Source organism: Galleria mellonella, unplaced genomic scaffold (genome assembly GCF_026898425.1).
Source record: "Galleria mellonella isolate WM207_F2 unplaced genomic scaffold, CSIRO_AGI_GalMel_v1 utg34, whole genome shotgun sequence".
NCBI lineage: Eukaryota > Metazoa > Arthropoda > Insecta > Lepidoptera > Pyralidae > Galleria > Galleria mellonella.
Genome location: NW_026442081.1, coordinates 91,878 through 1,176,169, shown reverse-complemented (window position 1 = coordinate 1,176,169; position 1,084,292 = coordinate 91,878). Strand labels below are relative to the sequence as shown.

The following is a 1,084,292-nucleotide window of genomic DNA, read 5'->3' as shown; positions in this document are numbered from 1 at the left end:
CAGACCTAGTATTTTTCAAAGATTTTATAATTTTAATGACTCCAATAAAAGTACAAGGTATTATAAATATTGATGAATTCAAGTTTTGAATATTTTTATGCTGGCAATTAGCTTTTACATGATTTTTTTGTATAAGACATAAAATAAGCATTTGCAATATTTTGAGGATCATTTATTTTTTTATTCTTAACCTTAATACATTTAATTTCTTGTTCACTTATATTTCTCCTTTTTTATTTATAACATCTCAAGTGGCCTTGCACTTATTTCTTGTCTTATTGACAATACTATTACTATTATGCCTTCTTTTTAAGCAAGTGATGCATTTATTTAGAATTTTTGTATATTTAAGATAAGTTGATTTAGTTTTACTTGCATTTTGTTTATATGCATTATATCTAAGTTTTCTTTCATGTGCGTTGCGTTTTATTCCTTTGGTGATCCACTTAGCTTTATAAATATTTTCTCTGATTTTGATTTTATTTATTGGAAAACAGAGATTATACAGAGAACAAAATATGTCATGAAATAATTGAAACTCAATATTTAACTCTATACTAAAATAGCATCACAACGGCCTACTTCATTTCATCATCAATTAACAATTTAATGATAATAATTATAATTATTATCATTAAATCAATAATTATTTAATGAAACATGAAATTAATTTATGTTATAAATAGTTTATAATGCAGCATCTGATGTTACGAGGGGAGGTCAAAGAGTTTGCGGAAAAGGGTTGAAATTAAACATTAAACTATTTTTACTTTTTAATATATTCTCCAATTAACCTTAATACGAGTACATTTTTCGAATCTCTTAAATAATTTGTTTATACAATCGAAAAAAAAAAGGTTTATCTTCGCTGTTAAAATACGAGTAGGTCGAAATTGCAGACTTGACTTCTTCATCGTCGCCAAATTTTTTTCCATACAGCTCCTTTTTCGTTTTTGGGAATAAATAATAGTCGCTGGGGGCCAAATCTGGAGTGTAAGGTAGGTGGTCTAATTTTTCAAACCCTTATAGGTGAATGGCAGCCGTCGCAAGATGGCACGTGTGGACGGGAGCATTGTCGTGCAAAAGGAGCACACCTTTTGACAGCTTTCCTCTTATTTTTCCTTGATAGCTTCTTTCAATCTGTCCAGTCACACCACGGTCTTTATAATCGATCAGCAAAATACCTTCTGTATCCCAAAAGATAGTCGCCATGATCTTTTCGGCCGATTCTGACACTTTCAACTTCTTCGGAGGAGTTGTGCCTTTTTTATGCCACTGCATCGACTCTATCTTCGACTCAGGTTCATAGTGGTGAACCCAGATTTCATTTCCTAAGCTCACGCTTGTCTAGTAGTTGGAAAAAACTTCACGCGAGTCTCGAGTGGATTATTTTTAGGATTAAAACAATACCAACATAAATAAATAAGTGGATATAATCTGTTTTTTCTTTGGCACAATTAGTAAACCGTAAACAATGTTCGCATGTCTCGATACTGCAATTAGCAATTTCATTCGGCGTTTTTTTTTATATGTTTCGACATATTTTCAATTGTAAGTAAAAAAAATATATATATAACATCAAAATAGATAAAAATCAGTTTTAAAACATATAAATGTAACTGTTTCATACGATACTCCATTGGCAAGTAGGTAAATTTTAAAATTTGCCTTACGCCCCTTACCTTTGGGGCCCCAGTGTAAGAAATATAAATATTTTTCAATTATTCCTATTGAAATATGTGCCGACCTGCAATATATAAAATTATTCCAAATTTCATTTTATATATTTATTTCAAATTTTATATATATATATATGGTACACACACATCAAAAAAGTCAACATCCCTACAGCTCTTTGCATTTCATAATGTAAAAAATGTCTCAAAATCCAAATTTGTACAAAACTTTTTTCAAATTATTGTTTAAATCATAAAATTGATACAGAATACAAAATTTTAATAAGCTTTTGAATTTGTGAAAAAAAAAATGTATGTTCTAAAATAGTTTACAAAATAATTTATTTGGATAAGGATTAATAAATAGGTATGAATAACATGTACAACGCGACAGCGTTATTATTTCTACTTCTATGACTTATTAAATTCGTAATATGAAATAACCGATTTGAACAATTCAAAAAGTAATCTACATAAATTGAGACAGTTTTGAAAAAACTTACATACAATACAAATCTTTCCTCTTTATAATATTAAAAAAATATTATAATAATATTAATAAGGTACTTACACTGTATCTGGTTCGGTATCGGTAATAGTCACTCATGTCGAAATATTGAATTCACAATTTCACGTAAAACAGTTTAACACAACTAGCTCAAAAGGCGTACGCGCACTAACACAGCCCTTCGTTCAATGTCAAGTGTTTCGACTACAACAGTCCACAGGACTACCCCTCCATAGTAATTGATAACAAACAATATTATGGTGTCTTCGAGCATGATACTACAGTAATGGCCACAACTTAATATTCCTAATATAATTATAATTAATTTAATAGGTTTGCTGAATGGGAACTCTTACGCAGTTAAGCTCATTTGCTGTATATCTTTATTTAATATATAATTAATATAATAATTATTTACAGAATGACATAATTTGTACTTTAATATTAATTGGCACTGACATTGAACTGAATCTAATATTTTGTTAATGATTGATTTTTTAACATACTATTATAATTTTATTATTATTAATCGAATAAATAATTGATGTAAAGTAACTTATATGTATGTATTAGTTGTAATGTAACTTGTACATAGCCAATAATGATGTTGCATGCTTTAGACTATAAGGCGAACATTTGTACTTCACACTAAATCAATATCTGTAAAAACAATGTTCTAGCAAATAAATCTATCTATCTATCTAATAATAATGTAATTTTTGGATACAATAAAATATAAATAAAAATAAATCAATAAAACCCCCAAGGGGGAGACCTGTGTACAGCAGTGGATGGTGATGATTTAAAATTTACTTATAAAAAAATATACATAAACCGTCTTTAAAAAAACGTTCATTCTCATTTTTATATTTTATTGAACTGTAAGTACTATATGTTATTTTTCTCACTTTCGTGCATAGTACAGTATATCTTATATATGTGTATATCTTATATTTGTTATTTATGTATATTTATTCGTTGATATATGTAATTTTAGTATGTATGTTTATCAATAATAACTAATACCGCATTCGAGTATTCTGACACTTTCCTCATTGTGATCAGTTAACATGACCCTGGTCATGCAGACAGAGTCGAGGGCAAAATATAAAGGCAACGTAAACAAATACATATTTTTATATTCTTCATTAAAAAACAGTGAAGGAAACTTGCACCTACATATTGTTTTTTCCTAACAGTATTATCCCTAACATTCCGTAGACAGAGAAACAATCAAGGAACAATGCAAATTTTAATAAATGCATTCTTAAAATTTTACCAGAAATTTTACAATGCATAAAATAAGCATTCAGGTATGTCTTAAACCGCCAGTCATTAAGCGCCTCAATTGTGTGACGTATTATGTACCATTGGATAATTTCGTGCAAATTTGCACGTATTCAATGTTATCAGGAACTCATTAGGACGGCAATAAAAATGAGTAATTTAGTTTGGAAAAGCTGTTAAAGGTATTACAAAATATCTATTATAAGAGGTGCATTAGATGGTAACCGTGTTTATTTGTGGATATTAATATAATTGCTTTCTATATAAATATGTACCTAATAGTGGTAAAATATGGGAAATTTAATTTCATCTACCAAATTTTTATGCAGTTAAACGAACACTCAAATTATGGAATGAGCTTCCTGCCGAGGTTTTCCCAAGAGACTACAACATGGGGTTCTTCAAAAAGGGTAAAAAAGGCATGCACACGCACACACGCGCGCGCACATACACAAACACTCTTTTTTCCAATATTAACTTTATTGTTCTTTTTTTATCTCCTACTTTTAATTATATTTCTTATGTGCAAAATTTTCTAACGTATATTCTTTGTCGGGTGACCAATTAGGAACTTGTAATATTTATGAACAAAATATACAGTTAAACAAAACAAAACAGTACAGACTAATGTTTTCTCAGCGGAATGAGATGGAAAAACAAGTCCAAAAAATGTTATCTGATGATATCATAGAATCGGCTAAGAGTAATTAGTCCAGAGCAGTTTTATTGGTTCCTAAAAAATCTGAAGATAATAATAAGAAATGGCGACTAGTAATTGATTTTAGAAAATTAAATAAATGTGTATTGGACGATAAATTTCCGCTACCAAATATAACAAATATACTTGATTCACTTTCTGGTTCCACATATTTCAGGCAACTAGATTTATCTCAAGGCTATTTCCAAGCGAAATTAAAACTTGAGCGTAGAAAGTACACTACCTATACGACGCCGACGGGCCAGTACCAGATGACGCGCTTCCCGATGGGATTGAAGACGAGACCGAGTGCGTGACAGTAGCCATGTCGGGACTCAATTATAATCAAAAATGTTTTATATACCTAGATAATATAATATGTTTTGGACGTAATTTAGATATGCATTACAAAAACCCAATCGATATTTTGAATAGATTGCGAAAAGTAAATTTAAAGCTTAATCCGGAAAAATGCGATTTTCTTCGCAAGGAAATTTTATATCTGGGACACGTCGTTTCTGCGAATGGTATTAGCTCCGACCCCGAAAAAATTAAAGTTTTAAAAAAATACCCCACCCCGAATAATTCAAATTAAGTCAAGAGATTCATCGCATTTTCTAATTATTATCGGAAATTTATCTCTAATTTTGTTAAAATATGTTTGCCCTTAAATAATTTATGTCGAAAAAATGTTACTTTTCACTAGGATAAAGATTGCCAAGATGCTTTTAATATTTGAAAAACATCACTAATTAACTAATAAAATACTTTTATATTACAAACAGATGCATCGGAACATGCACTGGGAGCGGTATTATGTAATAGCGATCGTAGACCGGTGGCCTACGCCAGTCGTAGCTTAAACAAGACCGAGCGTAGATACCTATATTTTAGACCTTATCTCTATGAAAAACGATTTATTATAGAAACAGACCATCGACCATTAGTATATTTGTATACATGACCGATCCTTTAAGCAGGTTAACCAAATTTAGATTATTATTACATGAATTTGGCATTGACTCCATTGGCAAGTAGGTAAATTTTAAAATTTGCCTTACGCCCCTTACTTTTGGGGCCCCAGTGTAAGAAATATAAATATTTTTCAATTATTCCTATTGAAATATGTGCCGACCTGCAATATATAAAATTATTCCAAATTTCATTTTATATATTTATTTCAAATTTTATATATATATATATATATATATATATATATATATATATATATATATATATATATATATATATATATATATATATATATATATATATATATATATATGGTACACACACATCAAAAAAGTCAACATCCCTACAGCTCTTTGCATTTCATAATGTAAAAAATGTCTCAAAATCCAAATTTGTACAAAACTTTTTTCAAATTATTGTTTAAATCATAAAATTGATACAGAATACAAAATTTTAATAAGCTTTTGAATTTGTGAAAAAAAAATGTATGTTCTAAAATAGTTTACAAAATAATTTATTTGGATAAGGATTAATAAATAGGTATGAATAACATGTACAACGCGACAGCGTTATTATTTCTACTTCTATGACTTATTAAATTCGTAATATGAAATAACCGATTTGAACAATTCAAAAAGTAATCTACATAAATTGAGACAGTTTTGAAAAAACTTACATACAATACAAATCTTTCCTCTTTATAATATTAAAAAAATATTATAATAATATTAATAAAGTACTTACACTGTATCTGGTTCTGTATCGGTAATAGTCACTCATGTCGAAATATTGAATTCACAATTTCACGTAAAACAGTTTAACACAACTAGCTCAAAAGGCGTACGCGCACTAACACAGCCCTTCGTTCAATGTCAAGTGTTTCGACTACAACAGTCCACAGGACTACCCCTCCATAGTAATTGATAACAAACAATATTATGGTGTCTTCGAGCATGATACTACAGTAATGGCCACAACTTAATATTCCTAATATAATTATAATTAATTTAATAGGTTTGCTGAATGGGAACTCTTACGCAGTTAAGCTCATTTGCTGTATATCTTTATTTAATATATAATTAATAATATAATAATTATTTACAGAATGACATAATTTGTACTTTAATATTAATTGGCACTGACATTGAACTGAATCTAATATTTTGTTAATGATTGATTTTTTAACATACTATTATAATTTTATTATTATTAATCGAATAAATAATTGATGTAAAGTAACTTATATGTATGTATTAGTTGTAATGTAACTTGTACATAGCCAATAATGATGTTGCATGCTTTAGACTATAAGGCGAACATTTGTACTTCACACTAAATCAATATCTGTAAAAACAATGTTCTGGCAAATAAATCTATCTATCTATCTAATAATAATGTAATTTTTGGATACAATAAAATATAAATAAAAATAAATCAATAAAACCCCCAAGGGGGAGACCTGTGTACAGCAGTGGATGGTGATGATTTAAAATTTCGTACAAGATGGCAAAAACATATTTTATCCCATAAAAATACTCAACATGTCTATATAAGAATTTATTCTGCACCCATATTAAAAAATATACATAAACCGTCTTTAAAAAAAAACGTTTATGCTCATTTGTAAACTTATCTGAACTAACTAAGTACTATATATTATATTTCACACTTTCGTGCATAGTACAGTATATCTTATATACGTGTATATCTTATATTTGTTATTTATGTATATTTATTCGTTGATATATGTTATTTTAGTATGTATGTATATCAATAATTACTAATACCGCATTCGAGTATTCTGACACTTTCCTAAGGTTGACTGGGAGAGAATGTTTTTAGTATTAAGTCCGCCATGTACACATTTATGTATTAATGAATAAATAATAATAATAATACATAAATAATATTATTCTTGTAGTAATGTGCAACAATAAGGTATGATAAGATAATATTTATCAATTTTCTCCATATTTACATTTTATTAATAAGTTTAATTGATATTTCATACATTTATACATCATGTTTACACGAGTAATCCGACCGAATACCACATTTTATTGATTATTAAAATTTAAATATAATATCATCATCATCATCATCTCAGCCATTACCCCTCCACTGCTGGACATAAGTCTCTCCCATAGACTGTAATAAAGAACGGTTCTGAGCCACCTGCATCCACTGACTCCCTGCAATGCATTTCAGGTCGTCACTCCATCTAGCGGGGGGGGGGGGGGGGGGGGGGGAGGTCGTCCTACACTACGTAAATATAATATAGTACTATTTATTAGGTTCTTTCAGCAATTATTAATTAATTTGTTATAATATGGCATCGGCGTCGAATAAGCAATATAACTATACTGTATAGTTCAGCAAAATCCTAAGGAATTTGATTTACATGTAATATTATATTGGCGTGTGGTCCCGGCATAGAATTGGCCATTGCTTCCATTCCCGTGGTTGGTGGTAAAATTGAATGATCAATGGGATGATGGGAAACAGCGACCCTCTTAATAACGAAATTCTGAGGTAACAAACACAAAAAAAAAATAGAGGCGAATACTATCCAAATAAATGCCTTCCTTTTTGGTATTGATTGAATATGTATAAGTTATAAATTCAGAAAAAATTACCACATACACGTCATATTTCGAATAGAGAAGAACATGAGTTACTTCTTATTGTGATCTCAGATAAAATTATCCTGGTCATGCAGACAGAGTCAAGGGCAAAATATATAGGCAAAGTAAACAAATACATATTTTTATATTCTTCACAAAAAGCAGTGAAGAAAACTTACCCTACATATTGTTTTGACAATGCAAATTTTAATAAATGCATTCTCAAAATTTTACCAGAAATTTTACAATGCATAAAATAAACATTCAGGTATGTCTTAAACCGCCAGTCATTGAGCGCCTCAATTGTGTGACGTATTATGTACCATTGGATAATTTCGTGCAAATTTGCACGTAGTCAATGTTATCAGGAACTCATTAGGACGGCAATAAAAATGAGTAATTTAGTTTGGAAAAGCTGTTAAAGGTATTACAAAATATCTATTATAAGAGGTGCATTAGATGGTAACCGTGTTTATTTGTGGATATTAATATAATTGCTTTCTATATAAATATGTACCTAAAAGCAATGAAATATTTCATGCCACCTAATAGTGGTAAAATATGGGAAATTTAATTTCATCTACCTAATTTTTATGCAGTTAAACGAACACTCAAATTATGGAATGAGCTCACTGCCGAGGTTTTTCCAAGAGACTACAGCATGGGGTTCTTCAAAAAGGGGTAAAAAGGTTTCTTCAGAGTAATACCCCTGGTATTGCAAGCGTTCATAGGCTACGGTAACCGCTTACCATCATGCTATATATGTTTGCCATCACAGTGGTATAAAAAAATAAAATTTTAAACTTTGAGACGTGACGTACAGGTGTTAAATTTGTCGCGTGGTAATTTAAACCAGACTTCAAAAATGAGTTAATTATTATTAACGACTTTTTGTGTTATGAGTCTTTTTTAATAAAACAAATCTTAGTTAAATGTTACATTCATACGAATTATATCAAGATTCGATCATCATCATTCATTAACATCAATTAAAATTCAGTCATACCATTTTAATCATTTGAAAGTCGATTAAAAACTTCGTTTTTTATTAAAAGTTCCCTCTTGTCGGCGCAACTAATTCATGCATTCTCTACCAACCTGCTTTATCCCAGGCCATATCTTTGACCTCCCTAACAACGACGTGACACCTAATGTTTCTTTTGCCCTCTATTTTTCTTTCCACTATGATCTTTAAAAAACTGTCATGACGAATAAGATGGCCCAGCATTTTGCCTCTTCTATTCTCTATAGTTTTAATTAATGTTTAAATAATTTAATAATATTATATAAACTAACTTTAACATAAAATTAATAATATATATTAATATAGTGAATAAATAATAATATAGTTACATACCTAGTACATACATACATACCTAGTCTGGCTAGTTTTAAAACAAAACTTAAGGACTTTTATTTGAGCAAGTTGTCATCTTATTAATATGTTTATATGTCTGGTTAGCATACTTATTTCTTGTATACTTTTCGTGAACAGTATTTATATATATTTTTATTTATTTGTATAGGCGTTTATATGCATGTATATATATATATATATATATATATATATATATATATATATATATATATATATATATATATGTATGTATGTGTGTGTATTTAGAACTAACAAAATTTTTCATCGCGCCTTCCATCAAATTGTTTATAATTACTCCTTTCCATCCAAAGGTTGCCTGGAAGAGATCGCTCTTAGCGATAAGGTCGCCCATTGTTTTCTCATTGTGATTATTTCTTGTAATTATTTATATTTATATTAAGTTTACTATTGTAATCTTTTGTAGGAAACAATAAAGAATATCTATCTATCTTAATTAATTAGCTTAGTTTAGTGTTTCCTTTATCTGTCCCATGTAGTTATTACATTAGTTTAATTAAAAACTACCGAGTCTAAAAACATGTAGCGTAGCATATTTTATATGTGCTACATGTTTTCGGCTTTCAAGTAGCTGTTTCCCGCGGCGTTGTCCACGTGAATCGATATATAAAATATTAAAAATACAAATTAAAATATGCTAATTCAAGTGATCGGTTATTTTAAACAGTTTTATGTGTGATTCTTTACATTGATGTAAGTTTTTCATTTATAAACAGATTGAAATAAAATAAACACTAAATGTTAAGTTGCGCAAACAGCTACGCATTAGTGAAAAATTCTTTAGGTCGGAATTTGGACGTCTCAAGTATTAAAATAAAAGGCTAGGCTATTAGGATTTACTTGAAATTTATGTCAGTCTATGCCGGTCTCCGTTGAAGTCTTTTGTTTTCTCAAAACAATTTGCTTTTGTATATCGAGTGTCTTAGCGGCTAGCGAGAATACTGCTCAAAGAGACCGCAATAACACCCCTTAGTCATAAAAACAAAACCTAATAAAAAAAACCTACAGACCTATTTCAAGTATTTGAATGCTTTATAACACTTTCAAATGGAGATTTTATCACAAAAAAAAAACTTTGCACAAAAGGACAAAACGATACCTAAAGTAGGTCTAATGAAACGTATTTATGAATAAGGGCTTAAATATCTACAGTAATATTTTTACAAACAACTATTTTTATTATTTTATTGTTTATTTCTATACATACTGTCCCAAAAGAGTTTATTAAAATTAGGTATAACTACTAACGTATCCCGAACGATCTTGTAGTAATATATTTTATAAAAAAAGTAAAGAAATATAATTAAAGATTACAAACCAAAAAACCGACTTTCAATTTTCGCAATCCCCGTTATTTTGATTTAAAAACTAAACTACTGAAGCGATTTTCATACATTTTGTATGCGACCAGTGTGAAGTATATCCTGATACTGACGGGACTCATCAGCATCATATCATATTTATAAATAGAATTGGTCACATTAACCACCTTATTTATAAAAACTAAAACCTTCTAGAAACCTATTTTAACTATTATACGATTATTTTCGATACCGCTGTCACCGGTACCGATGCCAGCGGTTGAAACGTTCGCCGTGGTGCTGGGGCGCGCGCAGAACGTTGCGCGCGCGTCTGCGTCGTTTGCGTCGGAGCTGTGGGGGCGGCAGGGCGGGTTTGACAGGACTAAGGAATTCAAACAACTGATCACATCGAAGTATGATTTATTACTGCTCCTATAATTAAACGATACATGTTTATATAAATGCTTACTTACTACGTCACATGCGCTACCAAAAATACAATAAAAAAGAAATCATTAAAGGTTCTTTTTTATATTAAGATGTAAGGTATTTTTTTTTAAACAGTGGAATAAGCATTGAATACCTAAAACAGATTATACGAACGATACAATGTTCTGTTTTAAAAATAGATTAGTATGTAGTAATACATTTCTTTTCTCTAATCATCCTATATGCTCTGGTTCATATTACCAGACACAATCAGTAACAAAAGTGTTTTCCTAAACATTATTTCATTATGTATAATAAACTTTATCAAAGGACGATAAACCACAATCCGTGATAACCATAGGTTCTTTGACTGTTTTTAAATACTTATATCGTTGACACTTGTCACATTTCTTTCCTATTCACAAAACTAGCTGTGTGTAGACCCTAGGTAATCGAATCATTTCCACAACTCTTGTGTGATCAGGCCAATCGTTGCTAGAAATTTCAATCGCCGTAGGGCTCCCGCTTCCATTATCAATCTGATTTCTTCGTTGAGCTCTTATTAACACAGCCATAATATTTTAATTCATCTCTTTCAAATCCTCACTAGTCATTTCTAATCGTGACAATGTATCTGCAGCTACGTTGTCCCGGCCCTTCACATACACTACCTTTAAGTCATATTCATGTAATAATAATCTAAATTTGGTTAACCTGCTTAAAGGATCGGATCATGTATACAAATATACTAATGGTCGATGGTCTGTTTCTATAATAAATCGTTTTTCATAGAGATAAGGTCTAAAATATAGGTATCTACGCTCGGTATTGTTTAAGCTACGACTGGCGTAGGCCACCGGTCTACGATCGCTATTACATAATACCGCTCCCAGTGCATGTTCCGATGCATCTGTTTGTAATATAAAAGTATTTTATTAGTTAATTAGTGATGTTTTTCAAATATTAAAAGCATCTTGGCAATCTTTATCCTAGTGAAAAGTAACATTTTTTCGACATAAATTATTTAAGGGCAAACATATTTTAACAAAAGTAGAGATAAATTTCCGATAATAATTAGAAAATGCGATGAATCTCTTGACTTAATTTGAATTATTCGGGGCGGGGTATTTTTTTAAAACTTTAATTTTTTCAGGGTCGGAGCTAATACCATTCCAATTAATACCAAGAAATCGCATTTTTCCGGATTAAGCTTTAAATTTACTTTTCGCAATCTATTCAAAATACCGATTGGGTTTTTGTTAAGCATATCTAAGTTACGTCCAAAACATATTATATTATCTAGGTATATAAAACATTTATCATAATTGAGTCCCGACATGGCTACTGTCACGCACTCGGTCTCGTCTTCAATCCCATCGGGAAGCGCGTCATCTGGTACTGGCCCGTCGGCGTCGTATAGGCAGTGTACTTTCTACGCTCCAGTTTTAATTTCGCTTGGAAATAGCCTTGAGATAAATCTAGTTGCGTGAAATATGTGGAACCAGAAAGTGATATTTGTTATATTTGGTAGCGGAAATTTATCGTCCAATACACATTTATTTAATTTTCTAAAATCAATTACTAGTCGCCATTTCTTATTATTATCATCAGATTTTTTAGGAACCAATAAAACTGCTCTGGACTAATTACTCTTAGCCGATTCTATGATATCATCAGATAACATTTTTTGGACTTGTTTTTCCATCTCATTCCGCTGAGAAAACGTTAGTCTGTACTGTTTTGTTTTGTTTAACTGTATATTTTGTTCATAAATATTACAAGTTCCTAATTGGTCATCCGACAAAAAATATACGTTAGAAAATTTTGCACATAAGAAATATAATTAAAAGTAGGAGATAAAAAAAGAACAATAAAGTTAATATTGGAAAAAAGAGTGTTTGTGTATGTGCGCGCGCGTGTGTGCGTGTGCATGCCTTTTTACCCCTTTTTGAAGAACCCCATGTTGTAGTCTCTTGGGAAAACCTCGGCAGGAAGCTCATTCCATAATTTGAGTGTTCGTTTAACTGCATAAAAATTTGGTAGATGAAATTAAATTTCCCATATTTTACCACTATTAGGTACATATTTATATAGAAAGCAATTATATTAATATCCACAAATAAACACGGTTACCATCTAACGCACCTCTTATAATAGATATTTTGTAATACCTTTAACAGCTTTTCCAAACTAAATTACTCATTTTTATTGCCGTCCTAATGAGTTCCTGATAACATTGAATACGTGCAAATTTGCACGAAATTATCCAATGGTACATAATACGTCACACAATTGAGGCGCTTAATGACTGGCGGTTTAAGACATACCTGAATGCTTATTTTATGCATTGTAAAATTTCTGGTAAAATTTTAAGAATGCATTTATTAAAATTTGCATTGTTCCTTGATTGTTTCTCTGTCTACGGAATGTTAGGGATAACACTGTCAGGAAAAAACAATATGTAGGTGTAAGTTTCCTTTACTGTTTTTTTATGAAGAATATAAAAATATGTATTTGTTTACTTTGCCTATATATTTTGCCCTCGACTCTGTCTGCATGACCAGGGTAATGTTAACTGATCACAATGAAAAGTAACCCATGTTCTTCTCTATTCGAAATATGACGTGTATGTGGTAATTTTTTCTGAATTTCTAACTTATACATATTCAATCAATACCAAAAAGGAAGGCATTTATTTGGATAGTATTCGCCTCTATTTTTTTTTTTTTTGTGTTTGTTACCTCAGAATTTCGTTATTAAGAGGGTCGCTGTTTCCCATCATCCCATTGATCATTCAATTTTACCACCAACCACGGGAATGGAAGCAATGGCCAATTCTATGCCGGGACCACACGTCAATATAATATTACATTTAAATCAAATTCGTTAGGATTTTGCTGAACTAGGTGACAAAAGGTGCGTAAGTTTTCCAATCACTATGAGCGGTTAAACTATTAATGCGATAGATGGTTATTTATGTATTATTATTATTATTTATTCATTAGTACATATATGTGTACATGGCGGACTTAATACTAAAAACATTCTCTCCCAGTCAACCTTAGGGAAATGTCAGAATACTCGAATGCGGTATTAGTTATTATTGATAAACATACATACTAAAATTACATATATCAACAAATAAATATACATAAATAACAAATATAAGATATACACATATATAAGATATACTGTACTATGCACGAAAGTGAGAAAAATAACATATAGTACTTACAGTTCAATAAAGTATAAAAATGAGAATGAACGTTTTTAATAAAGACGGTTTATGTATATATTTTTATAAGTAAATTTTAAATCATCACCATCCACTGCTGTACATAGGTCTCCCCCTTGGGGGTTTTATTGATTTATTTTTATTTATATTTTATTGTATCCAAAAATTACATTATTATTAGATAGATAGATAGATTTATTTGCCAGAACATTGTTTTTACAGATATTGATTTAGTGTGAAGTACAAATGTTCGCCTTATAGTCTAAAGCATGCAACATCATTATTGGCTATGTACAAGTTACATTACAACTAATACATACATATAAGTTACTTTACATCCATTATTTATTCGATTAATAATAATAAAATTATAATAGTATGTTAAAAAATCAATCATTAACAAAATATTAGATTCAGTTCAATGTCAGTGCCAATTAATATTAAAGTACAAATTATGTCATTCTGTAAATAATTATTATATTATTTATATATCAAATAAAGATATACAGCAAATGAGCTTAACTGCGTAAGAGTTCCCATTCAGCAAACCTATTAAATTAATTATAATTATATTAGGAATATTAAGTTGTGGCCATTACTGTAGTATCATGCTCGAAGACACCATAATATTGTTTGTTATCAATTACTATGGAGGGGTAGTCCTGTGGACTGTTGTAGTCGAAACACTTGACATTGAACGAAGGGCTGTGTTAGTGCGCGTACGCCTTTTGAGCTAGTTGTGTTAAACTGTTTTACGTGAAATTGTGAATTCAATATTTCGACATGAGTGACTATTACCGATACCGAACCAGATACAGTGTAAGTACCTTATTAATATTATTATAATATTTTTTTAATATTATAAAGAGGAAAGATTTGTATTGTATGTAAATTTTTTCAAAACTGTCTCAATTTATGTAGATTACTTTTTGAATTGTTCAAATCGGTTATTTCATATTACGAATTTAATAAGTCATAGAAGTAGAAATAATAACGCTGTCGCGTTGTACATGTTATTCATACCTATTTATTAATCCTTATCCAAATAAATTATTTTGTAAACTATTTTGATCTAGAGGACATACATTTTTTTTCACAAATTCAAAAGCTTATTAAAATTTTGTATTCTGTATCAATTTTATGATTTAAACAATAATTTGAAAAAAGTTTTGTACAAATTTGGATTTTGAGACATTTTTTACATTATGAAATGCAAAGAGCTGTAGGGATGTTGACTTTTTTGATGTGTGTGTACCATATATATATATATATAAAATTTGAAATAAATATATAAAATGAAATTTGGAATAATTTTATATATTGCAGGTCGGCACATATTTCAATAGGAATAATTGAAAAATATTTATATTTCTTACACTGGGGCCCCAAAAGTAAGGGGCGTAAGGCAAATTTTAAAATTTACCTACTTGCCAATGGAGTATCGTATGAAACAGTTACATTTATATGTTTTAAAACTGATTTTTATCTATTTTGATGTTATATATATATTTTTTTTTACTTACAATTGAAAATATGTCGAAACATATAAAAAAAACGCCGAATGAAATTGCTAATTGCAGTATCGAGACATGCGAACATTGTTTACGGTTTACTAATTGTGCCAAAGAAAAAACAGATTATATCCACTTATTTATTTATGTTGGTATTGTTTTAATCCTAAAAATAATCCACTCGAGACTCGCGTGAAGTTTTTTCCAACTACTAGACAAGCGTGAGCTTAGGAAATGAAATCTGGGTTCACCACTATGAACCTGAGTCGAAGATAGAGTCGATGCAGTGGCATAAAAAAGGCACAACTCCTCCGAAGAAGTTGAAAGTGTCAGAATCGGCCGAAAAGATCATGGCGACTATCTTTTGGGATACAGAAGGTATTTTGCTGATCGATTATAAAGACCGTGGTGTGACTGGACAGATTGAAAGAAGCTATCAAGGAAAAAAGAAGAGGAAAGCTGTCAAAAGGTGTGCTCCTTTTGCACGACAATGCTCCCGTCCACACGTGCCATCTTGCGACGGCTGCCATTCACCTATAAGGGTTTGAAAAATTAGACCACCTACCTTACACTCCAGATTTGGCCCCCAGCGACTATTATTTATTCCCAAAAACGAAAAAGGAGCTGTATGGAAAAAAATTTGGCGACGATGAAGAAGTCAAGTCTGCAATTTCGACCTACTCGTATTTTAACAGCGAAGATAAACCTTTTTTTTTTCGATTGTATAAACAAATTATTTAAGAGATTCGAAAAATGTACTCGTATTAAGGTTAATTGGAGAATATATTAAAAAGGAAAAATAGTTTAATGTTTAATTTCAACCCTTTTCCGCAAACTCTTTGACCTCCCCTCGTAACATCAGATGCTGCATTATAAACTATTTATAACATAAATTAATTTCATGTTTCATTAAATAATTATTGATTTAATGATAATAATTATAATTATTATCATTAAATTGTTAATTGATGATGAAATGAAGTAGGCCGTTGTGATGCTATTTTAGTATAGAGTTAAATATTGAGTTTCAATTATTTCATGACATATTTTGTTCTCTGTATAATCTCTGTTTTCCAATAAATAAAATCAAAATCAGAGAAAATATTTATAAAGCTAAGTGGATCACCAAAGGAATAAAACGCAACGCACATGAAAGAAAACTTAGATATAATGCATATAAACAAAATGCAAGTAAAACTAAATCAACTTATCTTAAATATACAAAAATTCTAAATAAATGCATCACTTGCTTAAAAAGAAGGCATAATAGTAATAGTATTGTCAATAAGACAAGAAATAAGTGCAAGGCCACTTGAGATGTTATAAATAAAAAAGGAGAAATATAAGTGAACAAGAAATTAAATGTATTAAGGTTAAGAATAAAAAAATAAATGATCCTCAAAATATTGCAAATGCTTATTTTATGTCTTATACAAAAAAATCATGTAAAAGCTAATTGCCAGCATAAAAATATTCAAAACTTGAATTCATCAATATTATATTATAATACCTTGTACTTTTATTGGAGTCATTAAAATTATAAAATCTTTGAAAAATACTAGGTCTGTGGGTTTTGATGATATCTCAACTCACATATTAAAAAGAGTTTGCAAACGAGATTGCCACAGTGTTAACGTATATTGTGAACTTGTCTTTCACGCTAGCTATATTTCCAAATCGATTGAAACATTCAATAGTAATCCCACTACATAAAAAAGATGACAAAACCAAATTAAACGTTAAACATTACATAAAACTCAATATTGTCAAAGGTATTTGAAACATTGATGCTTATTAGACTGAATAATTTTATTAATAAATTTAATATAATTAGAAATGAACAATTTGGATTCCAAAAAAAAAAAATTGACAAAATTAGCTGTATTTTCTGTTATTCGTAAATTGACACATTATATAGACAATAAAAAGAGAGTAACAGAAATATTTTTATATAATATATATTTTTAGATAATTTAAATCATACAATATGATTAAATAAGTGCGAACGATACGGGATTAGAGGTCCTACTCTGAAATGGATATCAAGCTTCATCTCAAACAGTACTAATAAATAAATTTGACGATACAAACATAAACAAGAATTTTAAATCTAAATATCATTGTAGTCTATCGGGAGTACCACGAGGAAGTATATTGGGACCTCTGCTATTCCTTCTATATATTATATAAATGACTTGCCAGACATAACTAAACATCAATGTGTTTTATTTGCTGATGATTTATCAGTTATAATTTTTAAAAATGAAAGAATAAAATCTGATTATCAAAATAACTATAAATAACAGAATAAGAATGAATGAATGAGTATACTTTATTTGCATTATGCAATATAGGAAATAAGCAAGACAATTTATAAACACAACAATACAATAAAATACATATTTTATTTTTATTTGACGTTTCTATCATTTTTATTTATTTTATAATAGCTTTATTGATATAATGCATGACCCAAAGTGTGTTTAATAAATTGTAAGAGAACTTACTGAATTTACTGGGTACAGAGGAATAACACCTGAGTCCTCAGGAATGGCAACGCATGGGGGGTATCATGGGAAAAACAGTATACTCTGTTATGTCCATGGTACTGCTCATGTCTATAGGCGACGGTTACCACTTTCCATCAGGTGGGCCGTCAGCTTGTTTGCCATTCTAAGTTGTATAAAAAAAAAAAAAACTATGCCATTCTATTTAATTATAAAGACGTATGATATTATTTCATAAAAATTAGGTCTCTTAAATTTCCAGATACTTTTAGGTGGCGGTGTAACAATAATTAATTTGCGGTTACTATGAAAATATTTAGATTTTTTAAGACACTCGGAATTGCAAACAAATTGACGGTCCACTTGATGGTAATTTGTAAACCTTGTCCATGACCAGCCCTATGTACATCATATAACGCTCTGAATGTCATAGTTTTTTTTTTTTTTTTTTTATTGTTCGCAGATTACAAGTGTGATAAAACCGCCCACTGTGCCGTCGACGATGCCGGTTAGGCAACGCCTCGGGCCGGTAAGTATCTGATGCTTAAATATCTGATACTAAATATTGAAATCAATTACTTGCTACGGTAATTAGTGAACTATATTTTTAATTTTCTGCGATTAGACTCTGAATTTGTATTTGAACGTAGGTATAATACATATATTTTTCAGCTATTTTATGTTAACAGACTCGTCGCTATATGCAGTGGACGAATGTTTCAATATGATCTTTGTTTCAGCCTGTGAATAAGCTTAGACGCATAGCGCCAGTGAGTGGTGCACTAGCGGCCGCCCGCAGGGACCCGCGACTGGCGCGACTGCGAACCGCCGCGGCGTCCGCGCCAACCGGGCCCGCCGCGGCGCCCGTGGTGGCTCCTGTGATGCCGCTCATACCTGTAGTGCCTCAAGTGCCGATCGCGCCCAACGTATTCGACATTAAATCTCTCGAACATGTTGCTAAACGCAAAAATGGGATCACGATAGACGTTCGGCCCGACGAGGCGCCGCAGCGCCCGCGCGACCCGCGCCGTCGCGACCCGCGCCGCCGCGACCCGCGCCTCGAGAACCGCGACGACCACCCGCGGAAAGACAAAGCGCGGCCCCGCGATGATCCCCGCCCCAAGAAGGCGGACGACGCCAGCGAGCGGAAATGCGACGTGCGCCGGAACGACGTCCACAAGAAACCCCAGGAGAAGACTGATGCTACCGAGAACACGATCAGTGACTACATCGAGAAGCTGCCCGATCCCAAAAAGATCAACAACCTCCCGCCCATACCCAAAATAAATAGGGGCGAGGAGGCAGACAGGGACTCGCCGGTTCCGAATAAGAAACGGAAAGGGTTGTGCGCAGAGAGGAAACAGAAGCGGGAGGAAGCCGACGGCAAGAGCGGCTCGAGCGAGTCCTCGCCGGAGAAGAAGTCGCGGAGCAAGGAGCTCAAAAATTACCACAGAGAACGGCACATGAGAACGAACAAGGAGAAGTCTGAGAGCCAACACCGAGACCGAGCAGGATAAGACAGACACTGAAAATGATTCATCAAGTAAGATATCATTCAATATTAACAAAATGCGAGGTTAGGGCCGATAGAAAATATAAAGTTAGTCTTCGGTATTTTCTATGATCTGTGATATTAAATTATAACAGAGAGCCGGAAGTATTGAGGTTGCACTTGTGTGAAAATAAAATATTTTACAACTCTTGGAGTACTCATATTAATTTGTTTTACGTCGGCATATTATATAACCCGTTATTGCTAAGTTCCGCAAAATACAAAAAGTAGATAAGTTATTTTATAGGTTGTAGTTAACTTAAGTATCTTGGCACGGTCTAATTTGCAGTCTTATGTTGATTACAGTACTACTCTATAAGCACTTTTCCTTTGCACGGTATATTACTGATGGGCTTCTTTAATTTATATATGCTATATTATATGCCCAGGGTAGTGTATTTTTCTCTCTCTTCTCTGTGTCTCTTCCCTATCGTAATATCCGTAAATGACCGCCAAATCCATGATTATTTCTAGTATCAATTTTGTTATACAGTTGGGGGAATAGTTTGATGATTAATTTTATTATGATTTTTCCTAATCGATTCTTGTCTTGGAAATTGGAAACTGATTATATGAGTAGTATATATATATTATATATTTTGGATAAAAAGGATTTACAATCTTTTTTTAAACATAACTGTTAATTGTTATACAATTATAGGACACTATGGCTTTATAAATTGGGAGGGTAATTTTTGTGAAAATTAATTTATTTGAGGATAAAGAAAACTTGTTTAGGAACGTAGTATTTTGTACATCTTGGAAGCAGTTCTTAATGTAACGCTCCAACTGGGGAATACTATTTACTATATAAAATGCTCATTTAGTATCCAAAAATCTACATGACATGTTATAGGTAGGAAAAGTGCTTACTGTTAAAAACATTGTCAACACACATAAACTTGATAATTTTTATTACCACCTTAATTTCCATTCCACTGTATGTTACGAAGCTTTTCCTGTTTGAGTTTAGAAGTTATTAAGTATTCATGTGGTAAGAATATAGTATTCGACTTGTATCAATGACGGCTAGACGAATACCGTATTTGAAGATTTTTTAAAAACCATTCTTCGTCAAATTGTGATATCTTACGTTAATTATGTAGTATATTATTTTATCTAGGATATTATTTCAAAAACTATCGAATACTGTATGGTGACAATGAATGTCTTATTAATAAGTATAACTTACTTCAGTGATTTACATTATTAGTACATTATTATTTAATTTTTACATCGTCTGTTTTTGTATTTCTCCTTCATATTTTGCCAAAGTATGATCTTGAGCCTCTTGCATCATTCATGTGACATATTTGAAGTCATCAAACCCCTTGATGGCGCTGTATTGTAAGGGGGTGTGACTGTAACCTGGGGTTTTTTTATTTTTCATAATTAGACTGAATATGAAACGGTTGTATTTGATTTGTTGATTTCCTTGTCAGTGCAAATATATGCATATTTTTATTATTAATTTAACTACACAAATGTTTTTTCCTTTTTTACATTTGTATATACTATTCGTAGATACTAATGATCTGTTTTTCTTTATTTGTCATAATTAAGAAATAACTTGGCATATTTTTTTATGAAAACAGTAAAGTCGATTCTAAAGTGTCATTTCTCTAAATTTAAATTATTTTAATAGATTTAGTCAAAAAATTGTTATATAAATTTAGTTTGTGATAGTTCATAAAATAGTATATGTTTATAGTTTAACTGTCCACTGCGGGTAGTTGACACGCTTGGCAGGCGTCAAATCCTATGCAGGTCTAATGTAGCTGTTAAAGAACAGTTTTTGTCAATCATAACAAATTGATTATAAAACGATTTTCTTTTTATTGTATTAATATTTATCATTTTAACATCAGGTGTTGGAAAGAAGAGACGTCGTACTCTCAGTTCCGAAGATATAGATTTGAGAACCGATAACACAGATGACTCCGACACAGAGGACCATAAAAAAACAATATCCGGTAATAACATGCGCCAAGCTAAAGAACAGTCAAGTAATGGCCAATTGGACAAAAGTCCGTATAATGCTTTAATGCGCCAATTACTGCAGCTGAACGAGAAACTCGAATTAAAAGAAGCAAAACAGCTGGAGTCATTAGAAGTGTCCGAAAGGAAACTCAAGTCGCATACGATTGATGAGAATACGCATACGATTGATGAAGATATTGATGAGAGTACCCCTGTCTTCATAGATACCCCATCAGATAGTTCAAATTCGGAGAATGATAAAGAATATAATATAATTATGAGAACGAATACAAACTCCATGGATGGATGCGATGGTCCCCCGCCTACTGATGTACAGCCAATGCCTCCGGCGATGCCGATGTTCCCACCATTCACGCCCATGTGGAGAGGGCAGCCCAGACCGAGAGTCAAAGTGTACGGACCGCGAAGATTCCGTGATCCAGCACAACAGTTCTTTAGAGGAAAATTCGACAAGAGAGCGATGAGACCACCGTTCGACCCGCGGCTACCGTTGCCCTTACCGACGCCTACACCTGGCATGTGCCAGGGAGAGAGCCCTCTCCAGCCGTACGAAAGGACCGTGTCCCCACCTCCTCTCGGCGCGCCAGGAATTGCCATCCCACCTACAGATTTTAGAATTTTAGAGTACATAGATCGAGATCCTGTTAAAACGATCCAAATCGATGGAGTGCCGAAGGAGATTAGATTTTACGGAGAAACAGCTGTCATCATGATGGACTGGGATGATCCAAGAGAGATCAAATTCTTGCCCGGCTGCAGAAGAGTTAGATTCGATAATAAGGATTCCGTAGTATTATCTTTCAATGAAGGCTACAAACAAGTGGAGATCGACGGTCAAGTGTTTAACATTCGGTTTGGGGCGCCGACGAGGGAGCTTTATATAAATGGCAGATGGTACGAATGCATTTTTGGTGGTCAGCCTATCGGCACGATCATCGATGGGAGACCTAGATTAGTGCAATTAGAAGGGCCGCCTCCCCAAGTTGATATCGGAAAGACTAAACGCACAGATCTAGTTGCTGGCAAAATCAATGTCATCGTGAACGCCACACAGAGGTGTCCCGTCTACCTCGATGCTAAAGTACAAAAGTTCTTCATCAATAGACACGTGCTCACGATACGCTTCGTGGATTCGTTGAGAACTGTTCTAATAAACGAGCAACCGTTTAAACTGGAGTTTGACGGTTTACCTAAACCGATATCGATAGGCAATGAAAAGTTTTTCATTAGATTTTCGGCACTCCCTAGTCACATAAAGGCTGGTCACATAGAAATAGCAAATATGGAAGGCACGAGAATGGAACCGGTCATGCAGCCGACACTCGGCTTTAACAGTGACAGTAATACACAAGGTAGGTTTTTTTTTTAATTATTTTAGAATTGTCATTACTGTAGATTGCTTTTTGAAATGATGTGTATTCAACATGGATGATGAATCATTGAAATGATGATGAAATGCATTGTTTATTAATTTAATAAAAGTAAGTACATTTTCAGGTGTAGCCATGTTAGCGAGTGCCACGCCTTCAACAATGGCACCCGCGTCTGCTTCAGAGTACAGTTCAGCTGAGCCGATGTTTCCAATCCTGGCCAACATAAATGTGAATGATTTGTTTGCTAAACTGGTTGCCAGTGGCATAGTGCAGGTCAACAACGAATTAAAAACTGAACCCAAGGAAGAGGTGAAAGAAGAGGCCAAACCGAAGGCAAAAGAGGATAAGAATGTCATCCATAAAGTTGATTTGCTGAGAAGTGAAACTTTGAAAGTGTAAGTAACATTTTATATAATCAACTTTCTCGTTTTCCATAATGTAAAGTATCCTAGATTTAGGGCCTGGCAATTGGTGTTATCAGTTAATTTAAAAATTTTCGCGTTGTTTACATATATTTTAAATATGCAATCGGGATTTAACGCGATAAAAAACCTTTGCAGGTAAATAGTACATCTGCTTTTTTATTACAGATATTGTATTACGTGTATTGCACCACGACTGCTTTAAGTCCCGATTATGTATTTAAAATTGGTGTGTTTATATAGCATTTAATATTAGTTTGTACTTTATATCTCTATCTTACTGTCGTTAATAATCGTTAGCTGAATTAAAATCAGAAAATTTTACAAATTTTCTATAAAATATTAAACCCATTAGTTCTTTTGTCCGTAAATAGGGAAAGTAGATAAAATTTTGAAAAATCTTTTCAGGGTACAATAATATAATAGGGTAATAGGACTTATAAAACTGTTCTTTTGCAGTTTTGCCGGCGTATATTAAATTTTAAAATATAAAATTTTATTTAACTATATACAGTGAACTCTCTATATTAGCGACTCATTTGAACTACTTTCAATAAAAAAATCTTATTGAGAAAATTTGCTTATAGGGGAAAAAAGAGTATAAAAAATACTTACCGTCTGGAAAATATTTTTCCTTACTTATTTTACTAACTAAGCTGAGTAGAATAAATAAAATTTAAAGAAATTGCTTATTGAGAGGTTGCTTATACCATATAGAGCGTTCACTGCACTAAATTTGAATGAAATCCATCGAGTCATTTAAGTGTGATCGCACGCATCTACGGTTAGCGTGGTCGCAATCTGTTGTGTTCATAATATGATGAGGTTAATGTGTTAATGTGCGTGGGCACGTGCAGGAAGCAGGAGGCGCTGGTGGCACGGCTGTACGGCGGCATGCAGTGCTCGGGCTGCGACGTGCGCTTCCCGCCCGAGCACACGGTGCGCTACTCGCAGCACCTCGACTGGCACTTCCGCCAGAACCGCCGCGACCGCGACTCGGTCCGCCGCGCGCATTCGCGCCCCTGGTACTACGACCACTCCGACTGGCTGCACTATGAGGAGATCGAGGACCTCGAGAACAGAGGTGAGAGGACGCCTCCGGTCTCTCTTCACGCATGGCTTTACTCTTCGTCTTCCACGCTACTGTACCCTTTGCTACTTGTTTACACTTTATACAAGTTTGTTGGCAAATGTCATGCAACCAATTTTTAGACTATTACTTATAATATGCTCATAGTCTATTACTTACTTGATTTTTTTTATATCACCGAGGTGGTAAACGAGCACTTTCCAGTTCGATCTGGAGCAATTACTATGGATGCTTGGTAACAGCAGGGGTATAGCAAACGCTTTGTCCGTCCTGAATTAAGCCTGTCTTTATGGAAAATATTTGCAGGGATTTTGTACCACAGAATATATTAGTACATCTCAGAATATACTGACGTTCATGGTATATGCATTGCCACATCTATAGTAATATTGTTTTATAATTTAGAAAAAAACTGGTTCGAGACTGTTGGGGCGGCGGGCAAGGGTATGGCGGAGGCGGCGGCCGAGGCGCCCAGCGTGGCGGCCGGCGCGCTGATTAACCAGCACTGCGCCGTCTGCGGCGACCGCTTCCAGCAGTTCTACAACGAGGACAAGGAGGAATGGCATCTGAGGAACTCGCTGCGCCACGACGACGACTTTTACCACCCGCAGTGCTTCGACGACTACAAGGTTGGCCTCTCAAACCAATACCTGATCTGATCATGTCTAATAGTACCTAATATAAATAAAAAATCAATTAAATAATATTTTTTATGTCGAATGTTTCTATTATTTGCGATTTTAAAATAGCATAACTATGAGTTTATTTAAATTGGGATAACAATTCAATTCAATTCAATTCAATTCAATTTATTTATTCGCTACAATACTACATTTTATTGAATATTTTTTATAAGTAACAAGAAGGTGTCATAAAATATAACAAAACAAAAAAAAAATATAAAGCAACAAAATAACCAATAATAATTGTAAAATATAACATTACAATTAATTTACAAATATCATTAATAACGCATAAAATATTAAAAGAGTATTTTAAAATTCATCAATTGAGTAGATGCATCTTTCCAACAAAAGAGTATAAAGTTTCATTTTCAAAATTCTCCAATCTTTAAAAGTTTTTAATGCATTGGATAATTTATTATGCAATTTAACCGCTTAAAATTTTGCGCTATGTTTTACGCCATGTACTGGATATCATATGCAACATCTTTTCGTCTAGAAATCATGCGTATATTTCTCTCTTCTCTAGTTTCTTTTGGCAGACGATAGACATCAATCAGGATACTTAAAAAGTATTTATCTACTAAACAATCATACGCATACTTGTTATTTGTCATTATCTTTGGCCATTATTAATGAGGATGTCTTTACATATATATGATTTTGTGTACAGGCATCGTTAACCAAAGAGAAGCCACTCCGAGAGTCGTCCATCGAGATCGAGGACGTGGACGACGTAATGTCGCAGTCGGACAACGAGTCTGTTGTGGAGGTCGTTAAAACTGACGACAGGAACACTCAACCCGTAGAGGTGAGTTTATAATTAACATAAATATGATTCCATAGATACAACAGAGTAGGTGAAAGTGGTTACCCTTCGTACACATTTTAGATTTTATTATTTTACTTTATGATTAATTGTCAAATTGATCTAGTTTATGTACCTAAGTGTAACAAATATATTGCAGATTGTTATAAAAAAGTTACCATAACATAACAATTATCTTTGGTTTTCCCTGGTGTCTCATCACTTTCTATTTTCTTCGCTTTCTTTTTCTTTTGTTTTAAATTAATTTCCTTCAAACTACGTTTTACTACTTTGGCTCTGGTTTTCCTTTCCGGTTCTATTTTTTTTTCAATTCTTTCTATGTCTCTCTTGCAGTTCAGTTTTTTCAGGTGTATCTGTATACATACGAGATTACTCTTCTTCCAAGGAGAAGAATATAATAAGACTCGTAAATTTTGAATGAAAAGTTCGTGAGGGTTCATAGGCGTTAGAGTCTCTTGATTTTATTTTCTTGACTCTGCTTTTCAACATCAGCAACGATCTAACGCCTGAAAAAAAGGGGTATGTCTCCATACCCTGTAACTTTAGCAAGGGTAGATCCCTAATATTGCGTACGGCAAAAAATTCACCTTGTACATTTATTGTGTTCAGATCGTGGAGGATAATGATGAGACGGTGGCTATGCCCCAGCCGATGGAGGACGACGGCGACGAGGATGACGTAGTGTTTGAGGCCCAGTCGGTGGAGCAAGTGGACGTGGAGGACGACGCCGACACCGACGACGAGACGGTCGAGCAGCGCCGTCAGCGGGACGTACTCGCCGCCATCGACATGGCCAACGTACGCGTCAAGATTGAACCTATCGACCCTGGTCAGTTGCTATTGCTTTACTATACAGCTCTCACACTTATTGTAACGTAGCTACGTCACCTTGCTATTGTTGCGGTTTCGATTCGCGTGCAATACAAACACTTATTCTGAATTGATGTTGAATCATGAAAAGAAAGAAAACTATTGGTCATAATAAATGAACTAAAACATACTTCAGTCCATGTAGCATACTACATATGATGTTATTTAAACTAAATAGCTAATGTGACAAGAAGTTAATTTTTACACACGCAAACCTGTCTTGTTTCATCCAGTTTCATAAATTATCATTGCAAGAGATTTCCATCAACATTACCCAAGTGATGATATATAGTCCTCTAATTTTAAACCTCTTCCACAGACGATGAGCCAATAATAACAGCAGAGGAGACCATCCCCACCGCAGTCGATACCACACACGTAACAGTGCTGTCCTCTATCGACGGGAACGTGCAACTCGAGGCGATTCCCGCGCCAGTCACCTCGCGCAGCATACGTATAAATATATCTAAGTCGATACCCTCTTTTGTGAGTAATGTACAGGAAAATAAAATGCTCGAAGAGATAAACATGGATGATGAGCCTCTGCCTCCTGGCGAAGAACCACAGTTGTCGTACAAGCTGAAACCGACGCTGGAAAATGTACAATTCAGTAGGCAACCACCCGCGAATAAAGGCAATGAACTGTCCGGACTCTGTTCTATTATGTGAATATGTTGTGATAAACAAGTTTTATTAGCAGTGTGAAATGAACGATTCCCTGGTTATGAAGTGTTCGTGAAACTTTTTCGTTCGTGATTTTGATAATTTTTCTGCATTTGAATAGAGTTCACTCCTGTGTTGGTCCTATATAATTATTAGTGATTTGCTCAACGACTAAAGTAGCCATGTTTCAGAATAAAATGAAAGTTGTAAAATTAAAAACATCAATTTGTTTATAAAAAATCTCCATTGGCGTTATTTTTAATAGAAAAATTATACTCGTATTGAAACGGTCAATTGTGTAAGCAGCTCTATAGATGAGGTGTGATGGTCTTTAGGCAAGTTATTGACTAAATTGCATAATAAATATATAGGATATACTAAGATTCAATCGTTTGCATCGCATGGTCGTCTCACATATAATTCGCCCTACGATCAGTCCGAGGTGATTAGATGAACTAGGTTTCAACATTTAACAAGTTGCTAACTGCAACTTTGTAACAGCAAACTTTGCACAATGATTTCGAAAATATATATATAATTAGTAACAGTCATACTACTTGAACTGGATCTTATAGAGCACAAGTCTTGCAAATAAAAATTTTACAAAAATGTACTTATCATCCTCTAAATTTAACTTACTATTCAATTATTACTTGCTTTCCTTTAGAGGTTCCTTCTATTTCTTTGTACTTCACATCGACTTGTTTAGTTTAAGAATAAGTATCTCAAATTTGTGTTTAGTTCTATGTTGTGTAAATAAATGTTTATATTATAAAATGAATTTGTTTTTTTTTCAATCAAAGCTACTAAAAGCCTACATATACGAGTAAATAGTAATCCCTCCTATAACACGGTAGATTCGTTCAGGAGTATTCTCGTATAAGGTGCTTGTACAAGTCCGTATAACGCGCTTGTATGATCTCATATAATGCGTTTATACGACCTCGTATAATGAGCTTATACGACCCCATATAACGCGCTTGTACGACCCCATATAACGCGTTATGTACAAATGATTCACGTTTAACTTTTCTCTTTAAAAGAGATTAAAATTGAATATTAATAAAAATAAACTATTATTAACGAAATATTTATTTATTTATTCATTAGTACAAATATGTGTACATGGCGGACTTAATGCTAAAAGCATTCTCTCCCAGTCAACCATAGGGATGTGTCAGAATACTCGAATGCGGTACTACTAATTATTGATATACATACATACTAAAATTACATATATAAACGAATAAATATATATGAATATCAAATATACTTACACATATATGATATATACTATATTATACACGAATTTGGGAATAATATAAAGCACTTACTGCTCGGTATATATCGGTAAATATGTATGTTTAATTAAAATCAAACTAAGAACATTTTAAATAAAAAAGTTTTGCATATGTAACTAAAAACGGTTAATTTGAAATAAATTTATTTATTTATTTTTATTTATTGATTCTTTATTACACAATAAAACTTTTTACAAGTGGCGAACTTAATGCCATATGGTATTCTCTACCAGCTAACCATTAGGTAAAAACAGAAAGCGTATAAAGGGCAGATGTGGTGAAAAATATGTGACACAATTATAGCAACATACTGAAATAATTATACATAATAATACATAAGAAATACACATATAACACATAAGTACTACTTATATGATTATATATTGATTGATATGTTGAAAGCCGATAAATATTTTTTCGAATTTAAACAATTATTACAAGGATTTAACTTAAAGTTAGCAATCAACGATCCAACGCGTCTATGTAGTGGTACATGTAATGATAATTTTGAACATAATATTAAAGATTGTAAAACTCGAATACTTGAATTGGCTCTCTCAGACCACACAGCGCAATTATTGATGTGTCCGGTCTCAGAGAAGTTTGGTAACCCATACTGGTATATAATGAAGCGTGATTATAGTAAAGAAAATATAGAAAAATTTAAGCACTGTCTAATGGCCATCTATTTCAAGGACGTATATAATACCGCCTTTTGTACTACATTATACGTATTGAAAATTGTTCAACAAATCCTATTATGTTGGTGCAATAAAGTGTTAAATAAATAAAAATAAAATAATAAATAATACTAACAATCCAAATACTGCATTTAATAGTTTTTTTGATGAATAAGTTATTTTATGACATGTGTTTCCCATTGATGAGAATCAGAATGCGTTCTTATCAACGACCTAAATGGATTACCAGAGGTATTATAAAATGCTCTAGATAGAAAAGAAAACTGCTTTGGAAATACAGAAAAGATCCAAATCCTCTCAATAAAAAGTGCTTCAAAACATATTCAATTAAACTAAAAAATATAATGAAATTAACAAAAAAAGCACAAAACAATTACTTTATTAAGACATCTAAAAACAAAACAAAGACCACCTGGACAATAATTAATGAATTTAAAAATAAAACTAAGAATTATATAACACAAATTAACAACGATCACAAAAAATAACCGATCCTAATAGAATAGCTGAATTATTTAATAATTTTTTTATTGAGCAAGTTAAATCGCATAATAATTTCAAAGCAAGAAATATGACATCGAATAATGTAAGTTCCTTATTCATAAGACCTACAAATCCAGATGAAATTTTGACAATAATAAGATCTTTAAAAGACACTAATAGCACTGGTTACGATGATATTTCAACAAAAATTGTAAAAGAAGTAGCTACTCAGATAGCACCAATTTTGAGCTATATTATAAACCTATGTATTGAAAATGGAACTTTTCCCGATAAATTAAAAATAAGTATTATAAAACCTCTATATAAAAAAGCAGATCGCAAATGTATGTCATCGTATAGGCCAGTAGCACTTATACCTATATTTTCTAAAGTAATTGAAAAGGTAATTTATAAAGATCTTTATAATTTTCTTGAAAAATATAATTTATTGGTAGAGGAACAAACTGGATTTAGAAAGAATAAAAATATAAATTTGGCTATATATAAATGTTTGAAAAAAATTATAGAACCACGTTGATAATAGGAAACCCGTCTGTGCTTCATATATGGACCTCTCAAAAGCATTTGACCATGTAGATCATGCGACCTTAATTGAGAAATTACACACATATGGTATCAGAGGGATTTCATTAGATTTCATTAAGTCATACCTAAGTGGTAGAACGCAAGCAACGCAAATCGACAGAATATGTCCAAAATCAAAAGTTGAAATCAATTTTATATCAGACTTCAAAGAAGTAAAATATGGCGTACCGCAAGGGAGTATTTTGGGTCCATTATTGTTTCAGATATATATAAATGATATCCCAAATATAACTACTAACCCTATGATATTATTTGCAGATGATAGTACCGTAATATGTAGTGATGACAAATCGAATGAACTTGAAATAAATATTAACAATACAATAAAAATATTAAAAGACCGGCTAAAGGAAAATAATTTAAGGATAAACTTAGATAAAACACATTTTATGAATTTTAGTAATCGACAAAATAATTTGACATCTTTTAATATTGATTTTAATGGAAAAAAAATAAATAAAGTGAAAATTACGAAATTTTTGGGATTAACGATTGATAATAATCTGATATGGAAACATCATATAGAAAATATTAATAGCAAAATAAACCAATTTTCATACGCATTACGCATGTTGTCTAAGATTGTTAATCAGACGAATTATGTTGAATTCTTACTAAAGTATGGTGTCATATTTTGGGGCAATTCGACCGTAATATCCCGTAATACCGATAAAATTCGCATTCAGCCTCACGTCACAGCATTATTTGATAAAAGTTTTTTCGGTATGGTCTCTAAAATATATAATAAATTCCCGAAAGCATTTAAGGAAATAGACAGTTTAAATGTATTTAAGAAAGAAGCAAAAGAATGTTTGACAGCCAAATGTTACTATACGTTGCATGACTATTACATTGATAAATATTAGACATACAATTTAATTATTTTTATGGACATTTTTAACATTTTATTATTATTTACTTCATTCTCGGCTAATTTGCCGGTTTTCTCAGACAACCCGTCCCAAAAACCTTTGGAAAAAAGAAAGCTGAGATCCCAACCCCTTTTATTACGTGTGTGTATGCAAATATGCATATATATTATTCATATGCTTCATGATATTGTTTTTATTGTTATAAGTTATTATTACTTTAAATGGACATGTAATTATTATTTTCATCTAATATATGTACCCATATTAGTGCAATAAATGATTTGAATTTGAAAAAAATTTAATTTATTATATTAATAATAAATAGTTATATTTATATATATGAATACACACATACATAAAAACTATAATAAACATTATTAAATATAGTAACTATAGTAGTAGTATGTAGCACCACATCCACCTTGTTGGCTGCTACATGTGCCTTCAATGCAGGGATGCCCTTCGGTGGGCCTGTATCTTCACCTTGTGGACCTTGGTTTGCCATTTTCTAATCATAATATAAAAGATATTTACATTATTTTCATATTTTAATAATATTATAGTCAATTGCCAAGTGCCTTTAAATAATTAAAAATGTTTAACAAAACCTTATTGAACAATGGCCCATTAAAGTTAATGGAAGAAATTACTAGAAGTAACTATTATAACAAAAACTGCTATCAATAAATCCATAAATTTATTTGTTACAGATACAATATATGAAACATTGCATAAGGATTTCTTATATAAAATAAGATATTTTTTTTTTAATATTATTGCACAAAATCGAATTTCAGTTACAAAATTGGTATAGCATCATAAATGTTTTTATTTAACATACATACATACATACATATCTGTCACGCATGTCTCCCATTAAGGTAGGCAGAAACAGTGAAACTTTATTTTTTTTTTATTTAATATTGTGTGTTATTTAATATTATAAATACAGATTGGGGTTGTTAAAATAAAAGCTTTTTTTTATACGACTTAGAATGGCAAACAATCTGACGGCTCACCTGATGGAAAGTGGTAACCGTCGCCTATAGACATGAGCAGTACCATGGACATAACAGTACACACACATACTGTTTCGCCTGTGATACCCCCCATGCATTGCCATTCCTGAGGACTCAGGTGTTATTCCTCTGTACCCTGTAAATTCACGCCATATCCCACTCGTGAAACCGAAACACAGTCATGCAAACACAACTGCTTTACGGTTGAAACACAAATTGGATAGAGGTACCCAAGCAACCGACTTTTGTACAAAGTCTCTCTCTGGTACCGCACAGTTCAAATATAATATATAATTTAAAGAAATTTCTTTCACAAAGCGACACAACGGATATTCATCATTCGCAGTATATTTTGGCTCAAAAACATATTTGACAGTATCTGGACAGTTGCATTTAGAAGCTATCTGTAGGGGAATGGGCAATGTTTACACTCTAGGACCCACATTCAGAGCTGAGAATGCAAGATCGAGACTACATTTATCAGAGTTTTACATGCTAGAAGCTGAGTTGGCTTTTTGTTACAGCTTACAGCAATTACAAAATCACATAGAAGAATTATTAAAGTATATCTTCATTGAAACGAGACATACAAATGAAGTTGATTTATCTCTGATTGATAAGGAGAACAGTAAACCACCAGCATGGTTGTAAAAAAAGTTTGCCACTCTCACATATGATGAAGCTCAAGATATTTTAAAGAAAAAAAAAGGATATTTTAAAGAAAAAATACAGAAAATGGAATAAATAAAGAACAAGAATTGGCGCTCATATACTACTGCAATGGTGCACCTGTTTTTATTGTAAGATGGTCTAAAGATCTTAAAAGTTTTTATATGAAGGAATGCCAGAATGATAATACCAAGGTAAAAATGTAGTGTGATGATGATGTAACTATCTCTTTATTTATCCCTTCTATAGCCCAAGAAAAATGCCTGATTACTCTATTCTTTCTTTTTTCGACTGCCTGAATAAAATGCAACGATAGAGCTGTAATGTATTCTATGACTTACTCTTTATCATGTTCATTTCTACAATAAAATTATTTTTCCAGGTCGATTATATTTACTCGCACCAATAACAGGCGAAATAGTTGGAGGCAGTCTCAGAGAGGATGATTATGACAGATTGAAATCAAAACTACCATCAGACAAACTAAATTGGTATTTAGAGCTTAGGAAGTTTGGTAACATCCCCACTGGTGGTTAAGGACTTGGTTTGGAGAGGCTATTAGAGACTATGTGTGGTATCACTAACATTAAAGATACACTACCAAGGAGATACCAAACCCTGTAATGTAACTAACTACCTTTGTATAAAGAAATAAATTTATTTATTATTATTATTTATTACTACCTTTTCCAAGATGGCCCCATAATTGTAGTATGTAGTACTCTGTGTAAATAATAAGGAAACCCTGTTTTCTTTATAAACAAAATGTAGATTTTAATATTGCTGATATTCTATGAATATCGCATGTGATAATTTATCAATGTATAAATACTGTTGTATAAATTAAATATTTTATTCTAATTCAAACATCATCCGTCAAATGGATGGATGTAGATATGTGCATTGTATTGTGAAAACATCAATTGTTACAAATTGTCTTAAAATATCTCAAATAGTCCATTTAGAATAGTTATTAGAAAACCAGATCAATTAAAAAATATTTAATTGACTCTACCAAATTGAACCCAGGAACTTGTACAAATTAATGTAAGCTGTCACCATATAATATAATGCCTATCACTGAGCCATGAAAGAGGAATACAAAATCTTTTTTTGCATTTAAAAATAAATACTAGATAACATTTAGTAATTAAATTTACTTATATATATGGTACAATATAAGTTACAGACCAAAAATTATTTTTTTACAGTGAATTGCTTATATAGAAAATTATTTGTAATCAAACTTAGATTAAGTTAAAATTATTTATTAATAAATTCTTGAAAATAAGTCTTTCTTTCATTTTCCATAATATTAAACTATAATTACAGTAATCTTCCCTATAACACGATACTCTTATAGCACGTTTTCATATTACGCGATTTCAATCCCTCGTATAATACGGATATTCCCCCATATAACGCGACGATTGAACATTGCCTTAATTTTCTATATGATGTTTCCATATCAATCCGAAAAACAGAAGGAACCTTGTAATTTTCACTTTTTTTTCCATTAAAATCAATATTAAAAGATGGAACGTTATTTTAATTTTTTTTATGCAAATTAGAATATATAACGAACTGACGGCCTTGATGGAAAGTTAATGTTGTGTGTAAATTAAGGTCGCATGATCTACATCGCCTATAGACAGACGAGCAGTACCATGGACATAATATAGTTTATACTTTTTTCGTCCATGATCCCCCAAGAAAATTATAAAGATCTTTATAAATTACCTTTTCAATTACTTTAGAAAATATGTATTGCCATACGATGAGGGCTCAGATGTCATTCCTTTTCTGTACCAAAATTGGTGCTGTAAATTCACTGCCATATCTCGCCCTTCAAACCGAAACAGTCACAATAACACAACTACTAAAAAAATTATTAAATAATTCAGCTATTCTATTAGGATCACGGTAATAATTTTTAGTTTTATTTTTAAATTCATTAATTATTGTCCATGGCCTTTGTTTTGTTTTTAACACATTAATAAAGTAATTGTTTTGTGCTTTTTTTGTTAATTTCAAAGCACTTTTTATTGAGAGGAACTTTTCTGTACCAGTCTCCCCTCTGGTAGATAGTTCCGACATCGAATAAATATGTAATAAAACTGTAAATTTATTTGAACAATTTTCAATACGTTTAGTACAAAAGGCGGTATTATATACAAATAGATGCATAATTTTTTTTCTATTTAAAATCACGTTCTTATATACCAGTATGATTTTAATTAAAGAGAGCACACAAGTATTCGAGTTTTACAATCTTTAATATTATGTTCAAAATTATCATTACATGTTACATAGACGCGTTGGATCGTTTTTGCTAACTTTAAGTTAAATCCTTGTAATAATTGTTTAAATTCGAAAAAATATTTATCGGCTTTCAACATATCAATCAATATATAATCATATAAGTAGTATTTATGTGTTATATGTGTATTTCTTATGTATTATTATGTATAATTATTTCAGTATGCTGCTATAATTGTGTCACATATTTTTCACCACATCTGCCCTTTATACGCTTTCTGTTTTTAAGAATACCATATGACATTAAGTTCGCCACTTGTAAAAAGTTTTATTGTGTAATAAAGAATCAATAAATAAAAATAAATAAATAAATTTATTTCAAATTAACCGTTTTTAGTTACATATGCAAAACTTTTTTATTTAAAATGTTCTTAGTTTGATTTTAATTAAACATTATTTATATATACCGAGCAGTAAGTGCTTTATATTATTCCCAAATTCGTGTATAATATAGTATATATCATATATGTGTATAGTATATTTGATATTCATATATATTTATTCGTTTATATATGTAATTTTAGTATGTATGTATATCAATAATTAGTAGTACCGCATTCGAGTATTCTGACACATCCCTATGGTTGACTGGGAGAGGATGCTTTTAGCATTAAGTCCGCCATGTACACATATTTGTACTAATGAATAAATAAATAAATATTTCGTTAATAATAGTTTATTTTTATTAATATTCAATTTTAATCTCTTTTAAAGAAAAAGAAACGTCATTTGTACATAACGCGTTATATGGAGGGATATACTATAAACGCATTATATGAGATCATACAAGCGCGTTATACGAACTATACTCCTGAACGAATAGGGGGATTTTTATGTAGGATTTTAGTAGTTTTGAATGAAAAAAAAATTCATTTTACAATATAAACATTTATTTACACAACATAGAACTAAACACAAATTTGAGATACTTATTCTTAAACTAAACAAGGTGATGTGAAGTACAAAGAAATAGAAGGAACCTCTAAAGGAAAGCAAGTAATAATTGAATAGTAAGTTAAATTCAGAGGATGATAAGTACATTTTTGTAAAATTTTTATTTGCAAGACTTGTGCTCTATAAGATCCAGTTCAAGTAGTATGACTGTTACTAATTATATATATATTTTCGAAATCATTGTGCAAAGTTATGTTATAGTTAGCAACTTGTTAAATGTTGAAACCTTTCATCTAATCACCTATATATTTATATGTGAGACGACCATGCGATGCAAACGATTGAATCTTAGTATATCCTATATATTTATTATGCAATTTAGTCAATAACTTGCCTAAAGACCATCACACCTCATCTATAGAGCTGCTTACACAATTGACCGTTTCAATACGAGTATAATTTTTCTATTAAAAATAACGCCAATGGAGATTTTTTATAAACAAATTGATGTTTTTAATTTTACAACTTTCATTTTATTCTGAAACATGGCTACTTTAGTCGTTGAGCAAATCACTAATAATTATATAGGACCAACACAGGAGTGAACTCTATTCAAATGCAGAAGAATTATCAAAATCACGAACGAAAAAGTTTCACGAACACTTCATAACCAGGGAATCGTTCATTTCACACTGCTAATAAAACTTGTTTATCACAACATATTCACATAATAGAACAGAGTCCGGACAGTTCATTGCCTTTATTCGCGGGTGGTTGCCTACTGAATTGTACATCTTCCAGCGTCGGTTTCAGCTTGTACGACAACTGTGGTTCTTCGCCAGGAGGCAGAGGCTCATCATCCATGTTTATCTCTTCGAGCATTTTATTTTCCTGTACATTACTCACAAAAGAGGGTATCGACTTAGATATATTTATACGTATGCTGCGCGAGGTGACTGGCGCGGGAATCGCCTCGAGTTGCACGTTCCCGTCGATAGAGGACAGCACTGTTACGTGTGTGGTATCGACTGCGGTGGGGATGGTCTCCTCTGCTGTTATTATTGGCTCATCGTCTGTGGAAGAGGTTTAAAATTAGAGGACTATATATCATCACTTGGGTAATGTTGATGGAAATCTCTTGCAATGATAATTTATGAAACTGGATGAAACAAGACAGGTTTGCGTGTGTAAAAATTAACTTCTTGTCACATTAGCTATTTAGTTTAAATAACATCATATGTAGTATGCTACATGGACTGAAGTATGTTTTAGTTCATTTATTATGACCAATAGTTTTCTTTCTTTTCATGATTCAACATCAATTCAGAATAAGTGTTTGTATTGCACGCGAATCGAAACCGCAACAATAGCAAGGTGACGTAGCTACGTTACAATAAGTGTGAGAGCTGTATAGTAAAGCAATAGCAACTGACCAGGGTCGATAGGTTCAATCTTGACGCGTACGTTGGCCATGTCGATGGCGGCGAGTACGTCCCGCTGACGGCGCTGCTCGACCGTCTCGTCGTCGGTGTCGGCGTCGTCCTCCACGTCCACTTGCTCCACCGACTGGGCCTCGAACACTACGTCGTCCTCGTCGCCGTCGTCCTCCATCGGCTGGGGCATAGCCACCGTCTCATCATTATCCTCCACGATCTGAACACAATAAATGTACAAGGTGAATTTTTTTGCCGTACGCAATATTAGGGATCTACCCTTGCTAAAGTTACAGGGTATGGAGACATACCCCTTTTTTTCAGGCGTTAGATCGTTGCTGATGTTGAAAAGCAGAGTCAAGAAAATAAAATCAAGAGACTCTAACGCCTATGAACCCTCACGAACTTTTCATTCAAAATTTACGAGTCTTATTATATTCTTCTCCTTGGAAGAAGAGTAATCTCGTATGTATACAGATACACCTGAAAAAACTGAACTGCAAGAGAGACATAGAAAGAATTGAAAAAAAAAAATAGAACCGGAAAGGAAAACCAGAGCCAAAGTAGTAAAACGTAGTTTGAAGGAAATTAATTTAAAACAAAAGAAAAAGAAAGCGAAGAAAATAGAAAGTGATGAGACACCAGGGAAAACCAAAGATAATTGTTATGTTATGGTAACTTTTTTATAACAATCTGCAATATATTTGTTACACTTAGGTACATAAACTAGATCAATTTGACAATTAATCATAAAGTAAAATAATAAAATCTAAAATGTGTACGAAGGGTAACCACTTTCACCTACTCTGTTGTATCTATGGAATCATATTTATGTTAATTATAAACTCACCTCTACGGGTTGAGTGTTCCTGTCGTCAGTTTTAACGACCTCCACAACAGACTCGTTGTCCGACTGCGACATTACGTCGTCCACGTCCTCGATCTCGATGGACGACTCTCGGAGTGGCTTCTCTTTGGTTAACGATGCCTGTACACAAAATCATATATATGTAAAGACATCCTCATTAATAATGGCCAAAGATAATGACAAATAACAAGTATGCGTATGATTGTTTAGTAGATAAATACTTTTTAAGTATCCTGATTGATGTCTATCGTCTGCCAAAAGAAACTAGAGAAGAGAGAAATATACGCATGATTTCTAGACGAAAAGATGTTGCATATGATATCCAGTACATGGCGTAAAACATGGCGCAAAATTTCAAGCGGTTAAATTGCATAATAAATTATCCAATGCATTAAAAACTTTTGAAGATTGGAGAATTTTGAAAATGAAACTTTATACTCTTTTGTTGGAAAGATGCATCTACTCAATTGATGAATTTTAAAATACTCTTTTAATAATTTATGCGTTATTAATGATATTTGCAAATTAATTGTAATGTTATATTTTACAATTATTATTGGTTATTTTGTTGCTTTATATTTTTTTTTTGTTTTGTTATATTTTATGATACCTTCTTGTTACTTATAAAAAATATTCAATAAAATGTAGTATTGTAGCGAATAAATTGAATTGAATTGAATTGAATTGTTATCCCAATTTAAATAAACTCATAGTTATGCTATTTTAAAATCGCAAATAATAGAAACATTCGACATAAAAAATATTATTTAATTGATTTTTTATTTATATTAGGTACTATTAGACATGATCAGATCAGGTATTGGTTTGAGAGGCCAACCTTGTAGTCGTCGAAGCACTGCGGGTGGTAAAAGTCGTCGTCGTGGCGCAGCGAGTTCCTCAGATGCCATTCCTCCTTGTCCTCGTTGTAGAACTGCTGGAAGCGGTCGCCGCAGACGGCGCAGTGCTGGTTAATCAGCGCGCCGGCCGCCACGCTGGGCGCCTCGGCCGCCGCCTCCGCCACACCCTTGCCCGCCGCCCCAACAGTCTCGAACCAGTTTTTTTCTAAATTATAAAACAATATTACTATAGATGTGGCAATGCATATGTAGTACCATGAACGTCAGTATATTCTGAGATGTACTAATATATTCTGTGGTACAAAATCCCTGCAAATATTTTCCATAAAGACAGGCTTAATTCAGGACGGACAAAGCGTTTGCTATCCCTGCTGTTACCAAGCATCCATAGTAATTGCTCCAGATCGAACTGGAAAGTGCTCGTTTACCACCTCGGTGATATAAAAAAAATCAAGTAAGTAATAGACTATGAGCATATTATAAGTAATAGTCTAAAAATTGGTTGCATGACATTTGCCAACAAACTTGTATAAAGTGTAAACAAGTAGCAAAGGGTACAGTAGCGTGGAAGACGAAGAGTAAAGCCATGCGTGAAGAGAGACCGGAGGCGTCCTCTCACCTCTGTTCTCGAGGTCCTCGATCTCCTCATAGTGCAGCCAGTCGGAGTGGTCGTAGTACCAGGGGCGCGAATGCGCGCGGCGGACCGAGTCGCGGTCGCGGCGGTTCTGGCGGAAGTGCCAGTCGAGGTGCTGCGAGTAGCGCACCGTGTGCTCGGGCGGGAAGCGCACGTCGCAGCCCGAGCACTGCATGCCGCCGTACAGCCGTGCCACCAGCGCCTCCTGCTTCCTGCACGTGCCCACGCACATTAACACATTAACCTCATCATATTATGAACACAACAGATTGCGACCACGCTAACCGTAGATGCGTGCGATCACACTTAAATGACTCGATGGATTTCATTCAAATTTAGTGCAGTGAACGCTCTATATGGTATAAGCAACCTCTCAATAAGCAATTTCTTTAAATTTTATTTATTCTACTCAGCTTAGTTAGTAAAATAAGTAAGGAAAAATATTTTCCAGACGGTAAGTATTTTTTATACTCTTTTTTCCCCTATAAGCAAATTTTCTCAATAAGATTTTTTTATTGAAAGTAGTTCAAATGAGTCGCTAATATAGAGAGTTCACTGTATATAGTTAAATAAAATTTTATATTTTAAAATTTAATATACGCCGGCAAAACTGCAAAAGAACAGTTTTATAAGTCCTATTACCCTATTATATTATTGTACCCTGAAAAGATTTTTCAAAATTTTATCTACTTTCCCTATTTACGGACAAAAGAACTAATGGGTTTAATATTTTATAGAAAATTTGTAAAATTTTCTGATTTTAATTCAGCTAACGATTATTAACGACAGTAAGATAGAGATATAAAGTACAAACTAATATTAAATGCTATATAAACACACCAATTTTAAATACATAATCGGGACTTAAAGCAGTCGTGGTGCAATACACGTAATACAATATCTGTAATAAAAAAGCAGATGTACTATTTACCTGCAAAGGTTTTTTATCGCGTTAAATCCCGATTGCATATTTAAAATATATGTAAACAACGCGAAAATTTTTAAATTAACTGATAACACCAATTGCCAGGCCCTAAATCTAGGATACTTTACATTATGGAAAACGAGAAAGTTGATTATATAAAATGTTACTTACACTTTCAAAGTTTCACTTCTCAGCAAATCAACTTTATGGATGACATTCTTATCCTCTTTTGCCTTCGGTTTGGCCTCTTCTTTCACCTCTTCCTTGGGTTCAGTTTTTAATTCGTTGTTGACCTGCACTATGCCACTGGCAACCAGTTTAGCAAACAAATCATTCACATTTATGTTGGCCAGGATTGGGAACATCGGCTCAGCTGAACTGTACTCTGAAGCAGACGCGGGTGCCATTGTTGAAGGCGTGGCACTCGCTAACATGGCTACACCTGAAAATGTACTTACTTTTATTAAATTAATAAACAATGCATTTCATCATCATTTCAATGATTCATCATCCATGTTGAATACACATCATTTCAAAAAGCAATCTACAGTAATGACAATTCTAAAATAATTAAAAAAAAAACCTACCTTGTGTATTACTGTCACTGTTAAAGCCGAGTGTCGGCTGCATGACCGGTTCCATTCTCGTGCCTTCCATATTTGCTATTTCTATGTGACCAGCCTTTATGTGACTAGGGAGTGCCGAAAATCTAATGAAAAACTTTTCATTGCCTATCGATATCGGTTTAGGTAAACCGTCAAACTCCAGTTTAAACGGTTGCTCGTTTATTAGAACAGTTCTCAACGAATCCACGAAGCGTATCGTGAGCACGTGTCTATTGATGAAGAACTTTTGTACTTTAGCATCGAGGTAGACGGGACACCTCTGTGTGGCGTTCACGATGACATTGATTTTGCCAGCAACTAGATCTGTGCGTTTAGTCTTTCCGATATCAACTTGGGGAGGCGGCCCTTCTAATTGCACTAATCTAGGTCTCCCATCGATGATCGTGCCGATAGGCTGACCACCAAAAATGCATTCGTACCATCTGCCATTTATATAAAGCTCCCTCGTCGGCGCCCCAAACCGAATGTTAAACACTTGACCGTCGATCTCCACTTGTTTGTAGCCTTCATTGAAAGATAATACTACGGAATCTTTATTATCGAATCTAACTCTTCTGCAGCCGGGCAAGAATTTGATCTCTCTTGGATCATCCCAGTCCATCATGATGACAGCTGTTTCTCCGTAAAATCTAATCTCCTTCGGCACTCCATCGATTTGGATCGTTTTAACAGGATCTCGATCTATGTACTCTAAAATTCTAAAATCTGTAGGTGGGATGGCAATTCCTGGCGCGCCGAGAGGAGGTGGGGACACGGTCCTTTCGTACGGCTGGAGAGGGCTCTCTCCCTGGCACATGCCAGGTGTAGGCGTCGGTAAGGGCAACGGTAGCCGCGGGTCGAACGGTGGTCTCATCGCTCTCTTGTCGAATTTTCCTCTAAAGAACTGTTGTGCTGGATCACGGAATCTTCGCGGTCCGTACACTTTGACTCTCGGTCTGGGCTGCCCTCTCCACATGGGCGTGAATGGTGGGAACATCGGCATCGCCGGAGGCATTGGCTGTACATCAGTAGGCGGGGGACCATCGCATCCATCCATGGAGTTTGTATTCGTTCTCATAATTATATTATATTCTTTATCATTCTCCGAATTTGAACTATCTGATGGGGTATCTATGAAGACAGGGGTAATACTCTCATCAATATCTTCAAATTTATTTCGATCAGTCGGCGATGACTTGGGACTAGCAACTTTAGTATTCTCATCAATCGTATGCGACTTGAGTTTCCTTTCGGACACTTCTAATGACTCCGGCTGTTTTGCTTCTTTTAATTCGAGTTTCTCGTTCAGCTGCAGTAATTGGCGCATTAAAGCATTATACGGACTTTTGTCCAATTGGCCATTACTTGACTGTTCTTTAGCTTGGCGCATGTTATTACCGGATATTGTTTTTTTATGGTCCTCTGTGTCGGAGTCATCTGTGTTATCGGTTCTCAAATCTATATCTTCGGAACTGAGAGTACGACGTCTCTTCTTTCCAACACCTGATGTTAAAATGATAAATATTAATACAATAAAAAGAAAATCGTTTTATAATCAATTTGTTATGATTGACAAAAACTGTTCTTTAACAGCTACATTAGACCTGCATAGGATTTGACGCCTGCCAAGCGTGTCAACTACCCGCAGTGGACAGTTAAACTATAAACATATACTATTTTATGAACTATCACAAACTAAATTTATATAACAATTTTTTGACTAAATCTATTAAAATAATTTAAATTTAGAGAAATGACACTTTAGAATCGACTTTACTGTTTTCATAAAAAAATATGCCAAGTTATTTCTTAATTATGACAAATAAAGAAAAACAGATCATTAGTATCTACGAATAGTATATACAAATGTAAAAAAGGAAAAAACATTTGTGTAGTTAAATTAATAATAAAAATATGCATATATTTGCACTGACAAGGAAATCAACAAATCAAATACAACCGTTTCATATTCAGTCTAATTATGAAAAATAAAAAAAACCCCAGGTTACAGTCACACCCCCTTACAATACAGCGCCATCAAGGGGTTTGATGACTTCAAATATGTCACATGAATGATGCAAGAGGCTCAAGATCATACTTTGGCAAAATATGAAGGAGAAATACAAAAACAGACGATGTAAAAATTAAATTAATAATGTAAATCACTGAAGTAAGTTATACTTATTAATAAGACATTCATTGTCACCATACAGTATTCGATAGTTTTTGAAATAATATCCTAGATAAAATAATATACTACATAATTAACGTAAGATATCACAATTTGACGAAGAATGGTTTTTAAAAAATCTTCAAATACGGTATTCGTCTAGCCGTCATTGATACAAGTCGAATACTATATTCTTACCACATGAATACTTAATAACTTCTAAACTCAAACAGGAAAAGCTTCGTAACATACAGTGGAATGGAAATTAAGGTGGTAATAAAAATTATCAAGTTTATGTGTGTTGACAATGTTTTTAACAGTAAGCACTTTTCCTACCTATAACATGTCATGTAGATTTTTGGATACTAAATGAGCATTTTATATAGTAAATAGTATTCCCCAGTTGGAGCGTTACATTAAGAACTGCTTCCAAGATGTACAAAATACTACGTTCCTAAACAAGTTTTCTTTATCCCCAAATAAATTAATTTTCACAAAAATTACCCTCCCAATTTATAAAGCCATAGTGTCCTATAATTGTATAACAATTAACAGTTATGTTTAAAAAAAGATTGTAAATCCTTTTTATCCAAAATATGAAATATATAATATCATATATACTACTCATATAATCAGTTTCCAATTTCCAAGACAAGAATCGATTAGGAAAAATCATAATAAAATTAATCATCAAACTATTCCCCCAACTGTATAACAAAATTGATACTAGAAATAATCATGGATTTGGCGGTCATTTACGGATATTACGATAGGGAAGAGACACAGAGAAGAGAGAGAAAAGTACACTACCCTGGGCATATAATATAGCATATATAAATTAAAGAAGCCCTTCAGTAATATACCGTGCAAAGGAAAAGTGCTTATAGAGTAGTACTGTAATTAACATAAGACTGCAAATTAGACAAACTCTGTGACCGTGCCAAGATACTTAAGTTAACTATAACCTATAAAATAACTTATCTACTTTTTGTAATTTGCGGAACTTAGCAATAAAGGGTTATATAATATATGCGACGTAAAACAAATTAATATGAGTACTCCAAGAGTTGTAAAATATTTTATTTTCACACAAGTGCAACCTCAATACTTCCGGCTCTCTGTTATAATTTAATATCACAGATCATAGAAAATACCAAAGACTAACTTTGTATTTTCTATCGGCCCTAACCTCGCATTTTGTTAATATTGAATGATATCTTACTTGATGAATCATTTTCAGTGTCTGTCTTATCCTGCTCGGTCTCGGTGTTGTTCGTTCTCATGTGCCGTTCCCTGTGGTAATTTTTGAGCTCCTTGCTCCGCGACTTCTTCTCCGGCGAGGACTCGCTCGAGCCGCTCTTGCCGTCGGCTTCCTCCCGCTTCTGTTTCCTCTCTGCGCACAACCCTTTCCGTTTCTTATTCGGAACCGGCGAGTCCCTGTCTGCCTCCTCGCCCCTATTTATTTTGGGTATGGGCGGGAGGTTGTTGATCTTTTTGGGATCGGGCACTTCTCGATGTAGTCACTGATCGTGTTCTCGGTAGCATCAGTCTTCTCCTGGGGTTTCTTGTGGACGTCGTTCCGGCGCACGTCGCATTTCCGCTCGCTGGCGTCGTCCGCCTTCTTGGGGCGGGGATCATCGCGGGGCCGCGCTTTGTCTTTCCGCGGGTGGTCGTCGCGGTTCTCGAGGCGCGGGTCGCGGCGGCGCGGGTCGCGACGGCGCGGGTCGCGCGGGCGCTGCGGCGCCTCGTCGGGCCGAACGTCTATCGTGATCCCATTTTTGCGTTTAGCAACATGTTCGAGAGATTTAATGTCGAATACGTTGGGCGCGATCGGCACTTGAGGCACTACAGGTATGAGCGGCATCACAGGAGCCACCACGGGCGCCGCGGCGGGCCCGGTTGGCGCGGACGCCGCGGCGGTTCGCAGTCGCGCCAGTCGCGGGTCCCTGCGGGCGGCCGCTAGTGCACCACTCACTGGCGCTATGCGTCTAAGCTTATTCACAGGCTGAAACAAAGATCATATTGAAACATTCGTCCACTGCATATAGCGACGAGTCTGTTAACATAAAATAGCTGAAAAATATATGTATTATACCTACGTTCAAATACAAATTCAGAGTCTAATCGCAGAAAATTAAAAATATAGTTCACTAATTACCGTAGCAAGTAATTGATTTCAATATTTAGTATCAGATATTTAAGCATCAGATACTTACCGGCCCGAGGCGTTGCCTAACCGGCATCGTCGACGGCACAGTGGGCGGTTTTATCACACTTGTAATCTGCGAACAATAAAAAAAAAAAAAAAACTATGACATTCAGAGCGTTATATGATGTACATAGGGCTGGTCATGGACAAGGTTTACAAATTACCATCAAGTGGACCGTCAATTTGTTTGCAATTCCGAGTGTCTTAAAAAATCTAAATATTTTCATAGTAACCGCAAATTAATTATTGTTACACCGCCACCTAAAAGTATCTGGAAATTTAAGAGACCTAATTTTTATGAAATAATATCATACGTCTTTATAATTAAATAGAATGGCATAGTTTTTTTTTTTATACAACTTAGAATGGCAAACAAGCTGACGGCCCACCTGATGGAAAGTGGTAACCGTCGCCTATAGACATGAGCAGTACCATGGACATAACAGAGTATACTGTTTTTCCCATGATACCCCCCATGCGTTGCCATTCCTGAGGACTCAGGTGTTATTCCTCTGTACCCAGTAAATTCAGTAAGTTCTCTTACAATTTATTAAACACACTTTGGGTCATGCATTATATCAATAAAGCTATTATAAAATAAATAAAAATGATAGAAACGTCAAATAAAAATAAAATATGTATTTTATTGTATTGTTGTGTTTATAAATTGTCTTGCTTATTTCCTATATTGCATAATGCAAATAAAGTATACTCATTCATTCATTCTTATTCTGTTATTTATAGTTATTTTGATAATCAGATTTTATTCTTTCATTTTTAAAAATTATAACTGATAAATCATCAGCAAATAAAACACATTGATGTTTAGTTATGTCTGGCAAGTCATTTATATAATATATAGAAGGAATAGCAGAGGTCCCAATATACTTCCTCGTGGTACTCCCGATAGACTACAATGATATTTAGATTTAAAATTCTTGTTTATGTTTGTATCGTCAAATTTATTTATTAGTACTGTTTGAGATGAAGCTTGATATCCATTTCAGAGTAGGACCTCTAATCCCGTATCGTTCGCACTTATTTAATCATATTGTATGATTTAAATTATCTAAAAATATATATTATATAAAAATATTTCTGTTACTCTCTTTTTATTGTCTATATAATGTGTCAATTTACGAATAACAGAAAATACAGCTAATTTTGTCAATTTTTTTTTTTTTTTTTTTTTGGAATCCAAATTGTTCATTTCTAATTATATTAAATTTATTAATAAAATTATTCAGTCTAATAAGCATCAATGTTTCAAATACCTTTGACAATATTGAGTTTTATGTAATGTTTAACGTTTAATTTGGTTTTGTCATCTTTTTTATGTAGTGGGATTACTATTGAATGTTTCAATCGATTTGGAAATATAGCTAGCGTGAAAGACAAGTTCACAATATACGTTAACACTGTGGCAATCTCGTTTGCAAACTCTTTTTAATATGTGAGTTGAGATATCATCAAAACCCACAGACCTAGTATTTTTCAAAGATTTTATAATTTTAATGACTCCAATAAAAGTACAAGGTATTATAAATATTGATGAATTCAAGTTTTGAATATTTTTATGCTGGCAATTAGCTTTTACATGATTTTTTTGTATAAGACATAAAATAAGCATTTGCAATATTTTGAGGATCATTTATTTTTTTATTCTTAACCTTAATACATTTAATTTCTTGTTCACTTATATTTCTCCTTTTTTATTTATAACATCTCAAGTGGCCTTGCACTTATTTCTTGTCTTATTGACAATACTATTACTATTATGCCTTCTTTTTAAGCAAGTGATGCATTTATTTAGAATTTTTGTATATTTAAGATAAGTTGATTTAGTTTTACTTGCATTTTGTTTATATGCATTATATCTAAGTTTTCTTTCATGTGCGTTGCGTTTTATTCCTTTGGTGATCCACTTAGCTTTATAAATATTTTCTCTGATTTTGATTTTATTTATTGGAAAACAGAGATTATACAGAGAACAAAATATGTCATGAAATAATTGAAACTCAATATTTAACTCTATACTAAAATAGCATCACAACGGCCTACTTCATTTCATCATCAATTAACAATTTAATGATAATAATTATAATTATTATCATTAAATCAATAATTATTTAATGAAACATGAAATTAATTTATGTTATAAATAGTTTATAATGCAGCATCTGATGTTACGAGGGGAGGTCAAAGAGTTTGCGGAAAAGGGTTGAAATTAAACATTAAACTATTTTTCCTTTTTAATATATTCTCCAATTAACCTTAATACGAGTACATTTTTCGAATCTCTTAAATAATTTGTTTATACAATCGAAAAAAAAAAGGTTTATCTTCGCTGTTAAAATACGAGTAGGTCGAAATTGCAGACTTGACTTCTTCATCGTCGCCAAATTTTTTTCCATACAGCTCCTTTTTCGTTTTTGGGAATAAATAATAGTCGCTGGGGGCCAAATCTGGAGTGTAAGGTAGGTGGTCTAATTTTTCAAACCCTTATAGGTGAATGGCAGCCGTCGCAAGATGGCACGTGTGGACGGGAGCATTGTCGTGCAAAAGGAGCACACCTTTTGACAGCTTTCCTCTTCTTTTTTCCTTGATAGCTTCTTTCAATCTGTCCAGTCACACCACGGTCTTTATAATCGATCAGCAAAATACCTTCTGTATCCCAAAAGATAGTCGCCATGATCTTTTCGGCCGATTCTGACACTTTCAACTTCTTCGGAGGAGTTGTGCCTTTTTTATGCCACTGCATCGACTCTATCTTCGACTCAGGTTCATAGTGGTGAACCCAGATTTCATTTCCTAAGCTCACGCTTGTCTAGTAGTTGGAAAAAACTTCACGCGAGTCTCGAGTGGATTATTTTTAGGATTAAAACAATACCAACATAAATAAATAAGTGGATATAATCTGTTTTTTCTTTGGCACAATTAGTAAACCGTAAACAATGTTCGCATGTCTCGATACTGCAATTAGCAATTTCATTCGGCGTTTTTTTTATATGTTTCGACATATTTTCAATTGTAAGTAAAAAAAAATATATATATAACATCAAAATAGATAAAAATCAGTTTTAAAACATATAAATGTAACTGTTTCATACGATACTCCATTGGCAAGTAGGTAAATTTTAAAATTTGCCTTACGCCCCTTACTTTTGGGGCCCCAGTGTAAGAAATATAAATATTTTTCAATTATTCCTATTGAAATATGTGCCGACCTGCAATATATAAAATTATTCCAAATTTCATTTTATATATTTATTTCAAATTTTATATATATATATGGTAAACACACATCAAAAAAGTCAACATCCCTACAGCTCTTTGCATTTCATAATGTAAAAAATGTCTCAAAATCCAAATTTGTACAAAACTTTTTTCAAATTATTGTTTAAATCATAAAATTGATACAGAATACAAAATTTTAATAAGCTTTTGAATTTGTGAAAAAAAAAATGTATGTCCTCTAGATCAAAATAGTTTACAAAATAATTTATTTGGATAAGGATTAATAAATAGGTATGAATAACATGTACAACGCGACAGCGTTATTATTTCTACTTCTATGACTTATTAAATTCGTAATATGAAATAACCGATTTGAACAATTCAAAAAGTAATCTACATAAATTGAGACAGTTTTGAAAAAATTTACATACAATACAAATCTTTCCTCTTTATAATATTAAAAAAATATTATAATAATATTAATAAGGTACTTACACTGTATCTGGTTCGGTATCGGTAATAGTCACTCATGTCGAAATATTGAATTCACAATTTCACGTAAAACAGTTTAACACAACTAGCTCAAAAGGCGTACGCGCACTAACACAGCCCTTCGTTCAATGTCAAGTGTTTCGACTACAACAGTCCACAGGACTACCCCTCCATAGTAATTGATAACAAACAATATTATGGTGTCTTCGAGCATGATACTACAGTAATGGCCACAACTTAATATTCCTAATATAATTATAATTAATTTAATAGGTTTGCTGAATGGGAACTCTTACGCAGTTAAGCTCATTTGCTGTATATCTTTATTTGATATATAAATAATATAATAATTATTTACAGAATGACATAATTTGTACTTTAATATTAATTGGCACTGACATTGAACTGAATCTAATATTTTGTTAATGATTGATTTTTTAACATACTATTATAATTTTATTATTATTAATCGAATAAATAATGGATGTAAAGTAACTTATATGTATGTATTAGTTGTAATGTAACTTGTACATAGCCAATAATGATGTTGCATGCTTTAGACTATAAGGCGAACATTTGTACTTCACACTAAATCAATATCTGTAAAAACAATGTTCTGGCAAATAAATCTATCTATCTATCTAATAATAATGTAATTTTTGGATACAATAAAATATAAATAAAAATAAATCAATAAAACCCCCAAGGGGGAGACCTATGTACAGCAGTGGATGGTGATGATTTAAAATTTACTTATAAAAATATATACATAAACCGTCTTTATTAAAAACGTTCATTCTCATTTTTATACTTTATTGAACTGTAAGTACTATATGTTATTTTTCTCACTTTCGTGCATAGTATAGTATATTTTATATACGTGTATATCTTATATTTGTTATTTATGAATATTTATTCGTTGATATATGTAATTTTAGTATGTATGTTTATCAATAATAACTAATACCGCATTCGAGTATTCTGACATTTCCCTAAGGTTGACTGGGAGAGAATGTTTTTAGTATTAAGTCCGCCATGTACACATATATGTACTAATGAATAAATAATAATAATAATACATAAATAACCATCTATCGCATTAATAGTTTAACCGCTCATAGTGATTGGAAAACTTACGCACCTTTTGTCACCTAGTTCAGCAAAATCCTAACGAATTTGATTTAAATGTAATATTATATTGACGTGTGGTCCCGGCATGGAATTGGCCATTGCTTCCATTCCCGTGGTTGGTGGTAAAATTTAATGATCAATGGGATGATGGGAAACAGCGACCCTCTTAATAACGAAATTCTGAGGTAACAAACACAAAAAAAAAATAGAGGCGAATACTATCCAAATAAATGCCTTCCTTTTTGGTATTGATTGAATATGTATAAGTTAGAAATTCAGAAAAAAATACCACATACACGTCATATTTCGAATAGAGAAGAACATGGGTTACTTTTCATTGTGATCAGTTAACATGACCCTGGTCATGCAGACAGAGTCGAGGGCAAAATATAAAGGCAACGTAAACAAATACATATTTTTATATTCTTCATTAAAAAACAGTGAAGGAAACTTGCACCTACATATTGTTTTTTCCTAACAGTATTATCCCTAACATTCCGTAGACAGAGAAACAATCAAGGAACAATGCAAATTTTAATAAATGCATTCTTAAAATTTTACCAGAAATTTTACAATGCATAAAATAAGCATTCAGGTATGTCTTAAACCGCCAGTCATTAAGCGCCTCAATTGTGTGACGTATTATGTACCATTGGATAATTTCGTGCAAATTTGCACGTATTCAATGTTATCAGGAACTCATTAGGACGGCAATAAAAATGAGTAATTTAGTTTGGAAAAGCTGTTAAAGGTATTACAAAATATCTATTATAAGAGGTGCGTTAGATGGTAACCGTGTTTATTTGTGGATATTAATATAATTGCTTTCTATATAAATATGTACCTAATAGTGGTAAAATATGGGAAATTTAATTTCATCTACCAAATTTTTATGCAGTTAAACGAACACTCAAATTATGGAATGAGCTTCCTGCCGAGGTTTTCCCAAGAGACTACAACATGGGGTTCTTCAAAAAGGGGTAAAAAGGCATGCACACGCACACACGCGCGCGCACATACACAAACACTCTTTTTTCCAATATTAACTTTATTGTTCTTTTTTTATCTCCTACTTTTAATTATATTTCTTATGTGCAAAATTTTCTAACGTATATTTTTTGTCGGATGACCAATTAGGAACTTGTAATATTTATGAACAAAATATACAGTTAAACAAAACAAAACAGTACAGACTAACGTTTTCTCAGCGGAATGAGATGGAAAAACAAGTCCAAAAAATGTTATCTGATGATATCATAGAATCGGCTAAGAGTAATTAGTCCAGAGCAGTTTTATTGGTTCCTAAAAAATCTGATGATAATAATAAGAAATGGCGACTAGTAATTGATTTTAGAAAATTAAATAAATGTGTATTGGACGATAAATTTCCGCTACCAAATATAACAAATATACTTGATTCACTTTCTGGTTCCACATATTTCACGCAACTAGATTTATCTCAAGGCTATTTCCAAGCGAAATTAAAACTGGAGCGTAGAAAGTACACTGCCTATACGACGCCGACGGGCCAGTACCAGATGACGCGCTTCCCGATGGGATTGAAGACGAGACCGAGTGCGTGACAGTAGCCATGTCGGGACTCAATTATAATCAAAAATGTTTTATATACCTAGATAATATAATATGTTTTGGACGTAATTTAGATATGCATTACAAAAACCCAATCGATATTTTGAATAGATTGCGAAAAGTAAATTTAAAGCTTAATCCGGAAAAATGCGATTTTCTTCGCAAGGAAATTTTATATCTGGGACACGTCGTTTCTGCGAATGGTATTAGCTCCGACCCCGAAAAAATTAAAGTTTTAAAAAAATACCCCACCCCGAATAATTCAAATTAAGTCAAGAGATTCATCGCATTTTCTAATTATTATCGGAAATTTATCTCTAATTTTGTTAAAATATGTTTGCCCTTAAATAATTTATGTCGAAAAAATGTTACTTTTCACTAGGATAAAGATTGCCAAGATGCTTTTAATATTTGAAAAACATCACTAATTAACTAATAAAATACTTTTATATTACAAACAGATGCATCGGAACATGCACTGGGAGCGGTATTATGTAATAGCGATCGTAGACCGGTGGCCTACGCCAGTCGTAGCTTAAACAAGACCGAGCGTAGATACCTATATTTTAGACCTTATCTCTATGAAAAACGATTTATTATAGAAACAGACCATCGACCATTAGTATATTTGTATACATGACCGATCCTTTAAGCAGGTTAACCAAATTTAGATTATTATTACATGAATTTGGCATTGACTCCATTGGCAAGTAGGTAAATTTTAAAATTTGCCTTACGCCCCTTACTTTTGGGGCCCCAGTGTAAGAAATATAAATATTTTTCAATTATTCCTATTGAAATATGTGCCGACCTGCAATATATAAAATTATTCCAAATTTCATTTTATATATTTATTTCAAATTTTATATATATATATATATATATATATATATATATATATATATATATATATATATATATATATATATATATATATATATATATATATATATATGTACACACACATCAAAAAAGTCAACATCCCTACAGCTCTTTGCATTTCATAATGTAAAAAATGTCTCAAAATCCAAATTTGTACAAAACTTTTTTCAAATTATTGTTTAAATCATAAAATTGATACAGAATACAAAATTTTAATAAGCTTTTGAATTTGTGAAAAAAAAATGTATGTTCTAAAATAGTTTACAAAATAATTTATTTGGATAAGGATTAATAAATAGGTATGAATAACATGTACAACGCGACAGCGTTATTATTTCTACTTCTATGACTTATTAAATTCGTAATATGAAATAACCGATTTGAACAATTCAAAAAGTAATCTACATAAATTGAGACAGTTTTGAAAAAACTTACATACAATACAAATCTTTCCTCTTTATAATATTAAAAAATATTATAATAATATTAATAAAGTACTTACACTGTATCTGGTTCTGTATCGGTAATAGTCACTCATGTCGAAATATTGAATTCACAATTTCACGTAAAACAGTTTAACACAACTAGCTCAAAAGGCGTACGCGCACTAACACAGCCCTTCGTTCAATGTCAAGTGTTTCGACTACAACAGTCCACAGGACTACCCCTCCATAGTAATTGATAACAAACAATATTATGGTGTCTTCGAGCATGATACTACAGTAATGGCCACAACTTAATATTCCTAATATAATTATAATTAATTTAATAGGTTTGCTGAATGGGAACTCTTACGCAGTTAAGCTCATTTGCTGTATATCTTTATTTAATATATAATTAATAATATAATAATTATTTACAGAATGACATAATTTGTACTTTAATATTAATTGGCACTGACATTGAACTGAATCTAATATTTTGTTAATGATTGATTTTTTAACATACTATTATAATTTTATTATTATTAATCGAATAAATAATGGATATAAAGTAACTTATATGTATGTATTAGTTGTAATGTAACTTGTACATAGCCAATAATGATGTTGCATGCTTTAGACTATAAGGCGAACATTTGTACTTCACACTAAATCAATATCTGTAAAAACAATGTTCTGGCAAATAAATCTATCTATCTATCTAATAATAATGTAATTTTTGGATACAATAAAATATAAATAAAAATAAATCAATAAAACCCCCAAGGGGGAGACCTGTGTACAGCAGTGGATGGTGATGATTTAAAATTTCGTACAAGATGGCAAAAACATATTTTATCCCATAAAAATACTCAACATGTCTATATAAGAATTTATTCTGCACCCATATTAAAAAATATACATAAACCGTCTTTAAAAAAAAACGTTTATGCTCATTTGTAAACTTATCTGAACTAACTAAGTACTATATATTATATTTCACACTTTCGTGCATAGTACAGTATATCTTATATACGTGTATATCTATTTGTTATTTATGTATATTTATTCGTTGATATATGTTATTTTAGTATGTATGTATATCAATAATTACTAATACCGCATTCGAGTATTCTGACACTTTCCTAAGGTTGACTGGGAGAGAATGTTTTTAGTATTAAGTCCGCCATGTACACATTTATGTATTAATGAATAAATAATAATAATAATACATAAATAATATTATTCTTGTAGTAATGTGCAACAATAAGGTATGATAAGATAATATTTATCAATTTTCTCCATATTTACATTTTATTAATAAGTTTAATTGATATTTCATACATTTATACATCATGTTTACACGAGTAATCCGACCGAATACCACATTTTATTGATTATTAAAATTTAAATATAATATCATCATCATCATCATCTCAGCCATTACCCCTCCACTGCTGGACATAAGTCTCTCCCATAGACTGTAATAAAGAACGGTTCTGAGCCACCTGCATCCACTGACTCCCTGCAATGCATTTCAGGTCGTCACTCCATCTAGCGGGGGGGGGGGGGGGAGGTCGTCCTACACTACGTAAATATAATATAGTACTATTTATTAGGTTCTTTCAGCAATTATTAATTAATTTGTTATAATATGGCATCGGCGTCGAATAAGCAATATAACTATACTGTATAGTTCAGCAAAATCCTAAGGAATTTGATTTACATGTAATATTATATTGGCGTGTGGTCCCGGCATAGAATTGGCCATTGCTTCCATTCCCGTGGTTGGTGGTAAAATTGAATGATCAATGGGATGATGGGAAACAGCGACCCTCTTAATAACGAAATTCTGAGGTAACAAACACAAAAAAAATAGAGGCGAATACTATCCAAATAAATGCCTTCCTTTTTGGTATTGATTGAATATGTATAAGTTATAAATTCAGAAAAAATTACCACATACACGTCATATTTCGAATAGAGAAGAACATGAGTTACTTCTTATTGTGATCTCAGATAAAATTATCCTGGTCATGCAGACAGAGTCAAGGGCAAAATATATAGGCAAAGTAAACAAATACATATTTTTATATTCTTCACAAAAAGCAGTGAAGAAAACTTACCCTACATATTGTTTTGACAATGCAAATTTTAATAAATGCATTCTCAAAATTTTACCAGAAATTTTACAATGCATAAAATAAACATTCAGGTATGTCTTAAACCGCCAGTCATTGAGCGCCTCAATTGTGTGACGTATTATGTACCATTGGATAATTTCGTGCAAATTTGCACGTAGTCAATGTTATCAGGAACTCATTAGGACGGCAATAAAAATGAGTAATTTAGTTTGGAAAAGCTGTTAAAGGTATTACAAAATATCTATTATAAGAGGTGCATTAGATGGTAACCGTGTTTATTTGTGGATATTAATATAATTGCTTTCTATATAAATATGTACCTAAAAGCAATGAAATATTTCATGCCACCTAATAGTGGTAAAATATGGGAAATTTAATTTCATCTACCTAATTTTTATGCAGTTAAACGAACACTCAAATTATGGAATGAGCTCACTGCCGAGGTTTTTCCAAGAGACTACAGCATGGGGTTCTTCAAAAAGGGGTAAAAAGGTTTCTTCAGAGTAATACCCCTGGTATTGCAAGCGTTCATAGGCTACGGTAACCGCTTACCATCATGCTATATATGTTTGCCATCACAGTGGTATAAAAAAATAAAATTTTAAACTTTGAGACGTGACGTACAGGTGTTAAATTTGTCGCGTGGTAATTTAAACCAGACTTCAAAAATGAGTTAATTATTATTAACGACTTTTTGTGTTATGAGTCTTTTTTAATAAAACAAATCTTAGTTAAATGTTACATTCATACGAATTATATCAAGATTCGATCATCATCATTCATTAACATCAATTAAAATTCAGTCATACCATTTTAATCATTTGAAAGTCGATTAAAAACTTCGTTTTTTATTAAAAGTTCCCTCTTGTCGGCGCAACTAATTCATGCATTCTCTACCAACCTGCTTTATCCCAGGCCATATCTTTGACCTCCCTAACAACGACGTGACACCTAATGTTTCTTTTGCCCTCTATTTTTCTTTCCACTATGATCTTTAAAAAACTGTCATGACGAATAAGATGGCCCAGCATTTTGCCTCTTCTATTCTCTATAGTTTTAATTAATGTTTAAATAATTTAATAATATTATATAAACTAACTTTAACATAAAATTAATAATATATATTAATATAGTGAATAAATAATAATATAGTTATACCTATACATATATATATAGTTTTAAAACAAAACTTAAGGACTTTTATTTGAGCAAGTTGTCATCTTATTAATATGTTTATATGTCTGGTTAGCATACTTATTTCTTGTATACTTTTCGTGAACAGTATTTATATATATTTTTATTTATTTGTATAGGCGTTTATATGCATGTATATATATATATATATATATATATATATATGTATGTATGTATGTGTGTATTTAGAACTAACAAAATTTTTCATCGCGCCTTCCATCAAATTGTTTATAATTACTCCTTTCCATCCAAAGGTTGCCTGGAAGAGATCGCTCTTAGCGATAAGGTCGCCCATTGTTTTCTCATTGTGATTATTTCTTGTAATTATTTATATTTATATTAAGTTTACTATTGTAATCTTTTGTAGGAAACAATAAAGAATATCTATCTATCTTAATTAATTAGCTTAGTTTAGTGTTTCCTTTATCTGTCCCATGTAGTTATTACATTAGTTTAATTAAAAACTACCGAGTCTAAAAACATGTAGCGTAGCATATTTTATATGTGCTACATGTTTTCGGCTTTCAAGTAGCTGTTTCCCGCGGCGTTGTCCACGTGAATCGATATATAAAATATTAAAAATACAAATTAAAATATGCTAATTCAAGTGATCGGTTATTTTAAACAGTTTTATGTGTGATTCTTTACATTGATGTAAGTTTTTCATTTATAAACAGATTGAAATAAAATAAACACTAAATGTTAAGTTGCGCAAACAGCTACGCATTAGTGAAAAATTCTTTAGGTCGGAATTTGGACGTCTCAAGTATTAAAATAAAAGGCTAGGCTATTAGGATTTACTTGAAATTTATGTCAGTCTATGCCGGTCTCCGTTGAAGTCTTTTGTTTTCTCAAAACAATTTGCTTTTGTATATCGAGTGTCTTAGCGGCTAGCGAGAATACTGCTCAAAGAGACCGCAATAACACCCCTTAGTCATAAAAACAAAACCTAATAAAAAAAACCTACAGACCTATTTCAAGTATTTGAATGCTTTATAACACTTTCAAATGGAGATTTTATCACAAAAAAAAAACTTTGCACAAAAGGACAAAACGATACCTAAAGTAGGTCTAATGAAACGTATTTATGAATAAGGGCTTAAATATCTACAGTAATATTTTTACAAACAACTATTTTTATTATTTTATTGTTTATTTCTATACATACTGTCCCAAAAGAGTTTATTAAAATTAGGTATAACTACTAACGTATCCCGAATCTTGTAGTAATATATTTTATAAAAAAAGTAAAGAAATATAATTAAAGATTACAAACCAAAAAACCGACTTTCAATTTTCGCAATCCCCGTTATTTTGATTTAAAAACTAAACTACTGAAGCGATTTTCATACATTTTGTATGCGACCAGTGTGAAGTATATCCTGATACTGACGGGACTCATCAGCATCATATCATATTTATAAATAGAATTGGTCACATTAACCACCTTATTTATAAAAACTAAAACCTTCTATAAACCTATTTTAACTATTATACGATTATTTTCGATACCGCTGTCACCGGTACCGATGCCAGCGGTTGAAACGTTCGCCGTGGTGCTGGGGCGCGCGCAGAACGTTGCGCGCGCGTCTGCGTCGTTTGCGTCGGAGCTGTGGGGGCGGCAGGGCGGGTTTGACAGGACTAAGGAATTCAAACAACTGATCACATCGAAGTATGATTTATTACTGCTCCTATAATTAAACGATACATGTTTATATAAATGCTTACTTACTACGTCACATGCGCTACCAAAAATACAATAAAAAAGAAATCATTAAAGGTTCTTTTTTATATTAAGATGTAAGGTATTTTTTTTAAACAGTGGAATAAGCATTGAATACCTAAAACAGATTATACGAACGATACAATGTTCTGTTTTAAAAATAGATTAGTATGTAGTAATACATTTCTTTTCTCTAATCATCCTATATGCTCTGGTTCATATTACCAGACACAATCAGTAACAAAAGTGTTTTCCTAAACATTATTTCATTATGTATAATAAACTTTATCAAAGGACGATAAACCACAATCCGTGATAACCATAGGTTCTTTGACTGTTTTTAAATACTTATATCGTTGACACTTGTCACATTTCTTTCCTATTCACAAAACTAGCTGTGTGTAGACCCTAGGTAATCGAATCATTTCCACAAGTGTGTGATCAGGCCAATCGTTGCTAGAAATTTCAATCGCCGTAGGGCTCCCGCTTCCATTATCAATCTGATTTCTTCGTTGAGCTCTTATTAACACAGCCATAATATTTTAATTCATCTCTTTCAAATCCTCACTAGTCATTTCTAATCGTGACAATGTATCTGCAGCTACGTTGTCCCGGCCCTTCACATACACTACCTTTAAGTCATATTCATGTAATAATAATCTAAATTTGGTTAACCTGCTTAAAGGATCGGATCATGTATACAAATATACTAATGGTCGATGGTCTGTTTCTATAATAAATCGTTTTTCATAGAGATAAGGTCTAAAATATAGGTATCTACGCTCGGTATTGTTTAAGCTACGACTGGCGTAGGCCACCGGTCTACGATCGCTATTACATAATACCGCTCCCAGTGCATGTTCCGATGCATCTGTTTGTAATATAAAAGTATTTTATTAGTTAATTAGTGATGTTTTTCAAATATTAAAAGCTCTCTGGCAATCTTTATCCTAGTGAAAAGTAACATTTTTTCGACATAAATTATTTAAGGGCAAACATATTTTAACAAAAGTAGAGATAAATTTCCGATAATAATTAGAAAATGCGATGAATCTCTTGACTTAATTTGAATTATTCGGGGCGGGGTATTTTTTTAAAACTTTAATTTTTTCAGGGTCGGAGCTAATACCATTCCAATTAATACCAAGAAATCGCATTTTTCCGGATTAAGCTTTAAATTTACTTTTCGCAATCTATTCAAAATACCGATTGGGTTTTTGTTAAGCATATCTAAGTTACGTCCAAAACATATTATATTATCTAGGTATATAAAACATTTATCATAATTGAGTCCCGACATGGCTACTGTCACGCACTCGGTCTCGTCTTCAATCCCATCGGGAAGCGCGTCATCTGGTACTGGCCCGTCGGCGTCGTATAGGCAGTGTACTTTCTACGCTCCAGTTTTAATTTCGCTTGGAAATAGCCTTGAGATAAATCTAGTTGCGTGAAATATGTGGAACCAGAAAGTGAATCAAGTATATTTGTTATATTTGGTAGCGGAAATTTATCGTCCAATACACATTTATTTAATTTTCTAAAATCAATTACTAGTCGCCATTTCTTATTATTATCATCAGATTTTTTAGGAACCAATAAAACTGCTCTGGACTAATTACTCTTAGCCGATTCTATGATATCATCAGATAACATTTTTTGGACTTGTTTTTCCATCTCATTCCGCTGAGAAAACGTTAGTCTGTACTGTTTTGTTTTGTTTAACTGTATATTTTGTTCATAAATATTACAAGTTCCTAATTGGTCATCCGACAAAAAATATACGTTAGAAAATTTTGCACATAAGAAATATAATTAAAAGTAGGAGATAAAAAAAGAACAATAAAGTTAATATTGGAAAAAAGAGTGTTTGTGTATGTGCGCGCGCGTGTGTGCGTGTGCATGCCTTTTTACCCCTTTTTGAAGAACCCCATGTTGTAGTCTCTTGGGAAAACCTCGGCAGGAAGCTCATTCCATAATTTGAGTGTTCGTTTAACTGCATAAAAATTTGGTAGATGAAATTAAATTTCCCATATTTTACCACTATTAGGTACATATTTATATAGAAAGCAATTATATTAATATCCACAAATAAACACGGTTACCATCTAACGCACCTCTTATAATAGATATTTTGTAATACCTTTAACAGCTTTTCCAAACTAAATTACTCATTTTTATTGCCGTCCTAATGAGTTCCTGATAACATTGAATACGTGCAAATTTGCACGAAATTATCCAATGGTACATAATACGTCACACAATTGAGGCGCTTAATGACTGGCGGTTTAAGACATACCTGAATGCTTATTTTATGCATTGTAAAATTTCTGGTAAAATTTTAAGAATGCATTTATTAAAATTTGCATTGTTCCTTGATTGTTTCTCTGTCTACGGAATGTTAGGGATAACACTGTCAGGAAAAAACAATATGTAGGTGTAAGTTTCCTTTACTGTTTTTTTATGAAGAATATAAAAATATGTATTTGTTTACTTTGCCTATATATTTTGCCCTCGACTCTGTCTGCATGACCAGGGTAATGTTAACTGATCACAATGAAAAGTAACCCATGTTCTTCTCTATTCGAAATATGACGTGTATGTGGTAATTTTTTCTGAATTTCTAACTTATACATATTCAATCAATACCAAAAAGGAAAGCATTTATTTGGATAGTATTCGCCTCTATTTTTTTTGTGTTTGTTACCTCAGAATTTCGTTATTAAGAGGGTCGCTGTTTCCCATCATCCCATTGATCATTCAATTTTACCACCAACCACGGGAATGGAAGCAATGGCCAATTCTATGCCGGGACCACACGTCAATATAATATTACATTTAAATCAAATTCGTTAGGATTTTGCTGAACTAGGTGACAAAAGGTGCGTAAGTTTTCCAATCACTATGAGCGGTTAAACTATTAATGCGATAGATGGTTATTTATGTATTATTATTATTATTTATTCATTAGTACATATATGTGTACATGGCGGACTTAATACTAAAAACATTCTCTCCCAGTCAACCTTAGGGAAATGTCAGAATACTCGAATGCGGTATTAGTTATTATTGATAAACATACATACTAAAATTACATATATCAACAAATAAATATACATAAATAACAAATATAAGATATACACATATATAAGATATACTGTACTATGCACGAAAGTGAGAAAAATAACATATAGTACTTACAGTTCAATAAAGTATAAAAATGAGAATGAACGTTTTTAATAAAGACGGTTTATGTATATATTTTTATAAGTAAATTTTAAATCATCACCATCCACTGCTGTACATAGGTCTCCCCCTTGGGGGTTTTATTGATTTATTTTTATTTATATTTTATTGTATCCAAAAATTACATTATTATTAGATAGATAGATAGATTTATTTGCCAGAACATTGTTTTTACAGATATTGATTTAGTGTGAAGTACAAATGTTCGCCTTATAGTCTAAAGCATGCAACATCATTATTGGCTATGTACAAGTTACATTACAACTAATACATACATATAAGTTACTTTACATCCATTATTTATTCGATTAATAATAATAAAATTATAATAGTATGTTAAAAAATCAATCATTAACAAAATATTAGATTCAGTTCAATGTCAGTGCCAATTAATATTAAAGTACAAATTATGTCATTCTGTAAATAATTATTATATTATTAATATATATTAAATAAAGATATACAGCAAATGAGCTTAACTGCGTAAGAGTTCCCATTCAGCAAACCTATTAAATTAATTATAATTATATTAGGAATATTAAGTTGTGGCCATTACTGTAGTATCATGCTCGAAGACACCATAATATTGTTTGTTATCAATTACTATGGAGGGGTAGTCCTGTGGACTGTTGTAGTCGAAACACTTGACATTGAACGAAGGGCTGTGTTAGTGCGCGTACGCCTTTTGAGCTAGTTGTGTTAAACTGTTTTACGTGAAATTGTGAATTCAATATTTCGACATGAGTGACTATTACCGATACCGAACCAGATACAGTGTAAGTACTTTATTAATATTATTATAATATTTTTTTAATATTATAAAGAGGAAAGATTTGTATTGTATGTAAGTTTTTTCAAAACTGTCTCAATTTATGTAGATTACTTTTTGAATTGTTCAAATCGGTTATTTCATATTACGAATTTAATAAGTCATAGAAGTAGAAATAATAACGCTGTCGCGTTGTACATGTTATTCATACCTATTTATTAATCCTTATCCAAATAAATTATTTTGTAAACTATTTTAGAACATACATTTTTTTTTCACAAATTCAAAAGCTTATTAAAATTTTGTATTCTGTATCAATTTTATGATTTAAACAATAATTTGAAAAAAGTTTTGTACAAATTTGGATTTTGAGACATTTTTTACATTATGAAATGCAAAGAGCTGTAGGGATGTTGACTTTTTTGATGTGTGTGTACCATATATATATATATATATAATATATTTGAAATAAATATATAAAATGAAATTTGGAATAATTTTATATATTGCAGGTCGGCACATATTTCAATAGGAATAATTGAAAAATATTTATATTTCTTACACTGGGGCCCCAAAAGTAAGGGGCGTAAGGCAAATTTTAAAATTTACCTACTTGCCAATGGAGTATCGTATGAAACAGTTACATTTATATGTTTTAAAACTGATTTTTATCTATTTTGATGTTATATATATATTTTTTTTTACTTACAATTGAAAATATGTCGAAACATATAAAAAAAACGCCGAATGAAATTGCTAATTGCAGTATCGAGACATGCGAACATTGTTTACGGTTTACTAATTGTGCCAAAGAAAAAACAGATTATATCCACTTATTTATTTATGTTGGTATTGTTTTAATCCTAAAAATAATCCACTCGAGACTCGCGTGAAGTTTTTTCCAACTACTAGACAAGCGTGAGCTTAGGAAATGAAATCTGGGTTCACCACTATGAACCTGAGTCGAAGATAGAGTCGATGCAGTGGCATAAAAAAGGCACAACTCCTCCGAAGAAGTTGAAAGTGTCAGAATCGGCCGAAAAGATCATGGCGACTATCTTTTGGGATACAGAAGGTATTTTGCTGATCGATTATAAAGACCGTGGTGTGACTGGACAGATTGAAAGAAGCTATCAAGGAAAAAAGAAGAGGAAAGCTGTCAAAAGGTGTGCTCCTTTTGCACGACAATGCTCCCGTCCACACGTGCCATCTTGCGACGGCTGCCATTCACCTATAAGGGTTTGAAAAATTAGACCACCTACCTTACACTCCAGATTTGGCCCCCAGCGACTATTATTTATTCCCAAAAACGAAAAAGGAGCTGTATGGAAAAAAATTTGGCGACGATGAAGAAGTCAAGTCTGCAATTTCGACCTACTCGTATTTTAACAGCGAAGATAAACCTTTTTTTTTTCGATTGTATAAACAAATTATTTAAGAGATTCGAAAAATGTACTCGTATTAAGGTTAATTGGAGAATATATTAAAAAGGAAAAATAGTTTAATGTTTAATTTCAACCCTTTTCCGCAAACTCTTTGACCTCCCCTCGTAACATCAGATGCTGCATTATAAACTATTTATAACATAAATTAATTTCATGTTTCATTAAATAATTATTGATTTAATGATAATAATTATAATTATTATCATTAAATTGTTAATTGATGATGAAATGAAGTAGGCCGTTGTGATGCTATTTTAGTATAGAGTTAAATATTGAGTTTCAATTATTTCATGACATATTTTGTTCTCTGTATAATCTCTGTTTTCCAATAAATAAAATCAAAATCAGAGAAAATATTTATAAAGCTAAGTGGATCACCAAAGGAATAAAACGCAACGCACATGAAAGAAAACTTAGATATAATGCATATAAACAAAATGCAAGTAAAACTAAATCAACTTATCTTAAATATACAAAAATTCTAAATAAATGCATCACTTGCTTAAAAAGAAGGCATAATAGTAATAGTATTGTCAATAAGACAAGAAATAAGTGCAAGGCCACTTGAGATGTTATAAATAAAAAAGGAGAAATATAAGTGAACAAGAAATTAAATGTATTAAGGTTAAGAATAAAAAAATAAATGATCCTCAAAATATTGCAAATGCTTATTTTATGTCTTATACAAAAAAATCATGTAAAAGCTAATTGCCAGCATAAAAATATTCAAAACTTGAATTCATCAATATTTATAATACCTTGTACTTTTATTGGAGTCATTAAAATTATAAAATCTTTGAAAAATACTAGGTCTGTGGGTTTTGATGATATCTCAACTCACATATTAAAAAGAGTTTGCAAACGAGATTGCCACAGTGTTAACGTATATTGTGAACTTGTCTTTCACGCTAGCTATATTTCCAAATCGATTGAAACATTCAATAGTAATCCCACTACATAAAAAAGATGACAAAACCAAATTAAACGTTAAACATTACATAAAACTCAATATTGTCAAAGGTATTTGAAACATTGATGCTTATTAGACTGAATAATTTTATTAATAAATTTAATATAATTAGAAATGAACAATTTGGATTCCAAAAAAAAAATTGACAAAATTAGCTGTATTTTCTGTTATTCGTAAATTGACACATTATATAGACAATAAAAAGAGAGTAACAGAAATATTTTTATATAATATATATTTTTAGATAATTTAAATCATACAATATGATTAAATAAGTGCGAACGATACGGGATTAGAGGTCCTACTCTGAAATGGATATCAAGCTTCATCTCAAACAGTACTAATAAATAAATTTGACGATACAAACATAAACAAGAATTTTAAATCTAAATATCATTGTAGTCTATCGGGAGTACCACGAGGAAGTATATTGGGACCTCTGCTATTCCTTCTATATATTATATAAATGACTTGCCAGACATAACTAAACATCAATGTGTTTTATTTGCTGATGATTTATCAGTTATAATTTTTAAAAATGAAAGAATAAAATCTGATTATCAAAATAACTATAAATAACAGAATAAGAATGAATGAATGAGTATACTTTATTTGCATTATGCAATATAGGAAATAAGCAAGACAATTTATAAACACAACAATACAATAAAATACATATTTTATTTTTATTTGACGTTTCTATCATTTTTATTTATTTTATAATAGCTTTATTGATATAATGCATGACCCAAAGTGTGTTTAATAAATTGTAAGAGAACTTACTGAATTTACTGGGTACAGAGGAATAACACCTGAGTCCTCAGGAATGGCAACGCATGGGGGGTATCATGGGAAAAACAGTATACTCTGTTATGTCCATGGTACTGCTCATGTCTATAGGCGACGGTTACCACTTTCCATCAGGTGGGCCGTCAGCTTGTTTGCCATTCTAAGTTGTATAAAAAAAAAAAACTATGCCATTCTATTTAATTATAAAGACGTATGATATTATTTCATAAAAATTAGGTCTCTTAAATTTCCAGATACTTTTAGGTGGCGGTGTAACAATAATTAATTTGCGGTTACTATGAAAATATTTAGATTTTTTAAGACACTCGGAATTGCAAACAAATTGACGGTCCACTTGATGGTAATTTGTAAACCTTGTCCATGACCAGCCCTATGTACATCATATAACGCTCTGAATGTCATAGTTTTTTTTTTTATTGTTCGCAGATTACAAGTGTGATAAAACCGCCCACTGTGCCGTCGACGATGCCGGTTAGGCAACGCCTCGGGCCGGTAAGTATCTGATGCTTAAATATCTGATACTAAATATTGAAATCAATTACTTGCTACGGTAATTAGTGAACTATATTTTTAATTTTCTGCGATTAGACTCTGAATTTGTATTTGAACGTAGGTATAATACATATATTTTTCAGCTATTTTATGTTAACAGACTCGTCGCTATATGCAGTGGACGAATGTTTCAATATGATCTTTGTTTCAGCCTGTGAATAAGCTTAGACGCATAGCGCCAGTGAGTGGTGCACTAGCGGCCGCCCGCAGGGACCCGCGACTGGCGCGACTGCGAACCGCCGCGGCGTCCGCGCCAACCGGGCCCGCCGCGGCGCCCGTGGTGGCTCCTGTGATGCCGCTCATACCTGTAGTGCCTCAAGTGCCGATCGCGCCCAACGTATTCGACATTAAATCTCTCGAACATGTTGCTAAACGCAAAAATGGGATCACGATAGACGTTCGGCCCGACGAGGCGCCGCAGCGCCCGCGCGACCCGCGCCGTCGCGACCCGCGCCGCCGCGACCCGCGCCTCGAGAACCGCGACGACCACCCGCGGAAAGACAAAGCGCGGCCCCGCGATGATCCCCGCCCCAAGAAGGCGGACGACGCCAGCGAGCGGAAATGCGACGTGCGCCGGAACGACGTCCACAAGAAACCCCAGGAGAAGACTGATGCTACCGAGAACACGATCAGTGACTACATCGAGAAGCTGCCCGATCCCAAAAAGATCAACAACCTCCCGCCCATACCCAAAATAAATAGGGGCGAGGAGGCAGACAGGGACTCGCCGGTTCCGAATAAGAAACGGAAAGGGTTGTGCGCAGAGAGGAAACAGAAGCGGGAGGAAGCCGACGGCAAGAGCGGCTCGAGCGAGTCCTCGCCGGAGAAGAAGTCGCGGAGCAAGGAGCTCAAAAATTACCACAGAGAACGGCACATGAGAACGAACAAGGAGAAGTCTGAGAGCCCCGAGAAATTACCCACCGAGACCGAGCAGGATAAGACAGGCACTGAAAATGATTCATCAAGTAAGATATCATTCAATATTAACAAAATGCGAGGTTAGGGCCGATAGAAAATACAAAGTTAGTCTTTGGTATTTTCTATGATCTGTGATATTAAATTATAACAGAGAGCCGGAAGTATTGAGGTTGCACTTGTGTGAAAATAAAATATTTTACTACTCTTGGAGTACTCATATTAATTTGTTTTACGTCGGCATATTATATAACCCTTTATTGCTAAGTTCCGCAAATTACAAAAAGTAGATAAGTTATTTTATAGGTTATAGTTAACTTAAGTATCTTGGCACGGTCACAGAGTTTGTCTAATTTGCAGTCTTATGTTAATTACAGTACTACTCTATAAGCACTTTTCCTTTGCACGGTATATTACTGAAGGGCTTCTTTAATTTATATATGCTATATTATATGCCCAGGGTAGTGTACTTTTCTGTCTCTTCTCTGTGTCTCTTCCCTATCGTAATATCCGTAAATGACCGCCAAATCCATGATTGTTTCTAGTATCAATTTTGTTATACAGCTGGGGGGATAGTTTGATGATTAATTTTATTATGATTTTTCCTAATCGATTCTTGTCTTGGAAATTGGAAACTGATTATATGAGTAGTATTATATATTTCATATTTTGGATAAAAAGGATTTACAATCTTTTTTTAAACATAACTGTTAATTGTTATACAATTATAGGACACTATGGCTTTATAAATTGGGAGGGTAATTTTTGTGAAAATTAATTTATTTGGGGATAAAGAAAACTTGTTTAGGAACGTAGTATTTTGTACATCTTGGAAGCAGTTCTTAATGTAACGCTCCAACTGGGGAATACTATTTACTATATAAAATGCTCATTTAGTATCCAAAAATCTACATGACATGTTATAGGTAGGAAAAGTGCTTACTGTTAAAAACATTGTCAACACACATAAACTTGATAATTTTTATTACCACCTTAATTTCCATTCCACTGTATGTTACGAAGCTTTTCCTGTTTGAGTTTAGAAGTTATTAAGTATTCATGTGGTAAGAATATAGTATTCGACTTGTATCAATGACGGCTAGACGAATACCGTATTTGAAGATTTTTTAAAAACCATTCTTCGTCAAATTGTGATATCTTACGTTAATTATGTAGTATATTATTTTATCTAGGATATTATTTCAAAAACTATCGAATACTGTATGGTGACAATGAATGTCTTATTAATAAGTATAACTTACTTCAGTGATTTACATTATTAATTTATTTTTTACATCGTCTGTTTTTGTATTTCTCCTTCATATTTTGCCAAAGTATGATCTTGAGCCTCTTGCATCATTCATGTGACATATTTGAAGTCATCAAACCCCTTGATGGCGCTGTATTGTAAGGGGGTGTGACTGTAACCTGGGGTTTTTTTATTTTTCATAATTAGACTGAATATGAAACGGTTGTATTTGATTTGTTGATTTCCTTGTCAGTGCAAATATATGCATATTTTTATTATTAATTTAACTACACAAATGTTTTTTCCTTTTTTACATTTGTATATACTATTCGTAGATACTAATGATCTGTTTTTCTTTATTTGTCATAATTAAGAAATAACTTGGCATATTTTTTTATGAAAACAGTAAAGTCGATTCTAAAGTGTCATTTCTCTAAATTTAAATTATTTTAATAGATTTAGTCAAAAAATTGTTATATAAATTTAGTTTGTGATAGTTCATAAAATAGTATATGTTTATAGTTTAACTGTCCACTGCGGGTAGTTGACACGCTTGGCAGGCGTCAAATCCTATGCAGGTCTAATGTAGCTGTTAAAGAACAGTTTTTGTCAATCATAACAAATTGATTATAAAACGATTTTCTTTTTATTGTATTAATATTTATCATTTTAACATCAGGTGTTGGAAAGAAGAGACGTCGTACTCTCAGTTCCGAAGATATAGATTTGAGAACCGATAACACAGATGACTCCGACACAGAGGACCATAAAAAAACAATATCCGGTAATAACATGCGCCAAGCTAAAGAACAGTCAAGTAATGGCCAATTGGACAAAAGTCCGTATAATGCTTTAATGCGCCAATTACTGCAGCTGAACGAGAAACTCGAATTAAAAGAAGCAAAACAGCTGGAGTCATTAGAAGTGTCCGAAAGGAAACTCAAGTCGCATACGATTGATGAGAGTATTACCCCTGTCTTCATAGATACCCCATCAGATAGTTCAAATTCGGAGAATGATAAAGAATATAATATAATTATGAGAACGAATACAAACTCCATGGATGGATGCGATGGTCCCCCGCCTACTGATGTACAGCCAATGCCTCCGGCGATGCCGATGTTCCCACCATTCACGCCCATGTGGAGAGGGCAGCCCAGACCGAGAGTCAAAGTGTACGGACCGCGAAGATTCCGTGATCCAGCACAACAGTTCTTTAGAGGAAAATTCGACAAGAGAGCGATGAGACCACCGTTCGACCCGCGGCTACCGTTGCCCTTACCGACGCCTACACCTGGCATGTGCCAGGGAGAGAGCCCTCTCCAGCCGTACGAAAGGACCGTGTCCCCACCTCCTCTCGGCGCGCCAGGAATTGCCATCCCACCTACAGATTTTAGAATTTTAGAGTACATAGATCGAGATCCTGTTAAAACGATCCAAATCGATGGAGTGCCGAAGGAGATTAGATTTTACGGAGAAACAGCTGTCATCATGATGGACTGGGATGATCCAAGAGAGATCAAATTCTTGCCCGGCTGCAGAAGAGTTAGATTCGATAATAAAGATTCCGTAGTATTATCTTTCAATGAAGGCTACAAACAAGTGGAGATCGACGGTCAAGTGTTTAACATTCGGTTTGGGGCGCCGACGAGGGAGCTTTATATAAATGGCAGATGGTACGAATGCATTTTTGGTGGTCAGCCTATCGGCACGATCATCGATGGGAGACCTAGATTAGTGCAATTAGAAGGGCCGCCTCCCCAAGTTGATATCGGAAAGACTAAACGCACAGATCTAGTTGCTGGCAAAATCAATGTCATCGTGAACGCCACACAGAGGTGTCCCGTCTACCTCGATGCTAAAGTACAAAAGTTCTTCATCAATAGACACGTGCTCACGATACGCTTCGTGGATTCGTTGAGAACTGTTCTAATAAACGAGCAACCGTTTAAACTGGAGTTTGACGGTTTACCTAAACCGATATCGATAGGCAATGAAAAGTTTTTCATTAGATTTTCGGCACTCCCTAGTCACATAAAGGCTGGTCACATAGAAATAGCAAATATGGAAGGCACGAGAATGGAACCGGTCATGCAGCCGACACTCGGCTTTAACAGTGACAGTAATACACAAGGTAGGTTTTTTTTTTTAATTATTTTAGAATTGTCATTACTGTAGATTGCTTTTTGAAATGATGTGTATTCAACATGGATGATGAATCATTGAAATGATGATGAAATGCATTGTTTATTAATTTAATAAAAGTAAGTACATTTTCAGGTGTAGCCATGTTAGCGAGTGCCACGCCTTCAACAATGGCACCCGCGTCTGCTTCAGAGTACAGTTCAGCTGAGCCGATGTTTCCAATCCTGGCCAACATAAATGTGAATGATTTGTTTGCTAAACTGGTTGCCAGTGGCATAGTGCAGGTCAACAACGAATTAAAAACTGAACCCAAGGAAGAGGTGAAAGAAGAGGCCAAACCGAAGGCAAAAGAGGATAAGAATGTCATCCATAAAGTTGATTTGCTGAGAAGTGAAACTTTGAAAGTGTAAGTAACATTTTATATAATCAACTTTCTCGTTTTCCATAATGTAAAGTATCCTAGATTTAGGGCCTGGCAATTGGTGTTATCAGTTAATTTAAAAATTTTCGCGTTGTTTACATATATTTTAAATATGCAATCGGGATTTAACGCGATAAAAAACCTTTGCAGGTAAATAGTACATCTGCTTTTTTATTACAGATATTGTATTACGTGTATTGCACCACGACTGCTTTAAGTCCCGATTATGTATTTAAAATTGGTGTGTTTATATAGCATTTAATATTAGTTTGTACTTTATATCTCTATCTTACTGTCGTTAATAATCGTTAGCTGAATTAAAATCAGAAAATTTTACAAATTTTCTATAAAATATTAAACCCATTAGTTCTTTTGTCCGTAAATAGGGAAAGTAGATAAAATTTTGAAAAATCTTTTCAGGGTACAATAATATAATAGGGTAATAGGACTTATAAAACTGTTCTTTTGCAGTTTTGCCGGCGTATATTAAATTTTAAAATATAAAATTTTATTTAACTATATACAGTGAACTCTCTATATTAGCGACTCATTTGAACTACTTTCAATAAAAAAATCTTATTGAGAAAATTTGCTTATAGGGGAAAAAAGAGTATAAAAAATACTTACCGTCTGGAAAATATTTTTCCTTACTTATTTTACTAACTAAGCTGAGTAGAATAAATAAAATTTAAAGAAATTGCTTATTGAGAGGTTGCTTATACCATATAGAGCGTTCACTGCACTAAATTTGAATGAAATCCATCGAGTCATTTAAGTGTGATCGCACGCATCTACGGTTAGCGTGGTCGCAATCTGTTGTGTTCATAATATGATGAGGTTAATGTGTTAATGTGCGTGGGCACGTGCAGGAAGCAGGAGGCGCTGGTGGCACGGCTGTACGGCGGCATGCAGTGCTCGGGCTGCGACGTGCGCTTCCCGCCCGAGCACACGGTGCGCTACTCGCAGCACCTCGACTGGCACTTTCGCCAGAACCGCCGCGACCGCGACTCGGTCCGCCGCGCGCATTCGCGCCCCTGGTACTACGACCACTCCGACTGGCTGCACTATGAGGAGATCGAGGACCTCGAGAACAGAGGTGAGAGGACGCCTCCGGTCTCTCTTCACGCATGGCTTTACTCTTCGTCTTCCACGCTACTGTACCCTTTGCTACTTGTTTACACTTTATACAAGTTTGTTGGCAAATGTCATGCAACCAATTTTTAGACTATTACTTATAATATGCTCATAGTCTATTACTTACTTGATTTTTTTTATATCACCGAGGTGGTAAACGAGCACTTTCCAGTTCGATCTGGAGCAATTACTATGGATGCTTGGTAACAGCAGGGGTATAGCAAACGCTTTGTCCGTCCTGAATTAAGCCTGTCTTTATGGAAAATATTTGCAGGGATTTTGTACCACAGAATATATTAGTACATCTCAGAATATACTGACGTTCATGGTATATGCATTGCCACATCTATAGTAATATTGTTTTATAATTTAGAAAAAAACTGGTTCGAGACTGTTGGGGCGGCGGGCAAGGGTATGGCGGAGGCGGCGGCCGAGGCGCCCAGCGTGGCGGCCGGCGCGCTGATTAACCAGCACTGCGCCGTCTGCGGCGACCGCTTCCAGCAGTTCTACAACGAGGACAAGGAGGAATGGCATCTGAGGAACTCGCTGCGCCACGACGACGACTTTTACCACCCGCAGTGCTTCGACGACTACAAGGTTGGCCTCTCAAACCAATACCTGATCTGATCATGTCTAATAGTACCTAATATAAATAAAAAATCAATTAAATAATATTTTTTATGTCGAATGTTTCTATTATTTGCGATTTTAAAATAGCATAACTATGAGTTTATTTAAATTGGGATAACAATTCAATTCAATTCAATTCAATTTATTCGCTACAATACTACATTTTATTGAATATTTTTTATAAGTAACAAGAAGGTATCATAAAATATAACAAAACAAAAAAAAAATATAAAGCAACAAAATAACCAATAATAATTGTAAAATATAACATTACAATTAATTTGCAAATATCATTAATAACGCATAAAATATTAAAAGAGTATTTTAAAATTCATCAATTGAGTAGATGCATCTTTCCAACAAAAGAGTATAAAGTTTCATTTTCAAAATTCTCCAATCTTCAAAAGTTTTTAATGCATTGGATAATTTATTATGCAATTTAACCGCTTAAAATTTTGCGCCATGTTTTACGCCATGTATTGGATATCATATGCAACATCTTTTCGTCTAGAAATCATGCGTATATTTCTCTCTTCTCTAGTTTCTTTTGGCAGACGATAGACATCAATCAGGATACTTAAAAAGTATTTATCTACTAAACAATCGTACGCATACTTGTTATTTGTCATTATCTTTGGCCATTATTAATGAGGATGTCTTTACATATATATGATTTTGTGTACAGGCATCGTTAACCAAAGAGAAGCCACTCCGAGAGTCGTCCATCGAGATCGAGGACGTGGACGACGTAATGTCGCAGTCGGACAACGAGTCTGTTGTGGAGGTCGTTAAAACTGACGACAGGAACACTCAACCCGTAGAGGTGAGTTTATAATTAACATAAATATGATTCCATAGATACAACAGAGTAGGTGAAAGTGGTTACCCTTCGTACACATTTTAGATTTTATTATTTTACTTTATGATTAATTGTCAAATTCATCTAGTTTATGTACCTAAGTGTAACAAATATATTGCAGATTGTTATAAAAAAGTTACCATAACATAACAATTATCTTTGGTTTTCCCTGGTGTCTCATCACTTTCTATTTTCTTCGCTTTCTTTTTCTTTTGTTTTAAATTAATTTCCTTCAAACTACGTTTTACTACTTTGGCTCTGGTTTTCCTTTCCGGTTCTATTTTTTCTTTCAATTCTTTCTGTCTATGTCTCTCTTGCAGTTCAGTTTTTTCAGGTGTATCTGTATACATACGAGATTACTCTTCTTCCAAGGAGAAGAATATAAGACTCGTAAATTTTGAATGAAAAGTTCGTGAGGGTTCATAGGCGTTAGAGTCTCTTGATTTTATTTTCTTGACTCTGCTTTTCAACATCAGCAACGATCTAACGCCTGAAAAAAAGGGGTATGTCTCCATACCCTGTAACTTTAGCAAGGGTAGATCCCTAATATTGCGTACGGCAAAAAATTCACCTTGTACATTTATTGTGTTCAGATCGTGGAGGATAATGATGAGACGGTGGCTATGCCCCAGCCGATGGAGGACGACGGCGACGAGGATGACGTAGTGTTCGAGGCCCAGTCGGTGGAGGACGACGCCGACACCGACGACGAGACGGTCGAGAGCGCCGTCAGCGGGACGTACTCGCCGCCATCGACATGGCCAACGTACGCGTCAAGATTGAACCTATCGACCCTGGTCAGTTGCTATTGCTTTACTATACAGCTCTCACACTTATTGTAACGTAGCTACGTCACCTTGCTATTGTTGCGGTTTCGATTCGCGTGCAATACAAACACTTATTCTGAATTGATGTTGAATCATGAAAAGAAAGAAAACTATTGGTCATAATAAATGAACTAAAACATACTTCAGTCCATGTAGCATACTACATATGATGTTATTTAAACTAAATAGCTAATGTGACAAGAAGTTAATTTTTACACACGCAAACCTGTCTTGTTTCATCCAGTTTCATAAATTATCATTGCAAGAGATTTCCATCAACATTACCCAAGTGATGATATATAGTCCTCTAATTTTAAACCTCTTCCACAGACGATGAGCCAATAATAACAGCAGAGGAGACCATCCCCACCGCAGTCGATACCACACACGTAACAGTGCTGTCCTCTATCGACGGGAACGTGCAACTCGAGGCGATTCCCGCGCCAGTCACCTCGCGCAGCATACGTATAAATATATCTAAGTCGATACCCTCTTTTGTGAGTAATGTACAGGAAAATAAAATGCTCGAAGAGATAAACATGGATGATGAGCCTCTGCCTCCTGGCGAAGAACCACAGTTGGCGTACAAGCTGAAACCGACGCTGGAAGATGTACAATTCAGTAGGCAACCACCCGCGAATAAAGGCAATGAACTGTCCGGACTCTGTTCTATTATGTGAATATGTTGTGATAAACAAGTTTTATTAGCAGTGTGAAATGAACGATTCCCTGGTTATGAAGTGTTCGTGAAACTTTTTCGTTCGTGATTTTGATAATTCTTCTGCATTTGAATAGAGTTCACTCCTGTGTTGGTCCTATATAATTATTAGTGATTTGCTCAACGACTAAAGTAGCCATGTTTCAGAATAAAATGAAAGTTGTAAAATTAAAAACATCAATTTGTTTATAAAAAATCTCCATTGGCGTTATTTTTAATAGAAAAATTATACTCGTATTGAAACGGTCAATTATGTAAGCAGCTCTATAGATGAGGTGTGATGGTCTTTAGGCAAGTTATTGACTAAATTGCATAATAAATATATAGGATATACTAATAATCGTTTGCATCGCATGGTCGTCTCACATATAATTCGCCCTACGATCAGTCCGAGGTGATTAGATGAACTAGGTTTCAACATTTAACAAGTTGCTAACTGTAACTTTGTAACAGTAAACTTTGCACAATGATTTCGAAAATATATATATAATTAGTAACAGTCATACTACTTGAACTGGATCTTATAGAGCACAAGTCTTGCAAATAAAAATTTTACAAAAATGTACTTATCATCCTCTAAATTTAACTTACTATTCAATTATTACTTGCTTTCCTTTAGAGGTTCCTTCTATTTCTTTGTACTTCACATCACTTTGTTTAGTTTAAGAATAAGTATCTCAAATTTGTGTTTAGTTCTAAGTTTGTGTAAATAAATGTTTATATTGTAAAATGAATTTGGTTTTTTTTTTCATTCAAATCTACTAAAATCCTACATATACGAGTAAATAGTAATCCCTCCTATAACACGGTAGATTCGTTCAGGAGTATTCTCGTATAAGGTGCTTGTACAAGTCCGTATAACGCGCTTGTATGATCTCATATAATGCGTTTATACGACCTCGTATAATGAGTTTGTACGACCCCATATAACGCGCTTGTACGATCCCATATAACGCGTTATGTACAAATGATTCACGTTTAACTTTTCTCTTTAAAAGAGATTAAAATTGAATATTAATAAAAAAAACTGTAATGAACGGAATATGTGTGTTTAATTAAAATCAAACTAAGAACATTTTAAATACAAAAATTATGCATATGTAACTAAACAATTTCAAATAAATTTACAGTTTTATTACATATTTATTCGCTGTCGGAACTATCTACCAGAGGGAGACTGTACAAAAGTTCGTGTTTCTACCGTGAAGTAGTTGTGTTTGTGACTGTTTCGGTTTGAAGGGCGAGATATGGCAGTGAATTTACAGGGTACAGAGGAATAATATCTGAGCCCTCAGGAATGGCAATACATAGGGGGGATCATGGACGAAACAGTATACTCTGTTATGTCCATGGTACTGCTCATGTCTATAGGCGACGGTTAACACTTTCCATCAGGTAGGCCGTCAGTTCGTTTGCTATTCTAATTTGCATAAAAAAAATTGAAATGACGTTCCACCAGCTTCTTTTTTAAGTAGAATGTTCAATCGTCGCGTTATATGGGGGAATACCCGTATTATACGAGGGATTGAAATCGCGTAATATGAAAACGTGCTATAAGAGTATCGTGTTATAGGGGAGATTACTGTAATTATAGTTTAATATTATGGAAAATGAAAGAAGAATTTATTTTCAAGAATTTATTAATAAATAATTTTAACTTAATCTAAGTTTGATTACAAATAATTTTCTATATAAGCAATTCACTGTAAAAATAAAAATAATTTTTGGTCTGTCCTGTACCATATATATAAGTAAATTTAATTACTAAATGTTATCTAGTATTTATTTTTAAATGCAAAAAAAGATTTTGTATTCCTCTTTCATGGCTCAGTGATAGGCATTATATTATATGGTGACAGCTTACATTAATTTGTACAAGTTCCTGGGTTCAATTTGGTAGAGTCAATTAAATATTTTTTAATTGATCTGGTTTTCTTATAACTATTCTAAATGGACTATTTGAGATATTTTAAGACAATTTGTAACAATTGATGTTTTCACAATACAATGCACATATCTACATCCATCCATTTGACGGATGATGTTTGAATTAGAATAAAATATTTAATTTATACAACAGTATTTATACATTGATAAATTATCACATGCGATATTCATAGAATATCAGCAATTTTAAAATCTACATTTTGTTTATAAAGAACACAGGGTTTCCCTATTATTTACACAGCGTACTACATACTACAATTATGGGGCCATCTTGGAAAAGGTAGTGTATCTTTAATGTTAGTGATACCACACATAGTCTGTAATAGCCTCTCCAAACCAAGTCCATAACCACCAGTGGGGATGTTACCAAACTTTCTCAACTCTAAATACCAATTTAGTTTGTCTGATGGTAGTTTTGATTTCAATCTGTCATAATCATCCTCTCTGAGACTGCCTCCAACTATTTCGCCTGTTATTGGTGCGAGTAAATCTAATGCCTCGACCTGGAAAAATAATTTTATTGTAGAAATGAACATGATAAAGAGTAAGTCATAGAATACATTACAGCTCTATTGTTGCATTTTATTCAGGCAGTCGAAAAAAGAAAGAATAGAGTAATCAGGCATTTTTCTTGGGCTATAGAAGGGATAAATAAAGAGATAGTTGCTTCATCATCACACTACATTTTTACCTTGGTATTATCATCCTGGCATTCCTTCATATAAAAACTTTTAAGATCTTTAGGCCATCTTACAATAAAAACAGGTGCACCATTGCAGTAATCTACAAGCGCCAACTCTTGTTCTTTATTTAGTCCATTTTCTGTATTAACCACCTTTTTTTTCTTTAAAATATCTTGAGCTTCATCATATGTGAGAGTGGCAAACTTTTTTTGCAACCATGCTGGTGGTTTACTGTTCTCCTTGTCAATCAAAGATAAATCAGCTTCATTTGTATGTCTTGTTTCAATGAAGATATACTTTAATAATTCTTCTATGTGATTTTGTAATTGCTCTAAGCTGTAACAAAAAGCCAACTCAGCTTCTAGCATGTAAAACTCTGATAAATGTAGTCTCGATCTTGCATTCTCAGCTCTGAATGTGGGTCCTAGAGTGTAAACATTGCCCATTCCCCTACAGATAGCTTCTAAATGCAACTGTCCAGATACTGTCAAATATGTTTTTGAGCCGAAATAAACTGTATCTTTATCCTTCCCATCCTGCATCATTGCTTTTATAGTGTCCTCACAGTCTGGCTGCACTTTAAACACTTCACCAGCTCCTTCACAGTCATTTGAAGTTAATATTGGTGTATGCACATTCAAATATTTTTTTGAAGAATAAAAGTCATGGATGTGTTTTGTTACTGAACTACGAACTCTCAATATAGAGGATAAAAAGTTTGTTCTAGAACGTAAATGTATATACTGGCGGATATACTCCGGCGGGTGTGTAGTTCTAGGATTGAATGGGTAACCATCCAAAACAACACAAGGTCCGAGGACCTTTACATTCTCTGCTACGAGTTCTAATTGACCTCTAGGACTTTTAGACAGTTTGCCTCTAATGTGTACAGAGCTGCCGTAAGTGAGTGCGTCTGTTTTCAGTTCTTTAGGAATGATAATTTGCAATTTTTGAGCACATGAACCGTCATTCACATCGGCGAATATAAGCTCTTTTTGAACACGTAGATTTTTAACCCATCCCTGCAAGTATAGTTCAAAAGATTAAGATTAATAAATTCATTTTTATTTATGGACTTATCGCTTAAATTATAATAAAAATATACCCTAACTTCTGCATTTTCTCCGATATTTGCATTCTCTAAAACAGATGCAATTACGCTATATTTCTTTTGGATAGTAAGATTAAAGAAATTTTTAAACTTATAAATAAAACTTTTTTTACACCACATAATTTTGATTTTAAATTATAATAAATATATTTTTTTGATTAGTTTATAACCTATACTTAGTTAGACTTCATTGACGTATATGTATGACATTGTCAATGTCATCAGGAGCAGAGATAATGGAGGTGATTCTGCAAAGACAGAAATTTATACATATAATGTTGTGCTGCAGTATGAAAAACTCTGAAAATGTCTTTTATCTCCTCAGTTAATTTGATTTAAATTATTTATCGTATTCAATCCAGTTACGAATGGTCGTGTATTTACCTAAATATGTACATTTAAAACTAATAAATTTGACATGATCGTTTATAACTATCCTGTTTTAATCTATGGACTTGATAGACGTCACAGATTTGTTCTTTTATCAAGTCAAACTCGGAAGATGTCATAACGTTATGTCAAAGATTCCAGACAAATTATCTTTTTGAAGACTAGGCAGCATGGTCTCCGACCTTAGCCTGTTCCAAACGGAACAAACGTACTAAAAAAAAAAAAAAAAGTTATGTCAAAGAATATGTCATTCATTTCATTTTCATTTAGCAAATCATGAATATTCGTTCTGTCGCTTTGTGAGAGATTTCTTTAAAATATATATTATATTTTTAACTGTGCGTTTAAATAAATATTTATTGGTGTAAGTATCACAATTTTTTGCAAAAACTAGTGTATCTTTGCTTATTTCGGTGTGAATTATGTCAACGTTTGTGATAGCATAAAAGTGTCCGTGTCAAGTAATAATTGATCACAGAAACAGGTTTTCCTCATAAATACGTCCTTCACCACTATAATATTACGCAAAACATTTTCAACTCGAAATCAGAGTTGTTAAATTATAAGTATTTACTACGCGTTTAATGTTACTCGATGGCTATTCATGAATGGCCCAATAATCTACTTTTTTATCGCAAATTATAGAGATACTTTCTACAGTGTTCATCACGCGTAAATGTAGTTTATTAAATTTCACTCTCGTACCCAAAATATGTATTCTCATTTACTTTTTTTATTATCAGTTAACATGACTTTATCTTTTGATAATAGTATTCTCCTACTACATTATCAGACAAAACAGCATTCCTCATGCCATGACTAGATACGTGTATGTGTGACTGATTTAATTTTAATTATGTAGATATAATATTTTTGATTGGATACAAAAACACCTTTTAACAACCCTAATTTGTATTATAAACAATTATAATGCTATACCAATTTTGTAACTGAAACTTGATTTTGTGCAATAATATGTAAAAAAAATCTCTTATTAATAAAATAAGAAATCCTTATGCAATGTTTCATATATTGTATCTGTAACAAAACCAGAGGGAGACTTTGTACAAAAGTCGATTGCTTGGGTACCTCTGTCCCATTCGTGTTTCAACCGTGAAGCAGTTGTGTTTGCATAGCTGTGTTTCGGTTTGAAGGGTGGGATATGGCGTGAATTTACTGGGTACAGAGGAATAACACCTGAGTCCTCAGGAATGGCAACGCATGGGGGGTATCATGGGCGAAACAGTATACTTTGTTATGTCCATGGTACTGCTCATGTCTATAGGCGACGGTTACCACTTTCCATCAGGTGGGCCGTCAGCTTGTTTGCCATTCTAAGTTCTATAAAAAAAAAAAAAAAAAAATAAAAAAAAAAAATAAATTTATAGATTTATTGATAGCAGTTTTTGTTATAATAGTTACTTTTAGTAATTTCTTCCATTAACTTCAATGGGCCATTGTTCAATAAGGTTTTGTTAAACATTTTTAATTATTTAAAGGCACTTGGCAATTGACTATAATATTATTAAAATATGAAAATAATGTAAATGTCTTTTATATTATGATTAGAAAATGGCAGACCAAGGTTCACAAGGTGGAGACACAGGCCCACCGAAGGGCATCCCTGCATTGAAGGCACATGTGGCAGCCAACAAGGTGGATGTGGCACTCTGGGGTATTCGTGTGCTCACCGTACTGTTCACAATAGGATATGTCTTACCAATAATTAACAAGTAAGTTACAAATTTTGTTTTATCACAATTGGTTTTTTTTTTATTTTTTTATTATCACTTTATCAACTTCTTATTGGAACTATATATACTACTATATACTTTTAAATGTAGACTTAATGCTTAATAGCATTATTCCTCCAGTTAACCTTAGGGGGAAACAGATATCTATGCAGTATTAAGGTTATGTAGATGTATTTAGGTACTTGTATTTATAGTATAAATATACTACAAATTATATCAAACTTTCAGATGATTTATAATCAGTTAGATAGGATTTTTTTTAATAGGATATTATTACATCGACATAACAAATCTAATTCAAATCTGTCTAACCATTTATATACATTCACAATTAAATGTAAGAAGTAGTAAGACGGAAATGTTTAAAACACTTACCTCATTTTTCACAATATAATTTATCTTTGTAAATCATTCTAGTTTATATACATACACAACTGATATATTAATATTCCTATAGAAACATGCCTATTATAAATATATATATATATATTAACAGAGATTTAAAAAGGCGAACTGTTGAGTTTCTTGCGGGCTCTTCTCAACAGATAACAACTGTCCTAACTCCGCAGTAGATTAAAAAAAAATATGATTTAAAAGTGCTTGTAAATAAATCTTATTTGAATAAAGATAATTTGAATTTAAATATATATTTATTATGGTATTTGTTTAATTACATATATGCTAGTTTTATCCACAATTTGATGTGACCGGAATATATAAAAGCAATCTGCTCTTCACCATTTTAAATATTATGTGTATGGTAAATTTTATGAATTATGAGTGACACTAATAACAAACTCTTTCACATTTATAATATTAATAAAGATTGACAGCATCAAAACCACTTATTAAACAATGATACATTTAGAACTCTTCAACTATACACATTCAATCAGCATTTTGTTAATTTACGATTCAAAATTTCAGGGGAGATTATTACCATGTTAGATTTTTGTAATAGGTAATAATAGAATGGTGACCCTGCCTGCACTATTGGCATGGCACCAGTGAGTAATGATAGGTGAGGATAAAAGCAGGGGGCCTACCATGAAATGAACTTCCGAATTTTCGGGCTCAATTTCGTGTTTTTGTTCATACCTAAATCGACCCAGTAAATGGAGCTTAACGTTTCTATCCTAATAGTACAGAGGAACGATATTTTAATATTTTTAATAATTTTAAACGGCATGTATTACGTAATTTTAACATCAAATTTCTATTTCGTTCGTCCCCGAAATTTCGGAAAATATTTCATGGTAGGCCCTCAGGTCAGTTGGCCTAAAGTTATAAATTTAACAAGAATTAACCACAATAGTTTTCAGAGGGAACTGCATCTGACTAACAATCTCTTTTGTCCCTGCCATATTTGTTTTTTTTTAATTGGTGGTAATGGAATGGTTATCTCGTCTGCACTAACGGTATACGCTGGTGGGGCATCAGTGAGTGATGATAGGTGAGGATGAAACAGGTCAGTTAGCCCATTGTGAAGAATTCAACAAGAATTAGTTATGATGGTTACCAGGGGAAACAATGTAGAGATCGACCTGATAGGGTATATTGCTAGCAATGGAGCTGTCAAACCCCATTACTAACAATCCCTTCCACCCGCCATATTTGGTTAGGTTTGCTTTTTTTTTGATGGGTGAAAATGGTATGGTAACCCAGCCTGCACTAACGAGATACGCTGTTAGAGCACCAGTGAAGGGTGGTAGATGAGAATGAAAACAGGCCAGTTAGCCCGTCATGATGAATTCATTAGGAATTAACCATGATAGTTTCCAGGGGGAACCGCGAGGAGGTCGACCTGGTTGGGTATATTGGTAGCAATGGGATTCTCAGTCTCCATTACTAACAATCCCTTTCCCCCTGGTTAGGTTTGTTAATGACATTTACCATTATTAAGTCACGTAGCATTATAAAAAATACTAATAGAATTATATATTGTCAGATAGTACTCGCGACATTTATTTAGCAAGTCCGTAAACAATCACAAATTCATAACACTCTCATTAGTAATTGTAATTATTTTATATATCGATTCTGCTAGCAGAGACAGTTGGATAATCGATATGTTTATATAAACTGTCAATAAATATGTGTCACGGCCTCACGATTGACAAGTGGCAATTAAACTTTCTTATAAGGGTAAATTGTATATTGTAATGTAAATAGGACTCTATTTTCCGCGCTTAGCCTCTCATTTGGGCCGTTGTGCGTATGAGTCGTTGCTAGTACAGCCAACCCAGCTCCGTCCAGAAGCACAGAAGCTTCGTATGATCTTCACAGGCCTCACCGAGCGACCTCACCGTTCCGAGGATTTCTAAACGTTGATGGGCCACAGCTTCACATTCCAGGATTACGTGAGCAGCCGTTTCTTCGGTGTCGAAACAGCCTCGACATAGAGGGCTGTCTGAAGGGTGGGATATGGCGTGAATTTACAGGGTACAGAGGAATAACACTCGAGTCCTCAGGAATGGCAACGCATGGGGGGTATCATGGGCGAAACAGTATACTCTGTTATGTCCATGGTACTGCTCATGTCTATAGACGACAGTTACCACTTTCCATCAGGTGGGCCGTCAGCTTGGTTGCCATTCTAAGTTGTATAAAAAAAAAACATGCTGTAATATATAGTTTGATCATAATGAATTTTTATCACTTATTTTTATTGACATATGTGTAGGATATATAAGGTGTTCACCTGCGTTGAGTTATCTATAAGAGATAAGTTTATCAAAATTAAATAAATAATTAGTTAGATATTGACGCTAAGTGAAATTTAATAATCATTTGTTTATATTATTATTGTTTATATAGTATTTTTCTGCTTTATTTTCTTCTATTTTATTGTCATTATATTTATGGTTGTACATTATACATATATGTATTTGTGTATATAGTATATGTATGTATATAATATGTAGTAACAATATTTATACATATTTTAGTAGTAAATGTACCGCCTACTTAATTTTCTGCTCGCCTCATGGTTGACTGGTAGAGAACACCATTAGGTGTTAAGTTCGCCATATATACACTTACTTCTATTATATAATTGTGTATTGAACATACATATATACATATCTGTCACGCCTGTCTCCCATTAGGGTAGGCAGAAACAATGGAACGTCAAATGCTTCGATTAAAACAGACCTCTTTCGCTTCTTCCACATTATTGTGCATTGAAGTTTAAATGAATAAATAAAATAGATATTTATTTATTTATACTTTATTATACACAAATAATTACAAACATAAAATATATATAAAATAAAGATGTACAACAGGCGAGCTTAACTCTGTAAGAGTTCTCTTCCAGCAAACCCTGAGTGGAAAGGAGTATTAATTACCAGCGGGCAGTGTGCGTACAATAATAGGAGGGAACAGTATAGTTGTTTCTGTTAAGAAATAATAAATATGTTGACATATATATAAAGTAACTCATATAATTAAAATCAAAATACATACATATCATACATCATTGGTGTAGTGCTGTGCTGTGTATTATGTATATATGTTATAGCTTGGTTCGATCCGTACATTGAACATTCAACGCGCTGCCCTCAATTCCGATCGATCATATATTTCTTTATACTTAATTTAGACGCGATACACGTGTTAACAAGCGCTAGATTCGTACATTACCTATAATGATGATGACCTCGATGATGTAGCAGCTTCAACATTGGTTGGGAGTTCGGTTCTTATATTTTTTTTTATGTGTGATAATGGAATGGTAACCCCGTCTGCGCTATCGTTATACGTTGGCGGGGTACCAGTGTGGGATGATAGGTGAGGATGAAAAAGCAGGTCAGTTAGCCTATAGTGACGAATTCCATCAGAATTAATCACGATAGTTTCCAGGGGGAACCGCATGGAGGTCCACCTGATAGGGTGTATTCCTAGTTATAGGGAAATAAAATCCCATTACTACACAATCCCTTCTCCCCTCGGTTCCTGTATTGTACTAGCATTTGTATTTATTATATCTATTTTTACTTTTAATTTCTTATACTTTTCTTATAAAACACAAAGCTCTGTCTACTTTGAAACTAGACGGCGTTGACTTCATCAAGGTTATTTTATTTCCTCTTTAACAAAGAATAGGATTATAGTAATAAGTACATATTGTAGTAATAAATAAATACCACTAAATACAAGGGCCTCTAGTCTCTTCGCTTACCACTTTCCATCAGGTAGGCCGTCAGCCTGTTTGTTATTCTAAGTTGCATAAAAATATTAAGCTATGTGCCCTACATAAATGATATTTTTTTTATAACATATCTACGATTTAAGTCCGCCAAATGTACACACAATGATATTGTTGTCCCCAGTCCAGTGTCAGCGTTCTACAAGGCGCTGCTTGCGAACGCAGCAACGTCCGCGCTGAGGCTGCACCAGAGGATCCCGGCGCGCGACATCTCGCTGTCCCGGGAGTTCCTCGCCAGGTTCTTCCTGGAGGATAGCGCGCACTACCTTTTCTACTCCCTAATCTTTATGAACGTCACGCCCAATCTTTGTATCCTTTTATACAAAAATACGTACGGGAAAAGAAATTTCTATATATATATAATAGTTAATAGTAATAAATTGAAGAAGGAGATAGAGGAATTTCTGGAGGATGATATACTGTGTCGCCCTTGAATAAATGAGAAAACTAAAGTCAATGGTGAGTAATAAATATAAGTATGGAAAAATTGTGTCATACTCCAGTGGAATGATAAACAAGGGGTCTACCGTGAAATGAAATTGCGTATTTTCGGTCTCAATTTCGTGTATTCGTTCGAACTGAAATCGGCTCAGTTAATGGAGCTTAACATTTCGTTCATCATAAATCCTACCATATAAGTCTAGGTATTTGACATATTTAAATGGTATGTATTATATTTAATTTTAACATCAAATTTGTGTTTTGTTCAATCCCGAAATTTCGGAAAATATTTCAAGGTGTGCCCTCTGGTTAGGATGACCTTTTGACTACTTGACTCCAATTGGCATTACTGTTTTGTTTTTTAATCTCCGTGATAAGTAATATTAAATTATTATAATTTCTGTTATATTCTAACTATTTTGAAAAGCTTACATCTGATACATTTAATCTCTACAGATTGACTGATATAGTCACCCAATTGAACTAAAGTTTAAATTAAAAAAACAAATACACAAAAAATTCTGGGTATTAATTGTTCCTATTTTTTTTTTTTAATTCTTTTCAATATCTATATGAATCAATTAAATACTGTTCATTGGTAAAACGCATTACTTGAGAATGGCACGAATGATATAGTTACACTTTGTATTAAAATTTTCACAGAAAAAAAAAATGAAATTTGACCAACGTTGCAACAAGTAGTAAATAAATTAATTTTCATAATTTTGTACGTGACATTATGCGTAAAAAAATATAAATAATGTATTATTTATTTAAATTTAATATTCTTAATGTGGTTTCCTTGACTCCAACACAGTGATATTGGTGCCCATATTTTTATTCGCCATGCTGCACGCCGCCTCGTACTCCTTGACTCTTCTAGACGTAAGTGTTCAATTTTATTCATCATCATCATCATCTGAGCCATTATCTCCACTCCTGAGCATAGGCCTCCCCCATAGACTGCTGTAAGCAAACGGTCCTGAGCCACCTGCATTTATTAAGTCCCTGCAATACATTTGATGCATGCAGTTAGAAATGCTTATGATATGCCATTTTATAATTAATATAGCAGTCGGAGATTGATGGCTAATATGGAAGGTTGAGGAACTTCTGGTAGTAATAGTGGTGGTCAGTCTTCGAGTGTTGGCAGTCAAGCACATACAGAGGGAGACTTTGTACAAAAGTCGCTTGCTTGTGTACTTCTGTCCCATTCGTGTTTCAACCGTGAAGCAGTTGTGTTCGCATGGCTGTGTTTCGGTTTGAAGGGTGAATTTACTGGGTACAGAGGAATAACGCCTGAGTCCTCAGGAATGGCAACGCAAGGGGGGTATCATTGGCGAAACAGTATACTCTGTTATGTCCATGGTACTGCTCATGCGTATAGGCGACGGTTACTACTTACCATCAGGTGGGCCGTCAGCTTGTTTGCCATTCTAAGTTGTATAAAAAAAAAATACTAATACCATAAATAGTAGAGGAATTAAACAAAATAACTCTAATCAAATAACCAGCGATAGAAATGAGACAAACTTTTATGCATATAATTGTTATAAAATTAAAATAATACGCGGTGATTGAATCCGCGACCATAAGAATGTGAGGCGGTGTGTCAAACCGCTGCACCAACAAAACAGTTTAACAAGGTATCGCGTGACATAAGTACAGGCGAGTGATGATTTCTTTTTGAAAGTCGCTTAAAACAAAACGCGGCCATACATTTTATGTAATAAAGAAACAAGAACCATCGAATAATCATGACTGTTAAGGCTCGATGTCAGCGGATCTAGCATGAAATGATATTCCGAATTTTCGGACTCAATTTCGTGTTTTTGTTTATACCAAAATCGGAACAATAAATGGAGTTTAACATTTCGCTCGTCATACGTCCTATCATAAAAGTCCAAAGGAACGATATTTCAACATTTTTAATATTTCCAAACGGCGTGTATTATGTAGTTTTAATATAAATTTTTTGTTTCGTTCGCACCCGAAGTTTCGGAAAACATTTCATGGTAGGCCCTCAGATTGGATATGTTTTTCGCATAATGAGGTTCTGAATTCAGTTTTATTTTGTTTTACATTTGTTAAACCTTTAAAAAAATAAAAAAAGAAGAAATGTGAAATTCTCCAATATATATATATATATATATATATATATATATATATATATATATATATATATGTTAACTATAATTATATATTATTATGTTATACAGTGCTATTAAAGGACATTGTTCTTTTTTTTATACAATTTTTTTCCTAGAAAAAGAACATTTTTTTTGAGACCCTATTAATGAATACTGAAATCAAATAAAAATATAATACTAAATTACTAAGATAAAATATCAATTTATAATAGCAATATACATATATTTATCTACTATACAATTATGGGGGGAAAGGGATTGTTAGTAATAGAGACTGAGAATCCCATTGCTAGCAATATACCCGACCAGGTCGACCTTCTCGCGGTTCCCCCTGGAAACTATCATGGTTAATTCCTGATGAATTCATCATGATGGGCTAACTGGCCTGTTTTCATTCTCATCTATCACCCTTTACTGGTTACCATATCATTTTCACCCATCAAAAAAATATACATACATACACACGCGCATACATACTCATAAACACATACCACAGTGCATATATTACGTTTTTATATAATATCCATTTATGTAACAATAAAAGAGACTATCTACTATTATCTAGTCAACTTTATAAAATTTTCACATATTCTTAACAATTCCTTTTTTTTATACAACTTAGAATAGCAAACAAGCTGACGGCCCACCTGATGGAAAATCGTAACCGTCGCCTATAGACATAAGCAGTGCCATGGACTTAACAGAGTATACAGTTTCGCCCATGATACCCCCCATGCGTTGCCATTCCTGAGGACTCGGGTATTATTTCTCTGTACCCAGTAAATTCACGCCATATCTCACCCTTCAAACCGAAACACTGCCATGCAAACACAACTGTTTCACGGTTGAAACACGAATGGGACAGAGGTACCCAAGCAAACGATTTTTGTACAAAGTCTCCCTCTGGTGCTATAAACATTCTCAAAATAGGTCGATTAGACTATTATTTAAACCAATCTAATCTAGGATTAAATGTTAAATCTAGTAATAATAAATATATTGTATGATAAAAATAGACTTTACTAATACTTTCTAAAACATGTGTCCACGCTGTCGATACCGTGGCGCTTGATCTCACCGTACCGTGTACAAATATTGCATTACACTCGCATGTCACCAGCACTTTCTCTCCAGTTGATATGTATGCACGAGTATGTCTTCTCCGTAATGTAACGCGTGCTCGAAACGATCAGTCTCTCGATGAGAAGGCAGAGAAGCGCGAAATCATTATTGTAAGACGAAATTTTTTATGTCTACCTTAATTTCCAAATATATTTTTTCCAAATGAATACGATTCCCATCACTTTGACCCGATAAATAAATAATACAGTAATTATTACAATAATTAACGTAACACATTTTCTAATACTGATTTCAGTATTCATTAATAGGGTCTCAAAAAATATGTTTTTTTTTTTTTTTTCTAGGAAAAAAATTGTATTAAAAAAAAGAACAATGTCTTTTAACTGTATAACATAATAATATGTAATTATATATATATATATATATATATATATATATATATATATATATATATATATATATATATATTTTCACCCATCAAAAAAACTATACAATTATATAGATACCTATATATATATATATATATATATATATATATATATATATATATATATATATATATATATATATATATATATATATATATATAGTATATAATCTAAAATCACAAAATAATTCAAATTAAAATATGGTGTGGTGAAGAAACAAAGAAAGTTAATGAATACCACTGTAGTAAATATTATTTTAATTAGAACTGTTTTATAACATATCGTTACTATATCAGATAAAGTGTGAAGATAGAAACAAACATGTTATCAATCAGTATTAACTTATCTACCGTTAACTATCCACTACATCATAATCCTCCACCGTGCTGGGAGGGGGGAGGGGGAGTAGTTTTATTTTATTTTTTTAATGGATGATAATGGTTATGGTAACCCCGTCTGCAGGGGGGAAAAGTGATTATTAGTAGCTAGCTACCCGCCTCGGCTTCGCATAAGTGCAATGCTGATACCTAGCTACTACAGAATGTCCTTATAAACAACGTTTACAGCTTTTTCGTCATCACGCGCCGCCGCACCGCTATGTCCATGCATTTTAAATCTATAATATCTAAAGAAATATTCATTTAAATTAAATGTTGTAAAGGGATATATTATCTAAATTAAACGGACAATGTATTTAAGGTACTTAATTGGACAAAAATTAATGCTGTATTGTTAAAAATCACTTCGTAAATAAGCCATTTTTTCCTGTAAAATGTAAAGGATAAAAAATGGTTATTGTGGGTTATCCTTAAGAGATAGACATATACCGTCGCGAACTTTATTCTTGACCTTTTTAAGGTGTACAATACTGTAGTAGATTATTTTAATTTTTCTCGTGGGGTTCAGCCAGCGTTTGCAATGTAAGCGCAAAAAGTGTTTATTTACGACATCACATTAGAACCCTCTAAATTTATCAGTGTTTCTCTGTAATATTATGCATGTATTATACATATAAACCTTCCTCTTGAATCACTCTATCTATTTAAAAAAAACCGCTTAAAAATTCGTTGCGTAGTTTTAAAGATTTAAGCATACATAGGGACGGACAGACAGCGACAGCGACTTTGTTTTATACTATGTAGTGATGAGATCTAATACCCCCATTTCTAGCAATATACCCTCTCAGGTCGATCTCCACGCGGTTCCCCCTGGAAACCATCATGGTTAATTCTTATCAAATTCATCATGGTGGGCCAACTGACCTGCATTCATTCTCACCTATCATCTACCACTGATTCCTCGTCGGTGTATACCGATAGCGCGGGCGGGGTTACCATTCAATTTTCACTCATTAAAAGAAACCCCGGTTGTGTTAACGGCGGCTGGCGGCTGGCGGGGCACCAGTGAAGGATGATAGGTGAGAACGAAAAGGCAGGTTAGTTAGCCCATCGTGATGAATACACCTGGAATTTAGCACGATAGTTTCTAAATGTGGAAGTCAACCTGACAGTGTATATTGCTAGTAATGGGACTGGTAGTCCGCATTACAAACGTAGTAGTTGCCACGCTTGGCAGGCGCGTTGGCAACCGCAGTTTGGCTTTTGACGATGTTTTAAGAGGGGAGTTGCTGCTCATCTGTCTGTCTTTAAATTCCCTTAATCGCTTCTTACGACACATCGAGAATTTTACTTTAATAATTAACAATCGTTAATTCTAAACTAGAAGTGCATAACAAATTATTACGAAATAAATATTAATGAAAAATCCATTGTTCTATTCATTATTGGCATTGATTTAATATTGTTTGTGTAATTACGGGGAAAAAATTGATTTACATTCACTTGCCACTTGTCATTTTGTAATACGTCATTTAGTATAAGTAAACAATGGGCGAACTGGTCCCCACAAGCAGCATCCGTTCACGAGTATGACACATGATACAATTACAATTTGCATGGCTGTGTTTCGGTTTGAAAGGTGGGATATGGCAGTGAATTTACAGGGTACAGAGGAATAACACCTGAGTCCTCAGGAATGGCAACGCATGGGGGGTATCATGGGCGAAACAGTATACTATGTTATGTCCATGTTACTGCTCATGTCTATAGGCGACGGTTACCACTTTCCATCAGGTGGGCCGTCAGCTTGTTTGCCATTCTAAGTTGTATAAAAAAAAGGCTTTCCCCTCAACCATATTTTAGGGAACTCAACAACCCGCTCCACGTTAGGTGGCTGCTTGAAGCCTAGTGTTAACCTTTCGGCATTAGCGAGGAAGAGATTGTTAGTAATGGGATTTAGTAGCCGCATTGCTAGCAACAGTGCGTACTCAGGTCGACCTCCTCGCGGTACCCTCTGGAAACGACCGTGCTCAGTTCCAAGTGAATTCATCACGATGGATCAACTGACCTGCCTTTTCATCTTCACCTATAATCCCTCACTGGTGCCCCGCGAGCGTATACCGTTAGTGCAGACGGAGTTACCATTCCATTATCATTCATATCAGTGGTTGTCTTAAGAGGCGACTAAGGGAATCATCATCGAAAGAACAACTACGGTTGCCAACCCTTCTGCCAAGCACGGCAACTACAACCCTTGGGGGGAGAGATTCTTAATAATGCGGACTACCAGTCCCATTGGTAGCAATATACCTTGTCAGGTCGACCTCCACGTGGTCACGTGAAACCATCGTGCTGAATTCCAAGTCTATTCATAACGATGCATGATGGATGATAGGTGAGGATGATAAGGTAGGTCAGTTACTGCCTTTTCATCTTCACCTATCATCTCTCACTGGTGCCTCGTCAGCCATTCATTTAAAAATAACCGTTTGGTGCCCCAACTGTGAATTTCGCATTCAGGACCTCGTGACTATCTTCAAATGATTTTGATGATGAATTAAGAATTAACAGAATTTGTCATTGTGCCTCCAACTAAATTGTTTATAATTACTCCTCTCTGTCCAAAGGTTGCCTGGAAGAGATCGCTTTTAGCGATAAGGTCGCCCATTGTTTTCTCACTGTGATTATTTCTTGTAATTGTTTATATTTTTTTTTTATACAACTTAGAATGGCAAACAATCTGACGGCCCACCTGATGGAAAGTGGTAACCGTCGCCTATAGGCATGATCAGTACCATGGACATAACAGTATACTGTTTCGCCCATGATACCCCCCATGCGTTGCCGTTCCTGAGGATTCAGGTGTTATTCCTCTGTACCCAGTAAATTCACGCCATATCCCACCCTTCAAACCGAAACACAGCCATGCAAACACAACTGCTTTACAATTGAAACACGAATGAGACAGAGGTACCCAAGCAATCGACTTTTGTACAAAATCTCCCTCTGGTAAAATAATTTAATAATAATTTTACTATTGTAATCTTTTGGAGGAAACGATAAAGAGTATCTATCTATCTATTTATCTATTCTCTATATCCTGTATGTATGAGTATGGTGCAATGTAGGTTATGTGCCGTTACAGACGCTGGGCCAGAACTCGATGTGGGTGGCGCGGCTGCTCATCTCGCTGGTGGAGTTCCAGTCGCGGAACATCCTGCGCGTGGCCGCGCTCGCTGAGATCGTCGTGTTCCCGCTCGTCGCACTCATGGCGCTCTTGTTAGTATTCGACTACATTGGACCATTTACATTTACATCTAAATGGAGTATTCAATGTGAAAAAATGGTCCTAAAAGCAGACTGTTATACACGTCATTTCTTCGTACCATGGGTTTGAATGTTAAATTTTGAGTTAACAAGTTAGTTAACACACAAAAAATTTTACTTATTTTATTTAAATTATTTATATATATAATATATACACAAATAAATAAAAGTTGATACAAGTCACCTTACAAAATGAATACATTTTTTAAAACAAAGTTAAACTCGTAAACCCATATTTAATAGATTAGGCTGTTTTTGTTGAAGCAGTTGCAGGGAAAACTCTGTTTAGATGTAATTGATATTAATATATTATAACACACGTATCACAACGTGTATCATAACACGTAACGCAACGTGTATCACAACACAAACAAGACTTGTAACACCGTGTCAACATGCACTTAAAGTGCAATGTAATTGTTGATTTTATTTGACGATATTCAATATGTACCTACAAATATTTATTGGTTTCGTTTGAAATAGTTTTTTTTTTTTTTTTTTTATTCTATAATCTTTATTTAAACTTAAATTTGTATCCTTATGTGAATAATTAATTAGATTTGCAAGTCTACAATTTTAAGGCAATTAAACAGATGCCAAAAAGTTCTGTCACATGGCCCTTGGAATGTCAAATGTCTGTTTAACCATTTAATGCTTATTTATAATGGTTTTTCTGTAAAATGAGGTCAACTGGCGCACTGGCGTACGCACAAAATTTGTACGTGCGTACAATAAATATACACTACGCTCTATGAAATACAAACGGGCAAGAAGGTATCGCTCCAGATAAAAATAAAAAACATAATATTTATAAGTGGCGAGAGGTACTCGGGGTAGCGCAAATCCGAACATATTTTAAGCGCGGGAGGGTCTCGTTCGATATGCTTAACCCTTCTTTGCATTCGTGTTCAAAATTAAAGGAAAAATGGTTAAAAAAATAATAAATTTGACAGCTGTGTTTTTTTTTCTGCAATGCACATTAAAAAGGTATCCAGACACGATCATCTTAAAGTGAACTTGGTCTTTTATATAATTTTCGGGCACTCAATGTTACGATGGAAATTTCCACCGTTATGCAAAGAAGGGTGTTTAAAGCAAGTGGATATTTGATTTGATTTGCCGGCGCGGGCAGCGGGTACTGCGGGCTGCTGACGCCATTCGTGTACTACTACTTCGTGACGTGGCGGTACGCGTCGCGCCGCAACCCCTACACGCGCAACATGTTCCGCGAGCTGCGCGTGGCGGCCGAGCGCCAGGCCGCGCGGCCTGCACTGCCGGCAGCGCTGCGGTCCACCATCCTCGCCGGCGTCCGCCTCGTCGAGAGGATGGCGCCGCCGCTCGAGGCCGTGCACCAGTCAGTACCAGCACCCGCACTACACACACACATATATATACATACACTGTCTCCATACGAATGCTTCGAGAATAACAGCTCAACTGTTTCATACAACATACATACATATCAGGCGTACTGTCTCCCATTAGGGTAGACAGAAACAATGGAACGCCAAATGCTTCGATTCATACAATTTTGCGTATTAAACAATTGTTTTGTATTATTTGCATCATTTTAATGCATAAATACTAATTTTTTTTATTAAATAATACATCAAGATACATTGCGTAAGTTGGTAACCCACTTGACGAAAATTGGTAACCGTCGCCTATAGACATGAGCAGTACCATAGACATAGCAGAGTATACTGTTTCGCCAATGATCGCCCCCCATGTGTTGCCATTACTGAAGACTCAGGTGTTATTCCTCTGTACCCAGTACATTCACTGCCATATCGCACCCTTCAAACCGAAACACAGCCACGCAAACAACTGCTTCACGGTGAAAACACGAATGGGACAGAGGTGCCCAAGCAAACGACTTGTACAAAGTCTCCCTGTGATAAATAATAATTATTCGACTAGATTTAATTATACGTAAATTAAACCAGTAGTCATTATATTAAAATATAATAACTAATGCTTACGAAAAACAATAAAATATTTATTTATTCATTCATTAAAAACAATTACAACATTATGACAGCAAAAGCCAAATCAATGTTATAAACCTAGTGTGGTAACATACAAAGTTATAAGAAATGTATTTAACCCGACTCCAGATATTTGTGAGCCGCTTCCAATATCTTTGGCAGGCTACTACTAAATATATCAGTGATGTTTATAATATTATTAAATAACCGTTAGGGAGCGTGATGAAGTAGGTTAGTCCTTACTAATATCTTCATGACTGTAAAAGTTCATGAGGTAGTCAGAGCTGTTTGTTAGCTGTTAGCTGTCCATTGTATTTATTTTTATTTTAATAAATAACATACATATTAATGTGTGTTCACAGATAACCCTACTGCAAACAGCAGGGACGATCACAGTGCGAGCGCGGCGCCGCTCCACCAAACGAGTCATCATCAAACGATATCAAGACGTCACAATATGTATTTAAGTACGAAATGAACAAATCAACAAAGCTCTACTCACGTCAAAAGGCACGGACGATGGTAACCAGCACCAAACCAATCTACCGATAGTTATATTTATTTATTTATTATATCAATGCAACAGATTACAAATTAATACATTAATAAAATAAATACTACATAAAACGGCATTAAATTTGCACTCCAACAACTGCTCTGCATAACATTCGATATTATATACATTAAGAGAATGACGGCTATAGATTTAATGTAACAAATTGGCAGCCTTAATGTAACATTGCAAGGATTGTTGGAAAATATCAAGCTCCTTGCATACATATGTGTTTGTTACATGCATGAGAAAGAACAAGTCGCGCTAATCTTGCTGTCTCTTTTTACCACAACTACTTTTTAAATGGTAATTAATAGCTTTTCAATGTTGCTATACGAAACAGTTGCCAAAGTAACATTTTTTTAAATTTTCTAAAGTTTTTGATAATTATAATTTGTCTGATTTTGTTAAGGAAAATGTATGGGACCATCCTACAAGCGATTTCGTTTTAATAAAATCATTAAAATCGGTTTACAGTTGGCGACCATATAGCGTAATTTGCGTACAAAAAAAACTTAATTAAAAAGATTACAGATTTCACTAAATAAATTATAATAAAAATCATAATTATTCATGGTTTTGGTATTTTTAGAACTAACTTTATACTAAAATTGACTAACTACTTTAGTTTTTATTGGTATGTTAAAATATTATGGAATATACCCTATTAAGGCTGCTTCCTGATTTGTCGATATTGTTTCACTTGATAAGCTTGCGCTGGACTTGGATTTTACCGCGCAAATCGGAAAATAACACGTACCGTATCGGTACAGAGGTGATCGTGTAAGACGCCTATTATCCACACTTAAGTTGTGGAATGAGCTCTCAGCCAAGGTTTTCGCTAGAGACTACGATATGAGGTTCTTCAAAAAAGGTATATTAACCCGTGGAGCGATCGGCTGTAGGCTTGTTAGCTACACCCACTGCGTTACCAATTTTTTAAATTACAAATTTTCAATTGGAGGTTATGGATAAATGATACCTATGATATCGATACCCGCTGCTGATTTTCACCATCGTACAACCCGCCACAAACTAAAGTTTCATCCCAATCATCTGGACGAGTGGCGGTCTTCCACCGTGCGTTTTTCAAGGCACTTTCTTCCACGCACAACCATTCTTTGGAATCAACTCCCAGCAGCAGTATTTTCGAACCGATACGACAACATAACCTTCAAGAAAAGAGCATATTCCATTTTAAAAGGCCGGCAGCACACCTGCAATGCCGCTGATGTTGTGAGTGATCATGGGCGGCGGTAGTCACTTACCATCAGGTGAGTCGTATGCTCGTTTGCCCCCTGTGTTGTAAAAAAAAAATGGGTTTATTACTTACATAAATTAGTGGGTAGTAAACACTGTTGCATTAGCGCGCGGTACCACATTTTTGGTCGGTACAGCGTATGATGCATAAACGCTCGAGGGGTCAAGGTTTCTTCAGGGTCGGCAACGCGCACGTGACAACCCTAGTGTTGCAGATGTCCATAGGCTACAGTGACCGTTTGCCACCTTTGTGGTATAAAAACAAACAAATCAGGAAGAGGCATGAATGCTACTTTTCAGTACCGTGTCCTTTTGATTGTGAATATAGTTGTATCATTGGTAGAGACATTTGAACACGTTGCAGCTACAGTAACTCGGGAGTTATTTTGATAAATGTTCAAATGTCCAGGAGCTGATTTTAAACTGTTACTATGCACGTTTACAATGATACAAGGCTCGGGAAATGAATATAGCAAATTAAAATCCAGACATCGTTAACATTGTCCAAAGAAACATGTTGTTATATATATATATTTTTTTTTGGGATCCAAATCACTGGATTACGGATTTGTTATATCGTTTCTCTAACATCTGTTTCTTTGTATATATTTGTGTACACAGTGCAAACGCGTGTCAGTCCTTTTGCACCAACTGTCTAGCCAATAATTACAAAGCCTGCATTTTTTACAAATATCAAATCGTTTACGTCTGATTGTATTATAATCATATTTTTTATCTTGACTACGGGACTAATAAGGTATTATTTTTTTATTTATTTATAACTTCTATCTATCAAGGAGCGATATTTGGTCCAATTTTATTTAAGGAACAATGATTTATGTTAGTGTTGTAAGCGAGGGAGATTGTATAAGTGTGTACTGTGACTATAGCGGCTGTATGTATCCATGTGTCAGCATTTAATTCGTGAACAGGGTTATCTAGTGGTAATGAAAGTCATTTTGAAATTAAATTAATTTTTCCCGCTATATTATGGTAATAGTAACTATTAAAAAATTGTTGTTTGTAATTTAAATTCCTAACTTGTCAATATGCTATCGTTTGGCGATTCGACACATTATTTGCGGTGTACTTTGGGTATTCCGACTCATGTGAAATTTTTTAAACAATACTGTATTGACATTTGTGAATAGTATTTGTTTATGGGTTCTGGCAACCCTGAATTAGTTTTGTAAAGGACACATTATCGGTTAAGTTACTTTATCATTCCATTTGTAAAAATTGTATATTATTTGTTTAGATCATTTTAATGTTATTTGTGAGTACGACCTTTTATAATATGATGGATTGCTGACACTTTGTATTTAGTAACGTAATAATGCACTTGGTTTGGGGTGATTGTAGTTATGTTTTTAAAATAAAACGTTGGAAAAAAATTGCTTGTTTATTTTTATTATGTTCCATGAATGTATTTTATATACATTCTACATGTATTTAGTGTTTGTTGTATGTGAGTTATTTTGTTCCATCTAAATACCTGAACACATTTGATTTAGACTATCGTTAGAACAAAGATTTCGGAATAGAATAGATGGAACGCATAATCCGTACGGAGTATCTCTCGTCCTCTTTTTGCTACTAATATTAGCATAAGAAGAAAGGAGGCAACCATATGATTTACTGTTTTTATTATACCATCTATGTTATTCTTTCCTCTCAGCGTAAGAATCCTTTCATCAGCCCTAGTGACACTAGCTTGGAAATTGTTTTCGGCATCGCAGTTGTTTTATTTGCAGAGAACAATATATTTATGTTTACTTTGTCCATGAGAGCTGGGAAACGAAAGCTAGAGTAAATTTAAGTTGTAACCGTCGTTTAGAAACATGAGCATCACATAATGCTCTATATTTATGGTAGCCATTTTTTTTTGATAGGTGAAAATGGTATGGTAACCCCGCCTGCGCTAACGGGATACGTTGGCGGAGCACCAGTGAAGGGTAATAGATAAGAATGAAAACAGGCCAGTTAGCCCATCATGATGAATTTATCAGAAATTAACCATGATAGTTTCCAGGGGGAACCGCGAGGAGGACGACCTAGTTGGGTATATTGATAGCAATGGGATTCTCAGTCTCCATTATTAACAATCCCTTTTCCCCCTATGGTAGCCATTCTCAAGCATTACATGCCCCGACGTATTCATATTATGAAATATGGTTGTAAAATTACAGGACGCGGAGCATATCTTTTATCAGGAAAGGCAATGGGATAGATTCTAAGCGTCTTTTTAATATTTTAATAGATAAATAGTTTTGTTACCTTCAAAAGATTACATTGCTAAACTTATTATAAATACAAACAATTACAAGATCACATTGAGAAAACAATAGGCGGCCTTATTGTTAAGAGCGATCTCTGAAGCAATCTTTGGATGTAAAAGAGTAATTAGTTTTTTTTTTTAATGGGTGAAAATGGTATGGTAGCCCCGCCTGCGCTAACGGGATACGCTGGCGGAGCACCAGTGAAGGGTGATAGATGACTATGAAGACAGGCCAGTTAGCCCATCATGATGAATTTATCAGGAATTAACCATGATAGTTTCCAGGGAGAACCGCGAGGAGGTCTACCTGCTTGGGTATATTGCTAGCAATGGGATTCTCAGTCTCCATTACTAACAATCCCTTTCCACCCCAATTAGTGTAGTTAGTTATTAGTAGATAGTATAGAGAAATTACCTTATCTATTTTTAATAATTCTGACCATCTATTACATAGTTTGTTCTTAGAATAAACATATCGCCTTCTAATTTAATTAAAACTAATCTGGAGAAATGATTTCTCAGAATTTATACCAATGGATGAGCGGTAACATAGACGTTAATTTATTGAATGAATGAATGAGTATACTTTATTTGCATTATACAATATAGGGAATAAGCAGGACAATTAATAAATATAACGATACAATTGTATAAATACAGTAAGGCGGTCTTATTGCTGAGAGCAATCTTTTCAAGACAACCTTAGGGTAATGGACTAATTGTTGTACAAGTAGGTATTATATAATTATTTATTCTGTAATGTCCATTATTTAATTGCCATTTTCCATTAGGAGGGCAGTCAGTCACCACAAAAAAAAGCATTCTTCTCAAGAATGGCAACGAATAAAGGGCAACACCAAGGAATTACACGTCATGTATATAATAGACGGTTACACTTTCCATCGGGATTGTTTGCTTGTTGCTATTTTAGATATATAAAAAATAATTACTGAGGTGGAACATATGAGTGTATAAAGGAAAACAGCAGTATTTTAGTATTTATTTAATAAGCTTAAAAATTAAGCGACGGCCGGCACGGGTTGCGGCAGCGGCGCGGGCGCGAGCGAGCGGACGTCGCTCGTGGGCTCGAGCGGCACTGGCTCGTCCTTGGGCTCCGTTACGAGGATGTGGTCGGGCTGGGGCTTCTTGGGGCCGTTCTTGCCTTGTTGGTCCCACGGAAGCATGATCTTCACCTGTTCACAACAATACATTTATCATAATCTGTATAAACTTCAAATCCAACGTCTATACTATATAAAATATTATAAAGTGGAAAGATTTGATTGATTGTTTGTAATGGCAAAGTTTAAAAACAACAGATTAAAAATACTTTCTCCTATAAAGTCTCCAGTACCCATTAAAATTTCAAGAGTACATTTTTTACACTACGAATACAGAAAAAAAAAAGGCAATGGGTCATTTGATGGTAAATGGTTATGTGTGTTGTAGATATAAGAAGTATTTTGAATGTACATGTCCAACAAGCACCGTAACAAGAGCCCGTCTCATACAGACCCTCCAATAAACCTGCTGTTATGTTCTACCACAAATAATTAGATCACAAGTTATTTATAAACTTGCAATCCCTGAAATGTGGATCAAATTGTTGCAAGAAGCTTATTCTTAGCTAAGCTAAAGCTTAAAAAAAACTTCAATACTGGAAAAATAAAAAAATATTAGGGAATAATGCAGGAGTAATATATATCAATTCAACAAAAGTTGTTCAGAATTAACAAATATAGAACACACGTTTAAAAATGAACTTGAGATCTTTTGAAGTAGCTAATAACAATTTTATTTTGCATTAAAGAATTATATCTTACAAGAAAACAAATTTCCATTGTGTCAAAACCATTTGTATTGATTTAAAAACAACTGATTTTGTTAAAATTTCTATTGTACTAATTTGTAAACTTAAAAAAAAATTCCAGATCAATTTAGAACTGACGGAATTATGAGGTAACAAACAAAAAAAAATACAACCAAATTGAGACTTTGTAGTCGGGTGAAAATTGCAAGAAACTTATATATTATGTTTATAAATATACTTAATTATCAGGAGTGGACATAGTAATTTGATGCTTTATTAAGACCTTGAAATCTAAATGCAGTATATAATTAAGCTAATTGGTGACTAAATTTATTAACATTAAAGAAATCTAAAAACTATTGACACCAGATGGCGATGCCCTCACACAACTAAGTAGTACAAAAACTCTCATTCATGTTTCTATTGTCAATGATCTTTGCATAGCTTTTTTATTTTGGTGAAATAAAGGGTGTCAGGAACATAGTGAATTATTCATGACATTGTTCATATGTACACATACTGATATGTATAAAATTGAGATATCATAAAAATATAGTTCATGAATAACAATTCCTCACCTTAATACCAAGCACGCCTTGCCTAAGCAGCACATGCCTGGTGGCTGTGTTCACATAATCATTGCAGGGGTCACCCGAGTGGATCATGAGGCCGTCAACAAACTTCATCGACTTCGCACGCTGGCCACGGAGCTTGCCGGACACGACAACTTCACAGCCGCGAGCACCTGACTCCATGATGAAACGGAGTACACCATAACATGCGCGACGTACCGCTAGACCTAGGGAAAGCATTATGAATGAAACAAAAGCAAATATAGAATATTCTTTTTTGTTTAATTACTACTACCTATTTTTATAGACTATAAGTGCCCAAGTGGGCATAGCCTATAAATATTTGTAGTCTATAAAAAGGAAAATTAAAAAAATATATGCTGGCACTCTATTGGAGTAATCAAAGCTATTTAAAATAATCTCACACAAATGTAAAGCACATGAGAGTTGATAAATCAATGAAATTAAATTATTTAAATATGGCGATGCTCTTAACTATTTATTATGGCTACCCACTTATGTTTTTTAGATGAATGTAGAAAAAATATACAATAATATCCATAAGTATTAAAAAATAAAGTTATTTATAAAGTATTTTTTATTTCATTAGTGTATTTATTATTGTAATTATTAGTGGATGCTTTTTCTTAGCATTTTGTATGTATACCCACATATTTTTTTTTTGTGTATGTTTATTTATTAGTATGTGATAATATGTGTATTTGGAAAATTTATATTTATTTGCTAGGGTTTTATTTTATTATAATGACACTACAATATTATCATTTGTACAGTAGTTACAATACTTGGACATTCATATCTATACAAATCATTAAAGAATTTTTTTTTGTTATTTTTCTTTCTCATCTTCACATGGACGAAGATTTACTCATCAACACGGGCCTTAACCAAGTGTAGGAGGGGTTTCTGAGAAGGAAGATGTAATAGTAGACGAGGTGAGAAATTTTTTTGGTAATAAAGCAGGTATTTGAGATAATGACCATTTGTAGTAGGTATATTTGATTAGTGTGGATATTTAGTGTTTGTTAGGCTAGTCTTTGGGATAATACTGGTGGAAGATAGAAAAATGGGTACAATATGTGCTTGTCATTGATTAAAGTGCATAAGTTTCTTATATACCTGTTTATATTTTAATGATTCATTTTAGCTAATATATTTGATAGATGTATATTTGTGAGTAGACAGAAATAAATTAAACAAAATGTAAATTTAAATACCTCCAATCAGTTTGTATCGCAATGATTCAGCTTGTGCAATGGCGCAAAGACCGCGAGTTGCGACCTTCTCGGCATAAAGTTCCACAGACTGTTCAGGAATGTTGAACCTCTTCTGTACCACGGAGGTCAACTCACGGATTCTGCGCCCCTTCTCTCCCAAAACACTTTGAGTCCTGGTGGCCATGATAATAATTTCCGAACGGGTGGGGGTGACGCGCACCTCCACACCTGAGTAGCCATCTTCAGCTAACTCGCGGGTGAGGAACTCGTTCAGTTCCGCCTTGAAGACACCGTCTCCAACGAACTGAAATGTTACGTAGAGGTTATGTTGTTATTATCACATGTAAGTAAAGAAAATCACTTCTGAAGCAATTTCTACACTTATACACAGGGATTCAGTGAAGCGAATAACGTCGCGAGGGTTTTCTTATTCTTTTTAAATGCTATGTTTATATACAAAATGTTTTCTTTATCCACAAACATCACAACATTCACCAAAGAAAAAAAATATCTATGCACAAATAAATATACTTAAGACTACGGGGAATCCATTTGCAATGGTATTTTAATATTCTTAATGGACAATAGGACGTACTTTTCGCTTTTTAGAAATGTTGTTCACCGCCATGGTTGCAAAGTGAGCTGAGAAATCCTAAAAGACGGAAACAGTCTTATCAAACGTCAATGTCAATTAAGGTCCGTTCAGGAACAAGAAAAACATATCAGTAAAAATGTAATTAAATAAAATAATATTTTAATAATAGATATAGACCCTTAAGAGTTATTTAAAAAGTTAAAAAGCATTAATATTATGTTCAATTTTATTTGTATTATGTTCACAGAACAGTATTACCTACCTCAGATAGATTAAAGAGTATAAATGATATTTAAAATTAATTTTCTGAACGTGGCAACATGTTACGTTTCATTTTAAGCATAAAATTAGCAAGTTGAGCAAAGAACATGGTTAATATAGTTTCTTAATTAGGATTCTAAGCTACAAGTATAAAATCTTTAGATACTCATCTCAAAGAAGGTGCGGATAAAAATATCTAGAATCTTATTAATATAATTAAATTGTAACTAGACAATGTTTGTACATGGAAGATATTTAAAAAAAAATATGAGAGGTTTTAATAAGAGCAATATATGCCAAACGATATTTTCAGAAAATTTGTCTGTATGTATGTTTGTTCCAGTATCACGCATAAATGAAATTAAATTAGATGCTGCTTTCATAGTTTCTGAAGGTCTAGCTTAAAATATGGTGTACGTTTCATTATGTGTACCATCTTGAAGTAGCGGGCAAAAAACTACCTTGCGACATAAAATATTGAAAAAAAAAAATTTTTGTCTCAAACATGCTTAAAAATTATGTTGACAATCTTCTTCGAGATAAATCAAAATTGCCGCACTGGCCAAATACATGCGGGCAGCGGCCGGCAAAAGTATAAAAATCCATATCTGTCGTGTTTTGCGGCAAATAAATTAAATGTAAACTCATATCTGTCCTGTAATTTAAAAATGGAATGACCTTTTACTTCGAACCATGGCTACCAAGGAGGTAACTAATAAAAGATTTTATTTAAATTTCGAACTGGCTTGCAAAAAGAAAGCTGTTTATTAAAAAAAAAAAAGGAACATTATGGCGCGTGAAAATTTATTATTGTTCATTATTCGTCATTGAAATTAAAAAGTAAAATTGTGTTTTTGATTTCCGCGCATTGTTTGAGAAAGTACTATACAAACCTCGGCCACAACTAGGCATTGATGGACTCACGTATGTGTGTCTCGGCTACGCCTCTGCTCACATTTTGCACGTTCGTCCATCGATGCCTCTGTTGCTAGCCGGGGGGTATGATGGGCTAAACAGTATACTCTGTTATGTCCATGGTACTGCTCATGTCTATAGGCGACGGTTACCACTTTCCATCAGGTGGGCCATCAGCTTGTTTGCCATTTTAAGTTGCATAAAAAAAGTCTCGCCTTAGACTTAAAAGCTCGATACTGCCTGTTAGCTTGAGATAGACGGCTCTTCTCATAGCCCGTTTTTAAATCGAGTTAAGAGGACCAAGCTGGTCTTTAAGTCCTCCAGTCCACAGACCACAGCACACCTAGCTTATTGGACGCCATCTTGACCTTATCTTCTAGATGATCTCGGAGCTCTACCGTGTTGGAGATGTCGACACCGATGATCTTAATACTTTTTTCGTCAATACACCCTATCAGGTCGACCTCCACGTGGTCCCCCCTGAAAACCATCGTGGTTAATTTTTGTCATGATGGGCTAGCTGACCCATTTTCATTGTCAATTATCATCCCTCACTGGTGCCCCGCCAGCGTATACTGTTAGCGCAGGCAGGGTGACCATTTCATCATCACCCATTAAAAAATACTTTTGTAGATGATAATGGATATGTTCCCGAATTGCGGAGCCACCATAAATGGGCTTATCACATTAAAAAAAAATCGGTGCAGCCGACTTATTTTTAAGGTAGCTTTACTCCCGTGTTGGTCACATTTTTTTTTAAGATGTACACATTTAAATGTGTACATCTTAAAAAAAAATGTGATAAAAAAAATATTACAATCTATGTTATTATCGTGTTTACTAATATTGTAAATGCAAAAGTGAGTTTGTTTGTTACCTTATAACACCTTAACGGCTTAACCAATCACTATAAAATTTCATATACACGCACTATATGAGTAGGATAAAGGCTAGGATATAAATACAGGCCAGGCCTAGTTTAGACACTAATGTGCTGGGCAAAATGCTACATTTTATACACATATAATTCATTTTGAAATTCCTATAAGCTCATGACTGTATATTTTTATGTGCAATAAATCTTTATTATTATTATTATTATTATAAAGGCAATTTTTTAATTCCAATCAGTAATTACATCCCACTCAGGCGAACGAAGTCGCGAGTAAAATTTAGTTATAAGAATAAAATAAAACAACACTATTTATTCAATGCAATTAATTATTACTCAAGATCATCTCGTTACATACAAACGCACCATATACTTAGCATAACAATAATTTATTATTATGGACAGGGCAATAGCCCTGTAAATGTCTGAGAGTAGTGATTGCAAAAAAAAAAAAATAGTTTGCTTGCTCGCAACAACGAAAGAAACGGACTAGATATCTACAGATAACTTATACATATTAACATCATTACGTGTTACTTATTAAAAAAAAAAAAAGCGTGTGCCTCATGATTAATAATTAAATATTAGAGAATGTGACACATTTACTAAAATTTGGACAACACTAATAACAGATCTAATATTATTAAATGACAGACAACAAAAATGTAACTAACTAAACATTTATCACCAAGTTGTTACCTTAATTTAACATCGGAGAGGTTAACAACAAGCTAGGTATTAAAAATATGCATGATTAACAATTCTCTACAACCGAAAATGTAGGTATAAATTGACAGACAACACATGACACCGCGTTGCATTATTCACTTCTAGTTCCCTACACGTCGTGCTAATTAGGTATCTATGAATTAAAATTATACCTACTCTATAACAAAAGAACACGGCGCTGTTAATGGCAGTATGTTATACTTTGTGTTCCCATCTAGCAACACGCCGAGAAAGGAATAGTTACAAGTTATATATAAATAACCTAATAAAAACAGTTATTTAAACATTAAAATTACACGAGGGCTGCGTCGCGCCTTCAAACACATTAAAAAAAAAAAATTCTAACGAGTTCCTAGTTCAATAAAGCCTAATGGAACTACATTTCAACTAGTTCTAATTTATAATTTTATTATTACCAATAATCATGGGTACGTTCAACAACTTTTTTTTGTTATAATCTATGTAGGCGTTGATTTTTTTTTGCGGGCAAAGGCATTGTACACACGGCAGATCGTTATGTACACCTACAGTGAGTACGAATATGACTAGACGTGCTAAGCGTGAAGCTATTTGACATTGTTCTCACTAACGCGTGCGGTGACACTTCACAGAAACATGGCGTATCTAATCTAGATACGTCACTTCATGGACTACGGTCATACTAGGGCGAATTTAATTACTACAATCACAAAGAATTGTCAAATTATATTCCTTACATTTTCATTATTAATTCTTAAAAATTGATCATCTTACAACTAAATGGACATTGATTATTACACAAGGTGTAGGTACGACCTTAGTCTACTAAATAAATAAAAACGTTTATTTTAATTTAAACTATTTAAACATTTACGACCTAATATTACCTTATAATTAATGGACAGATTGCGTGTAGCGTGTTTGGTTAGTGTATTTTGCGTGGCGTGTGTCTATTGTAAGGGTATACCCACCTATTTTCTAAGAAAATCGTTTGATAGTACTTATTCCAGTTGATAATTGTGAAAAGGAAATATATACCCATATTTATAATTAAGAATTTAAAAGTATTTAGTAATAGAAAAAAAAAGCACACGCCAGCCTAATAGTAAATTGGGTGCGGTCACCGCAGGACGTGGCAACACCGGCAACATTAGAGGCATTATTTATTCTGGCGAACATGACGATGTTAAATGACAGTTGCCAATAATTTCATTATTATATCTTATCCTTCTAAATGCATTTACAAGCTAACTGCTTAGCGGTAGGAATATTTATTTGCTAGTGCTAGCTTAGAAGTTTGCACAGAACGACGTTAACAACGATTTTCTTAGTAAGCCATAATGCAGGTACTTACCTCAGGTCATAGATAATAGACAATCTTACTTTGATCTGAAGTAGGTACATAGGTAGGTACGAATGTTACATGTGCAATAAACTGTGTGCCAGAGGAAAACAAAAATTTTATATAGGATGAATACGATAAGAAATGGCATTTAAAATTTAAATTAATTTCTATACAGGTACAGTCAGCAACGTTTGTAGATCACAAATTGTGTTTTGGTGATATTACAAATTTAATTTTTAAATACAACTTATGCTGACTGTCATTAATTTTAATTTGATTAGTGAAGAATAAATTTCAATATTAATAAGTGTATTTATAATAGAAATTATTAATATTCAGAAGTGAATGAACTTTTGCTGCTTCATATTATGTGGAAATTAGGCAATAATACTTCTTTAATATTAGGAAATAAAATGGTTCTGAAAGTTGCGCTAACGAATATTCTATAACAATGAAAATTTCTATGCAATTAGACTATATCTATACAGTAGAGGATATAATATATAGATTAATATACTGGGTTCTAGGATAGACGCTACAGTGGGACGTGAGAATAAGGGAGTGGGACCATCGAACGGTCCACTGGTCATTATTAGATTTACCAACACAATTTATTCTATAGAATTAACTAGAAATCAATTTCTAAGTAATCATTAAGCCTAGGAATAATCGCTGAATAGTGTTGTTACACGAAGCGTTCTATGAATGTAGGTAAATATTGTTTATATAGGGTACATAATTATATATTCACTGACTTGTCTCTCATTATCCTGTTATTAACATTTGGCACAGAGATAGGAAAAAGACGAGAAGGTATATAAACTATGTCTATGTGTGCAGTTTAAGCCTAAATCACAGAACGGAAGGAGCGGTGCCAGAGTAAACAGTAATGCAAAAATATAGATTATGAACTTGATTGTACAATAAATACAATATTACCACGATGATTGCGTATAAAACTATTAGCGACGTGCGGACACGTCGCGCGCGCGTCCCTAGTCGTAACGTAATGTGCTCCATACACGGTCAAGCGGCTCAAGTCAAGCACGCATTTACTGTAGCTTGTAGAATAAAGAAGCGGTGCAAGACCGTCTCTGCCCTACAAGCAATCAAAGATGCTTTTTTAATTTCAATTACTTGACCGTCTACGGAACTCATAAAGCGATACAGCCGTTTCTCCGATATTGCCATGTAGGTAAATATATAAATAATATTTTGAAACGAAACGAAAATTAAATCTTTTAGGATTTCAAACAAAGCCATCATCATCATCTAGATTGCTAGTTTTTTTAAATGTTAGTTCTTCTTGACGACCCATCTGATGGAAAGTGGTTACCATAACTAATGGATGTATGCAAAATTTTAGAAGCGTCGAAGGAACGGCTGTGTTGCTATATTAGACGCGGCCGTATGTAACTTTGTCATTACCACTATAGAATATGCATTGAATTGCTGATTTGTGAATTATACAGCATTGGAAAGTTTATGCTTGCCCTCTATAGCACTGCACATGTGGGTAAAATGTATTCTGATAATTCCAATACTATAAAACTATTTTTTTATTGTTTACTTAATCCACAATACAGTTTTTATTTCCCATTGGAAAATATCAAATTAATAATCATATAAGTCATATTATGTTAAAATATCACACATTAAGGATAACAAAAAAGGAACCCCAACGTATAGGTAATAAGGTTAAATAAATAAAAAAAGAAACTAAAAATAATTTCAATATAACCATTTAATAAAAATCAAAAACTAAGTAAGGTAATAACAATGTCAATTTTGCATAAAAGTTTTAAAAGTTTAAGTACTTGTACCCATCACCACAGATAGAACGGAATGTATTCACAAAATACTTTATGGTCGAAAATATCATACAATGCGAGCAAAATAAAAATAGGAACGGCACTAACATTCGCTTGTTTAAGTAATTTAATAAAAAGAAGTAATTTAAAATACAGGGGTAAGTAATTCGAGATATTTAAAAAAAATTAAATTTCTTTTTTTTTTTCACCTTCCATTTTGAGAGGTGACGTCACAATACAGTAGGAAGCCATTCCTGTTGTTAGCAAAAAATTGTCATTGACAATCTTTCACATTAAAGAGCTCCGTAACTTAAGTATATTACATAACTTTACCAATATTTTCAAATATTATAATTTATAAAGATAATTTATAGCAATTACTTAAGTTAATAATGGTGGTAGAAATAATATTAAGTTAATAGGATATTAAATAAAATATTGCACTGTATGTCAAATATTAATAGGTAAGTACATAGAATCTCAGATAAATAGTTGATAATCACAATAATGGACGTCAATTTACGAGATCTTATTAATAAATACTTTCGATTAAAAATTATAAAGCTGCCGATTTACGTTTATAGTGAATTAAAATCGCTTACACTATGGCACTCTTACATAGAACAAATTATTACATTGTATAACAAAAATAATTATTAAGTACATTTATAATGTTCTAAGAGTTTAATAATACGTAAATTGGAATGTCAATAGATTAAAAAAAAAATTACACTTAAAATAATAAGTAACTGCCGCTAAAAATGTAAGTAACGCATTAATAAAATACTGCTCTAATCTCATGGAACAAAATGGCATAAGTCAATTTTTTTTTTAATTAATGGAATGTTATTTTTATTGAGATCGTTTTGTCTCTGGAAAAGGTAATAGGTTATAAATGTCATTTTGTTTCATTTAGACAACATGTAAATTGTTTAGTGTTGCAATATTCACAGACACTGCAGACAACATTATGCCTATTAATAGAGTCCTTTAATAAAATTATTTTTAGATCATCCATCTTTATAACATTTATAGTCAGCGAATAATTTAATTGATTAGATATTTCACATACAATAAATTATATTACAAAAAGTATTTTTGTCTTAATTTTCTTTTTTATTAATGGACTGGCAACTTTTATTTTGATTAAAGAACAATATCAGTGTTTCCATCACCCAACGCTATGGTCATGCAAAGTTAACGTACGGCTCACCACATCGGTCAAACCAAACAGGACTCATGGTTTGGACAATGTGCTACCTACCTACTGTTACAATACAATGTAATTTACTAACAACCGCGACGGTGGCACCATTCTGGTTCACTAGATTTTCCTATAACGAGTGTGTAATTGAATGTTGTAGTCGCAGAAATATCAAATCAGAACTAGTATACTTGTGGCAAAATATATTAGGTTATCTTTGACATTTAACCATAAACTCTGGTTAAAAGAACACAAATTATAGAACGAGAGAGGGTACAAATAAATTTATTTTAGGAGTATAATAATAAAGGGGACATTACTTGGTCATTACTGTACGTGAACCGGTTCTGTTTTGATCAATTCATGCGACCGTTAATATTTAAAACTAGCGCGTGCGGTGGCTCAGTACCGCTGCTGGTATTCGTGGTGCCACCGGTTGAAGTCTATGTGGAACACCACCAGGGAGCCGTTCTCGAGGCCGGCCAACAGGAACCTGAAAATTTTAAACATATATTCGTACTTCAATTGTAAAACTGCACTTAAAACATGGTTATTGAGTCTGACGTACGATGACACGGAAATGCTTATTAAAGATTACGTATTAAATTTATTTATTTACATTACAAAGTATAAGAATATTATTAAAAAAAATTATGTTTGTGTGAATGTGTGTAGGATATATCAATTGTGTAACCTTAGGTATGTATATTAATCTTGTTATTATATATGTAACTAGATCAAATTGTATAATAGTGCCAACACCGTGGGGTGAGGACCTGGTGATCTGTAACACAGGTTTATCCTACTTTAGACACCAGTTCTTCACAATACATTAAATTGTGTAATCTTAATATATATATATATATATATATATATATATATATATATATATATATATATATATATATATATATATATATATATATATATATATATTAGAATATAATAGATTGGTATTGTGAAGAAAAGGCGACGGTTACCACTTTCCATCAGGTGGGCCGTCAGCTTGTTTGCCATTCTAAGTAGTATAAAAAAAAAAAAAACTTTTTAAAATTAATAAAACTTTTAAAAATAAACGAAACAGCTAAAAAGTTAAGTAAAAAGTCTTTCGCTGTCACTATAAAATTATGATATATTTTATATAATATTTTTTTAATTAATAGTTTTATTGAATTTGAATGAGATTAATGAAAAACTACTTTCCCTTTTATCCATTATTACTACACCACTACCATAACAAGTGACGACCAAAAAAAAAACAAGAACTCATCAAATGCGAATAATTAATAGTCGAATTAGTAAAGTCGCGCATTGCTGCGTTAAACTAAATTTTTCAGTTTTTATTATTTTAGACTGCGACCCCCTTTAATAACAAACGCGACCTCCTCTTTCCCGATTGAGAAATGATGTTCTAATCGATAGACAGAAATGAGAAATTATTTTCATTAACTAGTAAAGTAGGAGAATGTAGAGAAAATGATTGTTTTTTGCTATTAGCATGTGAAGGCAGCGTTGTTTCGAGTACTGTGTACTGTGCGCAGTGCGTGTGTGTGTGCGGCGTATGTGTGAGTGTATGCGTGCGGCTGTGCGGCACACGTGTGCGTGCGCATGTGTGTGCGGCGTATAGTGTTCGTGTGCTGTGCGCTGTGCGTGTGCGTGTGCGGCGTGCGTGTGGGTGTATGCGTGTGGCTGTGCGTGTGCGTGTGGGTGTGCGTGTGCGTGTGGGTGTATGCGTGTGCGTGTGGGTGTGCGTGTGCGTGTGGGTGTATGCTTGTGCGTGTGGGTGTATGCGTGTGGCTGTGCGTGTGCGTGTGGGTATGCGTGTGCGTGTGGCTGTGCGTGTGCGTGTGGGTGTATGCGTATGCGTGTGGCTGTGCGTGTGCGTGTGGGTGTATGCGTGTGCGTGTGGGTGTATGCGTGTGCGTGTGGGTGTATGCGTGTGCGTGTGGGTGTATGAGTGTGCGTGTGGGTGTATGCGTGTGGCTGTGCGTGTGCGTGTGGGTGTGCGTGTGCGTGTTGCTGTGCGTGTGCGTGTGGGTGTATGCGTATGCGTGTGGGTGTGCGTGTGCGTGTGGGTGTATGCGTGTGCGTGTGGGTGTGCGTGTGCGTGTGGGTGTATGCGTGTGGCAGTGCGCGTGCTATTGGCACTGACTTCTGGTCGTGCGAGAGCGCGAGCGAGGTGACTGGGGCGCCGGCGGGCGGGAAGGCGTACAGCGGCGCCAGCGTCGCCGCGCGCCACACCTCCACCACGCCCGCGTCGCCGCCGCACACCAGGTACTCGCCGCAGCGGGACAGCGCCAGGCACTGCGCACACGCCACACAATACACACACTACATCTCGGCGACTGGCACACCTCATCAAGCAGTAGTGATATTTAATTAATTACCTGTCTACTTGAAAATTATACAAAATCTCAATTTTTTTAATTAAATTACAACCCCTTTTACTGGAGAAATGTTATTACTGCGTTCATAACTTCTGCACTTTTGATTAATGTAAATAATTAAAAATGAATTTGATATATATATATATATATATATATATATATATATATATATATATATATACAATATTTACAGATGAAGTTGACATTGTTTATTGTAAAATATATTTATTGTTATCGGATGGTTATATTATTCAATTTAATGTAATGCTTTTTGTATGTTTATCTCTTATTTCAGACACAATGTACATTGGTTTTTGAATAAATGACTAATAATTAATGAATTGTTTTAATAAATAAATCATTGATTTTTAGTTAATTAATGCCTGAAAATACTCCCAAAGTCACATTTTGATAAATATAAAACTGAAGATAAATATACATTTTATAAAAATACAATTTATTTATTGATTTGGTTAGAGAAATCCAATTTGTCTTCTATCAATCCCATAATACCCCGGAAGGCAAAGGTCACCTGGAAGTTGTCGTTGTGCGTCTCGTGGCGCAGGCGGCGGCCGTTGAGCGTGAAGGCGGCGAGGTGGCCGCGCGCATACGCCACCACGACCACGCCCTCGCGGGATAGCGCCAGCTGCCGCGGGCCCGCCACGCCCTCTGCCGGCGGCAGCGCGCGCAGCAGCTCGCCGAACGTCGTGTGCACCAGCACCGGCCCATCTGCGCACACGCACCACATTCATACTTACTTTATATAAATAGAGCATTCAGACTCAAACACGGGCACCTTTTTGTCAGCTAATTGTCAAATTAGCTGACTCGTTTTTTTTTCAGTATTCTATATACTTATGTACGCAATGTACCTTGCCGTATCTATATTTAATTAATATAACATATTATTTTTTTATTCTAATACCAAATTAACGGAGAGCAGTTTCACCCGAAAAGAACGGGCAGAAAACTGGATCCTTGGTTATTTATTAATACTTTACTGCATCAGTTACTAAGGAATATAGAAAATGATTAAAATAAGGTGAAGCTAAAGACGGGGTCGATCTTTCTGAATACATTTTGTTAAATAAACAAAAATTGCCAAGTATGAGGGAGGGGCCGGGCACCCGGCGGAGGTACCAGGCGAGCACGAGTGCGGCGGTAGTGAGGGCGGCGGTAGTGAGGGCGGCGGTAGGGCGGCGGCGTACTCACTGAGCGAGCAGGAGATGACGAGGCCGAGCTCGGCGGACACGAGCACGGCGGCGAGCGGCGCGTCGTGCCCCGTCAGCGACACGCGCGGCGCCGGCGTGTCGCCCTCGCCCACGATGCCGCCGTGCCGCGCCGACCTGCAAGCATCGCCACTTACTAACTTACGATTTATATTCAAAAAGACAAAAGCCTTCAACAGCTGAAATAGTCTACTACAATAGATTTTAAATTAATAAGATAAGGGAGTTTAAATACATACATACATATCTGTCACGCCTGTCTCCCATTAATGTAGGCAGAAACAATGGAACGCCAAATGCTTCGATTCAAACAAACCTCTTTCGCTTCTTCCACATTCATCAAACTTTTCATACACGCTCGCTGGTTACGGGCACTTTTAATTTGGCCCTTCTGCACAATACCTATTTGATCGACTACTACTACTGAAATCTCCATTCATTCTTATTCGATAAATCTCTTTCGTAGTTCTTTTATCCATCTTCTCCAAATGACCAAACATCGAAAAGGGAATGTAGCGTTGCAATATTCCCTTTTCGATTTTATATAAGGGAGTTTAATTTACTTTAATCTTTTTTATACTAAATCATTTAAAGGATAGTTTAATAGAAATAATGGATTTAATTCTATAGAAAAGCAGAATATAATATTTTTAATGTAGCCTACAATGCTTAATTGTTGACTTTTTCTAAATCTCATCAGATGCCTCTATCACATGTCAAAGTTTGCTATGCAGCTTTTTAAACTCATTAAAATCATAAATAAGACGAATAGGTAAAAGCATACCAGTGCCAGAGCAGGACGGTGCAGTCCTCGGAGCCGGATGCGATGTAGCAGTCGGAGGTGATGTTGCATTCGGAGCGCGACACGCACGTCACCACGCCGTAGTGGCCGAATATTATTTGTACTATCTTGGCTGTCAGTGCAAACAGTACAAAGTTGTTTAAAACGATTTACAGAGATGCATTCGTACGATCAGCACAAAAAGTTGATTTTTAAACTCATCATTTTAAATTGTACATTAAAGAATATAATAGATCATAAATTCACGCGAGCTAAAAGCTTTAAGTTAAGAGGTAGTGAACAGAATATGGTACCGGTCTCTGTAGAGAAAACGCGGAAGCTATTGTCCCAGAAGCCGGCGGCGATGAGGAAGCGCGAGTCGACGGTGGTGACGAAGCAATTGGAGCGCGCGCGCACGCGTTGCGAGAAGTTGTCGCCCAGCTGCCGCCGCGCCAGCGCCGCCGCACCGCCCGCAGCTGCAACCACAACGCACACAGTTATTAACCACACGTTGATTCGTAAGAAGATTCTCAGTCAACTTCGTTAACCACGACGGTCACTAAGGCACTAAGCAAGTGACGACCATTTTTTAATCAATTCATACATGAATTTGAAAATTTCAGAACTTGGGATCTCTGAACTGCATTTAAGCGTTGTCTGAACTAAGATGGATGTCATGCTAAAAACACATATTCCAGTCACCTTTTATATCAAGTGTAGCGAGATCAAGTGACTGAATAATATTTCGTCTTATTTCTCCAATTTTTGTTTAGTATGAAAATCATACTAAAGAAAAATTTAATCAAGGAATTCAGGGAGTGTTACTTTGTCGTTCCTTGAGATAGATACCCAGATACATACCTTAAACTGTGTTTTGATCAGCGAGTGCATGGGCTATGGCCAATGCTTAGATAGCGTTGAGTCGTTACTTACTTCAGACCGGGTTCCCGAATAAGAGTGGCACTGACGGCGGCGGGTACTTGGATTGCGCGGATTTTCTACTCACCCTGAACACATACACTTAACGAATAGGATCCCTAGCAATGCAGAGCGTACAGCGTACTCACCCCACACGGGGTCCATGAGGAGCGGGTGCGCGGGCGGCGGCGGGTGCGCGTGGTGCGCGTGGTGGCCGGCGTGCGCGCAGCCGCCGCCCACCCAGCGGTGCGCCGCGAACGCACGCGCCGCGCTCACCTGCCACACCACGAGCCTCATTACGGTACTACATCGATACGCATTCGCACAGGTCCGGGGCAGGTAGTGCTGTACAGGCTCTCCCCGGACATTTTATTACAATCCGCGCTTGTCACAACTACAGAAACTATTAACATCTACTATCAACATGTGACAACGGCCGAGTCTGTTGTTACGGTTGACGCGGGAAAATAAAGTTTGCGTGCTGACACGTATTTGAGTGGAGGTGGGGTCTGATCGCAGAGAGCGGCACGGAGTGTTTATTGTTTAGTACAGAATGGACACTCCGTGATTATACTTTGTTAATATGGGGCGTAATAGGGTCTCTTAAGTGTAGTAGGTTAGTCTTTAGAACATATTTGTACCATAGAAAGTGTTTATACAAAAGTTGGAATGAGAGTATGGGTATGGATGGCATGAGTGCCTCTCGTCTACTCGTGTTTCTGTCTTTAAGCAGCTGTGCTTATATGGCTGTTTTTCGCTTTGAAAGATCCAAGGGGAGTAAAGAAACTTAACTACATAGTTTTTTTTTTTTTTATACAACTTAGAATGGCAAACAAGCTGACGGCCCACCTGATGGAAAGTGGTAACCGTCGCCTATACACATGAGCAGTACCATGGACATAACATAGTATACTGTTTCGCCCATGATACCCCCTATGTGTTGCCATTCCTGAGGACTCAGGTGTTATTCCTCTGTACCCAGTAAATTCACGCCATATCCCACCCTTCAAACCGAAACACAGCCATGCAAACACAACTGCTTCACGGTTGAAACACGAATGGGACAGAGGTACCCAAGCAATCGACTTTTGTACAAAAGTCTCCCTCTGGTATATATTTATTAGAGATGACAACACATCCAAAGATATCACGGATATTCGGCGATATCTGTGTTTATGAACGACGGCATACTTGATATTCTAAATATAATACAAAATGTTGACCAGAATGATTAAAACGATTATACAGAGTGTAAAGGAAAGGTCGGAAAAAAAACTGAAATACTGGATTCAGATTACTCTTAACTGAAAACCAGTGGAAATTCTTTCCGGAAAATTTAAAACTTTTACCTGATTTTAAATTAAAATATAATATTATAAAGAAAAAATCATATTTTATAGTGAAACACTATGAAATATTATAAAGCAGCAATGTAATATTCGTATGAAAATCCTACTACGACGCGCGGAATCAGCCGTCTAAGGTCAACGCCACAAGCGTACGAAGAAGCGCCATCGACCGTGTACTGTAGGTATTTTGTGTCGTGTGGATCGTAAAATTACGAACACATTGCGCAGCGACAAAACTAAGAATCGTTGATTATATATAAATGTAGTGCATTTATGGTGGGAACATAATCTGCCATCTCATTCAAATAATTTATTTGAATCAGCTGTTTTCATTGGCCAACCTGTGTCTTTCACCCTGTATATATATATATATATATATATATATATATATATATATATATATATATATATATATTTAATAGGTGATAATGGAATGGTAACCCCACCCGCGCTATCGGTATACACCGGCGGGGCACCAGTGAAGGATGATAAGTGAGGATGAAGCAGGTCAGTTAGCATATCGTGACGAATTCAACAAGAATTGTTCACGATGGTTTCCAGGGGGAACCACGTGGAGTCACCCTGTATATTTATTTATTTATAAAAGATAAATCAGTTATATGTTCACAATAATTAAACAGATTAGGTACAATGTTAGAAGTAAGCTTAAGGCTAGACGAATATATCAATTAGAGGCGTATACAGCTCTCACAGGTAAGTGATAAGTTATACTAAGGTAACAATCATACAAATAGTGAAGACTTAAATATTAAAATAATATCATCTACACTAATATTATAAAGAGAAAATATTTGGTTTTTTGTGTGTATGTTTGCAATGAATAAACTCAAAAACTACACCATTAGAAAGCTACATTCATCCTGAGTAACACAGGCTATATTTATTGTTAGAAAAGATTAGGGATCTTTACTAAAACTTTAGTAACGTAACTCAAGGTGTAAAAAAATGCTATAAAATATTTTTCGTCGCGTGCGTTGCGGAAACTATTGATGATAGAACAAAAGTATGTTCTACAATATTGAAGAAAATATCAATAACTACAAAAAAACTTCCGGATATTATTATATTATGCCCAACTATTATCGTTATGGCACTATAATCACTTTTTAAAATGTAAAAATGTCCACCCGCGCGAAGGCGGGACGGGCCGCTAGTAACTAAATAAGCACGACTCACAGTGACAGCGGCGGGCATGGCGAGCTGCGGGTACGTGTTGGCGGAGACGTGGACGACGGCCGCGTTGGAGGGCAGCTTGAGCCGGAGGCACACGTCGTCGGGCGCCGCCGCGAACATGAGCGGCGCCAGGTGCATGGTGGAGGCGCGCGGCGGGTGCGGCTCGCTCAGCAGCTGCGCCGGCGTCTGCCCGAAGCTGCGGATCTGGTCCTCGACGGCAGCCCGCGTCACAGGCTCCGTGATCTGGTCGAGCCGCACCCCACCCTCGTAGGTGAGGTAGTAGAACACGTTCGTGGCTCGTACGGCTTCGGGTCCTGGTGGCGACGGTTAATAGTTCTCTTTGAAATAAACTTTATTAAAACTGATATAATTGACTGTATTATTATTAGGCTATAGTGAGAAAGAAGAATAACTTATTACCATGTTTGGTATAGGGTTTTATCAGTGGCGTAATAATAGAGTGGCAGGGCTGGCAAAATACCACGGGCCCCCGACCCAAAAGGGCCCCAGCTTAAGAGGCCGCGAGCTCAGATATTTTTGCATTGTACCCGAGTATTTCATTTTACGTGAAAAGTATTTTTTATTGAGAGGGCCCCATTAAAAGAATTTGCCACAGGCCCCAAATGGTATAGTTACGCCACTTGGGTTTGTTCTAGGTTAATATATCTTTTTTTACCAATCCTGCCGATCCTACCAATCCACTATCTACTATTAAAAATGTAAAAGTTTGTCAGAATGGGTGGATGTTTGTTACTCTTTCACACAAAAACTACTGAAGGGATTTAAATGAAATTTGGTACACCGATAACTTATATCCTAATTTAATATATATTTTATATACTGATTCACGTAAATGTGAAAGTGAGTTTGTTTATTTGTTACTTCTTGGCGTCTTAACAGCCTCAACCAATCTTCATGAAATTTGGTGCTGATACTTTGTGTTTCAGTAGTTCATAAGGCAGATTTTAACTGCGGTTTAAAATGACGATGACACTGACATGGCAATCAAGTATACGGTATGCCTCTTTCAGTTAGACCTGGAAACTATCATGGTTAATTCCTGATGAATTCATCACGATGGGCTAACTGGCCTGTTTTCATTCTCATCTATCACCCTTCACTAGTGCCTCGCTAGCGTATCCCGTTAGCGCAGGCGGAGTTACCATACCATTTTCACCCATCAAAAAAAAAAACATAGAGACTGAAAAACAGAGTTGTATTCGATGAAATCGTTAGTATGTATTTATAGTAGTAATTTATGGAGAAGTGCGTGTTTCCGCAAAGAACTTGCCTCTTTGTTTATATCCGAATATAAGGTCGATCCATTGGTGCAGCTGGCAACTGACGAACTCTGACTCTAGCGCCATCCTATTGATCCTGACGAACTCCTCGGCGGAGGATGCCCAGGGCGGCAGGATCACGTCGCCGGACGGCGACTCCGGGATACCGAGCCGGTAGCCTGAGCTGTTCACCAGCATCTCCGGCAGGAAGAACAGTTCTGGGATCAACTCCTGGCGAAAAACAGACAGATTATTTTTATTATTTATATACATTGATAAATTAAAGACATGTACTTACAGTATTTAGTTGTGAGAGTAAAAATACGGCTTGTAAACACTATTTTCCATTTCCAGGATATCGTGAGAGGCGACTTAGTGTTCATTTACATAAACCGGCTCGGATAGGACACAGATTTTGATCACATTTAAAATAGAATTTAAGATAAATAAAATAAGGTTTATTTTTGCATGTCACACTTTTTTGACAGTTTTCAACAAGCACTATCAAAATCTGGTTCCCTCTTCGGGCCGGTCTATGTGAAACGGACACTAAGGGAACAAAATAGCAATAAATTGATGCACTGTATTCTGTTCTATTAAAATTCTATTCTGTAAATACAGAACGTTAATCTAAGCTTAGTCTGTACGATACTACCTCCTTCTTATGTGTGCCTGGTATTTATTAGCCCGAAATAATAAGAATCTTAAATTGTTAACGCATTGATAAATGGCGAGATGTTTTCTTCTATGTACCTCTCCTACATTGCAAATACTGCGTGTTCGGGGGGAAAGGGATTGTTAGTAATGAAATCAAGTAGCCCCATTACTAGCAATATGGGTATATTGTCAAGTCGACCTCCACGTGGTTCTCCCTGGAAACCATCGTGACTAATTCTAGTTGAATTCGTCAGGATGGGCTAACTAACCTGCTTTCATCCTCATCAGTCATCTGTCACTGGTGCCCCGTCATTGTATACTATAGCGCAGACGGGGTTACCATACCATTATCACCCATTAAAAAATACTGCGTGTTCTGTAACCCGTCAGGTCGACCTCCACGTGGTCTCCCCTGGAAATCATCGTGCTGAATTTCAGGTATATTTACCATGATGAGCTAACTGATCTGCTCTTTAATTCTCATTTGTCATCCGTCACTGATGCCCCGCCAGTGTAAACCGATAGCGTGGGCGGGGTTACCATTCCATTATCAACAGAAGTGTCGGAAAAGAACAAAACGAAAAAGTATTTGTTTTTGTTTTTTTTTTATACAACTTAGAATGGCAAACAAGCTGACGACCCATCTGATGGTAAGTGGTAACCGTCGCCTATAGACATGAGCAGTGTCATGGACATAACAGAGTACACTGTTTCGCCCATGAAACCCCCCATGCGTTGCCATTCCTGAGGACTCAGCTATTATTCCTCTGTACTTTGTCAATTCACTGCCATATTCCACCCTTCAAACCGAAACACAGCCATGCGATCAACTACTTCATGGTAGAAACACGAACGGGACAGAGGTGGCCAAGCAAACGACTTTTGTCCAAAGTCTCCCTCTGGTAGTTTTGTGTTTCAATTCCGCAAACAGGAAAAAGGTATTTCTGTTTATATTGTTATTCAAAATTTTCGAGTTATTTCTACGCAGTTTAATTATGATACAATAATGATTGGCCAATGGTGTGTCGAATTTGACCTCCAGATAAACTTTACTTAATTGCAACTGAAAAATTGAATATCTTGTGACGAATTTGTTAATCACATATATTTTATTGTATTATTTTATTTAAATGATCATTTTTGGGTATAGTAACAGTAGCTATAATTCGTCTCAGGTTACGTACATATTATTGTAGAGTTCACAGAGCAAAGTACGTAATACGTATGTATATTGTCCACAGGTAGGGTTGTCATCCGTTTGGGTTTCCCCGGACTTGTCCTAGTTTAGAGGACATCCGGGCAGGCACGCCCTTCCCTCCCCCCCCTTCTATATAGTTATACACTTAAAGTAGAATGGATGCAAATGAAATTATATATTTATTTACAAAACTTCACGGTAGAAACAGGAATGGGACAGAGGTACTCAAGCAATCGACTTTTGCACAAAGTCTCCCTCTGTTGCTAGCTCGCCAAAAGAAACGAATTTTGTCTTTAATTCGATGATACTAGTGGAAGATATATCAGACACGACAGACGGTCCATAAACTTGGAAGATGTCGAGACCACGATTTGAGACCCATTACTGAAGTCAATTACATTAAGCTTAATACACATTTCCTAATCACGAACCAAATATTTGAAGAAGAAACTAGATGAACATGTTCGCGATAAAAAATTGGCGTCGACCACGACAGCTAGGTGAGGTAGGTACGGGAGGTTTGCCAACAGAGATCGTTAACCCGCCGCCGCCGCGCCGGCGGGCATTGTGTCGCGATTTTGCCGCTACGTAAGCATTAACAGGGTTAAGCAACAATCTCTGGTCCGATGCTCGCGATGATTTTCAGCGAAACGCAATATTTAATGTCGACTGGCACTAGAGCGAGACTAAACTCTGTTACGGAAATATAAACTGTTTATTAAATTTAGTCTATAGGCGACGGTTACCACTTTGTATCAGATGGGCCGTCAGCTTGTTTGCCATTCTAAGTTGTATAAAAAAAATTTACTTTTTAATATATCTTTGCGTGGTAATTTCTTGTGACACTATCGCATTATTTTACATTTTTACATGAATTTACATGGTACAGAGGAATAACACCTGAGTCCTCAGGAATGGCAACGCATGGGGGATATCATGGGCGAAACAGTATACTCTGTTATGTCCATGACACTGCTCATGTTTATAGGCGATGGTTACCAATTTTCGTCAAATGGGTTGTCAACTTATGTATTATTTTATAAATAAAATGCATTAAAATGATGCAAAAATTATAAGACAAAATAAATATAGAAGTTATAAAGGAATCATTTATAATTATTTATTACGCAGAATTGATCAGATCCGGATCAGTATCAGATGGGCCGTTAGCTTGTTTGCCATTCTAAGTTTTATAATAAAAAAAAAAAAACAAGAAACTCTGTTTAATCCTTTCCATAAGTAATATATGTACAGACAAAGGCATCATTAATTTGTAATGTTACACACTTATACACTTTACTTATATAATACTGTTTAAATTTACAAAGTACTTTAAAATGATCTTGGGGCTATCATGAGTTGTGAAATAAAGCAACGAGTATAACCTATAACTATATTACAATAATCTATAACCAATTATAAATAAATAAATACTGGTTTATTCAGCAAACATTTTTTTTTACAACGTAGGGGACAAACGAGCATGCGGCTCACCTGATGGTAAGTGACTACCATTATACTACCATAGGCATTGCAGGTGTGCTGCCGGCCTTTTAAAAAGGAATATACTCTTTTCTTGAAGGTTATGTTGTCGTATCGGTTCGGAAATACTGCTGCTGGAAGTTGATTCCAAAGAATGGTTGTGCGTGGAAGAAAGTGATGTTACATTGTTACATTTACAAAAAAGGTTTATAAAATGAAAAAAATTACTATGTAATTTGACTATGTATTAATTGAATCAAGCTGTATGTTTTCTTAAAAATAAATAAATAAATAAAATAATAAGTCAGGGAGTTATAGGTTATAACAATTATAACAATTTTATATTCAATAGCTGTAAGCTTATAACTTAATTTGCTAGTGGCACAAAATGAGGCCTACGCCAGTAACGGAGCGAATCGCCCCCGATGTGAATTGATCACTTTTTGTAAAAACATAATTTGCAGTGACAAGACCTTGGTAAAGTAAATCGAAACGAAGAGAACGTTATACAAGGGACGCATGTTGAGCAACTCGTCTTAATGGTGAGCTAAACACCACTGTTTAAGAATCTATCAATTTTCATAAACATTTGCCATTGTTGTCTGTACTTTGTAAATGATAGATAGATAGACAGACAGATAGATACAGATAGATGGACAGATAGATAGATGGACAGATAGACAGATAGATAGATAGACGGACAGATAGATAGATGGACAAATAGACAGATAGATAGATAGACGGACAGATAGATAGATGGACAAATAGACAGATAGATAGATAGACGGACAGATAGATAGATGGACAGATAGACAGATAGACGGACAGATAGATAGATGGATAGATAGATAGATGGACAGATAGACAGATAGATAGATAGATGGACAGATAGATAGATGGACAGATAGACAGATAGATAGATAGATGGACAGATAGATAGATGGATAGATAGATAGATGGACAGATAGACAGATAGATAGATAGACGGACAGATAGATAGATGGACAAATAGACAGATAGATAGATAGACGGACAGATAGATAGATGGACAAATAGACAGATAGATAGATAGACGGACAGATAGATAGATGGACAGATAGATAGACAGAGAGATAGATAGATAGATAGACGGACAGATAGATAGATAGACAGATAGATAGATGGACAGATAGATCGATGGACAGATAGATAGATGGACAGATAGATAGATGGACAGATAGATAGATGGACAGATAGATAGTGGGACAGATAGATGGACAGATAGATAGATAGATGGACAGATAGACAGATAGATAGATAGACGGATAGATAGATAGATGGACAGATAGATGGACAGATAGATAGACGGACAGATAGATAGATAGATGGACAGATAGACAGATAGATAGATAGACGGACAGATAGATAGATGGATAGATAGATAGATGGACAGATAGATGGACAGATAGATAGACGGACAGATAGATAGATAGATGGACAGATAGACAGATAGATAGATAGACGGACAGATAGATAGATGGACAAATAGACAGATAGATAGATAGACGGACAGATAGATAGATGGACAGATAGATAGATAGATGGACAGATAGATAGATAGATGGACAGATAGATGGACAGATAGATAGATGGACAGATAGATAGATGGACAGATAGATAGATGGACAGATAGATAGATGGACAGATAGATAGACGGACAGATAGATAGATGGACAGATAGATAGACAGACAGATAGATAGATAGACGGACAGATAGATAGACGGACAGATAGATAGATGGACAGATAGATAGATGGACAGATAGATCGATGGACAGATAGATAGATGGACAGATAGATAGATGGACAGATAGACAGATAGATAGATAGACGGTCAGATAGATAGATGGACAGATAGACAGATAGACAGATAGACGGACAGATAGATAGATGGACAGATAGATAGATAGACAGATAGATAGATAGATGGACAGATAGATAGATGGACAGATAGATAGATGGACAGATAGATAGACAGACAGATAGATAGATAGATAGATAGACGGACAGATAGATAGATGGACAGATAGACAGATAGATAGATAGACGGACAGATAGATAGATGGACAGATAGATAGATAGACGGACAGATAGATAGATGGACAGATAGATAGATGGACAGATAGATAGATAGACAGATAGATAGATAGACGGACAGATAGATAGATGGACAGATAGACAGATAGATAGATAGACGGACAGATAGATAGATGGACAGATAGATAGATAGACAGATAGATAGATAGATGGACAGATAGATAGATAGACAGATAGATAGATAGACAGATAGATAATTTCTTTGCATTACTTACAGCACACAAATTATAAGAGATACAGATATACATAAACGAGAAAGCGAGATATAAAAGCGAGATAAGAGATATGATTAAAAAATACATAAAGCCAAGTACAATTTTTCCTTTTGTGCGTGTACCATAACAATGCAGTGTGGTCACAACTCAGTTTATTGCTTCGCCCTCAAAAGAGCAAAGCACTGATATTCTGTTGCGGCCAAAGGGAATAGGGTAACAATAAAACAATACTACCAGATTATCATTCTATTTTTATCCCGCAAAAATGGTCTAAACATGTCGCAGTGTTACAAGTCTCTCCAACATAATATAGCTTAAACATCAAATAATAATAGGCGATACATACTTTGACATCAGACGTGTCCCTCTGGCAGTTCTTCCAGGACAGCGCGATGGACGAGAACAGTCTGTTGGGGTGATCGAACTTGCCGCCCTGCAGCGCCAGGAACATCGTCGTCATCGGTTCCTGTAAGACAGAGGTTAATTTAAAATATATATTACGACTGTAATTCTGGTATGGTGTTATTAGAGTTCAACTCAAATGCATTGTAGGCAGTCAATGGATGCAGGTGGTTCACGAGGGAGACTTTGTAAAAAAGTCGATTGCTTTGGTACCTCTGTCCCATTCGTGTTACAACCGTGAAACAGTTGTCTTTGCATGGCTGTGTTTCGGTTTGAATGAATTTACTGGGTACAGAGGAATAACATCTGAATCCTCAGGAATGGCAACGCATGGGGGGTATCATGGGCGAAACAGTATACTCTGTTATGTCCACGGTACTACTTATGTCTATAGGCGACGGTTACCTCTTTCTATCAGGTGGGCCGTCAGCTTGTTTGCCATTCTAAGTTGTATATAAAAAAAAGACCCTTCCTAGTGTATGGGGGAGGCATATGTTCAGCAGTGGACAGAAAATTGCTGAGATGATGATGATGATGATTAGAGTTCAACGTGATAGGACTCAGGAGGTAAGATTTAGCAAGATATCCTTTATAAATATTAATATTATAGTCGAATTAAGATTTTAGGAAACAAAAAAGAAAAAAAACGAAATTTGAATAGGACAACGTTTGTAGAATTGACATGACGTTAATAAACAATAAAAAAAAAAAATACGTTATACAAGTTCATTGGTATTTCAATATCACAACAAATACAAGAACGATTGAAGCATTAAGTGAAACTACAGAAATAAAGCCGGCAAATAGTCGGTAAAGTACGCAATTAACATAAAAAAGACATGCACTCATAGTCTATTTTGGACTCAGGACGCCGCTGAAGCTTTCAACTTTTTGCCTTATCCGTCGCTTGTCGCATCCTATTGAGATGTTTGGATGCGCAAGCGCACGTGCGCGCTATTGTCACCGAGAAATTATGCGATTGTTTTGACGTTTCGCTTTAAGGATTCTCTCATTAATGTTCATTCTAATTTATTATAACGGACTGGAGATTTTATGTTCACAACAGGATGCCCAGTAAGGGCGTTTTCATATATCTACCATAGCACGGTCTGAACTTTAATAGGAAATCAACATGAATGCATGTTCCAATTTTCAAACGATAACATATGTATACCATTTATGGCCATGATGTGTCAGTTCTAAAAATCAAAATAAATTTTTGTGCATAAAACTATTACGAGAAATGTCCAGAATTTTTTTAACATTTTATAGTTTCGTCAATACAACATCAGTTTTATTTTTATATTTCGTATTACTTCTAGTTGAAATATATGTTTAAATATGTACCTACATATACTTTTGGAAAAATGTAATGAAGCGCAAGTGGGTCGACTATTTAACCATAACAATCGTTAATCAAGGGAGCACATGCTTCAACCAAGTCCTAAATAAAGACGTATGTAGATATAAAGTTTAGGCTTTTGCCCTGCAGTGGAATACGTAACATTTTTTAAAAAAAATTTTTTTCACTTAAGTAAAATTTTAGCTCGGGATCCTCAGAGCACGAGCCCAACTCATACTTAATCGTTTTCTCAATGTGATTAAAGATAATTAACATATAACAGGAAAAGGCGTACCTATTTTCCATGCCGTTAGCATTATCAGAAACAAGTCGACCCGTTTCATCAGACACGTGATGCAAGTGATGCAGAAGTTGCATGCATCGTGTGATCTTTATACTATAAGGAGTCTCGTTATCAACAAGACATTATAATAAACCAGTTATATAGTATAATATTACAAAAATAAGTGTCGTAAATAAATTATGAAAATACTTCCTCAATGCATTAATTTACCAGAGGGAAATTTTGTACAAAAGTCGTTTGCTTGGGTACCTCTATTCCATTTTTGTTTCAACCGTAAAGTCTTTGTATGGCTGTGTTTTGGTTTGAAGGGTTTTTTTGATGGGTGAAAATGGTATGGTAATCCCGTCTGCGCTAACGGGATACGTTGGCGGAGCACCAGTGAAGGGTGATAGATGAGAAAGAAAACAGGCCAGTTAGCCCATCATGATGAATTCATCAGGAATTAACCATGATAGTTTCCAGGGAGAATCGCGAGGAGCTCGACCTGGTTGGGTATATTGTTAGCAATGGGATTCTCAGTCTCCATTACTAACAATCCCTTTCCCCTCCCGGTTTGAAGGGTGGGATATGGCGTGAATTTACAGGGTACAGAGGAATAACACTTGAGTCTTCAGGAATGGCAACGCATGGGGGGTATCATGGGCAAAACAGTATACTTTGTTATGTACATGGTACTGCTCATGTCTATAGGCAACGGTTACCACTTTCCATCAGGTGTGCCGTCAGTTTGTTTGCCATTATAAGTTGTATAAAAAAATACATAATCTTTGTCAGAACGCTATGTCATGTTTAATTTCATGTGTAAAGTTGGTTGTCGTTTTGAATTTATGATTCTGCGATTGGAGGGGCCATTCATTGAATTGTACATTTGAAAGATCAGTTGAAAATGGGCAAATCTTGTTATGAAGACTGTATAGTTAAACAATACAAAAACTATTTGGTTATAAAGTCTACAAATTAAGAACGAAAGAAATCTATACTCATAATAAATCTGTAGAGAGGTCAATTCTGTACATGAAATATATTACCAAAATAATTATCAGCGGGTGATTAGTGATCGATACTGATGCTAAAATGCAATCAGTAAAATTTTTGTCTGTCTGTTTATTTTTATATACTCAATTGATTTTATCGTTTTGATATAATTATGCTTCATTATTTATAGTATACTTTCATCACGCTACGATCAATAGGAGCAGAGCAGTGAAGGGAAATGTGTCTGTTACATCAAAATCACTGAACTGTGAGAAAGGACATAGGCTACTTATAGTAAAGAAATATTTATTTAGTGTTTAATTTAAACAAGTAATTACGAAAATATTTAACAATAAACAAAAATCAAAAGAAATACACTAAAATGGTATCATTTAGGCATATGCCATGTTCTTTCGAACACGACGCAGATTTTCAGTAGCACCAATTTTTATATCTATGCACCTACCAGATTTGTGGAATTTAAAACTCAATTATTTCAGCTCCCATATCACTCACCACAAAAATCAATAATGACAAATGTTCACTAAAAAGTAGCGATGACATGATCAGTGGCAGTTATAACAAGAATCAAATCTTGTTCGCACCCAAATCTCTGAGAAGAATGGGAAATGAGAATTGTTTTTAATGGAATCTAGCATTTCCATTGCTATCAATATACTATAACCTACTCAGAAACTATCTTTGCTAATATTTAGTTGATTTTTTTTATACCACTGAGGTGGTAACATGCATACGGCCCACCTGATGGTGAGCTTGGAACGTCTGCAATACCAGGGGTATTACGCGTGCGTAGAATCACTGAAGAAAATTCTTTACACCTTTTTTCAAGGTTGATGCACGACGTTGTAACTTTTTTTTTTATACAACTTAGAATGGCAAACAAGCTGACGGCCCATCTGATGGTAAGTGGTAACCGTCGCCTATAGACATGAGCAGTACCATGGACATAACAGAGTATACTGTTTCGCCCATGATACTCCCCATGCGTTGCCATTCCTGAGGACTCAGGTGTTATTCCTCTGTACCCAGCTTGCTTTCATCCTCACCTACATCCTTCATAAGTGGACACTTTAGCGTATACCGACAGCGCAGGCGGAGTTACTATTCTATTATCATCGATGAAAAGACTGGAGACCGGTAGACAGCAGAGGTCGCCAGTTCGGGGGCCGACCACATACTCTTTTTTTGTTGCAGTATCCCGCCATAGTACCTTCTTAAAGCTCCTCAAATATTGCGTCTAAACTGCGCCCACCGTGTACCCTCTTGTATAGGCATTCCGTCACCCGTATCCAATATTGAGGACGGGATGCCTTAAATACTGTACCGCAAACCATAAAAAAAAATCTTAAAAAAATTACCAAATGACGAAGGTATTACTTACAATCCTGACGAGCCAGTTAAGCACGAACGCGGCGGTCGAGTAGTGGGTTCCGTAGTGGAAGGGCGGCGTGGACTCGTGCTCCCATGTGTTGTACCGTTCCTCGAAGTAAGCGCGTCTGCTCGGGTTCAGAGCACCAATGGGCTGTAAAGAAGAAAAAACATTTTCAACGTTTTCTTGAGATATCGATTTCACATTAATAAAATTGACACCAACAAATTATCGAAAAAAAAAGTTTTTTTTTATACAACTTAGAATGGCAAACAAGCTGACGGCCCACTTGATGGAAAGTGGTAACCGTCGCCTATAGACATGAGCAGTACCATGGACATAACAGAGTATACTGTTTCTCCCATGATACCCCCCATGCGTTGCCATTCCTGAGGATTCGAGTGTTATTCCTCTGTACCCTGTAAATTCACGCCATATCGCACCCTTCAAACCGAAACACAGCCTTGCAAACACAACTGCTTCACGGTTAAACCATATGTACAATACATAGTTTCACTATGCATTAAAGTTTAAATAAATAAATAAAATAATGTAAAAATTTATTATATCATGTCAATTTTATGACGTCAAGACTCTGGGAACTGATTCCATGCACATTATACAGGCATATACATTATTGCGTGTTAGACTTACTTTAGAGAGGTCCCTGTAGTTGGACGGCTGGCTGAGATCTAGCTCTTCGCTCTCGTAGTTGGTGAGGACCCACGGGAACACCGGATACTGGTTCAAGTCATTGTACGTCCGACCTGATCAATGCAAATACAATGCTGTGATTAAAATTCAACCTTTTCTCTTTACACCTAAAGTATAAAATGCTGACTGAAGAGAATCCCTACAAGAAATAAGGCCGCATGTGCACTACGTCATTTATTTTTCTTTTTATAATCTGCTACTTGTTTCAAATATAAATGTGCAATAAAGTTTAAACAAACAAATAAAGTGTCTAAGTCACAAGACAGAAAAGGAAATTTTATTACAATTATTCAGCGATAGAACAGTTAAAAACAATGACATATTAAATTCAAACATGATTTCTATTCTATTAAAAATAACGAGTTATTTTTTTTTATGCCACGAAGTTGGCAAACAAGCATATAATCCGTCAGATGGTAAACGTAGTACGTAGTTAACAATATATATATATATATATATATATATATATATATATATATATATATATATATATATATATATATATATATATATATATATATATATATATATATATATATATAAATCCTCGGATTTAATGAAATGACCACAAATAAAAAAGAAGGAATATTTGCCACTTTGATGTTCAAGTAACCGAGTAACATGACACAGATATTCACCGCCATTATGAAACATTAGACTTTCGTGTTGAGCTGAACGGAGTTTCCCGTGGCGCGACAACGAGGGCACCATGGCGGCCTCAGCGCGGACGTTGAGAAACCATTTCCCAACAAATCCTTGTCGTATTGTCCCTTGACATTATTGTTGATTAACTTCACTTAATCGAACACCTAAATAAGTCACGGCGGGTCAACGTTGAGGGCGTACGCGGCGGCGAATTACTTTAAAGTCGCAATATGATTTATGGACACTGGATAATGGAATTGTCTTAAAGTCAAGTAAAATTTTGCAACTTTGTAAGTGTTGCAAAATTATATATAAATATAAGGGGTAAAAGGAATCTTTAAAATTGGCTCAGAGGTGGCGAGGTTTTCGCGTAAAAAAGATACTGATAAAATTTAATCAAATTTGCTTTAAAATAACCATTTACTTGTATTGTTTTTAATATTATTTATTTTATTTTTAGCATCTTTCACTAAAGCCACGTTGGAGTCCTTCATGAATAACTGAAACGGCCTGGTATAAAAACACTAGAAACTAGAGGTGCCACTCTCATACAAGTAATGCCATCTAAATGGCGGGAAAAGGGATTGTTAGCAATGGAGTTTGACAGCCCCATTGCTAGCAATATGCCCTATTAGGTTGACCTCCACGAGGTTCCCCCTGGAAACCATCGTGAACAATTCTTGTTGAATTCGTCACGATGGGCCAACTGACCTGCTTCATCCTCACCTATCATTCTTCACTGGTGCTCCGCCAGCGTATCCCGATAGCGCAGGCGGGGTTACCATACCATTATCACCCATTACAAAAAAAAAAATGCCATCTAAATATACGAGTATATTACGAAACACAGCTATGCAAACACAACTGCTTTACAATAGTAACACGAATGGGACAGAGGTAGTCAAGCAAAAGACTTTTGTACAAAGTCTCTCTTTGGTGAAATTGTCTCAAATTCGGGAACTACAATTTATTTATCTTTTGAAATTATATCAACATTGGTTGTATTTCAGTTTAATTAATGCAAGAAGAGTTAATTATGAATGATCTCATAGAAACGGCAAATAATATCTTATACTTATATTTATAGTTTTATCATGAATGAATTATTTGTTTGGTTACATCGTCTGTGACTTGCAAACATGATAAAATGTATACAACAAACAAAGAGCTGTCTATGTTGTCCTATATTTAAACATATACTTACTTACGTATGAATAAAATACATTATTGTACTAAAGGTTATCATTATATCATTACAGTTAACGAGTACATCTCAATATTTACATTGGTTAATTTAACGTTAATAAAAAAAACATTAATGAGTATTTATGTTACATATATTATTTTTTCGGATGAATTACATTTTTTTTTTATACAACTTAGAATGGCAAACAAGCTGACGGCCCACCTGATGGAAAGTGGCAACCGTCGTCTATAAACATGAGCAGTACCATGGACACAACAGAGTACACTGTTTCGCCCATGATACCCCCCATGCGTTGCCATTCCTGAGGACCCAGATGTTGTTCCTCTGTATCCAGTAAATTCACGCCATATCGCACCCTTCAAACGGAAACACAGCTATGCAAACACGGTTCACGGTTGAAATACGAATGGGAAAGAGATACCCAAGCAATCGACTTTTGTACAAAGTCTCCCTCTGGTAATTATGATAACTGCAGCATGTCCATAGGCTACAGTGACCGTTTTCTATCCCACGGGCTTTATACTTTTTTGCCATGTTAGTGGTGTCAAAAAAAAAAAGAAATAAAAATGCGTGAGCGTGAATATTAAATATATTTTTTTTGTATTTTAGAAAACGATGGTGACAGTTGAACTATAAACATAGTGTGTCCGGATGTAAACTGGTCCGTGTAGCTTTCTTAGCAGTTTAAGAGTACAGATTGTGTACTCAGTTATTTTAAATTATTAAATTTAAAAAAATTACCTCTCTGTATATCCGATAGAATTTAAACCAAACACATTTCTCTCCTATACGGGCCTAGTACGTTTCCAGTTACGTCTTTAAAACAGAGTTGGTCTCCTAAGAGGTATTTTTTAATATTTTTTTTTAGAATGGCAAATAAGCTGACGACCCATTTGACAGAAAGTGAAAACCGTCGCCTAAAGACATGACCAATACCATGGACATAACAGAGTATCTTGTGTCGTCCATGGTACCTTTCATGTGTTGCCATTCCTTAGGACTACAATGTAATTTCTCTTCGCATAAATATGAAATTTAATCTCTAATTACAATATTAAAATTAGAGCAATATTAGTTTGATTGCAAATTAGATCAACTGCGATCTAGCACAATTTTTTTTTAAATAAACAAATTTATCTATTAATTAAATATTTTTTTCATTGGTGATAATAGTCAACGTGTTTATCCGTGGCCTGCTGGTGACGGTGTCTTTCCCATCCATTGTTGTCGTCACGTGGCCGCGTTTACTTTTCCCGTGAGCGGCTCCGGTGGACCATTCGTCAAACGCTTGCCAACTTTCATAGTCGCACCGGGACACGAAAAACTGCACGCGAAATTATTATATACAAATGCTACGAACAATAAAAGAGTTGCCAACAATTGTAACTAAAACGAAAGTGAAAGTGTTACAAAATAAATTCGGCGTGCTTAATGAGAGTTCGGCTGTATGGACAATTGTCGAGACTTCAACGGTGAATATGTGATAGACGACTGTGTTGTTTTTTTTTATCTTTTATCTGTTGTGTCACTGAATAAGTTTGGAGGGATTTTTCGCGCCAAAAGTTTTTGACAGCTGACAAGGAGGTCTGTGGCAAAAGTTAAAAGAAACACGTAGAATTAAAATTATTGACATGCTGAAAGTGAAAACAACGGAAATACTGAAAAGGTAAGTAAAATATACTTGTATTTTGTTATAATTATTAACTCTTGTGACAATTAGTAGGTGTACCTACTTGAAACTATAGGGATAGTTATAGTGGTGCTAATACAATAAGTTTCTATGTAAGCAGATATTATTTTAATAATGAAGTAGCCCTGTTCTCTATTTCCAATATTATGTGTTTATTATTTTTTTTTATAATAGATTGTACGTCAGGTGTCAGTACATAACGAACTAATAAACTAACTATTATAAGATTTTATTCCTCGATAAAATCGAATCAAATAAATTGACAATCGATTGTAAAAAAAAATTATTATAATCGTTTTAAAATTAGCGACGAAGATATCGCGTATCATATAAAAAATATATATAAGCGAAACAAGAACCAATTTTTTTTAATTTGTTGGAAAATCTGTCATTTTACATTAAACAACTGCATCATCATAGTCAAAGTTAAAAATACGTAAAAACACAGGTTCGTATGTACGAAATGTCATGTAACTAGTTCATTGAATTTGAAATTTTTAGACTACAAAGTAATTAGGTCTTTTGTGATAGCTATCAATGTCGATGTTTTAAAAAGAGGTTTGTCCTTACTAATATTGTAAATGTGAGAGTGAATTTGTTTATTCATTATCTTATAGCGTCTTAACGGCTTAACCAATCATTATGAAATTTAATGTATTTTACGTTTACATGTGTATATATTAGTATTATATGAGATGTAGAAAGATACAAGTATAAGCAATTTTTTTTTCGGTCAGTAAACTCGTAGTAATATCTTGACGACACGGACAAAGTCGCGGGTAAAAGTTAGTTGTTGTTGTAAGTTTGTTGTAATTGTATATTACTACACTATAAATATTAATTTATTTTATTATGTTGATACTTCTAGGTTGCATAGGTTCAAATTTCAGTTTCGTCAATATAAGAACAGTGCCGACTCTTAATATAGTGATTAGTTGCTCTGTGTACACACAGTCTTTGCGTGCAACGTAATCATAGAATTAAAAAAAGTTAATTGAACATTGGATGCCTGTCAGATGGGATAATTGAGGTATTTGCATAGGCGGCCGCGTGCTCGGAAATGAGGAATTCCTGTTTATTTGCTGCTTTGAATGCTGTCCATCAGTGTTTATTGGTTCCATGGTTGACTGCTGTTTACCGCATGTTAGAGTGACGTACGTATTGACGTATTTTGAAGAAACCTTTCAATAACCATTGTTTTTTGATACGAGATGGAATTAATAATGCAATTATAATTGTCGACAGCCCCCAAAAATGAAGTTTTCAATTTGACTGTTGGTTTAACAATTGTGTAAAACATATTAATGTTTTCTAATGTAAATCGATTGTAGCGATTCTCTTTCGAATCGATTGTTCTCAAATCGGTTGTATTTTTTATGTTTGTTACCTCATAACTCCGCCGGTTGTAAACTGATTTGGAAAGTTATTTTTTTTATCTGAAAAGATATACTTACAGATTGGTCGTAATAGAAATTTTATTAAAATAGGTTTAGTAGTTTAGTTTTTAAATCAAATTAACTGGTATTTCCACGATCGAAGTTGGTTTATTTTGTGGAGACAAAATTATAAATCTTTTTGTGATTGGGAAATTATTTTATTTTTTTCGCGCAATAATTCCGCCAATTGCCAATTGTATTTTTTTTCGATATACATATTTTTTCATAATTAGAATACCAACTTTCTCTATTAACGTATATATATCTATCCCATTCGAATTGTTTATCTTTCTACATGAGTACTTCATGCTTCGAGTGTACAGTTAGCTGCATCGATAGGTCGATGTTCTCACACTGCTCGTCTCCGAGCAGTATTACGAAACAGTTCCATTGGTACTGACCAAATGGAACTTACCATTACGCGACAACTGGCGTCTATTAGAAAATAAGCACAGCTATTATTGCAACCGGGCAAATAATTCAATTATAGGCACACGGCGCATGCACCGCACAGTCTGCGGGCAGCCTTAAAGTCACGTGTTCTATATAGCTAGATAGATAGATAGATACTCTTGTTTCCTCCTTAAGATTACAATAGTAAACTTATTATAAATACAAACAATACAGGTATATATTTATAACATTGTACTCGTCATAATTGTAGATTTTTTCATTCAATTTTTTCATGATTTCAAGCGGTTAAATTGTATAATAAATTACCCACTGCATTAAAAACTATTAAAAATTGGAGAATTTTGATAATAAAACTTTGTACTCTTTTGTTGGAAAGATGCATCTACTCAATTGATGAATTTTAAAATACTCTTTTAATATTTTATGCCTTACTAATGACATTTATAAATTGATTGTAATGTAATTTTTGACAATTATTATTGGTTATTTTGTCGCTTCGTATTTTTGTTATTTTGTTATATTTTATGATATCTTCTTGTCACTTGTAAAAATATTCAACACAATGCAGTATTGTAACGAATAAAACTAAATATAAATTATTGACTGTATTCTCATTTCACCTTTTAAAAAAAAAAAAAAAACCAAATGCTATTTATAAATGACAGAGTTCTCGTAATTACAAATCAAACTGAGAACCTCCATTTTTTTTAACGAATATATTCTAAATAAATATTTAATAATATATAACAATAGTCTTCATACTCGGTTTAAAGAATACGAGAATGACGGATCCCAAGCTCACAGACAATATCGATCTTAAGTCTAAAGATCCGCGTGTTCTACCACTTGTATTATGTACATTCTGTTCTAAAGAACTGTTCGAAATGATGCACACAGCTTCACACGTTTGAATCTCGCGTACAATACGATTTCAATGGGGTTTCCTTCCGGGAATGTTCAGATTGTCTCTGCCGAGGTACTATAGTATGGGGCTCTTCAAAAGGAGCGTATTAAGATTGCTTCAGGGTCAGGAATGTGCACGTGACATCCCTGGTTTGCAGGCGTCCACGGGCTATTGTGATAGTTGACCATTAGTTGGGCTGTATTTTTTTTTATGCAACTGAGAATGGCAAACAAGCTGACGGCCCACCTGATGGAAAGTGGTACAGTCGCCTATAGACATGAACAGTACCATGGACATAACAGAGATACTGTTTCGCCCATGATATGTTTGCCATTCCTGAGGACTCAGGTCTTATTTGAATCTATTGTTATCCCACCCTTCACAAACACAGCCATGCAAACACAGATGAAACACGAATACGGCAATCGACTTTTGGGCATTATGTCATAATTTAATTTCCTTCAAATTGCTATAAAAACTATTAACAAAAAAAAATCAATTATTTGTCATTTGTTCAAACTGCTATTTTAGTTCTCGTAATTACATTCCCTCCATTCTAAACGAATATATTCTAAATAAATATTTAACAATATAAACACACATCGTCATAGTCGTAGAATACTGACGGATCTGACAAAGATTACGTATAAAGATCCGTCACTATTCTACGACTATGACGATATGCATTAATCGCTCAAACTTTAAGACCGCAGTAATTGTTTATCTAAATTTCGTAAACGCATCTGTACAAAGTTTAAATTACATAAGCGTAGGAGAAGATTGGACTGATAATTGACACTAACATGAAAGGCGAAGATATTGCAACAGGTTCTACATTACCGAGATGTTCGCGTAAGTATGTTTTGTTAACAATTTAAATCTATTGTTACACTACATACATATGTGCACATAGATGAATACGGCAACACTCGCGGGCATTATGTCATAATTTAATTTCCTTCAAATTGCTACATAAATTAACAAAAAAAAACAATACGTCAATAGACTCTTTTTGGTGGTCTACCATGAAATGAAATACCGAATTTTCGGGCTCATTTTCGTATTTTCGTTCGTAAAGGGTGATATGATAACGATGATGATCGCTATCATACAAGTGTTGTCCTCTGTCGAGGATCTAGGGCAGTCGATGCCATCCATGTCACAACAAAAGTACTCTAGTAAAAACCAGATAAAAATAAACAATAAAATTAAAAACTTACCAGCAATGGTGTTGAGGAACATGAGATACTCGAAATTGGAGATCTCTCGACGCTGCCATTTCTGCGTCATGTTGGACTTGCGCATGAGTTGCCGCGGGGACATCATCGATGCGCGTCTGTAAATTCAAGCAAAAACAACAATATGAAACTACTATAAGCATAAATTGAGACTATTATAAACTTTATATATATATATATATATATATATATATATATATATATATATATATATATATATATATGAATTTCACAAAGTAGTTGAAACTAGAGATGTATTATATAAAGAGGCTTCTGATATTCTGTTTTCTCTACCTAACTTGTAAGAAAACTGGCATGAGACTAGTATAAGACATACAAATAATATAAGATAGACATATTTAAGAATATAAATATTCTATAGCTATATTTCTTCTTTCACAAAATTATTTATTTTCATATTAATTTTTGTTAGAGACTTGTGTGGGTACTAGGATTCCCTGTTGTATAGATTTGCCTGGGGGAAAGGGATTGTTAGTAAAGGGGAGGTTAGTCCCTGTTGCCATCAATATCAGGTCATATCAGGTCGACCTCCACGCGGTTTCCCCCTGGAAACCATCGTGATTGATTTATTTTATTTGAATTCGTCACGACGGGCTAACTGACCTGCTTCATCCTCACCTATTATCCCCTCACTGGTGCACCGCCAGTGTATACCGATAACGCAGGTGGGGTTACCATTTCATTATCATGCATTAAAAGGTATAGATTTGCCTCTAAGATTACAGTCCTGAGCATAACATACTCTTGACCGTTTGCAACATTCTCTCACAGTACCCGTTTATATCTAGTTTCATAACCGCAGTACCCACGTATTCGCTTGCCTATACGTAATATCAATTACCATTTAAATTTGTGTTTACCTAAACCATGTCAAAATTACATTACTTTCAAAATGTCAATGTCAAAACATGGAACATTTAGTTAAGATCAGTTTAAGTTCCTATACGTGTAGCAATACTATGAATATAGTACATTTATTTGTAACAAATCATTTAAAAAATATACAAAATTCAAAAAGTTGACTGTGTTTAGATAGATAGATAGATACTCTTTATTGTTTCCTCCAAAAGATTACAGTAGTAAACTTATTATAAATATAAACAATTACAAGAAATAATCACAATGAGAAAACAATGGGTGACCTTATCGCTAAGAGCGATCTCTTCCAGGCAACCTTTGAATGGAGAAGAGTAATAGTGTTTAATTCGATTTTGTTATATAAATTTTGTAAAATTTATTAATAACGTACATGGTTATGTTGTAGCAATTAAAATATTTAGTTCTCCGTTTACTTTAGGTTGACATTGAAGTAACTTTTAAACCACACTTATATTACGTTCTTCAAACTGGTCTCTTTTTTGAATTTTACATGTTTGTTTGCTTCCTAGTCTACTACTCATCAAGGACGTGTAAATTATTAATTGTCCAATCACTTTTACAACAACTGTATTTCCAATTAATTAAAAAAAAATCAACAAACATTCGTTAACCTTACGATATGTATGAACAATACGGGGAATAATTAGCAATGGAGTTTGACAGCCCCATTGCTAGCAATATACCTTATTAGGTCGACCTCCACGTGGTTCCCCCTGAAAACCATCGTGAACAATTCTTGTTGAATTCGTCACGATGGGCTAACTGACCTGCTTCATCCTCACCTATCATCCTTCACTGGTACCCCGCCGGTGTATACCGATAGCGCGGTTGGGGTTACCTTTCCATTATCATCCATTTAAAAGAAATACCAGCATTGGGGAGTCGTTGGTTGGGATAAATGAAACTAGTTGTAGTTTAGTGTTATACTAGCAGTATCCCGCGGCTTCACTCACGTGAATCACTACACATATAAAGTATCCTTTATGCTTTTTATAGCATTTCATATGTGATTCTTTAGATTGCTGTAACATTTTTATTTATGAACCAATTAAAATAAAACAAACACTACATGTTAAGTGAAGTAAACTGTAACGCATTAGTGAAAACTGCATTCAATCGGTTAAGCTATTTCTGAGATTAGTGTACAAATGCACAGACAGACAAAATTTCTAAAAATAATTGTTTTGGGTTCTATTACGTTTATAGCTCCCTTATAATAGCTTCCTTATAATAGTAATACCAGTTATGATTTCATTATATTTATTGATTTTACAACAACAAATTAATCTTTACCTAATAAAAAATAAATAAATGAATAAATAACTACCTAATAATAAACGCGTCAAACCGCGCGACACCGTGCGATTAATTTCCGCACATACCATGGTATGGAGTTACGAACGTACGATACCGCGCGGTCCTCGACATTGCGTACCGATGTGCATTGACAAAAAGACTTTATTGCTTTGCTTTTTGTTATGTTTTAATTTTCTCTAGCAATTCGCCTTCTCCACGTCTATCATAATAATGAAGTGTGTATATGTGAAATTGTGGTGGCCATTCATGCGTTGTATGAAGGCCGTCATTGTGCGTTCGCGCGAAAAAGTCCGACCATATGAACCTAGTTTAAAGCCTTCTTCCTTGTTTTATGGAATTTACCTGCATATATTTAGTTTTTTTTTCTGTCAATATACAGGAAATGAATAATGTTTGGAGCGAATTATGTTATTATTTAAAAGCGTTTGCAGCATGGCTCTGTTGTGTTCATAAAATATACAATTATATTCGTAATTTGCGCAAATATTAAAATAACTCATAGTATAAAATCACAACGGAATAACATAAATACAATTTACATGAAAAGGTTTGCTGGAAGAAATCTCTTATTAGAGATAAGCTCGCCTTTGTACATTATGTTTCAAATGAATTGTGGTTAACATTATATTTTGTGTACAGTAAAGAATAAATATATAAATAAATAAACTACCGAAGAGATTGGAGTATAAATCTGTAATCGGTATTGTTTCAGGTAAGATTTCTTATTTTATTCTAGTTAAATTAAAAAAGAAATTGAACCTTAAAAACATATAAACATAACAAATATACGAGAAGTATGTATATATTTTAGTTACAATATATATATATATATATATATATATATATATATATATATATATATATATATATATATATATGCTAAAATATAATTCATATATATTTTAGACTTTTAACATATTCAAAAATAGATATCCGACCTATCTCTCTAATTTGCTTTGACGTTTACTATGTGTGATTTATCTTGATCTATTTAATTTAGTATATTTATGTTTATGTATTATTATATCTTATTTTTATATTTAGAATATTTTGCATTTTGTTTGATTCCTTTTATGCATTTACTGTGTCTGACTTGCGCCATCTACCTTTCTCTCTGTACTTATCCATTCTTTATGCCAAAATATATGCACATTCTGTATAAATACTCCTTGTATACATCTCTACTGTGCGCAATAAAGAGTTTATTATTATTATTATAGGCGATATCAAAATGGGTGATGACCTTTTCTCCGCCATCAGAGTTTCAGACCAGAGGAACCCAATATATAGATATCGGATCGGTATCCGTATATCCCATGTTTAACAAATACACTTAAGATATTTTTACTGTGTGCTAGTTGTAAGAAAATTTTCTAAGTGTTAATCTAGAATGTGGTAGTTAATTCAAATGTATCAAGTCGTTTAGATGTTAGTAAGTAATGAAGTTTGTTCAGGACACCTAACAACGTTGCATCACTGTCCTGTTACCTATTGTTTAAAGAGCGAAATTTGGTCTACGTTCGATTATTTTGTTTTAACGTAAAATTCAGTAACAAAAAACTTAGAGAGAAACCAAAAGCCCATTATAAATCTAGAAATACCATCCACCCTAAGCTAGAACAGTTTGTTTCCTTGTAGTGCTTTTTCCCATAATACTAAAGGGGGTTGGGGCTGAGCCCTGTTATTAACCTATTTAGGAGCCTAGTTTTAAAACCATAACTTCTGTAATTGTTTATATTTATAATAAGTTTACTATTATAATCTTTTGGAGGAAACAATAAAGAGTATCTATCTATCTACTGTGCCCATTTTAAAAAATAATATTAGTTCTGTAAACATAAAAAACTACAGTTACGTTTTTACGAATAAATCTCATTTCATATATTCAGGTCACGCGGACATAGTCACGGGTAAAAACCAGTAAATAATATACAACTAGGAAACCATAAAGCACGTGGAATCTATCAACTCGTCAACTACCGTGTTTTGTTCTTTAGTTGTAGAACAATGTATGGATACTGTAGAAGGTTGTACATTATTGATTAATAACATATGATACTATTAATTTTATTACTAAATATGGTCATAACACTAAGTGACGTGTTGCCATATTGGGTATATGATTGGTATTCATCTGTCAATCCATTTATTAAATAAAAAAGACTTTACACATGTTTCCAACATCTCATAGAACATTAGAAAGTACATAGGTATAATTATACCAATATAGTATTGCACATCACTATTGCGTTATGGCTTCGTGTGGTTCCGCCATAGAATGGGCCCCCCTTCTCTTCCCTTGGGTGTCGTAAGAGACTAAGGCAGCTTCATGGTCGAGGGATAAGCAGTAGTGTCCCTTTTAAAACATCACTAAAGCCTAATTACAGTTGCTAACCCGGTTGCCAAGAGTGGCAACTACTGGCAATCCCCCTCCTTATGGGAGAACCTATGTTTAGCAGTAGATATGATGATGATAATCATCTTATTAGAAGACTTATGAGTTATTAAATTGCCTATTTTAATATTGATAGGCGTAATGCATTGTCTAAAGATCCTGAACATTAATGATTTTTTTAATGGGTGATAATGGAATGGTAACCCTACCTGCGCTATCGGTATACACTGGCGGGGCACCAGTGAAGGATGATAGGTGACGATGAAGCAGGTCAGATAGCCCATCGTGACGGATTCAACAAGATATGTTCACGATGGTTTCCAGGGGGATTCACGTAGAGATCGACCTAATAGGGCTAGTCAATTGCTGTCAAACTCCATTACTAACAATCCCTTTCCCCCACATTTATGAATTAGCTGGTTCTGGTTCTGGGTCATCTCTAATTGTTCATTAACGACTATGGTCATAACGGGCTATCAGGGGGGTAAAGGGATAGTTAGCAATGGAATTTGACAGCCCCATTGCTAGCAATATGCCCTATCAGGTGAACCTCCACGTGGTTTCCCCTGGAAATCATCGTGAACAATTCTCGTTGAATTTGTCACGAGGGGCTAATTGACCTGCTTCATCCTCACCTATCGTCCTTCACTGGTGCCCCGCCGGTGTATACCGATAGCGCGGGTGGGATTACTACTTCAGTATCACCATAAAAAAAAAAACACGGGGTATCGTAACGTGAGAACCAAAAGTTTGTTGTGATGTATTGTTATTTTTATATAAAAATATATTTATCGAAATGATAGTTTGTTGTAAATAAAATTGGATTTTAATATAAACGATTTGTTTTCTTATAAAATTATGTTAAATGCTAATATAGATATTTAAATTATTCCATATTCTATTTAATGTAAGACAACTATCTAATAATAAGAATGGAAAGACAAACAAGAGTATAAACACGTCGCGCGCACTCTTGACCTATATTGTCGATTATTATTTATCCGCTATTATACAGTAAGGATATCCATAAAAACGTATAATAATATCGTAAAAATCAGTGGAATAAAATAACTTTCGCGCGCTTCCGCGATTTCGCGTCAATTTGCGTTGCGCGTGCGCCGGAGATGTGTGCCAAGGGCGCGCGTTCGATGACCGCGACACGATGTCTGCACAGTTTTTCGGTTGCAGTTTTTTTTTTTTATTGTCGTTAACCTGACCAACAGTGACGCTGTAATGCAATAACATAATATGTTGCTGTTTACAATACTATAGTTTTTACAGTGAAGCAGTTGTGTTTGCATTGCTGTGTTTCGGTTTGAAGGGTGGGATATGGCGTGAATTTATAGGGTACAAAGGAATAATACCTGAGTCCTCAGGAATGGCAACGATTGGGTGCATCATGGGCAAAACAGTATACTCTGTTATGTCCATGGTACTGCTCATGTCTATAGGCGACGGTTACCATTTTCCATCGGGTAGGCCGTCAGCTTGTTTGCCATTTTAAGTTGCATAAAAAAAATATGTTGCTGTTTATAATACTATAGTTAATTGTTCAGAATATTATATATTTTATAATTTAAGTAAATTTTTGTTAATTAATTCGAGTCAATATTTAACCTTAATTGAAAGAATATATTAGTATATAGTAATAACATTATGTATATAGTTTTCTTGGTATCAATTAGGATTGCTCCCGTGTTGGTCATTAGTTAATTTCTTTGTAATAGTTTTTCTCTAAACCAAAATGTTTAATTATTGAACTACATTATTAAATCCTCATGGTGGCATCATATCTTGATCAAATACATAGTTACGTGTACCAAATTTAATTTATACATATTATTAGTATATTTTAACTTGTGCTTTTGTTTTCCATTATATTATATATAATGGAAAATAAAAATTACTTAGAAATAAAGTGAAAATATGAAAATATTAATTTAATAAATATTAAAGGGTAGAAAAAATTCAAAACGGGCGGCACTTAATTTTTAAACTAATTTCTAATTAAATAATTAATAATTAAAATAAAATATGTTTTTCAAATTTATTAATATTTGTATATAATGCCAAAATTTTAAGTTATACAACTTAGAATGGCAAACAAGCTAACGGCCCACCTGATGGAAAGTGGTAATCGTCGCCTATAGACATGAACAGTACCATGGACATAACAGAGTATACTGTTTCGCCCATGATACCCTCCATGCGTTGCTATAAATAGAAATGTTAAAAAATTACTTAATATGCAAAATTTCAGCCTGATCAAGGCCATTAAGGTGAAATCCGACTTCCTTATTTATGTTGTCAGGATATTACATGTAATCGGTCAAGTGAACACGTACCTACAATACCTAATAACCAACGTTGAAACATCTTTGTTCTAATAAACACGGAAGAGATCCAACGATAAGATCTCCATTTTAAGCGACGTCAAAAAGTAGGAAGTCAATATGTCTTTATTTTTTCGTGTGTATGTTATACGATATCGTCGGTAATTCAGGACAGATTGGTGAGTTCTTCTTTTTCAATGGATGATAATGGAATGGTAACTCCATCCGCGCCATCGGCATACACCGGCGGGGCACCAGTGAAGGACGATAGGTGAGGATGAAGTAGGTCAGTTAGCCCATCGTGACGAATTCAACAAGAATTGTTCACGATGGTCTCCAGGGGTAATTACGTGGAGGTCGACCTAATAAGGCATATTGCTAGCAATGGGGCTGTCAAACTCCATTGCTAACAATTCCTTTCTTCCGGATAGTTCTTCTTGTGAATCGATTGGTCGGTTAATCGAATCTATTGGATTTCTATGTTGGTCCTATAATAATTTCGTATGAAGACATAATCCGGAACTAGGAAGTTCTCAGTCTGTCAGTGGAAGTGGCAGTAGGTCGGCTATATCGTCGAGAAACTGACGCTTCACGTTCTTTTTTTTTATTTTTTTATGATGCTGTCATTGTGAGGTGCGATAATTTATTCTGAGTTTGTTCTTGTCAGTTTTGGTTGTAATGTTTTATGTATTTGCTATTAAGCTTGTTGAGTCTCCCATCCGAGAAATAGGTATTGGCGATCCGCACGCGTGCTAAAGGTAAAGGAGTGAAGAGGCCGCCTGAAAATCAGCGCTATATAGGTACATCTCGCTGGAGCTGTACATATATGGCAACAGCTGAAGATGCTCTTATTACCAGCAACATTAATTGTTTTTTTTTGTTTTAATTTTTTATTTTCATTTTCGGTTACATAGGTGACGATGAAACATGGGGCGACTTCTTTCTAGATGGACCTATAATATTAAGAAGATGAATGCAAAAAGCGAAGGACCGCATATGATGGAATGTATTCGGGAAATTATGCAATAGATTTGGATTGACATCGATGTTGGATTCAAAAGTTATCCTACTGTTTGTTTGTTTGTTTGTTTATTGATTATTATTATAATTTAATTGCTTTCTATTTGTATACAATTATTATTTTCTTTTGTTTGTTTTGTTTTGATTTCTTTTGTTCTTGTTTTGCGCGCAACTGTGTGGGCCGCATGCTTCTTCATTAAATTATTTCGTTCTTTCTTTCATTGACATAGGTCAATGTTGATGACGAAAAGTAAATTGTTAATCAGTTAATTACTTGGTATAAGGTCTTAGGGATACAGGTATATTCGTATTTAAAATAATTTCAGTCATTTCTAGACTAAGTTTTGGAGTTAGAATCGTTTATACAGACACATTGATATTTTTTAATTTTTTGTTTTAGTTTAATTGTAATCAACATACAGGAATATACTATAGGTTTTCTTTCAGTTTTTTTTATGCAAACAAGTTGATGGCCCACCCAATGGAAAATGGTAACCGTCGCCTATAGACATGAGCAGTAACATGGACATAACAGAGTATACTGTTTCGCCTATGATAGCTCCCATACGTTGCCATTCCTGAGGACTCAGGTGTTATTCCTCTGTACCCTGTAAATTCACTGCCCTATCCTACCCTTCAAACCGAAATACAGCCATGCAAACACAACTGCTTCATGGTTGAAACACGAATGGAACGGAGGTGTCCAAGCAAACGGCTTTTGTACAAAGTCTCCCTCTAGTAGTTTTATTTATAAGTAGCTATATCTGGACTTCGGTTATGCAGCTGAGATAAAAAGTAATTTGCGTCCTTTATCATAAATACGAACAGCTATAACCAATTTTATAACCATTGGTTTAAACGTTCAGAGTAGACTAAATGTAACATAAAAACGAAATTTTAAATAAAGCAATTTTTAGTAAAGAAAAAATGAATGAATGAGTATACTTTATTTGCATTATACAATATAGGGATTAAGCAAGACAATTAATAAATGTAACGATACAATTTTATAAGTACAGTAAGGCGGTCTTATTGCTGAGAGCAATCTTTTCAAGACAATCTAAATGAACGGGCTAATTGTTGTACAAGTAGATATAATAATATTGTATAATTATACAATTAAACCCATTTAGGAAAATAGGGTAAACAATCTAATTCAATACAAAGTAACATACTTTATGTACTGTGTGTAACGTAACGTACGACACGACGACTCGACGCGGCGTCGTGTGTGGACACCTTTACTAAAGAATTGAACCGGAAGAGATCTACAAAAGGTCGTGGGACCTACACTCATAAATAAACGAACAATAATTATATCCACTAGGAAATAGAAGTAAATCCTTTTTTTGTGACTGTGATAAATTATTCAACAAGTTTAAAAATATATATTTGCAATAAATACAATGCAGAGGCAAACAATCTTGGAAACAGTCTATGGATACAATTCCACATACATATATTATAATAATATTATTATATTAGGAGTATTATGATCATTCATTTCCATTTTATTTCCATTTTTTGTTTTATAAATGTAAATAAATATTCAGCGACCGACTTTTGAGATTTACATGTCTTGAGTCTTGTGTTTATCAGTTTTATATATTCTAAGATTTAAATGTTTTGCATTTCACGTATTGTTTAAGAAGATATAAATGTTATACTATACGTCATGTTAATTTTCAACCGACTTCAAAGATGAGGTTTTCAATTCGATTGTATTTTGTTAAAGTTAGTTACCTCATAACTCCGTCAGTTGTAAACCGATTTGAAAAATTCTTTTTTTTGTCTGAAACCATATACTTACAGATTGGTCCCACAGACATTTTAGCAAAAGTGATTAAGTAGTTCAGTTTTTTTTTTATCAAAATAACTGCTTTTGTTAAAATCAATGTTGGCTTTTTTTGTGGGACACAATCTTTAATTATCATTTACTCACAAACACGGACATTTTGTTATTATAAAATTTATAAATAAAACAATGACTGAATGAACAATAAAAATAACCCAATTAATACGTTAAAATATAACAAAAAGTATTTAAATATATAATGTTTGCGTACAGTTGACGTCACCGTTATAATATATTAATTTAATTTGTATTTTATGTCTATATAAATAGGGGAGATTAATGAACTCACCGTATGTATTGTCGTTTCCGATTCGTATTTTGTACCAAGTTTCTATAATTGTTACACAAAGTACTAGGAAACCCAAAACCAGGATTTTGTGTTAATTAATTATTTTTTAACCTTCTCGATAATTTGTGGGCAGTTAAAAAAGATAAAATATGTTCTTGTTGTTATGATAATCATGTATTTAAAATTATATGTAAATATAATTGTTGTTTTAAGCCGCATCACAGTCATTACCAGTATTGCATGTCATATCTGAATTAACTGTGTATGAATATGGATTTTTTTAATGGGTGAAAATAGTATGGTAACCCCGCCTGCGCTAACGGGATACGCTGGCGGAGCACCAGTGAAGGGTGATCGATGAGAATGAAAACAGGCCAGTTAGCCCATCATGATGAATTCATCAGGAATTAACCATGATAGTTTCCAGGGAGAACCGCGAGGAGGTCGACCTGTTTGGGTATATTGTTAGCAATGGGATTCTCAGTCTCCATTACTAACAATCCCTTGCCCTTCTATGAATATGGATTAAGCCTGCAAATTATTTACCAAAGACAGACTTTGTCAAAAGACAAAACTCGCCTCCAAGGGTACCTTTGTGTTTTTGTTGGCAAGCCTCTACGCGCCTAGTTGAGTGAGGGGGGGAGGGGGTTGTTAGTAATGGGGTCTAATGGTTCCATTGTTAGCAATATACCTTGTCCGGTCGACTTGCACGTGGCAGCAACCATTGTGTGGCAATATATATATATATATATATATATATATATATATATATATATATATATATATATATATATATATATATATATATATATATATATATATATCATATCATTCATTGGTGCTCCCCCAGCGTATACCGATAGCTCAGGTGGAGTTACCATTCCATTTTCACCAATTATGATCTAGTTGAGTGATGATGAAATTACAGGCTACAGAGATATTTTGGTCCTTAGGAATAACAACTCATGCAGAATATCAGAGATATGATAATGTATTCTTTGATGTTTAGGTTAACAAGTTCCATCAGGTCGTTTTTTTACCATCATCTATACTTATAATAAATCTGTAGAGAGGTCAATTCCGTACATGAAATATATTTCCAAAATAACTGTCAGCGGGTGATTAGTGATCGATACTGATGCCAAAAAATGCAGTCAGTAAATTTTTTGTGTCTGTCTGTCTGTATGTTCGATATAGAAACAAAAACTAGTCGACGGATTGTAACGAAACTTGGTACAATTATTCTTCATACTCCTGGGCAGGTTATAGTATACTTTTCATCACGCTACGATAAATAGGAGCAGAGCAGTGAAGGGAAATGTTGGGAAAACGGGACAAATTACTCCATTTTTAAGCTTCCGTCGCGTGTGCAGCCTTAATGGCCACTTTTTAAAATGTAAAAATGTCCACCCGCACGACGCCGCGGCCGCTAGGTCTAAATAAAAAATAAGGCACAACTATTGCGAATGCAAAGTTTTTTTTTCGTTAATTTACTCGTTTAATTTATTCACGACGTAAATTGCTTCTTAAGATTATTAATATTAACGTGTAAAAACCCTTATGGTTTTTTTTTTTATAGATTATACATTAATTTTAATAGCCCTAAACAAGACCTTGTGATCAGGAGGTGTCATTAACCCTATTGGACAAGTGCGAGCTGTCTACCTTTTTAAACTTCAATGATTTTTGTATGGTGGCCCGGAATAGATATATAAATTAATGCCAAACTTTAAAAAATATACTTAGAACAGTTCATTCTGTAACTTAGAGCGACCAACTGAAACTGGTATTTCAGTTACGTAAAGCACTGTTGCATGTAACATGCATATGTATAATCTAACGGTTTAGCATGAAATGAATAATTTTTGAACTGAGCGTGAATTTACTGGGTACAGAGGAATAACACCTGAGTCCTCAGGAATGGCAACGCATGAGGGGTATCATGGGCGAAACAGTATACTCTGTTATGTCCATGCTACTGCTCATGTCTATAGGCGACGGTTACCACTTTCCATCAGGTGGGCCGTCAGCTTGTTTGCCATTCTAAGTTGTATAAAAAAAAACTCAATTTCGTGTTTTTGTTTATACTGAAATCGACCCATTACATAGAATTTAACTTTTCGCTCATCATAAATTCTACCATAAATATCCAAATTAATGATATTTTGGCATTTTTAATATTTTTAAACGATATGTATCATGTCATTTTAATATCAAATTTGTGTTTCGTTCGGACGCGAAATTTCGGAAAACATTTCATGGTAGGTCCTCTGGTCCGATATCCTTAAAAAGGTAACTAAGGTAACTCCATTGAAGCAATTTATCAGTAGATTTTTTATGATTAAATCAATTATTTTTCTCAGTGTCCTCTAATCAAAGGTTGCCTCCAAGATATTGCTTAGCGATAAGGCCGCTTTTTATATCACTTACTCATTAAAATTAATTGTATTTATTATGTTTATAAATGGTGAAATAAAGTGTAAATAAATAAATTGTCCGTGTGTTCCCGGTCTGTTTTTTTTAATGGGTGAAAATGGTATGGTAACCCCCGCCTGCGCTATCGGTATACGCTGGCGGGGCACCAGTGAGAGATGATAGGTGAGGATGAAGGCAGGTCAATCGGCCCGTCATGAAGAATTCGACAAGACTTAACCACGATGGTTCCAGGGGGAACCGTCGTTGGCTATATTGATAACAATGGGGACTAACCTTCCCATTACTAACAATCCCTTCCCCCCTGTGGTCCGGCCTATGTCTATGCCTATTCTAATAGGTCACTCCTTCCTTTCCCGTGGGTGTCGTAAAAGGCTATCAAGGGAGGACGAAGGATGGACTGCAGCGTCCATCTTAAAACATTTCAAAAGTCTAACTGCGGTTGCCAATCTGTCTGCCAAGCATGGCAATAAATGGCAACAAAAGGGGTAGATTTATGTTCAGCAGTGGACAGTTAAAGGCCGATATGATGAAGCCTTATGATGATGATGAAATAAATAAATAAATAAATTATTCATTTGATCACGTTTTCATTAAAATCCATTGAACAGGGAATATAAAAAAATATAGTGAAATACACATAGATACACGCACACATAAACACATATAAAACAGTGTTATAAAGAACATCTTTTTTTTCTTGAAATTAGTTAAAAATATATTTTTGAAGACGCGAGTACGTATTTATTTAAATTGGTAATAATACCGCGTATATGTAAAGTGTATGTAAATGATCGAGCTACAAGTATATAGGGGCAGGTGTGAACAAACACATATATCAGTATCACGAGTGGGCGTGATATGTAAATAAAAACAATAAAATAATAATATAACATAAACGTATATTAAGCTGACGAGGAAATGACCACTTCCTATCGAAAAGCACTATATATCATCTGAGCGGAAGCTCGCGCCATGACTCGTTAGTGCGTCGATGAACTTGCGACTGACGACTTTAACCGAATAAAGTTTAGCAAATCGGCTGTATTTATTTGCATGTACGTTACGTGATTATATTATTTCTCATATTGATTAGAATATACTATATTCGAACTATATTTGGACCTACCATTGTCTGTTTCGTAATATATTTACAAATTTTATTTAATTTATTCTTTATTGCACAATAAAACGTTTGTACAAATGGCGAGCTTAATGCCATATGGCATTTTCTACCAGCTAACCATTGGGTAAAAACAGAAAGCGCAGGGCTTTGTGGTGGCAAATATGTGATGCAGACACGGGCAGATGTGGTGAAAAATATGTGACAATTTTGTACCCGATTTTTTAAATTCTTTTGTAACATTATTTTATATTAATAATTTAATGTCAATAATTAATATTTCTCTTTGTAATAATAATAAGTTTAGTAAGATGTAAGTGGGTTTATATGTAGACTATTATTAAGTAGTACATACATACATATCTGCCATGCCTGTCTCCCATTGGGGTAGGTAGAAACAATGGAACAATAAATACGCCAACTCAAACAGACTTCTTTCACTATTATCACATTCATCAATCTTTTCATACACTCTCGCCGGTTACTGGTGCTTTTAATTTGGCCCTTCTTCAGCACGTCGCCTATTTGGTCGACACACGTCCATTCATTCGTGCTCGGTCTCTTTTGTAATTCTTCTTTCATTAATTCTTTTAAAATGTTTTAAATACATAATCGGGACTTACCGCGATGTAAAAGCCTTTACTGATGATCAGTACCTAGTTCAAATAGTTCTCTTCAAATGGTCAAATCAACGCAATATTCCTTATCACTGATTTAATGCATTTGCGTATAGTTGTACGTGTGTAAGCGTCTTTAATGTGCCACAAGACGCAAAAATTTTAACAATATATATTGTTATACGGTATGTCAAATGTCCGGCAAATAGTGACATTGGAGCGAGTGGACAGTCGCGCATACACTTTGCTAATAAATTGAATATTTTAAAATACATGATACATACTGAATTGAATCAAAATAATTCTATAAAGGTAAACTGTACAAAATCAAAATTTGTCTTTTTTTTTAATATATTTTGCTTATTTATTAAGTACCACGATAGGTACATAATAGATAGACCAGAGGGAGACTTTGTACCAAAGTCGTTTGCTTAGGCACTTCTGTCCCATTCGTGTTTTTACTGTGAAGCAGTTGTGTTTGCATGGCTGTGATTCGGTTTGCAATGCAAACACAACTGCTTCACGGTTGAAATACGAATGGGACAGAGGTACCCAAGCAATCGACTTTTGTACAAAGTCTCCCTCTGGTCTACATCTACATTCATTCTTAATACTTTTTTTAAAATGTGCTCCTCATTCCTGCGCATCACGTGCCCATACCAGGATAAACGGTTACTTCTTAACTTTTCTATCACTGGCGCTACTTTCATACTTCCTTTGATATAATAATAATTATAATAATAAATTATTTATTTAGACAACATAAGCCCCTTTTTGTTAGTTATAAATTTACTTAACCTATGTTAGTAAATGAGCGGTCCTGACGCTCTTGCATTGATAATCTGTCCCATCCAATATATTAGGATATATGGCTTTTATCTCAATCAGTCGCCGTGTAGTCCCCGCATAGAATGGGCTACCCCTTCCTTTCCTGTGGGTGTCGTAAGAGGTGAATAAGGGAGTGCGAGGGATGGGCAGCAGCGTCCCTCTTAAAACATCTCTAAAAGTCTAAATGTGGTTGCCAACCTGCCTGTCAAGCGTGGCAACTACTGGCAGGGCTCTCCTTATGGGGAATGCTTATATACAGCAGGTATTCAGTAAAAATATCCCGGTAACGCGGACGAAGTCGCGGGTAAAAGCTAGTATAAAATATTTAAATTTGATATAAAAAGGTACGAATATTCTTATGCTAGTTTTAATTGTATTTATTAATAGTTGTGTGCACGTCTGTACGTGTGCGAACTTAAACATTTTGCATATCCCGCGTTTATTTATAGTTCAAAGGCATTATCAAGTTCTAAGATCAACGCTCCATGCTAACATACACTTAGTTTTGTGTCACGATTCGGTTTACTAGGGAAATATATAGTTTATATATAGTTTATATATATATATATATATATATATATATATTATATGCACGTATGACCGTCCGTTGTCAATGTCATATGTGTTTGCTTTACTTACACGTTAATCCGGAACACTTCCATATAATTACTAGTAATATTACTGTAGTAATGTTAATTGTCAACGGAGATATTGCGTCAAGGGCATCAGATCAGAGGTATTTTACCAGAGGGAGACTTTGTACAAAAGTCGATTGCTTGGGTACCTCTGTCCCATTCGTATTTCAACCGTGAAGCAGCTGTGTTTGCATGGCTGTGTTTCGGTTTGAAGGGTGGGATATGGCGTCAGTTTACTGGGAACAGAGGAATAATATCCGAGTCCTCAGGAATGGCAACGCATGGGGGGTATCATGGGCGAAACAGTATAGTCTGTTATGTCCATGGTACTGCTCATGTCTATAGGCGACGGTTACCACTTTCCATCAGGTGGACCGTCAGCTTGTTTGCCATTCTAAGTTGTATAAAAAAAAAGGTATGGAAATATTTTGCTGTGGTGGAGATTCTCAATTCGTCTGTATATTTGACATACACGTAGTAATTTGTATGAAAAAGGAAATAGGGTACTTTATATCCACATTCAATAATAGTTTCATTACGTATGTAATAAAAAAAATGTATAAATATAAGAGAAGATAATTTTGTCCGTGTTGATTTAGCTAGATTCACCAGAGGGAGACTTTGTAAAAAAGTTGCAATTTTTTTTTATATCACTGACGTGGCAGACAAGCATACGGCCCATTTGATGGTAATCAGTTACCGTAGCCTATAAATGCCTGCAATACCAGAGCATTATATGCGCGTTGCTGACTTTGAAGAAACCTCTTTTTTGAAAAACCTCATGCTGTAGTCTTTTAAATAAATCTCGACCGGCTCAACCTGAGCGTTGGTGGGAGGAAAAATTTCTAAAACCGGGCTGTACGATACCATCTAGGCTGTAAGGTATGGGGGTGAACTTCTCAGCCAACTCGATTTACCATAATTAAAGATTGTGTCCCAAAAAAGAAACCAACTTCCAATTGTTATAACCCCAGTTATTTTTTACTTAAAATTAAAGTACTGAACCGATTTTGATAAAACTTCTATGAGACCGATCTGATAGTATATCTTTTCAGATAACAACGATTTTTCCAAATCTGTTTGGAACCAATGGAGTTATGAGGTAATAAACATAAAACAATACAAACAAATTGAGAGCCCCTTTCATTTTAAAGCCGGTTGAAAAAGCTCCTTTTTTTACGGAGCAAAATCTTAAAGATATTCATGATTATTTGAACATTACCATTTACAAACTTAACTTTTTCAGTAAATTTGCAATTACATTATCTGTAAATATTTGAATCCCTAATAAGAGGGGGAAAGGGATTGTTAGTAATGGGGTTAAATAACCCCATTATTAGCAATATATCTCCACGTGGTTCCCCTGGAAACCATCGTGGCTAATTCTAGTCGAATCCGTCAGGATGGGCTAACTGACCTGCTTTCATCCTCATCAGTCATCTATCACTGGTGCCCCGCCAGCGTATACCGTTAGCGCAGGCGGGGTTACTATTTCATTATCACCCATTTAAAAAAAAACCCTAATAAGACGCGACCATAAGAGGCCATAAGTGTTATTGTTTCATATAGTGGTATAATTATTAAAGTGAAAGTAGGAACTAATTTAAGTTCGTCGGGTCAACTGATCACCTTGCTAACCTCCAGTGTAATTTTAATGGTACAAGTATAATTAAATACCTTCTGAACGACCGTACGATTATTTGTTTACTACAAAACATATTAAGAAATCAATATATATACTTCATGTGTTATCGCTTAGTAATTATATAGATAATTTAAGATTTGTTTTTTATACAACTCAGAATGGCAAACAGGCTGACGGCCCACCTGATGGAAAGTGGTAACCGTCGCCTATAGACATGAGCAGTACCGTGGACATAACAGAGTGTACTGTTTCGCCCATGATACCCCCCATGCGTTGCCATTCTTGAGGACTGAGATGTTATTTCTCTGTATCCTGTAAATTCTCTGCCATATCGCACTCTTCAAACCGAAACACAGTCATGCACAAAACTGCTTCACGGTAGAAACACGAATGGGACAGAGGTGACTTTTGTACAGTCTCCTTCTGGTAAAATATAATACTTGTTTTCATGTTCTGATGTTACAAATTAAGATATAATTTAAATACCATTAAGAATAGCAATAGTGTAGTTGTATTATACAACAAACTGCCATTACCTAATTAAGTGGTATTAATATTAACAACGTGCGACTCATCGTGTTAAATGGCAAATTACGTATAAATATACCGCGTAATTATGTTGTCCGTAACATAACATTATGGCGGGTTTGATTTAGAAATAGGCACGATTAGATTATGCGGATATGTATCACTCTAGTACATAACACTTGAAGTAATTATAGAAATTGAGATAAACAAATTATAAATATCACTGGATAAAGGTTCTTTGATATGTCTTTAAAGATTACTTCATTCACAAATGGACTTCTATTTGTTGAATTTAAATAGAAGATTTAGATTTTGTAATTATATATATGTATACACACACATATACATATATACGAGTATAAAGCATTTTGTTTTGGTATCAATTTGTGATGTGTACTATATAAATAAAGTAAATTACGTAGCGCCATCTGTTCCTGAACTAAGAAAACCTTCTATGGGTACTAGACTTCTGATAAACATATTTAGATACTTTAAACTAGATTTTCGCGTGACCGGGTTAGTGGCTAACCGGGATAAAAAGGAACTAATGATGTTCTTCATCTTAAATAGGTATATTCCAAATTACATAAAAAATTGTATAGCAAAACAGGCGCCAAGATGTAACAAAGAAACAATCAAACACAATCACTTTTAAAGGTTTTTTTTTTACTTATTTTTATATAATTAGTAAGGGTTCTAGTTTGATTGATTCATTTACATATTTCTGTATACTTGTTTTTTAACATAACTGTGCACACTAAGATCTTTAGAATGAATAAATATTTTATATAAATAAATGTCGGTTGTCAAGGAAACTGACACTGGTAGTAATTTATACGAAAGCTCATTCAACTTTGAAAGAATAAACATGAGTCAATTGAAGAATAATTCACCTTCAATACTGCGAAACTACAATGTGACACATGCATAAAAGACATAAATTGCACACGCTCTTTGTCTCCACGCGTAGTAAACAACTGATACGTTTTACTAGTACCATCACCATCACCTTTAACCCTTTTAGTGCCACTGATTTTTACTCATATCTACTTAAAAATGCCAAAGAAATCTTTGTCGTGTTGATGTCATTTACCCACGTCTCTAAAAAACTGTATCTCCTCCAAAAACTATCCAATTTTAATATTTTTTTTACAGCAAGCTAAACAGCGACTGATTTCACGAGCGCTATGACGCTCGTGGCACTTTTAGTTGCAATGCGCACGTGCGCGATGGCGCTCGGCGGTACTTAAAGGGTTAACTGTCCAGTGCTGATCATAAGCCTCCTTCTAGGGGGGTTTAGCCAGTAGTTGCCATGCTTAGCAAGAGGATTAGCAACCGCAGTTAGGCCTTGGAGATGTTTTAAGAGGGACGCTGCTGCCCAATCGTCGCTCTCCCTCAGCCGCCTCTTACGACATCCACGGGAAAGGAAGAGGTGACCTATTCTATGCCAGGACCACACAGAGAATTTATATATATATATATATATATATATATATATATATATATATATATATATTCTTTATTGCACTTGAACAATAGTTACAATTTGTTAGCATGGGAGAGCTTATCTCTAAAAGAGATCTCTTCCAGCCAACCCAGTGTAGTTAGAGAGAAAATAATTAATTAGCAGGTAACCTAGTGCAGGAAAGGTGCAGGCAAATAAATATTTATTAGTATGAAAAGTAAATATTCAAATCATGCATAGTAGGTATTACGACCCAATATTTACTACAGACCGACCGCAAGACCACAATTTCGAAGGTAAACGTATGACAAAGTTCTGATTCACTGTGATGTGTTTGGCATTCGAATACTTTATGCGAATTGAATATTAAAGAAATGGTAAAACCCAACCATTGATCACAACCACAAATGAACATTTACAATATATATTGCAGAATGACATAATTACGTAAATACATTAAATCAACGCAACTTATAGTCCAATAAGTAATCATAGCTCAATAAAAAAAAAACAAGTGGATTTCTGAGAATGATATGAGCAAATAATATTCATGTAAACATGAAAGGTTGCATTGTAAAAAGTCATGTAGAACTAAATACGATTGATACGATAGAAACATCATCGTAGTAATGTTTAAAAAAAAAATACAAACAGTTGTGAAAAAAAAATATTGTTCTTTCTTAAAAGTTAACTAAGATAACAAGTCCTGATTTAACAAGATCTAATAAAACTATAAAATAGTATTATATATATATATATATATATACTAGCTGACCCCGTAAACGTTGTTTTACCACTTATTGTGAAATATAAAAATCGCAATTGAAATACAGGGGTTGATCGTAAAACGATAAAAATTTAAAGTTGTATGTATTTTTCAATGCTAAATCATAATAAAATAAAAATGGAAAAATTTGTCAAAAAAATAAAAAAAAATATTTTGGGGAGGGTCACCCTTATCATTGACGGGTATGAAAAATAGATGTTGGCCGATTCTCAGACCTACACAAACATCGTGACACGAGAATTTTATATATTAAATATATATATATATATATAATTGTGTGTGTATGAAAATCTGTAATTATATCCTTTCAGATAGAGAAGGAATACCTCCTTTATTGAAGTCAGTTGAAAATTATAAATAAACCAACTTATGATTTAGATTCATTAAAAGATAATCTATATCTTTTTGATTGGTCAAAAATGTATGGCAAGTCGAAAGGTAGTAACTATCATCATCATCATCTCAGCCATTACCCGTCCACTGCTGGACATAGGCCTCCCCCATAGACTGCCATAAAGAACGGTCCTGAGCCACCTGCATCCACCGACTCCCTGCAAAGTATTTCAGGTCGTCACTCCATCTAGTGGGTGGATCGTCTTACACCGTACCTTACCTGTAGTAACTATAAATAAATAAAATTATAAACATAACGAATAACATACTATTACGTTCCTAACAAGACTTCCCAAGTATCGGAAAAACTGTCAATGAAACGATCAAATAGTCGTATATTTGCGAAATTAATTTAACTTGTTTAAGTAACATCATAACCATAACGATTCTTAAGAAATAATCTGTCAATGTCGTAGCTGAACAAATATCTAATTCCAGCAGTTATTCGGACACGTAATCAGGCATTTCCTGTAAATACGAGATCCTGTCGTAGTCAGGTAGATCTAGTTTTCGACTGATATCTGGCATACTTGTGTTACTATAATTGTCACACATTTTTCACCACATCTGCCCTTCATACGCTTTCTGTTTTTACCCAATGGTTAGCTGGTAGAGAATGCCATGTGGCATTAAGCTCGCCATTTGTACAAATTTTTATTGTGCAATAAAAAATAAATAAATACTTCCTTAATTTTTAAGTACTTAAAGATTTAAAGGGTATACAGCACTAATACGAGTATAAAGAAGACAGAAAGGACTGTCAGTTAGACTGGTCGATTCACTTTAACATTCTAGAGTAACCCTTCAATTCTTCTCATTGTTATTAAGATTATACAAGGACTTTTTTATAATGGATGGTAATGGTATCGTAACCCCGCCTGCGCTAACGGTATACGCTGCCGGGGCACCAGTGAGGGATGATAGGTGGACATGAAAAAGCAGGTCAGTTAGCCCATCGTGACAAATACATCTAGTATTCAGTACGATAGTTTCCAGGGGTAACCGCGTGGAGGTCGACCTGACAGGGTATATTGCTAGCAATGGGACTGGCAGCCCGCATTACTAACAATCCCCTCTCCCCATCATAGATGGACTATACTGACAGCATAATCATCAGGGCAAGAAGGGATTGTTAGTAATTGGGTTTAAAATTTTTATTGCTAGTTACTCTATCTGGTTAACTTCCACGCGGTTCTCCCTGGAAACAGTCGTGGTTGCTTCTTGTTTTTCTTTTTTTTTACAACACAGTAGATGAAGTAAAAAATTAACACTATCGAACATTATTTGAGTGGGCAGTAATGTTTATTTAATGTCAGACTAATAGCAATGTTCTTTAAACCATCACCAGTATTACATATAGCAGTTTAAGAAATTCGTATTCGTGTATTTTTTTTTAACATACATTACGATGGACGAATATTCAATATATTTTATTAAAATAATAACGTGTGCTGTCATATTTAAATTGTTATGGGCGATGAAAAGAATTGTAATTAGTGCGAAGTGCAAACAAGAAATGAAGTAAGTGTCTGATGAAATATTTTGTGGTATTTGGGTAGATGGATACTAAAAACTGTTCACGATATGATCAAGTGATCATTTCTCTCATTCTTAGGATGTCATAATAAGCTTTTTTTTATATAGAGCGTGGCAATCGTCCCCTATAGATTGCATCTACAGAACCACGGACATCACTGTATATACTGTGATGCTTATTGTACATTTCATGCATTGTTAATTCTAAAAATAAGATATTATGCCTTCGTGTCTTGTAATTTCATTACTATGTTGCACTCTTCGAACTGAAACAACTGTTAAGTGATAGAAACATTAGCGAGGCAGAGGTACCGACGTTAATGAATTTTGTACAGGCTCGTTGCGGTTAATTCGAGTACAACTACGGGACCTTAGAAAAATGGACAAGTGTAAAGAAGGCAAACTCGAAATACAACCGCATACCAGCCTGCCTAGTTTTGGTAGTATTAGAGAAAGGAAACCCGTGTGCCGTGTTTAACATTCCGACATTAGTGGATTGTAAACGATGTACTTATTTATTAATTTTAGACTGGACGTCTACAGCTCTGTTCCATCACACCTCACATTTTCATCTTTATACGTTGATATTTATAAAAATTGAGGTGTTATGTTTCTTGTATGAGAGATTGCATTGACGACTTTCCCTTCATGAAATAATGACGCATTCTGGTGAATAATAACCTAATAAACTTGGTGGCAGAAATATGTAAGAAAGGCGGTTGTATCTATGTTGGGAAAGCAATCTACACATTTTTTAATATGGCAACTTTATTAGTCTATGTTTGATGTATGTAGAGTGATGCTCTCTGGTTGCTGTCTGGTAATTGTAAAAAAAGAAATATGTCGCCTCTAATACATTGTATAACTTAAATATATTAATAAATATAGGTATAAATATGAATAATGTGTCTAAATATTACAATGAATACTCTGTTAAATTACTTTAAAATAAAAATCTATTTAAACGAATAACCAAAAATCGCATGCACAGGCTCGGTTTCCTACGGCTAGATAGAATATTCGAAAATAATATACATATAGCCTATATTATTCGCTGAGAATGTATCTTTCTTTTTTTATACAACTTAGAATGGCAAACAAGCTGACGGCCCACCTGATGGAAAGTGGTAACCGTCGCCTACAGACATGAGCAGTACCGTAGGCATAACAGAGTATACTGTTTCGCCCATGACACCCCCCATGCGTTGCCATTCCTGAGGACTCAGGTGTTATTCAGACGAAAGAATTTTTAAAATCGGTTAAGTACGTTTCGAGTTTATTCATTACAAATGAACAATCAAATCTTTTCTATTTATAATTTTAATATAGATATAAATAGGTATAAAGTGAAATGGAAATCAATGGAAATCAACATTTTTTTTTCAAAAATAAAAAAAAATCATACTAATATGGCGTATTTAACTGCCCATCCAGGATAATTATGTCAAAAATATGAATTCATCTTGCATTTTTTTTTACAACACATGGGGCAAACGAGCATGCGGCTCACCCGATGGTAAGTGACTACCGCCGCCCATGATCACCCACAACACTAACGGCATTGCAGGTGTGCTGCCGGCCTTTTAAAAAGGAATATGCTCTTTTCTTGAAGGTTATGATGTCGTATCGGTTCGGAAATACTGCTGCTGGATTGCATTATTTAATATTACGTACTTACGTAGTACCTATTACAGAGTAGTAAGTTTGCATACCTATGCAAAAAGCGCAAGTTAACATTTGATAAAAATTTTCAAATATATAGTTTTGCTAAATGATCTGTATATGGCAATGTTTAGTGGCATAGCAATTATGCGTTAGCAGATATTTGTTTGGTAAAAATGTCGTCAACGTTGTATTCAAAAAGGTTCTCTTATATTCATATGTAAAATTAACCGATGAACTGGATAGAACTGCCTGGGTTTACACGGATAAGAAACGGTTGGTAGAGCTAAGGTCTTTTATCCGCGGAGAGGTAGGTCTTTGATAGATTTTTAATTTAATTAATTAATTTATTTTACACTTTATTGCATTAGGTAAAAATATAATAAATCCAGTAAATAATAATGAGAAGTGATTTTTTTTTTTATAGAAAAGAAACAAAAACAAATAATTAAAAATAAATATTATTAGTTGCTTTTGTTGATATTATTTCTAATTGTTATTTTTATTGTATTTCTGAGTGCGAAACAGAACAATAGATATACACTGAATAGCATTTATAAATACATAGTATGAGTAAGCAATATAAGCTTATCACTTTGATTTTTTTTAACTCAAAAGATTTTTTTAATTAAAAAGAATCACTAAACATTTTTTAAAGTATTTATGAAATATAATTGTAGTTTTGAGAATTTCAAAAATAACTATTACGTCAGGTATTTTTGCATTCTATCTATACAGTATTAATTAAAATTTTTGATATGTTCCATTTATCAGAGGAAGATTTTGTACAAAAGCTGTTTGCTTGGGCACTTCTGTCCCATTCGTATTACTGACATAAAGCAGTTGTGTTTGCATGACTGTGTTTCAGTTGCATGTTTTATGGGCGACACAGTATACTCTGTGATGTCCACGGTACTGTTCATGTCTATAACGACGGTTACCACTTTCCATCAAGTGGGCCGTCAACTTGTCCGTCTAAAATTCTAAGTTTATAAAAAAACAAACTTTTATACTTTAAGGCATATTAAAGCGTTACATGGGCACACTGTAGTGTGCAGTAGGCTTAACGTGACATCACTTGGTGGTACGAAGTAAACATGAGTTTATATGTTTCAACTGAACGACAATAATAATGCTGAAATCATTCTATATTTACGCATCATTGACCGTTATAAATTGGTAAGGAACGTTAGACAATGTTTCAAAACAACAGCCGATTCATGACTAAAACAGAAGATTTGCAAGTAGACTTAATTTATTAATGTTTTAAGGGCAAAAGTAGCACATAGACATCTATGTGCCACTTTTGCTGATCGACAACTGATTTGACATCATTTTTTTTCAAGTGTGTATCGGTCTTGGTATAGATTTGCCACTTCTTCCTTTCCTATGTGTGTCGTAAAAGGCGAGGGATGGACAGCAGCGTGCCTTTTATAACATCTGTAAAGCCTAACTGCGGTTGCCAATGCGTTTGTCAATCGTGGCAACTTCTGGTAAAACTCCTCCTGGGAGGAGGCTTATGTCCAGCAGTGGACAGTTAAAGGCTGATATGATGAAATGGTATAATTATTTTTAGAATGGGTCGAAACGAATGTTGTATTTATTTGTATTCTATTTTAAACTTAATTTCCTTCGTCAGACAGTTAATATATGAACTACCAATCAGTATTACGGTTAATTATTATTCGTAACCTATTTGTTAATATAAGAATGAAGGTTACACTTTCTCCGATACAATTGTCTGCAGAGATATGATGTCCGCCATGCATTGTTATCACACACAATGTAAAGGTGAAGTTCCGAAAATGACAACACGCGGCTGGGGTCACACCACTTGTAATAAATAGCTACACGATTTAAAAAAAAGACCTTCTTTGTTATTATGTTAAGAATTCCGAATGGATCGACAAGAAATTATTTCTAGAATACATACAGTTGACTTCTGTATCGGCGCCATATTAATTATATCATGGTGGATGTTGCTATTATTTGTGGAAGAAAACTTAAACTAAGTTACTCAAATCCAGAGCGATAAAATATATTTCGGTTATTAAATATAGAGAGATAGATTTTTAATATTTAATAAAACGTAGGTGTTTAGGTTTTTTTTGACTTTCATATCCCATTAATATTATTAATCCGAAAGTTTGTAAGGATGATGATGATGGACGGATGAATGTTTTTTTTTTCACGCGAAAACTACTAAACGGATGTGAACCTATAATAGGCATGGGCTTTAATATTGTATTATATTTAATGTTCGTTATACCTATATGTTATAATGCAATATGCTGTTGGTGTTGCTTAAATAAATAAATAAATAAATGAAATTTGGTACATTGGTAAGTTATATTTTAACTTAGTAAATATTTTATGTACTGATTTACGCGGACGGAGCCGCGAGTTACAGATAGTTATTTCAAAATTATTTCAATTTATTTAAAAAAATCACAGTTGAAATTGCTTTCTCTTAGCAAAATCTGTTTTCCGAATAGAGCGGTGAAAAGGAGGTACAAAATAAACTATCATGTCGCGTGTAGTGTTTTTCGGAGCTCACCCTTTAGAGTTAGACATATAAATATAGCTAACGAGACGAGATGCCTACTTAACGTGACAATACAATATGCTCTTATTAAGTGTAATTTTATTTCAGATTAAACTGCTGGGTTATTCCTGCAGTTTGATTTAGCACATTTATAGGTTAACGTGTGTACGATTACCGTGTCGGTTCCGGCATAAGAATGGGCCACCCATTCCTTTCCTGTAGGTGTCGTAAGAGGCGACTGAGGGAAGTTATGGTCGAGGGATGGGCAACAGTGTCCTTCTTAAAACATCACCAATTTTTTTAAATAAAGATTAAGAAATACTTTGTGCGTGTAATTTCAACTTTTTATTTTGCATAACTGCCTACCTATAACGTATGTATTACTATAAAGTTGTTACTATAAGTTTAATTTAGTTTATTGTCAGTATTAGCGACGTCATGTACATTAGTTAAACCTTGTTTTTATTTGTGAAAACCTGTAATTGGTTTTTTATTTTTACTGTCTTTTTTTATTATGAAATTTTCTAGCTGTTAGTTTTTCTTTAATAAAATTTAAAATAATTATAAATCGCTTTGATAAATCGTTTTTGGAAATCGACAGATATTTTGTTGCTATTAGTTTCGGTATGAAATCTTGTAACATATTATATAATACATAAAGTTTGTTTACGTAGTGATAACCAATCCAGAACGATGTTAAGTCTTCATTGCAGGTATGCAATGTCTGCTGCAATACACTGATTATTTACATACGTATGAGAGATGTAATACGAGGTATATTTAATTATACTACTGCTATTGTTATATTATACTAATATATATATATATATATATATATATATATATATATATATACACTAATTTTTACCCGTGTTTTCGTCCGTGTAACCAGGATTTGTTTATTGATCTAGATAAAAGGCTAACTGCGGTTGGTTTCGGTTATGTTTTAAGAATAACGCTACGCTAACGCCCATTCCTCGACAATTAAATTCCCTTAGTCGCCTCTTACGATACTCACGTGAAAGACAGAGGGGCTACTCCTTTCTTTCACGTGATTCTTTGCCGAGATCACACGGTATGTTTGTTACCTTATAGCGTTTTAACCGATTACTACGAAATTTAGTATACATATTATATGGAATGGAGCAATATATGAACCATTTTTTTTGTTCCAGTTCTTCACTGACCGATGATTTTTTTTTTTTTTTTTTTATAGAACTTAGAATGGCAAACAAGCTGACGGATATATATATATATATATATATATATATATATATATATATATATATATATATATATATATATGATATATAATTATACTTATCTCGGTTACGTGAACAAAGTCGTGATTAAAAGATAGTTTATAATATTAGTAAGGATTTAATATACGATTTCTAACGATCCAATATTAAACATAGGAGACCCTGTATATTGCAATAAGGATATCCTTTATTCTAACTTACGAATAGCTAAGGAGCTAAGTGGCATCTTAGTGGTAACTATCAGCTAATAATCGTTTAAAAATTATCAGAGATATTTCGTTACATATACACAAATAAAATGTGCAATTTTTATATTTCGGATACATTAATATTCAGATAAGGAATGTGCTTGTATATGCATGAATAATTGCATTCGAGAATTGTTACATAATAAAGTAATTGCATACATAATAAACCGCATAAAAACAAGCAAATTGCAATGAGATTATGTTCTATGCGCATGCACTTCCGTTGGCAACCAACCATTATTATGACATGCACTCTTCAATAATTTTTATTTTATCCTCGAAAAGTGGAAAATTCCATATGTTGCCTACTGAAAACCATGTGCGTTGCAGTGATCTTGTAGTTTTTGTTCTAGCAGTTTCCATTGTTATGATCCTATAAAAAGATGCACTTGGTTGCAAATGGCATTGACGGCTGGCCATACTCACTAATATTATATATATAAAAATGAGTTAGTTACAATATGGTGCTTTTTTATGGGTGAAAATGGAAGTAGTAACCACACCAGAGTTATTGGTATATAGAGTAATAAACATCTATCCATTCAAACAATTTCGTCAATTTTCGAATTTACAATAGGTAAATAGCATAAAATAAAGTAGGACAATAGGATAATAGCAGTTAGTGGAAAAAAAGAGTGTTATTTCAGAACCCCAAATGCGTGAAAAATATATAATTTTGAATTTTAAAGCGTAACATACTATTTATATTGTATATATGTAATACAATTAATTATACACAAGAAAAGAGAGAAAATACTTAATTTGTTTGTAATTAGGAAGTATAATTAAGTTTTTAAGAGAAAGATACATCATTGAATATTGTAAAGTATCAACGATGGAGTGTATGTTAAACCTTGAATACGTTCGAAATATCTTGCTATTCAGTGGAAAATAATAAATTTATTATAGCGGATTCATTTACATAAATCTAAATAAATCTTTTTAACATTGACATTAAAGTAAGAATATATCTTATGCTAAATATATAAGAAAAAAAGAATATATTTATATCAAAAAAACCTTTTTAGTGAATTATCAATAGTAATAGTCGTTTGTTTAGGCACCTCTGTCCCTTTCCTGTTTTTACCGTGAAGCAGTTGTGTTTGCATGGCTGTGTTTCGATTTGAAGGGTGGGATATGGCGTGAATTTACAGGGTACAGAGGAATAACACCTGAGTCCTCAGGAATGGCAACGCATGGGGGGTATCACGGGCGAATGTACTCTGTTACGTCTATGGTACTGCTCATGTCTATAGGCGACGGTTACAACTTTCCATCAGGTGGGCCGTCAACTTGTATGCCATTCTAAGTTGCATAAAAAAAAATACCAATAGCAAAATGCGTAGTAAGTGTCCAAACTATTAATAGATAGTAACAATCCATGCGTAGACATTTTTTTTTTATGAAACATGTACATAATGAGCCCCGATGTTGTCTATTTGCGTATTGTGTTACGTTTGCTTACGTCTTTATGTAATTCTGACCGGTCCACATGTTTATAAATACACTAACCATTAAACCTCTTTTTAATGGATCTTGTTAGTATTATTCAGTGTTGCCAACTCGGCTAATTAATTTGCAATTTTGGGTAAACATTTACGTTTTAAATATATAGGATAGATGAAGAAATTTTGGAAGGAGAATGAAATCGATGTGGGGAATCAATAATTTTGGTAGTTTGTTTGAGAGTTCTAAAATATATCACTGAAGATAGTAAGACGATGTTAAGATCAGAATAGAGAAAGGCTGGTTTCTTTTCTTCGTTGCTCGTAGTGACAAAGGAAAAGTTTGTTATTACATAAAATTTGGAGCGAAATAAAAAGTTGTATCAAGCAACATTGGTTATAACGCCATCTATTGAGATGTTGAGTGATATTTTATTTTTAAATTTTGTTTTGAACGCCGATGTCGATAACCCCGTGCAAGCAAAAAATTTACATTTTGACCATTTATTGCCTTGGATGACGATTTTGTTTTTTTCAACTGGTTCGAAAAAGGATAAGGTTTTATTTCGACTGTAGATATATTTCGTGTGCGTATGTGTGTGTATATGTATGGATAGGATGTATAGGAGTATGTGATGTTTATTTACCCAATAAGTTGCAACATATTACTGTAGTATAATAGATAGTTGAGAGATGCAAATTCGAATCCCTATGGAGTAGCCTGGCAGGATGTTAAATTTTATGTTTTCCAAATGCAAACTTAGCATTTGAAATATTTTTAAATTTCTCTTATAATTTCTGAACGCATAAGTATTTGCTTACTCACGTGTTGGTTACTTACATCACTAATTTGATTGAAGTCTTATTTTGTGCCATAAAATCTTAAATTAGGTACGTCAATCACGTTCGCCTTTTATATGTTTCCTTTGTGTTCATGAAATATTATCTCGTCTGCGCAGCGACACTACTTATCTTAGATATAGACTATAAACGGATCTGTAAATAGTGTACGTCAGGAGATATCTAAATAAAATAAAATTGATGTTAATGGAATTATATTTGGAAAATTATATTTAATTGTTTTGTGTATTTTTTTTTCAATAAACCTAGATATCTAATTTGCTGGAAAAGGATACCCGACATGGGCACACATGGGTACACCCGTCGCGGCTCGTCGCTATCAGTGCTGTGCTGTCGCACACAGTAAAAGTTGTGACAACAATAATGCGTTATAAAACACAGCGAGTGAACGAAAAGCCGCTTCAGTTTGCCTGAGAGCAGCGCAAGGTCAAGAGCATATGGGCTCTTTTGAAAACAGTCGATCGTTGGGCCGAATCGCGATGTGACATAGCCTCATGAAATTATAGAAAAAATAAAAATAAAAAAGGGGTCGCATAAATAAAATAAAAATTAAAAAAAAAAAACACGTTAGTAATTCTCGAGCTCATTGTCTACGTCTCGTGAGCACGTGCACGCCGTGTTCCAAATTTAAAAGCTCCAATGCGATAGTTTCCCGCGTAAACATTGTGCCGGTGTTATTAGTGTGAATTTATTTAGTTGTTACTCGAAATAAACATTGTGATTTAAGCATTAGATTCAATAAATAATACAAGTTGGGGGGCGACGGAGATAATATTTCCGGGTAAGTGATTAGAACCAACCTGCCGCTTTGTCTACGTGAGGATAATAACTAAGCATGTTAAATATATGATAATGTAGGATACAGTAAATCTATGTAAAAATTAATTCAAATGCATTCAATGAGACTGCGTTAATAAACAGTTATCACGCAATACTTTTCTTAAATTTGTACTTTTAGTGAGTTTTATATTATATATAGGAAAAAAAAAATTAAAAAATTTCTATTATTAATTTAATTTTTTTTAACAATATTTTTTATTACCATTAACGCTTCATGGCCACTATTTACAAAATAATAAAAATAATCTTTATATGAAACAACATGACTATAAGTACGAGTACATTCAAATCATCTCTTCCTGTGACGGTAAAGATATTAGTTTTTTTTTTTATTTAGAATTCTTGAATATTTTCAGATATTGTTTTTTCATTCACAAAAGAGAAATAAACTATTAAATATAGTGAAAATGAAATAGTTAGCAACTATCTCAAATATATTATATATGAATAAAATTCTATTATATACACTTTGTATAATAATTTAAAAAAAAAATACTCTAATTATCATAATATATGTATATATATATATATATATATATATATATATGTATATGTATATATATATATATATATATATATATATATATATATATATATATATATATATATATATATATATATATATATATATATATATATATATATATATATATATTAATATTTTTTAATTTAATTCACTCATAATCGTATTTTCTGATTTTTCTGATATTGCTCACAACTTGGGTTACATGTTTGTTTTTATTATTTACTTCATTTTCTCGCATTGTATTAACTATGTTAAAGTGAATGCTGTGAACACCTATAATAGGCATGTGCATTAATATTGTATTGTATTTAATGTTTGTTATACCTATATGTTATAATGCAATATGCTGTCGGTGTTGCTTTAAATAAATATATAAGGAAGTACTCAACATATGTACATCTACTATCTATCAGCAATCATTGTTTGCTTTAAAATAATATTAAAAAAATAATATTTAAGCACGCGTTTGGAAATTTAATTTCCAAATTTATAATAAGGACATGTTTTAAAATTACCATTATTACAAGAGTTAGTAAAACATTTTAGTTAGTTTAAAAAAAAAAAAAACCAAAAATGATAGGTACATAAAAATTGCAGACTTTGTTGAATGAACATTAAAACGCATTAGAAACTTAGGTTGTTGTCGTCAAAATACCACTTAAATTCGAAATACATGTAAATTAGAATATATATTAGATTTTCAAAATTTATTTATTTTATGTTAATTTGTTTTTCTTGCGCCTGTAATTGCATATTTGTTCTAGTTTAGGTACATATTCACTATAGTAAAATTTTTGTTTTTAATTTAATAATAAGTGTTTATAATTTTTTAAAGTTTTCTTTAATGTTTTACGCTGTTATTCCAAACTTGCTTAATTATACAATACTATCATACATACTTGTACAACAATTAGTCCATTACCCTAAGGTTGTCTTGAAAAGATTGCTCTCAGCAATAAGACCGCCTTACTGTACTTATACAACTGTATCGTTACATTTATTAATTGTCTTGCTTATTCCCTATATTGTATAATGCAAATAAAGTATACTCATTCATTTATTTATACTTTATACTGATTTATTGTACACAAATATGTATGTATAATTTTTGTAATAAATGAATGATATAAATATAGAGTTATTAAACCGATGAATGTTAATTAGTCATATGCAAAATTTAATATAAATTTTATGATTTTTTTAATAATAATTAATGAAGTGTATTAATACACTCAATAGCTACAATCAACGACATAGTGTATTAACATTTTAAACTATTGACACAATTGTATGGTATACAATTTACGCAAATTGTAGTGAATTAAAATATTCATGATTTTTTTTTTTATAGAAGATGATGTACTTCATTGTGAAGTAAGAAACTCATATTATAATATTTTCAGTCACTTTGATAGATAGATAGATAATTTATTTACATTACTTACAGCACACAAATTACAATACGTAATGTATGTTTATACATATAATACACAGTAAAAGAGATAAAAGAATGAAGAAGGCTCTCAGCTTTATTACCAGAGGGAGACTTTGTACAAAAGTCGATTGCTGTATATGCTCAGCAGTGGAAAGTTAACAGCTGATGTAATATTTGTGACCCTAAGTAGGTCAAGTGTCGCAGAATCGAGAACGAAGCTTTCGGCTATGGGCATGTTTAAAAGTACATAGGCTCCTTTGTCAACCGACTTAAAGAAAGAAAGACTGTGAGATAAGAAAGAGTTATGATGTAACACAAAAAAATTAAAACCGAGTTTTTTTTTTACACAACTTAGAATGGTAAACAAGCTGACGGCCCAGCTGATGGAAAGTGGTAACCGTCGCCTATAGACATGATAGCAGTACCATGAACATAACAGAGTGTACTCTTTCGCCCATGACACCCCCCCCATGCGTTGCCATTCCTTAGGACTCAGGTGTTATTCCTCTGTACCCTGTAAATACACGCCATATCCCATCCTTCAAACCGAAACACAACCATGCAAACACAACTGCTTCACGGTAGAAACATGAATGGGACAGAGGTACTTAAGCAATCGACTTTTGTACAAAGTCTCCTTCTGGTGGTCTCATTCTTGTAGAATGAGGACCAGGCAATGAGTATGGTTGTAAGAAATATAATAAGTGACATAAGATGAAAAATTATAAGTGATATATTATATTTATATACTTATTATATTTATATACTTATTGTATTTTTATAGTTATTATAAATATTGAAATTATCATATTTATGATTATTAATAAAGTGTAGGGCATAGTCAGAGTCAACTAGACGCCGCGCCGCGCTGCATCGATGCGCCCGCGCCGCGCCGGTGCAACGCGTGCGATCCATTCGCTACGTCTAATCACGCACGGTTCACGGCTACTTGCACCGATTGCTTATTGTTTTGTGGTTGTGACGACACACACTGATAAATAATATTATATTGTACACACTAGTTACAGAGTAACGAGTAGAGAAATCACACACACACACACTGGTGCAGTTGAGAAATTGTTTTAGTGATGGTTAGTGTGTTACGAGTATGTTGTCCAATACATCGCCTGGTACGAAGTAAGACATTTTTAAAAATCGAATTTCTATCGTGGTCGGAAATTTTCTTTTTTTTTTTTTTAATTAAATTCTGAGTTCTATAATTAAATAATTAAGTTTTTTTTTTTCATTTAAGAGTTTCCTCTTTTCGGTGCAACTAATTCATGCATCTTCCTCCAGCCAGCTCTATCCCAGGCCATATCCTTTATCTCCCCATACGACATGACGGCCAGTGTTTCCTTTATCTGTCCCATGTAGTTAATCCATAAGTTTTATTATTGCTTTGAAATTAGTTATACAACATTAGTTTACCTATTGGTATATTAGGTAAGTATTTTATTATGGTTAAATTTATGGTAACGTAATTGTATTTATATTTTCTTACGAGAATATACAGAAATTTCTTATTAATACTTTTTTTTTATGTTACTAATGTGAGGCACTATGCAGTACTTAACACTTATACATATTAGCGTAACACAATTAAAGTTATATAGAACTGAATTATTTTATTAACAAATATTGATATTGAATAGAGGACAATAACGATTGTTACATAGACACACGTGTTTTAGATTGGAAAAAAAAATGACTCAAACTTCCCCACCAAATAACAAGTAATTTAGATAAAACATGTGCATCGTTTTAAATACGTTGAAACTTAATAAAATGTAAAAATAGAACGCTGCATGATTACAGTACAGAATTATCGATCAATATCCAATTGCATTTATATATGTACTACTTGTACTATCCGTCTCTTATGAGCTCGGTTATCACCAGATGTATTTTTTTTTTATTCTTATCCAAATGTGATTTTTATTTCTCTAATAAGATTTCGTCTTTATCCAGGCACAATCATTTTAACAATGTTTTACTACGTAACCATTAAATAAACGACGAAAAAGTCGCCCTTCTGTGCACCTTACTTGTTCACCTCATGTGTCTAGGTCAATTATTTATTCCATTGATTTATACAACAGTATTGAATTAGAACTCCATTTAATTTCACTAAAATTCCGTGAAGACAAAAAATTTTACTCAATATTCCGAAAATACAAATTTGGGAGCACTGTTTCCAGTCTTTTATATATGTAAGTCTGATATACCAGTCTAAGATTACACTACACTAGCTGGGCGTATTAGTACAGTGGTTTACTTTGATATTTTTATTTTATTTTTTATTTATTTATTTATTTAACACTTTATTGCACCAACATAACAAGATTTGTTGAACGATTTTCAATACGTATAGTGTAGTACAAAAGGCGGTCTTATTGCTAAGCAATCTCCCTCCAGACAACCTTTGGGTAGAAGGAATTAAAGCATAAATAGGTTTTTTCTCGATAGATAGATAGATATATAATTTATTTGCATTCTTCTTTGTATTCTATTGTACTTTGTTCACTGTACACGGTCGTATCTTCTTATATTTATAGTATTTACTCAAAATAAAGGATTATACATTTACATACGATTAGACAACAAAATAGAATCATTTCTCAAAAGAATTATACTTGAAACATGAGTGTTTACTATCAGTATGTATGTAGTTTATCTCTGAGTACCGTCTTGGGTTGAGACTGAATATCGTTGATAACACTAGACGAAAGAGAAACTAGATTTTGTTATAAATATTGAATTTAGATAAAAACATCTTTCGCGGTTTAGGACATGAATTTATCTAGCGTATTTATTAGCTCTATCCAGCGGCTTTGCCTGTATGAATTAGTATAGTACATTATTATATCGACATATCTTAATCTAGGTTTTGGTATGTTTGTGTATTAAATTGAATTCACATCTGTTGTGATTGAATAACAAATATCTAAACTTTTACATTTAAAACATAAATCTTAATATATTTTTGTATATCAAATATTCTTTAAATGTACGAGTACTTTAGTTTTGATATAGTAAAATGTAATTATAAAAGCAACAAAAACTAAACTAACCGATATAGCCCGAAGGATAAGCAAGTTAAAGTGGCAATGGACTTGTGAACTGGTCACATAGCTTAAAGAACCGATAACCGATGAGGAAAAAAGGTTCTTGAGTAGGGACCCTACACGGACAAAAATAGTGTAGGATAAAGCCCCCCCCCCCATTAGATGAAGTGATGACCTCAAATGCATTGCAGGGAGTCAGTGAATGCAGATGGCTCATGACAGTTTATGGTATGGGGGAGGCCTAATGTTTAGCACTGAATGATTAATGGCCGAGATGATGATGATGATGAAAATGTAATTATCGCGCCGACATCTTGACCCTGTTACATATCATCGTGCTCAAAATATATAAATATATATTTGTTGATAGAACCAATATTGTCTATAATTAATATTGATATTAATATGTACTCGTATATTAAGTGTAAAGAATCTAATATTTTTTTAAATAAACAAGTAATTAACGCCTGTGGAATAACATATGTATAACGTTTGAATGTGCAGGGGCGCAAGGGGCGTCCGCGCGGCGTCGGCGGCGAGCGCTGCGCGGTGGGGCGAGCGGCGCGCGCGCACCATGCTCGCGAGCATCAAGGGCTTCTGGAAGGTGTGCCGCTATGGCGACCTCTACATGGTAAATATCTCGATATAAGGAATTAATACAATAATTATTACAAGGATCGGTGTAGTTGTAAGACATTTAATAAGCTCTTTAAATATGTATAAAGGTTTAATTTTATACTTTTTTTACGAAATTTTTGATGGAGATACTTCTCCTGGCTTAATGATCTATCGATCAGACTGAAAGATTGAGTATAAATTTTGAAGTTTCTTAAAATTTTGAATGTAGTGTTTTAGGCACGTTTTATGAAGGGGTTTTTTTTGATGGGTGAAAATGGTATGGTAGCCCCGCCTGCGCTAACGGGATACGCTGGCGGAGCACCAGTGAAGGGTGATAGATAAGAATGAAAACAGGCCAGTTAGCTCATCATGATGAATTCATCAGGAATTAACCATGATAGTTCCCAGGGGGAACCGCGAGGAGGTCGACCTGGTTGGGTATATTGCTAGCAATGGGATTCTCAGTCTCCATTACTAATAATCCCTTTCCCCCCTTATGAAGGGGGTCTATTCTGTACTATAATAGTTCCTATGGATTCATTAAAAAAAATGATCCAAAATTTCCATGGTAACGTGAGATAACGAATTTGAGTAAATGAAATCGCGACAGTCATTTCGTATTTATTATTAAAATTATTGTATGCAAGGCGCACTTGCTATATGAATTGATAAATCTGCAATACTTGCTAAGTTTACACTACAAAAGTACTTAATATAACATATTACGAGTATAAACACATATCAGTACAATTCTACCCTACCATATACTGTACATATTATTTATTATTAAATTAATTAATTAATAATAAAAAAAATACATTATTTAATTATTACAGATAAAATACACTTTGTTATAGTCTTCAGCAATGCGTCTGTGATTGTATGGTATAACAATATAGGTATAATAAAAATTACATGTAAATCAGTGGTCGATTGATTGTATTTTCAAGTTCCTTCAAAAAGAAGTAGGGTCTCAATTCGGTTGTATTTTTGTGTTTAACTAAAAATTCCATCAGTTGTAAGCCTATTTGGAATATTACTTTTTTGTCTGAAAGGTATGTATGTATACTTATAAATTGGTCCTATGGAAATTTATTCAAAATTCGATTTAGTTTAGTTTTTAAATTAATATAGCGGGTTTTACCATAATTGACGTCATTTTTTTTTCTGTGTGAACACAATCTTAAATTATCACACTTAATATATAAGCCTACATTGCATACATATAATTAACGGAAAAATTCAGCTAGCAACAAAAAAAAAACTTTATTTTTTTAATCATATTCCGGTTTGGTAGTCTGCGGTTTGATTTATTTATACACGTTGTGAGGTACTCATTACGTATTTGTTGTTTATGAAGACTTAACCTTCGAAATCACATAAATTGGGCTAGTGCGATAACCATCTAGCTTCTATCTGTAGATATGTGCTGACCAATATGGTTTTCTTTCTCTAGGTCAAGGATCGAAAAATGTAAGGACGAAGCGAGATATTTACAATTAAACGACATTTATGTTTTGTAATAAAATTTTTAAAAGGCGACATTCGACGATCGACGCCCACCTGTATGCCAAATGACAAATGTGTATAAAACACTGTTATGTTGAGTCGAACGCGCTGCCTCGGATTTCTCAATAGCAATGTTCGCAAAAATCAAGTTTACGTTAACGTTTTAACAGAAACTAAGCACCTTCCTAAAAGCCTTGTGATCCTGGCATAGAATTTGCCACCCCTTCCTTTCTCGTATAAATCGTGAGTGGCGACTAAGGGAGAGCGAGGAATGGGTAGCAGTGCCATTCTCAACTTATTCTTCCATTTTGTGTCATATTAATTAATTTATTGGCTTTACTACGGGTGGGGCATCTGTGATGTTTTTGCCCATCAATATTCGTTAACATTTATCAAATTTTATTGAGGTATGTTGATCCCTAACTTTCTTATAAGTCGAAATAAATGAAGACAACCATGTACCACGGTCTCATAATGCCAAAATATGAACCTGATTTAAAGGTCAATTAACTAAAGTTCTCGTTATGGTTGGGCGCAGACGAGTTACGATGACGAGTTCTGCCCTATTATTATCTTCATTATTATTAATAGACATAACAACTCAATAACAACCATCATACCACAACACATCTGGGTACAGTTTTCCATTTTATTATAGAGAAATAAAGCCTATTTTACCAGACTGCTCAGGAGGTGTGATATGGAGGAATTAATTTCGAGTTTTCTTTTTGTCATACTAGTGTGGCTATTTTATTCTGCTTCGTTTCTGTAATTATCACCTATTAAAAAAAATCTACTGGACAGGTGGTTGGAAATTTAAATCAATACGATATCTTGGAATAGACCATCTTTGTACCAATGGCCACGGAGATCTAGAAGAATGAGATCCAAATCAATAGGCTACGACGCCTCCGGATGTACGTGTAGGTAAATACCTGCCATGTTAAAAGTAAATTGATTAGACACACTTTTAAATACTTATTAGTATGCATTACTAGTGTAAGGAAATACACGTTTTTGAATTTAGATCACCGTCGTGTAAATAATAGCCACTGTTTTCCTCAACGACACTCGACGTCAATATGAAACTACTGAATACACAGTGTGTCAATATTAACAGGTCGTGGAGCCCCATTCATGAATGCGCGCGCGCCGCTATTTGGTAGAACTCTGACGTTATTTTGGTAAAGAGAGAGACAATAGTATACTTATGAGTAACGTTGACAATAAAATATTTAAGTTAATTCAACTTAAACATTTATATAATGAAATGTTTACGTCAGAGAAGAAAACATAAGTACAACGAAATAAAATGTGTAATAATTAGCAATGGGAGACAGGCGTGACAGATATGTATGTATGTAATTAGCGATTAATTATAGTTATTGGATATCAAAGTATAGTAGGTAGTTGATAAATTTATTAATATTACATAATGATAATAATATTAATCAGTGTAATTATTTAATTATATTGCGGTAAACTATACGAACCCTAGGGGTTCACGCTGATAACAAAAATAGGTAAATAGGCGCAAACAAGCAAAATCCACACAAGCGTAAACAATGATAACGAGACGTTAACTGTTATGCGTTATAATTCATGATTAGTACTATCGGTGAGTCATGAGAAACGCGAATAAATTAAAACCTGTATGGCTGAATTTTGTTTCGGTTGTTTCGTTTGAAGTTATTAAAATTATAAATTGTTATTTTTATATATACTAGTCGTGTGGTCTCCGCATAGGATAGGCCATCCCTTTCTTTCTCGTAGGTGTTGTAAGAGACGACTAAGGGACTTGTTTAGTTCTGAGTGTAGGATGTCAAATACTTTATAATATTAAGGATTGTGTTATATTCGAACCTAATAATTAATATATAAATCTTTCTAGAGAAGTATTCGAATTAACTTCATATGTTATCAGTAAATCAACTTGGCCAGTTCACGAGAAATATTTATACGAAATGTCCACTATATTTCCGCTTCCGTTTTGTCGGTTAATGTCTGCGGCGGTTACAGTTTACCTTGCTTGCTTATAATCAATCATGGATTACTGATAATGTTAGTACGACTTTACAGATTATTTTTAGATTAGTAATTGAAATATATATTTTTTTTTAATTCTTCACTTTTCGTTTCGAGATTGAATCGTAGCCGATTTTAAAATTCACGTTTGAGTCATTAAGAAAGATCGCTACTTACTGCGTGCTTTGTGTACATCGAAGGTGGTCTAAAAACTCTTTGTCGCCAGAGGGCATGACCTTCACATGAGTAGTAGTAGTATATAGTATGTATGTATGTATGTATGTATGTATGTATGTATATATAAAGACTATTAAAGTCCGAGATATCCCTTTATCTTGAATTAGTATACAGTTATTCCTGCAATAAAACACAAGGTCCACTCGCCTACAAACTGTAACATTGAACTTGAACCCACAGTACCAACTGCGGCTGCGGCCACCGCTCGTCACTGTCAATGCCGTCTGCTAAACAGTCGCATTATGTAACTAAGTTGCATTACACATAATAACCTGCCATTATTAACGTTCATCCATAACAACTATAATTAGTTGCATATTCATAAATATGAATTACGAATTAATTTAGATTACTGCGGTATATTACATACCTACGGTATTTTAATAACATATGTTTAAAACAAATTATACAATTATACATTATTATAGACATATATTTTTTTAATAACAGTTGCTATATTTTTTAATAAATTTGCGTTAAAGATGTATTTGGGAAAATTTTTAAGTTTTTTATACCACTAAGGTGATAAAAAGTATACAGCCCATAAGACATGACAAGCGGTTACCTTAACCTATGAACACCTGTAATATCAATGCCACGCGCGCTTTGCCGCCTAAAAAAACCTTTTTATCCCTTTTTTTTAAAGAACCCCCTGCCGTAGTTTCTTGGAAAATCCTCAAAAGGGAGCTCATTCCATAACCTGAGCATTCGTGTGAGGAAACATCTCTGAAACCGCGCTGTGCATGACCATCTGGGCTTCAAGGTATGGGAGTGAACTTCCTGTCGATGGCGAGCTGTACGATAGTAATAGGTAGTCTGTTGTATAAGCGATAGAGCGCGCAAAGTAAGGCAAAGTCTCTCCTAAGACTTAAGAGTTTGATACTGCTTGTAAGCCTGAGATCATCGACAATTCTCAAAGGTCACTTTCATTAATACTAGGTAAAAATAAACAGTTTTCCCCAAAAAAAAAAAATAGCATAATATTAATTCTATTTACTATAAGACCATTATTTAAACTACGATAAATTAAATTGTTCAATTGTTTTTTTTTTTTTAGAATTGTCGGTATTAATATTCTGAATTTAATGGAAACATTCTCCTTACAATTGCATGTGTTGTAAAAGCAGGATGTTAATCATAATACTGCATATAAATGTAAAATATGTTGTTACGTGGATGGGTGCATCACACACAAGTGTTAGAGGCAGTCCAACTGCGAGTACCGAATGCTTATGTTAACGCGCGCCGTCACCCGGTTACGTTTAATGTCCCGCCAGTAAGGACTAACCTACTTCATCACGCTCCCTAACGGTTATTTAATAATATTACAAGCATCACTGATATATTTAGTAGTAGCCTACTAAAGATATTGGAAGCGGCTCACAAATATCTGGAGTCGGGTTAAATACATTTCTTATAACTTTGTATGTTACCACACTAGGTTTATAACATTGATTTGGCTTTTGCTGTTATAATGTTGTAATTATTTTTAATGAATAAATAAAATAAAATAAAATAAAATAAAGTAATGCATAATATTAAACTCCGGCACGGTCTCCGTCGTATCGTGTTTAATAGGTACGCACTCGAATGTAGGGATCGTGATTTTTTATGGGGTCATCTTGATTCTCGATGCATTGACTCAATGCTAACAACAATACAATATTGTCGTTTGGAATTTGCATAGTACATGAGACAATGCGCACACGAGCGACCTCTAACAAGAACATTCTAGTCTACGTTGGCCTGTGTATGTCATAAGCAAGGGCCTGAAGCTATATCTTATAATATAACAAATTTATTAAGTTTCACAAAAAAAGCCGATTTCAATTGTGAAAAAACAAACAATTAATTGCATTTAAAAACTTGATTACTGAATCCATTTTGTTTTATTTATATGGGATCAATCTGAAAGTATATCCTTTCAGATAAAAAAAAAAATCCAAATCGTTTTATAATTGACGGAGTTTTTGAGGTAACAAACCAAAAAAAATACCACCGAATTGAGAACGTTTTTTTGAAGTCGATTTAAAAAGACTATTTAGAATTTTAAAAGGTATGGGTCTTTTCAAGCTACTTTCCGAAACCTCTTAAGAGATTTTAATGTAATTTGGAAATGTATATTATTTTTTCCAAACTGAGAGATATTTTTTTCCGGATAAGAAAAAATACACCTGGTAGATAGATGTAAGGGGGTAAAACAACGTTATCGTGTCAACTAGTACTTTTGTTATAGTAGTATGCATCTAATATACTCATATAATGGCAGTCACATACGAGCACAATTTTTTTTTATTATGTAAAGTTGAACGACACATTGGTACTCCGAAGTAATAAAATAAGAAGTGCCAAACATTTTTTGCCACAAAATTGTTTAACATTTATATATTAACTCTATTCATACATTCAAATAACGTTTATATCAGCACTTAAACTAGTTATGTGCCTGTTAGATTAAATAATTGTAATAAATTATATTTTTTTACCGAATAAATTGAATAAGGCATTAGTTTCAATTCGTAGAGTACCTGCGAGGAATGATAGACGGGGAACGAGTTAATTCCTGTGGCCAATTCAAGAGAAATTAACTGCAATGGTGTTTAAACGGGACCGTGTGAAGTCTGACTAGACATAGGATACTTACAGCTAACAGTGGGTCCGTTTGTCCCCTACTTTTTTATATAAAATCCTTACATCGTATTCATCTGTGTGTAAATTTAATATTATATTCAGCGGTCTACCGTGAAATTAAATTCCGAAATTTCGGACTCAATTTCGTGTTTTTGTTTATACCAAAATCGGACCAATAAATGGAGTTTAACATTTCGTTCGTCATATATCCTATTATAAAACTCCAAAGGAACGATATTTTAACATTTTTAATATTTCTAAACGGTATGTATTATGTAATTTTAACATCAAATTTGTGTTTTGTTTGGCTCCGAAATTTCGGAAAACATTTCATGGTAGGCCCTCAGGCACGGATTCAAAGGTTTGCGCTTACAGAACAAGGTCGGTGGCTAAACTCTTTAAAAAATATCCTTTAATTATATTATTAGTTTATTTTTATACTACATAAGCATTAGCAATTCTAAATGCGTTCAAATTAATCTTGTTGATTGAGACTTTTTATAACGTCAGACATACGCACATTAACGTGTTATCGAATATCGGCTGTATGCTTGTTTGCCACATTTGTGGTATAAAAAAAAAAACAAAAAATTTAAAATATAATACTTAACAAAACATAAAAAAGCAATAATACGATATATACGACCTTACCTTCACTACACACATATATGTACACACACATACAGAACAATGCTTTGTCATAACAAGTACAGATATACAATTATTATACTATTAATATTTTATATAATACTAAGATTGTTTTATACAAAACAAAAACAAAAAAACTGGCTTCAATTGTAGCAAAACCAGCTTATTTTGATTTAAAAATTATATTTTATTTAATCGATTAAAAAGAAAATCGATTCAGTCATTTTTCTTTTTTTTTATAATTTACTTTTACATTTTTAATTTTGATAAAGTTTTTATGTGAACTTTATCAAAATTAAAATTGTAAATAAATAATAAAAAATAATAAATAAAAGAAGAATTTTCGAAATCGGTTCATAATTGACAGAGTTATGAGCTAACAAACAAACAAAAATATAACCAAATTGAGAACTTTTTTCTTTCGAAGTCAATTGAAAATAAGGATAAACTAGTTAAGGATAAAATAGTTAAGGTATAAAAATATAACTAAAAAAAAACATTTATCAAGCAATAAGCTTTGATTCTAAAAAAAAATATAAAATTTCGTTACTTATATACCTAAGAACAAAACAGCATCAAATTCTCCTGAGTTGGTCCGATATAGGTCGATTGGAAAATAAATAAAAAATGGGCGCAAAATTGGTACGGGGAAATATATCGTTTAAAATACACAAAAAAAAAAATATCGATAGATGAATTGAGATCCTCTTTATTTTTAAAAAAAAAAAAAGCTTAAATTGACCAAAACCCATGGTTATATACATAATAAACAAAAAAAAAAAAATTAACTATTAACTTTTTTATGTTTTTTATTTCAACAATCCGACGACATGACAATGTCGGTGATTAGTTTTAAAAGAATTATATTAATTGTAGTACATACACAATCATGCGCATGCGCAGCGTCACATAAAATAAACAAATTACAAGACCCGGTTCCGGTGATTAGTTGCAATCATTCACGTATGTATAAACCATTTAGCGCCGTCAATTTACTTTTGTATGTTGTAAAATAGAAAAATTGACATTTTGATATGAAAATTGTAAATCGCACACAATAGTTAATTGTGCTGGAAATAATAACTTTAAATATTGCTCAATAAATAATATATTCAGTACTAGTCAAACCCCTGATGTCGATAGCGTGAGGATTTTTCATATTTGCCCCCATACAAAAGAAACAATTTACCATCTTAAAAATTATCCTATATTTTGACTCGGATATTAAATTATGGATTTGGCCGTGTGATCCCGGCATAGGCCACCCCTTTCTATCCCGTGGGTGTCGTAAGAGCCGACTAAGGGAAGATGATGGGCAGCAGCGTCCCTTTTAAAACATATCTAAAACCTGACTGCGGTTGCCAATCCGCCTGCCAAGTATGTCAACTACTGGCAAAACCTCCCAAGGGGAGGCTTATGTTCAGCAGTGGACAGTTAAAGTCTGATATGATGATTAATTTATCATCATAGTATTTTTCATCAAAAGTCTGTTAGTTTTTGCGTGATGCGTACACGGATATATTTACATACATATATATTGGTATTGTATTAACAGTCGGACATAACGTGTTATGTCAATACGCGGCGATAAATTTACGACGATATATTTACAAATATACACATACTTTTAACAAAAAATATTATTTTTAAGCTTTAAATTTATGACAAACTAAATAGTGAAAGGTGCGTCATAAATTTGTTAAATTCGATTATACACGTATTACGCCTGATTCTAAAACATATATTGCTTTGGAACAATGCACGTCTAATGAAATTGGACATACAATGTGTTTATTAAATTTGAACAAATATGAACAGAATTGTAAGTAAATTGAAAATAATATTTATTTGCGATATACATTTATATTATAACATTTTTAATAGTATAAATTTGTTTTTATTTCATACGTTTCCAAGTGTATGACTTGGAAATTTATAAATTACGGTCTTAGGAGCAAAAATTCTAAAAATATCTCGATTCCTACGATTCCTCAAGATGTATGTTAGACTCTCAAATATAGTTAGGCGTATTCTATACGTTGTATTGCATGCAATCTTAGGTTTTATGACCATAATAAATTTACGCCAAGGGTTCTCTCATCAGACTTTCAGGAAGACGAGGCAAACACAGCCACAATGTTCTTCTGTTGTCCTAGTATTTACATCCGAAACACATTATTCTGCCAGAGTAAAAATTCTGTACATTGACCAGGCTTTCATGTTTATTTGCAGGTGTTGGCGGCGCTCGCCGCGCAGTCCATCAACATATCGGTGGGCTTCTGCCAGGGCTTCTCAGCAGTTCTGTTGCCCCAGTACACGCATGAACATCCAAATATCACATACGAACAAAGTTCATGGATAGGTAAGAATAAAAATTAATTTTAAATTCAATTTCATATTTACTGGATAGCACATCACATCAATCGCCTGGTGTTCAAGCCAGATCCTTTGTATTATAAGGAACTTCTGAAGGCATACACTAGGACACCCAGATCCGAGTCAATTCAAAGAAGATTGTGTCCTTTGACTTCAAATTGATAGTCGAGTAACATACTAAATAAAACGGGACTATTAACTATTATTTAGATTTAGTACATTTCTGTAATAGGCGAGGAAATTAGAAGCTTATTTAAGAAGAACTAAATGTAAATTGATATTAAAAATATAGTCACGCATGCAAATCTACACTAAAAGTTAAATTTAGGTATGTTAAAAAATATTAACTAACTCATTTTTTTATATTCCAAATTTTTTAATTAAAAAAAATGTTAAGCATTTTCCAATACTATAGTGCCGGTAGTTGCTAGCATCTTATAACTGAATATTAAAGAGTTAATAGATCTATTGAAACGATATAAACACTCCTTTGGTAAAACATATTTACATAGATGACTAAGTCTACGAATTATACACTAGGCATGCTAGCCTGTATCGTGTAATTCAGAAATGTGATTTAGCATTAGGTGATATATAGTATTAAGTGCTCTGTTGATATATAAAGATACATAGATACATATATGGTTTCTTCAGGGTCGGCAACGCGCGCGTAATACCTCTGGTATTGCAGGCGTTCATAGGCTACGGTAACCGCTTACCATCAGGTGGGCAGTATGCTTGTTTGCCAAAACATATATTGATAAAAAAAAACATAAATATATATTTTATAAAAACATACATATAATAGAATAGAACATACATAGATACAATAGAATTACTACAAATAACACGTAATTATACACACTAAGTAAGGACACACTAAGAGTTTCTTAAAATATAATATTAATATCGATTGCATTAGGTAAATAATGAATTTTTTTTTTATATAAAGTTATGTAATATCCATGGAAAATTAATAATATAACATAAATAGAGTGCGCAAACATAAGATAAGTGTTGTTTGTATATAATAAATATCGTAGCAATGGAGGCCGCGTCCCTTCACAGAGTTCTGTTCACGCCGATAGCGCGACGAGAAGGGGCCGCCGGGACATAATCCGGCTCGTCCATTGGTACTCACGACGGGGCAAACAAACAATCATATTTAATGGAAAGTTTGCTAAATCAATATAATGGTTTGGTAATAAATAACAAGTCGTTTGCTTGGGCACCTCTGTCACATTCGTGTTTCAACCGTTAAGCAGTTGTGTTTGCATGGCTGTGTTTCGGTTTGAAGAGTGGGATATGACAGTGAATATACAGGGTACAGAGGAATAATACCTGAGTCCTCAGGAATGGTAACGCATGGAGGGTATCATGGGCGAAACAGCATACTCTGTTATGTCCATGGTACTGCTCATGTGTATAGGCGACGGTTACCACTTTCCATCAGGTGGGCCGTCAGCTTGTTTGCTATTCTATATTGTATAAAAAAAATACATAAAAAATATCATTTTTTTATACCACTGAGGTGGCAATCAAGCAACGACCTACCTGATGATAAACGGTTACCTTAGTTTATGAACGCCTGCAATACCAAGGGTATTACGTATCTTAAAGAATAGTAATCAAGAAAAGCATCATACATACATAAAACAATGTATTATGAGAACCTACTCATCATACATAAGATGCAATATTTATTTATTGGTACATTGATAGTATTGCATGTAGTTCCTTACAATACAACATTTAATATAACCATGGTAATATATTTTATATCGGTAAAAGAAGTACACTATATCTTATATATAAAATTCTCGTGTCACGGTGTTTGTTACCAAACTCCTCCGAAACGGCTTTACCGATTTTTATGAAATTTTGTGTGCATATTGGGTAGATCTGAGAATCGGCCAACATCTATTTTTCATACCCCTCAATGATAAGGGTGACCATCCCCAAAAAATTTATTTTTTATTTTTTTAACAAATTTTTCCATTTTTATTTTATTATGATTTAGCATAGAAAAATACAAACAACTTTATATTCTGCTGCAATACGTTTGCAAGATTGCAGTCGAATATAATAATTGTAGTACGATAAATTTTCATGTATAGTTCTAGAAATAATGTATATGGTAAAACAACGTTTACCGAGTCAGCTAGTATATATATATATATTTTCTCAAATAATATAGTAATAGGTGTATAGTTGTATGAATAGCTGTAGACTATTTAATCAACTGCGTCGAATGACGTAAGGCATTTTTTATAAAAAGGGCTATTGTTCTATTTTCAATTTTTACCATATTTTTCCTTTTCGAACCTGCTTATTGACAATCTGTTCTTTATAGAACAATAAATCAATATGCTGTAAGAATGTCGGTTATATATATTTTTTTATTTAAATGAAGAGGTTCATCTGCTTTCAGTTGTTGTATTTTTATCAGAATAAAATAAAATTTATTCATTAATTTAAATAATTTTAAGTGAAGCCATTATTAATATGCACAACGTATCTCTATTATAATGTTGAAGACAGTGACTTTACAATTTCGTTGCCGTTTTAAGAGAAATATGTAATTAAATAGGATTACATGTAAATAGTTAACTTTCAATTAAGTTAAAAACAAACAAAATCTACAAATAAAACATATCTACAAATAAAGCATATCTTTTTTTTTGTGTAAATATTGATTTTAAACACGTGATGTGTAGCTGAAATTATTTGCTGACGTACCATATGTACACTGTAATATCCAAGTCATGGTTGGAAATATTTTCAGTGTGATCACAGGTTAATTTAGGGAATTAACTTATCAAAACTATCTCGAGAGGTTTTATTAATAACAAATGTCACACAATTATACCAGCTGCTAGATTCTTGAGTTACATGTCCTGTGTTATGAAAAAGTAGACAATGATAGAATTAATGCCCGGATCTTAGTCATTCTAGAAAAGTTATTTACCTAAATGGACTCAGTCTATAATAGAACCTGTAAACTCATTCATACAAAACAACGTGACGTAAGAGTTTAATATATATAGAGCAGGAGTTGACCATTTGACTAAACCCAAGAACTACTGTTTACTGACGAACCCCTGTGCGATCTACCAATTATATATTTCTTGAAATCTCAAATGAAACAATAAACCTTTGTAGACAATTATGTAGTACTGAAAATTATTCTCAGTAACTACTTCTTTATATTAGTGTGAGCATTGCGTCTGAGCAACTTTCGCTAGATTAGCAAAATATATAAATAAATTTTGCCTTGGCACTATCGACTGGACTTATAGTCGCGATCGACCAGTTGACCACCCCTTATATACACTATATAAAATTAAACTCTTTAAAATAGTGCAAATATCTGTACTTAGTGAAAGGTAGTCATGTCAATTGTCATGTTCGCCACCATAGCACCAGAAAGATCAATTTCTACACAATACCCTGGCGTATTGTGGAGCTGGTTCGACTCTTAAGCGCCTGATGTTTCTCTCAACACTAAATCAGCATGTAATCATAACGAAAGATGTTTAGAAAAATATATTCGTAAACTTATTTTTTATTGATATTCACAAATAAGACGATTTGCAACTACATTTCGATGGTATTTCTTATGTGTTAGGTACGTCATATTCTTATTACACTGGTAAACAGATTTTGTTTATTCATTCTGTGATGGGCAGGTTTTACTACTGGATTATTAATAAATCAAGATGCCTAGAAGTTAATTTTGTGAAATAAAATCAAGAATTGTGAAGACAATATTTTTCTTTGTTGCAGCAAGTTTGGGTGTTATTTCCAATCCTGTGGGTGCCCTGCTGGGTGGAATGATGGTGGACGCAGTCGGCAGACGGCTGCTGCTGCAGAGCATTGTGCTGCCCAATCTGATAGGTTGGCTAGTCATCGCCTTCTCGGAGACCTACGTGTTCCTATGCGTGGGTCGATTCATTACTGGTTTTACTATTGGTAAGTATCTAACGTTGTCGATGTATGGGTCGTTGTCTTGCCAAAAAATTAATTCAAAAATGCAAATTGTATCACAAAAACTTTTTTTGGAGATCAACAAATTAGTGGACTATCACAAAAAATTATAAAAAGTCGACTTAGAAAATGGAATGACATTTATGAAACCAGTTTACGATATGCGAAAATATCGCATGACATATTCAGAAAAATACAGTCAAATGTAAAAACTCTTTTTTCCAAAATCAGGCTTTTTGAATGTCAATCAAAAATATGTAGGTATTTATTTTTTTTCTGTTGTTTTACAGGCATGTCAACGGTATCATACATATATGTCGCGGAAATCACCACACCGGAGAAAAGGGGAGTTCTCAGCGCTCTAGGGCCAGGTCTGGTGTCTACTGGCATATTTGTGGTTTATTCACTAGGCGCCTTCGTGCACTGGAGGAAGGTCGCTGCTATATGCGCTGGAGTATCGCTACTCACTCCCTTCCTGATGTACTTCGTTCCAGAGTCACCGCTGTGGCTAGCTTCTAAAGGTCATATGAAGGAAGCCTACAATTCGATGTTTTGGCTCCGACAGAATAACAGCGCAGCCCAACAGGAACTGATGGAGTTCACGAAAGACAGAAAATCCGGGGAAACCATGTCATTCAAAGACAAGTTGTGCTTGTTCAAACGGAGAAGTGTATTGAAACCGTTTATATTGCTCATAGTGTTCTTCATATTCCAAGAGATGTCGGGTATTTACGTTATCCTGTACTATGCGGTTGATTTCTTCAAGTCTGTCGGCACCAGCGTCAACGAATTCACGGCGTCTATCATCGTTGGAGGAGTTAGAGTGTTCATGGGTGCAGTTGGGGCATGTCTCATCAACAGTTTTAGAAGAAAGACTCTGGCTGCGACGTCAGGACTCCTATTAGGTATGGCGATGCTCGGTGCAGCCGTGTGTGATACTCTCAACGGGCCTCCACTGGTAAAACTTGCTTGCGTTCTTCTACACGTATCCTTCAGCATGGTTGGGTTCCTGCAGCTACCGTGGATAATGTCCGGGGAACTGTACCCTCAGGATATTAGAGGAGTCATGTCGGGAGCGACCTCTTGTTGCGCTTATGTTTTGATCTTCTTCAATATAAAGACTTACCCTCAGTTGGAGAACTTATTGACCAGCAATGGTACTTTATATATCTTCGGGATTTGTGCTTTAATGGGAGCGGCTTATTGTCTATGGTTCCTGCCGGAGACGAAGGGGAAGTCGCTGACCGAGATCATGAAACAGTTCGACGAAGAGAGGACCGATGTAGATCCAGAGGCTTGTTTCTCCAAGGAGAAGCAGTACAGTATTGAAGAGAGACAGGTGCAGAGAAGGCATAGCGCGGGTGCTGCGGTTTCATTGGAGAAAAACAAAGATATATTCACGCCGTACTGGATACAGGAGACAGACGAAAAGATTAAACACAAACAGTAAATGGCGGATGTTGATTATATATAATATATATAGATATTTATTTCAATTGTTAGTTCAAAGTATTATAAAGTTACCAATTTATATGTGATGTTGAATCGTGTTGAAAATTATAACTGTGCTAGTGTTCGAGTGAGTCCTAGTTCATAAGGATGTTACATTCCGTTAGTTTTAGTTATTTTTTTAATTATGTATACAAGGTGACGATTTTTTTTAACAATGTATTACATATTTTTTGTGGCTATTTTTTTTAAGTACAAAAATAAATGACTCGAACTAGCTGTACAGCGCTGGTCGCAGGTCGTGGCTGGTAATATTTCCTTGTTGTTAGACACGGATATTATACTAATTTGTTTAGTAAACACTTTGACTGTTAAGTTTTGCTTGTATTTGAGTGCAATTGTAAGGATAGGATCATTCCCTTCGTCACTTAGTTGCATAGCAAGATTTTTTATGAATTGATTTTTTCTTTTCAATGTTCGGTTGTGAAAATCAATTGCCAAAGTATATTGAAATTGATTGTGAAGATATTATTAAGAAATTGTGAAGAATTGTTACTTATACGCCAGTAGGTATTTACAAATTATATTTTTTGTATAATTTATGACGTTGAGTGAGCAATCGAGTATAAATATAGATTAATATATAAAATAGTATTCGCTTTACACATATAATACAATATGTTTGAAGCCGTGGAAGTTTCGTCGGTCGAAACCTACTTATTGCAGGGTGAATGAAATAAATTTAAACTTGTTTATATACTGTGATGATATATTTAATAACCGTGTGAATAATAAAACGTTGTTTTTATTGTATACTGTTTCATTTGTTTTACATTTGTACTTTTCCTAAAAATCCAATGTTGAGTACATACAGTATTTTTAGAATGTTTTAAACATTCTTTTAAAGGATCATTTTAAAGGATTTCGATAGATTTTATTATCTGTTACATTATTTTTTATACTACTGTGGTGGAAGACAAGCATATGGCTCGTCTAAGTCTAACACGTAACACGAGGTGTGTAACGCGCGTGTTGCCGACCTTTAAGAAATCTTAGTACATCCTTTTTGAAGAACCCTAGCTGTAGTCTCTAGAGAAAGCCTTAGCAGGAAGATCATTCCATAACCCGAGTGTTCGCGGGTGAAAGTTCCTCTGAAATCGAATTGTGCGTGACAATTCTGTTTCTAAGGTGAGGATGGATTCCCCGCCGATGGTGAGTGGTAAGATAATGAAATGTGGCTGTAACTATCATATTGAAGAGTTCTTCAGAACACAATCCGGTATACAGGCGGTAGAAGATGCAAAGAGAGGCAAAGTTTCGCCTTAAATTATGGGGCTTGACACCGCCTGTTAACCTGGGATCGTCGACAATTCTCATAACACGCTTCTGGGCCATATTTCTTGAGCAAATTGAGTATTTAAAGAATTTTTCTACATACGTCTCTCGTCATACAAGTAATATATCTCTTGCCTTATCGACTTTAATGATTCTTTTCATGCATACGCTTCAGTTCTGGAGGCTCTTCACTTTTGACTTAAGGTATAGAGTATAATTTATAAAGTATTTTTTAATTCACATTTAGGTAAATCATTCTCTAAAGTTTATATGAACCTATTTAAATTAGTTAATAGGGTATAAAAAAACTAAACTGCCACTGTTTAGAAATTTGTTCCATGTCATCAAATTGTTAGGTACCAGTATAATAATAATGGTTAAAATATTATCAAGTATAAAAATTGTATTTTGTCACTATAAAAATGTAAATTTTTATAGTAATAAAATACATTTAATTGCATATAAATCTAAGTATTTTCAATTAAAATATGATAGATGTGGATTCACACATTTGCCGCCACTATGTAATTTCAATTTTGCCGACCCTATCGACCTCTATAATTCGATAGCCTAGTCATATTAATTACAATGGTTTTGTCAAAGAATCAGTAACTTTTGGTCTTTAATTTGCCACTTTAAATTTGCCGCTCTAGGTTTCAACCTACGCAGCCTACTGATAAATCCGTCACGTAACGCCATCTATTATGATCTATATAAACTTATAACACTGTAGCACCTAACTAACAAAATAATCATCTTTATGATTAAGTCGCAATGACCATAGATGGCACTACCTACCCGTTTTAATATATCGATTAATAGAGTAAACGTAGTACGAAAAACATTTTACAAGTATTTAATAAATTTGTAGATTGGATAAATATTTTTTTTTTATAATTTTTATTTTTAATTGCGTTTAAAGTCCTATAAAGTTTACGAGTCTTGTTATCCCATGTTCCTGACAATCAATTTATACATCTATCTCAATTAGGTACACATTTGCGCAAAAATATGTCTATAAGTAGCGAGCACTGACCTGGTCTGCGGGATGCCATACTTGATGCCGACGCCGACTCGGGGTAGGGCCTTGATCACCTTCTTCACCGTCGCCTGATCCGGAAATGCGAAGAATATGGACGCTGAAATAGTAACAAAACGATGTTTCACTTCAAGTGGAAATAACATTTTCGAATTGTGGCTAGAATTATCATCAGTTCAAATTTGTCTGAATATGTCCGTGTTTTTAGACTTCCGACTAGATTTTGTGTGCTTATCAACTTATCTGGATTTATTATTCAGATAGAAAAAAGTGAATGAATATTTTTTAAATTATAATAAAACATTAAATAACAAGTAGATTTTGCTCTACAAAAAAATTGTGACTTTAAAAGACAAAAATATTAATATCGGGACCAATACGGGAGTAAAATATATCAATTACATAAAGAATTTATAGGTTGCGGAATTTTAAAATCATTATGATTTTAATCATCCTATCAGCCCTTATTTGTTCACTGCTGAACATAGACCTCCCGCATAAGGAACGGTCCTGAGCCACCTGCATCCACAAATTTAAAGGTAAAACAAAAAGTAAATGTTAATTGTGAGCTTCTTCCAAAAAAAAGAAGTCTTGTTTTTCTTCGGTCTTGTTGCTTTTGTTTCATACCGGCAATATTGTGTGTGGATTAATGTGAATTTTTATCACCATTTATAATTCGCATAATGAGCAATGTATTCGATTTAATTCATACAATGGGTCTATAGCTGTCATAGCTTTTTAAATTAATTTAAAGAAAAATATGCACTTACTTCGGCTGGCCAGGAACATTTCTATGGCGACATTCTGTAGAAGGTAACGCCGCGAGAAGATCGCGCGTATCTCGCTGAAGTACCATTTTCCGTGAAGGTGTTCGCAGTACTTCAGTACCTGAAAATAAAGAATTTTCAATATTGAATATCTGTCTTTTAAATTTTGTTCAATAGACACGGTAATTGAGAAACAGTCTGTCTGTTAGTAAGCACAACGATGAACGCTTAAAACGACCATCACTTGCGCGTTGAAGATTCTTGTGATATGAAGACCTTGTGTTGCAGTACCTGGTAATTTCATTGTCCTATCTTAATTTATAAACCGGAATACAACATGCTAGCAAGTTGCCAGAGTTTACAATAAAGGTAGTAGTTGGTCTTTATGTCATCAGAGATTACAATCAAAACCAGTTGGTACTAGATCTCATCATTTTCATCAGAAATTTTAAATTATGACTACCTCTTAATATTTCACTGAGATCTATTCCCAAAGATCTCTCTTCTCAATGTCTGGAAGAAATTGCTTAGCGATAAGGCCGCCTTTTGTATCACTCCTCATTAATATTTACTGTATTTGTTATTTCTCTTTTTACTTGGTGCAATAAAGTGTAAATAAATAAAACAGCATAATATCTTACGATTATCACGACGTTTGGTGTTAACACTATCTAAAGAAGGTTTGGCTCTAACACTAGCATTTTTAGTTTTTTTTTCTCTTGGATTATTATCATAATTTACTTTTGTAATCTTACGCCGTGTGGTCCCAGCATAGAATGGGCCACTCCTTCCTTTGCTGTGGGTGTCGTAAGAGACGAATAAGGGAACTTGAATAATTGAGGGATGGGCAGCATCAGAACTTAAGAGATCACCAAAGAACAGGGTTATCAATCCGCCTGCCAAGCGTGGCAACTACTGGAAAACTCTCCTTAGGTGGAAGGCTTATGTTCAATAGTGGATAGTTAACGGCTTATGTAATAATAATAATATTATTAACTCTTTATTGCACCATAAATAAAAATATACAATGACAAGTGAATAATTTAAGTGAAATACAATAACATAAATACAGATTGAAATATACACATAAAGGTACAAAAGGCGGTGTTATCGCTAGGGTAATCTCTTACAGACAACCTTTGGTTAAAGGAGAACAGATAGAAATGGGCAGGTGGCCCAATAGTGAATTAATAATTTTTCGTGCATAAAATTACAAAAACCTGTAATGCACTTATAATAATAAATCTTCCAATATCATAAGGATAAAAAAAGAGTAGGAGTAAATTGCATTCCTTTCCATCTCAACTCTTCCCGTAACAGTTTCTTTGAAGAAACCCAGTAGTCTGATATTGAAGTATAAAGCTATGTTAATATATACATAAACGATAGAAGAAAATATAGAGATTGCGCGACCGTATCGCGTGTAATTTGTTAACAACATATGTACGAACAAGGTGGACGTGATAAACAGCTACACGGAGACATTTGTCTGGCCCTGTACAGACAAAGCCATGTCGCTTGTATAATAAGGCTATTTATTCGTAATGTTAATAGAACTTATCCACTATAAGAGGTTAGAACAGATTGAAATATAAAAATGTTCTCCGGATACTTTTAGCTTTAAATTTATGTTCGAACACTATTTGGACATGACATCTATGGTTTAATTTAAATGTATTATAAAAACGCAATTTTATATAACACGGCTTCGGATGGGAATAAAAATAAACACGCACCTAAACACTATGCAGTCGTAAACGGGGAACATGGCCGTCGTAAAAAGTTCGTTAGCTGTTAAATTTATACGCACAATAATTCGGTGTAAATCAGTGGTGGCCAGCGCGGCGGCAGAGGGGGAAGGGGGCACTAGTCCGCTCTTCAAGGTGGAGACTTCAAATAATGATGTTGCCTATTAATGTCTTGAATTAATAAACGTTAAAACCACAGGCATGTCTTGTATTTATTTTTATGTAACTCGGAATGACGGCGCAATAGATGGAAAGTGGTAACTGTCGCTTATAAACAAGAACGTACCACTACGGATATCATGATTGTAAATTCTTACATAAATTCAGTAAGAAAATAACCAAAATTACTTATCAGTTTTTTACTGTCGTTCGGGTGGCAACAGCTGTGCGGTTGTGAGTAAATATTTCTGTTTTTTATTTTTTTTATTTTTAAGTTTAATTTATTTAACCAATGTTTCTCGTTCATTTATTCCTTTGTACACATTGAAATATGTATATAGGTCGGACTTAATGTGTGTTTGGCTGTGTAGCGCCATCTACCACTCTCTTTGGTTCCAAAGAAAATAAGCGTTTAGACGTTACGTATGAATGCCCAAACACTTAGCTGAGTGGCGTCACATTTTGGTCGCATATTTTCTAATTAGGTATAAGTACATTTTTGCATTTTCTTTTTCTTTAAGTTTATAATTATTTACATATATTTTACTTGTAATTGTTATTGATATGCGCCAAATAAATTTTTCCTTCTATCTTTTTTCTTTCAAATAACCAAGCAATAAAAAAAAAAAAACAAAACATTGATTTTAATGCGTCGTAGATACAATGGCGGCTGCATGGGGCGCCGTAATTGGCGTCGAGAGATTGATTAGTGCAGTGAGCTGTGGTGATTTGTGAGATGAGTGGTGTTACGTTCCACGCTAAGGGACATGTGCATTGTTGTGTGTGAATTGGACATGTGTGTATTTTGTTGTTGTAATTCGCGTTAGCGATGCTGCGATTGAGTTAGATAAAAATTTTGCTACACCATTCATGTAGCAGATCTCTTTCTATCTATTTCTATTCTCATGTTATACATGGTTAATCGTAATGATCGAAATTCTACGATAGATAGATAGACAGGTACTGCTCATGTCTATGGTATAGGCGATGGTTACGATTTCCCATCACGTGGGCCGTCAGATTATTATTCTAAGTTGTGTAATTATTTATAGATACTATAATTTATAGATACAATAAATGACGTATGTATATGGCATGGTACATATATATATGATAGATACTATGTATGACTATGAAACTGACCGACTTGCAGTAGGAAGTATTAATCGACATCTCAAAGAAGTATTCCGTATAAGCGTACCACTTGAAAATCGATTTAGCTAATTTTCTAAATGTTCATCATAGTACAAATACGGTATTTGGATAAAGAAAAAAATGAAATTTAAAAAATGGAATGGTACGATCATACCACAATTACAATTAAATAAAAACATAATAAAAATTAACTCTGCCCATTCGAATGTTGCCTGGAAGAGGTCACTTTTAGGTATATTGTTACACATATTGTTTTTACAGTATGATTATTTCTTGTAGAAAAAAAAGAGATCTCTGTCAGAGATAAGTCCACCCTTGCTCACAATATTTATAAATGCATTAACAATGTAATTTACAAGTGCAATATATATATATATATATATATATATATATATATATATATATATATATATATATATTTATTTAGTGCTTAATTACAAAAATACTTAACAAATGAACAAAAAGAGAAGCACTAATAAGGATACAACACTCTCTGTTATTGTTTGTGTCCATAATAAATTTATTACTATAACCTTTTGGAGCAAACAATAAAGAGTATCTATCTAATTGATTCATTTATAACAATATACGTTACGACGCCTGCTTACAATATTAACTACCTTCGTTGAATTGGTTACGCTCGTTATAGTGCATTGTTCGACGTCCGTATTGGATATGAAATGGGGTGTAGTGACCAGCCCCTGATAGTCTATTATGTCGTATCAACACAATGAGTTCTCGACCCCCGCACCGTAAACAAGGCGCAAAGTGTAAACATTATGATAAAAAAACGAACATCAATGGATTTAATTTGTATGCTTATTATTGGTGTGAGTGTGGCGCTATCTGGTGTTAAGATTTTTTTTATACAACTTAAAATGGCGAACAAGCTGACGGCCCACCTGATAAAAAGTGGTAACCGTCTCCTATAGACATGAGCAGTACCATGCACATAACAGAGTACACTGTTTCGCCCATGATACCCCCCATGCGTTGCCTTTCCTAAGGACTCAGGTGTTATTCCTCTGTACCCTGTAAATTCACGCCATATCCCACCCTTCAAACCGAAACACAGCCATGCAGCCATGCAAACACAACTGCTTCACGGTAGAAACATGAATGGGACAGAGGTACCCGAGCAATCGACTTTTGTACAAAGTCTCCCTCTGACAAAAATTGGTAATTGCTAGATCGCCTTCGTCATACATGAAGCCCTTTGATTTTTGACTAGCCTAGCGGACAATGGCTTTACATAATCTCCGAGATACAAAGTGGTATGGCAGTAATATATAAATGATTCAAATATGAATTTGAAATTTCAGTGATTCAGGCTGAGGTGCGATTGATATTTCTGAGTCGCAATCAAGTGTTGTAGACTTAGAAGTCGTTTGTTTGGGCACCCCTGTCCCATTCGTGTTTCTACCGTGAAGCAGTTGTGTTTGCATGGCTGTCTTTCGGTTTGAAGTGTGGGATATGGCGTGAATTTAGTGGGTACAGAGGAATAACACCTGAGTCCTCAGGAATGGCAACGCATGGGGGTTATCATGGGCGAAACAGGATACTCCGTTATGTTCATGGTACTGCTTGTTTGCCATTCTAAGTTGTATAAAATAAAACTATGATATTATCACTGTATTTATATATTTAAACTATAATGCACAGTGTGCATGTATGTACATTTGATAGACAACACTGGATGGTGTTCTCTCCAATCAACCATTCATTTATTCATTAGTAAATGTATTATATATTTTTAATTACTTTTTTTTTTAATATGTAATATGAATAATATTGGATGATATTTCTTTAATACAATAAACACACGTTTTCTGTAGTCCTTTACAGATATGCCTCTATTCTCGAGAGCTACCAGACGAGGTGTGGGGAGCAACTGTCCTGTTCAATTGTAAAGCAATTTGTCAACGAACCCTCTATATTTGGAGACCTTTTAGGGTATAATTTCTACAAGAAAATACGAGTATAGACGAGTGACGTGTGTTTACAAATAAAAACTATATAATAGTGTTTCATAATGGTGTTTGAATTAAAAAAGTTTATCAGAGTAAAGAGAGAGAAAGAAGGAGATTATGCTTTATTTGCTTTACGTTTTCATGAAAAATAATAAGTAGTTGATCCCTCTAAAAACCATTATGGTTAGTGCTGACAATTCACTAAAGTTGCGATGTAATAAAAAAGCTAGAATCTATTATAGTGTAATAATCTAAAGCAATAATTTTCTTTTTTTTATACAACTTAGAATGGCAAACAAGCTGACGGTCCACCTGATGGAAACTGATAACCGTCGCCTTTAGACATGAGCAGTACCATGGACATAACTGAGTATACTGTTTCGCCCATGATACCTCCCATGCGTTGCCATTCCCGAGGACTCAGATGTCATTCCTCTGTACCCAGTAAATTCACGCCATATCCCACCCTTCAAACCGAAACACAGCTATGCAAACACAACTGCTTCACGGTAGAAACACGAATGGGACAGACGTATCCAAGCAATCGACTTTTGTACAAAGTCTTCCTCTATTAAAATAATAAAGGCAACTCGAAACAAACATAAACAAATATATTTTTATGTAATATTTGACAGAAATTTATATAAACAAAATGTATTCTAGCAACGTGTGGGCTTTATAGATTAATATGAACATATAAAACCTACTTTAACACGATGGGTTACTTGATTTAACTTTATTCTCACCTGTAATTCGTGCCTGCCAGTGGGAATGGGATTGTAAGTAATGGGGATACTAGTCCCCAAGTAACAATCCCTAACTAACAATATAGGATATAGGGTCAGGTCGATCTCCAAGCGGTACCCCCTGGAAACCATTGTGATTAGTTCTTGTTGAATTTTTTACGACGGGCTAACTGACTTGCTTTCAACTTCACCTATCATCCCTCACTGGTGCCCTGCTCCCATAAACCAATAGCGCAGACGGAGATAATTTACCATTATCATGTGATAAAAAATCCTTTCCTGGCAACCGATTAGCTTATATTAATAGAACATGCAGGTCTCAAATAAAAAATAAATAATTATAGGGTAATAGATTGATATACGCTTTCTATTTTTACCCAATGGTTAGCTGGTAGAGAATGCCATATGGCATTAAGCTCGCCATTTGTACAAAATTTTTATTGTGCAATAAAGAATAAATAAATAAATAAATAAATATAGTAATTTAATTACGTTATTGTAACTTTACACGGTATATGATACGAGTATATTCTTTAGCAATATTAAGGTTGTAAGCCTCTTGGTAATAAATTGAAATAAAGCACAATTTCTCACAGTTCATTTAATTTAGATATCATACTATTAAATCATATATTTACTTATTTTACTTTGTATATGACATATAACAAATAATAACATAAATACCCAACTTCTGTTAATCCATTCACACTTTTTTAACTATAGCTTCTTTAGGACTTCCATCAACATTAATTGTGATATATTTTATATAATGACCACGTGGTTTACTATACTTGTTCACTCTTGATACGGCAGGGAGCTCCGCTCTGTTCAACGGTTGGACAAGAAGTGTCTCCCCACCCAAATAACAATCTTTTATATCCACAGGTCCGAATTCGAGTAGACAAGTCAGTGAGACCACGTGTTCTTACAATTTCATTACTTTTTATTTAAGTATCATGATAATAAATAATTACGAAATCAATTAAAATATAAATTAGTGTTTTTTATACATTACAAGAATAATTAATTACAAAATTTGATATAATAACAAATTTAATATTTTATTATATTTAAAGTAGTTAGTCTGATTTTTATTAATAAATGTAGGTACACATTTTAACACAAGATGTTTAAGAAAATTAATATAATTTAAAATAAATATCTAACACAGGCGTGGTAACTATTTATTTATTAAAAATAAACCATAGTAGGTACTTAGCATGGATATTATTGAGAAAAATATCATTAGTCAATATGTTGTTATGTACAAACAAGATCGATAGAAGTTTAACCAAATATATAATAATATTAAATTGATAATTTCAAAAATGATTTATTGTATGTATCTACATACACTCGACTATCCATCATAAAAAAAATCAGAATTAATAAGATAGAGAATACAGTCGTATTCGAGAGGGTCATTAGAAAAAAAAAAATGGCTTTTTATTAATGTAATAAAACAGTAGTAGGTTATCGATCATAATGTTTTGCGATCACAGGCGAATTACGTTTCTGATAGTCGGTGATAGGTTTTTTAAAAAACTAATACTATTTAAGTTCACAATGTCGTTTAATATAATTTAACACAGAGTCTTTATTTAAAATTAGTAATTATATAATATAATAGTAGTTATATATATGAATCGCGATTGATTCCTAAAATGTACACCGTAACGTCCGCGACTTAAAACATACTGGCCTCTCACCGCCCTGTGGTATTCCCTTTTATCAATTTCCTTTGTAAAGTGTATCTTCATTTTTTTCTGGGAATTTTTGTGTGGGAACAGCTATTGTGCAATATGTATTGATATTTTGTAGTATAGTTTGGAAGGGGTTTGCACCCGTAACAGGCGCAATAATCCGAAAATGGAATGCGCAGTCAAACGCCCCACGGGCCCGCCTTACTCCCCTATGGATAAACACTTTATACATGTAGATAGTGGATAAATTACTACAAAATAATATACAACACGTATACATATTACTGTAAGAGAAGGTAATTTAATGGATGAGGCAAGGGCGGCAGCGTTCTTCTTAAAATATCACCAAAGCCTAACCTACGGCCAAGCTTGGCAACTACTCGCAAAACTCTCTCTATGGGGAAGGTTTAGCAGTTGATAGTCAACGGTTGATATAATTACAATGATGATGATACGTCATCATCAAATAATACGTTAAAACTTATAACTTCCTTATTCCTTAGATGTTGGTTCGACTATTGAAGGATTAAATTTTTCTATTGTCCTAGTCGAGTTAAGATACATTTTTCAACTTTTTATTTAGTATTTTCATGTACAGAAGTTATATTATGCAGTACAATACATAACCACTATTTTCTATATTTAGAATTTTGTTAGAGGCGATTAGGAGGAACAAAGCAAACACTACATTGGTACAAGAGAAAATCTGTTACATGAGTAACAGAATCATGATAGGTAAACCGCAGTCTTCTTTAATAATTTTTGTTGAGTTTGCGTGCTCTTCTTAACAGATAACAACTTTCCGAACGCTGCATTCGTAAAAAAAAAAAACGACAATTTAAAAGTGCTTGTAAACAAGTCTATTTAAATAAATATGATTTCAATTTAATAGTTTTTTTTTTTTATTAATTCGACATTTCCTTTCTACTATCCAAATCTATCTAGCAAACACAAATTCCGTGTGAATTAGAAACATGTCGTGCATCTATTTGGAATTACGCAATGATCACCATCGCTAATGGCCGCTGATCACGGCATCACGCGCTGCGGCTGTGCGGTGCATCTCTGGGAGTACGAAGGGAACATGCCATCTGTTGCACTGATTTATGTGGTGCATTTTCCGTACAAACTATTAGCAGCATGTTTGCAATTGTAAACAAAATATACTTGGGTGGAAAAAATATATGTATAATAAATCATGGTGGCGTGATGGGTCAGGTTGTGAGTTATCTAAAATATGGTTTAACACAATGATGGCTGGCTTATCCGTCATACTCGTGAACGGGTGCTGCCTGTACTGTTCTGGTTACTACAACTGAGTTATTTAATTTATTTGTTTTAATTATATATAACATATTTAAAATTAAATTTAAAATTTTATGATCTGATATTGCTAAGTAGTTTGTATTCACACAAAATTATTAATATCTTATATATAAAATTCTCGTGTCACGGTGTTTGTTACCAAACTCCTCCGAAACGGCTTTAACGATTTTTATGAAATTTTGTGTGCATACTGGGTATGTCTGAGAATCGGCCAACATCTATTTTTCATATCCCTCAATGATAAGGGTGACCGTCCCCAAAAAAATTTATTTTTAGTTTTTTAACAAATTTTTCCATTTTTATTTTATTATGATTTAACATTGAAAAATACACACTACTTTAAATTTTCATCGTTTTACGATCAACCCCTGTCTTTTAATCGCGATTTTTATATTTCGCAATAAGTGATAAAACAACGATTACGGGGTCAGCTAGTAATAATATAATATTTTTGTAAGCAAAAACTGATTTTCTTGCCAGTTTTTCATGGCTAAAATTGCGTTCCGAATGGTCGGTAATGAAAAAAAAAATGTCTATTAATATATGTGTGTGCCCCCCATAACGGGTTGTTGAAAATGGGGATTAGTAGCCCCATTGTTAGCAAAACACCCTGTCAGGTCGACCTCCGCGCGGTTCCCCCTGGAAACTGCCGTGTTCTATTCCAAGTGAATTAATCATGGTAGGCTAACTGAGCTGCCTTTTCATTGCCACCTATCATCCCTCACTGGTGCCCCGCCAGCGTATTACGTTACCATTCCATTGTCATCCATTCAAAAAAATATATATGTATGTATGTATGTATGTATGTATGTTTGTGTATGTATGTATGTATGTATGTATGTATGTATGTATGTATGTATGTATGTATGTATGTGTATATATATACATATACACAGATTATAATCTAATTTAAATATTACCTGTCCTGTTCATATCAATAAATTGCGAGGTAAGAAAATAGACACAAATGATGTAGTGGCCCGGGGTCCCCGCGTATGGCATAACGAGTTTTTTCCAAAGACAAGTCCTAGCTGCGGTGCCGGTGCCGGTGTCGGTATGCGATTGTTATCGCATCTCGTAAATAAGCGACGAGGCAAGGGCGGCCATTAGGGCGTGCGGTGGTCGCTAAACGCATGGGGGCTAGCAGACATCGCGCAGTGCCAGCCCTGCTTGACGAGTACCGTCCGCATGCACATAATGTTTTATCCGCAAATAATATTTGAATTTAGAACCTCAGCATTTGAATTTAGAACCTCAGCATTTGAATTTAGAATCTCAGCATTTGAATTTAGAATGTCTGTGTTGACGACCTCCAGTGGCACAGATGTGGGTACATTGCTTGACATAAATAAGGTGTCGGCTCCGGTTACGAGTTAAGTCAATTTAGAAAACGAATTTTTCTCAATTAATTAGGGTTTGACTGTTTTAAGTGATTACTGCCATAAAGGACATCTTAACTGGAGGTGTCGTACGGTGTGATAGTTTAGCACTTATTATTATTATTAAAAAAATATAAAATGGCTTGTTTGCAAGTATATTTCATAACAAGAATTTCTTTCAAGCAAAGAAAAATGGCGGCTTCGAACGTCATAAAATTAAAATAGAAACAATATGGGAGTAAATTCTATTGGATGTAATAATAATTATGAAAATTAGGTCAGAATTGGCGATGTATTCGCGTAACATACATAGACATAAGAAAATTAGACGAAATGTGAATTTTCTTCATTTGGAAAATGCTTATTAATATTTTAGTTTACATAGAAGTATCAAAATGACACATGAAATACAATCTATTCGTATCTTTGAACATTCAAATCTCAAAAGATAAAATCTTCGAAAAGGTTACAATATTAATGTTTGAAAAATATTTTTGTCTTATGAAACAATTTACCTACCGACACAAATGTTGAAGAGGAAGAAGTATATATATTATAGTATTCTGCTGTAGATATCATATGCTACATTTTTTTTAAGTTAGTACGAGCAGAAGAATACCTAAAAAGACATGGATGGATTGTGTGAAAGACGATATGGCCATAATAGGAGTGAATGCGGAAATGTCTGGGAATAGAGAAGAATGGAAGAGGAAAACATATTACGCGGACCCTAAATAGTAATTGGGATAAGGATAGGAAGATGATGAGTACGGAAAATAAGCTTATGGCACATCTATTCGTTTTTAACGTCATCGTACTAAAAAAATACCCAATATTTTCAGTACTGAACTCGAGTCTTTCTAAAGAGGAGAAAATATACTTTAGACATTTCCAATGGATAAGTCCATTATACTTTATAACTTTTTAACATCTTTTTTTAAATTTCGAACATAAATGTACAACGAAGCTTGTACAAATAGAAAACAAAATTTGAAAGTTGTGTGCGCGAATTATTTTGCAGCCAGTACAATACAAGGTGTCAAAACAGATAGGAAATGTAAACAGCGGTGAGGTATAGTGGCGGGCTGCTGTCGCCACCTCAACGTATGCACTATTAATGCAATAGATTATATTATATTATTTGTATGAGCGGGATCATCATTCAACCACACTTCCCTATCTTTAGTTGTAACGTAAAAATTAAAAATTAACGTTTTACTCGATATCTACTACACTAGTTGCGTTCCGAAGGTTTGCCTGTGTGAATTAGTATATACTTTATTCTATGTGTTACTTTTCAATATAATTTATTTAATTTTGTTTAAACTTTGTTGCCCAATAAAATGTGGTACAAAAGGCGGACTGAATGGTATAGGCATTCTCTAAAACCTAGTATCTTATAAAATATGTTGATAGAAATAACTTGACAGCACTGTATATACAGGCCCATTGTCTTACTAATTATTAAAAAAATGTATGTTCGTGCGTTAAGTACGTCAGTCAGTTTTTTTTATGGGTGATAATGAGATGGTAACCCCGTCTGCGCTATCAGGATACTTACTCTGGCGGGGCACCAGTAAGGGATGATAGGTGAGGATGAAAAGACAGGTCAGTTAACCCATCGTGACGAATTCCACTAGAATTAACCATGACGGTTTCCAGAGGGGAATCGCGTGGAGGTCGACCTGATAGAGTGTATTGTTAGCAATGGCTCAATTAGATCCCCATTACTAACAATTGCTTTCCCCCCAGTCAGTTTCCTAGTACGAATATTACAAAATCTGCTTCGTTTGTAACTAGATGGCGCTGCGCAGTTAGCATTATGACACTACATTTAGTGTTTGTGAGTGTATGCGTGTGCCTGTGTGTGTGTGTGTGTGTGTGTGTGTGTTCACAATTGAAGCTTTTTTTGCAGAACATGTAATAGTTATAAAGTGTGAATAAAATATTACATACAGAAGCTAATATACAACGTGTCTTAATAAATTATTACGTATTATGTTTGTTCCATGTATTTATTATCTAATATAATAATGCAATAATATTCAATTTATGTCTTAATTCTACCAAGAGAGAGCACTTCAACAAGTTACGACTCTATGAAGTTATTTTATTAAGTTACGACTGCATAAAAAAACAAACAACACAGTTAGACATATGCATTAATTGAAACACATTCACTTATACAATACGCAGAGTACAAAAGTGGCAAACAAAAAAATTGCAGGCAGTTCATATTATTTATTTATTTATTTAAAGGAACACCATCATATTGCATTATAACATATAGGTATAACAAACATTAAATACAATACAATATTAATGCACATGCCTATTATAGGTGTTCACAGCATTTACTTTAACATAGTTATACAGTGCAAGAAAATGAAGTAACAATTACAATGAATTAAATAACACTAGACTACAAATATTTTAAAAGTTGCGTTTTTAGTCATACAAATAAATATGTAACCTGAATTGTGAGCAATATTAGTAAATCATAAAAACAATATAAATCTTTTAATTCTATCAAAAAGAATTGAAAATATAAAGAAACAAAGACTACGTAGGTATCTTTTTTTTTATGCAACTTACTCGTAGAATGGCAAACAAGCTGACGGCCCACCTGATGGAAAGTGGTAACTATCGCCTATATACATGAGCAGTACTATGGACATAACAGTATACTGTTTCGCCCATGACACCCCCCATGCGTTGCCATTCCTGAGGGCTCACGTGTTTTTTTCTCTGTACCCTGTAAATTCACGCCATATCTCACCCTTCAAACTGAAACACAGCCATGCAAACACAACTGCTTCACGGTTGAAACACGAATGGGACAGAGGTACCCAAGCAAACGACTTTTGTACAAAGTCTCCCTCTGGTAGTAATATATATATAGTTATGTATAATTACAAATTATACACAAAATACACCAATAAAAATATTAATTAATAAAAATGTTTGTACTCGCATTTTGCGGGAATCGATGCCGCGACCATCGGAAAGTGAGATGGCGAGTGAGTACTCCACACCAGTGAGGCCGTCAAATGTCGATATTTATGCCGTGGGATCCCGCGCCACTCCGTAATTCCACGAACTCCTCGGGGACGTCTCTGTATCCTGCTTGCGTTCTCTCCGAGCATACCTACTTGTATTTACAAATATTTGCATTTCTTGCGCCAGTTTAGAATACCGAGTTGGTTTTGGAATATTTTAAAGAAATCTTGGAAATCGTAGATAGCAGGAATATATAAATTCGCGGTCCACATTAATTGTAAAATTTACATTTATTTTCTTTATATACATGTATGTATATATATATATATATATTGTTTCACAATAAATCTGAACATCTTTTCTTTTCTGTATTCTTTTATTTTATGTAAACATAAAAAAGACAAGTGATTCTATTTCACTAAAGAACAGCAATTTCAATCGTGACAAAATACGAGATGCTGCATAGACAAAGTGTCAATAAAAAGATTTTGCATCGCAACCATTAAAATTAATTTCACAAAAAAAAAGCAATGCGTGTAGTCGTCACAAATTTAATATGGGACCAAACGGGAGTAAATCCTATTTATAAAAAAAATAGTCATAAAATCGGTTTACAATGTGAGATGAGATGGCATAATAAAAAAATACGGACGAATCAAGAATCTCCTTCTTTTGCAAGTCATTTAACAACCCGATTATGCTACATTTACAGTTTCGTACTAAATCTCTGATACGATAATTAAGTTTTTCACCGTACGCGACATGAAAAATAAAGATTTCAGCGGCGTCTCTAATGTCGCAGCGAACAAACATACACACGAGCGGCGTTTAAGCTAATTCCAGCCCGCGCCGGTGGCCGTCAAAGGGAAGTCCTAATTAAAACGCCGTCCATCACGGTCATGCGCAGGATTCGAAGCCACTACCTCTATTACCGGTTGCGGTACTATTGGTTGTCGAATTGTCGCCGAATTGTGGGTTTTACGAAACACTGGCTGTATCCTGCGATGTTGTCTATGTTGATTTAGGATAGCGTCGTGTGGCGCTGATGATCCAGATATGTTATGGAGTTCCTCTGCACATTGATGGTGGAAAAAAGGTCATCACCCATTTCGGTAACGCTCATGATGGCCGGATACCTATTTTCGAATACGTTAAGTCTGTTGTCCAATATTAGTTTTTGGATAATAGACTTTTAAAATATTCGTTATTGGAGTATATAGTTATTGTAACTAAAGTATATAGATATTGTTATATATTACTCACCCCTTATCATCATCATATCAGCCTTTAATTGTCGTTAACCAGAGGGAGTCTTTGTATAAAAGTCGATTGCTTAAGTACCTCTGTCCCATTCGTGTTTCTACCGTGAAGCAGTTGTGTTTGCATGGCTGTGTTTCAGTTTGATGGGTGGGATATGGCAATGAATTTACAGGGTACAGAAGAATAATACCTGAGTTCTCAGGAATGGCAACGCATGGGGGGGGGGATATCATGGGTGAAACAGTATACTCTGTTATGTCCATGCTACTGCTCATGTCTATAGGCGACGGTTATCACTTTCCATAAGGTGGGCCGTCAGCCAAAAAAAAACTAAACTGATACTAACTTCAAATCACAAACAAAAACTTCTTTTTAATAAAATTAAAAAAGAAACTAAAAAGGTGCGTCGTGCACACTATCGATACATGCGTTTTTCCACGTTACTTAGAGGGTAGATCTGTAGGGCGCGTTCAAAGCGAGAGCCCACCGAGAGCCCGTGGTACGACCGCACTCCCATTTCGCAGTTTGTCATCCCGAATGGTTAATAAATTCCCTGTCATCGCGTCCCGCTCCACGGACTATTTCTGAACGTACAGTTTTTTTGGATGCTGCGTGGAAGTATTCTTTTTTTCTGGTTTATAAATCTCTGCCTATCGGTATGGCGTATTTACTACTTGAGATTAACGGGGTAAATAAGATATGATTAAGTATGCCAGGGTTTGGGGGTGCAGAATTGGATTTTATATATAAAAAACTTATTTTATTTAATATAAGATCATTTTTTAGTTAATATAACGTCATCCTGTTACGAAAGAAGTCGTCGGGTATTTTTTTTATAGGTGAAAATGGGATGGTAACCCCACCCGCGCTAACCGTATACACTGACGGGGCACCAGTGAAGGATGTTAGGTGAGGATGAAGCAGGTCAGTTAGCCCATCGTGACGAATTCAACAAGAATTGTTCACGATAGTTTCCAGGGGGAACCACGCGGAGGTCGACCTAATAGGGCTAGCAATGCTAGCAATGCGGTAAACTTCATTGCTAACAATCCTTTTCCCCCCAGTCGTCGGGTATTTAAAATGTACTCAAACTAGACACACAAAAATTAACGCCGATTTGTGAAGAATGACTTAGGTATTTACAATAATGTGAGGTGGCCTAAAAATACTCATTAAAATTGATCCACAATCCTTAATAATATTATGAATATGAAAGACAGTTTGTCTGTACTAATATTATAATTGAGTTTTTTTTTTACCTTTTTTTTTTTTTTTTTTTTTTTACAACACAGGGGGCAAACGAGCATGCGGCTCACCTGATGGTAAGTGACTACCGCCGCCCATGATCACCCACAACACCAGCGGCATTGCAGGTGTGCTGCCGGCCTTTTAAAAAGGAATATACTTTTTCTTGAAGGTTATGTTGTCGTATCGGTTCGGAAATGAACCAAAGAATGGTTGTGCGTGGAAGAAAGCTTGAAAAACGCACGGTGGAAGACACTCGTCCAGATGATTGGGATGAAACTTTAGTTTTTGGCGGGTTGTACGGTGGTGAAAATCAGCAGCAGGTATCAATCCGAACAATTCCTCAGAACACTCCCCATGATAAATTCGGTAGAAGATGCACAGAGATGCAACATCTCTGCGCAGTTTCAATGGGTCAAGTCGGACAGTAAGGCGTTGACTATCGATAATTCGAGCACTTTGAATGCGGTCTAACGGAAGGAGTTGGTACTGTGGCTCCTGCCCACAGGTGAGAACAGTATTCCATATGCGGCCTGACTTGGGCTTTATATAATTTCAGGCGGTGTTCTGGCATGAAATATCGTCTCACCCTATTGAGCACTCCTAACTTTTTGGAAGCTATCTTAGCCTTCTCCTCCAGATGACCGCAAAACTGGACGTCGCAAGATATATCAACGCCCAGAATTCCTAGACTTGACTTTTTATCGAGGGAAGTGCCCTGAAAGTGAGGAGATACGACAAACGGCGTCTTTTTTGCGGTAAACGCGCAGACTTGTGTCTTTTTGGGGTTAAATTGGACAAGATTTTGTTCACCCCAGATCGAAACTTGATGGAGTGAAGTTTCGATTTCAGACACAAGTCTATTCCGGCACTCATCGGTATGTGCCCGCGAGATCTTTGCATGACCGGTATATAATGTATCTCCTGTACTGTCGTCCGCATAGCAATGAATATTACTTATCTGTAACATATCATTGATATGCAGAAGAAACAGAGTCGGAGATAGTACACAGCCTTGCGGGACACCAGCATTCAAAGGTTTTAAATCAGAGCATGCACCGTCGACTACGACCTTAATGCTACGTTCCTTGAGAAAACTGGCGACCCAAATGCACAGTCTCGCAGGCAACCCAAATGAAGGTAGCTTTGAAAGCAGCGCTCTATGCCACACCCGATCAAAGGCCTTCGCAATATCCAGACTAACTGCTAAGGCCTCTCTCTTACTCTCAATTGCCACTGCCCATCGGTGTGTTAAGTAAGCTAAAAGATCACCGGCCGAACGTCCCTGTCGAAAGCCGTACTGGCGATCACAGATCAGCCGGCGCTCTTCTAGGTACCGGAGCAGTTGACGGTTAATGATGGATTCCATAACCTTCGAGAATAAGGAAGTGATAGCTATGGGCCTATAGTTAGCTGGATCTGAGCGATCTCCCTTTTTAGGGATCGGATGCACCAGAGCAGTCTTCCAAAACTTTGGGACTATGCCCGATGAGTAGCTAAGCCGAAAAAGACGCGTAAGAACCGGAGCCAACTCTGGTGCGCACGTCCTAAGCACAATTGGAGGAATACCATCAGGCCCACTCGACTTATGGATTTCGAGGGAGAAAAGTGCTCTACGCACTGAGCTATGCGTGAATTTAATGTCAGGCATAGAGCTCCTACAACACGTGATGGTCGGTGGTGGTTTCTCCCCGTCATCCAATGTCGAGTTTGACGCAAAGATGGATCCATATAATTTTCTTTAGCGTTCTGGGCCAACGAGTCATCCTCCCTATTGGAAAAGATGACTTACAGAAATTCCCTTGTGCAGCTTTGGCAAGAGACCAGAAAGCTCGAGTCCCAGAGGGCAAACTAGCCAATCTCTTGCCAATTCTACTAATATGCTCTGACTTCGCTGTGGCTATAACTCTTTTGAAGGACCTAGAGGCAGAGTTATACTTCTTTTTAAGAGCACTGGTGTTAGGATCTCGCGACGCCACACCTTTAGCCCAGGTTAGGAAGCACTCCTGTTTCAGACGAGATGCTGTTCTACAGGAGGCTCCATACCAGGGCTGGGATTTCCCGCCGACGGGCACCACAGAGTTAGGAATAAATAATTCCATTCCCTGAAGCACCACATCAGCAATGGAATCGGCAATGGCGTCGGGATCATCCAGTGTGAAGCAAACCTGCCTCCATGGGTAAGATGCTAAAAAAATCCGCATCTCATCCCAATCTGCCGACCTGTAGTGCCAAATGCGACGTCTACCCGTAGAACGAGGTGGAGTCGGACTCGTAAGAGGCACTTCGCTCCGCACCAAACAGTGATCCGACGATCCAATCGGGGCTTCGACGGAGATCACATAGTTGTCTGGGTGGGTGGTCAGCAGAAGGTCCAGCAGTGAAGGTGAATGGTCCAACACATCAGGGATTCGCGTAGGCGAGGAAACAAGCTGTGTCAGACCATAAGCCAAAGCAAAGTCATGAACAGATCTTCCCGCATAGTCGGTTGTACGCGAACCAAGCCATTCGGCATGGTGGGCATTAAAGTCGCCAACAATCACGACTTCAGCGGAAGGAATCTGCTCAAGCAGGGAATCTGTAGCCATTTGGACGTGCTCAATAAGTTGGTCGGTTTCAGTGTTACCGCTGTGGGACCTGTATAGGCACGCATAGATGCGGGGATGGTCATTGCAATCTACGCGCAGCCATAGAATGGACAGGTCCGTACCTTCAAGAGTCCCAAGGCGTCGACAGCAGATATCCTCTCTGACATACGCACATACACCGGCACGCGAAACAAAACAATGTTCAAGCTTATACCCCGGAATAGGTCAGGTATGATGTTTCGTTAGGAGGGGATATCTGTGTCTCCGTGAGGAAGAGCAATGCAGGCCGCGCCGTTTCTAGGTGGTGGTGGACAGCGTTCAGGTTTGAATGAATTCCCCTTATTACAGAGGCTCACATTGAGCAAAGGGGATGCCGCAGAAGTCTTGCTCTGTTTGCCCTTGGTCCCATAGAGCGAGAATACGCAGGGCAGCCCGAGCGTGGTTGCTCGAGGGAGGATTCTCCAGCAACATGGCTGCTGGTACCTCCCTGGGGTACGTTATTTTTTTTAAATTCCACTGCCATGGTATTGAAAGATGGGGGGCCGGAGTTGGGGGAGGATTTTAGGATAAGGAAGGGGATGGGTATAGGATGGGCCTCCGGACTCCCTCACTCACCATACGGAATGTGGTCGCACTAAAAGTGCGGCCACTTAGCGTCGGTATTCTGTGAGGGTGTGGTACTTCCCCGGTCGAGCCGGCCCATTCATGCTGCAATAAAGCGATTTGGTACTATATGCAACGAAAAAGGGCATAAGGCCATTTTTTCCAAGTCAATGAACAAATCTCGCTCACGTGGACAAATTTGCGGATGAAAGCTAGTTTTTTTAATGGATGAAAATGGAATGGTAACTCCGTGTGCACTATCGGTATATGCTAGCAGGACACTAGTGATAGATGATGGGTGAGGATGAAGGCGGATCAACTGGTCTATGGTGAAGAATTCGACAAGAGTTAACCACGTTGGTTTTTAGGGGAAACCGCATGGAGGTTGATCTGATATACCCTATATTGTTAGAAATGGGGATGTTAGAACTCATTGCTAACACTCCCTTTCCTCCTTGTAAAAGCTAGTTTTTTTTTTTAATGGGTGATAATGGTATGGTATCCCCGCCTGCGCTATCAGTATACCTACACTGGCGGGGCACCATTGAGAGATGGTAGGTGACGATAATAGTAGGTCAGTTTGCCCACTGTGACGAATTCCACTAGAATTAACCATGACGGTTTCCAAGAGGAACCACGTGGAGGTCGACCTGATAGGATGTATTGCTTGCAATGGGTCTTTTTTTTATGGTTTGCGGTGCAATATTTAAGGCATCCCGTCCTCGCTATTGGATACGGGTGACGGAATGCCTATACAAGAGGGTACATGGTGGACGCAATTTAGATGCAATATTTGAGGAGCATTACGGCCGGATACTGCAACAAAAAAGAGTATGTGGTCGGCCCCCGAACTGGCTTGCAATGGGTCAGTTAGACCACATTACTAACAATCCTTTTCCCCCTGTAAAAGCTAGTTAGACTAGGTTAGATATATATAATATAAAGATATATTATATGGATTTATCAAGTATTGTTTTATTTTTTTTTCTCTATTCAAAAATGCACCGTACGTACGTATTTCTCGGTTCGCCCAATGGTTGTCTGGTAGAGAACACCGTCTGGTGTTAAATCCGCCAAATGTACATAGAATTTTACTGTGCATTAAAGTTTAAATAAATAAATAAAGGTATGAACAAAAATTTAAATATAGTCGCAGTATATACCTCCTAATTTTGTAAGTGTATTAAAAGAAAAACCTCATAAAATAAGAGATTACTGGATTATCATAATTATAATTGTTTACGATGCCAGTGACGAGAGGGACCGATGCCAAAGTAATATAATTTATTTGTCTAGACATTTTATTGTTTGTCCGCAAAATATTTAGGCAATTTTATGTGCACAGTGTACGTTAATAATGGGGGTCGTTAACTGAGATTCCAGTAGGTCTAGTAAATCAATTAACAATAAAAAATACACATTAAAAAAGCACGAGCCAGATTAAATATAAAATATTAAACTGCAGAAAAACAATAGAATAGGAATAATGTTTATTCTAATAGTTGTTTATTATTTATTGTACACAAACATAATGTTAAGAACAATTAATTTTTAAACGTAATGTACAAAGGCGAGCTTATCTCTAATAAGAGATTTCTTCCAGCAAACCTTTTCAAGTGAACAGTTGTAGTGATAGTTTGGAAGCTCTTTTAAATTCACATTTTATTTATGATTCTACTGTTCGAAATATTGCTATTAGTTGAGAAGAATCCGCAAGAAACTCAACAGTTACACTTTTCAATTCAACTATTGTATATTACAAAGTAATTTACTTATCAATTTTAAACTAAACTACTAAATTGTTAAAAAAAATATATATATTTTCAATTTTAAATTAAATCATTCGTGGTTGTTTCTTAATGGGTGATAATGGAATAGTAACCCCATCTGCGCTATCGGGGCACAAATGAGAGATGATAGGTGAGGATGAAATGAGAGGTCAGTTAGCCTATCGTGACGAATCTCACTGGAATTAACCACGATGGTTTCCAAGGGGAACCACGTGGAGGTCGACCTGATAGGATGTATTGCTAACAATGGGCCAATTAGACCCCATTATTAACAATCCCTTTCCCCCCAATCATTAGTTTCAGCGTGTAGCTATTTACTAATACATGTTAAAAGAGCTTAAAAAACAAACGAGTATAATTTACGCGCGGAGATCTGCGCGGGCGCACCAAAACTAACGACCGATGTCAAGTGAGGATTATACGGATTACCGCGGATGAGGTTGGATGTAAATTACCGCGTAGATCCGTTGATATGTGCGGATTAAGTGATCTATGCTCACTGCGTGCACTATGGTTCTGTTATGGTTGATTTATGGCCGAAGGCTGCGACGCTTCGGTCATAGAAGTATGTTGCTAATATATTCCAACAGATGGGATTTAAAATGAACATAAATATGCATTAATAAGCCATTACTGATGCAGTAAAAATAATTAAGATAATTCCGGAGGCCAGAAAGGAGAGTTGGATAGTGATATTATTTCATACTAGCGAATCGGCCCGGTTTCACACGGGTAGACAGAGAGATAAATTAGTTTTTTATTAGTTTTAATAGTAATTTTTTTTTATATCTTTAATTACATTATTGTAATTTGCATAGCGAGTTATATTTTTTTTGCAAATAATATGTTACCTGCTGATAATGTAGCTTTCTATAAATAAAAAAAAATCAATTGTATAGTTTTGAGTTTATCTTTAAGTTACTAAAATTATATAATTAAAAGCTAAGTATATCTAATAATAGGTACCTATAGTATGATATAAAACTATATTAATTAGTTTACTAAGAGATTGTGAATAATTATAGATATGTAAGAGCCTATTTCAGTGTCTTTTTTTTTATTTTTTTTATACAACTTAGAATGTTAAACAAGTTGTCGGTTCACCTGATGGAAAGTGGTAACCGTCGCCTATAGACATGAGCAGTACCATGGACATAACAGAGTATACTGTTTCGCCCATGCGTTGCCATTCCTGAGGACTCAAGTGTTAATTTTCTGTACCCAGTAAATTCACGCCATATCCCACCCTTCAAACCGAAACATGTGTGTGTGTGGGGGGGGGGGGGGGAGAGGGAGATGAAAGGATTGTTAGTTTAGATTAGTTTCATTGTTAGCAATTTACCCTATCATCCGGCCGATCTCTACGCGATTCCCTTTGTTAATCTGTTAAGTACTGGTAAATTTGTCTTGAATCATGATAGTCCAACTGGAAATTTACTTATTGGTGCCTCACCAGAGTATATCAACAGCGCTGGCGGAGATACAGACGCGTTTTTATCTAATAAAAAATCCACACACAACCCTATCAGTCTGTAATTGACTATTGACTAAATAAATATATTAATAAATTATGTTTAAATTCTACTAAACGGGACGCTGAAACTGAAAGCAAGTCGAGTATAACCATAGTGAACAATCAAAGCTCGCTTCCCACTAAACCGTCGCGTTCAATTATTCCGCAAGTGCGCGTGTAATTCAATGCACGTGGTACGCGCGCGCAGGAAACGCGGCCATGTGTCACCGGCTAGGGTGGCGCCACTTTCGCACCCGCTTCCGTATAAAAAATAAATATATTGGTCCTGGTCTTCGCTATTTTAGGGGGGTACGTGTCTCTTGCAACTAGCACAGAATGCTTTGAAATATCATTTTCCTTCTTTTTTTTTACACAACTTAGAATGGCAAACAAGCTGACGGCCCATCTGATGGAAAGTAGTAACCGTCGCCTATAGACATGAGCGGTACCATGGACATAACAGAGTATACTGTTTCGCCCATGATACCTCCCATGCGTTGCCATTCCTGAGGACTCAGATGTTATTCCTCTGTACCCTGTAAATTCACTGCCAAGGGTGGGACCCTTCAAACCGAAACACAGCCATGCAAACACAACTGCTTCACGGTAGAAACATGAATGGGACAGAGGTACTCAAACAATCGATTTTTGTACAAAGTCCCCCTCTCCTTCTATTATTAAAATGTACAAATTTTGAAGAAATATTCAGAAACGTTATGTACCTAGTGATGACTTTACATCATCATCATCGTATCAGCCTTTAATTGTCCACAGCTGAATATATACATCCCCCTTAGGGGGTTTTACCAGTAGTTGCCACGCATTGGCAACCGCAGTTAGGTTTTAGGGATGTTTTAAGAGGGACGCTGCTGCCCATCTGACAGAAGTCCCCTTATTTATTTAGTCTATGGTCAGGAGTAGATAGATAACGGCTGAAATAATAATAATAAAATACATTTTTTTTTATTCTTTCCTGAGATTTCAATTGTATAAAATGTGTCGGAATTAGAAATTTTTCCTTAGTATCGATCGAAGTTCTTTGAACTATATAGAAACTCATATCATAAAAAGAACTGGGATCGATAGATTCAAATCCAAACTTGCTGTTCCGAAGTATCATTTAGAAAAAGTTAATAGGTCTCTTATGAGAATGGGCATTAAATGTTATAATAAGATACCGAAGGATATTTTGGATCTACCTTTTAATAAGTTTAAAACTGTTATTAAAAAACACTTATTGTACAAAGCCTACTACACATTAAACGATTACTTGAATGACAAACGTGCATGGTGTTAGTCGATCATGCACGGGCTTCTAACGATCATGTAATTTAGACATAGTACATTTAAATAAATACACATAATGTTAACACAGATTTAAAAGAGTAACCGTTGAGTTTCTTGCGGGCTCTTCTCAACAGATAACAACTTTTTGAACCCTGCATTCATAAAATGACGATTTTAAATTTGAATTTCAACTTAATGATACTTAAAAATTCATTTTCTAACCCCAAAGATTTCATCTAGACGTTGATTTTCAGAATAGATCATAGTGAAATAAAATAGTTTATTTGAAACGCTCACGATTTGCCTTATGGCTGTTGAACTATTTATCGTAGGGGGAAAAGGGATTGTTAGTAATGGAGACTGAGAATCCCATTGCAAGCAATATACCCAACCAGGTTGACCTCGCGGTTCCTCCTGGAAACTATCATGGTTAATTCCTGATGAATTCATCATGATAGGCTAACTGGCCTGTTTTCATTCTCATCTATCATCCTTCACTGGTGCTCCGCAAGCGTATACCGTTAGCGCAGGCGGGGTTACCATACCATTTTCGTCCATCGAAAAAAAAAAACTATTTATCGTAGCTATCTGTTATTTACAGTAGGCAACTGGCAACTGGCAACTGAACGCCAATCAACGACACGCATTTAGAGATAAGGGGACAGTAAAACTTGTGCGGTGCACTGTTTTATCTATACGCGTTGTTTTACGTCCAATAACTAGACTGAACTGAGATAAAAGGATTTACTGATAGACTCGGAGACAGAGTCCGATTTATTTACACTTAGAATTTAGTTAGAATTAATTTATATTTTATTTTGATTTTAATATCACATCTGGTATCAACAGCTTATATCTAGAATAATTAAAAATAGTATATTTAAACCATACATTAGCCAATTACAGATTCCCAATTTGTATACCAAACAATATTATGCTTATTTCTGGAGGGTAGGTTAAATTAAATAGAAAAAAAATACAAAAATAAAATTTATGGAGATACTTATTTGAATTGAACAGCGGGTCTACCATAAAATGAAATTCCAAAATTTCGGACAAAATTTCGTGTTTTTGTTTATACAAAAATCGGATCAATAAATGGAGTTTAACATTTCGTTCGTCATACATCCTATCATAAAAGGCCAAAGGAACAATATTTTAACATTTTTAATATTTCCAAACGGCATGTATTATGTAATTTTAACATCAAATTTCTGTTTCGTTTGGCTCCGAAAGGGGTTTTTAGAGGGAAAGGGATTGTTAGTAATGGAGACTGAGAATCCCATTGCTAGCAATATATCCAACCAGGTCTACCTCCTCGCGTTTCTCCCTGAAAACTATCATGGTTAATTCCTGATGAATTCGTCACGATGGGCTAACTGGCCTGTTTTAATCCTCATCGATCACCCTTCACTGGTGCCCCGCCAGCGTATCTCGTTACCACTTCATTATCATCCAATAAAAAAAAACTGCAATTAATTTCCAGTATCTATCTATATATGTACTAGGTAGGTATGAAGTCTTAAGAGATTCCATTGTTTACATGAACAGCAATAAAGTCTGTGAAATACTATCCCTTATTTGCATACAACAAGAGAATTTCCATCAACAAACAAACTTCAACATCATTAAAACATACCACGGTGACCGCTAATGATACGATGCGCGAATAAAAGAACCAATACGCCGCTATCGGCCATCTTTATAATAATTACAACGGACATTTGACGTCTCAATCGGGACTGTTGCAATCTCCTGCATACTGAATCCAATTACTGCGAGCCCCGTACCGAAATAACTTCGCGTAAAAAAATGATAATTAAAAAAATATCCCAGCACACAACCCTGGCGTATTCGTATCGGTTGGCGAGGAAAAGAAAGAACTCAACGGCGGGCAATATGGTTGAAATTTAAATACAGGATGCGATGTACTAAAGCCGCGTTATTCCCAAGTGCGTTCCCTTGATAGGCGGAGCTTACCCCCCACCCGAACGTTTCAGAAAGGGTGGGACAAACGTCAGTCGCGCGCCAGCGGTGGGGGATGACAGATGTCGGCGAACATTGTCGGTTCTACACGATACCGAATTCAATTCTCCATAAATAATAAGTTGGCGTCGTATCGTAACCCTTGCGCTGCCAGTCTGTTTAGATTATACCAACAAACACTAAGCGGACGGGTCGTTGTGTAATGGTGACACAGTATATGTAAACATTAGACTCAGTAATGAGTTTCATCATAAATGTTAGTACTCATTATGGTGGGAGATATATCATTCCGTATGTCCAATGGACGCACGGACCAATTAATCTATCTTTGAATATATCGTGAAATGTGTTTGTAATATATTGATTTAAAAACAATTGAAGAAAAAATAACATTCGGGAATTATTGTCACAATTTAACACAATATTTTACATAGTAATACTTTTTAACCTCGTATATTTTTTGTCTGGTGAAGATTCAGTTGAGTGCAGTGTTAACTGTTTTTCTTAATGAATTTACGAAAAAATAAAGGCGAATCTATGGTATTCTTAGCTATAGAGGTTAGCTATATTTATATTTATTTATTAAACTTTAATACCTACACCTAGATAGTGTAAATGATGGACTTAACACCATATGGCTTCATCTACCAGTCGACTGTAGACAGGAATAACAGAAAATATAATTGACAAATTGACGGTGCAACGTAATAAATAATATTATATTAAAAAAAAGCAATTAATAAATGGAAGAAAACTCTATCAGAGTTAAGCTCGCCTTTGTACTTTTGATTAGGTACCTCTGTCATATTTTTATAACTAATGTGTACAATAAAGAATTAAATAAATAAAAACAAAAACATAAAAAAACATACATATAATACTTATATGATACTATATACTATATTCGGCTATAGGTATAGGTAAAACAGAGTGTCATTTTTTAAAAAAAATATTTTTTTACCGTTTAAAATAAACTAAACGATTTATTTTTTATATGATAACTAGCGATCCACGTTGGCTTTTCACGAGTATATAGACAGAAGGATACATTAGTATTTTATATTAGTTTTAAGTAAATCATTTTGTCTAAGCAAGTGAAGTCTAGAGTCGTGTAACTAAGTGATTATTAAAAAAGAGCGAAACCCTTATAATAATTGATAACTAAACAAAATTTAAAATTATATTTATTGTTTGATTACTTCAATTCTACTTTTTATTTTGTTATGGTTCTATAAGCGTTTATATTGCATGTTACAATAATATGTAAGCAGTAAATACACTCATACCTAACAAGAAATATAGATAGGCATAATACCAATATCAGATACTTGCATGTTATTTTTTAAGTTTGTATTTGTAAACTTCTGTTATGCGCGTCAAATAAATAAACAAATAAATAGACATGATAAAGATATTTGGATATATCTATCTATGATTTAGGTATTATCTATTATCTATGCTTTTCCATGATTTAGGTAAATACAACACACCTAAGCTTATATTTACTTTAATATATTTATATGTAATTTTGTATAAAGTTTATTCGCAGATAAATAAATGAAAAAGAAAATCATTGAGTTTTAAGAAAAAATTATGTAATTGTTGATAATATGTGTAAATGCGTTGAAAGGGTTAGACGAATTGAACAGGGCGTACAGCGCGTCCCCCGGACATCCGGCGGGGCGGGGTTACTTCGCCGCCATTTTGTGGCAGCGCGCGTGCGCCCTCCGCCGGCTACGGTTCAAACATCAATTTCCCATTTCTGTAGGCCCTCTATGTGCAATATTGATTAGTGAAAGTCGTAAAAGAAAAATTTTAATAGTGGTAAACACTTTAGTAGAGAAATTCCGTGCTTCGCGACGGAGAAAGAACTATATGCTATTTCCGGAATATCTTTGAAAGAAAAGTTAAAAAAAGCGCTTAGTTATAGCGCTTTATATTGATTTTTTCTTCTTTTTAAAGTACCAAATCCATTTTTTTTTAAATTCCTTTAAATTGGAATCCACCAAATGTGCGTTGATTACGGGTTACATTGTCCATTGGTGGATATTCGCTCGTTTCCAATTATTTTATGGTGTTAGTAGATCCGAGTTTAAACCGAATCCATTTATCCGTGTATAGAATAAACCATTCCTTCCTTTCCCGTGGGTGTCGTAAGAGGCGATTAAGCAAGCATATAGTGGAGAGATGGGAAGCAGCGTCCTTCTTAAAACGTAACCAAACGTCAAACTGCAGTTGCCTATCCGTCAGCCAAGCGTGGCAACTATTGACAAAATACTCCTTATGGGGAAGCTATGTTCAATAGTGGACAGTTCATGATAAATTCATCAGGAATTAACCATGATAGTTTCCAGGGAGAACCGCGAGGAGGTCGACCTGGTTGGGTATATTGCTAGCAATAGGATTCTCAGTCTCCATTACTAACAATCCCTTTCCCCCCTGTATGATAAGTATCGACGACGAAAACAAAGAAGTAACAATTTAAAAGAAAACTTCCAAACTTTATTAGGGACATATTTTTTTAAATGATAGTATATCTATGTATCTGATATGTTTGTATTTTGCAATATATAGGTAAAAATGGTTCTGATGCTCTATTTTTGTCAAGTAGGTATGTAAGTAATTTTGTAGGGACACTCGTTAATCTTGATATACATTGAGACAGAGTAGGTAGGTATCTAACTTATACACTTGTTTCGGTGATAGGTAATACAATAGTAACACAATTTTTATTGATAATAAATCTTTCTTTAATGTTACTCGTAGTTTAGACAGTTTTTTTTTTCAATATAAATTTCACGTAGGGTCTTTGTTTTGTCAACTAGAAAATTCACTATACCTACTGGAGCTTTAGATAACATAGGTAGAAATTATATAGATCGAGTGTGTAAAAAATGGGTCAACTGTTTGTCAGCCAAACGTCAAAATGGGTCGACACATGTTTTTTAAATCAAAGGAAAGGTACTTTTCCAGTGTTGCAAATAATTTGATTAAAAATTTCCCCGGATTTTAAAATTAGAATTGGTAACACTATTTTTTTACATTACCTATTATTTTCTATATATTTATATAAGTACATGTATTATTTAAAATACATTTTCAATTATTTATAAACGAAAATACATTATACTTTTTTTTATGTATTTAATAATAAATGTACATTATGACAACTCTATATAACTCTATATTCACGCAGTACGGATGAAATGTTGTTTTTAGCGAAGCATTAGTTTAGAGACACTCTAATACTGAGAAGAGATCCAACACTGACTGCTACATGATGTTAAAAATGAAAGTGTAAATAAATGCTGTGGGGAAATGAATGATGACGGCGAAAGATAGTAAAACTTTAGGTTTTGGTCCATGACTACCTATTCGACTTTTAGTTTTCATAAAATTTTTTTTATTAGATATTGTCTTTGGACACAAATTTTTAAGTTAGTTTTAAGAATCTACTAAAACGCCTTAAAAGGACATATTCTGAATTCGGACAAGAAGCACTCATTCTTTCTACTAAAATTTACATATGGAACTAAAAATGGTTTGTAGGTATGAATTAAGTTTAGGGATAATGTTACGGTTGACGTATTTTTTTTTATTTGCCTTATCTAAATTTAACTCTTATACCTATTATCTGTATGGGGCAATAAATCTGTAAGAGAATATCCACAACTGACATTTTTGTAGATTATTGTACGTTTTATAGGATCTTGCCACTGTGGTCTGTTTACTTATTTAAGTATGGTATCTATTATTATTAAATATTCAAATATTCTGGTATTTTGGTCACAAATAACAAGAAATAATTATTAAAAGAGAGCTATATACAATTATACAACTAACAAATTAATAATCTGTCATACAAGATTTCAAATTTTGGAGTTATAATCAGATATACTCGTATTGGATAAAACTTTAACAGAGCTTTTAAGAAAATTATTATAAATCTAGCAATTTCCGTGTGGATTTCAAGCGGAACTTCTTGTAACGAGTTTATTTAATTCCCTTCCCGAAACTATCCCGTTTCGGCTAGGTACCAGGCTCGCATGAATCGCGAGGTGACAGCATCGTAGTAAATCAAACAGCAGCGGGCCATCCATCACGCACCGTCGCCCCATCAATCCTGGCGCGCCCGAAATAGAGCGCGCGTGCATACCTGACATGAACGTATTCTCGTCGAGTTGACTCGCCATACGTATGGAGCTGGCATTCCTCATTAACGGCACATATTTATGAGGTCCTAGTGTCTGGTGTCTCGGACTTTCAGACTCTTACTCGTGTGGCTGAAGTGCAATAGGATAGTTACACCAATAGATTGATAAACTAATCAAATTTTTGGTGTTACTTAACATAAGCAGATAAGTAACAAAGTAAACTATGAAATTTAAATAGTTATACCATAATGAAAAAACCACTGACAATAATTTTAAATTTAAATATCTTTTTAACTGTAGCTTCTTTCTGTGGCAATTTTGGGTTCTAAATTAAATAAAGCAAAGCTTATTTATGTGATATGGGTTAAATTTAGACTCGAAATTACAAAATTATATTTATGTACTTACTTTTATCAAAAAAGGTGTATGGAATTGCTTGGCATGGAAATGGATGGCATTATTGAAAGGGTTTAGTGCGGAAATGGTTTTGCTATTGATAAATATGTTACCTTTTTGTGTCTACTTATTTGTGCATTAAAGTTTAAATAAATAAATAGAAAATAACAGATCTTCAATTCAATATACATTTTCTAATAGATAGTAGTCGCCGTATGGTCCCGGCATAGAATGGGCTAAGCCTTTCTTTCTCGTGGGTGTCGTAAGAAGCGACTATGGGAACTTAGTCGAGGGATTGGCAGCAGTGTTTATCTTAAAACATCACCAAATCTTAACTGCGGTCGCTAAACCGCCTACCAAACGTGGCAACTACTGGCAAAACCCCCCTTATGGAGTACGCTATGTTTAGCAGTTAACGACTCATATGATGATAATGCAGAGGTAGTTAATTTGGTACCTATAGCGTTAATGTTGATACATATATTTAAATCAGCCCAGGGTCCCTAATCTTTTGCTCGCATTTACAGTGATAAAGAGAGATCAAACTAGATACATGAATACCTATACCAAACCAAGGAGCCTGTTTTTTTTACAACACAGGGAGCAAACGAGCAAGCGGCTCGTTTGTAAGTGATGGTAAGTGACTACCGCCGCCCATGATCACCCACAACACTAGCGGCATCGCAGGTGTGCTGCCGGCCTTTTAAAAAGGAATATACTCTTTTCTTGAAGGTTATGTTGTCGTATCGGTTCGGAAATACTGCTGCTGGGAGTTGATTCCAAAGAGTGGTTGTGCGTGGAAGAAAGTGACCGCCACTCGTCCAGATGGTTAGGATGAGATTTTAGTTTGTGGCGGGTTGTACGGTGGTTTGGTACTGTTTGAAGAGATGTATGAATATAGAGTAAATTAGAGAAGGTAAGTAGGTAAGTATGTTACAACGAAAGCTAGTGACGGTTCGTAGTTTTTGCCTAGCCTATAGGTATAGCCCTATAGGAAATAACGAAAAGGATTACTTAAAAATAACAATTGTTGTTTGAAGTGGTACAGATTTCAGTAAAAGGTAGACAGTTCGTAGTTATGATTGTAGGTATGATTAAAGGAATTTATCTAAAAATTAAGAAAAACCCTGTATAATTAATCCTGTAGAGTTGAGAAAAAGTTCTTTAGATTGTAATAATGCTATATCAGGGCAGATGTTAAAAAATACTTGACAAGACATATGTATATAGTAAAATAATGTCAAAAACTGAATTCCCTAATCTCTTTAAAAATAGACGAATACCTTTAAAGATACAGTTGTAATCTGTTTATTTCGAAAGATATTTCTATACACACCATAAAAATAATGCGATTAGATTGTTATTAGACGTTACTACCAATTTTTATTTGAAAATAATAAATTTCATTATTACCTAATTTAAACAAGACACTTAAACGATGTAGCAAAAAGTAGTCGCTAATAGAACCAAACATGTAACCGCTACTGAATTAACGAGCGCTGTGCTAACGCAATCATGTAATTACGCACACCTAGCACGGGATACCTACAGGCCCGAGCGGGCGGAGTCGGCCCGCGATCAATACTTGGCAGCCAGTGCACACATACACGAGGAAAACGGAGCCATCCCTTTCACACGAGCTGTAACAGTAGTAAGCGAGAGTGAAACAAAACACGGTCCTGCTATTCGCCCGAATATAAAGCTATGGGCGTACCCTTGCCTTCAACGACGGGTGATCCGACATGGCTCAGTCGGTAGAGAACCGCGTGCCGCGCGCGTGCGTACACCGCCGCCGTACGATGTGCACCGCGTAGACACAACAAGAGACAGCCACCATGCTAGTGCCCCCGGAGATGATGGCGGCACAATCCAAACTAGTCTACCAGATGAATAAATACTACAACGAACGCGTTGCCAACCGGAAGGCGCAAATCGCCAAAACCATACACGAAGTCTGTAGAATCGTGCAAGATGTCCTCAAGGAGGTGGAACTTCAAGAGCCGAGATTCATTTCTTCGCTCACGGATTACAACGGACGCTTCGACGGCCTCGAGGTGGTGTCGCCTCATGAGTTTGAAATCGTCATTTATCTAAATCAAATGGGTGTTCTAAATTTCGTAGACGACGGCTCTTTACCTGGGTGTGCTGTTTTGAAACTCAGCGACGGCAGGAAGCGATCCATGTCCCTGTGGGTGGAGTTCATCACCGCTTCAGGATATCTATCTGCGAGGAAGATCCGGTCGAGGTTCCAGACTCTAGTCGCTCAAGCTTGTGACAAGTGTTCGTACAGGGATTGTGTGAAAATGATCGCTGAAACGACTGAAGTGAAATTGCGCATTCGAGAAAGATACATAGTTCAAATAACTCCGGCTTTTAAATGTGCGGGACTATGGCCTAGATCAGCGGCGCATTGGCCCCTACCAGCTATACCCTGGCCCCATCCAAATATAGTCGCTGAAGTAAAGACAGAAGGTTTCGATTTATTATCTAAAGAATGTCTCGCTCTGCAAGGAAAGAATTCCGCTATGGAAGGTGACGCTTGGGTTTTAAGTTTCTTTGAAGCTGAGAACCGTCTCCTCCAGGGCGGTTGTAGGCGGAAATGTTTGAGCATTCTTAAGACTATCAGAGACCGGCATTTAGACTTACCCGGTAATCCGGTTACCTGTTATCACATGAAGACCCTGCTCTTATACGAATGCGAGAAACATCCGAGAGAGCACGAATGGGATGAGGCTGCAATAGGGGATAGAATTAATGGAATCTTTCTCCAGTTGATATCTTCGCTTCAATGCCGCAGGTGTCCTCATTACTTCCTGCCACACGTGGACTTATTCAAGGGAAAATCCCCGACGGCACTGGAGAACGCTGCAAAGCAGGTGTGGAGGTTGACGAGGGAAATGTTGACCAACTCCAGGGCATTCGAAAAGTTGTGAACTCGGCTCCTAGAGTTGTGTGATTGAATAGGTGAAGTGATTTACCGTTAATATTAATAATCATTCTCGAGTCATTTACGTAGATTAGGGGCAAAGTTGAAGCATTTCTTTGTGTTGGAATCCAATAGGAAAAGTAGTGACTAAATTCGTATGCAGAGACCGAGTGTGACGAAGTATATGTATACGCGATTCTGGTTAGTGAACTTGTCAGATATTCCATATGGATCGGACAGACTGTAAGTAGAAGTGATACTACTAATAAAATAGGACATTTTCAAATATTAATTTGTGATATAATGTAAATAATTTTTATCGTTGTACAATTTTAGTGATATATTTAATTTAAACATCGTGTATTTATTTGACTGAATCTTATAAAGTAGGAATACCTAATACCTATAATCTATAGTAAAATAAATAATTTCAAATTTTAAACAAATCATTTTAATTCTGTGCTGTGAAATCCTAACCTGACGATCCCAATAAAGCACATAACGCTTTACTAACTGAAATAATTTAGAAGCGTATCAATATCTAGAATCTTACCATAGGCCTAAATCTAAAATAAAGATTTAGGAAGGCTCTTACAAAACGCATATGTTTTTAGCAATTTTCCTTAACATGTGAATATTTGCCTTACTACATAAGCGCATAGAGACTACAATAAAATACATAAGACAAACCAATAAAACAAAAACAAAATGCGATACAGACGTGATTTTCAAAACAAGAAAACGAGAAAATACGCTTAATAAAAGTCAAGAGACAGTTGTAAATAAAACGGAATGAACAGTGGAAGGATAAAACGAATAGCTAGGACATGTCATTCCTCCGGCTTCGCGCGCGGCCTACGTGCGCTTGGCCTGTGTAGGTATCGTGTTACAGAGATATTTAAGGTGCACGCCGTGGGCTCACGGACCTTCGGAGTGTGCAGCCTTTACGACCGGTCCTTGTGCATCGCATCTCGTATAGTGCAACATTAGCATATTAAGATCGATGAATACAAAATAATTTCCATCCTGTTGCCATTCTTTTATGATTAAAATTGCAATTTTAAAAATAAACACCTTAAGTAAAACATTTGCTAAACACTACACTGCTGCAACTTTATCATTGAACTGTTTGTTAACGGACTTAAAGATATTATAGATCTAACTGATAAAAAACAATTACAATATGAATAAATACATATCAATACATATACGTGAAACAATTTCAATGACTGAATAATATTGTAATAAACTCATTAACAATTCGAAAGTAAAAAAAGGTTGTCCTCCTCTCTCGTAATTGCTGTGCCCAACAGAGTCCATAATTAGAGTTGTTTTAATATCTACCAAACACATTATGGAATGCAATAAGAAATAAATTAATTAATAAAAGTTGTAAGATATTTAGATTTTTTTCTAATTTTAAAACAATTATAATTCCAAGCGAAAGAACTTTCGCTTAATACAGGAATATGATGTATTTAATTTTCTTTTTTAACCGACTGTTTTGAGAATGATGATTTTGCTAACGTATATGTAGCTTCAACAATTCTATTAAAGTATTTCCCAGATTTCGTTCAATTCATGGACTACGTGACACAATCATTAAATCATTATAAAGTAATACTCCTATCTAGAGTGAAATTACAAAATTTACATCAATACATTAAAGGTAATTTATAGATAGGTATATTCTTTGCCTGTATTAGATCTGGAAAGCCAATTTCTGCTGTTAATGATAGGAATTTCATATTATTTGTTGCTTTCGCCGCTTCATGACTAAATGTTACGGTGATATCGCAAACATATATAGACACAAGACACACGCCGCTTTTAGTGTTACAATAAACAGTAACTGTAACAAATATAGTGAATATATTGGTATAATTGCGTTTATCGTGGAAAACTAAGCTAATGCTATGCATGAATTTAAATTTCTATGTTTCTTGATAATAAGTAGACTGAATAACAATATAAAACTACATAGTACTTATATGTGTTCGCATATAGATATGTGCGGTAGATATATGTGGTCTCACAATATTATGTGCATACCACTAAATATATTTAAAAACTAGAAACTAAACAAAGCAAAAATAAATGAAGCTAATAATAATGATTTTTCAAGCATTTCTTATACGATTATTTTACTTAAACTAAACAAATTGGAGGGAACGGGATTGTTAGTAATGGAGACTGAGAATCCCATTGCTAGCAATATACCCAACCAGGTCAACCTCCTCGCGGTTCCCCCTGGAAACTATCATGGTTAATTCCTGATGAATTCATCATGATGGGCTAACTGGTTCTGTTTTCATTCTCATCTATCACCCTTCACTGGTGTTCCGCCAGCGTATCCCGTTAGCGCAGGCGGGGTTACCATACCATTTACACCCATTGAAAAAAAAAAAACTAAACAATTTGCACCATTTCAAAATGTTGAAAGTACTAACTATAATTTAACATTTCTTTTTCACGCACACACTGACGAATGTCGTAATTCTCTGCACACATAGACATAAACATAGACTATGGTTCAAATTCTTTCAAGAAAGAACAAAAAGTTGGCCTGTTTTGACGACGCATTTTAGATTACTAGAGACACTATCTATTCAAAGATACTATGAATCAAAGTAATTCTTTAACGATCTCATTATTGATTTTGTACGTTATTTGATCAAGATCGTGGATCCAATTGAACCGAGATACAATATTAGTGGATTATTTATCGATCTTTGTTACTGAGTTTGTATGTTGAATGCTCGTATACAGGCAGGCGCATTTGCAAATAATACTAAGTAATTACGTCTCATTGAATCAGCCAACCGGCGCTGTTAAGGACAAACCCAGTAAATATCGCTAAACGAGCCCCCGCACCAAATTCGTGTGCAATTAAACGTCCGCAGTAAATTTGCCATAAACAAGAGCGGCTCACCGTCACCGTCTCTCCGGCGACAGTGGACCGGCGCCTACGCATGCGCGTTTTTAGTTTACTTACACATACCTATGAGGACGACATACCGTTTGTACATTTGTATTTTCGTATTACTGTAGTTGTATGAAAAATACAAATACTTTAAATTTAATAATTAAATATTTACTAATGGAAATTGTTACCTCTTAGAGCCTCTTGTCTCTTTCTTTTGTGCTAAATTACTAACTTGAAAGAAAGTGACAAAACAGCGTAATACTTAAAATAAGTCTTTAGGAATAGGGGGAGGAATGTTGCGTTGGTTTAATCATTTGGAGAGCATGGATGAAAGAAGAATTACGAAAGAGATTTATCGAGCAAGAATGTATGGAGATGTCGGTAGGGGCCGCCCTAGACGGACGTATGTCGACCAAATAGGCGACGTGCTGAAGAAGGGCCAAATTAAAAGTACCCGTAACCGGCGAGCGTGTATGAAAAGATTGATGAATGTGAAAGAAGCGAAAGAGGTTTGTTTGAATCGAAGCATTTGGCGTTCCTTTGTTTCTGCCTACCCTAATGGGAGACAGGCGTGACAGATATGTATGTATGTATGTAGGAATAGGGGGGGGGGGGGGGATTTAATGGCTCTACAAATGGTCGTCAATACTCGAATGGTATATAATATAATGCAACATATGAGGCGACTAAGGCAACTCAATAGCCGAGGGATGGGCACCAGTGCTCCTATCAAAACATCGTCAAAGTCTAACTGCGGTTGCCAATCTGCTTGCCAAGCATGGTAATTAATAGCAAAGCCTCCGTTATGGGGAAGGCCTATGTTCAGCAGTTCAAATTTAACGACATAATAAATGACATATTTGTGTATTAAAGTATAAATAAATAACACACATTTTTTGGTCCTCAAGCTACGTGCTACTAACCTCTTTTAATACCAAAAATAAAAGCAGCTAAATTTATTTTTTGTTCTTGCATCGAAGCGTGTTGCAAGTACATATATATACACATATATTCCAATACATATTGTCAAAAATATAAGAGACTGCTGAAGCTTTTCATATACTACGTAATCTTAATATGTACCTAAGTTAATTTCCTTAAAGTTCATCTAATAACATTGTTAAATGAATGTAACTTTGTTTATAGTTCTATTAGGCTACACAATTTTGATTTTGTTTTTTAAACCTTACTAACATAATAAAAGTGTAAATCGAAGAATTTTTAGAAAATGTGAAAGGAGAAGTTTTATAAAGGTACTAAAAATATTTATTTTAATTTCTGTCTTACACTACTACTGTTAGGTTGACTGGAAGAAATCTCTATTAGAGATAAGTTCGCCTTTGCTAACATTGTTATTAACTTATTGTTGTCACTGAATATTTAGTGCAATAAAGAATATATATATATATATATATATATATATATATATATATATATATATATATATATATATATAAATAAATATTTTTTTTGTAATTTGGATGCGGTTTCCACAGCTGTGTTCCTGAAAGTCTTATTGAAAACATGGCGTGCTTAATCTTGATACGTTTTTTAAAAGTCATTCTATTACATTAATTTTCATAGTTCCAAAATGAACTCGTACAAAGTTACGAGCGAAAGCTAGTCTAAAATATTTCTGTTTACAAAACAACGAGAATTTAATAAATTTAAACTATGGTTATCGTTTCCGTCAAGTTTTGTGACTTCACCCGGAAATCTTCTTTGGGTGTGTAATTAATAAATATGATTGGATACATATAATGATTAGCACGAATGGCATATGAATGTAGCACTTAATACTATTATGGTCTGACTATTAACGTAAATTTAAGTTATAATAATATATTGGAAAATTTTCGATCAAAAGCTGTGGTAAAAACGGCCATGTTGCGGCGGTTTAGAAGTACTTCAAAATACAGTCCAACCAAGTTTATGTAATACATAAAGGTGTCGTTATATTCCTGTTCATTTTGGTAGTATAATAAGCTAAATAAATACAGTACGACTTCTACTACTCGTGTGAGGGAAGCGCCCTCTGGTAACAAGAGTTTCTAGGCTGCCTTCCTTGTACACGAAAGGCCTCTGACTTATCAGACGACAGAATGAATAAATGAATTTTTTATTGCTAAAAATGTGATACAATAATAACATATCATATGTTAATATTACATTAGTTTCACACAGACTGGTATGAAGGTAGATAATCATTTTAAACAGTCCAAAGAAGGATTTGAAAAATTCATAATTTTATGCTTAATTTCTATACTAAAAAATACCTAACTATAGTAAAAAAATAAATACGACATCCTAAAACTTGTTTCGATTTTTTGCAACTTAGTAACTTCCTCTTTTATAAGATAAAATTAAAGGAACTAAGCCACCTGCAGATGGCCACAAAAAGGTGGCAACACGATGGTCCCTGTAAACGGAACCGCGTACCTAACTGCGTCTATAACCATTTAGATAGCGCGACACGGTATTGGCTCTTTATTACGAAACGAAACTAAAACTCGATTAAAGGAGACAGGATGTTGTGACATTAGTAATTGGGAAGGTGATCCGATAAGGACAGACTATGTGACTCATCCTTCATTTCTTGCTTAGTAGTAAGTATTTTTTTTTATACAACTGAGGTGGTAAAAATTCATACGGCCGACTTGATGGTAAGCGGTTATCGTAGCCTATAAACGCCTGCAATACCAGGGGTATTATGCGCGCGTTGCCGACCCTGAATAAACCTCTTCACCCCCCTTTTGAAGAACCACATGCTGTAGTCTCTTGTGTAAACCTCGACAGGCTCATTCCATAACCTGAGAGTTCGTGGGAGGAAACATCTCTGAAATCGCGCAGTACGCGACCACTTAGGCTGTAGGGTATGAACGTGAACTCTCCGTCGATGGCGAGCTGTACGATAGTGGAAAGTGGCATTTAAGAGATGGACAAAATAAATAAGTACATGAATAAATATGAATTGCTCAAAGCAAAATTCGAGAGCGGCAGGAGCAATTCGGCAATTTTTCCCCGATATTCGTTGAAGTCCAAGTATGTTCTTATGAAGAGAAAAATAGGAAAAAAAAACTGTTTCTAACTGCCAATCCGTAGTGAATGAAATACGAATAACTACTAGTTTAACTTACGTGTAATTAGATCGAAAAATGTCGACTAGTTTTGGAATCATTTCGTGATCTTTAGTCATGAGCGACGGTGACGCAAGCGCGAGACAGTCAGGCTCGCGCTTGTGCGGTTTTTGTTACAATATAATATGTGCTGACGAAATTTATAACAATAAAATCATCAGGAATTTGGTATACACGTATTATTTAGGATGGAGAAGAAGATTCTAAACATTTTTTTTTACAACGCAAGGGGCAAACGAGCGTGCGGCTCACCTGATGGTAAGTGACTACCACCAGCCCACAACACCAGCGGCACTGCAGATGTGCTGCCGGCCTTTTAAAAAGGAATATACTCTTTTCTTGAAGGTTATGTTGTCGTATCGTTTCGGAAACATATTCCGTTCACGTAAACGAAGTCAGAAGACGGAATTTATATCAGTATTTTTTAATGGTTACATTTGATTATGTCAGTTTCTGAATTTGTAACGTTGTCACAAAAAAATGGCTGAACGGGTTTTCACAAATTGTTTATAATAATACAAATAATACCTACTAATTAAATAAAAAAAAAAAAAAAAACTGATGTAATCTTAATCAAAATCAGTCTTGTGAATCATGAGACACATATATTTTTATTTTATTTATTTGGCGCACATAACAGGTGTTTACAAATACAAACTTAAACTATAACATGCAAGTACGTATTCCTTTAGTCACCTTTTTTTTTTTTTTTTTTTTTTTTTTTTTTTTTTTTTTTTACAACACAGGGGGCAAACGAGCATGCGGCTCACCTGATGGTAAGTGACTACCGCCGCCCATGATCACCCACAACACCAGCGGCATTGCAGGTGTGCTGCCGGCCTTTTAAAAAGGAATATACTCTTTTCTTGAAGGTTATGTTGTCGTATCGGTTCGGAAATATTGCTGCTGGAAGTTGATTCCAAAGAATGGTTGTGCGTGGAAGAAAGTGCCTTGAAAAACGCACGGTGGAAGACCGCCACTCGTCCAGATGATTGGGATGAAACTTTAGTTTGTGGCGGGTTGTACGGTGGTGAAAATCAGCAGCAGGTATCAATCCGAACAATTCCTCAGAACACTCCCCATGATAAATTCGGTAGAAGATGCACAGAGATGCAACATCTCTGCGCAGTTTCAGTGGGTCGAGTCGGACAGTAAGGCGTTGACTATCGATAATTCGAGCCGCCCGACTTTGAATGCGGTCTAACGGAAGGAGTTGGTACTGTGGCGCTCCTGCCCACAGGTGAGAACAGTTGTTGTTGTTGTTGTAAAAATCTTTATTGTACATAAGTCAGATTAAATACTAGTAAATGATTTATTAGTATTCCATATGCGGCCTGACTTGGGCTTTATATAATTTCAGGCGGTGTTCTGGCATGAAATATCGTCTCACCCTATTGAGCACTCCTAACTTTTTGGAAGCTATCTTAGCCTTCTCCTCCAGATGACCGCAAAACTGGACGTCGCAAGATATATCAACGCCCAGAATTCCTAGACTCGATTTTTATCAAGGGAAGTGCCCTGAAAGTGAGGAGATACGACAAACGGCGTCTTTTTTGCGGTAAACGCGCAGACTTGTGTCTTTTTGGGGTTAAATTGGACAAGATTTTGTTCACCCCAGATCGAAACTTGATGGAGTGAAGTTTCGATTTCAGACACAAGTCTATTCCGGCACTCATCGGTATGTGCCCGCGAGATCTTTGCATGACCGGTATATAATGTATCTCCTGTACTGTCGTCTGCATAGCAATGAATATTACTTATCTGTAACATATCATTGATATGCAGAAGAAACAGAGTCGGAGATAGTACACAGCCTTGCGGGACACCAGCATTCAAAGGTTTTAAATCAGAGCATGCTCCGTCGACTACGACCTTAATGCTACGTTCCTTGAGAAAACTGGCAACCCAAATGCACAGTCTCGCAGGCAACCCAAATGAAGGTAGCTTTGAAAGCAGCGCTCTATGCCACACCCGATCAAAGGCCTTCGCGATATCCAGACTAACTGCTAAGGCCTCTCCTTACTCTCGATTGCCACTGCCCATCGGTGTGTTAAGTAAGCTAAAAGATCACCGGCCGAACGTCCCTGTCGAAAGCCGTACTGGCGATCACAGATCAGCTGGTGCTCTTCTAGGTACCGGAGCAGTTGACGGTTTATGATGGATTCCATAACCTTCGAGAATAAGGAAGTGATAGCTATGGGCCTATAGTTAGCTGGATCTGAGCGATCTCCTTTTAGGGATCGGATGCACCAGAGCAGTCTTCCAAAACTTTGGGACTATGCCCGATGAGTAGCTAAGCCGAAAAAGACGCGTAAGAACCGGAGCCAACTCTGGAGCGCACGTCCTAAGCACAATTGGAGGAATACCATCGGGCCCACTCGACTTATGGATTTCGAGGGAGAAAAGTGCTCTACGCACTGAGCTATGCGTGAATTTAATGTCAGGCATAGAGCTCCTACAACACGTGATGGTCGGTGGTGATTTCTCCCCGTCATCCAATGTCGAGTTTGACGCAAAGATGGATCCAAGAAGATCGGCCTTTTCCTTAGCGTTCTGGGCCAACGAGTCATCCTCCCTGCGCAATGGTGGAAAAGATGACTTACAGAAATTCCCTTGTGCAGCTTTGGCAAGAGACCAGAAAGCTCGAGTCCCGGAGGGCAAACTAGCCAATCTCTTGCCAATTCTACTAATATGCTCTGACTTCGCTGTGGCTATAACTCTTTTGAAAGACCTAGAGGCAGAGTTATACTTCTTTTTAAGAGCACTGGTGTTAGGATCTCGCGACGCCACACCTTTAGCCCAGGTTAGGAAGCACTCCTGTTTCAGACGAGATGCTGTTCTACAAGAGGCTCCATACCAGGGCTGGGATTTCCCGCCGACGGGCACCACAGAGTTAGGAATAAATAATTCCATTCCCTGAAGCACCACATCAGCAATGGAATCGGCAATGGCGTCGGGATCATCCAGTGTGAAGCAAACCTGCCTCCATGGGTAAGATGCGAAAAAAATCCGCATCTCATCCCAGTCCGCTGACCTATAGTGCCAGACACGACGTCTACCCGTGGAACGTGGTGGAATCGGACTCATGAGAGGCACCTCGCTTCGCACCAGACTGTGATCCGACGATCCAAGCGGAGCTTCGACGGAAATCACATAGTTGTCTGGGTGGGTGGTCAGCAGAAGGTCCAACAGTGAAGGTGAATGGTCCAACACATCAGGTATTCGCGTAGGCGAGGAAACAAGCTGCGTCAGACCATAAGCCAAAGCAAAGTCATGAACAGATCTTCCCGCATAGTCGGTTGTACGTGAACCAAGCCATTCGGTATGGTGGGCATTAAAATCGCCAAGAATCACGACTTCAGCGGAAGGAATCTGTTCGAGCAGGGAATCTGTAGCCATTTGGACGTGCTCAATGAGTTGGTCGGTTTCGATGTTACCGCTGTGGGACCTGTATAGGCATGCATAGACGCGAGGATGGTCATTGCAGTCTACGCGCAGCCATAAAATAGACAGGTCCGTGCCTTCAAGAGTTCCAAGGCGGCGACAGCAGATATCCTCTCTGACATACGCGCATACACCGGCACGCGAAACAAAACAATGTTCAAGTTTATAGCCCGGGTACGTCAGGTATGAAGTTTCGTTTGGAGAGGATATCTGTGTCTCCGTTAGAAAGAGCAATGCCGGCCGCGCCGTTTCTAGGTGGTGGTGGACAGCGTTTAGGTTAGAATGTAATCCCCTGATATTGCAGAAGCTCACATTGAGCGAAGGGGATGCCGTAGAAATCTTGCTCCGTTTGCCCTTGGTTCCAAAGAGCGGAATTTTGCTCCCCCCAGAATACGCAGGGCAGCCCGAGCGTGGTTGCTCGAGAGAGGATTCTCCAGCAACATGGTTACTGGTACCTCCCTGGGGTATGCTATTTTTTTTTAATTCCACTGCCATGGTTGCGTGTTGTAAGATAGGGGGACGGGGTTGGGGAAAGGATTTTAGGAATAGGAAAGGGATGGGTATGGGATGGGTATGGGATGGGCCTCCGGACTCCCTCACTCACCGTACGGAATGTGATCGCACTGAAAGTGCAACCACTTAGCGTCGGTATTCTGTGAGGGTGTGGTACTTCCCCGGTCGAGCCGGCCCATTCATGCTGCAATACCATATGGTATTACAGCGTGGCTCTACCACCTGTAAACCTCTTTCGACATCCAGAGAACAAAAATGACATATCGCAGGCATAAAGTAAGAATGCAATAGATAATTCGAAAATTCTAGTTCACTATTCCGCAATGCGCCGAGCGCATCCGTTATAATAATTTATTAACAATTTAATGACAAAAAACAGTTATAAATAATATAATGGGCGGACACAACACGTGGTGAAATTCAATAAAGCACGAATTATCCTAATAATGAAGAGGCGAAAGGAGGCGTACCGCCGCCCGCGTCAAAACACACAAAAAATATATATGGGCCAGGGGCAAGAGTAGCTCGCGGGTAACACACGCTGGTTCTTTACAATATTTTATATAACTTTTAAATTTTTACCTAATACTATCACTGAATCGAATATGATGAATTTTGCTATAGAATATATCGTAGATAGACGCCGTGTGGTCCCCGAATAGAATAGGCCTCCCCTTTCTTTCCTGTGGGTGTCGTAAGAAGGCGAGGGATAGGTAGCAGTGTCCCTCTTAAAACATCTCTAAAGCCTAACTACAGTTGCCAATCCGCCAACCAAGCGTGCTAACTATTAGCAAAACCTCCCCAAGGGAGAGGCTTGTGTTCAGCAGTAGATAGTTTTTTTTGATAGGTGAAAATGGTATGGTAACCCCGCCTGCGCTAACGTGATACGCTGGCGGAGAACCAGTGAAGGGTGGTAGATGAGAATGAAAACAGGCCAGTTGGCCCATCATGATGAATTCATCAGGAATTAACCATGATAGTTTCCAGGGGGAATAGCGAGGAGGTCGACCTGGTTGGGTATATTGCTAGCAATGGGATTCTCAGTCTCCATTACTAACAATCCCTTTCCCCCCAGCAGTGGATAGTTAAAGACTGATATGATCATCCTTAATCCATGAATGGGTGGTTTATTCTACACAGGGACCACACGCCAATTACGGAGATTAAGTATAATATATATTATACTAATATTATTAAGTGGTAAGATTTGACTGTTTGTTTCTAGCGGATAAACTCAAAAACTGCTCAACCTATTTTAAAAATTCTTTTAACTATAAAATGCGACATTATTATCGAGCTATATATCCGTTCATCCATATTGGCCTTTAACTGCTTTTTCCACTGTTGATTGTAGGTATCCCTCATAAGAGAAGCTTTTCCAGTAGTTGCCATACCTATGTATATGTTATATATTATTTTAAAAAATTCCATCCATTTACCCGTGCGAAGTTGGGCTTTTTTATAATTATTACACAAGCATCAAAGTAATTCATAAGGGTAGCACAATAAAGGCGGCGAGTTTTGCCATCACACCTGCGTATCCCTAAACGCGTGGCTACTCTACAACGCTATCGACACCATACAATTATGGGAGTTTTATTTGTATTCGTTTTACGGTTAAATAAAATATACCCTGTTATGTAATAAGTAATAATTAAGTTATGATAAATCAACTAAATGATATGGGTATAAGTTGTAATGATTTACGAATCGTCAGAAATATAATTAAAAAAAACTTGGAAGAAAAATGGCGACGCGTAACTCTAGATAAGTAACGAAACAGACATGAAATGTCTTTTGTTAAAAGCAACATATATGGGTAATTCTCATGAAATCTCGAAATTCCAGTCCTAGTAGTTTTTACAATAAACTTAACAGACTTAGGATGGTATTTTATTTTTTCAGAAAGAACATGATGAAGGCTAAAAATTTTGGTAATAACTTTGGAATCGTACGGGCATTTATGAGGAATAAAAAATATATAGTACATTGAAAATCATTCCCTCACTATGTCCCAAACTACAGATTAAAACATTGTATGAAGTTATTATAGAAAATTTCTCAAAAAATCTGTTTGTAATTATGGCTAGTCTCTTGTAAATACAACAACTTTTTAAAATTTCTCTGAATTTAAGATCATAAATCATCAACAAGTTCTCTAATGTTGACTCAACATGTGTCCCATGAAAAATAATCATTCCCTCATATCATTATCAACAGTCGATAAGTAGGTATATTTATGATGACTTCAATAACATTATCATTAGTTTTTGATAGTTGGTAATACGGTCACTTGTTCGGAATGGTGAATTGACCTCACGCTTGCTAGAGTACTTGTTGGAAATAAATATCCATGAAATTTTGTAAAGATTATATTTTAAACAATCATTCCATCACAGTGTAGAATAAACAAGGTAATTAAAATATTTGAATTTTGATGAAGTAGTAAAGTATGTTTTTGGAGGTAGAAAGTGTAGAGAAAACAGTTAGATGGTAACAAGAGGTTATGTTGCGAGATTTTTTAGGTTATGGTTTATTTTGTCATTCCCTCATCATCATTCCCTCATTTTGAATAAAAGTGAGGGAATGATGATTTATGAGATAATTACTTTCAGACTGGATCAACTCGATTTTCGTACATGTTACTTCCGAATTTTTAAGTTAATATAACCTAGTAGAATTCTAAATGTATTTAAAAAATAAATGATACGATTTCATATGAGCAATGAATATAAACATCATTTCCTCACCTCAGTCATCATTCCCTCACATTTAAATATTTTAAGGGGTTCATAAATTCGTTCAAAACTCATTTATTCTGGGGACCACGATATTTTTCACTCCTAATTACATGAATAATATAAATTTAAGAGAAAATGAAGATCAATTAATTCAAACAATTTTCATTAATTTATTAATAGGTAATTTCGGGATTTCATGAGAATTACCCATATGTAAAGTGATAACGACTTCTCATTTGGGTTTTATATTTTGAAAGTGACGACAATACGTTATTTTTTTTTTTTTTTATACAACGTAGAATGGCAAACAAGCTGACGGCCCACCTGATGGAAAGTGGTAACTGTCGCCTATAGACATGAGCAGTACCATGGACATAACAGAGTATACTGTTTCGCCCATGATACCCGCCCATGCGTTGCCATTCCTGAGGACTCAGGTGTTATTCCTCTGTACCCTGTAAATTAACGACAGTAAATTTAAAATAATAAATTTCGTCGCCCAGTAAATTTCGTATATAAAGCGTATTAAATTTGAGAGAACATTCATTACTTATGAATATATAATGGGTTTTTTTTTTTAATGGATGATAATGGAATGGTAACCCCACCCGCGCTATCGGTATACACCGGCGGGGCACCAGTGAAAGATGATAGGTGAGGATAAAGTAGGTCAGTTAGCCCATCGTGACGAATTCAATCAGAATTGTTCACGATGGTTTCCATGGGGAATCACGTGGAGGTCGACCTAATAAGGCATATTGCTAGCAATGGGGCTGTCAAACTCCATTGCTAACAATCCCTTTCCCCCCTATATTATGGGTTTATTATATCAGCCATGAACGCTTCTTAGTAAGTGGCGACTAAGGGAACTTAATGGTCAAGGGATAGTCAGCAGCGTTCCTCATAACACATCACCAAAGCCTAACTGCGCTTGCTAACCCACCTGCCAAATGTGGCAACTACTGGCAACACTCCTCTTATTAAGAAGGTTTATGTTCAGCAGTGGACAGTTAACAGGTGATGATGATGATGATGATGATGAAATAAAGCCATAGGTACATGCTTCATTAACGTCTATAAGTACTAGGATATTATAAGTGTTAGGTACCTTGATGTGAGCTCGTTGGCAATTAAGACGATAAATTATCGACCGTTAACTGATCATTACAGATAGTTTATGTAACAACAATGATCAATTGAAGATTTACGACTAACTAGTTATAGATAATGGTTATTAGATTAGGGTTGCCAACTGTACTGTTAAAAACAGTATTTTTTTTGATGGGTGAAAATGGTATGGTAACCCCGCATGCGCTAACGTGTTGTAACGCTTATCGGTTACAGATTACTATTTCTATTAATACCCACAATTTTTAATTTTTTGTGTAACACAATTTCACACCCACAAATTTAATATAAATAGCACATATTATGATTTTTATATAGATTTCAGTCTTCTTTAACTAAATATAATGGTAGTTTTAGTATTTCACGTTACTCCAACATTATCACTTTCGACGATTACTTATAAAAAATTATCACTTTTGTTTTGGATACAAAATTCTGTAGATCTTGTGTATTTTTGATTACAACAACGTATTTTTTTATTTCGTAAGTTTTTAAGTTAGATAACACTTGTAACAAATATTTGAATTACTTTAGTCGCTTATAATGTATTATTAATATGTTTGAAATACTATATCTATTTTTAAAATTACAAAAATTTAAGAGCTCAATTTTCGTGATCACCTTGCCGGTTTGAAGGGTGATAGATGAGAATAAAAACAGGCCAGTTAGCCCATCATGATGAATTCATCAGGAATTAACCATGATAGCTTCCAGGGAGAACCGCGAGGAGGTCGACCTGGTTGGGTACATTGCTAGCAATGGGATTCTCAGTCTCCATTACTGACAATCCCTTGGCCCTTTAAAAACAGTATTATACTGTTTTTGACTACATTATCCTTTTTAATGTTGAACAAAAATAAAGCATAGAAAATACTGTTTCAAGGATCAAAATGCTTTACACTGTAAGTGTAAGAAGCTCATACAATTTTTTTGTTATTCAGTCAGAGGGCACTCAGTGCAGATTAATTTAGTAAAAAATGAGCTCCGCATTTATTTTTAGTTACAATTGTGTCGAGGCATATAAAGTGTTACAACTTAGAATGACAAACAAGCTGACGGCCCACCTAATGGAAAGTGGTAACTGTCGCCTATAGACATGAGCAGTACCATAGACATAACAGACTATACTGTTTCACCCATGATACCCCCCATGCGTTGCCATTCCTGAAGACTCGGGTGTTATTCCTCTGTACCCTGTAAATTCACTGCTATATCCCACCCTTCAAATGGAACATCCACAGCCATGCAAACACAACTGCTTCACGGTTAAAACACGAATGGGACAGAGGTGCCCAAGCAATCGACTTTTGTACAAAGTCTCCCTCTGGTAAAAAGTTTTATGAAAAGACTGTAAATTAATAAGTTGTGCAAAAAGTTAAAAAAAAAATGAATTTAAAACATTAAATACAATTACTGTTATTTTTTCTAAAATACTGTTTAATATTCATCTCAAACCTAAATATTATTTATTTTGTTGTAAAAAAGTTGTCAACCCTATATTAGATGTGCAACATTATCATAAAAAATTCTCCGTGTGGTGACTAAGTGAGATCACAATGTTAAATTACATTTCCGTATTATTCCAGGACATCGAAGAGATGGCTACAAGGTAATTAGATCAGAATACATGAGTGTTTGTAAAAAAAAAAAACTATTTTAATACAATTTAATAAAAAGATAAACAAGATATCATCGTATGGCTCGCCATCGACATACCCTCATACCCTACAGCCTAAATTTTTTTTTTTATACGACTTAGAATGGCAAACAAGCTGACGACCCACCTGATGGAAAGTGGTAACCGTCGCCTATAGACAAGAGCAGTACCATAGACATAACAGAGTATACAGTTTCGCCCATGATACCCCACATGCGTTGCCATTCCTGAGGACTCAGGTGTTATTCCTCTGTACCCAGTAAATTCTCACCATATCCCACCCTTCAAACCGAAACATAGCCATGCAAACACAACTGCTTCACGGTTGAAACACGAATGGGACAGAGGTGCCCAAGCAATCGACTTTTGTACAAAGTCTCCCTCTGGTAAATTACCTTTATTTTAAATAGATATATATATAAAGGTGTTCAAAATATAACTTTATTTGTATGATCCGTAATGCGCAGCATTTACCATGCAATGCATATCGTATGCACAACGTCCCCGATATTAGTATTGTAGGATCTACAGCAGCGTTCGTGGAACTATTTCCAACTTTCATATGCATCAATATCTTGTCATTATATATTCAAATGGTAACTTTATTAGTTTCTTAGTATGCGTCAGGCGAGGGTAAACAGGCGCCATGGTCCTTTAATGACATGAATCCACCGTTTATGGTGTGTGCATCAAGGTAATTATTATGATACAAAGGTATTCTGAAGTGTCATACCCTAATCCTATGATAGTAAATTTAATATATATATATATATATATATATATATATATATATATATATATATATATATATATATATATATATATATATATATATATATATATATATATATATTCAAGAATTGAAATAAGATCCATCTGAGCTATATTTATAATCTAGTTCATATAGTGGTTCTATGAATTATGATTAACTCCTAATTTGAAATTCTTAATATAACAGACAGAGAAGATTACATTAGAATCAACGTCGTGACGTGTTTGCAGATATATAAGGCTTTGATGGTAACAGTCATTGTTCTATATGAGTAAATTTTAACAAGTTTTCAATGTGGGCATGCAAAAATTAAGACTGGTTTGAGTAGGAGGAAATAAAACGATTCCAAGAAGAATATACTTTTACCAATTAATAATTAATCGTATGACTAATAAAATTTATTTTTACTAAACATTTTTAAATATTGCAACAATTTATATTTTTATAGAGTGATTTATTCTAAATACCACGAGAATATAATTCAATAAATTAAAGTCAAATTTCGTGTTTTTCTAATACCAGTATCATTCTGGTATTAGAAAAATGTGTGTGGAAATTTGTACCACATACCTACTGGCAGTATGTGATACAAATTTCCACATAGTGCCAATTACGACTATTAACTCTAATTTTAGGTCCTCTAAATGAGATAAAGAAAATATCAAAATTGCTAAAAAAGGGAGAATGGAGACAGCGGCAGTAGATATAACAGATTGATTGAATAGCTCACTCATAAGTTACTTTATTTCATTTGATGATGATGATGTCGTCATCATCAGTCATTAATTCTCCACTGTAGAACATAGTCCTACCATTTTGCCAGTAGTTGCCAAGTTTGGCAAGTGGGTTAGAAACCTTAATTAAGCTTTAGTAATGTTTTAAGAGAGACGCTGCTGCCTATCCCTTTACCATTAAGTACTTAGTCGTCTCTTATGACACCCACGGGAAAAGAAGGAGTGATCTATTCTTACCAGGACCACACGGCCGTACTTATTTAGGCCGTACGTATTATTAGCGCAAGCGGGGTTACCGTACCATTTTCATCCATCAAAAAAAAACCTTCAACTGTAACACGCAAGTCAACTTATATGTTACCACACCAGAGGGAGACTTTGTACAAAAGTCGATTGCTTGGGTACCTCTGTTCCATTCGTGTTTCAACCGTGAAGCAGTTGTGTTTGCATGGCCGTGTTTCGGTTTGAAGGGATACGGCGTGAATTTACTGGGTACAGAGGAATAACACCTGAGTCCTCAGGAATGGCAACGCATGGGGGGTATCATGGGCGAAACAGTATACTCTGTTATGTTTGTACTGCTCATGTCTACAGGCGACGGTTACCACTTTCCAATCAGGTGGACCGTCAGCTCGTTTGCCATTCTAAGTTGTATAAATATAAAAAAATATGTGATAAACAAATGTAAATTGAACAAATACTATTAAATTGATACCTTATTGGAATGTTAATGAAAATGAACGTTGATTCCTTATTCTTTATATTTTAAAATCAGTACTAACTGATATTAGTGAAGTAAATTCATATGTGCAATAACCATATAGGCCGGTATCAGAGTGGCCGGGCCGCTTCGGGCGACAAATTCAACGCGAACAGTATAATATAACAATTTGCCCGATGAATTATTCAATGTAGCTTCGGTCGATGTTTATACGATTATTTGCAAATTTACATAGGTACATCTATAATATCATAACGCGGCCAATCGGCCCGGCCGTTTGTATGTTGCCGATGCAGTTTTTGAGGGAACATCAATTGGATTATCAATTCGCTTGTATTTTTTTGTACATTAGATGATATTTTAAACAATTCATACTTTTTTAATTCGCACACTATCAAATGAAACCCTTGGTCTTCGAGCTAGGATGCCCAGGGTGATGAGCAGGCAACGAACCTTTGGAACTCCGAACCGAGAACCAGAAGACCGATTCTAAATTGATTCTGATTATTCTTTCTACAGCTAATTGAAGTTGCTATTTTTTTTATACCACTGAGGTGGCAAACAAGCATACGGCCCACCTGATGGTAAGCGATTACCGTAGCCTATGAACGCCTGCAATACCAGAGGCATTACGCGCGCGTTGCCGACCCTGAAGAAACCTCTTTACTCCCCTTTTGAAGAACCCCACGCTGTAGTCTCTTGGGAAAATCTCGGCAGGGAGCTCATTCCATAACCTGAGCTATCGTATAGATCTTATAATAATTCTGTCAAGATTTTCTATGCAACTAAAAATGGTCATTAAACTGATGACCAAGATGATGACCTAATAGAAAGAGATAATCGTCGCCTATATACATAAAAAGCACCATAAAAGATTTAGTTTTTTTTTTCGAAGCAAATTTTAAATCTAGACACTGACGCCAAATTTTGTAAATACTTGAATTTTTAGCTTCAAAGCAGAAGATTAATTGGATAAAATTTCATCATCAAATACCCTACCGGGTATTTGATCGGTTTGTATTTGATTGGTCGGGTGGAGTCGGATTATTTATTCATTAGACAGTGTAAGCAACAGTCTAGGCTTTGGCAAGCGACTACGTTTTAAAATTTTTGAAAAAATTGAAGTTTTGTATGTAACAAAGCCTTAATGAGACTATTATTACGTTGTTATTTTTTAACTGTCCTTACAAAAGTAGACTCAATTCGGTTCTATTATTTGTTTACGTTTGTTACCTAATAACTCTATTATATAGGTACATATAAAGCTATTTGAAAGGTTTTTTTTTTTATCTGAAAGAGTATACTTTCAGATTGGTCCCACAGAAATTTTATCAAAAAAGTTTCAATAGTTGTAATTTTTAAATTAATATAACTGATTTTGTCATGACTTAAGTTGATGTATTTATTGTGGAACAAAATCGAAAATTACATATTTTTATTTTTTTAATTTTTAATTTTACTTTGAAACATACATTATATATGTTACATATATATTATATCGTCATATAGAGGATCTTTCGTAACGCATTTTAACTCATTATATATAGAATAATATTATAGCAGATTTTTTTGGAAACGAGACTGTGAATTGCCTAGGAGCCCCGACATGGTCAATCCGACCCTGCTGTCGGACGAAACAGAACTCTTCTTACAAATTTTATTTCGAGTTTTCCTTCTAATATCATGGATACACTGTGTTTTCTGTCCCTAGTCCTATTTTACAAAATGTTAGGGACAAAAAGGAGTGGCGGTCATACTGTTTTAAGTTTTAATAGGGCTTACTGAAGACGTAAACAAAAGAATAACTGATCCGACGACGAAACAGTTTGCTGATGTTTTTTTTTATACAACTTAGAATGGCAAACAAGCTGACGGCCCACCTGATGGAAAGTGGTAACCGTCGCCTATAAACATGAGCAGTAGCATGGACATAACAGAGTATACTGTTTCACCCATGATACCCCCCATGCGTTGCCATTCCTGAGGACTCGGGTATTATTCCTCTGTACCCAGTAAATTCACACCATATCCCACCCTTCAAATCGAAACACAGCCATGCAAACACAACTGCTTTACGATAAGAACACGAATGGGACAGAGGTACCTAAGCAATCGACTTTTGGTCAAAGTCTCCCTCTGGTGATGTCCATTAGTACAAAACAAAAATAGAAGAATCGAAATAAATAAACGATTAAATGTTTAGACTTATTACTAAATTAATTTTTCAAAAAAAAATGATAACGCATAAAAAGTATCATAGGACGCTATAGTACACTCTGTTATGTCCATGGCACTGTTCATGTCTACAGCGACGGTTACCACTTTCTGGTCGTTGATTTTTTTTTGCTATTCTAAGTTGCATAGGGAGATAAAGGATATGGCCTGGGATAGAGCTGGCTGGAGGAAGATGCATGAATTATTCGCACCGACAAGAGGAAACTCTTAAATGAAAAGAAGAAGTTGCATAAACACATATTTGAGATTATTTCAGTGACAATTTTAACAGAATTTGGGTACTTTTCATCAAAAGCTATTAAAACTACTCGTTCATCAAAATGCTGATACTAATTTGAAATTACATCGGATCATCGAATCATATTTGAACTAGACGCGGCGATTTCTTACGTGCGTACGTACAAGCTAGACAATATTTTAGTGTTTAGTCACTGTATTACAAATACTAGAATATATTTCGATGTCTAGACGACCAAGTGCTAATTTGGCTGTCAATGTCTCCATGCAACGCGGCCGTACATGACCTCCGAATCACTTTTTTGTTTTAATAGGTGAAAATGGAACTGTGACCCCGCCTGCGCTATCGGTATACGATGGCGGGACACCAGTGAGGGATGATAGGTGAGGATGAAAGCAGGTCAGTTGGCCCACCGTGACGCATTTAATAATAATTAATCACGATGGTTTCCAGGGGGAAACACGTGGAGGTCGATTTAACAGACTCGAATATTGAGGTGATCATTTAGCAACAATAAAGAATTTTAAAAGAAAATCACGTAGGTGTACTTACTTTTTTATACAACTTAGAATGGCAAAAAAACTGACGGCCCACCTGATGGAAAGTGGTAACCGCCGCCTATAGACATGAGCAATATCATGGATATTGTTCATAACAGAGTATACTGTTTCGCCCATGATACCCCCCATGCGTTGCCATTCCTGAGGACTCAGGTGTTATTCCTCTGTACCCTAAGTTATTCGGCCCATTTTCACGAATATGGCAATGGCACACAAACTTAAAAAATGCATTATACATATTATTATCGTAATTAAATTTAACGGTCATATTAAGAGTTTAAAATAGAAAAATATATACCCTGTCAGGTCCACCTCCACGTGGTTCCCCTGGAAACCATCGTGCTGAATTACAGGTGAATTAATCATAATGTGCTAACTAACCTGCCTTTTGATTCTCACTTATCATCCCTCACTGGTGTCCCGCTAGCGTATACCGTAAGCGCAGACGGGGTTACCATTCCATTATCATCCATTAATAAAAATAGTTGAGCGGTTGAACAAGGACAGTCAACGTTCGCAAGCGAGCGAACAAACAAAACGCAACATCTCCGGTTTTATATATTTAATATTTAATAACTCATCCGAACAGTGCGACCGTCCGTGCGTCTAATACGATGCGACGTGCGACGACGTGCGGGCGGCGCGAGTGTTAGCGGAGAGCGGAGAGCGGAGCGGATAAACTGTGCGGAAGAGTAACGGCACAGATTCGGGACATTCGGAAGTGATTAAATTAAAAATTGACTATCGTTGCTTGGAAGCTTGAAGATGGATAATGATAATTAAATCTTTAAGGTATTGCATTAGTTATTTAATAATCAAAATAAAACTAGCAAAATAAATAATGTAATTGTGTGAAAAATGTGGAACGTAATTATCTATTGTTTATTAACTTTTTTTTATACAATTAAAAATGGCAAACAAGCTGACGGCCCACCTGACGGAAAGTGTTAACCGTCGCCTATAGACATGAGCAGTACCACGCACATAACAGAGTATACGGTTTCGCCCATGATACGCCCCATGCGTTGCCATTCCTGAGGACTCAGATGTTATTCCTCTGTACCCAGTAAATCCACACCATATCCCACCCTTCAAACCGAAACACAGCCATGCAAACACAACTGCTTTACGGTTGAAACACGAATGAGACAGAGGTACCCAAGCAATAGACTTTTGTACAAAGTCTCCCTCTGGTAAGATAGAAACCCAGAATTTCGCAATTATACACTAACTATATAGTTTATAATACACAGGATTAAGGACTTAATTGTCTTTTCTTTATAGTCTACCGACAGTGATCTCATGCACATAGCGTTAATTTTTTATAAGTTATATTATAGAAATATTTATTTTGACACTTTCGTCAAATAATGAATTTATTTTAATGTACATTTCAGTTTTTGAAAAATTTAAATCTCTTATTTTTCTTTTTGTGTAATATAATATGTATATACATTGAGGGGAAAGGGGTTGTTAGTAATGGGTTCTAACAGGCCCATTGCTACAAATGTACTGCTATTATTAGGTTCACCGCCACGCGGTTCTCCTTGGAAATCATCATGAATGATTCTTGTCGAATTTTTCACTAAAGGCCCGCCAACGAACACCGATAGCGCAGGCGGGTTTACTATTTCATTTCCATCCATTAAAAACAATAGGTACTTGTATATATACGAAATTTATAAATAGTATAGGTTTATATGAGGGATCGTTCTTTATGGCAGTCTATGGGGGAGGCTTATGTCCAGCCGTGGACGGGTAATGGCTGAAATGATGACGATGATAATGGGTCTATAAGTTATCAAGTGAACGCTGAAACTCGAGCCACGCCGTAAGAGCACCGGCCCGGAAAATATTGAATTTAACTGAAACCACCCCACGTTTTAAGAAATCATAGCGCATTGCCGGTGAAAGAATAATGTTTGAATTTTCATACAAAAAGCCGCATTATGTTGCTGCATAATAACAGATAATAAGCGGGATATACTGCATCGCACGAATGGTTTTGATTATCTCAAAATTGATTATATAAAAAAAAGTTGAATGAAAGGCCACGGTAGACACGTTTACTTATGTCCGTATTTTATTTCAAAGTACAGATAATATTTTTAGTATAAAAAATTATATTTAATTTTGTATAGTTCTAAAATAACAAAGAATCTAAAATACGAGAAGTCAGTGTATCGGTAGGTAGAAGCGGTTAAAAGTTTCAACAAAATTTGAATACAAAAGTGCGTCGCATCAGGGCCAGAAGCCTCGGAGTCCATTCGCAAACTTTTTTACTGTTTGTCAGCCGAGAGCCGATAACGGGCGACGGCCAAAAAGCATTTCTGTGTCATTTGGCCCGGAAAAAAAAAGCAACCGTGACGCGTCCGACCAACGATATTTTTCAAATATCGAAGCAAAAGTGATTGGGCGAAAATAAACAAGAGAAGTATTTAAAAGAAAAATACTGAGACCATTGTTTATTTTATTACGTGACGTATACGCAAAACTGCGTGTTCCTCTTTCAAAACGCAACATTCCAATTTCGATTTGGTGGTTTGAAATTATCAACGTTATTGTTTTAAGCGGTTCACGCGTGCTCCGTCAGCGAGAGAGAGAGAAGCGTAAATGTTGGCGTGTGAAAGGGACGGGTGTAGGTATGATGGACGGGCGGCGTCCACTGCGGCGACGTCGGCCGTAGCTCAAGCCACGCCGCATAGTTTCTCATCGCCGTACTCTAAAATAAACAGTCGACTTTTTATGCGTTCCCGGTATATTTAGATGATATTGTCGCGGTGTTTTCACTGAAAAAAAGTGTTAAGTGCATGATTTATATTAAGTGCGTGCTGTTATGGGCCGCTTCCGGCGCGATCATTTACTAAACGGAGCATAATACAGCGGCTGGCTTTATGAACACTTTGACCCCTATTATTATGACACAAGTGCTGAATAATTCATCTGTATTAGATATTTTCGGTCGGTAACATTTGAAAGTAATCATCACATATGATTTATTCAGTAGCTTTTTTAAAAGGAGCTATATATATATATATATATATATATATATATATATATATATATATATATATATATATATATATATATATATATATATATATATATATATCTTATATATAAAATTCTCGTGTCACGGTGTTTGTTACCAAACTCCGGTTTTACCAGCTTTACCGATTTTCATGACATTTTGTGCGCATATTGGGTAGGTCTGAGAATCGGCCAACATCTATTTTTCATACCCCTCAATGATAAGGATAACCCACCTCTAAATATTTTATTTTAATTTTTTTGTCAATTTTTTTTACTTCATTTTATCATTGAAAAATACATACAAATTCAAATTTTCACGCTTTTACGATCAACCCTTATTTTTAATCGCGATTTTTTATGCTGCAATAGGGTTACAAGGTAGCAATCGAATGTAATAATTGTAGTAGGATAAATTTTCATGTATAGTTCTAGAATTAATGTATATGGTAAAACAACGTTTGCCGAGTCAGCTAGTATTAATATATTATATTGATATATTCCATGTTCATTCACAAAAGTCACCACCAGTTGCCAGTTCATTTGTAAAGATAAAAGAAGTATGTAAGAGACTTTGTACAAAAGTCGATTGCTTGGGTACCTCTGTCTCATTCGTGTTTCAACCGTGAAGCAGTTTTTGCATGGCTGTGTTTCGGTTTGAAGGGTGGGATATGGCGTGAATTTACTGGGTACAGAGGAATAACACCTGAGTCCTCAGGAATGGCAACGCATGGGGGTATCATGTGCGAAACAGTATACTCTGTTATATCCACGGTACTGCTCATGTCTATAGGCGACGGTTACCACTTTCCATCAGGTGGGCCATCGGCTTGTTTGCCATTCTAAGTTGTATAAAAAAAAAAAGTATGTAATAGCGTATAATCTAAACAATGTTTAATCTAAACTCGTGTTTAGATTACGACGATTAAACACGTGTTTCGTCTATCGTCATTTAGCTAAATACCTGTTTTAGACAGAAGTTAATGAATATTTTTTCAAGTCTCTACTCATCAATTCCGCTGACCTTTCTAGTCAATGAGTATGTCACGTGAATAAATTAGATAGCATCGTATTTATTGCCAAATTATTTATTCTATTAATTCATTTAATTCTTTTTTTATTTACAAATATTTATTGTTTTATTTTATTATATATAGTGCATATTATTGATTTTCATCGCAACTTATTTATGCATCCTCGTGGCGGTTTAAACTGGTGTCCTCGTGGAAAATCATCAATTAGGTATGTTTTAGTGCTTAAATCTTGAATTTAGAAATATAACAATGTTTTTACGATACTCGAGAGTGTTTAAATCACAAAGATATATAGGTGTTGAGTTACTTGATCGTGTTTTGTTTCTATATAAATTATTCATTCATTTTTCTTTTAGTTTTTTTTTTTTTTTATTTTTATTTTTATCACCACACGAAACAAGTTACCACGAAGTAAACATCTGTGTGCCTTTTTTCATTTATATATTACTGACAGACAGACAATAAAACGATTCTAGTTATTTCTAGGTAAGGTCATCGTCATTATCATGTCAGCCCTGAACAGCCCACTGCTGAATATAAGGGGACCTTGGGGGGTTTTGCCAGTAGTTGCCACGTTTGGCAGTTAGGCTTTAGAGATGTTTTAAGAGGAATAAACATACAAACATATACAATAATATACTTACGAAAATATGCACACATAAATCACATACAATACATATATAAATAACTATACACAGTGTATATTAAATTAATAAATATATAAATAATAACTAAGGCTTTTCATTGTTGTAATAAATTGAGGTAATGTTCACGAACGAACTTTTTGAAGGAATATTTGGTTATTTTATATTTATGTGTGAATAAATTTTTTTTTCAAACTTTTGCATTTACAACATTAGTAAGATATCGCTTGTGGTGTTTATTTATTTATTATTTATTGCCCATATGACAGAGAATGTTTGATACAATAAGTGGACTTAATGTGTTCAGACGCATCACTAGTCAATCACGATCGACTCGTAGCAACGTCCCATCACTAATATAGTAACCATATTGTAATTTCAAAGGTGAAAATTAGTTTCTATTCAATTATGTAGTTTAATGTATAGATAGATAGATATATACTCTTTATTGTTTCCTCCAAAAGATTACAATAGTAAGCTTATTATAAATATAAATAATTACAAGAAATAATCACAATGAGAAAACAATGGGCGACCTTATCGCTAAGAGCGATCTCTTGCAGGCAACCTTTGGATGGAGAGGAGTAATTATAAACAATTTGGTGGGAGGCACGATGAAAAATTTTGTTAGTTCTAGATATGGGAGATGTGATACATATAATAATATAAAAATTATCCCTACTCATTATTATATATATATATATATATATATATATATATATATATATATATATATATATATATACACACACACACACATATATATATATATATATATATATATATATATATATATACATACTAACACATACAAATAGATATACATACATACATACACACATACATACATATAATGAATTAATAAAAATATTGAAGTCAGATATAAAGTAATTATAAATCAAGAACTAGAATACATTCTAAGCTGGAACATAATGTATTTCCTCGTATTTTATAATCTTGAGGAAAATTATGTCAAAGATTAAAATGATCGATATATATTAGCCTTCAAAATAGACCACAACAACTCAAACAGTATCTTCAAATTTAAAACAATTTTTAAAATTTACTGCTGTTACAAACTCCTTCGTAATTTGTATTTCAAATATTGTATTCTTTTAATTACTCATTTTTTTTTATAAACTGTCAGTATAACTTTTCAACACGAACCGGCGTTTTCTTTATTACAATCAGTTCACAATAACTGCCCTTTAGTTACTATTACAACAATACATTTTAGTACGTCGTTATTAATATAATCATTAGTGCTTTTTACTACTATTTTTAATCTGTACACAATAAAAGTACAAACATGGCTGTATACAAGTATTTCCTTTGCCTGTCAACTGTAATAATGTACAAATTGTAGTAAAATAAAATTAACTAACAGTTTAATTGGCTCGTCCTATAGATGGCAATAAAATAGCTAATACCGGTCCGGCCAACATCCATAGAGCACGCTGCGTGGGTGTGGGCACACGAGTGCCCTTACTTACTAGTCGATGCACTAGACAATAAAATCTACTTACGCAGTAGATCGAATTCACTTAAAATTTGCATTCTTTTTTTTATACCACTGAGGTGGTAAACAAGCATACGGCCCACCTGATGGTAAGTGGTTACTGTAGCCTATGAACACCTGCAATACCAGAGGTATTACGCGCGCGTTGCAGACTCTGAAGAAACCTCTTTACCCCCCTTTTGAATAACTCCATGCTGTAGTCTCTTGGGAAAACCTCGGTAGGGAGCTCATTCCATAATCTGAGTGTTCGTGGGAGAAAACATCTCTGAAACTGTGCTATACGCGATTATTTAGGCTGCAGGATATGAGGCTCAATGATTCTAACTAGTCCATGGTACTGCTCATGTCTATAGGCGACGGTTATCACTTTCCATCAGGTGGGCCGTCAGCTTGCTTGCCATTCTAAGTTGTATAGAAAAAAAATGGTGGTGTTTACTTTATTCCAATTTAATGATAATCTACGACTATGTATGACCTATCGAATAGTTGTTCATTAAAATGAAACTTTTGTATCGTGAAGTAATTAAATGGTTGTGTTAAAATTTATTTAAAAGGCTAGTTCATACTCGCGACTTCATTTGCCCGATTTTCTTTTTTGATGGATGATAATGGAATGGTAACCCCACCCGCGCTATCGGTATACACCGGCGGGGCACCAGTGAAGGATGATAGGTGAGGATGAAGTAGGTCAGTTAGCCCATCGTGACGAATTCAACAAGAATTGTTCACGATGGTTTCCAGGGGGAACCACGTGGAGGTCGACCTAATAAGGCATATTGCTAGCAATGGGGCTGTCAAACTTCATTACTAACAATCCCTTTCCCCCCTCATTTGCCCGATTAGGTTAGGGACAAAAGTAGCCAATGTCTATCTCTATTGGATACAGTAAGAGGAGATATACAAAGACTCATAACGACTGGTTAACTTGGTACCTACTTAAGACGCATAGTTTTAACAGGTAAATCAACTTTCAACAAACAAACAAAGCGATTCACTGTTACATTTATGATTATAAGGATTTAAAATCAGCTTCAAAAACAAAAGTTACCTGAAATAAACAACACATACGCATTATAGTAAAACGTCAAGATTGCCAGATACCCACTGCCTTTATTTCAAAGATACCGTCACGGAATACAATATTTATGTAATATGTACACACACAAAGATATACCTAAATTATCTTAAATTACTAAATTAAATCAGTCATTTATTCCTATAGCTGTTATAAATTCATTATTTCTAATATAAATCTTAGGAAAGTTACACTCAAGTATAAACATTTAAACCTGTTATAACTTGATTTGCAACGAATTCTAAATTCAAATTCGTCTATTTAATTCATAATTCGACGCTCTAACAGAGTTGGACTACTGCTTACATGTTCCCTACCGTACACAATAGTAGCGGTTTGTAGTTCTAATGTTATACCATATGTCATGTTCAGTTTAGTTCAGAAACTGGTAGGCGTAATGAGAGAATGTTAATTTATATGAATATTCACTGTGTATTTATAACTTACGACTAAATGTATAATTTGAACGAGAAATAATACGGTCTGACAATAACGGACTTAATGATATTAAAGAAATGCTTATACATGCGACGGAATCTATTAAATGATGAATAATTGCATTTATCTTTTGTTTATGTTACCTTAGTACTTTTTAATAAAGAAAATTTGAAATAAGGTTTTAACTATTTTATTTTTTATTTTATTTTTTTAATTTTATTTATTCATAAATAAAAATTTGTATTTGAATGTCATAGTACTATAGATACAATAATTACAAACAGCACTTTTTACAACTTAGAATGGCAAACAAGCTGACGGCCCACCTGATAGAAAGTGGTAATCGTCGCCTATAGACATGAGCAATACCATGGACATAACAAAGTATACTATTTCGCCCATGATACCCTCCATGCGTTGCCATTCCTGAGGACTCAGGTGTTATTCCTCTGTACCCAGTAAATTCACGCCATATCCCACCCTTCAAACCGAAACGCAGCCATGCAAACAAAACTGTTTCACGGTTGAAACACAAATGGGACAGAGATACCCAAGCAAACGACTTTTGTACAAAGTCTCCCTCTGGTAAAAGTACAGTACATAAAATATAAATTAAATTAAGCATAAAACAAATATTACAGTCACTTAGTCATCTCTTAACATAAACAATATATATTCAAATTTACTATAATTAGAATTCGTCAATTGAGTACAGACACCTCTCTAGCAGTAATGACTTCAATATTTAAATCATTCAGTGACTTTAATTCCTTAGGCAGCTTATTAAATAACACCACCGCTTGGTTTCGTGGACGATGTTGTATTATGTTAAATGTGGGTATGTGGGTACCTTTTGTAAATCCATCCTTCTTGTAATTTCACCATAATTACTAATTAAATAAACATATAGTAATTTATGTACAATAGAATAGTGAATTACAATTACAGAATACGTAATTAATTTTTAAAACATACTATACATGTCTTTTCTATACCAAACTATTTTCAAGTACCTATTCTAATTAAAGTAATTAATAATAACAATATTTAAATAATAATTAACCATTTTTAAAACATAAAATTTACGTAATCATCATAAATTAAGTGCAGATTATCTTTTGATCTTTCCAAATTCCAGGAATTCTAACGATGCTCCGAGAGCAGTGTCGTCGGACGCGCTTTGAAAAAAATTCCCACATAACAACTTCATGTCGTCAAGTTAGTGATTGTAAAGTGAGATACACATGTTTAATATATTTTTATATCGCACCTGCTTTGAAAATGGCTATTTTTCTTCACAAAACTGGAGAGAGAACCAGCTCTTACTTTAATAACAAGTACATTTTGTAAAATAAATAAAAATAACAACTTTAATCACGAGAAAATGTTATTTATTAATAAAGTCATTAAAAATCAAACTACTGAACCGATTTTCATGAAATTTATAAGAGATCAATTGAAAAGTATATTATTTCATATATAAAAAAGGAATTTTAGAAATTAGTTTATAAATAAAATAGGTATTAATTTATAAATGTAGTTAGGAGGTAACAAACATAAAAAAAATACAATCAAATTGAGAGCCTCTTTTTTTTAAGATGGCTGAAAAAAAAGTAAGAAGTGAAGATTAATGAAGTCCAGTAAATTAAGTTTATTCATTACTTATTATTAAATTTTTACAGCGGGACGCAATGTCTATATATGTACCTTAACACTGTCATCTCTGCACCTAATAATTGCGCGCCAAAGCGAAAACTTTATAAGAACCGTCATGTTTCGGTGGGGGGGGGGGGGGATTGTTAGTAATGCGGATTATCAGTCCCATTGCTAACAATATACCCTAACAGAACGACCTCCCCGTGGTCCTCCTTGGAAACCATCGTGCTTATTTCCAAGTTCGTCACGATGGGCTAACTGACCTGCTTTTTCATCCTTACCTATTATCCTTCACTGGGGGGAAAGGGATTGTTAGTGACGGAGACCGAGAATCCCATTACTAGCAATACTTGGGTGTGAACAGGTCGACCTCCTCGCGGTTCCCCCTGACAACTGTCATGGTTAATTCTTGATGAAAATTCATCATGTTGGGCTAACTGGCCTGTTTTCATTCTCATCTATCACCCTTCACTGGTGCTCCGCCAGTGTATACCGTTAGCGTAGGCGGGGTTACCATACCATTGTCATTCATTAAAAAAAACATTATGTTTCAAAGTTAAGAATTATTTAATATCTGAAACAGGGATTTACTATACTATCATCCATTCTATCCTACTATCCTTATTATTATAAATTACTAACTTCTTTTGTTTATTTGTCTAATTATATTATGTTTGTTACAAGCTCTAAACTCCTCTATAACTCTAATCCCATGAAATTTGGTATATACTATATTTGACATGGACGACATAGGCTAGTATTATCGCTTTTGAGCGAACGAAGTCACGGGTAAACATTAACATTACTACACTTGTAAATGTTTTTTTCACACCACTGAGGTGGCAAACAAGCATACGGCCCACCTGAAGGTTTAAAATATCTTTATTTAAATACACTTGTTTCCAAGCACTTTTAAATCGTTATTTTTGTTTTTGGTTTAAATCCACTGCTGAGTTTGGAAACTTCTTATCTGCTAAGAAGAGTCCGTAAGTATGTGCCTTATGTGGGAAGCCTTTATTTAGCATTGGACAGTTAATAGCTGATACCGTGACTTTTTATATCATAAAAGGAGATGATTTACCAGAGGGAGACTTTGTACAAAAGTCGATTGCTTGGGTACCTCTGTCCCATTCGTGTTTCAACCGTGAAGCAGTTGTGTTTGCATGGCTGTGTTTCGGTTTGAAGGGTGGGATATGGCGTGAATTTACTGGGTACAGAGGAATAACACCTGAGTCCTCAGGAATGGCAACGCATGGGGGGTGTCATGGGCGAAACGGTGTACTCTGTTATGTCCATGGTATTGCACATGTCTATAGGCGACGGTTACCACTTTCCATCAGGTGGGCCGTCAGCTTGTTTGCCATTCTAAGTTGTATAAAAAAAAGTGGTAAACAAGCATACAGCCCGTCTGATGGTAAACGGTCACTGAAGGCTATGAACGCCTGTAACACTAGGAGTGTCAAGTACGCATTGCCGACCCTAGACGATGGTGAAAGACATACCGAGTACTGTAAGAGTAATGTATACCACATTTGCATAAGTTTACCCTAATGACAGCACATTACATGTCACTGCGCATGTCAGTGGGCACGACAATAAAATATTTTTTTATTACAACAATACCCCAGGGGCGCGGCGCGGGCGCGCGGCGGGCGGTAGGCGCCGCGGTGCGGGTTCGAACCTCCGACGTCGCATAACTCCACATTCTGTGTCTGTCTATACGCACACATAAATCATTTTAATATATCATATAACCCATTAAGCTTAGGGTGCAGTTTCGTTTAATTATTTAATGATATTTGTGTTTAATATGTAGGTACATATGTATGGTTATTAGTTTCAAGAAATGTAAACGAATGTTTAAATTTTGCTGTCCAATGTTTAAGTTTTTTTTTTTATAACACAAGGGGCAAACGAGCATGCGACTCACCTGATGGTAAGTGTCTACCGCCGCCCTTGGTCACCCACAACACCAACAGCATTGCAGGTGTGCTGCCGGACTTTTGAAAAGAAATATGCTCTTTTCTTTTCTTTTCTTTAAGTAAGAGGAAATAATATTAAATTTTCAAGATTCACAGTTAACATACATCGAGTTTGGAATCTTCTATTAACTTTTATTGTCTTAAAAATGTTTACAGTTTCATCAGAGAAAAATCAGTTGAAAAAAAAATACATATGTATTATAGAGCCCTTATAGCCAAAACGAAAAATACAAATAATTAAGATAAAAAAACCGACTTCAATTGTGGCCACCAGTTCCCTGTGACCATTTATTTTAATTAAAAAACTAAAGGGCTGCACCGGTTTTGATAAAAATTTTACAGGAACAATCTGTATGTATATCCTCTCAGTGAAAAAAAAAATAATTTCCCAAATCGGTTTACAACTGACGGAGTTAAGAGATAACAAAAACAAAAAAAAAAAATACTTGAGAACTTCCTTTTTTTAAAGTCGGTTGAAAACAGAAATGCAACACCTGAACCCATAAATATTGTGTAACAGTCAAGTGGTACATCCCTAATACACACGGGGGTGAAGCGCGAGTGCCAACAACCCCCACTTTACGTAAGTGCACTTAAGCGTTTATGCTATTATGCAACGCGGAGATCATAGGACGTGGACAATAACTTCATTCCGAACCCGTGGAGCAGTTTAGGGTGAGAGAAAATTGAAGTACTCTTCATTGCTTATGCATTACTAATTAGCAAGGTACTATAAATGTTACTTTTTAAAGCACTAAATTTTATGTTTATTTAATTATTTATTAAATAAATAAATAAACACAAAATTTTGTACAAATTTTGTGCTTATAGTTATTTTAAATAAATTACCCTAAGTGTTGTATCACTTGCAATGAGTCGACTATTAAGTTAAAGAGGGAAGGGATTGTTAGTAATACGGAGTATCAGTCCCATTGCTAGCAATGTACCCTGTCAGATCGACCTCCACGTAGTTCCCCCCTGGAAACCATAGTGTTAAACTCCAGGTGTATTCACCACGATGGGCTAACCGACTTGCCTTTTCTTTGTCACCTATCCCTCACTGGTGTCCCGCCAGCGTATACTGTTAGCGCAAGCGGGGTTACCGTTCCATTATCATCCATTAAAAAAAAACTACTAATTTATAAGCTTACCTTTATGATGTGGCATAATAGTTGATTTTTAAATTAAAAATTATTGTACTTAGTAAATATTATAAACTTTTTCCACCTAATTTACATTTTTAATAAACAATATTTCGTCAATCAACCTTGACATATTTTTCGCGTGCTAAATATTACACAAATATGTGGATTTTACAAAATAGCAAATTACATATTGCTATTAACGAGAAAAATAATGAGCTACTATTATAAACGCTATCAAAGTCAGGAGGTTTCAGATCTCGCGTAACAACGTGTTAATCACGTTGATATAGGTGGGTGTCTGTACACGCGGCCGCCACCTACCTATTAATATATGTCATATTAATACAAGATTTTATAAGATACCAGGCGAACATGATTGTCGACAATTAAATTTATCAACGTTTATTATTTATTATTAAGTGAAGCCAAGCCAAATATAAATTAACGTAATTCAATTGACTTACTAACAGAATGTAAAGCTACAGTTGTAAATTATTTTGTCTATCAACATGCTAATGTCACACATCTGCAACTGAAATGTGATTAATTCATATTCATAATATTTCAAGATTTACCAACAACTATTGAAAAAAAATTAATTGTCAAAATAATTGTAATATTCAAGAAGATATCGTGAACCTAACCTACGTTCTATTTTTTTATACAACTTAGAATGGCAAATAAACTGACGACCCACTTGATGGAAAGTGGTAACCGTCACCTATAGACACGAGCAGTACCATGGACATAACAGAGTATACTGTTTCGCCCATGATACCCCCCATGCGTTGCCATTCCTGAGGACTCACATGTTATTCCTCTGTACTTAGTAAATTTACGCTATATCCCACCCTTCAAACCGAAACACAGCCATGCAAACACAACTGCTTTAACGTTGAAACACGAATGAGACAGAGGTGCCAAAGCAAATGACTTTTGTACAAAGTCTTCCTCTGGTACGCCTAGATTACTAGCAATGTAAAATCCACAATTTAGAACAAAATTCCAACACGAATTCCAAGATATAGGTAGATCGAGATAATAATTGACTATTGATAAAGCTTTAGACGTCACGCTGTATGGTGTACATACATACTATACAACGTATGGGCAATACGATCTTAGTAAGGGGTGCACTGTAATGAAAACAAATGACAGGGACCCACGCGCGTCCCATAAAAAATTCAATTGGTGACTGAACGAGAATAGGCGAGACGAGTATTGAATTTAATATCTGGATATATTTTATTTTATATACTTTTTTTGTGTGCCACGTTGCGGTCTTGTACTCGGTTTGCACTGAATTATGACAGTTTATAATTGAAACATCGGTATCAGCTGTTTATCATGAAATAAATGGACCTTGTCATCACTATTTTAACGTCGAGATGTAAAAAAATTATTAAGAGAACAAAATATATCGTTTGTACAACGGATTGTGTACAGTGGAATTGTTTAAAATGATTCCTACAGCCACCTTTTATTATTGCACCGCTCGCCATCGACAGGGAATTCATTCTCAGATGCTTAAACCTAAATGGTCATGTATCTACAGTGCGGTTTCAGAGAAATCTCCCAAGAACGCTCAGGCTGTAGAATGAGCTCTTTGCCAAGGTTTTCTCTAATGACTACAGTATGGGGTTATTCAAAAAGGGTATATTAAGATTTCTTCAGGGTCGGTAAGGCGCCCGTGACACACCTGGTGTTGCAGGCGTCTTTAGGTTACAGTGGCCGTTTGCCATCAGACGGGCTGTATGCTTGTTTGCAACTTTTGTGGTATAAAAAAACACACTCCTATAAATAAAAGGAAAACTCAAAATATGTATAGCGTTTCTTGAAAAATGTGATTATAGTAAGTTAAATCCTGTTTGATATTGTAAACAGGGATGTTAGACATGACTTAGATTCGACTATTTTTTTTATACAACTTAGAATGGCAAACAAGCTGACGGTCCACCTGATGGAAAGTGGTAACCGTCGCCTATAGACATAAGCAGTGCCATGGACATAACAGAGTATACTGTTTCGCCCATGATACCCCCCATGCGTTGCCATTCCTGAGGACTCGGGTGTTATTCCTCTATACCCTGTAAATTCACGCCATATCCCACCCTTCAAACCGAAACACAGCCATGTAAACACAATTGCTTCACGGTAGAAACACGAATGGTACAGAGGTACCTAAGAAATCGACTTTTGTACAAAGTCTCCCTCTGGTAAAAACGACTATGTTAAAGACCTGTTTATTGATAAACAATTATTGATTTGTGGAATACAATATTCATATTATTTAATGGTACTTAATAGTACTGATGGAAAGTGATCCCATTACAATATGTGTTATAATACTCATGGTACCCTTCAAATGTTGCCTTTTTTATGGATCTTTTATCTTCCAAGAGTCTGATATGATATAACGTTGAGAAATCTGATATCTCTGCTGCATATTTCCAGAAGGCAATTTGAGAGACGCATGTACTGAAGGAAAAAATATAATTTAATTTTCACATATATATATATATATATAGACTACAGCGTATGATGCAATATGTTTAATTACGCGTATGCGTATCTTATGGCTTTAAACTAGGAACATGAGCCTTTACTAAGAGACGTAAGAGTTAAACCGGTTTTTGTATTGAGACCTATAATTTTTTAATAAAGCAATAGCGTGAATTTATAACTAAAGAGGCCTTGTTTAATTAAATAATTAATGTTTAAGACAAAAAATGATACTATTTTTTTTTATTCATAAAAAGTTGACTTGAACGTAACTGGTGACTTTATTTCAACTATCCTCTTACTGAGGTAAATTGAAACACTGGTCTAGGAGAGTCGAAATACTTATTAATTTATTTCGCAATGTTCAAAATGATTAATTCAATAAATATTACAATATTTTTAATTTACAATTCGCGGATATTCAGATTTGAATACAAAATACGAGTATGATGTTGCAGGTACGAATCAATCAGGGAAACTTAGTAAATTAACTTTATACCAGCCACTTTAGGCTGGAGCCATGTTAGAAAAGTTACTAGTCTAGATGTTAATAAAGGTCGTGCTTACGTTTCATGCTTCATTAGTTTCTAATCGTAAAACGTATAACGATAGTTACGCACGAGTAGAGAGACAATTAACGTAATAAATTCACACTTTTATTGTGTTCCATTGTGAATTATCTACCACGTTGTACTACCTACTATTAAATAAATAAAAAGAACAAGCCATGTTAGAGTAGGTAGGCAGATTTATAGGTATCGGTTTTTGATGTTCACTCACCTAACACAGCCTAATAGAGAGAGCTAAGTAATAACCATAATTGTCACTTAACAGAACAGCAGTAGCCTAAGTACCAGGCGTCCATATAGCCAAAGTAGGTTGTAATTTACTGCCTTCCTTAATGGAAGGCGACCATTAAATGCTCTCTTTAAGGCGATCACTTATTAATAGAACACGGGACGTGCCATGGAGCCAGGTGCTCCACGGTAATTGTGTAATAGGCAACGGATCATTAGTGCGCGAGGGATGCATTTTAAACAGGGAAAAAACATTTGACTAGACTAGTCACTTGAAAGCACTCCGTGGAATACTGCAATTGTAATGTGTCGATGCATTGACAGTTTTCTTTCATATTAAGATAGGAAAATATTTTTTCTGTGCTCAGTATATGGAGCCGTTGACTATCTGATAGAGACACATCATGCAAGTAAAAAGCGGTCTAATTAAAATGTTATGTTGGCATTTGACTTCATTAATACAATATGACACTAGTACAATTATAATTAAAAAAAAAGTGCTTACATTTATCGGAGGTTACATAAAAAATGAAACACGTAGGTAGATATGTAACGCAAGAAGCATCTTTCCAATTATGCTTCAAACTAGAATTAATTTGATCGCATACAACACTCGACCCCAAATCGTTTTTCGAAAACAAATTAAAAAGCATAAAACGCAATTTGTAGCTCACCTCAGTTAACCCTTAGCTGCGTCGCTATAAAATTACTCTTGTGAATTAACCCTTGCGAGCCCTTTGTAAAATGTTGCAAAGGGTTCTGTGCTTTTAAATGATGATGAATCGGTGTATGGTGACAGCGAACATTTGTGTGTTTATTGTATGCTTGTGAGAGACTCATACAGCTCGGTTGTACCTATGTTTTCCTGGTATATATAAAGTATGAATACTAGGGAATCATAAGTATAACTAAGGTGGTTATAAAATGGAATGTTACATTATTAAGAGCATTGAACTATGGCAGGCAACTTCGGAATTACCTGTTAATATCCAAAAACAGTTTTACATTTTTAATTGTTTTTTTTTTTTTTTTAATTATTGAAAAAGTTCTCAGCTAGTGAACTAAAATAATATAAGAATATTTAGTTGTCATTTAAAATTTGTATTTTGATGGCAAATGTATTTGAAAAATTGTGTATGTATGTGAAAAAAAAAATGAAGTACTCGTAAGTGGTAAATTTATATAAAATGATGTATAGTTTAAAAAGTTATGTAAGAATTCTGAATTCTGAATTAAATTACAATCATGAAGTGTAGACAGCTCTCGTGCATTGAGACTGCGTGGTTGTGACAACCCTAGGGACTAAGGCACTTGCAAGGAAACTGCACTATTTTCTTCAGACTTAAAACACGAACTGATAAAAATGACAGTATCGATACAGGCGAGTTACAAATACATAGTTTATTGCAAGTGAAAAAATATGCAGTGTGTTTCTTTAACATCTTGGTTTTATTTAACAAATAAAATAATGGAGATTCTAAAAACATACGCTACCAATATTTTCTAATAAATAGGACAGGAGTTGGTGTATGTTGGCAAAAAATAATATCCGCTTATAGTAATTTGGTGCAGCCCTTGAGAGTTGCGATCTTTGTCCCGAGGGACACCCGCGCTTTTGTAATTTGCCAAATAACTATAGGGTTGGCACACATGAAATATTATTATTTTATATACATTTTGTTTTACATTAATATTTCTATATTTTTCTAGAATTACGAATAGAAAAAATATAACTAGTTATATCTCAATCGTAAGTAAATTATAACAAATATAAACAAATATTAAAGTAAAAATTATACAACAATATTCATTGTGCTACAATTTTCACTAGAATTTTAACTTTTTTTTTTTTAATTAGACACTTTTAATGAGTATTTCCAAGCTACAATGTTTGCCAACCCTAAAAACGCGTCTGATCGCAGACATCGCGCACCCCGCGTGTTTTGACTCCGCCGTTTCCCGGGCATAAATCACACGTCTAATGTATCGAAATGGTGCACCAGCAAGTGTGCACGCACCCTTAATGTACACATATTGGAATATCAACCTTATATTCTTGATAAATAAAATTGTAAATGCACTGATTTTTTATAGCAAAAACGGAATCCTCTCTTATAATCAAGAGTAAACATACATAGACAGAGTTTTAAGGTGCAATTTCCTTTGTTGAGAGTGTACAGCCGCGGTTTGATAGTACTGGAGTGTGCCATTAATTTTTGCGTTTGCAAATACCGTTTATTATCTTTACTGCTTTTGAAATAAGATTGAATATCGAATGGAAACATTCGAGATAAGCGGTACAAGTAAAACGGCCGTATGTAATCCACATGAAAGCTTTCGGATTAGTGTCTGATGACATCATTATTTCTTAAATGACTATCATGTTGCGATTCTCTCCGCTGCGGAGGGACGGAGGGTAAGAAGCTTTCTGTTTTTTTTTTTATGTTTTCTATAATGTTTTTGATTTATTGTTTCACCGCCATGTAATTACGTAAGTACATCTTATCTTACTATAGAAATTGGATTTTTAAATTATTCCAAGTTGAAACAGTCTGAGATCTCTTACAACGGGTGTACAGTTCAAACTGGCAGTAAATGCCTAATCTTTCTCTAATACAAGACTGTCATAATAATTTAAATTAATATAAACTAGTTTTTACCCGCGATTTCATCCGCCTGAATCGGATATATTCATTTACCGAGACAAAGCCTATGTTATTCATCATCCCGTATAGTACATGTCTTTCATGGTGATTGTTTAAACCGTTAAAGCACTCAGTGGTAATAAACAAACTCACTTTTACATTTATAATATTAGTAAAGATTATATTTAAAAAAAAAAAACTGATGTGCAAAATTAATATTCTTCGATCCGACATTTACGTTTTAGGTTGTTAACTTTCTTAATTATACAATACTATTATGCCTACTTGTACAACAATTACTCCATTACCCTAATGTCTAGAAATAATGTCCTAATGTCTTGTCTAGAAAAGATTGCTCTCAGCAATAAGACCGTCTCACTGTACTTATACAATTGTATCGTTACATTTTTTAATTGTCTTGCTTATTTCCTATATTGTATAATGCAAATAAAGTATACTCATTCATTCATTTTTGTCTGTGTTGATCTAGTATGTACCTAGTTTCGGTACCACGTACGTGATACTCCTAATGTTGCAGGCGTCCATACGCTACAGTGACCGTTTACCATCAGACGGGCTGTATGCTTGTTTGCCACCTTTATGGTATAAAAAAACCTTCTATTACCTATGGATATACTATTATTATGAGAAATAAACACAATAAGAATAAGCAGTGAAATAAAATCCATAACAAATCGAGATATAAGGTTATGTATCATTCGAAGCTAGTCATTTATTCTCTAATAACACTGGTAAGTCCTTAAAATCGCATGGGACGGACGCCGCGACCCTAGGCAGGATCTGTCAAGTTTAACGCACTTCAATTCACGCAATATTAAATCATATTGCAATGTGGAAAGGATAGTTTTTAGGCAACAGTGCAGTTGTTTGTAAAACGTCACTAAACAATACCCCCGTTTCAATTTTCCAGTCCGGCGACTGCTGACTGAGATTGAAGCAGTCCTGTATTGTATGGGGAATATTGCAGATGTTAGGAAAAATACAATTTTGTAATGTTTAATGCATTAAACATTAACATGCTTGAATTTATTACAATGTCTTAATCCATACACAGAATATGAAATATTATGATTATAAAAGGTGATTCCTCTAATAAACCTGCAAATAGGGTTTTTTTTTTATTGGATGAAAATGGAGTAGTAACCCTGCCTGCGCTAATGATATACACTGGCGGGTCACCAGTGAAGGGTGGTAGATGAGGATGAAAACAGGCCAGTTAGCCCATCATGATGAATTCACCAGGAATTAACCATGATAGTTTCCAGGGGGAACCGCGAGGAGGTCGACCTGGTTGGATATATTGCTAGCAATGGGATTCTTAGTCTCCATTACTAACATTCCCTTTCCCCTCTGCAGAGAGGGTTGCCATCTCTAAAATTTGGCAATCAGGACAAGACGCATGTAAACCCTGGATTTTAGATAGACTGGAAAGTATAAATATTTCTAATAACAGTAGACCATTATAAAAATGATTATTCCTCTAATACCTATAATAATATCTAATATGTACTTTGTACAAAAGTCGATTGCTTGGGTACCTCTGTCCCATTCGTGTTTCAACCGTGAAGCAGTTGTGTTTGCATGGCTGTGTTTCGGTTTGAAGGGTGGGATATAGCGTGATATATATATATATATATATATATATATATATATATATATATATATATATTTTTATACAACTTAGAATGGCAAACAAGCTGACGGCCCACCTGATGGAAAGTGGTAACTGTTGCCTATAGACATAAGCAGTACCATGGATATAACAGAGTATACTGTTTCGGCCATGATACCCCCCATACGTTGCCACTCCTGAGGACTTAGGTGTTATTCCTCTGTACCCAGTAAATTCACGCCATATCCCACCCTTCAAACCGAAACACAGCCATGCAAACACAACTGCTTCACGGTTGAAACACGAATGGGTCAGAGGTTTCCAAGCAATCGACTTTTGTACAAAGTCTCCCTCTGGTAAAAAAATAAATAAAAGTAATGTACCTGTATATACAAAATATGCAACGTAATTTAATGTAAAAGTAGAATCAACTATATTATTTAGAGAGGTAGACTGCGAGCGGAGGGTCAGGGGTTGTAATCCTAGTCCACCGGGGACTCGTAATCCGAGACCGGCCGACAAACAGATAAATTTGTACACACATAACACTATGTTAGAAAACTGCACGGGAGCTGCGTAATGTAATTGAACATCTCTATTTTAGATTATAAAATATTGGAAGGAGGGAATTTTGCAATAAGAAGGCGAAAAATATTAGAATACTCCCTGATATCACATCAAGAGACTTCTGTGTAAACCGTCATTTAAAAAAAATCATCTATTAGAGTCCTTTCGAGCAGTAAGTATCATCTGCATGGAGGGTATCATGGGCGAAACAGTATACTCTGTTATGTCCATGGTACTGCCCATGTCTACAGGCGGCGGTTACCACTTTCCATCAGGTATATTTCTTATTTATATATATTTATTTGTTTATATATATATATATATATATATATATATATATATATATATCAATTTTATTATTCTATCGTGTATTCTCACGCTTCCCTGACGTTGGCAGGAAGAGAATGCTTTTAGCATTAAATCCGCCATGTAAATACATGTACTAATGAGTAAATAAATAAATAAATACAGTATAGAACATAAATAATGTTAATTTTAAATATGCAATGCAAATATTGCAGAGACATGCTGTTTGCACGTTTATACATCAAGATTGTAAACGTGAAGACATAAACTGCATCGTTTGCAGCAATGACAATATTTCTAGACACCATTCCTAATACGTAGAAATCTGACACGTTATCTCTTGAATGATGCGGCTTCTACTTATTAAATTAATTCAATTACCTACTACATAAGAGATTTTATCTTAACTCGAGAGAGTTTAATTTATGCTTAAACTGTTGCAAAGTCGTTTAGTGTTTGCGACAATGACTGTTTGTAGAAAATTGTATCTAAAATTACAGCCGACGGTGTATTAAATGTTTTTCAGCGAATCAAATATATAGCTAAGCGTACGGTTTCGCTTGCATACTCACGTTGTAGGTATAAATATATTTGCAAGAGTCGATGTAACGTCTCGTATATAGACATCCGAGTACGTGTAACGCTTATCTGCGATCAGCGTTGTGCGAGCTCGGTTATAAAGTGCCAGCTACATACCACGGTGTCTCGGCGAAAAAAGAGTCGAGTTTCATCAACACTTACCTGGAAAGATAAAAGAGATAAGTTACACAAAGAATACAAAAAAAAAATACAAACGAGAGATGTGAGAATGAAGTGGACATGATAGATTGCGAAGCTGGCGTTTACTAAGTAATCGATGAATCATAAACATTTATAGCCAACGTTATCTCGGTTTACGTACGACTTCTCAGACTGTCTAGAACTATTGGAAACGGGCGCCTCTAAATGTCATCCGATTGATTAATGCGTATGTGAGATTGTTGCCTACTGGTAATATAATATCACCATTGTGTACTTTCTATTATAATTTTCTATTACAAAAACACCGATTAATTAATTTGAATATTATTAATTTGTTTTCTCTCCACAAAAAAGCATTAAATTATAATTGGTTAAAATTAGGTACAATATAAATTTTTATATCCGTTTTAGGAGATACTCATATCTGCTGTAGATTTTGTTCTGGGTGCGTAATATGTTTCTTTTTTTTTTATATATATAACTTAGAATGGCAAACAAGCTGACGGCCCACTTGATGGAAAGTGGTAACCGTCGCCTATATACATGAGCGGTACCACGGACATAACAGAGTATACTGTTTCACCCATGATACCCCCCATACGTTGCCATTCCTGAGGACTCAGGTGTTATTCCTCTGTACCCAGTAAATTCACGCCATATCCCACCCTTCAAACTGAAACACAGCCATGCAAACACAACTGCTTTACGGTTAAAACACGAATGGGACAGAGGACCCAAGCAATCGACTTTTGTACAAAGATTCCCTCTGGTAAACTTTATACTGATAATATTTTTTTTTCCAAAATTGTTTACAACGTAGCGTACGACAAACAACCCCCATAGATAGAGTGACGACCTGAAATGCATTGCAGGGAGTCAGTGGATGCAGGTGGTTTAGAACCGTTCCTTATGGCAGTCTATGAGGGAGACCTATGTCCAGCAGTGGACGGATAGTTGAAATTATGATAACCCGTACCACTTTATTACAATTACAATAGTTTTTTTTTTTGTAAAACAAAATGTTAAATTACTCTTGTAACAAATATCTTTGGTGAGTGTAACGACACGGACACGTTTGGGTGCGCGGCGCCGCGTGCCTCGTTCTCCTCCGCAACCTTGTTAGGAGCCATGATTCATCCAACCATTAACATGTTCAATAAACTATTCCGATCATTTCTTATCTAAATACGACGCGCTCGACGAATTTCTAACAACTCCAAGATTCGTCTTTATCTCTAACTATTACCTATTCGGTAAGGTTGTATAATAAATAACTTAATTACTTTAATTGGCGCTCGTTTATCTATACGCGTGCTACGTTTAACTTCGTGACATAGAGTTTTACGATCGGATTTTATGTCCGTTTTGTTATAAGGCTGTGTCGCTATATAAAAACATTAAGTGTTGTTTCTAAACTTTCACCTCGTTATTTGCTATTAAATATGCTGTTTAAAATCAAACATACGTAAAGAATAAACCAGAAAGTCGTAAATATGACATCGCCGATAAAAAAATTATGAACCAAAACAGGAACACGACCGAGAACGCTAATGTTCATTCAATCAGCAGGACGTTGGGAGATAACTGTCACTTTCCTAGACATTCAGAATCGGTCTGCCCACATAAATAACGTCAACAGTCGGCGAGTTGGAACAATCGATGATGCATGGTGTAGCGTCACCGACCAGTCACCGCTTCCACACAAAAAAAAACGCAGCGAACACCACTCCTGAGCAGACGGCGCATAAATATATCAAATGGAAAACAATAGCTCGACATCGAGATATCGCATCACACACGGCCCACGGACATATTTCAAAAAAAGGAGATAAACCAATAAAAAGTAAAATACAACCTTAAACCAACATGGAAAAAAATACGTGATGGGCATTAATTAAAACGGACCCACGACCAGGAATCCAGAAAAACAAAGAAGTTAAACAAACCTTCGCAGTGGGAGCCCCCGCAATGATCATCATCTCACATTTTTAATCATCGGACATAAAATAATTTCGGTCGATTCAAAATTTACCTTAAGACGTTCGATTTAGAGATGGGAGTGCAACTATTTGGGAGATAAGAAGCTGTTGAAAATTATTTTTTGGTTGGATTGTCACCGTTGTTTTAATGGTATTACGCATTGAAGAAGGGTTATCTCTCGGGTCCGATCGCCGGGGCCAGGTACGGAACCAAGATTGATTGGACGTGGGCCGACATTTTTATGCCCATGCTCTCAGATGTCGTCGACTGCGTTGTGAAGGTATAGTTTATTAAATTAGTGGAATTGATCAGACAAAAAGCGGGTATTAACGCGACAATATAGTTGGAAACACATCGACGGTGGTTGTGCAGCAATGTTTTGTGTGTACTCGAGTGAAATGTCCACTTGATGGATTCGAACAATCGTCGAATTCAATGCGAATCGATATCGCGCTATCGCTAATAATACAGAATCGATAAATAATCGATTCTGTATTAAAAATTCAGATGAATAAAACACACTTCGAGTAATACGATGGCAAGTTTTATTATTGTTGACTGCGAGAACAATTTAATTCATTAATTTATTATTTGCACCAAATGGTTCCAAATTAGTTTTTCCGAGATGACAAGACCTAATAGCAATTATATCATTAAAATTCGGCGTGCAGTTTTACGATCCGTCATCTAAGACCTGTCACGGTCCACACGTCTTTTGAACGGATACACAATAAAAAAAAAAACAACAGTCTCAAGTGAACTACCTGTGATTTGTGTTGAGGTTACAACAATGTCATCAAAATAGCCGTTGATGTTTATTTTTTTTTTGTGTACAATTATATTGGATAACATAGAGATATCAGATTAAAGGGCAAAATTATGAACAAATATGGTGAATAGAATTATTAGGAGATGATACAATCGGCGTGGCGCGGGAGCACCGCTGCACCGGGCGGACAATGGCTGTCAACATGGTGTCACAGCACCAACTGGCGGGGATTATGACGAACGGGCGGACACACCAACATAACGGTGCTTACGTTACACAATAATATTTTTATTTTTAACTTTACACTGATAACTCTTTAAAGATTTTTAATAAAAATGGAAAGGTAAATCAATACGTTTTACTAGAGGAAGACTTTGTACAAAAATCGTTGGCTTGGGTACCTCTGTCCCATTCGTGTTTCATTTGTAAAGCAGTTGTGTTTGCAAGGCTGATAAGTATGCGGACAAGTGAATCGTACACGGGTTCGTATTGCACTGTTTTATTAAATGACAAGTATCAAGGTCGTGGTGGGCGTAGCCACACATGTATACGTATAGCACGAGTACATACACAACAAAGGTTATATTTCGGTTTGAAGGGTGGGTTATGGTAGTGAATTTACAATTTTATAACAAATTTAATATAATAATAACAAATTCAATTTTGAGTACTGAATCCTAAGAAATGGCAACGAATGAAGGGGGGGGGGGGTCATGGGTGAAACAGCATACTATGTTATGTCTGTAGTACTGCTCACGTTTATAGGCGACGGTTAGCACTTTCCAACAGGTGGGTCAGTTTGTTTGCTATTCTAAGTTGCATATAAAAAAACATTTTAATGTAAGTCTTCAACGGAATCTTCGTAGAAAGTTATTTATTGGGTTAAACCACCGTTACCAAGACCATTTAACATTATAAAGTATTGTTTTTGTAAATATATTATTTTTCCGTTAACCGAAATGACAATTTTAAGTTAAGTTTAGATATATAACTTGATAAATAATATACACTTGTCTTAATGTTGCTGTGAATCGTAATTATTTCAAGGACAAACTTCTCGTTTTTACACTTTTTTCTTTAAATACGATCAGAGATAAAGAAATTTTTTTGTAATAATACGCTGATTAAAGAACACAGAAACAACATTAGTTTATATTAAAGAGAATAAGGATAAAACCTTAATTTTAGGTATTTACCAAATAAAAAACGTGTATAAAACGCTTGGGTACATTTTAAGGCGTTAACAATACTAGCGATAAAGTACTGTAATACGATTTCTCACATTATCGGACGGACTATTGTCTGTGGACATTATTATGACATTGTCAGTCTTTTTTTATAATACCAACTGTCCTGTACAGAAAGTTGGATTGCTACATACAACTTACAAACAACATGTCAACAAGAAAATAAACGATAAAATTTAGCACCTTTTAATAATGTGAATTAAATTATTTAAATTTTTTTTTATATCACCATCGCTTTGACTTTTCAATTATTTTATATAAAATATTCTTTTTCTTTCACTTCCATTGGGTTTTTTTTAAAAAATGGCGTATTAAGGTTTTTTAAGACATCTCTGGTGTTACAGGCTATAGGCTACAGTAACTCCATTTACCATCAGGCAGGCCGTCTTTGGAGTGTTTGTTTGCCAGTATAGTAGAATTAAAAGATTTGACCATAGATAGTTCAGTCATTTCGTTTACAATATCAAGAGTAACTTAGAATATTCATATAATACATACACATCATCATCATTCATCATTTCAGCCATTAACCGTCCACTGCTGGACATAGGCCTCCCCCATAGACTGCTATAAAGAACAATCCTGAGCCACCTGCATCCACTGACTCCCTGCAATGTATTTGAGGTCGTCATTCCATCTAGTGGGGGGCCGTTTTATATTGCGTTTGCCTGTACGGGGTCACTACTCACGAACCTTTCTTCCCCATCGGTTGTCAATTCTTCAAACACATAGTTTGTTTTAGACCAGTTCATTGCCACTTCAGCCACATACATCACATCACATACACACCAGCTGGGGGGGAAGGGGTTGTTAGTAATGAGATTACTAACAGTTTCATTGCTTGCAATATACCCTATCAGGTAGACCTCCACACGGACTCCCGTCGAAATCATTATGGTTAATTCTTACAAAATTCTTTACGATGGGCTAACTGACTTGCTTTCACCCTCACCTATCATCCCTCACTGGTACCCCGCCAATGTATACCGATAGCGCAGGCGGGGCTACTATTCCAATTTCACCCATTAAAAAAAATACAAACCAGCTGCCAATAGCAACAACTTCATAATATTTATTGTAAAGAGAGTCAAACAAAAATAGCGAAAAAAAAATTGTGATCATACGATAGCAGACGCGTTTGATTCTGTATGTAGCACAATGCAATATTACATTACCGACGTGGCGCACAAAAAACACACCAGCCCTCGACAAACAATGCTCGATAGAGATTTAAGATGGGATTTGGATTCAAAGGGCTTTCAAGAGAGGCTCCTTTGTTTTGAGCTCTTCAAAATTCAGCGCTTATAGTAACTGGACCGTAAGTTGTTGTGGTCGCAGTGAGAACGATTTAGTAACTTTGCATCCGTATATTTTAACATCAACAAGAAGATATTGGTTTTAAATAAATTAGAGAAAATTTTAAGAATACCTATGGGGTACATCGTGAGTAATGTAAAATTTATACATCTTCCTAAATTAAATAAATGGGTAAAAATACAAAAGCAATAATAACGTTAGGGATAATTCCGTACGGCTTTGTGGCCGATTTAGTAAGACAGGTTAAAAATAACTAAGTACAGATAAATTTTGACCAATAATTCATTGGGTTAGTTAACGATTACTCTCATCGGTAAAGGTATCCAAAATATTGTAAACAAAAAACCTTTATGCTTCTTTGTATACTATATATAAAGTTGTTTTGTATATGTATTGGTAGATATATGTTTTTCACAATAACTGCTATCAGGACGAAAGGAATAGGTATAAATCTTTTACAATAATTTTAATTGGTTTTTATAGCACTAAGGAGGTAAAAGAAAGTAAATAAACCATTGTCGTAACCTACGTATGCCTGCAAAAACATTGTAAAATCTATTATAGGCCTTACTTTTACATCAATGGACTTAGACAACTTAGGGAGACTGTACAAAAGTCGTTTGCTTGGTTACCTCTGTCCCATTCGTGTTTCAACCGTAAAGCAGTTGTGTTTGCATGGCTGTATTTCGGTTTGAAGGGATATGGCAGTGAATTTACAGGGTACAAAGGAATAACACCTGAGTCCTCAGGAATGGCAACACATGGGGGGTATCATGGGCGAAACAGTATACTCTGTTATGTCCATGGTACTACTTATATCTATAGGCGACGGTTACCACTTTCCATCAGGTGGGCCGTCAGCTTGTTTGCCATTTTAAGTTGTATAAAAAAGAGAACAGTACATAGTTCAGATCCTATTTCAGACGACATCTCTATGACTCGCTGCTGCGTGAGCCCAACCCTTATGTGAGATTTGAAGTACTCAGAAGGCCTTTTGGCAGTCGGCTCGCTTTGTATAAAGCCTGAAAGGGCGGGTGATTGTAGTGTCGAGTAATGGGGTTTTTTGCCGTGCGCGTGACAAAAGGGAGGCGCTGCGCGTACGCAAGCCTTTTATGCCCTTTAGGTCGTATAAAGGGCTTAAGTTGTTGGTTGCGTATTTATTAATACGAATATTTGTGAATATGAAATTTTGTTTGAACTGGGAAGTGCAACATAATTGTTCAATTCATATTTTTAAATGTTTTTGCCGGTCATATAGCGTGCTACGAGTTTTGAAAAAAATACCAAAAAAATGTTAAATTTATAAACGTGATTTGGATTATACAAAAATAAATTTGCTAATTAAGATTGTGGTGTTCCACACAAAAAAAGAAAAGACTTCCTCTTTTCGACTTGTAGCAAAAAATTTTTTTTTATTATATCACTGAGGTGGTAAACAAGCATACGGCCCACCTGATGGTAAGTGGTTACCGTAGCCTATGAACACCTGCAATACTAGAGGTATTACGCGTGCGTTGCCGACCCTGAAGAAACCTCTTTACCCCCCCCCCCCCCCCCCCCTTTGGAAGAACCCCATGCTGTAGTCTTTTGAAAAAACCTCGGCAGGGAGCTCATTCCACAACCTGAGTGTTCGTGGGAGGAAACATCTCTGAAACCGCGCAGTACGCGACCATTGAGGCTGTAGGACATGAGGATGAACTCCCTGTCGATGGCGAGCCGTACGATGGTAGAAAGTGGCTGTGGGCATTATATTGAACAATTCCTCTGAGCCCAATCCATTGTACAGGCGGTAGAACACGCAGTGAGGCAAAATCTCTCCTAAGACTTAAGGGTTCGATACCGCTTGTGAGCCTGGGATGTTGTATTAGGAAACTTGTTAATAGGAAACTTGTTATTTTGACTTAAAAACTAAATTACTGGATCGATTTTGATAAAAACATTCGAGATCAATATGAAAGTAATATACTTTTTTCGATCCTTCAGATAAATAAAGAATTTTCCAATCGATTTGGAATTCATCGGACGAAGTTATGAGGTAACAAATATAAAAAAATATAATCTTCTTTCTTTTTAAAGTCTGTCAAAAATATATTTTTAATTTGTTATAGTATTTAATGTCATGTTATTTGGTGTATATAGATTCAAATTTACGACCATTGGGGTCTAACAGTTGGGGTAGTGAACTACAAGGCCACGACACTCTAGTAACATTACAAAACGCAAATAAACAAATACGAGCATAAAATAATTTATGCAACTTAGAATGGCAAACAAGCTGACGGCCTACCTGATGGAAAGTGGTAACCGTCGCCTATAGACATGAGCAGTACCATGGACATAACAGAGTATACTGTGACATATCTTAAAAACTGCTTGTCTCTTGTAGCTGCGTAAAAATTTGAAATAGATACTCTATCGAAGGATATTTCAGATCGATAAAAATATTTGTTTTTTTATTTTTGAAGTTTGAAACAAGATATCTGACGGTTATGAAAGGAACGATGAAATACGATCGCACGGATAGAATAGGCTTCGCACAATAACGATGTTCGTTTGAGCGTAAGACATATTGATAATTGCAGCGGATAACTGCAGAGAGCGGAGACGAAGGTCGGCGTGGACAAAGCTGCAACTAGTCAAGACATTATAGGACTAACTGACGAGCCGTGGGCATGTTTAACTAGATTATTAATATTGTTTGGCGGAGCTTGAGAGGGTTCATAGCGTAAATTATCAAAGCATGGTAACCTCAGAATTATTTTTATGACTATTTTTTGCCCGACTTCAAAAAAATAATCTTTCAATTGGTTGGTATATTTCTTTTGTTTGTTACATCATAACTCTGTCGGTTATAAACAGATTTGTTTTTTTTTTATTTAAAAGAATATATGTGTATACGTATACATACATAGTACATATGTCCACCATATGTATATAGATTCACTGTGCATTAAAATTTAAATAAATAAATATACTTTCAGATCAGGGACATAGAGATTTTATCAAAATCAATTTCAGAATTTAGTTTTTAAATCGAAATCATTAATTTTGCGACGACTGAAGTCTTTTTTTTTTTTCGGTGGAACACAATTTTAATTATTTGCTATAAATAAAGTGCATACAAATGCTGTGTTTTAGTTTACAACAATTAAATTATGGATACTGTGATTCCAAACCTATACTATATCACAAAGATTGGCAATGGGCTACTCTTTGTCTAGTATACCTACACAGGCTGCTCACTGTGATATTTTAGCATCAGGCAGGCCGTAAGTTCGCTTTATGTCGTTCTATAAAAATCATAGGGTCAGAAATAAATTTTAGAAAAACAAAATTTGAAATAAAGATTGTAATTTCAAAACTGGTTTTTTAATTAATTTAATGATCCATGGTTAAGAAGGCCATGATCCTGGATGGTTTAATGAGAAGGAGTAAGTTCGCTTTATGTCGTTCTATAAAAATCATAGGGTCAGAAATAAAATTTAGAAAAACAAAATTTGAAATAAAGATTGTGATTTCAAAACTGGTTCTTTAATTAATTTAATGATCCATGGTTAAGATGGCCATGACCCTGGATGGTTTAATGAGAAGGAATACACATAAAGGTTTATAAACCACTAGTTGTATCGTAACTCATAGCTTAGTTCACACGTGAACTTCGATACGAAATCTTACTTTTTAAATAGTATTTACTAAACATACAAACATATATACATTTATCACGTTCATACAAAAGATATTGGCCATTATATTTATGATATGTATGTATATACATGTACGGTGCGCGGGCGCATCGCAGGGATTAGTGCGGTGCAGCAGAGCGCGCGAGAGCACCAGACCCGACGTAATGTGGCCGGCGCCAATTGTAAGATAAATCTTAATATAAATAAATGCACAAAAACAATGTTGATATAATAATATGTCGGTATAATTGTACAGATACACTATTTTTAGGTATTTTCTTTCTCAATCAAATTTAAGGTTAAAAATATTTGTCAACAACTTTCGCTAAAGATGGTTAATTATAAACATCATCATGGTCTCAGCCGTTACCTGTCCACTGCTGAACATAGGTCTCCCCAGACTACCATAAGGAACAGTCCTGAGCCACCTGCATCCGCTGACTCCTTGCAATGCATTTGAGGTCATCACTCGCATCTAGTGGGAAGTCGTCCTAGACTGCGTTTGCTTGTACGAGATCGGTATTCAAGAATCTTTCTTCCCCATCGGTTGTCGTCAGTTATAAATACGAACCATTTCAATATAATAATAAGTCATTGAAATGGCCACGATCAGTTTAAGTCTTAATCCTCTTGAAATTGTAATGAAACATTAGTAGTTAAAAACAATAGCATTGTTTTACCTTTCAAATTAAATCCGCGCAAATAAGTATCATTGTCATCATCATGATGCTAGTATCAGCCCTTAGCAGTCCACGGTTGAACATAAGCCTCCCCCTAGGGGGGTTTTGTATTTTATTTTTTGGTTTTGAAGAATTGGCAACTGCAGTTAGGCTTTGGAGATGTTTTAGGTGGAAGGCTGCTGCCCATCCCTCGCCTTCCTTAGTTCTCTCTTACGAATCCATGGGAAAGGAAGAGGTGGCCTATTTTATGCCATGACCACGTGGAACAATATTAAATACACACGCATTTTCTTGTTTGGGGGGAAAAAGATTGTTAGCAATAGAGTTTAACAGCCCCATTGCTAGCAATATACCTTATTAGGTCGACCTCCACGTGGTTCCTCCTGGAAACCATCGTGAACAATTCTTGTTGAATTCATCACGATGGGCTAACTGACCTACTTCATCCTCACCTATCATCCTTCACTGGTGCCCCGCCGGTGTATTCCGATAGCGCGGGTGGGGTTACTCCATTATCATCCATTTAAAAAAAAATACACACGCATGTAAGTATAACTGTGTAAGTTATAAACAATTTTGATTTCGACTAAACGTCCTGTGTTAAAGTTGTTTGGTTTCATAATACTATCATTGGATTCTGGCTTCGTTCATCCATAATCGTGTACAATTAAGAATTTATAAGTCGATAGCAAGAGCATTTAGGATATTATCTATCCATTTTACATAAAAACAAACAAAAAAAAAACTATCCAGCAGCCAGGTGGTCTCTCTGTACTTCCTCATCTACTAGTCACTCATTAGAAGCTAGTTTATCTCGTGTACATATTAACAAATCGTATCAAATTACCGACCGAATAATGGACCAGCGAGACGGCAGTAATGCCCACGTCTGTCTACGTACGTAGACACTTTAAAGATGGCTGTTATAATGTGCCCATTGCGAGCATATTTTTATTCAACTAACAACATGGAAAAATTATATTCTTCAGGTAATTAGGTAAATATAAATGCAAACATGTCCTTATTTTTTAGCACAATGTGTTAGTTATTCATCGATTAAAACAGAATTCTTAAAAATTACTATTTAAAAATGCTTAAATTTAAATTTATAACCGTTTAAAATGATAACTAGATGATATCGAGGATCAAGAAAGAGAACAAAACAATAAATTTTAGAAATTTTCTCTGTCTGTCTTTACTTTTGTAAAACTTAACTCTGGTGTACGTTTAATTTGATACACCAAATAAAAGTGATTTTTTTTCATTGATTTTCCTACTTCGACGAAAACCAAGCGAACGAGGTAGTGGGCAACAAGCTAGTGACAGAACATAATTTAAAATTTAGCTTCGTAAAAAGCAACTGCTGTTTTAAAAGTGATAAAATTAATATAGGAGCACCACAGGAAAGTAAATTTCTCCCATTGACAATAAAAGTACGACCTAAATATTAGAAAAAAAAAACTCGTAAATGTCACTGTGTTGGTCCGTTAATATTTTTTATAGTTTATTCCTCTGAGATGTGAGTTCAAGTTACAGGTAATCGATACGACTGCGATATCTTCAAACAAGTGTATTAATATATATAGCTTCACCATCTTATTGATAAAAAAATAAAATTTCCCACAAACCAATTTTACCTATTGGAGTGTTGTGTCGCGTTTTTTCAAATTTAAAATTTAACAAAAAAATAATAAGATAAGACACTTCAATAGCTAAAATAGATTTATAAGACGGGATACTTTTTTATGAAAATGGAGGTTTGATATATTTTTTTAGTATATCAATTTGCTGCTTCGTGATCGATAAGGAAAAATAGAGGGTAAAAGAGGAAGGGGACGACCGAGAAATAACGACAATTTTAATTAAAGATATGACCTGGAATAGAGCTGTAGGAAGAGAATGCATGAATTAGTTGCATCGAATCGAGGAATCTCTTAGGTGTAAGAGGATAGAAAAGGGAGTTATGCAAAACTCTACAAATAGAATTCATTCATTCATTAAAAGTTATATATCTAAATTTATTGTAATATTAAAAATAGTAGGTGTTCACTACTAAAGTGACAGAAGTTTGTTCTATCAAAAATCCACATTTTTCTTTTCCTGAAAGTTTAATTGGACTATTACACAAAAAATATCTAAATCGATCTAGTCTTTTCAAGTGCGTTTACATAAGGTATAGTATATATTTTTTATTTGTATAAGTACATTATATTTATGTATCTATATAAGTAGTTATGTTAAAGGCCTAATAAAGACATTACCATACAAGGTTAGAGCAATTAAATGAAAGATTTATTAACACTCTCTAATTAGCCAAGTTAATAGTTATGTTTACATATGATTCTATGTTTGATGTAACTCAACGAGCCCCCCTCTAGCGTACTCTCGTTACAGCTCGGCTTTAAACTGCAGGACAGTCGTAAATTAATTGTACACGAATATAAATAAACACAGTTCTCCGGGCTAATTAAAAGCTTGTTCTATTAAAGAATCTCGCTGCGTGTAATTTTCTGCTAGAGCGGAGCGCCCCGTTGTGTTTTTAACGTTTGCTAGTACGGGCCCTTTATCATCCATCTGAGGCTGGCTCGATAAAACCAAAGACTTAGTGCGATGTAAAACCATCGACAAACTTTATGTGACAACACTACGTGCCACAGGGCGTCCCACGCCCCGCCCACTTCGCGTGCGCAACCGAGTAATGAGATGGTGTCCCTTTCTAGCACCGAAAAGTACGTACAACCGTTTAACTGTACGAGAAATTAATTAAAAACCTGGAGCAGGGTTTTGTTGTAAATTCCTCAAAATTTATAGTCACAACCGAATACTAAACACAACTACTAATTAGTATTTACGGAAAAAAAAAACAAAGAGAAACTCTGCAATCGATTTCGGGAAACTGACGCAGCTGTCGCGGACGGATTTAATGTTTCTTTTTTTACGACGTTTAAGGCGATGACAGCTGGCCATATTAAATCATGTGGTTCGTGAAAATAATCCGCGGGATTAGAGTGCGCTTACAGTAATCCGCTACATGACAATTTGTGGTTACGGCGCGGCGTGCCGCTTCACACGGGACGGCACGAGTAATTGACGGCAATAGTTAATAGTCGCTACAGGAAATGCGATGGGAAATATTAATGGAACACTAAAATTATTTTTGTGGTTAATAGGTTCCAATAGGAATTATAATATTAGGTAGTTTGTATAAAACTCATCTGTACTCGAGTTTCTGCAGTGAAACAGCTGTTCTGTGTATATTTCAGTATATTTTTTACATTTTTTGTTTTTACTACGACCTTATTTCTTTTCATAGGCCATCCTCCTTTTCCTCGGATAATATGTCCTGTTCGCCAGCTACAAGCGTGACGTCTTATTTAAATAAATTAACGTAATTTTTAATACTAGTTATTTTTCATTTAATTAAAATTGAATAATGTAATTTCAGGATATTTCGTTTAAAAAAAAATGGAAACTAAAATTTGAAGCTTGTGTGATTGCTAGAAGTACCTTAGAATATTGATGATCGGTGAGTATTCAAGTGACGAAATTAAAGAACTTTGACTAGCAATAATTCGTAAACAATAAGGTTTTTTTTTATGCAACTTACATAGAATGGGAAACAAGCTGACGGCCCACCTGATGGAAAGTGGTAACAGTCGCCTATAGACATGAGCAGTACCGTGGACATAACAGAGTATACTGTTTCGTCCATAATACCCCCCATGCGTTGCCATTCCTGAGGACTCAGGTGTTATTCCTCTGTACCCAGTAAATTCACACCATATTCCACTCTTCAAACCGAAACACAGCCATGCAAACACAATTGCTTCACGGTAGAAACACGAATGGGACAGAGGTGCTCAAGCAAACGACTTTTGTACAAAGTCTCCCTCTGGTGAAGGTATAATGATTAAGTTTATTTGCAATATAGCCAGTTATAGTAGGTATGTCCTCTATGACTAAAAATTCAAAGTTCTCGCTTTATCCGCATTGAAGTTACCAGAGCGGTCAGAAGTGCTGTGAGTCGCATCGAGAAAAAGACAGTACGGCTGTGCTCGTTTTGGCGGGAACACTGCCGCGCCCCATGATTACCCAAATAAAAATTTACTATTACTTTACTAACATACCAGCAATCATTCATTACTCCTATACCAAATATTCATAAGCCGAATGATTATTTTCATTGTCATTGAATCGCAACTAAAATCTCATTTCACGCATCGGAGAAGCACCGATGTGCAAGAACGTACCACGGGCGGCGCGTCGGATGATGCCGCGTGGCGGTCGCGCGACACGTGTCGCAATGTCGCGTCGTCGTTGCTAATCGCATGCGTCGACATCGGACACGCTAGCGAATAATTTGGTATCCTATTTCTGTTAATATGACGTTTGATGTCCGGTTGGATGGACCAGTACTATGGATACCACAGTGGTATTCTAATGCACAATAAGTACAAGAATAAATTAATTAGATTTGTAAATAATAAAATGTTTTGACTCTTAAGTACATATTATCTATTAAGTGTAAAATTTATAATGCATATACTCACTCTCACAAGAATAATAAAGTTGGGCTGTATTTTTGCGAAGTGTTTGTAGAGTGACACTATATATCTATGTTTTTTTTTATACCACTGAGGTGGCAAACAAGCATACGGCCCACCTGATGGTAAGTGGTTACCGTAGCCTATGAACACCTGCAATACAAGAGCTATTACGCGTGCGTTGCCAACCCTGAAGAAACCTCTTTACCCCCCTTTACTTTTACTTTTGAAGAACCCCATGCTGTAGTCTCTTGGTAAAACCTCGGCAGGGAGCTCATTCCACAACCTGAGTGTTCGTGGGAGGAAACATCTCTGAAACCGCGCAGTGCGCGACCATTGAGGCTGTAGGACATGAGGATGAACTCCCTGTCGATGGCGAGCCGTACGATGGTAGAAAGTAGAAAATATATCTATGTGATATTAATCTAAGATTAAGCTTTATTACTTAGTATTATAAATAAAAAAAAAAGAATAAAAAAGCATTTTACTTAACTACCTATTATTTTTAAACATCTTGGAACAGTAAACAAGCTGACGTCTCGCCTCATAAAATGGTAAAAGTAAAAAAATAAATAGAAAAATATATCTATTTTTTTATACAACATAGAATGGCAAACAAGCTGACGGCGCACCTGATGGAAAGTGGTAACCGTCCTCGGACATGAGCAGTACCATGGACATAACAGAGTATACTGTTTCGCCCATGATACCCCCCATGCGTTGCCATTCCTGAGGATTCAGGTGTTATTCCTCTGTACCCAGTAAATTCACGCCATATCCCACCCTTTAAACCGAAACACAGCCATGCAAAAACTGTTTCACGGTTGAAACACGAATGGGACAGAGGTACCCAAGCAATCCACTTTTGTACAAAGTCTCCCTCTGGTGAATTTTCAAACAAATACAAAGGAAACATTTTAGTCGATTATAAATAAGTGAATAATGAAATATGAGACACAAATGAAAACTAATGTCAGTGTGGGGTGGACCCGGGCGGCGGCACCGGGGCCGGCGCGGCTGCTCCCGTCAGGGTGAGCTCCCGTCATCCGGAAACTGCCTCGTAGACAATCTAATTTGTGACACCCTCTTCAAATTGGAATGCAATAAGAGGAGTGTATTTCTGAATCTCATTTATGGTATAGCAGAAAAATTTAGTTCCATAAAATAGTACATATTTATGTCTAGATATGTATGTACATTTTCTTTCCTATGAGTCATATATGCATGCACTAAATACATAAATAGGCTACATTTATTCCGGTCAACGAACATACGGTCATGCGGGCAAAGTCACGGGAAAATCTTGTTTAAACATATAATACAATTGTGTACTTATTGCTTGTCCAATGGACTGTGTTCAAAGCAATTATTTAATATGATGCCCAACTTAATTTTTCATTTTTATAAGTAAATTGTTAAATCTTAAAATCATTGAACTAAATTTCTAATGTAGGTAGTGCGTTCATTTATTTTAACATTTATTATATAAGTAGGTAGGTATATTTTTTTTTATGGGTGAAAATGGTATGGTAACCCCGCCTGCGCTAACGGAATACGCTGGCGGAGCACCAGTGAAGAGTGATAGATGAGAATGAAAACAGGCCAGTTAGCCCATCATGATGAATTCATCAGGAATTAACCGCGATAGTTTCCAGGGGGAACCGCGTGGAGGTCGACCTGGTTGGGTATATTGCTAGTTATAGGTCTGTTGGATCTCATTATTCACAATCCCTGTCCCCCCAGTAGGTAGTTATTATATATATTTATAGTATATGTATTTACGTAATATTTTATTATATATTTTTTTTATGGGAGACAGGCGTGACAGATATGTATGTATGTATTTTAATATTTCATTTAACAGTAGATTATGTAATGATTAGTGTTAATAGTAATTCTAAATATTAATAGTTGTAGCACTTTAGCTGCATGCTAACGACATGCTTTCTAACTATATTGGGTTGAATGGAAGAGATCTCTGTCAGAGTCTACCCTTACTGACAATATTTATAAATGCATTAACAAAGTAATTTAAAAGTGCAATAAAGAATACATATTTACTATTAAATATCATAGAATTAGTTACCATCCACCATGGAAAAGGAGGGGTGGTCCATTCTATACCGGAACTACGCGACGGTCGACCACCATATTTACCACTATCAACTTATAAATATAATAAACAAATAGGAACAAAACAGCATCTTCCAAGGAATGACAAGCACTCACCGTTCCTTTTAGCCGTCAATGCGATTATAACAGGCACAAACAATCGTTGACAATGTCCAAACAACATAGAGAACGCGAGGGGAGCACAGTGTACAGTACTAATGAAATCCGAATTAGATTAGGGGGGTTAATGACCCGGGCTGGGGTGGTAACTAGATTACAACTAAAGTGATTACACGACGCACTCACAACCCTACGCGGACGCGACGTCGATGATTTGTTGCTTGTCCAGACAAATTAAAGTGTATCGATTCTGGATTGGCAATGTTTTCAAATTTTTGGAATGTTTGTTTCCCAGTTTCGCTCGGTTTGGGGTTTGTCCTCCTCGGTGCGGCGAAGTAGTCTCTTTTATAAAAATATACAAATAATTTTTAAGTAATCCTTACTTTTGTAATATTACAAATGTGAAGATGAGAGGGGAAAGGGATTGTTAGTAATGTAGACTGAGAATCTCATTGCTAGCAATATAGCCAACCAGGTCGACCTCCTCGCGGTTCCCCCTGGAAACTATCATGGTTAATTCCTGATGAATTCATCATGATGGGCTAACTGGCCTGTTTTCATTCTCATCTATCGCCCTTCACTGGTGCTCCGCCAGCGTATCCCGTTAGCGCAAGCGGGGTTACCATACCATTTTCACCCATCAAAAAAAAATGTGAAGATGAATTTGTTTGTTGATTCCTAATACTTTAACGGCTTAACTGAACACTACGAAATTTGGTAGGTATATGTGTACTATATGAAATTGAGAAAGACAGGTTATTTTTTATACCGTTAATATAATATTCTGATTACACGGACAAAATCGCGGGAAAAAGGTAATAAGATAATAAAATGTATAAACTACCTGATGATAATTTTTTGAAAACCTTATAAAGAGATGAAAATTAAAAAAAAAAGACTAAAGAAAGTCTTCTATATTATTAATATCTTAATTACACAATTGTATTATAATATTCTAAGTAACCTAGTAAAAAATAATTTATTATAGCTACAGTCCTAAGAAAAAATACCGGAAAAATTTTATACGTAAATTTGTGACACGCAAATGTTGACTTTCAGGAACACAGCTATGAAAATCGCATCCAATTACAAAAAAAATATTTTTATATATATATATATAAAGATCCATCAAGTGAGATCGTGATCAATCGCGGGACCCTTTCAATATTACAAAAAAAAGGTCTGGAGTTCAAATACCCAGTATATATATACCTATTCCTACAAAGTCTAACGCTGGTTTCGTTTAGGTGTTGCAGTTTGTAAAAATTTAAATAATGTTATAATAATTTTGGGATTACAAAAAGAGTATATGAAATTGTAGGACGGTAGACTGAAGAATAGTTGCAAACAGTTATACAATGCGAAAATGGTAAGATGCAGCGGGTCTACCATGAAATGAAATTCCGAAATTTCGGACCCTATTTCGTGTTTTTGTTTATACCAAAATTGGACCAATAAATGGAGTTTAACATTTCGTTCGTCATACATCCTATCATAAAAGGCCAAAGGAACAATATTTTAATATTTTTAATATTTCCAAACGGCATGTATTATGTAATTTTAACATCAAATTTATGTTTGGTTTGGCTCCGAAATTTCGGAAAACATTTCATGGTAGGCCCTCTGGTAACGGAAGAAGCATAGTCTAATCTATAGTGATCAGATAAACCGCGAATTATTCGAGGGAGGAGGCAAGAATCTTTGGAACCGGTGGCTTGCACGACAAGATTAAGTAGGAGTGAAAGTGGAAGAAGCGATAGTTTTTTTTTCTTTTTTTGATGGGTGAAAATGCTATGGTGATCCCGCCCGCGCTAACGGGATACGTTGGCGGAGCACCAGTGAAGGGTGATAGATGAGAATAAAAACAGGCCAGTTAGCCCATCACGATGAATTCATCAGGAATTAACCATGATAGTTTCCAGGGGGAACCGCGAGGAGGTCGACCTGGTTGGGTGTATTGCTAGCAATGGGATTCTCAGTCTCCATTACTAACAACCCCTTTCCCCCTTAAAGAAGAAGCGATAGTTGTACACTCTTGATAATCGATTCTCTCTGCCTACCAACTTATCGAGGAACTTTGCATCAAGTCATATGGATAGTTGAATTTTAAACAAACATTTAGACAGTCATCAAAAGAAGGAACCGTCATCAGCACGTCTTAATGTTTAAACAAATACAATGCGGTGCGTACAAAGAGCCATGCGCGCACGCTCGCCAGTTGATTTATCAATCAATTGCGCGGCATCGTTAGTGCGCCGCGGGCTGCGCGGGCGCCGGCTTTGTGATAGCCGATTGCTTTAGCTCACTAGCTCTTGACCGCGACATTGGCTGGACGTTTAGATGCGAACAAAACTCTTCACCCATAATCCTATAATACGAAAAAAAAACCTCACAATTGATATTTATATATTTCGTATTATTTATATACATATATCGTAGATTACAGATTATTAGATTATTAACCAGAGGGAGACTTTGTACAAAAGTCGATTGCTCGTGTACCTCTGTCCATTAGTGTTTTTACCGTGAAGCAGTCGTGTTTGCATGGCTGTGTTTCGGTATGGCGTGAATTTATAGGGTACAGAGGAATAACATCTGAGTCCTCAGGAATGGCAACACATGGGGAGGGGGGATATCATGGGCGAAACAGTATACTCTGTTATGTCCATGGTACTGCTCACGTCTATAGGCGACGGTTACTACTTTCCATCAGGTGGGCTGTCAGCTTGTTTGCCATTCTAAGTTGTATAAAAAAAAAAATACAAATAAATAACTGTAATATGAATAATTGACTCGAACATGAGACGATCGGCTGTCCAATAGAAGTGCAAATAAAAAAATTAATGAATTTTTCAATTTGGTATTATTATTATGATACCATCCGTTAGCTGTCCACTGCTGAACATAGGCCTTCCCCACAAGAGGATTTTGCCAACAGGTAGTTGCCACGCTTGGTGGGCAGGTTGGCAAACTCAATAACACTTTGGTGATGTTTTAAGAGGCCCGCTGCTGCCCCCCCCCCCACCCCTCGACCATTCAGTTCCTTCAGTTGCCATTTATAACACTCGGAGTGGTAAATTAAAATTTGGTATTAATTGAATTAAAACAGTGTTTCTGTGATAATTTCAAAAAAATTTGGTTACATTTCCATTAAGTTCTATTAAAAGAGACAATGTTGACAATATAACCCGATCCAAAGTATATCCAATGTTGACCGATACGATTACTGGGAGTGATTTCAGCAGTATATGTGAACCAAACCAGAAGACAGATACCAAAATAAGTACCAGGTGATGCGCGCATGTTCCTCGATTCGGATATTTAAAAGCGTTCAGAATCATTAAGCTGTCTATGCTAAATTGTTTTTCTCTTATTTCAATCATTCCAATATTTTATTCGGCCGCGTATCGATTTATTTATCGTAATAATAAATCACTCGCATTGATCATTACCGATAATAATTTATAGTAGGCAGTGAGCGCGCGCTGGTTCAGATCGATAAATCAAAACGCGGGGACCTGCGCCCGCGCACCACAACACGCATCAAAAATATTATCATAGATTCCTAGCCTAACTGTTTCGTTCCGTCTGTTTGTTTTAACTTATGTAGCTTGTTATTTGGTATTTGTGTGAGAGAGACTTCACCAGATTGCTGGTGTTCCATCAGTAATCTCTTATTGTAATATATTAAGTGCCAACTTTTTGCCCGCTACACGTGCATTTCAGAAGTAGTAAAATTAATTAAATATGTAACCCCTAGATGGCGTATCAAGATAAACGATACACCAGATTTTAAGTGAGATTTTAGGGACACAACTGTAAAAATTGCATTTAATTTGGTGCAGTAATTTTTATTGTCGCCGGAGCGAACACACAGACGGTAAAATTTTTTATTAATATTATTATGGCATCTACTGGTCTTATAAAGACCCTTCATACTATTTTTTTTTTTAATATCTTTCATGCACAGACATCGTCGAGTAACAGTTTTATTATATTAGTAAGATTACTTATTCTGAAGATGGAGGTAGAATCAAGAGTCTCTGAAACTGGTGTGTTGCATGAGATGAGCTGCCATACAGAAGGAAACAAGAAATATGTGTAAAAATAAGAAAGAGAAGAGAGGACTTTAGCAATCCCCTGTTTCTGATTATCCTAAAAATAGTACTTATTTGTATACGAAATATTCAGAATGATATTAAAACAGTATTTTTGCAGAATTCAAGACAAATACATAACAAATTTGATAAAATTAATTCTTAATCAAATTTTGAAATAGTTTGATTAAATTAAAAAAAAAAAAAAACAGTTTAGCTGGCAAAAGCAAGCAGGTAAAGTTACTTTTATATTTACTAAAGCCATTTGCTGAATATACCAATTGACTGGTCTGGATCAATGATAATCAAAATGTTTGCATTTTTACAATCATTATTGCAGCCTGTATCTTTTTTTTACAACACAGGGGGCAAACGAGCATGCGTCTCACCTGATGGTAAGTGACTACCGCCGCCCTTGACCACCCACAACATCAACAACATTGCAGGTGTGTTGCCGGCCTTTTAAATAGGAATATGCTCTTTTCTTGAAGGTTCTATCTTTATTATCTACTACTGGATACAGGTTTTCCCCAATGCCTTCCAACAAGCGTGATCCTTCGCTTTTTATACTGGCAGCCACACATTACTGGTCTTTTTCACTGAATACCTTATGTCTATAAGTCATCACGTTCAACCAAACTGGTTGGTGACAAAATTTTTTTAAGTGGATTTTGAAGGAATTTAGGAAAAAGGACAAGATGTCACTACGTGGGCGGACGTGGGATACGATAGTTGCAGCTGTGGTCTCCGAGGACGTGTACCAGTATCCATAGGAAAGATGAGCTCCTGAAAAAATTTTATAATAGGATTCTTTAAACTGTTAGACAAAATGTGGACATATTTAGATGTTCAACACAGTATATCGACAAATGCTCCTAATTACCTCACCAGGGATTGCAGCTGTGAGCATATTTTTGTTTTAATTCATACCATAATGGATCGTTACTTTCCATTCGTCTATTGGCTGCGCGTCTTCGAATTAATTCGAACCAAACGACCAACTGCTAGCACATGTAATAAATGTACTATTTTTACATGACACGGCCCATTAGATGCAAGATTGATATCACGAGTTGGTAACAGCGAGCGATATAATATCCTAATGTTATTCACGTGCACCAAACTCACTGGGAACACCGGACATATAGTTCACTTGTTTTTATTATGTTATGCAAATTGGTGCTCAAATGTAAGTACTTACGAGCCACGGAAACATTGGGTTCTAGTTAAAACACTACCAGAGGGAGACTTTGTACAAAAGTCGATTGCTTGGGTACCTCTGTCCCATTCTTGTTTCAACCGTGAAGCAGTTGTGTTTGCATGGCTGTGTTTCGGTTTGAAGGGTGGGATATGTCGTGAATTTACTGGGTACAGAGGAATAACACCTGAGTCCTCAGGAATAGCAACGCATGGGGGGTATCATGGGCAAAACAATATACTCTGTTGTGTCCATGGTACTGCTCATGTCTATAGGCGACGGTTACCACTTTCCATCAGGTGGGCCGTCAGCTTGTTTGCCATTCTAAGTTGTATAAAAAAAATAAGCTTTTACATTTTACATTAAAAATATTAGTAAAAAAAAATTTGTATATATATTTACATATAATACCATAGTTAATACCTAATATAGAACCCGTCCAATTTACTAAAAACGCGTTTCACGCAATGCCAAGCCGAGCCGACGGTGCCTTATAAGGGTTATAAAAGGGCCGAATAAAATTGGCCCTTAGCCGCAAAACGGCGCTCTCGTTTCGAAACACCCGAAGAATGGAATCCAGGGCGTTCAGCTGAGGGCACGTCCAGCGCGCGACGCGACATCTCGCGAGGAGCGCGCAGATGAAGCGATTACGATTGTCCTGCACCTAATTTTCAACCGATTTCAAAAAAGGGATTCTTTCGATTGAAAATAACCTTTTTTGCGAAGTCGAATCTTAACTTTGTGCTATTTTTAATCGACTTAAAAAAAGCAGGAGGTTTGCAATTCGACTGTATTTTTTTTTGTTTATCACAAAACTCTGTTATTTATAAACCGATTTGGAAAGTTATTTTTTTATTATGTGTAAAGGATATTCCACATTGGTCCCATAGAATGTTCATTGAAATCAATTCAGCAGTTTAGTTTTTAAATTAAAATAACAGGTTTTATCACGATTATTTTTTTTATAGAGTTACCTATAATTGCATTAAGAACAATTTGAAAAGAAATAATTATAAAGTCAATTAGAACAAGTAAATACATTTAAATATTTAGGCAGTTTAGTCACGAGAATAGCCATGGCCAAACAAGCCTTCAATAACAAAAAACACCTTTTACAGGCTAAGATAACAAAAGATATTAGAAAGCGGCTTATCAAAACCTATATCTGGAGTATAGCTTTGTATGGATGTGAGACGTGGACATTAACTCAGAAGGAAATGGATAAACTTAGAGCCTTTGAAATGTGGTGCTGGAGAAGGATGGAGAAAATTAGCTGGAGATCGAATTAGCAATGAGGAGGTCCTGCTTAGGGTTAAGGAAAAAAGACAAATTATTAGAACTATTGAGGACAGAAGGGGGAAAATGTTGGGACACTTGATACGACACGACGAACTTATGAACATTATTATAGAAGGTAAGATAGAAGGAAGGAGGGGGAGAGGGAGACCGAGACATAGTTACATCAGGCAGATCAAGAAAGGAGTTGGTGTCGTGTCGTATCAAGAGGTGAAGAGACTCGTTGAAAATCGTAGTGTAGTGGCAAGAGCTCCACCGACAGGAGCGCAGCTCTTAAATAGGATAGATAGTATCGTAGGATGAATGTTTATGTCATTCTTTATCTTCGCCAAATATGAAAGGATTTTAATAATTGTACTATAACAAGATGTAACTACAGTTGTCATTATCATTATTATAACTACACACTGAGATCCCACCGCTGGGACTCTCTCCTTATATAAATTTTTATCACAGACACCTATTTGTACTACAGAACCTTGTGTAAATCCAATGAAACTGAACCCTAATCTAAAACCAAAAACCGATGGGTAAGCATGAGAACTGTCTTACACATCAATATAATGTTAATGTCAATTAATTACAAGAGCTACAAACATACCCAGCTTCTCACATTCCTCCGCTGATCGAGTGACCGAGTAGATCAGGGGGCCTACCATGAAATGAAATTCCAAATTTTCGGACTCAATTTCGTCTTTTCGTTCATAACGAAATCAGCCACGTAAATGGAGTTTAACATTTCGTTCTTCATAAATCCTACCATAAAAAAGGATATTGTAACATTTTTAATGCTTTTAAGTGGTATGTATCATGTACTTTTAATATCAAATTTGTGTTTCGTTTGAGCACGAAATTCCGGAGAACATTTCATGGTAGGCCCTCTGGTACCAGTTACCGATCGTGTAGCGTACACCACTGAACACCACGCTCGCAATAAACGGACTCGTTACCACTTAAATAAATCGTGGCAGCGCACACTAGATACGATCTCTAAACGTTACCGAACCAAAAATGCAATGTTTTAATTCCCTCCTCTTAGTAGAGAGATCCTCGCGCGATAACGTTTTCGAATTTTTATTTTTCCAAATATTCGAGAGGACGCCGAGCTTTTTTTTCCCAACTCGAGTTATGTCGACGGCGCAGCACTAAAATTTCATTGGTCATTCGAAAATACCAAGATGGTGGAGATTCCGTTTAATTGTGAAATGAAGCCGCTGAGCTTTTTTATTGTCCAAACGCGCGACGATTTTATCTCGATAATCGAACGCTAAGAACTCGAGATATCAAAACATTTACGGCCACGAATGAAACAAAACGAATTTGTGAGAATGTCAAGCCTAATGGTCAATAAAACATGGAATACAATATCTGAATTACGAGACCATTATTTAGATGTTCTCTTTTGAAATAATAAAGGCAGTTCTGTCTGTTATTGAAACGTTTTTTTTATGTCTATGTTTATTTTATTATAGATAAAACAACAGCTACCTACAAGGCTTCTTCGTATCACGAGAATAGAAAAGAAATTAAATAGTATTTCATACTGCTATGGTTTGTAATTATATTAATATATATATATATATATATATATATATATATATATATACATATAATTTTATAAAGATAGAACTAATAGGCAGTTGCAGTTGAGAAGAATAGGCAAGAAGAGATTGAGTTTGGTTATTATTTTTCAAATATTATTTCATTTGAAAGATTGTGTAAAAAAGGTATTATACCATATATGTGGATGGATCAACTCTGTGTGAAAGATGACATGACCAGAAAAGGATTGACTAGTGGTTACTTTGTTTGTCTGTAGTTGTACAGTTCTTTATATTTTACGCAATAAAATTAATAAATTCAAATATACATTTAATTACATTTGATTTGTTACTGCTTATATTATGTGTACATATCATCACCATCTCAGCCATTAACTGTTCACTGACCATGGCATAGCATCATCATCATCCCAGCCATTATCCTGATGGAAAGTGGTAACCGTCGCCTATAGACATGAGCAGTACCATGCACATAACAGAGTATACTGTTTCGCCCATGATACCCCTCATGCGTTGCCATTCCTGAGGACTCAAGTGTTATTCCTCTGTATCCTGTAAGGAACAGTCCTCAATCATCTGCATCCACTGACTCCCTGCAATACATTTGAGGCCGTCACTCCATCTAGTGGGGGTCGTGCTACACTACGTTTGCATGCACGGGGTCGCCATTCAAGAATCTTCCCCATCGATTGATATATCATAACGTTATAGAATAAATTAGAGAAAATTCCTATTTCATGTAACGGTTTTATTTAGCATTAATACACCGCCAGACGGTTCAACTGTCGAGAGTAGACAACGGCGTTATCTATCGGATCTTAGTCCACGATCGATCGATACGATATACGATCTATAAACGAGCCGACGATGTGGTTAGACGAAAATGATTGCTAATAGACGGACACGCCTATTCGGATTATCGGCATATAAGGAACAATCTGTATGTTGCAGTCAAAATTCTTAACTACTCAAATATATTATTGACTAGCAAAATCAGTTAAAAGTACTTTTGACTGAACAAGTTTGTCAAAAGTGGTTTTAACTGAAAATTATTGGGTATTAGTACTTTTAACTGCAAATTTGCGTTTTTTTTTTAATGGGTGATAATGGAATGGTAACCCCGCCTGCGCTATCGGTATACACCGGCGGTGCACCAGTGAGCGATGATAGATGAGGATGAAACAGGTCAGTTGGCCCATCGTGACGCATTTATAAAGAATTAATCAAGATGCTTTTCAGGGGAAATCGCGTGGAGGTCGACCTGATAGGGTATATTGCTAGCTATGGGGTTGTTAGATCCCAATACTAACAATCCCTTTCCCCCCGCAAATTTGCGATTAGGTTAGGTTAGGTTAGGTTTTTTTTTGTTGCATGAAAATGGATTGGTAACCCCGCCTGCGCTAATGGTATACGCTGGCGGAGCACTAGTGAAGGAGATAGATGAGAATGAAAACAGGCCAGTTAGCCCATCATGATAAATTCATCAGGAATTAACCATGGTTGTTTCCAGGGGGAACCGCGTGGAGGTCGACCTGGTTAGGTATATTGATAGCAATGGGATTCTCAGTCTCCATTACTAACAATCCCTTTCCCCCCGGTTAGGTTAGGTTAGGTACTTTTTTTTTATACCACTGAGGTGGCAAACAAGCATACGGCCCACCTGATAGTAAGCGGTTGCGTAGCCTATGAACGCCTGCAATACCAGTGGCATTACGCGTTGCCTACCCTTTTTTATCCTACCCTTTTATAGAAATTTTATCAAAATGGATTTCATAGTTTAGTTTTTAATTCAAACTAATTAATTTGCCACAATTGAATTTGGCGTTTTTTTGTGTAAGACAATCTTAATTTGTGTAGGTATGCGACCGTCACGTACTGTATAATTAATTCGTGAACTATATTGGATACACTTAATTTATTATTCCCTGGTAGTTTTCTATCAACTGTATTTAAAACATAGTAATTTACATTGAGAACAGTCAGCAGGTCACACTTTACATATCCGTACATAATCATCCCTTGGAAATGGATATATATTTGCAGCGTTTGGAGTTGAAACTCTGGGTCCGTGGGGCTCCGAGGCCATGAATCTTTTCAAAGAGATTTCACGCCGGCTGGTGGAAACCTCTGGTGATCAGAAGGCTGGCCTATACATTGGTCAACGCATTTCCATAGCTATTCAGCGTTTGAAATACAGCAAGTATCCTAGGCACCCTACCAGCTGGCAGTGTTCTCTAAGAAATTTTTTATTTTTAAATATATTTTTTTATTATTTTTTAATTACTTATTTCTAATTATATATTTAGATTAACTATCTCTTCTATTTAGATATTTATAGTTTATGATTACTAAGATATAGCATTATGATGTACATATGTAAAAAATAATTTCATCTAACTACTGTATTAGATATTTCAAATACATAAAACATACCCACTGCTTGACTCTACTTACATATCCGTTATTAGTATATAGATACACCCATAAAAAGGGGTTTGCCAGTAACTGCCACGCTGGTAAGCGGGTTGGCAACCGCAGTTAGGCTTTGGTGATGGTAAGAGGGACACTGCTGCCCATCCTTCGACCGTTATGTTACCTTAGTCGCCTCTTACGACACTCACGGTATAGAAATGGATGATCCATTCTACGCCGGGCCCACACGGCGGTATTTATATTAGATACCCCTACTTATATAACTATACTAGCTGACCCCGTAAACGTTGTTTTACCACTTATTGCGAAATATAAAAATCGCGATTAAAATACAAGGGTTGATCGTAAAACGATGAAAATTTAAAGTTGTGTGTATTTTTTAATGCTAAATCATAATAAAATAAAAATGGAAAAATTTGTTAAAAAAATAAAAAAGAAATTTATGGGGAGGGTCACCCTTATCATTGAGGGGTATAAAAAATAGATGTTGGCAATTCTCAGACCTACCGAATATGCACACAAAATTTCATGAATATCGGTAAAGCCGTTTCGGAGGAGTTTGGTAACAAACACCGTGACACGAGAATTTTATACATAAGATATATGTATTTAAAGTTACCGTTTGTACAGCGAATGGGAAATCAATCCGCAGAAATTCTACGGTGTATTAAAGAGTCGTGGCACGTAACGTGCAGGACCTAGGCTCGCATGTAAAACAGTATCGCCCCAAGTGTTAGAACAAGATTTAGTGTGAGATTCGCAAAGTTTACATTTCCCATAGCGTACACAATACTCATTAATAACACCATTATACAACTACGTTACTTAATGTAGTCGATCAAAAAAAAAAAACATACAATTGATTTTTCAATTTTTTTACACTATATCATTACGCAATACTGTACTTCAACAATAAATTATTTCAAAAAAAAAAACTAAATTGACATTGAATCGATTTTGGAACATTACATAATAGCATACACAATAGCCGAGGTTTTTCCAAGAGACTACAGCATGGGGATCTTCAAAAGGGGGGTAAAGCGATTTCTTCAGGATCGGCAACGCACGCGTAATACCTCTGGTATTGCAGGCGTTCATAGACTACGGTAATCACTTACCATCAGGTGGGCCGTATGCTTGTTTGCCACCTCAGTGGTATAAAAAAAAGCATAAATTTTTGGGGCAAACGAGCATGCGGCTCATCTGGTGGTAAGCGACTACGCCGCTTATGAGCATGCGTAACACCAGAGAAACTGCAAGTGTTCTACCGGCCTTCTAAGGAATATGCTCTTTCCTTGAAAATTACGACGTTGTACGGTTCGTAGATCCTTAACATTGGTGAATTTTTGTAGTATCGAGTTATTCGTGATTTTTTTATCGTACATTGCCGATTATTATTATTATTTCAGCTGTTAATTGTCCACTGCTGGACATAAGGCCTTCCCCATAAGGGGAGTTTTGCCAGTAGTTGCCACGCTTGACAGGCGAGTTGGCAACCGCAGTTAGGCTTTTAGAGATATTTTAACAGAAACATTGCAGTCCATTCCTTGCCCTCATTTAGTTGCCTCTTACGACACCCACGAGAAAGGAAGGGGTGGCCCATTCTATTCCGGGGCACAAACTGACGATTAAATTAATCGAAATTAATTTGAAACTTTAAAGACATCGCCTACAGCTGTACTTACATTTATATAACAAAGCATTCCATCGGCGTTCATCGGCATTTCATTGTGGTGTTATTCAAGAGTTGACAAGCAGCGTGTTTGTTGCGAAACATGCGAGTTTTTGTCGCGCCGCAACCCGCCGCCGTCGCCGGCGCATGTTTAAAACATGGACTACATGTGTCCGAATGATTGGCTGAGTTTAAACACGACACGCCGATGTGCTTTTTACTTGACGGTCGCGTACAATGAAATACAAAATAGAACGTGCACTATACACTTCTTATTATTGCAGGAGATTTTTTTTTATACAACTTAGAATGGCAAACAAGCTGACGGCCCACCTGATGGAAAGTGGTAACCGTCGCCTATAGACATGAGCAGTACCATGGACATAACAGAGTATACTGTTTCGCCCATGATACACCCCACGCGTTGCCATTCCTGAGGACTCAGGTGTTATTCCTCTGTACTCTGTAAGTTCACGCCATATCCCACCCTTCAAACCGAAACATACCTAACTTAACACAGGATACTTTATATATGTCACGTAGACAAAGCCACGGGCACCAGCTAGTGCTTAATAAGTCCACAACAGCACTAACCCAGCCAGGAGCTAGTTTTTTATCGACCGCGTGGAATTTCATCCGAGCGCGACGCATCACGCGGCTCGTGTCTCCGCTCCGGCGAGGAGAGACCGACACGCCATCTGACAAAAACTGTAATAAATATTAAACGAACGGCCAGACAAGCAGTGGTATATTACATGCCTGTACCACGAGAACCATAATGTTCCGGGGGAAAGGGAATGCTGGTAATGAGATTTTACCGGTCTATTACTAGCAATATACGTTCTGTTTTTTCCTAATGGTTAGCTGGTGGGGGGAAAGGGATTGTTAATAATGGAGACTATAAATCCCATTGCCAGCAATATACCCAACCAAGTCGACTTTCTCGCGGTTCCCCCTGTAAACTATCATGGTTGATTCCTGATGAATTCATCATGATGGGCTAACTGGCCTGTTTTCATTCTCATCTATCACCCTTCACTGGTACTCCGCAAGCATATCCCGTCAGCACAGGCGAGGTTACCATACCATTTTGACTCATAAAAAAAATTAACCTGCCTCTTCCTTACCTATCATTCTTCACTGGTACCTCTCCGTGGAAAGGGATTGTTAGTAATGGATTCTAACAGCCACATTGCTAGCAATACACCCTATCTAGGTCGACCTCCACGCGGTTCCTCCTGAAAATCGTCGTGGTTACCGTTACATTTTCAACCATTAAGAAAAGACCATAATGTTCCTAAGTCCTGGGTATACTGTGCTATATGTACCTACATTTATATATATATATATATATATATATAAATGTAAGCGTGAATTTGCTGGGTACAGAGGAATAACACCCGAGTCCTCAGGAATGGCAATGCATGGGGTGTATCATGGGCGAAACAGTATACTCTGTTATGTCCACGGTACTGCTCATATCTATAAGCGACGGTTACCACTTTCCATCAGGTGGATCGTCAGCTTGTTTGCCATTCTAAGATGTAGAAAATAAAGGACTATTTTTTTACCTGTTCCATGAACATGTCCCGGTGACGCGGACGCGGCTAAAACTTAGCACTTAATGCATAGGTAACCAAGTGTAGATATTATTCCCACAATTGTGCTAAATTACTAAAAAATAAATTGCAAGACAAAAGCTAGTAAAAAAAAAAAAAAAAAAACTAAAAAGTATGCGATTTTCTTTTTTTTGAGTAAAAAAGTTTAGTGGACATTTCCATTACATTTATTTTCGCAGCGGCCATCTCTTCATGTGCGGTCTCGCTACGATGAATTTGAAACAAACGCTGTAGAAATTCGTAGTGACATTACATTTATCAAAAATGGTTTAGTTATTTATTTTATTTCTGTAAATATTATTTACATATTTTAAGTGTATATGTATGGAAAAACACGGTCAGAATAATTAGTAAGCCAGTGTAAAAAAGTAGAAAAATACTCAAATTATTAAGTTAAAAAATTACCTTTCAACTCCTCGATTCGATGTGATGAGAACACACATCTCTCTGTTTTATTTCTTAGCTGATTGCATGCCAAGTTATAGCATGGAAGGAGTATTATCAGACGTTAAGTTTAGTAATCATTTTATTTAAACATTAAAAAACCTGACAGAAAAATACTTTTGCACCATCCCACACCTTGTAGGTTCATATTTCATCACCGTATGGAGAAAAAAAAAAAAACTTAAAAAATACAGACGTATAAATTTTTAGAAAAATAATAGTTAACATTCCAGTGTTTGTAAAACTGAAGCGATCAGTGAGAGTTATAAAGTGCTGCCATAAATCCACGTTCGAAGCAGATCGCGTGATAGCCCGGTGTTTAACTTAGGTCGCCATGATAATTACAATCAATAACCCGATACTCGATACATAAAGCGAATTGTGATTATCAATCTTACGATTACGATGTGTTCTGATTGAATTTTAAATTGCGTCTCGATAGCCAATAACTTGCCTTATAATGCTTGCATTAAAGCAAGAAATACAATGGCCGGCGTACACGTCTAAGGTAAAGGATTCGAAAGGTTAACTGTGATAAATAAGCTCTAAGTAGCCGAGTGTTAGTATGTGTGAGTGAAAGGAATATACGGATAGATTGGTTGGTGCAAGCGTGATGGAGAGAGAGCAGCGTGAGGAGTTAAGGAGTGAACAAAACAAACACTGGGCGGCAATTACAAGCGCCTGGGGTGAGCGAGCCAGTCCCCGCGACGTGCGGACTTGTTACAACGAATACAACACACGAATTCTATTTACCAAACGTTATAATTTAGTACAGAAAAAGTTTTCCAAAAACATAGTCTTTGATTAGAAACTCTATACTTAAGGATTTCCAAAATTAATAATTAAATTTCAATATTATATTGTTCGGTTAATTTTTTAATGCATTTTTTTTTGTTTTTATTTTTTTTATTGTGCCATTATATAATAACTTGTTTCTTTTTAAAAATCAATAAGTTCAACTAATCAAACAACGAATACATACTTCTTTAGTCCGATGCCTTTATAATAATCATCAGATGATGATAAAATACAAAAAAAAAATCGTTCGACGAAAAATAGTTCCCACTTTCATAATAAATATCTACCTAATAATTTTCACAGATTTATTGTTAAACTACCATAGTCTATCTGTTATTTATAGAAATCTAAAAGTACTAGAATGGGCGTTTGATATCACATGCGTATAAATTAAGGAATAATAAGAGATATTACATTATTATAAATATGCAAATCGGACTTTTAGTTGGAAGGAGAAAAAAAAAACTACATTTTAGGCGCGGCTCGTCGTCGGCGGCGATGGCGGCGTATGTACGGCGGGTCAGAGGTGAGTATTAATATTCAATAGAACGGATCAGAAGCTGAGTGAGCGATGGCCCGCTCCCGGTGTTGGACACCGCGCGTGTATCACATACAACTTTATAGATAGTCCAAATTAATCATGTCACGTTACTATAACCACTAGCACACTTCTTAGTTTGTTATGAATTCCTAGTACGACATAGCATGAATATTTTTTTGTTATCAATTTTTAGTAGGTCAATTTTAGTCAGGGTTCAGAGGTGTTTGCTCCTTACGCTCAGGTTATGGAATGAGCTCCTTGTAGAGGTTCTTCCAAGCAACTATAGTTCTTCAAAAAATGGATACAGAAGTTTCTTCAGAATCAGCAATGATATTGAAGGCGTTCATAGGCTACGGTAACCGCTTGCTTACAGGTTTGCATTGCATAAAAATATTTTATATAATTGTGTAATTATGCAAATGTGAAAACGATTCATGGCTTAAAATAGATATAAATTATGTATTGATTATGTATTGATTGTCATTCAGCTGTACCACCACCAGAAGGAGACTTTGTACAAAAGTCGATTGCTTGGGTACCTCTAACCCATTCGTGTTTCTACCGTGAAGCAGTTGTGTTTGCGTGGCTGTGTTTCGGTTTGAAGGGGGGGATATAGCGTGAATTTACAGGGTACAGAGGAATAACACCTGAGTCCTCGGGAATGGCAACGCATGGGGGGTATCATGGGCGAAACATGTTAAAAACTCTGTTATGTCCATGGTACTGCTCATGTCTATAGGCGACGGTTACCACTTTACATCAGGTGGGCCGTCAGTTTGTTTGCCATTCTAAGTTGTATAAAAAAAAAATCAGCTGTATGTTTTCCAAAAAAAATAAAAAAAGTGTGTTTGCACACTTGTTTATGATTTGATCATACTGTGTACGCATATTTTGGGATGGTTAGCTTGAACAAAACATTATTCATCAACGTCATCGTCATTTCAGTCATTATCCGTCCACTGCTGGACATAGGCCTCCCCATAGAAACATTATTGTAACGTATAAATTAATATAACGTTATTAATTCTCTGAAATGTGTATCTATTGATAAAATAAAATAAAAAATAAGAGCAAGTTGAGACATATTTAATGGCTAAGCATGGCATATAACTTGTAATTCAATTTGAACTGACAGCTACACGATGAGAGAGTTCGCGTTTTTTCCGTTACCGTGAGAAGCTGGCTTTTCTTACGTTCATCGATTGTTTGAAGCGCGTTATATTTCAAAGATAGATAGATAGATAGATACTCTTTATTGTTTCCTCCAAAAGATTACAATAGTAAACTTATTATAAATATAAATAATTACAAGAAATAATCACAGTGAGAAAACAATGGGCGGCCTTACCGCTAAGAGCGATCTCTTCCAGGCAACCAAGATACATACAAAATTATAATAAAGACATTTAACCCGACTCCAGATACTTGTGAACCGCTTTCAATAACTTTGGCAGGTTACTACCAAATATATCAGTGATGTTTATAATATTAGTTAACTAGCGGCCCGTCCTGGCGTCGCATGGGTGGACATTTTTTTTACATTTTAGAAAGTGGCCATTAAGGCTGCACACGCGACGGAAGCTTAAAAATGGAGTAACTTCTCCCGTTTTCCCAACATTTCCCTTCACTGCTGTGCTCTTATTGATCATAGCGTAATGAAAAGTATACTGTAACCTGCCCAGGAGTATGAAGAATAATTGTGCCAAGTTTCGTTAAAATCCGTCGAGTAGTTTTTATTTCTATAACGAACATACAGAAAGATAGACAAAAATTTTACTGATTGCATTTTTGGCATCAGTATCGATCACTAATCACCCGCCGATAGTTATTTTGGAAATATATTTCATGTACAGAATTGACCTCTCTACAGATTTATTATAAGTATAGATAACCGTACCGCGTGAGTTAAGGGAGCGTGCAAGTAGGTTAGTTCTTACCGGCGTATGTTATATCCACAGATTAAGCGTTCATCGTTTACGCAGACTCCTAGCAAAAGAAACAATGTAATTTTCACTTAATAGAAGAATATCTTGGAGTCATTCTTCAAATAAAGTTACGACTTGATACCATAAACAGATAAAGCATTAAAATTACAACACCCTCTTTGTAGATCAGAAGGTGAAGTCCCTTTTAAAAAAAAAAATATCAAGTTTTTACAAATGGACCTCACAATATAATACAACTCAGTTTCCGTAAAATTTGGATCACATCTATTAGAAACTTGATGATTTATTTAGACATCAAGATGGGTCAATCTAATTTAACAAAATTTAATCACTTACAGCGGTTTGGGTTCGGCGTAATATATTAATCAATCTATGGGTAAACGGTCAAGTCATTGTAACTGTACAGTGGGACGCGACCCGGCGGGGGTGCGGTCTAAAATCATCATCAGCATCGACTAATATTAAAAAATCTAATACATAAATGCTCACACACGACGTTTACAATGTTATTATTTGCCAAAAATTAAAATTCTGCGCTGTTTGAAGATATAATTTCTCTTTAAAACTAAACCTACCGATATTTCATATATACCTAATACTACCATGAGGGGGGGAAAGGGATTGATAGCAATGGGATTTGATAGCCTCATTGCTAGCAATTAGCCCTATTAGGTCAACCTCCTTCTGGTTCCCCCTGGAAACTATCATGGTTAATTCCTGATGAATTCATCATGATGGGCTAACTGGCCTGTTTTCATTCTCATCTATCACCCTACACTGTTGCTCCGCCAGCGTATCCCGTTAGCGCAGGCGGGGTTACCGTACCATTTTTATCCACCAAAAAAAAAAAATACTACCATGACCGGTCAAATGACCGCTTTATAATAGAGAGATTTTAGCCAATTTGATAGTAAACAATTAAATAATAGCAAGTTGTAAATATTGACAAATGGCTTGTATGTATATTATAGGAAACGTCAATAAATTACATGGTGATACAGTAACGTTATACATAAAAAAATTTAAACTAAATTTCTAAAACGGTCATTTGACCGCGCTCGGTAGATTCAGTGTTAAAATATAAGGTATTATCTACATACATGCATAACAACAACAAGAAAAAAATAACGTAAGTATAAAAAAAAATATGTCTTAGTGCAAAATCTACTTGTAGACACATGGTGAGGTAGACATATATCGATCACTGGTGCATTTTATTCATTTTAAAATAAAATATATAATAATAAAATGGAGAGAGGGAGAGGGAGGGAGACTTTGTACAAAAGTCGATTGCTTGGGTACCTCTGTCCTATTCGTGTTTCAACCGTGAAGCAGTTGTGTTTGCATGGCTGTGTTTCGGTTTGAAGGGTGGGATATGGCGTGAATTTACTGGGTACAGAGGAATAAAACTTGAATCCTCAGGAATGGCAACACACGGGGGTATCATGGACGAAACAGTATAGTCTGTTATGTCCATGGTACTGCTCATGACTATAGGCGACGGTTACCACTTTCCATCAGGTGGGCCGTCAGCTTGTTTGCTATTCTAAGTTGTATAAAAAAAAAAGTCAATTTAAATTTATTAATCAATTATTAATATTGTTTATTGCGTAGAAAAATGTTGTTTATTTCATTTTATGTATACTAAACTTTATTTAACCGAATTTGGCAGTTCAAAACTCTTTTATCCGTGAAAGTTAGTTAAAAAAAATAATTAATTACATAATTAATTTATTATTTATTAATTTGATATCCCCAAAATGTGTGTGTGTTCGGGCACGGATACACCAGGCGTACATAAAACAAAGGGATCTAGTGGCAGCCGGCATAAATCAAAATGCGACCGTTTGTGAGGAGGAAGCGGTCAATCATTCCCCTCACAAACGTACAACTGCTCTAGTGGTTGACGTGCGGTTGCTGGGCCCCACAAACAACGGCGGAACATGAAAAAATAATAGAAACGTTCATCAAGTTTTAATTTGTTTATCAAATCGTGCGTAGTTTATGGTTACCATGTTATATAGTATCAGCATGAACATTCCGATTTTTTTGTATATATCTTTTTTAAATGAATGAATTTAAAGTAAATGTTTGACTATAGGATTTTTTTGATTTTCATATTTCTAATTTAATGAGTATTAGTAGCTTAGTTGTCTTTTAATTAATTACCAGAGGGAGACTTTGTACAAAAGTCGATTGCTTGGGTACCTCTAACCCATTCGTGTTTCTACCGTGAAGCAGTTGTGTTTGCGTGGCTGTGTTTCGGTTTGAAGGGGGGGATATAGCGTGAATTTACAGGGTACAGAGGAATAACACCTGAGTCCTCGGGAATGGCAACGCATGGGGGGTATCATGGGCGAAACATGTTAAAAACTCTGTTATGTCCATGGTACTGCTCATGTCTATAGGCGACGGTTACCACTTTACATCAGGTGGGCCGTCAGTTTGTTTGCCATTCTAAGTTGTATAAAAAAAAAATCAGCTGTATGTTTTCCAAAAAAAATAAAAAAAGTGTGTTTGCACACTTGTTTATGATTTGATCATACTGTGTACGCATATTTTGGGATGGTTAGCTTGAACAAAACATTATTCATCAACGTCATCGTCATTTCAGTCATTATCCGTCCACTGCTGGACATAGGCCTCCCCCATAGAAACATTATTGTAACGTATAAATTAATATAACGTTATTAATTCTCTGAAATGTGTATCTATTGATAAAATAAAATAAAAAATAAGAGCAAGTTGAGACATATTTAATGGCTAAGCATGGCATATAACTTGTAATTCAATTTGAACTGACAGCTACACGATGAGAGAGTTCGCGTTTTTTCCGTTACCGTGAGAAGCTGGCTTTTCTTACGTTCACCGATTGTTTGAAGCGCGTTATATTTCAAAGATAGATAGATAGATAGATACTCTTTATTGTTTCCTCCAAAAGATTACAATAGTAAACTTATTATAAATATAAATAATTACAAGAAATAATCACAGTGAGAAAACAATGGGCGGCCTTACCGCTAAGAGCGATCTCTTCCAGGCAACCAAGATACATACAAAATTATAATAAAGACATTTAACCCGACTCCAGATACTTGTGAACCGCTTTCAATAACTTTGGCAGGTTACTACCAAATATATCAGTGATGTTTATAATATTAGTTAACTAGCGGCCCGTCCTGGCGTCGCATGGGTGGACATTTTTTTTACATTTTAGAAAGTGGCCATTAAGGCTGCACACGTGACGGAAGCTTAAAAATGGAGTAACTTCTCCCGTTTTCCCAACATTTCCCTTCACTGCTGTGCTCTTATTGATCATAGCGTAATGAAAAGTATACTGTAACCTGCCCAGGAGTATGAAGAATAATTGTGCCAAGTTTCGTTAAAATCCGTCGAGTAGTTTTTATTTCTATAACGAACATACAGAAAGATAGACAAAAATTTTACTGATTGCATTTTTGGCATCAGTATCGATCACTAATCACCCGCCGATAGTTATTTTGGAAATATATTTCATGTACAGAATTGACCTCTCTACAGATTTATTATAAGTATAGATAACCGTACCGCGTGAGTTAAGGGAGCGTGCAAGTAGGTTAGTTCTTACCGGCGTATGTTATATCCACAGATTAAGCGTTCATCGTTTACGCAGACTCCTAGCAAAAGAAACAATGTAATTTTCACTTAATAGAAGAATATCTTGGAGTCATTCTTCAAATAAAGTTACGACTTGATACCATAAACAGATAAAGCATTAAAATTACAACACCCTCTTTGTAGATCAGAAGGTGAAGTCCCTTTTAAAAAAAAAAAAATATCAAGTTTTTACAAATGGACCTCACAATATAATACAACTCAGTTTCCGTAAAATTTGGATCACATCTATTAGAAACTTGATGATTTATTTAGACATCAAGATGGGTCAATCTAATTTAACAAAATTTAATCACTTACAGCGGTTTGGGTTCGGCGTAATATATTAATCAATCTATGGGTAAACGGTCAAGTCATTGTAACTGTACAGTGGGACGCGACCCGGCGGGGGTGCGGTCTAAAATCATCATCAGCATCGACTAATATTAAAAAATCTAATACATAAATGCTCACACACGACGTTTACAATGTTATTATTTGCCAAAAATTAAAATTCTGCGCTGTTTGAAGATATAATTTCTCTTTAAAACTAAACCTACCGATATTTCATATATACCTAATACTACCATGAGGGGGGGAAAGGGATTGATAGCAATGGGATTTGATAGCCTCATTGCTAGCAATTAGCCCTATTAGGTCAACCTCCTTCTGGTTCCCCCTGGAAACTATCATGGTTAATTCCTGATGAATTCATCATGATGGGCTAACTGGCCTGTTTTCATTCTCATCTATCACCCTACACTGTTGCTCCGCCAGCGTATCCCGTTAGCGCAGGCGGGGTTACCGTACCATTTTTATCCACCAAAAAAAAAAAATACTACCATGACCGGTCAAATGACCGCTTTATAATAGAGAGATTTTAGCCAATTTGATAGTAAACAATTAAATAATAGCAAGTTGTAAATATTGACAAATGGCTTGTATGTATATTATAGGAAACGTCAATAAATTACATGGTGATACAGTAACGTTATACATAAAAAAATTTAAACTAAATTTCTAAAACGGTCATTTGACCGCGCTCGGTAGATTCAGTGTTAAAATATAAGGTATTATCTACATACATGCATAACAACAACAAGAAAAAAATAACGTAAGTATAAAAAAAAAATATGTCTTAGTGCAAAATCTACTTGTAGACACATGGTGAGGTAGACATATATCGATCACTGGTGCATTTTATTCATTTTAAAATAAAATATATAATAATAAAATGGAGAGAGGGAGAGGGAGGGAGACTTTGTACAAAAGTCGATTGCTTGGGTACCTCTGTCCTATTCGTGTTTCAACCGTGAAGCAGTTGTGTTTGCATGGCTGTGTTTCGGTTTGAAGGGTGGGATATGGCGTGAATTTACTGGGTACAGAGGAATAAAACTTGAATCCTCAGGAATGGCAACACACGGGGGTATCATGGACGAAACAGTATAGTCTGTTATGTCCATGGTACTGCTCATGACTATAGGCGACGGTTACCACTTTCCATCAGGTGGGCCGTCAGCTTGTTTGCTATTCTAAGTTGTATAAAAAAAAAAGTCAATTTAAATTTATTAATCAATTATTAATATTGTTTATTGCGTAGAAAAATGTTGTTTATTTCATTTTATGTATACTAAACTTTATTTAACCGAATTTGGCAGTTCAAAACTCTTTTATCCGTGAAAGTTAGTTAAAAAAAATAATTAATTACATAATTAATTTATTATTTATTAATTTGATATCCCCAAAATGTGTGTGTGTTCGGGCACGGATACACCAGGCGTACATAAAACAAAGGGATCTAGTGGCAGCCGGCATAAATCAAAATGCGACCGTTTGTGAGGAGGAAGCGGTCAATCATTCCCCTCACAAACGTACAACTGCTCTAGTGGTTGACGTGCGGTTGCTGGGCCCCACAAACAACGGCGGAACATGAAAAAATAATAGAAACGTTCATCAAGTTTTAATTTGTTTATCAAATCGTGCGTAGTTTATGGTTACCATGTTATATAGTATCAGCATGAACATTCCGATTTTTTTGTATATATCTTTTTTAAATGAATGAATTTAATGTAAATGTTTGATTACAGGATTTTTTGATTTTCATATTTCTAATTTAATGAGTATTAGTAGCTTAGTTGTCTTTTAATTAATTACCAGAGGGAGACTTTGTACAAAAGTCGATTGCTTGGGTACCTCTGTCTCATTCGTGTTTCTACCGTGAAGCAGTTGTGTTTGCATGGCTGTTTCGGTTTGAAGGGTGGGATATGGCGTGAATTTACAGAGTACAGAGGAATAACACCTGAGTCCTCAGGAATGGCAACGCATGTTGGGTATCATGGGCGAAACAGTATACTCTGTTATGTCCATGGTACTACTCATGTCTATACGCGACGGTTACCAATTTCTATCAGGTGGGCCGTCAGCTTGTTTGCCATTCTAAGATGTATAAAAAAAAATATTTTGTATTAGATTTTATGTGGCTCAAGATCATTTCTTATATGGGGAAAGCCTATGTCTAGCAGTGGACAGATAACGAATGACGGATAACAATTAGATATTCGGTTATATTCCCGCTAACATTGTGGCCACACAATGATTCTTTTTTTTCCTTATAAAACAGTGTAAATCCACAATAAACATAAAACAAAAATTTTAAGATTTCACGCCGGCTGGTAGAAACCTCTGGCGACCAGAAGGCTGGCCTATACTTTGGTCAACGCATTTCCATAGCTATTCAGCGTGGAAATGCAGCAAGTCTCCTAGGTACCCTACCAGCTGGCAGTGATCTTGAGGAAATTTTTTATCTTTAACTATTTAAATTTTCTTCCATTATAATCAAACCTAATTAGTTATTTTATGTGTAATTACGGCAGTTTGTTAAATGCAATAATTTAAGAAAGCTTTTAAACAGGCGTACCTAAAAAAGATGTAGGTATATTGTATTTAAACAAAAATTGAATACCTCTTTAAGAAGGAAATAAATTTTTATTTTACTTTAAACATAGACAAGTATTGAAATATTTATTTATAATAATGATTAAATTAAACGATTAATTTTTCACTAAGTTAATATAAAAACACCAACCATTTCCTTAACATATTCACGATTGCAGTAACTGTTGCCATATTACGTACTAGGCTCGCATAAAACGAAGAATGTACATAATATATATTTGCATGTCGTTTGTGCGCTTCGAATCGCTTGTTGCAATCACACCACGAGGTCGGAGGTCGTTGTATGCAATATTATATTAAACCGATGCTAATCAGGCTGCCAAGTGACGGTAACTGGTACCGACTTTTTCTCACATTTAACTTCCTCGGAGCTCATGTTCTCCTTATCACTGGGATTAGTTTTCTGATGTGAAAGATATGTGAGCCCTTAGTACCATTAATTGGCATTAAGTACTTATTTTATCTACATTAAATACGTAATATTAAGTATTTACTATTTACATACAGTGATTACTATATGTGGGTAGGGTAGTGCGCAGGTACAGTTGAGCTCATTACTTCGTTATCGCCTCGAGTCGCGAATATCGCAGTCGCGAGACATCAAAATTATGTCGATGCATTAGAGTGTTCGGTTTACATGGAGGCCGTTTATAATTAAAATTTATTTCTTTTACTAATTATTAATAGAATTACTACTAATGATAAGACATTGACGGCAGTGGCACATAAGTACCTATTTTGTTAATAGTTCATAAAAATAATAGAAATTATGAAATTTATTAAATTAGACTTATTCAAATGATATTTAACATAAACTGACTGTAATATGTCTGTTTAACATAAATACAAAGCCATTCAATAAAATTACTGCAAAGACATCAATAATAAAAAAGACAAAAAAAAAAAAAAAAAAATAGAGTCGTAAGTGTCTGTACATCGCACATCTGTAGATTAAATTTTTCAACTTTAAAAAATGATTGGAACTGAAAACTTTATGTTATCTAAAATATAATTATTTTTTAAAACTACAAAATAAGACAATTGTTATATAAGAATTTATGTGAAACATGTATATATATATATATATATATATATATATATACTAGCTGACTCGGCAAACGTTGTTTTACCATATACATTATTTCGAGAACTATACATGAAAATTTCTCGTATTACAATTATTATATTCGATTGTCATCTTGATAAAAAAAAATCGTGATAAAAAACAGGAGTTGATCGTAAAAGCGTGAAAATTTGATTTTGTATGTATTTTTCAATGCTAAATCATAATAAAATTAAATTAGAAATAAATTGTCAAAAAAATAAAAAAAAAAATGTTGTGGCGGGTCACCCTTGTCATTGAAGGGTATGAAAAATAGATTTTGGCCGATTCTCAGGTCTACCCAACATGCACACAAAATTTCATAAAAATCTGTAAAGCCGTTTCGAAGGAGTTTGGTAACAAACACCGTGACACGAGAATTTTATATATTAGATATAAATATTACACTCAAGTGAAACTTGAAACTGCACACTGCATGTGCACCATGTAAACGTGTGCGATACTGTAATCAGTTTCGCGAGTCGATGGATGGACGCTTTTAGCGACGACGCACGCTGTATCTACGGGTCGCGGCGACATCAAACGATAACAAATACCTTGTATTAAACAACGCAACGCAAAAACGAACAAGAATAACGTCGCGCGATAAAAACGCCGCCATAAACAAATCTCGAGTTTTTATTGCCGACTGTACTTAGTGCGTCGCATTTATCAACGCGCCTTTTAGCGAATAAAAATACTTTCCCGCCAAACATTTGTGTGTGTTTTTTTTATTGACGCAAGGTAACGCAAAAGCATCGTATCAGGACAGATATCTGCTATCAATTTATTATGTTAATTAAATGTTGATATTTTTAATTTTATCAAAATTTTAAGACTGATATACCTTTGTGATAATATAAGCGGTCACCAAAACCCCTGAACAGTTTTTACCAGAGGGAGACTTTGTACAAAAGTCGATTGCTTGAGTACCTCTGTCCCATTCGTGTTTCTATCGTGAAGCATTTGTGTTTGCATGGCTGTGTTTCGGTTTGAAAGGTGGGATATGGCGTGAATTTACTGGGTACAGAGGAATAACACCTAAGTCCTCCGGAATGGCAACGCATGGGGGGTTTCATGGGCGAAACAGTATACTCTGTGATGTCCATGGTACTGCTCATGTCTATAGACGACGGTTACCACTTTCCATCAGGTGAGCCGTCAGCTTGTTTGCCATTCTAAGTTGTATAAAAAAAAACATATCAACACCAAAGACATCTATGCTGACCCTTGTGACATGGAAATCTTGAATTCAAGCTGTATTAAGCAAACTACTTCATGGTAGAATGTAGGTTAATTGATAATTTCCTTGAAATTTCAATATTTTGTTTGTAACTAGTTTGTGTATGGCCGTCTGGTCCCGGCATAGAATAGACCACCCCTTGCCAAACTTAATGATACACTACAGGGATGGACAGCAGCGTCTCTTTTAAAACATCTCTAGGGGAAAGGAATTGTTAGTAATGGAGACTGAGAATCCCATTGCTAGCAATATACCCAACCAAGTCGACCTCCACGCGGTTCTCCCTGGTAACTATCATGGTTAATTCCTGATGAATTCATCATGATGGGCTAACTGGCCTGTTTTCATTCTCATCTATCACCCTTCACTGGTTCTCCGCCAGCGTATCCCGTTAGCGCAGACGGAGTTACCATACCATTTTCACCCATCAAAAAAGAAACACTAACAAACAAATACCAATATTTTGAAATAGTAATTTTATGGATAAGGAAATAAAGAGCTTTTTTATTTTATTTATATTGTTTTTATTATATACCCGGTCACGCGGACCAAGTCGCGGGCGAAGACTAGTAGTTCACAATATTACATTCTAGAAAGCAATCTTAAGTAACAGATTAAATAGATCCAGTTAATAAAATTAAAACGAGAAAGGCTCCCCGAGGTACAGCCGAGTTGTTTGCAACACTTGGTAATAATGTAATACAAATAAAATGTAATACCAGAGATTATTTCTAAGGTTGCATATTAAACGATGACGATATGAATATTGAATAATAATCAGCTACTTATTTATTTATTTATTTATTTTTTTTTTTTTGATGGGTGAAAATGGTACGGTAACCCCGCCTGCGCTAACGGGATACGCTGGCGAGGCACCAGTGAAGGGTGATAGATGAGAATGAAAACAGGCCAGTTAGCCCATCATGATGAATTCATCAGGAATTAATCATGATAGATTTCAGGGAGAACCGCGAGGTCGACTTGGTTGGGTATATTGCTAGCAATACGATTCTCAGTCTTCATTACTAACAATTCCTTTCCCCCCTATTCTTATATACTGCTAGTCTTATAACGCCATGTAAGTCCCGGCATAGAATGGGCCACTTGTTCCTTTCCTGTAGATATTGTAAGAGACGACTAAAGGAGGACGAGGGTTGGGCAGCAGCATCCCTCTTAAAACATCTCCAAAGCCTGACTATAACTGCCAATTCTATTTTTTTTTATACAACTTAGAATGGCAAACAAGCTGACGGCCCACCTGATGGAAAGTGGCAACCGTCGCCTGTAGACATGAGCAATACCATGGACATAACAGAGTATACTGTTTCGCCCATGATACCCGCCATGCGTTGCCATTCCTGAGGACTCAAGTGTTATTCCTCTGTACCCAGTAAATTCACGCTATATCCCACCCTTCAAACCGAAACACAACCATGCAAACACAACTGCTTTACGGCTGAAACACGAATGGAACAGAGGTACCCAAGCAATCGACTTTTGTACAAAGTCTCCCTCTGGTATGACGAGATGTGTAAATACAATGTTTCATCTAAGAACAAAAAGACATACAAAAACTAAACCTGATGAGAATATGAGTGTATAATAATAACGCTCCAGATGCAGCAGAAACCGTTTACAAGTTTGAACACAATACGATAATTTTACAAACATAAAACCCTTACGACATCATTTAAAAACAATCCAAATGGAATGGTAATGATGATGGTGAAAAAAGACTCGATATCATTTCATAAGGTATCGAGTCACGGCCGAGCGCGCGCGGGGGTGGGGGGGGGGGAGGGCGAGGGGAGCGGGCGGACGGTGCGCTCGCCGCAGGCGCGGGCGCATATTATAGCGAGATTTATCGCTTTTTGCTTTTGTTTACACAGCCAGTCTTTATTGCCGGTACGCACCAACGTGTAATTAATTCCAGCATTTAACTGGTCAAGTTTTATTTGTGTTGCGGGAGATGTTCGCTCGTGTCTATTGATTTGCGTGCGAATCTATGATTTTATATTGCCATATAATATGTGCACCTAGGGGGGAAAAGGGATTGTTAGTGATGAAGACTGAGAATCCCATTGCTAGTAATATACCCAATCAGGTCGACCTCCTCGCGGTTCCCCCTGGAAACTATCATGGTTGATTCCTGATGAATTCATCATGATGGGCTAACTGGCCTGTTTTCATTCTCATCTATCACCCTTCACTGGTGCTCCACCAGCGTATCCCGTTAGCGCAGGCGGGGTTACCATACCATTTTCACCAATCAAAAAAAAAAAAAAATGCACCTTCCATTATCATAGAATGCGTGTCCGAAATGTATTAAAAGTTACTACCTTATTCATAAAACGTCAAATTTCTCGTAAATAACTATTGCCAACCCGCCTGCCTAGCGTTGCAATTATTGGCAAAATTTCCCTCAATGGTAAACTGCCATAAGGAACGATCCTGTTTCTTATAATAGGAAGAAGAGGAATTTTTAGGAATGGGGACGTTAATTCCTACTGCTAGCTCTGTCAGGTCGATCTCCACGCGGTTTCCCTTGGAAACCATCATGATTAATTCTTGTAACAATGGTATCACTGACCTGGTTTTATTCTAGTCTATTACCACTCAACAGTGCCCCGCCAGCATATACCGATAGCACAGGCGAAGCTATCATTGCATTGTTAAGAGCCTATATGCTTACTCAGGTACTTGTTAAATGTGGTGGTAATGTAACTTTGGTACTAAGTTCGAGCTCCGAAGGTAGTTAGCCGTTACCCAAAATAAACATTGTTTTACGGACCTCGATTATGAGAGCGTGGATCTCGTTAAAAAAAATAATTAATTTCAATATCCGTGCAAATTTCGCCTCATTCGTCAAGATGGCGGTTAACGAGTCAACAACCTGCGCGGACGTCAAGCGGCTCGTTTCCCCATCACGCAGAATGTTTATTTTTCAATTTAACCCGTCAGTGGCGGGGCCGGTCGGACCCCGCTGAGTTAGGGCCGCCACACACGGCGCCGACAAATTAATGCTCACGCGCGCACCGCCTTACACCGCCCGCGGATTATACTCGACGCACCAACCCTATGATTCGCTATTAATTTGTGGCTTCGAGTAATTGTTTGACTGTGTGTTTGTAAACAAATAGCGGCGACCGCACCATGCAATTAGATATTACGATTGGTTCTAATACAATTAAACGTATATATAATTCATGTACAGCCAGCAATCAGTGAATGAACGAGATCGGGTTAAATTGATACTTTGGAACAAGTCCAAGACTTACAATCGCAATATGATATTTATTTCACTAAATATGTAATCATTATAAGACATGTAATATATACCATTGTTTTACTCATCAATATTTTGTTCCCAAATTGTTTAATATTTCGAGTTACATTTATATATTTTGAAAATAAACTTCTGTTAGAAACCTACGCCTATCTCCAGCCGCGGTTTACTATAAAACGTATCGTATGCTTTATTGTCATTCTTCGTTGAATAACAGCCTCCATATTCTGGTATTACCAAATATTTATTTATCTTAGATGATCCATTTGGTATTCTGAACTTATAAAGTTGTGCCAACCCTACAAATGAGTAGAAGATTCATACTCATGCGAGGCGTCGAGAACCTACAATTAGGCACCGGCAACAAGACCACGACCGCTCGGCTGTTGGCTGCTAATACGCACATAGCCAACTAGTTATACCATTCACAAACATAATTACACGAAAAATACATACAAAAATGTTCTTTACGACCACAACAGAAGGTCGCGGTGGATTACACGAGCAGTTGAGGGTTGAAGCACTATTATGAAGAATCGGCAAAGTGACGTGTTATTCACAATTTGCAGATTTGGACTTAACACCGTCGTGTTACAGTTCAAGTTAGTGGGGGCAGCCCGTTCTTTTGTGGATATATGGGAAAATTGTTGTTTATTGTTTATTGGCGTAGCCGATCGCCTCACTAAATTATTACAACGAGAATTTATGGAAAAAAAATTAAGTGAAAATTAATATTACGTGGAAGAAATTGGAAAGTGTTTTATTTATTGCAAACATGGGTTTTTGAGGTCAAGTTTGATATTAGTCGAGTTGGTAATTTGACAAATCCTTTTTATGTTATTACTTTTTAAAATTATATCTTTCTTTTGTATTATTTTATAAATACTCAAATGTTTATAAACACAAATGACAAATTCTGGTGCGAACGGATTCTGAAGTCAGAAGCTACATACGTATTTCTCAGGTCGTTTTCAATGCAATCACCTAGAAAAACTATCGTAAGTTAATTCTCAGTGACTTCGTCATGATATGCCAAATAACTTGACTCTATCCGCACGTATGACCATTTATTAAGTTATATTTAATATGTTAGTGGGCGCAATCCAAAAAGAAAGTAGACTGTCTCAAGAAGAGAGAATCAATAATTGTTAACTTAGCACTCAGGAATTTATCTAAGGAAACACTAGGTGTCATTTATTTATTTATTTACTTATTGGTCATGTATAGGAAGGGCAAAGATATAGCCTGGGATAGAGCTGGCTGGAAGAGGATACATGAATTAGTTGCACCGACAAGAGAAAACTCTTAAATAAGAAGAAAAAAAAAATTCACTGCATGTGTTGGATTAATGTGCCGATCAACTATCTCTATCTTCAATTCTTTAAATGTAATGGACACACACAATGTATTTTATTTATATTTCATTTTTTTATTATTATTTTTATTAAGGATTTCGCGACTGACTCTTGGCCACAACAGAATATCTGTGTTTTGCTCTTTTGAGGGCAAAGTAATGAACAAAGTTGTGTTACTATGGCTCACGCATGAAAGAAGGAAATTGTTGTATTATGGATTTTGCTTGTTTTGTACATACACTCTTTTCTCTGTTTTTACTGTGTATGTATGTATTATGTGTATGTTTAAATTGTTGTGTGCTGTAAGTAATGTGAATAAATTATCTATCTATCCATCTTTTACGTATAAAACAATTGTTATCTTTTAATTTTATTAGTTGCTACTTAGTTCAAATATACGTCACTAACAATCCCTCACTAGTACCTCGCTAAGATAAACCGATAGTTACCATTCCAAATTTACTGATTAAAAAAACGCCAGACTCTGTTAGTAATAATATATTATTCCACTGTTGAACTTAGGCCTCCCCAAATAGGAGCGTTTTGCCAATGGTTGCCATGCTTGGCAGGTAGATTGGCAAACGCGGTTAGGCTTTACTTATGTTTTAAGAGGGACGCTGCTGTCCACCCCTCGACTATGAAATTTCCTTAGTCGCCTCTTACGACATCCACGGGAATGGAAAAGGTGGTTCATTCTATATCAGGAGCACATGGCAACAAAGTAACAATATATGCGTGAAGGTAATTTGCACCAACAATAATTCGTAATCTCAATTACTTATGTTTCCCTGATTCTAACAAAATTCCCAAAGAAAGGTCTGGCTAACTGTAGTACATAGCAAAAGATACATTATGTTACCAATAATATGTGGGATCTTAGGTTGTATAGATAGAGAATCGAGCCTCAAAAACGGGTCAACTTTTTGTCAGCTAATTGTCGAATTAGCTGACTTGCTTTTTTATCAGTGTTCTACATACTTAGGTACGCATAAAATATATCTTGACGTATTATTTATTAAATAAAATTAGTATTCACGCATTAAAAAGATGCAGAAATTATAAGACAAAATAAATATAGATGGTTATAAGCGAATTACTCATAACAATTTATCACGCAAAATTTTATGAAAAAGTTGACTTGTTATTCTCGAAGCATTTCTATAGAGATACTCTATGTATATATAATTTAAGGTTGAGTCCTAATTAAACATACAACATAATGTCTGACAGGTTTCGTACGTCTTCAAGAGGTACGGTTGCACGCAACCCGTACTATCATCCGACGTCGTACAGCTGATCGTTTCAATGTCTCTCATAAAGTCGTGATATGAGCGACCGATCAACACTGTGTGGTCTACTAGACATATCATATTTATAATGATTCTTTCATTTATGGTTACATACAATTATAACATTGACATGTTTTTATGGATATAATTTGAAGAAAGTTCCCGACTGAGTGATGTATTCTTTATGAACTAACCGGTCCCAATATATGAATATAAATATATATATATATATATATATAAATATATATATATATATATATATATATATATATATATATATATATATATATATATATATATATATTATTTTTTACACTAAAACATACAGTAACAACAATAAGTTAATAACAAGGTTAGCAAAGGCGAACTTATCTCTAAAAGAGATTTCTTCCAGTCAACCTAATGCGGTGGCATAGGAAGTAGTGAGTGGGTAGTAGTAGTGCAAGACAGAAATTAAAATAAATATTTACGTAAATTATAAATCATTATATATATACATACACATATACATATACATATATTAACATACATACATACACATACACACACATATACATATATATACATACGTTAAATACAACATATAAATATCAAATACAAGAGAACACAATGATGACAGTCTTCTAATCTATTCTAAAATATAAACAGGTTGGCGGATAGAAGTAAGGTTTCATATTATGTAGTGAAATAAAGAGTATGGTCTAGGAGAGAGTTAATTGGAGAAAGAACGTTGAGATTTCTTATGAACAATTTCTGTGCACGACGCACCTTATGGGTTTCCTTTTAATTTTATTAAGAATAGTTTTTATTTGTGACTTGAACTTACTGTCAGATTATTTTGATTCGTTCGCTATATATATATATATATATATATATATATATATATATATATATATATATATATATATATATATATATAACAATTATATTGCCTTAAAGACACTGTGTTTCCATACCAGCCTACAGTCCTTTCGTCCACAATTTCTACACAAAAATTCATTCTCTTTACTTACATAGGGGATGAAATTTCACTGCCCTGTATTAATTTCTCTTTAAATGTTTCATACATCTAGACACAGCTATCCAGATCGTGCATCATTAAGAGCGTATTTAACCAGTTTTCCTGGGGGGGGGGGGATTATTAATAATAGTTCCCATTGCTATCCACTATACTCTTTTAGTACTTTTTAGTAGTACTTTTTTTAATATACTCTTTTAGGTCGACCTCCACACGATTCCCCCTGGAAACCATAGTAACTAATTTATCGTTGAATTTGTCACGATGGGCTAACTGATCTGCATTCATCCTCAGCTATTGTCTTTCACTGGTGCCCCGCCAGTGTATACCGTTAGCGCGGGCGGGATTACCATTCCATTTTCATTCCATTATCATCCATTGTAAAAAATGCTTTTTGACAATACAGCAACGTATTATAAAACAGATAAAAAGTATTCTAAAATTACTTTAAAAAACTTTCATCATACATGACAAACACACCTCAACAATGATTTCATTTATCTATGATATGATACGATGATGATGATGATGATGAGAGAGCCGGCCACACAAGCTTGGCGCTCCGCGTCTCGTGTACCAGGACCACACAAGTGGTAGCCGGTAGCCGCGCCTCCGCTATGACCGGCGCGGCTCACACGCGCCCGCGCCGTTGGCCATGTAAACGACAACGGCGGGCGTCTCGTGCCGTGGCCGTTGGACACTTTAATTTGGGAGTACGCTTTCATTTTTTATTTATATTATAGGCATGTCTTAAAAAATTAAACAAAAATATTGTTACTAACAGGCTTTGTAGTATTTTATTATAATTCACGGGATTAAAAACCGACAACTGATGGGGATGAAAGGTTCTTGAGTGGTGACCACGAACGGGTAAACGCAGTGTATAATGATCCCCTACTAGATGGAGTGACGACCTGAAATGCGTTGCAGGGAGTCAGTGGATGTAGGTGGCACAGGACCGTTCTTTATGGCAGTCTATGGGACTTTTTTTTTATACAACTTAGAATGGCATTGTGCAGTGCCATGGACATAACAGAGCATACTGTTTCGTCCATGATACCCCCCATGGGTTGCCATTCCTGTGCACTCAGGTGTTATTTATCTGTATCCTGTAAATTTACGTCATATCCCACCCTTCAAACTGAAACACAGCCATGCAAACACGTGGATGGAGTGAATACCTCAAATACATTACAGGGAATCAGTGGATGCAGGTGGCTCGGGGCCGATCCTTACAGCAGTCAACGGGGAGGTATATGTTCACCAGTGGACAAACGACTGGGATGATGATACAAATATTATCAACATAAAAATTTTCACACAGGTAAATTTTGTATTTATTCAAAAATTTAAATAGTGAACGGCAACGAGGCGAGCAATCATTTGAACATGATATACGGCGCACTGACGCGATGATGATCAGTAATCATGGTTATTACAGTAAGTGAGGGCAGTATCTCTCGAGTGCGCCACTCCCGACAGCCGGCAATTAGCCATCGGTAATAATGGTTTTGTTTATTGAAAAATAAACGGCGACCCGTTACACGGACGGAACCCACTACCGTGTTAATCCGCCGTAAATAGTTTTTATTCGGCCGTTATTTATGAGGTTAGAACGTTTTGTGGGCTCTGAAAAGCCATTGTTTTTTTTTTATGTTTTTTAGTATCTATTACTTATATAATAAAAAGACAAGATTTGTTTGTTTTTAATATATAAACCTAAAAGTTAAAAAATTTCTTCCCTTGTAGAGCTGTATTAGGTATCAACGAGTAACAAAGGTTAGGCCGGATCACTATATATATAGCGAGATAAAGTCACTGTACTACTACGACAATAATCAAAAATAACTTTCAAAGGGAAAGGGTCTCGATTGGAACAAAATTGAAATAAAACAAAATAAATAAATTACAAATATCACACTCAGGACGACCCTTTTTTTATTCAACTTAGAATGGCAAACAAGCTGGCGGCTCATCTGATGGAAAGTGGTAACCGTCGCCTATAGACATGAGCAGTGCCATGGACATAGCAGAGTATACTGTTTCGCCCATGATACCCCCATGCGTTGTCATTTCTGAGGACTCAGGTGTTATTCTTCTGTAGCCTGTAAATTAACTACCATATTCCACCCTTAAAAACCAAAACACAGCCATACAAACATAACTGCTTCACGGTTGAAACACGAATGGGACTGAGGTGTCCAAGCAAACGACTTTTGTACAAATCTCCATCTGGTTCCTTTCTTTATTTGTATTAAACGACAACTTATAGACATAACTTAATAAAAAAGTTAACCAAATTTATTGAAATTATTGCAAAAACGCTCTCATAAATTTGCAAAAAAATCAAAACGTTTAATAAATCAATCAATTTTTTATTCGTACCACTAATGGACATCAGTAAAGCATCTTATAGTAAATTATTAGTTACGTTTTCTTTAAATTCTATTAAAATAGACTATAGTACAATTTATGCGAACACCATTACATTGTGTATGCAATCGGCCACTGAACAAAAGTTAATTTACAACACGACTGACGAGCCCAAACATCTTAGTGATACATAATTCATTGATACACAAAAATACCTACGACACGGGACAATAATTTCATCCGAATGCCAAAAGGAACAGAGTTGCTTGTCAAACGTAGTAATTATCGGTGTAAATACATACATCGCCACATACTCATTAGCAGGCACGGCGCGTAAATATTTATTGTTACTCCCAGTGGTATCATTCCTAATGAGAGCAAAGCAGGAAAGCATTCCGCTCTCAAGGAACAAGTCACTGGTTCGCTAAACACATTAAGCGGACTTGTATTTGAATTGCGATGGTAAGACATTAGATAAGTTATAAAGTTCTTTCCCGTGTGGTCCGGGAGGAGTGTGGTAAGAGAGGGCGAGGGACGGGCAGAAGCGTCCCTCTTAAAACATCTCTAAAGCCTAACTGCGGTTGTCAATCCGCCTGCTAAGCGTGGCAACTACTAACAGCCCCCCCCCCCCTCTAGGGAGAGGCTTTTGTTCAGCAGTGGACAGTTAAGGACTGATACGAAAGTTAATTCTTGTCAATATCAAGATCCAGAACCAAAGGGAGACTTTGTACAAAAGTCGATCGCTTGGGTACCTCTGTCCCATTCGTGTTTCTACCGTGAAGCAGTTGTGTTTGCATGGCCGTGTTTCGGTTTGAACAGTGTCTATATATTTGTTACAATATTTATATGTTGGTCTCATAACAAATATGTTGAAAGTTTGTTATGCAGAAAATAATATTGGATAACAGACTTTTAACATTTTGGAAAATAGATATTCGAACGACATGGGCGATATCGAAATGGGTGATGACCTTTTTTCCGCCATCAATTTCCAGAAAAACCCAATATATTTGATCAGTAAACTATATTAGCCATGCCTAGTTACTAAAACTTACCAGCAAATGCAAATGGTGTTAAGTAGGAGAATCACTTACCTGAAACAAAAAGACAATTTATTATAATGACAAGTCTTAACGATATAATTATGTTTGAAAACACGAGGCGAAAAAGTTTTTCGCAATCAGTCATTTGTCTCTTCTATAAAGCCATTTTGATGATACTCGTAAATTAAATATATATATGTGTGCGTAGTTTTTGCTCTAAAAAAAATGTATTTTTGGGTAACATTTCTATAGTGTTTGAGTTGACAGTACCAATGTTACAATTAGTGGAGGTTGAGAAACTTCGAATTTTTTTCGAAAGATTTACAAACTGTATCTTTTACGACATAGTAAGGACAAAATGAATTGTGGACATATCATGTTCTCACTCTGTTATCGCAAAATCTCGATCTGACTTAATCCAAACTAATACCCGTTTAAATTCAAATGAAGTATCGATGTTAAGTAACGTACAAACATGTGATATGCACACAAAAGTTTACGGATATCAGCTGCATCAACAGCGTAAAGAGAACACAGTCTTGACGTAGTACCAACTTAAGCCAAGGTTCTCCAGGAAGGGGGTCGTATCGTGACAAACAAATCAATAACAGTCGCGTGAGGCTTTCACGACAGTAGCCCCGTTGGAACCGAGCGAGCGTCGTGCACCATCGACTGACAAAAAATCCAAACTATAGATAGACACGTGTTGACTATCAATTAAAATCTAATTAACAATTTGCCCGTCAAAAGCAATTTCCATCTTACAAACTAGAATTGTATCCTTCCAGCGTCCGAGTAACCTGAAGTTGACTTTATTGCAATTGTAATAAAATATAAACTGCTCTGTTAATATGAATTGATACTTGGCCGTATGAAGATGAGTGGGCAAGCGTACAAATTGTGTGGGACACAGGCCGCCTATAGCTTATTGTTTTTTAATGGCGGGCCCGCCCTCACCGCGCTCGTCCATCCATCATACACCTTGAGCGTCTCTCCAGTTTTTTTCTCAGTGTTTGTTCAAATAAAAACAAGCAACAGTTGAATTCCCCGCGGCGACGCCCGAACATTCCTTAGAAAGTTTAAACTACGTATAAATTAATAAATTTTTATCGTTGGGTTAATGCGCTCTCCTAAACACGTATGGAAGCCTAGATTCAATGTTATTTGAGTTGGTTAAATTTATAGACAGTAGCCGGAGGACAACCTTTTTATTTTTAGATCATGAAGTAAATAAACAAGCATTTGTATTTATTGTTTTAGAATTAACATCAATGTACAAAAATCGATTGAAATTTAAATTAAATGTATTTTTGTTCTGCTAAGAAATATCCTACAAATATCATAACTTTGTAAAGATGTTTGAATATAAAAAAAAATAGTAACAATCTTTGTAGGAGACAATTCCAAAATCATTGCAACGGTTGTTATAAAATTTTAGACCAATGTCGCCTTATTGTATATTTACCTAGCGCCTTGGAACTGCTCCAGCGATGATCACTTTAGTCATTTATAGTACTTACCTATACTGTTAAACCCCGAAGTAACTTGATGGAATTTATCGAGGATTCTCCTACCATTCGGTAATTTCTCAAAGATATAATAAGATGCAATAAAAAACTATTCCCGGAAGATAAACCCAGAAATAACTTGATTAATTTCATTGAGGATTTTCCTGCCATTCAGGCTATTCTCAAAGGAGGTTATAAGGTCCAATAAGGCAAGGCTATTCTTCCTATATCACTCTTTTTTTTTTTCTAAACTATAACGATTTTTAGTCCTTACTCGTCCAGTTGTCGTTTGTTTACATTACAAAAAAAAGTCGAGTTAACTAATTAAACAATATTTGGCTCATCATTTATTATTCAAACTTTTTGTCAACGGCACCCAGCCAGCCCCCACTTAAAGATATTAAAAAACGTCTCAAAACATTACACCGTTCATTAACATTATGGTAAACGACCTGGTATCACCCCTCCAAATTGGACAATCACCTTATGTATTTAATTTTATTACACGGTAAAGGAAATACCTTTTATCCCCCGTTATCTGCGCTCTTATCTGGTACGTTTGTGTCCGCGTATCGAATGGCACAGCTGTTGTCGGCTACGAATTCGTATTTTATTCGCTTGCTGTCAATAATTTATGGGTTTAGTTTTAATATGTAAATTCGTGTCGCCTAATGAGACTCGTATTCAACATGCATATTTTAAGGGTAACTTTTTGCTGTAAATGTATTGTGCAAGGTGAAATGTATGGCTGTGCATACATGACTCTGAAAAACTATTTGTATAAATTGATAATAAACTAAAATTACAAGAGACAGGTGTGATGTATGACAGTATGTATTGCGTATGCAAAATTAATTAAATTCAATGTTATAAGTTTAATTGCACAAGATGTAGTTATGTTCTCGTTTTATATAATTGACGTAGATGTATCCATGTGGTAAATAAATATATTAATATCTATCTATCTAACATATACATGGAAACTGAAATTACAGGGTGCGGAGGCGTAGAATAGAATATAAAATGATTTTTATCAAAACAGATATGTTTACAAGCTCTTTTATATCGTCATTTTTTATGATTCTACTGCAGGGTTCGAAATGTTGTTATTTAATCCTCAGAAATCTCTGTAATCCTCAGAAATGGTAACGCATGATGGGTATCACGCGTATCACAGTACATTCTGTGATGACTATATTGCAACTACGTTACCATTTTTCATCAGGTTTTTTTTTTGGTGGGTGAAAATGGTACGGTTATCCCGCCTGCGCTAACGGTATACGCTGGCAGAGCACCAGTGAAGGGTGATAGATGAGAATGAAAACAGGCCAGTTAGCCCGTCATGATGAATTCATCAGAAATTAACCATGATAGTTTCCGGGGTGAACCGCGAGGAGGTCGACCTGGTTGGGTATATTGCTAGCAATGGGATTTTTAGTCTCTATTACTAACAATCCCTTCCCCCCTTTTTCATCAGGTTGACCGTTAGTTTGTTTCCATTCTAATTATCATAAAAAATATAGACGAATCGAGAACCTTCTTATTTTGGAAATTGTTTAAGATACTAACTAAGAGTCAGCACTGGTTACTCTACACAGAACCTTTATTTGTGCTGATTAGGTGCTAATTAATTGGCCAACGACCCCTAACACTGGATGTGTTTCACATATCTAATCAAAGGTGGAGCAACTAAGCTATAATCAACTGTAGAGCCAATTGATTAAACGCAATCAAATTACTTATAATGACTCGGTTTGTTGTGGGGACGCCATGTGTTTGCAATCAGATAAAACGAGGGACACTTCGAGGACGAAGGGTTCTTCGTTGTTTCCACTAATATCAATAAAAAAAATACTTTTATTATAACACCATAACAACCTATTACCATCCTATCAATGATGCAATAAAGTGTAAAATAAATAAATACCATCCCATCAATGTGCAAATAGACTTATTATAAGATTTAAAACGTGACAGTTTCATAGAACTAAAATCATAGAATAAATTACCTTCTAGATAAACTACAAAGGATTCTATTGATAGAATCGTTATCGTTAGCGTATCTATAAGATAAAATGAGATGGCGACTTGCGCTTTTTCTTCTTCACGTGAGCACTGACTGAGCGATTCTATTGGAAGTTTCGTTTGTACCTCGTCTAGGGAGACAGGCCAATTTGCAGTAACATGACCTAAAATTATCAAGTTTACAAAAAGTCGTAATAAAGCTCCAACTATCTCTATATAAAAAAATATTCGTTTAGTATTACCACGCTGACTTAGACGCAAGTTTAGTGGTTATAGCATCTCACTGCAAGTTTTCCTTCCCTTGTTTGTAACGTTTTATTGTACAGCAAAGTCTTAAATTATAGAATTCTAAGTATTCTTACACTATTATCGGTGTTACCACAACATGCTGTCACATGATTCACTAAATAAACCATGTACCACAAGAGACAGTCCGGATCCTGTTGCAATGATATACCGAGAAATACTGAGAATTCGTCCCTATGTGACATTGTAATTTCATGAAGTCTTTTGGATTTTATTGCGTATTAAATTTCAGAGCCTCTAGCTATATACACTATGGTAGGTTTAAATAGTTGATTGTCTGACAAGGGAGTAAAATAATATTGTTAAGGCGACGATAGAGTTTGAAATCGCGGGGAAAGGGATTGTCGGTAGTGGGGTTTAACAGGTGCATTGCTAGCAATATAATTTATCAGGTCGACCTGCTCATGGTTGGAAACCACCGTGGACTAGAGGTCTACTATATAATAAAATTCCGAATTTTTGGATTCATTTTTTGTTTTTGTTTTTACTTAAATCGACCCAGTAAAAGTAACTTAACATTTCGTCATAAAACCTACCATAAACATCCAAAGGAATGATATTTTAACATTTTTAATATTTTTAAAAGCTACGTATTATGTAATTTTAACATCAAATTTGTGTATTGTTCGGCCCCGAAATTTCGGAAATCATTTCATAGTAGACCCTCTGCACTCATTCTCATTAATTTACCCAAACTGGTGCCTCGTCAGAATACATGGATAGCACAAGCGGGGCTTGCTATTCCGTTCCACTTATCATAATAAAAATATTTTTGAATCTTGAGGGTAGAGTTCGTTTTTTTCAAATTAATACACTACTTTTATTACCCTTTTGCAACCCAACTACTTTCAATTACTCAGTATTAGTAAGACTATGAAGACTTACATAGAAATAGAGAAGATCATAGTAACTTAAAGAAGATAGATACTTAAGGTGATTTCAGAAATTTGAAGACCACCTTTGCTTATATTGTTTTTCATTATTACTATTACTGTATGTTTTAGGGCAATAGATAATATTAAAAACAAAATAACACAGAAGAGAAAATAGGCACATTTTCATTTTTTTTTTCAGTTCAGAATATGATATTGTTATTGATTTTATTTAAATCATCTTTGTTAGTAAATATAGTGACAAAATACCGTTCTTTAAATAGACTTTATAAAATCTTAATTTTTTTATACAACTTAGAATGACAAACAAGCTGACGGCCCACCTGATGGAAAGTAGTAACCGTCGCCTATAGACATGAGCAGTACCATGGATATAACAGAATAAATTGTTTCGCCCTTTGATACCCCCATGCATTGCCATTCCTGAGAACTCAGGTGTTATTCCTCTGTACCCTGTAAATTCACGCCATATCCCACCCTTCAAACCGAAACACAGCCATGCAAACACAACTGCTTCACGGTTGAAACACGAATGGGACAGAGGTACCCGAGCAAACGACTTTTGTACAAGGTGTCCCTCTGGTTGGGTAATGTTAACTATATAAAATATATCTATAAATTTTGCACTATTACAGAAAAGGTCAGAAAACACTAACGAGCCTGCAGTTTTATGACGGTTGTACGCAGTCATAAAAATGGCGCCTGCAGAGGTTTTATGGCGGCCGCGAATGGCCAACGGACGGCCGGAGAACTGGCCCTTACGGCTAATTACCGAATATCAATTAGCAATTTTGATATATTGCAGCCGCATATTAATTGCTTTTTTAAAGTTTACTCCCTTAATAGTGACGTCGTGTTATGTTACCTCACATTTCAGGCAGTTGCGGTTTGACTTCCGCATTAAAAAATTTTTTTTGTGCAACTTAGAATGGTAAACAAGCTGACGGCCCACCTGATGGACAATAGTAACCGTCGCCTATATATGAGGAGTACCATGGGCATAGATAGATAGATAGATATTCTTTATTGTTTCCTTCAAAAGATTACAATAGTAAACTTATTATAAATATATACAATTACAAGAAATAATCACAATGAGAAAACAATGGGCGACCTTATCACCAAAAGCGATCTCTTCCAGGCAATCTTTGGATAGAGAGGAGTAATTATAAACAGTTTGGTGGGAAGCACCATGGACTTAACAGAGAATATACTGTTTCGCCCATGATACCCCCCATGCGTTGTTATTCCTGTAAATTCACGCCATATCCCACCCTTCAAACCGAAACACAGCCACGCAAACACAACTGCTCCATGGTAGAAACATGAATGGGACAGAGGTGCTCGAGCAAAAGACTTTTGTACAAAGTCTCTCTCTGAATTGTGTTCATAACTGTCTGTATTGGGAGGGAAGGGATTGTTAATAATGAGGATATTAAACCCCGTTGCTATCAATATACCCTATCAGGTCGACCTCCACGCGGTTTCCCCTGGAGACTATCGTGATTAATTTATCGTTGAATTCGTCACGATGGCTAACTGACCTGCCTTTTCATCTTCATCTATCACTCGTGCCCTGCCAGTGTATACCGATAGCATAGGCGGGGTTACTATTTCATTATCACCTATTTAAAAAAACTGTCTATATTGTTTGTATCCTATTTTTTTTTTGATGGATGGAAATGGTATGGTAGCCCCGCCTGCGCTAACGGGATACGCTGTCGGAGCATCGGTGAAGGGTGATAGATGAGAATGAAAACAGGCCAGTTAGCCCATCATGATGAATTCATCAGGAATTAACCATGATAGTTTTCAGGGGGAACCGCTAGGAGGTCGACCTGGTTGTGTATATTGCTAGCAATGGGATTCTCAGTCTCCATTACTAACAATCCCTTCCCCCCCCCCCCACTTGTCTTTATTAATACATGTAAATAGTTACGTGGTTACGGGTCAGTTGTCGAGTATATAGCATCTACTAATTTAGAACATTATTTCGGTAAGATCTGGCTATTATTACATATTCGTAGATTTTCATTAGCTCACAACTATCAAATTCAAGATACCTTAAAGAAAGCCCAAATTAAAAGTATTTTAACAAATAAATTTACTATACTTAATTGCCATGTGGTCCCGGCATAGAATGGACCATTCCTTTCTTTCCCGTGGGTGTTGTAAAAGCTAACTAATGGGAGGGCGGGGGATGGGCAGCAGCGTCCCTCTTAAAGTAACTCCAAAGCCTGACTGCGGTTGCCAATTCGCCTGCCAAGCTTGGTAACTATTAGCAAAACCCCTCAAGGGCTTATGTTCAGCAGTAGACAGTTAAAGGTTGATATTATAATGATGTTATTAATATTTAATTGCCTTGTGGTCCCGGCGTAGAATGGACCATTCCTTTCTTTCCCATGGGTGTCTTAATAGGGGACTAAGGGAGGGCAAGTGATAGGCAGCAGCCTCCCTCTTAAAACATCACCAAGACCTAACTGTGTTTGCCAACCCACCTGCCAAGCTTGGTAACCACTGACAAATCCCCCAAAGGGATGTCTATATTCGGCCACTGGATATCTAACGGCCTAAATCATATGGTATTATTATTTAAGTATCAAATAAGTTTTAAAACCAATTACAGGCGACTCGAGCATGCAATTTATAAATACATGTAATATTGAATCGTTCATACATCAGAAGACTGATTGATTATAGAAATTTCAACATGAGCTAAACAGAGGCCGACGGTACAGTAGCTGATTTTTTATATTACATCATGTCTCGAATTTATATTGCTTTGGTGGCGATGTTTTGTTTGTATAACATTTATCGTGCGTTTGATGCGCGCGCGCGCGCGCGACCGCCGCGTGATTGACGCGGCGCGCCGCCCGCGCACCGTTTTACATATAAATTACCAATTACAGTGTTCGTATAGAACTAGAATAGTGCTAGAACGGGCGGTACGTATCAATGCTTCCATCTTCTAAATCTTAAACTATTGTTGTAAGTATTCATGCTGAATACAGAGATAGAAATACATCTAGTAATTAACCTAAAGCTATATTTTGAAATTAGCTATGTTTTCCTTTCCTTGATCTGTAAAATTTTGCTTTAAATCTTTCAAGATTCTAATTTAGGAACAACTAAAAATACCCTATAAGTTTTAATAATACACGTGGTATTTACTAATATAAAATATCAATTCGTGTCCGAATAAATAAACAATCATGTAATATTGAGTCTGAGTGCTCTGATATTGACACTGTTATTTGGGCCGTGTCTATTATATTCTTAAGCCGAGATATTAGTAACGGTAGCCGTTTTTAATAATGAGTAATGAGATAGAAAGAATGCAGGATAATGAGTTACCGCGCGTTTGATGGTAAATATCTGAGCGGCTTCTGTCGGCCTGGTACTTTTGTATTACCATATGGACAGTCTCCATTGAATTCTATGATTGATTTCAACATCGCAGAGAAGAGATCATGATAAAAATGATCTCTACTACTGGTTTAGTCATCAGTCAATTCTGCTGAGAACATTTTATATTGTTACTAACGAAAATGAAGTCGATTGAAAAATGTGTCAAATAGCAAAACATAATTAAAAATTTTCATTTATTTGTTGTTGTAATTTTAAAGATTTTAATAAAAATTTTGCCACCTTCCGCCGTTCCTTATTACAAGTTACTTAAGTAACACGTTGAATAACAACTTGTCTGAATTTTCCTCTTTCGTATTTAATTTTAGGCTGGTCTGTAAGATCTAGTCTATTATATTTATCATAAGCTTACTATTGTAATCTTTTGGGGGAAACAATAAAGAGTATATATCTATCTATCTATCTAGTCCTATCTCTAATAGAAGAGACATATTGGAGAAATAACTACGTATGAAGTTTGTTAAGAATAGCACAGTACATATGTATAGGCGCTATGTACACTGAACATGATTGACATACCCTGCAATAATTTATTTGAATCGTCGAATAAGTTCTAACCTAACAGAAATAAAAATTGTTAAATTATTATACATATTATGCAGGTAAATATAATGCAAAAGCTGTATAGATGAGCCCTAATGACTTCCTCATAACCTGTTCAAATCCTTCATTCAAGCACACACTAAGCAATCATGGCCCGACAGAAGGTATGCTTTGAGGGACAAGTAAGCGGCCACCCGCCGCGACGCCCGGGGCGAGCACGCGCTTTTACAGATTTGCTTAAATACTTATCTACTTGCTCAGCAAGAACCCCTTCGAACTACACTTGTACAGCAGTATTAGCTACTTATGCGGTATGCGATCCTGGTACTTTATGCATTAATTCAATTAAATGTTTGGTAATTAAACATGACCGTAGCTGAGGGATGGAGGGGGGGATCATTGAGATGAAAATAAAAGCCTCCAAGATAATTAGACAGATTCGCTTTTTCGAAGTCACTTCATTATGGTTTCTGCCTTACCAAAAAGTTTTTTTGCCCTACTTTAAACATGGATCTAGCTACGGCCCTGTAAATAGTGGTAATATCGTCATAGTCGTAGAATACTGACGGATCTTACGAAGATTACATATAAAGATCCGTCAGTATTCTACGACTATGACGATATATTGAACTACTAGGTGTTATGTTGCTGAAGTAAATATCACTAGTCATTTGATTAGAATTATTTTGTTTAATTCCGCTCCCATTAGTCTGTGTGTGACAGCAAATAGTGGAAGACTGACAACAACTATGACCACCAGAAGTTCCACAACCTTCCATATTAACCTCCGAGCCACTTTGTCCAAGCAAGTTTTGCGACACGTGTTTCACTTCACGAGGCATTTTCAGGCAAATTATTAAATCGCTGCTCGAAGTAAAGTGACCATTCGGCGATCAAAAATATTGGACCACCACTACTGTTACTACCAGAAGATCCACAATATTCTCCATTAGCTATCAATCTCCGACTGCCACTTTGTTCACGTATGTTTTGCGATACGTGTTTCACCTCTAAACGAGGCATATTCAGGCAAATTATTAAATCGCTGCTCGAAGTGACCATTCGGCGATCAAAAACATTGGTTATCCAATATATAATAATAATATGAAGAATTCGATTGGAATGATTATAGATATCGACTGGTGTGGACGAATCGAAATACCCATTTCTTGATGACTTTTTGTTAGTCAAGAACGGTACCGATATTAGGCATGTCAAATACTAGTAGGCATATCGGTTTATTCGTCGATAGAGAAACGTTGTGGCCGTTGACCGAAATCTAGTCTATAACTTTCCCATAACCTCAAACCGATTTCCAGGAAATTTTGCCATTCACACGCTTGTAAGGAATGGTTTTCTTATCACGTACGGAGATGACTTTATTTTGATATTGCACGCCTGTACTTTATAACTCCATTGTGTTTGGAGTTCGGTTGCGACGTGTCAGAATGTCGGCGCCGATATTATGATATAAATATTTCACTAAATTCACTTATCGTTAATATGCAGTTGGTGTTTATAAATCGTGAAATGTTCACTTTGTGTTCCTGGTATTCGTCGAATTAGAAATATTTTACGGTAGTCTTTAATAATCATATCGAGTAACGTGAATTTTTAATATACTGACACTTGTGAACGGCGTACAGGATACAAGAACGAGTAACATTGCTAAACACAGAAGAGAATAGTTGAAAGAGTTGAGAATCTGTCTTCAACACAAGCCGATAAATGGCGACATGTCTTGTAGAGAGATTACGTTGTAACGTGGAATCCCGGATACATATAGTTTTTGACAATGTAACTTTATGCAAATGTAAGACAAAAGAATAATTGAAACGATCATAAAATTGTTAATGTCCAATAGCAATACAAACAATAGTCTTTCTAAGAATTATAACAAAATTAAAGAATATTTTTGTGGTAATTTCAACAAAGAAATTTTGAAATGCAACTGGCAGTTTTTTTGCTCTGCTAAGAGAAAAGGTAGTTTAAATTACCACAAATTAAAATGGAATCAAACACGAAAGTAGATTCCTTCAACTGTGAAAAATAATTGGCCATAAAAAAATCGTACCAATTATAAAGAATCAAAGACTCTATTCCTGTTGAAAGTGGTTTAAAAATTAAGGGCACGGTTGCATTAGTGATTCGAGAAAATCTTTACCTTGGACCCTTTATTATTGAGACATACCTTTATCTCCCTTTCATGTATCCTACCTCTTTTAATTTTGGAAATGATAGTCTATCTTATCATAGTTTGGAGGTAAGACGCAATGTGGCACTAGCATCCTATGTACTCAAACTCCAACAAATAGACACTGAACTCGTTGTTGCTCTCGACACTGGTCAACTATATATTAAAAGGTGTCAATCGGCACTGCTCGAGGTGCACTCTTCGCGAACTAATCTCCAGCCGTTCATGCCAAACAGCAGAGCAGTCCGTCTGTTTAACATTACGAGCGACGATGGCGAAATTGATATTTAATTGTTCAATGGAGAAACTCATAGAAAGATCATTGTTTATTTATTTGAACAATTGGGTGACTGTAAAACTGTCTTCCAATACGCTCACTCGAAAAGTATTAGTACAATAATACATACTTTACAATTATAATAAAAACGAATAATATTAATAAGATTAAAATACCATACAACCCCAGATTTATATCTTAACCCTTCTTTGCATAATGGTGGAAATTTCCATCATAACATTGAATGGCCAAAAATTATACAAAAAAACAAGTTCACTTTAAGTTGACACCTTTTTAATGTCCATTACAGAAAAAAAACATAGCTTTCAAATTTATTTTTTTCACCATTTTTCCTTTAATTTTAAACATGAATTATATCACCTTGATTTATTTCACCAATAAAAAAATCATGCAAAGAAGGGTTAAATATCTGAACTGTGTGATCATTTGACGAAACTCCAGCAAGTTGGAGGTAAACACGTCTAATTGTGGATACTGGCTCAAAACATCACTGAGTAGTTTCAATACAAGAGAGAGAGGAGCTTGCTTGGTCAACTCTGTTCTTCTTAATGGAACATCATTATTGTATCATCCGAATATATGACATTCAAGAGATATAGGTATTATAAATGTTAAACGTTGTCGCATTAGGTAACCTGTAATAAAACCGTTGTAATGAGTGAGTAAATAAATAAATAAATATTTAGAGCTGTCTCCGCCAGGTGAAATCATTCGCTGGCGTTAGCGTGAATTCAACATATAAAGGTGTAGATAAGTTTTTGTCTAAGCAAATGTGTTAAGTTTGTTGCGTGTATAATGTTAGTTACCAGTTGCTTTGCGGTTTTTGTTTTTGTGTTTCATAATTTATAGACCCAAGTGGATGTATATATGTAGTTAAAAGTTGCTATAGACGGAAAAGTCAAGGTTAGGAGGACAACGAAAATATTCAGAAAGTTTATTTATTGATTCAAGGCTGAGAATACGGTAGACAGGTGCTTGTTTTTAATTTTAAATTTACAAACTTAAAATATAAAATTACGTATCAGTTATTTAAAAGGGTAAATTAGACCAATTACAAATTATAATATAAATAATAATAATACAGCATCCCAAATTTTTTTTTTGATGGGTGAAAATGGTATGGTAACCCCGCCTGCGCTAACGGGATACGCTGGCGGAGCACCAGTGAAGGGTGATAGATGAGAATGAAAACAGGCCAGTTAGCCCATCATGATGAATTCAACAGGAATTACCCATGGTAGTTTCCAGGGAGAACCGCGTGGTGGTCGACCTGGTTGGGTATATTGCTAGCAATGGGATTCTCAGTCTTCATTACTAACAATCCCTTTCCCCCCTACCAAAATAATTAGAACACAGAGATAGGAAGAAATAAGAAAGTATACACTTTTATGCAATTAACACATAATTGTAATACTTTCATTACATGGCTTAATTAATATGAGGGACAATAAAAATAATAGAAGAAAAAAAGGGGGTAGATTTACTAAGATATGTAATTCCAAACAAATGTCTAGTTCTTAAGGATTAAACGGCGAAATTTATTATTTGTGACCAGTTTACAAAGCAACAGAAATTTCGAAAATTATTTCCAAAAAGTTGAATTTGGAAATACGACGCTTAGCAGTGAAATAACTACTAAAAGAGATTTTATTTTGACAACAGTAAAAAATTGAAATTCGAAGATGTAATAATACTAAATCAGTATTAAACACGTGAATATATATTTATTAATATTTTTTTTATAAGCAAAAACCATTTAAAATAATCAATATCTAAATACGAAATAATAATGTTGACACGAATTATACCCGGGAGACCAACCCGGTCGTTTCGTTTGAATTCTCATTTCCTATATTTAACTAAAAACATGTGATCGACAAAAATATATCTCTTTCCTAATTTTTTCAATAGGACGTCAATTAGAAACCGTTGTATGGTTCCGCCCCGGGTTAGCGCTCCGCTGGCGGCAATTAGAGCTCCAACGGCGCCCCCGGGATAGCGGGATGGTGGCCGGATGTTTGAGATGTTTGACGAACTCCTCTGTGGTATGCAGTCCTAGTAATTACGTTTGATAAATACGCACGCTCTACTGCGTTTAGTTGACTAATTTAATGTTATGTGATTTATGGACATTTTTTTCCGACACGGTACTTAGTTCATTAGTATTAGAAAAGTCAATAATAGCAGTAATAGACCGCGATCGGTTGTTGTAAAGCTGAGTGATATTAGAGTCAGAGATGAAATATTGGCAAAAGTTGTTAAATATAACAAAACACATGCTGATAACAAATTAAACTCGCACCATTTAGGATACAGTGGTGCCAAAAGTTCTGTTTATATTTCCGAGCACCTTTCACCTTTAAACAAAGCTATACATGCTGAGACTAGACGGATTGCCCGAGAGAAAGGATATAAATATGTATGGGTTCGTGATGGCAGAATCTTGATTCGTAAAAATGATGAATGCCCAGCCAAACAAATCAAGAACATGGAAATGGTACGACTTTTGTAGTTTATGTAAAACTATATAACCTTATACCCTATAGTATTACTTAAAATTCACTATCTATTATCAAAATTTTCGAGGTATGAGAACAAAACTAAAAAATATTTCTATGTCTAGTATGATTAACAAATATGATGTCATTGTGGCTACTGAAACATGGCTTAACGACAATATAAATAATTCTGAAATATTGAACTCTGATTATGTCGTGTATCGTAGAGATAGGTGTTCGGTTTCAGCTGGCAGAGAGGGCGGTGGAGTACTTGTCGCAGTTTCAAAGTCAATCGAATCTACATGTATAGATGCATGGCAAAGTAATGTTGAGGATATCTGGATACGCTTGAAAATACGGAATGGTAATACCGCAAAGTATCTATTGATATGCGCGGTGTATTTACCGCCACCTGTTACTTTGGCAACTTTAGAGCACTTTGTTGGTAACACTTCAAAGATATTGGACAATGTAGATGATGATGTTATGATTCTCGGAGATTTTAACATTGGATTCATTGAATGGGAGAAAGTAAACATGCAATATGGTTTATCTCCAACCAATTATGGTAATAGTATGGGTTGCACTTTGGTCGATTTTTTGTCTCAGTACAATCTGTCTCAGATTAATTGTATTAAAAATTGTAACAATAGAATTTTAGATTTAGTTTTAAGTAATGTTCAGCATTGTATAATTGACAGCCCTCTAATACCTATTTCCATTGTGGATCGGTATCATCCGCCACTCGAAGTTCAGTTGGATTTTAGATTTACGAAACCTTTAAAAAAGAAACAAGATATTAGATTTAATTTTGCAAGAGCTGATTATGACTTTGTTAACGCTAAACTGGAATTAATTGATTGGAGTTGTCTTCGCAATTCCTCGGATGTCGATGCCTTGGTCAACACTTTTTATATGCACATAAATACAGTTATAAATGAAACAGTACCTGTAGTTAAACCTAGATCGTTAAGGTATCCCATTTGGTTTTCTAGATCCTTAATAAAAATTTTGAAAGAGAAAGAGAAACTTAGGAAACGTTTTAAGATTTACAAAAATGAAAGAGATGAGATTGAAATAAGGTTACTCAATAAGAGAGCACAAGTGTTGATGCGAAAATGTTATGGTTTGTATATTCGAAAGATGGAGGATAACATAGCATCTAACCCTAAACAATTTTGGTCATTTGTACATTCAAAGCGAAGCAATGCATCGTCTTTGCCTTCTGAAATGAGATTAGATGACATATGTATGTCTTCGGGTAATGATATTTGTGATCTCTTTGCGTCATATTTTTCATCTGTTTTCTCATCATATGATTCTTCCACTCATATAAATAATTCCTTTAATCCAACAAACAATTCAGAATCACTATGTACGTTTCCTCAGAGCATCCTAAGCACTCTTACATTCACAGAAAGAGAAGTTATGAATGTTATTAGAAAAATTAATAGCAACAAGGGCTGTGGTCCGGATGGTATTCCTCCACTTTTCATTAAAAAATGTGCCTTGAATCTGGTGAAGCCTCTTGCTGTTATATTTAATATCTCAATTAAAACAGGTAGGTATCCAAAACAGTGGAAAGTTGCGAACGTAATTCCAATCCTTAAAAAAGGCAATCCCTCTGATATAAAAAATTATCGTCCAATCTCAATTCTGTCTGCATTTTCTAAAGTTTTTGAATCTTTAATTTATCCTGCTTTAACACGTCATCTACAAGTAATAATTTCGTTTAATCAGCATGGTTTTTGTAATAAAAAATCAACAATAAGCAATTTAGTAACCTATATGAATGATATATGCAAAGAAATAGATTCTAAAAAGCAAGTAGATGCACTATATACCGATTTTAGTAAGGCATTTGATATGGTTAATCATGTTATTTTAGTACGTAAACTATCAATGTGTGGTGTGCATGGATTTTTACTTCGTTGGTTTGAGTCCTACTTAGACAGTAGAGAGTTGAGAGTCGTAGTCAAAGGTTTTACATCTCTTCCTTACAAACCCGTATCAGGAGTACCCCAAGGATCACATTTGGGTCCGATTTTGTTCCTGGTATTTGTAAATGACATCGTCGAGGTTATAAAATATAGTAAATTCTCCCTTTTCGCCGATGATCTTAAATTATATAAGTCCATATCAGTGTCAGAGGACTCTGATCTTTTACAACAAGACCTTCAATCGGTACAAGAGTGGTGTGATGCTAATAGGATGGTTCTAAATTTTTCTAAATGTTACCATATAAAATTTACTCGAAATGTTAATATAATACCCACAAAATATAAATTATTGAATGAGTGCATTGAGGAGGTGGCTAATGTAAGAGACTTGGGAGTGATACTGGATTCAAAACTATCACTTAATGGACATATTGATAATATAGTTAAGAAAGCCAATAAAATGCTCGGATTTCTTAAACGAACTTGTAAAGAATTTAGTGGTGTTAGGCCATTAAAAATACTCTATAACGCATACGTCCGAAGTACACTTGAATATGCTTCTCTGATATGGAATCCCCAATATCAATGTCATATCGATCGTATTGAGAGAGTGCAAAGAAGTTTCACACGTTACTTGGCTTACAAAGATAAATTATGTCCAATAACTGCATCTTATACTGATTGTCTGGAATTCTTCGGGATGAAGTCACTGAGTCAGCGTAGAAAGATTATAGATCTTATAATGTTGTTCAAGATTTTAAATGGCCTTATTTTGATACCTGACGTTGTTAAGGATATACGCTTGATAGTACCACGTAATTTCAATATTAGAACTGCTAAAATAGTTAACACATTTTCAACATACGCTTGTCGTACTAACTTAGGATCCAATTCTCCCCTCAACAGAATGTTATCATCGTATAATAAAGCCGTAAACGTTGACCATGATATCGACATCTTTGGTAATTCTTTAGTGCAGTATACTAGGCTTATTAATAATATGGATTGGTAGTTAGGTCTTTTCTAATTGTATAATTGTTAGTTAGTATACATTGACGCTTATCTGTGAGAGCTGTATACGCCTTTAATTGATATGTTCATATAGCCTTAAGCTTGGTAGTGAGGAGTAAGATTTTTTTGTTCAAACTTAGATTTAAGCATTTTGTAATAGTAGTTTTTCTCTTTAAATTACTAATAATATTGTATATTATCTACTTAATTATTGTGAGCATATTGTTGGTGTGTCTTTTATAAATAAATAAATAAATAAAATAAATAAATTAGCTAAAATTGTTAAAAATGTTTACCTTTGAAGCAATATTAATAAAAATATTATAATTAACTGAGCCACGAGGGTTAATCAACAATATAGATAGAGTTTACATTTAAGTAACCATCATCATATCAGCTGTTAGCTGTCCACTGCTGAACATAGGCCCACGCACTGTAGGACAACCCTCCACTAGATGGAGTAACGCCCAAAGTGACTCAGTGGATACAGGTAGCTCAAAACCGTTCCTTTCAAGAGTCTATGGGACAGGCCTATATTCACCAGTGAACAGATAATAGTCGAGAAGTTGATAATGATTAAATTAAGAACACAATTTGACAAATATATTTTAAGATTTCGTTTAACAAAAAACTTTAAGTACGGGATCAATAGGAGAGTAAAATTTTATTCAATACAGGGGACTCGAAATTCATAAAAAATTATGACCAAAAAAAAAAAATTCGCAACAAGTGCAAAACTTGCAAATGCATCACCTGTCAGATAGTTCGCAAAAAACAAAATAGTGTTGTGCCGTGGTTGGTATCTGTCAATAGATCGGGGCGGACGCGGCGCGCGCGGCGGGCGGTCGCTTAACGTGCAGCGTCTGGCGCCTAAATTCCTGCGTGCAACCTACACCGGCTCTGAACAGCACTATTAGCTCTTACGGGAAGACCCAGTACTGTGGTGACGGGTTCCGGGTTCAATTTGAATAGATGGGAAAGCGGACTAGTGATTTGAATAGACAGAAAAGCACATTAATGCAAGAAAATTTCTTGATTTCTAATGCAAGAAAATTTCTTGATTTCCGAGATAGCGTAAAATTTACAAAAACTCGTAGGTATGTATGTGTATTTACTGTAACTTTGCAAAAACAATAATCTATAATTTTATATATAAAATTTTGGAAACTCTATTATTTGAATGGGCAATATTAGCAGTCAGATTTCAATTAAATGTTTCCGAAACAATAAAAATATCTGCAGAATACTAGCAATGTTCAGGCCTAGTTCAATTTATACGAATAAGTAAATAATACCAGAGGGAGACTGTATAAAAGACGTTTGCTTGGGCACCTCTGTCCCATTTGTGTTTCTACCGTGAAGCAGTTGTGTTTGCATGGCTGTGTTTCGGTATGAAGGCTGGGATATGGCAATGAATTTACAGGGTACAGAGGAATGACACCTGAGCCCTCAGGAATGGCAACGCATGGGGGGTATCATGGGCGAAACAGTATACTCTGTTATGCCCATGGTACTGCTCATACCTATAGGCGACGGTTACCACTTTCCATCAGGTGGGCCGTCAGCTTGTTTGCCATTCTAAATTGCATAAAACAAAAAGTACAAAAACGTTGCACAAACACTGATTGTATCTAGAATAAACAAAAAATCAAATACGCCAAGTTACGACAGGGTAACATGCATCAATAATATCTACTTCCGTTTATCTGATTTCGTAATAAAATATAGAATGCAAAAAATAACAGGTAGGCGCAGTACGACTCTGGCAGTGAACAAAAAAGTATACAGATCCAACAGCAGACTGTTGTAATAAAAAGAACTTACTGTGCAGCATGGAAGATTCAAAATATCTCAACCATCAATCTTGGGCTATACAGGAGCTGTCAAAATGACGTAATATATTTATTTGTAAAGTCCAACCATCGTTTTCGATGACGTGAGAACAGCTCGTGACGTTTCTTATAGTGTTCTTATATATACTAGAGGGAGACTTTGTATAAAAGTCGATTGCTTGGGTACCTCTGTCTCATTCGTGTTTCAATCGTGAAACAGTTGTGTTTGCATGGCTGTGTTTCAGTTTGAAGGGTGGGATATGTCGTGAATTTACAGGGTACAGAGGAATAACACCTGAGCCCTCAGGAATGGCAACGCATGGGGGTTATCATGGCCGAAACAGTATACTCTGTTATGTCCATGGTACTGCTCATGTCTATAGGCAACGGTTACCACTTTCCATCAGGTGGGCCGTCAGCTTGTTTACCATTCTAAGTTATATAAAAAAAAAATATACGTCAGAAGCTCATAAAATTTATCCTAGTCAGATTCTATAGTCTTTCAGCAAGTAGTTCAATGGAGAAAGTGAGATCTGTCTCTGTATATATTACAAAGTTATATTAATAGATGTGCCTATGCTTTGCTCTATTATTAAAATCCATTTAGAAAATGTTCACATGTTGTGTTTTTATAAATGTACCCTGAAGATTGTCCCTCATTTACGCTGGCCCTTAGAAAAGTCGAATTTAGATTTATTTATTATTCATTGATATATCAACATTTATGAGACATAGCTTTTTGATGACAACTGATATAAAACCTTAAAGATAACTTTGTCTTGCAATGAATCAACTTTAGATTTAGGATTTTTTAGTATTTATTATTATTATTTATTATTCCCGATTATCGGTTTGACGAGAATAAAAATGAGGATTTGAAAATTCATAATTTACAATTTTGGTTCATAAAAATTACCATTAGAAAGACAATCAAAATTAGTGCAAAAATATCGGCAAACATACCTCTTTTTTAAATAGTTTTAAAACATAAAATATGATAGCGCCGACATACCTAAAGAAGGTAAAAAAGTCTTTAAAATAAAAAAAAAACCGTCGTCTTGAATATGAACTAAAATAATAACAAACTGTAAACTGCATAATATTACAGTAAACAATAATATGTCGGAGTATAAATATATTGTGTGAGAATTTTACACACATTGTGCAGTGCACTTGAATTAATAAAAGTTCATAGGCAATACGCTTCACATGTTACTGCAAATGAAACGTCGCTCTCGGCCTCCGTACGGACTTGGGACGGACTTATTTTGTATTAGTTTCGTAAAATTAGCATTAACATAATAATAGGCTTAAATTAGGAAACATAAAAATATATATGAATACAAATAAAAAATTAGCGACCTCAATCCGACTTTATTTTTATGTAAGTCATTTTAAAATATTAACAACAATCTTCAAAGATAATGGACTTTAAAGATTGCGACTCGATATAATTACCGATAGATGCTTATCAACAAAAATAAAAAAATAAAAGTACCTATTATGGAAAAACTCTTAAAGTAAAAACATGAGTTTTCCTAGTAGCTACATCGTAAATAGCCGTGTGTGCCCCGGCATAGAATGGGCCATCCCTTTCTTTTCTGTAGGTGTCGAAGAGGCGACTAAGAGAACTTAATAGCCGAGGGATGGACAGCAGCGTCTCTCTTAAAACATCTCCAAAAGCCTAACTGCGGTTACCAACCCGCCTGCCAAACGTGGCAACGACTAGCAAACCTCACCTATGGGAAAACTTATGTCCAGCAGTGGACAGTTAACGGCTGAAATAATAACAATAATAAAAAAATATCGTAAACATAATACCATTAGACAAGAAATAAATCCAACACACAATTATGTCGTATTTTGTTACTAACCAGAGTTATTAAAAAAAAAAGAAATAACGACCTACGAGCAATATAAATTTATCAATAATCATAATTATAAAATATACGCCAATAAATCGATGGCGTACGTATCGAGTATAGCCAGAATTCCGGTGAGATACATATTCACTGTCTCCCTCCGACCGATCATAAACACGACACGGTTAATTAAAACGGTACATTAGCATAAACAAATAAAATGGCCCATTACGAATTCAATTTACAATCTTTGAAATCGGTTAAATTAGTCGCAATAAATAATATCTCGGATACAGTTTCGATAATAGCGTTATGGGGCAATTTATAAACGTAGCGGGTGTCCGCACCGGACAGGCTATCGACTGAATGCGTGTACCTATTCACTGCCCGGCCCGGTAACTACTCGCTATCGACACAATTTAGCCACAATATCGCATATTATGTGTGGTGGCGAAGTGAGAATAATCTCTCTCTTTTCATTTAAGAGTTTCCTCTTGTTGGTGCAACTAATTCATGCAGCTTCCTCCAGCCAGTTCTATCCCAGGCCATATCCTTGACCTCCCCATACGACGTTACACCTAGTGTTTCTTTTATCTATCCCATGTAGTTATTCTTTGGTCTTCCCCTTCTTCTTTTGCCTTCTATTTCTCCTTCTACTATACTCTTAAAAAATCGTCATGTCGTATCAAGTGACCCAGCATTTTGCCTCTTCTATTGTCTATTGTTTTAATTAATATAATAATGTACTAATTGAGAAAAATGTACTACGTTATTTCATTTCTAGGTTAATGTAAGAGGCGACAGAAGCAACAAAGCATAAAACGTCAATGAGAAGATTTCTTTCTTCGACTGGACATCCAGTATGGTAATAACAGGAACTTCTTATAAATTGATACCCAGTGGGAAATCAGGAGAATGTTAGGATACTTATGATCGCAAAATCTATACAAATAATTGAACTACTTGAAGAGGATGGACGAAAGAAGAATTGAAAAAAGAGATTTATGAAGCACGAATGGAATGGCAACGCATGGGAGATATCATGGGCAAAACAGATAAGCAACGGGTGCATAAGCAAAACAGAATAGATAGATACTCTTTATTGTTTCCTCCAAAAGATTACAATAGTAAACTTATTATAAATATAAACAATTACAAGAAATAATCACAATGAGAAAACAATGGGCGCTAAAAGCGACAATTTAAAACAGAAAATTGTCAATACGCTTGAAAAAATTTGTCTGTAATAGAATACATTAGCGATATGACAGCTGATTTTACCAATACAAGAATTGTTTTATTTTTAATTTTTTTATGTGGGATTTTGTGGTTCAATAAAAAGTTAAGTAACCAAATTTTGCTCTCACGACTACTGAAAGTTGTGTAAAAAAAACCTGTCATACGTGTCATAATTTTATTTTATTTCTTTTTGTAAGAAAGACAGGATATGTTTCTATCGTCGTCGGATAAAAATCAGTGCGCGGTCGGCGGGTCGGGGCCGCCGCGGGCCGCGGACAGTGACGCGCCGCGGGGGGCCGCGCGGACCCTCACCGGGGCTAGCGCTGCGACTTGACTTCATCGCAAAGTCAATATATCGATAGTTTATTTATTGAGATTTTTAAACATATCAATATTTTCGTCATTTAATTAGTCCAAAAGTCCGAAAGGAGTGACATTTAGTTTTAGTTACAGTTGTTTAGTGCCCGAAAACAAATTGATAGAAAAACAAAAACAGACTATATTTTTTGCTACATAGATAACTATAGTTAGTATAAGATGGAGGTAGAGAAGTGTCGTGTGCGTATTTAGTTTTAGCTAAATTTATATTAAATACATATGTACTAAATAAATAAAAAATCGAAACTCGAAGATATAGCCATAACGTATAATATAAATTAAAAATAAACAAGCTGTAACAGCAACTACGCTCATGTGGTAGTCGAAATAATTTTTAATTCTTAAAAACATAATGTGCTTATTAAAAGCTAATATTATATAGGGTTTCTTTCGTAAAGACTCGTGTTATTTATAAGCGAGTATTAGTTCGAGATACTCGATCTATTAAGTTATGAATTATATCAAAGGATGGGTTAAAGTTGCATCTCGTAATTAGCCGATTTTGATAAATTACTTACCATTTTTTAAGTTACACTAATATCGTACGTAAAAAACACATACACTACTAACTATTGCAGTAGATTTTCAAAATTTTAATTCAATCACTTTATGACTTTAAAAAAGCTGCTTAATCATTGAATTATTAATTATTCTGATAAATACAATTATCGACAAACAGCGTGGGCAACACTAGTGTGGCGCCTCGTGGGCCGCAGCGCCGCGGGGCCGCATTGTTCGTGCACCTAAGTGCCTCATATTCGGTTACCCGCCTATATTACACGCCTATACACAATATCGATAACCCATGCGTTGTGCAATTAAGAACATCCCTAAACTTTCATATAGACAATAAATTTTAAACTTATCATTATATGTAATAAAGTTCATTTTGGTTTCTCATTGTAACTGGTTGTTAAGTCAGTGAGATTCTTTTGAGAAATGATATAATTTTCATTTTACTACTTCTTGAACACACGAGAACCTCAATAAATTACTGAACAAAGCTCGCACGTCGCACCTTATTTGAGAGACGTTTTGTCATGCCATTGTCTCTTCTACAAATATAATTTATAATATTTGTTTATTACTTTTCAAAACAAAGTCTTAACTCATAAAATCCCATAAATTGCTACTTTTATTGTACGACTTTTATTAATAAGCAGTCAAATTATTGTTTTTATATTTTTAATTGGTGATATTTGAACGTCAGGACGGTTTATTGTTTTTCTATACCAGTTTCGAGCATAAATTATGATAAAACCAGTGGATTTAACGTTTAAAAAGCTGTGGGTTAATATGTTACGTACTAACTACTAAACTTTTAGTAAACAAATATCTAAATGAAAGTGTATTTCTTATTAAAATCCATTACATGATTTAAAAGAAGTGAGCGGAAAACAGTCCGATGCACATAGCAACTTTGTTCCATACTACATGGTACTGTTCATGTCTATAGGCGACGGTAAACACTTTCTATCGGGTGGGCTTGTTTGCTATTCTAAGTTTAAAAAGAAAAAATCTATTTAGAGAGATATGATTGTAAATTCAAAAGTTTATAAACATAATAAATCACTACAGATAATATACACGACAGGTATTAAAATATGGAGAAACAATAATTTAATACTTGATCGAATTGACTTAATGACGTTAAATATAATTTATTAATATTTTTTGTAAATTTTTTTTGTACTTTCTTATTTATCTAATAGATATATGTACTTATTTTTATTTATACAACTTAGAATGGCAAACAAGCTGACGGTCCACCTGATGGAAAGTTGTAACCGTCGCCTATAGACATGAGCAGTACCATGGACATAACAGAGTATACTGTTTCGCCCATGATACCCCCCATGCGTTGCCATTCCTGAGGACTCAGGTGTTATTCCTCTGTACTCAGTAAATTCACGCCATATCCCACCCTTCAAACCGAAACACAGCCATGCAAACACAACTGCTTCACAGTTGAAACACGAATGGAACAGAGGTACCCAAGCAATCGACTTTTGTATAAAGTCTCTCTCTTAAATCGCACCATACCTTTACACTGTTTGAACTTTTATATTTTTCTTTGTTCTTATTAATACTTATTATGGGGACCATAAATTCTAATTTGCCATACCTATACTTATATCCTATAATTTATGGTTTTTTTTTTTTAATTTTTGCACAATGGCCTCGTCATGAAGACAGCATACATTGTTTACACTTCTTACTGGTCGATAACAATGACGAATGTTACTGATACAAGACAAATTACTGCTTTTAGGGTTCCGTATAACAAAAAGAAAAACGAGATCCTTGTAAGATTACTTTGTTGTTCGTCTGTCGGTCAGTGCGTCTGTCAAGACATTTTTTCTCAACAACGCGTGGATATATCAAAATGAAATTAATTTAAAATAGTCAAAGTTTGCAATCTCTTGAAGCTGTGAACTCAAAATAAAACTTTTAAATCAGCGCAATCAAAAGAGACGACGTTTATAAAATAATAATAAGAAATAAACACCTAAAGAATATTTCCCGTTGACTTAGAACCATGTGATTTGGCAAGAAGTAATGTAGTAAAGAAAAAAAAAAAAAAAAAAAAACGAAAACTATAGTTTTGTAGTTACATCATAAAAAAAAAAATTGCAATACTTTTAAATATAATTTGTACATAACCCTCAGTGGGTGAGTGTGACCCAACATGCATTCAGCCAGTTTTGTACAAACGATGTTTTTCCAAGAGACAACAGCATGAGGTTTTTTTTTTTAAAAAAAAAGAGATAAAGGTGCCCATAATAATGCCCCTAATATTGTAGACGTTCATAGGCTACGGTAACCGCTTACCATCAGGTGGGCCATATGCTTGTTTGCCACCGCAGTGGTATAAAAAAGACGAATATCGACTGAGGCGATAAGGCTGCATGTAAATATAAAATATGTTTTAAATGACGTCTATTTCTTTAGTAATTATAATACGAAAGCTCTCTTACCTCGGGGTCAATCTTCTTGTACTCGGGGTCCTCCTCGTCGACCTCGAAATAGAGTTCCGTGGAGGTGAGCGAGACGGTGCCCGGCGCGACCAGCCCCGGCGCCACCAGCCGCGCCTTCGTGCTGATATTCACCGGACCTGGACACGTGTTCAAGTTATTATAATGTTTCCAACTACCGGGCTAGATGGGTCAGTGCCCTGGGGCCCCCAAGCTCAGGGAGCCCTTGAGCTTTGGGTTGATTAACTATTGAAGCACTGAACTAATGAAAATTTCTCTCACATTCGGAATATAAATGAACCAGATTTTAGAAACGCGACTTTAATAATAACAAATATTTTATTAATATATTATATATACATATTTGTGTTTTAATTTTATATATATTATAACCAATGTAAAAGTTTCAAAAAAATGTGTCTAATTGAGACAGCCAAATGTCAATTTCAGCTAAATTGACATTTGGCTTACATTTTTAACATTCAGTGCACTATTTATATAATACAGTATTGCCAGATTGGCTATTTTTTTCGCAATTTTAGGCAAAATCATTTCTGATCACGAAGTATTGGGGAAATTAAATTTGAAAAGTAGGGTATTGAGGTGAGGTTACAGATAACAGAGGCATAATAACATACTCCTTAGGAATAACAATGCATGAAGCATGGCATTTTGATGCCAGGCACCCTGGGCATCAAAGTATATTCTATAATGGCCATATTGCTGTTCATTATTATAGGTGGGGCATCAGGTCGTTTGTATAGGATATTGTGGAGGTAGATATACCGGTGAGGTCGGCGTCGATGTCGCGGTCGTCGACGAGCAGCTCCGCGTCGTCGAGCAGCTCGGCGTGCGCCGCCGTCGGCAGCTGGGCGCCGCGCGCGCCGCCAGCGCCGCCCGCGCCGCCCAGCCGCGCGTGCAGCTCCTCGGTCGCCTGCGCAAGCGCATCGTGTCCTGTTACGCTAGCACAACATACGTCGCGCGAAATGTCCATATATTGAAAAGCATACCATTTGCTACATTTAGTTACCTTGCATCGAAAATCGGTTATTACGGCGATTTAACAACGTGAAACATGCAAGTTCGGCGTCTATTCAATCGTCCACCGAGGAGCAAAAGATCGTTAGGAATGGAGTATACCGGTCGCATTGCTAATCATATACTTTTTTAGATCGATTTCCCCGTGGTCCTCCTTGGTTACCATAAACCTCCGTTTCTATAATTATATAGACTTAATATGTCTACCGACCGACCTAGTCGGTTATATTAAGTAAATTTTCACGCGTTTCAACTTCGGCTTCCCATGAAACCACTGTGGTGAATTTTTGTTTCATTTGAAACTATGAGAAATTAAACTATTACTATACCACTGACTTACTTTTATTTTCACTTATAATCCTTTATTGGTACTCCGCTAGTGAAAGCCAATAGCAAAAGTGCGTTTCACTTCATGATCAACCCATATATCTCGGTCGATCGAGATATATCACGGTTATATGATGCAAATGAAAGTTAGTTTAGAAGCGACTTGATATTATATGTTCGGGTACCTGCAGGATGGCGTCGAGCGGCTGCGGCGGTGGCGGCGGCGCGTGCGGCGTGAGCGGCGCGGGGTCGCGGGCCAGCGCGGCGGCGGCGTGGCGCGAGCCGCGCGCGTCTGGCACCAAGCGGCGCCGCCGCCGCGCGTCGTCCTCCCACGAGTCCAGCTTCCAGAACTGCGCGCCGCACGCGCCGGGCGGGTGGTGCGGGCGCGCGGCGGCGGCGTGGCGCAGCTTGTCGAGCAGGCGCGCGGCGGCGGCGGCGTCGCGCCGGCGCGCCGCCGCGATCAGACGCTCGCACGCGCGCTCCTCTTCAGCACGCTCCGCACCCTGCGCCGCGCACACGCACTGCGCACGCGAGGGGTAAGGGTTGTTACTAATATACATCAACATACCCAACCAGCTCCACCTCCACGCGGTCCCCTTTGGACACCATCGTGATTAATTCCTGATGAATTCATCGTGATAGACTAACTGGCCTGTTTTCATTCTCATCTATCACCCTCCACTGGTACCCTGCCAGCGTATACCGTTAGCGCAGGTTGCCATTCCATTTTCTCCATAAAAAAGACTGCGGCAAACAGACACAGTTCGTCATCAGCGAACGTACACACAACATATCGTATACACTGAATTCCGCGTATCCCGTTAGCGCAGGCGGGGTTACCATACCATTTTCACCCATCAAAAAAAATTCTATTTAGCTCACTACATGTTAACATGTCTTTGACACTCGATACTCTATGTATATAATATAAAACTGTTCTTAAAATGTGACATTAAAAACGAAGGGGGCAAAAATTTTATGAAATTTTGATTGTTTCGTAAAACTAATATACATACCATTTTAAAATATATTTTGAAATGGCACTTTACTTTACTTACTTTTTCATCACAATTATATCAGCTATTTACTGTCCACTGCTGAACATAGGCCTACCCCAAAAGTACCCCAAAATACACGACTTTATCTTTACAAAAATCATAGTGCAAGTCTCATCACCACAAAAAAGAACCCTATTGTAAAGATCAGGGGGTTTTGCCAGTAGTTGCCACGTTTGGCAGGTGGATTGGCAACCGCAGTTAGGATTTTGTGATGTTTTAAGAGGGACGCTGTTGCTCGTTTCTCGACTATTAAGTTCCCTTAGTTCCTTCTTACGACACCCACAGGTAAGGGAGGGGTGGTCCGTTTTATGCCGGGACCACACGTCTTGACCTTTACAAAGGTGAAATATATTAATATAGAAAATCGCTGTCAGTTATAATTTAGTTTTTTTTAAAGGAGTACAGAATCACCATAGAGTAATCAGATACATTTTTTATTTTCGATAACTTTATTAAAAGGTCTTACCTCAAAATCAGCGTGTTTAAGCACATCGTCCGCTCTCATTCTATTTAGAATGAATTCCGCTTCGTTGGCGACCCTCACTATGTGGTCCCTCATGGCGTGAGACAGCAGTCTGCCTTCGTTGATCAGCTCTATAAACGCGAGTCCAGCGTGCTTCTGTAGCGAGTTCTGCCACTCCTGGGAGCACAGCAGCATTACCAGTTCCACGACTGAAGTACTGGATTTGAAGGTTTGGAGCCCTGGAATTTAAATATAATAAATATAATAGAAAAAATGCATCAGGTATGAATGAAAAAAAAAAATGTACTAAATAACAGAAATAATAAAAGTAAAATTTGAAAACATATGTATATCTTAAGCTTTTTAAAACCGTTATTGTAAGATTTACATCTTAATCTAAACGGTTGCAATGCTATATCATTATGAAATAGTACATTGGAAGCTTTAGCAGCTTGAAACATGAAATAAAACTATAAAAAGGAAGCATAAGAAGAAAGTATATGTACATATTAGTATTTGCCTTTGATTCATGGCCGTAGCTGGGGCGGGGCATTGAGACTAATACCCTACCTTAAATGATCCAATATTAAAATGAAAACTTTAAAATGAAAGGCCCCAAGAAAATTAAATAGATTCGCTTTTTCGAAGTCAGCTGGCTTCTGCCCTACGAAAAATTCTTTTGCCCTACCTTCTTAAACTTATGTCTAGCTATGGCCCTGTTTCGATCTATTCTTACGACATATCGTACATTTAAAGAAATAACAAAAAGCAACACAATCGTAAAAATCTACGATTGTACAAAGTGAAGATAAATAAAGGCGATGTCGGTGGTGTGGCGCGCGCGTACCCTCCATGAGCAGCTCCTGGCCGTGGCTGCCGACCAGCGTCTTGGCCAGGAAAGGCGCGAAGTCGAGCATGATCTCGCGCAGCAGCGGGCACACCGGGCCCAGCGCCGTCTCCAACTTGCGCGTCAGCGACGCCTCGCGCGACGCGCCCTCGCCCGCCGCCGCCCCCGCCGCCCCCGGCCCAGTCGTCGCCGCCGGCCCAGACCCAACCGTCGCCTCCTCCTGCCGTCGACCACAGGACAAATGAACGAGTGCTTGTTAACCCAATTGACCTGCTTTTCCTCACCTATTATCATTCACTGGTTGGCATCATTCACTAAAAACCCCTATAGTTCCTGTCTTATCATCATCATCATGTCGATCGTTAACTATTTACTATTGACCACAGATCTTTCCCTATTGAGAAGTTTTGCCTATAGTTGACACTTTTAACAAGCGGGTTGGCAGGTGCAGATATGTTTTTGGTGATATTTTAAAAGAAACCCTGCTGCCTACCCCCCGATCATTAATTTTTCTTAGTCGCCTTTTAGAAGACCCACACGAAAGGAAGAGGTGGTGTATTCTATGCTGGAACCACACGGCATAGAATAGTCCACTCTTAAAAGCTCCAGCTTGCCTGGTCACTACTGCCAAAATAAAATGTAAATGCAAACGTTAAGTTTACCGGATGTAAGTGCCTCTGAGCAGCCTGCAGGTTCCTGTTCTGATGCCGCTGCTGTAGGTGGTGGTGTGACTCCGAATTCCGCATGTGTATTTGTTTGTCTATATCTGTAAGGACACAAACATATCCATTAAATATCATTTGTATATTTTTTATTTAAAAGATTGAATACATTTATATTTGTGTTTATAGATAGATTTTTTTAATCTCACAGGATTGTAGGAAGAATAAATAAATTCTTTACCCTATTAATTACAGGAATAACAGTAAGTAATACAGTTCTTCCTTATCTTTCCTACAATTGGACAATTGCCCAAGGAGGGTCTTCCACCAACCTTCATGTATGTTCCCCTCGTGGTCCCGGGTCCTGCCGGTGATGGTGGCGGGGCCTCTCTCGCCGTCTTCATTCAGATTCACGTCCGTCCACGACTCGTCGTTACTCACCTGCAATATACAAAAGGTTGGACTATACTAACCAACCCCCTAAACAAGTTAATCTTTTCGGTGAGTGCTTGTATAAGACAGAGCAGGACACCGGACGTCGCCATCTTATCTTATCTATTTTTTTTTACTATACAACAACACAGGGAGCATGCGGCTCACTTGATGGTAAGTGACTGCCGCCGCTCATGATCACCCACAACATCAGCAGCGTTGCAGGTGTGCTGCCGGCCTTTTAAAAAGGAATATGCTCTTTTCTTGAAGGTTATGATGTCGTATCGGTTCGGAAATACTGCTGCTAGAAGTTGTTTCCAAAGAGTGCTAGTGCGTGGAAGAAAGTGCCTTCAAAAACGCACGATGGAAGACGACCACTCGTCCAGATGGTTGGTATGAAATTTTAGTTTATGGCGGGTTGTACGGTGGTGAAAATCAGCAGCAGATATCAATCCGAACAATTCCTCAGATCACTCCTCATGATACATTCGGTAGAAGATACACAGAGATACGACATCTCTACGCAGTTTCAGTAGGTCGAGCGGACTAGCTCATGATATCGATTCTATTAATAGATCCGCTTGCTATTTATCTGAGGGACACATTTTTAGCGTTGTGGTTGGTGAGTTAGTGGGCTCTTTAAAATATGGTTGAACGGAATGAGGACTGGTTCATCCGTCATAATAGTGAACGGGTGCTTCTTGTAATCTTCTCTCTGCTCTAGGTAACTAACTAAATCATTTGTTAAAAACACTTGTATGTCTAGATCCCAAATCTTAGTGAAAAGATACTACTTCTTTTTTTTATACAACTTAGAATGGCAAACAAGCTGACGGCCCACCTGATGGAAAGTGGTAACCGTCGCCTATAGACATGAGCGGTGCCATGGACATAACATAGTATACTGTTTCGCCCATGATACCCCCCATGCGTTGCCATTCCTGAGGACTCAGGTGTTATTCCTCTGTACCCTGTAAATTCACGCCATATCCCACGCTTCAAACCGAAACACAGCCATGCAAACACAACTGAAATAAAGAGTATCTATCTATCTATCTCCTTTATACAATTTAGAATAGCAATCAAGCAGACGGCCCACCTGATGGACTATAGTAAACATAAATAACAAAATCATTCAAATAATGAAAGTAATAAAAACTAACCGGATGCTTGTTGTCATCTAAGGCGATCTCGCTTGACGTTTCGGGATCGTTGTTGGTAGTTTCTGTCGAGTTGAGATGAAAAGAACCGGCATCCTCGATCGAGTCCACACTCTATAAGAAGAGGAAGAGAGTTCAATATTGAATGGCATATTAAATTGTATCTTTCGGTGTAAAATACAAGTGAATGTAGTGCATAACTGACATCCAGTGTTTCTGATTGCAGTATCTAAATAATGCATGTTCTAAATATCAAACATTTCCTAATGAAACGTAATAGACGTGTTCAAATTAAAATACATATTTAATTGGATATCAATACAAATATATTTACTATTTTATATAAATATTGTATTAGTAGTTATTATATATTAAATCAATTTAATTTATATTTCTTATTATGGGGAACCATGGGGTTAAATCCGTTTTAAATGAATCGTAATACAATTGATTTCATACTAGCCTTGTTGCCTGTTACTTCGTACACGTAGATTCAAAAGTAAGAAAAAGTAAATATTTCTAAAAAATCTAATTCAGCTTCCATTTGTCTCATTAAGACCTCTCATACTAATTTTTCTTAAATATCTCCCATGTACAGACATTGTTTATATTGATAACAAGTGTACTATTGTAATCTTTTGGAGGAAACAAGAGTATATATCTATCTATCCATTGTTTACTTAAAATTTTATTATATTAACCCGCTGATAAAAATGTCTAACACGTTAATATTATGGCCTAAGCACGAAATGCCTATTAAACTTGGTGGGTTATACAGGACAGGCCATATTATGATTTACAAAACGGTTCTTTTAACGCCCCAGAATTGTTTTCCTTACCTGTAAACATATATACTACTTGTACCTATAATATATTATGTTAATTCAAGGTTTCATTCAAATTATACAAATAGTTAAAAAATTGTGAAGTTTGAATGACAAAATGGGTGTGATATCACAGTATTTCATGCAAATACAAGGGCGGGTGGAAAAAGCAAGCCACGCACACAACATGCCATAGTGAAAAAAGGAAAAATATATTAAATACACGCCACTATCTCACTCACTCACCCATTATAATGGCAATACGCCATAAACTGCACTCAGTGTTGTATTATAAACTATGATATATTATTTATATACATAATTGTATCAAGTAACTTGGTATTATTGGTAAATCATCTTAGTATGTATTTTTAACAAATTTAGTGAAATAAAATGAATAAAAAGTTACAAAAATATAATATCATGTAATTAATTAATACCAAATTATTTTATCTATTTGTTATGTAATGTTGCTTCGTTAGAATAAAAGGTCAAGATTGTTGACTATCTTCATCCGAGGTCATTTACAGAGTAGGCAGAGATGACAGTGTGCAAAAGGCTTCTATCCCTGCATAATTCTTTTATTCTCATATTGTATCGTGACTGTGTAAGATTACAGTTTATTTGATTTATAAGTACATCAAAATACTATCAAAATATCATTAATAACAAAAAAACTAATTACAATGATTTACAGTCATGTTTTGAGTTGGCAATTAACGTAGTTGCTGAAGCAGTAACTTGTTATACATCATATTATTTCAAAATAAATTATATTCTATCTAAATTTAGAATTTATACGTATATGCTCATTATAAGGTATAAACTGTATTATTTTGTAGAAAATGCAGACAATTTCTTATATAAAAACATGTATATATGTTTCTAATTTATGCCAAAATGGATTTTTATTTTCTTTTTTTTTTCTAAGTGAATATTGCTGTAAATATATTTTTTTTTCTATCAGAATTCTTAATTTTATTCATATTTTTTTCTTAAATATCTTATCACATCAGCCCTTAACTGTCCACTGCTGAACATAGGCCTCCCTCTGGAGTGTTTTGCCAGTAATTGTCACGCTTAGCAGGCAGCTTGGCAATCGTAGTTAGGCTTTAAAGATGTTTTAAGAGGGAAGCTGCTGCCTATCCCTCGCTCTCCCCATCTTCTTTTCTTCAATTACACATTATAGGTATATAATTTAATTATACTATAACAGTATTCTTTAGTAAACTGTACACTGTGTGAAGTGCGAGGTGCATGTATACATTAGTATATCTGTGTCAAATATGGTACAAACTTAGATTATATACATAGAGTGTCTCCATACAAATGCTTCGAGAAAAGCGGCTCAACTTTTTCACACAATTTTGTGCGATAAATAGTTATGAATGTTTCTTTTGTAACTTTTATATTTATTTTGTTTTACAATTTTTGCATCTTTTTAATGATTAAAAACTAATTTCATTTATTAAATAATTAAATATAGACACTTCAAGACACATTATGTGCGTAAGTATGTAGAACACTGATATAAAAACGATTCAGCTAATTTGATACTTAGCTAACAAAAAGTTGACGCGTTTTTGAGACTCTATGCTCTATGTATATAATCTAAGGGTACAAAGTAGTGAGCACAGCTGCGTAGCCTATGTCGTGTTCTCATGTACTGTATTATATAAACATTAACAATGTGTCAAGCGCGTGTCATCTATCATATGGATCATTGATATTTACTGGTACCAGCATACTCTGAAATATTAGGGATTATGAACGGCCTTCGATGAACATGGAAAATACATGAGTCATAACTACATTTAATTTAGCTGGCTACGACAATTTCAAATAATAGGGCGCTGTTATAAATTTCTTTTCATTCCATTTTACGCCGATTCTTTGTCATCTGTCATACGTTACATGAAAAGCCGTTGATAAATCACCAATAAGGTACCAGGATCCCAGAACCACACAGCTAGTAAACACTCTAGAACTCGTGTCAGTATAATTACTTGTGTACAAACCAAATTCACCACAGACACCGTAATCCCAGACAATGTTTTGGACCTTGCGGTTGGAGGCTTACAACAGGACAATAACATAATATTTAGTATGGGAATACATCATATCCAATTCAACAACAAGAAAAAAAGGAGCTTCGCTAAGTTAATCAAATGTGGTAGGTATTTAGTTATATTTCCACGGAAGTGGGACCGGACTATTCAGAGGTACGGAGAAAGTTTTTTTTATAAATTTTTTACTATACTCGTACTGTACTATCACATGTTTTAATACTCAAAATTTTTAAGTAGTTTTTAATGTAATCTCAGGAAATAATAATTACAGGAAATAATAATGCATTTATTAATCGATTTAAATAAATTTTGCGTGAAGATATACTAAGGTAAATAAAATTGTTTTTAAGTATCTAAAATGCATTAATTTCGATATATATATATATATATAATACTGAAAACTAGACGATCCCACTTGAGTGAATACATTATAAAGATTAAACGACAACACAAGGATCCAATAGACGAGAGTCGAGAGGAGACGCTAACGCTAAGAGATACAGAGAGAGAGAGACACGTCAGTCCACCCAATCCGCCGGCCTACTAACCTTTGGCTTTTGTGTTTTGACGCGGAGGCTCGACTTGAACAGTGGCTCCTCTTTTTCCGAGGTGGGGGTAGCTTGCGGCTTGTCCACCTTAGCAGCGGTATTTGGCTTCAGTTCGTCTGTGGTGGTCTCAATTTTCGCGACACCCTCCGTTCCCTCCGACTCCTTTACCATTTTATTGTAACAGCAAAACAAAACGGGTCATAAGAAGCGTCCACACGGCCCCGCACGTCACTTCGTGTAAGCGACATCGATCTGAACCAATCGAACATGTACGGACAGCAAAACAACAAAAAAAAAATGGATCTCAAATGACTGTAATTCGGAACTATCTATATAGAATGATCACAAACGTCATGCAGTCGACTCTACGGAAAATATTAAATCTAAACATACGTCACCATCATGATTACTACGGAGTAATTAGTAGAAAGACAATTACCAGAAATTACCAATACGGAACGTGGAGAATGGGTTTAACATGCTACGGAAAATTTTAAGGGATTTTAAAAAGGGGCACGTCGAAAACGGCTTCCAAATAAGACCGGCTTACTTTAACGTTAAATTACATATAATGTAGACAGTTTTATTTCCAAATGTAGTTAACATTGTTTTTTTGTTTCTTTATATTATGAAAGCCGACTTATTCAAAGCCTTATACGACAATTTGTACTAACATTTCTAAATTTGAACCTACGATCTCATGATACTATACCTCGCACAGAAAAATGGTTACATACTCTATAACTGCGCATGCTATCCTTTTCGCACAGTAATAAATCGAATTTAATGACGTAACATGAAGTCCAACTATAATCGGAACAGAAGGATGCCTACCTTCATTGAAGGCGAGTCCAGATCGTTAATAGTGGAGTTGTTTTCGTCGACCACTATCATTGCGTACTCCACATCTTCGCCGTTGTGATCTGTATAGAAATATTACAAATATTACGGATGTAAATGCTATTAGCGTTCCTTATTTTGATACAACACTGACAAAGCTTGCTTTAATAAGCAGGTAGGTAGAGGTCCTACAAGTTGTCGATACTTCGTACTAATTTTATGTTAATTTTGGAATGCTGTATAATCATACTGTACGGAGTAAAATCCATGGCATTATTTTAAAAGAGTATTTTATATTATATTGATATAAAAGGGTACAGTTTTAAATTATACATATGCAGTTGTACCCGTTTGTATCTTTGCTAAGAGAGGGACTGCCTGAGAACTAGTGCTGTGCAGCTGTTCACATTGCACTGGGACACTCACAGCATCAGCTGAGCCGGTTCCTTTTGTTTAATATGAGACACTTCTTATATATAATATTACTGTATTTTCTGTTGTAACTATGTGTTTTTCTAGCAATAAATATTTTCTATGTGAACTGTATAATATCTTTTAAAAATAACTCTAAAAATGGTAAAAAAATTTAAGTAATCCCATACGAATACTTTTTCTTTTTACATTTGGGTTTTTCATTGTAGTTTCTCTTATTTTTTTTCTGATAAAATCACTCTTTTAAATGGTAACCATTTTATTATCATCCAGTTTCTGCAGTACTTATTGCGATTACTACCTATTTATATCAAAATACATGTTCCAAAATAGTATTTATCGACAAATATTTTGAAGTGTAAATGAGGTGTTAACTAACAATTCTCCCAATGATTATACAGTATTCCATTAACGGTAGGGTTATTATCTACCTTATAAAATAACAAGAATATTATTATCTATAGATCTTATTGTAAATTTAACACATGCATTCGAGAACTCATGATTATCAATATCTACGGAATGATTTCGCAACTTATATTTAAGGAAACCAAATCAGAAGCAGTGCTTTAGCTGTGCAGTTTGCTCACCGTTTTGTCTTTTTCACCAAATATATATATATATATATATATATATATATATATATATATATATATATATATATATATATATATATATATTTATATATATATTTATAATGAAAGAGTTAACAATTAAAAATATATATTTCAATTAAAATGTACTTAGAAACAATCTAGTATACAGTTTTTTCGAAAAATTAAATGTGATTTATTATATTTGAAGACAAAACAGTGTGAGGAACATCGACCACGAGATTTTTTCGGTACGTTTGCATCACAATTCTTTAACCATTCACCAGTTGAAAATTTTACATAAATAATTTACAGTCATGAGTGATGGCTCATTTTCATAGTTAACTTGGATGATTTCAGCGAGCGAATCAGTCACAACGCGTCTAAGATAACATAAGTTTAATGCAGGTAAAATTTTTAAGTTTAAAGATTCTGTGATGCCAACGTTACCCCCTTAGCACAAAATGTGCGTACCATAAATAAAATGGAAAAGTTAATAAAAAAAAATCGGTTATTAATTAATTTATGGCGAGTCCTAATTTTTGCGATAAGAGGGTTCCAGTGCTGGGCGTGAGCTGAGACGCAGGCCTATTGACGACGCACACACGATACGAATATAGCTTTTTTTTGTCTCTTGTCATGAATAAAAATCTATCTTTGTCAGAAACACCTATTTGTATTTCATTAGAGCATTGGTGAGTTGCTCAAGGTTATTTCTTTGCAGTTATAATAGACAAGTGTAATAAGATTTGCATATAATACAGGTGAAATCGAATCATTTGTGTCCAGTTTTATTTTTTTTTTGGGAAGTATTCTACGAATGGAAATGACCTTTTTTATTTTCAAAAAAACATGTATCGAAAAAATTTACACAAAAAGTTATGTCTCAAAATTTTTTGGCGTTTTACGGTTCAACATCTTTTGAGCAAAATGTTTAGATTTACTGGTATATAATTCAAGGTGTCACAAAAAAAATGACTTGAATAAAAAAAGCGCCAAAACAAGATCATGTATTTTAATAAAATTTCTATGAGGACAAACTTTAAGTATCTATATCCTTTTAGATAAAAAAGAATTTTCCAAATCGGTTTAAAACTGATGGAGTTATGACGTAACAAACAATAAAAAACAACCTCCACCTTTTTGAAGTCGGTTCAAAACATATCCTTAAAAGGACATTATTATTTCAACCGTTAACTGTCCGCTGTTGGACATAAGCCTTCCCCATAAGGGGAGTTTTTCCAGTAGTTGCCACGCTTGGCAGGTGAGTTGGCAACCACAGTTAGACTTTTAAAAATCTTTTAAGAGGGACGTTGCCTCACTTCTCTCACCCGGAACGGGAGGGGGGGGGGGGGGTAAAAGGACATTAATGACTTCGAATTCACTCTATAAAGCAATTTAATTTTAAATCATCTCCGAGGTATAGGTGATATAAGAGAGGAGATGTCGGAGGCTGCAGTGCAGGGGGGCGGCGGGAGGGGCGGGTGCGTCGTTACCTGCGTGTGCGCGGTGGTAACTAGCGATGCGAGTGTGCGCGTGCGTGTTATTGTTAACGTGGCTGCAGTCGAGCTTGCAGTGAGTGTGCGGGGCGCGGTGCGCGGGGTGCCCACCGGGCAGGAACTGCGGGTACACGTGGTGCGACCACTGCGGGAACAGCGGCCGGCTGCCCGCTGCTGCCCGGCGGTCACGGGATGGGGACGGGAGGGGATCACGTGTAACGTCGCGTGTGTGCCAACGATGCAGTAGTGTCGCAGTGTAGTTAAATGTAGACGATTTTACCAGTGTCCCAAATCGTGACGCGTATATCAAGCGGCGTGAAAAAAGGAGAAACGACACACTTCAGATATACAAGTCTATTAGTATTCCTCAGCACATCGCCGCTGTCAAACATTTAAATCCAACAGATTTTCTATTTGAATAGAATAAAAATTAAGTCTGATATCCAAAGGTAAATAGAGATCAGTTACTTGTAGAGTCAAAAATTAGAAAATTAAATTATTGACGGCGACTGTACAATGACAATAATGATTGAATTATGAAATTTACGTATAGTTTAATTATTATAATATAATACGTATCAATATTAATGAGAAAATTATGATTTGTAACAAGTGCAATGAAGCGTATAAAAGAAGCGAAATAAACAGCGTTTACATATAGAAAGTCTAATAAACAAACCCGACAGTTCTAGAAGTAGTAAAAACAAAAAAAAAAAAAAACGTTTAGTCACATATAGTATAGTTGTTATTATGTATATATTTCTATTTAAAATATATTATATATATATACATATATAAGACAGTGGTTACGATACACGGTAAGTGCTGTTACGTTGTTTACATTGTGCGGCATGAAGAAAATGTATGTACAATTCGTGAAAAACAAAATAATATGCAAGAAATAAATAACAATAATAACTGTTTAAATATTTTATTCTGCGCACAATGTTTAATTTTTAAAAACGATCCGTTTATAATGTATCAAATTAAAAAAAAGAAATTGTTTAAATAAATTTTCAAACAGAAAAAAAATAGAGCATTGCATAATTATACGTCAACGAAACAAGAAAAAAAAAATCAGACCATAGAGAAAGTAATACAAATTTAAAAATCCTAAATTCATGACATAGCAGGATGACTACCCACATAGTCATAATTAAAGTTAGTTTTCTAGTACAAATTCCAAAAATTTCTTAAAAATAAATTTTGTACTTAGATTAATCATAATATCAAGACAAAAAAATTCCCCAAAAATAAAAAAAATAAGATACAACCTTTGCACGACTACGTATGAATATGAAAAATGATTTTTTTCCCCCAAATGGTTATAAGCTATTCACCATGGTGGTCGGCGGCGTGGTGCGGGCGGCGGCCGCAGTCGGCGGCGGCGTGCGGCGGCGGCTCCAGGATGTCGCGGTACTTGGACACCATCAGCACCGAGATGAAGTACACGATCGCCAGCGACAGGAACTGCGCCTGCTTCGTCTCCTCCTGCAAGTTACAGTATAACGCTATTTCATTTTTTAACCAACTAAACCAAAACAGTCACTGTATATTTTTAAACAAACAAAATATGTACACATCTTAGATTATGTAGATATAATGTCTCCATACAAATGCTTCGAGAAAAGCGAGTCAACTTTTTTATACACATTTTTTGTTGTTTAAAATTTTTTAATTTGTAAAATAAACCTATGGGTCACTGCACGTTTTTGGGTACTATAAATGTGGTAATTTATAAATAAATACCACTTTGCATGCTTTTCTTTTATAATTTTTGCATCTTTTTTTGTAAAATTTCATTTTATTTATTAAAAAAATTAAATATAGATACGCCAAGACACATTATGTGCGTAAGTATATAGAACACTGATAAAAAACGAGTCAGCTAATGTGACTATTGGCTGACAAAAAGTTGACCCGTTTTTGAGACTAAATGCTTTATCTATATATTCTAAGGTTTAAATATTACCCAAACTACTCATACTTTACCGAAGTCCCGACATAGAATGTACCACCCTTTCCTTTCCCGTGGGTGTCGTAGAGGCGACTAAGGGGGCTAAATGGTTAAGGGATGGGCAGCAGTGTCCTTGTTAAAACATCACTAAAGCTTAACTGCGGTTGCCAACCCGGCTTTATAATAATAATTAAATATTATTATTTTACAACTGTTGCGGCCTCTTGGACCGGTTTTCTCGCTGGCCGCTAAGACATTCTACAGTTAAAACTGACAGCTCGGGACAAAATAAAAGGACTTAGACAAAAGACCGGAAAAAAGACGGACATAATTTTGAGACACAAATTTGCCTTTTAATTCTTCGACCTTACAAATGGCCCATCGACCTTTCAACAACTATTATATGGTCATTTTATTCTTATAAGCTGAGCAAAAAAGGCGACAAGATATGACGCAGACATATCCACTCTTCTATTTTATAATTACTACTGATTCTCGTGAGGATCTCGTCCTTTGGTGACGGACGGTGCTCCAGTTCGAGTTCGAGTTTTTAGACCTAAATTACTTTACTTAAAACTCAAAATATAGAAAAAAATTAACATTATACAAAAGTTAATGCACATACCACGTCTCTATATATGACGGCCCTCAGTCTATTTACATCCATGTCTTGAAGCAGCCTCTCTGGATCCTTTACGGGACTCGAGCTGTCCGCGAGGCTCGCCACGACGCTCTGTTAGTGAACAGAAAAAAAATATCAAAAGAGACACTCTAGAATATTAAAAAAAAAAAAAAAAATCTGTTTCATTAATTATATATGAAAAATTGATTTTTTGAAAGCAAACTGAAACTGCTATTTTTATGTTGTAAATTATTAGTTGAAGGGAAATAGGATTTTTTTAACCATAATGTACAAGGAGAACATGACGTGTTAACAAATATTTGATTAAATATTTATAGAAATATTCAAAGTGGTAAAAAATACTATTAAAAGGAGATATTTAAAACAACAACCAATTGATACAGAAGAGTCATTACGAGATATAATCTGTTACGTATAACCGTAATACATTCTAATTATACTATAGCTAAGTACATTGTAATTGACATGCAGTTTTAACTAATAAATTCGAGTTGTGTCCTGTAACAATGTAGTTCATGAGAGATAACATATTTATAGGTAGAGATGTAGATAAAATAATGGGAATTATAAATGGCATGCAGATTAAATTAGTATGGGGTCAAAAATAATAATAAATCTTTAATTTTCAGGTATATACCAATAGTTTACAATCATTGTGATTATAATATAGGGGTAAATATTTTTTTATGTCAAAGGTTATTGTTACTGCGTAACATACACACAAAAATGCAATCAAATCAAGATTAGTTTTAGTTATTAATAATAAATTTAATTAATATAATGAAAATCTTATATTTTTGTAACTAAAAAGGATTCTCTTCTATAGCGGTTATTATACATATTTTTCAATAAAGAAATCGGTTTGTTTAAAAAAAGATATAATACAAAAAGTCTTATATTGCACGAAACAGTAGTTTTTGTAAGTCGCACGCACGTATGCGTGTATATAAGTACTTAGTTAAGAGTTAAACTTGTAGGTTTTAATATGATTTCAGGAGAAATACTAAAGTTCAATACGGTGTTTCAGGTGGGGGGTGGTGGTGGGTGGTGGGTGGTGGGTGGTGGGTGGTGGGTGGTGGGGGTGGTACCTGGTGGTGCAAGGCGGCGCGGCGCGCGGGCGGGCGCGCGGCGCAGCGCTGGCGCTCCTTGCACTCGAGGCAGTTGCGCACCGCGCACGTGCACACCTGCGCACACGCACCCACACCTGCACTACACGCCGCTACACCGCGCCTACACGCCTACGCCTACACGCCTACACCACTACACCCGCGCACGCTGTCTCGAACACCGCACTCCTCGTGCTCTCCGCGCGTAACCACGCTTCGTATTGCTTACTTAGCTTTTATTTATTTTATATAATCCATGATACAGTGATAAAAATCTTTTAAAAGCGTTCACCTCTTGGTGCATCTAGATAATTTTTAAAACCTCATTAAAAACATTTGCAAAAATTTAATAGTAAAATTTATACGCACCTTCGTCCCTTCGTTATAGGAAAACTTTTTAAATAATCATTCAGAAATATCATTTACAGTGGTGCCTCGATATATCGTCATAGTCGTAGAATAGTGACGGATCTTTATATGTAATCTTCGTAAGATCCGTCAGTATTCTACGACTATGACGATATGGGTGCCCTAATATACGAGTGTTTCGAGATATGAGCCGCTGAACGACCGATATTTTTAAGATGAGAACAAGATTTGAGATACGAGGAATCGCAGATTACACCGCTGCATACAAACCCAACACATGCGGGGCGCATGTTGGTGTCGTGTGCAGCGTCTAACAGTTTCTCCCACCTTAGACTAGACCTCAGTATGTTTTTTTTTTTTTTTTTTTTTTTTATACAACTTGTTTGCTTGTTTCCCTCGTTTTCGAAGCATTTTTGATAAGTTGAGTTCGCGTTTTTTTGGTTTTTGTACATTTACAAAACCTTATCACATTTATTTTCATAGGTCCAAAGAAGAAAATGATGTATCAATATACATCATTTCAATAATTAAGGCATGAAATCATAGAAAAACATGTGCAAGATGTGCGAGTTATAAATAAATGTTTCTTCTTGTAAATACATTTTTCTTAATTAAAAACAACTGAGATGGTTTTTTGGAAGCTAGAACGGATTAATGGTATTTCAATTAATTTCAATGGAGAAAATTGCTTTGAAATACGAACAAGGTTACGGAACGAATTAAACTCGTATGTCGAGGTACCACTGTATTTCAAATTGATAGAAAACGAAGATTACTAGACTTCAGCACGTGAACGCTTTTAAAAAAAAAAAGTAACAAAATATGCGTATGAATAGTAATAAGGGTAGGAGAAAAACTAAAACGAGACAGATAGACTATGTGAAAAATGGCGAGGTCAAGAAAGTTATTATTAATATAAGTAATTGATAATTATAAATTGAAATTAATGAAAAACAAAACATATATGGTAACCTTAAATGAAAGAACAGAAAAATGTCAATGACGTCATTTAATACAGGCTATGACGAGTCGGTATTCGAGCAACGCAACCATAGAGAAAGAAGTAAATGAAGTAGAGCACAGAAATATATCTATTGTCTATTTTAACTTGCTCTAAAATCTATTTTTTTTTTCTTCTATATTTTAACTATAATAGAAAAAAAAGTTTACAATTAAATTTCTCTAAGCATTCAATTTATGAAACATTAACACAGTACTATGAAGAGATAATAAATTTGTATTGAAAGAATTATCAATAGTAAATTATTGTTTACACAACGTAAAAAGAACTATTAATGTAATAAAAATTAGTCGTGCCATTCTACTGCTAAAAGTTAACCAGCAAATCTGAGTTGTCTATTTTATCACAAACACTAAATGACTACACTACACATCTAAATAATCACGTAGTTAAATTTAACCATTCCAAGAAGAAAGTAACCGAGAAAGATATCGACACTTATGTTTAACAACAGACGACTAGGGTCACATGAATAACAAACAAGTTGCAAGTTAGAATAACACGACCAACTGTACAACGTAATCTCTTTGTATGCCGAGCGCTTACCAGCCTGAGGCACTGTCTGAGTATCCCACCGCTGGACATATTTTTCTCGGCCTCCAGCTCTGCGAAGTTAAGCGCACTCGCGAATATAAGTACGTCCGCCATGCTGACGAGCCGCTGCAAGAAGGTCACCGCCACCTCTACCGGCATGCCTTGGGTCGGCTCGATCACGTCTAGCTCGTTCTGGAATGTAAAACAAAAGTAATATTTAGGAAGGAAATGGATTATGTAAACTATGTACAGATATTAATATTTTTAAATGGACTGTAAAAAGAAAGTTCTGAATTCGGTTGTGTTTTTTTTTTTGTTACACAACTTCGTCAGTTATAAACCGAATTGGAAAATTATTTTTCTATCTGAAAGGATATACTTATAGATTGGTCTTAGAAGTTTTATCAAAAACAGTTCAGTGGTTTAGTTTTTAAATGAAAAACAAATGGTTTTACTACAATTGAAGCCGGTTTTTTTATGGAACTCAAATTGTTAAATGTTACAATAACGGTATCTATATTAATCAATGCATTAGATTAGAAAATCCCTTAGATTAGATAATTATTACTGTTGCTATTAATCTAAGAGAGCATACATAAATTCACATAATAAATAGCTCACCAAAATAGGTAACAAGATTTTAGCACTACCAAAAAAGTTGATGTCTAAATATGCTGCAATATATACTTTTAAAGATGAACCTATGTGAAGAAAAACCTAAACTAAACATACATTGGGTGAAGTCGCTGACGCAAGAAGAGGTAACAGTCCACCGCAGGCGATAATCAAATTATCCGCCAGTTGACTAATGAGATGCACCGTGTTCACAACGAATATGGCGTTTTCACTGCTGTTCACGAAGTCAATCACTGACTTCGTCGAATGACTTCTCCAAACCTGAAAACGGGAAAATCGTCTCATGTGATTAAGTGCTATTAGTTATTAAACAAATGAAATATTAATGGTAGAGTATTGTTTACCTGTATATCTGTTTCAAGTGAGAATAATACATCAGAAAGTAATCTTTGGTGTATATAAGACCACCTAAATTCAGGAATACGAAATGGCGGTCTCGTTGGACCCGGCGAGAACATAGGCCGAGTGCAAGTCGATGGTCGTTTTGTCTCTGAAAAATACAGTATTTTTTTTTATATAATAATAAATATTAACTGAAAAGTAATTCTCGTTTACTTCCGACTATAATCTCATATTTACCAAAATGATTCGAGTCCACTTGCGTACTAGTGGATGCACTTCGCGGCCTCTTTGGTGATGTCGATGTGTTAGTACCCTGTGTAGCTACACCATCATTTCTATTGCCATCTTGCTTCATTTCATTATCACCAGGTAGACTTACGCGTCTTTTGTCTCTTTCAATCTCACGATTTCTTTCTTCTTCATTCTCTTGTTCTTGTTTATTAGCTAATGAGATATTCTCACTAATCGTCGAAATGGGAGGGATAACAGGAGTCTTCTGCTCGTCTGATACTGGTATTTCTATTCTTTGGCTTTCATTCTTTGCATTTTCTTCAGACACATTGCTAGTTATATCAGTTTCTCGCTTTTCTGACTCGTCTTGTCTTGAATTTACTAAAAATTCTCCATCAAGAGGTAAAACATTGCCTTCATGTGGATGATCAGATGGTATTACTCTTTGTGGACTATTATCATCTGTCGTACTGGGCACTGTTTCATTTGTCTCTTCGCATTTCGTCAGAACCGAAGAAATAACGTCATTAATAAGGTCATTTGCTATCGACTCGGCAGTTCTTCTCTCGTCAATAATTTCCTCTATCTCCTGCTCAAAGTCATCTCTTCCATTAGGAGTATTGCCTTCGGAATGTAACCCACCAGAGATAGCACCGGAATCCGTATCATCGTCAGTTTTTAATCTTACAGTTTCTAAAGCAATCGTCAATACGTCATTTACAATATTTATTGCGATGTGTTTCGGGTCGTCGCTTCCAACTCCATCTGGAGCATTATTTTCAGTCTTATCTTGTGTTTTCTTAGGACTAGTCGCTTCGCTCGGAGTTAAATATAACTCGGACGGATCTGACAATTCTGATTCTCTTTCAGTCGTTATATTTAATTCTGCGACCCTCTCGGGACTCGCGGTTTCACTAGCGGACAAACTCGAAGGGATACCTTCACTCTTGTCTGTGTTGTCATCTTTTAACACGACATCTCCCACGTCTCTAACGGGGATGTAGTCGAGGCTACCTTGTCGAGTCAAGGGCTTCTCCGTCTTCTCCGAATTTTCTACCGTTTCGAATCCGGACTCGGTGCTTTCTAGGAGATTGGTTTCATTAATAATAGATTGCACTAATTCGTTATCGGGATTGAGTAACTTCTCCTCGGTGGCGGGCGGTTCCTCGTCGACCGCGTGCTCGATTTCACTACTCGTACATTTAACACTATCACAACCGTCGACTCGGGGCACTTCGGTATTTACAGTCTGCTTAACAGGGCTATGCACTTTACACACTTCACTGTAGAGCACCTGTGTAGTCCGGCCGTCGCTGTCGTCGGTCTCACCAGAGCTCGTGCAGCCGCACGGCTCCACCTCCCGGAGCGAGAGGCCGCCGCCGATCTCGGTCTGCGCGGCGTGGTGCAGCGCAGCTGGCGCGACCGTAGCGGTCGGCGCGGTCGGCGCGGCCGACACGGGCGGCGTGTTCGGACGCGGCCGCGGCGGCCGCTCCCAGCCCGAGATGGTGGAGATGGGCCGCTGCTGCCGCTCCGCCGGGTCCGTGATGTTGTCCGCGCGCCGCTGCTCGTAGTGCTCGTACATTTGCGCGAATTGCAGCTTGAACTCTTCATACGACACCTACAAACACAATATATTTTGCATTAATCAATTTCATTTATAACTCCTGTCGAAAATGACCATGACAGGAGCATGACCATTTGGTGATGCATAGTTACCTAAGCACTACTAGACTAGTGAAGTAATTTAGTTTAGCCAAACCATCTTTTGTGCCATTTATGGATTTACGTATTTCTGTGCTATATTTTGTTTTATTACTACTAACTACCCGTTCCGGCTTTCGCACGAGCAGTAGAGTATATATTCTTACATTTTTTGCATCAGCATGTTGCGCCGAATATGAATTAGATAGGTATAGTAAGTTATCCTTAAAACATAGACATAGGTCATCGCAGACTTTTTTATAAGCCTATAAATCTCAAATTTGATTAGACAGCGTTTTTGAAGAAAGCTCTCAACTTGATTTCTTCCGACATCTTGAACAATTATCGTCATATTTCAACAAATTAACACAAAACTATTATTACACTATACATACGTAAGCATACGTATGAACGATGCCATTCTAACTTGTTGTTTCCGTAAAATTGGCTCACAAATTTTTATTTATAAATCACCGTGTCTCGATAATCTCTTATGGACTCCCGCGATACAGGTTCGCCTAGTGCGAGGTCCAATGAACTAACACTGTAAATTTCTTGCATTTAATAAATAATATAAAAAATAAGTATAAACCTGTTACCTAGAAGAGCTCGCTATTTAGCAATAAGACCGCTTATTATTGCCTCTTTACTTTGCTTCTTGTAATTAAGTTTTTTGTGTACATATTGTTAACTCATGTAATCTATACCATGTTTTAAGGCAGTGGTTCCCAACCAGTGGTCCATTGACCACTAGTGGTCCGCAGAAGCTAAAATATGGTCCGCGAATGATTTTAAATTTACCGGGCTGTAAGCCATTGGTCGCCGTGCAATGACTTATTTCTTCTTATGTAATTTCCTATTGAGTTTTTAATTACAGTTTCAATTTGATTATTACAGTATATTTTTATTATGCCTACATAGTGGTCCCTACTAACAAAAATAATATAAAAATGGTTCCTAACCAAAAAAAGGTTGGGAACCCCAGCTTTAAAGTGAACAATAAAGTTTTTCGTACATTCATTAATTTGGCTTATATTGAGAAAATAAATAAAAAAAAAAACTAATTTCTATTTTTTAATTGTTTGTATGACATCGATATAAGAAGCAGTTGTGTGGTCACCTTGGAGTGGACGATGGCGAGCGTGTCGACCCAGACCCGCCAGCCGCCGTACTCGTGCTTGATGGCGTGGTGCAGCAGCATCCGGAACAGCGAGTACACCATGTCCGAGATCTTCTGCTCCTCCGCGCTCTTCGGGTGGATGTAGGCCATCGCTATGAGCCACTCCTGCAACACCATGAATCATCATAATCATCATATCAACCGTTATGTGTCCACTGCTGAACGTCCACTCTTTCATAGACTGTCATAATGAACCCCATAACTTTAGTAGTTCTCTAGTTTAACTTTGGATTTTGGCAGTTGTTGCAAAGTTTGGTAAGTGAGTTGACAACCGCAGTCTGGCTTTTAATGATGTTTTAAGAGGTATGGTGTTGCCTATCCCTCGATTATTTAGTTTTTTTTAGTCGCCCGTTACGACACCCACGGGAAAGTAAAAGATGGCCAGTTGTACTCAGGGAATACCATAACTACGTTGTCACGATAAGTAACACATAATAAGAATAGTCACTTGGGATAATCTGCGCCAATTTTGAAATATTCATGAACAGCCGGTGGTACGAAGTGTACAAATTTAGTTTATATTGCTTTCTTATATTGGATCGACAGGGAATCGTATTTACGTAATAGTACGTTACTGCAGCGGCCAGCAACTGAGGCATTGATGGACGAACGTGCAAATGTGGGCCGAGGCGTAGCCGAAGCACACATACGTGAGTCCATCAGATGCTACTACAGATGTCAGTTACCTATAGATGTAACATCCATATAACTTTTATGGATTGCCATTCCTGGGAACTAATATAACATTATATAATATGTCTCCGTACCATGTAATTTTACTGCCATATGCTATCCACCGAATTAAAACACAGCCATGCAAACAGTTTTAAATTTGAATGGGAAGGGATTGTTAGTAATGCGGACTACCAGTCCCATTGCTAGCAATATACCCTGTCAAGATGACCTCCACGTGGTCTCCTGGAAACCATCGTGCTGATTTCCAGGTTTATTCATCACAATGGGCTAACAGAACCACCTTTTCATTCTCACTTATCATCCCTTACTGGTGCCCCACCAAAGGATGGACACTACCTGACCTGCTTTTTCATTCTCACCTATCATTCCTCACTGGTGCCCCGCTAACGTATACCGTTAGCGCACGGAGTTATCATTATATTATCATCCATTTGTTTTTAAATGCATCTTTAAAGCAGGGAAGAGGGAAGGGGGCGATTTCTCACCTGCCAGACAGACATCTGCAGCACGGTGCGCCTGTTCTCTCTGTTGTTGCTGCACAGCAGCGTCATGTCCGATAGGAACAGCTTCTTCACCTCCAGCAGCTGCTCTGTCTGTTTGGACTGGCGGATCAGTGTCGCCACCACTTTTAATATCACTGCGGACAACACAACAAATTAACATCATATCAGCTTTTAACTGCTGATTTAACTGTCCACTGCTGAACAGAGCCTGCCCGATAAGGGGGTTTGCCATTAGTTGCCACGCTTGGCAGGCGGATTAGCAACCGCAATTAGGCTTTAGAGATGTTTTAAGAGGGATGCTGTTGCTTATCCCTCGCCGTCTTTTAGTCGCCTCTTACGACACCTACGGTAAACAAAGGGGTGGCTTGTTCTATGCCGGGACCACACGGACAACAAATTATACTAGGGTCGAATTTTGAATTGATATCTGTGTTGTTACATTTTAGAGTTTATTATAAAAAATAGAAGAAAAAAAGGCGTATTTATATTTTTCTAAACAAGACATTGTGTTATTTTTTATACTACTTAGAATGGCAAACAAGCTGACGGCCCACCACGGCCCACGGCTGATGGAAAGTGGTAACCGTCGCCTGTAGACATGAGCAGTACCATGGACATAACAGAGTATACTGTTTCGCCCATGACACCCCCCATGCGTTGCCATTCCTGAGGACTCAGGTGTTATTCCTCTGTACCCAGTATATTCACGCCGTATCCCACCATTTAAACCGAAACACAGCCATGCAAACACAACTGCTTCACGGTTGAAACACGAATATTTATGATTTTTTGTAGTGCTGTGTCACCGCGGCACGTGTGTTAAGAATTTTGTATATCTTGGCAGGATCCTTACTGCACATTTACTTTGCGTTTACTTCAGTGGTGGGTGCGTTCAGAGCGATACGTTACTGGGGTTCTCGAGTCGGAAGTGCGGCTGCGGCTCCGGGTGGCTGGTGTAGAGTATCTGCTGGCCGACGTGCTCGGTGAGCAATTCGTACAGCGCGTTGTACACGGGCAGCGCCAGGCCCTCGCCGCTCGCGCCCAACCGCGTCGCCAGCAGCGTGTACAGGTTGTGCGGCGACATCACGTCGTACTTGCGTCTGTGGACAGATATCACCTCATTATTGTTTACATACATTTTTTTATACAACTTAGAATGGCAAACAAGCTGACGGCCCACCTGATGGAAAGTGGTAACCGTCGCCTATAGACATGAGCAGTACCATGGACATAACAGAGTATACTGTTACGCCCGTGATACCTCCCATGCGTTGCCATTCCTGAGGACTCAAATGTTATTCCTCTGTACCCTGTAAATTCATGTCATATCCCACCCTTCAAACTGAAACACAGCAATGCAAACACAACTGCTTTACGGTTGAAACACGAATGGGACAGAGGTACCCAAGCAAACGACTTTTGTACGAAGTCTCCCTCTTTGTTTGTACAAAGTATTGGAATACTTTTTTTTATACAAAAATCAACAGCTCTTAAAAACACAACTTACATGCTAAGTCTCTTATAAATACAGCCAATAACGGATTTATTGTATTGTTAAAGTTATAAACAGCATCTGCGTTTTATTTCTGATCATTTTAAAAATATTTTGCAACTATACCACTATTTATAACTGTATGTATGTATCAACCGTTAGCTGTCCACGGCTGAACAGAGCCTCCCTCGTAAGGGGAGTTTGCCAGTAGTTGCCACAATTGGCAGGCGGGTGAGCAACCGCAGTTTGGCTTTGGACGCTGCTGCCTATCCCACGCTCTCCCATAGTCGCCTCTTACGACACTCACAGAAAAGGAAGGGGTGGCCCATTCTATGCCGGGACCTACACGGCGTATAATTGTAAGCGGTATTTATTTAATTTCATGACATTAATTTAAACAGCTTCACGATGTGAGACATGAAACAGCTTCTCGGTGTTCATGCAACTAATTTCACGCGAACGTAAATTCGCGCTTTGAATTCATCGCATTGCGAACGCGATGTAATTAGCATCATGTAAGCGGTTACACACAAACATTGTAAACATACATACATGTACGCGACGCCTATCTCGTATTGGGGTACGCAGAAACAATGGAACGCCAAACGCTTTCATTCAAACAGATCTCTTCCGCTTCCTCCACATTCATCAATCTGTTCATACACGCTCGCCGGTTACGGGTACACCATGTTACAATACCATATTATTTCTACATATAATATACTAGCTTCGTAAAGGTGAATTTATTAAAAAAAAAGTTTAATTAAAATGTTATAGTATAACTATCCATACAAATATAAAATTTTAAAAAGTTAAACATACGGATGGTGACTTTGTTTTTACTATTTATAATTAAAGATTGTGTCCCACAAAAAATACATACATACATACATATCTGTCACGTCTGTCTCCCATTAGGGAAGGCAAAAACAATGCAACGCCAAATGCTTCGATTCAAACTTTCGCTTCTTCCACATTCATCAATCTTTTCATACACGCTCGCCGGTTACGGGTACTTTTAATTTGGCCCTTCTTCAGCACGTCGCCTATTTGGTCGACACACGTCCGTCTAGGGCGGCCCCTACCGACATCTCCATTCATTCTTGCTCGATAAACCTCTTTCGAAATTCTTCTTTCATCCATCCTCTCCAAATGGCCAATTCATTTACCACAAAAAACCATGCTTTATTTATGGAAAAACCAGTTATTTTCTTGTAAAAACTAAACTATTAAACCAATTTGATAAAAATATCCATGGAACTTACCTAAGCAATAATTCAACCAATATAAGTAGTCTTTACTTAGTTATAAGACTGAGTTATAAGGTAAAAAATATACAAAAAACACAATCAAATTGAAAACCTGCTTCGTTTTTTGATGTCATAATGTAATAAAAACACATAAAATGCAATACAACTATTCGCTCGATACAAAAGTATGTAACTATTTTAAAAATAAAATGCAATTAATTCTAAATAATGTTGGACTCACTTGTGTGTACTCCTGCTCAGGAAGAATCCAAGCAGCTTCAAAGCTTGAAGTCTTATTAGTTGACTTTCCGACGAGAGCAACTTGAATATGGTTCGTACACCGCCCTGTGTGTACAGTACGTGGAGTTGATTAGTATTTACCTTATTAAAACAAGTTATTAGTACGTTGTACGCAGTGATATTAGAAAACTAGCTTCAGCCCGTATTTCTGATTTCACACGCTTTAAAATAAAAAAAAAAAAGAATTAAATAAATCACTTCTAGACAGTATATCAGGATAAAACATATACCAAATTTTTAATTCGACCTTCAGGCGCTTCGGGCTTCAGAACAGTGAAAACTACATCCAATTTTGTGTAGTAATCGTTGTTTTCCATGATGCCGAAACAAATATACAGACAGACAAAAATAAAAATAAATGTTGTTAAAAAATATAATATGTATACATATAACATTTTTAAGCATTGTTCTTCCTTTTATTGCTGTCTAAGATTTCTCACATATTTTTTTCTTAAATATCTTTTATGTACAGACGTGTAAGTTACAATTTTATTTCATGTATATATATATTTATTAAACTCACTTTGGCATCGAAGGCTGGCACCATCGAGCTGGGATGCTCCGACATAAGCGATATTAGCATTTGTAAAACGTCGTGCAGGTTTTCGTCCTGAAATAAAGATGAGTATACAGGGTGAAAGCAAAATTAATATTTTCCACCTAAGTTGACAAATTGCGGTAAGTAGATGCATCCAGAGGTCTCGAAGACTATTCCTTGTGGCAGCCTATAGAGCTGCCTGTTCAGCAATGGATAATAAATGAGACTGTAATTTTACTTATTTATTTATTTATTTAGGTTTACCAACAATTGTTTCCACAAAATAATGTAAATATATATACAATTATGGAGCTTAGAACTAAGTGTAACAATTTTTTATAGGCAAACACAGCATACCATATATTGATACATTTATAACAATAAGTACGGAGAAATATATATATATAGCTTACAACTATTATTAAATGCTTAACAACCAACAACTAAAGTTGTTTTGTAAGAGAGGGACTGGCTGAAAACCAGCGCTGTGCAGCTGTTCACATTACGCTGGGACACTCACAGCATCAGCTGAGCTGGTTCCTTTTGCCTAGTATGGGACACTTTTTGTATATGTCATTTATATTTTATATTGTAAGTTTACTGGCAATAAATGTTTCTATTCTTATTCTATTCTTCTAAAACCACCATATCCATAAGCAGATCCAGCAGCATGACTCATTTTATATATTTATAGATATTTCGTACAAAAACAATTGGAGTATCAAAATTAATATTGACTTGGTCACTGCAGCTATTTATAATCTTACAGAACCTTACTATTGGAGAATTACTACCCAGAACAGTTCTTCTAAATGGAGGTATTAGCGGAGTTATAGGTCCACGAGGTAATCTAGAATCTTATACTTTTTATACCACAAATATTAGCTATTAATGTAATTGTTTTCTCTTAGATTTCTCCGATAAAATCTTTACTTCAGAGCGAACAATAACAAGAAAAATACAACAAAACAAACATCTACATACAATTAAAGTAAGAAATAGTTGGATAATAAAATAGTCATACCTCATGCATAGTAGTGAGATAGTTGAGTATTGATTGTAGCTCATCTTCCTTCACACCGTTGCCGATCATGATCAGCTGCTTCAAAAAAAGCAAAATGTACGCTCGAATCGTGAGGATGTCCTTGTGTGCGGGCCGTGGGCCTTCTGCAATTTTTTAAATAAAGAAATTTTTAAAGTAAATTACTAGGAAAACATAGACAACGAGGAACTTAATCATACGATTCGCGACATAAAACTAGACGATATAAAACTAGAGACATTATCAGGTGCTGCTAATTTTTGTAACATGAAAATCTTAGGTACTTAGTAACTCACTTACTGGTTCACTGCCATATCTCATTAAATTCATATAATATTAGCACGATGCCTGGCAGAATTAATATGTGACGGAACATATTAAGTAAAACAAAGTTTCATTCTAGTAAAATTAATGTAGGAAATGTTGTATACAAAGTACCTAAATTAGACATAATTGGATTGCTTGATTTAATGTTTTCACAAGGAACTAAAGTAAAAATGCATTATTTCTGTAGTCTCGTGAATAATATCGAAACTTCCTGGCAGAGAATAAACAATTCGAGAGATAATGACTGCCGTATCATAAGATCTAAGTTTGCATTTGACAGAGATAAATTCGGAACGTGGCGCTGTAGAACCAATTTAATTGCCGTTTCCGTCGTTCACCGGGTAATATGGCGGCCACAAATCATTTCACAATTAGTTGGTGGCATTAACAGAGTTTTTATGATTAGGTTAATTTGCCTTTTTATTACGATTGCTCCGTTATAAATTAACATAAATCCTTACCGAGTCCCTTGGGCGTGATTCCGCTTTTCGCCCTCGGATTGACGACCCAGTAGTAGAATTTCAAGGTGTGCACGGTCTGAAGAACTGTGCTGACTCTCCTCACGCTGCCGTATATGTGAGCGTCGGCTAGAAAGTCCGTCGCCAGGTAGCAGTACAGCCTCGCCTGGACCGCCGCGGGGGTGTGTATCCACAGAGCGGGATTGAACAGTATGTGGTCCAGCAGCTGCCAGGTGAGGAAAGATTGGCAGAAAGACTGCGATTAGCATAGACTTTTTACTGTCCGATGGTTGATAGCGTACTGCTCTCTTGCTTGCGGGAGGTTCAGGAGTATCTCCATTAGTGTCTTACAATCATATCTCTAATAATTATTTGTTCTTACTGTAAGGGTTTGCGAACTACGGTCCCATAGTGATATTGAACGTTGGAAGAATCAAACACTTTTTTTAACTAAAAATAAATATATTTTTTAAATTAATGTAAAAAAGCAGTGTGCTGTAAGGTGTAGATTTTGAGTCTAGTCAGAGAAATTTGTTGCCAATATTCTAGTAAATAAATCGTGGTTATATATTAACTTATTAATTTTAATAAATTACACAATAATACTCATATTTATTCGTGTCCAATACATGAAAATCTTAACGAAGTCGAAAAACTAGCCCCATATTGTGGTGGCTAAGCATGAAGCGCTGAAGTGTAAAGAAGCTCTGTGTATTTTTAAAATATATATTGCCTACGCACCGAACCCGTTCTGTACTAACATTTGTGCACTATTGTATTCCTTTGTAACTAAACTGCATGTGAAAAATAATAACACTTAAACTCTTGAAGCGAGGGTCACCAAAACTCCATGTAACCTGAGACGCTATCTCCGTAACAATAGTCAAGTTTCACCACGAAATATGTATACGGTTATTTCAAAAGAAATTCAATAATTAATATATTTCGAGAAACTTCCGACTATCGGTAGGAGTTTGTAATTTTCTTGTAAATTCATTATTCATAAACAAAGGGCGTGTAAAGTGTAAGGGTAAGGCTACTCTGAATCACTTCAATTCACAAATTTCACCTCCACATCGATAAAAAGCATTCACTTTAAAGTTACTTCAATCGAAAAAGTTTTAAGCGCTTGATTAACAAGCACACGAAATGAGTACTTAAGTAATTGAAGGGATAAACATTTGTGAATTAAAAGCTTAATAAGAATATAAACAAACCTCTTCAACATCAAAACAACTCGACACTTGGCAAATAATAACTTTTATCATACTCTCAAACTCTATAGAGGAAAATTAATATTGTTAGGATTGTCGTGTTAACTTGACATTAAATTTATATTAAAAGATATAAAGAAATAAACACGAGTACGGGAGAATGGTTGCGAGTTGTAAAGATGTTATATACAGTGTGTTTGTATCCCACGCTAGTAGGTAATTGTAGTGCAGAAAAGTATTGTATCAGAACAAACAGTCGAGGTGGAAGCAAGAGGAGCATGCGCTAACAACCATCGAACGAAACTTAACAATATAGGTAGGTAGGTAGGTAGGTACACGAGTATATAATCAATTCACTTGACGTGCGAATACCAGTCAGCCCCCTTCGCGATTGATCACCGGTAATGACAGAAGATGATAAGTAAGGCGAAGCTGATTTCCACATAAATTGTACAGCCTAAACTGAACATTACCAGGCAATTACAATCGCGAAGAGGTAGTACATATTTTACACAGAGGACGGGGCACCAGAATTTACAGTGTAACTTCTCCAAAGGCCTCTAAATCGATAGGAATATAAAGGACTTCTTGCAAAGTTGCAAACATTAAGAACCATTTCAATACTGATTCAAATACAAACTACAATAATATAATATTGATTTCAGCTATAAAATGGCTCTTAAATATTTATATAAATTAAAAAAAAAATGTGAAATATAGAATAACAGCATTAAAATTTCGTATACCACACAGGTTTAAAATAAGCTAAAAGAAACTGGTCTCACAAAAAGTGAAGTGGGCGCAGAGTAGTAAATTAACAAAAAACCCGACACCCAACTATAGCCAGTTGTTTGTACACAACTAGCAATGATTATTGCAATCAGCTGCTATCATTTTAAGTAATATCTCCATATAAGCTGAGAACTTGGTGTGATGAGATGCTCTAATATTGTGTGCACTAAATGCGAAGATTCATTTAATTCATCTTCACGCATTGCGCGCCCCACAAGCAGTGCCCCATTGATTCGGAAAGCGTTTCTGTTTTAATTATCATACTTTTATTATATTTAACTATTTTTGTTCACTTTATTGTCTCAACCGAGATAAGACAAATATATATTAACATGAAAACTTAAGACTTAACATAGCTTCATAATAAATTTCTGCAAAATAGCAATTTTCTTAGTTATTTATGAGATGTAATACCTCTCTCATCCACTTTAAAACGCACGTAATTATGGAAATATCCATGGTTTAATAGTAATATTATGTTGTAGTTAGACGATAAAAACAAAATTTACGATGCTGAAATGAAATCTACTAAACTGTATAAACATATTATATACAGACGTTAATTAATATATCTACATAATGGTATCTTTTGTACGCAAGATAATAACTTGGCAGGAATATAAATTACAAGGAAAATTGGTCTTGTTAAAATAATGTCTTGTTTTGAGTTGTGTTTATTTAAACAAAATTAATTCACATATAGCAGTGATTTTGAATAATTATTCTAGATTAAAAACATACCTGTTTGAGTAGTAAATCGGAATTAGGAGAGCAGCATGTCACGAGATGTTTCGTTAGATGCAGAAATGACGCTAGCGTGTCTGGGGTGAGGTGGTCCCGACTGCACCGCTGCAGCATGTGAGAGATTACCAGGAAACCACGACACTGAAGCATGTGTTGCTGTACTGTGCTGCACGACTCTACTAGGGAGCATACGAAGCCGAGCAGTTTCGAGCTGTGAATTGAATTGTTCGAAAATTATTTCCTTTGCATTAAGTACAATTTGAATTATTTAAAATATAATAATAATAAACTCTTTATTGTGCACAACAGAGGTGTATACAAGGAGTATTTATTCAGGAGTACAGAATGTATATATACAAAAGGCGGCCTTATCGCTAAAGGCAATCTCTTACAGACAACCTGGAAATATGTAGCTAAAACATTTTTTTAACCAAAAAATTAAAACCATGGGCGTCAAGATATGACCAGTTTGTTTAATTACTTTAATACGCTTTTAAATAAATGCCGAAAGGACAGAGTTTTCAGATTAATGTCTGTAATATCTTTATCTGTTACAAGTTTACGTAAAATACGAAACAAAAAAAAATAGAAAAGATGTACTTAGAATATTTTTCAATTTTTATTTAAAAAACCTTAATAACAGTAAAACATATTTGACGAATGTAAAGCGAGAATTGTTCTTAATTTACTTAACACAATTATACTACTTTTCTAGTAACATTTTTATCGAGACAGTAATTTTATTTAAGATAAATTTGGCAATTTCCTTAAAATTTTTGCAAGTTTGTACAAAAAATATAAACAAAAACCATCATATTTCTGATGTAAAAACAAAAACTCCTCTAGGTCGGAGGTGAAGATATTTTCCAATTGTCTCAAAAGTGTACGAGTCGCGTTTCTCAGACGTTTAAACAATACAATGATCCTCAAATCCGTGTAGTGACTCCCCAAATCGCGTTTCAGTTGTCAGTCGGGCGGTGGCTCATTAGGTGACATTAGAACATACCCGTGTGCATAAATTGAATCCCGCATCACCTTTGATGTGAGTCGGTATTAAACCAGATTTATCCGTGTGACACGGGTCGTCGGCGCGAACTCTTTGAACTGTCAGCGGCGACTAATCGTCATAGGTATTTGTGTAAAATGTATGCGAATTTATTTATACCTTCGTATTAATTAAGTACTTAATAAAATTACACCTACAGCGGGGGATAGTTATAGAAAACGGCTACACGTAAGAGAAACGACGTACCGCTGTAATATAAGCCTCCGCCTTGAGTGGGTTTTGCCAGTAGTTGCCACGCTTGGCAGGCGGATTGGCAATCGCAGTCAGGGTTTTAGAATTGTTTAAGAGGGATGCTGCTGCCTATCCCTCGCCCTCCCTTAGTCGGCTCTTACGACACCCACGGGATAGGAAGGGGTGGCCTATTCTATACTGAATATGTGACGTGAATTTACTGGGTACAGAGGAATAACACCTGAATCCTCAGGAATGGCAACGCATGGGGGGTAACATGGGCGAAACAGTATACTCTGTTATGTCCATGGTACTGCTCATGCCTATAGGCGACGGTTACCACTTTCCATCAGGTGGGCCGTCAGCTTGTTTGCCATTCTAAGTTGTATAAAAAAAAAAAAATACTGTGACCACGCAGCCATTATATATAAATATGTTTAAATATAAATTATAATATGTACTTGTACAACTATAACCATAGATAAACCTTCATGAATATTAGTTTAATGTTTTGATAGATAATTTAATAACGAGTCATCCGGGCCATCCCTGGGCTTTTACTAATAAATGGGCTCCGCAAAATGTCACCAATAAATCTACTTGGCTAAGCGAAGTCGACACTAGGCAATTAGGAGTTGCGAGGAGTTAGTTCATAGCTCCTATTACTCACCCGTTTTGAGTTGGGAGCCGAGTTACAGAGATTTTGAGTCTACAGTGAAAGTGCATTTAGCCGGCTAATGTGACTGAAGCTGCTACTTAGAATATTAATGATCGCATTTCAGACCCGAGTCGCAAATTTGAATTCGCTTACGTGTAGCGTTCGAATTCCATTGAAACTTTGTGCCAAAGCCTAGGATGTGAAATAACAGTGCCAAACTAACACTGCACTACCAGAACCAAAGATTAAACTTTAAGTAAATTCCAAATGTCCTATGTAATCCTCGTAGTAATGTTTTTTCTAGGTAATAAATGCAAACTAGCTAATATTTTTTTATGCAACTTAGAATGGCAAACAACCTGACGGCCCATCTGATGGGAAGTATAAGTTATACACATATGTCACTTACCAAAGCATGGGATCTCGTTTGGGATCAGTAGCTGGTGCATCGTGTGGCAGATCTAACTGTGCAAAGAGCGGGAACAGAACCTGTACTCCACCGATCGAATTTAACGCACTATGGATGGAATGCGTTACGACAGCTTTCACCTCCTAAAGTATAAAAAAAAATGCATATATTTTTTACTGCGCTAACGGCATTTTAAAAGGATCACAACGCTCCCACGTGTACCAGGAACGCATAAAATACAAGGTGTAATTACCTGGAGCATCAACGCATGGGGTGTGTGCACGAAATACGAGACATTCCCCTTAGGCGCCGACTGTAGGCACAGCTGTCCATCTGTCGCCACCGGGTTGTACATGAACACAATGGCTGAAGACAGTTTGCCATCGTATAACACCTGCGCGAGAAACGACAATTTTAGTATTATACAATAAAATAATCAATAACTTTATAAGTAATATAATTGCATTATAAATTCAAACACACAGATAATTTTATCACATAATTATTTCTAGGATTTGACACAATAATAAAGCATCTATGAACACATTTAATATGAGTACCATAAACAGTAAAGCTTTAACTACAAAAAAATGTTATAACAACTATTACATTAAATCTTTAAACCAAACATTAGCTACAACTTACAACGCATGCAGAAACATACCCACACTGAAATGATGTAAAGTCAAATGTATGTTATTACAGGACACCTGTCTCTTATATATATAATATACTATTCACAAAAATATTAATAATAAATTATATATTAAACTTATATATTAAATGATAACTTATATATTAAATGAGAATTTATATGATACGATGTGATATTTGATAGAGAAAATTTATTATTCCTTAATATATTAACCTAAAGAAAAATTGGATTCACTGTTTATAGTTTACGCTCAATATTCATAAAAGCACTCGAATATACTTTCAAGTTATATAATATGGTTATGAAAATAGCAAAATTTAAGATTGTAACTGAACTTTAAAAAAAATACCTTCAGATCTTAGATTATTTATATAATTTCCATAGAAATGCTTCGAGAAAAGCGGCTCAACTTTTTCATACAATTTTGCGTGATAAATAGTTATGTTTCCTTTACAACTACTATATTTAATGTGTCTTATAAATTCTGCACCTTTTTAATGCGCAAAATCTCATTTTATTTATTAAATAATTAATAATAGATACGTCAAGATATATTGTTTGCGTAAATATATAGAACCTTAATAAAAAAAAACGAGTCAGCTAATTTGACAATTAGCTGACAAAAAGTTGTTCCGTTTTTGTAGCTCGATGCTATATCTATATGATCTAAGTCACAGATAAAATAAATTTACTATTTATCGACAAGTTTAGTGCGAATTGTACAAAGATTTACGACGCGATTACGTTGACAACAACAAGTTTGTTTGAGTTGGAAGCAGGTAAATTGTCAATACAAATAATTTATGTATTTACTAACACATTAATATCAATTTGTACTAAACTCTTTGCTTGGGTACCTCTGTCCCATTCTTGTTTCAACCGTAAAACAGTTGTGTTTGCATGGCTGTGTTCCAGTTTGAAGGGTGAGATATGGCGTGAATTTACAGAGAACGGAGGAATAACAACTGAGTCTTCAGGAATGGCAACGCATGGGGGGTATCATGAGTGAAACAGTATACTGTGTTATGTCCATGGTACTGCTCATGTTTATAGGCGACAGTTACCATTTGCCATCAGGTGGACCGTCAGCTTGTTTGTCACTCTAAGTTGAATAAAAAAAAACTCACGCTATGCACTCAAAATGAACCACAGTGCCTGATTACGAGGACGAAATGATTAAATTCAATTCAGCTACGATTATAACACACATTGATCGTTTAGTGACGCTCAAATACTAGGATCTACCATGAAATAAAGTTCCTAATTTTCACACAAATTTCATGTCAGCGTCCATACCGAAATCGGCCCAGTAAATGGAGCTTAAAATTTCGTATGTCATAAATCCTACCATAAAAGTCCAAAGGAAAGATATTTTAATATGTATGTATTAATGTAATTTTAACATAAAATTTGTGTTTCGTTCGGCCCCAAAGATTCGGTAATAATTTCATGGTAGACCCTCTGAGAACGTAAAGCGAGCGAAATAGACATTACAGGATACAAACAAGAAGCAAGCTGATAACGCACGTAATACCGACACGAGCACGAACAAAATGTAGTAGCGATCACATTACTAATTCGGGTTAGAATACGTATGTACGGTGAGCGGAAATTTAGACTACAGGTTAGGGTTGATACAATAAACTTATATAATTAAATTCGATGATTCTCACTACCACCACAAGCAATAAATGTAATTTAGTACAATATAGATTAATGTTTGCGCAGATGTAACTTAGAAGCGAATAAAAATATATACTGCAATACCGCAGCTTTGTCTACGTTAATTCGAATCAAAATATCTTATACGTTAATGCAGGATATTGTTTGTTTGTGTACGCAGTTACTTAATAATATTTTTTTATAAACTTCCACATTCATAATACATTGTTAGAGCTTCCACTTTTATGAAATAATAAATTAGTAGCTCCTTACTTAGATTAGAATAAGTATGAAAAAGATTAAGAATTTCAAATGTTTAACCGCAAAATCTCTTGATGGGATGCAATTAACAATATAATAGGAGTTGGGAGTTATTGTTAAAATTTGTTAATAGACGCATTTAAATATCATTTCCAAGTACGAGTTACGCCTGTAACCGTTGCTATGTGAAATAGATATAATTCTAAGTACAAACATAATGCTACCTACGTACTACTAAAATTCTAGAAAGATTAAAAATATTGGCAAGGGATTTTAAGCAAGTTAAGCATCGGCAAGCTTTATAAAAATAAAATATTTGATAAAACAAAAGACTAGTGCGGTAGTTATAGCCCTAGAAACGTTAACCCTCTCAGCCGCTCGCCACACTAGCCGTCTCGCGTTGTAAAAGGAGAGCCACTAAAAGCTGTGTTAAGTTACGCGACCGGACGGCGGGTAAGTGTTGTACGTATGGTGGAGCCGAACTTGAGAATGGCACATGAAATATGTGCGCTGTTTTCAGCTACAAAACAGCACTAGAGTTTCATGGTAAACTTTATACGAGGAGCATACTTCCGCGCGAGGCAATTAAGGGGCTAAATAAGATTATATGGAAGAAACTTTGGTATAAAGTCTAAAACGGGTTTCATGTTAGGCATATACAGAGCAAACTATGTATAAAAGGGAATATATGTGTAGTGTATTAACTACACTAATGAATTTTGTAATCCTAATTGTTTATAATTACTCCTCTCCATCCAAAGTTTGCCTGGAAGAGATCGCTTTTGGTGATAAGGTCGCCCACTGTTTTCTCATTGTGATTATTTCTTGTAATTGTTTATATTTATAATAAGTTTACTATTGTAATCTTTTGGAGGAAACAATAAAGAGTATCTATCTATCTATGTAACTTTTATATGTTCCACATATTTTGCTAAAAAAAAAATATGAAAGAAAGAATAAAAGAAGATGAATTTTATTTATTTGATAATTCAAGATTGTGTTTCATAAAAAATAACCTAATTCAAATTTACTAGTACAACCAGTTTTTCTATTTAAAAGCTAAATTACTCAATCGATTTTGATTGACATAACTACGATTGGAAAAGGAGGTTATCAAAATCGGTTGTATTTTTCTGTTTGTTACTTCATAACTTCGTCAGTTGTAAAGCAATTTCGAAAATTATTATTTTACCTAAAAGGATATACCTACAGATTGGTCCCATATTCAAAATTGGTTCTGTTACTTAGTTTTTAAATTAAAATAACTGGTTTTATTATAATGAAAGTCAGTTTTGTTGGAACATCGTTTTCCATTATATTAAAATAGTTTTTTTTATTTACTTGTATCGTACTTGTTTCGTGACATATATATTATACCTATTGGGTTTATGCATTCAAGTGTCTACAGCAGGGGAGAGAAGGGATTGTTAGTAATGTAGTAGTAAATGTAGGATTAGTAGTGCCATTGCTAGCAATATACTCAGCAATATATATCAGGTCGACCTCCTCGTGGTTCCCCCTGGAAACCATCATGACTGATTTATTGTTAGATTCATCACGGTGGGCTAACTGATCTGCTTTATCTTCACCTGTCATTTCTCACTAGTGCCCCGCTAGTGTATACCGATAACGCAGGCGAGGTTACCATTATATACTCAGCCATTAAAAAAAAAAAAAACTGTCTACGCCATCAATATATTTAGATCCATCGCGTGTTACATATACATTATGTTCCTGTCGAACTCCTGTGGGAAATAGTGCATGAAAATATATTACAATACAGTTTCATATCTACGATCCACGCTCCATATGATATATACGTCACAAGGAAAACAGGAACATTTGTAATATTAGCTTATGGCATAACTACTTGTAAAAGGTAATTTTGATATTCTATATTTGTTTTTATTATTATTTTTTTATCATGAATATATTATTTTATAATTAATATAACATTAAATAGAATAGAAATACAAACACCATGAAATCAGGGGATGAATAAAATGAATAAACATAAACACATTAAATTTTAAGTTTATCGGTCCACCAAATTTAAATACTACGATATATTTAAGTTAGGGTTAATTTTCGACGCACCATAACTATTATATTTCTTGCTTTGACTTTCACGAGACAGGATTTGTCTAGTATGGGGTTTTTTTTTAATTGGTGAAAATGGATTGGTAACCCCGCTCGCACTATTGGTATACACCAACGAGGCACCAGTGGAAGGTGATCGGTGAGAATGAATGCAGGTTAGTTGGCCCACCATGATGAATTCGACAAGAATTAAACATGAAGGTTTCCAGGGGGAACCGCGTGGAGGTCACCTGAGACCTGAGAGGGTATATTGCCAGTAATGGGGCCATTAGACCCCATTACTAACAATCTCTTTCCCCCCGTCTAGTATGGAGTAATGGGGGGAAGGGTTTGTTAGTAATGCGGACTATCAGTCCCTATTCTAGCAATATGCCCCATAAGGTCGACCTCCACGTGGTCTACTCTGGAAACCATCGTATTGAATTCCTGGTATATTCATTACAATGGGTAACCTGTCCTTTTATTCTCACTTATCACCCCTCACTGGTGCCCCGCCTGTGTATACCGTTAGCGCAGGTGGGGTCACCATTTCATCATCATTCATTAAAAAAAAAAGGTATGGGGTTATAGCTATATTGTACCATAGATTAATTTTGTTTAAGGAAATAAAGTTATTTTACTTATTTATACGATATAATTGTATGATATAACAATCCGATAAGACAATTAAATTGGTAATATCTATTTCTCAGGTTCATACATATATAGTTTTAAATTTTTAAATAAAAAATACTAATATGAATATATCGTGACATCAGCCGCACGTTTGATAAAATTACCATGGAGCCCGCCTCGGACTGAAGCGGTGAGAGCTTAAGTGCACTCGGCAAGTTTGTACTTAGATTAACTACACTAATGCTGCCACAGTCTGCAGGTCTTCTTGAAAACGCTAAGAATTTGCACAGAGAAAAATAGAGAGAGTGCTGTTGGTGAAATTTTCGCGTAACGGTCCAGAACAGAGTGCACACTTCGCTGCGAAATAACGAGACGTAACCGTTAAATCTTGTTTAAGTTTAACACAAGTAAAATATTATTTTGTTTTTTTAAATAAATAAATGCTAAAATGTATACCAATGCTGAAAACTGGTTTCTTAAGTAAAGATATCCTGTACTATGACAAATCAGGAAACTGACTGTTGATATTATATAAATTAATGTGCAAAAATTAATCTCTCATTTGACTAAAGACTGATACTGAATGACTTATGTATTTAACTTTCACTTTTCTACGTCACCGCCCCACTCGTTTTCAAGCGATACTTCTATGCGCTAGAGAGCAGACTTGCATTGACTTCCTATTAGCACATTAGAAAAGACCAATATAAAATAATATTGAAGAGCTTGTTTTATTGATTCAAAGCCCAATTTCTCATACTGACTGATATATGTTTGTTTTTATTATTTACTTCATTTTCTTGCATTGTATAATTATGTTAAAGTGAATGCTGTGAATACCTATAATAGGCATGTGCATTAGTATTGTATTATATTTAATGTTTGTTGTACCTATATGTTATAATGCAATATGCTGTTGGTGTTCCTTAAATAAATAAATATATGAACACTAGAATACTCAAATCGACAAACGATTCAGATATTTAATTTAGAAAATTCCCCTTCATACTCTCGTTCACGAAAAATAATATAGCTTCTAATGTAGGGACCTCTAAAATTGTTAAAATGGTTTCATATTCGAGTTTGTTAAAAGTTTAAACAACTTAGTTGCAAGTTTAAAACTTCAACTAAAAATATGTGCAACTTGGTAGTGTGATATTAAATTTATGCATCTAGGAATAACAAGCCGACGGCCTACCTAATTATTCATTACTACAATAATAGCTAATCATCGTCTTTTATATTTATATTCCTTTATTTTTACGTATGTATGACGTGAAATTACTGGGCACAGAGAAATAACGCCTGAGTCCTCAGGAATGGCAACGCATGGGGGGGTATCATGGGCGAAACAGTATTGCTCTCTATTTCTCTATAACTCTGTTATGTCCATGGTACTGCTCATGTCTATAGGCGACGGTTACCACTTTCCATCAGGTGGGCCGTCAGCTTGTTTGTCATTCTAAGTTGTATAAAAAAAAAAGTATATTATAATCATCATTTTATGTTATTTATGTATGTATTATTTATTTTATATAGATATACATTATTAGCTGTTATTTTCTTTAGCTATTCCGATAATGAAATACCGCTTTCGTGATTAACTGTTCATCCTAAAAGTTGACTGGTAGAGAATGCTACTAGCATTAAGATCGCCTTTTGTATTGTATTTTATTTTGGTCAATAAAGTAAGCAAATAAATAAATGGTAAGTGATAACCGTTGCCTATAGCCATAAACAGTACCATGGACATCATATGAGTATAATACACTATACCATCGTCATCTTCCTACCCTTATCCCATTTATTATCTGGGGTCCGCGTAGTATGTTTTTCTCTTCAATTCTTCTCTGTTCGCAGTCATTTCCGCATTCACTCCCAATCTGTCCATATCATCTTTCACACAGTCCATCCATGTCTTTTTAGATCTTCCTCTGCTCTTATAGCTATTCGCATTCATTCTTAATACCTTTTTTCAAATATGCTTCATAATACACTATACCAGCGTTTCCCACTTGAACATTTAAAAAATTTTTATGCCCCCATACATAAAATTTCCCGACAAAGTTTACTTGACGACTCTAATCGCCCAGTTGATATTTTGGTAACGTCAAACAAATTTATACCTAATAAATATACATAACATTTTTTTACGAGTATTTACTTTTTTTGTTAAATTTGGCACCCATATCTATTCGTTGCATTTAAATGGCTCGGAGCAAGAGGGTTAAAATCGCTTCGAGTCCATTTTTTAATTGCCCCCCCCCCCTCCCCTTAACTATCAAATTGCCCTTCTGTGGGGCGTGAGCTCCACGTTGGGAAACACCGCACTATACCATTGTACGTATAAGAAGCCTACATTGATGTTTAATAATTATTCCTCCATATCTTGTAATTTCCACATAATTTCATACAATACTGAAGAAATAACTAAAATGTAAAACAAAGAATTATAAAACTGAGATTATAACAAATTTTACTACAGTGAGTAATAAGATGGCCGACCCTAAATAATGGGGAAAGGCTTGAAAGATTATGATGATGAGTGAGTGCGTAACAAAATTAACCAATTTATTCTATAAATCTGCTTTATTAATACTTAAAACAAGATATCCCGTAACCGTTTTATCAAAGGTGGAGCGAGTTTTATCTTGCTCAAGCGGAGGCCTTAGTTTTAAACTTTTAAAGCTTTACCAAGTTAGTGTCGTAATTCAAACTGACTTTATATCGGCGAAACAACAGATCGCTAGAAGAGGTGTACAAATATTAAAATACGAGAGGTTGTAGACAATAGTAGCGGTGGAAGACAAGCGTCGGCCGACTGACGGGTCCATCTCGTTACACGAATTGTGTTTGCTTTAAGTGTATTCTCCGTCGACCATTAAATCTTCGTTCTCACTGGAAGATATTGTTCATACATGATGCAAAACACTTTTATAAAAATAAAAAAAAAAAGAAGGAAAATAATTTAATGTTGAATTCGTTCAAAATAATTTACGGCCTCAATTCTTTTGCTGTGGACATCTAATTTGATTTACAATTCGTCTAGACTTATTCTTTTTAATGCCCTGAATAACAAGAGTAGAATTAGGTTAAACAAATTATAAAATTAATCATGGCTCTTTGAGCGCTAAATTATTTGTCTCAGAGTCTGCTAAATTTATAATACACAAAGGTAGACTGCAAATTATCATACATTTTAAATAGTATATTAATTTAAGTTAATTTAAGCGTGAATTTACAGGGTACAGAAGAATAACACCTGAGTCTTCAGGAATGGCAACGCATGGGGGGTACCATGGGTGAAACAGTATACTTTGTTAAGTCCATGGTACTGCTCATGTCTATAGGCGACGGTTACCACTTTCCATCAGGTGGACCGTCAGCTTGTTCGTCATTCTAAGTTTTACAAAAAAAAAATTAAGTTTTTTGTTGAAATATAATTTCATTTAATGTCAAAATTCTATTATAAATACGATTCATAATATGCGTCGAGTTTCTGAAATAAATTTAAAACTAAAAATAATGTTTTTATTTTTTTTTTATATTATACTGATTTTAATAATTAATATATTCTTTATAAATATTATATTCTATTCCTTTATAATGGACTATTAATTTACATATAATAACGTTCTAATAAAAAAAAAATTAATGATCATTCATGATCCGTACCCGACCCAAAGGTCCTCATGACACTTGCGGCATTTCCGCAATGGATTGCCGGAGGTATCTTTTGAACCAGATACGAAACGGAAAGGCTCATCATGCCCCTATCCGCAATGCGCTAACTCAACTTCTTTATAAAAAATATTTTAATTATATAAATAGTTCAGTTCCAGTGTAAGTACATCGATGGTTTGCTTCTGTGAATTTTATCTACTCTGTAACTGAAGCAAGTCTGGTGTCAGAAGTTTCCTCCATTTCCTTAATAAAGTTGGCAACAAGCAACTCTTAGGTGGTTATGAACGCCGCGTCCGCTTACACAGATTCTCGCAGTTCTGGCTACCCATGGGTTTTGTTTTCAACTTCGCTTTTGTAACAAGCGTACCTCAAGTTGTCTATTTACAAAGTTATGTCCCATTTCCATCGAGCCAGATGGCCGCCATTACGAAATCATTCACTCGTTCTTACTTCTGCACTCATTGAAGAAAATGTTTAGTTCTTTCCGTCAGATTTATTTAGACGATATTCGTAACACAATGCAAAACGTATTTCGTTAATGAACTCCCAGATTTAGTACTCAGTCGGGTCAAATTAGGAATCCAACTTTCCTAAATTGAAACTGGATAGAGCTCCGAGACGTTCGTTATTTAGATTTTCACAACAAGGAGTCCAAGTTTGAGGGTCGGGAAATAGGTTTGAATATCTAGCATATTGGTGAATGCCAAATTATAATCGTCGTCAATAATAATTTTAAATTAGTTTAATAACTATTATTTTTAAATGTTAACACAATTTATCAACTTAATGTAATAATAATAATGTATTCATATATTTAAAATAACAGCTAAGACTTATGTAAATAATGAATTTATATTTTAAAATCTACTTAAAATTACTAACATGTACTAAGAGAAAATTTGCATGCCTTTAGATAAGGCGAAATATGTAGCACTGTTTTTATTTAATACCGTTTTTCAGACCACATTTCAAAAAAACAAATTGTTATTATTAAAGAAAGAGAGAAAATACTTCAGATAAGTGTCAATTATCCATAGCTTAGTTATACACAGCCGATTTCATTCGCGAAATCAGGATATAATCATTGACCGGGTTCAAAAATAATATATTTCCCTCTCTGTCCTGAAAAAATATGTGAGTACGGAATTTCCTGAGAATTAATCGAGCTATTAAAGTAGCCAAGAGGTAACGAAGCACCGCACTTTCACATTTATGACTATTAAGTATAACGAAGTATGAATTCTCACAAAACAACGCTCTATTAGTTCCTTTATTAGTATTATTTTTGTTGATTTTTTAATAAATATCAAGTATTATGTTGAATACCTTTCATTTTTTTATACGACTAAGAATGGCTGACGGCCCACCTGATGGAAAGTGGTAACCGTCGCCTATAGACATGAGCAGTACCGTGGACATAACAGAGTATACTGTTTCGCCCATGATACCTCTCATGCGTTGCCATTCCTGAGGACTCAGGTGTTACTCCTCTGTACCCTGTAAATTCACGCCATTTCTCACCCTTCAAACCGAAACACAGCCATGCAAACACAACTGCTTCACGGTAGAAACACGAATGGGACAGAGGTACCCAAGCAATCGACTTTTGTACAAACTCTCCCTCTGGTTGATTGTTATTTCTCACATCAATGTATTAAGTGTTACATCATACAACATTTAAACCGTCTTTTCATATAAAATCATCAGATCGAATCAGTTATAAGTCTATTTGAATGATTTTATTTATTTATTTATTTCATCAACTGGGTGAGCGTTACAGTCTTCTAATACGCTCACCAAAAAAAAAAAATAATAAATACTAATAATACATATGTATAGTTAAAATCGCTGTGTAGAATAGAATAGGCTGCCACTTCCTTTCTCGTGGGTGTCGTAAGAGTCGACTAAGGGAAGGCCAGGAATGGACAGCAGCGTCCCTTTTAAAACATTTCTAATAGCCTAACTGCGGTTGCCAACCCGTCTACCAAGCGTGGCAACTACTGACATAACTCCTTATAGGGATTATTATTCCTTATTAAATAGATTTTAATCACATAACGATAATAGAAATAACATCTATATTTTAAATCTCTAAGTACAGTACAGAGGAATAACACCTGAGTCCTCCTGGCTGTAAAAAAAAAAAAAACCTGAGTCCTCAGGAATAGCAACGCATGGGAGGTATCATGGGCGAAACAGTATACTCTGTTATGTCCATGGTACTGCTCATGTCTATAGGCGACGGTTACCACTTTCCATCAGGTGGGCCGTCAGCTTGTTTGCCATTCTAAGTTATATAAAAAAAAAACACAAGCATTCTGTGGTCCTCCAACGGTTCTACTCACGGTAGAGAAATTCGAACAAACACGACCAGCCTCAAACAAATTCGTTAATTCGTTAGAGACGAAGTCGTGGACTTTCTTTGCACAATTATATCAGGGGCCAGATTGACGTCATTCCGTTAATTAATATTGTTATACGTAGGCACCCAATTAATTTTTCAATTTCAGTTGGGAAAGTTCTGATATTTCGAAGGCTATATCAACATCTGGCCCAACGAGGCGTGTTCACCATAGACAAAATTATGTTACTTTCTTTTTGCGGATTTTTGGGTTTAATTAATTTTTTTTAAAGTTACGTATAATTGAATTTTTAGGAGTTTATGATGTTTTTTTTTTAATATTATTTATGTTGTAAAACGACCTTAGTAGAAATGATAGTAACGGTAAAAATCAAACCCCTGATGTTATGATACCTGAACAATAAAATTAATAACGACCACTTTAATTACATTATGTTCGTACCAGGTATTATATACGAGTACTTATCTTTGATATTTCACATTATACATTTCGTAGATATTAACCTACAAATACTTACCTGAATCCTCGAAAATTTGAAAGAATAAAGTAGGCGAAGTTGAAGAGAGATATCCCAACTCAAAGGATGGCTTTCTTATTGAATGATTCTGAACGAGATTGAACATCTTAAAACTTTTCGCAACGTTAACTCCTTTACCGAGTTTTCGAGATAGTCTTGAAGTAATCGAGCTAAGACGACGACCAGTGAGAAATTACGTGTATTTTGATTGCCTCCGCCATGGAGCAGCCCTGAGAGGCAGCATGATAAATATTTAAAAGAGAAACCGTCTGAATACCAGTGAAGCAGCCCCAGGTAGCGGTTCGTGAATATTTTAACTGTCTCAAAGGCACTGATACAACAGGGGGCGAGCGCACACATGATACGACTACGTATAAAGTTACGTGAATACGTGATACAAAACGCCCACTATAATTCACGGATAACATCTCTGTAAGTGGTTTATGCATTATGTATACATAAAACCGCTTACAGAGATTATTTATTATTTTTAGAGTATACTCATGATAAATGTTTACATTTTGTACATAACATGAAACTCGTCAACTGAATGGCGGAGTCAGGGAAAAGCGAAAATACAAAACTGCAGATATATTTAGTATGTTAACTTTCAAAGAATTTATTTCATTCTGAGAAAACATAAATGAATATTTGTGAGTTACCTTTGTAGAAATGAGAGCATGGCGGAAAATAGGTGGCGAAAAATAGCAAAGGGCACTCAGGGCGGTATTTACTAGAGTTGTCTGAAACTTGCATTACGAATTGTGTATTAAGGGCAACCACCCAGGATAGCCGTGGACACTGAGTTGTTAATTCTCATTCCCAGTTTACTTAGTAAACATCCGCGTGCAAATGCCACATTAACAGGATAGTCCAAAGGTCTCTAAATAATTAAGCGTAGGCCAGTATTTGGCGGCTGTTTGCCAACGAAAAAAGTTAATCGTTTGTCGAATAACAAACCTGCCTTGTTTTCGGGTCGACAACAGAGCCGCTGCGGCCTCACCCACTTATTTATTTAGGACTAATGAAGTTGTGACTCTGTACCTGAAACTTGTACAATCCGAGAGCAATAAATAACTTTTCAGCAGTGACAAAATGGTGACCACAAAGGGCGGATTGCGGGCCGTTAACAGACCAAATAAATGTATCCTTTTTTAGCATGACATGAATGCAAGCCACTATAGATTATAACTATTTGGTTAATTTATTTTAAGTTATTATTAACTAAATAAGAATAAAGAAAAATATGTCTATTTAAAATGTATTTGAATGAAATAATATTTCTGATGGCATGTGTCTCGTTATTTATGCTGCGAACTCATTCACATCGCCCCTGTGTTACTTTTAAAATATGTATTTTGTTATAAGATCTTGGGCAGCCATCTTAACTGTTATTTTAAGCTAAAATTATTTATAATACCTCTCCGTTCTTTTTTAATTCGACCGTGAAGCCCCTTCCTTCCTTCCTTCCTTCCTTTAACTTTATCCATATTTATAATTGTTGAACAACTAAATATATTCAATAGAATTTTGATCATAAATCAATTACTAATAAACTTGTCTGAGTTAGAAAGTGAAATTTTTAGAGGACCACTAAACTTTGTTAATGTTAATAGACAAATAGAAGGTGGATTTATAATTGAAACTATGTATTCAACCTAAAAAGTACTATAAGAACCAATGGCAAGATTTACTTTTCATTAACGCGACGGCTATAAACTTTTATATACCGTTTTCATCTTGAAATTAATTATACTCTCCTAACTATCCAGATAATCTTTTCATATTTTATTATTCATTATATTAAAAGTAAGGTTTCACCAACATGATTGATTAGTCCATTAAGTTTAATAACTAGTACTTAATTAATTTTGAATGAGAAAGTAAATTAAATACAATTTCATGATTAACCTTAAAATAATAAAGTAAGGGTTATGAAAATTACATATAGCATGCACGACCTCAAAGTACTCCAAAGACACCCATAACCTACTATAAAATACACCATGAAGTTAGTAAGGAATGTTTCAACAAGACCGTTTAATTGACCAACCAAGAACCCTAATGTGGTTTTTAACCAAACATCTTACGTCATGTATGTTTTGTGCAGGATCGTGTACCAGGTCACCATAACGGTCCATCCGGATCTCGCTCGCAGGCAGCGGTATCTGACACTCCGCGTCGAATCTGAACTGACCCTGGCACCACACAGACAATAGCATACGGGTATTACACACAATGTAAGTGACATTAAACGACAATATGTGCAGGTGCACGGAAACAAGTTGGTGTTCTGATTAACGAACCACTTGTCATGTTAGATCAGATCAGACGACCAACACAGCTTCCCAACAGACAAAATCAAGCAAGGCAAACACAGTAGACTAGATACAGTAGCGAGCGGCGCGGCATGCTTACACGCTTGCATGCTTCAATATCTACGAGCAGGGACGCATGCGCGGCGGCCACTTCGCGCGCCTCGTCGGCCATTCGCCGCCCTCGTGGTGTCGCATCTTCCTTCACAACTACGCATGCTTCTTCCGCGACTGCGGTCCTGGTATCTTCAGTCGGCGAAGCGCTATCGATAGACTGGGGCTCGGGGGATTGCGGAATGGCAATATCAACGGGATCAGGCGGGATGGGGGGGATTTCAGCGTTGTCAAGCTTGGGAGCGGCTGTCTCGCTCACCCTTTTATGGTTCTCCGGCAAACTGATGTTGCATTCATTGTCGAATCGGAATTGACTCTGTATCCATGGTTAGCAGGAAAATTTACAAAATAAATATGTTAAGATTTTACTACTAAGTATATGAACTAATTCAGTATATTAGAAATTAGCAGTTTATGAAATTATATTTAAAAATCTAATTTTCCATAACAAGAAAATAATGTTAGAAAAATAAGGTACAACGTAAGAAGGACGTCAAGCTCACCTTATAGCCAGGACCGAGCCTATGCATGGCGCAGATCTGATGCGTGGTCAGCGCCTCCCCGAACAAGTATATGGCGGCCATTTGTCCGCAGAACACTCGTTCCTCATCCAACTCCGCCGTCGCGCCGATATAGCATTTGTCGAAGGGCTACAAATAAAATATTAATGTACATAAAAGATGAATATAATAGACACATACTCCCATTGAAGAAGAATTTTTACTATTTTAAAGCTACCGAACAATTTTTTAGTAAGAGCTTGGTTACCACTCAATATGTCGTCTCAACAAGTTACGGCATTACTAGAGCATTTTTAGCGAGATACCATTTAAAAAACGATAATAAAATCCACTATGTCGTGATTGAAAAACATAACATGGTGCCTACGATCAAACTCTTTATAATTACCCCTCCCTACCCAAAGATTGTGTGAAAGAGATCGCTTTTAGCAATAAAGATCGCCTATTATTATTTCACTGTGTATATTTTCTTGTAATTGCTTGTGTTTATAATAAATTCACTATTGTAATCTTTCAGAGGAAACAATAAAGAGTACCTATCTATCTATCTACATTATATATATATATATTCTTTATTGCACTTGTAAGTTACATATAAAATAATCCATTTATAAATGTTGTGAGCAAGGGTGGACTTATCTCTAACAGAGATCTCTTCCAGTCAACCCAGTACATTATTTATAGTATATGTTTTAGTATTGTTTAATACCGAACACCTAACATTAATATTGTGGAATGGCCTTTCCCCTGACGTGTTTCCTTCGTCCTATAACCTCGGATCGTTCAAACGTAGCGTGAAAAAGCACTTAGTGACCCGGCATAGCGCGGTCAACCGTTGAGAGAACGTTCGATTCATAGACCATACTGTCCCTGCGTTCGCTCAGGACGATATGGTGATTATTATAATAAAAAAATCATAATTCTAATAACTATTTTATTTAAAAACTAGCTGACCCCGTAAACGTTGTTTTACCACTTATTGCGAAATATAAAAATCACAATTAAAATACAGGGGTTGATCGTAAAACGATGAAAATTTAAAGTTGTATGTATTTTTCAATGCTAAATTACGAGTATAATAAAATAAAAATAAAAAAAATTGTCAAAAATATTTAAAAAAAATTTTTGGGGTGGGTAACCCTTATCATTGAGAGGTATGAAAAATAGATGTTGGCCGATTCTCAGACCTACCCAATATGCACACAAAATTTCATAAAAGTCGGTAAAGCCGTTTCGGAGGAGTTTGGTAACAAACACCGTGACACGAGAATTTTATACATATATTAGATAAATCCTTATTTTACCCGTGTTTTTGTATGAATGAATATGAAAATATTTTTTTTAGATTTTGAAACAAAATTTTGTATTGAAATTAATTAGAGAAATTATTTCTTATTCAAGTAACTACTACAGCCAGGATTACTGAATAGAGTCAAGTTTAAATCATGTTAATTATAGAGTACTAGGTTCAATTAAGTGTGATTTACGATAGTATTTATAGTTCTGTATTAACTTAGTTTTAATTAACAGATTTCAAAGAGGAGGTCGTCTTCACCAATTGTAAACTGATTTTGATGGTTCATTTTTTAATGGAAAAGTTTTGACATATTAGGTTGGACATATCGACAAAGTATTATTTATAAAAAATACATAATTGTAATACCTAATCTTATTTGGTGTGCAAATTTGACGGTCACTGTTTCCTAATTAACTTGTAACGTAGATATAAAATCTATTTTTCCGGGGATGAAAGGATTGTTAATAACTAGGGTTGACAGCCTCATTGCTAGCAATACACCCTATTAGCTCGACCTCCACGCGGTTCCCCTAGGAAATCATCGTGGTTAATTCTTGTGGAATTCGGAGGATTGAATAACGGAAACGGGGTTAACACTCCACTCTGATCCGTTAAAAAAAATATAAAACCTTGAAATAATAATGAAATTTTTCTCAAACATGTTTGGAAATGTGAGCATTATTTTGAAAATCTTCTTCGAGATAAATCAAAATTGCCGTACTGGCCAAATTATATGCGGGCAGCGGCCGGCAATAGTTGTATGAAAATCCATATCTGTCGTGTTTTGCGGCCAGATAAATTACCATGTAAACTCATATCTGTCCTGAAATTTAAAAATGAAATGACCTTTTACTTCAAAACATGGCTACCAAGGAGGTAACTATTACAAGGTTTTATTTAAATTTCGAACTGGCTTGCAAATAGAAAGCTGTTTATTGAAGAGAAAAACAAAGGAACATTATGGCGCGTGAACAATTATTATTGTTCGTTATTCGTCATTGAATTTAAAAAGTAAAATTGTGTTTTTGATTTCCGCGCATTGTTTGAGAAAAGTACTATACAAGCCTTGGCCACAACTAGGCATTGATGGACTCACGTATGTGTGTCTCGGCTACGCCTCGGCCCACATTTGCACGTTCGTCCATCAATGCCTCAGTGGCCGCTGGCCAATCAATGCTGGCCGCTGCAGTAATGTACTATTTAAGTACACAATCGACGGTCGAATAATATTTTGCCCACTAGGCCCACTCACAATCAATTAACATTAATTTAATTGCTATGTAACTGGAAATGTTAAATAATAGCGGCTAATTATGCTTACGTAAAATTAATTATAAAATTAATCTTTGTAGATGTAATAGAAATGACTCGGTGGGGTAATTATGGAGAATTAATTAATACCTTCCACTTTATAATATATTTATGTATAACTGGAAAACGGGAACTTAATGGACTTACTATAATTGTCGTTTTCACTTTGTGGAAAATTTTGTACGTTGACAACTTCGCAGTTAATTTCCAATGACGTCACATCAACATGTTTATTTTTAGGCCTCGAATACGTTCAGATTTTACAGCAAAATGGTTTAAAATTTACTAGTATCATTTAAATTATAATTAATTATTTAAAAAATAAAATATTTTAAGGAACAAATTCAAGTTTAGAACGAGAATAGTTTAGAAGAAGAAAAGAAAGAATATAAATAACACAATATATATAAAAATGCTTATTTCACTATTAGTAAATATCGATCTTTGAAGGGAACAATAAAGAGTTTAGTTTGGTGGAGGGACGGGCAGCAACGTCTCTCTTAAGACATCAGCAAAAGTCAAAGTACGGTTGGCAACCCGCTGCCAAGCATAGCAACTACTGGCAAAACCCCCCTTAAAGGGGAAGCTTCGTTCAGCAGTGGAAAGTTAATAGCTTGTATAATAAAAGTCGCTAACGGAATGTAGGACGACCCCCCACTAGATGGAGTGACGACCTGAAATGCATTGCAGGGAGTCAGTGGATGCAGGTGGCTCAGAACCGTTCTTTATTACAGTCTATGGGAGAGACTTATGTCTAGCAGTGGACGGATAATGGCTGAAATGGTGATGATAATAAAAATCACCAAATACATTAGATAATACGACTCTATATAGATTTTGAAGACGCCCCATTTAGATGTTATTTATATGTATAAATTCTGTTATTGTTACTGTAATAGGTCAACGACACGCGGAACACGTGGTACAATTGGTCGTGGGACAAATTGACGCGAGGCGATAAGAGGCAGTGTGGAGTCGAACCTCCCCTTCTGTTGCTACACTGCGCACTTATTTAAATTCTGCTGGTGTGCGGGGATAAGAGGCAGTGCCGCCAGCAACGATATTACAAAATCAGGATAACGCCTGAAATTCATGATGCTAAAGATCAGATGACTTTTCTTTCAAATGTATTTGTTTTAGCTTTATACGTGGTCGTTTGAGCAGACTCGTTGAAATACTTTAAGACTTTTTTTTATATATTAATTTTTTTTTTTGGTTTTCACCTTCTCGATTTATGTCGGCTTAAAAACATACCCCGTCCTGTAACCCACAGGAAAAAAAGGTACATATGCCCCAGTTTTATTTTTTTATGTCCGTCTTCTACCTCGCCTTCTCTTCAGAGTATATACTGAATTTGTGAGTGTTTGTGTGTTTGGTGTATGAATTGTGTTGGATGAATCTGGTGTGTTTGTTTGTTGTGTGTTATTGTGTGTTATGGTTGGTGACTGTGTGTCTTGGATGGTATTTTGGTGACTCCCAATACTGTGTGTGTGTGAATAGCTTTGTTTTTGCAAGTTGTGATTATATATTATAGTATATATATAGTAGTATATTGCATTAATCTATATATTAATACGTGAAGCCAAAGCTTTGTACACACTGTTAGTACACAGAAATATGACAGAGGTAAGTAAATGTACAAAGGCGAGCTTAACTCTAAAAGAGTTTTCATCCAGCAACATTCAATGTGAAAAGGATATATTATATAATATAATTTATAATATGAGATAAAGAGATTTCAAAAGTTACATACTATAATACTACAATGCATATAATTTTTTCAGCGTATTAATGGCGGGATTTGCACGATACGCAATTTTAGCTCCACTTTTATGTGGGGTATCATACTTGTACCAAAGTTTCAATAGTCAGACACGTTAATAATCGAATGTTTTCTTTCATAACTGAACGATAATATTTAAACATTTAAGGATGTTGCATCTCTGTGCATCTTCTACCGAATTTATCATGGGGAGTGCTCTGAAGAATTGTTCGGATTGATACCCGCTGCTGATTTTCACCATCGTACAACCCGCCATAAACTAAAATTTCATCCCAACCATCTGGACGAGTGGCGGTCCTCCACCGTGCGTTTTTCAAGGCACTTTCTCCCACGCACAACCACTCTTTGGAATCAACTACCAGCAGCAGTATTTCCGAAACGATACGACAACATAACCTTCAAGAGCATATTCCTTTTTAAAAGGCTGGCAGCACATGCAATGCCGTAGGTGTTGTGGGTGACCATGGGCGGCGGTAGTCACTTACCATCAGGTGAGCGGCATGCTTGTTTGCCCCCTGTGTTGTAAAAAAAATAATCAAGCAGGTGTGAACTCGTCTGCTCTAACTTTTCGCACAAAACCTCACTGTGTTATTTATTATTCAATGAAGAACGTAATTGCAGTAGACCGCTATTTGCGGTCGCTAATTTACCATTTACCATCGCGAGCTCGTCTCTCGATTCTACTAACAAAGCGAATTACAAAATAATAAAAGCCCTTTGTTCGGGACACATTTAATTATAAGCAGACTAGTCTATAAATTGTAGAAAAGAATAATAACGGTTCATTAGACTGAAAAAAACAGTTTACTTCTTGTATTTATTATTTATTTATTTAACTCTTTATTGCACTAAAAACATAATTAGAAAATGTAAGTGAAATACAGTAGTATAAAATTTGTCGATCCCGGCATAGAATGGAGCACCCCTTCCTTTCGCGTGGGTGTCGTAATATGCAACTAAGGGAGTGCGAGAGATGAGCAGCAGTATTCCTTTTAAAACATCCCTAAAGGTCTAACTGCGGTTGCCAACCCGCTTGCCAAGCATGGCAACTAATGGCAAAATTCCTCTTATGGGGAAGACTTATGTCCAGCAGTGGACAATTAACGGCTGAAAATAGAAACAGTAGTATAAAGTAGATTGAATTAGTAGATTGGTCGTGTGAATCCGACATGGAATAAGCCACTGTTTCCTTTCCCGTGGATGTCGTAAGACGCGAATAAGGGTGTGCGAGGGATGGGTAGTGTGCCTCTTAAAACATCATAAGCCTAACTGCGGTTACCAACTTGCCAAGCATGGCAACTACTGGGAAAACAAAAAAAAGAGGGAGGTTTATGTTAAGCAGTAGACAATTAAAGGCTTTAGTTAGTTAAATGAAAGTAGATCAAAATACAGACATAGAGGCACAAAAGGCGATCTTAGCTCGCGAAGGCAATCTCTTACAGACAACCTTTGATTAAAGAAGAATAGATAGAAGTGGGTAGGTTGTACAAAAGTGAATTACGTAATTTTTAGATGCATAAAAATTAAATAAATAGACATCATCCTCATCGACAGGGAATACATCCTCGCATACTTAAGTCTAAATAGTCACGTATTGTGCAGTTTCAGAGTTTTACTCCCACGAACGCTCAGGCTGTGAAATGTAGATCACACTTCTTTGCCAAGGTTTTCCCTAGAGACTACAGTATGGGGTTCTTCAAAAAGGGTATATTAAGGTTTCTTCAGGGACATGACACCACTGGTGTTGCAGCCGTTCACAGGTTACAGTAACCGTTTACCATCAGATGGGCTGTATGTGTTCTAAATTGCATAAGAAAACTACTTCCGTCAAAAACATAAAATTTAAACTAAGAACATATTTTCTATTCAACCATCCATATCTCATATAGCAGAATATTAAATATCAGTACTTCTTATTTGAGAACGAAATGTAAAGTCTTACATACAAGCCCAAGAGATTAAGGCGGTAGTAAAAAATTGTTAAGTTTCTTGTATTGTATTATTATATGAAATAAATAATAAATTACTGCAGTGCACCGGTATAATTTACTTTACACGTCGATATAAAGAGAAAACTTTGGTAATATTATATGATCGTGTTAGACTAACATTTTCAAACTATGCGCTATGCAGTTAAGACTAGATAATGAACTAGGATACCAGGGTGTCGAGAGAGTTAAATATTCCGGAACTATGCGTGACCACGTACGGGCTCCGGTGAATATTCATAGACACTCGCATGCACATTAATTCGCCTGTAAAGCTTCATAAGATATTTCAATATATACTGAGTGTGTTATAAATTCATAGCAGCAAATTTTTGTTCTTTTCGTTTATGAAGCTCTAGTACTAATCTGTAGGGCGGTTTACCAAAATTTCCAAATGCCAGGATTTTGCATGATTTTCTGATTCCGCGCGGAGTAAGATTATGAGAATAGGATTTGCGAGATTTAATTAGATTGAATTTATAATTAATAAAGAAAATACTTATGAATCGGATGATTCAAGTATACTCCGCCCTCTGTTGTGAACGTTGAAAGGTCTTTTCTACCATATTTAGCTATTTACCTACACGCCAAGTCCTTTGTTTTGTCATCTCAAATTAGTTGCCCTTTACTCGCCGAAAACAAAGACTTTTTGATTTATTTTTAGAATGTTTCAATTATGATCGTCATATCAATCGTTATCTGTCTACTGCTAAACATAAACATCCTTCATAGACTCCCATAAGGAACGTTCCAAGTCACCTACATTCATTGATTCCTTACAATACATTTACAGTATAAAACACCTTAATTTTAGATACAATCTATACTTATAATAAATCTGTAGAGAGGTCAATTCTGTACATGAAATATATTTCCAAAATAACTATCACAGGGGGTGATTAGTGATCGATACTGATGCCAAAAATGCAATCAGTAAATTTTGTGTCTGTCTGTCTGTATGTTCGTTATAGAAACAACTACTCGACGGATTTTAACTAAATTTGGTACAATTATTCATCATACTCCTGGGCATGTTATCATACTACTGAGCAGTGAAGGGAAATGTTGGGAAAACGGGAGAAGTTGCTCCATTTTTAAGCTTCCGTCGCGTGTGCAGACTTAATAGCCGCTTTTTAAAATGTAAAAATGTCCACCCGTGCGACGCCAGGACGGGCCGCTAGTTTTAGAATAAAACAAAATAGTGTTACTACTGAATCAAGACCGAAATAATTCTTGCGGCATTGCAAGCAGAGGGATCAATATGTACTTCTACGTACAAATAATATTTATGTAACAAATAACTGATGTATGTATGTATGTAAATATAATATTTATCTGTCTCTTACAATTTTAAATCTTGAATAATAAGTGACATGATGTTAAAAGAAAAAGTTCATTATGCATTTTCTTTAAATTGTACAATACTACAAGTGCCCGATATTATGTCTTTCTACTGGATTGCAATTTCCATTTGTTAGGTTTAATTCCTGTCATGAGAATCGCGTACAGCTAAGAATATCTGCATGGCATTCCTTGTAATAAATTGTTCCTAACGACGTGTACGTGACGAGTCGAACGCACAAATTGTGGAACGGGGGAAGTCTCCCGGAGATAACTAAATATTATTATGATAGGCTCTTATCGAATTATGGACTCCCGGTGCCTGCGACTAGATTAACGGGTTAAGTGAATGGCTTTGACCAAGCAGAAAATTATTAACGAAAAGATAAACACGCCTAATCAAATATAGTTTGATGACACTGCTTTAATTTTATGGCAAATTGAGTATCACAGAATTATCCAATTATATTCTTATATGTGGGGAAATTACTGTGTATCTGTTGATTTTATTGTATTTCTTGTTTTGGCACAAAAACTAAAACTAACCAAATGTTTCTCTAATATTTTTGACTAAAAATTAACATTTCATGTCCTATACCTAAAGGTTGTCTGGAAGAGATTGCTTAGCAATAAGGCATCTTTTTATATCACTTCTTATTAATATAGTAAATATAGCATTTTTTAAATAGTGCAATAAAGTATAGAAAATAATAATAGAATAGAACAGAACAGAAATATTTATTGCCAGTACATACAATTAAAATATAAATGACATATACAAAAAGTGTCCCATACTAGGCAAAAGGAACCAGCTCAGCTGATGCTGTGAGTGTCCCAGCGCAATGTGAACAGCTGCACAGCGCTGGTTTTTAGCCAGTCCCTTTCTTAACAAAACATAACCAAAGTTTTATAATAATAAATTAAATAAATAAAAAAAAATCTATAAATAAACCAGTTTATTCAATTGTAGATTAAATAACAATCCACACGTTTACTTTATGTGTTAACAATTATAGTGTGAATATAAAAAATAAATGTATTATTGATATAAAATATCACACAAATCTCGTGTGCATTCACGATTTTTTTATAATAAAAATAGTGAAAACCACCGCAATCCTTTGAACGTGTTTCATCTGTGCTACTGAGTCAACACGATAGGCACTCATCCATCCTCGTGAATGTAGCACGAACGGACTTATTCAAAAAACGTAAACCAACATTTGTTCGCAGTAAAAGTAAAATATTTGAAAAAAAAAAAACTACTTATATTTCCAATGGCTACATAGAAAGTTTGGTAAATTTCAATATTTTATATTTACGCTGGATTTTTTTTTATTAATTATATACATAGTTATAACATGCTTATAAAAACACAAATGCTACCGTAAACAACTATTGTTTAGTTTTACTGCGTAAATGAATAATCGTCGGTAGTCGGATAGTCGAGTATGCAAAATGCGAGGAACGACAGTCACGTTTAAATTCTTAGTCCGAATTCTATTTCTGGAAGCTGCGTTAGTCCTTTATGGTCCTGTTAAGCCTTCCCGCGCTCAACGCTGTTTGCTACCACGCCCACATTGCTTACCATGGGTAGTGTGTGTTATAGCTTAGCCAGTGTTTCCACAGTATAGTGTTTCTACCCGCTACAGAATGCAAATATTTAGTCAAGTCCACGAAATATAAAAATTTTCTTTTTTTTGACAACATATAGCGAGATTTTATATCCATTAAAAAATTCATAAATGTAGTTAGAAATGGCGAATTTAAAAACACTGCAAGAAGTTTTTAAACCACGAACAAAAGTTAATTATTCGTGAAAATAAATTTTGCATATGTTTTCTTGCATAAGGAATATTAATATATTACTTTTTGAGATTTACAAAATGTATGTATATGTATTTGTTATGAGGAAGTCTTAAAAAGATTGAATGAGAAAAGACAATAATAAATACAATAAAGAATAGAAGAGGCAAACAAGTGGGCAATCTTATACGACTAGACGAGTTTTTGAAAAGTTTAGTAGAAGGAAAAATAAACAACAAAAGAGGAAGGGAAAGACCGAGGAATGAGACTTGGGATAGACAAAGAAAACACTAGGTGTCATGTCGTATAGGACGATCAAAGATATGGCCTGGAATAGAGCTGGCTGGAAGAAAATGTATGAATTAGTTGCACCGACAAGAGGAAACTCTTAAATGAAAAGAATGTGCAAGTATACGCTTATATTTTTAAATTTCTCGAGAGGATGCTAGGAGATTGCAGTACTTTCCCTAATAGTACATAGTTAACTCAATAGCGTACTTACGTCGTTAGTAGAGACGAACCAGGCCATTTCCGTACTGGAAGCCAGCTGACCGTTGACCAAACACTTGATCTCGCTCTTGGTCCATCGATTGTATATATACACTACAGCTATCGCGTACCATCTGCAAAACAAGCATTACAATTATACTGGCGACCCGCACGAATGCTAAAATGAGTTACCGCCTGAAAATCAGCGCTGTATAGGTTCATCTTGCTGGAGGTATGCATAGGTTCGAAGAAAGGGATATGGCAGTGAATTTACAGGGTACAGAGGAGTAACACCTGAATCCTCAGGAACGTCAACGCATGGGGGTATCATGGGCGAAACAGTATATTCTGTTATGTCCATGGTACTGCTCATGTCTATAGGCGACAGTTACCACTATTCTAAGTTGCATAAATAAAAAATATATGTATAATAACAGCTGAGGGACTCCTATTACCAGCAAAATGTACAAATTTTTTTCTTTATTGCTATTTATGTTAACTTTAATATACAATTATTTTTATTGTTGTCAGTAATAAAGGATCTATCTATATGAAATTTAAAATCTTTCCACAAACTGCTGGTTGATTTTTAACGTAATTGATAGAGGAGTTAAAATTGAAATTACATCGAATAGTGGTAGATGTCAAAGCGTCACATACGGTACAATGTCGATTTGAATGAAATAGCATGAATGTGTGAATAAAAATGGAGGAATAAATGGATGAATATATCAATAAACGAATGAATGGAGCTTTACTGACCAATATTCGACGTCTATTCCGTGTGACATCGATTTGTTCAAAATTCAATTTATCAGCATTGAATGCCATGGTGCAGATCTTTGATTATCATTATACCAGCCTTTAATCGTCCACTGCTGAACATAAGCTTCCCTCTTACAGCGTTCTCCTAATAGTTACCACGCTTGGCAGGCGGATTGGCAACCGCTGTCAGGCTTAAGAGGCGTTTAAGAGGGACGCCTCTGCCCATCCCTCGCCCTCCCTTAGTCGTGTCTTACGACACCCACGGCAAAGGAAGGGGTGTCTTATTCTATGGCAAGATCACACGACCATGATGATGATGATGATGATGAGATTAGATTAATAAATAGTGAAATAAAAATTACCTTCTCGGTTGAAATTCGTATTTGACACAATGCTGGAAACCCTTGCCCCGGACTTTCATTGACGTTAAAACTAAACAATTCCCTACAAAGTGAGCCGTGTAACCGACGCCTTTACTCGTCTTGAAGCTGTAAGGAACAATACAAGATATATATATATATATAAATAGAACAAGAAATACTGACGGCTTAAGATCTTTGTTTAAATCGACATGGACGTTTAACAAGGATAAAGTCATCTATCTGTTTCAACGAATTACGCTTTACTAGCTTTTACCCGCAACTTTATTTGTGTTGATTGATGAATGTGGAAGAAGCGAAATAGGTTTGTTTGAATCGAATCATTTGGCGTTCCATTGTTTCTACCCACCCTAATGGGAGACAGGCGTGACAGATATGTATATATGTATTTGTCTATGTAAACAAGATAAAAACTAGTTTATATCCTTCTCTATGCCATAAACTGTAAGCAAATATATATCAAATTTCGTAACTATTACTTAAGCCCTTAAATCGCCATGGGGTAACAAACAAACAAGCTCATTTTCACATTTATGATATTAAAATGAAAGCACGAAATTCTCGTGTTTCCATTAATTGTGCTATCAAGCTGTATGCTGTATTCATTTAAGCATGAGACAGTGAAAATATTGGGTACTCAAGGTCATCACATCACAAGAGTTTTTTAATGGGTGATAATGGAATGTTAACCCCACCGGCGCTATCGGTATACACCGGCGGCGGGGCACCAGTGAAGGATAATAGGTGAGAATGAAGCAGGTCAGTTAGCCCATCGTGACGAATTCAACAAAAATTGTTCACGATGTTTTCCACGTGGAGGTCGACCTAATATTGCTAGTAATGGGGCTGTCAAACTCCACTGCTAACAATCCCCTTCGCCCCCTACATCACAAGAGTTGGCAACGTACAAATGAATTGTGAAACTGCATTCGTTTAACTACGTATTCGCTGGGGAAAGGATTGTTAGTAATGAGGAGGTTAGTACCCATTGCTATTAATATACCCTATCAGGTCGACCTCCACGCGGTTCCCCCTGGAAACTATCGTGACTAATTTATCATTGAATTAGTCACAATGGGCTAACTGACCCGCCTTTTCATCCTCACCTACCACCTCTCATTGGTACCCCGCCGCCATCGGTATACACCGATAGCATAGGTGGGGTTACCATGCAATTTTCACCCATAAAAAAAAACTACTCATTCGCTTATTAGTAAAGTACCAATCGCTATTAGCGATAAGGTCCCCATTGTTTTCTTACTGTAATATTTTCTTGTAATTGCTTATATTTATAATAAGTTTACTATTGTAATCTTATGGAGGAAACAATAAAGAGTATCTATCTATCTACCTATCTTTGGTTGTCACTGTCATCTTTCTTGTATAAAAAAAATTAACATAGCTGAGGGAGACTTTGTACAAAAATCGATTGCTTGGGAGACCTCTGTTCCATTCGTGTTTCAACCGTGAAGCAGTTGTGTTTGCATGGCTGTGTTTCGGTTTGAAGGGTGGGATATGGCGTGAATTTACAGAGTACAGAGGAATAACACCTGAGTCCTCAGGAATGACAACGCATGGGCGGGTATCATGGGCGAAACAGTATACTCTGTTATGTCTATGGTACTGCTCATGTCTATAGACGACGGTTACCACTTTCCATCAGGTGGGCCGTCAGCTTGTTTGCCATTCTAAGTTGTATATATAAAAATAAGTATATACGCATATAAGTATATACAAGTGTAATCCTATATAAATGTATTATTTAACATATCCTCGGATGTAATTTATTAGTGTAAAGCCCAGATGACAGAATAATTACAAGTAACTGAAATGTTTGCTACGGTGTAATTACCAGTAAAGGTAGGGTTTCTCCCTCTCTATGTTGACAGAGTTGATAGGGTCGAGTCGGAACCACGTGGTGAATGTGAAGCCGTTCTCGTAGGGCCACCGGGCGAGCGGCGGCAGTACTATTGCCTGAAACAATAAACAAAGAATTAGTAAAAAAATCTATGAAAATTCTACATATTATACATAACAAAATTATATATACATATATATACACATTTGAAATATTTTTTTATATAACTTAGAATGGCAAACAAGCTGACGGCCCACCTGATGGAAAGTGGTAACTGTCGCCTATAGACATGAGCAGTACCATGAAAGTAACAGAGTAGGTATACTGTTTCCCCCATGATACCCCCCATGCGTTGCCCTTCCTGAGGACTCAGGTGTTATTCCTCTGTACCTTGTAAATTCATGTCATATCCCACCCTTCAAACCGAAACACAATTATGCAAAAATAACTGCTTTACGATTGAAACACGAATGGGACAAAGGTACTCAAGCAAACGGATTTTTTTATAAAGTCTCCCTCTGGTAAAATATTTCAAGTAGTGACAATATAGCGCATGTTTTTTTTACTGAAATAAATAAATAATAATATCAATAATTAAATAATAATCTGATCCCGGCATAAAATAGGCCACCCCTTCCTTTCCCGTGGGAGGCTACTTAGGGAACATAATGGTCGAGGAGATAGGCAGCAGTGTCCTTCTTAAAACATCACCAAAGTCTAACTGCGGCTGCCAATCCGCCTGCGAAGCTTGGCTTCTACTGAACTACTGGTAACACCTCTCTAAGGGGATGCCTATGTCCAGCGATGGACAGTTAACTACTGATATAATGATTCGAAGAATAGTTTCAAGTAGTCTTGAGAGGTCCTCTTACCACTATACCCTAATATGCCCACTACTCGTATAGTAAAAAGGGCGAAAATTCTATCCTTTAATGATAATAACTTCGTAAGATTTAGTCTAAGTCTGCCATTATGCTATAAACAGATTGGAAGTAATTAATTGCCCTCCATTCCCTATAACCGTGGGACGAGCGTACCCTAGTAACGTTTAGCGTCCTAAACTAAACTTTGAAAAGATTATGCTAAACGGCAAAACTACCAGGGCTATATAAACGCAAGCAGTAAACCCATCATTCTTCACGGGTGGCGTGGAATATCATTTATAATTCCTTACGAAATATTATTTATACACGCGTCCCAGACGGGCACGATCGGCCGGTCGGGCTTTCCATTTTTTTTTTTATTTTTGACGTGAATTTATGTTAAAAGGATATTTTACTCGTGTTTATCGCATGTCACCCATATTCATGAAAGTATTATTAGTATTATGTGGAAAAATATGAGGAGACACGCCGATGAAAACCTTATTCAAAACGTTGACAAACGTATAGTGATTACACCTCTATGTAGTATAAAGCAATGTCGCTTCCCGCCGTCTGTACACTTAGATCATTTAAAGCCTAAATTCTAGCCCATCGTGACGAATTCAACAAGAATTGTTCACAATGGTCCCCAAGGGGAACCACGTGGAGGTCGACCTAATAGGGCATACTGATAGCAATGGGGCTGTTAAACTCCATTGCTAACAATCCCTTTCCCCCCGCTTCCCCCATACTAGATATTATATCTTCATGGTAGACCATAAAGATCGGTCCTGAGCCACCCGCATCTACTGACTCCCTGCAAGGCATTTGAGGTCGTCACTCCATCTATTGGGAGGGGGGGGGGGGGGGATTATCCTACATTATTTGCCCGTACGGGATCACCACTCAATAATCTTTCTTCCCCATTGGTTGTTGAATATTATTAAACATTCCACTAATACCGCATTAGTTTGTACATTGCACCCGTGCGAAGCCAGGGCGGGTCGCTAGTATAACACAATCTACATAAATGTAGCTATATCATGTACGTCCCTAAGGAGGCTACAAACGGCATTATGTATATTAAACAATGTCATAATGACGACGGTTCTGTTGTTTGGGGGCGTTTCAATTACGTTACGCCCAAAGCGGCCAGGTCAGTTTCACTTTGCACCGTGCGATTAAATTAGCACACGTCACTTGGTAATTTTTTTTACTTCCCTCTTCATACAGAAATAGTAGTACATAAGTACTTTATATTATTCTCAATTTCGTGTATAATATAGTATATGTCATATATGTGTAAGTATATTTGTTATTCATATATATTTATTCGTTTATATATGTAATTTTAGTATGTATGTATATCAAAAATTACTAGTACCGTATTCGAGTATTCTGACACTTCCCTATTATTGACTAGGAGAGAACGCTCTTAGCGTTAAGTCCGCCATGTACATATATTTGTACTTATGAATAATTTCTGTTTAGCCAAAGGTTGACTGGGAGAGAATGCTATATAGTATTAAGTCCGCCTTTTGTACCAGACTTTTTTTTGTGATCAATAAAGAATAAATAAATAAAATAAATAAATAAACTAAATGTTGATTTACTTATAGTTTTATTCATTATTATCATTTCAGCTATTATATGTCCATTACTGGACATAGGATTCCCTTATAGACTGCCATAAGGAACGGTCCTGATCCACCTGCAAAGCATTTGAGATCATCACTCCATCTAGTGGGGGGTCGTCTTATATTTGTCGCTACTCAAGAACTATCTTCACTATCGGTTGTCGGTTCTTTGAGCTATGTGACCAACCCAATGCCACTTCAATTTGCTTATACTTCGAGCTATGTCGGTTACTTTGGTACTTTTCGTTCTTTCGAATTTTGTCATTTCGTTAACTTTAATTTACTTAAATTACTGTAGAATCATAAAAATACAAAAAAAAATTTAAAGATCATTTGTATAAGTCTACTTCATAAAGTTTATTTTTAAACTGATTAATTTTGCTCGAAATACCTTTTCTCAATTAAGAAGACGCAAAAAATGTTAATCCAAACAAAAACTTATGAAAATATATAAAAAGATTTCAACCGAAAAATAAGAGGTATAGTAACCTAATCCCCACAAAAATAACTTCTTCACTTTTATTAGTAAATATTTATCTGGAATCTGAAAACATTTATCTATTCCCTACTCTCTAGACTAGATAAATGTGCCCGATCTGTCTGTTTACGCTCCAGCCTTGGTATTTGCTTCAAAATTCAAATAAATTTAGAAATGACAGGTTCATCTTATATCGAGTTAACGTCTCGATAATTTCATAATAAACCACCGCACACTGCGAATCAGTGTTGTCAACATCTCGACACTTTATTAAATCATTTGCTACATTAGAATAAAGTTTAAACGAGACAAAGGTTAGTATTCAACTTGGTGAACTAACTCGCAAACTGATAGAATAAAACGAACTGCCTCTCTTGTAACATGCTCGTAGTATGTTAATACAATGAATTTAGAAGCGGCCTTTCGTACATTCAACAGGCTTGAGAGAACAATAAAACATCATCAAGTCCTTTGAAGGTAAAAGAGCTATCTGTTTATATAGGGATTTATATAAATGTATTCCTTTGATAACAAACTATATTAAGTAAAAGCTATTTTATTTAGAGAACATTAAGACGCTTTTAAAGAGACAAGCGGATCATAGACAACATTAACTATGTCGCTAAAAATATTTTTTGTAAGTTTTTGTTTACTTTTAGCGTCGTTTATATAGCGGAGAGCTGGAGGCAACGGCGAGGAAGTAATCAATTTGTTTTGGATCCGTACTGAAGTAAGAAGTTAATGTTTATACCAAAATTTCATGACAATTGGTTGAATGTTTAAGTTAAGATGCCAAATATGGTGTCAAACGCTTATAAACGGTAATTTTCACATTTTTAATATTAGTATAGTACTATATAATATGTAGTAAAAACATATTAGCTCTTAAAAAAGTTACCCTAATCTGTGCATATTTGAATAATTTTATGATGAAATTAATTTTAATCAAGGAACATAAATCATTCTCGGTACACATGTTGCCCCTGCAAAGGTACTAGCAGACAAGCAGACATAGCTAAGAAGCCAGTCCGCCGTCAGATCTCCGGATAAGCGCGACAGAGAGAAATGGACCGGGCGCCGGGTACGACGGCGATAAATAAGGAAAAAAACGGACACACAGATAGCCCAGTATGTCACGCGGATTACGCCCGCCGGCCCGTATTTGAATAAGAATTGCCAATAAGGAGGGTAAGGCCGCTTGAACTGAGCTCCTAAAATGTTCTGCGTGCCTGGTAGACTGGTATTGATCTGTTAAACATTGAGGTTTGTTTGGATAGTTTGTGAAAGGAACCGTTCCACGCACAAGTTGATAGATGAAAGAAACCCTCGCCTCTGCCCTTACCCTTTTGTTGTGCATTTGTTCGTCGTTAGTTTTCATAACTTTGTGTTGCGTCGATCAGTTCACTGATTTATATTCAATCAATAAAACAATTTCTAGATCAACAAGATATATAATCCTTACTTTGATATTTTAAATGTGAAAATAAGTTTGTTTGTTTGTTACCTTATATACACGTACTATATGGCATGAAGAAGGTTATAGGCTACTTTTTATCCTGGCCAATAAACATATTATAAATAACTATTATAAAGAATGAAATGAATGTATATTAGCCGCAATAGTATACTGCTCTCCACCACCATCTATATTTCGCTCCCCAACACTAAAAGTATGAATATACCTAGAAACCAATCAAAGATATTTTAAATAATAGCAAATTTTAATGAATCTGAAGCCAATATTTGCGAACAAAATTCTGTACTCCCGAAGACCGTTAGAAATTTAATTAGTGGGATAATTCCATTATCGACGTTTAAAATGGCGTTATTTGTTCAAATAATTACCCCCTCCCGGGCGGAGGTCGAGTTTTAATTCGTTCTCGGCTGCCGAAAAATATTCCATTCACAAATTAATATATTCAAACAATCTTTATTGGGGAAAGTCGAAGGAAAATCGCGGCGGAGGTAATTTGCACAACAAAATAACCGACAAATCAGCGGCGCGGCCGGGCCGCGGGCTGCGTTTGAAATATGGACACTTTACAAATAAAGCAGTAGCTAATAGCGCGTCGTTACTCCTCGCCCCGGCTGAAATATTGTCTGCGTTTGGCGAGCGATGGTATAACACAAACACCTGCCGCGTTCCAAGTTTAAATTCGCAACCAATTGGGTCGATCGGCGGTGAGCGGTCGGCGAGCATAACTCACCGCGGTATGAATTCGGGCATTCCCCGATTCCTGTGTTTGTGTAACGTCCCAGTTTTTGTTCAAACTCGGTGAGAACTTCAACAACAACTCCTCCGTTGCAAACCCCATCACAATCACGGCTCGGTTCGGTAAATTTCAAATCCAATACAAGTTTCTATATGTTTATTTTATAAACTAATTTTATGTTACGTTCAGAACATTCGTAAGCCGTGATTAAATCTTCTTTCAGATGTTGTAATTTTATTCTGATCGCGTGCTTGTGTATCTTCCTTCTTCTTTAATGTTATTGCAAAGTAATAGACTAAATTAAACATTATATGAGCAAAGTATATATTTGTATTTACAATTATCTTTATCTTGTATGTTTAAAAAATTGTCTTGTACTTTTATATTTTTATCATTACTCTGTAGAATCTAGGATGTTTAAATTTTCATTTACTGATTTTTATTCCTTATCTATGCAATAGCAATTATTAATTTTTCATTTGTCTATCGTAGTTATTTTGTATTTTGAGTCAACAAACGCGATATTATATACATTGTTGCTTTATAGCAAAGCCATAAAATGTGGCAACTATATAGGGAGATCACACAAAGCTGGATTGGTAACCACAGATGTAATAAGAATAGACGGCGCAAATATTTTATATATATATATATATATATATATATATATATATATATATATATATATATATATATATATATATATATATATATATATATATATATATATATATATATATATATATATATATATTCTTTATTGCACTTGTAAATTACAATGTTAATGCATTTATAAATATTGTGAGCAAGGGTGGACTTATCTCTGACAGAGATCTCTTCCAGTCAACCCAATGCAGTTAGAAAACATGTTGCTAGCGGGCAGCTGAAGTATTATTGACTTATTTTAAAATTTCACACGTTTTTACAAAACTATATGCTTAAAGAACTTTGTACGACATAAAGTTATTTATCGACAACTCTCCCGCAGTTCCAAAAGCAGTTTCGAAGATGGCATTCGTAACGATGTTTTTGTTAATTCTGGCATTGTTGTCTTTCGGTCTGTACAACCGTATATACAGAGTTGTTTTTTTTACAACACAGGGGGCAAACGAGCATGCGGCTCACCTGATGGTAAGTGACTACCGCCGCCCGTGATCACCCACAACACCAATAGTAATGCAATAACGCAAGCATATCATTGTAGAAATTGTCAAACAGAGTTGACCAAGCAAACTCCCCTATCTCTTGCATTGAAACTACTCAGTGATGTTTTGAGCCAGTATTTGCAATTAGACGTATTTACCTCCAACTTAGTAGAAACATAGTAGAAGGAAAGATAGAGGATATGGCCTGGGATAGAGCTGGCTGGAGGAAGATGTATGAATTAGTTGCACCGACAAGAGGAAACTCTTAAATGAAAAGAAGACTTCCAACTTGCTAGAGTTTCGTCGGATGACCACTAAAACCTTAATAAACCTTTTTTGAAGAACTTCATACTGTATACTACAAATAAATACATGCTGTATAACTTGCCGTGGCTCTTTTACATACGGAACCCATTATGTTTTATTAATAGATCGGTTTAAACAAGACTTTGTATTATTACATTTTTTTTTATACAACTTAAAATGGCAAACAAGCTGACGGCCCACCTCATGGAAAGTGGTAACCGTCGCCTATAGACATGAGCAGTACCATGGACATAATAGAGTATACTGTTTAGCCCATGATACCTCCCATGCGTTGCCATTCCTGAGGACTTAGGTGTTATTCCTCTGTACCCAGTAAATTTACGCCATATCCCACCCTTCAAACCTAAACACAGCTATGCAAACACAACTGCTTCACGGTTGAAACACAAATGGGACAGAGGTACCCAAGCAATCGACTTTTGTACAAAGTCTCCCTCTGGTATACTTATAAGGATTTGTCATTAAAAATAATAGTTAATACTAAAACTGCTGTAAATCCTTTATATCAGTAAAAAAACGCACATAGATAAAATAACAATATGTATATATGTAACGAGTATTAAAACTGGTTGAATGAATGTTGGGCGATAAACATTCATTTATTCAACATCGCTTGAGGTGATATATATTATGTAATAGTTGTTATTTCATAATGGTAACGGTAAATTCGATGCTTTTCATATCGGGGATGTAGCTCAGATGGTAGAGCGCTCGCTTAGCATGCGAGAAGTACGGGGATCGATACCCTGCGCCTCCAATTTTTTTTTAACTATCTTAAAAAATATTTACACAACGCAACTTAATGTATGTATATATAGACGAATACAAATTGGCTACTGGATACTTGCTTAGATTAATAACTTTTTTATTTCAATGAATCTGTAAAACATACTAGGTATATATATATATATTATTTTAGACATACGCGATTTATTACTGTGAAAATTGGTGCGGGACATTTTATTAAAAAAAATATATATATAAGGCGCCCCATAGCTAGCTAACCTATTTTAGTTCACGATGGTTCATTTCATTTCATAAAATTAAATAATACATTTATTTAATTATCACCATACTCGTTATACTGTCAAAAACTTATTTTACAATTGTATTTTTTCCGACTGCATCATTGTCCCCTTAAAGAAAAATGCAAATAAATTTAATTATATAAACAAAATAATACATCAACCATTTCGTATTCTACGCCAGTATTCTTGAAAGTTTTACGAATTTTAATATGAGACGAGGAATGCATATTCACAATGCAAAAATATTTATTGCATTCCGAGTTAATACAATTCAAACTGCAGCATTCTGACGTCTGCATTACGAATAGCAATGCATCTGTACGGAAATAACAAACATTGTTATATTTTGAACAATTGAGCGATAGCAAAATATACAAAGCCAATAATGAAGGAAATAATTTTAAATCTATTAAGATTTCGTATATTGGGGCTTTTGTTTACTTTCATGAATATCCAAACTATTGACTATGTATGACTAGTTTTGCTTCTGACTTCGTTCTTTTTTATATACAACTTAGAATGGCAAACAAGCTGACGGCCCACCTGATGGAATGTGGTAACCGTCGCCTATAGACATGAGCAGTACCGTGGACTTAACAGAGTATACTGTTTCACCCATTATACTCCCCATGCGTTGCCATTTCTGAGGACTCAGGTGTTATTCCTCTGTACCCAGTAAATTCACGCTATATCCCACCCTTCAAACCGAAACACAGCCATGCAAACACAACTGCTTCACGGTAGAAATACGAATAAGACAGAGGTACCCAAGCAATCGACTTTTGTACAAAGTCTCCCTCGTTTGCGTGGAATCAAAATTAATTTGTACAAATCCAATATTTCTACATACATATAATGCGTGGTTTAATGTAATGGAGGGTATATTAAATGTTGGTCGATCAATTCTGATAAAACACAAGTTTCAACTGAACTATGATGCTATAAATTTCATTATGAAATTTAGTTGAAATCCATTCACCCCGTTTCTATTGATGACGTAACACAGAAAGACATCAGTTCTGAAATGACAGATTTGAGTTTATGGACAGTTCAATGAATTATTTATGACTCGCCCAGTCGATTTTCGCAAAGTAATTGACCTTTATTATTTAACTAGCGGCCCGTCCCGGCGTCGCACGGGTGGACAAAATATGGAAACAAAATATGTATCAGTAAGTAATAGATCTTTCCAAATTAACGAACATAAGTTTTCCTATATTACTCGTGTAGTTATATTAATACCACTCAACTTCTTACTTCAAACATACATACATGCAATACTGTTTACCTTCTCTCACATTACACACTGAATGTTACGGATTTGAAAAAATTATTAACTGTAATCTTCTAGTCAAACTTGTTTTTTCTTTTTTTTTTGATCATCCTGTTTATTATGTTTATATTATAACTTAATATTGTTAATTCTGAATGTACAAATATATACCACACATAGTACAAGAACTCGCGTATTTTGGAAGGAACAGGCTTACAGGACACAGGTTACCCTAATTTTCAAATCAGGGCAAAAAATAAGTAATAGTAATAAATAAGCAACCCTGTATTTGTTAATAAATGTTTTACTTACTTACCTATTTATATACCTAGTTTAGTTCTCCTACTTAACAATTTCACCTGTATTAAAGTTCATAAAATATTGGATATCAAAGTTACGTTACTTTGTCAACGATCATTAAAAAATATCTTAGCTTACAAGTGGGTACTTCAGATTTTTAATGATCAGCAAGCACGTCATAATATTTATTAACTTATGAAAGGTGAAATTAGATTAAAAACTTCCCATATTATCGCTGTCAAAGTCTTCCATAAAATGTGATGAATAGAGCAGTCTGAATATTTAAGCAAATTTTTCTTATAAGTGAACTAGCTGTATCTCGCTGTTTTACTCGCAAAAATTAAAATTAAATGAATCCTATGTATATATTCATTTAACGTCTACCTGTGTACTAAATTTCTTTAATAACATTGTTATAACAATATTAGTTTTATTTGTTTATAAGATAAGTAAGGTAAGATAAAAAGGCTTGATTGAATAATTTTTACCAAAGGGAGACTGTAATTTTACAAAATTCGACAATTTGTCTGCATGATCTACGTCTACCTAATTTTAATTTTGCTTCTGCTATAAATTACGTATACTTGCATGGATAATGCAGTGAAGTTACAGATTATGAATACATAATACTTAGATTATATAAACAGAGCATCTAGTCTCAAAAACAAGTAAATTTTTTGTCATCTAATTGTTAAGTTAGCTGACTCGTTTTAATTATCAGTGTTCTATTTACTAACGCACACAATATATCTTGACGTATCTACATTTAATTATTTGATGAATAAAATAAGTTTTTACGCATTAAAAAGATTGCAAAAATTATAAAACAAAATTAATATAAAAGTTATAAAGGAAACACAACTATTTATCACGCAAAATTGTATGAAAAAGTTGACTCGCTTTCCTCGAAGCATTTGTATGGAGACACTCTATCTACATAATCAAAGACATAATATCTTAGTCTTCCAGAATGACAACGCATGGGAGATGTCAAGGGCAACACAGTGTACTGTGTAATTTTAATAGTACAGTTGATAGTACGATACGGTTAACACCTTCCAAAAGGTGTACTGTCTGCATCTTTGCCGTTCCAAACCGTAACAAAAAATATTTATTTAAAAAAAAAATATAAATGATTAGTTATCTCACCGATCCCTTCCTGCCCGGGAAGCTGAAGAACACGTCCGGCCCGTTCCTGTGCGGCATCTGGCGGAGTACGTTCAGCAGCTTGGCGGAGTGGCGTGGCTGCAACGGAGATTTATCGGTTAAAAGAGTTCATAAACAAATCGAGAAATATACGAAAATCATCAATATTTCTTAATTCATACCGATCTTATATTCGTATATGGGGTCGATTAAGTCGTTGCATGTCGATCCATCAGAATCTTTTGTGCTCCCTCTTGCCTTATACCATCATTTCATAGATCCTATGTTTTACCTTAACGATATTCCGCAGTTTAAGATAGCTATAGTCCAATTCATATCGATGTGTGACAACGTCAGTTTTCTTACCATTTTCAAATATAATTGAACAATTTTCTAAACGTTACTAAAACGTTAATCTATATCATCATATAAATCTACTCGTATTAGAAAAAAAATTCATTTACTTCATTATATTTATGTTTTGTTTCGAAAGTTTTCAAATACGTTTCTTGCTATCAATTTCAAATATTTTAGTGGCAACCTGATAAAAATCTTTCTTAAATAATAAAAAGCAAATTTCGGAATGAATTAATAATTATTTAAATTGTTTCTGGAACAAGTTACACGTGCACTAACTATATTTTGGAACGAATTCAAATTTGCTATGAAAAAAACTGTTAACTATCAAAATCTGATATTTCAGTGATTGAATAAAAATTTTATTACACGATTAATTTGTTTTGTAGGTTTTGAATATTAAATATATTTAATTAAATATATTTTTACTATAACTAACTAATCATGAGATTTTTTATAATTTTATATATTTAAATGACACAATTACACTGATGGGTAAGCACAAGCAAGCTTTAAACCGAGTTCCGCCCCCGCAGTAACAGTTTCAAATTACCAGGACAGCAGGAACGAAGAGGACGTTTCGCGCATAGCCCTCAATGCGACCAAATACAAAGAGGGCCGCTATATGTACAATTAGCTACGCTGCGAATGCTTTTCAAATTTGTATCGTAGTAGTGCAATTGCGGCCAAACGGTAATTAGCCGGACAAACGTCGCGGTTGCTTACTTTGTTTGTTGTATTTGTTGCCTGCATTTATAACAAGGATTGAGTTTTGTATTAAGTGCACTGTTTGCAAAAATAAATAGTGGCATTTTCCAGATAATTCCAAATTTAATTCGACTAATGGAATGTATAATGATGATAAAAGCATAACGCTTCATCTCTTTGTATTTTATGTCATTGTAGTAAATGAAATAATGATATAAATTAAGCACCTCGAGACTTTAAATGGATTAAATTTTGCTTTATATTTTACACAGCTAAATAAGCAAAGAATGTTCCTTGTTGTAGTTTAATTTAAAAAATTCCAGGTTTATCTAAACCAATTAAATAGACAACGTTAACTTTGTTATTACAATTTCACGCATCTTTCTTTTTAAGGGTAGGCAGAGACAGCAGATCAAAAACAGTTTCTCTACAGTAGATAATGTAGCTCATTTTTGGTAATAATCCTTATTTAGAATAGACTGAAACCCGCATCACAAGCGTAGTTTAGAAAAATTAAAAGAAAATAAAGACAAATGTGAACAGTGACTTCATTTTATACAATTTGTGCCAGCTGACACGTTCCTATTAAATAAAACTAGAAATACATTTTGAATGTACAGCAAAAACAGCATAAAAAGGTCAAAAACAGTATTAAAGAAAAAATAAAATATGTATATATATTCTATTAAACTATATCAAAATACCAACAACATTAATACTAATAACAAAATACCGTCTGTTCGTTTGCCTATTTATGAATAGTTTTTTAAGCTTTATAAAGGGTTGGCTAAGTAACTTGCCAGTATTTTAAATAAAGACACTTATAAATTAAAAAGAAATTCGCTCACCCATTTGCCATTGACTGCTTTCATAGCGTTGAACAATTGCTTAAGCTCCTTCACTGTGACACTGTAGCTGGCCAGCACGCCTAGCATCTCTATGAGCAGGTCTGAAAGCAACGACAGCCGTTAGTATGGTGCCCATAACGAGTCTCTCAGAGAAAGACTTTGTACAAAAATTGTTTGCTTGGACACCTCTGTTCCATTCGTCTTTCTATTGTGAAGCATTTGTATTTGCATGGCTGTGTTTCGGTTTGAAGGGTAGGATATGGTAGGAATTTACAGGGTATAGAGGAATAACACCTGAGTCCTTAGGAATGGCAACACATGGGAGGTATCATGGGCGAAACAGTATACTGTTTTATGTCCAAGGTACATGTCTAGGCTCATGTCTATAGGCGACGGTTACCATTTTCCATCAGCTTGTTTGCCATTTTAAGTTGTAAAAAAAAATCGAAATTATTTGCATCCTACTGATGTCCTACTCGTGACCTACTTGTGAAACTGAACTTTTTTCCTCAAAAAACATGGAATGATAAACGACGAAACATGTTGAGTATGGGGGGGGGGGGGGCATACTAACACGGCATATCAGGGGAAAAGGGATTGTTGTTAGTAATGGAGTTTAACCCATTGCTAGCGATATACCTTAACAGGTCGACTTCCACACGATTCCCCTTGGAAGCTATCATGATTAGTTCTCGAATGTCTAAAACTTAATAAGGTTTAGGGCATTTTCTTATTTATAAAAACCTAAAGCTCTTTCAAAACTCTTTCAAATTGGGAATTTAATGCGAAAGAAAGAGACAATTTTTTTTATAGTTTAGATGGATTTGTTCAGGTCTCAGATCGTCAAAATAACAGCTAAAATATATTTATGATACGTTTGATATTTCTATGAATACAATATGTAAAAATATGTAAAAATTAAGCATTGGAAATGCTCTAAACTGGTCAGAACGAAACTAGTCAGGTATTTATCACAGAACCTTTTTTGTGAAAGAGTACATATGCCTTATAATAACATCATCATCTCAGCCATTATCCGTTCACTGCTGAACGTAAGGCCTCCCCCATAGACTGCCATAAGGAATGGTCCTAAGCCACCTGCAACAATGACTCCCTACAATGTATTTGAGGAAATGTATCGTCGCTCCATCTAGCTCCATCTTCCTACACTGCATTGGCACATATGAGGTCGCCACTCAAGAACCTTTCTTTCCCATCGGTTGTCGGTTCTTCGAGCTATGTAACCTGGTTATGAGTTATTATTAATATGAACTAAATTCATCGTTTGAAAGAATGCCTACTATATTACACTATTATACTAAGTATGTACAATAAGAGGTTAGAAAATCAGCGCTATATAGGTACATCTCGCTGGAAATGTGCATATATAGCAACAGCTGAGGCGACTCCAGCAAAATGATTTTTTTTTCTTTTTTATTATTGTTTTTTTATTTCACTATTATTGGTGGTGAAATGACTACTAGGACCACATAAGTCCGAAATAGACTTAATAAAACTGTAGACACCACTTCAAACATTTACTCGAGTATCTTAACTGTATTCAGTCATTAAATCTTTGTGTAATTAATGAGTTTAATTAAGTTATATACACGAATATGAAACAGAAAGGTACATATCAAAGAAAATCGGAGAAAGAAAGATCTGAGAACAAAATAAAGTAATTACTTTTGGATTCTAAATATAACATTTTGCACCTTGTTATCAACTAATTAAAATATATTATAAATTCCCTCTAAAAATAAAAAAAAGATTGTTAAATAAGAATGAATTTACAGAGAAAATAAGAAAATTAAAAATGTCTCCGTCAAAAAATGTTTATTTTCAATTGACGAAATATACAGAGTGAAATAAAAATGTTCAGCGTTCGCAAAAAGATGCTAATGACTTGAAATACTCACTGCATAACAATAAAGACATTTACTGTTTATTAAATAATCTCGTTTCGAAATTATTTTGCTTATTTCGTGACACTGCAATATTTCATTAGACATTACTTTTTAAATTGCGCTAAAATATTATAATTAGGACTCACTACAAAAAAATTAAAGTCTGTATAAGTGATTAAATATTGTTTAGTTAGTGAAATAAACCTGGAAACCATCGTGAACAATTCTTGTTGAATTCGTCATGATGGGCTAACTGAACTGCTTCATCCTCACCTATCATCCTTCACTGGTGCCCCGCCGGTGTATACCGATAGCGCGGGTGGGGTTACCATTCCATTATCACCCATTAAAAAAACGACTTTATATTTATTTATTTATCTAAACATGTATTGAAAGCAAGTTTAATTGTTTAGTGGTAAAACGAATTATATTGATAAACACTGTTCCCATATTATTAATTAAAATACGTATATAAAATAACCTTGTATGTGCGTACAATATGAACACATAAATGGCCTTTAGTGAATTTATCCTAAAAGGAACAACATTTTAACTCTGCTAAACGTAATTCTGCACATAATTAATAAGTGAACGGCGGCCATAACACATACATCTATATGTAATACAGCAGGACGCCGTAAACCCGACCGTTTACCACTAAATTAGCCATTCTCGTTCAATTAATAATTCAACTGTGCTAATCTGAACTGAACTCAGCCACACTAATGGAAATGTACTGGAACTACTAATGATCGTGTACTAATTAGACATGGGTTTAAGTTAGTACCGCTTCGTTATATACATAACATATGTATATACCTACATACATTGAGTTCCTCTGGATATTGACTGCGGAAAAAAGGCCATAAAAGGTCACCCGTTACAATATCGCCTATACCAGTCGGATATCCTCACTCGTTTCAATCACGTGCTTCTTTGCAATATTATATAGTTGAAAACCGATATTAAGCCAATATATAGGTATGGGGGAAAGGGATTGTTAGTAATGGAGACTGAGAATCCCATCGCTAGCAATATACCCAACCAGGTCGACCTCCTCGCAATTCTCCCTGGAAACTATCATGGTTAATTCCTGATGAATTCGTCACGATGGGCTAACTGGCCTGTTTTCATTCTCATCTATCACCCTTCACTGGTGCTCCGCCAGTATATACCGATAGCGCAAACAGGACTTTTTTTTTTATACTACTTAGAATGGCAAACAAGCTGACGGCCCACCTGATGGAAAGTAGTAACCGTCGCCTATAGACATGAGCAGTACCATGGACATAATAGAGTATACTGTTTCGCCCATGATACCCCCCATGCGTTGCCATTCCTGAGGACTCAGGTGTTATTCCTCTGTACCCAGTAAATTCACGCCAGGACTACCCTTCCATTATTATCTAAATACAAAATACTACCAAGTACTTCCTAACAATATAACACTTTTCATGAAAAGGCCGCCAAGAGCGATTATTAAATACTCGATACTGATTTGACATTAATTTACTACATTTAATTAATACAAGGGTTTTATTCAATAAAATTGAAATACCATGAAAACTAAAATGTCCTTCACTATCCAAGAGCTAGCTAGAGAGGTTCAGGTATTAAATATTAATTTCGGAGAAATTGTCGAAACCACACCAGGGAGCTAGAGGCGTACAGGGTCCTATCGAATTTGGTTCGCTCCCTACCCACTACATAGGGAGATACATGCGTCAGATAAAATTAATTTTACAATATCGTCAATAAGTGCCATTGGGAATTTACTACTCCGAAGCGACATTTATATGATATTTTAAATAAAATATTGGAGCAAGTATATTTATATAGTTGCTAAACCATTTGTATAGTACTTTTACATATACAATATAAAATTCGTAGAATTTTGTTATATACAAATATCTTAAATTCTAAGGACAAAAAGAGCTACCAGGAGCGTAGAAAAAAGAAATTAATAACCTCAACAATTCAGTTCAATTTGTATCACAATTAATAATTTATAAGTCGCTAGTCCTCTCTCAAATCACCGGCTGTGAGGACTAGACGGCCTCGCCGCGGAGACTCCAAAATCCATCGCGCCAGACTTTCAACAGTATTCGAAGGGCTTCCAAAATAAGAACGTCCTTTTATGTAAATGAAAATTGACGGAAACGATCTAATTATGCATAATTGAATTATGTACACAAACAGAATACAAAATATTTCATGAATTAAATAAATTGGAGTGTTATTTTTAGGCGAATTTAAAAAATAGGAGGTTTTCTTTGCCTTATATTTTTATAACTACACCTCCAATTCTGAATAGATTATAAAATATATTTTTATATACATACCTAGTTATATACTCGTATAAATATAATGGCCGTGTGGTCCCAGTATAGAATAGGCTATCCCTTCCTTTTCCGTGGGTGTCATAAAGGACGACTAAGGAAGGGCGAGGGATAGACAGGAGCGTCTTTCTTAAAACATCTCTAAAGCCTACGGTTGCCAATCCGCCTGCCGAGCGTGGCAACTACTGACAAGACACCCCAAGGGGGAGACTTATGTTCAGCAGTGGACAGTTAAAGGCTGATATGATGATGATGATGATGATGATGATGATATACAATATCTATATTTTTTTATAAACTTAAGGTACGTTTTAAATTTAATGTGGTTGTATAAACATTGATTTGCTTAAGATTGGCTAGTCTTATAACAGAGAATTTGACAACCAACCCCTGTACTAGTAATAAATTGAATAATACACTCATATCTGTAGCAAAATATAGTCTTTCCAATAAATAGATATAACATAACAACTAGTTTTACAAAGGACAATTATATAACATTAAATATATAAAATCAATATATGTATATAGAGTAAGGCGCAAACTTGTTATATATAATCTGGATATACAAATAACCCCTTCCGGTTTAACTTACTCAACAAATACTTCGCAACTAAATTACCAGGACCATATAAACAATGAGAGGTGCCATTTCGCAAAACGTTATTAATTAACTCGAATAATATAACAATAGAAGATTATAAAGTTGAAAACCAAAATCGCCCTCTTACGAGGAAGTCCATCTGTCACCTAATGACCCCCGTATTGTTCCCCGGTTTAATCCTGGTCATAGCGTCGGTGGTTAATCCAGGCGTAATCCCAGCACAGTCCGGGATTGTGCTGGGGCAGGCGCGCTTGGTTGTTGTGTTATAAACTGAGACGAAGCAAATAGAATGGTTCCAGTTGATATTGCTATTTTATTTAGAATATTATTTGTAAAGGAATAAAAAGAAATGCAAATATATGGTACATATCAAAGAATGCTTAACGTAAGTCTCCTCTCTTGGGGGGGTTGTCATGCTTTGCAGGTGGATTGGCAACCGCAGTTAGGCATTGGAGATGTTTTAAGAGGGACGCTGCTACCCCTTTCTCTACGATTAAGTCGCCTTTTTCGCCATCCACGGGAAAGGAAGGGGTGGCCCATTCTATGCCGTGACTACACGTCTAACTTTAATAAATTTTAATATAAACAGATATTGTCAACGGCAATCTAGTCTATGACGTACATACAGGCAGATATTACAGGTTTCTTATATATAAAACGGGTAGGAAGCTAATCACACAGTAAAATCTCAATCCCACGGAAGTGAGGCCATAAACTTAATTTCTGAAGTTTTTAACAAACTTTCAAAAGGTGCAGATTTTCTATTCGATCTTGATTTTTTTTTTCTGTATGTTACTCGATGTCTTCGCCAGTATTAAAGCTGTATTATTCTTTTAGTCGTATACAAGTTCTGCGAATGTAATCAGTACTTGTCGTTGAACTGCACGCTATGACAGATTCTAATAATATTTGTATGGGGGGAAAGGGATTGTTAGTAATGGAGACTGAGAATCCCATTGCTAGCAATATACCCAACCAGGTCGACCTCCTCGCGGTTCCCTCTGAAAACTATCATGGTTAATTCCTGATGAATTTATCATGATGGGCTAACTGGCCTGTTTTCATTTTCATCTATCACCCTTCACTGGTGCTCCGCCAGCGTATTCCATTAGCGCAGGCGGAGTTACCGTTACAATACCATTTTCACCCATAAAAAAAATATATATATATATAAATGACAAGTGCCTATTCAGTATTGTATCTGTGACTATCATTTATATTCAGTCTTGATACTATTTATAGGTAAATCTTGATACTTGATCTACTAGTGCCCAAACATATTGTTTACAATTTAGAAACGTATCAGCTAGGCCTCACAATTTCTTCAATATTGGTAGTGTTCTATAAAATATGTTCATAATATTTGATCGGATTTTATGTAAGTTACGCATACCATCTAATATATAAAATTCTCTTGTCACGGTGTTTGTTACCAAACTCCTCCGAAACGGCTTTACCGATTTTTATAAAATTTTGTGTGCATATTGGGTAGGTCTGAGAATCGGCCAACATTTATTTTTAATACCCTTCAATGATAAGGGTGACCCACCTCTAAAAATTTTTTTTTATTTTTTTATTTTTATTTTAATATAATTTAGCATTGAAAAATACATACAAATTTTAAATTTTCATCGTTCTACGATCAACCCCTGTATTTTAATCGCGATTTTTATATTTCGCAATAAGTGGCAAAACAACGTTTACGGGATCAGCTAGTTTTTTCTAAAAAGTGTGCAATTGTATTAATGTAAGCTGAAGAGGGGAAGGGATTGTTACTAATGCGGCCTACAAATCCCATTGCTAGCAATATACCCTGTCAGGTCGACCTACCCGTGGCCCCGCCTGGAAACCATCGTGCTGAATCCCGGGTGTATTCATCAGGGTGACGTAACTGACCTGCCTTTTCATTTTCACCTGCCATCCTTTACTGGTGCCCCGTCAGTGTATACCGTTAGCGCAGTTGGGGTTACCATTCCATTTTCACCCATTAAAAAATATAGATTGCTGATCGAATATTAATATATCAGGAGTACATAAGCGTGTCGATATAAATTACTATGATTCATGCTCTCAGCTGCGTGCGACTGTCTGCTTCAATATGAATGCGAGGCGATCACAGACAATAGATGTTAAATGAAGTTATTAATTTGTTGATTGTGCTATATACAGGGTGTCTCAAAATAAACTCACTATTTGAATGTAGTGTTGGCCGCGTGGTCCCGGCATAGAATGGGCTACCCCTTCCTTTCCCGTGGGTGTCATAAGAGGCGACTATAGGCAGCAGCGTCTCTGTTAAAACTTTTCCAAAGCCTGATTGCAATTGCCAATCCGGCTGCCGAGCATTATTACTACTGGCAAACTCCCCCAAGGGGTAGGCTTATGTTCAGCAGTGGACAGTTAAAGGCTGATATGATGATGATGATGATGATTAGAATGTAGTATAGGAACAAAAGGCCGGCAGTAGCGTCATTTTGTGGAAATTTTCTTGCCATCTTTTTTGATTGGAGATCAGCGCAGCGTTTAAACTGATTTTAGAAGCTGATTATTTTTATGTGAATGATGGACACTCAGGTTATGGAATGAGCTCCCTGCCGAGGTTTTCCCAAGAGACTACAGCATGGGGTTCTTCAAAAGGGGGGTAAAGAGGTTTCTTCAGGGTCGGGCATAATACCTCTGGTATTGCAGGCGTTCATAGGCTACGGTAACCGCTTACCATCAGGTGTGCCGTATGCTTGTTTGCCACCTCAGTGGTATAAAAAAAATATGATATTGAAAAGACACCAAGTAATAAACTGATTCAGGACTGGGTGAAGAGATTTAAAGAAACCAGTTTAGCGCTATCATCACATTTATTGGGCCATCGACTTCAGTTAGCTGCAGAGATGCCCAAACCTCTCACATTCACACTTTTTCCTGTGAAATTATTCGTAGAATACAGTGCGCGATAATAGTCTATCAATCATGTCTAAATTAAAAGAAAAAAAAAAATAAGATTCTACAACATGTTCAAAGTAAAATCGGAGGCATGGATTCGAAAACGTTCGAGATCACTTTGAAAAATGTAAGAGCCGCGAGAGAGGATATTTAAATTAATTTTATACAGTTATTTTAAAAAAATAAATTTCTTGATATTCATATTTGAAAATTTGCTATACAACAACAAATTGTATAAAATATTGGTTTAATTTTATTAAATAAAGATGCCAGCAGTTATTTTCTGAGACAGCCTGTAGTAAGGCCACGTCACAATGACATGTAACAGCGTATGTACATACCTACTATAAACTCATGTTTACCGTATGCTAAAGACTCGATACAATAGACCATTGTTCACGACTAATCCAACCAGTATTAAAATTATTAGAATAACTTCATATAATTATAAATTCACGACTAAACTGTGTTGATTTAGATGCTCAGATTTAAGCCCAATGGTCCAGGGATTTTGGGATTAATTGAATTCATTAATAATAATTATTAAATAGAGGGTAGTTCGTTAACATTTACAAATTAATTTTGGTAAGGAGAAATGGATTGTTTGATTTTTGTAATGAGGTCTAAAAGCCCTATTGCTAGCAATATACCCTCTTAGGTCGATCTCCACGCGGTTCCCCCTTGAAACCATAATGATTGGAGAGGGAGACTTTGTACAAAAGACGTTTGCTTGCGTACCTCTGTCCTATTCTTGTTTCAACCGTGAAGCAGTTGTGTTTGCATAGCTGTGTTTCGGTTTGAATTTACAGGGTACAGAGGAATAACACCTAAGTCCTCAGGAATGGCAACGCATGGGGGGTATCATGGGCGAAACAGTATACTCTGTTATGTCCATGGTACTGCTCATGTCCGACGACGGTTACCACTTTCCATCAGGTGGGCCGTCAGCTTGTTTGCCATTCTAAGTTGTATAAAAAAAAGACTCCGAAAGATTTTCATTTGCAATCAAATAATTTTTCCTTGCAATAAAGTAGAATAACCATTTCATCAACGTAAGCAAAAGAACTTACGAAGCGCAGCGGAATCGAAAATAATTTAGATATCCGATGCAGTGAGCAAAGCGAGAGGAAATAACTTGTGGATGTTACGATATATCCTAAGACGGTCGACAAAATTACCTTTCTGCTGTTACTGCAATATGAATTCAAGGCAAAACATATGACACAAGTAGTCTCGACGGTCTGCTTTGACGAAACGAGGGTGCTTGTCCTACGAGAAAATTGAATGTCGGAAGAAAATATTTATCAGCTTGTTTTCCATTCTAAGTTGTATAAAAAAAAATTGCTAGCAATGGGACTGGTAGTCCGCATTACTAACAATCCCTTTCCCCCGAATTATTTCATTTATACCACAATATCTTTTTTTTTTTTTATGGATGATATTGGAATAGTAATTCCGCCTGTGCTATCGGTTTACACTAGCGGGGCACCAGTGAGAGATGATTGGCGAGGGTGAAAAGACTAAGAGTATTAAGCTGGACGCCACTGCTGAACATAGGTCCCTTCATATTGGGAGGCTTTGTCAGTAGTTACTATGCTTGGTAAGCGGATTGGCAGCCGCAGTTAGTCTTCGGTGATGTTTTAAGAGAGACGCTGCTACCCATTCCTCGACTATTAGATTCTCTTGCGAAACTTACGGGAAAGGAACGAGTGGTCCATTCTACACCGGGACCACACAGAAAACCTACCTATGTATTGAGTAAGAATTATGAAAGCAATTGTTTTAACTGTAGGTATGCACACTGCGGTGAAAGGTAACCGAGGTGGACGAGGTGGAACAATGTCTCCGCCAGTGGCAATATTGCTCAATAAATACGCTTATGTACGACTTGTACTACTGTAATTCATTTAATATATCATCAGGGGATGTAGCTCAGATGGTAGAGCGCTCGCTTAGCATGCGAGAAGTACGGGGATCGATACCCTGCACCTCCAAATCTCTTTTTATTACAGCTAAAGACAAGACAAGCAAAAATTCAATATGAAAAATTAATATTTATTGTAAAAATACAAAATGTTTCTCTACAAATAATGATATACACCGCGTTTCCAAATAGTGTTTGTTAAATACAAAATTTTTCACTGTGATTTGTGATTTCCAAAAAATCTAAATAATTTACAAAATTATATTGCTCATCACTATTCAAACGCGGGACGGGGTAATTTTTAGTGATGATACAAAATTGAAAGAAGGGTTAAAATGTATTCTCACGGTAACCAGGGCGACATGAATACACGAAAGTTTTAAAATTCTCTTCGCGCCCTGTCTGTGTTTTTCCCGTTTGAGGGCAAAGCAATAAACTGAGTTGTGGCTATTTTGTGTAGCGTGGCACACACACGATCAAAAAATATCTGTTACTTTTTTATGTATTTTTTTTTTCCTTTTTTTGTGTATATCTATCTGTGTTTGTTGCTATTTCAGTGCGGTAAGTAAAAAAAACTATCTACATACATATCTGTCACGCCTGTCTCCCATTACGATAGGCAGAAACAATGGAACACAATGGTTACGTCATGTCTTCCCTGTTTCCCCAAATGGCAAAAGAGGGCAAAAAACTACTTGTTACTTAATTGAAAAAAATATGAAATCGAATTTCATAATTTTTTTTTTAGTTTATTAAAAGAAGTATAAATTATTTATCAATATTTAATTACTATTAACTGAATTTCCATGTTAGTATAAAAAAGCACATATAGCTTTTTTATAAATGCAGTTAGTTTTTAACAAAAAAAAAGCGAAATATTTTTGCAGTTGCAAGTCATGACGTATAAAAGCTACGTGGAAAGCAGAAAAATGGGTGAAAGATATGCGTACTAGGCTAGCATAAGAATACACAATAGGTAAGCGGAGAATGACATACGTGGAAAAGACGTGTTCATTTATGCATTCCTAGCAATGTGTGGCAAGTTTAGTGGGCGGTTTTTTGTTATAAAACAGAAAAAGATGATTAAATTAAACTGATGATGATAACACTGAACACGACTTGATTCCTAAGATCAGATAAAAATCAATCAATCGGTCAAAACCTGTCACAACACAACACAGCGGATTACTAGCCAATCAATTAATTAGCTTCGTACATGCGCAGCTTTCAAAGGAGGAAATCTTATTACGCGATTTGACGCAAGTCAGAATTCACCGCAACGGACGGATGTTATTACGTTAGGAGACTCTTAAAAGGGCTCGGATAAAATACAGGAAAATGGCTGCGGGATTATGTTTCCACATTACGTGTATTTTTATCGCGACAAAAATCAAATATAGAACCTTTTAAACATAGACAAAACAATATTTACTATTAAACATTTTGTTTCAAAAACCGATTTTAATTTTGACAAAGTTAATATGAGACTACCATGAGAGTAAATTACTACTGACTTAAGAAAAAAAAATGTAAAATAAAAACACTTCAGAATTATCGAAGATGTCACCTAATATAAAAAAGGTATAACTATATAGTTTTCTCTGGTATTGCATAAAAACTATAGTACAAAGTTGCATTTAGTTTTTACAGTTTTATTTCTGAAGGTCGAACTTAAATTTTAGTGTATATTTTGTCTTAATACAATATTTAGTAGTTAGACACAATACAGTTTATGAGTGTTACAGAAAATTATAACTATGTACTTCAAAATCTAAGGATACGATATCGCGTGATAAAAAGCTAGTGTCGCGAACGCCTACACCTAGTAATCAACGGGACGAGGCGCGCAGTTAGACTAGCGCTCGCATTATAGTCACTCAAGACTAAAGGTCTCGGATGGTTCCGAAGTTAGTCGAGCTCCCTCGACCAAATTAACTGACAGTTATTAATTATATTAAAAGCTAGTATAATATAATAAAAAAACAGCATACCGGCGACGACGGTCTCCGCGCGCGGCAACCTCTGCAGCACGTGGTGTATGAGGCCCACGTCGGTGCACGCCTGCAGGTTGCGCACACTCTTGCGCAGGATCGCGATGAACACCGACCATATCTCCGCCTGCGACACACAAATGTACACCAACTTGGTCACTTCCTTATTCACATACCTGCTTTTTTCACATATTTAAAAGTGTATTATTAAGACAGTAGGTTGCATGATGAGAGATATGCGTTACGAGTAATAATTCATGCGCATTTAGTTAAATTGTTCTCTTTTTAAATATAAATAAAAAAATGACTCATTTCTAACACAATAATTACACGTTATGGACACCCGTTTGTATACAGGATTTTTTTTGATGGGTGAAAATGGTATGGCAACCCCGCCTGCGCTAACGTGATACGCTGGCGGAGAACCAGTGGTGATAGATGAGAATGAAAATAGGCCAGTTAGCCCATCATGATGAATTCATCAGGAATTAATCATGATAGTTTCCAGGGGGAACCAGGGGATTGCTAGCAATGGGATTCTCAGTCTCCATTACTAACAATCCCTTACCCCTGTATACAGGGTTGGCAGTAAATAAGTCTAGTTCTGTTACAACAGCACTAAATATGACTTTTGAGAAACGCCAAACCTAGTCAACATTAAGTTAACCGAACGTTATTGGTATAAGTCTCTGTAGGAAATAATTACGATATATGAGAATAATAAAACATAACCACAACCCAAATAATCACAAAACAGAGTAGCAAACCCAAAAAAGCATAAACCCACCAAAACAATGCGAGCGTATTAAAAGCATAATCCAGTGGAAGCGTTTGTTCAGGCGCACCGAGTGGAGAGCGCGCATCAAGGCAGAAATTTTCAATTTCAAAGCTCCGCGTTTAATAGAGCTTGCAGTGTACCGCAACGGGGCACGTGAAATATTTTTAATGAAATTCTTTTCTCTTTCGCACGGCCACTGCAGCAGTCGTAATTTTAATTTTACACGACAGTGTGCACCCGGCTTAATTTGCTCTAATTTATGCTAATGTAACAAATGTCGAGCTTGTAGGGACGCGGCGCCTTCGCGGCCGCGGAGGGCGGACAGCAACGGAGCAAGCCATCTTGGGCCTTAAGCTAAGTTTTGGATTATAACCAAGTGCTTAATAGATTTTTTAAAGACTTCCAATACAAGAAGTTCTCAATTCGCTTGTATTTTTTGTGCATATGTTACGTGATACCTTGGCCAATTTTCAAGAGATATGATTATTTTTTTGGTTAAAGAATGAAAATAAGAATATTAATTAAAAAAATTTAAGCCGGATCAACATATGTGACATGATGACTTCGTAAGGATCAATTTAGAAGAAAAAAGATGACAAGAAGAAGGGGAAATGTATCATATAGAGAGATCAAGAATATGATCTGACAAAGAGCCGAATGGAGAAGACTATAAAGAAAAAGTAGCCACGATAAGAGAAAATTTTTAAATTCAAAAATATTAAATATATAATATTTTTGTAATTGACAACTATTGATATACTGTTCGTTGCAAGCCACAATTTTCATTTTTTTTATAACACAGGAGACAAGCAAGCATGCGGCTCACCTGATGGTAAGTGATTACTGTTACTCGCAACATAGGTATTCGTACAGTTATCAAGGAAATTGTACGTTATCGGTTTTTTAAGAAAGAATGCGTGAAATATAATGAGAATGTAAACACACAAATTTACGTAAATTTCATATATCCAAATTATTTGTATGAAATGTATGTATATTGCAAAACATCGCGTTGGCCATCAGTGTATTTTATTTCTTACGATTCTAATAATCCTTTTTTATTCACTATCGATTATCGAACCGCATTCATTCTGTCTCAATATAAGTAGTTGTTTTTGCAGAATAAAATCTTATCTTTTATCTATTCGTAAATTAATAAAATATTTTATCAAGTGCTTCAGATATACGCGCTGATTAAACGGTTTAAATGGTATGATTGGATGTCGAATTTAAAGGACAATAGTTGTTAAGTCTCTAACAATATTGCTAGAACAAGATATCAAACTGCTGGTAGGGTATAGGTAGTACGGTACGGAGAAAAAAAATGAAACCCAAGTAACGAGGGCCATGTAATTACATTACATTGTTCTCCCGTTAACGGAACAATCTCGGTGAAATTACAGGTTCAGTGAATTCCCGCGATTCACTCACCGGCGCCGGAGGAATTTCAAATGAAACATTTTATATCTTCGCACGCGCTAGGTGCTTGTTTTTGTCGAGAAAGTGATTCAATTTTATTTTGCACGGCGCTGATGGTTAAGCTCTTTCTACCGACTCGGAAAGGAGACTCTCATTTCTACAATATTTCATTAAATTTGTTTTTGAGTGCGCGTCACACGATGTTTCGGTCAATTCAGAATTTAATAGACTTCACTCCCACATTGGTCTCGTAACTTTGGCAAGATTGAAGTAAAGGTGATTAGGATTCCGTGACGATATGGCATAAAGGGAATCTTATAATATGACTTAATCAATTTGTCGGCCTGTTTGACACAGCGGCATTTATTTATATTTGCAACTGTTTCGTAAAAAATGTGTTTTGCTCCAAAAAAGAAAACGCTGACTTCAATCGTAAAAATCTAATAATGACCAGCGATCTCACTATTCTTGTAAATTTGGAACTGGGTGAATTTGTAATAATATTGGAGTAAACCCCAAATAAAAACATCAACAAACACCCACCAGAACAAAATGATTTATCGAAATAAAAAAATATAGGTTTAGAAACTTCACCTTTCGGAAGTCGCTGTAAACATATATTGGACCTAGCTGAACCCTATCTTACGCTTCGCTCTGTTGGCAACAGAATTATTTGAATACCACCAGTAGCAAAAAGTTGCAGAAGTTTTCTCATTAATCTACCCACGACCGGACCGTAATAAAACGTGGAAAAAATATTAGCCCTCAGTCGCTCGCTATCCCGGTCTCCGGATTTTTCATCTTCATACTTTATTGTATTAATTAGAGCATTAAAGTACGCAGTAACGCAGATCCTTAAGATAATTTCGAAAATTAATTCACTTATTTTTATATTACGTCTAATTCTTTTCATATGTAACTTATCTCACCATAAATTTGGCATAATGAGCTGTCTCTTCGTTACGAACTCCTCAGACACCGTACCAAGAAACTTTACACATTGCGTCTAACAAACGAATGAGATATACGCTTTCTCGCTCATTATCTGATGAAACTCCTAAAGTCCTAACACGCCTCATTAACGTCCCACGTCTCATGTTATCCCGATAACGAGACGATTTGCTTGCTAAACAAAACAACAATACATTTAACAGAATACAGTCATTATATTAAACAAAATACAAAGCATAAAATTCTTATACTAAAACAAAACAAGATATAGATTAATTAATGGCTGTGTTTCGGTTTGAAGGGTGGGATATGGCGTGAATTTACAGGGTACAGAGGATTAACACCTGAGTCCTCAGGAATGGTCAACGCATGGGGGGTATCATGGGCGAAACTGTATACTCTGTTATGTCCATGGTACTGCTCATGTCTATAGGCGACGGTTACCACTTTCCATCAGGTAGGCCGTCATTCTGTTTGCCATTCTAAGATGTATAAAAAAAAACTTTAATAAGCACTTAATTTATCAAACACGTAATTTCCTGGCTTAGATATATATTTCACAAACTAATATTAATTAGCTCCTGCCTTTTTTAATACAGTTGACACAGTGGAAAATTTTTATAATAGTGGCACTATAACAACACACTAAACACCATGTTTAAATGCCTAACAGTATGACCCAGAAGGGGGGGGGGGGGTGTTAGTAATGTGGACCACCAGTACCATTGCTAGCAATATATGTTTTTCTTGTCAGGTCGACCTTCTGGAAGTCGAAACCGTGGAAACCACCGTGCTGAATTCCTGGTGTATTCATCACGATGAGCTAACTGATCTGCTTTTTTATCCCCACCTATTATTCCTCACTGAAGCCCCGTCAGTGTTGATAGCGCAGGTGGGGTTACCATTACATTATCATCCATTAAAAAAAAAGGTATGACCCTCGTGAGTTTTCCAAGAAGACTGCTAAAACCCTTAACAATAAAACTAATAGAAACGATCTCGAGTAAAAGATGGTATAGGCTGCAAACCGTCCCTGACAGTGCGCTATCGAGCTCTTAAAACGTCCCATAAGAAAAAGATTTCATAAGATGACTCGACAGAATCCGAGTGTATTGGCGTGTCGGCCATCACTTCGAAAGCCGAGAGCCAACTCGACGTTTCACCTCTGAGTACTTCTGGGATCCTAGTTTAATATTGTTAGATTGAGTTTGATAGATTAATTTTAGTGGAGTATTTTCTATGTGGCCCATAACTGAATGTAGTTTTCATGATTGTTTTCATAAAAATTTTTAAATCTGATGTATGTTTTATCCTGATACGCCATATAGAAATGGATATTGGGTTTCCTACTACCTAAATCCATGCATAGAAGATTACGTATATTCATTTAGTAAATTCTAGAAATGACGTCATCTGTAAATCTTCTTCAGTGGGAGTACGGAGCTAGACATCACATGATGAGTTTATAAAATTTCCGATAAACACACATACACCCACACATAGACCGCCCCCCTCCGTCACCCACACACACACACACACACACACACACACATACGCATACATATCTTACGTCTTGAATATTTGTTTTATGTCAAAGTCGATTTTATAAAAGCCTAGAATTTATAAATTATATAATCTTTATAAAAGAAATTATAAATATTTTGAATGAAAAATTGAAAGAATCAAGTTTCTACAGTAAGTTAATAAATTCTAGAGAAAATAAATATATACATATAATGAGGTAACATAGTTCCCTAACAAATTCATTCATCATTCCAACTTTTCATTGTCTACTGTTGAACAGAGGCCTCCTCCATTGACTGCCACGAACAGCACGAACAAGCAACGACCTTCAGATTGCATTTACAATTGTTTTTTGACTTCCCCTTTATGATAAATGTTTCAAGACAACAGCAAACGGACAAATAAAGTAACAATCAAAATAATGAAACCGAAGAACTTATATCTTTCAATTGTTAATTAAAAAAATAGGAAATTGAAGTTGGTATAACATGTTGTTGACAAATCGTCATAGTCGTAGAATACTGACGGATCTGACAAACATTACGTATAAAGATCCGTCAGTATTCTACGACTATGACGAAATGACAAGAAAAGTGATTGGAATACATATGTTCTCTCATATAACGGCACGGTTTATTAATTTTATACCTTTTTATTATTATAATTTAATTTACCAGAGGGAGACTTTGTTCAAATGTCGATTGCTTGGGTACCTCTGTCCCATTCGTGTTTCAACCGTAAAGCAGTAATCTCATATTCGTGTATAATATAGTATATTTTGAATATGTGTAAGTATATTTTTTATTTATATACGAGTATATATTTATTTATTTATATATGTAATTTTAGTATGTATGTATATCAATAATTACTAGTACCGCATTCGAGTATTCTGACACTTCCCTATGGTTGACTGGTAGAGAATGCTTTTAGCATTAAGTCCGCCATGTACAACATATATGTACTAATGAATAAATAAAAGCAAATAAATAAAGTATAATTGTATTTAAATAGTTCTTACGATAAAACAAACATTTATACATTTTTTTCAATATTTTACACTGAACGGAAGTTGGTCAGATTACCTGAAAGAGTTTCTTCAATTAAGGATTGCATAAAAATTTCGAAAATTTATTAAAAAAAAGGAAGAAAACTATTTTAATGCGTATATTATTAATGTTGCCAAATAGATTTGTATTCGAATGAAATACCTTCTGATCGATTCTCGGCTACTTGTTATTATTTGACAAGTTGGCCCAAACTTTCTGACATAAATTCAGCGTTAATTTCTCTAATATTAACCAAAGCGGCCACCTCGAGTAATTAAGCGAGAGTTATTGTCGGCTTCTTTTCGAATTACCCAGTCGAGGGTTCTTCATGCTAATAGATTCATTTTTAACTAGTAAAATTGAGTTATACACTTTGCAAGATTAATTGGTTACTGAGTGAAAATAAACCTTTCGTTGTTATGTTTAACAAGCGATAAATATTATTTTGCATTATAATTCGTTTATTCTTGACTTCGAATTAAAGTTTTTGGAGTAAACAATTTTTTTTTCCTACCATAATAATAATAAATGCCAAGTAACGATTGACTGGTGAATAGATGGATGGATGGTCCGTTACTCTTTCACGCAAAAATTACTGAATAGATTGGAATAAAAATCTTATATCCTAATTTATTTATGTACTAATTCACGCGGGTGAAGCCACGGCATACAGTTAGTATTAAATATACGAGTATTCAAAAAATTTTTTGTGTTGGAATACTAAATAAAACAAACAACACGTACATACACACAAACAATATAATATTTTTGAATACCACCTTATTTTGAAGTCGGTTAATAAAATAATGGAAAGGTATAATAAGTCCGTGTATTGTTAAAAGTCACTTTTAATTCCTAATAAAGTCTGGTAATATGAGAAATAAATAAATCATTATAAATAAATATTTATTAGGAAAATTTTCGTTAGTAGGTAGATGTATGTGAAACTTGTTTTTTAATTAACATTTTAATTTACTATTATCTCATTTATATTTTTATTATATATCTTATAACGTTAAAAGTGTTTGAGTGGAGGGATTGTTAGTAAAGGGGAGGTTAGTCCCCATTGCTATTAATATACCACGTCAGATCGACCCCTACGCTGTTCCCCCTGGAAACCATCGTGACTAATTTATCGTTGAATTCGTTACTACGGGATAACTGACCTGCCTTTTCACCCTCACCTATTATCCCTCACTGGTGCCCCGCCAGTGTATACCGATAGCGCAGGCGGAGTTACCATACGATTATCATGCATTAAAAAAAAGATAAGAGTATTTAATACATAGAGATTTAGAAAACGTTTAAATTGTTGAATCGCTTAAAAAAAATAACAGATTAATACTATACGTCGTTATATAAGTTAAGAAAGCTCTTAATGTCAATCTTGCCACCCCATTACTCACAAGTACGGTGGCCGGGAATCGGGCGAAAGATGGTGACTCAGCAGAATCAAAAGATTTCCAGAAAGGTGTACATATAACATACACAGTTGGAATAGTCGCTAGTCTCAAATGTTATTCGCAAATAGTTACGTCCATAAATACACTCTGGAAAACAACATTAATTTCACTTAATTAAACAATAATTACTATGGATGCTTTGGATTCACAACCAACGGAAACACAACAAAAACATAGAGTTCAAAAGCTATTTTCCTTGCATCAATCAACCATGTTCACGATAATTATTCTTTCCATGAATTCTCTAACCGAGTATGTATGACACGACTGTATTTTTTTTAATTACATTTCAATTTATTCATGTGAAAGAGTTAATTTGGTTTCCTTTACTACCAGAGCAGCATGAGTGTTTAAGAAGTAAGCGATAAAAGTTATAGCGTCGGGCGGTACCTGACTACCTGCAGACAAGATTGAACGCTTCAAATTACAGCCACAAGGCCACGCCCCATGTTCCTCACAAAAAAAGAGACCGTGGGCCGTACAATCTATGGCCACAACAGTGGCCAGGTTCATACGTAATATAGATGACTTTTTAAAATGTCAAAAACATATATTTCTATCTAAACACTTGCTAATGTTATTTTTTTGTATTATTCTAATCAGAGAAAGAGTTAACTTGCTCCACTTAGTTACCAATACAGCATAAATGACGAAGATGTCGAAAAGCAAGATCTTAAGAAAAAAAAGGGAACACTTCAACAAAAACTATTCAGCCCTTAGGCCTGTTACGTACAGCATCGTGCCGTCCTCTTTTAACAAAATGGAATAAAAGAAACAGATAACTTGCATCACAGTTTTATACCAATAAGAGTCGTATTTCTACTACCATATTTTGACGTGTATTTTTATTGAAATAGGTACGATGAAGAATCTGTTTACACTATCAATCGATATTGATCGCAAATAATTGCAATAATCGATTCAGAATCGGCAATGTAATCGCGTAACATAACCACAATTTTTTTATGCAACTTAGAATGGCAAACAAGCTGACGGCCCACCTGATGGAAAGTGGTAACCGTCGCCTATAGACATGAGCAGTATCATGGACATAACAGAGTATACTTTTTCGCTCATGATACCCCCCATGCGTTGCCATTTCTGAAAACTAATTATGCCTTCAAACTGAAACACATCCATTTTGGAACCTTCTTATTTTTAATTTTTATTATATTACATATATACATAGAATAATAAACCAAAAAAGGTAAATTTTCTATTTATCTACTATAATAGACACGTATCAAAATTCTATAAAAATTCATCGAGCGTATGGAACCATATCTAGGTATGTTACAAGCATGCAATAAAATTGTTGGTTTACTATGAAATTTAATAATTGTTAATTTAGCACTGCACGTACTAGGTCAATGTATCGCCTCACCAGTTTGTATTCATTTCCTATATTTAAATTTAGCATATAAGATCATTTTTATTTCTTAATTTTGTCAGTTATAACCGAGCCATTGGAAATATACATTTCAACGAACCTCGTCGTCTCAATACAACCTGCAACAGAGCGCTTCCACGTCTTATGTACCATTTTTCACTAGACCTTCATTTCGTTTGATATTTATGCGTATTGAAAGATAAAATAATTTAGTATTATAATAGCCTGCTAAAGATATTAGAAGCGGCTTAGAAATATATTTATTATAACTTTGTATGTTGGCACACTAGATTTATAACATTGTTTTGGCTTTTGCTGTTACAATGTTGTAATTATTTTTCAATGAATAAATAAAATAAAAAATAATAACTCAATGCTCGTAGTATGTACTTGTACTTATAAATAAAAAGAGATACGCACCTGTAAGCTCGGCGGACAGTGGTCGAGCAGCTCGAGCATGTGTTGAATGTTTTGCGCGTCCTGTATCACAAAGTTCAACTCCATGTCGAACTCGCCGCCGACCAACTGGAAATAAAGAAAAAATCCACGTTAATCATTTGTTGTCTGTTTACATAATGATCTTCTTGATACATAAAAATCCCGTGTCAATATGTTCTGTTACGAAACCGCAAAACCAATTTTATTGAAATTTTTTTAAATTATTTGCTCCAACTCGAGAAATATGGTAGTTTTTATCAGGATAAGAAGTAATGGAGTTGGTAGTGTCAGGAGCAAAATGTTTGCTGGCATACTTAGTATTTAATAAATAGATGCAGCATTGATGACCTAAATGCATGGTTTACATGCATATCCCTTTCAGACCTGAACGATACGGGCGTGAGTTTTAACTTTAAAAAATTCTAAAACCGCGCGCAATTCATTTTTACGCACGAAGCTGAAATAACATGATAGTGAGATTCTAAACCAGCCAATAAGAAATCATTTTAGCGGTTAGGTGGTGCAGTTGTCTCGTGCGTGCCGGCAAGATGGCTTGCCTCCAAAACACAAAATATATTTAATCTGAAAGAAAAAAATTTTGGGTCTGAAAGGGATATACCATATTTGCTCGATGTATTTTATTTTTTTTTATTTATTATGGCATGATGTTTATACGTCTCTTCAGGTCATAGGCTATGGTAAACCCGTTTACCATCAGACGGGACGTATAATTGTTTGCCACTAAACTAGTATAAAAAAAAAACAATAATTCTTGATTCTTTATCGTTTTTCACTGCAATATTTCTATTAACATATAATAAAATCGTAACAAAGTAAAAACAAGGATAGGGAAAATGGGGTCCCCGTAAACTATGGGAATGTATCCTATGTATACATAGTATACGTAAACGAAGTTGTGGTCACAGTTATTTGTTATATTATTATTTGTATATACAGGTATGCTGGTCATACAAATTCTTCGTATGTACGCGGAAAAATAAATCAACTCTATTTATATAGTCACATCGGTAATTTTGTCGGTCGTTTTATATAGATCCTTCCACCTACGGTATTCGATTTTCCACGAGCTATTCATCGCATCCTTTCTTCGGTCTACGCTTCATAATAATCCACAAATGTTCCTCTTTTTATCTATGGTCTGTTAGTAAAAATGTAAAATAACCACAAGAAAAATTACATAAAAAAATATTGTCTTAAAAAATTGGGTAATTATTTTTAAAAGAAAAAATAAAAGACATTTCAGACCCGAGGAGTCTATATAACAATAACATTTTCGAGTGCTATTCATAGAGATTGTATCTCTAATTAATTATATCATCACCATCTTCCTTATCCCAATTATTATTTGGGGTCCGCGTAGTATGTTTTTCTCTTCCATTCTTCTCTGTCCGCAGTCATTTCCGCATTCACTCTCAATCTGGCCATATTATGGTTCACACTGTCCATCCATGTCTTTTTAGGTCTTTCTCTGCTCTTGTAGCCATTCGCGTTCATCCTTAATACCTTTTTTAAGATTGAATAATTATATATTAATATCAAATGGTCAAATTATACGGTTGAGAAAATTAATTTGTTTTGACAAGTTTATTATTCCCATGAAAAATAACCAACTTTGTCATTTTAACATCTGGTGAATTGAGCGATCACAACGCAGAATTCAACCGGCCAAATGCGTATTCTGCGAAACAAAATGGATTTATGTTATCTATGTGACAATAAATAAATAAATATATAAACATCCACAATCATCTGCGTTCCGTGTGCCTATATTATTTTTTCGATTTGGAAGTTCTTTTGGATGGACGAACGCAGTCAGCAATCGACGGACGCGCCGGACGCGGGCATAGATACCTAGATACATTCGTATCGAATCCAGTGAAGTTTGTTTTTTTTTGGACGGACGCAATCGGTTGTCAACATACCCGCGTGCATCCGTTTTGATGCGCTCTGACGCGCGCAATTTCATATAAATCCTCCTAGAATTAAATAACAAATCAGCTGCATTTAACTATGCAAAACAATTCCAACAGAAAACACTCGTTTCCGAGTGTGACGGATGAGCCAGTTGTTACTGCGATCAAGCACATTTTAGGAAATGTAACAACTCGACCCATTAAATCTTATGCTAAGCTCTACAACAATAATATGGCCATAAATAAAATGAACTTCTCTTAAACATCCAAGTAAAATATATTTGCAATTTATTTAGAGCATTCCTTTTGTTAAGCTTAGTGACAAGAGAGTTCACGCCCAAATAAGATTACGAGGTAGGTATTTGTACGTGTCTTTTGGTTTCAGCGAACTTTTTTGCAGATAGAGCGTTTTGTGTCCGAGTGAAATATTGGCTGTATCTTGAAAAGCCGTCGGGGACAATGGGGTGTTGTCCCCATCGTGTTCGACGGACATTCAATTTGCGCGATCGGTCAATCTCTGTATAGCTCCTGTGCGCCTAGTACTCGGGTCTTTTGTGTTCCTTAACAATGATGTCAGCAAATAACATGAAAAATAGCTAACCTTAATACGAAGCTTTTTCTACCCTATATATTCATTCACAGCTCAGGGTATAAATAAAATCATAAGGATGGTTAGTAAAAAGTTTTTTATTGTAACCATTGTTCTACCTGCAGTTACTTTTTTTATATTATATGTAAAATAAATTACTTACATTAATTTATGAAAGATATTTTTTATTTATATATCTCACTGTAGATAACAGTTATTGGCCGTTGTATTCTCACCCCACATGAATAAGTTTTCAACCCCTATATTGTGATTATACTAGGCAATGATAAAAATCAAAGAGTAATATTACCACCATGTTCTTTCTGAGGTTGAATTACACAAAACAATTTATAAAAAAAATATACATACATATACTCGTATGTCAAATCTGTCTTCCAAAAAATTTAACAAACTAAAGTGAACGAGTCACGTGTTATTTATAATGCTCGTTACTAGGAAAGCAGGACCGTACAGGAGCATTCCCCCTAAATTCTCTTTTGTAACAGGGGTTACAAAAGCGTATTCAGGGTTAAATTGCTTGCGTGCTTACATTCCACAATAACATTCATTAAGATTCCTACATGATTTTATTTTTTATTTTTATGTGCTTTTATCTTCTTCAGGCGTATCGGCCCTATCGTACGATGAACTGATTTCTCAGATAAGATTTTATCTACTTTGATGAGATTTTGTTACTCAATCACGCTTAAACAGCTGAATGGAATTTCATTAGATTTGGTACACGAGTAGGTGCAGGCCGAAGCCTTAGGAAACAGTTATTAAATACATATTTTTTTATACCAATAAAAATAGCTGTATACTCATAGGTATACTATATAAAATTTTACTGGGGCTTTAAGTTTGTCGAACTCAAAAAAAAAATTATCAGGCAAAAATCTTTATTTTATAAGATACCGTATAACGTAAAACATAAAGAAAAACACATGAAATGACAATATTCTCATTTTTTAAGTTTAAAAATGTAATAAACCTTGTTACTAGGCGATGTTTATACATGGGAGATATTTAAGAAAAGTTGTTCTTAATAGTAGCATTAGAAATCAAAATAATAATTTATTGAAATTTTGTACGTGTGTTAGTTTTGTTTATTTATCAAGCAAAAATTAATGCACCAATTTGTATAGCTTCCACAGTTGTGTTCTGGAAGATTTTACTTAAAATATGTTTGATCTTTATACGAGGAAAGGACTAATTAATAGGATTTTCTATTTAAGAAATCCACGCATACAAGACAGTGGACAAAAAACTAATATAATTATATTATATAATTAATACAATAAAATGAGCGTTAGCAATGTTACTAAAAAGATAGATAGATAGATAGATACTCTTTATTGTTTCCTCCAAAAGATTACAATAGTAAACTTATTATAAATATAAATAATTACAAGAAATAATCACAATGAGAAAACAATGGGCGACCTTATCGCTAAGAGCGATCTCTTCCAGGCAACCTTTGGATGGAGAGGAGTAATTATAAACAGTTTGGTGGGAGGCACGATGAAAAATTTTGTTAGTTCTAAATATGGGAAATGTGATACATATAATAATATAAATATTATCCCTACTCATTATTATATTTATATACATACATATACATATATATATATATATATACATACACACATATACACATATACATATATACACATATATACATACCATACACATACAAATACATATACATACATGGACATAAACGCCTACACAAATACATAAAAATATATAAATACTGTTCACGAAAAGTATGCAAGTAATAAGTATGCTAACCAGACATATAAACACATTAAGAAGATGACAACTTGCTCAAATAATAGTTCTTCAGTTTTGTTTTAAAACCAGCCGTACATTTTATATTTCGTAAGGAAACTGGTAAAGCATTCCAAAGCCGTACAGCTTGCACCGTAAATGATTTGTCATAAAAATTAGAGAAATGTACCGGAATCTTCAGCTGAAGGCCCCCAGAAGACCTAAGATTAAAAGAATTGACGGTATGCAAGAATTCAAACCGCTCCTTCAGATAGTGAGGGGAAGAAGAGTTGAAAAGGGCATTGTGATAATAAAGATAATAAAGTTAACCCAGCGAAATACTAAAATTACAACAGTATACCCCTTAACTGCTACACTTAACCCAAAAGTACTGATGTTAAAAATTATGACGTTAATAAAAAGGTGTCTCAAACTAACTGCCGTAGTTAGGTGCCGGCGCTCGCCGTAGACTGTTACACATAACGGTAGGTACTTATTATTGGAGGTAAAGTAACCCGGCCGAAGGGCGAGCCGGTAATTTGATTGCCCACCGTGTCGGTTACTATTGCTCCTATATCCTACAAGTATATATATTTAGGATCCGTTAGTTCTATTAATATAATAAATGTGAACGTGGCACGGATGGATGGACATTTTTCAACCAAAAATTACTGAACAGATTTCAATGAAATTTTGTACAAGCGTACGTTATATCCGAATTGAGAATAAAAGATACTTTATGTATGTGACAATTCACGCGAGCGGAGCTACAAGATAAAGCTAGTCTAATAATAAAACTGTCACTATCTCCATCGCGAATTTTTATCGTCTAATCTAATTTACAACAAGGTGTTGGCAATTCTTAGAAGAGCTAAATATTTCAATAATTAAATTACCTTTTAATTTATCAAATAGATTTTTATTCTAAAAAAAAAAATAGCTGACGAAATTTCAATCGTGACAAAATTAATACTGTCTCATTATACTTATTTTAATAATAATTTAATAATGTTTTATTAAATTATTATGAAAATAAGTCACATTGATGGAGGATGAGACGTGGACACGTTTAAATTTAGCACCACAGAGGAAAAAGTTGGAATCGGTCATTATAAAAATAAATATGATATCAACACGGAAGTAAATATAGCCTGTTGAAAAAATAATTATTAAAATTGGTTTTGAAGTAACAATGATATTTGGTAAGATACACACCAAAAATAAACGAATTATGAACCTTTATTCGAAAACTGCTTACTAATACCGAAGATTCGGGGGGAAGGGATTGTTAGTAATAAAGAGGTTAGTCCCCATTGCTATCAGGTCGACCATCATGCGGTTTCCCCTGGAAACCATCGTGACTAATTTATCGTTGAATTCGTCACGATGGGCTAACTAACTTGCTTTATCATCCTTACTTATCATCCCACACTGGTGCCCCGCCAGTGCACACCAATATCGCAAGTAGGGTTACCATTCCATTATCATCCATTCAAAATAATAATAATAAAAAAAAACTGAAGTTTTATATTAATTCAGGACACATCTACAAGTAATTTGCTACCGGCATAGAAACAGAGTTGTTTAATAAATCAATAAATCTTAATTTAAACAAGTCTCCGCGAAAATGGAATTCAACAAGTTTCCTTTGTTTCAGCTATCCGCAGAAACGCGTCCATATTGTTCATGATCATCCGCATCCGTAATGAACAAAGCACCTGTCAAGGGTTACCACTTACTTGAATTTCCATTAAAATACACCCATCAATAGGTACAACGTGCGAATCTCTCGCAGGCATTATTTATTTATTGGTAGATCGACAATGTTACATATAGTTCGTTACAGTACAACACTTGATATAAACATAATAACATTAGATTGTATAGATAGAGTGTCTCCGTACAATTTCGAGGAAAGCGAGTCAAGTCAAGGAGTGTTCTGAGGAATTGTTCGGATTGATACCTGCTGCTGATTTTCATCACCGTACAACCCGCCACAAACTAAAGTTTCATCCCAGCCATCTGGACGAATGGCGATCTTCCACCGTACGTTTTTCAAGGCACTTTCTTCCACGCACAACCACTCTTTGAAACCAACTTCCAGCAGCAGTAATTCCGAACCGATACGATAACATAACCTTCACTAAAAGAGCATATTCCTTTTTAAAAGGCCGGCAACACATCTGCAATGCTGTTGGTGTTGTGGGTGACCATGGGCGGCGGTAGTCACTTACCATCAGGTGAGCTGCATGCTCGTTTGCCCCCTGTGTTGTAAAAAAAACTTTTCCATACAATTTTTCATGATAAATAATTATGAGTTTCCTTTATAACTTCTATATTTATTTTGTCTTATAATTTTTACATCTTTTTAATGCGTAAAAACTCATTTTATTTTATAAATAAATATAGATACGTCAAGGTACATTATGTGCGTAAGTAATAGAACACTGATAAAAAAAACGTGTCAGCTAATTGTCAAGTTAGCTGACACGTTTTTCTGTTGCAAAAAGTTGACTTGTTTTTGAGACTCGATGCTTTGTCAATATAATCTTGGATGATATGGATGGATATCATATATATATAAAATATTTTGAAATATAATACCCACATATAGATATAATTTTTTTATAATTTCCTTGTGTTAGTTGTAGCGAAGCATTTGTTTTGGAGACATTCTATCTATATATTCTAAATTGTAGACATGTGATATTGGTATAAATTCACACATTTTCAATGTAGGAAAGTTACAATAATGAAATAGTTAATTAATGTAGGTTATTAGAAATACTTGTTTGAACCTACATTCCACAAATAACTACTAGGTGCTCATGAAAAGTTCAGAGATTAATGTTTGCAGGAGTGTGCGATATTGTAATTACGGCGAGTGGACGCGGACGAGGTCGTGTAGCGTACGTCGAGTCGAGTACGTCGCGCGGGACCTCTCGCTTGGGAAATATTCAGGACGTTCCATTAAAACGCGATGACGTCACGTCACGTGCGGGCACATGCCACCTCTGCTGAAACTTTGACGTTCGCCATCTTTATTGTAGACTAAACGTGAATAAAACATTAGTAATTCTATTTTATTACTATCAGAAATGAATTCTGCATATTGCAATATATAGTATCGAATATTCAACAAAAAATGTTCTCAGTTCTTATGCGTATAAATCAAAAGTGTAAATTAATACAGATTTGAAAGGTCCTAAGTTAGCACAACCCAACTATTCAGGGGGGAAAGGGATTGTTAGCAATGGAGTTAGACAGCCCGATTGCTAGCAATATGCCCTATTAGGTCGACCTCCACGTGGTTCCCCCTGGAAACCATCGTGAACAATTCTTGTTGAATTCATCACGATGGGCTAACTGACCTGCTTCATCCTCACCTATCATCCTTCACTGGTGCCCCGCCGGTGTATACCGATAGCGCGGGTGGGGTTACCATTCCATTATTATTATGTTGATAAATATAATTAAGTCAATCAAGGGTCCTTAATCTCCTGCTCCCATTTAGAGTTACAAATTAGATACAGGAATAACCTATACCAAACCAAAGAGCCTGTTATTTTTTTACAACACAGGGGGCAAACGAGCATGCGCCTCGTTTGTAAGTGATGGTAAGTGACTACCGCCGCCCATGATCACCCACAACACCAGAGGCATTGCAGGTGTGCTGCCGGCCTTTTAAAAAACGGAATATAACTCTTTTCTTGAATTTATGTTGTCGTATCAATATATAGTTCGGAAATACTGCTGCTGGAAGTTGATTCCAAAGAATGGTTGTGCGTGGAAGAAAGTGCCTTGAAAAACGCACGGTAGAAGACCGCCACTCGTCCAGATGATTGGGATGAAACTTTAGTTTGTGTAGTGGCGGGTTGTACGGTGCGTTCAGAAGGAACCTCGTTCTTCATATTCCACTATTTTTTTTTTTTTTTTTTATAGAACTTAGAATGGCAAACAAGCTGACGGCCCACCTGATGGAAAGTGGTATCCGTCGCCTATAGAAACCAAAGAGCAGTACCATGGACATAACAGAGTATACTGTTTCGCCCATGATACCCCCACCATGCGTTGCCATTGCTGAGGACTCAGGTGTTATACCTTTTCTTGAAGGTTATGTTGTCGTATTGGTAAATTCACGCCATATCCCAAAGAATTCAAAAAGTGCCGAAACACAGCCATGCAAACACAACTGCTTCACGGTTGAAACACGAATGGGACAGAGGTACGGTGCGTTCAAAGCAATCGACTTTTTACAATCTCCACTATATGAACGTCAACAAATCTAAAAGGGAAATAGAAGCTTAAAAGGGCGAGCTTATACTTTTATGCTTGAAATATTACCTTTTGATATAAATACTAAAAAAAATACAAAACAATAAATACCCATGTATTTATACAAAATCACTAACGCAAAATCGCATTTTAACTACATTTTATCAGAGAAACAATGAAATCTTATGTAGCGTAAGCTCAAAAATGATGAAATAGTTCACTTTTGTAACAAAGAAAAAACTGCAGATAAATGCAAGATAAGCAAGGACTCGGACATTATTTACGCGTCTACGCCAAGTGGCCATAAAACCTCTCGTAGAAATGCCGCGATGCCAAATCGTGTATACAAGGTAGAAACATAGTAGCTGAAACTTGTATCATCCAGTCTCTATCATTCTCTAAGGTATCTAACGAATACGTCTGCAATTTTGGATTAGACCACTGATCGTAAGACCAGCCCTCAGGAATGGTTTATATTTTATTACTAGCTTTTACCCGCGACTTCGTCCGCGTAACCAAAATATGTTTACTAATTGGGATTAAAAAGTAGCCATACGCGATAAATAGTTATGAGTGACTCCTGTACAACTATTGCATTCATTTTGACTTATAAATATTGTAACTTTTTAATGCGCAAAAACATTTTATTTAATAAACAGTTATATATAGATACATTTAAAAAGTTAAGATAACGAGTCAACTAATTTGCCAATTAGTTGACAAAAGTTGACCCGTTTTTGAGGCTCGATTCTCTATCTATATAATCTAAGCTTTCTCCATTCCATACAGTACAAAATATATAGTACACAAAAATTTATAGTGATTGGTTAAACGGTTATGACGTTATAAGATAACAAACAAATTCACTTTTACATTAATTTCTCCGCAAAAAAGGCTACTTCTTCAATTGCGACATAACTATTATAGGAATTGAATAAAAATAAATAAAAAAAAAAAATTGCAAATTTGGTACAGAAATGGCCAATATATCGTGTAATATAAACACAAACAATATACGGGTTGCACTTTGTGGCGAAACAAGGATCTGTATTCAGAAGTAAATTAATAGATGATTTTGTAGGTAGATAATAAAATATTAATGTTTTCTTCAAATGAACATTAAAGAAACGTAAAAAATGAATTATTTACTCTAATCAAATAAGAATTATCTTTCTTAAATATATTTATTAAATAATAATAAAATTTGAGTAATTAAATACGGATCAGTTTTTTTACAAGCCGAAAATTGCAAAAAGAACGGGACCATCCCATGAATATGCAATAAAAGTACCAGGTCGACATAAACTTTAGAGGGTGCTAGTTCGCAACAAAGGATGCTGGATAATGGTAACTTCGGTATTCGACCCCATGTGGTTAGGGGCAGTGTGCGGAGAGAATAGCATGAATAACAAGTGAAGGGTGCACCAGGCAGCCATATTTTATCCCCAGTTCACAGCGGCATATTAGCATTTGCTACGATAGGTGTAAAAAGGAGGTCGACAGATTTTCAACAATCGACATTTATTCGGTGTATTAAAAAAAACGTTACATTCATTGGATACATAGTTTTTACTCATAAATCTGTGTCCGCGATCGGGTATCAATATCGGATGTCAATTAGTACAATATATCCATAATTCACTCATTTTGTTCATTTTATTATATCCATACCAGAGGGAGACTTTGTACAAAAGTCAATTGCTTAGGTACCTCTGTCCTATTCGTGTTTCTACCGTGAAGCAGTTGTGTTTGCATGGCTGTGCTTCGGTTTGAAGGGTGGGATATGGCGTTAATTTACTGGGTACAGAGGAATAACACTTGAGTCCTCAGGAATGGCAACGCATGGGGGGTATTATGGGCGAAACAGTATACTCTGTTATGTCCATGGTACTGCTCATGTCTATAGGCGACGGTTACCACTTTCCATCAGGTGGGCCGTCAGCTTGTTTGCCATTCTAAGTTGTATAAAAAAAAATCCTTTATTCATATAATAATATTTACTAATTTAATTCCATTTATTTATGTTTTTCAAACACAACATGCATCGTTGCCTCTAAATATAAGCATAGACATACTATACACTAGTGTACTGTATGTATTGAAATGTTTCATTGTATCTTGTGTTGGTGATCTTATAAATAAATAAATTTCGTGCACTGTGTTTATTTATTTATTTATTTAATACTTTATTGTACACATTAGTTATAAAAATATGACAGAGGTAAACAAAAGTACAAAGGCGAGTACTTAACTTTTTTAAAAATTTTATTTTACTGATAGAGTTTTTATCTTCCAGCACTTGTGCAACACCCAAAGTGGAAAGGAGCATCAATGTCAGCGGATACAGCAGTGTACAATTTGGTAAAGTTTATAAAAATTAATTGAAAATAAGGCGTCAAAAGTTAACAAACAAATAATAACAATAATTAGTATTATATTATGTTAGAGATATATTATATAAGTGTACAAAGTAACCGATCTAGACATTTTTAGAAACTAGAGGGCACCACTCTTCCAACCACATAGTGGACATAGATTAAATTTTCTTTTATATATTAACACTATGTTAAAGTTTTTTAGTACTTACGACCATCTGAAGACCTTTTGCTCTCTCAACTTCTTGCTTCAAGTGTCGATATTATGTTTATTTTTTACTGTACAAACATAATGATACGAACAATTAATTTTAAATGTAATGTACAAAGGCGAGCTTATCTCTAATAAGAGATTTCTTCCAGCAAACCTTTTCATGTAAAATAAATTGATATTTAGAAATAAAAACATGCAGTCGTACGATTTTGTACATTGCATAAACATATTCGTAACAGAAATATATACAAAGAATAATTAAAACTTAATATTAATTATACAAATTACATAAACTCTGTAAACATATAAATATTGGAATGAATAATACATAAAAAATATATAAACATACACACATACATACATAATACATCAATATACAGGTAACGCTCCTTTAGTCGACCCTCAAAGCTGCCTATAATTGGCGAATTCCTTATTTCGAATGGACTATTCCACAATCGAATAGATATAACTGTGAAGGAATTCCCAAAAGCCTGATGTATATATTTAATTAAATAGTGAACAAGCTCAACTCAGCTCCAATTTAATATAAAGAAAAAAACATAAAGTACTTAAAAAAAAAAATAAAGAATTTTAGAAATTAATTATAAAACGGGACAAGTAATCCACAAAGGAGTGACCGAAGTTAATGAAATACCCCCGTTCGCTCCAAAAACATAAAGAGCTACTCGTCAAATTGCTTCTTGCTCATGTCTTAATTAATTCGGCCAAGCAATTTCCTTTATAGGCCGAAGTAATTATGAACAGAGAAACAAGTGGCTATTGCAATTATTTAGACCCCAGCGTGTGTAGCCCCAGCCATGGCTCCAAGGGCAGCCGATGTATCCATAAGTGCTCTGTACTTAATATACCATAACACTTTATGTCATCCCAATGCAAAATCTATACTAATGAATGAATGAATGAGTATACTTTATTTGCATTATACAATATGGGAAATAAGCAAGACAATTAATAAATGTAACGATACAGTTGTATAAGTACAGTAAGGCGGCCTTATTGCTGAGAGCAATCTTTTCAAGACAAACTTAGGGTAATGGACTAATTGTTGTACAAGTAGGTATAACAATCGATAATTTTTACTTTTTACTTTGTATTATATTCTTTTTTTTTCTTTCCTTTTTTTTTATTCATTCCTGTTTTTTTTTTTTGCTTCATATGCAGTTCTTTTAATCTTGTTACAATTTGTGAAAATAATAATAAAAAACTCTTTACTGCGCATAAAAGAGATATATACAAGGTGTATTTATATAGAGTATGCATACACAAAAGGCGACCTTATCACTAAAAGCAATCTTACAGAAAACCTGTTTGTGGCTCAGATTGTAATCCTAGACTATATCTATGTATTGGTGAGGCTCTAGCTTTTCTGCAAGTAAATACATAAATAATAATATATAATTAAGAAAGCTAATAATTAAGACATAAAGAGGAAAGATTTGATAAAAAAAAAATACTGTATGGGCTAAAAAAGGATAATTTTTAAAAGGCTATTTTTTGTCCTTGTCAGTGAAATTGTATCGGTTACGTGGACGAGTACAAGCTAGTAAGTATATTAAAGTAATATTATGTAGTTTTTTTTTTAAATAAAATACAGCCTATATTACTATGTGATAATGTAACTATATATGGAAGAAAAATTTATAAATTTGGTTATTTTTTTTTTTTGTAATTTTACATTAAAAATAAAAAAATAAATCTTTTCTCTAATAAAAACGAGTAATGAATTAGTTTTATGCAACACTATTCGTGTCCCGCGGCTCCACTCACGTGACTTAGTAATATTAGTCCACCCGTTTACCATATAAGGTATTATAAAAGTTATAGTAGGTAGAATAAAAGTAGCATCACACGCATAGTAATAAAAATAGATAGATAGATAATTTATTTACATTAATTACAGCACACAAATTACCATAAAAAAAATACACATAATACACAGTAAAAGAGATAGAAGAATGAAAATAAAAAAAACAATTAAAAAAAAAAACAAAATATATAAACTAACAATCTCCTTTCTTTTCCTTCATGCGTGCCATATATATATATATATATATATATATATATATATATATATATATATATATAATGATAAAAATAATATAAATAAATAAATAACTACATATTTACAAAAATAATTATCTGTAAAAACTGATAATGATATCGTTTTATTTAAATGAAACCTGTTTTTATATGAATTTAAATAAATATAGAAAGCTCCTCTCACAGTGGAATTAATAGACAGAGAATAATAGACTACATCCTTTTAATATCCATCACCCCTCGTTTTGCCATTAACGCAGCATACCACTTAACGTCTATAACCGCCTGGTACTTCAGAACCATATGATGACGTAATTAGGTTGTATACGTATACATACCATACATACATACATACAAGCACTTTGGTGTTGTTATTTAAAAAAATAACGGTAAGAATATTCTTATATTTTTTTTTGATGGGTGAAAATAGTATGGTAACCCCGCCTGCGCTAACGGAATACGCTGGCGAGGCACCAGTGAAGAGTGATAGATGAGAATGAAAACAGGCCAGTTAGCCCATCATGATGAATTCATCAGGAATTAGCCATGATAGTTTCCAGGGGGAACCGCGAGGAGGTCAACTTGGTTGGTTATATTGCTAGCAATGGGATTCTCAGTCTCCATTACTAACAATCCCTTTCCCCCCAATATCCTTATATTATTAACCATAGAAATAATGATTTTTCAAAATAAACTATAAGAAATCAAAAAGCTAACCACATCTGTAATAAATGCTTTAGGTTTACTTAATAAATATTTTTTATTTACCTACTAAGTTTCACACATCAATATTTTCAACCGGCTTAAAAAGCAGTAAATTCTTAATTTGGTTGCATTATTTATTTTTTATTTGAAAGGCTATACTTACAAAATGGGTAAAAAAAATTATAATGTGAACACTTCTTCAATTTGCGGTATCAATATTAATTCATAACATTTTTCTAGGCATTAAAACTTCTGAAATTTTTAAGGCTGGTAAACAAATACAAGTATGCAGAGGTCACTGACCCGGCGCAGTGGGCGCCTTTGAAATTTTCACCGCTCCGATAAATATCTATCTCATGAATAAGAATATTGCATTAGGTATTCCCGCGAGTGTCCCCGTCCGTCCCCAACGTGCTGGAATCGCAAACTAATTTAAGCCAAGCTTGGCTCCATGGGCTACATTTAAATGTTTGGCAGGCATATTTGCAAATGTTTCTCCGTATTATGTAACTTTTACACATAAATAAATACCACTATACATAGATAAATAGACACAACGCCATCTAGCCCCAAACTAAGCAGAGCTTGTACTGTGGATACTAGATAAAACCGACAGACATGTTTAAATACATTTTTATAAATACTTACATATAATTTTTGAATATGTTATTTAGTAAATATTACTGACTCGTTGCGGCTTCCGATGTGAGTGCCACAGATGGGAGACTTTGTACAAAAGTCGATTGCTTGGGTACCTCTGTCCCATTCGTGTTTCAACCGTGAAGCAGTTGTGTTTGCATGGCTGTGTTTCGGTTTGAAGGGTGGGATATGGCGTGAATTTACTGGGTACAGAGAAATAACACCTGAGTCCTCAGGAATGGCAACGCATGGGGGATATCATGGGCGAAACAGTATATTCTGTTATGTCCCTATGGACATACTATTACTGCACATGTCTATAGGCGACGGTTACCACTTTCCATCAGGTTCCATTATATATATCCGAAAGAAGAGATTTTCGAAAACTCGACAGATTACAAAATAGAGATGGAAATTTGTAAAAAAATAACGTTCCAGAAATGTCTACCTTGTATACTATTGCAATATTATGTAGACTGCATAAACCTCGTGACATTTACCATTAGGAATATTCCGCGAAACGTCGACTTTTCCCGTCGACGTGAATAATCGAACTGAATAGAGAAATATGAGTGTACCCACTGTAAGTGGTCTCGGAAGCAGTTCCATTCACTGTTTATAGGCGCCTCGTCGGGGACTCACACTAAAAGCTCTTTATGCCTTTCGAAAACGACGTCGATTTTTGCTATGCGGAAAATTTGATTTGCGCGCTGTATCCATTTTAGGAGAGTTGAATAGAAATACGTAAACATTTTGAATATTAACTTATAGATAAAATACTAATGAAGTATTTTTTATCTATAGTAAAATGCCATCTCCAACAACAAAATTAATATTCATAGAACGAAGCGGTTTACGCTCGACTGTAGGAAAACTTTCAAAAATTACTATCACGTTCTCGTGGCTCAACAGAATGAAAGAAACCCGGGGGTCTCGCGGCCGGCTCGCATCTAATCTACGCTTTTATAATACAGCAAAAACTTGGTTCCGTGTACATAGATAGGACCCTGAATGGGTTTTGTACTTTTTGCCGGGAAAACTTTCGGTCGTGATGAATAGAGGGCATTTACAACTAAGAGCCGGTACCTATTTCATGATGTTTGCACATCTGGCGTCAAGCTTTATTGTGGCGCCGAAGACTAGAATTGTTATCACGCGAAGGACATATTTTTACTTTCGTATCGTAACGTTTGTTGTACAAGAGTCACGTAAGCGCCATCTGACATCGTGCACAGAGACAACATAGAGTCGACATGTCCGTACTCGACAAATTAGCCCAAAAGTACATATCTCACACTAGTTTCTCCGAGTAATAATAAAATGTCGGAAACTGACTGCGTTTTATTCAATTTAATAAAGTCTCGAGACTGAGGTGGACGTTTAGTCGTTCTGCTTATGCCAAGTTCTTAATTAAATTGCTAAGTAGCATTAAGAAAAGGCGGATGAGCAAAGAGATTTCTCAAGTTACCGTATTAGTATGCATTTCAAAAGAAATATGAGAAAATGAAAATGACTTCAATATTTCTAGATTGTTAGTAGCAAAATGCGAGGAACTTATAAATTATTGTCCAATGCTGAACATAGGCCTCCTCCAAAAAGGGGGTTTGCTAGTAGTTGCCACGTTTGGCAGGTGGATTAGCAACCGCAGTTAGGTTTTGGTGTTTTTCGAAGAGGAACGCTGCTGCCTGTCCCTCGATCATAAAGTTTTCTTAGTCGCTTCTTACGACAACCACGGGAAAGGAAGAAAGGAAAGAAGTGGCCTACTCTATACCGGGAATGTTTATAATATTGTAATACAATCAAAATATACGCAAAATATAGACAACTTTTCTATTTAGAGACACGTTAGAAAGATTATTGATATAGAGTTCGAACGAAATAAAAATAGACAAAAGAGTGTTTTCGAATGGCACACGTAAACTTTCGCATACGTCATTCGAACATGTGCCCTACATTAACTAGTTTGGAATCTCCATCAGTCCGCTAAATACATTTGATTGCTGCACGATTACCACAAGAGACCCCAGGGAACCCCTTCCCAAGCCCCGGACCCTTCCGCCCCGCGTAATGCCCCGCCGTTCGATATCGAGATGATTTGCTTGTTGTTTAAGTACATTTGAGATAGCACGCCCCACTAACTTCGACTATGGCTCTTGATAATTGAGGACGGATGAAATTAATTACTAACTGTAACCTCAAACTTCTCACGGGCATCACTTACCCAAGAACACCTCAGTTTCTGTATTGGCAATTAAGGTTAATTATGGTAATATATAGTCTCGGAACAAAACCCCAAACCGATCCAGCTTGACCGGCGCGATAATTGGAGGCCTCTCTTATAGGGAGAGACCTGTGGCCAGTAGTGGGATTTTAATGGATTATTATGGGATAGTAATACGCATTATATTACAGTAGTATTTAAGTTTTTTTTTTACATTTTTAATTTTATTAAAAATCAAATTATCAAATAAACAAATTTAATCAGCCGTAACCCTAAAGACAAATATCCAATCATATAATGGCGTGAATTTACTAGGTACAGAGGAATAACATCTGAGTCCTCAGGAATGGCAACGCATGGGGGGTATCATGGGCGAAACAGTATACTCTGTTATGTCCACGGTACTGCTCATGTCTATAGGCGACGGTTACCACTTTCCAACAGGTGGGCCGTCAGCTTGTTTGCCACTCTAAGTTGTATAAAAAAAATATATATAATGAAAACTTACTAAAAGTAGATTTATTTTCAAACAGATCGAAGGCGAAATATAATATCTGTTTACTCATGTAACATCTGAACTAGATATACGACAGACCACGGCCAATAATACGAATATTTACAACGTTCGACCCGATAGAGGCCCTGTAATTACATCTACCGCACTCCTTTCAGCTTCCACAGTCTTTTTATCAGAAACCTTTGACGGTACGGCAAGGGGTATGATTTATCCCAAAACAGCACCTTTTTACAAGCTACGAAATTGAAAACGACCTTCGGAATAGATATCGACTTTTTTCTCTTTACAAGAAATTTAAACTTGATCATTTCATTTGGACTGTACGTTTAGTAAGACTCGAAAACAACTTTGTCAGTCGATTACACTTAATTGTGACGTAACCATTTCCAGAGGACCAGCTTTTCCCCGAAAGGTCCCAACAATGGGCTCCGTTGTTCTGTCGATTACGCTGAAATTGATTTTAAAGTAGTACTGAATGTTTAATGGGAGCCGAGTAGAAGTCTCGTGTCTGCCGAGACGGAGACCCAAATCATAAACAGATAGACAAGTGGGCACCTAAAGTGGCCGGGATTTATCGAACAAAGGGAAGGTGGAAGCCGGTTAGCGCCTTTCCTGACAGATATTATGAGCCCTTTATTATTAACGACTATGCGGAATCTACTTTGTCGGGCGACCCTGCCCCTTACCACCGCTGTAATCTCAATTAAAGACCGTCTCCTTGCTTGTGAGTTATAACTCTGTAAAAGCGGATTCGAGATTTACTACAGGGATATTAACTCTGGTTAACAGATCGTGGGCTACATTATCGTTACGAGGAATATATCGTGATATAAATGACGGTAAATAAATTTTTCAACTACATTAGCGAGAAGCGATAAGAAGATTAAAATATAATGATATTTTTCACTAGAAATCTGAAAGCAGTAATTGCTCAGTTGGCGTTGTGGGTGGAAGTGCCTTACAAAAACCACAGATACTATTCAAATACAGGGAATAGGAAGAGAACCGAATTCAAAAAAGCACCTGATGAGTTTCAAGCTATTATAATGCACATATATAACAGCAGTAATATATGTAAGTAGTTTATATCTAACGTTGATGGCAATATTTGCAATATATATTGTATACAACTTTATAATCATATACATAATGCCAATTAGTGTAAAGTTAATTACCATAATATTACTAGTATTTATTATTACTTCAAATGTAAACTAATTAACTTTAATACTATACGATTGTAATCTCTTCAGTCGTACAGTCTTGACAGAGTGGTCGTGGTTTTTACAATGATAGTGGATCGTCGATGAGGCTTTCCTTCGCGACTGAGGTCCTCGCAATGCGCCTCTATCTACTTCTGCTCACAGCCGAACGAGAAAATTCCACGATAGACTGCTGCGTGGCCGTTTTGATGACGTCAAACCATCGTGTTGGTGATCTATCCCGAAAACTGCCTTGTTCCGACCCTTGGACAATTAGACGTTCCATACAATTTTCATTCCGGATGATATGGTCGAAATACTTGAGAATATGTATTTGAACAGTCGACGATAATCTCTCTCTCTGATTTTCAGTTTGTTCAGAATGGACTGTAATATAATACTTCAAAGATTACCATTTAAAAAAATCCTTTAATAAATTGTAAACAAACAAAATTGATCACTTCAGTCGAGAGAAAGGGTCAAAGAAAATCAATATAGTTAGATACACCTCAATGTAGTTGGGTACGGAGCGAGCGGCAGATGAATCGCTTGGTTGCCTTATTAATCGTTTTTGTTCGTCTGTTTATCGGACCGAGACAAATTGGTACATTTATCTCGACAGCAGAGGATGCAACTGTTTCTTTGTTATTATGTTTAACTAGAGATGGGCAATCCACCTGGGTGGGTTTAAAGTCTGGTGGGTAAAAACCGGGTGTTTTGGGTTTATTGGGTTTAAACCGGATGATTTTGTAATCATCGTCATCTCAACTATACTGGACATAGACAATATTATTATGCAGCCTACAGAATAAAAAACTTTTAATTTGATAGTTTATTAAGAAAGAGATGAAAGTAAAATGTAAAACTACAGTCATTGTAGATTCAAAGCGATGAATTGTATAGGTTCGATAATATTTCGTCTACATATTTATTGCTCAATTTCTATAATGTCCTCGCATTCAGCTTTATGTTTAAGATTCCACAAATGAATGAAATTTTTTTCAGTTCTTTCAGTTGTAAGTATTATGTATGTAGCCTTGGATACTAAAGGAACGCTCAGTGGCTGCCGAAGTACAGGGAGCTGATAGAATACGAATCGCTATTTGCTTAGCTCGTGGAACCACAAATACCTTTCCACCATATTAGTAATGCTATCTAATGAGCTATACAAATCCTCTGGCCCAAAAGTTTTCTTTAGCTTTATAACACGCCAAATCTGCCATACATTTGACAAACTTAAGTGTTGGCTTAAATTGTAGATAAACTCCATACCCTTAATCTTCCTCTTGAGTAAGTTCGACTCCTTCCTGGGGTCTAGAATATATGCTGCAAAATGTATTGGCCTCATTGCCATATTGCATCAAGATACTGATGTTAGAATCTGCTGTTTGCTTTCTTCGCTCAATGGAAATCTCATTTAATGCAAAACGTATCTTAGCTTGTACATCTCTAAATGTAATGTATGTGCGATGAAACGATTCTGGTCGCTCTCTAAGTAAAATATGCTTTCAGTGACTGGTTCCAAAATACTTCCCCTGCTTCGTCCAGAAATCATCACTTAGAATTAAATCTTTAATATCTCTTGAAATTACCACATCTTCTCTAACTGTTAATATTTGCAAAGCTATCTTATTTGCTTTCAAACTTTTAACGAAGTAACATGACTTCCCCATCTTGTAGCACAAGGCAATTTTAGTGTTTGTGTAGAATCTTCACCCTGCCTTGATTTTATCAACAAGGAACTTAATCGTTGACTCCTTTTAACAGTTTTTATTATATTATATTAAACACAGTTACTTCTTGTATCTTTACAATATCTTGGCACAACAAGTTAAGGATATGTGCACAGCAACCGAGAGGAACAACATGTGGATATTTGAGTTTTGTTAATTCGAATGCCTTTTGTATATTTCTAGCGTTATCGCCAATAAGTACAAGAAACTTATTTGCTCCATACACTTTCATTACTTTTTCAACTTCTTGGCTAAGGTATTCACTAGTGTGAGGATTACTTTCTGTATTCAAACTTTTAACGTATGCAGGTTGAGGTTTTGATATAAGAAAGTTTATTATTCCTTCATTTCTTAAATTAGACCAGCCATCGCACTGAAGGTGTATAACTACAAGCATTTAGTTCCTCATTTAACTCAAAACGCATTTCTCTATATATTTTATCTAAGTATTTTGTCGCTAAAGCTTTACGTGAAGGTATTTTAAATTTTGGTTGCAATTTTTCGAAAAATTGTATCCATAAAGGATGTTGCACCATCGATAATGGCGTCCCTGTTACAAATATAGCTCTCGCTAATTCTGTTTTTATATGATCATCGGTGTCTTGAAACTCAGCATTTATTGTAGTGTTAGCAGACGACGAGGGGCTTATAAAAGAATCATTTGTCTCTATCTCTGACAGTCCAGACATTTTGGTTTTGGACGAGCTATCTTTTATAAGTTTCATAGAGTCTTTTAATGTTTCTCTCTCATTACTGAATTTGTAGACCTTATTACAAAGATTTTATGCGTAAATCTTTAGGTCTCCCCATTGAACCTAAAAAAATGAACGATGAATCTGACGAAAATTCAACAATAGAGTGCCTATTTTTTTACAATGATTAATTTACAATAAATTTATTAAAAAAATAATAAAATAAATACAAAAAACCTTTGTAAAATTACATCTCCTCGGAGGATTAAACGCAGACGCTTTTATTATCGTATTGTTCTGTATTTTTCTCATCAACTTCTTTATTTCGATTAGGTAGTTACGCATATTATGTTTAAAATAAATATCTAGTACACATCTTAGGCTATCCACCATTATTATCCAATGACGACTCTCAGCTAACTATGCACTATCATCCAAAATAAACGTGTATGGAAAATTTTATCCCAGTCGGTTGAGGATTGAGGATAATTGAATCAACATACGAACATACATACTTTTATTTACATTCATCTAATTTTAAGTTAAAATTGTTATGTTAAGTATAAATATTATTTCAAATCTGGCACTTTTTTACTGCTTTTCCTACCTAACACGTTACCAGGAAGTCACGTTACCAGAGTCAGAGTAATAGTGAACACGTTTGACAGTGATTATCGTCGCCTCATATTCAGCGTCGACGAATAGGGGAATCTGCCTCTGCATGCGTGGCGGTCTTATTCAAATCCATAAACAAAGAGATAATTACAGAACTCGATACTAGATGGCGCTGTTTTTGTTTGAAGAAGTTTGCGGGCTAAAATACATAGAATTTCATCAATGACTTCCACAAAGAACAACATTTCTGTTTTTTCTAAGTCCGTATCTCTTCCGTATATTTCATAAGATATAAGCTTGGGCTACATTGTTATGCAACGTGATTTTGTCGCTGTCTTGCTAGCAGGGTTGACAATATACGATTTAAATCGTACTCATACTATTATTTGTCTATTTTTTAATGTACGATCGTAAAGATTATGATCGTAATTCGCACAAAAACATACGACTTTTTGGTTACCTGGCAACATTTTTATTATGAAACGAACATGCTCACATCATCAGTCACATGCAACAATTTATTGGGGATTTCCCCTTCACATCTGGCAGTCCTGCTTGCTAGAATATAGGTAAGTCAATTACTGACGATCGATATTTAAAGGGTTTGTTTTTGTGCTAAATATTTCATAAAAACGTTATTTAATACTTTGTGGATTATTAATTTAGTTGATAATCACTGGAAGTAAAATGGATGCTAATTTGAGAGATCAAGATCTTCGTATAAAACAGTTAATAAAAGAAAATCTACGTAAGTACTCTTTTTATACCTAGGTAGGTAAGGTATAATAAACACAAAAGGTACTTAGATCGCGTGTGTTCAAATTTAATAAATTTAATTTAAAATTGTAGAAAGAAAAAAATGTCTGCCAACCCGTAGCCGAAGCCGATCTCCAAATATATTTGGCGATAGTGAGACCCAGTGTCCAGATGATTTACCCAGCGTCGTCGCAACAAAGAAAAAAAACGAGGATAAAGTAAAAGAAAATTTACTGAAAGAAGAAACAAACTGTTCTAAATTTTATGGAGAAGAGGATTAAAAGAAATGAGTTGTTAGTGGCTCAAGAATTTAAATATATACGTGTGTGCGAACGAGGTTGAAGAAATTTTAAAGTATCTACGGGAAGCAAAAGGCCAACATGTTGATCAACTGCAACATGAAAACACTGAAAATTAATTACTTTCATTTTATTATATATAGATTTTTAAAATTTCCTGAAATATTATTAGTTAACGTTTTATTTAATATTGTAGAATTGATCAATACAATTTATAAAAATAATTTATTGGTATTACTTACATATTTTCAAAAAAATACGTAAAAACCTATTTTTTTGGGTGATTATGGGAGTTTATGGGTGTTTATTGGGTTTTTACCAAAGCACCGGGTTTAAACCCGGTGCTTTGCCCATCTGTATGTTTAACCAACAGGGGAATATCTTGGGCTACCTATTAATAGCAAATATTGATCAACCCAAAAATCTTAATAAGTATCTAATATTGTCAAATTAATTGAATAAAAAAAAAACCAGAAACTAAATCCATTTTAAATAAAATTATAAGTTTATCACATATCCATAATTAAGAATTAAAATTATGAGGAATTGTTCGGATTGATACCCGCTGCTGATTTTCACCATCGTACGACCCGCCATAAACTAAAATTTCATTCCAACCATCTGGACGAGTGGCGGTCCTCCACCGTGCATTTTTCAAGGCACTTTCTCCCACGCACAACCACTCTTTAGAATCAACTTCCAGCAGCAGTATTTCCGAACCGATACGACAACATAACTTTCAAGAAAAGAGCATATTCCTTTTTAAAAGGCCGGCAGCACACCTGCCATGCCGTAGGTGTTGTGGGTGACCATGGGCGGCGGTAGTCACTTACCATCAGGTGAGCCGCATGCTCGTTTGCCCCCTGTGTTGTAAAAAAAAAAACTTAAAAGGCTTACTTTAAAAGCTACTTGTTTTCAGCTAATCAAGTTACGAGAACTAGGCTTATTTATTCTACCCAAATTATGTCTTTAATTTTTAAAAATACAATAATCAAGTCCGTAAAAGTATGTATTTAGATTTGGCATTATATTGACAAGTTTATCGAAGGAGAGACACAATTTCAATATAATATTGAACAAGGGTTCCAAAAGGATCTGTCGGCAGCGTTTGCGATCAGTGGAGGAACGCCGAGAGACTGAGAGCAAATGAAGTAGGAATCAATTGCAGGCCGGCGAGTTCCCACAATGACGTTAAATCCCGCCAGAAAATTAGTTCCACTGTCTGCGTCAGGGCGCTCCATTGCAAATTGTAACTCGCTAATATTCTGTTTATTTTGAATAAGTTTTATTTTTACTATTTTGTTTAGTAAAATCTAATCACAGATCATTTTTTATCACGACACTGACATATTTTCTACATTTGTATGAATACCAATAAAATAAAAAAATAAAAAAACAGCTCCACATATATTTTTTTTTATACTTATAGTAAAATTCATTGTTAAATAATTATTCGAGTATTCTGACACTTCCCTATAGCTGACTGGGAGAGAATGCTTTTAGCATTAAGTCCGCCATGTACACATATTTGTACTAATGAATAAATAAATAAATAATAACTGAAACGATTAAAAGATGTCTAAGGATAATAATGAAAAATATAAAGAGAAATATTATATTTAGTAATTGTGATGTTTCAATGCATTACAAAGGGGCGAAAGGGATTGTTAGTAATGGTGACTGAGAATCCCATTGCTAGCAATATACCCAACCAGGTCGACCTCCACGCGGTTCCCCCTGGAAACTATCATGGTTAATTCCTGATGAATACATCATGATGGGCTAACTGGCCTGTTTTTATTTTCATCGATCACCCTTCACTGGTGCTCTGCCAGCGTATCCCGTTAGCGCAAGCGGGGATACCATACCATTTTCACCCATAAAAAAAAATACATTACAAATGCTTGGTTATGTTATGTCTTTTTATGAAACTATAATAATGTAGTAGTGAAATTATTTATTACACATGCATAACACATTAGTTCTAAGAAATGGAAATGCATGAGAGTTATAATAGGTATTGCAGTGTATTTTATGTCCTCTATGGTGATTTTCTTTCCTATAAAATTTCCGAAATGCTTAGTTCAAGACTAGATAATAATATTTTGTATAATAAACTTGTGTATATTTATTTTTACATACGAGTTTACTTGTATACAATAAAAATAACTTACCCTTTGTCATGTAAATAACTCTTCACTAAAATGAACAATAACTGTTTGGCGAGTTCTGCAAAATTCAAAAGAAACTCACTGTTGCAAATATTCGAATTCAGTTGGCGTAGTTTTCAAAGATCCTCTATTGTGGTAACTGTACAATTTATACAAAACTATAATTGGCATAAAGTATACGATACTAAGAATTCCGATAGTAGTAATAGTGAAAAAAGTAGCAATAGCTAAAAATAAGGTGTTAAAAAAATGACAACCAAACGTAAACATTTAATATTTCAGATAATCGAGCTTAACAAAACAAATGTACCTACAAATTACAAAACCTATTTTATGAAATGTCCAAACAAATCTATAAAGTGTCATTTGGCGAGAAAAGGCTGCCCAAGTTTTGTAATAGACAGTCATCGTATTTCCTTTGTAACAGGAAAATTGTAACAGACTGTGATAATTATAAACACCAACTTGCTAAGTGATAAAACTTCGCTTCGGTGACAGAAGAGGTATCTACAGGTACCTATCGTTGTATACAGGTACATATATTTGCACCTAGTATTCTGTTTGGGGGAAAGGGATTCTTAATAATGAGGTCTAACTGACCCATTACCAACAATACATCCTATCAGGTCAACCTCTACACGGTTCCAATGGGAAACTAATTGTTAATTTACTAACAAATTGTTAATTCTTGTGGAATTTTTTACAATGGGTTCACTGACCTGCTTTCATCGTCACCTATCATCCCTTACTGGTGCCCCGCCAGTGTATACCGATAGCGTAAGCAGGTTTACCATTCCATTATCACCCATAAAAAATAAATGTATCCTTTTGCGATTGGTATGCGACATAATGAGTAGTCGTCAATGTCTACGTAATACTGTAATATCAGCCAACGGGCGGTAACATACGATAATTTTACTCGGTGGCAAACGAGAAGGCCATACGAGATTGAGGTAACAAAGGTGTTTAATTAGAAACCTTGGCGATCTACTACAACTTATGGAGGTAATGGAGGGATAGACGCGACGTGCGGCGGAACGGGCACCCGGGGATCTTGCGTTACTAAAACGTCCTGTAGATTCAACAGAAATGTTCCACGACGATAAATAAGGTAATAAAGAGTAAGACGTCAATATCATTTTACTCTCTTTTAGATAATAATTTATATATTAATTAATATTTACCAGAGGGATACTATGTACAAAAGTCGTTTGCTTCGGTACCTCTGTCCCATTCGTGTTTCAACCATAAAGCAGTTGTTTGCATAGCTGTGTTTCGGTTTGAAGGGTGGGATATGGTGTGAATTTACAGGGTACAGAGGAATAACACCTGTCACACCACACCACACCACCACACCTGTAACACCAGTCCTCAGGAATGGCAACACATGGGGGGTATCATGAGCGAAACAGTATATTTCGTTATGTTCATGGTACTGCTCATGTCTATAGGCGACGGTTACCACTTTCCATCAGGTGGGCCGTCAGCTTGTTTGCCATTCTAAGTTGTTAAAAATAATTCTTTAAAAGCTTCCAATTTCTAGATTGGTTTTAGCTCTTTTTGATTTTGTGTATCATTTCAGTATGTTTTCTAAAAATTAAAACATGAATGACAGCGTTTATTTTTGTCTTTACAAAAGGTAGTAGGAAGTATTAGCTTGCGGTAAAATTAAATATGTGAGACTAGTTTTGTGAGAGACTGGTGTCCTGCAGTAGTTTTTCAAAAGATCTGTGTTACAACTCACCAGCGCCCCATCTCCATGGACTACACAAATGTAAGGCAACAAATTAATGTTACCATACACAGGTAACAATAAAGCGATATAAATTGCAAGAATAAAGTTGATATTAAAACTTATTAAAATTTTAATTAAGGTAAAATACTAGCAAACTACAAACTTTTTTTTTATACCACTGAGGTGGCAAACAAGTATACGGCTCACCTGATGGTAAGTGGTTACCGGAGCCTGTGAACACCTGCAATACCAGAGGTATTACGCGTGCGTTGCCGACCCTGAAAATAACCTCTTTACACCCCTTTTGAAGAACCCCATGCTGTAGTCTCTTAGGAAAACTCCGACAGGAAGCTCATTCCACAACCTGAGTGTTCGTGGGAGGAAACATCTCTGAAACCGCGCAGTGCGCGACCATTGAGGCTGTAGGACATGAGGATGAACTCCCTGTCGATGGCGAGCTGTACGATGGTAGAAAATAGCTGTGTGTGCTTGTGCGTGTGCGTGTGCGTGTGTATGTATGTATATGACTACAAGAGCGTACAACTGATTTGTAGAATTATATTACTTTAACATTTTATATCTTTTTGCATGCTTTACTCCTTCTCCCTTGCTCCCATGCTCGCTTCCTTAATGTTAACCTTTTTCCATTTTTATTTATTTCATCTGAAAATAATTTACTATTTCCAAAAAGTTATTAACTATACATATAAACATATAAGTATTTTTTTTATTTAATTAATATGTTCCATTTATTTTTATTGTAACCCAAAAATACATTCCTCTTGTTTCATTAGTATGCTACCTTTATATATGGTAAACTGCTTTGCAAAATTCATATAAAATTTATTGCTTTTCTTTGTTCTTGCTTTATTTAAGTCAAACACAACAAACTGTATGTCGGTCCCGCCTACCAAATTTGTTACTAATCAAGGTATTGATTGACCCATATCCCATCTCACGGGCAGTTGATTGACGTCACACCCTTAGTAGCAATGAAATTTTAAAATATGCTATCACAACTTTTAAATCGGTTACTAATTTTTAAAAAAGAAGCACCTGACTTTTTGATTTACTTGTTCTGTGTCCCTAGAATAATGGTCTGTGTGCATCAATCACTGTAGTCTATATAATTTATGTCGCCTTAGTACCTATCAAGACATTTCACGTTAACTTCATCATGCATTTTGAACGACAGTTCTCCTAACATTTCGTCCACACCCACGTGTATAAATTTCTTGGCAAGTACCAGGAGAACATAGAAGTGTAGTATTAATCTAAAGCAACATCTTTAACCGTGGGAAAAAATATCCTCTTACCCGTGAGAAAAGTTTCTTAAGGACCAACACTTGTACTAGAAAAGCATAAAATAGCAAGGGGCTTCGCTAACGCGATGACTACATTTAATGCAAAAATTATCTAAGTTACATTTTTTTAATTTTAGACTTACAAAACAAAACAGTTATAGTAATATTTCTTCACACTTACTAGGATAACATAAAGCAAAAGAACTTATCGACATACGAGACCAACGAGGGGTTGAAAAATGAATGTGGTATAGGTTGACGAACCAACCGACAAAAGACAAGGGCGGAGCTATAACGAAAGAGACAACAAGTAATACTGTTACATTCCCTGAAAGAGACAACAACTAATTCTGTTACATTCCATATCTAAACGGGCGCGCCTTAAAAAAAAGGGCTCCCTTGCATTATTCATACGAATGCTAATGGAAGCGGCAGGTCTTAAAAAGTATAGACAAAATAAAAAAAAAGTTTATTGTTTTCAAAGTTTTGTACGGGGAGATGCGGTGATATTTTGTGGTAATACTATTGAAAAAAGTACAATCTTAAATGACATTTTGTCACACAATTAGTGATGTGAATTATGCTGATTGTGTGACAGTACATCAAAATGTCATTTAAGATTGTACTTTTTTCAATAGTATTACCACAAAATATCACCGCATCTCCCCGTACAAAACTTTTAACCCTAATGTTTTTTATGTTGAAGAAGCATGAACTATTATTATTATTATTACTAATTATTTCATTTTACAAAAGAGAAAATCATTGGGAGTGGGCAAAAGTCGTACTAGGATACCATGTGTTACTTACTGTATTCTGCTACTAAACGTATGTATACACAGACACTACATCTATGGAACAAAACAAGAAATATAAAGAACAAAGACTAAATAAGACAACAATGTATAAAATATCTACGTAATGTTGATGATGAGGAGATTCCTCCGTCGTTCAAAATAAATATTTTTTTTTTCAATGTTGAAGATTTCAATAGAAGAATACAAAAATAAATCTAACTTTCTTATTTACAAAAATTACAATCTCCTTCAAGTTATAGTGTTTTGTCATTGTCTTGTAAATTGGGAATTTCACATAAAAGAAAAGGACAAAAGAATAGCTAAAATAGATTAATGAGAAGTTTGACTTGTTTTATAAATAAAAGAGTAAATCAGTAAGTTTATGGGAATTTACTTGCGGATGAGCTTTACTATGCCAAGTGCATAGTGTAAGTACATACTGCAAGATCGTCAACTTGTATGCTATTCATAAAAAAAATAATCCAAGAATTTGCCGGGTTGAAAGTCAAAGCAGTTCGTTAGCCTGTACGAGTAAATAAACGAAAAACTACAAAGCTATAAAATATTAAGCAGAAATGCACCGTGCGAGCAGTTTTATTTGAAAATCTTGGTAAATGCTCTAATATTCTCTCGGTTACGGCCGTTTGCGTATTCCTCAGTACCCACTTCAGATGCATTCACAAGAGTGCTAGGTAAGTATTTAAAATGTCTGTCTCTGCAAAATTTTCCTATTGGAACGGACAGAAATTATTCTGCTTTATATTAGTAGATATGTATGTACAGATAACTATTTTATGACAGTAGCCTCATTTCATGCCAGGGAGGGGTTCTGGTGCCTTGTGATACGGGTTCTTTGGATATCCAGTTCAGGCCCCAGTTCTCTACAACTTTGATGTATTTTAGGTATAATTTTAAATGTTTCATTGTACTGAAAAAAATTGTGAGATAAATAAGTAAACGTTAAATAGTAGCCATAATTATAATAAATTTATTATTTTTACTATTATATAGTTTGAAAGTTTTAAATTTGGATGTCTCTTGGTGCCTTAACGGCCTGAGTCGACTAACTAATCATCATGTTTGAAATACACGTAGATTTGGCTTGTAATAATTTAAGACTCTGTTTCACAAACAAAAACCGTCTTCAATAGGCACAAAACAAAATATTTTGATTTATAAACTACTGAAAAAATTTTGAAAGAATTTCTATACGATCAATCTAAAAATGATTATAATCCTTTCAGATAAAAAAAAAATATCCAAATTGGTTTATAACGGTCGGAGTTATGAGGTAATAAACATAAAAAAATACAATCGAATGGAGAACGTCCATGTTTTTAAAGTACTTTTTATTCAAAGATTTTATTCAATTTGCTTTAGTATATCTTTCCATCCAAAATTTTCAATTGATTTTTTAACCATTTTGCTGGCGTTCGATTGTGCTGTTTGGCACGCTCTATTTATTTGGTAAGTTCGGTAACAATACAATAATATTGATACCATAGAGCTGTCTTGTAAGAAAGATGGTAGGTAACTATAGGAACTCGTAAACTATGCATGTTGTATCAGTCGTGTTTAAAGTTGTTTAATTTGTCTTAGACAAAACTATAACACTGGGTACTGCCTAGAGCCTAATGTTCAAGCTTAAACAGACACTTAAAGACTATAAAAGTTTATTTATATTTTTAAATATACTCGTTTATTTAGGTCAGTCAAGAATACATATAAATGACAGACCAAGTCCAATGTGGACAACAATTTTCTTATAAGCCGACATAAATAAAACTACGATGAAAAGGTATCACGGGACTAAGCGAGCAGCAATAAACAGAGGTGGGAGGTCTGCGGATGACACTGTGCAATATTGATGCGGCGGGCGCGCGGAGTGGTTTGCCGGTTGAAAACTAAACAGGTAGGCACCACCACTTTGAAATGCATCGCACTAGCAACTGTTATTTATATCATGGCTCGGCTCTAGTTTGTGTGTTCATAATAATTACCAAATTATTTTAGGTAATAAATAAAAAAATTATATACGTGATATAAAACTATTATTTGAGCAAGTTGTCATCTTCTTTATGTGTTTATATGTCTGGTTAGTATACTTATTACTTGCACACTTTTCGTGAACAGTATTTATATATTTTTATGTATTTGTGTAGGCGTTTATATCCATGTATGTATATGTATTTGTATATGTATAATATGTACATATATATGTATATGTATGTGTAGGTGTATGTATATAGATATAATAATGAGTAGGGATAATATTTATATTATTATATGTATCACGTATTTAGAACTAACAAATTTTTTCATCGTGCCTCCCACCAAACTTGTTAATTACTCCTCTCCATCCAAAGGTTGCCTGGAAGAGATCGCTCTTAGCGATAAGGTCGCCCATTGTTTCCTCATTGTGATTATTTCTTGTAATTATTTATATTTATAATTAGTTTACTATTGTAATCTTTTGGAGGAAACAATAAACAGTATCTATCTATCTATCTATCTATAAAACATGAAAGATTTTAAAAAAGACGTTATAAATGCTCAATTTTTGTTATGTTCTATTACAGAAGGTAGGTACATATGTAGAGGTAAAGATTATTATAACTTTTGTTTGCAACTCTGAAGATTCTAATTTCACTGAAAAGTTAATAGGATGGCAACAAAAACTTGGCAGGGATGCGGTCTAATTTTCTAACAAATAAGTTTCTCTTGCTCCGTCGAGATTAGATTTGACTTCATAATATTAGGATACGAATTAAGAACTTGTATAATTCCAAGAATTTACATAATTCCAATAGATACCGCAAATCACAGTATGTGCACATAAGGTTTTTAAGCGAACAGTGTTAGGGTTCTAGATAGATAAGATTTCCTTCTCTTTCTTCTTTCTCTTTATTCTTTTCTCCAAAGGATGACAGTAGTAAACTTATTCGAGATATAAACAATTACAAGAAATAATCACAATGAGAAAACAATGGGCGACCTTATCGCTAAAAGCGATCTCTTCCAGGCAACCTTTGGATGGAGAGGAGTAATTATGGAGTTCTAGGTTCTAGGTGATGCTCGCTCCCTCGTCGATCTTGCTTGGGGAACAGGCAATTGGTGTGATTGTGTAGCATTTATTTATTTTTCTATTAGTTTTATATGTATTTCAATTCCAACGATAGTTTGCATTTGCCAATACCGAGACTGAGAACGGTTTCCAGCTTTTAGGCAAATAACCGCGGTCATTTGATGTATTGATTTTATTATCCCTATAAGGGATTTGGAACACGATGTAAAGACAAAGATAAATCGGTGGATTATACTGATTCATTAGCTTTGACTATCGCTCGCCCGCGTCGTATTTGAATATTGTACCATAGCGTAAGAACTAACCACCCAGTGAAAATTTGCAAGTCTCGCGAAATAATCTTCTATATTATGTTATTATTAGGCATGGGTAATACCGTTCCAATATCTATATATCGGGTTCTTTCAGGCATTCATGATTCATGGCATAAAATAGTCATTAACTATTCCGATATCTCTCGTACCGGTCGGATACCTATATTCATTTCGATCAGGTTCTTCATTCCAACATTAAATATTGAATAATAGAAACTTAACATATTCAAAAGAGCAAGTAAAGTTATCATTCATACATTCATCCATTGTTGGGCCAATACATAGATACTGTTAATAAAATATATGTATATTGTTATACACGACTCATTCCTAGTTATTAGTAAGTATAAACATACTAAAGCTTAAATCAAAAGACATACTTTTTTATTTACATAAAAGCATAAAGAGATTGCCCTAGCGATAAGACCGCCTTTTGTACCTTTATGTGTATATTTCAATCTGTATTTATGTTACTGTATTTCACTTGAATTATTCACTTGACATTGTATGTTTTTGTTTATGGTGCAATAAAGAATTTAATAAATAAAACCTTTTAAACTTCCTAGCCAAAGTCATAATAAATAAAAAAAAAAAAAACTCAACGGTTTTCGTTTTTTTTTTGTAATATAAATAAAAATAAATACTATGATAAATATAATAGAAATACATATAGTACATGTTAAACGCTGCGCATTCAGTATTAATATCGACGTATAAAATATAATGAATTAGTTAATTAAAACTTTTTTCCATTCTCCTCAAAGAAAAATATCTACAGTTGGGTACATAATATATGCAAACAGAAAAGTATTAGAAGAAACAATGTAAAGAGGCAACAGAGTAGGCCTAAATAAATAAAAACGAAATAAATAAAATGTTAATTAAGCGAGAGTACTGTATTATAAATCATTCTACTTTAAGTATTTTTATTTGCTTACCAGAGGGAGACTTTGTACAAAAGTCGATTGCTTGGGTACCACTGTCCCATTCGTGTTTCAACCGTGAAGCAGTTGTGTTTGCATGGCTGTGTTTCGGTTTGAAGGGTGGGATATGGCGTGAATTTACTGGGTACAGAGGAATAACACCTCAGTCCTCAAGAATGGCAACGCATGGGGGTATCATGGGCGAAACAGTATACTCTGTTATGTCCATGGTTACAGCTCATGTCTATAGGCGACGGTTACCACTTTCCATCAGGTGGGCCGTCAGCTTGTTTGCCATTCTAATTTGTATAAAAAAAAAAAATTTGCTTATATTGTCTTTAAATTTAAGCATTGTTAGTTATTGCATACGTTTTCATTACTTATAAATCTGCACTTTTGTTATTCACGAGTACCATACCATCTCAGAATTCAACATGGCTCCTTGTCGCTGAATATCTTATGGCGATTCACCTCGACATTTGTCAGACAATAGACAGCGGGCTCGTCGCCTTGTTGTCTATTGTCTGCTACAATGGCACCTCCGGCTGGCCGCTCGCCAGCTCGGGCCACGTCCGGCCACATACGGCCACCTCCGGCCATCAATAAGGCTGGTACCGTATCCGGCGATGCTGTACGCAAAGTAGCGTTTAAACTTCAGAGCTGAATAGATACAAGCCTGTACCACAATAGGATGAAGCATGTTGTGAATATATAGTCCGTATAATAAGAAATTACATAAAGGAATAACTGACCCCACTATAGATATCCACCGTGAAGGTCCCGACACAGAATAGGCCACCCCTTCTTTTCTCAATGATGGGCTTGGGCAGCAGCGTTCCTCTTCATCATTAAAAGCCATAATGTGGTTGCCAACCCGGCTGCCAAGCTTGGCAACTACTGGCAAAACCTCTCCTTATGGGGGAAGCTATGTTCAGCAGTGACAGTCTGATGAAGCCCAGTCAAACTGATTAAACATTATTATGATTACTTGCTTAGAGAGTGTTTCTGAGGTAATATCAACTAAACTTGGTCACTAATTAGTACTTTTCAACAAAGCTTGGTTACTAACTTTACTAGTACTTTTTCTGCAATTCTAAGTTATCGTAGTGGTTACGGGCGTGTTCTATCAAGTTATGAAAAAAGACTAGAAAAATGTAATCTCTTATCTACAAGACGAAAACCGATCGACTTACTTTACACAAAATAGTTCATTACCATATTCACTCGGCTTCTCTACTCTCTGCTTTGACCTTCAACATAAAAACTATAACACGAAGTTCTAAAACATTTGCACTCTGCGTTTATAAGAACAATACATCGTATTATAACCCGCTCATCCGTATGTGTCGTACTTTTAATGAATTTTCAGCTAAATTTCCTCAAATTGATATCTTCAACTCACGTCTAAACACCTTCAAAAGCATTTTACAATCAGCCATCAAGTCTCTTTGACATGTCCATATCTTTATGTATTTTTATTATTTGCATGTACTTCACTGTTATTTACCAAATTCATATGCTTTCTTTATATAACTTTATAATTTAACATTGTTTGCCGACTGCTTTAACCATGCTGTGTGTACACCTGTCTGGGTGTCAATCTAGTTCATACTATTATCTTTGTATGATGTCTATCATGTTATTGATTGTAACCTGTTGTGTATACCTTTAATAAATAAAAAAAAAAATTACCAGTTTTTTACCGGTTTATTACTGACCGGTTTGACGTTTTAATTTCATTATGTGCATTACATAACTGGAAGGTTCACCGATCGATATATACATATGATGCTATTCAAAAGATACACAATTGCAAAACCGCCGGTCGTGCCCAAAACGTCATATCTAATTACGTCCTAAAGTAATTGATTATTCTAGATGGCGTCCATTTCCGCCAAAAACAAGCTTTTACCACACATCCGTTATAATCGGCATCCGGTGTTATTTTATCCATTAATTAGCTCCGTGACGCAGTGGTGGGCACATTGCTTTGATTGTAATGGTTGATCGCAAATGAAGTCCTGGGTTGCATTTCCTATTAGGCAAATTTAAGAAACGTATGTAAGTTTAGTTTCCCAGACGTTAGTGGCCTGTTTTCTCACAACACTGAGTACCCTAGCACGAGGACCAGGCAATGAGTATGTAATTGTATGGAACTTATTATTAATTGAATAAACTTAAACCTCATTCAAAAGGACGGAGAATCGATCAAAATGTTTGCCACTTTATATGAGTACAAACGATGATTGCCACTTTCCATCAGGTGGGCAGTCAATTTATTCCAGAGGGAGACTTTGTACAAAAGTCGATTGCTTGGGTACCTCTGTCCTATTCGTGTTTCTACCGTGAAGCAGTTGTGTTTGCATGGCTGTGTTTCGGTTTGAAGGGTGGGATATGGCGTGAAGTTACAGGGTACAGAGGAATAACATCTGAGTCCTCAGGTATGGCAACGCATGGGGGGTATCATGGGCGAAACAGTATACTCTGTTATGTCCATGGTACTGCTCATGTCTATAGGCAACGGTTACCACTTTCTATCAGGTGGGCCGTCAGCTTATTTGCCATTCTGAGTTGTATAAAAATTCTAAGTTACATGAAGGAATCTTACACTTACAAAACATACCAGGTTAACAGGTGGTACTGAATCCTTTAACTTAAGGCGAGACTTTGCTTCTCTTTTCATCTTGTATACCCATAAAACGGATTATGTTCTAAAGAACTCATCAATATGATACCTACAGCCACCTTTTATCATCATACCGCTCTCCATCGGCAGGGACGATTTCAGAGGAACTCCCTCGCGCGAATACTCAGATTGTGAAATTTTTTTTTTTTACAACACAGGGGGCCAACGAGCATGCGGCTCACCTGATGGTAAGTGACTACCGCCGCCCATGGTCACCCACAACACCTACGGCATTGCAGGTGTGACGCCGGCCTTTTAAAAAGGAATATACTCTTTTCTTGAAGGTTATGTTGTCGTATCGGTTCGGAAATACTGCTGCTGGAAGTTGATTCCAAAGAGTGGTTGTGTGTGGGAGAAAGTGCCTTGAAAAACGCACGGTGGAGGACCGCCACTCGTCCAGATGGTTGGGATGAAATTTTAGAAATGATCTTCCTGCCGAGGTTTTCCCTAGAGACTACAACATGGAGTTCTACAAAAAGAGCGTATTAAGGTTTCTTTAAGGTCAGCGACGTGACATACCTGATGTTACAGGCGTCCATAGGTTACAGTAACTTCGTTTACCATCAGACGGACCGTATGCTTGTTTGCCACCAAACTTGTATACAAAAATATAATTATTTAAATTCACGTAAAAATCGCCAGAAAAGTGAGGTAGGTACTAAAAGTTGGAATGCTTTTACAAAAATGAGCGGAGTTATCTGGGGTTGGCATGTTTTTCTGTAGCTTTGCATTCTATCAAATTCTACGACAGTAAAACACACTTTTTTGTGATATATGCAATAAAAAGTCCAAAAGGACGTAAAAGCTTTTGTTTCATCGTATGTCATCCAGTTTATGGGGGGCACCGTAACAAGTTTATGGCTGGATTTACGATAAATGTAATTGTGAGACCATATTCGCTTATAAACAGACATAAAGAATATGGAAGTTATGATATAAATAATAAACTTTCTTTTTTATTAACTTACATAACATATATAATTTTATATTTTCACATATTTATATTTTCTTCACAAAAATTAAAAAAACAATATGAGCGAATGAAATCATTAAGTTTGACTCTTTTAACAATTATTAACTTACTCTTAATTTATATTACAGAAAGAAGAAAAAAGAAGGACAGGAAAAAAGGAGACCTCAGACCAATAGTAGGAGCTATTCAACAAAAGTCACTTTTAAAAACAAAAGATATAAACTCCTGTCCCCATGAGTTTCTTTTTTACAAACTACTACATGTTGCAAAGCATTTATTTACAGATACAAGATTGTGGATTAAAATTTAAGTTCAATGTATTTATTAATGAAAGAGTAAGTTAGATTTTCTAAAAGATTTTTTAAAGAGCATAGTAGAAGGAAAAATAGAGGGCAAAAGAGGAAAGGAAAGAAAGAAGAAAGAAGAATAAGTAATAGGATAGATAAAGGAAAGACGAGGTGTCATGTCGTATAGGGAGGTCAAAGGTATGGCCTGGGATAGATCTGGCTGGAAGAAAATTCATGAATTAGTTGCACCGAGAAGAGGACACTTTTAAATGAAAAGAGAGTGTGAAAGAGATAGCATCTATGGACGCTATGAAGATCTTATCGTTCATCAGTACATCGACTTAAAATTAGAACACTCAGATTACTAGTCTAATAAATAATTTGCCCCGTTTGAAGTCGCTATTTTTTTCGTAGCAAAATCAACTTTATTTTGTTCGCATACAAAATATAAATATAACGCCTTGAGCACACAGATTGGCACACACCGTGTCCATAATGACTTAAATGTATTTTACATACATTGGAGAAATTTATGCGACGGCACGCCGCGCGGCAAGCGACGTCGACGCAATTCAATTACCACGGCTGGTTGGGCAAATCGTCACACGTCTTTATACCTAACTCGTACGGTGCTGTAATTTGAGAGAAATATTTAAAATGTTCCCAGAAACATGGTTTTCTGGGTACATTACACTGTTCCGGAACAATTTTGTTGCGTCAAGGAAATGCGTAATGTAATTGGGGGGATCATTCGTTAATTACGTTTCGAGCAAAGAGGGTGGGATCCTGTCTATGTAATTTTTGATTTTGTTCAAAACAGCGCCTTCAATCGTAATAAGATTGCTTTGGGACCAACACGGTGTAACTCTACGGAATATGTTCAAAAAGATGCGTATATTTCCGTTCGAGGAAAGTAGAATGGAGTATGGGGATTTCAAGCGCATTAATAATTTGCTCAACAAGAAACACACAATTATTTCAACTATAACAAAATATCCTACTTCTCAACCAACTTCGAAAAGAAAGAGATTCTCCATTTGGTTTTATTTTTTATGTTTGTTATTGCTCATAATTACACCAGTTGTAAACCAATTTGGAATTTTTTTTTATCTCATTTATTTTATTGACTTGTTTTAATTATATACTATATATTTTAAATTTCATGACCTAATACTGTTTAGTATTTCATATTCACACAAGCTATTATTTATACAATTAAACTTTTTGAAAAAATAAACAGCTGACTTTGTTGGTCGTTCTTTATTTCTGAAACTGCGTTCCGAAAAAAAAAGTTAAAAATTGAAATATAAAAGAAGAAGATGCATGAATTAGTTGCACCGACAAGAGGAAACTCTTAAATGAAAAGAGAGATTTAAATAAAAATATTTTCTTCTTTATTTGAAAGGATATACTTACAGACTGATCCCATAGAAATAGTATCTAAATCGGTTTAGTTTTAAATCAAAATAACTGGTTTTGCTACAATTAAAGTCTTTTTTTTTATGTGGAACACAATCTTAATTACTTTTGGTAATTAGAATCGAATGCAAGCTACGATACAGATGAGTACTTTTTTTAACATACGATTATAAATACATCGTCATCAGTGATGATAATTCATCGCCTTGCCTTTTCCCATTTATTTGGGGTCGTCGCAATATTTTTTCTTCTTTCGCAAATCCCTGCCAGTTGTTATGTCCGGACATAAATAGATACTCTTTATTGTTTCCTCCTAAAGATTATAATACTAAACTTAGTATAGATATAAACAATTATAAGAAATAATCACAATGAGAAAACAATGGGCGACCTTATCGCTAAAAGCGATGTCTTCCAGGCAACTTTTGGATGGATAGGAGCAATTACAAACAGTTTGGTCCAAGGTACGATGAAAATTCTTACTTTTCTTTTATGCATATCATACGATTATATATAATACAAAAACGTGATCTTATGTATACATTTGCGTATTTAGTTAACCATCACACCAAGAGATAAAAACTAAAATTCACTTTCATATTTTATAGCTAACACTTAGTGTGGGCGACAAAGGAAACCAAGAATGGAAATTGAAAATATATGTATATTGGTCAAAGAAACTTAGTAGACTAGGGCCATGAAGGCAAGCCAAAAGGAAACAATAGATATGCGTGTCAATTTCGAATTTGGTAAATAATAATATAAAGCTATAAATAATATATGTGGTCTATACTCCACACTTTGTAAAATATTTCACGTAAATAAAAAAATGTTTATTACATTGCCACCTGTAGTCGACTTTTGTTTGTGGCAGGTCATATTACATTGTTTATCATCATATTTGTACTGCGTCATTTGCGTTAGACAAATTTGTACGTAAACTCATCCCAATTTATTTTTAAAACACAAAGGCATTTCAGGTTTCAAAAACACGCGTGAACTGCCGCTGTCATATTACAAAGTATTTCACCGTATTCCATTTATAAAATTACAAAAAAGAAAATATTTTTCTAACCCTTTCAAGTTTAAAGCAAATAAAATGCAACAAAAAATTGTACACGTGTAAAATATTCGTCCAGCTATGTGTATACCGGGCAGCAGTTGTTTTAGTCTCGTATCGGCTCACCGTCGATGGGCAGCTTTGCAGCCATTCAACTTCTGTAAATCGGACGCACACATGATATGGGTTTGTGGCCTTTGAACTACGTATTTTGTTTCACTATCCGAATAAAACTTCCTAAGCGGTGCTGCGCTCCCTTTATATTTATAGTGAAACTTGTTACAGATAACCCTAAAGCCTGTCTATAAAATTTTTGAAGTTACAAAGATTTGTCGAGCGCTATTCAATTGCACTTTTGCAAAATAAAAAAAAAAATAAAGTTATGATATAATTAATATTGGCTAGAAATTTCAGTACTCTTTAATACACATAAAATACACCAATAAATCACGTTACATTTGGCCGCGGAATTTGGTAGCCGAGGTTCTGTTCTCGATCTACTGGTGGCCTCTCGAGCCTTTCAAGTCCGAAGTCAGGGGCGTCAAGCTGTGCTCGATGAAGTCGTACGTTAGCGCAATAAAGAACAAAGTGTGACCATTGATATCTAACAGAAAACATTCTACAAAACCAGCAGTGGGGGACCACGTCACTGGATAGTAATAGACGGTTTGGCCCGTTCTGAAAGAATGGATCGAAAGAAAACATGGGGCGCTAACCTTTCGTCTGACCCAGGTCTCCTCAAGGCATGGTTGGTTCAAGAGGTACTTGTATAAAATATCTAGAAGGAATGCCACATCAAAATTTCACCAGTGTGGAGTCACGGCGCAGCATGCACTCCAGGATAATCCAGGATGGACGCTGACGACGCCTCGGCGTTTCGCGGTTATGGGTGCTGATCTCCTTGTATTTACAAGTAATAATTTGCTTATATTTTCATTTTTGTATATATTTTATGCGACATCTTTGCCAATTCTGATGAAATTCTTTTAGAATTCACTTCTGTGTTATATTCATTTTGCTATGATTAAAATTGCTATGATTAAAATTGCTATTTTTTCTGAAGAACAAAATCTTGTATTCGTACAATTCGTTTACATTATAATCGACATTACAATGTACAAGTACGTATTTTACAACACGTCTCATTACGTAGGTATCATTAGCCGGGGATAATGTGAGAGCGGCCTCCTTCCAAATAAGTCCGGAACTTGCAGTCTCTCGAACTTTGCGAAGCGGACCAACTTGGCAACTGAGAACTTGCGCGAGCCAACATATCCTGCCCGTAGTTATATGAGTTTTAAACTACTTACTAGTGGATACTCTAACGGTCATTGTCTTGTGGCTTTCTGTGAACGATACAGCCGAGCTCACAAATAGTTAAATGTATAAACGTTGAAGATTTCAAGTAAAATGTTGCTTGCGTGGCTATTTTACGGTTTGAAGGGTAGTAATATGGCAGTGAAATTATGGGATGTGGAAGTTTAACACCTTAGCCCTTAGAAATGGCAACGCATAAAGAGTAAAGTGATGTACGTGGTGTACTGTCCGCTCGTTTGTCATATCATGTTGAATAAAAAAAGCAATATATTTTCTAATATATTTGCTTTGATTGATCTTAATGGAAGACCACAAATTAACATATAGATTGAATGCCATAATTAACGTAAGTAGAGAACTGAATTATTTATTTATTTATTTAACTCCTAATTGAATCAGAAACTTAAAAATAAACAACGACGTTTAAACCATTGAAGTGAAATACAGTAGCGTAAACTACAGATAAATATATATATATATATATATATATATATATATATATATATATATATATATATATATATATATATATATAAAAGTACAAAAGGCGATCTTATCGTTAGGGATTTTTGGTACTCGTATAATTTTTAAATTTGTCACTGAAACCTTCGTTTCTGTTCATCATCGTTCATTAAGGACTTAGCTAATATGTAGAAAGCTATATCAAGGCCCACTTGAAAAGTTGACAGATCTTTAGGAGTTTTTTTAAACGAAGTGTCAAAATGAATTTAAATATTGAATTAATGAATTTCATACAGAATAATTAATGATCAGCTAATGAGACGTTGAATACCTTTAACTTATGATATTTATATTTATGTTATTGAATATATATATATATATATATATATATATATATATATATATATATATATATATATAATTTAAAAATTATATTTACAAAACCCGAATAATTGTTTACGCTATTTTCATAGGGTTTTTGTAAAAAAAATATTAGAATTGTAGATTATATGTTTATTAATACTAATAAAATCATTTATTGTGTATGCACACCACATTTGTAGCAAAAAAAAAAAACATTTCACTCATTTTTTAAGATATTTTTAAAAAATGTATAAATTTCATGGCTGTATACGGTCTGAATACATTGAACAAATGCTATACTATTAAGACCTTTTGTAATACTGTATTCTGTAAATAAATTATTTGATTTGATTTGAAAGTACCAAAATAATAAAACAGATCAAAATCAAAAAGAAATTTCAAGTTGCATATTTATAAAGGCTGCAATTAACTTTTTAATAAAAACAATTTTTTGTGCCAAAGCACAAAGACAAATTTTAACAAATTAATTACGAACAGACAGACAGAAACTCAAACAACAATAGCCTCAGATTAGATTACCCTTTGACGGCTTGTAACGTGTTTGCGGCTGCATGCAAATTGTGATCTAAGCGTGAGTTGTTTGCTACTGCAATTGAGACGTGTGTATGCCAGCACACATGGAATATTTCACGTAGCGTTCAATTTCATATGAAATGAAAACTCATATCACACCTGCTACTTTTCTCAAAATGCTACGTACATTGCTAATTGTGATTAATTGGCAGCGCCCGGGAAGTATACAAAAATAAAAATAAAATAGTAGGTTAACACTCAACCTACTATTTCATTTTTATACAAATAGATATTGAACAATTTTTACCAGAGGGAGACTTTGTACAAAAGTCGATTGCTTGGGTACCTCTGACTCATTCGTATTTCTACCGTGATATTTATATATTATTTATACAACTTAAAATAGCAAACAAGCTGACGGCCCACTTGATGGAAAGTGGTAACCGTCGCGTATAGACAACAGCAGTACCATGGACATAACAAAGTATACTGTTTCGCCCATGATACCCCCCATGCGTTGCCATTCCTGAGGACTCAGATATTGTTCCTCTGTACCCTGTAAATTTACGCCATATCCTACCCTTCAAACAGAAACACAGCTATGCAAACACAACTGCTATACGGTTGAAACACGAATGGGACAGAGGCACCCAAGCAAAAGACTTTTGTACAAAGTCTCCATTATGCAAGTAATGATTCCTGCATATTAAATTATATAAAATTAAGTCCTGTGAGCGAGCGAAGTGAGCGGGGACTATTTCGACAAACATTACCTAACACTTTCATCTTATATACATGTTATGTTATAATAAATATGTATTATTATTATTAAAATCACTACATGTGAAATATGACATCTGACATTCGACCGAAAAATAATATCACCAAATGATATCTAATAAATTAAAAGTAGCTACCATTTTTATTGAGCCTCGGTGAAAGCCGTTAAAGAGATAATGTGATTCCTATGTTGACTTCTGAATATGGCTGTTAACAATCGATTAATAATAATTAAATAATACAATACGGTTTTTTTAATGGATGATAATGGAATGGTAACCCCGTCTGCGCTAACGGTATACGCTAGCGGGACACCAGTGAGGGATGATACGTGAGAATAAAAAAGCAGGCCAGTTAGCCCATCGCGATGAATACACCTGGGATTCAGCACGATGGTGTCCAGAGGAGACCACGTGGAGGTCGACCTGACAGAATATATTTCTTTAATTTTTATTCTTTATTATACACAAAATATAATGTTAACCACAATTTATTTGAAACATAATATATAAAGGCGAGCTTATCTCTAATAAGAGATTTCTTCCAGCAAACCTTTTCATGTAAATTGAATGTTATTTTAAAAATAAAAATAGGCAGGCATACGATCTGCATACATTGTATAAACATATAAGATATGTATACACAAAGAATAATACAAACTACACATTATAAATTACATAAAATACATAAACCCTGTCATATACTTACATATATATATATATATATATATATATATATATATATATATATATATATATATATATATATATATATATATATATATATATATATACATATATAAATATTTATACACATATACATAATACATCAGCATAGTAATAAAATTCAAAAAATTCAAAATTCAAAAATCATTTATTCATGTAGGACATTTTAGCCGCTTATGAACGTCAAATTTTTACATTATAATTTTATATTTACCCTACCGTCCAGTTCGGTATATAGATCCAATTGAGAAGAACTGGCAAGAAACTCAATTGAATTACTTTTTTTTTTAAAGCCAGTTTATTTACAATGTATATTTATATAGGTGTCTATGTCTAACATTAAATGAAAATTCAGTGCATGAACAACTATTGCCATGCACACTCGTCATTCAAGTAATCGTTTAGTGAGTAATAGGCTTTGCTCAGTAAATATGATTTAACAGATGTTTTGAATTTATTTAAGGGTAATTCCAACATATCCTTTGGTATCTTATTGTAAATTTTTATACCTATTCCCATAAAAGACCTATTAACTTTTTCTAAACGATACTTGGGGACAGCAAGTTTGTCTTTAAATCTAGTATTAATATTATGAATATTGCTGTTTTTTGGAAATAAGTCAAGATTTTTATGAACATATAGAATATTTGAATATATAAATTGAGAAGCAACGGTGAGAATATTTGCCTCTTTGAATTTCTCTCTTAATGAGTCACGACTCTTCATACAGTAGATCGCTCGAACGGCACGTTTTTGTAATATGAATATATTCTTAATATCTGCCGCTTTTCCCCATAGTAATATTCCATAAGAGAGTAAACTATGAAAATAACTAAAATAGACTAATCTAGCAGTATCAGTATCAGTGTACTGTCTAACTTTACGCACGGCAAAAGCTGCTGAACTTAGTTTCGCTGCAAGGCTTTGAATTTGTGCACCCCATTGTGTTTTATTATCTAGTGTGATTCCTAGAAAGACAGTAGATTCTATAAATTCGAGAGATTCGTCATTTAATTTAATATTGCAATTAGTATTAAAAATTTTAGATAGAGAGAAATTAACACATTTTGTTTTTTTAGCGTTTAACATAAGATTGTTAGTTGTAAACCAGTGCAGGAGACGCCGCAAAGCACTATTTACATCGTCATAATTATTAGTCATTCTATTAACTTTAAAAATCAATGAAGTATCGTCTGCAAACAATACTATGCCGCATCTATCCTGCATGGCATATGGGAGATCATTAATGTAAACTAGGAATAAAAATGGACCGAGAATAGATCCTTGAGGTACACCCATTTGCACAAGTGACCCGTCAGACGTAGCGTTGCTAATCTTCACTTTCTGTATTCTATCAGATAGATAAGATTTTATTAAATTTAAAGCATTGTCTTTGACACCATAAAAAGCAAGTTTTTTTAGCAATGTATTATGATCAACGCAATCAAAAGCCTTAGAAAGGTCACAAAAAACACCTATCACATCCATTTTAGTTTCCATGTATGAATAAGTAATGTTCCCTTAGACGACGCTTAAACATGCCTATAGTTGTCGATTGCCTTAATTCGGATGGCAGACTATTCCATAGTCGAATCGATATAACTGTAAAGGAATTCCCAAAAGCCTGAGTATGATGTGGTGGAGTTTTTAGAAGTAATCGTGTCTGAGGGCGAAGTGGTTTGTCTCTTGAATATAAATATTCATAACGCTCGCGGACATGTATTGTTAGTAATGGAACTGGTAGTCCGTATTACTAACAATCCCTACCCTCACAATACGGTTATTAGCTGTTAAATAACCGACTGCGAGTTATAACGTTGACCCACGCTTTATATTCACGCTGCATTTACACTTTCGACGTTCAGGTCATCGGCAAGTTGGCAGCATAGCATAACTTATGCATGCATTTCAAACAGCTAACGATGTGTTACTATAGCATTTAACCGAAAAAGAAAATTATAAGAAATAACTTTTAACTTTTAATAGTCACTTAGGTTAGCCTCATTTTAGGCAGCTTTACATCTGTAGTCCTGAATAAAACTGAGTTTCACTTCAAGTCACATATTTTCAATATTGACGTAAAAATTTTAATTATATTGTTAAAAGTTTCATAAGTGCATATTATATTTTATTATTGTATAGGCGCACAGTCAGAAACGCGATCGCGTCACTGCCGCTCTCAATTAAGGGTCCTGAATGGTCCCGAAACTAGTCGAGATTTCTCGACCTAATTTCACGTAAGTTAAACCGATAGTTATTTCATTAAAATTGAATTAATTATATTTCTTACGCCATTAAATTCAAATAGACATAAATTATTGTAACCACGGTATACGTGACAAACTGTACCAGCTGACTATGGCGGCCGCAAACCGCAATACTGTCACGGAACACCTGGTATCATGCCTTAACGCTTTCGTTGTTTATGTGACCCTGGTGATTTACTATCACACGTCATAAATTTAAAGTATAACAAATTTTATTATAAGAGAGATAAAACTCAAAATAAGGCACAGAGCAAGCCATCTAACCAGAGGGAGACTTTGTACAAAAGTCGATTGCTTGGGTACCTCTGTCCCATTCGTGTTTCAACCGTGAAGCAGTTGTGTTTGCATAGCTGTGTTTCGGTTTGAAGGGTGGGATATGGCGTGAATTTACCGGGTACAGAGGAATAACACCTGAGTTCTCAGGAATGGCAACGCATGGGGGGTATCATGGGCGAAACAGTACACTGTGTTATGTCCATGGTACTGCTCATGTCTATAGGCGACGGTTACCACTTTGCATCAGGTGGGCCGTCAGCTTGTTTGCCATTCTAAGTTGTATAAAAAAAATCTAACCGGCACGATACCTTATATGACAATAAAATATTCTGATAAGACACCAATGCTCAGCAGTGGGACATAAATAAATAATAAGTGTTCTTAATGGTTATAACATACAGTCTAATTTCGTGTTGACACTGGATAAGTAGGTACGTACCTGAAACAAGCGAAGAAATATTAATAAACAATTTCATTATTTAGTATCTACGGTAGAAACAAGTGATATGTATAGATAACGGGATGCCGCAGGATGTAGGTAGTGTATTTTTTTTTAATGGATGAAAACGGTATGGTAACCCCGCCTGCGCTAACGGGATACGCTGGCGGAGCACCAGTGAAGGGTGGTAGATGAGAATGAAAACAGGCCAGTTAGCCCATCATGATGAATTCATCAGGAATTAATCATGATAGTTTCCGAACCGCGAGGAGGTCGACCTGGTTGGGTATATTGCTAGCAATGGGATTCTCAGTCTCCATTACTAAAAATTCCTTTCCCCCAGGTAGTGTATTATAATCTACCGTCGTATATTTGTCTCATCTCGCGATATAATACCCATATCATCATCATTATTTCAGCTTTTTCCATCCACGGCTAGACATGCCTCCCCCATAGACTGCCATAAAGAACGGTCCTAAACCACATGCATCCACTGACTCCCTGCAATGCATTTCAGGTCGTCACTCCATCTAGTAGGTGGTCAAAAACCTTTGCACTTTTCCACTCAAGAACCTTTCTTGCCCATCGGTTGTCGATTCTTCGTGCTATATACACAGTGCTATATATATATATACAGTACATAAGCGGTACCAATGAGCGTACCTTATCGATGTCGTTGATGTATTATTATTGCTACCGGAGGAGCCTATAATAACGGCAGGTGAGCTTTTTAGCATTTCAAATGATCTCATTACGACTGCCGAAGCTTTTTATGGTAATTTAACTTCGTTGCTTTCACGAATCTCGTGCCTATTCTATTCTATCACAATTATTATATATGGATCCGATCAATAATATAAATCCTTCACATGAATATGTATATATATTAATTTTACATAATGACTTAAAACAGATTACACGAAGGAAGGAATAATTGCATGACAGATGCTGGAAATTCCCTTTACTTGAGAAATGGAGATTGGCATCTAACTAATTTCACTTCACCTATTCTCAAATTCACCGAATACTAGGAGCCAATAACCGTTAGGAGGCGACAAGTGATTTGAATTATGCAGCCAAGTTAGTCGTACTTACACGTGGCTCCGTCATTGTGCGCTTGTGATGTTAATTAAATTTGACAGTGCGGTGGCTGGGTACCTGCGGTTGCCTTCGATTAGGTGATGCCTCGGATTACAGTTCCGACCTCTCCTCGATAGACATGTTGCCTTAGTATGTTACAATAATTAGATTATAGGTAAGTCATTGAACATGAAGGGTTCTTAATAGATTCACTTTCGTTCAAATTAGCTAAAACCACCAAGTGTGAATCCATCGTGTAATAAAAAAAATTGCCAAGCTAAAGAAGAGAGTGGTAAAATAAAAAGAAATAAAATGTAGCAATGAATAACGAGATGTTTCGTAGACATATTCAGATATAATACACAGGATAGAGGAGGGGGATTGTTATTAATGCGGACTACTAGTCCCATTGCAAGCAATATACACTGTCAGGTTGACTTCCACATTTAAAAACTATCGTGCTGAATTCCAGGTGTATTCATCACGATGGGCTAACTGACCTGCCTTTTCATTCTCACCTATCATCCGTCACTTGTGCCCTGCTAGCGTATACCGTTGTCGCAGACAGAGTTACCATTTTATTATCATCCGCAAAAGATAACATACTCAAACACAAGAATACAGAGAAATTGAGGCTTTATTCCTTTAGGATTAGCTGTTGCCGAGAAACATTCATATCAGAAATTAATTTTAAAACAATCAGAATTTTCTCGCAGACTTAATACAGAAATTACACATGCAAAATGAATAGGCGAACTTAATTAAAAAAGTTGTTCTTAATCTATTTCAGGAAAATGCGGCGTGTGTACAAATTTGAAGGGGCGAATTTCGCCGCAAAACTCAACAGTGACGGCACAAAGCATCCGTTTTCATTAACTGTCCATTGTTCACGGGCCCGCCTCATTCGTACATGTTTAACTTTTTAACGAAACAATGTCACACGACGCGGGACGGTTCTGAGTAGATTCAAACGTCCAACTTTTGGCGAGCCGTGATTTTTTCACGGGCGCGTCCTGTCTACCTAGCCTACCCTGCCCTGGAATCTTAATGAGTCGACGAAACTTTTAATTAATTCAACGCGTTAAAGATACTTTAAATATTTTAATAAGTAAAATCAGGCCGTTCATTTTTGTTGTGGTATGAATTTTAATTTGAGGATTTGAAAGTTTACGAAGGGAGCGGCGCCGAGATGAGCCGCCAGAAACATAATTGCGCGCCGCCCTCGTGACCCGAAGGATCGGGAATTAAACTAATTTATCTTGCGACGAAAGAAGTGTCGCGAAAAGATTCAAAATCTCCGAGATATCGGAGCCAATTGTCATTTATCGTGCGATAGTTAAAATGGTTCAGATGAGGAGGAACTCGGATCGCAAATATTTGGGATCAAAGCGTGCGGGGCTTTGATGTGCGATCGCGTATTCATGCAGGTGGCACGGTAAGTTCGATTGAGTCGACACTCCGCGTCGGCGACAAACAACGTGCTCGTTTCGCTTCCAAGTAATCCTTACATAATATTATATAGATATAATAGTGAGTTTGCTTGTCTCTTTGATATCACTTGGCGCATTAACGCCCCGACCAATCGTTACAGATTTTTACATACACGTACCTATTTGAGATGAAGAAGGGCATAGACTTTTTTCATCGTGGAAAATTACCATAACTTGGGAGTCTATCATGAAATAAACTCCGAATTTTGGGTCTTAATTTTGTGTTTTCATTCACAACAAAATCAGCTCAGTAAATAAAGATTAACACGTTTCATTCGTCATAAATCCTACCATACAAGTCCAAAGGAACAAATATTTTAACATTTTTTATATTTTGAAACGGTACAATGTAATTTTAACATCAAATTGGTCCTGCATTCGGTCTCGAAATTTCGGAAAACATTTCATGGTAGACCTTCGGAAGGTCACGTGGACGAAGTCTAGGATAAAAGCAAGTTTGTTATGTAGCGTACTCGTGGTCTGCTGGTGTCGCGAGTATTTTTGTGCCTTGCACATTAGCAGCACGTTCGTGATCTTTTCGCTGATTTTAATGATTACTTTATAATTAAAGATGATCTAAAACTAATTTGTTGATATTTACATTAAATTTTTGTATTTTTTTCTTTGTATTAAAAATGTAAGAAGCATACAGCCTATCTGATGATAGACGGTTACCATAGCTTGTGAACGCCTGCAACACCAGCGATATCACGTGCGCGCAGCCGACCCTAAAAAAGCCTTAATACGTCCCTTCAATAGAACCCCGTAGTGCAGGCCGCACTGTGCTCCCATTTCGTTTAATTTTCCCATCGAATTGTACTACGTGACCAAGCAACATTTCTTACACGAAAATTCACAGAAATTTACAGAAAAATTCACCGTAATTATTAGTAGAGCCCCGTTACATAAATATAAAAATAACACCTTTCAAACAAATGTCCATTTCTCTATGAGTATTTATTATTTTTGTTCAATTTGTTTTTTAACATTATACAAGTTATGTAAATATCTATTAACAACAAAATTTTATTTAATTACTTGTTAATAAGATTTTTGTGATTCGAATACTGAATAATCGTACGTTTTATCATACCACAACTCGACATAGCGATTGATTATAAATTATAAAAATATTCTAGCGTCTGGAATTTTTTTATGCATCTTAAAATGCCAAACGAGCTAACGGCCCACCTGATAGAAAGTAGTAACTGTCGCCTATAGACATGAGCAGAACCATGGACATAACAGAGTATACTGTTTCGCCCATGATACCCCCCATGCATTGCCATTCCTGATGGGTGTTGGTGTTGTTCCTCTGTATCCCATAAAATCACTGCCATATCCCATCCGTCAAACCGAAACACAGCCATGCAAACACAACTGCTTCACGGTAGAAACATGAATGGGACAGAGGTGCCCAAGTAAAGGACTTTTATACAAAGTCTCCCTCTGGTAAATTTCCACATGTAATTAGATTAAGACAAAACGACACAGTGAAAAATATTAACATAAATATAGAAATAAATAGTAATACAAAACGGTTCGCGAAAAAACAACGCTACCAATTCTGAGAAAACGTATTGTCGCTGACGCCGATAAAAACCAGTTTTTATATGATATTTTTTCTGTATTGTCATACATAAAACAAAATAGAAAAAGATGATGCTGAACGTAGTATTATAATTTCTAACAAATAAATTTACGACAAGAAGCTTTTAGTCTAAATATAACACAATATATTGTGTCTACAAATAGTTTCTACCCCGCAATTAACTGCTTTTTTTTACAAATTTAATTAGGTAGTAAATCCTAATTAAAGCAAAAAGAACTGTCAAATAGTTCTGTCAACATTCAACATAATCGCGAAATAATAAACTCACTATTTCCAAGTCATTTAAAATACACGAATCTCTAAAGGAATAAATTGTGTACGAAAATCCACCAACACTTTTGTAAGAAGGAGCCACTTCGAGGATCACTTTAATCTAGCTGATAAGAGTATCTGAAGCGCTAATTACAAAATCTCTAAGCTTTTAAACAGGTAACAAACTCGCGGAAACTCATTAATAATGGTCATAGTGGAATCCGCTTAAAACTTACGCAAAGTGTACAGCGACGGGCCGCCCGCCCGCGCCCGCTCGCACCTGGTTTACACTACACTAGCAATAAATGCCGAAACTTCTACCTTTCACACGCACGTGAATAGTATGGAAATTTCAAGGATTTGGGTTTCGCCTCTTTCCTACTTTAAACAGCTTATAAAAAGGAGGCGATTACATACACGACCCTTTATGTAGGTGAAACAATTTTTATGCTCATCTATGTATTTTATATATTCGACGGTTTAATTAAAAAAATACTTTTGCTACTGAAGCGTTTAGGTAATTTATTGAACGAAATAGATTCAATGCGCACTCGTAGCAAGCATTAAGTTATTATAGAATAATTAACTTTTTTTTTATTAAAAATTAAGCCCACACAATCTACCCGCTTCGATTTAGTAACAGCTATTTCGATGTATTTTTTATTTTATTAAATTAAGGCAATTACATTTTAAATAAAAGATTTTTGAATAAAAATGTCTTTTTTAATTTGTACTGATATAGGAAATAGGATACTTTATATATATATATATATATATATATATATATATATATATATATATATATATATCAATAATACCGCATTCGAGTATTCTGACACTTCTCTATAGTTGACTGATTCACAATTATATCTTCATCTATTAAAAAATATTATGTTTAATTTGTTAAGGCGTTAATAGGAAACAAACAAACAGACATGTTCATATTAGTAAATATTTTACGTTTGTTCATACTTTGAACTTTTTCGCCTATTACTCGAAAATGCGTTTTAAATATTCATCTTCTGAATATTTAAAGTGCGTACTTACGTAATCTGGTATAAACGAGACATTTATCTTCTCTTTATCTCTGTCGCCTTAGTAAAGGCCTGCGTACGTATGCGATATTGGCGTTGGTGGCACGTTATCATAATTTTAGGCAGATTTTGCTGATCCACAATATAAATTCAGAAACCTATCTGGATTCGTATATTCGGTTATTACTGTACTGTCTATGGTATATTTATATAGGTCGATTACAATTGTACCACATAAGTCCCTTGCCCAGCAGTGGGGAGTTGATGGGCCGGTAAGAAGGAAAGAAATTTGTAAGTTGCTTGAGAAGGAAACATTAACGAAGTGTCTAGAGAACGGAACATACATTTTTTTTGGTTGAATATTTGAAAACTTAGGCGAAATGCCTGGGGAGGTGGCTGAAAAATGGTGAGGAAAATTCGTTTTTATTTCCACACTGTAACAAATTGACATTTGAAAAGGAAATAAAAAAATAGGTCTTGAATTATTGTTTTCGAGTTTTCTAGTACAATGTATATTGTACTGGCTGTATCCCGCGACTTTATCGCTGGCTGTGACGTGATATAGCTGTGACGTACTGTTGAATAACATAATAACTTTATATTTTTTTCAAATTCATAAATACACGTTCGTACTTCAATTTTAAAACTGCGCCTAAAAGATGGTAACAAGTACTTGGTAAAGTGGCAACTGATCAATTACTCGACCAGTTGTCTTGTTCATTAAACTAAGCCCAAGGTGACTAGAACACTAGTAGAACAGAAAAGGTAGATGGTTTGACGTCAAAAGACACGGGACGCCCCGACGTCGCGGCGCCGCGACTACAAAGTACGATATCTTACAAGGCATTGTATCCTGCTGTGCCGCCCCGCCCAGCCCCGCCGCCATCCCTGCGAGCATGTAAAACTGATTTCAACTTTACATGGGTACGGAAATTTTTGCAATAACAAAGATTTATATGTAATAAATATATAACAAACTCTCACATTGAAATATTTGTATAGTAAAATATTGGACAAGATTTAATGTAGTATGCAGGGGGAAAGGGATTGTTAGTAATGGAGACTGAGAATCCCATTGCTAGCAATATACCCAACCAGGTCGACATCCTCGCGGTTCCCCCTGGAAACTATCATGATTAATTCCTGATGAATTCATCATGATGGGCTAACTGGCCCGTTTTCATTCTCATCAATCACCCTTCACTGGTGCTCCGCCAGCGTATCCCGTTAGCGCGGGCGGGGTTGCCATACCATTTTCACCCATCAAAAAAAAAATGTAGTATGCAACCAAATCAATAATTTACATATTATTATCATTGAATAAATTTTTACCTGTATATTATTTTAAAATGAATAAAACGTACTGATAGTCGACGAGATGTTTCATATATTTATTGGATTTAAAGTATTTCAAAAGTTTAAAACCCATAATTAAGAATCTAGTAGATTTTGTTCCGTATAAGGCAGTATTTTACAAAAAAAAACAAAACCAGCCAGTTCAATCTGTTAATTATAATTGGCAGATTTCGCTTATCATATACGCAAAAAATATAGACAAATTAAGAAATTCTTTCCTTTAAAAATCTCTTTTAAATGAACACTGAAGTATCTCTAATATAATATGGAAGATCGTCTCCCACTTCACTCTAGTTTATAGTAAATTTAAATGAGATTCCGTTCGATTATATCCCTACATATTGCCTGAACACCATCGACACTAAACACGTCATAAAAACTCATGGTGGATCAAATCAGAAAGCCGAACAAGAAGGCCAATCAGCCCATTGAATAGAAGATATTTAGGGGCCAAATTAACTTTCACCCTGATCAATCAAATGGCGCATACCGCCTGATCTATCGATAAATCGAAAGTAATTAAACATAACTCGTCAAATTACAGTTTCACAAGAAAGTACAATATCGCACTTATTAAATTTTACAGTTGTCAACTCTCGCACGAATCACCATTTACACTTCTCCCCTTGTCATGAAAACAAATACGAATTACTGAACATAGCTAAAACACTTTTGTAATTACTTCGCGAGGGAGGGAAGCGTTCGATCACAATTAATTTGTTAAGTAACGAAAAAGTTGCAATTCGGCGAAATATTGCTGAATTTGGACTATTTGTTTAATTATTACATAGAATGAAATATATATTATTAACATGCTTCCAAATTCAAATTATCTTTATTTCGTAATTTTTTTTTTTAATCTACTGCAGGGTTCAGAAAGTTGTTATCTGTTGAGAAGAGCCCATAAGAAACTTAACAGTTACTCTTTTAAATCTGTGTTAACATTATGTGTATTGGGGGGAAATGGATTGTTAGCAATGGAGTTTGACAGCCCCATTGCTAGCAATATACCTTATTAGGTCGACCTCCACGTGGTTCCCCCTGGAAACCATCGTGAACAATTCTTGTTGAATTCGTCACAATGGGCTAACTGATCTACTTCATCTTCACCTATCATCCTTCACTGGTGCCCCGCCGGTGTATACCGATAGCACGGGTGGGGTTACTATTCCATTATCATCCATTAAAAAAAAAAACATTATGTGTATTTATTTAAATGTACTATTAAAATTACATGGTCGTTAAAAAACCCGTGCATGATCGACTAACACCATGCACGCTTGTCATTCAAGTAATCGTTTAGAGTGTAATAGGTTTTGTTCAATAAGTGTTTTTTAATAACATTTTTAAATTTATTAAAAGGTCGATCCAAAATATTCTTTTTTTCTTTCAAACGAATGTACTATAAGTGTAATTGAAATCATTTTCCGAAAGAAAAACTTAATACGACATAAAAGTTCAAACTTCCGTTACTAATTTGATAGCTAGATATGTTGGTACGGGAGACTCAACATATTTGTCGTTTTATAATTCATATTTTTTTAAGAGAACTGTTTAGTTTCATTGATCTTTCTGTAAACTCTTGGCATAAGTCTCTTGCTTAATAAGATGCTAATGACCTCAATTTTATTTCTTTCTTTAGCAGAATATAATGGAAAATTGTAACAGTAGCCAAGAACCGCACCATGGGTATCATAAAAACGTAATAATATATTATTTTCTATTTATTTTTTACTATAAATGTGACATTGTTGATTTTTTTTATATATATTTTTTTCTTATACGTCACTTATGTATCACAATTTAAATAAATAAATACAAAAAAATATATATATTCTCCGTACGTAGTAATTTCAACATTTCCCAAGTTTGTTGAGACTCGCTGAAAATTGTAGTGGGTGGCAAGAGCTCCACTGATAAGACCTAATCTCTTAAATAGAAAAAAATCCGATAAGCTATATATATTGGCGGTAAAATCATAAAAAAAATACTATTAAAAAATGCTTAAATTTAAGTTTACTTCAATAATTTTTTTTTTCTTTACAAGACGTAAACGTTTTTTTGTTATTTGATGCTTTAACTGCTTAAATAAGGTTTATAAAATTTGATATACACATAACAGTAGTAGTGAAGACAGTTGGTTACTTTTATGTCAGTCGCTCAATGAATACCGGACGCGCAAACAAAGATGCGGACAGAAACTGTCATGTAATGCCTTACTTTACATAAATGAGATCTCACGTTCTATTTTCGATTGGGCATTATGTATTTATGTGGGGTATTTTTACGTTTTTTATTTTTTTTTTGATACAACTTAGTCAACGTTGAAATGATGACATCGGTAATTAACTGTCCAGTCTCCACTTTGGACGCCTTTGCCTGTATTTGCCACGCTTGGCGGGCGGATTGGCAATCGCAGTTAGGCTTTTGTGATGTTTTAAGAGGGACGCTGCTGCCAATTCCACGACAATTATATTCCCTTAGTCGTCTTTTACGAACCGAGAAAGGATGGGATGGTCCATTCTATGCCAGGACTACATTTACGACAAAGACAATACCAGGATAACATACTCACACGAGTACTGCGCCCATAACTCGAATAATATCACATCTTATAAAAAATAAACAAAAATCTAAAATAAAAAGACTCTTTCTTTATTACCACCTCTGTTCACATTCATCTTAAATTTTATTAGGAGCACATAACTGTAAAAAGTTATCATTCTACCACCATACAATAATAGGTTAATCCAAAGAAAAATACCTATACACACACATCGTTACATACACGTCCTTTATATTTTTTATATTATAAATCCGATAATTATTTGGTATATATGGTTGTGTGAAACTTCTACAATATAATACAAACAAGACACACTCTATAATTATATATATATAATTAACAAACCACTCACATACTATCCATAAGCTATACCACCTGTTTTTTTAATGGGTAAAAACGTAATTGTACCCCCACTTGCACTATAGGATTACGCTGGCAGGACACTAGTGTGAGATGAAAGGTGAGGATGAACGCAGGTTTTTTTTTAATGAGTGATTATGATATAGTAACCCCGTCTGCGTTATCAGTATACACTGGCGGGGCACCAGTGAGGGATGACAGATGAAGATGAAAGTAGGTCAGTTAGCCCATCCTGACGAATTAAACTAGAATTAGTCACGATGGTTTCCAAGGGAACCACGTGGAGGTCGACCTGACAGGGTATATTGCTAGTAAAAGCGCTATTTGACCCCATTACTAACAATCCCTTTCCCCCGATAAATGCAGGTTAGTTAGCCCACCGAACTGGACACACGATGAGTACTGCGTGTAGATCAACCTGATAGGGTATTCTGCAAGTTCTAGCATTGTTAGATCCCATTACTAACAAACCCATTCCCCTCGCCGCCTGTTAGTTTTATAATTTCCAGTAATAATAAAAGCAAATACTTCCAGCAATAAGAAGAGAAATTTATTCAAAGTACAATATATTTATTTTACAAATATATCTAAATAAGTGATATAACAAGTGGTACAAATGAGACTTAAGTAATATATTTTTATTTGGGCGTTTCTATGGAAACAGCTTTATACTCGTAGAGCAGGCAGCTAACTAATCGCTTGGGTTATACAAAAGAACTCTCGAGTTTCGCGGTAGCGAGGGCGAAAGCACTTACCGCGTGTTTATTCTGTAAAAAGCCGTGGGGGCGTGAGTGGTATACCGCTGTCAAACGCTTGTCGTAAATCGTGAGGCTGCAATCTCGCCTCTGTTTATCTTATATTGTCCTGGTAATTGTGACGACGATTAAACGGTGTTTTCCTTTGCGTTCAAACGATTTTCGATAGAGATGCATGCACAAACAGTATGTATGCTTCTCTTATCTTTTCGTACGCGTCATCAAATAAATAAACCTTTACTGTGAAATTTTTTTATTATCATAAAAAATATTCAACGCGATGTAATATTGTTACGAATAAATTGAAATTGAAACCGCATTGCGAGTAAAGGTATGAGGCATAGCATAAATGAATTATGCTGTGCATCTCTTGTAACATGAAGTTCTTCAGTTTTAGTACTATGTAATCTGCGTCATATTTAATCGATATAGGTTAGATAATTCATACCTGCAGCGTGCAGCAAACTGATTTGGCAAGTTAACAAGTTTGACAGAACTATACTATATATCACCTAATCCAAGTATTGTTAAAAAGCAAGTATTACGATTCTACATTACAATTATAAATTAATTAATTATTATTAATTATATTCTTATATTAAATAGTTGTAAAACGGTAAAATATATTGCTAATAAAAAGTTATTATTGAAAATAATAATAAATGTATCAACGATACAATATAGTATAACGCCATTCCTCAAATGCGAACAAAACAGTACGATAATATGACTATTCAATAAAACCCATGGCTTTTTTCTCCATGGAACAATAAAAGTTTACTTTCAGTTCACTATAACTTATTTCATTCCCAAATAGCCAAAGTTTGGGATGGCGTGCACAATTACTAGGAGCGAAGAGATGGACGGTGGTAGCTAATAAAAATGATCTTCAAAGTTTTTTAATTATCGCGCCTGCTTGTATAGGACACGTACGTACTGTATCGGGCGTCGGACGTCGGACGTACTCCGATGAGCTGCCTCTCTCGGGCGCCGTAATGATTTACGTGTATTGTTCCACTAGAGTGCGATAGTTCACGTTCCACATAGTGCGAAATGAATCGTCCTATTTGTTAGCGCGCCCCGAGCTCCGTATATGTCAGGATTACGTACGCTGTAGCGGAGCGCTTGAGATGTTATTGCCAGATAAAGCTGTTCTCTGGTTTATTTTTTTTTTTTACCAGAATCACGTTCTTATGGAAATAGAAGGCAATTGTACGAACAAGTAATCAGTATGAACGCTGCAATTTATACTCGTATATGCATATATATTTTCGGGAGCAACGTTTTAGTTAAAACTACCTACAGAGATAAACAGTACTTATAAAATTGTTTAAGGAAAATCTTCAAATGTTGCTTATTCATTGTATAATAACTAAAATAATATTGAATTCAATAATATATATATATATATATATATAATTGAAAAACCTAATAATAACTAGCGATAACTAATAATAATTGTGTATGATAGCAAGCAGGCTGTGTGTACGTTAATCACTGCTGTGCAATTTCCAATGGAACTGTACAGCGGTGATTATTTGTATACTATTTAATATATTATCTATATGTGTGTATGTGTATGTGTGTTTGTGTATTGTGTGTATAAATTTACTAACATTAGTCTTAAGAATATTGTTACTAATAAATATTTAATGGACCAAAAAAGTCCGAAATAAAAAAGTTATTTTTAATTATTACAACTAACTTAGATCTAATTTAACTACGCCTCAATTAACTGATTGTATTAGCAATAAGATTAAATTAATGAATGAATTTTAACAGAAAAGTACAGCACTACCAGGGCGTCATAATACTGAAGGAGTACCGGTTTATTTACACAAGGCGATATAACAATGGAACTTCTTAAGGAGATCGTAAATCTGAGTTGATGTGCGCGAGGCATTAAATAAAGGGTGGCGGAGGTTATGGCCCGTGAACAGGTTATAAAAATGGTGATTTTATTGGGGTCGCACACGTATCAAGGAGGCTCGCAAACAACTCGTGGGCCAGGTGAAACGCTCCCGATAAATAATACCAGCCGCCCTTTGCTTCCGATACGTTTTCGGGATTTCTTCAGGCTTCCTGGATTCCGTAATAAAGCATCCTCTTTGTTGTGATTTCTTGCAGACAGCCTTTTTTTATTATAATATTTCAATGTTGTTAAACAAACGAACACAAAGAACATCTACATCATTAACATCGCTTCCGTGTTCTGTCAGTGAATGTGAACATTTTTTGACAAAAACATGCATTAAAAATGACGAAATTTACATTTTAATTATATTTTTAATTTATGGGGGACTGTAAATTTGGGGGACTTGTTAGTATAGGACACTTAAAACTTTTGTCATTTTACGACCCATGCTTCATAGGGGGGAAATATTTAGGCACGCTGATGTAACATTTCTTTTAAAACAACTTTAATGATTTCGTTTCGACTTCAGACTTTGTACAAAAGTCGATTGCTTGGGTACCTCTGTCCAATTCGTGTTTCAACCGTAAAGCAGTTGTGTTTGCATGGCTGTGTTTCGGTTTGAAGGGTGGGATATGGCGTGAATTTACGGGGTACAGAGGAGTAACACCTGAGTCCTCAGGAATGGCAACGCATGGGGGGTATCATGGGCGAAACAGTATACTCTGTTATGCCCATGGTACTGCTCATGTCTATAGGCGACGGTTACCACTTTCCATTAGGTGGACCGTCAGCTTGTTTGCCATTCTAAGTTGTATAAAAAAAAAAAAACTACGCCACATTCGTTATACAGCGTTTCATCCAAAACACTTAAAATAGGGCTATGCTCGAAGTTTCTTATGGAGATATCTGCAAAAGAACCATAGCAACCGACATAGTTCGAAGGATAAGCAAGTTGAAGTGGCTATGGGCTGATCACATAGCTCGAAGAAACGACAACAGATGGGGAAGAAAGTTCTTGATGGGGAATCCTTTTGGGCTTTGCAGTGTAGGGCGACCCCTCACTGGATGGAGTGGCGATAACAATTGCAGGTGGCTTAGGACTATTTTTTATGGCAGTCTATGGGGGTGGCCTATGTTCAACAGTGGACAATAATGGATGAAATGATGATGATTGGAAACAATAACGCAACTGTGTTTTTTTTTTATACAACTTAGAATGGCAAACAAGCTGACGAGCTGAGAGTATACTGTTTCGCCCATGATACCCCCCATGCGTTTCCATTCCTGAGGACTCAGGTGTTATTCCTCAGTACCCAGTAAATTAACGCCAAACACTTACGTTTCTTACATGTTCAGATCAAATTACTTTTTAAATTAATAAAAAAAAAAAAACAATATTACACCACGTACATCTTTTATGGACCTATATGAACAAATATATTTATATTCGATATCACTTCTATATGAACATAGGTACTTAATTCAGCGAACGAGATCTCTTCAATAATTCCAATTCGCGACGTTGCACTTTCCTAGAACCGGGAAGTGAGAAACTAAACGCCGATTCACGTGTCCTAATTGAAACAAACTCCGTTCAAAGTGTGCACGTTCAAAAAAGGAGACGCTCAACGCGGACGAGGCAAAAAGTGTCATTTCTACGGGCAACCGTCATTTCGCTGCACACAACGATGATTTAGTGGAACGAATTCTTCACGTTCCGGCCGTATCCACCTCGTCTAATAGTTGCTGAATCGAATATTACACTTGGATGCCAACTGTTCTCGCTACTTTTGCCTGACGCTGCGATATCCTTATCCTGTCGGTATCCCCGAAATTAGAGCGATAAATTTCGTGATAAAAATAAAAGAAAATTACCGTTTATCCCCGCAATGAACGTCGAGGGAGATGTAAGTTATCTCCTTAAATAGTGTCAGAAGATGATTTATCTCGGCCGTCAGGGTTTGAGAGGCCGCAGCGTGACAAATAGCCCACGGCGCCCGCTGCAGACCTTTCTGAACCATCATCACAATTAAACTGATTTTCGTATTTACATTACTATTGTGTAATGCAGAATGCGGTTGAATTGTAAATTGCGTAGATATATTTCATAAAAAATAGATGTTCTTTCATATTACCTTTTGTTTGTTTCGTTTTTAAATAATTAAATACAATAAAAGGACTGACTTATTAGTATTACTGAAAAATATATAATAGGTACTTTTTTTTTGATGTGTGAAAATGGTATGGTAACCCCGCCTGCGCTAACGGAATACGCTGGCGGAACACCAGTGAAGGGTGATAGATGAGAATGAAAACAGGCCAGTTAGCCCATCATGATGAATTTATCAGGAATTAACCATGATAGTTTCCAGGGGTAACCGCGAGGAGGTCGACCTGGTTGGGTATATTGCTAGCAATGAGATTCTCAGTCTCTATTACTAACAATCCCTTTTCCCCCCTATAATGGGTACTTAAATAAGCATAGTTATGATATACAATTAATGTAAAACTATATACGTACATACGTGTAGCGCAATGACGCGAAAATACCAGATTAAAATTTGCATAATGCAGGCATAATTGTGCAGTATACATAAATTTGCTTAACTCTTTTTGATTTATTAATTTATAGTGAGTTTTTGTAGAATATATTTTGTGTTATGTGAAGTTATATTTTGTTATATGCGCTCTTATATTTTGACAAAGAAGCCAAGATTGCAACGTGAATACATGGCAATAAAGTTTGCACTTTGCCACTTGTGCAAAACTACAATAACTATGTTTACTCAACTGTCAAAGGAAGGAAAGAAAGTTTTTCGGAGACATTATACATACATTATTTTAACACGAGCATGTATGTTTGTGCAGATTTTTGGAGCAACGAATGCAATAAAACTAAACGTTGAATTTTTCTATGAGGAAGAGAATTTATTTAGTACAGTCCCTATTTTGCTTTTAATCAAGACCTCCTTATTTTAAAAAATACAATACGTATAAAATTTAATAACCCGTGAGACATACTACGGAGTGTTTATATTGCACTTAATTTACTCTGTAACTTTACTAGCTGCAACTTTTTATCAGCAGGCGTCTTTAAGTTTGAACACAAAAGGCGCTCTTAGTTAGAGACGGTTATTAAGTTTCGTTATAAAAGACAGTATATCATTTAAGAGAGAAGTCTCCGGAACCGTGAATACAAGAGATGCGTTATGAAAGAGGATAAAGTAAGAGACATATGTAAGAGTAACGATCTTTTTGCACAAATATCTTTATGAGCTAAACAAAGAGAGAAAACTGCTCCTAAAACAGGCTGCAAAATAATCTATCAATAGAATCGGTGTCACTAGCGAGTTTATGAGATAGAGACGTCCGGTGTCTCGTTCTTTCTCATTAGCGATGCGCAAATTTACTAATTCGACTACTACTTATTCTATCGAGCAATTCATTCGAATTATTCGAATGTATGTGAAAATCATTCGACTACTGATTTTATTCAATTATTTTACTGCTCCTACTAATCGCTAAAATCTTTCATTACTAGTTGTTTATATACAAGTTGGAACAAACATTTTTTTTTACAACACAGTGGGCAATCGAGCATGCGGCTCACCTGATGGTAAGTGACTACCGCCGCCCATGATCACCCACAACACCAGCGGCATTGCAGGTGTGCTGCCGGCCTTTTAAAAAGGAATATACTCTTTTCTTGAAGGTTATATTGTCGTATCGGTTCGGAAATACTGCTGCTGGAAGTTGATTCCAAAGAATGGTTGTGCGTGGAAGAAAGTGCCTTGAAAAACGCACGGTGGAAGACATAGCCAACTTGACCCGATCGTTCGAATGACAAGACCTTTTTTTTTGTTAATGACCAATACTGTAGTCAGTTTAGTATGTTTCGTAAAAATTTGCAACTATAAATATACATGTACATGCTATTTATTCTCATACTCATTCTTTTAATACCTATCAGCTGTCAAAAAAAATAGTATAAGTTAAGTAGCTTGCTTTTTTGTCGTCTATTTACTACTAATTATTCTTAAGAAACTATTAGCAAAAATGTAGCAAACATAGAGAAAAGACATTCATTATTAGTGGTTTAGATGGAATTACTAATTAGTAAAATTATTCAAATACGAACATCAGTATATTACTAATAGTCGTATTATAAAAGTAGTAATTACTAATATTAATCGAATAACGAAATCATTCGATAACGCGCACCGTCATTTCTCATACGAACACTAACCGAAAGGATTTTATCTATCGATTCATTCGCCATTAGTCTAGAGAGATTGGATTGAATGCAGATAGTAATAGGTGTTATCACTTTAGTTACGAGCAATTAACACAAATAATTCAGTGTAGTAACGGAGTAAAAATACAATTTTCCTCCTTTTCAAACCCAAGATGTCGCAAAAGACGACTGGGCAAACAAAACACGTCAATGCAAAAAAATGTAACTTGATAATATATATATATATATATATATATATATATATATATATATATACCAAGCCCATTTGGCTAGCGCATTGAGAATGGACTTTATGGAGTAAATTTATTATAGAAAAAACCCCAGATACAATACAAACGGATATAGTCATTGATAAAAATATTTCTACTGTGCGAGAATCGAACTTGTCACTACCGGAAGACAAGCTGGTGTGTTCAACTGTTACACGACAGAGATCGTCAAATTTACAAGTATTTAAATCAACGTTAAATTAGCATGCCCTTTGTTAATGATTCCAAGCAATCGTTGCTTACAAACACCACCATTGTAAGCAACGATTACCGGCCCTATCTTTTGATCAGTTAACGTGCAGATAACGCGAAATTTTTGAACACGGCATCGCGTAACACAAGTAATACTCAGATACGAGTGTAACTACTAAAAATTTACGGTTATGTAAGACGTTGGGGGGGAACTCGGATGATTTTATCTAGAGTGGAATCGTGTCGGGGCGAACAAGATAAAGGAATATCTTAACGAAATAAATGCGCGCCGATATCGACGCCGCTCGTGGCAAATGGCCGATTGTCGGTACCGCTCCGGAGTCTTGGGACACTGGCAATGGCTTTAAAAACCCAATTCGAATATAAAGTAAGTCTTTATATCTTTATATATCCGTATAGACTAATGCCCTTCCCGTGTTACATATTAGATACTTGAATTGTTCATATTATCAGGTGTGTTTGGTATTTATTGCGGGCAGTATCAACATGATTATGTTAGTCATCATCATCATCATCTTCCTACCCTTATCCCAATCATTTGGGGTCGACGTAATATGATTTTATCCATATTACAAAAAGATTTGGTTTTTAGTTTTACGACCTACTATACTAACATGATTATGTTGGGGGGAAAGGGATTGTTAGTAATGGAGACTAAGAATCCCATTGCTAGCAATATACCCAACCAGGTTGACCTCCTCGCGGTTCCCCCTGGAAACTATCATGATTAATTCCAGATGAATTCATCATGATAGGCTAACTGACCTGTCTTCATCCTCATTGATCACCATTCACTGGTGCCTCGCCAGCGTATCCCGTTAGCGCAGGCGGGGTTACCATTCCATTTTCATCCAATAAAAAAAAAAAAAAAAAAACATGATTATGTTAGTATTGACATATATTTGAATCGATTAAAAACTGACTTACAGCTGACTTTGCAACTGACAATATTTACAGATTAAAATGATCTTATATACTTAATAACAAATAAAAAAAAAGGTAGAAATGATGGGACAACATATTAACCCAGTACGTGCAGTGCTAAATTAGCAATTCATAAATATAATATACTTAATAAACAAACTATTTTATAACTGCACTGCACGCACTATAATAAATATGACTCCATAGTATTCTATGTGTTTATGACAGATGGGCCGCTTGACGTCTAATATTTTAGTTAGTATAGTTCTATACAAAACTATTTATTGATTTGATAGCAAAAATCGATCAAAGAAATGTAAACAAATATGATAACATTGTAAAAAAAATAACTCTTTTTTTTTATACAACTTAGAATGGCAAACAAGCTGACAGTCCACCTGATGGAAAGTGGTAACCGTCGCCTATAGACATGAGCAGTACCATGGACATAGCAGAGTATACTGTTTCGCCCATGATACCCCCCATGCGTTGCCATTCCTGAGGACTCAGGTGTTATTCCTCTGTATCCAGTAAATTCACGCCATATCCCACCCTTCAAACCATAACACAGCCATGCAAACACAGCTGCTTCACGGTTGAAACACGAATGGGACAGAGGTACACAAGCAATCGACTTTTGTACAAAGTCTCCCTAAAAAATGTCACTGTATATAAATCTTTTCGGCGGTAAGTAAAAAAGCTAAGGGTAATTAATAAATATGGAAGAAATGCCAAATCAAAATGGCTTGGAATAATGTCTTATACCTGCTGAACCCGTTTTACAATTTATTTCTATTGAAATAAAAAAAACAATGTCTCTTTACTTATTTAAAATAACTCGCCTAAATTCTTTTTTATTTTGTTTATTTACTCTTTATTGCGCCACTTAAAGGAATATTACAAATTATAATAAAGAAAATCCAATAAAATAAGTTAAAAATGAATGAAACGCTCGCGATGGCTTCGAGTCAAAACATTGAGGTACCCAGAGCGGGGTCAGCGATCATTCAGATCGAGATGTGTCGCCGATTCGATAGCAAACCCCGCGATTGCATCCGCTGAGTCGTGAAATGGGAACAGCCCGCGGCTCCTTCCGAGCCCGAGGAATTCCAAATTAATATAGCTCGAGGCTTAGGAATTTATTGGATTTAAGTACGTATTAATTGTTAAGCCAAACAAGGGCCTAACAGGTTGCCGTTCATTAATACAGACAACAGATTTACGTCGCATTGAATTTTCGTATATTCGAGATTTATTCAGTTGTGAAAGGGGATTGGCGTGTAGATAGTAGGTAGGTAGTATACACCTCGACACAACTTTGTTTACGGGACGCGACGTTAATTACATCTGATGGTATTATTTAAATTTACCTCAACAATAGCTCGTGTTTAATCGTAAATATCACATTTAAGAATGTGCTGATGCAAATGTTTGATATCGGTATTGAAAACGCAATATATTTAGCACTGGGGGGAAAGGGATTGTTAGTAATGGGACCTAACAGTTCCATTGCTAGCAATATACTCTATCAAATTGACCTCCACACGGTTCCCCCTGGAAACCATCGTGAGCAATTTTTGTAGAATTCGTCACGATGGGCTAACTGATATATATATATATATATATATATATATATATATATATATATATATATATATATATATATATATATATATATATATATATATGTATTTCTATATACTTGTATAAATTTGTTTTCCATCTATTAGTTGAATTCGTTACTGTGGAATTAGTATGTATATTTGGTATTCAGTACATGATGAAGCTTGAAAATTAATTTATTTTGAATGTAATATATAACCCTACCCTATGAAAGTAGCGCCATTGACAGAAAAGTTAAGAAGTAACCTCTTGATATGGAAACGTGATGTGCAAGGATGAGGAGCATGTTTTAAGAAAGGTATTAAGAATGAATGTATATATATATATATATATATATATATATATATATATATATATATATATATATATATTTATTAGTTTATCCATATATATTAAAAGTAATATTTATGTATTATATGTGCATTTCTTATGTGTATATTATATTTATATTGTGTATTGCCTTAATGTGTCACCATAATTGTCATATATTTTTCACCGCATCTGCCCTTCATACGCTTTCTGTTTTTACCCAATGGTTAGCTGGTAGAGAATGCAATATGGCGTTAAGCTCGCCATTTGTACAAAGTTTTATTGTGCAATAAAGAATAAAATAAATAAATGAATGGCTATAAAAATGGAATGAATAGATGGCTATAAGAACAGAGGAAGACCTAAAAGGACATGGATGGACTGTGTAAAAGATGATATGGCCAGATTGGGAGTGAATGCGGAAATGACTGCGGATAGAGAAGAATAGAAGAAAAAAACCTATTACGTTGACTTCAATTAATAATTGGGATAAGGATGAAGGTGATGATATAATGATGATGTAACCCTATCAACGTACATACATACATACATATCTGTCAACGTGTACTGGTTATTCAAGTAAACATGGAAGACTATTTGAAAACCTTTTAAAATTAGATAGAAAAATTCGAGTTACCGACTATTTCCGCCACATCTCGATCCGAGCAGATTCAAACCCGTGTTGCATGGTGTAACTACAGATGAAATATGGTTTATCTGGGAACGCACTCGACCCGAAAAGCTACGAGGGATTCCAATCCTGTTGGTTCGAACTGTTAGAAGGTAAAATTGTCCAATTTAATATTTTCATCTCTAAGACGTTGTCTGTCTATACACATTTCTGTAAACAAATTTAACTTCTTTTTTTTAATTTAATTAGCATGCAAATACATTAAAAAAATACTATGTATTTTTTAATACCACTTAAACCTCTTGGACTATTGTGTGGTATTTTACATTTCGTTCTCAAATCTCGATATTTACATTAATATTCTGCTGTTTTAGCAAGGATGGACAGTAAACAAGCTTTAAGTTTAAACTTTATGTTTTTAACAGTGATATCGCTTCGCAAGTCGGTAGGTAGAGACTCATACACTTATTTCGTTAGATACCTATGTATCTTTTTATATATTCCTTTGCCCTTTCGTTATATAATATAATAAATTCGTCGCAATTTTCTCATTATTTAATTAATCCATCAGTTAATTGTGTTATATTAAGATATATAAACCTTTTTACATTTTTGTAATTTTTATGTGTAAAAATTTATGTACCAAGCGTACTGTGTTATACCTCTATAGCTGTTCGTTTTCCTTAATGAATAAATAAATGTATTACAATGAAAAATCGATCCGACGGGATTCGAACCCACATCTCGAGGTGTGTTTCTAATAGACATGGGTAATATTCATACCACTCAGCTATCTATATATTGGATTCCTCGGGGATTTGACGGCGGAAAGAACATCACCTATTTCGATATCGCCTATACAAGTCGGATATCTCCATTCGTTTCAATCGGGTACTTTATTTCAATATTATATATTGGTCAACCGATATATAACATACTAGCAAGTGATAAATTTCTCAGCCTTTGTTAAACGTCATGAAATTTAGTCGGCATTTAAAAATATTTCCAAATGTTACTATTAAACTCAAAAATCACACGCCAAAGTTCAAATGAAAAACATGTTTATTTTACAAAACGATGCGTTAACTTCAACACATGAAAATCACAAAGTGAAGAGCAAAATGCTTCGTGAGTAAGGAGTGAAGTGAAATGTTGTAAGTACATATTTCACGCGAAGACTAATGTTGTACAAGCATTAAACCTGAGACGAGTCAATTAACGGTTTCGACGGATTTCATACTTGAAAGAAAGGAAATACAGAGATGCAGAAATAAGAGAGATTTTGTGAAATACGTCTTTAAAAAAAAGTTTATGCTTAGTTTTATACTTTATATGAGCAGTAAGAACTATATATTATTCTCATTTTTGTGTATAATATAGTGTATTTTATATATGTATAAGTATATTTGTTATTGATATATATTTATTCGTTTATATATGTCATTTTAGTATGTATATCAATAATTGCTAGTACCACATTCGAGTATTCTGACACCTCTCTATTATTGAGTAGGAGAGAATGCTTTTAGCATTAAGTCCGCCATGTACTCATACATGTACTAATGAATAAATAAATATTTTTTTTATACAACTTAGAATGGCAAACAAGCTGACGGTCCACCTGATGGAAAGTGTATAGCAGTACCATGGACATAACAGAGTATACTGTTTCGCCCATGACACCCCCTATGCGTTGCCATTCCTAAGGACTCAGATGTTATTCCTCTGTACCCTGTAAATTCACGCCATATCCCACCCCAAACCGAAACACAGCCATGCAAACACAACTGCTTCACGGTTGAAACACGAAATAAATACATGAATGCCCAACGATCTACCTGAAATATATAACGTTTTCTTGTAAACTATTACTAATAAAATTGTAACTGGACACTGATACGTGGGAGATATATAAGAAAAAATATATAAGGATCTTAATCAGAATGGGAGTTAATGTGGAAATTATTGCGAATAGAGTGGAATGGAAAAGAAAATATATTACGCCGACTCTTATACAAATAATAATGGGTATAAGGGTGGAAAGATGATGATGATGATATAAGGATCTTAATGTGAACAATCGAATCCAAAACAATTTTTAAGATTTTTGTCTGTCTATGTGTTTATTTCGGTATCACGCAAAAACTCCTACACCAAATTGAATATAATTTTCTTATCTATATTCCTGAAGATCCAATTTCAAATCCGGTGTATAATTTATCTTGATATATCATTTAGAAGGGGTTACCTTATTCCAAAAACTATGCGTACAAAATTGAGAGCAAAAGTTCGTAAAACGTAAGAAGACTTCCGTCAAAAAAAGAGGAAATAATTTATTCAAAATTCGAAAAGATATAGCTTTGACGTTTATAAAAAACAAACGAACTCGGAAACTTCCTCCTTTTAAAACCAGTTGAAGAGGCCACAGGTATTCAAATTAAAAAATCTCAACACTTTTCCGGTTGACTTGCGAGGTTCTCTCTTAGATTTCTTTTTTACTTAAGTCAAAGAATAAAATTCTAGATTGACCAGTCTACGAAATTTAGTGAATAACTGTATTGGAGACAGTAGATTCTATACCATTACACTCTGTATTGATAACACTTACTGTTTATAAAACATAAAAGTATGATAAATCCGCAGCGAACGACCTACTGACGAATCACTAATATGCTTTGAGTTCTCAGCGCCGCGGCGCCGCAGTATTGCTCTATAAAATCAGCTGTTTTTTCAGTGCAACAACAAATTTTAATAAAGCTAGTATACCATAATATAATACAAATATTATACTCTCCTAGTACTTTTTTATGGAATATTCTAATCGATCCGGCTGGAAGGACCAATTTGTTTAGGCCCTTACTAGTAAAGGATAATTATTTAATGATAAAACAATGGACTGTAAAACGGTTATAATTCTCGTTGTAATTAAAGGTTAAATTTGAATAAAACTATATATATATAAAGATACACGTACGATGCTGTAGGTGGCGTGACACGAAGTGGCGAATAGAGCCGACTTAAGCCGAGACCACCACTGAGACCAAAGGCTCTCAGTATTGCACTAATTTGCTAATAAAATAATTAATGCTAACTTAATCTTTTAAATCTTTTAAGCGACCCCAAAAAAGAATATAATACCTTCATCTATTCGATCGATCATTCGATCGAGATTGATATATTTTTAGCAGTCCACAGGATTTAGCTCTATGTTTGATGCATATTAAATTTATCACAAATAAAATCACTGCTTTTTTGCAGAGTAAAATTTTATGCATATTGTTTACGAATGGCATGCATAAAATTTTACTTACTACATTTTGTTGCGACCAAATTTGAATAAATAAGGGACCGTGACAAGAAAATATATTTCTGTCATTAGCATACATACATTTCAAGGGAATACTTATTTATTCTTTAACAGCTTTTAATTCATTCACATCAACTTCACTTGCACAATTAATTAAAACAGCGAGACAATATTTTGCAAGTGAATGTATTTATGTCTTTATATATAAAATATATTTTTATCTGGATTACGTTCTCGTTACGCAGAATGTTGATTTAAAACGTTGTTTTTCTCGGCAATTACATCGCATTTACAGTCCGTATTCCCAGTCGGCGGGATTGCTTGATATGCTAATCAAATTCTTGTTTTTGTTCGGACTAACTTTAGCTTAATTTATCGAACCCGCATCCTAAGTAAACTCGCCTGTACAAAATATATTTGCTGCGATCTCATGGGAGCCTGGTATGTGCCGTTCGGTCGGTTTTGGTAATGTAATGCGGCACACAAATAAACATTTTGTGGATCGAAAGGGAAGGTTACACGAGTCCAGCTTTGTGTGCGTGAGTATCAGAGTCGTATATGTATAGATTATTGCATACATAACAATTTAATATAATTATACATTTAAAATGAATGTAATTAGCTTCTACTGTGTGGGTGGCAGTAGATCGATAGTTATTTTGTTACGACATTCTATGTCGAGTCACTTTTTAATTTTTCAATTATTAACATTCCATATATTTTAAATTCCAGACTATAGTAAAAAACAGTTTAGAACTAAAGATTTATATTGTTTAATTGATACACAGTCAACTAACTAACTATATTATATATACTGCATCTTTTTTACTGTAACTCAGTACATAAGGTATACTATGTGCTAAGTCAGGATACAACCTACTCATGTACGAAATTTCATTCAAATCCGTTTAGTAGTTTTTGTATGAAAGAGTAACAAACACCCATCCATCTATCATTATTAAACCTTCGCGTTTATTATACTAATATGATAAAGAAACAGCGGAAAAAACCACAAAGGCGTCGCGACGTGGCGTTTCTTAGCAAGGATAACTCTTAAAGATAATGTGAACCGCACGAACCTATTCTGAAACGCTGCGTTCCGTACGTGCCGCGACAATTTATCATCACACGAGATGTTCTTGTGACACGAGCTTACTACCGCCTGCAGTCACTGGATTGGAGTCAATATTGCTGAGCTTCAGTTTATTATAGTAGAAGGCACTAAACGTAACAATGTCAAGTTTGCTCCGTAAACTCACAGATCAATCACAACAAATTTAATACTTTCTTCTTTTTTCTAATTTAAAACGTATAAAACATCAAAAACGAATACATACGTTATATTTGAAATATTCAAACTTCTTCTTATTCCCAATTTAAAACTGTGGATTATATAGATACAGCATCGAACCTCAAAAACGGCTCAGCTTTTTGTCAGCAGCTAATTGTCAAATGAGCTGATTTGTTTATGTGTTCTATATACTTATGCATATAATCTTGACGTATTGTTTAATAAATAAAATAAGTGTTTACGCATTAAAAAGATGCAAAAATCATAATACAATAATAAACATAGAAGTTATAAAGGAATCACGCATAGTTATTTATCACGAAAATTGTTATGAAAAAATTGACGTGTTTTTTTTGAAGCATTTCTATGGAGACACTCTATTTATATAATCAAAGTTTAAAATGTATAAAAGCTAATCGATCGAGTAATATACATTAGATTTGAAATATTTGAATTTCGAATGCGAAATTTGATATTTAGAAGCAGCAGACCAGAGGGAGACTTTGTACAAAAGTCGATTGCTTGGGTACCTCCGTCCCATTCGTATTTCAACCGTAAAGTAGTTGTGTTTGCATGGCTGTGTTTCGTTTTGAAGGGTGGGATGTGGCGTGAATTTACTGGGTAAGGAGGAAGAACACCTGAGTCCTCAGGAATGGCAACGCATGGGGGGTATCATGGGCGAAACAGTATACTCTGTTATGTCCATGGTACTGCTCATGTCTATAGGCGACGGTTACCACTTTCCATCAGGTGGCCCGTCAGCTTGTTTGCCATTCTAAGTTGTATAAAAAAAAAGATTATGCTACTCAAGGAAAAGCATTAATATGGGGACATGACGTGAATAAATCGTATTCATTGGAAAAAAATTAATCATAATCAAGAAAATAGAAACCTTTTGGAAATCGATTAAAAAAAAACAAGACCTGATAATGTAGCACATAGTAGAGACGTTACTCAAGCTGCATCTTTATTCCCCGAGCCATTACCAGAAGGTGATATTTGCGGATTTATTCCAACACAAACTTATAAAAGTATAGGAATTTTATGTGTGACAACCATCCATCAGACAGAATCTCAGTGACTTCCATTTGTGAATAGACGAAACGTTTCAGCGTTACTTTAACGTACACATACTTACACCATATAAGTTTATAATAAAGATATACGACAAAGTAGATATAATTTTGTAAAGAACAACTTTAGAGATGCTCAAACCGATATTGATCCACATACAATAGTATATATATATATATATATGTATACAGATTAACGATTGATAATGAATACGAAAAAATATGTGAAATGGCGCGCAATCGAAAGAAGTTTTTAAAATAATAAACGCATTCCAAATTTAAATTAATTAAAAAGTTAAAAAGAAGAAAAGTTTTTATGGAACATAATTTATGGCCAGACTAGTTATATACATATAATATATTATATAACGATTTTTGGAAATTCTTGCAAAAGATGTGACAAGATTTCATCATGCCATGGAGGATCATGGGATTTTTTTCTAGTTTGTAATGTAATGGAGGGATGGGCAGCAGCGTCCCTCTTAAAACATCTCCAAAGCCTAACTGCGGTTGCCAATCCGTCTGCCAAGGGTGGAAACTACTGGCAAAACCCCCCAAGGGAAGGAGGTAGGCTTATGTTCATCAGGCTAATATAATATGATTGTAATGTCACTGGAGATCAAGATAGGTATTCATTACGACTCAAATTGATACTGAAAAAAAAAAATTAAACAATTTCTTTTTATTCCAGCAAGTTCCGCGGTTCCCGGTGAATATTATTTTCGGTAATTTCGAGTACAAGCCGAATTGAATTACTTGGAATGGTTTCAAAAGGTTTAATAAAAGCGGCACGGCGCGCTCTATATACTCTTGCCAAAAAGCAAAAATAACAATGGCGCGAGCACAATAACAAGAAATAGCTAAAGGGTAGGTGGAACGGTGAACTGGTAGTACAGTTCATTTCTAACTTTTCAACCTAAACAGGTCTGTAAATATTCGAATACTTTCTGTATAATCAATTTTAGTGCAGGCACTACCAGTAAGGCATACGTAAAAGAATAAAAACATTAGCATAGGGACATTAGATATGTAAATCAATCAATGCATTAGTAGCAGTGTAATATTACATTATATAGCTTATCTACACTAATATTATAAAGAGGAAAGATTTTTATTTTTGTGTGTATGTTTGTAATGAATAAACTCAAAAACTACTTCGTCGATTTCACCATTATAAAGCTACATTCACCCTGAGTAACATAGGCTATATTTATTGCTAGAAAAGATTAGGAATCCTTACAAAAACTTTAGTAACGTAACTCAAGGTGTAAAAAATGCTACAAAATATCTTTCGTCGCGTGCGCTGTGGAAACTATTGGTGATAGAACAAAAGTATGTTCTACAATATTGCAGGAAATATCAATAACTACAAAAAACTTTACGATATTATATGTCCAACTATTATCGTTATGTCACAATAACCACTTTTTAAAATGTTGTAAAAATGTCTACCCGTACGAAGCCGGCATTATATATTAGTTTTTATGGCTATATTAGATTTTTTGCGATCTCGTTCACGTGACCACAATATATTATGACTGAGAAAAAAGGTAGCTTATGTCTTTCTCCATTCCATATAGTACATACATTTTAAATTTCATAGCGATCGGTTAAGGTGTTTTTTTTTATGGGTGAAAATGGTATGGTAACCCTGCCTGCGCTAACGGTATACGCTTGCGGAGCACCAGTGAAGGGTGATAGATGAGAATGAAAACAGGCCAGTTAGCTCATCATGATGAATTCATCAGGAATTAACCATGATAGTTTCCAGGGAGAACCGCGAGGAGGTCGACCTGGTTGGGTATATTGCTAGCAATGGGATTCTCAGTCTCCATTACTAACAATCCCTTTCCCCCTCGGTTAAGGTGTTATATTTATAATATTACTAAGGACTAGTTAGGATTGTGTTCCATGTTTGAGAAAATAAAAAGAGTTGTTAATACTCGTAGGTTACTTGTTTGCGTGGTTTATACAGCCATAACAATTTCTGATCTGTAATTATTTATGCCTTTACTCATATTTTAAAATAACTTACGATTATTAAACAATAATTTAATTATTTAACTTTCATAATAATTATTAATTATTTATTAAACATTAATATACAATACCCAGACAGTGTAAATGGCGGGCTTATCACAATATCACGTTATTTACCAGTCGACCGCAGACGGGAATAACAGAAAACATAATCGACGGTGCACCGTGATGAGTAAATAAATGGAAAAATCATTCAACAGTTTGTGATCTTTTAAAAAATTGTTTCAACATGACGTTAAAGCACCAAACTGGTATTGTCGCGCCTTTTTATACTACTTAGAATGGCAAACAAGCTGACGGCCTACCTGATGAAAAGTGGTAACCGTCGCCTATAGACATAAGCAGTACCGTGGACATAACAGAGTATACTGTTTCGCTCATGATACCCCCCATGCGTTGCCACTCCTGAGGACTCAGGTGTTATTCCTCTGTACCCTGTAAATTCACTACCATAACCTACCCTTAAAACTGAAACACAGCCATGCAAACACAGTTGCTTCACGGTTGAAACACGAATAGGACAGAGGTAACCAAGTAAACGACTTTTGTACAAAGTCTCCCTCTGGTTATTCTGCTCTGGTCGCGCTTTAAAGGTTTAAAAGTAAGCATCAAGGCCAGACCCAATAATTTTTTTAGACAGCTCGAAAATGCGCCCTGTTTAACATGGTAGTTTTAAAAGTAGCATAAGTAAATGTTTTACTAGATATTAAACAAATATCGACACTCGTGTGAATAAAGTGTCCCAAGTTAGACTAAGGTCAGAATTTGTCTTCGAACTAAGTGAACGGTCACATATTATGTCCACACGAGTCATTTAATTTGAATAGCTACCAGCCTTTTGTAGCGCGCGCGTAAAGCCTTGCTGACTTGCTGCCCTTTGTTGGGGCTCTTGGTTTACTAAGAGGCTGCCACAATACAGTTCTATACGTATAAAGGTTTATTAAGATTTTTATAATGACTTTGAGTATTTATTGACACGATTTCGACGGTTAAATGTAAAGAATAAGAGAGAATAAGACTGCAAGAAATGATTTAAGAGAGTTCAAACTTAAGGGTGCAAACATAAATTATTTGTCAGTATGTTTTTCAAAATTCTTGCAAGACTATTATTTTTTATAATTGCTTTAACTGCGAATTAATATGTTAACGGCTTCTTTTAAACGTTGTTGAGCTTCGTAATTAATAGATTCATTTTTGGATTATAAAATATTTTTATCAGTTACCCAAAAAACAAAGAAGACTTTAAACGCTACAAGATTTTGGCAAAAAAACAAAAAAAAAATTAGAACTAATTAAAACAACACTATTCATACTCATAAATACGAGTATGTATGCAGCGAGCGATTGCATTTCAAAACGGGAATTACAGCGAATTTCAAATGAATATGAAATACTTTCAGATACATTTTAATTTCAAACATCTACTCTTTGGGGTAAATTTTAATGAATATTTTGATAGTAATGAGCATAGTATAGACATGAGCAGTACCGTGGACATAACAGAGTATACTGTTTTGCCCATGATACCCCCATGCGTTGCCATTCCTGAGGACTCAGGTGTTATTCCTCTGTACCCAGTAAATTCACGCCATATCCCACCCTTCAAACCGAAACACAGCCATGCAAACACAACTGCTTCACGACTGAAACATGAATGGGACAGAGGTTCCCAAGCAATCGACTTTTGTACAAAGTCTCCCTCTGGTAAAAATGAACCCATGTCTACAATTTCAAAGTATATACACGACATATTCTGACCTTTTTATATTATTAACTTTATATCCTTATATTTCCCCTCCGGCGCGAAAACGATTTTTAAAACTTTCCGAATATAAAAGCTGCCGAGCCAACCCCAAATTATGGGATAAGTGCAAAGCTGTAATGATCATGCCGGCGAATTTCGTGAAGTTTTCAGTACAATTGGTTCAACGGTTTTTAGAGGGGGTAAAGGGGTAGTTAGTAATTGGATCTATCAACTCTATTGCTAGCAATATATCCCATCAGGTCGACCTCCACGCTGTTCCCCCTGGAAACTATAGTGGTTAATTCTTGAATTCGTCATGATGGGTCCAACTGATTTGCTTTCATCTTCACCCATCATCACTAACTGATGCCCCGGAAATATAAACTGGTGTATTAGTTAGTAGTGTAGATGGGGCTGATTCGATTTTCACCCATAAATAAAATAAAAAAACTTTTTACTTGATAAGTGTAAAAAGTCTGTTGATGCTAGAGATTGTTGGCATTTTATGTAATTAGACATTCGTTGCTAACGTTGGATTTTTATACTACTATTTAGAATGGCAAACAAACTGACGGCCCACCTGATGGAAGGTGGCAACCGTCGCCTATAGATATGAGCAGTACCGTGGACATAACAGAGTATACTGTTTCGCCCATGATACCCCCCATGCGTTGTCATTCCTGAGGACTCAGGTGTTATTCCTCTGTACCCAGTAAATTCACGCCATATCCCACCCTTCAAACCGAAACACGGCTATGCAAACACAACTGCTTCACGGTTGAAACACGAATGGGACAGAGGTACCCAAGCAATCGACTTTTGTACAAAGTCTCCCTCTGGATGCAGCCATAAAGGTTAATTCATGTAATACATACAATATCTGTAGAAGTTCAGAGTACATACATATTCTGTTGATTGTTAACCTCACTTTATACTACTGCGGCTGTCGTGTATCCTTTACATTATTTATTTATGCCTTATTGTACAAACTAATATACAAATACACGTTATATAATACACAAATATATAAATACATAATAAAATAAAGGCGAGCCTAGTTTGTTGTTGTTTTAAGCTATAAATTGTAAGCTGTTGGTTTTCCAATAAATAAATAAATAAATAAATAGTTCTGCAAGAATTTTCCTCCAGCACACCAAAAGTGGAAAGAAGAATCATTATCAACGGGTAGTAATTAATTATTAATTTATTAAATGATTATGTATTTTTTTAAATTATATTTAATATACATAACCACATATACGTAATGTGTTTTTAAAGATATATTTTATCTCACTTTAATGTACGTTTTCTATATAAATACACCTACAGAAGATTTATTTATAGGTAAATTTTTCCATAATTCAATTACTGAAAGGAGCCGTTGTGGCCACCACTTATTTCGCGTGGACCTTTGCTTCTCATTTATTCTTCCAAATAAAAACGGAACCTCATCCCTCCGGTAGTTTCCGCTCGATGCGAGCACAGAAAAGAAAGTATATTTTTATACTGTTATTTATATTATTACTTGTCCAATACGAACCGTCGACCAAATATAATTCTATGTCGTCTTTTAAAATAAATATAAATGCAATAAATCAACTAGTTGAAATGAATTGAAATGGCTTTCTTTAAATGGGGTGATAATGAAATAGTAACCTTGTCTGCGCTAACGGTATACGCTGGCGGGGCACCAGTGGGAGATGTTAGATGAGGATGAAAGCAGATCAGTTAGCTCGTCGTGAAGAATTCCACGAGAAGTAGCCATATGGTTTCCAGGGGGAACCACGTGGAGGTCGGCCTGATTAGTAACTTTGATAGCAATGGGGCTGTTAGACCCCATCGCTTCCAATCCCTTTACCCCAGGGAAAGGGATTGTAAGTAATGAGATGTAATATTACTAGCAATATACCTTAACAGGTCGACTTCCACGCGCTTCCCCCTGGAAATTATAGTGGTTAATGTTTGATGAATTCATTACGATGGACCAACGGACCTGCTTTATCCTCATCTGTCACCCTGATGCCCATTAGAATAAACCGATAGCGCAGGTGGTGTTACCATTCCATTATCATCAATTAAAAAAAAATCCATACTACAATGGTTTGAAACTAATAGTTTGATCAAACCACTCAACGTTACGTACTGTGCAGCATTTTTTCTTTATTTCCAAAACGGCGGATCTACCATTCCATTTTCATCCATTAAAAAATGAAAACGATTACTGTAACAAATACATTTTCCTCCGTAAAAAATGTACTTCAATCCAAAAAAAAAAACGGAACGTTTCGTAGACGGATTAAAAAAAATTAAATTAAATTTCAAACGTGAAACCGCTAAACAGATTTTGTTAAATAAACAAAATTTTGTTACATAACAAGCAGCATTTTAATTATTACAAACTTAATATGAGATTAACACCTAAGTAACCACTTTATATTAGGAGTAAAGAGGTTTCTTCAGGGTCGGCAACGCGCGCGTAATACCTCTGGTATTGCAGGCGTTCATAGGCTACGGTAAGCGCTTACCATCAGGTGGGCCGTATGCTTGATTGCCACCTCAGTGGTATAAAAAAAATATATAGACAGTTCATTGAGTATTAAAAATGTGTCAAAACTTAGCTAATTTGAAGTTTGACTTGAAAAACGCGGGATTTTCTGATAACAATAGTATAGTATTAATTAAAATAATAGGTATTTTTAATAATTTAAAAACAAAAACATTCAGATATAAATTAACGTATTCAGTAAAAATAAGCAAAATTACAAATTATTATACATTATTTACCGAGTTCTTTTAAAAATAGTCGTAAAAAATTTGTATCTTTTTTTTTTTTGGTTTTTTATCAGTTTAACCTTATAATATAAATTTCCCCCGTATACCATTAACCGTGCATACTGGTAATCCAATTTACGCACACATGAATAAAAAGGTTGACCTATTTTTGGCAAAGCATTTGTATGGAGACACTATCTATATAATCTAATCTAAATACTATTAATAGAATTGCAATAATCAATTCAAAACTGCTGGCATAATCACGTGATATAGCCATAAAATAAAAAAAAAATTAGACGAATCGAGAACCACTTACCTCTGAGAGTTGTTTAAAAATGGAATTTGTATACGTGCCACGGTAAACGGCCTCTCCGGAAGGGGTGTCCCAGATATGTATTTACCGTCACACCCGGAGGAAACAAATTTTGAAAAAATATTTCCCGCTAGCCCTTATCGAATTTGTGTCCGTGTCGATGGGTGTAACCGAGGTTTCCGAGAGCGGATCCTTCGCCTCGAGCTGGAATCGAATTTGGGACCCCGAGCTACCCAAATTGAGTTACCGTACCCTTCCAGTTGGGGTGCTACGAGAAATTCACAGAATCCAGAAGATGGTCGATAATAGAGATGGAATATCGACGTTAACGTTACCGATATCGATACATGTTAAATTATTTAAACAATATAGCTAAATTAATTCAAGTAATTCGTGTTTCTCTATGTGACCTAGGGGTCTTGTTTATTTTATGATCTTAATTTGAAATAAAAAATATTTTTATAAGTCGCCTACCCTTATTTTAATTTCTATATATTTTGCTCGAATGATAAACTACTTACTTACTTATTATTTATTTACTTTCATTTTTTATTAATTTGCCTTCTGAAATACATATCATAGCAACTCAGCATTATTAAAATATTATGAATAAATATGTCACAAAAATTGAATATTGTTATACCTGCCACCCAAACCAGAGTAAAGAACAAAATTAATTGATATTTAAAAAAAAATACAATTTTTGATCATAATCTTCTACTGTTTGTAACATTTAGTTTTTATTAATAAAATTATCATCTTAATCAATTCAGGAATAATGACGATATAATGGCAAATACACACAAACAACAAACGGATACAAAATCTCCACTCTTTTAAAGTTAGTCTAAAATGTTGACGTATTGCGAACATTACTAGTGGAACTGCTCGTACGTAACTTATGGAAGTTATTTATTTTGTGAGCAGTCGGACAAAACTTTACATCTGAAACTTTGCGTCAGATCGGGAACTTTAACAATAACACACATCCGTGACGGAGATGATGCTCGCACTGAAAGTTTGTCTGTCCGCGTCCACTGATTCTCATCTCATCTTTTACAGTGACAACTTCATATGGTTCATATTTCAACCTGTACTATTTCTATATGAGGGTAAATTAAAAACCACGAGGGGTGGATAGTGTTAGATAGTGCTTCTAGTCTTTTCGGTCCATCCCACGCGGTTCCTGTCAAACCGCAGTGAATTTGCTACGATTGGTCAACTGATCCGACTTCATCCCTCATTGATACCCTGCTATTGTAACATTCAATCTTCTGAAATGATGGTATAAGGCAGGGAGAAGCACAAAAGATCTTAATGGGTCGACGTGCAACAACTTACTGACCCCATATGCGAATATAAGATAAGATAAGATAACATTCAATCTTTATTTATAAAAAAATAAAATCTTATAGCTTCCAAAATTATTTAGAGAAAAAAAACTCTTCTCTAATTACAGTGTATGGAGGCATACTCAATTCTTTTCCTTCAACTTAGTTCTCAGGAAATACCATGAGCGTCACCATGCACTCTGAGATATCTACAGTACTATTTATGTATATATATATATACATTTTCTTTCATTTGAGTCATAATCTTAATTTATTTATTTTTATAATTGAACTGTCAAACTTTAAAATCATTGAACTAAATTTCTATTGTAGGTAGTATATTCATTTATTTTAACATCCACTGTATAAGTAGGTAGATATTATATTTATTTATAGTATATGTATTTATGTAATATTTTATTATGTATCTTAATATTTTATTTAACTGTATATTTGTTTATGTACACTAAATATTAATAGTTGTAGCACTTCAGCTGCCCGCCTAGCAATATGTTTTCTAACTGCATTGGGTTGACTGGAAGAGATCTCTGTCAGAGATAAGTCCACCCTTGCTCACAATATTTATAAATGCATTAACATTGTAATTTACAAGTGCAATAAAGAATATATATATATGTTTATAACGGCTATTATACATCAGAAAAATCGACATTTCATTTTATTTCATTTAATTTATATTGAGATTCATAGGTAGATCACAATGGATGGTAATAGAAGATAAATCCTCTATGACACACTGACTGACTATACCTTACACATCGAGGTATACAAATTTACAAACATATGTATATAAAAAAAGAAAGAAATACAATAATATCATTTAAACTGACCAGAGGGAGACTTTGTACAAAAGTCGATTGCTTGGGTACCTCTGTCCCATTCGTGTTTCAACCGTGAAGCAGTTGTGATTGCATGGCTGTGTTTCGGTTTGAAGGGCGCGTGAATTTACTGGGTACAGAGGAATAACACCTGAGTCCTCAGGAATGGCAACGCATGGGGGTATCATGGGCGAAACAGTATACTCTGTTATGTCCATGGTACTGCTCATGTCTATAGGCGACGGTTACCACTTTCCATCAGGTGGGCAAAAAAAACATTTATCTCCGTGGAAATCGTCACTTTGTTCACTAGGTAGTCATACAGTTACATAGAAGTCGAATAAAAGAACAAGTCATTTCAACTTACATAGAAGTTGCACTATAGTAGACTTATCTATACTTATTAGTTTGATGAAACCATAAAACGATATGTCGTGTACTGTTTTTTTTTTTTTAACCAAGGCGCTTGCAACCCCTTTTTTGTAACGCCACCTGCGCTAACAGTATACGCTGGCGAAGCACTAGTGAAGAGTGATCGATAAGAATGAAAACAGGCCAGTTAGCCTATCATGACGAATTCACAAAGAATTAACCATGATAGTTTCCAGGGAGAACCGCGAGGAGGTCCACCTGGCTGGGTATATTGCAGCAATGGGATTCTCAGTCTCCATTACTAACAATCCCTTTCCCCCCTCGTGTACTGTGTAGCAATCTGTCTTTATTTTACTTCTCAAAAGAGCTGCGTTTAAGTTTCATCTTACATCAAGCGGTGCGTTCGCGCGAGAATTTTCCGTAAGACGATTGTGACTTTCACAGCTTTATTTATTTTATCTTGAGACAGACGCAAGAAATACATTAGAGCGATACTTATTTTTTTGTGTACAATGGAATTCAATTGCCGGGACTTTATTTCAATTCAGTTTCCCCTCTGAATGCATAATATAGACATAGAAATTAATTCATTCGAGTAAATTCCACTAATATTCTGTATAAATCGTGAGTATGTCAGAAGAAGCACGAAAGTAAGATAAATGCTGTACAGATGAGAGCTTTGAGAAGTATGTGTGGTATTACATTAAAAGATAGAGTAAGAAACAGTGTGATTAGAGAGAAGTGTGGACTGAAAGACGATGTAGTGACAAAAATCGAAAAAGGAATGTTGCGTTGGTTTGGTCATTTGAAGACGATGGATGAAAGAAGAATTACGAAAAAGATTTATCGAGCAAGAATGTATGGAGATGTCGGTAGGGGCCGCCCTAGACGGACGTATGTTGACCAAATAGGCGACGTGCTGATGAAGGGCCAAATTAAAAGTACCCGTAACCGGCGAGCGTGTATGAAAAGATTGATGAATTTGGAAGAAGCGAAAGAGGTTTGTTTGAAGCGAAGCATTTGGCGTTCCATTGTTTCTGACTACCCTAATGGGAGACAGGCGTGACAGATATGTATGTATGTATGTATGTATGTATGTATGTATGTATTCTGTATGTGAAATTTTGTAAATGTTTGAATGTTTGTTATCATTGCTTTGCTCTTTTGAGGGCAAAGCAATAAACTGAGTTGTGACCATTTTGTGTTATTACGGCACACACATGAAAGAAGGAAATTGTTGTATTATATATTTTGCTTATTGTTTATATTTTTTTGTTGCTTTTTTGTTTTTCATTCTTTTATCTCTTTTACTGTGTATTATGTGTATTATGTGTATGTTTGTATTATAATTTTTGTGCTGTAAGTAATGCAAATAAATTATCTATCTATCTATTATTCGGTCGCGGTTAAACAGCTAAATTGAGTTAAATGAAATTTCGTACGTACTTATAAATAGACCATATTAAACCAGAAAGCTCAGGAGCGTTCTTTATGGCAGTTTATGGGGGAAGCCTATGTCCAGCAGTGGGCGGATAATGGCTGAGATGATGATGATGATGATGATAAAACCAGAATTAGGATAAAAATTACTTTTTCTCCTAATTCGTGCGATTAAAATTGCTGTATCCCATTCGGGTGGACAAACGCAATGAAAACTGCTAGTATTAACTATTAGAGTTACTTAACTATATTTATGGCGAACTAACTATACTTATCAATCATTATCTCGTTTCAGCTTTCAAGTCTGCAGTGACTGTAAGTAATGCAAGTGTAATTATGAAGCAATCAACGACTGCACAGCGCCATTCAAACTTCCGAGGGGAGCGTTATGGTCTGTAGAGTACAGTGGACGCACAATCCTTGACGTACCTTTATGTCCATCAAAAATATGAAGAAAAAGAAGTTCTGCTCTGAAGAATTAATTACGAGAAACTCCATATGGCGTTTAACAAAAAATAGATGATAAATTAAGATGATAAGGCAATTAAACAAAAAAAAAATTGCAAGTATTTTGATAACTAAACTAAAAATAATAATGATACAGACTAGTGATACTTTTAAAGTACCTACAATAGATAAAGATATGTTTTACTAATCTGGACAGTAAAAAAAAAATATAAAAATGCAATAAATAAGGTACTACGTAATCATTACTTTTTATGCTGCTGCATTAGCTTAGGTTAGATGGAAGAGAATTGATCTAAAAATTATTACAGCATTTCTACATGCAATAACCATTGTATAAGAGTAGAAATTGTTCTCCACGGACAAGTATAGAGTGCCCACTTTTTACTTCAATATATATGACCATATACCTACAGACGTAGTTCTCTGTTTTTGTAAGGAAATGTCTTCGGTAGCGGTCCGACCAGAGGAGTATAATTCTTGGACAAAACCTTGTAAATATTTTTACTTCTTTAGATTTTGGAGGGGCACGGCATGATCACGTTAAACAATCCATACCCCGTCTGTGCAGACCCTTAGTGAAGGCACCATACTAATTACTTGACAGACATCGGCGTTCGATGGCGGCGCCTGCTACAACGCACCATTAGGTAATTCCCGCCAAACGTTTACGCTTACTGCGCTCGGTTGGTTCGGAGGAACGAAAATGTTCAATGCCGTATTTTCACGAGTAATTAACACGAATGTTGTAATTATTGGAATAAATATAGTAAAGAATCAATATTTAATTTATTAAAAAATGTAACCTCAGATGTTTATTTATTTATTTAGGTTCACAATACACATATACAATTATGGAGCTTAGAACTAAGTGTAACAATTTTTTATAGGCAAACACAGCATATATCGATACTAACAATTAGTTCGGAGAAAAACAATTATATAAAGCTTACAACTATTATTAAATGCTTAACAATTAAAGCCCCCGGATCCATAAGCAGATCCAGCAACACCACTCATTTTATACATTTATAGACATTTCGTATTTGGACTATCAAAATTATAATACTACCTATATATATTGTACTATTACTATACTATATTGTACTATTCGTGTGAAGGGTTTCTACGCCTTCTTTCTTGTCTACGAATGCCTTTGACGTGGCTTACTGGCTTAGTCTAGACTAAATTTCTAAGGATTTAGAAATTTGGTCTAGAATAAGATCTTAAAATCATTATATCGCAGCCAAGCTTTCCTCAGCCGAGTCATTGCTAAGTCAATACTTCATCGTGGAGATGGAAAAGTGCGGTAACACAATGTATTTTTACACCATAACCACACAGATAATTATATTTATTCCATCATACCACCATAAAGTACCCTAAAAGATTCTACACGAGACGCATTTGTGTTAGAAATTCAATTCATATATTCATTAGATGAGGACGCATGGCGGGCGGTGTCAGCGTGGCAATGGCGGCCAGGTATATACATACGTATATACCAATCGCGGGTCGCGCGATACGATCCCATCGAATATTCCCTGTGATGTATTTCAGGCGAAATCTAAGTACGTGCCTCCGTCTCCGCTCCGAGCCCGCTCATTTTCCTCCGCGTTTTCTCCACCAACATATTTCTTGTTTATTTGTGTACACAGCACTTTGTTGTGCGTATTAAATAACTGTGACTACATCAGTGTGAACTACGAGTGTTAGCTCAAAATCGAATTATTGTTCGAGTATAGGTTTCATTTATTTATTTATTTATTTATACTTTACATTTGGCTGACTTAACATCGGATGGTGTTCTCTACCAGTCGACCATTGGACAAACCGAGAAATACGTAAGCGGTGCATTTTAGAATAGAGAAAAAAAAAAAATATATTTATGTATTTTTTATTAGGAAAAGATGTCTTGTATAGTGATTATTTTTTTACTTATTTTTTTCTAACAGACACCAAATTTTCTTACATACAACGAAAGAAATATAGTAAGTATAAATCACTAACTACTATATATGCGTGACGACGTGCGTTTTGTTTATAATAATACCTATAAGCGGATTTACTTACCATCAAGTTGACAGTCGGCTTTACTTGCCTATACAAATAATTCTAAAATAAGGTACGAGATAAAATAGTATATGTACCCATACTATTACATACTACATACTTCGAGTATTATTATTTATTTATTTAATACTTTATTGTACACACTAATTATACATAAAAAAATCACAGAAGTAATCAAATGTATAAAGGCGAGCTTAAATCTAAAAGAGTTCTCTTCCAGCAACAACCAAAGTGGAAAGGAGCATCAATGTCAGCGGGTAGAGCGGTGTACAATATTGTGACAATTTTCAAACAAAGGAACTAGACCAACTAACTTTACCCATAATTATTTATATTACATATATATATTGATTGATGAATGTGGAAGAAGCGAAAGAGGTTTGTTTGAATCGAAGCATTTGGCGTTCCATTGTTTCTGCCTGCCCTAATGGGAGACAGGCGTGACAGATATATGTATATATATATATATATATATATATATATATATATATATAACGATAATAACGATAGAAAATGGTCTTTACGTACTATGTTACACATATCTAAATTTAAATTTATGTGAATGTACTGGGTACGGAGGAATAACACCTGAGTCCTCAGGAATGGCTACGTATGGGGGGTATCATGGGCGAAACAGTATACTCTGTTATGTCCATGCTACTGCTCATGTCTATAGGCGACGGTTACCACTTTCCATCAGGTGGGCCGTCAGCTAGTTTGCCATTCTAAGTTGTATAAAAAAAAATCTAAATACATGACACGTAATATATCATATTTTATATTTTTTGTATACAAAGATTAAATGGAAAAATGAATAAACAATTAATACATTGACAGCACTAAATTTACGTACTTACTAACGTATATTGTTATAAGGATTTTAAGAGAATCTTGACACCTACCCAAGTAGTATTCCCAGAACCAACCTTACAATACCGCCTATGATCAACAATACAACATATATACAATTTTAACATTCCAAGACACCACATAGTTTCGCTTACTACACGTAAACTTAAGGGTGTAGATATAGGCGTAACGAGTACCGACCGACGCAAGCGAAACTGCCTATGTTCAAATTCAAGCATGTACTTAATTAGACATGATCACAACGCGAGGATTAACATGAGATATCTAAGTTGCCCTTCGGTAAATAAACCCTAGCTGAGTAAGATAAAGTCAGCGTTAAATTTAAACCGCCGCACAAATAGACGTGTCTAAATAACAAACGGAACGGTATCGGGATTCCCGAAATTCAATCAGATATTCAGTAGTAAATAATCACAGAGCAACCGGCGCTCGGGCGGGGCTACGAAACGAGCGATAGCATTAAAGGATCTGCGAAATAATTAGTAAAGTGAAGCTTTTCCAGCAAACAGAGATATTTACTAGTCGTCTGCAAAGCTAGTTCTATCTATACTATGTCAATCGTATTTCTGCATAATAATAATACTTACATGGGTAAGTATTTCTGTTTCACTTATTTCTCTTAATTTCGACGTCACGCAGCATATTAGTATGCTGCGTTCCAGTTTAAACGATGAGTTAGAACAGCGGGATAAGTCGATACCGATACGGTCTAAGACGGAGAAGGTTTAGATATTTTACAAACGCGCTAATAATGCCTTTCACATTGCAGTTATTCATGGGTTGTAGTAGTCGGTTACCATCAGGTATCATTATATCAGCCTTTAACTATCCACTGCTGAACATAAGCCTTCCCTAGAAGTGGAATTTTGCTAGTAGTTGCCACGCTTAGCAGGCGAGTTGACAACCGCAGTTAAGCTATTAGAGATATTTCAAAAGGGACGCTGTTGCCCATCCCTCTTTTTTTATACAACTTAGAATGGCAAACAAGTTGACGGTTTACCTGATGGAAAGTGGTTACCGTAGCCTAGAGACATGAGCAGTACCATGGACATAACAGAGTATACTATTTCGCCCATGATACCCCCCATGCGTTGCCATTGCTGAGGACTCAGATGTTATTCCTCTGTACCCTGTAAATTCACGCCATATCCAACCCTTCAAACTGAAACACAGCCATGCAAACCATTAAGTTCCCTTAGTCGCCTCTTACGACACTCACGGGAAAGAAAGAGATGATGCATTCTATGCCGGGACCTACACGGCGAACTATCAGGTATACTGCTCAATTAATTGTCATTTATCCTCGTTGTGCAAGATGTTTATATCATTCAATAATAGCACAAAATCAATCCATCAGCGTATCTCCATTATAATTTCTACAATCGCTCACTTCGCAGCCGTACACTCACCGAACGTTTGTCATTCCGGTTGTTCGTGATGCGTCACAAATCCGAGCATAGAGCCGCAGCTGGGGAGCCCTTTTGTTTTGTAAATGAACTGTTAGCACGCCACGTTGGCGGCGTCGCAGCAGCCGCCCACCCGAGCTATCTGTACACCGCCTGTCTGTTGCTGTTGCCCTGATAAAATACTTGCCGATTTTGTGAACCGTTTGCGGTCACCAGAGAGACTTTGAGCCAGAGGTATTCAATACTTGTCGCGGGGGTCGCATACAACAATATAACCCTTGAAATGTTTATAGGGATTTCATACTATTACATTACCATATTTTTACAATGATAATGTTATAATAAACAATGTTTTTTTTTATTTTTTTGTTAAATAATTAAATAGTAGTTATTAATATCTGATAAATTAAAAAAATATATACATTTGTTCATACAATGAGTATAAATATATACTTTTACGTATGTGAACAAATTTTTATATAAATATTGTTGAACATTTTTTTATGCAACTCAGAATGACAAACAAGCTGACGGCCCACCTGATGGAAAGTGGCAACTGTCGCCTATAGACATGAGCAGTACCATGAACATAACAGAGTATACTGTTTCGCCCATGATACACCCCATGCGTTGCCATTCCTGAGGACTCGGGTGTTATTCCTGTGTACCCTGTAAATTCACTTCCATATCTCACCTTTCAAACCGAAACACAGTCATGCAAACACAAGTGCTTCACGGTAAAAAGCGCTACCGTTTAAAGCTTTTCTCTCGAAACGTTTGAAATTCGAATCTCGTCTACCAATCTAGGAAACTAACTTTTTGTTTATTTAGTTCGGGTTTGAATGTTTTGAGGTGCTGTCTTGCTGTCCCGTTCCCCATAACACTAGCTTGCGGACCAGGAAACTGTTACTATATAAAAACAGAACTAATATAACGTTCCACTGTAACATCAAATAGTTAAAAACAAATTGCAGCCCTTCAAAGAGCTTCCAATGAGAAGTATCCGACTGCGTTTGTTTCTCGTGATGAATGTTACGGTCCGGTCCTTTGTGGAGTCGCGTACAAATGCGCGGGCGGTAGCCGGGCGGTCCCGCTGTGCTAACTCATTAATTAAATTCACACTATCCACCCCTTTATGATATCATTAGAACAATATACGATATGAAAACGTAATTTGCAAATGCGACGCTGTGTACTGTCGAAACTAAATAAAACTGGCAGGTGCGAGTGGCGTTCTCACCAAGAGTGTTGTAGTTAAATTAAATTATTATATAGGTATTTTACTAACAAAACCTGGCAGATGCTCTTGTGCCTAAGTTTATTTGATTACTTCTGTATCCACCGGAGGGAGACTTTGTACAAAAGTTGATTGCTTGGGCACCTCTGTCCCATTTGTGTTTCTACCGTAAAGCAGTTGTGTTTCAGTCTGAATGGTGGGATATGGCATGAATTTACAGGGTACAGAGGAATAACATCTGAGTCCTCAGGAATGGCAACGCATAGGAGATATTATGGGCGAAATGTTGACTCTGTTATGTCCATAATACTGCTCATGTCTATAGGCGACGGTTACCACTTTCCAACAGAAGGGCCGTCAGCTTGTTTGCCATTCTGAGTTGTATAAAAAAAATGTAAAATTAGTTGATACGTATAATAGAAGTTGTGTTGCAGCGCCATCTATTGGTGGATTTGAAATAAACAGAACCACAAATTAAATAAACGTGACCATCAAGATTCGCTTAATCACAGCCAAGACGGAAACTAAAGCGGCAGATAAAGCAGTCATAGTATTTTATTCTTTCCGCTGGGAGGCCATTAATTTTGCATCAAATCTCAGAGAACACTTGGCGGGTCGCGGGCCGCGGGCCGCGGGCCGAGGCTCGGGCAAGCGGTAATCGCTGTAGATAGTCTCGCTTTCCGACTTACGAGCCGCTGTTAGTGATGCGCTTGAAATATATAATCTGAAAGTTGTTGTTTTACGCTGAATAGCAATACCCTGCTCAGTTTAAACGGAACTGACTCGATAAATAACGTTAACTGAAAGAAAACTATACAAACTATTTGAAATTATGTTGTTCAAAGTATTATATTTTAAAGCAATAAACACCGGTTTAACTCACGTGTACGCCTCGGCCCGAGCCGCGCAGTCAAGCACGCACTTGCGTCACAGCCGCTCATGATTAAGGATCACGAATTGATCCCGAAACTAGTCGAGCTTTCTCGATCTAATTACACGTTAATTAAACCGGTAGTTATTACATTAAAACGAAATTATGTTAGCTTAGTTAGACTGGATACTTATTAATTCTAATATAACTAAACGATCACGCATATAGATAAACGTTTCAAATTACTGTTTTTCGTTCAATTAAATTAACTGATTGAGCTCATTTTTGCTGATTCGATAACGCTTATATCGATTTCTGTAAAGTTATCGTATTTGTTCGAGTCAAACAATCTTTATTGAGAATCTTGCACAATTACAATAAGTTAGTCGCTGACTCAGGAACTAGGTTGTGTGTTATTAACGGGAAATTTTAGTTATAAGGAGTCATAATTTTGCAATTGTCTTTAAAATATTAGTATAAATATTATATATATATACATACAGTATATCTGTTACATAATAACCCTTAAAAGCCTGATTTTTAAATCAGTATTAAAAAATATATAAGTGTACCCTTTACTGTGTTTACTAATGGGGAAAATAGTAAAAAAAAATCAAAACGATATTTTTATATATTTATTTTGAAAAAAACATTTGCTAACATGTAAACAGCCAAATATTAAAATAAAATCGATTGTAGACGCCCAATGCGATTTATAACCCCGGTACCAAATTTGAAACTTCAGGTATTTGAGGGATAAGTTATTATTTATATATTTATTAATTTAGTATATACTATGTATGGTTATTTATATATGTATTGTATGTGATTTATGTGTGTATATTTTTTGTAAGTATATTATTCTATATGTTTGTATGTTTATTTATCATAAATTGTTATCTCTTAAAATATTTATTTATATTTACTATTTTTTTTTTTTAATCTGTGCACCGCCATTTGCTCTCTCTGTTTGGCGTGGCAGTTGACTGGTAGAGAATGCCATCAGGCATTCAGTCCGCCCTGTAGACATTTTTCAATGTGTGCAAAAGTATATATATAAAAAAAAACGGAAGCTCTCTTAGATAAAATAATCTTTACTAAATTATAATAAATATGAAACGCCGTGTGGTCCCGGCATAGAATAGGTCACCACTTCTTTTACCCTGGGTGTCGTAAGAGGCGACTACGGGAAGGCGAGGGATGGGTAGTGTTCCTCTTAAAACATCTCCTAGGCCTAACTGCGATTGCCAATCCGCGTGCCAAGCATGGCAACTACTGGTAAAACCCCCCAAGGGGGAGGCTTATGTTCAGCAACACTTAAAGGCGTGTAATAATGATGATATTAAATGTGAAAGTAACTTTTTTGTTTGTTACCTTATAGCGCTTTAAGGACTTAACCAATTACTATGAAATTATAGTATACCCGTACTATATGGGGTGGAGAAGGGCATAAGCTACTTCTTCCAGCCAGTTAAAATATCTCAGTTACATGGACGAAGTTACGGATAAAAGCTATGTTTTATCATATATTGTCAATGCGAAAAGTTCAAATGTACAGAATTGGCATGATTATACTCGACATAAGCTTTCAAAGTGGACATCGACCTCTTACCAGAGGGAGACTTTGTACAAAAGTCGATTGCTTGGGCACCTTTGTCCCATTCGTGTTTCAACCGTGAAGCAGTTGTGTTTGCATGGCTGTGTTTCGGTTTGAAGGGTGGGATATGGCGTGAATTTACAGGGTACAGAGGAATAACACCTGAGTCCTCAGTAATGGCAACGCATGGGGGGTATCATGGGCGAAACAGTATACTCTGTTATGTCCATGCTACTGCTCATGTCTATAAGCGACCGTTACCACTTTCCATCAGGTGGGCCGTCAGCTTGTTTGCCATTCTAAGTTGTATAAAAAAAAGTACACACGAATTAATACCATGATTGAAAATAAAATTTTAAACCATACAGATACCCTCTCCGATTAAATTACCGCACAGCCACACGTAATAAAATAAATGATAATGGCGGAGCAGGCGATGGGTTGTTGGGGATCAGTTGGATAACTCCAAGTTTATGACCGCATTGGGCTTGAATTTTAATGTCTCTCACCACTGAAACAATTGGGTTAGAACAGCCTCCTGATCTGTATATACGCGAAAAGAATAAAATATGTAAACGCCACACTGGATGGTGTACAATTTAGGATTGTTGATTTAATTCATTTAATTTTAACTGTTTTTCAAAAACAAATGTTTACATAGCTGTTTAGCATATTACAGTGAGTGCGAATAACATAAAATTTTATCAATGGTTACGACAATGTGGTGCCATGGCTGTGTTTCGGTTTGAAGGGTGGGATATGGTAATGAATTTACAGGGTACGGAGGAATAACATCTGAGTCCTCAGGAATGGCAACGCATGGAGGGTATCATGGGCGAAACAGTATACTCTGTTATGTCCATGATACTGCTCACGTCTATAGGCTACGGTTACCACTTTCCATCAGGTGGGCCGTCAGCTTGTTTGCCATTTTAAGTTGTATAAAAAAAAAACCATTACCGCTCTAACTGTAAAAGGCCTTATTGATATACATACAATTTACAACCAATTTTATGTGGTTTTCCTACCTTTGCTTTCAGAAAATTAACTACCGATCCCTGGTGAATTAAATTAGATTTTTTATGTGATATAACGTGGTAACTGTGGACTGGACACAGATGTAGGTACTACAATAGGAAATTTCTCCCGACATGAGAAATTTAATTTGAAGAATAAACACTGGACTTTTGATGTAAGGAACATTTTTCAAATTTTCGGGTCTTATTTTTGTATGCTGGATTTTTTTATGCAACTTAGAATGCTAAACAAGCTGATGGCCATGGACGTACCATGAATATAACAGAGATACTGTTTCGCCCATGATACCCCCATGCGTTGCCATTCCTGAGGACTCAGGTGTTATTCCTCTGTACCCAGTAAATTCACTGTCATATCCCACCCTTCAAACCGAAACACAGCCATGCAAACACAACTGCTTCACGGTTGAAACACGAAAGGTACTGGTAAAACCTTCCAAGGGGGGCTTATGTTCAACAGTGGACCGTTAAGGGCTGAAATGATGAAATGAAATGGAAATGAAATAAAATAAAATTAGTTTATTTGCATTAAACAATTTAAAATTATTACAAAAGCCACGTTGTACTATTTTGGCACCTGTTTAATTGCCTTAAGTTACGTAGGCATGCAAAAAAAAAGCAAAAAACAAAATTATAAACCAATTATGTCATTTAAATTGTCATTACATATTCAAAGTCTATGGTACATCATGTCACTTATACATATATCTTCTATTTAGAATTACATTAAAGTAAAATAGTAATTAAAAATTAAAAAGTCAATTAAATATAACAAGTAATACAATAAATTTATATAAAATTTATATAAGGTTGTTACATGTATCAACGGTATTAATTGCCATATTTTTATGTGACTATTCTACCATAACATGTTTCAGTATCTATAAACTTGCCTCCATCCAACCCAGGCTCAATTTAATTAGTCTGTCTGTGTAAAATACGCCGCGGTCATGGCTGTTAGTACACGGAGCGCATAAAACATAATATACATGTCATAATTATGAGCTCGTTATTTCACCACTTCCAAAGAGCCATGCTACAAATATGGAATAGAATTATTCGCTGTAGCTTTTTCTTTTAGCTTCATGGTTTGTTAGGCGCGCTTCGAAATAACTAGTGAATATGTTTAGACGTGATGGTAAATATAAAAAAAAAAGTAAATAAAAATTATTTTTTTAAAAATCAGTACATATAATAAGAAGATATATAAGAAAAAATATTATAAGGGGGTTTTATGAACGCAATAAAACCCATAACAATTATTTTTAAAATTTTTGTCCGTTTGTCTTTTGTGCACGCATCTCTGAAATGGTTCAACCGATATGAATGCGGTTTGCTCTACTTAACATTTAGTGTTTGTTTTATTTCAATCGGTTCATAAATAAAAAAGTTATATCGATCTTAAAAAATCACATACAAAATGCTATAAAATAACCGATCAGTCGAATTGGCTGAAACTTTTTTATTGCATATATTGATTTTCTAAAATTCTGTCTACTCGTGCGAAGCCGGGTCGGATTACTAGTATGAAATAAAGTCACAATTAATACAAAGTATACGATTTATCGCTGTGTTTTCATCATGAATACACAAAGAACTACCTAAATAAATGCACTGCAACCCTATTTTTTTTTTTTATACAACTTAGAATGGCAAACAAGCTGACGGCCCACCTGATGGAAAGTGATAACCGTCGCCTATAGACATGAGCAGTACCATGGACATAACAGAGTATATTGTTTCGCCCATGATACCCCCCATGCGTTGCCATTCCTCAGGACTCAGGTGTTAATCCTCTGTACCCAGTTACTTATTATATATACCATTTACTTAGTATATGTATGATATACCTAATTATCTATAGAAACTTAAATAGGAAATCGCCCGACACTTTCTAAAGTAGAACTTTAGTGCCGCTAACCAAATTAATCCGACTCCAGGGGGACCGTAAACAGTAAACTTTCATCAAAGTTCTGAGACTCTGGTAGAGAGTTAATTAAAAATAAAAAAATGCAAAATAATTAATTGATCAGAAGTGTGTGTTTAAATCAACTTTCATGTAGTAAGTAAAACGAAATAAAGTATAATGCAAACATATATATGTATATATATATATATATATATATATATATATATATATATATATATATATATATATATATATATAGTGACTTCTCAAAATAAGCTAAAACAAAAAAAGACCTAAAAAAAAGAGGCAGTATTTAAGTCACGAGCAAACAAAATAAAGAATGTAAATGAGGTGGAAACAGTTGGACATGTAATGAAACGAGGGCCGCCTCACCTCAGGCGCGCCGGTGGCTACAGCGGGAGCCGCAGACGCTAAACGGGATGAGTTCTTAGCGATTACAATGCTAATCCAGGCTCACCATTCGCAGATATTATGGTGTGCAACAATTTATAAATTACCTCTCTCAATCGTATTATTTGCTTCACTACAATAGAGAACAACAGGGGGGAAAGGGATTGTTAGTAATGGAGACTTAGAATCTCATTGCTAGCAATATACCCAACCAGATCGACCTCCTAGCGGTTCTCCCTGGAAACTATCATGGTTAATTCATGATGAATTCATCATAATGGGCTAACTGGCCCGTTTTCATTCTCATCTATCACCCTCCACTGGTGCTCCGCCAGCGTATCCCGTTAGCGCAGGAGGGGTTACCATACCATTTTCACCCATCAAAATAAACAACAGAGAACAACAGGGGGGAAAGGGATTGTTAGCAATGAAGTTTGACAACCCCATTGCTAGCAATATGTCTCATTAGGTCGACCTCCATGTGGTTCCTTCTGGAAACTATTGTGAACAATTCTTGTTGAATTCATCACGATGGGCTAACTGACCTGCTTCATCCTCATCTATCATCCTTCACTAGTGGCCCGTCAGTGTATACCGATAGCGGGAGCGGGTTACCATTCCATTATCACTCCATTGATAAAAAAAAATAACAACAGTTTCTAAACAGTATGTTTCATTTTTTTCTAAAATGTACGGGTATTTCTTAAATATATTTGGGTCAAATAACATGTGATGTATTAACTAACATGTTTTGATACTTCATCGTTTTCATTATCGCTGTAAGGTAAGAATAAAAAAATATAAGCTTTTTTTTTTAAATATCTGGGTCTTATAGAAATAATTAATAATATTTTTATATTCTGAATTTGTATTTTGGGACTGCTGTTCACGACGAATTTTACGTACTATAAAAGTAGAGGCTACAACGGCTAAATTTGTTAGTAACATATCTAATGTTAGTACATGTGACAATAAAAGAAACAATAAACAAAGGGACAATCATCAGCTATAATAAACAATCATTTAATATAATGTATTATTTATATATATATATATATATATATATATATATATATATATATATATATATATATATATATATATATATATATATATATATATATATATATATATTAAATTACTATAAAAAAAATATATTCTACGCAATAGTATAAATAAATAAATGTAAACGGATCGTAATATGTATGTATATAAATAACATGTCAGATATATAACTAACATGTTTCAATACTACATGGACATGTTTCAGATTCTATTATACAATAAAACTCTAAAATTACTTTTAAAGCGTCATGTTTTAACCGTGAAGCAGTTGTGTTTGCATGACTATGTTTCGGTTTTAAGTGTGGGATATGGCGTGAATTTACTGGGTACGGAGGAATAACACCTGAGTCCTCAGGAATGGTAACGCATTGGGGGTATCATGGGCGAAACAGTATACTCTGTTATGTCCATAGTACTGCTCATGTCTATAGGCGACGGTTACCACTTTCCATCAGGTGGGCCGTCAGCTTGTTTGCCATTCCAAGTTGTATAAAAAAAAAAGTTGAGTTTCTCCATACGGTATCACTTGCAATGTTTAAAGTATTTTTTGTCTAAATGAGATATTTTGAATTAAATGTTAAAGAATGCGCATAATATAAGCAAATTGAATGGTACAATTTGCGCAAATATTGTTCGCTGTCACGCGCACGCTCGCCAGTTATATTTACTATGCATGGTGTCTGTGTCTGTAATACGGAATACTTTGCGAATACATTAATATATTTGCGCGCCAAATTTCAGTGGGTGTGATGTTTGCGCTCATAGATTATAATTCCTGTTTCATTTTTTTCATAACACGTCACAACTACGCGGACGGGCAAGTCAGCTAGAATAGGATAACGTCCGCGAAATTGTAATAAATTATAAAGGATACTGCTATAAAACGTAATGCGGTTATCTTCTGGATTATTTGCCTGGGTCTCGTTTGACAGGTAATTACACCATCTGTCTTTTAGATAAGGTTCCGTTGGAATTTTTGCCGGTTTTGTTTAGCGAATACAAAATGTTTAGATATACACATACAGCGCGAGATAATATTAACTGTGCTTCCAATTTGGTATTCAAAATTAATTAAAACAAATAATGATAAATATTTACTTTGACAATTAAGCGTCTGAGGCGACTTATATACTTCACTCGTGGAAATAAAAAAAATTAATGGCTTCAGTTTAATATCCAATATTTTTTGCACTTTTTTGTTATAAATCATATAAAACATATATATGTACATATATTTAATTTATTACATTTTTAAACGATACAAGTCCGTCTTACTTGAGATATAAAAGCTAGATTGGGGAACAAAAAAATCAAATAAGTAGTAAAGCTAACCCCTGGCTTTTAGCCAGAACAAAGATTCTAATCTGAAAAATAAGAAAAAATAAATATGAAAGGTATTTAGGACTTATGACTGACTACACCTAGATGAATATTTTATTTCTTTAATTTATTAAAATAAAAAAAAAAAAAACAGGGTAAATAACTTTCTATATTACGATGTGACATAAAAATATTTGTTCCGAAAGGAAATTGACCTACTAACCTAAAACTAACTAAATCTCACTATCCAAAATGGGGTAAGGACGTACCGACAAATTTAACTCAATATACTAGGGGAGCCGAAGCAGCGAAGATACGGCGATTCAATCACGGGGACATTACGGGAGCACACGCTGGGGTTAGGTCGCTCCTTGGGCGATCCCGCCACGGGGGGTGGCGCGCCCTTCGTGAAATTGCAAACATGCTATCTTTCCGTTCATGCTACTCTGGTACTGTTGTGCATATTTTTATTACTGTGCAAATTTTTTCGACAAAGTTGTGCTTACTTAACTTACGTACGTGTATGGAAAATTGTACGCCATTGATGTCTGTTGGCTGGAACTTACCTGAAAAAAATAAATAAAAATTTAAATAAACTTACTGTAATTTAAATTCAATAAAATTAACAAAAAAGAATGCTATCAAAAACATATAAATATAAAGAAAAATATAAAATATCCGCAAAGGGAGCGTTCCACAATGGTCGCAGTGTCACGTAATAGGTATTTTACCGCAATGCAGGCTGTATCTGCACGGCGGCGCACCTTAAAACAAGAAGAGAGAATGCCCCAAAAATTTTTGCTTACTTCTTTTTGTGAAATTCTGACTGTATTTAATTTGTTCGAAATATTTACGAAGTAGATCAATGAAGGACGCCAAATGAAATTTGAAAATGAAAATTTAATACAGGTTTCGTATCACTTACAAAAAATACATCTAAACGATCAAAGAGCCTCGGTAAGGATTTTGGATAAAACACAAAAGTACATTACCCATAAAAATTAAGAGTGTTTCCAATAATAGTGTACTCTCGGATTATATACATGGAGCATCGAGCCACAAAAACGGGTCGACATTTTGTCAGCTAATAGTCAATTTAGCTGATTCGTTTTTTTATCAGTATTCTATATATTTACGCATAAAATGTATCGTGACGTATTATTTAATAAATAAAAATGAGTATTTATGCATTAAAAAGACGCAGAAATTATAAGACAAAATAAATATAGAAGTTATAAAGGAATCACTCATAACTATTTATTACGCAAAATTGTACGAAAAAGTTGACTCACTTTTCTAGAAAGCATTTGTATGGAGACACTCTATCTCTATAATCTAAGAGTATTCTCTTTTAAAGTCAAATTGTGTAAAATGCCATCGAGTGACAATTGAAGAAAAATTTTAATTAGATAGGAAGGTGAAGTAAAGGCTGATCAACTCACGTGTATATCTATTTACTAACAAATATGGTAGATGATTGATGAGTCTCGAAATGTCAACATTAATAAATATAGAATGCTGAAACGAAACTTTATAATTTTGGACAAAGTTCGCGTACAAAAATGTGCTATTTATATCTCGACGTAAAAATCCGGGCTGTATGAATACGGAGGGGGATCTTTTAACGGTCCGTTCGACGAGATTACGTATTGAGGCGGGTTTTTATTACGCGACGTTTTTTGTAAAAGGAACGCTGCCCTGATTACTTGTATTAATAAACGGGCGAAATAGACGGGCTTTTATTTTACGATGTTTAAATTAATAAGTCTGCACTTTACGATCGGCGAGCCGCTTCTTTTTCATTTTCATCCCGGCCCGGAATGTTTACAACGCTTTTATTACAGTCGTCGTATTGGTACCGGCGAGTGGCGAGCGACGCGAGACGAATCCGCGCCGCCACAGCGGGGCTTCGTTTCCCCACTTCACCGGTGGCGGTGACACCAATTTATTAAATGCGAGCCACGTTTACCGCTTTATTTTTCCTGCGTAACCCTTAACTCTGATAATTGTCGGCGCTTACGTCGATATATTTCAGGTAGTATTTCATTATTTCTGAAGATAAATACGAAAAAATCTTTTAAAAGTACAAAGCAGAGCTATAAATTTCCACGTTTAGAATGTAATAAATATACGAAACTCTACAGAAGAAAATATAGCAAGCAGTAATAGTCGGAAAAGATCGTTGAAAGTTATCTTGTGTCTAAACGGCGTTCACGACGATCAACACGGGTACAATAAAGAAGCCCCGCAGGCGCGACGGGCAATAGATATAAGTATGAAACAGTTTTTCACCGCAGGAATTTTTACCAACAATATCCGGAGGAAGTTTGTACGTAGTTTTTTTTTGTCCTTTATTGAGACTTGTCCTAGAAGCTAAAGGACGCGATGAGATGTGCGTGCGACATCGTGTTCCGTGACGAGGGTCCCTGACATGCCGCTGATATTGGATAGAGCCTCCTCCCCACACCTGATTTCCTAGCACCCGGCTTCGACCCAAATTACACGAATTTGTGAATTAATTAGTTTACACATATCAAATTCATTATTTTTAAACAGGAAAACATTTCAGTGTATTTCATTATTTGTTTATTACTGTATGTACATATAATAAATAATTGTACACTCGGAAGGCACGATATCAGGTCGAACTCGGCTATTATCTGATAATTCTATGACAATGAATATTCACAGAATGACATGTGTTTCACATAAATTCCAGGAAAATACAATAATTTTAAAAATTATTCCTATTTTATTGTAAAATAGGAAAGTGCTCGGTAAGTAGATATAAAAAGAACGGACAAACAAAGCTACAGAAGTATGCTGAATAAACGAATAGGGAATATTTTTCAGAGCGTGAACTACATAGGTAGTAGAAATAAAAAAATAATTACTCCATTGTTCTGAGTACGGCTAACAAGGTGCCCGCCTCAGTGCACAACACGACGCGCTACCAACTGTAGAGTGAGTGATACAACGAGTGACTGTACTCAAAGGTACAATATATTATAATCACAGATTAAAACAGTTTCACCAGAGGGAGACTTTGTACAAAAGTCGATTGCTTGGGTACCTCTATTCCATTCGTGTTTCAACGGTGAAGCAGTTGTGTTTGCATGGCTGTGTTTCGGTTTGAAGGTTGGGATATGCAATGAATTTACTGGGTACAGAGGAATAACACCTGAGTCCTCAGGAATGGCAACGCATGAGGGGTATCATGGACGAAACAGTACACTCTGTTATGTCCATGGTACTGCTCATGTCTATATGCGACGGTTACCACTTTCCATCAAGTGGGCCGTCAGCTTGTTTGCCATTCTAAGTTGTATAAAAAAAAAGTTTTTTTTCCCTGTGATCCCGGCATAAAATGGGCCATCCCTTTCTTTCCCATAAATGTCGCAAAAGGTGGCTAAGGGATCTTAATTGTCGAGGGATGGGTAGCAGCGTCCCTCTTAAAAAATCACCAAAGCCTAACTATATTTGCCAATCCGTCTGCCAAGCGTGACAATTCCTAGCAAACTCCTCTCTTATAGCGGACACATATGTTGAGCAGTGGACAGACAGTCAACGGCTGATACAATGATAATCATGAAGAGAGAAAAAAAACGTATATACGTATTAAAGCTTATCATATTTCAATAATGCACGCGACTTTATCTACGTGGTAATCAAAATTTCTTCAACGTTTGATGCAATTATTCGATCATTTGATTCTGATAAAACATGCAACATTTTTTAAGTTGGGCTAAAATCTACACATTTATACCATTTAGTTCAAATGTAATTAATCACTTTCCCTGATGACGTAGTATACAATAACTACGACGTGGAGAAAAGAAAATCATGCAAATTACGGAGACAGAGTCTACAGCAAATGATCAGGAGATACAGCAAGTTTAATTGATATTCTGTCATAATAATTATGGTAATATTCGATTACACGGACAAATTGAGACGGCCGTTGGCGGTGCATATTTATAAAATAAACACCGTCGTCGTCACCGGCGTCGCATTTGTTTCCAATTATACAGCGTCCGTTGTGTCGTGCGACAAAACTCATCTAACTTTCGGCCGCGCTGCGAGCACGCCGCGCGCAGATGTGAATAATTCGATAAAATTTTCCATGGGGTTCCGCGAACAAACGCTCCGTGTACGAGTTACGTAACTTTTTTCCCGTAGGTAGGTACATAGCGTGGAATGTAGATTAATTCGTTGTATCGCGAAGTGTTCACAAAATCGAATTAAATTCGTACATTTTTTTAAATGTAACATGATTTACTCAATGCGTACATGTTGTCGAGGCCGAGTGTTCTATAATGGAATTATATAAACTCTAATTACTTCCTTTTAGTTAAAATGTTGAAGAGACATTCAAATTTTAAGTTTTAAAATTGAGTCCAAACGTTGCGTTTTATACAAAAATCCTGATCACGCAGACTTTTATTTTATACAACTTAGAATGGCAAACAAGCTGACGGCCCATCTGATGGAAAGCGATAATCGTCGCCTATAAACATGTGCAGTACTATGGACATAACAGAGTATACTGTTTCGCCCATGATACCCCCCATGCGTTGCCATTCCTGAGGGCTCACGTGTTATTCCTCTGTACCCAGTAATTTCACGCCATACCCATAAATATTCACTTGTGGCAAAAAAATCTTGTTCTGAACACAGATTATAAAATATAAAAAGAAATTAGTAGTTCCCGCAATATTTATTACTTGGAGATTAGAGGAGGGAAAATCCCTTCTGAATGGAGTCGGCGACGCCTCGCAATAAGCAAGAGCAAATTACAAATCTGTGAAACGCATTGAGACGACAAAGATGTCAGGGCTATTTACTTTGCCCGCCATCGCTGTTGGCCATACGAGCACACTGTGATTGGAAACAGTTCGCAGGGCGAGATGACATGTGGCGGCTATTCTATCAATAGGCAGTACGCTAGAGATGTGAATGCGTTCGTGTATTGACGTCACGCCATATATTGCTAGAGGGTTCTGTACGTACGCTGTTAGAGTTCGTGGTATGGTTACATAGCTTAAAAAGTTTCTTTTTTTATGAAATATGGAGCATAAACATTAGAATGACTGGAAGTTGATGACAATTCAATAGACAGACACAGAGGCCATAAAAAACCTGAATTTACATAAAAACTCAGGAATGGCAACGCATGGGCGTATCATGGATAAAACAGTATGTTACGTCCATGGTACTGCTCATGTCTATAGGCGACGGTTACCGCTTTCCATCAGGTGAGCCGTCAGCTTGTTCGCCATTCTAAGTTGCATAAAAAAAAAGCATAGGAAAACACGCCGTCTACTCTACTGTACAGGGGGGAAAGGAATTGTTAGTGATGGAGACTGAGAATCCCATTGCTAGCAATATACCCAACCAGGTCGACCTCCTCGCGGTTCCCCCTGGAAACTATCATGGTTAATTCCTAATGAATTCATCATGATGTGCTAACTAGCCTGTTTTCATTCTCATCTATCACCCTTCACTGGTGCTCCGCTAGCGTATCCCGTTAGCGCAGACGGGGTTACCATTTCATTTTCACACATCAAAAAGAAAAAAAAAAACTCTACATACAATCAGATATAAAACACAATGAATGCATGGTTGCGTTCCTGTCTGTTTAGAATAAAGGATGGGTGGATAACGGTCTTATTTATTCACCACACCCCAAGTATGTAAGTAGGTATACTTGAGATCCATTATAATTCTCCTACTTAATGGAATAAGCTGGAGTCCCGTCCGGCGGTACACGACATGCTAAATACAAGCTCATTTGTCTCCGGACTCCTTTTCATGTTAATTTAATTTGTTCGTGATGCCCGGGACACTGCCATTATTTTATGACGCCCTAGACACTTTGAATTTTTTAAACATGTCTACCGCAGAAATGAATTTTTTATCTCACGCACCCCTGTAATTTGATTACCATAGAAATAATAACCGTTGGAATGAGTCTGTATTTATATTTTGTACTGTTGAACTTTAGCTTTTATATATAGTGTATGATAATTCGAATTCCAACAGGAATAAATTGCTGAGGCACTTTGTACAACAATCTAATGAAAATTAACTCTAATTATCATAATATATATATATATATATATATATTTAATATTTTTTATTTCAATTCACGTATAATCGTATTTTCTGATATCGCTCACAACTTAAGTTACATGCTTAGTTTTATTATTTACTTCATTTTCTTGCACTGTATAACTATGTTAAAGTGAATGCTGTGAACACCTAGAATAGGCATGTGCATTAATATTGTATTGTATTTAATGTTTGTTATACCTATATGTTATAATGCAATATGCTGTTGGTGTTGCTTAAATAAATAAATAAATATATTATACTAATTATAGTCTACGGCATTGTTCGTGTGAAGAAATCTAATAAAAACAGCATACATGTTAGTTATTACAGGAGAATAATGACTGTCATTCGCCGTGTGGTTTCGGCATAGAATGCGCCACTCCTTACTTTCCCATGGGTGTTGTAAGAGACAAATAAGGGTACCGAATGATCGAAGTATGATAGACAGCAGCGTCCCTTTAAAAATATTACCAAAGTCTAACTGCGGTTGCCATTTCACCTGCCAAGCGGGGCACCTACTGGCAAAATACTCCTTATGGGGGAGACCAACATTCAGCAGCGGACAGTAGACAGTTGATATGATATACCCTGTCAGGTCGACCTCCACGTGTACCCCTCTAGAAGCCATCGTGCCGAATTCCAAGGTGTATTCATCATGATGGGCTATCTGATCTGCCTTTTCATTCATCATTTCATCATCGTTAGCACGGACGGGGATGGCATTCCAATATCATCGATTGGGGGAAAGGGATTGTTAGTAATGAAGATTTAGAATCTCATTGCTAGCAATATACCTAACCAGGTCGACCTCCTCGCGGTTCCCCTTGGAAACTATCATGGTTAATTCCTGATGAATTCATCATGATGGGCTAACTGACCTGTTTTCATTCTCATCTATCACCCTTCACTGGTGCTCCGCCAGCGTATCCCGTTAGCGCAGGCGGGGTTACCATACCGTTTTCACCCATAAAAAAAATCATCGATTAAAAAAAGAAACAAAAATATATAAAAACATTCACAAAGTTCCACATTTATGATATTAGAAAGATTATAATGTGAAGAAACGTGAAAGCCACGACACGCTTCATTTAATAAGAGAAATTTATTGTATTCATTTACTTGTCTTGTCGTCTCGAGATTGAAACACCCGCTAGTTGCTGAATTGACGACAGAAAACATGCTGTTTCGTAATTTATAGGGATCGCGAAAGAAAACGAAAATTTATTACTTACCTTTTACTAGACATTCTAATTGGTTAAAACAAGATTCATCGACGCTGTATCAGCAAGCTGTTTATTTATCAAACTACTTATAAACAACCTGCAGTTTGGGGGGAAAGGGATTTTTTTTAATGGGTGATAATGGAAATGGAATCATATATATATATATATATATATACATATATATATATGTATACATATATATATGTATACATATATATATATATATATATATATATATATATACATATATATATATTATAAATTTTATCCAAGATATTGGAATATTTTGCAGTAATTCAAATGTGTCCAGACGTTTCAGTGAACAACAAAATAAAATAATAAATAAAATAAAATTTCATAATTTTTAAAATTTGCCAATTTTATTATGTCAATTTTTGCCCATTTTATTTAAGTTGGTTTTTAACCGAGTGTCACATTTCATTTAGTGATCTTTATTTATTAATTATTTTTATTTGATTACGTTAAACATGATTATTACAATTACTTTTATTTCGTAATACCTACAAACTTCATTTAAGCGAAAGTTATTTGGGGCATTTATTTTAATTTTACTTCATTTAATTAACATTTCATAATTACGTTGTTATTAAAATTTATCATTCAATTAACACTTTGGACCCCTAAAATCCCTTTTAAGTACTAGGCGGCCATAACTACAGAAGTGCCATATTTTGGAGAGAATCATCACATTTGCATAGCGCCGATAATCATTACATTAGGCGTCGATATCGGTAACGAGGCGAAAGATAAAAAAAGGGGGACGGCCGGCCGGCATAAAGGCTTATCGGAATTGGCCGAATACCGGGCGGGATCCGCCGCCCCACCATTACGGGATTACCGGGATAATGGCGTTTAATACGGGACAATTTCACGCCGTAACAACTATCTGGTATTAAGATTTTATATCTGCATTGTGACGGACACGGTCTCGCCATTTGGTAAACAGATTTAACTATATGTTTGTTTACAATTACATTTTCGAGCGACCATAGAAGAAAATGTAATATTTTTATTTATTTATTTATTCTTTATTGCACAATGAAACCCTGGACAAGTGGCGAACTCAATGCCATATGGCATTCTCTACCAGCTAACCATTAGGTAAAAACAGAAAGCGTATGAAGGGCAGAAGTGGTGAAAAATATGTGACATAATTATAGTAACATACTGAAATAATTATACATAATAATACATAAGAAATACACATATAACACATAAACACTACTTATAATATGTACTATTTCATATTTATTTGTTACGCAAATTTCCATCAATCAACTGACGTGCAGTTACTTCTGAGTTGAACTCATTATATCGGGATTGAGCTTTCGAAATATATACCAGAGGGAGACTTTGCACAAAAGTTGATTGCTTGGGTACCTCTGTCTCATTCGTGTTTCTACTGTGAAACAGTTGTGTTTGCGTGGCTGTGTTTCGGTTTAAAGGATGGGATATGGCGTGAATTTACAGGGTACAGACGAATAACATCTGAGTCCTCAGGAATGGCAACGCATGGGGGGATCATGGGTGAAACAGTAGACTCTGTCATGTCCATGGTACTGCTCATGTCTATAGGCGACGGTTACCGCTTTCCATCAGGTGGCCCGTCAGCTTGTTTGCCATTCTAAGTTGTATAAAAAAAAAAAATATTTGACTTGAAATAACTATGAAAACAGAAATATACTGAGTACTTTTTTTATTACAAAATAATAGTTTAATATTATTACCAATAAATTAAACAGGTGTTGGTGACAATTCGTAAAATAGAGAACTAATTAAATTACTGTTTATTGAGCGTGTAATATTCAATTTTCAAGCATATCATGGATGAATGGCTTAAATGATGTATGACGTATATATTATGGATAAACTTGACATTATGAATTGTAAAATATATTTATTATTATTATTATTATATATGTATTCTTTATTGCACTAAAATATACAGTAATAACAAGAAGTGAAAAACAAAGTAAGCAAAGGCGAACTTATCTCTAAGAGAGATTTCTTGCACTGAACCTAACACAGTGGCATAGGGAGGAAAGGGATTGTTACTAATGGAGACTGAGAATCCCATTGCTAGCAATATACCCGACCAGGTCGACCTCCTCGCAGTTCCCCCTGGAAATTATCATGGTTAATTCCTGATGAATTCATCATGATGGGCTAACTGGCCTGTTTTCATTCTCATCTATCACCCTTCACTTGGTGCTCCGCCAGCGTATCCCGTTAGCGCAGGCGGGGTTACCATACCATTTTCACCCATCAAAAAAAAAACAGTGTCATAGTTATTCAATAATTCTAATATTTAATTTAATTTTATAATCATATCATAAAAATATTAGCCCTTAAGCATCCACTCTTGAACATAAGTCTCCTCCTTTGGGGGGTTTTACCAGTAGTTGCCACGCTTAGCAGGCAGATTGGCAATCGCAGTTAGGCTTAGGACATATTTTAAGAGGTACGCTGCTGTCCATCTTTCTACTATTAGGTTCCCTTAGTCGCCTTTTATGACACCCATGAAAGGAAAGGGTGGCCCATTCTATGCCGGGACTTATTTATAAGGCGGTATTTTTTTTTTGTAAAATTTTACATAATTTCTATTACAACAACAATTTCTATAACAATCCCTTCTCCCCTTACATGCTAGGGTTGTAACAGAACACTCTTGCTAATTTTAGCACGAGTAACAGTTACTATGTATTACTACGCATTTGGCGTTCCATTGTTTCTGCCTACCCTAATGGGAGACAGGCGTGACAGATATGTATGTATGTATGTAACAGTTACTATGTAGGTTTGAGGGGAGAATGTCAATTAAATCACTGGGTATCGTGACTCAAGGACTCCTGTAACATGAGTCGGGGGCACGAGAGTTATTATTCCTTGGTGTTGCCAACGTTTATTGGCTGCGGTGACCGACCACCGCCAATAAAAACACTTCAAGCGACTGGCTGTAAAACACAACGAGCGAATGTGCGTTGCTCTTGGCATGGGTCGGTGTAATTACGCATGTTCCTAAGAACAAGGGATTACATAGAAGGAATGATAAAACAAAAACTGTGAATCATATGGTTGCTTCCTTTCTTCTTATGCAAATATAATTAGTAAAAAGAGGACGAAAGATACACCATCAGCTGCTATTTTTCTCAATTCATAGCAGACTAGTGTGTAGAAAATGTTTGATATGTCAATTATTTGTCAACGACAAATTTTACGTTACTAAATTATATATTCGACACAGTTTATGTAGAAAGTATGCAAGCAGGTTGTATCTGAATTTGATAGGGTTATACGGCCGTATCACATTTTCTGTACACTAGCCTGCTATGTATTGTCAATTTTATCACTTCTTCTATGTAATTCCTTGTTCTTAGGCATGTACCAGTCACAGGGGAATGTCACGAGATTGATGAGCCCTTGGCAAATGGAACTATGTTAATGACCACACTGTACATGACTCTGATGATTTGTTAACGACATTGTTTCATAAGGCTTATTTTTTTTTTTGCAATTATAAATAAAATTAGTATTAAAAACCCAACTTTTGCATGGCTATGTATGGCGAAACATATTCTCATGATGGTGTTACAAAACACCGTGTATCTCATGTTTGAAGTAAATAGTAAATAAATCAGTACTGTCGACAGGTAAGATCGAGCTGCCATAATTAATTTTATTGGATCCCTCTTGACTTAATCATATAATAATCAATAGAATATACACCTTCAATCTGACTACATAATATGGGAAATTGGGCTTTGAATCAATAAAACAAGCTCTCTACTCTAATATTATTTTATATTGGTCTTTTCTACTGTGCTACTAGGAAGTCAAAGCAAGTCTGCTCTCTAGCGCATAGGAGTATCGCTCGAAAAGGAGTGGGGCGGTGACGTAGAATAGTGAAAGTTAAATACATGAGTCATTCAATATCAGTCTAGTCAAATGAGAGATTAATTTAAGCACATTAATTTAAATAATATCAACACATAATTACTTTGTATTTAAATGAAGTATCTAGATGAAATACTGCGCAAAATTGTAGAACGAATTTATATGTACAGGTAACGAATACCTCTTTCCATTAGGTGGTCCATCATCTTGTTTACCTTTCTATGGTAAATAGTTATAATTATTAAAAAAAATTAAAAAATACAATAAATACGTAGCTTTATTCGATGCACGTCACGTACCTTAATTTTGTTCATACCTTCCTTAAAGTTAGTACGCACTTCCTTGATTTTGATTATTTTGAAAAAATGATTTCTAAATTCAGCAGTACCTTCTACCTATACATATATGTACATATTGTCTTCAAATAAAATAACATTAATTTAAACCTATGCACAATAACAGAAACATGGAGTGGAGCCCCGCCAGCGTAAGTATACCATTACCATCCCATTATCATCCATTAAAAAAGAAAACGTACCATTATTTGTATCACCTTTGCATAAGTGAATCGTATTGGGTTTTATTTCTCTTACAACTCGTATGCTGTTCGGTTCCATTATGGATCGATTATAGGCAGCTACTAAAACGAGGTGTTCCCCAATTATCGTTCTGCCTCCATTCTAAGCGTTCGTACAGATTCCCCAATCCTCTTCAAGTCACGAGTATGACAATAGAGATTCGTAGGAACTCCTATGTCATTAGCCCCTTCTGTTTATGTACAATACATGTACTTATCTTTAAAATTTTTGTCTGTCCATTTGTCCGTGATGAAAAAGAGATTTTAATGAAGCGCTTTTTCTTTGCCATCGGAAAAACAGCGCTCGTTTGCCAGTAATTGCTTCGTTACGGTATTCGGTTGTTTGTTTCAAGGCACTTTTTTTTTTATCTTTAATTGAGCTCTGTATTGGAAACGTAATGTGGCTACGGAATAGAGTATTGAACGACTTTGTAGATATAATTAAAGATGTCGCTTCACAAAAAAGAAATATCTAATTCAATCGTGATAATGTTTGTATGGGATCAATACAAAAGTAAATCTTTCAAATATTTCAAAAGAAACTATTAAAATTGATTCAGAATCATCTAAGACACAAATAATATTTTAAACATACCTTGTATATAAAATGTCTCACCGTCCATCGGTGCGAATGTGTTTATTTATTTATTTATTCATATATAAACAATGTTACATATAATCCGTTAGAACAAAGCACTGTGTGTTCACGTGATTACGACAGAGGTGGCTTTTTGCAGAGCAAAATGTATTTCTTTGATATTCCAATTTGCATAAAAGGCAAACATCATTTAAACGAATAGAAAATAAATGCAATTGTTTTTATTTAAAAATGGAATGTTTCTTTTGATTATTCCAAATACGAGTATTTATAAATAAAAATAAAAAGAAAAAAAAAAAACAACTAAATATTTGTACAGAAATGCCTGCAGGAAATACTCCTTGTGTTTATCTTGTTAAAGTACGATGAAATTTCGACAACAAAAAATATTATGGAATAATGGAGACGTTTACAATGAGACTGTATTTTACGTACCTATCTACTAGCATTTATGTACTCCTATTACGAACATACACATTTTCCGGGAAGTATTAAATATGAGAGAGAGGTAAATAGATAACATAACTCCCTGATATAATAAATATAATACAACTTTAACATTTGATCCATTAAACTACCTTAATAATGAAAATGGAATTTAATGCTAATGTATTTTTATATGCTAGTAAATGTGAATTTGAATTTAATGAAATAATTTGCTGCATAACGAACCCAACAACTAAATTACAATATATAGATATTACCAGTATATATATATATATATATATATATATATATATATATATATATATATATATATATATATATATATATATATATATATAGTACCAGATTAACTTTAATTACATTCATCAATTTAATTACATTCTAATGTCTTAAATTCCACCTCATTATGAATATAGCATTACTATAATATAAAGCTTTTTTTTTATACAACTTAGAATGGCACACAAGCTGACGGTCCACCTGATGGAAAGTGGTACTCGTCGCCTATAGACATGAACAGTACCATGGACATAACAGAGTATACTATTTCGCCCATGATACCCCCCATGCGTTACCATTCCTGAGGACTCAGGTGTTATTCCTCTGTACCCAGTAAATTCACGCTTTAAGATTAAACCGAAATATTCGTCTTATGTTATTATTTCTTTAACAAATATCCTTTGTTCGTATAAATTTATACATACAGTAGTAAATTGCATATAAATCCACATTAACTATATAAACGTCATTGAACAACAGACATTAAAACTTTTCACATATATAATAATATAGAGGGAGGCACTGCGCAATAGTCGTTTGCTTGGATACCTCTGTTCCATTCGTGTTTCTGCCGTAGAAGCAGTTGTGTTTGCATAGCTTTCTTTCACTTGTTACATTTACAAGAAATTACACCCTAGTCCTCAGAAATTGGGGGAAAAGGGATTGTTAGTAATGGAGAGTGAGAATCCCATTGCTAGCAATAACACCCAATCAGGTCGACCTCCACGTGGTTCTCCCTGGAAACTATCATGGTTAATTCCTGATGAATTCATCACGATGGGCTAACTGACCTGTTTTCATTCTCATCTATCACCCTTCACTGGTGCTCCGCCAGCGTATCCCGTTAGCGCAGGCGGGGTTACCATACCATTTTTACCCATAAAAAAGTCCTCAGAAATGATCTTTATATCATTTATAATTTACCGTTGTTTGCCGACTACAACGTTTGGCAACGCATGGGGGGTATCATGGGCGAAACAGTATGTGTGTGTACTGTTATGTCCATGGTACTGCTCATGTCTATAGGCGACAGTTACCACTTTCCATCAGGTGGGCCGTCAGCTTGTTTGCCATTCTAAGTCGTATAAAAAAAACCATGCTGTTTGTACACCTGTCTGGGTCTCAGTCTAGTTCATACTTGTACTTATATAAATGTTTATACTGCCATTGATTGTAACCTTTTAAATAAAATTAAAAAAAAATGGCAACGCATGAACAGTATCATTGGCGACACAGTATACTCTGTTATGGTACTGTACATTTTCAAGCAGGTGGTACCTGATATATAGCATCATCAGATCAGACTCAGAGTCGGCTCTTTGCAACGTAGAAAAAAGAAACAAGGTAAGTAGTATTAATAATGAAATATTCATGTGGAAACAATCTGCTGATGTTGGAACGGAATGGACAGAACTACCGGCTACGGTACCTCGGCCAAATCGAATTACCAAAACCAGCCTTACACCTTTGATATTAAGGTTCGACAGGAGAGCGCTGCGTAGATGGCGAAAACGTACAAATAAGGGCGGCCCATATCAGCGGTACACGGCCTCCATAACAATAAGCATAATCTAAATGGCCAGGATTTGCTCGACATGTGAGCTTATGGAGAGTGTTATTGAGGATCGCTCCTACGTTTTGCTGATTGCCTAGTTACGGCTCTAATGAAAAATTACGATAGAACTTTTTTTTTTTTTATTAAGTTAATAATCGCTCTTGTTAGTACAGATTACAGATACTGTAAGTTTATTTTTATTTTTTAAATAATAAGGTACTCGTTAAAATGTTGTAGTATCTAATTAAAAGTTATTTCATATTTTTTTTTTTGTATTTATCCATCTTTACTTTAATACAAAAACAAATTGATTAAACTAACATCTCTCTGTTTTATATTACATATGACATATCATCATATAAACCTTTAAATGTCCACTGCTGAACAGAAGCCTTGCTTTTGGGGAGTTTTGCTAGTAATTGCCACGCTTGTCACGGATTGGCAACCGCAGTCAGAGCTTTAGAGATGTTTTAAGTGGGACGCTGCTGCCCATCCCTCGCTCTCCTTTAGTCGGTTCTTACGACACCCGCGGGAAAGAAGGGGTGGCCTATTCTATGGCAGGACACGGGCATTATTGCATATATAAATGGCAAATAGGCTGACGGTCTTCTTGATGGTAAGTGGTAACCGTCGTCACTCCTAACTTGGAGAATACAATGAATAACACAGAAAACATTGTGCCTACGGTACTCCATGAGTTGACATTCCTGGGCAATATAAAACAACCGAAATAAAATATTAAAAAAAAGTCCTTACTCGCAAATTTTTTATTAGAACATACACACACACACCAAACACTCCTGTGACGTTCATAGTATTATATCAGATGGACCGAGATAAAGTTGATTCAATTAACCAGAAACAACAGCAAAATGTTAGAGGTTGGAAGGTATCTGTGTCTATATATACCTAACGTAGTGGTCATTCAATTGCGTTCATATTTCCAATTTGAGACCGGCTCACTCTAACGATATCATGTGGCATTTTCAATAGATACACAGACATTACTAGTACCGCATTCGAATATTCTGACACTTCCCTAATTGGAGGAGAATGCTTTTTGCATTAAGTCCGTCATGTAAACATATATGTATATATAATAAATAAATAAATATTTTTATATACATAGTTATTAGTTAGCCTGGCGTTATTTCGCCATTCACAACACAATCAATTAATGAATTAACCAATCAATACTATTTTTTTTTTAATTACTATTAATTCATGGTTGGAACTTAGCCGCAACGCCATCCCATTGTTATATCTAATCTTTAAATTTTTTGTCGAGTTTTGGAAATAGGATAGAAATGTAGCTGTAAGGTCCATTGGAACTATCTAAATTTAAATTTCTTTGAAAAAGCTAAAAAGAAAGTGGTCTTTGAGAACAAAAGTCTGGAAATCTCTGATGTAAATGAACATGGGATTTTTTTTATACTACTTAGAATGGCAAAAAAGCTGACGGCCCACCTGATGGAAAGTGGTAACCGTAGCCTAGAGACATTTTTATACTTCTTTCTCTTAATTTCTCTCTCTTCACATATACAGTTGTTTTATCAGGCTAAAATGAATTTATTTAAGAAGATACCGATTATTTTTTAATCTACTTTTTAATAAGTTTAAAACTGTTATTAAAAAAATCTTATTGAACAAAACCTATTACACACTAAGAACTTAAAATAATTGAAAAACTTAAAATAATTAAATTACTTGAATGACAAATGTGCATGGTTGTTAGTCGATCATGCAAGGGCTTTTAACGACCATGTAATGTTAAACGTAGTACATTTAAATAAATACACATAATGTTAACACAGATTTAAAAGAGTAACTGTTGAGTTTCTTGCGGGCTCTTCTCAACAGATAACAACTTTCCAAACCCTGCATTGTATTAAAAATTTCGAATTCAAAGTAAACAAGTCTATTGATTTTTGACCACAGAAAATATCTGATTAATTAGCAGTTATTTTCAGTTGTCAGTGACTTAGTATAGAATAAAGAGGCACGTTCGAGAGGCACGCTAGGTACCATTCAAGGGCGACACGACGGCGGGGTCTTAGCTAGTAGGGTCAATTACAGCTTAACCTCCACAAGTGACTCTCCACTTGACTGCTTACCCAGCCTCTTATTGAGCGATCACTTTTACTAACCTCTTAAAAACGTCCATAACAAAATCTAGCAAGGGTTTTATCTAATTTTAGTTAAATTTATGCCATGCCAAAAAACTACCCATACAAATTTTAAAACATCAGTACTGTAAGGAAATATTACTTTAGTATATATATTCTTGATTGCATTTGTAAGTTACATATAATATAATGCATTTATAAATGTTGTGAGCAAGGGTGGACTTACCTCTGACAGAGATCTCTAACAGTCGACTCAATACAATGGGAAAGCATGTCGTTAGCGGGCAGATGAAGTACTATTACTTATACTGTGGCTGTATTTTCAATTATTCCTGTAAAGATTGGATATCTTATAGTGAATTCTCTACAGAAATTATTAGAATACAACAGAAATTACAGAAATTATTAGAGTACAGAAGTATAACAATTTACTCCTTAGGAGTTGCAACGCATGGGAAATATTATGGGTGAAACAGTATACTCTGTTACATCTATGATACTGTTTATATCTATAGGCGACGGTTACTGCTTTTTATCAGGTAGGTCGTCAGTTTATTTGTCATTTTTAGTTACTTAAAAAAAAACTTAAATAATTCTCCGACACAAAAACTATTAAAAAGAAAACGGTCTTTTGCAGCGCAAAATTCTACAAAATCTCTTTCTTCTTTAGTCAGGTGTAAAACAGAAAAATTATATAAAATTATAATAAAAAAAAAACTACCAGGAGAGCAGGAGTCATAAGATGATGAGTAATAAACAAAAGGCCAACTCAGTTAATGTAAAAAGTGTATCGCTGTCTTAAAAGCGCCAGGGAGAGCCACTTGTGTCGAGGGCGGCTTCGAGCGCTAGGGCCAATTAGGCCTTAACCTCTCCACAAGACTCTTCACTGGCCCGTTTACCCGGGCCTGAAGTCGAGATGTCTCCACTAATCTCACCTTCTTTACCTCATTGTTACCGGAACAATAATTCGATAAAGGTTAAATGGGTTAACAAATATTGAATTTTAGTGTATCACCCGGGATTTGTATTATACTAGTTGTTTAACGTTGCTACACTTGCTCAAATGTTGTGGAAATTTTCAAAAATGACTTTTTAGTAAATGCTTATATGCGTTATAAAGAATAATAGAACATTTCATGTTTTAAATAGATTTGGATGAAGATTTTAAATACATTGATTTAATTATTTGTTTATGTTTAGATTTAATTATCAGGGCGATGGATGGGCAGCAGCGACCCCCTTAAAATATCTCTAAAAACCTAACTGCGGTTGCTGACCCGCCTGCCAAACGTGGCAACTACTGTCAAAACTCCTCTTATGGGAAAGGCTTATATCCAGCAGTGGACAGTTAGCGGCTGAAATATGTAATAATTAAATAAAAAATATATATATATTATTAGTTATTGCAGCAAAGATCTTTAGAAATCGGTCCATTTTGCATGCCTTGGCCCTTTAAGGTTTATCAGGGTACAGGTATAATAGTAATTACCTAATAGTACCTTTACTTATGTAGATTTTTAATAAATCTGTCCCATCCATGTTTCAAACGTAAAGCAGTTGTGTTTGCATAACTGTGTTTCGGTTTGAAGGGTCGGATATGGCGTGAATTAACAGGGTACAGAGAAATAACACCTGAGTCCTCAGGAATGGCAACGCATGGGAGTATCATGAGCGAAACAGTATACTCTGTTATGCCTATGGTACTGCTCGTCTATATGCCGTCAGCTTGTTTGCCATTGTTATAAAAAAAAACCTTTCTGAATCTGTCATATAAAAGAGGAAAAAGCTATTTTTGTGCTATTTTCTATTCTATATGGCGACGTCAAAGTTATAAAACAGATTTAAAATAGGAATAAAAAAATTAATGAGATAGAAAAATGTACAACAATCGACAAAATAAACCGGACTCCGTGTTCAAAGTTGAAAGAAACAATATTAAAACTAGTTGAGTATAATATATCCAATTATTTTTAATGATACAAAGCATATTTTATTAACTGTATATAAAGTAAACTCAGCCAGGAACAAACGACTAGATAATGTTATTATGTTTGAAACAATATTTGAGCTCAGGATGAAACAACAAGTACTTACATTACATATTTTCGATCGACTTAACAGTTCTTCTAATCTTGACAACATTAATATTGACTAGAATTAATTTATTCAAGTTAGAATGGCAAACGAGCTGATAATCCACTTAGTAGAAAGAGGTAATCGTCGCCTATAGACTTGGTCAACTTCGTGGATATCACAGAGTATGTAGCGATTATGTTGCACTTCTATGCATTGCCATTATTGGGGATTTATGTAAATATAAAGGTTTGTTTAAATCGAAGCATTTGGCGTTCCATTGTTTCTGCCTACCCTAATGGGAGACAGGCGTGACAGATATGTATGTATGTATGTATGTAATGTAAATATAATCACACTTATTTTAAAATGCTTCATGGGATGACGAAATGATTCATAAACGCATTAGATTTAAAATATTAATAAACGTGACTATTCCAAGAGAAAGCTTAGTCATGTAGAAGTTTAAATACCACAGGCAAGACGTTCCAGAAAAGAAATTAGATCACAACTATTATTATCAAAATTGGTTTAATATTGACAAAAATATTGCGTATTTTACGCACATTGGTTAAAGATTGCGTCCCACAAAAAAAACCGTTTCAATTGGGACAAAACCAGTTATTTTGGTTTAAAAACTAAACTGCTGAACCGATTTTAACAAAATTTCTATGGGACCAACAAGGATATACTTATAATCCTTTCAGATAAAAAAAAGAATTTTTGCAAATCAGTTTAGAACTGATGAAGTTATGAAGTAACAAGCATTAAAAAAAATACAAGAGAATTGAGAACCTTTTTTGTGCAGTTGGTTAAAAAACAAAGCATAAGTACAATCTACACGTCGACATAATTATTTGTTACAATAGAATGTATTCATGCAAACAATTTCATAATCTCTCTGGTTTGCAGAGTAGGATGCCGTAAAAAGGTATTATTTTGCTGAATTAATTCAGTGGACGAATCGGGTCAAGTATCAAAGGGTTTCCACTTCATTAAATAATAAAAAATACGTCAAAATAAACGTTTATCTGTTGTAGGTATGTTTTTGATTACGGTTTACCTGTTTATGAACGTTTTGAATTTATCTCGATGCGCAAAAACAAAAAGTATAATGTTTACGTATAAATTTATGTTTTCCTAATTAATTGACAATGGCGTAGTCAACAGATCAATTAAAATCACTCTTATGATTATTAATTCCTACTCGTGTCATCAGGTCAGCGAATAAATTTTATATTATTATAAACATTAGTGCATGTGTTTTTTTTTTAATTTATTTATTTCTTATTGCATTCCATAATATACTTGGTAGATAACATTTCAATTATAGACCCTGTTGGGCAGGGGGGAAAGGGATTGTTAGTAATGGAGACTGACAATCTCATTGCTAGCAATATACCCAACCAGGTCGACCTCCTCGCGGTTCCCCCTGGAAACTATCATGGTTAATTTCTGATGAATTCATCATGGTGGGCTAACTGGCCTGTTTTCATTCTCATCTATCACTCTTCACTGGTGCTCCGCCAGCGTATCCCGTTAGCGCAGGCGGGGTTACCATACCATTTTCACCCGTCAAAAAAAAAAGACCCTGTTGGGCACAGCAAGTAGGAGAGAGGTAGAAAAACAAATTAGTGCATGTGTTTTTAATATAATTTCCTTTTTATTTTAAAGTACTGCCGCCAAACGTCTCTGTTAGCCCCATAGTTGGCTGGTAGAGAACACATTTAGGCGGTATGTCTGCCATATATACCTTTGCTATGTACATGAAGTTAAAGAAATAAATAAAGCTAGCAGAGAAGAACTGGTATGAAGAGACTGATATTATTAAGAGTTTTATACAGCTTAGAATGGCAAACAAGCTGACGGCCCACCTGATGGAAAGTGGTGACCGTCACCTATAGACATGAGCAGTACCATGGACATAACAGAGTATACTGTTATGCCCATGATACCCCTCATGCGTTGTCATTCCTGAGGAGTCAGGTGTTATTCCTCTGTACCCAGTAAATTCACGCCATATCCCACCCTTCAAACCGAAACACAGCCATGCAAACACAACTACTTCACGGTTGAAACACGAATGGGACAGAGTACCCAAGCAATCGACTTTTGTACAAAGTCTCCCTCTAGAGATTTAAAAAAAAAACGTGCCTACAAACATTTAAAAGGCGAACATGCACAAGCAACTTCTCTTAGGTACAGGTGTTCATGAGCGACGGTAGCCGCTTTCTAACAAATGGACCGGGGGATAAAGGAATTGTTAGTAATAGGGTCAAATAGCCCCATTACTAGCAATATACCCTGTCAGGTCGACCTCCACGTGGGTCCCCCTGGAAACCATCGTGGTTAATTGTAGTTGAATTCGTCAGGATGGGCTAACTGACCTACTTTCATCCTCATCAGTCATCTATCACTGGTGCCCCGCCAATGTATACCGATAGCGCCGACGGAGTTACCATACCATTATTACCCATAAAAAAAGAAACAAGTAAACCATCTACTCATTTGCCTTCCTAACAATACAGACAGTGCGACAAATTATCAAGTTAGTACAGATGGTACAAAATTATTTATTTCATTGCTAAAAATTATGTCGTTGCCTACATTGAACGAAATATGGGTTATATTTCTATTATTTTTAACTTTGTACGTTTGTGTAACGACGACCGTCGATAGGTACTGTGTTAAAACGCTGGGTCGTCATTAATTGTAATACTTTAAATCAAAGCACACAAAAATAATCTCCGATTAAAACGACGCGTGACGTCGTAACGCGACGCGACGTATTTACGTAAGCTTTACAGAGGTAAGCTTACTTGTTTAACACCAACGCGTTTAGTACATAAGCTGATTTCAATTAAAAAAAAAAAGAGAACAAAAAATAAATATGATCAAATAATATATTCCTTTTTAAAAGCAATAAAACAAACGGCGAGTTCAATAGATCGAATAAGTTCAACCACTAGATTAATAACGGGATAAACAGTTAAAGCAAAACTAACTCTCAGTTTAGACTTGAGTCTCAATTGACAATAAAATTGTTTAACATTTCCACAAAAAAAAAAAAAATTTACGAATTAAAAACCGCCTTTTTAAAAGCAATTCACAATACTTGCAGTAAAATTTTACGTAAACAGAATTATTAATAACAATCTACTATACCTACTTATTATTTTATTAACAAATGATACATCGATACTCCCGTAACGAGTCCATTTCCATGGAAATTCCATGAAAACAGCTGTCTGAAATAAAACCAATTATACATGATTCGCGTACAACTCTACAAAATTGATGTAAATGTATTCACAAATTCGCCGAAATCTGATTAAATTTGTTGTATTGAAGAGCGCGAGATTTAAGATTTCGTTTCAATGCAATATACACACTCGTTGCCCGAAATCTAATAATGTAAATCCAAATAGTAAGCTCCAAGTTATATTCAATAATAGAAATTCGTGGAAAAACCGATGTATAAAGATTTTGTGGCCCAATTTAGTGGCCAGCGGCTTCAACTGTAATTCGTTGTATTGGATTGCGTACTTTGTTCATTTTAATTAATTAATGTATAAAGATTCTATAAACTTATATAATAAAATTCATAACTTTATTCATTTATTCGTATTAACTGTTTACTGCCCTTCGCTGAACATAGAATTACACCAGAGGGATACTATGTACAAAAGTAGTTTGCTTTGGTACCTCTGTCCCATTCGTGTTTCAACCCTAAAGCAGTTGTGTTTGCATGGCTGTGTTTCGGTTTGAAGTGTGACTAATGGCGTGAATTCACAAGGTACAGAGGAATAACACCTGAGTCCTCAGGAATGGCAACGCATGGGGGGTATCATGGGCGAAATAGTATACTCTGTTATGTCCATGTCTATAGGCGACGGTTACCACTTTCCATCAGGTGGGCCGTCAGCTTGTTTGCCATTCTAAGTTGTATAAAAAAAATAGAATTCCTCAATATCTACTGCAGATTTGCCAGCAGATGTCACGCTTGGCAGACGGATTGGTAAACGCAATTACACTTTTGGTGATATTTTAAGAGGGACGCCGCTGCCCATCCCTCAACTATTAAGTTCCATTAAACGTCTCTTACAACATCCATACCACAGGAAAGGAATAGAAAAATTGTAGCATTTATGCCTTAAATTATTTTTATTTCTCTAAAATAAACATCTTCCCTGTTAAGGTGGCAAACTAAACTTCAGTAGAAGCACAGTCGACTGGAGTTCGGGACCCAAGGGAGACTAACTGGCGCACTATGCGGGTAGTATCTAGAGCACAGCTTTCTGCATTATAAATAATTACATTCTTGGAACATAGAGACGCTGTTGTCCCTCAAGAGGAACAGACAACAATACTTAACTTCACAATACTAATTTGCATACACTTATACTAATAAAATAACAATCTTCTTTCGTAGGAGTCAAGTAAGAATACAATTCTCATTTACGAGTAGATTGGAAAAGCAAGCAGCAAGTGTGGAAGTTGATTGATCCCCAGATGATTCATAAAAGGAAACCGAGCGTCTACGGCGTGGCATATACAGCGGGATATTGAAATCGTTAGCGGTACGTAAAATTAAGAAACCTCCCATGTATATTTTATACAACTTAGAATGGCAAATAAGCTGACGGCCCATCTGATGGAAAGTGGTAACCGTCGCCTATAGACATGAGTAATACCATGAATATAACAGAGTATACTGTTTCGCCCATGATACCCCCCATGCATTGCTATTCCTGAGGACTCAGGTGTTATTCCTCTATACCCTGTAAATTCACTGACATATCCCACCCTTCAAACCGAAACACCGTTATGCAACTGCTTCATGGTAGAAACACGAATGGGACAGAGGAACACAAGCAAACAACTTTTATACAAAATCTCCTTCTGGTATTATGGAATATATCAAATATATTAAATTTCAAGAATTAAAGATTGTGTTTCACATTTATTAAAATTGTTATCCACAAAAAAGAAAGCTACTATTGAACGCGCCGTGTTAGTATAGTTAAAAATTTTTCGTCATTTTTCGATCCATGTTTATTTTTGGAAAATGTTCAGTTCCGCTGTTAAAACACTGTTTTCAATGGATGCCTACCATTTCGATTTCATCCTGTATACATGTACAAACAAGAGGAGAAGCAATCTCCTACGTCGAGCCGGCGACGTCCGTTTCAGGATGTTATTTCTTCGGCTTGCTGTTATGAATAATGTAAAGGGTTACAATGCAATATGAATGATGAAATATGGTGATATGAATACCCACACGAAGAGTGATAAACGTAAGCTGTGATGCTGCACGAATGTGCAGTCACTGAAGTAAGAGATCCACTTATATTTGGTTACTGTAATAATCATTTAAATGTTCAAAGTAATTCATTTAAAGCACTCTATAAGAATATGTAGCGCTGTATCAACAGCATTGGTTTGCATTTTAAATTTGGGGACTGACAAAAAGGCAAATACTAAGTAGATAGATAGGTAGATACTCTTTATTGTTTCCTCCAAAAGATTACAATAGTAAACTTATTATAAACATAAACAATAATATAACAAGAAATGTTTACACTGAGAAAACAATGGGCGACATTATCGCTAAAAGCAACCTCTTTTAGGCAACCTTTGGATGGAGAGTAGTAAATAGCTATAAACTTACATTCCTTTCCCAATAAGACACTTTACGATTACAAAAATTATTTTAAATATAATTTAATATTTTCTACAGATCACGTCATAAGTTATTCTTTTACGATTTATTTATTTATTAGTACATGTATGTGTACAAGGTATTCTCTTCCTGTTAACCTTAGTGAAGCGTCAGATGTACATACAAAAATTACATATATATAAAACAAATATACATATATAAGATATAGTGACACGATGATAAGAGCATCAGATAGAACTTATTATGATTATGTAATGATTACGTACTGAGCCCAATTCATAAGCAGACTACTTTTCAATTAAAATATATTTCCAGTATGATCATTTATAAGAGAAATATAATAGATGCTGTAATATTTAAAAAATTACCTTTATATATAATAATATTCAAGTATAGTAGTGAATATATAATATCAAGATATGACAAGACTGCCGATGCTATCAAACATTCCGGGCCTCTAGTTTCAAAGCGTATGTAAAATGAGAAATAAATCTTAATTAATACAGACAATAAGGAACTTGCGGGAACTGATTGCTAGCGACGACTCATGAAAGCTATTTCCCGGCGGTACTAACAAACAAGTGACATACACTTTTATAGGAGCGATCACAAGCTCAATAACACCTAATGTAATGGAATCAACGAGATTAAACTACGCACCTACACGAGTTTCAATGTCATAAATATTCATTATGGAGCAACGGAATCTCATATGGAGATCCACGCACAAGATGAATCTAAGATACCGCGCGTGACAGAGATTTATCTGAATATATAAATAAAATGGAATAACAAATCCTCTTGTCTTTCATCTTGAATAAACAATGCGTTTTAAATCAACGGACGGTTAACGAAATCGGTGAAAATTGCAATGAAAACTTCATGATGCCATCAAACGCGTAATCATGTCGGCCTTTCACTGTCCACTGCTGAACATAAGCCTCCCCTTGATGGGTTTTGCCAGTAGTTGTTACGCTTGGCAGGAGAATTGGCAAACGCAGTTAGACTTTAGAGATATTTCAAGAGGCACGGTGTTGCCCATCCCTCGCCCTCTCTTAGTCGCCTCTTACGACACCCACGGGAAAGGATGATCCCATTCGTGTTTCAACCGTGAAGCAGTTGTGTTTGCATGGCTGTGTTTCGGTTTGAAGGGTGGGATATGTCAGTGAATTTACAGGGTACAGAGGAATAACACCTGAGTCCTCAGGAATGGCAACGCATGGGGGGTATCATGGGCGAAACAGTATACTCTGTTATGTCCATGGTACTGCTCATGTCTATAGGCGACGGTTACCACTTTCCATCAGGTGGGCCGTCAGCAGCTTGTTTGCCATTCTAAGTTGTATAAAAAAAAAGGAATGCGTGGACTATTCTATGCCGGGACCACGCGGTCATGACGAGACGTGTAACGTACACAATCAATATCCTTTCGGTGAATTCCTACAACGAACATAGCACACTCCGTCATTCGTTTAAATTGGAATAAGAAACCATCTCATCCATTATTTAACTTGAACATTTCATGATTACCGCATGTCAGTGAACTGGATTGAACAACGCCACCTTCCACGCGGCAGAGTCGCCGTCAGCCGTCAAACGAGATCGTACATCAAACAAACGAAATCATCCAAAGTATCTGAGTATTAATGACGCGGCGATGCCTCGAGCCCGCTCCGTGACGTATGTGAGGGTTTGACAAGTCATTATCGTAACGAATGGAGACGTCCTCCAAATGACCTACTTCGCCGCACACGATGGGTCGAGTGAAGATTAATACGCGATATTGTTGCCGAGTGGCGCTCCGAACGAATTGACAGCAATCTACAGTGGAAAACACGGAAATGACGTAACACGAGTTCCCGCATCTGGCAGTCTCGAAAGTTTGTGAGCATTTCATTGTTTGGCTGTTAGGTTTCGTTATCGGAGTTAGGGGAATTTGTAGACTTGTCACAACAGGATACAGGATTATGAATATATAGACACGAAATAATTCCGTACAGTCTATAATCCTTACCAACATTCTCCGTGTGTGTACCGGCATAGAATAGGCCACCCCTTCCTTTCCAGTGGATGTCGTAAGAGGTGACTAAAGAAAGACCTAGGATAAGCAGCAGCGTCCCTCTTAAAACATCTCTAAAAGCCTAACTGCAGTTGCCAACCCGCCTGCCAAGCGTAGCAATTACTGGCAAAACTCCCCTTACGGGGAAGACTTATGTTCAGCGGTGGACAGTTTACGGCTGAAATAATAATAATATAATCATAATAATTTGGTATACACGTACTGTTCATGTTTATAGGCGACGATAACCACTTACCATCAGGTGGTTTGCCAGCTTCTTTGGTATTCTATTGCATAAAAAAACCACACATACTGGTATATACGATGAAAAAGGACATAAACTTCTGTTTATTCAAACCAATCGACATCTACTCGTATGCGGTTGAAAAACACAATGTGGTAAAAACTAGTCGAATTTTTTTTTGTCAATTCTTTTGTATTCTTTCTTCTGTCTATGTCATTAATATTTCATTTAATACAGATCTTCAATTCCGACGACTTCGTTCAAATAATATACTGACAGTTTTTTTCTGCCCATCTTTGGCTGTCAGCCTGTCGCTACCAAATTTTATCTACAACAAACATACTGTTCTTTTTAACGCGAAATCAAGAAACCGGAACACTTCTTAAATAATAAATAAATTTTTATTCTCGTTAATTATAAACAAACTCTTACCAATAACACAAAGGCATGTTATTTGTTATTTCTAATTTACAATAAATAAACCACGTGTTTTTACTCTCGCAAGAACTGGTTTTTTTTTGGCTTACTTAGGAATTATTTAAGTAAGTCGTTGTTATTGTATTTATTTTATACAACTTAGAATGGCAAACAAGCTGACGGCCCACCTGATGGAAAGTGGTAACCGTTGTCTATAGACATGAGCAGTAGCATGGACATAACAGAGTATACTGTTCCGTCCATGATACCCCACATGCGTTGCCATTCCTGAGGACTCAGGTGTTATTCCTCTGTACACAGTAAATTCATCTGTTTATCTGTTTTGCTACAAGATTAGTGCTATTATATTATTATTGTATATAGTATCTTTAGTGATGGTTAAGATGGAGTTAACAGTAATACAATATTCAGTTGGAATCTTCAGTATCTAAGTAAATACTTGGATTATATGGAAAACAGGCTAGAGTCAATCCAACACCGCCATGAATATAATTAGAGAATTAAAGGTTTTATAGAATTCTTAATTAGTCTCAGTGCTTCTTCGATTAAAACATTCGTAAATATGATCAGATATTTAGTATTTTAAGACAAGACCACATGTAGTTGAAAAGATTTACATAATTGTTACATATTAATGTAGACAATTTTTCTATGTTTATAGTTTTATATTTTATATATTAACATGTAAGATACTTGAGGTGCTTTTGGTACGTAAATATTTGTACATCTTACTTCATACGTGAAAACCCGGGTTGCATATGGCTCAATATACAATTATATTATTGTATATAATAAAAAAAAAAAAACAAAAATCCATTTTATAAAATATTATACCAACATGGGTTCTAATATCTTTCTATTAAATAACTATAAGTCACAAATCGATTTAAAATTGCCGACGAAATCGTGTAAAAAATAGAGTAGAGATATAATGGCGGTTAAATACAACGGTGGAACCAATACATTAATTAGCAATAGCAATTCTTACAACATTCTAGTTAGCCTCGCTTTGTACAAGTCCAATAAACATATTAAGGAGCACTTACGTCATCAGGCACGAGGGTGGCAGCTCGGTGTAAACACAAAAATAAATCAGACCTAACGACCGTACTAGTTCCACTGGCAAATGCTAGCCTCCTCTCCTGTTACAGAGGACGCCGGCTGAAAACGATGTATGGCATAATTACAGATAATCAAATACACCGCAAAATGTTCCTATTTTCATTATAGATTTCAAATTACTTCTGAACTAATTTTCTAACCAATTATTAAGGTAATTAATCAATTCGTTTGATGTACATTTTATGTATGGAACACAAATGGAAACTGCCCACTAAAGTATGGCCACACATCGGTTAAACTGTGCAAATATGTAAAACAAATAAATATGGCCGAATAAATAATGTAAATATTTCGTTGTATCTTAATTGTATATTTTAAATCCCTCTCTATGTTTAAAAAATACAATTTAAACTGTGACGTATACAATTTAAAAGCAAATCTTTACTAATCCTTACATAATAAATTTTAGAGTGAGTTTATTACTTTAACGGTTTAACTAATCGTCATGAAATTTGGTGTACACATACTATATACGTAGGATGGAGAAGCATATAGGTTAATATTTATTCAGCCAGTCAGTGAGAATATTCCGGTCACACTAATAAAGTAGCCGGTAAAAGCTTGCGAAAAATAAAACAAAATAACCCACGGAAAGATCGGTGTACCTCATCCACTTATCTGATTGATCTGATGTTACCGATGAAAAAGAAAAAAAAAATTATACGTAAATAGAAATAAATCAATCTTGTGCTCGTTAAAAGTATATGTTAGTAAGTATAGAAAACCTTTGGTTTTGTTGTATCTCTATACATGGCTCCTTCAAATAATCCAAGCTAGTACCGGGCGTGTTAATAAATTGTAACTCGTAGAATCCCATCTCGACAGCCCTCAATCTTGCTTAACCGTTACGACAAAGAAGCAATTAAATTAATACTAATTAATTAAATTTCGTCTGATCTTTTTATTGAGATAACTAACAATAGAAGACAAAGCCCTGCTTTACTTTTCACTCTTAATCCAATTAATTGCTCTAATTCGACGCCAGAACGGATAGCGTCCCCTTCGTGTCTGCCATGTAACAAATTTCGTGAACTCAGACATTTTTTTCTGAATTAATGGCGAATGCAAGTGATTTCACTGATCATAAAATATGTTAATATAATGTACATTTCGCTACTCCTGTAAGGTGCTTGTGAACACGTAAGCAAAAGATAAGCTGTTTTTTATTTGACTGAATGTCCATTCGAGTGGAACAGCGCAATGGTTAGTGACGTGCGAAGTATCTCAAAATGTGACGAAGGCACCCTAAACGGGAACAGGTTGAGCACGCGTTATTAAATTTTCGAATAAAGTGAAGAAGCTTAGCGGCATATTTTCCCTCAATAAAGCAATTTAATTTTAATTTAAAACGTGACACCTTTCCCACTCGCGTGATCAGATACCAGGATATTAGAAAACCCTGGGAGGTTTGAGGGCGTAAATTACGCACAATGGAATGCCGTCCCTCATCAAAAAACCCTTGTCACACCGCATAAAAGCAACCAAATAATCGGAGAGCACTTGCGGCGTAAATATGATGATCTGGTTAGAACGGGCGGTGTTGCGGCGTGATAAATAGTAGATAACGCATTGTGGAACTTACAGAATAACTGCTTGGTTATGCAAGTTGTTTACTGTCAACTGAAATACGCAAGTTGACCTACTTAATGTTTTAAAATACGTACAATGATATTAACTATTGTTTTTTTTCTTATGATACTTATAAAAGGAATCCCTTCCAGTCATTCATTTGTAAAGTATCTTACCTCTTCTTGTGTATGTAGGCCGCGTACAAACTTCACATGTTGCTCTTTTTCAAAGTTGACGACAGCCGGATGCCAAATCGCAGGATCGATTTATCAATGCCTCTTCGCGCTCCACGACTCGTCGCGTCGCCGACATTTCATAAAACTTCACTGTCAGTTTGGCGCGCGAATATCGTTAGAATGAAGTTAAGGTAACACATTTCCAACCCTTTAACTTCCACGTTCCGAATAGAGGCCTGTCGATGTCTTTATGTAACGCTCGCGACATTTTGAACGCAACGACGAAAATGTTTTTCCTTTTACGTTTCTTATGTTTTTCCGTAGCGAAAATATCGTGAAATAATTTACTTACACAAGTACAGATTTATTAAATACTGCTCAAAACTTGGATGACAATAAACTGATCGATGATGCTGACGAAGAATTATTTGGAAAACCACTTTTGTGGCAAACAATTTTCTCGATACTATTTTGTGACGGTGCTTGAAGATTTATAAAAAAATATTTTTCAGTGTGGGTCACGACACCCTGAGAGGTCTCTAAGCCACTACAAGGGGGTCGCAGATGGTTGCAAAGCCGTAAAAAAACAAACTCGTAAAGTAACCGATGTCTGTTTTAAAAAGAAAGAGAATAATATTAATTTGGCGCATGTAAATAACAACTAAAACATTAACAATTATAAACTTAAAGAAAAAGGAAATACAAAACGTACTTTTAGGTACTTTATTATGTGTTACTTATTGTATTTAACCGACACTTATCTATGAATATAAATAAAAATATACAGATTTGATATTTATAATTGTAGTATTTGTGGGTATCAAGTTACACTATTGAAGGTAACTAAATATAAAATGTCATCCAGTCTGTAACCGACCAGTAAACTAGTAAGAGTAATCTTGCATTTTTATTTCAATATCTCTGGACATACATTACATATTGGCGACGAGGAATAATTCACACGTGTAATTAAAGCTGTATTAATAAATAGATATCGTAGAAGTGATGGCAAGTTACGGAATTATGTTGTTCGGGGGCAGTCTCACGTTTGACCACCGCTCACAAGAATGGGGTATATTCAATAATATAATAAAATATATTACAATAATATAACAAAATACATAAAAGTTTGGGAACCGCGAAGAGTACGTGGTCGCAAAATATTTTTTCTTACTAAAGGAATCACGCCATGAGAAAGTTTGTAAAACACTGACTCAGAGAAACTACAGTTATCAGCCAACATTTGTATTGCAGATCTCAATTTCTGTTTAGCTACGTTTCAGCACTTAGCGAGCTGGTGAAGTTTGACTGATAGACGCGCGCACAAGTCGCGACATGTTGATAGATGGGCCGCTAATGTGCCGTCCGGACTCGAATGCTCTCACCACAATTGCTATATCATTGTATAGCATACTGCTTCTTATTGTTTGATATGTATATCTTATTGTCATGTTATACATATTTAAGTAATTCGAAGTTGAATTTTCAATAATGTTTTGGTGGTCAATCGGGACTGACAATATAAATGTGCAAGTGAATTTCTTGGAGCTTCATACAACTAATTGTCATAGTAATTGATAAACATTTAGTGCTGTAAATCTTTTGCGTCAAAGTTTACCTTCAATTCAGCTGTTTTATTATTACCACGCTAAATGTCTTAGATTCTTCTATTGAATTTGAAATTTACTCATCTCTGTATCAAACAATCGTTCAATCAATACGTTCATTTGGTTACTCCAGATGTACATTTATGGTCAGTGACCATCGTGACTTCTGATCATTGTTAGTACTGCGAATTATATTTAACATTAAACCATAATATTTGTAGATTTAAAATTAGGTACTTGCATTTGTTTCAATTATCATTAACATTATGTCTCTTAATAACAACTGAAAAATCCTTAATAGAATAGACTGGGCAACAATTGCATTGGCTAGTTTGGAAATCGCTCAACAGACTTCGAACCCAAATCGGCCGCAACAAGGATATATACACAGACAGATGATATGCACAGACAGATCTGCAGTGAAAGTTAAGTGAAACAAACCAAGGCTTACCTACTATCCCGTTCTGCCTACCCTACTATCATTGCAAACTTGATGGCTACTACAGAAAACGTAGACTGGGCCATGTTTTGGGTTGTACGAGTATACATGTAGATTAGTTTCTTGCCATCAATTCACTAAGAAGTATAAATAATAATAATAAATCTGATATCAATTAATACATTGAAAACAGCAGTACAATCACGCAAAATATGTAAAATAGTAAGAGAGGCGATAAATCCTAGCGATCCCACAACGAGAGCGTACCGAACTCGCAAATTCGAAGATGGCGTCAACTAAATGATTGACGATTTCACGCAATTTGTCTTAATTCTGTTTTTGTACCAACTGTATCTCTCATTTATTTATTCGACAGAGTTTCGCCAGCCGTTTGTTTACCGACGACGCGCCTGAGTAGTGAGTGGCCTTTGTTAATGCAATTCAATCCGTAATTGGAATCCCTAGTGACGATTCGCTCTCCACTCTCCATCTATTGTGATTTATTTGTTTATTTTAATTTGTAATAGCGTCTTGGAAATCTTCATCCCCTCCCCTCGTGTGGTGAATGACGGTGTGAGAATACAATGTGTTACTCCTTTACATTTTCAGGATGAGCATAATAATGCAAGAGGAAACTAGGAGACTAAAGCAAATATAACAATACAAGAAAAGGAAAATTCTAAGTAAAATAATATACCAAGCCAGCATGGTGATAAGTTAGTATCCCTTACTTATGAAGAGAGGCCAGTATCCAATAATGATAACGAGTCATGTATAAATGATGTTTTAGAATTATATCTTATCTGCTGTATCCCGCAGCTTTTTTTTTTTTACACAAATTAGAATGGCAAACAAGCTAACGACCCACCTGATGGAAAGTGGTAACCGTTACCTATAGACATAAGCAGTACCATGGACATAACAGAGTACATTGTTTCGCCCATGATACCTCCCATGCGTTGCCATTCCTGAGGACTCAGGTGTTATTCCTCTATACCCTGTAAATTCACGCCATATCCCACCCTTCAAACCGAAACACAGCCATGCAAACACAACTGCTTTATGGTTGAAACATGAATGAGACAAAGGTATCCAAACAAACTACTTTTGTACAAAGACTTTCTCTGATATCGTTTTATTTTATATCGTCCGAGTGAATCAGTAGATAAAAGTATCCTATATACTAAGTTAGGATATAATTTGGTACAGATGTACCAAATTTCATTTAGATCCGTTCAGTACTTTTTGCTTGAAAGAGTAATAAATATCTATACCATCCATCTATTCTTACAAACTTTCATATTATATTAATAGGTTTCCAATTCGAAACAAATATACATTCAACATATAGAGATAGAAGGAAAATGTTGTAGTTGATTGAGAGATCAACGCACATCTGAAATTGTTCGGGCAGGAACATGAAATTACATTGTATATAAGAAATAACACAGGATTTCCCGAAATTCTCACGGAAACGGGATATAATAAGTTTCGAGAACCCACGCCATGGAAAACTACTAGATCTTTACTTATATGTTACAAGTAAATAATAAAAATCAAGTAAGGTTGCCCACCCACTGAGTAACCCGCGTAGGCTTGCAATTTCAGAGGCAATCAATGTTACAACTGATAGTTTTAACTTTTACGACATATTCAAGAACCTCATTATTATTTCTCATTCTTCAAACGGAAGACTTTGTACAAAAGTCAATTGCTTGGGTACCTCTGTCCATTTCGTGTTTCTACTGTGAAGCAGTTGTGTTTGCATGGCTGTGTTTTGGTTTGAAGGGTTCCCACCCTGGCGTGAATTTACAGTGTACAGAGGAATAACACCTGAGTCCTCAGGAATGGCAACGCATGGGGGATATCATGGGCGAAACAGTATACTCTGTTATGTCCATGGTACTGCTCATGTCTATAGGCGACAGTTATCACTTTCCATCAGGTGGGCCGTCAGCTTGTTTGCCATTCTAAGTTGTATGAAAAAAAAAGTAAAACATTACTAGTATATTATGTACATCGTTGTACAAAAAACTTCAGTCCTAATATTGCAAGTCCTCTCCTTTATAAGTACTTTGCTAATTAAATAAATCAACATCAAACGATTTGCTAAACGAATTCCTTTCATAAAAACTGATTTTCAGCATCGACGTTTTCGTTATTCTTTTTTGTTCATTTAGAGAATTCTTTTTATATTAGAAATGAGGTCGCCCTTTTTAATTTGGAGTCATTAATCGTTGTCAGTAGTCTAAAGCCGTTCGATTTTAAGTTTTTAAATTATGTCTGTTTATTTATAAGTTTTGCATCAGTCTCGTGCAGGAGGTAATTACAGCATTATAACATGTGTACAGGTACGTGTCCGCGTTCACGGCGGCTGTTGCCGTGCCGTGAATGTCAATTAAGGAAAGTTTCGCAATATGCTACGACGTGAGATGCCGACGAGTCGATAATGAAAACTTGACGCCTCCCGTCTACTTATTTGTTTCCTGGTAACAATTTATCGGCTTCTTGTTTTAATAAAAATCATGACACTAGAGAAACATAAGACATCCTTCGCACTAATTCATGTCTATTACTTATCATTTTATGTCGGATAGTGGTTAAACCAAGATTAGAAAGAACCGAAATCCTAAGCAACTTAGTTTCTCTAGGAGTTAAGATGATGTTGATCAGTAAATCACCGTGTGGTCCCGGTATAAAATAGGCCATCCCTTCCTTTCTCGTGGGTGTCGTAAGATGTGATTAAGAGGGGGGCGAGGAATGAGTAGTAGCCTCCCTCTTAAAACATCTCCAAAGCCTAACTGCGGTTGCCAATCCGCCTGTCAAGCGTAGTAACTACTAGCAAAACCCTCGTAGAGGGAGGGTTATGTTCAGCAGTAGACAGTTAAAAGCTGAGGTGATGATGATGATGGTGGTGATAATGATCAGTAAAAAAAAAATTTTTGTTGTATTATCACACTGCATTTGCTCGATTACTTTGCACAGTTGTAGTAACCCCATTGAACAGTTTCAAAGGCACATTTTAGTTAGCACTGAATGTGTTGTATTACACACGTACACGTCTAGATGTTAATTACAACGATCGATGACCGCCTGTCGCCGTACCACCGACGTCGTGTAACCGAAACTCTGCAGGAACCTATCCATCTTGCAGATTCTCAATTAGACGTAGACGCCACGTCGTGAGGGATGGCGCCCCGGCGACCCATTCGCAGCTGGATCACGTTAAAATACAACAGATGAGCTTCTATCAATTATTTTGTAAAAATACACTTTTCTTGTTTTTACATTTTGTATGTAGGTATTTTGTTGATTTATCTACTTAAAATTTATTATTACGAAACGTAATTGCGTACTAAAACCATTTTTTTTTTCCAAATATAACTCAATCCTATTAAGCTTCATCCCCTCGGTCACCCTGTGTGGGCGAGGCGCCGACAAGCCGCCTAAATAACGAATCGCTAACGCCAAGATTCAATTTGCAGTGCACTCCTACAGCTCCGGTAGCCACGAACGGTTAAAACTTGCCAAATTGGACCATCCTAAATTTTCCTGAATTTGCTTAACTGTTTTCAAACAATCGAAGTATAGAACAATTTTATCTTTGGTATCCGTATCTAGTTCTGATCTAAATAGAACAAATCATGTATTGTTAAATAATTTTTTAGATGACCTTTTAATAACTGGACCCGTTTTAGACAAGAACACTCCTTTACAAATGTATTTGTTGTTAAATCTTGAAACCATAAGTTATTTCGTAATAAAAATATAATTTGGAAGCATTTTTATCTTTTCAAAATAATCCAAAATCCTCGTACAGATTTCACCATAACGTGGTTTCAGTGCAATTTGCATAATGATTAGGTAAATTATAAACTTTGCGTTGATTTTGCCCTTTCACCAATTTAGGAGACGGGTTGAAGTTTGCGTATACAATACCATATTCTAATGCTTTGTCAGATTTCTCATAATAATCCAAAGATCTAGCAGTAATTGGATATGATAGCCTAACGTTAATATTATAAAACGCATAGCCAGTGGAAGGCACTTACGACAGAAAAAAATCGATAGGTTTATTTCCGCTATTGCAGATCTATCTCAAATAAGACTATTTTATACTGACACAAAATCAGAAGTGAATAACAATGACAATGAATTACGTTAGTTGATTGGAATTATTTTGTTTAATTCCGCTACCATTTGAATGGCAGTCGTACTGCCAACATTTGCAGATTGATTACTACTTAAGAAGTTTCACGTCCTTTTTTTATACCACTGAGGTGGCAAACAAGTATACGGCCCACCTGCTGGTAAGCAGTTACCGTAGCCTATGAACGCCTACAATATCAGAGGTATTACGCGCGCGTTGCCGACCCTGAAGAAACCTCTTTACCCCCCTTTTGAAGAACCCCATGCTGTAGTCCTTTCCCATTAGTATAATAAACTATATTTACTTACTTGTTTAAAAAACTGTTCTTCTTTTTATTTTATAAAAGTTTTACATTATTTCTAGCAAATAAAACAATATACTCGTAAGTTGCAGGAGCTTTACTAGGTTTGTGTTCCCTAAATTATCTTAACGCATATCAATTACTGTATCAGTCATTAACTGTCTACTGCTTCAAACAGCCTCCTCCATAAAGGGGGTTTGCCAGTAGACGCCACGGTTGGCAGGGTTTTTTTATGCAACTTAGAATGGCAAACAAAATGTCAGCTCATCTGATGGAAAGTGATAACCGTCGCCTATAGGTATGAGCGCCCCATACGTTGCCGTTCCTGAGGACTAAGGTGTTAAAAGGTGGGTAGGCAACCGTAGTTATGCTTTTCGTGATGTTTTAAGAGGAACGCTGTTGCCCATCCCTCCACCATAAGCTCCTTTAGTCGCCTCTCACGATGTCCACGGGAAAGGAGAGGCGGCCTATTTTATATCGGGACCTACATGGCTAATACCAATTGTTTACATACTAATTGACTGTATTAAAAAGTAACTTATGCCGTCATGATAAACATTGTGTTTCCAAAGTTAATAAAAACTGCTTGAAACGTTAAAGCAATCACATCATATGGCAAGAAATAAACTCACTTTCACTTTTATATTCAGTTAGTGTTAAGTCATTCACATTATTCTAATGAGCATCAAGTTCGTAACAGCAAGTGAGTTTTCCCACATATTCAGTTATGAATACATCAATTCACAAATGAAAGAAGCGAGTAAGACGCATCTAAATTCTGTGCGTGATATCTGACGTCATCAAGAGCACGGTATATTACGGCCGGGTGGTGTAACTGAGAATAATTTACAATCCTCAATACCCAAGATTACAGAAACACTCTTCATTGCGAATTCGAAGCTGATGTTCGGAAATTGTTATTGTACTAAGCACTTAAAGTGTATTGAATCTAAAACTTGTTTACTTAGATGAATGAAACTAATCAATTATGAGAAATATCGAATGACCTTCGTAATTTATTGCCAGGTTTTAAGGGCTACTATGTCTTTTTATAACGTACCTAAAAGTAGATGCAAATTAAATTTGGATTAGGTAAATGTAGAAAAATAAAATAACAAAAACGAAGATTTAAACCAGACTTCCTTTGCATATTTCTAAATAACATGAAACAAACTCTCTGTCTGTGTCTCACTCTTCGCTTACTTCTTCTAAACCAGACACCGGATTTTGAAACTAGTTTGATTGTCGTTCAGATATTTTCCCCAGAAATATTATTATCATATTAGTCGTCTACTGGCCACTGTTAAACATAGGCCTCCCCCAAAAGGGGGAGGGAGGGGGGGGGTTCCCAGTTGTTACCACACTTGGCAGACAGATTAGCAACCGCAGTTAGGCTTTGGTGGTGTTTTAAGAGGGACGTTGCTCTTGTGATACCACAGTAAAGGAACGGGTGGCCACTACGCTGGGACCACACGGCAATTGTATGCTATTTACAAGTCCTAATTTGGACCCAGCCAAAGTCGTAGCAGGTCGGTAGATATTCTTATATATTTGATAGACTAAAATACATTTTCGACTAGTTGAATACAAGTGGTTCGAGTAAGTATGCAATATTTGATCAACTGATATAGTATATAACTATATATACCTATGTATCAACTGAATAGTTGATACATAGGTATATATAGTACCCCGGATGCGTCGAGTGCCTGGTCCTTCGAGCCGGATAAAGGAAACCTCGCTACTCGAGGTCAGTTAATATCTACACTCGTCAAATAGTAAACTCGACTGGGCTTTTTCAATTTGTTCAGCACACAAACCTCTGGGGCGGCGTTTTGAAATAGAAACTACATACTCGTACGTTCGATTGGTTATCACATCAGGGATTTAAGTGTATATCGAATTTAATAACACTGAGTAATATTTTACCTGTTTTTATTATTTAAAATGTTTTCTTTTTAATTGTGTTGGATAAATTAAACAACAAAGTGCTTGAAATATAAATGACCCGTATTTTTTATTGTAAATACTTTTAACAGGCATACTCACCACACACTCACACATATATTTACATACTCGTAGTATACAAATAATCACCGCTGTACAATTCCATTGAAAGTTGCGCAGCAGTGATTAACGTACACACAGTCCAGTCTATTATAACAACATTATCAATTTATCGTGAGGAAATAAATGTTATTTTTTTATTTTCATTTTTCATTTTATAATCAAATTGTCTTGAAAAATTGCATTAAAGTAAATTAAAGAGTTCCGGACAAAAATAAAGAAAAATCAGTATTTGACGTCAGTCAATGTGTCAGTCAATGTGCCAATCAAATGTGTTTTTCATGTTAGCGCGAGTACTAGGACGCCATACGGTTCTAAGTGGCTAAGGTAAGACGTTACGAAACAGTATGTTTAGGCGGCTGATATCTGTCTCCTACCTGTGAGTTTAACTGGGCGTTGACACTGCATTGACAGACATTGGATAGTTAAAACTGAATCTAATCCTAATGGGCATTATACAAAAGTCAATCTGCATAAGAAAGACAAAGCCTCAGAGGAATTAAGGGAGTTTCAGAGTATTCTCTGTCTCTCATAGTGATCGATATTCATGGTTATAGGCGACGGTTACCACTTACCATCAGGTAGACTGCCAGTTAGTTCGCTATACCAAGTAAAACGCAAAATTGTATTATAACTTGGTTATAAATTAGTGAATAAATCTTTAAGGAGAGTATTTCCATATTCCATTACACAAAACAGACGTCCTCACCACCATATAATTTGGAGTGACATAAATTTACAGAAACCTTCAAGTTTTAGGCTTTGCACTTACATTAAATATATTTATATACGAATCAATATTTCATATCAAAATTTTACAATGTATAAATAAACAACAACGCGCAGGAATCCAGAGCTCGGTTCGGAATCCAGGAGTTAGTTGTATACGTCAAAAAGTTGTAAATTTAATACTGCACAAAGTTGAGCGGAAGGCCTTTATCTATAATTCCAGCCGCTCGCACTAATTCAGACTATTTCACAACTTATTTGCACAGTGTGTATATAGGTAAAAGGACTTCTGTACAAATTCAAAGGTAGAAGTTTTAACTTAATATGAAAATGACATATTCATAGCTAGAAGTCTAAAGTCCCTTTACTAGAAGGAGACTTTGTACGAAAGTCGATTGCTTGGGTACCTCTATTCCATTCGTGTTTCAACCGTAAAGCAGTTGTGTTTGCATAGCTGTGTTTCGGTTTGAAGGGTGGGATATGGCGTGAATTTACTGGGTACGGAGGAATAACACCTGAGTCCTTAGAAATGGCAACGCATGGGGGGTATCATGGGCGAAACAGTATACTCTGTTATGTCCATGGTACTGCTCATGTGTATAGGCGACGGTTACCACTTTCCATCAGGTGGGGCGTCAGCTTGTTTGCCATTCTAAGTTGTATAAAAAAAAAATCTCTATTTAGATACATGATTTAAGATAAAATATTATATAAAACGTAATCAATTACATATTATAATGTGCATGTGTATTAATATTGTATTATATTTAATGTTTGTTATATGTGTTATAATGCAATATTCTATTTATAGTGTTCCTTTAAATAAATAAATATTTTTTCAAGTCTTACACAACTATACAAACTCCCGAACGCTCAGGTTGTAGAATGAGCTCCTTGCCGAGGTTTTTCTCTAGAGGCTTCAGTATGGGGCTCTTCAAAATGTATATTAAGGTTTATTTAGTGTCGGTAACGCGCACGTGACACCTCTAGTGTTGCAGGCGTTCATAGGCTTCAGTTACCGTTTACCATCGGAGGGGCTGTATATTTATTTGCCACCTTTGTAGTGTAAAAAAAAAACAGGCAACGGACATCTGGAGGCACCAACCAGGAGACTCAGAATCGAGACAATTTAGAAAAATGCATTTCCTAAATTGACAATATCAAGAGTCGATCCAAGATCTAATTTATACAAAACATACGTGCTTACCATTGTATCAAGATGGAAGTGCATTTTATACTATAAACTTTTACTTATACCTTTTTTTAGTACCTGGACGTAATTATACTGTATATTTCTTTAGGTAAATTAGTCCCATCAAATTAGCTGCAACACTTACCTGAAACAACATAACAATTAAAATGAATATGGGTACAATAAGGTAAATAAGAAATAAATTGATTCCTCTATGGCTAATATCTGGAAGAATCTAACATCTCTATTATTTTTTTTATATGCAACTTACAATGGTAAACAAGCTGACGGTCCACCTGATGAAAAGTGGTAACTGTCACCTATAGATATGAGAAGTACCATGGACATAATAGAGTATACTGTTTCGCTCATGATACCCCCCATGCGTTGCCATTCCTGAAGACTCAGGTATTATTCCTCTGTACCCTGTAAATTCACTGTCATATCCCACCCTTCAAACCGGACCACAGCCATGTCAACACAACTGATTTACGGTAGAAACACAAATGGGACAGACGTGCCCAAGCAAACGACTTTTGTACAAAGTCTCCCTCTGGTGAAATTTCGTACATTCATACATTATTAATACAATCAAAAACTTATTTTTTTATGGTATTTTTCATAATATTCGGAATATTATGAAAAATACCATAGAAAAAAGTACTTAAAAAGAAAAAAACGGAACTCTCATTGCTGTCACTCTATTATCTATCTACCTGTCCATCCGTATATCACGGGATTTTACCTTGTCAATGGAATTAGAAATTGTATTAAATTATTTTTCAGGAGAAGTCTCTCCGTAAATGAAAATAGCGTCAAATAAAATATTGTACTCTCGCATATGGGGTGTCATCGTTCAATTTTTCTATCTTCTACATTGAACTTTAATAGAACGGCAAAAGGTTTAATTTGATCACTCAGGTACCAAACGAATCTGTGTTATTACTGGCACCAGAATTCCACTGATCCCTCTAATATGTCCCGGTGGTAGCTACTTGCGGAAATCAAAGACGGTCTGTTTTCTATGTGATTACTATTGGATAAAGTTTATTCATACGAGTATAAGACCATTCATAAAATATTATATATATATATATATATATATATATATATATATATATATATATATATATATATATATATATATATATATATATATATATACAGTATCTCGTATTGCTTACATTAATGCTATATCATACAAATATAATAAAAATGAATGTTTAAAAAAGGAGAAAGAAGTTCGGATGTTTTTATGAAAATTACTCATACATGCTGAACGGATTTGAATGGTATTTAGTACACGGGTAGATTCTTACCCTCTCATTCATAAAAACATCAAACCCCTTATCAACCTATTTTAGTTATAAACTGTTCCACTGTTTCGCTATAAACTGACCAAACTGTGTAATAGTTAAAGTAGGTTTTAGAAGGTTTTAGTTTTTTATCATCTCAGCCATTATCTGTCCACTGTTGTACACAGACCTCCCCCATAGATTACCATAAGGAAACGGTCCTAAACCACTAGCATTTACTCATTTCTAGCAATGTATTTGAAGTCATCACTCCGTTTAGTGGGGTGTCATCCTACACTGCGTTTGCTAGTACGGAATCGTTACTCAAGAACCTTTTGTCTAACAATACATGATTAGGATACTTAATATTCTGATTTAAGCAGGAAAAGCCGTTAGAAATAGCTAGTAAAAAGGGCATAACTTGTTGCCACGGATTAAAAGCATTACGGGATTACGTAGCGCATTTTGGCTGAAATGTTTCGTGCCTACCTAACTTGTCCAGGTATTGCGAGACGTAGCCCATAAGGCAACAACAATGTAACAGGACATCAGCAAACCTCAGGAGATGTACAAAATCAATACGCAATCAAACTGTCGTCCGCAGAGTTGGCTGCAAATATTTTCCCATTGACATTTATTCCGGTAGTCGGGGGCGAAAGTAATTCGATTTGAAGTAACGTCCTAAATTATTTACCGTTTGTGTTGGGATCCCTTATATACCTACCTACCTTATCTACAGATAGAAGCTCACTAATTAAAAAGGTATCAAAATAAGAATATAGATGTAGGCTACTTTTTTTATACCACTAAGGTGGCAAACAAGCGTACGGCCCACCTGATGATAAGCGCTAACCGTAGCCTATGAACGCCTGCAATACCAGAGCTAGAAACCTCTTTACCCCCTTTTGAAGAACCCCATGCTGTAGTCTCTGAAAAACTCTGGGAACTTTTTATTCCGGTCATGCAGACGAAGTCATGGGTAAAAGCTACTAGCTTTAACTTACAGTTATTAGTATGCACATAACACCTCCATCCATGCATATATATAAGCGAAATTTCTGGAGGGAGGGACTGTTAGTAATGCGGATTTTTTTACAACATAGGGTGCAATCGAGTATGTGACTCACTTGATGATAAGTGACTACCGCCGCCCATGATTACCCACAACACCAACGGCATTGCAGGTGTGCTGCCGGCCTTTAAAAATGGAATATGCTCTTTTCTTGCAGGTTATGTTGTCGTATCGGTTCGGAAATATTGCTGCTGGAAGTTGATTCCAAAGAGTGGTAGTGCGTGGAAGAAAGTACCTTGAAAAACGCACGATGGAAGACCGCCACTCGTCCAGATGGTTGGGATGAAATTTTATTTTAAGAATTGAGACTGGTAGTCCCGTTGCTAGCAATATACTATGGTTAACCTCCCCGCGGTCCCCAATGGAAACGATCGCGCTGAAATCCAGGCGTATTGATGACGATGGGCTAACTGATCTACCTTTTCATTCCCACCTGTCACCCTTTACTGGTGCACTGCCAGCGTATAACGTTAGCGTAGGCGGAATTATCATTCCATTGTCATCCGATAAAAAAAAATAACGACATATCACCTCCATCTATTCATGTCATCAATATATTAGTAAATATTTATTTTGTTATGATTGAAATCGCTGGGTTTTTAAGGGTAAAACAAACTACTTGCAGCATAATGAAGCAGATGATGACGCGGGATACTAGTAGTTGTGTTTGGAAGAACTGGTTACCATAATCACAGTGTAATTAAATTCGCTGAAAATCACACACACACACACACACACAGAGAGAGCCAAAGAGAGACTCTTAAGGAATTTATTAAATATTTATTAATTATTTATTTTAATAACAGGGATATGATATGTTGAGTATATTTAATAAAAACATATATTGAGAACGGCGTGACGTTGCCAAGTTAATATTATTATTTACCTTAAAGGTAAATCAGTAAAAGTATCTTTCATGAATTCTCGTCATAACAAATTATATGTTAATATAAATTCCCGACTAACTCTCCGGTGATGAAAGATATCGTTAATGAAGTAAATTAATCCGAGCGGGGGCGTTAGGATCGCCCCTCGGCACGTTGGATTTAAGCAAAATGGGTCATCAGACTTCAAGTTACCAGGGATTTATAGCCGTGAGCATATATGTATTCATTTTTTATTTTATTTTAACAGAACATTATCATACCAGCCGCTGTCTACTGCTGAGTATAGGTATCCTCTATAAACTACCATAAAGAACGGTTCCGAGCCACCTGCAAAGGGAGACTTTGTACAAAAGTCGATTGCTTTGGTATCGCTGTCCCATTCGTGTTTCAACCGTAAAGCAGTTATGTTTGCATAGTTGTGTTTCAGTTTGAAGGGTGGGATATGGCGTGATTTACTGGGTACGGAGGAATAACACCTGAGTCCTCAGGAATGGCAACGCATGGGGGGTATCATGGGCGAAACAATATACTCTGTTATTCCCATGGTACTGCTCATATCTACAGGCGGCGGTTACCACTTTCCATCAGGTGGGGCGTCAGCTTGTTGCCATTCTAAATTGCATAAAAAAAACCCACTGATTAAATAACTATTTTTTTTTATAACACAGGGGGCAAACGAGCATGCGGCTCACCTGATGGTAAGTGACTACCGCCGCCCATGATCACCCACAACACCAGCGGCATTGCAGGTGTGCTGCCAGCCTTTTAAAAAGGAATACGATTTGATATCGGTTCGGAAATACTACTGTTGGAAGGTGATTCCAAAGAGTGGTTATACGTGGAAGAAAGTGCTTTGAAAAGCACACGGTGGAAGACCGCCACTCGTCTGTATATATATATATATATATATATATATATATATATATATATATATATATATATAGGCGGCGGTAGTCACTTACCATCACCATCAGGTGAGCCGCATGCTCGTTTGCCCCCTGTGTTGTAAATATATATATATGTATATATATATATATATATATATATATATATATATATATATATTCTCTATATCTATCCATTTAAGAGCTGCGCTCTTGTCGGTGGAGCTCTTGCCACTCACTACGATTTTCAGCGAGTCTCTTCACCTCTTGATACGACACGACACCAACTCCTTCCTTGATCTGCCTGATGTAACTATGTCTCAATCTCCTTCTCCCCCTTCTTCCTTCTATCTTACCTTCTATTATAACGTTCATAAGTTCGTCGTGTCGTATCAAGTGTCCTAACATTTATTTATTTTAACTATATTTTATTTTCAAATAATATTCAGTATCAAAGAATAACTTTGAGATAAAAAATAACAACGTAAATGCAAAAATATAAGGTAATGTTTTAGAAAGCATACCCATGTAACAGATACATCTGTCTATGTTTAGACAAGTGCGGCCGAGTAAAAGGTCTCGTAATGTTTACTGTAATAACACGAACAAGTAATTTTATTTACTCTATAATAAAACTCGATGGAAATATCCACATATTACCATAATTATTGTATTAAAACAATAATATTATGACAAGACGATGGAGTAACGTTTACTGAAAACATAATATTGTATCTGTATTTCAGTTGAAAGGGCGAGATATGATAATGAAGATAAGGGTACGAAGGCATAACACAGTTCTTGGAAACGGCCACGCTTGAGGGGTATCATGGGCGTCACAGTGTATTTTGTGACGTCCATGGAGCCGTTCATATTTACAGATGACGGTTGCCCATTTCCATCAGGTCGACCGTTCGTTTGTCATTCCAAATCTGTACCGTTCTTTTTTATATATATAATTATTTTTGTAATCGGTAGGATTTAGCTAACATACTTCTGTATTGATCCCATATTAATGCTACGCCATTCCTGAGGACTATGATGTTATGTCTCCATACTCTGTAATACAACTGTCTTATCTCACCCTTCACTGACTAAAACATTTTCCTTTATCATGCTGCCAAGGAGCGGAACTCTCCCTGGTTTTATTTTTCCTACCACATATAATCAAGACCAATTCAAGGCAAATGCGAATAGGCTATAGCAGTACCATGGAAATAACAAAATATACTGTTTCGCCCATGATATCCCTCATTCGTTGCCATTCCTGAGGAATCAGGTGTTACTCCTCTGTACCCTGTAAATTTACTGCCGTATTCCACCCTTCAAACCGAAACACATTCATGCAAACACAACTGCTTCAAGGAAGAAATACGAATGGGACAGAGGTGCACAAACAAATTTTGTACAGTTTCCCTCTGGTATCACATAAAACACATAAGACACACACCTACACACAAATTACAGACGAATCGCGCAACTTTTTTGAAGTCGCTTATAATGTAAATAAATAATGTACAAATATCTCTTAAAATATCCCACAGAGATACATTAAATTACACAAAAGAGTTTTCACTTCATCAGCAATTTAGAAAGAATAATCCTGGAGCATTACTAAAATTCTATTCGAGACAGAATGTTATCGAGAAGATTGCTTCGGCCCGACAAAGAGCCCCCACTCTTTGTTCTGTGGGTTTAGTTTATTTTGCAATTTATTGAGCGGCGCACAGGAATATTAAGAGCTCATTCAATGATTCATTTTATTATCTGTTACAAATTATTTCGTGTTCGCTGTACGTACCTGTAGGCTACAAAGGCTACGCAGGACGAGTTGTACTAATAATAGGACCTCGGAGGATTTACGGGTACAAAGGACGAGGGCGGGTATGACGTGTTGTGGCTTCTGCCTACACTGAACGGGAAAAGACGTAAGCTTAAATAATACAGCTCTAATTACAGGGACACAATAGATCCCTCTGTATGGTATAACAATCATATTACATATATACGTACTATTATTGATGCGCTATATACGAATGTATAGATATAAAAATGTCTTTGTTAACACAATTCTCCTTGTACTTTTTTAAGGCGAACAAGCTGACGGCCCATTTGATGGAAAGTGGTAACCGTTGTCTATAGACATGAACGGTGCCATGGACATAACAAAGTATACTGTTTCGCCCATGATATCCCCCATGCGTTGCCATTCCTGAGGACTTAGATGTTATTCCTCTGTACCCTGTAAATTCACGCCATATCCCACCCTTCATACCAAAACACAGCCATGCAAATACAACTGCTTCACGGTGGAAATACGAATGGATGATAATGGAATTGTAACTCCGCCTACGCTAACGGTATACGCAGGGAAAGCACCAGTAAGGGTTGCGGTAAGCGAGAATGAAAAGGCAGGTCAGTTAGTCCATAGTGATGAATACACTTGGTTTCCAATGGGACCACGGGAAGGTCGACCTGTTAGGGTATATTGTAAGCAATGGGGCTGGTAGTTCGTATTACTAACAATCCCTTCCCCCTCCCTTTTAATATGGATTTGCACTACACTTTGAATGGAATTTAATTTCATAAACAATTATTTTGTTAATGCTGAGACATTACAAAATTTCGCATGGGAAAAACATAGGCTATTTTTTATACCAGTGGAAACAGACAACATCATGGGTATAACTTTAAATTAAAAAGAATCAATGAATATTGCTACCATTCTTTTGGAATGACTTGGGAGTCAATAATAACTATTATTAATTTATTATCGAAATAAAAATTTAGGAGACATTATGTAATAATTTTGGTACATGTTTTTTTTATACCACTGAGGTGGCAAACAAGCATATGGCCCAGTAAGCAGTTACCAAAACCTATGAACGCCTGCAATACCAGGGGCGTTACGCGCGCGTTGCCGACCCAGAAGAAACCTCTTTATTCCATTTTTGAAAAACCCTAATGCTGTGGTCTCTTCGAAAGACTTCGACAAGGAGCTCATTCCATAACCTGAGCGTTCCATAACCCGTGATGGTAAAACATAGCTACCTACATATTCTACATCATCAAATTTAAAACTGTACTTATATTTATGCAAATAATTAATGGAGTGATTTGTTTTATTATTGTTACCCACTATAAATCTTATTTAACTATTGAAGGGTTCTGTCACTTTTAGACTGGGAAATTCGTGCAAAAGGTAAAGTCAGAAGACTTTAAAAGCCAAAACAAGTTTATGCCATTCTGGATCTTGTAGGCTTCTAATGCTGAAATGACACGCTTATAGCACAATTAATTAATAACAAGCGTCAATTATCGATATAAAATTGTATACACAGAAAGAAAAACACACACACGTGTAGTGCCTCTACAGACGCTTGTCGTGTATATCCCTGGGTTTTTGGAACAAAGAATAATAATGCTGGATCAGCGACACGTTCGTGCCTACGTAAACCAAACTATATACCGTACTGTGTCCACACGTCTTTGTTTCTGGGAGCTTGTCGTGCCTTGCCAAGCGTGTAAAGCCAGCACGCAGCACTGCTCGGTGTTTGCACTATTAACACAGATGTACTACTAGGGAGCCATAAATACGTAAAAGTAAGCTACAGTGTCGTTAACTCGAAGCGAGCAACGACATAAGTTCAATTACGCTAAACAAGACAACAACATTCAAATAAAACAAACGGAAGCGGATGTACGCCTCAAACGTGTTTGTTTATTATGCTGCCTTAAGGCGCGTTTATGTATGATTCCGAGTCCACAGTCCCCAGTCCTTTACTCTCACCCGCTTACTATGTAGATATTATATATATATGTTATCTGTTGGCGTATTTTTTTAATGGATGAATACTATATATATATATATATATATATATATATATATATATATATATATATATATATATATATATATATATATATATATATATATATACACTATACTATACTATAGGAGATTACGTGAAAGTCAACCTGACAAGGTATGTTGCTAGCAATGGGACTGGTAGTCCGCATTACTTATAATCCCTTCCCCCTTCTTTATGTAGGTAATGATATAATAACAGACGTATACTTAATAAACACAACATAGATATTTGAACTGTTTATAACATAAATAATGATCACCATGTACAAGGGAAAAACAAGGTAATGGAAAAGAATTGTTGGTAATGGTGTCTTCAAGCCACATTGCTGACAATATACCCTATCAGGTCGACCTCCACGCGGTCTCTACTGGAAACCTTTTTATTTTTTGTAAAAATCGTCATAATGGGCTAACTGACCTGCTTTCATCATCTATCATCCTTCACTGGTATCCCACCAGCATATACGGATATTGCAAGCGTGATTACCATTCCATTTTCATCTATTTATGAACGGCACAAACATCCATCCATAAAACGACCATGCAAAAAACAACTGCTTGATTCAAAGAATACATAAAACAGTGTCACTCAGATGACTTGGTACAAAATCACCCTCTGGCACAAAATACAGAATAGTCTATGGTTATTGGTCTCACTGGCTCACTGCACTGACTTGCTACTTGCTATATATACTTGATACCGAGTTATTCCGTTTATAGCATCGTCTAGCTGAGGTAGGTGAGGTTGTTAGAAATCCTGAGGGGAGAGATTCCACTTTATAATTTAAGCTAGCTGTACCCGCAACTTCGTTTGCATTGTATAGTATATTTATACACCTTTGGGGGGTAATTTTTGAAATTTTTCGTACTACAAAAAGTTTCAAAAATTACTCTACAATACAATAGCATAATTCATGACCATATTAATTACAATTTTAATCATTTTTTTTTACAACACAGGGGGCAAACGAGCATGCGGCTCACCTGATGGTAAGTGACTACCGCCGCCCATGGTCACCCACAACACCTACGGCATTGCAGGTGTGCTGCCGGCCTTTTAAAAAGGAATATGCTCTTTTCTTGTAGGTTATGTTGTCGTATCGGTTCGGAAATACTGCTGCTGGAAGTTGATTCCAAAGAGTGGTTGTGCGTGGGAGAAAGTGCCTTGAAAAACGCACGGTGGAGGACCGCCACTCGTCCAGATGGTTGGGATGAAATTTTAGTTATGGCGGGTTGTACGATGGTGAAAATCATGAAATAAAATTGTAATTTCAATTGTGAAATGGCTGCAAACTTGTCACCCCTAAATTTTGTTACCCTTGCGCTGAAGCCTACTCAAACTGTTGCTAAATCCTATTCTATTTAATATAAATACAAGTATATTTGATATTTTTTGAAAATTTTTAACGATTTAAAAAAGGACCATCGTTTTAAATTTAGCACTGCATGCACAAAACATATAAATAATATTTAATATATAAATAAAAAAATCATTACATGTAATGATGTCTTAAGAAAAATCGGTCAGTAGGTCAATCCACATTATCGACATAACATAAATCAATATAACAATAAAACTCAGTGATAGTATTTTTGAAACTGTCTCAAGAACACTATCACTGAGTTTTACTGAGTTTTGTATTGGTATATTTTTTTAGAAAAATTCAGTAGACAATGAATAAATATCACTGCATATCACTAGAATATAAATGCAAAATTTTGTAAGGATGGATAAATGGATAGATGGAAGGATTGATGGATGGATGTGCATTTGTTACTCTTTCACGCAAAATCTATTGAACGGATTTGAATGGCATTTGGTATATGTGTAGCTATATATCCTGACTTACCACATAGAATATCTTTTGTACTAGTTAACCCGGACGAAGCTACGAGATGAAGCTAGTGCACTCATAAATTACATTTCCAAAAATATTGATTTTATTCTTTTTTTATTTATGTAACTAAGATTGGCAAACAAGCTGACGGCCCACCTGATGGAAAGTGATAACCGTAGCCTATAGACATGACCAGTACCATAGACATAACAGAGTATACCGTTTCGCCCATGATACCCCCCATGCGTTGCCATTCCTGAGGACTCAGGTGTTATCAATATTCTTTGTATCCTGTATTCCATCCTTGAAACCGAAATAAAGCTATGCAAACATAACAGTTTCACGGTAGAAACACGAATGGGACAGAGGTGCCCAATTAAACGACTTTTGTACAAAGACTCCTTCTAAAAAAGTCTAATTTTATTGTACTGTAAATATTAAGCATTAATGACATAATCTCTTTCAGAAACATCGAAAAAAATATTTCATCCAAATAACGGTAATTATTATTAGAAGACATACCTGCCAGAAAATACAGGATAACAGTAGGTAATGCCATTAGGAATGCCTACCGCAATTAGCACAATACGACGTGATAGGAATCGTAGTGTAGGCACAATCCTGCGATATTAGAAGCGAGGCGTTATTAGCGTTCAATCATAAGGAAAGTGACAATCTACTTAGGTAATTTCATCTAAGTTGAGGAAAGTGACAAATGTATTGATGACTAGCTATCGTCCGCAACTTTCTTAATTTGGAGTAATTTTTCTCGTTTAAATTGAATTTTTCAGAACTTCTTGCTCACCGAATGTTTATTTTATAAAATAAACCTACCATTCAAAGTTTCAGCTTTTTACTTAACTAGTACTTAGTAGTTTTGGCTGTGCGTTAAATAACTATTTAATATATATATATATATATATATATATATATTAAATGTGGGATTATGTGTCTAAAAGTAATGTTATATTCTACGACTAAAAACTGTTTTGCTCCGCAAAAAAAATAAGAAGTTTAAATAATTACAAAATCAAGAAGGGCTCAATATGGTACAGTAAACATCCTCGATTTTAAAAATAATTATAAAAAATACCTATTTTGGCAACGTTATTACGTAATATAAAAAAATACAGACAAACTGAGACCTTTTGTAAATCTTAACAAAAATTGAAACTGCTATTTACAATGTCTACTTTTGTTTCCTTTTAACTTTATACCAAATGAGCTCTATAATTGAAAACAATACGATTGAATCAATTTTCCAAACGGGACATTATTGAGCTTACCGTCACTGAAAGGGTTGAAGGAAATGAAAAGAAAACAGCGGAGATGGCCGGAGTGGGAGTTAATGGAGGGCTTGCAAACCTTTGTGTTCCAGGACTTAATGTTACAAAGGGTCACTATACTAGGGTCACATAAATAACGGGCATTTAGCGCCTGCAGTGTGCCGTGTCGCTGTTAGTGTCGGGAGGTGAGGTCAATCTGTCGTTTTATCTTAGCGGAGAATTCACTACGAACTGAGGACATTATGAAAAAATCAACCATATAGATATGAGTACATATAAAACTATAACGAAAGTGTGCCTATTTTTTATTTTTTTTATTTTAATGTCAATTCAGATAAATGTCAAGCTATCAAAACACCAAGATTTGATATTGGACAAGGTGAACCTTACTTAACTTACTTGTACAAAGCCTGACCAAATGTACAAAGCATAACCCTCCACTTGAGGGGGAAAGGGATTGTTAGTAATAGAGACTGAGAATCCCATTGCTAGCAATATACCCAATCAGGTCGACCTCCTCGCGGTTCCTCCTGGAAACTATCATGGTTAATTCCTGATGAATTCATCATGATGGGCTAACTGGCCTGTTTTCATTCTCATCTATCACCCTTCACTGGTGCCTCGCCAGCGTATCCCATTAGCGCAGGCGAAGTTACCAATCCATTTTTATCCACCAAAAAAAACCCTCCACTTGAGAATGCTAAATGAATAGGTTAAAAAAGTACCAATAATACCAATACCAATATAAAGTACCAATATTCTTCCTTTCCTGAGAACAGTTTCAGTTCGTACAGTAACGATAGGAACGGTTTCCAATTCCATTACATTTAGTTATTGATAGATAAATTTTTCAACATACTATTTCATATAAAAACTACTCAATGAGTTATAAATAAATTTGATTCCCTCATACTTGCAAATATAAATCGTTGCAAATATAACCCTGACGCGGCCTCAAAATTTCACAGTAAAATTATCGATTTAAATTATCATTATTTACTTTAAATCCCGTTTTACCAGAATATTCAATACTCGGCATTGTCTTCTAATTCTCAAGTAGTCCACAGCGCAGTGTATCCGGACAGTGGCGCCCCCTCACCCCCGGGACCATGTTTTATTCATAATCTAAGTAGAAACTCACAAAACAGCGATTTGGCTAGAGTCCATTAATATCCCTTCGGATTGAATTTAAATCAGGCCTAACTGGTAGACGTTCGTACGCAAGAGATTCGTTATGTGCTCATTATAGCTTAATTGTTTCACTGGCACGTGAATACGTGTGCGTGAAATAACATTACACTTATTATGTTTAAATACATGTACATTCTGCATAATACAAAATACAGACTTGGCATTTCGTTTGAATACCGACACACGTCACTGACGCAATCAAAAACAGCACGATCCATAGCTATTTTTCTTTTATACCACAAAGGTGGCAAAGAAGCATGCAGCCCGTCTGATTGTAAACGGTCACTGTAACCTGCAACACTAGGTGTGTCAAGTGCGCTTTGTCGACCCTAAAGAGACCTGAATATAGTTACTCTGAGTCATAGATTACTATTTGCTCTTTTATTGCAGTTGTTTTATTTCATTGTTTTATATGGTAATATGTTATGTATTTATTTATGTATGTATATATTTATTTATTTAATATATAGGTAATGTGTATATTTGTATTATATGAATTTATTAAGTATTGCTTTATTTTTCCTCTATTTAAAAATGCACCGCTTACGTATTTCTTGGTTTGTCCAATGGTTGACTGGTAGAGAACACCGTTCGTTAAGTCCGCCAAATGTACATAGAATTTTAATGTGTATTAAAGTTTAAATAAATAAATAATATACCCTTTTTGAAGAACGCCTATACTGTATAGTATAGTTTCTAAGGTCTATGGTGTAGTCTCTAGGGGAAACCTCAGCAGGGAAAAATTCCTTTGAAACCGCACAGGTTCAAACTACTACAAAATCTCAGATGTTTATCTATACTTAAAATAAATCTGTAGAGAGGTCAATTCTGTACATGAAATATATTTCCAAAATAACTATCGGCGGGTGATTAGTGATCGATACTGATGCCAAAAATGCAATCAGTAAAATTTTTGTCTGTCTGTCTGTATTTTCATTATAGAAACAAAAAATACTCGACGGATTTCAACGAAACTTGGTACGATTATTCTTTATACTCCTGGGCAGGTTATAGTATACTTTTCATCACGCTACGATCAATAGGAGCAGAGCAGTGACGGTAAATGTTGAGAAAACGGGAGAAGTTACTCCATTTTTTTACTTCCGTCGCATGTGCGGCGATAATGGGCACTTTTTAAAATGTAAAAATGTCCACCCGTGCGACGCCGGGACGGGACTGTAGTATACTATATATACATAGAAATGATTGCTACTTATAATAATTGAAACAATTTTTTTTTTTTTTAATAAAAAAACAATTAGGTAGTGTACACAACAACGTGACTTGTTTTCATAAAATAAACAGGATCATACGTAGTTATAGTACAGCGTAGTACCCATTCATTAGGGCAGGCGAAGTATTGAATTAGTTAAATTACATATTATGTATGAGTACGTACTACAAAGTAACTTGTTCATCTGTGAGTGTATTGATGTGTAAATTGGGCGTTGTTTCCAGGAACTGAGCTACAGTATGTACCATTATTTGCTCTGTATCTGAAGTTTCAATTTATTAGTTCGTAAGTTGCGCATTTCTGGAATAAGATCGGTTGTTTCGTTTCCGTGTGACTTTTTATTTATTTAATAAACTTTATTGGTCAAAAGAAAATATGGTGCAAAAGGCGGACTTAATGCTAGTAGAATTCTCTACCAGTCAACCTTTGGGATGAACAGTGAATCACGAAAGCGGTACTTCATTATTGTATTAATGTATACTTATACAAAGTAAATAATATATATATATATATATATATATATATATATATATATATATATATATATATATATATATATATATATATATATATATATATTCCTTCATATTATTAGTTTGCACGGGAGCACGGGAAAATTGTCGGCATAACATTGTGGTAAACAAATAAATATACCGTCGAAAATAAAACCTCCACTTTTTTTATGTCGGTTAAAAATTCAAACTAATTTGAGAACCTTCTTTCGAAAATTCTTTCTAAATTCATGTTTAAAAGAATAGTTCATGATCACCTTATAAACTCATTACAACAATAGTAGCTAATCATCATATTTTATATATAAATTATATGTCATTTACATTATATATATATATATATATATATATATATATATATAATATATATATATATATATATATATATATATATATATATATATATATATATATATATATATATATATATATATATATATATATAAGAAACACAGCCATGTAAACACAACTGCTTTACGGTTGAAACACGAATGGAACAGAGGTAGCCAAGCAATCGACTTTGTTGTTTCGAATGCATGTTTAGAAAATCGCTTTTTATGGGTAACTAGTGACCCGCGCCGGCTTCGCACGGGTGCGATATAGAAACAATGCGATGTCAAGTGGAGTGAATTATAATAATATTACTATTGTACTCATCTAAATAACTTTCCAAACTCTATATAATTTACTACTACATTACTACTACTTAATACATTTTTCTGAACATCAAAATAATTATAAAAGCTATCTCTGTATAATATCGAATGCCATCGCTCACATTCTTGCGATATCAATAAAGAGGAACAATTTCCATCACAGTACATTATTTTATTATTATATATTTCAGCATTTTCGATGAAAACTCTCAGTCGACTTGATTACTTCTAACTTTTTTTTTATACCGTTAAGGAGGCAAATAATTATCCTGAACAATTATCGTTATATTTGAACAAACTAACACAAAACTATATGTATAAACCTTCCTCTTGAACCGCTCTATCTAATGACGATAATCGTATTCAAATCCGTTGCGTAGTCCAAAAAATCTAAGCATACTACAGACGGCGGGGAATGACTTTGTTTTAAAGATAACTGGGTACGGAGGAATAACACCTGAGTCCTCAGGAATGGCAAAGCATGGAGGGTATCATGGGCGAAACAGTATACTCTGTTATGTCCATGGTACTGCTTATGTGTATAGGCGACGGTTACCACTTTCCATCAGGTGGGCCGTCAGCTTGTTTGCCATTTTAAGTTGTCTATCTATCTATCCTATTTAAGAGCTGCGCTCTTGTCGGTGGAGCTCTTGCCACTCACTACGATTTTCAGCGAGTCTCTTCACCTCTTGATACGACACGACACCAACTCCATCCTTGATCTGCCTGATGTAACTATGTCTCGGTCTCCCTCTCCCCCTTCTTCCATCTATCTTACCTTCTATTATAATGTTCATAAGTTCGTCGTGTCGTATCAAGTGTCCCAACATTTTTCCCCTTCTGTCCTCAATAGTTCTAATAATTTGTCTTTTTCCTTAACCCTAAGCAGGACCTCCTCATTGCTAATTGGATCCCTCCAGCAAATTTTCTCCATCCTTCTCCAGCACCACATTTTAAGTTGTATATAAAAAAAAGTAATTTATCGATACAAACTATGGAATACATGAATGTACTATTTCATGCATCAGATTGTCTATTCATCATTCTAGCTCTGTACTGGCTTCACAAATAACACCAACCTATTTTCAGCCACGTGGCATACAAAAATGTAATTGTATAAAACAATTGGAACGACCGAATGTTGGTGCTAACACGAAATTGTTGTCATGTTACAAAGCAGATTTGCAATCCCGCTCTGTCGGCTTACACGAGCATAAAATCGATTCGGATATTTGACAAACTAATGCAAAAAAGACAGTTTCGCACAATCGCGTATATATTAGATTTCTGTAACAGAATTACATATATTTTCGTGGTGTGGTTCGCGATACACAATTATAATTTGAACTTTACTATTGTCCCGTAAACGTTTTGGAACCTTTTGGAAAACCTTTTGGAACTTATCAAAAATTATTTTATTATATATTTTTTATAATATTACACAAATAAAAAAATACCTTATATTAAAATTGGTAGTTTCATATAAAAAATATATACACATTTATAAATCGCAATAATTTTACATGAGTTTAATCTTGTAACGGATGGACCGTTAAACATCAATTTCATAAAATATTTAAAAAAATTACATATATTGAACCTATAGTATTACTGTACGTTGTAATTTTAAAACAAAACGTTCACCATTACAGCAATAAGGAGTTGAATTTCGAGATAAAAAATGCTCTAAAAAGATTTATCCTGCTGAGTACAGAACCCTCAAAACGTAATAGGGATGGGTATATGGTGCCTGTGCTTATAGCAATTTACTTGTAAAACAAAAAGCTGCATCTCAGCATTAGAACGACTCATTCTCCTGAAAAGCTCCTTACAAGTATTAGGGAAAAAGGTCGCACGGTACCAGGTGAACAGCACCATAAAAAGGTTAACTTAATTATGGGCGTTTTACTCGCGTTGCGACGCTCGCGGTTTCACGCTCACTTGCTCGAGAGGCTCTTTGGTACATTTTTATGTCCGGCACATTTTTCTTTATACCTACTCCAGTTTTCAAGATTTCCTATTTGTCGTTACGCTCATAAGTAAATTTAATCTCAAATTGTCTTTAAAGTTACACTACAAGATGGCATGTAAACAACAAAGATAAAAAAAATATATTTATATCTGCTAATAGGTAAGGAATTTTATTTCATTAGATATATGTTACCTTTTTTAATGAACTTTCCTCTTTTTAGAGCAAAGCATGCTTTGCTCTTTTGAGGGCGAAGCGATAAACTGAGTTGTGACCATTTTGTATTGTTATGGCACACGCACAAAAGAAAAAATTGTACTTAGATTTATGTATTTTTTTTAATCATTTATATTATCTCGCTTTTTATGTATATCTATATATGTTATAATTTGTTTGCTGTAAGTATATGCTAATAAATCATCTATCTATCTAACTAAAACCTACAGTGATATGAAATAGTAAAGAGAATTGAATATTAATAATATATAATTATTCTTAATAAATGCGTTAAGTCAATCTTTTGTGCAGTATCTGTGTTCATTATTACGGATAAAGCTCCTCGTCCCTGTTGAGTCCCTAGTAGTACTCGAACGAGACTAAAAGCTCTCCCACGGTCGACAAAATTGAACTTCATTACTTTGTACTTAAAGTTGTAAGTAGAAGTCACTAAAACAATTCTCGATGTTAGTTGAAACAAACACGGGTTAGTTTTAGCCTGATCGATATCTTATTTATGTTTATTAGTTGTTGGAGAATCGTCATTTTCATTATAACCACGCCTTAACGTCCCACCGCTGGACACAACTCTCTCATCATTGGAGTAAAATATAGCTAGCCTACTATAAACAGATAGAACAAATCGCTTTACATTGAAACTTGTGAAAATATTTCAACATGATTCGAGTACATTCATTTATATCAATTTTAAATCGTCATTTTTTTTTAAATCTACTGCAAGGTTCGGAAAGTTATTACCTGTTAAGAAGAGATCGCAAGAAACTCAACAGTTACTCTTTTAAATCTCTGTTTTGTGTATTTATTTTAATGTTGAAAATTAGATGGTCGTTAAAAGCCCGTGTATGATCAACTTAAACCATACACAATTGTCATTCAAGTAATCATTTAGTGTTCAATAAATGTTTTTAATAACAGTTTAAACTTATTAAAAGGTAGATCCAAAATATCCTTCGGTATCTTATTATAATATTTAATGCCCATTCCTATAAGAAACCTAGTAACTTTTTCTAAACGATACTTCGGAACAGCAAGTTTGCATTTGTATCTAGTGTTAATATTATTAAGATCGTTGTTTTTAAGAAACATTTGAAAATTCCTGTGTATATACAAAATGATTGCGTGTACATATGTATTGTGAAGCTACGGTGAGAATACTACACTTACTAAACTAAATAACTTACCGAAAACGCTTTCAAAAACACGAGGCACTGTATGATGCCCTCCATAGTGTCACCGGTCAGGCAGAATGTACCCGTCAAATGGCGTCCCTTCTTGTCGCCGAGAGCCGGCGCGGCGGCCAAGCTGGCGTGGACCAGAGCTCCACGCGGTCGTGCGTCCCTAGTAGCGCCCAGGACGCCCGGCAGCGGCGCGCCTTCCATAAGCCTCGCCAACGGGTCCATGCCCGTTATACTACCATGGTAATATAAGCACACTCTCGCATTCTTATTTCACTTTTAATCTTGTTTATTGAGCACTTTTTGGCACTTTAATGTATTTGAATTGAAAAGAAAAAACAGGAGCTAGCCGAATGGTAGCTCTCGCTTTATGGCCGCTCGATCACATCGATACGCGACGACACAGACAGAATAGAAGGGGTGAACGCTCTTTGACACAGGCTTTTGCACTCCTCGCACTGACACTTCTGGTGGTCTGCATTCCAGCATTCACTATTCAAGATCAATGTCACAAAAGTGTAAATCAACACAGCCATTCCCACAATTATGTATATTTCCATACTGCACTGAATTCACTATTTAGGTTTTTTGACACTTTTTTGGCACACAAATTGCAGAAGCGCTAGCTGTTTAGTAAAATATTATATAGATTCTATCATTTAGTCCATAACATAAACATCAGTGGCGTGTATATTGTAAACGGATCCGCGACAATACTACGAATATATTGGTGAAACTGCGCGGGCATGTAAGTAGTTAAACTTCAGAGAGGTATTAATAAAATCGAATATTCCTTCGTACATTAATCATTTTAACGGCATTTGTTGAAAACAAATGCGGGCAGGGGCGCGACCGGCGGTTATGGGACAGCCGGTGATTTACATACAACGCGCGAACGGACGGCCCATTTTAATAGAATCATTCGAAACATCAGCTACTTTGCATATAAAAATAATTCCCGACCCTGTCGCTGGGCAGTCGACGTGTTGATTGAGGTATCATAAACAATTTACACCCCTCATTACAGCTTTTTGATGAAAACTAAACGATAGTAGAAAAAACGTAAAAAAATACATTCTATACAAATTGGGTTATTTATATTACCTAACAAGAGAGTAGGTTACACAAAATAAAAGTAGCAGCAACTTATTGCATACTACAATAATCGAATTACAACGTACAGTGATTAAATGGACGACGATTATGGGAACAATTGCCAGAGTAAAAAATGATACCATATGAATGATATTATTTAGTTTGTTTAATGAATTCTTTGAATTTAAGCCTATGGACAACCGCAATAACATTTACTAATGAAATACGGATATAAACGTACTCAATAAGCAACATTTAGTTAAAGTTGGAAAGAACGAATGTTCTCTAATAACTATTTCTCCACTAACCGACACTTTAGCCGCTTCTACCTCTTCTGCTTTCACAAATAACAAAACTAAAGGAAAATCATTATTTCTATCGCACTTATTCGGAAAGTGAGTTAGTGCTACTTCGATAATAGCGTTCAAAGTTGCTCGTAACTTTCTTTTTGAAAGGAAAAATGTATTAGAATTCATATTGTATACACTTTAGCAATAACCACGTCGATAGGTTTTTACAAACCTGGCTGATGTGAAGTCTTTTGTGCTGTATTTTCAGTTTCTATACGTTAAAACACTTTCATAATCACAACGTCAACGGTCAAAGCCTTTTAAACGAAAATTTAATGAAGAATATGTGTATTTTTAAAAACTTACATAAACATAAAAAGGAAAAAAGAAAGTAAACTTAAATTTAAGCATTTTTGAAAATAGTAATTTTTGCATTACCGGAATTGCAGGAATTTACCAGAGGGAGACTTTGTACAAAAGCGATTGCTTGGGTACCTCTGTCCCATTTTCAACCGTGTTTCAACCGTGAAGTTGTGTTTGCATGGCTGTGTTTCGGTTTGAATGGGCGGACCATTTCTGGGTACAGAATAATATTGTAATACTATTTATATTCAGATAAAAATATGATTACTAGCAGAGGTCACCTACTACATAGCTCTATATTCGTAAATCATTGGGGAAAAACAAGATTGTTAGATATTTACTCAGGCAATACCTACATATGGTACATGAACAGCATGTGTACTTTTTCTAAACTCTTTTTCTTGTTATCTGTCTCATTGTTCAAGAGACAATTCTATTGCTGTAAATTGTAGAGAACGACGTCACATAAAGTGAATTTATATTAATCAAAGTAATGTGGTAATCCATCAGATAGGTTGTAACAGAAATATCATAGCTTGGATATGAGGCGGTACAACAACAAACTCATTCCCGGCTGATTGGCTCATTGTGCCGGGCTCGCGGAATTTTATCTCCTCACGTGCCCTCGTTCAATCACAGTGTATTCAATCGAGTGGTACACACTCATATCCTATTATATTTCAAATTTCTATATCTCAAGATATGAGTCTATGAAACGAAATAGTTTTTCGATTACAATTTTCTTTTCCTTCTTTTCTGATGGTTTCATAATCTGTGATTCTGTCAAATAAGACAAATATGATATGACTGAACATAGTACAGACGTAGTATTAGCAATTTTTTTACTGAGACACTTTTTTAACTGTACTGTTGCTTTGATCTTTAGTAAAGTATATTTATGAGGACATTGAGAAAATCAATAATAAAATCAATCAAGAGAGTTTACGTCGCGTATGGGGTCAGACCACTATCTATTACACTTCAGTCTTTTGTGCTTTGAACGCGCAGACTTGTGGCTTTTTAAAGTTGAAGTGAACAAGACTGAAGAAATAGTTTCAAATCTCTTTTTGGCCAGCAGCTTTAGCTTTATCATTACTTCTCATATACAAAAACTCAATTTAATCCTGGTCTGGTCATGTCTGCCACGAATAATGTATATTGATGATTTGTTGGAATTTGGAAACTGAAATAATACAAAAAACATCAAAAGAGTAACAAGTGCCACTAGACATTGTTACATTTCTTTTGATGTCATTGTTACATAATTTATAAGCATCCACAACCACTCGATTATTATTATAACTCGAGCCTCGTCGAATGAAGGCCTCAGTTCCTGTACCGGTGAGTTTTCAATTAAACCAATATTTTCGTAGCGAGTTCCGCTCACTTGTTCTAACTTCTTTCAACAACATTTACGTTCAGACAAACAGTTTAACCAGAGCCCAAAATTCCACTTCATTAATAACAAATAGAGGAAAGTAAACGATCAGAAGGCCAATTTATTGGATCTATTAGTGATACAAGTTATAAAAAAGAATATAGTAAAGTGAAATATAATCAATTAGAAGGATTTACAAAAGTGCGAGACAATAACAACAATTATAGAATACTAAGAGGTAACGAGGTACCAAAAAACAGACTTTGTGCCGAACTAAAAAAAGCATTTTAATAACTCGTGATTACATTGTAAACCCCATTTGCAATAGAACCTCGAGCCTTATTCATGCAGAGCAACAAAGACGTAAGCATAAATAAATTATCTGCATAAATACTGAACAGATCAATACAGATACGCACCAGTTTCTATGCATATAAAACAAATAACGTCTTTGTGGCGGTGCCAGCGAACCGTGCGATCGACAAAACTAATCTGTCCAATACATTTACTAGACTTTATGCGCAACTTTGTAAGCATGTTGCATATTTGTTTCTTTTTTATTATCATTTTAATTTGTTTTTGTATCGATGTATTTAGTTCAATCTACGTGCTCGCAGAGCGAATGTAATTTTATAGTAGATATATCTACTACTATGATCAATTATTTGTTAAAAATATTAGAATAAAGCACACGCTAGATTTACGAACAACAATGTCGACGTTATTTATTTCTGTACATCCTGAATGTGAAGATCGTTTGAATCGAGATACGCGAAATACAGTCAACATTTGAAATTTTCAATCAGAGTCTTAATCACTCTTCAGGTATAATAACGTTTAGCTTTATAAAGATAAAGTCGCATTTCGTAGACTGACTCTTGCTTATTTCACGAGTACAATATTAATATGGAGTGAGCTCCCATTTCATTCGTGTAGATTAGTACTAATGCGCGCGATGGGTGCCGCCGTATGAGATATTAATGTATTCTCTACATATATGATAAATTAGTGTTATATGATAAATTAATGTTCACTATGGACAAGATACTTAATCCCGTACAGTTTTGCTCGTATTTGCTAGTCATCTATCTTTTTCACTTGTAACTAAAATACATTAAAGATTGCTCTCAGCAATAAGACCGCCTTACTGTACTTGTACAATTGTATCGTTATATTTATTAATTGTATTGTTTTTTTCCCTATATTGTATAACACAAATAAAGTATACTCATTCATTCATTAAATGTTGAAAAGAAATCAAGAAATCAAGAGTCTAACTAGTTGTAAGCATAATTTGTTTATTATTAAAAATAATCGAAGAATTTTAAAATTCCCATTTTAAGAATGATAATTTAAAAAAAAACCCAAGCAAAGTAGAACATTGATTACAGAACAGTTGCACATAAACCTACTACAATAAACTTTACAACTTTATATTTTGTTTTTGATGTTTCCACATTATTTTTACTACCGAAATACAAAAATTCAGTGATAGAATATGAATGCAAGGATACCATTTCAGTTCACTAATAAAGCACTTTTTTTTCCAACACAGGGGGCAAACGAGCATGCGGCTCACCTGATGGTAAGTGACTACCGCCGCCTAATTTAATACATTTTAAATAATTGGGAATTAACGCAACAATTTTCAATTGTTATTGAAAAATTACAGTACAGTTATTGTAACATTTCAACATGAACGCTCGCGTTACGGTTTGAAACCAGAGTTTCTGACAATTGCTTCGTGAAAGAGTTACTAAACATTTTTATCTCTTTATAACATCATTAAAAACTTCTCTACAAGGGCTGTTAACTAACTAGCGGTTTGTGAGTAGGGTAACAAATACTTCGCCATCACTGTTAAAATAAAAATATCTCCATGTTTTCTACAGTACGATAGAATGTTGTATAACTAGGTCATATAAATACATACAATAGATATCATAAATATATATATATATCAATGATTGAACGTAATTCTTGGTACATAAGCATAGGAATTTCTCTACCCAACACGCATTCCTGTAAAGCGCCTGCAATAGAAACATACAGATGGTCTGGATGCGGTTTGTGTGATTATTGTCAATAAGCCTATTTACACATTAAAAAATCATAGTTTAAAAGTTGCTCTTGTAGAAAACTCAAATATAAATCGTATAATATCCATAATAAATTATCAACTTTGTGATGGCAAAAAAAAATAGTAAAATACCAATTTTCTCTGATTTTAAATGAAATTGAATTAAATTATATTTATCTGCAATGAATTACAATTTGTTGTGATTATTTTTTAAGGTAAACAGAAAGCCACTTTTTCGACAATCATTTAGAAATTTTAAAAAAAGTTTTGTTACTGACAACTACCAAATAATATTGGTTTCAGTAAAATTTCTCTTAAAGCAAATTAGACGATGTATTTGTAAAGGTCAACTATACCTAACAAAAAAGGTTTAAGTTGGGTCGAAAAAGAAAAACAAGCATAATAATAATCATCATTTATCATCACATAAGTCATTAACTGTCCACTGCTGAACATAGGCGTCTCCTTTCAAAGGTTTTGCCGACAGTTGCCACACTTGGCAATCGCAATTTGACTTTGGTGATGTTCTAAGAAGGACACTGCAAATTTCTCGACTATTAAGTTCACACGCCTCTTACGACACCCAAGGGAAAAGGGATGATCCATTCCAACCATATGACTAATAATAATTATTAGGGGGAAAGGGATGGTTAGTAATGGAGACTGAGAATCCCATTGCAATATATCCAACCAGGTCGACCTCCACGCGGTTCCCCCTGGCAACTATCATGGTTAATTACTGATGAATTCATCATGATGGGCTAACTGGCCTGTTTTCATTCTCATCTATCACTCTTCACTGGTGCTCCGCCAGCGTATTCCGTCAGCGCAGGTGGGATTACCAAACCATTTTCACCCATCAAAAAAAAAAATATTATAAATGACAGGATAACATGCCAATTTCATAATTCCAAGTTAATACAAACCAAACATCAAAATTTCAATACGTCATGACTCAAATTGTGTTTAAATATGTATGTTGCCGTTTCCGCCACCAATTATCGTGTATGTGGATGCATAATGGAGGGCGGCATAATATCAATCACTCTAGAGGGAATACCGTAATCGGTTTGGCCACTAAACAGTTTAGAAGCGTCTAATAGCACGGTTACAATTATTAGCAAATTAGATTATTACACGATTGAGTAATCGAGCATTACTGCTCATTAATAAATTACTTGTTACAAATCCATTGGAATTATATCAGAATTATTTCCGATCTTTAGTCAAATTCAATTACACAGGCCATTCAATTCAATTATTTCGCAACAATACTACATTGTTTTTTTGTTATACCACTGAGGTGGCAAACAAGCATACCTAATGGTAAGCGGTTACCGTAGCCTATGAACACCTGCAATACCAGAGTTATTGTGCGTTGTCGACCCTGAAGAAACCTCTTTACTACACTGTGTTGAATATTTTTTATACATAACAAGAAGATATCATAAAACAACTTCACAATAAAACAGAAAAAGTATGAAGTAACAAAATAACCAATAAAAAATGTCTAAAAATACAAAGGCTCAACATTAGAACAAGCAGAATTGTGTTTCGTAAAAAAACAGCGACTTTAAAATGACAAAATAAAATTACTAACGTCTATAAATATATAAATACGTAAATTAATAAATATAAGTTCATAAACATTTACAGGGTACAGAGGAATAACACATGAATCCTCAGGAATGGTATCGCATGGGGGGTATCATGAGCGAAACAGTATACTCTGTTATACCCATGGTACTGCTCATGTCTATAGGCGACGGTTACCACGTTCCATCAGGTGGGCCTTCAGCTTGTTTGCCATTCTAAGTTTTATAAAAAAAAAACAACTAAATGCAAAAAATATCAAGAACTGTTTAGATTCGTTAAGTGCACATTCTGCATCCATGCATTCTGTCGAATATAAAAAATAATAATAATAACGAATAATAAAAACAGTGATCTGTCCGTCATCATCAATTAAAAAACATCTGGAGTCTTTTAAGAAATTTGATATTATTCAAAAAGCCCATTTTTATTTTTTTATTTAAATAATCTTGATCACAACCGCTTTTAAACGGTAAATATATTTTTACCGCACGGTTCAGAATAATGTTATCTAGAGGGAAGAACCTACAAAACTCAACAGCTTATTTTTTTAAATAATTTTCGAAATATAAATAATTTACTAAAATTTGAATTTTACAATATTTTATTACGTTATAATTTTTAATTAAAGTATACATCAACAAGCTTTAGGATGAAATCAGCAAAAAAATCTGTAGAAAAATAAATTAAAAATTGTAACAAAAGCTAGCAGTTCACGTTTTTTTTTTGTTTTTAATGGATGATAATGGTATGGTAGCTCCGCCTGTACTATCAATATACACCGGCGGGGCACCAGTGGGGGATGATAGGTGATGATGAAGCAGGTAAGTCAGCCTATCGTGATGAATTCAACCTGACAGGGTATATCGTTGGCAATGGGATTGCTAATTCCCATTAGTAACAATCCCTTCTCTCCCTCAGCAGTTCAAATAGGTATCAGTATAAACAAGGTCATTTCTAGTGTCCCTGTTGACAACATAGACCTGTGAGTTTCAGCTGTAACTGTGGAGGATTTTTTTATGCAACTTAGCATGGCAAACAAGCTGACGGTCCACCTGATGGAAAGTGGTAACCGTCGCCTATAGACATAAGCAGTACCATGGACATAGCAAAGTGTACTATTTCGCCCATGATACCCCATTGCCCCACCGTTGCCATTCCTGAGGACTCAGATGTTATTCCTCTGTACCCAGTAAATTCACGCCATATCCCACTCTTCAAACCGAAACACAGCTATGCAAACACAACTGCTTCACGGTAGAAACACGAATAAGACAGAGGTACTCAAGCAATCGACTTTTGTACAAAATCTCCCTCTGGTAAAGGATAAAGCAATAAATAAATATTAGCACGTACAAGTTACCAAATGCGTAGGAGTTATTTAGGTAGACACTCATATTGAAGTTACCCTTCATAATTATGCTGATGCTGAGGACATCTGCCATACAGATTAGTCAAATGATCCGACATAACGAACTGGTGAGGCGGCTTAAGACACCATTATCTCGAACTATATGCAAAATTGATGGCAGGCTCAGATTATGTGACTAGTCCCTGTATGTTCATTTCACTGGGCGATACGTAAGCCACACAAGACGTAAGTGTGATAACAATTTGATGAAACGCCATTTATCCTACAGGATCTGTGTCAATTATACGAATACGTACGGTAGAGGGAATTCATTAAATTTAAAGTCTGTATTATTACTATTATATAAGAAATCTGTCTGAAAATTATAATTAATATTAGAAATCTGTCACGAGTTGACACTGTAATTGTCATTTTTAAATTCCAATTTAAAAAAGTAACCAAATTAGTCCATCCAACTAAAAGGAGTTAAATTCTTTTTCACTATTTACTGACATCCAAATAAATTAATAATAAACTAATAATACATACTCTTTGTCTTTTTCTCAATGTCCTCTACCCAAAGGTTGTCTGGAAGAGATTGCTTAGCGATAAGGCCGCCTTTTGTATCACTTCTCATTAATATTTACTGTATTTGTTATTTCTCTTTTTACTTGGTGCAATAAAGTGTAAATAAATAAATAAAATAATACATAATAATACTACGTATTTACTATTATATGTATTATATATGTGTATATATTGTATGTATACATCATATTTATTACGTTTATGTGCATATAATTTATTTATTTCAAATTTGTGTATGTATATTTTATTTGTATTTTATTTACCTTGTATACCTTTTTACCTATACCTTTCATGCGCTAGATTACCCACTAATTATTTTCTCTATAACTGCACTGGGTTGGCTGGAAGATATCTCTTTTAGAAATAAGCCCATTCTTGCTAACAATCGTTTTTAAATCGCTGTATCTTTTGTTCAAGTGCAATAAAGAACATATAAAGTTTAAAGCCCAGAAGAAAAAATAAAAAAAATATAAAATCCATATATAAAAAACAACGAATAGCAAATTGTCATAGCAGAGAGAAACTGCAATGCAAAATTTACAAATGCTGTAATTACAACTGTAACATGACCTATTTTTTGCCTTCTTTATATTTTTCCGATTTCCAACTAAGACATTATATAAAACTGCGTACTGAATATTTATAAAAAGAAGTTGCCATTTTGATATTTGTGTCCGCTTCATAAGTTCCAATAGTCGGCTGTTTGTTTGGGACCGCTGTTTGGCAGATATTTGTCTTTGATGTGCTTCGCCTTTTCGATCCCCGATCACATTCAGTCATATGTATGAAATATTACTGATGTATACTCTTATTTTATATCAATAGGAAAGCACATTCAATGAATACAATTCAACTTTCTTTAATTATGTATTAACATTCCTCTCTACTTCAAATGAGTGTTTACCCGCAAAAGGAAGATATAATCTACAAGCATCAAGCTAGCCAAGTTTAGTAAATAATTTTATTTTGAGTTTTTATACTCTTGCTTTAAAGTGAATACTTTAATATGTAAACTTCGTATGAAATATTTTTTATATGCATCCAATCATTATCTATGGTAAATTAATGGCGTTCACCGTCACTGTATACCAAGACAGTGTTCGGAAATAGGCAAATATATGGTTAAAAAAGCTTTGTGTGTTGAAATCGATGGTAATTCCGATTTCTTTAGGGCTAACATCTTTATGAAAATCTTAGTCAGCTTAGATACAGGTTGTTCAAGACATTACACACATGTTTAAACTAATTTACATTAATAAACAATTAAAGATTAATTAATAATATTAAATAAACAGATATGGTAATATAACATTGTCTGAGACCACAATAATACAGTGATGTGATGAGGGTCGAGCCACCACTACTTTAGAGACTGCGTTAGTTTTGTTGTTTTCAAGTATATTCATAACGCAATATAAATTACGCTTTTGAATTTAATTCTAATAATTTAACTGTACTAAACCACACGTTTTCACGTATAAACGAAATGTTCTTTATAGTAGTTTAGCTATAAGGGTTACTTTAATTGACTGTAATCAAAGAAACACTTCATTAAATTATTCATAGTTATACTATTGTCATAGTAGTGTATAAATATCGTTCTTCTGATGGTAAACTGTCACTGTAACTAACGCAGGCTAAAAATTTATACATAGAATCTATAACGTTAGTCTGTTAATAGTTGTGATTTAACTCTTCCATAAACTGTAACAAAGAGTACTAGTGTTTTTCAAACAGTATCCCAATTACAAAGTTTATACATTCTAATACAATAATATCGTAATACCACACAATTTCATAACCAACCTAGTCTTTTTCTAGGCACTAGCAATACCTAGAAAAAGATCTTAAAAAAAATCCAGTCCACCGTTTTTCCATGTCAAGGAAAGTACTTCATCGACGTCACTGATGTTAGGGAAATAATTTAATTAGAAGCTCTTGAGGTTACGTAACTTTTTATTATTGTTTTATATCATAAATTGTTATTAATCAAATTGGAAACCGATCGTAATCAAGAAATTATCATTTCAAAAAAAGAACATCAATATTTAAAAAAAAATAAAACCATTACACGAAAGTAGTGTTAACAAGTTATTTTTTTGGAAACTTGTTATCCTCAACATTATTTAGAGCATTTGAAGAGTGAACAAATACAGAAGTAAATATACTTCACTGAGAAACAGCAAGTGGTTATAGAAAAACACAATTTCTATTACAAAAGGGAACTGAGGAGATGCCTGTTTCAGTCGCGAGCAAGCGTGGCGGTGGGGCCGCGCACCCAGCGACCCAGTTCCGCCCAAACACATAATTAAAGGCAGGAAGTCTAAAATCACCCATTGAGAGCTCAAAGCATGACTGCTGCTATTGAAAGCTGGCAAATTTTCAAATGAAATTGCATTGTTACTTTATATACCATAATATCATATACGTGCTGGAAATATTAATCGCAGATGGATCGGAAGTATGAAGCATCAAGGAATGAATTATCAAGGTTCATGACACAATCCATTACTTCTATAAATAATACGGTAGTTAAAGAAACTAGTGACACCTATCGACAATGATAATGTTGCATTTAAAATAAAAAAAATAAATAAATAAAAAAAATCTCAACATTCCTCCGCTTCTTTCATATTTCGAAATGGCATACATATATTGCACGAATATATCTAACACGAAGATTACTGATAAATCTGTACATCTTTTTTTTTTTTTTTTTTTTTTTACACACAGTGTTGATATATATAATGGTCACCCACAACACCTACGGCATTGCAGGTGTGCTGCCGGCCTTTTAAAAAGGAATATGCTTAATAATAATAATGAATAAACATCTGTGTTTATATATAATAAAATTGCAAGTAAACGAAACTGCCAAGCGTGGCAACACTGGCAAATCATTCCAAGGGGGAGGCTTATGTTCAACAGTAGACAGTTAACGGCTAAAATGATGGTGATGATGATTTATTAAAAAAATATATAACCAAAATTTTTCTTTTTTATACAACTTAGAATGGCAAACAAGCTGACGGCCCACCTGATGGAAAGTGGTAACCGTCGCCTATAGACATGAGCAGTAGCATGGACATAACAGAGTATACTGTTTAACCCATGATACCCCCCATGCGTTGCCATTCCTGAGGACTCAGGTGTTATTCCTCTGTATCCAGTAAATTCACGCCATATGTTAAATGTTAAATATATAAATATATAGCAACCAAAATGATAATTTTAAAATTTTCGTCAGTCTGTTTTTTATAGTTTTACTTCTGAACGTTGAGTCATAAAATCTAGGGTATGTTTCATTTTGATACCCTATCTAGAATTGAACGATTTTATTGGTTTTCTCTACATCCAAAAGGCACGCGTACAAAGTCGCGGGTAAAAGCAAATACATTATATTCAGGGAAAAGAGTGCCTCAAATTCTGATATCACTCAATATACGCGTATAACGATAATCGAAGACGGAGGAATCGGTCAAGCATGAAGGTATTCCATATGCCGCGGATGCTGCAAGAGCAATTTTCTTATAAGAAAAATGTAAAAGGAATTCGTGCATTAAACCTTTATTTCTGACATATGTGATTCTCTACGTCTGAACTTTATAAAACAAAGCATATACTATAATATGTAAATATGCACGTCATCAAATTTCTTAATGTACTCTCTCTGCCGAAGGCTGCTGAGAGACACGAACATAATGCTGTTACTCGTTTGCGCATCAAAACAAATTTTGTACTTACCTGAAATTGTTTCAAAAATCTTCTCTTATTGATAACTTAAGTATATTATTGTGCAACGTCCCGTTCTCGAGTCTATTATAAGTGAGTATAAAATTTGAAGTCATTGTGAGAAACACAATTACCACATTTATTCAACTAACTTCAAAAGGAGATCCCTTCAAAAGAAGATTCATAATTTAATTTTCATAATTTTTTTTTTAATATATTACGCGATATCTTTGCCAATTCAACATTGATTTTAATTATACTATTTTGCAATCAGTAGCGTTTACTACAGTAATGATTCCAGACTAATATTGTCTCGATTGAAGTCTATTATTGCGGAACTAAAGCTTTATTTGCATTCAATGTAAAATTTACAATTATAGTACTATGCTAATTCATGTTATACTTTCCAACAAGTAGGATGCATATTTTTTTTTTATACAACTTAGAATGGCAAACAAGCTGACGGCCCAGCTGATGGAAAATGGTAACCGTCGCGCTACAGACATGAACAGTACCGTGGACATAACAGAGTATACTGTTTCGCCCATGATACCCCCCATGCGTTGCCATTCCTGAAGACTCAGGTGTTATTCCTCTGTATCTTGTAAATTCACGCCATATCCCACCCTTCAAACCGAAACACAGCCATGCAAACACAACTGATTTACGGTTGAAACACGATTGGGACAGAGGTACCCAAGCAAACGACTTTTGTACAAAGTCTCCCTCTGGTAATTACAGCGAGACTATTATCTTCTTGAGTCTTCGTCTGTTCATTCAGAGCGCCATTGATATATTTGTTTTACTAATTCAGTTATTATTAGATATACCTACCAAATTACACGAGTGACTATAACTTGAAATACATTTAGGCAAAAAAAAAAAACTCGAAACAGACTCGAACTGTCTCCGTGCGCACGTTTTTATTTTGTTCATATTTCGAAGTAGGTTACATTTCTGTAGCGCTTATTTTTCACTAGGGACCGTTTGCTATAACAGAAATGTTACATTTTATTGGCTGGATGAATATAAAGTTTTATATGAGAGAGCGTTTGAAATAGGCTATGTAGAGAGTAAATGAAGTAACAGTTTAAGAAAAAACAGTACTTTTATGGAATAAAGTTTTTTATTAAATCAAGATATAGGTCTCGACAAAAACAAGCGCGTATTACATTATAACAAAGCAATAAAAAGTGTTACAGAGTTAAGATAAATTTGTTATTTTATTAATAGTATTACCAGTTTATTATAATTAGACAGCAGTTGGATATGGATTGATATTTATAGCTTTAATTATATTTTTGAAGAATAAAAAGTATTATTTAGACATTCATAATAATGAATACAGCATATAAAAATATTTTCTTTACCTAATTTACACGTTTCTGGTTTCTTATAAATACAAAAGTCGACTGTACGGATTCAAATAGAATTAGACGAATAGACGTATCATCCAATATTAACAAGTAAAATAGCTTCAACCTCAATTTACACGGACAAAACTATGGGTTACAGCTATGAGCAAAAACTGGCAACTAACTACGCACAAGTTGTGACAACTCACAATAGAGCACTCACGGTCCGCGGCTGTAGGCGCACAGTCATTCCGGTAAATGACGCAGTCATCCGTCACGCAGCCCACATCATGTCCTCCCCGACACATTACAGATCAGATCAATACGGAATGGATATAGTAAAATCGTACTTCTACCAATGGAAGCTGCATCATCGTGCGTAATTTCAATTGTTTAGTAAGCGAAAAGTATGTTCTAGTCATGGGTTAGAGGATTTAAGTAATAAATAACAAACGTTGGTTTGGCCATTTGGAGAGGATGGATGAAAGAAGAATTTCGAAAGAGATTTAACGAGCTCAAAGGAATAGAGATGTCCATAGGGGCCGCCATAGACAAACGTATGTCGATTCAATAGATAACGTGCTAAAGACGAGCCAAATTAAAAGTGCTTGTAACACGAGAGCGTGTATGAATAGATTGATGCATTTGATGGAAGAAACGAAAAAGGTATATTATGTTTGGATCGGAGTATATGACATATCATTGTTTCTGTCTACCCTAATGGCAGACAATTATATATGTGTGTATATATTAATGAATGAATGAATGAGTATACTTTATTTGCATTATACAATATAGGAAATAAGCAAGACAATTTACAAACACAACGATACAATTGTATAAGTACAGTAAGGCGGTCTTATTGCTGAGAGCAATCTTTTCATATTTTCGTATATATGTATATGATGACGACATACGACCAGACACTAATTTCCACCAATATTATATAGTCACTCTCTGCCATGTATTGTAAAAAAATAGAACAAATTACATACAGCGATGTTTCCTAATAAATACGACACGTAGAAGATAACAATTGTACCTTTGAAAGGTCGGCAACACACTGGTAGCTCTGGTACCTTTGATATCCATAGGAGAACAAAGCACCATAAGTACCTGCCCCTCAATATGGACCACAACAGAACAAGAAAAAATTGAAATATCTCAATTTTTATTATGGAACGTGGTCTCCAGCATTGAGACATCAATTAGTTATGTAGCTTGTGATCATGGCAACCCTAATGGGCCGAAAGGACCCGACTTTATCATCTCCTATCGTCTCATTGGTTCTTCACCAGTGTAAACCAACCAACCAACAGCACAGATTGGATTACAACTTCACTTTCACCTCAGTTGGTGACTAATCGTCCTCAGAACCCGAGTACATTAAAAGAGAAGTTGCTAATGTGTTGCCATAACCGTCAAAGTTCGTTAAAACACGATGCTGTTTAAAAATGGAATATACAAATGTTAATAACATGACAAACAATCCCATGGATCGTACTCGCATGGTTAATCTCACGTAATTATTTCTCATTTCAAATTTGCATTGCCAACGTTCATTCGATAGATGACAGTCGTTAGAGCTCGCGACCCTTCGTCCGATCCCATACCCCGTTTGGATAGCCCAGGCATAAAAGAGTATTGGAAATTTAATCATATAGAAATACTTTTAGAATACTCTTAAGTACCAGGTAACCAGGAATGACAAAGAGTTTCGACTAAATCTATCTTCTATTACTTTTTAAAGATTCATGTATAGACATGAATCTTTAAGTATTACTACGAGTAATAATCTAACTAGCGACCCCTGTATGATCTGTACATGAATCTTCAATTAAATTTAAGAAACGAACATGCCACCGCTAATCTTTACCTTTTCCACCAATATCTACTTCCACGTACAACACATTTGACTAGTAACGTGTTGACGCGAATGCCTAACGTAACCGCTTTTCACGCCTTATAAGGAAAATGGTTTTGTCAAAATTATGGGCGTTTGCAAATTGCCACAACCGAGTTGTAATCTATAAATAGGGTTCTATACATAAAACGTGCTACAATGTGACCGTAATTTATTATTAGATGCTTTGCTATTGGAACTGAAATTTTATTATTCCGTATTGATATCGCGCCCACTATAAGGAATTCGAGATATTTTTAGTAACATATAATAATAAAAGATGGAGAAAATTAGCTGGAGAGATCTCATTAGTAATGAGGAGGTCCTGCTTAGGGTTAAGGAAAAGAGACAAATTATAAGAACTATGGAGCAGGACAGGAGGGAAAAAATGTTGGGACACTTGACACGATACGACGAACTTATGAACATTATAATAGAAGGTAAGATAGAAGGAAGAGGGGGAAGAGGGAGACCAAGGTATCGTTAATTCAGGCAGATCAAGGAAGGAGTTGGTGTCGAGAGGTGAAGAGACTCGCTGAAAATCGCAGTGCGTGGCAAGAGCTCCACTGACAGGAGCGATGCTATTAAATAGGATAGATAGATAAAAAATATATAATAGAAGATGAAGCAAAATTTATTTTTGAAAAATAGCAAACAAAATTAATTTGTTCCAACACGGAAGCAAATGCTCAATTGATTGTAAAAAACAGTTATAATATTCGATCCAAAATTAGTCAATACTCATTATACCACCATACAATTGAAAACTTATTAGTTGCTCAATTTTGAAAATCATTAAAGAAATATAGCAAGCTTATCAAAGTACAGAAACAGCTTATTTTTTTCCATCACTTAACATAACCATACGAATAAGGGATTTATTTATTCTTATGGCGTTACATTCAAAAAAAATAAAATAATTAAATTTATTTAATTAATTATATTAATTCATTTAATACAATTATCGTAATTTATTTTTTGCAACAATTTTAAGGCAATTAGACAGATGCCAAAAAGTTGTGTCACATGGCCCTTATAATGTCAAATGTCTGTTTAAAGCAAATAAATATTTCATTTCATTTCATTTCATTTCATTTCATACAATATTTAGTATATAATATTTAGACGCTATATTAAAATATTTAATGATTACACAAAAGCTATTTTAAATAATCATTTTTTGTGGCTCTACTGAAAGTTACTCAAAGTTATCTATTGTGAGAAGAAATTTAAAAAACTGTGAGTTACTTTTCGTTTCTCCTTATTACATTAAAACTTGTTAGTTTAAATTAAATAGGCGCTTTTTTTTTCAGCTTTGTACTTATATATATATATATATATATATATATATATATATATATATATATATATATATATATATATATATATATATATATATATATATATAAAATGTTATGTGTGTGTATATATATATATATATATATATATATTTATATTATGTTATTATTCATATTGTTAATATTTTTACTTATTTAATGACATTTAATAATTTAATTATATTTTAATGTTTATCAAATACAAGGCATGCTGTGGTCGCCTATAAATGTAAGAACAGTTAGATCTAGTCTACCAGTGTATTGTATTGAAATGTTTAACTGTATCTAATGTTGGTAATCCTATAAATAAATAAATATTACTTTGGATTTATTATTATATTTCTTGCGTGTTTCCATGGGGCTTCATGAATAATAACTTCATATTCAAAATAATGTTATTGGCACCATAACTGTATACCTATATACATACATATACCAGTAATGTATATTGTATTAATGTTTTATAAATGACTGTTTGTTGCCATAAATAAAATAAATAAATTTAGAATAATATACATAAGATACGGTCATCATCAAGTTATATGCTATATAGCTGCATGACTAAGGAGTAAACCTGATCATTTACACACTGTAAACGTGGCTTCACGAAAATTCATATAAGCATGCATAGTCACAAAGTCAACAGAGACGACGAGTTTCTACTAGCTGTATTCGTCGTGTTTATATTTAACCACACGGTTACAATTCGCGTTAGTTAGTTTGTGTTTAGTTTGCATCGGCACGAGTGATTAAGACTACAAGTCTCAGAACGAATTCTAATTAGCAGCCGTGGCGGTGCGGCGACGAGCTGCCTCCACGGCTGATCTTTGTTTTAACGGTTTACAATATTATTATTAAAAAAAATAATATAAAATATATTACAAAAATAAACATAATATTATCTGGTATACAAATTGGGAATCTTTAATTGGCTAATGTATGGTGGAAATATAATATTTTTAATTATTCTAGATATAAGCTGTTGATTCAAGATGTAATATTAAAATAAAAAAAATTAAAAAAGTAATCCTACTTATATACTTTGAGATACTTACCATTTCGTATACTTTAAGATTTGGCATGGATTGTAATTTGTTATTAGTATGACTATGCATGCAAATAGTGGATACAGGTGGCTTCAGTCTATAAGGGATGCCTACGTCCAGTAATGGTCGTATATCTGTCTAAAGCATTTCATTTTATTTATATGTGTGAAACCTGAACATGTAACAGTGTATGTATTCTAAAACATGATTATGTAACAGTGTATTCTATAACACGAGCATGCAACGGTGTATTCTAAAACACGATCATGTAACAGTGTATTCTAAAACACGAGCATGCAACGGTGTATTCTAAAACACGATCATGCAACGGTGTATTCTAAAACACGATCATGTAACAGTGTTTTCTAAAACACGATCATGTAACAGTGTTTTCTAAAACACGAGCATGCAACGGTGTATTCTAAAACACGATCATGTAACAGTCTTTTCTAAAACACGAGCATGCAACGGTGTATTCTAAAACACGAGCATGCAACGGTGTATTCTAAAACACGAGTATATAATAATGTATTCTAAAATAAATTAAACACTAGAATTCGTAATAATTGATTACAAATGCTTCTTAGAAAGAATAAGAACTATCTTTTCCATCCAATAACGAAGCGGACAGAGCTTGTACCCGCACTTTATTAAAACTAAAAATAACGATATTCCATAAATATTATGAAAGTCTACGAGCTTTAGTGTCCTCAGATGAAATTAATAAAGTTTGTTATCTAGTTTTCATCTCTACAAATGTTATTATTTCTTGGAACAACAAATGAAGTAAGCAGTTCTAATAAAACGATATCGTAACTCGAATAACAAAGCTGTAAATTGCTTTAGAAATTTAAACATTAAAAATTTATTTAAATAATGAAAGTGGATAGTTTATTAACCTTTAAAAAATATATTCTCAATTCGAATTACGTGATATTCCATGGAATGGAAGCATTCGTTATAATCATCATCATCATTTCAGCCATTACCCGTCCACTGCTGGACATAGGCCTCCCACATAGACTGCCATAAAGAACGGTTCTGAGCCACCTGCATCCACCGACTCCCTGCAATGCATTTCAGATCGTCACTCCATCTAGTGGGGGATCGTACTACACTGCGTTTACCTATACCTAGCATTCGTTATATTAGAATACATTGGATTTAGTGATAACATTATTATATTAGGTATAACATCTGTTTATATATCTTTTTGGTTTTTAATTATATTGTTATACTAATTTTTTTCATTTACACTACTTTTCGAGTCGCATGATTCTATAAATGGACCGTATCTATAATTTTTTTATGGATGATAATTGAACGGTAAGCTCGCCTGTGCTACGGCTGGCGGGCACCAATGACAGATGATAGGTGAGAGATGATAGGTGAGTATCTAGGCAAGTCAGCGGTGAATTACCCTAAACAAATATATGAAAATGTCCGCATGCTATGTATTGATTTTGTCTTGTAAATTGTGTATTCAGAAATGTCAAGAAAGCTGTATCATATTTAAGATAAAAAAAATATATATAAACAATACAAATATAAAAAAGCCAGCTAAACAAATTGCCAGCAACACTGCTCTTTTTAATGCCTAGAACGTAGCAAAACGCGATTAAGAGAACAAAGTGAATTGCGCAAAGGAAAAAATCTACAAGCTTTCTCTTCTTTTCCAGCGATATAAGAATAGGTTATATAGCGAAAAACTATGCCCAGCAGTGGGACGTTAATATCTCGTTAAACATACATATATGCGAGAACGTAATAAAATTAAGCCACTAAAACGAAAACAAGCACCAGCTTAATACAGCGTCGCAGTAAAGGATATCGGGAATGTCATAAAATCTCCAGGGGCACCATGAAATCACGGATGATGTGCCATCGATTACGTCATGACCTGAAAACGTCTGGTAATACGGTTGCTTCACTCAAAATAAAACTCGATGTTTCTCGCGGAAAACAATCTATCTATACTAATATTATGAAGAGTATAATAATAAATAATAATATTAAATCATTTCTATTCAAGTAAATTTAATAAAAAGCCTGTTTGAATATTCCCTTTTTTATAAACTACCGCCCAATTCGAATGCAATTTCAGCTGAGAAGAATGAGCAAGAAACATAGCTGTTGCTCTTTTCAAACAAAAGTTAAGTTTACAAAAATAAAAATAGAAGTAGAATAGAATAAAAAAATACTTTTAATAATATTTCCCGAAAAACACATAGTTACAACAGAAAAGACAGAAATATAATATACTAGCGACCCGCCCCGGCTTCGTACAGGTGCAATGCTAATACTAAATAGCGCCGACCGGCCGGTACATTTGAAACCTTTAAAATTATCAATGTTTCTCTACAATATTATGCATGTATTATACATATAAACCTTCCTCTTGAAATCCCTCTATCTATTAAAAAAAATATATATATATATATATATATATATATATATATATATATATATATATATATATATATATATATATATATATATATATATATATATATATATATATATATATATATATATATATATATATATATATATATATATATATACATAAAAATTTATTCGTTTGTCACCTCTTTTGACGCTTCAACGCCTCTACCAATCAACGCAATACTTCATATACATATAGCACATGAGATGGAGAAGGACATAGGTTCGTTTTATCTATCAATATATCTAGGTAATAGCACAAAGCACGATATATAGCACGAAGTCGCCAAAAATTTTAGAAATGAAAATTAATAAAAAAATAATAACAAAAATGATTAAACCAGATATCGATACCGTCAACTAAACTCGTAATAATGCATCTATATATTACATATTTAGCAATATCAATGATATACTAATTCAGATATTTTCCTATACAAAAATATAGATAAAAAACATTTATTTATCGAATCGTGGATAACACCAACGCAAGTGTTACGTCTCGCTACGACGCGACAGTACTATTGCTACGATTCGTAGACGCATAGCGCTACGTGCGTAATCGCGTATTTTTATGAAAGACACATTCAGTGAGATTAATAAAATTAATTATAAGTGAAGCGGGGCGTCTAGACGCTTAATTAACAACGTTGTATCGCTCCGAATAAGTAATAAAGAAACTCTTAGAAAATACGTCTACGACTAACGAACGAAATCAGACAAAGGGTGATGACAGCCAGAATAAAACCAATAACTGTCCTAAAAAAATTATTCGCCAATTAATTTCTCTTTCTTTCTCTCTCTCACTGTCAATGAAAAAGATTTCTTAAAATTGATTTCAATTCAGTAATGAAAATAGATTTTGCTTCTTCCTAGTTCCGTATTATTGGTTTTTTACAGCTTTAAAGAAGTATAACTTTAATTTTTAGTTAAATTGTAACAAAATTTATATGAAAATAATAGGAAATTAACATTTTTAATTACAAAAAGAATAATCGTCATCGGCTCTAAATCCGTGGAGATATCGAGCAACATTTTAAATACAAAAAATAGTCGAATTCAACACTCTTATTATAATACAATATGTAATATATTTAAAAGTTTTTTTAAACCGGTCATCGTACTCATTTGTAAGATCGATTGAGAGAGATCCTTCAATAAGACATATCAGCTGAGACTGCAAAGTAAGGTTAAGGCAAGTAAATATATTTCGGAATTTATACATTACAAGCGACACGCCCCCTGCTTCGCACGGGCTGTACATCACATCACATTGGAAACCTCTAAAATTATCAATGTTTTTCTACAATTATATGCATGTATTATACATATAAACCTTCCTCTTGAATTACTCTATCTACTAAAAAGAACCGCTTCAAAATCCGTTGCGTAGTTTTAAAGATTTAAGCATACATAGGGACGGACAGACAGCGACTTTGTTTTATACTATGTAGTGAAGTGGCAATAGTAAAGATTTTATAAAATAATTTACTTAAATCACATTCGTAAGGTAATGTTATACAGAAGTTTCAATAGGTCACAGTGAAGGTGACGTCGTGGTGTCCACGCAATCTCTTTTATTATGCAGGACAGTCCGGCGGCGGGCCCCGCGGGACACAGTTACGGTTATTGGTCAGTTGTGTCCAATTAAACACGATATGAGCAAACGGTTGGCGCAATTCAACTTTTATGGAGACCAACTGATGACAAATGGTCCACCGACCGGGCTAATTAATATATTTGCGGTATCTTGTTTATGTATCAACAAACACCAGACATATCATCGTCATCGTTCTATTCGCCCTTAATGGTCCACTGCTGATTTAAGCCTCGCCTCTAGGGGGGTTTTGTCAGTCATTGCCACACTTGGCAGGCGGATAGACAACCGCAGTTAGACTTTAGATATGCTTTAAAAGGGACGCTGCTGTCTATCCCTCGTCCTCCCTTAGTCGCCTCTTATGATACTCACGGAAAAGGAAGGGGTAGCCTGTTCTATGTCAGGACTGCACGGGAAGACCATTCCATTATTATCCCATGAAAATATAATGTAGAATTCTGTAATTTTTTCATATGGTTAATAATTTGCACGCCGACATAGAGGCAGAAGTATATGGGAAATGTAAACCATCGAAAACTTCCATTATTATCATTTCATTTCATGAAAAAATTTCATTTCATTTCATTTCAAAAAATACTAGTAGCTAATTAATAAATTTATTTGTGACAAGACCAGTTGACTGGACAGATATCGTTTTATTAAATCTTGAAAATTCAAATATTTAAACTGGTAGTTAGGAACTGCTGGTAAGAAAACAAGGAGTGTGAGTTTTTAGGGCAATTTCTTTTAATTTATCTATTCATAAGAACCTTGCTCGGACTGCAACCAATATTTGAAAAAAAATACGGAATTAGTCAAGCCGTTCTCGAGTTTTGCTCTTAGCAATACATTTAGCGATACATTTCTATTTACAGAAAATATCAAATCAACATTGTCTCGAGATTTATTGAGATGTGGAGACTTGTATCTCTTTCTTTTGTATCGACCATGAAGATGAGTACCTCGGGCCGATACTTTGTTTTTGAAGTGTTAAATAAACAACCGAACTCCATTTGAGAATCGAGCATCTCTCGCGCGTAGTGTGCTACACTTCACCAAGAGCTACAAAGAATGATTGATCAGTTGTATCAGATTAAGTTAACTAAATTATGACTATTTATAACTCGATAAAATAGATTTAGATAGGTAGATAGATAAATAATTTATTTGCATTACTTACAGCACACAAACAACAATAGACTTAAATGCATAGTGAAAAAAGATAAAAAAAATATACAAAAAATAAAAACAAAATGCATAAAATAAGTAAAAATTTTTCCCTTCATGCGTGTGCCACAGTAATACAAAATGGTCACAACTCAGCTTATTGCTTTGCCCTAAAAAAACAAACACTGATATTCTGTTATGGTCAAAAATAAGCCTCACATAATTTTAATTGAATTAGTTATTTGATTACAGTTATCTTGTTCAATTCCGCTACTTTTACTATGCGTGTGTCTGCCAACACTCGAAGATTGACCACTACTATTACTAGCAGAAGTTCCACAACCTTCCATATTAGCTATCAATCTCCAAACGTTTTTGTTCACGCACGTTTTGCAAGACATTTCACCTCTAAACGAGGCATCTTCAAGCAAATTATTAGATCGCTGGTCGGAGCCTAGTATTAACTTCATGTTAACCTAATATGAACTTGCACAAGTTAACACCAAGTTTATTAATATCTTAATTAAATTATCCAGACCAAAACGTCTGAGCCTATTTTCAGGAAAATTAAACTCCTAGTATTGAAAACGGAATTTCATATAAAATCCAAGAGAAACGACTACATAAAAACACTTGAGCTAAATAAGAATTGGGTAACACAAAATTAGTATCTAAACTTTTCAGAGGCGTATAGAAGAAAATATACCGCAACGGGAATCGGTAATTAGAAGAAGAATAAAACTGGAATTTCTAAAGACATTTTCCTTTATATCTTTCAAATGCTAGGTATTAATACTTCAACGTAACATAATGGACTGAATATCCCCAATTCTAATCAATTTAGTCTCTGCATATCGCTATTGAGTTTTATGTATAAAGAACAAATAGTGTTAGAAATTTTCTTGAACACGAATTATACAAGGCGAAATCTAAATTATTGGAATTCTTTTAAAGCAGCATTCTGCCTGTGAATATGAACATTTTTCCAAAAGAACATCGGTCAGAAATATTGAAATAACAGCTGAATACGTCTGTTAATATAAAATGGAAAGTTCACATTTGTTTGTTATTATTTGACGCCAAAAAAAAATATAAAAAAATACCTTGTAAAAATTAAAAACTTAACACTCTCTTAAAAATATACTAAAGATATAGATTTCATCCAGTATTCTAAACTATATTGAATTGTGCATTTTAAACAACTTTTACAGTTAAATTTCGTAAATATTTAACTTTTATAGTTACAGCGATTTTAGATATTTTGTATTGAAATATATATTTTTCGTACAACCTTTATCTCAGACTGATTACAATTCGTAACGGCAGGAAACGATCGGTTTATTTCTTAAACAACACGAACAAATATCAAAAATACTTTGAGAATTTACTTCAAAAAGATTTGCCTGTATTATAAGAAACGAAAATACAAAAGAATTTACAAGTATTCCATTGTAGAGGGAAAATTAAAATTGAAAAGTATTTTTTTTCATTGTGTCTTTTTGTGTATTTTAAATTAAGATCTTTTTAATTGGAAGATTATAATTAAAAAGATTGATAATAAAAAAAATACTGCGTAATTACTTGGAATCCAATTAGGTATATATTTATAAAAAAAATAAATGCCATAATTTACAGACACTAACTAATAATAATTCTTGTACTTACATATTATTATGGAAAACTTATTATTCTAAATCAAATTATTAAAGTACATACCATAATTACATTACACTCACTACTTCCTATGCCACTGCGTTAGGTTGACTGGAAGAAATCTCTTTTAGAGATAAGTTCACCTTTGCTAACATTGTTATTAACTTATTGTTGTTACTCAGTAAAAATATATATATATATATATATATATATATATATATATATATATATATATATATATATATTAATCAGGTAGAATAATAATATATAACGTTTTTTTATATGAATGCTATTATAATGTGAGTTTTTGAATGATAAAATATGTCAATTTTTTTTATACAACTTAGAATGGCAAACAAGCTGACGGCCCACCTGATGGAAAGTGGTAACCGTCGCCTATAGACATGAGCAGTACCATGGACATAACAGAGTATACTGTTTCGTCCATGATACCTCCCATGCGATGCCATTCCTGAGGACTCAGGTGTTATTCCTCTACACCCTATAAATTCACGCCATATTCCCACCCTTCAAACCGAAACACAGCCATGCAAACACAACTGCTTTACGTTTGAAACACGAATAGGACAAAGGTGCCCAAGCAAACGACTTTTGTACAAAGTCTCCCTCTGGTGAATATTTGTTTAGACTTATTAACATCATTTAATTATGATATCGTTGTTTTTATCTTGACTGTCATTTTTTACTTCTTTTTGTACATACATGTATTCAAAATCTGAGTATAATAATGATTATATATATAAAATTGACTTGTATATGTAATTTTGAACTGTCTATGTACCTATAGTACATATGTACGTCCTTCGAAATAAGGACCGGTAGACAGCAGAGATCGCTAGTTCGGAGACCGACCACGTGCTCATTTGTTGCAGTATCCGGCTGTTCATGTACCTAATGCTGCTCAAATATCGCGCCTAAATTGCGCCCACCAAGTACCCTCTTGTATACGCATTCCGTCACCCGTGTCCAATAGCGAGAACGGGATGCCTTAAATACTGTACCGCCAACCATAAAAAAGTACATATGTTTGTATGCCGTATTGGCTAAATACGCATGTATAATAAATAAATAATCTTGAATTTACTAAATATTAATATGGGACCAATACATAAATAAATATTTTAAATGAAAAAAAAAAACAATAATCACCAAAACATGTCCACAATTGACAAACACGAGTATATCGCTTCAGTAGATCGTATCAAAACTCTTCTTTTTCGAAGCTGTTTTAGAATATAAAACAGTGTTTTAAAAAACTATAGTGGATAGAACGAAAACCACTTTCTTTGATGTTCGGGCACTATCACAAATAATACTACGGTACTTGTTGATAACTGTATACGTATAAAACAACGAGCTTGGATCTTCGTATTCGATATACAATGCAATTATGTTAGTTAAATAAGTAATAGGAAACTTGAAACTAGTTTGTTTAATCTAATTTGATGGTCCCATAGACATAGATTCAAATAGATGTAGAATTATATTTTTCGTATAAATTTTGAGCATTAAATAGGAACAAAATATCTTACTTGAATTTTAATGAAATTTTGATTTTCATGTTTCTGAATTAAATTTATGTTAATAATAATAATAATATTGGGATTCCGAGGCGGATCACTCCCGGGAAAGATGCAGAAAGCAGTGCTCTTAGATACTGCCCGCATTGTACGCCGGTTTCTCTCCCTGGGGCCCTGAACTCCGGCCGACTGTGCTTCTGCCGGGGGTAAGTTTGCCATCTCCTCTCCTTAAGAGGGGGAGATGAAAATTTATTTAAAAATTAAAAAATAATAGTAATATCGACTTTTGTAATAAAAAAATGTTATTTATGTAGAATCCTTTATATTTTCGATACTTTTTTATCGGACATTAACAAAGAATATTGAACAATAATACACTGAAGATTAAAAAGCACGCTTTTCTTTTAAATATGGCGACCATTCCGAGCGATTCGGGACAAACGGTGCAGTGATTGTGACTACATAATTTATTGGGACCGCACCCCTCCCACCGGTGATTGATATCTCATCGACGTATTTAGAATCGAAAGCCATCTATCAAATGTACAAATAACAAAGTTTCTCAAGTAAAAACGAACCATTTAGCGGGAGGACGTCTGATTCGAGGAACACTGTCCAATCTTCCATTACTATTTATCAATACGATGTAATCTCCATGAAACAGTGTCTATCCGCTTAAAATTGTTCCCCGGCTGAAGAGTTATGCGCTACATTTGTCTCCGGCTGGCAATCAACGGATCTTTTTATCTTCGTTTCAAACCGTTTTGTCTCCGTTCTTCTTCGGTAATGTTCATTGAAATAGATTCCATGGGTGAATGCATCGCGTGATAGTTCCTATCTGCATTACACTTTTACTGAGCCTCGGTGACGCCGGCATTCGTCAAGTGGCTTATAAAAATTGAAGCCAAAATCGTTAAGATAGATAGATAGATAGATAATTTATTTACATTACTTTCTTTTCATTTAAGAGTTTCCTCTTGTCGATGCAACTAATTCATGCATCTTCCTCCAGCCAGCTCTATCCCAGGCCATATCCTTTATCTCCCTATACGACATGACGCCTAGTGTCTCCTTTATCTGTCCCATGTAGTTAATTCTCGGTCTTTCTCTTCCTCTTTTGCCCTCTATCTTTCCTTCTACTATGCTCTTAAAAAATCGTCATGTCGTATAAGGAGGCCCAGCATTTTGCCTCTTCTATTCTTTATTATTTCAACCAATACATTACTTACAGCACACAAATTACAATACAAACATACACATAATACACAGTAAAAGAGATAAAAGAATAGAAATAAAAAAGCGACAAAAAAAACAAGCTTAAGATCTTTTTAATTTTCTATTTCTAAGATTGAAGATTATTCTTAAAGAAACGTGGATTGTAAAATGTATGTAGATGCTCATATAGTGAGTTGACAGTGAAACGCGCATTATTATTACAGGTGGCTGATAATATTTTGACTACATTCGTGTCGTGCCTCTCAGATTGCAACAGTCTGCCAGTTTTAGTGATCGATCGATGAGTACTAATCATCACTGGTAAACGCTCTCTTAAAATGACGATAAATATTTCGATATTTTTATTTTTTTCTGCAATTTAAAATGGCAAACAAATTAACGGCCCACCTAATGGAAAATGGTAAGTCGAGTATAAAAATGTACAGTACCATGGACAAAACACAGTATACTGTGTCGCTCATGATACCGTTCACGCCTTGCCATTTCTGAGGATTTCTTATATAATTATAAAATATACAAAATAAAATATATCAACGCGAGTAGTTAATTTCATATGCGTACGACTGCAAATCTATGTTTCTAGTCTAGATATTCAGGACATTTCGCTCGTGACGTCACTTATGTTTTATTAAAAAAAGAATATGAACACACACACACACACACACAGTGCTTTACGGTTATCCGCACATTTAATGATTGCGGGCTGACTGGCAATTTAGCCTTTATAGACGATTTCAGAGAAGCTTTATTCCGCAATTGCGTTTTTGAATGTGTGAGACGAGATTTTCCCAAAAGACTTCTCTTAAAAATGCATGAACTGTCTTCTATAGAGTGCCGCACACATACCTACCAATATATAAACTTTTCCTTCACTTGGTGATGAATATCAATGAAGATGATGATGACAGTTTAAATTAAAAAAAACACAACATATTGACATTACCTGCGTTATATATTTTTGAGCTGGCTTTATTTGTTAAAAATAATTTAAGTAAATATAAGAAATTAAAAAATAATAGACAGCACCATAAAATCATTTCAAAACCACATAGTACGAGATTATTTACTAAAAGTGTCTCAGGGATGGCACTTAGAATATATAATAAATTACCTAAATCCCTCACAGACATAGATGACATAAAAAAAATATAAAACTAAACTGTATGAATACCTAGTAAACAGAACATACTATTCAATTGACGATTTCCTTGAAGATAAATGTAATAAATTTCCATAATATTATAATTTTTTAATATAAATGTGACATTGTTGACTTTTTTAAATATTTTTTTTTCTTATATAATTGCAAATTTGTATACCTCGATAGATGGGGTTGATCATAGAGGACTTATCTTGTTTCACCATCCATTGTTACCTATGTATCACAATTTAAATAAATAAATTAAATTGCAATTATGGATACAGTTATATACTCTTGCTTCTACAAAACATTCCTCTATCATTACTTCATCACGAATAATATGAGCTTTATATATGTGATAGGAATCGATATAAATTTACCTGGAAACATTAATATATCCCTATGTACGTGTAGTATGACGCGAGCTGACTGTTTCATGTCGCGTGGCTTTGACAGCAGAACCATTTACCGATTGGCTTTATATCTCACTAGACATATACATATATATATACCTATATATAGCAGTAGACATGACGTCGATGCCACACATACTGCTGGAAATGATTGGCGATCGACTAATGGTAATAGTCACTGTATACAGGGTGAAATATGAATCGTTAACATACGTTTAAGTTCATTAACCATGTGGATAGAATAGGGCTCCCCTTCCATTACCGTGGGTGTCGTAAGAGGCGACTAAGGGAACTTAACAGTAGAGCGATGGGTGGTAATGTTCCTTTTAAAACACTAAATACCTAACTGCGATTGCTAACCCATCTGCCAAGCGTGGCAACTACTAGCAAAACTCTCCTCATGGGAAAGGCTTATCAGCAGTGGACAGGCAACAGCTGAGATGACGATATATTTAAAGGAGTGTTTTAACAAGTGAAACCAAACATTTTCACCCAGGAAACATAGTTTAAATACTGACAATAAAAAATTACAATACCAACACGGCGCATCCAGCTGTTATTATAATTTTTTTATACTATAATGGCAAACAAGCTGACTTCTCACCTAATGGATAGTGGTAACCGTCGCCTATAGACATGAGCAGTACCATGGACATAACAGAGTATACTGTTTCGCCCATGATACCCCCCATGCGTTGCCATTCCTGAGGACTCAGGAGTTATTTCTCCGTACAATATATATTATATTATTAATTATTATATAATCATTTGTATTTTTTTTAATTATCAAAATTTCTGTTCTACTCCAATACATGAGTAAATCCTTAGTATTACGTTCACATACGACTAACGACTTCGAGTTCACCCTCTATATATTACTAGTTACCGTGCGAGGGTGGCGCCCTCTGGCAGTAAAAGTTTGATCCACTTTTGCTACTTACCAGAGGGCACCAGATTTGGAACATACAGATGCGTCGATTAAGATAAACATCCCCGGGACGCGATCAAGAGCAGGTACTATTTATGTACTTTGGGTGAGTTTGAGTGACTCAACAATGCGTACGTTGCAGTATTTCCGTCTGAAAGGTAAGACGGCTACCTGAGGAAGCAATACGAGTATATGAGGAAAATGCCCCAGGAGACATTTATATTTATAGGTCACGGGCTTCGGTTTCCGTCAGATAGGATGCGCTCATTTTGGACATTACTATTCACTTAATATAAAAAGACTTTCTTAACAGCTAATGACTGTCAACACATCTCTAATATTGTGTTATAAAAAAAAAACATATACATACTTCCAGATATACAACAAGTTCTATGTAGACACAAAACTTAGATTCCAAAGATGGTTTCAAAGGATATTAAGGATGAATAATATAAGCATTATTTAAAATAAAAATATCCATTCGACGTTTTCAAAGAATTATCCGTTTGAGTGACAGAATGACAGATTAAATTTGTAAAAAGTCCTCCGCAAGAGCGTTATCAAGTGAGACCTGTCACTGAGTGACAGGTAGGGTTGCCTCACACACCCTTAAATCTACCGTAATTATGACTGCCCCTGATTATATTGCGGTTAACGTTAACGTACATACAAATATTAACGTTCACAATATAGTACGCTCCGCTAAACATTAACTATTATGACGTTAAACATTATAATTTTAATATTAAAAAAAAATTATACAGTTATACAAAACAACACTGATCGATCTTAAAAGGCAATAAATAAGAAATTAATTGCATGAAACTGTTATCGATGTAAGATCCGGACGAGGGATCCGGGCAACAGAAACCTTTAGGCACATACGCCGCGCACTTTCAATACGAAGTGACACGCCACTGATGTTTCGTACGTACAAAGCACCGTTACGTTATATTATTCTGATGCCAGCTCCGTACATGACGGTATGGTGAGGCACGCGGGGTCGCCGCTGGAGACGCGTACGGGCGCCAGGGCGGGCGGCCGATCACTGAGGAGCCCGGGCGCCCCGCGCCCCGCCGCCCTCCGAACAACCCCCACATAAACTCTCAATTATTTTATTGGGAAAGCTAATGAGACGAGAGCCATCCAGTGGATCGTTGTCTACCATTCCCATGGATACATCTAAAAATAAAATTTATTACCCAAAGGTAATACATGGCCTGATTATTATAGGTATGCAAAGATATGACATTTGAATGTTCAGTACTAATGAAATAGTCTCCTAATAAAATATTAACTCTTCTCTGTTGGATTGACAAGGCCGTGGACGAGTTATATTCTGCATGGGAGGTAAAAACGTATGAATAATTCATAATCTAGTACATTAAGCAGATGATGATCAGCTACGAATAACAAGGAGCATTGACGGTCTACAGTCGATACCATAATTTCATCCAATGTAGTCCAATCACCACGATACCTTACTATTTTCAAAATAGTAAACGATCTTATCCTTATGTCTGATGTACTAAATGTGTAACTACGTGTAACACCAGATCTGTAAAAGTAACTATATAATGTTTACTTATCATCTATTTCCCTTCAAAATATTATATATATATATATATATATATATAATTCTTTAATACGATTTATTCACTTTTACTTACTTTACTTAATGGCCACAGACAAATAGTAGCCTTAACTAATTGATAACGTAATAAAAATAGACTAGTTAGAGAGATACGTGAGAGCTGTATAAAACTACTCCACTAGTTGCGAACACATTACGTGTTGGCGCATCTTACTTAAATTAGTAAATAAGTGGTTAAAAAGTTTCAAGAAAAATGTTGTAAGAGCATATCAAACATAGATTGTCTACTTTATTCAGACAGTTCATACAATATTCAGTTACTCTGAAAGTCATTCTACTTTCCTCATTTTCCCCCGTTCACGTTACACTGGTATTTTTCTTAAATGGATACCAGGTTGTTTTTGTTTAATTGTAAAATAGTAAATACATGAAAAAATAATAAATTTCGTTTGGCAAATGTTGAAATGTGGATACTCAGTAAGGTCGGATTTTGCATCTACCACAACGTTGTACCCTGAGATTACGTTATTACATGAATCGCAATATATTAAACACTACACTACTAACTTCGGACAGTATACGACAATGATACATATTAGCAGCAGCTTTAATACTCTTTTTTTGTGCGACTTAGAATGGCAAACATTGTGATGGGCCCCATTCATTACAGAACACAGTGTTACGCTCATGGCACCCCTAATGCGCTGCCATTACTGAGGACTCAAGTGTTATATCTCCATACACAGTCACTTCACTGCCACATACCATCCTTCTAATCAAATTAAAGCTCGACAGCAGTAACACAATGGTGTTCAGAAGACTTTTAAACACAATACCATTTGTGTGAACGTAATTGGTGGAAGAGGGTGGAAGAAAGAATTTATACCATTAAGGTAGCAAACAAGCATTCGGCCCACCCGATGGTAAGCAGTTACCGTAGCCTAACAACGTCTGCAATACCAGGGGTATTACGCGCGCGTTGCCGACTCTGAAGAAACCTCTTTACCACCCTTTTAAAGAACCCCATGCTGTAGTCTCTTTTTTTATACCAATGGGAAACAAGCATACGGCAGGTAAGCAGTTCATTACATAATACCAGGGGTATTATGCGCGCGTAACCTTCATGCTGTAGAGGGATTCGGTAGGGAGTTCATTACATAATCTGAGTGTTCGTGGGAGAAATCTCTGAAACCGCGTTGTACGCGACCATTTAGGCTGTAAAATTTTTTTTATAAGTGTCTTGGTGACACTTATAAAACGAATTTCCCTCTTTCCTTCGCAATTTACACTCACTGCTTTAACTGTACGTCTACGTTCAGCAGTCGACTGTTAATGGTTGACATGATGATGCTGATGATGATGATGATGAGGATTTTAATTGTAGGCACAATTTTTTTATAGCACTGAGGTGGCAAACAAGCATACGGCCCACCTGATGGTAAGTGGTTACCGTAGCCTATGAACACCTGCAATACCAGAGGTATTATGCGCGCGTTGCCGACCCTGAAGAAACTTCTTTATCCCCCTTTTGAAGAACCCCATGCTGTAGTCTCTTGGGAAAACCTCGGAAAAAATGGAAAAGACACCGTTACTTTTTTATGAAACGAAGGTAGCAAACAAGCATACAGTACACGATACTGCTCATGTCTAAAGGCGACGGTTACCACTTTCCATCAGGTGGACCGTCTGCTTATTTGGCATTCCAAGTTGCATAAAAAAAAGTATAAATCTGAGAATTATACGCGCAGCCCACGAAAGCTTGATGCAGAAAGGCATCCATGCGTAATGCCAACTCTTGAGACATAAAGATCTTGAATCTCTGTTCTCAGCAATTTTACTCCGCTATTAACTGGAATGTAGAGAGAAGAAGATTTTGTGCAAAAGCCGTCTGATAGAGGTACCTAACCTTTGTCCCGTTCGTGTTTCAACCATAGAGCAGCAAATATTTTTTTTATGCAACTTAGAATGGCAAACAAGTTGATGACTCACTTGATGGAAAGTAGTTATCGTCGCCTATAGACATGAGCAGTACCGTGGACATAACAGAGTATACTGTTTTCTGGGAAAATCATGGGTGATACACCTCATGCGATGCCATTCCTAAGGACTCAGGTGTTATTCCTCTGTACTCTGTAAACTCACTGCCATATCCCACCCTTCAAACCAAAACACAGCCATGCAAATACAACTGCTTCACGATAGAAACACGAATAGAACAGAGGTGCCTACGCAAATGACTTTTGTACAGTCTCCCTCTGGTGAACATCCATGAAAATCACTCTGTATTAATATTCCTGAGATATTTCACATATGCTGTATATTCCGTGAATTTAACCTTGTTAATTAGGATAAAAAATATCCTAAAAAATATAAATCAATACAAATTATCTAACAATAAATTCGTCATATTTAATTCAAACCTGTTGAGCCGTTTGAGTATAACTCTGTTTTTTTTTTACAACACAGGAGGCAAATGAGCTTGCGGCTCACCTGATGGTAAGTGACTACCGCCGCCCATGATCACCCACAACACCAGCGGCATTGCAGGTGTGCTGCCGGCCTTTTAAAAAGGAACATACTCTTTTCTTGAAAGTTATGTTGCCGTATCGGTTCGGAAATACTGCTGCTGGAAGTTGATTCCAAAGAGTGGTTGTGCGTGGGAGAAAGTGCCTTGAAAAACGCACGGTGGAAGACCGCCACTCGTCCAGATGATTGGGATGAAACTTTAGTTTGTGGCGGGTTGTACGGTGGTGAAAATCAAAACGGTGTGTGAAAAAACATATCTAAATTCCAAACTTTCTGCTTTACAATATAAGTAGGATTAATTTCTTATTTGTTACGCTACAGATACGTTATATTAGAGAATAATCTTTGAGAAAACAAGCCGAATTAACTTCACTGAAATGTTTACTTTTACTGTAGGTATTTACAAACGTCGCACACATCACTTATTGGGCGTGTTAATCTTTTCTGAACTCAATAAACAGACAGATTGAAAAGATAACCTTTAAATTAACCTTTAACTGTCCACTGCTGAACATAAGCCTCCCCTTGGAGGGGGGAAGGGGGGAGGGGAGTTGCCAACTATTGCCACGCTTGGCAGACGGGAAAAGGTTTCAGTTACTATTAAAAAAAATCCGATCAGGTGCGAATTCAACTGACACGCCAAGGGTTCTACATAAATAGATATATGTACATGACATAAAATGACTTTTATTGCATTCCTAATACGAAATAGACGTTTAATAGTTATACGATAATTCTTAATTTCATATTTTGAATTATAAATGTGATCAAACATTGGAGCACATATGTAAATTAATTTTTGTATTTTTCGACAATTTCTCAAAAAACGACGGTAGACAGAAACTTCCGTTTTATTTTTCTGGTAATGTTAACATATATGTTTATAAAGTGTAATTACTTCAAATTCTTCGCGTCGGAAACTACGAAGTTAAATAAGGAGAGTATGGTTTTTCCTAACATTTTAAATAATAACTAAAAAAACTGTTGTATTTTTTATATGCTTGTTCTTGTTGTTTAAAAGGTATTTAACTCCATCAGTTATAGAACGATTTGGATTGTTATTATTTTACACTTACAATATCGGTTGTATAGAAATTTCATCAAAATCGATTCAGTAATTTAGTTTTTATAACAAAATGACTGATTTCGCCACAATTGAAATAGATTCCGTTTGTAGAACACAATCTGAATTATCTACAATCGCTATAATTGTAATGACTATCAAACTGCATGGATGACCAAAATGTATGGACTTTAAATGAACGAACTTAACATTTTGTATTACGTGGCGTTAATTTACCGGGTACAGAGGAATAACAACTGAGTCCTCAGGAATGGCAACGCATGGGGGGTATCATGGGCGAAACAGTATACTCTGTTATGTCCATTATACTGCTCATGTCTATAGGCGACGGTTACCACTTTCCATCAGGTGGACCGTCAGCTCGTTTGCCATTCTAAGTTGTATAAAAAAAAACGTGAGACATGGGAGCGCTCCGGCTGCGTTCGTCTGAATTGTATACTTTTCATTTATTCGTGTCCTATCCATTATTCATAGTTCGAATAATTATGAATTATGGATAGCGTTATGGTCTGCAAAGGAAACAGAAACAAAGGAAGTCTTGTTCAGTTTTATTCGGCATCCAGCGCCAACTGTTATTTTTAACTATATTAAATTAAAAGCAGTTATACAAGAACCATTTGAAATTAATTTCATAAAATAATCATAATTTTAAAGCAAAAACTAAAAATTTTTTTTTCATTTTAATCGCTATACATAAACACTCAAAATATTATATATGCAATTAAAAAACTATGTTACTAATATTATGTATTTTTATATGAAACTTAATATAGCAAACTGACGGCCCAACTGATGAAAAGTAATACCGCCAACTACAGACATTTTTTTTATACAACTTAGAATGGCAAACGAGCTGACGGCCCACCTGATGGAAAGTGGTAACCGTCGCCTGTAGACATGAGCAGTACCATGGACATAACAGAGTATACTGTTTCGTCCATGATACCCCCCATGCGTTGCTATTCCTGAGGATTCAGGTGTTATTCCTCCGTACCCAGTAAATTCACGCCATATCCCACCCTTCAAACCGAAACACAGCCATGCAAACACAACTGCTTTACGGTTGAAACACGAATGGGACAGAGGTACCTAAGCAAACGACTTTTGTACAAAATCTCCCTCTGGTCATGTATATACATATATTAAATTTTTAGGTTTTTTACTTTCTTTAGGTATATCAACCCTATCGTACTCTGAACTGTTTACTAATGTAAAGATAAGAAGTTATGAACCTTCCCTACCCATGGAAAGAGAGGAATTAATAGGTATCAATAATTTACAGAGATATTTGGAATAGAGATAGACATATGTGGCACGTACTTTTGATTTTGGTCCATCGATATCTCCCGGTCTCGTGAACGAATTCACGGTTAAATACTAGTATATTATTTGTTTCAGTATTTAATCATACAGTGTAATGTACAACAAATTTAAACAATATGTAAGAGGTAACAATATTAGGCGTACAATGTTTGGGGCAGGTACCGGTCCCCGCTTGTACTACGTGCCCCGAAACTAAATGAGCGATCGGACTTGAGTAAGTTCTCTTATCAATCTCTTATATATCAGAGACATTTGTTGTTTCCATTTTCCATCTGTTGCCATAGAACAGGTAGTCTTATTTTTTATACAAGTTAGAATGGCAAACAAGCGGACGGCCCACCTGATGCAATTCTATGAGTCAAAGAAGGAATAGAACTTTGTAGTACATGCCTACCTAGATAGAACTCAAATTGACATTTTTTTTTATACAACTTAGAATGGCATGGCAAATAAGCTGACGGCCCACCTGATGGAAAGAGGTAACCGTCGCATATAGACATGAGCAGTACCATGGACATAACAGAGTAAACTGTTTCGCGCATTATACCCTGTTGCATGCGTTGCTATTCCTAAGGACTCAGGTGTTATTTCTCTGTACCCGGTAAATTCACTGCCATATTCCATCCATCAAACTGATACAGAGCTATACAAACACAACTGCTTCACGGTAGAAACACGAATGGTACAGAAGAATCGTCGTAATCGTCATTTGAAAATGAAGTTGCTAATTAGTTACCTGTTTTCGCTGCTGATCTGGAACGGATTTTGAATAAAACAGACATACATATTCATAATAAATAAACCTTTTAAAAAAATTTTTATACAACTTAGCTTTACTTTACCCCCCCCCCCCCCTCATGGACTGCCATAAAAACGGTCCTGAGTCACCTGCATCCATTGATTCCACTATCCACTAACAGAGAATGGCTGAATTACTTAAAATAGCAAACAAGCCAACGGCCCACCCGTGAAAAGTGGTCGTCGCCTATAGACATGAACAGTACCTCGACAGAAGTACCCAAGCACTTTGTACAGTCTCCCTCTGGTAATTTATGTAATTGTTATTTTTATATTAATTAATTAAAATGTATGTGATTATTAATATAACAAATTAAAATTTACCGCTAATATTGTAAATTTACAGCGGAGGAGACTGCACGATATTAATAACGTGTTAAAATATATATTTCCATTATGGTTAATTTTATATCGCAGTCAAAGGAGCCATTAACGTTCGCTAACTTCCATAAAATATACGTTATCAATGCATTTTCAAACTCATCTCAAAGTATATTTCTATATATTTCATTTATAAGCATTTTATTTTGTTCATATGTATTAATTTGTACCAGAGGGAGATTATGTACAAAAGTCGTCTCCCTTGGTATCTCTCTCCCATTTGTGTTTCTGCTGTGAAGCTGTTTTGTTTGTACGGCTACGTTTCAGTTTGAATGGTAGGATATAGAAATGAAATTGCAGGGTACAGAGGCATTGGAGGCGGCGGAAAGGGAGCGGGAGAGTGCCACTTTCGCACCGTCAATCCGCCGCAGACGAGTCAGACGCAGAAGGAGGGGCGCGCCCAATTCCGCCCCTCCTCCCACTAGGGCCGGGGTGATACCTGTGGGAAGGTATTGTCCCAATGGTCCTGGGGGATGTGCTAATATACCGGCGCATCCTCCGAGTGGTAGGGTGAGCACGCCATCCACCCTATCTTGAGAGAGGAGACCTGTTCTTACCATCTGGGGCGGGTCGCTGCCGTCTGAGATGTGGTGAGTGCGAAAGCGAACCCATGTCTCCGACATATGGCACCTCGAGGGTATATCGTCTGGTTTTTAGTGGGTACACCCCCACCTTACGGGGGGATTCCCACAGTACCCATTCACCTCCCACAAGGTGTATGGGTCTGCATAAAGCATTTTCCAGACGTTAAAAAAAAAAAAAAAAAAAAAAAAAAAAAAAAGGGTACAGAGGCATAACACCTGAGTCCTGAGGTATGGCAACGCATGAGGAGTATCTTGGGCGAAACAGTATATCCTGTTATGTCCATGGTACTGCTCATGTCTATAGGCGACGGTTACCACTTTTCATTAGGTGGGCGGACAGCTTGTTTGCCATTATAAGTTGCATAAAAAAAAGCTTTCTATGGGTGAAAGAATTTTTATAATCGTTTAATTAATAATTCTTTGAATGTATAAAACATTACAAACAAAAAATTAAATCTTTCCTCTTGTTAAAATTATTTTAAATTATAAAATATTCTAATTAAACGGGTTTACACAAAGCCTATTTTTCTTATTTTTTATTGTCTCTTTTTCATTATCCTTGTATTTTTGTTTTTTACGTTTCTTTATCCATTTTTCCATGTAAACATCTTGTGAATTAAAAATCGGGAATATACTTAAGATTTTCCACCTATAGTGGAAAATTAATTATATTAACAATTGGAAATTAATGGATACGGTTACAGAGAACAAAAGATGTTTTCCAACAACAATAGATGAATACACGAGGCACGTTTAGGCACAGGTTTAGTATATCTAGATCATCGTAACTCTGGGTGCCATAGATGTACGTAAAAATAGATGTCGCCACCCTCATTTTTCTCAAAATATATTAGCTGCGTAAATAAAGTATGTGGCAAAATTAATATAGTTTTTTTATGGTAACCCTATAAATAGTTTCTCCTTTCAGGTCCTCGAGGTTGAAGGGAAGAAATCACTTTAAGGGATAAGTCCACCTGTGTTCATCTTGGTATAACCTAATATCTAAAAGTAAAAGTACAAAAGCATTTAAATAAATAAATAGACTAGTAACTAGAAATTTTAGTATTTTTTATTAACCAGTTAATACACCAATATTACATGAATTGTTAAAGGATTATCAATAAGTATAGTATAATATTCTTATTTTAAAACGAATAAAATGTAGTAATGCATGAAGACTCTTTGTAGACGCAGTAGATTTAAAAAGAAAAACAATAAATACTCGTACTGTTAGACATACAGCGACATCTATTCTCAAACTAAAAAGGGCTTATTTTATACTAATATTTAAAACGTTCCTAGATAAATTTTGCTCTGTAAAAAAACAACATCGGCATGGCAAATTAATACGGGACCAATATGGAAGTAAACTATATCGATTGCGTAAAAATTAATATAATCGTTTAAGAACATGACGTTACTGTGTACACAATAAGGTACGGATTGCAGTATTGCGAAATAGTTCTCGTTAAACTATTATACTTAGAGGAATAAAGTACAATGCGTTTGTGTTGAATCTCATAAGCATGTCTGTCTCACACATCAGCAAGCGTGACTGTAATCACGAAATATTTGCCCTACCACGCAACAGGACATTCCATGCTGATCAGGCGCCATCCACGAGAGCGCTACGTCTGCTCAATGAGGTAGTAGTGAGTTCCAATCTGGACTTTTTAACTGTACTACCCCAGTTTCGCAGAGCGGTAACAAATTACGCAGAATTACATTTTTTAATATTTATTTTATATAGCATAATTAGATTTCTAGAAAATTCACATCTCCCCTCTTAAGGAGAGGAGATGGAAAACTTATTAATTAGATTTTGTATTACATACATACATACATACATATCTGTCACGCCTGTCTCCCATTAGGGTAGGCAGAAACAATGGAACGCCAAATGGTTCGATTCAAACAAACCTCTTTCGCTTCATCCACATTCATCAATCTTGTCATACACGCTCGTCGGTTACGGGTACTTTTAATTTGGCCCTTCTTCAGCACGTCGCCTATTTGGTCGACATACGTCCGTCTAGGGCGGCCCCTACCGACATCTCCATTCATTTTTTATTATTATTTCAATATTGTATCATTATAATGTTTGATGTTTTAGTTTTTGTCGAGTGCATTGGTAAACCTGTATAACTCACCAAAAATATGTATGTATACAAACAAATAAATATATATGCGTGCCTACTAAACTACTCGCATTTGACGTGACGTTACAAACCTATTTGTCGAGAGCAACCCCTCACCGCAACCGACAATACCATCTGTAATCCTGTTTTTGTCACTGCTCTGAACTTTCCTCGACATTTTCGTCTAGGAATTGCGTGGCTATATTTAGCGTGAATCAAATAAGGTCTATTATGTTTATTTTCGGGCCAAAAATTGACATGCAGTGCGACATCTACAAACGCCGTATCAGTGGGGAGTGGCTTCCTAGCGCGGCGCGATCCATCACGCCCACTCCTTTGTGATTAAGAGTGACACTGGTACGGAAGATGGCGGCGCGGGGCTGGCTATCGATACGAGAGTATTTTGGATTGCAATACATGAGTTGCAACATATGTAATGGAAAATATACTGTTACAATTCCCTGTGTTGTGACTTCAATCAATCAATCATATTTTTATCTACAAAAAACTCAGCGAGGAACTAGAAACTTTGTAGGCATATTAGACTACCTAAAAGATATTTGAATTTAGAACCCAGAACCACATTATTTCTTATTCTAAATTGTATGTTTTGCTTCGCAGCAAGCAGTTTTTGCTCTGCTCTGTATAATTTTAACCGTCACGAACTTAATACAGAACATAGGAGTAAACCTTGTCGATTGCAAAAATAATAAACTTTATTTATTTATTTCATCAACTGTATGAGCTTAACAGTCTCCTAATAATCTCACCAAGGAAAGCGTCATAATTAAAAAGAATAATAATAAAAAGATTTCACTCAAATAGAAATAACATTAGAGCCTATATCTCTGAACACAAACACTCTGTGGTCATCCGACGAAACGTCAGCAAGTTGGAGGTAAATAGGTCCAATAAATAATACGTTCAAAATTGGCGATATAGTCGTAACTATTTAGAACATAGAAGAATTATAAAACTCTTTTAAAAGTTGCTTAAAAAGGACCATTTGATAAGAATCGGATTTTTTTTTACAACGCAGGGGGCAAACGAGCATGCGGCTCACCTGTTAGTAAGTGACTACCGCCGCCCATGATCACCCACAACACCAGCGGCATTGCAGGTGCGCTGCCGGCCTTTTAAAAAGGAATATACTCTTTTCTTGAAGGTTATGCTGTCGTTAAATTTGCTTTCAAATTAAATAGTTTTAATTCAAAAGCTGCCTTCACCATGTTTAATTTTAAATAGTGTACTAAAATGACCATTTTCTTTAAATTGATAATTAAAGTTAGCGTTGCGCATACTGTTTCAGGCCATACTTGTTTTCGAAATGCTCACACAAAACTAATTACAATATTTTGTGAAAGTTACAAAGACGATCTCATAATAAGCAATCCCAAGTTTGCAACTTGGTTATTATCGGGCCGTGATACCTTTATACTGTTGTTACTACAATAGTTTTTAATTATAACATTGTATTATTTTCATGTCTACAAATTTTGAACAAATCACATCGAGAGATTTTTTTTTTTTGTGAAATTAAGAATCTAAACAAATATTTGAATGCCTGTAACGTGTATATGACACATCTCATCATACGTTAGTGTGTACATATTATATGCGTCTGAATTTACAATCGAATTCGTATTTTTTGAGGAGCAAAACAGTTGATTTAAATTCAGGTAATATAGGGGCTAATATTAGGGTTTTATTATGGTAAAAAAAATCAAAATACATACTCGTAATAATGGGGCCGATATTAATTTTTTATTATACCTGATGATAAGGGTTACTGTAGCCTAAGATCGCCTACAATACCAGGAGTACGCGCGCGTTACCGCTCTGTTGAAGAACCCAATGTTGTATTCTCTTGGAAAATACCTCGACAGTGAGCTAATTTCAAAACGTAAGTGTTCTTGGGAGAAAAATCTCTAAAACCACGCTGTACGCGACCATCTATGCTCTAGGGTGAACTCTCCGTCGATGGCAAGATATACAATAGTAGAAGGTAGCCATGGGCAACATATTGAATAATTCCTTTGAGCACAATCTGTTGTACAAGCGGTAGAACATAGAGTGAGGCAAAGAAGTACCTGAAGCAGGCATCAATTACGTTGCAAAATTGTTGTTTTTTTTTACGGTTTCGCGACTTTCCGCAACCCCCTTGTAGAGACTTGGAGACCCGAACCCACACTTTGAAAAGCACTGATCTATATAATCTAATGTTAAAAAACAGGTTACAGAAATGATCCACCTTATATTATAAATATGAAAGTGTGTTTGTTTGACATCTTTTAGTCTTAACTCATGTCATGAAATTTAATATTTGGGATGGAGAGAGACACTGCTTTCAAAACCGATTAATTCATTTGTCCTGGTGATGCAGACAAAATTACGGACATAACTAGGTTTTTAATGGGTGATAATGGAATGGTAACCCCGCCTGCGCTATCGGTATACACCGGCGGGGCACCAGTGAGTGATGACAGGTGAGGATGAAGCAGATCAGTTAGCCTATCGTGACGAATTCAACAAGAATTGTTCACGATGGTTTCCAGGGGGAACCACGTGCAGGTCGACCTAATAGGGCATATTGTTAACAATGGGACTGTCAAACTCCATTGCTAACAATCTCTTTCCCTCCGGACATAACTAGGTAGGTAGGTATATATATAACTTTGTGGTATTATTTTAACTTTTCGTGGTATACTATTTAGTATAACGTTGTTAATTAAATAAAATGTTTCAAAACAAGAAGTACTCCGCAGGCAAGGTTATCGCAGTGTACTGAAAGAAAGTCCTGTAATTATCCGAGCAGCAGGGCCGGGGGGAGGGGGAGGGAAGGGCAGACGGTGGGAGGAAGGTGCGGATTACACTCCACAAAGCCTTTACCAGCTAAAACGTTTACAAATTATATCCTTTTATTTCGACGTAAAAACGCAACCCTCCTTTGAGATACTGAAGAAAATCTATTTTTAGATACGGTGGCAAAATATCATTCTTCTTCACCAGATAGGAGAAGAACAAGCGGAACTAGCATACTAAGTATATGAATTATAACCACTTGTATGTCAAATTTCCTTCAAATCAGGCCTACAATGAAATATTTTCCGAAATTTCAGGTCCGGATTAAACACAAATTTGATGTTAAAATTACATAATACAAAAATATTAAAATACCATTTCTTTGGATTATTATGGTAGGATTTATGTCGAACGAAATGTTAAGCTCCTTTCATCCGCCCAGGAGCCGATTTCGTTATGAACAAAAACACGCAATTGAGTCCGAAAATTCGGAATTTCATTTCATGGTAGATCCCCAGATTACGAGTATATTCTAACTCGTATGTCGTTAGGGTTACATTATATACTGATTCGCGCAGACAAAACCGCGAGAAACAGCTAGTTTAAAATATAGAAAAAAAAAGGAAGACAAGAATCATCGTTTCTGACGAACTGAAGAATCTTCGATACAAATTGGTCAGCTCCACGCCAGTCTCATTAATGAAGGACGTAACTAGCATGAATATTTTAACTGTTGAATGAAGCCATTGAACTTATATTAATACAACACAGAATCTGGGTTAAATTGATTCCTTTATGAATCAGAGCACACCCCGTTGTATGGGCTCAATTAATTTACACTCACCTCAGAGTCGATTAGATATGCTGGATATAGGACGCCGACAATAGGAAATTAATAATAATATTGTTTGATTATACTTGTATTATGAAGCTATAACTACGTAGGTTAAGGAAATAAACCGATGGGATCGATTCTGAGGCGTCAGCCAACAACACAGGTAAACCAATTTACATTATCTACTTACGAGTAGTACATATTTAGGAATATTTCTCTACATGCTTTTAATATTCATTTATTCAATGGATTTACTGCGCAAAATCCAATTCAATGAGATTAAGTAAATAAAAGTGAATATTGCACGAACACACAAATGTAGAAAAAGAGAGACACATACATACATACATACAAAATCATATAATATTCGTTCTCGTATTATTTATATCTTTATATAAAAAATCAACCACGTCGATGGAAACTTGTTTGTGTAAAATAACAACTTCAGGCTGTTAAATAACTTTTGAGTGAAACAAAAAATATTTGATACCATATTATTTAGAAAGACCTGCATTGTAATCATTACAAAGTTATATCAAAGTAGATTATATAATAATAAACAAAGTAGATTATACAATTATAACAAAGCAAGTACAAAAGATCACTTCGGAATTAGGTACAGTATAGTGCGTAGAGCACACATGCGCACGCGAATCGGATTTGAGCAGACAATACAATACATAGCGCCGCTCACAAAGGCAGAGGAATTACGTGGGCCGGATTAGGCACGTCTCGTGCCGCAGGCGGCCGGGCACCGTGCACGCGACCTATCCTCCATCACAAGAATAAGGAATACTAGGTAGAAGCGACACTCCCAATTTAACAATAATACTATAATAATATATAGTATATATTAGTATAATATAGAGCACAATATAACTCGTGATCAGAAAGAACGCGGGAGACTCAATGTTTCAGCCAATGTCACTCGCAACGTCGCGCGTCGTTTCAAGTTTCGTAAGTTCTGAGTTTAAAAATTAAGATATTAATACGTCAAAAAGATTGTGGATATGGTTTCGATATATTTAATCGTTATCGACTATGTATGCTTGAATTTCCTAATTATCATTATAATTATATTTTTGGTGCAATAATAAGTTATAAAAAAATTCCTTTTTCAAAAATTGGGGTTTATTGATAATGCATGTCATGTTCAAAATATGTTACCAATGTCTTTAGACAATGCATTAAAATTTGAAATGTGAGGTGAAGAAAGGTACATCTTTACGACATCTGTTCACTGGTTGAAAGTAAATTCGTGTCACTTCTACCGGAATATTTACTCTTATGCCTCCGTTACATGTACGTTCAGGTATTATTAACGATGTTTGATCTGTGAAATACAATTGCTTCAGCTGAAACCTGCTACATCACAGAACAGTATTATTTCATCCATCACTGACTGTATATTAGTCTTCTCACATATTTCCATAAAACGCACGATATAAAGGAGCGCCATTAATTAAAACCTTGGCTGATTTGCATGAAAAATATAATCTGTCATAATGATTTTGGAAAGGCAATGAAAACACATTTTTCATCTTACCAACACCATATTATTATTTACGATAACCAAAAATCAGCCACAATTAAAGAAATAATAATGATTATGTAATTTAAAATGAAAAAAACAGCTGACGTCCATCTGATGAAAAGTGGTAAATGATGCCTATAGACATAAAAAGCACCGTGGACATAACAGAATAAATACATAGTGTACCATAGTTCCCGGTACGCACTGTCATTCCTGAGAACTAAGGTCTTATGCCTGTATCTCCTATAATTTCATTGTCATATTCGACACTTACTGAAAAACAAGTCACAGACAAAGTCAGGCAAGTACAAATAGTTCACGGCAACAAGAATTCTGAGAAAGAGGTAACAAAGATGGCTTTTGTACAGTCTCCCGTTGGCATTTTACTTTTCTACAAAAAAAGCTCAACACAATAGACAATTTAACAGGTATCAATGGCGCAAATTCCTTGTGTATTCAAATTCGGACAGAGCGCACGCAGTCATGTGTACTGAGCCTAAGACATTTATCCAGATGATAAGCTTACCTTCACATGACACCCGTGTACAGTCGACGACACATGTCCAATAGGTATATAACTTAAAGAAATATTTGAACATAAAAAGAATAAATATGGAACTAGGAATTGTTTTAAACATTTCTTTTTTCTATCTCTAGACTCGGTTCAGATAGGGTTAAGTAGAAACAACAGAATGTCAATGGCCTCCATTCTATCACACACTTTTCACAAACTCACACACAAGATTTTTTACATGGGACCGTTCAAAACTCAGACAATGAAGATCCCATTTTGGGAGTTATGTAATTAGCAACTCGAAATATAATTATGTATAATAAATTTTGCATGCCGGTTCAGCTCTTTAACCACTGACTTAGACAATTTATAAACCTCTTTTATTTGCAGCATTAAAAATCTGGTATTAACTAATCGTTGTCATTAACGTATAAAACCCATAAATATATAACCCGGTTTTAAACTGCAAGCACTTTTGGAAGGTCCGCAGCACTAAATACATCTGGAAATGAGAAAGAATATGGGACTCGGTCATAACAATTATCCTTTTTGGTTTTATCTCGCAGCTTAATTGCTCGATTCATCTCCATGGATACAAAGGGCTCGCATTATAAACGACATTCGTTTTCAGTACAATAAAGCAATATCTTCAAATATAAATAATGCCAGTACTTTCTGATATATTCCGAGAAACATTAATTTTATCGATGAATGTATTAACGTCTAATGATTCTGATATTCTACCTTTCTTATGAGTATTAAGTAGAATTCACCATTATCTCTTAATAGGAACAATAAAAGCCAAAACAATTTTCATATTTTTATAGATCTATCTATAGGTACGTTTGTTCTGGCACGCAAACCTACTGTACCAAATTGAATGCGGATTTTACTAAAATGTATAAATATATTACAGAATTTAACTCAAAATCTGGTATATATGTCATATTGATAGATCATCTAAAACTGGTTTCTACTTCCAAAATCCACGCATACGAAGTTGCGGATAAAGTCTAGTATTATTATGACAGTCCATCTTCTGTAGCTTCACCCACACTGAACTTATCTCACGATCCCATGGGAACTTCGAGAAATTGCTTCTTAATGCTCAGTGACGTTATACATGGAACCGCTGTACATGAAGATTGTATGTTTATTAACATTCCGAAATTGCCACGGGAACGTGAGACAAATTTATCGGTTGGGCGTTCATCATACAGTTTCCTACTTCATGCCCATTGCACCGTATCAAATTAACATCGTAATTTTACCAACACATGGTAAAAATATTCTCTCCGTATGAAGCAATAAGCAAGTTACTTTGTTCCACCGGACAACACTATAACCATACTCATAGCATGACCAGAGATTTCGGCTAATATATTTTGCTTTTGAAAGGGCATTAACATTTGTAACTAACAATTGTAATTGTACTTCATTACTTGTATAATTAACTACAAGTATTGAAGTATTAGCAATAGAACAAAATTAAGGCTATTAGGTGCTAGTCATAGTCAGAAATCTTATTTCATAAATGAATATTCAGTAGAGATATTAATAACATAATTTTACTTTTTTTACTATTGAAGGATGCCGCAATTGATCACGATCTCATCTGCTGAAAAGCGATGATGTGGTGATTATGATGATGATGTAGTGTGCTAAGATGGAGCTTACGGCTCCACGAATAATCTATTCATATTTGTATTTAATTGGTGTAGATATTTATATTTGATTGAAAAAACATTAGCAAGGAGAGAGTTCCTTGGCCGTACGCATGATGAAAGAAGACGCAAAGCTCTTCGTGCGTATGACTCTTGACATATGACTTTAACCAGTTACTATAAAGCCCCAAGTTTGTTTGCTATTAATGTGGTATAAGTAAAATCCGCATCAAAATCATGACTGTCTATACACAAGAAAGAAACCAAAATCGGATTGACTGTAAACATACATGTAACGGTCGCAGGTACAACTAGCTACTCGAGTTTTAGCAATGAAAGCCGATTAAGACGGACACATACGCCACTAATTAGTGGAAATCTCTTCAAAACGACTATCTATATATACAACATATCGGGACAGCCAACACTGAGTTAACTAACCAGCACTAACTTCTTAAAGGATCTTAGCAAAAACATTTTAATCCTAACGCAAAGAGACAACGCGATGCTCCATTTAATATAATTATTTCATGCTTACATTGCCGAAAAAGGGTGGACTATTCAGACAATATCTAAAGAGATTTTCTGTGCTGTGGCAGTCAGATTAAATAAATGAACTGCGCATTTTAATTGTGCCTTTAAACTTGAGGACTAGATCTAATGGTTATTTCTGAGATTTGCAAATAATGAGAGGCATTTCTAATTTTCGGCACGACATCCAATTGCACACATTTTGACTTGTATTATATTGTGAGAAAATACACGTGTGCATTTTGTTTTTCAAACAATTAAGATTGTGTTCCCTAAAAAAACTGACTTCAACTATGGGGCAAAACCGGTTATTCTTATTTAAAAACTAAACTACGAAACTAGTTTGGCTAAAATTTTTACGGTACTAATCTATAAGCATATTTCTTTCACATAAAATGAGAATTTTCCAAATCGGGATTTTAAAGATAACAAACATAAAAAAAAAGAAATTAAGAACCTGCATCTTTTTAAAGTCGGTAGAAAATCAACTTCAATCATAGACACATAGACATCGAAGCACGACGAGAAAATTCGTAGATTTGTTACAATGAAAATATTCAAATTCAGAACGCGAAATCGTGCCTTTACAAGTATTTATACTCCGCAAAGAAAACTGATGAAGCTGCCATTGTTCGTTGCAGAAAAATGGACCGGCACAAGATTAATAGGGGACGAGAGTAAACTCTACTGCATGCAGAAATAAATACCAAAATATACTTTACAATTGGTGATATAATTATGTATCCATAAAAAAATCAGAGCAATTCAGAAAGTCCTTAGGAGTTAAAATTCTACATTATTGTACGTATGAATATATTTCCACATGTATCTATATAACGGACTAAATTTCTTCGTTTGAATGGACGAGATCACATTTAACGATGGGGCCGCCCGTTGTTTTCTCTGTATGATATTTCCTTGTAATTTTTAGCGCATTGTTTTCATAGTACGATCTTTTCTTGTATTTTTTGTTAGTACTAATTAAGTTTTCTACCGAAATCTGTTGAATGGACCAGTAAAGAGTATCTATCTATCCTTGTTCAAGAACTCCTTTAAAAAGTGCTCGATGAGACACTCGAAAAGAAAGGGCTGAACTACTCACTGAGCGATGTCTTTGATGATATTCAAAAGTAATTTGTACGAGGGTTTCCAAAAAGTGTATTCGGTATCAGTGCAAACCTCGTTGAAACTAATCAAGAGCCCGCTTTCCCCTGTGAACTCCTCAAGTTTCAGAGTGTTCGTCCATTCCACTGACACTCGTGCGTTGGACTAAGTTTTAATGTTGCGAATCGACACTTATGTGACTGAGCGTGACATGAGTACTTTTAAGCGACTTCTAAACTTAGCAAGATCAATTCGTCTATTTCTTTTTTTTGTCTGTATTATACGAACTCTTTGTCAACTTTGAACCGATTCTTTTTTCAATTGACAGGATTTACTCCTATGTCGGTTTCATACACATTTTCTTACTTACAGAGCAAAATCTAGACGGATATGTTTTTGCATTCTATATATTTTGAATCGAATGTATCTATAACACATCTTGTCATCTGTCGGTGCATTTAGATAAGTAATAAAGAAACCTGTCTAAATGTATCAAAATAACTCAGATGGAGCAAAGATAATAGTACCGATAAGAGCAAAACACAAGCAAACTTGCGCAAAATATATGATTATTATTGTTATGATAGACTGTTGCAAAACTTAGGTTCGAGAGCGAATAACAGAGCCAAGTAAATACATATTTTCCTTTCGAAGTTCCCGCTCATCTGCCATCACATTGGAACAGTGAAAATGTAAATTACTAGACGTCTCGTACATATTCGCATATAAAACGCCTTTGAAACCATAATACGAAAGGCGACAGCATCCTCGCTCAGATATTACTCGTATCTCTGACATAAAATAACAAATTTATTCACAACCTATTTATACAAATTTCCCCGATTGAAAACTGTAAGTCTCATCCCTTGGGCTCGGGATCTGAATCCCTTAAGGTCATCAATGAGAATGCAAGCTTGTTTAAATACCGATTCGGAAGATAACACAATTATATAAGTATTAAGAAAGTCCCGGAGCCCTTCGAAATTCATCAAACGACGTCCTCTGCCCGGGCTAACTTGATTTGTGATGTTATACTGGCCAATAATTCAGTTGAAACTGGTTCAAACCGACGCCAGGAACGTTCCATCAGAACGCACACACTGATAGTTACTAGATAGACTAGTCACTGGACGAATGCTTATATATCCGATTATTGTATCGATTGAACTTACGATTAATCGTGACGAAGCTTTTATCGGCACAATTACCGGGTAACTTCTTAAATTTTAGCTATTGATTATTCACTATTACATAGTTTAAAATTGTTTTCTTCTTAAAGGAAAAATATTAAAGATATTTAAACTAGATAAAAAAATTATGTGTCAAAATCGGTAAAAATTAAACCATATAAAAGAATTAATACAAGCGAAGTGAAGACCTCTTTTCGCATATGTTATTTCTTTCGTTCTCCTTTTGAAATTATTTTAAAATAGCATTTGTGATATTGTCATATTGGGAAATATATTTGACCAAGTTTTGCAATCATTTTACAACTTCTTTGATGTGTTACGGTAAAAAGATATAAAAAAAATTACTGCGTACTGTGATATACGATCGTCATGTCCCAAAATAGGTCGGTAATGCACGGACGAAGCCCCAGGGGTGTTGCAGGCACCGTGGAATGTAGATGAATCGTCGAGCATCGATTTATATTCGCTGTAAATATCTGCATTCCCTTTTTAAAATCGTTTATTAATGTATTCGTATCTTTACTATAAATATCAATTACATGGTCATAAAGTGGATTTAGAGTATTTACACATTTCAAGTAAATCGTTAAAGTGGCACTAAACACATCTACTAACATTTAAATCACATAAACGACGCCCGTACGCACACATATGCGCTGGGCTTAGTGTTGTTAGCGAGTTTGGGAAATCTATTTCAATCAGTCGGCGTGACATAAAGCTGGGATAACGACAGAGTAGAACGTATTACCGCACCGTGTGTCCGATTGTTTGTCGGATAGTCAAATTGATTCGATTTGACTATTCGTAATCACGTCACTACGTACACACTAGGAAATGGAACTACGAACTAGTACGTACACCATACAATTTTATACGTACCAGATCTCTGCTGTGTTCCGTTTGTTTATGAAATAGTTACTCGTATATGCAAGGGCTTTCTAATTCATTGCAAGTTTGTTTTTAGCTAGGAAATATCTTGTAAATATATAAAATATAGCCGTAAAACATCCACTGTTGAACTTAGGCCTCCATTGAGCCACCTGGGCCCGCTGACTTTCTTCCAAGCATTTAAGATACCTCATTGTAACATATTTTAGGCTTTCCATTTTAAGGTCTTTCCGTCACATACCATCAGATGAAATAAGAACAAGCGTGATATCTTTATGTAATAAAAAAGCAAGAAAATTTATCATTCTTAATACTTCTGTATGTATTAAGTGTTCTGAAATTAGCTGTTTACGAAAACTACAGCATACATATAAACTACTTAACTATTATTAAAAAAAAATGTATCTTTATTTTTATACAACTTAGAATGGCAAACAAGCTGACGACCCACCTGATGGAAAGTGGTAACCGTCGCCTATAGACATGAGCAGTACTATGGACATAACGAAGTATACTATTTCACCCATGATGCTCCCCACGCGTTGCTATTCCTGAGGACTCAGGTGTTATTCCTCTGTACCCTGTAAATTCACAGCCATATCTCACCCATCAAACTGAAATACAGCAGTGCAAACACAATTGCTTCACGGTTGAAACACGAATGGGACAGAAGTACCTAAGCAAACGACTTTTGCACAAAGGCTCCCTCTGATATATCCATGGGATCATCATGATGGTGTCTAAACTATTATCCCGCGATTTTGGGTCTTTCAATAAGACCGTTTCCTAAAACCATGGAAAGACTAAGGGAAAACAACAATTTTTCTCCATGGACAAATCATCCCTTGCCTGCGCAGGTTACGGCTCCTAGTAGCGATTCCCGTGAGTGGCAATGTGATGTATGAGATACATATACAATGCCATTAAATATTCATACAAAAAGAGGATATAATGTGCTCACATACGTTTTCCGAAATAGTCGAGACAGTTATGGGGTAAAATAAAAATCATATGGGACATACAACATCCCTAAGGGTTATATTACCTACTGGATCTATCCCACGGCTTTACTCGTGAATATTTGGTGTGAAAGTATCCTACGTTGTAATGTACATGATTACCATTGTCTTCCTGGGCGTCATCAAAAGCCGAACTCGCTTTAAATATGAATACATTAATTAAAGAAGAAGAAAGAAAGAAAGAAATAATTTAATCAAAAGAAGCATGCGGCCCACACAGTAGCGCACAAAACAAAAACAAAAGAAATCAAAACAAAACAAACAAAAGAAAATAATAATTATATACAAATAGATAGCAATTAAATTATAATGTACGCGTGCGCGCGTGTGTGTCGCAATGTTCTGTGATGTAGGTCCGTGCTCAGCATATTGCTGCAGCGCTTGAAGCGCTACAGCGCTGTTTTTCAGCAAGAACCATAGCGTCACAAGTAAAAAACAGTTATATTAATGAAAACTCTTTACACATTATAAAGATTAATAATATGTACACAAACAAAATTATTCAGATACTCTCTCTCTCTCTTCGTCCTCTTCATTACTGGAGGTCGTGTCCTTGAAAGGTGTCTGTTGCCTCTCTTATGATGTTATTCCATTTTGCACGATCTTCAGCTTCTCGCAGGGCAGCTGCAATCGACAGTCCCGTAATGGCGGTTACTTGGTCCGACCATCGATTAGGCGATCGTCCGCGTGGTCTTTTTCCCTCTATCTTGCCTACAATCATTAGTATGTCCAGATTGTCAGATTGTATTTAGATACAAATATATATAGATAGATAGATAGATATATCGTTTATTTGTTTGTTACTAATCACACACAACATGTACATAAGAATATATAATACATAAAACAACATAAGATTTATAAAATTGTGTTATTATGTGTGATATGCAGCAATATAAAAAGGTCGAAGCTCAGCGTGTAACATTGTTCAAGGAACAAAACACAGATTTTCAGCTTTAACCCATTTGAGGGTACGTGAAAATAATAATTAAAATAAATAAATTATATATAGTAAACATAACTGGATTAGTTTACGTGTAGTCATATTTTGGTGTCTCAACATTACGACATATAGGAGTACAATGCATGGGACTCCATAGGAAGGACAGCATCTTCTATAATATCCATGATCCTGTACACGTTTATATAGTCACCACTTTTCATAAAGAGACTTACCAGAGGGAGACTTCGTACAAAAGTCGTTTGCTTAGATACCTTTGTCCCATTCGTGTTTCTACTGTGAAGCAGTTGTGTTTGCATGGCTGTGTTTCGGTTTGAAGGGTGGGATACGGCGTGAATTTACTGGGTACAGAGGAATAACACCTGAGTCCTCAGGAATGGCAACGCATAGGGGGTATCATGGGCGAAACAGTATACTCTGTTATGTCCATGGTACTGCTCATGTCTATAGGCGACTGTTATCACTTTCCATCAGGTGGGCCGCCAGCTTGTTTGCCATTCTAAGTCGTATAAAAAAAAATTCTAAACATGCATCTTAGAAAAAAACTACTATAAATATTGTCATAGAAATATAGTACATAATTATTATGTTCTAAAATTTAGATATTTGTGTTTGTTAATAAATCGCGCTTATACTTTTTTTTTGGTGGATGAAAATGGTATGGTAGCCCCGCCTGCGCTAACGGGATACACTGGCGGAGCACCAATGAAGGGTGATAGATGAGAATGAAAACAGGCCAGTTAGCCCATCATGATGAATTCAACAGGAATTAACCATGATAGTTTCCAGGGAGAACCGCGAGGAGGTCGGCCTGGTTGAGTATATTGCTAGAAATAGGATTTGTAGTCTCCATTACTAACAATCCCTTTCCCCCCTCGCGCTTATACTGCTGTCTGATAACTAACTGTGGGATTTGAATAAAATTTATTACACAGTTACTGGGGAGAAAGGGATTGTTAGTAATGGAGACTGAGAATCCCATTGCTAGCAATATACCCAACCAGGTCGACCTCCTCGCGGTTCCCCCTGGCAACTATCACGATTAATTCCTGATGAATTTATCATGATGGGCTAACTGGCCTGTTTTCATTCTCATCTATCACCCTTCACTGGTGCCCCGCCACCGTATCCCGTTAGCGCAAGCGGGGTTACCACACCATTTTCACCCATCAAAAAAAAAATACACAGTTACTACACATTTTATATACAGACTCGCGCAGCAAAGCCGCAGCCAATAGTAAATAATTCATGTTACGGAATAATAATGATAATAATAAAGTGGTATATAATTGTCCCATGTACGTAGTCCATTTCGTCCCCGTAATTCCCAATCATCCGGCGAGCGGTCCACGAGCCATGCACCGGAAAATTCCTTTTCTTTTTACCTTCCCCGGGTCGGACTAATCGTATTTTGATGTTGCAGGTTTATCCATTTCGGTTTTTGTTCCTTTCCTCTAGTTGCTTCCATTCAGCCCTTAATTGTAAGTGATACTTCCTATTCGTTCGAGTTAGGGAAAATTACTATAAAACAAATAAATATTGCATAAAAAGCAACTTTAGTAATATCACTATTACTATTTTGGCGTGAATTTACAGGGTATCTACAGAGGAATAACACCTGAGTCCTCAGGAATGGCAACGCATGGGGGGTATCATGGGCGAAACAGTATACTCTGTTATGTCCATGGTACTGCTCATGTCTATAGGCGACGGTTACCACTTTCCATCAGGTGGGCCGTCAGCTTGTTTGCCATTCTAAGTTGTGTAAAAAAAATCACTATTATTTAAAAAAAAAATGTATCGTCATCCAAAAGTGACATTAGATTCCGTAAGGATACATTATATTTGGACAGTTTGATTCTAGGGAGCAGAATTGTAAACCTTCAAGTAGACGGAAGAGAAACACAAATAATTGTAATCCACAAAAAAACTCACTGTGATTCGGTCGAAATATCACAATAGACATCTGTGACAATGCCGCAAGCGGCTACAGCTCGCGTTCAGCGCGCCGAGGCACGCAGTTAAGCTCGTGCTCGCATCACAGTCACTCATGACTAAGGATCACGGATTGATTCCGAAACTAGTCGAGCTTTTTAGATCTAATTACATGTAAGTTTAACCCGTTAGTTATTACATTAAAATCATAGACATGCCGTTTTGGTGTTAAGGTTTTGATAAAAAAAACAGTAACTGTACCTGAAGGCCTACCATGAAATGTTTTCCGAAATTTCGGAGTAAACGAAACACAAATTTGATACAAAATTACATAATACAAGCCGTTTGGAAATATTAAAAATGTTAAAATATTGTTCCTTTGGACTTTTATGATAGGATGTACGACGAACAAAATGTTAAACTCCATTTATTGGTCCGATTTTGATATAAACAAAAGCACGAAATTGAGTCCGAAATTTCGTAATTTTTATGGTAGACCCACTGGTATATGACTCAATATAATTTCAAGCTATAGTTGAGGTTTAAGTAGATCATACATCACATATAGATCTATTTAACCAGTAGGTGGCTTTATATTGTACATATAATATATGATTAATATTATATATAAGAGTCAGACATCATACAAATTCGTCTGCATGGTCTGTCAGACATATTCCCGCCATCAAGCTACTATGATTGCATATTTGTATTCCGTTTCAGAGCGATATGTTATACGACAGTGAAATTATCAAGTTGTTTATTACAAATACATTTTGCTTTACAAAAATAGTAATCACAATCGTCACAAAACAGACCGATGAACGACGACATGTTTCGTCGAGGGTTTAGATTGAAAATATTTTTATATGGAACGTGGAATCGTTTATACACAGTTACAGCTATAATGGTTATAAAATCAATATATGATCAACATAACTTTTATCTATTATATATATATATATATATATATATATATATATATATATATATATATATAATTATATTACTATAATTATGTCACATATTTTTCACCATATCCGCCCTTCATACGCTTTCTATTTTTACCTAATGACTAGTTGGTAGAGAATGCCATATGGTATTAAGCATACCACTTGTACAAAGTTTTATTGTGCAATAAAAAATTTTAAAAATATAAGAAAAACAATGCAAAAAAAAAAAATATAAATGACGGATTAGTATTTGCTTTATAATTTTTTGTATATTACACATATATACACTTGAAAACAGAGCTAAAAACAATAACCACAAAGTTTGAACGTTTTGCAGTCACAGCGACACTAATAGTAGCGGAATTTAAACAAAATAGGGTTTTGTTTCATCTACTAAACCATGATATGGAGTTCCACAAAATTACAGTAAATACAGTAAATTTTAAAGTTTAATTAATCCTCTCCATCCTAAAGTTGCTTGGAAGAGATTGTCATTAAGTGATAAGGCCGAATAATAGAGTTTTCATTTACTCACATGTAAATAAATGCACCAAACGTGTGTCCACTCACATCCACTTTGTAGCGGGTATAAAGAAAATTGTTGTGTAACATCAAATTACCAGATTTTTTTATAACAGAGGCGTGTGCGTGGATAAGTGCCTTGAAACAGACATAGTGCAAGATTATCAAAGATTATCAAAGAGTGACACTTTGATAATCCTCACTCTATGGACGCTATCGAAGTTACAAATGAAGAAGAAAGTATGAGCACTCGCCCGTTAACCTTTGAGACTAAAATTAAAAAGTTAGCGAATTCAATCCCGGCAGCAACAATGGAGCGCCGTTTCTTTGGTGACGGCTAGAACCGACGCGAGACGATCGGGAAGGATCGCGGCGCCGCTCCCGGATTGGCCCAAGATGTCACCGTAACCGTTTCGCTAACATTTATTCCGGAAAAGAATCCCTTTCACTAATAGCTGAGAGGAGTCGGGACATTCTTAATGAATTGAATTCGAAATTAAGCAGGTTCAGTAATTTGAATATATTTTTTAAGCGATTTATAAAAAGGAGACTTATAAAAAGGGTCAATTGCAAAAGTTTTTAGCAATTGTGTACTGATTTTGATATTTTTTAAGGAATTGATAAAGTTCACCTCCGTTTTGATTACAGACAAATGCCCCAATGTCTTTTCCACAGACAGATGTAATAAAGAGAAAGCAAAAAAATTTTTAAAACATGATTTCATTATTTACTTTGTGTTTAAATATTTTAAAGCGAAAATTTAATAATAAATAATTTCTTCCCATTTATTGAGTTAAAATCATAACAAACAAAAACTGTCTCCAATGTTATAATTCTACACCAAACGAATAAAGGTGTAGTGTTAACCGGTCCGGTATTTATATTAATAATTTCTGGACTATCTAATTAAGTGGCGCAGTTTTTTTTTTTTTTTTTATGGGTGAAAATGGTATGGTAACCCCGCCTGCGCTAACGGGATACGCTGGCGGAGCACCAGTGAAGTGTGATAGATGAGAATGAAAACAGGCCAGTTAGCACATCATGATGAATTTATCAGGAATTAACCATGACAGTTTCCAGGGAGAACCGCGAGGAGGTCGACCTGGTTGAATATATTGCTAGCAATGGGATTCTCAGTCTCCATTACTAACAATCCCTTTCCCCCCTGGGTGGCGCAGTTTCTAAAGTTATTGTGAACGAACATCGTGACACTGAATCTTTTATATATTAAGATTTCATTCGCTAACTCCCGTCACCAGGGTCACATAGAACGCGCGGAGAAAATCGGCGAAAGCTGAGCAAACTTAAATTGGATCGCTCAAGTCCGCAGTTCGTTCGGCGCCAAGCTGAAAACTGTACAATTAATGCAGCGCTGGAAAATTGGATATTGGTTCGTAGAGCGGCTGACTTGTCGCGGCAACAATCAGCCCCGGATTGCCTCGGAATTAAAGTAATTACGTTCTAATTTAGATAAAAAAAAACTTCAATTAAGACGAAGTTTGTATGGAACAAACACGGAAGTAACCATTTTAAAGAAGAGATTTGAATTGAACATCAAAAATAATCACCGATTCTGAGATAAAGTTTAAATAAACATAAAACGTAGAACTAACATACATATAATGATCAGACATATATACATATTATATTACCGTGTACTGTCTGAGGAAATAGTCAAAAGCCTACATACATACATGCATACATGCATGAGACCAGTAATGACAGAACGAAACAAGAGATATATCCAAGGACAAGGATACTTAGTTCTCTCTGCTCCTAGAATATTGGCATGAAGATGCATTGGTCTAGATTGCTACCCAATATATTGCAATACTTTAATTAATACACACGCTTTTGTACTGACAAAACCACATGCAAATTTACCCTCTTATTTATAAAAACGTCAACCATCTCATAAACCTATTTTAGCTATTAAATTATTGTCTCTTTCTTTTACACTATATTCCTAATTTGAAGAAAATTGACAAAACACTGTTAAAGTAGATTTGTTGTGAATATAAACTTTATGAGCAAAAAGAGTGGCTCTAATTATTCATAAACACGATAATAACGTGACGTAAAAATTTATCAAGCATAATTGACATGTTATGTATCCAAACCCTGCCAAACGCAGGCCTCGAAACCGAATGCAGCCTAATCAATCGCTGCTTAAAATACCGACAGTTTCAGGTTATTATTCCCACATATAGAATACACGACACAATGCTTTGCCACTAACGGCCAAGCCACACTGACAGCTACTAAGCGAACCTAACGTAGCTACGATTGCTTCATACTTCAATGCACACTATCAACTAACAGAGCTAGCAGCAGCACATTGCCTCTTCGGCTAATTTAGCTCATATAGTTCAGTCAGCTTAGCTTAAAAAAATACTGACATATGTGATCTAAATAATTTGTTAATGCCAATTAAGCTAATCGTAGCTCATTATATGTATGAGGGTAAAATGAGGTCACGTTCTTGACTTTTTTTTATACAACTTAGAATGGCAAACAAGCTGACGGTCCACCTGATGGAAAGTGGTAACCGTCGCCTATAGACATGAGCAGTACCATGGACATAACAGAGTATACTGTTTCGCCCATGATACCCCCCATGCGTTGCCATTCCTGAGGACTCAGGTGTTATTCCTCTGTACCCAGTAAATTCACGCCATATCCCACCCTTCAAACCGAAACACAGCCATGCAAACACAACTGCTTCACGGTAGAAACACAAATGGGACAGAGGTACCCAAGCAATCGACTTTTGTACAAAGTCTGGTCTGACTACAGCTTTCGTTAATCCTTAGCCTATTATTTATAAAAAAAAAATCAAACGGCTCATAAACCTACTAACTACTGTAAGCGTTGTTTTTTTTTCTTCTATTTTAAATTCTCAATTTGAAAAAAAGCGACAAAACATTTCAATAGTTAAAATAGGTTCGTAGGGCGTAATAATCTTTATAAATAAGGGTGTTACATTTCAGTGTCAACCCAAATAGTTTAATTTGCATGCATGTTTACTTCGCTACGTTCGACATTCACTTAGTCAAGTGAGCTAAGCGAACCTGGGTTTAGATTAGCTCACTTACCTTAGCGAACGTCCAACTTAGCTTAGCTCTCAGTGGCATTAGTGCATAACACGGCAGCTATGTGCCGCTCGGCTCGACTACCATCAGTAAATAAATCGCGCGTTATAGATGCGTACAAGCTAGCTCGTATATAACGGTTACGAACGTTTGGTCATCAAATAAATCAAGGGTGAATAAGCATTTAATGTTAGTACTGTGCACGATCGATCGATAGCTTGGACGCTGGCCTGCTCTGCTGCTGATGTCATACTATTTCAAAAATAATCATCGAGAGATACAATAAAAGATCCTAAATTGTCGCGTACTGTGCGGTTTCAAAGGAGTTTCCTCCCGCGAACACTCAGGCTGTGGAATGAGCCCTGCTGAGGTTCTCACTAGAGACTACAGTATAGGTTTCTTCCAAATGGGTGTATTAAAGATTCTTCAGGATCCACGACGCACACTTAACATTTCTAATACAGTTGGCGTCCACGTGGTCTCCCCTAGAAACCGTCGCGTTGTATTCCAGGTGTATTCATCACGACAGGCTAACTGACCTGCCTTTTCATCCTCACCTATTATTCCTCACTGGTGCCCCGCCAGCGTATACCGTTAGTGCAGGCGGGGTTACCACTCCATTGTCTTGCATTAAAAAAAAAATTGTTGGCATCCATAGGTTACGGTGACCGTGTACAAACGAGCTGCAACAAGTATATTTTTTGCCATCTTCGTAATTTAAAAAAAAATATACGTATTACCTAACACTACTGTTCAAATCTAGTGACGTGACCGAATTCTTCGGACACTCAGTTCTCCACAACTTTAAATATATTGATGTAACACTTATTTCTCGAGTGACGATTTGGTCTAAGATGGATTACGCAAACTCGATGTTTATTCATTCCAATCCAGACGGAGGACAGATTATAAGTTCTATTCGAATGAACAAGAAACGGAGGAACAAGTATTAACAGAATGCTTAAAACATAATCCCAGGAGAAAATGAAACTATTCTCTCTTGTGAAACACTTCACAAAAATTATAATTGGCAAGTTAAATTACACTCCGACCACCGGAGCTTTTAACAAGTCCCGAACAATTTCAAACTCCATTTGAACAATCAATTAATTGTCTGTAACACGAGCACGTTGAGCCGCTTCATACATTGTTTCGTTTTAAATAGCAATTAATAAAATGTTTTTTTTTTTTTAATATATTCCCTATTATACAATACGTCTATATAATTATAGTATACGTAAAATTTTACTGTCAATCTTTTACAGTATGAAAAATACACAGATACATTCAGCACAACAAAAAAAAACAGCCACTTCAATCGTGTTACAAATAATGGCGGTAATTTAACCATTCTTATTTCAAAACGAATAAAATACATTGATAATGGTTGATAAACGAAAATATTTAAATTCATAACGTGCCATTTTAGATTGTGCGTTTGTAAGGAGATTTTATATCGCAAATAAGCAGGAAAGCTTGCTGCTTATTGCTGCAAAAAGGGGTACTTTTAAAAGTAATTAATATAGAATTAAAAACTGTGTGTGTAGACTCTATCAATTATAAAAGTAGTTATCAAAAGGATTCAGAATTAACGTCATAATCATGTGGTATAGTTAACAAAAATCCAGCCTTATTGAAAACCTCCCCATTTGGAGGTCACTCAAAAAACGAAATCTTTTATTAGAATATTTACATTTTGTAACGTAAACACACCCGTAGTTGGTCTTTAAACATGCAAGAAAGAGAACGGAGGACGATATTAAAAAGCGAAGCCTTAAAAGGTCCATTCAAGTCGAGTGGGGTCTATAAAAGGTTTTCCTTGAAACGAAATTAATTAGCCGCCGATATTAAACGCGGGCTGTGCTGCGGTGGCGTTGAAATTAACACCTTCTCGTATCTCCTGCATACCTAGTCCACATAGCGCTGTTATTGGACAGCACACGTCACAATGTGTAGTTTTTAATTGGAAAATGCCTATGTCGTATTGAAGCCAGACCAGTTATGTTGTTATGTAGCCCTGTTAATGCTAATATTAATTTAAATTATAGACTTTTTGGAAAAAATTGTTAGAGAAATGCACGCGGAGTTTCATACTAACAAATATGTAGAATTTGTTTTTCTGTTTTTTACGGGTACCACTTTCCATCAGGTGGGCCGTCAGCTTGTTTGTTATTCTAAGTTGCATAAAAAAAACAGACTAGAATGAATAAACCTAGTATGAATAATAATGTTTTTGTTGAGAATGTTCGAACAATTTCAGGCTAAGAATTGAATAAGAAATTAATAACTATACGATATTATAAGTGAGCATAATCACGTTTCGTAACTCGGTCGCAAACAAACACAAATGAATTCAAAATAGGTCACAACGGAGATCTTCGCCGCTATTATACAACAGATGTTATATCAGGTGTTTCACTACCGCAGCACCTTTTGTTAACAAAATGACTAACTCCGTTGAGGGTTTTCAACGTGTAATCCATTAACCATTATAACTTTCTATTTTCCTTGTTCTAAATCCTAAACACAATCTCTGAACTTTGTACTTTGGTGTACGATTTACATAACAACTTTGTCTAAACTCGAGGCGATGCGACGTCGCCATATCTTGTGACAAAAGAATTAACCTGTGCAGTGCGCGCCAACTAGGGCAGAAGGATCGTGATCAAAGGAAACACACGTACACGTAGGCTCACCTCCTGTCGTGCTCTGGATACCTAGTACCTGGCGAGATAGGTATTGTTTGCATGTCGCGGTATATAGGTCACAAGTATCACAGGCAACACCAGATCCACTGCCGCCCCTCGCAAAGAACTCGTGATATGAGCAACAAATAATTTCCTTCCATGAAATTGCTATCTGCTATATATATGATATATATACATATATGTATCTGTGTAACGTGAATTTGATGAACTATATTTGTTGTTTGCCCTATATAGTTATAAATTAAATAGTAATGTTAGAGACTTTAAGTCCGTCTTTTGTACCATATTTTCTTTTGGTCAATAGTTATTTAAATAAATAATTAAAATACGACTACAGTAAGTAATGTTATTATGGTCTTATGTAAGCCATTTCTTGGGCATTAATTGCCCGGAAATTGAAACTGACGGAAGTACTAACTTATTAAATTAAAGTACATATTGCCAAATTGCCTTTAATACTGACGCATTGCTGCAGTGTTCAAAAAATTAAATTTTCCTATAAGATCTTCAGTTTACTCCTAATTTCCATTTGAAAACTTGTGTTTTATTAAACCATGTTAGAGATTAACATTCTCTGATAGCTGACTTATGAAAACATTTAAAATAAAGAGCCTCACGTGGCTCAAAGTATGTAGCATAAAGATAATTCTATCCATATTTCTTTTTACAAGAAATTCTACTTGTTATTTAATCTAATAATTCCTATATAAATCACGCACTTTATTAGTATGCCGCGCCTTGTTTGTACAAGTGAAAGGCACGGAACAGACATTTTAATAAAATGATTCGTCCTCGCCGAAGGCAATGTGACTTGATTTTTTATGTCCTAGCAACTATTGGTATTTTTCGAATGATATATCAACCGGGGATGTAGCTCAGATGGTAGAGCGCTCGCTTAGCATGCGAGAAGTACGGGGATCGATACCCTGCGCCTCCAATTTTTTTACTTATAAAATTATACTCGTAAATTTATTTTATATGGAATAAATATAAATAAGACAAATAATTGTGGCTAATACATATTACATAAATGTCAACAAATGGTACCAGCATGGTGGAGAGTGAGGAAGGGGGATGGGGTCGTCTAAGAGGGATGTTCAAGGAAATTCAAGTAAGGTGTCGCAAAAGTCACGTATCAGTTAAGAGCCGCATAAAATTCTATATTAATATTTTTGAGTGAACAAACGGATTGTCCCACCAAAAGAAAATGCTCCTGTCGGCTCACTTGGCACCCACCGTGGTCCCCTTTTTCTTCATCATTGGAGAGGGCCATCTAAAAATTTTGCTGAGGAACGCCGGTTTGATTAAACCCGACCCACAGTACATACAATCTTTCTTTCTTACTTTTATAAAATACCGTCGGCAAGTTCATTAGAACAAATTGATAAATTGAATTTGGCCAAACGATAGGAAGTATAAATAAATGGTAACATCATGGGAAATGAAGCATCCGATTTTCCTTTATGATAACATATAACTCCCACTCGGATCCCGCTAATGGCACGTGGTACGTGATCTTTGTTTGATTCGCTGCTCTGGGGTAACACAAACATAACGCACTCCGCTGGATCTGCCGAGTTTAAATCCGGTGGGCGGAATCAGGTTGTTTTGTTTTGTTTTATACAACTTAGAATGGCAAACAAACTGACGGCCCACCTGATGAAAAATAGTAACCGTCGCCTATAGACATGAGCAGTACCATGGACACAACAGAGTATAACTGTTTCGCCCATGATACCTCCCATGCGTTGCCATTCCTGAGGACTCAGGTGTTATTCCTCTGTACCCTGTAAATTCACGCCATATCCCACCCTTCAAACCGAAACATAGTCATGCAAACACAACTGCTTCACGGTTGAAACACGAATGGGACAGAGGTACCCAAGCAATCGACTTTTGTACAAAGTCTCCCTCTGGTAAAGGTTGCTTTGGAGTATCATAAACATGAGAAAGAGCAAGTTATATTAGTTTGGATATTGGAACAATATACCTATAAGTGAAATGTTTACGAAACAACGATAGATACGTTTTCGTTAATGTAAGTGAAAGAACAACATACCAGACTTTTTCAAAGATAATGGAATAGTACAGGCACCAGCGAAGATGAAACGATGATATAGAAATCAGTGTAGTTGACCCATCGTGACCTGTTCACTACGAAATAATCATGGTAGTTTCGAGGGAGAACCCCATGGCGGTTGACCTAATAGAGTATATTGTTAGCAACGAGGATTAAACTCTTGATTAGTAACAATCGCTTCCCTCCCCAGAGACCGGGCGTTAACCTCTCGCTATCTCTAATGTAATCGGTAACGATGTCTATCAATAGACTCGTTTACCATTTATTTAGGGAGATAAGGGGGGGTGTAGATATACTACAAAAAAGTGACAAGATTCAAGTTTCGATGTCTATTATTACAACTTTATAAAAGAGATTCTAAGAACTCTTTTTTAGGAATTCCCAGGAGAACGCAATATCACGAATCTACTGCTGATCACGGTTAGTCATACGAAAAGAAATATTGAAAAATTTCAGATTTAAACTACCTATTGAGTAGATATTAAGAAACAATCAGACATAAATCAATTATAAAAAAACAAAATAGTAAATTAATTCAGAAGGTGTGAATCTTTCTTGGTGGAGTTAGTATTAAAAATAATATTATTTATTGCCATTTTTTATGAATATGGTACGATAATGTTAGTAGTATACATCTGTACTTATAATAAATCTGTAGAGAGGTCAATTCTGTACATGAAATATATTTCTAAAATAACTATCAGCGGGTGATTAGTGATCGATACTGATGCCAAAAATGCAAGTAAAACTTTTGTCTGTCTGTCTGTATGTTCGTTATAGAAACCAAAACTACTCGACGGATTTTAACGAAACTTGGTACAATTATACTTCATACTCCTGGGCAGGTTGTAGTATACTTTTCATCACGTTACGATCAATAGGAGCAGAGCAGTGAAGGGAAATGTGTCTGTTACATCAAAACCACTGAACCGTGAGGGCATAGGCTACTTATTTTACGAAAAACGACGTAAACGCGGACGAAGTCGCGAGCAACAGCTAGTATTACATAAATACATTGTTAAGTACCCGTATGCTTAGCAATTGGTACTCACTCAAGTTTTAGTGGACTGGTGTGCGTTCAGCGCTAATTTTCGGTCTGCACCTACACGGGGCACCGTTTTATAAGCAAATCAAACTATATATATATTTTTTATTAATAAATATATGTAATTTTTTAATTCATTAGCAGTTCATCGCCCTTACTACTGCATAAAATCACAGTCGTAATAAATGCGTAGTGCAGTGCAATCCTGAGACCAATTTAGCGCTGAAAAGCTTCACTAACAACACGCGTCCCAAGACGCCCCAGACGCCACTCACCGACCTGCGTCATATTCGTTGTCATTATTGCGCCAGTACAAAACTAGGAAACTAACTAATAACTATGAATACCGATCTGATATCCATATACTGAGTTATTCTGGACATTGATGGCGAAAAAAGGTCATCGCCCATTTCGATTTCGCCCATATCGGTCGGATATCTATTTTGAAATATGTTAAAAGTCTGAACCAGTATATAGATATTGTAATTAAGTTATATAGATGTTGTAACTATGATATATAGATATTGCTACATATTACCCATTCCTAATAAAAAATTCTTTTAATAACAATTTTATATTTGTAACTAACAGTATCCGTGATCTTGTCCGCTTTTGGAGAAAAAGTCCAAATCTGTTTCAATCTTCGTAAAAGGCCGACAACACACCTGCAATTCCCTAAAGTTGCGTATGCCCACGAACGGGGAGAATCACTTAGCACCAGGTGAACCGCATGCTCGTTTACCCCGTTTGTTACAAGAAAAAAAAATTCAAACCGAAATAAAACTTGCAATCAATGAAGATCATCAAAACAGCCCAAGTATGTATTGATTTGTTAAATTTATTATATTTAATTATTTCTATCTGGCCTTTTTTACCCAACATCGAAACCGTCCTATGGCCCAAGATCCAACATGTGCCGAGCAGTATACATATACACGTATACATATAATAATAGAAGCCTTACCTTTTTTGCTGGCGAAAAAAACGAAGGACCGAGGGATAACCTCGTGGGACTATTCGGGAGCAAAATTGAATTCGTCGCGGAAACTAATTTTAATGGGGCGCAAAGAGCCCCGGGCGCATATTTCTCGAGTCCGGACGAGGGCCGGACTAATGCCTTGGTTGATACACGTCCATATTAGTTTATATTGTAACACGCCGTGTACCCGATGTATTATTGCATTACTGAATCAAGTACGTATAATTTTGTTTTAGAAAGCACAAACATAATCTCACAAGTTACTATTTGTTTGTGATAATTATGTAATTAGCGGAAATCTTCCGTTAAAGATCCAGTAAACAAGCTTGATGGAAGTTTTACCAAGAAAACTACTTACGTACGTGGAATACATTCTCATGAGAATAAGGTGGTGCTGAGGTGAATAGGAATCTTTCATGAACTAAATAAGGATCTTGAAAGTTAATATTTGTTATTGTTTGTTTACCAAAGCATCGACATTTTTTATGTAGGTGTAGGTGGTTAAAATCCTCTGATAGTTTTATACTTAATGAGAACTCTTATTTAACTAATGAATATTAAATATAATATATTATGTATATATTACCCTAACTGCAAATTCAGAGCAGGACTAACTTATTTTTTTAACATATTGTGGAAGGGAGAATGTACAATTGTCCGCAAGCAAACAAAATGAAGTAAAAGTAACAAGTAGTAGCGTAGGACAGAGTCGAGTGGTACCAGGGCGACAGAGATGACAAAGAGAACAAAGTACCTAGTGCTCTTGAGTGTCCTTTCACACTACATTCTGTTTGTCGGAGTTGCTACACTTGTTTTTTCTTTTTTTTTTTTTATTTTGCAAAGAAATGTTACAAGTAAGGTCGTTTTACTTCCAACAATAGCATTGATGGGGCTTCACAATGGAGTGGAGATGAATAAATAAGCACCTATCGCATACGACAAATCTCGAACTTCACTGCTTTTTGATCCGGTCGAGTGTCGGATACAAGAAGTTATTTTTTGGGACTAATATCAATATACATATAGGTGACGCCCCATGAAATGTAGTATTCGTACCTTCCTATTTGTAAAAAATAAACATAAGGAATTCACAGCATAATTTTATTTATAAAATTAATTGACTAATTTAACAAAAAAAAAAACAATAGCATTAAAAAAGACATAAATAAAATCAAGTAGCTTGGGGGGAAGGGGATTGTTAGTAATGGAGACTGAGAATCCCATTGCTAGCAATATACCTAACCAGGTTGACCTCCTCGCGGTTCTCCCTGGAAAATATCATGGTTAATTCCTGATGAATTCATCATGATGGGCTAACTGGCCTGTTTTCATTCTCATCTATCACCCTTCACTGGTGCACCGCCAGCGTATCCCGTTAGCGCAATCGGGTTACCATACCATTTTCACCCATCAAAAAAAATCAAGTAGCTTGCATTTTGTGCATTGTATTGTATGTTTTATTTAATTGGACGGATCCTTCTTCTTTTACCGTTCTTCAAAAAAAGTGTATTAAGGTTTTTTCAACTTCAGCAAGCGTTGATAAGCTACAGGAACTGTTTACAGACGGGCTGTATTTTTTTACAACTGAAGGGTCCCGCGGTTGATCGCAACATCACCTGATGGAAAACGATGATGTGATCTATGTGGAGCTCGCTGATCCACATAAGTTTATTTGCCATTTTTGTGGTATAAAAAACAATACTATAAATATGCATAATATTTTTTTTTATATAACTTAGAATAGCAAACAAGCTGACGGCCCACCTGATGGAAAGTGGTAACCGTCGCCTATAGACATAAGCAGTACCATGGACTAAATTATTAATATGTATAAAACGATGCCACTGTACGAGTGCAAAGCTCTATGTATTTGTTATGGGCACGCTTCATACATGATGGATAATGACAATGTACCTACGCATGACTGAAAGTCCACCTATTTCAAGTTAGTTTATTTTATAAAGTGACAATGTGCCTAACATCAATCATCGGCGATGATTCATCGCGCATCGGGCACCATCATTTATCAATATCGCCTTGTCGCCGTTTAACGGAAAATAAATAAAAATGAACACACAATAAGTTGTTTGCCGAAATCTAAAATATTTCTAATAAGACGCGCCTTCAGTACAAATTTTAAATAGTAAAAAATATGTATAAATACTGTTTTTTTGTTTTTCAGGTGGCCTTGTTTTTAGAGCAATTTAAAAAGGGTCTATTATGACAATCGAATATTAGACATATTTCAATGTAACAAAACGGTATCCATGTTGAGTGAAATAGGACACCTCTTGAGTTGTTGACTTTAGCCTCTTTTTTAAATATCTAATAATCAAAAATGTATATATATATATATATATATATATATATATATATATATATATATATATATTATATATATATATTATATAATATAATACAATTTTTTTCAATTTTAATCCAGTATTTTTAAAATAAATTCTTCCTCAAAACTGTTACAGATGATAAATAATTACAAATGAGAAAGATGATTAAAAGTTTTACTGCAAAAGTGATTTTTTTGCAAAGGGCTGTATTATATATAACAAAGTGCATTTTTTACACTGTTAAATTAATAACAACCTTGGCAAGAGAAATGCTTTTTACCCCAATGGCGCCCCCTATTTCATTTTTGAAAGATTAATTTACGATAGAAAAATTATGAAGACAGCGCCATCTATTAGAAATATCAAAAACGGTTAGTCTGGAAAGAGCTTTGGTAGCAGAGTTACAGAAAGTAACAAGAGCAAAAAAATTGAAGAAGTTCTGCTTTAAAGTCCACAGTATTCTAGTAGTTCAACGTAAGTTATATAGATGGCGCTAACAGTAAAAATTTTGAAAAATCAATTTCGATGTAAATTCTGTTGTCACACTACAAATTATAGTTAATGAAATATTTTTACTGTTCACATAGTAATTTTTTTTTTTTTTACCTTTGAGTACGGAATGGTGATAACAATGACGACTTACCTGTAACAAAAAAGAAAATATTGATAATAGCACATTTTTAGTGAACTATTTAAGGAATAAAACATCCTAGAACCCGTTCTCGAGGATTTTTTTCCTTCCTGTTATAAAGTACTTTATGTCCTAGTTGACGAGACAGACGTCGTAATGTCAAAAGCTGACGATTGCCACTGGACTGCAGCAATTCTTTTAATTGACAACTACAGGAACAGTTTATACGGGAAAAAAAAAATGGGTATTTTACGTTTTTCCCAGCAATTTTTTCCTTTTTTCTATTAATAAGAACTTTTCTCTGGACTGCAACTATTATATGAAAAACTATTAGCCGAAATGGTCCAGCCAATTTTAGGTTTAGCGCCTATCAATATATATATATTCTTTATTGCACTAAAACATATAGTAACAACAATAAGTTAATAACAATGTTAGCAAAGGCGAACTTATCTCTAAAAGAGATCTCTTCCAGTATTATGTATATGAAAGGCTAGTCGACCCTGAGTGTTCCTCATGAGCTTCGTATATTGTGAAAAAAGAACTTCTAATACTTCTAATTTATATATTAAAACTGCAACTAGACGATGCCTGTCCATAGAGTTATATTTAAGAAATATTAATGGGGTCTTAATAAGACTAATAATAGACAGAGGGAAACTTTGTACAAAAGTCGATTGCTTGGGTCCCATTCGTGTTTCTACCGTAGAGCAGTTGTGTTTGCATGGCTGTGTTTCAATTTGAAGGGTGAGATATGACGTGAATTTATAGGGTACAGAGAAATAACACCTGAGTCCTTAAGAATGGCAACGCATGGGGGGTATCACAGGCGAAACAGTATGTATGTGTACTGTTATGTCCAAGTTATTGCTCATGTCTATAGGCGACGGTTACCACTTTCCATCAGGTGGGTCGTCAGCTTGTTTGTCATTCTAAGTCGTATAAAAAAAAAGACAATAACATAATTTTTAGTCTTTTGATTCTCTGTCCAAATTACTGCACCAAATTGGATGCGGTTTTCACAGTTGTACTCCCGTAGGTTTAACTTAGTTTTGGTGCATATTTCAACTTGGTACGCCATCTAGAAGTTAACTAGTATTTCATTAATTTTCCGACATCTAAAACCACACGTGTGAAGTAGCAGGCAAAAAGCTAATTAATACCTATATAAAATAAACAGAATTTCATCGTGCTTCCAGCGAAACCGTTTGTAATTATAGCTTGTTAAAATAGATCTTGATGAAAAGGTAACCAAGTGTTTTAGAAATTATCACAGAACCGTTTCAATGAAATACAAAACTCTCTAAATGAAACAAGTAATAAATTGAAACATTTTATCAATTTGTTTTTATTTATATTAAGAATTGGATGTCAACAGACTGTCGTGTCAGGTAATTGTGGTCAATTAATTATTCGTTTGTTAACATTATCGTTAATTCAAAGATTATCTAAAGGTTGCTCGAAAGAAATAGATTTTAGGGATAAGATCGCCGATTGTAATCACTGTTTGATCTATATATTTCTTGTAATTTTTATTTCTTCTAAGTGTTAGCTGTATGGGTCCAGCCATAGAATAGCCCTGCCCTTCCATTCTGGTAGGTGTCGTGAGAGGCGACTAAAGGAGCTTATAGTGGAGAGATAGGCAGCAGCGTCCCTCTGAAAACATCACCAAAAACCAAATTGCGGTTGCCAATCCGCCTGCCAAGCATAGCAACTACAACTACGTGGCAAAACTTTTTTATAGGGAAGGGTTATGTTCAGCAGTGGAGAGTTAACGGCTGAAATAATAATAAAAATATATATTATATATTAACTATTGCACACAAACTGTCTGTCATTAATTCCCATTTAAACAGACTCGTGACGCAGTTGTGTTTGCATGGCTGTGTTTCTGTTTGAAAGGTGGGATATGGCGTGAATTTACAGGGTACAGAGGAATAACACCTGAGTCCTCAGGAATAGCAACGCATGGGGGGTATCATGGGTGAAACAGTATACTCTGTTATGCCCATGGTACTGCTCATGTCTATAGGCGACGGTTACCACTTTCCATCAGGTGGGCCGTCAGCTTGTTTGCCATTCTAAGTTGAATAAAAAAAGACTATAATTATCTAGTTTGCCAGGAAGAGATCACTTTTAGCGATAAGGCCGCCCATTGTTGTCATTGTTCGATCTTTTTCTTGTAATTTTTGTTCCTGTTGAGTGTTCTACTGTAGCCTGTTGTAAAGCACAATAAAGTATTTTTTTATTTTTTTTTTTATACAACTTAGAATGGCAAATAAGCTGACGGCCCACCTGATGGAAAGTGGTAACCGTCGCCTATAGACATGAGCAGTACCATGGACATAACAGAGTATACTGTTTCGCCCATGATACACCCCATGCGTTGCCATTCCTGAGGACTCAGGTGTTATTTCTCTGTACCCTATAAATTCACGTCATATCCCACCCTTCAAATTGAAACACAGCCATGCAAACACAACTGCTTCACGGTAGAAATACTTATGGAGCAGAGGTACCCAAGCAATTCGACTTTTGTACAAAGTCTCCCTCTGGTGTATCGATCTATCTATTCATTATTCCAAGTGTCGACTTGAGACAATGAAACAACAAAACCTAATCTCTGATGCTGAATAACACCTCTTTATTTTAGTTTCATTACTGTATTAGTACAGGACTTTGTCTTGACACTAAGCATTATCTTATTATGCGAAACTTTGTAACAGAAAGAGAGGCGTTTTCAATTTGTTCGATTTTGAGCTTTAACACGACGAGAGATTAGGTGGATTCTTGTTCAGGAATAGTGCATCGAATTTTACCAGGTGTTTGCAGGACGGTATTTCAGTTTATGGTAATAGCCGCCAAGTTTGTTGGTGTTCATCAACGTTTTGAATGCGAATAGAGTTTAGCACGTGATCTTTATGGGACTATAGAAATGGACATTAACCGTAATAACCCATTAGTGTTTCATTATTTATTTATTTGAACTTTAATGCACAGTCAAATTCTATGTACATTTTGGCAGACTTAAAACTGGGCGGTGTTCTCTACAAGACAACCACTGGACAAATCGAGAAGTTATACAACTTTTATACAACTTAGAATGGCAAACAAGCTGATGGCCCACCTGATTGAAAGCGGTAACCGTCGCCTATAGACATGAGCAGTACCATGGACATAACAAAGTATACTGTTTCGCCCATGATACCCCCCATGCGTTGCCATTCCTGAGGACTCGGGTGTTATTCCTCTGTACCCAGTAAATTCACGCCATATCCCACCCTTCAAACCAAAACACAGCCATGTAAACACAACTGCTTCACAGTTGAAACACGAATGGGACAGAGGTACCCAAGCAATCGACTTTTGTACAAACTCTCCCTCTGGTAAGTTATTTATTCATTGGTATTATGGTTTCCTCTTCGCAAGGAAAGAAATTAGTCTATAATTGACATTATTAGAAAAAAAATTGTTTTATTTCAAAAATTGTTATAGTAAATACCTGACCGATTTCGTCTTTGAAGGCGTTTTCAAATATTTATTTACACTAATTTTCTCCGTACAATCAATTGAAGAATGAGCTTTGTATTTTGCCTTATACATAGTCTAATATTAACACACTGGAGATTTAGAGCTGCTATACGTTTTAATTTCGAGTTTCCCTCCTAAAAACCCTGTTACCTAATGGTCTACGTCGACTTATACGAGTAGACCTCAAAAGTCGTAAATTCCAGTTTCAATCTGGACGAGAAAACCTTTTTGTCAATTTAAATTTCTTTAAGTAGTAGATAAACCTAAAATTACTACATAAAAAAAAAACATAATAGCAATAAATGATACCTGGATATTATTATACAGCCACAATGAATATTAATATTAAAACATTAGTCCATATTACGGCACATAGCTGGCTTTCAGCATCAGAGATATTACAGAGGCTGGAAATTGTGTTAGCTTATGAAATAATTAGAGGAGAATTTTTCACAGGAGGAAGCAACGTAGTGATAAACAAATTACTACGACAGAAGGCGCGCGGGGCGGACGGCCGTCCCCTCTCATTCACTAGGTTTGTGAAATTGTGACTACTAACTGAGGAAAATTTGATTCATTCATAACGACGCCCGCGGTGGCGCTGTGACGCCTTGCTTTCGTAATTAAGGTCCCGAGCTCGATTCTTGGGCGAGTTAATTTAAGAAATGAACTTATCCAACTTCGGTTTGGGTGTTTGAGAACGGTCTTTGATATTAGATTTTGGGTCCTATAAGTATAAGACCCAAAATTTGCATAATCTATAATGTATTAAAGTTCGTTCAGCCATAGTTTAACAAAAGATTACCAGAGGAAATTCTTACTCCTGAATGGTGTCTAGCAGCTATTATACTCTATCATCATCAGCTTCGACTCCACGCGGTCCCTGCTGGAAACTTTCGTAATTAGCTCTTGGTGGATTCGTCACGATAAACCAACAAACCTAGCTTCATGCTCATCTATCATCTCTTGTAATAGCTCGCCATTGTAACTCTGTAACTACTGTAAACCCTGCCTGTTGCTGCAATTCGAAGCATCCATAAACCAAATCACTGCAAAGAAAAGAGTCAAGCCAAACCTACATTTTGTTAGAACAACAAGGGACGATTTCTAAATTTAAACGCAATATATACCCAAGTGTCGGCAGCGCTAACTTCAACGGGGTCAATACTAGCTAACGGCACTTAGCGAGGAACTCGTACATTATTTATAAGGACAACCCTATAATGTATACGCCTAATATGTATTTAAAGTGAGACTATTTTTAAACATTTCTATTCTTAATCTTAACGAATTCTATGAGTCAAAGAAGGAATAGAACTTTGTAGTACATGCCTACCTAGATAGAACTCAAATTGACATTTTTTTTTATACAACTTAGAATGGCATGGCAGATAAGCTGACGGCCCACCTGATGGAAAGAGGTAACCGTCGCCTATAGACATGAGCAGCACCATGAACATAACAGAGTATACTGTTTCGCTCATGACACCCGCCATGCGTTGCCATTCCTGAGGACTCAGATTTTATTCCTCTGTACCCAGACAACATGAAGATAGAAAGAACATACTACCAAATATGGGCGACGAAAATTGTTATAACAATTTTGAACTACTACTCGTGTGTAAGCGCTTCCCTCTGGTGTTAAGAATGTCTAGAGTCTTTATAAACGATGACCTCTGACTTGGTTTACCGGACCATGCATTAACATGTCCTTTAAAGCACGAAGTATTTTTTTTTTTTTGCTGAACATAGGCCTCCCCCACAGACTACCATAAAAAATGGTCCTGAACCATTTACATCCACTGACTTCCTGCAATGCATTTCAGGTCGTCACTTCATTTAGTGGGGATTATCCTATACTGCGTTTACTCTTACCGGTAAAATGAGAAAAGTACAAGATATCTCAAGGTTTAAAGACGGTTTTTAACCAGTGATGACCTTCGTAACCGAAACATGGTCTTACACCATTGCCCGTATACAAACAAAAGCTTTAAATTATTCAACGAGTTATAGAGCGGGCTACGTTCTGAGTTTCTTTGCGAGAATCCAAAATGAGCAATCAGCATAGTCCAAGCTCGAAGAAACGACAACTGGGGAAGAATGGTTCTCGAGTAATGACCCCGTACGGGCTAACGCAGTTGAAGAATGCCCCCCCCCCCCCCCCCCCCCCCCCATTAGATGCAGGTGACGACCATAAATATATTGTAGATAGTCAGGGTTGCAGGTGGCTGTGGACTGTTCCTTATGGCAATCTATGGGGGAGGTCTATGATCAGTAGTGGACAGATAATTGCTGAGATAATGATGATGATGATGATAGATTATGAGTAAATTTTATACTTTCATACCTTCATGAGAGATTAATCATTTGAAGATTTACTATGTATGGACAAGTTAGGTAACAAATGGCTATCGTTTCTGAGATTTTCTTTTACATTCGACGACTCCATCTAGACGCATATGATCTAGGCCTAAACTAAGCACACAGATAGATATTTTCGGGTGAACACAATACATTCCATTACTGCGATACTAATAATAACAATAAAAACAGAAAGAATAAAAATCGTCGACAATACATCACGGCCGGTAATGGTTCATGACAAGAGCGCCGGCAGGTGTTACTAAATCATAGCCGTCCATTACTGAAACGTGACGTTCGAGTCATAAGCGGAAAGCGGGTACAGAACTTTACGAAAATGGGTTAGCTAAGATCAACTACGCCCGAAATAACAAACAAACCAGGGATTATAAAGTAGGGTAAGTGATCTTTATCCAATGATACTGCTTTTATAGTAAACTAACTTTTACCCGCTACTTTGTCTGTGTTACCAGAATATGTTTACTGCCCGGGATAAAAAGTGGTATATATCCTTGTCCAAACCATACATATATATCAAATTTCATAGTAATTGGTTGAGTCGTTAAGGCCCTATAAAGTAACAAACGAACTCACTTTCACATTTTGTATATACACAAGAATTTTCTTGAAAACAGCGATCTTAATAAATTGATAGATATACGAACAAATGAAGTCGCACCCTAAATTCTTCGTACTATTTTGTTAAAAAACCCCAAATACTTTAACAGCTGAGCGAACTGAGCGTCAATAATAGTTAATATACAAAATACCCATAGATTTTTATTCGATAGTCGGGTAAAGAATCAAAATGAAATAGTTATTCATGTAAATAATTAAATAGTTACATTGTGTCGAGCTTATTTCACAGTATATCAACACGGAAATGTCAGAGTGCATGAGTGCATATTTCTCTTTGCACTTGTAGTTTTATTTAAACATCGTTGACTGGAATCCTTGACAAAACAAACGAGTAATCGCCCATTCGTGCAGCACAGTATTTAAGCATATGAACGCGCAATTGTCCTGCCTCTTCGCATGCTTTTATTTAACATGCTTTTGTATCCAAGTCATTCCGTTCAAAATTAAAAATCCAGTTAGAAAAATCACTATTGTCTCTTTCATATATTTTTATCGTCTTTAATGTACTCTCGTTCGATGTCGACAGGGAATTCATCTTCATACGTCTGCACCTAAATGGTCGTGTAGAATGAGCTTCATACCGAGGTTAGAGAGACTACATACAGTATGGTTTCTCTCTACCGAAGTTAGAGAGATCGAAGTTTACTTCAGGGTCGGCAACGAGCACGTGACACCCTTAGTATTGCAGGCGTCCATACGACACAGTGACCGTTTACCATCAGACAGGTTGCATGCTTGTTAACTACTTTTGTGACATAAAAAATACATTTTGTCCATTTTATTTCGTTTAACCGAAACCAAATGTTTCCCGCTCCGCTCGTCACGCAGATCGCACCCGCTATGGTACTTTATTACATTGGGAGACATGCCTCACGATTACACTCTTCAAGATATCAGGCTATTTGCTTCTCTAAAGATTATCAAGCTATGCTATGCATTAGAAATGAATGACTAATTTATTTTATTAACTACTTACGATTTGGTTCTGTGGGATTTTTTTGAACAAAATAGCCCATACTATACTAGCTGATAAGGTAGCTTTTTATAGGTGAATTTTAAAAAATCAGTCATGTATTTTTTGAGTGTACTCATTATAAACAATAGATAAAATAGTTGCCACGCTTGGCAGGCAGAATGGCAACCGTAGTTAGTGGAGATGTTTTAAGAGAGATGTTGCCCATCCCTCGCTCTCCCTTAGTCGCCTCTTATGACACCCACGAGAAAGAAAGGGGTGACCTATTCTATGCCGGAACCACACAGCAAATACATATATATTTCTATTTAACAACAACTAGACTGAATATTGCATTGTTACATCTAGACAGGTCGACATGGCCACGTCCAAACGAATGTGCAAGAATGTAGTTGATATGTCCAGCATATAAATGCGGTGCGGTCAGAGGGCGTGGGAGAATGACGTCACCCCACCCACACTCAGCTTGCACCATTAAACGAAATAGTGATCAAATGTACTGTAACTGAATTCCCTTCGTAACAAAATCGGTAAATTATATCATTTTTTTTAATAAGGGGGAAAGGGATTGTTAGCAATGGAGTTTGACAGTCCCATTGCTAGCAATATCTATCAGGTCCTATCAGGTCGACCTCCACGTGGTTCCCCCTGGAAACCATCGTGAATAATTCTTACTGAATTCGTCATGATGGGCTAACTGACTTGCCGTTTCACTCTCATCTACCATCCCTAACTGATGACCCGTCAGCGTATACCGTTAGCGCAGGCATTATCATTGCATTGTCATTTATTAAAAAAACTCTCATTTATTACAAAACATTGATTCTTGAATAGGCATCAACCTCCCGAGGAAAATTATCTAAATTCCAGTAAAACTCGTATCAAAATCCCTTGCGTGGTTTAGATGAAGTGAAAGGAGAAATAGACAGACGCGGACAGCGACTTCGTTTTACTAGTTAAAGATATAATGGGAAGGACTAATGTTTTTACATGTATTTACGTCACTCGGGCTTGGCTATGTTAAAATAGGTCCGACGGGGGCAATTTACACGCCCCGTGGCGTAATCTGTCTACTGTAATAAAACTGAAATCCTTAGTTTCAATAGAGATAGATAGATAGATAGACACTCTTTATTGTTTCCTCCAAACGATTACAATAGTACACTTATTATAAATAATTAGACGGACGTATGTTGACCAAATAGGCGACGTGCTGAAGAAGGGCCAAATTAAAAGTACCCGTAACCGGCGAGCGTGTATGAAAAGATTGATGAATGTGGAGGAAGCGAAAGAGGTCTGTTTGAATCGAAGCATTTGGCGTTCCATTGTTTCTGCCTACCCTAATGGGAGACAGGCGTGACAGATATGTATGTATGTATGTTATAAATAATTACTACTCTGTATTACTAACAACATATATTTTTTTATACAACTTAGAATGGCAAACAAGCTGACAGCCCACCTGATGGAAAGTGGTTACCGTCGCCTATAGACATGAGCAGTACCATGGACATAACAGAGTATATTGTTTCGCCCATGATACCCCTATGTGTTGCCATTCCTGAGGATTTATGTGTTACTCCTCTGTACCCAGTAAATTCACGCCATATCCCACCCTTCAAACCGAAACACAGCCATGCAAACACAGCTGCTTCACGGTTGAAACACGAATGAGACAGAGGTACCCAAGCAATCGACTTTTGTACAAAATCTTCCTCTGGAAGCCGCGGATTTGCTCGCATAAATACTTTTTTTTATTAAATGAGCATGCAAATACATTAAAAAATACGATGGATTTTTTAGTACCACTTAAACCTCTTGGACTTGTGTGCGATACTTTACATTTCGTTCTCAAATTTCAATATTTACATTAATATTCTGCTGTTTTAGCAAGGTTGGACAGTCAATAAGCTTTCAGTTTATACTTTATATTTTTAACAGTGATATTGCTTCGTATGAGGTAGGCTCTCGTTTTTATTTAATACTATTTTTTTATGGATGAAAACGGTATGGTAACTCCGCCTGCGCTAACGGGATACGCTGGCGGAGCACCAGTGAAGGGTGATAGATGAGAATGAAAACAGGCCAGTTAGCCCATCATGATGAATTCATCAGGAATTAACCATGATAGTTTCCAGGGGGAACCGCGAGGAGGTCGACCTGGTTGGGTATATTGCTAGCAATGGGATTCTCAGCGTCCATTACTAACAATCCCTTTCCCCCCTATTTAATACTATTAGAAATGCGCAAGTTTGTGAAGATGATGGATGGACGGATATTTGTTATATCCATTAAAACTACTGGACAGATTTGAATATAGACGGATAAGCTATATTGCTGTCACTTATGGGCTGCAGCACTTAGATACCAGCTTGAACCCTTTGACCCAGTGCAACGACGAGCTATAAGAATAGTCAATGATCCCGTGTTTACAAGCGGTATCGAATCCTTAAGTCTTAGGAGAAATTCTGCCTCACTCTGCGTGTTCTGCCGCATGTGTTTTTAATGGATGGTAATGGAATGGTATCCCTCCTGCGCTATCGGTATACACTGGCGGGGCACCAGTAAATGATGATAGGTAAGGATAAAGCAGGTCAGTTAGGCCATCATGACGAATTCCACTAGAACTAACCACGATGGTTTCCAGTGGGAACCGCGTAGAGGTCGACCTGGTAGGGTGTATTGCTAGCAATGGGTTCATTAGACCCCATTAATAACAATCCTTCCCCCCCCCCCGTTCTGCCGCATGTACAACGGAATGTGCTCAGGGGAATTGTTCAATATGATGCCTACAGCCACATTCTACCATCGTACAGCTCCGCATCAACAGGGAGTTCAACCCCATAGCTTAGAACCTAGATAGTCGCGTACACCGCGCTTTCAGAGATGTTTCCTCCCACGAACGCTCAAGTTATCGAATGAGGTTTTACCAAGAGACTACAGCACGGGGTTCTTAAAAAAAGAGGTAAAGAGGTTTCTTCAGGGTCTGCAATATGCGCATAATGCCCTTGATATTGCAAGCGTTCATAGGCTACGGGAACCGTTTACAATCTGTTCTGAGGAATTGTTCGGATTGATACCTGCTGCTGATTTTCACCACCGTACAACCCGCCACAAACTAAAGTTTCATCCCAATCATCTGGACGAGTGGCGGTCTTCCACCGTGCGTTTTTCAAGGCACTTTCTTCCACGCACAACCATTCTTTGGAATCAACTTCCAGCAGCAGTATTTCCGAACCGATACGACAACATAACCTTCAAGAAAAGAGTATATTCCTTTTTAAAAGGCCGGCAGCACACCTGCAATGCCGCTGGTGTTGTGGGTGATCATGGGCGGCGGTAGTCACTTACCATCAGGTGAGCCGCATGCTCGTTTGCCCCCTGTGTTGTAAAAAAAAAAAAAAACAATCAGGTGGGCCATATGCTAGTTTGCCACCTTAGTGGTATAAATAATATCCTAACTTAGTACATAGGATACTTTATGTACTGATTCACGTGAGCAAATCCGCAACATACAGTTGTGTCATAAATGTGAAAGTGAATTATATATTTATTTATTTATTTTATTTATTTATTCATTAGTACAAATATGTGTACATGGTGGACTTAATGCTAAAAGCATTCTCTACCATTTAATAATAGGGAAGTGTCAGAATACTCGAATGCGGTACTAGTTATTATTGATATATATTCATACTAAAATTACATATATAAACGACTAAATATATATAAATAACAAATATACTTACACATATATGACATAATTATACTATATTATGCAAGAAATTGAAAATAATATAAAGCACTTACTGCTCGGATAAAGTAAAAAAGTGAGCGTGAACGTTTCTTTTTAAAGACGGTTTAGTCGGTAGTCTCTTTATAGCATCAGGAATCGCGTTCCAGAGTCGTGAAGAATGTAGGAGAAAAAAATTTATATATATCTTAATAATGCAAAATCAATCGTCATGAAAACCTGCATAGGTTTACTGATAGAGAATTCTAATAACACTAAGGCCACATTTTCTTTTCTTTTGGTCCATAAAGTTATTTAAATAAATAAAAAATTGGCACACGGATTATATATATTTTTTTTACAACACAGGGGGCAAACGAGCATGCGACTCACCTGATGGTAAGTGACTACACCGTCCATGATCACCCACAACAACAAAGGCATTGCAGGTGTGCTGCCGGCCTTTTAAAAAGGAATATACTCTTTTTTATATATATCTTTTTTTTTTTTAATAATAATAATATATTTATTGCCATTCTTTACAAATATGGCACAGAAATTACAATGTACATATATTAATAAATAAATAAATACATTGTGAAGTACCCGTTGCCTGGCAATAGGTACAAACTCAGCTTTTGCTGGACTAATGTGCGTTCAGCGCTAATTTTCAATCTCCACCTACACGGGGCACCGTTTAATTATAAAATATTTATATACACGATATATATGTAGATGTTACACAAAAAGAGATGAAAATAATACATATAAATACGTATGAACATAATGAATAAAAAAAAAACAAAATAAAATAAAATATAGCTTAGCTAATGAATATCATATAATTATTATTCAAAAATCACAGAGGGAGACTTTGTACAAAAGTCGATTGCTTGGGTACCTCTGTCCCATTCGTGTTTCAACCGTGAAGCAGTTGTGTTTGCATAACTGTGTTTCGGTTTGAAGGATGGGATATGGCGTGAATTTACTGGGTACAGAGGAATAACACCTGAGTCCTCAGGAATGGCAACGCATGGGGGGTATCATGGGCGAAACAGTATACTCTATTATGTCCATGGTACTGCTCATGTCTATAGGCGACGGTTACTACTTTCCATCAGGTGGGCCGTCAGCTTGTTTGCCATTCTAAGTAGTATAAAAAAAAAAAAACATACAAGAAGCAATATCGAAAAAATTTTTGAAGTTTGGCCAAACACAGCGTTACAAATGACATTTCCCAAAGGGTCCGGTGCGGAAGAGGGCATGGTCAATACAATATTGATAACTGGGCTACCTTTATAACGCACTGCCCCTTGTTTATTCTATTATTTTCGGGTATAAGCTTAGGTATAACATACTTCATGTTTATTGGAATATTTCACGACTCATCTATACTTATAATAAATCTGTAGAGAGGTCAATTCTGTACATGAAATATATTTCCATAATAACTACCAGGGGGTGATTAGCGATCGATACTGATGCCAAAAATGCAATCAGTAAATTTTTTGTCTGTCTGTCTGTATGTTCGTTATAGAAACAAAAACTACTCAACGGATTTTAACGAAATTTGGTACAATTATTCTTCATACTCCTGGGCAGGTTATAGTATACTTTTCATCACGCTACGATCAATAGGAGCAGAGGAGTGAAGGGAAATGTTGGGAAAACGGCTGAAGTTACTCCATTTTTAAGCTTCCGTCGCGTGTGCAGCCTTAATGGTCAATAACTACAAAAAACTTCGCAATACTATATGTCCAACTATTATCGTTATGTCACAATAACCACTTTTTAAAATGTTGTAAAAAATGTCCACCCGTGCGAAGCCGGGACGGGCCGCTAGTTTGCAAATAAAGTTATCATTCATTTATTCAATACGAGGCTTTGTAGAGGCTACAGCATGGGTTTCTTCAAAAAGGGCGTATAAAAGTTTCTTAAAGGTGATACAGGCATCCATTAGGATACGGTAGGTAGGTTTCACCAGAGAGAGACTTTGTACAAAAGTCGATTGCTTGGGTACCTCTGTACCATTCGTGTTTCAACCGTGAAGCAGTTGTGTTTGCATGGCTGTGTTTCCGTTTGACGGGTGGGATATGGCGTGAATTTACTCGGTACAGAAGAATAACACTTGAGTCCTCAGGAATGGCAACGCATGGGGGGGTATCATGGGCGAAACAGTATACTTTGTTATGTCCATGGTGCTGGTCGTCTATAGGCGACGGTTACCACTTTCCATGTGGTGGGCCGTCAGCTTGTTTTCCATTCTATGTTGTATAAAACAATAAATAAATACGGTAACCCCGTTTACCATCAGACAGGCTGTATGCTTGTTTGCTACCAAAGTAGTATAACAAAACATTTTACTAACTGGTCCAATTCATGAATCTTGGTTATAGCACATCGTAAAGTAAATACAATATAATATCATACAAAGTACTATCTTTTATATTTCTGTATACAAGTAAATGAGACATTAAGCAACAAAGTGGCGGAGAGAACCGAGTATCTAGTGGTCTCATAATGTGATATTGCTCGCTTGTGTTTATGTAGTCCTGGTACAAAGCAATGAGGAGTTTGATAAATGCTCCACTGGATAGGCGGCTTGTTTGCCCATATGTGAAAAATATATAGAGAGAAATATAATTTAATTGTGAAAATAAAAATTTTAATAATAATATATATATAATAATAATAATATTTATATAATTTTAAATATAATTTAACTCTTACAGAATGGAAACAATGAACGCCACTTTGAGGAAATAAAAATTTATACGAGCATATTTTATTTATTTAAAACGAAGGTACACATGGCGGAAATACGAGTGACACCTAAAGCGAAGGGGAAAGGGATTGTTAGTAATGGAGACTGAGAATCCCATTGCTAGCAATATACCCAACCAGGTTGACCTCCTCGCAGTTCTCCATGGAAACTATCATGGTTAATTCCTGATGAATTCATCATGATGGGCTAACTGACTGACTGGTGCTCCACTAGCGTTACCTGTTAGCATACTATTTTACCATACTATTTTCACCCATAAAAAAAAACACCTAAATCGATCAACCATGGGGCAAACAGAGATATTTGGTGATTATAATTTAAAATAAAATAGAAACAATATATGTATTTTACTCGAATTTATTTTATTTTCATTTTAAATTCATATTGTTAACAACCGCCTGCCAAGCGTGGCAACTACGGTCAAAATCCCTTAATAAGGGGGAGGCCTATGTTCAACACTGGTCAATTAACAACTAATATGATATCGATGATTGCTAAAACAGCATTGATATGGAAGAAATCCGACATGGATATAGTTCAAAACCTAAGCAAGCCATGTGTCAGTGACATGTTACATCCTCGGATCATCCATCCTCAAATAACATGCAGACATAATGTCGGTATTTTTTCATTAACAATAATATTTTTACTGAAATAGGTACACGTCCCCTAAACAAAAAATAAAAAAATGTTTCAGCTGTTTTCTACGTTGAATATGTAAAAGCAATATAGTATTAAAGTATGGCTGCGAACCTTCAACCAGTTCGACACATCAAACAGTTCTCAAATTATTTAATAATTAAACAACTGTATGTTTATGTAAACATCAGCCTCTTAGAAGTCCCCGACCCAATGTTTAGTAAACATAATACTAAGCAACGATATATAATTTCACACAATCTCGCTTACATGTTAGTCTAAGATAATTGGTTTACAAGACCCTTTATTATTATCATCGTGATTTAATGTATCTTCACGCTAGAGATCTGATGGAGTAGGTAGAGGGGACCTAATGCTTTATACACTCTCATAATTGGTTCAAACTTCACTCTTTCTTTTTATTTAACTTAGAACAGCAAACAAGCTGACGGCCCACCTGATGGAAAGTGGTAGCCGTCGCCTATAGACATGAACAGTACCATGGACATAAAAGAGTATACTTTGATTGCTTCACGCTTCAACATATCTGACGACAAGGAATTAGACCGGCTCCCTGCCAGCACCAGCCCATGTAGAAGCCATGGACCTCCCTATGAGAGAGTATACTGTTTCGCCCATGATACTCACCATGCGTTGCCATTCCTGAAGACTCAGGTGTTATTCCTCTGTACCCTATAAATTCACTGCCATATCCCACCCTTCAAATCGAAACACAGCCATGCAAACACAACTACTTATCACTGTTCTAAGTACTTACATACTTTTACATTATTTTGTCGTTTTTTTTTTTTGGTAAATGATTATTTCAGAATTAATTTAATTTGCATAAAATTAATCTCAGAATTGGGCAAATCTTCAAAAACAATAATTTACAGATCCATTAAGCAATGTACCATAAAAGCGTCAATCAAAGCCATGCGACGTCGCTAAATGTCCAATATTAGGCCGCGAAATACATTCCAGAATAATTCGCCGGTTCCTATCCATGTCACAAAAGATCCGGTATTATGACGTCCCTAACCGGAGCTTCCATTTCCTGTGAAAGACAGCATAGTTGTTTATCAAATAACATCTAAATAAGGCTACGTCGAACATTCAAAAACGTAAAAAATAAAGTGACATTGTATATCGTAATAAGAGATCACTATTTAGCGATAAGGTCACCCATTGTTGCCATTGTTGCCACTTCACCTTGCTTCCTATAACTAAGATATTTTTTTCTGTACATATTGTTAATTTATATATGTTGGCAACCCCAGTTGTTGTCAACCAACCAGTCACATCACTAGCAATATACTCTGTTAGATTGACCTCAACATGGTTCCCTCTGGAAACGATCGTGCTGAATTCCAGACGTTTCATCAAGATGAACCAACTGACCTGCCCTTACAGTCTGACCTATCATCCCCCACCGGTCCCTGTCAGCATATACCGTTAGCGCAAACGGAGTTACCATTCCATTATCATCTATTAAAAAAAATACAACATTGTATTAAAAACCAAAATGTTTTTTTTTTCTTTTATGTGATTATTTGATACTTTTATTAATATACAGTCCACTATCCGCAAGCTTTCCTACAATGTAATCTGTACCATTCTTGGAGGGCAACAATAAAGAGATTATTCAATCAATCATTCATTCATTCAATCATACAGTGACAAAAGATTATTTGAACAGCATCTACGACACGCGCCAAAATCCACCTGCTAACAAACGTTGTACACGTAACTTTTAATAATAAAATATGAGTTTTATAAACGAACAAGTGTTCGGGTGGTATTTATCTTTTAATCCGTTGGATTAAAAGTAAAAACATAACTGAAGTAGAAGAAGTACAAACAAAAGCTCTCATAACAGAACGCTTGAAAGGCTAACACAAAACAAAAAGAACAGTTTGATCCTCTAAAAACCGACTTCTACAGTAAATATGTTACAAAAAAATTTACTTAACAATAAACGGTTTTTATTTCGCAAAGGAAAACGAAAGATCATCTCAAGATATGATGAGCATAACAAGGAGCCGACAACGTTGGAATTGATGGTGTAATGTGTAACACAGCCAGAAAAGAATATAAGGCTTTATAATATAAGGTGAACATTTGTACTTCACCTAATAGATCAATATCGGGGGGAAAGGGATTGTTAGTAATGGAGTTTGACAGCCCCATTGTTAGCAATATGCCTTATTAGGTCGACCTCCACGTGGTTCCCCCTGGAAACCATCGTGAACAATTCTTGTTGAATTCGTCACAACGGGCTAACTGACCTACTTCACCCTCACCTATTATCCCTCACTGGTGCCCCGCCAGTGTATACCGATAGCGCGGGCGGGGTTACCATTCCATTATCATCCATTAAAAAAAAATAGATCAATATCTGTAAAAAACAATGTTATCGCATATAAACAAATCTAATCTAATCTAAAAAAAAAATTTAGGCGAAGTAACTAATGTTAGTTAAACTAAGTTTCCAACAAGTGCATTTTGCTATTTCAAAACGTGACGAAATACCCCGAACGAACAACGATTTTGTTTCGTAGACAAATTGAAAATATTTGAATATAGAATAAGGAATCGTGTTTCTATCTGTAATTATAAATATTGCAGAAAAAAAAACAACTTTTTTGCAAAGTACTCTTAAAATGACAGCTTCTATAACGCCAAAATCAAGACGCGATTAACACGGGATCGGAAAATGCGATTCAGATGTGGCGATGTAATCGCCTCCTTTTAGACAGCAATGTCAATAACATCATTTTTTAAATTTATAAATAAACATATATTAAATGTGCACTATATTAATTGCAGCTAGGGATAGAGGAAAGTGGAAGCAATTGGGGGAGGCCTATGTCGACAGATAACCTGACCAACATAATGGTTGCTTGTAAGCTAGCTTAGTAATAAGTAGTGTGTAAGTTAAAGTAAAATTGTGGTCAGAGAATAAAGGCTTTATTATTATTATATTAAAAATAGGAATCAAAGTAGTGAATCACAAGTCTGGAACAGGCATATCGATAAAAAAAAATTAGTCACGTGATGTATATTTAAACTAATCAATAATAATCAGTAATCAATTACGGAAATGAGGAAACTATGGCCCAACATAGATGTAATTTGACTCTGTATTGATTGAATGAGGCTGCATTGACTTCTGACTACCCTTCTTCTAAATTAGAATAAAATATTAAATAACAGTGAATGTAATCAACACACACAATGTATGTTATCTATATTTCTTATTTCTTTTTTTTATTATTCTATGGAATTTCGTGACTGACTCTTGGCCACAACAGAATATCAGTGTTTTGCTCTTTTGAGGGCAAAGCAATAAACTGAGTTGTGACTTTTTTTATGCATTTTGTTTTTTTTTTGTATATGCATTCTTTAATCTTTTATCATTTAACATCTACGAATATGTCTGTTTTTGTTTGTGTGCTGTAAGTAATGCAAATTAATTACCTATCTATGTTTTCCTAAAAATAAATAAATAAATAAATAATTGTTTTGTAATTACATATTTGTTTATTTGCATTCCATGATGTAACAATAGGTGTCTACTACACTAGACTTTTAGTGTCCCTGTTGGCACCAAGTAATAATCGAAGAGATAACCTTAAAACATTGTTTATTATTCTCTAACCGGCTGTTAAATGGCATCCATAAATAAGTTTCCGTTCAAAGCAGTGAAAACTTGACAGGCACATATAATTTATAAACTTATACAATATTTATAAACTACAATAGATTTCCAGCTGGATCTTCTTTAACTCCTAAGAGAAATATCTCAAAACTTCCTCGACATTGATTCGAGTTTACGACTGTGCGGCGTTACAAAAGAATGCTAAATAAAACAATATATCAAATATATTGTCGGCCAGACAGAATTTTTGCAAAAAAAGAAAGAAACAAAGAGTAAAAAGAAATGTAAGTAACAAGAAAGGTTCCATCGGCGAAGTTTTATTTTGTATGAGAAACACGAACACTTTTTCCCATACAATGAGTAAATATTTCGGTTACTAACGGCCGATTTCGAACAACAATCGATTTGAACTTTAATTTTTAAGATATTATTAGAAGAAAGAGTTTCTTAATTTGTCGGTATCTTTTTATTGTTACGTTACGAGATTACATCGCCAATTTTGACTCGCATTTTACGATGTCTTGTCCTTGTTAATCAAATATTAATTCTGTCGCGATAAAATACAAAACAAATATTTTCAATTAATTTGTTACCAAACATTTCTTTGTCGTCGGAGTATTTCGTCACGACTGAAATAAAAAAATGTATTTTTTGGAAAATTGAAACTTCTACATTAATTACTTATTTTTAACATATTAATTTTTCTATAAAATAGATCAAAGCATAGTATTTAAGCGAACCTCATCTTAGTTTTAATTGACTAATATTGTTAACAATTTCTGTTAATTTAAAATTTCTTTACTAGGAGAATATAAATCTCAAAGAAGTTCCGAAAATAAATTCTGTCCATTACTCTCTCCGACTAGAAGCACTTTTGTATTAAATATATGATTAAGTACATTAAGTGTAACTAGAAAAATGAAAAATGTTCTTTGCGATGTATAAAACTCTTAAGTAGTAATATTCCATTTGGCGAAATGGTCGTTGAAAAATCAACACAACTAGAAGACTAGCCGGCCCCCGGTCGAGAGCGGCCGCCTCGAGATAGCTTGTTAAGCAGCGTTCATACTGTACAAAATTCAACCTTCGTCACAACAAAACAAAGTCCACAATGCCACGTCAGCGTTATAAAGAATAATATGGAATACAAAAGTGAACTTTCAGATTAAAGCACTTATCCCTTTTGAACTTTTATATAATCTTTGTAAAGGAACTGTTATCCTTAGTAATTTATATTATCTGTGCCCATCCACTTGTTTATCATTATGACCAACATCACTGGGATCATGTTGAATGAGTCAATATTACTGCAACATGGGGGGAAAGGGATTGTTAGTAATAGAGACTGAGAATCCTATTGCTAGCAATATACCCAACCAGGTCGACCTCCTCGCGGTTCCCCCTGGAAACTATCATGGTTAATTCCTGATGAATTCATCATGATGGGCTAACTGGCCTGTTTTCATTCTCACCTATCACCCTGTGTTCAATAGCATGTAAATTTCTTTCAACGTCAAATTCATGTTCAAAATTTAATATGTCCATTTACAAACCCATACAAAATCTTTATCTAGGACACTATTTGTGATTTTTTTATTTTGTATTTTTTTTAAATAATCGTGAAGAAAGTTTTTTTTATCAATATTTCTATAATATAGACCAATATTCGGCGTATATTCCCGGCATAGAATAGGCTTTTTTAATACAGGGGGCAAACGAGCATGCGGCTCACCTGATGGTAAGTGACTACCGTTGCCCATAATTACATGCAACACCAGAGGCATTACAGATGTGCTTCCCCTTCCTTTCCCATGGGTGTTGTAAGAAGGGATTACAGGAACTTACTGGTCGAGGTATGGGTAGCAGCGTCCGTCTTAAAACATTTCCAAGATTTAACTGCGGTTGCCAACCCGCCTGCCAAGCGTGGCAACTACTGGCAAAACCCCCTAATAGAGGAAAGCCTATGTTCAGCAGTTCGCTGCTAAAGGCTGATAAAATAATAACATTATTTTTGGTGATTCCTCAAAACAATAACCTCACCAGAGGGAGACTTTGTACAAAAGTCGATTGCTTGAGTACCTCTGTCCCATTCAAGTTTCAACTGTGAAGCAGTTTTGTTTGCATGGCTGTGTTTCGGTTTGAAGAGCGGGATATGGCGTGAATTTACAGGGTACAGAGGAACAACAACTGAGTCCTCAGGAATGGCAACGCAAGGAGGTATCATGGGGAAAACAATATACTCTATTATGTCCATGGTAATGCTCATATCTATAGGCGACGATTACCACTTTCCATTAGGTGGTTTCTATCAGGTGGGCCGTCAGCTTGTTTGCCATCCTAAGTAGTATAAAAAAACTGTAAATTAAATCTTTGTTAGTTTAATTGTTCCAAGTTTCAATCAAAAATATATAACATTCTGTTTACTGCCGTATGTTTGTGATAGGCGAAGTCGCACCACAATGGTTTTTCCTCCTTTGCAGAGCACCCTAAAAATAATTTATTGATATTAAATAAATCTCCAGAAGCTTAGTCTAAGATACTATTCGAGTTTTCCCAATATTTCTGTACGAATATACATAGAGGTCGTGGTGTCTACATATGTAATGTATTTCTATAAATAATTCATTTTCTTCGAAATGACTGTAGTCTTTACTTATTTGAGTCACACAAAAATTGTATCGATAAAAATGATCCGTGGGCGTTAAGGAGTTCGCAATAACAACTAATAAATATTTAGCGTGAGTCCGTCCTACCCTCACATCTAAATCCGGTACTAAGGTAGCATAAACAATCAGGAGGATTTGTCGCGCCGTACGTGCACGCTCGGCCCGATCATTGCGGGTCGTCTCGTCCAGCTGGAGGCCTTTTCATTCGCTATCCTTTTTAACAGCCTACAATGATCCGTGAACATTTGTCAAAACTTTGTTGACATCCCAATTCCGTTTGGATATCATGTATACGCATAGTGAGCACTTAATGGCATGTACGCTCCACTTTGACGCCATTATTCGTATCTGAATAAAGAAAAATATTGTATAATAACATTGAGAAATGATGAAACACGAGAGCTGTTCTAAACTTGTACAATTCCATGGAAAATTTCTGTTTTAAAGAGGATATTCAATAGCTCCACCATGAAACGTAATGCCAAAGTTTCGGATCCAAACTTTCTGAGTACAATGAAACAGTTTCATACTTATGTCGAGTTCGTAGAATAGCCGACGAAAATCTTGCCGTTGAACTGGGTAAATTACAGGTTATGATCTCACGTCTAACACTATATCGTATGAAAGCTAAATAAGATAAGATAAATCTTAAGATAATAATAAAATATAAAATAATTGTTATACAACTGCACGAAAAAAGAATGTAATGTTTTCGGAATTTATGTACTTATGCATGTGTTTCTTTATTCCACCATAACATCTAAATGTCTTAACAGATTTGAATGTATGGGAGTACCGCTACAGTCCTTCCATCATCCCAAGTGAGACAGGCTATATTTATATTCTACTGTTTAATTTATTTTTTGTCACGGTAGTCATGCTTTTTTTTTTTGAGTTAAACGGAAATAATACGGAAAAATGATAATGTGTGTTGTTTTTGCAACCCTAGAAAATCATAAGAGATACCAGGAAAACATAAGCAATGCAGCAGTATCTATAAAATAGTAACAACTATAAGTATAAGAGGACAAAAGTTGAAGATGGAAAATCAAATTCAATCACTAGCGTGCAACTTGAAACCGATTGAATCAGACCGTCACTGCTAACGTTTCTATAAAAGCAAACGGAGCAAAATGAATGCAAATCGGCTTTAATAACTGGAATGCCGGCTGCCAGCTCTAAAAGTGAATTGTGGGCGGGAGTAAAAAAAACATGAGCGCAATGGGGCTAGGTTATTGCCTTCCAATGAAATATTGATGAAGTTGCGGACTTGGAGGGGCTCGATATAAATAGCTGGCGATCTCAGAAATTCGAGCTTTCGTTTTAATTATAAACGGCACACACTGACCTCAAAATAAGAAACACGAGCAATATGTATATATATGTTGACCGTCCCAAATCGTTAACTACATGAATTCCTTTAATGAAACCAAAAATAAATTCCGTCATTAAAGGTTGAAGTGGAACAACCCCGAAAATGTTTCTTTACAGGATTTTTATTAAAGGACCGAATGAATAATGGATATACATACATTTGTCTTTTACAATATGTGAAACCATTATAAAACTAGTATATGACCACATTTTATGCAATAAAATTCATTCATTCATTCATTCAATAATGCCCATAAATTGTCGTCTTATTGAACAAACACAAAATATTTTTATAAAATAATGAAAATATCTCTCAGACATGTTATTGTCTTATTCGTATTGCCAGCTACACCAATGTATGGCACTCTCCATAAGAGGGCCAACAATAAAGCGGTAATAAAGCGAACAAATCCAGTACGTAAGTTGTAAAATGCTACTAGCAACTCCTACAGCTTACACTTTCGCCGGGATAAAGGTTATAAAATATTGATAGAAAAAAGGAACCAGTTTCCATGGGTCGGAATATTTTATTTTTACGCCTTGCACAAATTTACGAAGTCAAATGGTTAATATAGATGCTTTATAGAAAAAACTATATGTTAAATAATTATTTATTGATAATATTTTAAAATACAAACTGCATTTGGGAATCCAAAACATTAAGTAGAAAAATATGCCTTCGGACAGCTCGGTTGTTTTGAATTTTCATTGAATAACACGGAATGGTATCGCACGCTGGCAGATTACCAACGTCGAGTGATAAATGAGGAAGAAGTTAGATGAGTTGGCACATTGTGACGAATTTAAGAGTTTTTTTTTTAATAGATGAAAATGGAATGGTAACTCCGCCCGCGCTATCGGTATAAACCGACGAGGCACCAGTGAAAGATGATAGGTGAGAATGAATGTTGGCCCACCATGATGAATTCGACAAGAATTAACCATGATGGTTACCAGGGGGAACTGCGTGGAGGTCGACCTGAGAGGGTCAATTGCTAGCAACAGGGCTATTTTTTTACGGGTGATAATGAAATAGTAACCCCACCCGCGCTATCGGTATACACCGGCGGGGCACCAGTGAAAGATGATAGGTGAGGATGAAGCAGGTCAGTTAGCCCATCGTGACGAATTCAAAAAGAATTGTTTACGATGGTTTCCAGGGAGAACCGCGTGGAGGTCGACCTGATAGGGCATATTGCTAGCAATGAGGTTGTCAAACTCCTTTGCTAACAATCCCTTTCCCCGGCAACAGGGTTATTAGACCTCATTACTAACAATCCCTTTCCCCCCATTTAAGAGGAGTTAAACAAAATTATTTCCAGGAAGAATTGTTTAATTTGCTTATCGTATGCACCGCTTCTAGTGTTTAGAGTTAATGAGTACAGGATAAACCCCTGATAGTGTCGTATCGACGTCGCGTCGGTACAAGAATAAGATAATGGGGTAATCCTCATTTTTATGGCGTCTGGTTATATTTAATATTATATATCTATTGTATTCATATACACGTAATAGACATCCGTTCCTTTCCCGTAATTGTCATATTCTTTATATATAAGTAAGTACTTTGTACATAAGTTGTTTGCTTGGACACCTTTGTCCCATTCGTGTTTCTACCTTGAAGCAGTGAATTTACAGGGTACAGAGGAATAACACCTGAGTCCTCAGCAGTTGCAACGCATGAGGGGTATCATGGGCGAAACAGTATACTCTGTTAGGTCCATGGTACTGCTCATGTTTATAGGCAATGGTTACCACTTTCCATCAGGTGGACCGTCAGCTTGGTTGCCATTCTAAGTTGCATGAAACAAAGCGATTATGGGAGCTTAACTACGATCGCCAACCCGACTGTCAAACGTTGTAATTATGTCAAAGCCCCCCTTCTGGGGGACGCCTATGTTCAGCAGTGGACAATTAACCGGTGATATGATGATGATGATGATGGTGATGATACTCGTATACTGGTGGCAAAGATACAAATATATATATATATATATATATATATATATATATATATATATATATATATATATATATATATATATATCCTCTTTCATAAGCGAAATAAATGTATTGTGGTGTTTCGATGTTGTTACCAGGAGATCATAGTTTATGCAGAATTAAATCTTTTCATTGTGTTAACATGTGATATAAAATACAAAGTATAACGTAATCTAAGATAAAATCATAATAAAAAAAAACCTAATACTATATTGTATGTTGCTGACGCGTCGCTATAGGGGTACACTATAAATTGAATTACTGTCTGTCACAGGAGCATTTACTGCCGGGCTGTCATAACTTGGCAGGTGTTTGTCTCCAAATATAAACTAATTTATACTTTCAAAAATACCAGCGATACAGAAATATTGATGTTATTATAACTTAATTCTCGTTTGTAAATTAATTATTCTCATTAGCATTCTCACTTATTAACTTCCTACTACTAAAAAAGTCGCTTCGGATTAAAATAAGATTTTTAGCTAACAAGATACTGGCCCTAATTTTTTCCATTCCTTCGAGATATTAAACTACTAAATTACCAGCATTTACATGCGTAATCTCGGTAAAGCCATATGGTCCCGGGAAAGAATGGACCACCCCCTTCCTTTCTGTAGGTGTCGTAAAAGGTTACTAGGGTAACATAATGGTCGAGAGGTGGGCATCAACGTACCTCTTAAAACATCACCAAAACCTAACAGCGGTTGTCAAACCAAGCGTGACAATTAATGGCAAATCCTCCTTACGGAAATGTCTGATATGGTGATGAGGAACATGTTTTCATTTTAATTATTTCTTACCAATAAAAACTATATCTCTCAAGCCGAAACAAAGGAACACACACACACACACACACCCACACACACACACACACACACACACACACACACACACACACACACACACACACACACACGCACGCACACACGCACGCACGCACACGCACACGCACATGCACATGCACATTTACAAAGTTTCCTTAAAATCGGTTGAGCGAATTCGGAGATTAGCGAAACGGGATTTTTATATATTAAAATAAAGAATTTTAAAGTGGATAGCCCAACATTATAATTCAAGCAGTCGCCGTAGAGTGCTCATAAAACCAGAACTTTCCACATCGCTCCCGACCACTCAATAACCACACCGTCAACTGATCGGACACAACAATTGCAATTAATTTCAAGTTAACGAACTTAGATATCGGATTAATCTAATAATCCTCTTTGATATTCTAAATATGGGTTTCTAAGAATGTTTGGATACTTCAATGTTTACAAACAAAACAATATTAAATTTAGCAAACTTGCCAGCCACGCGAATTGGGGTTAATGTTTTTTAATGTAAGGTAACACAGTACCATAGGGGGGAAAAGGTTTCTTAATAATGGGGACTAATGGCCCCATTGCTAGCAAGCCCTGTCAGGTCGACCTCCACGCGGTTCCCCCTGAAAACCACTGTGACGCATTCGTCACGATGGGCTAACATACCAGCTTTCATGCTCACCTATCATCCCTCACTGGTGCCCCGCCAGTGTATACCGATAGCGCAGGCGGGGTTACCATTCCATTATCACCCTTTAAAAAAAACATATGTGCCATATATGTAAGAAATCATCATACGAGTACAGACACGTTTAAAGGCGTTATCATTATTATAACTGATTATGAGATGATTATGGCGTGATTTTACAGGGTACAGAGGAATAACACCTGAGTCCTCAGGAATGGCAGCGCGTGAGGGGTATCATGGGCGAAACAGTATACTCTGTTATGTCCATGGTACTGCTCATGTGTATAGGCGACGGTTACCACTTTCCATCAGGTGGGCCGTCAGCTTGTTTACCTCACTCACCCTTTAAACCGAAACACAGCTGCTTTATGGTTGAAACACGAATGAGACAGAGGTACCCAAGCAAACGACTTTTGTACAGTCTCCCTCTGGTAACATATATCAATGACGATATGCATTCTAAGTAATAAAGCGAAGCACACAGGCCGTCAAACTAAAAGCACATAAACACAAACATGTTTATTGTTTGTAAAAAAACAACGCACACACACACAGAGACAGCATTTTATTAGTGAAAGAGTCTATAACAAGTTTGTTTTTATTTCTTCGCTGCCACGTACGCGATCGCGGAGTGCGCCTCACATGTTGGCAACAAGGGACGTATAACAAATAAGTTGTACAGAATGAAATCGCGCATATATATATATATATATATATATATATATATATATATAATGGCAAACAAGCTGACGGCCCACCTGATGGAAAGTGGTAACCGTCGCCTATAGACATGAGCAGTGCCATGGACATAACAGAGTATACTGTTTCGCCCATGACACCCCCCATGCGTTGCCATTCCTGAGGACTCAGATGTTATTCCTCTGTACCCTTTAAATTAATAGAATCTAAAATTTTGTAAAACGGGGGTTGAATGTTTGTATGGAATACCGTCAGTTTACTATCTTTTGTGAACGTCTGTTAGTAAGTGGCACCTCGATGATAGAATAGAATAGAATAGAATAGAAAATCATTTATTCAAATAAACTTACATTGAAGCACTTTTGAATAGTCATTACATTTTTTTTAATCTACCGCGATATTTTTGATAAACAAATAAACTACGCAAACTATGTGTATATGTGTATATATAACATATATAAATTAATATATTATTAGTAACAAAATTCTTAAACGATTGAAACTTTCGAAGCAGGCGGTATTTGAAGTCGCTACTTCTACGCGATTGGAATGTGAATGTGAATGTGAATGTGAAAGGGACTCCATTTTCCGCACTTAGCCTCTCATTTGGGCCATTGTGCGTATGAGTCGTGGCTAGTGCAGCCAACCTAGCTCCGTCCAGAAGCGCAGAAGCTTCCTGGGTTCTTCACAGGCCTCACGGAGCGACCTCACCGTTCCGAGGATTTCTAAACGTTGATGGGCCACAGCCTCACATTCCAGGATTACGTGAGCTGCCGTTTCTTCGGCGTTGAAACAGCCTCGACATAGAGGGCTGTCTGTGGCTCCTATTGTGTATAGATGTTTGTTTAATGGACAATGACCCGTTATTGTCCCTATCATTGTTTTGAGGTTTTTTCTGTCTAGATGTAATAAACGTTTTGATAGTCGTTGATTCAACATAGGTACGGCCAATTTTGATTGTCTGCAATCAGTAGCCTGTATCCATCTTTGGTTTTGTATGTCAGAGGATCTTTGACGAATCCACATTCGAAATTGTGAGAATGGAAGAGGAAGGAGTGGATACGGGCCTACCACCCTCGTTCCTGAGCCTTTCCTAGCTAGTTCGTCTGCGGCATCGTTACCATAAGATCCACTGTGCCCTCTTATCCATTGGAGGATAATACGGTTATTGGAAGATATCCTATCCAGTGAATGGTGGCATTCAATTATTAGTTTGTTGTTTGTCTTGTTGTTTCTTAATGTTTTTAGTACTGCTGCGCTGTCGGATAAGAATCTAATGCTATAACCATTTATTCCTAGCTTATGTACAACTGCAGCAGCCTCGGTTATTGCAACACATTCGCATTGGAAAATTGAGCTGTGGTCGCCAAGCGGTATGTGCATGTTTATATTAAGGTCTAAGGAAAAGACTCCAGCTCCTGAACCGTTCTCAGTTTTGGAGCCATCGGTGTATATGCGTAATTCATGTACACCGGATTGATCCTTTTCCTCTTCTTTTATTTGTACTTGGTATTTTTTGTTAAATATATAATGATTATGAGTCCTGTCACACGGAGCCGCAATCAAAGGTTGATATTCGATTGCCTGGTTCAGAATAGCAGTGTGGGGACTGTAGTGATTTTTACCCCATAGATCCAGATGCATTAGTCGGATAGCGGCTAAGGCCGCTTCCTGCTGTATGTGCAGGTCTAGGGGTGTTATGTTAAGGGCCAACTCTATTGCTGTTGTAGGAGCTGTTTTCATGCAGCCGCTGACAGAGGAGCAAACCAGTCTCTGAAAGCTTTTTAGTTTGGCGGCAGTGGTCGATAGTTTTGTCCTCGGCCACCAAACTAGTGCACCATAGACCAACATTGGCCTGATTACAGCCCTGTACAGCCATAGAGTTATTTTTGGCGAAAGGCCCCATTTATTTCCTAGCATCTTTTTGCACTGGTAGAATGCAATTGTGCTTTTGTTAAGTTTATAGTCAAGATGTTTATTCCAAAGCAATTTACTGTCTAGTATTATGCCAAGATACTTGACTTCTTCCTTAAGTTTCAGTTCCGTATTGAAGAGTTTTGGTAGCCTGTAAGGACATGTAACTCTTCTATTTGTGAACATGATTAATTCTGTTTTTGTAGGATTAACAGAGAGTTCATGCTGTACGCACCATCTCTCAATTATGTCAAAAGCTACTCTCATGCGATCACACAGAGTACTTTCGAAGCTTCCTGTTAAAAGTACAGCTATGTCATCCGCATAACCTACCGTGTAGAGGCTGTTATCGTTGAGCTCTATTATGAGTTCATTTACGACTATATTCCACAATAGTGGTGACAGTACGCCGCCTTGTGGACAGCCCCTACGCGATTGGAAATAAAAATCAAAATCAAGATGAAAGTAACCAGACAAAGCGAACGCTCTGTCAAATATAATTGTATTTTGCGTATTTGACGAGTTGCGTTTTGTGTCCAAACCAAACACAGGTCCCGGAGGGTCGGGCCGATCTTAAAAACAATCCTGTAAGAAGGTTACAGAGAATCCTTTCACGAAGTTTGCTCTCGACGCTCGGCGGGTCCCCGCGGACGCGGCACTGAATTATAAATTATTCCTTACTGCCTCGAACTCAGTGCCTCCAATACTCACCCAAGTCCAAACTTAAAGAATAGAATAATCTACTTAATCGTTCTTATGTATTATACACAATTTTTTTTTAATTAATTTCATGTTTGGATGTTTATTACGCAACTACCCTTAAACGGCTCGACAAATTTGGTATATAGACAGATAGATAGATAGATAAATACTTTTTATTATTTCCTTCAAAAGATTACAATAATAAACTTTATATATATATATATATATATATATATATATATATATATATATATATATATATAATTAAGTAATATATTAGATCGACACATTTTTTCTATAATCCACGCGGGTGAAGTCGCGAAATACGAGTAGTAGCAACTAAAATACCTCGGCTAGTCTGTACGTATGTTAACCATTATGAACATTTGTTGTACTATAACAACATAACAGCTGTACACACAAACCTAGACACGACAAAAATTAAATTAAAATAACCGTGCCTCTCTTAAAACATCGCCAAAAGCTAAGCTATGGTTGCCAACCCGTCTATAAAACGTGGTAAGTACTAGCAAAACCCCCCAATAGGGGGACGCCTATATTCAGCATTGGATATTTAACGACTACATACAATAACCGACAGAACTAAACTGTTAAATCGATTTTAATAAAATTTCTATCGGACCAATCTATAAGTATATCCTTTCAGTTAAAAAAAAATCCAAATCGGTTTACAACTGACGGAGTTATGAAGTAAAAAACATTAAAAATTGAAAGTCTCCTATTTAAAGTCGGTCGACAGATTGAAACAGTATCGACCGACGATACGGAAGCTGTACGGAGCGGCAGACAAAGTTGAAAGCTAATATAATATTAAAGCAGACGTAGCGTGTAGCTACGAGCCTAGTGTTCCAATAATATTGTCGTGCCATTACCGTAGCGGTAAACCGCTACGCTTACGCCGTAGAGCGTAGCGCCGTAGAAGATAAGCGGAACGGCGCGCCGTAGCAACGCGGCGCCGTAAATGGAATCTGATGGGAATTCATTCAAGTTCTATCAGCCTGAATACCATTCAGGCTGACAAATTATTACATTTTAACATTTAACAGATTTTAAAAACAAATTATCAATTCCATTGTACATTTTTTTCCTTACTTATATTATAAACTAGCTGACTCGGTAAACGTTGTTTTACCATATACATTATTTCTAGAACATGAAAATATATCGTACTACAATTATTATATTCGATTGTCGTCCTGAAACCCTATTGCGGATTATAAAAATTGCGATTAAACAACAGGGGTTGATTGTAAAAGGGTGAAAATTTTAATTTGTATGTATTTTTCCATGCTAAATCATAATAAAATAAAAATAAAAAAAATTGTCAACAAAATAAAAAAAAATATTTAGGGGTGGGTCACCCCTATCATCGAGGGGTATGAAAAATAGATGTTAGCCGATTCTCAGACTTACCCGATATGCACACAAAATTTCATAAAAATCAGTAAAGCCGTTTCGGAGGAGTTTGGTAACAAACACCGCGACACGAGATTTTTATACACTAGATGTGAAGTGAGTTTGTTTGTTACCTTATAGCGCCTTAACGGCATAAACGGTTACTGTGAAATTTGGTATACTCATACTATACGGGATGGAGAAGAATATAGACTATTTTTAAACCCGTTCAGTAAACATATCCTGGTCACGCGGACGAAGTGGCGGGTAAAAGCTAGTGATTTTATATTATGAAATATCTTTTCCACTTCTAAATCCATTTTCATTGAAATAAATGCTGTAATTTATTAAATAAAAAAAAGAAATATTTTTATTCAAAGAAAATAATTTTTAAGCATTTCTGAATAGTCATTTTTTTCATTACCGCCCATTCGGTATGCAAGTTCAACTGAGAACGGACAAGAAATTCAGCTGTTGCTTTTTTCAAAAATTTTAACTATACAAATAATGAATTTTTCTTTTTTTTTATTCTTTATTGTACACAAAACATACTGTTAATCACATTTCATTATAAACATAATGTACAAAGGCGAGCTTATCTCTAATAAGAGATTTCTTCCAGCAAAACCTTTCCAAGTTAATGTGTTATTTTAAAAATAAAATTTGTGTGAATACAAACTACTAAGCAGTTTCAGATTATAAAATGTAAAATATATAGTATATAATTAATTAAAACAAATAAGGTCTAATGAACCTATTGCTAGCAATACGCCATATCAAGTCGACCTCCACGCGGTTTCCCCTGGAAACCATCGTGGTTGATTCTAGTGCAATTCGCCACGATGGGCTAACTGACCTGCTTTCATCGTCACCTATCATCCCTCACTGGTGCCCCCCAGCGTAAACCGATAGCGCAGACGGGGTCACCATTCCATTATCACTCTTTAAAAAGAAGTCCCTACATGCAGCACCTGTTTACGAGTATGACGGATGAGCCAGACATCATTGCGCTCCACCACATTTTAGGGAATTCAAAGACCCGGTCCATCGCGCCACCACCTGGTCTGGACGTTTTAGTGAGCATGACTTACTAGCCCCCAACCACGTCATAACCAAATTAAAAAAAAATCATACAACATACTACTTTTGTTAACAGTTCTGTACACACACTACATAAAAAACCATAAAGACACATAAATTATTAACAAAATTAACTTGTCTAATTCAGAGAGCGAGAGAGAAAATTAGCAATGAGGAGGTCCTGCTTAGGGTTAAGGAAAAAAGACAAATTATTAGAACTATTGAGGACAGAAGGGGAAAAATGTTGCGACACTTGATACGACACGACGAACTTATGAACATTATAATAGAAGGTAAGATAGAAGGAAGAAGGGGGAGAGGGAGATTGAGACAGTTACATCAGGCAGATCAAGGAAGGAGTGAGTTTCGTGTCGTATCAAGAGGTGAAGAGACTCGCTGAAAATCGTAGTGAGTGGCAAGAGCTCCACCGACAACAGTGCAGCTCTTAAATAGGATAGAATTCAGAGATCCAAAAATCTTAATTAAAATACATTCGATCTTTTAATTTATTGATTAGTAAAATATTTATTATTTGCATATTATTTACAGTTTTCTTCATAATATAAATACAAATCAATCTAATGCAAACAAAGTATCGAGCAAATCAAATATAAGAAGTTAGTAAATCTGTTCAAAATTAACCTTTTTTTTATACCACTGAGGTGGCAAACAAGCATACGGCCCACCTGATGGTGAAGTGAAGTGGTTACCGTAGCCTTTTTACATATATTGACAATTGTAGTTTTTTTTTAAAGAAAAATGATAAACAATTTAACAAATATATATATATATATATATATATATATATATATATATATATATATATATATATATATATATATATATATATATATATATATAATACATCAAGTCAACAGTTTTATTTACGGCAATTTTATTTACAATTACCAGCGCATTTTATAAACAAAATCTTTAGTAAATCTCGTATTTTTCTACCAAATCGGATCACCATAAAAACGGTGGCAACAAAAAGGCATAGCAGACTGTATACAACTCGACTGAGAACTCTCATCGCTTGCAGAAAAAGAAAAACAATAACTCAGCAGTGAAACGTTACGAATAAAAAATTAAAGCACTCCCAAACATTTGCAAAAAGTGTCTGAGGGCCGCAGAAATACGCCGTGAACGAGCCAACTTCTTATTATTTGTACAGTGGCCGACGTATTTTAATCTCGCCGTCCTAAACTCATCATAAAGGCATCAATTTAGCTCAAGTTTAGTTAAAAACCCGCCAAAGTTTACTGACAGTGGTTGCGACGCCGCCTTTGAAGAGTTTAGACGTATCTGGAAAAGGATAATTGTCAGTCAAATATCGCTTGCTGTCTTTATCTATCTAATATTATAAAAGGGAAATAGTATGTTTGAAAGCGGTAATCACTAGAACTACCAATTGGATATGAAAACATATTTGTGCATTCGATAGATCATTCCTCGAATACTATTCAATATCATAATACGACCGCAGGCAAAGCCGCGAGATACATTAAGGCTTTAGGACATAAGGATAAACTCCCTGTCGATGGCCAGCCGTACGATGGTAGAAAGTGGCTGTGGGCATCATATTGAATAATTCCTCTGAGCACAATCCATTGTACAAGCGGTAGAACACGCAGAGTGAGGCAAAATCTCGGCTAAGACTTATTGCACTTGCACGAGTTTTGAATGCGATGCAGTGTCAGCGGTCTCGATGGTGGCTCGCTATGTAACTGACGTATCTGAATACTTTGTATGCTCTGTCACTAGTCTCACTTGTGGAACAAATCGTACGTATGTATGCATATACTCTTTATCGATTTTTTTATGGATGATAATTGAATAGTAACCCCGCCTGCAATAACGGTATACGCTGGCGGCGCACCAATGAGGGACGATAGGTGAAGATGAAGGTAGGTCTGTTGACCGTTTGCGAAGAATTCAACAGGAAATAAACGCAATGGTTTCCAGATGGAACCGCGTGCTGGTCGACCTGATGGCTAGCAATGACTCAGTTAGAACCTATTACTAACAGTCCCTTTCCCCCAGTTAGAGATGTTAGGTGAGGATGACAAGTTAGGTCAGTTAGCCCATCGTGACGAATACACCTGGAATTCAGCACGATTGTGTCCAAGGGGACAGGGAGGTCTATCTGATATATGTACTCTATATTTTTGGCAATGGGCATGGTAATTTGCAATATTAACAATCTCTTCCCCCTCCTCCAGGTTTCATATTTTTGATGGTTGAAAATGGAACGGTAACTTCGACTGCGCTAACGGAATACGCTGCCGGAGCACCAGTGAAGGGTGATCGATGAGAACTCACAAGGAATTAACCGCGATAGTTTCCAGGGAGAACCGCGAAGAAGTCGATCTGGCTGGGTATATTGCTAGCAATAGGATTCTTAGTCTCCATTACTAACAATCCCGTTCCCCCCCAGGTTTCATATTGGGACAATAACACTAACCAAAAACAACAACGTAATGTCACGTCGACAACAGACATCCATTATCGAATGGATATAACTCAAAAGACCATTCCATAACAGTCTTCAATGAGCACATCAGTTACCCACTAGGTATAAAGTGAGCGCAAATAAATGATGCAGGCCTCCTGTCGGCACATGCTTGCGTATTCAAAACGAGCCCTCGTCTTAGGAATGTCAGATATGACCTCTGGGGGCGCTGCTATCGCACCGAGTCGAGGTTATAACTCAAAGATAAATATTTTGAGAGCCGCTTACAAGTATGGGGCCTTTATCTTTGTAATTGCCAACAAAGTGTTTGTAATAAGTGCTCGACAAAGGATCGCAATTTGTCAGCTCTAAAGTGTAAATTAGAGGACATAATGTCTGGAAATAGTGACCTTTTTATATTGGCACTACCTGTTTACCTGAGGGAGACTTTACACAAAATCGTTTGCTTGGACACCTCTGTCCCATTCGTGTTTGTACCGTAAAGCAGTTGTACTTCGGTTTAAAGGGTAAGTATGGCAGTGAATTTACAGGGTACAGAGGAATAACACCTGAGTCCTCAGGAATGGCAACGCATGGGGGGTATCATGGGCGAAACAGTATACTCTGTTATGTCTATGATACTGCTCATGTCTATAGGCGCCACTTTCCATCAGGTGGGCCGTCAGATTGTTTGCCATTCTAAGACGCATAAACAGCCCCTCAGCTTTACTTGCATGAATCAGTATATAACGTATCCATTCAAAATGTCTTTATATGTCAACCGAGCACTTAATGTACCACCTAATGATAAATCGCATTTCTAAATTACACGATACAGGCTTGCATGCCTAATGTTTAATTCGTAGAATTAATCAGCCATGTAAAAGTGTTTTGACTAATAAATATTTATTTCATTACATTTGGCCCTTACAAACTTTCACATATATAATATTGATAGGATTTTCAAGTATATTTTATCTATATGGGTACCTCTGTCCCAGTCGTGTTTCAACTGCCGAATAGTGTGTACGGGATTATGATTTGATTTGAAAGATCGAATATATAGTTTGTCTATGTCATTGTCTCTGCGTGCGATCGTTTTTAAACTTATAATAGGCGCAACGGACGCCTCGCCCCAGTATGCACCTAGATGCGATCGACACCACACGTCTATTTATTACCTGTAATTAACGAAAATAAAATCCAATTGTAAGAGTCTCCGTTTTCTTGCCATTCGTGACCTACCATATTCTATACCATACATAGTAGTGTTCTTTTGTTCTAGTGACAATTGTCATTTCGCATCATGTAAATATCAACTGAAAATATCAACCGTATACCCGCGTACCACCGTCTTATAGAGATATTGCAAAAACGTAGACAATATCGCTGTACGGTAGAAATGAGTGTACTTGAGTTTTTGATCAAAAAGATAATCTGTGCACGCTGAACTAAACAGTTGAGTTAAACTGAGAAGATATATATATATATATATATATATATATATATATATATATATATGTATTGTATTTTTTTAAATAGTAAAGCGAAATTACAGGATACAGAGGCATAATACCTTAGTGCTCAGAAATGGCAACACACGAGAAGTACCATAGACATAACAGTGTCTGTAATGCTCATGGTATACTGTTCATGTCTATAGCTAACAATTACCACTTTCTATCAGGTGGGTCATCAGCTTGTTGCCATTCTAAGTGTCACAGAAAAAAAATGTAACTCATCTATTTTTATTTAATTTAATTATGCTTTTGTATATACATTCTTAATGTAGATATTGGGTTATAACAAAAATGTACACAGACAATCTTATCTATAAAGAGATTTCTTCCAATCAAACTTAAGAACTCAAAAGGAGAAAGTATCTATATGGTTTTTTTTTATGGGTGAAAATGGTATGGTAACCCCGCCTGCTCTAACGGGATACGCTGGCGGAGCACCAGTGAAGGGTGATAGATGAGAATGAATACAGGCCAGCTAGCTCATCATGATGAATTCATCAAGAATTCGCCATGATAGTTTCCAGGGAGAACCGCGAGGAGGTCGACCTGGTTGAGTATATTGCTAGCAATGGGTTTCTCAGTCTACATTACTAACAATCCCTTTCCCCCTATCTATAGGGTTAGGTAACATATATGGTGCAAAAATAATATAATAAATATTACAGGTATATAATTCGTAACACCCATTTTTAATATAATGGCATGAATAGGAATTCATGTTATAAATAGCCGATAAATCCCACTAACACACAAATAACGCTATAAAGCTAAAACAGCATTAACGCAAGCAAAGCTACCAGGGCTCCATGAATATAATGTAGTTCACGCGATAAACCATAAAACTGGGTTGTCCCCAATACACGTCATGTGTGCTGACTGGGCGGGCCGTGGACATAATCACTAACTGTTCGATCCACCATCGAGTGGGTGCTCGTAAAGACGGTAATAAGCCTTCTATTCTCATTGTGTATCTAAAGACACCGAATTCTCCTCGACGGCCATTAACTGGCTAGGCCGGTCTCGTTGACACAATCACCGCGGTCGATCTTTTAACTAAATCTCTAAAGTAACCCAGTCTTAATTTATCATTCACGTGGTAAACGGCTGAATAGATCTGAATTAAATTTCGTTCACAGAATAACCATATACTAAAGGGTGGAAGGGGATTGTTAGGAATGGATATTGACACCCCTATTGTTAACAATATACCTTATTAGGTCGATCTCCACGTGGTTCCCCCTGGAAACCATCGTGAACAATTCTTATTGAATTCGTCACGATGGGCTAACTGACCTACTTCATCCTCACCTATCATCCTTCACTGGTGCCCCGCCGGTGTATACCGATAGCGCGGGTGGGGTTACCATTCTATTATCACCCATTAAAAAAAAAACCATATACTAAATTACCATATCCCGCTCGCGGGCTTGGCGTGCCATCTGCACTCGCCCCTGCATACGCGTTCGGTGAAGCTGTAAAGGCCATCCACAGCCAACAGCTAACACGGTCAGAAAAAAACGGTCGCAACCTCTGAAGGAAGTCGTATTTGTTATTAAAGCGAGTTGCAGTCTGTTAAAAAATATTGAGGAATAACACCCGAGTCCTCAGGAATGGCAACGCATGGAGGGTATTATGGGCGAAATAGTATACTCTGTTATGTCCATGGTACTGCTCATGTCTATAGGCGACTGTTACCACTTTCAATTAGGTGGGCCGTCAGCTTGTTTGCCAATCTATGTTGTATAAAAAAAATATTAAGATCTCGAAAGATTCGTTTAACGTAGCGATGCGTGACTTTAATAAATCGACTACTAAATATTCAACTCAGCAATTCATTCGGATTATTTATGATTTTAAAACCTTTTTCAAATTTAACTACTAAGTAATTTCATTCCTTATACGCTTCTACTTACAGCTAAAATCATTTACTTGTTCTGTAGTTGTCCATGTGCGGGTCGACCGGATTGGTGGGTTTCTTTTTTGTTAGCACACGGTGCTATCAAGTGACGACCCAAACGAAAAACGACGACCCGGTTCTCCCCCCCCCCCACTCCTGGAAACCACCGTGCTGAATTCTAAGTGTATTCATCACAATGGGCTAACTAACCTGTTTTTCATTCTCACTTATCATCTCTAACTGGTGCCCCGTCAGCGTAAACCGATAGCGGAAGCGAGGTTACCATTCCATTATCACCCATTAAAACTCATCATGGGTTAAAATCATAAAACTGAGTATTACATTGTACAGGAAAATTATGAAAATGATAATCCAATATCACCTTCTTAATCAGAATCAATGGAGAGAAACGAATGAGCTACCCCAACAAGATGAAGGTCTTATATTACAAAAATTAACTCAATATATTGTCAAATAGATCTCGGAACGTACTCGAATACACCGCCAGCGATCAACCATTAGACGAACGATCGTTAATCGGTCAATAAGCCATCTAATGCGCATTAGACTCGATAGAGATGTAATTTACGGACGGGATCGAATAAATTTACATTCGTTAACAGAATGGGTTACTCGATACAGTCAGATAATATCTTATTTTGGGAAAATCATCGCGTGGGCGCTCCGGTAGATTAAAAACGGAGAGTAGACAACACAAGCTAGAATATAGATGGAGGGTAGGCATTGACTGGAAGAGCAAAGTACAAAATTATTTGCAAATACCGTCGAGCAACAAACATGTCCATTTTGCTCTGCATTTACCTCAAACGTGAAAAAAAATACAATAAGAATAAAATAAATATAATCTTTATTCAAATATATTTGTTTCCAAGCTCTTTTAAATCGTCATTGTTTTAAGATTTTACTGCTGGATTCGGAATGTTGTTAACATATCTACTGAGAATAATTCGCAAAAAAACTCGACAGTTAATTTATTTAATCCTTTAAAGAACTTACTTGGCCAAATGAGAAAATAGTGCAAAATACTAACTTAATGCCAATAGCATTATCTACTAGTTACGTACATCTCGATTATATTCATCGATATTCTCATTTTAAAAAAGAATAAAATCATAAAGCAAAACATACTGATCGACGACCATAATAATGTGTTGATAGATCAAATTTAAAATATTTGAATTTAGAACGCTGAATCGTATCAATAATATATTTTGCTTCACAAAGAAATACCACTGTTTCTTCAAATACAGGACCAACACCGGAATAACACTATAAATTTTTAGAAAAAAAATATTGAAATTGTTTCAAAACAAACATATATGTGTGTATATGTGTGTATATATATATATATATATATATATATATATATATATATATATATATATATATATATATATATATATATATATTATTATTCATGTATTATTATTCATGTGGTATTACTTTAAAAGATAGAGTAAGAAACAGTGTGATTAGAGAGAAGTGTGGACTGAAAGACGATGTAGTGACAAAAATCGAAAAAGGAATGTTGCGTTGGTTTGGTCATTTGGAGAGGATGGATGAAAGAAGAATTACGAAAGAGATTTATCGAGCAAGAATGAATGGAGATGTCGGTAGGGGTCGCCCTAGACGGACGTATGTCGACCAAATAGGCGACGTGCTGAAGAAGGGCCAAATTAAAAGTACCCATAACCGACGAGCGTGTATGACAAGATTGATGAATGTGGAAGAAGCGAAAGAGGTTTGTTTGAATCGAAGCATTTGGCGTTTCATTGTTTCTGCCTACCCTAATGGGAGACAGGCGTGACAGATATGTATGTATGTATGTATTATTCATGTACTTTTATTATTTACATATGTAGGTATATAGAGCTGTTTTTATTGTATTATATATTCAATTTTTACTGGGTTTTATTTAGCTTATCTTTAATTGTTAACGGTTATTACCCTTATACATTCTACAGTTTTCTTTCAGCTTCTCAAAGGTTGACTGTAAGAGATCCCTTTATGGGATAAGTCCGCCATTGTATATTAAATCATTTATCAGTGCTAAATTTGAATTATGTGCAATAAAGATTTTACAATACAATACAATAAAAACATCAATTCTTTCTAATATTAAAATGTGAAAATGAGTTTGTTGACTTAAATTTGGTAAGTACATAATTACATATCTGTCACGCCTGTATCCCATTAGGGTTTGATGTACGCATATGTACTAGATGAAATGGAGAAGAATAGCCTATATTCTTTTTATCCTGGTCAGTAAACATATCCCGGGCGCAGACAAAGTCGCGGATAAAAGATAGTTGAGAATAAAAACATTAAGTCGTCAACATTATTTACAGAATGACATAATTTGTACTTTGTTATTAATTGGCACTGACATTGAACTGAATCTAATATTTTGTTATTGATTGATTTTTTTAACTAAAAAAAAAATTTATTATTATTACTCGAATAAATAATTGATGTAAAGTAACTTATATGTATATATTAGTTGTAATGTAACTTGTACATAGCCAATAATGATTTTGCATGCTTTAGACTATAAGGCGAACATTTGTACTTCACACTAAATCAATATCTGTAAAAACAATGTTCTGGCAAATAAATCTATCTATCTATCTAACATTAAGGAGTCCCTTTAAAATAAGATTGAAATAGGTTTTTTAACTCAAATTACGAGAAATGTTTTAAATTTTTCAACTGTCGCCATATAATTTTGTAACGCTCCGCGGCCACCATTTCGAGCCGGCGCGGCGCGGCTGCGTCGTCTACTCCGAACCCTAAGACGTGATTGAGTTGTGAGCATTGATATGCGTCAGACCGCCTGCCCCCACGGGCTTCGCCGAAGGTGAATGTCGAGGTCGATACCTCAAATATACGAGTGCCTATTGCTTTTCAGGCTTCATTGTAAGATGATCTGAAATATTGTTATTTTAATTTAATCTGCAATGGAAAGCCCATCAAATCCATAATGCATTAAATGTATTAAAAGAGTATGAAATTTACACAAATTCCAAAAATTTCCTTAATATTTAATTTTTTTATTAATATATAAATTAATACAATTTAAACGTGTTCCCAGGATATTTTCACTGATTATAAATTTTAAGAAAACTGGCACAGAAAGCTTAGCAGAACAAGTCGTTTTTTTTTTAATAGATGATAATGAATGGTAACCCCGCCTGCGCTAACGGTATACGCTGGCGGGGCACCAGTGAGGGATGACAGGTGACAATGAAAAGGCAGGTCAGTTAGCCTATCGTGAAGAATTCACTTGGAATAGAACACAATAGTTTCCAGGGGGAACAGCGAGGAGGCCGACTTGACAGAGTATATAGCTAGCAATGGGGCTACTGATCCCCATTATTAACAATCCCCTCTCCCCCCTAAAACAAGTGGTTAGGACGCATTATAATAACATTTTATTTATTACAGATAGCTATAATCCATTTTGGTTAGTAACAATTGACTTACTACGACTATGTTAGTACAAGCAAGAAAACAAATCATTTTATGGCCCCCATAATAATTTAGACCCATAATTAGAGGATCGGGCTATCATATTTATTACATAATGCCTTCAGAATGCTGTTACTGCTGCCACGCAGTCGATGTAACAGAGATGCGATCCGTTTGCGTCTGATGGCATAGGAGTCGTCTGTAAATGCTGCTGCAAACATAACGTAGTAAAAACTAAGGTCTGTCTGTCAAAAAAGAAGGCCATCTATTCATAGCCGGCGCTGACCTTAGGATCCGCTGCGATCCGCAATCGATCTGAGTTACGAACGGGTCGGAATAAATTTGCATTTGTTGTCGGAATTGAGAATTCAATCCGGGGACTCGATACTTTTCCGTTATCGGGCCGTCAAAAGGTCATTATGTAATCCCATGGCGATTTATTTAACAATTCGAAATAAATTCCGATTAGAATCATTTAAATGCCTACAATTTTTAAGCGACTTCAAAGACGGAAAGCTTTTTACCTATATTTCTTATATACTCTTACGCGTATAATTGTAAAAGTGAGCAGTTTTTTGTTGCCTCCATAGCTTAATTAGGTATACGCTTACTATATGGAACAGAGAAGGATATAGATAGATAGATAGATACTCTTTATTGTTTCTTCCAAAAGATCCAAAAGATAAAAGGCAACCTTTGGATTTTATTATTGGAGAGTAATACTACTAAAGATAGGCATGTATACCTGTATAAAATAAAAGTCCTTTAAACATTAAACTTACATTATTAATACATTAAACCAATATTATTATTAAAATAAACTTACCGAAATAAATTGGGCCAATGTCGTAATACGGGACATAATTATGAGCACAGCTGGTCCTAGTTAATAAAACCCCCGGGATCACTTCTAGGCATTACTTAATGGTAACCGAAATATTCGAATTTCGAAATTCAAAATTAGAAAAAGCAGTGATTGATAGTAGGTTTTATAAATTTGAAACATCTCTATTTATATCTATGATAGACTGTATATGGAGTAAATTCGATTAAACCAAGCTCAATGCCATTTACTTCATATATTCTGAAACAACAAGCAAACATCATAGGCGATTTCATAAATACTCTTACTTTATCTCGTGATGTCTCGCTAGTTCCTTAGAGGTTACTAAATAATTGATACCTTTTAATATAAGTACATTTTGGTACAAAAAAAAGGCGGCGACTTCAATCGCAACACCATACACACACCTATGCATGACAAGAGATGTTCCACGCACAACCATTCTTTGGAATCAACTTCCAGCAACAGTATTTCCGAACCGATACGACAATATAACCTTCAAGAAAAGAGTATATTCCTTTTTAAAAGGCCGGCAGCACACCTGCAATGCCGCTGGTGTTGTGGGTGATCATGGGAAAAACCTTGTTATAAGTACCTTACTTTAAAAATATATGAATTTAGTACGCGATACTAAGTATTTTGAAGGTGGCAGTGTAGTCCCGGCATAGAATGAGTCACCCCTTCCCGTGGGTGTCGTAAGGAGCGACTAAGGGAAGGCGAGTAGATAGACAGCAGTATCCTTCTTAAAATACCTCCATAGTCTAACGGTAGTTGCCAATTCGCCTGCCAAGCGTGGCAACTACTAGCAAAAACCAACGGGGAGGCTTATATTTAGCAGTGGACAGTTAAAAGCTGATATGATGCCGACAATGAATGAGTATCTACAAGAAAACTGTTTCGCGACAAGCAGTTTTTTACTCCGCAATGAAAGACGACAGTTTCAGTCATCACAAAATTAGTACAGGACCACCACGATAAACCTTTCGATTGTAAAGAAAATTGTTAGAATCGACTTAGGAAGTTAATTGTGTTAATCGGATAATATAGCCGTAAAAAAATATAGACAAAATAGCTTTTATCCGCGATTTCGGGATATATTCACTAACTGAAATAAAAAGCCTATATTTTCTCTATCTTGTACGTGTATAATAAATTTCATAGTGATTGATTCAGCCGTTGAAGCGCTATAAGGTAACAAACAAACAAACTGACTTTTACATTTATAATATTAATAACTCTACCTGCTGACATTGATGCTCCTTTCCACTTCGGGTTTGATGCAAGAGAACTCTTGTAGAGTTAAGCTTTCCTTTGTACATTTGATTCTGTAATTTTTTTTATATATTATTAGTGGGTACAATAAAGTATAAATTAATAAGAATGAAAAACTATTTTTTAGAAAATGCTTGAATAAATTCCTGTTAGTAACTCAAGTCTTACTTGTTTAAAATAATATCTGGCTAATTATAGATTAATCCCACAAGTAAATGTTTATCAAGCGCGCACATAGCCTGTAAGACAATGGATGGTTTAACTTCAAAAACTGCAAAATACATGTCTATTACGTTTAGAGTTATAATTAATCTCCCCTCTAATCCACTCCAGGAGTCACGACAACTTGACATTTTGCAAACGACGTCTAAACACTTAGTTTTTTCCTCTCACCTAATTTAACCCTTGTCGTTATTGTAAGAAGGTTTAGTTTTGACGATGTGCCATATAATAGGGGGAATTCTGAATGGCGAAAGTTGAGGATACTTGGTGACATTTATTCCGGGAGCGAATGGGAACAATCTGCGGGCTCACAGCCACGAGTGGGGTCCTTTGAACGCTGACTTAGAACAAAACCGATGATCATCATTTTAGTTCGCAACAGTCTAGCGTAATGCTTTTGACAGTTGTAAGAAGGTTTCTGATTAATATTTACCTACTGTCATATATTAAGAAGTGTTGGGAAGTATGTCAAGTAAATTTTATTAAAATTTACTTGACATATAATTGATTTGTAATAATAATATATCGTATCACAATCCAATTATCCGCATGTGCAGAAAATATAACAATGTATGCAAGGAGCTTGATATCTTCCAACAATCCTTGCAATGTTACATTAAGGCTGCTAATTTGTTACTTTAAATTTATAGCCGTCATTCTTTTAATGTATATAATATCGAATGTTATGCAGAGCAGTTATTGGAGTGCAAATTTAACGCCGTTTTATGTAATATTTATTTTATAAATGTATTAATTTGTAATCTGTTGCCTTGCTATAAATAAATAAATAAATAAATAAAAGAAATACTATTAGAACTGACTTTAGTGAGCATTGCTGCCATTTCATGGAAAAAGATCACAGCGCTTAGTCTATAGTAAACAACGCTATGGCCATTACTGTAAAGCAAATGCCATCCCTCAGGTATAACAAATCCTGAACATTTAATATTAGTATAACTAATGCCCTAACGTGAATTGCTTACCCTTCACACACAGAGGGAGACTTTGTACAAAAGTCGATTGCTTGGATACCTCTGTCCCATTCGTGTTTCAACCGCGAAGCAGTTGTGTTTGCATGGCTGTGTTTCGGTTTGAAGGGTGAGATATGGCATGAATTTACTGGGTACAGAGAAATAACATCTGAGTACTCAGGAATGGCAACGCATGGGAGTATCATGGGCGAAACAGTATACTCTGTTATGTCCATGGTGCTGCTCATGTCTATAGGCGACGGTTACCACTTTCCATCAGGTGAGCCGTCAGCTTGTTTGCCATTCTAAGTTGTATATAAAAAAAAACACAGACAAAAACGAACGCATTCGTAAAACGGTGATAACTAAGCATGTTTTAATTTATTTTAACATATGTTGGAGGAATATAATAGCTAGATACGCTCATTCATTCATTCATCATCGTCATTTCAGCCGTTAACTGTCCATTGGTGAACATAAGCCTTCCCCATAAGGGGAGTTTTGCCAGTAATACGCCTGGCAGGAGGATTGGCAGCCGCAATTTTGGTTTCGTTTTGCTCTTCATTGATTTCAATAAATTTTGTAATTTTAACTTTACATCATCATGTAACCTGACTCCAGCAGCTTTACTTTCGCGAGTTAACGAAGTGATTTCTTGTTCTGGGGAAGTTTAAGAATATCTCTTGTACCGAGAAATACACAAGAAACCCTTGTCTGCTTCTCAATTTCAAGACTTACTAGATGCAGAAGTTTCGGCGGTACGTTGATGAGACAGAAAAAAATCTTTTTTTATATATGTGCAGATTCTCAACCTCGATCAGTAATCGTGGGCCGGGATAAAAAATCTCATTAATGAACGGCAGCTTCCGTCCCAGTCAAAAAGAGCGGACGACCCTTGAGACCGGAACTGAAAGACCTGCTATGCCAATATTAGAATCGCTAATAAATCGGATTACGAGGATCGTCGCGGCGAGATAATTAGCCAATTGTATCGACAACTTCGCAGCTGCTCTAATTAAGGCTCGACACACAGTAACACACTGTAAACTTTTATGTATCGAAAGAATCTATGTGATTTTTGTACAGAAACAAATTCTTAAGAGAAGTCACATAGGTATTTGGAAATACGGGTATACTTCAAAATGTAAATCCTGCATTACGAATAATTTTAAAATTCGCTAGATTCGACAAGATTAATACCCAACTATCCGAGCCAAATAGTTGCATGATACTCCTACGAAACGTGAATCAAGACATCGTTACATCAGTCAACTTGTGAATACGACAGCGTAAACTGGTCGGAATACCAATTAAATCTAAATAATTAATATTATTTGTGAAGGTTGATATAAAGATAGGAAAGCAAGCCATTAACAGCAACAAAATATATTGGAAATTTAGACACAGAAAACATACTTAATTCATGTCTCGTCATAAACCATAGTTGGAAGATTCATAGTTATTCTATTGTAAGCGGTCACGTCATATGAATGGCTGCACAATAGAGGTATTTATCACTTGTATATTATCAATCTTTATATTAAGATCTTCACGTAATCTTAAGTAAAAATACCCAGTACATTCACAGCCATATCTCACCCCTTAAGCTGGAATACAGAAAGCGTGAATCATAGTCGCTTGACGGCATAAACAGGCCAAACAGAGGTATACATGCAGACACTTGAGTCTGAGTGATAATTAAAATTTTCTCACATCTATAATGTTCTATAATCTATGCTCTCTTCATTTAGGTATAGATCTAAGAGCACTCGAAATCACATAAGGTTTAAGTTTTGTACCTGTAAAGATTTATATATTTAAACACAGAAATCAATAATAATAGAATGTTTGCCAAGTACTTATTATAATCATTTTCTCTTTTAACCCTTATGATGATAGTTATTTAGAATATGAAATAAACGATAAGCCAAAATTAATTCAATATCGAACAAACACTGTGATATTGGAGCACCAATTTTCCAGTAGGTATCATCCGGCAATGTACACACCGCTTAACACAGTGTGGATATCCTCTCTACATAATAGCTTGCACACACAAACACACAACGCCTCTAGAGGGATCGATGGATAAATATTAGCTTTCATACTCCTCCGTACGATGCGACACGGCTAGTGTTCATCGCTGTTCTACGGAATGGAGCAAAATTATATTTAGAAACAAGGATACCTCCATTAATTATATAAGATTTTTTAAGCCTTACGATGTGAAGCCTTGGGGTTAATATATCACTACTTAATCTATGTAATCTCTAAATAATATAAAACAAAATGGCTGCCCACGTCCTCACAACGGATTCCAACACGGATTTTACTTCGTGCCAGTTGGATATTTTTTACAGGTTTAATTAATAGCTCCAAATTAAAAGATATGTATCCTTTCATACTACATGTTCTCGACTCGCTAAAATCAAAAACTATTCAACTTATTCTAAAAATTCTTTCACTCATAGAAAGCTACATTATCAGCGAGTAACAGGCTACATATTACTCATATTTTCGAAAATACTATATACCAACCATTTTCTATTATTTTATAATTTAATAAATTCAAATTAAGACTTGAAACGAAATTATTTAAAATTTGACTCCCTTTGCAAAAAAGAAAATATGAATTGAAAATGTCTTAATCTTAACTTGTTAAAAATTAAACTTATTCATTTTAGTTGTATATTCAATTAATAATAAATAGACGTGTGGTCCCAGCATAGAATAGGCCACCCCTTTCTATCCTATGAGTGTCGTAAGAGGCGACTAAGGGAAGGCGAGAAATAGGCAGCAGCGTCCCTCTTAAAACATCTCCAAAACCTAACTACGGTTGACAATCTGTCTGCCAAGCGTAATAACTATTGGCAAAACCCCCCAAGAGGGGAGTCTTATGTCCAGCAGTGGACAATTAAAGGCTGATATGATGATGATTCCTGCCAAGGTTTTCCCAAGAGACTACAGCATGGGGTTCTTCAAAAGGGGGATAAAGAGGTTTCTTCAGGGTCGGCAACGCACGCGTAATACCTCTGGTATTGCAGGTGTTCATAGGCTACGGTAACCACTTACCATCAGGTGGGCCGTATGCTTGTTTGCCACCTCAGTGGTATAAAAAAAAAGTGATATAAACAAATCGTCAAATGTGTAATATAAATGACAACAAGTAGCTCAATTTATAATCTTAATGACAATATGCCATTTCATTACAGAATATCTAAAGTTGATTTTAACTTGCAGCATATTTCCTTCTTTGTCCTCGTCAAGCGTACAATTCTTGGAATCTTGGAGTAATTTTCTTACAGCAATTTATATACTTATTAATAATAAATTAATCCTACGCAACTATTCGAATCGTTTCAGTGACGAGTGGGAGGCATGAATATTATTTTGCTACAACTTATTTGCGTCTAGTTTTTATTGAATTTTATTCTATCGATGGAAAATTAGATATAACACACAAAAGAAAATGTAATAACTTATGTTAAAACATTAGTTGACTTGGAAGAAAAATCAGTTAACCAATAAACGTACTAGATTATTTATTTATAAATTTTATTCATTAAAAACAATATTTACTCACTATTATATCATATCAGTTAACTGTCCACTGCTGGACATAGGCCTCACCAATAAGGGGGATTTTGTCAGTAGTTGCCACGTTTGGCAAGCGAATTGGCAACTGCAGTTAGGCTTTTGATGATGTTTTAAGAGGGTCGCTGCTACCCATCCGTCGACCCTTAATCGCCTTTTATGACACTCACGGGAAAGAAAGGAGTGGCCCACTCTATTTCGTGATTACACTGCAATGTACATATACATTTCTGTTCTTTTTTTTTATACAACTTAGAATGGCGCACAAGCTGACAGCCCACCTGATGGAAGTGGTAACCGTCGCTTATAGACATGAGCAGTACCATGGACATAACAAAGTATACTGTTTCGCCCATAATACCCCCCATGCGTCGCCATTCCTGAAGACTGTCCCATTCGTGTTTCAACCGTGAAGCAGTTGTGTTTGCATAACTGTGTTTCGGTTTGAAGGGTGGGATATGGCGTGAATTTACTGGGTACAGAGGAATAACACCTATGTCCTCAGGAATGGCAACGCATGGGGGGTATCATGGGCGAAACAGTATACTCTATTATGTCCATGGTACTGCTCATGTCTATAGGCGACGGTTACCACTTTCCATCAGGTGGGCCGCCAGCTTGTTTGCCATTCTAAGTAGTATAAAAAAAAAAAGACCCAGTTGTTATTCCTCTATACCCTGCAAATTTACGCCATATCCAACCCTTTAAACCGAAACACAGCCATGCAAACACAACTGCTTTACGGTTGAAACACGAATGGGACTGAGCAAACTTTTGTACAAAGTCTCCCTCTAGTGTAATATCCCTCTTCAATATGTCCTATGTACAGACAAAATACAATTTTATTATTTTATATATAAAATTCTTGTGTCACGGTGTTTGTTACCAAACTCCTTCGAAACGGCTTTACCGATTTTTATGAAATTTTGTGTGCGTATTGGGTAGGTCTGAGAATCGGCCAACATCTATTTTTCATACCCCTCAATGATAAGGGTGACCCTCCCCAAAAAAATAATTTTTATTTTTTTGACAAATTTTTCCATTTTTGTTTTATTATGATTTAGCATTGATAAATACATACAAATTCAAATTTTCACGCTTTTACGATAAATTTTCATGTGTAATTCTCAAAATAGCGTATATGGTAAAACAACGTTTGCCGAGTCAGCTAGTAATATGTATATTTTGTTATTATTATTATATTTTTTTTTTCACCTTCTCAACTTATGTCGGCTTAAAAACATACCCCGTCCTGTAACCCACAGGAAAAAAGGTACATACGTACGCCCCAGTTTTATTTTTTTATGTCCGCCTTCTACCTCGCCTTCTCTTTAGAGTGTATACTGAATTTGTGAGTGATTGTGTGTTTGGTGTATGAATTGTGTTGTATGAATCTGGTGTGTTTGTTGAGTGTTGTGTGTTAGTTGCCTGTTGGCTGGTTGGTGACCGGTGTGTGTCTTGAGTGTGATGATTTTGTGTGTTTTGTACAAATACGGTATCTCCCAATACTTTGCTGAGTATGCTTGATGTGTGAATGGCTGCTTGTTTTTGCAGGATTGTGATGTCAATTTTGGCATTTAGCTTATTTATGTAGTTTTTAATATTTTTAGCTACTATTCCCGTTGCGCCTATTACTATCGGGATGATAATCGTTTGTGTGTTCCACAAACGACTGATTTCAGTTTCATTATATTATTTATATAATATGTATATACATTAATCTTATATCTTCTGTTTAAAAGCATACAACAATACAACGCTGTTCATAACACTCGATCAAATTAGTTCTAATGTTTATTCCTTTGATGCTGCGAGTTAACAATTTGCTAATGTAAATATAAAAGACGGTGAATATTAATTAAAATAGTATTTGTCTACAGACAACTCGGAGTGTTGTGAACGAGCCGCGTCTGTGTAGTTACAGGGTCGTGCCAAGTGACCTCGGGCTTTTATTTAATTAAAATACTTTCTAGCGTAGCTCTCGCCTAGCCCTCTATATTACCGAGTCGGCTGCTAAGGTACCCATTCTTTGTGCGTTTTCGTGGGAATATTGCGAATTGCTGACAATCCTTTCGCTCAATCAAATCACATACGAATTTTACTTTTTACTACCTTTCTCCTGCTCCATCGTACGTATTGATTTAAAAAAGAATGAAAACAAATTAAATAGACTATTTCTAGATGGCATATCAAAGTAATTACAACTTATAATAGTATCAAGCTGACGGCCCACCTGATGGAAAGTGGTAACCGTCGCCTATAGACATGAGTAGTACCATGGAAATAACAGAGTATACTGTTTCACCCATGATACCGCCCATGCGTTGCTATTCCTTAGGACTCAGTTGTTATTCCTCTATACCCAGTAAATTCACGCCATATCCCACCCTTCAAACCGAAACACAGCCATGCAAACACAACTGCTTCACGGTTGAAACACGAATGGAATACAGGTACCCAAGCAATCGATGCCGAAATAAATATACATACAGTCAAAATTTCTAAAAATTATTGTTTTAGATTTCTATAACTCATATTAAGAGCTATAATGTTTTTCTTTTTTTTTTGTGAGAGGTGAGATCTAAATAAAAATAATTGCAGTGTATAAATTAGTAGATAAACAATTATCAGTAATACTAAAAAGCCTATGTTAATCTCTGTATGTAACATATGTATATGGTAATACGAATCCTGTTTCCTACAGGACACGCTCAGCCTAGTGTAGGAATCAATGATAAATTCTGTACTTATACAAACATAATTTGTTAAATAAATATATCTTTATCTCTTATCTCTATCTCTTATTTCTATCTCTTATCTCTATCTCTTATCTCTATCTCTATCTCTTATATCTATCTCTTATCTCTATCTCTTATCTCTATCTCTATCTCTATCTCTTATCTCTATCTCTTATCTCTATCTCTTATCTCTATCTCTTATCTCTATCTCTTATCTCTATCTCTTATCTCTATCTCTTTTCCCACGTACAATATATTATTTAGTTGCAATTTTATTATTTTAGTAAGATTAGGTAAAAAATAAGTTAAAATTAATCTTCAGTAATTAAAACAGGGTGAGAGAAAATCGGTTTATATTATAAAAAGCTTCTTGCAGCTGCCCTGCGAGAAGCTGAAGACCGTGCACAATGGAATAACATCATAAGAGAGGCAACAGACACCGTTCAAGGACACGACTTTCAGTAATGAAGAGGACGAAGAGAGAGAGAGATTATAAAAAGATCAATATGAGTTCTTTTACTACTGACATTTTATATAAACATTGCTGATTTCAAGTGGATGATTTTAATACTTATTGAATTAATAATAATGCCTATAGAATATTAAGCTAAAAGACAAACGATGAATTTCTGACTGGCTGTTTCTCTTATTATTACGAGAACTTGGATGAGAACTGGAGCCATCTTGTTACCTTTCACTTACTACATCCTTGTCAAGTTACACGAGTCCTTCAACTTACCTGAAAAGAAAAAGACATCAATGTAAATAATGTAATAACTAAATGCAAACACAATGCAAAATGTAAAAGAATTTAACGGGGGGGGGGGGGGGAAGACTTTGTACAAAAATAGTTTGCTTGGGTACCGTTGTCACATTCGTATTCCTTGTATTACGCAAATATATTTAGTTGGCTGTTTCGGTTTGAAGGGTGAAATATGGCAGTAAATTTACAGGGTACAAAAACGTAATGCCTTAGTCCTCAGAAATAGCAACGCATGAGTGGTATCATGGGCGAGACGTTACACTCTGTTATGCCCATAGTACTGCTTATGTCTATAGGCGACTGTTATCACTTTCCATCAGGTGGGCCGTAAGCTTGTTTGCTATTCTAAGTTGCATAAAAAACTAGCACAAGACAGTCATGTAAGTGCTTCTGCATGACAATAGAAACTATACATAGACAATAATCCTTAGTAGTATTATAAATATGAAAATAAGTCTGTCTGTTTGTTTTTTACTTTATAGCGCATTAACGGCTAAACCAATCACAGTGAAATTTTAGTGTACACGTACTTTTTTTTTACAACACAGGGGGCAAACGAGCATGCGGCTCACCTGATGGTGACTACCGCCGCCTATGGTCACCCACAACACCTCTAAATTACTAAATTTCTTGTATTTTATAAATGAGTCCAGTATTGCGAGGATTTTGTTCCCTACAATAAATGATAATTCCTCCACCGGTAAAAGGACATCTACCACACCACGCTGGCAATTTTGTAGTTAAAGGTCAACCAAAAGTAAATGGGAGGCATTTTAGCCTCATAATAAATTCATAAGTTTGACAGTTGGAACGGCGCCGGCCGCTGACATTATGTTTTGGACGCCGAGCGACATTTATGAAAAATGCCAAAATACAACATGGCACGTTTGGAATTTTTGGACTATGCATGCGTAAAAGCATTTAGAATTTACCATTTTTTTTTTGTGAAATGCAATTTGTAAAACTAATTATTCCAAAAGTCGTTTCTTGGTCAGAGCCTGTAAGACATTTAACAATAATTGTTGCTTTATTGAATGCAGTATAGGTCGAACTCTCCCCCCTCCCCTAGATGGAGTGACGACCTGAAATACATTGCAGGGAGTCAGTGGATGCAGGTGGCTCAGAACTGTTCTTTATGGCAGTCTATGGGGGAGACCTATGTCCAGCAGTGGACGGATAATGGCTGAAATGGTGATGATGATTTCTATATGATGACTTATTTAATTGTAATATTAATAGTTATATTAAGTTATATTTTATTAAAAAAGTTGATTACTTCCATTTGACTTGGTTATTCGAATTTTAGTATGTTTGGTGTACTTTTTCACTAATATAGTTTATTTTTGTGTTTTCCATTAACTTGTACTAAGTATCCGTACAAACTTTATTGCTTGATAAAATATTTAATTGTGAAGTTATCATATTGTCAAAACTATATGATGTTTACCTGAAAGGTAAACATCATTCATTAAAAATACATTTTATGATACCAATAAAGGACATGAACACATTATGCTGTTTGTTTTAATTTTTGTTTGTTTAACGTTGTGTATATAAGGAAAGAATCTTCTCTCGAGTATAAAAAACAAATTATTCACGACTGAAGTCGCTAATTGATTAAATTTGTTTTTCTTCGCGGAGTAAAATCAATATATTTATTTATTTAGGTTCACCAACAATTGTTTCTACAAAATAATGTAAATATATATACAATTATGGAGCTTAGAAGTGTAATAATTTTTTATAGATAAACACAGCATATATTGATACATGTATAACAATAAGTACGGAGAAATATATATATAGCTTACAACTATTATTAAATATATATGTATATATAATATAATTCTATATAGCATTAAGTCCGCCTTTCGTTCTAAACATTTTTTGTAACGTGGTCAATATAAAATAAATAAATTCTATCTGTTCTCCTTTAACCAAAGGTTGTCTGTAAGAGATTGCCCTAGCGATAAGACCGCTTTTTGTACCTTTATGTATATATTTCAATCTGTATTTATGTTACTGTATGTCACTTGAATTATTCACTAGTCATTGTATATTTTTGTTTACGGTGCAATTAAAGAGTTAAATAAATAAATAAAACAAAAAACGTAATGTAAAAAATGTAGAAAAAAAATTAATTGTACTCGTATATTGATATTTATCCTAATTTACGCGACCAAAGTCTGTTGTTATAACTAATGAATAATACACAAATAAAACTGTGGCTGAAGTAAAACGAAATTTCATTTGAAGGTAGAGACCGATCCGACAACACCACAAAAAGTTCCAACACGATCGACGTTTTCACCACTAAGTTTGTTCAAGTTAATTTGGATCTCTTTGTACAATAAATTCGCTGCCCGGATCTATCATCAAAGAAGTTTAATAAACCATATAATCCTGAGAGAAATGGAAGAATAAGAATTAGTCCGACCGCGTCAAACACTGTTACAGTGTTCTCGTGTTATTACCAATAGCGAAAGGTGATTAGTTTTTGAGTGAATATATTTCATTTTCTATTTATTTGTTTATTTCTCACATAAAATAACAACATAGTAAAAGGAATCAGAAGAAAGTTATGCAGAAAAGCTTGCATGCAGCATTGCAGCTTGTTTGCATGAGTTTCTTCTATCTCTTCTGTTAATTTTTCTATCAAATATCTTGCTTATTTGCAGAGTTCCGATTAGAAGAATATTTAATATGATTATGGCTATTAATAGTAGGTACCGTGATACAACATTTTCATACCACGAGGGTCAGCGACTCTTTATGACACGAGAGATGGCAGTGCATCTGGCGATACAAGCGTTCATAGGTTGCTTACCAGATAGACCAAATATTTGACTGTTACCCTAGTATATACAGATAGATACTCTTTAATATTTCCTCCAAAAGATTACAATAGCAAACTTATTATAAATATAAACAATTACCAGAAATAATCTATAGTATTATTAGGATCTTGGGAAGCTCAATTTTTTGCAATTTTGCAGCTTTTATTCCTTCGGAAAAAACACTACCTAGAATGATATTCCACCTAGTATACAGGGGTCAGTCCACCGTGTCAGGCACACGTGTGAGTACCTGTTAGGTAATGGAGTTCGTACCTGGGGCTCGGGAGCATAAAATTGGACAGTGACAGGCCATTTGTCTTGCGCTATCTACGTAATGCCGGACAATAAACCTCGCTAACGAATGAGCACGCATTATACATTGCATACGACGGACAGATATATAGCGCGTACATGTCGCGTCGCGTACAACGACACATAAATATAGTTTGGTATGATACACACGTTTTATTCACCGGATAATATAAATAGTCTATGAATAAAAACTGAATATAAATGGTGGAAAAAGGGATTGTTAGTAATGGGGTCTAACTGCCCCATTACTAGCAATACACCCTATCAGGACGTCCTCAACGTAGTACCCCCTGGAAACCATCATGGTTAATTCTAGTGCAATTCTTTTTTTTATATACAACTTAGAATGGCAAACAAGCTGATGGCCCACCTGATGGAAAGTGGTAACCGTCGCCTATAGATATGAGCAGTACCATGGACATAACAGAGTATACTGTTTCGCCCATGATACCCCCCATGCGTTGCCATTCCTGAGGACTCAGGTGTTATTCCTCTATACCCAGTAAATTCACGCCATATCCCACCCTTCAAACCGAAACACAGCCATGCAAACACAACTGCTTTACGGTTGAAACACGAATGGGACAGAGGTACCCAAGCAATCGACTTTTGTACAAAGTCTCCCTCTTCATTGGTGCCTCGCCAACGTATACCGCAGGCGGGTGACCATTTCATTATTACCCACTAAAAACAAGTGAATATAAATTAAATAATAGTCTTCTTCGACTGTATTTCACTGTTCACTGTCAAACGAATACCTTCTAGATTATTTGTAAAAATAGATTAATAGTTACCGCTACTACACTTATTCCAATAAATTTTCTTACATACTACAAAATTATGGGTGTGTAAGGAATAAGACAACAAATGTATCCATATCACTCACTGAATCATAAAATACCAATTGAGATCGATTCAAGCGAGAAACGTACTAGGACTTCATCTGCGTAAGGAGTTCGACAAAAATGACCAGCATCTCAAAGGGCAATAGAAAGAATAATCAAAGGCAACCCGTTCCTTTATACTTTCATGATTATTGTGACTTCCACGTGATAACAAAGACAACAAAAGCCGTGAAAACAATTGGTTTGTCGTACAACTCAAAGGAAGCGCGAACGTAAAGGACCTCTATTACCTATTGTCCTGGTCATTAGCATTGAACATAGGATGTTTTCGAGTTATTTCCAAAATGTTCCTGAAAATTCCCGTCACAAATTAAACGGATTCATAAATGCGTATCAGTGCGAAATAAACACGACTGGAGAGGGGATTAGAAATATATTTTCAAAATACAGATGAAATAACATGTAATTAACAAATAATATGTATATGTTAAAATGTGTTATTTAAAGCTTGGCTGACAGAAATCACTTTTAATATATAAGAAGTCTTAATTGTAATTAACTTTATGAATTACACATATTGAACTTTATATTAGAGAAACTTAAGTCAGGAAACTTGTATTTATCAATGATTAAAATGATCATTTTGACCATTTGGAGCTAAGGTTTACCATGGGTACTAAAGTCGTCAGTAGCGTGACTCAGTCCCACCTGTCCACCGCCACTGTTTGCTTGATGTTTTATTTTAAAGAAATGACCCTGATTGCAGGATATTTGGTCCTCAGGAATAGCAACGCATAAGGGGAATCTTACAGGCGATAACGTATTCTGTACTGCCTACCATGTCTATTATATTAAAAGTTAACACTTATCATGCGAGTAGAAGGAAGAGATTGTTAGTAATGGCGACTAGGAATCCCATCGCTAACATTACACCCTGTCATGTCGACTTTCTCGCGGTCCTCCTGGAAACCATCGTGCTTATTTCCAAGTTAATCCATCACGATGGGTTAAATGTACATTTTTACCAGAGGGAGACTTTGTACAAAAGTCTTTATCTTGGGTACCTCTATCCCATTCGTGTTTCAACCGTAAAGCGTTTTGGTTTGAAGGATGAGATATGGCGTGAATTTAGAGCGTACAGAGGAATAACACCTGAGTCCTCAGGAATGACCACGTATGGGGGGGGTATCATGGGCGAAAGAGTATACTCTGTTATGTCCACGGGACTGCTCATGTCTATAGGCGACGGTTACCACTTTCCATCAGGTGGGCCATTTGTTGCCATTCTTAGAATGACAACGTTGTATAAAAAAAAAATTACTTGCTTTTTCATCCTCACCGATGATCAATCACTGATACTCCGCCAGCGTATATTGTTTATCATTACCATTCCATTGTCATCCACTAAGAACAATTAGCATCCGTCACTATAAACCATCCACTAAAGAAACACCTCTCATCCAAGTAGACTGTCAACTTTTAAGCATTTTAATTACTATACATAAGATAGATAGATAGATAGATAGATAGACAATTTATTTACATTACTTACAGCACACAAATTACAATAAAAAAAACATACACGTAATACACAGCAAAAGAGACAAAAGAATAAAAATAAAAAAAGAACAAATAAAAAAAAAATACAAAAACAAAATATATAATCTAACAATCTCCTTTGTTAACATAAAAAGATAATAACTGTAAGCGACGCACTACATAAGCATTTTATAATTAACTTGTTATTATATCATCCGTTAATTGTCCACCGCTGAACATAGCCGTCCCCCCAAAGGGGGGTTTTGCCAATAATTGCCACGCTTGGCAGGCGGGTTGGAAACCGCTGTTTGGTATTTTATAATTAAGTACATAGCGTAAAACCTATTGTTTATTTTATACTAAGTATAGATATGCGAATATTAAATTTTAACCACTATATCTAACTGCTCTTTTTTGCCGCGACACTGCTGTTCAGTTAGCTTACAACCGTACCTAAGTCACGTACGCGGTTTGTCGTTTGGCGTTAACACTTCTTTGTACAATGATGGAAATTTCCATCATAACATTGAATTCACAAAAATTATATAAAAGGACAAGTTCATTTTAAGTTCTGTCTATCTGGATACCTTTTTAATGCCCATTACAAAAAAAAAAATAAACACACCTGTCAATATGTCAAAAAAAAAACAAATCATAACTGTCAAATTTATTTTCCAACCATTTTTCCTTCACTTTTGAACATGAATTATATCACCTTAATTTATTTCACTAATAAAAAAAAAATTATGCAAAGAAGGGTTAATTTCTATCCCTTATAACACACAAAGTTACAATTTTAATAAAAATAGATTTACATTACATAATCACTGATTTTAAATAACTGAAACCCGTTTAACATAATCTCCTTTATATTTATAGGTGGTCTTTCCGAATGAGCGGGGATCGCGGACGGACGGCCGTGTAGTAAATTCGCTGGGGAAATTAGACCGGTGTTGTGGTGAGCGCCAGAGACGACCTAATAAAGTTAACGATTAACTCACATAATGTTGGAAAAGTTGTTCCTGGAGCGTACTTAAAACAAACTCTATTGATTAACGGCCTAGCTATTAACGACTTTGGCATACTTTTTAGCACATTATAGATTTATTTTATTTATTTTTATTTTTGTGACACAACAACAGATTACAAACAAAACTTTTAACAATAGAATACAACAATAGCATTATAAGTTTGCAGTCCAATTATAGTTGTGCTCAACATTCACAGAGGTGAAACAGAATAGGTTGATTTTTACTACAAAAAGAATTAATGATAAAAACTACATACAAAACAAGAATCAAAAACAAAACTACCAAACTACAGATGTAAAGATGTGAACAATATTTTATTTATTTATTTATTCTTTATTGATTACATTAATTCAATGTCTGGTACAAAAGGCGGACTTAATAATATAGCATTCTCTCGCAGTCAACCTTTGGCAAAACAGAAATGTAATTATGTAGTGAAAAATTGAAAATTGTTGCAAATAAACAATTACACGTACATATGTAGCCATATTAACTTGCAAATCATAATACATACAATGGAGATTTACTGCACATTATAATTATATACATATACATACATGAATACATTAAATACTATAATACCAATAAACAACGACAGAGATCAAAGGTGATGATGATGAAGAATAATAATAATAATATATATATAAGGGAAAAAATGTTGGGACACTTAATACGACACGACAAACATTACAATATAAGATATATAATAGAAGGTAATATAGAAGGAAACCAAGGGGAGGGAAACAGAGGGGAAGAGGGAGACCAAGGCATAGTTACATCAGACAGATCAAGGAAGGAGTTGGTGTCGTGTTGTATCAAGAGGTGAAGAGACTCGCTGAAAATCCTAGTGAATGCCATAAACTATAATATATATATATATATTTATTTATTATAACCGTATGGTCCCGGCATAGAATAAGCCACCCCTTCCCTTCCCGTGGTTGTCATAAGAAGGCTAAAGGAAATTAGTGGTAGAGGAAATCTCTAAGAGCCGCCTGTCAAGCGTGGCATCAACTGGCAAAACTCTCCTTAAGGCTTATGTTCAGCAGTTGACCCTTAACGGATAAAATGATTAAACAATATTAATAATAATTCTACTATTAAGTAGGAAAGTTTGCAAAAATGTTTTTTAAATAAATCTTAAGTCATGAACGGATTTAGATGAGGTTTGGTGCAAAGATGGATCACATATTCTAGACTTAGGTTATAGGTTACTTTCTAATTATAATTCATGCAAGCAAAGTCGCAGGCTACAGCTATCTATAATATGAAATTCAAATACCACATGCTGCTAAATAAGTCATGAAATCTCAAAACCCTCTTGACCTAAAGAGCCGAAATTTGACAGGAAGACGGTATGGACGGTTTAGGCCGACATCTACTAAGATTTGTTGAAAATTCCCATGGGAATGGTCGATAATGGATCCATGAGAGTGAAGCCACAACATATAGCTAAAACTATGTAAGAGTGATAAGTGACAGTACTCTATGATCCCAATGATAGGGTTATCCCTTCTTTTCTCGTGGGTGTCGTAATAAGCAACTAAAGAAATTTAATGATCAGCATGTGGACAGCAGCATCCCTCCAAAGCCTAACTGCGGTTGCGTATCCGCCTGCCAAGCATAGCAACTACTGGCAAAACTCCCCAAGGGGGAGACTTATGTCCATGAGTGGACAGATGGCTGATGTGATGATGTTCTATGATATTTCTCTGATGAAGGGTGATAACTGTTCATGTTGTAACATCCAGAGAGGTTAAAAGGTGTATAACATGAATTATAATTTCTATAACCGGCCGAGTTTATTAGTCACCTCATGCTGAGTGTGTTGCTATCTTATGTTATTTATCTAAAATAGTGCGTTAATATTTTAACCCCATGATGTCCTAATACAATACCGCTGGGGGGAAAAGGGAATGTTAGTAATGGAGACTGAGAATCCCATTGCTAGCAATATACCCAACCAGGACCTCCGACCTGACTCGACCTCCTCGCGGTACTCCCTGGAAACTATCATGGTTAATTCCTGATGAATGCATCAGGAATTCATGATGGGCTAACTGGCCTGTTTTCATTTTCATCTATCACCCTTCACTGGTGCTCCGCCAGCGTATCCCGTTGGCGCAGGCAAGGTTACCATACCATTTTCACTCATCAAAAAAAAATACAGTATCGCTTCCCCCTGGAAACCATCGTGCTGAATTTCAGGTGCATTCATCACGGTGAGCTAACTAACCAGCCATTTTATCCTCACCTATCATCCCTCACTGGTAACCCGCCAGCGCATACGGTTAGCGCAAGCGGGGTTACCATTTCATTATCATCCATTGAAAAAAAAGTACAATATCGTTGGCAAATTATAATCTGTATAAAACGGTTTAAGTCTTAGGAGAGATTTTGCCTCACTCTGCGTGTTCTACCGCCTGTACAATGGATTGTGATCAGAGGAATTGTTCAATATGATACCCACAGCCACTTTCTACCATCGTACGGCTCGCCATCGACAGGGAGTTCATCCTCATGTCCTACAGCCTCAATGGTCGCGTACTGCGCGGTTTCAGAGATCCTCTTCAGATTCAGAGTCCTCCCACGAACACTCAGGTTGTGGAATGAGCTCCCTGCCGATGTTTTCCCAAGAGACTATAGCATGGGGTTCTTCAAAAGGGGGGTAAAGAGGTTTCTTCAGGGTCGGCAACGCACGCGTAATACCTCTGGTATTGCAGGTGTTCATAGGTTACGGTAACCACTTACCATCAGGTGGGCCGTATGCTTGTTTGCCATCACAGTGGTGTAAAAAAAACGGTATTTTAAATCTCCCAGAAATCAATATCAAGAAGCAACACGATTCACTTATATACAATATTGTAGTATTTCACTCTGATTCCATTGAACAATGTTTTCGTAACACGAAAAATATTTCTCGTGAAACAGCACACAAAGCGAGTACAAAACATGTTTACTGCCTGAAAAGAAACATATAATAATCCTTTTAGTGTGCACACTGGTAAAATGTTTTATCGTGAAATATGCATAACGCAAATGGAGTGGGCTTGTGTTCCGCTCCGTGAAGCGACTTACTCGTAACTTTATGTCAAGCTACAAGCTCTATGCAAGTGATGTGCCAAGTCAAGCTAACTCGAGTACTGACTCGAATACCCACTAAGCACTCAGAGAATCGAGTGAGTATTCTATATGTCGAATTTTTTGTTGAATTTGGATACACGTTTTCAAGTATTTGCGGTACTCGAATGCCTCTTCGTCGTAATTTTTTTATTTCTATTACATCGTTTTATATATTTTTTCTTAATTACTAAAGAAAAAATTATTAAGTAATTGTATATTTATTATTTGTATTGAAAGAAATATTCAGAAATCATTATAAACGTTACTCGGGTCTAATGAAGTAGTCGATTATCTAAATAAAGTACTCGATTAATTATCCGAGTCCTGTGCCTTGAGAAATTCGATTATTTCAATGAATGTGAAAACACTCGAATATAAAAAAGGGCAACTGGCTTACCACAAAAGATGGCACATCACTGCTCTCTATAAAGATGTAGCAATAGAGATACAATTTCGTTCTAACTAGGAAGAGCATAATAACAGTATTAAAAGCCGAGTCGAAATTTAGATCCAGTTAGCGCCAGCTCGAAGTAAACCTCCCATTTGTAGATGAGGATTTGTTTTGTTTGCTAAACGCAATAATTAAACAGTCGGAACACATTCTACGAATCATATGTATAATTCTTAGATTATAATGTAATTAAAACGAAGCATATCTTTCCGAGGTTTAGTATCGAAACATGTAAATCTCTACTAACCATTTTTAAGTCATATTTTCGATATTACCTACCACTGCACTTCATAGCAACATGATGGTATTTGATTATGAAATCCATCTATAGTATAAGGCACGAGTCCAAGATAAGGTTCCATAAAATCTATGGCCGCTAGTATGCCAGCTTATACGAGTACATAGCTTTTGTTTGGCAACAAAGCAACAGAGAACTGATCCCATACTTTATAATACAATAATAATAGAAGTTACTAATCTTTTTGGTTTTTTTAAGAATATCATTGTTGAAAACTCCAACTAAATATATTACTGCCATAAAAACGTTTTGTTATATTTTATATTACATTTAATATATATATATATATCACTTGTCATGAACAAGAGAATAAATTAATATTTTCATTTAACTTTGGCGTTTAATATTTAAATCCAAGCATTAAGATTGAGTTTAATACAGTCATCATCGAACTACGTGCTAACTTACAAATCATATCAGAAAAATATGATTATATAAATATATAAGTCAGCACGTAGTTCGATGACGAATATGGCGGAGGAATAAATTCGTACAATTTCTTTTAAATCTTTAACTGTAAGTAAGATAATATTATGTGACAATTCAATAATATAAAAATTATCCAACCCTCGTCCGACTTGTATAGAAGGCGAGGCGCACAAAGATAGAATTTCCTTTACACGCCTCGGCTTGAGGAAAAAAGTAGCTTTGTCGCGCTCATTTATTTAAATGACTAGGCATTAAAGTAAATGCTCAGTTAGAGGAATCCGGATCACAATGGATGTCGGCTCGGCTTCGGGACTTAAACAGCTTTGGTAACATCGGATACGGAATTCGTGAGTTCTCGAAAAAACTTGGACAGCCTATATCTAAGTTTGCGTCATTAAAAATCCGATTTGATCCTAACAATTCATCTTTCGGGGAACTTCGATTATTTTCTAGAGATATTTCTTTTAAATAGTAACTGAATGTCGGCTCAAGAACAACGGCAGTAACAGCAGAGCCCTGAGCAAGCATAAGGAATATCTCTTGAGTATTTCAAAAGACATTTTATTTACTATACCAAAAAAATTCAACCTTCAGATAGAAATCGAATCGGCATCAAGAATATTATCACGTGTTAATCTTATTCTTTGATAAACATACTCGCCATTTTATTTGTTTCGTAAATTTTACAATTTTCAATTTCACTGAACTTTTTCAACCAGAATGACCACATGATCTTAACGTATGGCACCTGATTTTATTAGTAATAATATAATAGATATATATGTATATACATAGTACTATAGATAATACATTATTTGTAGAAAAAAAACAACTTAAATTGAGAACTCACTGGAATAGGTTAAAATGTTAATAATGAAACATCAAATTGACTTTACGATTGTTAGCCAAACGGTCAACTCTGCAAGTGATTGTTTAATTAACCGAATATCCGCTGCGGACTTCTTGCGTAACGTATATTTAACGTAACCGTTTTTTTTTTATCAGACCGGGACATCTGTGGAATTATATAATAAAGAAAAGTTTTTATTATAGAAGATAGAATAACAAAAAATAATCAAAGTACTAAACACAAAATAGTTAAGTAAGCACGGCTTACTAAGCCCCAGTAGTGGCATAACTTCTAAATCGTATTTTTGTATTTGTATACTAAATTTATTTTAAAATATCGGGTCTTGTTTTTACATAAGTGTGGAACTCAGTACATAATTGATTTATATATATCTTCGTAATTAAAATAGCTTTAGCTAATAGACGCTGCACGCATTTCGAGCGGGGAAAGTACATTTTAAATTAACTATGTCGGCCTCGCTGGGGACATCAGGATAGACAGCCTGAAAGCGGGACTGTTCCGCTTAAAGCAGGACGTATAGTCACGTTACGTATACTCTTAAATAATTTCACAAAAACAAGTCATTTTAATCGAGACCAGCCACAACGATAAACAACAAGATGTTTAATTGACAATGTTTGAAATTAGAACGGGGAAACGTATTCATTTTTACGACTTTACTTCGCGACGACCAAGATTTGGCGTCGTAATGAAAAATGGCGGCTTCAACCATTACAAAATTAATAAAGTACTATTACTGAAGTAAATAATGCAAGAAATCCTTTCAGAAATGCAGACATAATCGCATGTATACAAAAAACCGTCTGTATTTTTTGTGAATTGAGAATTTGCTCCCTTTGGAAGTACCTTAATGATATAATGCTAAAGAGACTATCTAGCTGCAGTAGGGGCGGAGGGGGGAGGGCACACAGCTGAGTGCACTAATAACACGACGCGACAATTTCCGTGTACGCTGCACGGCGCTCACAGCCAGCTAGTCCAGATTACCTCCCTGTAATTGCACCAGGTGATAGGGAAGCTCTGGAAATGATATTACTTACGGCTACATGCGCCGCTGTACACATCGCTTTGCAGCGTATATTGTGTATTTTAATAAGCTTTTTATTGAAAGCTATATGCAAATTTCTGCATAATCTGCTTAATTAAATACAGTCACTTTAGGAATTAATTGAAGAATAAAGTAAACAATAGAGTTTTAGCGTTACGAAATTAAATGTGATTGTAAAACTATTGTGCTTGCTGTTCAGCAGCCGATTATTAAATACGTCGGACAGTTGTCTAAAACACCACTAACGGCAACCAACTGCGAACGTCTAATTTGTTTGGGCATAGATGACATAATAGTTACTGTTTAAACCAAGTTAGAGTACAAGTTTCAAATAATCCTAAATTGCCTTTTAAGCACTTTCATTTATTGGCAACATGAATATTTGTTGATCCCGTTCAGCTCCTGGCTGGTCGCTGGTTTTGCTGTATAGTTGTTTTTAACTTTTTTAATTGTGCCTGTCTATCTATGTCTGTTTTTATTTGTGTGCTGTAAGTAATGTAAATAAATTATCTATCTATCTTATAGGTAATTTTGGCATGCAATTTTGATCCAGAAGAATAAATCTAGTTAAAAATAAAAATGCCATGTATAGACGTACATGTATGGAGATGTAATAGAAAAAACCAAAAGAAACATTCCATGAAAACAAAAGAAAAATAAAAAAGTATATTACATTTATGAAATAGTTTGTATTACAATATAATATTTTTGTTTGTATTGAACACATACAAAAACATAGGAGGTTCTTAAGAGCACAACAGTTCTTAAGTTGAATTCATTCAACTGTATTTTAGTAGGTAAATGAAACCATGTCATTTTGGAATGATCCAAACACAGATTTACGCACTAAATGATCCTATTAATATAATAAATGTGAAAGTTTGTAACGATGGATGTTTGTTACCCTTTCACACAAAAACTAAATGGATTTGAATGAAATTTACTACAAGACGCGGGCAAAGCCTCAGGATACAGTTAATATGAAATGAAAATTTGTAAAGGCATTCAGTTACGTTATTGTATTTTTTGTAGGAATCAGTATTTTTCTTTTATTATATAAATCTTATGTAACTCGATGATAATGTAGCTTTGTATAGGTGAAAGAATTTTTAAAATTGGTTGAGTAGTTTTCGAGTTTATCCAATACAAACTAACATGGGGGGGAAAGGGATTGTTAGTAATGGAGACTGAGAATCCCATTGCTAGCAATATACCCAACCAGGTCGACCTCCTCACGGTTCTCCCTGGAAACTATCATGGTTAATTCCTGATGAATTCATCGTGATGTGCTAACTGGCCTGTTTTTCATTCTCATCTATCACCCTTCACTGGTGCTCCGCCAGCGTATCCCATTAGCGCAGGCGGGGTTACCATACCATTTTCACGCATTAAAAAAAAATACAAACTAACAATCAATTTTTTCTCCTCTTTATAATGATAATGTTGATTCCCAAACAAATGCTGTATCAAGTCATGGTATTACATTAATACTTGTAACATAAATTTATAATTAAAGATTAACTTGATGACTTGTGGTCATATGTTGGTTTTGTTTAAAACCAAAACAAAGAACACACAATAAGGATTGGACATAAAAAAAAACAGGTAGATGTAGATAAAATAACAATAGACAAAATGATTTACAAACGCAATTGTGCAACTGGTGTAGTAAAGTAAGTTCGTATTCACGCTTAGTTAAAATCCACTTTTATATGTGTGGGTAATCGTGTATGAATTACCACAATCCACGCAAGAATTCCCTTCTGATCGCACTAAAAACAATAATCGTTCCGCGGCTCATACGAACCGATTCCGGTCTCATTTCGCACGTACCAAAGTCGTCTCGCGCGATTTACGCCAACTCGTAAACCTTTATGCCTGTATCGTTATTTGCGATACACAATTTATTGGGATCACCGCCTTTATTACTAGCCGCCCTAACTTTATCACACAACTCCGCGCGTAGTGTATTGCAAAGTTCACATACCGGTTTACAAAGTACATAAATCAGCAAGTGCAGATCCCATATTTTTACAAGAGTATTTCGTGTACATGATACTACTACGTCACTACATAGTATAAAACAAAGTTGCTGTCGCTGTCTGTCCGTCCCTATGTATTTTTAAATCTTTAAATTTACGCAAGAGATTTTGAAACGGTTTTTTTTTTTTTAATGGATAGCGATTCAAGAGGAAGTAGTCATATAAACATATGTATAATACATGCATAATATAGTAGAGGGACACAATTTTTTTTTTCTATAACTAAGAATGGCAAACAAGCTGACGACCCACCTGATGGAAAGTGGTAACCGTCGCCTATAGACATGAGCAGTACCATGGACATAACAGAGTATACTGTTTCGTCCATGATACCCCCCATGCGTTGCCATTCCTAAGGACTCAGGTGTTATTCCAGGTGTTGTATTAGGTGTACCCTGTAAATTCACGCCATATCGCACCCTTCAAACCGAAACACAGCCATGCAAACACAACTGCTTCACGGTTGAAACACGAATGGGACAGGGGTACCCAAGCAATCGACTTTTGTACAAAGTCTCTCTGGTTAGAGGTTTCTAATGTGATGTAATGTAATGGGGGGCCGGCGATGCTATTTGTGTAGTAACAGCATTGCACCCGTGCGAAGCCGGGGCGGGTCACTAGTAAATTATAAAGCGCCTAACAGTAGCCTGAAATGATGATGACATTAATTTCTACTAGTCTACTTTCTATCAGCCTTTAATTGTCCACTGCTGAACATAGCCCCCATCCATAAGGGGGGTTTAACCAGTAGTTGCCAGGCTTGGCAACTGCATTTTGGCTTTTGGTGATATTTTAAGAGGGACGCTGCTGCCCATCCCTCTACTATAATCTCCTTTAGCTGTCTCTTATGACATCCACGGGAAAGGAAGGGGCGGCCTATTCTATGGCAAGACGTACACGACTAATCAAGCAAGTATTATGTAGCAATGTCAATATTTTTTAATTAAATAAAATAAATAAATAAATTAATTTCGTTTAAACAGCGACATACATTTTTCAACGTATATTTTCCTTTAATAATTTATAAGCTGTTTTTATTAAAATATAAAAATCATTTTGGTTCTTCAAGCTGAATTGAAAACTTGTATTTTTGTAAAACTATTTAAACGTTGCAACGGCGCGACACCTATACGTACAAGCAGCATTCTTACCAGTCAACTGGAGCACCGTGCTACGAGATAACGTGAGGGGACGAGAGACGTACTTACGTAAGATTTTAACAGGTGAAATATGTTTTTTTTTTTTATTTTTACTCTGTTTACAGCATTATCACTAATGTTTGGAATTACAAATAAGAAGATGGTAGAAATTGATTAGAGAATCATTGTTGATATAGGAAACTAAGAGAACTAGACAATGGAACAGCAGTAAATACATATATTTACTGTCTTTTTTTTTTAATTTATTTATTACAAGTAAGAATAACAGTTTGTAAACAGAACAAAGCATGCGATAAAACAATTTCTTATTGTTTTATCGCATGCTTTGTTTTGTTTACATACAATTAATTTAATTTATATAAAATTAATTTAGTAGTTTAGCCGTAATGCCTATAAAAGATAAACAAAAAATTACAAAAATTAAATATACGTTCGTAGTACGTTTCATCATTTAAGATTCAATTAAATTAGGTATCATTAATTAATCTATTAGTTCACAAAGTAACAAATTTGTCATTAAAAACGACAAATTATTAAATACAAAACTTCTCGCGCATTCAAAACAAAAACTATTTTACACAGACCGACCGGCTATCGTGCAAACGACATAAATCCCTACCTAGTTGAGAGAGGAAAACGGCTCAACAAATCACAGTAAATAGGAATCCAGTTACCAGGGCATCAGCGGTGGAGGGAGCTCTACGGGAGACCGAATGTAACAGTCGTGTGCGCTGTGACGGATGACCGCGTGCGACCACCGTGTAATAGAACTGTCAGATTTGCACCCCGCCTAGTAATGTAAGTGACTTTTTCCCTTTCCAAGTTTTTCCTTTGTCTCGCGTATAAAGAGAAAAATCAAGTGTAAGCAATAGCTATAAGTACTATTTTATTTTTATTTATTTATTTATTTATTCATTAGTACAAATATGTGTACATGGCGGACTTAATGCTAAAAGCATTCTCTCCCAGTCAACCATAGGGAAGTGTCAGAATACTCGAATGCGGTACTACTAATTATTGATATACATACATACTAAAATTACATATATACACGAATAAATATATATGAATAACAAATATACTTACACATATATGATATATACTATATTATACACGAATTTGGGAATAATATAAAGCACTTATTTTTGTATAAATTGAAGTAAAACAAACACTACCTTTTACTAAGTACTATTAGATACTTTGACAGTTCTAAACAAATTTAAATAGTTGTGCAATCGATTGCAAAGGACTGAAACTGCTGTTTTAAGACTGCTTTTTACAAGTAGTATTGAATTAATGAACACGTAAGTCCACGTTCTAAATTCAAATACGAGTATTTTCGTTATTTTTTTTTTTATTAATATTTTATGGCTTGGTAATTTCATTATTAATTGCGTATAGATGTAGGAAAAATAATATATATCGACATATGACGGTCCACCTGATAGACAGTGGTAACCGTCGCCAATATACATGAGCAGTGACAGTACCATGGACCTTCAAACCGAAACACAGCCATGCAAACACAACTGCTTCATGGCTGAAACACAAATGGGACAGAGGTACCCAAGCAATCGACTTTTGTACAAAGTCTCCCTCTGGTGTGTGTGTGTATATATATATATATCGTTCATCGGTGTGTTCACGACTGAAGTAGCCATTTTTTGGAGAATAAAATGTACTTTCCAGACATAACGTCGCTTTATATATCCTCCGCTCTGTAATCCACAATATGCAGTATTCATGACTTCATCACTTAGCTTTATGTATTTTGGAGTGTGTGGAGTAGCAGTAGGTTACGCATATTTATAAATGATATTTATTCAAGATAGATAGATAGACAATTTATTTGCATTACTTACATGCCTATGCCTATCTTATTGTTTTTAAAGAAGTGGAAAACAAGCATACGGCCCACCTGATGGTAAGCGGTTACCGTAGCCTATGAACGCCTGCAATACCAAAGGAATTACGCGCGCGTTGGCGACTCTGAAGAAACCTCTTTACTCCCCTTTTGAAGAACCCCATGCTGTAGTCTCTTGAGAAAACCTCGGCAGGGAGCTCATTCCATAACCTGAGTGTTCGTGTGAGAAAGCATTTCTGAAACCGCGTTGTATGCGACCATTTAGGCTGTATGAGGGTGAACTCCCTGTCGATGGCGAGCCGTACGACGATAGAAAATGGCCGTGGGCGTCATATTGAATCCGTTTGTACAATCCGTTGTACAAGCGGTAGAACACGAAAAGTGAGGCAAAATCTCTGCAGTGAGTCACAAGTCCGACCCCATATCGAGCACTGTTCTCACTCGTGGGCGAGAACTTCTGGTCCAGCTTAATCCTCTTGATTTGCTTCAAAGGCATGCTTTGAGAATTATAACTCAAACTAACAGGTGGTATCAAGAGCCTTAATTGTTTTAGCGAGGCTGCTTCTTTTTGCATCTTCTGCCGTCTGTATAACGAATTATGTTCTAAAGAACTCTTGGACATGATAGGCATCATTTACTACCCACATTTTACCATTTTACACCTACCATTGTACCGCTCGACATCAGTAGGGGGTCTGGTCCAACCTCACATTCTGACACAGAGCAATTTCAGAAGAGCTTCCTCTCGCGAAAGTTGAGGATGTGGAATGATCTTCCTGCCAAAGTTTTCCTTAGAGATTACCGCATGAAGTTCTTCAAAAAGGGCATAATGACGTTACTTAAATGTGATTTGATGACAAATAAGAATACTAAGATGATATTACGACTTAAAAATGTAGGTACTAAGTGTTTCGGTGCAAATATCACTCACTCATCAGTTCGGAAATACTGCTGCTAGAATCGACGTCCAGCAGCAGTATTTCCGAACCGATATGACAACATAACCTTCAAGAAAAGAGCATATTCCTTTTTAAAAGGCCGGCAGCACACCTGCAATGCCGTAGGTGTTGTGGGTGACCATGGGTGGCGGTAGTCACTTACCATCAGGTGAGCCGCATGTTCGTTAACCCCGTGTTGTAAAAAAAAATACCAGTATAAATTTTAATAAACTTATGATTTTCCGCCCGCGACCTCCCACATATGTATTTGAATTTATCGAATCGGAATCGAGTCTGCAAATAAATTTTGCGTCTCAACAAGCAGGATCATGTTTCGTAAAGAAAAATGAGCAATTGGGACATTCCACTTTTTGGAAATCGTTTAAAAACAATATTATATTACATTTTACGAGAAAAGCATTCCCAAAGAGGATTGACGTCAGGCAGGTGGCCGGTCGTAAAACTAAAAACCAAATCTTTTTGTAATATGGATAAAATCATATTACGCCGACCGCAAATGATTGGGATAAGGGTAGGAAGATGATGATTTTCCGAGAGAAGCATTGTGATTAAATAAATTGATTAATAATGTAACAGTGAAGCAAATGTAACAAGTCACAAATTAATTTGATTTCGCCCCGTCCGACGCTGGTAAAATGCCACAAACCGGGCCTCCAAGCCGGCAGTGCTGCCCTCCTGTCCCTAATAAACTGAAAGGCCGGAGATTATTCACGTCCGATAGAGACTGCCTACAACTATGTTGTTCTGATTTTACTGTTTAACTAAGACCTTTTAATAAGTTTCTTTTTTTATATTATAAGATTTCCTTATCATTCCTGTAATGACAATGATGTTTACTTCTACAGTTAATAGGGTTTCATTTTGCAATGTTTTATCATTTCCGATAATTGTTTCGACTCCATCCGAAACTCTTCATCAAGGTGAGTATGGTGTTTTTATTGCAGCGTCTCCCTGTCTAGAACAAATCTAGTTATATATTACATTTTAAATATATGTATATTATATTTTATATGTATTTAATACTATCCAATATTCTCCCTCCTAATACTGGCGATAAAAGCAGCTGATTTCATAGCAAAATCCTGCCTGTAATATCCACGTTTCTGCATTTGACATATGTGTAGCATTCTAAATTCAAATATTTATAAATCGAATGTGTCTATGATCCATAACTAGTATAACAGATTTCGGATTTCAACAGTGGAATATTATAGTGAAATATCTAGATACGGTGGCATAACACCTTATTTCTCAGAAATGATAATGAGCTCCTACATATCTACTGGCGACGGTGAACACATTTCGTTTGGTGGTCAATCGTAGTCCATTGTTGAATCATACGTAAAACTATTCAATTTAAAGATCTAAACATAAGGAAATAGTATTACAAATTGCATGAAAATATGTATTACTTGTTCAAATTTATGAAGACAAATTCTCTCAATGATTTATCCACAATGATTCCCATTCCCATCTTGGCCGTAAAGTAATATCTCCAAGTTTACAAGAAGACCTATTATTCATGACATTGTTCAGGACGAAAGATAAACTTGGACATCAAGTATTCTTAATGGTATATATACATAAAGATTTGTATATACAGAGAATGAATACAATAAATATATTAATTTAAGTTTAAATAAAATATCGACTTTGCTAAAGAAATACCTACTACTAATGGTAACAAAATATGGGATAGAAGTAATTCTTATAGAATAAAAATAATCATAAAAATCGGTTCAGAATTTACGTAGAAATCGCGTGGCATATAATAAAAATACAGTCTATCTAATCATATATCTATCAAACTAAATTTAAAATACCAATCTAAATTTATAAGTAGTCTAATAATCCCAAATATGGCTCTATGAATACTGACCCTGCGTCCGACAATTCGCTGTTACAAATATAAATAATTGCACATCTGATGGGAAAGTCTTGGTCACCCCATTGTAAAGTTTTTTTTTTACAACTTAGAATGGCAAACAAGGTGACGGCCCACCTGATGGAAAGTGGTAACCGTCGCCTATAGACTTGAGTAGTACCACGGACATAACGGAGTATACGGTTTCGCCCATGATATCCCCCATGCTTTGCCATTCCTGAGGACTCAGGTGTTATTCCTCTCTACCCTGTAAATTCACTGCCATATCCCACCATTCAAACCGAAACACAGCCATGCAAACACAACTGCTTCACGGTTGAAACACGAATGGGACAGAGGTACCCGAGCAAATGACTTTTATGCAAAGTCTCCCTCTGGTAAAAGGTATTCTTATCAAGTTTAATTTCAGGCTTTGTAATACACTTTATCAATATATAATAAACATAACAAATAATAAAAAATGAATATTAAATCGGAACATAACAGCCTCATTGGTTTATTAATAATTTTTCCATACTTTAATACAATTTATTTATTTATTTATTTATTCTTTATTGCACAATAAAATTTTGTACAAATGGCGAGCTCAACGCCATATGGCATTCTCTACCAGCTAACCATTAAGTAAAAACAGAAAGCGTATGAAGGGCAGATGTGGTGAAAAATATGTGACAATTATAGTAACACATTAAGGCAATACACAATATAAATATAATATACACATAAGAAATGCACATATAATTTAGTGTATTTATTTAGAATTTTCGTATTTATAGTAAAAAATCTACCTTAGAAAGATTAATTTAAACTTGAACCTATTTGTTCCTTTTGAACGATGCAAGTCGAAATTTTATAAATATGATTTATCTCGAATATTAAAGAGTTTCTCTATATGCGTTTAGTTCTATTTTACCTATTCTTTGTCCAAAATGTAGAACAGTCGACTGTTGTTGGAGAATTTTTCAGAATTTCGTTCACCATTGTGGAACGTGGCCCACATTTATTATTCGTACAATTTCCTGAACGACGTGGACGACTGTGAAACGAGAGACTCCAATGTTGATATGGTTTCCTGGTATATATTAAACAGGAACATTTTTTCCCCCTCTGAAAGGTAATTTAATTCTCATTTTGCATTTGAGAGGGAAATTTTATGACAGTTTCCCTGTAATTGTAATCTCTTTTGCTTTATGTTTGCCTTATCGTGATTTTTTTATATGTTTTTAAATTCGCTATTTACATTTCTCCCATTTTTTTTTATTTCCATTGCGTGTATACATTAGCAATAGTGGGTTAAGAACAACACTAAGCTATTAGAACAATCTAATGCATTAACTCTGACCATATTGGCGGTGTAATGATTTAACACCGTTTGCGACTACAAGTTCGATTCCGGCACAATATAAAAATTTGTAATCTAAAATATATCTTGTATATAAAATTCTCGTGTCACGGTGTCTGTTACCAAACTCCTGTAACGAAACGAACGGCTTTACCGATATTTATGAAATTTTGTGTGCATATTGGATAGGTCTGAGAATCGGTCAACATTTATTTTTCATACCCGTCAATGATAAGGGTGACTCACCCCAAAAAATTTTTTTAAATTTTTTTACAAATTTTTTTATTTTTATTTTATTATAATTTTGCATTGAAAAATACATACAACTTTAAATTTTCATCATTGTACGATCAACCCCTGTATTTTAATTGTGATTTTTATATTTTGCAGCTAGTAATATATATATATATATATATATATATATATATATATATATATATATATATATATGAATGGATAGTAAGATAGCATGCGGCTCATCTAACGTTAAGTGATTACGACATCTCATGGAATCACGGAGTATAAATTCTCCTCTTAAAGATATGTTTGGTCTGGATTTTTTTTTTTTATATATTGTAGTTACGTTAGTATTTACAAAAGTCTTATTTATATATAAAAGTAACTTCCCACTGCAGTATATCCGAACAGATACGACATTCAAACCTTGAAAAAACGTTATAATATTTCCTAAACAAACCGGAAACACGCCTGCAATTTCTCTGACGTTGCTTGATCAGTTGAACCGCATACGTCGTTTGCCCTCGCTATAAAAAATACTAGTTGTATAGTTCATTGGTAGGAAAATTCAATTTATTTTTATTCAAATACCATCACAGTACGTAGATGCCTGTCGTATTTCGTTGCCAGCACTTAAACAATACAAAATATCGCTCAGTGAAGCGAGTGGGCGGATATCTCTAGGCAAATATGTTTATTCCTTTATGTAATAAGCCGTTACGGTGAACGACATTGTTCGGAAACGTTTGGCATTGAACAAATAAATGTATGACTTCTATATGTTCCTTAGCTGATATATTTTAGAAACGTCTTTAGAAAAATACCTCAAGAATGTTAGTTTTGCGGTAATGCATTACAAATAAATTGAAATGTTAAGGATATTATTATAACACATTGAATAGAGCGAATGAGTCAACGAGTTCAATAAAGAGATAGCTTTTATTTTTATTTTTTACTAGCTTTTACCCGCGTCTACGTCCGCATAACCGACATAAACGTAATGCAACATCTTATCTACAATGTTTCTGGCAAATAAATTTCATTTCATTACAAATTACAAATTGAAAAAGTACCCTCTATCCATCTCCATCCCATATAAAACGTATATATCAAATTTAATAGTATTTGGTTAAGCCGTCAAGGCGCTAACAAAACAGACTTACTTTCACATTTATAATATTTGTAAGGATTTGTTGCAATAAATATTTTTCATTCTAATGAAACATCTTTACTCGTATAGTTCCACTGAAAACAAAATACAATTACTTTATTTAAACACAAAATAAGATTGTGTGTGGTCCACGAAAAAAACAGACTTCAGTTGTGACAATCCTATTTGATTTTAAAATTGAACTACTGGGCCGATTTAGATAATACTACTGTTGGACCAATCTGTAAGTATATCCTTTGAGATAAAAAAAAATAATTTACCACAACGGCTTAAAACTGACGGAGTTAGTAACATAAAAAAAAAAGAAAAACAACCGATTTGAGAACATTCTTCTTTTTGAAGTCAATTGAAAATATATTCGAATGAATGAGTATAGTTTATTTGCATTATACAATATAGGAAATAAGCAAGACAATTAATAAATGTAACGATACAGTTGTATAAGTACAGTAAGGCGGTCTTATTGCTGAGAGCAATCTTTTCAAGACAACCTTAGGGTAATGGACTAATTGTTGTACAAGTATGTATGATAGTACTGTATAATATATATATATATATATATATATATATATATATATATATATATATATGTATGTATATATATATATATATAAATACACACAGATCACAGGGACGAAATAGCGGGTTATGCTTGTATGAACTGTAACACAATCTACCCAAAGATCTAGTCGTGACCAAATCGCATGCAAATACGACTCGCAAGGGCGGAACGTTCACCCCTGGGCCTGCGGTCGAGCCTCCACGATTCCATGTATTGTGCTCGCGTGACACGATCCTACACATCTGATAATTAATATTATAATTTAATTATATTTATTCAGTAAGTAGCTTTTACCTGCGACTTCGTCCGCGAGACCAGCACACGTTCAATACCAGGAGTAAAGTGGAGCTTATCTTTCTCCATCACCATCATCGTCATCTTTTAACTGTTTACTGCCGAATATAAGCCTCCCCCTTGGGAGAAGGGGGGAGGGTGTTGCTAGTAATTGCCACACTTGTCAGGCGGATTAACAACCGCAGTTAGACTTTAGAGATGGCTCAAGTGGGACACTGCCACCCATCCCTCGCCCTCATTTAGTCGCCTTTTACGACATCCACGGGAAAGGAAGGAGTGGCTTATTCTATGCCGGGACCACACAGCCAATCCTTCTCCATACTTCAGGTTATTTCTTTAGAACTCGGCCGAGTGCACAAAAACCAAATATTTTTTATATAAAATCATTAATAATATCATGGATTCGCCATCCTTGGCGGGGAATATTTAACTGAACTAGGTTAGTTAATTAGAATTATTTTGTTTAATTCTGTAGAGGGACACAGTGAAAGATAATATTCTTTAAAACAACAATATATGTAATATGTATAGATACAAGACGAGACAACCATTTGAATAGAAACAAACACCGTGTAGAAAAATAATATCAACATATATATGTGGCCAGATTTAAATTTACATTACGACCACAAAGAAGTTTCAATAAATTCCACTACCGTTAGTTAACACTCGAACATTGATTACTATTTTATTATTAGAAGTTCGACAACCTTCCATATTAGCCATCAATCTCCGACTGATATTTCATCCACGCGCGGTTTACGACACGTGTTTTAATTCTACACGAGGCATCTTCAGGCAAATTAGTCGATCGCTGATCTGAGTCTAGTGTTAGCCTTTCGGCACTCAAACTGCGAATGAATCATTTTCGAACGCGTTGCCTACATTTTTGTAATAATTGGTATTAATAATTAGTAAAACAATACTCGCACAATACACTTTTTTTTACACCACATGACATTTTGTTTCTTTGTACACCACATTCACGCAACACCTACACACACTTTTACACTTATTATTGTTGAACTTCCAGTGATGAGACGTTTTAAATAAGTATTTCCATATATTTTTTTTTTATTTAATATAACCTACCCTCCAAAAATAAGCATAATATTGTCTGGTATACAAATTGCGAATCTGTAATTGCTAATGTTAATTCCAAATGTAATATAACAAAAAACAATTACAACTGATTATTCCCAAAATAGATGTCGGTAGGGGCCGCCCTAGACGGACGTATGTTGACCAAATAGGCGACGTGCTGAAGAAGGGCCAAATTAAAAGTACCCGTAACCGGCGAGCGTGTATGAAAAGATTGATGAATGTGGAAGAAGCGATAGAGGTCTGTTTGAATCGAAGCATTTGGCGTTGCATTGTTTCTGGCTACCCTAATGGGAGACAGGCGTGACAGACATGTATGTATGTATGTATTCCCAAAATATTTTTTCAGAGCCTGTAACCCGCATATCAATAGTTATTGCAACATTGACTTATTTAATTACAATCTTGATACTTATAATCTACCTGTCAAAAACTAATTAACTTTATAATAAACTAACTAATTTTATTATGACTTGGTTTTTCAAAATTTGATATGTTTGCTGTGATGTTCCATAGTATTGTTTCTTTTTGTGATTCCTTCATATGTACTATTATTGGCTGATAAAACATTTTATCGTGAAAAACAAAATACAAATTGAATGTATACCTACCAAATAATATACATACCAAAGGTCATAGTGAACAAACCGTTAGGACTCTAAGAGATACACGAAAACAAACTCCCATAAACATTATGATAATACGGTATGATGATGAGGAAGACTTTGTACAGAAGTCGATTGCTTGGGTACCTCTGTCCTATTCGTGTTTCTACCGTGAATCAGTTGTGTTTGCATGGCTGTGTTTCGGTTTGAAGGGTGGGATATGGCGTGAATTTACAGAGGTAACAGAGGGTACAGAGGAATAACACCCGAGTCCTCAGGAATGGCAACGCATGGGGGGTATCATGGGCGAAACAGTACACTCTGTTATGTCCATGGTACTGCTCATGTCTATAGGCGACGGTTACCACTTTCCATCAGGTGGGCCGTCAGCTTGTTTGCCATTCTAAGTTGCATGAAAAAAAAGATGATGAAGGATTGAAATTAATTAAGAATTCAATTCTCTCATTGTGATATCAAGTGGCCGATACCAAAGACTACTTTCCCATTTATTATATTATTAAAAATTATTTTTATGAAACTCAGTATGTGAAGCAAGCTAATGGGCCATATGATGGAAAGTAACAAATGCCGCCTATAGACATAGCCTATGCAAAGCTTCCAACTTACCAATACCCTGGGGAAAAGTTAAGTTGGAAAATCAACTTAGCTCCTGCTGCGAGGACGAGTATCTTGTATAAGCACGTAACGAAGTAATTTTAAACTTAATTTATTTCATACAATGGAGTAACTTAACCGTGGTGGTTAAGATAATTTGGTTCAAGATACTTTCCCAAAATTTTAATAATGTTAAGGCCATACAATACGAGGCGATATTATAAAACTATTTCACTCAAATAAATTATATATATATATATATATCATCATTTCAACCATTATCAGTCCACCGACTGGACAAGCCTCCCCCATAGTCTGCCATAAATAAATGTCCTGAGCCACCTGCATCCACTGACTCTGACCCGCAATGCATTTCACGTCGTCACTCCATCTAGTGGGGCGTTTGCCCGTACGGGGTCGCCACTAAAAATTATTAATTGATTCTTGCGTTGCCTACCCACTCCAATCTATTCTCCATTAATCAAAGGTTACATATGTAAGAGATTGCCCTAGCAAACAAGACTGACTTTTGTATCTTTATATCTATAGTATAGTTTAAACTGTGCTTTATGGTACCGTATTTTAATTGAATTTTCTAATAGCCATTGTATATTTGCGTTTTTAGTGCAATGAAGAGTTAATAAACAAGTAACATTTAGTATCACGACTAGGACATTTCTACAGAACTAATACTACGAACGACGTCAAATGCAAAACCACCTAGTAAATACATAACAAAACACATTTAAAATCCTATCTGCCTTTTGAACTCGGTTTAAAAACAGTTCCCAGCCAGTGGCCGGTAATTAGTAAGGAGCCACGTAATCGCCCGCCGCACGAGCACGAGGCCGCATGAAAACAAACGCTTACAGATCCCTCTGGTGGCGCATTCAGAGCGCGCCGCCGTCGAGCGCTCATTAACAAAACGCGGTGTAAACAAAACGCGGCCGCGTCCCGCACGAGTGCAATCTGCGAATGCGAACGGAACAAAAGCACAGCGAACGGCTGCATGTACGGCCACGAGTGTAGGCAGCGGTAAACATTTATATTGGGATTTGTTTGCGTCAATCGGGTTGTCTGAGAGGGAAAGCTGTATATGTGTGTACATATATACCATTTGTACCGTACATTTTTTTGTAATGTGATTAATAAAGAATAAATAAATAAATGAAGTTGAAAGTTATACGACGTATTGATGCATACATTATTGTGCGTCTTTACACCAAACAATATTAAAAATCGTTTAATTGATATTTTTAATCTCGTTTCGTTTAGACTTTTTTTTTATGTTACAGACGTAACAATCCCATTATTTTATACTTCAATTCAACAATCAATGACTATAACTCGGAAGACTGTCAATAAGTCACCCAAATCAATGACTTACGACGTAACAAATATTCAGGGCGACCTCTGAAGTTACTATAAAAACAATTGCTTCAAACTATTTCTCTTTCTCCTGACCATTTAATTTAAATATATTTAAAAATGTTCACATTCATCTAATTAATAAGATAAACTAATGTATGGTAGTATGCAACGATCGCGGATGCACTAAATCATTACATACTCCTGCATTCGGATGCGGATTAACATTTACAAACTACCCACAATTGTAAAAATTATGAAAACATTAAATGTCTAACTAAATACGGGAAATTAATGAACTCACTATTTCATAAATAATATGAATAATTTAATAAATAGTAAACGTAAAACATATCCTATCTAACATTTTGTTTCTTCCGAGAATTCGAAAACATACAATGACTAGGAAAAAGTGCCAATCCCTCCCAATCGTATGTCTCTCATACTAAGTAAATGTCACACAATGCACGTCTGTTACACGTAACTAACTGAAATATCCCTAAATGCTTCTACAAGAGGCGGAAAACCACAACTTTGCTTTACATCAACGTCGCTTTCATCGCGTAGAGCTCGCTACGCCGTAGACGCGTAGTGACGTAGCACAGTGATGTTGAAAGCTTTGAATATTGTCGTTTAAGATGAATGGGTAATTAATTTCTGTTTTGATGTCGTTCAAGTGAGGAAAATAAGCTTAATAAGAGTAGATGTTGTGTATTGATGTTGTGAATCTATAAACCGTTTTAATTGACGCCTACGACGCTGGCCATCTTGTAGAACTTGCTACGTGTTACTTCGTCGAAACATATACGACAAGGTATTCAATGTTGCTGACGGCCCACCTGATGGAAAGTGGTAACCGTCGCCTATAGACATGAGCAGTGCCATGGACATAACAGAGTATTCTGTTTCGCCCATGATACCCCCATGCGTTGTCATTCCTGAGGATTCAGATGTTATTCCTCTGTACCCAGTAAATTCACGCCAAATCCCACCCTTCAAACCGAAACACAGCCATGCAAACACAACTGCTTCACGATAGAAACACGAATGGGACAGAGGTACCCAAGCAATCGACTTTTGTACAAAGTCTCCCTCTGGTTCGTGGAAGGAAACATCTCTGAAACCGCGTTGTACGCGACCATTTAAGCTGTAGGGCATGAGGGTAATTATAATTGTAGTAAATCCAGTTATTTTAATCTAAAAACTATACTGAATCAATTTTGATTTAATTTCTATGGGACCAGTCTATATTTATTTAAATAACTTTTATGACCAAGAGAAAACATGGTACAAAAGGTAAATTTAACACTAGTAGCAATTCTCTACCAGTCAACTTTTGGGATGAACAGTGAATCACGAACGAGGTCTGAAAGTACATACTTTCAGGCAAAAAAAGAATTTTCCAAATTGATTTAGAACTGACAGAAGTATGAAGAAACAAACGTAAAAAAAATACAACGGAATCGAGAACCTTTCTATTAAAGTCGTTTCATTAATTTACACTTATGTATCATTTACACTTTGTACGCAATAAAATTTGTTTTATTTTGTATATAAATATATATATATATATATATATATATATATATATATATATATATATATATATATATATATATATATATATATATATATATATATATATATATATATATATATATATATATATATATATATATATATATGTCAGATAATTTTAATAGCCATACAATACAATATTACAGACATACGTAGAGAGTTCAGAGTATAACAGATACAATGTTATAATTAATGCTCCTCCGTACCGGTTTATACGAACAACCTTTGAATCGGTCCGCATCTGTTACAATATCCTGTTTGCTAACAAACTGACGGTAGTCCGACATGATTGATGAGTAAGATACAAGTAACGTTATATAGGATTGTAGGAGCTAACTGATATTATTGGGGGAAAAAGGGATTGTTAGTAATGGAGACTAAGAATCCCATTGTTAGCAATATGCCACCACCACCATATATAACCAGGTCGACCTCCACGCGGTGACGACCTGAGGGCGGCACCGCAGGGAGTCAGTGGATGCAGGTGGCTCAGGACCGTTCTTTATAGCAGTCTATGGGGGAGGCTTATGTTCAGTAGTGAACGGATAACGGCTGAAAGGATGATGATGATGATGATGATGACGATGATGAAGCCAAGATCAAAGACCAAATATAAAAATAAACATAGTCACTAATAAATTTCGCTGCTTGCCTCACGATTGTCTGGTTAAGAACCAGACAATGCCTTTAGGTTTATGTTAGTATGTACATAAAAGTTACATATAATCCTTGCTAATATTATAAACGTAAAACTGTTTCGTTTGTTATCTTATAGCGACTTTACGGCTTAACTAAAAACTGTGAAGTTTGGTATACACGTACGTACTATATGAGATGGAGAAAGATATAGGTTAATTTTTATCCCAGGCTGTAAAAATATCTCAATCACGCAAACGAAGTCGCTGGTATAGGCTAGTAGTCTATAATACTTTTTTTATTTATTTATTCTTTATTGACTACATTAAAAAAAAATGTCTGACACAAAAGGTGGACTTAATACTATACAGCATTCTCTCCCAGTCAACATTTGGCAAAACGGAAGTTTTATTATGCGGTGAAAAAAATTTAAAATTGTTGTAAATAAATATTGACACGTACGTATCGATATTGACTTACAAATCACTACACATACAATGGAGAACTATTGCATATTATGATTACATAAACATACATACAAAAATAAATATACATACATACTTACAGATTATATAATATTTATGTTATTGTCCAGATACGTCTAAAATATATTTATCTATCTTCACGCTTTATTTTTTGCGAGGTAAGCAGACAAAACTAGGTATCAAAAGCCTCTCATTACACGCATCGTTCGCTTTATCCGCTTTCATATCTCGTCTCATGCGTACGCGACGGTAATATATTAAATCTATTAATATTCATTTTGCGTTAATAAGAGCTTGTATAAAATTCTCCTAAGTAATAACGGCGCGAAGCACAATAAAGGGGCATTATGCCCTCGCGGACTGAGTTTCGCCGACGTTTTATTAGTGTTGTAAGTTTCTGGTTCCAGCGCGCTATAAAATTAAGACTCTTCTAAAATGTTAGTATAGAATCAACCAAATAGTTACTTTATTAAATCAAAATCCAATTTGTATAATCTATATTATTCATTGAATATTGTTATATTCATCCAATAGCTAATAATTTTATGTAAGGCGTATTCACAAGGAATTTACCACGATTATTGCCATTTGCAGTTGCGTGAAAATTAACTTGAGACGGTATATTATTAAGAATGACGCCTGGCGTCCTTGTTCCTGATGTACTCTTACCTCTTAGGAAACAATATGCCAATAGAAAAGTCATTTATAAACATAAAATTGCAAACTACACCTTCCAAAGTATTACTCATGTTTAAACGTGCCTACCTACATTTAATATCTGTGCTCAGTAATCTTCTGCACGAATATTTCCATCGTGAGTCTTTTATCGAGTCTGTGAACGTCGAATGAGTCCATTAGGGCTGTAACATCACTAGTTATTATTACATAGGCAGCCCAAGTAATAGCCCACAATTTAGGCCGGAGCTGTAAGAAATATTAGGAACGTTCCGGACACAACGGGAGCGAATTAAACGCCTGATTATGGACAGAGATTTTATATTTGCTCCATCGCCGGGGACGGGAAATGTCTTCAGAACATGCGAATACTTGTTTTATGTTGTAATCTTGTTCGTCACCAGCGATTCGTCTTTGTTGAGACTAATGACGCTGTGTTTTCACATTAATAAAAACATTTTCAGTTTATTTGATTTAATTTTTAATTTTGTCATTTAAAACTCTTACATATAAGACTAAAATATTATAGACAATAGAAAATTTGTAAAGATAATTTGCATATTTGTCACTCAATCGTGATTAAATAGCTGAAGAGATTTGAATTTGAGATGAGAGCACTGTAATCTGGTAGTATACTTACCCCGATTTATAGACAGCGAAAGTAATGAATTCGAATCTGATCGACATCAAAATCTTTGTGCGTTAATTAAAATTTTCAATATTCTGAAACATCAATAACAAGCTAAATCATCCGAGTAACAGCTGTAGGCTCGCCCTTGCGACGTTGGATTCTAACATGCTGGACGAAATGTGGACATGCGGAGTTGATTTTTGACATTGCACTTAGTGACAACAGTAAACAAATGTATGTGACTACCCCGTCAGGAACTATAGTATTTTTGTTTCATTTTCGGTACTAGGTTCGGGTGGATCATAGCCTGTTTAAATGTATCCTGGTCAAGGCACCAAATATGTACACGGCCACAAGTAATCTAATGCAATATTAGGTTTGCATACTATTTTTAAAACTTATATTCATTATAACAAATATGTAAATGTAATAAGACATTTGCATGTATTATATGTACTACACTATACGTTGTCCATGGTGGTGTCCGGGACTATATGAAACAGTTACCACTTGCCGTCGGGTGGACCGTCAGCTTTTTAAGTGCCACACAATCACATCAGCCTGCTCCTCAAATTTAAGTATTCTGTGTTATGAAACCAGGCAACGAACATGTTGGAGGTATTATCCAAAACCCCCAGAATCGAAACAATTTAAAAAAGATCATTTTCTTAATTGACACGACCGAGAAACGAACTCAGGACCTATTATTCAAAGCAACGTGCTTACCGCTGCACTATGGAGGTTGTAGTTTTCCATTCCACATTGCATAAAAAAAAATATTTTGAAGGGAAAATTCACGATTGGATTACGTGTCGTAACATTTTGCAAACAAAACGCTTCATAAACTCTACGCCCATGAAACGAATGACTTAATGGATACTTTACGGCGGTTTATTTTTCGTGCACAACCAACTCCAATACATTAACTCGGTACAAAAGGAATTGTGCTTCACACCACCAACATTGCTTTTTTCTCTTGTTGACTTTCTTCAGAACAATAGCTGTAATTAGCTCTCCGAAACCTTATACATATTATACAAATTAACAAACGTTTATACTCGTAGGCGGTGTTTGAATATTTAGTATTTTAGTACCTACATAGTATTTTTTGAAACATCGTAAGAAAGATGTATATCCTTTTATGATATCTTTCTGTATATTGTATTTACTGTCATTTGGTTTCTGGCTTGGAATATTTCACAAGTTACAAATGAAAACTGACAATTCATATATGTTAAATTATACGTTACTCCAGATACGTCACACATAAAAAATGCTATAAAGCACTCTAAATGAAATCACAGTTTATCGCTGCGTTCGGATTTATTCGTGAGTCTTCGGTTGCGTTCGGTTAGCAGTGACCTGAATTTGCATCAAACGCACGACTGGGCCGTACAAAGCTAGAGAATAGAAACTTTATTATATAGCATTCAAGTTTCTATTCGCTTGCTCTTATCACAATTCATATTTCACTTTTAATAGCAAATAGTAGCGAGTTGTTGTTGTTGATATCGCTGTGATTAAAATAAAAATTTCATTCAATAATGAATTATATGTAGTAATAATTTCCATGCCTAGATCTGTGAAACTAACCCCCTTATTCATAAAAAAAAACCTAAAAATTTACTGTAACTATTACACTGTTTTGTTCCTTTCTTCCAAATTGGGAATTTAGTGCAAATAAAAAAGAAGCAAAATAGTTCAATAGCTGAAATAGGTTTAACGTTTGACGTTTTTATGAATAAATGTGTAAGATTGTAAATTAAAGTAGATGTGCATTATAAATTAATAGTACTGGATTTATAGTATAGCCACTCCCTGCCCGTCTCTCGAGCTCGAACATGCCTCCTCTAGATGCCTGAAATACGACCGTTTGGAACGAGAACGCAGCGCGTTCGACTTATTTATACAGTAGTGATAATCATTAATCACGCCGTTTTTTACGAAGTACCTGGAATATGCTAGAACTGTCTGTAAAGTAAGACAGCAATTTTTTTTTACTGCATTAATTAATATATTGGGGGAGATATTAATAAACACAATAGAACAAATGTATGAAATAACTATTATAAATTTATATCAATCATCTTTATTCATATACATCTGTTACAGATACTTATGATACGTCAGTCTATAATTATAATAATTACTATAGAAAATAATATTGATTTAAGAAAAAATGCAATAATTACATTTACAATACAATTCACATTAATACAAAATTCAAATCCATTCAAATCCATAATATATGGGGACTTCCCGTGTGGTACCGGCATGGAATAGGCCACCCCTTCCTCACGCGTGGGTGTCGTAACAGGCGACTAAGGGAACTTAATGACTTACTAGTCGAGGGATGGGCAGCAGCGTCCCTCTTAAAACATCTCTAAGGCCTGACTGCGGTTGCCAAATCGCCTGCCAAGCGTGGCAATTACTGGCAGACCCCCCCTAGGGGGAGGCTTACGTTTTGCAGTGGACAATTAAAGGCTGATATGATGATATGATATGAATTTATATATATAATATATATGTAATTATTTCACAACATCTTAGTTATATACATTATAAGAGAATACAGTAACAGTAGGTACTGTTAATGGTACCACTCTTGCGCGCAGAGCTGAGAAATTACTAACAGCTTACCCTTTATATCGAAGCAATACACTCATTGATATTTCACAGCATAAAGGAAAATCAAAATAGTAAATAATTTACTATCTATCTATTATATTATACTACTACCAGAGGGAAACTTTGTACAAAAGTCGTTTGCTTGGATACCTCTGTCCCATCCGTGTTTCAACCGTAAAGCAGTTGTGTTTGCATGGCTGTGTTTCGGTTTGAAGGGTGAGATATTGCGTGAATTTACAGGATACGAAGGAATAACACCTGAGTCCTCAGGAATGGCAACGCATGGTACTGCTCATGTCTATAGGCGACGGTTACCACTTTCCATCAAGTGGGCCGTCAGCTTGTTTGCCATTCTAAGTTTTATAAAAAAAAAAATAACATTAATATTTTATGTAAGCCATTCAGAGATGAATAAAAACAGCGTCAACATTTCAACATCCTATCGTTATGTCTCTAATGTACATACAAGTGTATTATATCTATATATAAATATCTATATATATAAATAAACAAATAAATAAATAAATATCATGTAATGTGGCAAAAAAACATAGCATTCACAACAACCTTCAAGATCGTGAACAACACGCCATTTTTCACGACAAATTGCATTTAAATTCGTTAAATTGGTGCTACACGTGAAGTATGCAATGGATAAAAGAGTTTCAACATTATGTATTTACAAGCTATTTATTACCTTATTACATAGTATTTTGGTCGATATTGATATGAATAAGAAACATTGCTAATGATTGAATTACTTTACTACTATACGTATTTACACACAATAGAATTTAATGTACGGATCGAATCAATTGTGTTTATCTTAATACCAGATTTGTTAAGGGGTATGCATAGAGAACCAAAGTGCAAAAGATCTTTATTCTTAAACACATCTCTTACCACTTGCATTTTCATACCTCATCACCATCATTTAAGTCGCTCACAACACAATGATCCCCCATATGGGGGAATGAGACAGAACGCTACGATTATGGTCCTGAACCACCCGCATTTATTGATCGTTTGAAGGATGTGATATGGCGTGAATTTACAGGGTACAGAGGAATAACACGTCCATGGTACTGCTCGTGTCTATAGGCGACAGTTACATCAGGTTTCCATCAGGTGAGCCGTCAACTTGTTTGCCATTCTAAGTTGTATAAAAAAAAATTTAACACTTTAGGTCACTACATCTTTTACCCATATTGGATCGTCACTTATGAACTTATTTCCTTGGGGGGAAAGGAATTGTTAGTAATGAAGACAGAGAATCCCATTGCTAGCAATATACCTAATCATGTCGACCTCCACGTGGTTCCCCCTGGAAACTATCATGGTTAATTCCTGATGAAATCATCGTGATGGGCCGACTTGTTTTCATTGTCATCGATCACCCTTCACTGGTGCTCCGCCAGCGTATCCCGTTAGCGCAGGTTATCATACCATTTTCAGCAAATAAAAAAAACCGCATTTATTGAACATTTTACGAGGTTTGTCCGGAAAGTACGTATAAAAGTTTTTTAAAAATTTTATTTTACAATTATTCAGGTAAATCAATTTTATCCCCTTCAAAGTACTCCCCCTGTGACATAATGCACTTGTGCCAACGCCGTTTCCACTGTGAGAAGGCTCCTTGAAAGTCCTCTGGTTGTAGGTTTCTCAGCTGCCCCGTCGTAGCTTTTTTTATCTCATTTATGTCCCCCAAATGCCGCCCCCGAAGTACCAATTTGGTTTTTGGGAACAAGAAGAAGTCACACGGGGCCAAATCCGGCGAATAGGGGGTGTTCGGTCACCGTAATGGAATTTTTACTCAAAAACTCACGGACAACAAGAGAGGTGTGGGCAGGGGCATTGTCGTGGTGAAGAATCCAACGCCCCTCTCGCGCCAATTCTGGACGAACTCGTGCCACACGAGCTTTGAGGCGTCTGAGCACATCGACGTAGAATTTTCCATCAACTGTCTGGCCTGGAGGGACGAATTCTTGATGGACAATCCCCCGAACATCGAAAAAAACAATCAACATTGTCTTGACATTTGAGCGGGATTTTCTTGATTTTTTTGTTCGTGGTTCCCCAGATGTCTTCCACTCTTTGCTTTGGGATTTTAATTCGACATCAAATTCGTAGAACCAAGACTCATCTCCAGTGATGACTCGGTTCAAAAAGTCACCATTCTCTTCGGCTTCCAACCAGTCCTCACAGCAAGCAACTCTTCGTGATTTTTGATCCGGGGACAAAAGCTTGGGAACGATCTTGGCGCAAATTTTTTTCATTTGAAGTTCGTTTCTTAGAATTTCGTGGACCACGGTTTTGCCCAAATTAAGCTCTTCAGCCACCTGTCTGACCGTTAAACGACGGTCCCCATTAACACAAGTTCGAATTCTTTCCACGTTTTCGTCGGAATGTGAAGTGGAAGGACGTCCTGAACGTGGGTCATCTTGAACGCTTTCTCGGCCCTCTCTGAATCTTTTTAGCCACTTGTGGACGGTTGGTTCCTTCACAGCATCATCCCCATAAACTGTTCTGAGATCGGCAAAAATTTCACGGCCATTCTTGCCGAGTTTCGAGAGAAACTTGATTACGACGCGCTGCTCTTCAACGGAAGCGGGCTCCATGCCGACGGGGTTTCGTTAAGAGGTAACTTCACAGATGGCGTGACAAGCCAGTTCGCACCGCACGGCGGTCAGACCAGAACTGAAGCATTGTTAGGGACATAAGGAAGGGGTCCTGCGCTTACCTGGCCTCCCCACTCCTCTTTCTCGCATTCCAGAACACTTTTATACGAACTTTCCGGACAGACCTCGTATATCAATACATCTTTTACCCATGTTGGATCATCACTCATGAACTTACTTCCTTATCAGTTATTGGTATTTGACGCTATCTGGCCGATCCATTACCAATTCTTTGAACAATATTTATAATCACCATAAATAAAATTATCATATCATCATCATCATCATCGTATCAGCCATTACCTGTCTACTATTGAACATTCCACACAGGTCTCTTTCTTTTGGGGATTTTGACAATATTTGCTAAGAATAGAAGGCGGGTTGGCAACCGCAGTTAGGCTTTGGTGATGTTTTAAGATAGACGCTGCTGCCCATCCCTCGGCCATTATGTTCCCTTAGTCGCCTTTTACAACATCCAAGGGAAAAGAGTGACCTATTCTATGCCGGGATCTACACGGCAATAAATAAATAAATAATGTTAATAAATAAAGCTATGAGCAAAAGTAACATTATTTTCAATTTAAATGTAGTGTACATGTCAATATTGCGGGGTAAATAGATGATATCGGCATAATATGCGGACACTTGAAGCACTATCGTGATATGGTACGGACGTGGAGTGCGTGCCGCGATCGAGTATCGAACCGACCCGGTCTTGTTAACTGGACTAGAGTACTGAAAACATGTCGAGTCCGGTGCCGCCCGCTGATACGATGACACGATTCTCCGGTGTTATGGTTGTTGGTTTGTGTTTTATGATATCTTTAACTCTCAGTTATATGAGCAAATAAAAACTCAAATATCTTTGTGACACAAAATATTTAGCTGGTTATTTTTTGTCACAAAGATATCTTTTTTTTATACAACTTAGAATGGCAAACAAGCTGACGGCCCACCTGATGGAAAGTGGTAACCGTCGCCTATAGACATGAGCAGTACCATGGACATAACAAAGTATATTGTTTCGCCCATGATACCCCCCATGCGTTGCCATTCCTGAAGACTCAGATGTTATTCCTCTGTACCCAGTAAATTCATCAGGTGGGCCGTCAGCTTGTTTGCCATTCTAAGTTGTATAAAAAAAAAAACTTGAAATTAATATTGTAATCTACTTCGTAATTTAATATTTTTACCACTAGAAATTTTCAGTTTTGAATAAAATGAGTATAGAAAGGATATTAGGTAGTACATATGCAAAAAAATACACATGAAAAAGGAATCTTCTTCTTTTTAAGTTGCTTAAGAAACAAATGAACAAAATCCGCTAATAGAATTCGACCATAACACGATTTTATAGATTCACTAATACATTTTATTTTTACAGTCAGTCCTTTACAGTCCTGACGACCGGACGAAAATCGTGTAGCCTAATAGGGCTTTACATAAAGGACTCGCAGTCCAGAATATAGAGGGAAGCCAATTATACGGCTCCACAATGGTCAGTGATTGACGGCTACTACCGATGAGACACTTATTCCGCACTGTTTGAATATGCGTGTTTTATTTAAGGAAATAAAATCCTACTGTCTATAAATACTTACTCATTATATATATTTATACAATTTAGAATGGCAAACAAGGTGACGGCCCACCTGATGGAAAATGATAACCGTCGCCTATAGACATGAACGATACTATGGACATAACAGACAATTCTGTTTCGCCCAGGAAACCCCTTATGCGTTGCCATTTCTAAGGACTCAGGTGTTATTCCTCTGTACCCAGTAAATTCACGCCGTATCCCACCCTTCAAACCGAAACACGGCCATGCAAACTCAGCTGCTTCACAGTTGAAACATATATATATATACAATGTGTCCGGTATATATTGTGCACATTATAGATAAATGGGTAATAAATATTATGTGTGTGTTTTTCTTAGTCTTTCACACAAAACTTACTTAATGGATTTTAAAGGAATTTCGTGCATGGATAAGTTATATATTAATTTAAAACATAGGATATAGATATATAAACTGATCCACGCAAGTGAGGGCGCAGGATACAGCTAGTATGACAATAACCAGAGTAATGAAGGCACAGGGTAGACAAGCACACACCTATAATAGTCACAGACCTCAGGTATGCGGATATATATATGTATATATGGCAAAATATTTTACAAACTCATTCAACAATAACCCTTATCTATTATTGAAAAATTTGCAAAAAAAAACACAATTAACAGTCGCCATTATATAGACGTAACATAACCACAAAAACAGAGGCGAATTAAGAACTTTTTGAAGTTGGTTAAAAATGAAATCCCGGCAATGAATAAACTCTTTTTTCCATGTTAACATTATACAAATATCGCAACGTTCTAAATTAAGATAATGACGCTGTGGCAAAATACAGCGCAGTCCCCATTTACCGTGCTGACCTTCAACATTCACGGGTCGCCTCCTGGTTATATCCACCTGCTGGGTCCCGATAAACAGCTCAAACGAATTAAGGTCGTGCTGACCTGAAAGTCTGTACAAATTAATGTGGCAAGCCGCCATTAACGCTACACATTAAGAGATGTCCCACACGAATAATTCTTTCGCACATACATTATTATTTCTGTAATACACGTCTAACGACCGTTTTTTTTTTATGTATATAATAGTTTTTTTTTATACTACTGAGGTGACAAACAAACATACGATCCATCTGATAGTAATCGGTTACCGTAGCTTATGAACGCCTGTAAGAAGAGTATTACGCGCGCGTTGCTGACCTCGTTACCTCCTAGAAACCTTTTTACCTCGTTTTTTTTAAAGAACCCCATGCTATAGACTCGTGGAAAAACCTCGACAGGAAGCCCATTCCATAAAATAAATATGCTCAGGAATGTTACTTGAAATGAGGCAGTTAAAGGCATTTGTCGATAATTCTGACCTTTTTTGCTCTCTATAAAGAGCAATGATTATTCAGTAATTCAAAGACGTAGATAAATGTGATGTGCGATATCAATAAATTAATATTTATTTATGAACCACAGGTGACAAAAGATCCTAAGAAACCAATAGTAAAAGATAAAACTATATTCTGCTAGAACGTTGTAAAAATTTAAACTGTACCTGACATCAAATATAAATACATTAATTTCGTACAATTATAAATATGAATAATATTAAACTATTTGTGAACTATAAACCCAAAAATTACGACTCCTGACGCTACACATATCCGAAAGCTCAGAGCACAGTCAAAGCCTAGCATCAGAGACCATACCTGATTACTACAACAAAGGGCCCTGTTGGAACATCAATCTACTTTAGCGAAGGAGAGACCGGGAGAGCAGGATCATTAAGAGAATAGTTGGAGCTACTCCCCGAATTAAATAAGCAATAAATGAGGTCGGAGCACCCAACGGGTTATTTACGACAAGTCGGCAACATAAAATATTCATGTAACTCGGCGGTTGGTGAGGAAACAGCACATAACTATACAAAATCAATACTGCATGGCCATTGTATGTTTACAAAGAATTATAAAAAAAAACATACTAAAGTATCATTAGATGTAAATTATCACCAATTAACATGATTAAACTGGCTTCGTTGTCACGAAGACCTCGGATGTGATTTACAGAATGACATGGCTTTACGTGGCCTCTGAAGTACGAAGCATGTAACATAATAATTATGTACATCAAGTGTAATAGCCTACTTTTATCTTGGCTTCATGCAGTGTAGTATTTGGTAATACAATTTTAGCTTGCTAATTCTTCGAGTAGTATCAGACACTTTGATTCCTTTGCGGATAAACCCATTTTTAATTAAATCATGTGACAGAATTCTGAATATGAACTATAATCGAGTATATTCTCTTGTATTGTAACTTACTGAGCAAACTGAACCAGAACCGAGTCAGTGGATTCATATATAGTAGTTCTGGACTATTCCTTATTTCGAGTTCAGCTGAGAACAATGAACGGTTCGAACCTTCTCTTATTCTTGCCTAGCAATAGGACATTCTAAATTTATTATTAATATAATGTTCCACTGTACACAGTATACAGACGATCAAGGTCAGCTGGAAATGCAAATACATCGTTTATAGCATCATTTTACATGTATAAAGGAAAGTAGCTTACCAAACATCAAAAGGAATTTAAGCTTTGCACGGATGCTCCGAATTAGGGACGTTTACATATCTATAGGGCGATATCAGTATTTATGATTGAAGTGAAAACTCGAAAAGTTGTTTCATTGGAAATTCTTAAATTTTGTAATAAATTATTTTTAATAAGAAAAAATATATTTTGTTACAAAATTAGGCATAAGACCATCTTTAATGTAAACACTTTCAATTAAAATAAAAAAAAAATTAACATACAATATATGGATAAAACATTTTTAACATTTTCATTTTTTTTTCTCAGGAATGACAATTTTATCATGGGTATCATGAGTGAAACAGTATACTCTGTTATGTCCACAGTACTGTTTATGTTTATAGGCAACGAATACCACTTTTCATCAGGTGGGCTGTCGGCTTGTTTACCATTCTCAGTTGCATTAAAAAACCCGAAAAAAAAAGTATTAATAAACAAAGAAACCCTTATCACGAAGACCTTAATACAATAAACGCTTTGTTTTAAAAAATATTCCCGTAACATTCATTCTCTTCTGAAGGGAACGATAAAAATCTAACATACAGAAAAAAAAGAACAAAAAATACCTTATCGAAACTTGTGTTTTATATGTTGCTTAGGTAATTATAAATGAAACATCTTACTACTGAAATAATAGAAAATACTGAGATTCTAGTTAGCGGATTAGTGTTGCCGTCTTATTGTATCGTTTTTAGTATGCGTGCGACCACCCACCTAATTGTGAGTTATTATTAGGGCAATGAGTTTTATTTAGGTGAGGTGGTCGGTTTATTTCTAGGTGGCGGGCCTTTAATATTGATGGTGGATTCACCTAAAGAGGTTTATGGTACACGTACACGCATATTATTGGGGGACAAAAATTAAATTATACTAATTGAGCAGCACACTTCTGCACAATAACACCAGATAGTGGGGGAAAGGGATTGTTAGTAATGGGGTCAAATAGCCCCATTACTAGCAATATACCCTGTCAGGTCGACCTCCACGTGGTTTCCCCTGGAAACCATCATAGTTAATTCTTGTTGAATTCAACATGGTGGGCCAACTGACCTGCATTCATTCTCACCTATCACCTTCCACTGGTGCCTCATCGGTGTATACCGATAGCGCGGGTGGGGTTACCATTCCATTTTCACCCCTTAATAAAAAAATACACCAGATAGTATTAAATATTTAAATTCTGCCCGCGACGTGAATATTTTTTTTAGGAAATTTAACATTACATTTACAGCAGTAAAAATATCTATTGATCATGGACTCGTGAGCCTGTTACCAAATATATCTAATAGTTTTTGCATTATCTACACACAAACACGATGTTGTCAAAGATTTACTATGTGTAATATCTAAACCCTGTCTAGAGATGTTTAAATTGATAAATAAGGATTTATTAAAATTATCTACAATATAGAGCATACTAAAGGAGACTACTGAGTAGTTTGCCCAGCCTTGGTACCCTCAGCTCATTTCAGTGTGTTCCTCGATCATACCGTCTTTCAGTATCTCGTCATTATAGTCATTTGACAATAATTTTAATTTCAATGTATAGTGACGAGTTAATTCAAATCTTCAGTAATTATTTGTGCCCATTTGTAAGCGGTTTTATCTAAGAATATATAATCATATAGGTTTCCGTATATCTTGTGACATATCGATATTTCAATGAATAGAATATCATAAAATCTTTGATCTATTCGAAACCAGTTACTATATATTTCATAAAACTTAGAATGGCAAACAAGCTGACAGTCCACCTAATGGAAAAATAGTAAACGTTGACTATTGACATGAAAATTACAATGGGCGTGATACCCTCCATTCGTTGCGATTCCTGAGAACTAAAGTGTTTTGCTCTATACCCTGCAATTCCTTCCCCATAATAAACCCTATAAACCAAAACAGAACCATGAAAACACAACTGCTCCACGGTTGAAACACGAATGGGACAGAGGTACCCAAGCAGACGACTTTTGTATAGTATTCCTCTGATAAAGAACAAATACTATTATCCAAATACAATATAAAACAACATCAAAATAATGCATGTAAAATTACAAGGGAAGAGTTATTTATGAATAACCGTATAAGCGACATTGAATCACAAAGTGGGCAATTTTATTCCATTTGTAAGGGATATTTCCATTTCAACTGTCAATACATCCGCTTGCCGCAAAAAAATATTCCTTCTTTCATTACAATTTCCATCCCAATACGTTTTAGACAAAAAATAACAATTGCACAGAACAAAGGGGGAAACTTATCTCGGAATATATTGGAAGTACCCGGATCTCCAACTAAACCTAGCCTGTGGCTCGAGCAAATTGCCTCTAGCAATAGGTTGGCACCGATTGCGCGAAATATGAAAAGTCTCAGACACTGCATAAACATTTTCTTTTTGTTAAACTCTAGGTCCGGGCTCTCGTTCATCTCAATTGTATGATCCATGCCGTTTTATAAACACCTTTCGTAGCAATCACGTTTCGTTTTCAAAAACTGATACAAATATTTACATCAGATCGCTTTAAAATCATGATCATTAATTAAAAGCTATGTCACCTTGTTTTTTGTGATCTAAGTACTTGTAACTGTTGTTTCTGCTAAGTTTTCTAATTATGTATAGTAACGTCACCTTTATATAGGAACGGACAAATTCTCCTATAATAATCTACATAATACGATGAATAAAAACTACATGATTTTTGAGAACTTTTATTGTAAATAAAGCCTTTCGATTATACAATTTTTAAAATGGAACTAAATATACGAAAATCAGCGAGTGAATGATGCCGCATTAATGTGCTGCAATCGCGGTAGTCAGGCGTCGGTTAGTGAGCACGACAGACCAGTCTGGAAGCCAAGTATCGATCTGCTCACGTGGCACGTCACCAGTGGACATAGCTCACCCTTGATGCATGGTGTATAATTACTCCAACGTCCAATACAATAGCCAATGTCATTTATTCCAACTTAACTTCAAAAAAGACTTTCAATTCGTCTTTTTTATTCGAACCGATTTTGGTAATTCTTAGCTTTCAGACTTTTGTGTTGTATGGTTTATAAGAGAATTAAATTGATCAAAATTGATTAAAATGATCATTTTGGTAAAATATGATAATTGACCTGGATTATCTCAATGTTTCGACCAGGTTGCAGCAATTAGCAACGACTTAACATCGTTACATTTTCATGATATAATTAGCTGTTTAACTTACGTGTCATTAAATTGAAAAAGCTCTACTAGTTTCGGGATCAATTTATGGCCCTTAATGTGTGCTTAAAAATCTTTTAAAAATAAATCATTACATTTATCTACTCGCGACCACGATTTGTGTTAGTTGGTCGTTTATCATATTTTAGTAATGCTTCACAATCAATAAGATTTATTCCCGGGTTGATCCCATTTTAATTTTGTAACGATTGAAATACGTGTATTTTTGGAAGCAACTCCATGTTGTAAGCAAGCAGCTCTTAAATAGGATAGATACAAACTATAACTTAAATAGGATAGATACAACAAAGAGCTGGAGCTCTTGCAACTCACTACGTTGAAATGACATCAATAACTTTCCATCCGAAGTGGCAAACATCGCCTATACACGTCTAAATAATTTCACTGAAATATTGTCCCATTTAAACATACACACACAGCCATGCTAGCATATGTCGCATTGGTTCGCGCTTAATCTTACTTCATCTGATTAAAAAAATTATGGTAAGACCTAAAATAAAACGCGCTTAACTAGTAAATAACTATTTACTATCGAAATAGTATTTACTTTTGTAATATTGTTGCTATCAATTGTTTTCTTAATAATGTTGTAAACATTTTTACAGAATTAATTAAAATAAGTCCTCAGGAATGGCAACGCATGGGGGATATCAAGGGCGGAACAGTATACGCTATTATGTTTACATGGCTGTATTTCGGTTTCAAGGGTGGAATATGGCAGTGAATTTATAGGGTACAGAGAATATACTGCTAACACCTGAGTCCTCAGGAATGGCCATGCATGAGGTGTATCATGGGCGAAACGATGTGCTCTGTTATGTTCATGGTACTGTTCATGTCTATAGGACGGTTGCCACTTTCCATTAAGTGGGCCGTCAGCTTGTTTGCCATTCTAAGTTGGATAAAAAAAAATATTACTTTAATAATTACACATGTGTATTGTTATATATTCTATGTCAGAAGTTTACAGCTAATTTAGCGAGTAAATTTGTATAACCAGCCAAAGAGAAAATCTTATCAGTATCTTGGGAATGCTGTTTCGATGAGGCACTTTGAATAACCTTGGTTTAAAAACTGGCTAATGTACAAAAATAAATATACAATATTTTTTTTGGATAATATCCTTTATGAATAACCAATGGAAGAATAATAGAGTGGCTGACAAGTAATTAACGCGCCAGAAAAATCAGACAGTCTGTACTACCATCAAAAGTTTTAAAATATTGTATAATTTTTTCACCGCTTGACAGAGAAACGGAAACAAAAGGGTATAAAACCAAAGCTGGCGTTCGCTATGATAACTCTCGGACAAAAAATATTACAATCTGCAGCGGCACTTGAATTTTTAACTGAACAAAATGGAGTAGGTATAACTAAAGTACGCGGAACGTGTAAAACTGAAGTAGTGATGAAAAAATCTCCCCTCTTCGTTCCACAACAGTTCCGCTTTTTCGATGTGGAAAACTGTGGCTATCAGTATCGATCTACTACCGTGAGTGGAGTAAATACAGGATTCAATACAATTCAATTTATTCTATAACAATATTACATTTTTTTATTACCATTTTTTTAAGAAAAGATATTGTATTTATTTATTGATCAACTGAATGATATCTAGTCTCTCAATACGCTCACCCAGAAAGGGTATAGATTAGACCCATAGAAATTTTATCAAAATTGGTTCAATAGTATAAATTTTATATCAAAATAACTGTCTCGAATGATACTAATCATTTATACAATAACATACGTACAGAGTTAATGAAACGTCCGTCCGAGTGTAGCTGTCACATCGATCAACATAAAACAAGGAGACCGCTAGGTGAGGCGGCCACCATGAAACAAATCAATTACTGGCTATCTAGTGTTTCACGGATCATGGTGCGGTGCGGTGCGGTGCGGTGTGGTGCGGTGTGGTGCGGTGCGGTGCGACGCGGTGACCACACCTGCCGTCCGCCGTTCGCCGCATCAATCACGCCGACCGCGCTGGGCAAACAGCGATACTAGGATCACGGCACGCACGACTCAATTACAGGATAATTTGTTGATTAGTAAAGAAATTGGGATGTATTTATTTAAAAATATAAAATTGAAAGTTGTTATATTGTTGTGTATATTCGAAATTGATAATCTCATAACATGGCATGATATGGCATATTTAACTAATAAATTAATACGCCACATCCTAAATTTTTTGTTGCTTTTAAACTCATGTCACTTTACCAGAGGGAGACTTTGTACAAAAGTAGATTGCTTGAGTACCTCTGTCCCATTCATGTTTCAACCGTGAAGGAGCTGTGCTTGCATGGCTGTGTTTCGGTTTGAAAGGTGGGATATAGCGTGAATTTACTGGGTACAGAGGAATAACACCCGAGTCCTCAGGAATGGCAACGCATGGGGCGTATCATGGGCGAAACAGTATACTCTGTTATGTACATGGTACTGCTCATGTTTATAGGCGACGGTTACCACTTTCCATCAGGTGGGCCGTCAGCTTGTTTGCCATTCTAAGTTGTATAAAAAAAAAAGATCAATTTCACTTCCTTGCGAGTCCATAGCAAGGAAAATAAGATTTCTTAAACCAGAACTTAAGTACTTGAACAGCATTTTGTGTAGCGTACCTCAAGAACTGCAGAGAACTGGTAACTTTTCACGTAATTATCAAACTCGAATGCCAAATCATATGGCAAAGATGTCGAACAATCATTACTCGATACCAATTCATTTGTGTCCAAGAGTCAGCCTAATGACTAACATACTCGTATCAACTCATACAAGTAATGCCCTGAACAGCTCGGACATTTTGTCATGACAAATGCTTGGAAATGTGAGCATTATTTTGACAATCTTCTTAGAGATAAATCAAAATTGCCGTACTGGCCAGATACATGCGGGCAGCGGCCCGTAAAAGTTGTATGAAAATCCATATCTTGCGTTGTTGTTTTGCGGCCAGATAAATTACTATGTAAACTCATATCTGTCCTGTAATTTAAAAATGGAGTGACCTTTTACTTCGAAACATGGCTACCAAGCAGGTAACTAACAAAAGGTTTTATTTAAATTTGGAATTGGCTTGCAAATAGAAAGCTGTTTATTGAAAAAAAAACAAACGAACATTATGGTGCGTGAAAAATTATTATTATTCGTTATTCGTCATTGAACTTAAAAAGTAAAATTGTGCTTTTGATTTCCGTGCATTGTTTGAGAAAAGTACTATACAAGCCTTGGCCACAACTAGGCATTGATGGACTCACGTATGTGTGCCTCGACTACGCCTCAGCCCACATTTGCACGTTCGTCCATCAATGTCTCAGTTGCTGGCCGCTGCAGTAATGTACTATAATACAAACCCAAAATAGGATAACCCGGGGACAAAATTTGCAAATTAGAATCGGAAGTTTTGGTAGAAAGAAACATGAAAAATTATATGGGAACTCATTAATTATTTTGATGGGAAAGTTCGTTGAATGTTGAATGACTACACCGCGTGACACCCCTAGTGTTTCGAACGGTAACTTGAGATAAATGATTATCATCAGACAAGCTGTGTGATGAATTTTTTATGTCACCTGAATGGCAAAGAAGTTGATGCCGCACAATCTGATGGATAGTGGTAATCGTCACTTACAGGGAGAAAAGGGATTATTTGTAATGGGATCTAACCCATTGCTAGCAATACACCTTATCAGGTCGACCTCCAAGCGGTTCCCCCTGGAAACCATTGTGGTTAATTCTAGCGGAATTCGTCACGATAGGCTAACTACCTGCTTTCATCGTCACCTAATTCTCCCTCACTAGTGCCCCACCAGCGTATACCGATAGCGCAGGCGGGGTTACCATTCCATTATCCCCCATAAAAACCGTCACTTATAAATAAATTTTAGTATAAATAAATGCAACATAATACATTTATAATAATATTTTGATAGCAATTTTTACCGACTGCAAAGAAAAGTCCTCAGTTTATCTATAATTTTTGCATATTACTAAGAATCTTCGCCACTTACAAACCGATTTTGATGATATTTTTACAACGCAAACGAGCATGCGGCTCACCTGATGGTAAGTGACTACCGCCGTCCATGATCACCCACAACCTCAACGACATTGCAGGTGTGCTGCCGGCCTTTTAAAAAGGAATATGCTCTTTTCTTGAAGGTTATGATCTCGTATCGGTTCGGAAATACTGCTGCTGGAAGATTATTTACCAACTTAACAAATTGTGAATTGAAATTTATTATATTATTGTTATGTACTTACTTAAATTTTGAAATGCATAATTAATGTTCTACTATACGGTTACTTGTCTTTCATACATTTCTCAGAGTCTGAACTAATTCGTGTGAAGTGTGACACTAATGGAAATAATTAATACTAAGTTGTCCGTCCTAATGATCCTTGACGGAAGGTGTTGGGGCATATGTAATCGATCACTTGGCACCGTAAACAAATGCATACATATTAGAATATGTATAATTATAGAAAATGTATTATTTGCATTTAATATGTATTTACTATTACTAATTATTTACCAGAGGGAGACTTTGTACAAAAGTCGATTGCTTGAGTACCTCTGTACCATTCGTGTTTCAACCGTGAAGCAGTTGTATTTGCATGGCTATGTTTCGGTTTGAAGGGTGGGATACGGCGTGAATTTACTGGGTACAGAGGAATAACACCTGAGTCCTCAGGAATGGCAACGCATGGGGGGTATCGTGGGCGAAACAGTATACTCTGTTATGTCCGTGATGCTGCTCATGTATATAGGCGACGGTTACCACTTTCCATCAGGTGGGCCGTCAGCTTATTTGCTATTCTAAGTTGTATAAAAAAAAAATTTGTAACTATATGCAGAGTTAATGGAACATACAGGATATCAAAACAACTATCAGGTTTTTAAATCTCATTGCAAGAAGTGAATACTTATTCCAAAAAAGGCGGCAGTAAACGCCTTTAGTCAGACGGGCCGTTAGCTTGTTCGCCATTATTTATTTATTTAAATAACTTTATTGACTAAATATAAGTGTGGTCCCGGAGTAGAATAGTGTGATTGTCGTAAGGAGCGACTAAAGGAACTTAAGTAAAGGAATGGGCAGCAGCGTCCCTCTTAAAATATCTCTAAAAGCCTAACTGCGGTTACCAACCCGCCTTCCAAGTTTGGCATCTACTGGTAAAACCCTCCAATTAGGGGAAGCCTATGTTTAGCAGTGGACAGTTAACGGTTGTTAAATCGAAATCATTAGTATAATTTTAAAGGATTTTTCTTTTCCACTAAAACTAAACAAAAGAAATATGGGTTAAAAAAACTGTCAAGTGCGTTTCATCATCATCCATCAGTCCACAACAATCCACTGCTGTATATTGGCCATTCCTAAAGTGCACCACTTAGTACAGTCCAAGTTTGTTTGAAAGTTTTTCAACTTTTGGCATTTTTCGACTAATATTTCTTTGGGGAAAACGTTAACATTTTTCTTAGAACGCATTTATATTTGTTGATGTCGCTCAGAAACAATACAGACAAGACAAATTCTTTAAACGTCTCACAAAGGAGCTCGCAATCCCCTTCGTTACTACAGAAACATTTATAAATATAGAATTTTATTAATGAAAGAAGAATTACGAAAGAGATTTATCGAGCAAGAATGAATGGAGATGTCGGTAGGGGCCGCCCTAGACGGACGTATGTCGACCAAATTCGTTACTACAGAAACATTTATATATATAGAATTTTATTAATTTCCGACGGTATTTGTACAAAACAAATTTTACATGTTTCCCGTAATGACGTGCGTCCCTACGTTAAGTAATTAAATTCTAAAATTTTTATTTTCCCCAGCCGGCGCTTATCCTTCCCTAATTAGAGTGTAACTTGTGCGTAATGACCGCATTTGTGGAATATCCCACCTGGTTTAACTGTAAATGCAAAGAAAACGGTACCTATAGGGGGAAAGGGATTGTTAGTAATGGAGACTGAGAATCCCATTGCTAGCAATATACCCAACCAGGTCGACCTCATCGCGGTTCCCCCTGGAAACTATCATGGTTAATTCCTGATGAATTCATCATGATGGCCTAACTGGCCTGTTTTCATTCTCATCTATCACCCTTCACTGGTACTCTGCCGGCGTATCCTGTTAACGCAGGCCACTGCTACCATGCCATTAACATTGCTGTTACCATGCCATTATCACCCATCAAAAAAAAAAAACGGTACCTATATATACCAATATTGGACTAATTCTTCCCAGTGACTTCGCCCGCGTGACTGGTATTTATTGATTTCATCATATCAGCCTTTAACTGTCCACTGCTGAACATAAGCCTTGGGAGGTTTTGCCAGTAATTGCCACACTTGGCAGACGTATTGGCAACTCCAGTCAGGGCTTTAAAGATGTTTTAAGAGGAATGCTGCTGCCCATCCCTCGCTCTCACTTAGTCAGCTTGTACGACACACACAGGGAAGGAAGTGGTAGCCTATGCCGGAACTGCACGGGCACACCATTTATTGATTTACTTTTTCATAATTCTTCTTTCATCCAATCTGGTGAAAGAAGACTTATGAGATTTATCGAGTAAGAATGAATGGAAATGACGATAGAGGCCACCCTATACGGACGTATGTCGACCAAATAGGCGACGTGCCAAGGGCCGTGAACAAAGGTCAAATTAAAAGTACCCGTAACTGGCGAGCGTGTATGAAAAGTGGGATGAATGTGGAAAAAACGAAAGAGGTTTGTTTGAATCGAAACATTTGGCGTTCTATTGTTTCTGTCTACCATTATGCCAGTTTTGTTTTATATAACAAAGGGTACCTGGCATAGAATAGGCCACCTCTCTTTGCCGTAAGTATCGTAAGAGGCGACTAAGGGAGGGCGAGGGATGGGCAGCAGAGTCCCTCTAAAATATCTTTAAAGCCCTGACTAGGGTTGCTAATCCACCTGCCATGCGTGGCAACTATTAGCAAAGGCTTATGTTCAGCAGTGGACAGTTAAAGGCTGATATGATGATATTGATGTTGTTTACCAAGTTTCAGCTATTGTTCATTTTAAAAACAAAAAAGCTGAGATTAGTAAAAGTGTTTCTACGTCAATTAATTACAGTTCAAATTGCATTATGCTGTTTGAGCGACAGTCATTACCTTGCCGTTACACAGTTACGACTGGCACGGGAGGTAAACTTCTCTTTTCCGGTACATTTTTATTTTGTATACCTTAATATTAAAATTAATAACATAAATGTAATGTTTAACTGTAAAAGTAAAAGCCGGTCAAGCACGAGTGGAACTCGCACAACGAGGATTCCGTATAAATTCATCAAGTTTATTTTTTGTGAAATAACTACAAATTTACGGTTTTAATTTTTTTTTTTTCTTTAGTTGTACTTCATGGCATTGCTTCTTATCAAATTTTATGATTCTAGATCAACGGGAAGTACCCTATAGATTTTGATTCCTTTTGCTAATGTCGAAATATGCGATATAAATGGAACATAAACGACCGTATCTTTTGATAACGTTGATATAGAAGCTTGATTTATTCACTTCTTTAAGAGATTACAGACCTGAGTATAATGGTATTAATTTCAAATTGATACCTCAACGGGTTCCTAAGAAAAAGGGTCTTAATAAACGAACGAACAAGGAAGTGATCCTATAAGAGTTCCGTTTTTCCCTTTGGAGGTACGGAACCTTAAAACTTTCTTACTTCTGTTGTTGTAAATCATAATTAATACTACTATTACTATTCAACACCTGTACACGTTCATCTTCATATCATCGTATTACGTCTAAGCGTTACAAATTGGGAACAATTATGATTGGCGCATTACGTGAATGCTTATTTGACTTTACAAATAAAACGGCACTCAGTAAAATAACCGGCTTACATAAGTACGTAATAACAATACGAGAACAAGACGCGTAGACTACAGAGATGAAAAGATCAAAGCACCAGCCTAGCGTCGCGGAGAATGGCGCGGAAAAGCGACTTGTACAAACATCTATAGATACCCTTTTCCGACATGAGACTGGATTGTGAGTACATTTTATACAAACTGGTATATTATATCAATACATTTGAAAAAATCTGAACTAATAAATAACAATAATAAAAGACTTTGTAATGAAAATTATTAGATACAAAAGACTTTAAAGAACTAATTTATAAACTAAATAACAATTGTACATGATTACAATACTGAACTAGATGATTTAAAACGCTGAAATAGATGATTTAGTCCTTAACTCAATTATAATTTAATATTTCACAATTACTACGATAAGCACAAGTGTTCATTTCGCGGTTCAATCAAATGGCCTGAAGCTCCAAAACAACGGAGCAACTATGAGCACTAGTTTCACACGGGACGTAATTATTATAAACACACGAATGGTAACAAATACGTAGAAGGAACACTACATGTCATTTTTTTTTACAACAGGGGGCAAACGATTTTGCGGCTCACCGTAAGTGACTAACGCCGCCCATGATCACCTACAACACCAGCGGCGTTGCAGGTGTGCTGGCGGCCTTTTAAAAAGGAATATACTCTTTTCTTGAAGGTTATGTTGTCGTATCGGTTCGGAAATACTGCCGTTGGAAGTTGATTCCAAAGAATGGTTGCGTAGTTTAGTAGTTTTTTCTGTAATTTAAACATCTCGCCATTATCGGAGCCCAACTTACGGACCCGACAACAGGGTCGCCGCTGTTTCTTGTTCTGCTATCGGCACGCGGTGTTTCGATTGCCAACATGACGATGACTGATGGTAATGCAGACTTTCTCTCTTTCAATAAAAATCGTAAAAGTAATGCATTTTCATAATTATTAAATACTGTTTGGCATATTTTCAATATATTAAATAAAAGGAACTATTATGAGAACTCTTTTTTATAATTTTATGATGAACAGTTTTGAAGTTATCGTATAAAGTTGACTATATGGGTATCTATAAGTCTTGTTTCTGCCGACAAGGGTTAAAAACATCAAATATTAAACAATAAAATATCTTTGAACATGTAGCTGTTACTTTTACATTCCTGTTTTAATTAAAAAAATGTAATATGGCAGTAAAATTACTGAATACAGAGGCATAACACCTTGACCTTCAGCTATTTCAAATAATGAATCTGTGGTGTTCATGTTGTGGCAACCCTTTCTTTTTGACAGGAGCGACTGCCGCGAAAATTGCTGTCAAATGTACGGACTTGTTAACAACCAATTATTTATTGTCACTCAGTGGAATTGTGTTGTGCATTATTGTATTCCCCGCACGTTATGAATGACGCTGTATTCTGGTAGTTGTACTAGGTAACACTGTCATAATGCCTTTTTTTTAATGGATGCAGCGATGCTAGCAGGGCACCATTGAGTAGTGACATTGAGAGAAAGAGCTCAGTTATATTATAAATAAAATCAATTATGGTTATTATTATCAATCGTATAAGCTGTTTGATTTGCATCTCGTCTCCGTCGCGCGGTCAAATTCAAATCATCTTTCTTCGAATAAACTTTTTTACAAGCACTTTTAAATGTCACTTCTTTTTTTTAAATCTACTACAGGGTTTAGAAGGTTATTATATGTTATCTTTTGAGAAGATCCCGCAAGAAATTAAACTTTTAAATCTCGGTTAACATTATGTGTACTTATTTAAATGTACTTACTATGTCTAAAATTATATGGTCATTAAAAAGCCCGTGCATAATCGACTAACACCATGCACGCTTGTCATTCAAGTAATCGTTTAGAGTGTAATAGGTTTCGTTCAATAAGTGTTTTTTAATAACAGTTTAAAATTTATTAAAAGGTAGATTAAAAATATTTTTCGGTATCTTATTATAACATTTAATGCCCATTCCCATAAAATACCTATTAACTTTTTCTAAACGATACTTCGGAACAGCAAGTTTGTATTTGTATCTAGTGTTAAAATTATTAAGATCGCTGTTTTTAAGAAACAGTTGAAGATTCCTGAGTATATACAAAATGTTTGCGTATATGTACTGTGAAACTACAGTGAGATTATTTGCTTCTTTAAATTTTTCTCTTAATGATTCACGACTTCGCATAGATTAAATTGCGAAAACAGCATGTTTTTGTAATACAAATATGATTTAAATGTCGGCTGCTTTAACTCATAATAATATTCCATAGGACAGTATACTATAAAAGTAACTAATTTGGCAGTCTCAATATTAGTATACTGTTTAACCCTGCGTACAGCATACACGATAGAACTTAATTTAGTTGCAAGGTTTTAAATGTGAGGACTCCATTGAGTTTTATATTCAAGAGTCATTCCAAGGAAGACAATATAATCTATAAAATCAAGAGATTGGTTATTTAAGATCTTCGCCTGCATACCAACGACACCGACGGTCCTACTGTCTTGCCAAAGGACTCGTCAGACATAGTCGGACATAAGCCCTCACATTCTACCTAACAGAGACGCATGCCAACTCCAAAATGTCTATAATCGACAGTTGCCACTTTCTATCAAGTGGGCGGGTTCTCACTGGTTTGATTTTCCATTATCATGTTTTTAATGAGACTTGATATGCTTAATTGCTTATGATTACTAAACTGGTAGCACGATGATACGAACCGGTTACAAAAAATACCGGTTGCGATGTGTGTGCACTATGCATGACTAAGCATGAAGGTCGCGGCCAAGACCGCGGGAAAGTAACGTGACATAACGCTATTGTTTTCGCGCTCAAATCGATTTTTTTCATTGTACATGTTAGTAATAATGATTACAATATGTATTAACAATATTATATTTTATACTTGTTATACAAGAATGTCTAAGAAAAGAGTGTTTCAAGATTCATGTGTATACATTCTTCACAGCTCTGGAACGCGCTTCCTGATACCATTAAGAGACTACCGACTAAACCGTCGTTCAAAAAAAACGTTCATGCTCACTTTTTTCTTTTTTACAGAAACAACTTTATATTATTCTCAATTTATATAGTGTGTGTGTATATATATTCAAGTATTCTGACACTTCCCTATGGTTGACTGTGAGAGAATGCTTTTAGCATTAAGTCCGCCATGTACACATATACTCGTATGTACTAATGAATAAATAAATATTAAAATAAATTCCACAATAATTTCTAAATGTCTGAGAGATCTGGATATATGGGATATCGTCAGAATCTTTACTGATATAAAGATGTCCCGAGTGATACTGGCTAAATATTTGTAGTTGGAATTTTGACAGACCAATCGTGTTTTTAATTAGAGGACAAATTTTTCATGTTACGTACAGCAGCCTCCTTACGAACTTGTATTTACCCGAAACGATGTTAATTCGCTTACTAATATTACAAATGTGAAAGTGAGTTTGTTTGTCTAGCACTTTAACGGCTTAAACAATCACTAATTTGGTATACACATACTACCTGGGATGAAGAACTATATAGGCTGTCCCAGTCAGTAAACATATCCTGGACACGCGGACGATTACGCGGATAAAAGCTAGTATAGTATTAAAATACAAATAAAATATTAGTTTTACCAGAGGGAGACTACAAAAGGCGTTTTTGCTTGGGCACCTCTGTACCATTCATGTTTCTACCGTAAATCATTTGTGTTTGCATGGCTGTTTCTGTTTAAAAGTTTGAAAAGGATATGGCAATAAATTTACAGGGTGAAGAACTGAAGAGGCATAACACGAGGCCTCAGAAATAGCAGCGCATGGGGGGTATCATGAGCAAAACAGTAGTATAGTAATTCTGTCATATCCATAGTACTATTCATATTTATAGGCCACAGTTACCACTTTCCATTATCAGATGGGCTGTCAGATTGCTCTGTCATTCAAAATTGCATAAAAAAAAGTTTTTGTAATTTCTGCACATTTATCGACTTGCAACCCAGTACACTATATATCTTCTCGATGAGATAATTATAATATTAGAATATGACAAGCTCCTGTTATCATGAATCTGTGATACTTAGACATTCACTGTCACGTACATTCATATTAGTTTTTTACTGTAACAAAGGAAATTGATATAGTTTAGAATACTGTAGGTAACAATTTAATTATCCGCTTAGAACTATAAAAAGGATCTAATGATCCTAGAATCATTCTACAAGTTATTAATTACAGATCCAAAAGGGGTCTAGGGCTAGACATTTGGAACTAAAAGAGTCGAATCATATTTAACTTTTACTATCAAAATATCTTCTTCACAAACAATTTTAAAATCAAAACTCGGACCATCTTGAATAATATCTTACTTGGTGAATTTATACGTAATACTTATCGAAAACCATTCAATGCTTATTAAAGAGATACTCGATTCCAGCGTGGTTTTCGGAAGTTAATTTAAAGCGAGTTCGGCGCGCCGATTATACGCTTCCGTTTTGAAGTTCCTGCACAAAGCAAATATTGATATTGGAATGAGAGGATAAACTGATACAATATGATAATTACCTGTCTGATCACATCGGGACTGTATTTCATCATTTAAACGGCCAGTTAATGTTGACCTATAAAGATAGTCTAGTGTAAAAACGAGTCTACAAACATTTAAAAGACAGGCAATCAAACGACTCCCCTTATGTTGCAAATGTTCACGGTAGCCACTTCCAGTCAGATGGATCGTCTACTCGTTTTTTCCCTAACAATAAAAAAAAAGGTTTTTTTCACTGTGAAAACGAACAACGACTTAAATGTATTTTTATTAAGAATATTCCACTAGTATTATGATCTGGGACTCTTAATCATGTGCGATTGTGACGAACACGAACCAAACTGGCGCGGGTTATTAATTTTTTTTATATCACAAAGGTGGCAAACAAGAATACAGTCCGTCTGATTGTAAACGGCCACTGTAGCCTATAAACGCCTGCAACACTAGGGGTGTCACGTGCGCGTTGTCGACCCTGAAGAAATCTTAATATACCCTTCTTGAAAAACCCCATACTCTAGTCTCTAGGGAGAACCAGCTCATTCCATAGCCGGAGCGTTCGCTGGAGTAAATTCCTAGTAAAAGCTTCTTTGACGACCTCCGTGCTGCAGTTCTGTTCTCAAGTTCGATACTTGGTCCGGCTCATTAAGTAAACAAACTGTAATAATTTTAAATACACATTTACGACAGTTGAGGAAGAAATCTAAAAATCTACAAAATATTTACTTTTAATGATAAGTACATTTCGTAAAGTTATTAAAAAATAATTATGATTTGGGTTTGTACAATTTCTGTAATTAAAGAAACAAAAATATACAATTATTTTATTCAATGTTTTGGCTTGGCATGTTTAGTAGAGTGGCCTTATTATCAAATTATGATTATTTACTTCACGTATCAATTCCTATCAATAAGTATAAACAAATTCATCACCTCTTTTTATTAATTCCGACAATTATAGACTACGCTAAGGTATCAAGACTTCTTTACTACAAATTATTATTATTATATACTGTGTTTCATGCTTGGGTACGCCTCCGCAATGACTTCCATATACAACAGGACGGGACGGGTTGGGTACAATGGAGTTTTCTCATCCTGAAATCAAGTCACGATACATATAAGGTTATATAGTGATCTTTGATTTTACGGACATAATAAATATAACACGTAACATAAAATACACACAGAAAAAGAGAAAGAGAATATTCAGAACGTCGAGAAAGATACTTTATTTAGGACGAAACAAAAACAAAATGTTGATTTTATTTATATTGAAATTTAGTTATAATATTTTGACAAAAATATATTATAAACGGCAAGTGTTCTCAGGCACAAAGCCGATCTGCCCGACCCCTTTGTAACCCCATAAGTACTTATAAACTAAGGGCGGAAACAAAGGAAAATAAGGGTCCCAGTTCCAATTTCTCGAACATGCAAATATTTTAAAGTAAATGGTTGGATAGTATATTTTTAGGTGAGCCTGTATGTAAAAATTTTTCTTACTTCTTAGACTAAGAACATATTGTAAAAAAATTTATCCAAAAGAATACTCTATCATGAAGCCGATGGACTTATTGTTGTTTTAAAGAATAATGTAGGTACAATCTACATTACTACGCCAATACCAAGAAGATTAAAAGTAAGCAAATCTTTAACAGACAAAAATTTTACGTTTCTTAGAAAATACATGACCTTCTGAGTCTTACTAGGATGATTTTTGTAGCTTTCTCGTGGAATCGCCCGTTCTCATGGGAACAGTCATTTTTAATAGAAATCTAAACGTTTTAAAGAATTAATGTACCAAATGTCAACTTCGTTGAGACATTGTATAGATAGAATGATTGTAATATGGACGCCGAACGTTCAATTTTAGATTTATCGTCGGTCGATTCTCTGATAATGGCTCGACTCGATTGAGACGAAAGCAGAAGAGGTAGAACGAATTTAGGTATAATGGTGGAGCTCAGACGCATTGCCGCAACTAAGAACAATAGTATTTACCTCACAATGACAAAGCCAGTGCATAATTAGGAAATATTGTGAATGTAAAAAACAATTTATATTCCTCTGATGTTAAGTTTTTCATTTAATATATGGAAATGGAATGCTAATCTTGTCTTTTCTATTGTTAGTGGTAAATTAGGTAAAAAATTTATATACCAACAATATAGTAAAATCAAAGAAATTTATGAACGTTTACTCAGGCTTTACCAGGCCTTGTAAAAAGAATATATTAAGTCAGTAACCAACAATTTGTTAACAAAGGTCTGAAAGCCCTATTGCTAGCAATACAACCCTATCAGATCAATCTCTACGTGGTTCCTGCTGGAAACCATCATAATTAATTCTTATTGAATTCGTCACAATGGATCGAATGACCTGCTTTCATCCTCACCTATCGTTGCTCACTGGTGCCCAATCAACATATACAAATAGCGCAGACGGAGTTACCACTCCATACTCACCCATTAAAAAAACTGACGCAGACATATTTGCAGTCTCCTCTGGTAAATTAATAAAACTAAACCAGTCACTAGGGAAATATACGTTCGCAAAATGACTTTGTATTAAATACTAAATTTAAAAGGATTTTTCTGCCTGGCAGCCCCGGCGCTAAAGTCGCTAAGGGTCAATTAAAATAATTAAATCCGTTACGGAATACAAATTTTGATATCTCCATTATCGAATTGTATTATTTAAATAAATTTAGAAAATGTAGTGTAAATAATTGTGGTGATATGACTAATAACCTGATAAAAAAGAACTACATATAAAATATCAAGTGTGATGGTGTGTGGTGTCAACAAATCATTTTGTGGTTGGCGCGATTTATGTGCTTAGACTGTCATCGTCAGCATTGTCATGCCCGTTCTTATGCAATAATCATAAAAGTTATCTTAATACACAAAAATCGCGTGTCACGATGTTCGTTCACGCTAATTTCCAAAGCCACTCAACCGATTTCATTCAAATTTTCAACCGACTTGAAAAAGCTGGTTTTCAATTCAAATGTACTTTTGCTTTGTTTGTTACCTCGCAACTCTGTTAGTTATAAATCTATTCGAAAAATTCATTTTATCGAATAGATTTATAACTGAAAGATCATGGAAACTTTTTTTAAATTCGATTCAGTAGTTTAGTTTTAAAATCAAAATATTTGATTTCGCTAAAATTTAAATCGGTTTTATTTTTTTGGAGAACACAATCGTAAAAGCAGTTGTGTTTCGGTGTGAAGTGGGATATGACGTGAATTTACAGGGTACAGAGGAATAACACCTGAGTCCTCAGGAATGGCAACGCATGGGGGTATCATAGGCGAAACAATATACTCTGTTATGTCCATGGTACTGCTTATGTCTATAGGCAACAGATACCACTTTCCATCAGGTGGGCCGTCAGCTTGTTTGCCATTCTAAGTTGTATAAAAAAAATATGTAAATGCATATCATTTGTTTCAACTTGAGAGACAGAATAGTTTTTATCTTGATAATAAAAAATGTGCCCGATAGATGTCAGTAAGAGGCGAAACAGCGTTTGCCGGATCATCTAATATGTTTATAATAATTTTATTTACGTCAGAATAATATTGAGTTCTGATTATTCTTATGGTACGGTTCATTTTTGTATACCGGCATGACCTTACTTGGTATACCTATCCAAGTAAATGGACGCTACTCCGTAAGGAAAATATTTTTTTGTGACAATAAAGCCCGCAGTTAGATTAAAAGGCAACTGATCGCCAAAAAAGAAAAAAGTAACTGTTATATTATGTAACTTGACCTGGCTGGCAAGTTGACAGTACACGTGATGGAAAATGGTAAACTAAGATAATGATTTAATCGTTTCCCGTTCAACATTAATTAAATGGGGGAAAGGGATTGTTAGTAGAGGAATCTAACAACCCCATTGCTAGCAATATCAGGTAGACTTCCGGAGGATCCTATCAGGGAGACTATCCGGAGGGAATCGCGTAGAAGTGTCTTCGTGGTTTTTTTTTTATGGGTGAAAACGGTATGGTAACCCCGCCTGCGCTAACGAGATACCCTAGCGGAGCACCAGTGAAGGGTGATAGATGAAAATGAAAACAGGCCAGTTAGCCCATCATGATGAATTCATCAGGAATTAACCATAATAGTTTCCAGGGAGAACCGCGAGGAGATCGACCTGGTTGGGTATATTGCTAGCAATGGGATTCTCAGTCTTCATGACTAACAATTACTTTCCTCCCCGACTGTCTTGGTTAATTCTTGTAGAATTCAACACGATGAGACAACGGACCTGCTTTCACTGTTACCTATTATCTCTCACTGGTGCCTCACCGGCGTTTATCGATAGCGTAAACGGGGTTACCACACCATTATCATGTAAGCGAATTAACATTGAAGTCTGTATTTTCATTTTATTAGTAAACTGCTTCTAAAGTTTCGTAAATATTCAGTTATATGGGATATTGCAGGAGATAACAATTGGTAATAGGGAGAGAAGAGATTGTTAGTAATGGGGTTTATAAATCTCACTGTTAGCAATATACTTTATCAGGCCGACCTCCACGCGGGTTCCCCTGGAAATCAACGTGATTGATTTATTGTTGCATTCGTCACGATTGGCTAACTGGCCTGCATGATTCTCATCTATCATCCGTCACTGGTGCCCTGCCAGTGTATACCGATGTCGCAAGCGGGGTTACCATTCCATTATCACCCATTAATACAAATCTATTGGTAACATAAGCATTAAGTTATTTAATTCGATGTAAGTAGGTATATCAATAACTTACTAAACAAAAACACCTTCAGTATTAACGCTATTTTTATAGAAATATAGGTAAGTAGATATATAAAACCGAGTAGGCACTCGACACTTACTAGATAAATATCTACTACAGTTGTTTATTATCAACTTCAACTTAAATAAATATAAGTTAACATTACACCTAGCTCATAAAATGTAATAATGTTTGTCTATACCGACATAAAAGATGTAAAACTCAAGGTAACTCGACGTCATTATTCACGGCTCAATTAGCCCGTAGTTTTTTGTAATTCTTTGACAAAACTTGAACGCGAAAAATGTAATCGCAACACGAATCAATCAGATTTGCTCGGATTTGTATCATGTAATGTGGTGCTACCGGCAGCAATAAACCAAAACAAACAGCACACGTTCGCCGGTCGCTGGCGCTGCCGGGGCCCTATGCTGACCGCGCGATTCGCGATTCACAACCAAACGCGATCGATAAAAACAATGAAAATAGACGCGACACTCCAATAAAACACAACATTACAACCTAATATATATTTCTATTGTCGCTGCATTGTACGCTAATAAGACTGGAGCACATGCATAAAAATATAGCCCTATGTGAATAGAAAACATAAGTCGCAAAGTACGTAATCCAATAACCTTTCCAAGTCGAATCTAATAAGACTTCCTACAATTCGCCGGGACAACTATAGAGGACAGTAATGAATGGAAACCCTTACCAGATGTAAGACCGTATTAACCACCTCCCGGTTGGTCACCTGTCCGACTTCAATCAGCCCGATAAGAACTGCGAATTTCAGGCTATCATTCGTCGTCATCCTGACCACCTCCTCAGGTCTCTTGATGTCACTATAAGGCGGCGATTTTATGTCCGCCATGGTTTATTATGTCACAATTCACTAAATCACAAATATATAATCCACTCGCGATAAACAATATCAAGAAAACATTATTTCTTCGGCTCACATGATAACAGAACGAAGTCGCATTCTGCCATTTTGGAATTAGTCAGTGTTGCCAATTCTAGATATAGACAAACTACCCGATCAGTGTTTAATATTTGACATGTTATGGGTAATTTAATTTTTTTTTATATTTATTTGATATCGTTAATTATTAAAACTATGATTAAGTTCATTTTTATCGATTATTATTTATTTTACTTATAACTATATATCACACGCACCCGTTATTTACAAAAATTTACCGATGCACATAGACGTATTTAAAGTGGGGGCTGAGTGGCCATGCACATCTCAAAATTGTCTCATGCCCACTTTACGACCCGAATGTCTCTTTCAGTTATACGTAAAAAATGCCTGACAGTACATAATGAGTCCGTGCTAAGAGGCCAAGCCCCCTTGGAAATAAATTTTAAATACGCTAATGCCATTTAATCATTGAATAATTTACTGCAACTAATAGAGATGATATTATAGTTTATTAGATTCGAAACGGATGATTCTTAAAGGATACTTTGAATTAACAAAAGCTTCGACGTCTGCTTGAAATTCAAATTATATCAATACTTTATTTTGAACTCTACTGGTTAACGCACTGGTTATATCAAGGAGTATTTATTGGTTTTTAATAGGTGAAAATGGTAATAACTCCGCCTACGCTATTAGTATACGCTGACTAATGGTATATGACTGAGAGATAACTGAAATAATATTTGTTAGATATAATGTAATTAATATATTGTCAAGTGTCTACATAAAAATGTGTACAATTCTATTAATATATGCATAGATGATATTTAAAGAATAAATATGAAATTATATGATGTAATATATAATAATAGGTGATAAACTTGAGGGGGCTTAATAATAAATAATAATAAGACATCAAACAATTTTTTTGTCTGTGTGTTTGTTCTAGCATCACACAAAAATTATTATAAATTAGATGTTATTTATATTGATCTAGTGTTTATTTTATCGTGATACATCTAGAAGTGATCTATTATATTGGTTTTCTTATTTTTGAAATCACATGAATTTATATGAAGTTGCAGCCAAAAATCTGTTTATAAATAAAAATTTTAGTAATAAATTAAAAAAGCAATCAGTAATATATATGAGTTATACTGTATGATGTTATACTCATTAATATTAATATGAGTAAAATAAGAGTAAATAAGAACTATTTTGACTATATGTAGACTAAAATTTTATTGTATTAAAATGTGTTGAAAAATATATATATTAACAATAAAGTTTTTTTTTTTTTTTAATAATGGTGTTTAATATGTTTGTTTTTAATCGCAATTATAAAATATGGGTATCTATTAAAAAAATATTACTTGAAACTTTCTTACTGTTACCCAATAAGTGGGATATTTTTTTGTTATAGTAATAATATGACTTCAGAGTAGGTTAGCCAATATCAACAAATAATACCTTTTCTATTTTGTGAATATTCAACTTACTCAAATAATAATCTTTAAAATTTATTTTGTTGCTATTTTGAGTTTATTGTGTAAAAAAAATTGTATATACACAAATTGTTATCTAAATAAAATGTTATTTAAATTTAATTTAAATTCACATTTTTATATTAATTTCTCTTAAAGTTTGATTTTTAATTTCAATTTCTGTTGGTTATCTGCATTGATATGTGAAGTTGTTGTAATATTTGACATTGACAGTGACACTATTCACTAGTGTTGTTACTACAAAGTTTTACGATATGCTACACTTACATATTTTGTGGAAATATGCTAAATTCTAATATATAAAGTTTAATATATTAATTTAAATGTAATAGTATTTAAAAAAATAATATTAAAGTAAACTGTTAATATTAAGTAAAAAAGTTTAAGCGATTAAAAAAATATATATCTATTGCAAATATCTGAAAATATATTGTAATAAGTTTATTTATTTTTATATATTTTTTAACATTTATCAATGCGTAATCATTTCAAGTTTCTTGTAAAAACTTTGTTTTGTTACGTTATACATACCTTACATTAGAAAAAGCTGGACAAATCTTTAAATTTATTAATTGGTAATACTAATGACAGTTCGATGATTTTAAGTTGCTTACTTCATTGTAATCATTTAGTCAAACAATAATCATGGCGGCTATAGATGTCGAGCCCCCAAAAGTGAGTTAATAATTTAAATATTTTATCTTGTCACCTTATCTATTATTTACATTTATTAAATTGTTATTTATTTCTTTAAAAGTTGAATAATAATTTCTGGCTATTGTACGTTTTTTAATGTAGAAAGTGTTATTGGGCGTTTCTCAAACAGGTAAAAAAGGATGTTGAGAAAGTGATTCTGATACGGTCTAAGTTAAGGTATAACGACTAACAGAATTAGTGGAAACATTCCTTGGATGCCGGTTGACAAACAGAAACAATAGATTGTTTGAAATACTTATTATGTTGCGTGTTTAATAACTAGGTTGTGTATGCATGCGTTCCCTTTCGGGTTAGTCACTTCTTGATTTGCTAATGATACGTTTTTTGTAGATGGAGACGGCACTTCGTACCCTTAAACTGTCAGGGCATGTCGGATTCGACAGCTTGCCTGATCAGTTGGTGAATAAAAGTGTCCAAAATGGATTCGTATTTAACATCCTGTGTATCGGTAAGTGTTTTTCATTATCTATGTTGCAAGTTAATCACCCACGTATAGTAGGTGTCGCGTCTTATCTTCGGTTTCGTTAATGTTTCGACATGTACTGCAAGGTTCAGTGGGTGCACTATAGTAAATTGTTGCACTCTACGCATATTAAGTGCCTCATTAATAATATTTATGACTCATAACATTTCATGTTATTTGTAGGTACCTATTACTTTTTTTATGCTACTTTTGTTTGGTAAACAAGCTGATAGCCCACATGATGGAAAGTGGTAACCATCACCTATATACAGTTACATTACCATGGACATAACAGAATATACTGTATCACCCATGATAACCTTTATGTGTTGCCATTCTTGAGGAATAAGGGGTCTCAGTACCCTGTGATTTATTTATTAAATAGTGAAAGTTTGTAAAGGTTAAATGTTGTATAGGCCCAATGTCAAAATACACAATAGAAATAACAAAAAAATTTAGTAGTTAGTGGCAAATATCATGCATGACCAATCTGTCTGCCAAGCGTGGCAATTACTGGCAAAACCCCCCGAGGGGGTGGCTTATGTTCAGTAGTGGACAGTTTAATATGATGATGATTATGCATAACATATAGTAGAGGAATACACGATACTTGAGTGTCACAATTATTCTGTAAAATATCTTTTTCTCTTCATGATTAGAAGCGATGGTTACTACTTTCCATGAGATAGGCCTTAATTTTTTCATTCTAAGTTCCATAAAAAATTCATAACCTTTTACATACATACATATCTGTCACGCCTGTCTCCCATTAGGGTAGGCAGAAATAATGGAACGCCAAATGCTTCGATTCAAACAAACCTCTTTCGCTTCTTCCACATTCATCAATCTTGTCATACATGCTCGCCGGTTACGGGTACTTTTAATTTGGCCCTTCATAACCTTTTAGAGGTTGGTTAATAATACATTTATTTATATTATTTATATTAATACATCTTTCCTTAGGAAAATCCTTTGTATAAGGTCAAGTGATTGGGTACCTCAGTCTTATGTTTAGTTTCTATCATGCATGTATCTATGTTTTCAATATTTATTATTTTCCACCATATAATTACTTTTTGCTATTTTAAAAGTTGATTGGTGAGAAACCATTTGGTGTTTTAAGTTTGAATGAGTAAATTTGTTTATGTTTTAGTTTGAAAGACATATATTAGTAAAATTATAGTGTATGGAGACAGAATTCCTTCACAGTAATGTCAATTTGTTAGTTATAATGTTGCTATTATGCCGTACATGTAAATAAACTTTTGTGTATGTGTGGGTGTGCAACAGTATTGTATATATATCTGTGATACTGTTCATAATTGTAGGTGATGGTTACTGTTTTCCAAAATGCAAGATCTCAGCTTGTTTGCCGTACTTATTTGGATATTGATCATTCTGATATTGTTATTCATTATTAAAAGTAATTTATCCAACTATCAGGTGAGACGGGCCTGGGCAAGTCTACGCTCATGGATTCACTGTTCAATACCAACTTCGAGTCCTCCCCAAGTCCACACAACCTGCCGACTGTGAAGCTAAAGGCCCACACCTATGAGTTACAGGAGAGCAATGTGCGACTTAAGGTAAATTTATATTACATAATATTTATTTAAATGCCTATCTAATCAAAGGCTACTTCTATTTTATTTTAAGGGTATATATAAAATAATAATATTAAGTGTCACACAATTACAGTAATCACCTGGACTTCAAATAAATGGCAATACTGCCAATGAATGCCTGTAGACACAGTCAAAATACTCCAAACTAAAACTATGATAAAAAAAAAAAAATTTAAATTGACTTAACTGTCTATCTAGGATCTCATCCGCATCATAGTATATAGCATGGTGAAAAATATTAACTTTATATTTTAATTTATGAGTAAAAGGACATTATTGTCTTTCTACGAGGGAAGCAGTTCACACCTTATTTTCTTTTATGTTTGTCTCAACCTGTAAAGCTTTAAAATTGAATGAGAGACATTTTTTTTATATGAATATTATCTGATCTTAAATTACATTTAAAATTGCATTTTTGTGAATACACATGTATGTTGTCCATGTGGCCCTGGATAGAATAGGCCGCCCCTTCCTTTCATGTGGATGTCGTAAGAGCCGACTAAGTGAAGGCAAGGGATGAGCAGCAGCGTCCATCTTTAAATATTTCTAAAGCCTAAATGTGGTTACCAATCCACCTGACAAGCGTGGCAACTACTGGTAACCCCCCCCCCCCAAGGAGGAGGCTTATTCAGCAGTGGATGATGATTCATGTTGTGCAAGGCCATTTTGTCATTATATATATATATATATATATATATATATATATATATATATATACTGTTATCTCATTATAAAAAAAATATGGTTGATTCCTATGGTTAATAAACTTGTCATGTCTAAATTTGTTGACAGCTAACAATCTGCGACACTGTCGGCTACGGAGACCAAGTCAACAAGGAGGATAGCTTTAAGGCCGTGGTGGACTACATCGACGCCCAGTTCGAGGCGTATCTGCAGGAGGAGCTCAAAATTAAGAGGTCGCTGGGTGCCTACCACGACAGTCGGCTGCACGTGTGTCTCTACTTCATTTGTCCAACAGGTGAGTTAAATAGTCTTCATCGACCATCGCCATCGACAGGAAGTTCACCCTCATACCTTACAGCCTAAATGGTCGCGTACAACGCGGTTTCAGGGATGTTTTCTCCCATGAACACTCAGGTTATGGAATGAGTTGCCTGCCGAGGTTTTCCCAAGAGACTACAGCATGGGGTTCTTCAAAAGGGGGGTAAAGAGGTTTCTTCAGGGTCGGCTGGTATTGCTGGCGTTCATAGGCTACGGTAACCGCTTACCATCAGGTGGACCGTATGCTTGTTTGCCACCTCAGTGGTATAAAAAAAAATTATACTGTTAAAGCTGTTGATCTTCAGATTGTCGAGTGCACTTTTAGAAGTGTAGATATTTAAATAGAGGAGATGAATAATACTGTACGGGATGATACTGCATTTTGTATGGGAACCGGTTGTCACCGGTCATTCCTCCAATTTGGTACCATTGCCTATGCAATTGTAATGACTACTTGCTTATTAAGACTTTGCTGACCGAGGATTCCGTCATAGTTGAAATCTTTGGAAATAAAGAAAAGTAATTTTTTGGTCATGAACTTTTTGTAATCCAAGCGATGTTGCCCGTCATGGTAGGAGGGCGTGCCTACACACTAGTGCAATGACGAGTTTATTTGTCACCGGTCAGTATTCTTCATCATATTTCTAAAGTCTATACTTCTTTATTGACATACGAAGTTTAAGTGGGCTCTGAGGGTCTACCATGAAATGTTTTCCGAAATTTCGGAGCCAAAACAAATTTGATGTTAGAATTACATAATACATGCCGTTTGGAAATATTAAAAATGTTATAATAAAATATTGTTATTTTTGACTGTATGACGAAAGAAATGTTAAACTCCATTTATTGGCCCAATTTTGGTATAAACAAAAACACGAAATTGAGTCCGAAATTTCGGAATTTCATTTCATGGTAGACCCGCTGAGCCTTAATTTTGGACAGATTTCAATATCTATAAACTCGAACTTAAATATCGATATATGTATTGAACGTTATAACGTCAGTCACTAAGCTCTGCACTATTTTGACAATATTGACATTTAAATATGGAATACTTTAAAAATTCATATAAATGTGATTCCTTGTGGTTTGTGAGTTTTATATAGAAACAAGTTTAAGTACATTTTTACAGAAATATTAGGAATTTTGGAGAATGTATCTGACATGTGTATGCGACAAGACCGGCCAATTAGCTTCTACATAGCGTCACGCGTTGTTAGCTATATAGATACTTATATTCTAGCTTACTGGAATGGTCAAGTTGGGTTAATATTTATACACGAAGTGGTCCAATCATGACACTGCGAGAAGCCTGACAAACTATCCGCACATAATTAAAATAGCCGATTTAAGAGGCTAAGTTAGATGCTCGGACCTACTAACTCACATACATGCTAATTGCATAGATTATGTAGCATGAATCATAGGCTGCATGACGTAAACTCTAATGACAAACTAAAATTTTACCAACTCTGATCTGATCTGAGTCCATGGACACCTCATATCACTAGATTGCTGAACATAATCCTCTCCTTACTGGTGGGTGTTGCCACCTTTGCTTTGGTGATATTTTCACACAGGGACGCTGCTATGACTGCTCATTTTTAAATTGTCTGTCTTTTTCTCCATTTCTCATTAACAACGTAACTCGGAAAGGGATTGTCAGTAATGGAGACTGAGAATCCCATTGCTAGCAATATACCCAAGCAGGTCGACCTCCACGCGGTTCCCCCTGGAAACTATCATGGTTAATTACTGATGAATTAATCATGATGGGCTAACTGGCCTGTTTTCATTCTCATCTATCACCCTTCACTGGTGCCTTGCCAGCATATCCCGTTAGTGCAGGCGGGGTTACCATTCCACTTTCACCCAACAAAAAAAAAATGTAACTCATTGTAATGTGCGATTGCATTGTGTCACATTATACATATAAGAGCTCAATTCAAATATTTATTTCTATATATTTTGTATTTTTATTATGACACTTAGAATGGCAAACAAGCTGTCCGCCCGCATGTTGAAAGGTGGTAACCGTCGCCTGTAGATAGAAACAGCATCATAGGCATTACAAAATATATTAATATGGCCATGGTACTCCTCATACGTTGCCCTTCTTGAGGTTGAAAATAGTATGCCTGCGTACTCTGTAATACCACTGCCATATCCAGCCCTTCAAACTGAAACACAGCCATGCAAATGCAGCTGCTTCACGGCAATAATACGAGTGGGACAGAGGTACCCATGCAGACGATTATTATTATTTTTTGTATCAAAATATGTAAATATACATATAAGAGAAGAGTATACATTTATTATTAACTAGCTGTTGCCCGCGACTTTGTCCGCGTGTTATTTGTTATTCCTTCGATTAACATTTTTAATCTCCTTATTGTAGTGAACTATGTCTGGGAATATTGGACCCAAAATTAACAAGTGACGTGTCGTTCTCACTCTTTGCCTTAGGTCAAAATGACTTTATTTAAGTAGGTTGTGTACTAAGCTGTTTAAGTTACTATAGTTTTGTAACTATCCCACGGGAACTCTTTAATTTTCCGTTATTAAAATTATCAAATGTAAGGTACCACAATGCAAAATTTCATTTAAATCGGTCCAACAGTTTTGGAGAGTAGCCCGTACATACAGGCAAACAGACAGAGAAACAAAACTTTATAAAAAATATGGATTTGTTCTATTTCACTTCTAACGTCCCCCTGACTCGGTTTTAGCGGTTTTTTTTTTTTCTATGAACAGACATGCGACCTCTACAGTTTTATTATATGTATAGATTTGTTTATTAAATTTCAATGTTGAAATAATGCCGATGTTGACCCCACATTGTTTTCATTATGTCCACTAGTGCGCCAGTGACCTAATGTGACGGTTCGCCCTTGACACAACGTCGCCCCCCTCCGCCCCCCCGCCGCCCTGTTGATTATATTCAGGTCGCGCGCGGCACAGTAATGTACGCGCGAAAGTTAATACCTCTGGGGCCATCCTTGTAACTAACGGAATATATAACTAGAATTTAGGGTTAGTGTTACTTGTAGTTCACGTCACTTAGTTACCGTTACACCCTAAGGATTACATTACCTTATATTTACAATGTAGGTACAGATGTAACGAAATTCGAGGTTTGACCAGAGGGAGACTTTGTACAAAAGTCGATTGCTTGAGTACCTCTGTCCCATTCGTGTTTCAACCGTGAAGCAGTTGTGTTTGCATGGCTTTGTTTCGGTTTGAAGGGTGGGATATGGCGTAAATTTATTGGGTACGGAGGAATAACATCTGAGTCCTCAGGAATAGCAACGTATTTTTTTATACAACTTAGAATGGCAAACAAGCTGACGGCCCACCTGATGGAAAGTGGTAACCGTCGCCTATAGACATGAACAGTACCATGGACATAACAGAGTATACTGTTTCGTCCACGACACCACCATCCATGCCATTCCTGAAGGCCAAAGTGTTATGTCTCCGTACCCTGTAAATTCATTGCCACGCCTCACCCTTCAAACCGAAACCCAGCCGTGCAAGCACAACTGCTTCACGATTGCAACACGAATGGGACAGAGGTGCCCAAGCAAACGACTTTTGTACAAAGCCTCCCTCTGTTGAATTTTTTTTATACGGCTAATACTTTAATACGAGTTCTCTTTTTTTTAATCTATCAGTTTCAATCTGTCATTTTGGGTCTCCCCCAGCATCCGCATTCTACCACATTCACATTGTATTTCTTTTGGCTTATAATATATTGATAAATATTAACACTAAACCTACCGACGTTTCATATATACCTAATTCTACCATGAGGGGGAGAAAGGGATTGTTAGCAATGGAGTTTGATAGCCCCATTGTTAGCAATATGCCTTATTAGGTCGACCTCCACGTGGTTCCCCCTGGAAACCATCGTGGACAATTCTTGTTGAATTCGTCACGATGGGCTAACTATCATCCTTCACTGGTGCCCCGCGGGTGTATACCGATAGCGCGGGTGGGGTTACCATTCCATTATCATATATTTAAAAAAAAGTCCTACCATGAGCGGTCAAATGTTCGCTTTAAAATAAAATATGTATCTTTATAGATATATACTTTATTTTTAAAGCTAAGAGATTTTAGCCAATTGGATAGTAAACAAGTAAATAATAGTTGGAAATATAAAAAAAAAGGGTTGTATGTATATTATAGATAAAGTCAATAAGTTACATGGTGATACAGTAACGTTATACATGAATTTTTTTAAACTAAATCTCAAAAACGGTCATTTGACCGCGCTCGGTAGGTTTAGTGTTAAATTTTGTAAAGTTAAAAATAGACGCAAGAAGGAAGTATATGGCTCATTTGAAAACAACTGTTTAACATTCCCCAGTGGTGATAGCCGTGTGTACATATGATTAAAGTGACTAACAAACAAACAGAGGACTAGGTGCGCTGTTACATGCATAGTTTTGTATGACAGTTGTAGTCATTATGCTCCCTTGTACATATTTATAACTAGCGATCCGGGGGGGGGGGGGGATTGTTAGTAATGGGGACTGAGAATCCCATTGCTAGTAATATACCCAACCAGGTCGACCTCCACGCGGTTCCCCCTGGAAACTATCATGGTTAATTCCTGATGAATTCATCATGATGGGCTAACTGACCTGTTTTCATTCTCATCTATCACCCTTCACTGGTGCCTCGCCAGCGTATCCCGTTGGCGCAGGCGGGATTACCATACTATTTTCACCTATCAAAAAAATTTGCGATCCGACCCGGCTTTGCACGAGTAGACAGAGTTTTCAAAAATTAATACTTTCAATAAAAAAGTTTCACCCAATTCAACTGATCGGTTATTTTTATAGCATTTTGGACGTGATTCTTTAATTTGACATAACTTTTTTATTTATGAACCGATTGACATGAAACAAACACTAAATGTTGAGAGGTGGAAACCGCAACGCATTAGTGAAAATTGCATTCAATATATATATATATATATATATATATATATATATATATATATATATATATATATATATATATATATATATATATATATATATATATATATATATATATAGTACTACATAATTCATAATGACACCATTTAGAATCACATCATCATATCATTTCAGCCGTTAACTGTCCACCGTTGACTAAACTTTCCCCATAAGAGGAGTTTTGCCAGTAGTTGCCACGCTTGGCAGGCGAGTTGGCAACGGCAGTTACATATTTAGTGATGTTTTAAAAGGGACGCTGCTGCCCATCTCTCTACCATTGGGGGAAAAGGAATTGTTATTAATGAGGTTTAATAGCCCCTTTACTAGCAATATACCCTATCAGGTCGACCTCCACGCGGCTTCCCCGGGAAACTATCGTTACAAATTTATCGTTGAATTCGTCATGATAGACTAACTGACTTGTCTTTTCATCCTCACCAATCAATTCTCACTGGTGCCCCGCCAGTGTATACCGAAAGCGCAGGCGGGGTTACCATAACATAATCCAAATAAAAATATTCTTCAAAAGGGGGGTAAAGAGGTTTCTTCAGGGTCGGCAACGCGCGTGTAATACCTCTGGTATTGCAGGTGTTCATAGGCTACGGTAACCACTTACCATCAGGTGGGCCGTATGCTCGTTTGCCACCTCAGTAGTATAAAAAAAAAACCCTCTGCCATTAAATTCCTTTAGTCGCTTCTTACGACACCATCATTAAAAATGTCATATTTTATTAAAATGGTAGGTTTTTTTCCAGTTTATTTAAAATTAAATCATTGTTTTACATATTTTGCTTGCATAAACAGCCGCGTCGTCGGCAGCTATCAGCTTACATTCCAGATAAAGAGGTGTAGCCGTGTCGTATAGAGTCATATTCTCATGCATTTTGCTATAAAAGCGAAAAAGAATATGCATGTGCACGAATGACATCACCGTCGCCGATAAATGCATTTATAAAACGTGTTACCAAGGTAGGTTAAGACTAACAATAGAGGAGTTAGGCGGGAAAAGGAATTGTTGGTAACGGGGACTAGCGGCCCCATTGCTAGTAATACACCCTACCAGGTACTATCTTTACCAGAGAGAGACTTTGTACAAAAGTCGATTGTTTGGGTACCTCTGTCCCTTTTGTGTTTCTACCGGAAAGCAGTTGTGTTTGCATGGCTGTGTTTCGGTTTGAAGGGTGGGATATAGCAGTGAATTTACTGGGTACAAAGGAATAACACCTGAGTTCTCAGGAATGGCAACGCATGGGGGAGGGGGGGTATCATGGGCGAAACAGTATACTCTGTTATGTCCATAGTACTGCTCATGTGTATAGGCGACGATTATTACTTTCCATCAGGTGGGTCGTCAGCTTGTTTGCCATTCTAAGTTGTATATAAAAAAAAGAACAAAAAAAAAAAAATATAGGTGCATCTCTACGCGGTTCCCTCTGGAAACCATCTCGGTTATTTTTTTATAATTTTGTCACAATGGTCCAACCGTCCTGATTACATCATCACCTGTTATCTTTAATTGGTATCTCGCTAGCGTATTCCGATAGCGCAGGTTATTATAACTCATAAAAAAAACCATAAAATTGTGTTTTCACTATGCAAGTAATTTACAGTTTTTTTTTGGTGGGTGAAAATAGAATGGTAACCCCGCCTACGCTAACGGGATACGCTGGCGAGGCACCAGTGAGGGTGATCGATGAGAATGAAAACAGACCAGTTAGCCCATCATGATGAATTCATCAGGAATTAACCATGATAGTTTCCAGAGGGAACCGCGAGGAGGTCGACATGGTTGGGTATATTGCTAGCAATGGGATTCTCAGTCTCCATTACTAACAATCCCTTTTCCCCCTTACAGAGGTTTTGGGTGGTGTGTGCTCACACACACAAACTACTGTACTAAAAAGAAGGTGTAACTTAAAATCTGATGTTTTATTTTAAAACGCCATCTACAATACTGTTTCATTGATTGATTCTATTTATGAAATCCAAGCGTACGAAGTAACGGGCAATAAGCTAGTGTAAAATAAAAGTAATTGGATCGATGTACGTTGTGCATTATTAATTAATAACGTCATGCAGAGAACGTCGTAGAAAGAAGCTCCTTGGTTACAGTTACTGTTGTTACAAACGTTGTAAATGATTTTACCTATTTGCTCATGACTGACCACGTGACTTATAAATAGGACATGACTATAGCAATAATAAATATATATGACAAATTAATATTATATTAAATTTAGTAATAAATATCTTTTTTGTAATATTATTTCTATGTAATATAAGTTTTTATTTAAATATTTACATACATTGTAATGGCAAATCAAATAATTCTATTTTATTCCTAATTTATAATTTTAACAAGAACTCACTCTCAGAAGGTTCCGTACATAAAATATCTCTAAAAAGTTTTTGTTTTCTTTAGAAATTAATTATTATTAATTAATTTTAAATATTTAATTTTTTTTTATTTAAAGAAAAAAAAATAGGTTGTACAGTCGCCGTTGCTTCAACAATACGCTTAAAACACCATGAGAAATAAAACCACTACACCAATAATACCATTTTCACCCACCAAAAAAAATAGATAGGTACAGTATATGAAAAAGTACTAGCGTAGTACTGAGTAATGCAGAGTACTAGGATAGGATGTAGGATATTTCCGTACAACAACAATATATTAAAATTTTAACAAATGGAATAGTTTCTCTTTTATAGGTCTACTAAAATGTCTACGATGGCCTATGTCTATCTTTTAAGGATAAATTACTATACCCATCTAATTTATACTCGACGCGACAAGCGAATGCAAAAAATGTAAGCATATATGCTTTACTACTTGTGCGAAGTCGAGGCGGGTCGCTAGTAATATATTTTGTTTATTGTACATAAACATAATGGATGGAAAAGGACAATTAATTTTAAATGTAATTAAATGTATAAATTTTAAATATAATATAAAAATAACCTTCTTATTTTTTTATTAATGATTAATTATTATTATTAAAGTTAGTAATTGCGTATTTAAACCGTAAATGTGGTTAAAAACCCAACAACAAAATTAAGTTTCTTTTGGAAGATTTTTTTAATATTTTGTCATAAACAGTGTTAGAAATATCGTTTATTTATTCTCATATAAATAAAATAAAAACCAGTTTTAAAATGTACAAATGAAGCTCTTGCGTATGATACGATATGCGATGGACACAAGTCCACGTAGAGTATCATATGCAAGGGCTTCTGGCGCATCAGGGTATCAAAACGTTTCAAAATTTACCTACTAAGGTCAATTTTGAAATTATTATTAACCGTTTTGGAGTGCCCTAGTAAAGACAATAAGAATATTTTTTTAAGTATTTCTATTTTATTTATTTATTCATCAGTACATATATGTGTACATGGCGGACTTAATGCTAAAAGCATTCTCTCCCAGTCAACCATAGGGAAGTGTCAGAATATATTGCAATATATAGCGCGCTAATGGCATGTAAAACTATTCCAAATTTCAAATCCATAGCATTACTAATTGCTAAGATATAATGCCTGTGACAGAGCGCACGGACATAGTTGCATTATGAAGTTTTTCTTTGTAACCTTCTGATACGGAATCCTAATATCTGTAATGGAAATGAACATAAAAGTTGTATAGTTTACCTGAGACGGGAATTAACGCGACGCTACCTCAGTGTATTCGTGGACGCGGCCGGTGCGACATGGTCGAGACGCCGGGATGACTCAGGTACATTATTTCACTTTGGTGGTCCCGTCAATTCCTGTCTCTTATAAAAATCTAAAAGAAGACAAAAATTGTAAATTATAATGATTTGTTTGTTTACTTATTATATTTTTTACTTAATTACATTTTTTTTATGGGGTTTAGTCAATGTGACCATAGCCTACCTGTTGGTAGGCAAGTAATGAGGTCCAAACGCAAAGGGTCGTCATCTTGACAGCTTGCATTAAAATTTTAAATATATTAAAAAAAAACATTAAAAGTATTTCAAAATATAATTAAATTTAAAAATAGTTTGAAAAAAAATTAATATAATAATTATTAAAACAATATATATTAGTTCGATTTATCTGCAAAGTATTCTATGATTAACGTTAGTAAAGTAGGGTAAAAAAAGTTTAAAAGATGTTTTTTTTTGTTTTTAATGTCAACTTACATATTCCTTACATTGTTTCAGGCCATGGCCTGAAGTCCATCGACCTCGTGTGCATGAAGAAGCTGGACACCAAAGTCAACATCATACCTATTATTGCGAAGGCGGACACCATCTCCAAGACTGAATTACAAAAATTCAAGGTATACATAATCATTTGATAGCAGAAGCAGCGAGTCGGATACGAAACGATCCTTCATATTCGCGTATTTATAATGCAATGCTGAGACGGATCGAACAGCCTTTGTTTTTATATAAATTTTACCTACGAAAGTCTAATTTAGCTTTTATTGTTTATTGTTTTTATATCAATAATTTTACGCGACTTTTTCATTGCATTTCTAATGGAAGTATCAGATATTCATCTGTAATAAAGTTAAATCTCGAGCATATTTCAATCGATAGCAGTGTTGTCCGTGAATTTCAGAGGTTGAAAAACTAAACTAAATTTACCACTTCTAGATGGCGTTTTAAATTAAAAAGTATATCGGATTTTAAGTTAGACCTTTAGGGACACAAATATAAAAACCGTATCTAATTTGGTGCAGTAGCTTTTGCGTGATGCCGAAAAAGAGAAAATTTCTAAAAATGATTATATTGAATTTTATTAATTCTTCTTTTATTAATATTTTTCATATATATTTTTCTTAAATATCTCCCATGTTTAAACAGCGTTTAGCTACAAATATATTTGTAAAATTTGGTGACAAAAAATTAAAACATTTATGTAAATTTTTGTACGCAGTCGAAAATAATGCAAGAGCTCCAGGCGAACGGCGTGGAGATATACCAGTTCCCGGTGGACGACGAGTCCGTGTCGGAGACCAACTCGACCATGAACTCTCACATACCGTTCGCGGTGGTCGGCAGCACGGACTTCGTCAAGATCGGCAACAAGACGGTGCGCGCCAGGCAGTACCCCTGGGGCACTGTGCAAGGTCGGTACACGGCACGTTGATTTCTAGTATTATTATCATGTGAAGATGTCAACACAATGTGTTTTGTAAACCATTTTCAATATTTAAACTGACGTAATCAGCTCCGATGATTGTCCGTGTGATTCCAGCATAGAATAGGCCACCCCTTCCTTTCCCGTGGATATTGTAAGAGGCGACTAAGGGAGGCGGAGGAATGGACAGCAGCGTCCCTCTTAAAACATCTCCAAAGGCAAAACTTCCCTTATGGGGAAGGCTTATGTCCAGCAGTGGACAGTTAGCGGCTGAAATAATAATAATAATAAATAAAACTATAATTTTAGATGTTTAATATTATAACCAAATGTTGTTTTATCTTCATTCCATTCATCGTCTCAAACTTTCGTCAAATAAATGTAACTCTTCTCGGAGTTAGCACAGTGGTGATGTTCTCGTCTCTGACCGACGAACACTATACGTTTCTGTCCCGGTTGCAGTGGAGAACGAGTCGCACTGTGACTTCGTGAAGCTGCGCGAGATGCTGATCCGCACCAACATGGAGGACATGCGCGAGAAGACCCACGCGCGCCACTACGAGCTGTACCGCCGCCGCCGCCTGCAGCAGATGGGCTTCACCGACGTCGACGCGGACAACAAGCCCGTACGTACACACGATTGGCTTCGCTAATATTTTAAGTACCAATTTGGTCGACAAACATTGCAAATATTTTTTTTTTTTATTTCTTGAAAAGTGAACAGGATTGTAGTGTATGACCTACTCGACTATCAAATTTCATTAAAATCCATTCAGCCGTTGCAAATTTATTATAAACATCTTTATAAACTTTTGACATTCTTATTGCCCGTCTTACTTCTCATTCTTTGCAATATATAATATATATAAATATTAATAAATTATATATATAAATATATAATAATTAGACCCTAAAACTGCCATGCACTGTAGTGTGTTAATGTTATATGCTTATAATGTGAGTGGTATCGTTTGGTGCAGGTATCCTTCCAGCAGACGTTCGAGCAGAAGCGCAGCGCTCACCTGGCGGAGCTGCAGCAGAAGGAGGACGAGATGCGCCAGATGTTCGTGCAGCGAGTCAAGGAGAAGGAGGCTGAGCTCAAGGAGGCCGAGAAAGAGGTGCGTATCACGTAACACAGGAAGACTTTATACAAAAGTCATTGCACTTGTGTTGTGTTTGTATGGCTGCGTTTCGGTTTCAACGCTGGTATAAGATCTTAGTTATCATAGTAACATGCGCAATACAGTATACTCTGTTATGCCCATGGCAGTACTATCATGTTCATGGTTCATGTTGTATAAGTGACCGTTACTACTTTCCATCAGGCGGGTCGTCAACTTGTTTGCCATTTTAAGTTGCATAAAAAAGTCTATATTACTCACAAACCTCTTATTCCAGAAATTGATATATATATATATATATATATATATATATATATATATATATATATATATATATATATATATATATATATATATATAAGATAAATTATATGTATAACAATATGACCTCTGTAAGACAGTGGTAGACATGTTGCTTTGTATGTAAATAAGGTTACAGGTAATTCTCTGCCAGGTCAATTTAAGAAAAAAGTTATTTTTAATACCCACACGTTTATGTATTATGGGCAATATCCCCAAATGTTTGGTGCCTAGGTTTTCATTGCGCTGAGAGATTTATCTTTGTTTATTTTTTAATTGCCATAATTATTAGTAAAAATATAAAAAAAAAAAATTATCGATGTAAGAATTATAATTATATTAAATATTATCTATTAAGAATTGTAATTTAATATGTATTTGTTATTATGAATAATTTGTTAACTTAAATAAAGTATACTTTAATTGCCTACAACGCTTCATTCCCCTTCCAATCATAATTACATCCTAACACACTTACAGTGTTAGCTATTTTTAATTGAATTAAAAGAACTTTTCTAAAAATAATGCATATGCCAAAACAACGTTTGCAGGGTCAGCTAGTAAGTAAATAATAATAATAAAATTGAAATGTAGTCACTTAATAATGTATTTTATTCCACAGCTCCACGCCAAATTTGACAAACTGAAGAAGGACCACACGGATGAAAAGAAACGCCTCGAAGAACTCCGCAAGAAGATAGAGGACGACACGATTGAGTTCAACCGGCGTAAGCAGCAGACCGCGCAGTCGCACCACACGCTTACACTCGGTAAGAGCAAGAAGAAGTAATTGCGGAGAACTCTTTGCGAATCGTGCGAGCCTGGTACCGGCGGGGGCGTGAACGAGGAGAGGGGATGGTTCGTAACATTTTATTTTATATAATCTTCCATACTACGTCACGTAGTCACATCACACTTTATTTGAAACTTAGATGTTATAGATTGAATGTCTCCATACAAATTCATCACTAAGAACAAGTCGGCTTTTTTATTCATGTGTGCGTGAATAGGGTTACCATTATGTACATTAATTATAAAGTATAAGGGAGAAATTTTTATTGTAAATTTAAATTGAAAAATAAAAAATATGCATAATTCTTAACATATATATTTTAAATAATCAGATATCGTTCATTATGATTCGTAATGATGCTTATTTTTACTATAATTATTGGTATATTTATAATACATTGGTATATTTCTAAGCACAGATCTAAAACATGTTTTCGTCTTTAAATACCACCACCATTTTAATTAAAACATATATATTATTTTGTAAACAATATTTATATATCAATATTTATATTATAACAGAAAAATAGTATTTAATTTTAATTTAAAAAAATCAACTTGATTTGGGTAATTTCAAATTCAATCACTTGCAACACTGAAACAAAAAATTACGATTGTTTCGATGAAAATTATGTGCCATGATTTAGTCAGTCAAATACTAAAATGGCTGACTAAAAATTGACACGTTTCTGACACTGGTCACTCTATCTATATAATCTAAGATTTCAAATTAATTATTTTTAAGTACATTTAAAGTTATCTATATTATACACTTAAATAAATACGCTGCATAATTGATACTGCAACGATAAGTCGCAATGCATTTCCATGGAAACTAGATGATTTATCATTTCACTATTAATTAGCGAACATAGCGTGTTTAGCCCGTAATAGAATAAGCAATGTAAATAAAGAGTTATATTTAAGTCATTCAAAATATTTGGACGTAATAAATTCAAAGTATGCTATTATTATCATTCAAATGTTTATATTTAGGTCAGCATTACTTTTGAGTTTCCATCCAAAATTCCATGTATTTAATGTATCCAATTGTAAAATGTACTTGGATAGTATTCAATATAGCTATTACATTATGTAGAATGTTTTAAATGTTACATCGATACAAAATAAAAAAAAAAAACTCACAAAATTTTACAAATTTTTCAATTACGAATACTTGCTTGTAACTATTGGAGTTAATAGTTGGATTAAAGCATAATTTTTCAAAATATAACCTTGACTTTTAAAAAAAAAATTAAAATTGTTTCATTGAAAATATTTAGATTTTAATTAGTGACTGATTAATAATATATTTGTGTGGCGGCGTACACATAAAAATTAAATCTTATTAGATATAATATAAATATATAAAGAAGACTTTCGTAAGTTAATCCTACATAGAGCTACGCATTCTTGGCCTAGCATCTTATTATGGAACAATGATATTAAAAAATTTGTAATTATCATTTACATATTATATATAGGGGGTGCAGGAAAATATTTGGCTGTATAAATGTTACAAATACTTCTAAATTATCCAAAATGTCTCAGAAAGTTTCTAGAATTGTTTTCTTCGTCTTATTATTACAATTATTTTCTAAATCTTTCCACTCTACGCAATTTACAATAATTTTTTTCTTTTTGTGCACTTTTTTTTTTATTACAATAAATATCCTAATTTCATTGCTAATATATAATATTATGTTTAGGTAAAATCGGCCAAATGACTAACCAGGTTTGGTTATAAAATATATCTACCAAATGTATTAAAACTAAATAATTATTTACATTTAGCTGTATTGACTAGAATAAGGGATTCAATACTCGAATACGTTAAATATAAATATATAACTAGTCCACTGCCTCTCAGCTTGCAAATTCATTGAGTTATTTTGGTAATTTTGGTCCTCTATGGAATTCTTTTGTTTCGGAGTCGATCGGGAGATGTAGAGACGACGAGGAGTCCTGACCAAAGGCTGTCCGGCCCAGTTGTATTCGTCTCTTGACTTTGTTCTCAAAATTGTTCGTACTCCGTTGGAATGTTTATCCTAGATAAACATATTCCTGAACAATTTCAAGAGCATTTCATACATTTATAGCAATCGGTTCTGGATGAACCCGATCGTTAAACACCGAGACGTTGAGACAAGTCCGCTAGGCTGTTCAGAGTTTGCTGTAGCTCCTGCAGCGACTCGGCCATGTTGAGAATGTCGTCTGCAAATCTTAAGTGAGAGATGTGCTCACCATTGATATAATGCCACAATTTTTCCAGTCCAGCATTTTGAACATATTCTCTAAAGCAGGTATGAACAATTTAAGGGATATAACATCTCTCTCATTTCTCGTCGCAGACGAATATGATTATTTGTTGGTTTTTTACTTGGACAATCATTGTGGCAAGATCATAGAGGCATCTCAACATTTCGATATATTGCCAAGTGACTTCGCATCGCTACAGGGATTCCAAAATAGACAAGGTTTCGATGGAATCAAACGCCTTTTCATAGGCAATAAAAGCTAGACAAATGGACTGATAGCTCTTTTGTAACACTCTACCGCACTGTCTGAATGTAACCTATAGTGCCATATCCACTCCGAAGCCCGACTTGCTCTGGGATCGAAACTCGTCAAGTCGTTGCGTAAGACAATTCGTGATGACCCTTGAAAACAACTTGTAGGCATGGCTCTACAGCAAGATGTGTCGATTACTTTCCAAAAGGGTTTTTATCTCCCTTTTTGATAAGTAAAACGACCAGGTCTTTACTCCATGCCTACGGAGGTCTCTCAGTGAAGAGGATGGAGTTGAAGAGCTTCTTAGGCTCCAAGAATTAGAGAGTCTTTTGCCTTCAGAAGTTCAGTTGTAATTCCATCTTCACCTGGGATTTTTCCATGTTTTTGGTTGTCTAAGAGGCATCACGATCTCGTCACGATTAATAACGGTTTCACATTGCGTACTCAAAATGATTCTGATGATTTATATTAATATACGATATAACGTATTGAGTATTGAAAGTAGCACATAAGTTTTATATGAAAACTAAATATAGTTATGTTTAAATAGTTTATTGAAAGTCGCGCATACAGAGCACCTAATAACCATTGCCTATTTCGTAGACCTGATGATTTCGTACCTATTTAATGTAATGTAATTAAATAGCGTCTTTGGCTTATTTGCAATTGCATTCATCTAAATTTTCTTATAAGAATACAAATTATAACAAATATCCTACGTACACACACTCTTAAAACAAATATTTTAACAACCTCCTTGCTAAAAAAATCGCAACATGCATCTTAAATATTTATCTCACGAAGTAAGCAGAGAGGACTCAGTGTCTGTTCCTACTAACACATGTCTCTTGCCTTTACCAAATGTTACTTTTTTAATTACCTTTAATTTGTAAACTTTGATTTATGATATATTTTTGAAGCAATTTTACAGGATTTTGGAAAAACTGTGTCCATAGAATTATGGAACGAAAAAATTTTGGTGAGAGAACGCAATGTTGCTATTTTTTGTAAAAGGGATAGATTTGTAATTAAAGACTTATTTCGTTTGATAAAGCACCTTAAAATTACTGAGGTACTAAACATTTTAGTTGTAAGATTTTAAAGGTTAAATACCATAATATTCGTGTATTGTATTTTATACAAAAGAAATATATTTTGTTTTTAGAACATAACCAACTTGTGTACTGGCAACACCTGTCCCCTCCCTACGATTATGAACGCTCAAATGGTGGGAGTGGAAGGGAGCTGTATTAAGCTCTAGATTGTAAGTTAAACTACTGTATACACACGTATACGATAATTTAACACAACACCGCAGTGTACAACCACAGTTTAAAGAACAACCAGTAATCCACTGTCTTTGGGGCATCCCGAATGAATGTATCACAATTCGGAACACGTTCTGTCTTGACGTGCCCATTGGTCAACCGGTGTAGTTCTTTAGACTGTGACACAAATCCATAATAATCTGTGTGTGTACTGTCTGTTTAATATACATTCTAATAAGTTATAGCATAGTTAAAACAGTAAGCTATGTACATGAAGATGACCACTGTGTTTCTATCTATATCCAGCTCGCATTAACTATTATTATAGAAAAAAGCTTTGCCTTTTTGTAAATGAAGCTATAACTTATTCTATGGCAAAATATAAACATGTATTAATAAAATCAGTTGAAGTTACCTATCAAACAATATGCAATAATGTGAATAAAACGAAATAAGAAATGGTATCCATTTAAACTGCCTATGCTCTCTACCTATACGTGTGTTCGTTTGAAACCGAGTGTGGATCAATGCACCGCTATTAGCATTTATATATTCATTCCTAGTTTATATTTTACTTATTTTTTTTTATATCGATTTCTAATTTACGTTACATCCGTAAGGTTTTTTTTTATTAAATAAAGTAATATAAATAAATATACAATGGTTTTTTTTGTCGAATCCTTCAGTCACTAAGGAATTATATATCTACCTATTTGCGACTTGTTTATTTGTTGAAAAGTTAGTTTGATGTCTTGTTGTGAAACATAACATAAACACAAGTTTATTTTTAAAAACAAAAAAATGATAATTTTTGTTTTATACAACTTAGAATGACAAACAAGCTGACGGCCCACCTGATGGAAAGTGGTAGCCGTCGCCTATAGACATGAGCAGTACCATGGACATAACAGAGTATACTGTTCCGCCCATGATACCCCCCATGCATTGCCATTCCTAAGCACTCAGATTTTATTCCTCTGTACCCTGTAAATTCACGCCATATGCCACCCTTCAAACCGAAACACAGCCATGCAAACACAACTGCTTCACGGTAGAAACACGAATGGGACAGAGGTACCCAAGCAAACGACTTTTGTACAAAGTCTCCCTCTGGTAAGTCTGACTGTTTAAGACACTATCAAAAATTCTGCCCAGAGTTGCCATGTAAGCTAAGGTCGCCGCTGATTTCCGAATTTAGAAAAGTGGTATTCAATTGTCCTAAAATATACAGCTGTCTTCAGTAATTCCTCATACGAGCGAGACCTTGAGCGGGGCGGGCAGCGAGTAGCACATGGGCTTGAACATCTTCTTGTAGTAAGTGTATCGGCGGCGGTGCGGCGTCACCGACACACGCACGGGCACCGGCACGCGGTCTCCGCCGCCGCCGGGGAGGGCGGCCCAGTATCGCCTGCCGCCGCACTGCACACACACGCATCTACATAACACTATGATAATTGGGGATGAGATTAACAATCTAATAATGGGGACAAGTGGGCACAATGTTAGCAATATAATATACCTTGTCAGGTCGACGATGGGTTGACTGACAGGTTTTTTTTTGTTGGGTGAAAATGGTATGGTAACCTCGCCTGCGCTAACGGGATACGCTGACGGAGCACCAGTGAAGGGTGATAGATGAGAATGAAAACAGGCCAGTTAGCCCATCATGATGAATTCATCAGGAATTAACCATGATAGTTTCCAGGGGGAACCGCGATGAGGTCGACCTGGTTGGGTTTATGTGTATTGCTAGCAATAGGATTTTCAGTCTCCATTACTAACAATCCCTTTCCCCCCCTAACTGACAGTTTAGAAAGCCCACCTTACACGAATCAGAATTTATACCCTGCTAAATCTAATAGGTCTTTTATATCGAAAGTATAATATTAACTGACGAGTATGTTTACATCGGTAGGTTTATTTTTAAATGCAATTTATGATTCGTGTATGGAGCAGTTTTTAAAATCTTTTGATCTGAGACTACCCTCACCTATTATTCTTCACTGATGCACTGTCAGCATAAACCAGTGCCACAGGCGGGGTTACTATTCAATTTTTATTGTATTAAAATAAAAACTCTGCACATACAGCGATTTAAGTTAGTATGGGAGGCTAATAATTTTGTGTCGTTTGCTGACGCATATTGCTATAGGAAATGTACCATTTCACACTTGTAACACTCAAAGGATGTTTTGATTTTACCATAGATAAAACAATACTACTTTTTTGAGGGAAAGAGTTGGATAGTATTCAGATCGACTCCCAGTTTCCATTGGAAATCATCGTGGTTAATTTCTGTTGAATTCGTCACGATGGGCCAACTGACCTTTTTTTTATCCTTACCTACATTATCTCACACTGGTGCCCCGCCGGCGTATTCCGATAGCGCAGGCTACCATTCTATTTTTAAATATTCAAAAAATACTACTTTTTCCCATGATTTCACTCAATATATGTAAATCTTATGTAGCTAGAGCATCGAGTCTCAAAAACGGATCAACTTTTTGTCAGCTAATTGTCAAATTAGCTCGTTTTTTTATCAGTGTTCTATATGCTTACACATAAAATGTATCTTGATATATTATTTAATAAATAAAATGATTGTTTCCGCGAAAAAAAGGCATAAATTATAAGACAAAAATAAATATAGAAGTTATAAAGGAATCAGGATAATTATCACAGAAAATTGTATGAAAAAGTTGACCCGTTTTTGTTGAGGCATTTCTATGGACACACTATCTACGTAATCTAAGATTTAAGCATTTGTAGACCAAAATCTTATTTTCCAATATCTCTGCATAAAGAATAGATTATGTACTTACCATTATTGTCGTTATTCGACAATGTGCGTATGTGCTTCAAACAAAACTAAATATCTCCGTTTAAAAGAGCACAGCTATCTCTAATCGATCTACGTCGTCTAATATTTCTTACACTCTTACGTGTGAAAAGCAATTAAAGGATGTAGTTTCATATTGCACAGTAAAATTGGAAGGCGGCATGTGGCTACAATAATTATGTTATTTTTGAGAATACGCGATATCTTCACAAATTATAAACCGATTTTGGCATTTCTTTTTTTATTTGCAATCGATCGATAGCGATCGTATATCATTTTGGCCACAAATGAAGTTTTTATTTTAACGATATAAAACCTTAATAACCTTGTTAATAACTTTATATTTTTGATTATATTATTGGAAAAATGCTATTATTCCCTTAATGACTTTTGTACTGGTGATTAAAATAAATACCAGAATTAAAAAATAAGTTTGACATATATATATTGTGGATGAAGCAGACATTGTTGATTGTAAAATATATTTATTATTGTTATTCAATAGTTGTAATATTCAATTTAATTTAATACTTTTTTTTTGTATGTTCATACTTAATTACAGACACAATTTATATATATATATATATATATATATATATATATATATATATATATATATATATATATATATATATATATATTTAGTTTTTTGAATAAATGACTAATGATTATATGCAACTTAGAATGGCAAACAAGTTGACGGCCCACCTGATGGAAAGTGGTAACTGTCGCCTATAGACATGAGCAGTACCATGGACATAACAGACTGTTTTGCCCATGATATGCCCCAATCGTTGCTATTCCTGAGGACTCAGATGTTATTCCTCTGTATCCTGTAAATACTCACTAACATACAAATGTAATACCGCAATATCTGTAAATAACTTAGCCATTGTATAAGCATTACTATTTGTTACAGTCAGCATTAAAAATCGATATAAACACATTATGATTATGAAATTATTTTACATCGCTACTTACATTCGGGTAATTTTCACTGAACTGTGTTCTAAGGACGCAGTGATGTTGAAATTTTGAAAAGCATCGATTTTTTAGTACTGACTGTACCATTCTCTATCTACGACTATTATGTGACATTACTTCCAAACTACAAATAATTAAAACGTATCAATAAAACTTCAGTGGGCAAACTATGATAATAACAAATATATTTTTAATTTAGGATTAATAAGAACAAAAAAAAAAAAACTGCATAATGTGAATATTAAAAAGTTTATTATCAACCATACATAATTATTAAAAAAAAAATTGTTGGCACAATCGTATCGTATCGTAGAAGGTACATTGGCAGTTACACGAATAGATACAGCTCACTTAATAATATCGATAAGTTGCGAAGCTCGAGTAGGCCCGATGGAATTAAACTCAATTCGATTCTCGATTTTAGGCGCAATGACTCTATCTCGATACATCGGCGTGTATCAGAAGTTAGCCATTTAATCGATAACAGTCCGAGTTTTATATCGAGCCGTATAAAATGAAGGATATATGTTCCCACTATGGAAATATTTGAACTTTCACAATTCGCTGACGTCACTAGACATTCTGATAACACGAAACTGAATCCTTCCTTCTTGATTCTCGTTTCCTTTCTATGTAATTACGAACAGTCGAAGATGTTTTCCATTTCACCTGAGAATCACGTTTCACATTCCTTCTACCCATCTACACCTATTGACTTGCTATTTGTGTGTCTATCTAATGTTATCTATCTATTGGACGTGCAAAAATATTTTCTAATGTTCCGTATCAAAATATAGGATGTGTGGATATCGACAACTTTGTACCGTACAGATCGTTGTTGAGGCCACTTGTCACTATCAACTATTTTGTGGATTAAAGTGTTATTCAATATGTATGGTTACTTGATAATAAAACGGCAAACATGACGATAAAAACTAATATTTTAAATTATAACTCCTAATTTTATGTCGAAGAAATGTTCAAGAAATGATTATGGCCCTGGAATTGATTAATCTAACGAGACATCACTCCGCCCAAACATTCTTAATGACGGATTAATTATTAAATAGGTAATATTCACCGAAATTATAATACAATTAAATTATTATTCATATTCGAATTATTGCAGTTGGAATAGTATTACATTAATATAATATTTAATTAATAACATCAATACAAAAACAATTCATTATGACTAGTCCCGCGCAGGGGGGGGGGGTGTACGAACCTGATTTAAATTAAAGCGGCTACGTGCTAATAAATGTCGACGAGATTGCTTAAGAGATCTAAATAATGCTTACATGTTATTTGTAGACGCTCGCGCGTTAATTGAACTCATATTTCCACGTTAGCGATATCTAAAATGTACGAGGAGACACTTTCGACATGTTGTCACGTTGCTAAATCGAAAAATATCTAGGTACAATAACTTCTATTAAACCATATTCAATTAGGCAGTAGGTCTAATATGAGTGCAGTTGTCATTGAAATCAATTACAATGCCCGTAACGACGTACTTAATATAATAATAGAATCATTTCTATTTTGCAACACGATAACACATGTCGTGTATCCTATTTAAATATGTCAAATTTTAAAACTAATGGAATGAGGAATGCATCGATCAGTAATTATCTGGGTGGTACTTCCCGCGGCGGGGGACTCCTGTATTTGGCTTTGATGTGCAGAAACGGTTTTTTCGGCGAGGCGTCATCTGCTATGGTGGCTGCTAGAGAGAGTCTGATGCTCTCCTCTATGGCGGCCTGCGTCAGCGCTCCGTTCACCATTACCGATAGGCTCTTGTTCATAGGTCTGGCGTACTCAACAGGAGTCGCTAAACTCATGCTCCTCGTTTTCTTTGCGTAACCATTTGTCCCCGAGAAGGATTTCCTCGGCTCGTTGACAGGTGTCGACGCGAGACTCTGGCTGCGTGTCTTCCGTGCGATTGACGTGGCAGTTTCAGTCGGCGTAGTCGCAGCGCTCGAGCTTCTGTTTTTCTTTACTTGATTCAGTCTATCCGTGCCGCAGAATGGTTTCTTTTCTTCTCTCTGTGCGACGGCCAAACTCATACTTCGCGATTTCTTTGGAGCGTTCAACAAAGTGGTAGAAGTGATCGACTTTCTGTGTTCCGAGGGAGGAGTCCTAAGCGATCTACCGGTCGGTGTGTTCGGAGTGCTAAAGCTAGAGGGTGCTGATTGTTTTCTAGTGCGTTGTGCTGCTGGCTTTGGTTGGCCGCCATCGACCGAGTCCGTTTTCAAAGGTAACGTTAAAGCTGACCTTAGATTTCTGGTCGTAGCAGGTTTGATTGGCGTTGAAGTCTTGCGGGAATCTTGGAGTGGGGAGTTTTTGCCGCTACTAGCTTTACTAGACGCGCGAGTGGTTCTACCGCTTTTAACTTCTACTGGTGATATTTTGCCGCTTACAGAAGAAGCTTTACTATCTACAGGTGAAACAGTGCCGGCGATAGATGGCTCCTTGCTAGTGAGTGAATTTTTGCTGCTGGCCGGTGATATGGTACTCGACTTGCGAGCGATGGGCGACAACTTCTGCGCATCCTCGGTGTCGGTGGGTGGAAGTGTAACAGGCAGCACGTTGCCCTTACGGCCCTGCGTGACAAGGCGCACCTGGCAGGGCTCGTGCCGCGACAGGAAGTGCTCGAGGGTGTCCCAGCCGCCACCCACGCGAACCATCATGTGACGACCTTTCAGCAACTGGAAATAGTTTTAATTTTAAGGATTAAAATTATTAATGTTATAGGAAATCTGAGATTCTGTTAACTATGAAACAACAACAAAATATATAGTTAAACCAATATTTAATGTTCATTCTCTAATCATAAAAGAGAGGTATCTCTATTAAAATTCGTTTTATGTCGTAGAATAGCTACTCACTCTTATAAAGACGTTTCGGCCGGCGATGTTGTAACGACCTTCGCCGACCTTCTTGACCTTCAGTAGTTTGGAGCATTTCCCGGAGTTACAGTTGCAACCGCGTTCCATCAACCGAGTCACCAGTTGAACCTGTACAATGAAATACATAAATATATGAAATCATTAGCTAAGAGGTCATAATCGCCTTCAGGAATGGAATCTCATTAGGAATATTATAGTAGTTGTATTTTGTGATATCAATGGTGGTATTCATAGATAACATTTTCCATCAAGTCATACAAAGAACTAAGATGAATTGAGAACTTTTGCCTTTTGGAAGTAGCATAAAAGAGGTGAGTATGATATGCTAAATAGAAAATGACAGCAATAATAAACTTACTCTTTTATCTAATTCATTAGTGGGTTTCAGCGGCACATCAGAGTCCGTGCTGCCCACTGTCTCTTCAGACTTGGTGCTTTCCGCATCTATGTTGTCTGGCACCGACAGTTGATCTGCAAAAACAATTATTAATTTAAAACATGTCCAACTCAGTTGGGTAACTTGTTAATGTGCTTCGAATTTATTTTAATTCAATTGAATAAAAAAATATTTATTTATTTATTTAACACTTTATTGCACCAACATTGCAGGATTTATTAAAGAATTTTTGATAAGTATAGTGTAGTACAAAAGGTCTTATTGCTAAGCAATCTCTTCCAAACAACATTTGGGTATTAGTATATTAAGTTATCATGGTTGCTTCATTGAATGCTTCGTAATTGTGACAAACTGCATACTATAGACATTATGATATTACATTGCTTTTAATATTACATATATGAGTACGTATATTATTATTTGTAATTCACTTACTGTCATTAGGTTGTGGCGAGGAGGGCGGTGGATCTTTTATGGATCTGAAATAAAACAACATCAATAGTCAGATTTATTGAAATAATATTCTATTGTTCAAGTAAGGTTTTATGACCATAAATAAATACATACTTCTCGAGCTGAGGGACAGGCGAGGAGTCCCTGAACTGCCAGGCGGCGCCCGACATGGCGGAGTCGAGCCCCGAGTCGCGCTCCTCCAACGCGATTTCCTTTTCGAGCTGCACCAATCCCGGTGGTTCTATGTTGAACTTCGTCGCCAGTCGCGCCACCTCCAGGAGGCAGAGGATAACTTGACGTGGTTGGTTGTGGAGCACTAATGACAGAAGAATAAAGATACCTTAGTAAATTTAAATCCCGTATCACGTTGTTAATTCTAGCTAATCTTTGAAACCGCTCAAGAGATTTCATTGAACTTTTGTAAACATGTATTGTTTCCTCCAACTTGAGAGATTTGACAGAGACAGTTTTTATCCTAATAAGAAAAAATATAGATCAAATTGAAATTCAAATCATCTTTATTCAAATAATCTTGTACTTTAAATCGCCATTTCAAATCTATTGTATTTTTGTAAGTGATTATCTATTAAGAAGAGCCCGCAAGAAACTCAACATTTATCCGATAGACGGTGGTAGGAAGCAAACAACATTTGGCGTATCAGGTAGCTAGCTACTAACTACATAAAGTTTTTTAATAAATGTTATAATGCTAATTAAACATAGTTGACATACTAAGTATAAATGCAGCTTTTAGTATCATAACATAATTAAAAATAGTTGAACTCATTCGTTCCCTAGAGCCTTTTAATATGAGGCAATAAGTATTGTCACACGAGGCGTGTATAATATAGACTGAGGGAGTAGGCTATTTATTTTATAAGTTAAATGTTTCTGGTGGTCGTCGATTTGTTGGCCATTCCAAATTACATCATCAGCATCATATCAATCGTTCTCTTCACTGCTGTAGTAGCCAGTAGTTGCCATATTTAGAGATAGGTTGGCAACCGCAGTTAGACTTTGGTGATGGTTAAAAAGGGACGCTGTTGCTTATCTCTCGACCATTAGGTTCCCTTAGTCGCCTCTTACAACCCTCACGGAAAAAAGGGGTGGTCTATTCTATACTGTAACGGCAAAATTACATAAATAGTCGAAATAATGTATGGAAAACGCACCGAGGTCATCGCTTTCAAACAACAAGTTCTCGTGCACTCCAAGCTCCCGGCAGAACGTGATGAAGTTCTCGGTGTTGTCGCGGGAAAAGAAGCTGCGTCGCGCCGCGCGCTGCCAGCACCGGCCGCGGATCTGAGGAACCGGCTGTTGGACACAACATACAACATGGTGATAACTGAGAAGTCATTATAGGATAATACGTAAATAACATTGTTATTCTTAAAGGAGTCTAAGCTAAAGTTACTGTCAACTTGAGAATAGTGGAGTTTTTTGCTAGTTCGCGACTGACGCTACTAACTGAACAGACCCTGTAGCAAATAGCAAATGAATCTATCAATAGCTATGTTTTCGCTGTGACATGCACCAGGTAAAACGAGATAGTAGTATTCAGTGTCTTGTTATTTTATGTGTAACGTAACGAAAATGTTTCAATCGATAGATACATTAGTTTGTCATTTATCTAAAGGGGTTTGGATGATAGAGTTAAATGAAATAATAATAACAATAGCGCCACACAATCATATCAATTACTAAGTCCTCAAATTGGGATAATACAGAGAATATTATGAAAAACCAAGCAAAGAATATCTAGGGGCACAATTTAGAATTTAGAAAAGTTATTGCCTTAAATTGCACTGATTGAGAATCTAACTACGGATCTCATTATACAAAGCTATGTGTCTACCGTTGCACCATGGAAGTCATAATTTTGATTTCTAAATGCAGCTTAATTAGATAATTATTATTAGATAAATAATATGATATATTTTAAGTAATATATCATATTGAAGAACTGTTCTGTTTTATAGATTAAAAGATATCATGAAGAAACCAAAATTTAAAGTGTTATATATTATATTTAAAGGGGCAGCTGCTCAGTAGAGCAGCATACCTGAACATCTACAAGTTAATCATATTCATTACTAATATGTATCAAAAATTTATTATTTCTATTTTTACCCCAACGATGAGCCCCTGGTCGAGGGCGTCCCGCGCCCTGTCGTGTATGACGGCCGCCAGCTGGCACAGCTCCGCGCCATTATCCAACACGTCCAAAAAGTTCTCGCCCGTCAGGTACGTGATGCCTGCACAATCAAATAAATGAATAAATACCACGCACTCGCACGCAAAGCATCAGGTTTCAGTGCCCCAAAATCTGGGGCTCTAATCGTAGGTTTACCTGCCGAAATTGTGTGCTATAACTTCGGCTAGTTTACGCAATCGAAGTTCTTTACTTTAAGTACTAGTACAGTATTTATGCTTTCGGCGATATAATTAAGCAATGTGTCAAAACATTGTGAGCAAACATATCGAATCAACTGACCTTCTGTCGTGTATTTTCGACAGGAGGGTTGCTGTTTCACTGATATGTGGCTTCATTAATAATAAACGTAATATAGGTGGGAAGTTTATATAATTTTATTCTTATAAATTATGAAAATTGTAGTAAAAAATGTGCTGTACCGGTATCGAGCTTGTGGATGATAATTAATCATAAAAGCCTGTAGAATGATGATTGATAAAGTTGCAAGGAAATAAGACAAATACAACATACAGGATTTTGTAAAAAATCTCCAATTCGCAAAATGAGTACTCTCAACTGGCTAAAAGCTATTACTTTAATAGAATTAAAATAGTGTTCTACCTGATACAATAACAAATAACTTTCGGGGGAAGGAAATGTTAGTAATTCAATTTCACAGCCCCATTGCTAGCACTATAGTATGGATGGAGAGCGTAGAGGCCGTCTTAGTCCTTATCAGGACGACCTCGACGCTCTTTACTCTTGAAATCATCGTGGTTGGCTTTTGTTAAATTTGTCACGACAGACTAACTGAACTGCTTTCGTTTTCATCTATCATTCTTTACTGGTACCCTGCCAGCATATACCGATAGCGCAGACGGGGTTACCATTTCATTTTCACCCATTAAAAAATACTTTCAATTGAAGTTGATAATTGATAATTCTTTATTTAATAACAATTCACACCTAGTTACATCTACTAGTCACCGAACTAGGCTGAGCCTTTATCTCAGTGGTTAGTTACAAAACTTCCTTTGACTTAACATAAGACGGTACAATCTAAAACATAAATACACTCATTTGCAATGTTCATTTTACTTTTGGTGCAACATTGTTAAATGTGGGTAGTATCATATTATTTAATTAAAATTACGATTAACAGTTTACCCACCTAATGTGAAATATTATTTAGTTAGTTTAGTTACTGTATAATACAAACCATTTTGAAAACTAATGTGTTTGACACTATAGTACTGTAACAACTTGTTTAAATAAAAACGAAAAATATCAACTTTTACCAATAACACAGATGAAGACGCTAAAACTTAGCTACTGTTAGTATAACTTCATATACTGCAAAGATTTACACACATGTGCATAATTTCCTCATCTTAGGCAGCATCGGCGCTAATTCCGCCCAATCCGGTCGGACAGCAAATTCAATTCAATTCAATTCAATTTATTCATAACAATATTACATTGTGTCGAATAGGTATGATAGGAATTTTACATATAAACAATGTCAGTACAATCAACGAATTAATAATAACAGTTTCAGTCAAAAAAAAAAAAAAAAAAAAAAAAAAACAAGCAACCACAAACAACTCACAATTAATATAACCCTAAAATTCATTTATTTTATAAATACATTTTTCCAACAGAAAGGCATGGAGTTTGATTTTTAATATTCTCCAATTTTGGATAGTTTTCAGATCAATTGGTAATTTGTTATACAATTTCCTTCCCTGAAATTGCGCTCCATGTATAACTACGTTTAATCTTGGTTGTATGTCACTCATAATGTCTTTACGTCTAGAACTTGTACGCAATTCCCTTTCTTGTGTCGTTTCACATCTGGGTAGATTTTTAACAAAATTTACAATAACAATCAATACATATAGACTGGGCACTGTAAGTATGCGATACTTTTTAAAAAAGTCCCTGCAAGACTGCCACTGCGGAATACGAGCAATTATTCTTATTGCCTTTTTTTGTAGTCTAAAAGCTCTTTCTATATTATAATTGTAACTGTTTCCCCATAATTGAATACTATATCTAAATTTTGATTCCACTAACGAGTAATATACTGATTTCAGTTGATCTGTAGTTAGCACGTCCCTTAAACTCCTTAAAGCATAGCACGATGAACTAACACTATTACCGATGGAGTGCAATTCACTTTTCCAGTTCAATGCTGAGTCAATCTGTACCCCTAGAAATTTTACATCATTTACTATTGCAATTCTTTCGTCGTTTAAGAGAACGTCCAAAGTGTCCTTGTTTTTTGCAGTAGACTTAAATAGTATGGCGCACGTCTTTTAATCAATTCAATGTTACGAAACTTATCCGTATAATCGAATGTCAGTAAAATGCAATGTTTACGATGACCTACTGCATAGCTTTACGACTGAGTGCACTCGGTACAAACTGCATTATGTCCATAGCACGTGATAACGGACTTGGGCGCGCGCGTGCGCCGTCAGCTACCGTTAGATAACCGCCATTATCCGCTTGTTCATTTTTATTGACGATCTCGAATCAACGCTTCAATCAAGCGTAGACGGATAAGTTTATCTGTATAGATACAAATAAAAATAGCTTTATTTTGTTTGAAAACTGGTATAAAGGATGGTTACATAATATTTAATGTTTTTCACACTATTCACAAGAATCTGGGATACAAAATTTATTTAATTGTGCTACTATTTTTTTTTTTTATACCACTGAGGTGGCGAACAAGCATACGGCCCACCTGATGGTAAGCGGTTACCGTAGCCTATGAACGCCTGCAATACCAGAGGTACTACGCGCGCGTTGCCGACCCTGAAGAAACCTCTTTACCCCTCTTTTGAAAAACCCCATGCTGTAGTCTCTTGGGAAAACATACTATGCTATGCTACTACTATTTTACTTATATCGTCATATTATATAAATGTCAACATATTTACATATTAATATTTATATAGGTTACATATTACAATTAATTGAGTCACGTATTTAAGCTTTAAGATAGAAGTAACTAGTGACCTATGATAATAGTGAAGCCAGAAAACCATGCTTATTTAGTTCAAATACTTCCACACATCGTAGGTGTTACCAAAAATAAGTGAGAACTTAGACAATGTATGGCTGTGGCTGTGTGTGTATGGGGATCCAAAGATTGAATCCCAGCCTTAAAGTTTAGATATTTAAATAATTTAAAAGAATGATTATCAATTTGTGTTTCACATGATATGCAAAGTTGCTGCCCAATAAGCCACATGAGAGGTCTGCGTGTATAACAAAAGCGATCTGGAAACTTTTGACACTAGAGGGCGACACTCACACGAGTACCAATACTAGTCTCTAGTTTCAAATTAATTACGGATACAGTCCCGCTGATGGTATGTGCTTACAGTAGCACTTGAACGTTTGCAAAACCAATAACATAATTTTCCCATTACAGACTTTTGTGTAGGATTACAAAGGGGTGTACCTGTTCGTGAACTACTCAAATTAGAAACTATAAAGCATCAACGCACCCAACAAATGATAACCATTTAGCAACGATCACTACTATAATTACTTCCTAATCAGGACTTCTGAACTTTCACGATGCTCAGCGGCCGTATTGAACCCGCTCCGTTGACCCCAGCGAGACCAGGCAGCGCTGCAGCGCGGCGGCGCGGCGGCGACCCGCCTTTTGTACATTTAATCATACGATACACATTGTGCGGCTTTGCAAACTATAACTTTGAACTGCAGTTGAATTAATGGACTTGGTACTTAATTATGGATTGTAGCAGTTTATTTAATATATCCTATTAAAGGGCAAAAGAGCAAAATAGGCAGAAAGAACGAGAGGATTATTATGATCACTAGTATTATGAAAAATCAGACGAATTGAGACGTTTCATCGTTTGAAAGTCGTTAAAAAGTGAATTTATAAATCTTAATGAGAATAAATATCTTATTTAATCTATCTATCTATCTATCCATTTAAGAGCTGCTCTCTTGTCGGTGGAGCTCTTGCCACTCACTACGATTTTCAGCGAGTCTCTTCACATCTTGATACGACACGACACCAACTCCTTCCTTGATCTGCCTAATGTAACTATGCCTCGGTCTCCCTGCCTTATTTAATAAAAAATATTATTTATTTTCCACTTTCTTCTGTTCTTCATGACTTACAGTTGATTTAATATGTTTAACACAAGCAATAGTTATAAGTAATATATACTTTTATAAAGAGAGAAGATTCGAATCTCCGTATATGACAAACCAATCGACACAGCTTCCATTACATGCTTTAAATTTTATATAATTGAACACAATTACGTACAGAGGACATGTCTCGTACTTGCCTAGTTATCACAGATTGTGAAATATCTGAATTATAGAAGTTAGTTTCGCCAAATAAGCGGTCTAGCAGCGGCGGCGCCGCCCGTAGTTCACTCATGAATTATGGACAATGTGAATGCGAGTCGGCTGCAACGCGCCGCCCGCCATGTGGGGAATGTCAACAACTGAGTAAAACTAGACAGAGTGAATAAGTGCTACGCATTCAGGACATTTGTTTGGGCCATATACCTTATTGTAATACCACGAGAAACATGATAACGACGGAATGGGACAATAACACAGAAAGAGTTCGGATCGAATGTGGCTGTTAAGAAAAATTCTTAGTCTTTGGTGTTTACATATTACTTTATCTACGTAACATTATAAATAGATAATAACAATCCTAGTATACATACATGCAAGAGAGTGCAATTTCTATATTTCGGTATGTAAAAGATAAAGACGTTACGGGACTGTCGATTGCAGCTGCCCTGCGAGAAGCTGAAGACCGTGTAAAATGGAATAACATCATAAGAGAGGCAACAGACACCTTTCAAGGACACGACCTTCAGTAATGAAGAGGACGAAGAGAGAGAGAAAAGATAAAAGGTAGAAATTAGTAGAGACCAAAAAATATTATATGAGTCAAATAAAAGATTACATGTCATGTCGTATAAGGATGTTGAGAGTATGTTGCTGAGAGCAAATCATGTTTCTCTGTATCTCTGTATCCATACAGGATTGGAGATTCATATATTAGGTAAAAACTCCTTAACGACAAACTAAAAGATAACACCTATGTAATTCAAATTATTATAAAACTCCAACCATGCATTGTTAATTGTGAACGCGGCCTTTCTCGGTATGCTTAATGTAATTAGCATGTTCATTGAAATTGGATATTAAATTCATTGTAATAAATGTAACGAAGTAATTTAATTTTAAAATTATAAAATAGCTATATCGGGTATGATTAGGCACATATATACTAGAATATACCTACGCTTTTAGTAACTTCTATCAGTTTTGTTCCCTTACAATTCTGTTATGTCTAAGAATAGAATCTAGTGCATGGTGCCACTGTGCTAGGTTTATAGCACGTGGCGAAGTGAGTGCCTTCACTCACTGTACGACTGACAATACCGCAATCCGATTATGTTGAGAGATGTATCGTATAATAGTTTTGTTTCTATCTAGCTATCATAATAAACAGGAAGGAAGTTAATATTCCACATTGTACTATTGCACTGCATACACCACTACACCTTGGAATCGTTGTACGCGCACTTTAGAAGAGTGCTTTTTAAAAGAGTTCTCTACCTTGAAGGTTCAAATTATAACCCATCCTTAATTTACGCAAAACAAATTTATTCTACAACAAACTTCTGCTGTATCAAATCGCAAGTTTGTAATAGCAAATAAACACAAATGTGCGCCAAGAACCAAAGTAAGAGAATCAGCGAAACAAATGAATAAAAAACAAACCATCCTTAATACAGTCACACTTACATATAGACAAATACACAATACACAGAAACACAGTCGTGCAAACAAAGCTGCTTGGCAGAGAACGAGTGGAATAGAAGTACGTACAAAAAAGTAAAATTGTCGACATTTGCATGCAGTCTCTCACTGATATTTACTCCCTACAGAGGTTTTTCCAAAAAAATATACAACAGAAAATACTCCAAAAAGACTGTTAAAAGGTTTCTTCAGTAGGTAACGCGCACACTACACTTCTGATGTAGGTATCTATAAATTATGGTAATCGGTTACCATTAGACAAACTAAAAATCGCTGTTAAAAGACACAAGTTCTTTTATAGCTCAAACGGACCCTAATGCAAATATAAAATCCATCTTTAAACATATAGAGGTTATAGCAATTTTATTGTATGCAGCCTGCATGCATGCATGATGCATCTCAATGCAGCCCGACCCACGGCGAGACCTCGCCGACACTCTGTCTCACTCGGCGCACATACTAATTGCTTCATTACACTGCCGAAGATAGCGATCTTAAAGCCTTGTACCTGTGCTAGCTAATTAGACACTACCCTCCAATTACAATATCAATTACGAAACTTTAAGAACCTATTAAACCTGCATCGCTGTTGTCGTCTTTGAACAATTTTATTGGCTACTTATTTCCATAGCGTGTGTTGCAATAGACAGTGTCGTGTGATGTTCAGTTCATATCAATGATGCAGATTCCTTTTATGGTTTCATAATGTTTCAGATTTTGAAAAAGAGCTATATTAAAAAAAACGCTGCTTTTGGATGTCTGGTTTGGTAATCTTATTTACTCATTTTTTTATAATACAGGAGGAAAACGAGCATGCGGCTCACCTGATGGTAAGTGACTACCGTTGTTCATGAGCATCCGCAACATCAGAGGAATTACAAGTGTGTTGTCGGTCTTTTAAAAAGGATTATGCTCTTCACTTCAAGGTCACGATGTTGTATCGGTTTGGAAATACTGTTGCTATAATATAACATATCCGGAAGGTTGTGATTGAAATTTAGTTTGTGGTAAGTTGTACGGTGGTGAAATTAAGCAGTAGATATCATTTCAAAGAATTCCTTAGAACACTCCTATTATGTATTCGATAAAAGATGCATAGAGATGCAACCTCTTTTAATTTTGGTGGGTCAAGTCTGATAATAGGGCGCTGATCATTAATTGTAAATGAAATTAATAATAATACAATAATTTATAAATAAAATAAAATAAATTAAAGTGACGAATAATTATAAGGGCATGGCTCTTGAACTCTGGACTTTATAAATAGCAGCACACCACCGGCCACCGGTTTAGTTGCGCCAAAAAGAAGCAATTGCAATCATGATAAAATTAATACTATACCTAGTAACATAGGGAACTAACTAACATAGGGAAAATCCTATCAATTGTATAAACAATTTATCATACATACATTTAAAAGTAAGCAAATTTAGAACCACATCTTTTTGGAAGTAGTTAAAAAATTGGCAATCATTTAGATATTGGTGCAACCGCAAAAAATTTTTCAATTAATATCTAGTCAAACTTAGTACTCTGTTATACTCGTAAATTAAACTAGTCTTGCTTTGATTAATATAAAAATGTCCGCAATATACATATAGTAATGAATTTATAAATAAAAGCACCGAAGTATAGCAGTAAATATGCAATTATGGATGCAGAAGTAATATCAATTAATCGAGTATGGCATTCGACGGCCTTCGTGGTGCAGGAGCGAGAATGCGACTAACAACCGGTCCTCCACGACAAGCTTTTTTACACGTAGCCGCCCGATATCGGCGTATTGCAAAATAAATATCCAATAATTGGTACATGCCCAACAAGGACGCAAGATAGTGTGCCTTTAATAGGACACTATTGATATTTTTAAAGATTTTTTTGTTAAAATAAATAACAGCGTGTTCAAGTTTGCAACCTTTTTTGTTTCTTTTTTTCAATAGTAATTTATTTTTACTTCCGCTGTCACTGATCTTCAGTTGTTTTTTTCACTTTTTACTGTCGAAATGTATGGAAGCTATTCATTGTTACAAGACTTATTTAATATTCACCGTAAAGACTGAGAAATCCATCATACTCCCCAACAGAGCAAAAATAAATTGAAGTATGTATATATATATATATAGGCGACGGTTACCACTTTCCATCAGGTGGGCCGTCAGCTTGTTTGCCTTTCTAAGTTATATAAAAAAAAAGTATAAACGAATACAGCAGCAGTACGAGTTAATAACATACTCTTCCATTATCAAACGATTATTTCGCGAGTAAGCACTATTTTCAACGATAAACAGTATTATATGTTATACCAAAACATGGACAGATGTCCATGTTTAAAATTTAGAAAGGTTTAAATATACAAAATAAATAGATATATAGATACTCTTTATTGTCCCCTCCAAAAGATTACAATAGTAAACTTATTATAAATATAAACAATTACCTGTCTGCTGTGTCCAAACTGATCGAAATCTATTTTTGCGTTTTACTAAATAACGTCAATAAATCACACAAGGATTTAAATTCGTATTTTCAGTTATCTTTCCTGAGTACTCTAGAAATTATTTACTCTTTGGAATATTACTAATAATAGGTATTTATTAATAAAATATTCAATCTTATATGTATACTTAAAATACGTTGTTGACCTTAAAAGGCTTTTGTCTTTTATAAATCAATTTCTAGTTTCACATAGCGACTAATGTAGATATTTAAATAATATTATTATCATTTATTTATTTATTTATTCATTAGTACAAATATGTGTACATGACGGACTTAATGCTAAGAGCATTCTCTCCCAGTCAACCATAGGGAAGTGTCAGAATATTCGAATGCGGTATTACTAATTATTGATATACATACATACTAAAATTACATATATAAACGAATAAATATATATGAATAACAAATATACTTACACATATATGATATATACTATATTATACACGAATGACCAAACCAAACCAACCAGTTGGTTTGGTCATTTGGAGAGGATGGATGAAAGAAGAATTACGAAAGAGATTTATCGAGCAAGAATGAATGGAGATGTCGGTAGGGGCCGCCCTAGACGGACGTATGTCGACGAAATAGGCGACGTGCTGAAGAAGGGCCAAATTAAAAGTACCCGTAACCGACGAGCGTATATGACAAGATTGATGAATGTGGAAGAAGCGAAAGAGGTTTGTTTGAATCGAAGCATTTGGCGTTCCATTGTTTCTGCCTACCCTAATGGGAGACAGGCGTGACAGATATGTATGTATGTATACACGAATTTGGGAATAATATAAAGCACTGCTGCTTTATCATATTATATTTTTTTTTAATGTGTATTTATACAAACGATGAATATACATAGATAATATCAATGCGACTGGTTTATTAAGAACCAATGGGTTGGTACTCTTAACGGAGCGCAACGGAACTTTGATGGTATGTATTGAAATTATAATTTTAATAGTCGCCTGTAACGCTTCACGGTTTAAGGGTCAGGATGTAGCGGGTTCTGACGACGAGGTATGACATCCTGCGCTAAGTAGGCCACCTTTGCTATGACCTCACCTTGAAACAATAGCTTCAATTAGGTTTAGCAATGCGATGAAATCGAAACTAGAATATGATTTTGTTAAGAAATGGCAACAAGAATGTAAAACAATCATCAAACCATTGTTTAAAGTAACAACTAAACAAATTTTTATAATTTAATAGTGCAAAAGAGTTTGTAAAGAACGTGTTAAGATTTTGAAAAACGGCGTGTGTTTATCACACGAATTATGGAAGTGGATGAAGCTAAAGATACATGTAACGAAATATTGAGTTGATATGGGATTGTCTCAGCTTATGTCTCATAGATTTCGAATACAGATATGTAAATAAGTATAATTTTGTAACTAACAATATAGAAAATTACCAAAGTAATGTAGTCAAACTACAGATAAAATAAAACAATGAAATCACATCTATAACTTTAAATAACCAAAAAATGTCTATACTACTATACCAAGAGACTACAGCATGGGGTTCTTCAAAAGGGGGGTAATGAGGTTTCTTCGGGGTCGGCAACGCATCCGTAATACCTCTGGTATTGCAGATATTTATAGGCTACGGTAACCACTTACCATCAGGTGGGCCGTATGCTTGTTTGCCACCTCAGTGGTATAAAAAAAAAGATAAATTTTAGTAGATTGGAATAAGCGATATAACGATTATAATATCTCTCCCACCACCCAATTCATCAACTTTAAAACAAATAGTTATTGCTCGTATTGGATTTCGCTTTTACATACACCAGACCCCATGTTTACATATTCATGGCGTCTAGTCTGCCGGGGTGGGCACGCCGCCATCCACGGACACTCTATTAATAGAAGCGTCAACTTTAGCATGCCATACATCATTTGTATGTAACCATAATTTCATCTGTGGTTAATAAAACTATTGCTGTAGATCATCATTGATAAATCAGTTCAAAGAACCGATGAATGACGCCAGAATAAATATAATGAAGGTAACAACTTAAAATTATAATCTTTACGTATCGCGCCCTTGAATCTTCAGATATCTAAGTGTAAACAGCTTACATGTTAAATTAGTAGTGATAACAAATTAAAATAAACACTTTCTTATCTATTATCAGCAACTACATCTTATCTTACAACGTTATATGTAAATTTTTAGATCTAATTTAGGTTACTAATGCTAGTTTTTGCTCTTAATTTTGCATGGGACTCCATTAAAAAAAGAATCTGGGAAGAGTTATAAAAGAAGAATATTTCAGCTTGCTATGGCCAAGCAATATGGTATAGGTATATACATATAATAGGTAGGTATGGTATAGGCAAAGCAAGTCATAAGAATTGTAAATGTTCTTATTGTTATGGTATGGGGTTTTGTTTTCAGTTTCTTTCTTTTACACTGGTGTATTGAATTTTAGTTGTTAAGTCGCCTCTTGTGACGTCTACTGATGAATTGTATTGAAGATTGATGTATGGTCATATAGTCTGTTAGTTTGTCATTAACACAGATATCGGTAAAGAACACATTACCGGGATAATAATTTAACGTAGAGACGTGCGTGTTAAACAAAAGATGGTTTACAGATCGATGTACCTTGCAATCCACATTCAATTCTAATGTAAACTCATTTAATGTGATTTTTGTTTGTCTATAAGATCGGTGACGCTTATTATATCTCAATGATCATCTCAATGCTCCATAAAAATCATACATACATATCTGTCTTTCCCAAACAATGGAACGCCAAATCTCCAAACAAACAAATTCTTTTCACAAATATCTTTGCACGTAATGTACAGACATCTCCATCTATTGCATATAATGTTGCAGTAGAAAATTGACATTGGCAATGATTTAAGGAGAATTTGGTTTAGAGATGTCTAGTAGTTGTTTAGCATATTACAGATACAAAATTTTTAAGTATCTATATTGTATATCAACTCATAATTATAGACTACGATTGCTTCAAGCCAGTATATCATAGCGAATCACTGCGTTGTACATTAACTGTTATGCGTGGTCAATTGTCATGAAAGAAATATTTTATTTTAATATGTTTTAATAAAAACAAAAATAGTGCATAAAATGAACAAATATGTAGCAAAAAATAAAATGCTTTTGTGTTATTGAATTGTATTGCTTTTCGTCTATTTTACTTTTAAATTACTAATTAATTAAATTAATCCTTAGAATCTTCGCTCTTTACCGCGATTCGTCAGCACCAATTAATTGTACATTTATTATAATTTATAATGAACGAAATTAGTTAATTGCAATCAAATGCAATAATTATAATGAATTCATCGCTTGATCAAAGCCGATTGTCGAGTGCATTGTGTCGGTGCGACGACCCCGAGAAATGCGTGCGGCGCGCGCTCGCTGTATCGGCTGACGGCTCGGCGTCCGCGTCGCGCCGCGCCGTCGATCATGCGTCGCGTTTGTTTACTAACACGCTTGTATGTCACACATGCATACACACGGCATATGTTACGCATCACTTACAACTGTGTGACAAGGAAATTCTGCAGAATTGGGCACATTGATCAAACATATGCCATCGAAAGAAAAGAGCGGTTTATAAAACAATTCAATTTAATTTCATTCCGATCATTTGGAAAAGATCTAGTTACACATATATTTGTAATAATTACATGTGGCTTCTTTAAATTTCAATATATTTACTCTGTATTTGGAAAGATGGATGTTGTAAAAGAGATTTGCATCAAGGTGTTATAGGACGCAAAAAAGATTAGGTAACTTGTTTATGGTGGTACTTGTACCTATGTATGATATCAAATATGCATTGTTTACTGTAATAAAATCTACAAAACTTATCAGAGACACTACCACCACAGTCTCCAAGAGTAGTAAAGCATGAGAGGTATCATGGGCGTAACAAATTGTTCTATGATGTCCATGATCTATAGAGAACGGTTACCATTTGCCATCAAATAGGCCGTTAGCTTATTTGTCCATGTCAGTGGTGCTATTATAATTCTGGTTAAATAATTACCAAATTTTTAATTCAATTCAATTTATTTGTTGCATTCTACAATATTATTATGAAAGATGTTAGTAATGGATAAAGTACATTGTAGACCCTGTCGGGCGCAGCAATTAGAAGCGAGGGGGGCGTCGATTCTTAAATTTTCATAAAGATTTAAATAATTCAATTTCAATTTCATCAATTTAATTAAATTCGAATTAAATTCCAAATTAATTTAATTATTTTAACGATTTTTTTTTATTTTCATATATTTTATTTTATTTTAATGCAATTTAATGTAGTTGTTCATATTTTTATATCTATTTAGTATCATTATCAATTTTAGTATTATTAACTAAACCAGTAATATTTATATATTATGCGTTATTTTATTATTACAAATTTTTATCATTTAAATATTCATCTATATCGTTATAACATATTTTAGCTAATAGTTGTTTTAATTGTGATATGAATACTCTATGGAAACTATGAATTAACAATGGCCATGGCAACATCGCGTTCAAGAAATTCTCATGTTACCTAATTACTTGTGTAGACAGACACGTTGAGGTAATTTGTGGGTCTACAACGAAGCTCACGCTTGACAATACCAGTCTCGGTCGGTTCCCAGAATAATTGTTTTAACACTCCTCAGTTGAGAGACAACTCGAGCTTGTTACTGTTGCAGCTATTATAATACGATACGATACGCTGTAGTAACACTCACATATCACTCACTTAAAGACTAATAAAATAATATTATGATTTATTTATTGGTATTGCAGTTTAAAAATGACCAAATATTTGCACGCTTCCACAAACATGAAATTACAGGGGCAGTGTTTACATACATACATACATATCTGTCACGCCTGTCTCCCATTAGGGTAGCCAGAAACAATGGAACGCCAAATGTTTCGATTCAAACAAACCTCTTTCGTTTCTTCCACATTCATCAATCTTTTCATACACGCTCGCCGGCAGTGTTTACTATTCTATTTAAAATATTCTATATTTTTGTAAAATTAATTTAACTTTTAATTAATTTCAATTTACGATTGGCAATTGTGTAGGCTTAAATTCAAATTTGGACATAAGAAAATACACCGATGTATGACTATTATGTTTCAAAATCATATAGCGGGATAGATTGAAAACATTTGAATTTACAACGCAGAATTTTGGACTGCAAGTAGGTTTTGCTGCGTAAAAAGCAGTTTTTTGTCCCGAAAGTAAAAACAGAAGTTACAATCATCACAAAACATTTAATAGATGAAATAGAATTATAGAACCGAAATTAAGCATAAATATTAGAAAGTTGATTCAGAATTGGCCATGTAGAGGCATAAAATAGCCCGCAAAGAAAACTCGTATCAATTGAGAACTTTTTCCCTTGGTTTGGAACTCGCGCCATTTACAAACTATAAACGTTTCTATTTATTTAAATGAAATAATATTTTTAACTTTTAATGCATCTAGCGTTAAGTTTTAAAATTGGTGTCCAAAAGTTACTGTTTGTAACTCTTTATTTATTTTTGTTTTTCGTTCGAATTTTGAATCCAACATTTACATATAATGTTTTAGTTTCCTTTAGTTACAAAAGCAAACAATTTTAATACGGTTAGCTTTTGTATGGACTATAACATTTCGAGTAGGCGTTAACACTGTGACTAGAAGCAAGTCTCAAAAATAGTTTTATTTACATTTACCATTTATATAAAAAACATTAAGTTCATACTAATACCAGCATTAATGGCCACAAATACCTATTGTGTTTTATATTTATGGAGATGTGGTTGTAAATAATGATTTTATTTACATTCAAATGTCTGTTCGGAGCGCTTCCAAAAATAGAAAAAATTCTGAAAAGTAACTAAGAAATAACATGCGAATGTTAATTATTTTGTATTGTTATGAGGGTAGGTAGAAGATGCGAAATGTATTCGAAATTGTACCTTTGTTGCTTTTATACCAAAATATGGTATAACTATTAGGTAAAAGTATTTGCTTTCTGTCCGTCCATGCACGTCTGGCTACGACTGACAACATTCCAATATTTTAAATTTACATACATTATACATTAATAAAATAAATTACTTTCACAAGTGATAACACGCTCGACACGTTTTAATATCATCATTTTGCAACAAACAACATTATTGATTCTAGTTGTTGCCCTTCGACGAATGGAAGATCTCCCCCAATTAGAGGACTTAAAAAATACAATAGGTACACTGAACATACTGAAAATAGACTTTTTCCGATATCTATGTATCTATTATGTCTCTTTCTTCTTTATGATTACATAACCATCGCCGCGTGGTTCCGGCATAGAATGGGCCATCCCTTCCATTCCCGTGACTGTCATAAGAGGTGACTAAGGGAACTTAACAATTGAGGTATGGGCAGCAGCATCCCTCTCAAAACATCTCCAAACATCAAACTGCGGTTGTCAATCTGCCACTCAAGCGTAGCTACTACTGGCAAAATCTCCCCAATGGTAAACTGGCACAAGGGTTGCTACCATTCTGTATGGTAGTCTTTGGAGGATGCCTATGTTCAACAGTTGACAGATAATGGCTGATAATGATGATGATAAAGATATGTCCGTATGTTTATGAAATTTTTGTGACCCAACATTAAAAGAGTTTGGCTAGAGGCTTTTTTTATGGATGATAATGGAATGGTAACTCCGCCTGCGCTATCGGTATACACTGGCGGGGCACCAGTGAGAGGTGATAGGTGAGGATGAAAAGGCAGGTCAGGTGGCCTATCGTGACGAATTCAACGATAAATTAGTCACGGTGGTTTCCAGGAGGAACTGGGTGGAGGTCGACCTATAAGATAAATTGATAGAGGTGGAGACTAACCTTCACATTGCTAACAATGCCTTTCCCCGGATAGAGGCTTTGTGTTTAGCTAAACTATAGTCAACCATAACGATGTGCCACACTGGTTGGTATTCAAGTCGATCCTCGCCACCTTGATTGGCATGTCGAGTGTATTAACTCTGTATAAGTAAGTGCGGTAGAGAAAATAGTAGCTACATAGTTCCTCTCTCCTTCACTAAATACAATTTCCAAATACTCCACATTAAGACTGCGTAACCAATTAATAGTTTAATTGTTACTATCGCAAAAATTTACTTTAAGTAATTTAACATCAATTAGACACACTGATATAGCAAAAACTTGTTTGCTGGAATCCATTCATTAGGTGCGCCTACGCGGTCCGAGATTGGCGTCGGCGCATAAAAACATGGCGTATATGGAACGATGATACAATCGACTCTAAATCATGGACTATTGTTACTATTTACACATAAAGCAGTTGTAAAGCATGCATATGTAATTGTTGACGAGTTCAGAGTAAAAAATATATCATGATCAATAACTATAATTTAACAATAAAAAAAATTTATAACATATGTTAACTAAACAGCACGCATTAATATAAGGGTTGTTCTATATAGAATGGTAGATGACTTACAAAATGGAAGATTATTTACATATTATTATGAGATGAGTCGAATTAAATATGGAACACAATCGACAACGAATGAATGAGGCGAATTTGCTCAATAATTCTGCTGTTAATTAATATTACGATTTATATATTGTAACAATTCGTGTGCTATTGTATGAGTTATATACCTAACACAAAGATTAATTTTAAATTATCTTTATTCAAACACACTTGTTTACAAGCACTTTTAAATCGTCATTTTTTTTATCTACTGCAAGGTTTCGGAAAGTTGTTATCTGTTGAGAAGAGCCCCCAAGAAACTCAACTGTTATTCTTTTAAATCTCTGTTACCATTATGTGTATTTATTTAAATGTACTGTGTCTAAAATTATATGGTCATTAAAAAGCCCGTGCATGATTGACTAACACCGTGCAGGTTTGTCATTCATATAATCGTTTAGAGTGTAATAGGTTTTGTTCAATAAGTGTTTTTAATAACAGTTTTAAATTTATTAAAAGGGAGATCCAAAATATTCTTCGGTATCTTATCGGTATTTAATGCCCATTCCTATAAAAGACCTATTATTAACTATTTCTAAACGATACTTCGAAACAGCAAGTTTGTATTTGTATCTAGTATTAAGATTATTTAGATCACTGTTTTTAAGAAACAGTTGAAGATTGCTACGTATAGACATGCTATATACTATACTGCGTATATTAAATAGGAAGTCATATAATATCGTACAAAGAAAAACTTTCCACGATGAATTTTCGTATAATAAAGGTTTTTTTTTTTTTATACTACTTAGAATGGCAAACAAGCTGACGGCCCACCTGATGGAAAGTAGTAACCGTCGCCTATAGACATGAGCAGTACCATGGACATAATAGAGTATACTGTTTCGCCCATGATACCCCCCATGCGTTGCCATTCCTGAGGACTCAGGTGTTATTCCTCTGTACCCAGTAAATTCACGCCATATCCCATCCTTCAAACCGAAACACAGTTATGCAAACACAACTGCTTCACGGTTGAAACACGAATGGGACAGAGGTACCCAAGCAATCGACTTTTGTACAAAGTCTCCCTCTAAAGGTAGGTAGGTTATACACGTTGTTGTAATATAATGACATCTTCAAACATAAAAGCGGTTACATTGAAATAAAAGCAGAAGTTATAAGGGAATAAGATAAGAATCGGCGAGATTATCTCGTTTGTGGATGAACATGGTATAGAACACGAACCCGGTACAGCACGTTCTGACCACAACTCGAACCACAATCCACGCTACAATACAGGCCGGAGAAACTCGTAAAATCGCAATTTTCACGGCGCACAACCGCTTACTCAACACAGATAACATCGCACATACATAACACGTGCATAATTTCACTATACAAAAAGTTACAGCCACAAAAATTGAAATTCAGGTTGAACGACCACTCAATAGCTGTTCGTAAGGAATGCGTCAGAGGTACTCACCAACAGTCTTGTTGATCCAGTCGGCCAGATCCTCTTGAAGGGGGAAAAGTTGCCTCGCCTGCGAGTATAGAATCTTCTCCCGGTAGAAATCTTCATCCTCCGAGCACGGCGTCTGCGCGGCCAGAGCGCAGTCGGCGCGCTCGAAACTGCTGCTCATCTTTCTGTTCACAACTATATCTCCGTGACCGACGTGGCGTTCCTCTTCTTTGCCTCCTTCGAATGTGCTCCGGACGTACTCGAACGCATTGGTCCTCTCGAAAGCGTTAAAGATCCGATCAAAGTTCCCGCTCAGCGGTCTGTCGAAGCTGTTGTCGGCAGTGCTCGGCGAGGACACCGGCCCCCACGACGTCCGGTTCCCAATAGCTGTGGGACCGCACCGATAGTACGCCATACTGGTCCGCCACCAACCTACGACAGAACACAAATCAATTAGGCTCGTCACAAAATTGTATTAATGGGTTTTTTATATCATGACATCAGTCGTAATGAGGATATAATCGTTGCCATATTTCAGAGCATAATGACCTTCGTAATACTACGCGGTTATGAATGAAAAGATCGTATTAAAATCATATTTCTACTGCTCATTTGCATGTTTAACAAGGGCCATATTGTCCAAGTGTATTACGGCTACTAAACTAATGAAGACGCGAAGGTCGCTTTGACAGACAGCTATTAAGATACAAAGCTGATGATCGTTTTGTAGAAAAATATTACAATGACAGGTTATAATTTGAGCAGAACGAATGATGGTTTTAATTGTCTGTTAATAACAATAATGTTAGCTAACAAAACATGATCCTTGTGGAAAATAATGTACCACAGTATTAGGCGTGAGGTGGAGGCCGTGCAAAATGAAGTATCAAGAAGTAACTACGAGTATAATATTCTGAAATCGACAAAGTATCGATTGTTTTGATGACAATAATGATTTCTTTCTTGTATTAATGTGAAATGTGAATATTTATTTATGAAATTGGATACTTTTTAAAACATTTCTATTCTTTCATGCTTGGTAAATCGATGACGTGACAGCGCGATTAATGCGCTTTGTTTAGTTTCACGAATCCGGTCACTTAGTTTCGACATAAGACTATCTTATAGTTTCGACTTGGTTTACCTAGTGCTAAGTTAAGATTATATAATGATAATACATAAAAAATATACTATAATATAATATACATAAATACACACTATAAGATACAAAAATTCCTGTTTTAACCTAAGATTGGAAAAGAGAGAGAGTTGTTTAGTACTAACAAACAAGCAGAGTAAAAACCAGAGGCTTTTCTGAGACGTCATACATTCTGTTTACTAAAATATATATATCGTAATTAATATAACATGTTTTTTTACACTAACTTGGGCCATTAGCTTGTTTGCCATTCTAAGTTGCATTAAAAGGAAAACCTTCCCTGATTCTTATTTACTCTAGGAATAGACATAATCCATAGTACGGTAGTACACAAGTGGCGATCCTGAAGTATGGGAGAACCGGCGGCGAAGTTCGTGGACCGCGGTTAGATCACAGGCGGCCCTTATATGTAACTGATGCGATGTACGTGACCAACAGCTCAGTGCGAGCTGAATGCGCAGTTACCGCCAGGATGAAGTTCCGGGTACTATCACTATTACCTGATTTTTATCTACTTCTGATATATCTTCCCAGACAGACAAAATAGAACACCTTAAGATGTGATAGAAGGGCTTGATAGAAAGTGACAGATAACCGTTGTCTTGGCATGAATAATAATCAATAACTCACTAACATCCCTTTATCAGGTACTGGTAGTTTTTATAGTTTGTCTCTCAGTAAGCTTATATATGTTACTGTAATCTAAGGTTTTAACAGTAAATCTTCGGATTTTCCGACATGAGTTCGTAAATCTAAGGTTATTTTTTAAATGATCATCTTTGGGGCTTTCACCAAATCACATTTAACATAACCTATCTTTCTAATCACCATGAGTACAAACACCATGTACTATGTCTAAATATGTCTGATACTGTATTTTTTATATTATTCTTTAAGTGGTGCAATAAATAGTTACTAATAAATAAAGAGTTACTTTCATTTATATAAAAAAAAAATATTGTAGATACAATGTTGCAACTTCTATAATTGCATACTATATGATCGCACGATCGTACATTGTTCACTATTGCTTCAATTATCTATTTCCTTATTGGTTTAAATGTCAAAAAGATTGGATTCACGAAATGCATGTCAAATGGAGTGTCGCGACGGGTGGTCACGCGCTGTCGTCGGCCAAACGTACCGAACAACCGGAGACAATGGACCGTGCGCAGGCGCAACGTCGGCCTCACTTACTGTATCCAAATAAAGGTAGATTGTAAAGTTATCTCACAAGTAGTTGATAGTCGTGCCCCTCGTTATCAGTTTAAGGAAATTGTATTTTCTCATCTTTTCAGCGGTTCCCTACGAATGCATACACATATCCATAATTTATAAATGCCAGAGACACCAAGAAAATGTCAATCTCTTTTGATCAAAATTAAATAAATAAAATTGAGTTTCGATTGGGTTTCTTATTAATTTTGTTTTAAAATGCCAGTTACTCTATGGAAGGATTGCCTACTAATTAGATGACAACATTTTTAAACTTTGTCGATCAGTTGAGGCTACAAAAATCAAATTAATTCCTATACTATTTCTTTTTTAAACGCAGGGTCATTTACTTAAGTGCTAATGCTAAATACTGTAGACAATTTTTGTCATATATCCAGTACATCATTGGTTTCTTGAAAAGGCTGTAATGTTAAAGTGCTCGTAAACGAATCGCAACCATATAGGTAAATCTCTAGATCTCGAATTAAATTATATGTATTTGGCTGGGGGAACCCTAACAGAAATGTTTTCGTGATTTCGTGAGTACAATACGGTTGCTAGTGTCATCAGGTGGGACGAGCCGGCACCGAGCCCGTCCCAACCGCCGCATACGGAAATAAAATCGATCTCACCAAATTGGGACTATACTTTGCATAACTCACCACACTTTCATTTCAAATTGAATTCTATTTTTGTTAGAAAAGATTTGCAAACTCTTTGACGACAATACTGGTAATATAGCACGCGATTCAGACATCGCGGTTTTCCTTACGGAAGGCATCTTTTGGCTTCGCCTCGCCTGCGGTTTTCATCGACCGGTCACAATATGTAGGTATATGTTACGTCTGTCTAACCCTATTAAATGTAATACAATCTTTAAATTGCGGAAGTTCAATTCTGCGTAGTTGCTTTCCATGTGGTCAGTTGAGGTTAGAACAGGATATACTAGTATACAAGTACGTACGTAATATATAAACTTTCCTTTTTTAAAAAAAATTGGAAATTAAAAATACCTGGAACGGGAGTTCATTACACAGTTTCTTTTATTTAAAATTGTAACTGATGATTACTTAAACTGAAATAAATAGCACCTTTTTTATAACACAAGTGGCAAACGAGCAAGAGGCTCACCTACCACCGCCCAAGAGCACCCCCAATATTAGAGGCAGGTGTGTCGCCGACCTTTTAAAAAGGAATATGCTTTTTTTAGAGGTTATGATGTCGTATTGGTTCGGAAATACTGCTACTAGCAGCAGTGTTCGTTTTGGAATTAACTTCTGGAAGATGATTCCAAAACGGATACGAGAGAGGGACCAAAATATTTACTTAAGGGCCTTAAAAGCGAGAAGATACGACAAACGGCGTCTTTTCTGCGGTGATCGCGCAGACTTGTGTCTTCTTAGGGTTAAATGGAACAAGATTGTGTTCGTCCCAGGTCCCAAACTTGATCGAGTGAAGTTTCAATTTCAGACACAAGTCTATTCCGGCACTCATCGGTATGTGCCCGCGAGATCTTTGCATGACCGGTATATAATGCATCTCCTGTACTGTCGTCTGCAAAGCAATGAATATTACTGATCTGTAACATATCATAGTAATGTCATGTAACATAACACAGCCTTGCAGGAAATGAGCCTTTTATAGTTTCAGGTTTTAAATCACATCATGCTCCGTTGACTACGCCCTTAATGCTTCGTTCTTTGAGAAAACTGGTGACCCACCTGCACAATTTTGCAGGCAATTAAAACGAAGGTAGTTTTGAAAGCAGCGCTTCATGCCACACGTGATCAAAGGCTTTTGCAATATCAAGACAAACAGTATTTTCCCGAATGAAATATTATGAGTCGAAAACAATGAACGAAACTTCTTTCTACTTATCGTCATCATTATAACATAATGGTCATCCTTTCACTGTTGAACATAGCTCTCATATAACGTCACAAAATACAATCCCGCGCCACTGGCTTTCCGCAACACTTAAGAGGTGGTCACTGTTGGTAGATATAACTATATAATACTCACTTATTGGGGAGAAGGGACTGTTAGCACTGGAGTTTGACAGACTCATTGCTAGCAATATGCCCTATTAGGTCGTCCTCCACGTGGTTCCCCCTGGAAACCACCGTGAACAATTCTTGTTGAATTCGTCACGATGGGCCAACCGGCCTGCTTCATCCTCACCTATCATCCTTCACTGGTGCCCCACCGGTGTATACCGATAACGCAGGTGGGGTTACCATTCCATTATCACCCATTTAAAAAAAAATACTCACTTATTACTATAAGAATAAAGATTTTCTCCTATGATATTACTATAATAAGTAATAACACGACGCGTCTCGTTGTTAACACTACAAAAACCTTTAAAACTACTACATTTATAAACAAACTAAAGGGACTAATACTTTAATGATTAAATTTCAACTTGCTAATGATAGTGTCATTAGCATGTTAACATTAACTTGTTAGCCGTTAACGACACTAGTAACCTATTTACGTTAATATAAGTTTTAACAATTTAATAACATCGTCAACGGTTTATTTGATTAGTCATAACTCATACATTATATTATCATAAATTACCACGCGTGATTGAATCGGAAAGGTGGAATAATCCATTACTAATTAGTTCTATAGTTTGTGGCACCCACATGTCCGGTGACACCATGACAATGGTGTTATTTTAAGAACTTTGTTTCTAACAACTACTTACCAATAGAAAATTTTTGTGCGCTTGAGTACGTCTGCCTTCTTTTTGATACCAAACAATCTATTTGTGTGTTGTTCTGGTGAAATTAAGATAAATTACTGGATATTGTGAATCGAGGTGTCCATCTTTTAAACATCGCCAATGTGCAAATGTCATGTTATGCTTTTCTATATAGAATTGAGTTTAAATGGTTAGCACATCCATTAAAAGTGTTCTGCGAGTGGTACACGGTGGTGCACAGATTTTCCAGACGTGTGTAGGTTGAAAACCAACAAAAAATATACACACCTCCTACACTAACATGGCAGCTGGGCGCACCATATTGTTATGGGAGATTCAGATTTTTTTCTTGTACTTTGAATCATGTTTATTTTGGTAAAAATATTTAGTTTCATTGACAGAACAGTTTGCATATTAGTTTAGGTGCAAAATGACGTTAATAATTTAGATTTCATTTTGCACGATTGGCAAAACAAACTGATAAAAGTGTTATTTTTATTTTTCAATCGATTTTACAAATGTACATCTTAATTATAATGTTTTTTCTCCCAATTATCGATTATTTTTATTTATATTTTTTATTTTTTCCAATTCTAAAATGATTTTAATTTTTTTTAATCAAACTCAAAAAGGAAATTCTCAGTTTGGTCGTATTTTTTTCTTATATTTGTTGCATCGTCTTCATCTTTTTTTTTTTATCTGAAATAAAGGATATACTTACAGGTTGGTCCCATAGAAATTTTATAGAAATCGGTTCAGTAGTTTTGAAATCAAAATAACAAGTTTTGCCACAATTGAAGCAGTTTTTTTTTGTGGAACGCAATCTTTAATTAGTATTTGAAAGGTTTCCCGTGATAGTTTCATTTGTAACAGTTATTTTTTCGTCAAAATTGAAGTTAATATCTTTTTCAACAATGTTGATGAACGACTTTCAATATGAAGTTAAGCAGTACGTGAGTTATTTTCTCAAGTCGGCTATTGCTGGACATCTGTCATGCAAAGTACACTTGAACCTACATAGGGCACTAAGCACTTGCCCACGCGTCTCCGAATAGGTCAAGTTGAGCGGGCGCGCCGCTCGACTAAAACGTATTTACGCAAATAACACGTTATGGGCTCATGCACTTAAACATCCATTCTTATCAACTTTGGCGGCGTCAATTTGTACGTTTATGTAAACCATTAACACCAACCAACTTATTTGACAAGTTCATTAAAACGGAACCACGTAGGTATAAAGTTTACTGACAAATATTCAATAAATGACATGTGACAAAGTGACGAAAAGCTGTCAAAGTGTAATATTTTTAAAGATGAAATTAGAACCGTTATATTTACTTTGCGAAATCAATGTATTTATGAGCTTTAACTAAGCTCCATTTCATTTTTATTTATAACGCTACTGGCTTTACGCGGCTTCGTCCGCGTAACCGGGATATGTTTAGTGACCGGGATAAAAAGTAGCCTATAAAGAATTCCTTCCTCTTCTAAGGAATTCCTTCTCTATCTAAGGAATTGTTCGGATTGATACCTGCTGCTGATTTTCACCATCGTACAACCCGCCACAAACTAAAGTTTCATCCTAACCATCGGGACGAGTGACGGTCCTCCACCGTATGTTTTTCAAGGCACTTTCTTTCACGCACAACCACTCTTTGGAATCAACTTCCAGCAGCAGTATTTATGAAACGATACGACATCATAACCTTCAAGAAAAGAGTATATTCCTTTTTAAAAGTCCGGCAGCACACCTGCAATGCCGCTGGTGTTGTGGGTGATCATGGGCGGCAGTAGTCACTTAACATCAGGTGAGCCGCATGCTTGTTTTTCCTCTGTGTAGTAAAAAAATCTCATAAAGTATTTGTACACCAAATTTCATAGTGATTGGTTACGCCGTTAAAGCGCTATAAGGTATTAAACAAACAAACTCATGAGAGACTTATCTCTCCATGACTTATCATGGCAATGTATTTGAGATGCCTACCGTGAGTGCCTCAGTATATTTTTTCAATAGATGATAATGGAACGGCAACCCCGCCTGCGCTAATGGTTTACACTGGCGGGCACCAGTGAGGGATGGCAGGTAAGAATGAAGAGGCAGATCAGAGGTCCATCGTGATGAATACACTTGGGATTTAGCAAGATGATTTCCGGAGGTACCACGTGAAGGTCGACTAGCATTGGAACTGGTATTTCGCTTTACTAACAATCCCTTCCTCCTCTCCACCCCCAACCTGGAGTATATTCAGTGACATACAAGATGTTACTGATGTAATAGGCAACTATTACTGCTTTTCATCAGTAATATTATACTATTAATCCGTAGCTGGGGGAAAGGGATTGTTAGTAATGGAAACTGAGAATATCTAGCTGCTAGAATGCTACCAATATACCTAATTAGGTCGACTTCCACGCGGTCCTCTTGGAAACTATAATATATATATGGTTAATTCCTGACGTAAAAGTCTGCTTTCGTTAGCATAAAAAATATCCTTAATAAATTTGTGTTGCAAATATTCAAGTTCCTTCATATGTTTAAACCTAATCGAGTAATAACAGACAAACGTCCTCACAAACTTTCCTATATTAATACTAGTAGAATAAGCGGGATATGGCGTTTTGAATCGTGATTGCTAACGACGTATCTACTCAGACAATGAGACACGTGATTACGCGGAGCAAGGATAAGGAGTGTCGCAAACTTTCTACCCTCTTATGGGCCGGGACAATGATCCGAGGAGCTAACGATCTCAATAGTCCGGAGCGTTGCTCCCGTGGCCACTGCCATAATTGGATAATCGCATGTACTCCCCCCTTCCCCTACTCCCTCCTCCTACCACATATGCACACCTACCGCTCGTACAAATGATTTATTTCAATATAAATATACGTTTTTAACGTATTCCAAACGAAATAAGTTCTTAATTTGTCTGTATTTTTTCCATTATATAGGCATTATTTTCGCTAATTCGTAACCTAAATATATAAATAATTACTTTTACTACAGATTTCACTTTATATTCTCCTTGTTCTTTCCAATGTTTAGAGATGAGAGGTAATACTCAGCGTAAATTTGAGTTATTTTTTTAATCAACTTAGAATGGCAAACAAGCTAACGGTCCACCTGATGGAAAGTGGTAACCGTCGCCTATAGACATGAGCAGTACCATGGACATGACAGAGTATACTGTTTCGCCAATGATATCCCCCATGCATTGCCATTCCTGAGGACTCAGGTGTTATTCCTCTATAAATTCACGCCATATTCCACACTTCAAACCGAAACACAGCCATGCAAACACAACTGCTTCACGGTTGAAACACGAATGCGATAGAGGTACCCAAGCAATCGACTTTTGTACAAAGTCTCCCTCTGGTTGAGTCCAGTCATAACGAAACCACTAAGGTTGTATATAGAAATGCAAGTGTGTTAAAATGCCTATCGTCTGCATAGACCTTTAAAAAAATTAGATTAGTTTATTTATTTTTATTCTTTCAGGTAGTTAGTTATTACCTTATTTATTTTGGCGGGAAAAAGAAAAGTCAAATAAGATGAAGAAATTTGAAACTCGATACTGGTAAAAATCTTTTCTAATATAAAATTGACGTGATTAGAAGATGTAAATAGGTATTTAGTACTTATTTAAAAGAGTTTGTAATTCTTTCACAGATTACCCTTGTGCCCCTTTTACCTACTTTATTGTAGCTATCAAATAAAATACTATCGGTTAAGTAGGAATCAGAGTCACGTACAAAGTATTAAATCTACTCTACATATTGTTATGTAAATTAAGGTATGCCCGTTGAATTTGTTAAAGGCGAATCTGGATGATTTAAAAAATATAAGAAACCAAGGTACAAGTATTATATTTATACAATGTAGGCTGTATAAATATAAACTTATCCAATAATGCCTATGTCCGTAAATTCGTCTATGTGGAATTTGAAAAGTAAGTTAAAAATACAAAAGTAAGTTTATATCTCACTCTTTTATCGCCTTTTTAGTGATTACTTTGTGCCTCTTAATTTTGTGCTCACGACTTTTAACCGACTTAAAAAATAAGGAGGTTCTCCTTTTTAATCTCTTTAGAATTTTAAAACAAAAAGCATTTTTTAATCAACTTACAATGGGGGGAAAGGGATTGTTAGTAATAGAGACTGAAAATCCCATTGCTAGCAATATACCCAACCAGGTCGACCTCCTCGCGGTTCTCCCTGGAAACTATCATGGTTAATTCCTGATGAATTCATCATGTTAGCGCAGACGTTAGCGCAGGCGGGGTTACCATACCATTTTCACTCATCAAAAAAAAAAAAAAAAAAAAGATCGCCGGATAAGCATTTGTTTCGATATCGTAATCTATTTACATATTTTTTGTACAATGATTTCTCATTATTTTTGAACATATTCGTGCCTACAGTAGCAGCAATACTCGAGAAGAAGTTACTGCACACTGCATTTTTTATGCAACCTAAAATGGCGTAAATAAGCTAATCGCCCGGTTGCATTTGCTTGTATGCTGTCGTAACTCAAAAATCTTTGTTTTCCATTAATTGATAGTTAGAGAGAATCAAATTTCAAGAGATAATCTGTTTTTTTATGCTATAAAGAACGTTGGAAGTCTAGAGTTTCTGACCAATGTTCCAAAATTCTCGTCCCAAGTAGTACAAAGACACAATCTACTTTCTACTATTTGAGGTTTTTTAGCAGCTGCACACATTTTAAAATTGGTAGACAGTTGAAGAGAGTCAAATTTCATGAAATAATCAGCTTGTTTTAAGCAATAGGCACATCTAAACCTAAATATTTATGCTATTTGAAGTAATTAGCAGCAGCAAATATTTTAAAATCTATTTTTTTTATACAAAATGGCAAACAAGCTGACGGCCCACCTGATGGAAAGTGATAACCGTCGCCTATAGACATGGGCAGTACCATGGACATAACAGAGTATACTGTTTCGCCCATGATACCCCCCACGCGCTGCCATTCCTGAGGACTCAGGTGTTATTCCTGTGTACCCAGTAAATTCACGCCATATCCCACCCTTTATACTAAAACACAGCCATGCAAACACAACTGCTTAACGGTTGAAACACGAATGGGACAGCAAGGTACCCAAGCAATCGACTTTTGTACAAAGTCTCCCTCTGGTCTTCGAAAGATCATGTTATTTAGAGGGTATTGTGATTTATGTTTACTACATGTATTTTGTAATCAAGCCGACGACACATCAACACCACATCTCAAAATTAGATACGTTTATACAATTATATTCGCTTTCATTCGTTCAGCTCCATTTTTGCGGTCGTTATGGTTGAGATCCCGAGAGATACGAGCTTCAGAATTGTGTTAAAGAAATATAATATTGTAATAACAGTAACAGTGGTTTCGTAACTCGCAGGAAACCACTTCCATGCCTGTTACGACCCATACGTACTTGGAGGTTTCGGCCACTCAAGAATAACTACGACTTGTTGAGTGAATTGAATGAATGCATTTTATATTTATTAATTTTATAAATACGTTATAAAGTTCTCAGTGTCATACATTACATTAATATTGAAAGAGCTCAACAACTTTACTGATAAAAATTTCGTAAACATATATTATATTGGAAGATAGTATGTTTTGGCGTATTTGAAACTGTTTTTCAGTAGCAGCGTGGCTTCTTGAAATAAGACACTGTACTCTCAGACATGTATTTTTATAATAACTGTCTTGGAATAGGCACCAGACAATTTTGAGGTGGGCCAGTCAGCTTACCCATCCCTTAAATGCACTAATGGTAGAAAGAACTAAAATTACCTATATTTCAAGCTACTAAAAGGAGAAGGAGAAATTCTTTTTTGTGTATATATTTATTTAATATTTAGTTATCAGTACGGATTCATGTTTCCAAGAACTTGGATGCATTAGTTAAAGCTATTTATTCAATCTAAACAGCGTTTTAGTAACTAAATCATCACTTAATAGACGTGGACGTACCGAGTGTGTGTATATACAGTGTTATAACGACAAAATTGGTGCTAAACTCACCACTCCTTTTACCAACGCCTGATTGTAGATAATTTGAGTAATTGTTTTATAGTCCGCAGTAAATTCTCCGCACATGGAGGACGTTGCTCATCTCTATACGGAGCGATGACAGTATTCTGAACGTGTTACGTTTTATATAATAGATCACAGATGTAGATTTGAATTGATTACAACTGCAATGTACATCTTTTTTTATACAACTTAGAATGGCAAACAAGCTGACGGCCCACCTTATTGGAAAGTGGTAACCGTCGCCTATAGACATGTGCAGTACTATGGACATAACAGAGTATACTGTTTCGCTCATGATACCCCAAGTTATTAATAACAATACCTATTATTATTATTAACAATAAGTTATTTATACACACACAAACAGATATTTAAATGCCGTTGCCATGCGTTGCCATTTCTGAGGACTCAGGTGTTATTCCTCTATATACTACAAATTTACTGCCATATCTCACCATTCACACCGAAACACAGCCATTCAAACACAACTGTTTCACGATAGAAATCAAAAATCTCCCTCTGACAAAGACAAAATCTCCCTCTGGTTAGTGTTGATACAATAACTATTCATGTAACTAAAAACCATTTAAAATTGTGTTCCCCAAACAAGAAAAACCGTTTTCATATATATAGCAAAATCAGTTATTTTCGTTTAAAAACTAAACTAATAAACAGATTTTGATAAATTTTCTGTTTTTTATTATTTTATTAATATTTCTATTTATATTTATAACGGTATTTTCGAAAGAGTTTAACGCGTGAGATAGTTTGCTAACAATTATGAGGCTCCAAGAGACTACAGCATGGGCAAAAGGGGGGTAAAGAAGTTTCTTTAAGGTCGGTAACGCGCACGTAATACCCCTAGTAGGCGTTCATAGCCTACGGTAACTGCTTACCATCAGGTGGACCATATACTTGTTTACTACTTCAGTGGTATAAAAAAAAAATCGTATTTGTAACGTCAGACCAAAGTAGTTCAAAAGTGACACATTCAGTTCTCAATTCTTATATAAATTGGGATAATCACTATGTTTGTGGACCAGGCAGGTAGGTAAAGTAACTGTACGTACTGTCGTAGCTTCACACGCGGATGGAATACGTTATTTTCCGATCTATTCTAGAATTTTACGATGTTTTTTTATTAATGGATGTCACATACATTCCATAATAAATTTACTGCCTAAATTGATAAATAGATAGATAATTTATATGCATTACTTACAGCACACAAATAACAACAGACATCGATAGACATACACGGTGAAAAAAAATAAAACAATAGATATAAAACAAAAAACAAAATAAGTATATAAAAGAAGTAACAATTTTTTCTTTTCATGCGTGTGCCATAATAACACAATATCACAACTACAGTCTATTGTTTTGCCCTCAAAAGAGCAAAACACTGATATTATGTTGTAAATTGATTAATACTAACGGGTGTGTTTAATTAAAGTCAATAAGTAATGTATGTTCACAAGTTTTGTTTATTTTCATCCTTTAACATTGTAAATTTTATTAAATTAATTCACTAATGGTAAGACTTTATTTTTATTTTATTTCAACATATATATTTGATACATACATATATACATGATACATATATATTTGATATTTGGCACCTGCTACAGACAAAATAAAATATTATGTTACATAATTTGGTAAAAAAATACATTGGTGTTTTTATTTTTGCTGAATTTGGCGCAAAGCGTGAACACTCTATGAATGGCCACGAACAAAGCAACAAACATAAAAAGGTGCAGTTCCGTTTGGGTTTATTTCGAGGCGCGGTGCGCGGTGCGTGGTGCCGTGTAAAATGAATTGTGTCCATACTGACAACTAATTGATTTTGTCGATTTAGACCTTAAGTTACGTGCCACAAGAGCCATTTAGTATGTTTGCATTACGCATTTGCTAGGACAGGGCGGTGAAATGAGAGTTTAGGCGTAAAATACAAGCGAATAGACAAAAATAAAAAAAATATATAAACTTATCACACCAAGGCCATAAATAAAATTATTTAAGGAGACTAATTTATAATAATAATAATACTTTATTATCCAGACTACAATACGGTCCAATTTTGTTAGTAACAATTTTCTTACAAACTATGTTAGTCAAAAAAAAATTATGCATAGATTCGAGTATTAAGTTTTTAAAAGGTTCACAATAATTACTATAAATTTACGTTACAGTCATTATAAAATTCTATGCATTTTGAGTATTAAAAAAAAAAATATACGCTTAATATGTATTTGGAATGAATGATGGACATAGAAGAATTTTTACAACAGAAAAACTGGTAAGAGTTCAAGGTTATTTTAAATGGATGATAATGGAACCCCGTTCGCGCTATCAGTGTACGAGGGGTACCAGTGAGGAATGATAATGAAAAGGCAGGTCAGTTAGTCCATCATGATAAATTAACCTGTAATAGAACACATTAGTTTCCAGGGGGAACCGCGAGGAGGACGACCTGACAGGGTGTATTGCTGACAATGGGACTACTAATCCCCATTTTTTTTAAATCCATTACTCCTGTAGAGTACAAGGTTAGAGTTTCTATTTTTCTCACAAGGTACGTGCTGAATATTAGCGCTGCGGGTACTCCATAGCTTAATGCTGAGTTGGTTACCCTTTCCCATTGGCAGCATCTAAACCCACCTACATAATGTTTATGTGCTTGTAATAGTGAATAAATAATTTATTTATCTATCTTTATTTTTAACATGGCCAATGAATATGTTTCTACCGTGAAGCAGTTGTGTTTGCATGGCTGTGTTTCGGTTTGAAGGGTGGGATATGGCGTGAATTTACAGGGTACAGAGGAATAACATCTGAGTGCTCAGGAATGGCAACGCATGGGGGGTATCATGGGCGAAACAGTATATTCTGTTATTTCCATGGTACTGCTCATGTCTATAGGCGACGGTTACCACTTTCCATCAGGTGGGATCCGTCAGCTTGTTTGCCATTCTAAGTTGTATAAAAAAAAACCATGAAATGTATTCCGAAATTTTGAGGGCGAGCGAAATACAAATTTGATGTTAAAATTACATAATAAATACCATTTAAAAATATTATGAATGTTAAAATATCGTTTCTTTCTTTGGAAAATATTTTAACATTTTTAAGTCCAAAGACTTTTATAATGGGATTTATGACGAACGAAATATTAAGCTCCATTTTATGGCTCGATTTCGGTATGAACAACAACACCAAAATAGAGTCCGAAAATTCGGGATTACATTTCATGGTAGACTTTCTGGTTATGCGGACGAAGTAGCGGGTAAAAACTTGTATACAGGTAATGTCGCTACTCTTATATAAATTGGGGCAAGAACCCAGTGCTCTGCAACGGAAGTAGCCCAAAGCGCGGACAGCGCTGCATGCAGCGGTGACGGTGTGGGAGCGTGTGCACGGGGCGGGAAGGGGGGGGGGGGGGGGGGGGGGGGGCTGGTGGAGTTCATTGATGAATCGAGCGAGTGCATACATCAATGGCGCCTTTAAGACTAGATCGCTCACCTCGCTACAGTGAACACTGTATACAATATGGAATCTACCAAATGAAGGCACACCTACTAAAACAACAGATAGCGTTTTTGAGCGACATCTAAAACAAGGGGGTTTTGATGGTTATATTACGAAATTATTTGATTAATTCTGAATCAAAATTTGATTATTTGAATTTTGTTCGAAAATCAGTTTAGCAGCATAAAGTCTGATTTTTTTGCAAATATGTTAAGTTTAAACAATACTTTTTGCAATCAATAGGGTTTACTCCCATGTTAGTCTCATATACTGATTTTGTAGCGATTGAAGCCGTTGTTTTTCCCTAAAAAGCAAAAAAGTGTTCGCTGCGGAGCAAAATGTAAGGAATTCCGTCTTCTATGTTCATATGTACTCAATCTAATGTGTCTAAGAAACGTCTCGTCATTCATCTAATATTGTGAAGCAAAATATAAAAGAAGCAAGTACCAAAAGAAGCTTCTACCATCGTACGGCTCGATATCGACAGGGAGTTCACCCTCATATCCTACAGCCTAAATGGTCGCGTACAGCGCGGTTTCAGAGATGTTGCCTCCCACGAACACTCAGATTATGAAATGAGCTCCCTATCGAGGTTTTTTCAAGAGACTACAGCATGGGGTTCTTCAAAAGTGTAGTAAAGAGGTTTCTTCAGGGTCGGCAACGCGCGCGTAATACCTCTGGTATTGCAAGTGTTCATAGGCTACGGTAACCACTTACTATCAGGTGGGCCGTATGCTTGTTTGCCACCTCAGTGGTATAAAGAAAAGTATTGAAAGTTTAAAAAATTATAGAAACTAATTTTTCGTAAAAAACAAATCGTTATACAGCCAAGAATTTGGTACTATTACACGAGTATGGGAGTACATCCACAATGTGCTTACTAACTCTATGTAACGAGGAATATAACGCGGTCGAGCAGTAAAACGTCCGCGACGGAGCCATTATAGAGGCGTTCATATGCAAATCAAACACATTAACTTATGCAATTTGAAAGTGAATGATTTTTGTAATAATTATCGCATTTTAAACGTTTTATAGACTGTGAATGGACGTGTGGTGTTGCTAGTTAATAAATTGGATTTGAAGATATTAATTACTGGTATTAATTTATGCACGCTTGCAAAATCATCTTAATATATATGTGGAAAGAATTTATTGTGGAAGATTAATTAATGCTTAATTAACAAAGGCAAAATGAACTAAAGAGGACCTATGATGATGATGTAATAGGTTGATAGATAGATAGACACTCTTTATTGTTTCCTCCAAAAGATTACAATAGTAAACTTATTATAGATACAAAAATAAATTATTTCTAATAAATCTATTAGAATTTCGAATATTTATTTAATAACATATATATTTATTTAAATTGAGTCATTTCCTGTCCCTTTATTAATTTACATAAAATAATGTTTCCATAAAAAAAAATCTAATTGATTTTAAATTCTTTTAATTTTATTGCCTCATCATCATCATTATAAAAACTGATGATAATGTTATATCATCAAAAAAAGTACGGCTATTAATCCCAATACTTTTAGAATTCTCTCGACTTATTAAGTCGATGTTAGAAACCCAGTTGAAGCATTGAGATCGTTATCAATAGAGGTCGATCGTTTGTTGTTATTTAACTAAAAGCGATTCGAATGTCAAATCAAAACCCGCTTCGATAACTGATAATGCATTCATTGAACATGGAAACTGTATCCAGTTCAGTGGGGTAATAGTTATGTTACACGTTCAGCATAATGTATATGCCTACCACAAGCCTGGTTTACACGGGTTTATTTGTAATATTGACGCGTTCAGGAGCGGCGTGGTTTGTATTTTTAATCTTTCAAAAGAAGGTACTCAATTGGTTTGTTTATTACGATTACATTATGCGATTATATATTCTGAATAAACCTTTATAATTACTTTTGCAATCTGTAGGGCTTTTATGAATGAAAATGTCATTAGTTTAAACTTTCAGTGATAGGTGCGGAATGATAGGTGTGAACGGAATATAGGCAGGTCAGTTAGCTCTTCGTGATGAATACACCTGGATTTCAGCACGGTGGTTTCCAGGGGGCACCACGTGGAGGTCAACATAATAGGGTATATTGCTAGCAATGAGACTGGTAATCCGCATTACTAAATGAAATGAAATTTATTTGCCAGAAACATTGTAGATAAGATGTTGCATTTGTCAAGTTTACAAGATGTCCATTGTGTTTCGCCACATCAAATGTCATGCAAATATTAACCATTCAATTTATATAGGTATATTTATTTATTTTTTAACTACTTATTACAATACACAATACACAAAAATCACTGCTGGTTATGCATTATAAGTAGTCAATAAAACTATTATAAAATAACTAAAAACGATACAATAGTTATATGTCAAATAAAAATAAAATTACAATTTAACTTTCAATGTTTCAACATTTCAAAATTTCCCTTAATAATCCCTTTCCCCCTGAATCAGGGCAGTTGACCGTTCACAAAGAATTAACCACGAATTAGCTACAACGGTCTTCACGTGTAAGTTAACCTCATACACTATATTGCTAGCAAAGAGATCGCTAGTCTTCATTACTGACAACCTCCTTTCAGTTACCAATAAAAAAATAATCATACTCATAGTTACCTGTCAAATTTTTAGCTTCAAAGGCCAAGTAGGTAATATTTTACGTGTTTACTTAGACAGTCAGTGAATAAGCGATACTTAGACTGGTTAACAAATCCAAAGGTGCAACTTAGCTAATTACGATCACCAAATACATTTGTTAACTTTAACAGGTACACCATTATACATTAGTCATTAAGTTACGCAAAGAATAATTACCATGATAAGAAACGTAACCTTTTTAGACTGCTAAACCTTATTGTGGCGCGTTTACTTAACTTTCTTTGGTCACAGTTCGTGTTACTTTTAACAAATCTATTAGTACCGTACCATGGGGTGTGACGTCACTGTCCAAACAATACTAGGTTGGTTGCTGTGGCTAGGGTTAACAGTTTTTTTTAATGGATGATAATGGAATGGTAACCCCACCCGCGCTATCGGTATACACCGGCGGGGCATCAGTGAAGAATGATAGGTGTGGATGAAGCAGGTCAGTTAGGCCATCGTGACGAATTGAACAAGAATTGTTCACGATGGTTTCCAGGGGAACAACGTGGAGGTCAACCTAATAAGGTATATTGCTAGCAATGGGGCTGTCAAACTCCATTGCTAACAATCCTTTTCCCCTCAGGGTTAACAGATTGAAACACATAACATGTTGTGCAATGTTGCAAAGTAGTGGAGTTATTAACTAGTGATCTTACCAGAGAGAGACTTTGTACAAAGATCGTTTGCTTGGGCACCTCTGTCCCATTCGTGTTTCGACCGTGAAGCAATTGTGTTTGCATGGCTGTGTTTCGATTTAAAGGATGAGATATGGCAATTATTTTACAGGGTACAAAGGAATAAAACCTGAGTCCTCAGGAATGGCACACATGGGGGGTATCATGGGCAAAACAGTATACTCTGTTATGTCCATGGTACTGCTCATGTCTATAGGCGACGGTTACCACATTTCGTCAAGTGGACTGTCAGTTCGTTTGCCATTCTAAGATGTATAAAAAAAACTAGTGATCTACGCCACGCTATGAAGTATCGCTGTCTACATTCGCACTTGATAACTTGATATCATCATCACCATCTTCTTGTCAGCCTTTGGCTGTCCATTGCTGAACATAAGCCTCCCCCTTGGTGGGTTTTGCCAGTAGATACCACGTTTAGTAGGCGGATTGACAACCGCAGTTATGCTTTGGAAGTGTTTTAAGAGGAACGCTGCTGCCCATCTCTCGCCTTCCCTTAGTCGCCTCTTATGACACTCACGAGAAAGGAAAGGGTAGCCTATTCTACGCTGAAACCACACGATCACTTAAAACTAAATATATTTAAGATTATATAAATTTTAATAAGTAATTAGTCGACGCAAAAAGATAATTAGCATAAAAACTAGAAGTCTATTAGTTTCTCGTATCATGCTGATTTGCTGAGTTTATAAAATTGGCGTATTTGTCTTGTTAATAATATTTAAAAAGAATTAGTTTCTCTCTTCATATAGTTATGAAATAGGCTTTATTTATTTATATTTCATCAAGTAATTAATAATAATTCTTCTATCCACTGAGGTACAGGCTCGGCCTAGTTCGGTGGCTAGTAAATCTAACTAAATGTAATTTATTATTCATTAAAGACAGTTATTATTAAAAAAAAAATATTACAATAAATAAATGAAGTAATACAAAAGATGACAGTATCGTTAAGCAATCATTTCGAAACAACATTTGAGTAGAGGAAATTAAGTAAAATAGAAATTAAGCATTACAAAAATTTTAATTCTTTTTTTATTTAAAACAAAATATCATTAGGTATTAAATCTTTACTCTGACAGCCCTAACGTGATCCATGTATCACGGCGGGCACATGGCATGCGTAGCGAAAGCTTGTTCCGAATAGCAAAGTTGGACGTGACGCGACACACCACAACAATAACCGGGAGACGCTCCGTTCGTCATCTTCATATCCATTTAAAATGCGGCAGGATTTTTATGTAAATTGAAATAAATTTTAATCACTATAGTAACTATTATGATTATTGAAAGACGGTCTTTTTCAGGCAGAAAATCCTGTGACACTGCGACCTTTCCGTGATCTTTTGTGCTCGCCCTTTTTTTAAAGTTCGCTGCTAATTCCTATCAATGGTTGGAGTTTTAAGACGTTTTTTGTAGTGATGTTTTTTTATCTCCTCAGAATATAAAGTGTATTTTTAAAAGGAGATATGTCGTTCATGTGTGAGTGGGCTACAGCAACACATTAAGTGCTGCGGCTTTTCTTCCTCATTATGACAAAGTCTGCAAACACTTTTTGGGCTAAGCCTAGTTGGGCCATATGCTTGTTTAATTAGGAATGTCCAGTGAGAGCCCTTGTTAGTACACACGTATTATTTTTATTTTATTTTTTATGTATATTTTATAGTAACTAAGTATATATTGTTAATATTTCAAATGTATCCACCAATTTCCTTTTGAAAATTTTGCTTTGAAGCAAATAAAACTTTAGCCCATCGCAATTATTCGTAGTGGCGACCCGGAAGGGTAATCACAGTGTAAGATGACCCTCCTCCACTAGATGGTGTGACGACCTCAAATGCATTACAGTGACTCAGTGGATGCAGGTAGGTCAGGACCGTTCCTAATGGAAGTCTTTGGGGGAGGCCTATGTCCAGCAGTGGACTATAACGCCTGACATGACGATGATGATCAACTTTCTATAAATTTCTCATTTATCGCCACAGCTGAATACTTTTTGAAGATCCTGAGTATTTATTATTATGGTCAAACCTTCAACTATCCATGTCGTTACGCCTTGGTAGTCGTACGTTAACTTTATAAAAATAACTCTGTTTACCTCCTCGTAGATACAAGATTTATTTATAAATGATCCTTGGTCGATGTTACCATTTAGGGGCATTATATTTGGAGCAAGTCAGATGCGCGCAGTAAATAAAAACTGTGATGTAACATGGTATTAACGAATCATGCGGCCCCATGATAGCGACAGAGGTACCAGATGTCCAACATAATACCATATTTAGAAGCAATTAATGTTCCTAATGTTTCTAATACTGGCAGTTATGTTATTGATCGTAGATTTGTTTTGTAGTACAGCAAAAATAGGTTTTTTTTTAATGGGTGATAATGGAATGGTAACCCCACCCGCGCTATCGGTATACACCGACGGAGCACCAGTGAAGGATGATAGGTGAGGATGAAGTTAGCCCTGGAAACCATCGCGAACAATTCCTGTTGAATTCGTCACGATAGTTTCCAGGGGGAACCACGTGGAGGTCGACTTAATAGACTTAATTATAATATTGCTAGTAATGGGGCTGTTAAACTCCAATGCCAACAATCCCTATCCCCCCAAAAATAGGTTACGAAATGGAAAAAATTGGTATTCTATTAACTTTTAAAATCGATGTACCTCCAAACTGGAATAAACATACATACAGACAGATAGGCAGACCCCTGATATTAATTTTTTTAAATATCTCCCAGATATGGATATAATTGATCTAGTTATTGTATTACTAACATTATCTCATTTACACTCGTATTCGTAAGACAGCTTGAAAGGTTTTAATTAATAAACATTTTATCTCTTGAGTGCTTGATTGTGATTGATGGTGACCTCTGCCTACCCCTCTTGTAATGGTATATTGTATATTTATTTATTTAGAATAAAATATTAATAATGTATTCATATTTCATTTACTTTTTATTTGTTAAGAAATTTGGCGCCTAGCTTTTGACTACAACAGAATATCAGTGTTTTGCTTTTTGAAGGCAAAACAAACTGAATTGTGGTTATTTTATGTTATTTTCATCGTGCCTCCCACCTAATTGTTTATAATTACTCCTCTCCATCCAAAGATTGCCTGGAAGAGATCGCTCTTAGCGATGAGGTCGCCCATTGTTTTGTCATTGTGATTATTTCTTGTAATTGTTTATATTTATAATAAGTTTACTATTGTAATCTTTTGGAGGAAACAATAAAGATCTATCTATCTATCTATGGCACACGCACGAAAAAAAATACTTCTTTTATGTATTTTGCTTCTTTTTGTATATGAATTCTTTTATCTATTTTTATTGTGCATGTCTATATATGTCTGTTGTTATTTGTGTGCTGTAAGTAATGCAAATAAATTATACATCAATCTAATCTAAATATGAGACAGTCCCAACAAACATCAACAAATGCTTCATGGTTGCAGTTAGAAATGCCTCGTGTCAACTCCGATCAAGGTGTACGTCTCGAGTTATCAGTCGCAGTCGCATTTCTCGCCAGATTATGTCCGATCGTGATAGATAGCTGCGTCGCGCCGCATGCGCGTGCGCATGCGTGCCGCTAAACATAGGCACTGCGAGTGTCATGATTGACAGTTCTGTTAATCTCTCCTCTATCAACAAGGCTATTAACTGGACTAAGAATTCTGTACACACAACAAGTCAACTTCTAAGAAAAAACATAGTGAAGAGTCGGAATTCACTGTAATTGTTTTACTTTGTGGCATTTGTGTGTCGAAAGAAATGTTGGCTTTTCCATCGCCTCACTATAGAACTTGAGCGAGAACATCTCTTACTTTTCTAATGTATCCTGCAGTTGTAGGGAAATCGTGTGCGCGTTGCCGACCCTGAAGAAACCTTAATATACTCTTTCTGAAGGGAGAAGGGATTATTAGTAATGGGGATTAGTAGCCCCATTGCTAGCAATATACCCTGTCAGGTCGACCTCCTCGTGTTTCCCCCTGGAAACCATCTTGATTGATTTATTGTTAGATTCGTCACGGTGGGCTAACTGACCTGCTTCATCCTCACCTATCATCCCTCACTGGTTCCTCGCCAGTGTATACCGATAGCGCAGGCGGGGTTACCATTCCACTTTTTTTTTATACAACGTAGAATGGCAAACAAGCTGACGGCCCACCTGATGGAAAGTGGTAACCGTCGCCTATAGACATGAGCAGTACCATGGACATAACAGAGTATACTGTTTCGCTCATTATACCCCCATGCGTTGCCATTCCTGAGGACTCAGGTGTTATTCCTCTATACCCAGTTAATTCACGCCATATCCCACCCTTCAAACCGAAACACAGCCATGCAAACACAACTGCTTCACGATTGAAACACGAATGGGACAGAGATACTCAAGCAATCGACTTTTGTACAAAGTCTCCCTCTGGTAACTGAATATTGGAACTGGTAACTGGTAAGCTATACATAAATATGATGCATATTGCAATTGCAATGTGGGGTCGCCAGCATAATCTACGTCGTACTGACGATAGCACGTACTGGGTACCGTTTTTAGTCGTTTGTAGCGTCTGGTGAAAATGGGGCATAGTTAATTGGCTCGACGATGGCCGGCCTTCCGATTACACGATAATAAATGAATGCGATATGACCGCACCGCTCCAGGCGTCCACGTTTATAATCAACTTTGATTTTAATGTCGACTGTCTATCTGCTTATGTCATCAAATAATGTAACACTTTCTTTAAAATGTGTGTGCTTAAACGTAACGAATATATATATCGTCATATTCGTAGAATACTGACGGATCTTTATACGTAATCTTCGTCAGATCCGTCAGTATTCTACGACTATGACGATATGGTGGTACAGTAGTGGGATCGTTGCTCTGCGTGAATTAGGTCCCATGTTCAATTCCTGGTCGGACTTGCTGTAGGAAAATAATTTTTCTAAATTGGTTCGAGACTGGGTGTTCTCGACAGTACCCTCAGATGTCCTTTGCCTGGTATCTACATACAACGGGGTATCCTAGCTTGAGGATCAGGTGACTGGTGTAATTATGTGGCATTTATTATTATTGCTACATCAGCAAAGAAATATTTTTATTCAAGTAAACTTAAATTTAAGTATTTCTAAATAGTCATTTTTTCATTACTGCCCATTCGGTACGCAATTTCAGGCAAGAAGAACGGGCAAGAAACTCAGCTTTTATTATCAATAAGTAATAGTCAAATTGGTTCAGTTATTCTCAAATAATGCCTGCTCATCCATACTAGCCAATGAACAGCATTTCATTTTAGTGTTCCAATGAACTCCTTACGTTCATTTGTTGAAAACTTAGTTGTATGACAACTAAGTTCTATCCCTACAAATATTATAAGTGTAAAAATGTTTAAATGTTTGTTACTCAATCACGTTTGATGGGGTTTAATAAATTCTGATATACAGATAAACCGTATCGTATCATATTTTAGCGAGCAAAGCCGCGGGATATAACCAGTAATGAATATAAGTTTCGATTAGTAACAGTCGTCCGTCAATGATACGGTTTAAATATGAGATCACGATGCCCTTGCGCCGGAGTGCCTCGGGTTTTATTTTTAATTAAAATAAAAGCGATATTGAATAAAATAATCAATTCACTGCACATAAATTAATAAACGTGTCGCGGTGGCTCACAAATTAGAATTTAATTTCGCCTTCTGTATTTGGTTTAACCCGATTAAAAAGTTGTTTATGGTTCGACTATGCCATTTAGAAATTTTATTATCTCTTCTTTTGATTGAGTTGTAAATAAGCGTATTTTTGTCATTTGAATTTTGAAATAAATTACTTTTAAACTCTTCTTTTAAAATCACTTTATTAACATTAGATATTTAATATGATTTATTTATAATCTAAGGATTAAATCCTTAGTTCGCTATCAGAGCTCTTTTAAAGTAAACAAAAGTCTTAAAAATTGTTTAATTGGTATTGAAAATTGCCAGATACTTTCGACCTAGTCACAGTTCAGTAAGCTTCAATAGTTGACCTCTAAAAATTCACCAGACCTATGAATGCTCATGGAATTAGTAGTAATCCGTAATCCGCGGTTTGCTGTCCGCGGTCCGCAGCATACTTGCCCCGGAAACCCGGAAAGCGGAACCGTTGCGTCACTCGCTCGTCTACTGGACTCGCACGCTAATTAGAGGACTGACAAGTGGGTTAGTGACACTAGAGAAATAAAGTTTTGTTTTTATAATTGCTTCATAATTGCAACAGTTGAAATATCGTGTTGTCAAATCTTGCGTTTCATAGTTGCATACAGTTTTACGACTATATTAAATCTCGTCTCGTAAGGGAGTAATTTAATTAACCTAATTTTATTATTATTTGGAATTATATTGTGTTAATTTTAATACAAAACAAAATACTTAGTAGATAGATATTACAATAAAATTGTATTTAGTTGTCACAATCTATTAATTCAACTTAAAAGCTAGTGCACTTTTTATTCGAATTGTTCAAACAAATTATGAAACACAGTTTAGTTCAGTAGGTAGTACGTTATACTATGTTTAAGATTTAGTTCGAATACTTGGTAAATTCACGTAGGTAATGAATAGACGTCTTTATTTAGAATGATAATATTGTTCCAAAAAAGTCCCTAGATGGCGTTAATTTCAAACAATAAACGCGAATGACGACGCTGGCACAACTAGCCACTTGACGAATACTGCCATTTACATATAGTGATGTAGATAAGAACACTAAATATTTATAATGGCATCTAAAAGATGTTTATTCAAATAACGAGGAAAGTTTTATATGCCTTTTACGGCACTCACAAAGTAAATACGTGTATAGGAAGAAAGTGACCGGAGCGGCGCGGCGGCGCGGCGGTCGCTTCCAGTTCTAACTTAAATAGTCAATGAAAGTCGAGCGTGTTTGTGTTGAACAGGGAACTAGGAAGGAGAGTCGGTGATATACCTACTCCTTACGATATAAATATATAAACGAATTTACTAAGCAAAAATTCATCCGATAACATAAGTGAAGTATAAAAAAAAAATAATTAAGTAACGTAAATTATAATTCTATTAATATGCAAAAGAAATATTTATAATAATTCAATAAAATATGTACATACAATTTATCTGTTCTCCATTAACATAAGGTTGCCTGTAAGAAATGGCCCTAGTGATAAAAGCGCCTCTTGTACATTTATGTCTATACTTTAAATCTGTACTTTATATTACTGTATTTTACTTGAATTTTCTAATTACCATTGTACCATTGTATATTTTTATATTTTTGGTGCAAAAAGAGTATTTATTTAATATAAACATAATTTATCTGTATAAACAATTATTTTATTGTTTTCAATTAAAATTAGTTTGAGCTGTATCTGTTAAAAAACCAGACAGCACATTTTGAATATTTTTAAAAAACTATAGTACTAATCAGACATCATTATTTTTTTCTAATATTATATACCTACCTTGTATTATACCACAATACATAAGTAATAAATTTATGTATATGGACATCAAACTGAAAACGATAAAACAGGAAATCATTCATTATAAACTATCAGAGATTGAACAAACGATTAAATGAAGCGATAATCAATTTTTTTCAAGGATCACATTAGTTTCTCTCGATTAAAAAGACACAGTATCCAAGGACTGGTAGAATCAGATTTACAGCAGAGACTGAGAGCTTTAATGGATTGGCCGATCATTTATTGACAAATTTAAACCTTCCGGACAGTAAAGATTGGATTATTGTTCTATAAGGAACAGATTGCCAATTAGCAGACTAGAAAAAATTATATACCTACCTTATATTATATACATACATTCATCAAAGGTAATTAGTAAATGAATGACAATCCTTTATTTGCATTATACAGTATAGAGAATAAACAAGCGATTAAAAAGCGATACAATTGTATAAGTTCAGTGAGGCGGTCGTAATTATTTCTGATTTTTCGTTTTATAAACTTTGCAACATTATTGTTTTATATTGTCTACCAGAAGAAATTTTAAAAACTTGTCATAAACTATATTGTCTTATACTCACATATATACTATATTATAGAAATATTCATTAAGTAAATATTGGTAATGTATGTTAAAATTCATATTAACACGATGTCATGTTCCGCTGTTTGCGAGTCGTCAAATAGTGTATAATTCCGACAAGTGGCAACTACGGCGCTTTCCACGACAAACGACCGCTATTACCAAAAAAGTATGTATGACTGTCATTTTATAGCAAATTAACGATTCACCCCGGCTTCGTCAGTGCATTTTTTATCTATTTATCTGTGTAGATAATTTATCTTTGTTAAAACAGCTTTAATAAACAAATTTTTGATTCTTAGGCTTACATAACTGTACTTTTAAGGCGCTAAGTAATGGTAATGCATACAAATTATGTCTATAAAAATACTTCTAAATTATTATTATTATTTCGAATGTCTCAGTTTATATTTAAACTATACGATATCTTAATGACTTTCCATTTAAAATTATTAGTATAACATAGTGGATTATTAAGTTTATAACAACACTGCAACATTTATTTTTTTATGTTTTGATTCGTAAATTAATAAATAAGACAAAAAAAAAGGAAAAAAGAGGCAAAGAAAAGGCGAATAATGATATAGATTCTAAATTTAGAATCTATTTCATATGTAATATGACAAGGATCAATATGAAACCAACAGCGCCTCACTGGTTCTACGGAACACGAGCCTACCTCACGCGCTAATGTTTTGATCCACCCGAGCAAGTGCTAGCGCGAGTTTGTGACGCAGGTACGTATCCGACGACGACAGCCCGTAATGAGTAACTGTTATATCACCTGTGGTTATATGCATTAGTGGTTTGGTTACATACATCGTATTTAGTTTTTTATGACATAAAATTAGCTACGTTTTTAAATTAAATATTATAAAATCCGCACTATTATTATAAACTAGCTTAGACCCGCGACTTCGTTCTTGTTATCGGTATATGTTAAGTGACTGGAGTATAAAGTAGCTTATATCCTTCGCCATCCCATATTTATTTATTTATAGGATTACCAACATAAGATACAGCTAAACATTTCAATACAATACACTGGTAGATTAGATCTAACTGTTCTTACATTTATAGGCGACCACAGCATGCCTTGTATTTGATAAACATTAAAATAGAATTAAATTATTAAATGTCATTAAATAAGTAAAAACATTAACAATATGAATAATAACATAATATAAATAATAGAAATTGTAATGTAATTATTTTAAATTATAAATAAATATATAATATGGGTATACAAAATTTCATAATGATTAGTTAAGCTGTTAAGACGGTAAGAGGTAACAAACAAAACAAAATTATTTTCACATTTGTAATATTAATAAGGATGTACCTAAATATGTGTATATTACCACTTAATGCTTTAATATTTCAACATCTGAATAGAAATATAATTTTGGGATGGAGAAAGACAAGGTTTCTTTTCGTCCTAACTAAATCAGCCAAGATATTTCCAATCAGGCGGACAAAGTGGCAAGAAAAGAAAAGCAATTTTAACGTATATTTGTGGTACATTGATATGGTTTAAATGTAATAATCCATATGTACTCGTAAAATAGTTTCCAAGTTTGGGTATAAATGCGATTGACAAAATGTGTCAGTCGAATTTATACCCAAATTGCATTGCAATTATTGAGTTTTGTCAAACGACTGCTTGTTTCCCAACGTCATCCTATCAGCCTTTAACGGTTCACTGTTGGACATCAGCCTCCCCTTGGGTTTTGCCAATAGTTCCTACGCTTAACAGGCAAATTGGCAACCGCAATTAGGATTTAGAGATATTTTAAAAAGGACGCTGCTACCCATCCCTTGGCCTTCATTAGTCGCGTCCTACGATACCCACGGGAAAGGAAGGGGTGGCCTATATGGCATACCGGGACCACACACTTGTTTTCCATACTTCCATTGAATACTGAAAATACTAGCCATGCCTATTGTATTCGACCTTGCAATCATTCATAGTCAATGCAGAAACCAAAACATTCTTTAAATGGCGCGGCCATTTCGCTGGCTGCCGGCGCTGGTAAGCGGATAAACTTTATAATCTATGGACCAATATTCAGGGCGCGTGTAGAAAGCTATCGAAAATTAGTGCTACGATTGTAAACCGTATTGTGTCTCTGTAAAGAGTTACAGTCCCGTAATATGATCCCATTCTCACGTCGAATTAGGTTAGGTTAGTTACACAAGAGACCCTTGTATGGCATGATGACTAACGTACACGCGACTTACTGTTACTATTGCCATCTTTTATAAAACAACATCGTTAATATTAATTAAAACTGTTAAAAATATTTCTGTCAGTTTTTTAGAGATTTTTTTTTAATAATTGAAAATGGCATTGTACCCCGCCTGCGCAATCGGTGACACTGGCGGGGTACAGGTGAGAGATGATAGGCAAGGATGAAAAGACAGGTCAATTAGCCCATCGTGACGAATTCAATGATAGTCATAATAGTTTCCAGGAGGAACCGCGTGGAGGTCGACCTGATAGCAATGGAGAATAACCTCCCCATTACTAAAAATCCCTTTCCCCAGTTTTTTTAGAGATAAAAATGGGATGATAACCCCATCTGTGGTATACATTGGCGTGGCACCAGTGATGGATAACCACGATGGTTTAATAGTATATATGGTTTAAATGGAAAGAGAAGAACATTTTTTTTTTAGTTTATTGTATTGATTTTAATAGTTAACAAACGACCGAAAAATGTAACAAAAACTTGTTTAATAAATATATATAATTACTAAAATTAATTTACAATAAATGTTTATAAAACGGAACACTATAATTAAGTACCTCATTTTTTAAATTCGGTTAATGATTTTTGTGACTACCTATTACGATTACTTACTAAATACCTAAAATTTTTTAGTCGAATAAATAAAATTCCAATGCGCTGTTTCACTACGAAGCAGCAAAGTTCCATAATGCAGGCAAAAATCATAATGTCTCTACACGGTGGTCCTCAGTTACCCTGTTACCACTTAACGACCACCAGTTATAATATGTGCAGTGCAGTTGTGCATTATACAAACAATAAATTAGGGTTGCCACAGGTGATAAATTTTAAATGTATTTTTTTTAATGGGTGATAATGGTATGGTAACCCCGTCTGCGCTATTGGTATACGCTGGCGGGGCACCAGTGAGGGATGACAGATGAAGATGAAAGTAGGTCAGTTAGCCCATCCTGACAAATTAAATTAGAATTAGTCACGATGGTTTCCAGGGGGAACCACTTGGAGGTCGACCTGACAGGGTATATTACTAGGGCTATATATTTATAGGGCTATTTGACCCCATTACTAACAATCCCCTTCCCCCTTTTAAATGTATTCATCGTCTAATTGCAACTTACTTTTTCCAATTGTCATGCTATATTTACCATAATGAAAGAGTTTCTTTCGAAAAATTTATATTAATGGTATCAAACCTAAATACATTTTGACAAGTTTTCAATAGTAACAATAAGTGTTTTAACTAATAACAACTTTTTAATAATAACTTTTAAAATAATTAAATTAATTTGGATTAGTAAAGATGAAATCCTATATGACAATTTAAGCTTCAATAGAGTTAATAAATTATAAAATATTATAGAATGCAAAAATTGAATTGAATTGAATAAAATAAATTATAAACAAAATAAAATAGTGATATTTGTCTTAAAGAAAAATATTACTATAAAAAGAGTTTATATTGGGCATTCAATAATTTTAACAAGAAATATAAAATAACTAAATATAGACAACCCTAGCTTACCGATCACCTACTGCGGACACCAATTGGAACGCTTGGCCGCCTGTTAATTGCACGCACATCACAAGTGATCTTTTAATTACTGTTATTATTTGGCAAATAAAAAAAAAACTGTTGTGAAAAATAAACACCTCTCATCGATGGTGGGCTGCAATCGAGTTTCGCGATATAAGGTAGTCGATTAATCGGTACAAGCTAAATAAATATTGCTGTAAATACGTGGAGAATGTTCGAAAAAATTGGCTAGTGCCCTTTAAAAATTCCAGCAGTTTAATCGCGTAAAAAGTTTATTTATGGGCGAGCCCAATTAAGATAGTGGTAGAGTTTTATACCATTCGCCAGGATAAATGTCTACCACTGCCTTATGTCTAGTCTTTCACTGATTTAACTATGCATACGTTATTATTTCCGACTGAAGATCGTTCACCAAAGCAAGATAATCCGAGGATTTGCAGAAAAGTCGTACTTTAAACGGCATATAACGCAATACTACGCTCTGTGTGCAGCAACGCTTGCAGTGTGGCCTGAATGCGTTATTGAATTCATGGACCTGCTGTCCATCTTTGTGATCTCATGTTGCAGCAATAAATATAACCAAAAGTATCAAAGAGTACGCAACAACCTAAATGGATCATAGTCCTAAAATCGTTTGATGAATCAAACTTTGAAAAAGTAAAATTTTTTTTTATACAACTTAGAATGGCAAGCAAGCTGACGGCCCACCTGATGAAAATTGGTAACCGTCGCCAATAGACATGAGCAGTACCATGGACATAACAGAGTATACTGATTCGTCTATGATACCCCCCATGCATTGCCATTCCTGAGGACTCAGGTGTTACTCCTCTGTACCCAGTAAATTCACGCAACATCTGTGCTTCCTGGTTTTTCCTTTTGGCTGTAATTGCATTTCGAATGGGTAGTAGAACCTTAGATAAACAACTAGTTAAAAACACTTAAATTTATGCTTCATCATTCATCATTACAGTCATTAACAGTCCACTGCTGGACATAGGTCTCCCTCATAAACTGCTGACTGAAATTGAAGCTTACTTGACTAAAAATTTCTTTTGAATAATATTATATCATTGGTATTGGTACGAGAACACGTGGTGAGACGAGCGGTGAGTGGCGATCGACTTTCCCAACACTTGATAATCGATACAGCAATCGGCGTTAATCGGATATCGGCGACATGATATTCATACATAATAACGCACTGTTATTATCTCCTTATTTCATCGTCATTTTTTTTTTAATATCTTATACATAGTAATCTATAAACTATAATTTTTGTTTTTGTATTTGTTACTTCTCTGTTTCATATTGTTTCACAAAAAAAAAATATGGAAAAAACAGGCAATCGTAACTGGTGAAACACAAAGGTTTTTCATACCTTATAATAAAATAAAAATAAAAAAATTGCAGTTACATTTTGGTGTTCAAACTATATTGTAACAAATAGAGTGAAATAAAGATTATTTATTTATTTATTATTATAAACTATCACAAATTTTATAATTAAATATCATTTAATCACAGAATAGTTAACTTATATATCGAATTGGTAAAATTTAAGTGTGTTTGAAGGGTAAGACATACACATGTGATTTATAACCTAACTCAAATTAGACGATCTATTAGTGAATTATAAGTTTAAAAAGATTCTAACTAGATCTAAGTTCTATTGTAGATTAGAAGTGAACTTACCAGCTCTCAAAACATCAGCGCGACCAGCATTCTACAGGCAGAGGTGAACTGAAACAAGAGAAGAGTTTTCTTAGTCATCAACAATAAAGACCAATAACCAAATCCATCGCAACTTTTTACACTACCCTAGGCATATAATACATACATATCTGTCACGCCTGTCTCCTATTAGGGTAGGCAGAAACAATGGAACGCCAAATGCTTCGATTCAAACAAACCTCTTTCACTTCTTCCACATTCATCAATAATATGTTCGCCTATAGTGATTTGAGTTCGACTCTCCCTTATTATATTCAACCTTGATGGTTAGATATCTCGGAAACGAATTTTTCTATATTTTTGATCATGGATTTGCTTCCAGTTATGTTTACCTTAGTAGTAAATAGTTAACCTTTACATTCTTCTACGCTTTCTCGTGGCTGTATTATATTTATTTACATATGTCTATACTTGCACCCGTGCTGTGCTGTGTCACCCTGGTCAACTCTACTACCGTGATTAATTTCTAGTACATTCGTCACGACCCTCAATGGGCTAATCGACCCGACCTCGTTCTCATTTATCATCTCAAAGTTTCCTAAACCTATATTATAGTAAAGGTGGTATTATTATTACATTTTTATGTATTAATAAATCTCTCTATAAAGAGTTTTAATTTAATTGTGGTTTCATTTAAGTCACAGCATTGTGTATTATTTGAAAGTACATAGAAGAGCTTATGTATTATAGTATATACAACCATGCGTTAATATTGTCAGATTTTATTTATAACATGCCAGTTAGTTTGGCAGATGGTATTGCGTGTGTTTTGCGTGTAATTGCGTGAATTTACTGGGTACACAGGGATAACACCTGAGTCCTGAGGAATGGCAACGCATGGGAGGTATCATGGGTGAAACAGTATACTCTGTTATGTCCATGGTACTGCTCATGTCTATAGGCGACGGTTGCCATTTTCCATCAGGTGGGCCGTTAGCTTGTTCGCCATTCTAAGTTGTATAAAAAAAAAACTTTCTAAATATTTGCGAATCGTAACTGATGCGTTGTGTGCATTGACCCAGAGAATAGATGCGAATCAAACTAGAACTGTGGCTTTCTCCATTAGAAGATCATTAATTGCATTCTATATTTTCTGATAAATTATTATGCACTGATCCTTTTGATAAAATAGAAACAAAGTTACTGATTTTGATGATTGGACTGACAAACAATCTTCAAGTTACAGTTGGCAACGTCTAAATTATATTGCCTGCTATAATGCCTTACTGCCATTATATTTGAATTTAAACAATTATTTCAGATAATTGGAATAATATCATAGCATTTATGATTATTTATTGAGAACGTTAAGCTGCAACCTGAAATTGGTAGGAATTGTTAGTAATGGGGTCTAACTGGCCCATTGCCAGCAATGCATCCAATCAGGTCGATCCCTGGAAATCATCGTGGTTAATTCTAGTGGAATTCATCACAATGGGCTAACTGGCCTGCTTTTTCATTTTCACCTATCATCCCTCACTGGTGCATCAGCCTATACCGATAGCGCAGACAGGGTTACTATTATGCTATCACCCATTAAAAAAAAGCTGTAATTGGTATCTACGTTTTTTTCACAACACAGGGGGCAAACGAGCATGCGGCTCACCTAATGGTAAGTGACTGCCGCTGCCCACGATCACCCACAACACCAGCGGCATTGCAGGTGTGCTGCCGGCCATTTAAAATGGAATATACTCTTTTCTTGAAGGTTATGTTGTCGTATCGATTCGGAAATACTACTGCTGGAAGTTGATTCCAAAGAATGGTTGTGCGTGGAAGAAAGTGCCTTGAAAAACTCACGGTGGAAGACCGCCACTCGTCCAGATGATTGGGATGAAACTTTAGTTTGTGACGGGTTGTACGTGTTTTTATTATGTATACGGTTCTTTAATCTTTTTGTTAAAATAATTAAAATTTTATCCCTAAGCTTTCCCTATAAAGCTGGTGACGACACCAGTTTTTTTTACACATACATAAGTTAAAAGTTACATAAACAAGAGCTCGAAACTAGTTCTTGTATCTAATCTTTCTTGTGATAACATTCAAATGTATGCAAATTAGTTTTGCTGTTAAAACCAAAGAGGCATATTAGGTACATTGTTGACTAATACTTTGATTTATTGTCCCATGCTATGTATTACATGATAAATGTGCCTTTGATGGTATAACATTTAACATTACGGTTACCATCGTTACAAATGTAGGTTAATGACGAGAATTTAATATTATGTAATATTTATTGTAGTCACATATTATTCATGTGCCGATATACCAGAAACTCATAAATAACAAGAAGTAAACATTCGCGGGACAAGAGTCGTGAGAGAATGAGATGATAATAGTCGGCGCCGGACAGTTTGTTTGATAAGACATCCAATACCGCTCGCAGGGTCGACGTCTAAGGAACGATAAAATATTATTGTTTGATTTGTTTTATATACAATAGGGATATAGAGAGTAACTCACTATATAAATGTTATAAAAGAGCTATGTTTGAAATTCGTTTTCACTAGGTATTTACTTATATTAGTTTAAAATCTCCCATATCGTCATAGTCGTAGAATACTGACGGATCTGACGAATATTACATATAAAGATCTGTCAGTATTCTACGACTATGACGATATACAGGTTGAAATCTAAATAATTACATACATATCTGTCACACCTGTCTCGCATCAGGGTAGGCAGAAACAATGGAACGCCAAATGCTTAGACTCGAACAAATTTCTTTCGCTTCTTCCAAATTCATCAATCTTTTCATACACGCTCGCCGGTTACATATATTTAGTATTTATCTAAATAATTCTACAATTGAAATTGATTTTTTTTAAACAAACAAAGGCATAAAAATCTCTTTAACAAAAAGACGGCCGGTGTTTTTTATGCTTAATACTTCCATAAAGAGAAGATAATAATTTCGATTTCACCGCGTTTCGTACGAATATCTTTCCATCTTTCCATCAGGTGGGCCGTCAGCTTGTTTGCCATTCTAAATTGTATAAAAAAAAAAGAATATCAATATAAATGTAACCGATTTCTAACTTGTAACATCTTGCTAATTTCATGGGTCGCACGCATAAACATTCTCTTAGACGTGCGATTACGTATGTGCATAAGTTTCTATTATTATTGATAATACAAACAATACGATTAGGATTTGGTCGCCTTGGCCGTGACTGCGTGGGCTGGACACGCCCGCGGCGCGGCGCGGCGGCGCGGCGGCGGCGTGGCGGTACCAGCGAGAGTGAAACTTGCATCGCATAACTCACAACTATATTTTTATTATGAAAATATTATCTATGCCCATTATACTTATAAGCTGCGATTCTCACCGGTACTTTTTATGAATGATAATGGAGTGGTTAACCCGTCTGTCGGTATTTTTTTTAATGGGTGATAATGGAATGGTAACCCCATCCGCGCTATTGGTATACACCGGCGGGGCACCAGTGAAGGATGATAGGTGAGAATGAAAGCAGATCAGTTAGCCTTACGTGACGAATTCAACAAGAGTTGTTCACGATGGTTTCCAGCGGGAACCATGTGGAGGTCGACCTAATAGAGCATATTGCTAGCAATGTGGCTGTCAAACTCCATTGCTTACAATCCCTCCCCCCCCCCGTCTGTCGGTATTAGCTGACGGGACAATAGCAATGCAATCGAATATGCACATACATGTAAGAGTTTTAATGATTTGAGTTATTAAAATTCAGTTTTTTTCAGAAATCAACAATAAATCGATTACAATAATTTCCATGGGCACCCTCTGGAGGTCGATCTAATATGGTATATTGCTAGCAATGGGATTATTAATCTCCATTATTAACTATCCCTTCTCCCGCCCCCCACCCTCCTAATATCAGTTACAAAGCTGTTTTTTGTCTCTAATTTCTATCTGTTATCAATACGTTTAATACTTCTTTTGCATATATAAATGCATTTAAAATCTTGGTACGTGCAACATCCATGTATGCAGTTATTCAAGTGATTACGCATTTCATAAGAGAGAAGAAATTATGTATTAAATAATCATGAATGTCACAAGTTATTGAAATTCTCGTGGATGACCGGGCGTTCGTCGGCCAGTGATTTATGGATAACGGCAGCTGACCTGTGCCCAAGTCGCCCTCAGTGGCTAGTATACTGAGCCCACTAGAAAATCACATTACGCTGAAGAAGTTTCACTTTCATGCAAAGTAGAAATAGGAAGTGATGTTAAAATGGGAAAGGAATATAAAGTGAGTATAATATGTTAATATTAGCGATTAATTGGCACTTATTGGTGTTGCTAGCAACAAAATATATTGTCTTAATATGTCTATGATTTAATTTAACAAGTGATGGCATCTGGAGATATTGTTTAAAGAAAGAATGGTGAAAGCACAGTATAAAGAAATGATAGCGTTCAAACGCAACGATCACTCAATGTATTTTTTTTGTGGATGAAAATGGAATGGTAACCCCGCCTGCGCCAACGGGATACGCTGGCGGAGCACCACTGAAGGGTGATAGATGAGAATGAAAACAGGACAGTTAGCCCATCATGATGAATTCATCAGGAATTAACCATGATACTTTCCAGGGGGAACCACGAGGAGGACGACCTGGTTGGGTATATTGCTAGCAATGGGATTTTTAGTCTCCATTACTAACAATCCCTTTCCCCCCACTCAATTATTACAATTATTACAAAGTATTACAATTATTCTAATTGAAATTTATATGCAAATACACCAATTTTGTGAAAAAAAAAACCAGAAATAAAATACTTTACCAGGCGGTCAGGCAAAACAGTCTTACCTGCTAGTGCATAAGTATCTTTTAGGCATTAAGAGATGCAAGTCAAATGATAATCGCCCTTTGTGAAACCTAAAATACTGATATAAATATGGAATGACTTGTTTGTTGATATATTTATCAATATAACAGCTATGTTTACAATCCGACCTATAGTAGTACAGCAAATCATTTCAAATTATTTTGAATATCATGAATATTAATAAAGGATTAATTAGACCCGTGTAGCGGCCGGCCACCATCCACGCCGGCGTGGCTGGCGGGCCTGCTTTAAGAATGCCACGCGCAAGGGCACCCACTATCATCTCTGCGTGCCTGGTACTACACGCCCATAACCATTTGTGGGTGACATCCGAACGGACAGGTGGACAGGACAGATATGGGTTAGTTGTACACGGTAAGGTCATAAAATTGGCTGCCCATAGCCAAAAGTTAAAAGGCATTATGTGTCGATTGCTTGGGTACCTCTGTCCTATTCGTGTTTCAACCGTGAAGCAGTTGTGTTTGCATGGCTGTGTTTCAGTTTGAAGGGTGGGATATGGCGTGAATTTACAGGGTACAGAGGAATAACACCTGAGTCCTCAGGAATGGCAACGCATGGGGGGTATCATGGGCGAAACAGTATACTCTGTTATGTCTATGGTACTGCTCATGTGTATAGGCGACGGTTACCACTTTCCATCAGATGGGCCGTCAGCTTGTATGCCATTCTAAGTTGTTGGATGCAAGACGATTTTTATTTTTTAGGCTCTTTTTCTTTTCGTGTCGATTCTACACGAATTTCGTAAAAGGTTGAAAGTTTAATTGTGAAACAAATTGGAAAATTATAGATACTAATGGCTGTTAACTTTAGTACCTTAAACTGGTGTTATGTAAACACCGAAGTGTTTAACTGAAGGTGAATTCAATTATCACGGTTTAGGAAACAGTACGCGTATCGGCACGCACGGACTGCGTTCAACTTGTTTATTTATTTATTACGCTTATGTAAAATAATAGAATTCATTTAAGTAAAAGTTTTCTTTCAAGTTCATTTTTAAGAAGTTCTAAGAACGAAATGAAAATTAAGAAAATATTCCAAATGACCAGGGAATTATAACGTATTCGCAAGTGAAGCCAAAGGAAACAAGACATTAAATTAAATAATATCAACATGGATATCATTAATTTTACGAAATTAACCTACAGATTGCCCAGATGGTAGCAATGCTAGCCATATATCCCGTCGGGTCGGCCACCACAAGGCCGAAACAATATATATTTTTCATTTTGTCTGTCTGTATATATTTTTGTTCCGGCATCACGCAAAAGTTACTGCACCAAGTGCTGAAAGTCTAATTTAAAATGTGGTATGTTTTATCCTAATACGCTATCCAAAAGTAGTTTCTTTCATTGATTTTCCAGCTCATGAAATCAAACGTACGAAGTATTATCAAAATGCTAGTAAATATATAAATAAATAAATAAACATAATACCTAACTAGAAAAGAATTAGAGATTATTAAAGCACACAGAAAACAGCGAGATTAGTCCGTATAAGATAAAAATCTCTGATTATGTTGTTACGTTCTATTTGTGTTAATGAGCACGTCAGCGATTTTATCTTCTCGTAAATCATTGGTACGTACTTATAAATAATTATTAAATTCGATTCAACAGATAGAAAGTGTCGGAAGAGAAATTACACTAATTTCCTTAGCTATTGCGAGCATTGTGATCGTGGCCAACAGTCAGCAGACCAGCAGACGGTAGGTACGTACCGTAACGGAGTAGTTTCCCTGAGGTTGCGCAACTGTGATTCCTCGCATCAGCGATTATCATACCATCAATGAAGGGCGAAATTTTCTACGAATCGTCTTACTTGTATTTTAATTACAATAATTACAAATAAACTAGAGGGAGACTTTGTACAAAAGTCGATTGCTTGGGTACCTCTGTTTTCGTGTTTCTACCGTGAAGCAGTTGTATTTGCATGGCTGTTTCTGTGTGAAGGGTGGGATACGGCATGAATTTACTGGGTACAGAGGAATAACACCTGAATAATCAGGAATGGCAACGCATGGGCGGTATCATGAGCGAAACAGTATACTCTGTTATGTCCATGGTACTGCTCATGTCTATAGGCGACGATTACCGTTTTCCATCAAGTGGGCCGTCAGCTTGTTTGCCATTTTAAGTTGTATAAAAAAAACACAAAAGAATTAAGTTAACCTCCTGGAAAGCATTTTTTTTTAATGGATGATAATCAAATGGTAACCCCGTCTGCGTAAGCGGTTTACACTGATAAGGCACCAGTGAGAGATGATAAGTGAGATTGAAAAGGCAGATCATTTAAGCCATCGTGATGAATGCACTTGGAATTCAGCACGATGGATTCCGGGGAGACAACGGGGAGATCAATCTGATAGGGTATATTGTTAGCAATGGCACTGATAGTTCGCATTACTAACAATCCCTATCTCATTTCATGCATTCCTGGAAAGCATAAGATTAATTCCTGGTGAATTCATCGCGATGTACCATCTGATCTGACTTCAGTCTCACATATTATTCTCCACTGATACTCCCACCAGTGTACGTACATAATGAAAGTGGAACCAAAAAGTAGATACTTAATATTCTAATTAATTAATAAAATTTTGTAAATGTTTAATCTACGATAATTCCTATCTATCTAGTTGGAGCAAACAATAAATCAGAATTAAAAATATTTTATCCAGATAAAAAAAATAGACCAAGTAAGTGACAGTAGGGGGAGGGGGCGAAACAGCGAATGGTCTATTTATGAATTTTCTCTCCTTTAAAAGGATTCTAAATATTTCAAATGTACTCTATATAGACTGTGAATGGCTGTCGGTTGCTTGTTTATATAATTTAGTGAGAAACATTGCCCTACATAAAAAAATACCGGTCGACTTTTCTTTGTAAGAACTTTCTAAATATTTAGTCCCTATACTTATCAATAACGTGAGGATCATTAGAACGAATAAATCAAAGCACTGTTTATTATATCGATTGATCTTGCATAATCAATTATTAATAAACGAATGGCTCAAGTAGTTTAGCATTGATTGATCGATGCATAGTTGAATCGATTACTAGCAATCGATCTTTAATAACTAACACGTAAAGAGAGTGAGAAAAATTACTGACATAACACTACTGACATAACTCTGTAAAGTCACATACAAGTACATACAGGCGTATTTAATATCCTTGTAAGGATGAGCGGAAATACAGTAATGAATTTTGAGTATCCTATAGTAAACTGACGCATTATTTATTTATTTATTATTATTTCTTACCACAAACAATTAAGGACTTAATATCTACAACTTGTAAAACATTTTAACAATATTATTTGTGGGAGCTGGTGCCTGTACTAGATATAAAATTTCCACCAATTCAGTATTTATTCTTATTGTTCACTCCAGCATTTAGATCCGTATTCATTCGTGTGAGCGTGTCTCCTTAAAAACAGTTCATATTTCTATCAAATGGACGAAGTCGCGAATAAAAACTAGTACTTAATAAGAAACCCTAAACATTTTAATACTGTTCTCTAAATAATTACTCAGCTAACTTAAGTTATATTAAAAATTTCAAGCAAATAATTAATGTACTTGTAACGTTTCTTGCGAAAATTTTCATGCATGCTTGCATGGTTGTTTAATCAAATTATCGGACACAACCATTAGGTATATAATTGAATTAATTACGAACTATACTATTTATTATATGAATAATTAAATACATATTTATCTCAACTGAAATTGCATTTCAAATTGGGCGGAAAAATCATAACAAATCGATAATGTTATAGTTTTTTAAATTGAGTTTATTTGAACAAAAAATATTTTTTCCTTTATAAATATATAACTACCTAGTCATTTATCGCTGCATTAAATAAATATATAAATAATCTATTTACATTTAGCATATTCTATATAATTGTAGTTCACTCATTCAAGAACCTTTGGATGATATGTACACACTCTATCTTAAAGAAATATCGCTACCATACCCATTCTAAGATGTCTCTGACAGGAATAGCTAGTAAACTGCTGTCCCTGACAGGAATTGGCAGTAAACTCTAATTAGAAATGGATAAATATTACGATATTTCCTGTGAATGTGAATACATGTTGCTAAATATAAATGGCAAGACCTGAGGCCTTATAACGTTGCTTTTAAACATTTTTTTTTTAATTATATTATTATCTCTTTATACTTTCATATCTTCTTTAAATATATTAATAAATAATGCTCGTTCTACTTAAGGTTTGCTAGAAGAGAACTTTTACAGAGCTAAGCTCGCCTGTTGTACATCTTCGTTTAATATAAATTATAACAATGTAATTTTTGTGTACAATAAAGTAGAAATAAAATAAATTTCAATTTATTATTAGCTTTTACCCACCACTTCATCATAATGACCAAGATATATCGATTAACCAGGACCAAAAGTAACTTATGTACTTCTCTATTTCAAATACTATGTATAAGTACATTAAATTTCATGATGAATGGTTGAAGCTTTAAGACGCTAAGAGATAACCAACAAAAGTACATTTTCACATCTATAATATTAGTAAGGACTATAAATTGTTAATGTGTTTATTAAATCAGCATCTGGTGAACAGTCGCATATGTGTACCCGATGCTGTACGGTTCTGGGTCTACACCAAACGTATCTACAATATATGAATAACAATTAAATTAAACCGCTAAGTAATAGCGTGAAAATAGATGCAAATTCTATTTCTTGATAAAAAGGTGATATTTTGTACAAAAGTAGTCTGCTTGGGTACCTCTGTCCCATTCGTGTTTCCGCCGTGAAGCAGTTGTGTTTGCATGGCTGTGTTCGGTTTGAAAAGTGGGTTATGGTAATGAAATTATTTGGAGAAGCATAACACCTTAGTCCTCAGAAATGACAATGCATGAAGGGTATCATGAGCGACAGAGTATACTCTGTTATTTCTATGGAACTGTTCTTGTCTATAGGTGACAGTTACTACTTCTCATCAGCTGGGCCGTTAACTTGTTTGCCATTCTAAATTGTATAGAAAAAATTAAACTCAAATTGTTTAAGAATGGGTGGACCGAATTAACCAATTTTTTTAATTGTTCATAAAATAGGTTAAGATTTTTAGAGATACAAAAAAAATCGTTTTTTTTTTTATATGTTTTTCAATCTCTTGAATTCATTACGACAATACACGGCACACAGAAACGTTAAAGAAGTTAAAACAATCTTGTCGAAAAGGTCGAATCGGTTCGATTTTAATAGTCGATACAATTGATATAATCGTATTGTACACGGTTAACGATTACCGATTATACAGAGATCAAATTGCGAAATATTAATTAACCTTAATACGGTGTAGTGTGGGTGTGGGAGTTTGTAATAAAATAACACTTTAAACTTATAACAATGTAAGGGTTGTGAAATGTCTATGCGGTTAATTTGGCTTATGTAGAAATGTTGCATGAATGGAGGCGACCCTGCGCTGGTACTGAAACCGTATTCGATATTAGTTCACGCTATATTACCATTTTTACGAGAACATATAAAACATATACTTGGCCTTACATGACATAAACATATTACAAGTTGAAATTTTCTTTATTATAAATTAATATTTTTTTAATACGTTATACTACGTCTGTATATATTTTTATAAAAAAAATAAATAAATAAAGGTGAATTCAGTAAAATATAAACATTCCGAACCGATTTTTATAGTTCTATTTTGGATCGACAGCATTTATCCCCCTATTGATTCCATATTAATTCTGTCTAGTTCAAATTGCTGTATATTTTACGTAACAATCTCCTCCTTGTATTATTAATAATTAAATTTTGAAACCTGTCGGTGTCTTTGTATGGAATTAAAGTTAACTTAATACCGGACCTTGATAATTAATTTTATTACTATGTTTACAATGTGACGGGCTTTCTTTTTATAATATTGTTTATTAATATACAAATTTCAATGTAACGACATAACTAATCATCGTTAATATCGCACAGTAATCAGTGATCAAATGTTAAATTTATGCAAAAAATACTATATTGACGTATATATTAACATTTGCGCATATTAGGTATTTATTTATTATACAGGCGAATTCTTTATTAGGAACATTTTAAATAATAACAACGTGACAATACGAGCGCCGATGATACTTTCCACTTACTTTCAACTTCACCCTGTATACAACAGCTCTACTCTTGAATCCAGTATCGATATCAATCCAATCTACTGGAATTTATTTCAAGAGTAACCCCACACGTTATTCATAATTGGTAAGAATATGTAAAGCCGAAACCATAGAAACTACTAGAACTATTTATTCCTATGAGTATATTTTATCTTTTGTATATTTTATCATCATTATCACCTTAAACTGTCCACTGCTGAACATAGGCTTCCTCCTTGGGGAGTTGTGCCAGTAGTTACCATGCTTGGCAGGTGCCAATCCACCTGCAGTTAGGCTTTGGAGATGTTTTAAGAGAAATGCTGCTGCCCATCCCTCGCTCTGTCTTAATCGTCTCTTGCGACATCCACAGGAAAGAAAGGGGTGGCCTGGACCACATACTGCGTATATTTTTTAATTATAAATAAAAATGTACTTAATATGTATTTTTTTTTATAGTTTGAAATCGGGTGAACAAGGTTTATTTGAAAAAAAATGTTTCATTTTCTTCATTATTACACCCGTGCGAAGCCGAGGCAGGCAGCTAGTTGGTAATATTTATTAAATTATACTATTTTCCCCAAGAAGAATAATTAAAATCGGAAAAAAAATCGGAACTCTCTGTACAATTAGCGCGGTCACGTGACCTATTTAGTACGAAAGGTTATGAAGTTATTTTGACATTACGACTACACTCCTCGGGGAGAGCTGTTTAGTTTTATACAACTTAGAATGGCAAACAAACTGACGGTCCACCTGATGGAAAGTGGTAACCGTCGCCTATAGACATGAGCAGTACCATGGACATAACAGAGTATACTGTTTCACCCATGATACCCCCCCTACATTGCAATTCCTGAGGACTCAGGTGTTATTCCTCTGTACCCAGTAAATTCACGCCATATCCCACCCTTCAAACCGAAACACAGCCATGCAAACACAACTGCTTCACGGTTGAAACACGAATGGGACAGAAGTACCCAAGCAATCGACTTTTGTACAAAGTCTCCCTCTGGTTTTCTTTAAATACTGTCATTGGGTTGCCTGGTACACCCATTAGCACTAAGCTCTTAATACTTAGATGATTTAAGGTGTAACAGTAAACTTTATTACAAGCACACGTGATAAATCCGTCAATCGCACTTGATACCACAACATGGCGGCCATAAAGCACAATAAATGTTAACGACGTATAAAACGCGTAAATGTCATCTTAACATAAATAACTTCTACACAATTTGGAAATATTTAGGTCGTTAAGATGGTTTATAGCACATGATGCGCACTGATCAATGCCGACCCGTGACGATCAGCGCCGCAAGCGCTTCAAGTTCAGTTCGAGATCTTAAGGTCGAATTGCAACTAAATAAACCTCTGGTTTTAAAAAAAAAAAACATAAATTTTGTGGGGATGTCGCAATTATCGGCCAATTTTCAAAAACAATTTAATTTCGTAGAAGGGGGCCGGATGGGCTATATCCATTCCATCCAGAATTGTCTGGTGCCCATCCCAGGACGCAAGCAAAGCTTCGCAAAGTCATGTCTGAGAGTCTGAGAGAGAAAGAGAGAGATGTCTGACATACAATACGATACACCCTTTTTTTAAAGGTCATACTCCCTCTAAAAATAACCTTTTAAACGCTATTGACAATTTTCAATGTTATTCGTACTAATTGATTATTTATTTATATATTATAGAATTAAAGTCTTGTTTATTTTTTTCCTTTGGTAAAGCCTTAATTCAGGGCTGTCCAAACTAGATCTAGGGCCAATGAAAATGATTAAATTAATTGGGAAAACGCAAAATACTTGTAAAAACAAAAAGCAGGCATAATAACATTATTTTGTTATTATATTACTTTTTTTATTAATTTACATTTCTTTTACAATTATATCAACATCAATATTGGCAGTAGCTAGAAAAGATTCGGCGGGTCGCGTCAATTCAAGCCGCGGGTCGCATGCGGTTTGGACAGCTCTGCCTTAATTAATACTATGTTTAACCTTTCTTAAATTTAATTTAAAAAACATTATAATTTATATAAATGCTTTAACTAAACAATTTTTTTTATACAACTTAGAATGGCAAACAAGCTGACGGTCCACCTGATGGAAAGTGGTAACCGTCGCCTATAGACATGAGCAGTACCATGGACATAACAGAGTATACTGTTTCGCCCACGATACCCCCCATGCGTGGCAATTCCTGAGGACTCAGGTGTTATTCCTGTGTACCCAGTAAATTCACGTCATATCCCACCCTTCAAACCGAAATACAGCCAGTTGAAACACGAATGGGACAGAGGTACCCAAGCAATCGACTTTTGTACAAAGTCTCCCTCTGGTAATAACAATAATATAATTGATCGACATAAACAAGAATGTATTAATTGCACAAAAAGTTTAATGTATGGTAAAAGAGTGTATTCAGTTATACGTATGAAGTGTAAAAGGTCTATTGTTCTCAAACAACGAGTAAGTCGTGACAAATACAACGAAATACTACAACAGTAACATAGAAACACGTCGATATAAAAAAATAATAATAATAAAGTATTATGGTCTATTGTATTAACTAACTAAAATGTTTGTGACCTCAGTTCTTCGTATTCGAAGAATTATGGATTATTATCCATAATTTTTTATCGTAATCTCTATTGCATTGAGTAGTAGCATATATTTTTTATTTCCGAACCGATACGACAACATAACCTTCAAGAAAAGAGTATATTCCTTTTTAAAAGGCCGGCAGCACACCTGCAATGCCGTAAGTGTTGTGGGTGATCATGGGCGGCGGTAGTCACTTACCATCAGTTGAGCCGCATGCTCGTTTGCCCCCTGTGTTATATATATATATATATATATATATATATATATATATATATATATATATATATATATATATATATATATATATATAATAATAACGGAATATGTTCTTTTGGAAATGACATAAACTTTTTAAATTGAAATAAATAAATGCTTATGTTAGCATTTATTTATTTCATTGACATATTTCATTACATTGTTAAATAATTTAAAAGGGATGGAGTTTCCAAAACAATGACTTAGACGGATAGTGTGTCATTTGCGCGGAAATTAATGCAAAAGAATTCGACGAGTTTATAACGTACGTATCTATTTGTTTCTTTTACTGTAACAAAATTGATATAATTGGCCCACTTTTATTATACCACATAACGCAGTGTCGCGTCTCTGGAAACTGTAACTATTGTAACCCTCATAGGGTTTAACTGCCATCCAGGGCGGAAGGGATTATTAATAATGGGGAGGTTAGTCCCCATTGCTATCAATATATTGCTATCAGGTTGACCTCCACGCGGTTCCACCTGGAAACTATCGTGACTAATTTATCGTTGAATTCGTCACGATGGGCTAACTGACCTGAGAGCCTACCATGAAATGTTCTCCGAAATTTCGGAGCCAAACGAAACACAAATTTGATGTTAGAATTACATAATACATGTCGTTTGGAAATATTAAAAATGTTAAAATATTGTTACTTTGACAATTAGGATCGGATGTATGACGAACGAAATGTTAAACTCCATTTATTGGTCCGATTTTGGTATAAACAAAAACACGAAATTGAGTCCGAAATTTCGGAATCTCATTTCATAGTTTTTCATTCTTACCGCCAGTGTATACCGATAATGCAGGCGGGGTTACCGTTTCATTATCAACCATTAAAAAATGCCGTCCATTGCATACATATTACCATCAGTCACAGAGTAAACTATCAATTAGTCACACACATCTAAACTAATTTAGACAATCAGCTTCATGCTCGTCTGACTAGATAGATGGAATAAAATAACATTTATATAATCTTTTATGAGAAGATGCAAAAGTTATACCTAATGCTACACGGCCGGGGGGAAAGGGATTGTTAGTAATGGAGATTGAGAATCTCATTGCTAGCAATATACCCAACCAGGTCGACCTCCTCGCGGTTCCCCCTGGAAAATATCATGATTAATTCCTGATGAATTCATTATGATGGGCTAACTGGCCTGTTTTCATTCTCATCTATCACCCTTCACTGGTGCGCCCCGCCAGCGTATCCCGTTAGCGCAGGTGGGGTTACTATTCCATTTTCTACTAATAAAAAAATGCTACACGGCCAGAGGGAAACAATAATAATACCATTTTTACTAATAATTTTACTAAAGAATTAAAAAATCAGTAAATAAGTATGTTTAACAAATATGAAAGTATATCTTTCTTTGTATCTTTTAGTACTGGCCATTTTATATTGTAAAATAATGAACTTGGCCGCTCAACCCCTGTCCGCTCATGCGCCCAGCCACATTTCGGTCACGAACCAGTCTGTGATGCTGGCACTGCTATTGTTTCATTATTATTTATCGACAAGAGTTGACAGACGTGGCCGCCGCGACCTTGTTACAACTTGGAACAACTTTAGCTGTTTAATTTATATTAAGTAATTTCACTGACGAGCAAAGCAAAAATGTCCCGTACACTCGTACGTAAACGAGTGGAAAAAATTAAATTATAAAAGTACTGGAGTGTTTAAGGGTGTATATACATATATAATGGTATATATTATAGAGTAATGTATCTGATGCATTTCAGTTAATTTCAATCACGTTAAATTTACTTCCAAAAACAAAATTAAATTCAATTTGTGTGTTTAATAAATATGATTTCAAATGAATGATTAAGTAAGTACACCTAATAATGGCACAGAACTAAAATATAAAATAGGTGGGTATTCCAACTCAGTTCTATTGGGGGGAAGGGGATTGTTAGTAATGGAGACTGGGAATCCCATTGCCTAGCAATATACCCAACCAGGTCGATCTCCTCGCGGTTGCCCCTGGAAACTATCATGGTTAATTCCTGATGAATTCATCATGATGGGCTAACTGGCCTGTTTTTATTCTCATCTATCACCCTTCACTGGTGCTCTGCCAGTGTAACCCGTTAGCGCAGGCGGGGTTACCATACCATTTTCATACATAAAAAAAAACTCAGTTCTATTTATTTTACTTTAGTGACCTTACAAATTATCTTTAAAATATTTTATACTTAGATACGGAATCGGTTAATTAGATAGAATTCTAATATAGTTATTATGGTTTGGTTGCTCATATATCTTATACGAGCTTCTACTGGCGACTTATTTATTTATTTATTTATTTATTAGTACAAATATGTGTACATGGCGGACTTAATGCTAAAAGCATTCTCTCCCAGTCAACCACATACCAACTTATGTATTAATAAAACTTGTCTATGGTGTTCTCTGTCACAAAAACTGCGTTTGTAACTTCATGAGTAGTGGTTAAATAGTTAAGACACTAAAAGTAACAAACGATTAAAATCATAGTTACATTTATAATATTAGTAAGAATTAAAATAAATATAAAAAATCGCAATCCCATCAATCGTTCCACTGCTGAACATAGGCCTCCCCCATAAGGGGGGTTTTGCCATCAATTCCCATGCTTGACTGGCGGGTTGGTAACCGCAGTTAGGCTCTTGATGATGTTTTAAGACGGACACTGCTGTACATCCCTCGACTATAAGATTTCCTTAGTCGCCTCTTACGACACTCACGGCAAAGAAAAGGGTGGCCAGTTCTATGCCGGAACCACACGGGCAATGAATAAAAATAAATATATTAAAGTTAATATTAAAGTAAATTTCATAAAATAATGAATGTTATTTACTACTTCTAAGAATAACAAATCGATGGAAAGATGCAATATAAACACATAATGTATACATAATTAAATACATACATATGTCACGGTATGTATACTTTCTTAATCCGACTTTCCCATACTTCGTGACCACTTACCTTTTACCGATAAGAAATGGATAATATTACCTCTTGTATTAACTAAAGAACACAAATGCACAACTAAATTATTGCTATAAATTAAAAAAAAAAAAACTTCAGACAATGACGAGAGAAAAATATCACACTATAAACAGTTTTTTTTTAAACAGAGAAACACATTTAATTAAGAGAAATCACAAGAAATATAAAGGGGAAATTATAATTAATAATATGTTCAGTATATGTACAATTACACGAGAATTGTATTTAGATCAAGAACTAGACTCAAATAACAATCTAAGAGAAATCTGCTCGTTATCAACACTCGCCCCGCGCCCCCTCACTCGCCCCCTCGTCTCTCGCGAACTCTATGGTCATTAAAGATAACATGTTATCAGCTGGAAAACCAATTTCCCAGTGTTTACTTAATCCTATTTCTTAGTTGAATCAATGACGTCCGAGTTTTTGATGTAAACAATTAAATAGATGCTCATTATCTATACACAGTTTTTGTTTTAATTTTTGGAAAAAATAATGTTGGGATACTTTAAAAAGGACTACGTGGAAGGAGTCTCATTAAAAAAGAATCAGTTATATCTTCACTACTTCTGCTCTGATTTAGATGTTTCTTTTTTTTTACAAACTATAGGTTATCCTTTCATGATTAGTACATAATAAATTTTATTTGGAATATTGGATTTTATAATTTTTAAACATATTTATATTACATTAATTTTTACAGCAAATTCTAAAGAATATCTGGTAGGAAATGCCTATAAGTATAGAGTGTTTTTATCACATTTAATTAGTCAGAACAAAACTGAAATAAATAAACACTTTTCAACATTTATTTAATTTTATTTTTGTAAATATTAATTAAATTTAATTCATACCAATATTGATTTAACAATATATTTTGTTTTTTTAGAGATTCATATATTTTTTTAAAAAGTAGTAATATAGTATCCATACAAAAAAAAAGTTACCTGCAGATTAAAATAGACTGGTACCACTAGAATCCTAAACATCGTCACTAACCATTATTACAACCGTGTTTACTTTATACTACAATATTAAGGCGATACACACATGTTCGTCATCTTGCGACTGATGTCACTAGAAATCACATGCTGCAGCAGAGCACGCCGGTGCGTACTATACTAGCAGCGAATGGCCCGCACACCACTGTTGCCATATCCGCTACGGATTTAGTAACTAAACTGTACCCGAAAAGTGCTAAACTGCAAGAGTTAAATACTTATTGGAAGCGAGTAAAACCATTATAATCATATAAAATTAAAAAAGACGAAACATAAAATCCTATAAATATTTTTAGTATAAATATTTGAGATCTGAAATACGAAAATAATGCGTTCAGTAAATACCAGTATAACATTATTCAAAAGTACCTAGAAGTAGTAGCTAAATTATTCAGTTCCTATATATATATATATATATATATTTAATAGTTGACATGTTTCAAAAAGTTGCTAAATTTAATAAAAAATTAGCTAAAGTGGCAACAATTCGGCGCACCGACCGGCACCGAGTTACCGCCGCGTCTACTCGCGTATCTGGGAAAGTAGACGGCATTACGTGCGACGGAACCACGGAAGGTCAAGTTCATGGGAATAAAACCGTACTGACACTATATTTAAAGCCACTCTCAAAAGAAGGTTTTCAATTTATTGGGATTTTTAGTGTTATTTTTTTATAATTTATAATTCTTCTCGCATTTGATTGAGTTTACTCTCGTGTCGGTTCTATAATAACTTTATGACAATTTATGACCTTTTAATTTTCTTTGTGGAGCAAATAACAGCTTGTAACAGTATTCGTTTTTTTACTGTATTATATTTTTTGTTATTCTTTACCTGGTGTAATAATAAAGAATTATTTCATTCCAAGCATGAAATTTAAATACGATTGCCATAATAAATTAACTAACAGAACATGATCATTGTTACCTATAACATATAAAGTTTTTATTATACAACTAAGAATGGCATACAAGCTGACGGCCCACCTGATGGAAAGTGGTAACCGTCGCCTATAGACATGAGCAGTACCATGGACGTAACATCAAACAGTTTTTATCAGCCGACTTAAAAAAGTAAAAGGTTCTCATTTCAAATGTATTTTTTATGTTTGTTACCTCACACTATATCAGTTATAAACCGATTAGAACTTTTTTTTTATCTGAAAATAAAAAACATCTAGAAAATAATTTAGTTTTTAAAATAAAATTTAAGTTTTGTCACAATTAAAATAAGTATTTTTTTTAAACAATCAAATTGTCTTTATATTTTTCAATGGCAAAAAATTGGTGAAATTGTAATTATGTCACAGAATAAACGTGACGATAAAAAAAAACTATAATCATTACGATAATCATAAACGTCGATATCAATTGCACATCGTATGACAATCAGAGCAACCATCGCTTCCTTTTAATATTATTTTTATAAAATCCACACAACTTTTGAGTTATTTCTTACTTATATAATTTCGTATATGTGGACCGTACTGTACGTACATAATGTGAGAGTAACAAAATATATGACTATTACATAAATAACCGGACTATTACGAAACGTAACTCATCTCACTATATACGGTGTAAATAATATTACAAATTCAAATTTATACCAAATTAGCAGCCGTCCACTCGGCTTAATCCGTCTACGTCCGTCCTTACAAATGATTTACATTATCCAATGATAGATTACAAATTGATCAGTTTATAAAGCTTTCATGTTTTAAAGAAACAAGTATAAAAAAAAACATGATTAAACAACAATACAATAAATGGTGTAATAAATAATTTGTACAAAAGTCGATTGCTTGGGTACCTCTGTCCCATTTGTGTTTCTACCGTGAAGCAGTTGTGTTTGCATGGCTGTGTTTCGGTTTGAAGGGTGGGATATGGCGTGAATTTACTGGGTACGGAGGAATAACACCTGAGTCCTCAGGAATGGCAACACATGGGGGGTATCATGGGCGAAACAGTATACTCTGTTATGTCCATGGTACTGCTCATGTCTATAGGCGACGGTTACCACTTTTCATCAGGTGGGCCGTCAGCTTGTTTGCCATTCTAAGTTATATATAAAAAAAAGGGTAATTTTTTAAAAAAATTCAGTCAGAATATGTAATTTGGAATGATGTTATGAGTCTAATGACACCAGGTACATCTAAATCTGATCAAGTATTTAAAAATTATGGTAAAATAAGGAAACTTACATACAAGCATGTACCTTAAAACATTACATTCATGTAAAAAGAATGGACTAGTGATAACATCACGCTCGCAATATGATCATGACACAATCCATTTTCAATCGATTATAATAATAAGAAATTTTAATTGTCTTTTGTACAATTTGAAACGCGATATTTTCGTATATTATTAACCGATTTTAATTATTCTTTTTTAATTAGAAAACTTTACTCTCAGGATGTTTAAAAAACACAAAATTAATTCGTAAGAAATATTTACTTACCTATGACACATTGAATTGAATTAAAAATAACTTAACCGTAAAGGGTTTTACACACACACACATGTATAGACCAAAACATTGTGTTACATTTACAAATTTGTAAAATATAATAGTCTATGATAAATATATGTAGCTAGTTATATAGTGTGGCGTTCGGCAAGTAAATAGTTTATCTTATATTTCTGTTTATTTTGCTCTATACTGTCTACTGTTATTCGAAAACGTGTTCACATTTATGACAAAGTGCCTATATTTATTTTCATATGACACATGACTAAAACATTTAGCAAGATACATAAGATGAGTAAGCGTATTAAATAATATACCTAATACGTTGTAAACAAATATAAAATCTACGCATTTCATTGTAGGAACTCTTTTTTTCTTAATAAAAACAAGGTGACACGCTATGGTTCCTTTTTGTATAGTCCGTTCGCAGCATCCGCAGCATGTGGAATCAATCTCGCGATCCTCCCTCTCTGTCACACTGACCTACACCTTGCTAGTGTAAGCAGGATGGGAAATCAACTCACCGCGCAAGTCCTCACCCCTTAAATTGTGAAACCCAAAGAATTATTACTGAGTTTGGACAATCAATAATACTATTTAATGGGGGGATGAATAGTATAATATGTGTGAAATGAACAGATTATGAATCGTATAAAAAATCATTAATATTTAAATCTTAATAATGTTATAATCATTATTTTTTTTAAACTAATGTTTATTTTATTTAACAATTGTCAGAAACAACAAACATAGTACGCCCATAAAATTCTTATTATAAACATACATTTGTTGATACAGAGTATGTTTATTAACGTACTCAATACCTTGGAACTAATTTTAGTATTAATTAATAGGGTCTCAGATTTTTATTCCTAGAATAAAAATCTAAATTATAAACAAACAAAAAAATCTTGAGAAAAAGAACAGCCTATATTTGTACAAACGGCACTACACAGTACAAGGTGTGTATTGTAACTATTATTATGGTAAAAAAAATCTGAGACCCTATTCATGATACTAACATAAATTTTAGTGAATGGACTTCGTTAATTAACATACTGTATATTTTTATTAATAGGTCTCGACTGACTCTCTGGTGAAGGAGAACACTGTTAATAAACCAAATTAATCCGACTGACGGCATTGGATTGTACATTGGTTTTTAAATAACCACAAAAGTATGAATATGTCGTATTACGAATACTACAACGACCACATTCAATTCCGCCATCTGGGATTTATGTATACTTTTAAAATTTTAATAATTTTGAAATTATATAAGACTAGCGAACGTATAGATAGAATTTTCGAAAATAATATATAACCTATATTACGCGCTGATTAGCTGATATTAGCTTTCTATAGGCGAAAGAATTTTTAAAATCGCTGAATTAATTTTTAATTTTTTTTTATACAGCTTAGAATGGCAAACAAGCTGACGGCCCATCTGATGGAAAGTGGTAATCGTCCCCTATAGACATGAGCAGTACCATGGATATAACAGAGTATACTGTTTCGCCCATGATACCCTCCATGCGTTGCCATTCCTGAGGACTCAGGTGTTATTCCTCTGTACCCAGTAAATTCACGCCATATCCCACCCTTCAAACCGAAACACAGCCATGCAAATACAACTGCTTCACGGTAGTATATCTGTAATAACCGAACATACGAATCTTTCCTCTTTAGACCATCAGTATCGACTAATTAGCATGAACGTTAGGTAGGTACTTATGTTAAGCGAATAATTTTAATTACTGGTTAATAATAATTTAAGATTTTGATCGCTCATTCAAAGTTACATATAAAAAAAATTACAACTTTTAAAATTTCTTCATTCACGCTTAACATAAAAGAGACATGCAACTAAACACATTAAATTATGTTATCGATGTCTAATGTCTAAGTACGTAAGTTTCTTCACTTAGTAATTGGCCATACAGTTTTGAAATTTCGATACGGCGCGGCGCTTGCCTTGTGCTTACAAATGAAAATTATTTAGTAAATGGTAAACGATGCCAATCAAGACATAACCATTAAAAACTTTTCGTAATGGAACATCTGTGTAACGCCATGATCGGTTCATAATGTCAGTGTAACTAATAGCTTAGATAACATAATACTGCAGGTACTTACTAGTACTAACAGTTATAATATACAGGCTGGAGACGTAATCACTTGCATCTTTTTGAGAGTGTTACCATTATGTAGGTGGAAATTTCCACCATTACATTGAATACCCAAAAATTATTATATATAAAAGAACAAGATCACTTTAAGTTGATCGTGTCTGGATACCTTTTTAATGTTCATTGCAGAAAAAAAAACATAGCTGTCAAATTTATTTTTTTAACCATTTTTCTTTAATGTTGAATTATTTCACCTTGATTTATTTCACCAATAAACAAAAATCATGCAAAGAAAGGTTAAATAATTATACGTACGGTTCTAGTCTTCGCCCTTTATTTATAAAAATGACAAACTTCTCATAAATCTATTTTAGCTATTGAACTGTTTTGTCTGTTTCTTATGTATTTAATTCTCAGTTTGACTTAAAGTGACAAACTAGTGTACTAATTAAAGTAAGTTTGTAAGAGGTTTTAGTTTTTATAAATACAGGGGTTAGATAACCACCCTGTGTAATGGTAACTGCGACGCTGCTGGTATGTGCATCCCTCGAGAGCACGCCATAGCTATTCCCACGCACAAGCCATTATTCTGTTAATTTATTTTACACTCAAAGCTCAAGTGGGTTCAATTATTATTAATAGAAGTAGCCAGTCACAATATTTTATTAAAAACATGTGATTGTTACTCGTAGAAAGAACGACATATAGACCCGGGTATACTAATTACCTGGACCGGGGGGAAAGGTATTGTTAGCAATGGAGTTTGCCAGCCCCATTGCTAGCAATATGCCTTATTAGGTCGACCTCCACGTGGTTCCACCTGGAAACCATCGTGAACAATTTTTGTTGAATTCGTCACGATGGGCTAACTGAGCTACTTCATCCTCACCTATCATCCTTCACTGGTGCCACGCCGGTGTATACCGATAGCGCGGGTGGGGTTACCATTCCATTATCATCCATTAAAAAAAAAATTGCCTGGACCAAATTAGATGAAGTTTTTTTTTATTATATATTTAAAAATAAAAAAGAAGCAGATTATAGTAGTGCGCATACTTCTATAATCCATAATGGGGTTGCCAGATATAACGGATTGTGTTCTGAGGAATTGTTTGAAATTATGCCCAGAGTCGCTTTTTATCGTCGCACCGCTCGCCCTCACCAGGGAATTCATCCTCACACGCTTGACGCTAAATGGTCACGTAGAGTACGGTTTCAAAGAAATTATCTCCCGCCAACACTCTAGCTGTGGAATAAACTTCCTGCCGAGGTTTTTCCTAAAGAATGGGATTCTTTAAAAAGGTTTAAGGTTTCTTTAGGTTCGGGAACGCGCACGTGACACTCCTAGTGTTGCTGAGGCCTGCAACCGTATACCTGTGACCGTTTACCATCAGACGGGCTGTATGCTTGCCACCTTCGTGGTATAAAAAAAGCTAGAGGCATTTGTAGACTATTTTTGTGGTGAACATGACCCACGTTTTGCGGAGCATGCTAGAATTCAACACGGCAGGGGCGAGCCTACCGCCGTCGCTCGGATGAATCTACGGGTCTACCATTAAATGCAATTCCGAATTTTCGGACTCAATTTCGTGATTTTGTTTATACCAAAATCGGACCAATAAATGGAGTTTAACATTTCGCTCGTCGTACATCCTATCATAAAAGTCCAAAGGAAAGATATTTTAACATTTTTAATATTTCCAAACGGCATGTATTCTGTAATTTTAACATCAAATTTGTATTTCGTTTGGCTCCGAAATTTCGAAAAACATTTCATGGTAGGCCCTCTGGTTTATTATTATACTATTTTTTTTGTATTGCACTAGATTGTATGACAGAGGGAACAGAATGACATAGGCCTCTATCCTTCCAGAGATCAATTGCTTGTGCTTTGTATAGATACTTACACATATCAGTCGGTAGAGGCCCTTGACTTCTCCATCTGATGCTATTTTTTAATATATTCATCAAAAACATATTTAAAAATAAATCAGCACAGTTACTTTAAAAGAAATAGTTTTTGTAATTGGTCCAAAAAGTACGCATATCCCGGATTCGTTTAGATTATGCCAAATAAAGAAAGAGAAAAACGTAATAAACAATGTAGTGAATGCATTTGTATGTATGTTTAGTTTTAAAGTGAATTTTTTGTCACGCTCAATGTAACAGCAGCGCTCTGGTTGGCGCGCCAGAGAAATCGAGATTTATTTACAAATTTTTGCTTCGATACCACCACATAATTCACGCTCGTACCATGCAACGGATATCATACAAATATCCGAGAACTAAACTCGATATTGCTGATGGCCCATTTTGTATGTCTCTCTCGTCTATTGTCGTGAGCCCCTGTTGCAGAGGGGACGGTCTAATGACCGTTAGTTAATACTAAGCGATGTTCAAAAGGATCATTGATTAATGAAAATCTCTCTTTCTCCATTGATTACACCCTTTTCACATAGGAGGAAATTTTATATAATTACCAGCTTTTACCCGCGACTATCCCATATCATTCCCCATCCCATATAGTAAGTACATTTATTTACTTTTGTTTTTTATATTATTATTTATTGTTATCTGCAATTTACAGATGATTAAACTCCAACCAACTATAGGTAATTTTTGTACATGTCAAATTATTAATAATATTAATAATTAATTATAAAATATTAAGATATATATCTAAATTTACATAAAATGTCAATTCTTTAACTTAAATCATAGTGGTAAATAAATAAACGACAATCATATATATCAATGTCCAAATCAATTCCAAACTAAATGTCCATATATACATTACAGATATGTAATAGATAATTCAGGAAGGTATAAGCTACGTCAACCAATTTTTCCAATCTAGCAGCGAGAATGTTAATATTGTCGTACCGAGCGAGCATATCCCCAATCAAGTGCAATGCACGATTCGTGGGTGCGTGAGCAGCATGCACCTTATACTATGTACTAACCAACATGCAACAACCAAACATTTATAATAGCATTTACCAAATTTCATAGCGATTTATTAAGCCGTTAAGGTAGCAAACAAACAAACAAACCCACTTTCACATTTATAATACAATATTATATTAATAAACATGGTATTGGTATGTTGATTGAAGAGAAATTATTAGCCCATATCCTCTCCATCCCAAATAGTATATAGCCCATATACCAACAGTATACGAAATGTTATGACGATTGGTGAGCCGTTAACACAGTAAGAGGTAACAAACTCACTTTCATTGGGGGAAGAAGGCATTGTTAGTAATGGGAATAAGTAGCCCCATCGCTAGCAATATACCCTGTCAGGTCGACCTCCACATGGTTCCCTCTGGAAACCATCGTGCTGAACTCCAAGCGTATTCGCGTACATCGCGGTGGGCTAACTGACCTGCTCCATCCTCACCTATCATCCTTCACTGGTGCCTCGCCAGTGTATACCGATAGCGCAGGCGGGGTTACCATTCCATTATCATCCGTTAAAATAAAACTCACTTTCACGTTGATTATATTAATTATGATGTTTCAATTCATTTGAATATTTCAATAAAATAAGTGTCAGCTTAAGCTATTTTAAATATCATAAAGAAGACGTAAAAAATTGTGATTAAAGTAGAGGCCCAACCCCATTGGTAGATTGAGCCATTGCTCAATCTACCATAAACAACAGAAAATGCATTAAAGTTGCACCTCCGCCGAGCCACCGTCACCACCGCCGCTGTCTAGACATGCGTAACTGCGGACGTAAAATGCGGCACTGCACTACCGGCGCGCCCTCTTTGAATCGATGAAAAACGGGATGCGTACAAGGGCCAAAAGTCTATAGCGACTGCTTGTACATATTTACTTCTAAAGAAAAAATAGCTACTTCAATCAACGACGAGATGTTTCGTAGATACCTAATATAGTATCTATATTAGTGTATACAGTGCAGTTATAAAAAAATTTGTTTATTAAGATGATTATTAATTGCTAATTTAGCACTGCACGTACTGGGTTAATATGTCGCCACACCATTTCTTTTTTAATTCCCATTCGTGTTTCTAACGTGAAGCAGTTGTGTTTGCATGGCTGTGTTTTGGTTTAAAGGGTGGGATATAACAGTGAATTTACGGGGTATAGAGGAATAGCACCTGAGTTCTCAGGAATGGCAACGCATGGAGAGTATCATGGGCAAAACAGTATACTCTGTTACGTGCATGGTACTGCTCATATCTATAGGCGACGGTTACCACTTTCCATCAGGTGGGCGTCAATTTGTTTACTATTCTAAGTTGTATATATAAGTTGTATGTATATATAGTTAGAATACATAAACAAATATACAATTAAATAAAATATCAAAATATATAATAAAATATTACATATACTATAAATAAATATAATACGTAGATAGTACTTATATAATAAATGCTAAATAAATACACTACTTACATTAGAAAATTTAATAAGGAGTTTTTTGCTCCACATACGAAACCTACCTACAATCAAACATCACAAAATTATAATGAGACCAACACGAGAATAAACCGTATCGGAGTCGTACGGCCGTCACGAGAATTTTCTAGTTTACAGATCAGATGCATCTCGTCACACGGACGCCGCTGTTATGCTTCTATTTGTGTTGTACTGGGAAGGAACCACCAGGGAACGCACCTCTTTGATCTGTGCCGATGCGTTTGACGTGGTGACTGAAGCGCGAACTATAAATCATGGCGGGGCGGTCAAAACATCAAAAGTGGTTTCCATTCAAGATTAAAAATCTACATTTAAAATATTAAATGAGTCCTGTTCTATTTAAACTAGCTGTTTTCCGCGGTTTTTTATTAATTTACGATATAACTCAACCGCGTACCAAGTTTCATTCAAATCCGTTTTGTCACTTAAGCATGTCTGAGTAACAAATATCGAAACATCCAAACATCTTTATAAAGTTTACAAAGTCAATCGATAATTGTTTTTGTACTACTACTACCTCTGTGTCATTCGTGTTTCTACCATGAAGCAGTTGTGCTTGCATGGCTGTTTCTGTTTGAAGGGTGGGATGTGGCAGTGAATTTATAGGGTACAGAAGCATCACACCCAAGTTCTCAGGAATGCCAACGCATGGGGGGTATCATGGGCGAAACAGTATACTCCGTTATGTCCGTGGTACATGCTCATGTCTATAGGCGACGGTTACCACTTTCCATCAGGTGGACCGTCAGCTTGTTTGCCATTCTAACTGGTATAAATAAAAAATACTACGATGGCAAAAATGGATACGGAGAAATGGATATGTCTGATGGTAAACAGATTTAGCGTAGCGTACAGACGCCTGTAATGCATTGGATGTTGCACGCGCGTTACTAAATTTAAGAAACTTTATTACGCTCTTTTGGAAGAACCCCATGCTGTAGACTCTAGAGAAAACCTCTGCAGGAAGATCATTCTACAATCTGAGTGTTAAATAAATATTTCTAAGAGCAGAGCTCTTTAGTGCATCTTTTATCCTTATAAGTTTTTTCCACGCACAACAACGCTTTAGCTTACGACATCATAACCTACAAAAAAAGAGTATTTTTATTTTTACAACACAGGGGGCAAACGAGCATGCGGCTCACCTGATGGTAAGTGACTACCGCCGCCCATGGTCACCCACAACACCTACGGCATTGCAAGTGTGCTGCCGGCCTTTTAAAAAGAAATATGCTAAAAAGAGTATGCTTCTTTTTAAAAGGCCGGCAGTACACCTGCAATTCCCCCGGTATTGCGGGTGCTCATGGACAATAGTAGTCACTAACCATCATGTGAACTGCATGTTCGTTTGCCCCTTGCGTTATAAAAAAAAAAATAAATAAATAAAATTACCAAACCAAACGTCCGAAAGCAGCATTTTTTTCCAAATTTCAAGTTATGAAACCATACAAGTAATGTGTTAAAGCTGTATCAATGATACGAGGTCTGTCCGGAAAGTTCGTATAAAAGTGTTCTGGAATGCGAGAAAGAGGAGTGGGGAGGCCAGGTAAGCGCAGGACCCCTTCCTTATGTCCCTAACAATGCTTCAGTTCTGGTCTGACCGCCGTGCGGTGCGAACTGGCTTGTCACGCCATCTGTGAAGTTACCTCTTAACGAAACCCCGTCGGCATGGAGCCCGCTTCCGTTGAAGAGCAGCGCGTCGTAATCAAGTTTCTCTCGAAACTCGGCAAGAATGGCCGTGAAATTTTTGCCGATCTCAGAACAGTTTATGGGGATGATGCTGTGAAGGAACCAACCGTCCACAAGTGGCTAAAAAGATTCAGAGAGGGCCGAGAAAGCGTTCAAGATGACCCACGTTCAGGACGTCCTTCCACTTCACATTCCGACGAAAACGTGGAAAGAATTCGAACTTGTGTTAATGGGGACCGTCGTTTAACGGTCAGACAGGTGGCTGAAGAGCTTAATTTGGGCAAAACCGTGGTCCACGAAATTCTAAGAAACGAACTTCAAATGAAAAAAATTTGCGCCAAGATCGTTCCGTGAGTTTTTGAGTAAAAATTCCATTACGGTGACCGAACACCCCCTATTCGCCGGATTTGGCCCCGTGTGACTTCTTCTTGTTCCCAAAAACCAAATTGGTACTTCGGGGGCGGCATTTGGGGGACATAAATGAGATAAAAAAAGCTACGACGGGGCAGCTGAGAAACCTACAACCAGAGGACTTTCAAGGAGCCTTCTCACAGTGGAAACGGCGTTGGCACAAGTGCATTATGTCACAGGGGGAGTACTTTGAAGGGGATAAAATTGATTTACCTGAATAATTGTAAAATAAAATTTTTAAAAAACTTTTATACGTACTTTCCGGACAAACCTCGTATTATCTCTAAACATCACACGACACAGTCTATTGCAAACTATACACGCTTAACGCTTAAAAGCCTGATTTTTTAAATCAAATTAAAAAAGTATATAAGTGTACCCTTTACTGTGTTTACTAGTGGGGAAAATAGTAAAAAAATCAAGACGATATTTTTATATATTTATTTTGAAAAAAAAAAACATTTGGTAACATGTAAACAGGCAAATATTAAAATAAAATTGATTGGAGGCGCCCAATGCGATTTATAATCCCGGTATCAAATTTGAAACTTCAGGTATTTATGGGTTAAATACGACAATGAATGTAAATTGTTAAAGATACATACGAGAACAGAAGCAAGAACACCCGGAATAAGACCCCACACTAAACCGCCGGGCCACTGTGTTAACGGGCTAATATCCGTGATTAGCTGAGTTGTTATAACGATAATGATGATGTTGTTCATAGTAAAATTTCAATTACATTAATCGCTTCGACTATAAATTTTGTGCCTCTATTTTCACTCAATTTCCGGCTCAGAATCGACTGCACTCCAACTCTCTCTATAATTAAAAAAATTTGTTACACAATAATTTATAATTGTATTTTCACAAAAAAAAAACAACTTCAATTGTGTCAAACCCAGGTATTTTGATTTAAAACTAAACAACTGAACCGTTTTTGATAAAATGACTATGGGAGAGATAAAAAAAAGAATTAAACAAATTGGCTTAGATTGAGGTAACAAACAAAAAAAAATACAACTAATTTGAAAACCTTCTTTTTTTTTAAGTTGACACGACTTTATCGTGATAAGATGTACTCGTACATGGGACGACCACGGGAATAAGACAAAGAAAAAAAATTACTAGGCTTACTACAATTAGCAATGTTTTATTTGTGATTTAAAGGTAAAGTTTGATAAAAAAAAAAGTAATAATAGAGAACAATGTCATTCTGACTGTTGTTTTTGTAAAATTGGCTTACTAATTTACATATATTTGTAAATCACCGTGTCTTGGTACTCTCTTATGGACTCCCGCGATACAGGTTCGCCTAGTGCGGGGTCCAATGTAATTCTTGTATTTAATAAATAAATAAATAAAGTCAGTCAACAAACGTGCACAAACTAGTCTCAAACACCCAACACCCGTTCACGAGTATGACGGATGCGCTCTCGAGATAGATCTTGAGCAGGTACGATTTATTAAAACGAGCTCTTCGAGTCATAATTTCACCAAGTTACCATAAATACGTACGTAGTAAATCTGAATTCTCACAGAGGTTCGTATAATAGCTGCACCATCATAATCTATTTCTGTATACAGTGCCGCCCGAACTGCACTCGTTAAAATTACCAAATGCGTTTAATCTATTCCCGGTTGTTTATTAATTTCCATAGCGCCGCCGCTGGCCGGCGCGGCGCACGCGCATGCATGCCGCCCGCGAGATTTACACCACTTCAATAATTAAGTACCTACATCCTTCTCACATGCAATTAACACGTTAACGACTAAAAACAAAATGCTTACGTATATTTAGAGCTCAAATAACTACTTATTACGCCTAAGCATATGGTACCTACTTCCGTTCAAGCCACTGTCTACATAATATGTATGTACATGTATGTATCCCAATATTTAAAGATATATATTTGTCTTTTTTTTAAATTGACTACAAAAAAATAATTCTTTTATCTTTTTGTGTGTCCCAATTTCTTCACAGATTGTAATTTTTTTTCGTTCCTATGATACAACTTTTCACAAGTTTTCATTGTGTAAAATAGATAACGTTTTAATCAATATAAATCACTAATTAATCAATGATAGATACCATAATGATAGATTTTTTTTACAACACAGGGGGCAAACGAGCATGCGGCTAACCTGGTGGTAAGTGACTACCGCCGCCCATGATCACCCACAATACTAAAGGCATTGCAGGTGTGCTGCCGGCCTTTTAAAAAGGAATATGCTCTTTTCTTGAAGGATAGACATATATTATAATAAGATGTATATTATAATAAGTCTCTCTATCTAATCTGATTAGATTTACCCTCCAAAAATAAATATAATCTAAATCTACATCTACACTAATATTATAAAGAGGAAAGATTTGTATTTTTATGTGTATGTTTGTAATAAATAAACTCAAAAACTACTTTGCCGATTTCAAAAATTCTTTCACCATTAGAAAACTACATTCACCCTGAGTAACATAGGCTATATTTATTGCTAGAAAAGATTAAGGATCCTTACTAAAACTTTAGTAACGTAACTCAAGGTGTAAAAACAATGCTATAAAATATCTTTTGTCGCGTGCGCTGCGGAAATTATTGGTGATAGAACAAAAGTATGTTCTACAGTATTGAAGAAAATATCAATTACTACAAAAAATGTCGCGATACTATATGTCCAACTATTATCGTTATGTCACAATAACCACTTTTTAAAATGTTGTAAATGTCCACCCGTGCGAAGCACCCTTCACTGGTGCTCCGCCAGCGTATCCCGTTAGCGCGGACGGGGTTACCATACCATTTTCATCCAACAAAAAAGAAATATATTAAAATAAAATAACGTGTTATATATTCATTGGCCTAAATAATAGAAAAATATTGTATTAAAACTCAACAAATGGCAACACTAAGTGGCAATAATTTACAATCATAATTAAGTATTACATGTTTGCACACGCGACAAATTTTTATTTTATTACATTGTAGGTGTACCTACTTATAGGTATATAGGTATGTCGGTCCACCGGTCTCCTAGGTGGATACAACAATGAGTACTATTTGTACAAGTGTTTCTCAAACTTGACACATAGTGCAAACATTTAAATATTGCGCACAATAAAGCATAAATTGTAAAATTAATAATCCTACGTCATTCCGATTGAAAAACAAGCGAGTTTATACAAACTCTGGTATACACCAGCTGTGTATACCAGCTAGAGACCAAATAATAAACCTAAATGGGATTGAAAAATACTTTTGTAGTGAAATATGAAGACATATGAATACCTTTGCGAAAACTATACAATAGGGTCGCCTAACGTACATAACATAGATAGGTATTTGAATATTAAACAAAGATATTAAAGACACGTGTTATTAAGTATTTTATGCCTACAAAAAAACAGGACAAAACGTACTAAAACGCAAGACATGGTAGCCATTCAAATTGTAATATATTGACGTTATTTTATTGTATTATTAATGTAATTTCTACGTAATTTTATTTTTATTTCAAATAAATAAAACAAAAACAGGCCTATGAATCTGACGGAAATGTCGGTTGCATACTTAGCTGTTATTAGATTATTCACATGTTTTAAAGTACTTTGAAGATTTAACATTTTAGATATTCCGCAAAAAAATGGCTACGCCAGTCATGGTAAAATTAATATGAGATCCAGGGAGTACGTATTCAAAATTGTACCAAATTTAAATCACCGGTATTACCGGTGACCGGTCGCTTCTGTAGTATATAAATAAAAAATTTAACAGTATTCTGTTACATTTATATGGCTAATTTAATTTTAATAAAATTGAATAAATAAATGGGCTTCTCTTGTATTATGAAATTAGTACAATACCAAATCCGCAAATTCACAGAAAATAGCTTTAATAAAAAAAACTTGAAACAAACAATATAGCATTATAATACAAACTAAGCCCTCTTGTAATCGACCGACCCTCACCTCGGAAATAGCTCAATATATCTTTTCATTACCGAAGTCACCCGCTCTAGCCCACGATCGGGCGCGTACAGTGTTGCCAGATTGGTTATATTTTTTTCATAATTTTGGCTAAAAACTTGTCTCTTAGAGAAACAGAATAACTGGAGAAAATTATAATAATTATGGTAAATTTTGGATAATTTATTTGAGACTTTTAGCATCTGTATATTATATAATCATAAATTATACTATTATAATGGTAGTAAGGTGATAGAAAGGGACCAGGATTTTTTTGGAAAATGTATGATATATACACTACATGTCAGATATATACATTAAATGTGAATGTATAATAAAGCTTAGAAAAGAGAAAACAGACAAAAATTCATTGGTTAAAAGTGAAGGAGATTGTGAAACATTTGATATTTGAGAAGAAATTGAGCATCTGGTAACACTGAGCAGGGAGCAATTTGTAACGTCGCATCACAAGATACTAAGTTTATGGTGCGCCGAACTTCTCTTTCATCCTCGACAAAATATTGTGCCCTTTAATAGCTTTCTAGTTCCGCTCACTCACAAGTGCTTCATCCTGAAATGAAAGACATTCCGGCTATCACTGAGGTATTTATATATCTTTTATGTTCGTCGATAGTATTTTAATTTGACGATTTTTTGCATAATTTGCATACATACTTAATATATATATATATATATATATATATATATATATATATATATATATATATATCTCACGTGACCCGCGATGAATGTCATGGTAAAAAGATTACGCAATTACGTAAGATTTGTAACAAAAAAAATAATAAAAATATAGAATAGTTTCTATTTATATTTATCTGTCCAAGATACGTAATACAATTACACATACTACTGAATTTAATAAACAAAGTTTTATCACTATATGACGAGGTAGTAAATGAGCCACTACTCCCAGGGCGTCCTAAGATATAACACAATCCACTAAAAGAATTGTCAAGCAAACTACAATGCATATACTGAGAAAAGATATAAAACAGAGCTGCTTCATCAGTGTAATGTGTAAAAGTAATTTACTATATATATTTTATAATGATTGTCGCCGTGGAGTCCGTAAAAGGCGACTAAGGGAGGACGAGGGATGGGCAGCAGCGTCCCTCTTAAAACATTGCGATTGCGAACGATGTGTGTGTAATAGTGTCCTTACCAGGTTGACCTCGACGTAAACCATCGGAAAACCATCACAGTTAATTTCCGATGAATTTGCCATGATTTGTCAATCCACGAACCTGACTTTCTTCTCATCCATAACGTCACATACAATTTTTATTGTTAAAACAAAAGCACCGTTTATTATATTATAAATTTCACTCGATATAAAAGATGCAGATGTTTTTCCTTATTTTTTGCAGCAGCTGTTATTTTAAATTACAGGGCATCTCACTTTCTTCTTCTATTATCGCTGATCTGTGAAGTGGATCCGTACCAACAACGGAATCTAGTGAAAGTACAATCCCTTGACATAAGTATGACACTAATAGTCTCTCATTTTAAAATCCATGATCTTATTGTAATACCGTGCTTGAACTGTACTGATCAAATAAGAATTTATTACTTTCAAGAGAAGGGATATGAGATAATTTAAAAACTGTGTTTCACAAAAAAAAAGCGACTTCAATTGTGGTAAAACCATTTGTTTTCATTTAAAGACTAAACCACTGAACCGATTTTGATGGAATTTCTATGGGACGAATCTGTAAGTGTAAAAGCTTTCAGATTAAAAAAAAAAACAAATTGGTTTAAAACTGACGCAGTTGTGAGGTAGTGAACATAAAAAAAATACACCCAAAATTAAAACCCCACTTTTCAACCCACTCCAAACAGAGGAAGGCTATTTTTTAAGCTGGTTGCAAAGTGAAGTCGTTTTTAACTGATGTGCCATTCACCACATTTTTTTTTTATACAACTTAGAAAGGCAAACAAGCTGAAGATCCATCTGATGGAAAGTGGTAACTGTCGCCTATAGACATGAGCAGTACCATGGACATAACAGAGTATACTGTTTCGCCCATGATACCCCCATGCGTTGCCATTCCTGAAGACTCAGGTGTTATTCCTCTGTACCCAGTAAATTCACGCCATATCCCACCCTTCAAACCGAAACACAGCCATGCAAACACAACTGCTTCACGGTTGAAACACGAATAGGACAGAAGTATCCAAGCAATTGACTCACTACCACACTCACCCAAGGGCAATAAAAAATACTTAACTATTGTTAAACAATTAATGGGTGTTCACTTCTCATATTGTTATTAGCAAAATGGATATAAATCCTTTTTAATATAAGTTTAGAAGGAAGTTTTATTGTCTAATAATTATCTTATTATCTGTTAATTAAAAAAAAACACTAACATTATATGATATTGTGGTAGTTTATTCAAAGAGTGCTCTCTACAAACTAAATCATCAACCATAAAACATTTATGTGTGTTTGCACTATTCAAAATTTTACTACTACTAATTAAACTTCATAATTTAGTAGCTTAGTTCTAATCTGTTTTATAACAACTTTTTTAAACCATTAAAATAAAATTTCAGTGATAATTTAAAAAAAGTAAGATAAGTTTAAAATAACATTCTTATTTTTTGTTTAATAAGAATGTTATTTTAATTTACTGTTATAATCATTCTAAAACATTTTTTTTTTTGTACAACACAGGCAAGGCAGGGCAATCGAGCATGCGACTCACTTGATAGTAAGTGACTACCGCCGCCCATGATCACCTACAACACTAACGGCATTGCAGGTGCGTTGCCGGACTTTTAAAAAGGAATATGCTCTTTTCTTGAAAGTTACAATGTCATATCGGTTCGAAAGTAACATAAAAAAAATTTAATTGTTTTTGATAATTGTCAAATAATTTAGATATTGTCAGATCTTGCTGTGGATGTGTATATGAGGGTGTAATTATTGAAGACAGGATGCGGGTCCCTACATAAGAGCAATTGATATTTCCCCTTGTCTCTTTAAGAGAACACTCTGTGTGGGCTGCATTGCATTGTGACGAGGCACGAAGAGATATGCAATACCTACTTCGAATAATAGTTTTCGGAGACATCTTTATTTATGTAATTATGTATGGTTTTTTTATTTTGTTTAAACCTTCCCTCTGTGATGTGAATTCCTGGAACCCCCAATCTGATGAGATTTTAAATGTATCTGATATGTTGATGTATTTTCTTGCATTCCTTAATAGAGTAACTTTAACATTTATAGTAATGTACAGATTACACGACCCCTCCTCTCTTTCAAATTAATGAAATTTCATTGTTATTTTATGGGATTCCTTCCCTTTATAACGTACCTAATGAACGTCATTTCATAATATTAACTTATAGACTGTTAAAAATTATCAAAGCTTACCTGGATGATCGCATTAATTTTCGTCTCTTATAAATCATTTTAGTAGTTATATGTAAGAATTTTGAAAGAAAAATCTTTGCTTCTATGTATTTCTATTATAAATATAGTATCGTTGAGTTAGTATCCCATAATACAAGTCTCGAACTTACTTTGGGGCTAGCTCAATCTGTGTGATTTGACTGTATATTTATTTATTTATTTCTCTATTTACAAGAATCCAGGTGAAGTGTGTTGTCTCAATTATCTCTTACTTTATACGTGCGAGTTAATGATACCTCAAGTTATAAAAGTGAGCATGCGGTAGTTCAATTTGTTTCATTATTTAGATAAGGCATATATATGTAAATAAATGATAATAAACTTTCACATGGCAATTTGAATATAGTCACGCACAATTATCATCTGATTCTGTACCTGCACACACACAGCATTTACTTCTTCATACATAATAACATAAACAAATTCATGAAACGAACAAGACTTTGTTCAAAGTCCATCAGTGTCAATGTTTTAAGTAAGTTTTTGTTCAGTTTCTGTCAATTAGCGATGTAATCTTTTGTCGGGTCTCACTATGTACCAATTACAAGAAGTGTGTTTACTAGAAGAGTCTATTTTAGGATGAAGGTAGGATGTCGCCCCCTTGTTCACGGTCGCTACACAGAGGAAGTACCGCGCCGCCCCGCCGCGGCCGACCGCCGCGTCCTAACAAAAATATAAATATTTGTTTCACTTCGACAGTGTATCTACGTACGATAATGCATTTATGGATCTGTGTTTATAAAACGGCTGAAGAATCAAAAGCAGATTTTGTTATTTGATACAAGAAGGAAACCCCTTATCGTACTTATCTAGTTCCAATATCTCTCAATTCCGACTTCTCAAAAACACCCTTGAAGTGGAAACTTAAACAAGATTTTAAGAATAGAATAACATTTAAAACACATATAGAACCAGTAGCCCGTTTCTCGAAAAAAACAAATCGTTTAACTCTATCGTTAAAGCTGAGTCCATCCATTGGAGTCCTATACAACGACTTTATAATAAGCGCCGTGCAAGGATATGATTAAGATATTGTACAACATTGTTGTGAATACACTCGAATTAGTAATGCGAAAAAACTAATACCTCTGGTATTGCAGGCGTTCATGGGCTACGGTAACCGCTTACCATCAGGTGGGCCGTATGCTTGTTTGCCACCTAAGTGGTATAAAAAAAAACTTGACAATATAAGGGAGGGGAGAGTATATCAATCATTATCCCTCCACCTATATCGCCATACTGAAGCAGGCCATCGTAAGACTTTATAATTACAAGTACTCTTAAAACAAGTGTATTACATTGTAGTGTGGCAATAAATACTGAATACTTGAGTAAATACGCGGAAAATCAATGTAATAATAATATTTATTTATTCAGACAACATTATGTCTGAATACAATTTTGTAAGTTATAATTTTCTAAACCTATTAGTATTAGTAAATGTCCCATCCAATATTTTAGAATGGGACAGTCCATTTTACCAGTTTAAAAAAAATATTAGCTAGTGATGCAGTTTCACGTCAAATAATATTTTTGGAGACATTATCTCCAAAAAAAGGTATTAAATTATTAGTTTAATTATCTAATAAAATACAATGCATATATAAATATATAATGTACATAAACGTGGTATCTATGTACTTACACAAAGTTATTATTTATATTTAAAATCTTTGTCCAACTAACGTTAGGAACCTACATAACTGACACTCACGACCTATGTGAAATTTATGATAGCACTAATATCCTAATTCTGTCTGTTTAAAAGTATATGTTTTTGGTTCAAGATGTGTGCTTATTTAAAGATTCACCAATTAATTCAGTTCAACTCTTGACTCTTGATTTGACAGAGTTTAGGAATTATCTAGGGAGATCACGTTTCGTTCGCGATCTATACCATGATTCTAAAATATGCAGAACTAGTTCTTCGCCCGCGTGACCGGGATCAATCTGATTGACCGAAATAAAAAATAGCCTATGTATATGTCATATGTCTCCATACTGAATAGTATATGTTTACCAAGGAAAGGGATTGTTAGCAATGGAGTTTGATAGCCCCATTGCTAGCAATATGCCCTATTAAGTCGACCTCGACGTGGTTCCCCCTGGAAACCATCGTGAACAATTCTTGTTGGATTCGTCACGATGGGCTAACTGACCTGCTTCATCCTCACCTATCATCTTTCACTGGTGCCCCGCCGGTGGATACTGATAGCGCGGGTGAGGTTATCATTCCATTATCACCCATTAAAAATAATAACAATTGGTTAATTCCATTGGTGTTAAAAGGTAACAAACAATCGAACAAACAAACTCACTTTCACATTTATAATGGTAATAAGAATTCTGGTCGTAAATTTCTGATAACTAACACTTACACTAAAATCATATCAAGTTTATATCAATAAATTAATTTTCTTATTCAGAACCGATTTTGATAATTCTTTTTGCGATAGAGGTTAATCCCCGATCCTGTATTTGTTTTGATAAAATCGAAGTTCCATATTTACTTACAGTAATTCACCTGGATATTTACGGAGGGCAATGGTCAAAGTCTCATACTGGTTAAGCGAGAGGTTTCCAGACATAAACAAAAAAACCTACTGTGCCGGCCCGCCGCACCGTCTGCATAGTATGGATGGTGCCTTTTGAGACAATTTATAATTATAGATTTTACAAAAAATACTCAGCGACTTTAATAGTTATAAAATTAATATGGAATCAACAACAACGAGAATAAAATCTATCAAAAATACATATTGAAAGCGATTCAAAATTGGCAAAACTATGGCGTAAAATAAATGGCAGGTACATGTCCAAAAATAAACTAAAAGTACTTATTTCAAACAAGTTTTTTAACATATTTTTAATAATATTTAATAAAGATAGCTAAAAAAATGTAATACTATTTTCGATATAATGAAGTCCCATCAAAAAGTCACAAAAAAGTGAAAATTTTATTTTAATTATTAGTTGATTAAAATTTAAATAAAATAACGACAAAAGAGTATCATCATTATGCCAGCCTTTAACTGTCCACTGCTGAACATAAGCCTCCCCCTTGGGAGTGTTTTGCCAGTAGTTGCCACGCTTGGTAGTCGGGTTGGCAACCGCAGTTAGGCTTTAGAGATATTTTAAGAGGAACGCTGCTGCCCATTCCTCGCCTTCTCTTAGCGGATTCTTACGCACCCGTTCCTCTCCCGTGGGTGCAGTGAAAGGCAACTAATTGAGCTTATGATGGAGGGATGGGCAGCAGCGTCCCTCTTGAAACATCACCAAAAGCTAAACTGCGGTTGCCAACCCGCCTGCAAAGCTTAGCAACTACTAGCAAAACCCCCTAATTAACGGTGGATAAAACAATCTTTTCGTCTAACTTAACAGTAACACTTGAGGAATGCAATGAACTATTAAAGAATTTAGACAACTAATTCAAAATTTAAATAAAGAAAAGTAATTGTGGCTATTCTGTACCAACTGAATTCGTTCCGTCATGATATAAATCAGGGATATATAGTATAAATCTGTACAAGACAACCCTGAGCGCCGCGAGCACATCGAGACCGGTCGGGGCGGGTATGCGCACACGCATCGCTACAGTGCAGAGCAAACTGTACATCTATATCGACGCTGGAAAGGCAAAATTTATTAAGCGCCATTTAGTGAATTATCAAGAGGGTAAAATATGTAACCAAAAGACAGAAGTGATAAAATGTAGTATAGCAAATGATGGATCACTTCTTCCTTTCCTATCGTAAGAAGTGACTAAGGGAACATAATGATCAAGGCATATGCAGCAGCGTCTCAAAAGCTTAAGTACGATTGACCACCCCCCTCTCAAGACCCCTTTTCCCTCAAGGCACACGAGCATGCGGCTCACCTAATGATAAGTGACTACCGCCGCCCATGATCATCTACAACACCAGAGGCATTGCAGGTATGCTGCCGGTCTTTTAAAAAGGAATATGCTCTTTTCTTGAAGGTTATGTTGTCGTATCGGTTCGGAAATACTGCTGCTGAAAGTTGATTTCAAAGAGTGGTTGTGCGTGGGAGAAAGTGCCTTGAAAAACGCACGGTGGAGGACCGCCACTCGTCCCAATGGTTAGGGTGAAACTTTAGTTTATTGCGGGTTGTACGGTGTACATTCAATGTAAAAAAAAATGGATGATATATGTACATAATTCAATATTGGTCAAGAAGGTACTTAATTCATTTTACTCACTGCACCCTTGTAAAACTATGTATTTAGTTTTGTCATCCGGTAGATTAATACAAAAAAAGTAAGTCCTGAAGTATTGTTAAATCAATAATGCCGTGCGGAGCGACTCGTCTTCAGCCTTCGTGTCATGGCCATATAACATCAGTATGCTGAATGTATTTATGGCACGCCCCGCCTGATGGAAAGCGAAGCAGTCTTCATGCAAGTTATGAGCTTGAACGTGTATAGATAAATATGTCTATTTCCTAACACACTTCATAGGGGGGGGAAAGGGATTGTTAGTAATGGAGACTGAGAATCCTATTGCTAGCAATATACACAACCAGGTTGCGGTTCCCCCTGGAAACTATCATGGTTAATTCTGGTGGAAATTGTCACGATGGACTAACTGACCGACCTTCATCACTTATCACCCCTCAATGGTGATAGTTATCATTCCATTATCATTCATAAAAAATACTCTTCATAAGGCTAGATTAGCAATTTAACTTTTTTGTAGTAAACTAAGTAAGACTTAAAAATTCCCCTTCCTTCATTGTAAAAGCCTTACTAATAACTGCGAATGTTTGTTTCTTTGTGTATATAACCTTAACTGTTGAACCATTCGTGATGAATATTTGTATAGTTGGAGATGGACATAGATTACTTTTTATTCCGGTTAATAAATATTATCCCCGTCTAGCGGATGAAATCGCAGGTAAAAGCTAGTAAGTGATAAAAATACACAAACTATCTGTTTTTTATTAAAAGTAAGATTAATCCAGCAATTAAAAATTTTCCAACAATTTTAAAAAATGTTGCTTAATTGTTATCCATTATCTTAAAAAATAAACACTTCAGATTCGTCGCGCTGTGTTCTATTTCGCTCGTCTGATTTTAATTGAACCATTAGAAATATGGCTTACGTTTTATGGCCATATAAATTTAGAAGAATAACACCAGGACTGAAATTGCTTATGGCGATGCCATAAATTGAACCTTATGTATATGTTATTTATCCACTATGCCACCAATAAATTACATCAGTGGCAGTCATATCAGAGAATTGAAATTTACTTTTAAAAGATTTAGTTTTTGTTTATAAATTGGTACAAAAAAATGGGCCTAGTGCGACAATTATCGTTTATACTCTTGGATCACACAAATACCTTCAACTTCAAGTTTATACCTGTCTAAGAAGAAAAAATAAAATTTATCATAATTCCATTACTCTGTTGTCATCTCTTAAATGACATTTTAATACATAAAAAAATGTGTTTTTACGATTTTCTACTATAGGTAATCTGAAAAACTTGTAATATGCCCAGACCGGTGTGTTGCAAGATATATTGCAAGATATAAAATATATTATATATATTGTAATAATAATATATCGTATCACAATCTAATTATCCGCATGTGCAGAAAATATAACAATGTATGCAAGGAGCTTGATATCTTCCAACAATCCTTGCAATGCTACATTAAGGCTGCCAATTTGTTACTTTAAATTTATAGCCGTTATTCTTTTAATGCTTCTAATATCGAATCAGAGATGCAGAGCTGTTATTGGAGTGCAAATTTAATGCTGTTTTAATGTAATATTTTATTAATGTATTAATTTGTAATCTGTTGCCTTGTTATATATATCTTCATATTTATTAGGATATAATAATAAAATGGAAGTGGCTCACTCGCTAACGCTCAATCAAAACTATTAATTTTATGACATATAGAGGATTCTTATACATAAATAATTTAAGCAAAAGTATTTTTAGAAATGTACATGGAATTAAGTGAGAACAGGTTAGCCCACGACAAGTTACGAGATATATAAGTAAAAAAATTGTATACGTACTGAGAGAAAATTTCGATGGGTATCGTAACAAAGTACAATAGTCAAGAGATAAGTAGGGTAATTTAAACAGATTATTGCCCCTGTTGTGTTGTAGTGAGCCGGACATCACGCGTTACGTGGGCAGAGCAAACTCAACAACGACTTGGTGAATCGTTAAAGATCCTAATCTAAAGTCCTACGATATAATTACGTATACGTTGCTACTACATTACGATGTGCACGCGCGTGTGAGGTGAATTGCAAATTTAATTCAACACTAATCTTTACCCACGGCATCGTCCGTGTGACCGGCATATATTGATTGACCGAATTAAAAAGAGATCTAGGTCCTTCTGTAAACAATATACTACGTGTGTGCCAAATTTCATGACGATTATATGATTCCTTAAAACTTAAAGTGCAAAAAGGTATTAATAGAACTAACTTTTACAATTTCAATATTATTTTAGACCTCAGGTGGACAGTTTAGTGTGACAATGCTTGATTGCAGTTCGGAAACTCTAAGATCGAACCTTAAACTTCTGAATTTTTCTATTTAATGCAACTAAAACCAAAATAGCCTGATGGAAAGTGGTAACCGTCACCTATAAACATAAACAGTACCATGGACACAGAGTATATTAACAGAACATAACAGAGTATATTATGTCGCCCATGGTACTCTTTACGTGATGCCATTATTGATGACACTTTTTTTCTTTTCATTTAAGAATTTTCTCTTGTCGGTGCATACATTTTCTTTGAGTCAGCTCTATCCCAGGCCATATCTTTTACCTGCCTTTACAACATGACACCTAGTATTTCCTTAATCTGTCCCATGTAGTTATTCCTCGGCCTTCCCTTTCCTTATTTGCCCTCTACTTTTTCTTCTACTATGCTCTTTAAATAACTGTCATGTCGTATAAGGTAGCCCAGCATTTGGCCTCTTCCATTCTCTATTGTTTTTATTGAGGACTAAGGTGTTATGTTTGAATCATTTAAAAATTATTGTCTCTTACTTCGTACAGTAAGACACAAATGTTTTCCAAACTCAAACACCAGAGGGCGACACTCTCGCGCGTGTGGTAGTATAATAGACATTGGTTGTCCACTGTCGAACACGAGCCAATTTCATAGACTAGAGCCACTCCACTTAAATATTCGTATATTGTTACAGGTGTTGGCCTAATTCGACAGAATAACGTTTTTAACGCATTTTAGTTAAAATAACATATTATCTATAATATTGCATAATGATATAGAAAAACACATTATAAAACCGTCAAGTCGCTGTAGTTAGATTCAATAAAACCTAATAAAAATGTATACCTACAAACGAATAAAGATAGAGCCGACCATAAAAGAGTCAACTATGTTACATAGTAATACAAATCCAAAGTAGATTCATTGCATGTTTAATTTGTTATTAATTTAGGAATCAATTAGTAGCTCGACTAGTTTCGGAATCAACTCGTGATCCTTAGTCATGAGTGACTGTGATGCGAGCTTTTTCGTTCTAATTCATTATAATTCTAATTAATTAATTTCACCAGAGGAAGACTTCGTACAAAAGTCAATTGCTTGGGTACCTCTGTCCCATTCGTGTTTCAACCGTGAAACAGTTGTGTTTACATGGCTATGTTTCGGTTTGAAGGGTGGGATATGGCGTGAATTTACTGGGTACAGAGGAATAACACCTGAGTCCTCAGGAATGGCAACGCATGAGGGGTATCATGGGCGAAACAGTATACTCTATTATGTCTATTATACTGCTCATGTCTATAGGCGACGGTTACCACTTTCCATCAGGTGGGCCGTCAGCTTGTTTGCCATTCTAAGTTGTATAAAAAAAAATTATACATAAGTTAAACCGGTAGTTATTAAACTAAAATATAATGTGTGCTTAGGAAACTTTTAGCAATAAAATTTAGAGAGTATTTCTCTGATAATTTAAAAAAAAACTTGCTTACATTTCATTGTTGTATTAAAGTAAATAATACTTGTAAACGTTACAGCACTATTGGACATCGGATCTACCGTCGAGCTATTAGTGTTTGGTCTATCGCCTGTTACATTTTTCTGCGGATATCCTTGTTTCGGATTCTGTCACGCAACGGATCTTCCGCCGCCATCCCGTCTTCTTAATTTGCTAAACCTAGGTAGGTATCTCGGTTTACGTATGGCTAGAAATTTAGGACCAACTGTACTATGTATTCTGTAAAGTTTGTGGTGGAACTCCTCCGAATGTGCTCGATCGATTTTTATGGAATATTTTATGTATATTTGATAAGTATGGGAATTGGTTGTAAAGTACTTGTATATTTTTTTTAATGAGTGATTATGGTATGATAACCCCGTCTGCGCTATCGGTATACACTGGCGGGGCACCAGCGAGGGATGACAGATGAAGATGAAAGTAGGTCAGTTAGCCCATCCTGACGAATTAAACTAGAATTAGTCACGATGGTTTCCAAGGGGAACCACGTGGAGGTTGACCTGACAGGGTATATTGCTGGTAATAGGGCTATTTAACCCCATTACTAACAATCCCTTTCCCCCCAAAGTACTTGTATATTTTATACCGCTAAGTGATTAGAGCGTCTCTATCCAGAAAAAAAATATTTATATGGCATAATAATATTTGCCGAGTCAGCCAGTATTAGTATAGATAAGCAATTTATGAATTAGTTTATATATTTATTTAAAAATTTTGCATTTTGATTATGAGTAAATAGTAATCTACGTACTCGATTAACGACAGCAATAAAAGTAAGGTATGTACCTATAAATGCATCGTGGTAAATCCTAACCATAAATTTATGGCTTTCTTTTTAATCTTTCGTGCATATTAAAATATGAGAATCGTCAGTGCGACATACCGAACGTCAGGATTCGTTTGTTGTGAGTGTTATTTTAAGAATGGGTTTCCTCCGCGCGTCCAGCCAATCCAGACAGTAAGTGCAGCGCCAGTTAAATTTAACTACACTGCGTTCACTATTTCCAGGATGTTCCAGTAAATAGGTCAAACTGAACAATTAAATGCAATTGTTATTCTCCTATTAAGGTGCATATGGTGGAATCGAAACATAGATCGAAAGTGGTAAAAAATGTTAAGCAGCCATACTGTCTTGTCAGCTGGACACGCCTTGTTCGCCTAGCGAATGAAAATTGTCGTTCCTCGAAGGAAAAATTGTTGGTTCTATATAACTAATCTTGCTTCACAAGCACTGAGGAATTGTTCGGATTGATACCCGCTGCTGATTTTCGCCATCGTACTACCCGCCATAAACTAAAATTTTATCCCAACCATCTGGACGAGTGGCGGTCCTCCACCGTGCGTTTTTCAAGGCACTTTCTTCCACGCACAACCACTTTTTGGAATCAACTTCTAGCAGCAGTATTTATGAACCGATACGACATCATAACCTTCAAGAAAAGAGCATATTCCTTTTTAAAAGGTCAGCAGCACATCTGCAATGCCTTTAGTGTTGTGGGTAATCATAGGCGACGGTAGTCACTTACCACCAGGTGAGCTGCATGCTCGTTTGCCCTCTGTGTTGTAAAAAAATTATAGTATTTTGTATTTTCTGTTATAAAAAAAACGGCTTAACCAAATTAGGATAAAGTCCCGTTCAGTAAAGATATCCCGGTGACGCGAACGAAGTCACGCGTAAAAGCTAGTATAAGATGAATACGAAAATTTGTAGGAATGGATGGATGGATGTAAGGGTGAATGGTTGTTGCTCTTTTACGCATAAACTACAGAACGTAATTTGTATTTTGAATTGAATTAAATTTGGTACACGGTTAGGTCATATCCTAACTTAACACAGGAGATAATTTTTATACAGATACTCGCGGGCGAAGCCTTATGATACAGCTAGTTTAAAATACGTATAAACAACGCGAAAGTTTAAGATTTAAACTTAATTAATTAATTAATGAAACATAATAATATATTTTTTACGACAGACGAAACCTCGGGGAAAGTGTGCAAACGGTATTCGTATTGCGATGCGATCATATCTCGCGGTCGCGGTCGCGCGACGCCCGCCCGATCTAATATTGTACTCCGATTGATCATTTGATTCCTGGCGCAATCGACTGCTAAATGTTGTTCTAACTGCATATTACTGGTTTATCGGCATTCGCGGTTTACACTCTGTACCTATATGAACGAAATACGCGGGATGTATATGTATTTGTTTTAAGCTTTCTTTTACAAATAGATACTCATTATTGTTTCCTCCAAAAGATTACAATAGTAAACTTATTATAGACACAAACATTTACAAGAAATGTTCACACTGAGAAAACAATTGGCGGCCTTATCACTAAAAGCACTATATTAATTTAAAAGTACTATATTAATTTTGTAATTATGCCAAAAAAAATTAAAATACACACGACTACGTTTTTTAATTCTTTATTGAATCGTACATCATACCGTTAGTACATTCATAAAACTAATAATTTACCTATATGATATATTAGGACAGAAACTTTGTAAATAAAAAATTTAAAAACGACAATAAATTTTAAGCCTCCATACTAACTTAACTAACTTAAGCCGGACGCGCCACCTCAGTATGGGACTGTCAAATTCTTTGTCATTTACGATCCATGCTCCTGTGGGAACTTCGTTCAATTTCACTCGCATATCATTCTTTTAAAAGGGATGCATTAATTATATCAATTTCACTCTGTAAAACATCAATACGTGTTGAAAGTGCCATAAAGTGCCAATCATCACGATCATTAACATACTCTCACAAGCATCTTCTCGGTATAGTGACGAGGTAAGAATACAATACGTAATTTTTACTATTTCCATCCGTAGGATGTGGTAAAAGACGACGGAACAAAGCATATTACACTAAAACAAGGGTACGTAAACTTGAAATAAACTTTATACCAATATACCTGACTAGAATGGTAAAATTGGGCTGATGCCCTCTTGTGAAGGGAGATCAGTGCTCAGCTTTGTTTGTTTGTTGAAAAAGCACTCCAATCGGGAACATACCAGTAAACGACAAGATGTTTCACAAGACAAAATATTTTAATTTAAAAATTAAACTAATAGACCCATTTTTTTACTTTTTTTAATGAAATCCCTTCCAAGTAAATAAAAATATATCCAAATCAATTGATAAATAACGGAACTACGAGACGACAAACATAAAAAAAACTCTGGAATTGAAAACATTCCTTTTTTGAAGTCGGATGATAAAAATGACAACAATAATTGAACGTCCTAAAATTAAAGGGCTTGACTCATTTTAATTCTGCGAGTTGACTGTAAAGACAATTATAAAGAGAATCGCTTCAATTGACAGCGTAACCGCGTAACATAATCACATAAAAAAAATAAACGAGTCAAGATCCTCTTTCTTTTGGAAGTCGCCTGAAAACTAGATGTCATGTTCTATTTATGGCCAGTAGTCTCTTCTTCATATCCAGCAGTCAAGCGTAAATAAATCCGAGTCAAAACTTGACTTAAAATATCATCAAAAGCAATTATCATTCGAGACAGAGCCATCGTACGCACGTGAACTTTCACTGCTCATCGTTCAGCACTCGTTAACTAGAAAGAAAGAATTGATTATAAACAGTAACTGACATTATGAATCAAAACATCACAAGTGGAGTGGAAGACAGCTCACTGGCGGACATTACAAGTTGCTCTTAATTGTGTGTGCGTATTTCATACTCACATTTACTTCAACGTAACCATTTGCTGTCTCATATTTCATTGATCACAATGTATGATTTGGTTTTATTATTAAAATTTTCTCTAATATTAATTTATGTTTTTCTTAAATAACAATAATTGAGATTACTTTTCAATATTATTAAAAGAAAGGGTAGTAAATAAATACAAATTGAAATAAAATATAATTAGATTCTTTTATATGGAAGAAAGAAATTTTATTTCACAAAATATACGAAAACTCCAACGCCGGGGGTGAAAACATGTTTAAAAATTATAATGAAGAACTACACAAATATAAATAAAAAAGAAAATACAAAAAAAATGCATATTATAACAGTTTCATTAAAAATGAGCAATATTTGCAAAATGGGGTCCGTGCTCAGCATTTTGCTGTAGTAGCAGGGACACTACATAATAACATAAGGGGCTCACGAGCATACGGCTCACCTGAAGGTAAGTGATTACTGATACCCATAGCCACCTGGGGAAAGAAGGATTGTCAGCAATGGCACAGATAATACATATAAAAATGTTGCATGCCAAGCTGGCTGAATGTCAAGGTTACACAAAATGTATATTGTTACCTAAACTTACCACATTCATCGCAATAAATTTCATTTCATTTCATTTCATAATATGAAACTATACTTAATGGGGACATTAATCCTTATTGCTAGCAATATACTCTATCAGGTTCACCTCCACGCGGTTCTCCTTGGAAACCATAGTCATTAAGTCTTGTTGAATCCCTCACAATAGCCTAACTAACCTGATTTCATTCTCATCTATCACCACTAACTGGTGCCTCGCCAGCGTATACCGATGGCACGGGCGTGGTTACCATTTTAATATCACCCATTAAACCCATAAGAACTCTTAAGGTTAGAGGAATTGCAGATGTGTTGACGGCCTTAAAAAAAACAATATGCTCTCTTCACTGATAGTTTCGATGTCATATTCATTCGGAAATACTACTGTTGGAAGTTAGTTCCATACTTTGGCTGTGCATGAAAGATAGCGTCTACAGGTGCGCACAGTAAAGGACCTGCACTCATCAAATATTTACAATAAATTAAAAATAGAAGTCGAATCTCCATTATAGGGTAAGAGATCCAAAAATTGTCTGCCTATGCTACTCATGTACTATCGATCCTTTATTGAAATATGCTATCTCCAATATATTGCATTATCTTTATATTACTAAATATATGCTTTATTTAAGTAATTACCTACCAGTTAAATGACATGCTGACGCCGAAAACATACATTAAAAGTATTTTAAGGTAAACATCATTAACCCAAATAGGCACTATGATTACTGAGTGGGTTAGTCCACTTTTAGTCACCTTTTGTTTAATATACTATAGAATATGAAACTATTACGATTTCGTTTCATAAAAACGTCTTTTATTGCTAGCATAACATCGCCGATATCTCGTTTGTGGCCAAATTCCATCCGTAAGCTTTAATGTCGCAACCCTACTTTTACTAGGATACCATAAAAGCGAAGTAATTGCACCATTACGAAAGCTAGCCCGCCGATGCATTATCCACACCAGTTCTTATTAATCACACACCGAAAATACTGATCAGTTAACGGGTGCCGTCGCCAGCACGTAACTAGGACTTCGAAAATGAACCCTAATACTTTACAATAGGTGTTCAAAAGTATGTAAATGTATGTTTTGTAATTGGAGACAATGGTATGGAACGTGGGTGTACGTAGGTTGCTGAAGAAGACATTAAGGTAATGTTACGAGAGCGAAACTTCGCTTGGAATGATTGACGGCCGACGGACTTGCCGACGGCGTGTAATAGATAAAAGCAATCAGATCACAACTGATATGATTTTTAATGGAAGTCTTAATCACAAACTACAATGTATAATTAAAGGCTTAATGTTACACTTTCAAGTGTTTACTTCGTGTTATGATTGTAAAAAATAACCGGAATGACTGACGTGTACGTTTCTCAAGAATACAGTATTTCGAACACAGATTTACTTCGTGTCAGAAATATAAAGATATTTTCATAATCAATCAATCGTTTCTTCACATTGTTACAATGTTACAAATAATGTTTGGAAATAAGATAAAATATGCCATAATACTCTGTCAAGATTTGGCAATTTTTTATTATTAAATAATAAATCTTATTTCAATAAGCTAATATCATTTGAAACTACCTGAAAGAAGACATCTGCCCTAGATTAACTCTACTAAATAAAAAATGTCATAAACCTGAGAATAGTTCATATATAATAAAAACTAAATGAAAAAAATCGTGCGAACGAGTTTTTACGTTATCTAAACACCACTAATGGAGATGTTTCAATGATCCGTTACTAATCTCTACTTTTTGCATTAATTTAATACGGTACGTATTCCTTTATTACCATTGTATGTTTTTTGCAACAATTTCAACAAATAAGCAAACAAGGAAACTATTCAAATTCGATACTCTGTCCCCGTCATGTTTCTATTACCAAACAGCTGTGCTTGTGTGCTTGTCTTTGAAAGGTGTGACACGACTTTTACAATATGGCAGCAAAGCATGATCTTAGTACTCAGATGTCGCAGTATATCCTATGATGTACATGGTACTGGCTATGTCTATAAGCGATAAATACTTCAGGTGGGTCGTTAACTTATTTGCCAATCCAAATTGCATTATTTTTTTACGGTATAATTATATATGACTTCGCCGAGGAACATTTACTTAAATACTAAGCACATAAAACAATAAAAAGTTTACTGATTGACAATTTAGGGCCCCTATTAACAGGCAAGTGGACCAGTTAGCACCGTGTGAAGTAAAATTATTTTAACTACTTGATTCTTCCTACCGTCTGTAGTATAAAATACACGTAGATAAAAAAAAGTACGTATAATCTCCTGACATTTGATAGGATTCAAACCCTTATCTTTCCAGTGATTTCAACTTGTAAATATATTTACATACGTGTACATACGTTTTAGTTTGCACCTGTGTGTGGCAGTAGCCGTATTTGTGTCAGATGTCTTGTTGCTTACCTGCAAACATAAAAACAAAACCAACGTGAGTTACGCAACACAAACGGGGAGGTTTGCGTTAATATGAATAATAGTCGGCCGTAACAATGGCTGAAAGCGAAACGCGATACGTGTTGTGAAATGTACGCCGATGGATTTAATTAAAATTGATCGATGTCAGCCGAAAGGAAATTCCAAATATGATTTGTCTGTATAAATAAAAATTAAATGCGTCGATAAGCGGCGTTCACTAGTCACTTGGACGGAATTCACTATTTTATTATAAATGTTTGTTCATAATAGTTCGATTAAAATTTTCTGGGAAGGAAAAATAAAGAAAAAAATGCTATCGAGGAAAGTTGTTAATAGATAATATATCTTGTATTTCTTTCTTTTTTTTTTTGTTATCATGCAGCTCTAGTTTATATCTTTATTTTAGACTGGTTTTACTTATAGTTTTAAGATTTGCTTACGAACATGGCCTCCAATTTAGTCTGAAATTAGACGAGAAACTTCAAACATAATTATATTGCGAATAATAACCTAAATAATATATACCTAAACCTAAATAACCTATAAAATAATTATAATTAGGTGTCCTACTGCTGATCATGTACTACAGCTCGTGTATGGTACTTGGTACGTACTGATGTAGTACTGTAAATCCACAATAACGAGTTGTGGTATTAAGGACATCGTCCTGCCACTCGTTCAGATAATTCTATTAACAATACTCCTAAGGGCCTATACATTGCGTGTAGTTTATATCGTTTATATACGACCAACCGGATTTTACGTAATAAGTAGCCGAGATTTGATAGATGTCTCACTAGACATTGATTGATGACTTCCTTTCCGACTCCGTATCCACGAATTATATGTAAATATAATGTAGAAAAATATATGAACTGTTCCATGGTACGTTCTATGTCCATCTATTACTGTTATAGGTACCCCAACAGTTGTTGTTAACAATTTTAATGTGAGTGATATTTCTTGACAAAAATAATTAAATATGATCTTATTTGTTCACGTGTTTATTATTATTGAATGACGGGTTTTTTCAGGCAGAAAATCCTGTGACACTGCGACCTTTCCGTGATCTTTTGTGCTCGCCCTTTTTTTAATTTCGCTGCTAATTTCTATCAATGATAGGAATTTTAAGATGTTTTTTGTAACGATGTTTTTTTGTCTCCTCAGAATATAAAGTATGTTACCAAAGGAAATACGCGTATATCATTTATGTATGTATGTATGAGTGGGATAAAGCCACAATTTAAGTGCTGCAGCGTTTCTTCCTCAATGTGACGAAATCTGCAAACATTTTTTCTTAGCGTGTTACTTCTCAATCTATTTAGATCTATTTTCATGAGATTGGTCTCTTGAATTACAATTTATGCTTTTCGATTCGAATCTATTAAAGAAATCGATATTTTTGCCCAAGATTAGAAATTGTAACGAGCATATGGACGAGCCCTTACCGGCACATTTACGAGCGTCAACCATCTCTCCGCGACGCTGGCACGCAACCGAACCCAAACAATAAACCACAGCCATAAACTCCCTGTTTATGGTATAAGTGACTATAATAAAATAATCACTGCTTGTCTTTACACAGATCCTTTTTCCATTTTTAAAATAGAATAATTTTATTAGATTAGTACCTTAATAATAAGTAAATAAAAAATAATACTTAATAACGAGTATGTATCTATATATACCAGAGGGAGACTTTGTACAAAAGTCGATTGCTTGGGTACCTCTGTCCCATTCGTGTTTCAACCGTGAAGCAGTTATGTTTGCATGACTGTGTTTCGGTTTTAAGGGTGGGATATGGCGTGAATTTACTGGGTACAGAGGAATAACACCTGAGTCCTCAGGAATGGCAACGCATGGGGGGTATCATGGGCGAAACAGTATACTCTGTTATGTCCATGGTACTGCTCATGTCTATAGGCAACGGTTACCACTTTCCATCAGGTGGGCCGTCAGCTTGTTTGCCATTCTAAGTTGTATAAAAAAAAAAGCTCCCTTAGTCGACTCGCTCAGGAAAGAAAGAATTGGCCCATTCTATACCGGGACCACATGGTTTTAATACCACTAACTAAAACTAAAATTTATATGATTACATATGTATAAATAATAGGCTTACTTGTACTGATTGTATCCATATTATTTTGTATATAAAATAAAGTATAAATAAAGCTTAGATCATTTAGTCGTTATACCACGAGCTTGCAAGTACATAATAACTACGAGACTCCTATAAAAGTATACTATTATCTCAAATGGCGCTAGTAAAATGCCTACGACATTTTCCTAATCTAGCGAGTGTGAGCCGCATGCGCAGGCGCAGCGATAACCGAGGAGGTCACGCGAAGAGGATAACCGGCCCTTCGGCCTCCCACGCGGCCGCCGACCACCGGCAGGAGCACGTAGAGTTGAATACATGTCGCGACACTACATGTAAATTTTTTTTACAATACAAGGGGCAAACGAGCATTCGGCTCACCTGATGGTAAGTGACTACCGCCGCCCATGCCTACATAAATGAATGAGTATACTTTATTTGCATCATACAATATAGGGAGATTTTGTACAAAAGTCGATTGCTTGGGTACATATGTTCCATTCGTGTTTGCATGGCTGTGTTTCGGTTTGAAGGGTGGAATATGGCGTGAATTTACTGAGTACAGAGGAGTAACACCTGAGTCCTCAGGAAATGGGAATGGCAACACATGGGGGGGTATAATGGGCGAAACAGTATACTCAATTATGTCCACGGTATTGCTAATGTCTATAGGCGACGGTTACCACTTTCCATCAGGTGGGCCGTCAGCTTGTTTGCCATTCTAAGTTGTATAAAAAAAAAACAAGACAATTAATAAATGTAACGATACAATTGTACAAGTACAGTAAGGTGGTCTTATTGCTGAGAGCAATCTTTACAAGACAACCTTAGAGTAATAGACTAATTGTTGTACAAGTAGGTAATGTATAATTAGGAAAATTAACAGAATAAAACATTAAGGAAAATAATTATAAATGTTAAATATATATAAGTATGTTAGTCAAATTAAAAATAATAATAATAATAAAGTAATTAACTATATATAATAAAATAATCCCAAACATGTTAAATATATACCTTATACTAGAACATATAGTTATAGGCATAAGGAAAACAAATTAACATAAAATGCTACACGGAGTATTGTTTGGTATCCAGTATTCAAAGAATACATGTTGCCTGTCTTCACATTATTATTACTATTATTTTTAACAGAGGGAGACTTTGTACAAAAGTCGATTGCTTGGGTACTTCTGTCCCATTCGTGTTTCAACCGTGAAGCAGTTGTGTTTGCATGGCTGTGTTTCAGTTTGAAGGGTGGGATATGGCGTAAATTTACTGGGTACAGAGGAATAACACCTGAGTCCTCAGGAATGGCAACGCAAGGGGTGTATCACGGGCGAAACAGGTACTGCTCATGTCTATAGGCGATGGTTTCCACTTTCCATCAGGTGGGCCGTCAGCTTGTTTGCCATTCTAAGTTGTATAAAAAAAAACTATTTTAGTCGATGACTGTCCACTGCTGAACTTCCCTATAAGGTGAGCTCTGTCAGAAGTTGCCAGGCGACGCTTAGCAAGCGGGTTGGCAACTGCAGTTAGACTTTTAGAGATGTTTTAAGAGGGACGCTGCTGTCTTCACATATAATATAAAAACCTCGACAATTACAAAAAAATCCGCTGAGAAAATCCGCGTCTACAGAGAATTATGGAAAAACCGAATCAAAAACTAATAAATCCGACAACTAACTAAAATGTATATGGGCAGGCTATACTGCAAAGGTGAATTAACCACGGCGTTTTCAACGTCCACGTACAGGTTAAACTGATAATTGCTATTGCTAGCAATGGGGTTTAGTATTCCCATTACTGACCATTCCTTCCACCTGTACCTACTTTGATATAATATTGACTGCAAAGGAAACAAAATTAGGACAGAAAGGATGTGTTACATCAATCTAACTATAGAACGGATTAAGAATTTACGAGTATGGTATTTCGTTTATTAACAATCCCTCAGTTAGGAACTTGAAACGTCTGAAAAATGTACTAAATTTAAAAAAAGAAGATTATTCCCTAAATAAGCTAAACCGTAAGTGAAATCTGACTCCTCTGTTTTAGTCTAGTTTAGTTTCTGTCTGTTTGCATAAGAAAAAAACTTGCCTATAGTTTTAACCACAGTATTGATGTAAAGTATTTGGTAAAAATAAAATAATTTTATAAATTACAGTAATATATTTAGTTAATATTATAAATAAGATAAATTCTATATATGCACGATACCTAATGTATAGTAAAACAACTGATAACATTTCTTTACGTAAGATAATAAATTTCTAACATGTTTATAGTCGAATAGCATCTAAGAACTGATTATTTGAATTATTATAATTAAAGCATTAGAGTATATTATTATATACTATTCCATCTTATTAGACGGGACGATATCTGAATATTAATATAGACTTAAAGATAAAAGAAAAAACGAAGGAAAGAGACCAATGGGAAGCAAATAAATTTTGTTTCGCAAAAAGCAGAAACTACAATTTAAAAAAAATGCTCATTTATCTCTCCAAGTGTAAATTTGGCAAAAACTCTACCAAAAGAACGTGATATTTACGATTAAATAATTAATGAACGACTGATTTAATGGGTGTATTGTATATTAAAATATTAATATTCAAACACACAGCCACAATATCTAAAAGACGCCATTTGAATGCACAGAGCCAGCGTAATATCCGGCGAGGCGGTGCGCGGTCCGCTGCAGGTATACACCGCTACTAGGACGGGACGTGAACGAAATTTAATTTCCAAACAGCGTATTGTGCATATTTTGAAGAAATGGCCTCAAATTTATTTAAATAATTTTTATTTAAGGAAACATAAATTTTAATATGTTTGAACAATAATTTTGCCCATGCGGAATGCAATTTCAACTGAGAACAACAAACTTAGTCGTTGTTTTTTTCATAAAGTTAATGTATCAATGTATTTGTTAATACACATATTCCCACGCATCAAAGGTCGCACCTCAATGCCATAGACAAGCGATTATCCAGAGAAACCACTTATTTCCGACAACAATTACGCTCCGGAAGCGCGGCCAACATAACACATATCGCGTCGAGTGAGCTACATACGATTATGAGTACAAGGGACCATGGACTAAATAATCGAACATTTTGTCAACATTTTTTAATACCTACAGTCCAACTGCAGCAGCCTTCGGTGACCGTTTACAATGGACCTTGGTAATGATAACAGTCGCCAAAAATTAACAGTCGTGTAGGCCCCAGCATAAAATAGGCCACCTCTTTTTTTGCCGTTGGTGTCCTAAGAGGCGACTAAGTAAGGTCGAGGGATGGGCAGCAGCACCTTTTAAAACACTAACAAAAGCCAAACGGAGATTGCCAACCCGCTTGCCAAGCGTGACAAGTACTAGCAAAACCTCCCTTACGAGAGAGGCTATGTTCAGCAGTGGACAATTAAATGGCTGATATAAGATCAACACATGTACAGCCCTAAGGGCATCATGTAATGTAACGTAACGCCCTTAGTACCTCTCAGTATAACTATCTCGGTCATGTTACCCTTCATGCATTAACATTTTTGAGGACTAAGACCAGAGGGAGACTTTGTACAAAAGTCGATTTGCTTGAGTATCTCTGTCCCATTCGTGTTTTAACCGTGAAGTAGTTGTGTTTGCATGGCTGTGTTTCGGTTTGAAGGGTGGGATATAGCGTGAATTTACTGGGTACAGAGGAATAACACCTGAGTGTTCAGGAATGGCAACGCATGGGGGGTATCATGGGCGAAACAGTATACTCTGTTATGTCCATGGTACTGCTCATGTCTATAGGCGACGGTAACCACTTTCCATCAGGTGGGCCGTCAGCTTGCTCGCCATTCTAAGTAGTATAAAAAAAATTAATACCTCCATGCCCAGTAACCTCACTGCTATATCCCACCGCTCAAACCGAAACAAGTAACTCATACAAATACAGCTGCTTTCCGGCATAAACACAAGTGGGACAGAGGTGTCCACACGGACGACTTCATACAAAAATTGCGCACTTTATATAAGAGGCGCATGAACTATTTTATTGCAAAGCCAGTCTTACTAGACTCGCGTATTAACAACCTTTGTGACATGAAGATTTAAGTACTTAATAATTTCACCATTACGTTTCTCTTATGTGCTACAGAGACTAGATACTTATACATCCAAGCAGAGTTCTAAATGGAAAGCAGGTGGCAAGAGAAGACTCGATTGTCCTAGAACAATGTGGAAGCGACCGTTTGAAAAAGAGGTCGCATCAAACTCACGAATCTTATGTCCCTGATGGTAATGGCTGGAAAGAAGCCATATAGTATATTTGAAAAAAGAAAAAGAATTATTTGATTTTTTTCATAGCATTCTTGTATATTTTGATGTAATGTTTAATAGCTATAATTTTAATATGTAAATAAATATAAAAAAAAAACAATAGTGGAACTATAGAAGTGGTATCATTTTGGAGTACGTCGTCTATTTGGTCCTTCGAGCCGGATATGAACCAGCGACCTATAGATACAGTCCACTGGTATAAAGGGAATAAAGGATAAAAGGAAGTCATTAGCATCATGGTCATCATCGCACCCTTCAGATAGAACAGCATAACAAACTAATCAAGTCAGAAACTGTTTTTGCATTACAAAGTTATATTTTTGGTCAGACCCATAATAAATGAACTTTTTTCACTCACTATTGTTACGCAATGTAACGCGACAGGTGTTGGTGGATGGTGCGCGATATGGACTAATGATATCACAACTGGTCGCACTACAGTTACCACACGATCCGGAATTTGTTCGGACATATCCGAATTTTATCAAAATAACCTTTAAAAAACCTTAATAACCTTTAATAACCTTTTTAAGCGAAAGAGGTTTGTTTGAATCGAAGCATTTGGCGTTCCATTGTTTCTGCCTACCCTAATGGGAGACAGGCGTGACAGATATGTATGTATGTATGTATGTAACCTTTAAAATAATATTCTATGTAGTAAATCTGCAATATAGATTTAGTACAATAAAGTTTTGCTTATTTCTTTTTTTACGTAGCATCGAAGACAATTTTTCTATGTGTAATCTCCATTGACCCTGCAATATATTATGTTTCATTGTAATTATATGTATTAATAATCATAGTTATATCAACTCACCTATTTATTTATATACTCTTTATTGCACCACATAAAGAATAATATAAAACAGTATATACATATCTCACATATATATATATATATATATATATATATATATATATATATATATATATATATATATATATACAGAAGGCGATCTCATCGCTAAATCGATCTCTTCCAAAAAACCTTTGGATAGAGGAAAAAAGAATGAGGTTATCTAGGTTTTTTTAAACATTTCGAGTACCTACTACCTACCTACCTACCTATAGTCCATAATAATTAATAAATTGAAGTTCGTTGGAAATACCTGAACGTATCTCTTCCTATCGATTAATCAATCAATGTTTTGTAATCGATATACATACAAGTAGCACGTTTATCATTATAACCATGTTGTTGGGATGTGATTCTGATCATTATCAAGCAATAAGTCTATTGAAACTAATAAAACCCACGTCGGGTAAACGTCCAGAGTCTCACACTGCTAAAATTATTAAATTATCTCCAATTTGTAAGCAGATTACATTGAGTTTCCCCAAAGTATAATAATAACATCGTCTAAAATTAACACGTTAAAGTAACATTTAAGTAGTTGTTGCGTTAACGGTAATGAAATATTACAAAATAACAGATGTGCAGACCTAATTTAACGTTAGGAACATGGAGGCGTGGCCTCTACAATAATTGGCTATTTGCTTATTGGTTTCGTATCATTTGATTCATTTCACAGTGAACTTAGATTTATTATTATCAATTGAGAACTAGGTAACTCCGTTGTTAAACAAATGTTGTGTGGTATTCAAAATTCATAATAATAAATTAATCTTAAAATATTTTACCTTACAAATTGTCATTACAAATTAAAAATTTAAATCATTTTAAAATAATTATGTATTATTTATTATCGTGTGTTTATTAATTTGAAAATTAAATTAAATTAAACATAACATTAAAACTCTAAATATATCCCTAAATTCAAAGAATAATATATGGTAACTCTAGTCGTCGAAAATATACAAAAACTAGTCCATTGATGTGTATAAGGAACAGAGATACCGCGTGGATAGAGGGGGCGCGGGGGCGGGATGTGGGCGGATAACAGAAGTCGTCCATCTCAAAAAAAAATAACATGTGGTCACCTCAGGCGGTGCGTGTACACTTTATATATAGAACAATTTTTATATTTGCCCAGCGGCGTTGAAAACGAGATTCTCAACTAATTAGAAATAAAGACTAAATTACAACAACTAACAATTACTCGTATTGACAATTTTGGACAGATGTTAATGAAATATGAACAATTTATTTAATAAGTAAATCTTAATCTTATATCGTATACTTATATTTAATTATTTTTTTTATACGACTTAGAATGGCAAACAAGCTGACGGCCCACCTGATGGAAAGTGGTAACCGTCGCCTATAGACACGAGCAGTACCATGGACATAACAGTACACACACATACTGCTTCGCCCATGATACCCCCCATGCGTTGCCATTCCTGAGGGCTTAGGTGTTATTCCTCTGTACCCTGTAAATTCACGCCATATCCCACCCTTCAAACGGAAACACAACCATGCAAACACAACTGCTTCACGGTAGAAACACGAATGGGACAGAGGTACCCAAGCAATCGACTTTTGTACAAAGTCTCCCTCTGGTAAATAAATTGATTATTTTATAATCCTTGCCGTGTGAAATAGATGAGTCATCTATTTGATAAATACGATACGGATGAAACGGACGCATTTTATTTATCGAGACAGATGTGTGGTCGGCGGGGTCAAGCATGCAGTGCAGAGTGCATACATACGGGATCGGATAGTACGAAGATTATGTTTTATTTGGTTTACGGTGGTGTGCCAATATGAACGCAGTCGTTTGTAATTCCATTAGACTTATAGACAGATAGATAGATAGATAGTTTATTTACATTACTTACAGCACACAAATTACAATAAAAAAAACATACACATAATACACAGCAAAAAAATAAAAGAGTGAAAATAAAAAAGCACAAATAAAAAAAACAAAAAACAAAATATATAAACTAACAATCTCCTTTCTTTCCCTTCCTTCATGCGTGTGCCATAGTAACACAAAATGGTCACAGCTCAGTTTATTGCTTTGCCCTTAAAAGAGCAAAACACTGATATTCTGCTGTGGCCAAGAGTCAGTCGCGAAACTCCTCATTAAAAATAACAATAAAAAGAAATATAAATAAACTGCATTGTATGTGTCCATTATATTCGCCTCCATTTGATATTATATTCTAACTAAATAAATAAATAACAGATACCATTAGATGAGGGGTAGTCAGAGATCACTTTCTGTCACATTCAGATATTCAGGCAATAAATATTTCCGCTACGTACCTATTAGGTATATAGTTGTTCACTTGTAGTTCTATACAAATATATTATAAACAAGTAAATTAAAAAGAGTAATTGCCGTGTTTCTTGCAGGTTCTTTTTAACAGATAACAACATTTTAAACAAAGCAGTAGACTCATAAAAGAATTCAGACAGAGGGAGACTTAGTACAAAAGTCGTTTATTTGGGCACCTCTATCCCATTCGTGTTTCTACCATGAATCAGTTGTGTTTGCATGGATGTGTTTCGGTTTGAAAGGTGGGAGTGGGATATGGCAGTGAATTTACAAAGTACAGAAAAATAACACATACGTCCTCAGGAATGGCAACGCATAAGGGGTATCATGGACGGAACAGTATACTCTGTTATGTCCATGGTACTGCTCATGTCTATAGACGACGGTTACCAAACGGGGGCAAACGAGCATGCGGCTCACCTGATGGTAAGTGACTACCGCCGCCCATGGTCACCCACAACACCTATGGCATTGCAGGTGTGCTGCCGGCCTTTTAATAAGGAATATGCTCTTTTCTTGAAGGTTATGTTGTCGTATCGGTTCGGAAATACTGCTGCTGGAAGTTGATTCCAAAGAGTGGTTGTGCGTGGGAGAAAGTGCCTTGAAAAACGCACGGTGAAGGACCGCCACTCGTTCAGATGGTTGGGATGAAATTTTAGTTGATGGTGAAAATCAGCAGCAGGTATCAATTATAAATATCATGCATAAATTAAATCTCGTAATCTTTATAATTTGATAGGTAAACCTCTTCGTATATTTTCAAGTATGAACGCTCTGCTATGAATTGCTATAACTATTTAAATGATTCAGTCAGTTTCTTTTTATATAAAAATATATCTCTCGAGGTTAATCCTCGTCTCAGTTACCATTCATAACTACATAATTACAACATAAACATATCTTTATGTAACTTTTCAACATTAATTAAGTAATATTAACTGGCAGCCATAATGAAGGCGCCGTGAGACCACAAAAGGTTATGTCTGAGCGTTTAATTATATTAATACAAAACTGAATGTTATTTATATTTATTACTCAATATTTGTAGGTCAATAATAATATTTGCCAGTAATTAAAATATAGAAATAATTTTATACAAATTTAAATTAAAGTAAATCCTAAAATTATTCAATATCATAATGATAGAACAACTACGTCACCCGTGGTTTTCTCTCTTCATTTTTTTTTATACAACTTAGAATGGCAAACAAGCTGACGGCCCATCTGATGGAAAGTGGTAACCGTCGCCTATAGACATGAGCAGTACCGTGGACATAACAGAGTATACTGTTTCGCCCATAATACCCCTCATGCGTTACCATTCCTGAGGACTCAGGTGTTATTCCTCTGTACCCTGTAAATTTACGTCATATCCCACTATTCAAACCGAAACACAGCCGTGCAAACACAACTGCTTCACGGTAAAAACACGAATGGGACAGAGGTACCCAAGCAATCGACTTCTATACAAAATCTCCCTCTGGTAAAGGTCATCATCCGATATATCTCAAATATCCAAATTTGTATTTCAGGCTCTTTGCTAAATATCGTTGTATTTGGATTAATATCTTAGATTCAATCTACCTATCTACAGACAGACAAAATTTCTTATAATGACAAAACATTCGAACATGTAATTATAAAAACAACTTTTTCTATAAAAAAAATATAATAATAATATTAACAAAAATTGCTTTTTAATAGACTAATATTTACAAGAAAAAAAAATAACCGATTAGAGATTTTTCACCATTTTAAATCCTTTAGAAACTGTATATAGTACAGACAGATATAGCTTCAGCCTCGTTAGGACTTAATTAAAATATACAAAAACGAATGATTGATTAATTGAATCGATAAAAAAACAAGTCAGCGCTCGGTGCTCGGTGTCAACCCGAGACGGTCGGAACGTGATCGATAGAGACATATCGCTGGTTTCTTATAACTTTGATATTGTTCAATACATAATAAAAGGCGCAGTAATCGTCTTATTGTTATATTGATTTGATTAAGATTACGAAAAAAAATTTTGGTTAATAAAAAAAAAGCAACTTATATATTTTTGTGGGCACGTTAGATTGTTTTAATAAGAATTATTTATTTGTTCAGACAACATCAGGCCCATTTTGTTAGTTACTTTACTTAATCTATGTTTGCAAATGAGCGGTCATGACGCTCTTGGAAACATTTTATATTATTATTTCGCCGGCATAGAATAGGACACCCCTTCCTTTCCTGTGGGTGTCGTAAGACGTAACTAAGGGAACTGAGTGGTCGAGAGATAGTCAGCAGCGTCCCCCTTAAAACATATCCAAAAGCGTAATTGCCGTTGCCAACCCAACGTTGCCAAGCGTGGCAACTATTGGCAAAACCACCCAAGGAGGACACCTATATACAACAGTGGGCAGTCAACGGCTGATATGAATAAAAACAGTTTAATTTAGAAATAATAATATTGTAATAATTTATCAAAATATTTTATTTTTACAACTTAGATTGGCAAACAAGCTGACGGCCCACCTGATGGAAAGTGGTAACCGTCGCATATAGACATGAGCAGTACCATGGACATAACAGAGTATACTGTTTCGCCTATGATACCCCCCATGCGTTGCCATTCCTGAGGACTCAGGTGTTATTTCTCTGTACCCAGTAAATTCACGCCATATCCCATCCTTTAAACCGAAACACAGCCATGCAAACACAACTGCTTCACGGTTGAAACACGAATGGGACAGAGGTACCTAAGCAATCGACGTTTGTACAAAGTCTCCCTCTGGTTTTTTTTTACTTAGAAATTGTAAATTTATAAGTAAATGCTACTTTGTGGTTATTTGCTCCGCAAAATAAATGACATCTTGAAAAGTGATAATTTTTTTTTTTATATATATTTTTAATTCCAAGAATCAGCAAGTTCACCTGTAGTGAAACTCTCATGTTGATACCAAATTAATTTCGCCACTTTTTACGGAGCAAAATCTTGTATTATTAATTTAGTATGCATTAATAGACCACACCCAACCATTATTTATTACCATAATTTCATTACCCAGTAATTGACTCAAAAGTAGGAAGGCTGTAATACTTTATTTAGTGTGTAATTAACAAATCGGCAATTAAAATAAATAAAAGTGATGCTGGCATTAAAAGTGAAATTATGTTTTACTGAAACAAATTCGGACATGCGATGCTCTTGTAGGTCGGTTGGTACAACGAGCTGTTTTGCTTATTTAGTATATTTAGTTAACGATCTTAGTATGTCTTTTAAATTAATTTAATATCTAATATATAAAATTCTCGTGTCACGGTGTTTGTTACCAAACTCCTCCGAAACGGCTTTACCGATTTTCATGAAATTTTGTGTGCATATCGGGTAGGTCTGAGAATCGGCCAACATCTATTTTTCACACCCCTCAATGATAGGGGTGACCCACCCCTAAATATATATTTTTTATTTTTTGGACAATTTATTTTATTTTTATTTTATTATGATTTAGCATTGAAAAATACATTTAAAATCAATTTTTCACGCTTTTACGATCAACCCCTGTCGTTTAATCGCAATTTTTATATGCCGCAATAGGGTTGCAGGGTGACAATCGAATATAATAATTGTAGTACGATATATTTTCATGTATAGTTCTAAAAATAATGTATATGGTAAAACAACGTTTACCGAGTCAACTAGTACATCTATAAAAGCGTTATAACGTTTACTTCTAACTTACTGTTAAATGATGTTTACAACGTAAGGTTGGCAAACTGCGTATTGACAGATTTTTGTATTGTTTTCTTTTCAATAGTACATTTCTGTTCGCAAACTGTTATTGTAACTTATAACAAATAAATAAATAAATGTTTAAAAATAAAACGAACAAAAAGTAACGTAATAAAAAAGAATATACAGCTAACTAGCGATCCGGCCTGGTTTTGCTTGGCTTAGAAAAAAGTTTTCAAAATAATATATAGTCTACATTATTCGCTGATAATGTAGCTTTCTATAAATGAAAGAATTTTTAAAATCAGTCGAGTTTTTGTTTAGTTTTTGTGTTTATCCGTTACAAACAAACAAATAATCTAATCTTTCCTTTTCTATAATATTAGTATACATTAAAAGAAAGACGCGCTTGTTTTCTCTATTTGTGTATTTTGTACGAAGTTACTTTAATATAACAATATGCTAACATTGTTTACTAACTATGCCAAATACAGAAAAACAAACCGAACAAAAAGATTTCAACGAGTTCACAAAAGAACGCATTTCGCACCTGTGGTCATCGTTTACAATCATGTATTGCTCTGAGCAAATTTGCTCCGCAACATGACAATTTCTTTATTGAGCACATACACGTAAGAACGATGCGAATATGTACTAATCACAATGGGCTAACTGACTTGCCATTTCATTTTCACCTATCATCCCTCACTGGTGCCCGCAGTTGAATAAAAAAACAAAAGTTTTTTTAATGACGTATACGCTGACGGGTGACTGACCAGTGAGGAATAATAGGTGAGGATGAAAAGACAGGTTTTTTTATACAACTTAGAATTGCAAACAAGCTGACGGCCCACCTGATGGAAAGTGGTAACCGTCGCCTATAGACATGAGCAGTACCATGGACATAACAGAGTGTACTGTTTCGCCCATGATACCCCCTCAGATACCGACTCAGATGTTATTCCTCTGTACCCTGTAAATTCATGCCATATCCCTACCCTACCTACAAACCGAAACACAGCCATGCAAACACAACCGCTTTACGGTTGAAACACGAATGGGACAGAGGTACCCAAGCAATCGACTTTTGTACAAAGTCGAATTCAACGATAAATTATTCTCGATAGTTTCCAGGGTGAGCCGCGTAGAGGTCGGCCTGATAGAGTGTATTGATAGAAATAAGGACTAACCTGCCCATTACTAACAATCCTTTCCTCCCAAAATCAAAAGCAGTTAAAGCATCCATATGAATGTTCGTGTGTACAATGTTGATCGCTGATCACAACAGGGAATTAACAATACCTGTTTAAATACAACTGTTGATCGCTGTCCTTGGTCTTGCCCTTTATACGGTTGTGACATTTAGCTAATGCTTTATATATTATATAATTATTTAAAGAGTCGCTTTTTTATACCACGAAGGTGACAAAGAAGCCTAATGGTAAACAGTCACTGTAGACTATGGACGCCTGCAACACTAGGGGTGTCACGTGCGCGTTACCGACCCTGAAGAAACTTTAATATGCCCTTTTTGAAGAGTCCCAAACTATAGTCTCTAGGGGGAACCTCAGCAGGGAGCTTATTCCACAGCCTGAGCGTTCTTGAGAGGAAACTCCTCTAGATCCGCTCTGTACGACCTTCCTGACCTGACCATTTGGCTTTTAGCTAAGATAGCTGTGTACATCATTTCGAGAAATTTCTCAAAACACAATCAGTTATACAAGCGGCAGAATACACAAAAAGAGGCAAAGTCTCGCCTTTGACTTAAGGATTTGTAAGGTCGGCCTTTAGTTACCACATATGTGAAGGTAAAAACAATTTGTAGCACATATTTTTGACTGTACTTTCTGATTATCTTAAAAGCAAGTACTCTAAGAACTCCACAATTAATTGCAAACCCGCATTAGGTACCTACCTTGGCATGCTCAACGAATTGAGATGCTTCTCCTTTTTTGAAGTCGGTTAAAAAAAGAGTCGAAGAGTTTCTCGCCATCGACAGGGAGTTCATCCTCATGTCCTACAACCTCAATGGTCGCGTACTGCGCGGTCTCAGAGATGTTTCCTCCCACGAACACTCAGGTTATGGAATGAGCTCCCTGCCGAGGTTTTCCCTAGAGACTACAGCATGAGGTTCTTCAGGGTCGGCAACGCACGCGTAATACCTCTGTTATTGCAGGTGTTCATAGGCTACGGTAACCACTTACCATCAGGTGGACCGTATGCTTGTTTGCCACCACAGTGGTATAAAAAAAAAGTGTCTATCAAAAACCCTATAAGTATAACAATGACAGCTATCAATCAAACATAAAGACGGCAAACGGTGCGCCAGCAGACCTTGCGGCTCGATGTTCATTAGAATTAACAAAAACCAACATAATGAACTGTTTTTACTCGTATTGGAACTCATTGTCGTGATAACATCTGTGAGTATAAAATGACTACGTTGAGTGATTCATAATAATTTTTTATACTCCTCAGAATGGCAAACAAGCTGACGACCCACCTGATGGAAAGTGGTAACCGTCGCCCATAGACATGAGCAGTAGCAAGGACATAACAGAGTATACTGTTTCGCCCATTTGGGTATTACCCCCCATGCGTTGCCATTCCTGAGGACTTAGATGTTATTCCTCTGTACCCTGTAAATTGACGCCATATCCCACCCTTCAAACCGAAACACAGCCGTGCAAACACAACTGCTTCACGGTAGGAACACGAATGGGACAGAGGTACCCGAGGACTTTTGTACAAAGACTCCCTGTGATAGACGTAGAATAGCTAAAACTAACTTATAATCAATGTTTTTGACAGTTATTGAAAGTAATTTATAATAAAAATCGATGACAACGCGTTTATTTTAACAATTCTATTCGTATCAAAATTGGATGAGTCTCAAAATATTTTTTTTAATTGACTCTACCCTAGATCATCATCTTCATACCAGCCTTTAACTGTCCACTGCTGAACATAACCCCAATCCCCCCCCCCTTGGGGAGTTTTGCGTAGTTGCCATGCTTGGCAGAGGATTTGGCAACCGCAGTTAGGCTTAAGAATTGTTTTAAGAGGAACACTGCTGTCTATCCTTTGTCGTCCCTTAGTCGCCTCTTACGACACCCACGGGAAAGGATGGGGTGGCCTATTCTATGCCCTGCACACTGCTCTAGATATTCTGTATTAAATTGTTTCCAATATTATTTATTCTTATGATTGTTTCTGGAGATATTCCTTATCTGCCTCATAACCCATTGTTTTCTCATTGTGATTACTTCTTGTAATTGTTTATATCTATACTTATAATAAATCTGTAGAGAGGTCAATTCTGTACATGAAATATATTTCCAAAATAACTATCAGCGGGTGATTAGTGATCGATACTGATGCTGAAAATGCAATCAGTAAAATTTTTGTCTGTCTGTATGTTCGTTATAGAAACAAAAACTACTCGACGGATTTTAACAAAACTTGGTACAATTATTCTTCATACTCCTGGGCAGGTAATAGTATACTTTTCATCACGCTATGATCAATAAGAGCAGAGCAGTGAAGGGAAATGTTGGGAAAACGGGAGAAGTTACTCCATTTTTAAGATTCCGTCGCGTGTGCAGCCTTATTGGCCACTTTTTAAATTGTAAAAATGTCCACCCGTACGAAGCCGGGACGGGCCGCTAGTCTAGAATAAGTTTACTATTAATAATCTTTTGGAGGAAACAATAAAGAGCATCTATCTATCTCATTTCATTGCGTTTTATGACGTAGGCAAACTTTATTAATATCTACAAAAAATATAACGTAAAATGAATAATTCGATTATGAAACACGCAAAGTATCAATTTTAGGTCCTCAATTCGGCAACAACAGTTCATTAAGCCACTCCGAGTACCAGGCATTCAGAGCTAAGGAGGCGATATCCGCGAGCTGGACTTAACAATAATGCTCGCAAAAACTATGTACCGAGGTCGAGACACGAGCGTCGCGGGGACTTTTTGTTTACGAGCTGTCGGGCTTCTGTTAAAACATTGTCTTATTAATTTAATAAATAATTTACGTAGTCCCACATATAATCATTAATTGTATTTGAAAACACAGCTATATTATTTTTAGAAATATGATATACCTATATATGTGCTCACGGAAAAATCAAACATATATATATATATATATATATATATATATATATATATATATATATATATATATATATATATATATATATATATATATATATATATATATATATATATATATATATATATATAGATGTTAGATTAGTAGACGAGCTAAGTTAGTAAGTAGATCCTTTTTTAATTATAATGGTAAAGTAAACCCGCTTTCGCTATCGGTATATATTGGCAGAACATCGACGAGAAATAATAATAAAAAAATAAATAATAAGCCTTTTATTTCCCATTATAAAGAAAAGAAATATATACATGCGATTTCATCCAATAACAATTATTTTCTTAATAAAATAAATTTATAAAAAATTATTCAATGGATTACATAAATTATTCATTATTTTTTTTATATATATATTATTATTATTATATCTTTTCCTTTACTTGGGTATCCATTTAAGGATATAGGCCTCTTCCAACGTTTTTCACATGTTTCTGTCCTTTGCGAGTCTCGTCCAAGTCCGAGAAATAATAGGTGAAAATTAAATTCCCCCCCCCCCCCCCCGGTAAGTGCTGTACTACCTACCTACCTCGTAGTTACTAATTTTAACATATATGGGTACTTTATTCGAACTCACGCGGCCAAAGTCGCAAAATATGGCTAGTAGACCAAAAAAAATTGAATTCTTGCATTTATAAAATATTCCTGATGTAGACAGTCATTTCGCACGCTGAAATAAAACCTAACACAATGATATGCATGTGTATGCATTTCAACAGGAAGTTGCGTCAATTGAGCGCATGCTCAGCACTTTACAGCTGCCCGTCAGCGGAACAATCGTATTGCTCCGTTGTTTGTTTCACGTATGCCATCGAAATAATACTATGAGGACGACAATTGGAGAATTTAAAAAAAAAAAACGAAATTTTATTAAAACGAATTTAATTCTATTTAAAAAAAGTTACAATTCCTATATCTAAATTTTAAATAAAATGCTTGCCCAGTTCGTAATGTGAACCAGGAGTGCGTTTTCAATTCGCCACGCAGCGCAGGCCAGCCTCGTGCTGCTGCGTCAGCAATTGCCTAATTAGGCATTTACGTCATTTACACTAGTTTTGGATGTGACGCGGTGTAAGCGGTCTCGATAGTGACTCGCTAAATAACTTGCTCGTAAATACGTGAATTAGGGGGGAAAGAGATTGTTAGTAATGAAGACTGAGAATCCCATTGCTAGCAATATACCCAACCAGGCCGACCTCCTCGCGGTTCCCCCTGGAAACTATCATGGTTAATTCCTGATGAATTCATCATGATGGGCTAACTGGCCTGTTTTCATTTTCATCTATCACCCTACACTGGTGTTCCGCCAGCGTATCCCGTTAGCGCGGGCGGGATCACCATAGAATTTTCACCCATGAAAAAAAAAAATTACTTATTTTGTCATTAATAATACGAAGCTGAGGGAAGAGACACTACGCAATCGACATTTATAAAGAGCGTCATAGTATAAATCTTGCAATGTTAATCTACGGCAGTGTTTTTTAAAATGTGGGTCGCGATCCCTTGGGGGGGGGGAGGGATTGTTAGCAATGGAGTTTGACAGCCCCATTGCTAGCAATATGCCTTATTAGGTCGACCTCCACGTGGTTCCCCCTGGAAACCATCGTGAACAATTCTTGTTGAATTCGTCACGATGAGCTAACTGACTTGCTTCATCCTCACCTATCATCATTCACTGGTGCCACGCCGGTGTACTCGTATACCGATAGCGCGGGTGGGGTTTTTTTTTTTTTTTTACAACACAGGAGGCAAACGAGCATGCGGCTCACCTGATGGTAAGTGACTACCGCCGCCCATGATCACCCACAACACCTACGGCATTGCAGGTGTGCTGCCGGCCTTTTAAAAAGGAATATGCTCTTTTCTTGAAGGTTATGTTGTCGTATCGGTTCGGAAATACTGCTGCTGGAAGTTGATTCCAAAGAGTGGTTGTGCGTGGGAGAAAGTGCCTTGAAAAACGCACGGTGGAGGACCGCCACTTGTCCAGATGGTTGGGATGAAATTTTAGTTTATGGCGGGTTGTACGATAGTGAAAATCTGCAGCAGGTATCAATCCGAACAATTCTTCAGAACACTCCCCATGATAAATTCGGTAGAAAATGCACAGAGATGCAACATCTCTACGCAGTTCCAGTGGGTCGAGCCGGATAGTAAGACGCCGATCGTCAACAATTCGAGCTGCCCGACTTTGAATGCGGTCTAACGGAAGGAGTTGGTACTGTGGCGCTCCTGCCCACAGGTGAGAACAGTATTCCATGTGTGGCCTCACTTGAGCCTTATATAGTTTCAGGCGGTTTTCTGGCGTGAAATACCGTCTCACCCTATTGAGCACCCCCAACTTTTTGGAAGCTATCTTAGCTTTTTCCTCCAGATGACCGCAAAACTGGACGTCGCTAGATATATTGACGCCAAGAATCCCCAGACTCGACTTATTATCGAGGGAAGTGCCCCGAAAGTAAGGAGATACGACAAACGGTGTCTTTTTTGCGGTGAACGCGCAGACTTGTGTCTTCTTAGGGTTAAAATGAACAAGATTGCGTTCACCCCAGATCGAAACTTTATCGAGCGAAGTTTCGATTTCAGACACAAGTCTGTTCCGGAGCTCATCGGTATGTGCCCGCGAGATCTTTGCATGACCGGTGTATAATGCATCTCCTGTACTGTCATCTGCATAACAATGAATATCACTGATCTGTAACATATCATTGATATGCAGAAGAAACAGTGTCGGAGATAGTACACAGCCTTGCGGGACACCAGCATTCACAGGTTTTAAGTCAGAGCATGCTCCGTCGACTACGACCTTAATGCTACGTTCCTTAAGAAAACTGGCGACCCAACTGCACAATCTCGCAGGCAACCCAAACGAAGGTAGTTTTGAGATTAGTGCCCTATGCCACACCCGATCAAAGGCTTTCGCAATATCCAGACTAACAGCTAAGGCCTCTCCCTTATTCTCGATTGCCACCGCCCATCGGTGTGTTAAATAAACTAAAAGATCACCAGCCGAGCGCCCCCGTCGAAAGCCGTACTGGCGATCTGAGATCAGCTGGCGATCCTCTAGGTACCGGAGCAGTTGATGGTTAACAACTGATTCCATGACTTTCGAGAATAAGGAGGTGATAGCTATGGGCCTATAATTAGCTGGATCTGAGCGGTCTCCTTTTTTAGGGATCGGATGCACCAAAGCAGTCTTCCAAAACTTTGGGACTATACCTGATGAGTAACAGAGCCGAAAAAGACGCGTAAGAACCGGAGCCAACTCTGGTGCGCACGTCCTAAGCACAATTGGAGGAATGCCATCGGGCCCACTCGACTTATGGATTTCAAGGGAGAGAAGTGCTCTACGCACTGATCTTTGCGTGAATTTAACATCCGGCATAGAGCTCTTACAACGCGGGATGGTCGGCGGTGGTTTCTCCCCGTCATCCAACGTCGAGTTTGATGCAAAGAGAGATCCAAGGAGATCGGCCTTCTCTTTGGCGTTCAGAGCCAACGAGTTATCCTCCCTGCGCAATGGTGGAAAAGATGACTGACAGAAATTCCCTTGTGCAGCTTTGGCAAGAGACCAGAAAGCTCGAGACCCCGAAGGTAAACTAGCCAATCTCTTGCCAATTCTACCAATATGCTCTGACTTCGCTGTGGCCAAAACTCTTTTGAAGGACCTAGAGGCAAAGTTATACTTCTTTTTAAGGGCACTGATGTTAGGATCTCGCGACGCCACACCTTTGGCCCAGGCTAGGAAGCACTCCTGTTTCAGGCGAGATGCTATTCTACAAGAGGCTCCATACCAGGGCTGGGATTTCCCACCGACAGGTACCACAGAGTTAGGAATAAATAATTCCATTCCCTGAAGCACCACATCGGCGATGGAATTGGCGATGGCGTCGGGGTCCCTCAGTGCGAAGCAAACCTGCCTCCATGGGTAAGATGCGAAAAAAATCCGAATCTCATCCCAGTCTGCCGACCTGTAGTGCCAAACACGACGTCTACCCGTGGAACGTGGTGGAATCGGACTCATGAGAGGCACCTCGCTCCGCACCAGACAGTGATCCGACGATCCAAGCGGAGCTTCGATGGAAATCACATAGTTGTCTGGGTGGGTGGTCAGCAGAAGGTCCAACAGTGAAGGTGAATGGTCCAACACATCAGGTATTCGCGTAGGCGAGGAAACAAGCTGCGTCAGACCATAAGCCAAAGCAAAGTCATGAACAGATCTTCCCGCATAGTCGGTTGTACGTGAACCAAGCCATTCGGTATGGTGGGCATTAAAATCGCCGAGAATCACGACTTCAGCGGAAGGAATCTGTTCGAGCAGGGAATCTGTAGTCATTTGGACGTGCTCAATGAGTTGGTCGGTTTCGATGTTACCGCTGTGGGACCTGTATAGGCATGCATAGACGCGAGGATGGTCGTTGCAGTCTACGCGCAGCCATAAAATAGACAGGTCCATACCTTCAAGAATTCCAAGGCGGCGACAGCAGATATCCTCTCTGACATACGCGCATACACCGGCACGCGAAACAAAACAATGTTCAAGTTTATATCCCGGGTACGTCAGGTATGAAGTTTCGTTTGGAGAGGATATCTGTGTCTCCGTTAGAAAGAGCAATGCCGGCCGCGCCGTTTCTAGGTGGTGGTGAACAGCGTTTAAGTTAGAATGTAATCCCCTGATATTGCAGAAGCTCACATTGAGCGAAGGGGATGCCGTAGAAATCTTGCTCCGTTTGCCTTTGGTTCCAAAGAGCGGAATTTTGCCCCCCCAGAATACGCAGGGCAGCCCGAGCGTGGTTGCTCGAGAGAGGATTCTCCAGCAACATGGTTACTGGTACCTCCCTGGGGTATGTTATTTTTTTTTAATTCCACTGCCATGGTTGCGTGTTGTAAGATAGGGGGGACGGGGTTGGGGAAAGGATTTTAGGAATAGGAAAGGGATGGGTATGGGATGGGTATGGGATGGGCCTCCGGACTCCCTCACTCACCATACGGAATGTGATCGCACTAAAAGTGCAACCACTTAGCGTCGGTATTCTGTGAGGGTGTGGTACTTCCCCGGTCGAGCCGGCCCATTCATGCTGCAATACCATATAGGATTACAGCGTGGCTCTACCACAATGAACTTTCCATTATCATCCATTAAAAAAACCCTTGGGGGGTCCCCGAGCCTCTACAAGGGGGTCGCGGAAGGTCGCGAAGCAGTGAAAAATCAACAGTTCCGTAAATACATCAATCAATCAATTATACATAATGATATATCTATAACAGACACCGCTTACATGTCTGTTTTAGATACTTAATTATGTATTATTATTTTTATCGATACCTAACCTAGTGAATATAAATACAACTGTACGGATTTCATAATTGTACTATAATAAAATTCATACACATTCGAAACCGTGGAGGGTAGGGGGTCGCAAGATATTTTTACATAACAAGAGGGTCGCGTCATGAAAAAGATTGAAAAACACTGATCTACGGTTACACTTCATAAAAGTGATTCATCAGCTAGTGGGTCTACTCTTATTTCTGCTTATTATAAATTACATTACTACCTACCCCATAACGGGGAGGAAAGGGATTGTTAGTAATGGAGGCCTTCTCCCAGTTCCCCTTGGAAACTATCATGGTTAATTTCTGATGAATTCATCATGATGAGCTGTATACCGATAGCGGAGGCGGAGTAACTATTCCATTATCATTCATTAAAAAAAAAAAACACGTATTATCTAATTAATAGTTAATTATAAATACCCACTACTTGAACAACGACTCTTTAATAATAAACTAGTAGACCGAAGACGCTATTTTTTTTTTGTTTGGACATACTCGCAATTTATTAGTACCAACATTGTATTTTTTAATTATCTGCGATGCCAATTAATAAATTTAATATCGTTGTAATTGCATTGTGCCTCGTAACTAGACCGGATTACGATTTAAGGACGAATGCGATGGTCACATCTTTAACAATTTTTATTTAAATAAGCATTTTTAATTATAAGCGATTCACCACGATGGGTTAATAGTAGTGATTTTTTTTTTGGTGGATGAAAATGGAATGGTAATCCCGCCTGCGCTAACGGGATACGCTGGCGGAGCATCAGTGAAGGGTGATAGATGAGAATGAAAACAGGTCAGTTAGCCCATCATGATGTATTCATCAGGAATTAACCATGATAGTTTCCAGGGGGAACCGCGAGGAGGTCGGCCTGGTTGGGTATATTGCTAGCAATGGGATTTTCAGTCTCCATTACTAACAATCCCTTACCCCCCAATATTAGTGAATTTGTCACGGTGAGCCGCCTGACCTGTGTACATCCTCACCTATCGTCCATCTGCTACCTCATCAGTGTAAAACAATAGCACAGGCGGAGTTCCAGTTTCATTTTTACTGATTATCTGATTAGAGATGTTTTATCTAATTCTGCTACCATTAGTACATTTGTGTGTTACTGACAACACTCGAAGATTGACTTGATTAATTATTACTATCAGAAGTTCCTACCAAAAGTACTTTCCTCTGTCATATTTTTTTGTACTATCAGCATGTACAATAAAATATAAATAAATAGTGAATAAATAAATATATCTATTGTATAGACAATTTAGTAGAACAGCAGGATTTGCGCTAGTGATGAATAAATAGTTTTTATATATTAATCTACCTTCACACCAAAACTCTTGCGAGGTAAAATATCAAATCTTTACGTATATTTTTTGTTTCATGCACTTTTATAATTTGTTTCATACACGCCGGCTCCAGAGACTCTTGACTCCTTCCTCATACTTTTTATAATGTTCAGATAATGTTATCAGCGAGTCCCAACTATGTAAGTACTTGTGCAACAAGCATCGCGTCTATTCGATATTGATGCGTCTTATCTCGGGACAATCGTTCGTTATGTATTTATTCTACAAGTCACGGATAACGTGTTGCAATTGGTTATCGATGCTGCGTTCCCCCGACCTGATGACCTGAGATGTATACAATCTAGGCTTATTTTTTTTAACTCTTGAAAATGGAGAAGTTATGGATACTCAGTTTTTCATTTAAGACTCAATCTAGGTTTCTTTTTTATACAACTTAGAATGGCATACAAGCTGACGACCCACCTGATGGAAAGTGGTAACCGTCGCCTATAAACATGAACAATATACCATGAACAGTACACTGTGTCGCCCATGATAACCCCTATGCGTAGCCATGCCTGAGGACTCAGATATTATTCCTTTGTATCCTGTAAATTCACTGCCATATCCCATCCTTCAAGCCGAAACACAGCCATGCAAACACAACTACTTCACGATAGAAACACAAATGGAACAGGGGCACCCAAGCAAACGACTTTTGTACAAAGTCTCTTTTTGGTAATAATCTAATTTATTTATTTATTCATTAATACAAATATGTGTACATGGCGGACTTAATGCTAAAAGCATTCTCTCCCAGTCAACCATAGGGAAGTGTCAGAATACTCGAATACGGTACTAGTAATTATTGATATACATACATACTAAAATTACATATATAAAGAATAAATATTTATAAATTACAAATATACTACACATATATGATATATACTATATTATACACGAAATTAAGAATAATATAAAGCACTTACTGCTCGGATAATGATAAAAAGTGAGCGTGAACGCTTTTTTTGAAAGACGGTTTAGTCGGTAGTCTCTTAATGGCATCAGGAAGCGCGTCCCAGAGTCGTGAAGAATGTAGGAGAAAAGAGTTTGAAGCGTAACCAGTACGGTGAGAGGGGAAAGATGATTGGAGAGTATTATTGGAACGAAGGTTACGTTCGTGAGTTTCAAAAAGATAATGGAATTTAATTAAGTTATACATTTTATGGGGAGAAACCTCTGTGCAGCGGTGGGAGATTAGTGGATTGCTATGGCGATGACCATGAATCAGTTCATAATGAAACACTAATTAAATAATAGATAGATAGACAAACACTTTATTTATGACACACGTAAATTAACAAATAAGTTAATACAATATATATTATACGCAAGATATTGCGTATCACATCCTCTTGTTTACAACGATACAAATTAATTCTTTTTTTTTTTTTATATATATACCATGAAGGTGGCAGACAAGCCTGCATTATAATAAGTAAGCAATTAAAAATATACTATATTAATAAATCTTACTGTTTCTATCAAACTGTATGTTAGTACTTTTAAATTATTTAAAAATAAGACAATATTATGTTTTTTGACGATTAATGATATAAAATGTGAACTTTCTGTGTAACTACATATGTTTGTATGGCGTACAGGCTAAACATGTCAAACGATATTATATTGTCAATATCTGTATATATTTATACGCATGTTTTACAAATAAATAAAATCTTAAATCTTGAACCTTTGTGTACCCTGGAATGGCAAAGGTCATAAATCTAGCTGACATCAAAACTTTGTGACCGTGTCCATTTTAATGTCCAATACTGATGGATAACATTGTTAACAAACTAATTCTACTGAGGCAGGTAGGGAGCCTACCTTCACAGTGGATTTAAAATTATGCCCGAAAAATATTGTCAATTCGAGTGTTACGTATGCAATGGTAACAGCCAATAACAACTAATAACTGTATATATATATATATATATATATATAAATATTATCTATGGTACTGTTCATCCCTACAGGCGATGGTTACCACTTTCCATCAGGTGGGCCGTCAGCTTGTTTGCCATTCTAAGTTGCATAAAAAATTTAAGCATTAATCTTAAGAAATAGCATATATTTTTTAAGATTATGCTTCTAACCAGATGGCAGATGAACAGGGATTATAGTCGTGAGATTTATTAAAAATATTATAAAAAAATATATCAAATTAAACATGCAACACTTTAAAAGTATTGAAAAGATATAAACTACCGTCTACTATCTTATAAAACAATTATAGTTTAAGATTACACAAAAGAATCTCAGCAATTTAAATGTTACATTATTGTTAGGAGGGTTGATGGAGTGACGACCTCAAATGCATTGCAGGGAGTCAATGGATGCAAGTGGTTTAGGACTGTTCCTTATGGCAATCTATAGGGGAGGCCTATGTCCAGCAGTGGACGGATAATGGCTGAGATGATGACGATGATGATTATTGTTATAACATAATAGCCCTGCCCTTTTTTAAAATTCAACATTTTTATTTGTGAAACATTTGTATGAATAAAAGCAGATCTTAACAATACAATTTTGCTTAACACGTTTAGCCTGTACGGCATACAAAAATATGTATGTACAGACAAGTTCAAAATTACATATACAAGTCAATTTAAAAAAAAAAGTCATCAACATCAGTTAATTATTCTCGAAGATATCGTTAAACGCATAAAATATACCTTCAAATTGAGAATTGTTTATATATAAAAACTAAATTAGAACTCACCTAAATATGACAAACACCAGTTCCAGATATAAAACAACTGTTCCACTAGAATCGTCACTAAACTCTCACTCATTAATTAACGAAAACTGTAAACTGTAGCGCGTATTATATTACGCTGTGGTATGGCCGACGGTGGCGATCGCGCGATCAGACGGCGCGTGGCGTGCGCACGGCGAGAGGGCGGCGTGCGATATGACTGCCTACTGCCTGGCTGCAGCATTGCTGCCACTCAGCTGGAGTGGCGGCCGCCGCGCCTCCTATCCGCAATGCAACGCGGTGCAACATAGCGGCAACATGTGGAACGAAATACGTCGATATTTTTCTCTAACATATTGGCTTTTATTACCACCGTTTTTCATCAGGTGGCCCACCAGATAGATAGATAGATACTCTATATTGTTTCCTTCAAAAGATTATAATAGTAAACTTATTATAAATATAAACAATTACAAGAAATAATCACAATGAGAAAACCATGGGCGACTTTATCGCTAGAAGCGATGTTTGATGTCCATGTTTGCTACATGGAAGAGATATTAAAAAGAAGAAATCTGAATATTAAAAAAAAAACCTGTTTCGTATTCTTCGAAGAAAATACGTCGTTCGGTATGTCACGTCAAAAGTCTTCGTTTATAACGAAGGCGACCTAGTATAATTTTTGATATCAAATGGTTCCACCTTCACACAAACAGTAATGATATAAAACTTAGTTTTCTTTGATATAATCAAATACAAAAAAAGTAATTCACGGCTACCAATTTACGAGTAAATCTTCAGCGTAAATGGACAACCAACTTACCTTTTTGGGTTTTGGTCACGAAACTGGTCGAGCATTCTCGACAGAAATACATGTAAAACTATTCGGTATTTTCCTATAATTTTAAGTAAATCGCATATAAAAGATAAAGATTATACCTCAGTTCTCAGGAAAGGCAACGCGTGAGGAATATCATGGGCGTCACGATGCATTCCATATATCCATGACACAGACAATATAATACTGTACTTGTATCCATGGTGTTATTCATTTTTATAGGCGACGGTTCCCACTTTCTTTCAGATGAGTCGTTGTCAGCTTGTTTGTCATTCCAAATTGCATAAAAAAGTCATTTTCAGTCAACCTGGATAACTAATACAAAATTGAATAAATTTTTCAGAATTCATTCAGATTTTTGCTGATATACCTATAAAACTCACATGTCTGGGGTCCAAAATTAAACAATTTCCATGTACTTTAAAAACCCCTTTACTGCTATCAACACCTAAATGTAAACAATCTAAGTAAACGTAAATATTTGCAATGTTTAGGAAGAACCATGTGGCTATAGATGATATCAGATAAACTCGAACAAATCCGTAACATCTAAACTGTGATTGTGTGGTATCGATCCGATTGTAGCGATAATGCGCGCGCGCCGCGCGTCGTCGTGAGAGCGCACCGCACGGCGCCGGCGCACTGGCCGGTAAACACCGACAAAACAATTCATGTTTTGGTTGCACGAACATCACACGATCTTGTAAGATTGCTGAATTCTTTTTATTGATACGACCCGTGGAGCTACTCTTGTATCTAATATCAATATCAATCCAATATTTTTTTTTTATGGGTGAAAATGGCATGGTAACCCCGCCTGTGCTAACGGGATACGCTGGCGGGGCACCGGTGAAGGGTGATAGATGAGAATGAAAACAGGCCAGTTAGCCCATCATGATGAATTCATCAGGAATTAACCATGATAGTTTCCAGGGAGAACCGCGAGGAGGTCGACCTGATTGGGTATATTGCTAGCAATGGGATTCTCAGTCTCTATTACTAACAATCCCTTTCCCCCAATCCAATATATTGCCAATTCATTGTTATACTGCTCTCATGAAACAACTGTTAGGAATTAAGCTATAATTGGGATCGGTTTACAATAGTTTGCATTGGCAAGTTACACTAATATACGTCTACCAGAACAATATGAAACCATTATGTCGCTAGTGTTGCAATTCGAGAGTACAAAACATATCGATTTCATATCCATTTATTGGAATTTATTTCAAAAGTAACCCACCAGCTATAAAGTAATAAATCACAGGTGCCATCGTAGGTTCAGCTTAGTACGCTTCAAAATAAAAAGAATAATGTTTCTTAATACCTAAAAAGTCTGTCAAGTCGATCTCCATGCAATTATTTCCCTTTGGAAATCATTGTGGTTAATTCACCAGGAATGAATTCATCACAAGAGACCTGATTTCATTCCCGCCTATAATTCCTCAGAGGTACTTTACCAAGCTACACAAATAGTATAGTCAAAGCTGTCATTCCATTCCATACATTAAAAAATATGATACCAGGAGTAATGCAGGCTGTAATTGATTACTAACAGCCATACTGTTTTTTCAACTACATTATTTAGAATAATTAACAAGAATCCATTTTATTTATTTATACAACTTAGAATGGCAAACAAGCTGACGGCCCACCTAATGGAAAGTGGTAACCGTTTCGGTACTGTTTCGCCCATGATACCCCCCATGCGTTGCCATTCCTGAAGACTCAGGTGTTATTTCTCTGTACCCAGTAAATTTACGCCATATCCCACCCTTCAAACCTAAACACAGCTATGCAAACACAACTGCTTCACGGTAGAAACACGAATGGGACAGAGATCCATCGCGTATTAGTAAAGTAGTTTGTATCTTATGCTGATACAAAACTTATAAATGGAAGTCTTCCATAGTTAGTTAGCAAGTAAGTTAATATATCGAACCAGCACACTAATGTAATTACCAGGACATCATAATGCAACAGGTGTGGCGCTCCCCATGCTTAATAGGAGCGCCGCCTCGCCTCACCACCGCTAGCGCGTGAGGCCGGGAGTGCCGGACGTCCGTCAGTCTCTCAACCGCATATGCTAACAACCCTTTGTTTCTTCTTCCTTAGTAGTTTAACAGTTTCTTCCTACAGTAACAGTTTAGATTTTATTGCAGTATACATTTGAGCAGTGATTGTTAATAGTTCACTCTATATCATACTGTGACGTAGGCCTGTCTTAATCAGGGATTTTAGCTAGCTAACACTAGTTATATTCAACAGCTTTGCTCATAAAATCAAAAAGGATTTTTTCTAACAAACAAACAAACCCTTCTACTTTATATATATATATATATATATATATATATATATATATATATATATATATATATATATATATATATATAACACACTATATTACGAATCTGCAATATGTCCCGGATCTGCAATGCAGTCCCTCCTGTTGCACCGCACTCACAACGCTAAACCCGCCCCTCTGTTCCCTTTTAATAAACCTCAAAAAAGTAGTAGGTTCTTATTTCAATTCGTATATATTTTTTATTGTTATGTTAAATAATTACGTCGCACGTTCTAGAGGATGTTTTATAATTTTACTTCCAATTAAAAGTCTATTCCCGTTTAAATCCCATACTGTCATTGTTTGTACAAAAGTCGATTGCTTGGGTACCTCCCATCCGTGTTTCTACTGTGAAGCAGTTGTGTTTGCATGGCTGTGTTTCGGTTTGAAGGGTGGGGTAAGACGTGAAATTACAGGGTACAGAGGAATAACACCTGAGTCCTCAGGAATGGCAACGCATGGGTGGTATCATGGGCGAAACAGTATACTCTGTTATGTCCATGGTACTGCTCATGTCTATAGGCGACGGTTACCACTTTCCCACTTTCCATCAGGTGGGCCCTCAGCTTGTTTGCCATTCTAAGTTGTATAAAAAAAAAAACACCGAGTTATTTTTTTTTAATACATCTTAGAATGGCAAACAAGCTGGACCGTCATCTAATGGAAAGTGGTAACCGTAACACACATACACATAAACAGTACCATACAATATTTTGTAAGCATAACCTTCAAGAAAAGAGCATATTCCTTTTTAAAAGGCCGGCAGCACACCTGCAATGCCGTAGGTGTTGTGGGTGACCATGGGCGGCGGTAGTCACTTACCATCAGCAGAGACGCATGCTCGTTTGCCCCCTGTGTTGTAAAAAAAAAAGGAAACAGTTTTTCACTATTATAATTAATTATTATTATTATTATATTTATTGTTTACATTATGGGTGTATACAAGGTCTTACAAATTAGTTCATCGACAATACACCTTTCTGAGGCGTACAATATTACTTTATACAATACGAGTACATGGTTCTTAAACAAAAACAATACTAACCCATTAATATAAGTTATATTGTTTTGTCTTCCAACAGGAAAAAAGGTTAAACTTACAATAAACAGATATTCAATATTTCTTACTACAAAAGCATGTCCAACATTAGTTATATCTAATTTAAAAAAAATCTATGTAATTTGATACGTCAACGTCGTCACCATTTCAGCCATTATCCGTCCACTGCTGGACATAAGCCTCCCCCATAGACTGCCATAAATAACGATCCTGAGCCACCTGCATCCACTGACAACCTGCAATGCATTTCAGGTCGTCACTCCATCTAATTGGACACATAAAAATTATAAATACAGTATTATTAAATATCGTACTGACTAAACAATATTGAATTACTTAGACAGAGTTTTGTTACACACTATTTATGTAATTAATATTTTAATTATTTTTTTATAATAAAACCGTACGTGTCTATTTACAACAAACCTGAACACACAAAATTTTTAATTTATTCTGATGTCGGCTAAAAAGTAATGAATCTAAAAACCTGATTTTTCACATGCCTACGTAAGTCGCATGTACAAACATTACCACAGGGCGGGTCACTACAGAAAGTACAGTCAGCACAAAAAGTCCACCAACATGTGCAGCGACACGTATTCGTAAGTCGCTCAACATTCATCGATTGTATTAGAATCATTCATAGAAAAAAATCACCGACTGCAATCATGGCCTAACTGTTAGTTGTTTTAAAACCAAACTACTGATTTTAATAAAATTTCTATGGGATCAAAGTTCAATCGGTTTGTATTTTTTTAGGAAAAAAAGTACAAATCGCTTATTAAATGACGGAATTCTAACAAACATACAAAAATACAATGAATCCAGAACTTCCTCCTGTTTTTGAAGTCGGTTAAAAATATTTGAATTTGTATTTACGTGTATTTTAAGTGATTTTTTTACCTGCAACGTTCTCAATAAAAATATATTTAAACGGATCTGGATATTTTTTACAATTTAAATACACAATAAAATTTACATACGAAGCGTTTAACAATAAAAGAAATTTAAATTAAGTGAATTCGAAGCAACCACGTACCTCGCTACGTAATGATTTTAAGGGACTGCAAATTTATATAAAATATAATAATTATAATACTTTATTATTCAGACTACAATTTGGTCCATTTTGTTAGTAACAATTTTCTTACAAACTATGTTAGTAAAAAAAAGGAAAAACAATTAAAGTAAACATTCAATTAAAGCAATTCACTTAGTTGTGAGACAGCCGACTAGAACAGCATCTGAATGAAATGCCCAATTATAGGCGAGTTATAGTTCTCGCCTATTACTTTCAGAGAATGTTAATCAGTTTTTGCTACTGATCGTACCTTTATACATTCATGATTCGTGCTTTACCAGAGCTCAAGTCAACAGCCCGAAGAGCCGCGCCTGACCCGTTAACCCTTTTCTAAGATTGGCTTCTTCTAACCCTTTACTGGAACACGTACGCTCCCATTTTTATTAAGGTTGATGACTTGACGGGCGCCTACTCCAAAATCTTACATATTCAGATTCTCGGCCAAATTGTGCATTACTTTATTTGAGTTATGGTTCTATTAAAATTTCTTCAGAGTACGACTGACGTCATATTTAGGGTCGAATCGAAGACGCTATTTCCCTATTACGGCGAAATTTTTATTTTAAGTGCCAATATGAACTAATTTCTACTAGATTTTAGTCAAAATTATTATATTCAACTGTAACTATGTATTACTTAATAGTTAAATAGGTATTTATATATATACATATATATATTGACAGAGTATACTGTTTCGCCCATCTGTTACCCCCCATGCGTTGCCATTCCTGAGGACTTAGATGTTATTCCGCCGTACCTAGTAAATTCACGCAATATCCCACCCTTCAAACCGAAACACAGCCATGCAAACACAACTGCTTTACGGTTGAAACACGAATGGGACAGAGGTACCCAAGCAATCGACTTTTATACAAAGTCTCCCTCTGGTACAGATACAAATAAAATAAATTAGTGTCCTCTAATCTAGATGATATGGAGATACATAACTATTTATTTGATACTAATACCAACTAGGGAAGCTTATTCAATAAACACAATTTACAAAGACGTGAAATATACGTTAAATTACGTAGTAACTCGATACAACAGAGAGGTCTGATAATTCTCATGAGGCGTCTCATAGGCAACTTAACAAATTATATACTAGAAGCTTCCTCAAGAACCATTCTATCCATTGGTGGAAACAGCATAAAAATAGGTGAAGTAGTTTTTGAGTTTATCGCGAACAGACAGACAGATGCGGAGGAAAACTTTGTTTTATAATATGTAGTGAAAAAAAGTGATTTTTATAAGTTACTAGCTGACTCGGCAAACGTTGTTTTACCATATACATTATTTCGAGAACTATACATGAAAATTTCTTGTACTACAATTGTTAAATTCAATTGCCATCTTGCAACCCTATTGCGGCATATAAAAATCGCGATTAAAAACAGAGGTCGATCGTAAAAGCGTGAAAATTTGAATTTGTCTGTATTTTTCAATGCAAAATCATAATAAAATAAAAATAAAAAAATTTCGTCAAAAAAACAAAAAACAAAATTAAGGGGTGGGTCACCCTTATCATTGATGGGTATGAAAAATAGATGTTGGCCGATTCTCAGACCTACCCAATATGCATACAAAATTTCATAAAAATCGGTTAAGCCGTTTTGAAGAATTTTGGTAACAAACACCGTGACACGAGAATTTTATATATTAGATATACTACTGTCTATGATGCTGTTCATTTCTAATACGTGCTACAGATTTTCACTACCGTACGACCCGTCACAAACTAAAGTTCCATCTCAACCATGTGGATGGGTGGCGGTACTCCATGGTGCATTTTAACGGCACTTCCATACACGCACAACCACGCTATGGAATCAGCTTCTAACAGTAATATTTCCGAACCGATACATCATATTCATTTTTAAAAGGCCGGCAGCACACCTGTAGTTCCTCATCATCATCAATAGTCTTCTCATTAGTCCGCTTGTTGTGTAGGCGGATGAGGTAGGGGCCTCGGGGTAAACCCCTCTACCCCGGCTTCAACTCCGGAGGCGACGACTTCCGGGTCACTGGATTCTTCAGCCGGCATACACTGGTGGTCTGTGTATGCCGGCGTGGTGTGTTTGCCGGCGTGGTATCTTTGTAGTTCCTCTGGTGTTGCGAGTGAACATGGGGGCCATGGCCACTTACCATCAGGTGAGTGGCATTCTCGTTTGCTCCCTATTTTATAAAAAAAAAGGTATTGCTCATGTCTATGGGCGACGGTTACCACTTTCCATCAGGTGAACCGTCAGCTTGTTTGCCAATCTAAGTTGTATAAAAAAATTAAAAAAAAAAAAAACAGTTTTCATCAAGTGGGTCGACAGTTTGTTTGTTATTCTGAGTAATAATAAAAAAATATATACTTATTGTATGTAGATGCTAATTTTGATTGTCATGTACCTAATACGTATCCAACGACGCAGTATTCAGATGTAGGCGTGACACTACACGTGGACAGTTTTATGGTCATTATTATTTATTATTTATATCATTTAATCATCAATTAGCGTTGCAATTCCTGCACTCCCACGCGAGAGGGCGCTGTGGGATTTTGTTTACTACGATGTTTTAATAATGTTTTAATTGATTATATTAACTACAATGTAGCTTATATAATTTCTTAGAATTTTCTGTTGTCATAACCGTGCCATATCTTAAGAAGTACAAGCACTTTAAGCTTTCAAGTTGACTGTTTTTTTTTTTTTTTTTTATTGTATATGACGCGAAAGCTTTGCCAATTCTGAACCGATTGTGACAATTCTTGTCTTAATAGATATAATCTATAATCCTTAATCTACGGTTTCTCTCCTATATTATTGTTGTAACGATAAAAGTCGCTGGTTTTTTGAAACAAATCATAAATTGTATAAAGCTATGTATTTTTTTTGATGGATGATAATGGCATAGTTATCCCGTCTGCGCTAACGGTATATGCTGACGGGGTACCAGTGAGGGATGATTGGTGAAGATGAAAAGGCAGGTCAGTTAGCCCATCGTCATGAATACACTTGGAATTCAGCACGGTGGTTTTCAGGGGGGACCACGAGGAGGTCGACCTGTTAGGGTATATTGTTAGCAATGGGACTGATAATCATTACTAACAATCCCTTCCCCCAAAGCTATGTATTGTATAAATAATAATAATAATACTTTATTATTCAGACTACAGTTTGGTCCATTTTGTTAGTAACAATTTCCTTACAAACTATGTTAGTAAAACTAGATAGTTTATTCCTTAATTTTTTAATATTCTTTTTTTTTACTCGAAAGAATTTAATAAATCTATCTACGAACACGCACGTGAGTATATTTTGAAATCTAATACTGAAAACTGTTTAACTATTTATTTCTAAAAAAAACTAGAATGACATGTCGAGACTTCTTAAAAGAAAACTGGCATACGTTGCGTGTGAGTTACGGCGACCTCCGCTGCCTTGCACCGCCGTCGCCGAGCTCCCGGCGTGTCCCGATGTTGAACGCGACCTGATTTTACGATCTACGTACCTACCTAAGTGTTCGGTTATTTATTACTACTAAAAAATATATATACGAGATTTAACTATATTATACTAATTTGTATACTGAACGAGATAAAGTCCTTCTACATCCCATATAGTACCTATATACCGGGGGGAAAGGGATTGTTAGTAATGGGGTCAAACTGACCCATTGGCAGCAATACACCCTATCAGGTCGACCTCCATGCGGTTCCCCCTGGAAAACATCGTGGTTAATTCTAGTGGAATTCGTCGTAAGGCAGTTAGACCTGCTTTCATCGTCATCTATCAACCCTCACTGGCGCCCCGCCAGCGTACAACGTTAGCGCAGGGTGAGTTACCTATTTATTATCATCCATTTAAACAAAAGTACCAATTTTCGTAATCATTAGTTAAGGCGACTAGAGGTAACAAACAAAATAAAATCTAAATAGAGCGTTGATGTATTAAAAACTTGTTATAATATTAACAATTGTTGAGTAACGCGTCTTTTTTTTTTATGCGAAACTTAAAATACATTGATAATGTAGACTTTGATTAGATGATTTAAAAAATAACTGGTATTGTCAAAACATTCATAGGTTTTTAAACGGTTGATGACGAAATGGTAACTTCCCCTGCGCTAAGTATAAATTACCGGGGCACCGGTGAGGGATGTTAGGTTAGAATTAAAAAACAGGTTAATTAGCCCATCGTGGTGAATCCACTTGGAATAGAACACGATTGTTTCCAGGGGGAACCGCGAGGAGGTCAACCTGGTAATGTGTATTGCTAGCAATTGGGCTACTAATCCCCATTGTTAAAAATTTCTTCGCCCCCTAACATTTATACGTACTGTCTAGGTACAATGTTATTGACTTGGATACATGAAAAAAAATTTCTGCATTTTTTTTAATATTGGTATGACCAATATTCTATTGATATCGCTCGTTTCGTATGTTTTCTGTAAAGACTCAACTAGCTTTATCGATCCTACATATATAGGTATATTCCTCTTACTTACTTGCAAATTGCAGCGTAAAAATTACAGGCGTTTTAAATTATTTCTGTATCTACTGTTTACCTATTTTTTCTTCCTAAACTAGTGTTTACAAGTATATAAAAAAATTATACAATAATTAATAAAATATTATTTCCATATTTTAATAATATTTCTATTGAAATTCGCAATTACGGATTACAAAGTGTTTAATCATAAACCCTTGGCGCTTTTATACTTTTCAGATTCAGAGTTGAGATTTTTAATCTATATTTTCCCGATAGCCGCCTATAGCCGAAGTTTTCCCAAAAGACTACAGCATGGGGCTCTTCAAAAGGGCGTTAAAAAGATTTCTTCAGGGTCGGCAACGCGCGCGTTATACCTCTGGTATTGCAGGTTCATAGGCTACGGTAACCGCTTACCATCAGGTGGGCCGTATGTTTGTTTGCCTCCTCAATGGTATAAAAAAATATTGCACCTGAGGTCTCGATATGACAGGAATCATTTAAAGAGGTATCCCGTCGTTTAGTACTACATCTTGCCTATACTGTACCGGTGTTTAGATTAGCTGGTTAAAAAAAATATAAATAAAAAACATTTTCAAAGACTTTTATTTTCAAATTATTTATTTATTCATATTTATTAATTCATCAGTACAAATATGTGTACATTCTCTCCCAGTCAACCGTAGGGAAGTGTCAGAATACTCGAATATCATCATATATATCATATATTAATAAATAATTTTTAAATACTATCTTTGATCTATGTTTCAAAACTTTGTAAAAATCCTAATATTATAAATGCGAAAGTGAGTTTGTTTGTTGCGTTTTCACTCTTAAACCTTTGAATCGATTATATTGAATTTTAGCATATAGATAGATGTGACGGTTATAGTATATATTTTCTTATATTATAAAGTACTATATCTTAATAATAGTCTATATTTTCTTGCGAAGAACTTATAAGGGGTGGGGTGGTAGAGGGACAATTTTTGTATGAATCGTATAAAAGGGGTGTTGTTTTTTTTGTAACTATTTTATTGCCGCCTATATTAACAACCGGAATTGTTGAACAATATTAATATAAATGCCAGCAAAGCCGTGGGTAAAAGCTAGTATATATATTAAAACATAATAAGGATTAGTGGCTTAGTTCCTTTACCTTTGCATCAATGTCATGTCATGTTAATGTCATTGTCACTCATGTCAACATTGTCAAATATCATTTGGTACGTCCAATATAAAAAAAAAATTAAACAAAACCATCGCACCGCTAGAAGCATGGCAAGCAGATTTTTATAATAATTCAAGTGAAAATTTATTACTGGAAATCCGAGCACGTTATCTACAATGTTTGCTAAACCTTATAAGTTAAAATCAAATAACACATTAAAGAATTCTGAAAAGTATTGCCATTTTTCTATGACTTTCAAATGACTCAAGATTAAAGACGAATTGTTTTAGATTTCTTCGTAATTTTCAGAAAACATCTCGCTCAGCGTATACAAAATGATTTCCCGGGTGTTACTGAGCACAAAGTTAAAGATCTGGTCCCGGTGAAATCAAATAGCAGCTGTATGAAGTTGGTGCTGCATTCTGGTGAAACAATAGGAGTATATGTAGTGGATGGGATACCCATTATCATAGAAAAAGAAGAACAGTTAGTGCCAACTGTGTGCGCGCTCTGGAAGATTCCAGATCTGATTCCAACAATCACTATTCACACACCTGTACTGCCAAAGGTGATTTTTATTACTTAACTAGACCAGCTGTTTTTCCCGCCTAAAACAAATGTAAATATTTATATCAAAATTGTTAATTTATCCACTAAATCCAAATTTAGTGAGCTATTTAAATTATGGAATAACAAACATTAAGACATGTTTGCAAATTTTCACATTTATTAAAATCTCTAAGTACCCATGCCAACATTCCATGGGCTTTTTGAAAAAAATACAGCCCAATGTTAATGTAGCTTTTTAATAAATGCAAGATTTTTTTAGATCAGTAAAATATTTTTATTTATCTATTATAAACAAAAATGAAATCTTTTATTAATTTACTATAATGAAGTAATAAGTCAGTAGGCAAAATAGTACTATTTACAATGAACTTGGTAAGTATTTACATACTTATAATGTAAAACTTTTTAATACAAAAAAATATATTATTAAATATTTAATGGCAGAAATCAAATTGTACCTTATTACTTTATTATTGTATATATTATGCATATTACAGGTGCTGGGTGGTGCTCCTCTGTACTTGCCAGGGGTGACACTGCCCCCCCGCGGTGTGGGCTTCCCGATGTTCTCACGCAACACATTATTGGCAGCTTGCACATCTGACAATTCGGCTGCAGCAATAGTGGGCCGCTGTCTGCTCTCCAGTGGGGACATGTTGTTGAGGGCAGCGTGAGTAGATAATATGTATATTGCATATTTATTATGTAGTCTTTTTTTTTTTTATACTACTTAGAATGGCAAACAAGCTGATGGCCCACCTGATGGAAAGTGGTAACCATCGCCTATAGACATGAGCAGTACCATGGACATAACAGAGTATACTGTATCACCCATGATACCCCCCATGCGTTGCCATTCCTGAGGACTCAGATGTTATTCCTCTGTACCCAGTAAATTCACGCCATATCCCACCCTTCAAACCGAAACACAGCCATGCAAACACAACTGCTTCACGGTTGAAACACGAATGGGACAGAGGTACCCAAGCAATCGACTTTTGTACAAAGTCTCCCTCTGGTGAGTCTTTGGATATATTAATTTAGAACTTGATCGATTGAAGAAACAAGTCTGAAAGGACTGCAATAATGAGGAGTGGCAAAATTTAAAATGACAACATTGCCAAATTAAGGACTGAAAATATAAAACAACATAACAAGAAATGCAACATGTGAGACATTACTCACACTACTCATTTCCATTACTAGGATGTTTAATGGTGACTAGGTAAAGTCACAAGTTATAAGTATAAATACACTAGTACTTGAAAAATATGTAAAACTTAAAATAAAACGCTTTAAGCATGTTGACAGGTTATCAAGTTGTATCAGCCATTAATTATTCACTGCTGAACATAACCTCCCCCTTTTGGGAGGTTTTGCCACATTTTAAGAGGTGTAGTTGCCACACTAAGCAGGCGGGTTGGCAACCACAGTTTGGCTCTTGGTGAGGTTTTAAGAGGGATGCTGCTGCCTATTCCTCCACCACAACCTCCTTTAGTAGCCTCTTATGACACCTACGGGAAAGGAAGGGATGGCCTATTCTATAGTGGGACCTACATGATCAGACAGTAAAACCAGACTAATGATCCTCAAAGCAAGATCAAGAGATCTCATGCTCAACATTGGATATTAATGAGTTGCTTTGTTGATGATGATGATAATTAACATTAATGCTAGTTTTCTGATAATTTATAAAGGGGGGAAGGGATTGTTAATAATGGAGAGGTTAGTCCCCATTGCTATCAATATACCCTGTCAGGTCGACCTCCACGCGGTTCCCCCTGGTAACTATCGTGACTAATTTATCGTTGAATTCGTCACGATGGGCTAACTGACCTGCCTTTTCATCCTCACCTATCACCTCTCACTGGTACCCCGCCAGTGTATACCGATAGCGCGGGCGGAGTTACCATGCCATTTTTATCCATTAAAAAAAAAAAAAAGATAATTTATAAAACATCAGAACTCATAGAGTTTATAGAATTTTTTTTAATTGTTGCTATTAATACTTTTTATATTTTCAGTGGGACATGTTTGGAAACTATCCACGTATATGGTGATCTGTTATGCAAAGAAACAAAATTTGAAAAAATCGAAAGGCCAAAACTGGGCCCACCATCATACGGCGGTACTAACCCTGAGAGCATCACAATGGATATTAGTCAGGTTAGTTTTCTATATTCAAATTAATTGTTAATATAATAAATTTGACACTCAAGCATATATACACCTAACAGCCATAGGTTATAAAATTCATGTTTACACACATTTTTGGATTTAAATGATTGGATCATTTAACAATGATTGTCACTTTTTTTTGTGCTCTGGACGACTGTTATCTGCTGAACCACATCAGGGGTTTCACATATGACAATGGTAGCCAAGAAACTCCTGACTACAGAGGGCGATACCTTAACTCTCATAATAGTAGCATATGAACACTTACATAAGACATGCAGGTCGTGAGTCACTGTACTCAGTAATAAACAGTAATTACATGTAAGTTAAATTAACGTTTTCGAGAGAGCTCGACTAGTTTAGGGACCATCCGGGATCTTAGTCTTGAGCGGCTGTCAGGCGTGAAGTGTAAGCGTTCGCGGCATCGTCACAGATAAGAAAGATAGCGTTCGGAGATCTTCGCGTATGAACAGCTAGACTCTGTAGTCTTCGCCTGCGTTGTTGTGACTGTCTTGGTAATCCATAGTGTACATACAGTTCCCACAGTGTCGTCTCTCAACGCGACATCTTCAATATTAAGCATGTATGAAACGCGGAGAAGCATCGCCCAGGCACTCGGAAGTAAAAAGTTCAACTGTAATTTTAAAATATAATGTGTAGTCACAAATTTTTTTAAAATAAAATATTTTGTTTGGTTTTCCAGTTAAGTATACAACCAAGTGTGAAAGAAGAATGGCCAAGTTTAGGAAAACAAACCCAACAACCAGATCCAGTGCCGGTGCCAAATGAACCCAAATTGATTCCAGACGTGCCACAAACTGAAACTATAGAGAATGTTGAAAATGAAGATAGTATTGCAGATGGTATAAATCCACTTTACTATAATTCTATTACTTGACTAGTGATCCACCCTGCCCCGACTTTGCATTGGTATATAAGTAGAAAGATATTTTTTTTGATGGGTGAAAATGGTATGTTAACTCCACCTGCGCTAACGTGATACGCTGGCGGAGCACCAGTGAAGGGTGATAGATGAGAATGAAAACAGGTCAGTTAGCCCATCATGATGAATTCATCACGAATTAACCATGATAGTTTCCAGGGAGTACCGCGAGGAGGTCGACCTGGTTGGGTATATTGGATTGGATGGATTGGATTCTCAATCTCCATTACTAACAATCCCTTTCACCCCAAGTAGAAAGATATATAAAATATTGTGGAGGTGTAAATCGTAGTGGTCGGCTTTTTAGCGTAGTCTTCCCTCCTTTCCTCCCACATATCCCCATTTACGCTATCCTCATCTACATTGGTATATTTGCTAACACTAGTGCCTCTGTCCAGCGTCTGTTTGATCGACCTCTTTTCCGTTTCTCGAGGTATCCATGTAAACATATATATAAGCCGTTTCACTCCGAATTCTCTATAACCCTAGTAAGACATGTTTTCCCTTTCTGTTTATTATATCTCTCAATTCAGTATGCCTCCTGGCATAGATCTCCAACTCTCCACTGTACCCTATCCTCCGCCACTCTACTCCAGGAGGGCCCTAAGATTTGATGGATGTCGTCTATCCAACTTGTTTTCGGGCGCCCCTTTCTTCTAGTGTCTTGTCTTGGATACCATAAAGTTACCTGTTTACTACATTTGTCAATTTTGCAACGTAGCATATGTCCTATCCAACCCCATTTTGTAAACATATACTGATCAATTAATGATGATAATCTACAGAATGTTCACTGTCGGAGGAGTCCAGTATACCAACTGACATGGACGGGCTGCTGCAGTGGTGCCTGCTCTCCTTCATCAAACTAGAGAGCAAGCGGATAGAGCTGCCGCTCAAAACTAACTTGCTGTACAAGTAAGGTCCATTCATATTGTTATAGAATACCAAAACATATCCTGTACTCGCTGATAGATAACTGGGAACTCTAGGCCTGGAGGACAAGATATGGGTTCAAATCCTGTCATGTCAAGCTGTTTAAAATTATTTAGATATAATATTTGTTATACTATATGTTGTATGTTATATATGTTTTTTTTTTATTTTTGATGGGTGAAAATGGAATGGTAACCCCGCCTGCGCTAACGGGATACGCTGGCGGAGTACCAGTGAAGGGTGATAGATGAGAATGAAAACAGGCCAGTTAGCCCATCATGATGAATTCATCAGGAATTAACCATGATATGATGGTCGACCTGGTTGGATATATTGCTAGCAATGGGATTCTCAGTCTTCGTTACTAACAATCCCTTTCCCCCTTGTTATATATGTTAGGGTACAACATAGTGTATATCAAGTAAGCTTCAATTTCAAACTTAAAACTATGAACCAGAAACGTTAGTGGTATAAATAACTTTCCACATGAACATGCCTTTCATTAAATAAGATCAAATCGGTTCACGATTGACGAAGATAGCAGAATACAGAAAAAGATAAGAAATTTCCATTTTTTATTTTGTTAATTGATTATAACAAAACCTGATTGTGCCTATATTATCGAGCTACTCCCTACTCTTGCCAGTCCAATTCTGTCACGATCATACTTACCTCATGATGTAAAACAGAACTAAGTGTCACTTATAACATTTTGGTATCAAAGTTTGATTTTATTTTACATTTAAATATTATCATTTCTTATCATCACAAGAAACTATCGGTATTTTCCATCAAAAAAAAATGTTAACATATTAATATCTACCCATCATTTCGCCAAAAATCCGAAACATGTATTACTTAGAACATTACACCCTATTTATCTTTTCTTATATAAATGTCGAAAAATGTCTATTTATAAATTCACTGACTTTCTGATTATGGATAATGTAGTTTAACAAACCAAATTATTCCGAGAGACGCCTTTAAGATGAACCCAAGTTATGCTTAACCAAATGTGGAGATGTCGAATATCACTTTAAACACAATGTCAACAATTCATTAATCGTCTCTGTCCATCACATCAGGGGTTACAGTCGTGAGCATGTTATTTATAATTTCAACATAAACAATTCCAGAAACCACCTGATGCCTCTGTGTCCTGCCGACCGAACGTTGGACGTTAAAAAGTCGAGCTACAAGAAAATGGGGAAATTCTTAGAGAACATGCAACAGGTACTATATAAACCACATTTATAAAACCTTAACCATTTTATTTATTATATACATTATATTTTTCTCAAACATGCTTGGAAATGTGAGCATTATTTTAACAATCTACTTCGAGATAAATCAAAATTACCGTACTGGCCAGATACATGCGGGCAGCGGCCGGCAAATGTTGTATGAAAATCCATATCTGTCGTGTTTTGCGGCCAGATAAGTTACTATGTAAACTCATATCTGTCCTGTAATTTAAGAATGGAATGACCTTTTATTTCGAAACATGGCTCCCCAAGGGGGTAACTAATAAAAGGTTTTATTTAAATTTCGAACTGACTTGCAAATAGAAAGCTGTTTATTGAAAAAAAAATAAAGTAACGTTTGGCACGTGAAAAATTATTGTTCATTATTCGTCGTTGAACTTAAAAAGTAAAATTGTGTTTTTTATTTCCACGCCTTGTTTGAGAAAAGTACTATACAAGCCTTAGCCACAACTAGGCATTGATGGACTCATGTATGTATGCCTCGGCTACGCCTCAGCCCACATTTGCACGTTCGTCCATCAATGCCTCAGTTGCTGGCCGCTGCAGTAATGTACTATTATACATTAATAAAATTAAAATATAAATTTCATGAATCAATGATTAAAAATCAATAAAAAAAAATATGCCGTGAATGAAATCAGTTTTTTAACAGAATCCACTTGTTGTATTTCAGCAAGGACTCCTCGAAGTGCGCGAGATAGAGAAGGGGGTGGACGCGGTGGTGAGCATCAACGCAGCGCACCCGCTCGTGGCCGCGCACACTGTCGAGCGGCGCGTCGAGCGGGGCGGCGAGCGGAGCGTCGAGCGGGGCGGGCAGCGGGCCGGGCCGGCCGCGCCGCCGCTCGTGCGCGAGGTGCACTGCGTCACGGCCGCTGTCGTCGACCTGTTCCCGGAGCACAAGTCAGCTCACTCATACATTACTATTAATTTTTCTATATCTACACGGAGTCACACTCAAGCGAATTATATTCATACCATTTGGTATTTCCTTACTCTAAGTACTTCCGATCAATACATAATACTTAGTCTTAAACTGCTATTGTCATCATCTCCCTACCCTTATCTCAATTTTTTTTTTGATGGGTGAGAATGGTATGGTAACCCCGCCTGCGCTAACGGGATACGCTGGCGGAGTACCAGTGAAGGGTGATAGATGAGAATGAAAACAGGCCAGTTAGTCATGATGAATTCATCAGGAATTAACCATGATATTTTCCAGGGGGAACCGCGAGGAGGTCGACCTGGTTAGGTATATTGCTAGCAATAGGATTCTCAGTCTCCATTACTAACAATCCCTTTCCCCCCTCAATTATTATTTAAGATCGGCGTAATATATTTTATATCCATATTACAAAAAGATTTAGCTTATAGTTTTACGACCGTCCACCTGCCTAACGTCGACTCGCTTTGAGAATGCATTTGTTGGTGGTTCTTTCACATATAGACAGCCATATTAATTATCACCAAGTACAGTACTGACTGTGTTTCATTAAAAAAGGAAACCATAAAAACCCTACGAAGCCGGGGCGGGTCACTAGTCAATAAATAAATTCCAAACATTTCTCTCAATAGTAAAAACATACAAATAACTACTCGCTTTATTCCTCAGGAAAGGCACCCCGCTAACGTCGTTCGAAGTACGCGCCACGCTCACGGAGTACGTGAAGTCGCGGGCGCTCGCCGCGCCGCAGCACAGGGCCGCCGTCACGCTCGACGCCCGGCTCGCCAACATCGTCGGCAGACCTGAGCAGGTAACGCGATCAATTGGTAATAAAGAGGTCCAGTAGCACCATCACCTCAGCATCTTATCAAGTCGACCTCCACGCAGTTCTTCCTGGAAACCATCGTGTTTAGTTAAATTAGTCACGATAGACCAACTGACCTGCTTTCATCCTCACTGGTGCCCCACCAGCGTATACTATAAGCGCAAACAGGACTAAACATTCCATTTTAACCGATTAAAATAAAAGTGCGATAAATTTCAGTGGTAGAAGAGCTAACGTATTTAATGGATACTCCGTTATTATATTATGGTAATACTCGACTAAAATCCATTTTTTTTTATCTAATGTAGTTTATCAAACTTGTAAATTTTTTTTTTTTTTATTTTATTCAATACTAATTGATTGCGACTTCATCCACGTGGTCGGGACATGTTGTTCACTAAACCGGATGTATATACCAAATTTTATAGTAATTAGTTATTTCATTAAGATGCTAACAGGCAACACACAAATACATTTTCAAATTTATAATACTATAATATATATAATATCTCATGATTAAGGGTCTCGAATTGATCCCAAAACTAGTCGAACTTTTTCGATCTAGTTACACCAAGTTAAACCGGCAGCTATTACATGTTTATATATACTTCTTGTACTTACTAATTATATATAATTGAATATAACAATTACCAGGAATTCATAAAATGGGAGGAGTTGATGTCAGGTGTACAGAACAAGATGACTTCGAGTACAGAGATGCGGTTCGCGGACGGCAGCGTCAAGCTCATCAAGTCCAAACTGGAACCTATTAAAATGCAGGTTGCAACCAGGAGCGGTAACAAAAAGGTATGTGGTGTGTTTTTATTTAAAAATATTATGGTATTAAAAAAAAGAGAACAGTCAATGTATTGAATAAGTACAACAGCCGCTTTATCAGTACAAGGTATATCTTCCAGACAATGTGGTCCTGTGTATACATTAGACCATACCATTACCAGAAGGAGACTTTGTACAAAAGTCGATCGCTTGGGTACCTTTGTCCCATTCGTGTTTCAACCGTGAAGCAGTTGTGTTTGCATGGCTGTGTTTCGGTTTGAAGGGTGGGATATGGCGTGAATTTACTGTGTACAGAGGAATAACACCTGAGTCCTCAGGAATGGCAACTGTATACTCTGTTATGTGCATGGTACTGCTCATGTCTATAGGCGACGGTTACCACTTTCCATCAGGTGGGCCGTCAGCTTGTTTGCCATTCTAAGTTGTATAAAAAAAAAAAATCATTAGATAATAAATATACACTACAGATTTACAATAATAAGATACTTTTTTATTGAGTTTTATACTTGAATAAAATCCTGATTACGAATCAAGTCTGTACATTGACTTGTTTCTCGCCAAAATTAGCTACAAGACTTTTAAAACTCTCTCGAATTCATAACGTCATCACGAGAAATTAGCTAAATGGTTTTCAGATTTGTAATCGAGTAGGTGTTATCTACCTAACTTAAAAACTGCATATTTTACACAGCAGTACATGGGACAATCCAAATGCAGTTTATATCGCAAAAAAATTACCACTACCTGACAAGTCGTAGACGTATAGAGAGTCACTGCTAAATTTCTCACAGGTTTTTGTCTATTTTACATAACAAGTATTTCGTTTTCGAACCCAGCAGCAGAATCGTAAAGAAGAGAGCTTGTAAACAATTTTATTCGAATAAAGAAGATTTTTAATTCGATTCTAACAGTTTAATAATGATCGCATTTCGTTCAGGTAACCCTGGTATCGAACCTCGAGTCTTTCGGATTCAACTTGCAAGTCCTGAGCCAAGAGTGCCAACATGGGGTGGCGGCCTCCTGCGGGGTGACCCGGTCGCCTGGCGCCAAATATGATCAGCTAATGCTGCAAGGAGATCAGGTAAGCAAAACAAACCTTCCACATCTCATGTCTCTTACCAAAACTATTTTCAGTTTCAAGTGAAAAGTCACCTATTTTATTCAATGTTTATTGACCAATAAAATGTGGTACAAAAAGCGTACTTAATGCTATAGGCATTCTCTACCAATCAACCTTTTGGATGTGCAGAGATACTCGATGGCGGGTTAAAAAATAAAATACCCATAGACATAATAGCACCATGGACAGCACAGAATATACTATAATTTTAATTAATTTAATTTCTTTGGAAATAATTTAAGATGCCATCGAGGCTGTTATAACAGCCTACCTGCTGAATGAGATTTATCGTTTTTACAAAAACTACCCACCATACAGTTTTTTGAGTCTGGCTGAAGACTTATTGTCATGTGAAACAAATATTAAAATATTTTGTGTTAGCTAACACTCAATTGTATATCTTTTGACTCTACTCCATTATTAAGGTTTAGTATATTGTTTTAAATAATTTATATATGTACTTCTTTTATATATTTATAAAATGTTTTTGCAATTTTCTTACAGACTCATTATGTGGCGAAATTGTTAATCGAGAAGTATGGGTTACCTAAGAAATTTGTGGAGGGCGCCGACAAGGCCCTGAAGAAGAAAAAAGGATAAATATACAATACTTATGAAATTAATTAAAAAAAATGTGATATTACACTAAGTGGTATAATAAAACACATACTAAGGCCCTTTATATTTAATTGCTACATAAGTACCCTAAATTATTACCAATATCAATAGCTGATGTGTTATAAAAGCTATAATATATTTTATAAATAAAAAAATACATGGCAACAATTGGAGATTCTCTGTATCTATATTCTATATTCTAGCCTATTATTGACAATAATAATTTCATAAAGGTAATTCATTTAAATTCAAAAGACATAATTATAAAACATTTAATTAAAAATAATTAGTTCACTGCCGATGATATTGTTGTTATAGGACAAAAAAAATTACGCTTGTTGTTGCATTTAGGATCGACGCAAACTGACGGAGTCGCAGTGATAACATTAATTCGTTACCATCTAAATATAACTTTTATTACTTGACCGTATGGTTGAAATTGTCATCTAATGACAGCAACGTACCGAATGGCGAGTCCACAATAGTCCTTGCGTCCGACACTGCTCCTTGCCAGAGCTCTGTGAGTCTGCATCGACCTTTATGATACCCATACATGTAGTTAAAATAATGTGTCTATTTTTGTCATAATTTTAAAATACAAAATGGAAGACAAAATGACTAAAAATGATCACAATACTTAATATTATACTGTTTCTGATCTATAACTAAACTCATATATTTATAATAACCTAAGTTAATATCGCAAATGGTGAAGTAGACAGTGATACCACACAGCAACCATACTCAATGTGATAAAAAAAAAATTACATAAGATTAAAAATAAAATTTACATGAATTAAACACTGTTTAGTTGTTGCAAACTCCACTTAATTATAAAATAAAAATTATTCTCTTTCTAGTTACAAGCAAATACAATTCAATAAAATTCAATGATAGAAATATATACAAACATAATTTGTTTACTACACATAATATATTATAATAAATCTATACAAGTATGCTGTTGTACAAGTAGTTCAAGTGTAGTTGTATAGCATGTTTTCTTATATGCAGCACACTGTAAAAGGCAACAAGGTAAGATGTATGCAGTAGTATGGACAGTGTTGCCTCCTGCCCATAACTACGAAGGTATTGCACACTGCATGTTCAGTCGATACTCAATTTGGGAAGTAATAATAACCAGGGTACTAGCATAGGGACGGAGATGAAAACCAAGCAATTGGTATCATCTGGCTGTTTTATATTTGATACTAAATTTATTCAGATGACGATAATTCAAATATCATATAATTTATTCATGTAGGAGTAAATAGTGTAATCTTTAAATTGAAGAAAATATTTTTATGTTTTATTTTATGAGGCGGAGCAGGGGGCATTCTGTTATATCAATTCATAACGTGCAACACTTCATTCTTTATTCAAAATTAACTGCCTTTACAACAGCACACAGGAATGTCATATTTTCAAAGAATATATAATTTCTCTATGCTAAGGTTAGGGTGGGTAGATGTCCGTATCATGTATATACAAATCACACAAGATCACTACAAATATGAATCTGGTTCCAGATCAAATCACTAATTACAATAAAAAAAAAAATGAAACATTAAGCACTTATAGAAACTAAACTATGCTTTTCTAATTAATGGAAAACCACAACCAAATTAATTGACAATGTATAAAATAATAGCATCTCTATATAGTTGAATACTCTATAAAGATCAAAATGGAGTCTTTACATCTTTTTTGATAATAATCTTATAAGGATGACTCCAAAGACATATGAAAATTCTTAAAATATTCTTAAATAAAAAAAAAATTAAAGGAAGGAGACAATTTGATCACTTATTAATAAAGGTTTCAAATTATTAATTAGCACTACTCTACAATACCAATTAATAACTACAAACTCTTTAAGATGCCTCTATTTGAGTATTATAACTATTTCATGCCTGTAGTTAAAATTAATTATCCACAATAATAGAGAAGCGAGTATTACTTACACCTTTGTAGAAGTTTTAAATTTAAATGGAGTTTTAAAAGGCAACAGAGACTTCCTACTTTTAGATTTTTTTACATCTAGAGGTACGGTAGGTGTCTGAGTGAGAGACTGACGCGTGTTGGAGCGGGTCCTATCAGCAATACAATCACTCACCTTGCCACAACTCGAGTCCATGCTCCATTGGCTCTTCGATGACAGCACTGAACACCTTGATGTGTTTGAACTCTTAGATACGAGACTCGATTTAGATGGAGTCTTCCTAATACTACTCTGACTCATATTGGTCATGTCACTGAAGATGTTCTTTGTCATTTTAGCCTGTTTAGAGGGTGATGAATGTGTCCAGTTCACAGCAGCTCTCTTTTCAGTCATCAACTTCTCTGGATCCAAGTACTTAAACTTTGTAATATCTTTGCACCCCTCTTGCTGCCGTGGTACTTGATAACCTTCACTGTTCATATTCTCCAAGTCATAAAAAGTCAAAGTAACACTCTCATCACTCTCAGTAAAGGGATTGGCAGATGTGAAATGAACTTTCTTTGTCGACACTTCAGGAAAAATGTTGCGCCGCGGCATATTCTCCTTGGTGAATCTTGTGGCGGTAATGATAAAGCTCCCATCACCAGGGTCGGCCGACAACGAGCTGTCGAGTTCCTCGTATGCGTAGCTCTTGCGGCGCGGCCGGGAGCGCGACGAACTCAACCGCCGCTGGCGACGCCGCGAACTAAACATATTTCTCTCAACACACATCTGAGTCATGAGCGGTGGCAGTGTAATACCATTGCTCTCTCCTTCGCACGCAACTCTAGAGTCATCATTTGGAACTACTTTTGCAGCTGGACTGTTCACTATTTCTTTAGCAATCAACTCTCTCTCCCTTTTGTTCAGTGATTCCTCTCTATGCCTCAGTGCTACCAGTCGGGACATCCATTGTTGGCTCAGAGTTTCTTCTGAGACCTGTTGTGGACAGTTGTATTTGTCTAGAACACTAGAATATGGTCTCCTACTGCGTGGGACAAAGCCAGGCAACTCCAATGCTAATGCTTTCAGTGTTGGAGACAAAGACCCACGATCTGATTTTGTTGCCTCAAGTTCTTGTTCATGCTTCTTTCTGGGAATGATATTGGAGTAAATAGGACTGTCTATAATCTTCAAATGTTTCCTTGGGAGTGGCTTCACAGGTCTACAGAGATCTACTGCCTTCTGAGAGTCACATTTGTTAGAATCTGAAGAAATATGTGTATAGTCGGCAGGTTCAAGAATATCATTCAAAACCATAGGACCAGATAGTGTATCTATGTTGGCTAATACTGTGGGATGGTACAGGACAACATCTGGTCGCAAATTCACACTCCTATCATCCGTCAAGAGGCTGACAACGTCTCTCAGGTCATCACTATAGTGAAACTCCTTGATTTGGTGTTCAGTAGAGCCAGGGCGGTAACATAGCGAATACAACACGACTCCGACCTGCCGCATCACGTCCTCCTTCACTCCAGTATCCAAACCAAAGCAGTTTACCCGAAGTTCTCCACTTTCGCTCACAAAGATAGATTCTGTCGTGATACATTTTTGCAACACAGTAAACTGCAAGTTCTCGATTTGTTTATAAATACGGCCGAGCTCGAACAATAGTCGCCAAATAAAGCTCTCGACGATGTGTTTGTTGGTTGACTCGCAAAGCTGAATCAATTCCTGTACACTGCGCCAAGAGGTGTACTCAAGGACGAAGTATAACGTCTTGGAAGGCCCGTGAAGTATGGCGTTGTAGTAGCGCAGCAAGCTCTCCGATATCACTTTTTTTATTATTTTAACTTCAATAAAAATATTTTGTATTTGTTCGTCCGAGTACGCGGAACAATTGTATGCTTTCCACGCAAATATGTTGCCGGTGACCTTGTGCTTCACTTTATAGAACGTACCACCACATAATACGTCTAAAACCTGATAATCCTTCAATTTTTCCGTCATTCTTGATGTTAATTAAGACAATATTAATAAATTTCACATTTTGCAACCGAAACAAAGCACTCGAAAGATTTTAAAATGGAACGACGGTTAAAAATGTTACGTGTCTAGTGAAGTGCGCATATAATTTAGTTGTCGATACTTTTATATTTTTTTTTAATTGCATAACAAATTTATTTATTATTACTAAAGGCAGTGAATATGTTGTTAAAGCAGTTGCAAGAAAATATTATCAACATAACTTTGAAAACATTTTATTTATGTATTTTATGCTCCTGTAGTTGAACTAAGATATCGATCCTGAAAAACAAATGGCACATTCATATAATCTCACACACACATACATAAGGCAATTTATTTAAATTAACTATATTAAAATTATGTCAAATTCTACTCATTTCTTATAACACTAACAATAGCCTCAATTCAAATCAAAAATTAACCAGAAGGAGACTTTCTACAAAAGTCATTTTCTTGGTCATCTCTGTCCCATTCGTGTTTCTACCGTGAAGCAGTTGTGTTTACATACCTGTGTTTCGGTTTGAAAGGTGAGATATGGCAGTGAATTTACAGGGTACAGAGGAATAATACCTGAGTCCTCAGGAATGGCAACGCATCATGCACGAAACTTGTTATAGGCGACGGTTACCACTTTCCATTAAGTAGGCCGTCCAGCTTGTTTGCCATTCTAAATATCATAAAAAAATGAACGTATGAAAGTGTTAATAAATAAATTTATAAAAAAATTAGGTATTAATAATTAGAATAGGCAATTCCAAAATAATATGTTAGACGTAAAAGTAATAATTTGAATGTGCAATTCAGCACTTGACTTTTCTTTCAGATAGAATTGCACACTCAAATTATCCACATATCTGTAATACAGCTTTGGTACTCGGTACTGTTTCTCTAAACTGTAAGAGATCTGTACAAGTGTATACTTATATTATATTATAGCACATATAAAATATTGAAAAACTAATTTTTTTTTTTATTAATTCAACGGCATTACTTATTAATAAACTTTCTGTTTTTTGTCGTTTCCAACATTTGTTTCGAGTTCATCCAGAAATCTTCTTCAGAGAGCGTTTGGTGTTTTGCGTTCCAGCGTCTTATTTCGCAAAGCGAAAACGTCAATAATACGGTGAGTTCATTAATTTCCCGTTACATATATACATAATTCAACAGTCTGCTGATCTTAGGAATATCGATATAAGTACATCACTATTAGACGTTATCTTTGTCTATGAAAATGGGCAAAAGAAATTTTTAACATGCAGCAGCATTACCAGATTGTATATTATTTCACAATTTAGAGAAAATATTTTTCTTATCATAAAATTTTGAAAAAAGTGAAATAGATTCAAAGTAATTTGGATAATTTTTTAACATCTTTAGTATTGTAAACTATATAGAGGTACATAAGTAGAGTTAAAAAATATGAATTAAGGTAGTAAAATGGAGAAAAGAATAAAAGAAGAGGTAGAGTAAGGCAAGGGAAGAAGAGAGGTATTCTAAAATTAGAAACAGGGTTTTTTAGTCATTTAAAATCAATTTATCGAAATTTTTCGATGGTTCCAGTAATAACTCCAATAGTTTTTACTGTAAGTTAGATGTATTACTAGTCGACATTGTATACTGCATAACATAAATCTTGATTTGTCATTGTTTAATCATTATAGAGTGATCTTAATTTTGTTATATAATTATAAGAATGTTTTTACGTTGTTGTCTATTTCTAAACCATATTTGTTAAATTATTGACAAATTCATTTATCAGCAATGTAAAAATAGCAAAGAAAATTATTAAAACATTTATTGTCAAGAAATATTTTATATAATATATAAATAAATATTTGTATTGTATATGCAAATTTTGTTTGTTTATTTTACATTGAATAATATATATAAATAGAACGCAATGCCAATTATAGTCACAGTATTCATACAAATATAAAATTATCTTGTACATAAAACAATTGAAAAAAAGCAATTTGAGTTTCTTGAGGATTCTTCTCAACAGATACCAACTTTTAGAACCCAGCAGTAGAATTAAAAAAAAATAACAACTTGATAAACCTACAAGTTATTCGTTGAAATTTATTTTAACCCTTTTTTCTCCCTTTTTAAGCCTTATTATTTTTCTTATACGTCTTAACCAAACACAATTATAATTATTCCTTCCCATTCCAAGGTTGCTTGGAAAAGATCTCTATTTCGCGATAAAGCCGCCGATTGTTGCCTATATATTGTGTATATGTTGTTAATCTTTATACTCTATAAATTCATTCTTTGAAAGGAACAAGAAAGAGTTGTCATTCATTCATTCACTGTATTCTATTCTAAATTTCAATATGACACAAAAATAAATATTTACTGATTTCATATCATTCCTGCAATGAGTGACAACCAAAGTGATATTGATCTATTAAGAATTTTTTATGAAATGTTTTATTTGAAATTAATTTTGTAATAGAATATAAAGCAGAAATATACAAAAAAGATGGGTTAAACGAAAATATACTTGGAATTAACTTTTTGTATTATATATTTGGCTAGGTCCGGGTTCTAAATATTCCTGTAATATCTCCATTGTAAAATAATTAGAAATTATAAAATTATTTAAAGTTAGATTTAGTTTGTTTTTATGTATTCAAAACTATTCTGTTTTAGTGCGTTCAGTAGATATTATTATTGAAGAAACAAAATAGCGAAAGAGGTGTGTTTGAATCGCAGCATTTGGCGTTCTATTGTTTCTGCCTTATCTAACGAGACTGGCGTGACAGACATATATATAAGCAGAGTAGACTATATGACTAATTAATTATTTATAATATTATTAATTGTTATAGTAATATTTAAATAATTACAATTATTAATATCGACTAAGACGAATACATCACTATAGGTGGTGACAATGTTAAAGTTATAGATTAAAGATTAAGTTTCTCTTTCTACGCTAGAAATTAAAGATTTGACATATATTTTTTGATAATTTATCAATTGTGTATGATACTATCCTTAATCTATGCTCAAAATGTAATAGCAAAATTCATATACGTTGTCAGGTAGTATCCTTTGTCTATGGTAGCGGTATATCAATATGATAATAACTAAATAATTGATCTGTCTTCTAAGGAGCTATTTCTAAGAAAAAAAGTTAACTAACCATAATTATTTCTTAATTTTTAAATTAAATTACCTTTTTTCTGACAAACAATAATAACGTCATTTGCGATCTGTATATTAACTATCCTAAGTCTATGGCGTACTATTTGAAGATGCGCCTCTACCGAGCGATTTAAGAATTAAACATTACGATTAGTTTTATAGGTTTTATATTTTCCTTGTGATAATAATATAAGAAACTGATAAAGAAACACCAACTTTAAAAATTGTAAACAATTTGATGCAATAATTTTTGTGTAATGACTGAATTGTGTAGTTTTATCTGTTATTTTTATTTAGACCATTCATAATTTTTTTTTCTATATCCAATGTATAGACATCGTCTGGTTACAATTTTATTATATTAGTAAGATAGGTACTTAGGTTTAAAAATTTTTATTTCCTAATACTAATATAAATTTATTTTAAATGAGAAACAAATATAATTATTAAACTTAAATATATAAAATTATTTTGTCTGTATTATTTACTTACCTAAGTGAAATATTTAAAATCACAAGTGAATATGGTAATAACGTCTCTGACTGTTGTATTAAAAATATCTTGTTTTAATTGTTTGTAATTTTTGTATGATATTTCTAATGTTTAGTGCAATAAAAAGTACGAATTATTAATATTTATACATGTTTGAATAATTTAATTTTACTTTCCTGCCATTATTCCAATTATTTGGGGCCAGCATAATGTTTTTATTCTCGAACGATACGTTATTTATAAATGTCCTATAATATAAATAATAAATATATAATTCTAATACTCAGTTAAGTAAAAAATATCAAATTATTAATTCAAATAATACAAAGGTTAAAATTGTTACAAACGAAATCCATAACAATTTCGCTACACGTTTACAAGTCAAAACGCCTTATCTAAACTTGAATGACATTATTTTGTAAAATGTCCTGTTAATTATAACAAGTTTTTGCCGAAATGCATATAAGATTTTTTAACTAGAGAAAACTTGAAAAATCTGATGATAATAAAGTTTGGCAGATGGAAGGTAGAAAGAGCAAAGGAAACGACAACAAAAAATTCAATATTTTATTTGTGAGTATAAGCGTGTATGCGGCACGGCTGACTAGCGGTCTCCACTGACGTATCACATGATTCCCTCCTATCGTTCCGAATATACAAACGAAAGCCGATCAAATTATATTTTCACTACAATTTATAAGAACATAATTATCTAATATATCACGCACGTACATAAATAATTTGCGAAGCAAATACTTTAACTTAAATAGGACATTTCATTTCACATGATTTTGCATAATAAAATAATATTTATATTTGGTTTATCGCTACCACAATGTTAGACGATCGATTTATTTACCAGTATTCAAAAAGTATTGTGCGAACGTTAGCAACCTACCTATACTACGTCTATATACTTTTTAAATACCTACAATATAATATTTACAATATTTGTATACAAGAACCGTTGACTAGAAATCGTGTCTCGAAATAAAATATTAATATAGGTACAACAAAATCACAAACAAAATTTACGAGTAAAGCAACTCGATCATAGTAGATCAGGTCGGGGGATCGCACTCGTGGAATGGACTGAATCTTTGGTAACGCACTCGGACAATAAGCTAACGGGTACGCGATCACCTGGCGGCTCATAAATATTACAAATCCACTGAGAATATTTTACAATTTCACATTCACATGAATTTTTAAATATGGAATATAACAATCTACCTAGTATCACATGCTCCGACGGAGTACAAAATAAAATAAATATACAAACAAATAAAAAACAACAACGATAAATAAAACAAAACGCTCAAAATAACCTATGTACGAGCTGCGGCGACGCGCCGAGCGGGTCTCGTAAAAAATATAGCGGCTCGACGCGCGCCGCGGCCTCCCCGGGAACACGGACTCGGGCCGCGACCTCGCCGCGAGGTCGGCCACGACAACTTAACACAATATACTAGGAGCGCCATCGTCCTGCGAGTACTGGACAATAGCACGCGTGAGATCAACGCAGCGGCGGCGGCGGCGCGACGCCGGCGGCGGCGGCGCGGCGCCGGCCTACCGCACGCCGGCGGTGCCGAGCCGCTGGTGCGCGGTGGGCGCGCGCGGCCGCGCGGTCGCCTTGCGCGGCGCCGGCTCCATGTCGGCTTCCTTCTTCACCGGCGTTTCCGGCACCTGCAACCAGGAGAATACATAACGTTATACGTACATATTATTTTAGATAAATGGCTGTTTTCTTCCCCAAAAATAAGGAGGATGTTTAATTTTAGTTTAATTAAAATTACCCTCCCAGGAGTATAGTATTTTATAATAATACTTTTATACTTTAAATTAAAATCAGCAAATAGAGCTATATCCATTATCTTTTCAAACATTCATAAAATGTGATCAAAGATGATGGGGAGGTGTGAGGTGTGAGGTGTGAGGTGGGAGGCGCGAGGAGACCTGCGGCGCGGCGCGCGGGCGGTAGGGCCGCGTGGTGGGCGGCAGCGGCAGCGGCTGCAGGCGCAGCGGCGCGCGGCGCGGCGGCCGCAGGCGCGGCGGCGCGGCGGCCGGCGGCGCGGCGCGCGGCGCGGCCGCCTCCCACGCGTCGCTGTCGTCGTCGTAGCGCAGGCGCAGCACGGTGGCGCGGCCCGCCTCGGGCACGAAGCTGTCGGCCAGCAGCAGGCGGCGCCGCAGCTCGGCGATCAGCGCCGCCTGCAGCGCCTCGTGCTCGCGCCGCTCGCTGTCGTGCGCCTCGCGCTGCTCCACCATCTCCTCGCGCAGGCTCGCGTACTTCGACAGGCACTTTTTTAACCTGAGACAGGAGGACACCGCGCTCGTAACCACTCGCTTAGGTAATGAAGACAAACAAGGTGTGACCTCACTGTGAACTCTTTCAACAACTTACGAGTACTGGCTTATTTTCACATATTTTTATTACACACAAAAACGACCGATTAAAATGTATCCAATTGCCCACCTTCTTCCTAAAATTTAAGAGAATTTGTCAAAATTCTCTTAAATTTTCAGTAAGTAGCCATTTATAGTACATTACTGCAGCGGCCAGCAACTGAAGCATTGATGGACGAACGTACAAATGTGGGTCGAGGCGTAGCCGAGGCATACATACGTGAGTGTCATCAATACCTAGTTGTGGCCAAGGCTTGTATAGTACTTTTCTCAAACAATGCGCGGAAATCAAAAACACAATTTTAAATTTCAATGACGTATAACGAACAATAATAATTTTTCACGCGCCATAATGTTCCTTTTCTTTTTTTTTTTTTCAATAAACTGCCTTCTTATTGCAAGCCAGTTCGAAATTTAAATAAAACCTTGTATTAGTTACCTCCTTGATAGCCATGTTTCGAAGTAAAAAGTCATTCCATATTTAAATTACAGGACAAATATGAGTTTACATAGTAATTTATCTGGCCACAAAATACGACATATATGGATTTTCATATAACTTTTGTCGGCCGCTGCCCGCATGTATCTTGGCCAGTATGGCAATTTTGATTTATCTCGAAGAAGATTGTCAAAATAATGCTCACATTTCCAAGCATGTTTGAGAAAAATTTATTTACCTGACTTAATTTTATATTAGAAGTCCAATTACAAAATATCAAGTTGCGAACCTCGCACGAGATTGTATCATTTTTTACACTCAATATAAAACATATTTTCCATAAATACATGTCTTTAGTGTTAAACTACAAACAAATTACCTTTGTGTTTTGTGATCGACCTCCTGCTGTAAGGTGGCGAACGTATTCGTCACAATCGCTGTGGTCTCCTCCTCGAGATCTATCTTCTGCTGCATCTCCACTTCCCGCTTCTTCCTCTCCGCTATCTCCATGTTCCTCTGTTCTAGAATGATCTGGCTCTCATTCAGGTTGTTGATGAGGTCCTTGCCCCCGCCACCCTGTACCAGCCGCTCTTCTAGCGACTTGATTTGAAGCTCCAACTCCTCCGTCTTGCATTTCTCTTGTTCTATTGTAGACTCGGCAATTATATGTTCGTTTTCGATGCTTACTGTTTCTTCTTCCGCTGTAAATAGTAGTTTGGCCTTTTAGATATCACAGTATATCTATCTGACAATAAACTCTGTATAAAAAACAAATCCAAACATTATGGTCATCATTTTCGCCAGTCTTTTCAAAACACGTCGTTAATACATGATTTAGGCGACGTATTTTTGTTGGAAACAGGGAAAGGGGAAGGGAATAAGCGACAGTGCCCATTTTATGACAAGAACAGGGTACGCAGAGCACACGGATGCAGGGTCCAAAAACCCCAAGATTAGTCTCAAGTCCGAAGTTAGTACTTTAGATGTAATGACGGAAACTGTGAGTCGGTGTAATGTATTTCGTTAGAAGGTGCGCGGTACCGTGCGGCGGCGGCGGCGGCGGCGGCGCGGGGCGCTGGGCGCGCGGCGGTCGCGGCGCGCGGCGGCGGCCGTCGGCGGCGCGCCGCTGCTCGATGAGCGCGCGCAGGCGCTCGATCTCCGCCTGGTACTCGCGCAGCTTCGCGTCCTTCGGGTCCTCGTTGCGCACCGGCTTGTTCTTTATCGCTGCACGCAGTATGATATTAATATCATTATACGTATGTCGGAGACATCGTTACCCTACCGTACAAAGTACGAACATTAGATTTTTTTTTTATAAAAGTGTTTTGCTTTTTTAGCTTTTTAATAAGCTGAGTTGTGACCATTTTGTGTTATTACGGCACACGCATGAAAGTAGGAAATTGTTGTATTATATATTTTGCTTATTGTTTTTTTTTTTTGTTACTTTTTTTTGCATTTCATTCTTTTATCTCTTTTACTGTGTATTATGTGTATTGTTATTAGTGTGCTGTAAGTAATGCAAATAAATTATCTATCTAACTACGGCGGTTTTACGTTTGTAAAACAAAATTACTGTACAACAACAATTACTGTACAATTTCAATCAATGTATTGAAATTGATCGCCTTAATAAAATGGAGCCCAGTAAATACAGATCAAGGCACTTACGACTAAAAGATCGAATCTTTAATATCTAGATTAGATTTTTTTTGCATCAATGAAGGATTGTAATTTCTCACGCCTAGTTACCGTTACACGATCAGTTCAGAGTAATTTTTAAAGGCCAAAAAGTACGCCAGGAACAGTCTTCCATCTGTGTAGACCATTGCGCAACATTAAAAGAGGAATGTAATTGCTTTATTACTTTGTTCACTTGTTTACCTTTGGCTCGATGTGCGTATCTGAGCGTGGTGATGGTCTCGTCGTAGTTGTAGGAGGCGGGGCCGATGTTGGCGATCATGATGGTCTTGCTGTTGCCGCCCAGTGAGTCCTGCAGGATGCGAGTCAGCTTCGAGTCCCTGCGTACGACCATATACAGGACATAGAGTGTTACGTGTCGGACGTGAACACATCACCAAGTAAGTACTCGTATGTACATGTTGCGGTTATTGTGATTACAATCTTTTTAAAAGGATATACTACAGTTTGTTGCCACTATTTCTCGGACGAAGTCAACCAAAAGTTGGATAGACTTGTCATAAGTGATAAGTAAGTTTAAATGGATTAAGTTTTGAATGATCGAATGAGTATACTTTATTTGCATTATACAATATAGGAAATAAGCAAGACAATTAACAAATATAACGATACAGTTGTACAAGTACAGTGAGACGGTCTTATTGCTGAGAGCAATCTTTACAAGACAACTTTAGGGTAATGGACTAATTGTTGTACAAGTATGTATGATAGTGCTGTATAATTAAGAAAGTTAACAGCGGAAAACATTAAAAAAAATAATTATAAGAAGGTACCTTTAACAAATTCAAAAAATATACAATCTATACATTTAAACAGCTAGATAGATTATTGACATGGAGTGCACTGGTGCAGTGCTAACTGTAGGTATCTGGTACCTGTACGGAACATGGGGACTGTTCTCCGCGAGGGCGGAGATGACGTTCCCGAGCGAGGAGAGCGCCTGGTTGATGCGCGACGCCTCCCGCAGCCGGTCCGCGGAGGCGCCCGTCTTGCGCTGCCGTTCGCTGCCCGCCAGGTCCACCAAGTTCAGTTTGCCCACGCTGCAACAAGCGATACAAACATACAGGACCCGACCTAGAAGGTAGGTTTTAATTACCCACCGCAATTAAAGTTACGGTGGATCTTAACATCCATATGACTTGTGGGGAGAAGTGTTTGTTAGTAATGGGGATTAGTAGCCCCACTGCTAGCAATATACCCTGTCAGGTCGACTTCCACATGGTTCCCTCTTGAAACCATCGTGATTGATTTATTGTTACATTCGTCACGGTGCGCTACTAACCTGCTTCATCGTCACCTATCATCCCTCACTCGTACCCCGCCAGCGTATACCGATAGCGAAGGCGGGGTTACCATTCTATTATCATACATTAAATAAAAAAAAAACATCCATATGACATGCATACCAAATTTATGAAACTTTATAGAAAACAATTAGAGTATGTGGACGTAACAATACACAGGCAAGTGGACATTGTATTGTACAAAACGGGGTCCTTAAAAAAAGTCGTAAAAAATTTTAACCAAAGTTGCAAACGCACTAGCAATGCTATTGGTATTGCAAACTTAATCTTGGTTCTACGTCAGGCTTATTTGCCGCTACAATACGTAGATATGTATAAAAGATAGCGTTAAATTAGTGGAAATGGAAAAGATATAATAAAAAAAAAAATGTCAAGGAAATTATTCAAATAGATATAGGTAAGAACACATACGTAAAAAAGGATGCAGGCAATAAGGGTAACAGTTTTGTTTCTTAGAATGAGGGAATATATTGGTCCAATTATCCCTTAACCGTCCACTATTGTACATAAGCCTCCCCCTTGAGGGTTTTGCCAATAGTTGGCAGGCGGATTGGCAACCGCAGTCAGAGTTAAGAGATGTTTTAAGAGGGACGCTGCTGCCGATCCCTCGCCGTCCCTTAGTCGCCTCTTACGACACCCACGGGAAAGGAAGGGGTGGCCTATTCTATGCCGGGACCACACGGCCATGTGTGTGTGTGGACGTGTTATATACAAATATTCAATACAGTAGTGGATATCCAACCAGGTCGACCTCCTCGCGGTTCTCCCTGGAAACTATCATGGTTAATTCCTGATGAATTTATCATGATGGGCTAACTGGCCTGTTTTCATTCTCATCTATCACCCTTCACTGGTGCTCCGCCAGCGTATCCCGTTAGCGCAGGCGGGGTTACCATACCATTTTCACCCATCAAAAAAAAATACAGTAGTGGCAGTAAAATCGTTAACCACAAGCGGCACTATTACTACCATTACGTAGGTATTATGCACTACGTACTTGTAAAGACATACCTACAATAGTAAAGTACACCGCGCTCGATAAACAATATTTCAGGTTATGATAAGCAGCCGCCGACTGCTGCGGTACGATTGTACGAACGCTGCGGTTTGTTTTATTATTTTTTAGAGCAGATTTACACGTCGCTGCTAAATAGAACGTGCAATAGGCACAAACATTCTATTTTATTTATGCTTGATTTTTATTAGAGTTTCCTTGTGTGTCGAAATAGCATCTTTTTAAGGGAGTGTTCATCAGTGAATCTGAACAGTTTTCTCGAACATGGGTCAGGAAACGACAGACAATATTTGCGAGTAGCTGTATACCGTGACTTTGCCCGCGTAAATTAATAATATAATACTGTGCTAAATTAAATTCCTGTTTGAATTCCTGCATACCGTCAATTCTTTTAATCTTAGGTCTTCTGAGGGCCTCCAGCTGAAGACTCCGGTACATTTCTCTAATTTTTATGACAATATGTTTACGGTGCAAGCTGTACGGCCTGGAAGAGATCCCTCTTAGCGATAAGGTCGCCCATTGTTTTCTCATTGTGATTATTTCTTGTAATTATTTATATTTATAATAAGTTTACTATTATTAATCTTTTCTATTAATAATCTTTTGGGGGAAACAATAAAGAGTATCTATCTATGTATAAATTAAGATATAGCCTATCCGTGTACCAAATCTCATTCGAATATGTTCAGTAGTTTTTGCGTGAATTAGTAAACATTCATCTATCAATTCTTATAAACTTCAGCATTTATTTATTTATATGTTATTGTATACTAAGCTTACATTGCTATAAGTTATTTTAAACAGAGATGTACAACAGGCTAGCTTAATTCTGTAAGAGTTCTCTTCTAGCAAATTCAAAGTGGATTTATATTATTATAAAAGGCGAACTAATAAATTTATTTCAAACTACACTGTCGAACGCGCCGCGCTGTGTTTGAATGTCTCCCATTCGGTTACCAAATTTCATTTTTCGATTCATATATTAATAATTTACGATCCGATAAAAGCACTATGAAACCCTTGTCCAATGACATGTCACCAGTGAGTGAGCGAGCCCTCGCTACATCCGTCTAGCGGAACCCGCGCGCCAATCTATTAACCATTTCCTACGGACGGAAATTTGAATCATGACCAACTCTGTTTTATGATGATATGTGCGCCTCTACCTATAGCCTCCTAGTAGATACATTTGTGTCTCAATCTCAGTTACTCGTTCAAGCTGACTACTTGCACAAAAACCAATTACAAATTACGCAAAAATTTTTCTTAACGTTTGAAAATGAAATAATGTCTCCGCCTACTCTATCGGTATACACAGGGGAGGCACCAGTGAAGGATAATAGGTGAGAATGAAGCAGATCAGTTGGCCCATCATGACGAATTGAACAATAATTAACCAGAATGTTTTCCAGGTGGAACCGCGTGGAAGTCGCCCTGATAACCTGGGCAGTTAGACTCCATAACTAACAAACCTTGTCCTCTCTACAAATTACCATTATATAAATACAAACATTGTAACTATCAATGTTCTGAACAGTTTAGATAAGACACTAGTGACGTTTTCAAATTCAATATGGGAGTCTTCGAGAAGAGAGCCTAACCCATTGGCAACTCCTTTTTGCCTTAAAAATATACCGTATAGTCTACCTGATGGTGATTACGAAAAGAGACTTCTAAATTATTTCATTGGATAGCAGTTTCCCCATAATTTTAATTAAAAGGCGTCAATTGTAACACATAAGTACAGTAATGTTTAAACAGAAATGTTTAAACATAAAAACAGAGATGTTTTCTCCCACGAACGCTGAGGTTATGGAATGAGCTCCCTGCCGAGGTATTCCCAAGAGGCTACAGCATGGGGTTCTTCAAAAGGGGGGTAAAGAGGTTTCTTCAAGGTCGGCAACGCACGCGTAATACCTCTGGTATTGCAGGTGTTTATAGGCTACGGTAACCACTTACCATCAGATGGGGCGTATGCTTGTTTGCCACGTCAGTGGTATAAAAAAAAGTAATGCAAATTCGTAATTTAGTCATCTTGTGCGAGTATACCTATATATAGGTAGGCATGTGATATGGCTGACTAAATCATGAATTAGCAGGGTGAGTGATGCAGTGGGTGACTCGCTCCAGCCGCCGCAGCGCCGCGCCGCTAGGCGTCGCTGGCTCCCACAAATTCATCGCTGCAAACTTGCAACGCATGTGATGTACTAGTCATTCACTGACAAACATTTGTTTAATAACCATGCAATGGACTTGACTAAATATTATGTTTTAAGTACCCATTTTATATTTAAAGAAGTGCCTGCTCGAACAATATTTAAAAATAAAATGTTTAAATATTATTTTTAAATATTGAATATTCAATTTGAACTATCAAGTTGCGCTTTAGTCTTTCTGGTTATCTTATTTTTTCGTAACTCTATAAGTAAATCAATTTGGCTTTCATTACGATTAGATGGATATCCAGAGATGACAACGATCATTTGGCGGTCGAGAGCACAGCCTGAAGTACTTAAATAATCGTTTTTATAAGTTTATTTTTATGCTACTTAGAATGGCAACAAGCTGCCGACCCACCTGATGGGAAGTGGTAACCGTCGCCTATAGACATGAGCAGTACCATAGACTCAGTTATTCCTCTGTATCCTGTTAATTCACTGCCATATTCCACCCTTCAAACCGAAACATAGTCATGCAAACACAACTGCTTCACGGTGGAAACACAATGGGACAGAGGTGTCCAAGCAAACGACTTTTGTAGTCTCCCTCTGGTGTAAAAGCCTTCTAAATTCTACTAGTTAGTCAGCGAAAGAATTTAGGATATTGCGTGATAAGTAGTAGTTTAGTAAAAAAATACCCTTGTCTTTTGACCGAGACGAGTGTATATCCAAAATATATTTCATGAGGAAAATAATTGCAATAAGTAGTAATGTAAATCTTAGTTGCAAATACACAAATATATTTATCAAGTGTGCATAATAATATTCACGTGCTGTTTGTGTGTAGGCGTTATCAGCGTCTTGCGCGAGGACAATGTAACTATTAAGTAATCTCTGAGGATGATTCATACATACAGGTACCAAGATAAGGATTTGATTAGTGTGAAAATTTGCAATTTATTTTATTTGTCAACTTATAAAATAATCGAATTCAAAAGGAAAAAACTGCGTATAAAAATATAAATATTTTTATACGCATTTTTGAATATTAATTTTTTCATTACCGCCCATTCGAAATGCAATTTATGCCAAGACGAATGGACAAGATGCTTTTTTCAAAAAGTTTAACTATGTAAATAATGAATTTGTGTGAATACAAACTACTAGCAGCATTAGATTATAAAATTTAAAATAAGAAAGAAAAAATTTACTGACAAACAGCACTGTGCATTAGTTTTTTTATACAAAGTGATTCAAAACTTATACAAGAGAAAGTTAACATTTTAGGGAAAAAAGTATATAAGTCAGGTTAAGTAACCGATACGTCCAAGATTAATTCGCCTAACGCAGTACCTTACAATTTGGACATTCAGGAAGGAAGCGTTGTCGCAGATATTATTAGCATGATTAGCAATCGATTTAGCAGTATGAGTTCGGCCCACACCACATGTGCCGCCTGTAGGAAGCACCAGCTGACAACATTGACCCTCAAAAATGTGTGAATAACTCACTCCTACGCAACTACGATGTGGGTATACTATACTATACGTTTACTCACGTGTAACATTGACAATCAATCAGATAATCGTTTAAGCAAAAATACTAATTAGTTACTATGCAAATAAGCAAATAGCTAACGTAAATATCTGATATTTTTTTGTACATTTCGGTATGGCAAACAAGCTTTTTTTTTATTTTTTTGTACAACTTAGAATGGCAAACAAGCTGACGGCCCACCTGATGGCAAGTGGTAACCGTCGCCTATAGACATGAGCAGTACCATGGACATAACAGAGTATACTGTTTCACCCATAATACCCCCATGCGTTGCCATTCCTGAGGACTCAGGTGTTATTCCTCTGTACCCTGTAAATTCACTACCATATCCCGCCCTTCAAACCGAAACACAGCCATGTAAACACAACTACTTTACGGTAAAAACACGAATGGGACAGAGGTACCCAAGAAATCGACTTTTGTACAAAGTCTTCCCCTGGTAAGTCTCTTGGGAGAACCTCGGCAGAGAGCTCATTCCATAACCTGAGTGTTCGTGGGAGGAAACATCTCTGAAACCGCGCTGTACGCGACCATTTACTTATAAGACCATTAACTTTTGTAGTCTCCCTCTGGTAAATTAATATTAGTAATAAATTGAGCCATATGTCAAAAGCTAATTATATATAGTAGCTGCGACTGAATCTATTTGTCAAACATTTTCCAATCCAATATTCAATTAATAAACGAATGTTCAGTAAGGTCGCATCACACCTGTTCCACTGCTCCAAATGGTCACTGTGTCGAACATAACAAGGTTATAAACGTAATAGCGTACAGCGAACGCGGCTGAAGTCGTGAAAAACCTCGGAGCCTTCACGGTACGCCGCCCTTCCTGACTCTCCCCCACTCCCCACCACCGTGCAGCCACTACATCAGCCACCTGTCCGTTTTATGACAATATACACGCATGCGCACGCGCCGTAGTGAAGATTTATTATAAAAAAATCTAATATCGTCGCCGATCATAGTAGTAAGTCAATTTAATATGTATATGTTAAAACAATAGTATTTTGCTTCACTACGAGCAATTTTTACTAATTTTGTTTATTTATTTATAGGATCACGAACATAAGATACAACGAAGCACTTCAATACAATACACTAGTGGATTAGGTCTAACTGTTCTTACATTTAGAGGCAACCACAGCATGCTATGTTTAGCAAGTTTAGAATTTCCACCTTTTGTTTGTTTAAAAACTAAATATTTTTATTGAGCGTGAGTCTACTCAAGTTGAGTCCACATCCATTGTTTATTTTACTAATAAAAACCGGGGTTTAATTGGCGTTGCCAAATAGGATTTATTTTTTGCAGTTTTCGGTACAAATTTTTGTGTTCACGAAATTTTGGAGAGATATTTTTGAGAAAAATGGTGTTTGGAAATATTTAAGTAAATTTTTGACAGTTTTAGTATTTTGGAAACCGTAAAACAGGTATGTAAACTCATAGATTATACAAATGAACGTCCATGAAGTGAAGAAGTCACGCGTAGAGAAAGGAGTTTTTTTTTTATTGTACGTGTTGTGGCTTTATGGCAAAAGATAGTGAAAACCCGCAAGTTTGTGATCGAGTAAAAAGTATAGATAATCGTATCAATTTAGAGAAAAAAAAATTTACTTTTGAGTAAAAACCAAAGACCGCACCTGGCAATCTTGGGTATGATTAACAATTCACGTTCACGTGCCTATATGTGCTCTCAAGTCGCAGTAATGGTACGCAATAGAAAAACTAGGATCCTATAAAACGTACCAAGTATATAAGGATAGATGTAACATTTACAGCGCACATCCACAAAGCAGTTGGTATTGATCGCGAAACTATCCGAGGGCGACACCTCGTCGGAGGGCCAGGCTGGCGGCGGGTCGCGCGGCCGTCTGCGCCGTCTGGCCAGGGCCTCCTCACCCGCACTACTGGCTCTGGCACTTGCCGGGAGCTATGCACTCAAGTTTAAAGTCTGGATACGTATTGAAACATTTCAAAATTCCACAAATTTAGACGCGGTTTCAGAACAATTAGGACCATCTGCAACTAGATGATGCCTGTGTAAATATTACGTAAAAACTACAAGAAGAATTTCGATTAAATTTTATGTGGTGATTATATATACGATACTTTTACTGTGGTAAAATGTCTCATTTCCATTGAAAAATTCACACACACTCGAGGAGCGAACGACGCTGTAGCCGGTAATTATAGGATTTCTAAATTACAGATTACTAGCTGCGCTATTCCAAGTACTTACTTGGACACACTTGCTACAAGGTTAACTTTTTCAACATAAATTTTAGGTTTCTATTTATTTAAATATGTAAAATATTTTGCGTCTATTTTTTTTTTTTTGGATGAAAAATACCAATGTATAGAAATATCATTGGCAAATTGGCAACATCTGCCGTCTGCGTCACCTGTCTTTCAAACAGAATTAACGTATTCATCAATAGATCAGGTTTAAAATATTCCATGTTTAAAAATGTTCTCTCCCTAAGACGTCTGCGATCCTAAAAAGGCCTGCTTGCTTCCTATTCTTCTAAAATAAAACAAATTAGACTCCGGACAGGAGCGCCGCGAATCGGGGAGAAAAAACAAAAAGTTGTTTAATTTCTCGTCTGAGACACCAGTAAGTATACATGTATATTATTATAAGAACGCTCGTTCGCCACTTGTCAACTGTAGCGACTTAAATCATATATTAAACTGGATTAAACGGTTTATATGGGTATTTTATTGTACGACTTCTCATAAAGTTTTAATGCTGAAAGTTTAAAACTGAACAAAAACATAAATTTATCATTTACTAGTATTTACCCGCGACTTCGTCCGCGTGACCGGGATGGATATGTTCACTGGCCGGGATAAACAGTATTCTATATCCATCTCCAAACAACAACAACAAACGAACACACTTTCATAGTTATAATATTAGTAAGGATAGTTTATTTTCAAAGTTTTTCAAATATTTTTTTATCAGCAAGTAGCAAAGTTTTGATAATCGCAACCTATTCTAATATTAAAAAGATTTGTTTGTATGCAATTGATAAACTCAAGAACTACTCAACCGATTTTAAATATTCTTTCACCTATATAAACATAGGTTATATATTATTTTCAAAAATTCTATCTACCTTGTTATTGTTATGTCCATGGTACTGCTCATGTCTATAGGCGACGGTTACCACTTTCCATCAGGTGGGCTGTCAGCTTGTTGGCCATTCTAAGTTGTAAAAAAAAAATACCTAATGCGAAGCAGGGCCGGATCAATAGTCAGAAATAAAAACTTTAAAGAAAATTTTAAATAGCTGCTTTTTAAACAACCACTTAATAATAATTAACTAATACAGACAAGTCTACGAGATTTATCCTTTTAAGATTCAGTTTCAGTTCATAGATAAATTATCAAAGTACTTCAACTTCTGCCAAATACTTGAGATTATTGATAGAAAACCACTTGTACTCTCAATACATTTTACAAGCGTTTTTCTAATAATATCAATGTATATTCGAAGTTCCATTAATTGCAGACAATCATAACTACTGACATACTTGAAACCATATATATATATATATATATATATTTGAGACTTGGATTATATAAATAGTATCTCTTCCATACAAATACTTTGCCAAAAACAAATCAACCGAAGGGAGACATTGTACAAAAGTCGATTGCCTGGGTACCTCTGTCCCATTCGTGTTTCAACCGTGAAGCAGTTGTTTGCATGGTTGTGTTTCGGTTTGAAGGGTGGGATATGGCGTGAATTTACTGGGTACGGAGGAATAACACCTGAGTCCTCAGGAATGGCAAGGCATGGGGTGTATCATGGGTGAAACAGTATACTCAGTTATGTCCATGGTACTGCTCATGTCTATAGGCGACGGTTACCACTTTCCATCAGGTGGGCCGTCAGCTTGTTAGCCATTCTATGTTGAATGAAAAAAATCTACTATTTTATCCATGTGTAAGTTCCCAGTATTATTCGTCTCCCAGTATATCGTGTTACCCGTATTACAGTTAACACTATGTAGGAGAAAATTATACATACATACATATCTGTCACGCCTGTCTCCCATTAGGGTAGGCAGAAACAATGGAACGCCAAATGCTTCGATTGAAACAAACCTCTTTCGCTTCTTCCACATTCATCAATCTTTTCACACACGCTCGCCGGTTACGGGTACTTTTAATTTGGCCCTTCTTCAGCACGTCGCCTATTTGGTCGACATACGTCCGTCTAGGGCGGCCCGTACCGACATCTCCATTCATTCTTGCTCGATAAATCTATTTCGTAATTCTTCTTTCATCCATCCTCTCCAAATGACCAAATGAGAAATTTATATTATAAGATTAAAATGAAAAATAAAAACGATACAAAATACTTATAAATATATTTGAAAGAACAAGATAAACCGTGCATAATGATTCGTAACAATGCTTATCTTTATGAGTACTTTCATTTACATTTAAGTATAAACATAATATATGCTTTCGTTTATAAATCATTGAAAATGGCCGCAATTTTGATTAATGTATTTATATTCATTTATAAGCTACATGTACATATGTATATTTCATTAAATCAGAAAAAAAAAGAGTAATTAATTAATATTATAATAATATTGTTGACACTAATCCCAGACCTACTAATACGTAGTAATATCAAATGAGATGAAGTACATTCATTGACTTGAAATTGTAAATGACATATTGTTTTGTTATAAGAATTCTTAATTTAATATTTAAGTATTTAAAATTTTGCATGCCTAATTGTGGCGAAATATGTGGACTTAATATTATTTTATCTATCTGTATATTTACCATATTTCTTGCAAATAAATATTCATTCATTCATTCAATAGTTTCAAACTCAAATCGACCTAATCTGTGAAATTTTTAATCCAATTACTTGAAACACTGGAAACGAAACGCGTTTTGTTTTGAATTTAAAAAAAAAACATTACTCAACTAAAAGTTAAATTAGCTGACTAAATTTTGGCATGTTTTTGATCACCTTGTTTTTAGAATCAAGTACATGATCCGTGAATTGTAATGTTGTATTATAAAAGAACATCTAATTTCACGCTTGAAACTCGTGCATTGCGATGTTCATATTACCTAGTATTGGGCAACTAACCACAGTAACACGGGTTTTGCAAACTGTTTTTGTTACGATTTGTGAATAAACTTTTGTACGTAAAATACACTAAAAATATACTAGCAACATACTAACTTTTACCAGCGACTTCGTCTCTCGTCACAAGCAAACATACCCGGTTTTAGATTTATAATATGGTAAGAAACTTATGCAGAGTTATTAACTCTTGTTTAAGATCTATTTTTATCTGGTATCACTTAATATCGATCTAACGCATTGTTAATCGATCGTGTGGTCCCAGCATAGAATGGACCAGCCCTTCGGTGTCGTAAGAGGCGATAGAAATCTTAATAGTAAAAAAATAGGCAGCAGCGTCTATCTTAAAACATCACTAAAACCTAACTGCGGTTGCCACACTTGGCAGTGTGACAACTATTGATAAAACCCCTCCAAGGGAGGTCTAATGTCCAGCAGTGGACAGTTAAGAGCTGATATGATGATGATCAGAACAATGTCAAGTGATACAAAAAAAAAAACAAAGTTCTTAAATTGTTTGTATTTTATGTGAACGTTATGTGATTCTTCTTCACCCATTTTACTAACGTAATACCATTGAAACTAGACGGTGTCTGTACATGGATCAATATATATATATATATATATATATATATATATATATATATATATATATATATATATATATATATTAGTATATTTGTCTGTTTGTCTAACTGTATATTTATCTCAGTATTTAACAAAAACCACTGCACCAAATTATATGCGGTTTTAACCTAACTTAAAATCTGGTGTATGTTTATATGTGTATACATGATCTAGAAATGGGTTGTTTCATTGTTTTCCCACTTCTAAAACGTATGCGTACGAAGTATCAGGCAAAATATAATTTTAAATGTACTTGAGTTTTCTTGATTTATTCCTGTATTGATCTGTATTAATACTGAAATATTTGAAGCTAGTATTTATTTATTTGGCATGAAATCTTGAAGAAGAACAATGAACCACTTTTCTCTAATAAAATCTGAACTATTTAGAATAGTGGATAACAGAATACTATTTTTTAAAAGTGTCAGTTTTGGAGACGAGACGGTTACATAAATACACATTATTAGATACAAATGTACATTGATAAATTATTACGTGTCCACATGTAACACATAAATAAATATGACATAACTGCACTGTATCTATAGTAGTTATATAAGACATTAGTGTAAAATTGGGACTTACGTCAAATGTTAACAAGTCATATTTTGGCTTGTTTGTTATCATACAAAACGTAAAGGTAGTGCACCTTTATGTAGTGAAAATAAGAGTGTTTTTTTTAAACGACTTAGTCCTAATTCCAGGATTAAACTCGTGCTTTTAATATTTTGACAGAGGGGAACGCGTCTTTCTTTTGTTGTACCTATGTGCGTAGAGATAAATATACATCGTCCATATTCAGATTAGACTGCGATATATTTGTACAATTTTGTAACAGTCTTTTTTTTTATTTTTGTAAATTTGATAGTTTTTAGATAATTTAATCAATAAGGGATCCGAATATGATGATTCGACCCAACACAATTAATTTCTTACTATAAAAATGGATAATTGTTTACTTTATCTTCGTTCGAAAATCTGAATACTTTTTTCTTTCATATAAGTACATCTGTCTATTAGATTTTATATATATAGAAGAATATATATTAAAATTTCGAAGACCTCTCTTTAAAATTTTAATTTAGAAACTCAGTGTGCAGTATGCTGTGGGCAAATAAAATTATGTCAAACAAGCAATTACTTTCATGTGAAGCCTTTAATGTGATGACAGTACGAAATATTCGTAGCGTCCCTAGCAACGTGATAGCGTGACAAAGGGAATACTCTCGAAAATTGGGTCGTGCTATGCGTGTCATTCTATTAGTAACGATTGATCCTTTGTTTTTTTGCATCCGAAAACATAAACGCTGTTAAAGATCTCTAGACGATTTACTAGGTGCATTATTATATATTACGTTTTCAACAATATTCTTTATTGTGTCGACTAAACAAAATAGCATAAAGACTTTACCTCGAATAAATATCTTCCTCGTCCCCGCTCCATTCACTTACCCAATCCATTGTCGTTACAACAGATTTTTGTTTCACAAATATCCTTAAAAAATCGGTGATTTTTTACCGAATTTTAGGAATGGACATTTATGGTGTACGCGTATCACATTACTGAATGCTGAACACGTAATAACCAGGGTCGAGCGCATCATCTCTAAATTGGGGCATCCAATCTTGAGCCTCCTACGTTGCTCTGTTATCCCAATAATGCTAATGTACGTACGACAATCATTATTAACATTGGACACGTCATTCGTACATTTCAGTCCTTTGAAGACTATGATCATGTCTGTATCACCATAATAACCCATTACAGTAACACCACTGGGCAGGGTTATCAAAAAATTCTCACGGTGACCAGGTGGCACGCAATAGGGGTATATTTTGAGTTTTAATTCTTTTACGCTGGAGTTCCTTTAATAGCCTTTACTGCATCATTGGGTTGGAATGACAAGGAGTAACACATTGCATTCTTACTCCGTCGCCACAGAGAGCATCTAGATAAATATATTAATACTGCGTTTTATGCGACTACACGCAAGCAGACTAAAAAGAACTGTATGACGTACGCAAGTGTAGGCATCATTTACGTAAAAATGTGAGCTTGGCACGCGTCCACATGATATGTTTCACATTACTAATTTGCGGGGAGCAATTTGAATCCATTGTGATAGTGGGCACGAGCGACAATGTCGGACGGAGCAACGATTCCTCCCCCGGTGAGTAACATTAATTTGTGAAAAAAAAAAAACTGGGCGCGTCGAACAATTAGTGCGCTGCTAATTTGATTGTCAGACACGAGCGATGAAATTAAAATCTAATAATAAAACTTTATTACAGCACTCGGACTGCGTCATTGTATTCGTACTAATCTTATTTATATGCATATTTACGTACTTTCTATTACACTTTCATAGCGAAAAAATTGAAGTTGATGGCAAATAAATATTTATAGACTACCTTGAATATTAAGATCATATTCCGAGTCATGATATATAAATGCAAATATAAAATAATTAATACCAGTTGTTTTGCAAAATATAGGGGTGCATATGACAAAACAGTAATAGCACGTCGAGAGAGGTACTTAATATTGTTCTTTAAGATAATAAAAAAAATATATATATGGATCTCAAAACTATTTGATAATTTACAAAATAACAAATTGAATACAACAAAACAATGATAGCATATCGGTAGTATACTTAAGTTCTTTGAGTTGGTATTATATTGTCCACACGCTTGGTGATAGGCAACTAGCATCCTTGCCCCCCTTTACTTATTCATAAAAACTAAAACCTTCTATAAACTTATTTTAACTATTACATTGTTTTTCCACTTTCTTTCAAATTGGGAATGTAGTGTAAGAGAAAGAGACAAAACAGTACAATAGCTAGGTTTATGAAAGATTTGACGTTTTTATGAATAAAGGGTATAGGCTATAAGGACGTCAGAGTGTCAGAGAAGTCATACCTAGTACACGATTATTGACTATAAATTGTTATTCTGACCTCTTTTACAAAAAAAAAAAACTATATCTAATATAATCACAAATATATAAAGGCATCCATGATCTTCATTAGGGAAGTGCTTATAACGTTCAAAAGTGGAAAATATGCAGTTTAATTTATAAAGGCAGAAATAATTGTACTAATATTATTGTTTAACCAATTCAGAGATTTAGCATGGGATTCGATGTTAGGTTACTGGGAGAGCAGAAATAAGCAAAAGTATCTGACCGTATGCGGTTGGTCTTGCGGTGCGCGGTCTCGACGGTGACGAGGAAGACGGCGTGGCTCCGCGACGAGTGCTCGTTCATGTCGGTGCGGCCGGCGGCACGGTTGCGGTTGCCCGCCTTCATCACGCGCACCATCTCGGCAGCCGACTTGCACACCACTGATGTCATCTCGGGGATGTAGAACCCGTTTAGTTCCTGCCGACAAATAAATATATTGACAATGTTGTAGTATATGGATTCTAGTTAGAATCTCCATCCTTTTATGTTGAGAGATATTAACAATTACACTTATATTTTACATGAAAACACCATTGGGATTTTTAATAACCAACTTCAGCTGAGAGTAAATCTATACAATTCCTAATTTTATAAATTTGAAAGTGAGTTATATCCATGGTACCCCTCATTTTGCCATTTTTTTGTACGTCGTAATACGAAAAAGAACAAGGCAGTTTACGGCCGTAAAGTGAATTGCCTGGAACTTGACTGGTTTTTTAAAAGTTTATAATACGACTGCTGAGGACTACAATTTTACGTCCCCGTATCCTTTAATTCCAATGCCATATCCATTTTTAACATATATGTCCTTCTATATATCAATCAGCGTAACCATTTCAAACTAGAAGTTTATATCGGAATTCTATTATTGATGTCAATGAAATCGGGCAGACGGCTGTGTAGCAGACTTTATTTATTTAAATAACCTGATTTTCAAATAGGGTATCGACAAATGAGAAAAATCTATACAAATAAATATTAAATGCAATTCGCTTCGTTAGTACTTTTTTTTTAATGAAAATGTATTACGATGTATTTCAAAAAATGAACGAAAATGTCAAAGTTAATTAGTTAAACATAAAGTATTTCCAATCATTGTCTTTAACACATACATTTGAAAAGTTATTCAATACGTAATCTCGTAAAAAAACTCCCATCATTATGGGGAATCCAAGTATTGAAAGAAAATTAAGTATCCATTATATAAATTAATAACAACGTCAATATTATAAAATATTCCTACAAAAGAATATTCTTCCCTGAAATAATTCGTTTTAATATAATCTTATTAGAAAGATGAAAATGTCTTATTTCAAACTTCATCATATTGTGATATAACAAATGTTAAGTTTTCATGCATTTTACACAAAATCAAAACGCATGACCGCCATGTTTTTGCACCAAGTGATAGAATAACAATCAGGATTCAAAGAAAGAGCTAGACTAATTGCCGATACGTAGATATTTGTTACATTACAATTGGGCAGTAGCGATCAATGACGGACTGACGGCACGCGCCGCCAATGCGTAGCATGATGGATGCGCCACAGTCAGGCGATTAAAATCTAGAATTTATACTGTGAAAACTAGTTATCGATTTAGCAACAATTATTTTACTACTTCAAAAAGGAAGAGGTATTATTTCGTCTATATTTTTTGTGTCCACCGATTTTAATTTTTTACAATTGTACTTAGTAATTATTTCGATGCGATTCAACAAAGAAATAAAATTTTTCACGATGGAAATTGTAGTTTTTGTACAAAACGAAGTAATAAGATAAAATGTGACGATCAAATAATGATAAAGCCACAAATTTCTTTTTATAAATGAAGCATTATATTTCCGTATTACTATATTTTATTTCCGTTACTATCTATCTATTTATCTTCACGCCAAGTCCCTTGCGGAAATATAATATTCCGTAACAATATTAAGCATTTGAAGGAGATTCTGTATAAAAATCTTCTCCTTGGATAGATATCTTTGTTGCATGGCTGTGTGTCGGTTTGATGGGTGAGATATGGTAATGAAATTACGGGGTACAGAGGCATAACACATATACACAATACAAAATATAGTAATTTTTTTTTTATACAACTTAGAATGGCAAACAAGCTGCCGGCCCACCTAATGGAAAGTGGTAACCGTCACCTATAGACATGAGCAGTACCATGGACATAACAGAGTATACTGTTTCGCCCATGATACCCCCCATGCGTTGCCATTCCTGAGGACTCAGGTGTTATTCCTCTGTACCCAGTAAATTCACGCCATACCCCACCCTTCAAACCGAAACACAGCCATGCAAACACAACTGCTTCACGGTTGAAACACGAATGGGCAGAGGTACCCAAGCAATCGACTTTTGTACAATACATTCCAAATTGTACTATTTTATGTAACAATTTGAAAAATCTGTGTGTTGAATTCAATCGCTAGTTCATTATGATTAATTATATCCTTGGTTTCAAGGACCACAGCTAACAATAACGCGGACAAAGGCTTTCGGATGCTATGTAATTGTTCGCGCGCAGTTTACATTACATAATTCGACATAGATAAACATAGATGCCTTAATATATTTACCTACTGTGTGTTTTCACAACACAACATTATATACAGGCTGAAATAGAACCCATTAATATTCTGCTAAAGAAGTGTTCTACAAATTAAATAAATACTTTTGTCATAGAAACTAGATTCGAAACACGATGAGATATTTTAATCTCCAACACTAGGGGGGGAAAGGGATTGTTAGTAATGGAGACTGAGAATCCTATTGCTAGCAATATACCCAACTAGGTCGATCTCCTCGCGGTTCCCCCTGGAAACTATCATGGTTAATTCCTGATGAAATTATCATGATGGGCTAACTGGCCTGTTTTCATTCTCATCTATCACCCTTCACTGGTGCTCCGCCAGCGTATCCCGTTAGCGCAGGCGGGGTTACCATACCATTTTCACCCATCAAAAAAAAATCTCCAACTTGACCATTGGTGTCGTGTTAGCGAGGGAAGCTCAAATTGTTTTATCCTTTTCGATAAATTTTTCTTTGCGACAGTTTTCATCTACACTGTTACAATATTAGCAGTTGGATTCCAATTACTACTCTAACGATTTCTATTTCACTTTATATCCGATTGATTTCTATTTACTTTATTTCGTAATTTTCGAATGCATTCGTCTACCGACAATTCAGTATTGGCGTTTTCATGCTGGCATTACAAATGCGCATTATGATTTAGTAAAATTGTAATATTCAATAGTTATACAAATTATAATTGTGAAAGAAAATACATAATACCTTTTATACCTTTATATGTATAAATTAACCTGTACTTCATGCTACTGTATTTTCAGTTGAATTGTTTATGTCATTGTTAATTTTTAAGTTTTTAGTGCAATAAAGAGTTTTTTTTGATGGGTGAAAATGGTATGGTAACCCCGCCTGCGCTAACGGGATACGCTGGCGGAGCACCAGTGAAGGGTGACAGATGAGAATGAAAACAGGCCAGTTAGCACATCATGATGAATTCATCAGGAATTAACCATGATAGTTTCCAGGGGGAACCGCGAGGAGGTCGACCTGGTTGGGTATATTGCTAGCAATAGGATTCTCAGTCTCCATTACTAACAATCCCTTTTCCCCCTGCAATAAAGAGTTAAATAAATAAATAATTAAGATACTTAAACCGTCCAGCAAGTCCTTGTTAGTTTTGCCTGTTAATGTTACACAAGTGCTATCTCTGTTACGGTTTTGACCTTAAAAGTCAAAGTGACTACGTATACTTGTTTGAATAAGGAAATATGAATACATATTATATAGATTTACAGTAATTTTGACTAATAACCAAAAAGTATTTCCTCAATTATGTATCAAAGTTTTTGCACAATTAACTCGCAAAGTCACAATGTGTAAAACGGAATTGGGTAATGTGTCATTACTCAGTATGTTGTCACATACATACATGTACATATTTATTTATAGTCTCATATTTATTTATTTATTTATTCTTTATTGCACAATAAAACTTTGTACAAGTGGCGAGCTTAATGCCATATGGCATTCTCTACCAGCTAACCATTGGGTAAAAACAGAAAGCGTATGAAGGGCAGATGTGGTGAAAAATATGTGACATAATTATAGCAACATACTGAAATAATTATACATAATAATACATAAGAAATAGACATATAACACATAAATACTACCTATGTATACAGTTTCGTCTGAACGCCACACCATAAACTATATGTTTATATTTCGCATTCAGTAAATTCCATAACTATGGGAACAGCATAAATATAATTCCTCAGGTTGACCACTAGATGGAGTTATTATGTATATGCTACAAGGCAATGTCAAGATTTTTTAACATGTGTATATAAGGTCAAGAATATATTGAATAAAAAAAATCTCTTCAAATACATTGAATGGAAAAAACTGCTACTTCTTTTATGTATCTTACTTTTCTTTCTCTTTTCTCGGCAGGCGGGTTGATAACTGCAGTTAGGCTTTAGAGATGTTTTAAGAGGAACGCTGCTGCCGATCCCTCGCCCTCCCTTAGTCGCCCCTTACGACACCCACGGGAAAGGAAGGGGTGGCATATTTTATGCCGGGGCCACACGGCAAGTAAATAATTTGGTGTAAATAATGCAAATAAATTATCTACGAGTATCTATCTATATGTAACTGATGTTTTATGGCATTCTCACTAATGCCCATGGATGTCTATCAGCTGTTTGTAGTATTACATCCTCATACATAGTTCAACAATTTAAAAACAAACAGTCGCTTAATTAATTTTAATTTGGTCAAATTCCGCTTTCGTTTTCACCACACGCGTCGCTTCACACAACACGACCGCAACCGACCGCTGATAACGAGCCATTGACGTTTTGTGCAAACGATCCGTTTACCTGTCTGGACAGTTACGGTTTTACTACTATATAAAGCACTGTCTAAGTGCATAAAATATTGTTTAGTCAGTGTATTCTTTATTTGCTATTTTATATACCAAAATATGTAAACTATTATAATAAATTTTATTGCTTTAAATATCTCTTTTTCAATAACATAGGCCCTACTTTGTTTAGACATAAATGGATGTTAGACACCCTTTTATAGTAAGTCGTCTGAATATGTATTGAACACCCGTCTATCGCAAGTATAACTCTTTAATAAAGGTAGGTTCCTTCTAATCTCTCGAGGCAATTCCCTTAATAATAACATATAAAATGAAAAGTTATTTGACTATAGTCAATATAGATCCTTTGTCATTACTTCTTGAAGACAATACGTATCTTTTATCCAATACATTTAAAGTTCTAGAATGGAACACGCCTCGCTCTCACTAGTGTTCCTGTCGCCAAGCAGCTGTGCTAGCATGACTGTTAATCAGAAATTTGGTACAAAGCTATGGCTGGCAGCCATGGCGTCTCAGAATATTCGGCTATAGTATAAAAAAGAGACACTTTTTGAGTATTTTAACTACATGTAATAAGATCGAAGAAGCTCGACTAGTAAAACGACCGTAAAAAACACGTAAATTAAACCGGTAGTTATTACATTAAAATTTATGTTGTGCTTACGAAACTTTTAACTTTGTGAGTAAATTCCATCAAGTATTCACTAAGCAATCACTTGTAAAATAAATACGCACATGATTCTAACATACACGATACATTATAATTAATTATATATCACTTGTGTAAGGTATTTAATAGTAAGGTTCTAAGGGTGGAGATAAGATACAAAAAGAGAGATGACAAGGGAATCGATACCCTAAAGGAGAGAGAAACCCAAATCGGCTCCCTAATATGGTTAGGAGGTGGCGCTGGCGTGTCGTCATCGGAACTGGTGGCCAGTGTGGGTAGCATACAGTGCACCAAAGTTAAATGCCCCTACAAAGATCCGTGCGCATAATCATACCTACTGTTAATAACCTCATGTAGGTTACAACAATAAATGTACCCACTCAGCCCCTGCCACATATGGCGAGATGCAGCCTCCTGACTCATGGACTGATCGACGTACTGCTAGCGTACGCTGTTGAATAACTTATAATGTACATAATTGAATACTAAATTACAAAAGGACGCCGTTCTATGTACCTAAGTAGGAAGTATTAAGTGCATTTAACTCAATTAGTCCTTCAGAGGAATAGAATGAATTTAAACATAATAATGTTTATACGCCATTGAAGCCCATTTTGAAACCTCTTTATACGTCTAGATAACGAAATAAGATTATGTCAATCAATGTCTAACAAGTTGCATTTTGGAATAGCTAATATATATAAAATGTAACTTTGTTCCCTTAGTCATGAAAGAAACTTGTTGTTGTTGTAAAATCTTTATTGTACATAATTTACATTGTACACATTCAAAGATTTAATATACAATGACGGACTTGTCCCATAAGGGGATCTCTTATAGTCAACCTTCGATAAGTTATAAGAAAACTATATAATGTTCAAGGGTAAAAACCGTCTTATTAATATATTAAAATGAAAACTAGACGATGTGTATGTACAAGAAATATTTTAGAAAAATTTTCACGAGGAATGTAAATAAGAGCAATAGTAAACCAAAACAATTATTATAAATTTTGTCTGTCTGTCTCTTTGTTCGGGCATCCCGCAAAAATTACTGTATCAAATTGAATGCGGTTTACTGTTGTGTTCCTGGATGTTTAACTTAAATACTGGTGTATGTTTTATCTTGCTACGCCATCTAGAAGTGATCCACGCCATTGATTTTTTACTTCCGAAATCAGTACAAGTAGTGACCTAAAATCTAGTAGTCAATAAACGTACTCTTGTACTACGTTTTCGCTTACAAATCATCATGATAAAAGTTAGTATTCGTCATCCAGAGACAAAAATAACAAACATTCCTTTCAGCTTTTGAAGGCCAAAGCAAAGTCGTTAGAATGAATGCCAAATTATATAATACCGAGTAAGAGGGGTGCAACGCCATTACGGCACAGGCCGTGAAGATCGTGAAAGTAATCCATTCAAAGGTTACCCATAACCAGATTCACTGTACACGGGCAGAGTGCCAGATAACTGAATGTTTAACACTAAAATTCATGTTTTTCTAATATCGTACTAATAAAAATAGAACACTGTACTAGGGTAAGGATGATCGTCATAAAATATTCCAAGAGTGGCGAATCGATGGATCCGAATTACGCGAATTTTACCAGAGGGAGACTTTGTACAAAAGTCGATTGCTTGGGTACCTCTGTCCCATTCGTGTTTCAACCGGAAAGCAGTTGTGTTTGCATGGCTGTGTTTCGGTTTGAAAGGTGGGATATGGCGTGTATTTACTGGGTACGGAGGAATAACACCCGAGTCCTCAGGAATGGCATGAGGGGTATCATGGGCGAAACAGTATACTCTGTTATGTCCATGGTATTGCTCATGTCTATATGCGACAGTTACGACTTTCCATCAGGTGGGCCGTCAGCGTGTTTGCCATTCTAAGTTGTATAAAAAAAAAACGCGCTACCACTCTTCATTTGACTTTAAACATTTACTGAGCACACCAAATATCCAGTCATCCGATAAATTACAAATAAAAAAACTCAATGAATAGTTGCCCATTTTTTGCCAGTTTGCTGCCCAATTGACCTAGCAGTAAGTTAATCTATACAACAATATTGCGAATACCATATCCACTTCTTCTATCCGCTTGAGGAAATACAAACTAGAATTGTATTCTCACTTCTCGCATTTTATTCTAAACGAATTTTAATGTGGTCGACTTTATATACTGATGCAGGCGGGTAACGCCGCAGAAAACAACTAGTATTTTTTTTTTGGTGGATGTAAATGGAATGATAACCACGTCTGCGCTAACGGGATACGCTGGCGGAGCACCAGTGAAGGGTGATCGATGAGGATGAAAACAGGCCAGTTAGCCCATCATGATGAATTCATCAGGAATTAACCATGATAGTTTCCAGGGGGAACCGCGAGGAGGTCGACCTGGTTGCGTATATTGCTAGCAATGGGATTTTTAGTCTCCATTACTAACAATCCCTTTCCCCCCAAACAACTAGTATTAATGTTATGCTCAAAAGTAGTTAGTACCTATCCGGGGGAGAAGGTATTTTTGGTAATGGAGATTAGCAACCCCATTGCTAGGAATAAGACCTTAGGTAGGAATAAACTATTAGGTCGACTTCCACGCGGTTCCCTCTGGAAATCATAATGATGGATTTGTTGTCGAATTGGTCACGATGGGCTAACTGACCTGCTTCATTCTCACCCATCATCTCTCACTGGTGTCCCGCCAATACATACCGATAGCGCAGAGGGGTTTACCATTCCATCATCACCCTTTAAAAAAACGTACCTATAATAAACAGGGAAAACAAAGTGCCGATGACCTCTATCCTAATAAACGAATATTGAACATCTAGTTCAAGCACCGCGGATCCCTAACTGAATACATTGTTGTAAATTGACCTACACTCCAACGTCACTTGACAGGAGATAAACAACTTTAATCCTATTATTCAGGGGAGAAAGTGGTAATAGGTTTGAATTCAAAAAGATTGGCGATATAAAAGATATATATGTACTCGTACATACATATGCACGTAATGGACATCTTATAAACTTCACAAATGCAACACCTTTTCTGCAATGTTTCTAGCAAATAAATTTTATTTCATTTCAAATTTCATTTCATTTCATTTTATTTCATTTCAAATTTCATTTCATTTCAAATTTCATTTCATTTCATTTTAAATTTCATTTTATTTCATTTCAAATTTCATTTCATTTTAAATTTCATTTCATTTCATATAAAACATTAAATGTTTAAGAAACCATTGACGAATAAAGTTAAAGAAAAAATAGTAATTATTTAGAATGGTATTTTATTAGGTTGTTGATTTGAAGTATTAAATTTATCGTTGCCAACTGTCAGCTACTGAAGCCATACGCGAGTACATTTTGTATAGTGTCCTTTGTGCAAATTGCTTCCGATTTTGTCGCTTTTGTGTACTACAGTTCCACAATGGATGTCCAAACAAAAGTTATTTAATAGGTGCGCCATTCATTCGTGCGTATTAAATGCATAAATAGTTGTACGTTATTATTGGATAATTTAGACATTAAACGTATAAAAAATATTTCATGTCATCCTCGCTTTATTTTATATCTTTTTGAAACGTAATGATCACGGAATAATTCATTAACTACAGATGAACGAAGCAATAGACATATAGTTTTCGAACTACGATATTTTCTACAATAATAAACCAAATAACAAACTGACGGTACGGTCTACAACACTCGAATGGTTTAAGAAACGTATATTTACCAAACCGTGATCAGAGGGAGACTTTGTACAAAAGTCGATTGCTTGGGTACCTCTGCCCCGTTCGTGTTTTTACCGTGAAGCAGTTGTGTTTGCATGGCTGTGTTTCGGTTTGAAGGGTAGGATATGGCGTGAATTTACTGGGTACAGAGGAATAACACCTGAGTCCTCAGAAACGGCAACGCATGAGGGGTATCATGGGCGAAACAGTTTACTCTGTTATGTCCATGGCACTGCTCATGTCTATAAGCGACGGTTACCACTTTCCATCAGGTGGGCCGTCTGCTTGTTTGCCATTCTAAGTAGTATAAAAAAAAATCAAAACGACAAAAAAATATCTTTTACCCGAATATTTTACGTTATGTAAATCATTGCACACAAGTTCCCAGCAAATAAAGGGTTATAAAAACCCTTAAATGTCCAAATTACAATGTATTTTAGTTGAATTTCATTCTCTTAAAAAGAGATTTCCTTATGGCCTGCACAAACAAACAACATTTTACCCGGGGACAAAATTACTTTTTATGTTAGCCTCGCTGCCCAGACTTTTAGGTCCTTCAACAATCCTTCAATTTAGTTCGATTACAATAAAACAGCATACAATACTCTTTACCTTTGACTCTTTATTTTTTTGTTTTACAGAAAATCAACGTTTAAGTTATATATGAATATACTTAACTGAATGGTGACCATTTTAGTTGCATAATTCCCAATTAGATAAAACTTTATTTTTATATTTTCTTTTAAGTTTATAAAAATTTCTATTTTTGTTGTAATTGATATGCGCCAAATAAATATTTTTCTTTCTTTTACATCAGTACACGGTTTATACGTGAAAAAATCGTGTCCGCGGACAAACCGTCCATCGTGTGTGCAGGCCTTAAATGATAAACGTAAAGTTTATTGGTTTATTTCTTTTGGCCGATAAGAAGTAGCTATTGTTCCAGTTTTGGCGGGGCGCCAGCTCGTTATCAGGAGAATGGAATGAATGAACAACGTTGTTATAAATAAACATTATGCTAGTAGATTTGAAATTAGGATGGTCTAAAGGCAGCATAGCATTGTGAACTATATAAATTATAATGGTAACATTTTTTTTTTATACATCTTAGAATGGCAAACAAGCTGACGTCCCACCTGATCGAAAGTGGTAACCGTCGCCTACAGACATGAGCAGTATCATGGACATAACAGAGTATACTGTTTCGTCCATGATACCCCCCATGCGTTGCCATTCCTGAGAACTCGGGTGTTATTCCTCTGTACCCAGTAAATTCACGCCATATCCCACGCTTCAAACCGAAACACAGCCATGCAAACACAACTGCTTCACGGTTGAAACACGAATGGGACAGAGGTACCCAAGCAATCGACTTTTGTACAAAGTCTCCCTCTGGTAAACATCATCCATCTATGACAACTTGATGACCCACTGCCCAGTAATGCACTGGTATTGCACATTATTACTATAGCTTGGTAGTTTTTTCGCGATTTATGTCGAGTTTTCTTAACAAATTCCTGTAGGAAAGCTTAAGGACGAAAAGGAGTGACAAGTGATGGAGCATTGTATTCCTTATTTTTTTTTTATACAACTTAGAATGGCAAACAAGCTGACGGCCCACCTGATGGAAAGTGGTAACCGTCGCCTATAGACATGAGCAGTACCATGCACATAACAGAGTATACTGTTTCGTCCATGATACCCCCCATGCGTTGCCATTCCTGAGGACTCAGGTGTTATTCCTCTGTACCCTGTAAATTCACGCCATATCCCACCCTTCAAACCGAAACACAGCCATACAAACACAACTGCTTCACGGTTGAAACACGAATGGGACATATTTGTTACCACACGGACACGAAATAATGTATATAACATATTTATACTATTTATAAAGTTTGAAGGGTAATGGTCGATAATGGTATGGTAACCCTGTCTGCGCTATCGGTATACACATCATTTCAGCCGTTAACTGTCCACTGCTGAACATAAGCCTTCCCCATAAGGGGAGTTTGACCGGTAGTTGCCGCACTTGGTAGTCGCCTCTTACGACACCCATAGGAAATAAAGGGGTAGAATTATACTATCAATATTAAGACCTTATTTGTTTGTATGTTCAGAAAAATTATAATATAAAGATGGCATATGGTTAAATCTATAAATAAAGATGGTAATTTAAATAATAAATATGTATGTCTTGCAAAGACAATGGCATGCAAATAAAATGTCTCCAAACATTTGAAATTAATATTGTATTTGCATAATTAATAAAAAAAATATTTATAAATGAATTATACACAACATACATAATACATAACTATCACGCCTGTCTCCCATTGGGGTAAGCAGAAACAATAGAACGCCAAATGCTTGAATTAAACCAGCCTCTTTCGCTTCCTCCACATTCAACAATCTTTTCATAGACGCTGGCCAGTTACGGGCATTTTTAATTTGGCAGCACTTTTTCAGCACGTCGCCTATTTAATCGACACACGTCCGTCTAGGGCGGCCCCTACTAACATCTCCATTAATTCTTGCTCGATAAATCTATTTCGTATTTATTCTTCCATCCATCCTCTATAAATGCGGTATAATCTAAATGATATATAATCGAAGTCAATAAGAATAAAAGTAAAAAAACTAGAGCGCTCGTTTATAAAGTTTTTTTTTTTATACAACTTAGAATGGCAAACAAGCTGACGGCCCACCTGATGGAAAGTGGTAACCGTCGTCTATAGACATGAGCAGTACCATGGACATAACAGAGTATACTGTTTCACCCATGATACCCCCATGCGTTGCCATTCCAGAGGACTCAGGTGTTATTCCTCTGTACCCAGTAAATTCACGCCATATCCCACCCTTCAAACCGAAACACAGCCATGCAAACACAACTGCTTCACGGTTGAAACACGAATAGGACAGAGGTACCCAAGCAATCGACTTTTGTACAAAATCTCCCTCTGGTATGCTTCATCTACGCATTAAGTGGTAGTCTATGTTTGTTCATTGAAACCGGTATGATGTTGTTATTTAGAATGCTTTTCTTCGTACTAAACAAAGCGATGCATTATGTAGTGCTTCCTCCGTTAATAAATGCTATTTACAAATATGATTGTTGATCGTAATTGTGCAAGTCCACCGCGCGTCGCGGACGTCACCGCGCTATCGACGGATAATCAATATCTCACTGATATCACATAATTTATGTATTGATAATATGTAATGGCCATGAAGTAATAAGGAATAAATTAGGTTTTCAAATATTTACAATGTTGTTTACGAATGTCAAGAAGACTGTGCCCAAAGGAATTGTTCAATATGATGCCCACGGCCACTTTCTAACATCGTACAGCTCGCCACCCACCCCATACCTTAGAGCCTAGACGATCGTGTATAGTGCGGTTTCGGTGATGTTTCCTCCAACGAACGCTCAGGTTATGGAATGAGCTCCCTGTTGAGATTTTTCCAAGAGACTACAGCAGGAGCTTCTTCAAAAAAGGAATATAAAGTTTTCTTCAAGATCTGCAACGCGCGCGTAATATTGCAGGCGTTCTTGGCTACGGTAACCGGTTACCATCAGGTGGGCCGTATGCTTGTTCTCCACCTCAGTGATGTGATGTCATGTTTAAAATGTAAATTACTCCATATAATATAATAAAGCGAAATAGTTTGTTTGAACGCGCTTATCTCTGCAACTACCGGTCGGATTTAAAAAATATTTTTTTTATTTGATAGTTCATTTCTTGAGAAAGATAAGCTTCAACATGACGATATGAGCACGAGCGAAACCGCGGGATACAACTGGGAATAATTAATTAATTATTTATTTGGCATCATATATGTATATATGCAGTAAAAGCAATGAAAGATAATAGTTTTTTAAGCCCTCTTGGTCTCCTCTCAGTATTTAGATACCTCTTGCAGTATATTGGCACAGCTTTAGTTTTCTTTTACAGCTTCTTTTATCAAAAACTTATTAGCTTCAATGAAAAGAATTTCAAATGATATACTTATATTAGATACGAAACTGATATGGATCAGCCAGTATCAGAGTAATGCCATATGAAAAAACTTGTATGTTGTCAACTGAACAGATGTTTAGTCCATAACAAGAACATGTTGGAAACGATTGATTGAAATGTAAAAATAAGTTATAAATAAAATAATACTTGGATTAATGATATAATTAATCTATTAACTTAATCTTGGACTTTTTGGACAGTGGAGTTTAAAGATACGATATATTTGAAAAGCAGCAAGCGTCATTATGTGTAATATTGTGGTGAGAGGAATAATGTTGCTTGGGTCATTGACAAATTTAACAATATTATCTACATGTTATGTTCGTTCAACGAAAATAAATTAATTCGACTTGTTTCCTTATTGAAATATTTTAACATAGTAACATGTATTTTACTGAAGTTATTTAATATAAATGAATATTTTTTATTATTATTATTATTATATCAGCCGTGAACTGTCCAGTGTTGACCATAGGGGACCTATAAGGGGATTTTAACCAGTAGTTGCCACGCTTGATAAGTGGATTGGCACCAGCAGTTAGGTTTTGAACATGTTTTACGAGAGACGCTACTGACCATCCCTCGCCTCTCACGACACACACGAGAAAAGAAGGAGGAAAGACGAAATTTTTTTATTCTAGTATTCTGATATATTAAATTGAAGCATTTTCGAATAATCATTTTGTCATGGCTATTGAATTTGGAAAGCAATTTCAGACAAGAACGAGCGAGAAGATCAGCTGTTGTTTTTTTTTCAAAAGATTTGAAGTATCAAATCATAAAACTTAAAATTCACTGTAAGGGTTTCTTTTAATTAAACATGCACAAGACTGTAAATACCATATATAAGCGGCTATGGGCCACATACGAGTATATCGCTTGCATCGACGAGACGAATCTTAATGGCTACGAGCGACGACAATACGAGTAGCGCCTATTGGACTGGACACTGAATGGAGCCGTCAGCGACATATTCATTCAAGTACCTGCCTTCATATCACGTACATACATACAAATTAATCACAGACAGACCATGTTCATACTTTACCGAATCGTACTATCCTATTAATTTTGGAAATATGAAAGAGAGTAAGGACGGATGGATGAATGTTTGTTTTGTACTCTTTTATGCAAAAATTATTGTACCCATTTGAATGTTATAATACACTAGTAGGTTATTTCTTTTCAGTTACATGCTGATTTGTTGGGAGAAACATCAGGCAATTAAGAGTTAAACCAGCTCCACGACACACTGGCTTACTGTGTAGAAATGGATCACCCATGATTATATGGTTATATATTATACTAACTTAGTGCATACGATACTTCATCTATTATTAGGTACATTTACGCGGGCAAAGCCGTGGAATATAGCTAGTTAATTATAGTATTGGTAAGTAGCGCCCGCGAATTCGCGTTTCTTTAGTCAAGAAAATAGAGTTTTTTTTTGTACAATTTTTTTATAACTAAATCTCGCACAAGTTAGTAATTTGTATTTTGTTTTCAAATTCGTCAAGTTTTTTTTATACCGCCCATGAAAATTTATTGTCGCCCATGAAAACTTGTAATAGCTGTGCTAACTTTTTAAGAATAAGACATTACACAGTAAAGACAGTAAAATTTACCTAAAACCTAACAAGACTGACAGACAAGAATTCAATTCATACCTAGGAGAAACATGTACTTGAGTATCACGATTTGACACAACAGATGGTTATCAAGTACTGACCTAGAAGTCGTAACCACTATTTGCTGAAGTGCCAGTGATGTCATTATTTTCCCAACAAACAGGAAGGTTGTGCCAGCACGTTGTGATAATATTGATGTTTCTCATATGTGGATATCACACCTAGATGTTTGTCTCTCTTTTGGCGGTATTGGACATCATTATTTACTTTAACCATAAACATCAAATCCTTAACAATGTTCGTCGCGCTTCTAACCTTCTAACACAAAGGAAACAAACTCTTTTGTATTATTTTAAAGCCAATTTCTGATTTCTCTGATATTATCTAGTTAATAAATTTTAAGAGCCAATCAAAACCACAAATCTAAACATAATAAAACACGAGCCTTGAATTCTTGAATTAGACAGTTTCAATACTATTCGAAGCGACGCCATGACCCTGGTTTCGCCAAAAGGTATCATGCTAATCAATCAATGAACGAAAACAATGAACCCCTATATGATGCGTACGATGGTACAAACGAAGCCGTTTTCGGACACTTGACGTAATCTTACGTAGCAGTTTAGTATTAGCACGTCAAAACTTAGTGGCACTACGTACATTCACCGTAGCTGCACATTTGTCTATTGTATGTAAAGATTATAGCCACCAACTATTGCAAACCTCATTAGAATACAAAGTTTTGCATACGGGCCACCATACGTCACGCAGTCAAGGTCGCTATCCATAAATCTTAAAGAATCCGAATTATGTAATGCAAGTCTGCAATCCGCGAAGTATTTTTATCTTGTTTTATGGTCTTGGGATTTAGACTAACCAATTTAGAATTATTCGGGTCTAAAATTGGCTCAATCAAGATAGAAACTAACATTAGAATTTTAAACTTATTTGGATGAATTGATATAAATACGAGTATATTATAAGTATGGAAGAAAATATGTTTCTTTGGGGTAAAATGTCCAGTATTAACCCATATACTCGTATGTATAAGGCAAAGCCCAAATCATTACTGTCTCTTGAAAGCAGCGTAATATGACAGAACCACAAAAAGTAATCAAGTATGGGAAGCAATAATTTTTTTGTCCTTTTTTAACCTATTTATTTTGGAAACATGTTTTATTTCACCGATCACTCGCTTAAAAATATGCTAAAGCTATGATTTCTACGACTTAACATTATATAGTTAAAAACATTACCTGTCCCCTAATGGTGAGCTTCTTGTTGTCCTTAGAGAGTAAATCCCTGACGTCCTCGAGGTAGAGCTCGACGTAGGAGCAGGCGACCAGGTGCGTGACGTCGGGGGAGGCGTTGTTCTCGATATGCGACCAGATGTGGCGGAAGGCGCGCGGGATCACACCCTCGTCGTCGGCGGTGCCCTCCATCGTGTGCGTCTTACCGGTGCCTGTCTGGCCGTATGCAAACACGCAGCCGTTGAACCCGTCCAGTACGGACGCGACGAGAGGTCGTACCTGGTCAGCAATTAATAAACAGTTAGTGAATTTTAAAAAGCAGGTACTTTACAGAGGCGAAAATATTGCGTAACACAAGTGGATACAAAAAATTCGACTGAATTGTCTGTGTGTACTTATGTTACGCAATATCTTAGCCATTTCTACATGGACATTGAAGATTCTTTTTGTAATCAAAAACGTTTATTTCGTAGTTAATTTCATATTATTTTGTCACAATGGTCTTTTTTGGTGGAATAAAAACATAGATAATTACTAAAACATTTGGTAGCCAACCTGACGGTCCATTTGATGGAAAATGATAACCGTCGCCTATAGCCATAAACAATTGAACAGCACCATCATAAAATATACTGTAAAGGCCGACCCTCATGCACTAAGTCTAAGGTGGATAAGGTCATTTTTTTTTTATACAAGTTAGAATGGCAAACAAGCTGACGGTCCACCTGATGGAAAGTGGTAACCGTTGCCTATAGACATGAGCAGTACTATGGACATAACAGAGTATACTGTTTCGCCCATGATACCCCCCATGCGTTGCCATTCCTGAGTATTCAGGTGTTATTCCTCTGTACCCAGTAAATTAACGCCATATCCCACCCTTCAAACCGAAACACAGCCATGCAAACACAACTGCTTCACGGTTGAAACACGAATGGGACAGAAGTACCCAAGCAATCGACTTTTGTACAAAGTCTCCCTCTGGTAAATGGTCTGGTCTGATCTTGTGGCTCCATTACCAGTAATTTAATTAAAAATGTTGCATCCTTCAAACTGAAACGACAACGATGAAGGACAAAGAAGTACCGGGTTTTAGCACCGACCCAGTAAAATGTTGTCATATAATTTTTAAAAATAACAAATTTTTTGATAATATTAAAATTAATATGACCATCATCATTTTCCTAGCCTTATCCAATTTTTTATTTTAGGTCGGCGTAATATGTTTTTTATCCATATTACAAAAACATTTAACTATAGTTTAACGACCGGCCGTCTGCATGACGTCAACCCTTTTCGGGAATTAAAATTAAATAATCAATATAAATTCAATTTTTGCGACAAAACACGTATTTTTATTACTTTAAATTATCCAAAATAGACGGACAGACAGAGAGGCATTACAAGAAAATTAATAGCCGACAACTAGAAATTTCCAGCGGACTCTATGCAACTCGATTTACTTTGGTCCATCGAATTCTATATTTTTTACTGAATAAAAAAGCAAAAAAATCAATTGTCCGCCTGAAAAGGCCGGCGCGGGCAATGACGTCACATGCGGCACCGCGCACATAGCGTAGCCTTGATCAGATCAAACAAGCTGCGGGGCTTTGTAGTAAAACAAATCGTACAATGGATTATTTCACGAACAAAAGGCAATAATTGTGAACAAACATACGTGTGACGGAACAATTAAAATGTCCCATAAACGTTGTTTTATGAACGCGGCATCTCCAGTGCAACTGTGTCGATGCTAGCAACGCGATATCTCAATGCCATGGCCATCTCAAACACGTGGCTAACGCTACACGACGTGCTTCTTATATCATGTACATTATTAATAATAATATGTTAACAAAAATATAATTGTAATAGTCAGTCACTTAGTAATAACAAGGTTACAATAATTTTATAACAGCTTCCATCGCCACGGCGAGGTATGTTATTTTTTTTAATTCGTGAGTATGTAGACCTATTAAAGTTATAGATATGATTTTTCACCTTTAATTTTTTATTGTATATTAAATGCAGTATATTTACCAATTCTGAACGGTTTATTTTAGTATTGTATATTTTGTCACGATTGATGTTACCGTTTTCTTTTTGCGAATTAAAAATTAATACTTAATAATTAATTAATAATTAATAAGGCTATGATGGGTTGGTAGATATATTTACTATCGAATTAACCTTTATTAAATAAAATTATGGGGTTTTTAACATCCAATATTTATTATAAACACACATACATATCTGTCACGCCTATCTCCCTCTATGACCCTTGATCACTGTCAGTAATCACCAAAACTGGGTATCAATTCAAATTTCTAACTCAATTTTTGCTGAATATCCCATTTGGAAACTATAGTTGTGAATACATTTGTAATATTTAAAAGATATCTAAGTAATGTGGTAAGGATTGTTACCTGTTATTAGTAGCTAGTTGCAAGCGACATTTAGTAGGTACTCGACAATAGTACGTAATAATATCACGCTAAACCGTAAAACTATTTGCGATGTCAGTTAGTAAGCACTTGTTGATATCCTGTAGCGTGCACCGTCAAATCAAGGTTATTCTCTACTGCATCATCATAAGTGTCTTGTATTTTATTAAATACATACTTGCAAATTTTATGAGCTCATTTCTTTGTCGGAACAACTATATGATGACCGTAAACATGCAGCAGTAACATCGACAAAGATTTTTAAAGTTTTGTCTTTTCGGAAATCAAACGTGCTAATAGTTATCTCTGATAGTTACTATTGGTTACTTAACGGTTTAAAGAAATACGTCTATAGTAGGTAAAAATTCGTTAGGAATATTCTATCAGGTTGTCTGATAAAAGGGGTGTTACATACATTTTGCCTGCACTGAATAATATATTCTTTATTGCACTTGTAAAAAAAATACAGCGATTAGTTTAATAACTTGTTGGCAAGGGTGGGCTCTAAAAGAGATTTCTTCCAGTTAACCCAGTACAATAATTCTTATTATGTTTTTTGAAAAACACCATGATCTTGAAGTTTAGGTGACTACATGTTTATCACTTACTAGCACAATCTAAAGGTTTGGGGGGGGGGGGGAAGAGGGAGTCAGTTATGCTGACTACCCATTGCTAGCAATTCAGCCTGTCAGGTCGACCCCCCTAGAAACCATCGTGCTGAATCCCAGATATATTCATCACGATGGGCTAACTGACCTGCCTTTTCATTCTTATCTATCATCCCTCACTGGTGCCCCGCCAGCGTATACCGTTAGCACAGGCGGAATTACCTTTCCATTATCATCCATTAAAAAAAGCACAATCTAGATGGACAAGACCTGTAATTATACTATATCATAGACTTATTTGATGGTATCCACAATATTGTTGTTTCTGGCGTTATATTACAATACTATGTCGTCAGTGAGGTGCAATCTCTGATACAAGAGCCACAAAACCTTTGTCCTCGGAAATAGTAATGAATGAGGAGTATCATAAGCGTACTGTTGTATTATGAACGAAACGTTTAAAATAGTGATATTGTATTTCCTCAATGTATACTCATTGATAAACACAATAAATGACATTGCCGACTTAATGTTAAATTCGAGGTCTTCATAAACGTCTGTTCGCCCACTCTAATGGGTGTTTTTGCAAAATAAAAAAAGGTAAAACCACAGGTAAAACCTTCAACACTCGTCATTCAAAGCAAGAAGGTTTCTTTATCAGGGGTCGCGTGGGAGGTGGGAAACATGTGTCTTATGTATTCAAGATTTTGATTGATGCGACAATATGCGACTTGGCAATTATTAATTGTCTGTTAATATATAAGAGGCAGTTTTTACATTTTTGAACAAAACCCTATATTATAAGAATCACTGTGTACAATGCATCTTCTGATTACAATAGTTATTGCTGTACTCCCATAGGATACTAAGGGAGTGAGTACATCAATCAAATATCTATACTTACAGTAGCTACCTATGTAGATATAAGTATATCATCATAACGACAACTTAATTTCAGTATTAAAAGCCTATGGCCCATTAAACTATTTTTAATTTTTTTTTACAACTCAGATTGGCAAACAAGCTGACGGCCCACCTGATGGAAAGTGGTAACAGTCGCCTATAGACATGAGCAGTACCATGAACATAACAGAGTGTACTGTTTCGCCCATGATACCCCCCATGCGTTGCCATTCCTGAGGACTCAGGTGTTATTCCTCTGTACCCTGTAAATTCACGCCTTATCCCACCCTTCAAACCGAAACACAGCCATGCAAACACAACTGCGTCACGGTAGAAACACGAATGGGATAGAGGTAAGCAAGCAATTGACTTTTGTACAAAGTTTCTCTCTGGTAAATTCGTCTTTATCTAAAGATAGATTGAAAAAAATTGCTTTTAGCTGTAAGGCCACTATTTTTTACTCTGCATAATGTACTCTTGTAATTTTTATTTCAGTGGAATACTACTGTAAACTTTTGGAGGGATCAATAAAGAGTGTCTATCAATTTATCTAAAGCATTAGTAGAAATCTAGACCCCTTTAAGCTCTTTATTTGCTTTATATTTTAGGTCTTAAACCGGCTTTTCCTCAAAAACTTCATATGTTCAGAATTACTCAGGCCATATTCAAATACTAATTTATATATTTTAATATTCTTTGTGAGCAGACCACCTTAACAGGTACGTTACACAGAGTGAGTTTCCTAACACTCTTTACATGTTAGAGAACAATCGTGTGCAATTTAAATAGTCATTCGATGATGACAGTGAGTTGCTGAGGTATGTATGTACACGCGCGTTTATTACAATTTCCTTTGTTTTGACATACGCAATGACTACGAGGAGTTGAACATTACAAACATGAATTATACAATAGAAAGTGAGGCTAATTTACGAAATGAGCACCGTTGCCGCGTGCCGAGAGCGCTCAGCTAAAATTAATGCTCATCTCGTATCACACACGTGCAATGCCCGTGCAGCGCAAAAAATGCACCCGGATAGCTGAAACGCTAGCGCTGTAGGTATTGTAGAAATCGTAAAAATATAACGCACATTGTATTTTATTAACATTTAATTATGTACATTTCAATAATGAGCAGACGTTTGGCGGCCGCGCCGACGTCACCGGACGCGGGCGCGGCTTCATACACCTGCAATAACTTTTTCTATTATTAATTCCGATTATTCAGTTGAAACTAACTAATACATTATAATATACCAATATGTACAGTTGAGTTTCAGATAATCGTTTATGGGCATTTTGGAAAAAAAATTTTCTTGGTGTTATCTATGTTATAATAAGGAATCTGTATGGTCTATTGTAACACACTATAATTAATAATTACATAAGGAAATATTAGATTTATTTATTTGATTTATATACAAGTGTGCGATGATGTTAGATCGGGGACTACGGGAAATGATTTATTATGAATGACAAAGGAAACGCTGACGGTGCTCAACGACAAGCCAATCATAAAGAATTCCTGTGCAAAATTTCACGATACCCCAGTTTTATTTAAATAATTTTTTTAAGCGTAGGTTCCGGCTTTTAACTTTGCATTGATTTGTCAATTTCTCTTCAGATATTTAACAAACTCATGTGACGTAATTTTGCAATTAACTGTAACATTTTTAACAACAATATGGCCAGTAATGTCTGTTACCGCACGCGTAATTACTATAGTACTAACAGTTGCCAAATTCCAGGAAAGAGCAGCTTGTAACATTTCATCTCCCATGATGTAATGGCATCAAAATATCCTACTTTCGAAATCATAACAACCAACTACGGTTGCGAAGCTTTTACCGAGTCGTTATCAATTTTTAACTCTTGCATGCGGGTTTTTAACTAGAGAAAATATTCACAAAATATACAGCAATGGTATAGAGTATATTACATTATCTGTGGTACAGGTAAGTTTTAAACATAATATTTTATGTTATTTTTGTGTTTTAAAACGAGATCAGTAAATAAGTAATTGTCTATATACAAATTACATAAGATATAAGAAGACTGTAACACATACTCTAGGGGACGGATTTTGATGAAATTTGGAATACTAATAGACCAGGATTTAGATAAAAAAACATAGCATATTTTTTATATTTCAATTCACTTAAGATAATGCTGACTAGTCAATAAATAAATGAAGACTTGACAACTGAATACCATACTATATACCTAATGTTTTAAAAATACATAACACCCTGTGTCCTCTACCAAGGGTCAACCCTAAAGGTCACGCACAAAACTAGCCGATATTGAAACACTAAACTAAGTGGCAATCAAATATGCTGAAGTTAATTAAACAATCGAAAATTACAGCCCTCTGACGTGGCGGGCGACTGGAACTCTAGAATTGTCGCCGTCTAATGTTGTTAGTACTAAGGTGCTCTTTTCTTGATAGGTATAATAATATTAGAACAAAAATTTTTATTTTAATATTTTCTTCCCAATTGTGGGCGACAAAGGAAACCAGGAATGGAAATTGGAAATATATGTATATTGGTGAAAGGAACTTAGAACACTAGGCCGTGAAGGGTAGACAAAAGGAAATTAAATAAGCGTTTAGCGTGGATACTCATAAATTGTAATTGCCTGTACGGGGTCGCCACTCAAGAACCTTTATTCCCCATCGGTTGTCGGTTCTTTGAGCTATGTGAAAAGCCCATTGCCATTTCACCTTACTTATCCTTCCCAAATATAAATAATTAGAATCCTATTTAGTGATATAACTATTTACATTTATAACAATGCCATTTTTTATACAGCCAAGAAGGCAATCAAGCACATAGTTAACTTGATGGTAAGCTACCACCGCAGTCCATGAACTTTTATAAAGACATCATCTGCATGTGGCCAACTATGGTGATATGAAGGTCTGTAGGTCTGTCGGTCGGTAACAAGTCTCTACCTATGATAAAATAAATAAGATATTTAGAAGTTTTTTTCAATGGATGATAATGGAATGGTAAACCTGCCTACGCTACCAGTATACACTAGCGCGGCACTAGCGAAAGATGACAAGTGAGAATGTCATTCAGAGTTGAGAGTCAGCTGGTCCATAGTGACGAATTCAACACGAAATTAATCACAATAACTTCCTGGAGGAACCGCGTGGAAGTTAACCTGATAAAGTATATTGCTAGCAATGGAGTTTGGGAGTAGCAACCTCCATTGCCTTACAATTCCTTCTCTCTCCAGGTATTCTGAGGTATCATTCCAGATTTGACGGACTTGTTTTTCAACGAATTACAACAAAGAAACCGCTTCCAGTATTAATTAACTACTCAAAATAGTACTCATTATTTTTAACAGCTAATGAATACTGGATTAAAGGTTCTATATGCAGACAGTAACTCACCATCTCGTCGTAGAGCGTCTGCGTGTCGGCGGAGCAGTCGTAGGCGGCATCGTATGTGAACAGCTTGTCTTCACCCTTGGGGTTGTACACCTGTACCGTGCCGCGCTCCGGCCACACCTTCACCACCTGCGCACGCGCACACACCCACAGTTAGTTCACATACTTAATCATACGTAATCATTTGACAGTAAGGATAACATCAGTATATGTCATGTTGAACGAGAATAGAATTGGTTCAAGAATTAACACCGTGAAGCTAAGTGTCTATTCCAGAGGCACTGGAAGCAAACTCACTACACAATGTATGTGTATGGATCCAGTGCAACTGGAGGTAGACCTCGAGTCTATGGAATAAATTATTTATTCACCTAAATCACAGTTATTTTTTAGCAATGGCAAATATAAATAATATATTAATAATCAAGTAAATCACAAATAATCCACCAACTAAAGTACAAAACTTTATGTCACCACAACCAGAGCGTCCACCCTGAAACAGTATTCCGAAATTTCGAACCGAACATTTTATATGTGTGCGACACTGAGAATAATTGGAATAAATAACCGAAAGAGACGTTTTATGAGTTAGAACATGTTCTTATGAGAAGTGTTCGAAGACCGACATTACAGAATGAGTTCCCAATATCTTGCATTTCTGTCTTATCGATTTCCACTGAATTTGACCAATACAAAATCGATTATGATAATTTTGCAATTGACAGAATTTACTTCTCTGTTGATCCCATATTAATTTTATCAAGATTGAAGTCTCACTGTCATAGATTAAATTATTAATTATTCCATAATATTAAATTCCTGTTATGTTCGGTTTTGAAATTTCGGATATATTCCCATGGTAGGTGGGCTGTGTACACCAAAGTCCAAATTCGTGAACAAAAGTCTATTAATCACAATGTGGTCGATTCAGAGGCACCATTTCTCTAAAGCTACAATTATAATTTTAAAGTGATATTACAATTAAATATTTATTCTAATGATCAAAATGAATTAAATTTCTAACCAATTTAAGTCAAAATTATTATACATTTAGTTTTAATATTAAAAGTTTCGTAAGTACACGTTATTATTTGATGTTATAACTATCGGTTTATACTTACATGTAATTTGGTCGAAAAAGCTCGACTAGTTTCGGAACCCTTCGAGACACTTATTCTTGAGCGGCCGTAACTCAAAGATCTCCGAACACTATCTTTCTTATCTGTGATGGTGCTGCCTGGCTGTAGCTCGTGCTCAGGGAGCAGAAGCTCGCAGTCAGGCTCGCGGTCACTTAATCTTTAGCGTCTAGCTCAAGATTAAATGTCCAAAATGGTTCCGAAATTAGCTGAGCTTTCTCAATCAAATAACACGGAAGTTAAACTGGTAGTTATTACATTTAAAAAAAAAAAATTGTAAATAATGGTCCGTAAAACAGTAATTTCGCGAAATTATGAAATTAAAATATCAGATTAAGACATAGGTGTAGGGAAATACTGCCTTAAAATCTGACCCATTGTCTAACTTGAATTACCACCGAATACATGTTGAGTGGTACTAACTTGGTCATTATGTCAATCTATTTGTTGCAATATAGGGTTAGACAGAGTAAAATCAAACCTATTAACATCCTTTAAAACGGATTTTATACTAGTGAAACTAAATGTTTTTCCCAGATGCCAGATCCCACACATCAAAAATGACAAAAAATGTAACTTCTCATTATTACACGTAACGTTTAAAATTTTATATGGAAAGCTCTAAATTTTTTAGTCATTTATCGACCTATGATTCTCGTTTCACTTGTCGAAAACTTAAATAGATGCAAGTCATTTCGATTTCCCCCCGTATAGATATTGCAACAAAACTCCAAATAACATATAAAATACTTTAATGTTTTTGTTGGAGTAAAAATTTATAAAACTAACAAGTTTACGTAGAACTACAACTCGATAATTACATTATCATGTTGTCATCATTTATGGTTTATGTACGTTAGTGTACTAGTGACATTGGTCTAGGAATTAAGCTGCTTAGCGTGCTGCACTCCAGTTTTCTTCTATCAGGTCATGGGTAGTAGGATTCATTGATTTTCCTCTAAGGCATAATTAAAAGAATCTATGACTAATTACATCGTTGTCGTGTTTTTCTATAGTTAGTACAATTAAATCTTGTCGTAGGTTTTGATCGAAACTCACACATAAAATAATCATATACTTAGCTAAATTAAAATGGTTTTTAAATCAAATGATAATATATATGATCATATAATATAATGCACTCTTTTTGTCTGTCTTCAATTTCAACAAACGACCCGCTCTGACTTCGAACGGGTGTAAATTGTACATATATATAAATCTTCTATTAAAAAGTATTTAAAGGCAGTGAAATTATTATTGACTGTATTCATAAAAGACTTAGCATGTAAGTTGTGTTTTTAAGAGCTGTGGATTTTTGTATAAAATAAATAAACTTGTATCAAAAACCATTGCGTGGTTCAGTGGAAATAAGTAGAGAAACAAACATACAAAACAGACTTTGTATTATACCATTTCGACATTATGAAACCGGATAACTACTACATAATATTGTTCACAATTTAATGCCAGATATAGTAAAACAGATTATAAATAAGTAAAGTAAATAAGTTAATTATTGTATTTAAAGCGTGTTAAGTATTGTATTTAAGCGATATGTTATACTTAACCGTCTAGTAATTACTTATTCGTATTACTGTATTAATATCCAGCCCCTGCATATTATTTAATGAGTTGTTTGCACGGGATCAGTGAACAGTAATTGATGTCAATCTTGAACATGGGCAAGCGTTCCCGTAACCACCACCTCGTATCTCTACAACTAGTTTTTTAAGCTGATCATAGATGGGTCAAAATGGTCGAAGATCTGTCAATATAAAACGATTTGTTTAACTATATTTCTTACGTGAATTTTTATACGACGCTACGACAAAAAAAAAACAGTTAATTATTAGGGCTTATATTTAATACATTCTGCGTGTTAAAAAAAAATATTATCAGGGCATATTGGTTTAAATAAAGAAACAAGAAGGTATTGCAAATAGAGCGCATTCAAACAAAGGATGCACTCAATTATAAGTTAGAATTAATTTTTTTAACACTAGCGATGTTTGTAGCTAAACGTGCCAAAATATTGTGATAAAAATATGACGTACACGGACATTTTGAGTTTCATATTTATAGTATTATATATGCTAGTCCGTTACGACTTGTTCTTTGGAACACTTTTAGGTGTAAAAGAATATGAATCTAGTATTTTTTTATATTATCTATGTAACGCCGTATAACTGTAAATAGATTATTAAAAAATGAAAGATTCTACAATTCATCATAGGGAATGCTACGAAGGTCATATTGACAGATCCTGTTATTACAATGATAGGGTAATGTTCGTTATACTCCGCACCCTGGTACCCGGAGCCCTGGACCCGATCTGTTAGTGCCACATCTCTAGTGTTGCCTAATAAGTAATTAGCTATCGATTATTATTAATCAACATTTCGATTGGATAAGAGATAACAAGAACAGGAATACAGAACGATAAACACAATAGATTAACCGATAGTTAGCATTGTTTAGAACTAGCTATCGATATAATGATTAAATTATTTAATTAAATAATCTAATTGCTATTCAATAACACAAATAAAAATAAAATAAACGAACAATATCGATTAATTGATAATTGTATATTAGGCAACACTAATCTCCGGGTGTTACGGCTACTGCGGACAATTCACACCTGTAAAGGGCCGTCAAACTTTTTACTGTCCACAATTGACTTTGTGGACAGCCGCTCGTACCATTTCAGCTCAGCTCGACTCTTCGACACCTACACAATTGGAATCTGTATAAAGTTACTAATATTCTTTATGAAATTCAGGACCGGACTTAGAGAGGCACGCTTGGATAATTTGACCAGTGCCAGGTAAACTAAGTCCAGCCCTGAATAATTTAAGCGCCAATTCATATTATGAATATTCGAATTAATTTCAAAGTAAACTATATAAAACATTTATTAAACATTTAATTATTTACTAGTAATGCTGTGGCAAATACCTTGATCTATGACGCTGGTAAGTACATCAATAATAAATTAGCGCTTGAAGGTTCCTCGCAAAGTGCGGACACTTAATAAAAAATTACAACACACAGTAAGCTTCAAATATCCAGGTAAAGGAGTAACTTTGCAGTATCGGGTGCTAGATTCGTACAGTTTATTCATTTGTTTCGATAGTCCAAACAAGAATGTATAAGATCTTTTGTCTTTTTAATATTTATTTATAACTATCTACTTATTTAATATAGCATTAAATTCTTGTAATATTTTAGAATAAGCACTAATATATATCACAATTTACGAGACTGTTCACTTTGTTACTGGTAAAGGTGTTTTACGACAGACATATTACATTATATATGTGAAAGTAAGTTTGTTTGTTTGTTTGTTTGTTATCCTTCAACGCTATAACTGCTTAACCAATCACATCATGTAATTTGATAACACGTACTATATGGGGTGGAGAAGGATAGAAAAGAATAAAAATGAATTGTATTATTATTTAAGTTGATGAACATATCCCGATTATGCGGACGAAGTCGCGGGTAAAAGCTAGTATACAATAATGGATTAGACTTTGATGTGGAGCCACATATTAAAAAAAAAACTATTAAAATCATAGTAGTAATACGAGAACGTACCTGTGAAAGCCAAATAGTTTCAGCTTTTATTTTACAATTTTATAGTTCTAAAAAACATACTATTATCAGCAACATAACGTGCGACATATCGAAAAAACATGGATTACCAAACCAAAAATATATAAGATTAAACTATCCGTTTACTTCATTCGTGGCGGACGGAAATAAGAAATTGAAGAGCGAATTAAGCAAATACCTAATCGTAACAACAGTAGATAATACGGAATAGACCGACTGAAGGTCGATTTCTGAGCTTGATTATTTTCAAATTGCAACCGTATTTTAGTCATTCACTAAGTGTTGCTTAATTCTCTAGGTTTCACCATCGTCATCAAATAACTTAGATACTTGAGTGTAGGTATTATTTTATCTACTTATTCCTAGCTACTCGTATTGCCTGAAATGGAATCGACGCTTTTCAACGCGTGTCGCGTCGTCGCAGCAAAAAATGTGCTGACATCAGCATCTCTACTTGTAGTTGTTGGAACGTGAGAGTCCTCTTTGAGATTTTTATTTAACACTTTTTATAATAAAACGTTTCTTTATAGCTGCTTTTAAAATTATTGTAAATTCTAGTAGATACAAACAGGTATCATTCAAATGATAATTTTAAAACGATATAAAAAAATATTTTCATATTTTAACACCGACATTTTAGAGAGAGGGAGAGTTTGTACAAAAGTCGTTTGCTTGGACACCTCTGCCCCATTCGTGTTTCTACCGTAAGCAGTTGTTTGTATGGCTGCATTTCAATTTGAAGGGCTGGAATGGCAGTGAATTTACAGGGTACAGAGGAATAACACATGAGTCCTCGGGAATGGCAACACATGAGGGGTATCATGGGCGAAACAGTATACTCTGTTATGTCCATGGTACTGCTCATGTCTATAGGCGAACGATTATCACTTTCCATCAGATGGGCCGTCAGCTTGTTCTAAGTTGTATAAAAAAGGAAAAAAAAATCCATTGAAGGTAGGATCAGACAATTTAGCAAGTACCTAGGTATGTGGGATATGAAATAAAAGGCGTTAAATAGTGGTGCCGATATATTGGGCAGCCATTTACCCACGTGAGATGAGACGATGAGATGACGATGAGATGTACGACTAAGTAACCGAGAGAGGTAAGATACAGAGAAATAAAATATGTATTTTGTTCAATGATAAAGCAGCTTACTTTACGAGTGGATTTCTAACACAATATTATAGGATAGGGGGAAAAGGGATTGTTAGCAATGGAGTTTGACAGCCCCATTGTTAGAAATATGCCCTATTAGATCAACCTCCACGTGGTTCCCCCTGGAAACCATCATGAACAATTCTCCTTGAATTCGTCACGATGGGATAACTGACCTACTTTCGTCCTCACCTATCATCCCTCACTGGCGTATACCAATAGCGCAGGCGGGGTTACCATTCCATTATCACCCATTTAAAAGAACACAATATTAGGTGTTGTTGTAAGTTGGTAGCAAGTAATTAAGTACCTAGGTAAGTACTTAGTTCGCAGTAGGTCGGCGCAGCAGAAGGCCGCGCGTCAGATGATCTGCACCAAATATGGAGCATCCGCGTATGGACATTACTGGTGCCCGCCACTCACGTTCACCTACATACATCAGCAGCCAGCACGCTCAGCATTCAACGCGTGCCTTTTGATTTATTTTAAGAATACCTAAGTACATGTACACAGATAGTTTGTATACATCGATAAATACGAATATAAAGAACCGTCCGCGTCGCTCGTGTCCGTACCGCGGACAACAAAATAATAACCAAATTAATTTTCTTATCTATTACTTTTATACGTGTACTAGAATAGGTATTATTGAAAAAAATACATTTGTAATTTGCCCTTGCATTTATGGTTCCCATAAACGTATTTAAGGGGAGAGGAGGGCGAGTGGGCCGTGCCCACCCTAAAATTGTCTGGTGCCCACAACAAAATCCAGCTTCACAAAAACTTATCTGATAGTAAATATATGACTACTTTAAAGAGCCAGGCACCCGAAAAAAATATCTTAAATACGCCAATGACAGAACTGTCATTAGCATAGACATACTGTCATGGGACTCAACATTCAAAAATTCCTTTAAATCAATTTCCTTACTATCACAGCATGTTCAGAAATTAGAAATCAAATAGAAAATATCTATGAACATCTCAACCCATTCAGTTGACATGGTTAGGGAGTAGTAATATAACTACTGAATAAATATTTATACACCCTTAGACTGTATGACACAAGATATTGGTAACAATAAAAAAAATTAACTAACATTAAAAAAAGGTTTTATGATAATGACTAAATTGTTGGTAAAGTTGTTTAAGGAATATAGTAGGGCATTTGTCTTTGTATAAAACCTGGAGAAAGATATAATTATATTGTGTGTGTTTGCAAGACTTTTCATGAACTCCAAGTAGTAAATTAAAAAATTATAGTGTTGGTATTTTACTAAATTATAAAGTAGCCATTGTATACATATAAAATTAAAACCAAATGTTAAAAAATTGTGTATGGTTGATCTGTGGTGCAGGCTGTAATTAGTGAGTCTATATTGTAAACATTAGTACTAATGTGTACAGTGTTGATTCATCAGCCAAGTTTCAATAAAATCAGCAACACTGTACAATGAACTCAAAACATTTACTCACAGGTAAAGATTAAACATTAGAAAATAAAAGTATAAAAGAGGCATTATTATGCTACAGCTTATGTAGTTGATAAAAAAACCAGAATGATATAGAAGTAAATATAATACTATAATAAAAAACATATTTAATTGAATTTAAATAATCACTATGTATAAACAATTACTTCAATTAGTTAAACTATATTGATATAAATATATATATATATATATGTACTTTAATTAAAAATAAATAAATAACAATATTTTTTTTTTCTTTTTAATAGAGTTTTGTTATTTTAAGGCCAAATTTAAATATTGCTGATACACACTATTGTTTACCAACACTCTTTACCAGACTAAGAAGGTAGAATTATAAAACCTAAGAGTTCCCACTGACCAAAATTATTATTTCTTCTCAACATTCCCAACAAGTAGTTTAATAAAATGATTTTATTAATAAAAGTAGAGCAGCCAGTTATAACCCTCCACATATGTTACAATAACTACCTACATAATTGTTGTAAGTAATTTATAATTAGGTAGTATGACCTATGAGTAATGTAAATTGTTTCAAACTGAATTTCTGTATAGGTGTCAATTTGCAAGGAATATGATAGGTAACCCACGCATGTGAATCACAACTTCAAACTTCTATACGGTGCTGCGCTCGAAATTAATGAATAATGAAATCGCAATGTCGACTAATTCCTCATATGTAGCTACAAACGACGATGACGTTGGTCTGACTATCGTACTGATTGAAAATAATGTAACATATTAATTTTTAACAGTTTGCCTATCGGAAAAAGCCGACGCACCAGGTCTGCGCAATTCTAGCACCCGATATAAAACATAAAGAAACGACCAGTGCTCACCTCATCATAGCTCTCTTTTTTCTCCCTTTCTGAGAGCGGCCGGCATCGAACCACTACCTTTACGCACTCGTTTAAAGCCGTCCGTGGCCGTGCTGATTTCTCCATCTTCCACTAACCCTTGGTGAAACCAAGTAAACATACGAAACACAAAGTCACCGATATCGATCCATCCGGGGTGTATACGACGGCATCACCTGTTCGAATCGATCCCGCAATATAAGAAACAAAGCCTTGCAAAACACAAAGTCCACTAAAATTAACAAATAACCACTGTAAAAACTATAGCACACGATTGAATGTTTTTATTCGCAAGAAAATAAATAAAAATCGTAATTTTTAAACAGTGAATATTTATAACGACCGCCACCAGCGGACGTTTCTTTTCGACTAATTTTTTAATAAAAATGACAGAAATGATAGATAAAGCACCATCTATAAAAATTCACATAGATAAAGTACAGTCAGAAATATCAATATTACCATATTAAATATTTTTAATTTAAAAATATAATCAAAAATGAAAAGAAAATTTACTAGTTTTAATAAATTTTAATTGAGTTCTTAAGTTTTAAGTAAAACTAACGAAAATATTATACCAACCAGCACCAGCATTTAGAGTAGACATAGCCTCTCTAATCTGTGGAGTAAAACACTTCTTGGGGGTTATTAATCTATTTTCATTGTAAAATAAAAAAAAAATGTTTTGTTTTGTTTACATTTTTTACAATAACAATTAATCAAATAATTTTATGTTCTACCTGGGTTTTCTTCTATAGTTTGTGTAATAAAGTCTTAAGATTAAATCAACCATGTCTGCAAATTTAACCATTAATCTTAAAAGAGCCAGCAAAGTTTACAATGAAGGTGTAAGTTTATTAGAAGTTTTACTATGTGATTTTTATTCTATTTCATTCAAAACATATAAAAATAACGTATTTCATTTTACATAAGGAAATAATAGCCGGCATAGTAGTGGTGGAAAGCAGCGGTGACTTACGTCATGAAGGTTTAACGCTTGTTATGGAAGGATTCGTCAATCTGCAACTTAGTACCAAGAATGTAGGCATATTTGAAGCTTTCTCCAATAGTATCAAGGTGAGATCTAAACTAGAGTATTCCCAACTTCTAATGTATGATATTTCATGTACATTTTTATGTTAATAATCAGCCTACCTATGCTGACTGTTTCACCTTTATTAATAGTAATACTAGTGTTCTGGTCAGTAGTAATAAGAATTAAATGAACAACAATTTTATTCAATTCTAATAAGTCAGAAGATACCAGCTTCATATGGGCTAAGTCACAATGAGATGAGTTTGCTATTAAGTAACAAACTATTTTACTATTAAATACCAATATCTGCTTTTCTAAACGTTTTGCACTCTGATGTCTAAGCCACTTTCATTTTACATGAAGACCTCTAACATAGCTTACTGAATGGCCACACTCTGAAGAATGAAGAAAATGATGATCATTTTTCGATAATTCAAAAATGAATTTGAAAAGATATGGTTTAAGACTAGAATTTAATCTTAGGTCTGTTGAATGCAGTTGTCCAACTAAGCTAGTCCATATTGCTAGTCCTCTAATAATTATTGTTTAATTCTAGCCCATAAATTTAATAACCACATCAATGGAGCTTGTTCCACCGGGAAAGATTCCTAGTGGAATAACAGAAATACCTTTTGAGGTGCCTCTACGAGCTCGGCAGGCTGTGTCCCCTGGATATCCTGGACTACTGGAAACATATCATGGAGTCTTTGTGAATGTTATGTACATACTAAAGTGTAATATGAAGAGATCATTTTTAAATAAACCCTTAAATGCTAGCTGCCAGTTCTTTGTGCAATATAAACAAGTAAGTACATATGTTGTATCTAGTTAACAGTATAAAATCGAACTTTTACCTATTCTACTCTGGGGTAGACAGAAGACATTGAAACAAAGATTGGTTGGTTATGGTATTGTGGGCTCCCCAAAATTAATCAACCTTAAATTGATGGATGAAAACTGTCCCTGTGTCATACTGCTAATAGAGTATGACCTGTTCAAGATTTCACTTCTATTTCAAATATATTTTTACTATATCTGTTTGTGTTGAAAATTATGATTATAATAAAAATTAAAAAGAAAAAAAAAGAAAGTAGGTATTTATATCTTGTAATCATGGTGGCAAGATCAAATATAGAAAATTTACAGGCATACTTTCTCCATATATGTATTAACTATGGAAATAATTGATTGTTATATAATTTACTTATTTATTTAAACTTTAATGCACAGTAAAATTCTATGTACATTTGGTGGACTTAATACCGGACGGTGTCCTTTACCAGTCAACCATTGGTCAAACTGAGAAATATGTAGGCGGTGCATTTTTGAATAGAGAAAAAAATAAAGCAATATAAAAATAATCTGTTTTAACAGAACTGTACGGAAATGTAAAAAAATGAATAGCTGACTGAGCTACAAGACAGTTTGCTGCTCATGTTTAATAGTACAAAAAGAAAATCAATTAAATCATTGAATGTTTTGGGTTGTTACTCATTTCATTTAGATAGTGTTTTGTTGTGTAATGAAAAGGTTACAAGGAAACATTTTTTTTTTTATTGTTTTGTTGGTGTCAGTTTTGTTAATATGTAATTGGTGACTTAAGAAAATGTTGTGTACATCTGTAATTGGTGTAAATGTAAGATGCAAGCCCTGTATGTCAATTAAAATCAATGTCTGTATTTAGACTGTTGATGCACCTTTAAAAAAAAAAAATCTCTGTAACCTTTTCATAAAATTCTACTAATACAGACTAATGATATCATCAGCCTTTAAATAGTTAAAGGCTGCTATGAAAGGTTCAGCAGTGGACAGCCACTGTTGAATATAAACCTCCTGTTTGGGGGGTTTTGCCAGTAATTGCCTTGCAGGCAATGCAAGCACGCGCTATACTTGCCAGGCATATTGACAACCACAGTTAGTTATAATGATATAATATGTAATATTTGGGGGGAAAGGGATTGTTAGTAATGGAGATTGAGAATCCCATTGCTAGCAATATACCCAGCCAGGTCGACCTCCTCGCCTCCTCTGGAAACGATCATGATTAATTCCTGATGAATTCATCATGATGGGCTAACTGGCCTGTTTTCATTCTCATCTACCACCCTTCACTGGTGCTCCGCCAGCGTATCCCGTTAGTGCAGGCGGAGTTACCATCCCATTTTCACCCTTCAAAAAAATGAAATATTTTAGGTAATTGATTATATTTCCTAATTATTTCAGCAAGAGCCAGCGCCACTGAAGCCAGTGCGCTGTGAGATAACACCGTCTACTATACGAGCGTCCGGCTCGGCCAGCGGCAGCGGCCGCACTGTTATGCCTCAATTTCAGATTTACGCCGAAATAGACACTACAGTTTGCCCATTAGATAAACCATTGACTGGGAAGGTAAAGGATATTAAAAAAATCAGGATTTCTCTATAACACCTTTATTTTGTCAAATTTAGCTGTGAAGTGATTTATTTAACAATTAAAATAAATTCCATTAAAAAAGATAATCAGATTTTTTGTATATAATTGAAGATGACTATAGATACTATAGAAGATAATTATAAAATTGGACAAAAATGGCAATAAAACATTTAAAAAAATTGGAAAAAATTTAAAAAATTAATTGAATTGAGGAGCGCCTCCTTTTTTTTATTTATTTATTTGAGAAAACTAACAGTGACGAAATAAAGAATAATGCATAATATTAATCAAAGAAAACATTGAGTAAATTTGCCACCAACACCGTTTACCACAGTTTTAAGACAATTAAAAATAAATGTTCTGTCTCAAGTAATTCTCATAATATTTGTTTGCTTATGACAGATCCGAGTAGATGAATGTTCCGTGCCTATCAAGTCTATAGAACTGCAGCTGGTGCGTGTAGAGACGTGCGGCTGTGCTGAAGGCTACTCCAGGGATGGTATGCTTGCTCACTTCTAATTATAGAATTTTGTTGCCAAATTACTTATATTATGGAATATCGTTGTTACATCTAGTACTTATATACTTTTTGCTATATATGTATACTTTACACATGTACCTGTAAAGATAAATGGGTTCTAATATGTTCTTCTGTGACATTAAGATTATTTATACAATATTCAGAGGGAGACTTTGTACAAAAGTCGTTTGCTTGGGTATCTCTGTCTCATTCGTATTTCAACCGTAAAGCAGTTGTATTTGCATGGCTGTGTTTCGGTTTGAAGGGTGGGATATGGCGTGAATTTACAGGGTACAGAGGAATAACACCTGTCCTCAGGAATGGCAACGCATGTTGGGGTATCATGGGCGAAACAGTATACTCTGTTATGTCCATGGTACTGCTCATGTCTATAGGCGATCGTTACCACTTTCCATCAAGTGGGCCGTCAGCTTGTTTGCCATTCTAAGTTGTATAATAAAAAAAAACTTAATCTCATGAAAAATATATTGAAATTTGATTGGTAAATATGTCCTAGTGAATCTAGCTGTTACTTGCATTTCATATTTCAATTAGTAATGTACTGCACTGCTTTCAGAACAAGTATATTTTCATACTATTCAATAACCTGAAAATTCGGATGCATACTTTTAATCCGAATTTTACCGACCTACTGCGAACTAAGTACTTACCTAGGTACTTAATTACTTGCTACACACAATACCAACTTACAACAACATCTAATATTGTGTTTTTTTAACGTGTGATAATGGAATGGTCACCGCGCCTGCGCTATCGGTATTCGCTCGCTGGGCACCACTGAGGGACGATAAGTGAGGATGAAAAGCAGGTCAGTTAGTTAATCGTGACGAATTCCCCTGATAGGCCAAGGTCGACCTGATAGGGTGTATTGCTAATTATAGGGAAATCAGATCCTATTACTAACAATCCAACTTTGAATGTTAATACATGTTTTTTTTTTATCTGTAATTGCAGCAACAGAAATCCAGAACATCCAGATCGGGGACGGCGACGTGTGCCGCGGCCGTGACGTGCCGCTGTACATGGTGCTGCCAAGGCTCTTCACCTGCCCCACCACTACCACTGTCAACTTTAAAATTGGTACTTATATACTACGAGTAATAGCTGTATCCCACGGCTTTGCATGCATTCATAATTGTTTAAAGTATCATATGTGATTTTTTTTAATGGATAATAATGGAATGTCTGTGCCAACGGTATACGCCTGCGGGGCACCAATGACAGATTTTAGATGAGAATGAAGATACTAGTCACTTAGCACATTGTGATGAATACACATGGAATTCAGCACATTGGTTTCCAGGGGGGACCATGTGGAGGTCGACCTGACAGGGTATTCTGCTAGCAACAGGACTGGTAATCCACATTAATAACAACAACTCCCCCCCCCCCCCCCCATATTATATGTGTTAAGATATAGCCTACTCTACTATATTATCTAATATTTTTTTCTTTTCAGAATTTGAATTAAATATTGCTGTGATATTTGAAGATGACTATTTGGTGACAGAAAATTTTCCAATTCTCCTGTTACGAAGCAGATAAGAGGACATGCTACTATTTAAAATAGGATTTAAGGCTAAATAAGTCATGTACAGTATATTTAATTATATGGTTTACCATTCAATGTATTGTAATTTTTTTTATACAACTTAGAATGGCAAGCAAGCTGACGGCCCACCTGATGGAAAGTGGCAACCGTCGCCTATAGACATGAGCAGTACCATGGACATAACAGAGTATACGGTTTCGTCCATGATACCCCTCATGCGTTGTCATTCCTGAGGACTCAGGTGTTATTCCTTTGTACCCTGTAAATTCACACCATATTCCACCCTTCACACCAAAACACAGCCATGCAATCACAACTGCTTCACGGTTGAAACACGAATGGGACACAGGTACCCAAGCAATCGACTTTTGTACAAAGTCTCCCTCTGGAAAATATCTTGCAGGTCTAGTCTGTTAGTTAAATGAAGTTATTTATATTATTTAGAATAAACATTCTCAACTCAATTTTTTTATTAATAAAGCTGTAAAAGTTATACTAAATTCATGTTTAGTACACAAATGTATGTGGAAGTTAAATAAAGCTTCTGTGAGAACAGATATTATACTCAATTGGTATGGTACGAATATGCTACAATCACATTAATAGTAGTGAATGAGCAACTGTTACACTGATGCATGAACGAGTGTAGAATAAATATGTAATTAATGTCAGTAGCCTCACCATTTTTGAACACTTCATCTACTGCATTACACAATTTAGGAGTAATATTTTACTATCAAAAATCATATCTCTTATATATTAATAATAATACACGAAATTTGTAATACAATTGTCTCGATTCTGAGATACAATTTCTCTAAACTTCTCTTAATATTTTAATTAATAATAAATTGAATGTAGCTGCTACTGTATAGTTTCGTGGAATTACTGTTTTATGAGCTAATATAAACTAAATTTCTAATACATTTAAGGTATAATTATTGTAAAAGTAATTTGTAATGGTTTGTAGATTTCGTTAAAATAACAAAATATTAAGGCATGAGAGAAATGGCCCCTCAAAATTAACCCCAGTGTCTTTCTCTGTATTTTATTGTATGAAATATAAATAATAAAATAAGCTATTAACGTTTTTTTAGTACAATTTCATATTATCATATAAATAGCTTTTAACTACCTTAATCCAACCGTTTTAAAAATGTTTACAAGCCTGACTTAAAGGTGTACCAATATTACATTCAGAAAATAATAGCATTTTATTGTATAATCGCTTCGTCAGTTTTTTCTGAAAAATGGCGCCATAAGCATTAAATCCTTTTAGTGCCATTGATTTTTACTCATATCTACTTAAAAATGCCAAAGAAATCTTTGTCGTGTTGATGTCATTTACCCTTGACTCTAAAAAAAACTGTATCTCGTCCAAAAAATGATCCAATTTTAATATTTTTTTTACAACAAGCTAAACAGCGACTGATTTCACGAACGCTCGTGGCACTTTTAGTTGCAATGCGCACGAGCGCGATGGCGCTTGTCGGCACTCAAAGGGTTAAATAGCAATAGAAAAAACTAATACATAAATAAATAATTCCTTATAAAAATTATAGTTATTAAATCGCTCTGTAGAGGTAGTACTAACGGTCGCTTGCTAGCTGTTTTTGAGAAATACATATAAAACATCTTAAACATAAAAATTTTTACTAGTTTTTGACTATCTCAAATTATTTGCGGGATATATAATCGACATAATAAGTGAACGAATACAAACTTCTCAAAATGTATAAAACCACAGACATTATTTTACCATATATGATTGCTTTACGCTTCAACATATCTGATGGCAAGGAATTAGACCGGCTCCCTGCCAGCACCGGCCCACGTAGTAGCCACGGACCTCCCATAAAACCACAGACATACAATTGCAATTGATTTTATTTTTCCATGTTCGTCTTCATCCGATTTTTCTTTAGATGGAACAGGCAATAGTCATTTTCCCATACAGCCAAGTCTTATTTTGGTAGTTTCTGATTCAAATCCATATTAAAAGATATAAAGCTATTATTATTATTTCTATTTCTATAACAATATATAATACAATAGTGTATATTATGCTTTATCCATAAATATCAGTTCAGTATCAGAAATCCAGCAAAGTAGTAAGTAATAAATAAATAGGTATGTAAAATTCAAAGTTGGTGAGTGTGCCTTGAATATCGTGCCGTGTTTTCTGCTTTTAACCGACTTCAAAAAGGGAATGTTATGTTCTAGTTCCACTTTCTTTGTTCTTAGATTCCACTACACATTTTTTCATCCATATATATTCAGCAGATTGTCAATGAAGATAGACATTGTACAACTTTAGATCTAGTGAATCAGGATGTGAGCAATGCAGCTTTTTTTATACAACTCAGAATGCAAACGAGCTGACGGCCCACCTATAGATATGAGCAGTACTATGGACATAACAGAGTATACTGTTTCGCCTTTGTTTGTTATGTTATTCCTCTGTACCCTGTATATTCACTGCCATATCTCACCCTTCAAACCGAAACACAGCCATGCAAACACAACTGCTTTACGGTTGAAACACGAATGGGACAGAGGTATCCAAGCAAACGACTTTTGTACAAAGTCTCCGTCTGGTATAATTGATATGATATGTTTGATTGATGAATCATCATTGACATGGTGCGCAAAATCTTCGCCCGTGCCGATGACCGTCTGCACCTTCACCTTGACCTTTCGGACCTTGTCCCGCTGCATGCACGTCCTCCTGACGGCCGCCCTACTCTCAGAGGGTTCCTAAGCACGGGCTAAGGATGATGTTCCTTTCAACGCAACGCATCCTCAACCCATAATCCTTCTCTTCTCTTTGGAATTAAAGCCGGGTAAAATAATTTGTCCCGTAGATAGGTGGGACTACTCGTCCTAGAGGGAGCGGAAGGGGGTGGGGGACAGACATGTTTACTAAGTCAGGTCGACCTCCACGTGTTTCCCCCTGGAAACCATCGTGCTGAATTCCAGATGTATTTATCACGATGGGCTAAGCGGGCAGTTTCATCTTCACCTATCATTTGTCTTTGATGCCCCGCCAACGTATACTAATAACGAAGGCAGGTACCATTCTATTTTCATTTATTAAAAAAAACCGTCCTAAAGGGTTGAGAAGACTTGATTGATAGATTAACTGATGAATGACTTATTAACACAAATGACAGTTGACTAGACAACACTTTTAGAATAGTCTCTGAAATCTGTGGACAACTAAATAAAAAAAAAAAACAATCGATATTTATTTACCTGCAAATATTTGCTTTGTTTTGTTTACATCATTCTCTAATCTGTAGACAACACTCAATTGATATTTACCTGAAAATATTTACTTTTTAAGATTTGTACCTTATCAACCGAATTTGCTTAAAATGCATTTAAATAGTTATATATAATCAGATTCAATAAAATTTACGCGAAATGTATCACTATCAAAATCATCCCTATTACCAAGATCATTCTTATCAAAATAACCAACAATGCACAAGTTTTCAGCAAGAGAAATCACAAAACGGTTCATCCTCCATTCAACATAATGTATATACAGTTTTAGAAAATGTGCCTACGTCCCAAGACTATACCACTACTGTAAATAAAAATAAAAGTGAAGTTCCTCCAAAAGAAAAATCAAAATTATACACCAAAAAATCTGTAGTAGATACTTCTAATTTTACTATCGAGGAAAGATTAGTTGCAGCGGTTTGGGTGCATGAGAGAAAACGGTCAAAAACCACATTAGGACATGTAGGTAGTGTTTGTGCCTTTTATAATATCTCTATATATGTTTTTTTTTTATGGTTGATAATGGAATGGTTAAGGATAAGCAAACTGAAGTGGCAATGGCTGGTCACATAGCTCGAAGAACCAACAACCGATTGGGAAGAAAGGTTCTTGAGTGACAACCCCTTATGGTCAAATATAGTATATGACGATCCCTCCACTAGATGTAGTGACAACCTAAAATGCACTGCAAGGAGTTAGTAGATGCAGGTGGGACTCAGGACCGTTCATTATGGTAGTCTATGGTGGAAGCTTATGCCTAGCAGTGGACGGATAATGGCTGAAATGATGATGATGATGAATGGAATGGTTACCCCACCTATGCTAACGGTATACAATGGCGCGGCACCAGTGAGGAATGATAGATGAAAATGAAAGAGCAGGTCAAATAGTCCATCATCATAAATTCCACAAAAATTACTCATGATGGTTACCAAGGAGAATTGAATAGAGGTCAACCTGATAGAGTATATTGCTAGTAGTAGAACTGATAAATTGCCATTACTAACAATTCCTTTCCCTATATATGGGGGTAACCTTTATACTACATACATACACACATATCTGTCACACCTGTCTCCCATTAGGGCAGGCAGAAACAATGGAACACCAAATGCTTTGATTCAAACAAACCTCTTTCGCTTCTTCCACATTCATCAATCTTTATACTCTTTGGTTTAATATGTAATATGATGTCAAGTATTTTATTTATAATAAACATACATATTAAATTGCTTTACAATATTATGTTAAAAAAAATTGATTGTTATTTTTTGGTAAAATAATATTTTTTTAACAATAATAGAGTGGCTTATAGTGAAGTTCCATTGAGCTATATATGATAGGTAAAGATAGTGTTGGCAAAGAATTCAAATATTATCATGACAAATTGGTTTTAATTTAATTTCTTATTTAAAAGCTGTGCTCTTGTCGGTGGAGCTCTTGCCACTCACTATGATTTTCAGCGAGTCTCTTCATACAACACAACACTAAGTTTTTCCTTAATCTGCCTAATGTAACTATGCCTTGGTCTGCTCCTTTCCCTCCTTCCTTCTATCTTATAATATTCATAAGTTTGTCATGTGGTAATGAGTGTCCTGATATTTTTTCCCTTCTGATCGTAATATTTTTTTTATAATTTGTGTCTTATCCTGGACAACAAAATAAATAGACACCTAAGTTTTAACTAAGAAGCTTCTACAACCGGGGAAAGGGATTATTGGCAATGGAATGTGAGAGCTCCATTGCTAGCAATATGCTCTATTGACCTCCATATGGTTCCCCTTGAAAACATTCGAGAAAAATTCTTGTTGGATTCGTCATGATGGGCTAACTGACCTGCTTCATCCTCATCCATCACCCTTCACTGGTGCACCGCCAGTGTATACTGATAGCGCGGATGGTGTTACCATTTCATTATCACCCATTAAAAAAAAACATATCTACAACCTATTACTATATATTTATTGTAGATAAAAAAAGAATTTCGCCAGAGATTTGGCCGAGAACCACCGGCAAAAAACACATTACTAGCATGGGAGCGCAAGCTGTTCACACTTGGCAGTGTACATGATGCACCGCGACCGGGACGGCCTATAAATCGGTATGTGATAATTTGTTTACTCAATCGATAGCATTTTTGCTTCGAAATATTTTATTTAAAAAAAAAATTATCACTTGTGTAATTATGATGAAAGACCAATGCTCAGAAATGGAATATTTGACATTCAACTACCGAGCACTATTATGTGTAAATATATTGTATCAAAACGATAAAAGTACAATATAATTAATAGGACAAATAGATATGGAAATTCTTGAAATTGGTTTACAAGCTGAGAGGCACTCTCACATATCACATTTGTTTTATACAACTTAGAATGGCAAACAAGCTGACGGCCCACCTGATGGAAAGTGGTAACCGTCGCCTATAGACATGAGCAGTACCATGGACATAACAGAGTGTACTGTTTCGCCCAAGATACCCCCAATGCATTGTCATTCCTAAGGACTCAGGTGTTATTTCTCTGTACCCTGTAAATTCACGCCATATCCCATCCTTCAAAAACACAGTTATGCAAACACAACTGCTTCACTGTAGAAACACTAATGGGACAGAGGTACCCAAGCAATCGACTTTTGTACATGACAGGCAAGTTGAAAAACCTTTTTTGAATTTAGTTAAAATTAAAAACACACCAAAGTCTACTGAGGAAATCTCAAGATAATTCAAACTAGTTTTACACATTTTAAATTTTATAATTTATAGTCGAATTAAAATTGAGGAAGTGGCAGCGTCAGTGCGGTCAGCGCCGTCCTTGTCGCTGCGGGAGCGCGCGGTGGCGCTGCGGCTGTCCCGCACGACTCTGCACACCATCCTGCACAAGGACTTGCAGCATACCCTCCCCACGAGTAAGGATGAACCACTTGGCACGACTAAGACCACACGTAGGTGGTGCTATTTTTTTTTATCATGTAATTTGGCAATAGAAATAACTGAGACAGAAGTACTTGTGTAGAAAACTGTATAGTGGAGGACACTCCTGCTATGTTGCCTCTAGTCTTGGTAAAGTGTTTAATGCACTAAGAGTTTCCTTGTCTTGTTAGGATTTTCTACGTTTATTGAGACTAAATAATTACCTTTTTTTTTATACGACTTAGAGTGGCAAACAAGCTGACGACCCACCTGATGGAAAGTGGTAACCGTCGCCTATAGACATGAGCAGTACCATGGACATAACAGAGTATACTGTTTCGCCCATGATATTTATATCTATAGGTAAGGGTTACCAAATTCCATCATGTGGGATATCATCATAAATGGCGTAAAAAATTTAGGACTATTATGAAAATTTAAAAAATAGCCAAATCAGACTAGATTAGATAGTAATTGTAATGTGTCGACACACTTGCCAGCGAAGAGCTTTTTTTTATTTATTTATTTATTTATGTTTACAGGAAAACAAATAAAGAAAAGAAGGGCGAAAACAGAAAATATAAAAAAGCCACAAGCTACTGCAGCGCAGTACGATAACTCGGCCTTCGCACAACCTGCCGCGGTCTCTAGCACTCCGTCTGCACATTTGCTCGCTACACATGGCTTCACATAGTTTTTTTTAAAGGAATTTAACACAATTACTAAATATAGACCGTTAACTTCGTGCGTCGTTCCTGCGGGGCGATATACGGCACGAGGGACGCTTTTCAACCGACTTTTAAAAAAAGGAAGTTCTCAATTTGATGTTTTTTTACCACAATTGTTTTGATGTTTTGCCACAATTGAAGTCGGTTTTTTTTATGGAACATAATTATACATATCCCTCCGAGTACTTGTTCGGGAGTGTTGCGCTTAATATTGCCATATACAATTATGTGATGTTAGGATAAACAATTTATAATAAAGTTATAAACAAATCCTTTTCATTTTTATTAATTATTATTTTTAATGAATAAATAAATAAATTTTCCATAAAATATAATTATGACACAGCTCCTGGTAAGAGGATGCCCTATTCTGCATTGTCTTTACTAAGAGCCCACTAAGTCGAGAATCTCATCGGGCATCAGTTCTTCGACTAGACTGCCCCGTAATAATTCAGCTTGTAGATCTTTCGGTATATAAAATGGTATATTTATACACATAGAGGAAGCGTGTGTCACACGGGCTCCACACTGTAGATTACTAACAGATGTACAATTAATTATATCTTGGCTGCAAAGGATGAGGGAACAACAAACAAATACAGCAATGAGTACAATATCAACAATATACTTTATTAATTTAAAGGTTAGGTAACACAAATGGCATAAATGGTATATAATCTAATAATACCTATCTATTTACATAGTTGCACATTTACATTACTTTTGTAATGTGATACCGTTTTACACTTGATGTGACACAAACCACGACGATGTAATGTTGTCTAATTGTTACTACAAAAATATTGCTATACATATACTCTGGTATAATATACCTACTGAGATGCATTGTATACATACAGCGTCGTTACAATTCTGTCCCATAACTTGCCAACTTCGCGCACACTCTTAGACACTCGCACGGAATCGACGTGGTATACCATTTGCGTTACCCTATAAACATCAGAACTCCCCATCCGTACGCTTCTCACTACTAGTCTGCGATTTTATGGATGTGATCGAAGTTGACAGGCTATAGCTCTTAAACAGCATCGATCGCAATGCGATATGTAAATACAATAATAATAATGTACATTAAGTAATTAAATCAATTGAGCATAAAATAATAAGAGACGAAAGACTATAAAATATTTATATAAAAATTCCTACTAAGTACAGGTACAGTGTACGTTAATTCCGTTAAAAGATTATTCTGGTCCGACCACAGGGTATTTTTTTGTACAACTTGGAATAGCAAACAAGCTGTCGTGCCACCTGATGAGAAGTTGTAACGGTCGCCGTATACTGTGGTAAACCATGGGCATCACAAAACGCTCATGGTACTTCTGAATAGTAGCCATTTTTAAGGACTAGGGTGTTACGTCTCTACATTCCATTTTGTAATCTAATGCCACACGCTAATAATATGGTTAATCAAAAACGACGCAGCCATGTCTCAAGAAGTAATGTCTCTTACATAGAAAAAGATTTTTTTATAAATGACGGCAAACGAGCATGTGGGTCAGCTGATCGAAAGTGAATACCTACCGCCCACAGGCAACCGCAACATCAGAGAAATTGCAGGTGTGTTGATGGCCTTTTAGAAAGGAATATGCTCTTTTTGACGGTTTCTATATGGTATCTGTTCGGAAATTTGCTGGGAGTCGGTTCCATACTTTGATTCAACTAGATCATAATCTAAAGAGAGAAACTGTACCTAGACTAGCAGGTTGATAGAAGTTATAACGAATTTAAAATTTACTATTAAATTCCATTCTAATAAATCTTATAAAAACTAATTAAGTCCTCGCCAATATTTAATTTAAATTTTTTATTAGATTTCTTTTTGGTGATATACATTTTTGGCATTTTTATTGACATTTGCAAATGATGCCCAAAATTATATGTAAACAATAACTCTAAGATATGTAAATTAAATAATTAATATATACAAAAACGCAACGGCGCAACAGCAAGCACGTCACTTGCGTAAAAGTATTGTAGAGGTCAATTAATAAAACTAACATTTCTAGACATTGAATGAATTTTAAATTACTTCAATAACACTAAACAATAAGTTGAAAACATATTTAAAACATTTCAAAATACGCAAAGCGTAATAATGTTGTAAAAAGTGAGTTTGTCAACTGATTGGATTTTTTTTCCACGGGGACATACTTTGCTTAATTGGAGCAAATTCTCAAAAGATAACGTCTGTCAATCTATTAACTAGAATTATCTAAAGTGACTCATGTTCGGTTGAGTCCCAAATATTTGCCTCATTCCTTATAACACAGGATATTCTAACTTGGAAACGAGGCGGTTCGTATGCTTGGGTGGTACTTATAATTCTTCGAACATCTCTTTTAATTTCATTACAGATTACTGTAATTAATTTAAAAGTATTTTTCGAAGTTCGGCAACTGTGTCTTGTCATACAAATTAGAAAAGTATAACACGAATATCGAGTAGAAACAATCGTTACGACAAAAAAGCTAAACAAGCTGTCTGGCGTACAAACGGTCTGAAAAATGTTAGGTCATGGGACGCGGTAAGTACAGTCGGCAACAAAAGTCATTAAACATTCACCTTTATTCGAATTTAAAAAATCAATTCTGGTTCTATAACCTTATTGTATGTTCATGTAGGCAAATGAGCATAGAGATTTTGGATATTAGTATGTTCACCAAATTTTGGTGGTATCATATAGGTTAGATTTACACTATGATGCCGGTCACGGCTTGATCTCGATTTGGTAAAATATTATCATGTTTTTAAATTTATTTAAATAACTCTTGTAATAATAATAAATATTTATTGTGCATGAAAGAGATATGAAAGCAATTTCTTACAGACAACTTGATATAAATTGTTAAAAAGTACAGAGAGAAATGTAGATGGTGCCAGTCAAACAGTAAGTAAAAAAAAGTAACCAAATAAAATGTATATTATTTCTAAATATCATTTATATAAAAATAACAATAAATTACCTAAACATACGTATATAATATAAATAATAGTACATAAATATACTAAATAGATCAAGGTAAATAACATGTAGGAAACATCGAGGCAAATTATAGAGATGTGAAATGAGATTTCACCTGCCTCTTGAACGAGGCAAGAGATTGTAATGTCTGTTAGTCTATATTGACACAAATTTATAATTACAATATTTTTTGTTGTAAAACAAAAACAAAAGTTGAGACGTGCCCGTTTTTAGCTGTAATTGCATTCGCAGGGGGCAGGAGAATCATAAAAAAATTACTATATAATAATACTTGTGATTGATTAAAAAAAACTATTTCTAAAGCTGTACAGGTCAATTCTATTGCAGTTACGATCGAACGTGAATGTTTGTACTCGATAATATTTTAGCAGCGGGAGATCGGATCAAGACCCGTGACCGATGTTAGAGGGTGGAGGTGAGGGTAGCGCGGCGGGCTCAGGAGGCTGGCGGCAGCGGCGGCGGCGGCGGTGGCGGCGTGTACGAGCGCTCGGGCTCGGCGGCCGCGCGCGGCTGCACGTGGTTGCGGCACAGCCCGTAGAACCGCTGCGGCCGCAGGTTGCGCTTCAGCGCGTCGAACCTGCACATCACACCACAACACACACCACGTCACCAAGTCGTCCAATACCACTTACAAATTCAATCTTTCTCTTCTTCCCTACTCGCGGAGTAGGGAAGTAGATACAATTTTATATGAGAAATCAGTTCAGGGTACGACAGGGCTGATATACTAGAACCATATATAGATATAAATACCCATATAGATTTACCAGAGGGAGACTGTACAAAAGTCGTTTGCTTGGGCACCTCTGTCTCATTCGTGTTTCAACCGTGAAGCAGTTGTATTTGCATGGCTGTGTTTCGGTTTGAAGGGTGGGATATGTCAGTGAATTTACAGGGTACAGAGGAATAACACCCGAGTCCTCAGGAATGGCAACGCATGGGGGGTATCATGGGCGAAACAGTATACTCTGTTATGTCCACGGTACTGTTCATGTCTACAGGCGACGGTTACCACTTTCCATCAGGTGGGCCGTCAGCTTGTTTGCCATTCTAAGTTGTATAAAATAAAAATACTAGAACGTAAGAAGCCCTAAAAATAAAAATAAAATGCTAGTATAAAAAGTTGCGTCACCTCCAGCCTACGTGCGCCATGCAGCCGACGCAGAGCGCGATGGTCCACGTGTAGCCGGGGAACCACGAGTACTCGGCGGAGGGGGCGCCGTTGAGCTCCGTGTTGATGGCCGTCGACACCGTCACGATGTCGTGCATGTATCCCCCTGCACTCGCAGACACATATTGATCGATTAACAAGCTCTGCAATCCTATATAGATACTCATTGTATTGCTTATCGTGGACCATTTACCTAAATTCGTGTAGTTGGAGTGCACGCCCTCGCTGGACATTGCGAATATGTGTTCCCGCCGCGCGATCTCCCCCATGCAAGACGAACAGCATAACACACTTTTCTGTAAATCGGCAAAATTAATTCATTCATTATATATTGTTTCATAACAAAAAAAAAAAAAACAAACGCCAACATATGTACGTTATTACCAAAAGTACACGACTTTTATTATAACAAAATATAAATATTACTAACAATGACAATGGAAATAGTCTTAATCAATAGTGTAAATCGCCATGTGGTCCTGACATAGAATAGGCCACTCCTTCCTTTCCCGTAGATGTCGTAAGAGGCGATTAAAGAAGCTTATAGATAAGGAATGGGTAGCAACTTAGAACACCTCAAAAGGTTTGACCGCGGTTGCCAACCTGCCTGCTAAGCGTCCTAACTACTCGCAAAACTCCCCCAATGGTAAATGCCAAAATAAAACGGCCCCCTAGTCCCCGACAGCTCCGCTATTCCAGACCAAAGTGGTAGTTATGATTAGGGTGGAGCAGTAGGTGCTAAGTATCTCCGGCAAAAATTCGGCTACTGGAGCTGGAAGAAGAGGTGAACAAGTTATACTGGGATATTATAGGATTATCTGAAGTCCGAAGATGGGGAGGATACGGTGATCCTTGAATTCAGTATCTTGTTCTACCACCGGGAGGGCGACCATCCGACCAATGGTGGTATCAGGTTCATCTTCCGCAAGTTCTTCGTTTATAATGTATTAAAGATCGAGAAAGTGTCGGCAAGGGTGGTATACGTGGTACTCAGAATTACCAACAGGTATTCGCTGAAGGTTATACAGGTATTTGCGTCGACCGTAACACACTGACGATGAGATAGAGGCAATGTATGAGGACATAATAAGAGTCATACACTTCTCTAATACTCAATACGCGGTATTGATGGGGGATTTCAAGGCGAAAAATAGGGAACTTCGATATCGGGCAACGAAACCCCCGGGGACAGCAATTGGCTGCCTTCGTGTAGAAGGAGGAACTCTTTATGATGGACTCCTTCTTTCAAAAGCGGTCATATAGAAAATGGACCCGGGTTGACCACGACAGTTACTAAACAAAAATGAGATTGATTTCATCATGACGACTCATCGCCATTTATTCAATAATGTCTCAGTGATCAACAGGTTCAAAATCGGAAGTGACTACCGAATGGCACGGAGCACATTGAACTTGTGTATTATAAGCTAGAAAGGTTTCGTTTGACGTCTACGCTCCGAACTTTGTATGCCCTTTTCCAAAAACGTGGTGCCCCCTGGAAACCATGGTGCTGAAAACCAGGCCCTTTAGACAAGTGGCAGGCGAGTTCGTCGAATGATAATAGCTGCAGCGTATACCACGAACTGTGCGAGCGACCGCGATCCTTCCTCGTGTGAGTGCAATGAGAGTGTGAGTTACCCGGCTGATGAGCTTGACCTCCATGTGCAGGCGCAGCAGCGCGTTGTCGACCACGAACAGCGCGAGCCGGTCGCGCGGCGACAGCGCCAGGTTGGACGCCACCCAGAACGACAGCGACACCGGGTCCTCCGGCAGCTTGTCTATACGCCAAACACCACACTACATTACTAATTGTACTCGTAAATACTAAACACTAGATAGCTATCCTATTTAGCTAGTATTATTAATACGGAATTTGATATTTCTTACACTATACACTGACTTCTCTTGTATTACATGGAGTATATATATTAATAAATAATATTATTGGAGAATAAATTCATGCCTTATATACGAGTATATATAAGGCATGAATTTATTCTCCTTGCTGATGATTAAAGTTTTTGATTTACTCAAGCTAGGGAATCTGTGATTTTGATCGAAGAATAGAATACTTACCAAACATTATAGTTTTGAAGTAGTCTTTGATGATCTGCCGCATACGTTGGTAGTCAAAGATCTCGTATAGGAACAGCGGCCACGGCGTCACCACCGCGTCCATACTGCGCATATGGCTATCCAGTCTGCGGGCAGAAAATATTATTATTTAGAAACCAGAAACTTTAATACAACCTGTTTAAAGAACCTATGTTGGCTCTTCAAAAAGGGAGGACTAAATCTTTAAGGATTCTTCAAGGTCGACGACGCGCATGTGATACTCCCAGAATTGCAGACATCCATAAGCTACGGTAACTGTTTACCATCAGGTGAACTGTAAGCTTGTTAGCCACCTTATGCAATATGTGCGGTACGTACGGCGTGGTCGTGCGCGAGGCCCGGCGGCGCGCGTCCAGGCTGGCGAGGCGAGGCGCGCGTGGTATAGCGTGCGTGCGGTACGTACGGCGTGGTCGTGCGCGAGGCCCGGCGGCGCGCGTCCAGGCTGGCGAGGCGAGGCGCGCGTGGTATAGCGTGCGTGCGGTACGTACGGCGTGGTCGTGCGCGAGGCCCGGCGGCGCGCGTCCAGGCTGGCGAGGCGAGGCGCGCGTGGTATAGCGTGCGTGCGGTACGTACGGCGTGGTCGTGCGCGAGGCCCGGCGGCGCGCGTCCAGGCTGGCGAGGCGAGGCGCGCGTGGTATAGCGTGCGTGCGGTACGTACGGCGTGGTCGTGCGCGAGGCCCGGCGGCGCGCGTCCAGGCTGGCGAGGCGAGGCGCGCGTGGTATAGCGTGCGTGCGGTACGTACGGCGTGGTCGTGCGCGAGGCCCGGCGGCGCGCGTCCAGGCTGGCGAGGCGAGGCGCGCGTGGTATAGCGTGCGTGCGGTACGTACGGCGTGGTCGTGCGCGAGGCCCGGCGGCGCGCGTCCAGGCTGGCGAGGCGAGGCGCGCGTGGTATAGCGTGCGTGCGGTACGTACGGCGTGGTCGTGCGCGAGGCCCGGCGGCGCGCGTCCAGGCTGGCGAGGCGCGCGTGCCGCAGCGGCGCGCCCGGCTGCACCTCCGGCAGCACCCGCACCTCCACGAACCGCATCCTGCACACCAAATGCTCAACACTTAATATTTTTAATCACTGTTTGTTCTTTATAATCTAATCATAGGCATTATTCACTAGTCATTCCCACAAAATGATAAACATTTTAAAAATTAGAAAGCCCAATTCATAGATTTTCCAAGTTCAAAATAAGAAGTGGATGTTCGTTTAGTTAAATAAGTTTGTGAGTGCAATCATCATTTCTAAAAACAATAAAAAGTATAATGGAGTATGATGCGGTATTGATTAGAGTATACCTCTTGTAAATGTGTATGGGCACGGAGCGCTTGGGCATGTCCAGCAACCGGAAGCGGTGGTTGGCGCGCGCCTTGAACGTGAGCGAGGAGGGCGCGTCCTGGCCGTCCACCAGCCCCGCCTCGAACACCTCGCACAGCACGCCGTAACCCGACACCATCGTGCCGCTCTCGCTGTGTCATACGTAACAAAACACCTTACATTTCATGACAGACAGTCTGCTATATATTTTAGATATGTAGGTTCCAAATAAGCTGACTGACTGAAGAATGACTGAAAACGTGGTTCTAAGTTTTCAGTCAGGGACCACATGCAATGGAACGCTGATATATCAAATAACATACAATTAGCTACTCTCGGTCACACAAATGCGATGACGACATAATGCCTAAGACGCTCACGCCCGGCATCAGCTCGCCAATTATCAGGTCTATAGAATATAGACAACAATGTACATTATATGTTCTGTGTGATGCGCCACAGTTAGCAGTGCACGCATTGACTACATGCATTGGCATTAGTATTTTTTTTATTCCACTGAGGTGGCAAACAAGCATACGGCCCACCTGATGGTAAGCGGTTACCGTAACCTATAAACGCCTGCAATACCAGGGGTATTACGCGCGGGTTGTCGACCCTGAAGAAACCTCTTTACCCCTCTTTTGAAGAACCCCATGCTGTAGTCTCTTGGGAAAACCTCGGCAGGGAGCCGATTCCATAACCTTAGGGAGGGACTGACCTATTCGAGGGAGAAAACATCTCTGAAACCGCGTAATACGCGACCATTTAGGCTATAGGGTATGAGCGTGAACTCCCTGTCGATGGCGAGCTGTACGATGGTAGAAAGTGGCCGTGGGCATCATATTGAAAAATTACTCTAAGCACAGTCCGTTGTACAAGTGGTAGAACACGCAGAGTGAGACAAATCTCTCCTAAAACTTAAGGGTTTGATACCACTTGTAATCCTGGGATTGTCAGAGGTCATCGATATGTATATTTATGTGAAAGAAGATCATGGTGATACATTGAATGTGGCAATCAATTAAATCAACTTTTGAATAATAATTAATTTGTATCACACTTCCTGCTGCACAAATGAAACAATACTCACTCAGGACAGAGCAGGCCAAATAGCTTGTCATTCCTGATGGCGCTGGCAAGCACGGCAGCGTCATGCGCGTGTGGCAGGAGCATAGGTACAGTCTCGCCGGGGAATACGGCTCCGTGGTGTGCCACCACTGGCACGCGGCCCACCCAGCCTGCTTCCAGCACACTGCGTCCGCTCATCGCCACCAGCCCCGCACCCATATACTGACCACATACCACATTACTTTATACATCTCATCATCACACCAGTATGGCCCCATCTCCCCAGGTAGAATAGCTCTGTCTTTAATTATGCTATTACCTACTCCAACTCATTGTATTTTTTATTTAAAACTACACTTATCAACATCACTTTAGTTGTTCATTCATTGAAAAACTGCTCTTTTCTGCATCTAAAGTCATCATCATCATCTCAGCCATTATCCTTACACTGGTGAACATAAGCCTCCCCCATAGACTGCCATAAAGAACGATCCTGAGCTACCTACATCCACTGACTCCTTGCAACGCATTTCAGGTCATCACTACATCTAGTGGGGGGTGGTCCTACACTGTGTTTATACTTATGTGGTTGCCATTCTAGAACCTTTCTTCCGCATCAGTTGTCAGTTCTTCGAGCTATGTGACTATCCCTTAGCCACTTCAACTTGCTTATTCTTTGAGCTATATCAGTTATTTTGGTTCTTTTGTGGATATCCTCATTTCGGATTCTATCACGCAAAGAGACTCCGAGCATAGCCCTCTTCATAGCCCGCTGAGTAGCTTGTAGCTTTAGCATACGGGCAATCATGTGAGATCATGTTTCGGTTCCATAAATCATCAATTGTATGTTGCCAGGTCCAGTCTGAATTAATTGCTTTTTATTTTTATTAGTAAAAACTTCTCCAGTAAACCATCAAAATTAGTGTAAATAAATAAATTAAATAAATTGTCAACTGAGAAGATCTGAGAAGTCTGCCAGAGAAGGTGACATAGGACCATCATCATACAATTAAAAAAAAAACAAAAAAAAACACAAATCTAATAATAATATTAGAAATTATTACATTACTTTAAAATTTCACTGGTATAATTGGCAATTTATTTGTTTGTTTCCTAAATAATACTTGGCACAATATTAGATTAGGAGGGATAGGTCAAAACTGCAGTGAAGTGGTGTTTAAGCAGCTTCAAGCTCTCAGTATTTTTAATTATATACATCATTATTTAATTTTTCACATTCATACCAGTCTACATTCAATCACCAATACTGCATACGCTGTTTAAAACTAGTAGAAGAAGAACTACTAGAAGTAGTAAATACTATATTACCGAGTGCGAAGCTGCGAGCGATATATCGAACTGCTGCTCCTCCTCATCTGTCTCTTCGTCTTCGTCTAGTCCTTCGCCCCCGCCACTGTCAGGTTCATTATGGTCACTATTGTCGACAGCTAAAAATATTATGAATATCAATAAATCACCTAAATTATTGGACAATAACAGAATATTGGCAATGTATTACAATAAAAAAATATGTAATTCTAGTTAAACAAAATAAACAACGTAGTTTTTTGACAGTCTAATGGAACCGGAACGCTAAAATGGAACACATTGCACTGTATTTATTTACCATTGTCTTCCATGATTCTTCTGAGTAATTCTCGAAGGAGCGCAATTTTGAAGCTTATAGCTAACTTACTTTTGTCAATATTTATCGGATAATTGTATTAAAGTATGCAGTACAATTTATCGAAGAAGACTTTATGACAATATGCAATCATATACAATAATGAAATTATCATTTATAAATCTGAAAATCGCGTTTTTGTTTTAGTATGTTTTCGAAGAGAGCTTTTGAAATTAACTTTCTTTTATTAAAAGAATTTACTTTATGCAAGTAGGTAAATAAGCTATTTTATATTAAACTAGATTAATTGCAACGTATTTATAAATTCTTTTTAGATATCACATTTATTAATTTTTTTATTTTAAATTATATTACAGCTTTAATTTTTACTATACAGATTACTGATGTGACCTATTAGCCTGCTTTATAAAGAGTTTTTCGTTCAGAAATAAAGTAGGGTAGTAGTAGTAATAGTAAGTGTACAAATGTATATTGTAATGTATAAAGCAAGTAATCCTAAGAACAAAATCCGATATCTAAGTAATCATTACAATATGCTGATAACAGTAGATTAATAATTTCTAAACACTTCTCAAAAAATAGTCAAATACCTACAATAGATAAATATTTGACATTCTATTCTTGACGTAGAATAGAATGTCAAATATTTATCTACAGTTGTCTAGATGTGATAAAATATATTTCTCATTCGATTATTGAGTTTGAATAGTATTGTTTAATAAATTCAGTAATCGAAATAGGCGTAATATCCGGTCCAAGATAATTTATGAGAAAATCAATATATAAATATACTATACTTTGGTCAACGCATTTCCATAGCTATTCAGCGTGGAAATGCAGCAAGTCTCCTAGGTACCCTACCAGCTGGCAGTGATGTTAAGGAAATTTTTTATCTTTAACTATTTAAATTTATTCCATTAGAAACATTTATCTCATATTATTTGTTAATTACACCTAACAATATAATTTATCTCATACACTGAGTAGTAAATATACAAATCATTAATCTTATAATTTTTTTTAATCTTTTTGGAGACACATTTATGTATAATAAAAGGAAAATTGTATACCTAGAGAGAAGAAAATCAAATACAGTTAATAACACTTTTCTGTTTAAAAAAAAAATTAAATTAGAGTTTATTATTTATATATAATGAGATTTAAAGAACACATTATGGAATTTTATTATGATCAATTCATACATTAAAAAAATACATTTCAAATAACCTTCAATTAGTTATCAAAATATTTTCATTCGATTAATAAAATTAATCGAGTATTTGAGTTCAGAAACTAGGCACTTATCTATTCTTTCTTCGTGTACTTATGCACGTTGACATGGACGTAATATTTACGACATTTCTAAGTTTTCGAACGTATCGCATCTCATGTCTTATAAGCTCTAATTAGAAATGAACTGCTTTTGATAAAATTGTCAAATTGCGTTAAAAGAAATGTGATTAAATAGTGGTCTATTACGTACAAGTGATCAAAATGTATCGAAAAATGGTGTGGTGTTACATTTTTGTATTGACTTTATTGGATATATCTCTAAATACTAAACTGACAGCTCAGGGAAAGAGTCACGGTAAAATCGATTTTAAATTTTACTATTAACTTGGTTTTTCTTATTTTATATATTGAAACTAATGTTTGTAGCCATATATTAGAAATGATAAAAAGCGAAACATTGAAACAACCGATATAAAATAAAATATACAAAAAATTAGTTGGCAAATTTCATCGGGCGGTAGTGCGCGATCTGATGTTATTTTAGATCGGGGCCGAGGTGGTCTTGTTTGTCATTTTTCTTGCAATGGTATTTTTGTCATAGGAAAGACGAGTATAGTCATTTCTTTCAAAGTATACGCAGGCTCTGTGCCGCTTGAGTGATTCGAAATCGCAACTGCGCGCCACCAGATGTTGGTCAGTAGATACCCTTATTTTCAGATGTGCTCACATTTATTTCATTTAAGCGACCTCTTAGAGACATATGTAATCTGATTCTAGTTTGTTATGAGAAATTAAATATTGTCTGATTAAATTTCTTTATATAAGGATAAAAAGAATATACAATAGTGTTTGTTTTACAACTGTTTATGAACAATTTAACAGTGTGTTGAGTTTATTTATTAATATCTTATAAGAAGATATACTATAACATGATAAACAAATAGACATTTACATATAAATGAAGCAAAGCTTGAATTATAGATATTATAATTATAGATTTTTTTATTGTCAATTACATATATATATATATATATTTAAATTAAATGATTTAAGAATTTTAATTTTGATTCTAGTCACTTGGATCCACAATTACACTCAATCATTTTCCTTTAATTTATTTATTTGCCTCATTTAGGTTGTTTAATTGTAGTAAATTATAATAAGTATATACTTTATATTTACAGGAATAACTGTCCACGATTCCTTAATTGAAGGGATATCCTTTCAGGTAAGTTTTCCATACTTGCTATTACTTGGAATTTGCTTGTATACAAAATATAGTTTAATGTAGTTTGTGACAAATATAAATTAATTCTTTATTTAAAGTTTTGAAATTATTTTATTTAATACTCATTTCAACAATAGGTTAGTATTTATAAATAGCTGTAATTAATTGTAAGTCAAAGTCTAAGTATATACAAGTTACTTACATTCTGAAAAATATTATTCTACCCTCCAACCTTCTCTAAAAGCAGGACAGAATGAGTAAATACAAATCATTATGTTGATCTATATTGTTGCTGGTGTTTGTTGGCCCTTGGTAAAATTTGGAACTATTTTATATTTATACAGCTTTTAAAACAAGGGAAAGTTTATACAATAACAGTTTATATTAGTATTGTACTTATTGATAATATCAGCCATCATTATTGTTTACTGGTAATTTATGTTTTTCAACAGTTTATTTTTAGTATTTTGTACTGATCAATTGACATTGTCTGTTATCCTACTTATTTTATACAGATATAAAAATATACATTAGAAAAAAATAGAACAATATACTTCTTAGAATTCTTATTAGAATTTCCAAAAAAAATTGTCTTCTTTTTTTATTTAAAACAAATGTTAAAGATGCCATAAATGATTGTTTATTTCAAAATAACAAGTGAAAGAGTTTACTTTGAATAAGTGATTACAAGAAACTTATGTAATAACTTATTACATAAGAGTTGTCATCTAAGTGTCAACAGCTGCTACAGTTCTGTACTACAGTTAGTGCTTATTTGTAAGAGCTGTATGCTAAAGTAACAATGCAAGTTATTAAAATGTTCTCATTATTACCATTTTACATTGCAGGCATGTATTGTATTACAAGTATTACTTATATGAATATATGTTTCAAGCTTATTTATATATAATATTGAATTTGATCACTTTTTATCAAGTGTGTTGTCAACTCTAAAGTGGGAATTGTCACCTATAGATATGAGTAATAGCATCATAGCCTTTGAACTAGTCATACTTTGCCATGCTTGAGGACCAAACTGTTCCCCGCTTACAGAGTTTTTTCTCTGATATATCTATAGACTGACAGCCCACTTGATGGAAAGTCGTAACTGTCGCCCATAGACATGACCAGTACCATGCACATAACAGAGTATACAGTTTCACGCATGATACCCCCATGCATTGCCATTCCTGAGGACTCGGATGTTATTCTTCTGTACCCTGTAAATTCACGTCATATCCTACCCTTCAAACCAAAACACAGCCATGCAAACACAACTGCTTTATGGTCGAAACACGAATGGGACAGAGGTATCCAAGCAAACAACTTTTGTACAAATCTCCCTCTGGTAAGTTATCATGGTAATCTTCATGCGCTATCATTTCTGAGGATTTTGGTGTTATGCCTCTGTACACTGTAATTTCATTGCCAATTTAAAACGAAACACAAGCATAGCTGTTTTCTAATAGCAATTTAAGTGGGACATACATTTTATTGTTAGGTTTGTTGTTGTGAAAGGTGACAGTGATATTAGACTAGACAACTGTGGTATAGTTTTCTTTTGTATCCAATAGCAATTACTACAAAATAGCATTTCAATGGTAAAACAGGAATGGGGTAAAGATTCAGTAGGGGAGAGCGGTGGGGGCGGGTCCGGCGGCGCGGTGCCGGCGGGCGCGCTGCGGCTGTCGCCGGCGGCGCTGTCGTTCGGCCGCGCGCAGCTGGCGGCCGCGCACGCCCTCACCGTCACGCTCACCAACACCGCCAACACCACCATGCACCTCGCCTCCGTCGCCGGCACCACGCCCGACTTCCACGCATCCTTCTTTGACTCTAAGGTAATACTGGAAACAACAAATTATTCTAGATCTAACGGTTGCCTAGTCGTCGAACTGTCCTATATCCTGTATTGTGAGAAAAGAGACGACGAACATGTAAGGTCACACTAAATGTAGAGTTAAGTCAATTCGTATACTAAATTGACTCGATCCGGAACTGTAGTCGGGATTTCATTAAAGGCAGACATTGAATATTTTGTCCTTTGGTGTATATAATACTTTTCACTTAAGACTGGCCTCTTATAAAAGTGCGTATGCATTCTCAGGTAAGTCTGCGCAGTTTGCATATAGAAAAAGATAGAAGCTTATACCACTGAGTTGGCAAACAAGTATACGGCTCAAATGGGTTGCGCGCGTGTCGCCGACCCTGAAGAAACCTTTTGCCTCTTCAGTTTTAGGACTTGATGTAAATAAATATTATGTGTGGAATATTTTAGATAAGTGTAAAAATGCGAAAGTTGAAAATATTATGAGCTTATGTCAACATAATATTTCATTTATACATGTCATGACGCTAAATGTGGGTGTGCTCGTTTTAAATTATGTAAACGTACACACGAACACTTAGGAAGTAATAAATAGAAATAGTTGGGAGATAATATAGGTTATCAACGAGTTATCGGGCCGACACGACGGCGTTGTCATCGCGCGCTGCGGTTTCCCTTGCGGTTTGCACTTTATTATCATCGTAGGGAAAATGATACTACATACAGACAGCAACACAACATTTATATATTTAACTTCGCCTACACCTATAGATTTATATTGGCGGAGTACTAGTGAGGGATGATTGATGAATCATGGTTATTAATTCCTGATAAATCAACAATAATATAAACTCATAACTATGAGTACATATATTTTATTCATAGTTTCTAGGAGTAGACCGCGTGGAGGTTGACCTGATAGGTCGTGATAAATAAATAATATCTATATTCTGTTATTACTTGCACTGCCATAACATTATGTGGTTAGCACGCATATCGACACTGTTGTGTGTAATACGTTGATGTAACCGAGTCACAAAAATATAACTGTAATTTAAATAAGATTATTACTTTAATGTTATTATTACTTGTATAACAGTGGCTACATCTGATGTCAAGTTTCTAGGTCGCGTTCGTTATACGCGAAGCTCTCTTATGTGGCCAACCGGACGACGGCTTTATGTGCCCTTCGAAGCAAGTGACACTTTTATGAGATATTAATTTGAAAAATGCAAAGGTTCAAAGGTTTATTCATGTGACAAGTCTCATTAGTAATGGGGATACAAATCCTTATTGCTAGCAATGTACCCTGTCATGTCTATCTTCGGGAAACAGTCGTGATTATTTTTTGGTGAATTCGTGAAAATTTGAACTGACCTAACTTTGCCTTTACCTATGGTTCCTTATTGGCACCCTGCCAGTCTAAACCAATATATCACAGCAGGGGTTACTATCTCGTTTTATTAATTTACCCTTTCTAATCAAAATAGCAATACAATCAAGCCCCATAGTGGTAAAATTATGTGAGATAAACTTTAAGCGAAGATATCTGCATAGGTACCTAACCTATGCAGACATCTTCGTTTAAAGTTTATGTCTAATAAAATTTCTTTCTCTCCTTAGGGAAGTTCATGCTTAGTGTAGGTCATGCGCTGGTCATGCTGTCTCCGAAACGATGGTACGTCCGCACTTGGGGACAATTAAGTTTTCCATAATGTTAGCAGTTTTGCCGATCGGCCGTCCGAGCGAACGATGGCTCGGCGGCCTTGCCCGTGTCTCACCGCTCACTATCACCGCTCGGTGACGCAACACTACGTATATATTGTTTATCTCGTCCAATATATTGGTAGCGGTAGCCTTACGACTAGCGTACATCACGTGAGATATTGTTACCGCACTCTTACTTGGTAAACACAAGTGAACCAAGTCGAACATAGCATATTTGTTAATATACCTAATTTGATAATGACTCTTCGATGAGGAAAATAATTTTTAGCTTGCGCAAATGGTGACCCCATTTCGGTCCTTCCAGTCCTTTGTTCAAAACCGTAACAACCGTACTGTACTATAAGGGTTACGTATTTCCTTTGGAGGTACGGAACCCTTAAAAAAAAAGAACATTTGTATATCAAAAATCGATTCAGAATAAGTGATGTAATCGTGCAACATCGCCACAGAAATACAGACGATTGAAGTAGAGACAGATTGCGAAGCTCCACCTTTCGGAAGTCATTTTCAATGTGTGAACAGAAGTCGCGCTTGTTTTGCCAAAAGTTAACTGATTAGCACGCGGTGACGTGCGCAGCTCGTGTGGCTGCTCGCTGGGAATCTATACGGTCATTGTTTTTCTAACACACAATTACACTCTTGTGTAGATATTAGAACAGCAACTATGTATACGTTTTTTATTAGTTCTTATATTATCAACAGGAAATAATAATGACCCATTGATTCTTTCAACTTTTAATGAAGGACAATGAAATGGTAAACGCCGCCCGTGCCATCGGTATACACCGGCGGGGCACCAGCGAGAGATGATAAGTGAGGATGAAAAACAGGTTAGTTAGACTAACGTAATGAATATGCTTGAAATTCAGCACGATGGTTTACAGGAGGGACCATGTGGAGGTCGACCTGGTTGACTATTCTATACCCACTCGATTTATTCAATTAGTGTTCTAATATTTCATGTAGCACTAAAGAATTTGAAGTTTGCAAAAATAATACGAATTTTAGCAGACTCCAACAAGATGGAGCGTCTTAATTTGACTGTATTCTTATTGGTTTCCAAAAAGAGAAATTTATTAATTCATAGGTTTTTTTTTTGTGAACTGATTTTGATAATTCTTTTTACTATTGATAGTATTTACATCCATGTTGATCTTAAACGAAAAATTATGTATTGAAATATCCGTACATATAATTGTACGAAAGTCGATCAATCCGCTGATACTTGTATTATATTAAATTTATCAGTTTAAAAAACGTAGTATGTCAACAAGTGTCTTTCAAGTTTGCGAAGGTGTTGTGTTTTGTTGAATTAGCTTCTAAATAAAAACCGCTACGTAAGGTTTTATTTGTGTAAAATAATGTAAGTTGTATTGAGCCAACTGACCCACATCGCAGTGTCGAATTACACAGCGACTTAGTACTGAAATAGCGCGGCCAAGTGTATTGTTTATTATTATTATTATCTGCTTCGCGTTACCACTCACGTGTTATCTGATAACGGGCGGCCATCCCACCAGTACATCTTGTTTCTAATTATCTTATCCGTACATAAATTATGATGCACTTAATACGTAATCGTGTTATAATTGATATTTTATATTAATAATATGACTATGCCGCCGTGTTTTGTACTTGTATTTATTTTTGGCCGATAAAGTTCTTTAAGTAGATAAATAAGTTGAAGCAGTTGTGTTTGCATGGCTGTGTTTCGGTTTGAAGGGTGAGATATGGCGTGAATTTATTGGGTACAGAGGAATAACACCTGAGTCCTCAGGAATGACAACGCATGGGGGGTATCATGGGCGAAACAGTATATTCTGTTATGTCCATGGTACTGCTCATGTTTATAGGCGACGGTTACTACTTTCCATCAGGTGGGCCGTCAGCTTGTTTGCCATTCTAAGTTGTATAAAAAAAAAACCCGCCTGCGCTATCGGTATACACTAGCGGGGCACCAGGGAGAGATGATATGTGAGGATGAAAGCAGGTCAATTAGCCAATATTGACGAATTCAACAAAAATTAACCACAATGGTTTCCAGGGGGAACCACGTAGAGGTCGACCTGATAGTGTATTGCTAGCAGTGGAGCTGTTAGACCTTATTACTAACAATTCCTTTCCCCCCAGAGGCGAGGCTTCGTTTTTATGTATTTAAATAGAGTATATCCATACAAATGCTTCGAGAAAAACGGCTCAACTTTTTCATACAATTTTACGTGATAAATACTCGTGGTTATGAGTGATCCCTTTATAACTTCAATATTTATTTTTTCTTGTAATTTCTGTATCTTTTTTATGCGATAACACTCAATTTATTTATTAAATAATACGTTAAGATACATTGTATGCGCAAGTATATAGAATACTGATAAAAAAAAACGACAAAAAGTCAACCTGTTTTTGAGACTCGATGCTCTAGCTACATAATCTAAGGTCACTGCATAACGGGATAGCGTTGGAAAATCCTTATTCAGCTAGACGAAATTAGGCCCACTACTTCTAATCGCAGCTGTACTGTACCAACTTCAAAATAATATTATGAAAAGTATTTGAGCTCGTAAATAGTTGGTGCATGTTGACTCAGTGACGACTGTTATTGCGAGCGATCGATGTTACAACAGCAAATAAGTTCTCCATAATGTCACATACATTTAAGCACGCGGTAAATAAAAACTGAAATGTGTGATTTTGTATATTGACTTGGGACCGGGGCATGTTGAGCGAAATACAAAAGTGCCTTATGTCCTTATTCATGTAAAATACCGTCTGAATCCCTGATATATTCACAATCTTTTAGGTCGTTAAGGCTTTAAATAGCAACTATTTGTTTAAATAACATTTAATTTTACTTTTAAGAGGTTATTGCGTTTTACCCGCCTACCATGAAACGTTTTCCGAAATTTCGGAGCCCAACGAAACACAAATTTGATGTTAGAATTGCATTATGAGTACCTACCGTTTAAAAATATTAAAAAAAAGTTAAAATATCCTTCCTTTGGTCTTTTATAGTAGGAAATATGACGAACGAAATGTTGAGCTCCTTGTACTGGGTCAATTTAGGTATGAATAAAAACAGGAAATTGAGTCCGAAAATTCGGAATTTCATTCCGTGGTGGACGTATGTTGATTGAACGTGATTAGAAGCAGCCTATGTACTTCTTCATCCCATATATAGGTACGTGTATACTAAATTTCATCGTAATATCAGTCTAACTGTCCACTGCTGAACATAAGACTTCTTCTTGGGGTTTTGCCAGTAGTTGCCAAGCTTGGCAGGCGGATTGGCAACGGCAGTTAGGCTTTGGAGATGCTTTAAGAGGGACACTGCTGCCGATCCCTTGCCGTCCCTTAGTCGCTTCCTACGACACTCATGGGAAAGGAAGGTGTGGCCTATTCTATGCCGGGACCATGCAACAATAACACATTATGGTCTACGAGGTTTCGTAATTATTTATTAACCCGTAGAGCAATCGGCTCTCGGCTAGCTCACTACACCCACTGCGTTACCGATTTTTGAAATTACCAAATTTTGATTACAGGTTATGGATAAATGGGTTTATTACGTACATAAATTTAATGAAAACGACGCTGCAAATTCGCGTTATGCAACAGACGCTGTTGCATGAGCGCGCGGTACTACATTTTTATTCGGTACAGCGTATGATGCATAAACGCTCGAGGGGTTAAATGTAAAGGGGTTAAAATCCACAAATACAAATTGAATATGAAAATTCGCATTAAAAATAGTAGTTGAGTTATTTTTTTTTTTCTTTTTTTTATACGACTTAGAATGGCAAACAAACTGACGGCCCACCTGATGGAAAGTGGTAACCGTCGCCTATAGACACGAACAGTACTATGGACATAACAGAGTATACTGTTTCGCCCATGATACCCCCCATGCGTTGCCATTCCTGAGGACTCGGGTGTTATTCCTCTGTACCCTGTAAATTCACGCCATATCACGTATGGACATTAACATATTAACATGATGATGTATGGATGGGAGTGTGTCGGCTGTCAGTACAGCAGTGGCGTGTGCTTGCAGACGCTGGCGCCGCAGGCCAACACCACGTTCACGGTGGTGTACCTGGGCCGACACGAGGGCCTCGTCTCCGCGCACCTCTACATACACACCTCGCTCGGAGTACACAAGTATCCTGTACATATATAGTTACTATGCACCTAGTAATATCATTGTTGAATAGTTACTATCACATGTAACTTTTTTTTTATACCACTGAGGTGGCAAACAAGCATACGACCCACCTGATGGTAAGTGGTTACAGTACCGTCATACTGTATTGTTGTTATTTTATGTTAATTTAGTAAGCGCTTAAAGCCAATATAAATAAATTATTAATATTATAATTATTAGATTGTAGCATGAAGTCGATGGCAGGCAAGCAAGCGTACGGCGTATAACTGTTTTATGTAGTCAATCATAAGAAATATGCTGTAAAAATCAAGTGTACTTGGATTTTTACAGTTTTGCAATGATTTTTTTTTAAATAGATAGAAATAAAAATATTTAAAGCATATTAATACCATTTATAATTTTATAGAATGTTTTTTGACATTTCATTTGTTTGGTTCGTGTAGGTATCGGCAGAGGGCGTGGCGAGCGAGTGGGACGTCTGGCCGCTGATCGGGATTCGTGTCCCGCTGAATGCGACCGTGGACCCGCTGCTCACGATGTACAATCCCACCGATCAAACGATACAGGTACAGTGGCAGTACCCCTGAGAACGGGCGGGACCTTTTCATGCGGTGTGTGATAATGAGACAAGTTTTTTTTTTATGGATGATAATGGCTTAGTAATCCTGTCCGCGCTATTGGTATACTCTGGCGGGGTATCAGTGAGGGATCATAGGTGACGATGAAAGCAGGTCAGTTAGTCCATCGTGACGAATTGCACTAGAATTAACCACGATGGTTTCCAGGGGGAACCACGTGGAGGTCGTCAACTCAAATACTAACAGTCCTATTCCCCCGGGGAAGAAGGGATTGTTAGTAATGGGAATTAGTAGCCTCATTGCTAGCAATATAATATATGTCAGATCGAATTCCTCGTGGTTCCTCTTGGAAACCATCTAACTGGTGGTGGTGGGCTAACTGACCTGCTTCATCCTCATCTATTATGCCTCACTGGTGTCCCGCCAGCGTATATTGATAGCGCTGGTGGGGTTACCATTCCATTATCATTTATTAAAAAAGTCTTATTCCCCCGATGAGAGTGGATTTAAGCTGATGTGTACTGAGTTAGTGAACGTGAGTTTTTTTGATGACATAGTAATTTTACTGTTGGTATAAACTTAGGTGGGGCACCAGGGAATGATGAGGTGAGGATGAAGTCAGCTCAGTTGTCTATTGTGATGAATTTATGATAACGAAGATATGACAGGAAGGGGAAAATTTGAAATGTGATATATACTAGTGCAGGACTGCAAAAGTTGTCTACTTGGGTATCACTTTTTCTTCTGAAGCGAAGCAGGTGTGTTGTACGGCTGTGTTATGGCTCGGAGGGCGGTTCGAGAGTATCGTAGGGAAACTTTGGGGTGGGAGGTATAACGTTATAGCTGTGAGGAGCGGCAACGCACGGGAAGTAGGATGGACGTCGCGGGACGCTACGGGACGTCCACGGCCCTGGTCATGGTCATGTTTATAGGCGACGGCTACCACCCATCGTCAGCTTCGCCGCCAGTACGTTTATCGTTCTAAGTACCGTAAAAAAGTGGCGGCGGCAAGGAGAGTGTAGAGCGGGCGGCTGCGCAGGTGAGCGAGGTGTACGCGTCGGGCGCGTGGCTGCGGCTGCAGCTGCCGGCCGGCGGCGCGGCCGCCGCGCGCCACGCCTGGGCGCTGCCGCCGCGCGCCGCGCGCCCGCTCGTGCGCCTGCTGCTCGCGCCGCCGCCGCACCACCAGCACCAGCACCAGCACCAGCACCAGCACCATCAGCACCACCAGCACCTCCAGCACCAGCCGCTCACCGCCTATGTCAGGTGCGCGTCTAGCACTGTTCATTCTCAATGTGCGATTTCAAGTAACTTATAGTTTAATTAGTGTCACTGTTCATATGTTACTAGCCGTTCACTTAGGTTTCGCCCAAATGTAATAATAAAGTATTCTAATTTACATCTATAGGCGACGGTTATCACTTTCCATCTGGTTGGCCATAAGGGTGTATAGTATTCTAAGCTTCTTAAAAAAAATAATAAAAAAAATTAAAATTTTTCCCTTTTCCCTGATTTTTAGGGTTTCGTACCTCCAAAGGAAAAATGATACTTTTACAGAATCACTCTGTTGTCCGTCCATCTATTTGTTAAAACCCTGTTTCTTAGGAACATATAGAGGTATCAAGTTAAAATTAATATACTCATATACATATATTCAAGTCTGTAATCTCTTAGAGCAGCAAAAAAATCAAGTTTCTGAATCATTTCAATCAAAAAATATCGACCATACTTTTTGATTGAACTGATTTAGAAAAAATATGGTCGTTTATGTTCATTTATATCGCATATTTTGATATTCGCAAAGGGAATCAAAACCTAGTGGGTTTTTCCCGTTGACCTAGAATTATGAAATTTGGCATGAAGCAATGTAGCACAAGTAAAGGAAAAATCCTAAAATCATAAATTTGGAGGATTTGTGTAATTTTGTACGGAACCCTCGTTGCGCTCGTTGGACTGGCACTTGACCGGCTTTTTCAACATTCGAACTGTTTGTATATGTTTGGCGGATTATAAAGTGGAGCGTGGTTGGCGCGTGTGCAGGATCAAGGCGAACATGTCGGGCGGCGGGCTGGTGGTGGCCGTGGAGGCGCGGCGCGCGGCCGCCGGCGAGCACGCGCGCCCGCTGCAGCTGCGCCTGCGCCTGCGCGGCGCCGCCGACCCGCCGCACACGGTACACTCGCACTCGCACTCGCACGCGCACTCGCACTCGCACTCGCACACTCTTCCCAAACTTATTTTCTCTACTGCCCGCTTTCACAATCAATTCTTTTTTAGCGCCCCCTTTTTTTCACCTACTTAATAACCACGATTCTTCACTTCAAGATCAACAAATTACCCCCAAGCCTCTATACAACGCATTCATTTTTTCTGAGTCGCTTACCGCCCCGCTTTAAACCTGCAGCGCCCACAAGGAGGCGTTATCGCCCACTTTGGAAAAGGTTGCTCCATCTGGTAAAATGTTATTATGTAACAGACTGTGTGTATGTTCGTACTAGCTACAGTGGAACAACAGAAATAGTATGTAGTTTGTGCGTATCCTTCCAACCGTTACCCGCGTTGCCGCGTGTGCGCAGTGGCAGCTGGAGGCGGGCAACAGCGCGGCGGCGAGCGTGCCGCTGGCCGCGCACGTGTGGGCGGCGCGCTGCGGGCCCGCGCCGCTCGCGCCGCCGCCGCCGCCGCCGCCGCCGCTCGGCGCCGCCGCCGTCAACGGCGCCACCGCTAACGGTAAGCGCTCTCACCGCCCACTCGCGACTTGTCCCTATTTAAAACAAGTACGTGGAATCGTTTCGGTTTGTCGTGATTATTCACTTGTCTGCTAACTGTGATGGAACTTTCAGTATTAAATTCAAAAATATCTCGACTGAGTATCCAATAACTGGGTTAAATGGATTTTTTAATTTTCTAGTCAATAGCGCCGTTCTTAAGAAAGTTGTGACTAAAGCGACAACGTCGCTTTTTTACACAGGGTGAAACATTTACATTTATTAAGACTTTTTTTGTATGAAATTAATATGATATTTGAAACACAAAACTCTATCATCATTGTAACTTGTAAATGTGTAAAACTATATAATCTTGAAGCGAATGCAGATAATTTGGTAACACCTTATATATCCGAAATAGCAATAAACGATTTAACGTATCCAACATTAGCTAATAATCTTGGAGAGTAATGCAGTTTCAGCAGTCATAATATTATGTATATACACGTGTGCAGTAGAGTACAGAACCGCGTTGTGGGTGCAGGCGCGAGCGGCGCGGGCGCAGCGGGCGTCGTGGCCAGCACGCTGCTGCACGAGCTGCCGCCGCACGCGCCGCCCATGCCCGCCGCCACGCTCACGCTGCACTGTCAGTACACGCACGCATATTGTACTTGTTTATAATACAACTAAATTTAGTTCATCTTACAAAAATAACAGTCAAGAAGCTCCTTTTTTAGTAGTTAAACTTTTAAATATAAAAAATTTCAGTTTCGCAACTGTGGGAGAATTACCTATCGGAGATGGAGGCGGAGAGGAGGCTGGAGGCGGAGAGTTCGGCACGCGGCGCGTGGTGCGCGGGCTGGGTGCGCCTGGGCCGCGCCGCCGTGCCCTACAGCGTGCGGCTACTGCCCGGCGGCGTGCGAGCCCTGCCCGCCGAGCTACAGTAAGTATCACCCGCACTCACTGCACACACTACCGCCCGGCGGCCCGGCGGCGTGCGAGCCCTGCCCGCCGAGCTACAGTAAGTACCTTTTTTTAAATAAGCATATTATTATAATTAAGATAGATATTTCAATTATTTCTTTAAGGAATTTAATAATTTATTTTTCCAAGTATAAACATACGATTTTTGTTTGCAGCTTCATAACTGCGAAGGGAGAGGAGGTGTTCAAGGAGCGCGAGTTGCTGTTTCGGAACGATTTCCCCGTTCCGATCGAAATTATTGATATCGAATACGGGCCCGACTACGATAAATATTTCCATGTAAGTAATTTTATCATCATACGGTTCCGGCATAGAATGGGCAGCCCTTTCTTTTTCTGTGGGTGTCGTATGAGGTGACTAAGGGAGGACGAGGAATGGGCAGCAGCGTCCTCCTTAAAACATCTTCGAAGTGTACTGGCAAATCTCCCCAGGGGGGAGGTTTATGTTGAGCAGTTATTTTCACCGCGCTATCGGTAAACACCGATGAGGTACCAGTAGAAGATGATAGGTGAGAATGAATGTAGATCAGGTGGCCCACCATGATGACTTCGACAAGAATTAACCGTGATGGTTTCTAGGGGGAACCGCGTGGAGGTCGATCTGAGAAAGTGTATTGGTAACAATGGTAGTGAGTGAGTGAGTGAGTGAGTGAGTGAGTGAGTGAGTGAGTGAGTGAGTGAGTGAGTGAGTGAGTGAGTGAGTGAGTGAGTGAGCTGACACAGTGACAGTGAGCGGTCGGTCGCAGCGCGCGGCGTGGCGCGGCGCGGCGGCGCTGGCGGCGGGCGGCGCGCGGCGGCTGCGCGTGCGGCTGCGCGCGCCCGCGCCCGCCACCGCTGCGCGCGCGCACCTCACGCTGCGCACCAACGCCTCCGCGATCACTGTGCCGCTGCACGTCTACGCCGGCACCTTCCACTTCGTGCGTACTACACTACTGCACTCTCGCGCCTTCCCTCCTTCCTAACTTTGTACACATATTGTAAACTATCTGTGTTCTCGTTCATTGCGAGGGCTACTAATTTACTACATTTCTATATGAGTTCTTATATTATTTTAAGTTTTTTATCTTAAAACGAGAACCTCAATTCTTCTAGATTTTTTGTATACAGGGAAAAGTCTATTGATTTGAACTAATTTTTTTCAAGTATTTTGTAGAAAGATATCTTTAAAATGATTACAAATGTATGATTTGAATAAAAAGTTACTCCGTTTTACATCTATTACCTATTAATCAATAAAAATACGAATTATATTTCAGTAATCAACAAAATATGAGAACTCAACTTTGTTTCAATTCAACCAACTGGTCCTGTTGTTTGAACCACGAGGTTGCTAAGTTAGACTGATAAGTTCTAGGGTAAAACAAAATATGAAAAAAAAAAAAAAAAAAAACGATTATTAAATGAGACATAACATACAATAGTCTCGATAAGAATATTTAAAGTTCTTCGCGTAGCGCATAGTTATCTTAAATATCGAAATTTTGAGTACAAATTTCATGGTTCTAATTATGGCAACTTACACCCTGTATTCAATTAATTTTAGTGATTTTTGTATTATTTTGTAAATTTTTGAGTATTGTTCATGTCTATGAGCGACGGTTATCTTATTTCATCAGATAGGTTGTCAGATTGGTTGCCATTTTACTGCTTACTTGTATCTTAACTAAGCACTTAGTGTGGATTAATTTTTTAAAATAATATAAATACGTTCGACGAAAATAATATAATCAATATGTAATGAATTCAGACGCATATCGTTCGGTGTTGGCGATATTGATATATAGACTACTTTTTAAGATATTTATATTGATATGTTTATTAATAGGATATGAGGGTATCAGTATGTGGTTGTGGGTGCAATATTGGATACTGTTCTGTATGCGTGGTGCGTGCGCGCGTGCCGGCAGGAGTGGGAGTGGCCGGGCCGACAGGACGGGCAGGACGGGCGGCTGCGCGTGGGCGCGCTGCCGGCGGGCGCGGCGCTGCGCGTGCGGCTGCGCCTGCGCAACCCGGCGCCGGTGGCGCTGTGCGCGGCGCGCGCCGCCGCCGCCGTGCCGCGCGCGCGCGCCGCGCTGCAGCTGCGCGGCCGGCGCTGCGCCGCGCCGGGCGGCAGCGTGGCGGCGGCGCTGCGGCTGGCGGCGCCGGCGCGGCCCGGCCGCCTGGCGGGCGCCGTCTGGGTGCGCTCGCAGCACGCCGCCGCGCGCGCCGCCGTCTCGCTGGCCGCGCGCGCCGGCCGCCTGCGCGCGCCGCCGCTGCTGCTGCCCGCCGCCGCGCCGGTACCTTACTTACTTCTTACCACAGGGAGACTTTGTACAAAACTCGATTGCTTGGGATACCTCTGTCCCATTCGTGTTTCAACCGTGAAGCAGTTGTGTTTGCATGGCTGTATTTCGGTTTAAAGGGTGGGATATAGCATTAATTTACTGGATACAAAGAAGTAACACCTGAGTCCTCAGAAATGGCAGCGCATGGGAAGTATCATGGACGAAATAATATATTCTGTTATATCCATGGTACTGCTCATGTCTATAGACGACAATTACCACTTTCTATCAAGTGGACCGTCAGCTTGTTTGCCATTCAAAGTTATAATTGGATTGCCCGCTTCCCTGTTAACGCCCCGAGTGACGACTCGTTCCGTTGCAGTATACATGGTCGTCGGCGCCGCTGATACTGGAGAGCACTATGACCATCACTGTGCGCGTCCTCAACGTGACGCAGCCGGTGCCCGACCCCGCCGTTATATTTGTGTACGATATGCCTTTTTTATTTCTTAATGTGTAATAACATTTTTTTTCTTAAATAAAATAAAAAAATAAACTACACTGTTGAAAAATATTTATCCAAATTGTTCAGTCACATCTATATATATATGTCTATCTTATAATCCAAAAATACACTGCAATAGGTACAGAAGAAACATTATACCCAGAAGGTGTATTGTGTGTATTGTGTCATTGGATGTGTCGACAAATATATAAAGATTGCAACAACAGAGTTAAATATTTTATATCAGTAATCCCAAATTAGTAGAACACGATACCTATATCAGAAAATGAAAGTCTTCATAATGCTCCAACTTCTACTTTTCAAAATAAAAAAAAAAAAAAACAATAATTGTAATCTAAAACTATATATTTGTCACATTTTTATTTTACAACACACACACACACACACACACACGCTAATTGATACGTCATAACATATAATACTAGAAACTTAGATTGAAGACAGTACGACTACAGGTTAATATTATATATGACAATTTTTTTATTATTATTTTGACACACTAGAGTACACTTGAAATTTTACTGAAACAGACGTGTGTCGTGTAGCCGTCGATTTGCGGCACCGAGCGAGCCGCCTTAAACCGGACTACAGCAACGCGTGTGTGTGTGACGAGGAACAGAGCTCTACGCACACGAGCATCGCTTGCTTGTAGTAGTGCCCGTGTCCCAGTATATTTCTTAGTATCTCATTTTCTGGGTATATTCTGTGGTGTTGGTATCGTACACTATTAAATACTTGATATACTTATTTTACACCTATAAGCAAGGGTTTTTTTATGAGTATAAATAGCACGTCTCCGCCAGTGAGGGTTGATTAGTGAAAACAAAAGAGCAAGTCAGTTAGCCCATCGTGATAAATGTACCTGGAATTCAGCACGACGGTTTCTAGTGGGGATCACCTGACGGGGTATATTGCAACCGGACTAGTAGTTCGTATTACTTACAATTCCCCTCGCCCCCTCCTTCCCTGGATACTAGAAAATGCATATAGTAATAGTTGATGATTTGCAGGAAAGAGGGCTCGGGCACGGTGTGGGGCGGGCGGCACGCGGTGGGCACGGTGCACTACGCGGCCGAGCGGCTGTGCGAGCCCGCGTGCTACGCCGGGCTGGCGCTGCAGTCGGCCGACGGCGCGGCGTGGCTGCGGCGCGCGGCGGCGGCGGCGGCGGCGGGCGACGCGGCGCGCGCCGCGCTGGCGGCCGACGCCGAGCTGGCGGCGGCGCGCCGCGCGCTGCTGGCGCGGCTGGCGCCGGCCGCGCGCAACCTCACGCTGCACCTGCACACCGACCAGGTGCGCGCCACCCACCGACCCGCCGCCACTCGCACCCGAGGCCCCCCTCGGGACGTTCCACTACCACGGAAAACTATTTTTCAAACCTCCCACTCCCTAAATGTTACGTAACTTCCAAGTGATCGTTGTCCCTTAAAAATCACGACACTAACTTAATATTAACAATGAAAACATAAATAGTAGGTAATTTTTGTCTTTACATACAGTACGTAGTTTTCCATAAAACACTATCTTTTCTAGTTTTTTTTAAATAAAAAAAGATGAAAAATGGACGAGTTGAACGTCCCCTAAGATGGCACTAGTAGTTTGGGCCCTGACGCAGGTGGCGCAGGTGGCGGCGGCGGGCCGCGTGCGGCTGCAGTGGCCGCGGCTGGCGGCGGGCGGCGCGGCGGCGGGCGCGGCGGCGGTGGGCGGCGCCGAGCCGCTGCGCGTGCGCGTGCGCAACCCCGCCTCGCGCGCACTGCTGCTGCAGCCCGTGCTGGCCGCGCCGCTGCACCGCCGGCTGCTGCACCACACGCACCACCGGTACGTGCATACGTGCATACCCGACATACGCTCGCTGCATTGCTATATCGTACATTATTAACGTCTTATCGAGTACCGAGTTAACATAGTCATGGTTATATATAATTATTTATTTATAAATTTTACTATAATTCTTAATATAATTCTCATCTCCCCTCTTAAGGAGAGATGGCAACTAACCCCCGGCAGAAGCACAGTCGGCCGGGGTTCAGGGCCCCAGGGAGAGAAACCGGCGTCCAATGCGGGCAGAATATAAGAGCACCGCTTTCTGCATCTTTCCCGGGAGTGAGCCGCCTCGGAATCCCAACCGTCTGAGATGTTGTTCCAGACTGGTTGGGATAAGACCGTTCACCGACATAACAATTGAGATGATTTCGGTAGATGTCACCCCCCACATTTCGGTCACCTCGTGAGCCAGGTCGAGATATTTTCTCTTCTTCTCGGTTTCGGCTTTCACGAGGTTCTCGTCATGCGGTATGGTGACATCCACCAAGAACACCCTCGAGAGTGCCCGATCCGTCACCATGATATCAGGTTTGTTCGCAAGAACGGTCCTGTCCGTGATGATGGATCGGTCCCAGTAGAGCCTGACGCTGTCGCTTTCGAGGACCGGCTGGGGCTCGTACTTATAGTACGGCAACCTCTCATTCGCGAGGCCGTACTTCAGAGCTAGCTCTTGATGGAGTATTTTGGCTACCTGGTTGTGTCTGTGCAAGTACTCAGTCTTGGCAAGAGCTGAACAACCCGAAAGCACATGTCTGAGTGACTCTCCAGGATGGCGACATGCCCGACAGATGTCCTCAGTGCCATCCTTCAGAATGTGCTTTTGGTAATTGTTCGTCTTAACCACCTGATCCTGTATTGCACAGACAAAACCCTCGGTCTCTCCGAAGAGATCACCGAACTGTAGCCAGTGCACGGAGGTCTTCGTGTTTACGTACGGCCCGTGAAGGGCTTTGAAGAACCTTCCGTGCAACTCCTTCTCTTTCCATACGGCCTCCCGCTGAGAGGTACCCAAAACTTCGGGTTTTCGCCTGTCCTCTTTAGCCAGAGAAAGAGGGGTGAATCCTTTGTCACATTCTATGACCTCTCTATGCAAACCCTCGTCTCTTTTCTCCAGAAAATATGTCCTGAGGCTGTCAATCTCGCGGTTGTGCATAATCTTAACGCTTAACAAGCCTCGACCACCAGCCTTCCGCGGGATATACAGCCTCATGACTGACGATTTCGGGTGATGCATTCTATGGAGGGTCATAGTTGTGCGGACTTTCCGATCCAGGGCTTCGAGTTCGGTTTGAGACCATCTGAGCACGCCAAAAGTGTAAAGGAGTACGGGTATGACCCAGCCGTTATAAGCTCGGACTTTATTGGCGCCCGACCAGCAACTTTTCAGTACTCTTGTAAGGCGCGCAAAAAATTCCTCGCGGACCGACTGTTTCACATCCGTCTCCCTCACACCGATGTTTTGACATGCCCAGATACCGGTATGTTTCAGCCTCGGAGAGGGTTTTAATATTAGAGGGATCTGTGGCGATCCCTTCAGTTTGAGCGACCCGTCTCCTCTGCACATGGAGGACCGCGCACTTGTCTATTCCGAGTGCCATCCTAACAGAGCTGCTATAATCGTTTACGATATTTAGCAGCTTCGTCAGGCGTTTGACGCTCGGAGCTAGTAGTTTCAAGTCATCCATGTACAGAAGATGAGACACTCGTGTACCTCCTCTCCGATACTGAAATCCAGTCCCCGAATTCTCCAGTAAAGTACTAAGAGGATTCAGGGACAGGCAAAACCAAAGTGGACTCAAACAATCACCCTGGAATATTCCCCTCTTTATCTCTATCCGGTCAGCGGTATCCGTCAATCGCTCGCCCTGAATAGTCAGGATCGTCGTCCACTGCCCCATGCATGCCTCCAAGAACACTCGAACTGTACCGTCGATCTTGTACAGCTCGAGTATCCTCCGGAGCCATGAATGGGGCACGGAATCGAACGCCTTTTTATAATCTATCCAGGCGGCGGAGAAATTCCGACGGTTCCGCTTGACCACGTGGCCAGTGACAGCATCAATGAGGAGCAGCTCTTTCGATCCGCGGCTACCGCCCCTGCATCCGTTCTGAGCGCTAGATAGGATCTTATTTTCGTACACATGACGAGAGATCTTAGCGCTCAGAACGGATGTTAACGTCTATATATTGTCGTAAGACAAGTGATGGGGCGATATTTAGATGGATCCGCGGTATCGTCCGTCTTAGGAGCTAAATAAGTGATCCCGGTTGTAAGGAAGTTCGGGAGCGTCCTGTTTTCGAGGGCACTCTGGAATTGCACGGCTAAGGTCGCATGGCTGGCCGAGAACGCCTTTAACCAGCAGTGCTGCAATCCGTCGATCCCCGGACTTTTCCAGTTCGGAGCCCGACGGATCGCGGCAACCACGTCTTCCACCGTAATGGCAATGGCGTTCATCGGCGTTATTCGAGCACATGCTTCCTCAACATCTTGCATCCATGCGCCCTCCTCATGCTCCACAGGTTCAGACCGCAGCTGTCGCCAGAAGGCGACGAAATTGACTGTTTCTGGTCTTTTTCCTGTGGGCTGCAGTTTGGGGTGCTACAAGTTCCTATAAAACTTCCGTTGATCACTCATAAAGAGACGATTCTGTTGATACCTCTCGACCCTCTCAGAGTACCGTCGGAGTCGCTTCCCCCATGCAGCGATCTTCTGCTTCAGATCGTCTATACGCTCCGCAAGTTTTTGCCCGAAGTCCGGCTGGAACAGACGTACATCTGTCCCAGCAAAGGCCTCTTTTACGGAGCGCATAATTCTCGGGCGTGTATTACCCTCCCTGAAGCAGAGCAGTCTGCCAATGAGAACCCTGGCCTGGGTGATCCGCCGCTCAATTCTTCTTTTCCAGGCTGGTTTCGCATTATCCCTTCGGATATTACGTCCAGCCCGGGGCATTTTTGCGCCGGTATGTCGGCATACTGCCAACGCAGCGCCGAATAAGATTGAGCTCGTCTCTCCCAGGTCACCGCTGCCTTCAAGGTATTGAGGCAGCACGCGCCACATTTGGATATATCCGGGGAAGCTTCGGTCTCTCTTCGAGGGGAGTTTTTCGGATCTCTAGAATCGCCTCCTCTAGTATGCTCCTCATATGCTCTTTTATTATTTATTCTTATAAATTTATTATTAATATTATTAAGTTTTAAAGTTAATGTGTGAAACAAAATGCAGGTGGAGTGAAGTGGAAACCATGTGCGGAAGCGAGGGCTGCGTGTGGGAGCGTGAAGCGTTTGAATTACGGGAGTGGCGCGCGGCCCGCGGGGAGGTGCGGCTGTGGGCGGGCGAGGAGGGAGAGGGGGCGGACGCGGGGCAGGGGCAGGGGCCGGGGCAGGGGCAGGGGGCGGGGGCGGCGCCGCTGCTGCTGCTGGCGGCGGGCGCGGAGCTGGAGCTGCACATGATGTTCACGCCGACGCGCGCCGCGCCGCTCGCCACGCTGCTCTACCTGAGGTCAGTGTGCGCCGTCCGCTGTACACCACTGTTCCGTTTTTGACGTAACTAAAATGGATAATTGTTTTTGCAGAAATAACTTGACCATATTGGAGAGCATGCTGATCTGGGGTCGCGGCGTATATCCGACGTTCGAGCTGGACGGCCGGCAGCCGGGCAGCGACGACCCGATACTATTCGAGGTGACCGAAATTAATCACATCTTTAACTTTCTTTCTTGTCGCTCGACCTTTCGTGTCCACGTGTCACGAATATAGATAAAATTTTCCGTCGTTCAGTGCGATTTTGTGCAGCAGACACGAGTTTATGGACGGCTACTCGCATTACGAGGGGAGATCAAAAAGTTTGCGAAATGAACTCGCATTACGAGGGGGAAGGGGTTGAAATTAAATATGAAACTATTTTTTTTAATATATTTTCCCTTAACCTTAATACATTTTTTGTATCTTAAAACATACCATCGAAAAAAAGTTTATCTTTGCTGTCAAAATAGGCCGAAATTGCAGACTTCTTTATCGTCGCCAAATTTTTTTTTTATTAGCTGCTTTTTCATTTTTGGGAATAAATACGAGTCGCTGGGGGCCAGGTCTGGACTGTAAGTTGGGTGGTCTAATTTTTCAAACCCGCATCGGTGGATTGCAGCCGTCGCAACATGGCACGTGTGGACGGGAGCATTGTCGTGTAACAGAAGCACACTTTTCTCCCCTTTTTTCCTCGATAGTTCTTTCAATCTATCCAGTAAAAAAGCATAGTACTGTCTCGTCGTATAGTCACACTACGATTTTTATAAGCGATCAGCGAAATACCTTCTGTATCCCAAAAGATAGTCGCCATGATCTTTCCGGCCGGTTATGACATTTTCAACTTCTTCGGAGATGTTGTGCCATTTTTATGCCATTGCATCGGCTCTTGCTTCGACTGAGGTTCATAGTGGTGAACCGAGGTTTTATCTCTAGTAACAATCCGGGTGTCAACTTCTTTCCTACTCTCTTCACAGAGCTCCAAAAACAAGCGAAAACACTCGACACGCTCATTTTTTTGAAGTGGAGTGAGCATTCTTGGAACGCATTATGCATTGATTTTAGTTATGCCAAGATGATGATGTAGAATATTTTAAATACTTGTTTCGAATACTCCAACCATTGCTACAAACTGCTTTTTCTTCAGTCAGGTATCTTCTAATACAAGTTTTTCTACTTTGTGACAATTTCCGCTGTGGTGGCCTCAATTGGCCGTCTGGAGCGGGGGTTACCTTCAATAGACTCTTCCTTGTGTGAGAAGTCCATGCCACTTGTAAACCACGATTTTACCAGGTGTAGAGTTCGCGTAAACTGCTAACAGCTTTTGAAAAATCGTCTGAGCGGATGTTTCTTGCTTGGTGAGGAACTTAATAACGGCGCGGTGTTGAATTTTCTTCATACTTGTTGACTTCTTCCCGATTCACTTGTTTGTACGTCGATAACTCAAAAGTTAATGATCCGATTTGGTTTAAACTTGGTATATATACTTTTAACGAGGTCCTTAATAAGTGACTACCTCGACGTAAACCAACCCTCATCAATTCTTCCATTTCGCGAATGTTTTGACTTTTCGTCGTAGTTGTCTTCTCGGTAGAGCTAATTATTCTGTAAAGGCACTAGATCTAGATCGTTTATCGTATTTGCTACTCTGGGCATCGTCTCCCTGGGCTGTACTTCCGGGAACGCATGGTATGTTTAAGGATGCCGGGACAACTCGATCGAGGGAACTTAACGGTCGAGGGATGGGTGGCAGCGTCCCTCCTAGAACTTAGAGTAGCGAATACTCGCAATATCCTCCTTCTGGGGAGGCCAATGTTTGGCAGTGGACGGTCGAAGTCACGCTGTCAGTGTCCCCGTTCCGTAACGAGCCGACCGGGCCGCAGGTGAGCTCGTGCGGCGCGGCGGGCGCGGCGGGCGGCGCGGTGCAGCGCACGGTGGTGGCGCGCAACACTGGCGCGGTGGCGGTGCGGCTGCGCGACTGGCGGCTGGCGGGCCGGCCCTGCGCCGCGCGCGGCTTCCGCCTGCAGCCGTGCGCGCCGCTCACGCTGGCGCCCAACCGCTCGCGCGCGCTCACGCTGGCCTTCGCGCCCGACTACTCGCTGGCGCGCGTGCCCGCCGCGCTCACCGTGCGCGCCGGCGCCGCGCGCGCCGCCTTCGCGCTGCTCGGCGCCGCGCCGGCGCGCCTGCTGCCCGCCTGCGCCGCGCGCCTGCCGCGCCCGCCCGCCGAGCCCGCGCTGCGCGCCGCCGCCGCCACGCTGGCGCTGGCCGCGCTCGCGCTCGTGCTGGCCGCCGCCGCGCTCGACGCCGAGCGCGGGCTGCGGCGCGCGCGCGCCGCCCGCCAGCCCGCGCCGCCCGCCGCGCCGCTCGACCTGCGTGCGCTGCCCGCGCCGCCGCCGCCGCCGCCCGCCGCGCCGCGCCCACCGCCAGCGCGCCGCCGCCGCGCCGCGCGCCGCCCGCCCGCGCCGCTCGACCCGCTCGCCGAGCGCCGCGCCTTCGAGCGCTGGCGCGCCGAGGTACTGCGCCGCGCCGCCGAAGACGACGACCGCTCCAGCGAGGACGCCGACCTGGACCCCGAGACGGCCGCGGATGCCGCGCCACCCGCCGAGGCCGCTCCGCCTACGCCGGAACCGCCTCCGCCCGAGCCCGACGAGTTCGAAACGCTCGAGGAGCACGCCGGCGACGGCCCCGACGAGGACGGCGCGTTCACCGGGTCCGACGCGTCGACGCCGAGCGAGGAGCGCGACGAACCTGACGAGGAGCGGGACGAGGGCGACGACGAACCACCCCCGATCGCGAGCACGCCCCCCGACGAGGTTCGCAGCGGACCGCGAGAACCGGAGACGCGCACTGTCCCCACCGACGGAGACGCAGCGACGAGGACGGCGCGCGGCCGCCGTTCGAGCAGTCCCGGGCGGCGCGCCGATCGACCGCGCGGACCCGACACTGAACCGGCCCGACCACGGGGCGCGGCCGCGCGCCACCACGGCCGCAAAGAGAAGGCAACGCGACGGCGCGGCGCCGAGCGGGCACCCGCCACGCCGCCGCGGGCGCCGCCCACGCCCGGCGACGTGCGTGCGCCGGCCGCGCTGCGGCGCGGCGCCACATGGAGCTCAGTGGTGGCGGAGGGCGCGGGCGGCGGCAGCGGCGCGACCGGCGTGGCGCCGCAGCTGGCACCCATCGGCTCGGACGTGCGACGGCGCGCCGAGGCAGGCCGGCCGGGCGCCAACTCGCTGTTCTACTTCAACGAGTCGCCGCCGCCCGCGGCGCCCGAGCCGCAGTACGCGTGGCGCGCCCCGTCCTCCGACTGTGCGCCGTTCTCGACGCCGACTCATCCTTACAGAGGTGCGATGTTGCAGCGATAAATATTTCATTTTGTCATTATTACTTTATTATATTTCTAAATGGAAAATAAACTGGACAATGTGAGTTAAACTCGCGTGATAAAAATTCTGAACGTTGATTAACTACGTCCTATGTTTTCAGTCCGACCCAAAGTGCGTGACTGATTAATTTGGAGACACGTAATACAAGAAGAACTGTTTAAGTATTTTTAGATTGTTGTGATACATATTAGCTGAGCGAGTGTGATCACGTTGCAGAAATGGCTGAACAGCCCGGCGCGGTGGGCGGCTACGGGTCTATCGGGTCGGTGTGGGGCGGCGCGCTGGAACCGCAGGCGCAGCCGGCGGCGGCGTGGCTGTGGGGCGCGTACGGCGGCCGCGGCGCCGCGCCGGCGGCGGCATCGGCGGCGGCGCCCGACGTGCGGCCGCCGCCCGGCTTCGGCGCGAGTCCGCGGCCGGCGCCGCGCACGTACGACCCGTTCCAGTCGCTGGCCTTCATCTGGGGCCCGGGCCGCGTGGACTGGCGGCCGGAGCCCGACGACAAGGACGGCCAGTGAGCCCCCGCCTGCGGTCGCGCCGCTCTAGTCGTGCACCCCCGCGGCCGCGACCCGCTCTCGATATGTTTACAGTGTTCCCTACTCGATCGTCTATTTAAGACTGAATAAACTTACGTTTCTAAAATTACTCTCTCGTTTTATTTACACTCGCCAAACATACCGTAGATGAGCATAACTTAAGTCTCAGTCTTCAGGAATGGCCATGAGCGCTCAAGCGGGCAGTCAACTTATTTGCTATTCTAAGTTGCAAAAAAGGTTTTATTTGGTCGTTTCTATTATTATAACTAGTAGAAATTTAAATGAATATAATAAATATGGAATAACATTACTTACTTCTTCCTGATTGGTTTGATTTTGAAACTTTACTAACTCAACTAAAAAACGGCGTCCATTTCCCGTGTTGCAAGTATCCATTATAGAATTGTGAATTCTTTTTTCTTGCGTAAAATAAATATAATGTGTACAGATACTTTTTCATGTGCATTAAAAGACTTTGTGTTGCTTTGACAAAAAAAGTAATATTTTACTTGTTAGTAATGCGGATTACCAGTTCCCTTGCTAACAATATACTTGATAGGTATTATGTCGACCTCCCTGTAGTCCTCCTAGAAACCACTGTTGAATTCCAGGCGTATTCAATATGAATGGCTAGCCTTCTCATTTTTACTTACCATTCCTTACTGGTGCCCCACCAATGTATACCGTTAGCTCAAGCGGGGTTACCGTTCCATTATCATTTATTAAAAAAAAATACCTTTTACCCATAAACGTGCCCGTAAATGCGATTTGTATAAAAAAAAAAAAAACTTAGATAACAGAAAATTGTCAAAGACAAATTTAATCTTCATTAAATGCTCTATAACAATATATAACATAAAAATTATATATAAATTATTTTACTAGAACTAATAAGTTATATGTTTGTTTCAAAAAATTGCATTTGCTCTCAATTTTCTGAAAAACGGGTAAAAAGGGTAGAAGGGGACGAGGCTATGGCACCGAGCAATATCGTAATCAGCGGTGTCTAATTACTCTATACAGGATAGATGGCAAAAAGTTTTACAAAATGCCGTTTGAACCCTATATCCACACATATGTTATAATGACACAGAGTCAACCGAGAACGCACACCAAATTCAAATTGATGAACTTAATTTACATGAATATACACATAGTTTAATATAGGTGGCCATATCAATTAGTGGTCACGGTTATTGATTTAGTAGTTTCTTCGCAAAAAAACTAAATAGAATCACAGAAATACTAATAAGAGATAAAAAGAAACAAGAAATAAGAAATACCTATAAATTTAATGTTTATGGACAAAAATGTACAAATTATTAGAACATTTAAAACAATGTTCGGTTAATTAATAACACTAAATAATGAAATAGAAATTTAATATCTATATTTAGTAGAGTAATCCTTAGGCGAGACAACCAGACCGCGGCCCTTGCGCGCGCCGCGGTACACGGTCTCGATGATGTCGATCATTTCCTGCTTGTCCTCGAGGGGCCAGTTGATCTTGTTGTTATTGCCAGTGCCCAGGTCGATCATGATGTGCTTGTTGCGGAAGAAGAACATCACCGTGCACGGGTCGTACAATTCATACCTGTAAATTAATACAAGAATAAACAAATTTTTTTTTAAATTATAGTTTTTATTTCATAGATATTAAAATTACTACTACAAATTGTCATCAGTACATTTTTAAATGTGGGAACTGAGAATGAATATATTTATTTTGAACATGTCTTAGTTTAGTACAATTGAAAATTTAAAATTCAAGCCACTGGGTACTCATTACTTTATTTTTCTGGGGACTTCCACATCTATCTTCGCAATTGGAATATAGTGTGCAAGAAAGAGGTTCATACAACAAACCAAGACTTGGTAATAATAGGAGGCCAGCAATATTGGAATTAGTATGTTACCAATATTAATATTACATGTACTACTGAAGAATACATTGCTCTATATTATGCTTGTATGGCTACATTTTGGTTTGAAAGTAGCAATATGCTAAATACAATTACAGGGTATTAGTCCTTAGTCCTCAGGAATTGCAACATATGAGGCCAACTCATCATTGTCACAGTATATTCTGTGATGTTTACGGTGCTGTTTATGTTTCACTACAGTTACCATTCACAAATAATAACTTTTATAGAATTGTGACAATATATTACAATGTGAAAGCAATCACACAACAACCATCACAGGCACAATTATATCAAATGTTATTAAATTTACATTTCATCCATACACACACACACACACATATATATATATATATAGCTAAGATTCCATGTTCTTATTAATATCAAGGTTCAAAAGTAATGTGCTCACCTTTTATAGGTACTTATATCAGATATAATTTCATACATATTTTTTTTTAATGTTTTATACATGTACTGTTTGGTGTGCCTTAATAAATAATAAATAAGTAAACAGTATGCTATAATAAAAATGTATATTATTAACCTGATGGCATACTCACATTTTGTTGAAGTCTGGCACCTCTGTGATGTCCACTAGATAGATGACAGCAAAGTTTTTAACCTTCTCAGCTATACTATACAGGACCTCATCCATTTTCATACATGTAGGATCCCAGTCATGACCAAATCTAATCACCTATAACAATAAATATACATTCTGTTATTTAGAGTTATAAATACAGATGGGAAACGAAAAGTGATTTCACTTGAACATTTATAAAGTATACAATATATTTAAAAAAATACTGAGCTTGAAAATGCATCATCAACTAAATAAATGACAAAATATCTTAACAGCAAAATAGTATTAATATAAGCAATCTATAGAGATTAAAACTTATTGTCTTACCACCACGCGATCTTCTTCAGACAAGATTGCCTGATCCACCTGCCAGCCGTTGTGTAAATGTCCCAGCATATAACTCATGATGCTATTTTGATTAAAAACTTTGCAGATACAATTATATTTATGTAGTTCAGCACTTTTACAATACACACATAAACTATACGATATTACTACTGAAAGTCTAATGCTTTCGTTTTGTTCTCGAATTGTCGATTAATAGCAGAATCATACATATTAATAGTCAGGTGAAAACCAAACGAGATACCACAGATTAATTAGTGTATTTTACAACAAAAATTTTATTATATATTTTGCTATTAAAAAGGGTTAAAATATTATGAAATAAAAAAAAATGTGAAAATTATGAAATTAAAATTATTTCCTTTTTTTTTTTTTTTTTTAGTACGTTTGTTCCGTTTGGAACAGGCTAAGGTCGGAGACCATGCTGCCTAGTCTTCAAAAAGATAATTTGTCTGGAATTTTATTTTTCTAATGTCGCTTCAATTATTGTCATAATCTTCAATATTTCATTTGTCAAATCCGGTAAGTACATTTTCATAAATATCTTTTCTTGAGTTTTCTTAAACCAGTGGATTTATCAAATTAAAAATAAATAATTATAAAAAATCATTGTCTTGCAATTCAATAAAAGTATTCTTATAGCTCCTTGAATGTTGTAGTAATATAAGTGAAAGTAGCTTTGAAACAAGAAGGAAATCTTAAGAGAAGCGGGATTGAGTGCGGGATATTTTCGGGTTTTTTGAAGATAATCCTAAGTTCGTCAAACATAATGTGTCTTTGAATGACAAATTCAGAGCAATCAAAAAAAAGGTGATGTAGAGATTGGGCTGTATTTGAGTTACACCATGTGCATGATGGGGAAGCGATCATGCCCATTCGGTGCAGGTGTTCGTTGAAATGTCCGTGGCCGATTCGTAATCTACAAATATTGGTGTAAAATTTTCTGTTTGTGTCCTTTCCTTTGCAGAACCACGGTTTTCCAATACGCCAATTAATTTTGCGGTACCATTTGCCTTTAGTCTGTAATATTTGAGTCCAATGCTCCTCCCATTTAGTTGTAACGATTTTATGTATTCCAATACTACAATCTGAGTAACAAAGGGGTAAATCTTGAACACGAGCAGCACTTGAATTAATAATTTTAGCCAAAGTGTCTACTTGTTCATTCCCAAACACTCCAATATGTGAAGGGGTCCAGATGAAGATAATATCTTTTCCATATATAGTACAGAGATGATAATATTTATTACGAATTTCTTGAATTAAGTAGTTTGATGATGAAATGAATGTGTTATTTTTTAATGCCATAAGAACACTCATACTATCTGTAATTATAATCCATTTCGAATATAGTACCTGTTTTTCTATGTATTCTAATGCTAAAAATATAGCTTTTGCTTCTGCTGTGTAAATACTAGCCAAAGTTGAAATTTTATAACCGTGACCAAATCTATTTGACAAATCGTAAAAAGCCACTGAAGTGCTAAGTGCATTTTTGGAACCATCTGTATATATCTGCCTGTAGTCAATAAATTCTGATAAAGTCTCATACATATCGTGCTTTTCTTTTATGTCTTTACGTATAACAATTTTGATTTTACAGAACTTACTCTCATAAAGGCCATTATAACAAGGAAGTATCTTACTACTATAGATGTTATATTCATCTCGTAAATTCAAATCATTGACAATAGTTTTATTCAAAAACATAGAAATGGGGCAATTTAATAATTTGAGTATGAGTGGGTTATTGGAAACTGAAAAAACTTTGAAGAGAAATTTGAGTTTTAGGTATTCGAAACGAAGAAGGATAGGAGGCAAATTACATTCTACTTGCATTGAGATAATTGGAGAAGTATACATAGCACCTAAAATAAGTCTTAAATTCATATTTTGAATTTTTTCGAGTTTTTCTACTAATTTATGTTCTGAGGCATAACAAAAGAAAGCGTAATCAAAATTACTTCTAACAAGAGATTTGTAAAGTAAAAGGATAATTTTAGGATCAGCTCCCCAGTTACGACCAATTACAGATCTTATTATATTAGTGGCTCTTAAAGCACGATCTACTAAGCAATCAACGTATAGATCCCATTTTAAATTTTGATGAAAAATTACCCCAGAAATTTAACGCTACAGTCTGTTGGAAGAGTTTGATTATTATATATAATATTCATTAATGGAACATATTTATGAACTTGATGAAAAACAACTACTTTACTTTTGGTTAAACTAATATCGAGGGAAAGAAGAGAAAAATATTTCTCAAGTCTTTTTAATGACTCATTTAACACTAATTGCATATCAATAATATTCTTTCCTTTTATATAAATTAATAAATCATCGGCAAATTGCAAGTTGTTCACACTGTTTCCTAAAATTGAATTAAGTTTATAGATATATAAAATATATAGTAGCGGGCTTAGAATACCACCTTGACATACTCCTTTAGAGCTTAACCTAGGTCCTATTAATTTACTATTTACTTTAACATACACTTCTCTATTACTAAGAAAATTATAAATCCATTCGATAAGTTTCATTGGAAGAAATGAGGATAAAATCGAAGATAGAACTGTTAAATTTACATTGTTAAAAGCTCCTACGACATCTAAAAAAACAGATAGAACATATTCATCGTTATTCAAAGCAGTACTAAGGTCGACATAGAAGTTCGCTAAACTTTCGCGCGCTGAATATCCACGGCGAAAACCAAATTGATTCGATGGTAATATACTATTACTTTCAATAAAGAACTCTAAACGCTGTTTAATTAATTGTTCGAATAATTTGCCTGCACAGGACGTCAATGTTATAGGTCTATAGGAGTCGAAATTTGTAGGATCTTTACCGGGTTTAATTACTGGAATCAAACAATCCATTTTCCATTCTGGTGGGATAATACAGTCCTTCCATAAATCGTTAAAAATTTGTAAGAGTTTAGTAAGGTTTATTTTATTCAGCAATCGAAACATATTGTATGTTAAGCGATCAAGGCCACTAGCTGTATCTTTTCTAGATTTTACTGCACTGGATATTTCATCAATTGAGAATGGGTCAGTGAGAAATTTTGGGCATGAATTAACAGAATTAAACTGTTTGTCATCAAAAGGTGAGTGTACAAAATCAGGAGTATATTTGCGTAAAAAATCATTGACCCATGATATATCTTTAAAATGATTTTGACGATGTTTTGAATTTAGTTTTCTCATATTTTGCCAAACAGTGGAAATTGGTATTAATCTATTAAATTTGGAACAAAATTCCTGCCACCCCTGTTGTCTTACTTGCTTAATTACTAACTTTTTAACAGCTTGAACTCTTTTAAAATTTATGTAATTATCGAGAGTTGGATTTTGTTTAAACCTAAGGTAAGCCGCTTTACTATCATTGACAGCTGTCGCACACCTGTTATTCCACCAAGGTACTGCAATATGTTTGTGCCTCTTTGAAGTATTTGCACCGCTATTTGATAAGTTCCTACGTGGAACGGAACGTTCCACAGCTGTCAAAATAATTTTACAGAGTCTATTGTAATTGTTTAAGGGCTCATTGACATCATACTCGAAATCCAAAAGTAATTGATTAACAGTTTCAGAATAAAGATCCCAATTAACGAGACGTAGGTTTATACGATTTAACAAAAGTTTATTAACTTCATCTATAGGAGCATGTTGTTCACCTGACGGAGTTGATGAAGAGTTCTTTGTGTTTATTTTAGTAAAAGTCGGCAGGTGATAACTTCCTAACGGATCATCATGAACCGACCACTCGCATTTTAATGATATGGATGGGGATACCATAGTTAAATCAAGGCCATTGGGTCTCCAAATATGAGAGCCAACAGTAGTAACTTGCTTATCATTTAATAGTACTAAATTACATTCATCTAAACAATCAAGAATGTCTTTACCTCTTGTATTAGTGGAGGTACAACCCCACATAGTATGATGTGCATTTAAATCTCCAGATATGATAGTGGGTTTAGGAAGAGACTCCAAAAAGAACTTAAATTTGGCTTTAGTAAAACTAGGTGTACTATTGGTAGGACAGTAAATACTGGCAACTGAATACCAAGAATTATTAACTTCAATACTAATAGCTATAGTTTGCAAAGAATTGTCGAAAAAAGAGTGAAGTTTTTTATATCTAATACTATTATGTATAATAATCGCTACTCCATTGTGGTTATTACCACAATCATTTCGTTCTATACAATAATCTTTAATTTTTAATTTGTAATGTGGTTTTAGCCAAGTTTCTGAGATGAGAGCAATGTGAATATGATGTTCATTTAAAAATTGTGTAAAAATATGTCGATTGCTCAGTAGGCTCTGAGCGTTCCACTGTATGATAGTTAATTGGTCTCGATTGAATTTTGTGAAATAGGTCTATTACCAAAAGTATCATATAACACATTCAAAACACTTTTAGTGTTAATAGATGTGTTCTTTGTGTTATGTAGTGAAATAAGTTTGATTATGCTTTCTATTAAAAGTGATAAACTCTTGTTATCAGAATTTAGAATTGAAATTAGGTCTACATTTTTTTTAGGTTTGTTACCCAGTTTAGGAAATATTTCAGTGCTAAGTATATCTCCAAAAGAAGCAGGTCTGAATTTAGATCTATTTTCAGCAATTTTCTTTTGTTTAACAGGGCATTGCGGTGATACACTTGTGTGATTTCCATTGCAGTGTACACAAATAGCGTTTTCCATTCCAGTTGTACAAGTTTTATAATTATGCTCACCTTTGCAGATGCTGCAACGCTCAGAATTCTTACAGAATTTAGCTAAATGTCCATACCTCAAGCACCGGTAGCATTGTTTAACTGGTGGTATATATGGAGTGACATTGTGGCGCCAACCTCCAATATCCAGATATTCAGGTAATACAGATGCAGCAAAAGTAATTGTCACGGTTAGAGTTGGCTGTAACACATATCCATGAGTCAAGGTATTTTTTTCTTAAAATTCTTTTAATAGCAATAATTTTCTTAGAACTCGATATCATAGTATATATTTTTTTATTAGATATATTTGTAGGTACATTTCTAATAACGCCTGTAACTTCTGTTGAAGAAGCAGGAATACTGGCCTTAAAATGGTAGTCATTTAAAAAAGTTTTATTATTTAAAAAAGCATTGGCTAAGTCTGGCTTTTGAAAGTATACTCCGATTTTGAATTTATTTATAGATCTAAGATAAGTTACCCCTTTATTAAATCGTTTTAAACAGGAGGAGAGTGAGAGCAAGTCTCTGGATCCAATGGTTTTCTGACTATCTGAGGATTCTACAAAGACAACAAATTCTGTCCCAGGGGATTCCTCGGGATATCTTCTAATATAATCTGTGACGTAGTAAGGTTTATACTTATCGGCCTTATCAATTTCAGATTCTGAGTCAGTAGAAGTATCTTCCGAATATATATCCTTGTCATTACAAGGTTCATGGTCTACATCACCTGAATCGTCATCTTTTTTTTTCCTTTTTCTACAACTGCGCTTCCCCATGAATGCTAATTATATTACTGTCGCTGAATTTAGTGAAAATATAATATTTTATTCAATAATAAGAATTGATAGAGATAGTTTTAATAAATTAATAAAAAAAATTTAAAAAACCCGCTTGTTCTTATTCGAGTTTCCCGCCTTTTCTAAAATTATTTCCAACGATATGTCAACAGAGAAACGTCAAAGATGAAATATCGAATATGACATTAGACATGACATTGCTTTTTTTTGGTTCTGTTTATTCCAAAGTGAATGGCAAAGAGCTTTGCCCATACAGCTCATGTCTATAAGAGAATATTAATAATATTAGTGACGTTATCTGTCATGCCACTGATCAAAAGCAGAGATTATACTGATACAGCTATATTTGATACTAGGTAATGTTTTTTAATCCTTACCAATATTATAATATAAATGCGAAAGTGACTTTGTTACTTTATAGCGCCTTAGTGCTTTTCTATAGATAGAGCGATTGACTAAAGTTACTATAGGAATTAGTTTTGATCGATCAGAAATAAGTTGATGATATGAAAATACATTTAATTCTTGGGGGGAAAGGTATGGGGTTTGACTTGTATATTGCTAGCAATATACCCTGTCAGGTCGACCTACACGCGGATCCCCCTGGAAACCATCATGGTTAATTATTGATGAATTCGTTATGAGGGGCTAACTGGCCTGCTTCATTCTCACTTATCATCACTGACTGGTGCCCTGCTAGTGTATATCGATAGCGCAAGCGGGGCTTTTATCATCCGTTAAAAAATGGGTACATTTAATCCATTTATCTATAGAAAGCGCCAAATAATGTTTGCCGGGTTAGCTAGAGTCATACATTTAAGTATCTTTCCTACAACCTGCTACAGCAAATTTGTTCATAAGCGCAGTAAAACTGCGTTTATTAAATATAGTTTTGTAATTGGAACATGGTTTATGTAATTTACTGTTTACCATTTCAAAGGAATCATTGAATGCCTTTAACTGTCCACTGTTGAACATAAAAAAAAGCGTGGAACTACTGGGTTTTCCCAATAGTTCCACGCATGACAGGTACCTCTGCCCCATTCGTGTTTCAAGCGTGAAGCATTTATGTTTGCATGGCCGTGTTTCGGTTTAAAGGGTGGGATATAAATTTACAGGGTACAGAGCAATAACACCTGAGTCCTCAGGAATGGCAACGCATGGGGTATAAATATAAAGAGGTTTCAAGAGGAACGCTGCTGCCTATCTCTCACCTTCCCTTAGTCGCCTCTTTTACGGCACAATTATATATTATTAATGTACAAACACACACTTTGTAAACAGGTATGAAAGTGTGTTTGTTACTTCCTAAGTACGATAATTATGACCATGGTAGGTATGCAGGGTCGTAACTAGATCCATGTTTAAAGTAGGGCAAAATAACTTTTTAATAGGGCAGAAGCCATAATTGAGTTCGAAAAAGCAAATCTGTGTAATTTTCTTGAGGCCTTTCGGTAGGCCTAAGGCCTAAGGTAGGGCATTGCCCTCAATGCCTCCAATTTCTAGGTACAGTCATGTAGGTATGTATATAATTCTATCTATTTATCATTATATTCATGGATGGGTGCTACATGTGACGAATTATTTAATATTTAATTAGGATTAATATGCATTTTTTATATTAATATTTTAATTTGATTAATTTCAGATCTATATGTTTATCTGTATGGAAAAAGAGCAACAGGTGCGTTTTTGTCCATTCTTCATAACACAAGAGTTCATAAGACATTAGTTACAAGAATCAATAAAGACGACTTTACGGAATGTTTATGTTGTATAAGAAATATTACTTCATAGATATCTGATTTCCGTCATCTGATCTCAGATATCTATGAGCCGTGCATATGATATAATTACTTTTTTAATTTGAATTCAGTCCCATTCTATTCGGTTAAGTTCAGTGTGAGTGGATACCACTAGGTGCACAATACCTTTTACTTAATTTCTGTCTTAATTTACTTTACACCTATTTTTAAATTTTTCTTAAAATAATATTAGTAGTTACTAATAATACATTTTTATACATATACCTATAAGTATATTGTCATTTCGCCACCCCGTCAAATTTTATTAAAGATTTAGTTTGTATATGGCTAAACAAGGGTTTGTTCTATTCTATTTACCCAGAGCTATCGTCATCAAGATAAAGGCAGATTCCAGATTGTTGCTCCAACGTTGTTAAGTACAAGGATTAGCTATGTACATCGCAGTAAGTAAGATCGCATAGGCTTTATTCCAATTATGAGACAGGAAAGCGATTGAATGTTACAAACAGCCGTAAACAGGAATTTTAAGAATGAATATATAATTGGTGTATATAGACATTAACCCGGTGTCCTACAACACTGACTGAGACGATGGAGTACGCAGCTTCGTCCACTGCTGTGTTAGAGCGCGGCGGTGACGGTGTTCACGGCCGCCGCGGTTCCACGCCGCTCAGTGGGGGGCGGGGGGCGGGTGCCGTCCCGCCTGGCACATCGCCACCGAATCGCGGTCACACATCAAAACACAGATTTCTCGGCAAAAAATAACGAGCGGTTGCACCAGAACTCGTTCACTCGCCGCGTTAGTAGCATATACTCGTAGCGTGCAGTAATTGCTATCTCTCATATATTGTCATCATTCCCAGTTCATGTTTCCTGTTGAAATCGAAGTCATTTTATGATTCCGAGTGATTACTTGGAAAGTGTGTGTTTACGCCTGATTAGGTGAGGCGTATTATTGGTTGGAGGTCATGGGATCAGTAGGCGGCGCACGCGCCTGCGCTGCCGAGCGGGGTGGCGGCACAGTGCGCGTCGACACCGAGCTGACAGGAGTATGAGCTCGAGCTACACTGCGCGCCCGCCCCGCTGTCTCGTCGACATTGTGCACGGACGCCAAGTGAAATATAGAACCTCAATAGAACTGTAACATTTCTGTGGGATCTGTCATTTAGTTTACATCGTAGTATCGCCACATAGAGTACGTATCTACTTGTAATACATTGGTACCTTAACAACACCGGTATTATAATTATATATCATTATTGTAAGATACAAAGAAGGTGCAATATGTCGATAAGTGTGTCATGTACATACCAGGGTCAAGTAGCATTAGCAACCCGTATCAGGCAAAATAAAGATGTTAGAAGACTCGCCCATTAGCTATAAGGTGATATTCACTACAACGACAACTCGGCAATAGGTATATCTCTTCCATTATAACTCGGTACTGAAACTTGTTAGGTGTTTTTGGAAATATTTTTAAAATGAGCAAAACTGTATGCGTAAAAATATTATTAAGAAATCCTAAGTATAAGGTTGTAAATTCAAATTTCATTTTAATAGTTTGATTCAACCGGATAATTTCTTTTATAATTGTGATTGTACTCGTACTTCACTCGGTATATTATCTTTACTATTTTTTTTCTTTCGAAGGAAAAGTATATATTATGTTCACGTACTGGCCACTAATAATTTTGTAAATACTGCCCGGTAACAATTTGTTCTATTTATTCTTTCAATGAATAAATTAGTGTTTAACCAATTCGCTTGCGTATCACTACAGACGAGATAACTAAAAGATGCGGGTTCAAATCCAGTCGGAATTCAATTCCAAGGGATTTGAAAATTTGAACCAACATTTTGAACTTTGATTTAGGAAATTATGTAGTCCAAACTCAGTGTCAGCGTTATGTTTTTTACGCTACTAGAAATAGGAAGCATGTTTATCGCGGAAAACAGTTACTTCAATTATGTCGATTGCAAAAAGAATTATGAAGGTCATAAATCATATACAATTGACTAAGATATTGTACACCACGTACACAAAAACTATACATGAATTGAGAATCTCTTCCTTTTAGATGTTTAGGTTATAATGAAAAAAGAAAAGAGTTGTAGATCAACGCAGAGATGTGTAAAATATACCTGTCGAACTTACTTTTGTATTATTCGTTTGAGTAGGTAAGACTACCGTCCTTGTGTTCTAGAATTGCAATAGAGAAGTGCCTTAGTCGTTCCAATATATTCATCTAGGTCGTCAGCTCGTTTGCCATTCTTCAGTAAACATAATCTACTCTTTAATCGTACGTGACCATGGTTGGGCAGAGAGAATAACGTCGACGACGCGGGAGTGTGCTAATCAATTCTTAATCGATTTCGTAAATGATAAGATATTTTCATATTTTAATCGAAAGGATTTATGAAGAAAAATCAAAGTGGTCCCGAAGGAATATGGTTTAGGATAAGTTTAAATTTATTTTGTTTAAATTAACAATTGTTTTATTGTTCGTTAGTAATTGTGACTACATGTTAAAAATACTCATATCTTCATTGTATTAAATATTTGATAGAACATAAATACAGTTTCTAAAAGAAGCGAACAGCACAATGTATGAAGGTCAACAATGTTTATTTAATTTGTAACGAGTCGGTACTACCTACTGGAATACTTATTCCGCGAGGCGTGAATGCCTGCCGCGACGCGGAGACGTGGGCGCAACTGCACAGCCGACGATAGGCGCGGAACAAGCTGCTCCCGCGCACCACGCGGCCGTCAGTGAACATTACGTATCGTTAGTAAGAACAAGTACAGACGCATACATCTAGCAACAACGCATACCTGATAACTGTTAGATCACATCACCGTCTTAAGTCATGTATGTAAAATAATTTCCTACAGTGAAAATCGGTAATGGGAACAAGCGATCATATTACCAGTAATATGCCATGTCACATGACCACGCGTTTCTCTCTCGAATCGACCCTTGTGACTTCATCTCAATGATAGGTCATTGTGTGAACTTCATCATCACATGTAGGGACATCTGATCCAGCTGAAAGAATATCACTGATGAGGGCATCACTGATATTCTTTCAGCGTAAATTGATAAGTGCCGCAAGTGCGTTACACTCCCATTTTCGTACATTTAATAATTTAAAGATTTTGTCCCACAAAAAAAATCGACTTCAATTGTAATAGAACCAGTTATTCTGAGAGTATTGAACCGATTTTGATAAAATTTTCCATAGGCCTAATCTGTAATTATAACTTTTCAGATAAAAAAAATTTGCAAGTCGGTTTAAAACTGATTGTTATGAGGTAATGAACATAAATAAAAACGGCCAAAGAAAATATATTATTATATCTGTATGCCCCTCGAGAGTGGACAGTAATGATCGAATTCGTTTTTGTCTAATACGAGGATCATTTGAAAAGTTCTTAGCCTAACATACTTAATGAAACCACATGATTTTGAGTTTATTTTTATTTTTCAACATACTCTCCTCCGAGCTCAAAATACTTTTTCCATCGACCCGGTAAGGCTTCGATACCCGTTTTAAAAAAATCTTCATCTAACTCCTCAAAATAAGCGTCCACGGCGGCTATGACCTCTTCATTTGAAAAAAAATGTTTACTACCTAAAACTACCTTTGACTTCTTTGGGGTGGGCGATCCTGCTCTTTTCCATTGTTTCGACTGTTCTTTTGTCTCGGGTGTATTGTGGTGAACCCAGGTTTTATCCATAGTTATAAATCTTTCAACAAATTCTATTGGGTCAGCTTCATATAACTCTTACCAGTCGCGAGAAGTTCTGAGTCGGTTGCGTTTTTGTTCCACTGAAAGCAGTCGCGGTACCCACCGCGCAGACACCTTAGAGAATCCAAGTTCAGTAGTAATTATATGATGTGTTCGCTCACATGAGATGCCTACAGTCTTAGCTATCTC

At 35.6% G+C, this 1,084,292-nt stretch overlaps 21 protein-coding genes and 1 pseudogene across 38 annotated transcripts in view; 12 read left to right on the top strand and 10 right to left on the bottom strand.

Moving 5' to 3' along the window:
- Positions 1-15,917: 15,917 nt before the first annotated feature.
- Positions 15,918-28,317, top strand: LOC128201097 (uncharacterized). Its single transcript, XM_052896791.1, has 11 exons — positions 15,918-16,178; positions 18,607-18,672; positions 18,884-19,237; positions 19,340-19,634; positions 21,564-23,048; positions 23,194-23,464; positions 24,349-24,575; positions 24,987-25,210; positions 25,938-26,075; positions 26,724-26,922; positions 27,283-28,317. The coding sequence occupies exons 1-11, from the start codon at positions 15,918-15,920 to the stop codon at positions 27,630-27,632; spliced, it is 3,870 nt and encodes a 1,289-aa protein (XP_052752751.1). The 3' UTR covers positions 27,633-28,317.
- A 1,191-nt stretch (positions 28,318-29,508) lies between these two features.
- On the top strand, positions 29,509-34,447 carry LOC128201096 (probable asparagine--tRNA ligase, mitochondrial; annotated as a pseudogene).
- Positions 34,448-36,838: 2,391 nt separating this feature from the next.
- Positions 36,839-48,952, bottom strand: LOC128201095 (uncharacterized). Its single transcript, XM_052896789.1, has 11 exons — positions 48,692-48,952; positions 46,199-46,264; positions 45,491-45,987; positions 45,205-45,437; positions 41,786-43,315; positions 41,379-41,664; positions 40,268-40,494; positions 39,630-39,853; positions 38,774-38,911; positions 37,924-38,122; positions 36,839-37,563 (listed from the first exon to the last, which is right to left on the bottom strand). The coding sequence occupies exons 1-11, from the start codon at positions 48,950-48,952 to the stop codon at positions 37,214-37,216; spliced, it is 4,011 nt and encodes a 1,336-aa protein (XP_052752749.1). The 3' UTR covers positions 36,839-37,213.
- Positions 48,953-58,812: 9,860 nt separating this feature from the next.
- Positions 58,813-75,936, top strand: LOC128201094 (uncharacterized). Its single transcript, XM_052896788.1, is given in 14 exon segments — positions 58,813-58,955; positions 63,019-63,025; positions 63,931-64,257; positions 66,670-66,735; positions 66,947-67,300; positions 67,403-67,796; positions 69,639-71,133; positions 71,220-71,510; positions 72,395-72,621; positions 73,033-73,256; positions 73,975-74,112; positions 74,763-74,865; positions 74,868-74,945; positions 75,306-75,936. Coding segments are annotated over 14 exon segments (4,197 nt in total). The 3' UTR covers positions 75,656-75,936.
- Positions 75,937-77,315: 1,379 nt separating this feature from the next.
- On the bottom strand, positions 77,316-79,640 carry LOC113510311 (probable asparagine--tRNA ligase, mitochondrial). 2 transcript variants are annotated; one of them, XM_026893760.3, is made up of 3 exons: positions 79,429-79,640; positions 78,332-79,345; positions 77,316-78,143 (listed from the first exon to the last, which is right to left on the bottom strand). In XM_026893760.3, exons 1-3 carry the CDS (start codon positions 79,552-79,554, stop codon positions 77,886-77,888), a joined length of 1,398 nt encoding a protein of 465 aa, XP_026749561.2. In that variant the 5' UTR covers positions 79,555-79,640; the 3' UTR covers positions 77,316-77,885. The 2 variants fall into 2 exon arrangements, with proteins under 2 accessions (XP_026749561.2, XP_052752740.1); XM_052896780.1 differs by having other exon boundaries at positions 79,435-79,640.
- A 400-nt stretch (positions 79,641-80,040) lies between these two features.
- LOC113512013 (Krueppel homolog 2) lies at positions 80,041-97,622 on the top strand. Its single transcript, XM_026895762.3, has 7 exons — positions 80,041-80,188; positions 81,394-81,557; positions 85,913-86,097; positions 87,047-87,114; positions 93,374-93,507; positions 94,688-94,909; positions 95,906-97,622. Exons 2-7 carry the CDS (start codon positions 81,397-81,399, stop codon positions 95,907-95,909), a joined length of 774 nt encoding a protein of 257 aa, XP_026751563.2. The 5' UTR covers positions 80,041-80,188; positions 81,394-81,396; the 3' UTR covers positions 95,910-97,622.
- Positions 97,623-100,622: 3,000 nt separating this feature from the next.
- LOC113511999 (40S ribosomal protein S3) lies at positions 100,623-104,004 on the bottom strand. Its single transcript, XM_026895744.3, has 4 exons — positions 103,850-104,004; positions 103,255-103,558; positions 102,023-102,243; positions 100,623-100,827 (listed from the first exon to the last, which is right to left on the bottom strand). Exons 1-4 carry the CDS (start codon positions 103,880-103,882, stop codon positions 100,654-100,656), a joined length of 732 nt encoding a protein of 243 aa, XP_026751545.1. The 5' UTR covers positions 103,883-104,004; the 3' UTR covers positions 100,623-100,653.
- A 5,692-nt stretch (positions 104,005-109,696) lies between these two features.
- On the bottom strand, positions 109,697-629,827 carry LOC113512204 (neurobeachin). Its single transcript, XM_052896806.1, has 55 exons — positions 629,763-629,827; positions 598,589-599,208; positions 441,831-441,935; positions 432,837-432,963; positions 421,138-421,238; positions 419,228-419,323; positions 408,809-408,930; positions 406,939-407,064; positions 405,825-405,945; positions 395,779-395,925; positions 395,265-395,591; positions 381,243-381,383; positions 380,990-381,132; positions 378,683-378,896; positions 375,939-376,191; positions 375,133-375,275; positions 374,094-374,180; positions 373,512-373,615; positions 371,438-371,628; positions 370,511-370,662; positions 369,270-369,434; positions 366,455-368,066; positions 366,220-366,365; positions 365,972-366,136; positions 365,252-365,431; positions 363,298-363,393; positions 362,192-362,299; positions 360,950-361,100; positions 359,721-359,783; positions 357,080-357,168; positions 356,246-356,407; positions 355,647-355,703; positions 352,808-352,918; positions 351,545-351,653; positions 351,213-351,316; positions 350,551-350,770; positions 349,707-349,942; positions 348,368-348,703; positions 347,604-347,751; positions 346,821-346,957; positions 193,084-193,201; positions 192,311-192,413; positions 138,454-138,569; positions 130,878-130,990; positions 130,236-130,376; positions 126,157-126,276; positions 120,135-120,354; positions 118,847-119,157; positions 116,450-116,576; positions 115,697-115,858; positions 115,386-115,515; positions 114,585-114,718; positions 113,905-114,101; positions 113,138-113,289; positions 109,697-111,478 (listed from the first exon to the last, which is right to left on the bottom strand). Exons 2-55 carry the CDS (start codon positions 598,805-598,807, stop codon positions 111,388-111,390), a joined length of 9,549 nt encoding a protein of 3,182 aa, XP_052752766.1. The 5' UTR covers positions 598,808-599,208; positions 629,763-629,827; the 3' UTR covers positions 109,697-111,387.
- On the top strand, positions 134,201-190,750 carry LOC113512015 (facilitated trehalose transporter Tret1-2 homolog). 3 transcript variants are annotated; one of them, XM_052896804.1, is made up of 5 exons: positions 134,201-134,455; positions 174,964-175,090; positions 184,360-184,489; positions 188,290-188,475; positions 188,781-190,750. In XM_052896804.1, the coding sequence occupies exons 1-5, from the start codon at positions 134,421-134,423 to the stop codon at positions 189,938-189,940; spliced, it is 1,638 nt and encodes a 545-aa protein (XP_052752764.1). In that variant the 5' UTR covers positions 134,201-134,420; the 3' UTR covers positions 189,941-190,750. The 3 variants fall into 3 exon arrangements, with proteins under 3 accessions (XP_052752764.1, XP_026751567.1, XP_031764986.1); XM_026895766.3 differs by lacking the exon at positions 134,201-134,455 and adding an exon at positions 168,985-169,374; XM_031909126.2 differs by lacking the exon at positions 134,201-134,455 and adding an exon at positions 172,488-172,531.
- Positions 224,816-226,460, top strand: LOC113512016 (protein mab-21). Its single transcript, XM_026895767.3, has one exon. The coding sequence runs from the start codon at positions 224,924-224,926 to the stop codon at positions 226,019-226,021; it is 1,098 nt and encodes a 365-aa protein (XP_026751568.1). The 5' UTR covers positions 224,816-224,923; the 3' UTR covers positions 226,022-226,460.
- Positions 629,828-777,946: 148,119 nt separating the features above from the next.
- On the bottom strand, positions 777,947-782,911 carry LOC128201098 (neurobeachin-like). Its single transcript, XM_052896805.1, has 2 exons — positions 782,623-782,911; positions 777,947-778,234 (listed from the first exon to the last, which is right to left on the bottom strand). Exons 1-2 carry the CDS (start codon positions 782,779-782,781, stop codon positions 778,142-778,144), a joined length of 252 nt encoding a protein of 83 aa, XP_052752765.1. The 5' UTR covers positions 782,782-782,911; the 3' UTR covers positions 777,947-778,141.
- Positions 782,912-784,926: 2,015 nt separating this feature from the next.
- Positions 784,927-803,929, top strand: LOC113512025 (septin-2). The gene is made up of 9 exons (XM_026895776.3): positions 784,927-785,015; positions 785,388-785,505; positions 786,964-787,106; positions 787,938-788,124; positions 797,323-797,441; positions 798,044-798,236; positions 798,710-798,873; positions 799,228-799,365; positions 800,291-803,929. Exons 1-9 carry the CDS (start codon positions 784,986-784,988, stop codon positions 800,456-800,458), a joined length of 1,260 nt encoding a protein of 419 aa, XP_026751577.1. The 5' UTR covers positions 784,927-784,985; the 3' UTR covers positions 800,459-803,929.
- Positions 803,930-808,292: 4,363 nt separating this feature from the next.
- LOC113512090 (GAS2-like protein 3) lies at positions 808,293-941,270 on the bottom strand. 6 transcript variants are annotated; one of them, XM_026895865.3, is made up of 10 exons: positions 941,057-941,270; positions 862,869-862,916; positions 831,313-831,720; positions 813,955-814,079; positions 812,997-813,138; positions 811,939-812,140; positions 811,807-811,850; positions 811,333-811,445; positions 810,954-811,082; positions 808,293-810,773 (listed from the first exon to the last, which is right to left on the bottom strand). In XM_026895865.3, exons 3-10 carry the CDS (start codon positions 831,701-831,703, stop codon positions 809,694-809,696), a joined length of 2,226 nt encoding a protein of 741 aa, XP_026751666.2. In that variant the 5' UTR covers positions 831,704-831,720; positions 862,869-862,916; positions 941,057-941,270; the 3' UTR covers positions 808,293-809,693. The 6 variants fall into 6 exon arrangements, with proteins under 6 accessions (XP_026751666.2, XP_052752745.1, XP_031764984.2 ...); XM_052896785.1 differs by lacking the exon at positions 941,057-941,270 and adding an exon at positions 883,241-883,263; XM_031909124.2 differs by lacking the exon at positions 941,057-941,270 and adding an exon at positions 880,724-880,896.
- A 10,792-nt stretch (positions 941,271-952,062) lies between these two features.
- Positions 952,063-962,254, top strand: LOC113512053 (eukaryotic translation initiation factor 2D). The gene is made up of 12 exons (XM_026895818.3): positions 952,063-952,236; positions 952,314-952,572; positions 953,072-953,244; positions 954,599-954,740; positions 955,456-955,615; positions 956,481-956,610; positions 957,765-957,861; positions 958,567-958,793; positions 959,503-959,644; positions 960,314-960,466; positions 961,395-961,538; positions 962,082-962,254. Exons 1-12 carry the CDS (start codon positions 952,181-952,183, stop codon positions 962,175-962,177), a joined length of 1,779 nt encoding a protein of 592 aa, XP_026751619.2. The 5' UTR covers positions 952,063-952,180; the 3' UTR covers positions 962,178-962,254.
- A 77-nt stretch (positions 962,255-962,331) lies between these two features.
- LOC113512072 (uncharacterized) lies at positions 962,332-966,478 on the bottom strand. The gene has a single exon (XM_026895844.3). It carries the CDS (start codon positions 966,127-966,129, stop codon positions 964,156-964,158), a length of 1,974 nt encoding a protein of 657 aa, XP_026751645.2. The 5' UTR covers positions 966,130-966,478; the 3' UTR covers positions 962,332-964,155.
- Positions 966,479-970,342: 3,864 nt separating this feature from the next.
- LOC113512093 (kinesin-like protein Klp68D) lies at positions 970,343-1,021,303 on the bottom strand. Of its 2 annotated transcripts, XM_052896781.1 has the most exons (11): positions 1,020,924-1,021,303; positions 1,016,460-1,016,549; positions 1,012,686-1,012,811; positions 1,005,331-1,005,603; positions 989,307-989,500; positions 975,205-975,369; positions 974,513-974,649; positions 973,673-973,855; positions 973,011-973,332; positions 971,746-972,097; positions 970,343-971,475 (listed from the first exon to the last, which is right to left on the bottom strand). In XM_052896781.1, exons 1-11 carry the CDS (start codon positions 1,021,026-1,021,028, stop codon positions 971,359-971,361), a joined length of 2,064 nt encoding a protein of 687 aa, XP_052752741.1. In that variant the 5' UTR covers positions 1,021,029-1,021,303; the 3' UTR covers positions 970,343-971,358. The 2 variants fall into 2 exon arrangements, with proteins under 2 accessions (XP_052752741.1, XP_052752742.1); XM_052896782.1 differs by lacking the exon at positions 1,016,460-1,016,549.
- A 246-nt stretch (positions 1,021,304-1,021,549) lies between these two features.
- Positions 1,021,550-1,026,557, top strand: LOC113512094 (vacuolar protein sorting-associated protein 26C). The gene is made up of 7 exons (XM_026895871.3): positions 1,021,550-1,021,789; positions 1,021,875-1,022,018; positions 1,022,534-1,022,782; positions 1,024,201-1,024,365; positions 1,024,792-1,024,888; positions 1,025,885-1,026,010; positions 1,026,390-1,026,557. The coding sequence occupies exons 1-7, from the start codon at positions 1,021,733-1,021,735 to the stop codon at positions 1,026,473-1,026,475; spliced, it is 924 nt and encodes a 307-aa protein (XP_026751672.1). The 5' UTR covers positions 1,021,550-1,021,732; the 3' UTR covers positions 1,026,476-1,026,557.
- A 3,165-nt stretch (positions 1,026,558-1,029,722) lies between these two features.
- Positions 1,029,723-1,033,684, top strand: LOC113512105 (uncharacterized). Of its 2 annotated transcripts, none has more exons than XM_031909233.2 (4): positions 1,029,723-1,030,232; positions 1,031,741-1,031,871; positions 1,032,538-1,032,680; positions 1,033,227-1,033,684. In XM_031909233.2, exons 1-4 carry the CDS (start codon positions 1,029,909-1,029,911, stop codon positions 1,033,376-1,033,378), a joined length of 750 nt encoding a protein of 249 aa, XP_031765093.1. In that variant the 5' UTR covers positions 1,029,723-1,029,908; the 3' UTR covers positions 1,033,379-1,033,684. The 2 variants fall into 2 exon arrangements, with proteins under 2 accessions (XP_031765093.1, XP_026751686.1); XM_026895885.3 differs by having other exon boundaries at positions 1,029,725-1,030,232; positions 1,032,538-1,032,716.
- Positions 1,033,685-1,034,021: 337 nt separating this feature from the next.
- LOC113517988 (protein cereblon) lies at positions 1,034,022-1,043,996 on the bottom strand. Of its 2 annotated transcripts, none has more exons than XM_052896797.1 (10): positions 1,043,772-1,043,996; positions 1,043,405-1,043,523; positions 1,042,098-1,042,297; positions 1,040,989-1,041,159; positions 1,040,619-1,040,732; positions 1,039,667-1,039,791; positions 1,039,229-1,039,368; positions 1,037,784-1,037,886; positions 1,037,552-1,037,696; positions 1,034,022-1,036,996 (listed from the first exon to the last, which is right to left on the bottom strand). In XM_052896797.1, exons 3-10 carry the CDS (start codon positions 1,042,292-1,042,294, stop codon positions 1,036,855-1,036,857), a joined length of 1,137 nt encoding a protein of 378 aa, XP_052752757.1. In that variant the 5' UTR covers positions 1,042,295-1,042,297; positions 1,043,405-1,043,523; positions 1,043,772-1,043,996; the 3' UTR covers positions 1,034,022-1,036,854. The 2 variants fall into 2 exon arrangements, with proteins under 2 accessions (XP_052752757.1, XP_052752756.1); XM_052896796.1 differs by having other exon boundaries at positions 1,043,703-1,043,995.
- A 1,036-nt stretch (positions 1,043,997-1,045,032) lies between these two features.
- LOC113521086 (uncharacterized) lies at positions 1,045,033-1,070,311 on the top strand. 3 transcript variants are annotated; one of them, XM_052896793.1, is made up of 20 exons: positions 1,045,033-1,045,308; positions 1,046,138-1,046,181; positions 1,047,792-1,048,019; positions 1,053,786-1,053,899; positions 1,054,340-1,054,462; positions 1,055,661-1,055,737; positions 1,056,512-1,056,641; positions 1,057,045-1,057,195; positions 1,057,718-1,057,819; positions 1,057,942-1,058,116; positions 1,058,313-1,058,436; positions 1,058,903-1,059,073; positions 1,060,064-1,060,432; positions 1,060,803-1,060,906; positions 1,061,957-1,062,236; positions 1,062,559-1,062,761; positions 1,065,991-1,066,266; positions 1,066,340-1,066,448; positions 1,068,170-1,069,628; positions 1,069,886-1,070,311. In XM_052896793.1, the coding sequence occupies exons 1-20, from the start codon at positions 1,045,215-1,045,217 to the stop codon at positions 1,070,182-1,070,184; spliced, it is 4,632 nt and encodes a 1,543-aa protein (XP_052752753.1). In that variant the 5' UTR covers positions 1,045,033-1,045,214; the 3' UTR covers positions 1,070,185-1,070,311. The 3 variants fall into 3 exon arrangements, with proteins under 3 accessions (XP_052752753.1, XP_052752752.1, XP_052752754.1); XM_052896792.1 differs by having other exon boundaries at positions 1,055,514-1,055,737; XM_052896794.1 differs by lacking the exons at positions 1,045,033-1,045,308; positions 1,046,138-1,046,181; positions 1,047,792-1,048,019 and having other exon boundaries at positions 1,055,497-1,055,737; positions 1,057,045-1,057,098.
- A 1,164-nt stretch (positions 1,070,312-1,071,475) lies between these two features.
- LOC113512092 (thioredoxin-like protein 4A) lies at positions 1,071,476-1,073,399 on the bottom strand. The gene is made up of 3 exons (XM_026895868.3): positions 1,073,035-1,073,399; positions 1,072,685-1,072,821; positions 1,071,476-1,071,796 (listed from the first exon to the last, which is right to left on the bottom strand). The coding sequence occupies exons 1-3, from the start codon at positions 1,073,110-1,073,112 to the stop codon at positions 1,071,583-1,071,585; spliced, it is 429 nt and encodes a 142-aa protein (XP_026751669.1). The 5' UTR covers positions 1,073,113-1,073,399; the 3' UTR covers positions 1,071,476-1,071,582.
- Positions 1,073,400-1,076,524: 3,125 nt separating this feature from the next.
- The window catches only part of LOC113512209 (uncharacterized), an 11,026-nt gene continuing 3,258 nt past the window's right edge, over positions 1,076,525-1,084,292 (top strand). Inside the window, exons 1-3 of one of the 5 annotated variants that reach the window (XM_052896802.1) lie at positions 1,076,525-1,076,629; positions 1,077,810-1,078,007; positions 1,078,445-1,081,544. The gene's annotated coding sequence lies outside the window, so the exon portion shown is untranslated. Of the gene's footprint in view, positions 1,076,787-1,077,809; positions 1,078,008-1,078,444 lie in introns of all 5 variants that reach the window. The other 4 variants (XM_052896800.1, XM_052896799.1, XM_052896801.1 and 1 more) reach the window with 4 other exon arrangements.

Bases quoted from the DNA above. Each gene is read 5' to 3' on its own strand.
- LOC128201097 (XM_052896791.1), top strand. From the start codon at position 15,918: ATGCAGTGGCATAAAAAAGGCACAACTCCTCCGAAGAAGTTGAAAGTG. The intron at 19,635-21,563 runs GCCAACACCGAG...TTTTAACATCAG, and splicing joins GAACAAGGAGAAGTCTGAGA to GTGTTGGAAAGAAGAGACGT. The intron at 24,576-24,986 runs GTGAGAGGACGC...TTTATAATTTAG, and splicing joins CGAGGACCTCGAGAACAGAG to AAAAAAACTGGTTCGAGACT.
- LOC128201095 (XM_052896789.1), bottom strand. From the start codon at position 48,952: ATGCAGTGGCATAAAAAAGGCACAACTCCTCCGAAGAAGTTGAAAGTG. The intron at 45,438-45,490 runs GTGCCCGATCCC...CAAAATAAATAG, and splicing joins ATCAGTGACTACATCGAGAA to GGGCGAGGAGGCAGACAGGG. The intron at 38,123-38,773 runs GTGAGTTTATAA...GATAATGATGAG, and splicing joins GGAACACTCAACCCGTAGAG to ACGGTGGCTATGCCCCAGCC.
- LOC113510311 (XM_026893760.3), bottom strand. From the start codon at position 79,554: ATGTGGTGTAAAAAAAGTTTTATTTATAAGTTTAAAAATTTCTTTAAT. The intron at 79,346-79,428 runs GTATATTTTTAT...CTATACTTGCAG, and splicing joins GAGAAAATGCAGAAGTTAGG to GGATGGGTTAAAAATCTACG. The intron at 78,144-78,331 runs GTAAAAATGTAG...TTATTTTTCCAG, and splicing joins GCCAGGATGATAATACCAAG to GTCGAGGCATTAGATTTACT.
- LOC113512013 (XM_026895762.3), top strand. From the start codon at position 81,397: ATGGCAGACCAAGGTTCACAAGGTGGAGACACAGGCCCACCGAAGGGC. The intron at 81,558-85,912 runs GTAAGTTACAAA...TGTTGTCCCCAG, and splicing joins GTCTTACCAATAATTAACAA to TCCAGTGTCAGCGTTCTACA. The intron at 93,508-94,687 runs GTTAGTATTCGA...CGGCGCGGGCAG, and splicing joins GTCGCACTCATGGCGCTCTT to CGGGTACTGCGGGCTGCTGA.
- LOC113511999 (XM_026895744.3), bottom strand. From the start codon at position 103,882: ATGGCGGTGAACAACATTTCTAAAAAGCGAAAA. The intron at 103,559-103,849 runs GTACGTCCTATT...GTAACATTTCAG, and splicing joins ACATTTCTAAAAAGCGAAAA to TTCGTTGGAGACGGTGTCTT. The intron at 100,828-102,022 runs GTGAGGAATTGT...TGTTGTGAACAG, and splicing joins AAGGCGTGCTTGGTATTAAG to GTGAAGATCATGCTTCCGTG.
- LOC113512015 (XM_052896804.1), top strand. From the start codon at position 134,421: ATGCTGAAAGTGAAAACAACGGAAATACTGAAAAG. The intron at 134,456-174,963 runs GTAAGTAAAATA...TTGAATGTGCAG, and splicing joins ACAACGGAAATACTGAAAAG to GGGCGCAAGGGGCGTCCGCG. The intron at 175,091-184,359 runs GTAAATATCTCG...GTTTATTTGCAG, and splicing joins GCTATGGCGACCTCTACATG to GTGTTGGCGGCGCTCGCCGC.
- LOC113512016 (XM_026895767.3), top strand. From the start codon at position 224,924: ATGCTAGTGCCCCCGGAGATGATGGCGGCACAATCCAAACTAGTCTAC.
- LOC113512204 (XM_052896806.1), bottom strand. From the start codon at position 598,807: ATGGACCCGTTGGCGAGGCTTATGGAAGGCGCGCCGCTGCCGGGCGTC. The intron at 126,277-130,235 runs GTAAGTAATACC...TCTGTCTTACAG, and splicing joins TTAACTGGCTCGTCAGGATT to GAACCGATGACGACGATGTT. The intron at 115,859-116,449 runs GTGAGTACGCTG...TTGTGGTTGCAG, and splicing joins CCTCATGGACCCCGTGTGGG to CTGCGGGCGGTGCGGCGGCG.
- LOC128201098 (XM_052896805.1), bottom strand. From the start codon at position 782,781: ATGGCGGACATAAAATCGCCGCCTTATAGTGACATCAAGAGACCTGAG. The intron at 778,235-782,622 runs GTAAGGGTTTCC...ACTTGATTTCAG, and splicing joins TTAATACGGTCTTACATCTG to GATGAGAAAACTCCATTGTA.
- LOC113512025 (XM_026895776.3), top strand. From the start codon at position 784,986: ATGGCGGCTATAGATGTCGAGCCCCCAAAA. The intron at 788,125-797,322 runs GTGAGTTAAATA...ACATTGTTTCAG, and splicing joins CTACTTCATTTGTCCAACAG to GCCATGGCCTGAAGTCCATC. The intron at 799,366-800,290 runs GTGCGTATCACG...TTTATTCCACAG, and splicing joins TCAAGGAGGCCGAGAAAGAG to CTCCACGCCAAATTTGACAA.
- LOC113512090 (XM_026895865.3), bottom strand. From the start codon at position 831,703: ATGGCGTACTATCGGTGCGGTCCCACAGCTATTGGGAACCGGACGTCG. The intron at 814,080-831,312 runs GTGAGTACCTCT...TTGATTGTGCAG, and splicing joins CTGGATCAACAAGACTGTTG to GCATCACGTACCTGACGGGC. The intron at 811,446-811,806 runs GTAAGTGAATTA...TTGTTTTTGCAG, and splicing joins CTCGCCACAACCTAATGACA to ATCAACTGTCGGTGCCAGAC.
- LOC113512053 (XM_026895818.3), top strand. From the start codon at position 952,181: ATGTTTGCTAAACCTTATAAGTTAAAATCAAATAACACATTAAAGAAT. The intron at 952,573-953,071 runs GTGATTTTTATT...TGCATATTACAG, and splicing joins ACACACCTGTACTGCCAAAG to GTGCTGGGTGGTGCTCCTCT. The intron at 957,862-958,566 runs GTACTATATAAA...GTTGTATTTCAG, and splicing joins TCTTAGAGAACATGCAACAG to CAAGGACTCCTCGAAGTGCG.
- LOC113512072 (XM_026895844.3), bottom strand. From the start codon at position 966,129: ATGACGGAAAAATTGAAGGATTATCAGGTTTTAGACGTATTATGTGGT.
- LOC113512093 (XM_052896781.1), bottom strand. From the start codon at position 1,021,028: ATGGAGAAATCAGCACGGCCACGGACGGCTTTAAACGAGTGCGTAAAG. The intron at 973,333-973,672 runs GTACCGCGCACC...TACTATTTACAG, and splicing joins GCCGCCGCCGCCGCCGCACG to CGGAAGAAGAAACAGTAAGC. The intron at 972,098-973,010 runs GTAATTTGTTTG...CTCCTGTCTCAG, and splicing joins GTCGATCACAAAACACAAAG to GTTAAAAAAGTGCCTGTCGA.
- LOC113512094 (XM_026895871.3), top strand. From the start codon at position 1,021,733: ATGTCTGCAAATTTAACCATTAATCTTAAAAGAGCCAGCAAAGTTTAC. The intron at 1,024,366-1,024,791 runs GTAAAGGATATT...TGCTTATGACAG, and splicing joins ATAAACCATTGACTGGGAAG to ATCCGAGTAGATGAATGTTC. The intron at 1,026,011-1,026,389 runs GTACTTATATAC...TTTTCTTTTCAG, and splicing joins CACTGTCAACTTTAAAATTG to AATTTGAATTAAATATTGCT.
- LOC113512105 (XM_026895885.3), top strand. From the start codon at position 1,029,909: ATGTATCACTATCAAAATCATCCCTATTACCAAGATCATTCTTATCAA. The intron at 1,031,872-1,032,537 runs GTATGTGATAAT...TATAATTTATAG, and splicing joins CCGGGACGGCCTATAAATCG to TCGAATTAAAATTGAGGAAG. The intron at 1,032,717-1,033,226 runs GTAGGTGGTGCT...TTATGTTTACAG, and splicing joins TGGCACGACTAAGACCACAC to GAAAACAAATAAAGAAAAGA.
- LOC113517988 (XM_052896796.1), bottom strand. The intron at 1,042,298-1,043,404 runs GTAATATAGTAT...GTATGTGGTCAG, and splicing joins CGCTCGCAGCTTCGCACTCG to TATATGGGTGCGGGGCTGGT. The intron at 1,039,792-1,040,618 runs GTACGTACCGCA...TTCTGCCCGCAG, and splicing joins GCCTCGCGCACGACCACGCC to ACTGGATAGCCATATGCGCA.
- LOC113521086 (XM_052896792.1), top strand. From the start codon at position 1,045,215: ATGTATCGAAAAATGGTGTGGTGTTACATTTTTGTATTGACTTTATTG. The intron at 1,053,900-1,054,339 runs GTACATATATAG...TGGTTCGTGTAG, and splicing joins TCGGAGTACACAAGTATCCT to GTATCGGCAGAGGGCGTGGC. The intron at 1,057,820-1,057,941 runs GTCAGTACACGC...AAAAAATTTCAG, and splicing joins CGCCACGCTCACGCTGCACT to TTTCGCAACTGTGGGAGAAT.
- LOC113512092 (XM_026895868.3), bottom strand. From the start codon at position 1,073,112: ATGAGTTATATGCTGGGACATTTACACAACGGCTGGCAGGTGGATCAG. The intron at 1,072,822-1,073,034 runs GTAAGACAATAA...TTATTGTTATAG, and splicing joins CTGAAGAAGATCGCGTGGTG to GTGATTAGATTTGGTCATGA. The intron at 1,071,797-1,072,684 runs GTGAGTATGCCA...ATTAATTTACAG, and splicing joins GTGCCAGACTTCAACAAAAT to GTATGAATTGTACGACCCGT.